General features: G+C 33.5%; 10 protein-coding genes and 3 long non-coding RNA genes across 32 annotated transcripts; 6 read left to right on the top strand and 7 right to left on the bottom strand.

Annotated features, from left to right (window-relative positions):
- The first annotated feature begins 39,255 nt into the window (after positions 1–39,255).
- LOC126887536 (uncharacterized) lies at positions 39,256–41,410 on the top strand. The gene is made up of 2 exons (XM_050655192.1): positions 39,256–39,597; positions 40,446–41,410. Exons 1-2 carry the CDS (start codon positions 39,482–39,484, stop codon positions 41,308–41,310), a joined length of 981 nt encoding a protein of 326 aa, XP_050511149.1. The 5' UTR covers positions 39,256–39,481; the 3' UTR covers positions 41,311–41,410.
- A 6,591-nt stretch (positions 41,411–48,001) lies between these two features.
- LOC126887532 (zinc finger protein 271-like) lies at positions 48,002–185,777 on the bottom strand. 11 transcript variants are annotated; one of them, XM_050655183.1, is made up of 5 exons: positions 185,396–185,475; positions 60,723–60,884; positions 60,481–60,633; positions 57,331–57,360; positions 48,002–50,882 (listed from the first exon to the last, which is right to left on the bottom strand). In XM_050655183.1, the coding sequence occupies exons 2-5, from the start codon at positions 60,727–60,729 to the stop codon at positions 49,084–49,086; spliced, it is 1,989 nt and encodes a 662-aa protein (XP_050511140.1). In that variant the 5' UTR covers positions 60,730–60,884; positions 185,396–185,475; the 3' UTR covers positions 48,002–49,083. The 11 variants fall into 11 exon arrangements, with proteins under 11 accessions (XP_050511140.1, XP_050511139.1, XP_050511132.1 ...); XM_050655182.1 differs by lacking the exon at positions 185,396–185,475 and adding an exon at positions 98,927–99,077; XM_050655175.1 differs by lacking the exon at positions 60,723–60,884 and having other exon boundaries at positions 185,396–185,776.
- A 3,191-nt stretch (positions 185,778–188,968) lies between these two features.
- On the top strand, positions 188,969–195,939 carry LOC126887538 (uncharacterized). The gene is made up of 2 exons (XR_007699104.1): positions 188,969–189,477; positions 195,614–195,939. It is a non-coding gene; the product is annotated as an uncharacterized LOC126887538 (long non-coding RNA).
- A 7,428-nt stretch (positions 195,940–203,367) lies between these two features.
- On the bottom strand, positions 203,368–204,254 carry LOC126887539 (uncharacterized). The gene is made up of 2 exons (XR_007699105.1): positions 203,867–204,254; positions 203,368–203,810 (listed from the first exon to the last, which is right to left on the bottom strand). It is a non-coding gene; the product is annotated as an uncharacterized LOC126887539 (long non-coding RNA).
- On the top strand, positions 204,255–250,200 carry LOC126887531 (zinc finger protein 845-like). 6 transcript variants are annotated; one of them, XR_007699101.1, is made up of 4 exons: positions 204,255–207,545; positions 232,719–232,871; positions 242,300–244,687; positions 249,874–250,200. XR_007699101.1 is itself a non-coding variant. In XM_050655172.1 (4 exons), the coding sequence occupies exons 1-4, from the start codon at positions 207,302–207,304 to the stop codon at positions 249,336–249,338; spliced, it is 1,641 nt and encodes a 546-aa protein (XP_050511129.1). In that variant the 5' UTR covers positions 204,255–207,301; the 3' UTR covers positions 249,339–250,200. The 6 variants fall into 6 exon arrangements, 4 of the variants coding, with proteins under 4 accessions (XP_050511129.1, XP_050511128.1, XP_050511126.1 ...); XR_007699102.1 differs by lacking the exons at positions 242,300–244,687; positions 249,874–250,200 and adding exons at positions 246,831–248,605; positions 249,214–249,341; XM_050655172.1 differs by having other exon boundaries at positions 242,300–243,418; positions 249,214–250,200.
- A 63,533-nt stretch (positions 250,201–313,733) lies between these two features.
- On the bottom strand, positions 313,734–890,711 carry LOC114330376 (zinc finger SWIM domain-containing protein 5-like). The gene is made up of 16 exons (XM_028279716.2): positions 890,279–890,711; positions 413,188–413,299; positions 408,048–408,175; positions 360,959–361,251; positions 354,563–354,865; positions 353,737–353,936; positions 350,133–350,344; positions 348,189–348,379; positions 346,093–346,288; positions 342,015–342,181; positions 339,352–339,754; positions 339,064–339,227; positions 333,695–333,961; positions 332,412–332,630; positions 326,830–327,161; positions 313,734–320,080 (listed from the first exon to the last, which is right to left on the bottom strand). The coding sequence occupies exons 1-16, from the start codon at positions 890,667–890,669 to the stop codon at positions 319,900–319,902; spliced, it is 3,759 nt and encodes a 1,252-aa protein (XP_028135517.1). The 5' UTR covers positions 890,670–890,711; the 3' UTR covers positions 313,734–319,899.
- On the bottom strand, positions 366,481–388,969 carry LOC114330375 (recQ-like DNA helicase blm-1). Its single transcript, XM_028279715.2, has 6 exons — positions 387,366–388,969; positions 379,614–380,184; positions 374,429–374,651; positions 374,129–374,346; positions 372,898–373,090; positions 366,481–371,063 (listed from the first exon to the last, which is right to left on the bottom strand). Exons 1-6 carry the CDS (start codon positions 388,765–388,767, stop codon positions 369,834–369,836), a joined length of 3,837 nt encoding a protein of 1,278 aa, XP_028135516.1. The 5' UTR covers positions 388,768–388,969; the 3' UTR covers positions 366,481–369,833.
- Positions 890,712–949,575: 58,864 nt separating the features above from the next.
- Positions 949,576–964,600, bottom strand: LOC114330378 (DNA-directed RNA polymerases I, II, and III subunit RPABC1). The gene is made up of 6 exons (XM_050655168.1): positions 964,119–964,600; positions 963,967–964,055; positions 963,727–963,905; positions 959,126–959,288; positions 954,395–954,473; positions 949,576–949,691 (listed from the first exon to the last, which is right to left on the bottom strand). The coding sequence occupies exons 1-6, from the start codon at positions 964,173–964,175 to the stop codon at positions 949,626–949,628; spliced, it is 633 nt and encodes a 210-aa protein (XP_050511125.1). The 5' UTR covers positions 964,176–964,600; the 3' UTR covers positions 949,576–949,625.
- Positions 964,601–971,911: 7,311 nt separating this feature from the next.
- Positions 971,912–986,613, bottom strand: LOC114330380 (60S ribosomal protein L12). The gene is made up of 4 exons (XM_028279720.2): positions 986,426–986,613; positions 986,262–986,335; positions 986,010–986,190; positions 971,912–972,146 (listed from the first exon to the last, which is right to left on the bottom strand). The coding sequence occupies exons 1-4, from the start codon at positions 986,460–986,462 to the stop codon at positions 971,941–971,943; spliced, it is 498 nt and encodes a 165-aa protein (XP_028135521.1). The 5' UTR covers positions 986,463–986,613; the 3' UTR covers positions 971,912–971,940.
- Positions 986,614–986,883: 270 nt separating this feature from the next.
- On the top strand, positions 986,884–1,000,075 carry LOC114330379 (protein Rae1). Its single transcript, XM_028279719.2, has 3 exons — positions 986,884–987,322; positions 993,696–994,060; positions 999,573–1,000,075. Exons 1-3 carry the CDS (start codon positions 987,044–987,046, stop codon positions 1,000,006–1,000,008), a joined length of 1,080 nt encoding a protein of 359 aa, XP_028135520.1. The 5' UTR covers positions 986,884–987,043; the 3' UTR covers positions 1,000,009–1,000,075.
- A 5,524-nt stretch (positions 1,000,076–1,005,599) lies between these two features.
- LOC114330381 (uncharacterized) lies at positions 1,005,600–1,075,216 on the bottom strand. Its single transcript, XM_028279722.2, has 10 exons — positions 1,074,708–1,075,216; positions 1,074,473–1,074,655; positions 1,041,518–1,041,707; positions 1,027,712–1,027,791; positions 1,023,645–1,023,883; positions 1,020,481–1,020,804; positions 1,018,492–1,018,692; positions 1,011,332–1,011,519; positions 1,007,654–1,007,815; positions 1,005,600–1,005,774 (listed from the first exon to the last, which is right to left on the bottom strand). The coding sequence occupies exons 1-10, from the start codon at positions 1,074,790–1,074,792 to the stop codon at positions 1,005,693–1,005,695; spliced, it is 1,734 nt and encodes a 577-aa protein (XP_028135523.1). The 5' UTR covers positions 1,074,793–1,075,216; the 3' UTR covers positions 1,005,600–1,005,692.
- Positions 1,075,217–1,080,429: 5,213 nt separating this feature from the next.
- Positions 1,080,430–1,081,799, top strand: LOC126887530 (uncharacterized). 2 transcript variants are annotated; one of them, XR_007699100.1, is made up of 3 exons: positions 1,080,430–1,080,561; positions 1,080,660–1,080,928; positions 1,081,277–1,081,799. It is a non-coding gene; the product is annotated as an uncharacterized LOC126887530 (long non-coding RNA). The 2 variants fall into 2 exon arrangements; XR_007699099.1 differs by having other exon boundaries at positions 1,080,430–1,080,928.
- An 11,058-nt stretch (positions 1,081,800–1,092,857) lies between these two features.
- LOC126887529 (zinc finger protein 91-like) lies at positions 1,092,858–1,136,633 on the top strand. Of its 4 annotated transcripts, XM_050655166.1 has the most exons (4): positions 1,092,862–1,093,717; positions 1,123,091–1,123,243; positions 1,126,357–1,127,895; positions 1,134,993–1,136,633. In XM_050655166.1, the coding sequence occupies exons 1-4, from the start codon at positions 1,093,474–1,093,476 to the stop codon at positions 1,135,460–1,135,462; spliced, it is 2,406 nt and encodes an 801-aa protein (XP_050511123.1). In that variant the 5' UTR covers positions 1,092,862–1,093,473; the 3' UTR covers positions 1,135,463–1,136,633. The 4 variants fall into 4 exon arrangements, with proteins under 4 accessions (XP_050511120.1, XP_050511123.1, XP_050511121.1 ...); XM_050655163.1 differs by lacking the exon at positions 1,134,993–1,136,633 and having other exon boundaries at positions 1,092,858–1,093,717; positions 1,126,357–1,128,903; XM_050655164.1 differs by lacking the exon at positions 1,126,357–1,127,895 and having other exon boundaries at positions 1,092,870–1,093,717; positions 1,133,391–1,136,633.
- Positions 1,136,634–1,143,016: the final 6,383 nt, after the last annotated feature.

Below are 1,143,016 nucleotides of genomic sequence, written 5' to 3'. Positions count from 1 at the left end.
TACCTCGGAAAAACTAATGAAGTATTTTCAGTGGAAAATAAGCCACAATTTTACCATTGAAAATACTTCATTATAAAAATGCCACAAGGAAATAGCTTCAGAACAACATCGAAAAACTAACACCTATGGAAGCAACAGATTATTCTCTACGGCGTGCTACACGAAAAATGAAAAGACCAATACAACAAATACCTCCGCTTAGAGACTGCGGGAACATGGGCCAGAAGTAATAATGAAAAGACAAAGGCCTTTGCTTAACACCTAAGCAACGTCTTTAAACCTTACAACATCGACCAAAACGACGAAGATAATAATGAAATCTTAAATTTTCTTGATATAGCTTTTCAATTGGATCTCCCAATCAAAAAATGTAAGCCTAAAGAAATCCGAATGGTAATCATGAATGAAATCAATCCAAAAAAGGCTCCTAGATATGACCTCATCACTGGAAAAATCTTGCAAAACGTAACTAAGAAAACAATCATGGCAATAACACTTAATGCAATACTTACGTATCTACACTTTTCCAATCAGTGGAAAGTAGCAGAGATCATAAAGTTACAAAAACCAGGAAAAGACCCCAAAGAACTGAACTCATATAGACCCATTAGTCTCTTACCTAAATTATCTAAGCTATTTGAAAATATGTTTCTACGTCGATTAGAACCAATAATAGAAGAAACAAGATTAATTCCAAAACACCAATTTGGTTTTCGTAGCAAACATGGAACAATAGAACAAACACATCGTATAATCAAACAAATCAGCAATGATCTAGAATCTAGAAAGCAAGAGGTACTGTAGTGCAGCTTTTCTAGATATCAGCCAAGCATTCGACAAAGTGTGGCATACAGGACTCCTCCATAAGCTGAAGAAAAATCTTCCGTATCAATATTATTTAATTATAAAATCGTATCTGACAGATCGCTTTTCGTTAGTAAAACTCTAAAGAGATGCTCGCTCAGAACTATTAAAATAAAATCACCACTAGGTGGCCCACAAGGTAGTGTACTTGGCCCCTTACTATACCTGTTATTTACTGCTGACCTACCTACAACTAGATTGACGACAGTCGCAACATTCGCAGATGACACAGGTATTATCGCATCTCACACAGACCCCCAAAGGGCTTTGCATAACTTATAAGCTCACTTAAATAAAATAGAAAAAATCGACCCACATGACATTTATCATGCGAAGAGAGAGCTGTCCACCAGTATACATAAACAACAAACAATTAGTACAAGTAGATACAACCAAATACCTGGCCATACATCTAGATAAAAGACTAACATGGAGAACACACATATTAACCAAAAGAAAACAACTTGGACTCAAAGTTCAACAAATGTACTGAATTCTGGGCAGACATTCAAGACTGTCAATTGAAAATAAATTAGTGGTATACAAAGCCATACTTAAACCCATCTGGACCTATGGCATACAGCTATGGGGCTCAGTCAGCAACTCTAACTTGGAAATCATACAACGTTTTCAAAATAAGGCATTAAGAACCATAGTAAACGCTCCATGGTAGTACGTCCCCAACGCAATAATAGAGAGAAGCCTGAACGTTTCCAGCATCAAACTATTCACGGAGGGTGAAGTTCGCAGACTGAAGCGTTCTAAACTAACTGACTTACCAAATAAATTTTAAATAAATTAGAACTGTTTTAAGTACCTACACCTACTTTATTTTACTAGTAGTACAATCTATACATTTGTTGATAATTTAGAAAGGAAAGTTTTCATTGGAATTCTTACCTACATGTCATAGCCTAAGAAAGTCATAACTTTAACTGATTGTTCCTAACGGAACAGATTAAATAAATTGGAGTAATAAAAAAATGTTAAACCAATTAACCAGTAAAAATTTACTACAAAAATTAACATAAATATAATAAATTTGGTATTCAGGTATATGTATTTATAGTAGGGGAGGCAAAGATGCTAAATTTGCAGTTACTAAAGCGTTATGGGGACCTATTGGGTTGTGAATATTAGGTCCTAAAACCAAAAAAAGATGTTTTCCATTTTAGCGGGGAATTTCCATTTTTTAATTTAATTTTCCATTTCCAAAAGTTGATAAAACTGAGGGATTTTAACGCTCGAATAGGCAACCAAGTAATACCCGGAATTGAACAAAAACATAATGAGAATGTCTGACGATGTCGACATCGTCTGACGATCGTCAGACATATAAAAGCTAATCGGATAAGATGGGCAGGTCATGTAGTAAGATCAGAGGAAGACAGAGTGCTAAAGACAGTGTTCTTCGAGAGACCAGACGGTAGAAGATCAGTAGGCCGTCCCAGAAAAAGATGGAAGGATGATGTTGAAACCGATCTATTTAGGATTGGGGTACAACAATGGCAAATCGAAGCGCAAGATCGCAGACGATGGAGGGCCATAGTGGATGCGGCGAAGACTCACCCCGATTTGTAAAGCCAGTCAAGAAGAAGATAATGAGAATGCCAAAAATGAAAATGGAGAACTGATGATAAACTTCTGTACGAATAACGAACTTCGAATAAACAACACCTTTTTTGACCTCAAAGACCAACACAAATATACATTCAATAATACCCGTGGACAAAGATATATGATAGATTATGTTGTAACTAACAGAGATATACATCCATCAAAAATAATCGATGTAAGATGCCTCAACTCAGCAGATGTAGGTAGTGACCACAGCCTAGTATTATGTAAAATTAGAATCACCACGAAATGCTTCACACCTAAGAGAGTGGCACCAACACAAACAAAAATCAAAGTCGAAGGACTAAGTACAGAATCCACGGAGTACTTATACAGAAAAAGAATATCAGAGAAGATTGCTGATACTAAAATACTAGAAAACGATAACATCGAGGAAAGCTGGGAAAAACTCAAAAGTAACATAATTAACGCAGCAACAGAATCACTTGGACAGAGGAAAGTAACGAATACCAATATATCAAAAAAGAAAACCCCATGGTTTCGAGAGAAAGTGAAGATAAAATGTGAAGAAAAGAAGAAAGCCTTTTTACAATACAGAACACAACAAACACCACAGACATATAACCACTATAAAAGAATTAGAAACGAAACAAACACTTTAGTCAGACAAATAAAAAGAGAACACTGGGAGAGTTTCTCAAAACAAATGGAACACGACTTCTACGGAACACAAAAGGGAATATGGAGAATGATCAGAGGACAAAGAAAAGAGATGAACGAACTAATAAAAACGAAACACATTCTGAAGGAAACTTGGGCAGACTATTTTCGATCTCTCTTTGCTAAAGATAACGATAACGAACCACCAACACCTGAAGTGACAACAAACGAAGAAATAAATATTGAAGAAGCAGAGGTAACGGAAGCACTAAGGAAATTAAAAAATAGAAAATCACCAGGAGAGGACAGAATATCGAATGAACTCCTAAAGTACGGAGGACAAGATCTGACCACACAATTATTAAAACTAATCCAAAAAATAATAGAACAAAACAGAATACCACAAGAGTGGAGATCAAGCATCATAATACCTCTCTTCAAAAAAAGGGAAAAATCGGACCCGGAGAATTACAGAGGAATTAATTTATTAAACACAACACTAAAATTAACGACCAAAGTGATAACTAAACTGAATAAAATTATAACATTAGCAGAAGAACAACAAGGTTTTAGGTCGGGAAGATCATGCACCGACGCTATATTTATAATGAGGCAGATTCAAGAAAAATCGTGAGAATACAACAACAAACCGGCATACTTGTGTTTCGTGGATCTTAAGAAGTCATTTGACAGGGTCAAATTAAAGGACGTTATCCATTTATTGTACGCAAGAGAGGTACCTCTAGGAATAATTAAAACGATCAAAAATATCTACCAGAACAACACAATAAAAGTAAAAGTAGATGAAGAACTAACTGACCCAATTGAAGCTGGCAATGGGATAAGACAGGGAGATTCCCTGAGTCATAGGTTGTTCAACCTGATCATGGACGAAATAATAAAAAAAGTAAGAACAAAAAAAGGATACCAAATGGGAGAAAAACAACTTAAAATAATGTGCTATGCAGACGACGCAATACTAATCTCTCAAAGTGAAGATGATTTACAACGTATGCTGCACGAATTTAATATAACCGCTAGAAAATTTAACATGTTCATTTCCAAGACTAAATGCATGGTTATAACAGCAGATCTAATAAGGTGTAAATTAGAGCTGGAGGGTCAAATAATAGAACAAGTCATGGAGTTTAAATATCTAGGCATCACACTATGCAGCTACGGAAAGCTCGAAACAGAAGTGGAAGATCAGGTGAATAAAGCAAACAGAGCCGCCGGTTGCCTGAATGAAACAATATGGAAAAATAAAAACATCGGAAAAGAAGTGAAAGGCAGAATTTACAAAACAGTCATCAGACCAATAATGACATACGCGGCAGAAACACGACCTGATACAGAAAGGACAAAAAGAATGCTAGAAACGGCAGAGATGAAAACAATGCTAAAAATCGATGGTAAGACGCTGTGGGATAGAGCTAGAAGTGCAGTTATGCGACGGAGATGCAAGGTGGACAACATTAATTCTTCTTCTTAGGGTGCCTGTCCGTTCCGAACGTTGGCGATCATTCTGGCTATGATGACTTTGTTAGTTGCTATACGGAATAGTTGAGTTGAGGTCTTTCTATACCATGCTCTCAGGTTAGCAAGCCAGGATATTCTTCTTCGTCCTGGGGTCCTTTTTCCTTCAATTTTACCTTGTAAAATGCACTGGAGTAGCTGGTATCTGCCTTGATTTCTCATTATATGCCCTAAGTACTGCAGCTTACGGCCCTTCACGATGTTGACTAAATCTGCGGTTGTGTTCATCCTCCGTAGTACTTCTTCATTGGTGACTTTGTCTGTCCATGGTATTTTCAGGATCCTTCTGTACAGCCATAGCTCAAAAGCTTGAAGTTTCGATAGAGTTTCCGCCTTCAAGGTCCACGTTTCTACTCCGTATAAAAGCACTGAGTACACGTAACATTTAAGGAGCCTTATCTTTGTTTTTAGAGTGATGTCATGGCTCTTGAACACAGAGCTCATAGTCAAGAATGCACTTTTTGCCTTTCCGATGCGACATTTAATCTCTTGAGTATTGTCCCACGACTCATTGATTATAGTGCCCAAATAGTTGTATTGTGAGACACGTTCAATTCTCATTTGGTTCACATACAGATTTACTCCAGTTATGTTTTGCTTGCTGATGATCATTAGCTTGGTTTTGCTGGTGTTTATATCTAGTCCATATGTTCTACTGGTTTCAGTTATTTTATTCATTAAGTTTTGCAGCCCTTCTATGGTATTGGAAAACACTATTGTATCATCTGCATATCGCAGGTTACTGAGCTTGACTCCATTTATTGAGATGCCTTCATCAATATCTTTTAGAGCCTCTTCAAAAATGTGCTCTGAGTACAGATTGAATATCAGCGGTGAAATTAAGCATCCCTGTCTCACTCCCCTTAAGATTTTGATCTGATCTGTATATTCTCCATCTATTCGGAGCACTGCTGATTGATTCCAATACAGGTTAGCTATTATTTTCAGGTCTCTTCCGTCAATCCCTGTCCTCTTCAGCACTTCCATCATTTGTTCATGTCGGACTCTATCAAAAGCCTTTTTGTAGTCAATCAGGCATGCAAAAACATCACAACAGACATCTCTACATTTCTGAAACAACACCTGCACACTAAATAAAGCCTCCCTCGTACCAACGGCGTTCACAAATCCAAACTGATTGGGCGCAATTTGTTCTTCGCATTTTCGGTAAATTCTATTATGGATGACTTTTAAAAACAGCTTGAGAAGATGGCTCATTAGGCTTATGGTCCTATAGTCTTCACAAACTTTTGCTCCTGGTTTTTTGGGCAACAGTACAAACTCAGATTTGAGCCACTCTGCTGGTATTTTTCCTGCCTTATATATGTCATTAAATATTTCAGTTATTATTTTTATTTGTGCTCCATCTAATAGCTTTAGCAGTTCTGCAGGTATTTCATCAAGTCCCGGTGCCTTTCCATCCTTCATTTGTCTGATGGCTGTGGTTGCTTCTTCTGGTAGGATTTCGGGACCTGAATTATCTTCAATGGTGGGTTCTTTTCCTGCTCTAAGGTCGTGGAAAAGTTTCCTCAAGTATTCTTCCCATACTTTCTTTTTATCTTCTTTGGTTATGGCAAGATTGCCTTCATCATCTGTTATTTTTCCGCTGCTGCGTTTTCGGAACTTCCCAGCTATTTCCTTCACCTTTCGATGGACATTGAAATTGTCATATCGACTCTGATACTCCTCTATTTCTTGACATTGTTCTGTTTTTTGTTTCTCTTTTGCTTCTCTTATCTTTCTTCTGACGATGGTATGTATTCTTTTATATTCTTTGAGATTTTCTTTGTTCTTTTTTCTCTGATCCATAAGCTCGAGTATTTCATCGGTCATCCATGATTTCCGTTTCTCTGTATCTTTCTTCAGATGTTGTTCTTTTATTTCTCTCACTGTTTCTTGTATGATGGTTAGACAACATTAATAACTGGGTGAAAAGCAGAAGAGTAGAATGGAACGATCACATAAGTCGAATGACAACAAATAGAGTAGTAAGGATGGCGAGAGACGGTTCCCCAATAGGAAGACGATCAGTGGGAAGGCCACGAAAAAGATGGAATGACAACTTACTAGAGGCACATTGAAAAACAGACAGAGTAATGTCTATATAAAAAGAAGAAGAAGATTTCCAACAGTCGTTCTTTCCAATTGTAGCGCCATCTATCCGTAATTCGAAAAAAAAATGAAGGCACTCGTGGGAGTGCCGACAGAAGTGAAAACTTCTTATAGTATATACATTACGAGCTCAATGCTTTTACCCCATCCTAAAAGAAGTGCTGTACCTATATCATATACGATATGCGCGATGCGTATGCCCTACATACCATAATTTGTATATGTACAAAACTGATTTCAGCGAAGTGATGACCATAAAGAAATTTTCAATTCAAAAATTTATTTCGTCGAAGCGATAACGGTCGCTAATTTAATAATTTTCCCCATCCAAAAAGTGCACAACGTCCCTCAAGAAGTTTTCACTTTAAATATTTATTTCGTCGAAGCGATAATAGTTGCTAATTTATTACTTTTTTACATCGAAATAGTGCACAACGTCCCTAAATAAGTTTCACTTTAAATATTTATTTCGTCGAAGCGATTACGGCCCTAATTCTATACTTTTCGTCCATACAAAAAGTGCACAACGTCCCTAAAAAAGTTTTTACTTAAAAAATTTATTTCGTCGAAGCGATGACGGTCGCTAATTTAATAATTTTTCCTTATCCAAAAAGTGCACAACGTCCCTCAAGAAGTTTTCATTTCAAAAATTTATTTCGTCGAAGCGATGAAGGTTCGCTAATATAATATTTTCCCCATCCAAAAAGTGCACAACGTCCCTCAAGAACTTTCCACTTCTAAAAATGATTTCATCGAAGCGATGACGGTCGCTAATTTAATACTTTTTTCCATCGAAAAAGTGCACAACGTCCCTAAAAAAGTTTCACTTCAAATATTTATTTCGTCGAAGCGATGGATGACAGTCCCTAATTCAATACTTTTCGCCCATCCAAAATGTGCACAACGTCCCTAAAGAAGTTTCACTTCAAATATTTATTTCGTCGAAGCGATGACGGTCCCTAATTTAGTAATTTATCCCCATCCAAAAAGTGCACAACGTCCCTAAAGAAATTTTTGACTTCAAACATTTATTTTGTCGAAGCGATAAAGGTCGCTAATTTAATATTTTTCCCCATCCAAAAAGTGCACAACGTCCCTCAAGAAGTTTCCACTTCAAAAATTGATTTCATCGAAACGACGACGATCGCTAATTTAATACTTTTTTCCAGCGAAAAAGTGCACAACGTCCCTAAAGAAGTTTCACTTCAAATATTTATTTCGTCGAAGCGATGACGGTCTCTAATTCAATACTTTTCCCCCATCCAAAAAGTGCACAACGTCCCTCAAGAAGTTTTCACTTTACAAATTTATTTCATCGAAGCGATGACGGTCGATAATTTAATACTTTTTTCCATCCAAAAAGAGCACAACGTCTCTAAAGAAGTTTCCACTTCAAATGTTTATTTCGTCGAAGCGATGACGGTCGCTTATTTATTACTTTCTCCCCATTCAAATTTAATATTTTCCCATCCAAAAAGTGCACAACGTCCCTAAAGAAGTTTTCACTTCAAAAATTTATTTCGCCGAAGCGATGAAGGTCGCTAATTCAATACTTCTTCCCGATCTAAAAAGTGCATAACGTCCCCAAAAGAAGTTTTTACTTTAAAAATTTATTTTGCCGAAGCGATGACGGTCGCGATGACGTTCGCTAATTCAATACTTTTTCCCTATCTAAAAAGTGCACAACGTCCCTAAAGAAATTTTCACTTCAAAAAATTATTTCGTCGAAACGATGACGGTCGCTAATTTAATACTTTTTCCCCATCCAAAAAGTGCACAACGACCCTTAAGAAGTTTTCACTTCAAAAATTTATTTCTTCGAGGCGATGACGGTCGCCAATTTAATACTTTTTCCCATCCAAAAAGTGCACAACGTCCCTAAAGAAGTTTTAACTTCAATACATATACGTACAAAATATTTATTTCGCCGAAGAGATGACGGTCGCGAAATAAATCCTTTTTTTCTATCGAAAAATAGGTTTTACATTTATTTTAAATATAAATACTTCTATACAATTTATGTATAGATACACAATATAGAAAAGTACAAAATTTATTTCGTCTAAGAGATGACGGTCGCTATGACGGTCGCGAAATAAATCCTTTTTCACCATCCAAAAATAGGTTTCACATTTATTTTAAATTTTAATACTTCTACACAATTTATATATACATACACATAAAAAATATGTATGTACCTACAATTCGCCGGAAAGATGACGGTCGCTATGATGGTCGCGAAATTAATCTTTTTCCCCATCGTAAAATAGGTTTTATATTTATTTTAAATTTAATACTTCTATACAATTTATATATGTAAGGGGAATATTTGTTCCCTGGGTTCGAATTTACCAAAACTGTGAAAATCAAACAACATTTAAACTATTTTATTCGAGAAAATCGTAAAAAGCGTTACAACGTGTACAAAAGTAGGTTAAGAATCATATATTCATATTTCAACTGTCTAACGTCAACGGTCACTCTTCTCTCAGGCTGGCCTCTGGTAGTCAGAGCTATGCAGCCCAATATGGTGATATTAGGTGGGTGTTACATCCTCCCCCTTTGCACCGCACTGGCGTCTCGCGTGTGGGGCAAGAGTGGTGATGGAATCTGAACAACAAGAACACAACTTCTTGGTTCGTATTCGTTGACGTCTGCTAGCAGCATCTGGAGACGGTAGGTCTGGTAGGTCAGCAGCTAAGCTAACAGATGGAAGTTCCTCTTCGGGACACTCATCGACGGTGATTTCCACAGGAGCGGGAGTAAGATCTACAGGAGCCATCTTCGGTGGACGACCTCTCTTACGGATCGCATGCACTGGTTGTGGTGTGGGGTAACTGACCTCCGAACGGTAAGGAGTCAGGGCTGACACGTGATATTTTCCAACAAAAGTCTCTAAGTTGTCAGCAGGTGAAACTTGGTAAGTAGTAGGAGAGATAACCTTCGTAATCACATAAGGCCCGTCGCGTCGGGGCGCAAACTTTGAAGTAACCGACTTGGCCGAATCACTAAGGGTGTGACTGTCTATTAGCACTTTATCTCCGACAACGAAAGTTGCACAACGGCGATGAGAGTCTTTATAGATATTTCGCCTATCCTGGCATAGTTCATGTCTTGCGCGCGCGGCACTTAAAACGTCACTTATAGTTTGTAAGTAAGGCGTGATTTGAGTTACGAAATTTTCGTTTGTTATTATTGCTCGAAAGTCTCTGTTAACATCGTCTTGAGTTCGCAGTTCTCTTCCGAACGTAAGATATGCGGGGGTAAAACTAGTCGAATCGCACATCACGGTGTTCATCGCGAAACGCACACTAGGTAATTTGTCCGCCCACGACGTATGATCAGACTTCGTGAGAATAGCTAACTGAGTCTTAATGTCTCTGTTTTTCCTTTCGACCGGGTTGGATTCCGGGTGATACACAGGGATAAGGTTTTGTTGAAAACCCAGGCAATGTGCTACCTGTTGCATAACCGCACTTACGAATTGGGTTCCGTTATCGCTAACAACTCGACGGGGAACTCCATAGCGTAAAATTACTTCATCAATTAAATGCTTTGCGCAGGCAAGAGCAGTGGCAGACTCTAAGGGAAACAGCTCTACCCAACGAGTGGCTGTGTCTTCTATGACAAAAATCCAGGTATAACCCTGAGGAGTGGGGGGCAAAGGCCCAAACAAATCAATGGAGAGGACTTCAAATCTTTGAGAGTATGCAGGGGTTTGAAGACAACCTGCGGGCTTAAGATTTGAGACTTTGTACCTTTGATATTCAATACAATTGCGTGTATGATCGGTGATGGTTCGTCTCATACCAACCCAAAAATAGCGTCGGGCTATTCGATGGTAGGTTTTCTCAATAACATAATGTCCTGCCGTTTCCGAGTCATGGTATTCATGCAAGATGTGTGGTATCCGAGATTTGGCTACAACTAACTGAGGTTCGTCCTCATCAATTTCAGGAGCATATCTATATAAAATTCCGTTTACCATTAGAAAACCTCTTTCAGTCCATTTCTTAAAATCTACACTTGCTTCTGAGGGATTTTCTAAACTGTTTATGATCTTGGCAAGATCGGGTTCTTCTAATTGTTCAGCTCGTACTTCAGCTATGCTAAGTGTCGGGAAATCTATAGTGACATAGTTAATTTCTGAGGCCATTAGTGAATCGTCACGAGATGGTCTCGATAATGTGTCAGCAATGACATTCTTCTTGTCTTTAATGTATTCGATCTTTAAATCAAATGGCATTAACTCTAGGGCCCATCTGGCCAACCTACCTGTAGGTGACTTCAAAGACATTAACCATTTTAATGCTTGATGGTCACTTTGTACTGTGCATGTAGCGCCTTCTAGATAACCTCTAAATCGTTTGACAGCCCAAACAACTGCAAGAGCCTCACGCTCGGTGGTGCTGTAATTTTGTTCGGCGGGTGTCAGTAGTCTAGAAGCATACTCGACAGGTCTCTCGTCTTCACTCTCCCCCTGTAGTAAACATGCCCCCAGAGCATAACTGCTCGAATCAGTTCGAAGGACATAGGGAAGGCTACTATCAGCCTGTCTTAGAATGGGAGCGGAACAGAGCAAGGATTTTAGGAGATCGAAAGCCTCGGTTTGCTCTTGTCCCCAATTCCATTTTGTTTTCTTTTTAGTCAGATTTGATAATGGTTTGGCAACATGGGAAAAGTTCTCAATGAAGCCGCGAAACCATGAGCAGGTTTGGAGAAATCTAAGAAGTTGGGTCACATTGGTAGGAGGAGGCATCTGTAGTATGGCTGAAACTTTATCGTCATTTGGGCGAATACCTTGAGATGAAATTATGTGACCTAAGTAATGCACTTCTTGACATGCGAATGAGCATTTCTCACGATTTAAAAATAACTTGAAGAGCCTTAATCTATCGAATACTTGAAGTAAGTCTTTTAGATGGTCTTCAAAAGCAGAGGAAAGGATGATTATGTCATCCAGATAAGCATAAATATTTAGGTTCTGCAAGCCAGAACGGAACTTGTCTATGAGCCTTTGGAAAGTAGAGGGGCTATTACAGAGACCAAATGGCATTTTGGTATATCGGAAAGTGCCAAAAGGACAGACAAAAGCAGTTTTGTCACGATCAGAAGGGCGCACCGATACTTGATGGTAACCAGATTTTAGATCAAGGGTACTCATAAATTTGGTTTCTTTGGATGCATGTAAAATATCTTCGATTCGGGGAAGAGGGTACTTATCAGCTCGGGTCACAGCGTTTAAACGTCGATAATCTACTGTCAGTCTAACACCGCCGTTCTTTTTGGGCACCAAAACAACAGGAGCCGCGTATGGGGACTCGCATTCCTCTATTGTACCATCTTCTAATAGCTGGTCTAATTCATGACGTAGTTGTTCCTTTTTAATATCCGACATTCTGTATGGTGGAACAGCTATGGGATTATCATCTGTGAGGGTGATTGTATGTTCGGCAAATGGGGTAGATTCAAGACTTCGGTCGAATACATCCGCATTTTCTTTGAGGAACATATTAAGTGTATTCTTTTCGGGAGGAGAAAGAGAAATTCCTTCATCATCTCTAATTTCTAAGTGAGCCATAGTAATAGTGTTAAGTGTACAAGTATTACCTTGAAGGGGGTCACACGAGAAAGGATAACGAGACTCTGATATATCACCATAAGACCAAGAGTCGCGTGGTATGTCTAAAATTATGTTTGCTTTCTTTAGAAAGTCGGCACCTAGCAATGTTCTACTTTGAATGTGTTCAGGTACAGAAATCAATGTGATAGCATGTGATCTATTTTGTAATAAAATGGAAACGTTAAATAAAAGAACATTAACTGAATTTGTTCGACCATCCGCAAGAGTCATTTGCATTACTCTCGTGGTGAAAGGCGTTTTATCTTCTAAAAGAATGTCTCTTAGCATCGAACCTGCAATACTACATTGAGCTCCAGAATCTAAATAACAATGACCATGATGGCCTTCAACATTAATCTGAACTATAGGTTTGGAGTGTGAAGGTTGAACCTTCAAGACATGATTGTCATTGTCAATTTCCGCTAATAAAAACTCAGATGTGTTAGAAGAAGAAAAGGAGGTTGATTGAGCATTTTTAGAACACTTAGGACAGTTGCTTACAACGTATCCTGGGGTTTTACATCGATAGCATGCAATAGAGTTCTGCGTCGGTGCATTAGCAGACTGAAATTTTGTAAAATTTGAATTTTGTGACGTTTTTGGCGAGTTAGCTTTGTCGGAATCGGTTTCTTTTGCTTTTACCGCAGCTAATTTTCTACAATCGTCTTTTACGTGACCAATGTTTTTACAAAAAGCACAGCGTACTTTCTTAGTATCTTTAATTGGTTTAGACTCGGTGTCATAATCAAAAGTTTCTTCGAGTAACCGTGTTTGAGTTAGAAGTTCGTTAAAAGTTTTTACTTTGTCACGAGGGACTTTTTCACGAATTCTTTTATGAAGCAGACCGTAAACCATGTCTAGTTGCACAGGTTCTGTTAGCGTATTTTCAGGTAGTTGTGCTAGTATAGCGCGAGCTTTACAAATAAATATATCGCTAGCAGTACGTGAGTCTTGCTCATTCTCGAAAAGTTCTTTATACACGCGATATGCGGGCTTTTGTGGACCGAATGTAGTACGTAGAAGTTGCACGATTTCATCCCACGACTTAACCGTAGTTTTAACGCCTTGGTACCAGTTTGCAGCAAAACCGTCTAACAGCATTGGGATTCCTTTCAACGCATTTTCATCCGATACCTGCGAACAGTCTTTAAAGATAGTGACCGCGTCTAGAAAAGCGTTTACGTCCGAATTTTTAGATCCATCGAATCGCGAACAGCATTTTGATAAGTTGCCGGCTTGATGCACGGGCGGTAGTTGAGTAGTCACTGCCAATTTTTGCAATAATTCTTGGAATTGATCATTTGTAAGTGTAACCGATGCCATCTCCGCTGTAGAATTGTCTTCTGTACGGCTAGTAGCTGCTTTTGGGTACTTTGACCGAAGGGGATATGTATGCATAAAAGTGTACTTACAGTTTTTTGATTAACCTATACTTAATTCCGTCTTGACTGCAATATTCGGAAGACACACTGTTTCCACGATGTAAGATTGCACAAAAGACATGATCTTGACTTGCAATATGTGGAAGACACGACGTTCCCACGACGTAATATTGCACAAAAGTCCTGCACGAATTGTCGAATTAGTCCTATTTTGAAGTTATTTCCATAGATATATAATACTCTAGATTGCACCCTGCGATCTTAAAATGGGTGACGGTTGCGACAGAGATAAATGAGCCTATTTGGTCGGTAGTCTCTTTTTAATTTAAGGGGAATATCGACGACGTGAATATCCCACTTTATCGAGTAATATGCGTTGACAGTTGGAGCGGGTGGTGACGGGAAATGGTCTTTGGTCTTCGGACGTGGATAATCGTGGTTCGAATCCCATACCAACTTTACTTTTTTTATTTTTATTTAATCAATATTGCGTTTATTAGATATTTTTACATCTGAAAAATGGACCTAAGTAAATCTAGCAGATAATAAATGTATGTATAGTAAGTTAATATTGGAATACATAATTTGTGAACTGCATAGTAAAATAAAAGTCATTCGTTATTAATATAAATTCGTCCTTATTCGAATGATGTGAATGTTTGTTTTGCTTCTACTTTTTTAAAAAATTGTAACAATAGTTTCATAAATAAAAATAATGTCTAATTACTTATAATTGAATCGGTCATTTCAAAAACAGCAAAGTCCACAATTTTCAGAACTAACTTTTTGAGATGAATAGACTCCTTTAAGATAAACGTTGTGTGCAAAAACGACACCAGTCCAGTAAAAACATTAGGAACAAAACTACAATATAACTCTGAATTTTGATGTCATACATTTCATCCATCTTTCGACTATATAGTTAGTTTTCTTTGCTCTTCTGTAAAATTAGGAATATGTGACTCATGTTGTTTTTGAAATGACCGATTCAATTAATAAATCGATGGTACATTATGTTGATATTAATTATTGGTAATTTTTTACGAATATTTTTAACAATTACTTTATACTATTCTACAATTAACTTATTAAAAAAATAACATTGGCCTTTATATTTTTAAAAATCTATAGGTACCTACACAGTTTTTCTTATTTGTTATATATTTCTTTGCATAGATTTACTTTAGAGATGTAATAATATCTAATAAACGCAATATTGATTAAATAAAAAATAAAAAAAGTAAAGATTGGTATGGGATTCGAACTAGGATTATACACGTCCGAAGACAAACGACCAGTTCTCGTCGCCATCCGCTCGAACTGTCAAACCATCTAAAATACTCGACGACAGAGTAGGATAGTGACGTCGTCGATACTCCCCTTGAATTAGAAAGAGACTACCGACCAAATAGGCTCATTTATCTCTGTCGCCACCGTCACCCATTTTAAGATCGTAAGGCGCAATCTAGAGTATTATATATCTATGGTTATTTCACACGTTAAGGTTCCACAGTGGGCGCCAATGTAAGGGGAATATTTGTTCCCTGGGTTCGAATTTACCAAAACTGTGAAAATCAAACAACATTTAAACTATTTTATTCGAGAAAATCGTAAAAAGCGTTACAATACAACGTGTACAAAAGTAGGTTAAGAATCATATATTCATATTTCAACTGTCTAAAGTCAACGGTCACTCTTCTCTCAGGCTGGCCTCTGGTAGTCAGAGCTATGCAGCCCAATATGGTGATATTAGGTGGGTGTTACATAAGGTTTGTTCCAACACGACCGAGAACCGTCACGAAACGGTAACGCTCCTGCGCAGTAAAGAAAATCCGTTCCAACAAAAATATGATCGTCATCGGATCGTCCTTCCCACTGTTCCAACAAGAATTGTGATCTTTCGGTGACGGTTTCGTGATGATCATTTCAGTAATCGGGCAAATGCATAATGTGCTGGTTGGACTGACTTGAGCACTAGGATTTAATTCTTTAAATTTTTTGAGCCTTTGATCGACTAAAAGCACACAAGCTGTCACCAACAAAAATGACAAATATATGATTACCGTCATGGGACGATAACTGGGCGATACAATTACGAACATGCGCACAACAAACGGTACAAGTAGTTTCGTGACGGTTTCTGGGCCATCCAAAAGTTCATGTTGGAACAAACCTATATATACATACACATAATAAATTAATATATATACAAAATTTATTTCGCCGAAGAGATGACGGTCGCTATGATGGTCGCGAAATATCTTTTTTCCCCATCGTAAAAGAGGTTTTATATTTATTTTAAATTTAATACTTCTATACAATTTATATATACATACACATAATAAATTAATATATATATATATATATATATATATATATATATATATATATATATATATATATATATATATATATATATATATATATATATATATTGTTAAGATATGTAAAATTTGAATTAATATGGTTTCGATCTTAATATTTTAGAAAAGTTAAAACATATAATAAAAATATACCAAAATTCATTTCGAAGAAATGAAAGTCAATTATCTTTGGATGGCCGTAGGTAAACAAAATTTAAATAGGGATTAAGTATTTTCTTTGTACAGTTAGTATGATAAGAAAGTGGTTATGTGTTTGGACAATGAGACCGGGTTTCCCAAATGGACTTTTGCGGCGAGGGAATAATTGTATTTAGAAATTTAAATGAATGTAATCTTTGTTTAGATATTAAGAAAGGAAAAAAAAAACCGATTGGCATGTAATTAGTTTTAGGAAATTTCTAATGGTAGGGAAAATTGGTGTTTGTTATCTGAAAGGTAGATGGGGATAAAATTGAGGAACTCGGATTGGTGAAGAAGGAAAAAGGAGGGGCTAGGTATGAAGAATGGGAGTTTAGCGAAATGTTAGAGGGTGGAAGAAGAGTCAGTTGTTAAATGATCGTTAAGTCGACTAGTGGTGATCTCTAAGAGTCTCCTGAAGTAGTAAGGCAGATAAGTGAATAGTTGTGAGTTTGTTGAAATAAGTGTCCTGACGGAAGCTCATCACGTAAAGCATTGTAAGTTATATTGTTCTACTTATATTCCAAGAGTCACCGTTGCATGCCGGAACGAGAAATAGATTCAGTTTATCGAGAGGAGAAAAGGCTAGCATTGTTTTTTGAAAGATACGTGCATCTGTAGGGGGTCATTAATGACAATAGGCTTGCAATAATTTGTTGCGAGATTGCTGACTACATAGGGGGCTGCTAAGAGTAAATTGTAGGCGACCAGAGACAAGAATTTGGACAACTCATCATCCGAGAGACAGTTTTATTTTTTTTTGTAGAATTATTCATAACGCAAATTTCAATAAGTACTTTAGATAGTGGTAGGGTTATTTCAATAATCAGAATAGGAGATATTATTTTTAGAGGATATTTTGAGGGTGAATTTATTTCAATAGATGCTTTTGTACCATATATGTGTTTTATTCCGTTAATCTTTGACCTTATTTATCATATGTAAAGCAAAGGAGATATTGAAGCACGAGAATATAAAACCCTGAGATTAGAGCATTAAATAGTGTGATTAAATCATAAGTGCATCATTAAAATTAAATTTAATTAATTAGTTAATTATCTAATCAAGTGCTTTGAGCACACCGATCTTTGAATATCACATTAACTGGAGCCCAGAACGTGGTGGCTTAAAAATATCGCAGCTTTGCATTTGATGGTAGGGAAAGAGATAAGGAATAACTACAGGTGATCCAGAGATAATTTGACAATTTTTCCAGGTGTAAAAATAATTTTGATTTATGGATTGATCGTAGGTATTGGATATTTACTGCCATTGAATTATTTGATTTTTTTTTACCAATCGTACATTTGATATTTATTTTGAAATTTACTGATTGCATATTTGATATTTGTGGCGAAAATTTATTAAATTTGGGGAGAAATATTTGTCGTGTTCTGCAACTTATAGAGTGTTGTAAAATTTCACATTTGGCGGGGACAAAGAAAACAGTAACGAAAAGAAACAACATGTCGACCACAAGGAGGCAAAGCAAAACGAAAAACAAATTGCGGAACTCAAGAATCAACAGAATTGTGGAGAAAGAAGGGAAATGATTATCCATGGTACAAGCGACGCGAAAATACAATTTGGCGGGGATATTAGAAAAACACACCCAGTACCATTTGTTAAAAATTTGAGAACCAAATTGCAACATATTAGATATTTTGACGACTGCAAAGAAACAATTAGAAACCATCTGAAAGAAGGAGCAGCGTTATGGTATGAAAGTAAAGAAGATGAGTTTGAAAATTGGACAGATTTCGAAAATAAATTTCTCAACTATTTCTGGGGGAAAGTTAAACAGAGGGAAATCAACCAAGAGCTACAGAATGGAAGATATCACGAGAAAATGGGAATATCGGAGGAAAGATATGCTTTGCAGATATATAACAATTCCAAATATCTAGACTACAAATACTCTACCGAACAACTGGTAGAAATGATAAGCAGACATTTCGAAGAAACGCTGGAGGACCACGTGATTTTGAGAAACTATCAAGATATTGATAGTTTGTGCCAATTCCTTCAAGTAAGGGAAGCAAAACGAAGAGAAATGCGAAACAGAAGACAACATGAACAATATAATGGACCGGCAAGAAGGTATCAATCAAATTATGACCAGAGAAACCGACATGCCCAATCAACAAACGAAGATAGGCCGAGAGAATACCAAAATTACAATAGACAACAAAATTATGATAACAGGAATCACGCAAAAAATAGAACATATGAAAATCACAACAGAAACAGAGATGCACAAAATCCTCCGACTAGGAATACGAACGAACAAAGGGACGGTAGAAACAATCAGAATTTCCAACGACAAAATAGAAGGGAGATGAATCATGTAACAATAGAAAACGAGGAAGAAGATATATGCAATGAATCCAGACAGGATTTTCAATAAAGCATCCACTGAACAAACATAAACAACTCTCCGGTATATTTTGTCATCCGAGAGAGTTTATACAGTTGGCGGGAAATGAAAGACAAAGTTCTAATTCCAATTTAATATTCTTAGATGCATTTATAAAACATAAAGCGATTAAAATTTTGATTGATTCTGGATCGGAGATATCGTTAATCAATAAGAAACTAGTAAAAGAATTAAATTTGGACAGATTTGTGTACAAAATTCCTAGGGTTGTTTTAGTGGGTGCAAACAACAAAAAATTGACGACAATAAATGAAGGTTTGGGAGTGCGGATCAGAGTGGGAGACAAATACTATATTATGCAATGTGTGGTGATCGAAGATTTAAACCATGATATGATAGCGGGAATTGATGAATTGAGTGAAAAACACATCACCATAAATTTTTCGGAGAATAAACTGGAAATCAGAGCAGAACCAGACAACATAGAAGAAGAAACGGAAATAGAGAGGAAAATAATTGTTGAAAAGATAAATGAACAGGAAAAACATAAAGAAATCAATATGACTGTAGAGGAAAAACCGAAAGTACAAGAAAAAAATCAACCAGAAAAAAAAAAGAAGGAAGAAAAAGAAGAAGAGTTCAAAAAGAAAGAAGGAAAACACGGTGGATACAAGAGAAAGACAGGAAATCGAAGATACGGAAGAATTGTCGGCAATCGACGATAAAACAGAAAGGAAGCAGGAAGAAAAGGAAGTTCTCATAAGAGAAATGAAAGCAGTAGAAACATGGTGCTCGGGATACCAAATGGAAATTGAAGATAAAAAAAAACAGAAGAAGAAATAAAGGATGAGGACAGAGAAGAAATGGCAATAATGGACGAGAATCCAGAATTTTATGAAGAAATATTATGGACAGTGAACACATGCGAACAAAATGAGGATGAAAGAAAATTAAAATGTGGAGAAAACATGGAAAAGGAAGTAGAGAAGATTCTAGAAAATTATGGAGATTTGATTAATGAAGAAAGCCGAGTGGCTAAAAATTATGAACATTCTTTTAAAGTTAAAAACTTAGAAAATTTTAAATCCAAGACATATCCAATCCCGTATAAATACAGGCAAAGCGTCGGACAGGAAATTGAAAAAATGATCGAAGACAAGGTGATAGAAAGATGTGACTCTCCATATATCAACCCGATAGTATGCGTTAAAAAATCGAGTGGTGATTTGCGATTATGTTTAGATGCAAGAAACATTAATTCACACACAATCGCGCAATACGAAGCGCCTTTGAACATCGAAGCCATATTTGGACGAATCACAGGGTCACACATTTTTTCCAAAATCGATTTGAAACATAGTTTTTGGTTAATACCTTTGGCAGAGAAATGTCGAAATTATACCGCTTTTTCGATCGACGGAGTGGTATACCGATTTAGGGTGGTACCATTTGGCCTACAGAGTGCATGCGCTGCTTTGGTTCGCGCATTGAACACAATCTTAAATAGGCATGAAGAATTTGTTGTACATTACATAGATGATTTATTAATTTTCTCACCGGATATAACAAGCCATCTACGACATATTCACACTGTGCTAGAAGAACTGGATCAAGCGGGATTGAAATTAAATATTCAAAAGTGTCAGTTTTTCCAGAAGGAAATACTGTATTTAGGATTCAAATTAGACACAAAAGGGATTAGTCTTGCAGAAGATAGAATCGAAATTATAAATAACTACGCTAGGCCAACCAATTTAAAAACATTGCGGGGATTTTTGGGAATGGTAAACTATTTCAAAAAACTAATACCAGACATCAGCACAAAAGAAATACCGTTGATAGCATTACTTAAGAAAAATGTTAGGTGGAAATGGGGAACGGAACAAGAAATGGCTTTCAAAAATTTAAAAGGAGCTTTCTCCACAGCTGTAAGAGTACACCACCCAAGATATGATCAACCTTTCATTCTCCGGACCGATGCTTCCATAACAAAATTCGCAGGGGTGTTATCACAGATCCAAGACGATGTAGAGGTGCCAATCTGTTTTGTCTCCCGTGTAACCAAAACATATGAGAGAAAGTACAGCGTTACTGAATTAGAGTTCGCCAGTGTGTTATTTTGTGTAAATAAATTGCGGTTTTACCTACTAGGGGCAAAATTCACCGTTGAAACAGACCATGCAGCTTTGGTACATATAATGAAAAATAGGCTGGTAAATAATAGAATTCATAGGGGCATTCTTTTACTTCAAGAGTATGATTTTGAATTTAAATATATCAAAGGAACTGACAATATCTTGGCTGATGCGTTGACGAGAGATGAACAATTCCGCAAAGAGGACCACAAAACTCTCCACGTTGGCATGAACATAATGAGAGAAGAAGCAGGCTTATTTTCTTTGGCTCAGATCAGGGAAAATCAGGAACAACTGGATGAAAGAGAAAAGCAAAGGGCCGAACAAGAAGATAACTTATATTTTAAGAGGGCCGATGGTAAAGAACTATATGTAATCACGGAACAGATGGCAAAAGAAGTTTTAGCAAAATTACACTGTGACAACGGACACATTGGAAGCAGGAAGGTGTGGCTTATGTTCAGGGAGAACTACATTTGTCGACAGGACTATACAATAGCCAAAGAGATGACTCGAAATTGCGAGACATGCCAAAAGTGTAAAAGTAAGAATTTCAAAAACGAAAACATCACAAAAAACGTCATAGCTCGGAAGAAACTGGATATTGTCGCCATTGATATGTTGAGCGATTTAATAACAACAACACAGAGGAATAAACACATATTAGTTATGGTGGATGTTTTCTCAAAGTATTTAAAACTGTACCCATGTAGAACCACGAAAGGAGCTGAAATACTTCGGAAGATAGACGATTTTATCGAAACAGTGGGAAGACCAGACAATATTTTGTTGGACAATGCGACATACTTTAGGAATGACCGTTTTAAAGGGGAATTAAGAGAGAGAGGCATAAATACAAAATTTGTAAGCATCCGACATCCACAGAGCAACCCATCAGAGCGTTTTATACAAGAAGTCACAAAATTTCTAAGAATTGCTGCGGAAGAACATCATCGACATTGGGACAGAAAAGTGTTTGAAATAGAGACGTATTTGAACTGTGCACCAAATACGGTTACCAAGGAGACGCCTTTATATGTAATGAAAGGAACAATGCCTACGAGACCGTGGGAAGACACCGCCCCCAGACAATACGAAGAAGTGATCGAGGTGGTTCAACGAAGATTGAGACGAAGTGGAGAGAAATATCTCCAAAGGCAAGAGAGGACCCGAAGAAGAAGGCCGGTTACATTCCAGAAAGGGGATAAAGTTTTAGTGAGGGCACTGAGGGTGTCCAATTTACAAAATGGTATTTGTGCTAAATTGATGCCGGTATTTGAAGGTCCATATAGGGTCAATACGGAAAATGGGGTAAATAGTTATGAATTAGCGCATATAGAGACAGGCAAGATACGGGGTATTTTTAACATTCACGACATTTATAAGTATCATGAGTAGAGTTTGGTAACATAATGGAATAATTTGATCCTAAAAAAAAAACTTGTGTCATTTAAATAAATAACAGAATTTTTTCGGCAAATCAAATGGCGGGGAGTTGTTAAGATATGTAAAATTTGAATTAATATGGTTTCGATCTTAATATTTTAGAAAAGTTAAAACATATAATAAAAATATACCAAAATTCATTTCGAAGAAATGAAAGTCAATTATCTTTGGATGGCCGTAGGTAAACAAAATTTAAATAGGGATTAAGTATTTTCTTTGTACAGTTAGTATGATAAGAAAGTGGTTATGTGTTTGGACAATGAGACCGGGTTTCCCAAATGGACTTTTGCGGCGAGGGAATAATTGTATTTAGAAATTTAAATGAATGTAATCTTTGTTTAGATATTAAGAAAGGAAAAAAAAAACCGATTGGCATGTAATTAGTTTTAGGAAATTTCTAATGGTAGGGAAAATTGGTGTTTGTTATCTGAAAGGTAGATGGGGATAAAATTGAGGAACTCGGATTGGTGAAGAAGGAAAAAGGAGGGGCTAGGTATGAAGAATGGGAGTTTAGCGAAATGTTAGAGGGTGGAAGAAGAGTCAGTTGTTAAATGATCGTTAAGTCGACTAGTGGTGATCTCTAAGAGTCTCCTGAAGTAGTAAGGCAGATAAGTGAATAGTTGTGAGTTTGTTGAAATAAGTGTCCTGACGGAAGCTCATCACGTAAAGCATTGTAAGTTATATTGTTCTACTTATATTCCAAGAGTCACCGTTGCATGCCGGAACGAGAAATAGATTCAGTTTATCGAGAGGAGAAAAGGCTAGCATTGTTTTTTGAAAGATACGTGCATCTGTAGGGGGTCATTAATGACAATAGGCTTGCAATAATTTGTTGCGAGATTGCTGACTACATAGGGGGCTGCTAAGAGTAAATTGTAGGCGACCAGAGACAAGAATTTGGACAACTCATCATCCGAGAGACAGTTTTATTTTTTTTTTGTAGAATTATTCATAACGCAAATTTCAATAAGTACTTTAGATAGTGGTAGGGTTATTTCAATAATCAGAATAGGAGATATTATTTTTAGAGGATATTTTGAGGGTGAATTTATTTCAATAGATGCTTTTGTACCATATATGTGTTTTATTCCGTTAATCTTTGACCTTATTTATCATATGTAAAGCAAAGGAGATATTGAAGCACGAGAATATAAAACCCTGAGATTAGAGCATTAAATAGTGTGATTAAATCATAAGTGCATCATTAAAATTAAATTTAATTAATTAGTTAATTATCTAATCAAGTGCTTTGAGCACACCGATCTTTGAATATCACATTAATATATATATATATATATATATATATATATATATATATATATATATATATATATATATATATGTATACAAAATTTATTTCGCCGAAGAGATGACGGTCGCTATGATGGTCGCGAAATTAATCTTTTTTCCCCATCGTAAAATAGGTTTTACATTTATTATAAATTTAAATACGTCTACACAATGTATATATACAATACACATAATATATAGCATGAGCGATGACGGTCGCGAATTCAATGCTTTTTCCCCTATCCAAAGAAAGTGCATAACGTGCCTAAAGAAGTTTTCACTTCAAAAATGTCTCGAATAAAAGTTTAGATAAGAATCCAAATCTGCAATAAAAAATGGGGGCTCCTATTTCAGATTTAAAAGTAACCCCCCACCCTTTCCGTGGGTGGTCGTGTTTGATGTCATTCGATAGATTTTTAAAAAATATGGCACACATTTTTTCTTTCAATTTTTTGAGCAGATGTCATTTGTCATCATTTGATGTCATTGATTTTCATTTCGCGAAATATCGCGGGGTTTCCTATTTAAAATTTTAAAGTTACTCTCCACTCCTGTCCGTGGGGTGTTGGGTTTGGTATCATTCGATAGATTTTTCAAAAATATTGAAACGTATTTTTCAGTTTTACTTTATCGTACTACATACCTAGTATGAGTATAATAGATAAAGTTATAGGATCGTGCAAAAAAAAATTTTTTCAGATTTCACTTTTTTTCGACGTTTTGAGTCCCCCTGAGTCTATAAAGCGAATAAAAAAAAAACATGTCGGAAGTATGTACGTACGTACGTACGTATGTCGCCACCGCCCAGCAAAAACTACTGGACCGATTTCGATGAAATTCGGTATGAGTAAGTTTAAGAGAATTTTGTAGAGAAACTAAGCTTTTGAAAAAAACCTCTCAAAGGGGGGCCGAAATAGGGGGGTTATTTGGGGCCTATTTTTTAAAATTTTGACCGAAACGAATAAAATTTATCTTAAAGTTAGCTCATCGATAGGTAAATAGAAATACGGAATTTGACATTTCCAAATCCAAAATGGCGGCCAGCATGGCCGACCGCCCACTCGAGACATTTCGCTACCAATCTAAAAACTTGTTTAAGATAAATTTAATTTGAAAAAACATTTTTATAGCCTAAAGATGGGGCTATAACAAGAATATTATGGTTTTTCAGAAAAAGTTATGAGTTGCCTATATTTAAGGGGTCAAAATTTGATATAACTTTGAACTAGATTTTCTCAAAAATGGCTCCAAGGAATTTGTTTATTTTTTGATATATTTTTAATATCCTATCGTTAAATTGAATAACGTTAGTCAGATTTCTTAACTCCTCATAAGAGGGGAGTTATGAATTTTTTATAAAAAAATATTCGAGTGCCCGTAACTTCCTCTGTAATATAAACTAAAATTTGAAATTTGGTAGACATATATAGTACTTTATTATCTATTAGCACAATAATTTTTAGCCACAATATGGCTTCCGGTTAAACCGAAAATGAAAAAAAAAGTCTTAATTTTTTAGGTACGCCCTGTATATTTTTACATATTTTGAAATAATGTAAAATTACCTTTCCAAATACATAAAACTCGTTGCTGTAACTCAAAATCTCGAAAAGTTACAGAAAATAGAAATTTTGCTAGAATCTTGTGTGTGTCCTCTCTCACGCGATCATAGCAGAGCATTATTATAGGGCAGTCAATGAGGGTATTTGGCTTCGAATTCCATCCTACTACATCGATGTACTTGATATTTTCACAGTAAGTAGGGAATAGCTCAAGGAACAATATCTACCCTATATACTATGGCGCTTTTATCTTGGGGCAATTCCCACCCCTTCAAGGGGGTGGAAAATTTGTTGGTCAAAATAAGCATGGAAGTGGCTAGAGAACCTATTTTTAAGCAAAAACTGATCTATACTTTTTTTTGAGAACTCGATACTTTTTGAGTTATGCGTAGTTGAAAATTGGCCATTTTCATTTAAAAATGACACGTTTTTGGACGGTTTTTTGTGAATACCTTAAAAACTATGCATCAAACTAAAAACAGTATATAAAAATTTTTTTAGATTATAAATAACAAAGAGATTCGTTCCTTCGTAAATTTTCTATTTATAATACAAAAAGAGATATGGTAGGTAAAAAGAGTTTGTTTTTTGGTGCATGTTCAAAGTGCTCATGCTTTTGTAGTGTTTGAAAAGGCCTTTAAAACGAGCACCGTTAAATGTCTGTTACATTCAAACTGAGCGAGATATGGTGCAAAAAAATATATGACTAATGTATTTTAAGGAAAAATAAGAAGTACATACATTTAACCCCTCATCCACCAGAAATTAAATGCATTGTTTTTCTTTTGCAATACCTCTTAATATAGTGTTATTTCTACTTTCAAAAAGTTGGGCGGGTGCAAAAATAAGATCAAATTATAGAGCGCATTTTAAAAATTTTTTAAATTCTTCCTTTTGCCCCAATGCAATTCGAAAATAAAAATGTTCTATCCCCGAGAAGTGGTGGGAACCGCCCCCATGATAAAAGCGCCATAGTATATAGTATATAGGAAAGACTTTGAATTAGGAGATTGGGCTACTCCCAAAATTTCATTAAAATCCATGCAGTAAAATGCAAATATTGTAAACTATTAATTTCTCAGAAAAACGAACTAATTTGAAATGAAAGTATGACTAATATTCTATTGATTTATACAATAATCTATAGTGTGTCCCCGAACATTTTCTCAAATGCAGGAATTAATAATGCGTAGAACCATAAAATATTTTCAAGTATACAAGGTGTTTCTAAAATATCAAAATAACGAGTAATATTGTTATTTTTATAGAATGCCAGTATCTAGTACGATAACGATAATAGACCGGTACGATAAAGTTCTCGGGCGGCCCTTCCGTCCAGCGTTTTTTGATCTGACGTTCATTTCGCTAAATATGCGTTTTTTGTTGTGAAACTTTATGACTCGCCCATTTTCTTACGCCCCACTCAAATCATCAGATTTTTTGAATATACACTGTTCTGCATATACTTAGCTTACCTTATCTTAATCTGACGATTTCGAGTTTTTCTAAGTATAGATTTTTTTCGTACCCCCTTAACAAACTCCCCTGTATTAAGAGTTCATACAAGGATCTACAGACCGAGCGAGTCTCGTAAATTGCACGGCTTCGAGCCACGCTTCACGCAACCGTAATTGCTAACTTGTGTTTTGAGTTGTGTGGTCGAGTGGAGTTATAATTTACCAAATTTAAATATAATCGTTTCTACTGATTCATAATATGTATACCTACTATAATATAATATATTAAAGTTTTTAAATACTGCTAATATTATTAAAGTTTTTAACAATGTATTTTAATATACTTTGTTTTATTAATAATATTATTACCTAAGTATTGCACGTATTAAACACTAATTTGAACGTATTAAATGAGCGATGAAAAACGTATGTGGCGCCCTCTGGGTAATACATCAGTTCTGGTAGTGAATTTAGATTTCTATCCCAAAAAACCCCCGCTTACCAAATTTCAATATTCAAGATAATAATAAATAAAATAAAAGTTTAATTTTGACAAACTGTATTTCGGTTATTATCAACTTTAGTACAGTGGAACCTCGATAAGTCGGCCCCCGATAACCCGGAAGTCCGGCTAACCCGGACCGATTTTCATCAGACAAACATTTCAACAATAAAAATGTATGTATTTTAAAACATTTTATCTGTAGCCGCTTCGCTGGAATGTCTTAACAATATCGAGTTTCATTGATAAAACTTGGCTTCGACCATAATATAATATTTGAGAGATAATGGGTATTTGTGTATTTTGTACGGTAAAAATGACTCATGGCACACGGCGGCAGCGGCGCAGAGCGACGTTCATTATCCATTATCGGGCTATCGCAAACAACAGGCACCTTTTATTCCTTTATTTATTTTCAACTGTTTTTAAAAAATTATTTTTAGAACAATGGTCTTTTAAACTTTAAACAATGAAAGAGCCACTGTTCTTAAATAACATAACATCGCTCCGATGGCAGACGAAATTGACACAACCGAAACTGACTGAGTTTTTTTTACCTAGAAATGAACAATTCTCTATCTATACTGTCTATACTACAACTATAATAGGTAAGTTAGATGTGTACTGTGCATATATATTTCATGTTGTTTTAATTATAACGGACTTTAGTGGTAATTCTGTAAGGAATATGTTAAATTTTAAAGGACGTTAAAAAAATAACGTACGTTAAAATAGAAAGGTTATTCCGTATTGTTTAACGTAAACTATTTAACTGCTGTTTTAACAGTAGTTCAAATAATTCAATATTTCCCATTTTGTAATATTTTATACGTTAAAAAATATGGGAAATGTGTTATAAAACAGGCGTTAAAATTGTAATTTAAACACCTGCTTGCCTAGTACCCTTTAAAAACTAACCTGTTGTTAAAAATCTTTGAAAATGGCGTTTGATGGATTTTTATCTATTTATTGAAGATTATAATGAAAATCGGCAAAGAATGTAAGTATTATTTTGTGTGTGTAATCTATAACAAATGTTATGAAACATATGATTTATTTTTTTAGAGCCCTTAATAACTTAAAATATCGACATTTAAGAGACGCAAGCAATTCATTTGAAATACCAGACAGCAGTGCCGGATTTACCACTAGGCCGCGGCCTAGGGCCGCAAGCAAAAGGGGGCCGCAGCGTTTTGTAAAAAAACTTTTTTGGTAAAAAAAATATGTAAAAAAGCCGTGTCCGAATATGGACATGGCTTTGCGCGTTCTACTATGCATGATTACTAATGCATCTGGAGAAAGATATTCAGCGTGTTGAAAAGAATCAAAAATTGACGAAGATTGTAGATTGTCTATAGTTTGGTTAGTTTTGTTTCAAATGCTAAGAGCTTTTTCAAGCCTTAGACTTTAAGGCCATCGGTACATAATACGCAAATATTTTACGGCTATTCTGTCTTTACACGGCAAATTACGTGTAGTAAAATTCTCACTGGTATGGATATGTAAATATTACTACTTGACAAATGTCATCATTAACTTTAAAGATATGGCTTTTGAATGTTCTTGGATAACTGTTAATTGTATAATTGCACATTAATTCAGTTAATAAATATGATTATTTTTTCACTAATTATGCATTCAGTGATCGTAATAATTTATATACTATACAACAAAAACTAATACTTAATCGAGAAAAGAGAAAAAGTATTAAAGTGATTTTATAATAATATATTGTTATTCCCTAAGTATTATTTATAATTCCCTTCAACTCAAGAAGACAAGCAAATAATTAAACGAGGTTTTAGGGAACTGGCTCCTTGTTTTCAAAATTGTTTGGGAATTGTGGATGCTAGCCTAATTCGAATAGTATCACCTCCTGCCCATCATCCAGTTTATCCAGGTCCAATATTTTATTGTCGTAAAAACTTTTACGCCATTAATATTCAAGCCATCTGTGACCATAATAATAAATTTTTTGCTATAAATGCCCGTTTTCCTGGATCAGTTCACGATTCTGCAATTTGGATGATGTCTAGGGTTAGAGAAGAATTGGAAAGAGAATATATAAACAATAATTCACCTAAATACTTGATAGGAGATAGTGGGTACCCTTTGGAACCTTGGTTACTGGTTCCAGTGAATGCTCCCCCACCTAATTCTCCTCATTCAAGATTTAATAGCAGGCTTTCAGCTTTAAGAGTAAAAATTGAACATTCAATATGTCTACTAAACAACAGGTTTCGTTGTATACATGGACAAAGGGCCTTATATTACAGTCCCAATAAAGTAGCAGAAATCATTCACAGTTGTGTTATTTTACACAACATAGCATGAACAAGAAGAGTCGACATGCCTGATGATGAGGATTTAATAGATGAAGAGCCACAACATGAAAATCCAGGACCAGTTATAGATAATGGTTGGTATAATGTTGGTGAAGCCCGTCGAGAGGAGATAATTCATAGATATTTTATGTAATATGTTCTTCTAAACTTTGTTTATGTATTTATTTTTTGTGATAATTTAAAATAAAAATGCAGAGATGTGAAAAGAGTTTATTATTATCAAAAGCGAAAACTTTTTTATTATTAACTTACGAAAAATGTAATTGGGTGTAAAATTTTTGTTTTAATATTTTTTAATGTGCCATCGAACAGAAAATGCTCAATTCATTGAAAAAACTTAACAGGACTGCACAGACAACAATTTCTATTGTAATTGGACAATGTGGACACATTTTACATCAAAAACAGTAATTTTTTTTTGGAAATTACTTTTTTCATTACTCATTCTTGTTGATCGCGATTTAAAATTTTCTATAATTAATAACAACAGTAAAAGAAAACAATCGACAAAAACCAATCTCAATGAAAACAAATTGAAACATAACCACACTTAAGCTTCTATTTTGGGTGGTCAAACAAGTGGTAAAATTGAATTTGAACTAATTTTAAACGTATCCGTTAAAGTATTAAAATTTACCAGGACGTTATTTGTAAGAGTTATGGAATTGCTTCTTGGGTTAAAACTACAAAAAATAACGTACCGGTAAAATTTAACATATTTGTTACAGAATCGCCATTTATATGCTTGAGATATGCTATGCTCACCTCATCTACTATGCTTATGTATTAATATTATGTGCTTTATGCTTTAATTACATAATCGTGAAGTTATCGGGGTGCCGCTCGAGGTAATTAGGCCTAGGGCCGCAAGTACCCTAAATCCGGCACTGCCAGACAGGCTTTTTTTAAAGCTATTTAGATTGGATAAAGAAACATGCCAAAACATAATTGACTGGCTATCTCCTCACCTCAGAAATACTAGAATTCCTGTTCATTTGAGAATATTATTGGTTCTGAATATCTTTGGACAAATAAGCTACCAGACAGGAATAGGTATAGGGTGGTGTTTTGCTGTGAGTCAACCAATAGTAAGTAGATGTTTGCAGGAAGTGTGCAGAGCCATTAACCAACAATTGGCAAATCGCTGGATAAAATTCCCTTCAACTCAAGAAGACAAGCAAATAATTAAACGAGGTTTTAGGGAACTGGCTCCTTGTTTTCAAAATTGTTTGGGAATTGTGGATGCTAGCCTAATTCGAATAGTATCACCTCCTGCCCATCATCCAGTTTATCCAGGTCCAATATTTTATTGTCGTAAAAACTTTTACGCCATTAATATTCAAGCCATCTGTGACCATAATAATAAATTTTTTGCTATAAATGCCCGTTTTCCTGGATCAGTTCACGATTCTGCAATTTGGGTGATGTCTAGGGTTAGAGAAGAATTGGAAAGAGAATATATAAACAATAATTCACCTAAATACTTGATAGGAGATAGTGGGTACCCTTTGGAACCTTGGTTACTGGTTCCAGTGAATGCTCCCCCACCTAATTCTCCTCATTCAAGATTTAATAGCAGGCTTTCAGCTTTAAGAGTAAAAATTGAACATTCAATATGTCTACTAAACAACAGGTTTCGTTGTATACATGGACAAAGGGCCTTATATTACAGTCCCAATAAAGTAGCAGAAATCATTCACAGTTGTGTTATTTTACACAACATAGCATGAACAAGAAGAGTCGACATGCCTGATGATGAGGATTTAATAGATGAAGAGCCACAACATGAAAATCCAGGACCAGTTATAGATAATGGTTGGTATAATGTTGGTGAAGCCCGTCGAGAGGAGATAATTCATAGATATTTTATGTAATATGTTCTTCTAAACTTTGTTTATGTATTTATTTTTTGTGATAATTTAAAATAAAAATGCAGAGATGTGAAAAGAGTTTATTATTATCAAAAGCGAAAACTTTTTTATTATTAACTTACGAAAAATGTAATTGGGTGTAAAATTTTTGTTTTAATATTTTTTAATGTGCCATCGAACAGAAAATGCTCAATTCATTGAAAAAACTTAACAGGACTGCACAGACAACAATTTCTATTGTAATTGGACAATGTGGACACATTTTACATCAAAAACAGTAATTTTTTTTTGGAAATTACTTTTTTCATTACTCATTCTTGTTGATCGCGATTTAAAATTTTCTATAATTAATAACAACAGTAAAAGAAAACAATCGACAAAAACCAATCTCAATGAAAACAAATTGAAACATAACCACACTTAAGCTTCTATTTTGGGTGGTCAAACAAGTGGTAAAATTGAATTTGAACTAATTTTAAACGTATCCGTTAAAGTATTAAAATTTACCAGGACGTTATTTGTAAGAGTTATGGAATTGCTTCTTGGGTTAAAACTACAAAAAATAACGTACCGGTAAAATTTAACATATTTGTTACAGAATCGCCATTTATATGCTTGAGATATGCTATGCTCACCTCATCACACATGGTTTGTTTCCATTTTCTATCGCAGTCAGGGTTGCCAACGACCGAACGTCGTTTTCTACTAGATTTATATATAAAATCTACTAAATTCTACTAGATTGAGCATAAAATCTACTAAATATTCTACTAAATTATTTGCTCACAAAATGATACTTGACAGCCAAAAGAGAAGAAAAAAACACAGATGACCGCCCAAAAAAGAAGAAATGACAGATGACAGCTCAAAAAGAAGAAATAATGATAGATGACAGATTATTTTGTTATATATGTCAAAATAAAAACAACAAAAACCATTTTTATTTAAATAAAATATAATATTTTTTATATTTACATAAACAACATAACTGAAACTTCTAAAAAATAATTTAAAAAAATGTTAAATACTTAATTATTCTATAGATAGAAAAATATATCCTCTCTAGGATAAAGTGGTGAAAACAAGAGAAACAAGTTTGATTTTACTAATACCAGAGCTAATACCACTGTTTAAGAACTACCCTTTTTTAAACAATGCTAATACATTTTGTGCATTTAATTTTTTTAAGTCACTTTTTTGTGCTTAACACAGTTTACTATCCAAAATTTTACTTCAAAATTAAGTTAGTTTAACGTTTCGAATTAGTAAAACTTATTTTAATGTAAAATTATAGCTTATTCCAATAAACCCCAACTTGCCCCAACTGATAAAATGCTGCTAGCTCTCTAAGAAGAATTTGGTAAAAATAAGTTTTATTTAACTGAAAGGAAAGTTCTACATATATAAACATGTAAAAAGCAACTATAAGTTCGAGGCAAAAAAATATTAGGTAAATATGTAGTATATATTTTGTACAAGGTTCATTTTTAACTAAAAATATTTTATAACATGCAATGGTATGTTTGCTGTCTTTTGTAGTGTCTTTAAAGTTAGGTATATCGGAATTAAAATAACATTTGTATATATTTTTTTCTCCTTATGAACTTTTATTTACAATCAATTTCTTAAAAGTTTTAAGCAAGTTTGAATGAAATTATAAGCAAGGAATGAGGAAAATCCAATGATGCTTCGTCTTATAGGTTTATTTCACTGTTGTATTAAATCTTGTAGCCACGTTCGCTTGAGTCTTCTGATTATTGGTCCTTTGGCAGAAATGTTTTATCAGTTCGTTGTCTTGGTTTCTTGTTCGACTTTCATGGTTGGTTGCTGTCCGCTGTATTTCATCTCTTACAAAGGGAATATTTAGATCATTGCGAATTGTGAGATTACTGACATACCAGGGTGCGCCAGTAATTGATCTAAGGACTTTTGATTGAATTTGATATGGTTGTGAGGTGCGTTAATTTAGCGCAATCCCAGACATGGATACCATACATCCTAATTGGTTTCAACATGGCTTTGTATAGTAGTAATTTGTTATTTAATGACAATTTGGATGTCCTACCAAGGAGCCAGTACATTTGTCTGAACTTGAGATCCAACTGTCTGCATTTCATTTGGAGGTGTTTGTTCCATGTTATCCTTTGGTTGATATGCAATCCAAATGGTATTAACAATATAAACAGGTTAATACAATAAAACAAAGGTTTAAGTATTTATTTTTTAAAATTTAATCCTTTATGTATTAGAATCTATAAAGTTTTGAACCAAAAGTATTAATTACACTTTCATTTGCATACCACAGCATTTGTTTATTTAAATGTACTATAAAAAACCCACCATAAAGCTAATTCCTTTATTATTATTTTTGTCCTTTAAAACAATTTGTTTATCATACATTTTTGCTAGTTGTGGAAGTTCTTTTAACGGAATGTGATATAACATACTTTAAATGATACTTAAAATCATTTCAAATCAAACACCAATATCATGTATGTATTTATACATTTATTAACAAACTGCAATCCAAGAAAAATAATATATTATCAACATTAGCCATTTACAGTAAAACCTCCGTTAACCGAAATAATTGAGGGGAGGCCGTTTCGGATAACAAGAATTTCAGTTAAAAATAACACTGTTTTTTGTATTTTTCTTTTATCAAATTACATAGTATTGTTCTAAAACACTCTAAACATGTTCAATTTCCTTAATTGTATTGCTGTTTAATTTACTGTATTGACAAAATTATTGAAACTGTCAAGCCATTTCAGTTAACGGAGGTTTTACTGTACCTATTTGCCTTAAATGGTACCATTTTAAAACAAACACACACTACACAAACAGTTGCACTAGATTTTCTCCTGGTTAAAAATGTACTGCCACAGCTTGTTCGATTAAATAACCGCAGGCTCAGTTGTCAGTATTTCAATGTTTTCTCTAAACAACTGCAATATTTGTAAAGCTGATATTTTTTGAACAAAAGATATCTTGCATTGCATCTCATTTCACATATTAATATGAAAAATCTCTTCAAAATACCAAACCTTTCAATAACAAGCAATATTTATAATTGAAGCACTTCAACTGCTGTCTGAAGATTCTGCAATGGTGTCAGGTAGTCCAGAACTGGATATTCCCTAGCAATACATTGTCCATAAATTACCCATTTTATACACACACGATGTGCAAAAGTATTTAACAACTCCTAAAATAGAGTATTTGTAAATGCACTTCCTATATTGCAGGATGATTATTATGGGTTATGTTGTTCTGATCTTTAAATGACAAAATACTAATTAAATTCAACGTTTTTTGATCTTATCAACTCTTTTCCATGATCTTATTTTACTTTTTATCTATATTACAGGTAACAAATAGAATTTCAGCAAATTTTAAAGGTTATTTTTATAATTTTTTACAAATTTACAAAAATATTTAATGTCATTTGCAGTCAATTGTCAAAATAAAAAATTCCTTTCAACCAAAACCTACTAAAATCTACTATATTTTCTACCCAGCGTTGCCAACCTAAAATTTCTGAAATCGGTAGGTTGATACAAAAAAAATCGGTAAAAATCGGAAGATTAAAAAAAAAGGCGGCATATTTAAAAAAATGTAATTTGTTTAACAAAAAAGATACAGAACAGTTAAAATTATGTTAGAAAAAGTAAAATAATTATGAAAAAAAGGACACGACACTTGCGGAGTGTCGACAGAAGCAAATATTTACTTCTTATCGATGCGATTATATTCGATTAGATTCAATTCGTTTCGATTTGATTCCATTCGATTCGATCCGATTCGATTTATTTTATTTAATTTTCACTCCGCTTGAATAAAACCGAAAGATAACTATATTTTTTCCAAGACCAAGACCAATTAAATGGTTTTGCTCTACATAAATAGGGTATTCCCATATAGCAATAAGTATGTAGGTATTATAGTATTATGTACTTTCCCTCACAGCTAATTTTACGGACGTGTATTCGTGATGTGGGTAGGGGATTTTCCGAGGTAAGATTGCTGAATTTGTTGTTAAAAATGTAGCATGTACGGCATGTAACATACATATTTTTTATAGGAACACAAACAAAAATTAAAGTAGTACAAGTAGTATAATAAAAAAATAAAAATCGGTAAATGAGGTTGAAAATCGGTAAATCGGTAGATTGCTGTCTAAATCGGTAAATCTACCGAAAAATCGGTAGGGTTGGCATCGCTGTTTCTACCAGATTCTAAAATCTACTACATGTAAAATTTTCCCACTAAATCACAAGAAATTCTACTAGATCTAGTAGAAAATCTACTAAATTGGCAACCCTGATCGCAGTATTAAGTATGTGACAGCTGTCGCTGTCGTTCAGATGACAGTAGTATCACAGAATATTTCTATTCTGTGGTAGTATCAACCTACATTCATGGTTAAGGGAGTTTTACACGAACATAACAGACTCTTAAACAGAGGAATATTAGAGAGATATCGCAAATGCATTTTTATCGCACGCTAATAGCGGAATACGCTATTTTGACATGTACGCAAGCGCAGAATGAATGTTACGCTAATACCGGATAGCGTGTCCCGCTATTTAGGTTGAAATAAGGGACGGTAATAACGTTAACGCTAATTTGACATTTGGGATGAAACATAAAAATAATGTCAAATTTTATAAACTAAATACTGTGAATCATCTTATGTTGAGAAACACGTGCATTTTTATTTTGTCTACAATAGACTACTTTTTGTGGTTAGGATATTATTTATTCAGATATTTTATATTATTTTTATACTAACTATTTATATTTATTGTTGGTTAAATCATTAAAATTAAAATGCATGTCAACCAGCTCAATATCCAAATTCATTTTTCAATAAAAAACAATTACAGTATTCCTCAAAATTAATTTCTAGGTTACATTGTAATACCAAACGTCGGTTGTCATAATAACGTTAAGCCCCGCCCCAGAACATTTGCGATAACTCTCTTGTTGCCTGTGCTGAAATAGAACGTTATACGTTATTTACGTCTTGACACGATATTATCGTTTGCATTTGCGATATCTCTCTATTAAAAATCTTGAAAGCTTTGAGATGTGGTGCTACCGCTGTATACTAAGAATAAGTTGGGTGGATAAAATTACAAATGAAGAAGTAATACGCAGAATAAATAACGAGCCAGAAGTTCTACTGAATATAAAAAAGAGAAAACTTGAATACTTGGGCCACCCAGGCCCGACCAGAGGAGGGGCAGGGGGGGCAAAATCCCCGGGGCCCGGGGCCCAAGGGGGCCCGGGCCCGGCTGTTAGCAAATTTAAAAAAATTCCTTTTATTAAAATATTTTACAACAGATTGAATTTGCTTGCGGTTTTAATTATGAAATTATTATAAGGAATATTCATTTGGAAAAGGCAATATGCAAGAAATTATTTCTTTGCATAAGTTACAATTAATAAAAATATATCGGGAATACATTGCGCGTGGGAGCACCTGATCGGAAGCTCGCTCTATCGGCCACTGCCACACGATTCGCAGAAGCGCTGTTAAGCATAGAGTCGAAACTTGCAAAAACTCTTGATTTCGACCACGTGATCCAAAAATTTGCGGATATGAAAGCAAGAAAAGTTATGTTGTAACTAACAGTTCTATTGTAAATAATTAAAAACAAAGTTTAATTGTTAAAACTGTTTTAATTTTCTTCCTTCCTGTGTCAATAGCATGAGTGTTCACTATTACATATCCCAGTTTATGAGTTATCAGATTTTTGGGGAATTTTCGTTCAACTGGGTTTGGGGGGGGGCCCGGCCGGGTCTCATCCCCGGGGCCCGGCCTGGCTCTGGGCGGCCCTGGGGCCACCTGATGAGATGACAAAAGTACACATTCCTACAAAATATAATGCAAGGAAAAATCCAAGGACGAAGAAATCCAGGCCGTAGAAGAATGTCCTGGATGAGAAATTTGAGAGAGTGGTTTGGCTGTACCACTAACGAATTGTTCAAAACAGCAGTAAATAAAATTAGAATCGCCCTAATGATATCCAATCTCCGATAGGAGAGGCACTCAAAGAAGAAGACACAGACAGCTTGAAGCAGTTGAGATCGACTGCTTGAAGTAGGGACCGCGCTGTGAACTATAATATTATATTCGCTGCCATACACATGACAACTCCAGAGCGGTTGTAAGGCGATAAGGGACAACTCAGGTAGTTATAACAATTGACTGCTCCAGATGTCGACGATGACAGTTCGTCCGTTGTAGATTGTAGGAAGATGCATAAGATGCCGCATTATTTTAAACAATGCTTTGATAATTATATACAATAAGTCAATCATAGCTATTAAATAACACAATAATACAGTATACTCTCTCTATAACGAACACGGGTATTGCGAAATTTCGCTTATAACGAGGTACACTAGATGTCCCATGAAATTCCTATTGAACACCTCTATAACGAGGCATATTTGGTTATAACGAGGAAAAATGAAATCGTAGAATATATATCTTACCTGTTTTTAGCGCTGTAATGGCTATAAATAAATACCCCAATTGCTTGTATACAGAAATCCCCAACATCTGTGTGATTATCGAGGATAGTGCTGTAATAAAATCCACCTCCTATAATAAACTTCTTCCTGTCCTGTTTATCTATCGATCGATATTGAATATTGTAAGAAAATTTACAATTTATGATGGCGAAGCCTTTATTGTTGAGGAAACAATATTTAGCATCTTATATTGCTCCGAACGGCTTCATTATAGCTATAGGAAGTTAATGTTTTAGAAAATTATATATTCATATGTATGCACAATATTATTGTTGTCTGATATAACGAGATCCGCTTATAACAAAGTAATTAGTCCGCCATTTCAGTTCTCGTTATAGAGGGAGTCTACTGTATTTCATTTAGTCCAGTCAGTTGGTAAAACATTATTTGTAAAATCTGACAAACTATCTGAAAGAATCATTAATATTCAGCTGAGCGGGGTGCTATTGTCAGAGTTGAGAAATTTCATAAACAATGGATCTACCTGTTTTATCAAATTAAAACCTTGTTTATATAATTTCACAGCTCAGACAATGGCACGCCGCTCAGCAGAACTATATATTAGAAAGCCATTATAATATTCAGCTCAGGGGGTGCTATTCCTCAAGGTGTGAAATTCTATCAACAAATCCCTTGTTTATTTAAGTACACATTTCCATCAATAGTACCCGGCTGAGCTGAATATTAATGACTCTCTTAGTTTGGTTGCACAACTATAGCATTCGCAACTGCACCAACCCTCCCTATCAACCTTTAGTCTATCTATTAGTCTAGTTCTCAAGGGTTTTGTCAATAAAATACGCTACGCTGTGCAGAGTTAGCTTTAACTTGCTCCGATTAGATTCAGCCCGTGTCTGATTTTTAGATGATTTTAGTCTGATTTTTTATGTATATTGCCGATGCCAGGATCCATTCTAATTTAGTGAGCATTATTTTTTTTTTGAACACTTTCTCATTGTGAAATTAGATGCAAAACTAATTACACAACAAGCAGGCTTCAAGCCAGGCAAATCCTGCAGACGTAGAGAGGAGATTTGTGCAGAGAGAAGTAGTGGGGGTAGTCTTGGTAAATCATGACAACCTACGATACAATAAACCATAGAACCCTGCTAACAAAGATCTAACTTTGCTAGACTATGATCTAGTAGAGATCATTAGGTCAGACAATAGAAGTTTTCTTGTTGTGTCAAATGGAAAGAACACATAAAACATCGAGAACTCAGCAAAATCGCCTACCCTAAAAAAACATTATGGCCCTATTTAACATAACGACAACCGCAAGCTATAGTAGATACGCGACGGTAGACCGCATACTATAGTAATACCTACGACCCCAGCCACGCAGACAATAATTGAATAGATGTTTCTCAAGGTTACACTTGCATGTAAAATGAAGTGTAACGAATTGGTGTTAATTATTTCTCGTTTCCCTTTCCAAGTACTTGCACACCGCGAATACCAAATATCTGTTTTCATATAATGTGCAAGTTTTAATATCTATTTATATTTTTTATAGAAAAAGAAAAATCTGGACTCAAGAGATAAATTTGGAAAGACATCAAAAAGGAGAATTTCATACGTTAGTTGTGCCACAACTTCGAAATGACGAAAAACGTTTTTATAAATACTTCAGAATGAAAATTGCTTATTTTGATGAAATTGTAAACTTAATAAGGGAAGATATTTCTAAGCTTGATATCAATTTTCGTGAATCTATTTCAGCGGAAGAAAGACTAGCCATTACTTTGAGGTAAATCATCACTCATTGTATTTTTATTTTAATATTTTTTTTATATATTAACATTACAAAGGAGTATAAACTCGTAAAAAGGTGCCTGCTGAAGTCGGAAATGATTGTTCGCAATCTGCACTGCTGGTACCTAGATTATCTTCATGGGAAATGGTTCCTTGGTCCGGCGAAATAAGTGGAGTTTCACAGAAGTTCGAATCAGAGGTGTAATTATTGGAAGTTGATGGTTGAGCACTCTGGTATAGTTCAATTATCTGCTGCTGCTCTTCATAATGCATTAACTCTTGCTTGGCAATTATTTCAGCAATTTGTAATTTTGTTTCGGCCTGACGTTTTCCAGAAAATTGTTTTATCAAGCCTGCGTATGATAGAAACAATAAATCTGTGGAGTCTTTTTCTGTTTTTTTTTCTGCTTTCAAAATAACTAATAATAGAGTCAACTAAAGTTGGTTTCGTATTTTGTACATTTCTGACTTTTCGTTTTTTTGGTTCTGGTTCTACAATCGGGGTGGTTACATCAGCGCAAGTAGCAGACTCTTTATTTTTTGTAGGTAAGGGTACCTCAGATATATCACCAATTTCACTCTCTTCATTACGCGAAACATCTACACCATCATCTTTCTCAGTTGCAGACTCTACATTAGTCGCAACTTCCGGCACATTTGAAGAGGTTTTAGCAAAAAGCAAGAAAGGTTGGAACATTTTCATACTTTCAGCCCATTGCCATGTTTTATTTTGTGCACCTTGCCCAGTTCTTGTTTTGATTACTCTTAAGTATCGCACATAAGAATCACGTAAACTTCTCCACCTTCTCTTTAGTTCCTCACCTAAAAAATATACTGTTTTAGGTTTTTAGCAACAGGCGACAGCTTCAGTACAATAGGGCACAGTTATCGTGTTGGATTTTCAACAGTCTCTACAATTATAAATGAAGTATGTGAAGCTATACGTAAAAGGTTACAGCCTATTTATCTTTCCGAACCGACAACAGAAATATGGCAAAAATCAGCTGACGATTTTCTAAACATGTGGCAATTTCCTAACTGCATCGGCAGTTTGGACGGAAAACATGTAACTATAAAATGCCCTGGAAAAACCGGGTCAAACCATTTTTGTTATTTGAAAAAATTCTCAATTGTACTGATGGCCATCGTTGATGCTAATTACAAATTTATATGCATTGATGTAGGAGGCTACGGAAAAAATAGCGACGGAGGCATATTTGAAAATTCAAACATGGGCCAGAGATTTGAAGCAGGTTTAATGAATGTTCCTGAAGATAAAAATCTTCCTGGGCAAGTGGAACCTTGTCCACATGTTTTGATTGGAGATGAGGCCTTTGCTTTGAAATATTTTTTAATGAGACCTTTTCCCTACAAGCAATCTAGAAGTGACAGACGAAAAGAAAATTATAATACTCGTTTATGTCGAGCTAGACGTGGGGTGGAAAATGCATTTGGCATTTTCGCTCAAAAATGGCGAGTATTTTTTAGGCCAATTGAGACAAAAGTTGAAACGACAATTTCAATCGTTGAAACTTGTTGCATTTTGCATAATTTTTTACGCACTAAAGTAAACCAACAAGGACGAGAGTTTTCAGAAACTGAAGAAAATTCAGGTAGAGCTTTTATCAATATAGAAAGAGACCCAAGGCGTGCAACCAATTTAGCATTTTCAACTAGAGAAAAGTTTGTTAACTATTTTAATATTTGAAATGTGAATAAAAACTCTAAATTAAAATAATTAAAGTGAATGTATAAAAATTATTATTTAATATAATAATTAAAGTGAATAAAAACTTACAACTAAAATACCTACTTACGGCATTCTTTCATCTCTTGACCAATTTCATCCCATATTTTATCCTTCTTTCTATTATTTTCCTAGTCCTCGTGTGACAAATCATAAAGTATTGGATATTTTTTAACTAATTCTATTAATTTCTCTGTTGGAACCATTGTAAAATCGCAACGACGATGACAGAAAACGCAACCAACTGCGATAACAAAATATAACGCAGTAATAACGTTGTCGCTGCGAGAAATCATCGCACCTATGTGTTGGTTCTCGTTAACCGCCGTGGCCATTCGTCTCGCGAAAATTTCGCATTGCGATGTTGTCGTCGACGCAACGATTAAATCGCAGCAGTCTGTTCATTCCTTTTTAATATAAGTTAAGCTGACCGATAGAATATATTAATACAGCTGCAGTGATGTATACAGTAGGGTGGAGCGAAAAAATGAAAGTTAAAATCTTGTTTCGCAATACCCGCCAAAAGTTGCCTATTGATAAGTAAAAAGCACTTGCAAAATATGAACAAATTCGAACAACTGCTTGGGCCCTCTACCAACGCTTGTTTTTCTCCAAAAATGAAAAAAATCGTTTGTTTTGAGCAAGGCAAAAAATTTATAATTTGTTTCCTAATTAATTAATTTGCATACTACGCCTATGGAATACATAACTACGATCATTTTCTAAATAGACCCTACGATCGTGCCGTTGCCAAGGAAACAACACCGTAGCTAAGTAAGGCGGGAGGGCGGTCTTATTGTTATGATGCAGAATCATCTGATCATCTGATTCTGCCTTCATACGATTTTAATATTCGAACGCGTTACATGGTGTCTGTTATTTGTGTTTAGTAAGTACGAAGTGCCACTATATTTAACCTATTTTTGGATATTTTGGTGTTTATATTAGACTTTCGTTTCATTATTAATTCACAAGTGACATTTGAAGAATTACAGCGATTATCCTGCCTAGCAACAGGTATTTTTTTTTTTAATGCTCTGTTTTGCAATATTAGTAGAATATTTTAATTACAGCGTTGGTAATAATGGCTGACGGTGTGACTGGAAGAGTTGTAACCAGAAGTACAAGTGAATGTCCCATTTTTGGTGCCCCTTCAGAACTTAAAAGTACCGTTTTGCCAACTATTGGAGACACTATAAAAGGTTATTTGTATATTAAACATAAATTAATCCATGAACGATCCGGCCAAGAGCCAAGCGTTTCGGAAATATCCAAACAGTTAGGACATCAAATAGAAGAAATTTGGCAAAGAGCTTCGATTCCCACAGTATCACACGAACGCATCCGTCAACTGATTGGTAAGCATTATAATACATATCGTAGCCTTATCAGATATCCACAAAAAAAAACATAATGAAAACTACACCATAAAAGTAAAAACTTTTAAACACGAATCAACGAAGCTGTTTGATATCGCAGCCTGTAAATGCCCAATAATTACTTCTTGTTGTTGTGTCAAGTCACGTAAGGTTCCAACTGAAGAACGGTCTTTCCTTTTGGACCAGAGATCAAATAGAAGAATGGGGATTGGAACTGTCGATATAATTGAGACTAATAAATTAAGAAAGAAATTTGAAAGACAAAAAGCAGAAATCGAACTGAAGAACGCTTTCGTCAATGGCAAGAAGGGGACTGTAGTCAAAGTGCTAAAATAATGGATGATAGTATTGACGATGGTAATGAGGGTCAATGTATTAACATTGTTGCAGTTCCAGAACTCAAAAAAAGTAGTAATGATACATTCTCTGCAACGGAGCCATCAACATCAGAAGTTGGACAAATGAGGTTCACACTTCCAACACTCTCACGGGTCTGTGACCAATATGGTATTTCTGATAGATGTGCTGCAGCAATTGCTTCAGCAACGTTACAGGACATCGGTATTGTAACAATGGATGATTGTTCTAAAGTTGTTGATAGAAGAAAGGTTCGAAGAGAGCGCCAGAAAACACGTGCTTTACTCAAAAATTTGCAAACTGGAAGTGGAGGAGGCTTGAAAAGTATATTTTTTGATGGCAGAAAAGACAAAACGCTCTCACAGGAAATAGTTGGCGACAGATATCATAAAAGAACGATCAGCGCGAAGAACATATATCTATGATAGAAGAACCAAATTCTCTTTATTTGGGCCATGTAACGCCGAGTTCTGGAACTGGGAAGCACATAGCGACAGCAATCTATGATTTTTGTATTAAAAATGGATTAAACTTCAACGAAGTTTTAGCTGTTGGTTGTGATGGTACAGCCACAAATACCGGAAGAAAAAACGGTGTTATTGCGAATTTACAGAATAAATTGGGACGTCCTTTGCAATGGTTAATCTCCCTACTGCATGCGAATGAGCTGCCTCTGCGTCACTTATTCGCATTCCTTGATGGTGCAACAAGCGGTCCTCGTGAGTATTCGGGACCTATAGGTAAATTGCTTGAAAACTGCGAGGCACTGCCGCCTGTACAATTTGAGGCAATTACTTGCATTGTGCCCGAATTGGAATATAGTGATCTGAGTACCGACCAGAAATACATGTACGAAATATGTCTTGCAATTTCGGCTGGTCAGTGCTCCTTAAATCTAAGTACTCGCAATCCAGGAAAACTATCACACGCTAGATGGCTTACAGCCGCAAACAGAATGCTAAGACTTTATATTGCAACCGAAAGTCCATCTGCAAATTTAAAAATTCTGGCTGAGTACATAGTAAAGGTATATGCCCCAGTTTGGTTCCAGATAAAGAAAGAACCTTCGTGCGCGAATGGAGCAAGGCATATATTTAAGATAATATCATCATCTCGTTATTTAAGTGATGATCTTAAAAATATTATTGATCCTGTCATTCAACGGAATGCTTATTATTGCCACCCCGAAAACGTGCTATTAGCCATGCTAACTGATGAACGAAGGTATATCAGAGAACTAGCTTTGCGTAGAATTTTTAAAGCTAGAGAAATGGTCTCTGTTCCCACAGAAGTCAGAGAATTCCATATTCCACAACTGAACTTCCATGTCTTAGACTACATTGATGTTATCAACTGGCAGACGTGTGAAGTAACCCCACCTCCAATTTTAGCTGGCGTTTTGAATCAAACACTCCAACAATGCATCAATAATACCGAGGCAGATTTGGACTTCGTTAAGTTCCCCTGTCATACTCAGGCAGTGGAACGGTGTGTTAAGATGGTGACTGAGGCGTCTATGTCGGTGATTGGTGAATCGGCTAGGGATGGCTTCATAAGAGCAAAAATTAAATCTAGGAGCATCATGCCCTCGTTCGAAACGAAAAAAGATTATAAGGTGATGTAGTGATTGAATGGTGGCTATAACTGACTATAATGGCTATTACAGCTCTTTATTTAAAAAGTATTATTGTTCAAATGTCCGTCTCTGCTGTGTTTGTATGGTTTTTTAGTATAATAATAAATCCTTTTTCTACTTTACTTTTTATCTTATATGACATATATTATGTAATAGTTCCAAATTGAAACTTTGGAAACATATTAAATGCCCTAATACCATTTCAACGGGCGGGAGAGGGCCAAATATGTTAAAATATTTCAAAACATCATTTACCTTTTACTTTTAGGATAATATAAGGTAACTTTTTGCGGGTATGGCAAAGTGAAATTTAAAAAAAAAAATTATTACTCCTTCAAGGGATGGTAGAGGGCCCAAGATGTTAAAATAATTCAAAACATCATTTACCTTTTATTTTTCGGATATTATAAGGCAACTTTTTGCGGGTATTGCAAAGTGAAATTTTGAAAAAAAAATTATTACCCCTTTAAGGGATGGTAGAGGGCCAAAGATGTTAAAATAATTAAAAACATCATTTACCTTTTATTTTTAGGATATTATAAGGCAACTTTTTGCGGGTATTGCAAAATGAAATTTTGAAAAAAATATATATATCTCATTTTCACTCCACCCTAGTATACAGTGATGAGCGCGCTAATAACCGGAAAAATAACGCAAAAGATGGAAAACATAATACATTACGAAACAAAACGAGATAAAACTAGTGGAGGTGGAAATTATCGTTATAAACGTATAAATTAACATTATATTACATAGTTTCCCACCTTTAGACGTCTGTGACAGGAGTATTTTATAAAATTCTACTGTCACAGTGACAGTTGTCATACTCCTCTGATACTTCTAAAGGTGGGAAACTATGTAATGTAATGTTAATTTATTCGTTTATAACGATAATTTCCACCTCCACTAGTTTCATCTCTTTTGGTTTCGCAATGTATTAGTGTACTAATGTTTGTTTTTTAACCAAGAGGAGTGATTCAAATTTATTGCGCTGTATTGCTTGTTTGTAATTGTCCAACCGCAGGCAAGTTTACTCCACTGAGACACAATTTTGAGACTATTGGCATTTCATAGGTTAATTAAGTTATTTAATTACAGGAAAACTTTTTTCCACCTACCTCTACCGAAAGTATACTTTTCCGGACCTGATTGTAGGGAGCAAAGTTGTACTTTTCCTCCCTAGGGAGGAAAAGTAAAAGTGACGTCATGGTACTTCATTTATGAAATATAACTTATTGACGCCCTGTACAATATCTATTTTCTATTACGTAAGTATCTATACATTTTAACGTTTATTTATAAAACACCCTGTATTTTGCAGAATGGCAAAAAACAGAAAATTGTTATTTTAATTTAACAATGTTTACATTAATAATTTGACTTATATTTGACAGTTATATTATACCTACTTGTTAGTTTTAGTTCTAATAAATTTTGTTGGTTAGTTACATAAATAAATTAAGTAAAAATGGAAAAATGACTTGTTGTTTGAGGAAGGTGGAAAAACCATATGTATAACATGGGAGTAAAGTGCCTTTTCCTCCCTTGAATGATTACTGCCCTCCGCTAAGCGTCGGGCAGTAAAGTTCATTCTCGGGAGGAAAAGTAGCACTTTCCTCCCTTGTTATACAAATAACTATTCCTTGAGGATTTTTAATTAAGTTATATCGGCGATTTTTGTGTTTTCTGCGTTATTCCTTTAATTTTTAGATTGTTAGTCTGCTTTTATATAAAAAGCAGTTGTTTTTGGAAGTTTTTAGCGACGCATTAATTTAATATACATAATATTTATGGATTACCGTTGAGGGCCGACTAGATCAACCAAAAAAGAAGATATATTTGGTTATTATTCTAGTGACTTTCTTGGGTGTGAATATGTCTTTTTAGTTTAGTCCTCCTGGTTAAAAAATAAACTATAATACATATACAGTGATGGGCGCGCTAATAACCGGCAAAATAACGCAAAAGATGAAAAACACATTAAGGTTGTGAGATAAAAAGAAATGAAACTAGTGGAGGTGGGAGATTTAGCGATAAACACCGTTACACTTGCATTCTATTTATTGTTTCCCACCTTCAGACGTATCAGAGGAGTATGTCAACTAAAACTGTCACTGTGACACTGGCAGTTGCCAAACTCGTCCGATACGTCTAAAGGTGGGAAACAATAAGTAGAATGTAAATGTATAGGTTTTTCTCGCTCAATCTCCAACCTCCACTAGTTTCATTTCTTTTTATCTCACAACCTAATGGGGTTTCCATCTTTTGGGTTATTCTGCCGGTTATTAGTGCTCTCATCATTGTATTATGACGATTACGACTCTTTAAAAAATTTTGAATCGTATATCTCAAAAACGGTGGCTCTTAGGAAAAAAAGTATTGAGACATTTTTTATAGGATAATTATCTGATCTACATTTTTTGTTAGAACTAACTTTATGATAAAACTTATCGTTTCGCTTAAAATTGCTAAAAACCCATTTCTGTGACGACTGTGACCTTTGACAGAGTAATTTTTTTTCTTCTGGTCGGACTTTTTACATTTCATTTATGATAGTTTGAAATTAATGTTTGAACAATCCTACCAATTTTCAGCTAGCTGTGAATTATTGTAACCTCACACCTATTTTTGGTTCTAACTAGACCAGTCTATAATGAGTCTGAGACAGCGGTATCTGGCTCACCCTTCTCTTTGTAGTTTTTTGTTTGGTCTTTTATGTTCATTGAATTGTCACGAGAAGCTAGGAAAAGGGGGTTCGCTTCTGTAGAGCTCCGTTTGGCCCTGTTCTCAAAGGCTACCGTTTGTGATACTGATTTTCCACCTCCCAACATTTCAGCTGAGGGGTGCGAGCTCTATTAAGCCACCCAGTGTTCCAGATGACTTTTTTGATGATCAGTAGGTGTCGCTTCGAAAGATCAGTAGATTTCAGTAGTATCAAGTCGCCTCTAAAGTATTCGATTCAGCTGGTGGAGTAATTTAGTTTATACATAGACAACTAGATGTCGCCCAGATGCCTAAAAAAATCGGTGGATTCAACCGATTTTTCGTTAAATTTACCGAATCCCTCTATTAAAATACGATGATTTTGAGTATATTAGTAATTTTTAGTATTTCAGTAGGTTTAAGGATGCCATCAGTAGATCAGTAGACGAGTATCGAGATCAGTAGTTCTACGGATTTTTTAGTAGGTCTGGGAACACTGAAGCCACCTCACCGCCGACAAGATCATACGACTCCTAGAGGGCGCTAGATTGCTTTAAAAATATTTAAACTACAGAAAGATTTTTGAAAATATATTCTGAAATTAAATAATGCTTGGTTTCCACTAATTACTACATTATTTTTAAAACATTCGGGCATATTTTTCGTAATGGTAGGGGAGTCCAAGAGGAGATTTTTAGTTACTCGAGCGAGTCAAAAAATCACAGAAAGAAACCTTGTACCCTGTAAATGTACCCCTACCATATATGAACTCTTAATACAGGGGAGTTTGTTAAGGGGGTACGAAAAAAAAATCTAAAAATACGTGTCCAATATTTTTTAAACATCTATCGAATAACATTAAACACGACCACCCACGGTGGTAGGGTAGGGGTTACTTTAAAATCTTAAATAGGAGATTTTTTATTGCAGATTTGGCAAAAAACTTTTACTCGAGACATTTTTTCGAATTATGGATAGATGGCGCTACAATCGGAAAAAGATTGTTGGAAATTAAAAATTAAATTAAAAAATGGAAAGTCAGCACTAAAATGGAAAACATAACTTAACTGTTTCTGTTTTAGGACCTAATATTCACAACCCAATAGGTCCCCATAAGGCTTTAGTAACTGCAAATTTAGCATCCTTGCCTCCCCTGCTACAATACATATACCTGAATAACAAATTTATATTTATGTTAATTTTTGTAGTAAACTTTTACTGGTTAATTGGTTTAACATTTGACACTAACACTTTTTCCGATTATGGGACTTATCGTTTCAGTGATAGAATTTCTTTATATGGAGACCCCTTGATTAAGTCTTCTATTGCTGATCAGTGGCATTTAACTTTCCCTTTTTTATTGGTATCTAACTTGAGCAGTTTTCAGAAGAGCCATCAGAAAAGTTACCCGCTTGTAGTAGCCAAATGTTCACTCTTTCTATCATTGCGAAGAATTGGCTAAACGTTGGACTGTTCGTTCATTTAGAGAAACCGTGAGCTTGGATTAGACTGTTGTGCTCAGCACTAGAAGAAACGCAGGTTCAGTAATTTGGATGTTTTTTTTGTAAATCGTGTCTTTAACAAACCGTAAAGACATCTACACACTATCTCAAATGTTTTATTTAATCCGTTATTATAGTAAACTAAGTAAAGCAAATTTCATACTTGGCAAATATTTTCTCCAGTGTGCACTCTCAAATGTCTTTCCAAATTTTCTACTCGACTAAACTGCTGAAAACAGATGTCACACTTGTGAGGTTTTTCTCCCGTGTGCACTCTCAAATGTTTTTTTAAAGTACCTGCTTGACTAAACTGTTTAAAACAGATTTCACACTTGTGAGGTTTTTCTCCAGTGTGCACTCTCAAATGTTTTTTCAAATCACCTGCTTCAATAAACTGCTTAAAACAAATTTCACACTTGTGAGGTTTTTCTCCAGTGTGCACTCCCAAATGTCTTTTCAAATGTCCTGCTTGACTAAACTGCTTAAAACAGATTTCACACTTGTGAGGTTTTTCTCCCGTGTGCACTCTCAAATGTTCTTTTAAAGTACCTGCTTGACTAAACTGCTTGAAACAGATTTTACACTTGTGAGGTTTTTCTCCAGTGTGCACTCTCAAATGTCTTTTCAAAGTACTTGTTTCACTAAACTGCTGAAAACAAATTTCACACTTGTGGAGTTTTTCTCCAGTGTGCACTCTCAAATGTTTTTTCAATTGTCTCGCTTGACTAAACTGCTGAAAACAGATTTCACACTTGTGAGGTTTTTCTCCAGTGTGCACTCTCAAATGTTTTTTTAATTGTCTTGTTTCACTAAACTGCTGAAAACAAATTTCACACTTGTGGAGTTTTTCTCCAGTGTGCACTCTCAAATGTTTTTTCAAATGTCCTGCTTGACTAAACTGCTTAAAACAGATTTCACACGTGTGAGGTTTTTCTCCAGTGTGCACTCTCAAATGTTTTTTCAAATCACCTGCTTCAATAAACGGCTTAAAACAAATTTCACACTTGTGAGGTTTTTCTCCAGTGTGCACTCCCAAATGTCTTTTCAAATGTCCTGCTTGACTAAACTGCTTAAAACAGATTTCACACTTGTGAGGTTTTTCTCCCGTGTGCACTCTCAAATGTTTTTTTAAAGTACCTGCTTGACTAAACTGCTTGAAACAGATTTTACACTTGTGAGGTTTCTCTCCAGTGTGCACTCTCAAATGTCTTTTTAAAGTACTTGTTTCACTAAACTGCTGAAAACAAATTTCACACTTGCGTTTTTCTCCAGTGTGCACTCTCAAATGTTTTTTCAATTGTCTTGCTTGACTAAACTGCAGAAAACAGATTTTACACTTGTGAGGTTTTTCTCCAGTGTGCACTCCCAAATGTTTTTTCAAATGTCCTGCTTGACTAAACTGCTTAAAACAGATTTCACACTTGTGAGGTTTTTCTCCCGTGTGCACTCTTAAATGTTGTTTTAAAGTACCTGCTTGACTAAACTGCTTGAAACAGATTTTACACTTGTGAGGTTTTTCTCCCGTGTGCACTCTTAAATGTTTTTTTAAAGTACCTGCTTGACTAAACTGCTTGAAACAGATTTTACACTTGTGAGGTTTTTCTCCAGTGTGCACTCTCAAATGTCTTTTCAAAGTACTTGTTTCACTAAACTGCTGAAAACAAATTTCACACTTGTGGAGTTTTTCTCCAGTGTGCACTCTCAAATGTTTTTTCAAATCACCTGCTTCAATAAACTGCTTAAAACAAATTTCACACTTGTGAGGTTTTCCTCCAGTGTGCCTTCTTAAATGTTGTTTCAAATAATGTGTTTTAGAAAACTGTTTGAAACAAATCTCACATTTGTAAGGTCCCTCTCTAGTCTGAACTTTTATATTTTTATTTACAGTTTTTCCTTTGGCGTGTCGACTCGAATAGTGTTGGTTGTGGGATGAATGTTCACAAACTGTTTCCATACCTCCTATTTTATTCTCCTCCTGAGTAAAACCTAAAATGCAAACCAACTATAAACATTTACTACAAGAGAAAAATAAATACAGACACAAAATTTAAACAAAGTTAATGTAAGGCAGCAAGTAATAACAATACAATCAATATGTTTTAGACACCGCTGTTTTAGATGTTTAAGAAGCCGCTTTCTTTTAAACAATTACCAGAGAACGGCAGTTTTCGCCAGTGGCCCACAATAATACCCCCAAGTGTGACACTATATATACACGAAATTTTCGATTTTCTAAATCCGGCTGAATTGAAAATTGGGCCAAATCCCATCTTAAAGTTTAGGAAAAAACTCGCCCATCCATATATCAACTCTCCATTTTGGTCCAAGGGTGTGAATTTTACGGCCCTTCTCATTTAGGGTCTGTTTTTCGTTCTCGTTCCCAAAACTCAAAAAATTTCAAAAATTTATCAGACCTTTGCGGCAGTATGGCTCGACTTTTATTTAATAAGGGGAAAATGTTTGTGGATATGTATGTATGTATGTGGAAAAGTTACACCCATCTGAATTTTTTTTCTGTGTTGCAAGAGGGGGCCAGGGCCGATTCAGAACCGGTGTAGTTTTTGACTTTTGCCTACCCATAAGCCAGCTAGGTAGATACAAAATGGCATATTTTTTGGGCGTATATATCTTAGGTTAAAGGAGAGACTGGAAAACCGCAAATACACCAAATCAATAGCGTTGAGTTGAGATTTCAAATGGTGCTTAAGCGGTTAAGATCATACCTACATACGGCTCAATATAGCCGAAAAACTGAAAAATTAAACTTTGAAAATTTTGGTTTTTCGACAATTACCTACTCAAAATTTCAACCTACGAATTGCGCCAATAACTCGAGCATTTGTAGGATGACTCTAGACGCGTCTAACCTGGGAAAATTCGAATTCTTAAGTTATAGGCTTCATAAATATGATCAAATCTATTTCTTATGGGAAAAACAGTTTTCCAAGCTCAATTATTCCTGTAATATCTTCAGTTATCATACTTGCTCTTGGATGCATCAGATACTACTTGTCAATACATTTCAAACTCATGTTTCATGATCAAAATCGGTTAAGCCGTTCAGAAGTTATCGAGTTCCAAAAGTCTAATCCATTTAACCAATTTCACCGAAATGGTTCATGGATCGGGCAATCCGAGTTCATTTGCCGGCCCTAATTATTAGGATGGCTGGGATATGAACTCGGATTGTCTTATCACAAGTCTGGTGTCGTAACTACTAGATCATTTGGGAGAGAATGCGACAAAGGCGACCATTCGTAACGCTTAACGTGTAATCGAGAAACATTACATTCAATTTCATATATTTAATTTACAAAAAACGTTGAAAAACTCCGGATACAAGAATAAAAAACGGCTAAACGCCGTAAAAATGAGTGGCGCATACAATATTCCAGCTACAAAAGAGCTAATATGAATATTACGTGGCGCAAAAATGTATTTTCATTTTGATGAAAAATAAAATTTTAGTGTTATTTCGAAAGATTTTTTCCATAATAGTTGCTAAATTTGAAGTAAAACGAGCCACAAAAGAGTAACTTTGACACAGTTTGCATTTTGAGGCTCTTTTGTGGCGCGTTTTACTTCAAATTTAGCAAATATTATGGAAAAAATCTTACAAAATAACACTAAAATTTTATTTTCCGTCGTTGTTTATTAAATAGTATTGATAGTGTATTTGAAAAATAATAATTTATTTAAGGCGTACAATTAATAAAAAGTTATTTATTGTTTATATATTATTTATGAAAAATCCAAGTATTTCAAGTCATTAAAGTTCAAATAAAAGTATTATTTTATAAGAGTTTGTTCCGATAACCGTAAATAGGTATGAGTTTAGCTATAAAGTAAAGTGCCCATGGTGGCATAAAATGTAGTAAATGCTAATGCTTCAAGTACGTACTACAAGTTTGAAGATTTCACTACACTTAAAAAGCATTTGCTTTTCTCCGTAGTATTTGCTACTATTTACCAGCCTACATAGAAGAATGAACTACGCTTTTGAAGTATGTGCTTGTTTAGTAGTATTTTGCTTCAGTTTAAGTGAAGTTGGTGGGTGGATGTCTTCGGCGTAGGTATTTTTATGTTACAATATGGCAGCATTTATGAATGTGTGTCATAGAAAAATTTACAAACTAAGAAGAAGATTCTTAATTTTTGGGGTCATTCTTTTATCAAATAAAATTTAATAAGTGTGAAGAAGATTAACAAATAACAATTGTTCATTTTTATCCTCGCGTAACTCTTTTGTCGCTTCGGATCCGAGTCACTCATTTTTACTCATGTACAATCTAATAATTTGGTACGTAAAAATGTGAATTCACAAATCACAAGCACATGGGAAACTAATTCCATCACGATTGATGTAATGCAGACAAGGCTGGCGTAACGCTTTGTAGTAGATACTTCTGGTCAGTAGTAGGTACTTCTGTTGTGTAGTAATAAATAGTTTACTCCTTTAAACGAGAATAAAATTTAATGCAAAAATTATTGGTTTACCGATAGATTTTATAGATCATATTTTCACTATAAATTTAAAATTAATTTGAAAAATACAAAAGTAATTAATTTGATTTATGTAAAAAAGTACTTACTTCAATTGAGCTAACCGTCTATTTCTTCGCTTTTCAGTAACACATTTCTTATAACAAGGTCCCATATTTTAATTTGCGCAAATAAAGAAATAAATAGTCTTTATAAATTAATTGAGTAATACTACATTTATACAACGCAGTTCTTCACATGTTCAAAACCTTATCTAAGCTTTCCATGGTAACAGGACATTATTAAAATAACTTTACAACTTTTTTTCTTTTTCGATTATTTGTATAGTATATAAATAATGGTAACCCTGAATACATAATTAGTGAAAAAATAATCCTATCATTTATACAAGTAAAGGTTATCCAAGAACATTCAAAAACTGAACGAAACCGAAATAGCCATCTCTACCTTTCTAATGACAATGTCACTGTCAACCTAATGTTTACATCTGCAGTTTCCATACCAGTGAGAATTTTACTACACGTAATTTGCCGTGTAAAGACAGAAAAAGTAGGGATAGCCGTAAAATATTTGCGAATTACGTACCCATAGCCTTAACGTCACTCTACCCTTAATTTATTTTTACCTTCACTAATCTGTTTAACGGATGAAAATTATTTCATATCATACTGTACAGAGTAACAATTTATTCAGTCTATATATAAAATAATCCAAAAAAATACAATAAACAAAAAGACAGTTATACAAAATCTTAGCATAATTTACTGCAAACTTTTTAAATTTATTTACCATTTCGGTCTAATGCTGTTCGGTCTAGTGAGGTTTCGGTAAAGTGCTTTTCGGTCTAATGAGTTCGGTCTACTGCTTTCGGTCTAATGATTTCGGTCTAATTGTCGTGTACCATAGTCAACAGTCGAACCTTGCGTTTTATGGACAGTCTAAGCCCACGACAATACTAAGGGCAGCATTCTGTCCTTAGTATCAAAACTGGATAAAAATCGGACAGAAACTGGATAAATTTGAAACTTTATTGTTTATTTATGAAGCATAACGTAAACAATTAACGCAAAATGTGAAATTATGTATTCGCGGTGTGCAAGTACTGGGAAGGGAAACGATAAACGACCGTGCGCGAGTCGCGGAGAAATATTGAAACTATCTTAAATAATTCATATTGTCAATTGAAATTGTCAAATTGACGTATATTTCATACCTTCTGTCATTGAAGCAGAAAAATTGTATATTGCTCCACAATATTGATATGATATGCAATTATTATATAAAGGTAAATTTAATTAATTGTATTTTGCTTGCAGTACTGCATTTTAATAATTAATTTTATTTACTACATACAATTGTTTACGTTTGCATAACATAACCTGCATCTTATTTTTTCTTCTTATTATTTTTTTGGACTATGGCCTTGACAATTATTTAGCAACCACCAACCAGGACTAATATAATTGGCCAATATAATTAAAAGTGCGAATAAGAGTACAGAGCGTAGAAATAGAGGTCGCTTTGTCGAACTTGCACGGTCCCAATAGTTCATATAATTAACTACAATCTGTAAAACTTTCAAGCTTCTACATTGTAAAAAACAAGAGAATTTAAGCATTTTTTATTAAAATCGTTTTTTTTTTGTTTAAACAATTAATGAACACAAATTTTTTTATTGACTATTCGTGTATTGTTCCCGCGAATGTACATGTCTGCAAAATTTCATTCATATGCATTGAAGAAAAGGCAGTCAAATTAACGTCTAAAGATTTTACGCAAACGATTGAACTAAATAAAAGCGTTTAATAATTTATATTTTTTGTATTTTTGTTTTATAAATAACGAATAAAAAACTCTGATAATAGAAGATAAAATGAGGATGGGAGGCCGCTTTTCTATAAAATCACCGGGGCGCTTGAAAAGTTCCAGCACGCCACTGCTTCAGTGTACACTCTAGAATGTTGTTTGAAATCACCTGCTCTACTAAACTGTTTAAAACAAATGTCACACTTGTGAGGGTTTTCTCCAGTGTGTACTCTAAAATGTACTTTCAAATCACCTGCTTGACTAAACTGCTTAAAATAGAGTGTGTACTCCTAAATGTATTTTCAAACTACCTGCGTGACTAAACTGCTTAAAACAGATTTGACACTTCTATGGTTTTTCTCCATGGTGCACTCTCAAATGTCTTTTCAACTGTCTTGCTTGATTAAACTGCTTAAAACAGATTTCACACTTGTGAGGTTTTTCTCCAGTGTGCACTCTCGAATGTTGTTTCAAATCAAATGCTCTACTAAACTGCTTAAAACAAATATCACACTTGTGAGGTCTTTCTCCAGTGTGCACTCCTAAATGTGTTTTCAGATCACGTGCTTGACTAAACTGCTTAAAACAGATTTCACACTTGTGAGGTTTTTCTCCAGTGTGTATTCTCAAATGTACTTTCAAATTTCCTGCTTGACTGAATTGCTGAAAACAAATTTCACACCTGTGAGGTTTTTCTCCAGTGTGTACTCTCAAATGTACTTTCAAATGTCCTGCTTGACTGAACTGCTGAAAACAAATTTCACACTTATGAGGTTTTTCCTCACACTTGTGAGGTTTTTCCCCGGTATGAACTCTCAAATGTCTTTTCAAATATCCTACTCGACGAAATTTCTGAAAACAAATTTCACAGTTGTGAGGGTTTTCTCCAGTGTGCACTGTGAAATGTGTTTTCAAATCACCTGCTTGAGTAAACTGCTTAAAACAGATTTCACACTTGTGAGGTTTTTCTCCCGTGTGTACTCTCAAATGTTTTTTCAAATTTCCTGCTTGACTAAACTGCTGAAAACAGATTTCACACTTGTAAGGTTTATCTCCAGTGTGTACTCTTAAATGTAATTTCAAACTACTTGCTTCACTAAATTGCTTAAAACAGATTTGACACTTGTGAGGTTTTTCTCCAGTGTGCACTCTCAAATGGACTTTCAAATTACCTGATGTAAAAAACTGCTTAAAACAAATTTCGCACTTGTGAGGTTTTTCCTTGTGAGGTTTTTCTCCAGTGTGCACTCTCAAATGTGATTTTAAACTACTTGCTTCACTAAACCGCTTAAAACATATTTGACACTTGTGAGGTTTTTCTCCAGTATGCACTCTCAAATGTTTTTTCAAATTACTTGTTTGACTAAACTGCTTAAAACAAATTTCACACTTGTGAGGTTTTTCTCCAGTATGCACTCTCAAATGTATTTTCAACGTACTTGTGTCAATAAACTGCTTAAAACAGATTTCACACTTGTAAGGTCTTTCTTCAGTGTGTATTCCTAAATGTCTTTTCAAACTACCTGCGTGACTAAACTGATTAAAACAGATTTCACACTTGTACAATATTTCTCCAGTGTGCACTCTCAAATGTGTTTTTAAACTACCTGCTTCTCTAAACTGCTTAAAACAGATTTGACACTTGTGAGGTTTTTCCGCAGTATGCACTCTCAAATGGCTTTTCAAATGTCCTACTCGACTAAACTGCTTAAAACAAATTTCACACTTGTGAGGTTTTTCTCCAGTGTGCACTCTCAAATGTTCTTTCAAATGTCCTGCTTGACTGAACTGCTGAAAACAAATTTCACACTTGTGAGGTTTTTCTCCAGTATGCACTCTCAAATGTATTTTTAAAGAAACTGGTAGACTAAACTGCTTAAAACAGATTTCACACTTGTGAGGTTTTCCTCCAGTGTGCCTTCTTAAATGTTGTTTCAAATAATGTGTTTTAGAAAACTGTTTGAAACAAATCTTACATTTGTAAGTTCCCTGTCTAGTCTGTACTTTTATATTTTTTTATTTACAGTTTTTCCCTTGGCGTGTCGGCTCGTATAGTGTTGTTTACGGGATGAATGTTCACAAACTGTTTCCATACCTTCTATTTTATTCTCCTCCTGAGTAAAACCTAAAATTCAAACCAACTATAAACATTTACTACCAGAGAAAACTGAATACAGACACAAAATATTAAACAAAGTTAATGTAAGGCAGCAAGTCCTAACAATATAATCAATATGTTGTAGACACCGGCATTTCTGTCTTGTAGATTTTGCCAGTGAAACGAAAACGACAATAGAATACCCTAGCCAATCGAAAATAATATTTCAACCAACTAAGACAGCTATCGTTCACCCTAAGCATAGCTCAGTAACTCTAGGTGTGTGTTCGTCTTGTCCCAATCTTAGATATGAACTATGAAAATTTGGAATGGAAGCAAACAAAACAATATTTTTAACCAATCATGTTTATTGTTCAATAAAGATATAAATAAAATATGACTTATTAAATTGCAAATTAACAAATATATTCAAATTCTTGCCAAAAACTAACAATTCTGGATTATACTTATGGCTTTTGGTATCTGATGGTAACTTCTTGATGTATAATGGTACTGCTGTAGACTTCTTATAGACCTGGGCAGATGTTCGGCCTCAGATCCCTGCAGCTGAAGATGTTGGGTGCTGTAGTCTGGATGTCAAGGTCTCATTATTCGCCTTAAAGTTGCATCACCGGTGATGTGTGAGGCTTACGTTCCCGAAAAGGAAAAGGTTGATTTCTTTCCAAAAACCCAAGAGAGAGATAATTTGAATAAAAATGATTTATTGTTCACATTACATGCCTTTTTAAGAAATAATTCTTCCCTTTCCACTTAGGGTCGATTTCTCATACCTGTGTTAATCTGTTGTTCAGTTTAACCAGGTTCACCGGTGAACTCAGGTTTTGCTTGGAATGCGTTTCTCATTGTGAGTGCATGTTCTACAACTTTCGAGAAATGCCAATAGATGGCAAAAGGTAAAAAACTGTCGCCATTTTGAACTAACTTTTTTATGCTGTTTTTGAATAAAGTTACATTTAAGTATTTATAGTCAAATAGTCATTTTAATAATTATAAATAAATGTTATAAAAACAAAAATAATGTTATCTTTTATCGTTAGGCTTAATATAATAAAATAAGTTTATTTATATTATGACAGCGTTTCGTGTTAATACAATGCATGCGTAATCCATGTAATCATCTGAACTGCGTTCAGAAATCTTTGAACGGCCGAATTCCAGCGTTCAAGCATCGTTTAAAGTTTAAACTGCCATCGGTTGAACATGAATTGAGAAAGACAATTTTGACTTTAAACTGACGTTTATATAGAAGTTCAGGTTAAACTGGAGTTGAACTCGATATGAAAAATTGGCCCTTATACTCCGGCCAACTTATATATCCGCGGCTACAAAAATTACCATCAAGCTGAAAATTGGCAGGATTGTTCAAAATACCATCATAAATCCGACCCGAGCTACAAAATTTACGCGGGGTCAAAGGTCACCAAATATAGTTTTTAGCGATTTTCAGCGAAACGGCAAGTTTTATCATAAAATTAGTTCTAACAAAAAATGTAGAATGGGTAACTATCTATAAAAAATGTCCCTATTGCTGTTTTCCTAAGAGCCATCGTTTTTGAGATACGACGATTCAAAAAGTTGTAATCGTCATAACATGCGCATACGTTTCCACACCACCCTTGAGGTAGTGTATTTAGCGCGTTTTTTAACGTGGTTTCCCCAGTAGGCCTATTCCACGGATCTGTTATGATTCTGTTTAATTTGAAGCTATTGAAGAATTGATATTGGCAAGGGTTAAAAATGATAAAAGTTATAAAAAGCGATATAAATTTAAAAAAAGGGAAATTTATCCAACTGGTTCATAATTTTCCAATACTTCTGCTTCCTCTTCTTGTTCATCCTGGGTGCAGTAAATTGCCCCAATAATGACACATCGCATTGCTTCTCGATAGAATCAAATGAATCCTCAATTGTTGGTGATTCAACATTGGAGCACGACCGGTTTTGAGAATTAGTGCATGCTACCGAACAAAACAGTCCAACTTTTTTGCAACCACATTTAGCGCTACATCCCTTTTTATACTTGCAAAAAATTGTGTTCAGGAGTTTTTCCGGCGCAGGTGGGAGTAAAGTTTGAATTGGTTCTAATGAACTGTCGACTAATTTCCATCAACAGTCTTTTGGATCTAGCTGATAACCAAGCAACACTTGAACTTGGTAGTATACCTGAAAAAGATGTTGATGAGCAGCCGCGCTGAGGTTGGAGGAAGACAACATAACTGCACTTGTTTTTTATTTCGAGTATTTTTAAAAAAACATGCATATCGCAACTTATCTAAGCACGTAGTTTTTTTAGGCGCTCCATACATAAAGAGAAGAAAGCTAATTCCGCGTTGGAAATAACTTCTTGTTTTTCAAACATTTTAAAAACAGTCGTTTTACACCTCCTGAAAAATGCCGATGTCATATATCACAGCCAGTTATTGCGTGTATAAATAGTAAAGAATAAAAAACCGCTAAACGCCGTAAAAATGAGTGGCGCATACAATATTCCAGCTACAAAAGATCTAATATGAATATTACGTGGCCCGAAAATGTTTTTTCATTTTGATGCAAAACAAAATTCTAGTTTTATTTTAAAAGATTTTTCCATAATATTTGTAAAGAAGTAAAACGTGCCACAAAAGAGTAACTTTGATAGTTTGACTTAAATTTATATTATTATGTGTAATATAAGTTAAGTTGACCGATAGAATATTATGTTTACTTGTATTACAGCTTCAGTGATGTAGTAGATATATACGTAGTGTACTCATACATATGACGATTAGAACTCTTTCAACTCTTTGAATCGTTGTATCTCAAAAATGGTGGCTCTTAGGAAAAAAAGTAATAAGACATTTTTTATAGATAATTACCCATTCTACATTTTTTGTTAGAACTAATTTTATATAAAACTTACCATTTCGCTGAAAATAGCTAAAAACTATATTTGGTGACCTTTGACCCCGCGTAAATTTTTTAGCTCGGGTCGGATTTATGAGGACTTTTTAAAATTCAGTTATGATAGTATTTTGAAAAATCCTGCCAATTTTCAGCTTGATGGTAATTATTGTAACCTCACACCTATTTTTGAGTCTAACTAGACAGGTCTATTACTTGTTACTTGTATTTTCAAGTTATACTAACCTTTTTCAGTTTTTTGGTTTTCTTCAAACAGGTTTAGTTTATTTCCGTCTTGGTGTATTTCAGTATTTCTAGGAATTTCCTTTAAGTCAAAATAATCACATGCGTCATGTGTACTTTGGGTATTGGATTCCTCCTTAATGTCACATTTAAAGCCTGCAACAAATAGAATATAACCTCTAATATTAAAGTATTTACTAAAATATCTAGTAGTCCATTAAAATGTTACATTTTTTAACCCTAACCTTGCATTTGTTAGAGGAGTCAATTTTATTTTTTTAATGTGTAGGGGGATCAGTAGAAGCTTAAGTTCAAGTTTTTGGGGTCGCCACCCTTGTCCCCCGGCCGCCATCTTGGAAAACGGGGTGCAAAAGGGGTTTCGCGCCATATCTCGTAAACTACCAACCCTACGGAAAATATAATAAAACTTCAAATGTATCAAATGAAATTTTCTACAATTTTGTCTTAAGTGTACTACTTTTTATCGTCAAGTTACCAACAAAAAAAGATATAAACAAAAATAAGTAAAATTTTTTTAACAAGTTTCCTTTTGGAGTTTATAACTTTTTTTCAGTTCATTTTACAATAATATAACATAGTAATTTTGTAGAGGGGTTTTCAGCGAACAATTTCCACTATAAAGTTGTTTAATTATATTTATTTATCTAGGTTTTACAGCTCTCCAAACTTGACCAGATTCTTGAATGCTCATAGAGATACAATAAAAGCAAAACGTTGGGCTTACCTTTCTATCTATATATTTTTTTATTCATACAATTTATTATGATTTTAACATTCCTATGCTATTATTAATCTATGTTTGACCTTTAACCCCACTATAAAACTTACAACCCTAAGCATATATAAAAAAGGGCCAAGAAGTTGTTTGAGGACAAATTCGCCGGTCCAGAAGAAGAATGACGCGACCGCAAAATTCCTCAGAAGAGCAAAAAAAAACGATTTTTAAAAGATGTCTTTAATTTTCATCGATATTGGTTCGAATTTCATTAGCTTAATTTAATCGCCCCATTTTCAATCCTATCTACAGTTGCGTCATTATGAATCTGAAACAAGGTCGAACATAGCGCGTATTTCAGTAATGATGCAACTACGCTATTATAGTGGCTCAGCACATTTTTACAGTTCGTTGCAATTGACATAATTTGCAGTTACGTCATTCTTCTTCCGTACCTGACTGAATATCTGCCTGCTATTACTTTTATTATTATAATTTATCCTAGGTGGCACAGCAGTCGGTTCCCCTCTACTTAACTTATTCTTGCATTTGTGCTGCCTATTTAGCCAAGTGCAGTCCAAAATCAGATTAAAATTATACTGAGCATTATCTACTGTAGAAAATTACCGATAGAATTTTTTTTAAGTAGATTGTTTCTGTTTAATGGCAACCAGTTTCCTAGTTTTGACAACTGTCACATTTAAGAAAATATCCATAATATACGTATTAAAAAATAATCTTACGAATATCACACGACAGTAAAAATAAATAAGAAAATAATGCTTCATTTTTACTCAAATTTGTTGTCATTGGGCAATAGCCACTCGAGCCCTGCGGGCTCTCGTGTCTATTGCCAGACAACAAATTTTCGAAAAACTGTCGCATTATTTTCAATTTATTCTCACTCTCTTGTGATATTATACCCGATAATTTTTGATAATTTCCCGTCGTCAAATATATTAGGTCAGATGCCCTTCGTTGCTATGAAAAAATACATTCAGTGACAATTAATGTTTTAAAAATTATAAAAGTGATGACTTTCAACCGCCAAATATTTATAACAACTGTGTGTTTAATTGCACTAATTTGTACTTACATAAATAAATTACAATAAAATTTTGGTTTTGAACAGTTTTATTCATGAAATAATCGCAACAAATTGCACTCGATCTCTAAAATTAATATACAATTTTAGAGCTCTTGTGCAATTACTACTGATAATTTTAATAATAAAGTCATTGAAAACTTTGCAACCAAAAAATAGAAGAATGAACTTCATATTATATCGTAAACTTTAAAAGTGATATTACAAAAATTTGTGCATGTGTGTGAATAATTTAATAGTATTATTTTTATAAATTGGTAAATAGACTAAATCGTAATAACAAACTTCAAGCACTATCAGCAGTAAATGCTGGTGGTAGGTTAAGAGGTTTTTATTATTAATTAATTTACGGAACTGTTTTGATCAATGTTGGACAATTGCTTGGCACCTCAGATCACTAAACATAAGATAAAAGTATCCGCGCATATATTTTTTTAGTTTTTGTTGTAAGTATACCTTTTTTGACAATATCGTGAATCCGTCACTAAAAATTTTGGCGGCTGCTCGAGTTCTGGCACTACCTTCTTAAAGTGGTACGAGCCGCCACTGGTTTAAGGGAACAAAATCCCCATAAAATTTTTATTGGGTGGACAAATTTCACTATAATTTTGTTTTAAGATGTTCCTGGCATAAGAATGCCACATGTCCATTTTCAATAAAAAATCTCTAATAGTTTTCCATATATTGAAAAAAATCGATTTTCATTTTGTAACTTCAAAGGTCTATAACTTTTTTTATGAGCACATTTGTACTAAGGTACATTAGGGTCAATCGAAGTATTTTTGACCTCAGAATGTGTGGTATAATTTATGACCAATCTTTTCGGGACACCCTGTATAATTATGTGGCTAAAGGTTCTAAACCAAGGCCAGAATCAGAGAAAAAAAAAGTATTTGTTTTATTATATTTATTGTTTTTATTATTTATTTTAACCTAGGATTATAACTTAATTCTTGTTTTCTATTTGTAATGTTTTTATTTGTTTACATTGAATATTAATTTGTTTTCTTGTATAATCCACTTCTCAATAATTATGTGATATGACGATTCTCAATTCAAATTAAAGTAGCTATACTTCTTTGGTTCATCATACTCATCTCTACATCTTCTATTTTGGTTGATCATATCGACCTCCGACAGTCATCCATAAATATTATATTATACTATGTTTATTTTTTAACCAAGAGGAGTAAACCACAAAGACATATTCACACCCGAGAAAGGCACTACAAAAGTCAACAAATACATCTTCTTTTTTGGTTGATCATGTCGGCCTTCGACGGTAATCCATAAATCTTACCTTATACGAATATGTCGCTAAAGACTTCTAAAAACAACTGTTTTTTATATAAAAGCAGACTGAAAATCTAAATATTAAAGAGATAACGCATAAAACACAGAAAATCGCTGATATAACTTAATTAACCTATAAAATGACAGAAGTGTCAAAATTTCATAAATGTCATTAGTGTCAAAATTACAAACAGTGGTGTAAACATGCCTGGGGTTGGACCAATTACAAACAAGCATTACAGCATAGTAAATTTGAATTACTCCTCATGGTTTAAAAACAAACCATAATACCAATAAAGAGGTCTAAAAACAACTGTTTTTTATATAATAGAATAATAAAGTTCTAAAAATTAAAGGAATAATGCAAAAAGCACAAAAAATCACTGATATAACTTAATTAACCTATGAAATGCCAGTTCTGTCAAAATTTCATAAATGTCGTTAGTATCAAAAATTTCATAAGCGTGGAGTAAATTTGCTTGACGTTGGACCAATTACAAACAAGCATTACGGAGCAGTAAGTTTGAATTACTCCTCTTGGTTTAAAAATAGACCATAGCCCAAAACACGTAGTGACGTCATATGGTTAATGTTTACATTCTGCACCAACAAAGTAAACAAAATTAAATATAATTTTAAATTAGACATTATAAATGTCAATAGAAAATACAGTTATGTGACGTCACAAGTGTTTTTGGTCCTTAGAGCTATTCATAGAAAACTTGTACTTTTACAAAATGGTTTTATTTTCCATAGTAAACCTTATTTCCTTTCTTTCAAAAACTGTATCAAACTAAAAACTCAACAAACTGGTATATATTATTATAATGACATATAGATCTGGATCCCGCGTATGAAAAAAAAGTTGATTAATAGCAAGCTGAAAATTTGTTAATAGCTTAAGGGTGCCTAGTCGGACAAACTTTGATATATGGGAACACTGGAACAGGGGAAGTTTTAATTGTGGAACAGATTAAAAATTTGGAACAGTCAGACCATGAAAACGGCACATGTATTTTGTCCGACAGAACAGACTTAAACTCTCTGAACAGAGATTAAACTCTCATGCAAAAGTCAGACTGCTTTTTATCACCAAATGGGCGTTTTAATGAGTGGAACATGTAAAATATGTCAAATGACAGGAATTATAACAGGTGATAAATAGCAGTCTGATTTTTGCATGAGAGTTTAATCTCTGTTTGGAGAGACACCCTTAAGCTATTAACAAATTTTCAGCTTGCTATTAATCAACTTTTTTTTCAAACTATGTGACTTCACAGGGCGTCTGAACTATTTTAACTCACAGAAGATTTTAAATTTGGATTTCTAAGTTATTATGAGTTTTTAAAGTGTGAAATTTTGTAAATCTCATTTTTAAACAAAACTGAACATTATTATGTAATAAAACAATGTGCAAGTTTCCGATTCAATATTTTTTTGTAATTGGGCAACTATGTCAACCATGTATTGGGACCGGCCAAGTTCGGCAAAGCGACACCTGGTTTCTACGCTCAGCAACATTTGTCGGACTTTTAATTATATTCGCCAATTATATTAGTCCTGGTTACTGGATAACTGTCAAGGTCATAGTCCAAAAAAATAATAAGAAAAAATAAGATTCAGGTTATGTTATTAAAACGTAAACAATTGACCATTCCAGGTCACGTGACTTTCGACACCGTTGCCATTGATTATAAACACCCATAGATAGCTCACCTCTTGGTAACCGAAAGACGTATCAACAACTAGATGGCGCTACTCGAAAACCGTATCGAGATTTCTCATTCTCTCTCTGACTTGCGAGGAGGTAGGAGTAGTGTCAGGGCCGAACTTACCCTATAGGTGTATTATCTGTGACAGGCAGGTGTTGTGACAAGTTAGAGCGGAATTTTATCAAAAAACGACTCATATTTTAGACAAAATGGCCTCTGTAACTCATAAGTGTGTTTACGCGGGATGTTTTGAAAGAAACGATGGAACAAATAATAATATATATTTCTTTAAATTTCCACTGAAAGACGTAGAGCGTACAAAAATTTGGCAAAAAAACTGCGGGAACATTGATATTATATTGATGGATATCACTGACCTTAAACAGAGGGTAATTTGCCAGCATCATTTTGCAGTGGAACATATTTACCAAAGTGGCCAAAGAAAGTTATTAAGGAAAAATGCTGTTCCTCTAAAATTTACACAGTTAACAACTGATTTAGGTAAGTACTCAATTTTATAAATATTTTTATGTTTGCCTAATGCGCTTTGTCAATGAGAATACTACTATTAAAATGTATTTTATATAAAATCAGTGGATATTGAATGATTTAAATATTTTTAACAAAATCAATGGGAAAGTCCCCGTAGCTGGCTGTATACCATAGTTAAAAAACCATACTGAAGTAAAAACTTCTTTTGTATATTGGTATAATAAAAAACATAAAAGTCCTCCAAAAGGATTTGCAAAACGTTTTCAATCTGAATCAGATCATCCTCAGTGCCTAGAACGAAGTATTTCTACGTTAAAATGAATGCAAAAGGTTTAAAATTGTGACTAGGTTAAAGAAAAATGTGGCAATACTTACGTTCTGCTTCACAAAAGAAACTAGCAACTTATTTAAAAAGGTTACATCGATATAAATGGTTTACATAACAATTAAGTGATATTTGTAGCGACTCCAAGTCGATGTTACAAGATGAAATGTGCTAGGAGTGCTCAAAGGGCAACATGATTCCCTGCTCGTTAAGAACTCGTGGTTCTTGCCAGTTCAATGGACACAGACCAACTAAAGTGAAGGAGATGACAATCCAATTATCAGACCGAAGTGACATGACAAGACAGGTAGTCAATTTTTGGTTATGAATTTCAAATTATTATTGTTGTTTAAAAAATTTTTGGATTATATATTAGTAACTGTATAAAATTGAAATTTAAATTATAATAATTAGATTTTATTGTAAAAGTATATAAGGCAACTTTCTACTCTCTGTTACAGAAAGAACTGTTGTTAGTGTTAGGTAGATAAAATGCAAGTCAGTGACGTCATCGGTGATTAAATTTGAGAAAGAAGGCAAACAGTTTTATTTAGTTTGAAAGAAAAGGAAAATTAGTTCTATGTACGCCACCTATATGATAGGTACCAAGATAAGGTGTATTTAATGTTGTAAAAATAGCTAGGTGATGTTGGTTGCCTATGTATATGTTTGTAATGTTTATTGACAAATTGAAAATATTATAATTTAATTGGTTGTCTGAATTAGAGAACTAAAAACTAGAAAAGATAATGGAGCAAACAGACTGACATGAAAGTAATGTATATCATTGTGAAGCTTCCCACATAGGCGAGAAGATTGTTTAGCAAAATCAAGTTGAGAACGAGTGATGTTGGTTGCCTGATATTCTAGGTTGAAATTAAAATTGTTTAATTAAAATTACTGAAAAAATATTAGTTATTTAATGATAATTACCTAAAAGATGTTGTCAGAAAATTTTTTATAAAACATTTTTAAATTTTATAATTATGATTTAAAAGAATCCAGTCAAAGATGGAATAACCTGAATGATAATATCAGAAATGCAAAATGAATTATGTGTCAAACAATTGTTATTATTAAACTGAATGGATGAAGTTAATGAGTTATAACATAAGAGGCAACCATAGGAATTAGTTAGGGTGCGAGTGTATATTGGAATGATATTTATATAATACAGGCTGAGAGTTGGGGTTATTGTCAATATGAGGCAAAGATCTTGATGGAATAATTCATTGGATGGGTTAACTGAGAATTTGAAATTTTATAGTCAGTAATGGAAAGCAGGTTGATATATTGTTGAGAGAAAAAAGTAGAGAGTAGTGTTGCCAAATGGAAAAAAGAAGAAGAACAACCAGATCAAGAAATGCATGGAGAATGCATTTTACTCCTATTCACCGACAATTATTCCCTTAACAATATTTTGATCTAAACCTCCATTCTTTTCTTTATTTTATATAATTTTGTTTTATTTTTTATCTATTTATTTATTTTTATATATTTTTGTTTCATCATTCATCTCCTTACTTTGTTTCCCTCTTTCCTTTCACCCCACTTACATTTAACATTTATTATTTCCTTACTAATCACCCATTAACACTTTCAAATATGCTCTTTTATTCTTTTCTTTCTGTTCCCCCCCCCTTTTTTTTATCTATCCCGCCCTTACCACAGTTTACCTCCTTTCTCTTCCAATCTTCCCTCACACATTTTCCTTAAATCTAAGTTAGATTACTAACCACAACAAAGTTTACCTTCTTCCATTACCACTCCTCTCTCATACATTTTCCCAATCCACATAGTTACATGGCCATACCTCTTGTTTCTGATGTTTCCGGTTCCCCATGCATTTCTTGATCTGGTTGTTCTTCTTCTTTTTTCCATTTGGCAACACTACTCTCTACTTTTTTCTCTCAACAATATATCAACCTGCTTTCCATTACTGACTATAAAATTTCAAATTCTCAGTTAACCCATCCAATGAATTATTCCATCAAGATCTTTGCCTCATATTGACAATAACCCCAACTCTCAGCCTGTATTATATAAATATCATTCCAATATACACTCACACCCTAACTAATTCCTATGGTTGCCTCTTATGTTATAACTCATTAACTTCATCCATTCAGTTTAATAATAACAATTGTTTGACACATAATTCATTTTGCATTTCTGATATTATCATTCAGGTTATTCCATCTTTGACTGGATTCTTTTAAATCATAATTATAAAATTTAAAAATGTTTTATAAAAAATTTTCTGACAACTTTTTTTAGGTAATTATCATTAAATAACTAATATTTTTTCAGTAATTTTAATTAAACAATTTTAATTTCAACCTAGAATATCAGGCAACCAACATCACTCGTTCTCAACTTGATTTTGCTAAACAATCTTCTCGCCTATGTGGGAAGCTTCACAATGATATACATTACTTTCATGTCAGTCTGTTTGCTCCATTATCTTTTCTAGTTTTTAGTTCTCTAATTCAGACAACCAATTAAATTATAATATTTTCAATTTGTCAATAAACATTACAAACATATACATAGGCAACCAACATCACCTAGCTATTTTTACAACATTAAATACACCTTATCTTGGTACCTATCATATAGGTGGCGTACATAGAACTAATTTTCCTTTTCTTTCAAACTAAATAAAACTGTTTGCCTTCTTTCTCAAATTTAATCACCGATGACGTCACTGACTTGCATTTTATCTACCTAACACTAACAACAGTTCTTTCTGTAACAGAGAGTAGAAAGTTGCCTTATATACTTTTACAATAAAATCTAATTATTATAATTTAAATTTCAATTTTATACAGTTACTAATATATAATCCAAAAATTTTTTAAACAACAATAATAATTTGAAATTCATAACCAAAAATTGACTACCTGTCTTGTCATGTCACTTCGGTCTGATAATTGGATTGTCATCTCCTTCACTTTAGTTGGTCTGTGTCCATTGAACTGGCAAGAACCACGAGTTCTTAACGAGCAGGGAACCATGTTGCCCTTTGAGCACTCCTAGGACATTTCATCTTGTAACATCGACTTGGAGTCGCTACAAATATCACTTAATTGTTATGTAAACCATTTATATCGATGTAACCTTTTTAAATAAGTTGCTAGTTTCTTTTGTGAAGCAGAACGTAAGTATTGCCACATTTTTCTTTAACCTAGTCACAATTTTAAACCTTTTGCATTCATTTTAACGTAGAAATACTTCGTTCTAGGCACTGAGGATGATCTGATTCAGATTGAAAACGTTTTGCAAATCCTTTTGGAGGACTTTTATGTTTTTTAATAAAACTTTTTATACCAATATACAAAAGAAGTTTTTACTTCAGTATGGTTTTTTAAATATTTTTATACAATTAAATCAAAAGAGATTTTTTTAAATATGAATGCGTTGTTACTATCACTCCAGAAATAATGATGATGCTTGTTTTGCTTTAATTAAAATTACACATACATTTCAATGATTACCTATTTTAGGTGATACCCCACCAGTATTATGCTCTACATACGTTTATTGCGGTACGAAACGTAAACAATCTACAAGTGGCGATTGTATGGTTAGGTCAACTCCATCGTCTAAGAGATCAAGTAGTAGTCTCAGTGATATTTCCAGTTTTGAAATTAATTTGCCCACAAAACTTGAAACTGAATTGACGGAGAAGGTAAAAAAATTGCTAGTATCAAGTAAATGCTTTAAAGAAGAAGTGCCGTCAGAAGAACAGTCAGCGTTGTAGAAGAACAACAAAAAACAAAAAATCGGCAACCAAATTCATGTTACAGGTACTGTTAGAAAATAAAAGCAAATACGCGCACACATTTGTTAATATGCAGTTTTCACATAAAACTCGTTCACAATGGAGTCACAATGAAAAGGATTTAGCTCTGGCCATTTATTATAAGTCTCCTAGTTGTTACAAATTTTTAATTAGATCTCTTAACTTTATATTACCTTCAGTAAAAACAATTCAAACTTGGTTGCGTGTCATAAAATTAAGAACTGGTTTAAACACTTCCTTAATAATTGACAAGTTGAAGAAAAAAGCAGAGACAATGGATGAGTTGGAAAAAATTTGTGTGTTAATGTTTGATGAAATTTCTTTGAAAAAAAATTGGAGTACAATAAATTAGATGACATTATAGAAGGGTTTCAAGATTTAGGTGCTTTAGGAAGAACAAACAAACTTGCCAACACAGGTCTGATTTTCATGATTTGCTATTTTGCTACAGGTGGTCCAATACATAGCGACAACTTAAAAAACATTGTAGTTGAAGTTGTTTCAAAATTACAAAATATTGGGTATATAGCAAAAGTGTTAGTGTGTGATCAAGCATCTAATAATAGAGCTTTATTTAAGCTGTTAGGCGCATGTAAGGATCAGCCTGCAATAGAAATAGGAAATCAGAGGATTTTCACTGTTTTTGATACACCCCACTTATTAAAAAGTCCAAGAAATAATTTTCTTAACAAAAAGTTGACGTTTTTTGCCGATTCTAACCAGATATCGTGGCAAGATATTGAATACACATACAACATCGATAGAACCAATGTGAGAGCACGATGCATGGTCAAAATAACAGACGTTCACATAAACCCTAATAATTTCCAAAAAATGCGTGTAAAATTAGCAGCCCAAATTTTTTCCAACTCAGTTGCCTCAGCAATATCAACAGCAAAATATGTAGGCCAGTTACACACCAAAACGGCTCCTCATACTGCCGAATTTTTAAAAATTATAAATAATATTTTTGATGGTCTTAACAGCAAATATTGTAGTGATAGTAACCCAAACAGAAAGCCAATGTCAACTTTAAGCAAGTCAACTGAAAACTTAAAAGCAGGTTTAGAATATTTAAAAAAAATTAAAGTTTTTGAAAATCAGAAAGAGAGAAATAATATTCACTGTCTACACGGCTTTCAGTGGACAATTTTGTCAGTTTTATGTTTGTGGGAGGAACTTCAAAAATATAATGTGTCATATCTTTTAACATCTTTTCTGAACCAAGATCCTCTAGAAAATTTTTTCTCTATTGTGCGCAATCGGGGTGGTTACAATCCAACACCTAGTGTTAGTCAGTTAAGAATTGCCATTAAGCATAACACAAGTATTAAACTAAAAATTGCTTTAGACAATGGAAATTGTGAAATAGCACAAACTGATAATTTAGATTTAACCCACGAAGTAACCAGCGTCGAAATATCTGACGAGTCCATTGAAACCCAAACAGTTCATGTAGAACAATCTTTAGACATGCAAAAGGAAAATAATGACAACCAAATTTTAAGCACGGCAAATTCCAGCAAATGTAGCATAACAAATTTAGAAACGTGTGCTGTTACATATATCGCTGGTTATATTTACTATAAGATTATAAAGAAATTGAATTGTAGTAAATGCCAGGAAGACTTGCTAAAAGACAACAATTCTATTACAGAAACACGAATTAATGTTACTTTTCAGGGATTATGGCGCAAATGAAGAAATAAAGTTTCTTCAGAGACCATCAGATTTGTTTGTTATTATTACTACAATATTGTTAGAATAGGTTCACGAGGCTTTTAATTTATTTAAAGTAGATAATGCAGTTTTTGAAAAAATTGAAACCTATGTGACTAACCATATTTTATTAACTACTAATTGGCTTGAAAGCTGCGAAGACCATAAAAGGAAAATTATAAAATTTTTGGTAAAAATCAAACTTTTTAAAACTTGTCAGTGGTATAACGTTAATGAAAGCAAACAGAAAACTAAAAGGGAAAAGATTCACAGAAAATTACTTATTTTCGATAAAAGTAAAGGTAAACAAACTTCAAAATGCAAAAATTCGACAAATAAACAGCAAAAAATTCAACAGACTGACAGCCACAAAAGTAAACAAACCAGAAACGTCACAAATTGTATTTAAAATATGAAAACGTCTTTTTTTCTACCTAGATCTTTTCAATGTACTGAGTTTAGTGCGTTCATAAAAATAACATGTGTTTTTACTTAATAACAGGCGGTAGCTGGTTTGTCTTTTCATGCGTGGAAGAGAATGATGCTAGATAAAAAGTATATGTTTTATCTCGCCGGGTATGAATGACGCACGGGTAAATAACCGTGGACTTAACTGTATGTTAAACTACACTATTAGCTTTAGTCTCTATATACAGTAGATATTAACAAGTATTTTATAATATCAGGAAAACAATATCAGTATGTCTTAAAACCTTGGAATCATATAGAAAACTTTTTTATTAAGTTTAGGGAAAAATGTATTATTGATAAAAACTTGCATGTCTCAAAACTCAAAATAAAAGAATCAGATGTCAAATATTATGAGTCGTATACCAAGTTTGTTAAAAAATATTAATTCTTCTCAAGAGTCATATAGGTACCTTCATTTTTAAAGCACTTTCATATAAATATTAACGTGGTTTTTAATTGTTCTCGACTTTTAATAATAATAAAATGTTTCAATTTTGTCAACAATGAAAGTACTTCTTCAGAAAAAGAAATAATAAATATATATCTTTTTTCCCCAATATTTTAATTTTACAATCTTAGCACAGTATATAGAGGTTCCCTCTTTATACTGTGATCTTAGTTTGAAAAGAATTAACATTCAAATATACTTATTTACTTTGTTTTTAAATATGATCTAATTAGTGATGTTTTAAACTTTCTAATCCTGTCTGTTAAATCCAGCTTTTACCTATTGTTCCTAGGCAAATGGCCTTCGACTATTTATATGTAGGAAATTCCCTGTCACTTTATCAAGATATCATACTTACATTATTCATTTTGTACGTTGGGAATTTGTGGTATTTTTTCAAAGAAAGATAATAATCTATTGTATTTGGTACTCACCACTACTTTTTTTTAAAACATCGATGTCTTAATTCCAGAAAGTCCTTAGACAATTTTTAAATGTAAAAAGTATGCGATCGAACAGTAAATCATATTGATTTTAGTTCACCTCTGTACAATTTCTTATTTTGCACAGACTTCTATATTGCCTTTTCTAGATAAATTGTCAATTTTTTGTAGTACAATGTTACTATCGGAACAACATTTATATCCTCTTCTTCTTGTCGAAGTTCCTTCTCATATTGAAGGTTGGCCATCACTACAGCTATCCGTACCTTATTGGCGCCTGCTTTGAAAAGATCTATTGAGCTGCAACTATACCACTCTCTTAAGTTTCTCAGTCAGGAAATTCTTCTTCTACCTATGGATCTTTTACCCTTAATTTTACCTTGCATTATGAGCCTAATATCTCATATTTCGCACCTCTGGTAATTTGGCCTAAACCCAGCTTTCTTGTATTGATGAGGTGGAAACACCAAACTGTGAGTGAGACCAAAGTAAGCAAGACATTATTTTCAATTGGAAAACTAATATAGAGGCAAAAGCTATACTCACTGGATGTAACTAGCCGTGGAAATTTCATTTTACTGAATTTTCAAGGGGGTTACACTCCAGAATATAGAAAGCGAAGAAACGAGCGGGCCTTGTGCCTGTCGGGAGATAACTGTGCCTCCGCAGGGATGACACTGCAAGGGGTGGAATTTTAGAATTCACTTCGTGCAGACACGGCAACCTGGGCCAGTTATCTGAGAAATAGCAAGTGGAACCCTACCTATAGCAAATTAGGCAGTGACACATCCGCGTAGGTCCCTGGGACGGCACCCAGAACTTGGTTGGACAGCGGTCTAGCCAAGCGCAAAAAACAGATTCTTATAAATAGATAACACTAAAATGTCGTCGGACAATCCTATGTCCACCGAGCATCCAGCTCACGATTTCATTGAATTATTCCCAGAGACAGAGTCAGTGTCTGATATGGGCACTACTCCAGTCCCTCCCCCTAGTCCACCCCAATCCTTGACAGATGATATCGTTATGGAAGAGATAAAAGCAGTCTTCTCTCATGATGAAGAAATAAAAGATTCAGAAGGCCCTCAGCCAGATGAATCAAGCATCAAAAATTGCAATAATAACCCCGGGTCCCTTCAGGAAAACCAAGTAGTTATGATTCAACAGATAGTTACCATTCCCCCTCAGGGAACAACAAACTCACTTGAGTTCACAAATGACCCACAACTAGAAGCTGACTACGACAGCCAACGATTCGAAGGCAAGAAGCCCACCAAAAGACCGTGTAATAGCCCAGACACAGAGAGAAATCAAAGTGACCTGGCAAACACGATACAACAACTGATGAAACAACTCGAACAGAGAGATAAAGAAAATAAGCGAGTACAACAAGAATTCAAGGAAATACTCGAAGAAAGAGACAGAGAAAATAAACGAGAACAACAAGAATTCAAAGATCTAATCGCCGAATTAAGATCAATAATTAGAACAAAAGACGACGAAGCAAGAAGGATGATGGATCAAATCATGAAATTGACCAAAACCGTCCAAGAAATGACAAACAAACGGACTGTCACAATAACAAAAATAGACGAAAGTCCAATGACCTGGGAACAGACAGAAAATGAAAAACATGAAGAATCAGAAACAGAGACAACGGTATACAAAAACAAGTCATACCAAAAGTCAATCCTATCCAAAAGGAAAAAACGAGAGGTAATAGAAATAATAAAGCCTCCCAAAAAAGCAAAACAAAATGAAGACAACATAAGCTCAGCTGAAAAGCAGAGACGCATAGTTGAAAAGAGAAAAGAACAAGAAATGGACGACAACATAAGAGCAAGAGACATAAGGAAAGCTGAACAAGCAAAAGAAAAAGAACCACAGACGGGAAAAAACACCCAAATGGACGAGGACGCCGATGAAGAAAAAGAAGGTTTCACGGAAGTAAACCGAAAAAAAGGAAACAAAAGAAAAAATAAGGAGAAAGCTGAAAAATAAAATCCAGCCAAACAGGTAAAATCCAACTCAGAAAATGAGACAAAAACCAACAAAGACCAAAACAATGAAAAAACACCTGATAAAGCAAAACAAGAAGGAAAAGCGGCCACAGCCTCGACCAGCAAGACTGTGGAAACTACCCAAAACAAAAACAACAGAAAACCGCCACCAATAATACTGAAAACAATAGAGGCTGGCCAGGATATACTGAATACAAGTGCCAAACAAGGCATAATAACAGAAAATAAATTTGCAAAGTCAGGCAGAAGTATTCAAACTAGAAATAGAGAGGATTATCATGGCATGTTGAAAATACTAGAAAATAAAGGCAACCAAATTGAATACGTCGCATATCCCCTAGATGAGGATATAGATAAAACAAAAAGAACAGTCATACGCGGACTAACGAAATATACTAACGTAGACGAACTAGGAGATGAAATAGTCAACCTGAAAATAGAAATAGTAGACCTACATAGAATGATATCCAAAAAAGATGGCAGAGAATTGCCCCTTTATATGCTGACACATTATGAGAGCGACACAGAAAAAGTTAAAAATATAACAAACTTATGCCATATGAAAGTTGAAGTAGAAGAAGAAATAAAAAATAAAAAAGATGTGTTGCAGTGCTACAACTGCCAAAACTTCTTCCACGGCTCCAGAGCGTGCAGATGCTACTCCAGATGCGTGAAATGTGGTGAAAATCATGCCACTAGAAATTGCAATAAGGAAGGAGACACACCAGCCAAATGCGCAAACTGTGGTGAGGCTCACACAGCCAGCTACAGGGGCTGCAAAAAAGCGCCAAAAAAAAGGGTAAATACACAACTAGTACCCAGAAACATAAGCACACACAACATGCAAATAGCAACACCTAACATAAGTTATGCAGCAGCCACACAAGGCAAAAAAGACGCTCTGGCAGAGAATAATGAGATATTAACAGCAGTGCAACAACAAATGAAAATGTTCACAGGTATGTGTGAACAAATGACACAACTATTACATGCACTGGGGCTACCAAAAACCGTATAATGTCAGAACAGTTTCGGGATCTTCGAGTTGGGTCATGGAACTCTGGCGGTTTACGGCAGAAACTGAACATACTAGATGAGTTTATCAACAGACTCAATATAGATGTCATGGCACTGCAGGAAACAAAACTCACTGAAAAAGTGAAAACCAAATTCCCGGGCTATGACATCTATAGAAAAGACCATAGATCTCGCTCGGATGGCACGGCCATCATGGTAAAAAAAGGAATAAAACATCAACATATCCCGACACCGGATGGTCTGGTCACCCTAGAAGCAACAATAGTTCGGATCTGTGCTACTGACGAAACGCTGAAAATAGCCTCAGTGTACGTCAGACCGCAGGACCCGATCTTCGAGGAAGATCTAAACCTAATATTGGATTCAGACGAGCCAACAGTCATCATAGGTGACCTAAACGCGAGATCGCCCAACTGGTTTGACAGAAGAACGAACCGAAATGGAAAACACCTTTGTGGCTATCTTGAGAAGAAAGAAAATACATATGCAATCGGACCAGTTGAACCAACACATTTCCAAGCAGAAATACCAACACACTTGGACATAGCAATTCTACATAATATTGGACGACAATATGAAATAACATCAGTAAACGAGGGCAATAGTAGTCACAATCCAATTATCCTGACCCTAGGTGCAATAGAACTTAATCACACACAACCTTACAAGAAAAAAAGGACAAACTGGCCTAACTTTAAAAGAGTCATCAGTGAGAACATCGGCGATATTCCGAACATCAATAATATAACGGATTTAGATGAAAGCGTGATTAAGTTAGAACAGACAATACAGAATGCTATTAAAGTCAGCACTAAAGAAGAAACAACAACAATTAAAAGAGGTAGGTTCAAAGATATATCAGAAGAACTAAAAGAATTAATCAGAGAAAAGAATAAAAGAAGGAGAAGAGCCTACAGAACAAGGGATCAGGAAGACAAAAGAATTGCAAATGAATTGGACAGAGAAGTCAAAAAACAACTGGAAGAACATAGAAATGAAAACTGGGACAAATATATCCAAGAACTAGATCCGAATAAATCCGGGTTCTGGAAAGTATCTAAAATATTAAGAAACGAAAGAAAACCAATACCAGCCCTACACGGAGCAAATGGAATAGTATACACAGAAAAAGAAAAGGCAGAAGTCATGAAAGATACCCTAGAACTGGGAAGCACAAAGAACTTTCATCAGGAAGAAGACCTAGACTTCACAATAGAGGTAGAAAACAACGCTAGAAGGTTAAGAAGAAGAAAGGGAAGAATAGCTCTAGAACACACGTCTCCTGAAGAAATTAAAGAACTACTAAAAATGGCAAACGCAAAAAAAGCGCCAGGGCCTGACAATATAACAAACAGGGCATTAAAAAACCTGCCAACAAAAATAATAGTTTACATCACGAACATTGTAAACAGTATACTAAGACTAAGATACTTCCCGGATAGATGGAAAGAGGCAAATGTTATTATGATAGGAAAACCGGGGAAAATGAGAGCTTTCCACAAAATTACAGGCCAATAAGCTTACTACCAGCAATAAGCAAAATAGTGGAGAGAATAATTCTTAAAAGACTAAAACAAGAATCAGAAGCTCTAGGAATCATCCCAAAATCGCAGTTTGGTTTTAGATCAAGGCACTCATGTGAGCTACAAGTACTAAGACTAACGGAGTACATAACAAAAGGGTTCAATGAAAAGATGTACACAGCAGCAGCCTTCCTCGACGTAAGTAAGGCCTTTGACAAAGTATGGCACGAAGGTCTGCTGCATAAAATGCATGAGAATGGATACAGCGAAGCGATGACATGCCTCCTTGCGTCATACCTTACAAACCGAAGGTTCAGAGTTCGAATAGGGGCCACCCTGTCCGAAGTCGGAACATTGGAAGCGGGAGTGCCTCAAGGAGCGGTACTATCTCCTTATCTGTACACCATCTTTACGGCAGACACACCTACAGATCCACGAACCCTACTAAGCCTATATGCGGATGATACGGCAATAGCAGCAAGTAGTAGAGACCCTAACCTAGCCAGAAATCACCTACAAAGAGCCCTAAACCAACTGCAGGAATGGTGCATACAATGGAAAATAGCATTAAACCCCGAGAAAACACAGGCTGTAGTGTTCCAACACAGATATGGTAGACCAGAAAGAGAACTAAGAATGGAAAACACAAACATAGAATGGAGTAGACAAGCGAAATACCTAGGGGTTACACTTGACAAAAGGCTCACGTACACAGAATACGTGAAACAAACGGTCCACAAAGCCAAAGCCTTAAGAAGTCAACTCTCCTCGCTGATAGGGAAGAGAAGCAAATTAAGATTCAAAACAAAAATTAGAATGGCTAATAGTATAATCATACCAACTCTCACATATGCATCTGCGGCATGGGGACAAACATGCAAAACTAACAGAAAGAAAATCCAGGTAATCCAGAATAACATAATAAGAGATGCCCTAAATGTACCCAAATACGTACCAGTCAGATACCTGTATAACAAAGACACGAAGCAGAAAAAGATCCTTAGAATGATGGATGAAAAAGCATATGAAATTTTTAATAACATAAGAGACCATCCAAACAGTAAACTGAGAGAGTTGACAGACTATGATGAAAACATACATACTACACACAGAAGGCCTAAACATCAAATAACAGGATATAGGGAAGTCCCAGAATAATGACCTCAAGAAATTAAAGACAGTCGCACAGTCGTAGGAACATGCAAAATAGTTGTGAAAAAAAAAATAAATAAATAAAAAAAAAAAAAAAAAAACCGAGAAACTGCGTTGCTCTACGGAGTAGCGAAGTTGATCACTAAAAACAAGATACATGAAACCATCAGCTCAATAAATTTAGTACTGGTAAAATCAAGGTGTAAGCGTTGATTGATAAATACGGAAAGATACGAAACCCTATGCATTATTTTGTTGTCTTTAAAACCTGCCCGTATAGTGGCGCGCCTAGCTTAAATTTGTTGGAACTAGTCTTAGAGGGAAGTGTAAAATTCTCCCTACTCAAGGAACTAGCCAAGAACACGCGGTTATTTCACGTGGCCCGTATTCAAAATTTTAACGCAGCTGTCACTATCATATTAATCTGTATTATTTTTTGTTTGTTTTTGTTTCTGCAAAAATGTTGAAAATATAAATTGACTATAGAGTTTTTTTCACTACTCTTGACCTCACAAGTAAATACTTTTCGAGTTATTTGCGAGTGAATATATTCATTTCTCAAAAAATAGTACGTTTTTAGACGGATTTTCGCAAATAACTAAAAAAGGAAGTATTTCACCAAAAAAACATTCATAGCAAAAATACAGCTTATCAAAAAGTGAAAAAAATGTTTTATATAAATATGACATATTATGAAGTCGTAGACCCAGTAAAAGCAGAGTTATAGCTAATGAAAAGTAGGTTCTTATTATTTGTCAAATTCAAAATTGAATATTTCTACATGAAATAACCAAAAAATTAAGAACTTTTCGGGGAAAACTCATCATAACTTTTTTAAAAAGTTTAAAATAAGCTTTATTTTTTTGAGTTTCTAGTATCAGAAGTAAACAAGTTGCGCACAAAATAAAGTTGATCCTTTTTTTTTTTGTAAAAAATATCTAAAAATCACCTCCTAATTAGCATCTCAAATGAAATTAATCAGTAGCGCTTCATAAGTTACTTTACGTATGTATGCTTATTATAGAGGATCTGTAAGTTTCATCGGTTCATAGTGCTTATTTTTGAAAGGCTGTAGTTAAAAGGGCTTCAATGAGTCACTAATCACGAGTATATGCAAATTCGGAACAGCCATATCTTAACCAATTTTTGTATTACAGAAAAACAAAATATTCAGAAAACCAAAACCTTTAAACTTTGGGATATTTCGTATCACAAGTTATTTAAAAAAAGGCATTTTTTTCAAAATAAAAAAAATACTGTAAAACTAAATTTACGATGAAATTTACAGATCATGTGTATTATAAACAATACATAAGTAAAGTTACTTGTGAAGCGGTAACAATAATTTGATTTTATTCGTCTTGAGGGGCCAAACGAAAAACACAAACTACTTTTTTTCTTTTTAAATCGTGTGCTGTTGTGATTTATAGCAAATTTATAGCATCTCTTTCGAAATAAAATTTTTATGCAAGTTCCCTTTTAGAGGGTGATTTTCACGCTTTTTTAAAACTATTTTTACAAAAAAGGACCAACTTTATTTTCAGCGTAACGTGCTTACTTTATGCTAGAAACATTTTTAAAAACAAAAACAAAGCTTTTTAAACACTTTAAAAAAGTTGCGATGAGTTAGCAAATTTATAGCATCTCTTTCGAAATAAAAATGTTATGCAAGTTCCCTTTTAGAGGGTGATTTTCACGCTTTTTTAAAACTATCTTTTACAAAAAAGGACCAACTTTATTTTCAGGGTAACGTGCTTACTTTAATGCTAGAAACTTTTTTAAAAACAAAAACAAAGCTTTTTTAAAGAAATGTGCTTTATTTTTTGGTTATTTCGCCTTGAAATATTCGATTTGGAATTTGACGAATAAGAACTTACTTTTTTAGCTACAACTCTGCTTCTACTGAGTATAAAGATTTTATACAGACATTTTTTTTTAAATTTTTTATAAAGTATATTTTTATTGAATACCTTTTTCGATAAAATACTTACTTATTGTGTTATTTGCGTAAAACCGTCTAAAAACGTGTATTTTTTTGTTAAAAAACGAACATATTCACTCTCAAATAACTCGAAAAGTATTAGCTTAGTCAAAAAACTGAATGGAATAAAACTTGCTACAATTAATCAGTTTATCCACTTGATAGATACTAGATAGTATTAGACTTATTGATATTATAGCTACCTAGCCTTATACAAAGTGGATTTAGAAAGTCCACATCTACATTAGACAACCTAGTGGATATTGAATCTGTAATTCATGGGTAATTTGGATGTGATAAAGTATGTTTGGCTTATGGCTATCTTTTATTATATTGTATAACGCGTGCCATTTGGGGATTAGATATAAGAATTCTATTAAGTTGGTCAATTCCAGGAAACATAAAATTTATTAGTAATTTCCTATATAGACGAAACTTATTCGAATAGATAACGTCCTTTTAGACTCAAAAATCCAATTAAACGACATTCCTCAATGGTCTACTCGTTGCACTTTTTCTTATTGCAATCAATGACATCGCTAAATCACTTAACCCACTAGTCATTTAGAAATTAGAGAATTGGTCAAACACTACTGGCCTAGAATTTTCTCCCACTAAAACGAAAACAATAATCTTCAGTAAAACTCCAAAGAAGCACATTACACTACCAAAAATCTACCTAAAGAATTTCTTCTTCTACTTTTTCTTTTATATAGGCAGTACTGCCTGTTTTTCTTCAACGGTGCCTTTCATTCTGTCCCTAAATTGTCATTCCATCTTTTCCTTGGGCATCCTATACTTCTTCGGCCTAACGGTGACTTGTCCCTGGCTATTCTTATTATCCTTGATTCAGACATCCTGCTTATGTGTTGATTCCACTCTTCTTTTCTATTCTTTACCCAGGTATTTATATTGTCTACCCCACATATGCATCTGATTTCCTCACTTCTTACCCTGTCCCGTAGTCCTTTTCCAGCAATCCTTCTTAAAATCTTCATTTTGTTGGTATCCAGACATCTTTGTATTTTGCTTGCATCTGGTCTTGTTTCGGCAGTGTAAGTCATAACTGGTCTAATAACTTCAGTCAAATGACTTATATATTCGGTCCTTTGATTCCACTCTAAGGTATTTGTTTTTCCAAATTGTGTCGTTTAGGCATCCGGCCGTTCTACTGGCTTTAATTATTAGTCTTTAACCTCTTCTTCGATATTATTGTCGGCTGATAGATTAATTCCCAGGTATTTACTTTTATTGTCTAAGTCCAATTGGCATCTTATTGGTTCTTTGGATATTACTAAGCTTTTTGTTTTTGGGCTAATATTTTCATATTTGCGCTAATGTTGAATTCGTGCAGTAATCTTTGTAGGTCGTCTTCGCACTCTGCTACTAACACGGTGTCATCAGCGTAACAGAGTATTTTTATCTCTTTATCGCCCATTTTTTACCCTCTTTTTTCTTCACTTGTTTTATCATTGCATCCAGCGTTATGTTTAACAGTAGAGGGCTTAGTGAATCTCCTTGCTTGATTCCTGTGTTTGCTTCTATATGGATTCTGTTATTATTCCATTGACTTCATTTCTATTTTATTTCGTACATACAGGTTTTCTATCAGTTTTATAATATCCAGTGGTAAATTTTTGTCATATAGTAGGTGTATCACGTCTTTCAATTGTATTCTATCAAACGCTTTCTCTAGGTATATAAAACAGAAAAACCCTCGCTTGTTATACTCTAATGATTTCTCCGCTATTTGTTTTATCACAAAAACTGCATCGTTATGATCTTCCCCTTCTAAATCCTTGTTGTTCAACCGATATATTTATGCACGCCATTATTTTCTTCATCAGTATTTTTGTTGGGAGTTTCAGTATAGGGCTCCGTAAATTAATCCCTCTATAATTACTGGGGTCTGCCCTATCACTTTTCTTAAATAACGCTATCATCTAAGTGGTACTCCATTCTTCTGGAATTCTTCCTGTATTTATTATTTTACTTATCAGGATATTCAGTTCTTTGTGAAGTCTCTCTCCTCCGTATTTTAAAAGTTCATTAGCTATTCCATCTTTCCCTGGTGCTTTTCGATTTTTCATCTGTTTTAAGGCGTTCGTTATCTTCCTCTTTAATTTCTGTTTGCTCATCCGATTCTAATCCTGGTTTTCCAGTTCTTCATGAATAGCTGTTTGATACAGGTTTTCTAGGTAAGTTGTCCATGTATTTGTATCAATATGTTTTACTTCTACTATCAATTCCTTCATCTCTGCTGTTTGACCTCTTATCATTTTCCACATTTCCTTTTGCATCCCGTATAAGTCGTGCTCCATCTCTTTTGAAAATGCTTACCAATGTTCTGTTTTCTTCCTTCTTACTATTGAGTTTAACTCATTTCAAACTCTTTTATATCCTTCACATATGTTTGTCTCGTTCTTTTGAATTTGTATTCTAGCTAGATTTTCTTTTTTTTTTGGCATTTTATTTTTATTTTTTCACAGATCCATGGGGTGTTCTCCTTTTCTTTCGTATATGTTTACTTATCTTACGACCTCCGAATGCGTCCGTTGCTGCCATTTTGATATTATCTCTAATCTTCCTCCAAATTTCTTCTATGTCTTCATCTGGTGTTATGTAGTTTTCGTTCAGTACTTTTTGCAGTCTTCTCTGGTATAAATCTCGTGTTGACAAGTCTTGTAGCTGTTTTACCTTTATTCTTGTCTCACATTCAATAGGGTCTTTTTTCCTGTTTTTTTGTAGATGTATTCTGATTTTTCCAAGTACTAGGTTGTGATCACTTCCGATATTAGCTGCACTTAAACATCTTATGTCTAGTACTTGAGAATGATGGATGTTTCTGTTTGTCAATATATAATCAATATCGGATCTGTGTGCTCTTGTATTTTTGAATGTATATTTTTCTTGATCTTTGTGTCTGAAGAACGTATTGTTTATTCGAAATTCGTTCTGAGAGCAAAAGTTAATAAGTAGTTCCTAAAGTGTTTACAATAGATTATTCATAATTGATTAACTTCTTGGGAATAAAACTGGATAATCGTCTATCTTGGTAAGACAATATACACTCACTCCGCTCAACTTAATGAAAAATATCTCTCATAAACAATGGGATGTCGACGTCCAAACTCTTATGACTGTTCACTGAAATTTGGGTTTCAACCTGAGATACAGTCGGAAAAATGAGAGAATACCCATGAACGAACATATAAAACACGCTGTATTTTCCTGTCATCATGTCGCAAAGAAAATTGCCCAGCGCAAGTGCATGTAATAATAATTATTACATGTACCTGTGCTGGCCAATTTTTTGTGTGACACGGTGACAGGAAAATACAGCGTGTTTTTTATGTTCGTTCATGGGTATTCTTTCATTTTTTCTACTGTACAATACGCTAAAGTGTTACGTTTGGCTTGTTCTCTTGTATGTAATAAAAGCATGGATAATAAAGGCCAGCTCCACTAACAAACTTGAAGTCTTTGAAATGAGGTGCCTGCACCGAATGCTTAAAATATCATGGACATATTTAGGGACATATTGCGAGGAGAACGATATACTTGTCGGCAACTGGAACTCGAAGGAAATATAGAGGGTAAGAGAGGTCTAGAAAAAGATGTCATGGCTGGTTAATATTCGGCAAATGATATTAATGAAATTACTCTTAATAGAATAATGTAATCGTGACTATCTAATATCTCACCTGACAATACAATGCACGGTGGACGTCTACGCAGAAATACACGGCACCTTTAAGAAGTAAAGTTAATAATAAATAATTCAATAATTATACTTAGTCACTATTTTCCCCCTAACTCGGAAAATATCAAGGGCACGAAAAAACTTGGAAGAAATTGTTGGAAATCGCGATTGCAACCATTCATGAGTCCTTACCATTTTTCTCTCGAAGAGTTTAAAGTGGCCGAGCGGGTTACTAAGTCAATTTCATTTAAGTAAATACGTTTGCAATATCTCCAAACAAAATATACAAATATCAGAAGAGACTGTAATTAACGACAATAACTACCTATTTTTTTTTATCGAGATTATGAGGCAAATAAGAAATGTACAATATCTAAAATCACCGAGTAAGTATTTTTCTCGTTAAATAAATTTTTTATTAAATAAATTATATTATTATACATATATATTATATAAAATTATTAAATAAACTTTAGAATATTTAATGATTTGTTTCAAGAATTCAAATTAGAAGACAAATTACAACTACAAAATTATTCTTGCTAATTTAAAAACGAGTTTAGAAAGTAATACATAGGTACACTCCAATAATTATTTTAAAAATTGCCATTGTTATCGTTGAATGAGAACTCAAATTTAAATGCATCAAAAGAATTAAATAATTTTTATTATAATCCGATCGACCCGACCGACCCCAAATTCCGATAACCAAAGCTACCTGAATACGTCTCATCGTTGTCTCAGGTAAATTCAATCTCGCACCTAGAAAGCTGCTAACGCCATCTATTTCTAAAACCACTGGTGTCGTACATAAACGCTCATTAAGTTTCGTATCTTCCAGTAAATTTATCAGTCAACGGTGTAAGTATGAAATGCAATAAAGACCCCTCTGGTCCTTTATACACAGCCACTTAGGCTGAAGGCCTTTCAGGCAGCAGGTCAATGAGAGACCATGGCGCGTACCTGAGCATCGAGACCGTGTCCGGCAAGCACGAGCTTGATGGCCAGACCTTGCGGCTGCTCGGCTGACGAGGAGAACAATACGCAAGTATTGTCAAATCGGCAGCTGAGTGACCGACACACACCAAAGTCCGAGCGGAGGGACACCAATCCAGGTTGGTGTCTCTCCGTTCGGAACACACATTTAGGGACTTCAGTCCAAAATCATGAAAAACATAAATAAACTCAGTAAAGTAATTAGGGAGAAAAGCTAAACAGTTACCCCTACAGATAGGTGGCCTAACCACAACCAAGACAAGACGGAGGGTGTTACATTACCCAAATCACCCGAAGTAAAAGTTCAAAGCCTCCCCTTCGTATGTCACACGTTGGGGAGGGGTGGAGGAAAAAACCTGGGGGTCAGATAGGTACCGCTCCGGAATGATATTCTTCGGGAGCGAGACCGGTTTGATCTTCGGACATGTGGGTCCCGCTGACTAGCAGTGGTACACACATGTTCCTAGAGGTTGGGTTGAACGAGTGTGTGTGTGTGTGTGTGTGTGTGTGTGTGTGTGTGTGTGTGTGTGTGTATTGATGTTTTTTATCACCTCGCAATCCTTTTGTAACATTGTAACCTTCTTAATACTTTTGCATTTGTAACTCGTTAGATCTAGGTATTTTCAAAATCCCTCTATAGCACTACATCTCAAATGCTTCCAACTTACTTATATTGTCTACTTTTAGTGTCTAGCTTTCCATTCCATGTAACAAAGTCGAGAACACGTAGCATCTTAAGGCTCTTATCCTCAGCTCCAGAGGAAGATCTCGATTAACAAACATTTTTTTCATTTTTATAAATGCTTGTCTTGCAATTTCAATGCATGTCCTGATTTCTCTAATAGATACATTGGTCATCGTTTTTATTTACCCAGGTTCCTAGATATTTGTAGTTATTTTGTAAAAATTTATAGCTATATATTAGGTTTTATTTTCGGTAAATTAATAATGTAGATATTTGAATACTTCAACTATTGCGATTAATTTAGCTGTAATTATAGTAGTATTATTGTCTAGTTTTATAACATTTTTATTTATTTATTTAATTGGCATTGGTAAATGCCATACAGCCAGTCACAACATGATACAATTTTCTAAATATAATCTTAACTATTATAAAACTATAACTAAAACTATTTTATAAAACTACAGTAGAAAACTATAATAGAAACCAATAATACCATTGAATCACGGTTTTTACTCCAAATTTTAAATAACCGCTTGGGTTGACATGAAATTTTGGAATACATATAGGAAAGAAGAAAAGTAATTCTAAGCAAGTTAATACTGTTCGAGGTATTTGCGAGTAAATATGTTCATTTTTCAACAAAAAAAAAAACACTTTTTAGGTGGTTTTTTGCAAATAACTCAAAAAGTAAATATGTATTTTACTGAAAAAAAGTTTCCAGCAAAAATATAGCTTCTAAAAAAGAGAAAAAAATGGTGTATGTATGAACTCTCTAGACCCAGTAGAAGCAAAGTTGTAACTAATGAAAAATAGTTTCATATCTGTCAAATTTCAAAGCAAATATTTCAACGTGAAATAACCAAAAAAGTACACTTTTTGGGGAAAACTCAGTACGACTTTTTTAAAGTGTTCAAAAAAATATTCATTTTTGTTTTTTAATAAGTTTCTAGCATAAAAAGTAAGTTAGGCTCAAAATAAAGTTGGTCAAAAAAACTCGGGAAAATCAGCCCCCAATTAGCATTTTAAATCAAATTAATCGTTACCGCTTCCCAAGTTACTTTACTTATGTATTATTTATACTGATCTGTAAGTTTCATTTGTTCAAAGGGCTTATTTTTTAACAATTTTTTTTTATTTTGAAAAAAATGTTTTTTTCAAAATAACTTAAAATTTATTAGTGACACCAAAAATCACAAAGAGTAAAAAAATGTAGGTTTTGCTTTTCTGAATATTTTGGATTTTTTGTTTTTCTGTAAGGCAAAAATTGGTTAAGATGTGGCTGTTCAAAATTTGCATACACTCGTGATTTTTGACTAGTTCAAGCCCTTTCAACTAGAGCTCCTTCAAAAATTTCCACTTTGAACCGATGAAACAATACATACACGAGTAAAGCAAGTTAGAATAGAATAGAAATATGCTTTATTGTCATGAAAAATTTAACAATTTTATAGACAAAGCTTACAAGAATCATAAATAAGAACAATAACAAATACAATTTACTAAAATGATATAAATCGTCTACATAAATAAAAATAATGAAGATAAACAAAAAAAAACAGTAACAATCTATTGCAAAATTTAAAAAAAAAATTTGCAAATTGCATAATCTACCTTAAGAAATTTAATAAGTTAAGTTAAGCTGCTGCATATGACACTCAAATATAGATTAAGATTATACTTATAAATAAGAATACTGTACTTTCTTAGTTATTGGTTAAGAAACTCTGCTGTTGAATAATATGGTCTTTCAGATAAATAGGCTTTAGTCATTTTACGGAACTTGGGGAAAGATGTTGCAGATTTAAGTTGTAGAGGGAGATGGTTGTAAAGTTTTTTTGCAGAATATAATATAGATTTCTTTACTAACTCACTGGACGGGATCGGTAAATAGATGTCAAAGGTAGAATTTCTGGTGGAATAGTCATGTCTAGGTCTTGCTGGAAAGACATGTAGATGTTTACGAATTAAGCAAACAGTTTCTAAAATATATAAAGAAGGTAGTGTTAGAATCCTGTGATCTTTGAAGTAGCTTCTGCAATGTGTTGTTCTTCTGAGGCCAAACAGATATCTTATTGCTCTTTTTTGTAATTTAAAAATAACATCAGATTGGGCAGCCGTACCAGAACCCCAAAAAGGGAGACCATATCGAAGATGTGACTCGAACAAAGAAAAATATGTTATTTTGGAAGAGGCTAAATTCATTTCCTTTGAAACAGATCTTATTGCAAAGCAAGCTGAGGATAGTTTCTTGCTTAACACATCAATATGAAGGGACCATTTCAGATTGCTATCTAAAAAAATACCAAGAAACTTTACAGAATCGATGATACTGATCTGGCTGTTATGAAGAGGTAAGGGTTGAAGAGCTCCTTTATAGGACAATGCTACTGTTTTATCTACATTAAAAGAGAGTAAATTTGAATCGGACCAAGATTTTATTGTAAGTAGATCAGAAGTTATAGTAGCATGAAGAGTTGCGATATTTGAGTTGCTCCAAGTGATACTGGTATCATCAGCAAAAAGAAAAACTTTTCCATCGATTTTTAAGCTAGTGATGTCATTAATAAAGATAAGGAAAAGTAGAGGACCCAATACTGAACCTTGTGGTACCTCACATACAACATTTTTGAGACTAGAGTCTGTATCATTTGCTCTAGCCAGTTGTTTCCTATTATCCAAGTAAGATTGAAACCAGTTCGAAGAAATACCTCGAATTCCGTAGAAATCTAGTTTTTTTATCAAAATGTCGTGATTCACACAATCAAAAGCTTTGGCATAATCACAAAAAACAGTGGCAGTGTGCAGATTATTGTTTAATGCTTGATAAACCTCATGTAGTACAGAAAACATGGCATCTGTGGTACATTTATTATTTAAAAGTTGTGATCTGGTGAAGTTTTAACGATTAATTTCATTTAGGATGCTAATTAGGGGGTGATTTTCACGATTTTTTAACAAAAAAATAGGAACCAAATATATTTTCATCATAACTTGCTTACTTTTGACGCTAGAAACTTAACAAAAATAATATAAATAAAACTTTTTTAAACACTTTAAAAAAAGTTGTAATGCGTTTTCGTCGAAAAGTGCTTCATTTTTTTTTATTATTTCACGTTGAAATATTCAACATGGAATTTGACGAAAAAGAACTTATTTTTCAATAACTCGAAAAGTATTGATGTAGTGAAAAAACTCTATAGAACAAAAGTTGCTTAGAATTAGTGATTTTAGGCACTTCTGAACTTATCCTGAACATATATTTTTTCACTCCCGAGAAGGGGTGATACTGAACCATAGGGCCAAAGCACACATCAGTACATCATTTGTTTTTCTTTGACATCTTAGCTAGGCATAAGCCAAATTTCATGTCAATCCAAGCGATTCTTTAAAATTAGGAGGTTTTTTGCAATATTTTACCGTGAGTGAATGGACTAAATCTGGAAATAAATTATGTATCTTAGCTTGAAATATTTTAGTTTGCATCAATTCTGGAAATTAATTTGTTTGAAAAGTTACAAAAAAGTAATTTACATGACATGTAATTTATCACTGCTAATTTTATTATGTATTTTATATTTTGTTATTCTTTTGTAGTGTATTGATAAATAAATAATTTTTAAAAATGCTCTACTGTTTTCATAATCAATTTTTAGCGTTTTTTCTGAAGTAAAATCGGAATTCCATAATATAGATTACAAGCACGTTAAAATTATTTGTGAAAATGCTGAATGCCACCCTTATATTGTCGTCTAATGCACTGGACAATGGCTGGAGCAGGTAACTCAAATTTATTTTTCAATCTTGGCAAAGATTTCAATTAATGTCGCCACCATACAGTCAGGTAGTACTTAGGCTTGAGGGGCAAAGAGGTGTAAGTAGGCGGAGTTTAACACTGAATTCGTTTTTACCTTAGAGGGAGGTATCTATGTGTGTGTTTATAATCAATGCCGTTGCTGAGGGGCAAAAATTGTGTTTTTGGTGTTATTTTTGCTATTTTCTCGTTTTATTATTGTAATGTATCAGCGCTAGCTATTCAGCTGACACGTGCTCGAGACGTTACAACTTTAAATTAAAGCCGGACATGAACGGACTATTTTTATTGTACAGTTGAAGTAACATACAAGAGGTCGAATACAGGTTACAATTGTCTTATATACTGTTACAGAGTAGTGGGATGGTCACTGCTGTCAACAATGGGCAGTGACACCGCGCGAAATACGAATAACTTAAAACCTAGTATATCACATCATTCCTCCCCTTAAAAAAATATGCAAATATTTCATACTTTAACATACCCTAAAAAATAATTATTACCTACTTAATTCTTTAATAAGAGTGAAATGAAATTTTTATAATGTTACACTTTATATTAATTTCAGAGTCTGTAAATACAAAAAAAAATATATGCCTATCCTTCATCTATAAAAATTTCCTTTTATCCTATAACTTTATCAGCCTAATATAATACATAACTAGGTACCTTTTTTTAACAAAAACAAAGTATATAACCATCAAGAATTTTTAACAAGTTTCAGCAATCATTTATTTTTATTACGTTTAGAGCGTCTTAAAATTGGCGTGTTTTGATTGTCGTGTTCATTAAAGTTATTTTCTGAGGAAGGCTGTGAAATTTGAGGAATGCCTTAAGCAACATTTTCAGCAAGGTTTTCTTTTAATTGAACGTTTTGACATTCGTCAGATTTATTGCCTTCTTGAACGTCGTTAGCTGAAATGTTTGATTTTATTGGAATGTGTGGTACTTTGTTACTAACAATTTCAAACTTTTTGATTTGATTGGTGTGCCTTTTCCAAGTTTTTTGCAAATCGATCACTTCAACTAAGTAAGTTCGCCTACCTAAAATTTTTACAATTTTTCCCTTAATATAACAAGGACAATTAACATTTCTATAATCTTTGACTAAAACTGTTTCTCCTATTTCAAAATTAATATTATTTTTACCACCTTTATATTCTACCTGCTTATTTTGTACGTTTTCGACCCTTCTGCGTATTTCAACAGTGTTTAAGCCTTTATTTGTAATTGTGTGTTCTGATGGCAAAAGAGTTGAAAACCTATTTCTTAACTGTCTACCGAACATGAGTATCGCTGGGCTAACACCAGTAGAAACATGCGGTGCATTACGGTAGTCAAACAAAAATCTAACTAATGCCAAATGAATATCTCCATTGTTACGAGATTCAAGAGCTTTTTTAATCGCGTTTTTAACAGTTTTTACAGAATTTTCTGCAGCTCCGTTGGAGGAGGGAGAGTACGGAGGACTAGTTAAGTGTTTAATGTTATTTTGTGTCAAAAAATACTCAAATTCTTCAGAAACTAAAGATCTACCATTATCTGAAACGAACGTTAATGGCAGGCCGAACCTAGCAAATACACTTCTAAGTACTTTAATTGTGCACACAGAATTTATACTTGACATTTCGAAAACTTCCAACCATTTTGAGAATGCATCTACAATGACTAAGTAATATTTTCGTTTTAGCTCAAAATAATCTAGATGTATTCTTTCCCATGGACCTTTTGGCCACGACCCGGGTATTATTTCCGCTTTTTGGGGATTGTTAGAATGAAGCGTACAAGCTTCGCATGACTTGCTAATTTTTTCAATTTCTTTGTCTAAATTTGGAAACCAAACATAATCTCTAGCAAAATTTTTCATTTTAACAATACCCATATGTGTATTATGAAGTTGCTTTAAAATTTCGTTTTGTAACTTATAAGGGATAACAATTCTATGATTCCAAAAAATGCAATCTTGTTTAATACAAAAATCATATCTTTTAACAAAAAATGGATTCAACTGAGCCTCCTTTACTTTCTTAGGCCATCCATTTGTAATAATTTTTTTTTACTTTAGTAAGCAGAGTCAGAGCATCCGAATTGGTAGCTTGCCTAATATTTTCGAAATTTAATTTTAAATCTTGACTTGACTCTACAAAATTACAGTAATCAAATTCAACTGAATCACTTAATAAAAAATCTTTACTATTTTTAATCGGTAAACGTGATAGCCAATCTGCACTGTTTTTTCCACTTGAAACATACTCTATCTCGTATTGATATCCCGATAAAATAATTGCCCATCGCCTTAGACGATTTGCTGAAAATTGTGGTATTGCTTTTTTCGGGCCAAAAATAGTTTAGAGTGGCCTCATATCAGTAACTAAAATAAATTTTTTATTATATAAATATTGACTAAATTTTAAAATTCCAAAAATTATTGCTAATCCCTCTTTTCCGATTTGAGAATAGGAACGTTCAGAAGTTGATAGCGTTCTGGACGCAAAGGCAATAGGTTTTTCTTCCGAATTTGGGAACTTATGACTTAACACAGCCCCAACACCTTCTATAGAAGCATCCACTGTTAGTCTAAGCTCCAAATTCGGATCGAAATGTACCAAAACTTGAGAAGATTTTAATATTTCTTTAATTTTATTGAATGCTTCCTCACATTCTTCAGTCCAATTCCAAGAAACATTCTTTTGTAACAATCTATACAGAGGATTTAAAATAGTCGACATATTTTTAACAAACTTACTATAAAAATTAATGCTTCCTAAAAATGATTGGAGTTGGAGTTCTTTAACTTTAGTTGGCCTCGGTGCCTTATCAATGGCTAGAGTTTTATCTTTAGATGGGTGTAACCCCTCAGAATCAATAACAAATCCTAATATTCAACACTTTTTGAAAAGAAAATACATTTATCATAATTTAATTTAAACCCTGCATTTTGTAAAATAGATAAAACTCTCTCTAAATTTTCTAAATGACTTTTTTTATCTCTTCCAGTAATTAAAATATCATCTTGAAAAACTGCACAACCTGCAACACCATTAAATAATGCATCCATAATTTTTTGAAATTTAGCTGGTGCACATGCTATGCCAAAAGTTAAACGATTAAATTTAAAAAGACCTAAATGAGTAGAAATAGTTAATAATACTTTACTGCCCTCATCCAGACTTATTTGCTGAAAAGCTTGTGACAAATCTAACTTGGTGAACTCCCTGCCTCCTTGAAGCTTTGCAAACAATTCTTCTATTCTTGGCATATAGTGCTGATCGATCTCTATTTCAGGGTTGACTGTTACTTTGAAGTCACCGCAGATCCTAATTTGCCCATTTTTCTTGAATACCGGTACTATTGGTGTAGCCCAGGGACTGTAATCAGTCAGTGATATAATACCTAAAGACAAAAGACGATTTAGTTCTTGTTCAACTTGTTGCCTAATGGCAAAAGGTATAGGCTTTGCCTTTACAAATTTTGGAGTTACATTGGGGTTTTTTAAATTAATTTTCACTAACCCTTTTTTAAAATTACCTAATCCAGGCGAAAAAACGTCATTATATTTCTTTATTAAACTTTCAATATGTTTGTCATTCAAGTTACCTTGTTTAATATTATTTATGACTGATAAGCTTAAATTATACATTACCAGAAAATCCCTACCAAGTAATGGTGGGCCTCCATTTTCCATAATAAAAAAAATCTAAATAATTTTCTTTATTGTTATATGAAATTTTCAAATTAATTACCCCTAGAGGCTCAACTTGTACCCCATTATAAAAAATAAAACGTCTATTTGTTTGTTTTATGTAAATATCAGGAAAATATTTTAAATAACACTGCTTAGACAAACAAGAAACACTACTACCAGTATCAATTTGAAATACTAAATAATGATTGTGTACTAATACCTTTAACGTAAACAAATCCTCTAAAATATCCGTAGTCGTGCTTTGCGAATCAAAAATATTCCTATCTGATATATTAAAAAGGTCAATATCATCATCATTATTTACATCAGGAACGTTTTTTGCCTGTTCTTGATTTTGTAAAAAATTTTGATGCGATAAAAAAGATTTCTTTTTACCTTTACAAACTATGGCCAAATGGCCGATTTTTTTACAAAAATTGCAAATATAATTTTTATAAATATACACTTATCTTTATTATGATTCATCCTTCCGCATCTGTCACATGCACCATGTTGTCGTTGTTGAGGTTGGATGTCATGCGTGTAACCTCTGTGCTGCTCCTCATTTTCTGATCTCTGCGTCTCTGTAGTTGCCCATTTCCTCGGAGTCTGCGCGTTGCTCCAACGTCGCTGCGCATCGTACCTTCGTACCTTCCCGTGCCTTCAGAACTGACGTGATTAAGAGGTTCTGGCTTAACCTCTACCATTTCCTCGTGTATTTCTCTGGCAGCCATCTTGGAAGCTGCTAAACTGACCATTTTTTCGAGATCAGCGCTTACCTCTTCTTCCATAAGTCGGTCCAACACGGGTCCCTTGCCGAACCGAACAAAAATCTGTCTCTTAGGCATACTTTTAACTCGCTGCCGAACTCACGGCCTACCGCTAATCCTCTTAAGCGTGCAGCCCACTCACTCGCCGATTCGGTCACCTCTTTTATGGCACTGTAAAATTTAAATCACGCTGCAAACGGACTCTGCTGTGGTTTGAAATACCCGTCCAATGTAGCAAGAAGCTGATTATACGTTTTTTCTTCTGGTTTTTCAGGACTTACCAGATCGAAAATAAGCTGATATGCGCCCTCGTCTAAAGCGTTTAATAAAATAGCTCTCATCTTCTCTGCTTCTGTATTGACTTAGATACCGTTTGCTGCGAAATAGTTTCCTAGCCGCGCTTTGGAATAACGAATAACGAAATACGAATAACTTAAAACCTAGTATATCACAATTATAAAAAATCTGTGGTTTTAACTACAAAAATTTCAAATATCGGATATAGGACACCCTCGTAGGGGATGCAAAAACCCGGTATAATCATAAAATCAGTTTTCTTGGCCCATATCGTCGTTCTGTTTACAGTGTATTGTGATTATAGTGATTTAAAACATTTCAGGTTTTAAATTTATTGTTAACCCGCCGTTACACGCGTCTTCTATTGTGACGTGGTTGCACGCGTATGAGCGTCGCCCTCACCTACATAAATTCGACTTATTTCGAGAAAGAATGACTGTCAACATTTATAAATATAAAATGGGTTGTACTCACATATTATAGAAAGTCTCGTAAACCAATTTTTTTTATTAATTTAACAAAACAAAAGTAAAAATAATATAGATCAAAAGCAAGTTTTCTTAATTTTCAATTTCAGCAAGCCACTGAAGAAATTAACGTTCTTTACGCGAATTCATTTTACTAAAAATACAAATTAAAATTAACAACTGTTCTGAAGCTATTTCTTTGTGGCATTTATGTAATTATTAATATTTTCTATTTTGATAACGACGTCCGAGGTGGATTTCGAAACGCCAATAAAATCAATTTTTCAAGTTAAATTGTGGCTTATTTCCCAATTAGAATAGGTAAATTTAAAAATGGGTTCTTAACCAGTGGCGCACCTAGAATTTTCCTCTGGGGGAGGGGGGTTTGCTTATGCACTGAAAGTTTTTTGTATTATTTGTGAAAGACAAGTTACATTTTCCTACCTTCTTTTATATATATTTTTATATGCTCTGGGTGGGATTTTAACCCCCAACCCCCCCCCTCGGTGTGCCACTGTTCCTAACCTAATCCAAACAATAATATTTTAAATAAACCTACCTAAATATTAAATAAAAACCTAAAAGTTTCTTTGAGATAACAGAAACGTGATTTCACCGTGATTGCACGCGCAGTGAGGAATTCCCTCACTTGAAGAGGGATGTCTCTTCTTTCAACTATCACACAGCACACTGACCGTCTGAAATATTCTAAAACATTTTCATACCCTCTCATGAACCATGCTAAAGGCATTCCTGGGTGCTTAAGGTTATCGTATTAGTTTACACAATTTCATTGCTTATAAACAAATATGGTGAGGGATTCCCTCATAGCGCGTGTAATGGCGGGTTAATAAACGGGGCAAGCCCATTGACAACAAAATATATACAATTAAGCAACATTTATAAACATTACAAACATATACTAAATAAAATACAAAATCATAAAATAAATATGTATATAGAATTACAATTAAATTTAACGCTTCACAGATTGTTTAAAGGCACTTAAGGACAAGTTAAAAAAATCTGTCTCATGAGGCAACCGATTAGCATGAACAAGAAGTCTGACCAGACCTATATTCACAGAATAATTAGTTCAACGAAAAGGAATATGAAACAGTGTATTCTCACGAAGGACACGGGAAATAATGTGGAAACAAATCAATTGAAGCAGTTCAGGTGAATGTATCATCCCATTAACCAATTTAAAAATGAAGATGAGATCAAAATTAACTCGTCTAGTAGACAGAGTATCAAGTTCTAAGTATCTCTTCATATCAGAATATAAATAAGGTCTGTGTAATTTAAAGGCACAGTGCATAATGAACCGTCTTTGCACTCTCTCCAACTTTTGAACAGAGGATTGGACAAAGGGAGACCAGATTATAGTGGAATTTTCAAGCTGAGATCGGACCAGAAAACAGTATAAAATTCTCAGCGAAGAAATGTTATGAAAATCTCTTGTATGCCTCTTAATAATCCCTAGCTGCCTAAGAGCCTTATTACAAATAAAGTCAATATGCAAATTAAAGGATGTCTCTCTGAAAAATGACACCAAGATCCTTGACGCTAGTGACTCTCTCAATTAAAAAACCATCCAACTTGTAATCAACATCTACCATTTCCACTGATCGATGAAACTGGATAACCTGACACTTGTCACGATTAATGACTAATCCGTTATTATCACACCAATTCACAAAAGTCGAGAGATTTCTGTAGCCTAGGCTACAAGAGCTACTGTAGCGCATAAATGCGGCTGGTATTATAAAAAAACTTACTTTATCTCTTTTACTTTTACTGGAACACTTTCAAACTGAACAAAGTGCTGGTATTTTAATCATATTCTTAAATTAAACAATGGTTTTCTACACTTAACCTAGTTTGTTTACAATATATTTTGCCCATCAGTCGCTGTCAAATGATGTCACCCTGGAATGGTCTATTGTATGTAGTAAATAAAATTAGTTATTAAAATGCAGTACTGCAAGCAAAATACAATTAATTAAATTTGCCTTTATATAATAATTGCATATCATATATCAATATTGTGGAGCAATATATAATTTTTCTTCTTCAATGACAGTAGGTATGAAATATAAGTCAATTTGACAATTTCAATTGACAATATGAATTATTTAAGAAAGTTGTAATATTTCTCCGCTATTTGCGCACGATCGATTCTTGTATCCCCTCCAAGTACTTGCACACCACGAATACTGTATTGACTGTATGTTCCTATACCAATGCACTGCTAAAACATATATGTAACCAACAGTCTCCAAACGGCTACAAAAAATTCCAACAGATCTTTTAGCAGCGCATTGGCATAGGGACTTAGATCAGTCAGATAACTTAGTAACAAGAAAAGGATATTTGTAAAAAGTGGCACTTAGATCTATAGTCATTTCAAGTCTTTAAATATTCTAATCTACTGAGATTTCGATTGAATTACAAATGAGGCCATGAGAGCCAGAGTGGCCTAACTGATAAGAACATTACTTTACATCAGTGGTTCCCAACCTTTTATGTCTGGCGACCCACCTTCTGATGTTTTTTCATATTTTCGCGACCCATCCCTCACCCATGATGATATATTATTCAGCTACTTATGTATGTTATTCAGCTACTGTAAGAGCCACGCCATGACCCACCTGGAATCTGCCTGCGACCCACTAGTGGGTCGCGAACCACCGGTTGGGAAACGCTGCTTTACATAATCAAAGAAAATGATGAGAAGTTATCAATATCCAATTGTTTTAGTAATTGTATGTTGACCAATAGTGATTCTTGGTCAACATACAAATACTATAACTCAATCGAACATAGGGCTTTTCATTCACAGTTATTTGTTTGGAGCTTCTGTCATATTTCATATAATCATAATCCATGTATATTAATATTATACACAAATTATACAACATATCGCACACCTAGTTCAATAGTGCCACAAGTGCAAAACACAATATTTTCGAGAAATGAGCAAAACGTTCTGTAGTAAACGCGTTAGGCCCTGTAAATAATTTATTTTGAGAAGGACTCGCTTCAAAATTACAATTTAGGTAGCAAATTATACACTTATTGGCTGGATCTTATTACAATTTATTAAAAATAAAACGTAATTATTATTTTGATAGTTATGGCGATATTGCATTGTGAAGAAAGTCATTTATAAAACGATACCTAGGAGATACGGCGGCAATATAATGAAAAAATCAATTGATTTTTGCAGTTGTGGCCGTATTGAATTATATCGGTTGTATTGTGGCACTGTATATTATCGCCACATCTCTCTTGATTTTTGCAGTTGTGGCCGTATTGAATTACATCAGTTGTATTGTGGCAGTGTATATTATCGCCACATCTCCCAGTTATGGCCATATTGCATTTTCAAAACCTCCAAAACCCCTACAGTGAAATACTGAAGTAACTTACTTTATACTTATCCAAAACAATATTTTAGTTCAGGCTGTATTGCATTAGATGGGCCATTATATAGGCAATATTTTACAGCCTTAACCCAAAATTCGAATTTTTTGCAGTTGTGGCACAATTGAACTAGGTGTGGATATGACAGAAGCTCGAAACAAATGACAAAGCCCTATTGATAGCTTCTGATATTATTTTGAGCTTCTATATTGAATTATCTTTGATTATTAATTTGTAAAGTAACATTCTTATCAGTTAGGTCATTCTGGTTCTCATGGCCTCAAATTATCTTATGCCTATTTATACATACTTAACTACTTGTATTAAGTTATATTATACCTTTTTCAGTTTGTTGGTTTTCTTCAAACGGGTTTAGTTTATTTCTCTCTTGGTGTATTTCATTTGTAGGAATTTCCTTTAAGTCTAAATTATCACATGTGCCATGTGTACTTTTGCTATTAGATTCTTCCTTAATTTCACACTTAAAGACATCTAGATCTAGAAGAGCATCATCATGATCTAAGTCGTTAGACTCTATTTCTATTTTAGACGTCTCCTCATTAAATTCTTGTTTTACTTCCATTTTATTATTAGATTAAACTTGATTTCAATACAAACAGCAACAATCGAACAATTCCCGAACAATCAACAATGAAAAATGAAACAATGGAAATATGGAAACCGGCTCATGCCCCGCTAACTCTAATAAAAAATAAAAAACATGTAATCGTATTTATTTTCCTTCCGTTTAGTCCACGTTTACTCAGAGGCGCTGATGTCGGCATTGTGATTGGTGGAACATGACTTTTGACAAATCCTGCGCTATCTGTGAATCTGTAATCTGTATTCGTGTTCGTTCGTTCGTTGTCGTTCACATAGAAAAAAGTGTTGTGTGATTTGGTAGAATGCGATCTTACCCTTCAAAAAATATGTCACGTATTTCAGCACCTGGAAAATTGGAAGGATACTACAAATCTGGCCTCCACATAAGTGGTCTGTAGCTTCGACATGATAGGTGTGAAATTTTAAACGTTCTTGCTGTTGATTGGATAGGAAGGGTAGCGTTATCTAGCCTCCACGCTAGGTACACCATAGCCTCCATACGGTACTTCCAATATTTAATATTATTTTATTCAAGTGGATAATAAAGGTAAAACACAAACAACTTTTGTTTCTTAATTATTTATTTATACAATAATGTGACATTTTACATAGAAATATGAGTATTTAATTTCGATTAAATATATGTTTACTTGTTGAATTTATCGGCTGCACACAACAGCTGATCGGCCATTAGACCCAACAACAAAACGCGAAATAAAATGTGTATTTTAAAACTGTTGGATAAACAGTACCTACAATCAGAAAAACTTACCTTTAAAAAGGTACTCGATTATGAAATAACAAAAATATCAAAAAACACGACTGAATATCAGCTTTTTATGGTGACACAAACTAAACACAAACACCAAACACATCACATAACCGACCATATTTATAAAATAAGTGAACGACAACGAACGAACGAACACGAACACATATTACAGATAGCGCAGGATTTGTCAAAAGTCATGTTCCACCAATCACAATGCCGACATCAGCGCCTCTGACTAAACGGAAGGAAAATAAATACGATTACATGTTTTTTATTAGAGTTAGCGGGGCATGGTCGTTCACTTATTTTATATGGTCGGTTATGTGATGTGTTTGGTGTTTGTGTTTAGTTTGTAAAAGCTGATATTCAGTCGTGTTTTTTGATATTTTTGTTATTTCATAATCGAGTACCTTTTTAAAGGTAAGTTTTTCTGATTGTAGGTACTGTTTATCCAACAGTTTTAAAATACACATTTTATTTCGCGTTTTGTTGTTGGCTCTAATGGCCGATCAGCTGTTGTGTGCAGCCGATAAATTCAACAAGTAAACATATATTTAATCGAAATTAAATACTCATATTTCTATGTAAAATGTCACATTATTGTATAAATAAATAATTAAGAAACAAAAGTTGTTTGTGTTTTACCTTTGTAAAAATTATTGTCCACTTGAATAAAATAATATTAAATATTGGAAGTACCGTATGGAGGCTATGGTGTACCTAGCGTGGAGGCTAGATAACGCTACCCTTCCTATCCAATCAACAGCAAGAACGTTTAAAATTTCACACCTATCATGTCGAAGCTACAGACCACTTATGTGGAGGCCAGATTTGTAGTATCCTTCCAAGGTTCATAAATAGACAGGTTGCATGGTAACTTTCCACCAATCAGCGTCGAGAATCTAATGGCGGGAGTGACGTCACCCAGAACGCTGCATTCACTTCACTCATTGAAATGAACTCGGAAAGTAGGAATGTTTTTAATGATTGAAAAAATATATGTATATTTAAAAAAAATATGTTTGGATCTTTAATGACTATTTATTTAATATATTCTTTAAAAAATGTGGTAGATACCTGTAGAGCTACAAAAATCATAGAATATAATTGCAATTAAATATATGCAGTAGAATAGCATTACTACTTAATTAAAGCAGAAGTAGATTCTTTCTTGTGTTTATATATGGGACTAAATCATTCAAATATCCTAGGTATATTAATAATGGGTTGAATACAATTTACTTTTTTAAATGATTTTGAGTAGGTATATAATCATTTTGAATTGGGGATAGTGCATGTAGTACATTATTATAAATTCCTTCTAACATGTAAACCATGGTGAAAAAGAGATTCAACTAAAGATTTATGTACCTATCAAAATTAGTAGTTTTTCCCTTAAGTTTAACATAAGAGCATCTGATTACGTTAGGTACTGGATTATATCTAAAACTATTAAAACATTATGATTCCATTCAATAGGTACCTGTGAAGTTTTACATTAACAGAAAATTATAAAAAAATACAATTTCAGTGCAATAAAGGGAATTTTCCCCATTTTATATATTCATTTACTTTATAATTGTTTATTCAAACGATCTTCAGATGGCTGCAATATTAGTTATAATTTTTTATGAAACAATTAGGTACATATAATAGATCTATTGTCTATAGACTTAATTAGATATATGATTATGATATATTGTTCAATAAGTCTAAGCAGATTGTAACGTACACAAATGATGTAAACTTGATGTGAAGAACCACAAAAGATATTACAGAACTGTATGTGGAGCTTAAAGAAAATGCGAAAGAAATAGGGCTGGGCGTCAACGTATATAACACTTCTTGTAAAAGAGTTTTGGGTTTAAGTTATTATACTAAAAACACTTAATGATATCTATAGATACATTATATCGCAAGATATAAACACAAATTTAAACACTAACGATATTTAATAACAAAATATAGCCTCCAAACCACGTATCCTATTATGTTTACAAACAATTCGTAAAATTGATCGTCTGGGTGACGTCACGATGACAATGTTTCATTTGTCAATGTCAAAGTTACCATACAACCTATGGTATAGGGACCTTGGTATCCTTCCAATTTTCCAGGTGCTGAAATACGTGACATATTTTTTGAAGGATAAGATCGCATTCTACCAAATCACACAACACTTTTTTCTATGATACGGCTTTTCATCGATTGTCATTTGTTTCGAGCTTCTGTCATGTGTCACATAATATACCTACGTCATACGTCTTTGGAGGCATTCCAAATCACGTGATATAATATGGCTGCTGGATGGCAAAACTGTCATCCATAGGCGTATCCAATGTTTAATCCACTTCATATTTAATTTGCTATCACAATTTCACAAATTTCGCTACACAATTAACAAAAAAACAAAACCAAACAGGATATTCTTTACAAATTTGTCAATATTCAAGGTAAACATTAGATACGCCATGACCACCCCCCTTAACTATGTCTATGGCCATGTCAGTTTAGCCATCCACCGGCCACCACTGACAGTTCATTGGAATCCCTAAGACAAGGAAAGAGCGTCAAAGTCGTTATTTTGACTTCTACCATAGCTCAAAAAATTGCACCTCGTTTGCGGATAATTGCACCATTCAAAATTTCATTTGCGGAGTTTCCGTTTTCGAGATATAAGCAAATCAAAAGTGGAGATTTCGGCGCAGCGCTAAAAATAAATGTCGATTTTCAGGGTATAAAATGACGTAAAATCACTAAATAACCATATCAAAAAATTGCACCTCGTTTGCGGATTATGAATAAACTGGTTTTAATTGAAAATTGTGAAAATTGAAAATGTTATAAAGGAAAAACGAATTTAATGTTGGTTGCCTATACTGTAGGGGCAAAGGAATGCCAGAATAATTTTCACTTTTGGTAAACCTAAACTGTAAGGCTAAAAGTAGTATGTACCATAGTCAAAATAACTCCTCCTGACTTAAAGGTAATCCCTCCTTTGAAATTTCATTTGCGGATATTCCATTTTTAAGTTATATCAAAATGAAATTTCTCGGGACAGCGCCAAAGTATATATTTCCATTATCGGGATATTTATTAAAAGCTGTAAAAATAACAATAACTATATCATTTAATTTCTTCTGGTTTGAGGATTACGAATAGACCTGATTTAAACTAAAAATCATAAAGCTTAAAAATTTTCCGAAGAAAAAAATTTTCCATTTTGGTGGTCCTAAACTGTATTTGCAAAAGAATTATCTGTATTGTAATGTATTGGGACCGTGCAAGTTCGGCAAAGCGACCTCTATTTCTACGCTATGTACTTTTATTCGCACTTTTAATTATATTGGCCAATTATATTAGTCCTGGTTGCTGGATAATTCTCAAGACCATAGTCCAAAAAAATAATAAGAAGAAAAAATAAGATGCAGGTTATGTTTAGCAAACGTAAACAATTGTATGTAGTAAATAAAATCAGTTATTAAAATGCAGTACTGCAAGCAAAATACAATTAATTAAATTTACCTTTATATAATAATTGATATCATATCAATATTGTGGAGCAATATATAATTTTTCTGCGTCAGTGACAGAAGGTATGAAATATACGTCAATTTGACAATTTCAATTGACAATATGAATTATTTAAGATAGTTGCAATATTTCTCCGCGACTCGCGCACGGTCGTTTCTCGTTTCCCTTTCCAAGTACTTGCACACCGCGAATATCTAAAATGACTGTTTCTGACGTAAAAAAATCCCTCCATTCGAAATTTCATTTGCGGATTTTCCGTTTTCGAGAGGTTCGTTCCAAGACGACACATTTGTACGATCCCTTGAACCGCCACGAAATCGATTGGACTGTTTTAATGCGCAGAATCGCCCTTGAACGGTTTTCTTTCGATCTCGATCCGATTACCGGTACATAACCCTCTTGGAACGAATTCGTGTACCATTTCAAGTTCGAGTTGCGCCTGAGCCATTTTCAGTGCGAGTACCACTGTACCACTATAATAGTAGTTTGCTAGATGGTTAGAAATTAATATTTCTAATGTCCACTTTACATCAACAATAAATTGAATAAGAAATTGACAAAGTTATTCAATACCAAATTTGACGAGTACAAAATGTATGGTTTGTAAAAGAAAGTGAAATAATTTGATGAAATAGAACAATTGGATATGTTTTATTTTGTCAATTTTCTTTTTATTCACGGCAAAATTGGATGTAGAATTGTGTTTTGTATAAGCCAAATTTGACCTTAAATAACTTTGTCAATTTCTTGTTCAATTTATTGTTGATGTAAAGTGGACTTAACATGTTCATTAAACATCACTTCAGCTTCAAAACCTTCCCCAGGATCGATATCTGACATTAAATCGTTGTCTTCTATGAAAAAAGAAAATAATAAATTATCCATTTTTATAAGATTAATTTGAAAAAAAAAAAGAATTAATAATTATTTAAACGGAAATCAAGATTCACAGGTACTAATAGCGTAAATTGTGGATTATTCTATTATTGAGTCATCAGCTGATCTCATAGCAGTGACCAGTAAAAATGAAAACAATCCTAACTGCGCAAGTCAGTACAAATAGTTTCTGCTTGAAGGCATGTATCAAAAGGGCCGTTCAGTTACCGATTTCGAAGCGGTACATGGATCGCTTGGAACAACACGGTGTACGATACCAATCATCGTTCATGTTCGCTTGGAACGCATTTTTTATAATGCGCATGACGAGGGCAGTACGAAGGACGGTTTTCATGTCACTTGGAACGCGCCTGAGATATAACCAAATAAATTGCTAAATAACCATATCACCTAATTGCTCCTCGTTTGCGGATTAAGTCGGATTTATAGTTTGACGTAGCGTAGACGTAGACGTAACGGAGACGCAGTGGAAAAGATCAACACTGAATTTTGTGTACTCGTGTTTATAAATGAACGCAAGCGCCTGACGGAACATAAGAGAAACGTAACGTAACGGAAGAGATGACCAACTTTCATCTTTTACAGTGCGTTTCTTACGTCTGGCCAATCAAAATTAAGAATTTTGTTCTGTCACCCAAAGTGGACACTCCCTCATCAATTTTGTAAAGATAAAGTTGTTTATCAACATATTCGAATTTTGTTAATTATTTGAATACAATGGATGTTAAGTTATTAATTTAATAAAAATATATCATAGAGTCATTTCAATATTTCAGATAAATATGAGTTGTTTATTAGCCTAATTCGGGGTTATATACACATATTATACGATAGGTAAATCCAATAAACATTTTAAAGACCAGAAATGAAACAAAATAGTTGGAAATCCCACGGCATGCGGCACCAAGGAGCATATCTTCGTTTATTTCCTAATCCATGTAACACACAAAACAGATAAATATTATAATAAATAGTAGTATAAGTATAAATAAATAAACACAGTTTGTTTATTATTGTTCGCATAATTTATAGGCTATGTTGTTGAATTAGAATTATGTCATTGTTTACTCTTTCTACTCATGCGCAAAAATTCCGCTACGTCGAACCACCGAACAACCCGAAGGCACAGTCGACTCGGCGGGAAGAGTTCGCGCATCTGGTTTGCGCACGGCTGGCGGCCATTTTTTCGGTCCACAGGTCCGCTGCTGACACGATCAATTTGTGATTGTTGTTGTCAGATCACGCTTGTTTCGGGGTTACTTTGATTTTCTGTTGTTCTGTTCGGTAATTTTGGCTTTCTGTTTGGTGATTTTGTTTTTGTGCATTGTGCAATAATAATTATGGATATGGACAAGAAGAAAGGCAGTTCGAATTTAATCTGTGCAGCGATCAACTGTAAAAACACGGTATCAAATTTCAGCTGTAGTTTTTTCCGTTTTCCAAAAGACGAATCAAGGTAAGCATTTTTAAATTCACAATGTTTTTATAAATGTTTATGTACTTAAATGGGTAGGTACTTGAAAATTTGGTATTAACTATGAAACTTTACCTAATCAATTATTTTCAATGGGAAATAAGCCACAATTTTACCAAAAAAATGATTTTATTAACGTTTCGACGCCCAAGTCAGGTGTTGTTGTCAAAATACAAAATAATTCTTGTATTCAATCATTGAAAATAGTTGATTATAAAAATGCCACAATGAAATAGCTTCAGAACAAAACTTTACCTATATTATGTATACAGGGTGTCCAGAAACTCTACCGACAAACGAAAACAGGAGACTCCTCATATAATTTTAAGACATTTAAACCCAATTCATCTAGTCCGAAAATGCTTCCTAAGGGAGCTAGAGCTCTTTGAAGATGGCGTCTTGTATTTAGTTTTTCTTAGATACCTCCAGAACCCTTGTATTTAGAAAAACAAAAATTGGTACACACATTTATCTTCCAAAGATGCATCGATTTCATTAATCGTGAATTTCTAGTACCGGTCATAGGCGTCCGTTATGGGTAGGGCAACGGTTATTTTATCGCATAACTTTTTTATCTTTAACTTTTTGATATTGGATTATTATACTGTGATATTCTAGTACTAAAAGGTGCTCTTGATTTAAGTCCGTAGGACACGCCGTTTTCTAGAAAAATCGATTTGAAAATTTTTCGTCTTTTAAATTTGAAAAAAAAAACTGCAAAAAAGTTTTCAAAAAAAAAACAGTGTATTTTACTAACTTATACCAAGAGTAACTTTTAGTACTAGAATAGCTCATAATTTAATAATCTAAAGCCACAAATTCTTAAAAATTTAAGGCAAAAAAGTTATGCGATAAAATAACTCTTGACCTACCCAAAACGGACGCATATGACCGGTACTACAAATTCGCTATTAATGAAATCGATTCATCTCTGGAATATAAATAAACGTACCAATTTTCGTTTTTCCAACTGTTTTTTTTTTAAGTTTTTTGGAAATTCAAAAAACGAAAAATTTTGAAATCGATTTTATTAGAAAACCGTGTGTTCTACCGACTTAAAGGAAGAGTATCTTTTAGTACTGGGATACCTCATAATTTAATAATCCAGTGTCAAAAATGCTTCAAAGTTAAAGACATAAAAGTTATCCGATAAAATAACCGTTGCCCTACCCAAAACGGACGCCTATGACCGGTACTAAAAGTTCACAATAAATGTAATCGATTTATCTCTGAAAGATAAATATGCGTACCAATTCTCATGATTCTAAATGAGAGCGTTCTGGAGTTATTTAAGAAAAACTAATTACAAGACGCCATATTTAAAGAGCTCTAGCCCTCTTAGGAAGCATTTTCGGACTAGAAGAATTAGGTTAAAATGTCTTAAATTTATCTGAGGAATCTCCTGTCTTCGTTTGTCGGTAGAGTTTTTGGACACCCTGTATATAAAATATTGTTGAAAACGTACTTATACATAATACTTTTGTTATTGTAGAGCTTGGAACTCCTATTTTTTGTACAAAAAAATTACAGAAATAGAGATAAAATACATAGAATCCAGATAAGCTCTTATTAGATCGCTATTAGATCTCGATATGTTTTTTTAATTAAAATTATATGTTAAATAAGTTTAAAGTAAATAAATTTTATTTGATACACTTATTTGAAAAATCAACACCGGTACTGCAACATCTATTTAAGCAAAGCCGGATCTGACCACTTGGACCGATAAAATGGCGCAAGGTCACAGAATCTGTCTGACAGCTAAACAATGAAATTTATTGAAGTGCACCTTCGGGTTGTTCGGTGGTCGAACTATAAATTGACATAATGATACAGCATAGCCCCATTGGGGGCTATGCTGTATCATTTACGTAAACCGATTACGTACGGTAAACTCGAATTACAGGCTGTAATCTTGTGTGTAAAATCGGTATGCTGTATCAATGATATCCAACGGGTTGCCTACCTTCGTATGTAATTTCTTTTAGGTAAACGCACGCGTAAACGTAATTTTAAACTTTTCTAAACAAAAATTACTTGCCGTTTAGTTTGGTTATGTGAAAATGTTTATGTTATATTAATAAATATTGTTATTTTTATTTGTGAAACCAAGTTGTTTGTGTGATAGACTTGTATTTGATTTTTAGTTTAATTGGTTTAGTGTTTAATTTTTAAGTGATTTTTTAGTTGTTTAGTACTTCAATATAATATATCATAAAATGAATTTTTGGTTTTGTTCTAAATAGCTTTCACTATTTCCTACTAATTACTAACACTACATCATCAGGATACAGTAAGTACCAGGGAATGTAAAGTTGTGCTCACAACGAAGCGCCAACCCTCACTTCCTGGTATCCCTCGTACCATATCATGGATCGCCCGATGCATTATGTTAAATGCGATGAGATCGTTCACGAAAATGAAGAGTAGTAGGATACTCTGTTCTAGGCGAGGATACCATCCTTTGGTCTCCTTAGTGAGTGCACCCTTACCCTGCTAGGCCTGGATCCCACGTATCAAAAAAAGTTGATTAACAGCAAGCTGAAAATTTGCTAATAGGGCTTTTCATCAATTGTCATTTGTTTCGAGTTCCTGTCATATGTTATATATAATATTAATATAGGGCTTTTCATTCACAGTCATTTGTTTTGAGCTTCTGTCCTGTGTCTCATAATATTAATATATCTACATCATACGTTATTGGCATATACCAATGATACAAACCAAAGACATATGACGTAGATATATTAATATAATATGACACATGACAGCAGCTCGAAACAAATGACAATCGATGAAAAGCCCTATACACGGATTATACGGCATATGACAGAAGCTCAAAACAAATGACTGTGAATGAAAAGCCCTATAGCTTAATGGTGTCTAGTCGGACAAACTTTGATGTTCGCAAACACTGGAAGTTTTAATTGTGGAACAGTTTAAAAATTTGGAACGTAGATTACTAAAACTACCTTGTATTTTGTCAGACAGAACATCCAATTGATTTGTTACCCTTTCATTAAACTCTCATGCAAAAATCAGACTGATATTACTAACCAACATGATTCCTGTCATTTGACATGTTCTTCTTGTTCCACTCATTAAAATGCCCAGTTGGTGATAAACACCAGTCTGATTTTTGCATGAGAGTAATGAAATGGAAACAAATCAATTGGAAGTTCTGTCCGACAAAATACATAAAACGTTTTCAAAGTCTGACGTTCCAAATTTTTAACTTATTCCACAATTAATACTTCCCCTGTTCCCATGCATCAAAGTTTGTCTGACTAGACACTGTTAATCTATTAACAAATAATTTTCAGCTAGCTATTAATCAACTTTTTTTTGGTACGCATTATCCAGGTCTATACAGTTCCCTTGTTTACTGATCCAAAACTAACGAGTATAAATAAGAACTGAGTACTTACTAGTGATGTAACGAATATTCGTATTCGCATTCGCATTCGCGAATATCCGCATGTATTTGCATATTCGCATTCGCGTTCGCATTCGCAAAATTTGTGCGAATGTTTTGCGAATATGAATATCAGAAAAAAAATTTGAAAATAACGTTAGATTAATAAAATCAAAATCTATTCTTTTTCTCATCTTTTTTTATTAAAAAAAGGTAACTTAAGCTCGTATAATCAGATTATCAGCCTTCACGTTGTTTTATTAATTGGTATAATATAATAAAGCTTAAGATTCAGATTGATTTATACTAAATATCAATTAACTTGTCATTATAAATTTAGAAAACATTTCAAAGATAGAAAAAAATTTTAAAAACTGAACATTTGCATTCGCATCCGCATTCGCGAATGTCGTTATTAGATATTCGCATTCGCATTCGTATTCGCGAATGTTCAAAAAACGACATTCGTTACATCACTAGTACTTACTGTGCCTCTCCCATATTTTCATGAAGTGTCTAAGTAGTTTTATGACTCTGTAGTTTGTTCATTATTGTATTTTTGTTTGTTTTTATAAACGGGTACAAATATACTGTAACTTATTCCACAATTAATACTTCCCCTGTTCCCATACATCAAAGTTTGTCTGACTAGACACTGTTAATCTATTAACAAATAATTTTCAGCTAGCTATTAATCAACTTTTTTTTGGTACGCATTATCCAGGTCTATGCAGTTCCCTTGTTTACTGATCCAAAACTAATGAGTATAAATAAGAACTGAGTACTTACTGTGCCTCTCCCATATTTTCATGAAGTGTCTAAGTAGTTTTATGACTGTAGTTTGTTCATTTTTGTATTTTTTTTTTGTTTTTATAAACGGGTACAAATATACTGCTTCTTCATTCGTTTAGCATTTGTCCAACTTCCATAATTCTATTAACCTTTCGTTACTCGCGCCAACTTTTTGTGATCGGATACTCGCGCACGGTGCAGGAGACCGGGTCCAAAAATATGGGTCAGCAGTGTTTTAAAATTATTTTTTTTGCAAAATTGTGTACGATTAAATTATTTAATGAATATATGATCATATAATTTTGTAGATATGCGTTTGTGTTCACATTATATTACTTTAATCAAAAATTTAATAATTTTCATTGTTATCCATTTATATGTATATACAAAAACTTTGGAAGTGAAAAAAAAATTGAATATGGTTAAATTTGTTTACTAAGAACTTTAGATCTTAATTCAATACACAAAAAAATTAAAAATAAAGAGTAATTGTAGTAACAAAAAAAGTTATAAAAATTAATTAACATTTTTAAAACATGAAATACACAATGGTGTTCCAAACACAGATATTTTGAGCATATTTGGCAGTAAAACTTTGTTTTTCTATTTTTCTTCCAATCACAAACAGCACAGCGATCTGAAGTTCCTGGTGTTACGACTGGTACTTGTTCTGTTGGTAAACCACATATCTCCCTAAACCTCATTCTGATGGTTCTGGGTAAGTTATATATTTATATATATAAATATAAATAAACTAATCTATAAACATTGAAAATAAGGAAAAGATCTTAAATTACCTTACTAATTAAAAATATCGATGTGTGATCCAAACACAAAAATTGGTGCACAAATACTCGCACACGGTGTACGGGACCGTGTTGCGTAATAACAAAAGGACAGTACTATTTTTTACACTGCGAACTGACTTTACCCACAGTTGATTGACCACTGAAGAGGCATACGAAGTAGCCATTCAAAATCCCCACTACAAGCAGAGTTACAGGAATTTATTTACAGGCCCGGTCTCCCACACCGTGTGCGAGTAACGGAGGGTTAAATAAACGTATTAGCCAACTTATTCCTGCCTCTTCTAATGGCTTCCACATTTCGCCAGGAATATCCTGATTCCTTTATTTTTTGAAGTGCTTGAACCACTTCCTCATGGTCAGTGCGAGTTGACAGTAAAATCAAGTAGGAAGTATATATCAGCACGTCTCGCAACAAGGATGGAAAAAATACAGTATGTTTAAGATATACTATGTGAAGACAGACACATGTCTCTGACTCATTAGCTATCATCAGTACAGTATAGCCAAGTTAGAATAGGTCTGCGTTAACCTTTCCTTGTTTGAAAAACTCTAAACATTGATTGTTTGAAACATTCCGCATTCCTTTCCTCAGGTAGCTGTAGCTTCCTCCTTGGATGTGTTAGTTGTTGCTCTGGAATCGTTAGGATCTTCTAACATTATTGTCACAAATTGGTTGCACTGCTCCTGTAGTGATCTTTTCCCAAGCTAGCATACACCTCTAGTAGGTATAGCGGTATAGCATACAGAAATGTAGATAAACTGATAATGTTGATTTGTAAACAAAACATCTTCACTAAATGGGTGAAAAAGCTGAATTCTTAGTGTCTGTTATCTGTATTTTGAGGTTGCAGTCATTAAGTTAAGGGGCAGAATAAAAAAAAACTCTGTAGACACATTAACGGACACACTTCACATGTAGTCACATCTTCTTAAGGAGTGACTTCATATGTAGTTGTGTCAGTGAATGTATTAATATCAAGCTTTCGCAAAATTTATTTGTTTCATCAAGTCTAAAATAAATTTATAATTCTTTTCTCAGTAAATACAATGAAATTAAGACAAAAAAGCATTGTATTAAAGAAGCATAAAAACTTACAACATGAGCTTAGTCCATTAAATTTTAAACATTATCACTAAACATAAAAAATATAAGATTGTTAATCTAGTAGTAATTACAATGTTTTATTTAATTTTATATCACAGTAATAGTTTTTGGCACTGAAATATCTCATAAAAACGGATTACTGGTTGTCTCGTAATCCATCTCGTAACTGAAGTCACTCTAGATTTAAATTATGTCTTTCTGCCACAGCATTTAAGTACATAAATAACCGATTTACAAAATTCATCTTTTCAAAATATAAACATTAAACTTAAAAACAAGCAAAAAGTTGGGTTAACATGAATTAACTGACAGTCAGGACCATAGATATATAATACTCTAGATTGCGCCTTACGATCTTAAAATGGGTGACGGTTGCGACAGAGATAAATGAGCCTATTTGGTCGGTAGTCTCTTTCTAATTCAAGGGGAGTATCGACGACGTCACTATCCTACTCTGTCGTCGAGTATTTTAGATGGTTTGACAGTTCGAGCGGATGGCGACGAGAACTGGTCGTTTGTCTTCGGACGTGGATAATCCTGGTTCGAATCCCGTACCAACCTTTACTTTTTTTATTTTTTATTTAATCAATATTGCGTTTATTAGATATTATTACATCTCTAAAGTAAATCTATCCAAAGAAATATATAACAAATAAGAAAAACTGTATAGGTCGCTATAGATTTTTAAAAATATAAAAGCCAATGTTATTTTTTTAATAAGTTAATTGTAGAATAGTTAAAAGTAATTGTTAAAAATATTCGTAAAAAATTACCAATAATTAATATCAACATAATGTACCATCGATTTATTAATTGAATCGGTCATTTCAAAACCAACATGAGTCACATATTCCTAATTTTACAGAAGAGCAAAGAAAACTAACTATTAATAGTCGAAAGATGGATGAAATGGATGACATCAAAATTCAGAGTTATATTGTAGTTTTGTTGCTAATGTTTTTACTGGACTGGTGTCGTTTTTGCACACAACGTTTATCTTAAAGGAGTCTATTCCTCTCAAAAAGTTAGTTTCTGAAAATTGTGGACTTTGCTGTTTTTGAAATGACCGATTCAATTATAAGTAATTAGACATTATTTTTATTTATGAAACTATTGTTACAATTTTTTAAAAAAGTAGAAGCAAAACAAACATTCACATCATTCGAATAAGGACGAATTTATATTAATAACGAATGACTTTTATTTTACTATGCAGTTCACAAATTATGTATTCCAATATTAACTTACTATACATACATTTATTATCTGCTAGATTTACTTAGGTCCATTTTTCAGATGTAAAAATATCTAATAAACGCAATATTGATTAAATAAAAATAAAAAAAGTAAAGTTGGTATGGGATTCGAACCACGATTACCCACGTCCGAAGACCAAAGACCATTTCCCATCACCACCCGCTCCAACTGTCAACACATATTACTCGATAAAGTGGGATATTCACGTCGTCGATATTCCCCTTAAATTAAAAAGAGACTACCGACCAAATAGGCTCATTTATCTCTGTCGCAACCGTTACCCATTTTAAGATCGCAGGGCGCAATCTAGAGTATTATATATCTATGGTCAGGACGCATGTCATAAACACTCATAAATTCTAGGCAGGCAGGCGCAGGTCCAGTGATGTGGGGGAGAGATGTCCCTCCCACATCACTGCGCAGGTCTCATTCCAACTGACGCATGACGCATATAGGGCTTTTTATTCACTGTCATTTGTTTCGAGCTTCTGTCATATGTCACATAATATTAATATATCTATGACATTAATGACATACGTTATTGGTATATTCTCTTTCCTTGAGCGTCATAAAGTTAGCGAAACGGTTTTTTCAAAGTCGTTATTTTGACTTCTACCATAGCTCAAAAAATTGCACCTCGTTTGCGGATAATTGCACCATTCAAAATTTCATTTGCGGAGTTTCCGTTTTCGAGATATAAGCAAATCAAAAGTGGAGATTTCGGCGCAGCGCTAAAAATAAATGTCGATTTTCAGGGTATAAAATGCCGTAAAGTCACTAAATAACCATATTAAAAAATTGCACCTCGTTTGCGGATTATGAATAAACTGGTTTTAATTGAAAATGTTATAAAGGAAAAACGAACTTAATGTTGGTTGCCTATACTGTAGGGGCAAAGGAATGCCAGAATAATTTTCACTTTTTGTAAACCTAAACTGTAAGGCTAAAAGTAGTATGTACCATAGTCAAAATAACTTCTCCTGACTAGGTAATCCCTCCTTTGAAATTTCATTTGCGGATAATGGGGGCTATGCTGTATCCTTTACGTAAAGTGATTACGTACACCTGGTTCCAAAAAAAACTGATACGACTCTTGACGCGTATTTTGTAGAAAATTGAGCAGTGTATTTTGAAGGATAAATACTTAATATTTACATACTGTCAATGTCACTTCCAGATCTTAAAATTTGTCAGATAGCTTATTCTGTTCCACGGTTATTAGACTTTATTATTAGGTAATCTTTATAATTAATACTTTCTCCGCAACTGAGGGTATCTTATCAACTGTATTGTTTTTAAACAATAGATGATAAAATAAAAATATTGACAGTTCAAAAATGTGAACATTATTGCATTGTGTGTGGCCTAAGTTTGGGCTGAAAACTGAAATGTATTACATTTTTATAAAATTTTGGAATATATTTAATTACGTAGACCAATTTTAACAGTTGTTTTCAATACAGATTTGAATCATCTACAAATAGTTTCTAATGTCTTTTGATGTCAAATAATTAGGGAAGCTGGAATTCAACAGTTTAGAATTTTACATTGAGTTAATGCAAAATTGTGACGCATGTCAAAATTCTCAATGCATTTTAATTGTATTCATTTTTTTTCGAATCCTGAGAAAGCTAATAAATATTTTTGAAAAATTTAAACTCAGAATGAAAGACTACATTATTACCGAGGGCTGAAAGTCCCTGAAAACTTCTATAATATTTATTTTAATAAGTTACAGGGCTGAAAATAAAAAAAAGTGTGATATTTAATTTCAAATATTTCATTCAATAGAAACTGCTTGTTTATTCTAAGGGGCTTTCCGCCCTCGGTAATAATGTAATCTTTCATCCTGCGTTTAAATTTTTCTAAAATACTTATTAGTTTTTTCATGAATCAGTTGTTTGTTGTTTGTTTATTTTATTATTTGTCTGTCATAATAAATATAATGTCAGATTAATCAAATACACTGCTCAACATGATGAAATCTTACTAAGAGTCGTATCAGTTTTTTTAGGAACCGGCTGTACATGTGTAAAGTTCAGAATTACGTACATCAGATTACAGTCGTCAAAACATAAGTGTATTTAGGATTCTGTCATGTCCTAACTGTCAGTTAATTCATGTTAACCCAACTTTTTGCTTGTTTTTAAATTTAATGTTTATATTTTGAAAAGATGAATTTTGTAAATCGGTTATTTATGAACTTAAATGCTGTGGCAGAAAGACATAATTTAAATCTAGAGTGACTTCAGTTACGAGATGGATGACGAGACAACCAGTAATCCGTTTTTATGAGATATTTCAGTGCCAAAAACTATTACTGTGATATAAAATTAAATAAAACATTGTAATTACTAATAGATTAACAATCTTATATTTTTTATGTTTAGTGATAATGTTTAAAATTTAATGGACTAAGCTCATGTTGTAAGTTTTTATGATTCTTTTATACAATGCTTTTTTGTCTTAATTTCATTGTATTTACTGAGAAAATAATTATAAATATATTTTAGACTTGATGAAACAAATAAATTTTGCGAAAGCTTGATATTAATACATTCACTGACACAACTGCATATGAAGTCACTTACTCCTTAAGAAGATGTGGCTACATGTGAAGTGTGTCGGTTAATGTGTCAACAGAGTTTTTTTTTTATTCTGCCCCTTAACTTAATGACTGCAACCTCAAAATACAGATAACAGACTAAGAATTCAGCTTTTTCACCCATTTAGTGAAGATGTTTTGTTTACAAATCTATAAACATTATCAGTTTATCTACATTTCTGTATGCTATACCGCTATACCTACTAGAGGTGTATGCTAGCTTGGGAAAAGATCACTACAGGAGCAATGCAACCAATTTGTGACAATAATGTTAGAAGACCCTGACGATTCCAGAGCAACAACTAACACATCCAAGGAGGAAGCTACAGCTACCTGAGGAAACGAATGCGGAATGTTTCAAACAATCAATGTTTAGAGTTTTTCAAACAAGGAAAGGTTAACGCAGACCTATTCTAACTTGGCTATACTGTACTGATGATAGCTAATGAGTCAGAGACATGTGTCTGTCTTCACCTAGTATATCTTAAACATACTGTATTTTTTCCATCCTTGTTGCGAGACATGCTGATATATACTTCCTGCTTGATTTTACTGTCAACTTGCACTGACCATGAGGAAGTGGTTAGAGCACTTCAAAAAATAAAGGAAGAAAAAGGAATCAGAGGATGTTCCTGGGGAAGTGTGGAAGCCATTAGGAGAGGCAGGAATAAGTTGGCTAATACGTTTATTTAATAGAATTATGGAAGTTGGACAAATGCTAAACGAATGGAGAAGCAGTATATTTGTACCTGTTTATAAAAACAAAAAAAAATACAATAATGAACAAACTATTATACAGAGTCATAAAACTACTTAGACACATCATGAAAATATGGGAGAAGCACAGTAAGTACTCAGTTCTTATTTATACTCATTAGTTTTGGATCAGTAAATAAGGGAACTGCATAGACCTGGATCATGCTTACCAAAAAAAAGTTGATTAATAGCAAGCTGAAAATTATTTGTTAATAGATTAACAGTGTCTAGTCAGACAAACTTTGATGTATGGGAACCGGGGAAGTATTATTTGTGGAATAAGTTAAAAATTTGGAACGTCAGACTTTGAAAACGTTCCATGTATTTTGTCGGACAGAACTTCCAATTGATTTGTTTCCATTTCATTACTCTCATGCAAAAATCAGACTGGTGTTTATCACCAACTGGGCATTTTAATGAGTGGAACAAGAAGAACATGTCAAATGACAGGAATCATGTTGGTTAGTAATATCAGTCTGATTTTTGCATGAGAGTTTAATGAAAGGGTAACAAATCAATTGGATGTTCTGTCTGACAAAATACACGGGAGTTTTAGTAATCTACGTTCCAAATTTTTAAACTGTTCCACAATTAAAACTTTCAGTGTTTGCGTACATCAAAGTTTGTCTGACTAGACACTGTTAAGCTATAGGGCTTTTTACACTCACAGTCATTTGTTTCGAGCTTCTGTCATATGTCGTATAATCCGTGTATATTAATATTATATAACATATGACAGGAACTCGAAACAAATGACAATTGATGAAAAGCCCTATTAACAAATTTTCAGCTTGCTATTAATCAACTTTTTTTTGGTACGTGGGATCCAGGCCTAGCAGGGTAAGGGTGCACTCACTAAGGATGGTATCCTCGCCTAGAACAGAGTATCCTACTACTCTTCATTTTCGTGAACGATCGCATCGCATTTAACATAATGCATCGGGCGATCCATGATATGGTATGTACGAGGGATACCAGGGAGCGAGGGTCGGCGCCTCGTTGTGAGCACAACTTTACATTCCCAGGTACTTACTGTATCCTGATGATGTAGTGTTAGTAGGAAATAGTGAAAGCTACTTAGAACAAAAACAAGAATTCATTTTATGATATAATATATTGAAGTACTAAACAACTAAAAAATCACTTAAAAATTGAACACTAAACCAATTAAACTAAAAATCAAATACAAGTCTATCACACAAACAACTTGGTTTCACAAATAAAAATAACAATATTTATTAAGAGGATCGGAACGTATTTTCGGCTGCAATGCTATTCAAATGGGGATTCATTTTTTTCAAATCCTGAGAAAACTAATAAGTATTTTGGAAAAATTTAAACGCAGAATGAAAGATTACGTTATTAGCGAGGGCCGAAAGTCCCTGAGAACTTCTACAATGTTTATTTTAATAAGTTACAGGGGTGAAAAAACTAAGAGAAAATTTAGTGTGATTTTTAAATTCAAATATCTCATTCAAAATAAACTTTTTATTTATTCTAAGGGACTTTCGGCCCTCGGTAATAATTTAGTCTTTCATTCTGCGTTTAAATTTTTCAAAAATATTTATTGGTTTTTTCAGGATTTGAAAAAAATGAACACAATGCCGTGGTAATATTTTCCAAATCTGTCTTTGTCTTACAACGCACTCAACCGAATATAATATTGTCAGCATATATCATAGATAAATAATATAGTATAGTCTGTTCGCTAAACTCAGACGCAACTTTCTAGATATTTTATTCGGTAATTTTGCCAATTTTAGTAAAATTGGAAAAAAATAATTACTAAATAGTTAATAATTTTGCCAATTTTTGCAAAATTGGCAAAAAACAAAAAAATTATCGACTAAAATATCTAGCCAGTTGCGTCTGAGTTTAGCGAACCGACTATATTACCGGATGAGCATATATTGTCAGTCAGACACTGACAATCAGTGACAATTTTAAATATTTGAATCGGGAATATTTTGAGAAATTGATTAAATATTATTGATATATAGTGTATTTGATAAATAATTGATTTAAGACGTGAACTTAATAAAAAGTTATTTATTGTGTATTATTTGTGAAAGATCCAAGCAGAGAATACATCAGCATCAGATATATCCTGTGATCCAAGTATTTTGTTGTTAGAGATGTTCAAAATTGTAAGCGTTCCAAAATAACAACATATTATTAAAAAATCACTTTAACACTTTTCCTCTTTTCTCGATTGATTATTAGTTTTTGTTGTACAAATAAATTATTACAATCACTGAAAACATAGTTAGTGAAAAAATTATCACATTTATTAACTGAATTAATAATTTGCAATTATAAAAATAACAGTTATCCAAGAACATTCAAAAGCCATCTCTTTAAATTAATTATGACATTTTCAAGTAGAATGACATTCTAGTAATGTTTACATATCCACACCAGTGTGAATTTTACTACACGTAATTTGCCGTGTAAAGACAGAAAAAGTAGGGATACACGTAAAATATTTGCGAATTATGTACCCATAGCCTTAATATATAACATAAACATTTTCACTTCACATAACCAAACTAAACGGCAAGTAATTATTTTTTGTTTAGAAAAGTTTAAAATTACGTTTACGCGTGCGTTTACCTAAAAGAAATTACATACGAAGGTAGGCAACCCCTTGGATAACATTGATACAGCATACCGATTTTACACACAAGATTACAGCCTGTAATTCGAGTTTACCGTACGTAATCAGTTTACGTAAATGATACAGCATAGCCCCCAATAGCTTACAAAAATAGCAGGTAGCAGGTATTATACGCTGTTTGAGGAAGCTTAGAAAATAACATATGTAATAAACAACCAGCTTTCTTAAAATTATTCCTCGAAAAAGTTACTTGCTCTTGATATTATGACTATATTATGTTCAAATAATAAATTGTAAAATTGGTGTATCAAAATAAATTTGCTTTTAATTAATTTTAGCAATTAATTTGATTTGGTTTCCTCATTAGTGTTTCTGGGTTGAAATTTATCCAATAAAAACATTAGGCTTTTAAAAGCAAACCACTTCGAACCCTCTTTTTGTCTTTCTCGTCTAAATGATGCCAGAAGCTAATTCATTTTTTTAGTTCAGAGACATCACAACCCATTCCTATAGAAATGTTAAAACAAGTATCAGTTTTTCTGTTTATTATTTTATATAGCTTCGATTTTGGGTTTCATAGGCATATTCCATATTGCAAAATTATGTTTTCACAACTACACAATAAACAACCCTCTCAAACTAATGTTTGTAAATAAATTAAATCAGTACTTCTAAACGAATTCGTTCGCTACCGTCTATCCACTGTCCACATTGAACAACGATTTCCTTTGATGATTCGCTCACTTACCGACATCGGTTGGAACATGTGCGAATGCGAACGAATTCGTTCGGTCGTGCTCGATTCGCTGTACAAATACAATAAAGTTAACGAACGAATTCGTTCGTTCGTTCGTGTTCGCTTTGATTTAAATGCGCCTTAAGACGCATAAGACACATAAGACTCCAAAACTAAAAAAATAGCACTCATTTCAAGTTAAAAATGCTACTTTAAAGCACTAGAGCTTTAAAAATTTTAAGGCACTGCAGTTAAAAGAGAATTGTCAAATTGTGAAACGTCAAAATATTTATATTTCATTTATTAACATTAATATTCATAGTATACTACATTCGCTCTCGCGAGATTTTTTTTGACACTGACGTTAGTAATTTCTTTTTTGAAAAATTCAGTTGTCAGAAGTGACTGGAAATTACTACAAAACCAACGCACCTACTCATATCCAATATTATTAATAGTAAACAGACATAAAAATAACATAAACCTTACGCCAATCAATATTTATTTATTTAAACCATTATAATGTACTGATAGCAAATGAGAAAATTATTTATTGTACAAAATAAAAATATTTTGTAGAAATAAACTTCACAAAATTTTATGAGATTAGTAGACACTCCCACTATTTCTAATAATTCTTCTTTTTTTAATGAAAGATTAAGTTGATTTGAGTTGATTTTAGCAGTTAATAGTGTGAGGTAGGAATTTTTGTGTTGTACGTTTCCTATTCCGAATGTCTCAAAAAAAATCTCGCGAGAGCGAATGTAGTATACAACTTGCGCAATTTGAAAAATGTGGTTTGAAAGGTTTTTTAAAATTTAATTTAAACTGTATTATTGCATTTTTAACACGTTTGTAGAAAAAAACTAAAGTATTGGTATTGAAATTATAGGCAGTTTTGATGTAATGTCAAGAAAAATTTAAAAATTGAATGGCAGTCAAGTTTAAGTAAAAGTTTTTGTAGGTATTGTCCTGTATTTGAGAATGAATAAATTATAATTGTTGATATATAAGACGTTTGTAGAAAAAATATTGTATGATATACGTGTTAAAAAGTACATTTTTAAGGCACTCATGTGGATTGCAGAATTCGCTTCGCTCATTCTGCAAACTTTCACATGCGTGCCTTAAAATTGTACTTTGAACACTTATATCATAAGTAACTATTAAGGGGCGGCATTTCGAAGAATTGCATCATATTAAAAAGATGTACCGCACGGCTCTGAGTGCCTGGCACATAGATAGGGCATGGCAAGTAAATCTTAATAAAATATCTGATTCTGAAAAAAATCCTATTATGTATACAAGATCTATTAATGATGGTTTAGAGAGTATTAATAGCTTTTTGGGTAGACTTCTAAGTGATGCAGATACATACAATTTTAGTAAGTATTTCCAGCAGAACTACTGCAATAGCATCCAACAATGGGCCTATTGTTATAGGAAGGGGTTGTGGAATTAATACCAATATGACCATTCAAAATTTTCATAAAATTTTGGATAAAAGAATATACGTTAGTTGTTATCAGTTAAGCTTAAATCTTGGCACTCATGGAGAGCTATACCATAATATATAATAGGTATATCTCATATTGTTCACTACAGTAGTAATGAGTGAGCCTGCATACACAGAACCATAATAATATATTATAGTTCGTGTATGTAGGCTCACTCATTACAATAGTGAGCAATATGAGATATAACATATTATAGTATAACTCTCTGTGCATGACCAGATTAACACGTTTGGTGCCCATCTCGAACAAGCTCCACTTGGCTGGTACTACATACTTAAATCATTTATTTAGTTACACAGTACTACTCACATAAGTTATGCATCGTCAGTAGCTTCGGTAAAACCTTCGTGATGCTACCCATATGTCATGGCCACTGAATGTGTTAAAGCTTGTTAATGTAGGAGAGTTATACTAAAATATATATCTTATATTATATTACTTTAAATAGAAAAAATATCTTATTTAAATTGTATCCATGTAAGTTTTGATTTAATGAAATAAACCTTTTAATCAAAAAAGTGTTGTTTACTTGTGTACACCCAGCAATATCCTGATCATAGATAAATAATATAGTATTACCGGATCCTGATATGCAGACGCCAATAGGGCTTTTCATCGATTGTCATTTGTTTCGAGCTTCGGTCACGTGTCACATAATATTAATATATCTACGTCATATGTGTTTGGTTTGTATCATTGGCAATACCAATAACATATGACTTAAATATATTAATATTAGACAACACATGACAGAAGCTCGAAACAAATGACTGTGAATGAAAAGCCCTATATCATGTAAATACAAGTCATAAAGATGTCTTTCTACGGTTAAAATTTCACAGCCTAAAGACGTCATTTATGTAACTTCTTAAGCTGTCACAAAATGACTGCAATAAGAAAATAGAATTTATTAACTCGCCTCGCCCCCGGGTAAAGTAAAGGTGCTAGGCCACTAAGAATGTTTTTTTCAATTTTTTTATTTAGCGCTTAGCTATTTAGCCAGATAATGATGAGAATTAATACTATTATAATACATATTAAAACTAATTCAAATTACTAGTAATTTTATTAATATTCTGAATAATTATGTAACCACTTAATACTAAAATAAAAAAGTGTCCATCTATACTATCCAACACATTTTCACCTTTGAAATAGTAAATCTCCAATCCCATTAAAAAATAATTTGTACTGTATAAGAGTATATTTCTTTTGAGCTTCATTTTTTTTTCAAAATACTGCAGCATGAGTTTTAAATTATGACACAGTACAATACTTATTTCAATATTTACATGTAAATAAAATAATCCTAATTACTTGTAAAAGTAAGGTTATAAATTTAAGAATGCAGAACTCTCTTTTAAAACCAAAGTGGCATTAGACTAATTTTAAAATTCCCGCTAAAAGGAAAAAGGTAAATCTGGCAACAGTGCCGTCGTTTGCTGGACATTTAATCTCTCCCTCTGTTCATTCCTTTTTAATATAAGTTAAGCTGACCGATAGAATATATTAATACAGCTTCAGTGATGTATACAGTAGGGTGGAGCGAAAAAATGAAAGTTAAAATCTTGTTTCGCAATACCCGCCAAAAGTTGCCTATTGATAAGTAAAAAGCACTTGCAAAATATGAACAAATTCGAACAACTGCTTGGGCCCTCTACCAACGCTTGTTTTTCTCCAAAAATGAAAAAAATCGTTTGTTTTGAGCAAGGCAAAAAATTTATAATTTGTTTCCTAATTAATTAATTTGCATACTACGCCTATGGAATACATAACTACGATCATTTTTTAAATAGACCCTACGATCGTGCCGTTGCCAAGGAAACAACACCGTAGCTAAGTAAGGCGGGAGGGCGGTCTTATTGTTATGATGCAGAATCATCTGATCATCTGATTCTGCCTTCATACGATTTTAATATTCGAACGCGTTACATGGTGTCTGTTATTTGTGTTTAGTAAGTACGAAGTGCCACTATTTAACCTATTTTTGGATATTTTGGTGTTTATATTAGACTTTCGTTTCATTATTAATTCACAAGTGACATTTGAAGAATTACAGCGATTATCCTGCCTAGCAACAGGTATTATTTTTTTTAATGCTCTGTTTTGCAATATTAGTAGAATATTTTAATTACAGCGTTGGTAATAATGACTGACGGTGTGACTGGAAGAGTTGTAACCAGAAGTACAAGTGAATGTCCCATTTTTGGTGTCCCTTCAGAACTTAAAAGTACCGTTTTGCCAACTCTCCCGTGAAAAGGAAAAACCTAGTAACTGAGTTTTGATAACTTTTCAGGAAACGAAAAGAAAGAAAAGTATATCGCCGTTTAATAGAATTATATTATTTTTTGTTTTTTTTTTCGTTCAGTGGATTTCAAGTGTATGTCCCTGTAACTGTAACTTAGTTTTTTCCAAATATTTGCAGTTTTTTTAATTCTATGTCACTTACTATTTTTGAAATGCAAAGAAATATTGATTTTGCTGCGGAAAAAGCTAGTATGCTTACTTAGTTCCTAATTCATACTATTTTTGCCAAGGAAAAAACTAGTAGGTACTATATTACACTTGCTAATATGATACTTTATGATTGCTTTAAAACTATGTAAAATCAAGTAGTTAGGTACATTTTGGTTTTTAAAAATAAAAAGTAGGTAAAGTTATAATTTTTACATATATTTTATTAGAAAAATTACAAAAAGTTTTTGAATTCAACATTTAATTACATAAAACAAACAAAAATAATAAAAACTAAACTCGATTATTTAGTAAATCATTTGATGTTTCAGAAACAGGTAGTTTCTCCCAAAAGAATCTTTTTTGGCTTAGCATTGCAGGAAGAAGCTCTGTAATTATTTTTTGTTTTTTTTTGAACATTTACACCCCTATCTTCAGTTTTGCTCTCAGGCATTTCCAGATTAAATTTAGGTTTTAAAAAGTCAAAATTAATAAATTCGTTTTCAGTATGACTTTTCTTATAAAACATTTGTCTTGACCCTTTTCTAAATTGTACTACTTTAATCACGTTAAGTTTTGGGAAATTTTCATCTTTTTTTGTTCTTTGTTTTACACCGTCTTTAAAGCGATAAAAATCATCATGTTTCATTAGTAAGGTTTTATTTTTTCTAGAGGCTTTTAATATTAGCTCATTTAAGTCGTTCATTTCATAAATGTTGGATCTCTTTTTCCATAGCTTGCCAATGTTTCCGTGGACACTGTCGGCTCTCATAAAAGAGTGCCCAGCTTCAAAGTATTTTAAAGTAATACTGTTTGGACCCCAGTTAGAATTGACAATTACCACAAATGACGTAAATAATTTCCAGTTTTTATTTTGGGCACTGCAGTTGTCACACCAAAATTCGTAGTGCTCTACGTTAACTGAGGATCTTTGAATAAGCCCGCAATATGCTGATGCCACATCTTCCGCCGAGCGACCACTTATAGCTTCATGCCACAAAACGCAAATATTTTCTTCATCTTTTGTTAACGAAGCAAAAGTTTCATTGAACACAACTAATTTACTAACAAAGACAGATTTTTTTAAAGATAACTTTGGAAGTAGTAACACTTTTTGCATATCCGCGCAATAAACTTTAAATGAGTCTGGATAGTCGTGCTGTCTGTCATTATCATACGCTTTTCTGGCAGCAATATATGCCATATGGTGATCATTAAACGTATTACATTGATCACAAGTCTCTGGAATTGTACATATTTTTTTGTGCTCTTTTTGATGTACGCAAATGTCACACTCATCTTGATTTGGTTGATCAAATCCAATGTTAAGTGAATTAAATTCAGTTCTATATCTGTCATAAGATATTTTTTCATGAGTTTCACAAAAATGTTTCCACATATCAGTAATAGATAGCTCTTGAGATAAATATCTTCTATTGGGAGCATGTTGCAATTTATAGTGTGATATTTGCGGATTATAAGATTCAATATGGTTTCTTATTAGAATGGGATCCTTCTTGTTAGATGGAACAGACGAGCCTCGTTTATCCTTAACCAGTTCTAACCCCATAGATTGTTTATATCTGTTTTTGAAGTCCGTTATCATACCATCAGTTTTCATTCCATGTGTATGTAAATACATTTGCTTACACACATTCATTTCAATACCATCATCCTTGAGCAACGAGTATGTAAGGACGTGTTGACGTTTTCTTCTCTTAATACCCCCAATCTTTATACTGGCATTAAAATATTGACTTCTCTCGCCAAAACTCATTTTCCAAAATGACTGGCAAATATTTTGTCTTCTTTCTTCTGATAAAAATTCTCTACATTTTTTTTTACAATTACATGGTTCTAATAACTGATATTTTTCTAGATGCCTCTCAATTTGCTCTTTCGCTGTTCTTGCTCTTTTTTTTCTGTTTTTCTCGTATCCTTCATCGGTTTTATCACTGATTTGTGCTTCTATAAAAAACGTAGATATTAGTTAATTCATGTGAAACACAAAATACAAAGCATTTTTACCTGGCAGAGTTTCCTGGTTTATATCTTTCAATTGTTTATCTACTAAACCTTCATTTTCCATAACAGTGCCAACTACACTTTTTTCATTTTCAGTTTGAAAAAATTTTGCTATTCTCCTTTTTTTCTTTGTCTCATAACTTATTTCTTCAGATTCTTGTGGGTCATAACTAGGGTCTAAATCTGAGTCATCGTCAACTGTGTCATCTAAAAAGTATAAGTTTGGTCTAATTGTTTATAATAATTAATATTTTATTTAGTAACCTTTATTATGCTGACAAACGTCTATAACATCAACCGATTTTTCTTTGTGACATTCATTATTAACATCCGTATCATTTTGACTACCATCCTTTGTTCCATCAATTAATGGTAGCGGTTTTAATTCGGTATAAACTTTTGTGTTTTCTTCCTTCCTAATATCTCTTACTAAACATATTGGTTGAATATCATAAAAATGGTTTTCATTAGTAGAGGGGTTATCATTATCACTAAAAATAAAAAAATAAAAATCAAAAATGCTAGCGACAAACGTCCATATTATTATTATCATTGTAATAATACTCCAAACCAAAAGCTTTTGAGTTCGAAGGCTCTTCTGAATAAACTGTTATGCTTAGTTTATTTGATTTTTGTTTATAAATTACTCTAAAAATAATGATAATACACATATTTTAACTTCTGAAGTTTAGAATTAAAAATTGCTACATTTGCTATAAATACACAATGTGTTTAAGAAATACTTTTTAGTATACGAATATGAGCAAGATAATTAAAATAATTTCCACGAAACATAGTCAATAGAAAAATGTTTTGGTAATTGAATATCCACTGCACACAAATATAACGATTTTTGTTACATAAGTAATGGTAACCTAAATATTTATTAACAATCAGCTGACATGCGAATTTTCTAAATATCAACTAAATTAATTTGTTGTAACCTATCACCTTTTACAGTAATAAATAAGTCGGTTCATATTATTTTTTGTTTCAAGAAATGTTGATTTATTCAGAATATGTTAATTTTATAATCAGAAGTCCGTATAAATAAATCTAGAAACCTACTTTTGATTTTGTAAGCCGTCCATCATCAGGTTATCAACCAAATAATCGTCTTTCACAGTATCTTGTATCGATTTCAAACAATCTTGACCAAAGGACGCAAGTTCACTATACCTATAACAAAAAGAATGCATTCGTTACAGCATTTCTTTTGAATTATCTACCATTTTACTGATTGTTTGTTTTTTGAAAATCAAACAAACAAAATTGTACTTTGTTTGTAATGTAAAAACTAATACTCACCGCTTTTCAAGATCACCCACTTCCTGAACACAAACTACTTTATTTTCCTTAGCCAAAGCCATTATAATGTTTTTTCTTTTAGACATAGTTTTCAAAACTTTATATAATTAGATTAAAACAAATTCACCACCAGACGAGTATATGTAGGTATACACAGTTGAGACTGGCTCGACAGACTGAATAATTTAACGAAGTGCATTGGAAGAACATAGTAAAAGATCCTTCGTTTTCGCGCCAAAGCGGAATTAAATTGGAAATACCTAGCATACACACTTTAAAATAATTCGCCGAGTTTAAATGACCGGAAAAAATATGGATATATCTAGTAAATGACTTTGCTAGTTTTTTGTTTAGAAATATGACGTTTTTGTCTTTCGGCTTAAAAATGGTAAGGTATGTTATTAGGAACTTCCAATTTAAAAAAAATATTTATATATACACTTTTCAAAGGAAATATTTAGTAAAAGCCTTTGTTATATTTTTCCTTCTGAAATAAGTAGAAATGTATCGTTCACTGTATAAGTTGCTATGTTTATTCTAAAAAAATAACAAGATGCTAGGTTTTTCCAACCAAATTTATTGAAATTACCATTTTGCTAGGATTTTCCATCTGAAATAACTTTCTTAAAAATGCAAGTATTTACAAGTTTTAAGTACCAGTCGATAAAGAGCTTCATGGGGTTTCACACAATTGATACTAAGCATAAACCTAGTAAGTCACTTTACTAGGTTTTTCCTTTTCACGGGAGAACTATTGGAGACACTATAAAAGGTTATTTGTATATTAAACATAAATTAATCCATGAACGATCCGGCCAAGAGCCAAGCGTTTCGGAAATATCCAAACAGTTAGGACATCAAATAGAAGAAATTTGGCAAAGAGCTTCGATTCCCACAGTATCACACGAACGCATCCGTCAACTGATTGGTAAGCATTATAATACATATCGTAGCCTTATCAGATATCCACAAAAAAAAACGTAATGAAAACTACACCATAAAAGTAAAAACTTTTAAACACGAATCAACGAAGCTGTCTGATATCGCAGCCTGTAAATGCCCAATAATTACTTCTTGTTGTTGTGTCAAGTCACGTAAGGTTCCAACTGAAGAACGGTCTTTCCTTTTGGACCAGAGATCAAATAGAAGAATGAGGATTGGAACTGTCGATATAATTGAGACTAATAAATTAAGAAAGAAACTTGAAAGACAAAAAGCAGAAATCGAACGTGAAGAACGCTTTCGTCAATGGCAAGAAGGGGACTGTAGTCAAAGTGCTAAAATAATGGATGATAGTATTGACGATGGTAATGAGGGACAATTTATTAACATTGTTGCAGTTCCAGAACTCAAAAAAAGTAGTAATGATACATTCTCTGCAACGGAGCCATCAACATCAGAAGTTGGACAAATGAGGTTCACACTTCCAACACTCTCACGGGTCTGTGACCAATATGGTATTTCTGATAGATGTGCTGCAGCAATTGCTTCAGCAACGTTACAGGACATCGGTATTGTAACAATGGATGATTGTTCTAAAGTTGTTGATAGAAGCAAGGTTCGAAGAGAGCGCCAGAAAACACGTGCTTTACTCAAAAATTTGCAAACTGGAAGTGGAGGAGGCTTGAAAAGTATATTTTTTGATGGCAGAAAAGACAAAACGCTCTCACAGGAAATAGTTGGCGACAGATATCATAAAAGAACGATCAGCGAAGAACATATATCTATGATAGAAGAACCAAATTCTCTTTATTTGGGCCATGTGACGCCGAGTTCTGGAACTGGGAAGCACATAGCGACAGCAATCTATGATTTTTGTATTAAAAATGGATTAAACTTCAACGAAGTTTTAGCTGTTGGTTGTGATGGTACAGCCACAAATACCGGAAGAAAAAACGGTGTTATTGCGAATTTACAGAATAAATTGGGACGTCCTTTGCAATGGTTAATCTCCCTACTGCATGCGAATGAGCTGCCTCTGCGTCACTTATTCGCATTCCTTGATGGTGCAACAAGCGGTCCTCGTGAGTATTCGGGACCTATAGGTAAATTGCTTGAAAACTGCGAGGCACTGCCGCCTGTACAATTTGAGGCAATTACTTGCATTGTGCCCGAATTGGAATATAGTGATCTGAGTACCGACCAGAAATACATGTACGAAATATGTCTTGCAATTTCGGCTGGTCAGTGCTCCTTAAATCTAAGTACTCGCAATCCAGGAAAACTATCACACGCTAGATGGCTTACAGCCGCAAACAGAATGCTAAGACTTTATATTGCAACCGAAAGTCCATCTGCAAATTTAAAAATTCTGGCTGAGTACATAGTAAAGGTATATGCCCCAGTTTGGTTCCAGATAAAGAAAGAACCTTCGTGCGCGAATGGAGCAAGGCATATATTTAAGATAATATCATCATCTCGTTATTTAAGTGATGATCTTAAAAATATTATTGATCCTGTCATTCAACGGAATGCTTATTATTGCCACCCCGAAAACGTGCTATTAGCCATGCTAACTGATGAACGAAGGTATATCAGAGAACTAGCTTTGCGTAGAATTTTGAAAGCTAGAGAAATGGTCTCTGTTCCCACAGAAGTCAGAGAATTCCATATTCCACAACTGAACTTCCATGTCTTAGACTACATTGATGTTATCAACTGGCAGACGTGTGAAGTAACCCCACCTCCAATTTTAGCTGGCGTTTTGAATCAAACACTCCAACAATGCATCAATAATACCGAGGCAGATTTGGACTTCGTTCAGTTCCCCTGTCATACTCAGGCAGTGGAACGGTGTGTTAAGATGGTGACTGAGGCGTCTATGTCGGTGATTGGTGAATCGGCTAGGGATGGCTTCATAAGAGCAAAAATTAAATCTAGGAGCATCATGCCCTCGTTCGAAACGAAAAAAGATTATAAGGTGATGTAGTGATTGAATGGTGGCTATAACTGACTATAATGGCTATTACAGCTCTTTATTTAAAAAGTATTATTGTTCAAATGTCCGTCTCTGCTGTGTTTGTATGGTTTTTTAGTATAATAATAAATCCTTTTTCTACTTTACTTTTTATCTTATATGACATATATTATGTAATAGTTCCAAATTGAAACTTTGGAAACATATTAAATGCCCTAATACCATTTCAACGGGCGGTAGAGGGCCAAATATGTTAAAATATTTCAAAACATCATTTACCTTTTATTTTTAGGATAATATAAGGTAACTTTTTGCGGGTATGGCAAAGTGAAATTTTGAAAAAAAAATTATTACTCCTTTAAGGGATGGTAGAGGGCCCAAGATGTTAAAATAATTTAAAACATCATTTACCTTTTATTTTTAGGATATTATAAGGCAACTTTTTGCGGGTATTGCAAAGTGAAATTTTGAAAAAAAAATATATATCTCATTTTCACTCCACCCTAGTATACAGTGATGAGCGCGCTAATAACCGGAAAAATAACGCAAAAGATGGAAAACATAATACATTACGAAACAAAACGAGATAAAACTAGTGGAGGTGGAAATTATCGTTATAAACGTATAAATTAACATTACAATACATAGTTTCCCACCTTTAGACGTCTGTGACAGGAGTATTTTATAAAATTCTACTGTCACAGTGACAGTTGTCATACTCCTCTGATACTTCTAAAGGTGGGAAACTATGTAATGTAATGTTAATTTATTCGTTTATAACGATAATTTCCACCTCCACTAGTTTCATCTCTTTTGGTTTCGCAATGTATTAGTGTATACTAATGTTTGTTTTTTAACCAGGAGGAGTGATTCAAATTTACTGCGCTGTATTGCTTGTTTGTAATTGTCCAACCGCAGGCAAGTTTACTCCACTGAGACACAATTTTGAGACTATTGGCATTTCATAGGTTAATTAAGTTATTTAATTACAGGGAAACTTTTTTTCCACCTACCTCTACCGAAAGTATACTTTTCCAGACCTGATTGTAGGGAGCAAAGTTGTACTTTTCCTCCCTAGGGAGGAAAAGTAAAAGTGACGTCATGGTACTTCATTTATGAAATATAACTTATTGACGCCCTGTACAATATCTATTTTCTATTACGTAAGTATCTATACATTTTAACGTTTATTTATAAAACACCCTGTATTTTGCAGAATGGCAAAAAACAGTAAATTGTTATTTTAATTTAACAATGTTTACATTAATAATTTGACTTATATTTGACAGTTGACAGTTATATTGTACCTACTTGTTAGTTTTATTTCTAATAAATTTTGTTGGTTAGTTACATAAATAAATTAAGTAAAAATGGAAAAATGACTTGTTTGAGGAAGGTGGAAAAACCATATGTATAACATGGGAGTAAAGTGCCTTTTCCTCCCTTGAATGATTACTGCCCTCCGCTACGCGTCGGGCAGTAAACTTCATTCTCGGGAGGAAAAGTAGCACTTTCCTCCCTTGTTATACAAATAACTATTCCTTGAGGATTTTTAATTAAGTTATATCGGCGATTTTTGTGTCTTCTGCGTTATTCCTTTAATTTTTAGATTGTTAGTCTGCTTTTATATAAAAAGCAGTTGTTTTTGGAAGTTTTTAGCGACGCATTAATTTAATATACATAATCTTTATGGATTACCGTTGAGGGCCGACTAGATCAACCAAAAAAGAAGATATATTTGGTTATTATTCTAGTGACTTTCTTGGGTGTGAATATGTCTTTTTAGTTTAGTCCTCCTGGTTAAAAAATAAACTATAATACATATACAGTGATGGGCGCGCTAATAACCGGCAAAATAACGCAAAAGATGGAAAACACATTAAGGTTGTGAGATAAAAAGAAATGAAACTAGTGGAGGTGGGAGATTTAGCGATAAAAACCGTTACACTTGCATTCTATTTATTGTTTCCCACCTTCAGACGTATCAGAGGAGTATGTCAACTAAAACTGTCACTGTGACACTGGCAGTTGCCAAACTCGTCCGATACGTCTAAAGGTGGGAAACAATAAGTAGAATGTAAATGTATAGGTTTTTCCCGCTCAATCTCCAACCTCCACTAGTTTCATTTCTTTTTATCTCACAACCTAATGGGGTTTCCATCTTTTGGGTTATTCTGCCGGTTATTAGTGCGCTCATCATTGTATTATGACGATTACTACTCTTTTAAAAATTTTGAATCGTATATCTCAAAAACGGTGGCTCTTAGGAAAAAAAGTATTGAGACATTTTTTATAGGATAATTATCTGATCTACATTTTTTGTTAGAACTAATTTTATGATAAAACTTATCGTTTCGCTTAAAATTGCTAAAAACCCATTTCTGTGACGACTGTGACCTTTGACAGAGAGTAATTTTTTTTCTTCCGGTCGGACTTTTTACATTTCATTTATGATAGTTTGAAATTAATGTTTGAACAATCCTACCAATTTTCAGCTAGCTGTGAATTATTGTAACCTCACACCTATTTTTGGTTCTAACCAGACCAGTCTATAATGAGTCTGAGACAGCGGTATCTGGCTCACCCTTCTCTTGGTAGTTTTTTGTTTGGTCTTTTATGTTCATTGAATTGTCACGACCCAAGTAGCAATTTGTCGACGCGACAACGTTATCTACCGCGTGGCAACGTTTTCTTACAACGTTGTTATTGCCTAGAAGACGACCCTATTCTGCACTGATTTGGTGGACGATTTTTGAGTTGTCTTAACGTTGCCTAGGCAACCTCCTGTTTAAGCAACATCGTTTCGTACGCGTTGCATCATACGTTGCATAAGACAACTGAAGTGACTATAAAAAGCACCTGCGCGTGCAATGGTTGCTCAAGGAGTCAGACTAGTTATGGTTTTTACCTATATTTTTAACACCTGTATGGTGAATGCGAAAACCAAAAAGTAAACTGTTTTGACATCGTATTCGGTATTTAAATTTATATAAATACATAAAAGACTTATTACCTGATGTGAAATTTATAAACGCATCTCAGATTACCGTCAAATATGGATATTTCACCTTTAAAAAACACACGCGCTCCTTTTTTTATGACATTTTTGACAAAAAATATGCAAATTTAAAAAATAAAATTTTAATATAAAAGTCAAAATTTATGTTAAAGATGTTCTGTATAAATTTAATGTATTTATGGTGCTTTTAAAGATATCAGAAAATGCCTGCATTTTTTATATTCTGTGTTTTCATTTTCTTTACATCCCAAAAATCTCAAGTAAAATCAAAATGGCGCATTAAACAATATTACCAATATTACTAAAAAAATACCTTATCACCAACCTTAGACGGATAAGACAACTTATAAGTCCAATCGCCAACCAAACCCGGCTGCGCCGACTATCAAAACCATTTTAGAACGCACCCTCTTATTGGGTGACAGAGGTCATGTGACCAGTGTCAAAAGTGTATCATTCTCATTAACAGCGTTGCCACATTTAGTAGATTTCTACTTTTTTGGTAGATTTTTGATATTTTTTAAAAAAATTCTATAGTTTATTTTTTAACCAGGAGGAGTAAACTTAAAGGCAGATTCACGCCTAAGAAAGTCACTAGAATAATAACCAAATACATCTTCTTTTTTGGTTGATCATGTCGGCCCTCAACGGTAATCCATGAATATTATATTATATTAATACGTCGCTAAAGAGTTCTAAAAACGACTGCTTTTTATATAAAAGCAGACTAACAATCTAAAAATTAAAGGAATAACACAGATAACACAAAAAATCGCCGGTATATCTTAACTAACCTATGAAATTCCACTATACTTCAACTATTTTTAATTGAAGGTGTTTCATTGGCAACATCGCACTTAAAACGAGTCACCAATAGTTCACTTGTCAGCTTTGCAGTGGCGTACCAAAATAATATTTTAATTATTTATATAAACAGGTAGGTAAGTAATTACGTAAAAGTTAAATCTAAGATCTATGTAATTATTAAATTATCATGTATGTTTTGACAGGTATTTTCTAGTTTTCTAACAAAATAAAGTAAATATTCTTCTGAATCTATTTCTTTGTGGCATCTTATGCAATTACGTACAGTATGATGCATGTTTGGAATAAATTCGTTATTTCGTAAGCCACCGACTTTAAGGAAAAGTCCTGAAACAGGTCGATTTTTACTTTTAAATTATGATTTTTGAGACATATCGTACTAGTGACGTCATCCATTTGGGCGTGATGACATGATCGATCATTTTTTTAAATGACAATAGGGGTCGTGTGATAGTTACTTGAAAGGTTATTCAATTCTCTATTCAGCAATATAAACATTAACATAATTATTTATACAGGGTGTTCAAGAAATTTTTTTTTTGAATTAAATTGGCTCAAAAAAGAAGAATGCATGAAATTTATTTAATTTAAAATACATTCTAATGCTGTCAGAAGACAGAAAAAAAAATGGTTTTTGATAAATAAACATTGCTTTTCGCTTAATTTTAATGTTCGAGCTGCCACCCATCTGCCTTAAACATTATTTAATTTAAGCGAAAAACAATGTTTATTTGTGAAATAAACAACATTTTTTCTATTTTCTGAAAGCATTAGAATGTTTTTTGAATTAAATAAATTACACACATTCTTCTTTTTGCGTCGATTAATTTATTAAAAATAATTTTTCTTAGACACACTGTATGAGTAATTATATCAATGTTTATATTACTGAATAGATAATTGAATAAATAACCCTTCAAATGAGCTAGTACACGACTCCCATTCTCATTTAAAAAATTCGCCGATTACGTCATCACGCTCAAATGGATGACGTCATTAATATGATATAAATCATAATTCAAAAATAAAAGTCGGCCTGTCTCAGGATTTATCCTGAATGTCGCTGGTTTACGAAAGAACGAATTTATTCCAATCATTTGCACCATACTGTATCCAATATTAGTTATATTAATGATTATACACTATTTTACTTGCAAAATAAGCCACAATATAAGTTGAAAAAACAATTCATTTGACGTTTCGACTTCCACTTCTGAAAGTGATACGTACCTATTAATATTTTGTATTTTGATAACGATTTCCGAAGTGGAGTCAAAACGTCAAATAAATTGAATTTTCAACTTAAAGTGCGGCTTATTTTCGAAGTAAAATAGTAAATATAGTAAAATTTTATTAATAGAGAGTACCTATCTATACAGTATTTCAAGGTCAGTTTTCACTTCAAATTATCATTATGATGTGTGTTTATAATAAGTATTGAGTTTCATTTACTATCCTTGATCTTTGGGAACCGCGTGAATATTATTTTGCAGATATTAAAATGTGAAAGAATAATGGCAAATGGCACCAACAAAAAGCAATGTTTGGTTTCATTTTAATTAACTAAGAACAAACTCGCTGCAATTTTTGCTCCAAAGTTTTAAAAAGATCAGAAAATACCGGGTGTCCACTTATATTTTCCCCCATTTTAACTACCTATAACTTCTAAACGGCTCAAGATAGAAATATGCGGTTTTCGCTGAAATGTATTATTTTAGTAAAAGTTTTGTCTGAATGGATTAAATTGTTTATATCGCTTTCAAGTACGAAAACAAAAATGGCGGATTTTTGAAAAAAACGTTGTTGACTTTTTTTTAATGGAAGACCCAGTATATTTTTTTGTAAATTGAAAGAAAGGTCATTTACCTATCCAGCGATATAAAGTTTTTTAAAATGGGTTGTCAAATCACTGAGTAATTAATTTTTAAAATGAGAGGTGCAACATGGATATCACATACCTAAATAACATAACTAAGCAAATTGATATTATGTTATGTGATTTCCACATTGCATCTCTCATTTTAAAAATTAATTGCTCACACATTTGACAACCGATTTTAAAATTTTTTATATCGCTGGATAGGTAAATGACCGTTTTTTCAAGTTTTTAGGTAAATGACCATTTTTATATCGCTTTTAAATAAAAAATGGCGGATTTTTGAAAAAAAAACTTTGTTGATATTTTTTAGTAAAACACTCAGTATATTTTTTTATAACTTGAAAAAATGGTCATTTTCCTATCCAGAGATTTGTCACATTGTGATTTTCCTATCCACAAAATTTTTTAAAATCGGTTGTCAAATGTTGAAATCACATAACATAATATCAATTTGCTTAGTATGGTATTTAGGTACCTATGTGATATCCACGTTGCACCTCTCATTTTAAAAATTAATTACTCAGTGATTTGACAACCGATTTTGAAAGACTTTATATCGCTGGATAGGTAAATGACCTTTCTTTCAATATACAAAAAAATATACTGGGTGTTCCATTTAAAAATAGGCAACAACGTTTTTTTTTTAAATTCGCCATTTTTGTTTTCGTATTTGAAAGCGATATAAAAAATTCAATCCATTCAGACAAAACTTTTACTAAAATAAAACATTTCAGCGAAAACCGCATATTTTTATCTTGAGCCGTTTAGAAGTTATAGGCAGTTAAAATGGGGGAAAATATAAGTGGACACCCGGTATTTCCAATTTACACGCCTATTAAAAATAAAAACATGGTGGAGTTTTTTTTAATCAAGTAAACGAAAGAAAAAACGAGAATACGAACAAGAGTGAAGACAATGAATCGAAGATTAAGATTTACTAAATAAATCTACTTTAAAATGTAGATACATATAATATTATTATGTCTGAATTGTCAATATTAATGAGTGAGATAAAATTAAATTATTAGAGAAGATTTTTTTACCAAGCATCAAAAACAAAAATTTGATTAAATTATTAAAGTTTTGTATTTTGATAGTGATTTCCAAGTTGGAAATTGAAACGTCAAATACGTTTAATTTAAAACTTAAATTGTGGCTTGATCCCATGTCACAAGAAAAAAACACCCCACGTCTACGTCCATGCAGATAAGGACACCTGTTGACGAGTAAAATATTTATTGGATTCTCACCCTTCCTTGGACGTAAATATATAGACCAACGAAGTATTGATAAGGTTACCAATGATTCACAGTGTTCAAGGAATTGGTTCAACTTAGTCGCTCGTAAATATGACCCATAGACCGGAGGTTTATTGTTACCGGGTCAAATTTTATGAAATCATCTTCCTTTTTCCCTTATGCACATTGGCAAGGCATACCCAATAAAAATGCCCCCGGTATCAATTTAGTTTTAAAATTTAACATTGTTGCCGATAGTTCTCAGCTCAATTTGTAGATGAGTCGCCTTCAATTAAAAATGGTTGGACTATAGGGTCAAAATTTGATAAATGTCATTAGTGTCAAAATAATTTTATAAGAGTGGAGTAAACTTGCCTGCAGTTGGACCAATTACAAACAAGCATTACAGCGCGGTAAATTTGAATCACTCCTCTTGGTTAAAAACAAACCATTAGTAGGCAATATTTTTTAGTAGATTTTTGGTATATTTCGACAGAATTTGATCCATTTTTTTCGAATCATGAGGAAACTATAATAAGTATTTTTGAAAAATTTAAACGCAGAATGAAAGACTGCATTATTTAGAAAAACCAAAACGTTTCTTTTGAACGAGAGATTTGGAATTAAAAGTCACACTAAATTTTTTCTTTTTTTCACCCCTGTAACTTATTAAAATAAACATTATAGAAGTTTTCAGGGACTTTCGGTCCTCGGTAATAACGTAATCTTTCTTTGTGCGTTTAAATTTTTCAAAAATACTTATTAGTTTTCTACGGATTCGCAAAAAATGAAAACATTTAAAATACATTGAACATTTTAACAGACGACATTTTGCACCTATCCCCTTAAGTTAGCTGTTGTTTTTATTATAAAAAATCCCAAATATATCCTAAAAATCCTTAAGTATATTTTAGTTTTTGATTTAGTAGATTTTAGCTAAAAAATGGTAATTACCAGTTGGTGGTTTGGAATTTTGTGGAATTCCTCTTGGGACATTTAGGACGGATGTGCATATCACTGTATTACTGTATATTTACATGGCCTAAAAAGAATCTACTGATTTTGTGAAAACAAAACTACTGAAAGAGTAAAAACTGACCTGGCAACCCTGTCTACGAAAGCTGATACAAAGATTAGGTTATCATATCTCAAATCTACTGATAAAACAATGGAATGGAAACCAGCTATTAAAAAAACAAATAAACAGGTTGTTAAATAAATCGAAAATTTCCATAAAAATAAAATATATAATAATAAGAAAAAAATAAGGTTATAAAGTAAATTCTTTTTCTCCTAGTTGCCGCAAACGTGTTACACCTCTAGAACAACGCAAGGGTCGTGACGTGACAGATAACTACTCAACTACAACTACAGAGTCGGCCAGGGCGTAAATTAGTTTAGCATTATAACATGTTTAACTCGTTGTGATTGTTGAAAAAACTGAACCACACTGAACTGTGATATTATGTAGTTGTCACAATCATTGTGACACAATGGTAATAAATTAGTTGCCCGTATAACTAAAGGTTGTAACATCGTAATGTCAGTCGGGGTAGGGGACGTTGGCCGAAACAACTGAAAATGCTCTCAGGCAACGTTGTATACAGTGCATTTGTTTGTACTGACAACCAATGCGTCGAAAAATTGCTACTTGGGGAGAAGCTAGGAAAAGGGTGGTTCGCTTCTGTAGAGCTCCGTTTGGCCCTGTTTTCAAAGGCTACCGTTTGTGATACTGATTTTCCACCTCCCAACATTTCAGCTGAGAGGTGCGAGCTCTATTAAGCCACCAGCCACCTCACCGCCGACAAGATCATACGGCTCCTAGAGGGCGCTAGATTGCTTTAAAAATATTTAAACTACAGAAAGATTTTTGAAAATATATTCTGAAATTAAATAATGCTTGGTTTCCACTAATTACTACATTATTTTTAAAACATTCGGGCATATTTTTCGTAATGGTAGGGGAGTCCAAGAAGAGATTTTTAGTTACTCGAGCGAGTCAAAAAATCACAGAAAGAAACCTTGTACCCTGTAAATGTACCCCTACCATATATGAACTCTTAATACAGGGGAGTTTGTTAAGGGGGTACGAAAAAAAATCTAAAAATACGTGTCCAATATTTTTTAAACATCTATCGAATAACATTAAACACGACCACCCACGGTGGTAGGGTAGGGGTTACTTTAAAATCTTAAATAGGAGATTTTTTATTGCAGATTTGGCAAAAAACTTTTATTCGAGACATTTTTTCGAATTATGGATAGATGGCGCTACAATCGGAAAAAGATTGTTGGAAATTAAAAATTAAATTAAAAAATGGAAAGTCAGCACTAAAATGGAAAACATAACTTAACTGTTTCTGTTTTAGGACCTAATATTCACAACAAAATAGGTCCCCATAAGGCTTTAGTAACTGCAAATTTAGCATCCTTGCCTCCCCTGCTACAATACATATACTTGAATAACAAATTTATATTTATGTTAATTTTTGTAGTAAACTTTAACTGGTTAACACGTTGACGGACACTGCGTCAAATGTATAAGCTACATTAATGGAAAATAGACGTCTATAGTCGTTGTTGTCCATCAACGTGTTAATTGGTTTAACATTTGACACTAACACTTTTTCCGATTATGGGACTTATCGTTTCAGTGATAGAAGTTCTTTATATGGAGACCCCTTGATTAAGTCTTCTATTGCTGATCAGTGGCATTTAACTTTCCCTTTTTTATTGGTACCTAACTTGAGCAGTTTTCAGAAGAGCCATCAGAAAAGTTACCCGCTTGTAGTAGCCAAATGTTCACTCTTTCTATCATTGCGAAGAATTGGCTAAACGTTGGACTGTTCGTTCATTTAGAGAAACCGTGAGCTTGGATTAGACTGTTGTGCTCAGCACTAGAAGAAACGCAGGTTCAGTAATTTGGATGTTTTTTTTGTAAATCGTGTCTTTAACAAACCGTAAAGACATCTACACACTATCTCAAATGTTTTATTTAATCCGTTATTATAGTAAACTAAGTAAAGCAAATTTCATACTTGGCAAATATTTTCTCCAGTGTGCACTCTCAAATGTCTTTTCAAATTTTCTACTCGACTAAACTGCTGAAAACAGATGTCACACTTGTGAGGTTTTTCTCTAGTGTGTACTCTCAAATGTCTTTTCAAATCACCTGCTCGACTAAACTGCTGAAAACAGATTTCACACTTATAAGGTTTTTCTCCCGTGTGCACTCTCAAATGTTTTTTTAAAGTACCTGCTTCACTAAACTGTTTAAAACAGATTTCACACTTGTGAGGTTTTTCTCCAGTGTGCACTCTCAAATGTCTTTTCAAATTTTCTACTCGACTAAACTGCTGAAAACAGATGTCACACTTGTGAGGTTTTTCTCTAGTGTGTACTCTCAAATGTCTTTTCAAATCACCTGCTCGACTAAACTGCTGAAAACAGATTTCACACTTATAAGGTTTTTCTCCCGTGTGCACTCTCAAATGTTTTTTTAAAGTACCTGCTTCACTAAACTGTTTAAAACAGATTTCACACTTGTGAGGTTTTTCTCTAGTGTGTACTCTCAAATGTCTTTTCAAATCACCTGCTCGACTAAACTGCTGAAAACAGATTTCACACTTATAAGGTTTTTCTCCCGTGTGCACTCTCAAATGTTTTTTTAAAGTACCTGCTTCACTAAACTGTTTAAAACAGATTTCACACTTGTGAGGTTTTTCTCCAGTGTGCACTCTCAAATGTCTTTTCAAAGTACTTGTTTCACTAAACTGCTGAAAACAAATTTCACACTTGTGGAGTTTTTCTCCAGTGTGCACTCTCAAATGTTTTTTTAATTGTCTTGCTTGACTAAACTGCTGAAAACAGATTTTACACTTGTGAGGTTTTTCTCCAGTGTGCACTCCCAAATGTTTTTTCAAATGTCCTGCTTGACTAAACTGCTTAAAACAGATTTCACACGTGTGAGGTTTTTCTCCAGTGTGCACTCTCAAATGTTTTTTCAAATCACCTGCTTCAATAAACTGCTTAAAACAAATTTCACACTTGTGAGGTTTTTCTCCAGTGTGCACTCCCAAATGTCTTTTCAAATGTCCTGCTTGACTAAACTGCTTAAAACAGATTTCACACTTGTGAGGTTTTTCTCCCGTGTGCACTCTCAAATGTTTTTTTAAAGTACCTGCTTGACTAAACTGCTTGAAACAGATTTTACACTTGTGAGGTTTTTCTCCAGTGTGCACTCCCAAATGTTTTTTCAAATGTCCTGCTTGACTAAACTGCTTAAAACAGATTTCACACTTGTGGGGTTTTTCTCCCGTGTGCACTCTCAAATGTTTTTTTAAAGTACCTGCTTGACTAAACTGCTTGAAACAGATTTTACACTTGTGAGGTTTTTCTCCCGTGTGCACTCTCAAATGTTCTTTTAAAGTATCTGCTTGACTAAACTGCTTGAAACAGATTTTACACTTGTGAGGTTTTTCTCCAGTGTGCACTCTCAAATGTCTTTTCAAATCACTTGCTTCAATAAACTGCTTAAAACAAATTTCACACTTGTGAGGTTTTCCTCCAGTGTGCCTTCTTAAATGTTGTTTCAAATAATGTGTTTTAGAAAACTGTTTGAAACAAATCTTACATTTGTAAGGTCCCTCTCTAGTCTGAACTTTTATATTTTTATTTACAGTTTTTCCTTTGGCGTGTCGACTCGTATAGTGTTGGTTGTGGGATGAATGTTCACAAACTGTTTCCATACGTTCTATTTTATTCTCCTCCTGAGTAAAACCTAAAATGCAAACCAACTATAAACATTTACTACAAGAGAAAAATAAATACAGACACAAAATTTAAACAAAGTTAATGTAAGGCAGCAAGTAATAACAATACAATCAATATGTTTTAGGCACCGCTGTTTTAGATGCATAAGAAGCCGCTTTCTTTTAAACAATTACCAGAGAACGGCAGTTCTCGCCAGTGGCCCACAATAATACCCCTAAGTGTGACACTATATATACACGAAATTTTCGATTTTCTAAATCCGGCTAAATTGAAAATTGGGCCAAATCCCATCTTAAAGTTTAGGAAAAAACTCGCCCATCCATATGTCAACTCTCCATTTTTGTCCAAGGGTGTGAATTTTACGGCCCTTCTCGTTCCCAAAACTCAAAAAATTTCAAAAATTTATCAGACCTTTGCGGCAGTATGGCTCGACTTTTATTTAATAAGGGGAAAATGTTTGTGGATATGTATGTATTGAAGCGTTCAACTGGACAAGACAACAACTGGATACTGAAGGAGGCAGAAAAATGAATCGGCCTCACACGTTGGGTGCCAGTTGAAGCGTTTTACCTGTCTGCTCTAATGGGATCAAGGAAAGACTATCTATAGAGATACTGGGGAGTCGAAATGGGGCTAGCAGAAGGAACAGACACGCAAACCTTCATGCGAACGGCAGCTCATTTTTTGTGCGGTGGCAGGTCGTAGATTCGTTGGGAGGGGTAGGAGGGTTTAAAGAAGACTAAACTACATAACCAAATAAGCAAAGGATACTTACACAGACTTGAGGACTTTCCTACTATTTAAACAAATTGGGACGCCGTTTGAAAAATCCTCAAATTCTCATATCGAGTACTTACTGGAAAGCAACTGGGGGACATTCATCGTAGATTCCTCATTGGGGTTATAGTGGGCTACAAATTATCATCATTTGGCTTCTATGCCATTATATTTTCTTCTGTTCTAAAACTTATTCACTTGTATTAGATATCTGTTAATAATTTTCTTAAATAAAGAGGTTACAGAAATAAAGATGTGTACATTTTATAATGTTTATTTAAACCTTAATACCTTTTTATTTTTATTGAGAATAGACACATTCTCAAACCAGAAATGAATAATAATAACAAAATACATGATTTTACAATTTTTAACCTTATTTTTAGCAGTGTACCAAAACAAAAATTTGACATGGCTGTCAAATGTCACTGCCATCTAATATTTACTTTACATAATATATTTTCCATGTTGAAAACAAACATTTTTAATTATGTAAAACCTTTACCAATAATATCCACTTGTGAATTATTTAAAATAAACATTATCATACCTTGTTAAAACAAAAATCCATGTCACAACACTTGGAACTTCAAAATTTTCCATTCAGACGGGGCTGGGAGGGGAAGATATTCAAATCATTACAAAACTGGATAAAATCGATACCAAATAATATCATCTGGGCATTTCTTACTGGAACATGAACAAATCAAAACATCATAAAAATAGCAACAGCTACATAAAGGACAGGAACCAGGAAACCACGCACTTCTTTTACCGGCAAATCAAACTGCATAACAATAGAACTGTTTCACAATAATATATCCATTAAAATGCCGTGAAACTATTGTCATTATATTCCTTGACATGTTAGAAATCCATTAGTTCTTTTACTATAAGAAGAAAACCATTTTGGCCGGCAAAGTGCGACTTTTTGAGTTCTAACAAAAAGATGCTTACAGAGCTGATGTACTTTTAGAACTGGCTTTACATCGTCACGTCTCTCTCGCGTCCAAACGATGCATTTCTTCTCGATCGTTCCGCCAAAAGTATTGACCAATCGTCAACTACAACTCAAGGATCTTTCAAAATGCAGACCAATAATAACATGGGATTTTTAGCGCTCAAAACTTAAAGGAAAAACACTGAACCTTTTAGAGGATTCATTCTCGAATAATGGATGTTTTCAATAACAATCTACGTAGTTGGTTATTGCTACACAAATAAATAGGAAATTTCCTAACCTTTACAATGCGAACAGGAGCGGCTTGGAAATTTTAAAGATATATAAACTCGCAAAATATATTAGAAAAATTAATATTTTTCTTGGGATAGGATTAAAATTAATGGATATTTTTTATAAAATATTGTAGTAGAAATCCATCTGCTACAATAGCCTCCTCGGAAGAGAGGAAACTGGATTACCAATTCAGTTTTCGATAACTACAAAAATCCAACATTGACTTCTTGGGTGTGACAGGACAACAATACCAAAATATTTAAATAATGGCTAATGGGGATTAAACAAAAACAAAACATCATTAGGGAATGGGCTAGCGTGCCATCAATCGCCAGACTCTTTAAAGTCGAGTAGACTTAAATGTTTAGACTCTACTAAGAACTGTAGGTGACAAGAGTTTCTGTGTCTTGGGGAAGAAACTTAACCTTGTGCCCTGTGTGGACCTCGCTGACATCCACTGCAGTAACACAAGTGACATATATACTATATATACCATATAATATATACCATATAGCAGGGCAGACACAGCCTCATCACCTCGTTGCCTAACCGGGAGCGGTTTTCAAAAACTAAAAAATCTTTCTGAGCTCTTGGCTCAGCAGATAGGCATCTGCTTAAACTCTAAACACCTAGCGAGTTTCACGGGACATTCGGCAACGGTTCTGCAAAAGGAGGATTTAGACAATCCAGTCTAAATACCTTGTCGAGATAAAATGTCACAAATAACTTATCTCAACAACTCATTCAAACAAAACCAACAAAGGGGGGGTGCGTGTGACAACATAAAAAGACCAAAAAAAAAAACTAGTATACTGGTTTCAAACGGGATATCAAACCATTTAATCAAGACCAAAAAAAAAACGTAACACATGACATAGGAAATACTACATCATTACGTTTTCAATCAACAGTCCAATCCAGGACATAAGAACCTTTCATGAACGTTCACTAGACAACTCTCTCATTTTCAAATCACAAGCTGGGGAAAGACTTCATTTTCAAAACAGGGCTACACTTCACTTTTCGAAACAGGGGATAGACTTCATTTTTCAAGACAGGGGGGTTGGGCTTTACTTTTCAAAACTGGGGATAGACTTACTTTTCAAAACTGGGGGCATTTCATTTCTCAAGACTGGGGTTGGACTTTATTTTTCAAAACGGGGGGCTACTTTTTCAAAACAGGGGATGAAAGCAACACGCAAGGGGAAGACCAAAGGGACATTGGAAAGTATGACAGTTCTGACGAACAACCGCTTCCATTTATCGACCGAAAGCAAGCTTCACCTGTACTCAACGCGGCCAGATCCTAACCTCACCAGCCTTGTCACAGCTTCTGCTCTTGGCCTACTTTCAATCAACAAAGAGAAGAGAGGTCAACTAACTATTCGCCAAAAAAAATCAAACTCCAGCACGGACACGGGCTAACAGACAACACGGGCTAATAGACAACACGGGCTAATAGACAACACGGGCTAATAGACAACACGGGCTAATAGACAACACAGGCTAATAGACAACACGGGACAACAGACAATGGGCTCTAAAACTTCCAGACAAAACAGGGATAGACAAACAAACAGACAACAACATACTTTTTGACTTCTAGATATACTCAGGGGCTTACAAACACAAACAATATTGAAATTTGGTTCCTATATGAGCTCACACGGGATAAGACATTTCTTGCTCCGACTACTAATGAAAGTGTTCACAGATAGCTGAACAACACTTCCTTCATCACGAGTATTACACTTGTGACATGTCAGATACAAAAAGACATACTTCATTCACGGGGGGACTTCAACTACTTCACTGGGGGGGAGACTTCAACTACTACTTCACGGGCTCTTTTTAACTAACCTCTGGCATCCTTTTGACACCTACAAAGATAGATTAGTCAAAAAAAAAAAAAAAAAAAACAAGGGGCAACACAGACAAGGGGGGGGCTTTTTCAGGGGCTAACTTCTACACTTCAAGACAGTTATTCTCAAACAGTGTCGACAGAGAACGCTATCTTCAAATCTAAAAGTGACAGCTTTTCTCCTGGCTGCTTGAAAAAAACACAGAAGTGGGGGGCCTCTCCACGGTTTCCCTCTTCACTTCTTCATGGGGTGACTTCTACAAGGGGTAACTTCTCTCACACAGACTATACGGGACTAAACTCATACACGGACCATACCAACAACATTACACATCTACTCAAATGACCAAATCAATAATCACAAAAAACGGTTATTCTGTAAAAAACTGTTGATCTATAGGAATACATGCAAAAAATACAACATACTGTTATACTTCATAATTGGATTCAATATTCAAAATATTTAACGTTACTTTTAATCAAAATTTTCAAAAAAATTTTACGTTACTTTTTTATTCAACTGTTTGTCTATATATTTCATCAATACTTTCAAAAAAATTCAAATCAATGCTTTCATCATGGGTACAATATCAATACAATACAGTTAGTACGCTACAATAACATACAATTCTGTTCTACGATACTTACAATACAATACAATACCAGTATACATATGGGGTTACAAGTTAAATACACTATGATGTATGAAATGGTACATGCCTATACAATCAACAGCACGACCAAATCAACATCACAACAAAATGTGTACATACTTACACCTCTCTGGAAAAATTATTAACTTTTGCAACAAAAACTACAAAAATGGGCTCTTTCATGGGGACTAACAGACTGAAACAGTTTCGGGGGCACTAAAAGACATGAAACAGTTTCGGGGGGGCAAGACAAGAGGAATCTGGGCTAAACTACATGGGAAGACTGGGGCGATATCTACTCAGGTCAAACTTCAGGGTGTACGTTACAAATGTAACACTAAGTGGGGGGTGGCTAAAGACATTGGGGACTAGTAGATAGGCTAACTACTAGTTGAACATGTCTACAAGCTAGACTTGTAACAATGGGCATACAAAACATGACACGAGTCGAGCTTCCATGTTATCGGAAACACTTGCACCACAAACTGAGATCGGCTACCCAAGACGGGCACTGCCTAACAGTTGTAGTACAAATGAGACCGAAAGGAGGCTAAAGGGATATGGTAGTGGGCACATGCTAATGGGGTCAGGGGGTAGAAATAACACGCCCCACGTTGTCGGGGCCAGTTGATGCATTTTACATACAACTGGAGCCGGAAGGAGGCCAAAAATGAGTCGAGCCCCACGTTGGGCGCCATTTGAAGCGTTCAACTGGACAAGACAACAACTGGATACTGAAGGAGGCAGAAAAATGAATCGGCCTCACACGTTGGGTGCCAGTTGAAGCGTTTTACCTGTCTGCTCTAATGGGATCAAGGAAAGACTATCTATAGAGATACTGGGGAGTCGAAATGGGGCTAGCAGAAGGAACAGACACGCAAACCTTCATGCGAACGGCAGCTCATTTTTTGTGCGGTGGCAGGTCGTAGATTCGTTGGGAGGGGTAGGAGGGTTTAAAGAAGACTAAACTACATAACCAAATAAGCAAAGGATACTTACACAGACTTGAGGACTTTCCTACTATTTAAACAAATTGGGACGCCGTTTGAAAAATCCTCAAATTCTCATATCGAGTACTTACTGGAAAGCAACTGGGGGACATTCATCGTAGATTCCTCGTTGGGGTTATAGTGGGCTACAAATTATCATCATTTGGCTTCTATGCCATTATATTTTCTTCTGTTCTAAAACTTATTCACTTGTATTAGATATCTGTTAATAATTTTCTTAAATAAAGAGGTTACAGAAATAAAGATGTGTACATTTTATAATGTTTATTTAAACCTTAATACCTTTTTATTTTTATTGAGAATAGACACATTCTCAAACCAGAAATGAATAATAATAACAAAATACATGATTTTACAATTTTTAACCTTATTTTTAGCAGTGTACCAAAACAAAAATTTGACATGGCTGTCAAATGTCACTGCCATCTAATATTTACTTTACATAATATATTTTCCATGTTGAAAACAAACATTTTTAATTATGTAAAACCTTTACCAATAATATCCACTTGTGAATTATTTAAAATAAACATTATCATACCTTGTTAAAACAAAAATCCATGTCACAACACTTGGAACTTCAAAATTTTCCATTCAGACGGGGCTGGGAGGGGAAGATATTCAAATCATTACAAAACTGGATAAAATCGATACCAAATAATATCATCTGGGCATTTCTTACTGGAACATGAACAAATCAAAACATCATAAAAATAGCAACAGCTACATAAAGGACAGGAACCAGGAAACCACGCACTTCTTTTACCGGCAAATCAAACTGCATAACAATAGAACTGTTTCACAATAATATATCCATTAAAATGCCGTGAAACTATTGTCATTATATTCCTTGACATGTTAGAAATCCATTAGTTCTTTTACTATAAGAAGAAAACCATTTTGGCCGGCAAAGTGCGACTTTTTGAGTTCTAACAAAAAGATGCTTACAGAGCTGATGTACTTTTAGAACTAACTTTACATCGTCACGTCTCTCTCGCGTCCAAACGATGCATTTCTTCTCGATCGTTCCGCCAAAAGTATTGACCAATCGTCAACTACAACTCAAGGATCTTTCAAAATGCAGACCAATAATAACATGGGATTTTTAGCGCTCAAAACTTAAAGGAAAAACACTGAACCTTTTAGAGGATTCATTCTCGAATAATGGATGTTTTCAATAACAATCTACGTAGTTGGTTATTGCTACACAAATAAATAGGAAATTTCCTAACCTTTACAATGCGAACAGGAGCGGCTTGGAAATTTTAAAGATATATAAACTCGCAAAATATATTAGAAAAATTAATATTTTTCTTGGGATAGGATTAAAATTAATGGATATTTTTTATAAAATATTGTAGTAGAAATCCATCTGCTACAGTATGTATGTGGAAAAGTTACACCCATCTGAATTTTTTTTCTGTGTTGCAAGAGGGGGTCAGTGCCGATTCAGAACCGGTGTAGTTTTTGACTTTTGACTACCCATAAGCCAGCTATAGGGCTAGGTAGATACAAAATGGCATATTTTTTGGGCGTATATATCTTAGGTTAAAGGAGAGACTGGAAAACCACAAATACACCAAATCAATAGCGTTGAGTTGAGATTTCAAATGGTGCTTAAGCGGTTAAGATCATCCCTACACACGGCTCAATATAGCCGAAAAACTGAAAAATTAAACTTTGAAAATTTTGGTTTTTCGACAATTACCTACTCAAAATTTCAACCTACGAATTGCGCCAATAACTCGAGCGTTTGTAGGATGACTCTAGACGCGTCTAACCTGGGAAAATTCGAATTCTTAAGTTATAGGCTTCATAAATATGATCAAATCTATTTCTTATGGGAAAAACGGTTTTCCAAGCTCAATTATTCCTGTAATATCTTCAGTTATCATACTTGCTCTTGGATGCATCAGATACTACTTGTCAATACATTTCAAACTCATGTTTCATGATCAAAATCGGTTAAGCCGTTCAGAAGTTATCGAGTTCCAAAAGTCTTATCCATTTAACCAATTTCACCGAAATGGTTCATGGATCGGGCAATCCGAGTTCATTTGCCGGCCCTAATTATTAGGATGGCTAGGATATGAACTCGGATTGTCTTATCACAAGTCTGGTGTCGTAACTACTAGATCATTTGGGAGAGAATGCGACAAAGGCGACCATTCGTAACGCTTAACGTGTAATCGAGAAACATTACATTCAATTTCATATATTTAATTTACAAAAAACGTTGAAAAACTCCGGATACAAGAATAAAAAACGGCTAACGCCGTAAAAATGAGTGGCGCATACAATATTCCAGCTACAAAACAGCTAATATGAATATTACGTGGCGCAAAAATGTATTTTCATTTTGATGAAAAATAAAATTTTAGTGTTATTTTGAAAGATTTTTTCCATAATAGTTGCTAAATTTGAAGTAAAACGAGCCATAAAAGAGTAACTTTGACACAGTTTGCATTTTGAGGCTCTTTTGTGGCGCGTTTTACTTCAAATTTAGCAAATATTATGGAAAAAATCTTTCAAAATAACACTAAAATTTTATTTTCCGTCGTTGTTTATTAAATAGTATTGATAGTGTATTTGAAAAATAATAATTTATTTAAGGCGTACAATTAATAAAAAGTTATTTATTGTTTATATATTATTTATGGAAAATCCAAGTATTTCAAGTCATTAAAGTTCAAATAAAAGTATTATTTTTATAAGAGTTTGTTCCGATAACCGTAAATAGGTATGATTTTAGCTATAAAGTAAAGTGCCCATGGTGGCATAAAATGTAGTAAATGCTAATGCTTCAAGTACGTACTACATGTTTGAAGATTTCACTACACTTAAAAAGCATTTGCTTTTCTCCGTAGTATTTGCTACTATTTACCAGCCTACATAGAAGAATGAACTACGCTTTTGAAGTATGTGCTTGTTTAGTAGTATTTTGCTTCAGTTTAAGTGAAGTTGGTGGGTGGATGTCTTCGGCGTAGGTATTTTTATGTTACAATATGGCAGCATTTATGAATGTGTCATAGAAAAATTTACAAACTAAGAAGAAGATTCTTAATTTTTGGGGTCATTCTTTTATCAAATAAAATTTAATAATTGTGAAGAAGATTAACAAATAACAATTGTTCATTTTTATCCTCGCGTAACTCTTTTGTCGCTTCGGATCCGAGTCACTCATTTTTACTCATGTACAATCTAATAATTTGGTACGTAAAAATGTGAATTCACAAATCACAAGCACATGGGAAACTAATTCCATCACGAATGATGTAATGCAGACAAGGCTGGCGTAACGCTTTGTAGTAGATACTTCTGGTCAGTAGTAGGTACTTCTGTTGTGTAGTAATAAATAGTTTACTCCTTTAAACGAGAATAAAATTTAATGCGAAAATTATTGGTTTACCGATAGATTTTATAGATCATATTTTCACTATAAATTTAAAATTAATTTGAAAAATACAAAAGTAATTAATTTGATTTATGTAAAAAAGTACTTACTTCAATTGAGCTAACCGTCTATTTCTTCGCTTTTCAGTAACACATTTCTTATAACAAGGTCCCATATTTTAATTTGCGCAAATAAAGAAATAAATAGTCTTTATAAATTAATTGAGTAATACTACATTTATACAACGCAGTTCTTCACATGTTCAAACCTTATCTAAGCTTTCCATGGTAACAGGACATTATTAAAATAACTTTACAACTTTTTTTCTTTTTCGACTATTTGTATAGTATATAAATAATGGTAACCCTGAATACATAATTAGTGAAAACATAATCCTATCATTTATACAAGTAAAGGTTATCCAAGAACATTCAAAAACTGAACGAAATAGCCATCTCTACCTTTCTAATGACAATGTCACTGTCAACCTAATGTTTACATCTGCAGTTTCCATACCAGTGAGAATTTTACTACACGTAATTTGCCGTGTAAAGACAGAAAAAGTAGGGATAGCCGTAAAATATTTGCGAATTACGTACCCATAGCCTTAACGTCACTCTACCCTTAATTTATTTTTACCTTCACTAATTTTAACGGATGAAAATTATTTCATATCATACTGTACAGAGTAACAATTTATTCAGTCTATATATAAAATAATTAAAAAAAATACAATAAACAAAAAGACAGTTATACAAAATCTTAGCATAATTGACTGCAAACTTTTTAAATTTATTTACCATTTCGGTCTAATGCTGTTCGGTCTAGTGAGGTTTCGGTAAAGTGCTTTTCGGTCTAATGAGTTCGGTCTACTGCTTTCGGTCTAATGATTTCGGTCTAATTGTCGTGTACCATAGTCAACAGTCGAACCTTGCGTTTTATGGACAGTCTAAGCCCACGACAATACTAAGGGCAGCATTCTGCCCTTAGTATCAAAACTGGATAAAAATCGGACAGAAACTGGATAAATTTGAAACTTTATTGTTTATTTATGAAGCATAACGTAAACAATTAACGCAAAATGTGAAATTATGTATAGTTCATATAATTAACTACAATCTGTAAAAGTTTCTAATTTTTTTTATTGACTATTCGTGTATTGTTCCCGCGAATGTACATGTCTGCAAAATTTCATTCATATGCATTGAAGAAAAGGCAGTCAAATTAACGTCTAAAGATTTGACGCAAACGATTGAACTAAATAAAAGCGTTTAATAATTTATATTTTTTGTATTTTTGTTTTATAAATAACGAATAAAAAACTCTGATAATAGAAGATAAAATGAGGATGGGAGGCCGCTTTTCTATAAAATCACCGGGGCGCTTGAAAAGTTCCAGCACGCCACTGCTTCAGTGTGCACTCTAGAATGTTGTTTGAAATCACCTGCTCTACTAAACTGTTTGTGCAGCATTCTGCCCTTAGTATCAAAACTGGATAAAAATCGGACAGAAACTGGATAAATTTGAAACTTTATTGTTTATTTATGAAGCATAACGTAAACAATTAACGCAAAATGTGAAATTATGTATTCGCGGTGTGCAAGTACTGGGAAGGGAAACGATAAACGACCGTGCGCGAGTCGCGGAGAAATATTGCAACTATCTTAAATAATTCATATTGTCAATTGAAATTGTCAAATTGACGTATATTTCATACCTTCTGTCATTGAAGCAGAAAAATTGTATATTGCTCCACAATATTGATATGATATGCAATTATTATATAAAGGTAAATTTAATTAATTGTATTTTGCTTGCAGTACTGCATTTTAATAATTACTTTTATTTACTACATACAATTGTTTACGTTTGCATAACATAACCTGCATCTTATATTTTCTTCTTATTATTTTTTTGGACTATGGCCTTGACAATTATTTAGCAACCAGGACTAATATAATTGGCCAATATAATTAAAAGTGCGAATAAGAGTACAGAGCGTAGAAATAGAGGTCGCTTTGTCGAACTTGCACGGTCCCAATAGTTCATATAATTAGCTACAATCTGTAAAACTTTCAAGCTTCTACATTGTAAAAAACAAGAGAATTTAAGCATTTTTTATTAAAATCGTTTTTTTTTGTTTAAACAATTAATGAACACAAATTTTTATTGACTATTCGTGTATTGTTCCCGCGAATGTACATGTCTGCAAAATTTCATTCATATGCATTGAAGAAAAGGCAGTCAAATTAACGTCTAAAGATTTGACGCAAACGATTGAACTAAATAAAAGCGTTTAATAATTTATATTTTTTGTATTTTTGTTTTATAAATAACGAATAAAAAACTCTGATAATAGAAGATAAAATGAGGATGGGAGGCCGCTTTTCTATAAAATCACCGGGGCGCTTGAAAAGTTCCAGCACGCCACTGCTTCAGTGTACACTCTAGAATGTTGTTTGAAATCACCTGCTCTACTAAACTGTTTAAAACAAATGTCACACTTGTTAGGTTTTTCTCCAGTGTGCACTCTCGAATGTTGTTTCAAATCAAATGCTCTACTAAACTGCTTAAAACAAATATCACACTTGTGAGGTCTTTCTCCAGTGTGCACTCCTAAATGTGTTTTCAGATCACGTGCTTGACTAAACTGCTTAAAACAGATTTCACACTTGTGAGGTTTTTCTCCAGTGTGTATTCTCAAATGTACTTTCAAATTTCCTGCTTAACTGAATTGCTGAAAACAAATTTCACACCTGTGAGGTTTTTCTCCAGTGTGTACTCTCAAATGTACTTTCAAATGTCCTGCTTGACTGAACTGCTGAAAACAAATTTCACACTTATGAGGTTTTTCTCCAGTGTGCACTCTCAAATGGACTTTCAAATTACCTGCTGTAAAAAACTGCTTAAAACAGATTTCACACTTATGAGGTTTTTCCTTACACTTGTGAGGTTTTTCCCCGGTATGAACTCTCAAATGTCTTTTCAAATATCCTACTCGACGAAATTTCTGAAAACAAATTTCACAGTTGTGAGGTTTTTCTCCAGTGTGCACTGTGAAATGTGTTTTCAAATCACCTGCTTGACTAAACTGCTTAAAACAGATTTCACACTTGTGACGTTTTTCTCCCGTGTGTACTCTCAAATGTTTTTTCAAATTTCCTGCTTGACTAAACTGCTGAAAACAGATTTCACACTTGTAAGGTTTATCTCCAGTGTGTACTCTTAAATGTAATTTCAAACTACTTGCTTCACTAAACTGCTTAAAACAGATTTGACACTTGTGAGGTTTTTCTCCAGTGTGCACTCTCAAATGGACTTTCAAATTACCTAATGTAAAAAACTGCTTAAAACAAATTTCGCACTTGTGAGGTTTTTCCTTGTGAGGTTTTTCTCCAGTGTGCACTCTCAAATGTGATTTTAAACTACTTGCTTCACTAAACCGCTTAAAACATATTTGACACTTGTGAGGTTTTTCTCCAGTATGCACTCTCAAATGTTTTTTCAAATTACTTGTTTGACTAAACTGCTTAAAACAAATGTCACACTTGTGAGGTTTTTCTCCAGTATGCACTCTCAAATGTATTTTCAACGTACTTGTGTCAATAAACTGCTTAAAACAGATTTCACACTTGTAAGGTCTTTCTTCAGTGTGTACTCCTAAATGTCTTTTCAAACTACCTGCGTGACTAAACTGATTAAAACAGATTTCACACTTGTACAATATTTCTCCAGTGTGCACTCTCAAATGTGTTTTTAAACTACCTGCTTCTCTAAACTGCTTAAAACAGATTTGACACTTGTGAGGTTTTTCCGCAGTATGCACTCTCAAATGGCTTTTCAAATGTCCTACTCGACTAAACTGCTTAAAACAAATTTCACACTTGTGAGGTTTTTCTCCAGTGTGCACTCTCAAATGTTCTTTCAAATGTCCTGCTTGACTGAACTGCTGAAAACAAATTTCACACTTGTGAGGTTTTTCTCCCGTATGCACTCTCAAATGTATTTTTAAAGAAACTGGTAGACTAAACTGCTTAAAACAGATTTCACACTTGTGAGGTTTTCCTCCAGTGTGCCTTCTTAAATGTTGTTTCAAATAATGTGTTTTAGAAAACTGTTTGAAACAAATCTTACATTTGTAAGTTCCCTGTTTAGTCTGTACTTTTATATTTTTATTTACAGTTTTTCCCTTGGCGTGTCGGCTCGTATAGTGTTGTTTACGGGATGAATGTTCACAAACTGTTTCCATACCTTCTATTTTATTCTCCTCCTGAGTAAAACCTAAAATTCAAACCAACTATAAACATTTAATACAAGAGAAAACTGAATACCGACACAAAATATTAAACAAAGTTAATGTAAGGCAGCAAGTCCTAACAATATAATCAATATGTTGTAGACACCGGCATTTCTGTCTTGCAGATTTTGCCAGTGAAACGAAAACGACAATAGAATACCCTAGCCAATCGAAAATAATATTTCAACCAACTAAGACAGCTATCGTTCACCCTAAGCATAGCTCAGTAACTCTAGGTGTGTGTTCGTCTTGTCCCAATCTTAGATATGAACTATGAAAATTTGGAATGGAAGCAAACAAAACAATATTTTTAACCAATCATGTTTATTGTTCAATAAAGATATAAATAAAATATGACTTATTAAATTGCAAATTAACAAATATATTCCAATTCTTGCCAAAAACTAACAATTCTGGATTATACTTATGGCTTTTGATATCTGATGGTAACTTCTTGATGTATAATGGTACTGCTGTAGACTTCTTATAGACCTGGGCAGATGTTCGGCCTCAGAACCCTGCAGCTGAAGATGTTGGGTGCTGTAGTCTGGATGTCAAGGTCTCATTATTCGCCTTAAAGTTGCGTCACCGGTGATGTGTGAGGCTTACGTTCCCGAAAAGGAAAAGGTTGATTTCTTTCCAAAAACCCAAGAGAGAGATAATTTGAATAAAAATGATTTATTGTTCACATTACATGCCTTTTTAAGAAATAATTCTTCCCTTTCCACTTAGGGTCGATTTCTCATACCTGTGTTAATCTGTTGTTCAGTTGAACCAGGTTCACCGGTGAACTCAGGTTTTGCTTGGAATGCGTTTCTCATTGTGAGTGCACGTTCTACAACTTTCGAGAAATGCCAATAGATGGCAAAAGGTAAAAAACTGTCGCCATTTTGAACTAACTTTTTTATGCTGTTTTTGAATAAAGTTACATTCAAGTATTTATAGTCAAATAGTCATTTTAATAATTATAAATAAATGTTATAAAAACAAAAATAATGTTATCTTTTATCGTTAGGCTTAATATAATAAAATAAGTTTATTTATATTATGACAGCGTTTCGTGTTAATACAATGCATGCGTAATCCATGTAATCATCTGAACTGCGTTCAGAAATCTTTGAACGGCCGAATTCCAGCGTTCAAGCATCGTTAAAGTTTAAACTGCCATCGGTTGAACGTGAATTGAGAAGACAATTTTGACTTTAAACTGACGTTTATATAGAAGTTCAGGTTAAACTGGAGTTGAACTCGATATGAAAAATTGGCCCTTATACTCCGGCCAACTTATACATCCGCGGCTACAAAAATTACCATCAAGCTGAAAATTGGCAGGATTGTTCAATTGGTGAAGAATTTTCAGAATTTCACGTAAATTTTAATACAACAGATCTAAAACAAATTACAATAACTTGAATGTAAGGAGTAAAAATGTTCGTTCATCGAAGCGTTGGTTTTGTGTGTATTCTCGTCGTTATGTACTTTTTCGTCACCCAGTAACCCTGGCAAATGAACTTGGGTCACTTCGTTCGGCAATCTTCGGTAATACGCACTTGTACAATAATTGGCAGAGTCTAATAAATTTCAAAGTCAATGTACTTAACATATACTCCCCCACCTTGAAACCCCAAAGACCGGGTTTCAATAAAAAGTCTTAAAGAAAAAGTCAAAGATCATATTAATTATAGTTTTCAAACAAAAGTTATTGATCTTGGTTAGGCAGAACACATAATTTCACAACCGGTCGTTTAATCTCACCAGAGTTTGTCTTTATCACAACCGACCGCACAATATTGTCACTTCCGGTGTAAGTTTTTAAAATTCTGCCTAACTGCCACTTCAAGGGAGGAAGTCCATCATCCTTTACTAGAACCATGCGTCCAGGCTGGATCAGCTGTTGGCAATTCTCCTTCCACTTGACCCGCTGCTGAAGATGGGATACATATTCTTTGGACCATCTTGTCCAAAAGTGCTGTAATATCTGTTGCACCCTTTGGAATCTTGAAAGACGATTTTCATTAATGTCCATTAAGTTTTGTTGTGGTATACTCGTCAATGAAGATCCAATTAATAAGTGTGCAGGAGTAAGAGGGTTAGGGTCATTTGGGTCATTAGAAAGAGGATAGAGTGGTCTAGAATTGAGACAAGCCTCTATTTGATATAAAACCGTGGTAAATTCTTCAAATGTTAAAATTGCATTACCTACTACACGTTTCATGTGGTGCTTAACTGATTTAATGTTTGACTCCCATAATCCACCGAAGTGGGGAGCACGTGGAGTAATGAAATGCCATTGAATACCGTCGATTGAGAGGTCTGTAATAATGTGATCAGCATTTGTGTTAAAAAATTGTCTGAGTTCATTATTTGCTCCCACGAAAGTGCTGCCGTTATCTGAAAATATTTCGGAGCATTTACCGCGTCGGGCCGTGAATCGGCGTAATGCCGCTAAGAAGCATTCTGTCGTGAGATCACTGACAACTTCTAAATGTATAGCCTTACTGGCGAAGCAAATGAAGAGAGCAATATAAGCTTTAGAAGTTTTGTAATTACGACCCTTTCTATCTCGTAATAAAACGGGACCAGCATAATCGACACCAGAAACCGTGAAGGGACGTGAAGGGTTAACTCGTGACTCCGGAAGATTGCCCATAAGATACTGTTCGGGTTTATTATTAAATCTAAAACATCGGACACAATCACGAACAATTTTTCGAACCAAATTGCGCCCTGATATTGGCCAGTAATTTTCTCTTAAGGAAGCAAGAAGTGCTTGAGGACCAATATGTAAAAGTTTCAAATGCTCATGGCGAGCAATGAGTATCGTGAGGTGGTCTTTCTGAGGTAGGACTATGGGGTGTTTCTTGTTAAAATCAAATGACGAATGATGTAAACGACCGCCAACGCGTATTAATTTTGTTGTTGTATCAAAGAATGGAGTTAGGCCAAGAAGTTTACTTCTTTTGTCAATTTGGTTGGAATTGGAAAGTGCATCATAATCATATGGAAATGACTGACGTTGTACGAACCTAATTAAGGTTAAAAGGGAATTATTGAGTTCTATTGTGGTCAAGGGACCTGTTATTCGTAAATGTTTATGAATCGACAGATTGTCTTTAAATCTTAAGACATAAGCAAAGACGCGTGTTAGTTTATTTAATGAAGAATATTTGTAGTAAAAGGTAAATTCGTTGTTGATGTGATGAAACACAAGAGTTTTGTTACGCAGTTCAGGTAATTCAGAAGTTATACAAACTTCTTGATGTTTTGTATATTGAGGCCATTCTTCTTGAGGCAAAGTGAGCCAAGAAGGGCCATGAAACCATATGTGGGAATTACTGAGCGAAGAAGGACTTATACCTCGTGACAGTAGATCTGCTGGATTATCATAAGTATTAATATATTTCCAAAGTTCAGGGTTGGTCAGTTTATGTATTTGTGAGACTCGATTTGCTATAAAAGTCTTAAGTAAATGGGGAGAGGTGTTTATCCATGAAATAACAATTTTAGAGTCAGTCTAATACGTAATGTTTTTAAAGGAGACATTTACAGATGAAGTGACCTTTTCAACAAGTTCAGAAAGTAGTGATGCCCCACAAAGTTCGAGTCTTGGAATGGTTACAAGTTTCATAGGAGAAACTCGAGTTTTAGCACAATAAAGATTTGAAGTGTAATTTCCAAATGTATCTGTGCAGCATATGTAAATACATGCACCGTAAGCCGCCTCCGAGGCGTCAGAAAACCCATGAAGTTGAACAGAAACTGGGTTAGAAGAAAGTACATGTCTAGGTATTTTTAAAGTGTTTAATTTTGTAAGTTCGAAGTAGTATTTCGACCAAAGTGTGTAAATACTTTCAGGAACAGATTCATCCCAACTTATCTTGAGTTTCCAGAGCTCTTTAAGAATAATTTTCGATGTAACTGTTACGGGTGAAAGTAACCCCAAAGGATCAAATATTTGTGCTGTACAGGATAAAATCTGTCTTTTGCTAATCTTTAAGTTAATTGTGGAGATATTTATAGAATATTGTAGGGAATCACAAGACGGATTCCAAAGTAATCCTAGTGTTTTGTTATGTTCGTCAGAACCAAAATGCAAAAAATCAGGATCAGAATGATTTTGTAGAGACGAATCATTGGTAGTCCATTTTCTCAGAGGAAAACCGTAGGAAGATAATAAATATGAAATAGTTTCCTTGATTTCTCGGAGTTCTTCCGATGTGTCACAACCAGTTAATAGATCATCTACATAAAAATCGTGCAAAATTATAGAGGAAATTTTTGGGTATTCGGAAATATGTCGATGAGCAATTTCATGAAGAGACCTAATGGCAAGAAACGCTGCTGATGCAGTACCGTAGGTAACAGTATTCAGTGTATAAGCAGAAATTTCATCATTTTTATTAAATCTCCAAAGGATCTTTTGAAGGTAACGTTGTTCAGGAGTAAGGAAAACCTGACGATACATTTTAGTTATATCTGCACCCAGTACGAATTTATGTTGACGAAATCTAAGTAAAATGTAAAATAAATTATCTTGTAAATGAGGGCCGACATACATGATGTCATTTAATGAGTAGCCTGTGGTAGTTTTCGCACTACCATCAAATACAACTCTTAACTTTGTAGTGGTTGAAGTTTCTTTTAAAACGCAGTGATGAGGTAAGAAGAATCCAGAATTATCATTAGTGTCATTTATTAGGGACATGTGACCAAGTTTAATGTACTCACGTATGAAGTCATGATATTCTAATTTCAATTGAATGTTATTTTCAAGTTTTCTCTCTAAGTTTAAAAAACGTTTTTTGGCAGTAGTTAGAGAATCCCCTAAAACTGATGGAGTGTTTAGTGGGGCGTTTTAAAACTTCTAAAGCACGTAAATATTTTTGTGTATTGTCTAGAAGTTGTCTGAGACCTTCATTTGATTCTTTTGTGACTAGTGGTAGGTTAAAGAGAGCTTTAATGTGATTGTTTACAAGTAACTGTTTATTTTCAAATCTTTCGATCAATAAACTCCAAGCAATGTCGTAGTTTGCATCGCAGACTTGCAAAGATTTAATAGTGTCGGCAGCTATGCCACGTAATGACAGACGTAAGTAATGAAACTTTTGTACATTGGAAAGTGAAGTATCATCATTAATAATAGAATTAAAACTGTCGCGAAAGAAGAGGAATTGATCAAACGATCCATCAAATGTAGCTAGATTCAATGGAGGTAACTTAATGTTGCTTGTATTTGTAGGCCCAGCTGCTATTGAACCATTGACACTACGTGAATCAGACGTGTCAGTAGGTCGTCTAGATAAAATAAGTTTTTTGATGTCAGATATTATTTTAAAATATCTGTCCTCAAAAGTCTGCCTTTCAATGGCATGTATTGTGTCATAATTTTCCTCGCAGTCAGGATCATCAGTTTCAATAAGCAGCTGAACCTCATTAAAAACATCTAAAAGCTCTTCGGCTTTGGATAATCGCATTTCTAAATCTACGAGGTCGATAATTTCATTATTTTCTATACTTCTAAAATATGTTGTTAAACGTATAAGAGCACCTTTAGTGGCCATTCTCTTTGTTTTGTTTTGGTCTGACATTTTTGACAATATGACCAAAATGTACGAGGATGCAAAATAATTAAATATTATGTATGTATGTTAATTAAATTATGTAATTTTAGTAATCTAATGTATGTGACGTATATTATACAGATATAAACAATCAAACTGTGTTTGATGTTTCAAGAAATAAATATTTGATCTTCGATGAATGTAATTAAATAAAAAGAAATGATTTATTCAAGTGCAAAAACAGAAATAAATGTTTTGTAATTCAATTATTATGTACGTAAGAATTATTATTAACGTTTAGTTACGATCTGTCAGAATAAAATAAAAAATCAGCTAGCACATTCACAATGAATACGAGAGTAGGTAAAACGTCAAATATGTCACTATTCGAAATAAATATATTAATTTAGATTGAAACTCATGTACTTAAAATATTTATCAAATAGAGACTGAAAAAATGTGAAATTATAAAAAGGATTCAGTATTCAGTGTTGTAAATGTAGCTTCCTGGGGTTGATACAGCGGGTCAAGTACGACGTCGGTTCGTAGAATGTAAAGCTGCTATTTTCTTTGTAGTTCTGCTGGCACTGTAGATTCGCAGTTCGAAGGACCAATAGATGTGGATGTGGTGAAGAATTTTCAGAATTTCACGTAAATTTTAATACAACAGATCTAAAACAAATTACAATAACTTGAATGTAAGGAGTAAAAATGTTCGTTCATCGAAGCGTTGGTTTTGTGTGTATTCTCGTCGTTATGTACTTTTTCGTCACCCAGTAACCCTGGCAAATGAACTTGGGTCACTTCGTTCGGCAATCTTCGGTAATACGCACTTGTACAATAATTGGCAGAGTCTAATAAATTTCAAAGTCAATGTACTTAACAATACCATCATAAATCCGACCCGAGCTACAAAATTTACACGGGGTCAAAGGTCACCAAATATAGTTTTTAGCGATTTTCAGCGAAACGACAAGTTTTATCATAAAATTAGTTCTAACAAAAAATGTAGAATGGGTAACTATCTATAAAAAATGTCCCTATTACTTTTTTTCCTAAGAGCCATCGTTTTTGAGATACGACGATTTAAAAAGTTGTAATCGTCATAACATGCGCATACGTTTCCACACCACCTTTGAGGTAGTGTATTTAGCGCGTTTTTTTAACGTGGTTTCCCCAGTAGGCCTATTCCACGGATCTGTTATGATTCTGTTTAATTTGAAGCTATTGAAGAATTGATATTGGCACGGGTTAAAAATGATAAAAGTTATAAAAAGCGATATAAATTAAAAAAAGGGAAATTTATCCAACTGGTTCATAATTTTCCAATACTTCTGCTTCCTCTTCTTGTTCATCCTGGGTGCAAGTAAATTGCCCCAATAATGACACATCGCATTGCTTCTCGATAGAATCAAATGAATCCTCAATTGTTGGTGATTCAACATTGGAGCACGACCGGTTTTGACAATTAGTGCATGCTACCGAACAAAACAGTCCAACTTTTTTGCAACCACATTTAGCGCTACATCCCTTTTTATACTTGCAAAAAATTGTGTTCAGGAGTTTTTCCGGCGCAGGTGGGAGTAAAGTTTGAATTGGTTCTAATGAACTGCCGACTAATTTCCATCAACAGTCTTTTGGATCTAGCTGATAACCAAGCAACACTTGAACTTGGTAGTATACCTGAAAAAGATGTTGATGAGCAGCCGCGCTGAGGTTGGAGGAAGACAACATAACTGCACTTGTTTTTTATTTCGAGTATTTTTAAAGAAACATGCATATCGCAACTTATCTAAGCACGTAGTTTTTTTAGGCGCTCCATACATAAAGAGAAGAAAGCTAATTCCGCGTTGGAAATAACTTCTTGTGGAGTTGAATTAGTTTTTTTTAAACTTCAGCACATTTAAGTAAATCTTGTTTTTCAAACATTTTAAAAACAGTCGTTATACACCTCCTGAAAAATGCCGATGTCATATATCACAGCCAGTTATTGCGTGTATAAATAGTAAAGAATAAAAAACCGCTAAACGCCGTAAAAATGAGTGGCGCATACAATATTCCAGCTACAAAAGATCTAATATGAATATTACGTGGCCCGAAAATGTTTTTTCATTTTGATGCAAAACAAAATTCTAGTTTTATTTTAAAAGATTTTTCCATAATATTTGTAAAGAAGTAAAACGTGCCACAAAAGAGTAACTTTGATACAGTTTGACTTAAATTTATATTATTATGTGTAATATAAGTTAAGTTGACCGATAGAATATTATGTTTACTTGTATTACAGCTTCAGTGACGTAGTAGATATATACGTAGTGTACTAATACATAAGAACCCTTTCAACTCTTTGAATCGTTATATCTCAAAAATGGTGGCTCTTAGGAAAAAAAGTAATAAGACATTTTTTATAGATAATTACCCATTCTACATTTTTTGTTAGAACTAATTTTATATAAAACTTACCATTTCGCTGAAAATCGCTAAAAACTATATTTGGTGACCTTTGACCCCGCGTAAATTTTTTAGCTCGGGTCGGATTTATGAGGACTTTTTAAATTTCAGTTATGATAGTATTTTGAAAAATCCTGCCAATTTTCAGCTTGATGGTAATTATTGTAACCTCAGACCTATTTTTGAGTCTAACTAGACAGGTCTATTACTTGTTACTTGTATTTTCAAGTTATACTAACCTTTTTGAGTTTTTTGGTTTTCTTCAAACAGGTTTAGTTTATTTCCGTCTTGGTGTATTTCAGTATTTCTAGGAATTTCCTTTAAGTCAAAATAATCACATGCGTCATGTGTACTTTGGGTATTGGATTCCTCCTTAATGTCACATTTAAAGCCTGCAACAAATAGAATATAACCTCTAATATTAAAGTATTTACTAAAATATCTAGTAGTCCATTAAAATGTTACATTTTTTAAACCCTAACCTTGCATTTGTTAGAGGAGTCAATTTTATTTTTTTAATGTGTAGGGTCATCAATAGAAGCTTAAGTTCAAGTTTTTGGGGTCGCCACCCTTGTCCCCCGGCCGCCATCTTGGAAAACGGGGTGCAAAAGGGGTTTCGCGCCATATCTCGTAAACTACCAACCCTACGGAAAATCTAATAAAACTTCAAATGTATCAAATGAAATTTTCTACAATTTTGTCTCAAGTGTACTACTTTTTATCGTCAAGTTACCAACAAAAAAAGATATAAAAAATAAGTAAAATTTTTTTAACAAGTTTCCTTTTGGAGTTTATAACTTTTTTTCAGTTCATTTTACAATAATATAACATAGTAATTTTGTAGAGGGGTTTTCAGCGAACAATTTCCACTATAAAGTTGTTTAATTATATTTATTTATCTAGGTTTTACAGCTCTCCAAACTTGACCAGATTCTTGAATGCTCATAGAGATACAATAAAAGCAAAACGTTGGGCTTATCTATCTATCTATATATTTTTTTATTCATACAATTTATTATGATTTTAACATTCCTATGCTATTATTAATCTATGTTTGACCTTTAACCCCACTATAAAACTTAGAACCCTAAGCATATATAAAAAAGGCCCAAGAAGTTGTTTGAGGACAAATTCGCCGGTCCAGAAGAAGAATGACGCAACCGCAAAGTTCCTCAGAAGAGCAAAAAAAAACGATTTTTAAAAGATGTCTTTAATTTTCATCGATATTGGTTCGAATTTCATTACCTTAATTTAATCGCCCCATTTTCAATCCTATCTACAGTTGCGTCATTATGAATCTGAAACAAGGTCGAACATAGCGCTTATTTCAGTAATGATGCAACTACGCTATTATAGTGGCTCAGCACATTTTTACAGTTCGGTGCAATTGACATAATTTGCAGTTACGTCATTCTTCTTCCGTACCTGACTGAATATCTGCCTGCTATTACTTTTATTATTATAATTTATCCTAGGTGGCACAACAGTCGGTTCCCCTCTACTTAACTTATTCTTGCATTTGTGCTGCCTATTTAGCCAAGTGCAGTCCAAAATCAGATTAAAATTATACTGAGCATTATCTACTGTAGAAAATTACCGATAGAATTTTTTTAAGTAGATTGTTTCTGTTTAATGGCAACCAGTTTCCTAGTTTTGACAACTGTCACAAATAAGAAAATAATGCTTCATTTTTACTCAAATTTGTTGTCATTGGGCAATAGCCACTCGAGCCCTGCGGGCTCTCGTGTCTATTGCCAGACAACAAATTTTCGAAAAACTGTCGCATTATTTTCAATTTATTCTCACGTTCTTGTGATATTATACCCGATAATTTTTGATAATTTCCCGTCGTCAAATATATTAGATCAGATGCCCTTCGTTGCTATGAAAAAATACATTCAGTGACAATTAATGTTTTAAAAATTATAAAAGTGATGACTTTCAACCGCCAAATATTTATAACAACTGTGTGTTTAATTGCACTAATTTGTACTTACATAAATAAATTACAATAAAATTTTGGTTTTGAACAGTTTTATTCATGAAATAATCGCAACAAATTGCACTCGATCTCTAAAATTAATATACAATTTTAGAGCTCTTGTGCAATTACTACTGATAATTTTAATAATAAAGTCATTGAAAACTTTGCAACCAAAAAATAGAAGAATGAACTTCATATTATATCGTAAACTTTAAAAGTGATATTACAAAAATTTGTAAATACGGAGGTACAAAAATAATAGAAGAGATAACAACATTATTCCAAAAAATTGTAAACAACATGACAGTACCAGAGGAATGGAGAGAGAGTATAACAATACCCATCTACAAGAAAGGCGTAAAGACAGATCCTACGAACTACCAAGGAATTACACTACTCAATTCTACATCAAAACTATTGACAAACATTCTATCCCAAAAAATATATAAGAAAGCCGGTGTATCGGAAGAACAACAGGGTTTTCGCCCAAACAGATCTACAATAGACGCTATTTTCATAATGCGACAATTAGTTGAGAAATCAATAGAATTCGACAAGCCCATGTTCACATGCTTTGTAGATCTGAAACAAGCATTCGACAGAGTACGATTAAAGGACGTGCTCACTATCCTTGAAAAGAAAAACATAGGTCAGAGGTATAGAAACATAATCAAAGAGCTCAATAGATCCAACAAAACACGAATTAAAACCACACACGGGCTCACGGAAGAAATCAAAATCAATGCAGGCATTAGACAAGGAGACAGCCTCAGTCCATGCCTCTTTAATTTAATAATGGATGAAGTTATAGGTAGTGTTAACATAATGAATCAGGGATACAAAATGGGTAACCGAACCATGAGAATACTTTGCTACGCAGATGATGCAATCTTAATAGCCGAAAACGAAGATGACTTACAACGCCTACTACAAAAATTCAAAATAACCGCCGAAAAGTATAACCTGACACTATCCAAAGAGAAAACCCAATCGATGGTAATATCCAGGAACCCAATTAGATGTAAGTTAGTAGTGGACGACCATATAATCGAACAGGTAATGGATTGCAGATACTTAGGTGTGGAAATATCTAGCGACAGGCATCTGTGTCAAGAATCAAAACAGCAGGCAATGAAAGCAGCGAGAATATCTGGTTTCCTGAGGGATATAATCTGGCGGAATAAATATATGAGCACCGAAAGCAAAGTCCGCATTTATAAGACATGTGTTAGACCCGTACTGACATACGCAGCTGAGACAAGGGCCGAGACAACAAAGACCAAACAGATAATGAGAACAACAGAGATGAAAACCCTAAGATCCATAAGAGGTATCACACTCAGAGATAGAGTACGAAACGAAGACACATTGAGAGAGCTAGGCGTTCAGGACGTAGTGAGATGGACAAGAGCGCGACGACGCATGTGGAGGGACCACGTAGATCGGATGGACCCTGAACGTATGGCGCATTGGGCGAAAACACAGAAGCCCAACACCAAGCGACCCATAGGAAGACCCAAAAAACGATGGTACGAGAGTTGGAGCTCCGGATCGCAGCAAAGACTGTAACAGAAGAAACAGGACATAGTCCTATTACAAGAAGAAGAAGAAGAAGACAAAAATTTGTGCATTTGTGTGAATAATTTAATAGTATTATTTTTATAAATTGGTAAATAGACTAAATCGTAATAACAAACTTCAAGCACTATCAGCAGTAAATGCTGGTGGTAGGTTAAGAGGTTTTTATTATTAATTAATTTACGGAACTGTTTTGATCAATGTTGGACAATTGCTTGGCACCTCAGATCACTAAACATAAGATAAAAGTATCCGCGCATATATTTTTTTAGTTTTTGTTGTAAGTATACCTTTTTTGACAATATCGTGAATCCGTCACTAAAAATTTTGGCGGCTGCTCGAGTTCTGGCACTACCTTCTTAAAGTGGTACGAGCCGCCACTGGTTTAAGGGAACAAAATCCCCATAAAATTTTTATTGGGTGGACAAATTCCACTATAATTTTGTTTTAAGATGTTCCTGGCATAAGAATGCCACATGTCCATTTTCAATAAAAAATCTCTAATAGTTTTCCATATATTGAAAAAAATCGATTTTCATTTTGTAACTTCAAAGGTCTATAACTTTTTTTATGAGCACATTTGTACTAAGGTACATTAGGTTCAATCGAAGTATTTTTGACCTCAGAATGTGTGGTATAATTTATGACCAATCTTTTCGGGACACCCTGTATAATTACGTGGCTAAAGGTTCTAAACCAAGGCCAGAATCAGAGAAAAAAAAAAGTATTTGTTTTATTATATTTATTGTTTTTATTATTTATTTTAACCTAGGATTATAACTTAATTCTTGTTTTCTATTTGTAATGTTTTTATTTGTTTACATTGAATATTAATTTGTTTTCTTGTATAATCCACTTCTCAATAATTATGTGATATGACGATTCTCAATTCAAATTAAAGTAGCTATGCTTCTTTGGTTGATCATACTCATCCTACATCTTCTATTTTGGTTGATCATATCGACCTCCGACAGTAATCCATAAATATTATATTATACTATGTTTATTTTTTAACCAAGAGGAGTAAACCACAAAGACATATTCACACCCGAGAAAGGCACTACAAAAGTCAACAAATACATCTTCTTTTTTGGTTGATCATGTCGGTCTTCAACGGTAATCCATAAATCTTACCTTATACGAATATGTCGCTAAAGACTTCTAAAAACAACTGTTTTTTATATAAAAGCAGACTGAAAATCTAAATATTAAAGAGATGACGCATAAAACACAGAAAATCGCTGATATAACTTAATTAACCTATAAAATGACAGAAGTGTCAAAATTTCATAAATGTCATTAGTGTCAAAATTACAAACAGTGGTGTAAACATGCCTGGGGTTGGACCAATTACAAACAAGCATTACAGCACAGTAAATTTGAATTACTCCTCCTGGTTTAAAAACAAACCATAATACCAATAAAGAGGTCTAAAAACAACTGTTTTTTATATAATAGAATAATAAAGTTCTAAAAATTAAAGGAATAATGCAAAAAGCACAAAAAATCACTGATATAACTTAATTAACCTATGAAATGCCAGTTCTGTCAAAATTTCATAAATGTCGTTGGTATCAAAAATTTCATAAGCGTGGAGTAAATTTGCTTGACGTTGGACCAATTACAAACAAGCATTACGGAGCAGTAAGTTTGAATTACTCCTCTTGGTTTAAAAATAGACCATAGCCCAAAACACGTAGTGACGTCATATGGTTAATGTTTACATTCTGCACCAACAAAGTAAACAAAATTAAATATAATTTTAAATTAGACATTATAAATGTCAATAGAAAATACAGTTATGTGACGTCACAAGTGTTTTTGGTCCTTAGAGCTAGTCATAGAAAACTTGTACTTTTACAAAATGGTTTTATTTTCCATAGTAAACCTTATTTCCTTTCTTTCAAAAACTGTATCAAACTAAAAACTCAACAAACTGGTATATATTATTATAATGACATATAGATCTGGATCCCGCGTATGAAAAAAAAGTTGATTAATAGCAAGCTGAAAATTTGTTAATAGCTTAAGGGTGTCTAGTCGGACAAACTTTGATATATGGGAACACTGGAACAGGGGAAGTTTTAATTGTGGAACAGATTAAAAATTTGGAACAGTCAGACCATGAAAACGGCACATGTATTTTGTCCGACAGAACAGACTTAAACTCTCTGAACAGAGATTAAACTCTCATGCAAAAGTCAGACTGCTTTTTATCACCAAATGGGCGTTTTAATGAGTGGAACATGTAAAATATGTCAAATGACAGAAATTATAACAGGTGATAAATAGCAGTCTGATTTTTGCATGAGAGTTTAATCTCTGCTTGGAGAGACACCCTTAAGCTATTAACAAATTTTCAGCTTGCTATTAATCAACTTTTTTTTCAAACTATGTGACTTCACAGGGCGTCTGAACTATTTTAACTCACAGAAGATTTTAAATTTGGATTTCTAAGTTATTATGAGTTTTTGAAGTGTGAAATTTTGTAAATCTCATTTTTAAACAAAACTGAACATTATTATGTAATAAAAAAATGTGCAAGTTTCCGATTCAATATTTTTTTGTAATTGGGCAACTATGTCAACCATGTATCGGGACCGGCCAAGTTCGGCAAAGCGACACCTGGTTTCTACGCTCAGCAACATTTTTGGGACTTTTAATTATATTCGCCAATTATATTAGTCCTGGTTACTGGATAACTGTCAAGGTCATAGTCCAAAAAAATAATAAGAAAAAATAAGATTCGGGTTATGTTATTAAAACGTAAACAATTGACCATTCCAGGTCACGTGACTTTCGACACCGTTGCCATTGATTATAAACACCCATAGATAGCTCACCTCTTGGTAACCGAAAGACGTATCAACAACTAGATTGCGCTACTCGAAAACCGTATCGAGATTTCTCATTCTCTCTCTGACTTGCGAGGAGGTAGGAGTAGTGTCAGGGCCGAACTTACCCTGTAGGTGTATTATCTGTGACAGGCAGGTGTTGTGACAAGTTAGAGCGGAATTTTATCAAAAAAGGACTCATATTTTAGACAAAATGGCCTCTGTAACTCATAAGTGTGTTTACGCGGGATGTTTTTAAAGAAACGATGGAACAAATAATAATATATCTTTCTTTAAATTTCCACTGAAAGACGTAGAGCGTACAAAAATTTGGCAAAAAAACTGCGGGAACATTGATATTATATTGATGGATATCACTGACCTTAAACAGAGGGTAATTTGCCAGCATCATTTTGCAGTGGAACATATTTACCAAAGTGGCCAAAGAAAGTTATTAAGGAAAAATTATGTTCCTCTAAAATTTACACAGTTAACAACTGATTTAGGTGAGTACTCAATTTTATAAATATTTTTATGTTTGCCTAATGCGCTTTGTCAATGAGAATACTGCTATTAAAATATATTTTATATAAAATCAGTGAATATTGAATGATTTAAATATTTTTATACAATTAAATCAAAAGAGATTTTTTTAAATATGAATGCGTTGTTACTATCACTCCAGAAATAATGATGATGCTTGTTTTGCTTTAATTAAAATTACACATACATTTCAATGATTACACCTATTTTAGGTGATATCCCACCAGTATGCTCTACATACGTTTATTGCGGTACGAAACGTAAAAGATCTACAAGTGACGATTGTATGGTCAGGTCAACTCCATCGCCTAAGAGATCAAGTAGTAGTCCCAGTGATATTTCCAGTTTTGAAATTAATTTGCCCACAAAACTTGAAACTGAATTGACGGAGAAGGTAAAAAAATTGCGAGTATCAAGTAAATGCTTTAAAGAAGAAGTGCCGTCAGAAGAACAGTCAGCGTTGTAGAAGAACAACAAAAAACAAAAAATCGGCAACCAAATTCATGTTACAGGTACTGTTAGAAAATAAAAGCAAATACGCGCACACATTTGTTAATATGCAGTTTTCACATAAAACTCGTTCACAATGGAGTCACAATGAAAAGGATTTAGCTCGGGCCATTTATTATAAGTCTCCTAGTTGTTACAAATTTTTAATTAGATCTCTTAACTTTATATTACCTTCAGTAAAAACAATTCAAACTTGGTTGCGTGTCATAAAATTAAGAACTGGTTTAAACACTTCCTTAATAATTGACAAGTTGAAGAAAAAAGCAGAGACAATGGATGAGTTGGAAAAAATTTGTGTGTTAATGTTTGATGAAGTTTCTTTGAAAAAAAAATTGGAGTACAATAAATTAGATGGCATTATAGAAGGGTTTCAAGATTTAGGTGCTTTAGGAAGAACAAACAAACTTGCCAACACAGGTCTGATTTTCATGATTTGCTATTTTGTTACAGGTGGTCCAATACATAGCGACAACTTAAAAAACATTGTAGTTGAAGTTGTTTCAAAATTACAAAATATTGGGTATATAGCAAAAGTGTTAGTGTGTGATCAAGCATCTAATAATAGAGCTTTATTTAAGCTGTTAGGCGCATGTAAGGATCAGCCTGCAATAGAAATAGGAAATCAGAGGATTTTCACTGTTTTTGATACACCCCACTTATTAAAAAGTCTACGAAATAATTTTCTTAACAAAAAGTTGACGTTTTTTGCCGATTCTAACCAGATATCGTGGCAAGATATTGAATACACATACAACATCGATAGAACCAATGTGAGAGCACGATGCATGGTGAAAATAACAGACATTCACATAAACCCTAATAATTTCCAAAAAATGCGTGTAAAATTAGCAGCCCAAATTTTTTTAAACTCAGTTGCCTCAGCAATATCAACAGCAAAATATGTAGGCCAGTTACACACCAAAACGGCTCCTCATACTGCCGAATTTTTAAAAATTATAAATAATATTTTTGATGGTCTTAACAGCAAATATTGTAGTGATAGTAACCCAAACAGAAAGCCAATGTCAACTTTAAGCAAGTCAACTGAAAACTTAAAAGCAGGTTTAGAATATTTAAAAAAAATTAAAGTTTTTGAAAATCAGAAAGAGAGAAATAATATTCACTGTCTACACGGCTTTCAGTGGACAATTTTGTCAGTTTTATGTTTGTGGGAGGAACTTCAAAAATATAATGTATCTTTTAACATCTTTTCTGAACCAAGATCCTCTAGAAAATTTTTTCTCTATTGTGCGCAATCGGGGTGGTTACAATCCAACACCTAGTATTAGTCAGTTAAGAATTGCCATTAAGCATAATACAAGTATTAAACTAAAAATTGCTTTAGACAATGGAAATTGTGAAATAGCAGAAACTGATAATTTAGATTTAACCCACGAAGTAACCAGCGTCGAAATATCTGACGAGTCCATTGAAACCCAAACAGTTCATGTAGAACAATCTTTAGACATGCAAAAGGAAAATAATGACAACCAAATTTTAAGCACAGCAAATTCCAGCAAATGTAGCATAACAAATTTAGAAACGTGTGCTGTTATATATGTCGCTGGTTATATTTACTATAAGATTATAAAGAACTTGAATTGTAGTAAATGCCAGGAAGACTTGCTAAAAGACAACAATTCTATTACAGAAACACGAATTAATGTTACTTTTCAGGGATTATGGCGCAAATGAAGAAATAAAGTTTCTTCAGAGACCATCAGATTTGTTTGTTACTATTACTACAATATTGTTAGAAAAGGTTCACGAGGCTTTTAATTTATTTAAAGTAGATAATGCAGTTTTTGAAAAAATTGAAACCTATGTGACTAACCATATTTTATTAACTACTAATTGGCTTGAAAGCTGCGAAGACCATAAAAGGAAAATTATAAAATTTTTGGTAAAAATCAAACTTTTTAAAACTTGTCAGTGGTATAACGTTAATGAAAGCAAACAGAAAACTAAAAGGGAAAAGATTCACAGAAAATTACTTATTTTCGATAAAAGTAAAGGTAAACAAACTTCAAAATGCAAAAATTCGACAAATAAACAGCAAAAAATTCAACAGACTGACAGCCACAAAAGTAAACAAACCAGAAACGTCACAAATTGTATTTAAAATATGAAAACGTCTTTTTTTCTACCTAGATCTTTTCAATGTACTGAGTTTAGTGCGTTCATAAAAATAACATGTGTTTTTACTTAATAACAGGCGGTAGCTGGTTTGTCTTTTCATGCGTGGAAGAGAATGATGCTAGATAAAAAGTATATGTTTTATCTCGCCGGGTATGAATGACGCACGGGTAAATAACCGTGGACTTAACTGTATGTTAAACTACACTATTAGCTTTAGTCTCTATATACAGTAGATATTAACAAGTATTTTATAATATCAGGAAAACAATATCAGTATGTCTTAAAACCTTGGAATCATATAGAAAACTTTTTTATTAAGTTTAGGGAAAAATGTATTATTGATAAAAACTTGCATGTCTCAAAACTCAAAATAAAAGAATCAGATGTCAAATATTATGAGTCGTATACCAAGTTTGTTAAAAAATATTAATTCTTCTCAAGAGTCATATACCTTCATTTTTAAAGCACTTTCATATAAATATTAACGTGGTTTTTAATTGTTCTCGACTTTTAATAATAATAAAATGTTTCAATTTTGTCAACAATGAAAGTACTTCTTCAGAAAAAGAAATAATAAATATATATCTTTTTTCCCCAATATTTTAATTTTACAATCTTAGCACAGTATATAGAGGTTCCCTCTTTATACTGTGATCTTAGTTTGAAAAGAATTAACATTCAAATATACTTATTTACTTTGTTTTTAAATATGATCTAATTAGTGATGTTTTAAACTTTCTAATCCTGTCTGTTAAATCCAGCTTTTACCTATTGTTCCTAGGCAAATGGCCTTCGACTATTTATATGTTGGAAATTTCCTGTCACTTTATCAAGATATCATACTTGCATTATTCATTTTGAACGTTGGGAATTTGTGGTATTTTTTCAAAGAAAGATAATAATCTATTGTATTTGGTACTCACCACTACTTTTCTTTAAAACATCGATGTCTTAATTCCAGAAAGTCCTTAGATAATTTTTAAATGTAAAAAGTATGCGATCGAACAGTAAATCATATTGATTTTAGTTCACCTCTGTACAATTTCTTATTTTGCACAGACTTCTATATTGCCTTTTCTAGATAAATTGTAAATTTTTTGTAGTACAATGTTACTATCGGAACAACATTTATATCCTCTTCTTGTCGAAGTTCCTTCTCATATCGAAGGTTGGCCATCACTACAGCTATCCGTACCTTATTGGCGCCTGCTTTGAAAAGATCTATTGAGCTGTAACTATACCACTCTCTTAAGTTTCTCAGTCAGGAAATTCTTCTTCTACCTATGGATCTTTTACCCCTAATTTTACCTTGCATTATGAGCCTAATATCTCATATTTCGCACCTCTGGTAATTTGGCCTAAACCCAGCTTTCTTGTATTGATGTTCTTTATCACCTCGCAATCCTTTTGTAACATTGTAACCTTCTTAATACTTTTGCATTTGTAACTCGTTAGATCTAGGTATTTTCAAAATCCCTCTATAGCACTACATCTCAAATGCTTCCAACTTATTTATATTGTCTACTTTTAGTGTCTAGCTTTCCATTCCATGTAACAAAGTCGAGAACACGTAAAAAATGGTGTATGTATGAACTCTCTAGACCCAGTAGAAGCAAAGTTGTAACTAATGAAAAATAGTTTCATATCTGTCAAATTTCAAAGCAAATATTTGAACGTGAAATAACCAAAAAAGTACACTTTTTGGGGAAAACTCAGTGCGACTTTTTTAAAGTGTTCAAAAAATATTCATTTTTGTTTTTTAATAAGTTTCTAGCATAAAAAGTAAGTTAGGCTCAAAATAAAGTTGGTCAAAAAAACTCGGGAAAATCAGCCCCCAATTAGCATTTTAAATCAAATTAATCGTTACCGCTTCCCAAGTTACTTTACTTATGTATTATTTATACTGATCTGTAAGTTTCATTTGTTCAAAGGGCTTATTTTTTAACAATTTTTTTTTATTTTGAAAAAAATGTTTTTTTCAAAATAACTTAAAATTTATTAGTGACACCAAAAATCACAAAGAGTAAAAAAATGTAGGTTTTGCTTTTCTGAATATTTTGGATTTTTTGTTTTTCTGTAAGGCAAAAATTGGTTAAGATGTGGCTGTTCAAAATTTGCATACACTCGTGATTTTTGACTAGTTCAAGCCCTTTCAACTAGAGCTCCTTCAAAAATTTCCACTTTGAACCGATGAAACAATACATACACGAGTAAAGCAAGTTAGAATAGAATAGAAATATGCTTTATTGTCATGAAAAATTTAACAATTTTATAGACAAAGCTTACAAGAATCATAAATAAGAACAATAACAAATACAATTTACTAAAATGATATAAATCGTCTACATAAATAAAAATAATGAAGATAAACAAAAAAAAAACAGTAACAATCTATTGCAAAATTTAAAAAAAAATTTGCAAATTGCATAATCTACCTTAAGAAATTTAATAAGTTAAGTTAAGCTGCTGCATATGACACTCAAATATAGATTAAGATTATACTTATAAATAAGAATACTGTACTTTCTTAGTTATTGGTTAAGAAACTCTGCTGTTGAATAATATGGTCTTTCAGATAAATAGGCTTTAGTCATTTTACGGAACTTGGGGAAAGATGTTGCAGATTTAAGTTGTAGAGGGAGATGGTTGTAAAGTTTTTTTGCAGAATATAATATAGATTTCTTTACTAACTCACTGGACGGGATCGGTAAATAGATGTCAAAGGTAGAATTTCTGGTGGAATAGTCATGTCTAGGTCTTGCTGGAAAGACATGTAGATGTTTACGAATTAAGCAAACAGTTTCTAAAATATATAAAGAAGGTAGTGTTAGAATCCTGTGATCTTTGAAGTAGCTTCTGCAATGTGTTGTTCTTCTGAGGCCAAACAGATATCTTATTGCTCTTTTTTGTAATTTAAAAATAACATCAGATTGGGCAGCCGTACCAGAACCCCAAAAAGGGAGACCATATCGAAGATGTGACTCGAACAAAGAAAAATATGTTATTTTGGAAGAGGCTAAATTCATTTCCTTTGAAACAGATCTTATTGCAAAGCAAGCTGAGGATAGTTTCTTGCTTAACACATCAATATGAAGGGACCATTTCAGATTGCTATCTAAAAAAATACCAAGAAACTTTACAGAATCAACGATACTGATCTGGCTGTTATGAAGAGGTAAGGGTTGAAGAGCTCCTTTATAGGACAATGCTACTGTTTTATCTACATTAAAAGAGAGTAAATTTGAATCGGACCAAGATTTTAGTGTAAGTAGATCAGAAGTTATAGTAGCATGAAGAGTTGCGATATTTGAGTTGCTCCAAGTACTGGTATCATCAGCAAAAAGAAAAACTTTTCCATCGATTTTTAAGCTAGTGATGTCATTAATAAAGATAAGGAAAAGTAGAGGACCCAATACTGAACCTTGTGGTACCTCACATACAACATTTTTGAGACTAGAGTCTGTATCATTTGCTCTAACCAGTTGTTTCCTATTATCCAAGTAAGATTGAAACCAGTTCGAAGAAATACCTCGAATTCCGTAGAAATCTAGTTTTTTTATCAAAATGTCGTGATTCACACAATCAAAAGCTTTGGCATAATCACAAAAAACAGTGGCAGTGTGCAGATTATTGTTTAATGCTTGATAAACCTCATGTAGTACAGAAAACATGGCATCTGTGGTACATTTATTATTTAAAAGTTGTGATCTTGTGAAGTTTTAACGACTAATTTCATTTAGGATGCTAATTAGGGGGTGATTTTCACGATTTTTTAACAAAAAAATAGGAACCAAATATATTTTGATCATAACTTGCTTACTTTTGACGCTAGAAACTTAACAAAAATAATATAAATAAAACTTTTTTCAACACTTTAAAAAAAGTTGTAATGAGTTTTCGTCGAAAAGTGCTTCATTTTTGTTATTATTTCACGTTGAAATATTCAACATGGAATTTGACGAAAAAGAACTTATTTTTCAATAACTCGAAAAGTATTGATGTAGTGAAAAAACTCTATAGAACAAAAGTTGCTTAGAATTAGTGATTTTAGGCACTTCTGAACTTATCCTGAACATATATTTTTTCACTCCCGAGAAGGGGTGATACTGAACCATAGGGCCAAAGCACACATCAGTACATCATTTGTTTTTCTTTGACATCTTAGCTAGGCATAAGCCAAATTTCATGTCAATCCAAGCGATTCTTTAAAATTAGGAGGTTTTTTGCAATATTTTACCGTGAGTGAATGGACTAAATCTGGAAATAAATTATGTATCTTAGCTTGAAATATTTTAGTTTGCATCAATTCTGGAAATTAATTTGTTTGAAAAGTTACAAAAAAATAATTTACATGACATGTAATTTATCACTGCTAATTTTATTATGTATTTTATATTTTGTTATTCTTTTGTAGTGTATTGATAAATAAATAATTTTTAAAAATCCTCTGTTTTCATTAATCAATTTTTAGCGTTTTTTCTGAAGTAAAATCGGAATTCCATAATATAGATTATAAGCACGTTAAAATTATTTGTGAAAATGCTGAATGCCACCCTTATATTGTCGTCTAATGCACTGGACAATGGCTGGAGCAGGTAACTCAAATTTATTTTTCAATCTTGGCAAAGATTTCAATTAATGTCGCCACCATACAGTCAGGTAGTACTTAGGCTTGAGGGGCAAAGAGGTGTAAGTAGGCGGAGTTTAACACTGAATTCGTTTTTACCTTAGAGGGAGGTATCTATGTGTGTGTTTATAATCAATGCCGTTGCTGAGGGGCAAAAATTGTGTTTTTGGTGTTATTTTTGCTATTTTCTCGTTTTATTATTGTAATGTATCAGCGCTAGCTATTCAGCTGACACGTGCTCGAGACGTTACAACTTTAAATTAAAGCCGGACATGAACGGACTATTTTTATTGTACAGTTGAAGTAACATACAAGAGGTCGAATACAGGTTACAATTGTCTTATATACTGTTACAGAGTAGTGGGATGGTCACTGCTGTCAACAATGGGCAGTGACACCGCGCGAAATACGAATAACTTAAAACCTAGTATATCACATCATTCCTCCCCTTAAAAAAATATGCAAATATTTCATACTTTAACATACCATAAAAAATAATTATTACCTACTTAATTCTTTAATAAGAGTGAAATGAAATTTTTATAATGTTACACTTTATATTAATTTCAGAGTCTGTAAATACAAAAAAAATATATGCCTATCCTTCATCTATAAAAATTTCCTTTTATCCTATAACTTTATCAGCCTAATATAATACATAACTAGGTACCTTTTTTTAACAAAAACAAAGTATATAACCATCAAGAATTTTTAACAAGTTTCAGCAATCATTTATTTTTATTACGTTTAGGGCGTCTTAAAATTGGCGTGTTTTGATTGTCGTGTTCATTAAAGTTATTTTCTGAGGAAGGCTGTGAAATTTGAGGAATGCCTTTAGTAACATTTTCAGCAAGGTTTTCTTTTAATTGAACGTTTTGACATTCGTCAGATTTATTGCCTTCTTGAACGTTGTTAGCTGAAATGTTTGATTTTATTGGAATGTTTGATTTTATTGGAATGTGTGGTACTTTGTTACTAACAACTTCAAACTTTTTGATTTGATTGGTGTGCCTTTTCCAAGTTTTTTGCAAATCGATCACTTCAACTAAGTAAGTTCGCCTACCTAAAATTTTTACAATTTTTCCCTTAATATAACAAGGAAAATTAACATTTCTATAATCTTTGACTAAAACTGTTTCTCCTATTTCAAAATTAATATTATTTTTACCACCTTTATATTCTACCTGCTTATTTTGTACGTTTTCGACCCTTCTGCGTATTTCAACAGTGTTTAAGCCTTTATTTGTAATTGTGTGTTCTGATGGCAAAAAAGTTGAAAACCTATTTCTTAACTGTCTACCGAACATGAGTATCGCTGGCTAACACCAGTAGAAACATGCGGTGCATTACGGTAGTCAAACAAAAATCTAACTAATGCCAAATGAATATCTCCATTGTTACGAGATTCAAGAGCTTTTTTAATCGAGTTTTAACAGTTTTTACAGAATTTTCTGCAGCTCCGTTGGAGGAGGGAGAGTACGGAGGACTAGTTAAGTGTTTAATGTTATTTTGTGTCAAAAAATACTCAAATTCTTCAGAAACTAAAGATCTACCATTATCTGAAACTAACGTTAATGGCAGGCCGAACCTAGCAAATACACTTCTAAGTACTTTAATTGTGCACACAGAATTTATACTTGACATTTCGAAAACTTCCAACCATTTTGAGAATGCATCTACAATGACTAAGTAATATTTTCGTTTTAGCTCAAAATAATCTAGATGTATTCTTTCCCATGGACCTTTTGGCCACGACCAGGGTATTATTTCCGCTTTTTGGGGATTGTTAGAATGAAGCGTACAAGCTTCGCATGACTTGCTAATTTTTTCAATTTCTTTGTCTAAATTTGGAAACCAAACATAACCTCTAGCAAAATTTTTCATTTTAACAATACCCATATGTGTATTATGAAGTTGCTTTAAAATTTCGTTTTGTAACTTATAAGGGATAACAATTCTATGATTCCAAAAAATGCAATCTTGTTTAATACAAAAATCATATCTTTTAACAAAAAATGGATTCAACTGAGCCTCTTTTACTTTCTTAGGCCATCCATTTGTAATAAATTTTTTTACTTTAGTAAGCAGAGCATCCGAATTGGTAGCTTGCCTAATATTTTCGAAATTTAATTTTAAATCTTGACTTGACTCTACAAAATTACAGTAATCAAATTCAACTGAATCACTTAATAAAAAATCTTTACTATTTTTAATCGGTAAACGTGATAGCCAATCTGCACTGTTTTTTCCACTTGAAACATACTCTATCTCGTATTGATATCCCGATAAAATAATTGCCCATCGCCTTAGACGATTTGCTGAAAATTGTGGTATTGCTTTTTTCGGGCCAAAAATAGTTAAGAGTGGCCTCATATCAGTAACTAAAATAAATTTTTTATTATATAAATATTGACTAAATTTTAAAATTCCAAAAATTATTGCTAATCCCTCTTTTTCGATTTGAGAATAGGAACGTTCAGAAGTTGATAGCGTTCTGGACGCAAAGGCAATAGGTTTTTCTTCCGAATTTGGGAACTTATGACTTAACACAGCCCCAACACCTTCTATAGAAGCATCTACTGTTAGTCTAAGCTCCAAATTCGGATCGAAATGTACCAAAACTTGAGAAGATTTTAATATTTCTTTAATTTTATTGAATGCTTCCTCACATTCTTCAGTCCAATTCCAAGAAACATTCTTTTGTAACAATCTATACAGAGGATTTAAAATAGTCGACATATTTTTAACAAACTTACTATAAAAATTAATGCTTCCTAAAAATAATTGGAGTTCTTTAACTTTAGTTGGCCTAGGTGCCTTATCAATGGCTAGAGTTTTATCTTTAGATGGGTGTAACCCCTCAGAATCAATAACAAATCCTAAATATTCAACACTTTTTGAAAAGAAAATACATTTATCATAATTTAATTTAAACCCTGCATTTTGTAAAATAGATAAAATTCTCTCTAAATTTTCTAAATGACTTTTTTTATCTCTTCCAGTAATTAAAATATCATCTTGAAAAACTGCACAACCTGCAACACCATTAAATAATGCATCCATAATTTTTTGAAATTTAGCTGGTGCACATGCTATGCCAAAAGTTAAACGATTAAATTTAAAAAGACCTAAATGAGTAGAAATAGTTAATAATACTTTACTGCCCTCATCCAGACTTATTTGCTGAAAAGCTTGTGACAAATCTAACTTGGTGAACTCCCTGCCTCCTTGAAGCTTTGCAAACAATTCTTCTATTCTTGGCATATAGTGCTGATCGATCTCTATTTCAGGGCTGACTGTTACTTTGAAGTCACCGCAGATCCTAATTTGCCCATTTTTCTTGAATACCGGTACTATTGGTGTAGCCCAGGGACTGTAATCAGTCGGTGATATAATACCTAAAGACAAAAGACGATTTAGTTCTTGTTCAACTTGTTGCCTAATGGCAAAAGGTATAGGCCTTGCCTTTACAAATTTTGGAGTTACATTGGGGTTTTTTAAATTAATTTTCACCAACCCTTTTTTAAAATTACCTAATCCAGGCGAAAAAACGTCATTATATTTCTTTATTAAACTTTCAATATGTTTGTCATTCAAGTTACCTTGTTTAATATTATTTATGACTGATAAGCTTAAATTATACATTACCAGAAAATCCCTACCAAGTAATGGTGGGCCTCCATTTTCCATAATAAAAAAATCTAAATAATTTTCTTTATTGTTATATGAAATTTTCAAATTAATTACCTCTAGAGGCTCAACTTGTACCCCATTATAAAAAATAAAACGTCTATTTGTTTGTTTTATGTAAATATCAGGAAAATATTTTAAATAACACTGCTTAGACAAACAAGAAACACTACTACCAGTATCAATTTGAAATACTAAATAATGATTGTGTACTAATACCTTTAACGTAAACGCCTGCGCGTTGCTCCAACGTCGCTGTGCATCGTACCTTCGTACCTTCCCGTGCCTTCAGAACTGACGTGATTAAGAGGTTCTGGCTTAACCTCTACCATTTCCTTGTGTATTTCTCTGGCAGCCATCTTGGAAGCTGCTAAACTGACCATTGTTTCGAGATCGGCGCTTACCTCTTCTTCCATAAGTCGGTCCAACACGGGTCCCTTGCTGAACCGAACAAAAATCTGTCTCTTAGGCATACTTTTAACTCGCTGCCGAACTCACAGCCTACCGCTAATCCTCTTAAGCGTGCAGCCCACTCACTCGCCGATTCGGTCACCTCTTTTATGGCACTGTAAAATTTAAATCGCGCTGCAAACAAACTCTGCTGTGGTTTGAAATACCCGTCCAATGTAGCAAGAAGCTGATTATACGTTTTTTCTTCTGGTTTTTCAGGACTTACCAGATCGAAAATAAGCTGATATGCGCCCTCGTCTAAAGCGTTTAATAAAATAGCTCTCATCTTCTCTGCTACTGTATTGACTTTGATACCGTTTGCTGCGAAATAGTTTCCTAGCCGCGCTTTGAAAATTGACCAGTCTGAACTCTTCAAACAGAACTCGCGTAATTGACCACATATTGATTCCGCCATTTTTACACTTTTTTCACTACGTATTTTTTACACGTTTGGCCGTAAGTAAGAGTTTATCCTCGTCGCCAATGTAATGTATCAGCGCTAGCTATTCAGCTGACACGTGCTCGAGACGTTACAACTTTAAATTAAAGCCGGACATGAACGGACTATTTTTATTGTACAGTTGAAGTAACATACAAGAGGTCGAATACAGGTTACAATTGTCTTATATACTGTTACAGAGTAGTGGGATGGTCACTGCTGTCAACAATGGGCAGTGACACCGCGCGAAATACGAATAACTTAAAACCTAGTATATCACAATTATAAAAAATCTGTGGTTTTAACTACAAAAATTTCAAATATCGGATATAGGACACCCTCGTAGGGGATGCAAAAACCTGGTATAATCATAAAATCAGTTTTCTTGGCCCATATCGTCGTTCTGTTTACAGTGTATTGTGATTATAGTGATTTAAAACATTTCAGGTTTTAAATTTATTGTTAATAAACGGGGCAAGCCCATTGACAACAAAATATATACAATTAAGCAACATTTATAAACATTACAAACATATACTAAATAAAATACAAAATCATAAAATAAATATGTATATAGAATTACAATTAAATTTAACGCTTCACAGATTGTTTAAAGGCACTTAAGGACAAGTTAAAAAAATCTGTCTCATGAGGCAACCGATTAGCATGAACAAGAAGTCTGACCAGACCTATATTCACAGAATAATTAGTTCAACGAAAAGGAATATGAAACAGTGTATTCTCACGAAGGACACGGGAAAGAATGTGGAAACAAACCAATTGAAGCAGTTCAGGTGAATGTATCATCCCGTTAACCAATTTAAAAATGAAGATGAGATCAAAATTAACTTGTCTAGTAGACAAAGTATCAAGTTCTAAGTATCTCTTCATATCAGAATATAAATAAGGTATGTGTAATTTAAAGGCACAGTGCATAATGAACCGTCTTTGCACTCTCTCCAACTTTTGAACAGAGGATTGGACAAAGGGAGACCAGATTATAGTAGAATTTTCAAGCTGAGATCGGACCAGAGAACAGTATAAAATTCTCAGCGAAGAAATGTTATGAAAATCTCTTGTATGCCTCTTAATAATCCCTAGCTGCCTAAGAGCCTTATTAGAAATAAAGTCAATATGCAAATTAAAGGATAAGTCTCTCTGAAAAATGACACCAAGATCCTTGACGCTAGTGACTCTCTCAATTAAAAAACCATCCAACTTGTAATCAACATCTACCATTTCCACTGATCGATGAAACTGGATAACCTGAGACTTGTCACGATTAATGACTAATCCGTTATTATCACACCAATTCACAAATAAGTCGAGAGATTTCTGTAGCCTAGGCTACATGAGCTACTGTAGCGCATAAATGCGGCTGGTATTATAAAAAAACTTACTTTATCTCTTTTACTTTTACTGGAACACTTTCAAACTGAACAAAGTGCTGGTATTTTAATCATATTCTTAAATTAAACAATGGTTTTCTACACTTAACCTAGTTTGTTTACAATATATTTTGCCCATCAGTCGCTGTCAAATGACGTCACCCTGAAATGGTCTATTGTATGTAGTAAATAAAATTAGTTATTAAAATGCAGTACTGCAAGCAAAATACAATTAATTAAATTTGCCTTTATATAATAATTGCATATCATATATCAATATTGTGGAGCAATATATAATTTTTCTTCTTCAATGACAGTAGGTATGAAATATAAGTCAATTTGACAATTTTTTTTTTTTTTATTTATTTATTTATTTTTTCTTCTTCAATGACAGTAGGTATGAAATATAAGTCAATTTGACAATTTCAATTGACAATATGAATTATTTAAGAAAGTTGTAATATTTCTCCGCTATTTGCGCACGATCGATTCTTGTATCCCCTCCAAGTACTTGCACACCACGAATACTGTATTGACTGTATGTTCCTATACCAATGCACTGCTAAAACATCTATGTAACCAACAGTCTCCAAACGGCTACAAAAAATTCCAACAGATCTTTTAGCAGCGCATTGGCATAGGGACTTAGATCAGTCAGATAACTTAGTAACAAGAAAAGGATATTTGTAAAAAGTGGCACTTAGATCTATAGTCATTTCAAGTCTTTAAATATTCTAATCTACTGAGATTTCGATTAAATTACAAATGAGGCCATGAGAGCCAGAGTGGCCTAACTGATAAGAACATTACTTTACATCAGTGGTTCCCAACCTTTTATGTCTGGCGACCCACCTTCTGATGTTTTTTCATATTCGCGACCCATCCCTCACCCATGATGATATATATGTATGTTATTCAGCTACTGTAAGAGCCACGCTACGACCCGCCTGGAATCTGCCTGAGACCCACTAGTGGGTCGCGACCCACCGGTTGGGAAACGCTGCTTTACATAATCAAAGAAAATGATGAGAAGTTATCAATATCCAATTGTTTTAGTAATTGTATGTTGACCAATAGTGATTCTTGGTCAACATACAAATACTATAACTCAATCGAACATAGGGCTTTTCATTCACAGTTATTTGTTTGGAGCTTCTGTCATATTTCATATAATCATAATCCATGTATATTAATATTATACACAAATTATACAACATATCGCACACCTAGTTCAATAGTGCCACAAGTGCAAAACACAATATTCTCGAGAAATGAGCAAAACGTTCTGTAGTAAACGCGTTATGCCCTGTAAATAATTTATTTTGAGAATGACTCGCTTCAAAATTACAATTTAGGTAGCAAATTATACACTTATTGGCTGGATCTTATTACAATTTATTAAAAATAAAACGTAATTATTATTTTGATAGTTATGGCGATATTGCATTGTGAAGAAAGTCATTTATAAAACGATACCTAGGAGATGCGGCAATATAATGAAAAAATCAATTGATTTTTGCAGTTGTGGCCGTATTGAATTATATCGGTTGTATTGTGGCACTGTATATTATCGCCACATCTCTCTTGATTTTTGCAGTTGTGGCCGTATTGAATTACATCAGTTGTATTGTGGCAGTGTATATTATCGCCACATTTCCCAGTTATGGCCATATTGCATTTTCAAAACCTCCAAAAACCCTACAGTAAAATACCGAAGTAACTTACTTTATACTTATCCAAAACAATATTTTAGTTCAGGCTGTATTGCATTAGATGGGCCATTATATAGGCAATATTTTACAGCCTTAACCCAAAATTCGAATTTTTTGCAGTTGTGGCACAATTGAACTAGGTGTGGATATGACAGAAGCTGGAAACAAATGACAAAGCCCTATTGATAGGTTCTGATATTATTTTGAGCTTCTATATTGAATTATCTTTGATTATTAATTTGTAAAGTAACATTCTTATCAGTTAGGTCATTCTGGTTCTCATGGCCTCAAATTATCTTATGCCTATTTATACATACTTAACTACTTGTATTAAGTTATATTATACCTTTTTCAGTTTGTTGGTTTTCTTCAAACGGGTTTAGTTTATTTCTCTCTTGGTGTATTTCATTTGTAGGAATTTCCTTTAAGTCTAAATAATCACATGTGCCATGTGTACTTTTGCTATTTGATTCTTCCTTAATTTCACATTTAAAGACATCTAGATCTAGAAGAGCATCATCATGATCTAAGTCGTTAGACTCTATTTCTGTTTTAGACGTCTCCTCATTAAATTCTTGTTTTACTTCCATTTTATTATTAGATTAAACTTGATTTCAAACAGCAACAATCGAACAATCAACAATGAAAAATGAAACAATGGAAATATGGAAACAATAGGGCTTTTCATCGATTGTCATTTGTTTCGAGCTTCTGTCATGTGTCACATAATATTAGGTTTGTTCCAACACGACCGAGAACCGTCACGAAACGGTAACGCTTCTGCGCAGTAAACAAAATCCGTTCCAACAAAAATATGATCGTCATCGGATCGTCCTTCCCACTGTTCCAACAAGAATTGTGATCTTTCGGTGACGGTTTCGTGATGATCATTTCAGTAATCGGGAAAATGAATAATGTGCTGGTTGGACTGACTTGCGCACTAGGATTTAATTCTTTAAAGTTTTTGAGCCTTTGATCGACTAAAAGCACAAACCATACATACTTAGTATGTATGTATGGTTTGTGACTAAAAGCACACAAGCTGTCACCAACAAAAATGACAAATATATGATTACCGTCATGGGACGATAACTGGGCGATACAATTACGAACATGCGCACAACAAACGGTACAAGTAGTTTCGTGACGGTTTCTGGACCGTCCAAAAGTTCATGTTGGAACAAACCTATTAATATACCTACGTCATACGTCTTTGGTTTGTCTTTGGTTTGTTCCAACATGAACTTTTGGACGGTCCAGAAACCGTCACGAAACTACTTGTACCGTTTGTTGTGCGCATGTTCGTAATTGTATCGCCCAGTTATCGTCCCATGACGGTAATCATATATTTGTCATTTTTGTTGGTGACAGCTTGTGTGCTTTTAGTCGATAAAAGGCTCAAAAACTTTAAAAGGGCGCTTTACAGCTTGCAATTCTACCTGCAAGACGCAAGAAAGTTGCCTAAAGGCATGCGCAGTATGTCGTCAGTTGATTATTGCATGCAACTTCTTGCAATTGCGCGATAATCGGTTTGGTGCCATTTTTTCTGCAAGTTTTCATGCAAGTCTAGGGGAATTTGATTTTTCCACAATATCAAATGTCATTGACGACACGGATTCACGAATACATGCCGATCAGCTGTTTTCTGTTTGTGAAATATATCAACGATGGAAATGAATGAATAATGAAATGGCACTTTCTGAGATTCTATAATTATTTTAAATTGTATATTAAGCTACGGAAGCTCTCTCTCCTCTAGCTAAGTACCTTAGAATAATAATTAATTTGTGTTTCGCAGAAATAGTATTTCGAAATATAGATTTCTTTGTAATTGTTCAATTTTTCCCAAGGGTTTATTAAAATGTACAGTCGGAAAAATGAAAGAATACCCATGAACGAACATATAAAACACGCTATATTTTCCTGTCACCGTGTCACAAAGAAAATTGTCCAGTGCAAGTGCATGTAACAATAATTATTACATGTACTTGCGCTGGCCAATTTTTTGTGTGACGCAGTGATAGGAAAATACAGCGTGTTTTATATGTCCGTTCATGGGTATTCTTTCATTTTTCCTACTGTACATTCATTCCTAGAAAATTAGAGTCATTTTCATCATCTACTTGGATAAATTCTTCTGTTGGAGATACATTATTACCCCTCTTCTTGTTCAACTAAGATCTTACTCACCATCTTCGATCTCGGCGTTCTAAATTAGTGACTAAAAGGCTGGCTGCAGCAATAATAATACTTAAAGTGGCTGCTACCGCCTTTTTCCTTTTATATTTGGTTATTTCTGATAGTCTTGGCATTTCGAAATTTACCAAGTTAAATAAACAGCAATAAAGTAATTAAAAAAAACAAAAGTTTATAAGTTAGGTTAAGGGTAAAACTTTCAAATTGCATGCAAGCCGGGTTGCAAGCTGTAAAAGACCATGCAATAGACTTGCATGAAAGTCTTGCATGCAAAAAATTGCAGCAAGTTTTCTTGCAAGCTGTAAAGCGGTCTAAAGAATTAAATCCTAGTGCGCAAGTCAGTCCAACCAGCACATTATGCATTTGCCCGATTACTGAAATGATCATCACGAAACCGTCACCGAAAGATCACAATTCTTGTTGGAACAGTGGCAAGGACGATCCGATGACGATCATATTTTTGTTGGAACGGATTTTGTTTACTGCGCAGAAGCGTTACCGTTTCGTGACGGTTCTCGGTCGTGTTGGAACAAACCTATTAAGGGCCGGTACTTTATGTCCCGGTTAAAACTCGGTTAGCTAACCGGGGTTTAATCGGGACAGAAAAGTACCTCATAGGCTCCTCTTGCGTTGTAATAAAAGCAATTATAATTATTATTATAATTATTTATGAATATAATAATAAGTATAATTGCGTTTATGTCTATGTTATGCATATATTTCTGTCCCGATTAAACCCCGGTTAACTAACCGGCTGTTAACGGAGACATAAAGTACCGGGCCTAATTGTATTAAGGTTTGTTCCAACATGAACTTTTGGACGGTCCAGAAATCGTCACGAAACTACTTGTACCGTTTGTTGTGCGCATGTTCGTAATTGTATCGCCCAGTTATCGTCCCATGACGGTAATCATAAGGTTTGTTCCAACATGAACTTTTGGACGGTCCAGAAACCGTCACGAAACTACTTGTACCGTTTGTTGTGCGCATGTTCGTAATTGTATCGCCCAGTTATCGTCCCATGACGGTAATCATATTTTGTCATTTTTGTTGGTGACAGCTTGTGTGCTTTTAGTCGATCAAAGGCTCAAAAACTTTAAAGAATTAAATCCTAGTGTGCAAGTCAGTCCAACCAGCACATTATGCATTTGCCCGATTACTGAAATGATCATCACGAAACCGTCACCGAAAGATCACAATTCTTGTTGGAACAGTGGGAAGGGCGATCCGATGACGATCATATTTTTGTTGGAACGGATTTTGTTTACTGCGCAGGAGCGTTACCGTTTCGTGACGGTTCTCGGTCGTGTTGGAACAAACCTATCTATTTGTCATTTTTGTTGGTGACAGCTTGTGTGCTTTTAGTCGATCAAAGGCTCAAAAACTTTAAAGAATTAAATCCTAGTGCGCAAGTCAGTCCAACCAGCACATTATGCATTTGCCCGATTACTGAAATGATCATCACGAAACCGTCACCGAAAGATCACAATTCTTGTTGGAACAGTGGGAAGGACGATCCGATGACGATCATATTTCTGTTGGAACGGATTTTGTTTACTGCGCAGAAGCGTTACCGTTTCGTGACGGTTCTCGGTCGTGTTGGAACAAACTTTTAATTGTATATACCTTAGACAAGGAAAGAGAATATACCAATAACGTATGTCATAGATATATTAATAGGTCTGTTCCTTTGTTTTTTAGTGTTACACTTTTGAGTGTAAGAAATTCTATGGACATTTGAGTGTAAAATGACAGCGGATGTGACAGCGGCTCATGACAGCGGACAGTATTAAACGAAAATTATCGGTGTGCCAATCAAGCAAAGGAACAAGGAACTTCCGAATATGGCCTAACTGGGGGCACATAACATAACCTAATCCTAATATTTACATTTGTAAAGAATATCCTGTTTGTTTTTATTGTCGATTGTGCAGCGAAATTGTGATAGCAAATCAAATATAAAGTAGTTTATCGCCTACAGAACTGAATTAGTCCATAGCAGTTATCAGTTTTTCTTTCTTGGGAAGCTTATACATGTAACTTTTATTGTTGTAAATTGTGCGAGTAGGGCAGACAGGGAAAAGTCTTATTTTGTACTGTTCCCAAGGCTCCCCATGCAATACATTTAAATGAATTATCCAAACAAAGCCGGGGACAATGGATAAAAGCCACAAGAAGAACAGATATAAGGGAACTAAAATTAAAATATGAAAAGTAAACATTTTATAAGTGGTAAGTTTAATGTAATTCAATTAATAAGGATTTTAAATGTCTACAATAATAATAAAAATGTGATAATTCAAGCTTAATTATTAGGAAAGCCAGCCATGTTTCACTTCCATGAAGCAGAGAAGGGAGGTATATAATATACTGTCCCTTTTGTCTTCTCATTAATTTCTCTTTTGCTAATGAAACCTGTAGTGAGGGAGTGATATAATCGTGATGTTTTAGCAATTCTGTTGTTCATTTTTTTTGCATTTTTTGTCTATTATAGTTTATAAATATTCAAAATCATTCATATGTTCTACTAAATTTCCGTCTAGGTTTATATGGATTTCTCTCGGTGTCTTGGAAATAAGTAAGGTTTTAGTCTTTGCTAATTTTATTTTCATTCCTTTTTCTGCAAGTTCTCTCGTCTATAAATTTAGGTTGCTTTGTAAAGATTTCTCTGAACTTGGTATCAATGCAATGTCATCTGCAGATACACATTTACTCAGAGTTATACTTTTTAATCAATGGTAACCTAAATCTAATTTTCGGGACTCTACTGCATTTTTTTTATTGGTTCATTCATATATATAATATAATGAATAGCAGTGAGCTTAAAACTCCACCTTGCCTTACTCCTTGTGTATTAGCAAATTTGTTTGATTCACAGTTTAATGCTCGCACAATGTTCCAGTACATAAATTTTACTTGCATCAATTAGTTCTCCTCCAACATCGAACAGTTCAAGCCCTTTCCAAATGTGATGTCCGGGTACCTTGTCAAAGGCTTTTTCCATTGTCTTATAGTAAAGATATGATCTTGGACACTGTGCCCGGTCAGAAACCTTTTTGTGCATCGTCTAGTTGATGTTCCACTTTCTTTCTCAGTCTCATCTCCAGTGTTCATTCATAAATCTTAGCCAGTACACTTAGCATGAAAATACCTCGATAATTTGAACATTACTTTTTTACCTCCCTTCTTTACCAGAAGAGCCATTACTGCTGTTGCCCAATCTTCTGGGATGCGTTTCTGTTTCCAAATTGTTATCAGTAATTTGTGTAAGTAGTGTAATGCAGATTCCCCCATATATTTCAACAATCGTGTTTTGATATTATCTATTCCTGCCACTTTAACATTTTTCATTTTTGCAATGGCTTCCGTTAATTCTTCCATTGTTATTTCATTACTCAACTCTTTGGAATATTTACTCCATCTATTAACTATATCTTGTGGTTGGGTAAGTGTTTCTCCATTTTATTTTTTTTTTATTTGCACGACAGTACTACCTGATTTACTTCTCATTTTTTCAGACCTTAATAGAACAATTTTTGGTTTGTCCTACTACTGTCTTGCTCCATCTTTTCTCCAAATCTCTCCCACTGTTCCAATTTAGCTTTTTTAACTTTTTCTTTCACAAGCTTCCTTGCTTATTAACTGTTATTTTCTAGATAAGCTCTCCATGGTACTTTCTTTTCTTTCACAGCTATTTTTATCTCTTCGCTCCACCAACTAGTCCTTTTTTTTTGACTACTTTTATTCAATAAAAATATTAAAATACTCTTGTGATAGTGAAGAGACAGTTTATGTTTCCTTTCAATCCAGAGGCGATACAGCTCCGTGAAGTTAGCCCGAAAAAGTCGGGAAAAAAAATGCGATTGATGCCATTCGTTTGTCCATTGATTGTCCACGTTTGTCCACCATTTTATTTCGTTAGTCCACCCATCAATTCTTTTTTATAAACAAAAATTTTTTTTCGGGCTAACTTCACAAATCCACAAATTTTCGAAAATTTAAAAAAACTCTTGCTATATTGTTTGTCCATCGTTTGTCCATGTTTGTCCACCACATAATTTTTTTGTCCACCCTCTGAAACAACCCCCTGTTAATTGTAATTATTTTTTTATTTCTTAATTCGGGCTAACTTCACGTTCTCTTAAATGGGCATTTAAACGTTAATTCAGGTGCAGAATCACAACTAAGCGTTTGTCCACCCCTTTGCAGCATTTGTCCAACCCCTTAAAGTGCGAAACAACGCCCCTGTTAATTGTACTTATTTTTTTATTTCTTAATTCGGGCTAACTTCACGTCCGTTTAAACGTGTATTTTAAAGTTAAATCGGGTGAAGAATCACAACTACCCGTTTGTCCACCCCTTCGCAGCGTTTGTCCAACCCCTTAAAGTGCGAAACAACCCCCTCGTCAATTGTAATTATTTTTTTATTTCTTTATTCGGGCTAACTTCACGTTCTCTTAAATGGGCATTTAAACGTTAATTCGGGTGCAGAATCACAACTAAGCGTTTGTCGACCCCTTTGCAGCGTTTGTCCAACCCCTTAAAGTGCGAAACAACCCCCCTGTTAATTGTAATTATTTTTTTATTTCTTAATTCAGGCTAACTTCACGTCCGTTTAAACGTGTATTTTAAAGTTAAATCGGGTGAAGAATCACAACTACCCGTTTGTCCAGCCCCTTAAAGTGCGAAACAACCCACTCGTTAATTGTAATTATTTTTTTAATTCTTAATTCGGGCTAACTTCAAGTTCTCTTAAATAGGTATTTAAACGTTAATTCGGGTGCAGAATACAACTACCCGTTTGTCCACTCCTTCGCAGCGTTTGTCCAACCCCTTAAAGTGCGAAACAACCCCCTCGTCAATTGTAATTATTTTTTTATTTCTTTATTCGGGCTAACTTCACGTTCTCTTAAATGGGCATTTAAACGTTAATTCGGGTGCAGAATCACAACTAAGCGTTTGTCGACCCCTTTACAGCGTTTGTCGACCCCTTTACAGCGTTTGTCCAACCCCTTAAAGTGCGAAACAACCCCCCTGTTAATTGTAATTATTTTTTTATTTCTTAATTCAGGCTAACTTCACGTCCGTTTAAACGTGTATTTTAAAGTTAATTCGGGTGAAGAATCACAACTACCCGTTTGTCCACCCCTTCGCAGCGTTTGTCCAGCCCCTTAAAGTGCGAAACAACCCCCCTGTTAATTGTAATTATTTTTTTATTTCTTAATTCGGGCTAGCTCCACGTTCCCTTAAATGGGCATTTAAACGTTAATTCGGGTGCAGAACCACAACTACCCGTTTGTCCACCCCTTCGCAGCGTTTGTCCAACCCCTTAAAGTGCGAAACAACCCCCCTGTTAGTTGTAATTATTTTTTTATTTCTTAATTCGGGCCAGCTTTTAAATGCCCATTTAAGGGAACGTGAAGTTAGCCCGAATTAAGAAATAAAAAAATAATTACAATTAACAGGGGGGTTGTTTCGCACTTTAAGGAGTTGGACAAACGCTGCGAAGGGGTGGACAAACGGGTAGTTGTGATTCTGCACCAGAATTAACGTTTAAATGCCCATTTAAGAGAACGCGAAGCTAGCCCGGAATAAGAAATAAAAAAATAATTACAATTAACAGGGGGGTTGTTTCGCACTTTAAGTGGTTGGACAAACGCTGCGAAAGGGTGGACAAACGGGCAGTTGTGATTCCGCACCCGAATTAACGTTTGAATGCCCATTTAAGAGAACGTGAAGTTAGCCCGAATAAAGAAATGAAAAAATAATTACAATTAACGAGGGGGTTGTTACGCACTTTAAGTGGTTGGACAAACGCTGCGAAAGGGTGGACAAACGGGCAGTTGTGATTCTGCACCCGAATTAACGTTTAAATGCCCATTTAAGAGAACGTGAAGTTAGCCCGAATAAAGAAATGAAAAAATAATTACAATTAACGAGGGGGTTGTTACGCACTTTAAGTGGTTGGACAAACGCTGCGAAAGGGTGGACAAACGGGCAGTTGTGATTCTGCACCCGAATTAACGTTTAAATGCCCATTTAAGAGAACGTGAAGTTAGCCCGAATAAAGAAATGAAAAAATAATTACAATTAACGAGGGGGTTGTTACGCACTTTAAGTGGTTGGACAAACGCTGCGAAAGGGTGGACAAACGGGCAGTTGTGATTCTGCACCCGAATTAACGTTTAAATGCCCATTTAAGAGAACGTGAAGTTAGCCCGAATAAAGAAATAAAAAAATAATTACAATTAACTAGGGGGTTGTTTCGCACTTTGAGGGGCTGAACAAACGCTGCGAAGGGGTGGACAAACGGGCAGTTGTGATTCTGCACCCGAATTAACGTTTAAATGCCCATTTAAGAGAACGTGAAGTTAGCCCGAATAAAGAAATAAAAAAATAATTACAATTAACTAGGGGGTTGTTTCGCACTTTGAGGGGCTGGATAAACGCTGCGAAGGGGTGGAAAAACGGGTAGTTGTGATTCTGCACCCGAATTAACGTTTAAATGCCCATTTAGGGGAACGTGAACCTAGCCCGAATTAAGAAATAAAAAAATAATTACAATTAACAGGGTGGTTGTTTCGCACTTTAAGTGGTTGGACAAACGCTGCGAAAGGGTGGACAAACGGGCAGTTGTGATTCTGCACCCGAATTAACGTTTAAATGCCCATTTAGGGGAACGTGAACCTAGCCCGAATTAAGAAATAAAAAAATAATTACAATTAACAGGGGGGTTGTTTCGCACTTTAAGTGGTTGGACAAACGCTGCGAAAGGGTGGACAAACGGGCAGTTGTGATTCCGCACCCGAATTAACGTTTGAATGCCCATTTAAGAGAACGTGAAGTTAGCCCGAATAAAGAAATAAAAAATAATTACAATTAACTAGGGGGTTGTTTCGCACTTTAAGGGGCTGGACAAACGCTGCGATGAAGTGGACAAACGGGTAGTTGTGATTCTTGACCCGAATTAACTTTAAAATACACGTTTAAATGGACGTGAAGTTAGCCGGAATTAGGAAATAAAAAAATAATTACAATTAACAGGGGGGTTGTTTCGCACTTTAAGGGGTTGGACAAACGCTGCAAAGGGGTGAACAAACGCTTAGTTGTGATTCTGCACCCGAATTAACGTTTAAATGCCCATTTAAGAGAACGTGAAGTTAGCCCGAATAAAGAAATAAAAAAATAATTACAATTGACGAGGGGGTTTTTTCGCACTTTAAGGGGTTGGACAAACGCTGCGAAGGAGTGGACAAACGGGTAGTTGTGATTCTGCACCCGAATTAACGTTTAAATACATATTTAAGAGAACTTGAAGTTAGCCCGAATTAAGAATTAAAAAAAATAATTACAATTAACGAGGGGGTTGTTTCGCACTTTAACGGGCAGGACAAACGCTGCAAAGGGGTGGACAAACGGGTAGTTGTGATTCTGCACCCGAATTAACGTTTAAATGGCCATTTAAGAGAACGTGAAGTTAGCCCGAATTAAGAAATAAAAAAATAATTACAATTAACAGGGGGTTGTTTCAGAGGGTGGACAAAAAAAATTATGTGGTGGACAAACATGGACAAACGATGGACAAACAATATAGCAAGAGTTTTTTTAAATTTTCGAAAATTTGTGGATTTGTGAAACTAGCCCGAAAAAAAATTTTTGTTTATAAAAAAGAATTGATGGGTGGACTAACGAAATAAAATGGTGGACAATCAATGGACAAACGAATGGCATCAATCGCATTTTTTTTCCCGACTTTTTCGGGCTAAGTTCACGGACCTAGGCGATACACAATCTCCAGACAGTTGTTTCTGCCTTACGGCGTCCCCAGTGGAGCTGCCTGCACACCTCTGAATCAAAACGAAATCAAAATGTCTATTTAAGTGGAATTTCAAAAATAGTTATCTACTATTAGGATGCTTCAGCGATATCTCTTAAAGAAAAGAGAAAAGTCCCAGATACAAAATTCACTATTAAAATAGTAAATAATTATTTAAATCTGAAACTTTTCTTATTGGAACCCCTTTCTGGTACATCCTTAATCTCTTTTTGACTTTTACAATTTCGGACTTTGAATTATCTTTCTGATCTTTTTTCTAGATTAATGAATGTAACTGTATACTGCAGAGTCCTTTTCCCTTTCTTTATTCATCATCTCTTGTCTTATAAATTGTAAAAGTCAGAGATTAAGGATGTTACCAGAAAGAAGTTCCAATAAGAAAAGTATCAGATATAAATAATTATTTACTATTTTTATTTTAATAGTGAATTTTATATCTGGGACTTTTCTTTATTCTTGTGATACTTTCCGCATTTTTATGATTTTTTTATGGTACACAATGTAGAATTTTTATTTATGTCTTTGTTTTAGGAACAACCACCAGATATTTAAAAGGTATAAAAAGAAGAAACTGCTGGAATTTCAAAACAAATGTGTTTGACTAGTAAAGATTTGGATAAATAACAGGAGTTACTTTGGGCTATAGCTACGTGCAGATTTATTTCCTTGTGGCTTCCTATGTTAATTCTTATTAATTATACACTTAAATATGTTTTTAGTCTCAGGAAGATTTTATATTTGATTATTTTTGAATAAACATTATTATTATTATTACCTTAATTTCCATTAAATAAATTTACTGTAATCAATAAAGTAATCGTTTAATTGTTAATAAATTATCAAGTATGATTCCCAAATATTTTATTTGTTTGACACCTTCTATGGGCTGATTGTGAGATTATAGTTAAGGTACCAAAGGTATTATAAGGATAATAACACTTGAGGTCAATGGTGTATATACCGAGGGCCTTTGGCCTGAGGGATATAAGTTGACTGAAAGCGATATTATCGTTAATACCTGTGGTGCCTTCAACATTTAATGTCCGACTAAATTATTCTTTATAGGCAAAAAATTGAAGGAATTTTGAATTAATTAGTTTTCAAATAAGTACATTTACCAGCAATAGTTGTAACGTAATTGTGGTAACCATAGTTTTACTTGGGTTGTTATTTGTCAACTTGACAGTATTTAACTAGTTATTTAAATTTAATACCCTAGGGCGTAATTTTTCAAAATAATGCCCTAGAGCCTAGGGCATTATGTCATACTTAACTGACTTCGAAATCATGTCATTATTTATCAAACTGCTTCAAAATCATGTCATTATTTGTCAAATAATATACCAGTCGGACATTAATATTATTACAGTAGAACCTCGATTATCTGTCAGGGCACCGGACCAAGGGTATGACGGATAATCGAAAAGACGGTTAACAGAACATTAAAAAAAATAAAAATTCATAGTACAACTCTCAAATTTCATTTGTATGGTTTGTTTGACAATATAAGAGGGATTTATGTTCATACAATCGAATCAATTTAAAATATTCTAAAATTTGTGTTTTACTGCTGCTTCATATTTTGCGACGGCTGAATTTCTTAATCGGCATAAGGCATAAGATCATGCAATCTACTTTATTGGCTTCTTCTTGTTGAGAATACCACTCGATGAATTATTGCATATGCGATGCAGCTTCTCTAGATTATTTACGCAAATCTTTGTCAGTTACAATAGGTTCATCAGTATAGCTACAGTCAAGCTTCCTTGTGTCCAAGCATCAATATAGCTACTGTGTCAGCTTCCGAATAGGTTTGGTCCGCCTTTGTTGCCATTTCAATGAGTTCTTTATCTGTCAGCAATGGATAGCCGTTTGTGTCCTCATCACAAATCAAATTACCTTTTTTTTTATTTTTTTGCATTTAAATGATTGCTAATGTATAACTCAATACAACTTCTGTATGTACCCTGACGGTTAACAGAGGTGACGGTTAATGGAGAGACGGATAATCGAGGTTCCACTGTACATGATTTCGAAGTCAGTTATATTATAATGCCCTAGGGCGTTATTTTTCAATATTTATTTTGAAAAATAATGCCCTAGCTAGGGTATTAAATTCAAATAACTAGTTAAATACTGTCGAGTTGACACAATTACGTTACAACTGTTGCTGGTAAATGTACTTATTTAAAAACTAATTAATTCAAAATTCCTTAAATTTTTTTGCCTATAAAGAATAATTTAGTCAGACATTAAATGTTGAAGGCACCACGGGTATTAAAGATAATATCGCTTTCAGTGAATGTTTATCCCTTTAGACCCTTTTAACCCTTAAGATTGTTATCTAAAAAAAATGCCAAGAAACTTTACAGAATCAACGATACTGATCTGACTGTAATTAACACATTCACAGACACACTTTAGATGTAGACACATCTTATGGAGTAAGTGGCTTCATATGCAGTTGTGTCTGTGAATGTGTTAAGAGGTAAAGATTGACGAGCTCCTGTATAGGATAATGCTACTGTTTTATGTTAAAAAAAGGTAAATTAGAATCGGACCAGGTTTTTATCGTGAGTAGATCAGAAGGTATAGTAGCAATATTTGAGTTGCTCCAAGTAATACTGGTATCATCAGCAAAAAGAAAATTTTTTCCATCAATTTTTAAACTAGGGATGTCATTAATAAACGTAAGGAAAAGTAGACGACCTGATACTGAACCTTGTGGTTTGTAGAGGACCCCACATACAATATTTTGGAGACTAGAGTCTGTATTATTTGCTCTAACCAGTTGTTTCCAACTATCCAAGTAAGATTGAAACCAATTCAAAGAAATTCTTCGAATTCCATAGAAATTTAGTTATTTTTATCAAAATTTCATGATTTACACAATCAAAAGCTTTGGCATAGTCACAAAAAACAGTGGCAGTGTGAAGATTATTGCTCAGTGCTTGATAAACCTCATGTAGTACAGAAAACATGGCATCAGCAGTACATTTATTATTTAAAAAGCCGAACTTTTGTAATAAAATGTTGTTTTCAACAAGAAAGGACATAAGTCATGCTTTTATGAGTCTCTCAATAATTTTGGAGTACCAGTAGTAATGCAATAGGTATATACTTGCAGGAATTAGATTTTTCACCACCCTTATGAAGAGGAATAATGATAGCTGTCTTTAGGTACTCTGGAAATTTACCTTTCTCAAAAGAATCATTAATTGGCGAGATTAGGACACAAGGATCTACAGATCGAGCGAGTCTCGTAAATTGCACAGCTTCGAGCCACGCTTCACGCAACCATATTTGCGTACTTGTGTTTTGGGTTGTGTGGTCATGCTCTGGTCGATTGGAGTTATAATTTACCAAATTTAAATATAGTCGTTTCTACTGATTCATAATATGTATACTATAATATAATATATTGAAGTTTTTAAATATTGCTAATATTATTAAAGTTTTTAACATTGTATTTTAATATACTTTGTTTTATTAATAATAATATTACCTAAGTATTGCACCTTGTTCAAAAAAAGTTCAAGATAAATACCGCGGTTTTTTCATATGAAAATGCAAAGAAAAAATATACAATTTGCAGAGTATGTAAATGCTTGTTTTTTGATAAAACAATACAAATTGTATGTAGGTAGGTAGAGTAGCAAAGCATTGAGTAGTTATAGCAAAAGTAGCTACGCCATCTGAGAGACAATAAGGATGAAATTAGTTTTATATTTTCTTTTCTCATGGAGCATGCATGATGGAGAGTTTTTTAAAATACGTAACAAAGCATGTTGTTTTGTTATCTATGTTGCAAATATGTTGTTTTTTTTTTTCAAATTACAAAATATGTTGTTTTCAATACAAGTACCTAATTGTTGTTATTATTTAATGAGCATTTAGAATTTTGACTAACGCTCGATTTCATAATAAAGTTAAAGTGTGTGTTACCTTAAAAAAAGCAATTGTTACAGTTAAAGAAAACTTTAAATTTAAAGTCCACTTTAACTTTATTAATATAAAATCGAGCGTAAGAAATTTTATAAACTTTGGAAAATAGCATTTCAAAAAAAGTACTGTAAGTATGCTGTATTTTTAATTTTTTCTCAAAAAATAAAACAAAACTCATTTTAAAACATATATTAAATTATAAACACAACACTAAATAAATAATTTTTCTCAACGGTTAAAAACCACACTTAAAAGTTTTAGAAATTCACATCCCAGAATCAAGTTACTCAAATTTTCAAACACCTCACCTGACACAGTGTCTCAAGTATGATTGCACGAAGCTGTTGATGTTATATTTTTACTCACATTAACAAAGTATTCATTTAGATTTCCAGGGTCTGAAAGGAAAAATGTTTAAGCTGGGTGAATTTTATTTCGAAGATCGTTTATTATGGACTAAGTTTCTTTTGCAACACTTTTAGAGCTTCTCAGACAATTTTGATAGTACGATTTTTTAGCTGATTTTATAAGTTTTAAATAGGTTTTCCTATACTTGCTGATATATTCAGTGACAGAGCCATTGGAAAGTAAATTTCTTGATGTAGAGTAGTGAACGCATATTCATGGCTGATATGCGGATACCGGATACCTTTAGTAGTCCAGGGCCCAGAATTTGCGATGTTTTGGCTTAATTGTAATTAAAGGAAATGCTTTGTTGAACATAAGGACATGAAAGCATATTAAAAAAATCACTGAAAAGTGATAATTTTAAAATTACAGGAAAGTGCCACTCCGAGGTTAAGCAAAATTAAATTAAAACTTGTAGCTACTTTAGTTTTTTCAATTTATAAATCTAGTTTAAATTAAACTAAAAAGAAATATATCTTTTTTGTAAACAAACAAACAAACACATTTAACGGCTAAACAGCTGGCCTGGCGCCGGTTGGATGATACTGCGCAGGACGAGTGTAATATCCACCACCGTCTCGGAGGTAGGTGTAGAAAAGTGTTACACTTTTTTTCCTACAGCATTTCAAAGAAACGAGTTGTACGCGTTCTACGACAGAAGTTGAGTGTATCGTGAAAAAAAGTGTAAACACTAGAAAAACAAAGAAACAAGAAAGTGTAACACTTTTACACTTTTCTTACACTTTTCAAGAACTAGTGTTACACTTAAAACAAAGGAACAGACCTAATATTATGTGACATATGACAGAAGCTCGAAACACAGGCTGCGTTCACCAGAAATAATCGGTTTAAGTTTCAACTAAACAGCTATGTTGCAGCGCTGTAAAACTACGTTTAGTCTGGTGAATGGTATTTTTCCGTTTGACACTTTCATAGTTGGTTTTTTTGTGTTCCCACCTGTTCTATGTATGAACCTAACCTAAAACGAGATTCGTTGTTTTTGTTGATTTATTATACTTATCGTTCAACGATAAATTGGACGTATCTTAAACAAATTTAATTCAAAAATGGATAATATACTACCTTTATTGATGTTTGAGAATGAAATGAACAAGAAATAATTTTTGGTGCTGCTGGCTGTGCTGGACTTGGCAGAGCAGAACCATTGGATGAACCACCATAAATAAATAATAATTATGACGTAAATATGAACTATGTTGAAAATATTGTTCATTAATACACAAATTTACAATTTCGTGAGCATATACAATTATGTATCTCCTAAGTTTCAATTACTTTATAATTAAAACCATTGTAAAATAAATATTTTCAAATAATCGCGCCATTACTATATATTTCTTAAACACGTTCAATATTGAAGCGATACAAATACTACGTTCAATAAAATGGCGACCGCTTCGTCAATACGTTGCAGTTTAGCCTAAATTGACGTGACGTTCACCCGAAAAATCTTAAACAGTTTCAGAGCGCTGACGTAGCGCACTGGTCTGGTGAACGCACCCAATGGTTGCGTTCATCAAACAGAGAGCTTGGAATCGGATTGCAATCGGATTGGAAGCTCTTTTACTAGTGAACGGTGCGCTGAATTAATCGGATTGGAAGCGCTCGCCATCTTATTCAGCCTTAAATTTGTTATTGTGCTGTGATAGCTGAATCCCGCCAACTTTAAAATTAAGTTCAAAGTAAAATGGATAATTTAATTAAAATTGAATATAAATACAATAATTATTGTATGTAATTTATTGTAAATATTTGTAGTTCTTATTTTAGTATTATTAATATGTATCCTATATATAGTTATTATCTAAATTAAGTTAGAAATATTTGTTTTTTTATTTATATAGTACTAGAAATATTAACACAATATCTGTATAGTAGGTACCTACCTCATTTATTTTCCAACAATCCAGTTTTTGATTGATTCACAAATCTTATAAAAATTGGTATTGATTGCATACCAACTAGGTATTTGTAATTAATATTTACCTACAATAAAATTAAATTTAATATAGGTAGGTAGGTACCTATACAATAATACTCAATATTAGTTATTTTCAATAATATTTCCAATTTTTTATTCTTCTTCACCCACCGTTATATTATTAATTTCTTTATTTAGCATAACTACTCAATATTGCATTTATCCAGAACATCATTACCTTCTATATTATAAAATTGTGTAAAACACAATGTTCGTTAATCGAATATTTTCTGTATCAAATTTTAATCCTCTAAATTTGCATTTTATTAGTTCAAACCTTTCTACAGCTGACCGAATCTTTAATTTATTATCAAAATTTTCTTGTTCTTGTAGTAAACGTTTATTATTCTGGTAAGATTTCATTAAGTTAAGTATCTAGATATGCCGAATTTTGAATGAGATTTATATTCGCTGGTAAAATGGAATCTGCTCGAGTTAAATAGTTAATAGGCCTGGATCCTGCATACCAAAAGAAAGTTTATTAATAGCAAGCTGAAAATTTGTTATTAGCTTAACGGTGTCTAGTCGGACAAACTTTGATGTTTTAATTTAAAACAAACACTGGAACGGGAAGTTTTAATTGTTGAACAGGTTACAGGTTTCGAACGTCAGACTACAAAAACGTCTCATGTGTTGTGTCGGACAGAACTTCCAATTGATTTGCTACTCTTTCATTAGCATGCAAAATTAGACTGCTATTTATCACCAATATAATTCCTATCCTCTGACATGTTCTACGTGTCGGAATTATTAAAATGCCCAACATAGAGAGAGACATACTTTATTGATACAATGTACCAAAAGGCCATCGACCAAAGTCTTTCAGCCAACTGCCCAACATATTTTTCGGACAAAAATTTTTTCATATATTATAATATACAAAGTTTGCTATTGAATAAACTTAAAAACAACCTGCTAGTTTTCACAATCATAAACTTGTCAGGATGGCACGTTCCACAATTAAGGCTTCCCCTGTTCCAGTGTTTCTATACATCAAAGTGTGTCCAACTAGACACCGTTAAGCTATTAACAAATTTGAGCTTGCTATTAATCAACTTTTTTTTGGTATGCGGGATCCAGGCCTAGGTACGAAATTTTTAAAAGTAGACGTTTTAAAAAAAATTTAATTATACAGTTTAAACAGCTTTTTCAAAACTATTTACAATCATATTATTTGTTGTCATTTCATGGAATTAGGCATAATCCAAATTTAATATAAGTACTATGAAAAAAGAACTAGAGGGAGATATATCTATTTTTTAATACGATTCTTTGATCACAACCAACTAACTCTTGAGATAAACTGGGAATGCAGTAGACATCCCTTTATGATGCTCATACAGAAGCACATTTCCAAGCAATCTTACATTACAAAGTTGTTGCTGGCATCCTATAAAGGGAAAAAATAATTATTTTGCATGGTTACGTTATCTTGAAGCTGTATTCGATAAAAAATTCTGAAACGAGAAAGCTCACTTTAATACTTATCCGGGCAAGACATTTTACTTCCATATAAAAGACATGGCATTTCGGGCCTATTGAGCCCCACTTGCCCGGATAAGGGTTAAAACAGTAAAAGAAAACGCAGCAGCATAAGGTACTGTTGGTTGGGAGCACTCTGAAGACCACCATGTGTTCGTTGTTCTCTGATAATACCATCAATACAGATAGAATTATTTCTACGAGTATGGCTATGTCAAACGAAATAAGGATTGAGAGACCTTTTAGATGCTCTCAGTGAAACAAATGCAATTTTAGAGCCACAACCAAATACTAGGAACGCTAAGGAAGAAATTCCTCTTATTAAAAAAAGAATGGAGGGACAATTCTTGTTAACAAATTCTGCTTAACACTGGAGGAGGAAGATATATGAAAGGTTGTGTTACAATACATTTAGTTTTTATCTAAGCATGAAAATAAATATTATGACCACATTTGTACTACATTTATTTTCAAACAAACCAGTTTTTTATTGATTCACAAAAAATTTTTATTGATTACGATTTACAATTAACCCATTCGCAGATACGACTAATATGCATGTACTTACAAAAGGAAATTACTGTCTGCATATGAAGATGTGTCCACAAATGTGTTAATACAATATTTACAATAAAATTATATTATAGAATATTTACAATAAAATTAAACTCAATATACACATTGATATTCAAGATTAGTTATTTCCAATTTTTTGTAATTCTATATTATTTGGGTAAAAATCTTATGTCCAGAGCTCTTTGGCAAACCAAACGTATCCCCAGCAACAAATTCTCTGGTTTACTTAGCATCGACATCATAAACATTAATTTTTTCCAATAGAATTATTCTGTTTTCAAATTGGTGGATATGACCAATACAATTAAATAGTTCCTGGAAATATAACAATATAATATACATGATGTTATTAATTTGTTATACAATTTTACCTGGAAAGTAGTTCTGGACATATGAAAATGTTCTCTAAATTGGATATTGAATTATGGTTTATATATATTTAATTTCATCTCATCCTTCTGGAATAATTTGAGGTAGGTACATCTGCTAAATGTATAACGGCATTTGCTAATTTCGTCCCCAAACAAAAGTTCTTCAAGAATATTATCCATTTTAGTTTAGACAGTTTCAGTTTTATTTAAAAACAAAACTGTCTAGGTTATAAATTATATAAACAAAGAATAAAAACATAAACAAATGGAACACAGAACACTCTCAATCGAATGTCAAACGTCAGTCGTTCACTAGTAAAAAAACTGTCAGCGTTTCAGCGCAAATTAATCGGATTGCACTCGGATTATTCTGGTGAACGCGACCAATGACTGTGAATCTTAGACAAGGAAAAAAGAGCTGTGAATGAAAAGCCCTATATGCGTCATGCGTCAGTTGGAATGAGACCTGCGCAGTGATGTGGGAGGGACATCTCTCTCCCACATCACTGGACCACGAAGCGTTAAATACCGCTATGAATTCCAAGATTTCATTGGTTAGAACTACTCACGTGATATATGTGTTCGTATTGGTCAAATGATTAAGAATGACAGAGCGGGATATTTAAATACCAATATTGTATGCAAAGTGTCGTTTCAAGAAAACAAGTCAGCTGACTGAGGATGATGGATAAATATTAATTTCTTGTTTATCTTTGACAATTTTTATGATAGAAATAAAAGTGTGGTAGAAAATCAATATGTATATTGAAAAACGGTATTGATTAAAAAACACTATTTATTCGTTTCTACTAGTCTTCTTTCTAGACTCTACCTAGTCTCATAAAATATTTCTTTTTATCTCATAAAAAATATAAACAATTATTGTATAGTTATAATATTCTTTTAATTTATTTCAGTTGTTCAATACAAACACGGCAGTACTAGAATATATCTTATAAATTAAATTATAAATGCATGAAAATTAAAAAGAGATAATTTACATAAAAGTTAATATAGGTACTGGATATGGGGAAAAGTAATTTAGGGGAAATTATATGTTATATTATATAATAATTATGATTTTCTTCGGCATTTTGTGAAGTATAGGGCATGTTGTGTCTAGTGTCCTTTTAAAAAGTCTGAAATTTCATTTACATTTGGATTTTTAAACGTATCACTTATTAATATGTTGCTAAGATTTTTGTTCCTTTGTGGAGAAAAACCGTTTCTGTGGTTCAATGTTTTTACATATTGAAACCTTTAAAACACTTCAATTTTTTTATGCAAATTTTTATTAAATTTTTTGTTGCATGTGTATATTTGACAAAACAATCTAAACATTGCTGTCACTTAAATTATCTAAATCGGGTGTATGTATTTACAAGCATCGTCAAATCTTCATGATCTTTTTTATTGCAAATTAAATTGATGTTACTTAAATCCTTAAAGTCGTGGTTTCACTATCAAATAATTTGATCAAACAGTTTGAGCAAACTCAGGAAGTGACGTCACAACTGCAGTTTGTTCAAATTATAAAAATCTAGTCGTCACACTATCAGTTTGATCAAAGTTTGTATTGAGAGTTGTGGTAGTAGGTACATATATCAAAACCCACAAGCATTCCAACACTTTAGCGAATAATAAGCCCCAAACTCTCTATTGTAGAAGGGAGTTAGTAACAAACCAAAAAGAAATCAAGTCCTGATTAGGAAAAATCTAGAAAACAAACAAGAGTAACTATTGGCTACAAAAGCTGCTGTACAAAAATCAGTGTGCATGCTGAAGAAAGCAACGCAGGAAAGGATAACGAAACAATTTTAACGTGTAGCTAGGCCATGACTGATAAACATATACAGGGGCTCACAGCTTAAATGATGCAGTCACTACTCAATAAAGCTAGCTTGTGTCAGTCGCTCAATATTTATTAGAAAAAACTTACATACTGAAGGTAGGTAAGTTAGTATGATGAGTCTTCTAAAATAGCATAAGCTATGTTTTGGGTTTCAAATATGCAATAATTAACACCCTCAGCGCCAGTGTATCCTTTTAGATATACACTGTCCTCAACACTGTGTACTAAAAAAGATACACATGGCTCGTTGTGTTCGATCTATTGTGTCACCTAAAAGGACACACTTTCCTAAGTTTTTATATGTAGAGAATAATGCTATGGCCTGAGCCAATTTCCTGGTATAACTGGGTTTGGCCTTATGACATAAAAAGATAGATTGTATGTAACTAGAAATTCGTATGAAAAATGTTGCCATGTATGGGCCAAAACAACTTGCTCCAACTCATTATGCAGGGAAAGATTCAAGGAAAAGGAAGCATAGGGAGATGCAGAATATCTTGGCTGCGCAACTTGAGAGAATGGTACGGATGAACATCAAATGAACTTTTCAGAGCAGTCGTCTGCAAAGTCCTAATAGCTAAGATGTATTGTCAGAGAAATAGCAAATAATCCCAAAAAAGTGCACCAAAATTGAGAGATGAGGTGGAAACACAGTTTGGAAAAATAGGTAACCCTAAAACAATTAAACGGATATTACAAAAGAATAATCTACCTACATAGCTGAACTGCAAGAAATAAATCTTTTATCAGCCAAAGAAATAAGCAACAAGGAGTTTTGTTTTCTTTATTAATATTCTCCTTTAAAAGTTTACATCATTTTAGCTGATATCAAAATCGTACACAAAATAATTAAAGAACTATTGTTATTTAAGTATGGTATATTTGAAACCCAAAACATAGCTTTGCTATTTTAGAGGACTTTAGTTAGTAACTTACTGTCAGTATGTAATTTTTTTTTCTTATATTGGGTCACTGACACAAGCTAGTTTTATTGAGTAACGACTGTATCATTTCAGAATTGAAGCTGTGAGTCACTGTAGGTGCAGTACAATAATTTTGCTTATACAAATTATCAGTAATAATATTTATTTACATCAAAATAAAAATTCCATCACATAATGATGTCTAACAGCTGATTGTCATTTGTCTTTATTGCTTAATTCTCTGACCAATACGAACACAGATATCACGTGGGTAGTTCTAACCAATAAAATCGTGGAATTCATAGCGGTATTTAACGGCTCGTCACTGGACCTGCGCCTGCCTGCCTAGAATTTATGAGTGTTTATTATGACATGCGTTTGGCCCAGTGATGTGGGAGGTTTCCCCTTCCCCCTCTGAGCAGTAAAATATCGCGCAGCAACAGTCTGGCCATCTACTATACTATTATTCTCATGTGGGACCCATTTTCGCGCTGATTTTTACTGCTCTTACGGCGGCCGTAAAAAACCGCCCATGTGGCCAAACGCATGACATAGAGTGATGCGCATGCGCATGACGCATATTGTTATTGTTTCATTTTTCATTGTTGATTGTTGGATTGTTGCTGTTTGTATTGAAATCAAGTTTAATTTAATAATAAAATGGAAGTAAAACAAGAATTTAATGAGGAGACGTGTAAAATAGAAATAGAGTCTAACGACTTAGATAATGATGATGCTCTTCTAGATCTAGATGTCTTTAAATGTGAAATTAAGGAAGAATCAAATAGCAAAAGTACACATTGCACATGTGATTATTTAGACTTAAAGGAAATTCCTACAAATGAAATACACCAAGAGAGAAATAAACTAAACCCGTTTGAAGAAAACCAACAAACTGAAAAAGGTATAATATAACTTAATACAAGTAGTTAAGTATGTATAAATAGGCACAAGATAATTTGAGGCCATGAGAACCAGAATGACCTAACTGATAAGAATGTTACTTTACAAATTAATAATCAAAGATAATTCAATATAGAAACTCAAAATAATATTCTTTTTCTCATGATCATCTTTCAGTGCCTCACAGTTCTTCGATTTCTTTCTAATTAGGGTTACCATACGTCTGGACAGTCCGGATTTGAAAGACATGTCCGGATTTTTTTCTTTACTAAAAAAAATGGAAAACACTTGGCCCAACGGTGGAAAATTTCATTTTAGGTCTAAAGTATGTTAAAACATAGGTGAATATGCATTTTAAACTGGCAGAGATTTTCGATGTTAGTTGCATATTGTAGCGAAACAGCTGTACTTTTAATTGTGCCATATGCATTTCGCATATGTACAATGTAAAGGTAGCAGCACAGTCAAATTCACATTTTACATTTTCTACAACCCCTTGGACTACCCCCGTCCGGATTTGGCCTTAAGAAATTATGGTAACCCTATTTCTAAAGGCTGTATGACACTATGCATTTTCTTGTATCATTTCTAATATCGTTTCTGATATTGTTTCTTGTATACATTTTCTTGTATCATTTCTTGTATGTACATTTGTGCCCTGTATGACACTATGCAAGTTCTTGTATCGAAAATTGTATGAAATTCGGCACGTGATTGGTCGATATTTTGTTTGTCACCCCGTGTCACGTTATGGTAGTACTGCATCTACAGCTGATTTTAAGGATTTTATAAAATTTATAATCAATAAAAGACTTAGGAGTCACATTTGATGAGCAGTTGCGTTTTGTGCAACATATAAATAGTTTGGGCTTTATCATTCGCAACTGTCTGAGACTATCTGTAGGGGCTTTAAGAACGGTATATTATGCTTTGGTTGTATCTAAAGTGGAATATGCATCTATTGTATGGTCTCCACAATACCAAGCTCATTCTACTACGTTGGAGAGATTGCAGAATAAATTTTTGAGATATTGTGCATACAAATTAAACATACGCATTACTAATCATGATTATACCTATATTTTAAAAACACTCAACATGAATTTATTAAAAAGTCGACGAGATAACTCTGATTTGGTATTTGTGTTTAAATTAATAAATGGTTTAATTTGTTGTTCTGAACTTCTCCAATCTATTAATTTATATGTTCCCTCCAGAAGTCTCAGACATGTTGATTTGTTTTATATACCTTTTCATCGGACAAACTATGGTATGCATTCGCCCATTGAGCGGACACTAAAAATTATAAACGAGAATAACTTAGAAATGTTTGGTGTCTCCTTGGCTGGTTTTAAGAATCGGATTAAAAGAGCTTGACAGGTACTTTTTGTTTATTTGAACTGATTTGTGTAATAGATGTAATATGTGTAATGGATAACTATTAATATTTCGTTTTTGTTTAATAAGTATGTAATTAAGATTTATTTTACTCTAGTTTAGTAGATATTACAGAGATTGATTTTATACTGTATGTGTTGTAATGGGGGTAATCCCGTAAATAAATAAATAAATAAAAATTTATAAACTTTTAATTAACATTTTAATGTTAACCAGAATTTTATGTTGACTGTTTGAGGTTGATTATTTGCAGGGCCGGCGATAACGGGCCTGCAAGGGATGCAGCGCAGGCGGGCGCCCCCACTTGGAGGGCGCCAAAATGACCTTTTTATGGCTGGTACTATACAAAATACTAATTAAAAGAAAATCAAAGGGCGCCTATGCTAGTTTTGCAGGCGGGCACCGTGTACCCTAGCGCCGGTACTGATTATTTGTGTTTTTATTTTGTTTTGAATTGGTGCTAAAATATTTGCATTAGAATTATCTTCAATTTGATCCAAATTAGGAGCTATTGTATTTTGTAAAAAATTATGCACCATGAAACCTAAATTTATAGTTTGAACTTTACTAGGAGCTAAATATAGGTATGGTTATTAGTAGAACAGTAGTCCATACCAAACGGTATATTAAGTATCAATATAAGATTTATAAATAATACCTACAAAAACACAAATAAACTCATCAATACATGATCCCATTTTCATTTCAGCCGCCATTATGAGTAAGTAATTATGACATTTTAGATGTTTTGCCAGCAGGTTTTACGTTTTTGCTCTTTGCGCAGAAATTGGCGCAGTTCTTGTACAAGAATCTGTGTCTGACTCAAATTCTTGTATCGTTTCTGATATCGTTTCTTGTATCTGTGTATGACACTATGCATTTTTTTGACATATCAGAAACGATATTAGAAATGATACAAGAAAATGTATAGTGTCATACAGCCTTAAGGCATTAAATTGTATGTGACAGAAAAAAGGCACCTCAGTGATTACATTTCGTCAGTGACATTTATAACATTTATTCTAGTTGTCGATAGATGGCGCCATAATAAAAAAAATATTTTTTTTTAATTAGATAATAATATTACAAATATAATCTGTATAATTTATAAGACTATACAATTCAAAGAAAATACCATTTTATAAATGCAAGAAACACATTTGATTTGTTTTTATTCCAAATTGAAAATAAAATGTGACAACTGTCAGATTTATCTAAAATGTCATGTTAAGGGCCGGTACTTTATGTCCCGGTTAAACCTCGGTTAGCTAACCGGGGTTTAATCGGGACAGAAAAGTACCTCATAGGGCCTCTTGCGTTGTAATAAAAGCAATTATAATTATTATTATAATTATTTATGAATATAATAATAAGTATAATTGCGTTTATGTCTATGTTATGCATATATATCTGTCCCGATTAAACCCCGGTTAACTAACCGGCTGTTAACGGAGACATAAAGTACCGGGCCTTAATGTCATAAATGTGTATTATCAGGGACTTACCCTTTTTCCTATCATTTGTTACCCACTGAAAAATGCTCATGAAAAGGACAATATCAGAAGCTATCAATAGGGCTTTGTCATTTGTTTCGAGCTTCTGTCATATGTTGTATAATTTGTGTATAATATTAATATACATGGATTATGATTATATGAAATATGACAGAAGCTCCATACAAATGACTGCGAATGAAAAGCCCTATGTTCGATTGAGTTATAGTTGATTTTTTAACCAAGAGGAGTAAACTAAAAAGACAGATTCACACCCAAGAAAGTTACTAGACAAGTCACCAAATTCTACTTCTTTTTTCGTTGATCATATCAGCTTTCGATGATAATCCATACATATTATATTATACTAACACATCGCTAAAGAGTTCTAAAAAGAACTGTTTTTATATAAAAGCAGACTAAAAATCTAAAAATTAAAGGAATAATGCAGAAAACACAAAAAATCGCCCACAGACTTAATTAACCTATAAAATGACAGAAGTGCCAAAATTTCATAAATGTCATTAGTGTCAAAATTTAATAACAGTGGAGTAAACTTGCCTGCATTTGGACCAATTAGAAACGAGCATTACGGCGCGGTAAATTTGAATCACTCCTCTTGGTTAAAAAACAAACTATAGTATTTGTATGTTGACCAAGAATCACTATTGGTCAACATACAATTACTAAAGCAATTGGACATTGATAGCTTCTCATCATTTTCTTTGATTATGTAAAGTAATGTCAGAGAACAATAACCACAGAGAAATGACACGACCGTACTCAAAACGTGTACCGTTTTTGAAGACGCATGCGCGAACCTGGTGGCTTTAAGTGTTCCCAACACATGCTAATTCCAGCTAATTCTGCCACTCTGGTTGTTTTACGATAGTCCGTAGGCGTGTATGGTAAATACTTGACTTAACAAGTTTGAGCATTTATATAATAATTATAATAGTTAAAATGTCTGGTTACTCGTGTGTGGTTCACGGATGTTCCTCTGCGACAGGAAGAGAAATAAGTTTATTTAGATTTCCTAAGAATAATAACAGGTAATTGTTATTGCTTTGTAATTTTTACATATTAGTTATTAGGTATCTAATAGTCTTAATTTGACTTGATTAAATATTATTGATAATAAATCATGAAGAAAGTGATTCATTTCCTTGTATACATTACCCCTACGTAATGCATAAAAAAACTAAACTTCGCTCTGCCAACCAAAGGATACCTATTTCAAAATAAAAATAATTAACTTGGTGTCAGTGTACCTATGTATTTTTCATAACAGACGCAAGTCTCCGAAGGGCCAACCAGGTCAAAACAGATGCTGTCCGGGTGTCATCTCATTCCAAGATATCCTATTTTTACGAAATAAAAATATATAAAGAGTTCTATACACGACAATTTCTGATTTACACGACGCAAACAAAATCAAAATACTATTCAAACTAAAAATTGTTGGAGACATAATTGGGGCGATAATTGGGAAAATCTTGCCAATGATTCTTAAAACATCGATCAATATAAAATATTTACTACGATCAAATGCCTTTTAGAAGTCAATAAAAATAAAAAAAACAGTAGATGGGGGTATAACAGTATGCCAACGAAAATATGTAATCCACTATTCTGTTGGCAGCTATTTTGGATTTTCTATAATGAACTCTTTTCTACTAATCAAGCCCCTTCATTTGATATCCATATTGAGGTAGTTGTGAAATTAAATATCTAACCCACCATTTTTTGGCGGCCATTTTGGATTTTCTATAATGAACTCTTTATTAGTAGTCAAGCCCTTTCATTTGATACCCATATTGAAGTAGTTGTGAAATTAAATAATATGTAACCCACCATTTTTTGGCGGCCATTTTGGATTTTCTATAATGAACTCTTTATTAATTGTCAAACCCTTTCATTTGATACCCATGTTGAAGTAGTTGTGAAAAAATATGTAGTCCGCCATTTTATAGCGGTGGACATCCTGGATTTACAATGATACTGAATGTATAGTGTATGTAATGTTACAAATCGGTGTAATTGTAACGATTCATATAATACTTTTTTGATTATTTTTTAGATTGTTACATATTTATATTTGTAGAAATATACTCTTACAGTACTTCTTGGGTATTTATTCGTTTGCTCCAATATTCGACTTTAAAGGAAAACTGTACTTTTGATAGGTTTCCAAGACAAGAACAATATTGACATTCGATTTCAACATAAAGTTTCTTGTTATCGATAACGAACATTTGTCACCCAAAGAGAATTGGAACTTTCAGAGTTTGTGACATTTCTGTAGCCGTTACAATGGCTGTGTTATCTTTCGATAACCTATATTAAAAAATATAATTTATTAGGAAATACCTCGACGAACAAATTATATCTTGTATCAGCCCAAGCCAAAAACAATCAGTGAAAGCCTCACCTACCGTAATAAATAGGTATATTTTATTATTGGTCTTTCAATGCCAAAATCAGGATAAACAAAAAGGTATTTTTATTTATGGTTCCAATCAATATGATTTTCATCATTACTTTGCATTGTGCGATATATTTGCAACCTTTTGTAAATCAAAAATAATTCCATTACATATTATAAAGAATGCCAACAAAAGCCGGCCCTGTACGCAACTTTTTTCTCGGTGCAATATTCTATATTAATTTATTGAAAGTCAACATAAGTGCTTAATTTTATTTACGAATTTATATTGTGTGATATGCCCACTGACTATTACTTCGATGGTCGGTCTGGTTGCTTTAAGTGTCGTTGGCGGCTTAGCCACCAAAGATCAAAGACGTGTCGTTTCTCTGTGGTTATTGTTCTCTGGTAATGTTCTTATCAGTTAGGCCACTCTGGCTCTCGTGGCCTCATTTGTAATTCAATGGAAATCTCAGTAGATTAGAATATTTAAAGACTTGAAATGACTATAGATCTAAGTGCCACTTTTTACAAATATCCTTTTCTTGTTACTAAGTGATCTGACTGATCTAAGTCCCTATGCCAATGCGCTGCTAAAAGATCTGCCGATCGATTCTATAAGATCAACGCGAAACAATTACGTTCGTTATCCGACGGTTTGCTATTCTGTAAGCTAATTCGGGAAGAACCGGAGAAGCAGATCACGAAGCCGATTACAAAGCGAAAGCGATAACTTTTGGCTTGCGTTTCGTTTCGCTTTTGATAGTGATTGGTCGATCATTTTCACGTGGTACACAAGCGCAAGCGCTAAGCGGGTTGTTCGTTGTTGATTCCACAAGAATTCTGTGTTTTTTGTTGATAATGAATTCGTGATGCTCTTACACCATATCTTCCGTAAGTTCCTGTAGCTCATCAAAAAGGAATCGAACTAGTTCTTTGCTTAAGCGAAAAATATCAATAAACCTTATATCTGTTACACCAAATGGGTCACTTCTCTCTCGAAGGAACCGGCTTTCCTCACGCGTTAACCGTAGATGGTTTCTTCGCGAGTTTTCCATAATATAGAACAAATTGCACTGGCAACATTTTTATTAAAATATAATAAAAATATAGTTATTCAAGGAAATAATTCAATCAAACTTGTGATTATAAGCCAATAAGGTTATATAAATACGTCATGTAACCTTAGACAAGGAAAAAAGAGAGGACGGGTAACACTCATTTAAAACACACGTTCCAAAAGTGAAGCCAGTTTTTGGTTTGTTTGTCACCAGAAACATGGCGGTCACGTCAAAAATAACAATGGGTTGCCAGTGGTGGGTGTTCGTTGAAGGTTAAAATTTCATAAAAAATAAAGTAAATCATCATCTAAAATTCGTAATAAAAGCATATGTTTATATTGAAACATATGTACGTAATATGAGCAACTTAATAAAACATTTACCGTACACAAATTCTTCATTTTAAATACATTTCATGTTTTTATTTTAAATACTCAATGCATAACAATACCCCAAAGATACGTCGATGATCAAAATCTCTGGTGTCAGTTTGGCTTCACTTTTGGTCAAGGATTACTCGTCCTCTCTCTTTCCTTGTCTAAGCATGTAACTGCTAGTTACACTTCTTCTTTCTTTATTTCTTCTTTTTTTTACTCCCTGCACGTATATTTGCAATGTTGCCGTAATTATTTATTCATACGTCGTTTAAACTCGTATATTATCGTATGCCGCTATGATAACGAAGCGAAAGCGAAAACTAACCTTATAGAATATGAACATAAATCAACTTCGCTATCGTTTAGCTTAGCTTTCGCGATAATAACGAAAATTATAGAATTCGCCTTCTGTTGGAATTTTTTGTAGCCGTTTGGAGACTGTTGGGTACATAGATGTTTTAGCAGTGCATTGGTATAGGAACATACAGTCAATACAGTATTTGTGGTGTGCAAGTACGTGGAGGGGATACAAGAATCGATCATGCGTGAATAGCGGAGAAATATTACAACTTTCTTAAATAATTCATATTGTCAATTGAAATTGTCAAATTGACTTATATTTCATACCTACCGTCATTGAAGAAGAAAAATTATATATTGCTCCTCAGTATTGATATATGATATGCAATTATTATATAAAGGCAAATTTAATTAATTGCATTTTGCTTGCAGTACTGCATTTTAATAACTAATTTTATTTACTACATACAATAGACCATTCCAGGGTGACGTCATTTGACAGCGACTGATAGGCAAAATATATTGTAAACAAACTAGGTTAAGTGTAGAAAACCATTGTTTAATTTAAGAATATGATTAAAATACCAGCGTTTTGTTCAGTTTGAAAGTGTTCCAGTAAAAGTAAAAGAGATAAAGTAAGTTTTTTTAAAATACCAGCCGCATTTATACGCTACAGTAGCTCATGTAGCCTAGGCTACAGAAATCTCTCGACTTATTTGTGAATTGGTGTGATAATAACGGATTAGTCATTAATCGTGAAGAGTGTCAGGTTATCCAGTTTCATTGATCAGTGGAAATGGTAGATTTTGATTACAAGTTGGATGGTTTTTTAATTGAGAGAGTCACTAGCGTCAAGGATCTTGGTGTCATTTTTCAGAGAGACTTATCCTTTAATTTGCATATTGACTTTATTTGTAATAAGGCTCTTAGGCAGCTAGGGATTATTAAGAGGCATACAAGAGATTTTCATAACATTTCTTCGCTGAGAATTTTAGACTGAGAATTCCACTATAATCTGGTCTCCCTTTGTCCAATCCTCTGTTCAAAAGTTGGAGAGAGTGCAAAGACGGTTCTTTATGCACTGTGCCTTTAAATTACACAGACCTTATTTATATTCTAATATGAAGAGATACTTAGAACTTGATCCTCTGTCTACTAGACGAGTTAATTTTGATCTCATCTTCATTTTTAAATTGGTTAACAGAATGATACATTCACCTGAACTGCTTCAATTCGTTTGTTTCCACATTCCTTCCCGTGTCCTTCGTGAGAATACACTGTTTCATATTCCTTTTCGTCGAACTAATTATTCTGTGAATATAGGTCTGGTCAGACTTCTTGTTCATGCTAATCGGTTGCCTCATGAGACAGATTTTTTTAACTTGTCCTTAAGTGCCTTTAAACAATCTGTGAAGCGTTAAATTTAATTGTAATTCTATATACATATTTATTTTATGATTTTGTATTTTATTTAGTATATGTTTCTAATGTTTATAAATGTTGCTTAATTGTATATAATATTTTGTTGTCAATGGGCTTGCCCCGTTTATTAACAATAAATTTAAAAACTGAAATGTTTTAAATCACTATAATCACAATACACTGTAAACAGAACGACGATATGGGCCAAGAAAACTGATTTTCTGATTATACGGGGTTTTTGCATCCCCTACGAGGGTGTCCTATATCCAATATTTGAAATTTTTGTAGTTAAAACTACAGATTTTTTATAATAAAACGAGAAAATAGCAAAAATAACATCAAAGACACAATTTTTGCCCCTCGGCAATGGTGTCGAAAGTCACGTGACCTGGAATGGTCAATTGTTTACTTTTTAATAACATAACCTGAATCTTATTTTCTCTTATTATTTTTTTGGACTATGGCCTTGACAGTTATCCAGTAACCAGGACTAATATAATTGGCGAATATAATTAAAAGTGCGAAAAATGTTGCTGAGCGTAGAAACCAGGTGTCGCTTTGCCGACCTTGCACGATCCCAATACATGGTTGCCCAATTACAAAAAAATTTTGAATCGGAAACTTGCACATTTTTTTATTACATAATAATGTTCAGTTTTGTTTAAAAATGAGATTTACAAAATTTCACACTTCAAAAACTCATAATAATTTAGAGATCCAAATTTAAAATCTGTGATTTAAAATAGTTCAGACGCCCTGTGACGTCACATAGTTTGAAAAAAAAGTTGATTAATAGCAAGCTGAAAATTTGTTAATAGCTTAAGGGTGTCTCTCCAAACAGAGATTAAACTCTCATGCAAAAATCAGACTGCTATTTATCACCTGTTATAATTCCTGTCATTTGACATATTTTACATGTTCCACTCTTAAAACGCCCATTTGATGATAAAAAGCAGTCTGATTTTTGCATGAGAGTTTAATCTGTGTTCAGAGAGTTTAAGGGCCGGTTGTTCGAACGCTAATCAACAATGATCATTATCAAATAATTAATTACTGTCAATGTCAATTGTTATAATTAATTACAATTCTGAGACTATAATCAATTAATATAACAATAATTATTAACATAATTAATAATAAATCTCATAATTGTAATTAATTATGTTTTCAGCAACCCAAACAAAGTTGACATTGACAGTTTTGGTGACAGTAATTAAATATTTAATAATGATCATTGTTGATTAGCATTCGAACAACCGGCCCTAAGTCTGTTCTGTCAGACAAAATACATGTGCCGTTTTCATGGTTTGACTGTTCCAAATTTTTAACCTGTTCCACAATTAAAACTTCCCCTGTTCCAGTGTTCCCATATATCAAAGTTTGTCCGACTAGACACCCTTAAGCTATTAACAAATTTTCAGCTTTTTATTAATCAACTTTTTTTCATACGCGGGATCCAGACCTATATGTCATTATAATAATATATACCAGTTTGTTGAGTTTTTAGTTTGATACAGTTTTTGAAGGAAAGGAAATAAGGTTTACTATGGAAAATAAAACCATTTTGTAAAAGTACAAGTTTTCTATGAATAGCTCAAAGGACCAAAAACACTTGTGACATCACATAACTGTATTTTCTATTGACATTTTTAATGTCTAATTTAAAATTATATTTAATTTTGTTTACTTTGTTGGTGCAGAATGTAAACATTAACCATATGACATCACTACGTGTTTTGGGCTATGGTCTATTTTTAAACCAAGAGGAGTAATTCAAACTTACTGCTCCGTAATGCTTGTTTGTAATTGGTCCAACCTCAAGCAAATTTACTCCACGCTTATGAAATTTTTGATACTAATGACATTTATGAAATTCTGACAGAACTGGCATTTCATAGGTTAATTAAGTTATATCAGTGATTTTTGTGCTTTTTGCGTTATTCCTTTAATTTGTAGAACTTTATTATTCTATTATATAAAAAACAGTTGTTTTCAGACCTCTTTATTGGTATTATGGTTTGTTTTTAAACCAGGAGGAGTAATTCAAATTTACTGTACCGTAATGCTTGTTTGTAATTGGTTCAACCCCAGGCATGTTTACACCATTGTTTGTAATTTTGACACTAATGACATTTATGAAATTTTGACACTTCTGTCATTTTATAGGTTAATTAAGTTATATCAGCGATTTTCTGTGTTTTATGCGTTATCCCTTTAATATTTAGATTTACAGTCTGCTTTTATATAAAAAACAGTTGTTTTTAGAAGTCTTTAGCGACTTATTCGTATAAGGTAAGGATTTATGAATTACCGTTGAAGACCGACATGATCAACCAAAAAAGAAGATGTATTTGTTGACTTTTGTTTGTAGTGCCTTTCTCGGGTGTGAATATGTCTTTGTGGTTTACTCCTCTTGGTTAAAAAATAAACTATAGTATAATATAATATTTATGGATTACTGTCGAAGGTCGATATGATCAACCAAAATAGAAGATGTAGAGATGAGCATGATGAACCAAAGAAGCATAGCTGCTTTAATTTGAATTTAGAATCGTCATATCACATAATTATTGATAGACCAGTAAGGATCTGTTTTTAGGTAGATGTGAGAGGTGGCATTCGGATTTTTGCGGATAAAGTTAGGTAATAACTTCGTTAATAATAATTGATTTATGCTCCTTCTCAAATATGCCCGGAACATTAATAAAAAAAAATAAAATATTAAAAATTTCAAAAAATTTCGTTTTTTTCTACTTTTTTTGCTTATAACTTTAAAACTATTCATTTTAGAACAAAGTCGTAAAGGAATAAAACAAAGATAATTAAATTTTCTATCAGATGCGATTGGTTAAAAATGTCCTAATTTATCACCCTTGCTTCAAAATAGCAATAAATATAAAATAAGGTGGCAAAACAAGCCTGTCCTTATTCAATGATTTTCCATCACTTAGGTTACACTTGGAACCTTCCTAATTCGCTTAGAAAATTTTTGTAATGTTATAAAACCGTACACCAAATTTCATTAAAATTGACCTACTACATTTTGAATAATAATTTTGCAATCTAAACTTTTTTTAAAAATTAAAATTTTTTAAAATCTTGCACAACAAAAACTAGAACATACAAAGATTTGTCAATTTTTTACATATAAAGAAGCACTCCACCTATCTAATGCACTTTACAGAATTGAAATCGGATTATTTAAGCAGCCTCAGCAATGTTTTAAAGTTATAAACAATTTTTTGGCTTATAAGCAAATTAGTACTGTGGTCAGGAGGGGGTGCTACGGGCTCCTTTGGCTGTCATTTGATCCAGTGATGGCTGTCATTTCCGTCAAGAAAAGTAATACTCCATTACTTCATTCTGCCTCCATATTGCAAAATGTAGTACCTACTGGCACTTTAATTTATCTGTTTTGTCCCTTGTTCAGTGTTTAGTTAGATGTTAATTTAAGTTTGCCAACAAATTATTAGTAAGTAAGTCTAGAAACGTTTTTGTACTTTTTATCACATCACCTTCGATTTTTTGTCGAAGTGTCTAACTTTTTCCTCTTCTACAATGGCGTTTTCTTTACTTATTTCAGATGCCCCTGAGGATGCTCTAGATAGCGAAAGTATACTTGGGCAAGATTTAATAAATTCAGTGCTCGATATCTGCCTTTTGACTTTTAAAATTCATATATTCGAGCATTCAACCATTTCCTATTTTCATTATTTTTTTATTTGACTTTAATATCATTCTAGATATCCTCATTTATTTTGAAATAAAAAAATTCCCTATATTTTACGAATAAACAATATATTCTGAAGTTGATGTTTACTAAAATACCATCGATTATGTGTAATTCCAAGTAGTTTTACGCTAATGACGTCGACTTTGCAAAGTAACAAGACACTTACTCAACATACACACTACACATGACACTAATACTCATGTGACTGGCTGAATGACGTAAAGTCCATGCCATAAAAAAACTTAATTTTTTTGTTAATTGTCATTTTTGACCTGGGGTCCTTTTTTACCCCCCTTGGTCATCCGTGTAACAAAAAAAGGTTGGTCATCGGAAGGTTAAACTTAGTTTTTCGTGTTATCTTCAGGTGTGCAAATGTATTTTAAAAATTTCAATATACAGGGTGTTTTTTCAAGGTCACAATTACTTTGTATTTTGTTGTTAATACGGACCTGGATTTTTCTTGTGATTAGTAAGTCCTTCTAACGCAGTAAATAATAACTGATTATGTTTAAAATTAGTATTTATTCATTAACTTGAATGATTTATTATTAGAAATGCTTTAAAAACCTGCTTATTAATTTCAGGGTTCCTAAAAATTTGAATATATTTCATTTCAAAATTAAAGTTAATAAATTTTTGCACAAAAAATCAAAGTCAACCGATAAACTTGGCTTTTGGTGGTCTTTTCAATTGTGCAAACACATTTTGAAAATTACAATATACAGGGCGTTGTTTCAAAGTCGCAATTACTTTATGGTTTTTTGTTAATCCGGACCTGAATTTTTCTTGTGATTAATAATTGGGTCTTTCCAATGTGGTAAATAAGTATTGATTTATTTTAAAATGAGTATTTATTCAATAACTTTAATAATTTATGATTAAAAGTTAATAATACCTGCTTTTTAATGTTGAGTTCTTAAATAATTCAATATAATTTCAAAATTAAAGTAAAAAAATTGTCTGGTCGAAAAATCGAAGCAAACCATTAGACTCACTTTTTTGTGCTCTCTTCAAATATGCAAACAGATTTTTAAAATTTCAATATACAGGGTGTTGTTTTAAGGTCACAATTACTTTATAATTTTTTGTTAATCCGGACCTGGATTTTTCTTGTGATTAGTATGTCGCTCGTTTGGGTTTTGAATGAGACATATGTGTACCAAATATTAAAAAAATATACAGGGCGGTTCTTAAAAGTTATGGCTTAGGAAAGAAATGAGCAAAACCGATAAAACACCCTGTAACTCGGATATAAAAGTCGGTAGGGCAAAAAATTTAGTATATCTAGTACGGCCTCGGTGACCTCTATTCACCATTAAAGTATTTCCGTTTCTCAATGAAACACCCCGTATAATAAAATATGTCTAGTGGCTGTACGCAGCTAATTACAGTGTACGCAGCTAAACGATTCTAAACAGGAACACACCTACGACATAAATATTTCGTGTTGCTATCATGTGACATCACATGCTATGACGAGAATAACGTGCAACGGTATCTATATTGTATGGACTGTAGATACACTTAGCATAGTCCATTCTTTCACGGTTTTTGCTCTAAATTTTAAAGAACCGCTTGGATTGACATGAAATTTGGACGCATAGCTTACATGTCAAAGAAAAAAAGTGATATTGTGCCGACGTGTGCTTTTGCCCTGGGGGTGACTTTCACCCCCTCTTGGGGGTGAAAAAATATATGTCCAAAACAACTCCGGAAATGGGTAAACTGACTAATTTTAAGTAACTTTTGTTCTATAGAGCTTTTTCGCCAAGTCAACACTTTTCGAGTTATTTGCGAGTGAATATGTTCATTTTTCAACAAAATAACCACATTTTTAGACGGTTTTTCGCAAATAACTCAAAAAGTAAGTATTTTGTGGAAAAAACCGTTCTTAGTAAAAATATAGCCTATAAAAAAGTAAAAAAAAAATGGTGTACGCGTTAGGTCTCTGGATCTCGTAGAACCAGAGTTATAGCCAATGAAATATAGATTCATATTCACCAAATTTCAAATAGAATATTTCGACGTGAAATATCCAAAAAATTAAGCACTTTTTGGGGAAAACTCATTTTAACTTTTTTAAAGTGTTTAAAAAAAGCTTTATTTCTGTTTTTACGAAAAGTTTCTAGCATTAAATTTAAGCAAGTTACGCTCAAAATAGAGTTGGTCTCTTTTGTTTTTGCAAAAAAAAAATCGGGAAGACCACCCCCTAATTAGCAACTTAAATGAAATTAATCGTTGCCGCTCCATAAATTATTTTACTTATATTGTGTTTATATGATCTGTAAGTTTCATCGATTCAAAGTGTTTATTTTTGAAAAAATTTGGTTTCAAAGTAAAATTTTTAAAAATTTAAATTTTGAAAAATATGCTGTTTTTCAAAATAGCTTAAAAATTGTTAGAGATACCAAAAGTCTCGAAATACAAAAAAAGTCAGATTTGCTTTTCTGAATATCATGTATTTTTTTGTTTTTCTGTTAGACAAAAATTGATCCAAGATTTGGTGTTTCTAAATTTGCATACATTCGTGATCAGTGACTCGTTCAACCCCTTTTAACTACAGCCGTTTCAATAATAAGGACTTTGAACCGATGAAACTTACAGATCATATAAACAATATATGCACGAGTCAAGAAACTTGTGAAGTCGTTACGATTAAGTTCATTTAAGATACTAATTAGGGGGTGATTTTCTCGATTTTTTTACCAAAACCAAAAGGGACTAACTTTATTTTGAGCGTAACTTGTTTAATTTTGATGCTAGAAATTTTTTTTATAAAACAAAAATGAAGCTTTTTTTAAACACTTTAAATAAGTTTAAATGAGTTTTCCCCGAAATGTGCTTCATTTTTGGTTATTTCACGTTAAAGTATTCCACTTGGAATTTGACGAATATGAACCTATATTTCATTAGCTATAACTCTGCTTCTACTAAATAAAAAAACGTGATATATTCACTATTTTTTTAAATTTTTTATAGGCTATATTTTTGCTAAGAATGCTTTTTCGACAAAATACTTACAATTTGAGTTATTTGCGAAAAACCGTCTAGAAGCGTGGTTATTTTGTTGAAAAAATGAACATATTCACTGCCAAATAACTCGAAAAGTATTGACTTGGTGAAAAAACTCTATAGAACAAAAGTTACTTTAAATTAGCCAGTTTACCCATTTCCTGACTTTGTTTGGACGAATATTTTTTAACCCCCAAGAGGGGGTGAAAACCAGCCCCAGGGCAAAAGCACATATCGGCACAATATCACTTTTTTTCTTTGACTTGTTAGCTGTGTGTATGCCAAATTTCATGTCAATCCAAGCGGTTCTTTAAAAGTTAAAGGTTTTGCAATATTTTACCGTTAATGAATGGACTAGCAACAATAAAAGGATATTTGTAAAAAGTTGCTCTTATATCTATTAGCATTTCTGGTCTTCATTTAAGCAAGAGAAATTGTTATTGTTTGTTCTGATTTTGCTATAGTCCATTGAAATGTTACATTTAGAGTTGCATTTCTTAGAGGAGTCAATTTTATTTTTTTAATGTGTAGGGGGTTCAGTAGAAGCCTAAGTTCAAGTATCTGGGGTTGCCGCCCTTGTCCCCCGGCCGTCATTTTGGAAAAAGTGGTGCAAACGGTTTTCTGACTGTATCTTCTAAACTAGTAACACTACAGAAAATTTAATTACACATAAAATGTAGCAAATTAAATTTTCTATCTAGACAAGGCGAAAACGGCGGGTTCGAAGGAAAAAATATTCACATGAGATTTTTTTGCATAATCACATTCGTAAAACATCCCAGAATAAGGTTCAAGAAGTCGCCCACGTGAAAAGTGGGCCAATTTTTTAACAATTTTTTTTTTACTCAAATTGCAAGAATCAATATTTTTGGCCCGAACAATTTTTTCTTTAATTTTTTGGACCATTCTGGACAAAAAAGGTCTCTTATAATTTTTCTCTAAAGTTGAGAGTTTTCGACTTACAAGCAATTTAAAATTGAAAAAAACGAAAAATGGCGATTTTCAAGGCTTAATAACTCGGTTAAAAGGTATTATTATGAAAGTCAATATATGACTAAATCAAAGTTTAAAGCCCCCCCACAAAATCCTGAAGAAATTTTTGTCATTATTTTGTTACTAAGCTGTGATTTTTAAGTAATAATAATAAGCGTCATGCACGTGTGCGACGGCAGTAAATGCTGAGTGCGAGAGAGAAGCCATTCCAGCAGTCCAATTGTGCATCTTACTCGCACTCACATTTACAGCCCCGTCAATACGATCTAACCGCTCATTGTTATTAATTAAAAATAACAGCTTAGTAGTAAATTAATGACACAAATTTCTTCAGGATCATGTAGCGGCGACTTTAAACTTTGATTTAGTCACTTTCTGACTTTCATAATAATAATTTTTAACCGAGTTATTAAGTCTTAAAAATGGCCATTTTCGCGTTTTCAAATTTTAAATTGCTTATAACTCGAAAAAGATCAACTTTAGAGAAATATAAGAGATCTTTTTTGTCCAGAATGGTCCAAAAAGCCTAAAAAAATTAGTCCGGGCCAAAAATATTGATTTTTGCAATTTGATTAAAAAAAATTGTTAAAAAAATTGGCCCACTTTTCACGTGGGCGACTTCCTGAACCTTATTCTGGGATGTCTCACGAATGTGATTATGCAAAAATATCTCATGGGAATGTTTTTCCCAACGAACTCGCCGTTTCCGCCTTGTCTATCTAATCTCTTACTTTTTATCATGATACTATGACAAGACACTCCTGTCATAGTATCATGACTTTTTATCGTCAAGTGACCAACAAAAAAGTTATAAATAAAAATATGAGAAAATTTTGTAAGAAGTTTTCTTTTGGAGGTTATAACTTTTTTTCTGTTGATTTTGTAGAGGATTTTTCAACGAACAATTTCCACTATAAAATTGTCTCATTTTATTTATTTATCTAGGTTTTACAGCGCTCCAAACTTGACCAGGTTCTCGAATTCTCATAGGAATACAATAAAAACAAATCCTTAAGGTGGATCCATATCAATAAAAAATTGTGTGTGTGTTGTATTTTAAAACACAGAAAAAATATTTGTGGTACAAATTTAAATCTGATCAAGTATATTTACGACGTAAATATATATTTTGTGTGTTGTACCGCTGAATCCCCTTACCGGCAAGTGGATAATCAAGTCCACATTAACACTGCTGTGCGGCGAAAATTTCTTTGTCGACTGAAAAACCGACAGAACGCCGGATAACGTGTGTTGTTCGTCACGAAAATATTTTTGCATAAATCCTTGCGGCGCACAGCGCACAGTCCACGTCAACAAAAACTTCAACTGACACGAGCAAATTTGTGTCAAATACAACGTACAACATACATTTTTATTGATGTGGATCCGGCTTTAGAAACCTTTCTATCTATATGTATATTTAGTTATTATGACTTTAACATTCCTATGCTAGTATTAAGTTATTTTTGACCCTTTTCCCCGCCACCTATGAGGTAGAGTCTGGAGGCGCGTTTTTTGTGGGGTATACCCAATAGGCCTAATCCACGGACAATTTCTAGACAAAATAATTTTAAAAATAAAGTAAAAATTTTATTTTTAATTCAGTTGCAATGCGAAGGCAAAACAATCTTAATTTTCAATTAGAATACGGAGCGCAGTCCAGTCCTCGGAATCGCGATTTTCGGCTCTTACTGGAGCCTCGTCGAAGAGAACGTAGACTTGTTCTCCATACTCCCAACTGATCAGCACCGAGAGCTTTTCCCACCCATTGCAACTGAAGTGAAAATATTAGGTGACTAGCGTCATCTGGCAATTAAAAGATGAAGTTTTCGATCCTAATAGCATTATTAATAATATTTAAAAAATATTAAAATATTACTAAAAGACTTTTAAATTGAAAACTTATTGGTCCATTTCCTTGGTAACACCTCCAAGGATTCTAAAATTTGCATGCCAAAAGGATGCTGAAGCGAAGAAGACAAGAGGGAATTCAAAAAACTTACAATTCGCGACCCCGTCTGTTCAGCGGGTAAATTCCAACAGAAAATGGACCTAGTTACTCGAAGGAGTAAATACCAATATAAAAATAAAATAAAAATTTTATTTTTAATTCAGTTGCAATGCGAAGGCAAAACAATCTTACTTTTCAATTAGAATACGGAGCGCAGTCCAGTCCTCTGAATCGCGATTTTCGGCTCTTATTGGAGCCTCATCGGAGAGAACGTATGCTTGTTCTCCATACTCCAACTGATCAGCACCGAGAGCTTTTCCCACCCATTGCAACTGAAGTGAAAATATTAGGTGACTAGCGTCATCTGGCAATTAAAAGATGAAGTTTTCGATCCTAATAGCATTATTAATAATATTTAAAAAATATTAAAATATTACTAAAAGACTTTTAAATTGAAAACTTATTGGTCCATTTCCTTGGTAACACCTCCAAGGATTCTAAAATTTGCATGCCAAAAGGATGCTGAAGCGAAGAAGACAAGAGGGAATTCAAAAAACTTACAATTCGCGACCCCGTCTGTTCAGCGGGTAAATTCCAACAGAAAATGGACCTAGTTACTCGAAGGAGTAAATACCAATATAAAAATAAAATAAAAATTTTATTTTTAATTCAGTTGCAATGCGAAGGCAAAACAATCTTACTTTTCAATTAGAATACGGAGCGCAGTCCGGTCCTCGGAATCGCGATTTTCGGCTCCTATTGGAGCCTCATCGGAGAGAACGTAGACTTGTTCTCCATACTCCAACTGATCAGCACCGAGAGCTTTTCCCACCCATTGCAACTGAAGTGAAAATATTAGGTGACTAGCGTCATCTGGCAATTAAAAGATGAAGTTTTCGATCCTAATAGCATTATTAATAATATTTAAAAAATATTAAAATATTACTAAAAGACTTTTAAATTGAAAACTTATTGGTCCATTTCCTTGGTAACACCTCCAAGGATTCTAAAATTTGCATGCCAAAAGGATGCTGAAGCGAAGAAGACAAGAGGGAATTCAAAAAACTTACAATTCGCGACCCCGTCTGTTCAGCGGGTAAATTCCAACAGAAAATGGACCTAGTTACTCGAAGGAGTAAATACCAATATAAAAATAAAATAAAAATTTTATTTTTAATTCAGTTGCAATGCGAAGGCAAAACAATCTTACTTTTCAATTAGAATACGGAGCGCAGTCCAGTCCTCTGAATCGCGATTTTCGGCTCTTATTGGAGCCTCATCGGAGAGAACGTATGCTTGTTCTCCATACTCCAACTGATCAGCACCGAGAGCTTTTCCCACCCATTGCAACTGAAGTGAAAATATTAGGTGACTAGCGTCATCTGGCAATTAAAAGATGAAGTTTTCGATCCTAATAGCATTATTAATAATATTTAAAAAATATTAAAATATTACTAAAAGACTTTTAAATTGAAAACTTATTGGTCCATTTCCTTGGTAACACCTCCAAGGATTCTAAAATTTGCATGCCAAAAGGATGCTGAAGCGAAGAAGACAAGAGGGAATTCAAAAAACTTACAATTCGCGACCCCGTCTGTTCAGCGGGTAAATTCCAACAGAAAATGGACCTAGTTACTCGAAGGAGTAAATACCAATATAAAAATAAAATAAAAATTTTATTTTTAATTCAGTTGCAATGCGAAGGCAAAACAATCTTACTTTTCAATTAGAATACGGAGCGCAGTCCAGTCCTCTGAATCGCGATTTTCGGCTCTTATTGGAGCCTCATCGGAGAGAACGTATGCTTGTTCTCCATACTCCAACTGATCAGCACCGAGAGCTTTTCCCACCCATTGCAACTGAAGTGAAAATATTAGGTGACTAGCGTCATCTGGCAATTAAAAGATGAAGTTTTCGATCCTAATAGCATTATTAATAATATTTAAAAAATATTAAAATATTACTAAAAGACTTTTAAATTGAAAACTTATTGGTCCATTTCCTTGGTAACACCTCCAAGGATTCTAAAATTTGCATGCCAAAAGGATGCTGAAGCGAAGAAGACAAGAGGGAATTCAAAAAACTTACAATTCGCGACCCCGTCTGTTCAGCGGGTAAATTCCAACAGAAAATGGACCTAGTTACTCGAAGGAGTAAATACCAATATAAAAATAAAATAAAAATTTTATTTTTAATTCAGTTGCAATGCGAAGGCAAAACAATCTTACTTTTCAATTAGAATACGGAGCGCAGTCCAGTCCTCTGAATCGCGATTTTCGGCTCTTATTGGAGCCTCATCGGAGAGAACGTATGCTTGTTCTCCATACTCCAACTGATCAGCACCGAGAGCTTTTCCCACCCATTGCAACTGAAGTGAAAATATTAGGTGACTAGCGTCATCTGGCAATTAAAAGATGAAGTTTTCGATCCTAATAGCATTATTAATAATATTTAAAAAATATTAAAATATTACTAAAAGACTTTTAAATTGAAAACTTATTGGTCCATTTCCTTGGTAACACCTCCAAGGATTCTAAAATTTGCATGCCAAAAGGATGCTGAAGCGAAGAAGACAAGAGGGAATTCAAAAAACTTACAATTCGCGACCCCGTCTGTTCAGCGGGTAAATTCCAACAGAAAATGGACCTAGTTACTCGAAGGAGTAAATACCAATATAAAAATAAAATAAAAATTTTATTTTTAATTCAGTTGCAATGCGAAGGCAAAACAATCTTACTTTTCAATTAGAATACGGAGCGCAGTCCAGTCCTCTGAATCGCGATTTTCGGCTCTTATTGGAGCCTCATCGGAGAGAACGTATGCTTGTTCTCCATACTCCAACTGATCAGCACCGAGAGCTTTTCCCACCCATTGCAACTGAAGTGAAAATATTAGGTGACTAGCGTCATCTGGCAATTAAAAGATGAAGTTTTCGATCCTAATAGCATTATTAATAATATTTAAAAAATATTAAAATATTACTAAAAGACTTTTAAATTGAAAACTTATTGGTCCATTTCCTTGGTAACACCTCCAAGGATTCTAAAATTTGCATGCCAAAAGGATGCTGAAGCGAAGAAGACAAGAGGGAATTCAAAAAACTTACAATTCGCGACCCCGTCTGTTCAGCGGGTAAATTCCAACAGAAAATGGACCTAGTTACTCGAAGGAGTAAATACCAATATAAAAATAAAATAAAAATTTTATTTTTAATTCAGTTGCAATGCGAAGGCAAAACAATCTTACTTTTCAATTAGAATACGGAGCGCAGTCCAGTCCTCTGAATCGCGATTTTCGGCTCTTATTGGAGCCTCATCGGAGAGAACGTATGCTTGTTCTCCATACTCCAACTGATCAGCACCGAGAGCTTTTCCCACCCATTGCAACTGAAGTGAAAATATTAGGTGACTAGCGTCATCTGGCAATTAAAAGATGAAGTTTTCGATCCTAATAGCATTATTAATAATATTTAAAAAATATTAAAATATTACTAAAAGATTTTTAAATTGAAAACTTATTGGTCCATTTCCTTGGTAACACCTCCAAGGCTTCTAAAATTTACAAGCCAAATGGATGCTGAATCGAAGAAGACAAGAGGGAATTCAAAAAACTTACAATTATTATATGTTGAAAAAGATATATGATCGCTATTCATTTTTTTCGATGGTCCAGGCTGCGAGTCAAGATCTGAATCAGTATCCGAATTGTCGCGAATTCATCTTCCAATTAATTTTCTTCAATAATAAATGTTTATGTTCACGATGTTGCTGCAACTTTCATCATCACAATGGAATCACACTGCTGAACCAGTGGCGGATCTAGAAATTGGCCTTGGGGAGGGAAAATTTGATTTAGGGGGGAACACTTCCAATGAAACACCAACCAAAAGACATAAAAATGTTAAACCCAAATAGTCCAGAAAGCCACTGCGCATCCGCTAGGAAAAATATTCTGATTCGGATTTTTTGCACAATCTTACTCAAAAAGGACTCCTTTTTACAAATTTGCATGTTGCCAGGACCAAAATGTGGTCAAAAATTTTTTAAAGGTTTTTTTTGTTTTTTTCCTAAAATCATTTTTTTTGCATGGAAAAAAGTTTTTTTAGGTTTTTTGGATCATTCCAAACAGAAAAGGTCTTTAGTGACTTTTCTCTAAAAATGATAGTTTTTGACATATAAGCGATTAAAAATTGAAAAATTGCGAAATCGGCCATTTTTAACCCTCAAAAACTATGTGAAAAACTGAAAATTTGAATGTTGCCAAGGTAGGTGGATATTCTTTAAACATCGATTGATGAAATTCCGAAGAGTTTTTTGCAATACAATATTCAAAACTCCTTTGTTTTTTAATTGCTAATCAAGCGTGTGCGACACTATTTTCCACCGACAGTATGGTGCAAATGAAAGGAATAAATTCGTTATTTCGTAAACCGGTGACTTTAAGGACAAATCCCGAAACAGGTCGATTTTTATTTTTAAGTTATGATATTGTGGTATATATGGTATACTAGTGACGTCATCCGTCTGGGCGTGATGACGTAATCGATGATTTTTTTAAATGAGAATAGGGGTCGTGCGGTAGCTCATTTGAAAGGTTCTTCAATTCTCTGTTCAGTAATGTAAACATTTACATAATTATTTATACAGGGTGTCCTTCTACTTCTTTGTTTGTCAAATAATTTAATTTAATAAAATTTTTTGGACACCCTGTATAAATAATTATGTAAATGTTTATATTACTGAATAGATAATTGAAGAAACTTTCAAATGAGCTAGCACACGACCCCTATTATCATTTAAAAAAATCATCGATTACGTCATCACGTCCAGATGGATGACGTCACTAGTATACCATATATGCCACAATATCATAACTTAAAAATAAAAATCGACCTGTTTCGGGATTTTTTCTTAAAGTCGCCGGTTTACGAAATAACGAATTTATTCCTTTCATTTGCACCATACTGTCGGTGGAAAATAGTGTCGCACACGCTTGATTAGCAATTAAAAAACAAAGGAGTTTTGAATATTGTATTGCAAAAAACTCTTGGGGATTTCATCAATCGATGTTTACAGAATATCTACCTACCTTGGAAACATTCAAATTTTCAGTTTTTCACATAGTTTTTGAGGGTTAAAAATGGCCGATTTCGCAATTTTTCAATTTTTAATCGCTTATATGTCAAAAACTATCATTTTTAGAGAAAAGTCACTAAAAATCTTTTCTGTTTGGATTGATCCAAAAAACCTAAAAAAACTTTTTTCCATGCAAAAAAAAATAATTTTAGGAAAAAAACAAAAAAAAAACGTTAAAAAATTTTTGACCACCTTATGGTCCTGGCAACATGCAAATTCGTTAAAAGGAGTCCTTTTTGAGTAAGATTGTGCAAAGAATCCGAATTAGAATATTTTTCCTAGCGGATACGCAGTGGCTTTCTGGACTAAAAGTAGATAAAATACATAAATAATAACTTATGTGCATTAAGTTAACTTAATTTTTCTAACTAGCGTGTATTGGGTTGAGTTTGTCTGTGGTTTAAGTTACATGTCAGCTAATATATTTTTATGTTTCAACAATTTTTATCTTTAATTTTGGACTTTGTTAGGGGGGGAGGGAATTTCCCGTTTTTCCCTCCTCGTAGATCCGCCACTGTGCTCAACATTTGAGGTATGCTTTTCGACAACCACATGCACTTCCAGTTTTAATTGAATCTGCAATATCTATCAATATCTCTCTATCATCAATAATTATCTATAAAACTCAAAATACTTTTCACAATTTTTAATACGACTGCACTTGGCTAAATAGGCAGCACAAATGCAAGAATAAGTTAAGTAGAGGGGAACTGACTGCTGTGCCACCTAGGATAAATTATAATAATAAAAGTAATAGCAGGCAGATATTCAGTCAGGTACGGAAGAAGAATGACGTAACTGCAAATTATGTCAATTGCACCGAACTGTAAAAATGTGCTGAGCCACTATAATAGCGTAGTTGCATCATTACTGAAATACGCGCTATGTTCGACCTTGTTTCAGATTCATAATGACGCAACTGTAGATAGGATTGAAAATCTGGCGATTAAATTAAGGTAATGAAATTCGAACCAATATCGATGAAAATTAAAGACATCGTTTAAAAAAAAACGCCACACCGATGCTCCTGGAGAATTACTCTTCGTTTAATCCCCTTTTTAAAAACCGTTTTTTTTTTGCTCTTCTGAGGAATTTTGCAGTTGCGTCATTCTTCTTCTGGACCGGCGAATTTGTCCTCAAACAACTTCTTGGGTCTTTTTTTATATATGCTTAGGGTTCTAAGTTTTATAGTGGAGTTAAAGGTCAAACATAGATTAATAATAGCATAGGAATGTTAAAATCATAATAAATTGTATGAATAAAAAAATATATAGATAGAAAAGTAAGCCCAACGTTTTGCTTTTATTGTATCTCTATGAGCATTCAAGAATCTGGTCAAGATTGGAGCGCTGTAAAACCTAGATAAATAAATATAATTAAACAACTTTATAGTGGAAATTGTTCGCTGAAAACCCCTCTACAAAATTACTATAATGTTATATTATTGTAAAATGAACTGAAAAAAAGTTATAACCTCCAATAGGAAACTTGTTAAAAAATTTTACTTATTTTTGTTTATATCTTTTTTTGTTGATCACTTGACGATAAAAAGTAGTACACTTGAGACAAAATTGTAGAAAATTTCATTTGCTACATTTGAAGTTTTATTAGATTTTCTTTAGGGTTGGTAGTTTACGAGATATGGCGCGAAACCCATTTGCACCCCGTTTTCCAATATGGCGGCCGGGGGACAAGGGTGGCGACCCCAAAAACTTGAACTTAAGCTTCTACTGATCCCCCCTACACATTAAAAAAATAAAATTGTCTCCTCTAACAAATGCAAGGTTAGGGTCTAAAAAATGTAACATTTTAATGGACTACTAGATATTTTAGTAAAGACTTTAATATTAGAGGTTATATTATATTTGTTGCAGGCTTTAAATGTGACATTAAGGAGGAATCCAATAGCCAAAGTACACATGACGCATGTGATTATTTTGACTTAAAGAAAATTCCTAGAAATACTGAAATACACCAAGATGGAAATAAACTAAACCTATTTGAAGAAAACCAAAAAACTGAAAAAGGTTAGTATAACTTGAAAATACAAGTAACAAGTAATAGACTCAAAAATAGGTGTGAGGTTACAATAATTACCATCAAGCTGAAAATTGGCAGGATTGTTCAAAATACCATCATAAATGAAATCTAAAAAGTCCTCATAAATCCGACCCGAGCCAAAAAATTTACGCGGGGTCAAAGGTCACCAAATATAGTTTTTAGCAATTTTCAGCGAAATGGTAAGTTTTATCATAAAATTAGTTCTAACAAAAAATGTAGAATGGGTGATTATCTATAAAAAATGTCTTATTACTTTTTTTCCTAAGAGCCACCATTTTTGAGATACAACGATTCAAAGAGTTGAAAGAGTTCTAATCGTCATATGTATTAGTACACTACGTATATATCTACATCACTGAAGCTGTAATACAAGTAAACATAATATTCTATCGGTCAACTTAACTTATATTACACTTAATAATATAAGATATTATAAACATGATAATGTTTCTACTATACCGCTTGCGGTCTACCGAGTGATGCAATGTATAAGCTGTATTATATTACAGTGCCAACAAAAAAATCTTTACAAAGTGAATGTAACGCAAAAATAATAAGAATTATTTCAATTTTACGGCTTATTCCCAACAAAAATAGTAAATTGATATGACAAAGTATTAACTTATAATAATTCTTCTTACTTATGCGTCTTATTCAATTTGTAAAGATGCGTTTTGTCGGAATAAACACGTTCTATCGGTACGTCGGTTAATCTAATCACCCTACCTATTGTTTTCTCAGAAGGGTTTGAAGATTATAATGAAAGCCAACTTTGTAGGCAAAATCTTTATTGCTAAGTACTAATAAATATTTCAATATACAATAAACTTTATGCAAATTTAGTTTGTTTACTATTATGCAAATTACACCGTAATCTTCCTGGGTGGTCAAATCCTTCAGGTAGATGACGTAATAATAATTGAAACAGCCATAGAGCAATTAAATTTAACAAATACAACTATTGTTGTAGGTGAAGATGTATACTTTGGAAAAGCTGGAAAAAACCTGGCAATGCTCAACACCAATCGGAAATATATTCATCGAAAAGTTTATCTACTTTTGCAACGTGTCAAAATCATATTATACTATTTATACACGCAATAACTGGCTGTGATACGACATCGGCATTTTTCAGGAGGTTTAAAACGACTGTTTTTAAAATGTTTGAAAGACAAGATTTACTTAAATGTGCTGAAGTTTAAAAAAAAACTTATTCAACTCCACAAGAAGTTATTTCCAACGGAATTAGCTTTCTTCTCTCTATGTATCGAGCGCCTAAAAAAACTACGTGCTTAGATAAGTTTCGATATGCATGTTTCTTTAAAAATACTCGAAATAAAAAACAAGTGCAGTTATGTTGTCTTCCTCCTATGATGGAAATTAGTCGACAGTTCATTAGAACCAATTCAAACTTTACTCCCACCTGCGCCGGAAAAACTCCTGAACACAATTTTTTGCAACTGTAAAAAGGGATGTAGCGCTAAATGTGGTTGCAAAAAAGTTGGACTGTTTTGTTCGGTAGCATGCACTAATTGTCAAAACCGGTCGTGCTCCAATGTTGAATCACCAACAATAATTGAGGATTCATTTGATTCTATCGAGAAGCCATGCGATGTGTCATTATTGGGGCAATTTACTTGCACCCATGATGAACAAGAAGAAGCAGAAGAACAAGGAGAAGAGGAAGCAGAAGTATTAGAAAATTATAAACCAGTTGGATAAATTTCCCTTTTTTTTTTAATTTATACCGCTTTTTATAACGTTTATCATTTTTAACCCTTGCCAATATCAATTCTTCAATAGCTTCAAAGTAAACAGAATGATAACAGACCCGTGGAATAGGCCTACTGGGGAAACCACGTTAAAAACGCGCTAAATACACTACTTCAAAGGTGGTGTGGAAACGTATGCGCGTATTATGACGATTATAACTTTTTGAAATATCAATCTCAAAAACGGTGGCTCTTAGGAAAAAAAGTAATAGGACATTTTATTAGTCCATGTGGTGAGACCGCTCCCGTCTGAAAAAAATTTCTAATTCGGTTTCTTTGTGGATTCCTATTCAAAAATGTCCCCTTTAAACGAATCTGAAGGGTGCCGGGCGGAATTTTTGGGCAGAAATTGTTTAAACAAATACAACAGCTCGTGTTCTTTTGCTCTGGAATATTATTTTTCGATTTTTTGGGTCAGTCTAAACAAGAAAGGTATCTTGTAATTTTTCTCAGAAATTGATAGTTTTGGAGCTATAGGCGATTTAAAATCTGAAAAATGCGAAAATACGCATTTTCGAGGCTTAAAAACTCGTATTTAAATTAGTATTTTTGAGGTTGCCAGATACTTAGACTGAAGACTGAACATTCAGCTTCAAGATTCTGAAGAGTGATCGCGTCTAACTTTAATTTATACCGTTGTTTTTTAATTGTTAAATATGCGTGTTTATCCGATTTTTTTGCCGGTGCGTCGGGCCCCGTTTCAAAAATCTCCTATTTTCCTCCGAAAAATATTTTTTCCAGATTCTTTGGGACATTCTAAATAAAATAAATTTCTTGACATTTTTCTCAAAAGTTAATAGTTTTAAAGTTATAAGCGATTTAAATTCCAAAAATGCGTTTTTTTGCCATTTTTCGGATTTTGAATCGCTTATAACTTAAAAACTATTAACTTTTGAGGAAAATGGCAAGAAACTTATTTTATTTAAAATGCCCCAAAGAATCTAGAAAAAATATTTTTCGGAGGAAAATAGGAGATTTTTGAAACGGGACCCGACGCACCGACAAAAAAATCGGATAAACACGCATATTTAACAATTCAAAAACAACGGTATAAATTAAAGTTAGACGCGATCACTCTTCAGAATCTTGAAGCTGAATGTTCAGTCTTCAGTCTAAGTATCTGGCAACCTCAAAAATACTAATTTAAATACGAGTTTTTAAGCCTCGAAAATGCGTATTTTAGCATTTTTCAGATTTTAAATCGCCTATAACTTCAAAACTATAAATTTCTGAGAAAAATTACAAGATACCTTTCTTGTTTAGACTGACCCAAAAAATCTAAAAATATATGTTCCAGAGCAAAAGACCATGATCTGTTGTATTTGTTTAAACAATTTCTGCCCAAAAATTCCGCCCGGCACCCTTCAGATTCGTTTAAAGGGGACATTTTTGAATAGGAATCCACAAAGAAACCGAACTAGAAATTTTTTTCAGACGGGAGCGGTCTCACCACATGGACTATATAGAGAGTTACCCATTCTACATTTTGTTAAAACTAATTTTATGATAAAACTTGCCGTTTCGCTGAAAAGCGCTAAAAACTATATTTGGTGACCTTTGACCCCGCGTAAATTTTTTTAGCTCGGGTCGGATTTATGAGGACTTTTTAGATTCCATTTATGATGGTATTTTGAACAATCCTGCCAATTTTCAGCTTGATGGTAATTCAAAAATGAATAACCATTTTCAATTTCGTTGCAAAACGAAAATACAGCCGAACCATATTCCATTCCAATCAGAGAGTGCTGCAAGCACCTCTACCGGTTTCGAAACTTATTAGTCTCATCAGGAGGCACATATGCTGCTCTCCCCGATCCAACCAAAACAAACCCCAGCGTGCAGTCCCGAATTGCAACGAACGAAATGGCATAGATGCCCTAGCGGCAACTGCTAACAAAAGACTAAGTTTTCACTCTAATGGTATATAACATATCCCACCAGAATGAAAACAATGGGAACCTTCTCTGGTTACACCTCCGAGGCTTCTACAATTTGCAAGCCATACGGATGCTGAGACTAAGGAAGATGAGGGAATTCTACAATTTACAATTCACGTCACATCTGCTCAGCGCGGTAAAGTTCCAACGAGACTGGTTCCCTTCATACTCCACACAGAGTAAATGTAAATCAAAAATGAATAACCATTTTCAATTTCGTTGCAAAACGAAAATACAGCCGAACCATATTCCAGTCCAATCAGAGAGTGCTGCAAGCACCTCTACCGGTTTCGAAACTTATTAGTCTCTCATCAGGAGGCACATATGCTGCTCTCCCCGATCCAACCAAAACAAACCCCAGCGTGCAGTCCCGAATTGCAACGAACGAAATGGCATAGATGCCCTAGCGGCAACTGCTAACAAAAGACTAAGTTTTCACTCTAATGGTATATAACATATCCCACCAGAATGAAAACAATGGGAACCTTCTCTGGTTACACCTCCGAGGCTTCTACAATTTGCAAGCCATACGGATGCTGAGACTAAGGAAGATGAGGGAATTCTACAATTTACAATTCACGTCACATCTGCTCAGCGCGGTAAAGTTCCAACGAGACTGGTTCCCTTCATACTCCACACAGAGTAAATGTAAATAAAAAATGAATAACCATTTTCAATTTCGTTGCAATTCGGGACTGCACGCTGGGGTTTGTTTTGGTTGGATCGGGGAGAGCAGCATATGTGCCTCCTGATGAGAGACTAATAAGTTTCGAAACCGGTAGAGGTGCTTGCAGCACTCTCTGATTGGACTGGAATATGGTTCGGCTGTATTTTCGTTTTGCAACGAAATTGAAAATGGTTATTCATTTTTGATTTACATTTACTCTGTGTGGAGTATGAAGGGAACCAGTCTCGTTGGAACTTTACCGCGCTGAGCAGATGTGACGTGAATTGTAAATTGTAGAATTCCCTCATCTTCCTTAGTCTCAGCATCCGTATGGCTTGCAAATTGTAGAAGCCTCGGAGGTGTAACCAGAGAAGGTTCCCATTGTTTTCATTCTGGTGGGATATGTTATATACCATTAGAGTGAAAACTTAGTCTTTTGATGGTAATTGTTGTAGCCGCGGATGTGTAAGTTGACCGGAGTATAAGTAGTATAAATAGAAATGGAAATTCAATTGAAATCGCAAGAGATAAAAATATTGAAGCAAGAGAAATTGTTATTCCAGTCGAAAATGGCCGATGTAATTGTGTTTTTACATGATTAATATTTTTATTGATGTAATTATTTATATAAATAAATCATTCATTAAATGAACACACCCGATAAGCATTCAATCAACTTTGACACATAGGTTAAACGATGATTTGTTTATGTTTTCATTCCAATTCCTCTAGTTCTAAATAAGCGGTAGCACCCTCGCTTGAGTTCGCGAATAACCAGCAAAATAACGCAAAAGATGGAAAACAACATGTAAAATAAAGAAAAACTAAAATTAATAGTACTGGTGTAAAATTATCGATAGGAACCTATAAATTGACATTTTTAGCACGTTTAGCTCGCGTGTACGTAACTTTTTTATTTGCTTAGAAGTTAGCGTCTAGACACAGCGTTATTTAATAGCTATGATTGACTTATTGTATTTTCCCCAGAGTAACATCTGAAAATTATTTTGACACTTTAAAAAATTTTATGATTAATAATTTAAATTAACTATATACATTTACTTAATGATTACTTTATTATGAGTATTTATTTTTGATTTGTTCTGAACGATTACTACTGCATATATTTATTTCTGGTTAGAACTTTGTGTTATTGTTTTCTTTGAGAAAAATTTCTCACCTGTGTTCGAAATTTTTCTCACCTGTGTTCGAAATTTTTCTGATGAGTAGAGGGAGTGTGTAACATTCGTTTTCTTTGAGAAAAATTTCTCACTTGCGTTCAAAATTTTTCTGATGGGTGAGAGGAGTGTGTAACGTTACAAACGTCACATCTTTGATATTTTATTTTTAAATAATTATTTTACTTTATTTCCTTTAATATTTCATTAATACTTATCTTCTGTATTCGTTTTTAACTTGTTTCCCGTTAAAAACTAGTTTGGCCCCTCTTTTATTATCCTATTTTATTATCTTCTATTTACTATATCTCTTTTCATCTAACATTTAAATCATCAACTGAATATACTGAACGTACCCCGTATATCCTTATTCTGTAGATATCTGTCTTTCAATACGGAACATGCCTGCCACCTCCTATGTCCCACTGTCATGACCGTGACACTTCATCGCTCGCTGACACTAAGTGGAAAGGGAAGAATTATTTCTTAAAAAGGCATTTAATGTGAACAATAAATCATTTTTATTCAAATTATCTCTCTCTTGGGTTTTTGGAAAGAAATCAACCTTTTCCTCTTCGGGAAAGTAAGCCTCACACATCACCGGTGATGCAACTTTAAGGCGAAGAATGAGACTTTGACATCCAGACTACAGCACCCAACATCTTCAGCTGCAGGGATCTGAGGCCGAACATCTGCCCAGGTCTATAAAAAGTCGACAGCAGTACCATTTGACATCAATAAGTTACCATTAGATAATAAAAGCCATAAGTATAATCCAGAATTGTTAGTTTTTGGCAAGAATTTGAATATATTTGTTAATGCAATTTAATAAGTCATACTTTTATTATATCTTTATTGAACAATAAACATGATTGGTTAAAAATATTGTTTTGTTTGCTTCCATTCCAAATTTTCATATTTTATATCTAAGATTAGGACAAGACGAACACACACCTAGAGTTACTGAGCTATGCTTAGGGTGAACGATAGCTATCTTAGTTGGTTGAAATATTATTTTCGATTGGCTAGGGTATTCTATTGTCGTTTTCGTTTCACTGGCAAAATCTACAAGACAGAAATGCCGGTGTCTAAAACATATTGATTATATTCTTAGGACTTGCTGCCTTACATTAACTTTGTTTAATATTTTATGTCTGTATTCAAATTTCTCTGGTAGTAAATGTTTATAGTTGGTTTGCATTTTAGGTTTTACTCAGGAGGAGAATAAAATAGAAGGTATGGAAACAGTTTGTGAACATTCATCCCGTAAACAACACTATACTAGTCGACACGCCAAGGGAAAAAATGTAAATAAAAATATAAAAGTACAGACTAGACAGGGAACTTACAAATGTAAGATTTGTTTCAAACAGTTTTCTAAAACACATTATTTGAAACAACATTTAAGAGTGCACACTGGAGAAAAACCTCACAAGTGTGAAATTTGTTTTCAGCAGTTCAGTCAAGCAGGACATTTGAAAGTACATTTGAGAATGCACACTGGAGAAAAACCTCACAAGTGTGAAATTTGTTTTAAGCAGTTTAGTATAGTAGGACATTTGAAAAGCCATTTGAGAGTGCATACTGCTGAAAAACCTCACAAGTGTCAAATCTGTTTTAAGCAGTTTAGTGAAGCAAGTAGTTTGAAATTACATTTAAGAGTACATACTGGAGATAAACCTTACAAGTGTGAAATCTGTTTTCAGCAGTTTAGTCAAGCAGGAAATTTGAAAAAACATTTGAGAGTACACACAGGAGAAAAACCTCACAAGTGTGAAATCTGTTTTAAGCAGTTTAGTCAAGCGGGTGATTTGAAAACACATTTTGCACTGCACACTGGAGAAAAACCTCACAAGTGTGAAATTTGTTTTAAGCAGTTTAGTCAAACAAGTAATTTGAAAAAACATTTGAGAGTGCATACTGGAGAAAAACCTCACAAGTGTCAAATCTGTTTTAAGGGGTTTATGCCCGGTTGCACCAACAGATCTTAAGCTTAAGTCGAGAATATCATAAGAATTAAAATAATATAATTATAATATATTACAATAAGAATACCATAATATAATAATAGATATAATTGATAATAAGGTAAGAATCTAAAATTATGGTGCAACGTAAATGATACTCAAGGAGGCCCTATTTATAAGCAGAGCTTAGCTAATCTGGAACTTAAGATCTGTTGGTGCAACCAGGCATTAGTGAAGCAAGTAGTTTAAAATCACATTTGAGAGTGTACACTGGAGAAAAACAGTGTGAAATTTGTTTTAAGCAGTTTTTTACAGCAGGTAATTTGAAAGTCCATTTGAGAGTGCACACTGGAGAAAAACCTCACAAGTGTGAAATCTGTTTTAAGCAGTTTAGTGAAGCACGTGATCTGAAAACACATTTAAGAGTGCACAATGGAGAAATACCTCACCAGTGTGACATTTGTTTTAAGCAGTTTAGTAGAGCATTTGATTTGAAACAACATTCGAGAGTGCACACTGGAGAAAAACCTCACAAGTGTGAAATCTGTTTTAAGCAGTTTAATCAATCAGGACAGTTGAAAAGACATTTGAGAGTGCACCATGGAGAAAACCATACAAGTGTCAAATCTGTTTTAAGCAGTTTAGTCACGCAGGTAGTTTGAAAATACATTTAGGAGTACACACTCTGTTTTAAGTAGTTTAGGTCCGGTTTCGCCAACAACAAATAAATCAATGAATAGCTATTCGTCGAATAAAATTTATTAGATGTTTAAGTTTATATTTTCATCAACTGAACATACTGAACGTACCTCTTATATCCTTGCTCTGTAGATACAGTAGGAAAAATGAAAGAATTCCCATGAAAGAACATATAAAACACTCTATATTTTCCTGTCACCGTGTCACACAAAAAATTGGCCAGCGCAAGTACATGTAATAATTATTGTTACATGTACCTGCACTGGACAATTTTCTTTGTGACACGGTGACAGGAAAATACAGCGTGTTTTATATGTTCGTTCATGGGTATTCTTACATTTTTCCAACTTTATCTGTCTTTCAATACGGAACATGCCTGCCACCTCCTATGTCTCACTGTCATGACCGTGAAACTTCATCGCTCGCTGACACTAAGTGGAAAGGGAAGAATTATTTCTTAAAAAGGCATGTAATGTGAACAATAAATAATTTTTATTCAAATTATCTCTCTCTTTGGTTTTTGGAAAGAAATCAACCTTTTCCTCTTCGCGAACGTAAGCCTCACACATCACCGGTGATGCAACTTTAAGGCGAAGAATGAGACTTTGACATCCAGACTACAGCACCCAACATCTTCAGCTGCAGGGATCTGAGGCCGAACATCTGCCCAGGTCTATAAGAAGTCGACAGCAGTACCATTTGACATCAATAAGTTACCATCAGATACCAAAAGCCATAAGTATAATCCAGAATTAGTTTTTGGCAAGAATTTGAATATATTTGTTAATGCAATTTAATAAGTCATACTTTTATTATATCTTTATTGAACAATAAACATGATTGGTTAAAAATATTGTTTTGTTTGCTTCCATTCCAAATTTTCATAGTTCATATCTAAGATTAGGACAAGACGAACACACACCTAGAGTTACTGAGCCATGCTTAGGGTGAACGATAGCTATCTTAGTTGGTTGAAATATTATTTTCGATTGGCTAGAGTATTCTCTTGTCGTTTTCGCTCCACTGGCAAAATCTACAAGACAGAAATGTCGGTGTCTAAAACATATTGATTATATTGTTAGGACTTGCTGCCTTACATTAACTTTGTTTAATATTTTATGTCTGTATTCAAATTTCTCTGGTAGTAAATGTTTATAGTTGGTTTGCATTTTAGGTTTTACTCAGGAGGAGAATAAAATAGAAGGTATGGAAACAGTTTGTGAACATTCATCCCGTAAACAACACTATACGAGTCGACACGCCAAGGGAAAAACTGTAAATAAAAATATAAAAGTACAGACTAGACAGGGAACTTACAAATGCAAGATTTGTTTCAAACAGTTTTCTAAAACACATTATTTGAAACAACATTTAAGAGTGCACACTGGAGAAAAACCTCACAAGTGTGAAATTTGTTTTCAGCAGTTCAGTCAAGCAGGACATTTGAAAGTACATTTGAGAATACACACTGGAGAAAAACCTCACAAGTGTGAAATTTGTTTTAAGCAGTTTAGTGTACTAGGACATTTGAAAAGCCATTTGAGAGTGCATACTGCTGAAAAACCTCACAAGTGTCAAATCTGTTTTAAGCAGTTTAGGGAAGCAGGTAGTTTAAAAACACATTTGAGAGTGCACACTGGAGAAATATTGTACAAGTGTGAAATCTGTTTTAATCAGTTTATTCACGCAAGTAGTTTGAAAAGACATTTAGGAGTACACACTGAAGAAAGACCTTACAAGTGTGAAATCTGTTTTAAGCAGTTTATTAACACAAGTCAGTTGAAAATACATTTGAGAGTGCATACTGGAGAAAAACCTCACAAGTGTGAAATTTGTTTTAAGCAGTTTAGTCAAACAAGTAATTTAAAAAAACATTTGAGTGTGCATACTGGAGAAAAACCTCACAAGTGTCAAATCTGTTTTAAGGGGTTTAGTGAAGCAAGTAGTTTAAAATCACATTTGAGAGTGCACACTGGAGAAAAACCTCACAAGGAAAAACCTCACAAGTGTGAAATTTGTTTTAAGCAATTTTTTACAGCAGGTAATTTGAAAGTCCATTTGAGAGTGCACACTGGAGAAAAACCTCACAAGTGTCAAATCTGTTTTAAGCAGTTTAGTGAAGCAAGTAGTTTGAAATTACATTTAAGAGTACACACTGGAGATAAACCTTACAAGTGTGAAATATGTTTTCAGCAGTTTAGTCAAGCAGGAAATTTGAAAAAACATTTGAGAGTACACACGGGAGAAAAACCTCACAAGTGTGAAATCTGTTTTAAGCAGTTTAGTCAAGCAGGTGATTTGAAAACACATTTTACAGTGCACACTGGAGAAAAACCTCACAAGTGTGAAATTTGTTTTCAGAAATTTAGTCGAGTAGGATATTTGAAAAGACATTTGAGAGTTCATACCGGGGAAAAACCTCACAAGTGTGAGGAAAAACCTCACAAGTGTGAAATCTGTTTTCAGCAGTTTCGTGAAGCAGGTACTTTAAAAATACATTTGAGAGTGCACACGGGAGAAAAACCTTACAAGTGTAAAATCTGTTTTAAGCAATTTAGTCAAGCAGGACATTTGATAAGACATGCGAGAGTACACACTGGAAATAAACCGCACAAGTGTGAAATTTGTTTTCAGCAATTCAGTCAAGCAGGAAATTTGAAAGTACATTTGAGAATACACACTGGAGAAAAACCTCACAAGTGTGAAATCTGTTTTAAGCAGTTTAGTGAAGCACGTGATCTGAAAACACATTTAAGAGTGCACAATGGAGAAATACCTCACCAGTGTGACATTTGTTTTAAGCAGTTTAGTAGAGCATTTGATTTGAAACAACATTCGAGAGTGCACACTGGAGAAAAACCTCACAAGTGTGAAATCTGTTTAAAGCAGTTTAATCAATCAGGACAGTTGAAAAGACATTTGAGAGTGCACCATGGAGAAAAACCATACAAGTGTCAAATCTGTTTTAAGCAGTTTAGTCACGCAGGTAGTTTGAAAATACATTTAGGAGTACACACTCTGTTTTAAGCAGTTTAGGTCCGGTTTCGCCAACAACAAATAAATCAATGAATAAGCTATTCGTCGAATAAAATTTATTAGATGTTTAAGTTTATATTTTGTTTCAATAGAATTTTGATGATTTAAAGTTAAACGGACGAATTTACTTTTTTCTAAATATTTACACCCAGATTAACTTGCCAATTTACTCGAAGAGTAAGTATTTTTTTGATAAATAAATAAAATAAGTCTTATTTGACGTTAGTAAAAGGGAGAAATGTCAGTTTAATGGTCGAATAACTTTAATCATAAAATAAACTACTATTTGTCGTTGGTGAAGCCGGCCCTTTGTCAAGCAGGTGATTTGAAAACACATTTTAAACTTCATACTGGAGAAAAACGTCACAATAGTGTGACATTTGTTTTAAGCAGTTTAGTAGAGCAGGTGATTTCAAACAACATTCGAGAGTACACACTGAAGAAAAACCTCACAAGTGTGAGATTTGTTTTCAGCAATTTAGTCGAGTAGTACATTTTGGTCGGCCCTCAATTCGTCCCCGAGCAGGTACTAGAAGATAATCCTACCCTTAATTTCTACCGATGCTAATTACGGAACTTTAATGACACCGCTCAACTGGTCCCCGAGCACGGGATTATAATTTCTGGGAAATCCAATTTGAGTATAAGCGAGTTTAAATTTATTTTCACGTTTGTTTTGTAATAACTACCTATTTGAAAAAAACATTATGGAATGCTCTAAAAGTTTTAGCGAAGATGGAAAATCTATATTAATAGTAGAATCTCACACATTTATGAGACAATGTTCTTACAAAAATCGTTTAAAACTTTTGCAAATTAAATGCTTAGGTTTGAGATTAAATCTGAACCCAGAAATTATTCTGACAGACTTTGAAATAGCCATTCACAATGCCATAAGAACAGTGTTCCCAAATTCCAAAATAGTAGGCTGCAGGTTTCATTTGGCACAAGCATGTCACAAAACAATGAAACAGTCTACAATTGAATCGGTCATTTCAAAAACAACACGAGTCACATATTCCTAATTTTAAAAGAGAGTAAAAAAACTAACTATAGTACGTTCTTTGACGGTAAAATATTGCAAAACCTCCCAAATTTTAAAGAACCGATGGGATTGACATGAAATTTGGCATACACATAGCTAACAAGTCAAAGAAAAAAGTGATATTGTGCCGATATGTGCTTTTGCCCTGGGGGTGGTTTTCACCCCCTTTTGGAGGTGAAAAAATATTCGTCCAAAGTAAGTCCGGAAATTGGTAAACTGACTAATTTTAAGTAACTTTTGTTCTATAGATTTTCCCCAGAGTAACATCTGAAAATTATTTTGACACTTTAAAAAATTTATGATTAATAATTTAAATTAACTATATACATTGACTTAATGATTATTTTATTATGAGTATTTATTTTTGATTTGTTCTGAACGATTACTACTGCATTTCCTTTAATATTTCATTAATAATTATCTTCTGTATTCGTTTTAACTTGTTTCCTGTTAAAAACTAGTTTGGCGCCTTCTTCTATTATCCTCTTTTATTATCTTCTATTTACTATATCTCTTCATCTAACATTTAAATCATCAACTGAACTTACTGAACGTACCCCTTATATCCTTACTCTGTAGATACAGTAGGAAAAATGAAAGAATACCCATGAAAGAACATATAAAACACGCTAAATTTTCCTGTCACCGTGTCACACAAAAAATTGGCCAGCGCAAGTACATGTAATAATTATTGTTACATGTACTTGCACTGGACAATTTTCTTTGTGACACGGTGACAGGAAAATACAGCGTGTTTTATATGTTCGTTCATGGGTATTCTCACATTTTTCCGACTGTATCTGTCTTTCAATACGGAACATGCCTGCCACCTCCTATGTCCCACTGTCATGACCGTGAAACTTCATCGCTCGCTGACACTAAGTGGAAAGGGAAGAATTATTTCTTAAAAAGGCATGTAATGTGAACAATAAATAATTTTTATTCAAATTATCTCTCTCTTGGGTTTTTGGAAAGAAATCAACCTTTTCCTCTTCGGTAACGTAAGCCTCACACATCACCGGTGATGCAACTTTAAGGCAAAGAATGAGACTTTGACATCCAGACTACAGCACCCAACATCTTCAGCTGCAGGGATCTGAGGCCGAACATCTGCCCAGGTCTATAAGAAGTCGACAGCAGTACCATTTGACATCAATAAGTTACCATCAGATACCAAAAGCCATAAGTATAATCCAGAATTGTTAGTTTTTGGCAAGAATTTGAATATATTTGTTAATGCAATTTAATAAGTCATACTTTTATTATATCTTTATTGAACAATAAACATGATTGGTTAAAAATATTGTTTTGTTTGCTTCCATTCCAAATTTTCATAGTTCATATCTAAGATTAGGACAAGACGAACACACACCTAGAGTTACTGAGCTATGCTTAGGGTGAACGATAGCTATCTTAGTTATTTGAAATATTATTTTCGATTGGCTAGGGTATTCTCTTGTCGTTTTCGCTTCACTGGCAAAATCTACAAGACAGAAATGTCGGTGTCTAAAACATATTGATTATATTGTTAGGACTTACTGCCTTACATTAACTTTGTTTAATATTTTATGTCTGTATTCAAATTTCTCTGGTAGTAAATGTTTATAGTTGGTTTGCATTTTAGGTTTTACTCAGGAGGAGAATAAAATAGAAGGTATGGAAACAGTTTGTGAACATTCATCACGTAAACAACACTATACTAGTCGACACGCCAAGGGAAAAACTGTAAATAAAAATGTAAAAGTACAGACTAGACAGGGAACTTACAAATGTAAGATTTGTTTCAAACAGTTTTCTAAAACACATTATTTGAAACAACATTTAAGAAGGCACACTGGAGAAAAACCTCACAAGTGTGAAATTTGTTTTCAGCAGTTCAGTCAAGCAGGACATTTGAAAGAACATTTGAGAGTGCACACTGGAGAAAAACCTCACAAGTGTGAAATTTGTTTTAAGCAGTTTAGTCGAGTAGGACATTTGAAAGAACATTTGAGAGTGCACACTGGAGAAAAACCTCACAAGTGTGAAATTTGTTTTAAGCAGTTTAGTCGAGTAGAACATTTGAAAAGCCATTTGAGAGTGCATACTGCTGAAAAACCTCACAAGTGCCAAATCTGTTTTAAGCAGTTTAGAGAAGCAGGTAGTTTAAAAACACATTTGAGAGTGCACACTGGAGAAATATTATACAAGTGTGAAATCTGTTTTAATCAGTTTAGTCACGCAAGTAGTTTGAAAAGACATTTAGGAGTACACACTGAAGAAAGACCTTACAAGTGTGAAATCTGTTTTAAGCAGTTTATTAACACAAGTGAGTTGAAAATACATTTGAGAGTGCATACTGGAGAAAAACCTCACAACTGTGAAATTTGTTTTAAGCAGTTTAGTCAAACAAGCGATTTGAAAATACATTTGAGAGTGCATACTGGAGAAAAACCTCACAAGTGTGAAATTTGTTTTAAGCAGTTTAGTCAAACAAGCAATTTGAAAAAACATTTGAGAGTGCATACTGGAGAAAAACCTCACAAGTGTCAAATCTGTTTTAAGCGGTTTAGTGAAGCAAGTAATTTAAAATCACATTTGAGAGTGCACACTGGAGAAAAACCTCACAAGTGTGAAATTTGTTTTAAGCAGTTTAGTCGAGTAGGACATTTGAAAAGCCATTTGAGAGTGCATACTGCTGAAAAACCTCACAAGTGCCAAATCTGTTTTAAGCAGTTTAGAGAAGCAGGTAGTTTAAAAACACATTTGAGAGTGCACACTGGAGAAATATTATACAAGTGTGAAATCTGTTTTAATCAGTTTAGTCACGCGAGTAGTTTGAAAAGACATTTAGGAGTACACACTGAAGAAAGACCTTACAAGTGTGAAATCTGTTTTAAGCAGTTTATTAACACAAGTCAGTTGAAAATACATTTGAGAGTGCATACTGGAGAAAAACCTCACAAGTGTGAAATTTGTTTTAAGCAGTTTAGTCAAACAAGCGATTTGAAAAAACATTTGAGAGTGCATACTGGAGAAAAACCTCACAAGTGTCAAATCTGTTTTAAGCGGTTTAGTGAAGCAAGTAGTTTAAAATCACATTTGAGAGTGCATACTGGAGAAAAACCTCACAAGTGTCAAATCTGTTTAAGCGGTTTAGTGAAGCAAGTAGTTTAAAATCAAATTTGAGAGTGCACACTGGAGAAAAACCTCACAAGTGTGAAATCTGTTTTAAGCAGTTTAGTGAAGAAAGTAGTTTGAAATTACATTTAAGAGTACACACTGGAGATAAACCTTACAAGTGTGAAATCTGTTTTCAGCAGTTTAGTCAAGCAGGAAATTTGAAAAAACATTTGAGAGTACACACAGGAGAAAAAGCTCACAAGTGTGAAATCTGTTTTAAGCAGTTTAGTCAAGCAGGTGATTTGAAAACACATTTGAGAGTGCACACTGGAGAAAAACCTCACAAGTGTGAAATTTGTTTTCAGAAATTTAGTTGAGTAGGATATTTGAAAAGACATTTGAGAGTTCATACCGGGGAAAAACCTCACAAGTGTAAGGAAAAACCTCACAAGTGTGACATCTGTTTTCAGCAGTTTCGTGAAGCAGGTACTTTAAAAATACATTTGAGAGTGCACACGAGAGAAAAACCTTACAAGTGTAAAATCTGTTTTAAGCAATTTAGTCAAGCAGGACATTTGATAAGACATGCGAGAGCACACACTGGAAATAAACCGAACAAGTGTGAAATTTGTTTTCAGCAATTCAGTCAAGCAGGAAATTTGAAAGTACATTTGAGAATACACACTGGAGAAAACCTCACAAGTGTGAAATCTGTTTTAAGCAGTTTAGTGAAGCACGTGATCTGAAAACACATTTAAGAGTGCACAATGGAGAAATACCTCACCAGTGTGACATTTGTTTTAAGCAGTTTAGTAGAGCATTTGATTTGAAACAACATTCGAGAGTGCACACTGGAGAAAAACCTCACAAGTGTGAAATCTGTTTAAAGCAGTTTAATCAATCAGGACAGTTGAAAAGACATTTGAGAGTGCACCATGGAGAAAAACCATACAAGTGTCAAATCTGTTTTAAGCAGTTTAGTCACGCAGGTAGTTTGAAAATACATTTAGGAGTACACACTCTGTTTTAAGCAGTTTAGGTCCGGTTTCGCCAACAACAAATAAATCAATGAATAAGCTATTCGTCGAATAAAATTTATTAGATGTTTAAGTTTATATTTTGTTTCAATAGAATTTTGATGATTTAAAGTTAAACGGACGAATTTACTTTTTTCTAAATATTTACACCCAGATTAACTTGCCAATTTACTCGAAGAGTAAGTATTTTTTTGATAAATAAATAAAATAAGTCTTATTTGACGTTAGTAAAAGGGAGAAATGTCAGTTTAATGGTCGAATAACTTTAATCATAAAATAAACTACTATTTGTCGTTGGTGAAGCCGGCCCTTTGTCAAGCAGGTGATTTGAAAACACATTTTAAACTTCATACTGGAGAAAAACGTCACAATAGTGTGACATTTGTTTTAAGCAGTTTAGTAGAGCAGGTGATTTCAAACAACATTCGAGAGTACACACTGAAGAAAAACCTCACAAGTGTGAGATTTGTTTTCAGCAATTTAGTCGAGTAGTACATTTTGGTCGGCGCTCAATTCGTCCCCGAGCAGGTACTAGAAGATAATCCTACCCTTAATTTCTACCGATGCTAATTACGGAACTTTAATGACAAAGCTCAACTGGTCCCCGAGCACGGGATTATAATTTCTGGGAAATCCAATTTGAGTATAAGCGAGTTTAAATTTATTTTCACGTTTGTTTTGTAATAACTATCTATTTGAAAAAAACATTATGGAATGCTCTAAAAGTTTTAGCGAAGATGGAAAATCTACAGGGTGATTCATTAAGAATGTCCAATCTCTGAGTTGTAGATTCTAGATCTCAAAATATTAATAGTTAACAAAAATCACTTATATAAAATGTGCCTGGTTACTGAGTTATAGGGTGTTCTATTTAAAAATTTAATAACCATTTTTACCCAGTACTTTAAAACTATTTGATATATCCTTGTCATACTTTGCAGAAAGTGTAGTTGCCGTACACCCTACTAAATTATGATAAACAAACGTTTCTGGCTACTACCAGAGGCGTACGACAGGGGACAGTGCATGGCTTACCCTTCCCAAATTCTACGTCACTGGCGAAATTGCTATTTTAACACAATATTTCGATTTTCCAATACTTTCTATGTAAATAATATACTTCATTCGTAACGTTGAAGTCATTAGTTTTCGAGATATTTGGAGTTGAAAATGAAACTTTACAGTTATTTTGATTAATGTATTGTGCCCCTTCATTTTATCTTCAAATATCTCGAAAACTAATGATTTTATTGATACAAATAAAGAGTATATTATTTGCATAGAAAGTATTGGATAATCTAAAAATTATGCTGAAATGGCAATTCCATCAGTGGCGTAGAATTCGTGAAGGTCCAATCATTCATTTTCCCCTGTACGCCTCTGGTAATACCCAGAAACGTTTATTTAACATAAATTAGTAAGGTGTGCAGTACTTACACTTTTTGGCAATTATGATACGGCAATTTCAAATACTTTTAAAGTACTGGGTACAAATAGTTTTTAAATTTTTAAATCAAACTTCCCTATTACATAAATATTAATTATTTGTATCCGGTATTTTAAAAGTATTTGACATATCCTTATTGTACTTTACAGATCGTGTATATACTGTACAACCTACTAAAATATGTTAATACAACTTTCTGGCTAGTACCAGAGGCGTACGACAGGGGAAAGTGAATGGTTGACCATTCCCACATTCTACGCCACTGGCGGAATTACTAGTTTATTGCAATTTTTAGATTCTCCAACACTTTCTACGCAAATAATATACTCTTCATACGTACCGATAAAATCATTAATTTTCGAGATATGTAAAGTCAAAAATGAAGGAGCACAATACATTAATCAAAATAGCTATGCCGTTTCATTTTCAACTTAAAATATCTCGAAAACTAATGACTTTAACGTTACGAATGAAGAGTATATTACTTACATAGAAAGTATTGGAAAATCGAAATATTGTGCTAAAATAGCAATTTCGCCAGTGGCGTATAATTTGGGAAGGGTCAACCATTCACTTTCCCCTGTCGTACGCCTCTGGTAGTAGCCAGAAAAGTTTATTTATCATAATTTAGTAGGATGTACAGTACCTATATTTTCTGCCAAGTATGACAAGGATATGTCAAATAGTTTTAAAGCCCTGGGTAAAAATAGTTATTAAATTTTTAAATAAAACACCCTGTAACTCAGTAACGAGCCACATTTTATTTAATGATTTGTGTTAAAATCTTAATATTTTGAGGTCTAGAATCTACATCTGAAAGATTGGACATTCTTAATGAATCACCCTGTATATTAATAGTATAATCTCGCACATTTACAAGACAATGTTCTTACAAAAATCGTTTAAAACTTTTGCAAATTAAATGCTTAGGTTTGAGATTAAATCTGAACCCAGAAATTATTCTGACAGACTTTGAAATAGCCATTCACAATGCCATAAGAACAGTGTTCCCAAATTCCAAAATAGTAGGCTGCAGGTTTCATTTGGCACAAGCATGTCACAAAACAGTGAAACAGTCTACAATTAAATCGGTCATTTCAAAAACAACACGAGTCACATATTCCTAATTTTAAAAGAGAGTAAAAAAACTAACTATAGTACGTTCTTTGACGGTAAAATATTGCAAAACCTCCCAAATTTTAAAGAACCGATTGGATTGACATGAAATTTAACATAAACATAGCTAACAAGTCAAAGAAAAAAGTGATATTGTGCCGATATGTGCTTTTGCCCTGGGGTGGTTTTCACCCCCTTTTGGAGGTGAAAAAATATTCTTCCAAAGTAAGTCCGGAAATTGATAAACTGACTAATTCTAAGTAACTTTTGTTCTATACAGTTTTTTCAATAAGTCAATACTTTTCGAGTTATTTGCCAGTGAATATGTTCATTTTTTCAACTATTAGACGGGTTTTCGCAAATAACTCAAATAGTAAGTACTTTGTCGAAAAAACATTCTTAGCAAAAATATAGCCTGTAAAAAATTTAAAAAAAAATGGTGTATATATCACGTCTTTATACCTAGTAGAAGCAGAGTTATAGCTAATGAAAAACAGGTTCATATTCGTCAAATTCCAAATGTAATACTTTAACGTGAAATAACCAAAAATAAAGCACATTTCGGGAAAAACTCATTACAACTTATTTAAAATGTTTAAAAAAACTTCATTTTTGTTTTATAAAAAAAATTTCTAGCATCAAAAGTAAACAAGTTACGCTCAAAATAAAGTTAGTCCCTTTTTTTTTTGGTAAAAAAATCTGGAAAATCACCCCCTAATTAGTATCTCAAATGAACTTGATCGTTACGACTTCACAAATTTCTTGACTCGTGTATGTATTGTTTATATGATCTGTAAGTTTCATCGGTTCAAAGTCCTTATTTTTGAAAGGGCTGTAGTTAAAAGGGATTGAACGAGTCAGTGATCACGAATGTTTGCAAATTCAGAAACACCAAATCTTAATCAATTTTGAAAAAATACATGATATTCAGAAAAGCATTGCTGACTTTTTGTGTTTTGAGATTTTTGGTATCTCTAACAATGTTTAAGTTATTCTGAAAAAAAAGGCATATTAAAATTTTTTAAAATTTTAGTTTAAAACCAAATTTTTTCAAAAATAAGCACTTTGAATCGATCAAACTTACGGATCATATAAACACAACATAAGTAAAATAATTTGTGGAGCGGTAACGAATAATTTCATTTAAGTTGCTAATTAGGGGGTGGTCTCTCCGATTTTTTTTTTTTGCCAAAACAGAAGGGACCAACTTTATTTTGAGCGTAACTTGCTTAAATTTAATGCTAGAGACTTTTTATAAAAACAGAAATAAAGCTTTTTTTAAACACTTTAAAAAAGTAATAATGTGTTTTCCCCAAAAAGTGCTTATTCTTTGGATATTTCACGTCGAAATATTCTGTTTAAAATTTGGTGAATACGAATCTATTTTTCGATGGCTATAACTCTGGTTCTACGAGGTCCAGAGACCTAAGGCTATATTTTTGCTAAGAACGTTTTTTTCGACGAAATACTTATTTTTTGAGTTATTTGCGAAAAACCGTCTAAAAATGTGGTTATTTTGTTGAAAAATTAACATATTCACTCGAAAAGTGTTGACTTGGCGAAAAAGCTCCATAGAACAAAAGTTACTTAAAATTAGTCAGTTTACCCATTTCCGGACTTATTTTGGACATATATTTTTCATCTACAAGAGGGGGTGAAAGTCACCCCCAGGGCAAAAGCACACATCGGCACAATATCACTTTTTTTCTTTGACATGTAAGCAGGGAAGTGCGGTGCTATGATGCGGTGAGTCAGTCGCATCAGGCGGCATCATAAGGGGGGCGGCATAATCAGTAAAATCAAAATACATAAAAATAATCATAGGAATAAGATAGGGTGTGCAAAATAAAACACTTAAAAAATATCAGAGGGCTTTTTACGTGCCCTGCGCATGCCACTCTTTAAACTTAGTTTTAAAAGTGAAGAAAGCGTCTTCTTCTACAGAAACAACAACCCTTTTTGTATTACACAAGAACTATACACTTTTTTTCTAATTATATCAAGCGTTGGAAAGTTCCGAAAAAACATGTTTCACAACTCTAAAATCGTTGAGTGATACTAGATGGTCAAGTCAAATAGATGTATTGAACCATTTAAGGCTTTAAGATTTCAAGTTTGAAATATATGATACCTCATTCGAAATAATAGAAGAAGTCAACAAAAATTCAGAAATCAGAAACTAAAGTTAAAGCAAAATTAAATAGCAAAAAATATTAAAAATTATAAATTTATACAGGGTGTCCCGAAAAGATTGGTCATAAATTATACCACACATTCTGGGGTCAAAAACAGTTCGATTGAACCTAACTTACCTTAGTACAAATGTGCTCATAAAAAAAGTTACAGCCCTTTGAAGTTACAAAATAAAAATCGATTTTTTTCAATATATCGAAAACTATTAAAGATTTTTTATTGAAAATAGACATGTATCATTGTTATGCCAGGACCATCTTAAAACAAAATTATAGTGAAATTTGTCCACCCCATAAAAATTTTATGGGGGTTTTGTTCCCTTAAACCCCCCCAAACTTTTGTGTACGTTCCAATTAATTCAATATTGTGGTACGATTAGTTAAACACAACTTTTTAAAACTTTTTTGTCTCTTAGTATTTTTTCTAAAATCGAGTTTTTATCGAGATGCGGCTTCTTTTTTAATATATTTACATAAAAATTGTATGGGGGTTTTGTTCCTTTAAACCCCCCAAATGTTTGTGTACGTTCCAATGAAACTATTATTGTGGTACCATTAGTTAAACACAGTGTTTTTAAAACTTTTTTGCCTCTTACTCTTTTTTTGATAAGTCGCCTTTTATCGAGATGTTGCTTCTTTTTCAAAATATACCTAAAAAAGTAAATTATAAATAAATTTTCAGATTGTTAACAGGTCTCTATAATCGTACTTAACCATTACAAATATGTGGTGAATTCGAGAAATACTCAAAATATCTCGATAAGCGCTGGCTTATCGAAAAAGTACTAAGAGGTACTAGAGTACTAAAAGTTTTAAAAACATTGTGTTTAACTAAAGGTGCCACAATAATAATTTAATTGGAACGTACACAAAAGTTTGGGGGGATTTAAGGGAACAAAACCCCCATAAAATTTTTATGGGGTGCACAAATTTAACTTTATTTTTTTTTTAATGAAGCTGCCACAAAAATGCCACATCTCCATTTTCAATAAAATATCTTTAAGAGTTTTCGATATATGAAAAAAAATCGATTTTTATTTTGTAACTTCAAAGGGCTGTAACTTTTTTTGTGTGCACTATTGTATATAGGTAAGTGAGGTTCAATCAACCTATTTTTGGCCCCAGAATCTGTGGTATAATTTATGACCAATCTTTTCGGGACACCCTGTATATTACATATTATATTTATAATTAAAAATTAAAAATTTGTCAGATTGTGTAAAACTGTTGTCAGAAACTATAGAAAAAAAAATGAAAAGTCGCAGACAATCTGGCTATGACTTAAAGACAATTACTGCTAATGAAATTGAAGAAAATCTTGATATACATTCGAATTTTCAACTGAAAATAAAATTCGAACCAGGAGAAAAAACGTCAATTTGATTACGAAAAATCTGTGGATGAGCTCTTAACAGAGGAAGATAAATCATGAAAGGGTCGCCAATGTGAGTCCATTATACTATTGGATATAAATTAAGTCAGTACTGATAATCTTTGAGTTTGTATTTAATTGATGTTAAAAAATGTGGAGCAACCGGTTTTGAGGCTTACATTTTCGTTGCCTCATCATCAGGCCCAGTACATAGTCTTCCATAAATTACAATATATTTTACAATTTTGTAGACAAAGCTTGCATAGAGTCAAAAAAAATAACAATAGCACATACAATTTTCTGAAATTAGATAAATCGGCAATATTAAAAAACAAGTTAATAAATTAAAACAAAATTAAAATAGAAAACAAAACCAATATATGTATTACAAAATTAATATAAATTGCAAATTAAACATACAACATAAGAACTAATAAGTTGTATCACTAATAATTTTATTAACACTCCCTGTCTCTGTAGCTAGTGATGAAAGAAAACTTTCCAAATTAAAAATTATTTACGAAGCCACATAACGTAGGGAGCGGATTTTATGCTAAATGCATATTGCATGCATATTTCGCATATTTGAGTACTTTACTAAATTTTGCATATTTTTAAAGAAACATGCATATTTTGTGCATATTTAAAAACATTTCAAGTCAAAAAAAATTTAATTTTTTAATTCGACACAAAATATTTCCCCGCACAGGCTGTCGTATCTATTAATTCGAGAACTACCTGAAGAGAGACGGTTCATTCACTGCCTTTTCATTTTTTCTTAGAAAATACCCGATCTTTACACAAAGTACTTATAGTGCTTATAGAACGCCGTTATAAAATGATTGTAGGATGTTAAAATGATGAAGGATGGTTTACCGGGAAATCCGAATTTTATTTACTTTTAGTACAATTTGTATCCCAATTTAGTCGGTACCTATAATTCTGGTGATTCTTTTAAATCCCCTATTGTTAAGAGAATTTACACATTTAACCATAGATTTACTATTTTCTAACGGAAATTGAAATAAATATTCATGCTTTAGATCAGATCCCGTCTTTAAACAGCTTAAAAACTTTCGAGGACATATGCGAAATTTTTAATGGAAATTTTGAAATTGACTTTGGTGCAGAATTTTCGTCTTTAACAAGTTATTTTAATGCGCCCCAATTACTTCTGTTGATATTGAAAGGAGTTTTTCAAGTTATAAAAATATTTTATCTGATCAAAGAAAATGTTTCCTCGTGAAAAATTTGGAAAAACACATTGTAGTGAATTATAATTATAATTATAATATAATCGAAGATATATATATAGTGATATCGTTGTTTTATTTTAAATAGGTAACTATTGGTATCAGTTTTTGTAAAAAATGTGAATAAATTGCATTGTATAAAAAATAACGATTTTATTTGAAAGATAATAAATAAGATTGCCGCCCCCCCTATAAAAGAACCCCCTAGAATAGAATAGAACAGAAAATTTGTGGTTTCTCGAAATGCGCATTTTTTGAATTTTTTTGCATATCTTGCGCATATTTCGTACATTTTTGCTGCATATATATGCGCATATTTCATCAAAATTGATAGCATATAAATCCGCTCCCTACATAAGACAACCAAAACTAAAAACTTTAGCACTCATTTCAAGAGTCCTCACTAGCTGCTACTTTAGACTACACCAATCTGACGAATTTACCAAAATTATAGTCAGAAGGATAAAATTGAAATTTTTGTAAATATTATTTAATGTTAATACATATATTATTTCATTTAATTTAAATTATGTGTTGTTTTTAAAATAAGTTTTAGTTCATTTTGTAAAGTTGCATTTAATAAAAATAAAAGTCAAGTTCCAATAATATTTAAGGGGCGGCATTTCGAAGAGTTGCATCATATTGAAAAGATGTACCGCACGGCTCTGCATGTAAGCTATGCGTTTGTCAACTTTCATGTCGATCCAAGCGGTTCTTTAAAATTTAGAGCAAAAACCGTGAAAGAATGTACTACTAGTTGAAAGATGGATGAAATGGATGACATTAAAATTCAGAGTTATATTGTAGTTTTGTTCCTAATGTTTTTACTGGACATGTGTTGTTTTTGCACACCACGTGAGTTTATCTTAAAGGAGTCTATTCCTCTCAAAAAGTTAGTTTCTGAAAATTGTGGACTTATGCTCTTTTTGAAATGACCGATTCAATTGTTTGCTGACTATTTGATGGACAATTATGGGCTGAACTCAGCAATAGTATAGAAAGGAGCACAATTGTATGTGAATCTTTCAATGCTAAATTTAATGCACGTTTCTATTCGGTACATCCGTCAACTTTTCATTTTCTTGAATTTTAAAACAATTTCAAACATACACTTATATAAAAATGCAAAGTTATTTCTATGAAAATTCAAGAATACGTGGCCCAACTGTGCGAAGACGTAAGCAGTGTATAGTTAAAAAATACACGAATATAAAAATGAATCTATTTCAAGATTTTATTTTGTAAAATGTATATACTTAGCAGCATATTTTTATAAACGTTAAAATACACATTGTATGTACATTATTAGGAATATAGTAAATATTTTTTGTATACTGTTGGGTATTTTTTTTCTATTGGGACCGTGCAAGTTCGGCAAAGCGACCCCTATTTCTACGCTCTGTACTTTTATTCGCACTTTTAATTATATTGGCCAATTGTATTAGTCCTGGTTAGTGGATAATTGTCAAGGCCATAGTCCAAAAAAATAAGAAGAAAAAATAAGATGCAGGATATGTTATGCAAACGTAAACAATTGTATGTAGTAAATAAAATTAGTTATTAAAATGCAGTACTGCAAGCAAAATACAATTAATTAAATTTACCTTTATATAATAATTGCATATCATATCAATATTGTGGAGCAATATATAATTTTTCTGCTTCAATGACAGAAGGTATGAAATATACGTCAATTTGACAATTTCAATTGACAATATGAATTATTTAAGATAGTTGCAATATTTCTCCGCGACTCGCGCACGGTCGTTTCTCGTTTCCCTTCCAAGTACTTGCACACCGCGAATATACTTTTCAACATAGAATTGATGAGTGTAATTGGTTTTGTAAAATATTGATAAATTAAAAGGTACCTATATAAAAAATACACATTTTAATTTTTATACAAAAAATCTCATAGGAATACCGCATAATGAAATATAAGAGAAAATTTGATTTCTGTATTAAAAATCCCAACGGTGACATGAATATTATGTACTTGGATACTGATCTATAATTTTACGTGGACGAGTTGATGAATCTATTTTTATTTACCTGCTATTCTCGGGGACGAATTGATGTATGTTCCTTCAGGTAGGAGATTAACCAAATTTGTAATTTTAATCTCGGGGACGAGTTAATGCACGTCCTTCATTTTAACCTCTTCAGTCCCAAGAAAAGAGTTTTTATTATTTTAACAATATTTTCTATTGTATTTTCTCTGCTCATTTGTGAAAACAATAAACGAAAATCTATAAAAACTATAAAAAAATATTTGACAGACATAATATGACAGGTCCAGCATAATGGACATCAGGACTTAGCTTTCATATAATTTAAGTATGAAACTGAAAAAAACATTCTCGTTCAGGAGAAGTACACAGGTACATTTTGTACAAAAGAATCTCGCCTTGTTAGTGTATCCAAGAGGTTTAGCCCCGTATTTATAGTCAGTACTCAAGACGATCTTACTTCAACGTCGATCTCAAGACCACGTTCTGTTTTATAAACGAGTCTTCGGCTATTCTCGGTCAAGATTGATCTCGAGGCTGGAAAATTATGGATTTTAAGCAATTTTGACATAGAACACCAACTAAAAACGATATTCTGTCAATCATCAAGTCAAATATCTTTGCAATGTTTTTATAGATGTACTTTGTTTTTTGAAAATTTATTTATTTATTAAGCGCAACAGGCCTTGTAGGCCTAGGGCTAAAATGTTTGCATTTCTGATTACATAAGTAATATACTAAATAACTTAATGTAACTTACATAACTTATAAATTTTATTTAATTACACTTCAGTCTTTTTATACACTCCTTCACCACCTCTCTCCATCTCCTTCTGTCCAATGCTAGTTCTTTCCATCTCTCAATGTTACTTTTCTTCAAGTCTTCATATACACTGTCCTTCCATCTTTTCCTCGGCCTGCCTTTCCTCCTCTTTTGTATTGGTCTTCGTGAGAGTACCATTTTTGGCATTCGTTTACTTCCCATTCTCTCGATGTGCCCCAAGTATCGTATTCCCTGTGCTTTGATCGTCGTCGTAATCGTTGGCTCTTGATATAGTTCTTCCTATTCTTTATTGAATTTTTGAAAATTAATTTTTAAAAGGGTTTGAGTTAAATAAAGTTTATTTTATTGGTGGAAAGTTTACATTTTAATTTTTTCTAAATCAATAACATGCTATTTTTTCAAAGGTTAATGACCTCTCATAATTTCTTTTCATTATGAGGTAAAGGATTTCTTTTCTTTGTGATAAAGGATTGCTTATTAAAGGAAAGTATAAATATATTCTTGGTTGGGAGTAATGGGTTTTAATGAAATGTTATTCAAAGTTCTAAGAGAAAACACTGGGACTGGGAGATATCCTTTATTTTTTACTGAGAGAAAGCAAATAAAACTGGTATATATACTTCCTAGTATTATATACCTGCATTTTTATTAATGGTGTAAGCTTTCTTCTATGTTTATAGACTTCATCTGACTTAAAACAAAGGAGAAACCATGACAGGTGGAACTTATATAAAATGCAATTTACTATTTTCATGGGAATAAGCCGCAATTTAAGTTTGAAATTAAATTTATTTAATGTTTAAATTCTTAAAGACAGATCACATGCTATAAATTTTTTGTGACGGATATTATTGAGTTAAAGTTGATTTTATGTAATCGAATTAAGACTATGGGTACATAATTCGCAAATATTTTACGGCTATCCCTACTTTTTCTGTCTTTACACGGCAAATTACGTTTAGTAAAATTCACACTGGTATGGATATGTAAACATTACTAGAATGTCATTCTACTTGACAATGTCATAACTAGCTTAAAGAGATGGCTTTTGATTGTTCTTGGATAACTGTTATTTTTTGTATAATTGCAAATTATTAATTCAGTTAATAAATGTGATAATTTTTTCACTAGCTATGTATTCAGTGATTGTAATAATTTATATGTACCTGTACCTGTACCTACAACAAAAACTAATACTCAATCGAGAAAAGAGGAAAAGTGTTAAAGTGATTTTTTAATAATATATTGTTACTATGGAACGCTTACAATTTTGAACATCTTTAACAACAAAATACTTGGATCACAGAATATATCTTGATGTATTCTCTGCTTCTATCTTCCATAAATAATACACAATAAATAACTTTTTATAAAGTTCACCTCTTAAATCAATTATTTATAAAATACACTATATTATATCCATATTATTTATTCAACAACTAAAAATATTCCCGATTCATGTCAAATAATTATTTAAAATTGTCAGTGTCTGATTGACAAATATTCTATTCGACTAAGTGCGTTGTATGACAAAGATAGATTTGGAAAATATTACCACGGACATTATGTTCATTTTTTTCGAATCCTGAAAAAACCAATAAATATTTTTGAAAAATCTAAACGCAAAATGAAAGACTAAATTATTACCGAGGGCCGAAAGTCCCTTAGAATAAACAAAAAGTTTATTTTGAATGAGATATTTGAAATTAAAAATAACACTAAATTTTCCCTTAGTTTTTCACCCCTGTAACTTATTAAAATAAACATTAGAGAAGTTCTCAGGGACTTTCGGCCCTCGCTAATAACGTAATCTTTCATTCTGCGTTTAAATTTTTTAAAAATATTTATTAATTTTCTCAGGATTCGAAAAAAATGAATCCCCATTTGAATAGCATTGCAGCCGAAAAAACGTACCGATCCTCTTAACTATATTTTAATAAAATCGTCCCAGGAACTCAACTCATAAATATTGGCGATATTGTTTTAAAGTCATCTACTCTAAAATGTATAAATATATGTCTGAATTGTCAATATGAATGAGTCAGATAAAATTAAATTATTAGAAGAATTTTTTATCAAGCAACAATATTGATATAAAATATTAACAATCTTGCCAGCTAACGATCCACCGTAGTGAACTGGTCTACGACACAACTAGCAGTGCGCAGTGTATATTGTTAAGCTGTGTTTTTTGTCTTTTGTTTTTGGTTACTTCAATTATTTAATTATAAGTGAGTGAGAATAGTGTTCCCCCTAATGGGGGAAGTTAACACCCCGAAGTCACCTTTATAGACGGAGAGGCAGCGCTGAAAAATCTATTTGAATTTACTAAAGCTAGATTTTTCACAGTTGATTACTGTGAGTGTGTAGAGAAACATACTGCGGTCGGTCAAGCGAAACGTAGAACAGGGGTTACTGAGAGGGTATCAAAGTTGCTTTCCTACGAAGGTAATTATTTCCATTTACTAAGGCTGAAAATCAGTACACACATTCTAAATTAAATATAAATAAAAGTTATTATAGTCGGTCAGCTGTATGACGGGACAGAGCCGGTCGGTCGGCCCCAATAGTCGATTGAGGAAATTAAGCATTTTGGCTCACAATTTTTTCGTCCAGCACGGATTTACTTTAAATTTTCACAGAAGGTAGGAAATAGTCCAAGGATCATTTTCTATATAATGCCGCTATCATACGCTAAAACCTTGGGGGTGGTTGCCACTCCATCTCGGGGGGTGAGAATTTTTTATTACATATCATATAATTCGATGGAAAATGTGATTCTAAGAAAAAAATGTTTTTTACGTTTTCTTCGTAAAACTAATATTTTTCGAGTTATTCGCGCTTGAAAATAACAGTTTTTCGACGAAGAGGGTTTTTTGAGAATACCAAATATTCTATACATTTTTGGCGACAAAAAGTTTCTGCAAAAATGATTTTGTAGGATTTTTAAAGAGCTATAAGACTGTGTAAATTAAATTCCGTAATATCCCTTAGTTTTTAATTGGGGCGGGTTTAAAGGGCTCGAATAAGGGGGCGTTTGCTGGTAAATAGAGGTTTAAACAGCTATACCTGGCTAACTGTTTACTGCAATGAAAATCTATGCAAAGGGTAATTTTAGTCATTAAAAAAGCTACAATTTAGTCATTTTTAATTTTTTTCGTATCATCAGTATTTTCGGAGATATTTTGAAGTAAAAGGCAAAAAATACCAAATTGCAAAAAATCAATTTTTGTTTAAACTCCAATTTTTCCAAAATTAGGCATTTTAAATAGGTCAAACTCCTTGAGTTTATTTATAATATAAATATAAAAGGAACTACAGAACGGTGAAGACCAATTTTGAATTAGGATGGTAGTTAGGGGGTGGTTTTCACTGATTTTTTCGTAGAGAAAAGCAGGTACCGACATTTTTTTTTTTGATTATAAGTCGCTTAATTTTCATGTTAGAAAATTTTTATTATTTTTTTTGAAAGGTCTAATTGTATACATGAAAAAATATTATTTAAGCTTTTCTCGAAAAATGCAAATTTTCCCATTATTTGGCTTTGAATATTTCAAATTATGCATTTGAAGAAAAAAGCTAACCTTTAACATGCCGTATCTTGGTTTGTATTGGTCAAAGATATAGGAAAAGAATTTGATTTGTGTTACTAAAAGATAAAATTTAGATATCTACAGTTTTTTGATTAAATGCATATTTTTCGAGGTATTCTCAAAAACCGTCTTTTTTCGTCGAAAAACTGTTATTTTCAAGCGCGAATAACTCAAAAAATATTAGTTTTACGAAGAAAATGTAAAAAACATTTTTTTCTTAGAATCACCTTTTCCATTGAATTACATGGTTAAAATGTAATAAAAAATTCCCACCCCCGAGATGGGGTGGTAATCACCCCAAGGTTTTAGCGTATGATAGCGGCATGATATATATAATGATCCTTGGCCTATTCTCTACCTTCTGTAAAAATTTCAAGTAAATCCATGCTGGACGAAAAAATTACGAGCCAAAATACTTCATTTCCTCAATCGACTATTGCGGCCGACCGACCGGCTCTGTCCCGTCATACAGCTGACCGACTATAATAACTTATTTATATTTAATTTAGAACGTGTGTACTGATTTTCAGCCTTAGTAAATGGAAATAATTACCTTCGTAGGAAAGCAACTTTGATACCCTCTCAGTGACCCCTACGTTTCGCTTGACCGACCGCAGTATGTTTCTCTACACACTCACAGTAATGAACTGTGAAAAATCTAGCTTTAGTAAATTCAAATAGATTTTTCAGCGCTGCCTCTTGGTCTATTAGGTGAACTTGTAAGTCGTGGCGGTGATGTGAGTGATATTGGTGAAAGTAGCAAACCCATGCTGATAGACGAAGATAGGAGTTCGCCCGAGGTCAACAGCAACCGGCCTGCTAGCAGCCAGAAAAATCTTTTCGGTATCAACAAAACCGATAAGTATAATTTACAAAATATAAATGTTTATATTGAAAGAATTAATATTGAGGGCGGTGTGGGATACCTTCACCCCATTTTTTTGGAACACATACTTCATAAAAAATTAAATGTACCGAATATTTTGCAGATCAAAAGTCTGGGTAGGAACAGGGTTAAAGTTGTTGTTAAACATTTAAGCGACGCAAACGCTTTGATAACTAATCCTAAGTTAGAATCTGAAAACCTGAAAGCTTACATTCCTAATCATCTAGAAGTCAAAGGTTTGGTTAGAGACATTGACACTCAATTTGATACAAAATATTTTATAGAGAATATCTCTGCACCATCGCGTGTAGTCAATATTTCTAGAAATCATCGTAAAATAGAGAAAGATGGTACGTTCCCAAAAAATCGATTATTATCACTTTTGAAGGCAATGTTCTTCCTAGTTATATTTGCATAAACAGAGTATATTGTTCTGTGAATAAAGTTCAGGCCCGTTGTACCCAGTGCTTCCGATGTTTAAAATATGGACACGTGGTTGAGACTACAACTACTTACTATTAACGAAAGGTAATTAACGAGAAACTAAAAAATTTAGTATAATATCTGGGCAAGTAAATAGGTCAGGTACTTAGAATAAAATAAATTTAATGAGGCCAAAACAGAAGTATTACTGTGAAGCCGGAGTTAAATTAATTCCTACAAAAAATTGGTGATTTACAAAACGAGTTGCAAGAAGTAAAAAAGAATGTGTGTGTACTTTGTACGCACGTAAGAAGTTATACTTCTATTATATGATTTAAACGAAATTAATATACTTTTTATTTATATTTTGTTTAAATATTAAACTAATTTATACTTACTACTTCTCAAACATTTTTATTAGAACAGTGCCAAAAATTAAAATAATAAAAGAATAAAACACACACAAACACATTAAACAAGCCACAAATGATGTCTGAACATTAATTGTCGAAAAATTTTTTAACTAAATACGTATTTTCTGAAAATACAATTATATAATAAATATACTTACAATCATAAAATGTATTAAAAAAAAACAAAAAAGAAATTTTCTATTGGGACTCGAACCAGCGCTGATAATGTCCTCTAAGTTTAAGAGTGAGTCCGTTAAGACAACTTTGTTATTATATTATCACAGAAAGCATCGAATCGTATTCAGGCATTTTAAATATCATTAATAGGCCCGCTCGCACCAGGCCGACCTAGCTCACATCTCCGTAAATACAAAAAGCGTTTGAAGTTAAGCAGCTTGCCGGACAATGATTTTATTTGTCGTGTTATGCTTGGTGTATAGGCCCGAATCGAACTGGCCTTCGCCCAGCCTCGTTGCCACTTTAAACATAATTATCGAATTCTAATATAAATTTTCTTTTAAATTTTGACAAAAAAATATGTAACATAATCTATAATTGTAACATATTTTTAGACAAACAACACAACTGTAAACAAGTGCACGTTTGCGCAAATGAGTTCAAAAAAAACTCGTAAAATTCGAAAAAAAAATTTGTTCGATTTTCACTGTTATTACTAGTGGTTTGGCCGATCTCGGTTAATTGTTTAAAATTTTTCTTGGAATAGTGCGATAGTTTTATAATTGATACATAAAAATGAGTTTTTCTGAGGCTTTACTAAATCTGTTAAAGTTACCTTTAAATTTAAAGTATTTTTATACATAAAAATAAATGTATATTTGCATATTATGTATTACACATCACATCATCATAGTCATTAACATCTTAGTAGATGTGTTGTGGTTCATAATTGGGCTTCAGCAGCTCGGACAGTTTGATTGATAATATTTCTCCACTGGTCGCGGTCATCAGTTACATGTATTGCCTTAGTATACTGTTTGTTGAGAAGCTTTTTAGTAATGTCCGCCCATCGCTGTGGAGATCTTCCGCGTTGGCGTTGAGTCTGAGGCCTTCCTTGGACCACCAACCGCTCCATTTTGTGATCACTCCGATGGATATGACCAAAGAACTTTAAAATTCTAGAGTAAACGATACTGGAGAGACGCTGATCCGGTTTAATTTCATCCAGAACCGAGACATTTGTACGGCGAGCCGTCCATGGAATTCGAAGCAGGCGTCTCCATGTCCACATTTCAAATGCGTCTATACGTCGTCTATCTGATTCTTTGACTGTCCATGTCTCGCATGCATAGTAAAATATGGAAAAGACTAGAGTTGAAACGAGTCTCTTTTTGTTTGTCATAGTAATGTGACGATCACGCCAGACCCCGTTTAGTTCACTCATTGCTGCTCTTGCTAGTTGAATGCGTCTTCTAATTTCGGGTTCACAACTGCCTGTGTTGTTAACTAGAGCTCCAAGATATATCATAGATGAGACTATCTCGCATCCCGCAATAGTTTGGGTTTCAGGAAACTGTTGTTGGCGATCAATAACCATGATTTTGGTTTTGTTGTAGTTAACCATGAGTCCAAATTTAGCACTTTCTACCTCGAGTTTTTTTAATAATTCAATAATTTCTTCTGGAGTAGAGGCTAGAAGTGTAGTGTCGTCTGCGAAACGCAAGTTAGATATCTTAACACCACCTAGGTTTACTCCTCCCTCCCAACCATCCAAGACTCTGCGCATTATGAACTCCGAATAGATGTTAAATAATAAGGGAGATAAAACGCATCCTTGGCGTACTCCCTTCTCCAAAGTGCATTTGTCAGACAGGTATCCGTCCATTCGAATATATGCCAGGTTATCTTGGTACAGTTTGCTAATAAGGTGAGTCAAGTGTTTAGGTACACCCATTGTCGTCAATATGTTCCATAGTTTGTCCCATCTAACATTATCAAAGGCCTTTGTATAATCGACGAAACATATAAATATCGGGATCTGGTATTCTCTGGCTTTTTCTATGATGTTTCTTACATTAAGGATTTGTTCTCTAGTACCTCTGCCCTTTACAAATCCAGCCTGCTCAGGTGCTATTTGCCAACTTATGAAGTTTTCTAGACGCCGTTGCAGTATGTAGAGCATCGCCTTACTGGCGTGTGATATTAGAGCTAATAGCCTGTAGTTGTTACAATTATTTGTTGAACCTTTCTTATGAAGAGGTATGATTATGGTCTTTCTCCAATCCTCAGGCCAAACGCCTGTATGCCATATTTCATTACACAATCGATGTAATATTTTCACTCCACATTCCGGAAGATGCTTCAAGACGTCTGCAGTAATTAGATCATATCCTGCTGCTTTGTTTAACTTAAGTCTTTTTAAAGCGAATTCCACCTCGGAAAAAAGTATGTCAGGTTCAGATTCAAAACTAGTGTGGTGTGTCTCTGTTGAAGGAGAATGGAAAGTGGAGGTCTGGCAGTCAGGTACAAACGGGGTGTCCGCTGGCATCTGGTCCGTATTGGCGTATAAAGACTTACAATACGCCCTCCAAACATCAATAACCTTGTCCAAATCCGTCTGTACATTACCTTCATCATCTTTGATAGACCAAGATTTCTGCTTGAATTTACGTGTGAGTAGTCTGACTTTATCAAAGAGTTCTTTGGTGTTATTTGTGTCGGCATGTAGTTGAATTTCTCTGCAGATTTTCTCTATATGCTTGTTTTTGTCTCGTCTACAAGCAGCCTGAATAGATCTAGATAGCTGTCGGTACTGGGAATTCCTGAGAGGGTTCTCGATTCCAGCAATTTTAAGTTTTCTACGTTCTTCAACGAGGTCAAAAGTATCTGCAGACATCCACACTTTTTTTGGTCCGGTTGAGACGGCATTAGACTGTGCCTCGCAGTCAGCCAAGGTCTGTATCAAGGTATTTTTAAAAGATAACCAAATCTTTTCGGAATCATGAGTGGCGATAGTTGGTAAAATATTTTCGAATCTTTCATTACATTGGCTTTTAAATTGTTGTGTATCTTTTATTTTTGATATCCTCTTGTTTCGGATCCTAGCACATGCCTTGAATTTTTGCTTTAGCGTTGCAAAAAGAAGTTGGTGGTCAGAGCCGCAGTCAGCGCTAGGTCGTGTTTTACATTGGCTAATAGATGTTTTCCAGCGATGTTTAATCATTATGTAATCGATTTGATTTCGGTGTCGTCCGCCAGGTGAGATCCAAGTGTACAATCTTCTGGGGTGGTGCTTATACATAGAGTTCATTATTGTCAAGTCATTGTCAACGCAGAACTGGATAAGGCGGTCTCCCCTTGAATTACGTTCACCTATTCCATATCTACCCACAATATTTCGTATATGTTCGTCATCCATAGTAACACCGATTTTTGAGTTTAAATCACCCATGATGATAGCGATTTCTTTATTTGGGATATTTTGCAGATATGATTCCAGTTCGTTGAAAAAAGATTCAGTTGTATCATCATCAGCAGTTGAGGTAGGCGCATATACCTGAATCAAATGGACAATAGAGGGAGATCCATTTAGTTTTAAGGAAATTATACGATCACTGATAGCTTGATATTTCAGTATATAAGGAGAAAGAGATTTTGAAACCCAAAAGCCAACACCATTGATACTTTTGTTAGTGTTGCCTGAAAAGCACATGAAATGTCCCAAATTAGTTATGTAGTGCCCCTCGTTACGGAAGTGAAGTTCAGAGAGCCCGGCCACAGAGATATTGGTTCGTTCCAGTTCCTTCTCCAGAATAGCTTGTTTGCCCGGTTGTAAAAGGCCACGGACATTCCATGTAGCTATGTTGTATGGTTTGCGGTTATTAAGTTTTTGTTTTTCACCAGTAGCACATTTCGCATGTAAAGCCTGATGAGTCACGTCTACATGCCCGGTAACTGATTTCACACATTCCTCCCCGGACGAGAAGATGCGCCGGGTGCCATCCGGATCGCGAAGCTCATCATCCGAGGCCTTGCAGCTATTGCTCATATCATGAACTTTCGTGGGTGAAATAAAGGGGTGGTTTCCCGTTGCCTTCCCCTTTGGTTGGGAGTGCTAATAAGGAAATTTGTTTAAACAGGGTTAGTAGGAAAGGACAATGGTATCTATATACTGTTTGGACTTAGTAGATATACCAAGGCTCGCGTTTGCAGGGTCGCATACCTGAAGTAGGACTATCACCTATTGGGTTTATAGACGAGTCTCTACCCGCTACCCTGAGGAAATTAGGAGTGTGTGAATGGGGAGAGGCGCAAGTTACGCAGTTTGTGTGTAGGGTGCGCGACATGTATATGCCACACACCCCCCGCGCAAAAAGGACCTCTTCCACTCAAACACGGTCAAGAGGACTCATCCGACACTCGGGGTGTGACTGAGATAGGTTCTTGGTAAATAAATGGGTATGGGACGAGATGAAATGTTGGGTAAGGACAGCGGTCAGCTGTCCCCCAATTGCAATTATGATACCCCAGGTACATTCTAAAAACCTTCCGGGTCGGTTCGAAGATTAACAGGTAGGTATTAGTACCCCATTAGTAGGTATAATAATAATTTTATCTTGGAATTATAGATTAGGGAAAATTTCTTATTAACATAGAAAAACATTCTACCCTCAATACCCCTTCCTTCAATATTGTACAGAAATTTTGGGTTCTTTGCGAATTTAAGAAACAATTTCTCTTAGTTGGAAATGTTGGCCGTGGAATCGATTTCGCTGATACATAGGATAAAGCTTGGTTAGATGTTTGAGACATATTAACTGTTTGGGTATCTGCTGTTTTTATCTTGAAATTATACCTAATTTAGGTAAAGGTTCAGTTTTTTATCCATTTCAAAATAAAAACAGATTGCCGATTGTAAGGCAATCTTGATTAAATTTTTCTTCTGTGTTTAGTAACAATTAATATCCCACCATGAAGCGAGCTGATATATTTTATATCGGGCAGTTTTAATCTGTGCGCCGACTTGGGACATTTTTAAAAGACTTACCTGTTTCTTGGGCCGAGATAGGCACTGCCCTTTTCATCGATTGTCATTTGTTTCGAGCTTCTGTCATATGTTGTATAATCTGTGCATAATATTAATATACACGGATTATACGACATATGACAGAAGCTCGAAACAAATGACTGTGAATGAAAAGCCCTATACCAGTAGTGCCATCTATGTGTCAGCCTACGAACTTTTCGTCCCACCTGTTAACTAGTAAAAAATTACTCCAAAAATTATTATCATAAATATAAGTTTGATATTCAGGTATATTATGAAAAATATACTCGAATGTTTTAAAAATAGTGTACCCAGGTAGCACCGAGTGGGTTTATTAAGTCTTTTAAGGAATAAGGATGCTTTAAAACTGTGGAATAAAACTAAAATTAAAACCATTTGGTTTTTAAGTAAACCTTAAGGTTGCAATAAAACCGCTTTCAGCATAAAAGGGCCCACTCTGAAAGAGGTCAATAAAACCAAAAATAAAAACCTTAAAACTTTGTTTTCTTAAGCAACTGGTTTTAAAGCTGCTGTGAAGGTGCTTTTAAAACCATGTTAAAAGACACTTTAAGTGCAGGCAGTTTTATAGCGAACTTAAAAAGGTTTCTTAAATGAAGACTTTTAAAGACAATTTACCATATTAAATGATTCTTTAAACTTATATACTCCATATAGGCCAACAAATTTTTGCATGTGTTATGATAGGTAGATACGTATTTGTAACCATAAAATAATAAAAAGAACTTGGTTATTTCGGACTGTCAAGATAGAAAAACACTTGCGCACCCAACTTTACTGACAATGTTAACAAAAATAGGTCTAAATAACTCATGCGGTCTAAAATTTCTGACTTTTGGCGATTAAAAAATAAAAATAATAAAAAAATTTAAATCCGAAAAATATTAATTTGAAAGAAAAATAATTTTATCTATAATTTTAATGTTTAAATAAATCGAATTTATGTCTTTAAGTCGCTTATTTATAATTTTTATGTAAGCCTTATATTATAATCTATCATGCCGTTCAGCATCTGCAGCAAGCAATATAGCCGAAATCCAAAAAAAAACTATTTATCGACAGAGAATTGTTAAGATCAAATGGTTTTATTTTATAATTTTCCAAGAGAATATATCCTACATAAAAGCAAGGTTGCCTTGGAATTAAAAACATTTAGTTTTAATGCTGCTGTCAATAATGCCACTCGCGGTTTTAATGTGAATCTAACCTAAAATCGAGGCGTCGTAGTGCTGTCTGTGTTGTATTTTTCTTTTAAAATGCCCAGTTCGTTTATATTTTATGTACTTCCGACTTATTTTTCCATACTAACTGTACTTCCACTTTTTACAACACACTACACCACTGTTTCGCTCTAAAACAAATGGCCGACCATTTTGGACATGCAAGAAGAGGGGATGAGTTTAGTTTTATTGTTTATAACAAGAAGCATAGTTTAATCTTTACGATAACCAAATTGATTCAGTTAAGAGCGTTTGGTTTTAATATAGCATACTAAAAGTGAACTGAGAATAAACCATTTTAAAACTACTAATAAGACAAATTATCCATTAAGATTAATTAGTCTTATTTGATACTCTTATTAGATGCTTTAAAACTAGTGACAAATGCTTAACAGTTTTAAAGTTCTGGCAGTATATCTATTAAAAAAAAATACAAGGTAACTTTAAAACCATTGTCTTCTTATTTACCACAATAAAACCTTTATAAACCTTTAATTAAACTAAAATGTTTTTATTGGGCTACTTGGGTAGCTACCTACTAGCAATTAGTGGAAATTGTGGATTATTTAGAACATATTTTCAAAAAATCTTCTCGTAGTTTAAATATTTGTAAGGTAGGTAATATAGCGCCCTCTAAGAGCCGTATGATCTTGTCGCCGGTGAGGTGGCTTAAGAGAGCTCTCACCCCTCAACTGAAAGGTTGGGAGGTAGAAATCTAGACTAAGAATCGGCTCTACTGACCTACCAAGATATGATGACATGGTCCGAGACGGGACTCTACAGAAGCTGACCACCCTCTTCCTAGCTTCTCGTGGGAATTAAATTTACATAAAAGAGCAAGCAAGAAACCAAAATAATTACCAAGAAAAGCGAAAGTCAGATACCACTGGCTCAAACTCGTCCATTTCCAGACTCGGGGAGATGAGTCCCATTGACCCTGACGGTAAATAAGAAGCAGAATGAAGCCGGGCCTCTGCACAATAATAGGGAACGTGCCTAAAATTTTAAATTCTAAAAAATGCTATAAATCACAACAGAACATAATGTAAAATATATATCAAAGAAAAAAAGTTGTTTTTGTGTTTCGTTTGGCCCCTAAAAACGATTAAAATCGAGAGAGAATTCAAATTATAGCGGCCAGCCCAAAACGTGCCCTCATTGGTCGTGACATCGTATTATTATAATGTTTAAACTCTTCTTCCTCTTTATAAGCAATTCTGTTTGTTCATTGGCGGATTGATACCTCTATGGAAGGTTGTCACTCCATCTTTTGCGCGGTCGGCCGATACTTCTTCTACCGATTGCAATTTTGTTTGGTGGATCGAGTAGCTCGACATAACTGTTGCCGGTCCCAAGCTCGGATAAAGGAGGAGGGGATCTACAGCCATGTTAGCACCCTACTGATAGACATTAAAACCTTACAGCTTATAGAAACAGGATTACGCCTCGGTACAGCAGGAATGACAACGCGAGAAAGATAACACCAATTGGTGATTTATCTCGTGCTATTTTGACCACACGTGTCTCCCCCATTCTCGTTATGTGGTTGTTCCATTTTTTTTCTATTTAGTGTCCATTCGTTTATACACTGTACGTTACATTGTCTTCTAATATCTTCGCTCCTCTTTCGATCTCTCAGTGTATTTCCTGTAATTCTTCTCAGTACTCTCATCTCTGCCGTTTCCAGTAGTCTTTGTGTTGTGGCTGTATCGGGTCTTGTTTCTAATGCATATATCATTATTGGTCTTACACTGGCTTTATAAATTCTTGACTTCATTTCAGTGTTAATATGTCGGTTTCGCCATATAGTGTTATTAAGGCATCCTGCCAATCTATTTGCTTTTTGTACTTGATTTCTCACTTCTTTGTCTAGATCTCCGTAACTTGACAATGTAATTCCAAGGTATTTTACTTCCATTACTTGTTCAATACTGATACCATCAATTTTTATTTTGCATCTGATTGGTTCTTTACTGATTACTATTGATTTGGTTTTCTGAGATGATATTGTCATATTGAATGCTTTTGCTAGTAGATAGACAACGTATGTTCTGGCGCATCCCCTAAATCGCAACCCTTAAATATTAATAAATGCCAAACGGCTTAACGTAGGATGACGTGTGACGTATCGTTGGAAAGGGGATGAAAAAGGGGGTTGAACGCAGTATGTGGCGTGCGCATCGGAATATGCCAAAAGGGCATTACGTCATATCTTCTTTTCTATTGGTCCGATTTTGACGTAAGAGGGCTCGTCGGAACGGGGAGGGGGTAAAGAACACACAAAAAACAAAGATGGCGGCAGTGCCAAAAGGGCATTACGTCATATCTTCTTTTCTATTGGTCCGATTTTGACGTAAGAGGGCGCGTTGGAACGGGGAGGGGGTAAAGAATAAGTTGAGACAAAAAACAAAGATGGCGGCAGTGCCAAAAGGGCATTACGTCATATCTTCTTTTCTATTGGTCCGATTTTGACGTATGGGGTGTCAAATGAAAGCGGTGGTGACACAGAAGCCAACTGTCAATTCTTCTTCTTCTTTTCGTTTGTCAATTCTTCTTCTTTTCCGTATAGTGCCTAACAGAACGTGACATTCGACATCTTTGTTGTCATTGATCCGATTTTGACGTATGGGGTGTCAAATGAAAGCGGTAACGACACAGAAGCCAACTGTCAATTCTTTTTCTTCTTTTCATTTGTCAATTCTTATTCTTTTCCGTATAGTGCCTAACAGAACGTGACATTTGACGTATGACGTGACATTTATGTGTGACGTGGCAAAGCGCTGACATTCGACGCAGAACGTGACATTTGACGTAGATATGTGACATTGTTCAGTTTTCCGTCCGACATTTGACGCAGAACGTGGCATTTATGAGACATTGTGACACTGAACATGTTCAGTATTGATATGAATCCCACCGAGTACATACATAGGGTTATGGAATTTCAAACTAAACTTAATCAGTTAAATAAAGATATTAAATCATATGAGGATATAAAACAAATTAAAAGACATTTCGATAGTCTGCATATTGAGGACAAAACGTGGAAGCCTGAAGAGTTGAATTTACAGCAGCAGCAGCAAGGTCTTTACGCTTTTAGAAAACTACCACAAGCTACATATCCATTGAGACGTATTCAGCCTACACCATGGGTGCCAGCAACAACACCAGCGAGTATGTGAAAAGTGAAATAGACAATGTCTTTGCAATGTCTTGTGTAATATTAGCATCTATATTTATCTTAATTTTAAAAATTATGTTTGAAATTGTAAAGAGAAAATTTGAATCTTCATGTAATATAAGACTTGATCAGTAAATAAGGTGTTTAAATAAAAAAGCAAAAACCTCTATCTAAAAATATTTATTTATACATAGAAAAATTACAATGGTAATATTGTATAAGAAAACCAGTGACGTAGACGATCCACATTTCTTTCTGTACACGAAAATAGTCCAACGGCGTGACAGGGGTTTGTAGCAGGACCAACGCTTCCAGTAGCAAGAGGCGTGCCATCAAACTTGCAAACATCAATAATAAGGGGAAAAACTCCAAAAATGTGACATTTCTTGCTTAAAAATTCTGCTTTTTGTTCTCCTCGAACGTATATGTAATCGGCTGCATACAACAACTTGGTTTCTAGTATTTCACTTATTTTGGACAATTCTACTGCTCCATCAGAATATCGAATGCCAAGCAGTTTTTTCTCCACGTATGATGCTGTCTTCTTATCATCATTACTTAGCGCATTGAATGGTTTCGGAGGTAAAAAGATGTAATGACTTCGTTTAAAACCTATTTCGATGGTAAGTTCTTTGGGAACAAACCACCCGTCCACAGCGAATCCCTGAATATCTACGAATGCTACTCTCATGATGACTGCTCTTGTACTACTGACACTTTATGCGTCTAATTTAGACTTTTTACAATTTCGGTAAGTGGGTAGTACTCCATTACGCAGTCGTGAATTATAATGCAGTAGGCCTTGGTATTTTCGGGAAAACCATTATGTGCTTCAATATCGAGTTTTACGTCAACAGTGGATGCTTTCATGCTTTCTTCTTGTTTTGAACAGTCGATGACGAACAATGCACGATTCTTGAAAGCTGAGAAATCGAGTAGAGGTCGCTTTTGTTGGGAATGTACGTAGCTGGGATAAAATTCGGTATAGTTGAAATAGGCCTCGTTGTAGTCAGTTTTGCTGAAATCCAACTGCATTCTCTCGTTTGGCCAATATTCTCCATTTAAGGATAATCTAATACTTTGGATGCTAACATTGTCAAATAAGGTAGGATCAGCTGTAATCGTGTTACGTTTGCCTGTTTGAAAGAAAACAATGACATAACGTGGTCTTTCAACTGATGTGCTAGTTTTAACGGCCCAAACTTCACGCCTAGCACCTTTGGTAATGGTAGGCAATTCGTGCAATTCCCACTTTCTAAATGGAATAACTATAGGTTGATCTTGTTGAATGGACTTCATTAGTTCTAATTTAATTTCGTCATTTGGAAATATGTGCTTCACTCTGAGTTCAATGTTGGTGATGTTAATCTTTGCTTTTGTAGTTTCATCAGTAATAATTAAACAATCGTTGTCGTTTCGAGCTCGAACTAGTCTTATTGTTTGACGACCACACGTAATCATTGGATAATCGTTGAAAATGTTAAAAATATGCTTAAGAGGTATCTGTATGTTGAATGAATTATCTGCATCGTGTAGAATGGGATCATTAGGGTAATTCCAACCCGCCATAACCATATAATGGGAATCTTCTTGATTGTAACACGTCATGGCACGTACAGCACTTACGATACCAGGATCCCGCACTGTTTCCATCTCCCGTGCGCTTTCGCTGTACGTACACGAATCGAAAAGAAAAGCACCCACATTGTTGGCTAGTTTGACTACGCCAGATCCTTCTTTATCGACGAGTGATCCTTTAATGCACAACAAGGTTTCGCTCATTGCAAAAAACGAGTCAACTTGATTAATGCTAAATTCTACAATATCATTGCAGTTGAATGATTTGATGAATGGTGCATATGTTCGGTATTCGGCCTTTCGAATCGACTCATCAAACATTGGCTTACGATAAATATCGAATATTGGAGGCATTACGATGTTGTCTGAACATTCTTGTTTTTCATACATTGTTGTAATTTTTTAGTTTAAAACCAAGTGATTGTAAAAACAATTTTTTTGCGAACGTAAGAGGTTTCCGCTTCGACACAACTAATGGTGTTATTTTATTACGATGTTGTCGCTTGGACGGCTGCACAACTAATGGTGTCCTTTGAGCAGTAGATGACCTTATTACTAGTCCCATTTCCCTCTTGATCTAAGTTCCAGCACCAATGTGCTCTCTTCTCCTCTAAAGTTTACAGGTCGTCCTTCTTGATCGAGAGCCAAGACAGTGATATTGGTAAGTTCACGCTGCGACACAACGGGTAAATACAACAAATTGTGAGGAGTTTCGTCAATTGCGTACCCAGGATTTGATTGTATGACAAATTCGTAGATCGTATGAGCAGGTCTGTTACCGTCGAAGGCTCCAGTACTAATGTTACATTCAAAGCGTATGCTAGATACTTTAATAATCCTAACAGGTAGATTTGAAGAATGTATCCGTCCAGGATTGAGTATTGCCGGAGAAAATCCCAATACTGTACCAAGGCTATCAGGTTGCTTAAACGAAATCCTATATTTGCTAAATATTTGACACTGCAACGTGTTGTGGTTAGGTTTTAGACTAAATATCGATTCTGGTTTAAGCTCGTTGTCAGCACCCAGTTTCTTTTGTATGTATTCTTCAATATCGGCAATTTCATAACATCCATCGGGAAAAGCAAAGTTTTGCCATTTGTTTTTGTCATTGCAGTAATAAAACTTGTTATTTTCAATGTTTGGTATACTGTTGTAGGAATGGAAGGCACGAAGAGCTATTTCGTAATCTTTTTTCGGATCCAACACGATTGGTGTGGGTGGTTGAAATGAAAATGTATAAGTGGTACTAACTACTCTCAACAACTGCGACATGATGACTGATTCAAGTCGATAGATTAATAGATTTATATATATAGGTGAATAAACACCATTTTTTTTTCACATATTTTTTATTTGTTCTAAAGCAAGTTTACATAAATGACAAGATGCTTGACAATCGGGTGGTCCATCCCAGTGAGTCCTCCAATCTGGTCTGTTGTAATGTACGAAGCACGGAAGTAGTATCTGCAAGTCAAATTCTCCTCGATATTCCCCAGGCAATTTATGCCATATACTTAACAATTCTGAAGGTCTAACAGTCCGTATAATATACTCTAGCGGTATGTGTTTTAGTTCTTCTTCACTATATTCTGTAAAACATTTTTCGCGAAACATATGGGACATAAGCAATCTACTACTGTCCATTATATAAAAACTTTAAGCATAAATGCCCACAAACGATTTGATTGTAAGTTTGATACTGGTGATTATTGTAGAAAATTCTGGCACGTGCACCCAGATATTTCACAAGTTCTTTGGTCGGCTTCAAATTACCAAATGAATCGAAATATTCCACGTCGTTGTTTATCTTTCTATATGCTACCCAATGTGTTCCGTTATGCGCGGACACATCCAAGTTAACTATTGCACATTCTCGTTGTCGAGGACCGTCTCTAGGCAGAGCGTCATTCATGAAAACTCCTCGAAAATGTGGTATGTTAAGTATTTTCGCGTAATGTGCAATGTCCAAGTCATACAGCGGACGATTGGGCAGCTTTATTGGAAGTTTTTTTTCAAATACAAGCCGAATCCGCCTCTGGGTTTCTTACGTAGGTACAGGCCTGAACCGATATGTTCCATTGCCTTATTATGACGTATATCCTCTTCCAATTTCTTTTGGGCATTTTTTGCGTCGACCACAGTTTTTGCCACCCCCGCAGCACCACCCGCTAAAGCCCCCAATGCCGAAAGACCAGCAAAGAGAGGTATGAGTGGTAGGAAACCTCCAGATTTTAGTGGTAATACGCGAGGAACGTCAATTTCTTTTCGGCCGCCAAGTCTTTTGATTATGGATTTTGCAATTCGTACAGCAGTCAAAGCAGTATTGTGTAACGATGCTCCTCTCTTCATGGACTTTGCAATTTTTGAGACAACATCGCGATTGAAAGAGTAACGCCCCTTTCTTCCACGACGTAACTGACATCCCATTCCCAATTTTCTTTTCGTCTTCATTCCACCGGTTACAAGTAAGGCAGCAGTTTTTTCACCAAAGCTAGCGTCTTTCGACTTGAATCGCTCCCAGGCTCTATTTTCCAATTCCTTATCGGCCTTGTGACGTTCTTCGAGAGATGAATGTTGCGAGTAAGCGATATCGTGTTGTTTACAAGCTGCGTCTAATGGATTAATGCCTGGATCTCCAAAGTTACTTACGTCCACAGTACTGATAACCGCCAGGAATATGTAGCTCAAATGGCAGTTTATTAATTAAAGAGTTCACGAGACCTCCTCCTTCGACGACCAACATTGGACTGATGTCATGCAAGTGATGACATCTATAATATATTGCCGTACTTATGTACTACTTTTGCCACACTATGAAGATCGTTCAACAAGAGCAGACGTTGCCAATTGATAATCTGGACATTGTCCAGAAAGTGACAGTCAGTAAACATGGTAAATTGCTACCAAACTCATTTAGAGCCATTATTTGCGGTCCAAGTGGGTGCGGAAAAACGAATGTCATGCTATCACTTTTATTTAATCCGAATGGCGCCAAATTAAAAAATGTCTATGTTTATTCGAAATCCCTCTTTCAACCGAAATACCAACTACTGCAAGATGTAATAGGCCAAGTCAAAGGTGTTGGGTACTTTCCATACAAAGACAATGAAGAAATTATCAGTCCAGATGAAGCACAACCAAACTAAATTTTTTTATTTGACGATGTTGCATGTGATGGCCAACAGAAGATTCGCGAGTACTATTCCATGTGCAGACATAAAGATATTGATGCCGCTTATTTATGTCAAACATATTCAAAAATACCGAAGCAGCTAATAAGAGACAATTGTAACATGATTGTATTATTCAAGCAGGACGAGATAAATTTGAAGCATATATTTGATGAACACGTATCGCCAGACATGTCGTTTGATGAATTTAAAAAACTCTGTTCAGAATGTTGGACGACAGACCGCTATGGTACTTTGGTCATTATGAAAGATTTTCCCCTTAACAATGGCCGATACCGCAAAGGATTTGATAAATATATAAAATTGTAAGTTGATGTATTGTTTAGTCGTCAACAAGATGTCTTATGATGAGGTCGCCATTGCCATGCGCAAGAAGAAAATTGCCGAATTGGCTAGATCAATTCGCAAAAAATATTTGGCATTGAAATTAGGCAAGACAGAACAAGATGAGTCACTAAATAAACTTTTTAAACCAATCTCGAAACCTCTCAAGGATATTGCGCAATCATCAAAAACGTTGCATCATGCTATCGATAACAAGTTTAGACAAGTTAAAAAAGAAGAAGATGTGAAAAAGGAAGAAGTAGGACTAAAAAAAGAGCCGAATATAGCAGAAAATCGTACACCAACACCACCAGTATCATTTATTAGTGATGGAGATGTGTTTGAAAACAACGATGAAGAATATGAAGATAGCATAGAAACACACCAATCGCAAGATAACGAAACCGAACAAGTAATGTTTGATCCTGATAATATTTCTGAAGATGCTTTCAACGAATATATGGAGCAATATCCTCCGATGAGTCATGAGTATATAAAAGAATTTTGGATGAAGTCTGATAAAATCGATAAAAACTATGGACCTATTTACAATGATTTGTTGGGCTGGACGTGGGGTAAACGACGAATAAAGTTTAACAAAGACGGTGCCATAGAGGTTATGGATGACGCCAAAAATGGTCAAGGAGGATCGGTGCAGGAGACGCCTGGACTATATCACCTTATTTTCTATGATAATCCTGATCCTGAATACTACAATGAAGAAGATAAAAATTTATACAAAACGTTATTAGAGAAAACCGAAGTTCATCTGAATTCAATAGGGCGCCTTAAAGGTTCAAGTGGAGACAAATATCATTATATTATTAAGCCATTGTTTAGACCTGCATCTACATCAACGGTAGTAAAGAAACCGTCACAGTCTACATCAACGATAGTTCAGAATCTGTCACAGTCTACATTAACGGTATCACAGAATCCGTCACAGATAAATACTCGATCTACTACATCATCAGCACTAAAGCAACCACCACATAGTCGTTTACCAACTCGTTCAACATCATCTCAATCAGCGTCTCCACAGCTACCTTCGCCAGCTGCATCCTCCAAAGGATCAGGGCTTATCGATGACTCTCGTTTGATTTACAGTGAAACACCTAGGGAATATATTTACTGGGACGACCCAAATGAATTGGTGGAGCGTCTTCAACTCTTGGTGGCTTCGAAAGACGCCGGCAACACATCTCTCGACAACGAAATTGTAGCCATCATCAATGAACTAAAAGAAGCTAATATAATAGAGTAACTGGGAATGACAATATCATTTCCATTATGAGTGTCGACAAATTCGGTCATCATTCTCGTGGTGGTGGTGGTAGCGCTCAAAAGGTGACGCGAATTACATTTCCACATACTTCTGACGGAAATATTAATGCCGAAAATGTGAAAATTTGCAATGTCAAGGACCCATCAGAAAATGGTGATGCTGCAACGAAAAAATACGTCGATGCACAAATAAATGAGTTGCGTAACATACAGTCACCGTTAATTCAAACACATGGTGAGTTGTTGATGAAAAAAACTGGGGAGATAGAAGGCTTAGCCATCGGACTAAATGAAGTAAGAGAAGAGCTCCATAAAACCACAGTTCCACTTCTCGAGCAAAAGTTGCAGAAAATAATGAAAAATGATTTGAATACACTAAAAAAGGATACGGAGAATAATGTAAATAAGTTGTTGCAGCAAAAAACTCGTGATATAAAGAATTTAACCATGGAACTAAACGAAGTAAGAAAAGAGCTTCATAAAACCACAGTTCCACTTCTCGAGCAAAAGTTGCAAAAAATATTCAAAGATGATTTGAATACACTAAAAAAGGATACGGATAAGAATATAAAATCGGCTGCAGAAACCATTGCACATCATGCGATATACGATATGAAGATGGAAAAGAAGATAAAAGAAATGAACGCGGCATTGCAGGATGTAGTAGACAACCTTCATTCGATGAATATAGATACCCGCCTAACAGCAATTGAAAGTCGTTTATAAAAATGTCTAAAGAAAAGGAACAGGTGGTGTATGAGTTGCATAAACCAGCACGAAAAAATTATCCTCGTCGACGAACAATAATCAAAGGAATCGATGACTTGTGGCAGATGGATTTGGCTGAAATGCGTCCTTATGCGCACCAAAATAAAAATTACAAACTAATACTAGTTGTAATTGATTGTTTTTCAAAATTTGTTTGGACACGCCCTCTAAAGAACAAAACAGGTGAGGAAATTACTCGGGCATTTTCGGATATTCTCGCCCATACTCAACGAGTTCCGAAAAACCTACAATCTGATAAGGGAACCGAATTTTACAACAGAAAATTTCAAAATTTAATGAAAAAACACGAAATTAATCATTACAGCACCTACACGGTTAAGAAGGCTGCCATTTGTAAAAGAGTTATTAGAACGTTGAAAGCAAAGTTGTACAAGTATTTCAGTTTACATGGATCATACAAATGGCTAGATGCACTACCTACAGTCACTGAGGAATACAACAATACAAAGCACAGTAAAACAGGATACAAGCCATCTCATGTCAACAAATCCAACGAAAAAGCCATTTTAAACAAAAGTTATAGTCATTTAAAGATTGCTGGTCCACGAAGATTTAAAGTTGGCGACATTGTACGTATATCAAAGGCAAAACATTTCTTTGAAAAGGCCTACACGCCCAATTGGACTACAGAATTATTTAGAATTGTACAAGTTAAGATAACGAATCCTATAACGTATTTGCTCGAAGACATGCAAGGTACACTGATTAGCGGCGGGTTTTACGAAGAAGAATTACAGAAAACAAAAAATCCCGACATTTACTTGGTTGAAAAAGTACTTAGACGAAAAGGCAATAAGATGTATGTTAAATGGTTAGGATTGGATAGCAAACACAACAGCTGGATTACTAGTTCAGATGTAGTTTAAGAATCTATATTTCGATACGCCGCGTAGACATACATTTTTTGGAAAATGCTGACAATTACACGCAAAGAGTGGGGGATTGAAAAAGTATAAATTCTCTCAGCAACCATCCGTCACATTCAGTTTGAGTTTCTCCAACCGACTTGTGTATTCAGTTGCAACAGCAGTAATATGGCTTCTCAAGATAGCGGATACGAAAGTGAAGAGACAATTATCTACGACGCTGAATTAGATCGAGTACTGGAAAAATATGAAGAAGCTGCCAAAGATGAGCCATATTATCTATTGGAAACTACCTATCCAATAGGATGTTTTCACATAAAAATTGGTCTATCTCCAGCTCGACAGTTTTCTCCATCCATTATTCTGTACCAACATGGTAAATGTACAAGAATCAGTTTAAACACATTCGAGTGGACTACCCTAATTGAGATGTTTATACAAATTATGGAAGAATTTTTCATACCACCTTTGCCGACCTGTGCCGATGAGTATGATCCAATCGAATTTGAGTGTGGTGATTTCTGCAAACTAAGACAATTGGTAATGGAAAATGTAAAGTTCCTGACTATCGAGAAACATGGAATCGAATATTATTTATGTGAAGATGATGTAAGCCAGATCCTGAGAGCAAACATTGATTTAGTGTCTCAACGAGTGTCGTTATTGGACAATTTACAGTTTTTCTCGTATTATAGAAATGTTGTATACTTTATTCAGCAAAATTGTCATAAGAGTAACAGTTGATATAGTCGACTTCACGCTTTAACTGCGTTTTGTGGAATTTTTCCAGATACTTTGTTAAGTCAAGCTTTGAATGAATATGTATGGTATTATAGCAATAAAGTTGTAAATGATTTGGATAATTGTTAATAAATAATATTAATAAAATATGTTGTCTTTTATTTTTTGACTTTAGAGAGTGTAACAGAGGTTATCAGAGGTCAGCAGAGGGTACCAGAGACGTACAGACATCATCAGAGACAAGCTAACAGAAGGCACAGACGATCACAGAGCGGTATAAGGGGTCAGCAGAGCGGAGCAGAAGGTAATAGAGATTAGCTGTCATTCACGTCCTACGTCGAATGTCACATATCTACGTCAAATGTCACGTTCTGCGACGAATTTCACGTCATTCACGTCACGTCATTTACGTCCTACGTCACATGTCACGTCATTCACGTCACGTCATTCACGTTCTGCGTCGAATTTCACGTCATTCACGTCTTACGTCAAATGTCACATATCTACGTCTAATGTCACGTCATTCACGTTCTGCGTCTAATGTAACGTCATTCACGTCCTACGTCAAATGTCACGTTCTGCGTCAAATGTCACGTCGTTCATGTCACGTCCTACGCCAAATGTCACGTCATACGTCAAATGTCACGTTCTCTTAGGCACTATACGGAAAAGAAGAAGAATTGACAGTTAATGTTGAACGTTGACAGAAGAAGAATTGACAGTTGGCTTCTGTGTCGTTACCGCTTTCATTTGACACCCCATACGTCAAAATCGGACCAATGACAACAAAGATGTCGAATGTCACGTTCTGTTAGGCACTATACGGAAAAGAAGAAGAATTGACAAACGAAAAGAAGAAGAAGAATTGACAGTTGGCTTCTGTGTCACCACCGCTTTTATTTGACACCCCATACGTCAAAATCGGACCAATAGAAAAGAAGATATGACGTAATGCCCTTTTGGCACTGCCGCCATCTTTGTTTTTTGTCTCAACTTATTCGTTACCCCCTCCCCGTTCCGACGAGCCCTCTTACGTCAAAATCGGACCAATAGAAAAGAAGATATGACGTAATGCCCTTTTGGCACTGCCGCCATCTTTGTTTTTTGTGTGTTCTTTACCCCCTCCCCGTTCCGACGAGCCCTCTTACGTCAAAATCGGACCAATAGAAAAGAAGATATGACGTAATGCCCTTTTGGCATATTCCGATGCGCACGCCACATACTGCGTTCAACCCCTTTTTCATCCCCTTTCCAACGATACGTCACACGTCATCCTACGTTAAGCCGTTTGGCATTTATTAATATTTAAGGGTTGCGATTTAGGGGATGCGCCAGAACATACGTTGTCTATCTACTTTTGCTCTTATGTTAAATCTGTGGACTAATCTTTGCAGACTATCTTCATCTTGGGCTATCAATATTGTGTCGTCTGCGTAGCAGAGTATTTTTACTTCTTTGTTTCCCATTCTATATCCTCTTCCTTTGTTGACGTTTTTGATGATTTCATTCATGATTAAATTGAAAAGCATAGGACTCGATGAGTCTCCCTGTCTTATTCCGCTGCCTATATCTATAGGTACTGTAAGTTGTCCATCTATCCTGACTTCCATTTTGTTTTGATAGATGTTCTCAATAGTTTTTATGATATCTAGAGGGACTTCTCTATTATACAGAAGATAAATTACATCTTTGAGTCTTACCTGTCAAATGCTTTCTTTAAGTCAATCAGACATAGAAATGCTGGTCTATTATACTCTAGTGATTTCTCAGTAATTTGTTCTATGTCGAATATTGCATCTGTACACGATCTTCCAGTACGAAAACCCTGTTGTTCATCTGCGAAACTTATCCTCTGATTCATTACGTCTTGTAAGATTTTAGTTGTAAGTTTTAGGGTATTATTTAACAAGTTGATACCTCTGTAGTTTTCTGGCTGCTTTTTATCTCCTTTTTTGAATAGTAGAATTAGTTCGCTCGTTCTCCATTCTTCCGGTATTTTATTGTGTTTTATGATTTTGTTAATTAATGTTGTTAATTGTTCTGTGTAATTCGTTTGGTATTCCATCCTTATCTGCAGCTTTTCTGTTCTTCAGCTTTTTGAGTGTTTTTCGTACTTACTGTGCACTTATATTAACATCTTCATTTGTGGTAATTTCTGGTGTTTCCGATTCTAGCATCATTTGTTCTTCCTCGGCATAGAGCTTTTTTAGATAGTCAATCCATGTATTCTTTTCTATGTGTTTTGGTTCTATTAGTTCCTTTACCTCCGTTCTTTGACCTCTTATAAAGCGCCACATTTCCTTTTGGAGACCATAAAAATCATGTTCCATTTCTTTCGAAAAACGTTCCCAGTGATTATTTTTAATTCTTATTACTACTGAATGTGTTTCGTTTCGAATGTTTAAACTCGGCGCTATTATAATTTATTATGTTTGATATTCATTTATACTGGAACCTCGATAAGCCGGATTAATCGGGACCGCGGCCGATCCAGGTTAGCCGGAGAATATGGTAAAAATTAATAAAATACGGTATACTTAGCAGTGATAGATAGTTGGCGTATTCCATGACGTTTTTTTCCATCTATCCAGCCAACCTTGACTAGCAGTGAAATTTGGTTCACAATCAGGCAACATTTTATTCAGCTTAAGTGCTGTTTCTTGAATAATTGCTCCAGACAATGGTAAACCACGTTCCCGCTCCGCACAAAACCACACATACAAAGCGTCGCGTCGTCGAGAGTCTCATTTTTAGCTTCTTAGCTTTGCACCGATTGTCCAAACTGTCTTTTGTTATCATTTTGAAACAAAATTCTTCGATTTTAATTCTATTTTTCTTCCAATCCGATACTGTATGTAGATGTACCGACACCATATGGTGTCATATGGACACCATATATATGATGCTGCAATTGTTTTTAAAGATTCGCCTTTATCAATCCTAGCTAATGTTTCTAGTCTCTTTTCCATTGTCACTACAACATTTTTACACAAACCTATCTGAAGCACGACTACAGAACGGAAGCGTATAATACGACTGTGCTACACACAATACGGTCACAATCGGAACGATGTTATGTTATTTAAGAACAGTGGAGACTAAGACCATTGCTTAAAAAAGAATTTTTTAAATAGTCTTTTAGTCTTTTTTAAACAATGCTAAGACAGTTTGAAATAAATAAAGGAATACAGGTGCCTGTTGTCTCCGATAATCCGAGAAAATGAATGTCGCTCTGCCGCCGTGTGCCATGAGTCATTTTTACCATCGTACAGTTCAAATTACACAAATACACATTGTCACTCAAATATATTACATACATTTGTAATGTTGAAATATTTGATGAAAATCGATCCAGGTTATCGGGTGCCCACTTATAGGGGTTCCACTGTACTTGTAATTATTTTATGGTGTATTTGTTTTATAAATCTTTAGATAGTTGCTAATATAAATATATAGTGAACTATATATTTCATAATATTTGAGTGTTTTTGTTGAGACATTTTCTTTACATGACCAAACGAGGGTTTTTCTAAAGGGCAGTCTGATAACTTCCCCATTGTAAATATGCTCATGCTGGCCAGGTGGCCAATTTTGAAAAGAATGAAAATTGTTCACAGAATTGACATTATATTAAATCATTATTTTTATCTTTTACCTCTATATACCTTCTGTATTCAAAAGTTGTATGTTCTTTTTGTTCAAGATACACTTAATTTATTAAAAAAACTATTAAACAGACAACAGATATTACATTAAAACAACAGATACAAGAATTAGCTTCGTATCCATGAAGACCTTAAGAATGAATTAAAATGTCTTTAATGTCCTTTGTAATCACTTAACCACTATTTAACTCCGTTTCTTATCGACTGATAATCTAATAAATATTTAATTGGGGGTTTCAATGGTTGTAGGTACTTTAATAGAATGATATTAAGCAACATTTTCATAGTATTTACTTTTATTTTCCATAGTAAAAACACACACAATTCAATACTGTCTCTTCAAAAACTGTGTTAGACTCAAAAGTAAACAAAATTGTATGTAATTTTAAATGAGACGTTAGAAGTGTCATTCAAAAATAATAATATGACGTCACAAGGGTTTGCGCGCTTTTTAGATCGTTTGAAATGATTTAAATACGTAGAAGATTTTAAATTTGTACTTCGAAGTTCTTATGAGGTTTTGAGACGTGAAATTTTTAAAATCTTATTTTTAAAGGAAACTGCACATTATTATATAATAAAACAAAAAAGTTTCCTGGTATCTGAGGACATTAGCAAAATCGAACTCCGGGCAAAAGGACTCGGTGGTTGAGATGATAAAAATCATCAAGGACAGGAACATTGCAGAAGGAACTTAAAAGGATGAAAATCCGCATTCTAAAGCAACTAATCTACAACTCCCTAGTTGTGACTCAAGTGATATTAACCGACCAACAGATCCCGTTACATATTTACAATAAGTTAAAAAATCCCCACAAATTATCCCTGGACAAAAAATCCCCACAAATTTTCTTGGACAAAAAATCCCCAAAAAATATTTGTTGTCGAATAGTTCTCTAAAAGTTTTCCCATAGATGCAATCGGCGCAAATGTTTTTCAGCCTCAGTGCATGAGAACTATAGCAATCACCATGAAACCGCTTTTCGACACGAAAATAATGATTAGCAATTAAAATTAAGGCCTAAGTAATGCATACATCAACGCCATAGCGAACATGTACATAAATGCAAAAAGTGTCGTTAAAATGGAAAATAAAATTTCAGACCCGTTTCCTGTAACAAAAGGCTTAAGACAAGGATGTTCTTTGTCCCCAACTCTATTTAAAATCATATTCACGAAGCATTAAACAACTGGAGGAGAAAATGCACAGGAATGGAAATAGAACTTGAAAACAAGTACCTACCTAACAAATCTTTTCTTCGCAGACGATCAAGTGATTATGGCAAATGATGAGGAGGACATGGATTATATGATTCGAAAGTTAACCGAAGAATACGAAAATTGGGGACTCACAATCAATATCAACAAAACAGAATATCTTAGAACACAAGACGAAGAAAGAGACCAAGAACTCTCGATTAGAGATATTAAACAATGAGAAGAATTTAAATACTTAGGGGTCATAGCGAAGGAAGGAACATCGAAACGGGACATCCAGCGGAAAATACAGCATGGTTGAACTGTAGTACAAACACTAAACTCGTTACTTTGGTCTCCTAAAATTATTTTACAAACCAAAATGACAATCTACAAGTCGGTTGTAGAACTAATTTTGACGTACGGATCTGAATGTTGGAAAATGACAAGGAATGAAAAGAAAAACTGGCAGTAGTAGAAATGGACTACCTAAGAAGAGCGTGTCGGATATCTAGTCTTGATCGCATCCCAAATGAAGAAATAAGAAGAACAGGAAGAATCTACAATATTTTAGATACAATAGAATCCAAACAGGTTTTATGGTACGGGCGCATGTAATGCGAATGAATGATGAACGTTGGCCAAAACAGGCTTTAAACTATGTTCCATGGAATAGAAGAAGGAGAGAAAAGGTAATTCAATTCTCTATTCAGCAATATAAACAATAACCTAATTATTTATACAGGGTGGCCAAATTTTTCTTAATTTAATTAATTCACTCAAAAAGAAGTATGGATATGTAATGTATTTAATTCTAAATACATTTTAATGTTATCAGAACACAGAAAAAAATGTTTATTTGACGAATAACCATTGCTTTTCGCTTAAGGCTATGGGTACATAATTCGCAAATATTTTACGTGTATCCCTACTTTTTCTGTCTTTACACGGCAAATTACGTGTAGTAAAATTCACACTGGTATGGATATGTAAACATTACTAGAATGTCATTCTACTTGAAAATGTCATCATTAATTTAAAGAGATGGGTTTTGAATGTTCTTGGATAACTGTTATTTTTATAATTGCAAATTATTAATTCAGTTAATAAATGTGATAAGTTTTTCACTAACTATGTATTCAGTGAATGTAATAATTTATTTGTACAACAATGACTAATACTCAATCGGGAAAAGAGGAAAAGTTTTAAAGTGATTTTTTAATAATATATTGTTATGGAACGCTTACAAATTTGAACATCTTTAACAACAAAATACTTGGATCACGATCACAGAATATATTATCCTGATGTATTCTCTGCTTGGATCTTCCACAAATAATACACAATAAATAACTTTTTATTAAGTTCACGTCTTAAATCAATTATTTATCAAATACACTATATATCAATAATATTTAATCAATAACTCAACATATTCCCGATGCAATGTCAAATATTTAAAATTGTCACTGATTGTCAGTGTCTGACTGACAATATATGCTGACAATATTATATTCGGCTGAGTGCGTTGTAAGACAAAGATAGATTTGGAAAATATTACCACGGGATTGCGTTCACTTTTTTCAAATCCTGAAAAAACCAATAAATATTTTTGAAAAATTTAAACGCAGAATGAAGGACTAAATTATTACCGAGGGCCGAAAGTCCCTTAGAATAAATAAAAAGTTTATTTTGAGTGATATATTTGAAATTAAAAATCACACTAAACTTTCTCTTAGTTTTTCACCCCTGTAACTTATTAAAATAAACATTATAGAAGTTCTCAGGGACTTTCGGCCCTCGCTAATAACGTAATCTTTCATTCCGCGTTTAAATTTTTCAAAAATACTTATTAGTTTTCTCAGGATTCGAAAAAAATGAATCCCCATTTGAATAGCGTTGCAGCCGAAAATACGTACCGATCCTCTTAAATTAAATGTTCAAACGGGTCCGTGAGGACGTTTAAATTGGAATAAATTCAATAGACTAATAAGTATAAACATTTTTGTAACCGACTATTGTCGTAAAAATGAAGAAAAAAAAATAAAAAAAGCATTTTGTTAAAATACTGTTCGACACAAAAACATTGAATTTATTCCAATTTAAATGTCCCCACGGACCCGTTTGAACATTTAATTTAAGAGAAAAGCAATGCTTATTTGTCAAATACAAATTTTTTTTCTGTGTTCTGATAACGGTAAAATGTATTTAGAATTAAATAAATTACATAGGAACATACTTCTTTTTATGTGAATTAATTAAATTTTAAAAAAATTTTGGCCACCCTATATAAATAATTAGGTTATTGTTTATATTGCTGAATAGAGAATTGAATTACCTTTCAAATGAACTATTACACAACCCCTACCCTCATTTAAAAAAATCGTCGATTACGTCATCACGCCCAGATGGATGACGTCACTATATGCCAAAAAGTCTTATTTAAAAAATAAAAATCGACCTGTCTGAGGATTTCCCTTTAAATTTGCCCATTCTCGAGATAATGAATTTATGCAAACTCAAACGTCCTCACTGTATAGGTTTGTTCGTAGTACGATCCAATCGATCAGCAACCGTTGCCAACCATCAGACGCATGCGCAGTGACAAGTTAGCGTTGCGCAGTTAACAGTTAGCGTTCGTAGACTACGAACGCGCATGCGTCTGATGGTTGCAACGGCTGCTGATCGTTCTACGAACAAACCTTATATTCTTTTATAAAATCAACAGAACTGCACAACACTCCACTCCTTATAATACCCTTGGTACCTTAATAACTATAAAACCTCTGGGTACAATTGACCAGCTTTTTTGTTTAGAATTTCTCTGAGGCTATTTTTATCAGTGGATCAGATGTTATGATCAACATTAAAAGTAAATCTGTAGTCGTGGCAATACGTGAACAGTTGCTGGTGTATTGCTCCCGGAACTTGCGGCAATCTTTGTTCCTTGCTTCTTGAGCTTCTTTTGAAAGCGGTCCAAGTGGAACTAATGCTGATTCGATTACTTTCATACTATGTATAAGTATTTTGTGTACAGTGGCTTTCAGTCTTTCAGTACCATGAAATGGCACTTATGGCTAAGAAAAAGTTTTCTGCATTCAAGACAGAAATTTTCAAATCTCTAAAAAAACGTTGTGCTCGAGTATGTATGTATACACCGTTCTTAGGCGTCAACGCCCTTCGGTAGAGATCAAGTTGTGCTCGAGTGTGTTGGTTATAATAAGTCTTATTTTATCAGTGGAAATTTAGCCCTGGTACAAAAGGGTACAAGCCATTGCCATCATTTGAAAGTTTCGAAACGAAGAAAATTCCTTCGTTCATTACACAAAGTTTTTTAATATTGTTTGTTTATCAGATAGATTTATTAAATTAGAAAAAATTAGCATAAATATTATCTATCTTCAACAATTAATCTGTATAAATTAAGGAAAAGTTTAATTTCGTGTGAAAAAAAATATGAACGGAACTCAACTGATTCATTCTATTACAATAAAAATACGTACCTTTGGACGCTATTACTAAAAAAATATGATGTGCAAGCGTGTGCAAGTTATAATAAGTATTATTATTAATGGGAAATGTGCAGCTATGACATATAGAAAATTTAGACCGGGTACAAGTAATTGCCAACCTTCCAAAGTTTCAAAACGAAGAAAATTTCCTTCGTTCATCATACAAACTTTTTTTAATATTGTTTGATTATCAGGCAGATTTACTGGATTATAAAAAATGAACACTTACCAGCATAACTATTATCCATCTTCAACAATTGATCTTTAAAAATTAAGGAAAACTTTAATTTCGTGTGATTGAAATGTTGTACGGAATATACTGATTTATTCTATTACAATGAGAATACGTACTTTTGGGCTCTATTACTCAACGATGGGATGTGTTAGGGTCGTTTCACTATGGAGAGCAATGGATTGTATCCTTGCCTTGTATCTATTGTTGTCGTCCCCCTTCGTATTTACTCAGTGTTTGTTGTACGTTTGCCGACAGTATACCCGATATTGGATTGGGTACGATACATTGATCGGTGTAAGGCTTGGAGCCTCGTAGTGAACAAACCCTTAGCCAAGCCGCACACCAAAGAAACATGAAACGAAAAACATGAAACGAAAAATATGTTTCATGAAACTAAAACACTGCTAAACAAATCTCAAAGTCCGCCTACCAATGAAACGAGTGTGATTCATGCTCATGACACATTTTTATTTTCGGAGAGTTTCATAAATGGCCGGACGTATATTTGTTTAGCAGTGGTTTATTTCCATGAAACGTAATTTACGTTTCATGTTTCTTTGATGTGCGGTTGGGCTTAGACATAAACAAATATTAGAGTAGCATGTTTTGGAGTATTGTTTACAATATTCAAATAATAATTCTTTTAGTTTTGAATATGACTGTTGTCCACCTAGCTAGGCTCATCGACACACTGTGAATCGGTGGTGGTTTATATGTAGAGGAGAACATGCCGTGTCCACACGGTGCACCAGCCTAATGGATACGTACCTTAATTGACTGCCATCCACAATAAGATGTTATTCTCCATATGCCAGCGAAATAATATGCCCATAAGATGAATCATATGAAGAACGTGAGTGCGTTGACGGCACATAAACAAAGTTTGTCAAAAGCGAAAGGCGCGTTGCTGGCAGTCAATAATACCATCCTTGGATTCTTCTTCTTCTTTTACGGCACTACAGCCCAAATTGAGCCTTGGCCTCCTTTATTTTTTGCCTCCACCCTTGCTTGTCTGTGGCTGCTCTTCTCCATACACGGACTCCTAAAAGGGCTTGTGCGTCGCTGTTTACTATCTTCCCAGCGCTTTCTTGGCTTTCCAACCGGTCTCTTTCCCTGCATTCTAGCATTAAGTGCTCTTTTTGGTAGCCTATCCTCTCCCATTCCTATCACATGTCCGGCCCATTGCAATCTTTGTATTCTAATGAAGTCTGACAGGGGTGTTTCCTTATAAAGTTGATAAAGCTCGTTGTTGTATCGACTTCTGAAGATTCCGTTTTCCCTCACACGTCCTAGTATTCTCCTCAGTAATTTCCTTTCGAATGAGTCGAGTTTGTTTTTGGTTGTTTCTTTCAGGACCCAGGCTTCACTGCCATAGCATGTTATTGGCCGAATTAAGGTTTTATAGATTCTCATCTTTATATTTCGGTGGACACTTTTAGACCGAAATATATGGGAGAGGGCAAAATAGGCTCTGTTTGCCTGCGTTATTCTCTTCCGTATTTCTCCATCTTCTGATCCGTCGGCATATATTTCTACTCCCAGGTATGTAAACTTTCCAAACCGTTTTAATGTCATCTTCATGTTCATGTATAATGTTTTGTGGGACTGTATTTCTTCTCGTCGGAGTCATTATTTTTGTTTTTTCTGTGTTAATTTCAGGTCCTAGCATTTTTGTTTGTTTTTAACTCTGCGTATGTTTCCTGTGCTCCTGTTGATGTTCTACTCATAATATTAATATCATCGGCATAAGCGGCCAGTTGAACCGTTCGGTTGGTCAGTAGGTCTCCTCGTCCAGTTTGCATTTGCTTAACCGCATACTCCAGTGCCAGGTTAAACAATGTTAGGGCCAGCCCATCTCCCTGCTTTAGTCCCTGAGAAATTTTGAAAAAGTCTGTTCGGTGGTTTTGTATTCGTACACATGCCTGAGTTTTTTCCATTGTGGCTTTAATGAGTCTTATTAGCTTGTGTGGTATTGCCAATTCAGCCAATATATAGTATAGTTTGTTCCTTTTGACTGAGTCGTATGCCTGTTTGAAGTCTACAAACACGTTGTGAACATCCATCCTTGGATTATAAACTTTCATTCGACACCTCAGTTGTCATTCTATCTGGTCTAATGACGGAGGAGTTGAAATGGGTGAAAACACAACCACATATTTAGAATTACAAATATCTTTATTTATCATAAAAATAATCATAAATTATTAATACACTGACAGACTAATTTGCTTTATCAACAAATAAAGAACTAATCGATTTGTCTTTTGGCAATATGTACATTTTTCTAACTAATTTACACTAAACACAACACAACAATGAATTGAATATAAAATTATTTTTAAGGAATGGAATGCTTTGAATATTTACAATCCGTACTCCGTAAAAAACAACTAAATAGTAAAAAATCAGTGGCACTTGACACATTGAAAACTTTAAGAACTTTGCTATTGAATATGTGGTTATATACAAATAGGTAGTGTTATGAATTTCAAACTGAGGCCGGCCCTGGCACCATCGGTCAGATGCGGACGCTCACCAACTCGGCTCTTCGTTTATGTATAGTCGCCTTGGAAATCGGTTGGAAAATTTAAACCGAATATAACAAAATTCAGTGTGGCAACATTGTATGAGTACCAAGTTCAATAGAACCGTAATTTAGTCCAGACGAATTAATATATTTTTTTACCAACAAAAATGAGATCTGATGCCTCAGAAGTCAAACGGTGTAAGTCACATTCTCCCTAAAAATGACTTATGAGATATAACACTTATTATTATATAGGGTGTCCCAAAAGTAGCGGAGCGGTCGAATATTTCGCGAACTAAACATCGGATCGAAAAACTGAAAAATACGTTTTCAATCATTTTCAAAAATCTATCCAATGATAACAAACACCAATCCCCACTACACCCCCTGGAGGTGGGGTGGGGGGTAACTTTAAAATCTCAAATGGAAACCCCCAGTTTTTCTTGCAAATTTGGATTCGTTACGTAAAAGTAGGCAAATTTTATTCAAACATTTTTTCGAACTGTTGATAGATGGCGCTATAATTGGGAAAAACAATTTATCATGATACCACAGGTAAATTATAGAAACGGTCTAATGGCTCACGAAATACACTTCCAAATGAGAAACTTCCAAGAAACAGATTTTTAATCTTTTTCGAAAACCTATCGAATAACACCAAACATGACCCTCTAACCCACCCCCTGGAAGTGATGTGGGGGGTAACTTTACAATATTAAATAGCAAACCCCACTTTCTACTGCAGATTCGGATTTGTCAAAAAAAGTTAAGCAATATTTACTCGAAACATTTTTTAAAATTTCTGATAGATGGCGCTAATAAATCGTATTTTTCCAATTAAAGCGCCATCTATTAACAATTCTAAAAAATGTTTCGAATAAATGTTGCTTAATTTTTCATGACGGATACGAATCTGTAATAAAAAGTGGGGGTTGCTGTTTAAGATTTTAGAGTTACCCCCACCCCACCTCCAGGGGGTGGGTTGGAGGGTCACGTTTGGTGTTATTCGAAAGGTTTCCAAAAAAGATTAAAAATCTGTTTTTTAGTTTCTCATTTGGAAGTGTATTTCGTGAGATATTAGACCGTTTCTATAATTTACCTATGGTATCAGGATAAATCGTTTTCCCCAATTATAGCGCCATCTATCCACAGTTCGAAAAAATATCTTGAATAAAAGTTGCTTACTTTTACGTAACGAATTAAAATCTGCAAGAAAAACTTGGGGTTTCCATTTGAGATTTTAAAGTTACCCCCCCCCCCCCCACCTCTAGGGAATGGAGTGGGGGAACGTATTTGACGTCGTTGGATAGATTTTTAAAAATTATTGAAAACGTATTTTTCAGTTTTTCGCATGTTTAGTTCGCGAAATATTCGACCGTTCCACTACTTTTGGGACACCTTGTATATAATAATATTATAATTTCCTTATTTGTATTTATGAATATGTTACCCATATTATTATAAATAAAGACAGTTTATCTGTTTTTAATGACTACTTATATTTCTGCAACTATTGTCAGAAACATCTTAGTATCTCATTTTAAACACTTATTGACTTACACCGATTGGCTTCTGAGGCATCGATATTTTAAACAAATAGCGTTTCAAAAATGATGTGTACAATAATTTTTAATTCGGTTACGTTAATGAAATTGTTTTTTTTTGTCGTTAAAAGCAGAAAAAAGTAATTATTCTTGCTTAATATTTTATCCTCTAATAATTTTAACTGTATAAATTTGCAAGTCTACTACTAATGACTAATTTTTATGATTAATGTGATGTTAAAATATCGGCAAGCTCTTATCTTTATAGCGGCCGTATTGAATTACTTTGACATTTATATCGAACATTGATAGGGCAAGTTTTGCGCATTCTGACAAAGTTCCGTGTCTACTATATTCGATTTTTCTAGTAGAACAGAGGTGGCATATATAGTCCAGGCACCAGCTAGATCACCGTGGACGGTTCAATTCTGATGGGCAAACTCGACGGTTTCTTATGGATTTTTGGCTACTGATTACGAATTTCGAGGGTGGATTTCAATCCGCCTGGTCAAAAGGAGGAAGACTTTTAAGAAACTTTTAAAATGCGCTTTATAATTTGATCTTTTTTTTTCAAAAACCATTCATTTTAAACCCGGCCAACTTTTTTAACATATAAATAACACTATAATTAAAGGTATTGTAGAAGGAAAACGATTCATTTAAATTCTTGAATGATATACTTCTCGTTTTTTCTTAAAATACATTAGTCCCCAATTTTTTGCAGCATATCTCGCTTAGTTTGAATGTAATCGACATTTAATAGTGCTCATTTTAAAGTTCTTTCCAACAACTACAAAAGGTATTGGTAGCATTATACACCCAAAATCGACCGTTTCTTTGTTATTTCAGGATGAACACACCGATTTGAGCATGCACCAAAAAAAAAAAAACTCTTTTCACCTACCATATCTCTTTTGTATTACAACTAAAAGATTTATAGAGGAACAAATCTATTTAATTTTTAATAAGCTACAAAAATGTTTTATATAGTTTTTTCAGTTAGATGCATAGTTTTTAAGGTATTCGCAAAAACCGTCCGAAAAAGTGTCATTTTTAAATGAAAATGACCAATTTTCAACTACGAATAACTCAAAAAGTTTAGAAAAAAAGTTTAAAAAAAATTATAGAACAGTTTTTGCTTAGAATTAGGTTCTCTAGCCACTTATTATTTTTGCCACTCGTTATTTTGACCAAAAAATTGTCCACCCCCGAGAAGGGGTGGGAACCGCTCCCAATATGAAAGCGCCATAGTATATAGGATAGACTTTGTTTCTTGAGCTATTCCCTACCTACTGTGAAAATATCAAGTAAACCGATGTAGTAGGATGAAATTCGGAGCCAAATACCCTCATTGACTGCCCTAAATATTAAAATGAATGGAAAAAGTCACTTTTTTTACTTAAATGTTAATAAAAAAACATGACGCAGTAACATTCCAGTTAAAAAATAGCGGCTAGTAATTTTTCTATTTTTAAATCCTTCGTTTCCTAGGGTATAATTGTTGTAGTTTTTTCGTTGAAACACTTCTATATTCGTATATAAACACATATTTTGTTATACTAAAGTCCTTTCGCTAAAATAATAATCACAGACAAATGTAACTTAACAAAAAGAAAACAATCGAATCACTGGTTAATAAAAAATCTAAAACCGTATTGCCGTCTCTTTTTATTGGATAAAAACTCCAACTTTTGATTATTGATGTTATTGTAATCGCTAACATTGCATCCTTACCAATGCATATTTCTTATCGTTTGATTATACTTTTTTTACAATAAATTATCAGTCGGATTTTAACATTGAACCAACAATCAAACGGAAAAATAAATGAAAAACAATCAAGTCATATTGTTGGTTGAACGTTACAATTATTTAACTCATATAAAAGAGGTGGGCAGTTGTTATTTGTTCAAAAAGTAAAATGAAAATTTACTGAATTTTTTAGTTATCCACTACATACTTTTCAATAACTTTCAGTACCTAATTGCATACACCACAAATTTTAAATGATCTATAGTCCAGTAAGCCACTGCGCATCCGCTAGGAAAAATATTCCGATTCGGATTGTTTGCACAATCTTACTCAAAAAGAACCCCTTTTAACAAATTTGCATGTTGCCAGGACCAAAAGTGGGTCAAAAACTTTTTAAACGTTTTTTTTTGTTTTTTTTTCCTAAAATTATTTTTTTTGCATGAAACAAAGTTTTTTTAGGTTTTGGATCATTCCAAACAGAAAAGGTCTACCAAGGTACAAGACTGTCAATTTCATTTTTTGTCTTATATCTATAGACCATAGAAGAGAGTTTAGAATGTTTACCGCTTTTTTGCATTGCTGCGTTCTGTTTTCGATGTCTCTTTTGGTAGTGCCTTCTTTAGATATTATAGATCAGAGATATTTATATTCTTTACATGTTTTTGTGGTTCTAATTTCTAACTCTGGATCTTCTTCATCATCCCCTATTTTAAGTCTTTGACATATTCATATTGAGGCCCCATCTTTCATATTCTTTCTTTAGTTTTCTAAACATGTAGTCCATGTCTACCTGATCATCTGCGAAAAACAGAGTTGTTAGGCATTTACCACCGCCTATGTCTATTCCCATTCCGGATACCTGTTTCCTCCACTGCTCTAGCGATGATTGAATATATATTTTAAATAAGGTCGGAGACAGACATCCTTGTTTAAGCCCCTTTCGTTACTGGAAATGATTCAGATATAAAGTTTCCTTCTTTCACAACACTTCTTGCATTTTTGTATATATTTGCGATAGCATCCACATACTCTCTACTGACACCTACTTTCGTCAATGTTTGAAACAGTTTTGCAAAGTTATCGTATCGTATGCCTTCTCTAAATCCACAAACAATAGGTGGGTAGATAGATTCCTTGCCTTCCGTTTTTCTATTACCTGCTGCAGAACGAATATATTATCAGTGCACGATCTTCCAGCACGAAATACACTTTGTTCTTTCATGTCTTCATATTCTGATTCTATTATTTCTTTTATTATTCGACCTTACAATAGGTAACAGTTATTAGGTAAGTTGTGAGTAATTAAGATCTTTCTTCTATTAAATCTATTCTACTTGCCTCTTTTTTGTTTGTTCTCAGGTTTTTACCGTTTTTTCTATGCTTCTCCTGATCTTGTTGACCCTATATTGATCCATTACTTCATTGATTTTATTTATTATCTCTCGGTAGGTATTCTGCGCTGAGGAGTTTGTCAATTTTTGGCTAAACCGTAACTATATTGAATAAAAATATTCATCATCATCCAGCCTTATGCGTCCAAAGTTGAACATAGGCCTCCCCTAATTTCTTCCAATTTTGTAGATCTTGAGCTTCCTCCAACCAATTCCCAGAGACCCTTTTGATGTCGTCTGTCCATCATGTGTACCTAGGTGGTCTATCTCTACTTCTTCCGTCTGCTCGTGGTCTCTAGACTGTAATTTTTTGGGTCCACCTCCCGTCCTTCATTCTGGCTACATAGCCTGCCCAATTCCACTTCAGTCATGCTATTCGCTCGATGACATCTGTGACGCCTGACCTTCTGATTTTCTCGTTTCTAAACCTGTCTCTGAGAGTCAGTCCAAGTCAGTAGTGACTGTTTAATTCTTCTTTGGGCCACTCTAAGTTTGGTTGCTGTGGCCTGGGTTAACGATAGTGTTTCGGCGCCGTAATTCATGACTGGCGGAGAAAAACTACAACGGAAAATATACGACCTAATAATAAGGATTTGGGAAGAAGAAAGGATGCCCGAAGAATGGAAAACTGGATGGATATTTCCGATTCTTAAGCAAGGGGACACCACAAAATGTAACAACTATAGAGGAGTAACACTGTTAAACAGCTGCTACAAAATATTGACATCATTAATCAGACAAAAACTATCAAAATACATTGAAACTAAAATAGGAGACTACCAGCACGGATTTAGAGAGGGAAGGTCAACAATAGACGCAGTTCACATAATCACACAGTCAATTGAAAAAAGTTACGAACATGATATCGACTTACACATCCTTTTCATAAACTTCAAGCAAGTCTTAACAATAACCGACCTAATATAACACATGAAAAACCTAGATATACCAATGAAACTTATAAAACTTACGAAAATGGCAATGGAAGGATCGACTGCAGCAATAATTACAGATAACGGTATCACCAAAAATATAGAAATAGCAAGTGGAGTACGACAAGGCGACTCTCTATCAACGTCACTATTTAATGTCGCTATAGAAGGAACAATAAGAGCTACAGAAATAAAAGGTACGATTATAACATCGACGTCGCAACTTGTGGCGTATGCTGGCGACATAGCATTAATTAGCAGAAACCTAAACAGTTTAAAGGAAGAATTTACGAAGTTATGCAAAGAAGCATCCAAAAGCGGTTTAGAAATAAATCAAAACAAAACAAAATACCTAACACTAACATGCTCAAGAAAAAACCCAGTTAATGTGATAAGCTTAAATATTGGTGAATATGAATTTGAAAAGGTAGAACATTTTAAATATCTTGGAGTCTCAGTTAATGGAACTAATGATAGAAGTATCGAAATTAATGAAAGAATCCAGGCAGGAAACAGAACCTACTGGAAATACAATAACTTCCTCAAAGATAAGAAGCTTACTCAGAATACAAAACTGAAAATTTACAAAGCAGCAATTAGACCAGTAATTACATATGGTGCTGAAGTAATGTGTCTGACACAGAAAGAGGAAGAAAGATTGAGGATCCTAGAAAGGAAAATAATTCGGAGGATAGCAGGACCACTAAACTTAGGTAATAATGAATTTAGAAAACTCATGAACCACGAAGTAAGAGAACTTCTGAAAGGAGAAGACATCGTCAGATTTATCAAGGCACAGAGACGCAGATGGATGGGACATATAGAAAGGAGGAATCCAGAAGCCGTTATCAAGAAAATTTCCAAATGGAGACCTGTATCAGGCAGACCACGAGGAAGACCCAAAACTAGATGGGAGGACCAGATAGGGGTCAATCCATGCCAAGTGGTCCAATATAAATTAAGTTGGTTGCTTGACTATTTTTAATATTTTTTATTTTTCTACCTTTTAAACTTCAGTCTATAGAGACTACAAAATTCCATTTATTTTACTTTTAAAAATTTAGTTTGCCGATGGCGGCCATTTTTGTTAAAGCGTATCGATAATTTTCACGGAAAACATGGCTTCGCTCTTTAGCCAATATTTTCACTGAGGTTTGTCCTAGAACAATAAATCAAAAACCAAACTTTTTAGAAAAGTATACTCTAAAAAAACTGCCTATAGCATTATTTAATTTCAAACTACCCTTAAGGCCTTAAATGAACCTCAAAATTTGAAAAGGTAAACTGATAAAATTCTATTTTCAGCATTTTTTTAACAGCATAAGGCAAGCCGATAATGATTTGTAATATTTTTCTGCAAAAGACATACAGTTGAGTCCGCGAGTCTTTACCCGTGCGTCATTAATACCTGGCGAGATAAAACACATACTTTTTATCTAGCATCATTCTCTTCCATGCATGAAACTCATGACAAACCAGCTGCCGTTTGTTATTAAGTAACAACACATGCTATTTTTATGAACCATCTAGACTCGGTGCATTGAAAAGTGATAGGTACAAAAAAAGACGATTCGGTATGTTTTCATATTTTAAGCACAATTTGTTTGACGTTTCTGATTTGTTTAATTTTGTGGCTGTCAGTTAATAGTTGAACTTTTTGCGGTTTTTGACGAATTTTTGCGTTTTGAAGTTTCTTTATATTACACAAACAGTTGTTTTCACAACTAATTTTATATTGGGCTTTGAAATTTTAAGGTAAATAATTATATTTAGGCAATTAATATTTAAAACATACAAAGCTAACGTCATTCACACAGTAAAGAAATGACTGTGTTTAGATTTCCGTCAAAGTGAATAAAATAACAAAAATAAAATATGTTATCGGATTTTTTTATAAATTGTTTATTTATTTATTAATCAATAATAATAAAAGAATTTATTAAGCTACTTTAACTGTAACTGTAATTCTGCGCAAAAATTTTGAAGCAAAACTTACATTTGACATTCTATATATTTGATAACGTCAAATTTTATAATAAAACCCGTAATCGGAACAGTAGCCACTTTCTGTCAGTTGTTGTTGCGTGAAATAGATTTCCGACTTATTTCGTATGCTTTAAGTGATGACGCACGGATAAAGACTCGCGGACTCAACTGTACGTACATACTTTAAATAAAAAAAAAAGCTTTGAGACTTGAGTAAATTTTTTCAAAAAAAAATCTCAAAAATGTAATTTTTTGAAAAATCTTAAAGTTTGACCCCTTATATCTCTGATGGGCGCGGATGAAAAAATTTGAAATTTGGCTGAATGTTAGCCCCTAGCAAGTAGAATAAGGTGTAAAAATTTGGAGTTGCAGACTTACCTCATATAGGAGTTCCAGGCCTGAAAAAATGGTCAAAAATCAAAATGGTCAAAATTTGAGCGTTTGCGGGCAGGGTAATTAAAATTCAAATAAACAGTCTAATGAAATAAAAATTAATCTATTTTCACCAGATTTCACAATGAATACAAATGTATACAGGGTGGGCCAAAGAACAGAGTTCAGCTTGATATTTGGCAGTTATTAGATTTTAAGGGAATGTCGAAATAGGTCGATTTTTATTTTTAAATTACATTTTTTTTATACATGTATAAATACGTATAAAGTAAGTATATATTGCATACCTCCATGACGTGTCATCGTCAGTGACGTCATCCATCTGGGCGTGATGACAATCGATGATTTTTTTAATGGCAATAGGGGTCGTATGTTATCTCATTTGAAAGAGTGTTCAATTCTCTGTTCAGTAGTATAAACAGTAATATAATTATTTATACAGGGTGGCCAAAAAATAATTTATGAATTAAATTAATTGACACAAAAAGAAGAATGTATGTAGTTTATTTAACTCAAAATACATTTTATTACTGTCATAAAATAGAAAAAAAAATTATTTGGCAAATAAACATTGCTTTTCGCTTAAATTAAATGTTCAAACTGTCAAGAGATAGGTGGCAGGCTATTTGTGATTTAATTTAAGCGAAAAGAAATGTTTATTTGTGAAATAATTTGTCTGACAGCAGTACAATGTATTTTTAGTTGTCACAAGACCCCTATTCCCATTTAAAAAAATCATCGATTACGTCATCACGCTCTGATGGATGACGTCACGTAGTATGAAATGTATTCCAAAAAGTTGCAATATAATAAAAATAAAAATGGACCTATTTCGGCATTTCCTTAAAATCTAATAGGTAACTTATTGCCAAATATCTAGGTGGACTCGGTATATTTTCTTTGGCCAACCCGGTATAAATTTTTATTTATTGTGAAATCTGGTGAAAATACATTAATTTTTATTTCATTAGACAGTTTTTTCGAATTTCAATTACCCTGCCCGCAAACGCTCAAATTTTGACCATTTTGATTTTTGGCCATTTTTTCAGGCATGTCACTCCTATATGACGTAAGTCTGCAACTCTAAATTTTTACTCCTTAATCTACTTGCTAGGGGCTAACATTCAGCCAAATTTCAAATTTTTTCATCCGTGCCCATCAGAGATATACGGGGTCAATCTTTAAGATTTTGCAAAAAATTACATTTTTAAGATTTTTTTTTGAAAAAATTTACTCAAGTCTCAAAGCGCAAACTTTTTTTATTTAAATTATGTACGTATATCTTTTTCAGAAAAAAATTACAAACCATTATCGGCTTGCCTTATGCTGTTAAAAAAATGCTGAAAATGGCATTTTATCAGTTTAACTTTTCAAAGTTTGAGGTCCATTTAAGGGCTTAAGGGTAGTTTGAAATTAAATATTGCTAGGAGGCTGTTTTCTAGAACATACTTTTCTAAAAAGTTTGGTTTTTGATTTTTTGTTCTAGGACAAACCTGAGTGAAAATATTGGATATAGAGCGAAGCCATGTTTTCCGTGAAAATGATCGATACGCTTCAACAAAAATGGCCGTCATTGGCCAAATAAATTTTTTTAAAATAAAATAAATACAATTTTGTGCTTTCTATAGACTAAAGTTTAATATGTAGAAAAATAAAAAATATTAAAAATAGTCAAGCGAATGGAGGAAAATTTTAGAAGATGCCAAGTCACACAACCAATTGTAAAACGAAAATGTTAATGCGGATTGATTCACCGCGACAGATGAATCGGAAGAGCCCAAAGAGGGCGGCAATCACTCCGCTAGGAGTGTACATGCCATGATGATGATGATGATGAAGTCATGACTGGAAGTACACTTTCGTTGAACGTCTTCTTTTTCAGTAAATTTGGCATGTTGCTCTTGAAGATGTTTGATAGAGCTCCATACGCGACCCATGCTAAGGTGATTCTTCTTTGCAGTTCGGCAGTTTGATTGTCCCTGGCAATTTGGATTTCAGAGAAGATAAAAATATTACTTTACAAAATACTCGATTAAATAGACCATCTTTGGTAACGAATAAGATAGTTTTTTTTAACCGTTTCATCTTTTACTTGTATTGAATGTACTTATGCAGATCTTTGACCGACCTTTTGTAATGTTCCAATTTAGAGAGGTAAAGTTGCAAACAAATTATTGCAGGACAACGTTAAGGTCGTTAAGTTTCGGGAGGTAAACATACTTTTATTACTTTCTACCTGTGCCGGTTTCGAGAGGCAAACATTTATTACTTTCTACCTGTGCCGGAAACTTAACGACATCACTCAAATACAAATGACTTTGTAATAAGCTTAAGATAAGGTTTCCTGCAATAACCTGTTGGTAACTACACAGAGAGGATCTAAATTATGGAATAAATTAATTTTCTCTAAAATGGACGATGGAGAAAAATCCTGAAACAGGTCGATTTTTATTTTTAAATTACAATTGTTTGGCATATATTTCATACTAGTGACGTCATCCATCTGACCGTGATGACGTAATCAATTATTTTTTTAAATTGGAATAGGGGTCGTGTGGCAAATCATTTGAAAGGGTGTTCAATTCTCTATTTAGTAATATAAACGATAATATCATTATTTATACAGGTTGACCAAAAAGGTATTTTTGGATTAAATTAATTGACACAAAAAGAAGAATGTATGTAATTTATTTAACTCAAAATACATTGTAAGGCTGTCAGTAAATAGAAAAAAATATTTAATTCACAAATAAACGTTTCTTTTCGCTTAAATTAAATCACAAACAGCCTCCCACCTACCTCTTGGCAGTTTGAACATTTAATTTAAGCGAAAAGCAATGTTTATTTACCAAATAAACAATTTTTTTCTATTTTCTGACGGCGATAGGATGTATTTTGAGTTAAATAAATTGCATACATTCTTCCAAAATTATTGAGAGACTCGTAAAAGCCCGACTTATTTCTTTTCTAGTTGAAAACAACATTTTATCACAAAATCAGTTCGGCTTTTTAAATAATAAATGCACCACTGACGCCATCTTTTCTGTACTACATGAGGTTTATCAAGCACTGAACGATAATCTTCACACTGCCACCGTTTTTTGTGACTACGCCAAAGCTTTTGATTGTGTAAATCATAACATTTTGATAAGAAAACTAAATTTCTACGGAATTCGAGGTATTTCTTTAGATTGGTTCCAATCTTACTTGGATGATAGGAAACAACTGGTTAGAGCAAATGATACAGACTCTAGTCTCAAAAACATTGTATGTGGGGTACCTCAAGGTTCAGTATTGGGTCCTCTACTTTTCCTTATCTTTATTAATGACATCACTAGTTTAAAAATCGATGGAAAAATCTTTCTTTTTGCTGATGATACCAGTATCACTTGGAGCAACTCAAATATTGCAACTCTTCATGCTACTATAACTTCTGATCTACTTACAATAAAAACCTGGTCTGACTCTAATTTACTCTCGTTTAACGTAGATAAAACAGTAGCATTGTCTTATAAAGGAGTCCTTCAACCCTTACCTCTTAATAACAGCCAGATCAGTACCGTTGATTCTGTAAAATTTCTTGGTATTTTTTTAGACAGCAACCTTAAATGGTCCCACCATATCGATTTGTTAAGGAAGAAACTATCCTCAGCTTGCTATGCTATAAGATCTGTTTGGAATGAACTCAATTAAGCATCTTCCAAAATAACATATTTTTCTTTGTTCGAGTCACATCTTCGTTATGGTCTTCCTTTTTGGGGTTCTGGTACAGCTGCCCAATTCGATGTTATTTTCAAATTACAAAAAAGAGCAATTAGATATCTGTTTGGCCTCAGAAGAACTACACATTACAGAAGTTACTTCAAAGATCACAGAATTTTAATCCTTCCATCTTTGTATATTTTAGAAACTGTTTGCTTAATTCGTAAACATCTACATGTCTCTCCACCAAGACCTAATCATGACTACTTCACGAGAAATTCTACGTTTGACGTCTATATGCCGACCCCGTCCCCCGAGTTAGTAAAGAAATCTATATTATATTCCGCAAAAAAACTTTACAACCATCTCCCTCTACAACTTAAATCTGCAGCATCTTTCCCCAAATTCCGTAAACTGACAAAAGCCTACCTATTTGAAAGACCATATTATTCAGTAGAAGATTTTATTAATCAATAACTAAGAAATTACAGTACCCTTTGCACAAGTAGTAATTTTATTATCATTTTTTGTCTATATTTGGGTGTCATATGCAGCAGCTTAACTTTTAAACTTATTAATTACTAGGTAGACTATGCATTTGCAATTTACTTAAATTTTGCAATTGATTACTTCTGTTTAACTTCATTATTATTGTTATTATTGTAAATATATTGACGATTTATGTAATTTTAGTAAATTGGATTGTTATTGTTTTGTTTTCTTGACTTTTTATAAGCTTTGTCGATAAAATTGTACAATTTTTCATGACAATAAAGCATATTTCTATTCTATTCTATTCCTTTTTCGTCAATTAATTTAATTCAAAAATTATTATTTTGGCCACCCTGTATAAATAATGATATTAAGGTTTATATTACTGTATGGAGAATTGAACACCCTTTCAAATGAGGTGCCACACGACCGCTATTCCTATTTAAAAAAATCATCGATTACGTCACCACGCTCAGATGGATGACGTAACTAGTATGAAATATATGCCAAAAATTGTAATTTGAAAATAAAAATCGACCTGTTCCCGGATTTTTCTCTAAAGTCGTCCATTTTAGAGAAAATGAATTTATTCCATAATTTAGATCCTCTCTGTATACACCTCTTGCCAAATCTATTTTATATGCAACCAACAACTACCCACCTTTTCTACAAATGAGCCACTCAACGTATCAGAGGTAGCTTCATATTTTTTTGGAATGCAAGTTGACAGACAGAACTGACATTTGCCAACTGCATTTTTTTCTGAATAAACAACCATTTGTACTTATCGATATTATACTGTAATGTGTAACAGGAAGCATTTACCTTTTATAATGAGATTGAAAAACGTCACTGGGAAAATATATTAAAAAAAGTGTACGTTGAGGGACGTTTTTCAAACTTCTAATGGACCAAGCTGTGGGTGAAAAACTGGTCGATTTCAGGAATTTTTGAAACCTATCAGGTGTTGTAAAGGACGATGTCAGGAATAACTTCTACTAAAATATAACGTCTAATTTTGGCCACCTATGTATTTACAACGTTTTTAAGTTGTAAAATTTGCAATTTTTGGAGATTTTTTAAATCTGCAGCTTAGAAAATTCATTTTAGAGAAAAACTTTCAAATAGAATGTTATAGGAAATTCAAAAACATTCGAGGTATGGAAGGTGAAATTTCGTTAATTTGTTATTGTAAATGAAGATTTAAAATATTTAAATATTTAAATATTAAAATATTTAAAATGAAGATCTTTCAATTCCAAACATAAAAAAAATTGTAAAGCCTGATCGGTTAATTTGTTGCTTAGATATTATAAATTGTTTATCCCGAAAGGTCAAATGTCGAAGGCTATAACTTTTTCAAAAAAAAATCGTAGAGAGTCAATCCTGGATCAATTCTCATCATTAAGACATATTTTCATATTCTGATATAAATAAATGCGTAAAATATTTTATCGCCAAACGTCACTAAAGTCATTCATTATTGTACTCATTTGCCTTCATTTGCGGCAGTAAAGTAACACTTTATTGTACTGAAAGAAGAATTTTACTTTACCTGCCGCGATTAATCAAATTAACCGAGATTGAATGTAAGTTGTCGATGGCAGTAATCGAATGGCGAGTATTTGAGTGGCCTTACAATTTATTTACTTTCATTATTAAAAAATATTGTACCCAATTTGCGATATTATTACTTAAATTTATGTCAAAAAGTTAAATTCTGTAGTATTTTGTAATTATATTCATATAAAATAAATAGGGCTTTTCATTCACAGTCATTTGTTTCGAGCTTCTGTCATATGCATATGTCGTATAATCCTTGTATATTAATATTATACACAGATTATACAACATATGACAGAAGCTCGAAACAAATGATAATCGATGAAAAGCCCTATTAAAACTTTACCGATTTAGTAATTATTCAATATTGATAACTATCGATTAAAAATCGAAAGCGGCCATCTTGCAAGTTATCTGTCATCACTATCATGAAATTATTATGATGTCTAAAATTTAAAAAGTTCTTAAATTGTAAATTGCATGTAAGTGTTAAAACCAATATCAAATTATGTTGGCAAATATTATTTTATATAAATAAAACATATCTTAACCGATTGCCCAGACATATCTGAGCTTCTTAGAGACAATACAAATATCAACAATATCATACAGTTTTTAACGGAAATAGGAATAAAAGACATTTAATTGTATCACAAATTTTTCAGGTATATTTTTTGTTAGTACATATGTATTTAATTAATATTACAATCTCTTTTTATTTTTAATGTGTATTTTCCATTGCTGTCGTTTACAACCTCAGTGGTTCGGACAACATTAAAGGACCCCGCACAAACCTTATGGAAAATAGGTCCCAGTGGATTTCGTTCATACTTTGGGAAAACACTCTTTGAAGCATCCTGATAAAAAGTTCTCATGGGCACAACTCAATCGTATGAAGGATTTTCAAGATATAGAGGCCCAAACTCGGAAAACTATAAGCTTTCCGGGGTATTCCAATTCCGTGAGTTACTGGTTATTTGGCAACATGTAGAAGTTTGGATCAAGCAAAAGTACTAGTAGTCTAGGATTTTTTCCTGGCTATCCAATGGCGGCCTTTACTTTGACCTTGACCTTCAACGGACGTCATCTTCTAGAGTTTCTAGGGTTTTCGGCATTCAATTGATATAAACAGATTACTCGTGGGTTTTTGGGATCGCTAAATACGAATATGCCATCAGAATTGCCCTCCGGATGACGTGGTGGCCAGGGCCTCTGCAAGGGACGTCATCTTCTAGAGTTTTGATGGTTTTCGGCATTTAATTGATGCAAATGAATTACTGGAGAGTTTTTGAGGTCGCTATACACGAATATGCCACCAGAAACGACTCCCGGTGCACCTGAGTTCCAAGGTCAATGAAAGGGGCTCCTGGAGTTTCGAGGGTCTTTGGTACTACATTAATGCAAACGGATTAGTTATAGGCTTTTTCGGTTGCTGAACACGAATACGTGATCAGCACAGACACAGGAGCACCTGGTGCCTAAGACAGGTTATCTTCTGGAGTTTCGGAGGAATCAAATGGATTACTCCTAGGTTTTTGGGGTTGCTGAACATGCATGCACTATCAGATCCGATCCACGAATCACATTGTGCCTAAGGCAAAATGTGATCACGTATTCGTGTTCATCAACCCCAGAAACCTATAATTAATCCATTTGCATCAATGTAGTACCAAAGACCCTCAAAACTCCAGGAGCCTCTTTCATTGACCTTTGAAACCAGGTGCTCCGGGAGTCGGTTCTGGTGGCATATTCGTGTTTATCGACCTCAAAAAACCCTCTAGTAATTCATTTTCATCAATTAAATGCCGAGAACCATCGAAACTCTAGAAGATGACGTCCCTTGCAGTGGCCCTGGACACCACGTCATCCATCCTGAGGGCAATTCTGATGGCATATTCGTGTTTTGCGATCCCAAAAACCCATGAGCAATCTGCTTATATCAATTTAATACCTAAAACCCTCGAATCTCTAGAAGATGACGTTCGTTGAAGGTCAAGGTCAAAGTAAAGGTCGCCATTGGATAGCCAGGAAAAAATCCTAGACTACTAGTACTTTTCCTTGATCCAAACTTCTACATGTTGCCAAATAACCAGTAACTCACAGAATTGAAATACCCCGTAAATCTTATAATTTTCCGAGTTTGGACCTCTATATCTTGAAAATCCTTCATACGATTGAGTTGTGCCCATGAGAACTTTTTATCAGGATGCTTCAAAGAGTATTTTCCCAAAGTATGAACGAAATTCACTGGGACCTATTTTCCATAAGGTTTGTGCGGAGTCCTTTAAAAAATATACGTTGGCGATAAAAATTGTTATGCATCACGCCAGTAAAGACTCCTTATCGAACTCGTATGTTACTCGCCTCGCTCGCTCTTCTCGGAATATCAGACTCGTTCGATAAAGAGTCACTTTACTGACGTGGTACATAAATAACTATTTCAATCACTTATTCGGGTTTGGTAAAAAGGAGTCAAAATTCGCCATTATCATCTACAGCTGCATTTTTACAATAAATAATGCATTTGCAAAAAACGGATATTTTGGATTTTTCGCTAGCTGTTTTGCAGTAACAAATTAACGAAATTAAACTTGCTATAGCTCAAACTGTAGGTTTTTAATTTCCTTTTTTCTAAAATGAATATCCTAAGCTGTAGAACTAAAAATATCTAAAAACTGCAAATTTTTGCAGCTTAAAAATGCTATAAATAAATAGGCACCCAAAATTAGGTGTTACATTTTAGTAGAATTTTACAACGTCAATTCCTTACAACGCCTGATAGGTTTCAAAAACTCCTGAATTACAACACGTTTTTTCACCAACAACCTGGACTATAAAGGGACATTTGTATTCCCTGGTAAGTATATATGTACATAAATACTATACAATTAACAATCTTTGGTTGTAAAAAGACGTAACTGAGCCAACATAAACACCATCGAAGAAACTAAAACATAACCTCATTTTATATAAAAAATATTAGTTAGCAATGGTACCATTGCTCTTTTAATACAATACTTGATATACTTTATTTTGGAAAAAAAAGAAAATACATATTTATACTACAAATAGGGGTATTTGGAAAAATGTTTGCTATTTTTAATGTAAGATTCCAATGTTCATTTTAGTGTTGTTATTCTTTCAATAAAGTTTTTCAAAAAAGTTTTCCTACTCCATTGTCCTGTTGTCTCTTCTCTGCTAGCCCATAGATAGTCCGCAGTATCTTTCTTTCAAGTATCAGTAATTTTGTCATTTCCCGCTGGTTTAGAGTCCACGTCTCGCTTCCATACGTTATTGTGGGACGAATTATTGTCTTATATACTCTTACTTTTGCTGGTCTTGAGAGTATTTTTGATTTAAGTACGGCCATTAATGAGTAATATGCCCTGTTTCCTGCAATGATCCTGGCTGCCACGTCCTTTTCATATTTATTTTCAGATGTTTTGATCGCTCCCAGGTGATTGAATTCTTTGATGACTTCAATGTAGTATTAAGACCAACCTCCTTGGCTCCGTTCTCGAATAAGGTGAAAACTTCTTTTGCATCTCTGGTGGATTGTGTAATTGTGTCCACGTCATCCGCAAAGGCCAATAGTATTTTTGATCCTTGGGCGGCAAATCCGTTTGTCAGTTGTAGCTTAGCCTGCCATTAGAATGCTGTAATGTAATGGGCATGTAGGTTATGCCTATGTAAAAATTCATAAGCATATTTTTCATTGTTCTCACGATTATATCTCTAATTCAATAAAATATTGCATATCAAGTATTGTAGTGTAATAAAAATTTCTAAAAAATTAACTAACCCATCTTAATCTGCCCTGTGCCACAATTTGCTCAGTAATCAACAATAGATAAAAAATATTAAAAACAAAGAGGCTTATTTGACAAACTAAGAATTAAAAATAATTTCTAAAACAAAACAACATTTTCGCAGTTTTCATAAAACACGTCAAAACTAGTACGTTCATTTGAAGGTTATGTTGTACTTCTACGATAGTTAATTATTAAAAATACAAAAAAAATAATACTAAATTAAATTGTCGACAAGGACAACTATGAGATCTAATACAATTCTCAAAAAAACTCTCTTTCTCATTCTCTCTCCTTTTCTATGTATATATAGATATCAAGACTTAACCTAATAATTACAAAATTTACATAATGGCTATCAATCTCTCGTTCTTATTTAAGAATTGCATTCAAAAAGACGAAAAAATAAGTTTGTGTTAATGGTTAAAATAAATACAATAAAAAAATAAAAATCTCTTGTATTGTCTGGTATTTAGCAGAAAAGCGAGCGTTATTTAAGCATGAGCTAATATATATTCGACCTCGCGTCGGTTAATTAATATAAGATTTTATAAAAATCCACAATATCTTTGTTCTACCAAAAAAATCCAAAAAAGCCAAATGTGACTTTTCTTTAACCCTTTCACTTCTACATTTTGCTGGAATACATGCCCAGAAGCTCTACTGGCAATGCAAGTGAGAATGTGCATATGTCACAGATTCGTGTCATGCGCAGTGAAAGGGTTAAAAAGACAACATGCAATGATGACAGTAAAAATTCTCCTGTTAGCGATCCCATAGTAAATCACGAGGAAAAAACTCATGATAATATCCCGACATGGTTAATTTTTAGTTTTACATTTAGTTTACTCTCAAAACTAACACCAAGCTCTGATTTTATATGTATGTTATTTTAAACATACATGATCTACCCTCGATATGTTATTGACGTACTAATCGTGGTATTTTCTTTGTATTGATTTCCACTTTTAATATGAGTTACCACATCCTACTGCATTCTGCCGAGGAGGTTTTTCCTTCATCTTTTCGTATTCGCTCCGAGCATTAACAAAGTGTCAAAGCAAAATCGATCGACCTGCTCATGGTGGCGGTTGCTGGAATCTTTGTAAGGACGCTTTATTGTATGTTTAAATGGGACATTTTAACAAAAAATGCCATATCACGTTATTTGTTGTGTTGTTCACTGTAAAAATACATGGAAAACTAGTGATGTGAAATACTTTTATTTTCCTCGTTCCCAAAAAAATTAGATCAAAGAATAAGTGAGGTTAACTTTTTCTATATATACAAAGGATGTGGCAATATACACATGATATAATAATATTATTTACGTTTTTGACTCCAAAAGTTTAACAAAATAATCCCAAGAGTCAATACTAAAACGTCCTTACAAAACTGACAGCGTGTCACGTGACTGTAAATTTCTGTAAATAGAGGGGAGACGCACGGAGCCAATAGACCTGACTGTCTGTTTTTTCAATGTGCCTCCATTAAGTTGTCATTCCATCGTTTTCGTGGTCTTACCACAGATAGTCTTCCTATCTATTGAGGAACCGTCTCTCGCCGTCCTTACCACTCTATTTGTTGTCATTCCATTCTGCTCTTCTGTTTCTAACCCAGTTATTAATGTTCTCCAGATTGCATCTCTGTACTTCTGTACCTATCTGTACTTCTAGCTCTGTTCCATAGTGTCTTGACATCGATTTTTGGAAGGGTGTTCATCTCCGCTATTTCGAGCAATCTTTTTATCCTCTCTGTGTCAGGTCATGCTGCTTATGTCATTTTTCGTCTGACGAGTGTTTGACATGAGCATGACATGAGCATAAGACAGGGAATCCCCCTGTCTTATGCCATTGCCAGCTTCAATTGGGTCACTTAGTTCATCTTTTACCTTTACTTTTATTGTGTTGTTCTGGTAGATGTTTTCGACCGTTTTAATTATTCCTAGAGGTACCTCTCTTGTGTATAACAAATGGAAAACGTTCTTTAATTTGACTTTGTTAAATGCTTTCTTAAGGTCCACGAAACATAAATATGCCGGTTTGTTGTGTTCCAACGATTTCTCTTGAACTTGCCTTATTATAAATATAGCGTCGGTGCATGATCTTCCTTTAGAATATAAAATAAACCAGGAAGGAGTACAATGCGAAATGACTTCAAGCCAGGAAGGAGGTTGCAAATGGCGATCAGCTGTCAGATTTGCTTTCTATCTCCAGTGACGTACCTTTGAAAGAGGGAAGAAAATAAATTCTTAACGATTTTATTACATCTTTGATGTTAAACAAACAGCTATAGATCAAGAGAAAATACGTATTAATATAATATTTTGTTGAAAAGTCAGTTAAATAACATTTTATTACACTAATAACTTCAGTTAATTGATTGCATATACAGAAGCTTTACCAGATGGTACGCCTATGCACACAGCTGATCCAATACACAAACACCTTCTACCTCGTTGACAAAAACTTATGAGTCATCCACAGACGTTCAAGATGGCCGATTTGGCTAGAAATTTAAGGTGTTTTTGATATATGATATATGACAGACTCCTTCCTGTTTATTTTATATTCTAAGGATCTTCCCGACTTAAAACCTTCTGGTTCTTCTTCTAATGTTATTCCATTCAGTTTGTTTGTTATCACTTTGGTTGTTAATTTTAATGTTGTGTTTAATAAGTTAATTCCTCTGTAATTCTCCGGGTCCGATTTGTCTCCTTTTTTGAAGAGAGGTATTAGGATGCTTGATATCCATTTTTGTGGTATTCTATTATTTATTGTATCTATTATTTTTTGTCAGTCAGATGGCTTAGTGGGCTGGGGCGCTCGATCGGCAACTCTAGTGGATTTTCGATCCAGGTTCGATTCCCGGCCCACACATTGAAAAATAAAAAGGCCAACGTCGTAGTATAAAATTCTATATAGAATATACGGCTTGGTTTCGAATAAGCTAGGTGTCTGATCGGCCTATGGCTTGCGGCTTGGTGATACTCCTCCATAGATCCCTACCGGAAGGACGTTGACGCCTAATAACGGTGTATATATTTTTTTGTATTAGTTTTAATAGTTGTTTAGTCAGATCTTGTTCTCCATAGTTTAGGAGTTCGTTTGATATTCTGTCCTTGATATTCTGACCTGGAGATTTTTTTTTAATTTTCTTAATGTTTCCTTTACCTCTCCCTCCTTATTTAGGCTACGGCTCCACGTGCGAGAAATTGACGCTAGCAGTAGCCGTAAAACAAACTTAAGGTTCCGCGGAACGGAATAGGAGTAGCCGAACTGAACCGACTACGCACAAGTCCTGTAGTCGGTACAGTTCGGCTATTCCTATTCCGTTCCGCGGAACCTTAAGTTCGTTTTACGGCTACTGCTAGCGTCAATTTCTCGCCCGTGGAGCCGTAGCCTTATTTCTTCGATTGTCGTATCTTCAGGTGTTGGTGGTTCATTATCGTCGCCTCTAGCAAATAGAGATCGAAAGTAGTCTGCCCATGTTGGCAATTGGTTTCATTTAACATAATTAGAGCCGCTTCTTTGATTTTTCTCTTTTTGCCATGTGTTCTTGTCAGGAATATACCTACTTGAATATTTCCACTGAACTCTAGGTTCATTTTCCCATGCATGTTTACATATTTGAGATCTATCAAATTCTGTATTCTTAATATAAGATTGATGTTCACTTATTCTAAAATGATCTCGAAGTTTCATCTCAATAAAAATGTTCCCATTCACAAGGTATTTTATAAATACAATTCTTTGTTCTTTCTTGTTCATTATTAGGTTTAGTTTTAGATAAAATTAATCTCAATGAGTTTGTTATCTTTATCCTATTTGTATCTCCTAATATTTTAAGTTTTTCCTATAATTCTTTTATGTATGGTATTGTTGTTTTTCTCGTATTATTTCCTGTGAAGATTATAGGATCCCGTTATAAGTTGTTGTGTTCCCTTCTGGCCTATTCTTGAAAATTCCTTAGTTATAAACGAAAAAGCATGATCATTTTTATTAAAACAGATGACGGCAAATGTTTTTTTTTCTCTAATGCTTTATCGTATAAGGATTTACTGATTCCCTTATATAAGGTGGAGATAATGTAGATGATGCGTTCTCGATATGGGATAGTATCATGAGTTTTTGAAGTTATTCTTCTTTAGGCGCGATTGAGAGTAAAATTTTTCATAAATCTGCGCGCATGCGCACACAGACAGCATGTAGTTCGTTTCTAAACTTTCAAGATAGTATCTGTATCAGCGCAAATAAGTCAGTAAAAAAATATATTAGTGGTTTTAGTAAATGTATTATTTATTATAATTTTTGTCATTGAATTTCTCTTCTTCTGTAGTAAGATAATAAAATATGTAGGTATAACATTTTTGTCACGATACCACTTAATCTATTTGTCACCGTGTTGTGTAATTATATCCGAAACTTACGTGTCAATAACAGGAGACTCGGTGGTCTAATTGTTGAGCGTTCGGTCAGAGATCGAAAGGTCCCGAGTTCCAATCCTGGACGATCATTTTTTTTATTTTTGGTTGTTTTAATAAAAAATTTTTGAAAGTGGTATATAAGAAAGTTAGTTTAATATTTAAATAGAATACAAATAATCTGTTAAGTATATTTACTTCGTTAAAATTATATAATAGAAGAATAACTTCTTACGTGCGTACAAAGTACACACACATTCTTTTTTTTTCCTGGTTTTGTGCTCATGATTTTCTATGGGATCACTAACAGGAGAATTTTACTGCCACCATTGCATGTGGTTGTCTTTTTAAAAACAAATCAAATGACGACTTTTCTGACGGATATTCTTAAATCAAAGTTGAGTTCATAAATCAAATGAACTATCTTCCAATAAAGTGATCCCAGGAACGCAACTAATAAATATTGGCAATATCATTTTAAAGTCATCTACTTTAAAATGTATAATATATGTCCGAATTGTCAATATGAATGAGTCAGATAAAATTAAATTATTAGAAGAATTTTTTTACCAAGCAACAAAAATAAAATGTGTTTAATTTATTAATGTTTTGTATTTTGAGAACGATTTCCTAATTATGTGTTTTGTTATGTTGATTGAATAAAATTAAACTTATCTTCATCGCTCAAACTTTTTTTCACTAAATTCAATGAATTAACATCTAATTCCATAGTTAAAAAAATCATTTTACTTTTTTATTACATAATCTTATATTAATTCTTGCAAATTATGTAATCTCATAATTTCAAAAGTCATAATTTTGACATTTGACATTTAACAGACGTATTTTAAAAGTGGCATAACTTGTCAATTTTAAATCAATGGTTTCAATTATGTACTTTAACTATGTACCATATGAAAAAAATACAAGTATATCAACCACTGAGGCCCGGTTATGATTGTTTAAAATATGTATGTAATCCACTAAAGCCGAAGATATTTTCAGTAGTAATTGCACGAGAGCTCTAAAATTATCGTTTTGTTGCCTGAGTGACACTTTGACAGTTTTAATTTCACGACCCGAAGGGGAGTGAAATTATGTCAAAGTGACACGAGGGCAATACAAATCGATAATTTTTAAGAGCTTGAATGTAATTCGGTAAGATCATTTCATGAATAAAGTTGTAAAACATTATTTGTCATCTGGCAATCTGACGTAATACTTACGGGAAATTATCGAAATAAATTCTGGCTGTAATATTTATTCATGTAGCTTTCTATTGGTCAGAATGTCTATGAATGAAATATTCATCACAATATCTAACGATAAAACATGAAAACTTTTGGTTTGAACATTTCCACAAAATTTATTAAAAAATAAAGTCACTACAGCTGTTTCTACAAAGAGATGTGCCAAAGTGCCTTTCTCGAGTGTTAGGTTTTTTATAATGCGTCTACAGTTAAAGATCTCTACTCTTAGAAAGAATAGGTTGAGGCGTGGGGAGCTGTTTGTCTCAAGTTGGTCATTCAGAATTATATCTGTATTTTTTAATTTATTAATTTCCGTAGGTTTTAAAGATAGCTTAGGGCTTTTATTTTGAATATGGAGAATTTGATGCTGTTCATTAAAAGAATGATTGCTGTTGTTTGTTTGGGTTTATATGACTGCGGACACTAAATCCATTCGCCAAAAAAGAATGATTATAATCGAATGAAACCACTAAGATTTCTTACCTAAAAAATTCATATAAGACGTATATATGTATTTATATTGATTTACTATTTATTATCCAATTACACAATAAGCATTATTTTAGCTAAAATCGTAGGCAACTCGGCTTAAATTGTTCTTTTTAGTTAAAAGTCATTTTTTAAGTTGGGGGATAAATTCTTGATTTTTGCTAGTTGAAATATCATTTGAAATAATCACTTGCTTTTAATTGCTAAACTTTTTTATGTTTTAACAATTATTTTCATTATAAAAGTTGATTATTTCATATGTTACTCTATCAAAAATTGAAGGAAGATATTTGGACCAGTTCAAAATTGACATTTAAACCTTTTTTAGAAGAACGCTAGCTAATATTGTTTTTAAAAGAATTCCTTTATTATGAAATTATTCAATAACAAATTAATAGAAATGGCCTTTTATCTGTTACTAAAACCTTTCACTGCCAAAATTAGATGATATAGTTCATACCAAACCCTTCTTTTAGTGCATCATAGATTATCGAATTCTCTCTAACGCATTAAGTTGGAAGTGAAAGAAAAAAACGTACCTACAGAAGTTAGGAAATTATGTATTCGTTGAGGGGTATTTGCATGTTAAAACAACATATAAATGTATAATTGGTTGGCCATTACAATACTCTAAATAGATAACCAATCAACGATGCGAATAAAGATAATTTGACACAAAAGTAATTGATTGGGACAGTAATTTCACAATGTCAACGGGTAAAATGATAATTGGAATTCAAGATTGGTATTTTTCAATGACGTAAATATTAATATTTTATGTCATGGGTATATTCGGACATTGTATAGTGAAATTTTAATTTATATTTCTTTATTATTTCATTAAAATATTTTAAATATTAATATTTTGAAAAATTATTGTATAAATATTAATATTTATATAAATATAAATATTCTGACAACTCTCAGATTTAACTAAAATGGCATGCAATGATTCGCGACATTCTTAAAATCCTACATGACGTCAAAATTAATGACACACTGAAAGAAGGGTTTGGTATAAACATTACACGAAAAATTCTCCTTTAACTGAGGACTTTCATTTGACGCATACGTTGAGATTGCGTGACGGTTAGATTTATTTTTTATACGTTGACAATCGGAATGTTTCATGTATTTTTCATAATATGTTACCACCCATATCTTTCTTATGATCACTCTATAATTTAATTTAAAAACAAACGTAACTCATTTCAAAAATTTACTGTTCTAACACATATATTTTGAATTTAAAAAAATTGTAAACTGGATTTCATATGAAAGTATCTCATTGTTGGAAATAAGCAAGAAGTATATGGGCAGGGGGTCGTGCGCGATTTATCTGGGCACGTCGATTTTGTTAAAACAAAAGAGATTTTAGAATTTTAGAAAGAGAGAGACAACAGGGGTAAACATAAGTAATATAAAAAGCAAAGAGAAAAAAAGGGTAGTTGCGCGCGCGAGAGAACAGTGTGAAAAGACGTACCACTGATAGTGGTTTTAATTAGTGGGCAGGGTACCATGGATTATGGATGCATCAGGAGTAAGATCCCGAAAAGGGGAACTGCGTTAGGATCTACTCTGTCTACACTGAACTGAATCCAACTCACACTAGGTTCGATTCACCCGATTCTTTAGAAGATTTTCACTATAATGATAAAATTTAGTTCTTGGCTATTAGTGGATTATCATACAACATGTTGAATAACTTGATTATTGCAACCAAAATTACGCATAAAAAGCTTCCTCTCAAAATGATGTGTTTTTAGTTTAAAATACACTTGAATAAGAAACTAAAAACATAATATCAAAAAGTCTACCTATTTTTTTTTTATAAAAAAATGAACCCCTATTGAATAAATATTCTTAACATTACAATTTCAGTAGTATCTCTAAGACCCCAAAAAACCAGGACAATCTTAAAGTATTATCATTTTTCCTGGTCGTATTTCAATAAGCTCTATAGCTCGCAAATATATCCTACTCATACCATTTCTTAATCGAGTATCAGCCGAATCTCTCTTTGACGAGAAACATGAGTTTTTTCTTTCCTTTGTACGCTACTTTCATATTTTCTATAAGTTGAGTGAATTGCGCATGCCCGTCGTGAGCTAACACGAACGTGTCCCGAGCTTTGGTTAGGAAGTCTATGAAGTCCCCGTAGTGACGAGGAGAGATATGAGTTAATCTGAAAAAAAAATATATTAAAGCTTATTATAAGTAAAGAAAGCTGGTAACTAAAAATTCGGATTATTATCATCTGCACTTTTTAAGATGAAAATATAAATAGTCCAAGGTCCGAATATAGGTCGATCTGCACCCATCTGCTTTCCGGATGAAACATTTTTGTTATTCAAACATTGATAAATAGAGAGCGGAATATATGCAACACAACATTACCAAAATATGCGCATATATATGCATTACTTTTACTACAAATATGCAGGTATTTTTTCTAAATTTGTCTAAATATGCAAATGCATATTAAAAATACTCAAAAATAAAACAATATATTAAATATAAAGATTTATGTTTAAAAAATTCAACCTACATTTATGCTTAATACATAGTTATTTTTCACATAAAAACACATGAAATGACACACAAAAACTGATATTATAATTAAATTAAGAATATAAATTATAGTATGAATTTATAATCAAATATTTTTCAAAATTTTCAACTAGCAACTTTTGCCTTCTATCACTAAAAACGTGTTTGGACACAGAAAAAGTTCGTTCTACATCTACTGATGTTATAGGACAATATTTTAATTTAGGCAGTAAACTAATTTGCCAAGTCGTAAGATCTTCAGAAAAGTTGCCTTCAAAAATACGTACAACTTTCCTCAAACAATCGAAGCCCTCATTTTTTTCTAAAACATTTTTTAATTTATTTCTAATTGTAATCCCTGTATTTCCGGGAATTTTTTGACAATGAGCAGAAAAAGTGTTAACAAGATTAACCGAATCACTTAATTGTAAATTCCTTTGTTCTAATGACTTTATTAGATCTGGTAAAAAATTAAATGTGAAAATGAATGTAACTTACGATTTTGGAACAGGCCTTGCAAAATACTTTGTCTCCACTTAGCGTTAACTCGGGAAAACACTTTATCCCAGCACTTTTTTGAATGGTAGACATATTTAAATTTAATATATACCTATTACTTCAAAAACACTAAATACGATACAACGTTTACTTTAAACAAATGTTGGCCGGAAACTGACAAAATAAATATTAGACCCTTAAAAGCAGGTAGGTGCCTACGACTTGCTACGCTAATAAAATAATATTTTTCTGGGAACACCCATAATTGTTAAATTCAGGTAGTAATGGGAAAGTCCAGATAGATAATAATGAGCGATAGATAGATAAATAACGAGCTCGTTCATATCGAAGTTATAAAATTCCAACTAAGAGAGGAAAATTTTAAACTTTTATATAATTTATTTTTAAAATATGCAAAATAAATCGTGTTTAGCTTAAATATGCAATGTTGTGTTTGTTGTCTGAAAATATGCAATATATGCATCTATATGCACTTTGCATATATTCCGCTCTCTATTGATAAATATTTCTAGCATGGGTTGCCTATCAAAATCGTGTGTGTCATACCCATACCTATCCTTAATGGGTGGCCGTAGGGGTTGAAATCAATATTTCAAGCACATTTTTTTGAAAGTATGGTGGAATTATTTTATTTTTAAATTAAATAGGCATATTCAGTACAATTTATAGAATATTCAAGGAAACATATTGAAAAATAAGCAAACGGTGGCAAATTTTTGAACTAACCCCAAAACATAATGAATTGCGGTGGACATCAGAAGTCATCATTGGATCATGGTAAACGAAAAATTCAAAAAGACTTTATACCCCCCTCCCCCCTACGTAACGCACTCTAATGGGTGCGTAACGCAATTTTTGAAGATTTGTTACCCCAACCTGCGCTACGTAATACTTGAACGGCCCCTTTTTCGAGGTAACGCTGTCGAGTTTTGTTAGTTTTATCGAATTTTGATTTTTGATATCACTCGGAAATCAAAACAACGAATTTTTTTACAAAAAATGGTGAAAAGCAACATAGTTGCTATTGTTAAACAAAAAGTAAGCATAAAACAAAAAATATCTCGACAGCGTCTCCTCGAATGTCTACAGAAAACATATACAAAATTGCAGGTGGGTTGTGGGTTGGTCAAGTAGTTTTTGAGTTACAATATCTACAGCCTTTGAAAAAAGCTGTTTTGAGAAAAACGCGTTTAAAGTATTGTCAACTTTTATTTTCAATTTCATTTTGTCTGTCAAATCGTAAAGTGATGCACACGGGAATATGTTTTTGAATCGCGGACTAATTTACAAAAGAAAATGAGACCGTTTCTCACTTCGCTCAAGAACGCTGGCGGGAACTTGCTGCAAAGCGAAGGTAGGGAGCTAGAGAGATAGTGTTGAATATCGCTACCTTCGACTTGCTTTGCAGCAGGTTCGCGCCAGCACGCTTGAACGTAGTGAACAACGGTCAACAGCTGTTCTCATTTTTTTTGTAAATTACTCCGCCATTCAAAAAGATATTTCGGTGTGTATCATTTTACGATTTGACAGACAAAAATGAAATTGACAATAAAAGTTGACTATACTTTAAACGCTTTTTCCTCAAAACTGATTTTTTCAAAGTCTGTAGAAATTGTAACTCAAAAACTACTTGACCGACCCACCTGGAATTTTGATTACATTTTCTTCAGACATTGATTGAGGTAACGCTGTCGAGATATTTTTTGTTTTATGCTTATTTTTTGTTTAACAATAAAAAATATGTTGATTTTCACTCTTTTTTTGCAAAAAAGTTCGTTGTTTTCACTTCCGAGTGATATCAAAAAGTAAAAACTCGATAAAACTAAAAAACCTCGACAGCGTTACCTCGAAAAACTCATAAGCCAATAAAATCTTTTTGAATTTTTCGTTTACCATGATCCAATGATGACTTCTGATGTCCACCGCAAAATTCATTATATTTTGAGGTGTCTTCAAAAATTTGCCACAGTTTTCTTATTTTTCAATATTTTTCTTGAATAATCTATGAATTGTACTCAATAAGCATAGTTAATTCAAAAATAAAATAATTCTACCATACTTTAAAAAAAAATGTGCCTGAAATATTGGGTGCGTTCGGACGACCATAGCGGCTGGCGGTCAGCAGAAATCGGCTGAGTGGTTGAATCCAGCCGTGATAGGGAAAGCTTAGTAAATCTCTCAGCGGCTGGCTTCCAGCGGTGACGTCTGACAGCTACTGCTGGCTCAGCTGTCCAGCCGCTGTGGTCGTCCGAACGCACCCATTGATTTCAACCTCTACGCCCCCCCCCTCCTTAAGGATAGCTATGACTTATAACACGATTTTGATAGGCAACCCATGCTAGAAATATTTGTCTATGTATGAAATTTAATAAAAAAAATGTTTGATCCGCAAAGCAGATGGGTGTAGATCGACCTATACTTGGATCTTAGACTATTACTATAAGTAAAAAAAGTCGCCAATGAAAATTCGGATTATTATTCTCTGCACTTTTTAAGATGTAAATATAAAGCAGAACAGAGTGATGAATTAATAGACAAAGGAATATATAATTGCATTCACGATTTGTCGTTCACCGTGATAATAATCTTTAGCGAAATATAAACTAAAAGTAAAAGATAATTGAGATTTGGTTTCAGTAGAGCTCCACAATGTGCTATGCGCATTTCGATTTCATAAATCTCGTCAGAGCACCTCCGTAAAAGCACTGAACTGGAAACAAATATCTGTTATCTTTGGGTGTAATTACTAAAATAATTATAAAAAGGTACTAACTAGCACCATGTAGATATGAACCATAAGTCCAAAAAGTGGGGAACTAAAAATTCGTATTTTTATTCTCTGCGCTTTTTAAGATGTAAATATAAAGCAGAACAGAATGATGAATTAATCGACAACGGAATCTATAATTGCATTCACGATTTGTCGTTCACCGTGATAATAATCTTTAGCGAAATATAAACTAAAAGTAAAAGATAATTGAGATTTGGTTTCAGTAGAGCTCCACAATGTGCTATGCGCATTTCGATTTCATAAATCTCGTCAGAGCACCTCCGTAAAAGCACTGAACTGGAAACAAATATCTGTTATCTTTGGGTGTAATTATTAAAATAATTATAAAAAGGTACTAACTAGCACCATGTAGATATGAACCATAAGTCCAAAAAGTGGGGAACTAAAAATTCGTATTTTTATCCTCTGCGCTTTTTAAGATGTAAATATAAAGCAGAACAGAGTGATGAATTAATCGACAACGGAATCTATAATTGCATTCACGATTTGTCGTTCACCGTGATAATAATCTTTAGCGAAATATAAACTAAAAGTAAAAGATAATTGAGATTTGGTTTCAGTAGAGCTCCACAATGTGCTATGCGCATTTCGATTTCATAAATCTCGTCAGAGCACCTCCGTAAAAGCACTGAACTGGAAACAAATATCTGTTATCTTTGGGTGTAATTATTAAAATAATTATAAAAAGGTACTAACTAGCACCATGTAGATATGAACCATAAGTCCAAAAAGTGGGGAACTAAAAATTCGTATTTTTATCCTCTGCGCTTTTTAAGATGTAAATATAAAGCAGAACAGAGTGATGAATTAATCGACAACGGAATCTATAATTGCATTCACGACTTGTCGTTCACCGTGATAATAATCTTTAGCGAACTAGTTCCTTTGTACCCATAAAAGTATATAAAAATAAACATTAATATAATTATTATTTCATCGCTCTGTTCTGCTTTAAATATACATCTTAAAATGCTCCTAATTCGAATTTTAAGTTTTCGACTTTTTTGACTTATGGTTCATAGATGTGCTCTGTGGACTATTGGTCATAGATGTGCTCTATGGTCTATTGTTCATAGATAAGCACATAGTGAAAGCCCTATTCTGAAACCAAATCGCAATCATCTTTTACTTTTAATTTACCTTTACAGCTTATTAATTTCATAAATTTACACACTTATGTAATTTACGCTCTTTTGAAAAACATAGAATCAAAATATAGAGTTCGACAGTGATGCATAATAACCCCCATCAATTTAATATACAGAATCGGTAATAATTTAACGTATGTATGGGCTTTCAGCGGTAGAAAATGAGAGAAAAATATTTAAAACGGTATAGCTATATAAGAAGATATAAATATACTAAGGATTGCCACAGTTTTCACTGTATTCCTTCACTCAACCGTTCTCTACAGTTCTTTCTGTTTTGCCAGTCCCCTTCCTGTGTAGATTTCTTCTCTCCATTGCTTCGTCCACTCCATCTATGAAGGATCCTCGGGGTCTGTCTTTCTTCCTTCTTCCTATCGAGCTCCACTCCGTTATTATATTTATCCAACGATTTCGATCTGCTCTTCTGACATGTCCGTACCAGGTTAATCTCTTCTGTTTGATGTAGTCTATTATATCTGAGTTCACTCACATGCTTCTCTTAATCTCTGTTATTTATTTATCCTAATCGTCGTGTTACTCTGCAACTTCTCCTTAGGAACTCCATCTCTGTTGTTCTTATTTTGTTTTTGGTTTTCTTATTTATTGTCCAATTTTTACACCCTTAAATGCGGATACTTCTTTTCATGGTATTATATATTCTTCTTTTGTTTTTATGCTGATTTTCTTACCACAGTATCGGGTTCAGTTTTCGTATGCAAACTTTTGTTTGTCCTAGTCTAATTTTATATGTTCTTCCGTTGTTCCTTTGTTTGATATTATGAAATCTAAATAATTGTACTTGTCTGTTCCTCTGATTTACTTACCTTCGTATATTTCCAGCTGTTTTATTTCTGTATTCTCCGTTGTTAGGTTGTACAATGTGGTAGCCATATTGTCTATAGTCTATAATCACATCGATGTGATATTTAATATTTGTAAAATCCACAAGGAAAGAAAAGTTTTCCTGTAGTTGGCTGTATACCATCAATCACAAAAATTGGAATAAATCCTTTGTAAAAGGTATAAAATTTATTAAAATCCCTAAAGGGCTACATCAGAACAAAACGTTTTCGATTTTATTACAAAATCATCATCAGTGTAAGACAGTCTGGATGCTAGCTGAGCCACCAAAGAAATATAGGGGTAATAACCCTTCAAATATAAAATGTATGCTTTACAGATGCATATTTACTTAAAATGCCTTGTGATGGGCAAAAGGCATTTTAAGTAAATATGCATCTGTAAAGCATACATTTTATATTTGAAGGGTTATTACCCCTATATTTCTTTGGTGGCTCAGCTAGCATCCAGACTGTCTTACACTGATGATGATTTTGTAATAAAATCGAAAACGTTTTGTTCTGATGTAGCCCTTTAGGGATTTTAATAAATTTTATACCTTTTACAAAGGATTTATTCCATTTTTTTTTAATATTTGTAAGTGTTTTTACCCAAGATCAGAGGCATACCCCGTATCGATTTTTAAATTTAATATGTTGTTTGTCAACAATTGATCTTCTATGAGGATTTTATACCTATAAGACGAAGCTCTGATGATGGCATTTGCTATGCCGAAAGTACTTAGCTGATTTTAATAAATACTTTTAACACTATCAGTTTTTGAAAACATACACCTGTTGCCGTTTTGACTATTTTTAAAGACAATGTTGACAGTTCTCACGAAAATAACATAAACATTAAGAAGCTCAAATCACATTCGTGGCCATAAAACAAGTATGTTGCATTACAAGGTGTTATGTAATGTACTACGGTAAAAAATCTTGGACAATACAGAAGAATAGAAGCTTTTGCCCTCTGGGTATATCGAAGAATATTATGAAAATGGCATGGGTGCATTTAATCACCAATGCCGAGGTGTTAAGTACAACAGAAAAGATAAGGAAGAATAAATCAATTTAAACTTACCTAGAATGCGTAGTATTGATATAAGCAGCTACAGCAGCCTCCAGAAGCTGCCTCAACGGAGGCCTGTCATACGAAAGAGGCTTTATACCCCCACCGCTACATCCTCTTCCGGCCCTATGTGGGTGGGGGTGCTTTCCGCCATCCAATGGAGCAGGATGAGGACAACTGATACCGGGAGCAGTCATGCTGCATCTTCGTAAGATATCTGAAAGGACTGTAGCGCATTGAACGTTCTTCACCAACAGAGGGATCATATTTGACAGCTCAGTCTTGCCCAATGAGTGACTTAGTGCGCATGCCCAGTGAATATCGTTTATAGCAGGATGTGTATCCTAAAAATCAAGAATTGAGAGATTATTTGTAATGAAATGTGGCCTTCAACCTAAAAATAGTCTCTAAACATTACATAACAAAGACTTCTAGATTATTCGAACTGTTGTAGCGTTTAGAACTGAAGTAACTTATACTAAAATCACAATAAAGATGCACTAGAAACAAACAAACAAGACACGTTGAATGTTACGAGGAAAACTCCCGAATCATGATTTACAATGTATAAATTTTGTAAATCATGATTTGGAAGTGCTCCTTGTAACATTCAACGTGTCTTGGTTTGTTTATTTCTAGTGCATCTTTATTGTGAGTTTAGTATAATTGTAGACATATTGTTGATTAATTGTAGTATTTTTATTGGCATTTATAATTAATTCAATAAACTTTATTAGCCCAATAAATGACCGTTTTGGAGTGTAATTTTCAGGGGCAACTCCGAATTGCATGAAAATTTGGATTTAGGTTCTACTTACCCTCCACTTCAAAGTTGAATCTGTTGAATCAATAAGTCAATACTTTTCGAGTTATTCGTAATTGAAAATGTTGATTTTTCTCAAAAAGAAACTATGTTTTCAGACCGTTTTTCGCAAATAACTCAAAAAGTAAATATTTTATCGAAACAATATTCTTAGCAAAAGTGTAGCTTATAAAAAAACGAAAAAAATTATGTGTCAGTAAAATATATAAATTGAGTAAAAGCAAAGTTGTAGCTCATGAAATATACATTCTTATTCGTCTAATTCCAAATCGAATAATTAATTCAACGCGAAATCACCGAAAAATTAAGCACTTTTCGGGAAAAGCTTATTAACATTTTTAAAGTATCTAAAAAAAGCTTTATATATGTTTTTTACAAAAGTTTCTATCGTCAAAAATAAACGAGTTACACTGAAAAAAAAATTGGCCCCTTTTTTTAGTAAAAAAAAAATCGTGAAAACCTCCCTCTATTTAGCACCCTAAATAAAATTAATCGTTACCGCTTTACCATTTATTTTAACTGTATGTATATTGTTTATATGATATGTAAGTTTGATTGGTTTGAAGTGCTTATTTTTGAAAAAAATTGGTTTTATAATAAAAAAAAGTTTTCTAAAAATTTTTGAAAAATTTCCTTTTTTCAAAATAACTTAAAAAGTATTAGTAATAAGAAAAATCTTAAAGAGTAAAAAAATGTAGGTTTTGCCATTATAAATATGGTAGTTTCATTTTGTTTTTACGTAAGGCAAACATTGGAGAAGATATGGCTGTTCAAAATTTTGCATACACTCGTGATTAGTGACCCGTTTCAGCTTTTTTAACTATAACCCTTTCAAAAATAACACTTTAAACCGGTGAGACTGACAGATCATATAAAAGATAGATAAGTAAGTAAATTGTTTGTAAAGCGGTAGCGATTAATTTCATTTGGAGAGCTATACTCGGGGAGATTTTCATGATTTTTTTACCAAAAAAAAAGATGGCCAACTTTATTTTGAGCGTAAGTCGCTTATTTTTAATGCTAAAAACTTTTATAAACAATTAAAATAAAGCTTTTTATAACCACTTTAAAAAAGTTTGAATGGGTTTTTCCCGAAAAGTGCTTAATTTTTCGGTGATTTCACCTTGAAATATTCGATTTGGAATTAGACGAATAAGAACGTATTTTTTATGAGCTAAAACTTTGTTTTTACTCTATTGATAGACTTTACTGATATACCATTTTTTTCGGTTTTTTATAAGCTACGCTTTTGCTAAGAATATTTTTTTCGATCAAATATTTAGTTTTTGAGTTATTTGCGAAAGACCGTCTGAAAACGTAGTTTTTTTGTCGAAACATTTTCAATCGCAAATATCTCGAAAAATATTGACTTACATAAAAAACTCTATAGAACAAAAGTTGCTTAAAATCAGTCAATTTATCCATTTCCGGTCTTATCTTGAACGTATGTTTTTTCACCCCAGAGAAGGGGTGACTGTCACCCCCCAAGTAAAAGCAACCAACGGCACAATTTCAACTTTGAAGTGGAGGGTAAGTAGAACCTAAATCCAAATTTTCATACAATTCGGAGTTGCCCCTGAAAATTACATGGTATCGCCATATTTCCCGTTCATTTACTGGGCTATATGTTATTAAACACTTAACGTTCGATCCTAACTGTGGCGTTTTGGTTCCAGTACAAGTTTTTTAATAGTTTGATGTATTTCCCATTTAAACCGACTTATGTCTATGACTATGAAGCATATAAATACATTTTTCTGTTAGTCATAGCATTTTTGGGAAATATCTAGTAAACTGAACCGGACTTCTCTTATTTCCATGCTGGATCTGAATCCAAACAGTCCAAACTGATTGTCTCTGATGATTGTTTCGCACTTTTTATACGCTATGAGCTTCGCTGGTGGCGCTCCTAGCGGATTACTAATTCAACTTTCACCGGTAATTTTTAAATTTATTATTTAATTGTTATCGCTTAATATTTACAACGCAAAAAAGTAATTAAAATGTAATCGATTTTTTTTAAGATTTTGCTAATCATTTTGACGTTCTATTGATAAAATATGAATTTCTTACTTCGGATACTTTCACAATTATCGTATAGATGGCGCTAAGATTAATATATTAATTTATAATAACATATTACCGAACATTAAAAAAACTTAAATTCAGTATTTAAAACGTAAGTATATTTAAGGTAAAAATATATACCACAGCTTTGACCAACTAATATTTTTTGTAATTAATGTTTTTACTTTTAATTTTAAATTAATCACTTTGACATTTATGTCAAATTTCCGGTAAACGTTTAGAGACTTGCCACTACTGGCGCTCGCGAATTTGTAAATATCTCCTCTACGTACGAGCTCACAGCGTATACGCTATGAGCTCGTAGGTAGAGGGGATAATTAAGAATTCGCGAACGCCAGTAGTGACAAGTCTGTAAGCTTTTACTGGAAATTTGACATAAATGTCAAAGTGATTAATTTAAAACATTGAAATTAAAAACATTATTAGGAAATAATATTAGTTGGTCAAAGCTGTGGCGTATATTTTTACCTTAAGGTGATACAGTAGTAGACTAAGAGCCGCTATAGGTGAAATTTCTTAATCATTTTAGGCACGATGGGACCCTATAACTTAAATAGTAGAACCTAAAAGAAAAGGTTTGAACACTGTGCCGTCACTTTTCAGTGGCACTTGCGTCGACAGTGGCGCATCAAACTTTCCACTTATGGACGGGATAAATAAATTTAAAGGTACCCTCCCTTAATAACAGAATTATTTTTTTTTATTTTTTTAAGTTCTATGTGATTAACACATAAGATTCAGCGTAATTTTAATAATCAAAAACTTCATTTTTCGTTTTTATTTTTTTTGCTGGGATGTAATCAATTTTAAGATTTCAAAAAATTCACACGCATAGTTGAGGCTTTTATAAAACATACCTATTTTTTACAGACCCACAGGTAGAGCGTACATAACCTCAAAAAATTTAAAAAAAAATTTTTTTTGAAAAAAGCGTATAACTTTTTTTGGGAAATAGCTGCAGGTCTAATTTTTTCTTAATCTTGTGTGTTTTATCAAACACTATATTTCTAATTTTTTTTTAGATTTTTCCGTAATGCTCGCCACCTTCAAGAATCCGAAAAACTGCTTTTTGGGGGGTTTTGGGGGATTTTCCCTATTTTATAGACTTCATAATATATCAAATCAATTTCGATTCTATAGGATATATGTAACTTGAAGTAAGTGAGTCCTTTGGAATATTTAAAAATGGGAGAAACACGTTCAAACCCCCCAAAACCCCCTTAAAAAACAGTTTTTTGGATTTTTGAAGGTGACCAGCGTTACAGAAAAATCTGAAAAAATTTAAAAATATAGTGTTTGATAAAATACACAAGACTAAGAAAAAATTAGATCTGTAGCTATCCCCAAAAAAAAGTTATATATTTTTTTCCAAAAAAAAAATTTTAAATTTTTTGAGGTTATGTAAACATAACCTACAGGTCTATAAAAAATAGAGGTGTTTTATAAAAGCCTTAACTATGCGTGTGAATTTTTTGAAATTTTAAAATTGATTGCATCCCACCAAAAAAAAAATAAAATCGAAAAATAAAGTTTTTGATGGTGGGGGCAGGGGGAAGGGGGTGGTGGGTTAAAATTACGATGAATCTTATGTCTCAATCACATAGAACTTAAATAAATGAACAAAATTGAATCCTGGTAGTGAGGGAAGGTATTTTTTAATTTATGTATCCCGTCCATAAGTGGAAAGTTTGATGCGCCACTGTCGACGCATGTCCCACTGAAAAGTGACGGCACAGTGTTCAAACCTTTTCTTTTAGGTTCTACTATTTAAGTTATAGGGTCCCGTCGTGCCTAAAATGATTAAGAAATTTCACCTATAGCGACTCTTAGTCTATAGCGATCAACAGGTAGCAAAAACGCGTTCCAAGATTGCGGCTGTAATTTTGAATATTTTTCAAGATATTTGGCACACGTATTCGTAATATAATAAAGAATGGCGGTATAGTTCAAATAAACTTTTTTATCCGATGCCTAGATTGTGTGTCATTTTGGAATTACTAAAATTTTTTATTTCATTAGTAGTTCCAAAATGACACAAAATCTAAGCATCGGATAAAAAAGTTTATTTGAAGAAAGTGTATTTTTTTGTTCTTCTTAATGGCGGTACAGGCTCGTTTTTTTAATACTGTATGTATTTAATTACAGAGTAATTTCCACATATTAATATATTTTTCAAATTGGGCTCTGTACCGCCATTCTTTATTATATTACGAATACGTGTGCCAAATATCTTGAAAAAATATTCAAAATTACAGCCGCAATCTTGGAACGCGTTTTCGCTACCTGTTGATCGCTACTGTTTCCTCTTAAATATACTTACGTTTTAAATTAATCTAAGCGCCATCTACACGATAATTGTGAAAGTATCCGAAGTAAGAAATTAATATTTCATTAATAGAACGTTAAAATAATTAGCAAAATCTTTAAAAAATCGATTACAATTTAATTCCTTTTTTGCGTCGTAAATATTAAGCGATAACAATTAAATAATAAATTTAAAAATTACCGATGAAAGTTGCATTAGTATTCCGCTAGGAGCGACACCAGTGAAGCTCAGAGCGTACAGATTCGGTTATGTACGACATTTAATAGGACTTTTACTGCATGACTCATAAGGCATATTAAACGGAACTCGATGCAGTGTTGTGTTGTAAACTCAAACATTATAAACTCGGTTACGTACCTGATTGTAAGCTAGATGGACGTTTTTCATAGCCAACATAGCAAGTTTATAGGCCCTGGTAGGATATCCACGATGTTCCATATATCTTGCGATGGTAAACAGCTGGGAAGACGTCATTATGTGGGAAGCAGCATCCACAACAATTTGATAAGCGGTTTCAAAGGCTAGAGCCTCGTTTTCGCACAAGGTCAAAGCATTCAAGGCACAATTTGGAGGGTCCTGAAAAGATATACACAATTAATAAAATGTTGTCCCAAAATATATGCTCAAATATATGAAAATTAATAACAATATGTAAATGATGATCACCATGAATAATGTTGCAGCCCCAAAGAGAGCAATGAGACTTTTCAACTCATCCCTCAGCAGACTCGATTTACTTACCGATTTAATTTTTGATCATTCCAAGGAAAGGTCCAAAGTAAACGTGGTCCTGGTAGAAGAAGAACATTATTGCTGTCCATAATGATTTAGATTTTAGTCACGATAGCGAATATGGTAGCCAACATATAAGCGAATAGTCATGAAACTAGAAGAAGAGTAACTGGTAATACCTTTTGTATTTACTCGAGGATATGGTATTTATGTAAGACTCCAGCTTTCTACTCCATAGAGGAATCTTCCTAAAACTGTTAAAAGAGCTTCTGGCTTTTTCAGTACGAGTTTTTATTTCGTAGCTATGATCCCAAGTATCCTTAATGGTGCAGCCCAGGTAGCATATTGTCTGTACTCTCTCTAGAGGTGTATTGTTCACTGTAATTTGGGCGTTTATGTTGGTTTTCTTACCAGCGGTTATTATTTTTGTCTTCTTACAATTTAGTTTCAGGCCGTATTTGTTACATATTTCTACAACATTATCCATCACCCTTTGGAGCGCACTATCTGCCAGCAATATTGTATCATCTGCATTTCTATTATTTTTTATAAGCTGGCCATTTACTGCATTCTGCATCTGATTCGTCCAAGGTCTCTCTAAAGATGTTTTCAGAGTATATGTTAAATAATGCTGGTGACAGTATGCAACCCTGTCTAACTCCTTTTCCGACTGTGAGATTTCGGATAGTTCATTTTTGAATCTCACTGTTGTTTTTTGTTGGAGATATAAGTTTGAGACCATTCTTACATCCTTACCATCGAGTCCTGATGTTTTTAGGATATCGATTAGTTTCCAATGTGGGGCTTTATCAAATGCCCTCTCGAAATCAATGAAACATGCACACATCGCATTTGACATCCCTAGCTCCCGAATCGAACTTTAGATAAATATAAAACACAATACTAACCTTTGTTGCACACTGCAAAGCCAGTGTGCGCGCGCAACTCGACAACTCTTCCTGTTGTCCGAAATTTAGATTTAGTCGCATAATGGTACTGTGTGACATAATAGTAGTCGCTACGGGTCCTGTCGCTTCCGTGGCGGTAAAGAACTGATACCAGTTTTGCATGATGGAGATCAACGCGTCTACGCCTACTTCTGTTGCACAAGTCACCAACCACCGCACCATTTCCCGTCTTCGCCAGTTCAGAGATGATAACGTCATTCTCATTACCTGAAAAATAATAACGAGGTTTTTAATTGAACTGCTAAAAACACTTTTCAGTAAAGTTGATAGATGCTTATAATACAAGGTGATTCAGTGAAACCGTAAATCGCACAATTCACATCTTCTGCAAGAGCCAAAGATACCGCAAATGGCTACCACCTTCAAAAATAAATACGTAATGTCCGGTGCATCTGTAAAAAACTTCCGCAAATCGTCTTCCTTGATAACATACGCCTTCTTGACCACGTTATTCTTGCTAATTGCCTTCAGGAATGCGTGGACTTTCACAAATGATTTTAAATCGACCCCTTTGTTTATCCTCAACATACTTTGCAATTTCGAATGGATAGCCCACATACTCAACGGCTTGTACTGTTCCGACATTTTCTGAATATAAGCAAGCACAACTCTACCTTTTGTTTAAAGTAATCTATCGACGGTTAAACTGCAAAACCTCGTAAATCGATTTATCAGTGGCGAAGCGTCCATGTAACCACTGTTACCATTGGTAACAGTTACAAATCTTGCAAATAAATAGTTTACGACTACTACGAAATAATTCAATTTATATTTTTTACCAACAGAAATACTTGTTAATAGTACCTAATTCAGTAAATAGCCAACTAGACGCACGAAAATATTGGCGAGATATGTAAATCCATGGCACGTTATCATATGCTGTTACCAATACTGGCACTGGTAACGGTAACGCAGGAGAAACCTCGCTATCGCTCGGGACTAGCTCTGAAAATTTTGAAAGAGCGACGGGTTTAGAGACGGCGCGCGGGCACGTTGTGCATATCAGTATTGTAACCATTTTGAAGATTGGTAACGTTCGTTTAGTACCTATTACAGCTTACAGTGTGCGTGCATTTAAACATGGAAGAGTGTTGCTACGTATTGCGTAATTGATCAACTACTTGAAAAGTCATTCTACTTGTATATTTTTTTGTACATTATTTTAAAGAAAAAAAATGATATTATTGAAAATGGAAGAATTAAAATATAAACAATAGTTTTCAAAATCTGTTCTTTTTCCTACTTATTCATTTTTTTATGTTAATTTTATGGTAAAATAATATGTTTAGTTTGTTTATTATTTATTGTTATACCTGTTACATATACACATTACATACATATAATTTGGGAATAGTGATTTGTTTAATTTTATCCCACAGGATTGAAAACAAAAACTTATATTTGGGAGGTTCAAAATATTTTTTTTAAATAAGATTTTTTTACATCTGGTTTTGGTAACACTTTAGAAAAAGTCACGCGTCGCCACTGCTTATGGTTCGTTATGACTTGTATACGTCAATATATAAGTCAATATTAAAATTTAAGTAGAACCATTAAGATAAAAAAGATCAAGGCAGGTTTAGTTTATATTTGATTCAGAGTTGGACCACCATCTCCATATAGCTATTTCAGCATCCTTATGCCTCATCAGTGAAGCTCAGAAGTCTCAACTCTACATCACAAATTCAACCAAAGTACCATTAAATTTTAATATTGACTTACAAGCTTTCCTAGTTTAAATGATATGTAAAATTATAAACCAACAAAGTATAAAAGTCATGAACCAAAAATCGACTTACGAGGTTTTGCAATTTAACCGTTGCAATGTTAGAACTAATTTTTAAGCATTATACAACCAGTAATAACAATTATATTATTAATCTTATGTGATAGATTGCAAATTAATTTTTGTTTTTCTCATTTTCATAACAACAAGAGGTATACTGATGTTTGTACATCACAAATTCAACCAAAGACTAAGTTTTCAATCTAATAGCACATAAAATAACACCAAAAATATTACTCTACATCCCACACCCCACCAGACTGAAAACAATGGGAACCTTCTCTGGTCACACCTCCGACGCTTCTACAATTTGCAAGCCATAACGGATGCTGAGACTAAAGAAGATGAGGGAATTTTACAATTTATAATTCACGTCCCATCTGCTCAGCGCGGTAAAGTTCCAACGAGAATGGTTCCCTTCGTACTCCAATCAGAATAAACATGTAAATCAAAAATATATAACCATTTTCAATTTGGTTGCAACACGAAACTACAGCCGCATTATATTCTAGTTCAATCAGAGAGTGCAGCAAGCACCTCTACCGGTTTCGAAACTTATTATTCTCTTATCAGGAGGCACACATGCTGCTCTCTCTGACCCAACCAGGACAAACCCCGGCGTGAAGTCACGTATTGCAACGAACGAAATCGCAAGGATGCCCTAGCGCCAACTGCTAGAAAAAGACTAAGTTTTCAATCTAATAGCACATAAAACAACACCAAAAATATTACTCTACATCCCACCAGACCAAAAACAATGGGAACCTTCTCTGGTTACACCTCATTTTTGATCAACCATTTTACATTATTAGCTTTTATTTCAATTTTTTGTAGCAATAATACATGATTTCAAAGTGTACCAATAAGAAAAATAGCGTAAAGTATTCGTGGACAACTGGTCTTTAAAACACTTGCTTTATTTCGGCTTTAACTTAGCCTCATCGGAGCACCTGTATAGAGGCATTCAAGAGGAACTAAAATGTACATCTACACAGATGCTCCGATGAGGCTAAGTTAAAGCCAAAATAAGTATAAGCACATAGTGGAGGCCATGTTCTACGATCAAATCTGAATCATCTTTACTTTCCTTAGGTTAGTCTTGTTACTATGGTCCTTTTCATGGGCATTTTTCAGTGCGTCACAAATGATAGAAAAAAAGGTAAGTCCATGATAATAATTTATTCTAACATGGCATTTTAGTTAAATCGGACAGTTGTCACATTTTATTTGCAATTTGGCATAAAAACAAATCAATTGTGTTTATTGCATTTATAAAATGGTATTTTCTTTGATTTGTATAGTCTTATACATTGTACAGATTATATTCGTAGATATCGGGTAGATTCGGGTTTTTGACAAAACATAGTAGGCATCAATTTTCCGAAAATGGGATTTTTATCTTAAATGGTTCCTTACGATAGTTTACAGCTAATTCAAAATTATTTTTCCCATAATAACATCTTAAGTGTCTAAAATTGAATTTAATTTTTATCGTAACCACCGCATTTCAAGCTCATTTTGTGCCTTTGGTATCGTAAACGGCAAGGTAGTACCGACAGATTATAGTAAGCGCCATAAATCTTGTCGGTTACGTTTGCATGTTTTGCCGCTTACGATACGATTCAATGACCAAAATGACCGTTAGGTAGGAGGATTACTCTTACTCAGTGTTATCTTAAATGTGTTAGAACTCAGTCAGTGCAAATTTTTTATTTCGCTAGAACAATAATTTAAAACGAAAATAGTGTTAGTTTTGATAAATCCTCTTGTTCAATAGATGCGGTAAGTTTTTAATACTTGTTTTTATGGTGTTTGTTTTTATAGGTGTTTTTTAAAGCTTAATATGTAATATTTAAACTGCACTAAACTATTTTCCTTTAGACATGAAATAAACAACTTCTTTTTGAGAAAATTAAGAAAGATAAAAAAAAATGTAATAAAATAATCCAAAAATATCAGTTAAAAAACTGTTTGTACAAAGCCATCAAAACCTTTTTCTGTACAACTTACCTTAAATACATTTAATAACAAGCTTTTTTGAGCTCTTATACAGTATGTCTGCGTAACTTGGAACCTATTGATAAATTTTTATTATGTTTAAAAAACTATCAGATATTAAATTGTATTAATTTCATACGAGGTATGTCAAAAAATATGAATCTTGTTCAAGAGTAAAGTCTTTTTAATAGAATTTTAAGTCTTATTTACTAATTTGGTAATAATATAACCTATGTTTTTAGTTGTTCTTGTGCAAATATCATACATATTATATTTGCAACAAAATATATCAACTTGTAGTAAGTTCACTGAAACCTTAAACAACTGTAGGGGAGTCAATATAGAACGAATATTGAAACATAGTTTTTAATAATTCCAAACAACTTTTTTTATTAACAATTTTCGATATTGATAAAGCTACTTTACTCTTGAACAAGATTCATATTTTTTGACATACCTCGTATGAAATTAATAAAATTTAATATCTGATAGTTTTTTTTAAACTGATAATAAGAAGTTATCAATAGGTTCCAAGTTACGCAGACATACTGTATAAGAGCTCAAAAAAAGCTTGTTATTAAATGTATTTTAGGTAAGTTGTACAGAAAAAGGTTTTGATGACTTTGTACAAACAGTTTTTTAACTGATATTTTTGGATTATTTTATTACATTTTTTTTATCTTTCTTAATTTTCTCAAAAAGAAGTTGTTTATTTCATGTCTAAAGAAAAATAGTTTAGTGCAGTTTAAATATTACATCTTAAGCTTTAAAAAACACCTATAAAATTGTAATATCTGTTCAAACTTGAGTAATACCCTCTTACGGTGCTGGTAATTCTGTAAAACTACGAAGTTCTCAAAAATTACATTTTTGGGACGTCGTATCATGTGAATTAAATTTATGAGATTTCTTTGAATAGTACATTATTTAGTATATCTAGTGTCACAGATTAATATACGTATTAAATTTTATTTTTCTTTGTTGATTTTTATTATTAATAATATTTTTTCTGTTAAGATACTTGTATGTTATTTATGAATATTCATTTATAGATTGATACCTTGAAACTATCGTATGTTTATCTTAAGCGACAAGCTTCAACTAAAATTTACACAGTTATACATTTATATTACAGTTTTTTTTCTTAAATTAATATTTTTTTTGTGTACTAATTTATCACAGTTTCAAAATTTTAATTATATTAACCAAAAAGTCGGTAGAAGAAAAGTCGTCTCCTGTAGAATGTGCGTTTTGTCGGTTACGATGTTTTGTCAAAAACCCATCGATATATTATACTTATAATTCGTAAATATTTTTTTTTCGATTATAGCATCATCTATCGACAACTAGAATAAATGTTATAAATGTCTGTAATCACGTGCGTGCCTTTTTTTCTGTCACATACAATTTAATGCGTTAGAAAGAAATCGAAAAACTGTGACGCACTGAAAGATGCCTATGAGAAAAAGAATAGTTGTCAGATATTTAATACATAAAAGTCTTCAAAAAATTAACGAAGTATTACCTGTAGTCCTAGTTCAAAAGCCACACTTAACAACGTTGGGTGTCTGGGTCCGTTTTCTGGTGTGGCGAAACGAAAGGCATCTTGCGCTAACTTAAATAGATGGGAAGAACTGTGGATATGTCTCTGGGACGATTCAAGAACTGTTCTCAATCTCATCACTTCACCTTAGAAAGAAAAATAATTATTAGATCTAATAATCGCCTATACCTACTTTGTTGATTACAAAAAAGCTTTTGATCGAGTCAAACATCAAAAATTAATATAATCCCTCCAACTGGTGAGACTTACCTTTTGCTGCACTCAGCATAGTCGAACTCAGTGCGCACTGCTGGGTCTCGATGTGTCCCAAAGTGAACCATCTAGGCGATCTACTCATCATCAGAGAGCTGCTGGCGTTTCCACCTAAAGGGTCATCGGAGTCTTCGTGTTCTTCCAAAAGAGGTAAACGCATGGCTCTCAAACCAACTTCGTATGCCAAATCTGGGTAGTAATTCAGAAGAGATAGGAAAAGAAATCTGGCGAAGGTGTGCATAGGAATACTCTCCGGATGGATGCCGATGCCCAAACCGCTGGTGGGACCTCCTTCCAATAGAATTATCGCTTGTCGACGGAGGACTGCGACTAGGCTGTTATCCAGTTCAATTTCTTGGAGTTTTGCAATTAACCGGTCTTCTTGTTTACACGCTTTTTCCTAGAAGGAAAAAAATACCATTCATGTTAACTACAGAACGAAAATAGAAAGTAGATCAGATTCAGTAAACGAATTCAACTTAAATAAAAATAATAACATTCACCTATTACATAGTAAGATCTATGCGAAAAAAACTAGAATATGTCTACAAGAAATACTCGTAATCATTTTAATATCAATCAAAGCAAGTCCTAAAACCAATACATTTTCCAGAAAATAAGACGCTGTTATTGCGAAACTGTCAATGATGTTTGAAAAAGATGGAATAAATTCTTCAATTGACTTGTTCTATCGTAGATCGGTAACTACTTTGACAAATTCTTTTCTGTCTTCAGCAAGAAAGCATTTGAAGTCAGATTTACCAAATTTCGAACATTTTTTAGCCAAAAGCACTGTGTGCGTCTTGGGTCACATCCAATTCGAATCTATCATGTCTAATTATAAATTTTTAATATACTTTTTTAAATTGATGGGTTAGAGAGTTTGAAATACAGTGGGTGATCATATTATTACAGCCACCTAGTAAAATTCAATGTTTTAGACTTTTAGAGGAAGGGTATATAATTGAGCTGTATCATATATTTGTTTCCATTTGGCTGTGTTGTTACACTTTATGAAAGTGGAATAGTGCAATAAATAGTCTGACAATAGTGGCAACACGCATGTGTGGCAATGCGTGACTCGGATGCCATTGTTTGTCAGTGCTGCCCAGTCTAGCTTGCAACTCGTGTGCCTATTATTTTGTATTCATGGTGTTTAGAGTTATAATAAACTTTGTGAGTGTCCATTGCTCTCTAGTGATATTCTGACAGTCCTATACTATATTTTGTGAATTTAGTAAACATTGCACGTTCGTTACACTAGTGGTACAAGAACATCATGGGAAATCCAAAGACATCTCACCAAGGAAAATAGCAGAAATAAAAACTTTAACATTCAATACTAATCACTCCAACAGAAACATAGCATCCATTTCTAAAGTTTCAAAGGCAACGTGGACCGTATAAAGAAAAACTTACATACCATTATTAAGCAAAAGTAAAATTTTCTGAGGTGGCTCTAATAATATGATCACCCACTGTATGTCCGGCCTAGTAACTTTCTGAATAGAAAAGCTTCACTTCTGGTTGGGTTTTGAGGGGACAAAACGTGTTTGCTTTACGAAATTAATTTGATTTCGTTAAATGCAGTAATCTCGCTACAGCGGGTATTTGTATTAAGAAATTTAATACAATTTCCACGCTAAATACCGATTTATTCTTTTCGATTTATTTAATTTATAAATATTTTAAGACAGTTTAAAAAACCCTTTTAGTAAGAATAGAATAATAAAAAATGCAAGTGTGTCCAGAAAAGGTAGACAAGGTTCGATTTAAATTATTTTTCTATTTATCTATAAGCGAGGTTCCTACAGCCTCTGTCGCTTTTCGCATTTCGACCGTCATCGTTTTCTGTCCATCCATTCGTCTTCTTTGATGGCTCTATCTCTCATGATGTGCCGTACATTTTCTTCCCAGGCAACTGAAGGCCTTCCCCTTCTTCGTTGTTGTTGGGGTATGTATATTAAAGCTTTCTTTGGCCATCTATCTTCATTCATTCGTTTCACGTGACCATACCACACTAGTTGTCTGGTTTCACTTCTATCTACACTGGAATATACAGTATTTATCCTCCTTCCAATATCTTCATTCCTGATGTGATCTTTTTTGGATATACCACAGACAAATTATTTTTAATAATCAAAATTTTATACCGACAATATGGCGTTGTTTTAAAGAAATGTGTTAGGAGTATGTATAACAAATATCTTTCACCACGTTGCAGAACCCTCAGATATCATCACGTTTATAACTGAAGATACGAGCTCCTGTCTACTTTTATTGATCTGGAGAATAAATACTCATTGATGGCTCTATATCTCATTATGTGCCGTACATTTTCTTCCCAGGCAACCGAACGCCTTCCCCTTCTTTGTTGTTGTTGTGGTTTGTAATTTAAAGCTTTCTTTGGCCATTTATCTTAATTCATTCGTTTCACATGAGCATACCACACTAGTTGTCTGGTTTCAATTCTATCTACACTGGAATATACAGTATTTGTCCTCCATCTAATATCTTCATTCCTGATGTGATCTTTTTTGGATATACCACACACAAATTATTTTTAATAATCAAAATTTTATACCGGCAATATGGCGTTGTTCCGTCTACTTTTATTGATCTGGAGAAGAAATACTCATTAATAAATGAATTTTACTTACCTGTGCATACAGTCCTACAGGCATTATCCGCTGTTGTCCTAAGCCAATAAGGGCTACCTCAAACGCCAAAGTTAGATATGTTTCTGATCTGTCTCTCGAACCAACTACAGGTACATGATGGTATCTAGGCCTTAAATTGCTGTGTTGATCTTCCATACCGACTAAATCTAAAAAAAAAAATAAATAATATTAAATCTGCATGACATCAGTATTGCAAATAAATACGTCGTCAACTAGTCCACAACGACATCCCCGATATTCCTGGAAACCGTCTCCGATCCAGTTTACCTCCCCTGAAATCCGCCCAAGCCCTGCGCCAATCAAATTTTGACTTAAATGCCCGATGGAGAGAAGAATGGAAAAGTAAGACAGACAGTAATAAACGTCCCCGTAATATTTGGGCAGCCCTTAATCGAATCAAAACAAACTGTGGAACATGCTCCGACTCCCTCTACAGATGGGGTAAACTTTCCTCGCCTTTTTGTGACTGTGGCGCTGCAAGACAGACGGTTAGGCACATAATACAGAACTGCCGACTCAGAGCATACACAGGCGACCCTACAGACTTTTAGGGCAGTCAATGAGGTTATTTGGCTCCGAATTCCATCCTACTATATCGATTTACTTGATATTTTCACAGTAAGTAGAGAATAGCTCAAGAAACAAAGTCTACCCTATGCCGATGTGCGCTTTTACCTTGGGGGTGGTTCCCATCCCTTCTCGGGGGTGGAAAATTTTTTGGTTAAAATATCCAAGGAAGTGGCTAGAGAACCTAATTCTAAGCAAAAACTGTTCTATATATTTTTTAAACTCGATAGTTTTTGAGTTATTCGTGGTTGAAAAATTGGCTATTTTCATTCAAACATAACACCTTTTCGCACGATTTTTTGCGAATACCTTAAAATTCATGCATCTAACTAAAAAAACTATATAAAACATTTTTATAGCTTATAAAAAAAACAAAGAGACTCGTTCCTTCATAAATCTTCTAGTTATAATACAAAAAGAGATATGGTAGGTAAGAAGAATTTGTTTTTTTTATGCATGCTCAAATCGGTGTATTCAACTTGAAATAACGGAGAAACGGTCGATCTTAGGTGTATAATGCTTCCAATACGTTTTGTGGTGCTTGAAAAGACCTTTAAAATGAGCAATATTAAATGTCGATTACATTCAAACTAAACGAGACATGCTGCAAAAAAATTGATGACTAATGTATTTTAAGAAAAAATGAGAAGTATAAATTTAGCCCCTCATCCATCAGAATTTAAATGACCGTTTTCCTTCTACAATACTTTTTATTATAGTGTTATTTTTATGTTCAAAAAGTTGGACGGGTTTAAAATGAATGGTTTTTGAAAAAAATAAGATCAAATTATAGAGCGCATTTTTAAATTTTCTTAAAATTCTTCCTTTTTCTCCGTGTAATTCGAAAATGATAAGAGATACGAAAAAAGATACCGCACAAATATGTAGGGTTTCTTTAGATAAAAATTTTGTATTTATTTTTCATTACTGTATCTTTTATCATTTTCAAGTTAGGAGAAAAATAAAAAATTTTAAGAAAATTTAAAAATTCGCTCTATAATTTGATCCTATTTTTTTTCAAAATCCATTCATTTTAAACCCGTCCAACTTTTTGAACATAGAAATAACACTATACTAAAAGGTACTGTAGAAGGAAAACGATGCATTTAGATTCTGGTGGATAAAGAGGTTAAATGTACTTCTCATTTTTTCTTAAAATACATTAGTCATCAATTCTTTTGCAGAATATCTCGTTTAGTTTGAATATAATCGACATTTAATATTTTAAAGGTCTTTTCAAGCACTACAAAAGTTAATGGTAGCATTATGCACATAAAATCAACCGTTTATATGTTACTTCAAGTTGAATACACCGATTTGAGCATGCACCAAAAAAACAAACTCTTCTCACCTACCATATCTCTTTTTGCATTATAACTAGAAAATTTATGAAGGAACGTATGTTTTTTTATAAGCTACAAAGATGTTTTATATAGTTTCTTGAGTTAGATGCATAGTTTTTAAATTATTCGCGAAAAACTTTTCGAAAAGGTGTTATATTTCAATGAAAATGGCCAATTTTCAATCACGAATAACTCAAAAAGTATCGAGTTTTCAAAAACAATTAGTTTATGCTTAGAATTAGGTTCTCTAGCCACTTCCGTGGCTATTTTAACGAAAAAACTTTCCACCCCCGAGAAGGGGTGGGAATGTGGGAACCACCCCCAAGATAAAAGCGCACATCGGCATAGGGTAGACTTTAAATTAGGAGATAAGTAGAGGCTAGGTCCAAAATTTCATTAAAATCCATGCAGTAGGATAGAATTCGGAGGTAATATCCTATTGTTGCTTCCATTGACTGGCGAATTTGTGATGGTAACCGAAGGATAAATCTTCTTCTTACGGTGACTTATCCTTAAGGACGTCGGCCATTACATTTGCCCATTAGCCCATTTAATCTTATTTGCAGCCGCCGTGAATAGTTCTATGGTCATATTAGTCCATTGTCGTAGGTTTTTAAGTCAAGAGTTGCCTCTTCTTCCTGGTCCGCTTTTGCTATTGATTTTGCCTTCGATTATGTTGGAACAGTTCATACTTTTGATTTCCTTACGATGTGACCAAAATATCGTGTTTTACGTTCTTTTATTATAAGCATAGCTCTCTTTCCTTATTCATTCTCCCAAGATTTCTGGAAGGATCAATAGAATATATAAAAAACCTGGACATCTGTTTATGATGTATTGTATAATGCAAAGTCTAAATTTAATTAAATTCAATAACCTACTCTGTGATGTAAGCCGTGTTAGTCTTGTCGCCAGTAGTGGTACAACGGCCTCCTTAATTCAGATGGGCTTACCCAAGTTTTTTATGTATTTTGACCCGTAGAACACGAAATTTTTGGGTAACAGTCGATCCGGATGTCGATAAGATTGTTATAAACAAAGAACTTGAGGAATCAGATAACAGCGATTTTTAGCAAAACAAAACATTTTTTGGTTTTTTTTGTCATTCTAAGCAAAAAATGTTTTTACAAGTTTTTTCGTAGGATGCATAGTTTTCGACATAAACGCGGTTGAACTTTCAAAAAATCGAAAAATTGCAATTTTTGAACCCGAATAACTTTTGATTGAAAAATAAAATAGCAATTCTGCTTACCGCATTTGAAAGTTCAACTCAAATTCTATCGGTTTTGATTATTATCATTGCTAAAAATTATTTTTTTTATTGTTAAACAAAGCTATAAACACATAGTGATTGAATGATGTTTTCAATGCATTTCTAATTTGAAATCGAACGAGTAGGCGCGCATACAGAATTTCTACGTATATTACGTACATTAAAACGCATGCATTGGGCACGGGAAACACTATGTGTTTATAGCTTTGTTTAACAAATAAAAACTTAAATTTTTAGCAATGCAAATAATCAAAACCGAGAGAATTTGACTTGAACTTTCAAATGCAGGAAGCAGAGTTGCTATTTTATGTTTAATCAAAAGTTATTCGGGTTCAAAAATTGCACTTTTTCGATTTTTTGAAAGTTCAACCGCGTTAATCTCGAAAACTATAAATCCTACGAAAAAACTTGTAAGACCATTTTTTGCTGAGAATCACCCAAAAAATACAAAAAAATGTTTTGTTTTGCGAAAAATCGCTGTTATGTAATTCCTCAAGTTCTTTGTTTATAACAATCTTATCGACATCCGGATCAACTGTTACCCAAAAAATTCGTGTTCTACGGGTCAAAATACATAAAAAAACTTGGGTAAGTCCATCTGAATTAAGGAGACCGTTGTACCCCCCCCCCCCCCCTGGCGACAGGACTATGTTGGATACATCAAGATCCGTGTTGTATTTTGTTCAATATACGTTTTAAATTATTGTTTAGTTTGTTAAAATTTGGTATTTGGTTTTGAGTAACAGTTTTTTACAAAAACTTCGCAAAATGTGCAAAAATTAGACATTATAAGCCCCAAGTATAAAAGTCCTAATATTTACAAAATTGTAAATATTATTATGCACTTACAAATTAACTAAAAGAAAAAACTTACCTAAATAGCTAGTTGGTGTCCTAGGTCTTTCGTGTTCAGGAACGACTGACGCATCTGCCAAGGTATCGAAAAGACATCCTACAGGATCTAATGGATGACCGACCCATCCATCTAGATTCGTAGGGGCATTGATAGATGTAGTCGAACAAGATGTAATCGTGCACTGACCTTGACAACGGGAGGTACAAGCTGTGACCTGAAATAACAATATGTACAACATTAATATTAAACTTATTTAACAATATTCCTTGACTAAAGATTATTTTGTAGATTTCATTCTAATTGTGTGTGTGTGTTCACAAAGAGGGGATGGCATTAGATAAACTTTTTGCCACAGATATTTGAAAGTTGAAGATGTCATATTAAATTTTTATTTTAGAATCTTAAACAAATTGTATGATAATATCATTAATAGTTTTGGTGTTGGAGCTTAGTAGGTGTGAAATATTCAGCGGTAAACTTACATTCTGCTCCTGAAGTCTAGCAATTAGTGCTTTCGTATGGTATTTATTAAGTTCACAATTAAAGATTATATGATTTAAATCTGCAGTAGAGTAGTTATCACATGAACAGAGAGAGTTGATACGCATTCCTATTTTAGCTAAATGTGCAGGAAAATTGCCATGGTTTAATCTTAAGCGACTTAGAGATGTGGAATAAAATCGAGTAACGTGATAATCAAATATATGTGGGATATTTTGCGGAAGTTGTGGGTATATGTAAGTGTATGGATTCCTCGAAGTTTGTACAAACTTGAGCCAAATAGTTTCCCATTTCTTTCATTCTAATTAGTTAATCGCTTTGCGCTGACCCGGCCTGTCAGCAACCTTAAAGAGAAATCCGACGGAACGTGGCGCGACAGGCTGACTGAAATAGAAAAATGTAACAGAAAAATATAAAAACTGAAGACGGGATTCAAAGCAACGTGAAATAGATTCAACGCAACGTGAAATAGCGAAATTTCTCTCAAAATTTGTTATTTATGATCCTTAAGCTAGTACCGAACGCTAATTTATGGTCTCTGTACTCTATTGTTATTGTCCTGTGGAGCGTCCGCGATTTTTCTTGTGAATTGTCGATAAATTACACGGTCCAAAGAAATTTAACATAAAGGTACTAGAGCGTCCCCGTTTCGACCGAGCTAGGGAGCTGATGCGATCAGTGCCGTGGTAATTTTACCATGTAGTGGTCTAAATACGTTGTGTTAAGATTTTTATCATTGTATTAATTAACCAATTTAATAAATCAAAAATGAATAACCATTTTCAATTTCGTTGCAACACGAAACTACAGCGGCATTATATTCTAGTTCAATCGGAGAGTGCAGCAAGCACCTCTACCGGTTTCGAAACCTATTAGTCTCTTATCAGGAGGCACATATGCTGCTCTCTCTAACCCAACCAGGACAAACCCCGGCGTGCAGTCACGTATTGCAACGAACATGCCCTAGCGGCAACTGCTAGCAAAAGACTAAGTTTTCAATCTAATAGCACATAAAATAACACTTAAATATTACTCTACATCCCACCAGATCGAAAACAATGGGAACCTTCTCTGGTTACACCTCCAAGGCTTCTAAAATTTGCAAGCCATAACGGATGCTGAGATCTCTATGCTGACCCAGCATAGAGATAAAGGCAAAGAGAATGATGATGAAACAAATAGTTTGTAGGTTTTCGCTTTGTGCATGACAGGCGCTTAGCTCCTTCATCTGACATTTTTGGATCTCACAATTTGACGTTAAGCATATGATAAATAGGTAACAGTTATATACCATTTTTGACAAAATTTTTTATGCAAACAATGACAATGACATTACAAAGATAGCTCCAATATTGTCATATTTCGCCACTTTTCACATTGGCATCGTTTCAAGGTACCACCCCACCACCATAGTCACGCATGGAGTGAAAACGGTATACCGATTCACTAAGTTGCAAAAAACTACTTACAAATGGAGGACGAAAGGGGCGCCTAAAATTTCTTGCCCCGGGGCGCTTGAAAGCCTTGGCGCGGCCCTGCAAATGTTAACCGGTGAAGAGCGTCGTGCCACGTCTTATGGGATCCCAGCTTTATAAATTTCAATTCCTACTTACCTTACAGCTGGGCTGAGTTTTAATACTGGTACTAGCGCTGCTGTTCTGTTGACTTTCGTGCCATTTCCGCTGCGCCACCAGTTGCTGTTGTTTCATGGTGCGTACGACGGAAACTGCCAAACGTAACGCTGCTTCCATATGTCCGTGGGAACGAAGAGAATCCACACGAGCCGCACATAGAGGAATAGATTCTGAAACAAATGTAAAAGTATTACATTTCAATCTGGAAATTTTATTGACAACAGCAACAGATATTGTGAAGCAACTACATACTACTGTTGTTTAAAGAAGTCATTAAAACAGATAGTTAACTTACATCTTTTTTAACCGCATCTACCATAGGTTTACTAACAAAGTGGTTTATGTTTAAGTTAGAAAAAGTTGTTTACACATAGCAGTTTTGAAAAATACACTGAAATCTTACAGTTTGCTACACAGTTTACAATTTTTGAGATAGTTTATTGTTTTACTAATGTCTTCTATTTCTCGTCTGTTTCAAGTTCTTGAATATCATGTATCCATGTGTAAATTTCGTATGACCTAACTGCATTCTGTTGAGGACTACTTGGTCATGTCTTTAAGCTGGGAGTGATAGTAAAGCAGAGGTATCATCTGATTTGATCATTTTTAGTTTTGCTTCTGTTTGGCTTCTTGTCAGGTTTTGTTAATGTAGGTTTTTGTTAATGTTTTTTGGTCTAAAAATGCTATGTTGTGCATTATACAGTCGGAAAAATGAAAGAATACCCATGAACGATCACATCAATCACATAATATTCAGGTTATTAATAATCTATCTCTCCCGTTTGACATTTATGGAAAAAAAAACAGCAAATACAAAATATGTGATTGATGTGATCGTTCATGAGTATTCTTTCATTTTTCCGACTGTATGGATTATCATGTTATTGACAGTTTCCGCTGCTGCTTTATCAGCCGCTTATTCATTATCTCAACATGGGATGGTACCCATAAAAATGTTATTTTTACCACGGGTTTGGACATTGTATAGCATGTCTTTTATTTGTGCTAAATTGGCATGAGTAGGATACATATGTGTGATACCAATTCAGGCACTCAGAGAATCTGATATAATCAGAAAATTTATATCGAAGCTGGTACATTGGTTCAGTGCAATGGAGATTGCTTACAGTTCTCCAGTATAATATACTCTACCAAACTTATTTGGAATCACTATGTATTTGAAACCTGCAGCTTTTGGAAGCTATAGGTGTAAGTATTTTAGTTGAAAAGAAGAGAAGAAGAGTTGCGTGCACAAAGACTATATAGCAGGAGAAAGTTACGGGATCCTGAGCTAACCAGGCAGCACAAGATTGGCAAGCACAAAACTAGAACATTGGAAATTGGAAAAGTGTGCTATTTTCAAACGAAAGTAGGGTAAAATCAGATGAATAACGAATTCGTGTACTTAGAGGGCGAGGAAGATAAACAAGAACGGAAACTGTCAGATTTGTTCACAAATATAAAAGAGGAAGGGTCATGTTCTCAGGAGGAATTATGATCAGTAAAAAAATCCTTTAATTTTCATCCAACTAACTTTAATAACTCGCAGGTATGTTGTTTTTATTCTATAACCTGTAGTTAGGCTCCGGAGAGGTGCAATGGAAGAAAATTAAATTTAGCTTTAATTCGCTTAGAATAATAAAAAATAGATGATGCCGTTAAGTTTGGTTGTGTGTATAGGCTACACTCCTTGGCTAGGCGGGCGTCAGAGGTATTGTCTTCGAAAATAGCTGCTAAATTCTATTAATGAGTTTTGCACACATTTTTCATCATTTAGTAAGATGAGAGCTGCTTAATTGATTTTCCTCTTTTTGCTGTCTGTCTCTTTCATGACTATTGATGCATTTTTCCATTGTACTCTGTGCTAATTGTCCCAATGTTATAATTTCAAAGAAAAAAATAACATAACTCTAAACAACTTACCGTGCCACAATGGTTGTCCTTGCGAGTTAAAGCTACCGGAACTGGAAGTGTCAGGAACATGAGAGCAATAAGTATCACTGGATAGTATATTTTTGAGGTGCATATTGTCCCAAGACATCCCAACGGCATCCAATGCTCTATGAAAAATCGATCTAGGTAAAGTGGGCGTCTGAGATTTTGAGTTGCCAGCTAGACGTAAACGTTTACCGTTTCTGAAACAGAAATATCATATTTTAAAAACAACTTTACCAATTTTTAAACACGAATTATTAGTTTTGTCTTTTAATAAGAAACAACTTGTATATCTGGATTTTTCTCTTCAATCCTGACCCCCCGGAGGGAGTGTAGTGGACGACGTGATGTCGTGTATTATACGTCTCCAAAGATCTCTGTGTCTGGTAATTTCTTTTGAAGCTAGATTTATGTTACTACGGGCGTGCACGACACGTGCCGTAGAACAATAGAAAGCTCACGTTCCCGGTGTCGCTCCGTTTCGTTGTATGATAAACTAGCCTTTGATTTTCACATCAGACGATTCTTCAACGTGCCTTGTAAGGCAGTCCCGTCCTAACATAAATCCGGCTTTACTTATGCACAGGTATTTTGCATATTCCTGTAATCTGATCGATCCATCTTGTTGGGATCTTCCTCGTGATCTTCGGCCTTCCACCTTTCCTTATATAATGAGTCTTTCCGGGAGCATCCATAAACTACGTCGTAAAAAAATTTGAACTTTTTAATACCCCCCCCCCCCCCCTCCGTCGTAATTCGTCGTTTAGAGACGACCCCCCTCATGTCGACGTCGTCGCTGCAACTCACGACCCCCCTTTCATTGATTTAAAAAAAAATCAATATTATTTCTAAATATTGAATGGGTTACATATGTGAGTCCATATTAAATGTAGTAATGAAACAAAGACTTACTCACAATCATTTAATTATACTTTGACGACCGGTTTCGATCTCTACATTATTCAGATCATCTTCAGGTCGGCGTTACAAGTAGCTACAATTAAAGTATGCTACAATTAAAGAAAACCAGAGTTAGAACATTGTCTGGTTGCACAAATGTTAATAGAAAGCTAAATTCGAAAACATTTTTTGAAATAAAGGTTTGCAACTGTTGACATTTCAGAAATGCGATACATACAAATGCACACTTATGAGTAACAGATACTCATAAGCATGTATAAGCAAATGGATGCATGCAGTTTATGAATATTTGTTGAAAAAGTTAAAAAATAATTTTTTATTTTTTTTAATTAAAAACTAATTAAAATATTAATCAAAATTAAATATGCTTCCAAAATTCAAAAAATAATAATAATAGATAGTAATATTGCTCTGATCTACTTACATGCCGTTACAAGGGATGCGTTGCCACTTAGTTGTTAACATGTTAATACGTCCAACTTATGCTAATAGGTTAGCTGGGAGAGGTATAGGGCAAACAGACATGTTACGTAGGTCAAAACACAGTAAATTTTTTTGAAATTTGAATGGATCCTGAAGGAAGATGCAATTTCAAAAATTTCAAAAAAATTTACTGTGTTTTGACCTACGTAACATGTCTGTTTGCCCTATACCTCTCCCAGCTAACCTATTAGCATAAGTTGGACGTATTAACATGTTAACAACTAAGTGGCAACGCATCCCTTGTAACGACATGTAAGTAGATCAGAGCAATATTACTATCTATTATTATTATTTTTTGAATTTTTGAAGCATATTTAATTTTGATTAATATTTTAATTAGTTTTTAATTAAAAAAAAATAAAAAAGTATTTTTTAACTTTTTCAACAAACATTCATAAACTGCATGCATCCATTTGCTTATACATGCTTATGAGTATCTGTTACTCATAAGTGTGCATTTGTATGTATCGCATTTCTGAAATGTCAACAGTTGCAAACCTTTATTTCAAAAAATGTTTTCGAATTTAGCTTTCTATTAACATTTGTGCAACCAGACAATGTTCTAACTCTGGTTTTCTTTAATTGTAGCATTTAACTACTTGTAACGCCGACCTGAAGATGATCTGAATAATGTAGAGATCGAAACCGGTCGTCAAAGTATAATTAAATGATTGTGAGTAAGTCTTTGTTTCATTACTACATTTAATATTATTTCTGCATTAACCTTAAATGCATTAATTTTTTTCGAATCCTGAGAAAACGAATAAATATATTTGAAAAATTTAAACGCAGAATAACAGATTATATTATTACAGAGGGTTAAGAGTCCCTTAGAATAAACAAAAGGTTTCTTTCGAATGAAATATTTGAAATGAAAAATCAGACAAAATTTTCTCTTTTTTTTTTTCGCCCCTGTAACTTATTAAAATAAACATTATAGATGTTTTCAGGAACTTTTGGCCCTCGGCAATAATGCAGTCTTTCAATCTGAGTTTAAATTTTTCAAAAATCTTAGTAATTAGTTTTCGTAGTATTCGAATAAATCAATACATTTAAATAGCATTGGACCAATAGTTTGAGGGATATGCTTTCTTAACTGCATCATATAAATCTTTATATTTATTTTGTTTTGATTTCGATGTCATTTCTTCTAAAGTATAAATACGACTTACTAACTAAATAGAAAACAATATTTTATTTCTATTCGCTCTTTCAGAACTGTTACACACACAGTATGCAGCACATAAATGAACTAACAACTTAATATTTTTTTGCTTCCAGACGTTGTTCTGTATATAGAAGCGATTGTTTAAATCCAAAGACCAATGTCTTATTGTTTGTTGTCCTGTACCAAAGTGCTACCTAATAATATTATTTTAACGCCGTGACTGATAAAAACGAAATGAAAAGTATGCGATAAAAGTATCTATAATAGAATAATTCTTTTTAATTTTAATAAAGGTATATTTATTCGTAAACGTTTTGTTTTATTTTCAATTTCATATCAAAAACTATACGTTTTTATATGAATATCTGATACTTTAATGATGGTAGAAGATAGATGGTAGATGGTAGGTACACAATAGCGACAAATTTAAATATACCAATATATTAAACGACGTCGAATGGGCACTCATACACCCCTCCCCCTGTCGTACTCCGTCGTAATAAGCAAGCCCCCCGTACCCCTTCTCAACGACGTAGTTTATGGATGACCCCTTCCATATTTTCTGTGTTTGCTCTCATAACATGTCCAAAGTATTTTAATTGTTGGAGATGGACTTTACTGGAGAATCCTTGGCTAACTTTTAGCTCTCTTAAAATTGAAATATTTGTACTACGATCGGTCCAAAGCATTCGTTACATTCGTCTCTCCAACAGAACATTTCAGTGGCGTCTATCTTTCTTCTTTCTGATGGTCTTAGGGTCCAAGATTCACATCCGTAGAACAGTATTGGGAAAATTAAGTAGTTGATCAACCTCATCTGTGACGCTCTTGAAATTTGACGGTCCTTCCATATTTTGGTCATTTTTGCTGTGGCAACTTTTGCTACATCACATCTACGTTTAATTTCTTCTTGTGGTGGATATTAAAATATCCACTATTATCCACTAGATATTAGTATATCTGGATATTAAAATAAATTATATAGAAGAGCGTATTATAAAATAATATAGTAAAAAGTACCTGTGAGTATATGAATTAGCATCTTCTTCATCATCGTCTTCTGAACTATCTGAAGAATCATATATTGCGCGATTCCTATCTCTTTCTCTCTCTCGATCACGGTCTCTCCTTTCTCGCCTATCTCTTTCTCTGTCCGCATATCTATCTCGATCTCTATATCTCTCGTCATATCTGTCACGATCGCGATCTCTCGTGGAATACTAAAAGAAATAAAAGATATATGTATAGTACGAGATATAGTATTTTTACTACAAAAACGTTATTACGTAGGTCAAAATTTTTGACGTAAGAGAACTGTCAAAACATTAGAATGTGACTTTTCATTATTGCCATGTTTATAATAAACATGACAATAATGAAAGTCACATTCTAATGTTTTGACAGTTCTCTTACGTCAAAAATTTTGACCTACGTAATAACGTTTTTGTAGTAAAAATACTATAAATGCAGATACATACAGTATTGTCACAGTATAATGCCAATGAATAAGTAGGGTTACTCCGCGAAAAATCCTTTGTTTTTATGTTCCATTTTGGTGACAAAATCACCGATTTCATCAATAATTTTAGTCCCTTGCGCAGATGAATGACAGTTGATGTCATCCTACGTTTGTCGTGATTCGTGATTGGTCGTTACCGTAGCGCATTTGCCGTGATTGGCCGTTATCGTCGCGCATTCAAAAATTTTGTCTCAGGAGTGGATTGGAAAATTGGAACCGTCAAAATCGAGAGTGGCCCTACTTATTCGTTAGCATTATACTGTGGTATTGTTCACTTCTTTGTACTTTTCTTTCTAAATGTTATAAAAAAAAAGTCAAGTAACTTACGGATTCTCTGGATCCCTGCTGCTGCAACCTGAAATCTGGATCTTCAGGTGGACAAACGTCGATGACTGCCCATTTTTCTAATAGTTGCTTCCAATGTTGTTTTTCTTGTAAGGTGCAATTCGGATTCAGTACAATGCACACCCATAAAGAGCCTAGTTGATCCCACAGCTGCCTACACTTATCAGTCATTGGTGTGCCTTGGTTCCGCCACATCTGTAGTCTCGGATCCGAAAGGAACTGTTCCGTGATGAGGGTTAACATTCGGGCACCGTTTGAGTCCTGGGCTCTCAGCATTTCTCTAACCTGTAAGATACATACTTTTATAATTTACAATAAAATAGAATCTATAGTGCCGGCAAAACAAATCTATACATTGCCAAATAAATCACCAAATGTGAAGACAATTTGCATGCGTTCTGTCTGCGCTTGGAGGGGAGTGTAGGAGAGGGAGGATAGCGTACTTGCGACGGCAATTATCTGTAGTTTAAGGACCAGTTGGCTTATTTAGGGTATTCTGCGCGTTTGCACTGTAAACAGTTGGCTTTGTGCGGGTAGTCAGTGTTAAACTTCGTCTCATTTACCGCATAAAGTTTGAGATCGTCAAATTCTAAATTGAACTGACAAATATGGGTCGAAAGAAACTCACAAAAGAGGAGAAGGTTCATGCTTTAACATTACTGGAGAAAGGAGACTCTATACTTACCGTAGCACGTGATGTTGGTGCTTCAAGAGGGGCTATTTATCAACTGAAACGTTCGGCTGCAACGTTTCAGTTGATAAATAGCCTCTCTTGAAGCACCAATATCACGTGTTACGGTAATTACAGAGTCCCCTTTCTCCAGTAATGTTAAAGCACGAACCTTCTCCTCTTTTGTGAGTTTCTTTCGACCCATATTTGTCAGTTCAATTTAGAATTTGAGGATTTCAAACTTTATGCGGTAAATGAGACGAAGTTTAACACTGACTACCCGCACAAAGCCAACTGTTTACAGTGCAAACGCGCAGAATACCCTAAATAAGCCAAGTGGTCCGTAAACTACAGATAATTGCCGTCGAAAGTACGCTATCCCCCCTCCCCTACCCTCCCCTCCAAGCACAGACAGAACGCATGCAAATTGTCTTTACATTGGGTGATTTATTTGGCAATGTAAAGATTTTTTTTGCCAGCACTGTATAGTATCTTCTAGAATAGCTATAACAGCAAAGTTATCTCTCTCTTGTCGTTTCCCCATTACTGAGGATCGTGACTTCTTCCAATATTCCTAACAATATTTTTCCATTGGTCTCTAACTTCAGCTGCTCTAAGAGCTTCGCAGAATGAGTTTACAGCTGAATTTTTTATTTGGTCGGACCATCTTATTGGTTATCGTCCTCTTGATCTTCTCCCCGGAACGTTTCCAGAAACAATTAATCTCTCCAAACTGTCGTCACCTCTGCGAACCACGTGACCGAAGAATTGCAGAATTCGTTGCAGACATATTGACAGCCTTTTTTTAATTTCGAGTTGGTTTAGAATGGAAACGTTTGTCCTATGAGCTATCCAAGGTATGAGCAGCATTCTTCTCCAGCATCACATCACAAAGGCATCAATTTTTTGGCGCTCGCGTGCGCGAAGAGTCCAAACCTCTGCCCCGTATGAAATATTGAGAATACAAGGGCATTCACCAGTCTCACCTTGCTATTTTGAGAGATAGATCTGTCTTTCCAAACTTTAGTTAGGCGACTCATCGCATTTTTGCCATACCAATACGTTTCCGAATTTCTGCTACACAGTTACCATCGTCAGTTTTACTAGATCCGAGATATAAAGGTGTTTACTATCTATATTTCTGTAACATGCTAGTCAGTTGGATAGTGTCGAATCTATTGACCACCATTATTTTTGTCTTTGGTTTATTGATTTTCAGACCAACTTTATTGCTTTCGTACTCAACTCTCGCAGAAGATCAAACATTTCTTGCTCATTTGCCGCTATAAGTGTAGTGTCATCAGGAAATCTTAAATACCAAAGCAAATTTATAATACCTATACAATTGTACAAAATATATGAAACCCCTCAAGGAGAGGGGACTTAAGTTGAACGAGTTGTTGAATAGTAAACATCCATTTAAAACGCATTGACCTTGTCGGAATCAGATAATCAGCCGTGTGATGAATTACCCAAGATATTTTTAACGTTTGCGTTAAAGTTAACATGACTATAACATATAACTACATATCTCCATAAACAATATATCAAGTGAGTGAGAAGAAGTCTCACTGTAATTGAGGTTATCAGTCAAGGAGAAATAAAAAATGAAAAAACTATTTCAATCTTTTAATAGAAGACGTTTCGTGCAGTCTTCCTGCACTTCATCAGTTCTACTGATTGTGAAGTTACATATAAGATGTACACAACAATGTCATCACAATGGGTTGTGTTGTTAAAAACTTAATAGCTAAAAAATACATAAAATTTCTCAAGCTAAAAATACATAAACGCAAAAAATGTCACAAAGGTCCTTAGTGGTAAAAATCCTAAGGTTATTGAACAGTTACATAAAATTTTGTTTTGAAACATGAGGCCAGGAGAAGAAATATTCTGTTAGAGTCAAAAGAAATATTTTAAATCCATTTCTTATTCTAACCAAAAAAAGCGCACAAAAAACCTAAGCAAAAAACCAACTGTTCGGTGTCTGTCATTAAATGGATTTAAAAAAAAGGGGGATGTAAAAATCTTAACCAAATTAATGTAAATTATTGTAAACCTAGATTTTCATCCAAAAACCTCCCTGTGACACACAAAAGATAAACAGAAATAAAGATATACGATCGCCGTGACCACGGCAGCAATGTATAGTGTCACAAAAAAGCTTTCAAACGAAAACCCGGTCTACAGGTTGACGATGCACCCTGAATTATATCAATTTCTCTTTAATTGAAAAAATGCCATAGATTTATTGGTTGTTAATAATAAATTTGAATGTTGTTCTGAAGCTATTTCCTTGTGGCATTTTTATGATTAATTATTTATATGGGAAATAAGCCACAATTAAAATGAAAAAAATAATTTTATTAACGTTTCGACGCCCAAATCGGGTGCCGTTGTCAAAATACAAATTGTCAAAATTGTATTTTGACAACGGCACCCGATTTGGGCGTCGAAACGTTAATAAAATTATTTTTTTCATTTTAATTGTGGCTTATTTCCCATATAAATAATTAATAATAAATTTGAAATCCAGGAACCTAGAAATAGGTGTGGATTAGTTAAAAATTAATTACAAAAGACTGATTTACTTGCCTCATGATTGTTGGAAAAAAGTCACTAAAGCTGGAGTGTTAAGCCATGTTATCAGACAGGAGCTGGGTGGAAATGAGATTTAAAACTTTTATGTTGCTACCAAGCATTGGTGGTTTGTAGGTTGGAAACTTTTTGGATGAAGGTGAAAACAAATGAAATTAGGCCATGTGTTGATCGGATTTGTGTGGAAAATAAATTTGAAATTTAACAACTGAATGAATTTAAGGATTGTTTATAAGCAAGGAGTGATATATGATGCTAAGATTGTCAATATCAGTACGTTTGTTCATAGAGTTTTGTTCCCTTAGAATGTGGGCCATTTCTTGGAAAGATCTTTTATAGAAATTAGGTTCTGTGACTAAGGTTTTGATGTTATCAAAATCAATCTGATGATTAAGTGTGATGGAATGTGTGCTGAGGCCACAAGAATGCTTGTTGCATCTGATATCGCTTCTGTGTGAAACTACCCTTCCTTTAAGAGAACAAAAGGTACAAGAAAACACCAAAACACCAGTAGATATTTGGGAGAAATCTAACGTAGTTTATAACATTCCATGTAAAGACTGTCATTTGAAATATGTTGGACAAACAAAAAGAACCCTTAAAGGAAGGGTAGTTTCACACAGAAGCGATATCAGATGCAACAAGCATTCTTGTGCCCTCAGCACACATTCCATCACACTTAATCATCAGATTGATTTTGATAACATCAAAACCTTAGTCACAGAACCTAATTTCTATAAAAGATCTTTCCAAGAAATGGCCCACATTCTAAGGGAACAAAACTCTATGAACAAACGTACTGATATTGACAATCTTAGCATCATATATCACTCCTTGCTTATAAACAATCCTTAAATTCATTCAGTTGTTAAATTTCAAATTTATTTTCCACACAAATCCGATCAACACATGGCCTAATTTCATTTGTTTTCACCTTCATCCAAAAAGTTTCCAACCTACAAACCACCAATGCTTGGTAGCAACATAAAAGTTTTAAATCTCATTTCCACCCAGCTCCTGTCTGATAACATGGCTTAACACTCCAGCTTTAGTGACTTTTTTCCAACAATCATGAGGCAAGTAAATCAGTCTTTTGTAATTAATTTTTAACTAATCCACACCTATTTCTAGGTTCCTGGATTTCAAATTTATTATTAACAACCAATAAATCTATGGCATTTTTTCAATTAAAGACAAATTGATATAATTCAGGGTGCATCGTCAACCTGTAGACCGGGTTTTCGTTTGAAAGCTTTTTTGTGACACTATACATTGCTGCCGTGGTCACGGCGATCGTATATCTTTATTTCTGTTTATCTTTTGTGTGTCACAGGGAGGTTTTTGGATGAAAATCTAGGTTTACAATAATTTACATTAATTTGGTTAAAATTTTCATATCCCCCTTTTTTTTAAATCCATTTAATGACAGACACCGAACAGTTGGTTTTTTGCTTAGGTTTTTTGTGCGCTTTTTTTGGTTAGAATAAGAAATGGATTTAAAATATTTCTTTTGACTCACAGAATATTTCTTCTCCTGGCCTCATGTTTCAAAACAAAATTTTATGTAACTGTTCAATAACCTTAGGATTTTTACCACTAAGGACCTTTGTGACATTTTTTGCGTTTATGTATTTTTAGCTTAAGAAATTTTATGTATTTTTTAGCTATTAAGTTTTTAACAACACAACCCATTGTGACGACATTGTTGTGTACATCTTATATGTAACTTCACAATCAGTAGAACTGATGAAGTGCAGGAAGACTGCACGAAACGTCTTCTATTAAAAGATTGAAATAGTTTTTTCATTTTTTATTTCTCCTTGACTGATAACCTCAATTACAGTGAGACTTCTTCTCACTCACTTGATATATTGTTAATATTAAACAGTCGTACTCCTTGCTATATCTCCATAAATATAAAACGTAAATTCGGTGTGATGGATCATCCACCGTTATGAGGTTTTTACCCGTACATTTTGGTGGCTTAAAGCATGTAAACCTGTGATAACACTGATGATGGAATATTGATTCCGAAAACGTTTTGTGATACAGCCCTTTTTAGGGATTTTAAATACGTATACCTTTTACAAAATAAGGTTTTTATTTTTCGTTATGAGTTATTTCTTAGACGTTATAGACGGAAGAAAATATTAAGTTGTCTAAAAAGAAAACTTTATGTAGAATCAGTACAAGTTTGAGCGAGAAAGAAAATCACGAGAAGTTGGTATAAACAGCTGTTCGATGTTCGGTGTCGTTCGGTGGTGAATCGTAAAAGTAGATAGAAAGAACAAAGAACAGTACTTAAAATCCTTGGATGTTTATAAAAATTTCAACTTGTATCTCTCGATTTGATTTTTGTATAATTTTTAAAATTACCCTTCTATTTTTAAATTATTAGCTTTCTTTTTCATTTTTATTATTTTTTAATTTTTTTACCTACCTACGTGTTTTTAATTGTTATCTTAGGTCTATGCTCACAGCACAACCCCACATGCTGTTGATAATTTTGTGCTGGTTTATATTCGATATTAAATTTGATTTATTAAATTAATAAAATGCCGCACAAGGTCACTGAAGCAGCGTTCTACGTTAAATATTCACTTGATTTCTATCTAAAAAGAAATCAGGTTTTTTTATGGCATAGACTTGGGTGTCAATTAGCCAGTCACAACTTTTTTTCTATCCATACATAAAGAAGGCAATGAGGTCCTTAGAGCTCCATAGCAAACTCTTCTACAGCTCTCTACTCAGTTCAAAAGCTGCAGCTGGCCGCTATGGACTATCCAAGTTGCTCACCACATTTTTCCATTATACATCTTCTTCTTCTTCTTCTCTTTTCATATGTGTGTACATATATATTATATCAAATTATCAGGATTAATAAATAAAACTTTAGGTTTAACCGGTTTAACGTCGCGTTATAAAGTGACAGTTGATATATCAGATAACTCAAGAACTGTCAAGAAATAACGCAAGTAGTTAAGTTAAATATGATACATCACACCAATTCGAGGATTATAACTTAACTACAGGATAACTTTACGTTAAAGATAAATTCGGTCATCCATCACAGGGCTGATTATTTGTGTCGACTTATTAAAGACTCTTACCTTCGAAAACAACGAATTTAACTGCTTGTTCGCGTTGTAGTAGGCCCCTTGCGACAGGTAACTTTTCACCTGTTCGCAAACTTGCTCCTCGTCCAAATGCCATGAATGTTCGTCGTCAGCGGAGGCCCCCGCCGTAGGGTCGGGGGCCCCCGGGATTTGGTTGATTTCCGATCGCTGTTGGAGGATTTCGTCGGCAAGTTTCTGAGCGGTAGGCAGTACCTCTGTGTGGTGTTCTGAGATCAGGTACTGGACGAACTTTTGAAGCTGCTGCCTGTCCATTTGTAGAAGAGTTTCTGTAAATTATTATTGTGTTAAAAATGTGAATTGATCACTTAAATAAAAAGTAGTAGTGAAAGAAAAATTATTAAAATAGTACTCTCCACAGTATTAGTATTAATTATAAATCTCTCTCTTTCTACTTTCTGTCCTCCTTATGGAGTATTGGATTGGGCGCTCTTGTGTTTCTTATCCAAAAGTGAAAGATGGCTGATTGGCTGGATCAGCGCATCATCGTCTGTTTTATTCCTTCTAAATTTCCTCTACAAGGTATTTTCCATTCCTTTTTATTTCTCGCTCTGTACATAGCAAGGTCAATTATTTGATGATCTCTTCTTACAGCTATTATACAGTCTTACTCTTCTTCTTCCGTTTCTCCTTAATGTACGTCCAATCAATTTTCTTCTTTTAATCGTCAATGTTATTTTCTCTTGTTTTGTTCTTCTCCATAGTTTTGCTTTTGTTATTTTAACAGACCAATATATTTTTAGGATTTTTCTCACAGATTTCTTTATAAAGGTTTGTAATTTTTTGGTAGTTGTTTCTTCTTGTCTCCAAGATTTTGTGCCAGACAATAATATAATATACTCTTAATAAAATATTTGATTTTGGTTAATTCTGATATATCACATGAGTTCCAGATTTTTTTAATGGGTTATGTTATATGCCTGTGGAGCCTATTTTTTTCTACATCTGATTTGTTACCGTTTTAGCTAAACAGTATGTGGCCCAGATATTTAAACTCCATCACTTATTCTGTTATCTGACCTTTCAGCTCCAATTTACGTCTTAGTAGATTTGCTGTTATAACCATGCTTCTTCTTCTTCTTCAGGTGCCATCTCCGCTACGGAGGTTGGCAATCATCATAGCTATTTTAATTTTTGAGGCAGTATCTCTAAATAATTGTTTTGAGCTGCATCCAAACCATTCTCTCAGGTTCTTCAACCATGAAATTCGTCTTCTTCCGATGCTTCTTCTGCCATCTATCTTTCTCTGCATTATGAGTCGTAGGATGCCATACTTCTCGCCCCGCATCACATGTCCGAGATACTGTAGCTTCTTTTCTTTAATTGTAAGTTCAACTTCCTTCTCTTTACCTATTCTTCTCAGTACTTCATTGTTCGTAACTCTATCTACCCAGGAAACCCTCATAATTCTTCTATAGGTCCACATTTCAAAGGCGTTAAGTCGTCTCATTGTCATTCTGCAGTGTAGTCATTATTTTTTGTTATAAATGTTCCTAGGTAAGTGTACTTTTTTACTCTTTTGCTCTGCTGGCCCTCTACTATCAAGATTTCGTTAGTATTATGGTTGTTTTTACTAATTTTCATAAACTTCTTCTTTTTGATATTGAGAGAGAGTCCGTACTCCCTACTACACCTTACTATCTTGTAAACTATCGGCTATTATTACTGTATCATCTGCATATCTGATATTGTTAACTAAGACTCCATTTACTCTTATGCCGACTGTTTCATCTTCCAGAGTTTCTCGCATTACCTCTTCAGAATAAGCGTTAAATAATAGAGGGGATAGTATGCAGCCTTGCCTGACTCCTCTCTTTATTTCCATTTCTTCAGATGTTTCTTTTTCAATTCTTACTATTGTTCGCTGATTGTAATAGAGGTGTGTTATTAGTTTTAAATCTCTTTCATCTAGGTTTTTATTTTTTAGGATTTCCATGAGTCGATCATGTTTTACTTTATCAAACGCTTTATTGTAGTTTATAAAACAGACGTAAAGAGGATGGTTAACATCCAAACATCTCTGTGTCAGCACGTTGAAGGAGAATAATGCCTCTCTGGTACCCATACCATTGCGGAACCCATATTGAGTATCACTAATATCCAGCTCCAGTTTAGAGTGTATTCTGGCGTGGATAATTTTCAATAGAATTTTCAAGGTATGTGACATTAAGCTTATGGTTCGGTAGTCACTGCATTCTTTTGCATTCACTTTCTTTGGCAAACACACAAATGCTGATGTCAACATTTCTCTAGGGATGATTCCTGTAGTGTAGATAGCGTTAAACAGTTCTACTATTATGTCCAGGTTTTTCTCGTTGACCAACTTTATCAGCTCGCTAGGTAATTCATCTGGACCAGCAGATTTATTGGTTTTCATAGAGTTTATTGCCTGACTAACCTCTGATTTGGTTATCTCTGGGCCTACATCTCCCGTTTGGCTGTCTACGGATGTACTAGCTTCTCTCTGGTCATGAAATAGTTCATCGATATACTCTTTCCATCGTCGTAGTTTTCGTTTTGTCTCCATTATAATATTTCCATTTTTGTCGAGCAATATATTTGAGGTTCTTCTATTTCCTATTCCGGTTAGTTCTTTGACTTTTTTATGTAGGTTGAAGTTGTCATCTGTGTTTTGCAGTTCTTCTATTTCTTTACATTTTTCAGAGAAGTAGGTTTTTTTAGCCTCCCTAATTTTTCTTCTTATTTGGTTTTGAAGCTGTTTATAGCGGGTGTTATTAATAGTTTTGTTTTTTCTTCTTTCATTCATCAACTCTAGAATTTCCTCCGTCATCCATTCTTCTTTCTTACATTTGGTGGTAGTAAGTACTTTCTTACTTGGCTCTAATATAGAGGTTTTGAAGAATTGCCACTGCTGTTCTACGTTGCAATTATTTCCTGGGTTTGTCTAGATTTGTGTTGATTTCGTGTTTCAGATTTTCTTTTGTTTCTTCTGACTTTAGTTTCTGTATGTTAAGTTTATTGTTGTTGCGGCTTTTTTGCGTCTTTTTTAGTTGAAGTTGAAACCTAGCAATAAGAAGACTGTGATCAGAAGATACGTCTGCTCCTGGATATGCCTTTACTGCCTGAATTGAGTTTCAATATCTGTGCTTTATTAGGATGTAGTCAATTTGATTTCTGACAATTTTGTGGTCTTTGTCAGCTGGTGATTTCCATGTATAAAGGAAAAAGGTATAACCATGCATTCTGTCCCTTTTGATAGAATTATGTTAAATTTTCCGGCGGTTATATTAAAATGGTGAAATTGTAAATAATCTGCACTTTGAGCTATTAACGTACCATTGTCTGCATAGCAGATTATTCTACGTTCTGTTTCTCCCATTTGGTGTTCTTTTTTATTATTTCCTTCATGATCAGGATGAAAAATAGAAGTCTCAGAAAATCCCACTATCTTATCCGCCAGAACGTACTCGCTCTTCCGGTAGGGATGTATGGAGGAGTAACACCGAGCCACAAGCCCACAATTCTTGCCCGTACTGCTGATCCATGGGTTGATCCGATCACCAACGTATTCCAGTCTAAGTAGAAGATTTATTTATAATTTCTGATTACCACATTAGTCTTTTTGGTTTTCTGGCCAGACTCAGAGCCTGAACAATCGTTTGCAACATCGTTCACAGTTAAGGGAATGCGATTTAGCCCTATGACTCGCTTAGCCATCTGACATATCATTAAAAAAATGCTAAATTCATCAATAAGTATGTTAATTGATGAATATAAATTTTCACTACTACTTTTTAATATAGCTTTATATGTTTTAGTATCTCACAGCTCTGACGTTTATATAACCTCACGACATAATTCAAAATAAAAACATTTATTTTCAGCCGTTTAAGTAGGTATTTTTACGGTACACATTGTGTTGATGAGATACTATAACATTGTACAATTCTACTATAACATTGAAACTTAGAAATAATGGTACCTTTTAACTAAAATTCACCCGATTGGATTTTTTCTATCGGTAACATGCTAAAATTGTTAAAAATTAAAATATCGTTAACAAAAAATATTGTAACAAGATAAACTTTGCAGTTGACTTTTATTTTATCCGCTATCCGTATTATCATTAAATATTTTTTGTTCGAATATATTGAAAAATTTAAATATAAATAGAAATATAAAAAATAGAAATATTGAAAATTTTTCAGAGCAATTTGAAGTTCCAATCTAACAATCTGCCGGACACCAAACTTTTTCCCCTACCACCCCCACTTGGCAGAGTTCGCACGGAACCTTTAATTTAAAGAGATACTTATCAATTGCATAAAATATAGGTATCCATTGACAATCTGCGGAACTTTCAACTCTTATTGTTTATAAGCAAAGATAGATTACAAAAAAGTATGAATTTATAAAAAAAAAACAGTAAAATCCTTTATAAAAGGTATATATTTAAAATCCCTAAAAAGGCCTACATCACAATCACATAACTAGTTTTCGACTGGTTTATCAGTCATCATCAGTGCTTACCTAAAATAAATATAACCTGGTAAAATAATGCAAAGATTTTGAAATTTTGACTACGGTTAAGAAAAGTTGTAGGTTATACTCACGTGAAATTTACATGCTAACCACAAGATATAATTTAACAAAAATATGTGCGTCAAAGCCATGTGCAAGTAATCCGTCAAGGAAACATCGGTTGAAAATGCTAACTTAAGCATGGATGTTTAAAGTATTTTACTAATATGCCCCAGGTAACATCTGAGCTGTGGTTTGACTTGTTCACATGGTGAAAGTATGGCAGCAAGTGACAATGAAATGGATAGAGACCTCCGAACGATGACAAAACAGAAATGACAGTTCCACAGGAAGTTGAAAAATTAACCTGTCATATTTAAAGACTATGATGTACAGCTTGTTAAAATTAGAAATGATGTAACAACACTCCATTGTAAAAATTATCATTTAAAATTCAGTAAACTAGATGTTGTAGTTAAAAATGTATTCACGTATACTGTCAGTGGAGGTGGTTAGGCAAACCACATTACACAAATGTTTGTATTCGAGAACTAAAGTCAGTAATCAAATCTTGTTGTCAAGAGACCTAAGATTTAAAAAAGCAATTTTGTGTTGATTTAAAGTTATCGAATTTATTAATTTCTATTAGTCGTAGGTTTTTTTGTTAAATGTTTTTTACCAATTTTTCTGTCCACTTCATAGAATACAAAGTTAGTCTATTTGTTTATTAGAAAAAAGAACAACACTTTTTAATTGCGTATTTAAATACGTTTATTTGCAAAAATAATTTGTTTTTCACTTTTCCTGATAGTTTTAATAATCCAAGAATTTATTGAGTTTTCTTACATGACTGTAGAAGCATACTGTAGACAGGAACAACTAACAAGTATTTAACTTTTGATATCGACTATAACTTACAACGTTATCTTTAATAAAATTTTGCCGTAAAATCGATATTTTTCTAGACTGGTTAAAGTGCAGTAGAGCCAAAAGGTAAGGTTAAAAAAACAAAAAAGTACGAAAAATAGTTTATTTTTTAAATAGTACAAAATACATAATAATAAATAATAATATTTACAAAAAAAAACAAAAGACAAATATAAATGTACCAACACGATTTCATTATTAACATGTAACACAAAACGACTACAACCAGAAAGAATACATTTTGGTACTTCACTTCATATCAAAATGGCCGATTTAAAAAACAAACAATTCAATAATTTTTTATACAAAAGTGATGAAAATATTTATTCATTATATAGTCGTTATTAATTTCTATTTATCTTTAAGAGCCTAGGCGCAAATATATTACGGCTATCCCTACTTTCTCTTTCTTTACACGGCAAAATATGTGTACTAAAATTCTCAATGATATCGAGATGCAAACATTAGTTGACAATGACACTGTCGTCATTAATTTAGAGATGGCTTTTGAATGTTCTTGGATAACTGTTACTCGTATAATCGCTTAAATTATTAATTCAGTAAATGTATTCAGTGATTACAATAATTTATATAATAAACAATAAAAACTAATAATCGAGAAAAGAGAAACGTGATATTTTTAATAATACAGGGTGTCTCCGAAAGTAGTGCGTTCCTTTAAGGTATGGATGTAATACCCAATGTAGAACAAAAAAGTCCTATAACATTTTTTTCTAAAGTTAACCGTTTTCAAAAAAATAAATAAATTGTTCGCCATATAAGCGAACTTTTATTTTCATAAAATTAACTAATTTGGCATCACTGTACAAGAACTGTTTGTGATTTTGTTTATTGACACCACAAATGTAGGTCAGACAGGTACCCCTGCAAAATAATTGTACCCCCCTGCTTGAAAATCCAACAAAACAAGGATGAAGACGGGGTTTAATGTGTCTATGTTTAGATTTTTGTATACATAGTTGTCAGATTTCAATTTTCATACCAAAATGTATTTTGGTTTTTTAGCCAAACGGTGCATTTAGAAAAAAATGTTATAAAGACTTTTTTCTCTACATGGATGACTTCTACCTATACCTTTAAGGAGCGCATTATTTTCGGGGGAACCCTTTATATTGTTATCTACTATGGAACTCTTAGATCAATTTTGAACATCTTTAACAACAAAATACATGGATCACAGAATATATCCTGGTTTATTTTCTACTTGGATCTTCCATAAATAATAAACAATATATAACATTTTATTAAATTCCCGTCTTAAATAAATTATTTATCAAATACACTATCAATATTATTTACCCAACAACTCAAAATATTCCCGATTGAATGTCAAATATTTAAAATTGTCACTGTCTTGTCGCCATATTCTGTTCGACTGAGTTTTTTGTATGACAAAGATAGCGAATGTTCGATTTGGAAAGTATTACCACATACATGGTGTTCATTTTTTTCGAATCCTGAAAAAAACTAATTGTGATATACTGGGTTTAGGTTATTTGTATTTCGCGCGGTGTCACTGCTCATTTTGACATCAGTGACTTCACTTCAATCCCACTTCACTGTAGTACTATATAAGGAAATTTTAACCTATATCGCTATCTTGTATGTTATTTCTATTCAGCAATAAAACTAGTCCGTTAAATGTCCGGCTTTTATTTAAAGTAGTAACGTCTCGAGCACGTGTGTGTGTCAACAGAATAGTTAGGGTTGATACATTACATACTGGTGACGAGGATAACTTTTATTTTCGGCAAAACGAGTTAAAAATACGTAGTGAAAAACGTGTAAAACATAGTGAAAAAAGTGTAAAAAAATGGCGGAATGGGTGTGTGGTCAATCAAGCGAGTTCTCTTTAAAGAGTTCAGGCTGGTCAATTTTCAAAACGCGGCTAGGAAACTATTTCGCAGCAAACGGTGTCAAAGTCAATACGGACGCAGATAAGATGACAGCTATTTTATTAAACGCTTTAAACGAGAACGCATATCAGCTTATTTTCGATCTGGTAAGTCCTGAAAAACCAGAAGAAAAAACGTATCAGCTTCTTGCCACATTGGACGGGTATTTCAAACCACAGCAGAGTCCGTTTGCAGCGCGATTTAAATTTTACAGTGCTCAAAAAGACGTGACGGAATCGGCGAGTGAGGATTAGCGGTAGGCTGTGACTTCTGCAAGGGACCCGTGTTGGACCGGCTTATGGAAGAAGATGTAAGCGCCGATCTCGAAAGAATGGTCAGTTTAGCAGCTTCCAAGATGGCTGCCAGAGAAATTCACGAGGAAATGGTGAGGGTTAAGCCAGAACCTCTTAACCACGTCAGTTCTGAAGGTACGCGAAGGTACGATGCGCAGCGACGTTGGAGCAACGCGCAGACTCCAAGGAAATGGGAAACTACAGAGACGCAGAGAGCTGAAAATGAGGAGCAGCACAGACGTTACGCGCATGACATTCAACCTCAACAACGACAACATGGTGCATGTGACATTTGCGGAGGAATCATAACAAAGATAAGTGTATTTATAAAAATAATACTTGTAATAATTGTAATCAAATAGGTAATTTATCAAAAGTTTGTAAAGGTGAAAGGAAATCTTTTTTATCGCATAAAAATTTTTTACAAACCCAAGAACAGGCAAAAAACATTCCTGAAATAAATAATGATGATGACTTTGACCTTTTTAATATATCAGACAAATATTTTCGATTTGCAAAGCACAAATACAGATATTCTAGAGGATTTGTTTACGTTAATGGTATTAGTAAACAATCATTATTTAGTATTTCAAATTGATACGGGTAGCAGTGTTATTTAAAATATTTTTCTGATATTTACATAAAACAAACAAATAGATGTTTTATTTTTTATAACGGGGTGCAAGTTGAGAGCCCCTAGAGGTAGTAAATATGAAATCCTGAGAAAACTTTTCTCTTTTTTTCACTTCTGTAACTTATTAAAATAAACATTACAGAAGTTTTCAGGGACTTTCGGCCCTCGGTAATAATGTAACCTTTAATTCTGCGTTTAAATTTTTCAAAAACAAACATTAGTTTTTTCCGGATTCGCAAAATTGAATGCATTTAAAAAGTACTGAAGCCGAAATTTTGCGCCTATCCTCTTAATGTATTTACTGAAGAAGTGATAAAATATTATTCCATGTAATTGTAATAACTTAGCTATTTAAACACATCTTATTCGGCCATACCATTATCAAAAAAATAGAAAGTGACATAATGATATTAAGTTCCAGCCTCATCTCTTTTTCAATATTTCAAAGCTCCTGTTGATAGAGATTAAACCCAATTCTCATCTCGACATAAACATGGATATTGTACAATTTATCAAGACTGTTTTTACACAGTTTATCTGTTGATACGATAATGAAATATAAATAGTCAAAATATTTTAACTACATTGTCTACTTATTTTCATTTAAAATGTACAGGCATCAATCCTATACCCCCACCACTTTTACCACCCTTTCCTTTACTCCAAGAACCCTTCTTAGAACCTGTTGTCTTCTTTCGCGGACTTCTCGTCTTTCGTCTTTTCCATGTACCTTTCGCTCTTTTTCCTGTCCATCTACTTCCTCCTGTCGACTTCCTCTTTGTACCTCGTGAAGACGAAGGTTGTGAACTACACCAATCGTTATCGTTATCTGCAGCTGAGGAAGTTTCTGATAACTTCGAAGCTGTTACCAAAGCATCTACTGCTTGGCTGAACTTTTTGGTTATAGTTAAAAAGTTCTCACCACACTTCTTATAATTAGCCGCCGTTACGTGCTGGATTTTCAAGAATTCCTCTTTGGTTCTTGGCAGAACGTCAGACATAGTTTTTATAGCTGTTAGATTCATAATTGACGACAAAGTTAGATTCCTCTCTAAAGCCATTTTGCGGCATTCCTCCAAAAGAGCTTCGTGACACTCTACTTTCAGTTTGTTTATTTTTACTTTGTTATACTTGGCATACACAGTATTTTTGTTTTGATTGGTAGCCACAGGAAGCATTTTGGGTAAAGCAGCAGGTGATTCTGGTACGTATGAAGGCCCAGGTGAATCATCAATGTCCACCGTTTCAATTTTTTCTTCTGTATTTACCTTCGTAACAGCCTTTTTGCTTACTGGGAGGGTTATTTTGAAGCTTGAACTATGGAGCAGATCAAACTTCTTTCCAACTCTTATGTACACAACCGGAAATTCTCCGTTACAAGTAACTTGATCTTCTAGAACATTACCCAACACTAATTTTTTCAAAATTCTATGTATGTCTGGTTTATTCAACGAAGCACCAGCACCATAAAATCGATGCTTATCGTGTCCCATCTGCAGAATCTTCTTCAATTTGGAACCTTTATATACATCAACGACATGTAGCATTGTCACATTACTCCTCATACAGAGATCTTTAGTTAAGGTACCTAATTCTTTGGCCTCTTTTGTAACTTCGAGACTATTATATGATTCGAAGTTTTCACAATTGTCACACGTTGTGGCTTTATTTCTAATACATAGTTGGCGATTGAAATTTTCTCCGAGATGTATTAATTGTAAATATCGACGACAGTCGACTACATTTTCTGCAAAGGAGACCATTTGTTTGAGGTTGTTGTTGTGGCCTTCTCGAGCTTTAGCACTCGAATTTCTTTCCCTGCCCATGATCTGAAATTAATAAAGAAGTATTTTAACCTTTTACTTTAGTAATCTTAATAATAGTAATGTATTATACAGTAACAGCTACCCTACTAGACAAATATAAACATTGCGCTATTACAGTCCTGGACCCTTCACTTGTTGCAATGTCTATTTTTATGTCCAATGACGTTTAGAACGTCAGAAAATGTATAGAAACTGAATATTAACATAGAAAGATGATGTTGACAATAATTAATAGATCAGCTCCATTTGACGCTTATAGTTGTTATTTTGTTAAAGTTGTAAAAGTTTTAAAGTATTGTAATATTAAAATAGAAATGGATACCATTTTTATTCAGTTGCAATGCGAAGCCAAAACTGTCTTAATTTTTACTAAGTTCAGAGAGCACAACCAGCACTCTTATAGACGATTTCGCCACTTTTTAGTGGCTCCTCAGAGAATGCATAGGTTGCTATATCTGCCCTAAGTTTAAATTTTCGACTCTATTAGTCCCCGCATTGCAACTGACGTGATGGTAGTAGGAGCAACCTGTGCATTCTCTGAGGAGCCACTAAAAAGTGGCAAAATCGTCGATAAGAGTGCTGGTTGCACTCTCTGAACTAAGTAAAAATTAACGACAGTTTTGGCTTTGCAACTGAATAAAAATGGTATACATTTTTATTTTATATTAGTATTACTCCTTTGACTCCTTATGACAGAGATGAAAGTCACATCTGAGAACGGACCGGATTAGCCCATAAGCATAGCAATTAGGTAGGTGCCTACCCATGTATCTAGTAGCGTGGCGCTTACTGTTTATGAAAATATATAAAGCATTGAAACAACATCTGAAAGATAAAACAAACAATAATTACAATAACTATAAAAATGAAAAAAAGGTAATTAAAAAAGGGTAATGAAACATACAGCATTAAAGATAAAAACACAGAATTATTAATAGAATTAAAACACATAGTAAAAAGACGGAATCAACACTTTGAAGAACTATTATCAGATAAAAACCAAGATGAAATTAATGAACAACAAAATAATATATTGGAAGATAACACAGAAAACTCAATAAACGAGGAAGGACTAGAAAAAGCAATAAAAACGTTGAAGTACAGAAAAGCACCTGGAGTGAAGAATAATAGCAGAAATAATAAAAAACATGGTAAAAATAATTAAGACATCCCGGAAGATTGGAAAGGGTCACTAATAGTACTTATATATTACAAAAAAAGAGATAGAAGAATGTAATGACTACTGAGGATTGACTGTGATTTACATGTATGAAACTCATAAAAAATAATAAATAAACGATTAAGAATAATGACAGAACACACATTAGACGAAATACAAAGTAGATTTAGAAGTGGTAGGCAAATAGCACAAAAGCGCGGCAAAAGAAAATATAGGTACTCAGCATTTTTGACCTAGAAAAACCCTTCAATAAAGTACCAAGACATAAGCTATGAAAAATACTAAGAGAAACAGGAATGGACAACAAGTTATTCAGAATGATGCAAAAAATATACAATGAGAACAACAATACTGTCATTAGTAATAATTCAATATCAGATATGTTAAAAATAAATGGAGGTTTCAGACAGCACTTAGCCAATACTATTTCTAATATTTATGGACGACATTATTAGGAAATGTACAAAAGGAGTAAAAAGCTGAATGTAGGGCATAGAAAGCTGCAAGAGTAACAAACTCAGAAGTATTTGTTGACAAACTTCAGAATAATTTGGAAATGTGCATTATGCATATGTTAAAAATTACAGCCGACATTAAGCGCTATTCTACATATGTAGTTATGTTTTCAAGCTTTTTTTATTAACAAAATCAGCTTACCCTTTGTAATCTTATAACGTCAGTGTAGCTGTAAAACAAATAAGAATAGGATAAATCCCCATCTCTACCAGCTCTCCCAGATTCTTGATAAAAAGCCTCAACAGATTTTGGAATTGAATTATGTATTACAAATCGTACATCGGGTTTGTCAATGCCCATTCCGAAAGCAATTGTGGCAACAATAACAAAAAACCTAAAAACAAATAGACAGATAGGTATACATATTTTTATATTTCTATTCATACATAAATTTTTATTTGGTCCAATAAGACAATACCTTTCCTTAAAAACCTATACCCATGTGCTTATAAATCTATAATCAGGTGTTTCACAAGAAGGTCTTACGAACAGCTTGCAGTATTTACTTTTTAATTCTTAGTTAACGGTTAATCAAATTTGTAAAGTGTTACATTTATTCCACACACAGTTCCACAGTTTTGAATAAGGTTGAACTGGGGATGTTAAAAGGTAGTAGCCTGAATTGACTCAAGACATTTAAGGTGGGTATATTGACAAATGTTGCAAAGAACTTGTTTTCATACCACCAACTTAGAAATTTCAGGCAGAGAACATGAGCTGATTTAAATCAATAAAAAGTGGGAAACTACATACCTTAATCATGCAACGAGACATAACAGATAACCACTTCCTAATAACTCGTAACATATGGTAATATTAGGTTTGCTCTAGCATCAGTTTCAAACGGTTTGAAACCATCAGGAAATAGTCGACCAGCGCGAGTAGAGGGGATAGCACTGGTGACTGTCTTATGTTCTCTCACTGACCAACTGTTTGCTGACGGTTTCTGACTAGTTTGACTGTTTGCTAGAACAAACCTATTAAAACGTAGAATTGGACCAAGACCTATAAAACAGTGCTCCTTAAGACAGGATTACACAAGCTTGGACTCAAATGATTTGCTGAAGAAGATGAAAGACAGGGAAACATTTGCGCAAATTGTTGCTGATCCTTGAAAGAAGAAGGCATTTGAAGAAGATTAAACTGAAAATTGCTGCTATGTAACCGTTAGTAAGTAAAAGCTGCACTACACATTCTACTGAATGTTACACAAAATGTTTTAAACACAAAATGTACTCATAGGTATACTGTAGTTACAGAAGAAGTTAATAGAGGGGCTTGAGTATTTTTTGTGAGATATTATTATGCTGCTGTATGTTAAATATGAATTTTCAACAAGTAAATTATTTTTATATTATATGTTCAACTATACCTGTCTTGCATCCATTCTCTTTGAATTGCTGCACGAATCTTATCATTCATACCTGCATGATATGGTCTTGTTTTGATCCCCGCTGCATTTAAACTGTCTGCTAAAGTTTCACAATCATTTCTAGCTAAACAATAAATAATTCCTGATTTTTTTAAAAACTTTTTTTTGATCAAATTGATTATTTCCTCACTAGCAAATTTCTTTTTCTTCTCTATAACCTTCAAACAAAATAATAATTAGATAAAGTTCTAGAACAGCAAATTTTTTAATAAATATGTGTGGTTTACATTTTACTCTTACCTGATATTTAATATTTGGTCTATTAAAACTCATAATGAATCTCTTAACGTTTTTTAGCTTTAAAATATTGATAACATCAGACTCGACCATTTTGGTAGCTGTAGCTGTAAGACACATTATTGGTACATTTTTGAATTCATCTTTAAGAAATTTCAACTCTTTGTAGTCAGGCCTGAAGTCATGACCCCATTGAGACAAACAGTGAGCTTCATCAATGACAAATCTAAAATGATTAGTGAATCAGAAAGAGGTACAAAAAACACAGGCTTTAGCATATGTATGATAGTTTTAATGTGAAAGTACAAAAAGTTAGTATTAGTGGTCAATTCCTTATCATTTTTTTGGTTTATCATGTTTCTGGATGCTGCTGTCTAGTCAATAATCATGCCTATTCTGTAACTCATTTCGATGATATTCTCCTTTTCATGAACATTTTTCAGTGCGTCACAAATTATAGAAAAAAAGGTAAGTCCGTGATAATACATATTTATGACATTTATTCTAACGTGACATTTTAGTTAAATCTGACAGTTGTCAAATTTTATTTTCAATTTGGAATAAAACCAAATCAATTGTGTCTATTGCATTTATAAAATGGTATTTTCTTTCATTTGTATAGTCTTATAAATTGTACAGATTATATTGATAATATTATTATTTTATTTAATAAATAATTCTTTTTTGATTATGGCGCCATCTATCGACAACTAGAATAATCACCGAACTAGAATAATTACCGAAGTATTCCCAGACGTGCCTTTTTTTCTGTCACATACAATTTAATGCGTTAGAGAGAAATCGAAAAACTGTGACGCACTGAAAGATGATCAAGAGAAAAAGAATAGAAGTCAGTAAAATCGAATAGAAGTGACCAAGTCGAATAGAAATAGTCCAAATCCGTATTCCATAACTACTTCGGAATCTCTACAATCGTAATGTGAATAGAAATCACTTCGACAGCATTTACCCTGTCGAGATGAGATTTCGATTATCGGAATTGTGGTTGACGCAAGCGCATTTTGTTTTGTTTTGACGTTTATATTTTATATATAAAAATAATTAATTACATACTACTTATTTATAGTATGTGTACCTTTTTTTAGCTGCTTAATTTTTAGTCTGTGGTGTTATTTGTTTAGAGAACTATATATATTTCATTTAGACATGTTATACGAGTATGAATAATTGGACCTAACCTTATTTATTTGGTACTTGGCGTCTGAATGTTTCCCATTCACATTGTTGCCATATTTTGTTCGCATATTTCTTGTACAATTGCAATCAATGGTATAATGCACAAGAATAGCATACGATAGACTTCTTATGCGTTAATTGATAAATAAATATTATACCAGTATACTTGTATATTTATCAGTCAACGCTCATAGTCTGAACAAATTATAGAAAAGATGCCATTTTTGGGAAAAGCTGTTTAGCAGTTATTTCAACTGGAATCGAATCTTAAAGATTGCATATTATTAGTAATATCAATTTTAAATAATTTATTAATAATAATAATAATGAATTAATAACATCAATTTAAATATCTTTGATTTAAAAGCATTTATACTTCTTATCTTCACTTATCTTTTTTATTTATCAGTTTATCTTCTTTTTATATCAATTTTAATTAACTTTAATTTAAAACCATTTATCCTCTTTTGAGCTTTTTGCATCCAGTATTTACACGAATATTTTATTTACTTCTCAAAACTTTGAGGATAGTATGAAGAAAGTATGAAAACATTGAGGAAATGGCAACGGTGTCATATTTCAAGTAACAAAATAGGTCACAGAACACAATTTCGCTGGTTACTGCGCGATTGCCACCTCCTCAGAACCGCGTGAAATAGAAGTCAGATATTTCGATTACGATATGAGTTACAGAATACCGATCCAAACACAAAAATGACGCGATAGATATCAAACATTCCGATTTTGGGTAATTACGATTCGACTTGGTCATTTCTATTCGATTTGTTAAAAGTTACAGAATAGGGCTGATTGCCCTTTAGATGTTTTTATTCCTTCTCAATATGTAGAGATACAACCATATCATCCACGCTTTTATTACTTCATATTTTTATCTACATACCTTATGATGTTTTTCTCAATTATTTATTTTTTCTTTTTCTGATGTGATGTTTAGCTGCAATTTTCTTGCCTTATATCTGGTTGTATGTTTGTTGATCACAATACTGCTGGCTTTTGAATAAAAGACTAAAACCTTTCATTTTGCTAAAGCCTTTCTTTTCTGGCATCCTCTAAACATGATCCCTTAAAAATTACTTGCATGCTATAATAATCTATTGTATTCCATATCATGTATTCCCTTCATAACATGTCTATATATATTATATTCCTTATTTCATGGTTCAATATTGTCTCTTCATTTAATATCTTTTGTTTCTTTTTGAAGGTTTCTTGGGTCCCTTGCTGTAAGCTATTTCTGAATTAAATGTGGCAATGATTATCATTTTGCAAGCTGTGAAAAATGAAAAGCATTGCAATTCAAACCTTGAGTGTATAAATGGTGTATCTGGTCTTCTCCTTTCAAGTGCAGTGTCCCAATCTGAGGTTGTATCGTCACTATCTTTACTCTATTCTATCTATAGTCTACTTTTAAACCAAGAGGAGTAATTCAAATTTCCCGCGTCATAAAACTTGTTTGTAATTGGTCCAAACTCAGGCAAGTTTACTCCACTGTTATCAAATTTTGACACTAATGGCATTTATAAAATTTGGACACTATTTGCATCATAGGTTAATTAAGTTAAATCAGCGATTTTTTGTATATTCTGCGTTATTCCTTTAATTTTTAGATTTTAAGTCTGTTTTTATATAAAAAAAACAGTTGTTTTTAGAACTCTTTAGCGACATACTGCCGTGAGTAGCTAAAACGCTGTATCTACCGAGACATCACATTCGAATAAAATCGATTTTTGTTTAAGAATTCATATACATAAAGCGCTGTTTCACATTAGAAGAATTTTGACCGTATGATGGTTGAAATTTACATAGTGGCTCGAGCAATCATATGGAATCTTTCTCCCTTCACTGAACGTTTCAAACGGTAAAGGAAGAAAGATTCCATATGATCGACCCATTGCTCGAGCCACTATGTAAATTTTAACCATCGCACTGTTGAAATTCTTATAATGTGAAACAGCGCTTACACAGGACACGGCATAAGATGCAGTGTGTTTAATGTGTTTTGGCTTAACTTTCGTCATTTTTACTAGGCAAATAAGATAGATATGCGCATTTGGGTTAGAATGTAGTAAAAATTTAATTTTTTTAGATTTTTGCAGATACAGCGTTTTCGCTAAGCATGGCAGTGTATTAGTATAATATGGATTACCGTCAAAGGCCAATATGATCAACCAAAAAAGAAGATGTATTTGGTGATATTTCTAGTGACTTTCTTGATGTTCTGGTACCACTAGTGTAGTGCGTGTGAATCTGCCCTTTTAGTTTACTCCTCTTGGTTTAAAAACAAAGCTTAGATCTATTTAATGATAGAATAGAAATACTCCCTCCCAAAACAAATTGGTAGTGGTATTCTAAATTTTCACAGGACTGTCCAAATAACAGTTTATGTGTACAATTACACTAAAGAGGAAATAGAAAAGGCAATATTATATTCAAAAAACAATAAGGCACCTGGACCTGATGAAATCCCTTCAGAAATACTCAAACTACTAGATGAAAGGGGAATTTCAGCACTACATAAAATATTTAATTTTATTTATGAAACTGGTTGCTATCCTCAACAGTGGTCGCTCTCTACATTTATTCCCCTACCCAAAAAAGTCAATGCAAAAAGATGTGAGGATCACAGACTCATTAGCCTGATGAGTCACACTTTAAAAATATTCTTAAAAATACTACATCAAAGATTATACAAAAAATGTGAATGGGACATCAGTGATTCTCAGTTTGAGTTTAGGCAAGGTTTGGGTACAAGAGAAGCAATAGTAGCAACACAGGTGTTGGTCCAAAATTGTTACGATCAGAGGAAGGACGTATTCCTGTGCTTTTTAGACTATGAGAAAGCATTTGATCGTGTCCAACATCACAAGTTAATGCAGATCCTCAAGAAGCTTGATATAGACCAAAAAGACGTAAGATGCATTGAAAACTTGTACTGGTATCAGGCAGCACAATTAAAAATAGACAATTCTATATCCAAATCCATACATATAAGATAGGGGTGTTCGGCAGGGATGTGTGCTTTCCCTTCTTTTATTTAACATTTATTCGGAAGCCATATTTCAAAAGTCTTTGGAAGATGCAGAGATGGGAATCAAAGTGAATGAAGTATTGATCAACAACATACGATATGCTGATGATGCTGTCTTAATTTGCGACAACATAGCAGATCTTCAACAACTTGTCACTATAATCGGAGAATACAGTAAGCGAATGGGATTAGAGATTAATATCAAAAAGACCAAATTCATGATCATCTCCAGAAACTTTGATGCATTTGAAAACTCCACCATAACACTGAATACTAAGTCCATTGAGAGACTGAGCAAATTCAAATACCTAGGAACGTGGCTTTTTGAAGACTGGGCATCGGACAGGGAAGTAAAATGTCGCATTGAGCAAGCTCGACAAGCTTTCGTAAAATTCAGGAAGGTACTGACCTGCTCAGAGTTCGACCTTACACTGAGACTAAGGTTTACTAAATGCTACGTGTGGTTGGTGCTGCTATATGGCATAGAGGACTGGACACTCAAAACGAAGGATAAACAGATTAGAAGCCTTCAAAATGTGGCTTTATCGCAGTATTCTAAAGATACCACGGACGGCGAAAGTCACAAATGTGGATGTCCTTAAAAGAATCAACCAAGAACGTCAGCTTTTCGAAAACATCAAGAAAAGAAAAACGTCGTATTTGGGTCACATCATGCGAAACGAAAAATACCAGTTCCTTCAACTTATAATCCAGGGTAAAATTGAAGGCAAGAGAGGAATAGGACGCAAGAAAATGTCCTGGCTCCGAAACATAAGGCAATGGACAGGGATTAACGACATACAATCTCTGATACACATTGCAAGAAACAGAGAGTTAATGGAAAATGTGATCGCCAACATCCATTAGTGGATTTGCATTTGAAGAAGAAGTGTACAATTAAATTTAAAGCATATTACTAAATAGGTATCTTTCCTAACTTACCTAGCCAACTTCCCTCTTTGATACAAAGCCTTCAACATATCACCAACTTGTCTAGAAGCCATTATTTTCTCTGGTGTAAGATACAACAATTTTATAAGTGGTTCTCTACAGTGCAACTTAGTCATAATTTGACTTGTTTCTTGAATACCAACATCTTGACAAAGATGAGCAGCTGCAATGTCAAGACCATTCATTTTATCCACCTGATCCCCAATCAAAGCTCTTAGAGGAGAAATAATTATTGATACTCCCTCACTTAGTACAGCAGGCAGCTGGTAGCATAAACTTTTTCCACCACCAGTTGGCATAAGAACAAAACAATCATGTCTGTCAAGGGTTGCGTTAATTATCTCACGTTGTTGTGGTCTGAATGACTGAAGACCAAATTTTTGGTGCAGAACTTCCTCCATAGTGTCTGAGAAGTGATATCGTTTATCAAACTCGGAAAGGTTGTCATTTCTGTCTTTAAAACTTATTTGAGTTGAAAAAGGCTCTTCGCCGAAATCATCGTCCTCCCAGTTGATTGCAGAAACTTCTTCTTTATAGCTGTCATGTGCTACTGATGGAGTGTCTATAAAGAAATATGTCAATAAAACACAATAAACATTTATTCTGGATCATATTTGGTAAAGTTCCATTACTAGAGTAATTTTTTACTAATTCACAATACGTTCACGAAAACTAAAGCACAATAATTTAGAAAAATGGAACTCAAATAATAAAAATACAACCTAAACGTAAGTAAAGGACACAGATAATGAAAATAACAAGGAAAAACAACACGGATGACCTAATGGAAGTGGTGATAGATCAACAAAAAATAAAGAAAACAAACATCTACAAATAGACTACTTTCAAAATCTCATGAACCTGACACACTCATTTGATGACGTCAATTTACGAACAAAATGATGGAATCTGACATTACTGAAAACGTAAGAGTACAGATCAGACACTGTCGTGCAATTCTGTATGAAATTAAAATACTTGAAAGTTTTTAGGATTCATTTTTTTTCGGTTATGCGTATTTTCAAGGTTCATGAGGTTTTGCACCAACAGTACCTGGGAACAGAAATAATAATAGAGGAAGTATCTAGGATTAGGATGACCTCAATAACAGACTAGAGAGTACAGGAAAACTATTCCAGTCTCTAAATAGAGGATTCCTCAACAACGAAAAAATATCAAGGATAACGAAGATGACAATAATATCGATGGGTTTTTGACAAAACATTGTAAGTGATAAAACACACATTTTTTAGGAGACAACTTTTTCTTCTAACAACTTTTTGGCTAATATAGTTAAAATTTTTAAACTATGATAAATTAGTAGATTAGTAGATTATTTGCTAATTTATCATAATTTAAAATGTTTAATTATATTAGCCAAAAAGTTGTTAGAAGAAAAAGTTGTCCTGAAGCTATTTCCTTGTGGCATTTTTATAATCAACTATTTATAATGAGAAATAAGCCACAATTAAAATGAAAAAAATAATTTTATTAACGTTTCGACTCCCAAATCGGGTGCCGTTGTCAAAATACAAAATAATACTAAAATAAACAAAAGTGTTGTTGCTAAGCAAAAAAAATTCTTCTAATAATTTATTTAATCTCACTCATTTATATTGGCAATTCAGACATATATTATACATTTTAAAGTAGAAGACTTTAAAATGATATTGCCAATATTTATGAGTTGCGTTCCTGGCACAACTTACTGAAAGATAGTTCATTCGATTACATGAAATCAACCCCAACTCAAGAATATCCGTCATAAAAAATTATAGGATGTGATCTGTCTTTAAAAAGACAACCAAATGCAACGACAGTAAAATTCTCGCGTTAGAGACTTCATAGTAAATCACAAGGGAAAACCAGGAAAAAACCCTGTGATACTATCACGACATCGTAAGTATTTGGTCTTACATTAATTTACTCTAAAAAAATAATACCAAATTCTGACTTGTAACATGTTTAAATTATAAATAATATTAATAATACTAGATATATAAGTAATACTAAAATATAAAATATATACTAGCTCGATATTATTGACTTACTAATCTTGGTATTTTCTTTCTATTGACTTCCTCTTGATAGAGCCAAAATTACTTGTTCTAACGAAAATTCCTTTTTAGCAGAAAAACAATTGTTAACATCTGTTTTATTAAAAAATGATTATCCTTTATCGTTTATAAATAAGGAATTGTCAAGATTGGATCGAATGGAACAGAACAACTTAGAACAGGATCCTACAACATTCACCAGAAATAATACGAGGAAAATATCAATACCATATATAAAAGGACTATCCGAGAAACTTAAAACAATAGGAAATAAATTCAACATTTCAACAACATTCAAAACAACAAACACATTGAGATCTATTCTATCTAAAACTAAACCTAACAATGATCAAGAAAGAACAAAGAATTGCATTTATAAAATACCTTGTGAATGCGAACAATTTTATTTAGGTGAGACATCAAGACCATTAGACGTTAGAATAAGTGAACATCAATCTTATATTAAAAATAGAGAATTTGAGAGATCTCAAATATGTCAACACGCATGGGATAATGAACATAGAGTTCAGTGGAGAGAGTCAAGTATAGTCCTGAAAGAATCAGATAGTAAAAAGAGAAAAATCAAAGAAGCGGCTCTAATTATGCTAAATGAAACCAATTGTGTCGCAAATTCCTCGGTAGAATGCAGTAGGATGTGGTTACCCATACTGAAAGAGGAAGTCAATAGAAAGAAAATACAGTAGGAAAAATGAAAGAATACCCATGAACGAAGATATAAAACACACTGTATTTTCCTGTCACCGTGTCATACAAAAAACTGGCCAGCGCAAGTACATGTAATAATTATTATTACATGTACTTGCGCTGGGCAATTTCCTTTGTGACACGGTGACAGGATAATACAACGTGTTCTATATGTTCGTTCATGGGTATTCTTTCATTTTTCCGACTGTACCAAGATTAGTAAGTCAATAATATCGAGCTAGTACATATTTTATATTTTAGTATTACTTATATATCTAGTATTATTAATATTATTTATAATTTAAACATGTTACAAGTCAGAATTTGGTATTATTTTTTGAGAGTAAATTAATGTAAGACCAAATACTTACGATATCGGGATAGTATCACAGGGTTTTTTCCTGGTTTTCCCTTGTGATTTACTATGAAGTCTCTAACGCGAGAATTTTACTGTCGTTGCATTTGGTTGTCTTTTTAAAGACAGATCACATCCTATAATTTTTTATGACGGATATTCTTGAGTTGGGGTTGATTTCATGTAATCGAATGAACTATCTTTCAGTAAGTCGTCCCAGGAACGCCACTCATAAATATTGGCAATATCATTTTAAAGTCTTCTACTTTAAAATGTATAATATATGTCTGAATTGCCAATATAAATGAGTGAGATTAAATAAATTATTAGAAGAATTTTTTTTGCTTAGCAACAACACTTTTGTTTATTTTAGTATTATTTTGTATTTTGACAACGGCACCCGATTTGGGAGTCGAAACGTTAATAAAATTATTTTTTTCATTTTAATTGTGGCTTATTTCCCATATAAATAATTAAAAAGTTGTCTCCTGAAAAATGTGTGTTTTGTCGCTTACGATGTTTTGTTAAAAACCCATCGATATAGGCCAACATTGACAAATGGATCAGAAAACTGGATCTTAAACAGATGACACCAGAGTAGGATAGAAGCAGCAGAGATGAAATACCTCAGAAGAACAAACAGACTCAAAAATTAAGAAATAAGAAACAGACTTAAAATCAAACTGTTTCCTCACACTCTTTAAAATGACCAAACTCTTTAAAAGCCACAACCTTAATCTGGACATAAAAGTAAGGCTCATAAAATGTTATATCTTCTCTTATACTGCAGAGTTGAATCCTGGAAACACACTGAAGCAATGGAGAAAAAACTTAAAGCCTTTGAAATGTGGCTATACAGGTAAATCCTACAAGAATATCATGGACAGACAAGATAACCAACAAGACAGTACTACGATGAATTAGTCCAAGTAATGAAGCATAAAATAGGACAAAACCTCACAATTTTTACAGAATGGATCGATTTCCTTGAAAGTTTGAGAATAAGTAGTGGATAGTCCAAGGATCAAAATCTATATGATGCCAAAAGGCGCTTTTACCATGGGGGTGGTTGGAATTTTTTTTATATTTTGACCGCAAAAGTTGGTAAAAACATTCATTCTAAGAAAAAAACGTTCTATACATTTTTTTGATAAAATTAATAGTTTTCGATTTATTCGCTATCGAAAGTATTAGTTTTATATCGAAAAAATCAATGTTTTTAATCAGTTTTCTGCTAATAACTCAAAAAGTTTTCGTTTTATCAAAGCAACTTTACCTACTTAACAAAAATGTACCTTTTGAAAAAATATACAAAACCTTTTTTTTTAGTTTTCTTTAAAACCAATAGTAATCGAGCTATATTTTATTATATGTTAGCTCTTCTTCGTCAAATGCTAAATATTGTAGTTTCAAAGTCAAAAGACGGGAAACTATGCATTTTTCGAGGATAAATAATTCAAACTAATCTAAAGTATCTAAAAATATCTATCTACAGAAATAAAAAAAAAGTCTCTAGCTCAAAAATTAAGTGACTTATAATAAAGAGAATGTCAGTCCCTATTTTTTTCAGTGAAAAAGATCATAATCACCACCCTATAGATTTTTGTAGTTTGGTAACAAATGCCTTTTTCTTCTGAAAAGAAAGATTAGCATCAGTGATACGAAAAATGTTTAAATACGAAATTGTAGCTTATTTAATTTCCAAGAACTTGGGTTGCAACAATTTTTTCTACGGTAAAAATTAAGTAAGCTATTGACAATTAAAACTTGTAATAACATGCAGAAACCACCTTTACCAACCCTTTCAAAGTCACATCTTTTTGCGACTGAGATTTTTAAAAGGATTTAATATTAATAGCCTTATATATCTTATAAAACCCTATAAAATTCTTTTTCACCAAACTTCCTAAGATAAAAAATAAAAAAGTTACGGTTAAAAAATCAATATATTTTTTTGAAGAAAAAAAGGAGAAATCCAATTTTAAGCATAATAATGTATGTTAGCGATGTTTTTAGTCATTGGCCTTATTCACTCTCCTTTACCTATGTATTATTAATAGATTCTAGAAGTTTGACTGGCTTAGAATCATCAATTTTATAAAAAATTGGAGTTAAAAGCGAATAACGAATTTTTGTACTTTGGTAAAACATGCCATTTTCTTCAGAATAGAAGGATTAGCGTCAGAGATATAAAAAAAAATTTAAATATGAAATTGTAGGTCATTTAATTACCAAGAACTTGGTTTGAAAAAATTTTTTCTATGGCAAAAATTGAGTGAATAGTAAATGAGTATATTATCGAAGAACATTGATTTTTTTCGATATAAAACTAACACTTTCAATAGCGAATAAATCGAAAACTATTAATTTTATCAAAAAAATGTATAGATCAATTTTTGAGTAGAATGAATGTTTTTATCAACTTTTGTTGTTAACATATACAGTGGAATCGCGATTATCCGAGCTAATTGGGACCACACATACCTCTGATACCAAAAAACTCAGATAACGCAGAGATCGGGTATTTGTTTAAAATAAGCGAAAAATTCAAAAGTTATGACGTATGTAATTAGTTTATTATGTAAAATTGAAGTAAACCTGTATACAGAGTAGGTATATTGTTAAAATATATACATAGATAGGAAAACATTTACATACGTACTGGATCATTTTCATGTTTTAAAAAAGTCTTTGATAGATTTCTGCGTCAACTTCTGGCCTCGTTTTGACACTGCGATGTTGCGCCAACGCTGAAGATGAAGGACATCGGTAGGGGTTGACTCTTCCTGTTGCCCAATGTATTCGAGGGCAGCTCCAATCACCTTCATACCTTCGGAGTGAGATATTTTCTCGATTATCTCATCTGTGTCATCCTCAGTGACATTGTGTGGGTTGATAACCATGTCGGCGATTGCATCATCAGTCAGTTCCATTTGCTGATTTTGCTTAATCCACTCGTTGACGTCTTCATCATTTATCGGCAGTTCCGTTAGTAATTGATTAGCGAGGTCTACTATTTCAGCAATACAGTTATTATTTTTTCCATCACCTTTTGCTTCAATTTGAAATAGCTTTCGCTATGACTTTTGCAAAGTTGATACTCTCACATCATCCCACGCTGAAGCTATCCAGTAAGACACATCCTTAACAGTGATCTTTTTAAGGGCTGCTGTCACAGTCATTCCCTCATCCAACCAGGTCAACAACACCTGGAGAAGCCTTCGACGATAGTTCCGTTTCATAGCCTCTAAAACTCCTTGGTCCAGAGGTTGAATGAGAGATGTGACGTTTGGTGGCAAGAACACAGCTTTAATGTCACCACTAATCAACGAACTTGCATCTGGATGAGATGGCGAGTTGTCCAAGAGAAGAATAGCTTTTCTTGGTAGATATTTCTTTTTTAAGTAGGCCTCAACAATGCAAACGAACTCGTCAAAAAACCAATCTTCAAAAATTTGGCTTTTTGAAAAAATTTTCAAAAATTTACTACCTCGGTTAATCCAGAGGCTCGGTTAGTCGGGACTCGGATAATCGCGATTCCACTGTAATAAAAAAATTTCCACCCCCGAGATGGAGTGGCAACCACCCCCATGGTAAAAGCGCCTTTCGGCATCATATAGATTTTGATCCTTAGACTATCCACTACTTATTCTCAAATTTTCAAGCAAATCGATCCATTCTGTAAAAATTGCGAGGTGAAAAGTTTCGGTTCCTGGACTAAATGGGAAAAGAAAGAGAAGTGAGTTAAACAATTACAAGGAGAAAGTTAGAATATCTCTGACTTCGGACACATAGTGAGAAACTGCACTAAATACAGATTACTGAAAATAATTCTTCAAGGAAGGTAAAGTATTCAGAAAGCGAGGAATTGGGAGAAGAAAATCATGATTAAAAACCTGAGGAAATGGTTATCCACAACAACAACTAATCAAGCATCAGTTAATAAAATAATTATAGCCAGAATGATCACCAACATTCGAAACAAATAGGCACCAAAAGAAGAAGTTTTCTCAAACAATAAAGGAAAAAAATTAGCATGATACATGCTAATAATAATGGACAGTAACAGGTGACAGTAACAAGTGAAAAGAGGCACACCAATAAAAGAGTGGTGCAGCAACATGACAGCAATAATACAAAATATGTGTAAATATTGGCAAGAATCAACACAATTGGTGAAGAAGAGAACAGAAAGGACAAAATTCATCAAAGGCTAGAGCACCTTTGATTATTTTACAACCAGTCAGGATAATAGAATCGTTTGTTTGAGAAACCCAACATGTCCACAGAAGCAAAGTTGTGGAAAAGTACAAAAAACATCTTGGGATTGCCGGGTTTCTCTTGATTCAGAATTTTTTTTAACTCTATATGTTCATTTGGAATGTTAAGTAGGGTCGGGTTTCTCTTGAAACATGTGACTCTATATCTAAGGTTAGTAAAAATGCAAAAAATGTAACTGAATATATGTAAGTGGCACCAATACTGAGTAACTAATAAATAAGGGGCAGCGAAAGTGTTAACATGTTAAGATTCTAAGCAAAAAACAAATTGAATAAATACTTTTATATTGCTAATACATTGTCAAGGATAAATGGAACATTACCAACATTAAATGATTGTACTTACCTGATAAATTTTTATCGTTTTGTGAAAAATCATCATCCCAATCTATTGCACTTAAATCAATTTGATCATCTGGTTTTTTACTTGATCCACCAAACAGTTTTTCAAATGTTGCATCATCCAAGTAATCACCTTCAGCGGCACATAAAGCCTGGCTGATAATATCATCGTCATCAGCAAAAGAAGCGATATTATTTGTTTCCTCAATTTTTTGGGCTGGAACCCTGGTGTTTTTAATAACTGGAGAATTTCCTGCAGTTTTTTGTGCTGAAAGCTTGGCGTTTTGAATAATTGGAGAATTTTCGGCAGAACTAATGGAAATTATACTGTTACTTTTACACGTTTTACTTGTGCTCACAGCCAATAAACTCGGACGAATAGGAGAATCAGAAGATAAAGCTTTTTTAAATTGGAATTTTTTCCGTCTTACCACAGGAGAATCTGTCGATGGGCTAGGGCTACTAAAACTACACTTATTAACATTTTCAGTAATTTTATCCACATTTTCTGAATGCTCATCTGGCAATTTGTGTTTTGTACTCTCATTTATTTCACTGTTACGTTTCTGCAATTTAATGTCATTTTCTTTCTTTGGGCTGTCTTTACTACTACGAGAATCCCTTCGTTCTACCTTCTGCACTGGTTTTGTAGATATGCTTTCACAAAAATCCTTTCGTTCTAACTTCTGTACTGTTTTCGTGGAGACTTCTTCACCAAAAAGGGATTCAAAAGCAGCAGCGACAGTATCCTTTATGGGTTTTTTCTTGAAATTAAATTTTTCTGGGTCTCTGAAACCCTTGGATGTTTTCTCATTTATTTTCTCTTGACACATTTTCTGTGTTGGTGTTTCAAAATCTTCTGAAGAGTTCCTGCGTACATGTTTAAAATTAAATTTTGACTGAGAGGATGGTGTGGAGGTTGTAGTTACAGTTTTCTCTTGTAATGTATTAGCTCTACTTTTGCTTGCAAATTGTAATAGTGTAGTTTGTGAATTAGAGATCTTTTTTACAGATTTTGTAGTCTGTGTGGAAGGCTTCCGACTATTAGTAATAGGATTTGTTCTCTGATTGGTATTGATAACATTTGATAAGCGTTTTAAATTGAGATTTGGCTTACTAGAGTTATTAGGTGACAATTTTTCATTCTTGCTGGAATTATGTGTTATGGATTTTATGGAAGATACATTACTTATGGGGGTATCTTTAAAGATAGCCTCCAATTCATCTTCTACTGGGTCATGTGTAACTTTTTCACTTTTCTTGGACGGTGAGAAAAAATGCGATACTGTTTCTGATGCAGCAGATTTGGTATCGTTTCTTTCAACTTTTTTAAAATTAAACTTTCCCACTTTAGTCAAAGGTTTGTTCTTAAATGCATCGAAAAAATCTTCTGTATTACCTGCCATAGATATTTAACAGTCACAGACACTTTGTTAACATACATTGGGTTAGAAATTATATAGTTTATTTGACTAACTAAAGATTAAACATTAAACTATTTCACGTACGATTAAAACAGTATTTTTCTACTTTAACAACAAAAGACAGTTCTTTACATTTACATTCACATGGAACGACCATTATTTTATTACTAAATTGTCAAGTCAAAAGTCAGCATCAGCCATCAGCAGTCAACGATCTATGCTTCTCGTTTCTCGTATGCCGTGGCCTTTGACTCGTTTACTAAGCCAGCCATATCTTAGCGGCCTTCATTCATTTTAGAATTTTAGTTATCATCTTATCATTATTCATTTTAGATTTTAATTAAATGGGGATTTAAAAAATATAATGCTGGATATTTGCGTTATCGACTGTATAAAATAAGTTTTGTAGATAGTATCATATCATAGATAAAACTATATTTTTTATTTAATTTAAATAAAAAATGTATTTGTTACATGGGAATTTGTGCAATTTGTGTCATACTACTTATGATTATAAAATAAAATAGGCCTCGCGTATCAAAAACAAGTTTATTAATAGCATCCTGAAAATTTGTTAATAGCTTGGCTAGTCGGTGTCTAGTCGGACAAACTTTGATGTATGGGAACACTGGAACAGGGGAAGTTTTAATGGTGGAACGCGTCACTCTGGCAAGTTTATGATGGTGAAAACTAGCAAGTTGTTACATATATGAAAAAATGTTTGTCCGACAAATATGTTGGGCATTCTAATAAGTCTGACACGTGGAACACGTCAAATGGCAGAAATTATGTTGGTGATAAATAGCAGTCTGATTTTTGCATGGGAGTTTAATGAAAGGGTAACAAATCAATTGGAAATTCTGTCCGACAAAATACATGGGACTTTTCGTAGTCTGACGTTCGAAACTTTTAACCTATTCCACAATTAAAATTTCCCCTGTTCCAGTGTTCCCGTACATCAAAGTTTGTCCGACTAGACACCGTTAAGCTATTAACACATTTTCAGCTTGCTATTAATAAACTTTTTTTGGTACGCGAGATCCAGGCCTAAAAGGTTACACATTGAATCATAAAAAATCATTGAATCACATTGCTATCGTGCAAAAAGCGGCTCATAGGTTTCATGAATGAAACATATTATTATAGGTAATCCACTATTCCGGCTCGCATTTAAAATCTTGGAGTGATCATTCCAATCGAAGGCTTTTTCAACCTATTTCCAAAGGATAAAGGCTTATAAATCTTACAGCTGGCAATGAAAATAGCTTTATTACGAATACTTATTTAAATCAAAACCTAGAAGAAATTACTGTCATAAATTTTGAAAATTATAAAAAAAGGTTACAAGAAAAACTTATTTTGAATTTGACCTCAATATCAGTTTTAGTTATAGACAATGCAACGTACAATTTCATAAATGCCCCAATATAACTTAATTATTTATTCTAAATAGTTGATTAAATATTAAATTTAATGAGTAAAAAAATACAAATTTTGTATTTTGACAACGACATCCGATTTGGACGTCGAAACGTTAAATCATTTTTTTAGTTAAATTGTGGCTTATTTCCCATTTAGAATAGTTGATTGTTGATTGCAAAAAATGCCACAAGGAAATGCTTCAGCCCAATATAAGTTCTCGAAAACATGACATGAATAGCTGATTAAAAGTAATATTCTTTTTTACGACGCAATTAAAAGGCGAATTGCCATTCAAAGTTTTGTCAGTGATAAAATACGACTCGTACTTGCAGATATAGGGGATCTAGCGAAGTGACTTCCCCCTGATCATTCGGATTTGAACCCTATTGAATCTGTTTGGGTTGCGATGAAACATTATGTAAGTAGTTGACGTTGCGTTAAAAACAGTGGTAACGTTGGAAAGCCTTATCCGTGATTTTTCTGTTTTCTACATTTAGAAGTTCATTTCTAATAAATAAAATTAAGAATTTCTAAAATAATATATATCTTTTATACATTTTGCTTCTTCTTCTTTTTGTGTAGACGTGACTGTCAGTTTTTCAATGTTCCTCCAATAAGTTGTCATTCCATCGTTTTCCTGAGGTTTGTTCCAACTCGATACAAAACCGTTCTTGAACGATTACGAGTATGCGCAGTAACGAAAAATTTGTTACTGCGCATAATTATTATAAGATCGGTTTCGAGTTGGAACATACCCACTGATCGTCTTCACATCGTCTTCCTATTGGGGAACCGTCTCTCGCCGTTTTGACTACTCTATTTAGTTTTTTAGGTCAGTTAGTTTTTCTTCTACTTTTACTTTTATTGTGTTGTTCTGTAGATATTTTCGATCGTTTTTACTATTCCTAAAGATTACCTGCGTACAATAAGTGAATCATCATCAATCAGCCAATCGCATCCACTGCTGGACATAGGCCGCCCTCAGTTCTTCCCAGTGTTCTATACACTGGACTGCTTGAAGCCAGTTCCAGCTACCCCTTTTATGTCATCGGTCCATCTAGTCGGTGGTCGTCCTCGGCTTATTTTATAGTTTCTGGTAGTGATGTTGAAAAAGTAACTATTCGTTACAAAGTACTCGTTACTTACGAATACCGAAAGTAACGATTACTATTCAGAGAGACAAATCGTTACTTTGATTACTCTGATTACTTCGTTACTTGGTACCAATCGTATTAGAGCGAGTAACGACTATTGTATCTAGTTTGATTACTTTGATTACTCTGATTACTTCGTTACTTCGTACCAATCGTATCAGAGCGAGTAACGACTATATTGTATCTACTTTGATTACTCTGATTACTTTGTATCAATCGTATCAGAGCGAGTAACGACTATTGTATCTACTTTGATTACTTCGTACTTCGTGAAGGTTGTTATTATATCGGAATACCTATACAAAATACAAAAGTAATCATAGTAATCAAATCATTTTTATCTCTTAAACAGAGTGGTGAAGGTCGTTGTTATATCGGAATATTTATACAGACCTACCTACTGAGAAATACGATTCTCAATATGATTACCGGTACTCAAATACAAAAGTAACAAAAGTAATCATAGTACCTAATCAAAGTAACGAATACTGTAAATGATTACTTTATACAAAAGTAACGATTTGTAACGAATACTCGAAAGTAACTATAATCAACATCACTAGTTTCTGGGCCTCCATTCCAGAATTCGTCTTGTCCACCATTTCATCGTCATCTTCATATTTTGTTAAGTGCCCTGCCCAGTTCCACTTAAACGTCGTTTTTTTTTTTGACGTGTTTAATTTCTTTCGATGACGTCTTGAATTCCTGATCTTTGCCTGATTTGTTGATTTGTTATGTGGTCCCGAAGGCTCACGTTCAGCATATCCACAATATCGTTATCCACATTAAGTGTATAACGTCTTTTTATTTGACCCTACCAAATGCTTTCTTAAGGACCACGAAACATAAATCTGACGGTTTGTTGTATTCTCATGATTTCTGTTGCACTTGTCTCGTTAAAAATATAGTGTACATGATCTTCCCGTTCAGAAAAGTTCAAGACTGTTATTTTAAATATTCTGGGACTTACATATTTATATTGTTCATTTTGCAATATTTTTTTTGTTTATTTATCATCATAATTGGCTCTACAACCCTTGGTGGGGCTTTGGCCTGTTCTAGAATCAACTTCCATTCCTTCCTTTCCTTCGCCTTGGTTTTCCAGTTTTCCAATTTATATTCTTAACACTCTTAGGTAAGTAGTCTTCCATCTGGTCCTTATATCGTGCTCTGGTCCTTCCTCTATTCTTCACTCCTTTTGGTCTTTGGTTATATGTAAATGTCTCATACAGAAGTAATAACTTCAAATTGTATACTGGTATAAAATCGTTTATTAAAAACTATCTAAAATGTAATCCAAATGGATAGCAAAACGTTTTCGTTCTAATTCAGAACATCTTCAGTGCCTAGAATGAAGTATTTCCACGTTAGATTGAAGAAAAAAGGTTAAAATTGTGACTGTTAAAAAGAAAAAACATCTGGGAATACTTACATTCTGCTGAGTAGTTGGAACTAGCACACTATTTAAGGTGGTAATCCCATAATATATGGTTTACATATTATATTTTAATAAAATATGGTGACTACAAGTCGATGTTGTTAGATTTATTTGAATACATGCTCAAAGGGCAACATGTTTCCCTGCTCGAAAATACTAGGTACTTGCCAGTTCAATGGGCACAGACCAACTGATAAAATAGGAAATGGATATTCAATATGACAAGAGAGACGTGACATGACATGATAAAGCCAATTTTTGGTTAAGAACTTCAAAAAGTGTAGTTTAAATTTTTGGATTTTTAGTAAAATAGAATGGTTGTTAATAAATATCTAAAAATACAATTTAAATTATTTAAATATTAGAATCTATTGTAAAGTCTAAATTAGCAACTCTCTATTCCAGAAAAATTTATGGATTTTTAGATTTAAGGTGGGTATATTTCATGGTTCAGTGTGTGACGTCATCGATTGTAAAATGACAAGATGAAAGTTTAATTTAGTTTAATAAAATGAAATATACTACATAGTAAACAATTATTGGACTGACGTGGAAGAATTGGAAGCTAAATAAATCAAAAATTCAGATTTTAAGAGTTTTTAAAAAAATATACTGTTGGTTGCCTAACATGATGGTAAGGGTTCGATTATTGTGAGGAAAACAGTATATGCAGAAAGCGACTATAGGGCTTTTCATTCACAGTCATTTGTTTCGAGCTTCTGTCATGTGTCACATAATATTAATATATCTACGTCATACGTTATTGGTATATAACAATGATACAAACCAAAGACGTGTGGCGTAGATATATTAATATTATGTGACACATGACAGAAGCTCGAAAGAAATGATGAAAAGCCCTATTGTAGTGTGTTTAAATTTAGTAGAATACTATTGTACTGATTAATTATGTCTGTTAAAAGTGGGAGAGGAATTGTGGAAAAATTAAAGTAACTAAAGAATACAGATAGAGAAGTAAATGTTGATGTTAAAGATACGATTTTAAATAAAATATAATAGAATGAATAAAAGTATGTAATAAATTTAATAACAGAAAAGGGAAATAAGGCTGTCACATAGTTTATTTCCCTTATCTGTTATTAAATTTATTACATACTTTTATTCATTCTATTATATTTTATTTAAAATCATATCTTTAACGTCAACATTTACTTCCCTATCTGTATTCTTTAGTTACTTTAATTTTTCCACAATTCCTCTCCCACTTTTAACAGACATAATTAATCAGTACAATAGTATTCTACTAAATTTAAACACACTACAATAGTCGCTTTCTGCATATACTGTTTTCCTCACAATAATCGAACCCTTACCATCAGGTTAGGCAACTAACAGTACATTTCTTAAAAAACTCTTAAAATCTGAATTTTTGATTTATTTAGCTTCCAATTCTTCCACGCCAGTTCAATAATTGTTTACTATGTAGTATAATTCATTTTATTAAACTAAATAAACTTTCATCTTGTCATTTTACAATCGATGACGTCACACACTGAACCATGAAATATACCCACCTTAAATCTAAAAATCTAAAAGTTTTTCTGGAATAGAGAGTTGCTAATTTAGACTTTACAATAGATTCTAATATTTAAATAATTTAAATTGAATTTTCAGACATTTATTAACAACCATTATATTTTACTAAAAATCCAAAATTAAATTTTTGAAGTTCTTAACCAAAAATTGGCTTTATCCTGTCATGTCATGTCACTCTTGTCATATTGAATGTCTATTTCCTATTTTATCAGTTGGTCTCTGCCCGTTGAACTGGCAAGTACCTAGTATTTTCGAGCAGGGAAACATGTTGCCCTTTGAGCATGTATTCAAATAAATCTAACAACATCGACTTGTAGTCACCATATTTTATTAAAATATAATATGTAAACCATATATTATGGGGTTACGACTTTAAATAGTGTGCTAGTTCCAACTACTCAGCAGAATGTAAGTATTACCACATGTTTTCTCTTTTTACAGTCACAATTTTAACCTTTTTGCTTTAATCTAACGTGCAAATACTTCATTCTAGACAGTGAAGATGTTATGAATTAGAACGAAAACGTTTTGCAATCCATTTGGATGACATTTTAGATAGTTTTTATTAAACGATTTTATACCAGTATACAATTTGAAGTTTTTACTTCTGTATGAGTTTTTTAAATTATGGTATACAGCCAGCTATTGGGATTTTCCCATTGATTTTATATGTAAATGTATTTTGACGTTTCAATTTCGTTTATTCTCTCTCAGTGGCCTAGCTCCCGCAGCATGTTTATTTTAATGGATCTACCAATCCTAGTGATTGATATGATACAATTCACTATTTTGAACTCTTCGTGTAACTTTCTGTCGATTGACATACAATTTCACCAATTTTGAGTCATTTTTACTAAACTTTCGTTCATATAACTGTTTAAACGGAAATGAATTTAAAACCGGAATTAAATATTCAAGCTTGATTTTTCAATACGCTTCGATTAATATGTCACATGCACTATTTCTGAGACTATAATACGGCACTTCCAGTTAGAACTTTTTAACTGGAAATGATATAAAAACCAACAGTATACATTTGTTTTCATCTTGCTAAGGCACGCCGAATATTATATTGCTTATACTATTTCGGTGACTTTAAAACGGTACTTCGGGTTGAGCTTCTAAAACTGGAAGTCCGAAGTCATTGGTCATCTCATTTGTCATTCTACCTGTATTAATAACGCTGGAGTTATATTCGCGGACAGACGGACAGACACTCATGAAACCGGATTCTCGTCTTGCTAAGGTGCGTCGAATAATATATCGCTTGTACTATTCCGGCGACTTTAAAACAGTACTGCATTTGTAAAACCGGAAGTTGTAGGTCAAATTTTTCACCTTCAGTGCCATCGTTGGGTTATAATAAGCGTTCATTCGACATCTCATTTGCCATTCTATCTGATATAGAGACGGACTAGTTGTGTTAAGGGACGGACGGACGGACAGACGGACATCGAAAATTCTACGTTTTCGCATTTCTCCAAAACTGGTTGAACACAACATAGACCAGTAAGGATCTGTGAAAAAACGTCTATTTTTGGATGTGAAAGGTGGCATTCGGATTTTTGCAGATAAAGTTAGGTGACACCTTCAGTAATAATAATTGACTTATGCTCCTTCTCAAATATGCCCGGAACATTATTAAAAAAATTAAAATATGTAAAAATTTCGAAAAACGTAGATTTTTTTCTGCTTTCTTTGCTTATAACTTTAAAACGATGCGTTTTAGAACAAAGTCGTAGTAGTCCAGAAAGCCACTTCGCATCCGCTAGGAAAAATATTCTAATTCGGATTTTTTGCACAATCTTACTCAAAAAGGACCCCTTTTAACAAATTTGCATGTTGCCAGGACCAAAAGGTGGTCAAAAATTTTTTAAACGTTTTTTTTTTGTTTTTTTCCTAAAATTATTTTTTTTGCATGGGAAAAAGTTTTTTTAGGTTTTTTGGATCATTCCAAACAGAAAAGGTCTTTAGTGACTTTTCTCTAAAAATGAAAGTTTTTGACAAATAAGCGATTAAAAATTGAAAAATTGCGAAATTGGCCATTTTTAACCCTCAAAAACTATATGAAAAACTGAAAATTTGAATGTTGCTAATGTAAGTAGATATTCTTTAAACATCGACTGATGAAATTCCGAAGAGTTTTTTGCAATACAATATTCAAAACTCCTTTGTTTTATAATTGCTAATCAAGCGTGCGCGACACTATTTTCCACCGACAGTATGGTGCAAATGAAAGGATTAAATTCGTTATTTCGTAAACCGGCGACTTTAAAGAAAAATCCCGAAACAGGTCGATTTTTATTTTTAAGTTATGATATTGTGGCTATATCGTATACTAGTGACGTCATCCATCTGGACGTGATGACGTAATCGATGATTTTTTTAAATAAGAATAGGGGTCGTGTGGTAGCTTATTTGAAAGGTTCTTCAATTCTCTATTCAGTAATGTAAACATTTACATAATTATTTATACAGGGTGTCCTTCTACTTCTTTTTTTGTAAAATAATTTAATTTAATAAAAATTTTTCGGACACCCTGTATAAGTAATTATGTAAATGTTTATATTACTAAATAGATAATTGAAGAACATTTCAAATGAGCTAGCACACGACCCCTATTCTTATTTAAAAAAATCATCGATTACGTCATCACGTCCAGATGGATGACGTCACTAGTATACCATATATGCCACAATATCATAACTTAAAAATAAAAATCGACCTGTTTCGGTATTTTTCCTTAAAGTGGCCGGTTTACGAAATAACGAATTTATTAATTTCATTTGCACCATACTGTCGGTGGAAAACAGTGTCGCGCACGCTTGATTAGCAATTAAAAAACAAAGGGGTTTTGAATATTGTATTGCAAAAAACTCTTCGAGATTTTATCAATCGATGTTTAAAGAATATCTACCTACCTTGGCAATATTCAAATTTTCAGTTTTTCACATAGTTTTTGAGGGTTAAAAATGGCCGATTTCGCAATTTTTCAATTTTTAATCGCTTATCTGTCAAAAACTATCATTTTTAGAGAAAAGTCACTAAAGTCCTTTTCTATTTGGAATGTTCCAAAAAACCTAAAAAAACTTTTTTCCATGCAAGAAAAATAATTTTAGGAAAAAAACAAAAAAAAACGTTTAAAAAATTTTTGACCACCTTTTGGTCCTGGCAACATGCAAATTTGTTAAAAGGAGTCCTTTTTCAGTAAGATTGTGCAAAAAATCCGAATTAGAATATTTTTCCTAGCGGATGCGCAGTGGCTTTCTGGACTATAGAGAAATAAAATAAAGATAATTGAATTTTGTATGATATACGACTGGTCAAAAATGTGTTATTCAATGGTTTTAACCACTTTGGTGGCACTTAGGACCTTAGTAATTCGCTTAGGAAATTCTTTGTAATATACTTAAACCGTGTACCAAATTTCATTAAAATCGACCTAATAGATTTTGCGTAATAAATTTGCAATCTAAATGTTTTTAAAAAAGTTCAAATTTTTTAAAATATTTCTGAACAAAAAGTAGACCATTTAGAAGTTGTCTAATTTTTGAAGTTATACTTCTTTACGCGCGATATGAGGGTGAATTTTTATATGTTAAAACCTACGATCCCGGCGCATGCGCATTATAACTTTGTTCTGATTGGATGTTCAAATGACATGTCAAAAATTATTCAATATGTCGGCTGTGGCAAAGCTATGGTTTGATTATTTATGGTTGTTGCGTTTTGAAATTTGTGTGAAAAGAAACAACAAACAAAAGTTAGTTAATAGTTATACTGCCTTTTTAAATAGTTTTCATATATATTTTTGGACTTTTGGACTATTTTGGACAAGGACTCATTCTAATTTGGTAAGTAGTTTTTATTATAATCATATTGTAATTATACATTTGGATTAGGTTGGAATAAATTTATTTTCTCAAGAATGGGGATTTTAGAGAGAAATCCGAAATTAGGCCCAATTGTTATTTTTAAATTATGATTTTTTGGCGTAGATTTATTTATCTAGTAGGTATGTAATGCTTTGATTTACATGCTTGATTTGATTACCAACAAAAGTTCTACCAATCTTCATCTAATATATTGTTTCCTTACTGTTTTGCTATATTTTAATATTTTCTTCCACACAAATCAAACTACATAATTTGATTTAAATTCAGAATAACTGTCAAGCAGTAAAACGTTCAGTTGACCTATTTTTCCACATGACAAATAATGAGTAATTGGATGAGTGAGTCTAGGCTTCGATTACGAATCAAAGCGTCCCCAAATTCGCGGGTTCGCATCCCGATGCAAGTTTTTATTTTTTTATTTTTTTATGCATTTTATGATTGTAAGTATATTTATTATATAACTTTTTTTTTCAGAAAATGCGTATTTAAAATTTTTGCCAACAATTATTATCGTTCAGAAATCATTTTTTCTTTGTGGCATTTTTCAATGTGTTTGTGTGCGTTTTATTCTTTTATTTTTTTAAAATTTTTGGTATTGTCTTAATAAAAATTTTTGGAAAGTAGTAAGTATTAAAATTTGTTTAATATTTAAATAAAATATAAATAAACTGTTTAAAGTACATTATATCAATTTCGTTAAAATCACATAATATGTAATAGAAGTATAACTTCTTACGTGCGTACAAAGTACACACACATTCTTTTTTTTACATATAAAGAGATGCTCTACCTATCTAATACACTTTACAGAATTAAAATCGGATTATTTAAGGGGCCTCAGCAATGTTTTAAACTTATAAACAATTTTTTGGCTTATATAAACAAATAGCTTTGTTTAATAATAAAAAAATTAATTTTTAGCAATGCAAATAATTAAAACCGGTATAGACTTTCAAATGCTGTCAGCAGAATTGCTATTTTATTTTTTAATCAAAAGTTATTCGCGTTCGAATTTCGAATTTTTGAAAGTTCCACTACGTTTATCTCGAAAACTATGCATCCTACGAAAAAACTTGTAAGAACATTTTTTGTTTAGAATTACCCAAGAAATACAAAAAAATGTTTTATTTTGCGAAAAATCGATGTTATGTAATTCCTCAAGTTCTTTGTTTATAACAATCTTATCGACATCCGGATCAACTGTTACCCAAAAAATTCGTGTTATACGGATCAAAATACATAAAAAAACTTGGGTAAGTCCATCTAAATAAAGGAGCCCGTAGCACCCCCTCCTGGCCACAGCACTAATTTGTTTATAAGCCAAAAAATTGTTTATAACTTTAAAACATTACTGAGGCTGCTTAAATAATCCGATTTTAAGTCTGTAAAGTGCATTAGATAGGTGGAGTACTTCTTTATATGTAAAAAATTGACAAATCTTTGTATGTTCTAGTTTTTGTTGTGCAAGATTTTAAAAAATTTTAATTTTTTAAAAAAAGTTTAGATTGCAAAATTATTATGCAAAATCTACTAAGTCAATTTTAATGAAATTTGGTGTACGGTTTTAGCACATTACAACAATTTTCTAAGCGAATTAGGAAGGTTCCAAGTGTAACCTAAGTGATGGAAAATCATTGAATAAGGACAGGCTTGTTTTGCCCCCTTATTTTATATTTATTGCTATTTTGCAGCAGGGTGATAAATTAAGACATGTTTAACCAATCGCATCTGATAGAAAATTTAATTATCTTTGTTTTATTCCTATACGACTTTGTTCCAAAATGAATCGTTTTAAAGTTATAAGCAAAAAAAGTAGAAAAAAAAACGAAATTTTTTTGAAATTTTTAAATATTTTATTTTTTTTTTTTAATGTTCCGGGCATATTTGAGAAGGAGCATAAATCAATTATTATTAACGAAGTTATCACCTAACTTTATCCGCAAAAATCTGAATGCCACCTCTCACATCCACCTAAAAACAGATCCTTACTGGTCTAACACTAACCTCACAAAATTAAGGCTTGTATAATAGTTATATTGACGGAACAAAACACTATCGTTCATTTCCTGTAAGTCCTCGTCGTAATCGCAGAATGTTCCCTGATATCGATCCGATTAGCGGATGGCCGATTTAACATCTTTCGCCGAATAAGGGTGTTGTAGATTGTTGTAGCTCGTAACGGCCTGCTCCGTCATATCGGCTTTAATGAAATCCGCGGATAGGCGCCAGACTTTTGTTGCGTTTGGGTTGACAGAATAACTTTTAGAATAAATAAAGGGTGCAAAACATGAAACACAATAAACTTCAACCCGTATCAAATAATTGGACCATACTCGTGAGAACAGAAGATAATAACAGCGGGAAATAAAATTATGAAGATGACACTTTATGTTCTCCTTGATAATTTATATACGGGGCAGCCGTAGTTTAGTGGTAATGGTACTGGCTTACCTAACCGAAGCTTGGGTTTGATCCCCGGCTGAAATTGAAACTACATTTATTTCTGTGGTTCGATATTTCGTTGATTGTTTATTTTTTCAACTTTATCAGGAACATACTACAAAATTAAAAGTACACGACAATTAGACCGAAAGCATTAGACCCAAAGCAGTAGACCGAACTCATTAGACCGAAAAGCACTTTACCGAAACCTCACTAGACCGAACAGCATTAGACCGAAATGGTAAATAAATTTAAAAAGTTTGCCGTAAATTATGCTAAGATTTTGTATATCTGTCTTTTTGTTTATTGTATTTTTTTGTATTATTTTATATATAACTGTGTAAATTGTTACTTTGTACAGTCTGATATGAAATAATTTTCATCCGTTAAACAAATTAGTGAAGGTAAAAATAAATTAAGGGTAGAGTGACGTTGACACCATTTTAACTGTTTATAATAACCATCCAAATAACATTTAGTTGTAATTACATTAGTCTTATCTCTTTGATTGCGACAAGTAAAAAGAACTGCTTTTCGGTCTTCTGCTGTTCGGTCTAGTGAGGTTTCGGTAAAGTGCTTTTCGGTCTATGATTTCGGTATCTTTACAGTAAACCAAAATTAAATAACGAATGTACGAGGCGGCACAGATTTCGGTCTTTTCTCAACATAATATGTGTCAGTAGGGCCAATGAATTTTATTGTCGAATCAGATGTTAGATATTTCTAGTTCTTAAGTATTTTAAAATATTACAATACTTTTCGCTTAACTTGCAGGTGTCTGTCGCATAATTAATTGACTTTTGTTTTTGTTGATATGGTACACTTCGAGAAATCGCCTTTTTTATAGTTGTTTTCTATATCCAAGATCTTAACATCGGATAAATTAAATGTGTGGAATGTTGTGTTGGAATGGTGTGCTACTGCACAAGAATGTTTCTCTGTTTTGCCATCACTTTTGTGCTGCGTTATTCTTTGCTTTAACATTAATAAGACAAGAAATTTTATGTCAATACCAAGATTTCTTGTCAAGAAAACAAGAAATCTTGAAATGTCTTGAATACCTAATAATAAAAACTAGATTTTATTTTAAATGACAAATTTAGCCCATTTTTAAATCGAAATTGATAAGAAATGAATTAAGGTAGATAACACTTCTTATGGAGTCAACGCCTAGCTGATTTGTTGGCTTTGTTATTGTTAAAGTTGCTCTTGAAAATAGCCTTTCAGCAGGTACAGATGTTGCTGGCGTTCCGAGAAAATCCTTTGCCATTTTCGATAATGACGGGTAGATATTTTTGTGTCTTCTCCACCAATCAAGTATGTATATTCTCAGAATCTTCTGACCTAGGCTCATTTAAGTATTTTTCAATTTCATACTTCCAAGATTGTAAGTTATCATTATCAGCTTTCTTAAATAGGTAAGTAATATCTAACTAAATCAAATTCGTTATCTTCTTTTTTCAGACTAAGTGGCTCTGATATTTGATTCTATAGATCAGCGGTTCTCAACCTTTTTGAGTGATGTACCACCTACAGTTATTTTTATTATTTTTGGTACCACCTATATTTTTAAATTGTATTAATAATACTTACTAAGTACTACTATTTTATTCTGTTTTGTGTACCACCGCCAATAATGATATGTACCACCAGTGGTACATGTACCACAGATTGAGAACCTCTGCATAGATCATTCTGGGATTTACTAAAGTACTTAGCTTTAAATATTTGTTCAAATTTTTGTACTGCCTCTGATTATACAAGCTTTTCCCAAGATAAAGAGGAAAATGCCTCTACTTTATGGCGATGATTCAAAATAACAACAATACAGTATATCCAATTAGTTTTGTTATAGTGTTTCAGTATTTTATCTCTCGCAGCTTGAATGCAGTAAATTAATTGCTCATCGGTAGCGTCTCTATCAATTTTATTATTAAGTTCATGGGCCCATATTTCCAGTTTGTCCAAAAGTAAATTTACTCCAATTACCACCAATGAGAGTGTGCAATATTTTTTCGTTTCGAGAATTGAAGAAAGTCTTTTAAACCTTCTCAAATACTGACAAAATTTACTGATCAGAACTATTCTTTATCTAACATTTTCCAATTATTTAGATTTTGGTTGTAGTCACAAAATATAGTTTTCAACATTTTTTACACTTAAGCCTCATGTTAGCATCTCGAAAGTTGAATGCCATCTTATAGGCACATCTAGTTCTGGCATAGTCATCTTACAATTTATGGCCTCGCAAGCACTGTTCAAGTTTAAATTGCATTTGCCCTGAGTTTTTGATTTTTCTTACAAGGTATTTAATTTTACTTAGAGGAGAGTTAAAATCTAAAGTAGTAGCATTTATAGCATTTTCTACTTCAATCTCATCCTCCAAACAATCAAAATCCTTTTCGATGTCTAAACTGTTTCGATTTGGCTCAGCAATTTTTATGAAATCCTGGACAGCTAAGCTTAGAAATGTGAGAAATATACAAAATGCTTATTGTAAGCATGCAACTATATGTACATCAATTTTGGGTTCGTCAGGAAACAAATACAGATCAGGACTCCCCCCCGTGGCAGTGTTAGCACACAACGCAATAAAAAGGTCGCCGTGGAATCACCCGACGGGGTAATCAAGAAATTTCAAGATCTTGAAATTTCTTGAGCCAAGACAAGATATAAAATGTCAAGAAAACGTCAAGACAAGATTTTTTTAAATTTCTTGATTTTTTCTCAAGACAAGAATTCTTGTCTTGTCGACCCCTAGTTATTGGTTATAGAATGTTGAGATAAGTTTAAAACATACATAGATTACTATAAAATATCAATTGTTTTGAATTTTTTATTTTCCTTAATATATCCAAAGCGATTGATTAACATCGCGTTTTGTTTAATGTTTTCAATATTACAGTCACAACCACCCTGTAAAAACAAAATTACATGGCCATATTATATCAAAGGAATTATCTAATTCAGTTTAATGCAGACAAATCTCCAAATAAAGGACTTTTTGTATAGTCAACATTCCATTCCGTTCTTGTATTCAAAACTGAAATATGAATAGAACTTTAGTCTTCGCTTTTATTTTCATTGAAAATTTTAATGAAATCAACCTTGAAAGCCCACAACAATATGGACGGATGTTGTTTGTCCGCCATTCTTTCTTTTTTAAAAGAAATAAAGAAAAACATAAAAATGTAACAAAAATGTAATTGTAAAGATTTTAGAATGAAAATTCAGCGATTGAAAAGAGTTAAGCCTGGGTTTCCTCGAAAGCGGCACCGACAAACTGCGACCGTAACACTGCGATGAATGACGTCATAAAAAACTGTACCACCCAAAATAATAGCAGTGGTTTCCAAGGATGCGTTGGAAGCCACCGCTTGCTGAGTTTACACATTTCATTGCTGCAGTGAAGAACCTTGAATTTTTCACTGTAATCTGACGTCACTCATCGCAGTGTTACGGTCGCAGTTTGTGGTGCCGCTTTCGAGGAAACCAAGGCTAAAGTACCAAGGCTAAAGTACCGAGGAAACCAAGTAACACTGCGATGAATGACGTCATAAAAAACTGTACCACGCAAAATAATAGCAGTGGTTTCCAAGGATGCGTTGGAAGCCACCGCTTGCTGAGTTTACACATTCCATTGCTGCAGTGAAGAACCTTGAATTTTTCACCGTAATCTGATGTCACTCATCGCAGTGTTACGGTCGCAGTTTGTGGTGCGGCTTTCGAGGAAACCAAGGCTAAAGTACCAAGGATAAAACCAAGGCTAAAGTACCGAGGAAACCAAGTAACACTGCGATGAATGACGTCATAAAAAACTGTACTACGCAAAATAATAGCAGTGGTTTCCAAGGATGCATTGGAAGCCACCACTTGCTGAGTTTACACATTTCATTGCTGCAGTGAAGAACCTTGAATTTTTCACCGTAATCTGATGTCACTCATCGCAGTGTTACGGTCGCAGTTTGTGGTGCCGCTTTCGAGGAAACCAAGGCTAAAACCAAAGCTAAAGTACCGAGGAAACCAAGTAACACTGCGATGAATGACATAAAAAACTGTACCACGCAAGAGACTGAGACTTCAACCAAGTGTTAAACACCGTCCCGTAGGCGTAGCTCCGCATCGTCAGCAAAGTGCTGCGGTGCAAGCCAGGCCTTCATTGCTCGGAACAGATGGTAGTCCCTAGGTGCAAGATCCGGACTATACGGCGGATGAGGAAACACCTCCCACTTGGAATTGAAGAGACAAGCTCATCAGTCACAATGCTTGGCCGTCCAGTTCGTTCTTCATCGTGCACATTGGTTCGGCCATTTTTGAAGTTAATGCATCATTGATGCACTCCACCTTCAGAGATCACATTTCGCGATAAATTTCAATTGGTTTGTGGTTTTTAGCCAACAAGAACCATATTATCGCACCTCACAACTGGCTGGGTTTTGATCGCGGCACACATTTCAAACAGCTGTTGTAAAATGAAGAGAAGAGACAGTGACTTCCAACTGCCAACTAGCGTAGCACGGCTGGATAGGTACTGAACGAACGAACGAAGTAACGCCACGATGCTAAGATGGCCGCGCTAGTCCCGCCCCTAGCGACTACAGATCAAAACGTAACGAAATTTCTAGACAGCCCTCGTATTTATAAATTCCTCTTTGAAATCAATTTGAGCTCTCTTATCGATATTCAATTTATATTTAATTATGAAGCAATGGCTGCATTTTTATTTCCTGTAACGAATTAGAGCGGTGGGTACATTCGTTACAATTCGATAGAGTCAAGTAGCGTGGAGCGATTTGGAGCGGAAACAGAAAATAGAATAAAACCCGGTACGAACGGCTGTAAAAGTTTAAATTCGTCTCAATAATTAGTTTAAAGCGTCGGGAATAATAAATAAATTAAAAATGGAAAGCACACGTTTTGGTGCTCGGTTCCCGGACTCTGAAGTCACAGGAGCTCTAACGATTTCATATTAACAGGAAATTGTGCAGGGAGAACTTTGTAATGCTCGCTTTGCGACTTTGCCGGATTTTTCTGATCGTGGTTAGTCTGGTGAACGCAAAAAGTCGGAAAGCCGTGATTCTTGTATACGCTGTTTTATTGTAATTACCGTTGCAGCAAATAAACCTTAATTCAATCAGTTCTTACCTATAAAACAGTAATTTCAACCAATATGGAATATTGGAATGCAGTATTTTTATTCTAAAACTTGCATTTCTCTGACTAGAATAATGTTCCGAAACCGTTTTAATAATTTACTGAAACAGAATAAAATTGTTACAGCCTTGTAACATATCAATATGCGATCTTATTATAAATTATCGCATCTTCTACTACTTTATACACATGTTCATCCATATGTCCCTTTGCAGCTTCCAATTATCTCGAATATGAGAAAGGTCATTAAATTAATACGATATTTCCGTTGATTTCCGCCAACCTTTGACTTGACGCACGTCACGCACGAATTTATAATCTCAACCCCCAGTTTATTATTCTTTCGCACTTTTCCAACCTTCACAAAAACAATTTGTTGGTCTGAATCGATATAATATGAATTAATATAGCTCGGATTAGAAGCTCAATCTCAGTTCGGTATTAGTGCATTTATGCTCTCCAAACCTCTAAAAGCTCTTTGTGGTACCACACTGCCCTAAAAGGTTTTATTTGCTTAAAATTTAGATTAGACACGCACAAAAATTAATTATTGATTTCCCCCTCGTTGTAAAAGTCTAAAGAAGCCGATTTCCTATGCTGCTCAGTTAGTCAGTTTAGTCAGTTAGACACCAATCGCAGAGTTAGTAAGTCGCATTTATTAGCACAACTACCAATGTAGTCTCCCGATTGTCAAGCAGTCTCAATTTACAATTCTCTTGTTACTATCGTAAGTCCATAGGTTGGACAATATCACGTTTATTACGAGAATTATTCTCGATTCTCTCACTATCACGATTAGCCTTGACACTCAGAACACAGCATAGGCGTAACCAGGGAGGGGTTTTGGGGGTTATAACCCCCCCCCCCCCATTGGGATGTACTTTGAGCTCTATACGCTTAACACCATATCTCGCAAAGACCTTACAGTAGTTGTAACCCCCCCTTAGGATCATCCTGGTTACGCCTATGGAACACAGTTCTAGTTTACTCACGAACCCTCCCATTGGGATGTACTTTGAGCTCTATACGCTTAACACCATATCTCGCAGAGACCTTCCAGTAGTTGTAACCCCCCCTTAGGATCATCCTGGTTACGCCTATGGAACACAGTCCTAGTTTACTCACGATTGGCTAACACATAGCAAAGTTGTGTATTAAAATTAGTAATCGTTATTATTGTACAGCGTTTGTAAAAAGTGTATGTGTTATAAAATAAAACATTTATCTTCATTTATTATTCATTTCAACGCCGATTTACATCTTGCATCGACTCGACAAAGATAATCAGAGTCTTCGTAATCACCAACTACAGAAGCTGGTTTCCGTCTTATGTGAAGAACAAGAGGCATTCACCAACAAATAGTAAAGTGTTCTAAACATAAATAATACATTAACACAAACTATTTAAAAGAAATTACTACATTAGAAAAAACAAAAAGAACAGATATATTTTCCTATTTTTATTGATCTCCAAATGAAAATACATATTCAGCTTTTATTAATTTCATGAAAAAGACCATAAAAAACTTACAGTTTGTCTTGCTTTTATTACAACTCTATAGAACCAGCATGCTGGAACTAGATCTCTGATGAATAACTGGCCGGCGAATACTTGATCACCTCGCATGACTTCTTTGACTGCAAAACACTACTACTGCTAAAGATAAAAACTCAAGCATCGAACAATTGAACATATCGGCTAAAAAAGTCGGTATGGTTTGTCTCCAATTCGACTGACTTAATGCAATTAAAGTCAATGCAATTCTCACCATGGATGATCTTTTCCCCAGCAAAACAAAACTCTTAGCCGCCTATTGGATTTTTGTCTATCGTACCATTTAATTCAGCCAATAGAAAAAAGGTTACGAGACGCAATTGCATTTAATTTCGTTCTCACCAAATGTCAATGTAAATAAATGGTTCAATTTTAGACGTAGTTCAAAAAACAACTACTACTGTTAATATAATCTACTTTTATAGTACTTTTTTAGTTTATGTACAAACATTATCACAAAAATTGCAGGACTTTAGCTGCATAGCTGCAAATAGAAGAAAAAATACCTCAATACCTATAAAATTATGTCTGAATGTATTCCGAATTTTGGATTACACAAAACTCAGCCAAACGTTATTTTAGTTAAAAGGTACCTGGATGGATGAAGATATTTCTTTCTGTTTGAAAAGCAACTTGGTACTTACCTGAAATAGGAACACGTAACCTGACACTTTCGGCATTTCTTATACGATATAATGATAAAGCTACGACGTGCTGACACCAAAAAATATCTTTCGTTTCGCAACTGCATGTCACAGAGGTAATTTTGCACCTAAGAAACAGAAAGAACAGTATAAACACTAGGAAACTCTTATTAACAGCTTATTAAAAAGTGGTTTATGTCAATAAAACAAGCAAATATAAACGAATATAAAAAAATAAAGAAAGGAAAAGCGGTAGGACCAGATGATATTCCTATTCTTGGGAGGTATGGAGAGCATTGGGAGAGACAGGAACAAGGTGGCTAGCAGGTTTATTTAATAGAATTATGGAAGTTGGACAAATGCCAGACGAATGGAGAAGCAGTATACTAGTACCTGTGTACAAAAACAAGGGAGATATACAACAATGGACAAACTACAGGGCTATAAAATTGCTTAGCCACACCATGAAAATATAGGAAAGAGTAATTGATAGACGGATACGTGAAGAGACCGAAATATCCGAGAATCAATTTGGCCTTATGCAGGGCAGATCAACAACAGATGAAATTTTCATTATAAGACAGTTGATGGAAAAATACAGGAGTAAAGAAACAAACGCTCATATGGTATTCATTGATCTTGAGAAAGCATATGATAGAGTTCCTCGAGAGATTCTGTGGTGGGCACTCAATAAGAAAGGAGTCCCTGGTGCTGGTGAATATGTAAATGTTGTGAGGGTTATGTATGAGGAAGTAACGACTAGTGTTAGGACAGGTATGGGAGAGATTGATAAATTTCATGTGAAAGTAGGATTGCACCAAGGCTCGGTGCTTAGTCCTTATTTATTCTCATTAGTTTTGGACCAGATATCAGCGAAACTACAGGGTAACATTCCATGGTGCTTAATGTATGCTGATGATGTCGTGTTAGTAGGAAATAGTGAAAGAGACTTAAAAAGAAAACTGGAACAGTGGAGACAAGCTCTGGAGGAAAAAGGTTTAAAACTTAGTAGGACAAAGACAGAGTATTTGCAATGTTCATTTAAAGATGGAGTTACTACAAATAAAATTATATCTTTGGATGGCGAACTGATTGTAAAAACCAATAGTTTTAAGTACCTGGGATGGGTATTACAGAGTAATGGAGAAATAGATGGATGTGCATGCAGTAGAATTAGGGCTGGGTGGATGAAGTGGAAGGAAGCGAGTGGTGTGTTGTGTGACAGGAAAATTCCAATGAAGTTGAAGGGAAAATTCTATAAAACAGCCATAAGACCGGCTATGATGTACGGAACTGAATGTTGGGCAGTGAAAAAGAAAGGGGAACAACGAATGCATGTGGCGGAAATGAGAATGCTTAGATAGATGAGTGGAGTGACAAAAAAGGATAAAATTAAAAATGATTATATTAGGGAAGTCTAGGTGTGGCACCAATTGATGCCAAAATGAGAGAGCATAGGTTGAGATGGTTTGGTCATGTTCAACGTCGAGACGCTAATCACCCAATACGAAGAATTGCTAAAGTGCAGATTCCTGGAAGGAGTAGGAGAGGAAGACCAAAGAAGACGTGGGGGGAGACGATTAGGCAGGACATGTTGGTAAAGGGGATTAATGTTGATATGACCCAAAATAGAATTGTATGGAGAAATGTAATTAGAGAAGCCGACCCCGCATAGGAATAAGGCAAAGAGAATGATAATGAAGCAAATATAAACGATTTCTTACAAAAAATAATCAGGATTTTTATTCTTTTAGTTATTTTAGTAAAATGTATATAAATCTACTCCATATTCCGTTACTTACCGTTCCTAGCCTATTTATAATTTCTTCCAGTTCTTCTAGTGAAGACGTCAATATAACAGTGTCATCAGCATAACGTAGGTTTTGGTTTTTATTACACCTATAGTTGTTCCACGTTGCCATTCATCAAGTACTTTAGGCTTAATGTGTTCACTATATCTGTTGAATAGAATGAGGGATATTATACATCCCTGTCGAACTCCAGATTTTAATTTGAAGTTTTTGGAAACCACATAAAGTTCTTGTAATAAAAAATATATTATATTCTTACCCATTTCTGTAAGTATGTGTAACACATTAAACCTAAAGTACTTGATGAATGGCAACGTGGAGCAACTATAGGTGTAAGAAAAATCAAAACCTACGTTATGCTGATGACACTGTTATATTGGCGTCTTCACCAGAAGAACTGGAAGAAATTATGAATAGGCTAGGAACGGTGAGTACGGAATATGGTTTGAAAATAAATATACAAAAAGTCAAAGTAATAATCATTGATAGAATAAGAAACAACCAAACAGAGATAAGAGATTTGGCAGGTTAGGAAGTGGTCAGACAATAATTTAATTACTTAGGCTCCGTTATTATTAACAGTGGAGGATGTGAAGACGAGATCTGTAGACGCACCACAATGGCCAGATCGGCAACAGCCAAACTCACAAAAATATGGAATAACACTGTACAGGACTTATATTATCATTCCAAAATAAAAGCATGCTCATTTCATGTTTTGAAGCTAACCGACTCTCATCAAGACTGAGCAGTTCGGATCAGACAGGAATTTAGGGATGCAAAATGTAGAAGATTTTTTTTAAGCGCACAACTATCAATTTTGTTTTTTTGGAACAAACCTTCCCACGACTAAGGACGTGGAGAAAGGACCGGAAGCAAATACAAGGATTGAAAGCTGCGAAAAACCCACCGAGTAGGTAAGGGTTAGAAAAGGAAGAATATGTGAAGTAAATACGAGTTTAATGAAGAAATATGAAGAAGAAGAAATATGTTTAATAGTACACTATGAAGAAAGTACTAAGTATAAAGAAAATGAAAATATGTATTAGTAAAGTACCAGTCAAGAAGAAGAGGAAGAAATAGGAGAAATTTTTTTAATTGAAGAATATGTAGAAGGTCAGAAAATCAAATAATTATTTTAAAAGTGAAAGAAGTATAATTAAAAAGTAAGTTCAAATGTAAGAATTAAATAAAAAATAAATAATAAATAATGTTTATTCAGAGAAAAGATACAATACATACAATGGTAATACATTAAAATCATTATAATTCCCTATAAATAAACACAAAAATACCACTTGAAGCAGAATGCTTGTGCAGTGGTCAATTTGGTTCATTATGTAACAAAAATATCCTGAGTAGGTACACACTATCTTTTCACAGGCAATACAAATTAAAGTTACAATTACATAAAGTTATAATTTTATTTTAAGTAGGGAAAAGGTAAAATATACATTACAATTTCTGAGTGTAGAATTTCGCGAGATATAAGGAAGTAATAAGTAAGAATAGACGATGTTTGAGGACTAATTTTTTTCATAGGGCAATAAGTTGTATATTTGTATATATTATATTTGTATTTTATATTTGTATATATTTGGATAAATCTTTAACACAGTAATGAGTTGGTGACGTTGTTTAGAAAAATTTTCTTCTTTGTCGGAAAGGCAGAGAAAATAAGGTACATCTCTCAGAAAATTTTTCTTGTAAGGGTAGGGGATGTACAGGACTTATATTATCATTCCAAAATAAAAGCAACTCATATTCATTTAATTTTTAAATATCTTAAAACAAACATTGCCTGTTGTTGTAAATAACTAGGTGACACAAATTTCCCAATATAATGCACTTGTTTCAAGATCACCTTAGTCAGCTATTTTGATATAATTATTTCATTAGGTCGAATCGTGTCAACAATCATAATAAACAATTGGGATTGATTATAGATACGTAACAAGTAAATAAAGAGATCATTCATTATTCAGCATTCATTATTCAACCATCAAGGTAGTTATAATATAGACTTTCGTCCACCAACTTGTAACTGATAATAAGTAGTAGTGTTCAATAAATAAAGTATGAACAAATAGTGTATTCCTAACAACCAACCCTCTTCTCAGAGTAACTACCCCATTACGACACGTATTCTATTATAACACTCTTCTTCTTCAGCCTGTTTGTATCCACTCCTGGACAAAGGCTCCCCATGACCTCTCCACTCTTCTCTGTTTTGTGCTATTTGATGCCAGTTCCAGTTTCTCCCCACTTTGGCTTTGATATCGTCTAGCCATCCTTTTTGTGGTCTTCCTCTATTACGACTGTGTTCGCGTGGTCTTCAATGTACAATGTTTCTCGTCCACCTTTCGATGTTTTCCAGTGACAGGTGTCCTACCCAGTTCCATTTCAATTGCGAAATTCTTCCAATTAGATCTTACACCTTCGTCCTGCTTCGCACGTCCTCGTTTCGTCCTGATATAACTGAATAACACTGATATTACAAAAAACACAAAATTACGCCTTGTTCGAGCATGAATATTTCCTATCGCCACCTACGCTTCAGAGACCTGGACCATCAAAAAAGCAGATTCGAAGCGTATAATGGCATTTGAAATGTTATATAATTTTTACCGTCGAATGTGGGTCTACCATGAACCGCACATCATACAAACAATTCAATACTAGCAGAACTTAATAATATAAAAACTAGACTCACCACCACTATCATCCAAAATACACATACTGAGATATTTTGGATATATGTATAACTAGAAGAAAAGAAAACATGGAACGAATGGTGGTTGAAGGCAACGTAGAGGGCAAATGATCCAGAGGAATATATGTATAATCCAGTACGATGGTCGGACCAAATAAAGAACATGACTGGTTACTCATTCTCCGAAGCAAAACAACACGCAGAGAGAGATAATTGGACAAACATAGTCAAACAAATTACATGACGCCACTACATCCTTACAAAGGAGAAAATATAGAGGAGAAGGATATAAATCTATGAATATTATAGACCGTTGCATTTCAATAGGAAGTTCAACAACGATGCTATCCTTTATGCCTTTTGCCTTTTGGTGTACTGAAAATGTCATGAGATAAGCAAGAAGAAAAGGAAGTTCATAATTGAAACGGGTTCGTTTTTCTGAAAATCGATTTTTCTTTATTTTCCGCAACTTTTCCAAGGCAAATTTTTCGTTTTCACGACCCGCCGTTATGTATTTTTTGCAGGTTCCTTATCCCCTGTCTTTTCTCATGCAATTTAACAACAATAATCAATTGTTTTACGATCATAAATACTCCAAAAAAATGACTAAACTTACCTGTCAAAACTAACAGACACTTTAAATTTCTGGGGAGGCTCAGGGGCACCGCATGGCAACGTGGCAGTGGGAGAATTGCGAGGACCTGTCACCACACCGCTCAGATGAAAACCTGAAAAGGAAAGATCACTTATTAATATCAGTTGCCAAAGTATGTATACAGGGTGTTTCATTAATAATTGTCCATATAGTAACTGGAGAAACCTTAACACAAAATACGAAGATTTAACCTAAAACACTTAAATAAAATGTGGTTCCTTACTGAGTTACAGGGTGTTTTATCTAAAAATTTAAAAACTATTTTTGCTCAGCATTTTAAAGCTATTCAATGTATCCTTTTCATACTTAACAGAAAGTGCGTCTACTAAAAACCCTACCAAATTATGATAAACAAACGTTTCTAGCTACTACCAGAGACGTACGACAGGGGGTGGTGGATGGTTGACCGTTCTCAAATTCTACGCCACTGGAGGAATTACTATAATTTTAGTGCCATTTTTAGATTCCCCAATACTTTCTACGTAAATAATATACTCTTCATTGGTAACGATAAAGTCATTAGTTTTCGAGATATTTGAAGTTAAATATGAAACGACACAGTTATTTTGATTAATTTATGATATGATTCATATGATTAAAATTTAAAAATTATTTGTACCCAGTACTGTAAAACTATTTGGCGTATCCTTATCATACTTGGCAGAAAGTGTAGGTACTGTACACCCTACTAAATTAAGATAAATAAACGTTTCTAGCTACTACCAGAGGCGTACGACAGGGGATAGTGTCTGGTTGACCCTTCCCAAATTCTACGCCACTGACGAAATTGCTATTTTAGTGTAATTTTTTGATTTTGCAATACTTTTTATGTAGATAATATACTGTTCATTCGTAACGATAAAATGATTAGTTTTCGAGATATTTGAAATTAAAAATGAAGCGACACAATACACTGACCAAAATAACTGTGTCGTTTCATTTTTAACTTCAAAGATCTCTAAAACTAACGACTTTAACGTTACGAATGAAGAGTATATTATTTTCATCGAAAGTATTGGAGAATCCAAAAATGGAACTAAAATAGCAATTTCGCCAGTGGCGTATAATTTGGAAAGGGTCAACCATTCACTTTCCCCCGTAAACGCCTCTGGTAATAGCCAGAAACGTTTGGTTTAACATAATTTAGTAGTTTGTACAGTACCTATACTTCCTGCCAAGTATGAAAAGTATACGTCGAATAGTTCTAAAATGCTGAGCAAAATAGTTTTTAAATTTTTAGATAAAACACCCTGTAGCTCAGCAAGGAACCACATTTTATTTAAGTGTTTTAGGTTAAATCTTCATATTTTGTGCTAAGGTTTCTCGAGTTACTATATGGACAATTATTAATGAAACACCCTGTATAAATTAAAACTGCATACATATTATAAAACAAATAATATTTTTTTGCATACAAAATATAAAATGAGTCAGTGGCGGCCCGTGAGGTAGTGCCATAGAGCCATGGCACTACCTTAGTAACTATGCAGAAGCATATTTTTATTTTTAAAATCTTTTAATGTCTGTTAATTTTCTGTGTGTATTTCTTTTTATCTTCATAAATTATATAAAATCTGGCAACTCTGCGCGTAGTACAATCGCTGCCACTTACAGCGGAGATTATTCGGCTGGAGAATCTCGAGCCAAAATTGGTACTACCACGGCTGAAAAGAGAAAGATTTTACGAGCATCCTATATGAGTGACAGAGAAAGAGCTATATTGGACTATTTAGTATACCTTAAATGGGAATCATGTGCCTGGCACAAGATTTTGGGTTTCTTTAAGTGCTGGCTTGTAGCTTTTGTTATGTCTATTTTCTGGTTAAGTTTTTGTATTTATTATACACTCATATTAATATTATTATTAAACTTTTAGTGCATCATGATCTTGGGTGTAATATAAATAATATTTTGATTATTAGTTTAATTTATTAATTGACAATGAATCAGATTAGTATCTTAAAAAACTCTTTTGGTGGGTTTTCTTTACAAATTTTATAAGGTTTTGTGGAGCTTTCGAGTTAGCTTAAAAAGGTCACGACGGAAAAAATTCACAAAATAGAGGCATATATTTAAGGAACTGGTCAATTTTAGAGCCGAATTAGACAACGACTTAAGGGTTCATAATATTTAAAGTTCCAGATCTTTCAAAGGTCTACCGTCTCCTGACATGTAGTTGCTTCTAATTTATTTATGTCGGAGAAGTTTTCTGCTTACAATTTTAATTTTTAAACAAAACTCGGTTTAAAACTGAATTAGAAGTACTGTATTAGTGAAACGAATTAAGTACTACCTCTGGGGCTATTCCGTTATGAGTTTTATTAAATGAGGAAGGTTTAAGAAGCACATTGGAAGAAACTATTTAACTTTTAAGCATTTTAATTACCATTCCTTTATCAATATCTGAAGCAGAACGCTGTTTTTCGATGTTAAAACGAATTAAAACATTAGTTAAAAATACAATGAAAGAAGAACGACTTTGGTATCTGCAGAAAAGCATTTTGTAAATGGTATTGATAATTTTAATAATAAAGCAATTGAAAACTTTGCAACCAAAAAAACAAGAAGAATGTATCGTAAACTTTAAAAGTGGTATTAACACAACTTTGTGCATGTGTGTAAATTGTAAATAATGAAATAGTATTATTTTTATAACTTTGTTAATAGAGACTAAATCGTAATATGTACAAGCTAAGTAATATTAGCAGTTAATAATGGTTGTAAGTTGAGAGTTTTTTATTGTTAATGAATTTACGGAACTGTTTTGATAAATTTTGAACAATTTCTTGGCACCTCAGATAAATATACATAAGATACATAAGGTAAAAGTATCAGCGCCTATTTTTTTAAATTTTTGTTTTATAACTTTTTTGACAATATCGTGAACCCGTCACTAACAATTTTGGCGGCTGTTCGAATTCTGGCACTACCTTCTTAAAGTGGTACGAGCCGCCACTGAAATGAGTACCTATGATAAATCAATGTGTCATTCAGAATTTCAGGGTTTAAAATTGTTAAGAAAAAATAAATAATTTTTCCAAAAGTACGCACGTCAAAGTCTTTAGAAGGATTTAAATAAATGTAGAAATATAATGAAGCATCGCACCTCACCATGATGTTCTACTATGGCAATATAGCTATCGAGATTACTAATAGCAGCAAGCAAAATTAGGATAGCTATGCTGATCGCCAACATCCGGAATGGATAGACACCGTAAGATGCATTTTTAATTATTTTCTTTCGATTTTTGCTATGTATCACAATCACAATCATAAAACATCGTATGTACTTTAATTTTTAATTAATTGAAATATTGAATTCGTCCTGTGTCGTGAAAAACCTTGTATTACATACTGTTTCATCTAGTTCCTTTCTTTGTAAAAAAGAAAAACACCCAACAAAACTTTTCACTTTTTTTGCTCAAAATAAATTTATTTCTTTATACAGGGTATCCCAGACTAATTTGGGGGAGTCTAATCTTGCTCCACAGTCTTGGACGACTCCTTATTTTTCTCTGTGTGTTACTCGTTTCTCTGACGACTTACATATACATGTACAGCAGTCTCTGCTATAAACATCTTTGTCGCCACTCGAATAGAATTTTTTCCATAGGTTTTTGCAATCTTTACGGTTGTGACCGTGACCTGATATCTTGCATCTTGCATCAAAAATACCTCTGACCAGTACTCTACTCAGTGACCAGAGTAGAAGTTCTGGCCAGATAAATACTCTGGGTCGAACTTAGTTCTCGCCGTTCTTCACTGCATTTTATACTTTTGGTCGATATTTCATCTCCACCGTGCACCGATAGTAGTGGTAGAATGTTAGTGGGAGTGAGTGCGTATAGAGAAAGGGCTAGCTGCAGCGAGCGATGACGGCGTTATCGTTACAACATGCCACAATAAAACAATTTCAGAACCTTTTGCTAAACGCATTTCCAAGTCGAGCATAGAAGATTTCCGTTCCGGTACGAAGTAACAGTTTCCTATATGGAAATCGAAATATCAATAATGCAATATTTTTAATTAATATTGCAGTTTATTCCCATTAAAAACAATAGCTAATGTAAAAAAAAATTATATGGGTCTAAATGCTAGATCGCACTTTAATTTTTAATTAATTGGATTATTGAATTCGTCCTGTGTCGTGAAAAACCTTGTACATTCTGTTTCATCCAGTTCCTTTGTAAAAAAGAAAAACACCCAACAAAACTTTTCTCTTTCTTTGCTCAAAATAAATTTATTTCTTTATATAGTTGTTTTATCATCCCCGTAGCCTCTTAAGTTCGGGACTCATTGAAAGCAAAAGCATCGCTCCTTGCAGCATTATATAGCATATTACTTCAAAAAGTTTCACACATTTTCTATAGATATTGTGAAAGATTAAAGAAAAGTTTTGTATTCAGCCTCGAAAGAATAGGGCCCTTTTTGTACTCTGTACAGTGTATTTTTGTTACGAGAACAATAGGCAGTTTCTTTTCTCTTTTCGCACCAAAATATGTATACAAGGGGTTTAGGAAATATATTGTTTATTTTCCTCTGTGTGACTACTACAACATGGCTAGTAGGTATTATGTTTATAGATTTAAGTCCCAATGTTACATATTTTAAAGTCCTGCAACGGCTATATATTATTGTGTTTTGTGTTTTTAATTTTATCAATCAAAGGCAAAATAAAAATTATATTAAATTTTTTTTTTAAATAACGCGGGCACATAAATTTGATACACCCTGTATATTGAGCTGTAAATATTTATTAGAATTTAGTTTGGATGTAAGTGGATTTCTCTTTTAATGAGCTTTCCGATGAACCATTAAAGACTTTTGTGAATAATTAAAGTGAAAAGGACGATGTATTTAGATTTAAAATGGAAATAGTTTGTTTATTACGAGAACTATAGAATCCACAGGTAGATGTAATTATCACTTTCTGGGAAAGTGGTTTAAAAAGAAAGTTTGGAATTTTAATATTTGTTTCAACCCGAGTAAATGTTGTAGAGTTTCCCCGAAAGTAATTAAGGATTGTCGGAATAATTTTGAAAATGACTGTTTGTCGAATGGAAAATAATGTTTCTGATTCTTGGCAATGTGGAAGGGGAAAAGTGGATTGGATGATTGAGAGAGTTTGAAAAAGAAGTCATTATGTTTTTGGCATCGCTGAAGAGCAGTTCGACGTTTTCGTGGATAGATAGTTAGCAAGTACCAGTGGCTGTTTGATAGTGGAGAATAGTGTTGAAAAGTGGAACGAGAGACAGATCAAATTGAGACGAAATACCTCTTTGATTCTGTATTATCGTGAGAAGGAGAGCAGAGAATTTTTGGAGTTTTGTTTGTATCGAGTACGTGTCAAAAGAGGCCCGGCTTGTTGGAGAATTGGTGCTGGTATGCTGATAGTCTTGAAGCTGGAGAACGGAGAGGGCTTTGATGAGTAGCCTTTAACATAGTCAACGAGGGAGAGCTGTTTTGGGTCACGAGAAGACATCAGAGTGAGTGAAGCAAAAGGTCAGTCAATTTATGTGAAAGAGATTTTTATGTTCGGAAACTAGATTTTTGAGTAAAAAGCATATGAATTAAAATTCCAATATTTCAAAAAGTAAATAGTAAATATAGCTAATCTTGCGAATACATTATTTGGTTTTGTTTACTTTGTTGTACCAAAGTAATCGGGAACAAACCGATAAATATTTGTTTAACTAGAATAAATTTAAATGGTACAAATTTCATTCGGACATCTGTGTCCACAGGTTTTAGATCTGATAGATTTTAGAGTATCGATTTTGCGGAATGGGACGTTTCGGCGTCGCCGTTTCGGCGTGGCCATTTCGGCGTGGCCGTTTGGGCGTAGAGCCGTTTCGGCGTAGGCCGTTTCGGCGTAGGCCGTTTCGGCGTCGGCCATTTCGGCGTCAGAAATTTTATTTTAGTTGACTAAATACCTACATTGAGGTTTATTGGTGAGGCAATTTTTTGGAAAAAAATCTTTTAATATAGTTATTTAAATACATTGGAGTTCATTGGTCACACAATTTTAACATTAATGGTCAAGTAGAAAAATAAACTAAATATATTTCTTTTATAAACATTTTGTTATATTTTATTCTGCAAATACCTATATTGGATTTTTTATTAATGCATATTAATAATAATTGCTGTTCTCTTAATTGTCCCAGAGCTAATTAGATGATAACTGACATTTTTCAACTTTAATTAGACATACATTATAATATGGTATATAGACGGAGAATTTTAATATTGTTAAAATATCTTTTTTAAGCAAAAATATTTGCAGAATGTATATTTTTAAAAAAAATTAAATTATACAATATTTTCTTGAAAGGAATCTGCTTTTAAAATATTTACCATTAGTTAGTATAATAATAGTTATCCCTATATTTATTGCAGTTTCTTCGAAAATTTAAATACAAAATTCTATAAATCACATAATAATGTTATTAACATTTCCTCGAAAACTTAGGTAAAACTTCAGGTAAATTATGGCCCTCCCTGCGGTCGGGCCATAAACTTTACCTTCAGGATTAAATGTACTACTTCAGTCCCGCGGTATATAATGTACTATTATTAGGAAATACCTCGAACAGAGATCAGTTTAAGAGTTTATGTAGTGTCTTATAATATTTCATAGTAGTATTTATACGATATACAGACGAAGAATTTTTAAGCTATGGAACGAAAAATTTTATCGACCAGAGGAAGAGAGAAATTTACCACTGATGGTTTCATGTATGTTTTTGACGCTGTTAGTAAAAGCGATGAATCCCTAAAATTTTGGAGGTGTGAGAGGAAACAAACGTGCAAAGCAAGAATACATACAAGAGATGGTGAAGTCATCAAGAAAGTAAATGTTCACACTCACGACTCCTCGGCGATGGACGTGGAAGTAGCACAAGTTGTTACAAAAATGAAAAAGCGTGCTACAGAAACAAACGAAGGGACAATAGTGGTAATCAATGAGTGCCTGAGAAATACAAGTCAAGCTTGTCATGGTCGGCTCCCAAACACTGGCGCGATGAGAAAATTCATCAGACGAAAACGTAACGAAGTTCATGCAGCCCCATCAAATCCGACAACTGTTGAAGAGTTAGTAATTCCCGAGTCTTATCGTGTTTACACGTTACAAGATGGTGTAGAAGAAAATTTTTTATTAGCAGATGATGGAGAAGGATTGCAAAGAATTTTGATTTTCGGGAGAGAATCGTGGCTGCAACATCTACAGACCTCAGATGTGTGGTATGGTGACGGTACATTTGCTATAGCACCATCTCTATTTTTACAAGTATACACAGTTATGGCCACAAAATATAATGGAGTCCATCCAATATTTTATGCCATGCTGCCGAATAAAACAAGATCCACATATACCCGTATGTTTGAATTGATCAGACAAATTGTACCAAATTTGCAACCCAGAGCAATCCATTGCGATTTCGAACAGGCGGCATTTAAGGCAATGGAAGATTGTTTTCCAGGCGTCGACATCAATGGATGTTTTTTCCATTTGGCACAAAATATGAAGAAACAAGTGGCTGCTATGGGATATACGAGAGAGTATAATGCTGATCCACAATTCGCTTTAAATTGCAGAATGTTGACAGCATTAGCATTTGTTCCTATCGAACATTTAGATGATGCCTTTGCCGTTCTAGCGGAAGCTCTACCTGCTGAACACCAACCACTTGTAGACTGGTTTGAAGACTACTATATTGGACGTATGAACAGAAGAGGAAATGGCAGAAGACCAAGTTTATTTCCCCAAAGGATGTGGAACCTCTACCAGAGAACTCTGGATGGAGAAGACCGGACAAATAATCACGCTGAGGCCGCCCATAGAAGACTCAAGATGGAATTGGGAGCAGATCATCCAACCATATGGAAATTTATAGATGGCCTGCGTCAGGTGCAGAAAGGTCGAGATGTCTATTTCGAGCAACTTGTGGCAGGTAATCTCCCACCATTGAAATTAAGAAAATACAGAGACGCAGATGATCGCATTTCACGGCTTGTGGGAAATTTTGATGCAAACGGGGATGTTTTAGAATTTTTAAGAGGACTAGCACATAATTATAATATGTAAGTAGGTACTTTATTTTAATTAATATTTCGTGAATAAGTTTTGTAGGTTAAATATAAATGTCTTGTATGTAAGTATAAATGTTTCAGAATTTTTAATTGGACTAGCACATATCTAATTATAACATGTAAATAATAACTAAAATAAAATATTCATTTTTCCAAAATCTTGTTTATTCATTTATTTATATATAATATCTACAGCTAGAAGCCAATTACAGATATTACATTAACTATGAGCTAAATAACAAGCACACACACATAAGTATAAAATTGACATATACAAATCTACCATTAATATTAAAATTTTGTGATCAATGGACTCCAATGTATCTACTTAAATAACTATATTAAAAGATTTTTTTCAAAATAATGTCTTACTAATAGACTCCAATGTAGGTATTTAGTCAACTAAAATAAAATCTCTGACGCCGAAATGGCCGACGCCGAAACGGCCTACGCCGAAACGGCTCTACGCCCAAACGGCCACGCCGAAATGGCCACGCCGAAACGGCGACGCCGAAATGTCCTAGACCCTCGATTTTGATAAATAAAAGACAATTCTGTATTTTTATTTTATATTTGGCTTTATTTCTTTTCCCTATTTTATCCCGATTAAGATCAACTAAGAGATACTGAACCCACGAGAGAAGATAAGTATAACGTATGATAATTTAGATTTTTTTTAATAGTATAAAAAGGCACCCTGAGATTTTTTATTCATTTTTATGTATGATTTGCGACAATTAATTAATTAATCAAATAGATAATACATACATACATACATAATCGGTTGCCTCTTTTACCATTAGGTGTCGAGGATTCCTCCTTTATATAATACTCTCTGCAAATTTACGCCACTTCTTCCTATCTGCTGCTAAAACTTTTGCTTCTTGCCACGATGTTCCTCTTTTCTTGAGTATTTCGTTTACACTAGTGTTCCAGCTTTTCCTTGGTCTGCCCCTCCTGCTTTTACCCACTGCTTTGGCCTCCCATGTCATTTTTACTTGTCTCTCACCACTCATTCTTATCATGTGTCCAGCCCATTTTAACTTCTTTTCTTCAACTTTTTCGTTGAGCGATTTTACCTGTAATTCATGTCTTATATCTTCGTTTCTTCTTTTGTCTAATCTTCTTGCTCCCACCACTTTTCTTAAGTATCTCATTTCTGTAGCTTGTAATCTTTTTCTTTGTCTGTCATTAAGTACCCAGTTTTCTGCCCCATATATTGTAATTGGCATATATACAGTTTTATATACTGTCATTTTGGTTTTCCTCGATATTTCTTTTTTGTTTAGGAAATTTTTATACAGTGAATAATAAGTTCTCGTTGCCAATTTTATTCTGTTTCCAATTTCATCTTCTTGTGTACCTTTGTTGTTTAACATTATTCCCAAATACTTAAAGAGGTCTACTTGCTCGATTTTTTGCCCTTCGATTTCAATATTTACAGTTGCTTCTTTGTTGGCTATTGTCATTACTTTAGTTTTCTCCATATTTATTATTAAGTTGTAGTTTTTTAGTTCTTCAGCCCAGATTCTAATGTTATCTGCGAGAGCCTTTTCAGTTCTTGCAACTAATACAATGTCATCAGCAAATGCACAGGCTTCAATTTTTATTTGTTGCAAATTTCTATACCCTATAGCGCATTTTTTAGTTTTTTTCCAACACTTTTTAATAACTTCATCCATAACGGAAATAAATAACAGTGGGCTCAACACTCCACCTTGTCTAACCCCGTCGTTATTAGAGAATTCGCCGGAGATTAAGTTACTTGTCCTGACCTGGTTTTTTGTGTTGACATACAAACTTTTTATTACACTTACAAGTTCTTCATCTACTTCCTTGTTTATCAGGCTTTGCCATATTCCTTCTCTATTGACCATGTCAAACGCCTTTTTCATATCTAAAAACGCCAGGTACAGTGTATCGTTTTTTAACAGTGTTTTTTCAGTAATTTGCTGTAGTGTGAATATATGATCTTGTACGCTGTGTGATGGTCTAAATCCACTTTGTATATCCGCCAGTCGAGGCTCAACTATTTCTCGTAGTTTCTTTTCTAGGATAATTTCGTAGATTTTCAACGCTGAGCAGAGAAGTGATATACCCCTATAATTACTGCACTCTTTCGTGTCTCCCTTTTTGTGTATAGGCAGTATTATTGAAATGTTCCAATCCTCTGGGATTTTTTTGTTTGTCCACGCTAAATTTAGTAGGTCATGTAATTCTTGTTTACCCTGTTGTCCAAGATATTTCAATAATTCAGCATCTATTCCGTCGATCCCTGCTGCTTTACCAACTTTTAGTTTTTCTAGTGCATCTTCAACTTCTTCCATCTTTATTTTAGTTTCATAAACGTGTTCTTGCCCTCTTTCAGGTGTTTCGTCTGTTATCTGTGTGCAATTCTCTGCTGTTGTATTTTCATTGTTTAAAAGCTCCTTGAAATATTCTCTCCACCTTTCTATAATGGGCTCATCCTCAGTTATTATATTTCCGTTTCTATCTTTTATCTGCTGTAGTTTAATTTCCGTTTTACTTCTCATATTCTTTAATACTCTATAAAATAATTTTGTATTTTGGGTACTATTTTCTTCCATAGTTCTTCCAAATTCTTCCCAGGCGTTCTGCTTTTCTTGTTTTATCCTTGCTTTAACTTTGTTGCGCTGTTCCTTGTATTTATCGTATGCCTCTTGATTTCTTTTTTGTATGTACATTTTCCATACAGACCAACTCTGTCCATTGAACTGGCAAGAACCACGAGTTCTTAACGAGCAGGGAACCATGTTGCCCTTTGAGCACTCCTAGCACATTTCATCTTGTAACATCGACTTGGAGTCGCTACAAATATCACTTAATTATTATGTAAACCATTTATATCGATGTAACCTTTTTAAATAAGTTGCTAGTTTCTTTTATGAAGCAGAACGCACTGAGGATGATCTGATTCAGATTGAAAACGTTTTGCAAATCCTTTTGGAGGACTTTTATGTTTTTTAATAAAACTTTTTATACCAATATACAAAAGAAGTTTTTACTTCAGTATGGTTTTTTAACTATGGTATACAGCCAGCTACGGGGACTTTCCCATTGATTTTGTTTTAAGTAAATGTACTTTTCCACTAGTTCTACTTCTTGTTCGAGTATAATCAGCTGTCCGCTAGGAATCAGATTAGTCATAAAAGTTTTAGTAAAGTTCATTATCAGGCCTATTTTCCAACAGGTAGCGTCTAACTCATTTAGCATTTCCTTTACTTCTCCTAGGTCATCAGTTATAAGGATTATGGTATCTGCAAAACGAAGATGATTTAACTTTTCTAGATCTATTGTGATCCCTTTATTGTCCCAGTTGAGCATTTAAAGGCATATTCCAGAACAGTTAATTTTTGGCGAGAATGTGTCGTCTTGTCTTACGCCGCGTTTCTACGCTTATTTCTTTGGTTTTATCATTTATCTTAACACTCGTTGTTGCCTCTTTATAAATATTATAGATGAGTGTACTCTAACGCTATAACGATAGTCAATGGGGCATTCATTTAGAGTTAGAGCTTCTAAAATATGTGCTTTTTATCGTGTGCAGCTCTGCAGATATGCAGCTCTATCGTGTCAAAGGCTTTATGAAAATCCACGAATGCTAGGACAAGGGGCTTATTATATTCTATTGACTTCTCAATTAGTAACTTTACTGTCTGCAGATGGTCGTTTGTTCCAAAGTTTGTGCGTCATACACTCGGGTGCAAAAAAATCGATCCACTGAAAATTTGGCCATTTGTGATGTCTCGAATTTCCTAAACCTGTTGTCCGATTTAAATGATTTTTTTTACCATGTTATATCCTTATTCATTAACAATATCGCTGTACTAATATTGTTGCTAGAAAGGTAAACTGTCATTGTATACCGGGTGTACGAATCAAACTGTGTTTTTTTCTCAAAGTTCTCATCACCCTGTGGACTATTCTAGCGTTTATAAAATACTGAAATTAAAAACCAACTATAGCCTAAGGTTTTCTTGACATTCTGTTTTTAGATTCATTCGCTTATGTTGGATAATATAAAAGTTAGGTACTTTAACAACTAGCCATGTTCTTTATCAGTACAGGGTGTTTCTAAATAAGTGCGACAAACTTTAAGGGGTTATTTTACATGAGAAAATAATGACAGTTTGCTTTATAATCATATTATGTCCGCAAACGCTTCGTTTCCGAGATACGGGATGTTCAGTTTTTTTTACAAACTGACGATTTATTTATTGCTTTAAAACCAGTTAAGATCCACCATTTAACCAGCAAATCAAATTTGGTGAGTTTTAAGACGTAGTTATTGCACATTTTTTGACATACATATAAAAATTTTATATTCACCATTGGCGTGCATACGGGTAATATGATCGGTCATAATACCGATAAATAGCAGTCTGATTTTTGCATGAGAGTTTAATTAGTGCGGCCGATATGTGAAACAATTGCACATTTAATGATACAAGCATATAATTTGGACCACATATACTACACATATAAAGGTTCAAATTAAGATAGGTATAAGGCCATCTCAGATTTTGCCTTTTACAAAAATGGCGGGCATTCAAAATGGCCCCTATACATATGTGTTTAATAGTACCATAACTTTTGAACGAAAAGTCCGATTTCAACCAAATTTGGTATATAGGTTCTCTTTTTGATTTAAAAGATGGATATGGTGAAACAAAAGAATCAGTTTACCAGAAGTTGTGTTTTTACTGGTTGTTTATGTAAAAATATGTTTTTTTTTTCAATTTTTTCCCTCTGTATATATTAATTTTTTAAAATGGTAATACCGCAATTGAAAAGAGCGTAAAAATATTTTGTAAAAAATATTTTGAACTTTTTAGTTATGTTAATTACCATTTAATAAATGCATAACGTATCTTCACATGTACCTGTGTGTGGCAGATTCGTGCAAATATTTAAGAATTATTGTGCATTTAATGGTAGAAGCACATAATTTGGACCACGTATACTACACCCATCAAGGTTCAAATTTAGATATAATTCCATCTCAAATTTTACCTTTTACAAAAATGGCGGGCATTCAAAATGGCGACTGTACATATGTGACTAATAGCACGATAACTCTTGAACGAAAAGTCCGACGTCAACCAAATTTGGTATGTTGGTTCTTTTTTTGATGTGTAAGACCAAGGTCCTGAACCAGAAGAATGGATTTACAAGAAATTGTGTTTTTCCTGATTTTTATGTAAAAACATGTTGTTTTTTTACTAATTCTTTCACCCTGTATGTATTAATTTTTCAAAAAGTTAATATCGGCATTGAAAAGAGTATAAAAGTATTTTTTAGGAAATATTTTGAACTCTTTAGTTATGTTAATTACCAATTAATAAATGCATAACGTATCTTCATATGTACCTATGAACCCATGTGCGGCAGATTCGTGCAAATAATATAAGAATTATTGTACATTTAATGGTAAAAGCATATAATATGGCCCACACACACTACACATACAAAGATTCAAATTTAGATATGAGGCCATCTCAGATTTTGTCTTTTACAAAAATGGCGGGCTTTCAAAATGAATTTGCGCACATAGGTACATGTGAAGATACGGTATGCATTTATTAAATGGTAACTAACATAACTAAAAATTTCAGAACCTTTCCTAAAAAATATTTTTACACCCTCTTCAATGGCGGTATTACCTTTTTGAAAACTTAATATATACAGGGTGAAAAAATTGAAAAAAAAACAACATATTTTTACATAAAAAACAGTAAAAACAGAGCTTCTGGTAAACCGATTCTTCCGGTTCAAGACCTCGATCTTATTCATCAAAAAAAAAACCTTGATGCCAATTTTGGCTCAAATCGGACTTTTCGTTCAAAAGTTATCGTGCTATTATTCACATACGTGTAAAAGCCATTTTGAATGCTCGCCATTTTTGTAAAAGGCAAAATCTGAGATGGCATATCTAAATTTAAACTTTTGTATGTGTAGTATATGTGGTCCAAATTATATGCTTCTACCATTAAATGCACAATAATTCTTATAATATTTGCACGAATCTGCCACAAATAGGTACATGTGAAGATACGTTATGCATTTATTAAATGGTAATTAACATAACTAAAAAGTTCAAAATATTTCCTAAAACATATTCTTACGCTCTTTTCAATGGGGGTATTACCATTTTGAAAAATTAATATATACAGGGTGAAAAAATTGAAAATAAATTATTTACATAATATAAAATACTTTACATAAAAAACCAGAAAAAATACAACTTCTAGTAAACCGATTCTTCCAGTTTACGACATCTATCTTGTAAATCACAAAAAGAACCTATGTACCAAATTTTGTTCAAATCGGACTTTTCATTCAAAAGATATTGTGCTAATAGTCACATATGTATAGTCGCCCATTTTGAATGCCCGCCATTTTTGTAAAAGGCAAAATCTGAGATGGCCTCATATTATAACGATCAGATGGACAAGAGGTCATGAAGGCTGAACCAGAAGGATCAGGGCGATATTATCCTTAGATGGAATAAGGAATGACCGAAGATGGAAAGGTCCAATCGTTTACATTGACGAAACAAAGACCACGTTGCTCAGTCGGAAGAGATGTGGGCGCGGTTCTTTGGGTTGGGCTTCTGTTACAATGAAAGGTGTTAAATGAATAAACAATGGTATGCGAATAGAGCTAATGAAACGAAGATAGACAAAGGTAAATAGATAACATTAACTAATGGTTTGACACTTGGACTCTAAGGAAACGGAAATAGTTAATACTCAAACGAAAATATAGGGCGCCAGGTATTTTGACCAAAAAATACTCAAAGGAACAATAATTAACGAAACATAACACAACAATAACAAATTAGCAAGAATGCTACGACAAAACAACATTGTTCTTAGTCTTGAGCTGTAAATAATAAATAAAAAACGACATCGTACACTTTAACAAAACATTTATTAAAATACTCAATGAAATCTCTTAATGCTCACATAATATATGCAAATAAAACGTAAAAACGTCAACCACAAAAACAAAAATTACTCAATAATTATTTAAAAATGGTTAACAAATTGCATATACGTTGGTGTATTCACCAACACCGCAAAACTAACAAAATACGAGATGTACCTATAATGTAAGTGAACGAATATAACTCTTATTAACTCAAAAAAAAATAAACTGAAGTTACTCAAAAAAATAAAAAATCGATACTCTAAATAAAACTTATTCTTACCGTTCACTTACAACAAAAAAGAAAGAGCTCTTTGTTTATATTATATTATATATAAATCTAATAATACTCAATAATAATACTCTAAAGATACTCAAAAAAATTTACATGGTGAAAATGTCTTTTATTTAAATATTAAAAATAAAAAACAAGTGACCGGCATATATGTAAATGTCACTATTAACACTAAAAATGGGCTAAAACTGTAAGTCAATGAACTTATCCCACGGAAGAAACACAAACATAAGTTCCTTGTTCTGGACACGCGAGAAGACATCTCAATACTTCTAAATAAAGGATGCGTAACTTACTTGAAACAGATGTAGAGGATGCCCTTAGAGGCATTCTTTATCTAGGCCAGGTCATTTACCCAGCGGCGAAGTCGAAATAAAAGGAACGACAAAGAATAGCTTTGGCCACAGTGTAATGTGGATTCAGGTGCTAGCGATAGGTGATATCTGGGACTTGGGCCAGGGACCAGCCCTGTGAACAAAATTAAGTATTCACAGCGAGTGTTCTATAAAGAAAAGGGTTTTGTAAAGACTTACCAGAAGAAAATTCTAGGCTGGTCCATCACAAAACAACTAACGTCCACTACATGACTGACACGGCTTAACTTACTGCCACAAAGTTTAACTCACGAATGCCAAGATATCTCAGATTTCTGCTTAAATAAGACTGACGGCTTGGGGTACGCGACTTGCCAACGGTCGCCACAGAAATGCAAAAAAGGGCCTTATTAACACTATAAAGGGCTTAGCAAGCCTAATACTTAAAATGAGTTATGGGATGCAAGGCCCATATCATTCACCAGAAAGCTATTAAAGTCTAACATTCGACTCTATCGATAGCACACATGTGTTTCTAAGAAAAACACGGCACTAGAGATTCTGAAGTCTACAGGGAAATAAGTTAAAATCCATGTAGCAATGAAAACTGAATTAAATTCTACACTGGGAAAACTTAAACGTTATAATATCTAGATTTGAACCTTTATATGTGCAGTATATGTGGACCAAATTATATGCTTGTATCATTAAATGTGCAATTCTTATCAATATTTGCACGAATTTGCCGCACTAAATCTCTGTTCGGAGAGCTTAAGTCTGTTCTGTCGGACAAAATACATGTGCCGTTTTCATGGTCTGACCGTTCCAAATTTTTAACCTCTTCCACAATCAAAACTGCCCCTGTTCCAGTGTTCCCATATATCAAAGTTTGTCCGACTAGACACACTTAAGCTATTAACAAATTTTCAGCTTGCTATTAATCAACTTTTTTTTTCATACGCGGGATCCAGACCTATAATATTACATACTCGATCTGCCTATTTATAAATCAAACAAAAATTAATTAAAAGACATTCCATTATTATTTAGCAACATTACCACTGGGAATAACCTTAGAACTGACAACGTCTCATCCTTGCAGAATTAATCACAAAGAAATATGGAGAATAATGAAAAACGACAACACAAAGAACAAGAACAAAAACACACTTCACACGTACCCACATATCTGTCGAAGGTCGCCAGCTCTTCAATAACCAAAACTGGGCAGAAGATCGAACAGCGCAGAGCAAGAAATCGACTGTTATGAAAATGGTAATGAGTTTGATTGCTGAACAGAGAAGAATCAAGGAGGCGTTGCGATGCGTTGGTGCATTCCATTGTTTATAGTTAATCAAGAGTTTTTTTGATAGTGCAAATTTGTTTCTCACAACCGATGACTTATTCTGAGGTGTGTGTCTAATTAAATTTGATGCATGATTTTGTGCAATCCCATAATTAATCTTTAAAATTTATCTACTGTTATATAAAAGCATTAGATATTATTTTGAAATTTTTTAAAGCTGCTTCTTCTTCTTGCAATTTGAATAATAAGTTAAAGTCAGGGGTCACCAATTAGTTTCCCTGAGGGTCCGTTTCGAAAACCTATGACACTTCCGGGGTCCGGATTTATGCTGCATGTGTCTGACTGTTCTGATTCGGATTCTTTGTGGATTGTTGTTAAAAAATATCCCCTATAATCAAATCAGAAGGGTGCCGGGCGAAATTTTTGGGCAAAAATTGTTTAATATTTTTTTAACAAATTCAAAAGATCACCTTTTTTGCCCGCGAAACAGTCCTGGATTTGTCAATAGGCCATATAGGCCGCGGCCTATGGGCGGCAGCGTCTTAGGGGCGGCAGATTTTACAGGAAGCTCACTTAATTATAGAGAATAAAGGTCAAACAAGTTCACAGGTTGTCTCATGGTTTTTTATACTAATACGTTAAATTCTCATAGAAACTCACATATCGAAAATTATCAATCCTAGGTATTTTTACCGTTTTTATCTACATAATAATATACTAATAATATCTACTATACTATTATTGTGTGACTGTATCTGACTGATGGATAACAGCAGCGGGACGACGACGCGGCGGGAGCAGTGACTCAATGCAGCCGAACATGAGCCGAACCACCTCCATTTCCTACCCGCGCTCGACATTCGACAAACCGCCCGCACAGTTCAAAGCGGCAGTGTTTTGCAAGCATCGATTGCATACGCTATGCTCGAGTCGCCTCGCTATTATCTATACAAAACACATAACGACTACTTACTTCTGAAGAAAAAATCAGTGATTCTCAATAATTATTTATTTATTTATATTTATTTAATCATTTATACTTTGTTGGTGAAAGTTTCTGTTGAAATAGGTAAGTTCTACACAATGGTAGCAATACTCTAATATATTTTTATCATTTACACTCATTAAATGAAAATTTTGCCTCATTAAAATGAAAGATACCTGCCTACCTTCTTACTAAGTATGGGAAAGGAGGGTAAGTTGACGAATATAAGACTTAAAATTAAATTTTGACGTTCTTTAAGAAAAATAAAAATATTTTTTTGCAAACTTATTAAGTTTATACGTTTTGTAACTGATTTATGTATTTTTTTATTAAATACATATATTTTTTAAAAATTTGGAAAAATAAATATAAAACGTGTTCAGTTCGTTATCATACCCACACATGGAGTTAAGTTGACAAACTAATGTGGGTAAGATCACGAGGTACCTCTACCCTCTACATAAAAACTAAATGTAATATTATGAAAGAAAAATAGTTTAATAACAAAAATGCAACTAAATGGTACAGTGACAACAAGACCTCATCTTAAATTTAGATTCTTTTAATTCGGTACATTCAGCATGTGCCCAAAGTTTACACTTTAAACATTGAATTATGTCCCTTTCCCCTACCCGTTCTCTAACGAAAATATAGAAGATAGAAAGACAATATTGTGGTAGAATATACCTATTAAAATTTGAGACATGTCATGACGTTTTCTAGTTGGCGCACACACTGGCGCAGTTATTCACGTCTTTTTTCTTTTTACAGATTGATAGCGTCCTCAAACTGACGGAAAATGAGTGATGGAAGGAAAAGACTTAGCGGTGCTGAGTACAGAAAAAATGCCAAAATAAAAAAAGATAAACAAGAACACGCACTTCAGAAGACCAGGAAAATAGAAGCTTTTTTTAAGAGTGAAAACAGCAACGTAATGCACAAGAGAACTCGGGGATTAGGAATAATAAGGAAAATCAACATGAACAAGGTTCTGTTCCGGTTGAGGTGAAGAGCCTGTACCATCAAAAACAGTCAAATCAGTCGTGTCCAGTAAAACTTGTTCATCCTCCTGATTCTGACACCGAAATACCTTCAACAAGTAAGTGTTATTCAAAGTCAGATAACGAAGAAGTGGCTATAGTTACGACATCAACTGAAATTCATTCAATAACAAAACTAAACACAGATCCAGCCTTATGGGAAATAAACGATTTAACGAGAGATATTATTGCCAGAAATGGTTTTGAACAAAACAAGTCCTGTTATTTCACAAAAAGTGGAAGAATGTATTCCGATCATCGCCGTTATTTACCAAAAAATATATTTTACAGAAAAATGAAGAATAATGAAGTTAAAGAAAGGAATTGGCTCGTCTATTCGGAAAGCAAAAGCTCGGTATTTTGTGGACCCTGTATGGCCTTTGGATCTTTTGAGAACAAGACACAGTTTGACGAGCAAGGCTTCAATGATTGGAAGAATGCAGAAGTTCGAGTAGCTCAACACGAAAACTCTCCAAGTCATAAATCATGCATTCTCGCTTTAAGAGCTAGAAGTGTGATTCACGGCAATATCCAATCTTCCTTAACTATCCAACTTAACGAAGAAATTTCTTACTGGAAGAACATTTTAAAGAGGGTTGTTGCTGTTATAAAAGGATTAGCTTCTAGAGGTCTCGCTTTTAGAGGAAGTAATGAAAAGTATGGTGACCAGCATAGTGGAAATTACATTATGCTTCTGGAATTAATAGCAGAATTTGACCCATTACTAGCTAAACACATTGAAAGATATGCAAACCAAGGATCAGGAACAACTAGTTACCTATCGAAAACTGTTTGTGACGAATTTATTTCTTTAATGGCTGAAAAAGTATTAATATACATTAGTAATGAGATAAAAAAAGCAAAGTACTTTTCTTTGATTGTGGACTCAACACCGGATGCAGCACATATAGATCAGCTAACGCTTGTCATTCGATATGTTTTAGATAACGGAGAACCATGTGAAAGATTTATCAAATTCTTACCTTCTGTAGGACACAAAGCTCAAGAAATGTTTGATGCCATTACTATAGAGCTAGAACAGTTAAACATTAATCTCAAAGATTGCCGTGGTCAATCTTATGATAATGCCTCTAACATGTCAGGGATTTACAATGGTTTACAAGCTAAAATTCAAGAACAAGCACCATTTGCCATGTTTGTTCCTTGTGCAGCTCATTCACTGAATTTGGTGGGAACCTCGGCCGCTGAGTCTTGTCCAGAAGCCTGCCGCTTTTTCATGTTGCTGGAGGAGGTATATACTTTCTTCGTCAAAGAGGCTCAAGAGAGTGAATCTAACTCGTTGGTCGGCTAGAGCAGATGCCTGTAAAAGTCTAAGAGATTCTTGGGATGAAGTAGTAACAGTTTTAAAAATTATTGAAAATGACACTACAGAGAAACCCGTCCCGCGAAATGAGGCAAAAGGAATTCGCATTAAATTAGAAAAACTTGAAACTGCTTTCATGGTCGTATTTTGGAATGCTATTTTGGACAGATTAAATAAAGTGAGTATTCAGATTCAGAGCTCATCTGTAGATGTTTTGACGGTATCTGATCTCTATGGATCTCTAGTAGAGTTTACAATAGCAGAACGAGACAACTTTGACTATTTTGAAGAAAAAGCAATTGAGATGAGCGCTCTTAAGCAATATCAAGGTGAAATAAAGAGGCAACCTAAAAGAAAAAAAATGACGGATGAAACATCGAATGAAGAACCTGAAACACCCTACGGCTCCAGAGATTTTTTCAGAGTGGACACCTTTTTGGTCATCCTTGATAGACTGAGGGCTGAAATAGAGAGAAGGCATAATGCTTACTTAAACTTTAAAGAAAAGTTTTTATTTTTAACAAAAATTACTGAATTTTCAACACAAATAGTTACCGAAAAAGCCCAGTCGCTGGTGAAATATTATACCAATGATTTAGAGGAAGATTTGGTTCAAGAATGTGTGCATTTTCACAGTTACATTTCCTCTAGTAATGTTGCAGAATGTGCAGTGAAGCCTAGATCAAACTCATTGCTCAGTCTCTCAACGTTTTTGAGGAATCACTCGCTGTCTAATGTTTACCCTAACTTAGATATAGTTCTCCGCATCGCACTTTCGACTCCGGCTACGAATTGCTCTGGGGAAAGAAGTTTTTCCTGTTTAAAACGAGTAAAAAATTATCAAAGGTCTTCATTGTCTCAAGAAAAAATGAATTCTTTGGCTCTTCTCTACATAGAAGCAGAGATAATGAACACTATAAACTATGATGATATTATAAATGATTTTGCTATTAAAAAGTCCCGTAAAAAATTGTAATTATTGTTTCCTTAAGCCCTTCCTAATGACTAATTCATTATTTTGATCAACCTTAGTTCGTTTCTTACTACATATGGAAAATTATTATTTTAGTAAGGTACATGGGGCGGCGCAAATAAAGTGGCCTACACTCGTAAACAATATAAATCCGGCACTGCCGCGAAAATGTGTTTTTGGCATTTTTGGGTCGTCTTAAATAAAAAAGATCTGTCATTTTATTAAAACTTGAGAGTTTTCAAGCATCGCAAATGCATATTTTCGCATTTTTCAGATTTTAAATCGCTTATAACTCGAAAACTATCAACTTTTCAGAAATATGACAAGAGACCTTTATTGTGAATAATTACCCAAGAAACCTAAAAATACATTTTTCGAGGCAAAAAAGTAATTTTGAATTTGATTAAAAATTTGTTTCACCCGGCATCCTTCTGATTTGCTTAAAGGGGACATTTTTGAACAGGAATCCGCAAAGAAATCGAGTCAGAAACATTTTTCATACGAAAGTGGCCTCACACATGGACTAATATGGAAATAAAACTAATAATATCTGATTGTTTTTTGGTTACTGTATACTTTTCTGTAAGTTTTCCTGGTACAATAAATAAAATATAAATTCATTGTGTATTTTTTTGATGTTATTATCAGTATATTTTGAAAACAGCAGTATTGTAAATTGTTACTGAGAATATTTTAAAAATTGGGAATTTATATTTTGAATTCTAATGAAGTTTTTACACATCTCCAGTTTTGTGGAAAGGAAACTGAGGAATTTAAAATAAATAATCACAGTACAAAATGTTAATTAACATGTTATATTTTCTACATTAGTTTCAATGCAAGGTGTTTGTTGCAAACTTATTAAACCTGAAAATTATTTTAATTAAATGCACATCTGAAAAGTACTCCTACTTAACATATAGTAGAGAGGAAATGAATATAAAAAATGAACATAACAATTTTATATTACAGCTTACTTAATTTCAAAATTAATGATTAGTAAGTATAACAGTAAAAGGTAAAACTCTTTACAAAATTAAATTATCAGAGAGAAAAATGGCATTTTTTTATGTACAACCTGTCTGAAGTTTGGAGTGAGTTTATTGCAACTGAGTCTCATTAGGGAGTTGAGATATTCATCTGTTAAGTGAGATCTCTACCGGTTTTTAATAAAGTTCATTCTTGATAAAGCGGCTTCGCACACATAAGTTGAACCAAACATAGTACACAATTTCATGGCCAAACATTTTCAAAATTGCCAAACACTCGGTATATTCTGAATTTATTGACGGTCCGCACAAAAGTAGCTCGCGGTCCGGATGCGGACCGCGGTCCGCTAATTGGTGACTCCTGAGTTAAGGTTTACTATACATTGCTAAATAAATGTCTATATAATCAAGTGTTTAACGTGTCCTCAGTTGTTAATTTGTCAGTATCCTAAACGATGTTAGAATGCGTCTTGTCAAGTATTCCTAATAAAAATAATCTTGAGAGGATTCAAATCGGGTGAACGAGAAGGCCATTAATTGCTACCGAATCTACTAATCCATCGTCCGGCAAATCTCTGATCTAAATAATGCCGAACATTTACACAAAAATGAACTGGAGCTCCGTCTTGCTGAAACCAGATCTAATTAAAATTAGCTCCAACTCCAAACTGGATTTTCAGGGCTGGTACAATTTCATTTCTAAGCATTCAACATGCTCAACACTGTTTGGAGGTCTGGCGAGTATTCCACAAAGACAAATATCCGAATATTCCAGTCAAACGTCATGTCTGTTCTACTCTACGGATGTGAAATCTGGAAAGTGACAAAAACCGTTAGAGACAGACTGCAGGTCTTTGTTAACAAATGTCTACGAAGAAGCGCTTTTTCACTGAAGCTCTATGCTCCAACCTCCAACTAGGAGTTCAAGAACATTATATACATATAAACAATTTCATTTCTAAGTAACATTTCATAATTATCTCTTGTTAGATTTCCTTCTTTATTAGAATTTAATTAAAAAAAATTATTCTGGACACACTGTATAAATAATTGTGTTAATGTTTATACTACTACATACAGAATTGAATAACCTTTCAAATGAGCTAACACGAGACCTCTATTCTCATTAAAAAAAACATCGGTTATGTTATCACTCCCATATGTATGACGTCACTAGTGTGATATATGTGTCAACGAATTATAATTTAAAAATAAAAATCGACCGGTTTCAGGATTATTCCTTAAAGTCGCCGGCTTGCGAAATACCGAATATATTCCAAACATTTGCACCATACTGTATCTTGTTATAAAAAGTTCCCACGAAGGTTATGTATTTTAATAATGAGCATGATTTAAAGAGTTTTTTTAATAGAATTAAATATACGCTTTGTTTTCTAAATTAACATTTGCTTTTAAAACATTACATGGTTGTTACTTTAATTACTTTGTTATTTGCATAAAAATAATGATATTATTTGTTGCCCATATGTGCGGAAAGCAAATACTGACAACTTTTTTAAGAGTAAACCTGAAATACTCACAAATAAATGCCTCTTTACTAGGGTGGTCTTTTAGAGCAGGGCGCATCTGTAAAAATATTAGTACATTTGAACGTTGCGAGGTGACTCATATTTTTTTGTAGAAATTGCTTGGAATTAACTCATATATGTAATAATAATTGAGTTATCCTCCCACTCAAAAAGGTCCGGAACATTGTTTAAATAATCAAACTGTCAAAAAATAAAGGAAAAAATCGATTTTTTTCTTCGTTTTTTGATTATAACTTTTTTTTTAATGGCATGGACTTTATGTCATTCAGACAGTCACAACGTGAGTATTAGTGTCATGTGTAGTGTGTATGTTGAGTAAGTGTCTTGTTACTTTGCAAAGTCGACGTCATTGTCTTTGCAAAGAGACGCTAATTGTATCCGAACGTCTGCGGTCCCTCTGGTGAGTACCGATCACACAAGGACAGAAACTATCTTCATCCATTAATTTATAATAAATGAAAAAAATTCTGACCCTGGTGAGATTCGAACTCACCTCTGCGCCAAATAGGAGGTTTAAATTATAACTTTAAAAGTATTTATTTGCGAGAAAAGTTGTACTTATATAAAAGTTGCATAATTAAGTTTCCTACAATATAGGATTGGCTAAAAATTTTAAACATTGTCATCCTTGTTGCAAAATAGCAATAATTGCGAAAAAACCAATAAAAAACAAGTATTCGCATTTTACGTTTTCAACCGTTTATGCTAAACTTGGGACCTTCATATTTCACCCAGAAAAAGTATATGATACAATAACACAATACTGTACATTTTATTAAGATCAGTTTGGGCATTCTAATGACCTTTGATAATGATTGATAAATTTAAATTTTTAGTACATTTGGATATAAATAAATAAATTTGTTTATTGCAAAATAAAAACACATACTCTGTCCTTTGAAATAATACTTCTTTTAGCAAAAACTTTTTGAAGTTATACTTCTTTAGGCGCGATTGAGATTGAGGGTGAATTTGTATTGATCTGCGCGCATGCGCACACCGACAGTTTGGTATTAGTCTTTATACGGGCTCTGATTGGGTGTTGAAATGATCTGTCAATAATTGTTCAATATGGAGGTTATCGGTAAACAAAAATGTTGTATAATATATTAGTTTTTATTGTTATGAGGACAGAAATAAAATCAAATTTATAATTATAGTGACTTTTTAAATAGTTTTGAAAAGCCACAGGTACGTAATTCTAAATGTTTCAGTTGTATTCCAATAAAAAATTATCTTCATACCTATTTGGAAAATGTAAAAAAAATAATGTACTTACCTAGTACTTGCTATGCTATACCCCTAGAAGGAAATGCTTTAATTTACATAATCTGATTACGAACAAACTTTCTACAAATTTTCATCTAATGTATCGTTTTCTTACTCTATATATTGTTGTATTTTAATTCGACAAAAACCAAACTAATAAAAATTCATATAAACAAAATGTCAAAAAGTTGTTCAGTTTGTGTATACATATTCCCACATGACGTATACGCGAAGGTGGTGCAGTTTGAAATCGCTTCGACTCTCGTACGGCGGGATACACGGGAAGTAGGTTCAAGCCCAATGCAAGTTATATCATTTTTTTTATTTTTTTATAGATTTTATGATTGTAAGTATATTATTATATAATTTTTTTCAGAAAATACGTATTTAATTAAAATTTTTGGCAACAATTATTGTTCAGAAATCATTTGTGGCATTTTTCAATGTGTTTGTGTGTGTTTTATTCTTTTATTTTTTTAATATTTGGAATTGTTTTAATAAAAATTTTTGAAAAGTAGTAGAGAAACTGTTTAAAGTATATTGATTTCGTTGAAATCATATAATAGAAGTATAACTTCTTACGTGCGTACAAAGTACACACATTCTTTTTTTTTGCATATTTTAACATAGAGAATAAAAGTTTATTATTTTTAAACATATGCAATTGTTTAAACAATATTTTACAAACAATAATCAAATTAGTTTGATTTTTGTAGAATTAAAATATTAAAATACAACAAAATATAGAGTAAGAAAATAATATATAAGATAAAGATTGATAGAAATTTTGATGGAAATCAACTTGTGTGAATCGAACGTTTTACATTTTCTAAATATAATATACAATTTTTCATTGCAATACTAAAATATTTACACTTAAGTACCTGTTGCTTTTAAAAACTATTTAAAAAGTCACTACAAGCTACAAGTATCAACTTATTTTTGTCTCTGTTCTCGAAACAGTAAAAACTAAAAAAACCACCTTAACAATTATTAACAACGACACATTTGTTTGTCCACAGCCGCAATATTCGATAATTTTTGACAGATCATTGGAATGCTCAATCAGAGCAAACGTATCCGCTGTCCTGCGCGGAGCACCAAAAATTAATGTTTATTTAAAAAAATTTCTGACGCCGTGGTAGTTAACCGATTTCAATTTTGCAAATTGAGAATGAAAGGTAAAGTATTCTTCTATACGTAAAAATTTTTTAACTTGCTATCTACTTTATTTTCAGTCCTGCAACATTTTGAAAAAATACAATTTTTTTGCGAAAGCTGGATTTGCAAGATTTATTTTGCAAAATCTATTGAACCGGTCTTAATGAAATTTACAGTATTGTTTTATCATATCATAAAGTTTTTCTGGGTCCTAAGTGTAGCAAAGATGGGTGAAAAACGTAAAATTCGAATACTTGTTTTTTTATGGTTTTTTCACAATTATTGCTATTTTGCAACAAGGGTGACATTTTTTAAAATTTTTAACTAATCCTATGTTGTAGGAAATTTAATTACGCAAGTTTTATGCTAGTGCAACTTTTCTCGGAAATGAATACTTTTAAAGTTATAATCAAAAAACGAAGAAAAAAATCGAATTTTTCCTTCATTTTTTGACATTTTGATTATTTAAACAATGTTTCGAACCATTTTGAGTGAGAGGATAACTCAATTATTATTATACGAGTTAATTCCAAGTAATTTCTGCAAAAAAATATGAGTCACCTCTCAACGTCCATCTCAAAACAGGTGCGCCCTGGACTATTTTTAGTTTTGCATATAGCCATAAAGACAAAAAATATATACATACACTTTAAGTACTTTATTGCTTTTCAAAATATGTCCCACCATGATCGATACACTTTTGCATACGTTCAAACCAATTGGTAAAACAGTTTTCAGTTTTCAGTTGACACCTGCAAACTAGCTGTTTTAAAGGCACCGATGGCTTCTTCTAGCGACTGGAAGCGCTGTCCACGCTTCGAATTCTTGATTTTTGGGAACGTGAAGAAGCCGTTGGGACTTAGGATGGATGGTTTAACAATTCGATGTTTTAAATCTCCAAAAACTCCCATTTTCTTCATGTAGGATTTTTTGGATCGAGGTCTTTGAAATGCCCAGAGATGCATCTATCTCCCGGTATGTTACACGGCGGTCATCCTTAATCAGCTGACAAACCTCATCAATGTTTTGTTGTGTGACTGCTGTTGTGGGTGGACCTGACCTGGATTCGTGGCTGAGACTAGAGCGACCACGTTTAAATTCGCAATTCGCAGCGGGGAATATTTGATTGGTGTGTTGCTTCATTCCCAAACATAGAAACCATTACAGCGAGACATTGCTATTGGGATAATCCTCTCCGAAAATTGTAAAAAAATTTTGGTCGAAAATGTTCTCGGCTAAGATCCATTTTTCGACTGACTTGCTAATTTAAAAAATTCACTCTATCTACACGACTTATTGTATCGCAATGAATTTATGTCAACAAGAGATTAAGGTTACATTTGTGTCGGAAGGTCTTATTGGTGTCGCTCTTTAAGCGCCTATATGCAAAACAAAAATGACAAAAAACCTATCATTTCACGTGGACAGATTTAATAAAGATGTACATCTAAACTTATTTTTAAATACATTTAACGACAATACAAAATTTCTTGATAAAAAAATGCAGATATCTTCGGAGAAAATATCGGTAAAAACCATTTAGAAATTTGGCAACCGCGCCATAGGTGCTATTCTCATGCTCTCTTGACCTCTCATCAACTTAATAGCGGTTACAGGTTTTGTGTTCGAAATGCTTACTTGATTTACTCCATTTTTACACTTTTTGTTCTTCCTAGACATGACTTTAAATTTTGTCCAAATTGCTCCTTAAAATTCAGTAGCGGAGGTTATATAGTAATACATATACAAGAGGGAAGAGAACAGTGTCAAAGTTCTGCTCTAATTATTAAAAACTGTTGTATATCCACTTAAAAATTTAACCCCATTCTAACAAATGGCTCTTAAATTTTTGTTCTGACTAAACACGATTTATAGATAAAGATGTATTAAAGCCACAAAAACTCGGGAAATAATACGTTTTTATTCTTATTTTTTCGAATAAGTTTCTTATTCCAAACCTAGTTTACAAACCCACATGGTTTTTGAATTTTGTAAGTGGTAATGTACTTTAGGAATTTATAATGTATTTTCATAAAGTCTTTCTTGCCTATGCGTTTTTTTAATTATGTAATTGTATACCTACATGTTACATCATCATCATTCTCTTTGCCTTATCCCTATGCGGGTCGGCTTCCCTAATTGCATTTCTCCACACAATTCTGTCCTTGGTTATATCAATATTAATTATTCCCTTTACCAACATGTCCTGCCTAATCGTCTCCACCCAGGTCTACTTTGGCCTTCCTCTCCTACTCCTTCCAGGAATCTGCACTTCAGCAATTCTTTGTATAGGGTGATTAACGTCTCAACGTTGAACATGACCAAACAATCTCAACATATGCTCTCTTATTTTGGCATCAATTGGTGCCACACCTAGACTTCCCCTAATATACTCATCTTTAATTTTATTTTTTTTGTCAATCCACTCATCCATCTAAGCATTCTCATTTCCGCCACATGCATTCGTTGTTCCTCTTTCTTTTTCACTGCCCAACATTCACTTCCGTACATCATAGCCGGTCTTATGGCTGTTTTATAGAATTTTCCCTTCAGCTTCATTGGAATTTTTCAGTCACACAACACACCACTTGCTCCTTCCATCCCTAATTCTACTGCATGCAGCTCCAAATTATGATTCGGAAGTACACCTAGTAGCATTTAACGTGTCTTGGTTTGTTTATTTCTACTGCATCTTGATTGTAAATTTAGTATAGAAAAGATGGGCACAAGGGCGAGGATGTAGACTTGCCAAGATAACACTAAGGAACCTTGGGAAGTCAGCATCAGAAAAGTACTTGGGAATGACCAGGAAAAAGCTAAGCTTGACAGTTGGTTTTTTAATTGGTCATTGGGGTTAGTAGACACACTTATATGCAGGAAGTGTGAAGGGGACGACAAAACTATCGAGCATTATGTGAATGTCCGGAGGTATCGTCAATACGAAAATATGAGTTCGGCGAGCACTGACCTACACCTGCCCTGGTGACTTGTCCACCTTCCTAGAAATGGCAGGATGGACAATCAGCTAAGGATGACAGCTCCCTGGGATGATACACAATGGGTCAATTGTGGCCTAAGTGCTGAGGGACTTGACTCGTCCTCCCTACTCTACAGATACAGCTTGATGCGTAATTGGGGCTCAGCATTATCTTGCTACAAGCACAGCCTATTTTACTTCAAATCAGGCCCGAGGCACTACACGATTTTCGTGCCCCTAAATATGATTTAATAATAATAATAATAACTTTTTTAAATGAATTAGCTATTTAATAGGAAGCACCAGAAATTTAAATTTTTAGTGACAATAAATAAAATTTATATTTAAACAATTAAACATTGTTTAAATACAGTGTGTAGCATTTAAGATGAAGACAGCTCTATATTTCGGCTATCAAAATAAATACAGATTTGAAGTTTTGCACAGTACTTAATACAGGTTGAAGGTTCACATTCTTTAAGATACTCAACTGAAATTTAAATTTTTTTTAGCGAATCCTCAAACAGGCTAAATTTTCTATATTTTGCTTCGCGTTAGAGATATCGAAAAAAGTTATTCCAAATCTTATTTTAACCCCACAAACCAAATTGCATGAAGAAATTCGCACTTTTAGTTTTTTCAGTATTTGTAGTCAGAACCCTAAAATTCGTCTGTCCCGAGATGCACCTTGGGCCAGCCAATTTTAAGTTTTAGAATCCTGACTACAAATAATGAAAAAAACTAAAAGTACGAATTTTGTTATAAAATTTGGCATGTGGGGTTAGAATAATATTTGGAACATCTTTTTCAAATAACTTTTTCCGATATCTCTAACGCGAACCAAAATATCGAAAATTTACCTTGTTTGTGGATTCGCAGTAGGCCGCGATTAAAATTTAAATTTCAGTTGAGTATCGAAAATGTGAACATTCAACCTGTATGACTGTGCAAAACATCAAACCTGTATTAATTTATTTTGATAGCCAAATAGGGCTGTCTTCATGTTAAATGCGACACACTGTATATATATATGTCATTTCCTTTTGTAAATAATTTGGTTGTTGACCAAATAAAGATCATAAAAAGACCATAAAAAGATCGACCGTTCTTGGACAAAAATTTAATGGTTGCTATTATTCGGTGAAGAACGTTTCTCCAATGTTTCTTTTATTCTAAATAACTTTTTCCCATTAATGTTACAATTTGTCCTGCTGTACTACTGCTCTTGACTAACGTACCAATTGATGAAATATGATAAGAAGATCTCTCATGTTGAATAACTGTCCTATTGCTATCTTTCCAGTCATTATACCCATCGAAAGTTAGAAAAACAATAATTTTCGTGGAAATCAGTTTACAAACGTAACGATAAACACGGCTACATTTAGGACTGTACACTAACCACTCCCGAAAAATGTTTTCATCGTTAGTTTTCATTTTATAAAAATTTGCATTTTGCAAATGTCTGGTTTTATTATTATCCAGTTGTGTAACACATTCACTAATTTTATCAATATATTCATTCGGTCGATTATTTATAAGATATTGTTGAAATTTCAGATTTAAATGTTTTGGCCAATCCCTTATATTTATATCGCTAGGTAGAGTTATTGACATTGTCGTTTTCTATAGGAGATGACAGAGATGTACAGGTGCAGTCGCTTGAAAATCAACAGTGGAGTCATCATGTATCATTCCCTGTTCGTAAAATGAAAGAATTTTGAAAATTTATTTTATTATTGCAATGAAAAAATTTGTTGGTGATCTTTCCGGGCCCCAATAAAATGCGGGACCGAGGCAGGTGCCTCACGGGCCTAGTGGTAAAATAGGCCCTGGCTACAAGTATGCAAGTATAAAACTTTTAAATCAACATGATATGATAATGAAATATCTAGTACCTACATATACAATATGTAAAAAAATCTTAACGAAAGTTGTAGAGAAACCTGATGGGACGTCTCTGACACGGCGTGAGTCAAAATTTTATATTAAGCTGTTTTTGAGGACGTGACTTAATGTCTGCTTTTCTGTGAGAGAGTTTGCTTCATAATGGTAGCCATAGTTGACGACTACATGGTTATATCTAGAACTTTTATTTTCGGAATTTTACGTAACTAGACGTAATCTATTACATTTAGGCGAGCTACAAACGACACTGGGAAAAGAATTATGGACAAAGGATGTAGACTAATGTAGAGCGTTTTTATGTAGGCAGCAGTTTTATTAGCGCATTTTCTTAGAATGTGGTCTTATTATATTTTATTATATGGTATAATTTTTAAAGTGAGTTACTTTGGTAAATAAATATGTTGTTATTGTGAGAAAAACTAACATACCTAGTCCAATTAATTTTCTGAATTTTCTGTTCCTGTATTTTTATTCACGTTTGAGCCGAAAATAAATTGAGAATTTTCATTGTGAAATTCGGAATAAGCGCATAGAAAACCCCCCAAAAAACCTTTAAAAAAACCCCAAAAGTCTCAAAAAATCAAGATGCCCCTAAGCTTCGATTTGAATAAAGAAAATAACATACTATTTTGATGTTAGGCCTGGATCCCGCGTACGCAAAAAAAGTTGATTAATAGCAAGCTGAAAATTTTTCAATAACTTAACGGTGTCTAGTCGGACAAACTTTGATGTACGAGAACACATAATAAGGAAATACTATAATAGATAAAGACCTCAGTGAAGGTGACTGGGACAATAGAGTGCTGTGGATGACAAAAATTGCGAACGCATAATGGGAAAGGCCGTAGCAGAAGAAACTATTAGGTATCCCTTGGTGTGTAGGTAACAAACTAAGAATCTAGGAAAGATTCTAAAAGTGGAGATTAGATAATAAACTACGGATATTGTTTAAAACTTTCCATCTAAAACTACACTAAAAACAACTGCGTATAAAATACCTGAACACTAAAACCTATGAGGACTTGGAACTATACTCATACAGGAAAGAAAACAAAGATTAAAAAGAAAAGTGGCAAATGAAAAAAATTAAAGATGGGAAAAACATACACACATATTTTTTATATAACAGCACATAGGAGGAGCAGATGAATGTAAACAAATCAAAGGAAGAGACAAGGTACAAGTATTTAGGTTTCATAATATCAAACAAAGGAACGACTGAAGAAGATATAAAAAATAGACTAAGACAAAAAAGAGACTGCATACTAAAATTGAAACCGGTACTGCGTGATAAGAACATCAGTATAAAAACAAAAAGAGAAATATATAACACCATGACAAGAAGTATCCTGACTTATGGGTGTGAAAATTGAATAATAAATAAGAAATCCAAAAACCAAATAAGACAAACAGAGATGGAATTCCTAAGGAGAAATTGTAGTAACAAGAAGAGATCGAATAAATAGCAGATATTAAGAAAAGTATTAGGATGAACCCAGATATACGTATGTAATAGACTACATTAAACAGAAGTGATTAACCTAGTACAGAAAAGCAGACAAAATACGTTGGATAAACAAAATAACAGGGTGAAGTCCGATAGGAAGAAGGAAGAGAGACAAACCTCGAAGATATTTCACAGATGAAGTGGACGAAGCAATGGAAAGAAGAATACTGCAGGAAGAGAACTGACAAAACAGAAAGAACTGGAGAGAACGTCTGATTGAAAGAATACAGTGAAAACTGAGAAAATCCTTAATATATAGGATTATCTTTCCATCTAACAAATGGGAAGAATTTAAAAAATGGAAACTGAATTACAAGATATCATTTGAATCATGGACGAATTTATATGTCCATGATTTGAATCAAAAAGACGAACTTCAATTCAAGGAACACAAATGACTTTACCTTCTAGAAAACAACTTTTAGTCCATAAATGCGAATAAAATAAATTATCAACCCTTTGAAATAATAAAAAATACACATGTATTATAGGTAAACACGTGATTTTTGTTTGTTTATATTTTCCTTGTTTTCATCCATGTATTAACCCGAATTAATCAGTGGAATTCTGAGAGAAAACAATTAGTGGAAAGGTCCAGGTGACCGGAAAACTGTTGATTGATAAGGTCTCGCATTCAGTGTTCGGCGGTAAGTCGATGTTTTGTGAAAACGCCGGAAAACTCAGGCAATCACAGGGGCGTAACAAAATAAAATTATAGTCTTAAAAAACTCTATGGTTTCAAACATATACATATTACATATTAAAAATATTAACTAAATGAGGAAAATGCGATAAAGAAAGAAATCGATACTCTCATAAAAAATACGTGGAAAAATGTACTTAACTAAAGGGCTAAATAGGGGAAAAAGAGTGGAGCTGGAAAGAGTACGAGCTACGGAAAATTGTACAGGAAAAGACAGATGCCTACATCTTACAACAGATCTGATACCAACCAATACACAAAATAGAAAACAGAGAAAATTGTGCAAACTATAGACAAATTACCCTACTAGGTGAAATATCAAAAAATGGATGGACCTCTAAGGATAAATATCAAATTCAATAGTAACCTGTCAAACAGCTTTGGGACCCCCCAAAGGATACTAACAGAAGTTAATTCTAGCAATTTTAATATTGAGAATATTGACGTAGACGTCCTCATCTCCATTTATGTCCTAGCCATTTTTATGTTTGTGTTTGCCTTCTTTGGATAACTAGTTAGAGGAATACCGAGGTATCAAGACAACTTAGAGAAGGATTTAAAATCTACTGGATTTAGAGCATGGCGAAGAATTAACAGAGACAGGGCTGAATTGAAGATTGTTCTGAAAAAGGCTTTGGCTCATAACGTAGATACTACAAAGCCAGTGATATCTTCTTTAATTTCTTCTAGCAGATTATGGATCGTTTTTGTATAAATGCATTTTCATTAATTCATAATGGTCCTAATATTGCTCATATTTTTCTTACTATGTATTATTTCTTTAATTTCTGTTATTCTTTCTCAATTGTCTGTTAATAATATTCCCAAATATTTAAACTACGTTTCAACTTTTATATTATCTTCTCCAAATCTTTTCAAATCTTTTTCTTTTCAAATTTTTATCTAGCTTTTGGTTTTTCTTGATTTATTGTTAATTCCATTAATTTTCCCTCTTTCGATCTATACTTGCTAAAGTTGACGATAATGAACCACCAACACTTGAAGTGACGACAAATGAAGAAATAAATATTGAAGAAGCAGAAGTAAAGGAAGCATTAAAGAAATTAAAAAATAGAAAATCATCCGGAGAGGACCTATCTAATGAACTCCTAAAGTACGGAGGACAAGATTTGACCAAACAATTATTAAAACTAATCCAAAAAATAATAGAACAAAACAGAATACCACAAAAATGGAGATCCTAATTAATACCTCTCTTCAAAAAGGGATACAAATCGGACACGGAAAATTAAAGAGGAATTAATTTATTAAACACAACATTAAAATTAACAACCAAAGTGATAACAAACAAACTGAATAAAAAATGAATAACCATTTTCAATCTTTCAAGTTTCGATCTTCAAGTCTTTTTAAACTGAATAAAATTCATCACAGAAACATCAGCAGAAGAACAACAAGGTTTTAGGTCGGGAAGATCATGTACCGACGCTATATATTTATAATATGACAGGTTCAAGAGAAGTCATAAGAATACAAAAATCCGGCATATTTATGTTTCATGGACCCTAAGAAGACATTTGACAAGATAAAATTTAAGGACGATTTACCAGAACAACACAGTAAAAGTAAAAGTAGAAGAACTAACTGACCCAAGTCCTCGATTGTTCAACCTGATCATGGATGAAATAATAAAAAAAGTAAAAACTAAAATAGGTTACAAAATGGAGAAAAACAACTTAAAATATCTGCTATGCAGACGAAGCAATACTAATCTCTCAAAATGAAGATTATTTATAACGCATGCTGCACCAACTTAATACAACTGTCAAAAAAAGCTCTTCGAAAAATCGATGGTAAGACACTATGGGACAGAGCTATGAAAGGCAAATGAAAGCAGAGCAAATAAAAGGCAGATATACAAAACAGTCATGAGACCAGTCATGAGACCAGTAATGACATACGCAGTACAAACACGACCTGATACAGAAAGGACAAAAAGAATGCTAGAAACAGCAGAGATGAAAATCCTTCGAAAAATCGACGGGAAGATACTATTAGAAGATACTATTAGAAGATACTATTAGAAGATACTAAGGGACAGAGCTAGAAATGCAGATATAAGACGGAGATACAAGGTGGACAACATTAATAACTGGATAAAAAACAGAAGAGTAGAATGAAACAACAAATAGTCAGTAGTTACGACGAGAGACGGTTCCCCAATAGGAAGACGATCAGTGGGAAGACCACGAAAACGATGTAATGAGAACTTACTGGAGACACATTGAAAAAACAGACAGAGTCATGTCTACACAAAAATAAGAAGAAGAAGACTAATATTCCTTCTACTACCAATTCGTGTAATATTCTTTAGTCTTCCAGATAAATCTACGAAATAAATGAATAAAAAATATAGAGCCCTTCGATTCCACCTTCCCCTCCGTATATGAACTCGGATAAAATGTAATAATTTTGTCAGGCAGTAGAAATCGTGGAAAGGCTGAAAAGTAAATGGAAAGTCGCACGCGAACGAACACGAGGCAAGAAAAAGAGCGAAGAAGAGGGAAAGAAACACTTCGGGAGTGTTGTAGAGCGATTTAAACGAATTGGATGGTAATTCGAGTTGTTACGTTTGAGGTTATATCGTGGTTAGATGTTTAATCTTTACTTGGAGGAAGGTGATGTATTTATTTGAGAAATCTACTTCAAAGGTGTTTATATAAATATGAATTTTGTAAAATGTGTTGAGTACATTATTTACGTCTAGTACAAGCTTGAAAAGAATTATGATAATCATGATATCATGAATGAGGATAATCATGTAAGCGTCTAACAAATTTTGAGATAGTCTACTTATATTTATTAAATTAACACTACAAAAATTATAGATTATATCTCTTGATTTTGAGATATATATCTTGGATTTGCAGAAGTCTCTGTTTAGTTCTTGATGATTCAGATCCGGCTCTGTTTCATAATCGTTTTCATAGTTCCTTACGTCAAACCTTTACTAATTCGTCTATATCTGTCAAAAATAAGTTATTGTCTTTACATAACGTCCAATAGGGCTTTTCATTCACAGTCATTTGTTTCGAGCTTCTGTCAAATGTCGTATAACCCGTGTGTATTAATATTATACACAGACTATGCAACATATGACAGAAGCTCGAAACAAATGACAATCGATGAAAAGCCCTATTATTTGGTTTGAATCTCTATGCAAAGATTGTTCGCTGTTATGATCCTTCCTTCAAGTCCTTTTTTTTCCTTCAACGAGAAAAGAACTAGGTACCTTTTTCGACTTTTGTCTACCCGTCGGTCTTTCTTCAATTTATACATTATACTGTAGCTCTTTAGTTAAGCTTGGTGATCATTCATAATATGTCTTTATGACTTTTTAAAAAATTCTATACCTTTTTTTTTAAAGATGGCTGCAGGTCTAATTTTTTTCCAAATTTTTCCGTAAGGTGCGCTCCCTTCAAAAATCCGAAAAACTGTTTTTTTTTTGGCTTTTAGGGGATTTTCTCCAGTTTATAGACTTCAAAATAGATCAAATCAAGGTTGTTTCATAGGTTGTATTTAATTTGAAGTAAATTAGTCCTTTATGACATTCAAAAATTTGACGAACCATCTTAACACCCCCCAAAAAATCTATATTTTTCAAGGTTTTTCCAATTTTGAAAGAATATGGTTTTTTGGGAGGTTTAAAGGTGTTTCGGACATTTTTTGAATATGCTAAAGTACTAATTTATTTCAAATTATAAATAACCCATAAAAAACATTTAGTCCTGTCGCCAGGGGGGGTACAACGGCCTCCTGTATTCAGATGGACTTATCCAAGTTATTTTTATGTATTTTGACCTGTAGAACACGAATTTTTTGGGTAACAGTTGATCCGGATGTCGATAAGATTGTTATAAACCAAGAAGTTGAGGAATCACATAACAGCGATTTCTTGCAAAAGAAAACATTTTTTTGTATTTTTTGGGCCATTCTAACCAAAAAACGTTCCTACAAATTTTTTCGTAGGATGCATAGTTTTCGAGATATACGCGGTTGAACTTTAAAAAAATCGAAAAATTGCAATTTTTGAACCAGAATAACTTTTGATTAAAAAATAAAATAGCAATTCTGCTTACCGCATTTGAAAGTTCAGGTCAAATTATATCGGTTTTAATTATTTGTATTGCTAAAAATTTATTATTTTATTGTTAAAACAAAGCTATAAACACCTAGTGCTTGAGTGATGTTTTCAATGATTTCTCATTTAAAATCGAATGAGTGGGTAGAGAAGGTAACAGTGCAAGCGGGGCTATTTCTACGTAGCATTCATTAAAACGCATGTATTAGGCACGGTAAACACTATGTGTTTATAGCTTTTTTTAGCAATCAAAAAATAAATTTGTAGCAATGCAAATATTCAAAACAGATAAAATTTGACTTAAACTTTTAAAGGCGGTAAGCAGAATTGCTATTTTATTTTTTATTCAAAGGTTCAAAGGGTTCAAAAATTGCAATTTTTCGATTTTTTGAAAGTTCAACCGCGTTTATCTCGAAAACTATGCATCCTACGAAAAAACTTGTAGGAACATTTTTTGGTTAGAATGACCCAAGAAATACAAAAAATTGTTTTGTTTTGCGAGAAATCGCTGTTATGTAATTCCTTAACTTCTTTGTTTATAACAATCTTATCGACATCCGGATCAACTGTTACCCAAAAAATTCGTGTTCTACGGGCCAAAATACATAAAAAAAACTTGGGTAAGTCCATCTGAATTAAGGAGGCCGTTGTACCCCCCCTGGCGACAGGACTAATTGGTGTGGTCTGTTTTGAATTATAAAATTGCGCTGAGTGTTATTAGTTATGGTAGGGGAGCAAAGTATGCTAAATGTGCAGTCACTCGAGCGCTTTGGAGACCTATTGGGTTGTAAAGAGTAGGTCCTAAAACCAAAAAAAGTTAAGTAACATTTTCCATTTTAGTGGGCGCTTGTCATTTTTTAATTTAATTTTCCATTTCCAACAATCGTTTTTTCAGATTATAACGCCATCTATGCATAATTTGAAAAAATGTTTCGAATAAAAGTTACTTATTTTTTCGTAAGGAATCCAAATCTGCAATAAAAAATGGGGGCTCCTATTTAAGATTTTAAAGTAACCCCCCACCGCACTTCCGTGGGGGATCTTGTTTGGTGTCATTTGATAGATTTTTAAAAAATATTAAATAAGTGTATGTTACAGTTTTTCGATCTGATGTTCATTTCGCGAAATATCGCGGGATTCGTATTTAAAATATTTAATTTACCCCCCACCCCTCTCTGTGGGAAGTCGTGTTTGGTATCATTCGATAGATTTTTAAAAAATATTGAGCACATATTTTTTAGTTTTTCGATCTGTTATTCATTTCGCGAAATATTCACTTTTTTCTTGTGAAACTTTGGGACTCACCCATTTCCTTACGCCTGGCTCAAATCGTCAGATTTTTGAAATATACACTCTTTTGCATGTACTTAACTTACCCTATCTTAATCTGACAATTTCGAGTTTTTTTAAGAATAGATTTTTTTTTCGGGCCCCCCTTAACGAACTCCGCTGTGTTAAGAGCCAATATATGGTAGAGGTACATCTGCAGGGTACCAGGTTTCTCTCCATATGATAATCTGACGCGCTCGAGTAACTGCAAAAATCCCCGATTGGGCTCCCCTACCATTAGTCACATTGCACATAGAACTTAAAAATTGAATTCTGGGAGTGAGGGCATTTTGCCTCTTAACAGGGGTACCCTTTCTTGTCTAAATTTTGTCTTAGTGATGACATATCTAGTTCTGTTTCTTCGAATTTTTCGATATAGTCTATGTCTTCGCCTTAGTGATAATTCAATGTAGGTAGGTACACTCTCTCTCTCTCAAGTTCTATATGACAAAACAAAGTTCTATCTTGTATTTACAAACCAGTCATCAGACCAATAATGACATATACGGCAGAAACACGACTTGATACACATGACAAAAAGAATACTAGAAACATCAGAGATGAAAACCCTTCGAAAGATCGATGGTAAGACACAATCGGGTAGAGCTAGAAGAGAGTATACGACGGAAATGCAAGGTGCACAACATTAACAACTGAGCAAATAACAGAAGAGTAGAATGGAACGACCACATAAGCCGAATGACAACAAATAAAGTAGTAAGGAAGACGATCAGTGGGAAGACCACGAAAACGATGGAATCACAACTAACTGGAGGCACATTGAAAAGACAGCAGACTCATGTCTATACAAAAAGAAGAAGAATAGGTACTCTCTCAAGGATCCTTCTCGTCACCTCGGTTTTCCGTTCTACAGAGTAAACGATTGCATTTTCTTCGTGAAGTGGGGGAATGGGTGCTCTATCGTTGCTTATAGTTCTTTGAAGCCTCCATATTTCTTGCATATTTTATCCTTCTTCCTCCATTCCTTTTACGTAATTGTCCTACTTTTGGCTTCCATTAGTGCCTGTTTGACTTGACGATTCCGCCCGTTTGCCCTATTTTTATCTAGCAGAGTTCTTGTTCTTCTAGCTCTCCTTTTCGCTTTGTTTTTTCCCTTATCGTTTCTTTTATTTCCTGATTAATGTCTCTAAGTCTTCCCATGTGAATTTCATATTCTTCTTCAGTAGTGCTATTCCTTAGTGTTTCTTTTACGATGTTTTCAAATTCTATGACTGTTGACTAAGTTTTCAATCAAATGGCATATAAAACAACATAATGTTATTCTACATCCCACCAGACTGAAAACAATGGGAACCTTCTCTGGTTACACCTCCGAGGCTTCTACAATTTACAAGCCATAACTGATGCTGAGACTAAGGAAGATGAGGGAATTTTACAATTTGTAATTCACCCATCTGCTCAGCGCGGTAAATTTCCAACGAGAATGGTTCCCTTCGTACTCCAATGTACTTCGTACAGAGTAAACATGCAAATCAAAAATGAATAACCATTTTCAATTTCGTTGCAAAACGAAAATACAGCCACATCATATTCTAGTCCAATCAGAGAGTCTAATAAGTTTCGAAACCGGTAGAGGTGCTTGCTGCACTCTCTGATTGGACTAGAATATGATGCGGCTGTATTTTCGTTTTGCAACGAAATTGAAAATGGTTATTCATTTTTGGGAAGGGACCATTCTTGTTGGAACTTTAACGCGCTGAACAGATGGGACGTGAATTATAAATTGTAAAATTCCCTCATCTTTCTTAGTCTCAGCATCCGTTATGGTTTGCAAATTGTAGAAGCCTCGGAGGTGTAACCAGAGAAGGTTCCCATTGTTTTCAGTCTGGTGGGATGTAGAATAACATTATGTTGTTTTATATGCCATTTGATTGACAACTTAGTCTTTTGCTAGCAGTTGCCGCTAGGGCACCTATGCCATTTCGTTCGTTGCAATCCGTGACTGCACGCCGGGGTTTGTTTTGGTTGGGTCAGAGAGAGCAGCATATGAGCCTCCTGATGAGAGACTAATAAGTTTCGAAACCGGTAGAGGTGCTTGCTGCACTCTCTGATTGGACTAGAATATGATGCGGCTGTATTTTCGTTGTGCAACGAAATTGAAAATGGTTATTCATTTTTGATCTATGACTTTTCTTCTATTTCTTGTTGATTGTCGATTTGTAAGAACGTTTCCACTTCCTATACTCACTAGTCGTTTGAAGTTAGACCACTTCGTTTTCTTTCATTTCCTTGTTGTTTTGTTATCTTCTTCATATGTGTTATTTCTATGAGTATGAGGTTGTGGTCTCCTGATTAACCTGATAAACCTTCGTTTAGGGTTCAGATGTCTGTTTGTAGTCCCAGGTTTCGTCGATTTAGATGAGTGATATGACGCATATTCCAGTTCCCCTTTCTGTTTCAATGCCATGCCATAATAATTTATTTTTTATTTAGTTTAAAAATACTATGACCCACTATTTGTTAAAACCTATGTTACTTTTGTATGTGTATATCATTGGTATACAAAGTTATATCAAATACCCGCATTGGCAGATTTATTCGATTTTTTTTGCATATTGGTACAAAATAAAACACATCTTATTGACAAATGATGATTAAATTAATTCAGTTCGTCAATAAACGACATTCCTAATTGTTAAAGACGCTCACCTAATTGGATAATCAATCAAAACAATTAAAGATAAATCACCAGCTCGCATTCCAAATCCGCCAAAGCGGCAACGCCGATCCATAATGTTCGTTCCCCTTTAATCGCAGTAGTCTCGTCGACTGTGGCGTCCTCGCTCGGCCGCTCGCTCTTGTCTGGGTCGAGGTCACCCCACCCCACCAAGTCCCCTTCCCCTACTTTTCAAAGCCGACACACGAATCTCAAGGTTAAATTTGTTTATATCTCTTCCCTTTCACCTCCTCCCACGACATGTCATACACATGATTAGACACCTTACTTTGCCGTTCTCGACCTTCTATTGCATTGTTATTCGCCGATTTGCTAATCCATTGCATTGCATCTATTAAAATGTTGACGCATTCATTGAGTGTATTCCTGGCAGACACTGCTCGCTGCAGTAGTTGGACGTTTCAATGTTTCAAAATAAACTAACGGAGTGAAGCTGTCAGATACAACTTCATTAACATTTGGTCATTTCTTACTGATTTTAACTTCCAATCGTGTTCGTGTAGTAAGATTTTTCATCACGTGTTTAATTCTGTCCAATGTCCAATCAGATTATTATTACAGCGAGAATATTCTACTGTACATTATTACAGTGGGAATAATTTTTAGGTAGATTGTTTCTGTTTAGCAGAAACAACATTTAGAGCAACATTCATTCTGTTTAGCAACATTTAAAGCAGAAGCGTATTCAAACCTATACGATCAACTTGATACCAGGGAAGGCGAAATGAAGATATATAAAATAGAAAAACAGAGAGCAAAGAAAGCAAAAGATTTTATTCAGATTAGATGTATCCGAGATGAAAATAATAAAATACTAGTTCACGAAAGGGATGTCAAAAAGAGATGGAGAAAGTACTTTGACAGCTTATTAAATGAAGAATTTGACAGAGAGCCTGTAGAGTCAACGGAGACAGTAGCAGCAATCATCATCATCAATGGTGCTACAGTCCTATGAAAGAGCCTCGACCTTCCCAAGTCTATGTATATATAAGTAGCAGCAATGGTCACCAAAATAACAAACGAGGAAGTTACTCAAGCGCTTCAAAAAATAAAGAAAGGAAAAGCGGTAGGACCAGATAATATTCCTGGGGAAGTATGGAGAGCATTGGGAGAGACAGGAACAAGGTGGCTAGCAGGCCTATTTAATAGAATTATGGAAGTTGGACAAATTCCAGACGAATAGAGAAACAGTATACTGGTACCTGTTTACAAAAACCAGGGAGATATACAACAATGTACAACTACAAACTACAGGGCTATAAAACTGCTTAGCCACACCATGAAAATATGGGAAAGAGTAATTGATAGACGGATACGTGAAGAGACCGAAATATCCGAGAATCAATTTGGCTTTATGCAGGGCAGATCAACAACAGATGCAATTTTCATTATAAGCCAAATGATGGAAAAATGCAGGAGTAGAAATACAGTTGAGAAAGCATATGATAGAGTTCCTGGAGAGATTCTGTGGTGGGCACTCAATAAGAAAGGTGTCTGTGGTGAATATGTAAAGATTGCGAGGGATATGTATGAGGGAGTAACGACTAGTGTTAGGACAGGTGTGGGAGAGACTGATAAATTTCATGTGAAAGTAGGATTGCACCAAGGCTCTGTGGTTAGTCCGTATTTATTCTCATTAGTTTTGGACCAGATAACAGCGAAACTACAGGGTAACATTCCATGGTGCTTAATGTATGCTGATGATGTGTTAGTAGGAAATAGTGAAAGAGACCTAGAACAAAAACTGGAACAGTGGAGGCAAGCTCTGGAGGAAAAAGGTTTAAAACTTAGTAGGACAAAAACAGAGTATTTGGAATGTTCATTTAAAGATGGAGTTGGAAGTTTAGAGATGGAACTGATTGTAAAAAGAAATAGTTTTAAGTACCTGGGATCGGTATTACAGAGTAATGGAGAAATAGATGGAGATGCATGCAGTAGAATTAGGGCTGGATGGATGAAGTGGAAAGAAGCGAGTGGTGTGTTGTGTGACAGAAAAATTCCAATGAAGCTGAAGGGAAAATTCTATAAAACAACCATAAGACCGGCTATGATGTACGGAACTGAATGTTGGGCAGTGAAAAAGAAAGAGGAACAAAGAATGCATGTGGCGGAAATGAGCATGCTTAGATGGATGAGTGGAGTGACAAAGAATGATAAAATTAGAAATGAGTATATTAGTCATTTCTAAGGGGACTTCCTAGGGGAAGTCTAGGTGTGGCACCAATTGATGCCAAAATGAGAGAGCATAGGTTAAGATGGTTTGGTCATGTTCAACGGCGAGACGTTAATCACCCAATACGAAGAATAATAGCTGAAGTGCAGATTCCTGGAAGGAGTAGGAGAGGAAGACCAAAGAAGACCTAGGGGAAGACGATAAGGCACTACATGTTGGTAAAGGGGATTAACATTGAAATGACCCAAGATGCAAGAATTGTGTGGAGAAATGCAATTAGGGAAGCCGACCCCGCATAGGAATAAAGGCAAAGAGAATGATGATGATTGTTTCTGTTTAATTGCAACCAGTTTCCTAGTTTTGACAACTGTCACATTTAAGAAAAAACCATAATAAACTCTGTCAAATTATCACGAGGGCAACACAAATCGGCAATTTTAAGCGCTCGAGTTTATTTCGGTAAGATTATTTCATGAATTAAACTGTATTTATAAATAATTTTAACTAATATTTTATTGATATCTTTGTCTAAATATTTGCTAGACAGTGCTGTTCACTTTGGCAAGTTGAAAAATGTGTGTCACATTAATTCTAATCAATGTCACTGAATGTTTTTATATAAAAACCTGAATTTTGTATGTAAGTATTAAAAATACCCTGTCGAATATCACACGATAGTAAGAATAAATAAGAAAATAATGCTCCAATTTTTGTTCTCGAACTTGTTTTCATTCGGCAATAGCCACTCGAGCCCTCCGGACTTTATTTATACATCCATGCTCGTGTCTATTGCCAGACAATGAATTTTCGAAAAATTGTCGCATTATTGTCAATTTATTCTCACTCTTGTGATATTATTATTGGGAATATTTTTAAGTAGATTGTTTGCTTAATTACAAGGAGATTCCTAGTTTTGACAACTGTCACATTTAAGAAAATGAACCATAATACACTTTTAATTCTACATCTAATGTAAATGTAAAATTGTCAGGATGACAACAGAAATCGGTAATTTTAAGCGATCGAGTGTACTTCGGTAAGATTATTTCATGAATAAAACTGTATTTATAAATAATTTTAACTAATATTTTATTGATATCTTCGTCTAAATATTTGCTAAACTGTGCCGTTCACTTTGACAAGTTAAAAAATTTGTGTCACATTAATTCTAATCAATGTCACTAAATGTTTTTATACAAAGACTTGAATTTTGTATGTAAGTATTAAAAAATAAGCTGTCGAATATCACACGACAGTAAGAATAAATAAAAAAAATAATGCTCCAATTTTTGGTTTTCAAACTTATTTTCATTCGGCAATAGTCACTCGAGCCCTCCGCGCTCTCGTGTCTATTGCCAGGCAACAAGTTTTCGAAAAATTGTCGAATTTTTGTCAATTTATTCTCACTCTTGTGATATTAATGTTGGTGATATTAATATATACAGAAATACACCACCAAACTTATATGGAATCATCGGATATTTCGTATTATTTCAAGCAAATTTAAAAAGTCAACATATAGACCAGTAAGGATCTGCGAAAAAAACGTCTATTTTTGGATGTGAGAGGTGGCATTCGGATTTTTGCAGATAAAGTTAGGTGACACCTTCATTAATAATAATTGACTTATGCTCCTTCTCAAATATGCCCGGAACATTAATAAAAAATTAAAATATTTAAAAATTTCGAAAAACATCGATTTTTTTCTGCTTTCTTTGCTTATAACTTTAAAACGATTCGTTTTGGAACAAAGTCGTACAGAAATAAAATAAAGATAATTAAATTTTGTTTGATACACGACTGGTAAAAAATGTCTTAAGTTATTACCTTTTCTGCAATATAACAATAAATACAAAATAAGGGGCAAAATAAGTCTGTTGTTATTAAATATTTTTTAACCACTTTGGTGGCACTTAGAACCTTAGTAATTCGCTTAGGAAATTATTTGTAACATACTTAAATCGTGTACCAAATTTCATTAAAATCGACCTAATAAATTTTGCATAATAAATTTGCAATCTAAATGTTTTTAAAAAAGTTCAAATTTTTTAAAATCTTTCTGAACAAAAAGTAGACCATTTAGAAGTTGGCTAATTTTTTACATATAAAGAGGTGCTCTACCTATCTAATACACTTTACAGAATTAAAATCGGATTATTTAAGGGGCCCCAGCAATGTTTTAAATTTATAAACAATTTTTTGGCTTATAAACAAATAGCTTTGTTTAATAATAAAAAAATTAATTTTTAGCAATGCAAATAATTAAAACCGGTATAATTTGACTTAAACTTTCAAATGCTGTCAGCAGAATTGCTATTTTATTTTTTAATCAAACGTTATTCGCGTTCAAAAATAGCAATTTCTCGATTTTTTTAAAGTTCCACCGCGTTTATCTCGAAAACTATGCATCCTACGAAAAAACTTGAACATTTTTTGCTTAGAACTACCCAAGAAATACAAAAAAAATGTTTTATTTTGCGAAAAATCGCTGTTATGTAATTCCTCAAGTTCTTTGTTTATAACAATCTTATCGACATCCGGATGAACTGTTACCCAAAAAATTCGTGTTCTACGGGTGAAAATACATAAAAAAACTTGGGTAAGTCCATCTAAATAAAGGAGCTCGTAGCACCTCCTCCGGGCCACAGCACTAATTTGTTTATAAGCCAAAAAATTGTTTATAACTTTAAAACATTGCTGAGGCTGATTTAATAATCCGATTTAAATTCTGTAAAGTGCATTAGATAGGTGGAGTACTTCTTTATATGTAAAAAAATTGACAAATCTTTGTATGTTCTAGTTTTTGTTGTGCAAGATTTTAAAAAATTTTAATTTTTTAAAAAAAGTTTAGATTGCAAAATTATTATGCAAAATCTAGTAAGTCAATTTTAATGAAATTTGGTGTACGGTTTTAGCACATTACAAAAATTGTCTAAGCGAATTAAGAAGGTTTTAAGTGTAACCTAAGTGATGGAAAACATTGAATAAGGACAGGCTTGTTTTGCCCCCTTATTTTATATTTATTGCTATTTTTAAGCAAGGGTGATAAATTAACACATTTTTAACCAATCGCATCTGATAGAAAATTTAATTATCTTTGTTTTATTCCTATAGGACTTTGTTCTAAAATGAATAGTTTTTAAGTTATAAGCAAAAAAAGTAGAAAAAAAACGAAATTTTTTGAAATTTTTAAATATTTTATTTTTTTTTAATGTTCCGGGCATATTTGAGAAGGAGCATAAATCAATTATTATTAACGAAGTTATCACCTAACTTTATCCGCAAAAATCTGAATGCCACCTCTCACATCCACCTAAAAACAGATCCTTACTTGGCTAATAAGAAGTTAAATAATAATATTTAAAGCAATTTAATCACCAATACAAAAAAATTAAAGAAAACAATAAAGTTTTGAAATAAGAAATGGAACCATTTGCACAAAAAGTGTCAAAGTCAATGCAAAAGGAATAATGTTTAAATTGTTTTTATTTAGTTATGTTTGTTTTAGTGGTCAGCGTTACCATTCCTAGTCCTTATGCAAGCTTCATTTTGCGTGGGCATGCTCCTAATTAAATTGTCATCATTTTGTTGTGGTATGTTGTTTCATTTTCAAGAGCAGCTTGTACTAGCTGTGCGGTGTTTTGTAGATTATCCTGGCAAGCTCTAATTTTTCTTTTATGCATAATATCCCACAAATGCTCTATCTATAGAGTTAAGGTCAGGTGAGCAAGCAGGCCACTCTAGAACAGTGATATCTTCTGCTTCAAGGAAGCCTGTAGTCACTTTTGCTGGTGTATGGAGGTGCATTATCCAGAATGAAAATTAAATTTTCCCCCATTGCACTTTCCAGAGCCTAACTACAGGTTCTAGTTCTAGAACTAGAACCAAATCAACATACCTACGAGCTAAGTAAACTCTTTATTCCTCATCAAAGATTTTTAACTCTGCAGGAAAAGTCACCTTTCTGACTATAAAAACGATCTTTACTAAATTTACAATCAAGATGCAGTAGAAATAAACAAAACAAGACACGTTAAATGCGCACTCCCAAATCATAATTTATAATGCATATAATCCCAAATCATGATTTCCAAAGTACATATGTACATTGTAAATTATGATTCGGGATTGCTACTAGTAGTATTTAAAGTGTCTTGGTTTGTTTATATCTACTGCATCTTAATTGTAAATTTAGTATAGGTACAACTCCTATGCGTATTTAACTGAACCGTAAATCTTGTCAACACGAGAATAACTGCTCATAATACAAAATTTAGAACATTAAACATTGATTTCATATTAATTTATAACCGAGATAGAACAAAATACTGAACCATTATCTCAAGTAGGAAATGGTTAGTTAGTGGCGATATTAAAGCAGAGATAAAGTGACTGATGCAACGAAATAATTAAACATTTAACACATACAAAATAACGCATAGCAATCGAAATAATCGAAAGTTGTTAATATTTCGTGCAGTTACCCCAGTTCAAAAGAGCCACAGTAGACCACTCCTTAGGTCAAGTAAAAGGGTAATTAAGCACCCACTCATATTAGGTAAGGCTATCCTAACATAATTAAAAAAAAAATAAAAATTTTACGTTTTCTAGATTAGGAAACTGCAAATTTTTCTCTACTAAACCATGGAAGGACGTTAGTAGTCTAGGAATCTACAGGCCAATATCCCTCTTCGAATCCATAGGAAAAATATTGGAACAAATCACCTACAGAAAACTAATGAAGCATGCAGAGACAAGAATTATCCAAGACCAATTTGGATTCAGATTTGCTCGAGTGACTGCACATTTAGCATTTTTTGCTCCCCTACCATAAGAACGATCTAAGTGTGAAATGTAAATATTTAAGGCAACACAAATGTTTTTAGTTTTTATTTTATTTTTATTACTAGTTCAGATACAAACGTGTTAGGCTCACCTCACATAAAAATAGACAAATCGATGATCGAACAAGAGGCGCTCTAAAAAATGTATATTATATTTTACGCGGGGACCGAAAAGTGTCAGAAAAAACAATTTCAAAGGCTGTCGGAGATGAGCAAATTTCATTTCAGGTCATTTTTAATTCGATTTTACGTCAGAGCGAAGTGCAATCAATTTAGAAGCCAGAGCTATAGCTATAACGCTATATAGTAGTGGCACTTTTATGTAGCAATTTATGTAGCCTGACATGTACAAAGTAAATGTGATTAATACGGACACTTTTCCAGTTTTCAATTTTTCTCTGAAGTTCAACTCTCAGAGAGAAATCTGTAATTGAGAATGGCGCGGTGTAAATTGATTATGGACTTGAAAGGAAAATGTGATGTTAATTATTAAAAAAATTAAAAAGGGAACAATAAAAATGGCCTCTCGCTGCCAGCAACAAAGGACGTTTTGTAGAAATTAAAAAACCCCTACACATCGTTTGTTTGGGACTCGCTAGCTTACTTTGTTATGCGCGAAAATGGTGTTTTCTATATTTACTTCTCTCGAGTAGTAGACGAGAGAATAGGAAAAATAAGCAAGAAGGTCTAGCCCTCTTAGACCAGGGTCAACAAGTTTTGAGAGAAAAAAATAGTATCAAGACGGGGCAAATAGTAAAAGAAAGAGAATATAACAAAAATTAAAGGAAAATATCTTACGGGCGATCTAAATGATCGAACATTTTTATGACAACATGCATGAAATAATGCCACTGACAAAAAGAGACGAGATGGCAATGATCATGGAGGAGTTTCACGCCAAAATTGGTTGTGGTGATGAAGAAACAACTAGATCCAAATAAAGAGATAAAATGTAGAATCGAGATAGAACGCACAACATTTTTAAAAATGAGGTCATTCTTCTGTTATGATAACTTGCAACTTCAACTTCGAAAGCGCATGATTAAATGTTATATTTGGTCACTCCTCTTATACGGTGTCGAAGCATGGACATTAAGAATATCCACCATTAACCGTTTGGAGGCTTTTGAAATGTGGCTGCACAGATGTACATTAAAAATACCATGGACGGCTATGTCGACAAATGTAGCAGTCCTTAAGAGGGCAAATGCTGCTCGCGAGCTGCTTGATAACATCAATAAATGTGGAAAGATGGCCTATTTTGGACATGTAGTAAGTAGTGATGTTGATTATAATTTTTCGTTAAAAATCGTTACTTTTGTATAAAGTAATCATTTACAGTATTCGTTACTTTGATTACTATGATTACTTTTGTATTTGAGTACCGGTAATCATATCGAGAATCGTATTTCTCAGTAGGTAGGTATTTTGTATCGAAGTAATCAAAGTAATCAAAGTAGATACAATAGTCGTTACTCGCTCTGATACGATTGGTACAAAGTAACGAAGTAATCAGAGTAATCAAAGTAACGATTTGCCTCTCTGTATAGTAATCGTTACTTTCGGTATTCGTAAGTAACGAGTACTTTGTAACGAATAGTTACTTTTTCAATATAACTAGTAGTAAGTGGAGACCGATATAATATTCTTCAACTTATTATGATGGGTAAAATCGAAGGACGCAGGGGAATTGGTCGAAAACAGGCCTCTTGGTTGAAGAATATCAGAGAGTGGACAGGAATAATGAAAGCAGAGCAACTATTTAGAATAGCCAGAGACAGAGACATTTTTGCCATGTTAATCGCCAACGTCAAGTAAGTCGCGTTTACACGATGGCAATTGGCGAGACAATTGTCATTGGACAATTGTCATCACGTGGTTGCGGATTGTCGGAGGCCAGTCCAGTTGAAAGAGAAGATGTTTACACGGGGACAATTATTGCCATGGCAGTAGACAGCTAAAACATGGCCGACTGCTCGTCATCTAGAGGGGAACTGGCAAAAAACAAGACAGCACTACTGGCAGTACTGGCCTACACCGTTCACACGGCGCCAATCGTCGAGACAATTGAGATTTCGAGTGGTGGGGGGCTCACTGGGCGCAGCTCATTGTCCTCAGTCTACTCCCGGAGACAACTGAATTTTGGGCCAATTGTGAGGGCAGTTGGCAAGGCAATTGGCCTGAAGTGTTTACACGAAGACAATAATTTTATGCCAGTCAGTTGTCTTCTGACAATTGTCTCGCCAATTGCCATCGTGTAAACGCGACTTTAAGGATACGTTAAGAGAAGCTTTCCTGTCCGAGTCCAACAGTACTAGGGCCACCTTCTCTAGTCTGCTAAGAGCGTTCCACCTGTCAAAAAAAAGAAGAAAAATCATAAGAGCATACGATCTCGGTATCAGAAACAATAAGGGAGACAATTCTGCTTAGAAAAAAACCTGTTAACAGCCAACACCTTAAAAAAAATCCTAGAAGGTTTTATACTTAGAAATGACCTGCAGACAGAATAGATATAATTGTTAGAATCAAATTGACTTAATTTTGTTCGATAACAACTTTAGAAGTATATAAAATCTAAAAACAAAGAATTACAATGGATTTTAGGCTAAAAAGATGTCTGAAAGTTAAAAGAGAAAAAGTGACAGCAAAAATAGACATCTTACAACTAAAAATCCTGAACGGAAAAAAGAAGTAGGTAAGTATCAAAGTTGAGACATAAATAAAAACAACGATAGAGAACTTGGTTCAGAAAGACGTTAAAGTAACATGGACTGCTCTAAAAACAAAAATAGAAATAATAAATAATAATTTCGTTTTGAATCGAAATAAGAGTCGTCTTATTTTAGTTAGTTCAGAGAGAGCCAAAAGTGCTCTAACTAGTTTCGACTTTTATTAGAGTATCTTCAGAGAGACCACATATTTGATCCTCTCTGAACCACTAAAATTCTGGCCGTCAGCCTCGATCCACAAACGAAAGATTATGATGACATGGATGCCGAGGCGGCATCTGCTAAGGAAGAACGAAAGTTTTACTTTTAACCCCTTCGCGCCGTACCGTCATACGGCAAGTCGCACATATACACGAATATGTACAACTAATTAAAGATGGGTTTCCAAGTCTCTAGATTTGAATAAGAACATTCAGATCGAACAAAAATACCTGCTCGAAATATGATGCAGATGTATGCTCCGCCGTATGTCGCGAACGGAAACTCATGATACACATACGTGAATGTCACAGTGTGACAGTCAAGCGTTATGTTACAGTCAATCAAAAGTTATTCAGGTTCAAAAATTGCAATTTTTCGATTTTTTTAAAGTTCAACCGCGTTTATCTCGAAAACCATGCATCCTACGAAAAAACTGTAACATTTTTTGCCTATAATGACCCGAAAAATACAAAAAAAAAATGTTTTGTTTTGCGAAAAATCGCTGTTATGTAATTCCTCAATTTCGTTGTTTATAACAATTATATCGACATCCGGATCAATTGTTACCCACAAAATTCGTGTTCTACAGGTCAAAATACATAAAAAAACTTGGGTAAGTCCATCTGAATAAGGGAGGCCGTTGTACTCCCCCTGGCGACAGGACTAGTAATAAAAAGATCTACAACTTCTATATTTACGCTTTTTTTACATAACCTCAAATGTTAATAATTATCCTGGCCCTAAACCTCATGACATCACAGTTATTTAGAGCAAAATTTTCAAAATGTCCTACTATATCGTTATCATATACCTGCATTTTTAAGCATAATGGAGCAAGTCTATTAGTCCACAGCTATTCAATTTACAGTGCTGTGTTCAATTTCTGGCCGATGTGTTTATCTCCCACATACATACAGGATGTCATAATTTACCATGATACATAATCTATCAAATAATATTTGCTCAGCGTGGTTATCTGGGCTTTGCAGTAATGATACGTTGATAAACGGCGTATTCTCTAGATTATCACACTGGGCATGGGCATGTATGTATGTATATTACATTTATGGAAAGTACAGTAACGGCCCGATGGAAGGAATATATTGGGTTTTTCAATGTAATTATAGTGTAATGATTCATACTTGGTTATGTATAGTAATTTCAGTAGATCGACTATTTCTAGTAGATGACTTATTTCGTTATTATACCAGGATAATTCAATTAAAATTTGATTTGGATATGGATAAAACAGTATGGAACCATTGGAAAAGAAAGAAAATATAACAAAAATTAATGGAAAAATAATTACGGGGTTCGAAAAAATTCGATCTGTTTAAAGCAGTACAAGCGCTGTAATAGGTTACCGTTACAGCATATGGACCAAGAGCTAGCAACGTCGGAAAAAAATTATTTTAAGACAACTGGTTCTTTAATATATTATTCCCTATGTTTCCTCGAACACCGTACCGGCCATCTGGCTGCTGATACAGGTTGCGTTCATTAAACAGTAAACATATCGAATTTAAAATTATTGTAAGACGAAAAATTATTTTGTCATTACTTTTTAAACATTATTAGAAATATGAAGTATAATTGCCAGACATTTTTGTGGTTTAAAAAGTAATGACAAAAAAATGTTTCGTCCTAAATTAATTTAAATTCAATATACAGGGTGATTGATGAGTGTGATAAAGCTCAGTAGATCCGCTATAGTAATAGATAGCAATAAAAGTTGATAACAAAAATTGTAGCCAACTTTCGGCTTTACATTACGAAATTAGTTAGAATGTTACAGGGTGTTCGGTAACATAGTGACAAACCAAACTTATGTTTTTTTAAATGGAACACCCTATATTTTATTTTATATTCGAAATTCTCTTAACTTTCCCATCACAAAAATATAAAGGTTTGTTGTGTTATATTGGGCTTTTACAAAGTTATAACCAATTTTTTATGAAAAACGTAACAAGTTCAGCTCCCTGTATAAATAAAAATAAGCAAAACAGCAATGGTTTATTGGTGCTATATTTTTTTGTTGATTGTCAAAATTTATAAAAATGGTTGATATTGCTAATTTTCCTTATATCGAATACAGGGTGAGTCAAAATGCAAGTACATTCTTTTCTCAGAAATTTTAAATGGAACACCCTGTATTTTGTATCACCATCGAAAAGTACTATTATCGTACTTTAATTTTTGTATAATATTCCCTATGCCTAAATTTGTTAGTTTTCGAGATATTTTCATTATTCAGAGCAAGTTATTAATTAAGGTGTTCTATTTAAAATGACTGAGAAAATAATGTACTTGCGTTTTGACGTGTTCGATATAAAGAAAATTAGCAATATCAACCATTTTAATAAATTTTGACAATCAACAAAAAAATATGGCACCAATAAACCATTGCTGTTGTGCTTATTTTTATTTATACAGGGAGCTGAACTGATTGCGATTTTCGTAGAACATTGGTTACAACTTTGTAAATACCCTGTATAACATAACAAACCTTTATATTTTTATGATGGAGAAGTTAACAGGATTTCGAATATAAAATAAAATATAGGGTGTTCCATTTAAAAAAATATAAGGTTGGTCTGTCACTATGATATCGAACACCCTGTAACATTCTAACTAATTTTGAAATGTGAAGCTCAAAGTTGGCTACAAGTTTTGTTATTAACTTTTATTGCTATCTATTACTATAGCGGATCTACTAAGCTTCATCACACTAATCAATCACCCTGATTTTGTGTTTACCTGTACAGGTGTGCTGCGCAGTAATGAACGCAACCTGTATCAGCAGCCAAATGGCCGGTACGGTGTTCAAGGAAGCATAGGGAACAATATATGAAAGAATCAGCTGTCTTAAAATCGTTTCTCGAAAACGTTGCCTAGCTCTTAGACCAATAATATTCAAAAACAAAACACATTAAATAATTTCCATAAAAGCATTTCAGTTCATTTGAGAAATGTGTCTGATTTAGTCACAGTAAAGGGCATTATCATACTGATTGTATGCCTACTCTTTATAAGGAAAGAACTTAAGAACTTTAAGAATAATGGCTCGGTCAGCATTGCAAAGCATTTCATAGCTCTGGATTCCTGTCCACTGGCGAATATTACGCAGCCATGACATCTTTTTACGTCCCACACCTCTCTTACCCTCTATCTTTCCTTCGAGTATCAGTTGCTAACAAGTTGATCGTTCTCCTCGCAATATGTGCCCAAGTATGCAGTTTACTTACTTTTTACATGATTAAAAAGTTTCCTATCCTGGAAATTCGCTCTTCTTAGTACTTTCTCATTTCTTATTCTGTCCGTCCATGATATTCTAAGCATTCGACGCATTTCAAAGACTTCAAGTTCGTTAATGGAGCTGGCCTTTAACATCCATGCTTCCATTCTGTACAAGAAAACAGGCCAAACGTAACACTCTTTACAGGGTTTGCCAACCGGTGGGTCGCGACCCACTACTGGGTCGCGGGCGGATTTCAAATGGGTCGCGGCGTGGCTCTCACAGTAGCTGAGTAGCGTACAGTGACTGTGTTCTTTATTTTATTATATCATCATGGCTGAGGGATGGGTCGCGAATATTAAAAAACATCAGAAGGTGGGTCGCCAGACATAAAAGGTTGGGATCCACTACTCTAGCATCTTGTATCAGAGGTTGAATTCCAACTTGAGATCAGTCAGAAATTTACGAAGCCTCAAAAAAACATTCCTGGCTTGTTCTACTCTACTCTTTATTTCATTCTCAGGGTCCCAACCCACGTTCAGCAGGCAACGCAAGTAATTAAATTCCCTGACTTGTTCGAGTTCTTCTGCAGAGACACATGTCTGCGTTGGGATAATTATTTCTACTAATAATCATTGTTTTGTATTCTTGATATTTATTTTCAACCCCCGAGCTTCACTTGCAAGTGTTAGATCATTTAAAAGACATTGAAGATCTTCGATGTTATCTGTCACTATCGCTGTGTCATCGGCATGCCTAATGTTAGGTATTAATAATTATGCCGTTAACTTTATTACCCTTATTAGAGTCTGTCACTGTTTCTGCGACATATTTATACATTGAACAACATTGGAGACAGTATACAAGCTTGCCTTACTCCTTTTTTAATTGAGAAATCTTCCGTTTCGTTGAAATCTGGTTTCATCTGGTTCCAATACAGATTGCCGATAATTCTTATGTCCTTTTTTATTCGAAAAATTCGACCTTATCGAATGCTCAATTTTGTAATGCGCAGGCGTTCTCCCTCTGGGTAAGTTCAGTTCAGGATGTGCTCCACGAATAGACCTATTCCTATTCCTATTATCAGCATCAGAAAATCAGAAGATGTTCAATCGTTTCCGAGATAATTGAGGTATTATTTAAAACTCATTCTGTATTTTATTTGCTAGCTTCAGATATTAGGAACGACAATAAATAATATTTGTCAATGTTTGAAGCGCCTACTTAAATCTTTTTTTTAAGAAATTAATAATTCTTAAGAAAATATCTGCAACCTCGCAATAACTGGTCCTCGTTCCTAATTTCTTTTCACTGCAATATCTGTTACATCTCTTTTCTCACAATGTTATCTGTTCTTGTCATTGAATTCGGTTTTTTTACAATGCTTCTTGTATTGTTGTTGAGTATACGAAATGTATAACAATGCCATCATCACTAGAAGTGCTTTTGTCAAGTGTTCATTGTGTGAATTGATAGCGATAAAATTCGTTTACCAATTAAATATAATAGAAATACATACATCCAAAACAATATTAAAAATATTGAATTTGATGTTTTCATGAGAAATTTTTATGTATTTATTACAAGAGACAAGAATAAAAAACCGCTAAACGCCGTAAAAATGGGTGGCGCATACAATATTCCAGCTACAAAAGATCTGATATGAATATTACGTGGCGCGAAAATGTATTTTCATTTTTATGCAAAACAAAATTCTAGTTTTATTTTAAAAGATTTTTCCATAATATTTGCTAACTTTGAAGTAAAACGCGCCACAAAAGAGTAACTTTGATACAGTTTGAATTTTGAAACAGTTTTGATACAGATGTATAGGACGACCGTTCGAGATGGAAACGAGTTGTGCAGTCAGCCAAGACACACCCCGGGTTGTAGTGCTACCAGAAGAAGAAGAAGAATATCCCAACTATCTATAATAGTTATATCGTTACACATTGGCGCCCAACATGGGATTCCTGGGAGTTGTCAACTGAGAAATAAAGTGTGACAGAAGTATAGAAAACTAATATATGTATGTCTAAATAAATTAGTTGTTTTTTGAAAAGAATAGAATATTTGGCTTAAAAAAAAGAGAGGACGCCAACTATTTCTTGGAGAAAAAAATAGTAAAAAGAAACTGACGGTTATGGAATTAATTAATTCAAAAGAAAATGAAATAAAGTAATTATTGAAATATAAATTAATAAAGATGTGATGTTTATAACGTTACAAGCTATTGTATTATAATAATGCAGACTACACATTTTAGTTATGATTCCTATTTAAAATTCTACATATCACATTCAAAATCAAATAGGTTAATAATCAAAATATTAAAACAAAAAATCCGACCCTGTAGATAGTGAGTTTATTGACTTTGTTGCATTTACAGGGACACATTCACGATTTCGTAGTAATATTCATAATGTAAACGGATAATGTCACATATTTTGATAATATCCCCGCCCGCGGCCCGCTAGAATAAATGTTTATTTATAACATTATTTGAAAACAACATAACGCGACAAGATCGTTCGGTGTAGTAGGAAGTAGGCGTTAAGAATGTTAATGACTACGAGGTTAACTCGATAATTTGTTACCAATTATTACACACAACGGTAAAATATGATTTCCAAATAAATAAGAGCTTAAAAAACAAAATAGTTTCAAACTATTATAACTGGACTGTTCGATAAAAAGATTGAAAATATTTTTTAAAAAGTAAGTCCATCTTTGAAATGCAACACTGTTAACAGTGCAAATGTAAGGACATGTGTTTAGTTTTTACTGTGTGTGCCTAAAAGACCATATGTTGCAAAAAGGAACTTTTTCCTCAAGATAGGAGAGCACCCGGCACCCGCTCTCACCCTCTCAGTGTGTTCTCAACCGAGATCAAAGCAACATCTCGTTGCCCCGCCCCACTTAAGTGTCTCAGTACGAGATCTCAGCAACACACCGTTGCCAGACTCTACTCTCAAAAGTGTAAGGTGTTCTCCAGTACGAGATCCTAGCAACACACCGTTACAGTCGGATTCGCCTATTATCAGTAAAAAGTGTGCTCCAGTACGAGGTGTTTGGAACACGCTCGTTTGCTCCCTCAAAAGATTTCGCCAAGGAATCAGCACTCACTTATTCCCAAGCTTAGTTGGATCTACGTTGCTTTCAACCACACCGTTGCCACATCGCCTGCTCAGCCTGGACAGTGGTGGGATTTTAGACAGACAATATAGTGCGTACACGGACTTTAGACTGAAAGCTTGTAAGTACTCATTCTAGTTATATGTAGTAGTTGTCTTTCGATCAACACTAGTGTTGCATGCATCCATTTTGTTTAAGTGTTTTGCTCTCTCTCTCTTTTGATCAACACTAGTGTTGCATCTAAACGTTTTGTTTTCTCTTTCTCTCAGATCTGTTTTTTGTGTTATATTTGTATATTTATATATCTCCTCTCAATAAATAGTTAGCACTCGTTAATAAAAGCTCCTTTAAACCTTAGTGTTTAAACATCCCTCTCCCACCCTCCTTTATTATAGGTACAGGTAGAGATCCTCCTATATTGTATTTAGAACCAGAACCTTATAGTAGTACAGTCTCTCTTTGTTAGGACGATGTTTATGACGTCCTATTGTCATGTTGTGATAGCTATATCTCAACATGGACTTCATGCAAGACAACAAGACATTGTCATGATAAGTTCTTATTTGATTGACTTGTTCTTATTTGTAGGTTTAGATCTTAGGTTGTCTGTTATCTACATCTTCCAGCTGAAGTATTTGAATTTTGTCACTTGGTTTGAGTCGTGTTAATTTTCAGGCAGAGATCGTAGCCTTCTCTGGTTAGTCTATTTAGTACAAGTTAGAGGTCTTCTGCGCTAACGGCTGACACCGTTTTGTCCACAGCGTATCTTTTTTTCGATAAGGGTTTGCCGTTTATTTTATATCCTCTTTTGCATGTTCCAGTGCTCTGTGAACGATGGATTCTGAGATTGAGTAGTCATTGAAAACAATGCTAGAATGCAAGGAAAGAGACCGGTTGGGAAGCCAAGAAAGCGCTGGGAAGACACAGTAAACAGCGACGCACAAGCCCTTTTAGGAGTCCGTGTATGAAGAAGAGCAGCCACAGACAGGCAAGGGTGGAGGCAAAAAATAAAGGAGGCCAAGGCTCAATTTGGGCTGTAGTGCCGTAGAAGAAGAAGAAGTCATTGAAAACAATGATTCATAGGACACATTCTTGTCTCATATCCCAATTAATAGGTATTGCCGTTGTTAGGCCGTTTTCCCTAGTGTTAAATGAGATAACGGGGAAATTGCAACGAAATATTTTACGAGTTAATGTATGCGGTTGATTCAATATTAGTAGGAAATACTGAAAGGGAGATTAGCACAAAGACTGTAATCTATGATTTCTATTTTTCTACGCTTCTTTCTTTAAATATTATATTCATTTCTATCATCAATTACAGCTGCTCATATAATCCATGTCTAATTATATGTATCAAATATGATGATTTTCTTATTTTTCTTGCTGCAGTTGGGTGTTCCATCATTTTTTAGGATTTCTTCATTTGTTATTCAGACATAATATGAGACCTTAATGTTCAGAACATGTCAATTATATTTGTTATACTTTTACCAAAGGAGTTCCAAGAATACATCTCTGGTAATTAACGCAACCAATGATGTAATGTGGGTAAAAAATCCCGACATATATTAAAATGGGGAGATATTGTAGTAGAGTTAGAGAAAGATGAGTTGTTGATAAATGAAAGGAAGCAATGGGAATATTGTGTGAGAAAATATTTTCAATGAAGTGAAGAGTGGTGAATATTCGCGAGTTAAAAAGAAAGAACAACCATGAATACATGTTGCAGAAAAGAAAATGGCAATTTGTGACTCCTATTAACATACAAATGGAAGAGCAGGGGAAGATTATTAGGTCATGATCAACATCAGGGTGAGTACCAACCAGTACGAAGAGTTGATCGGTATCTAGTCTCTCGAGAAGAAAACCAATAAGGCACTTATTGGAAGACAGAAGGAACGTATTTATGATAGAATTAATGTTGGTATGGTGTAAGAAAAATTAAAGATCTTTTACAATAATTTTCCATTTTCTCATCCCTTCCTTTTCGGGCTTAGTTGGGAACGAAGTAGGTATGTTTGTTGCTCTAATTTCTATTTCTATTAAATTCACACAAGGAAAGGGAAATTACTAAAATGTTCGATTTGTAGTAATTTACTGTATTTAATTATGGTAGGGGAGCCCAAGCGGGGATTTCTGCAGTTACTCGAGCGCGTCAGATTATCACATGGGGAGAAACCTTGTACCCTGTAAATGTACCTTTACCATATATTGGTTCTCAATACAGGGGAGTTCGTTAAGGAGGGGCCGAAAAATAAAATCTATCCTTAGAAAAACTCGAAATCGTCAGATTAAGATAAAGTAAGTTAAGTATGTACTTACATGCAAAAGAGTGTATATTTCAAAAATCTGACGATTTGGGCGGAGCTTAAGGTAATGGGTGAGTCACAAAGTTTTACAAGAAAAAAGCGAATACTTCGCGAAATAAACGACAGATCGAAAAAATAACGTGCTCAATATTTTTCAAAAATCTATCGAATGTTACCAAGCACGACTCCCCACGGAGAGGGGTGGAGGTAAATTTAAAATTTTAAATACGAATCCCGCGATATTTCGCGAAAAGAACATCAGATCGAAAAATTGAAAAATACACTTATTCAATATTTTTGAAAAATCTATCGAATAGCATCAAACACGACCCCCACGGAGATGGGGTGGGGGTTACTTTAAAATCTTAAATGGGAGCCCCCATTTTTTTATTGCAGATTTTGATTCCTTACGTGAAAATAAGTAACTTTTATTCGAGACATTTTTTCAAATTATGGATAGATGGCGCTAGAATTGGAAAAATGATTGTTGGAAATGGAAAATTAAATTAAAAATGGAAAGTCCCCACTAAAATGGAAAACTTTACTTAACTTCTTTTGGTTTTAGGACCTACTCTTCACAACCCAATAGGTCCCCATAACGCTCGAGTGACTGCACATTTAGCATACTTTCCTCCCCTACTATTATGAAAAAAACCTAGATAGCAGTTGCAGACAAAATATAAAAAATAAAAACGATAGAACACGATATTCGCTGTTTCAGACGTGAGGTTTTAGATAAAAATTAAATTTTGTAAGATACAACCGAACCTGCAAGAAGTAAATAATTGACAAGTTCTATGCAGAATAAAAGAATAGAAAAGAACATGAACTCGCACACCTGATGTATAGAGAAAACATCTGAAATATGTTTCCGACAGCGCACATTCTTCTCCAATTTGTCTTCGGTCACAAAAAGTGTTCAGCAACCAACAATATCAAAATGTATTACATTAAATAGTCAGTGAGCTTGACTAAGCAAGAAGTTGGTGACGTTGTGACCATTTTTAAATGTTCACCAAATTTTTCCTTTAAATTCTTTAGCCTTCCTCCTTCGTCCCTTTTTCTCAGTTTATTTTAAGTTATATGTTACCAATGAGAGTCAAAATCAATTCATAATTGTATCTATTTAATTTATAAGTTGTTTCAATAGGGCATTTAATTCGGTTATATGGTTTGACTGTTGCGCGGCTATATAGTCCAGGGTAATAAGGTTTTTTCCATGACACTTGAACAGCCAGGGTACTGATGCGTTTTTTCGGCAGGTAATACCTATAAGAGCAGGTTGTAACTATTTCCTGCGTAGGATCTGGCGGCCATTTTTATTTATAAACAATTAAGTGTCAAAAAATGGCATTTTTCACATTTTTTTTAAATCAATGGAAAACAGGGAAACTTATGGATTTTTTAGTACAAACATCTTCGAGATTATGGAAAAAGTTTTAAAATGACATATTACAAAGTTTGATATACTCATTTATTGTTAATATAATTGCGAAAAAAGGTCGGAATTGCAAAAAAAATTATTTTCGCAATAGCTGTTGTAAAAATTAGTGTACAACTTTGAAATTTTTGTTAAATAAGGGTTCTTTGGTGCTTAATATGTGATAAAAATTTCAAAGCGATTCATTCAATTGTTTAAATTTTACTCAAATTGTTTATTTATCCCAGAGAGCATTTTTTTTTGCAATAACATAAGTCAGAAGAAAATGACGCTAGAACCATTCCACAGGTGTTAAATGAAAGGGCGTGAGCTATATTTTCAACTTGGTTTAAAAAAAGTGAATAAGAAATGCATTTATTAGTAATAAATAATTATGCAAAAGTATCGTAAATCTTTCCTTATAAACTTTTTATTTTGTTATATAAGAAATTATACATATTTATTACAATTTTTTATCAATTATGATATAGATAACATTACTTGGTAATTGTGCACTTCAAACAGGGTAAAAAAGTTAATTTTTTTTTCACTATATTGTTTCATAGCATTAGCCTGCACATGAAGACCTTCAATCGCCTTTCCTTTATTTATTTTAATCTTTTCTGTCTGTGCACAACGCATGCATGTAACTTTTCTTTCAAAGCCTTCATAGTATGCACCAAGTGTGCAGGCGCACACAACATGTACCACCTGATTACAAATTATGCACGTATATGTGTCATAGCTATATGATATAGATAACATTACTTGGTAATTGTGCACTTCAAACAGGGTAAAAAAGTTAATTTTTTTGGAAAAGTTATTCTAAAAGTCTATAAAGAAAAATTGACGATACTTTTGCATAATTATTTATTACTAATAGATGCATTTTTTATTCACTTTTTTAAACCATGTTGAAAATGTAGCTCATGCTCTTTCATTTGACACCTGTGGAATGGTTCTAAGGTCATTTTTTTCTGACTTATGTTATTGCAAAAAAAATGCTCTCTGGGATAAACAATTTGAATAAAATTTAAACAATTGAATGAATCGTTTTGAAATTTTTATCACATATTAAGCACCAAAGAACCCTCATTTGACAAAAATTTCAAAGCTGTACACTAATTTTTACAACAGTTATTGAGAAAATATGTTTTTTTGCAATTCCCACCTTTTTTCGCAATTATATTAACAATAAATGAGTATATCAAACTTTGTAATATGTCATTTTAAAGCTTTTTCCATAATCTCGAAGATATTTGTACTAAAAAAATCATAAGTTTCACTGTTTTCCGTTGATTTGAAAAAAAGGGAAAATGCCATTTTTTCACAGTTAATTGTTTATAAATAAAAATGGCCGCCAGATCATACGCAGGAAATAGTTATAATTTGTTCTTATAGGTATTACCTGTCGAAAAAACGCTTCAGTACCCTGGCTGCTGAAGTGTCACGAACAGGGTATATTTTTGTCTTATTACCCTGGCCTAATATTAGATGTGGTTTGGCGATTTATACTTATATGTACTTTCGAAAGATTAAGGGTCGTTTATCTAGCAAATAGAGCGTACTATGGCCTAAAGCCTAAAGAAACTTTTAACATCAAACATAGTCACAAAAAGAAAAAAAATGTTGGTATACAGAACTTTAATCAAGCCCGTCCTCACTTACGTATCAGAAACGTGGACGATAACAAAAAGTTGCGAAGAACGGTTAGGCTGTTTTGAACGTAGAATCCTCAGACTATAAAGGCGTGGAGGAAAACGGATCATGGCGTATATACACGCTATAATTTTGAGCTTTACCGCCTCTATAGTGAGCCTAGTATTGGTAGATCTATAAAAATAAACAGGCTGCGGTGGCTAGGCCACTTAGAGAAAATGAATGAAGTGGAGCCGTGGAAACACATATATAGCCAGAGGCCGGATGGAGCGAAGAGAAGAGGCGGACCCAGAGCACGATTTAAGGACCAGGTGGAAGACGACTTGCCAGTGTTGACGCATTCAACATGAATATCTTTTGTTTTTCTGGGAATAATTTTTTCTAAAGTAAAATGGCTTTCAGTACATTTTAAATTGTGAGATATAACACAAAACTTTCATGGAGGTAATGAAATAGAAAAAAATTGAAATTTACTTGTAGAGAAAACATCTAAAATACATTTTCGGCACCACACATTCTTCTGAAATTTAACTTCAGCCACTAAAAGTGTTCAGCAAGCAACAATACCAAAATGTATTATATTAAATAGTCAGTGAGCTTGATTGTATCAGAACTCAATAACTTAATGGCTTTTAATTTAAATCAAGTAATAGAGTAAGACTTAGAATAAATTTTGTATTAGATATAGAAAAATTGCGAAAAATAATATATTTTGTGAAAATAATAGCTAAAGAAGGGATGTAAACACAAAATACAATACAATACAACACAACCAGACAATAAAACAAATATGTACTTAAAATTAGTCTATATCCCGTCTAAAAAACCAAACTTACAACACACAAGAGGGATCAAAGAACTGCATCTATAAAATACCCTGCGAATGCAACAATTTTTATGTAGGACAAACCGCGAGAACGCTAAGTGCGAGGATAAACGATCATTAAACATACATCACAAACAGTGACTTCGACAAATCACAGATATGCAAACATGCCTGGGACAATGGCACAGAGTACAATAGAAAGAAGCATGAATAATCATAAAAGAAACAGACATGAAAAAGAAAAAAATTAAAGAAGCAGCTGGCAGCTCTAATAAAACATTTCCATGATTTATGACAGATGTTCAATTTTCACATGCAAAAAATAATATTATATTTTTCATTGTATGATATCCTAAATGATCGGTTAATCCAACCTTTATTAATAAATCCTACTACTGACTCTACTCCACTTCTTTGAAATACAGACATTATTGAACAATGAAAACGAAAAATAACTCTCTGACTTCTCCTCTTGAAGTGAAAAGACGCTTTTTTTAGTCTTGTATACTCTCTTAGTACTAACCACTATGGTGTGGCGAAAATACCGCGAATGTCTGTGATTGCGCCTCTCGTAATAAACAAACGCCTTTTTTTCTTGTGAACTAGTTTAAAAAGAAGCGAAAAACAGAGCGCAAGTGAAATAACAGTTATATGAGTAAGCCTTTTTGATCTTCCATCTTTCCATCCAATGGCACTACAGCCCAATTCGAGCCTTGACCTCCTTCAATAAGCTTCTTCAATCATTTCGATTTACCGCAATCCATGAACGCGTTCCCAGGAAGTTCCTGGCATCCTCATCGACTTCGTCTTCCCATCTCTTTTTAGGTCTTCCAACAGGTCTTCTTCCCTGCATTCTTTCATTCAGCAATTTTCTGGGGATTCTATTCTCATACATGCGGACCACGTGCCCTGCCCACCGTAATCTCTGCAGTTTAGTGTGTTGTGCTAGAGTTGGTTCGCTATATTGCTCGTATATTTCTCTATTATACCTAATTCGCCAGTTGTTATTTTCACTTATTGGGCCCAGTATCCTACGTAATACTTTTCTTTCAAACACATCTAATGCATTGGCAGATTTCTGTGTCACCACCCATGTTTCGCAGCCATAACTTACTATGGGCCTGATTATTGTTTTATATACCCGGAGTTTTGTTTTCCGGTGTACATCTCGCGATTTGAATATGTGGCCCATCGCGAAATAGGCTTTATTTGCCAGCACAAGCCTTCTATTTATTTCCGGTTCTTCTTCATTGCTTGCAACCAGATCCATTCCTAGGTACGTGAATCTATTCACATGTTCTATATCGCCTGTTTGATCTTGATTATGCTATTGTCTGTATAATATTTAATTACCTCTTCTACCCTACCTAACCCTATCTAACCCTATCTAACCCTACCTTATAATACAGTCCACAAACTCTGGAATTATTTTAATAATTCCGCATATTATGCACATGTTATAACTGTCCGTATTTTGGCCGTTTCGAGCCGGATAGTAAGATAAAACTGTATTTTGTCTTTTGTACAACATACGCTTTTTTTATTTAAATTTAAAGATATAAAGTCCTTAAATTTAAGACCCAACAATGAAAAACCATATAATTTATTTGATGTTATAATGAGAATTTAGAATTAAGACGATTTGTACCAATAAGACACAAAGAGCCATGGAGAGAGCAATGTTAGGAGTAAAATTAACAGACAAAAAGCAAAACAACTGGGTAAGAAATAAAACAAAAGTCAAAGACGCAGGACAACATATATCCAGGCTACATATATCCAGGCTAAAATGGAGCTTCGCAGGTCATAACGCCAGACAAACGAACAATAGGTGGAATACCATGATACAACAATGGAGACCATGGACAGGAAAGAGAGCAAGAGGTCGACCCCAGAAGAGATGGGGAGACGACGACATTAAAAAGATAGGAGGAACGCACTTTAAACCGAAAGCACTAAACAGAAGCAAATGGAGGAAACTGGGGGAAGCCTATGTTCAAAATTGGACGAATTAAGGGGCAAAGAAGAAGTAACAATAGAAATTTGTTATACGATCAATGTTATAAATTTGAACAGAACAGTTTGGCAAATAGAATGACAGAAAAAGTTATGTGAAATAAACATCCTAAACAGATATAATTGGTGTTCTGACCCACATACTAAAACCGTTAGCAACATCTAGTGCCAAAATCGATACTCGTATAAGAAGGCACATACGTTCGTCTGAGTACAAGGCAATATGAGAAGTAGAGACACTGCACAAAAGACCCGTATTATATTGTATCACAATAACTCACAATAAGCATCAAAACTTTACAAAATTGTCAATGCATGCAGTTTGTCTTTGGAGACGGGATCGGGATCGATGCCAACATCTCAGAAGTATGGAAAGTACTCAGAATTGTGTAGGAAACTTTCCGCAGTCTTGGAAGTGGAAGAAATTGCACCGTATTGAAATATAAATTATAAGAAATATTTAATTTTGTTCTCATGGATTAGGCAAAAATGCAATTTCGTGCAGAATTGCAGGAAAATATGCAGAATTGTGGAAAGATATATTGTATGCTTGAAATATTAGTGAATAATATGGATACTAGAGACTGAAAAATATTTTGCTGACTACTAAAATATATCGTATTTTATGGGATTATATGGGAACTGAATGCCAGATTAGCAAAGGAAAATAAAAAGATGGTGTGTGACGCTCCTAGACCCCGATTGACCGCCGAAGATTCCGACCTATTTTTTGTAATTCCCGTAAACAATTTTCGGTCTACCCGAGGATAATTTATGACCTGTATTTGATTTATTTATGTGTGTAAATATTCTTTGTTATTCTAGAAAAAGATGATTACATTGTAAACTCTTCCTTAATAATCTTTTATATTCGTAGATAAGACGCTTTTGAATTAGGCAGATACTCAGTCAGTCACAGTGGCGGCTCGTGATTTTTACAATAGGGGAGGCTATACCTAACTCTAAAATATCTAGACAAATTTGAACTAGCAAAAAAATGCACCAAAAAATGTAATGTAAGGCCCCATTTGTTGACCATATTTTATTTACATTTCATAATACATATCATCATAATTCATAATTTCATATCATATCATTTTAAAAATAATTAGTCTAATTGTAAAAGTTTAATACCAAAGTTTGTGTCGTTTATTTGTTAACAATCACTGGCGGATTCAGAGGGGGGTCACGGGGTCATGACCCCCCGCCCAAAATATTTGAAAACCCACTTATCGTATTGGCGCTAAGACTAAGTGACCTTGCATCAGAGAAAAGTAATCACCATCAAGATCCATGACCCCCCCCCCCAAAATTTCTGGATCCGCCAGTGTTAACAATTCCATCTTTGTAAGTAGATATGCATATCAAAATAAATACAGATTTGAAGTTTTGCAGTTCATACAGGTTGAAGGTTCACATTTTTTAAGATACTCAACTGAATTTTTTTAATTCTAAACGCGGCCTACTGCGAATCCAAAAACATGATAAATTACCGATATTTTGCTTTGCGTTACAAATATCGGAAAAAGTTATTTGAACAAGTTGTTCCAAATATTATTCTAACCCCAAATACCAAATTTCATAACAAAATTCGCACTTTTAGTTTTTTCATTATTTTTAGTCCGGACCCTAAAATTCGTTGTCCCGAGGTGCACGCAACGGCAACGGAGCCGAGAAGCTAACTAGCCTCCGTTGGTAAATCTCCGAGTAGCGTGTGATGGCACCGTAGATGCCACTGTTAGGAGACCGGGTCTCCTTAAACGCCTGCTGCGCTGCGCGGAGCATTAGCAATGGAGGCTGGCCGGCTTCTCGGCTCCGTTCATGCATCTCGGGATAACCCAGGGTCCTGCCTACAATAATAATAAAAAACTGAGACGCAATCATGCGTTTTAATGCTAATGCTCCCTGCGTATGGATATTTAGTGATAATATGGAATTTACACGTTGTATAATAGTGAGAGTGCTTGTTGTTTTTCGCGATTCAAGATAAACAAAACAGTGTAGCGTGTGTAAAAAATTTATGGGGAGGCTAAGCCTCCCTTGCCTCCTCTGACGAGCCGCCACTGCCACTGGTCAGTCAGTGTTGTATACTCTCCTCTCGCGGTCGGTCTAAAAAATAAATTGTAATTTGAGATTATAAATAAATCAGATGTGTTTAGTTATTTGTTTTTAGTATTACACAGTTGTTTTGTGTTTGTAAATAAAATAATATTAAGCAAGTCTTTTTATTTAAATATAAGGTAGTGTCTAAATATAAAAATAAATCAGAAAGGTCACTCTCGCATAACAATGGGAAATCTAAGACCACTGATAAAATCCAAATATGTATTGAGAAAAAAAAGCTGAGGATAATATATAAAACGGTAATAAGGCTCACAGTGACGTATGGTAGCGAAGTATGGACAATAAAAAAGCGAATACTGAGAAATTGGAAAGACGGGAAAGGAAAATGTTTAGAGGCAAAAACACGGTGGAAAGTTCGGTGCGACGAACAAACAGGGAGCTAGAGGAACTGTATAACGAAGCAAGCATCAAACGTCAAATATTTTTAGGTAAAAATTTAAAATCACATTGCAATGGCAACAATCAGCCCTGTGATGGATGATCGAAGTTATCGTTAATGTAAAGTTATCCTGTAGTTATGTTATAACCATCGAATTGGTGTGATGTATCATACTTAACTTAACTATTTGCGTTATTTCTTGACAGTTCTTGAGTTATCTGGTCACTTTATAACGCGACGTTAAACCTCAAGTTATGAGATAACTCTGTAGTTATGCAAGGTTAGGTTCATCTTTTGACTTGTTTTTAGACAGAAATCAAGTGAATTTAGAAGCTAGTAATTTAATAATTAAGAATAGAAGGGTAATACAATTTTAAAAATTATACAAAAATCAAATCGAGCGATATAAGTTGAAATTTTATTTTAAGTACCTACTGAGCTTTCTATCCAGAGTTGCCAGATGATATTCTATAAATCCCCCACTTTGAAACTGAAATTCCCTCAAATTGAAGCTCAAATACCCCAAAGTCCCCAAATTTAAATTGTTGCCGCATTTTAATAAATTATTAGTCAAATGAAGAGAACAGTAAAGCAAAATGCATACTACAATATCAACGTGGGCCATGGAAATAATTCATAGTTCCTATCGTCTTCGATTATATGGGAGTATAATATACAGTTCTATGTACATTCGCAAATTTAATTTACCATGACCCCTTAAAATCATCTATAATTTTCAATTTCTGCTTAGAAAAATTTCAATAGACGCTTTCAAATTAACCCAAAATTTTGGGAAAATACACCAATCTGGCAACCCTGTTTCTATCTACCGTTTGAAAGCAACTTAGAAACACCAAGGAACCCAAACAGCTGTTTGCTGTTCGGTCATCGGCGGTAGCCGACGACGGGTATGTTCGGAACAATCTCTCGCGCTCACTCCAACTTGTACTATTTGTACATAAGATTCTCTTTGTTACTTCAAAATTTGTTCCTCAAAACTTCTTTCTAATATAACGTTGATGATATAACTATCTCATAACTGCGAGCGATACATCACACCAAATTTTACCTATACAGTTATGGGTTATGGGCACGTTATTCCTGAGAGTTATCTTAACTTTAACTCAAACGTTAAACTTAACTTCGGTCATCCATCACAGGACTGATTGTCAACTGTGGCTAATCTCATATAAACACAATATTTAAGCTTCTTTGTTGTCAAGATATAAGGTTAGAAATACTCGTACGGATACTTCCATATTGCGTGTTCTCCACTCTTCTTTCTTGGAAGCGTGGACACTAAAACAAATGTATCTGAAGAAGTTGGCCGCCTTTGAATCTCAGTATGTCCGTCCACACAAGCAGCGTCTTTAATGGGTAGGCCAGATATTTAGGATGGAAGAAAACAGGCTTTAAAAAATTGAATGCAAGAATGCGGAGGAAGAGACTTATTGGAAGACCGAGAATACGATGGGAGGATGAGGACGCAAGAAGTCTCCTTGGTAGACGATCGTGGAGGAGAATGGCTACAGATCGTAACGAGAATGGTCAGGGATCGAATTGGGCTGTAGAGCCATAGGGAAAAGTGTAATTAAGGAAGAGGAATTCACATGAAGCAGAACGATAAGGGTTAGCCGATGGATGAGTGGTAAGACGAGTAAGATGAGAGATCCATGAACGACAATGAAACGGGGAACACAGAAGAACAAGGGTAAGAAAGGAAAATGGAACGAAAAACTGGCAGACAAAGATGAAAAAAGATATTGTAGTTGTAGGGCCTGTAGGAAAAAGTAGGGTAGTATAGAAAAATATGCTTTTGATGGAAATTAACAATGATATATTATTAAGCACAAAAATATAGAGAGAAAAGGATAGATACCCTTATCGTTTGGAAAAAATACTAAGATAATTATTATTATCAATAAATCCATAGAAAACTGCTTTTTTACATGTGTTGTTTACATGTTCAATGTGCCTCCAGTCAGTTGACATTCCATCGTTTTCGTGGACTTCCCACTGATCATCTTCCTATTGAGAAACTTCTCTCACCTTCCTTACCACTCTGTTTGTTGCCATTCGGCTCATGTGGTCATTCCATTCTACTCTTCTGTTTCTAAGCCAGTTATTAATGTTCTGCACCTCCGTTGTATATCTGTACTTCTAGCTCTGTCCCATATAGAGTCTTACCATCGATTTTTGGAAGGGTTTTCATCTCCGCTGTTTCGAGCAATCTTTTTGTCCTTTCTGTGTCAGGTCGTGTTTCTGCCGCGTATGTCAATATTGGTCTTATGACTGTTTTGTAAATTCTGCCTTTCATTTCTTTTCCAATATTTTTATTTCTCCATATTGTGCCATTCAGGCAACCTGTGGCTCTTTTTGCTCTATTCACTTGATCTTCCACTTCTGTTTCGAGCCTTCCGTAGCTAGATAGTGTGATGCCTAGGTATTTAAACTCCATCACTTGTTCTATTATCTCTGACCCTCCAGCTCCAATTTATATGTTATTGGATTTACTGTTATAACCATGCATTTTGTCTTTTTTGGGGAAATTAACTGTTTAATTTTCTGGCGGTTATATCAAATTGGTGCAGCATACGTTGTAAGTCACTTTGTCACTTTGAAAGTATTGCATTGTATCGTCTGTATACGCTGTGAGCTCGTACGTAGAGGGGATATTTACAAATTCGCGAGAGCCAGTAGTGACAAGTCTGTAAACCTTTACCGGAAATTTGACATAAATGTCAAAGTGATTAATTTAAAATTAAAATTAAAAACATTAATTATAGGTCTGGATCCCGCGTATGAAAAAAAGTTGATTAATAGCAAGCTGAAAATTTGTTAATAGCGTAAGGGTGTCTAGTCGGATAAACTTTGATATATGGGAACACTGGAACAGGGGCAGTTTTAATTGTGGAACAGGTTAAAAATTTGGAACGGTCAGACCACGAAAACGGCACATTTATTTTGTCCGACAGAACAGACTTAAACTCTCCGAACAGAGATTAAACTCTCATGCAAAAATCAGGCTGCTATTTATCACCTGTCATAATTCCTGTCATTTGACATATTCTACATGTTCCACTCATTAAAACGCCCATTTGGTGATAAATAGCAGTCTGATTTTTGCATGAGAGTTTAATCTCTGTTCGGAGAGTTTAAGTCTGTTCTGTCGGACAAAATACATGTGCCGTTTTCGTGGTCTGACCGTTCCAAATTTTTAACCTGTTCCACAATTAAAACTTCCCCTGTTCCAGTGTTCCCATATATCAAAGTTTGTCCGACTAGACACCCTTAAGCTATTTACAAATTTTCAGCTTGCTATTAATCAACTTTTTTTCATACGAGGGATCCAGACCTATTATAAAAAATATTAGTTGGTCAAAGCTGTGGTATATATTTTTACCTTAAATATACTTACGTTTTAAATACTGAATTTAAGTTTTTTTAATGTTCTATTAATCTACTAATCTATTAATCTTGGCGCCATCTACACGATAATTGTGGAAGTATCCGAAGTAAGAAATTCATATTTTGTCAATAGAACGTCAAAATGATTAGCAAAATCTTAAAAAAATCGATTATAATTTAATTACTTTTTTGCGTTGTAAAATTAAATAATAAATTTAAAAATTACCGGTGAAAGTTGAATAGTAGTTCGCTAGGAGCGACACCAGCGAAGCTCACAGCGTATAGCAGATTATTTTAAAATATTTTTCTCCCATTTGGTATCCTTTTTTCTTCTTCTTCTTAAGGTGCCTATCCGTTCCGGATGTTGGCGATCAGCATGGCTATCCTAACTTTGCTTGCTGCTATTCTGAATAGTCCGGTTGTCGATGTATTAAACCACTTTCTCAGGTTTTGAAGCCAAGATATTCTTCTTCTCCAAGGTCCTCTCTTTCCAAATACCTTGCCTTGAAGAATGAGTTGCAACAAGCCATATCTCTGTTCATTCCTCATAACATGGCCAAGATATTCTAGTTTGCGCTTTTTGATTGTGTTAATAATCTCGCATGCCTTGCTTATTCTACGTAGAACCTCAACATTAGTCACACGATCCACCCACGAAATTCTCAAAATGCGCCTGTAACACCACATCTCGAATACCTCGAGTTTTCTCAAAGAAGCCTCGGAAAGTGTCCAAGCATCTACTCCGTATAATAACGTAGAAAATACATAGCATCTGATGATAGAGATTTTGGTAGCAAGAGGTAAATCGTGGCTTCTGAAAAGAGACTTCATCATTATGAACGCTGATCTCGCTTTTCCTATGCGTTGTTTTATTTCACTTGAGTGGTCCCACTGGCTGTTTATGTTGGTACCAAGGTATGTGTAGCTGTCGACCCTGTCAATTAGTTGTTGGTTAACCAAAAGCTGTGTATTTAATATTTCGCGCTTAGTGACTACCATGTTGTTTTTTTCGCATTGAGATCAAGTCCGTATTCTCTACTTATATCTGATATGCGCGACATTATTCTTTGCAAACCATCTAGACTGTCTGCAAAAACTACAACGTCGTCGGCATATCTAATGTTGTTCAGACGCACTCCATTGACTAATACGCCTTCCTGTAGTTCTCCCAGCGCTTGCTCGAAGATACATTCAAGAGTATACTATACATTAAACAGCACCGGGGACAGGATGCATCTTTGCGTCACTCCTCTATCTATGGAGACCACCTCTGTCAATTGGTCATCCACTTTAATATTGGCAGTTTGGTTGTAATACAAATTATATATGATTCTCAAGTCTCTATGATCTACTCCCGCTTCTTTCACGTTGTTTACGAGTTTCTCATGTTTTACATGTTCCTTTTTTTATCCTTTTTTAGTTCTCACTTTTTTTATTATTTCGTCCATGATCAGGTTGAACAATAAAGGACTCGGTAATCATCCTGTATTATCTCATTGTCAGCTTCAATTGGGTCAGTTAGTTCATCTTCTACTTTTACTTTTATTCTGTTGTTCTGAGTTCTGGTAGATGTTTTCGATCGTTTTAATTATTCCTAGAGGTACTTCTCTTGAGTTGGAAATGTAGGAAACGTTATTTACATCTCACATATCGATTCGTGTAGAGTGATTGATTATACATATTTGAGAAAAAAATTTCCAGATTGGAATTTTGCATAATGTAAAAACTTGTTTATTTAAATCCGAGGGGTTATCGCCCCCTCGCACTTCTTACGCACGTCGATGGCTCACCCATCTTTTCCTAAACAAAAGCAATCAAGTCGGCGATCGGAGATTATCCACTGTCCGTCATGCGTATTGCCGCGTTCGTCATCGCGTTTGTATGTGAGTAAATAGTAAAAAATGTCGCGTCACATGTCGCGTATGTGAGTAAGAATAGGAAACAAAATGTGGACGTTTGAATGAATGAAAGAAAAGGAAGATGCGAGCGTGTATTGTGATTGTGAGAGAGGATCGCGGCAGGCCAGGCCGGCGGATCGCGACGGCAGGTTACGACGAGTGGGAGAGGGGCCGAGAAGCTCAAATATGCGGAGCGGAACTGCACGCAGAACGGTACTTGGCCCCTGGATCTCGCGACATCAGATTTTTTTCGATATTTCTAAAAAGAGTACATACTATATTATTATTTATATACAGTGAAACCTCCGCTAACCGAAACCTTTTTAACCGAAATGGCTGACAGATTAAATAATTTCGTTAATAAAAAGTAAATTAAAATAAAAGCAATAAGTTAAGGAAAATGAAATGTTTAGAGTGTTTTTTTTAAGAAATCATATATTTTCTTTTGTGTTTTCCTTTGACAACGATGTTTTGCAGCTATATCTCACCAATACTATGTAATTTTATACAATAAGAATACAAAAAACAATGTTATTTTTAACCAAAATTCTTGTTATCCGAAACAGCCTCCCCCCAATTATTTCGGTTAACAGAGGTTTTACTGTATAGCAAGGCGTGCTCATGCTACCGTCAAATTAAATTTGAAATGTGTTCAACAAGTGAATACTGCTACTTCATTGGTTCATGCTTCATGCTTACAAAACAATTTATAGTTTTTTTTTGGATGTTCTAGAAACTGTAATTCACTCTGGGCTAATTAGCAAAATACAAGGAAAAGTTATTTACCAGCAATTTTATTGCTGGAATCGAATCTTATGATTGTATATATTAATAATATAGGTATGCAAAGTTCGCAGATAGTGTGCTACTTTTTTATAAATAAAATGGCGCCCGAAAATCGTATGTTTTTCAATTTTTGCTCTATAACTCCAAAGATTTTAACTTTACACCAAAAACACCCAAATAAAAATTCACCGTAATTAAATTCTGCATAGAGACGTGTTTTTCCCGATTTACTTCGACGAAAATTTTCCCCGGAAAATGCGGGTTTTTCAAACAAAATCTTTAATGTTCAACTAAAATTTTAAATAAGTAATTGTTTGTCAATAATTAAATAACTTGGTGACATAAAAGATCTTTTCGTATAGATTATAATTCCAGAATGATTATAATTCCATGAAAATTGAATTAACAATTTAGCAACAATTGAATTGTTAATTAAAAATTTACGGTCGCTATAATAACCACAATAATTACGATACATAAGAATAACTATGATTTTTGTGTAAAAAGAGACTGTACCTATTTAATGTACTTTACAGAATTAAAATTGGACTATTTAAGCGGCCTCAGGAATATTTTAAAATTATAAACAATTTTTTGGCTTATAAACAAATAGAATATCTCGGGAAATATTAAATTAAATTAAATCATTAAAACGGTATTGAAAAAAAGGCATGGTGCTTCTTTCAAAAGAAATAACGTTTAATTGTGATGAGTAGTTCCTGAGCTACAACCGGTCAAAGTTGGCCGGCATTTACGGCAAAGATATAAACAAAAGGATCATAAATTTTGAACCATTGTCTTTTTATTTCGGTTCTCTTTCTCCAAACCAATTTTCATATTTAAAATACTCATAACTTATATTATTATAATAAAAACTATCGATATTACGAGTGAAAATTGCCAAAACTAGCAAAATTCCAGTCAAAAATTAAATTGTAGAAACTGTAAAATCTCAAAGTTCAAAATCGGTATACGTTAAAAAAATGTATTTTCTCGGCTTCCCATGGAGCAATTTTCTTCATTCTTTTAATTGTTCCCAAGTAACTCGAGTAGAGCCATCTAACATTATTAGCATTATTAAATTTCAAATTGCTTTTGTTTTGTTATAATAGATTAATTTATTTATAAGAAAAGAAAATTACATATTTTTTCCAGTTGTAGACTTTTTTTAGATAAACTTACTACAAGTGTACCTTTTAACGTTTAAAACACAAATATTCTTATTTGAAAGCTGTAGAATTATTTAAACAATATTTAATTAAACAAATTAAAAATTTTTGTTATAATAAATAAATTTATTTATTATAACAAAACAATAAGAGCAACTTTGACGTTTAATAACACGTTAGTTACATGGCTCTACTCGAGTTATTTGGGAACAAAAAATGAATGAAGAAAATTGCTCCATGGGAAGCCGAGAAGATGCATTTTTTTTAACGCATACCGATTTTGAATTTTTTACAACTTAATTTTTGATTGGAATTTTGCTATTTTTGGCAATTTTTACTCGTAATATCGATAGTTTTTATTATAATAATATATGGTATGAGTGTTTTAAAGATATGAAAATTGGTGTGGAGAAAGAGGACCAATATAAAAAGGTGATGGTTTGAAAATTATGATTCTATTTTTTACATCTTTGGCGTAAATGCCGGTAAATTTTGACCGGTTGTATCTCAGGAACCACTCATCACAATTTAACGTTGTTTCTTTTAAAAGAAGCGTCATGCCATTTTTTTCAATACCGTTTTAATAATTTAATTTAATTTAATATTTTCCGAGATATTCTATTTGTTTATAAGCCAAAAAATTGTTTATAATTTTAAAATATTCCTGAGGCTGCTTAAATAGTCCAATTCCAATTCTGTAAAGTAAATTAGATAGGTACAGTGTCTTTTTATGCAATAATCATAGTTATTCTTATGTACCATAATTATTGTGGTTATTATGGGGATCGTAAATTTTTAATTAGCAATTCAATTGTTGCTAAACTATTCATTCGATTTCCATCGGCTTCTGGAATTATAATCTATACGAAAAGTGCTTTTATATTACCAAGTTATTTAATTATCGACAAACAATTAATTACTTATCTAAACTTTTAGTTAAAAATTAAAGATTTTGTTGGAAAAACCCGCATTTTCCGGGGAAAATTTTCGACGAAGTAAATCGGGAAAAACACGTCTCTACGCAGAGTTTAATTATGGTGAATTTTTATTTGGGTGTTTTTGGTGTAAAGTTAAAATCTTTGGAGTCATTATAGAGCAAAAAAAAATACGATTTTCGGGTGCCATTTTGTTTATAAAAAAGTAGCACACTATCTGCGGACTTTGCATACCTATATTATTAATATATACAAACATAAGATTCGATTTCAGCAATAAAATTGCTGGTAAATAACTTTTCCCAAAAATGGTATATTCTACGATAATCTGCCCAGACTATAATGTTACACAACATTTAGAGTAAGTAAGGAAAAATTAAGAACTACCACCGAACACTAATGTTCATTAATTTGATTGTATGGTGATTTAAATTTCATCGATGGCTTCATTTGATTATTCGTATGATACAGTTGATCCAAAAAAAGGCATAACCCAGACATCCAAAGTGAAAGTTATCCTTCAACACCAAATTGTTCTGTATGGTTCACACATTGTTCAGTAAAAAGTTTCACCATTTTGAGCGTCGTCGGGTTTGGGGGGTAGGTGGGGGAGAAGTCGGTAAATTAGGAGTTTTTACGTTTAATCGTCAATATTTCTAAAACTATGCGGTTTAGCTTGAACAATGTTCTATAAAAAATGTACATTAAATTCTAAACAAAAAAGGTCCTATACACAATCCTTTTAAAATAAACGGTTCCAAAGTTACCAAAGTAGAGTATAATTGGTCCAAAAAATGTCAAATTAAAGTTTTCCTCCAACACCAAATTGTTCTATATGATCTACATATTGCTACACCATTTTGAGCGCGCGTTTGTGGGGTAGGGAGGGAGGGGAAAAGTCGGTAAGTTAGTAGATTTTACGTCTTTCGTCAATATTTCTAAACCTGAGCGTTTAGCGTGAACAATATTCTATACAAAAATGTTCTACATTAAATTTGAAAGGAAAAAAAGGTCATATGCGTAATTGTTCTAAAATCAACGGTTCCGGAGTTACGGAGGGTGTAAAGTGGGGATTTTCCATATTTTTTATATTGTTTGGACAAATTATAATATTATTATTGAAGAAACTAATTTTTTTAACAGGATTGTGTTTTCTAAATATAATTTGCTATTTCATTGGCCGGTGGTATGTTACTGATAAGCCCTTGAAGGAACGTCAACCTCACCAAGAGGATTCTACAGGATTAGGCCATATAAATCTCTGGTACGAAGAAACCCCATCTGAACTTTCTATGGACAATGTCTCATGAATATCTGTCTTTCGTTTCGAATTTAATGTAGAACATTTTTGTATAGAATATTGTTCACGCTAAACCGTATAATTTTAGAAATATTGACGAAAAACGTAAAAAACTACTAATTTGCCGACTTCTCCCCTCCACCTCCCCCCAAACCCGACACTTAAAATGATGTAACTTTTTACTGAACAATGTGTGGACCATATAGAACAATTTGGTGTTGAAGGATAACTTTTACTTTGGATGTCTGGGTTTGGGTTTAGTTATAAATACCATACTATATGTTGATAGTTACACAACGTAGAACAAATACACTACGAATTGCCAATTAGGAATTTTTGGTTATCTAAATGAGAGCTTTTGCACATGCGTGTATATCTTCTATCCTTAAGTGGGTGGTCGTGATTAGCTGTGCGACTGTTGAAAGAGCTTGTGATGACTTCTACGGGGTTCGTGGAATAATTTGTTCGGCGGGAGGTTTTGTATGGCGGAATACCATTAGACTACATATTTGTTTTACACGGAATATGAGGTATGGTGTGATTCTTATTTATTGTGTATGATAAGAGAGTGAAAAAACTGGCTCAAATTCTCGATGTCAGTTCTTTTATTTAGGGCAGATGGTTGTTTGAGAATCTAGCACATTTCAAGGAGAAATCTCTTATAATAATTTTATTGCTTGGCTAGTGTTTTAACGTTTGCAAAGTCGATTTCATGTTTAGTCGAAATAGCATATTGTGCAAGGGCACAAGAGGGTTTGGAAATCCTAATATCGCTTTTGTGTGAAGTGAAACGACCTTGAAGATAGCGGCTGGTCTGATCAATGTAGTAGGAGTTTCAGTATGCACAGGGAATATGATAGAAAACATTAGTATGTTCTAAAAGGGTCAACGGAGTTTTGAAATTCTAACTTTCCTACAGTTCTGGTGTCTTTTAGGGCTATCTTACCCGTTAAAAAATTATGTATCTTCAATATGTTATTGACTTACTCTTTTAATATGGGTAACTAGATCAGTCTGTATTCTGCCAATAACTCATTTCATTTAACATAATTAAAGCCGCTTCTTTGATTTTGCTCTTTTTACCATCTGTTTCTTTCAGGACTATAAGATTAGAATCTTTTCACTGAATTATATATGTTCATTTTCCCATGTGTGTTTACATATTTGAGATCTATCAAAATCTCTATTGTATGTAGATAAGGACACACCATTAAACTTGATAAAAATAATAAACTTAAAGATAAAACCCATAACTAAATTAAAATTCATGGTGACGTTTCAATTATTACTTTAATCATCGTCAGAATAATAAGTTTCTTGAGCGGATGCTTTAAAATAATTTTAAAGGAACAAACAATAATTAATGAAAACGTAAAAATGACATTGACAATCATTGGGTTAAGTCAATAATTTCAAACACGCTATGTCTTTTGTTGCGTGTTTAAGGGTGGCTTCAAAAGAAATATGGATACTGCCTCCTTGATGCTGAGTTCCGTTGGAGAACTTGCATGACCAATCATTGAGAAGTCCTTACGACTAATAGGGTGGTCAGAATCAGTCATATGTTGGAATATCGCTGAATTTGGAATTGTTCTTGATCGTCTTCCTAAGTGAGGAGTGACACCTAAGTGTTCGCAACATCTGACATTAAAGTGACGTCGAGTCTTCCCGACAATTAATAGAACAATTAAAAAAGCATTTCCCTCTATAGAATTAAGATTTGCTTTCACGACTTTGGAAAGAATAGGATCTCGTTTCCGTGTGAAAGACATGATTCCTAGTGATCTCGCGTCTAACATTATATACCAATTCAAATGTAGTAGCTGTGCAGCTACGTACGTCGGGAAGACTCGACGTCACTTTAATGTCAGATGTTGCGAACACTCCTCACTTAGGAAGACGATCAAGAACAATTCCAAATTCAGCGATATTCCAACATATGACTGATTCTGACCACCCTATTAGTCGTAAGGACTTCTCAATCATTGGTCATGCAAGTTCTCCAACGGAACTCAGCATCAAGGAGGCATTATCCATATTTCTTTTGAAGCCACCCTTAAACACGCAACAGGACATGGCGTGTTTGAAATTATTGACTTAACCCAATGATTGTCAATGTCATTTTTACGTTTTCAGTAAGTCTTGTTTGTTCCTTTAAAATTATTTTAAAGCATCCGCTCAAGAAACTTATTATTCTGACGATGATTAAAGTAATAATTGAAACGTCACCATGAATTTTAATTTAGTTATGGGTTTTATCTTTAAGTTTATTATTTTTATCAAAATCTCTATTTTTAATATAAGATTGATGTTCACTTATTTCCACGTTTAATGGTCTTGTTGTTTCACCTAAATAAAAATGTTACGATTTACAGGGTATATAAATACAATTCTTTGTTCTTTTTTGTTCATTGTTAGGTTTAGTTTTAGATAAAATAGTTTTCAATGCGTTTGACGTTTTGAATGTTGAAATGTTGAATTTATTTTCTATCGTTTTAAGTTTTTCCGATAATCCTTTTATAAATGGTAGGTATTGCTACTTTTCTCTTATTATTTCTTATGAATGTTATAGAATTCTGTTCTGTTGTTCTGTTCCATTCGGTCTATTCTCTTTGGTCTCTTCTCTCTTGGATAATAATTTTTTTAATAAAACAGATGTTAACAAAATGCTTTTCTTCTAAGATATAATTTTCGTTAGAACAAGTAATTTTGGCTCTATAGCAGGGGGTGGCCAAGCTCATTGATAGTCCGAGCCATTTTTCAAAATTTGAAATTTTTCGCGAGCCGCAATTAAACAATAATTATCTAAAAAGTGTATAAAAGGTATTAAATTTTTCTATTACCGTTTGGAGTTCACGAATTTTAACGTGAAATAAAATGGTTCACATCGCTGTTTCAAATAGCAAATAATTCTACAAGCACCCTTTACTAATTCAGGATACTTCGATTCTTCATCATCCTTCCATCTTTTTCTGGGGTGGCCTATTAATCTTCTATCGCCTCTCAAAAAACACAGTCTTTAACACTCTGTCTTGCTCTGATCTACCACATGACCTGCCCATCTTATCTTAGCTTTTGTATGTCTGACGATGTTTTCAGTATCACTCAGATCATTCTCCTGTCAATTCATTTCTTTGAGGACCAAATATCGTTCCGAGGACTTTGTTTTCAAATACCAGCAGCTATTATTATTTCCCAGTAGCTTATTTATTTAATTTGTGACAACATAGCCGATCTTCAACAACTTGTCACTATAATCGGAGAACACAGTAAGAGAATGGGATTAGAGATTAATACCAAAAAGACCAAATTCATGATCATTTCCAGAAACATGGATCCACCTTAAAACTCCACCATAAAACTGAATACCAAGTCCATTGAAAAAGTGAGCAAATTGAAATACCTGGGAACGTGGCTTTTTGAAGACTGATCATCGGACAGGGAAGTAAAAGGTCTCATCAGGAAGGTACTGACCTGTTCAGAGTTCGATCTTCAACTGAGACTAAGGTTTACTAAGTGCTACGTATGGTCGGTGCTGCTATATGGCGTAGAGGGCTGAACACTCAACACGAGGGATATAAACAGATTAGAAGCTTTCGAAATGTGGCTTTATCGCCATACCCTAAAGATACCATGGACAGCGAAAGTCACAAATGTAGATGTCCTTAAAAGAATCAACCAAGAAAGCCAACTTTTCCAAACCATAAAAAAGGAAAACTGTGTATCAAGGTCACACTATGCGAAATGAAAAATACCAGTTAATCCAACTTATAATCGAGGGTAATATTTAAGGCAAGAGAAGAATGGCACGCAAGAAGAAAATGTCCTGGCTCCGAAACATAAGGCAATGGACAGGAATTAACGACAATGAATATCTGATACATTTTGCAAGAAACAGAGAGTTTTGCATCAGAAGAAGATTTATTTCCCACTGATGTAGAGTCCAAGTTTCACTTCCATATTTAACAATTGGCGAATAATTGGCTGTATAGTCTTAATTTAGTTTGTTTTGTTAGCAACTTAGATCTTAGTAATGATGATAGGGAGTATAATGATCTATTCCACGCAGCTCTCCTTACTAAGACCTCTTTTTGTAATATGATTGTCATCTGTGATTACCGTTCCTAGATATTTAAACTCTTTTACTACTTCGAAGTTGTGGTCGTTAATAGTTATGTTCTGCCTACCTCTTCATCTTAGATTTTTGGTTACTAGCATGTATTTCGTGTTCTCTTCATTTATTCGAAGGCACAGACTACAGACTACCTGTTTCTTCCTCGAGTTGTGAAAACACCTCTCTCACGTCTCTTGTAGAATGATCGACTGCACCTATATCATCAGCAAAGGCCAACAATAATTTTGATTCTCGATTCGCAAATCCTCCTGTCAGCTCAGATGATATTTTACTTATTCGATATTTTAAGGCCAAACTGAATAGCAACAGTGATAAGGGGTCTCCTTGGCCAAGTCCTCATGTTACGCTTAGCTTTTTATATTTGTTGCCACATTTTGAAACAAGAATTAAAAGTAATTCAGGGACATTTATTGAGAGCCACAAATAATCCTTCAAAGAGCCACATGTGGCTCGCGAGCCACAGTTTGGCCACAACTGCTCTATAGTATAAGGATTTAATTATTGCCTTTTTAACATTGATGATGTTCGAATCTCACCTGAGTGAAGAATTTTACGTTTATTAAAAATTAATAAATGAAAATAGTTTCCATCTTTGTGGGATCGGTACTCACTGGAGGAACCGCAGACGTTCGGATACAATTAGCGTCTCTTTGCAAAGACAATGACGTTGACTTTGCTAAGTAACAAGGCATTTACACAATACAAATTACACTAGATACCAGATTGGCAAATCCACTGTGCCATGCCAATGTCCATTAGATGTCCAGTTATGCCTGGATCCCGCGCATCAAAAGTTGATTAATAGTAAGCTGAAAATTTGGTAATAGCTTAACAGTGTCTAGTCGGACAAAGTTTGATGTATGGGAGCACTGGCACAGAGAAAGTTTTAATTGTGGAACCTGATTTCAATTGTGGAACGTGTCATCCTGACAAGTTTATGATTGTGAAAACTAGCAGTTTGTTTTTAAGTTTATTCAATAGCAAACTTTATATAATATATCAAAAAATGTTTGTCCGACAAATATGTTTGGCATTTTAATAAGTCCGACACGTAGAACATTTCAAATGACATGAATTATGTTGGTGATAAATAGCAGTCTGATTTTTGCATGAGAGTTTAATGAAAAGGTAACAAATCAATTCAAAGTTCTGTCCGACAAACAGAATGTAACAGATGTAATCTGTTCCACAATTAAAACTTCGCCTGTTCCAGCGTTCCCGTACATCAAAGTTTGTCTGACTAGACACTTTAAGAGACTTAAGCTATGATCAAATTTTCAGCTTGCTATTAATACATTTTTTTTTGGAACGCGGGATCCACCGCGGGATTTGTAGGTACTACAAATGGCTCTAAGCGGTGTATTGACTTTATGAGTTTTTTCGATATTCTGTTTTCCACAGTAAGATCATATTGGAGATATATTTATTCTTTAATCCAGATTAATTCCTAAAACGATAGGCTTTAACAGACATTTAATGGCAGGTGTATATCCTATTACATATGTCTATGGTGTCACACGCATAATAAAATTGTTAATTATCCGCTCATTTGAAATCTGTTATAAGTTGCTATAAATATACTCACTTAAACAAATTTCCTCCCACAGTGTACACTAGAATTTAAATTTGTAATTTCTGTTTTTACATAAATTCCAGTTTTACGGTAAATACGAACCCTACTAAATATACCGTTTAATAAAAATTCCCACGCTCCGTCTCCGAATGCTTCCTGAGTGCGGCCCTGAACACTGGGCGTGTGGCCCGCGCGCCGAGTCGCTCACTTAAAGGGGAACATTTCTTCGAACGGTCCGTTTTCGGCTGTGTACCGTGAGCGCTGTTCACAACTATCATCGTTTAATTGTCGTCTATCCCCTTTAAAAGTTGGTTCTCTTAATAGCTCGTGTGGTTTTTGTCACTTTGTAACGTTTCGCCGGTCTTCGCCGGTGTTTACATTCAAGACTTACTATTTCCATCGTTTGCATTTTCGCTGCTGCTTGTGCTTGTTGGACTGGACGTAACGGATCAGGTCGCTTTTTTGGGTGTTACCAGTTTGGGAACTACTTATGGAGATGTGACCAACTGGGTGACCAAAATTAACAAAAACTGCATCTGTTCTGTATTTCTAGGAACTCGCTGATGTTTGCATTCAAGACTTGCTATTTCCATCGTTTCCATTTTCGCTTATTGGACGTAACGGATCTGACCCTCGATTTTTGACCCTTCGCTTCGTTATCGAACGTATTCGCTTCGTATCTGTTTAGTATACAGATAGCGAATGATAGATAACGAAGCGAAGGGTCAAAAATCGAGGCCCAGGTCGCTTTTTGTGGTGTTACCAGTTTGGAAACTACTTATGGAGATCTGACGAAGTGGGTAAAAGGGTTTGCTCAATACGGAGAGCAATGGATTGTATCCTCGCTCCGACCCTTGCTCCCTGGTATTTATATTCGTGAATTCTCGCATTTAAAATAATGTATTTACTTTACATAGCGATCGAAACTATATTATCGATCGCTATGTAAAATAAATACACTATTTTAGATGCGAGAATTCACGAATATAACGAATATAACTCTCCGTAGTGAGCACAACTTAACATCTTCTTGACTAGCTTTACCACTCGGGGTGAGTAGTCTTCGCCACATCCACTATAGCATAGCCCTCCATTGTTTACAATCTTGCGCTACCATTCACCACTGTTGTACCTCATTCCTAGATAAATCGGCTTCAACATTATCCTTCTATCTTTTTCTAGGACTACCTACTGCTCTTCTACCGTCATGGTCTTTCAAAAAACACTGTCATCCTCTAATCTTATAATATGACATCATTCTCTTTGCCTTATCCCTATGCGGGGTCGGCTTCCCTAATTGCATTTCTCCACACAATTCTATCTTGGGTCATATCAATGTCAATTCCCTTTACCAACATGTCCTACCTTATCGTCTCCCCCAGGTCTTCTTTGGTCTTCCTCTCCTACTCCTTCCAGGAATCTGCACTTCAGCTATTCTTCGTATTGGGTGATTAACGTCTCGACGTTGAACATGACCACACCATCTTAACCTATGCTCTCTCATTTTGGAATCAATTGGTGCCACACCTAGACTTCCCCTAATATACTCTCTTGATTGTTCCTCTTTCTTCTTCACTGCCCAACATTCAGTTCCGTACATCATAGCCGGTCTTATGGCTGTTTTATAGAATTTTCCCTTCAGCTTCATTGGAATTTCTCTGTCACACAACACACCACTCGCTTCTTTCCACTTCATCCATCCAGCCCAGCCATTATTTCTCCATTACTCTGTAATACCGATCCCAGGCATTTAAAACTATTGCTTTTTACAATCAGTTTACCATCCAAAGATACCATTTTATTTGTACTAACTCCATCTTTCAATGAACATTCCAAATACGGTTTTTGTCCTACTAAGTTTTCAACCTTTTTCCTCCAGAGCTTGCCTCTACTGTTCCAGTTTTTGTTCTAAGTCTCTTTCACTATTTCCTAACTACGACATCATCAGCATACATTAAGCACCATGGAATGTTAGCCTGTAGTTTCGCTGTTATCTGGTCCAAAACTAATGAGAATAAATACGGACTGACTAAGCACAGAGCCTTGGTGCAATCCTACTTTCACATGATATTTATCAGTCTCTCCCACACCTGTCCTAACACTAGTCGTTACTCCCTAATACATATCCCTCACAATCTTTACATATTCACCAGGGACTCCTTTCTTATTGAGTGCCCACCACAGAATCTCTCGAGGAACTCTATCATATGCTTTCTCAAGATCAATGAATACCATATGAGCGTTTGTTTCTTTACTCTTGTATTTTTCCATCAACTGCCTTATAATGAAAATTGCATCTGTTGTTGATCTGCCCTGCATAAAGCCAAATTGATTCTCGGATATTTCGGTCTCTTCACGTATCCGTCTATCAATTACTCTTTCCCATATTTTCATGGTGTGGCTAAGCAGTTTTATAGCCCTGTAGTTTGTACATTGTTGTATATCTCCCTTGTTTTTTGTTTTTGTAAACAGGTTTTACTGCTTCTCCATTCGTCTGGCATTTGTCCAACTTCCATAATTCTATTAAATAGACCTGCTAGCCACCTTGTTCCTGTCTCTCTCAATGCTCGCCTAACTTCCCCAGGAATATCATCTGGTCCTACCGCTTTTCCTTTCTTTATTTTTTGAAGCGCTTGAGCCACTTCCACGTTTGTTATTTTGGTGACCATTGCTGCTACTGTCTCCGTTAACTCTACAGGCTGTCTGTCAAATTCTTCATTTAATAAGCTGTCAAAGTACTTTCTCCATCTCTTTTTGACATCCCTTTCGTGAACTAGTATTTTATTATTTTCATCTCGGACACATCTAATCTGATTTAAAATCTTTTGCTTTCTTTGCTCTCTAATCTTATAATATGACCTGCCCATCTTATTCAGTTTGGTTTTATGTGCCTGATGTTTTCAGTACCATACAGAGTCACCAATTCAGCATTGTGGAGCCTTCTCCACTCTCCTGTGAATTCATTTCTTTGAGGGCCAAATATCATTCAGAACCTTCCTTTCAAATACCAGCATCTTATCTATTTCCCGTTGATGTAGAATCCATGTTTCACTTCCAAATGTAACAACTGAGTGAATAATATTTATATTATCTTTTTAGTAGATCTTAATAATGATGAAGTATAATAATGCTCTATTTCCCGCAGCTATTTTTGCTGAGACCTCTTTTTCTATGTGGTTGTCATCTGTGTTAATGCACACAGACCACAGTTATTTAAACTCTTTAACTACTTCAAAGTTGTGGTCATTAATAGTTATGTTCTGCCTAACTCTTGGTCTTAAATTTTTGGTTACTAGCATGTATTTCGTCTTCTTCTCATTTATTCGAAGACTCAGACTACCTGCTTCCTCCTCGAGTTATGAAAACGCTTCTCTCACGTCTCTTGTAGAATGAGAGACTGTACCTATGGTGATATGGAGTCTCCGTCTCCTTGCATAAGTCCTGATGTTATACTAAATGGCATCGATGTTCTGTTTCCCATCTTTACCTGTGCATATGTCTCTGTCACGCACAGTTGAGGTAGCTCCACTAATTTTCTTGGTATTCCCATTTCTATGCCAATGCATTGGCCAGTTGGTTGTTAAAACCAGTGCCTAACAAAGTAGATAACCAAAATTCCAGAAGAACGGGCTATTACCCCATGCCATGAAAAGTGTCACAAATTACCGCAGTCCCTAAGCCAGGTAAACCTATAGAAGACATTAAAACCATCCAAGATCTATTAGCCTACTACCGATGATGATAAAGGTTTTTGAAAAACTACTGTTGGATAGGTTATAACCAATTCTTGCAGAACGCTACCACTACTGAGCAAATATTATATAGTCTTTAATTTTATTCATGAAGCTCTAAGAGAGAGGAAATAGTGCTCAGCAGCCTTTTTGGATATTTTTGAAGACCAATGCTTGAGCCACTCTACATTTGAAAATACTTAAATAGGGGGTAACTTTAAAATAATTAAAACGTTTTGGTAAAATTGTGGGTTGTGAGGCCACTTTGCATCTCATAGCGTCAAACATTCTCTTTATTACTCTGGAAATAACGATCCCAGACATCATAATGGTGTCTATTATATAAAGGCACGTATCCACTATGTTCCCGCACCTCTTACGCCTGCAACTGCTCCGATGGATACGACATGCGCTCCTCTACATATAAACCTCCACCGATTGAAGCGCCGCTCCGAGCGCAAGAGGTGTGCGAACATAGTGGATAGTGCCTTTAGATAGCCCTAAAACAGCTTGTTCGGTCCTCAACTTCGTACCACTTTCTGACAAAGCAATGATGATATAGTTGAACGTAATACCGAAGAACTTATATCACAAAGTCTATGCTCCAAACGCTGATAAATCAGAAGTGGAACATTTATCCTTCTAAGCTGAAATAGAACAATCGATGTCTGACAGCACAAAGAATGAAATAACTCTTATTCTGAAGGACTTTATCGCTAAATTAGACAAGGGGAGAAGCAGAATACAGTGTAGTGTAGGGGATTATGAACTGTGAATAAGAAATGAAAGAGGCAATACGTCAAGGTACGTATCCATCACGCTGGTGCTGGTGCTTCGTGCTCCGTGTAACTACTCAAATAGATACGGCATGCGCTCCCCGGGCTCCCCTACATGTAAACCGCTACAGATTGGATCGCCGAGGGCAAGCGCCGAGCGGGAGCACGAACGTATCCACTATGTGAAGCAGCTAGACGGAGCATGGAACACCAACCTAATGGATAGGTACCTTTAGACCAGTTTTGCCAAAAGGAGCACACGTTTGTTTCTAACACGTGGATCCAGCTACCCCCAAAGCGTCTTTATTGCATGGAGATCTCCACAAGATACAGTAGATTACGCAGTTAGAAATCAAATACAAAGGTGCAGGAATAGCATTCGCAGTGTAATGTTAAGGTAAACTGCTCGTCAAAAGTTAGGGATATAGAAAATTATGCTGATTTTCATAGTTGATTTTTTCGCGAACAGACGGATTCCGCTGTTTTTTTATTTTAGTCTTTTCTTTAGTATTTACACAGTTGTGCAAAGGTTTACTCAAACTTATTTTTTGTAATTATACCGGGTGGAAGAAAAAAATATGTTTTTCTTGTGTTAAGTTTGAGGCACCCTGTAGGGAGATCGAGGTACAAATGTGAGTATACATCAGAATAATATTGAAGTCTTATGTTTTGTGAACATGCTGTTGTTTGAATGTCCCTGATATCTTTAGAAACAAAAAAAATAGACGGTTTTGTAATTTAACATGTGTTTTAACAGAAACAAAAGTTTGAGACACCTTGTAGGGAGAAAAAGGTACAAAGGTGAGTATACCCCGATATTATGTTGTAGTCTCATATTTTGTGAATATTTTATTTTTTTAATTTCTCTGATATCTTTAATAACAAAGAAACTAGACGGTATTACTCTTTAATATCTTTTTCTATGTTTCACATGTGTGATGTGATGCATGTCGTCAGTTAAAACACATATTAAAGAGTAATTTCGTCTAGTTTCTTTGTTATTAAACATATCAGAGAAATTAAAAAAATAAAATATTCACAAAATATGAGACTACAACAATATATCGAGGTATACTCACCTTTGTGCCTTTTTCTCCCTACAAGGTGTCTCAAACTTTTGTTTCGGTTAAAACACATGTTAAATTACAAAACCGTCTATTTTTTTTATTTCTAAAGATATCAGGGACATTCAAAAAACAAAATGTTCACAAAACATAAGATTACAATACAATTTCGATATATACTCCCATTTGTATCTCCTCCTCCCTACAGGGCGTCTCAAACTTAACATAAGAAAAACATTTCTTTTCTTCCACCCGGTATAAGTACAAAAAAAAAGTTTGAGTAAACCTTTGCATAACTGTGTAAATACTAAAGAAAAGTCTAAAATAATAAAAAAAATTAGCGGAATCCGTTAATCTGTTCACGAAAAAATCACGAAAAATTCAGCAGAATTTTCTATATCCCTAACTTTTGACGAGCAGTTTAGCAAAACTTACCCTGGAACAGATATGGAGTCAGGTCACAACCTCAAAATGGGCACAATTTTGTCTAAATAAACATTTTTGTTTAAAATTGTTTGAAATTTTTTTTCTTCGGCTTACAGATTCTTGGTAAATCGATGATTTCTGTTTCCCTCTCTAAGAGGTAGTTTAGGGAGAAGGAGTGGCAAACTTTTTTGCATCTTTTTTAGGGTGGTAAAATTGACATTCTTAACTAACTTCAGCTCGTTCTTCTCGTCTTTGGACTATTAACTTTTGCATTTTGTTTATGAACACAACTAAAATAAGAAAAACACCGTATCTTGGCCACATAGGTATGTACTTCGAAACGATAATACTCTCTGCTAGACGTCATCCTGCAAGGAAAAGTAGAGTGAAGAAAAGGCTTAAGAAGAAAGAAAAAATCTTGGCAGAGGAATATCAGAGATTGGACTAACCTCAATGTTGAACAGATATTTCACGTTGCACGTTGCAAAAGATAGGGAAGCGTTAAAAGAAGTGATGGCCAACCTTCGTTAGAAGACGGCACAATAAGAAGAAGAAGAAACTTTTGCATAACATATATTGTAAATAAATTAACAATATGTATACTAAAATGAAATTTCCTCACTGTATAACCTTGGGCTGAATACATAAAGATACAGGAAAAATAGAGTCCAGTACTGTGCAATAGTGGTAATAAAATGCAGGTGTCCTGCTCCATTGTAATGTAATCAAAAAAGCAGGTGGTATAACCTGCATTTTAAATCGACACCATTAGCCAAACGGTTTTTGAGGCAATGCGAGGAACAGGAAAAGGAAAAACAGGGAATAATGTTTTTGTTCTAGTTAATTGTTATTTAAAAATAGCTTGTACATATTGGGTGTAATTAATTTTATATAATGTTCATTTCCATTTTCATGCATGAGTTCTATGCTGCGTTTAATCATTCGATAATTTCCGTTTTGCACATGTCTCCAATGTTTGCCGTCCCCTCTAAATATTCATTAGTGACGTACAATTCTTTGAAATTCTGACTCGACTCAGATTTTTTTACTTTTCTGCTTCTTTTGATTTAAAATCTGCTATAGAAGGAACATTTGCCTTAACACTGTCTTAGATTTTTGAGCCATGATGCCCTGTTGTCTAAATAAAGCTACAAAAAATGAGTTGTAGAATATATAAAACATGTTTAGGACTTATACTCGCGTCCTGAATCGACATGAAAGCCGATATGAATCGAACCAAAAGTATGTTAAGAAAGAAGGATATTCTAAAGGGCAGACTCAACATCCATCTAGGCATAAATACCACCAGTGATACTCAACGTCAAGAGACGTAAAACATCTTATCTTGAACACATATTAAGACACGACAGGTATAACTTCCTTCAACTTATTATGGAAGGGAAATAGAAGGAAGACGCGGTCCGGGTAGACGACAAATGACCTGGCTGCGCAACATCAAAGAATGGACAGGATTAGATTTTCAAAGTCTAATAAGAAAAGCCCAAAATAGAGAAGACTTTGCAGAAGTCATCGCCAACCTTCCCTAAGAAGACGGCACCCAAAGAAGAAGAAGATACTCAACGAACCCAGTGCCAACACCTAAAAAAACAAACCACGTGCTGAAGAAGTGACAGACAAATCAGGAGTGAGCACACCAACCCAACAAATCTTCTTCTTCGGTCCCCGAGTGCCATCATCATCATCATCATTTGGCTCTACAACTCTATGTGAGTCTTGGCCGCGTTTACTATTTCCCTCCATTGTTGTCGGTCCTGAGCAGCTATTTCCCATTGCTGTACTCCCATTTTGCGTAGATCGCTGGCTACTGCGTCCTTCCATCTCTTTCTTGGGCGACCAACTGAACTTTTTCCATCGGGCCTTTCCCAGAATGTGGCGTTTAGAAGTCTTTCGTCACTTGATCTTAGTACGTGACCCGCCCATCGTATTCTGTTTGATTTAATGTAGCGTACTATGTTTTCATCTCCGTATATTGTCTGGAGTTCATCATTGTGTCTTCTTCTCCATTCTCCTGTTGTCTCTTCTCTGCAAGGCCCATAGATAGTTCGCAGTATCTTTCTTTCAAGTACCAGTAATTTTGTTGTTTCCCGCTGATTCAGAGTCCATGTTTCGCTTCCATACGTTATTGTGGGACGAATTATTGTCTTATATTATACTCTTATTTTTGCTGGTCTTGATAGGGGAGTGCAATTAGAACGAAAAGATACAATGTTTCGGAAAAAATCAAACAAGGTTATATTTTTCTAAAACTTTTTTTGTTAGTTTATAAATATGTTAAAGTAAAAAGTTCTACTCACAAATTTCGCCGCTAATTGTTTATTAATTGTTTAAACAATAACAATTGTTTTGTATAAATAATGTTAAGAATATGGGTGAATTCAACATTTTATTTTGATAAAAAATGTTTTTATTTTAGTTTTGATTATGCTGAACCCGAATCTGACATTACAATTTGCAAATTCAAAATGGCGGATTCAAAATGGCGGATTTTTTCCTAAAAACCCTTCAAAAGTAGTTGTAAAATCCGAATTTTTAGATAAAACGTGTTTGTTTGCATATATGTGGATATTTTTGAGAGCTTGCTGAACCTGAATCAAATTTTGATAATTTAAATTATAAAATGGCAGATCCAAAATGGCGAATAACTTAAAAATAGTTGTAAAATCATAATTTCTTTACAAAATGTATTTATTTCTACATATATTTATTTTTGAGTGCTTTGATAAACCTAACTTAAATGTCAACATTATAAACTATAAAATGGCGGATCTAAAATTCGGATTTTATAAAAAAAACATAAAAAAGAACATTTTTCTAAAACATTTATTGTCTATATTTTCAACAGGTTTTTGAATCTGAATTAAAGATTAAAAATTTAAATTTCAAAATGCCGGATCCAAAATGACGGATATTTAAATGAAAAACAAGTAGAATCCAATCAAACAAATATGGAATTTCATTCTTAAAAAAAAAGATAAACAAAAATTTTCACAATAATATTAAAAATTAAAATGTATTGGAAAGAATATTTAAAAAAAAAACAAATTTTCGATTAGAAGGATATAATTACATATTGGAAGATAGTTTTTAATTCCCAACAACTTTTCTTTATAAACATTTTCGATATTGTGAAATATAAAGGTACTTTACTCTTGAGTGAAATTCATATTTTTTGACATACCTCGTACAAAATTAACAAAATTTGATATTTGATGGTTGAATCTTATGTTATATACGATGCAGAGTATAAAGAATAACTTTTTTTCGTAAAACTGATATTAAAAAAGTTATCAATAGGTTCCAAGTTACGCAGACATACTGTATAAGAGCTAAAAAAAAATTTTTTGTTGAATATTTATTATTGTTGAAGCTTATTTTTAAATGTATTTTAGGTAAGTTTTACAGAAAAAAGTTTTGATCACTCTGTATATACATTTTTTCAGCCGGTAATTTTCGGTTTTTGTATTACATTTTTGTTCTTTCTTAGTTTTCTCAAAAATAAATTGTTTATTTCATTTTTAAACTAAAATAATTCAGTGTTTTTTTAAGACTACATCCCAGGCTTTAAAAAAATAGCAAAAAAATTGTATTAGATTTATTCAAACTTGAATAATACCGTCTTAAAATGGTGGGAGTTCTATCAAACTACGAAGTTTTCAAAAATTGCATTTTTTGAGACATCGTATTATTTGAATTAAATTTTTGAGATTTTTTTTGAATACAACATCGTTTAGTAAGATTATTGAGGGTTAAGTTGTGCAAATTTAAGAGTTGTATAAGTAAAATTGTATTAGTTACACATTTTTAAATCATTTTTAAACAAAATTCATGTAAGGCTCACTTTTCGCCCACACCGTTCTTATGTTCATAGATTTTATTTCTTTTTATTACAACCATAAGATAGCTTATTTCATCTTCTTTCATGTCCAATTTGTAAAATTTCTTCTGATCCATTAGTTAAAGAATTACATTAAAAAAACTCAATCGTGCACTTCTTCCAACGCTAGTTTACAGTGCGCCAATGTGTGTGAGAATGGCGACTTTAGCGTTATAAATAAAAAATTACAGAAGCTAGAGATTTAATTTTAGAAAAATCTTTATATAAGGTTTTTTTTGTAAAATTTTCTGAATTTTTCAATGGTCAAGTCAGTTTTTTCTAAAAATTATATTTTCGGAGTTATTTAAAAAAACATCTAACTTCGCTGTTCATTTGTTTAATAAAAAATGAAGCACCCACTTCTCGAGTAGAACTTTTTGATATGTTGTTTATTAAACATTTCTTAATAAAATTACAAAAAGTTTTATCTTGTTTGATTTTTTCCGAAGTGAAAATCTAAATGCACTCCCCTATGAGAGTATTTTTGATTTAAGTAGGGTCCTTAATGAGTAATATGCCCTGTTTCCTGCAATAATCCTGGCTGCCACGTCCTTTTCATAGTTATTTTCAGATGTTATGATCGCTCCCAGGTACTTAAATTCTTTGACGACTTCAAAATTGTATTCATTAATTGTTACGTTTTGTCTAACCCTTGGTCTTGGGTTCTTTGTAACCACCATGTACTTGACCTTGCCTCGTTGACCTTAAGACCAACTTCCTTGGCTCCGTTCTCGAATAGGGTGAAAACTTCTTTTGCAATAGTTCTTCCCCGAGTGCCGAAGATCAGCAATAATTTTGGCGTGTTCTATACCTAATATCCAGGCATATCTTTAACATCCTTAAACTATTATATTAACATGTAAATAACACAACATAATTGAAGAAAATCTTATGTGTAAAAAGTATATTTATTTAAAACCCCAATAAAGGGCTACATTAAAAGACAGAACGTTTTCGCTCTAAAGAGAGCATCATCAGTGTTCCAAGCCTAAAATAAGTACCACCATAATTAGTGAAGACAAGAGTAAAAAATTTAAAGGTTGACCAAGATAAAAAAAAATTAGGTTATACTTACAAGCTCTACATGCTAAGCCACCAAAAATACATGGGTTAAAACCCTTAAAACGCCGACCAAAAGTCTTACAATGTAAGACGTATTTTTGGTGGCTTAGCATGTAGAGCTTGTAAGTATAACCTAATTTTTTATCTTGGTCAACCTTTAAATTTTTTACTCTTGTCTTCACTAATTATGGTTGTACTTATTTTAGGCTTAGAACACGGATGATGCTCTCTTTAGAGCGAAAACATACTGTCTTTTAAGGTAGCACTTTATTGGGGTTTTAAATAAATATACCTTTTACACGGAAGATTTTCTTCAATTTTTGTAATTAATGGTATACAGCCAGTTACAGGTAATTTTTCCTTATGGATTACAACATAATTGTTCACATTTAAAGGGTTTTTATCCAAAACATTTTGGTGGCTCAGGCATGCTATTTTTTGGCTTTTAGTAACAATGATGATGGATTTCTTAATCCGAAAACGTTTTGTTTTAATGTGAATCTTATTTAGGATATTTTAAAATATACCTTTTACAACAAATCTAGTATTTTTGTGATTTATGGTACAGAGCCACAGATACATGCTCTGTCGCCCCTGCTGTTTAATCTTTACTCCGAGTTTCTATTTAAAGAGGCACTGGAGGATGGAGTCAAGGTGAATGGCGGAAACATCAGTAGCATCAGATACGCCGATGATACGGTGTTGATTGTGGATTCCGACTTGGGTCTACAACGACTAATCGACAAGACCAACTCGAACTGTGAGCAATTTGATATAAAAATAAACTTAAAAAAACCAAAGTGATGTCAATTCGAGAAAACCAAAACGTACCTCCACCTTGCACAATAAATGAGGACATTTTAGAACAGATCAATAGATTTAAGTACCTGGGATGTTGGATCCATAGCAGCCTAAATCCTGATCTAGAAATAAGATCGAGAATAGGCCAGAAAATCTATCGAAAAAATCAAAAAAAGGCTTTGTCAGAAGGACATCATACCTAGGCCACATACTGAGAAATAATAAGTACTAATACGCTCAACTTATAGTGAAAGGAAAGATCGAGTGCATGAAAGAGAGGACTAAGAAGGAAAATACTATCGTGGCTCAGAAAGAAACATTCGACAATGGACAGCGCTAAATTTTGAACAGCTGATAAAAACAGCTGAAGAGAGAGAAGAGTTTGCAACTGTAAGAAGAAGAAGAAGAAGAAGAAGAAGAAGAAGAAGAAGTTAATCCGAAATCAAGTATGAAAATGAGCATAATTCTTGGTGGTGCAAAACTTTTGCGTTTAAGTTTATATCAACATTTGAAACCCCACTGTGTTCTCCCTACATGTATACAGTAGGGGAAGATAAAATCTTAACGAATTTTTACTGTTTTCGATATTATCTGTCTAATTAACGACACATACATAATCGCAGGTGACGAGATGCCGATAGTTTGACAAACTGTCGTGACGACTGTTAATTAACACTGTTTAACATACGAGAATTACAACAATTTAATTGCAAGAATTCAAAAGAAAAGCAGCATATTATTATGAAGGCTTTTCGTGCGAGTAGGATATAATAATCAATAATTAAAATATAGTTCTTATCCACATTCTCCAAATAATATGTTCAGTAAATAGGAAGTATTTTCTATTCTCTAAAGTTGCTGCTCTTTACTAAGTACGGTACAACCTGCTATATCCGGACCTGTCATATCCGGACCTCCCCATATCCGGACGGTTCTGCGCCGTCCGGATCTACCGAAATCTACCGAGAAAGGCACCTGCTGTTGGACAACGTACTAAAAGAAGAACTAAAAGATGCCGAAATAATGTATTATAGAATCTATAAAACGTGTCTATCGACGAAAGTTATTGACGGCGTTGATTACTGGAATGTATGAAGGAGAAAACGTTTCAGAGACTGTAAAAGAATTAGTGTTCTTGATATCCGGATTTTTTCATATCCGGATCGGTCTGTCGCCACATTGATACTGATATGGCAGGTTTGACTGTATTGGTGACGATAATTACTCTCTTGACAGTCTTTACTCATCCATCCCTAAACATACCTAGACCTCCTCCAACTTCTTTCCACTTATTTCTAATTCCAGATGGTCTGGATATAATTTATAACGATATATTGGATATCATCTTGCCAAACCTTATTTTGGGTTTTCCCACAGTTCTTTTGGGTTTTCTAGTATTCCAAACTAACAGTAGATGTCTTCTTTTATCCGAAAGTCGCAATAGGTGACCAACTCATTGTCACTTCTTTGGATATGTCGAAGAATATGTGGGAAAATATGAAGTATGAAATCCAAGCAGATGTACTGGCTATATTTGATTGTAGTCAGACCAAAAATTACGTATGGCAAGCTAATGTTATGGTCTAAATGCCAACAAAAGACCACCAAAGGAAAACTGAATAACCTTCAACGGCAAGCATATTAATTTAATCATAACAGCAGCATGGAGGTCATGCTTGACCTCCCTGCATTAAATATATAGATGGCAAAGTTAAGAGCATAAAGAAGGTGGATAAGTCGCCAGGAAGCAGGGTGAAAGGATACCAGGAACAAGTCTGAAGAGTTAATTAAAAATTATCCAAAATTGGAAATGGTACCAGATGCAATTGCAACCTAAATATAATTCCGAAAAGCTATTTACCATCCTTTTTCCAGAAAGGGACGAATGTGAGTCAAATAAAACGAATAATAACGAATAATGCCAGATAAATGCTGATATATTGACGGCTCTAAAATTTATGAACGAGTTAAAGCTGCAGTACACGGAGGGAAACAAAGACTAAGCTATAGTGAATACCTTGAAGTCAGGGACAGATCTAACTATAAAAATTATATTATCTGATTGCCGGACGGTATTAACATTAAAGGCATTGGAAGCGAATCAGATAGACTCCAAGTTAGGTTGGAACTGCCTTCAAAATCTCATTTGGATCAGAAAAAACAACAGAGTAAGTTTACTCGTTCATTTCTCTTTCTCTGATCTCTCTGTCCATACCTTCTCTCCAACTTAGTCTAGGTCTTCCTCCCTTCCTATCACCTTGTGTCCTATGTCGCTATCTGTTGACGTAAACCATCTTTCCTCATTCTCTGCACGTGTCCATACCACCTTAGTTGGTTTATTCTATTGTCTTCGATTAGTGTATGCCTAACATTTATATTTTTTTAAATTCTATTATTCCTAACCATATCTAACCTTGATTTATCTCCAAAAATCCATTCCAGTTGTCTCTAAGGTTGAAATCGAGACATCAATAAATTAATGACGACCAAAAGAGCTATTGACAACATCACTAAAATGAGTAATCTTAACAGTAATACTTTCAATGTTATTTCAAGAATAGATATTCAAATATACAATATAAATATACATTAACGAACCTTTCACTTACGTATTTTCAGACTTATTCTGCAGATGTATAGAACCGGAACATTCACTTACCTGAAAAAGAAACAAAATTGAAGGTTAAATATAAATCAAGGTACAGACCAAGCAAAGAATTATGTTCAGTAATAATAATTATTATGAGAATTGTATATTATGTAGGTATCGTTTTTTACTTATATAATACACAGGTAATTACAGGTAAAGTGTTACAGAGATTTTTACTTAATTTCTAATGAAGATTCACATCATTCCTTATGAATATCATATTCCCTTAAAGTGATATCCTTTAACATCGACATCATGTCATCTTATTCATGTCATTACAACCAAAAATGAGACTAGTTTGAACTACTCTCAAGATAAACTAAAAGTAAAGATGATTCAGATTTGTGCTTATACTGAATTCAACTTATTTTCATCAGAGCACCTGTGTAGAAGTACTGGTTCCTGCCTACACTACCTGCCTACCTACACTACACTACCTGCTTAGTGCTTACACTACACTAATTCCTGCCTCATTTTGATTTACTCTCAAGATGTTTCACCAATGATGTCCGATCGGACCGAAAACGTTTTGAAGATAAAATTATAATCAGTTTGGATAATTTTTAAAATTTTAATAAAAATATACAATCATATCGCCGCACAGACGTCATTTTGGTGTTTTTAGGAATTAATAAATAAAAAAGGCAATATTTAAAATTAACTTTTTTTATGTTTTAGTATTAAAGAGAACACCCCATAGAATATTATTGTTACCAGCGTGTTTAGTCCTGTCAATTCCTGTCGCTATGGCAACGGCTGAAACCTTCGGAAATATTCACTAACAGTTTGGCATTAGTTTTGTCATAACGTTTTTGATGTTTTAAAGATTTTTAGTAGTTAAATAAAATTTGTGTTTTTGGAAATTGGATTTTTTTCTTAAGATCTAAGGTAAAGACTTTAATATAATAAACAAAATAATTATAAATATGTTAGCATGTTTAGGTAAATAAATATTAATAGTAAACGCTTTATTTTTTTCTTTTAAAAACATTATTTTAACTTTAAAAGGCTGCAGAGTTTGAGATTAGCACAGATTTATTTTTGAACTATTTTTTTATGTTAAAGGGCTTTGATATCTTTATTTTAAATATATACTTATGTAAAAAACTCTAACAAGAAGTAAAACCACTTCTATGTAAATTGGTATATTTATTAAAACTTAAAAATCCCAATGGATTGAATAAAAATGTCCAATTCAGAACGTTTTCAGACCTATCGGTCCATCATCAGTGAATCTACAATAAAATAAGTAATCCCACTATTAGAATTGAAAGATGGTTGAAATTTTTAAAAGCTAAAAATGTGGTTAGATTACTTACGTGCATACTTGCTAAATAGCCCCAGAACCAAACAATGGTTGAATTTAAAATTCAATTTACATTATTTAAAAATAATATTAAACAGGCTAAACGCCGATGTTACAGGATATTGCCTATGGGAACATGGTGAAACCCTACCAAAACCTCAATCAACCATCTTAGGCCAACTTTGACTATAAAGTGACACTAATGTCTAAGGAACTGTTTGAAGTGACATTGACAGTAGAGAAAAAGGTAGTCGATTTTCAATGTTAATTAACCAAAAGGTCATGACCCACAACAAATGATAAAGATTTTAATATCTGAAAATGTCTAACATTTTAAATCTATTGGTTATTGAAAAGAAATTGTGATATACAAAATTAATTTAGAATATAAGATTATTTATATTGACTGTATACCATAACATTAGATTGATCAAATTGATAGAAAGAAAGTAAGCTGCTGTCAATAAAGATAAAAAGATAAAAATAGATGAAGGTGAGAAAAGAGAAAAATCAATATTAGTTGGAAAGTTATTGTACAAAATGAATAAATTGGTAGGCAATTTAATCTAGTCTATATTGTATTGGTGGTTGTATATGTAAAAGGAAAATATTGTTATTTAAAAATGCAAGTTTTTGTAAATAATGGATTTGAGTTAGGATACAGTCAAATAATGGATTTGACTGTATCCTAACTCAAATCCATTATTTACAAAAACTTGCATTTTTAAATAACAATATTTTCCTTTTACATATACAACCACCAATACAATATAGACTAGATTAAATTGCCTACCAATTTATTCATTTTGTACAATAACTTTCCAACTAATATTGATTTTTCTCTTTTCTCACCTTCATCTATTTTTATCTTTTTATCTTTATTGACAGCAGCTTACTTTCTTTCTATCAATTTGATCAATCTAATGTTATGGTATACAGTCAATATAAATAATCTTATATTCTAAATTAATTTTGTATATCACAATTTCTTTTCAATAACCAATAGATTTAAAATGTTAGACATTTTCAGATATTAAAATCTTTATCATTTGTTGTGGGTCATGACCTTTTGGTTAATTAACATTGAAAATCGACTACCTTTTTCTCTACTGTCAATGTCACTTCAAACAGTTCCTTAGACATTAGTGTCACTTTATAGTCAAAGTTGGCCTAAGATGGTTGATTGAGGTTTTGGTAGGGTTTCACCATGTTCCCATAGGCAATATCCTGTAACATCGGCGTTTAGCCTGTTTAATATTATTTTTAAATAATGTAAATTGAATTTTAAATTCAACCATTGTTTGGTTCTGGGGCTATTTAGCAAGTATGCACGTAAGTAATCTAACCACATTTTTAGCTTTTAAAAATTTCAACCATCTTTCAATTCTAATAGTGGGATTACTTATTTTATTGTAGATTCACTGATGATGGACCGATAGGTCTGAAAACGTTCTGAATTGGACATTTTTATTCAATCCATTGGGATTTTTAAGTTTTAATAAATATACCAATTTACATAGAAGTGGTTTTACTTCTTGTTAGAGTTTTTTAACTATATGGTATACAGCCAACCTAGGGAACCTCCCTTTTAGTTTATATACTTATGTGCCAAGAAGTGCCAACTGCTTAAAACAAATATTTTTTTAGGAAATATGTCAATATTAAAAAGGGATATGTTTACCGTCTGGTGCGAGCAGACTTTTCTAGCAGATAAAAATTCCTCGGTTTTTGAATTAGTTCGTAGAAAGCTAAACCTAAATAATGATGGACACGATGATAAATATGAAGAAGTGGTAAAAAAAGTTAAAAATTTTAACAGCACTGTTGCTAGAATGTGGCAAAATTGTAAAAGGTCTCGGACCGTTTTTGAGCAAAGGCATAGTGTTTGGTTAAATCAATTTATTGTTTTTTTAGAAAACTTAAATGTACCTGGCCCTAGCAGAGTAGGTAGACCGGACAAATTATTCAAAGACTTAAGCGATCAACGCAAAAGGCAAAAACTAATGCCTCTTTTGGACAACTATTCTACGGAACAGCTTACATTTGCTGCAAGGAAAAGTCTAGAGTCATCAGGTCAGCGCAATGCTTCAAACATAATTAAAGAAATTACAGAAAATTCACCAGAAAGAGCAACAAAAGTTAAAAAAACAATTCATAAAAATGAATCTCTGCCTGAAAAATACTCCCCGGATGAAGCACTTGCTCTCTTTCTGGACTGCTCACTAACAAAAAGATCGTATATTTTGTTGCAACAGGGGGCAAAAGGACATCATGCCAACATTTATCCTAATTATAACATTCTTTTGGACGCAAAGAAAATGTGTTACCCAAACAAGGATAGTGTTTTTATAACCGATATATCCGCTGAGGTTAAATTCCAGGCTCTTGTAGATCACACTGTGAGCAGAATTGTGGAATCTCAACAAGAGCCTTACAATAACCTACCTCCTAATATTTCAAAAAATACAATTAATATTACTTATAAATGGGGATGCGATGGCAGTGCAAGTCACTCACATTATAAGCAAAAATTTAGCAGTGAAGTTAGTGATTTAAGCTCAGATCTAAACTTGTTTTCAATATGACTAGTCCCCCTACAGATGACATCAAGCAATGGCACCATTCTCTGGCAGAATCCACGTCCGGCATCTACCAGGTTCTACAGACCAATAAAACTTATTTTTAAAAAAGAAACGCCCGAATTGTGTAGAATGAAATCCAAAATATCGAAAAACAAATCTCAGAAATAAAACCTTCAGTTATCAATAATTATTCTCAGTAACTATTAATCATAAATTTAAAATGACGATGATTGATTGAAAAATGTTTGCAGTAATAAGCAATTCTTCCTCACAAACATGTGGTATTTGTAAAGCAAGTTCGAAAATTATGAACGATTTAGAAAAAGTACAGAGATTGCCAGTTAATGAAGACTTGTATGATTATGGGATTTCCACTCTACATGCATGGATAAGAGGTCTGGAATGCTGTCTACATATTTCATATAGATTGGAATTAAAGAAATGGCAAGTGCGAGATGACAATCAGAAAAAAATTATGAAAGAAAGGAAGAATAACATAATTAAAAGACTAAAAGAAGAGTTGAGTATACTCGTTGACATTCCTAAACAAGGATATGGCACAACCAACGACGGCAATACCGCTCGGAGGTTTTTCCAAAATTATTGCCAAGCTGCTTTGATAACAGGTATTTCTTTTCGCAACTGTATAAAAATTAGATGTACATACTAACAAAATTTTTTTTGTAGGACTCGACGAACAGTTTCTAAAGCGATTACTTACCATTTTAAGTACAATGTCTTCTGGATATGAGATTAACCCAGAAATGTTCGCCGAATACTGCAAAAGAACTGCAACCCTTTATATAGATTTATACCCATGGTACTATATGCCTGCTAGTCTACATAGGATACTAATTCATGGACCTGAAATCATCAAGGACCTCTTCCTGTAGGAATGTTTTCCGAAGAAGCACTTGAATCGCGAAACAAGGATTTCCGTAAATTTCGTGAAGCTTATTCAAGAAAATTTTTAAGAGAAGATACGATGAATGATGTCTTTTATAGGCTTTTGTTATCTTCCGATCCGCTAATATCCTCATTATCTAAGTGTATAGGTAAAAGATCTAACAAACACTCTTTAGATAAGGAGCTCTTACAATTACTTCAGGAGCCAAATCTATCCCATAATGATGTTATTGATGACTTTGATTCTAGTGATTCTGATTAAGTTATTTTTTGTTAATAAGTAAAATTAAATTATTCTTATTATAATATAGAATATTATATAGTTCTATTTACAATACATCTACTGATTAATAAATACTACTATAAATAAACTATCTAGCGTTAACTGCTTCATAAAAAAGAATTTTATTTAAATATCCTTTTGTGTTTTATAATAAAAATTTTGATTCCATTTGGATGACTTATAACTCAATTTATGAACACCCTGTATAAAAATAAATAACTGAAAATTAAAAAAGAAGCTAAAGGTAAAACGATTCCTGTAGCATGTAGCCTTCTAACATATTAAAAAAATATATTTCTATGACAATATTTATTATCGCCTATTTTTCGATAAATGACCTCTGTGCGCCGGCCCGAAATAAGAATGACGTAACTGCAAAAAGCCAAATTTCTCAAGAGAGCAAAAAAACGATTTTTAAATATTTAAAATAAAGATTAAATGAGGAGTAATCGTCCAGGAGCATCGGTATGGCGTTTATTCTTACAATGATGGCTTTTATTTTTATTCCTGTTGGTTCAAATTCCATTATCTTAAGTTAATCCCCCACTTTCAACCCTTTTTACAGTTGCGTCGCGTCATTCTTCATCTAAAATTTTTAACTATTTAAAATAGTGATTATATAAAGAATAACCGTCCGGAGCATCGGTATGGCGTTTATTCTTACCATGACGGCTTTTAGTTTCATCCCCATTGGTTCGAATTTCATTTCATTTCATCTTAATTTAATCTCCCCATGTTCAACCCTATCTACAGTTGCTTCATTCTTGATCTGAAAATTTTTCTGTACAAAAAAAACTATTTGTAAATATTTAGTATGCCGCTTATTCCACGCTTATTCTTACAAAGATGGCTCTTATTTTCATCCCTATCGGTCCGATTTCATTATCTTAATTTAGTCCCCCCATTTTCAACCCTATTTACAGTTGCGTCATTATTCATCTGAAACAAGGTCTAAAATGGTGCGTATTTCAATAGCGACGCAACTACCCTAAAGTGACTCAGCACTGCAGCACATAGTTACAGATCTGTCGCTTTTGTATCATCTGTTTACTGTATTTTAGAAGTTAATTCCGCAATAAACAGGAATTGACAAAATTTGCAGTTACGTTATTCATATTCATGACCGGCGATATATAAGAACTTTTTACTTCATTGTAAGTTTGTTGGGTCAAACAAATTACATGACGCCACTACATCCTTACGAAGGAGAAAATATTACAAAGAAAGAAGTTTGTTTAAACTATGGTATACAGCCAACCACTGGGATTTTCCTTTTTCATTTTTTTATATTCCTAGAGGTTGCCGAACTGTATAGGTATAGAGGGATCTGTGAAGAATGTTAACCCATACTCAAAAGATATGAGAAGCTATATGAGAATGACCCTTTTTCGGAAGCAATAATTCAGACTGGTTAGGATATGCTGCATGCAACATCCTACAACAGAACGAACAAGCAGGTGGTGCAAGCTGGAGGCGAGTCTTGACATGAAACAAAACAAAAGAGCAGACGCGCCTGGAGGTTGATTCGGAATCTTGGCAACGATCCCTCCTCCCCGGCACCCATCAAAGAGATCTACTCAATAGTTGGAATCGTTTCACCACCCATCAGAAGACAGGTCACGTCAGAGATAGAACGAAAGAAGCAAGAGACGGATCAAAGACACTCCTCGAATGACCACCAAACTCAGCCAAGCTGACTAAGGTCTCGGAAAAGCTTTCTGTAGCATGAAGATCCATCCCCAAAGCACCTTAAATGTGTCGAATATACCTATGGTAAGCGTCAGTTACACTTGCCCCTTCAGAGAAAATGGCTGCTGGCACAAATTACCTTATCCGACATGGAGAGAACTGCACAAACTAAAAACTGGCGTCTCACCTTGCACTAGTAACCTGAGAAGATGGGTATACCGGGAGAGATCGATACTTGCGACTGTGGTGCGGCTCAGAGTGGTCACCACTTACTAACATGCACAAACATGAGGAAGACCTGCATAAATGAAGACCTAATTTTAGCAAATGACAGGTTGGCCTCCATCCATGGTCCTTTTCATGAGCATTTTTCAGTGCGTCACAAATGATAGAAAAAAGGTAAGTCTGTGATAATACACATTTATAATATTTATTCTAACATGACATTTTAGTTAAATCTGACAGTTGTCAAATTTTATTTGCAATTTGGCATAAAAACAAATCGATTGTGTTTATTGCATTTATAAAATGGTATTTTCTTTGATTTGTATAGTCTTATAAATTGTACAGATTATATTAGTAGATATATTATATAATTCGTAAATAATTTTTTTTTGATTATAGCGCCATCTATCGACAACTAGAATAAATGTTATAAATGTCTGTAATCACAGACGTGCCTTTTTTCTGTCACATACAATTTAATGCGTTAGAAAGAAATCGAAAAACTGTGACGCACTGAAAGATCCCTATGAGAAAAAGAATATATGGCCAACCAATGGAAATATAGGATTTAAGTTGTTGAGGTTTCGAACATCGAAAATACGGCAGAGTTTAATGTAGAGTGGGAGAAAATGTATAGGAAACGAGCGAACATAGTTAATCTCTAATTGCGGGAAAATTGTTCGTTAATTCCATAAATATCTGTAAAAGGTCTTTTACCAAGCAACAAATCTATTCCCGAAAAAAATAATAGGATGAGGTGCATAGATATGTTGGACTGAATATATTAGGTAGGTGCATATTTCAGATAAAAGTTTGGAGGGTGTGTACAGTACAACCCCTAGAAATCTACATTCTACCATCGTTTGGTTGGACCATCGTTCAATGAAATTACATATTTCGCACAATAATGTATGAAGTTAAGAATGTTCATGAACAACCTCCATAGGCATAGGATAGGATAAGTTGAACGCAAAAATAAGGTTGGTCTTGTTTAATCATTAAACTAATTCTCAAGTTGATCCTCCGACCAAAGCAATAAATTTTTCTTAATATTTTCGCTATCTAGCTTTATTTGCCATGGTTTAGTGTATGAAGTAAATAGAGATAAAATAAAACTAGGTCAGTATTAAAAATAATCGCAATATGGCAAGCGACAAAGACAATAATATTTTTTAAGCTCCATATCAGTTAAATACACAAACAGAATAAATATTTAACAAGTAAAAGGCCGCAATGAATCCATAAGAAAATATACAAGCCGCCTTAGCCCAATTACTTCAAGAAGCAATATAATTTCTAAATAACTCAAGCCGGATCTTCTAAATTCTCAAAAATCCTTTCCAGCCATCCATGAGGATAAAATCAAATCTATCCCTCATCAAACTCTTTGAAGCGAGGGCTAAGCCCTGATATGGACTGATTATTAATGAGCAAAATACAAAGTATATGGAAAGGGAGCACACCACATATAAAGACACAACTGAAGACTACCACAAACAACAAGGGTACAGAGTATCGCTTTAAAAAGGTGACGGAGCTTGAGTATTATACTCGTAGGAGTAAAACTAAGAAGTAAATGGTGAGAAAGCCAAGAAATTGGGAAGCGAGTTTCGAGAGGAAGGAAGACTGTCGGAGCCCTAAACAAAATACTAACAGCAAAATACATCTCCAGAGAGCAGTGGTGGTTCTAGACAAAAAAACTCGGGGGGGGGGGCAAGGGAACAAGCAAGATTATAGTACACGGGCTAGGACCGCCACTGCCAGAGAGGTAAAATTGAGACTATACCGAACAGTCATCTATTCCACAGTCCTTTACGGAAGGGAGACATTGGTTATGAACAAACATCAAGCAAATATGCTGAACATCTAGGAGCGCAGTGTTCTAAGGAAGATATTCGCGGAAGTAAAACACGATGAAGACGTTTGGAGGAGACAGACAAATGAAGAGATCGGAGTATCGGAGAGCTGTACGAGCAACCAGATTGTCAGAACAAAGAGACGGTTTGGTCATTTTGCGAGAATGGCTGACGGAAGGTGGGCAAAGAACTGACTGCTGAGAGGGGAAGGAAAGAAGAGAGGAGGACGACCACGGAAAATATGGCTAGAAGCGTGTAGGGAAGACCTTGAAGCAATCGGGATAACAAATTGGAGAATTGCGGCTATGGATAGAGGAAAATGGAGAAAAAAGAATGTGTGTGTACTTTGTACGCACGTAAGAAGTTATACGTCTATTATAATATAATTTCAACGAAATAAATATACCTACTTAGCAGTTACAATACAAAACATTAACAATCATTACCAAAATTTAACCAATGCCAAATATTAAAAAAAAAAACGAAAAAAGTACGAATCGTCCGGGAATTGAACCCGCAACCTCGCGAATTCTCAATCTCTGGTCCAATGCTCTACCAACAAGACCATCAAGGCACATACTATTAACGTGTCAGATATACATATTTACACATCAGGGTGACAAGTGAAATATAAAAATAGATGTTTTATTATTTTACGCCCAAGGAAGACAAATCCAAAGACACAAAATTATAATAAAAAACCTTTTAAACCACATTTTTCAAATTGCGCAAGTTGCATTATTAATATTAATGTTAATAAATGAAATATAAATATTTTGACGTTTCACAATTGTGACAATATCATAACAAAATTTGATCTACTATTTTTAAAACACTTACCAGTGTAAGATTCTTTAACTTTGAATAAGCGAGATCGTAGATCGTCCCGGTTGATTGTTGTTATCCACAGTTCTCTACGCCTTCGAGCTAATAGGTTTTTTATCAGTAATTTTGCGGCACTCATACTAGTCACAGTTTGATGGTCTTTTACATTGACATGCAACAATCATCTCTTCTATGTTAATAAGTCCAAAAATATAATATGAAAACTATTTAAAAAGGCAGTATAACCATTAACTAACTTTTTGTTTGTTGTTTCTCTTCCTACAAATTTTAAAACGCAACAACCATACACCATACATAACCAAACCACAGTTCCACAGCTGTGATACAGCTGCCATATTGGATAATTTTTGTCATGTCATTTGAACATCCAATCAGAGCAAAGTTGTAATGCGACTGCGCCGGGATCAAAGGTTTTAATCCTATTAAAATTCACCCTCATATGCGCGTAAAGAAGTATAACTTCAAAAATTATAGAAAAATTCCAAGCTATGGGCCTTTAAGGTTAATTACCCAAACAGAATAAATCGATCATTCGGAAGAAATTATCTTATTGACTCCAAAAATCCTACACTTTTAACAGGAAAAGTGTCACATAGATGTTTACTTCCAAATTCGTAAGATGGCGGTAGTGTCACTATTCTTTGATGTTAAAATGAATATTTTTATTCAGGAACAATGACAATTTTTAGTTATGCTCTTACGTTTGACATGAACGTAACGTGTCGTTATTTATCACGAAAACCGTTGTATTTCGACAAGTAATTTTTGATTTTTAAAATAGTGACCAAAAAGAAAAGTGACATACCTAACTCAAAATGTTGATCTTTTTTCTTTGTCAAATCAGATATCATAGTTTATATTTTTACACAATAATTAGAAACATTCAATTATCCATATTCTTCGTTTTTAACTTATAAATTTTAGCAGTTACTGTTTAAAAATTACAGCTAAATTAAGATCTAAAGAATCCATTTTTGTCTCCCCCAAGAAGGTTGTTTTTTGAGTTGTGCCAGTTTTCTTCCGGATAAGCGAAATATTTGATATGATGTAAAAGGCCGCAATGGGGCGCAACGGATCCATAAGAAAATACACAAGCCGCCTTAGCCCAATTATTTCAAGAAACAATTTCCAAATAACTCAACCCGGATCTTCCAAACTCTCAAAATTCATTTCCAGCCCCCCAGGAGGGTAAAATCAAACCTACCCCATAGCCGACATGTACACACATCTACTTCAAATAATTAAACATTCCCAGCACACATTGCTAAGTAGAATTAATCGGATATCGCGCCCGGATCACCCCTATGCCCCATGTATATAAGGACCGTAATCGCTTGCTGCCTGTCTGTTTATACAAATTACAAACAATTTGTGTAGTGGATCATTCACAAGTAGCCGTGACGTCACGGAGCCGATCAATACCGAAGGAAATCGAACGTGCGCCTGCGCAAGCCGGTCAAATTATCACATGGATGGGGCTGCGTTGCCCTTTTTTCTCAATTTACGGATTTACAAGAACTATTAAGGGTTATTTTAAGTTCATATTGCTAAAATTAGAAACACACCACCTAAATGTCATAGAGTAAAAGCATATTAGATGCGCAAAAATCCCAAGCGACGAAGAAAACTTAGTAGAAACAGTGGATTACCTTTAATACCTAATGTGTGTCATTTGTAATGAGAACGAAGAATACAAAATGATCTTTAATGGTCCTATGATCAGTTCATTTCTAAATTCACAATCCAATAAAAATAAAAAAAGAAATCACGTTTAGGTGTAAGTAAATAACTTCAGAACAATAGTAAATAAATGCGGGAAATAAATCTCAAAAATGTAATCTGACACAACATATTAAAACATCTACGAAATATTGTTTTCAAGCTATTTTCTTGTGACATTTTCATATTCATCATCAGGGCTTTTCATTCCGGGTGACAGTTTGCCGCACTTACTTAGAGCTCTCTGATTCGCTTATTGCGGTGAATCACTCCGCATTCCACTTGTATGCTGTCAAAGTTTGTTGTATGACTTGGACTTGGCTTTCGTTACAATTTTCTTCCACTCATTTCGAGATGTGCATAGTTCCCTCCAGTTTCTCACTTACAGGATTTGGATATCTTTCATGGCCTAGTACTCCCATCTCTCTCTGGGTCTTCCCCTTGGTCTTTCAGTTTCTAGTTTCCATCTGGTGATCTTCTTAATCAGTAGGTCGTTTTTCCTTCTCTCTATGTGTCCCAGCCATCTCAGCCTCTGTGCTTTAATAAATCTAACTATATCTTCTCCTTTCATTATATCTCTTAGTTCATGGTTCATTCTTCTTCTCATTTCTCTGTTGTCCATTCTTATTGGGCCCATATTACCCGGTCATATTACCCGTATGCACGTCAATGGTGAATATAAAATTTTTAATTGAACGTCAAAAAATGCGCAATAACTCTTAAAATCTACTAAATTTCATTTGCATAATATCTCAATCGGCTTTAGAGCAATAAATAAATCGTCAGTTTGCAAGAAAAAAATTCAACATCCCGTATCTCGGAAACAAAGCATTTGCTGCCATATGTTTATAAAGCAAACGATCATTATTTTTTCATGCAGAATTACCCCTTAAAGTTTGTCGCACTTATTTAGAAACACTCTGTATTAATGAAGAACGTTGCTAGTTGTTCAAGTACCTAACTTTTTTATTATTAAACGTAAGCGAATGAATCTAAAAGCAAAATGTTAAGAAATCCTAATAGCCCAGTAAATGAACGGGAAATTTGGCGATACCGTGTAATTTTCAGGGGCAACTCCGAATTGCATGAAAATTTCTACTTACCTTTCACTTCAAAGTTGAAATTGTGCGGTTGGTTGCTTTTACTTGGGGGGTGACAGTCACCCCTTCTCGGGGGTGAAAAAACATACGTCCAAGATAAGACCAGAAATGGATAAATTGACTGATTTTAAGCAACTTTTGTTCTATAGAATTTTTTACGTAGGTCAATACTTTTCGAGTTATTTGCCATTGAAAATGTTGATTTTTCGACAAAAAAAACTACGTTTTCAGACGGTTTTCCGCAAATAACTCAAAAAGTAAATATTTTATCGAAAAAAATATCCTTAGCAAAAGTGTAGCTTATAAAAAACCCAAAAAATGGTGTATCAGTAAAGTCTACCAATCAAATAAAAACAAAGCTGTAGCTCATGAAAAATACGTTCTTATTCGTCTAATTCCATTTCAAATATTTCAAGGTGAAATCATCGAAAAATTAAGCACTTTTCGGGAAAAACCCATTTAAACTTTTTTAAAGTGTTTATAAAAAGCTTTGTTTTAATTGTTAAAAAAAGTTTTAGCATTAAGAATAAGCGAGTTACGCTCAAAATAAAGTTGGCCCTTTTTTTTTGTAAAAAATCATGAAAATCTCGCCGTGTTTAGCTCCCCAAATGAAATTAATCGCTACCGCTTTACAAACACTTTACTTACCTATCTATTTTTTATATGACCTGTCAGTCTCACCCGTTGTTAAGTGTTTATTTTTGAAAAGGTTATAATTGAGAAAGCTTGAATGGGTTACTAAGCACGAGTGTATGCAAATTTTGAACAGCCATATCTTAACCAATTTTTGTCTTACGGAGAAAAAAAATGAAACTAGCATATTTATAATAGCAAAACCTACATTTTTTTACTCTTTAAGATTTTTCTTATCACTAATACTTTTTGAGTTATTTTAAAAAAATGGAATTTTTCAAAAATTTTTAGAAAATTTTTTTTTACTATGAAACCAAATGTTTTCAAAAATAAGCACTTCAAACCATTCAAACTTACAGATCATATAAACAATACACATACAGTTAAAATAGATGGTAAAGCCAAACGATTAATTTCATTTAGGGTGCTAAATAGAGGGAGGTTTTCACGATTTTTTTTACCAAAAAAAGATGACAACTTTTTTTTTCAGTTTAACTCATTTATTTTTGATGCTGTAAACTTTTGTAAAAACAAATAATAAGCTTTTTTTCGATACTTTAAAAATGTTAATAAGGTTTTCCCGAAGAACGCTTCTTTCTTCGGTGATTTCGCGTTGAATTATTCGATTTGGAATTAGACGAATAAGAACGTATTTTTCATGAGCTACAACTTTGCTTCTACTCAATTTGTAGACTTTACTTGTACACCATTTTTTTCGTTTTTTTATAGACTACACTTTTGCTAAAAATATATTTTTCGATAAAATATTTACTTTTTGAGTTATTTGGGAAAAACTGTCTGAAAACGTAGTTTTTTTTGTCGAAAAATCAATATTTTAAATCGCGAATAACTCGAAAAGTATTGACTTACGTAAAAAACTTTATAGAACAAAAGGTGCTTAAAATAAGTCAATTTATCCATCTCCGGCCTTATTTTAAACACGCGTTTTTCACCCCCCCGAGAAGGGGTAAATGTCACCCCCCAAGTAAAAGCAACCAACGGCACAAATTCAACTTTGAAGTGGAGGGTAAGTAGAACCTAAATTCCAATTTTTATGCAATTCGGATTTGCCCCTGGAAATTACACTCCAAAACGGTCATTTATTGGGATATAAGGCTATAGTTGAGTTTTAATTTCAATATTTTATAAACGCTAGAATATCCCACAGGGTGTTCCAAATTTTGAGGAAAAAACACAGTATCATTGTACACCCGGTATACAATGACACTTATCTGTTTAGCAACAATATTATTACAACTATATTTTTGAAAAATAATGCTATAACACATTGAAAAAATCACTAAAATCGGACAACAGGTTTAGGAAATACGAAACATCGAAAATGTCCCATTTTTAAGGTGGTGCGTTAATTTTGATGCTTAGTGTAGTTGTGGATGTTACTCTATGCGAACGGCTCCACGGGCGAGAAATTGACGCTAGCAGTAGCCGTAAAACGAACTTAAGGTTCCGCGGAACGGAATAGGAATAGCCGAACTGAACCGACTACGCACAAGTCCTGTAGTCGGTACAGTTCGGCTATTCCTATTCCGTTCCGCGGAACCTTAAGTTCGTTTTACGGCTACTGCTAGCGTCAATTTCTCGCCCGTGGAGCCGTAGGCTATCTGTTCTCCTCAAGAAAACTCCTACATTTGTCTAAATGCAGTAAAGCCGATGACTATCAAATACCTGTCAACCATAACGGAGTTTTGAGTATGTTTCCACGGAAATATAAAAACATTCCTTGTACAGACACCGTTTAGTTGCCTTGCCGAAGACCTGAAGATGCATGGCAAATTGTAGTATGCGAAACCGGCCGTCCTAGGTAATATTAAACTGATTGTGAGTAAGTCTATTTTTATTTCACTTAATTAAATTGAAAATGAACGAATATACACTCCCATTCAGGCGCGGATACAGAGGGGAGTCAACGGGGCTGGGGCCTATTGTATGTAGTCTATAAGTATTTTTTTTATTATTTATTATTTTTTTCTGTCAACTTTAAACTTCAAGCGATCAGTAGAACACTAAATATACACGACAACCTCTTCCAAAGACTTGAAAGAAGCCATAAAATCCAATAAAAGCAGCCTTCTCTGAAAAATAAACTGCAGGTTCATTTGTTTGGGTCCGGATGGAACCACAAACAACGGATATATTTTTCTTAATTCAAAGAATAACAAAAATGATATTTTAAAATGCAAATACTTTAATCTGGGTATCAACCTTATCTCATGAAAAGTCACGTCTCAAATTTGCGATACAATAAAGATATAAAAATTTGAATTTTACTAGATAATCCAGGCGTACCCATTGAGAGTAGAAAGGGTTAATCTGAACACCTACAGTTGGTAAAGAGCGGTCAGTGAGATTAATAGTCGGGAATTGTGTTTGCTAGCGGTGAATAATAGTGAATATGTCCAAACAAAAGATTCAAACCGATATAATGCAGTTCATAAAGAAACCATGTTCTGAAGTAAGATCTCGGTCTACTAATGTTGCCGATGGTAATAATAGGCATATATGTTAACGTCAGATGTCGGAAACTGCAGTGTAGTATTACAGGGAGTCAGAGCCGTATTGCTAAATCAGGGTAACAATAACAACAACAGTAATAATAAAGTCATCCCGAAGAGGCTTTTAGAGAAAAGGCTTTTAAAAAAACATAAAACAGCTAGGTCGTAATGAACATCTCTATAAGACCACTCAGAAAGCGATACTACTCTCAACATCCAGATGCGTAAAAAATTTTTTGGGAGATGCTCCGATATACCAAGTCACCTAGGGCTCGATAATATGGAAAGATTTCCACCAGAGCCCAATTCTTTTGATACTGAAGGCATCTGGGAAGAATAAACTTTCCCCTTTGAGGAAGTGTGAGCCATATCGCTAAATCTGAAATAATAAAGCTGTGCTACTCTCAATATTCAGGTGCGTAAGAAATTTTTTGGGAGATACTCCGACGTAGCAAGTTACGACGGCTTGATGACACGAAAAAAGTCCCACCAGAGCTCAATCCTTTTGATACCGTAAGTATCTGGAATGAGTGAATTTTAGAGTGAGTGTGAGTCGTATGACTAAATCTGAATAATATAATGGTAGGGGAGGCCAATCGGGGATTATTGCAGGTACTCGAGGGCGTCAGATTATCATACGTGGAGAAACCTGGTGGCCTGCAGATGTACCTCTACCATATATTGGCCCTTAACACAGGGGAGCTCGTTAAGGGGGGCCCGAAAAAAAAATCTACCCTTAAAAATACTCGAAATTGTCAGATTAAGATAAGGTAAGTTAAGGACACGCAAAACAGTGTATATAAAAAATCTGACGATTTGAGCGGGCAGTAAAGAAATGGGCGAGTTAAAAAGTTTCACAAAAAAAGCGAATAATTCGCGAAACGAACGTTATTAGATCGAAAAACCAAAAAGTACGTGTTCAATATTTTTCAAAAAAGTCTATCGAATGATACCAAACATGACCCCCACGGAGAGGGGTGGGGGGTAAATTTAAAATTTGAAATACAAATCCCGCGGTATTTCGCAAAATAAACATTAGATCAAAAAGCTGCAAAATACACTTAATCAATATTTTTGAAAAATCTATCGAATGGCACCAAACACGACCATTCCAGATTTGGATTTTTACGTAAAAATAAGCAACTTTTATTCGAAACATTTTTTCAAATTATGGATAGATGGCGCTATAATCGGAAAAAACGAAAAAAAATTACTTAACTTTTTTTGGTTTTAGGACATACTCTTCACAACCCAATAGGTCGCCAAAGCGCTCGAGTGAGTGCACATTTAGCATAATTCGCTCCCCTACTCTTTACGATAAGTCTAGCCCTCCCTATTATGAATTTCTAGATCCGCGCTTGCTCCCATTATCCATGGTAATTCTCTTTTTCATTTAACGAAGTCTGCAACAGTACGTTTATTTTAATTATTAATAGTGACAGGTGACAGGTAGAAATTTTTGTGTTGTATGTTTCCGACACCTGTCAAAATATTCCAGAGCTGAGCGAATGGACTATACATAGCAGGAAATCAAATAAAATAAAATCAGCAACTCATCAAAACAAGTTGACATGGAAATCCACTTTTCCAGGACACGAAAGTAAGCATTAAAGCATTACAAACCGGGACTTCCTAAACAGAACATGTGGCAACATTGTGCGGTAGGTAACTCCCATATTATAATTTAAATTATGATTCATGGGCAGATAAATTTTATGAAACCGAGCGTTTTCTTGTTTTATTTATCAAGCCCGGTATTTTAGGGGATTTTACACAAGATGGCCGCCCAATTTTTATCACTTTTTATTCAACGTTGAAGCAATGTTGTTTAATTATAATTATAGGTTAGCTGAGTACGGAATCAGTTTAATAGCGATAATTATTGTTAAATGAGTTAGAAGAAATCCTTGAGAAGTCGAGAACCTCGGTTTCGTATTAATTTGATGTTGATGTGATTGGATTGGATAGAGGGTTTGTGTTTGTATCATAGGTATATTTCGACTAAGGTTTTTTTAATGCGGTTGTGACCGCATTAAATATTGCTGAAATATTACTAAAACATGAGATATAGCTCGATAATTGTCACGGTCTTATTTCTTCATTCAGCGAATAATGTGAACTCAGCATGACAACTGAAAACATACAAAACTAAAACTACAGACATAAAAAACTTTAGAAATAATTTACAAAATTTTTACAATCTGGTACTTAGCGTGGTTAATTAGCGTGGTAGTGGGTAGGTACTCTGGGTACACACTTTTCTATGATTCCAGTAGCGATAGTGCCGATAGTTAGTTTTCGTTTTGATTCAGAGCAAACCACAGCAAGAGCGGATCCAGGGAGGGGGCTATGGGGGCCATGGCCCCCTCCGAGAATTTAAAAAAATAGAAATTTAACCGAGAATTTAAAAAAATAGAAATTTAAATATTTGCAGTTCGAATGTTTTTAGTTTCAAACACATATACCTATATGTAAAAAAAACGGGGAATAAATATGTCTTCTGAACTAGAATTCAACAAAAGTTGTAACGGAAGCTTCAAGAATGACATAGGATGTTTTGTAAATCAAAATGTTGACAATTTTACAAAGTGCCAAGTGTTAGATCGATCTTGGCAGCCATCAAAATCGTATGAATTTGCATATTCTGTACACAAAAAAATAAAAATAAATGAAGAGTTATACTTGGGCCACCAACATTTAGAATCAAGTTGGTTGGTACTTTCGCACATTCAAAAAGGATTGCTTTGCAAGTACTGCGTTTTATTTTTCTAATGAAAAATATAGTCACAATAAAGGGATGACAGCCCAAAGCCTTGTCACAAAACCTTTAACATTTTTGCCAAACTCATGGGCAAAGACGGAGCTAACAAAACTCAGGAAAAAAATCATACCACAAGGAGTGCGTTCACGTTGGGCTGGATTTTTTACAAATTTACCTCAACCCGCAAAAGTCAGTCATTAACCAGATAGACTCTCACAGGTCTACACAGATACTAGAAAATAGAGAAAGACTATGACCAATAGTAGAGTCTATAGTGTTCTTAGGTCGACAAAATATCTCTCTAAGAGGCCATCGTGATGATGGTCTCCTGCTTCTGGACGAAGATGCTTGACCTAGCAATGAGGGGAATTGTCAAGATTTAAAATCGCCTCAGGAGATAAGACTCCCAAACAACACCTATCCACAACATCTTCCCGAGAAACAAACATTAGTAGCACCAGTCAAAATCAATTGATAACATGTTGTGGTGAAGAAATAATTGAACGAATAATGAATTAGAGTCAAAGTGCAAACTATTACTCTGCCATATTTAATGAAACGACCGACTTATCCCACGTGAAACAGCTTTCTCTAAATTTGAGATACATACGCAATAACAACATTCACGAAGAGTTTGTCATTCACGCTTATGAGAACATAAAAATAATTAGTGAAAATCAAGAAAGAGGGAAACAATGCCTGACAGGAGAAGCATTCGCAAAATAGTATTAAACGTGTTGAAAGAACTGCCCTTGGATCCGAAGGAATGTGTATGAATCGGTACTGTTTTTAATAACGATAAGTTTTGAATGTCTTTATGGCACTCAAAAGTGTGTGAAAAGTACCTTAAAACTCACCATTGTAACACTAATTTTTTAAAATTACTCCCAGACCCTGGTACCCCTCCCCAAAAAAAGTTAATGGCCCCTCCCGAAAATCGGTCCTGGATCCGCCCTTGAACCACAGACCTCTCTGAAGGTCCCATATAGGGTGAAACGTACGTAACACGATGGTGGTTGCCTCTGGAACAAAATGAAATGTATTAACTGCCTTTCATTTTCTCTTAGTTTACTTTACTCCTACTGTGAGTACACGGAATCAATATTCGATGGAATTTTACCTAGATAAATTGATGGGAGGTGAAGGCATATTATATAAAAACAAAAACAAAACCATCAATAAGACCCGCTATAAACAGCTTCAAAAACAAATAAGAAGAAAAATTAGGGAGGCTAAAGCAACCTATTACTCTGAAAAATGTAAAGAAATAGAAGAACTGCAAAACAGATATGAAAACTTCAACCTACATAAAAAAGTCAAAGAACTAGCCGGAATAGGAAATAGAAGAGCCTCAAATATATTGCTCGACAAAAATGGAAATATTATAATGGAGACAGAACGAAAACTACGATGATGGAAAGAGTACATCGAAGAACTATTTCATGGCCAGAGAGAAGCTAGTACATCCGTAGATAGCCAAACCGGAGATGTGGGCCCAGAGATAACCAAATCATAGGTTAGTCAGGCAATAGACTCTATGAAAACCAATAAATCTGCTGGTCCAGATGAATTACCTAGCGAGCTGATAAAGTTGGTCAACGAGAAAAACCTGGACATAATAGTAGAACTGTTCAACGCTATCTATATTACGTGAATCATCCCTAGAGAAATGTTGACATCAGCATTTGTGTGTTTGCCAAAGAAAGTGAATGCCAAAGAATGCAGTGACTACCGAACCATAAGCTTAATGTAACATACCTTGAAAATTCTGCTGAAAATTATCCACGCCAGAATACACTCTAAACTGGAGCTGGATATTAGTGACACTCAATATGGGTTCCGCAATGGTATGGGTACCAGAGAGGCATTATTTTTCTTCAACGTGCTGACACAGAGATGTTTGGATGTTAAACGCCCTCTTTACGTCTGTTTTATAGACTACAATAAAGCGTTTGATAAAGTAAAACATGATCGACTCATGGAAATTCTGAAAACTAAAAACCCAAGGCTGCATACTATCACCTCTATTATTTAACGCTTATTCTGAAGAGGTAATGCGAGAAACTCTTGAAGATCAAATAGTCGGCATAAGAGTAAATGGAGTCTTAGTTAACAACATCGGATATACAGATGATCGTCATATACTTCTTTTGAAAGTAAAGAAATATGGTTTTAACGGGACAGTTTTTAATTGGCTGGAAAATTATCTGTCAAATAGGTACCAAAGGACTAAATTAAATAGTGAAATGTCAAATCCACAGTTAAATGATATTGGTGTGCCGCAAGGCAGTGTACTTGGACCTCTACTTTTCATATTATACATTAATGATTTGGGAAACGTATTAAGCAAATGTAAAATTCATCTTTTTGCTGATGACACATTAATATATTTTTATGGGGAAGATTTTATTGAGGTAGTGGACACGATGAATCGTGAATTGCATTTATTAACTGAAAGATTTAAGTTAAACAAATTGAAAGTCAATGAGTTAAAATCCAAATACATGTTTATTGGTAATAATACTCTTTTCGGAAAATTCTTAAGTTTGGATGTTCACATTAAATTAAATAATGAAAAAATTGAAATGGTTCAGGAAATAAAGTATTTGGGATTCATATTGGATAGGGAACTAACTTTTAGTAAACATGTTGATTACATTTGCAGAAAGATAGGGAAAAAAATAGGTTTTTTTCGAAGAGTATCACCATTTTTGACATTTCAAACTAAATTAACAATTTATAATTCGTTAATATTACCTCACTTTTTATATTGTTGTTCATTGATTTACACAGGATGTTCTAATTATGACAGGCTTCAAATTCTCCAAAATAAGGCTATGCGAGTAATATTGAGATACAATCGATATACTCGAATTCAAGATATGCTGAAAACTTTAAATTGGTTAAAAGTTGAACATTTTATGTATGTCCAATCTATGACATTCTTATTTAAGATGGTAAACCATTTATTGCCTGAGTATTTGAACAGTCAGTTGGTCCCGATAGCAAATGTTCATGAGCATAGCACTAGAGCTGCAAATTCAATAAATTTTTATGTTAGAACAACCAACAAGTCCAGTTCAATGAAAAGCTTGTTTCATAAAGGAATTGTACAGTTCAATAATATACCTTATCACATTAAAAATAGCCATAATGCAACTATCTTTAAGAGATTATTAGTCCATTATATTAAAACTAAGACCTAGAAACCAATTGGCAATGTTTGTTGTACTTCCAGTGTTTTTATTTTTATTTTATTTTTTCTTTTTTTATTTATATATTGAATGTTTCTGATTAATTTAATTTGACAATGCTTATTTCTTTATTTGTTTAGTCTCATGTTTTTAATTTTTGTAAAAATTTTTTGTAATACTTTATGATAATTATACAGCGCTCCTTGCCTTGACAATTCTTATGTAATTTGTACAGGTGTGGAGTGCAATGTTTCTGTCTTGTGTATTATCTATTATGATAAATAAATAAATATCTATCTATAGTAATAATAGCCGATAGTTTACAAGACCTGCAAAGACTCATGAGTAAAATAGTAAGGTGTAGTAGGGAGTACGGACTCTCTCTCAATATCAAAAAGACGAAGTTTATGAAAATTAGTAAAAACAACCATAATAATTACAAAATCTTGATAGTAGAGGGCCAGCAGATTGAAAGAGTAAAAAAGTACACTTACTTAGGAACACTTATAACAGAAAATAATGACTACTGTGCAGAAATCAAAGTCAGAATCGAAAAAGCACGTTCTAATTTTATGAAAATGAAAAGGTCCTATGTAACAAAGATTTAACGTTATCTTTTAAAGTACTCCTTAATGGACGTTAAATGTAGAGACAATAAAACGACTTAACGCCTTTGAAATGTGGACCTATAGAAGAATTATGAGGGTTTCCTGGGTAGATAGAGTTACGAACAACGAAGAACTGAGAAGAATAGGTAAAGAGAAGGAAGTTGAACTTACAATTAAAGAAAGAAAACTACAGTATCTCGGATATGTGATGCGGGGCGAGAAGTCTGCAGAAGTCTGCAGAAGTCTCCTGCGCCTCATAATGCAAGGAAAGATAGATGGCAGAAGAAGCATCGGAAGAAGACGAATTTCATGGCTGAAGAACCTGAGAGAATGGTTTGTGGATGCAGCTCAAAACAACTAAACTGCGCGTTATAGAAAACGGGCACCCTAAAAAATGGGTAATTTTTGAGGTTGCGTATCTCCTAAACCTGTTGTCCGATTTAAGTGATTTTTGGAATATCTTATAGCCTTATTCTTTGTCAATATCCCTGTAATAATATTTTTGCTAAACAGGTAAATTTTTATTGTATGCCGGGTGTACGAATCAAACTGTGTTTTTTTCTCAAAGTTCGCAACACCCTGTGGAATATCCTAGCATTTAAAAAATACTGAAATTAAAATCCAACAATAGCCTCAGGTTTTCTCAACATTCTGTTTTTGATTCATTCGCTTGTGTTGGATAATACAAAAGTTAGGTACTTTAACAATTAGCCATGTTCTTTTTCAGTACAGGGTGTTTCTAAACAAGTGCAACAAACTTTAAGGAGTCATTCTGCATTAAAAAATAATGACAGTTTGCTTTATAATCGTATGTCCGCAAATGCTTCGTTTGCGAGATACGGAATGTTGAATTTTTTCTTACAAACTGACGATTTATTTATTGCTTTAAAACCGGTTGAGATATGCAAATGAAATTTGGTGGGTTTGAAGACGTAGTTATTGCACATTTTTTGACATACAATTAAGAATTTTATATTCACCATTGGCGTGCATACGGGTAATATGATCGGTCATATTACCCGTATGCACGCCAATAGTGAATATAAAATTCTTGATTGCAAGTCAAAAAATTTGCAATAACTATCTCTTAGAACCTACCAAAATTCATTTGCATATCTCAACCGGTTTTAGGGCAATAAAATAAATCGTCAGTTTGTAAAAAAAATTCAACATCCCGTATCTCGTAAACGAAGCATTTGCGGACATTAATTTATAAAGCAAACGCTCATTATTTTTTCATGCAGAATTGCCCCTCAAAGTTTGTCGCACTTATTTACAAACAACCTACATGTATACTGATGAAGAACATGACTAGTTGTTAAAGTACATAACTTTTGTATTATCCAACATAAGAGGATGAGTCAAAAAACAGAATGTTCAGAAAACCTGAGGCTATAGTCGGGATTTAATTTCAGTATTTTATAAAGGCTAGAATATTCCACAGGGTGTTGCGAACTTTGAGAAAAAAACACAGTTTGATTCGTACACCCGTTATACAATGAAAATTTACCTGTTTAGCAAAAATATTATTACAGGGATATTGACAAAGAATAAGGCTATAACATGTTCAAAAAATCACTTAAATCGGACAACAGGTTAAGGAGATACGCGACATCAAAAATGACCCATTTTTTAGGGTGCCCGTTTTCTATGACGCGCAGTGTAGTTAGAGCTACTGCCTCAAAAATTAAAATAGCTATGATGATTGCCAACCTCCGTAGCGGAGATGGCACCTGAAGAAGAAGAAGAATGCATATTGTAGATTCCCTCTTGTCTCAAAACGTGTTCAGGTAATAAAATAACGCAAGCACCTTAAACGATTTGAAGGATTTAAATAAATACACCGTGCTCTTAATATTAATAAAACACTTACTTACGATTACAAATTTCCTGAATGTATAAAACATATTTACACTTTTGAGATTTGTGAGAATAACTATATAAATGCAAGATAAGTTTATCTCGGTCGCACATTCCAAATCGTCAACATAGCGTTGACAACATCTTTCAGAAACTTTCGAAGTCTTATCAATTTCCTAATAATCTCCGCAACATTTCCCATTGCGTTCCTAATCAACTTTTTATACAAAAGTCTCCGTAGTAGTCTGTTCTCCCCATCAAGTCGCTGCCATTTTGTTCGACAAACTTTCTTGACACTTTTCCAGACTCCTATGTTGTTTCCAGTGCTTCCGAACTTAATAAAGATACCAGGTGCTCAAAGTGGATAGAACGTTTTCCAGAGACTGACGGGAAAGTGCACGACTGAATTCAATATAAAAAGAAAGAAATAGAGAGATGCCAGTAAAAATTATATATTTAATTGAAACATGAAATCCACAAGGAAAATAAATCCTGTAACTGACTGTATACCATTAATCACAAAAAATTAAAAATATCACAAGGAACTGTGTATTCCTGTAACTGGCTGTATACCATATACAGTAAGGTCTCGTTTTATACGATGGATACGTTCTTCAGAAAACCGCATATAAAAAAATCGCATAAAAAAGACTTTTGCATTGAAAAAGTAGGTTCCGTACGTAGTTCCATACGTTCCGTGATTTTCTAAAATCACATAAAATGGTGGACGTTTGTCCACCAAAAATTGTGTCTGATGTTTTTTTTCTTCATTGGGCCAAATAGAATCTTAAAGAAGAAATTAAAAACGCAGACTAACGATATTGAGATTGCAAAAACCTGTTCTAATGGAACATAAAACTTTACGAAACTTAGCAACATTTAAATTTAATTTCAAAACAATTACAGGTTATATAGTCCAGGAACTGAAGCTTTTCACCTCGCAATTTTTACAGAATGGGTCGATTTGCTTGAAAATTTAAAGATAAGTAGTGGATGGTCCAAGGATCAAAATCTATATGATGGCAAAAGGCGCTTTTACCATGGGGGTGGTTGCCACCCCATCTAGAGGGTGAAAAATTTTTATTACATTTTGACCGCAAAAGTTGATAAAGACGTTCATTTTAAGCAAAAAATGTTCTATACATTTTTTTGATAGAATTAATAGTTTTCGATTTATTCGCTATCGAAAGTGTTAGTTTTATATCGAAAAAATCAATGTTTTCCGATATTATACTCATTTACGATTCACTCAATTTTTGTCGTAGAAAAAAGTTGTTTAAACCAAATTCTCAAGAATTAAATAACCTACAATTTCATATTTAAACATTTTTTCGTATCTCTGATGCTAATCTTTCTATTCTGAAGAAAATGGCGTTTTTTACAAAACTACAAAAATTCGTTATTCGTTGTTAACTCCAGTTTTTTAAAAACTAATCATTATAAGCCAGACAAACTTCTGAAATCTATTAAAAATGCATAAATAAAGAAGAATAGATAAGGCCAAGGACTAAAAACATCGCTAACTTACATTATTATGCTTCCAATTGGAATTCTCCTTTTTTTTTTCAAAAAAATATATTGATTTTTTAACCGTAGCTTTTTTATTTTTTACTTTAGAAAGTTTATTAAAAAAAGAATTTTGTAGGTTTTTATAAGCTCTATAAGGATATTAATAATAAATCCTTTTAAAATACTCAGTCGCAAAAAGAGGTGACTTTGAAAGGGTTGGGAAAGGTGGTTTTTGCATGTTATTATTTTTGCAAGTTTTAACTGTCAATAGCTCACTCAATTTTTACCATGAAAAAAATTTTTTTACACCGTCTTCTTGAAAGTTAAATAATCGACAATTTTTTATTTAAATATTTTTTTGTATCTCTGATGATAATCTTTCTATTATGAAGAAAAGGGCCAAAGAATTTGCCAAACTACAAAAATTCGTTATTCGCTTTTAACTCCATTTTTTTTAAAACTAATTATTATAAGCCGGTCAAACCTCTTGAACCTATTAATAATACATAAATAAAGAAGACCAAATAAGGTCAATGACTAATTTTAATTTGGGTGGTGAGTAGAGTGAAGTTTCCGATCACTTTTTCGCTGAAAAAAATAGGGACTGACATTCTTTTTATTATAAGTCACTTAATTTTTGAGCTAGAGACTACTTTTTTATTTCAGGAGATAGATATTTCTAAATACTTCAAATTAGTTTAAACAAGTTATCCTCGAAAAATGTATAGTTTTCTCGTTTTTTGACTTTGAAAATACAATATTAAGCATTTGACGAGGAAGAGCTAATATATAATAAAGTATAGCTCGATTACTATTGGTCTTAAAGAAAATTAAAAAAACCGTTTTGTTTATTTTTTTAAAGGTACATTTTTGTTAAGTAAAGTTCTTTTGATAAAACGAAAACTTTTTGAGTTATTAGCAGAAAACTGACTAAAAACATTTATTTTTTCGCTATAAAACTAAGACTTTCGATAGCGAATAAATCGAAAACTATTAATTTTATCAAAAAAATGTATAGAACGTTTTTGGCTTAGAATTAATGTTTTTAACAACTTTGGCGGACAAAATAAAATAAAAACATTCCACCCCCGACATGGGGTGGCAATCACCCCCACGGTTAAAGCGCCTTTCGGCCTTATATATATTTTGATCCTTGGACTATCCACTACTTATTCTCAAATTTTCAAGCAAATCGATCCATTCTGTAAAAATTGCGAATTGAATTTTAAGCTTTATTACTTGGACTAATACGTATATTATGTACGTCTGGATCCCGCGTAAGAAAAAAAGTTGATTAATAGCAAGCTGAAAATTTGTTAATAGCTTAAGCTCTAGTCGGGCAAACTTTGATATATGGGAACACTGGAACAAAGGAAGTTTTAATTGTGGAACAGGTTAAAAATTTTTAACGGTCAGACCACGAAAACTTCACATGTATTTTGTCCGACAGAACTTCCAATTGATTTGTTACCCTTTCATTAAACTCTCATGCAAAAATCAGACTGCTATTTATCACCTGTTATAATTCCTGTCATTTGACATGTTCTACGTGTTCCACTCATTAAAATGCCTATTTGGTGACAAATTGCAGTCTGATTTTTGCCTTAGAGTTTAATGAAAGGGTAACAAATCAATTGGAAGTTCTGTCGGACAAAATACATGTGACGTTTTCGTGATATGACCGTTCCAAATTTTTAACCTGTTCCACAATTAAAACTTCCCTTGTTCCAGTGTTCCCATATATCAAAGTTTGTCCGACTAGACACTCTTAAGCTATTAAAAAATTTTCAGCTTGCTATTAATCAACTTCTTTTTATACGCGGGATCCAGATTCTAACCTAATACCTTTCAATGCGAAATTCAGATTGATATAATAGCTGCATGGTACATCATGTAACAAGGGAATACCCGAATTGCAAACTCTCAGGGCCGGTTGTTCAAACGCTAATCAACAATGATCATTATCAAATAATTAATTACTATCAATGTCAATTGTTAAAACATAATTAATTACAATTCTGAGACTATAATCAATTAATATAACAATAATTATTAACATAATTAATATTAAATCTCATAATTGTAATTAATTATGTTTTCAGCAACCCAAACAAAGTTGACATTGACAGTTTTGGTGACAGTAATTAAATATTTAATAATGATCATTGTTGATTAGCGTTCGAACAACCGGCCCTCAGACTACTGGATGGGAATAGTTAATATTAATTATACTAATTGTTACATTTTTGAATGAAATACCAACCACATAAATTAAAAATCGCATAAAAATAATCCGCATAAAAAGAGACCTTACTGTATCACAAAAAATAAAAACCTTATTTTGTAGAAGGTATATTTAAAATCCCTAAAAGGGGGGCTATTATCACCTAAACTCTGCCATGCAAGGTCCTACCTACAAATTTTCCAACCAATATGGTTGATGTCATGTGATGCCAGGAGTTAATCTGGAAATATTTTTAACATCCTTTAAAATCGGATCTTATTTCGGTTTTTATCCGTATATTTTGGTGGCTTAAAGCATGTAAACCTGTGATAACACTGATGATGGAATATTGATTCCGAAAACGTTTTGTTGTTGTTGTGATATAGCCCTTTTTAGGGATTTTAAATATACCTTTTACAAAATAAGGTTTTATTTTTTCACAAAAAATTAGTAAAATCCTTTATAAAAGGTATATTTTATTTAAAATCCCGTAACGGGCTACATCACAAAACGTTTTTGAACTAAAAAATTCATCATCAGTGCTCTTTACAGGTTTTTTGACATGCTTGAGCCACCAAGATATGGGTGAAAACTCTTTAACGCATTCGCTGCCTATAGAAGAAGATGGAACTCGGCTAGGAGCCATTCTGTCGAACGGTACCTAACTGGGTAGTGATGACTGGAAGAACGTCGGGCGTCATTTTAAGAATAAAGGAAAAGACAAGGAATCCAGGAGTATCCACTGTATCCTCCACCGTCATAGCCTCGCTGTGAAAAAAGTGCCGCCTTCTTTAAAAGTAGTCTTGGACGAAACCGTGAAGATAATTAATTTTATCAAATCACGACCACTGAGTACAAGGCTGTTTAGAGTGATGTGCGATGACATGGGCACTATGGGCAGTATACATTCGTCTTTACTTCTTTATACGACAGTAAGGTGGCATTCTCGCGGCAAATGTTTAGCTAGGCTCTTTGAAATGAGAGCTGAAGTTAGAACCTTCCTAATTGACAGGAATTTTGCCTTGGGTGATCGATTGTGTAACGAGCATTGGTTAATTAAATTGGCATATTTAATAGATATTTTTAACAAGGTCAATAAAGTTTTCACTTCAGGGAAAGACAATAACTGTCTTTAACGCCAATGATAAAATACAAGCATATAGGAAGAAATTAATTTTTTGGGCAGATTCGGTGAAAAATAAAAATCTGGATAGCTTTCCACTAATCACAGAATTTGGAGAAGAACTGGAATCGGACATAACTGAAGCTGTCTTTAACGAGTTTCACACTCATCTGCTAAATATACTTGAAAACTTCCATAATTATTTTCCTGAGGAATTCCACGACAAAATTAAAGAAAACTTCTGGGCTGCAGATCCATAAATTGAAATGTTAAAAAAACCAGCTTCCTTAACATGCTTAGCAGTATAAATGCCTGATAGATTTGACATCGCATTCTGCGATAAACAAACATTAGTAAATAGCTAGTTGATTTTTGGTGTCAACTCAAAGAATGTTGTCAGATAAAGCGAAAATAATTATTCTTCTCCCTTTTACAACAACATACTTATGTGAAGCAGCATTCCCTGCCTATGTGGCCACTAAAACAAAATATAAATCTCGACTGAATGCGGAACCTGACATTCGATTGCAGTTATCCCAAATTCAACTGAATATTACTAACCTGTGCAAATCAAGGCAGCCTCATTCTTCACATTAAAATGAAGACATTACGTTTTTTAAGATTTTAGAAATAGGATCTGTTTGTTCATTTTATTTGCGTTTTTCGTTATATGTAATTAAGTTTCTTATGTTTGCGATTGAAAAAAATGAATAAAGTCAATAGAAAATGTAATAGTTAATATCCCCCCCCCCCCCCCCCAACTAATATCTCTCGTTCTCAGTGGCACCTATATAGGTTTCAGGTGCAATATGGTAAGTACTCCCTACAGAAGTTCTGTGCTGAATAGTGCTCCTCGACCAAAAAACTTTGGGAAACGCTGGTCTATTAGTATAGTTTAAAAGGGATCCTATTGTGCTATCCCGTTTCTAATATATTTGTAATGCAAAATCACTTGGTCGTCCAAAAATCGTTGAGGGAGGGGACCGGTGGGGAGCCTTACAAAAAAAAAACTGCAATTTTTTTTTTCGTCGTTTTTCGGATGTGCAATATCCGAAAATTCATTCCTCAAATTTGCATACCCATCCGGACATTAGAAATATTTATTTTTAATTTATAAAAATACGTCAAACCATTGTTGTATATGGAGCGCCTTCATATAAAATCACTTGCCCTGAAAACCCATATTTTTAAAATCGTTTACATCGCTCTATCTCGAAAAATATTGGGTCTAGCAAAAAATGGCTTTCTATAAACGTTATAGACCAAACATCAGAGAGCATGTTAGTGTTTTTGGAATTTTGATTGGATAATTAGTTTAAGAAAAAATTAAATAAATCGAACGGCATGTCACGACGGACAGTGCTGAACGCAGAGATGCGAGGAAGGGCGAGATTCTATGCGAGAGTCAATCCCTAATCGACTCTACTGACCGGGATGTTGTTAGGGTCGTTTTTTCATTGTGAAGCCGATTTTAGTGGTGATGAATACTGCTAGCGTACTAAATAGAGACTTTTTTGGCTCGTTTTGTTGTCATATTAACACTTTTGGAATATTGTACGTGTTAAGTGATAGTAGTAGTTATATTATCATAATATTAATAATAGGTATTGTTGTATATATTTAAGGTACTGTTGTATACTTATTATTATTATTATTATTATGTTTATCCAGATTTAGCCATACGACTCACACTCCCTCAAAGGGGAAAATTCACTTATCACAGATACTTACGATATCAAAAGGATTGAGATCTGGTAGGACTCGTTCCGTGTTATCGAGCCCTAGATGACTTAGTACGTCGAGGTATCCCCAAAAATGTTCTTACAGATTCAATTGTTTTATCATTATAAACCTTATTAACCCTCCGTTAGGCGCGTGGTCTACAATCGTAGACCACTCTCCTTTAAGTGGTCGCCAATTGCATAAAACTGCACATACGCCTCCATCCCGCTTAGTAGCTGTCACTAATACTTCCAACTTACTCTTCAGTTTGCTAAACGCCGCCGATCTGTTTGCATTATTTTTTTACTATTATTCAAAGAGCACTGGTCTACAACCGTAGACCACGCGGCTAAGCGCGTTCCAGTTTTTAGTTGTACATATATATAAAACTAATATGTAGCCTGCTGTGTATATAAAGCTAATAACATAAATGAAAATGTTTCAAGAAGCGACTTCATTGAAAACTTAGCATGGGAACTAATCAAACAGCAAATTGAATATGGATCAACTATGCCTTCCCTGCTAAGAAAACTTAGACGACGAGCTCGCGTACTGCTCGGAGTTCAAGAAGTCGTACCCCCTTCCCCTAATATTCCAACAAATTACATGGGACGAAGTTGTATTTGTGCATGAATTTGCAATATGTCAACAAGAAGGGCATGCTAAAGATGTGACACATTTGCATTTAAGGATCATTTTGGGGATATTTGCACTGAATGATTGACGGACTAAAATTGTGCCACTTTGACCACTTAATAGTTTTGTTCTTTTTTTACTTTTTATTTCTATTCTTTATTATTTATCCCTATTGGTCATTCTATAAGTTCAAAGATAAAAAATATTTTGTATTTTTTACTAAATTGAGCTTATTTTTGTGACCATTTTCATTTACTTGCGAATAAAGACCCAAAAAATCATGACTTGGTTTTTAATTTTACCACTGTCAAAATGAGAAAAGCCAAGGAACAAAACATATCTAATATCAAAGTACGAACATAAATAAACATGTTATTAACCACTAATTTGTTAATTTTGCCAAAATCCGGTATTATACGACAAAAAACTATTGGTCTACGATCGTAGACCACGCGCCTAAGCTTGTCAGCAATAACGACGCGCCTAACGTAGGGTTAAGGACGTCGTAAAATGGTTAAAGTTCAAAAGCTTGGTATGTACATATTATCTAAAATGGCATCGGTTTTCCCTGGAATTAATTTCGGAATCAAGAACAAAGGATAGTAATACAAACAATTACATCTACGTACCTATTTCTTAATTACTATATATACAGAAGGACCAGCACAGCCTAAAAGCCAATTCTTATACAGAGTTATTAATAATCATGACACAGCTTCGCTTGATGTCAACTTATGGGCTCGTATAGCTTTATTGTACTTTTTAACAGATAAAATACCATCAATTGTGGACTGAGCATATAGACCACTGTCCAACCATATATCAGCAAGTCCAGAATCTGTCATAAACTGACCAATTATTTTGAGGAAGTTCATAGCAATGTAGAAGCCACCTAGACGAATAACTACATTCCATGTGTCTTCTGGCTTGGACCATTGGAGCTCTTTAGCTTTATAATAGATCGCTTGGTCAAATGTCAGTATGGTGTATCTGTTATTTAGCTTCTTAGCAATTTCACTGCACTTTCTGATAACAGTCCAAACGGTATCATATTCTGACGAGACATGGGGTAGAAAAGGTAAGTAGCCATAGGTCGTTACATGTGATTTATCCTCCAAAGTCAGTTTATGAAATCCTGACCACTGTGGGATAACGGTTTCATTCCTAACAGAGTCCCTCATTCTGCAAATGCTCCATGCCATGTTACGACATCGTATGTTATTATTAAGATTCTGGCTCTTTATGCTCAGTTTATTTTCTTCTGATTGTACTTTTCTTTTTGATTTCTCAAAATAACTTTTATGAAGGGGATGAAAATCATTAGGTATTGTCAGCTTCTGATTATATGGCCAAAATTTAAATTGTCCAGGTATATCTTCATTCAATGGTCCTCTCTGGAAGGCAGCAATTTGGGTTCCGTGAAAAGTAAGTGATTTGTCCAAGGTCTCTTCCAAAATGTCAATGTTGTCAGCGGCAAATTGGACAAATCTGTCGGGTACCAATTGTCTCTGTATGGTCACATGATAATTCTCCAAGTAAAGTTGAATTTCTTCTTGGGAGATGCTGTTACGCACTCGTAAGAGTATTGATGTATGAAATTGAATGACCGCAGGCGTGCTTTGCTTCAATGAGTTTTTTTGATCTTTTTTAGTGATGAACTAAAAGTCCTAGCCCAATACGCTTTGGAGTTTTTATTTTTCCCTTTGAGCAGGCAAAAATAATGTCTTGGCCAATGGTTAGGGTTTCAGTCTCCTTTTCATTATCGCTTTCATTTCGGACTATAAGGTTAACAAGAGAATACAAGCTTTCAGGAATAGACTTTTGGTAGTCTCTAACATTCATTTTTTTTAAGTCGGGCTCAGTTGACATCTTGTTTATCTCATTTCGGATAGTTTGGCAGATATTGACTAGAATGTGTTGCTCCGATGCACCGAAACTGAAACTGAGAGTGTCAGATTCGTCGTGGTTGTGCACGATTGTCTCAATTGCCTGTTCTTTCGAGAACTTCCTTAAAAATATTGTGGGCTCGTTTTGTCTAGGAGACCTTACTGATTCAACAGCATCCCCAAAATGGTTTTTCTTTTTTTTTAATTCTTTGTTTCTCGCTTATGTCGTCAATGCCACTAATTTCACGATACCTTTTGCCAATCGATTTTGTATTGTATCCTTTACTTTTCTCAAAACCCTTTCTATATTTCTTCCAAAAGTTTTCCAAATGCTTCATTTTCTGTTTTGTTAATATCAGTATTTCCAACAGATTTTTTATTTAGATTGTGTAATTCACTTGAAACGCAAACGGCATGATATTTTGTTTCCGAGGCAATTAAGTCGTCTCCAGTTCTCACAAAGAACACAGGGTTGCTTCGTGATATAGCTCTTATTTTTTCTTGTATATTATTAGTCATAACTTGGCATAGTTTTTGTTTCGGTGAGCGGTGCAAAAGATGCACTTTTGTGAATTAAAAGGTGATCGCAAGGGCCGTTTTTGAAAAATATCTTCTCTACGAAATGTCAGTTTAGTATTTTTTGACTTGTACGAGGCAATGTTCTTTGAGCTCGTATAGGATTTGTAACAATTTTTGTGCCATTTAAAAAAATCTTGATTTTGTAGATCATCAAATTTTGAGAATATATGCCGCATATATTTATCATTATCGTCATGACAATTTTTCATACGTTCACTCGTGCATTGAATAAATTTTTTTTAGATCTTTCTTGAGAATTAACCAACCTTCCTCGTTCCAAACAAATAAGACACACATTTTGAATAAAAACGTCTTATCCGACATCAGATTTTCGGAAAGAAACATGCCTTAATCTGATTTTTGACTCAAGTTAGCTGTCAAAGCTGCTGCTGTTTGTTAAATCCATTTCTAGATGGATACAAAAAAATTTTAGCTGTAATACTAATAAGTAGGTACAATATTGTTAACTTACCAATAGGTTTAATTAATCACTTTTAATAATATAATTAACACAGAAGAACTTTATTATGTCTCACTTAAAATCTCAGTGGATTTCGCGCTAAAACTTATAAAAAAGCTTATAATAGTAAAGAATTTAAAGAAAGAACAGCATCTCAAGGCAAAAACGACCCTAACAACATCCCGGTCAGTAGAGTCGATTAGGGGTTGACTCCCGCATAGAATCTCGCCCTTCCTCGCATCTCTGCGTTCACCACTGTCCGTCGTGACATTCCGTTCGATTTATTTAATTTCTTCATAAACTAATTGTCCAATCACAATTCCAAAAACACTCACATGTTCTCTGATGTTTGGTCTATAACGTTTATACAAAGTCATTTTTTGCTAGACCCAATATTTTTCGAGATAGAGCGATGTAAACGATTTTAAAAATATGGGTTGTCAGGGCAAGTGATTTTATATGAAGGCGCTCCATATACAACAATGGTTTGACGTATTTTTATAAATTAAAAATAAATATTTCTAATGTCCGGATGGGTATGCAACTTTGAGGAATGAATTTTCGGATATTGCACATCCGAAAAACGACGAAAAAAAAATTGCAGTTTATTTTTGTAAGGCTCCCCACCGGTCCCCTCCCGCAACGATTTTTGGACGACCAAGTGATTTTGCATAACAAATATATTAGAAACTAAAAAATATGGGTTTTACATTTTAGCAACAAAGTGCCCACGAAAATCTTTTCTAGAAGCCTTTTGCCAGTCCATTTACTATACAGAGATATAAGATACAATAAACGCTTGTTTATCGTGGTCACTCATAAATAAAGGGTTAGTATCGATATAAACATCTGGCTGCTCATCCCATGTGTCGTTCCACCTCGATCATCGTCAGAAGAATACCACCCGATATCCAAAAGTACACTCGACATTAATAAATCAAATTAGTGGAGGATAGTATCAAGGGAGCGCCATGCAACTCAAATCGCTCTGTATAATTCAAAACGAAAGGATTGAACATGGCCTCGGCCATTGTGTCCCTTTTGATAATTCTGATTTAGTATTCACATCTGCGGCGAGCGGGCGAAGGAGAGTGTGCCAGGCCCGTTGGGCCCATAAATAGAAAAAGGGGGTACACTGTACACTGGTCGCTCGCTCCCTTCAGACCCGCACCGTGCACATCACTCGACATATGCGAGCCTCTCGCGCATCTTTTAAATTATAATTTTATCAGAGGGCACATCAAGTGCGGCAAGTAGAGGTGAACTTATTTTGGAACTGTTACAACTATCCGTATCATTTTGACCTATTTGGATTAAGTTCGAATTTATATTTTGTTATAAAATATAGCGCAACATTCTTATATGATTACCTATGTAAAGAGACACGGAACTTGAAAAACGCTGACAAAAACGAGTTGAAACGTTGGAAATGTGGGAGCCTTCAAGAAAAAATAAAAGATTCGCAAGAAAATAGAGAGTTATTGCCAACGTCTTTTTAGTCGACCTGTAAAGATCCTTTATTTTGTCATATAAGCATGCGCAGTATTGCGTCTTTTATTTTTGTCCTTTAATAAAATACAGGCCGCCTGTATTTAAGGAAAATTCGAGGACACCCTTCTTTTAATAAAAGTTCCTTTATTTTGACATAATGTGTCAAAAATGTGAAGAAAAGTCTAACTTCACTTGTATTTTGAATTTATCTTGTCGTTTCTTTTGATTGATAATTTTATTGCATTTTTATTGTGGGATTGATATTTGATTAACTTTCATCATTAAAGTTGTATGTTGGGTTTTATTTATTAAAAAGAACTCTAAGTAATATTCTCAGATATAGATTATTGATGTTTTGACCCAAAGGAATATAAAAAAGAACATTTTATTGAAGCTTGAGTGATTACAAAAAGTTGTAAAAAGGAATATTATGTAAATAAATTTAAAGTGTTATTAATTACAATGATCAGACATAGATTATCATTAACTCATTTAAACTCAATATTTTACATTTTTGTATAGAAATAAATATTTATTATAGATATGAGGTAATTTCAATAAATTTTAAAGAAGGTTAGGATTTGTTAAAATTCTAGATTCAAAATAGAGTTCAATTCAACAGATATATAACAGGTTAGGTTAACAAAATAAAACAAAGGTTTAAGTACTTATTTATTTTTGAAAATTTAGTCTTTTATAGATTAGAATCTATAAAGTTTTTAATCAAAAGTATTAATACACTTTCATTTTCATGCCATCTTCTTCTTTTGGTTCCTATCCGTTTCGAATGTTGGAAATCATATTAGCAATCATAACCTTGCTAGCTGCAATTCGAAACAGTTCCATTGATATTCTCCGTCTACTGGGTCTTCTCTTACCTTTGACTGTACCTTGCAATATGTACTGCAGCAGGGAGTAACAGTGCTGATTTCTCATATGTGTCCCAGATACTGCAGTTTTATGGTAAACACAATCTCCAATTCTTTCTTCATTCCTCCTAGAACCTCCTTATTCGTGATTCGTGATCCATTTCATGCCATCAGTGTTTGTTTATTTAAACACTGCCAAAAAAATTAATAAAAAACCACCATATTCTTCTATTATATTTTTGTCTATGGGGAAGTTTATTTGACAGATTAGATATTAGAGGTCTTTTCATTTCCAGATAACTAATTATTGGGAAGTTTATATAACAGTATCCTTAGTATCTGTCTTTTCAGCCCTGGATAACTAGTTAACGGGAAGTTTTTCTCTGCCAGATATCTATTCGTATCTTGTCAGATAAACTTCCTAATAACTAGTTATCCAGAGGTGAAAAGAGAGGGCCATAATGGATCTTAATGAACAATGAACATATTTTAAACGATAAAAGATCAAACGCCAATAGCATGTATATATTTATAAATTTATTATTTAAAACCTGCTAATGCTCATAAAATACTTAAAATCAGTCACCAATATAATATTTATATTTATTTATAAGTTTATTAACAAACTGCAGTCCAATAAAAATAAAATTAGTTTAAGCTAGCTTTAAATGTCGAACAATATTTTTAAACAAACACACACACACAATTTAGTTGCATTAGATTAGCTCCTGGTTGAAAATGTACTGCCACAGCTTCTATATCAATATCAATAGCACACTCATTTGCCAGTATTTCAACGTTTTCTCTATTATCTACTGCAATATTATGTAAAACTGAACAAGCTGATATTATTCTTTGAACAAAAGGTAACTTGCATCTCATTACATATGTTAAAATGGGAAATCTCTTCAAAATACCAAATGTTCTTTCAATAACAATTCTTGAAGGGGTTTGTGATTGATTATAAAACACAACTTCTGTCTGAATGTTCTGCAATGGTGTCATAGGTAGTTGTAGTTGAGGACTGGATATCCACTATTCCCTAATAATATATTCTGCAGAAATTCCCCATTTTATATACCCATAATCCAAAAGTATTTAAAAACTACTAAAATAGTAGGTATTTCCAATTGCACTTCCATATTATTGAACGATGAGTAGTATTATGGGATATAAGTTGTTGTCTAAACATCTTTAAATGACAAAATAATTAAATTTAACGTTTTACTCTTTTCAATTATCTTATTTTAACTTTTATCAACAAATGGAATTTTATAGGTTATTTTTATATTTACAAAAATATTTCATGTCATTTGTCAAAATAAAAGATTCCTTAACTGCGTTTGCAATACCACTCTTTTAGACCCGTCCTGTATTTGTCCTTTATTAAAGTATCCTGTAATAAAGGATCCTTTATTTGCCGGTGACAATAACTCTCTAATAGCTCTTCAAAGCTATACGGTGGATAGGAAACCAAATCAGCAGTAGGAAAAGCTAAAGAAGAAGAAAATAAAAGTCTTTATGATCGACTGATACCAGAGAGGATGAAACGAACATATACAGAATAGCCAGCATAAAGCAAGAAAATAAAATATTTTAAACAGGTTAGAAGATTCCAAGACGACAAGTGAACAACATGGACTTGGCATCAACAAATGGCTTAAACAGGAACGAATTCATGAACAATTGACTTCATATTTACTAACAAAAAAGACGCTGTTCAAGACGTAACTGCATTAAATCAATTTTCAACCGGAAGTGACCATGGAATGGTTAGAGCGAAGACAGTCTTGAACGTAAAGAAGGAAAGAAGAAATATGGTAACATGGACTAAAAATCTCGCATTCACTGGATTACTAACAAAATATCATACCAGGATAAAATAGAATAGTATAGAAACACAAGTAATAACCTATAGAAAGACATGCAAGATGAAACTATACTAAATTTACAATCAAGATGCGGTAGAAATAAACAAACCAGGACCAAGACACGTTAAATGCTACTTGGAGCACTCCTGAATCATAAATTACAATGTATATACATTGTAAATCCCAAATCATGATTTCCAAAGTTTATAAATTGTAAATTATGATTCGGGAGTGCTCCTATTAACATTTAACGTGTCTTGGTTTGCTTATTTCTACTGCATCTTGATTGTAAATTTAGTATAATATTGAACAGCTTAACGAAACATTGGAGGGTGTCTTAAAGAAGGCACAGAAGAAACATCTAGGCAAGCAAACAAGGAAAAGGAAAAATGATAAAACAAACACAAAACACAAGGAACCTAATGCAAAAAAGAAGCGAAATGAAAGATAAGCACATAACGACCATTATATAGCTAAGGAATTAAAAACCGTTTCAAAAACCGTTAGGAAAGACATGACATAACGAACTTTAACACTAAAGAAACAAGAGAATACTAAGAAATCCTGATAATCATTGAAGATTACTATAGAATAGTATATAGTCGAGATGATAACATTCTTCTTCTTCTTCATGTACCATGTCCTTTCAGAATGTTGGTTACCATCATAGCTATCTAAATTTTATTCACTGCCACCCTAAATAGCATGCTTGTATCAACACCATACCAATCTCGCAAGTTCTTCAACCATGAGGTTCTTCTTTGTTCTGGACTCAGAGGTAGAAGTCAAAATCACATTCCAGAAGTAGAAATACCAGCAATACAAAATCAAAAATTAGAGGAACTTAAACCAGCATTAGAATGTATGAAGGAAGAACAACAAAACACTTGGAAAAGATGACATCAGTTTAGCATAGATTTATGTTCAAGTTAAACACATTTACCTTGGAGAAGGGTATTAGGCAAGGAGATATTACCTCTCCTAAACAATTCAACGCTGTATTACAGAGTGCGACGAGAAACAATAATTGGGAAAATATTAGAGTCAACATAACTGAGGAGTTTTTGAACAACTTTAGGTATGTAGATGACATAGTCCTTATTGCAGACCGGGTAGATCATGCCTACCAACTTCTTCAAGACCTTCAGAGCCCTTGTGCACGACTTGGCATTAAAACGAACTTTTCCGAAACACAGTACATGACCAAAATTGTACTGACCAAAACCATTGGGGCAGCTAGTGAAAACTGAGGGAAGTCTTTAAGTCAGAAAATCCCATGTGCTTGAAAAGGAACGTCTTTGATCAGTGTGTACTCCCAGTTCTAACGAATGGAGCAGAAACATTGACCCTTACCAGAAAAGTAATCAATAAAATACAAACGGCACAGAGATCAATGTTGAATATATCCCTCAGAGACACAGTTTCAAATCAAATAGTTAAGAGAAAAATTAGAGAAAAACGATGGACCACGAAAATTTTAGAATGGGAACTTCGACACGATATTTATCGTAATATCAGGGAGGCCTCGACATCCAGCGCATTCACAACTACAACTAGATTCAAGGTGCTCAAGATCGTATGTAATGAAATTATTTACGGAAGGTATATATTCAGCAGTGAATTCAATACGGCTAACGATGATGATGATTTGATGAAACTTTTTTAGGTTGAATTCTTGAATTCCTTAGTTGTAATAAAAACTGATATGAATGCATGAATTATGCTAAATTATGCAAAAGAAAGGGTTGCAAGGCAGTACTTAAAACATATGTAGAGACGACAGGAAACAATGTTTAAAGTCAAGAAGATCAAAACTCTTTACAGTTGCGATAGAAAATTATGAAACATTGAGTTTTGGTAAAAAAAGAGCATAAAAATAGCTTGTCCAAAATGATCCCGAATTATATATGACATTACCACAAGTAGTTATTATTTATTAAGTAAATCAACTGTTTCAAGTTCATTCCAAAAGTCACATTAACGAACTGCCGCTCATTATTTGGGCAAAGACCCGCTCTCAAAAGTTTATTCGCATAACTGGACGAAGTATCTGTCTTGGGGCTTCAATCCCCATGTGTAAGCCACTATAAGATGACCTTAAAGATTTTACCATTGGTCGTTGGACGATTTCGGAAAATCGCGAGCGAGGAAAGGCGTCAGAAACAGGGGCGGCGATTTATGACATTTTACCGCGAGCCATCGGGGAGGACCGCGTCATCGATCTGGGAGACTTAATTCTACGAATAGGGTAGCGCATAATGTCAAAAGTTTACAATGTATCGTGATATTATATTACTGTATGAGAAAAAGTAGATAAAACCAACACGACATTTTGATATTCCGCCAAAAACGTTAAAATAAAAAAATAAAATAAATACAAATTAAACAGCAACCAACCTACATTATGTCTGGTTAATATTATGAGTTGTTTTCTTATAGTAGGGGAGGAAAGTATGCTAAATTTGCAGTTACTCGAGCGTTATAGGGACCTATTGGGTTGTGAAGATTAGGCCCTAAAACCAAAAAAAGTTAAGTAAAGTTTTAATTTTTAATTAAAACTTTAATTTTAAGTTAAAGTTATAATTTTTTATAACTTTAATTAAAAATTAAAACTTTAATTTTTAATTTAATTTTCCATTTCCAACAATCGTTTTTTTTTTAGATTACAGCGCCATCTATCCATAATTCGAAAAAATGTCTCGAATAAATGTTACTTATTTTTACGTAAGGAATCCAAATCTGAATCCAAAGATTTTAAAGTAACCCCCCATCCCAGCTTCGTGGGGGGTCGTATTTGGTATCATTCGATATATTTTTCAAAAATATTGAATACGTGTATTTTTGAGTTTTTCGACCTGATGTTCATTTTGCGAAATATCGCGGGGTTCCTATTTAAAATTTAAAACTTACCCCCCATCCGTCTCCGTGGGGGTTGTGTTTGGTACTATTCGATAGATTTTTGTAAAATATTAAACACGTGTTTTTTAGTTTTTCGATCTGACGTTTATTTCTCGAAATATTCGCTTTTTTCTTGTGAAACTTTGTGACTCACCATTTCCTTACCCAAACCGTCAGATTTTTGAAATATACACTGTCCTGTTTGTATTGTACCCTCGGAGATCGCTGGGAAAATTTATACTCAAAATAACAAAATTCAGTTTGGCAACACTGTGTTAATGTTGATAGTAACATACCTACATCTTTTAAGATAAACAGAACTGTAATTTAGTCCAGACAAATTAATATATTTTTTTGCCAACAAAAATGAGATTTTTCAACCAAATAATGTTTTAAATATGATGTGCAAAATAATTTTTAATTTGGTTCTGCTAATGAGCTTGTCATTAAAGTAGAAAAAACTTTAAATTTCACTCATTAAATCATTATCGTCTTAATTATTTCAACTTTACTAATGTCCATCCACTAATTCGGAATGATTAATGGGTGTCCATCCACTAATTCGGAATGATCAATGGGTTGTTAAAACATTTTATCTGTAGTGGCTTCTAGAATGTCTTAAAATATCGAATTTCATTGATAAAATGCGCATATCCCACCGATCTTCGCTTCGATCATACTTAACTTACCTTATCTTAATCTGACGATTTCGAGCTTTTCTAAGGATACAATTTTTTTCGGCACCCCCTTAACGAACTCCCCTATATTTAGATCCAATATAATATGGTAGGGGTACATTTACAGGGTACAATGTTTCTCCCCATGTGATAATCTGACGCACACGAGTAACTGCAAAAATCCCCACTTGGGCTCCCCTACCATTATAATTTACTATGAATAATTATTTAAGCAAGTTCTAGGAAAGCAACTCAAAAATTTTGTTTTATCAAAACCGCAACTCAAAAATTTATCAGGGTCTTACTTAGGACATAAAGAGATCTGTCGCCGGCTGGTATCCTATTGCTTATTTCTTGTGATCCGTTTATTGTCTTCAGTTATTGTTGTTCCAAGATACTTAATTTCACTAACGCGCTCAAAGTTAAAGTCATAGATGGTGATGTTCTGACCGATCCTGTCTCTGTTTTGGTTATTGCGGCTCATTTACATTGAAACATGCTGAAAAACCACAGCCTAAATATCGCAAAGTCCGACTCTGTCGTTATCGATAGAAAATTCGACGTAAAGTAACACCCAAGGCGTTTCTCATAAGATCACCCGTGAAAGCGGAAAGATTAATATTCTAAGAAATGGAATATGCCTAAGTGGGTAATTTGGCTATTGCAGTCAGTAAAAATACAAAGAGATTTTAGGGCTCGGAGACAGATTTCCTAGGAGTTATTTACTTTGCAACAGGATATGTCTCATAAAAATAAGAATAGGAGATATTGCTAAGTGTTTGAATGATAGAAATCTAGGAACTCCACAGAAATTGCAACGCAGTAACTTTCGTGGAAATCCTTAAATGGTTACAAAAAGGACAGCGATGGTGATTGGCCGAAAAAGAAACGTATGACCATAATAGGATGGCCTAAGTATTATTTTCCAACTATGTGATTAGTAGGAAAATGTTCAGAATGATGACTATTGGTCAAAGTAGGTGATAGCTGTGAGAAAGGGAGGTGAATTTAGAGGAGAAAGAAATCTTGTCCGAGATTAGGACAAGAAGAATTGAATTAAGTTCTAGCGGCCATGCAGTGAAGACGTGCATTTTTTCTTGTCTGTGCCTAAATATGCAAAATGGGATCTTAAAGATTCTGTCGTGAAAATCGCAAGTGCGATATGTTGTCTTAAATACCATACCGGTATATTCTTTGTGTCGTGTCCGGTACAATAAGGGAATAGTTTTTCCTAGTACGGCGTGTAATATGTTTCGTGCAAACAGAACTTAATTCAACTGTCGCGGACAAGGTTTCCGTTTAATATGTCTCGTGCAGACAGAACTTAATTCAATCTTCGTGGAACGTGGTTCCGTTTTTTTTAAAGACAATGGTCTAAATAAAGTATGTTTTATTATCAAGTCAGTGAGAAGTATCACTAATAATCATGAACGCAGTTATTTTCTTTTCATAAAACAAAAAACTATGGAATTTTTATTTTTCGTATAATATAATAACAATTATGTAACAGTAGATAATATATAATATATAACCTTAAATCTAAAATTGTAAAGTGAAAGTGAGTTCGCCGCATCCACCACAGCTCTTGCGAGCTAACCAGATTCCAGCAGCTCATCAACAACAGATCATCACCAGGTATTTTGCAATAAACTGTTTCGTTCCTTTTTTCTTTTTTCGAACCTTTAAAATGAAACGCGAAAGACTTATTTTTTTACTTTTCTAACCAACTCAGTTTTTTTAACAATTTTCTATCTGAATAAATGATAACTATGTTTTAAACTTATGTCGTCTTTTTCTGTTCGCACAATCCATCTATGATCCTTATTGTATTAGGAAATGCAGACTACCACAGACACCAAGGGTAAGTACCATTACTATTCAAAGGGATACCATTTTACGTAACATTTTTGTAATTTTTATATAGATATATAGCAATAGATTCTGATCTATTAATGGCGCCCAAAAAATTAATAATTTGTTTTCTTTAGCTTAACTATTGTTGTAAGAACCCACAACATTTATTTTAGTTTTACTTTCATCGATTAGAAGCCCTATCTTCTCTGCTTCCTCCTCGAACCTGAAGAAAGTCTCCTTCACCCTTAATCTGGTATTTGATAGTAAAACGATAAATTAAATCTGCAAATGCCAACAGTAAGTTTGATCCTTCTGGATAAAATACTGTAGTCGATTTTTCTATTCGATTTTATCAGGAACGCACCTCAAAAAACGGTTTTACAGTCATCTACTTTAAAATATACATTATAATATTATGTCTGAATTGCCATTATGAATAAAACAGAAAAAGTTAAATTATCAGAAGATTTTTTTATATTAGTAAGTAACAAGACTACAGTGATAAATGGCATACCAGCGAAGACTCAAAAGCAATGAGCAAGAGTGGCATATATATGTAATTCTGGATATATGCAACATGATATGGATCACAGATGAATTGTCTGATGAGTGACGTAATACTGGATATGTGAAACATGATATGGACCACAGGTGAATTGTCTGATAAGTGGTGCGATCAACCTTTATCCCTCTCCATATAAAAGGATCACTAATCGTATGCAGCAATAACAGAACAATTGTCCATATTTCTCGTGCAAGCAAAATCATGCTACACATAATCAATGAACAGCTAAAGAAGTTTCTATTTCCAGAGATAGCAGAGAAGAACAATGCAGATTCGTACCATGGAAAGGAACACGTGAAAAAATATTGACCATCAAACAGATAATAGAAAAAGTGAGGGACCATAATATACCAATGCTGCTCTGTTTCATAGATTAGACAAAGATTACAACAGTACTAGACGAATGGGATGGAAGAATCACTGTAAGAGGCAGAAAACCCAGTAACCTGCAATACGCAGATAACACACCTAACGGCTAAGTTAGAAAAGCAAAGAATTCGGATTTCAGATCAACATTGGAAAACAAAAATACCGGTCGTAGACAGGGCAAATATTAATCTACCGCATACACCAAGTATTGAATTTCTAAGTAGACAGATTTGTAAACTTGGACTTCCTAATAACCAAGTATGGCGATAGTTCCTCGGAAATCAAGCGCAGACTAGCAATGGCCCGAACCGCCACAGCTAAATTAGCAATAACAAGAAATAATAAGCTCAGGTTGGTTAGTGCCCTTATATTTCCCATTGGTCCATTTTGCCCCAAAATTTCATGGAAAATGCGACTTTTGTAAACATACGGAGATGGCATATAAATATGTTTCAGGGTTGATAAATCGTGTTTTTGGGTTGCGTTACTAAGAAATCCCTGTATCAGATTCGGGAACTTACATCGATCCAATGTACGCCCTCAGATGTTTTTTTTCTCTGCCTGCCATTTGCCGAACACCGATTTGCTTCATTATTGTTTTCCTTTATTGGCACCTCCAGTGGCGTTTCTTCGCAATTGATAAAGTCTAGGAGGGTGTATTTGAATAATGAACGAGGAATTTATATATTATTCATATATAAATTCTATTTAATTTATAAAATCGTATGGATCAATGTCCCTAGAACTTTGCAACTGCCTTCTTTCTATTAATTTGAGTCGAGCTTTTAAAATAATCTTTTTATCTGGTTTAGCCTTTGGAAAAATCGTGCATGTGCTAGAAGTGTGCCAACTATTTGTCTCTTCAACTCATCTACCTCGTTTGGTGTTCAATGGTGTAATGTATTCTCCAGATGCTGAGATGCTTCAGATGTATTTTTTTATTATATGGCTCCTATCTACAGTCCACGAATCTTTACCCGTTCGTCATTAATACCTGGCGAGATAAAACACATATTTGATAACTCAAATTTTAACCCGTAATAGGAGCAGTAGCTATTTACTGTCACTTGCTGTTGCGTTTACTAAATTTCAATTTCCGACTTATCATCGACTTATTTCGCATGCTTTAAATGATGACGCACAGGTAAAGACTCGTGTACTCAACTGTAAATGGGTTGATATTTCAATGGGAGCTCGAACGATTCTATGGCCGGTGACATATTTAAGATATTTCCGATTAACTATTTAGATGGGAAATCAGCCACAATTAAGTTGAAAAAATAATTTTATTAACTTCTCAAAGCCCAAATCGGGTTTCGTTGTCAAAATACTAGTAGTATTTTGTATTTTGACAACGAAACCCGATTTGGGCTTTGAAACGTTAATAAAATTATTTTTTCAACTTAATTGTGGCTTATTTCCCATCTAAATAGTTAATCATAAAAATGCCACAAGGAAATAGCTTCAGAACAACATAAGATATTTCCATAACAAACAAGGAACTCCACAAGACTGAAGAAACGAAACAACAAAATACCACAAACCACAATCAATTCAGAAACACGAGAGAGGATTCAAGAAAAGATTCAAAGATGACAACAATATCATATCTAAAGGGCTTATCAGAAAAGTTGAAAAGGATAGGATAGGAAAGAATTACATCACAACAACGTTGAAAACAACCAACGCACTGAGACCTATCCTGTCCTAATCCAAACACAACAACACACAAGAAAGATAAAAAAACTGCATCTATAAAATACTCTGTGAATTCAACAATTTAGTTTACTATATTTATTTCTACAGAGTTAACCAAAATTATGTATTCAGCCGTGTGATGGATGACCGAATTTATCTTTAACGTAAAGTTATCCTGTAGTTAAGTTATAATCCTCGAATTGGTGTGATGTATCATATTTAACTTAACTACTTGCGGTATTTCTTGACAGTTCTTGAGTTATCTGATATATCAATTGTCACTTTATAACACGACGCTAAACCTCAAGTTATGAGATAACTCTGTAGTTATGTAAGGTTAGGCTCATCTTTTGACTTGTTTTTAGACAGAAATCAAGTGAATTTAGAAGCTAATAATTTAATAATTAAGAGTAGAAGGGTAATACAATTTTAAAAATTACACAAAAATCAAATCGAGAGATACAACTTGAAATTTTATTTTAAGTACCTACCTACTGAGCTTTCTATCCAGAGTTGCCAGATGATATTATATAAATCCCCCACTTTGAAACTGAAATTCCCTCAAATTGAAGCTCAAATACCCCAAATTTAAATTTTTGCCGCATTTCAATAAATTAGTAGTCAAAAGAAGAGAACAGTAAACCAAAATTATACTACTTATCAACGAGGGCCTTGGAAATAAATAATAGTTCCTATCGTCTTCGATTATATGGGAGTATAATATACGTTCTATGTATATTCGCAAATTTAATTTACCATGACCCGTTAAAATCCTCCATAATTTTCCGCCCCCAAAAAATCCCAGTACAATTTCTGCTTAGAAAAATTTTCCTAGACGCTTTCAAATTACCCGAAAATTGTGGGAAAATACACCAATCTGGCAACCCTGTTTCTATCTACCGTTTGAAACACCACCGAGCCCGAACAGCTGTTTTCTGTTCGGCACTGTTCGGTCATCGACGGTGGCCGACGATGGGTATTTACTTTTACGGTCATCTACCCATCCTGGAGCATGTTCCGCACAATCTCTCGCACTCCAACTTGTACTATTTCTACATAAGGTTCTCTTTGTTACGTCAAACTTTGTTCCTCAAATTTTATTTCTAATATAACGTGGAAGAAATAACTATCATAACTGTGAAGAATACATCACACCGAATTTTACCTAAATAGTTATGGGCATCGTTATACCTGAGAGTAATCTTAACTTTAACTCAAACGTTAAAGATAACTTCGGTCATCCATCACACGGCTGATTACCTACTTAGTTAAGTAAAATGGAATTATTTCAATAAATATTCATTCACTAAACTAAATTACGTTAGGAAAGAATTTACTGCCCGTCTTTCTCATTGCCTTATTGCTGCAGGTTGTCAATTTCAATACTTCTTATAATGGTATAGTACTAAATACGTATTATAATATGGCAATAATAAACCAACCTCTTTTGGTTGACCGTAACTGTTAATACTTACATCGTTGCAAAAGCGATTAGGAGACCTTTCGAACGAGAGAGTATCAGTGACATTGGTTTCTATTTAAAAAAAATCGTCGATTGCGCATTAATCAATAGACCAGGGCGGATCTGTGAAAAAACGTCTATTTTTGGATGTGCGAGGTGGCATTCGGATTTTTGCAGATAAAGTTAGGTGACAACTTCAACAATAATAATTGACTTATGCTCCTTCTCAAATATGCCCGGAACATTAATAAAAAAATTAAAATATTTAAAAATTTCGAAAAACATCGACTTTTTTCTATTTTCTTTGCTTATAACTTTAAAACTATTTTGGAACAAAGTCGTAGGGAAATAAAATAAAGATAATTGAATTGTGTATGATAAACGACTGGTTAAAAATATCTAAAATTATTACCCTTTCTGCAAAATAGCAATAAATACAGAATAAGGGGGCAAAATAAGCCTGTTTTTATTTAATGTTTTTCAACCACTCTGGTTGCACTTAGAACTTTCGTAATTCGCTTAGAAAATTCTTACAACATACTTAAATCGTTCACCAAATTTCATTAAAATCGACCTGACCGATTTTGCAGAATAATTTTGCAATCTAAATTTTTTTAAGAAAGTTCAAATTTTTTAAAATCTTTCTGAAGAAAAAGTAGACTATTTAGAAGTTTGCTAATTTTTTTACATATAAAGAGGTTCTCCACCTATCTAATACACGATTATTTAAGCGGCCTCAGCATTGTTTTAAGGTTATAAACAATGTTTTGGCCTATAAACAAATACAGTGAGGACGTTTGAGTTGACATAAATTCATTTTCTCGAGAATGGGCGACTCTGGAGATAAATCCCGAAACAGATCAATTTTTATTTTTAAATTCTAATTTTTTTGTATAGGCCTATAGGTATATATCATACTAGTGACGTCATCCATCTGGGCGTGATGACGTAATCGATGATTTTTTTTAAATGAGAATAGGTGCCGTGTGATAGGGATAGCTCAATCGGAAGACTATTCAATTTTGTATTTACTAATATAAACATTAACATAATTAATTATAGAGGGTATGAATAAAACACGAGAGGACACGAGAGCATACAGAGGAATAACATGCGGTTCAGGTCATTATGTCGTAAAATCAAAAGTAACCTGTCCATTTAGATATAAAATAACACATAATCAAACAAATTGTCAACCCCAACAAGAAGAAACTTTGGAAAAAAGAAGTTATAATTTGGATAGTTTGACCCAAGAGAGTACAAGAATACTATATCAACAAAGACTGGATGGCAAACTAATGACTATAACTGAAACATCAACAGTAGAGGAGGTATATAGAAACGTAGTCGTTAGCGTTAAAAAAGCTGCAGAAGAAGCACTCGGCTTTAACACTCAAAGACAAAGTGAAAAACTATGGTGGAACAAAGAAATAGAAGCACTCGTAGAAGAGAAAAAGCAAGCGTATATCAGATGGCTGAGCAATAAACAACAAAAAGATAGAGATGAATACCTGAAACTCAAAAGAATAACAAGAAGAACAACAGTAAAAGCAAAAAGAGAAATGTGGGATAAGAAGTGCCAGGAAATTAATACCTACCTGGGAGGCAGAAAATGTACAGAAACATGGAAATTCCTAAATAAAATAAGAACTAACGAAAGCAAGAGCACAAACATTCAATTAATATCCACACAAAAATGGGAAAAGTACTATGGGGAACTACTGACAGAAAATAGGGACGAATACTTAACTCAATCACCAACAGAGGTTAACATTGAAGGAGAAGATATAACAATACAAGTGACAGAAATTAGAAAAGCTATAAAAGAACTGAAAAACGGTAGGTCTCCAGGACCAGGGGATATCCCAGCCGAACTAATAAAATGTGGATCACAAAAATTGTTTGAAACCGTCACTTGGTGCATAAATCAATTTATAAATGGTTCTCCCGTACCAGACGAGTGGAAAATTGCTTATATTTCGTCGATCCATAAGTAAGGAGATAAGCTTAAATGTGAAAACTATAGAGGGATATCAGTGACTAGTACATTCAGCCGTTTGTATGGACGAATAATTAGAGACCGCATTGAGAAGGAGTACAAAGACCAAGAGGAAGAAGAACAATCCGGTTTTCGAACAGGAAGAAGCTGTACTGATAATATCTTCTGCCTCAAACAACTAATAGAAAAAAAATTAAGCACAAATCAAGAAACCCACCTCATGTTTATTGACTTGCAGAAGGCGTACGATACAGTTCCTGTAAACAAACTCTGGAACGTGTTACGACAGAAGAATATTAGTGTCACCTTAATAAAAGCCTTAAGAAATTTGTATGAAGGGTCAACATCACAAATAAAAACTGGAAACAGATTATCGCAAAGCTTCCTGGTTAATAAAGGTCTACGTCAGGGGTGTTGTGTATCACCGACCTTATTTAAAATATATGTTGCAAAAGCATTGAAAGAGTGGAAACGAAAATGCAGAGGCATGGGCGTAGACCTTGGAGAGATTTGCTTATATACATTGCAGTTTGCTGATGACCAGGTTGTTATAGCAAACGATAAAGATGATCTAGAGTACATGGCAAGGAAATTACAAGAAGAATATAGAAAGTGGGGATTAGAAATTAATAAAGAAAAAACAAAATACCTGCCAATAGGTACCGAACTATCGAACATCACATTAGAAAATAATGAAATCATCATGCCCTGCGACCATTACACATATCTAGGAATCGTTTTTGACACAACGGGGAAAGATGATGAAGAAATAAAGAGAAGAATAACACAATCCAGAAAAACAATAGGTTGTCTAAACAGCGTACTATGGAGTCATGAAATAGGAAAAAGAAGAAAACACAATATCTACGAATCTCTTATTAAAAGCAGTCTATTGTACGGAGCAGAAACTTGGCGGATAACCGAAAACAACAGAAGAAAACTGGAGGCAGTAGAAATGGACGCTTTTAGAAGATCAGTAGGAGTGTCACGCAGAGAGAGAATACGTAATGATGAGATAAGACAGCGAATGGGGGTTGACGGCTCTCTAACAACAGACATAGAAAGAAAACAGCTGATATGGTACGGACACGTCCAGAGGATGGATAACTCAAGACTCCCTAAAATAATTATGCAATGGGTACCACCAAACCGCAGAAAGAGAGGAAGACCCAAGAAATCTTGGAGAGAGGGAATAACGAAGGCGATGAGCGCCAGAGATCTTAGAGAGGGCCAATGGGATGATAGAATGTCATGGAAATTAGGCATCGGACAACGTCGCAAGACGTTTTAAAACCGATTGATATATATATATATATATATATATATATATATATATATATATATATATATATATAAAAATTTTTTTTATCTAAATTTAAACATTTTTATTTGTAGATAGTCTTGATAAAGAAAATAAAATTTTCGAAAGCTCGACTAATAAGTTCAAAGTGTTTCACTGAATAGCCCAAATATTTATTGACTGCATTCCCCAATAAAATTTTTATTACATTCCAACAGTCATTACATATTAACAATCATATATATATATATATATATATATATATATATATATATATATATATATATATATATATAAGAAATACTGGATATTAGTGACTGTCAATATCAACAAACAAGTGGTTTATTAGGGTTGCAGTCAGAAGTTTGGCCAGGATATCAAAGAAACACTCTTTTGACTTTTTGTCTAGCTTTCGGGGTTGTTTGACCCCTTTATCAAGACTCTGTAATATAAAACAAAAATGTAAGTATTTTAAAATATTACATTGTTTTAGTAAACCTACTAGTCGTTGAGATTATTAAAGAGAAGCTTGATGATGCTCAACATTTCAAATTAACACAAATATTGAAAACAGAAAACAAAGGACACAATACATTTTAAAATTTTTGAATAATTAGCAGAAATACAATAATTATTCTGTCATGTTAACCTACTGATAATGTAAGTCAAAAACTCTGACACATAGAGAACAGAAAGAAGAAACAATCAAATTAAAAAGTATCAAATAAAAAAGTAATTAAGTGTTATGATTATTGTGGTTCTTTTTAAAACATCAGAGGCCCATACAAGGTGTGTTCAAATTCACTAACTGTACTTAAGAGTATGCAACTCATTATACGTCCATGTGTGTTTTGTAAAACAAACAAGTATTTTTATGTTTTGGTTTTTAGTGTTGCGCAAGTAGATAACAATATATGTTGCTAAGTTTTTCTATATCTGATTTTTTATTTATACATGAGTTGCTAGATTTTATGCAACACATTTCCACAAAAACGCGTTTACAGTGGTTTGTTTCCCTTGCCAAATACTGAGTATTACAGTGAGTAGTGAAGTAGTGAGTAGTGAGTGTAGTGTCTGGAGCCTCAGGAGACTGAGACCCCGGAAGCCCTGAAGATGACGTCAGAGAGGACGTCGAAAGCTCGGCCTAGAAACCAACGACGCGGTTCAACCCGGAAGCCTGGTGAGTTTAATTTTAATATTAATTCTTTTGTTGATATTGATTTTAGCTTTAAGTTTCATATATATATATATATATATATATATATATATATATATATATATATATATATATATATATATGAATAAAAAAAAATTGAATTAAATTAATTCCAATATTTAGATTACGTCATCACACCCAGATGGATGACGTCACTAGTATGATATTTATGCCAAAAAATTATAATTTAAAAATAAAAATTGATCTGTTTCGGGATTTATCTCCAGAGTCGCCCATTCTCAAGAAAATGAATTTATTCCAACTCAAACGTCCTCACTGCATTTGTTTATAAGCCAAAACATTGTTTATAACTTTAAAACAGTGCTGAGGCAGTTTAAATAATCCGATTTTAATTCTGTAAAGTGTATTAGATAGGTAGAGAACCTCTTTATATGTAAAAAAATTAGCAAACTTCTTAATGGTCTACTTTTTTTTTCAGAAAATTTTTAAAAAAAATTTAGATTGCAAAATTATTATGCAAAATCTATTAGGTCGATTTTAATGAAATTTCGTGGACGGTTTAATTATGTTGTAAGAATTTTTTAAGCGAATTATGAAGGTTCTAAGTGCAACCAAAATGGTTGAAAAACATTGAATAAAAACAGTATTTTTTGCCCCCTATTTTCTCTTTATTGATATTTTGCAGAAAGGGTAATAAATTAAGACATTTTAAACCAGTTGTATATTATACAAAATTCAATTATCTTTATTTTATTTCCGCACTACTTTTTTCCAAAATGAATCGTTTTAAAGTTATAAGCAAAAAAATAGAAAAAAATCGATGTTTTTCGAAATTTTTACATATTTTAATTTTTTTATTAATGTTCCGGTCATATTTGAGAAGGAGCATAAGTCAATTATAATTATTGAAGTTGTCACCTAACTTTATCTGCAAAAATCCGAATGCCACCTCGCACATCCACCTCAAAACAGATCCGCCCTGGTCTACAATACTCATAACGATTTTAAGTTTTTTTCAAGTTGTCTGTTTCTGAAATAATGAATTTATTCTATACTTTTGCATCATACATCATACTGTATGTAGTACCATTCTAACATGATCTTATTTTTTGTTAAGAAATAGAAATATAATCTTTTGATATGGAAAACCATCGCCGTCATTTCTTGATGTTCGTCATGGGAAATCTACTACGTATTCTTATCGATCCGTATAACAAAATAAGTATAAAGTTTGTTTTTAATACATCGTTTGATGGGAGCGAAATCGGAGATGAAATCCCACAAGTATCCGTACTATGTGCCACAGCCTACAGGATGTTGAACAAGTACCTCAACAATTTTTATATTTTCAAATTCATATAATTGATTGGGATTTTTATTTTTTATAAGTAAATTAATAGTGCAGTCACTGAAAATTTTCACCTTCGATTTTGAACCTCCATATTTTTATAAAAATTGGTGAGTGGTTAGAGGATACCTCAAGGAACAAAGCTGACATGGTGTCAACTTGCGCTTTTACCATAGGGGTGGATGCGACCACTTCTCGGGGAAGAAAATTATTATATTAAAAATAACACCATAAATCAATAGAGTGACAAATTCTAAGCAAAAGTTGTTATATAAAGTTATTAAAATAAATCAATACTTTTTGAGTTAATAAGGATCAAAGATTTTAATTTTTCGTGAAAAAATGCATGTTTTAAAGCGGTTTTTCACAACTAATTCAAAAACTATAACCTTTTACAGAAAAGTTATTGTTATCAAAATTAAAGATAATAAAAAACTAAATACAATCCTTACTTGGAAAACCATTTAATGTTAGTTCAGAATAATTTATGGGTAATTGAATGTATATTTTTTTCGGCGAGTATTCAAATCCAAGTATTCAAGCTTAAATAACGGAAAAACGATGCATTTTATAAAATATTACAAAATGATTGTCAAAGTACTCAGGAATACCTATCGAATGAGCTCCAGAAGAAGTTGATAGCATCAAAATTAAGCGAGTTATGATGAAAATAAGACAACCGTTTCGATTTTTTTAGTGAAAAATAAAACGTACGCCATTTCCACAAAGATTAAAATTTTTAGTAATAGGTCTGGATCCCGCGTATGAAAAAAAAGTTGATTAATAGCAAGCTGAAAATTTATTAATAGCTTAAGGGTGTCTAGTCGGACACACTTTGATATATGGGAACACTGGAACAGGGGAAGTTTTAATTGTCGCACAGGTTAAAAATTTGGAACGGTCAGACCACGAAAACGTCACATGTATTTTGTCCGACAGAACTTCCAATTGATTTGTTACCCTTTCATTAAACTCTAAGGCAAAAATCAGACTGCAATTTGTTACCAAATAGGCATTTTAATGAGTGGAACACGTAGAACATGTCAAATGACAGGAATTATGACAGGTGATAAATAGCAGTCTGATTTTGGCATGAGAGTTTAATGAAAGGGTAACAAATCAATTGGAAGTTCTGTCGGACAAAATACATGTGACGTTTTCGTGGTCTGACAGTTCCAAATTTTTAACCTGTACCACAATTAAAACTTTGCCTGTTCCAGTGTTCCTGTATATCAAGGTTTGTCCGACTAGACACCCTTAAGCTATTAACAAATTTTCAGCTTGCTATTAATCAACTTTTTTTTCATACGCGGGATCCAGACCTATAATTCCCACAATACTTTCTTTATATGAGCCTAAGTACTGTTTTCAAAAATTTTGACCGGTTTATAATTTATATGCTTGAAAAACACAAATATGTAATTTTAAAAAATCAGAATATTTAAAATTTTCGTTATTTTCATTTTCTTTTGATAATAACTCCAAAAATACTCAATATATTTAAAAATGATATATATTTTAGGTTTATCTTTACCAAATATTTTACTTTTTTTACTATTTCTATAGGATAAAAAATAATCGAGATAGAAACGTTTAAAACTTAAATTTTACCGCGAGGACCATGTAACTGGGACCATTTAACCTTTTCTATTTAAAAAAAAGTGAGGGGTCTAATGGATCAACTGTAATATGGATTAATAGCCCTTGATATTTTCTTTGAAACGGTTTTTAGATGAACCTGATATCATAAAAATAACGAAGTTATTCTAAAGAAACAGTAACAATTTTTTAGAAAAATTTTTAGAGCATAAATTTTGAAAAAAATTTGAAGCATAAGTCTTAATGCTGCCAACTTCTTCGGGAGCTTATTTGATAGATATTTCCGAGTGATTTGACAAACGTTTAATAAGTATATGTTATGAAATGCATCATTTCCGTTATTTCAGCTTGAATACTTATATTTGGGTACGCGCCGAAAAAAATACACATTGAATTATCTCTAACTCACTTAGAATTAATATTAAAAGGCTTTTCGAGTAAGTAATATATTACATTTTTTATGACCTTCAATATTGGTAAGAACAACTTTTTTGTAAAAACTTATAGTTTTTGAGTTATTTATGAAAAACATGTTTAAAACATGCATTTTTCTCACGAAAAATTAAAATTTTTGGTCTTTATTAACTCAAAAAGTATTGATTTCTTTTAATAACTTTATATAACAAATTTTGCTTAGAATTTATCCCTCTATCGATTTATGTAGTTATTTTTAATAAAAAAATTCACCCCCGAGAAGGGGTGGCATCCACCCCCAGGGTAAAAGCGCAAGTTTTTAGTGGCACCATGTCACCTTTGTTCCTTGAGGTAGCCTCTAACCATTCACCAATTTTCATAAAAAATCGATGGAGGTTCAACGAAATCGGAGGTAATAACTCATATCCACCTTGAGCTACTGCATTATAAAAGAAAGGAAACATTATGTAGATTTAATGGAAGCCTGTGTAGTCAAGATATGAAATGAAAAATGTCGACTTCGTCAATCAGTTGGCAATATCCCGTCTCATAAATTCTGTTGAAGAGACCATAGAGGTTTATTCCATTTTCTCCCAAAAACTTTTGAGTATTTCAGCACTCTTCATCGGGACCAAGTGTTGTTCCATTTTTTGTCGTTTGTATTGCCCATGTATCCACACATTCTGTTTTCTGTTATATATGGATCTGTTATTGTTATATGTAGTTGTATAATGTTCTGCTCTTTAATTTTCGGATAATCCAGAAATGTAGTTTTTCTATTCTTTTAACTGCTCATTGATATCTAATATTCTGTGTCCATTTCTGTCTTCTCAACTTTGGGATAGTTGATTCCAGCAATCTCCTTTCGTAACCCAAAGTTAGCAAACAAAATTATATACAGGCTAAAAGTCCAAGATGCTGTACTGGACAGAGTAGACACTCGGCACGGCAGTACCATCAATGAGAGCTGGAATCCAACAATAGAAATTAAAAGCCAAATGGAAAGATCACGAGCTACTTTTGTAAAAATGAGGAATAGACCAGGCGGATCTGTGAAAAAACGTCTATTTTTGGATGTGAGAGGTGGCGTTCGGATTTTTGCAGATAAAGTTAGGTGACAGCTTCAATAATAATAATTGACTTATGCTCCTTCTCAAATATGCCCGGAACATTAATAAAAAAATTAAAATAAGTAAAAATTTCGAAAAACATCGATTTTTTTCTATTTCTTTGCTTATAACTTTAAAACGATTCATTTTGGAAAAAAGTCGTGCAGAAATAAAATAAAGATAATTGAATTTTGTATCATATACATCTGGTTAGACATGTCTTAAATTATTAACTTTTCTGCAAAATAGCAATACATACAGTTGAGTCCGCGAATCTTTACCCGTGCGTCATCATTTAAAGCATACGAAATAAGTCGATGATAAGTCGGAAATTGAAATTTACTAAACGCAACAGCAAGTCACTTACTGTCACTTGCTCCTGCGTTTAGTAAGTTTCAATTTCTGACTTATCATCGACTTATTTCGTATGCTTTAAATGATGACGCACGGGTAAAGATTCGCGGACTCAACTGTACAAAATAAGGGGGCAAAATAAGCCTGTTTTTATTCAATGTTTTTCAACCACTTTGGTTGCACTTAGAACCTTCGTAATTCGCTTAGAAAATTCTTACAACATACTTAAATCGTCCACCAAATTTCATTAAAATCGACTTAATAGATTTTGCATAATAATTTGGCAATCTAATTCTTTTTTTAAAAGTTCAAATTTTTTACATATAAAGAGGCGCTGTACTTATCTATAGTCGAGGCATTGAAGCACAAAAATAGGCCTTACTGTCGATTTTTGGCGCAGTAAGACGGATTTTAATGCAGTTTGGTGAGTTGAATTCGTGAGAATGTCAGGAAGTTTTGTGAACTAATGTAATGAATAAGAAATCCCAAATTGCATTTGTGCATAAGAAAAGTGCATTTCAAAAATGCATTTCGGTAAATAGTAGGAAAAATTGACTTAATTTTCTTACTCGGGGGGTTTTTGGGGTTGCTGAAAACGAATATAAGGTCGGCGAGAGTGTGCAAACTACCTGGTGCCTGCAGCGGGTGTAATAAACGTCTTCCTCTGGAGTATTGTGGTAATTTATCATATAATTGGCTTAAACTCATTACTCGGGGGTTTTTGGGGTCACTGAAAATGAATATGAGGTCGGCGAAAGTATGCAAACTACCTGTTGCCTGCAGCAGGTGTAATAAACGTCTTTCTCTGGACTATTATGGTAATTTGTTAAATAATTGGCCCAAACTTGTTACTCAACGGGTCTTTGCGGTCACTCAAAATAAATATCGCAACGACTAAATTCTAATTTCATATCATTTAAAGCAGTTTGAATTAAGACGCAAGTGGATGATGTGGTTTTGCCTTGAGAGATAATTACTAGATACAGAATGTACTTAATGGCTATTGCCAAAAATAAAAAGATTGTCATTGGAAAAATTCTTTTATCTGTTGATGCATTTACCCAGCATTTAAAAAGGGTATATTTACAAACACAAATTTGGCTGCATGGAGAGGATAGTAACATGAACCCAACCGATTGGGGATGGGAATTACAAAATACTGTATTAATTCCAGTTAGAATGACTCAGCCACCTGGTCCTCTAAACATTTTAAATTTAATATTCTGTAGTTGTAAGTCAGACTGCGGCAACTCATGCGGGTACAGGAAGCATGGGTTAGTTTGTAATTTAGCCTGCAAAAATTGTGCAGGCTCTGATTGCACCAATATTGCATTGAACTCGAGAGAGGAAGGCAATAATGAAGAAGAAGATGATAATGATGAAGAAAATGAATTTTAAAGATAAATTACGATAAATTTTCTATAATGAACTTTTTTAACCATAAATATATTATAATAATAAAAATTTATATTTATTTATAATAAAAATACCACGCTTTTCGATCACTATAGTTACATCGAAGAAAATAGATTACCCCAAAAACCCCCGAGTAACGAGTTTAAACTAATTATATGATAAATTACCATAATACTCCAGAGGAAGACGTTTATTACACCCGCTGCATGCTCCAGGTACTTTGCACACTCTCGCCGACCTCATATTCATTTTCAGCGACCCCAAAAACCCCCGAATTACAAGTTTGGGCCAATTATTTAACAAATTACCATAATACTCCAGAGGAAGATGTTTATTACACCCGCTGCAGGCACCAGGTAGTTTGCACATTCTCGCCGACCTCATATTCGTTTTGAGCGACCCCAAAAACCCCCGTGTAAGAAAATTGAGTCAATTTTTCCCTCTATTTACCGAAATGTATTTTTGAAATGCATTTTTCTTATGCACAGATACAATTTGAAATTTCTTATTCATTAAATTAGTTCACAAAATTTCCTGACATTCTCACGAATCCAACGCACCAATCTGCATTAAAATCCGTCTTACTGCAAAAAAATCGACACTTCAATCCTTCAATGCCTCGACTACTAATACACTTTACAGAACTAAAATTGGATTATTTAAGCGGTTTCAACACTGTTTTAAAGTAAGAAACAATTTTATGACTTATAAACAAATACAGTGAGGACGTTTTTGGAATAAATTCATTTTTCAGTTACTTATCAAATAAACATTTTTTTCTGTTTTAGGACAACAGTAAATTGTATTTAGAATTAAATAAATTATATACATACTTTCTTCTTTTTGTCTCAATTAATTAAAAAAATTTTTTGGGCACCCTGTATAAACAATTATAGTATTTCGTCCGATTGATTGTATCAAAAGCGCTTTTAAAAGCCATGAATATTAGGTGCATTTCTCTGTTGTATTCTCTCGATTTTTAATTATTTACTCCACTGTATGTATGGAATTAATCCTCGGCCTCCCCGGCCTGAAATTCTCCTAATATTCGTTCAGCGCATGATTTAAGTCTTATGTGATATGTGGTGTTTAATAAAGTTATTGCTCTGTAATTCGCGCACTCCTCCCGATCTCCTTCTATAGGTACAATACCTGCGTTCCAATCGGCTGGTTGTCTGTTTTGTTCATATTTGTTGTATTAGCTGGTTTATTTCTTTATGTAATTCTCTTCCTCCGTATTATATTCGACTGTTATTTCATCTTCTCCTGCTGCTTTTCCGTTTTCTAAGTTTTTAATATTTGTTTTTGCACGTCTTCTTCTGTGAAAATTTCTACCTCATCCTTATCTTGTGCTGCCTTACTTCTTCATCGCAGTGTGTTTAGTGAATAGTATTTTTTGTAATGTTCTTCCCATATTCTGCTGTTCTGTTTGTCTTCAAACACGGTTTCTCTTTTTTGGTTTTTAGTCCTCTTGTTTAACTTTTTGTAAAATTGTTGTATTTGATAGTTTTCTCTTTTTTAATATCCTCCAGCGAAACCAGTCATTTTTCTTCTTTTTATTTGTTGAGTTGGCTTTGTTTCTCGCTATTTTGTATTCTTCCCTGTATTGTTCTGACGGGTTGTTTATGCATGTCATTCTGGCAGAGTTTTTTTAGTTTTCTGTCTGTTTCGTAGTGTTGATCGTATACGTAAATTACACATTCAAAGTTGAATTGAAAAGGATTTATAGGTCCCAAATTAGCTAAAAGACCATGTTTCAATCTGCCCTACCTGTTTGGGTATCGCTCCAAATCCTCCTTGGCAGTGGCGCACCCGGGGGGGGGTTGGGGGTTAATCCCCTTTCCCCCAGGGCATATGAAAAATTAAAGAATAGTAGGAAAATGTAACTTGTCTTTCACAAACAATACAAAAAAAATTCGACGCCCAATCCAAAACCCCCTCGTCCCAGAGAAGAATTCTAGGTGCACTACTGCTCCTTGGATGTGTCCCGTTTTTTCAAGTTTATGATTTGGTCACCCTAAACTAGAAGAAGAAAATATATGTGCCCATTAGAGAAAACACGACAAGTGTGTCGAATTTTCGACTATTTCCTAGAATGAGCTTGGAATCCGAACCAAACACTTTTTCTAAATTGATATGTAGAGCTTTTAAAAGAGACTTTAAAAGGCTTTTGAAGTATTCCGCTAGAATAACACATCACACATCTGCTACAAAAATAATACGGCTCACAACATTGTCCAGATTCCAGATTGAATATTTCAACCTTACACATGACACCACACCAGATGCACCAGCCCGATTAGGTTCTGATTTCAATAAAAAAAACTCCGAGAGAGAAAGACGAAGACGCAGCCGGTGCTTTATTGTGAAAGGGAAAACAGTCGACAGTCGACACAGTGCACCGTTAAAAATAGCAACAATACCACAACACACGAATTAACAAAACACAGGAAGAGAGGAGACGAAAGAGAGGCAGATGTACAAAACGGTAAATACGAAATTGACCTGCTATTATCACCCTGGTTTATAATTAGCGGGGTTAAAGGGGAACTAGGCTTTGATCGAATTCATACAAATACGAGGATCGAGCAATATAGTTTATGAAAATGTTTTTAAGGCGTTCGTATATTTTTTAATTAGCTACAAATTAAGCGACATTTAATACAATATGAGTTTTTATTCATCGTTTTTTAATAAAATAATTAAAATAAGTTGTTTTCGAAAAATAATATATCTTCATGAGTTGAAATTGAAAAAAAGTAACTTAACCCCGATAATGTGGTAGCTATTTTTACCACTTTTGTTAAAGTTTATTTTTCTAATCTATAGCAATGAGTACTTAGGCCGTAAGCACAAAAAATACTGTTTCACTGGATTTTATTTATCTTATAAAGGTAAAATTATACACCACATGCCTTCGAATCTAAAGTTAGATGAGCAGAATAGATACCAGCTACCTGTAAGCATTTTTGTAGGGTACATGACCGGTGTTATTGTTATAATAATGTATTCTAGTTTTTCATTAGTTTATTCATTGAAATATTGAATACTCAAAAGTGTACATAGTGATGTAAAATATTGCGATAAGGACGTTTTGCCGTAATAAAAAGTATTATTTTTACAACTGTCATTTTAGTGTGTATATAATAGCGGTATACATTTTTACCAGTGATTTGTAAATGGTAAATGCTCAAACCTCTGGTAACAATATTTACCATCCCTTAAAAAAATTTGAGGATGATTTCCATTTTTCTCAATAGGTAACTTATTAAATTTGAGTTTTTACCTTTCAAAAATATTCGTCTTAAAACAAAAAAATGATTTATGCGCCTTAAAGGGTTAAAAAAAAGTTACAATTGAGTAGATATTTTGGATTATTTCCTCCTTTATAATAAAAAACAAATAAATTGTAACAGCTCACATTTGTAACAAGAAATTCGATGGCATTGTACAGTACGTACAAGTTTACAACCAAGACTTTTTAAGTACGTCAGATGCAGATGTAACATTCTTTGTTATCATAATTGTGGTTTTATTTAGACCAGAAGCAGATTTCGATTTTTCAAGAGTTATAAAGAAGCAGGTTATGGGAAGAATGTGTATGATCTCTTATGACTTTTATTTATGAAACGAGGAGATAAGAAGCTGTGTGACAGGTGTCACAGATTTCATGGTTGAAATGGAATTGTGCAGGACATATGGCCAGAATGACTGATGGGCAGTGGAACCAAAAAAATTACAGTGAGGAGTGAACGAGTAGATAGAAGCATGGCTTATCAGAAAACAGGAAAGAATTGCTTGAAATTGGCTGCAAGAAGGTCCAGACCGACAGAACTGAAAGAAATTAGGGGAGGCCTTTGTTCAACTTTGGACTCAGGAGGTTGGATGGTGAGGGTAGAATTAAGAATCACATGATACAGATATGTATGTATATAAGCTCTACACTCCCGTGGAAGTTTTTCACTTTAATGATCCGTTAAGACATGAGGGATCAAACCACTTTTCTTCTAATCTGTCTCCTCAAAGCTTCTGGTGTGTCTTCGTTTCCGTCACTACTTTTCTCCACTCATTTCGGTTCTCAGTATTTTTTTCCAGTTTCGAATTCCCATAACTCTTAAGTCGTTTTCGACTTGCTGTTTCCATCTTGCTTTTGGTCTGCCTCGTGCTCTTGTCTCAGGGGGTATCCAGTTGGTAATAACTTTAATGGGATCATCTTCACTTTTTCTACTTATATGACCATAACACCTTATTCTTCGTGCTTTTGCTTCTTTCACTATGTTTTCTCCTTCCATCCATTGTTCTATTTCGTGGTTCATCCAGGGTCTCCTTTCGTTTTCATTTATTACTTTTGGTCCTAGAATGTTGCGCATTATTTTTCTTTCAAATACTTTCAGCTTTTCTTCTTCTTTTAACGTTAGGGTGTTGGTTTCTATGGCATACATTACCACTGGCCTTATGGTAGTCTTATATATTTGCATCTTTGTATTTCTGCTTAATTTTTTATCTTTTATTATTTTTTTATTTTTGTGGTAAGATCTATTTCCTGCTTGTAGTTTCCGTTTCAGGTCTATTCTTTCATTATCTCTACTAATCATCGTTCCCAAGTATTTGAATGTATCTACTTCCTCAAATCTGTAATTATCTATTATCATTTGTGTCAGTCTTGTTTTCTTGAATCTGCTTGCGTTCATGTACTTTGTTTTTTCCATACAGATATACTATAGTAAATAATATAGAATATAGAGATGTTTTGCTCGAGAAAAATAGGAAGGAAATTTTTTAAAACATTGCAGCGTTTGCATTGAAACATTTTGTATGTATTTTGGAATTTGTTATTCTACTTTTTTTAACTTTTATCTTATCAAATAACAATTATGAAATTCGCTAGAATTGAAACGGTATTTTAGGATCAAAGCAACTGTACACAGTACACACCGTTCTTAATTTTTCTTGTTAAACGCATAAACCTTTTTATTCCATTTCCCTATCTTATCGCCGACAATGATTAAATATATCTTTATTTACACGGTTTATTGTACATTTTAATCATCAAAGCGTTTTTGCAATTTTTACCGAATGGCTTTTCTGCTCCGTCAAATTGTTTATTCTTCAAATATTTGAACTAGTCGGAGACAACATTGATTTTATTCGAAGAAACATAAAAAAACTACCAAAAGACTAATCAATTAATCAACAAAAGTCTAATTCATGGTTTGAAGATATCAGAGCAACAGTGGCCTAAACCACAACTCACAATTTTACCAAAACCCGTTTATTACATTAAAGTTATCCCTTATTTTAAGTCTTTTCAGATGCAGAGTGGCTCAAGCAACCGATGCTGTATTTTAAAATATTTAAATACTTAAGGGGATGGGTACGTATTTTCGGCTGCAATGGTATTTAAATGGGGATTCATTTTATTTTTCGAATCCTGAGGAAACTAATAAGTATTTTTGAAAAATTTAAACGCAGAATGAAAGATTACGTTCTTACCGAGGGCCGAAAGTCCCTGAAAGCTTCTCTAATGTTTATTTATTTTTTTTTAAGTTACAGGGGTGAAAAAGAAAAGAAATTTTAGTGTGATTTTTAATTTTAAATATCTCATTCAAAAGAAACTTTTTATATATTCTAATGGACTTTCTGCCCTCGATAATAATTTAGTCTTTCATTCTGCGTTTAAATTTTTTAAAAATATTTATTAATTTTTTCAGGATTCGAAAAAAATGGACACCATGTCCGTGGTGATATTTTCCAAATCGATCATTCGCTATCTTTGTCATACAACGCACTGAATCAAATAGAATATGATGACAAGACAGTGACAGTTTTAAACATTTGACATGGCATCGGGAATATTTTGAGTTAGAATAGAAGAGAAATATGCTTTATTGCCATGAAAAATTTTACAATTTTATCGACAAAGCTTATAAATAGTCAAAAAAAAAACAAAACAGTAACAATCTAATTTACTAAAATTACATAAATCGTCAATTTGATTAAATAATATTGATAGTGTATTTGATAAATAATTAATTTAAGACGTGAACTTAATAAAAAGTTATTTATTGTTTATTATTTATGGAAGATCCAAACAGAGAATACATCAGGATATATTCAGTGATTTAAGTAATTTGTTGTTAAAGATGTTCAAAATTGTAAGCGTTCCATAGTAACAATATATTATTAAAAAATCACTTTAACACTTTTCCTCTTTTCTCGATTGAGTATTTGTAGTTACATATAAAATTATTACAATCACTGAATACATAGTTAGTGAAAAAATTATCACATGTATTAACTGAAATAATAATTTGCAATTATACAAATAACAGTTATCCAAGAACATTCAAAAACCATCTCTTTAAAGTTAATGATGACATTGTCAAGTAGAATCATTCTAGTAATGTTTACATATCCATACCAGTGTGAATTTTACTACACGTAATTTGCCGTGTAAAGACAGAAAAGTGGGGATAGCCGTAAAATATTTGCTAATTATGTACCAATGGCCTTAAGGGATAACTTTGATGTAATAAAAGCGTTTTGGTAAAATTGTGAGTTGTGGGTTAGGACACTGTTGCTCTAATAGCCTTTTTGTTCTTCTACGTTTTTCACCCAGGCGAACCCTATTAGCGATACCAGTAGGAAATAGGAGTAGAGCTAGACCAAGACTGAGATGGAGGCATGGAGGGACGGTGTGGACGAGGACGCGAGGAAGATCGGCGCAGTAAATTGGCAATAGTTGGCGATGAATAAATTAGAAACATTCGAATTGTGGTGCTATAGACGAATCCTACTATCGTGGGTTTCGCGTACTTCTAATGAAGATGATGAATTCAGAACGTCTGCTCATAAACAACATAAAGAGGAGAAAAACAGAATACTTCGGCCATGTAATTAGAGGACCTAAATACCATCTACTTCGCCTTATGATACAAGGAGAAGTGGAGGGAAAGCGATGGATTGGTCAAAAGAAACTTTCATGGTTGCGTAATATTAGACAATGGTGTGGTTCCACGGTAGAAGAATTATTTCGCGCACCAGCCGATAGAGGAAAGTAACCAAATATGGAATAGTGCCCTAATATGGAATTCTTGATTTCTCCGAAAATATAAGTTGGAAGCGCACTACAAGACCATCCTCTATTTCAGTCGCTCTCTTTATTATCGCATTCACACCTCTGTGTCAGATGCGCGAACGATACGTGTCTGACAGGCGCGTTTTGTTTTCTCGTCTCGCAGAAAATTTCAAAGGTAAATATATTCAACGAGTATTATTGGTTATTATGCATGAATACAGACTTCTTATGCTATTGCGTATATCAATAGTACCTTTATTTTGATACATATTTTATGACCTTCTGTAATTAAAACATTACGACTTGAAAACATGTTGATACTAGTTTGAACTAATGTACAAATCCTAATATGGACAGTCGTTGGTGCCTAATTATGGAATAGCGGATTCAGTGTAAGTGGGCTCATTATTATTGTGCTGGTCCAGAGTTTGATACATGGATCTGTGATTTTTGCAAGTGAATTAAGTATTCTTTTATTTTTCACAACGTTTTTATTTAAATTTATTTGATCTCATATATGTTATGTTTGTTTTTGTTATTGATATATGTTGATTTATGCTTGTATTCCATATATGGGTACCTATTCCATATTTGGATACTAAAATGTGATTTTGTTTTTTTGTTTATTTTTTTTTTGTTAATTAAGATATTTCATAGAATTCTTTTAATTACGATATGTAAATGTTTGACTGATTTGTCATAACATTAAACTGTTTTCATTTCTATATAGTTATTTTTTTATGTCCCCAAAACAAAATGGTATTCCATAATTGGCGCCTTTCCTCTAGAGCTAGAGAAAGGTTTCAGAAACTTATAAATGTCTACTATATAAATGACATGTGTTAGATCTCCGATTTTGCCACAAGTACAATTGGGAGTATCTGACAAGCCGATTCTATGGTTGATACTGTGGAAGGTTGAGGCTCAACTAGAGCTGTAGCACGACAGATGATGATAAATAATATTGGATTAAAAACGGGATATCAATAGAATGAATACCTATTTTACAACCTTTTTGTCTTTTAGCGAGCTCGCATACCGAAGCAATATCCTACAACACATGTGGCATGCATTGCGAAAAGATACGCACTGAGTGTCACATCTGGTTTTCGGTGAATCTTCGGTGACTTTCGGTGGAATTTCGTTCACCGAAAACCAGATGTGACACTCAGTGCGTATCTTTCCACAATGTATGTTATGCGATGTAGGGATATTGCTTTGGTTTGTGAGCTCCCTAAGTATTTCTTTGTAAAACCATTAATTTAGACTAAAAGGGGTAGTTCCCTGGGTTGGCTGTATACCATATAGTTAAAAAACTCTAACATGAAGTAAAACCACTTCTATGTAATAAATATTTTTAATAAAATTTTAAAGAGTATTAAGAGTTTCACCATGTTTCCGGAGGTATTTTTTTAACATCGGCGTTTAGCATTTCCAATTTTACAATACTATAATGTAGATTAAATTATAAGTACAACCATTGTTTGATTCTAGGGCTAGTTGTCAAATATATATGAATTCACTAATGATGGACTGATAGGTACGAAAACGTTCTGAATGAACCTGTTTTATTCAATCCATTGGGATTTTTAAAATTTTATTAAATATACCTTACATAGAAGTGGTTTTACTTCATGTTAAAATTCATTAATTTAGAATTAGGAAGATACAGCCATTCTTTAAATGTCAAGATAAAATAACCCAATGTTCATTAAATACTGGGCCACTTAGAATGAGTAAGGAGAAGAGGAAGGCCCAGAACACGATTTAAAGAGCGGGTGGAAAACGAGTTAGTAAGTGTGGTACTTTTGGGTAACACATGAGTGTTACTCGTAACACACTCATACTTACATACTACTACGAGTGAGTACCAAATTGGAAAACTAAGGCGAAGTGTAGGGAGGAATGAAAACTAATTCTAGAACAGGCCAAGACTCACCATGGGTTGTAGAGCCAATGATGATGATGAGTCTTAGGTAAGAATAAAAACTACGGACTATCATTGTGACTATCTTTTCCTTCATTTTTTAATTAGGTGAAGGTTAAGAGAATGGTGCGGAGACAGCAAGGCGTTATGAAGTTAATACTTTACTTACTTACTCCGTGGCGTTACAACCCTTGGTGGGTTTTACCAGAGGCGTGCGGTCCATGGAAGCGGGGGAAGCGCCGCTTCCCTATTTATTCGTCGATATAAGAAAATATATTATTAATTAATATTTAATAATAAAATTTTTTCCCTAATCCAAATAATCTACATATTACCTAGCCAATAGGCATTGAAAAATATTAAAAATTAATCGCGTACGAACGAACTCAATATGCACACAATTCAACTATTTGGTCCACTCCTGGCAGAAGCGCATCTCAAAATCGCCGCTTGTCATGCAGTTATCCCTTTTAAAATTGGTCAGGGTTCAATGACCGCAGCCACTAGTCGCGCGAATTTTGGTATGCCATGGAAGCGCTCGTCGTATCGCCTTCCCGAAAGTGAGATGCTCCGACTGTTACTGCTGCTAAGGGGTGCTTAGGTATTACATACATTCGCTTAAAGAATATTTCGATTTAAATTTTTTGCAGAGATATTTCCTTTTACTGATCTTTTATTTGACATTTTACAGAAATCAAATGGTATTGCATTTTGTATAAGACAAATTGATGACTTTATTAATACGATAATTAAAAAAACGAGAGCAGTTTAAAAATATTTGGGATAAAACTGAACATATGGGGTTTGAACATGAAAGAAAAATAATGACGATTGATAATTTCGGAGACAGAGAAACAGAGAAAACAGAGGAAACAAAGAGACCTTTTGATAATATTCTACAACAAATGAATTCTAGCTTTCAAAATTTTAACGATTTAAAATTTGTAGCTTAATATTTCTAATTATAATTCATCAAAATTTCCCACAGAGGAATTTATGTCATTACGATTAAATAATGAAAATTTTTTGATATCCCAGCTTTGCATTCTCAGTTAAGTATCATTTATGAAACAACTGACATGAATGATAAAGAAATACCCAGAAATTTGGGATTTCTTTATAACTACTGGTTGAAACAAGTCGCTGTGTGAAGTGGTCAAGTTGTGTGAATTAGTACTACTAACTATCCCAGCCACAAGTGCATCAGTTGAACGAAGTTTTGCAGTATTAAGATGCATTAAAAGTTTCAAATTAAGAGTTTAAAAGAAATTCAACAAGCGAAGACAGACTTTGAAAGTTAGCCCTATTATCCATTAAAAAAGACTGCATTCAACAATTATCAGAAGTTGATAGGAGAATAGACCTCGAGTATAAATAAGTGTCATTTTAGTGAAAGTTGTGTGTTGTGGAAAATGCCTCGGAGTATATTTTTTTTAAATATGATTCTTCTTTAGAAAACCAAGCCCGGCGCGAGGACTCAAGGCCCGAGCTAGCAATACAGATCAATGATAGGTCACTAGTCACTAGAAATAGCGGAAATAGAGTGCCTCACGCATTCACGCGTCACGGATTTAGTGTGTGAGTCCTTGTACGCAGGACGTCTCACATAATTAAGTATTTTGCTGATAGAGAGCCCCTGCGCATCAGAGTGTTATCAGGTGGACGGTCACCGCACGCCACTGGTTTTAGCCAACTCGACAAAAACTCTTATCACTCTACTTTAGCCACTGTTCTCTGTCTTGAGCAATCTCTATCCAATTCTCCACGCCCATAGCTTTCAGGTCTCCTGCTATATGATCTCGTCACCGGAGTCGAGGGCGTCCGCGTTGTGTTCTTCCAGTTGGTACTTCCTCCCATACCAGCCTTATTGTTTTTGGTCAGAATGTCTTCTGAGATGTCCTGCCCATCGGAGTCTTCTGGACTTTATTTCCTTTCTTTGAAGTTAATGAAGTTTAGTTAGTTATGAAGTTAATACCGTATTTCACAAATAAAAAATTTCTCTGAAGTAAATAGTTACTTTATAAAATGATTCATCCCTGTACAAATACCTAGAGCACGGCCATTAAAACAGTTCCCCTTGAAAGGCAACAGCAACTAAACGCGTTCAAAATAAAAGACGATCTCTCCCGGTAGATGACGTGTCGATCTATCCCCTTTAAAAGCAAAGCCACCCCTACTCAGTCTGTCCTAATCGGTAACAGGCGTTCCCTTCTCTTTAGTGGACTGCTTCTTTCGGCTGAGGCTGCATTTTAGGCCAATCTTAGAATGATTGGAGGTACAAGACGGGAATTTATTGTTTTAATAAGAGTAAAAGTCGACTGAAACGTAGCCCACACGCGGTCTTTTTCACTTGGGTTGGAATAAAATTAATATTTTAGAGGCTCAGTAGCAGCTTTAGTAAGTTCTCAGTAAAATTGTGTTAGAATGAGTATTAGTGTGTTTTACTGATTGACCTGTTTTATCCATAGACTTTCGACAATAAATCGTTCAAAACGTTTCTTCCAAAACTTTCTACAACTTATTTATTTATACGCCAGTCAATGGGAGCAAGAATAGGATATTACCTCCGAATTCTATCCTACTGCATGGGTTTTAATAAAATTTTGGTAATAGCCTCTACTTATCTCCTAATTCAAAGTCCACCCTATGCCGATGTGCGATGTGTGCTTTTATCTTGGGGGTGATTCCCACCCCTTCTCGGGGGTGGAAAATTTTTTGGTTAAAATAACCACAGAAGTCGACAGAAAACCTAATTCTAAGCAAAAACTGTTCTATAATATTTTTTTTAAAACTCGATACTTTTTATTCGCAGTTGAAATTGGCCATTTTCATTTTCATTGAAAAATGACACCTTTGAGGACGGTTTTTTGCGAATACCCTAAAAACTATGCATCTAACGAAAAAACTAAAAAAAATTTTGTAGCTTATAAAAAAGCAAAGAGATTCGTTCCTTCATAAATCTTCTACTTAAAGATATATGGTAGGTGAGAAGAGTTTGTTTTTTTGTTGCATGCTCAAATCGGTGTATTTAAAAAATAACTTGAAATGACAGAGAAACGGTCGATTTTACGTGTATAATGATACTAATACTTTGTGTAGTGCTTGAAAATACCTTTAAAACGAGCAATATTAAATGTCGATCACATTCAAACTAAGCGAGATATGCTGCAAAAAAGTTGATGGCTAATATATTTTAAGAAAAAATGAGAAGTATATCTAACCCCTCATCCGTCAGAATTTAAATGCATCGTTTTCCTTCTACAATACTTTTTATTATAGTGTTATTTCTATGTTCAAAAAGTTGGACGGGTTTAAAATGAATGGTTTTTGAAAAAAATAAGATCAAATTATAGAGCGCATTTTTAAATTTTCTTAAAAATCTTCCTTTTTCTCCATGTAACTTGGAAATGGTAAGAGATACGGTAATGAAAAATAAAAACAACATTTTTACTTAAAAAGACCCTACATTTTTGTGCAGTATCTTTTTTCGTATCTCTTATTATTTTCAAGTTACATGGAGAAAAAAGAAGATTTTTTAGAAAATTTTAAAATGCACTCTATAATTTGATTTTATTTTTTTCAAACACCATTCATTTTAAACCCGTCCAACTTTTGGAACATAGAAATAACACTGCAATAAGAAGTATTGTAGAAGAAAAACGATGGTAGAACCCCGCAAATCCGAACTAATTGGGGGGACAGCCTGTTCGGATTCCGAAAAGTTCGGATTATCCGAAAGTTAGCCTAAGAAGCTAACGAAGATGATTTTTAAAAGATTTGGACTGCCACCGATCCCTTTATGAAACTCTATCCGCACGTTTATGCCTCCAATATTCTAAAGCTGAAAAATATTTAGATCACTGAAATATTAAATCGCTAACGCCAGTAGTTTTGTTTCGTCACGGGACATGGGAATTCGGCCATGTAAATGATTCATTTAATTTGTAATCTGGATATTGATTACACTATGTTTCTCATGTTTCTTATCTTTTTCAATGTTTTCGTTCATAGTATACCATGGAAAATGTGTATTATAAACATTCCTTTATTGATTGTGTTTAGTCTAACTCGACGCTTTTATTCACCCATTAGTGTTCCAGTGTTTAATACTGTAGCTAGCATCTTACGTAATTATTTTCTCACATAATAAACATGTTTTTAAATTTTTATTTTGAATTTTTAAATTTTTTTTTCACTTTCCGTTGGTTCGGATTTGCCGAAAGTTCGGATTTGCGGGGTTCGGATTTGCGGGGTTCTACTGTATTTAAATTCGGACGGATGAGGGGTTAAGTATATTTCTCTTTTTTTCTTAAAATACGTTAGTCATCAATTTTTTGCAGCATATCTCACTCAGTTTGAATGTAATTGACATTTAATGTTGCTCATTTTAAAGGTCTTTTCAAGCATTACAAAAGGCATTAGTATCATTATACACGTAAAATCTACCGTTTCTCTGTTATTTCAGGTTAAATACACCGATTTGAGCATGCACCAAAAAAACAAACTCTTCTCACCTACCATATCTCTTTTTGTATTATAACTAGAAGATTTATGAAGGAACGAATCTCTTTGCTTTTTTATAAGCTACAAAAATATTAATAATTTTTTCGTTAGATGCATAGTTTTTAGGGTATTCGCAAAAAACCGTTTGCAAAGGTGTCATTTTTCAACGAAAATGGTCAATTTTCAACCAAGCATAGCTCAAAATTTATTGAGTTTTCAAAAAAAAAATTATAGAACAGTTTTTGCTTAGAATTAGGTTCTCTAGCCATTTCCGTGGCTATTTTAACCAAAAAATTTTCCACCCCCGAGAAGGGTTGGGAGCCGCCACCACGATAAAAGCACACATCGGCATAGGGTAGACTTTGTTTCTCGATCTATTCCCTACTTACTGTGAAAATATCAAGTAAATCGATGTAGTAGGATGGAATTCGGAGCCAAATACCCTCATTGATTGCCCTATGAATTCCATTTAATTTGTATGGCTGTACCAGACAGGAATAGAGAAAGACTGGTAAACTGAATAATGGTTTGCAAGTTTAGAGCATAATGCAGCTATTCTAATTTACCATGCGCAAGGTAGATATAAGGAAGGGTATAATATGTATATATACGTAAGAGAGTATCTGATTGAATTGATGTTCACTACCCAGAAAGATTGTAAAGGAATTAGGATTGGGAGAGAGGGAGGGATGTATGTAACACTACTTGGGGATCTTTAGGCAAGACTACGAATATCTACATTTCGTTTAGTCTTTTCAGTAGCTGAATATGCCGTTTCTATTTGGTCAGACACTCAGACATCGCTTATACCAACAAAACTGAAGTAAAATTAAACAACAGTATGTAAATTAAATCACCGGCACCGTAAGATCTACCACCCACTTATAAAATAAGCCATATCTTCCACCAGATCTTCGAGAAGTCATGTTATTAGGAGGGAAAATGAAAAAATTACTAGCAGCCTCCAACACCCGGTGCATTAAGACCTAAGAACTCTTGAGTGACAAAAGCTGAAGTCCAGGCATCCACCAATAAAACAGTTAAACAACTGACCAAAATAAAGTTTGATGTTGTCACCGACAACCAGGCGACGCTTAAGGCACTCAATTCTGTCGAATTCAATTCTAAGCTATTGGGCATTAAATAAACTATAACAACGTATAGCAAGGTTACGGTTCCCTGGGTACCGGGGTCAAAAAGCAGATGAAATGGCCAAACAAGGATCATCAATACCATTTGCTGGACCGGAACCCTTCTACATCGTTGCTAAGGCAATAAGATCGGCTACAAGGACGTGTGTAGTTCACAAAACTCTGGAATGGTGGAGGAATTCACCAGGACAAAGAGGAGGAAACAGTTAATTACAGAACATTGGCCAACATTTATGGCAGACCTAATAAACAAAGATAGGAAAAGAGTCAAAGTGGCACATAAAGATAAAGAAAGATTGAGGATGCTAGAGGGAAAAATAATTCAGAGGATAGCAGGCCCACTAAGCTTAGGTAATAACGAATTTAGAAAACTGATAAACCACGAAGCAAGACAACTTGTAAAAGGAGAAGACATCGTCAGATTTATCAAGCCATATAGACTCAGATGGATGGGACATATAGAAAGGAGAAATCCAGAAGCAGTTATCAAGAAAATTACCAAATGGAGACCTGCACCAGGCAGGCCAAGAGCAAGACTCAAAACTAAATGGGAGAACCAGATAGTCGAGGACCGTAAGAAGATAAAAGTTAGAGAATGGGTAACCACAAGCAAAAACAGGAACGAATGGAGAAAAAGTGTAGAAGATACTAAGTCACACAATCAATTGTAAAACCAAAATGTTAATGCGAACTGATTTCTCGCGACAAATGAATTGGAAGAGCCAAGAGGGCGGCAATCACTCCGCTAGGAGTGTAGATGCCATGATGATGAACATGGCATTGTAAGCGGAATAGGCATGTCACATATTAAAAAAACAGCCGAGCACAGTTTATGTCAGTGTGACAGTCTGGCAAATGTGTGGTTCTTTGCATTAGGCGAAGAAAAACCAACGGCAAAAAGCTACATGGAAGGTTCAGTCTCGAAGTTATTAGACCTTTTAAAATGTCCACGCTAGAGAATAATCTACGGCTAGCTAGAGGAGCACAATAGATCTGGAAAGGTAGGAGTGAAATAGGCCAAAAGCCACCTCATTGAATCTATCTAGTACACTTATATCTTTTGTTTGATTCTTTTATCAAAGAAAAATCATATTAGACTTAAATTAACACCAATTCCTTGCCGAATAATAAGGAATTATGACAGTAATTATGACAGTATGTAAGAAAAATCATATTAGACCAATTCCTTGCCGAATAATAAGGAATTATGACAGTATGTCACTTTTTAAAATCCTGTCAAAATTGATGTACCTATAAGTTGATTAATAGCAAGCTGAAAATTTGTTAATAGCTTAAGGGTGTCTAGTCAGACAAACTTTGATATATGGGAACACTGGAACAGGGGCAGTTTTAATTGTGGAACAGGTTAAAAATTTGGAACGGTCAGACCACGAAAACGGCACATTTATTTTGTCCGACAGAACAGACTTAAACTCTCCGAACAGAGATTAAACTCTGATGCAAAAATCAGACTGCTATTTATCACCAAATCGCCGTTTTAATGAGTGGAACATGTAGAATATGTCAAATGACAGGAATTATGACAGGTGATAAATAGCAGTCTGATTTTTGCATGAGAGTTTAATCTCTGTTCGGAGAGTTTAAGTCTGTTCTGTCGGACAAAATAAATGTGCCGTTTTTGTGGTCTGACCGTTCCAAATTTTTTAAGTCTGGATCTCGCGTATGAAAAAAAAGTTGATTAATAGCAAGCTGAAAATTTGTTAAGGGTGTCTAGTCGGACAAACTTTGATATATGGGAACACTGGAACAGGGGCAGTTTTACTTGTGGAACAGGTTAAAAATTTGGAACGGTCAGACCACGACAACGGCACATTTATTTTGTCAGACAGAACAGACTTAAACTCTCCGAACAGATATTAAACTCTGATGCAAAAATGAGACTGCTATTTATCACCAAATCGCCGTTTTAATGAGTGGAACATGTAGAATATGTCAAATGACAGGAATTATGACAGGTGATAAATAGCGGTCTGATTTTTGCATGAGAGTTTAATCTCTGTTCGGAGAGTTTAAGTCTGTTCTGTCGGACAAAATAAATGTGCCGTTTTCGTGGTCTGACCGTTCCAAATTTTTTAGGTCTGGATCTCGCGTATGAAAAAAAAGTTGATTAATAGCAAGCTGAAAATTTGTTAATAGTTTAAGGGTGTCTAGTCAGACAAACTTTGATATATGGGAACACTGGAACAGGGGCAGTTTTAATTGTGGAACAGGTTAAAAATTTGGAACGGTCAGACCACGAAAACGGCACATTTATTTTGTCCGACAGAACAGACTTAAACTCTCCGAACAGAGATTAAACTCTGATGCAAAAATCAGACTGCTATTTATCACCAAATCGCCGTTTTAATGAGTGGAACATGTAGAATATGTCAAATGACAGGAATTATGACAGGTGATAAATAGCAGTCTGATTTTTGCATGAGAGTTTAATCTCTGTTCGGAGAGTTTAAGTCTGTTCTGTCGGACAAAATAAATGTGCCGTTTTTGTGGTCTGACCGTTCCAAATTTTTTAAGTCTGGATCTCGCGTATGAAAAAAAAGTTGATTAATAGCAAGCTGAAAATTTGTTAAGGGTGTCTAGTCGGACAAACTTTGATATATGGGAACACTGGAACAGGGGCAGTTTTACTTGTGGAACAGGTTAAAAATTTGGAACGGTCAGACCACGACAACGGCACATTTATTTTGTCAGACAGAACAGACTTAAACTCTCCGAAAAGAGATTAAACTCTCATGCAAAAATCAGACTGCTATTTATCACCAAATGGGCGTTTTAATGAGTGGAACATGTAGAATATGTCACATGACAGGAATTATGACAGGTGGTAAATAGCAGTCTAATTTTTGCATGAGAGTTTAATCTCTGTTCGGAGAGTTTAAGTCTATTCTGTCGGACAAAATAAATGTGCCGTTTTCCTGGTCTGACCATTCCAAATTTTTAACCTGTTCCACAATTAAAACTTCCCCTGTTCCAGTGTTCCCATATATCAAAGTTTATCCGACTAGACACCCTTAACAAATTTTCAGCTTGCTATTAATCAACTTTTTTTTCATACGCGGGATCCAGACCTATATGTTAATAAAATATTTGATGTTCGTAAGATACTTCTTAGATATGTTTATAAACAGATTCTGTGGCTAAATTATAAACTTTTTACAAAAGCAGCAGGTGACTGTATGTATTTTATTATCCACTGTATATGTATATTGTGAACCCCCGAAACAAAATAAATCAGACTGTCAATGTCATCCTTATGTTAAAACCTTTAAAGTTCAGGGATCGACCTATTTGTGACACAGGTCACTTTGCCCCGCCGTCTCTCTTCTATCTCATGTCTTTTGTTCTCCTTCTGCTCACACTCTTCCGTCTTCTTGTCCATTTTCTGGTCAGTTTGGACTTGTCGAAAGTGTCTCCTCTATTCCACACGCGACAGAGTCAGTTCAATGGAGGTTAAATAAACATTGATGTTTAATGAATTTCCTGAATCTTTTATTGGGACTGGGTTTCTTGACGATCGATTGTTTCACAGGGTTGCGGAAAATGACAGGATGTTTGATAAGCGTTTGTTGATGCTAATGAAATTGATTGATTTTTTAATAAAGTAAATATTGGTGCACGAGGAGAAGATAGATGAGATTTTGAAAGGAATATATGATCTTAAAATACCAGAAGAGTATGAAATATACTGGCGTAAGTTAGGGATATTGTCAATAGATTATAAACAACTTATAAAATTTAATTAATATTATTATTGTTTAAATCAAACATATCTTATAGTTATTTACAAAAAAATATTATTGCCTCCAAACAAAATATCGTCGTCGTCACGGCAAAACTCATTAAGTCCACTTTTGTCAAAATTGAGTTGTGTCCTGATCGATTCACAATATCAATTTTCATAATCTGGCAAAAATAACGAAGTCCTAGAAAGTACCTAGAGATGGTTGTTTAAAGTCACTGAATATGCACAAGTCCAAAATTACCACTGTGTTGTCAGGTAGAAGGCACTAAATGTTATTTTTCTCAGATCTGTTATTTTGGACTTGGTGACTTTTGCCGTAACGATGACGATATATATAAAGAAAATAATAGTCCATAAAAAATAAAGAACACTGAGATCTCGAGAAGTGCATTTACTTTTAGTCGATTTAACAAAAGCATATGACACCGTGCCTGTTGCGAAGTTGTGGAAAGTATTGGAGAAAACCAGTATCAGCGTTACACTAATCGATGCTAATAAAGAGCTATATAAGAACACAATAGCAAAAGTTAAAATAGGAAAAGAGTTTTCTAATGGTTTTCAGGTAACAAAAGGACTGAAGCAAGGTTGTTGTTTATCTCCCATACTGTTCAACGTATATATCGATGAAGCACTCAGGCGCTGGAAGAAGAAGTGTAAAGGGATGGGGCTATCTATTGGGGATGAAACGTTATGTACGTTGCACTATGCAGATGACCAAGTAGTTATTGCCCAAGACAAAGAAGACCTGGAGTATATTGCTAGAAAACTAATTGAAGAGTACAAAAAATGGGGCCTCGAAGTAAATGTCCAAAAAAACAGTAATTTTGCGTAGGAGGAGAAAATACTGCAGATGACCTCGACTTAGAAGATGAAACTATTAAGAAATGTGACCAATGTACATATTTGGGGGTAAAACTAACAAAGACAGGAAGAAGTGATGAAGCCGTAAAAGACAGAATAACCAAAGGAAATCAAGTTGTAGGTGCGTTGAATTCAGTATTATGGCAAAAAAATATAAGACCAGAAACGAAAAAACGAATATATAATACCATATTAAAACCAGTAATCGCCTATGGCTCAGAAGTGTGGCAGTTATCACAAAAACTTAAAGGTAACCTATTGGCAGTTGAAATGGATTTTTGGAGGAGAGCAGCGGGAAAGTCTAGATTAGAACATGTGAAAAATGAGGACATCAGGAGACAAATGAAAGTACAAAGATCAATTATAGAAGACATCGAAAAACAACAACTAATATGGTACGGACATGTTAGACGTATGGGGGAAGAAAGACTACCCAAAAAGATATTAGAATGGGTACCACCAGAGAAAAGAAAACGAGGACGACCACCAACAACATGGATCCAAGGAATCTCAAAAGCAATGTCAGCAAGAAATATATCTGAAGAAGACTGGCAGAATAGACATGCTTGGCGAACGGTAACCCAAAGGCGTATTACGCTGTGAACGGGATATATATATATAAAAATAAAAAATAAATTTTGCTTTATCACACATTGTGTCCTAATAAGTCGTATATCCACCATTGGCATCAATTATTGTTTTATTTCTACGTGGCATACTATCTATTAAACGATTCAGAGATTCCTGAGCAATTTCTTCCCATAACCATTTCTTCCAAGTTCTAGAAGTTGCTGAAGAGTTTGCGGAGAGAGTACGTGATCTGTAAGGCTTCTTTTTAGCATGCAATGCACCAAGCATGTTCAAGGGGATTGATGTCTGGAGAGCGCGGGGGTCATGCCAAATGAGGAAGGTTTGATACGAAGGCTGTCTTCCATTCAGATGGCAGTTCCTCGCCTCTCAAAAAGCAATTACACACAAAAGTGAGTAGTCGCAGTTACAAGTCCATACTTTAAAAGTTGAACTGCCTTCTATTGTCATTAGGACTTTGTTTACTTCGGTTGGTGTTATAAAATATTCTTCTATGAAAGATGTCTCTAACTAGAAAAAATGGTCATTATCTTCACTAGCGAATGACAGATAATAGTAGCGGATACTGGAATTGAGACCAAGAGATGCTGCCTACCGAAGCAGAGGTCGTCCACCAACACGTTGGACTGATGATCTAAAACGTTGAAACGGTACGATAAACTACCCCAGATAATCGAAATAATATTGAATAATAATATTTCAATCATCCATGACAGCTATCGTTCACCCTGGCCTAGCTCAGTCTCCCAAGGTGTGTGTTCGTCTTGTCATAATCTAAATCTAAGATATTAGTGGAGTCAATGAAGGTTTTCACCTCCGATTTCGTTGAACCTCCATCGATTTTCATGAAAATTGGTAAGTATGTAGAGGATACCTCAAGAAACAAAGGTGTCATGGTGCCAACTTGCGCTTTTACCCTGGGGGGGGGATGCCACCCCTTCTCGGGGGTGGAAATTATTTTATTAAAAATAATATCACTAATCGATAGAGGGACAAATTATAATTAAAATTTTTTATATAAAGTTATTCCAATAAATCAATAGTTTTTGAGTTATTAATGATCAAAAGTTTTGATTTTTCCTGAAAAAATCCATGTTTTAAAACAGTTTTTCATAAATAACTCAAAAACCATAAGTTTCTTCAAAAAAGTTGTTATTACCAAAATCGAAGATAATTTAAAAATAAATGAGCTCCTTATTCCAAAAATCCATTATTACATATACAAAGTGAGTTATATGCAATGGAATGTATATTTTTTTCCGCGAGTACTCAAATCTTAGTATTCAAGCTTAAATAACAGGAAAACGATGCACTTTGTTAAATATAGACACTAAACATTTTAATAAAGTACTTAAAGTTAACTATCAAAAAGCTATATAAGAAGTCGATAGCATCAAAATTAAGCAAGTTATGATGGAAATAAGAGGACCCTTTCAGATTTCTTAGGGAAGAATGAAAAATGAAACATACGTCATTTCCACAAAAATTAAAATTTATAGTAACCCATTAAAAACTTTATTTATTTTAACATGAGTAATAACTTCAACAATTTTGACCGGTTTAGAATGCATATTTTTGAAAAAAAATACGATTAAAAAAAATTAGTCAAATTTTCGTGAATTTCATTTTCTTTTGATAATAACTCCAAAAATACTCGATATACTTAAAAAATGGTAGAAAACAAAATTTTAGTTTTAACTTTATTTAAGCTTTTTCTTTTTTTAATATTTTTTTACGACAAAAAATAACCGAGATAGAAACATTTAAAACCTAAATTTTACTGCGAGAACCATGTAAGCAGGGCCCTTTCACCTTGTATTTAAAAAAAAAATAAAGGATTTAGAAAATTATGTTTAATACAGTGTTATGGACCTTTTACTTAGCTTTGTAATGGTTTTTGGATAAATCTCATATTTCAAAAATTAACGGAGTTATTTAAAAAAAACCAATAACATTTTCTTTGAAAAAATTTTGTAGCGGAGATTTTGTATGTATACAGGTTGTGGGAAGTCCAATTAGTCGTTTGTTGTAGGAGATACGAAAAAAGTTTATTAAGGTTAGATTGGGGCATAGATTATATCAGAATTTAAATACATTTCCAAATATACAGGGCCACCCATATTGACAGGGTGAAACAAAATTATCTTTTGTTTAATGGAACACCCTGTATATTTTTACATTTTTGGATTCTCCTCTATGTTTTATTTCTTAAAATATCAGGTTTTGTAATGTTATACGAAGTATTTTAAAAGATAATTACGTTTTTTTTTTTGAAATTTCATAGCAATATTCACCCCCTGTATAATTGTAGTGATTTGACATCAGAAAATCAATTTATGTTCAAGTGATTTTTAATATAGTCTATTATTGTTAAAAATTATTAATCTAGCAAAACGTTTAATTTTAGCTAATACAGGGTTGGTCGAAACTGAATGAGTGTTTTCTCAAAGTTTGAGAGTATGAGTTTTCTCAAACGGAGCAGCCTGTAATGTCTGTAATGGGCATTGTAATGAAATGCTATTGTATGGCACTTTATTATTTCCCACCCTGCCAGTGAGAACTGAATTTATTTTTGAAATCCCTAAATTTATGTCTTTAATTATTTTAAATATTGTAAACGATTAAAAAACAATCAAATTAAATTGAAATGAATAACCAGTGTATATCTTCCACATTTACTTCATATTTAACGTAGCCTGTACCATAACATTGCACAGATTATTATCCCTGTATAGCAACGATATACCATGAATGTGACTTCATATTGAGAAATGTCCTATATACAGTCTCACAAAAAAAGGGATTCCTCAAACATAATATATATGCAGACAAAATCAGCCAAAGTGATTTGCGATATCTAATTAAAGGCCGTACCAAGTTGGTTTTGTTGAATATAGCATGAAAGCACGACGATACTTTAGTGATAAGCGTATTTTTCGTAGTAGCTATGGTATGTTGTTTTATATTATGTATTACCTATATTAAATTAGTTTTAGTATGTTTCGTTTATCTAAAAAAATGTAAAATAAACAAAAATCCTGTTTTTCTTGTAGTTGTTTTTTCGTATAGATATTGTTTTATATTGTAGTAAATTGAATTTAGTTTTAGTATGTTCAGTTTGTTTGTAGAATTATATTTAATTAGATTTGCTTTAATTACTAAAATAAATAAATTTTCAATTATATTTTACGTATTTGTGGAAAAGGAAACCTAGCATTAGCGGCCACATTTCTATAACGGCCAATTGTTTTCTATTTTTAGTGGCCGTTATTGTCAGGTTTTACTGTACTAATAATATTTTATTAAATTATGAAATATTATTTAAATAAAAAATTTATAAACTTGATAAAAGAAAGTTTGCTTAGAATTTACTCCTCTATCTAATTATGGGGTTATTTTTAATAAAATAATGTTCACCCATAAAAAGGGGTAACATGCACCCCCAGGATAAAAGCGCAAGTTGGTACCACATCATTTTTGTTTCTTGAGGTATCCTCTAACTACTTACCAATTTTCATGAAAATTGATGGAGGTTCAACGAAATCAGGGGTGAAAACCTTCAGTGACTGCCTTTTTGGGAATATAAAAGAATAGTTTTTTTCGTGATTGTCGATTTGCTAATTTTCTGATTTTTGGTTGCTATAAGGTTTGAAAAATTAATAAAAATTATAAATCATGCACATGAATGTAAAAAACTATTTATTTTACTTAATTAAACGAGATTGCTTGAGCCAGAATGCTGAAATCTGCATTTTTATAATTTAAAAAAAAAAGGTGGATTTCACTCCTAAAATGCAGAAAGCGCAACTTGGTGCCGTATCACTTTTGTTTTTTGAGATATCCTCTAACTAATCAACAACTTTCATAAAAATCAATGAAGGTTCAAAGAAATCGTGGGTGAAAACATTCAGTGACTACACTTTCAGAAATATAGAAGAATAAGGTTTTCGTGATTTTCGACTTGTTAATTTTCGGATTTTTGGTTGCTATAAGGTTCGAAAAATTAAAAAAAAATGTAATTCATGCACATAAATATAAATTTTTTTTTTATTTTTCTTAATTAAACGAGATTACTTGCGCCATAATGCGGAAATCTGCATTTTTTACAATTTAAAAAGTAGGGGTGTATTGCACCCCTAAAATGCAAAAGCGCAAGTTGATGCTATATAACTTTTATTGCTTGAGGTATCCTCTAACTACTTACCGATTTTCATGAAAATCGATGAAGGTTCAACGAAATAGGAAGTGGAAACTTACAGTGACTGCACTTTCAGAAATCTAAAAAATAATTTTTAAAAAAGGGGTGTATTTCACCCCTAAAATGCAAAAAGCGCAAGTTGGCACTATGTCACCTTTGTTCCTTGAGGTATTCTTTAACCTCTCACCAATTTTTATGAAAATCGATGGAGGTTCAACGAAATCTGAGGTAATAACTCCTATCCACCTTCATTGACTCCACTATATGAACCATGATAGAATGGAAGCAAACAAAACAATACTTTAACTATAATCATGTTATAATCATGTGAATTGTTCAATAAAGATATAATAAAAATATGACTTATTAAATGAAATAACAAATATATTCAAGTTCTTGCCAAAAACTAACAATTTTCGGATTATATTTATGGCTTTTGGTATCTGGTTCGATGGTAACTCCTTGATGTCGAATGGTACAGCTGTTGATTTCTTGACCTGGGCTAGATGGTCGGTCTCAGGTCTCAGGTCACTGCAGCTCTAGTTGTTGGTGGGTTGCTGTTGTTGTAGTGTAGTCTAGTTAAGATGCATTCTGTTCTTATTTGCCTTGAAGTGGCATACCGGTGATGGAGGATTGAAGCTCCCAAAGGGAGAAAAGTTGATATTATTCCCAAAAACCCAAGAGAAGTTAGTTTGATGAATAAAATGTTCTATTTTCAAGCTCTATTAGCTTTTATAATATTACCACCACCATCATTGTGAGAATTGTCACTGTCATCGAAATGACATTTGAAATGACGACCAAATAAGTATGAAGTAATGAACATAGAACATAAAATATTAAAGATAAATGTCTTTAGTCTTTGATAGAATGAGATTTTAGAATGTAAAGAGAGTTGCCTATAACAGGAGATAGAGTATAACAAAAGAGGGCGCCAAACATGTTTTCAATGAGAAAACAAGTTAAAGCGAATAGAGATGATGATCTTCACTAAGAAATTTTGGAAGATTTTCAGTCAATAGATTTTGATAATAATCTTTCCAATATTTTAACGGTATTAGGCTGATATAAATTTTTTCCTTTTTCCTTTCCATCCGTTATTAGTGATTTTGTTGTTCTCCATACTTCGCTTGCTTTGCTAACTATGCTCTGGCCAATTTGTATACATTAAATTTATTGTCCCATGTTTCTATTTGTCTTCAGCGCTGCATTTTTGACATCTTTACAGCATTTTGTGTAATATTTCCGATCTTCTGTGCCTTTTGTCATTAACCAATATGTTATGTGCCCTGCTACCTTTTATTATTATTTTGTTATTTTTTCTCTGCTACCTTTACTCTAATATCTTCATTCTACAATTCTTTTGTATTCCTTCGATCTATTTATTTGTTCTCTCTAGGCTTCTGTAGAAGTTTCATTACTATTTTGATACGTATTTATGACAGGCGAATACACTTTTCTTCATTTTCTTCTTCTTCTTAAAGTGCCCTCCTCTCAATGGAGGTTGGCTACTACAATTTCAAATCCTTTTCTGTCTTCAGTTGTTCTTTTTAGCTCAAACCGTTTCTTAGCCACGGTAGTCTTTTCTTTCGTAGTCCACGATTTCTCTTGATATTTCCTTTCGCTATTAGTTGGGGGTATTGGTACTTATTATTTGTCAGTATTTGGCCTAGATAATTATGATGTTTTTCTATCTTTCACTGTGTTGAAAAGTTCTTGTTCCTTGCCTATTCTACGTAGCACTTCTTCGTTTGAGGTATTCTTCTGTTTCGGTTTGAGGTTCATGAAATCTTGAGAATTTTCCGGTAGATCCACATTTCAAAGGCAACTTATTTACGGTTGATGTTTTAAGGGTCCACGTTTCAACTGCATAGGAAAGAGCCAACCAAACGTAGCATTTTGATAAAAGTAGTTATTTTGGTTTTATTCGAGAATCACATAGCAACTTTTTAATTTTTTGAAAGATTTTCTAGCCTCTTCTTGATCTTATTTATCGATCAGAATTTAGGCTATTATCGATGCAACATTCCAGGAACTTAAACTTGTTAACCTGTTCTAAAATGTGCCCATATATTGTGCAAGGTTTTGGTTATTTTGGATTGACATTATTTGGTTTTCTTCAGGAGTGTTAACACCTTGTGTGCTAAAATATTTTATTTTCATACCAAATTGCTCACAGTCCAAATTGGTCTTGCTGATGAGTCGTTGTAGACCCAAGTCTGAATTCGCTATAAACACCGTATCATCGGCGAATCTGATGCTGTTGATACATATTTCCATACAAGAATATTTTTTGTTACAAAAAGTATTTTTTTGAATAGCTCTTTTTTGTTTTGAGTTGATTAATGGCATTTATAATTTCGGTTTTCAGAATTTCTGTCCTTTGTTCTTATTGGTTCTTCTCGTATGCCGTTAAAAGTATTGTGATATACCTAGTTTTCCTATTCTTTCAGTTTATCTTCGGTCGATTCTAATCTAACTTATCTACATTGCATTCTACTTTTGAGGCATAAATATTTCTTGATGGGTTGACCTTTATTTTCTTGATTTTTATAGATTGAATTGTTTCATTTTTGTTCTAAAATTCAGAATTCTATTTTCTTGTTTTTAAAGCTACCACTTCTTTCTAGAGTGAAATTTTTGATTTTTTTTCTAATTTTCCCTAATTTGTACATCTTCATCACTTTAAGTGACACGTAAAATTTGTACTTCCAGAACTGTTGGTCTCTTACGCTTTTCCACTGGCAAAATGATATTTATAGATACTCTACGTTTTCCCCTTTTCCCGGTGCTTTTCTTAATATATCACACCAGTTACACAAACAAGAAAGTACGCCTATGATATATGGCTGCCTGCCATCGATCTCGATATATTTCTCGATTATAGGCAGCCATTGTTGCCCATTCTAATAGCTCACATCGAAAACAACAATGAACAACAACACTACTCTTTGAAAGATCATTTATCAACGCAACGGTTGAGCATACCATGCCAGCGCAATCATTATTATTAATATTATTATTATTAGTCACCTGTGTCGGGGCTTCAATGGCAATGGCGCCGCACAAAGGCAGTCATGGGTGGCTGCGAGTCCAAACAAGTGCCTCTCGACGGAACGAAGAACAATTGGTGGTCAGAATTTCATAAAGAGCCGCATGTTACTACAATGTGTATAGTTAACGTTGCTATTGGTTGACTTTAATAGAGTTTTTTTTTCTTCTAATAAAAGAGCATCCGGTCGTCCTCAAGGAATTCCAACAGAATTAATTAAATTTGCTAGTTCCAAGTACATATACACATTCGGCGAAACAAATATTCACAGAAGGTCCGCATACAGAACCGTAAAAATATTGATCGAGGATTATACAGGGTGTCCCCGAAAATAGTGCGTTCCTTAAAGGTATAGGTAGAAGGCACCATGTAGAGCGCAAAAAAGTCTTATAACATTTTTTTCTAAACTCAACCGTTTGGCCAAAAAAACGAAAATACATTTTGGTGTGCAAATTGAAATCTGACAACTATGCATACAAAGTCTAAAGATAGACACAGTTACAATCCAAAAATAGTTGCCCCAGGAGCCTTTAGTATTTACATTAAACCCTGTGTTCCTCCTCAACAAACAAACAAATTCTTGTTTTGTTTGATTTTCACACATAGGGTGGTATAATTATTTTGCAGGTGCCTACCTGTCTGACCTACATTTGTGGTGTCAATAACCTAAGTCACAAACAGTTCTTGTACAGTGATGTCAGATTAGTTAATTCGCTTATATGGAGAACAATGTAATTTTTTTTTGGAAACAATTAACTTTAAATAAAAATGTTATAGGACTTTTTTGTTCTAAATTGTGTATTATATCCATACCTTAAAGGAACGCACTATTTTCGGGGACACCCTGTATAGTGTTAATTTAAAGTAAAAAGAAATCCAAAGAACCGGAGAACTAAAGATTTCTTACGCTGAAAAACAAATTCTGGTTACAACCTAAATCAGAGTCTTCTATATAGTTCAGAGAAATAAGGAAAAAAATATCCTGTTGGTGACACAACCCCCTCCAGGCCGAAACAAAATTTTTTGAGTAGTATGGACATTTATAATAATAACCTATATGTTTCCTGCAGCCGATTTTGATGATATACATAGTTATAAACAAATGAAGATAAAAAAACGGCAAATTTTAGCTTTTTTCCTGTATTACCAAAAAGTTAAGCATTTTAAACAAATTTGAGAGCAAGAAACTCATAAATCGTATAAAAAACTTCAATATGGCGTTCGCTGAATGTGTCTATCCTTATTGGTTGCTTAGAAAATTTTAAAATAAATAATAAATTTTGAGTTTTTATTAATATTCATAACTTATGTAAAAATTAACGTAGAACCTTCTTATTACGGAGAATGCTGAGACTTCTGGTGCTTAAATCATACCCTAAATTTCAAAGCAATCGGTCGTTTAAAAGTTATTTAATTTGTTTATCCCAAATTAATTTTTTTTGCAACACTATAAGTCAGAAAATGATGAAGTTACTTTGGATAGTTTATGAAAGAAGAAGATTTACACTATTAATTTAATTAAAAAACTGGAAAAAAATAATTCTACATATTGCAAAATTATTTTGCAAGAACATGTGATTTAAAAAAGGGGGGCTAACTTCGTCCCTAATTGTCCTAGGACAATTGTTTTTCTTTCTAAATGTGTATAAAAATTCAGTTTTTCTAAATATGAAAAAATAATTTTTCTACGGGTAACGGTTAAAGAGTTATTCTAATTGTTTATAAGTCAGCAAATAATCGACATGCTTTTGCAAAATAATTTTACACTGTTTAAAATTACTTCTTGTCATTTTTTTCAAATTAAGTTAATAGTAGAAATGTTCTTCTTTCATAAACTGTCCGAAGTATTACTGTAACCTCATAATTTTCTGACTTATAGTGTTACAAAAAAAGTGAATTTGGGATAAACAAATTAAATAACTTTTAAACTATTTGACCAATTGCTTTGAAATTTAAAATATAATTTAAGCACAAGAAGTCTCAACATTCCGTGTAATAAGAAGGTTCTAACTTAACTTTTTACGTAAGTTATTAACATGTATAAAACCCCAAAATTTATGACTTATTTTGCAATTTTCTAAGCAACAAATAAGGATAGACATATTTAGCGAACGCCATATTGAAGTTTTTTATATGATTTATGAGTTTTTTATTCTCAAATTTGTTTAGAATGCTTCACTTTTGAGTAATAGACGAAAAAAGCGAAAATTTACCGTTTCTTGATCTTCATTTGTTTATAACTATGTATATCATCAAAATCGGCTGCAGGAAACATATACAGTGCGTCCATAAAGTAACGCATAAATTCATTATTTCGTAAACCAGCGACATTAATGAAAAATCCTGAAACGGGTCGTTTTTAATTTTTAGATTCAGATTTTTTGGCATATATATCATACTAGTGACGTCATCCATCTGGGCGCGATGACGTAATCGATGATTTTTTAAAATGAGAATAGGGGTCATGTGATAGCTCATTTGAAAGGGTATTCAATTCTCTATTCACTAATATAAACAATAACCTAATTATTTATACAAGGTGTTCAAAAAAACATTTTTTTAATTAAAATAATTGAGACAAAAAGAAGAATGTACGTAATTTATTTAATTCAAAACACGTTTTACTGTTGTCAGAAAACAGGAAAAAAATGTTTATTTGAGAAATAGATATTGTTTTTTGCTTATATTCAATGTTAAAGCTGCCATCCACCTGTGGCTTGGCAGTTTGAACATTTCGTTTAAGCGAAAATCAATGTTTATTTGTCAAATAAAATTTTTTTCTGTTTACTGACAGTAGTAAAATGTATTTTGGTTTAAATAATTTCATTATATTCGTTGCATTTGGTTGTCTTTTTAAAGACAGATCACATGCTATAATTTTTATGTGACGGATATTCTTGAGTTGGGGTTGATTTCATGTAATCGAATGAACTATCTTTCAGTAAGTCGTCCCAGGAACGCAACTCATAAATATTGGCAATATCATTTTAAAGTCTTCTACTTTAAAATGTATAATATATGTCTAAATTGTCAATATAAATAAGTCAGATTAAATAAATTATTAGAAGAATTTTTTTGCTTAGCAACAACATTTTTGTTTATTTAGTAATATTTTGTATTTTGACAACGGCACCCGATTTGGGCGTCGAAACGTTAATAAAATTATATTTTTCATTTTAATTGTGGCTTATTTCCCATATAAATAATTAATCATAAAAATGCCACAAGGAAATAGCTTCAGAACAACATTATATTCTTCTTTTTGTCTCACTTATTTTAATTAAAAACATGTTTTTTGAACACACTGTATAAATAATTATGTTAATGTTTATATTATTGGATAGAGAATTAATTGAATACCCTTTTAAATGAGCTATCATATGACACCTATTCTCATTTAAAAAAATCATCGATTACGTCATCACGCCCAGATAGATGACGTCACTAGTATGATATATATGTCAAAAAACCGTAATTTAAAAATAAAAATCGACCTGTTTCGGGAATTTTCCTTAAAGTAACCGGTTTACGAAATAACGAATTTATGCGTTACTTTATGGACGCACTGTATGTTATTAATATAGATGTACATACTACTCAACAAATTTGGTTTCGGCCTGGAGAAGGATGTGTCACGAGAAAAATCTTATTTCTCTGGACTAATAATTTATAAAGCAAACGAACGATAAATGGATAGACATGGGGAATCTACAACATGCATTCCATGACACGTTAATTTATCTAGGTAATAATTCAACGAATTTGATATCTAGTACTCAATTTTTAAGTAAAAGAAGGTAATCAAAGACAGTTGTAGATTTAATTTCGTTTCAGAGATCACCACCATCTGTTTATGCACATTTCGTTCTTTTGAATTCAACAGCCCGTGGTGTGCTCTGAATTTAATGCTCTCTCTGTCATGTTAGCAAAATTATAAAAAAATGAAATTCGTTGAATGTTTACATTATGATGGAGCAGAAAACTAGAAAAACTAAGAAAAGAAGTAAGGGGGATATCGAAAAAAGCCAAAGAATTGGACAACTGGAAAGCATATACGAAAACTCATATATGCTATATTACTAAATACAGTAAAGAGATAAGAAGAAGGAAAAAGGAATTTTGTAGTTCTGTCAGAGTATTTTAGATATACCTGCCAGTACTTGAATCCACAATATTCTATCCAAGGATCCGGAACAGGAACCAGGCCTACTTAAAAGACCTGATGGCACCTTTGCCGAATCTAAAAAGGAAACGCTAGAGATCTCACTACCAAACCACTTCCCAGGTTCAAGAATTGTTGATGAGGAGACTCAGACTGATCACCTTGAACGATCTAAACTTTCTAGAAAAAAAGACTAGGAATTCTCTGCAATAAAAATAAAACCTGATAATGTAAATTGGGTCATAACCATACAGAAGGTAGGAGCATCTTCTTCTTTAAGTGCCCAATCGGAGGTTGGATATCATAATAACTATCTTTATCTACCACTGCTCGGAAGAGCTCTATCGAACTGCATTTAAACCAGTCACTTAAATTCCTCAATCGGGACACTTTCCTTCTTCCTATACTCTTTCCTCCTCTTATCTTTCCCTGTATCATCAGTCTTAGGAGTTCATATCGCTGTTCCCTCATTGCTTGTCCCAGATATTGTAACTTTCTTATTTATATTGTGTTTATTATTTGGTATTCTGTGCCCACCTGTCGCAATACCTCCATGCTAGTTTTCTTCTATGTTCATGCTATTCTAAGCATCCTCCTGTAACACCGCATTTCAAAGGACTGTAGCTTATTTGTGGGTTCTTGCTTCGATGTCCAGCTTTCAAGTCCATATTGCAAATCTCAAAGCTATTACTCTCAGTTCTAATCTAAGGTCTTGGTTGCAGAGAATTGTTTTCATTTTTACAATATTTCTGTTGTTTGAACACTTTTCGCTGAAATCCAGGTTCCTATAGCCCGTCCCACCTTGACTTTACAGTATGGAACATAGGAATGCAGTCCCTATGAGAGCTTTTAGTAGGGTGATGCCGATTTTATAAAAAATAATTTGTAATCGAACATTGTAGACATTAAATTATAGTTATTTTCTTAACAAGTGCAGAAAGTCATACTTTTCCGCACGCGACTGTAGTTTGCCGAACGACGCGAAGCGGGAGTTCGGCAAGCAGTCGAGTGCGGAAAAGAGACTTTCTGCAAGCGTTAGGAACAATATTTTTTCTACGAGTCTCTTTGGTCAAAATATGACCAAATCTTAATCAATTAATTTAATTAATATGAAAATACATACACAAATTAATTCTTTGACAAGGTTGTCAAAACCAAACTTTCAATATAATTACTTAGCATGACGACGATCTTGGTTTCCATGACGACGATTCAAAACCACTGTTATTGTCTACTGATTTGACTTTCGAATATTATGTCAATAGTACATTGTTTACCGGGTAGGAAAAGCTTAACATTCCTGGACGACTGTGAAGATTGCTAAGTCGAGGCGCAAGCCGAGACTTAGCAACACAGAGTCCAGGAATGTGGATTTTCCTACGAGGTAAACATACTATTTTTCCGCAAATCGTTTAAAATTCGACAGATATTGATTGATTTAAAAAAAACGCGATAATTTTATTCCCAAATAAATGGTGCTTTGAAATTCCTAATAAAATTACTTGGGTTACTATGGAAACGTATTGAGGTTTTTTGTAGTTTTTTCTATCATTTATGTAGAACACTAACAACTGTACGGAAATATCATTTCCTTACAGTAAGGAAGTCCTGACTTTTTCTTCAAGAAATTTTGACAGGAATGTCAAAATTTCCTGGCGATTTGCGGAAAAATTATTTTATTTCATCGAATTCTCAGTAGTAATTGCACAAGAGCTCTGAAATTCTATATTAATTTCAGAGGTCAAGTGCAATTTGTTGCGATTATTTCATGAATAAAACTGTTCAAAACCAAAATTTTATTGTAATTTATTTATGTAAGTACCATTAAACACACAGTTTTTATAAATATTTGACGATTTAAAGTAATCACTTTTATAATTTTTAAAACATTAATTGTCATTAATGTCACTGAATGTATTTTTTCGTAGCAACGAAGGGCATCTGACGTAATATACTTAACGACGAGAGATTATCAAAAATTATCGATTTAATTCAGATTTCTGTAGCTTTCTATTGGTCAGAATCTCCTATGAATGAAATAATCGCGTTAATTTCATTAAAACATGAACACAATAAGATATATTTGAAATAAATTAGTAAATAATATCTAAATATTATTTTATTCCATGTATTATAATTACTTTAAGGCCATATTAACATATCTAAATTAAGACGCGTGCGGAAAAGTAAAACGCATGCGAAAAGTAAAACGCGTGCGGAAAAGTAAAACGCGTGCGGAAAAGTAACACGTGTGCGAAAAAGTAAAACTTTCTAAACTAAAACGCGTGCGCGAAAGTAGACATTTTTGCACGCTCGTAGAAAAAAACTGTTTTAGAACGGCAATCTACAATTTTAGGATTCATATGAGCAATAAACATAGTATATCAAATAAATTTAAACGCATACGAATCCTAAAATTGTAGATTGCCGTTCTAAAACAGTTTTAATTTAATCGCTCTAATTAATGTTCGATTACAATTTTTTTTGATAAAATCGGCATCACCGCGCTAAAAACTCTCATAAGGACTACATTGCCTATGTTCCTTAAGGCCCGTTTTCACGCTACGTTTTCTTGTACGTTTTGTGGATCATACAAAACATACAAAAACTTTTGTCAATAAGCGGATTTAATTTTTTCGATTCGACAAGACGTACGTTTTGCTGTTTTCACGCTGCGTCTTATAGTACGTTTTGTGTGATAGGACAAATCCTATACATTTTTCGATTCGACAAAATGTACGTTTTGCTGTTTACACGCCACATTTTTTTGTATAGGATTTGTCCTATCACACAAAACGTACAATAACACGTAGCGTGAGAACGAGCCTTTACGCTGTAAAGTCAAGGTGGGACGGACTAGTATTTGATTTTTTACAACCCTTTCTATCGGTACATTTCCCAAATGTAAGCTTGCTTGTACGTTTGTTTTCTAAGTTATTATCATTAAATTTGTTATCCCCTTTCCTTATCATTAAATAACCCCTTTCCGAATCCTAGTCTGTTTCTGAACCCACGCTGAGTATCAGCACTCCCATCAGTAAGAAAAATAATAAGCGACATGTGGTGTAATAGAGTATCTGTGCATACATCAAAAAGACTTTTTGTATCATTCCTTATTAAAGAAAACCAACAACTTTCCCATCAACATCAATACAAAAGGTCGTAATCAAATTTCAGGGCATTTCACCAGCAACAACAAGAGCAGAAAAATATTTTCCTTACATTTTCATCAAAGTTTTCGGTTGTGTCGGCGTGTTTTTATTTCATTTTCCGAGCACGTAAGGCCCGGCTAATTTTCTATAGAAAATTTTTCGGAGAGGGTAAGTCGCGGATGAATAGTTTTTAATAAAATTTTCGTGTGCAGAGCTCGAGCTCTCCTCAAACAAGCTCGCGAGTGTAAGTATATGGAATTTTTAAAGTGGATTTCGGCTTTGTGTATTTGTTTTGCATTAGCCAGTGAAGCTCGACGCGAAATTGGCGAGGGTTTCTACTTTTTATTGCGTGGTTTTTCGTTTCTCTATGAGCAATTAGTCTCTTTAGAAAAGATATAACAAGAGCAGAAAACTTAAACTAATTTAGTAGAGAGATGCTGCAATAATAATAACTGAACCGAATGTGATGTTTATAACTGCTGCAAAGAACTCATATATTCGCCTGGTGAGAACAATAGTGACGAAACTTCAAAATGAACATTTGGAGATAATCGTATTTGAAGTTTTGATGAAACTGCTAAACAGTATAACTGACTTATAGGTAATCATTTTGCAGAATTTTTCTAATAATATGCTTTCTAGATATGTAAACCAATTAGTAGAAGTAATTTTATTTGAAGAAAAGATGGATATTGTATTTATTTTTGATTTTTTTTCTGCGTTACGCCATTATTGCATTATCGAGGATGTTTAATTTGATGTTTCGCCACTATACTTTACTACTACTATACTACAACAGTTTAGTTTCTGTTTTAAATAATTTAAAAAATTATTTTTAAAAATAAATTAAGCGCATCAAATAATAGTACATTGTTTACCGGGTAGGAAAAGCTTAACATTCCTGGACGACTGTGAAGATTGCTAAGTCGAGGCGCAAGCCGAGACTTAGCAACACAGAGTCCAGGAATGTGGCTTTTCCTACGAGGTAAACATACTATTTTTCCGCAAATCGTTTAAAATTCGACAGATATTGATTGATTTAAAAAAAACGCGATAATTTTATTCCTAAATAAATGGTGCTTTGAAATTCCTAATAAAATTACTTGGATGGAAACGTATTGAGGTTGAATTGTCAAACTTGACGCTTATAAATTTAATTGCTGGTGTTCTCGAAAGTAAAATGATAAGTGATGATGAAATTTCCATTCCTGGGACTCCTCCAGAGCTGGTTGAGGCAGTGAATACTGCTTCATTAGAATTATTGCCAAAGAAATCAAGAGAAAAGTACGAAAATGCATACAGACGTTTTATGGATTATTAACAATTTTCTATCATTTATGTAGAACACTAACAACTGTACGGAAATATCATTTCCTTACAGTAAGGAAATGACATTTCCTTACAGTAAGGAAGTCCTGACTTTTTCTTCAAGAAATTTTGACAGGAATGTCAAAATTTCCTGGCGATTTGCGGAAAAATATTTTATTGTACACACCAGTTATTCGCAAAATGAAACTAAAGTACAATAGAAAAATACCAAAATAAGATCTTAAGTAATAATTATGAAAACGATAAACATGATAAAAGATAAAAAGTAAGCAAAAGAACTATGAATAGTAAAATTAAATTCATCATTTCACTCACGTATGTTTCGTATTTCAAAATACTAAAGGAATGATTGTGGGTAGAAGGAATTGATTTATTTTGTAAAACTTCTTTTTGGAAATGAATATTGGTTCTCGATAATGTCGAATTAAACAATACTGATCCAAAGTGGATAGACGCTTTCTTGATTTGCTATTTCTAAGTACCAAGAACGATTGAAACTGAGTTTCTCTGTAAGCAGTTTTATAAAAAAAACACAAAAGCAAAAACGATCACAGAGACAAAAGTGCTCATTCGCCGCTATTGCACATTGTACTACTATCTTTAATAAAATATCTAATATTTCAAATACATGCTGGCACGGCGTAATTACAGATTCGCTAGTATTGATATAAAGTTTGGTGTGCTTTCGTCGTTAATGCATTAAAATATTTGACAAATTCACAATACCATAAAGACTTGTAGGCGCCCTCTAGTAATAAGGAAATTAAATAATTGTTAGCCGATATTGCACATAAAAGAGGGCATATTTAGACGTCGATTGATGGTCTTAACTCAAAAACGTTGATTTTTGTGTTTCGCCACTATTGTTCTCACCAGGCGATATATCCAACGACAATATACAATATGGATGCTATAATATGTAGAAGAGTTCTCAAAATTCCGACCAATTAAATTATCAACGACAAACTTCTCAGGCGAAAATAAGTTTATAAACAAAGTAAATTCTAACGACGAAGTCTCAATAAAATATATATGAGTACCGAAAGCAAAGTCCGCGTTTATAGGACATGTATTAGACGGGTACTGACAACTGACATACGCAGCTGAGACAAGGGCCGAGACAACAAAGACATACTCAGAGATAGGATACGAAACGAAGACACATTGAGAAGGCCTAGCCGTTCAACACGTGGTGAGATGGACAAGAACACGACGAGGCATGTGGAGAGACCACATAGATCGGATGGACCCTGAGCGTATGGCGAAATGACCGAAATGGGTGAAGACACAGAAGCCCAACACCAAGCGACCCATAGGAAGAGACAAAAAACGATGGTACGAGAGCTGGAGCTTCGGATCGCAGCAGATACTGTAACAGAAGAAACAGGACATAGTCCTATTAAAAGAAGAAGAAGAGAGGTCTCAAAAGAAAATGAATTCTCCTAACTTGTTTAGCGTGTAGCCCCTTTTGTACGATCCCAGTAATATATCTAATCAAAATAATTAAAGAAACTGCCCTGTCCAAGCGAACCATGCTTTACTCTCAATTTCTTACTGAGAGAAACCATGTCCCATCGCTTTATCCTTCCAAAATCTAACTACCTACTTCCTATCCCTTCCCGATAAAGGGCAGCAGAGATCACTAGTAGCAGGTCAAGGCGCAGAGGAAATGACCCTGGATCCGTTTGAAACTGGACTAGGTACTACAAACATAACTTGATGGTTGTGGTACTAAGGTGCAAAAGGTAAAGGGAAATCATTGCACTATATATCCCTAAGAGAATTTCTTTCAATATGATAGTAACAGAAAATGAAGATAGGATGTAGAGTGATCCGACTGTTGTGATTGAGGTCATAATGGTTATATGTTTTTTAACACACTTTCTTTTCTCTTATTAATAATTTTTGAAAACGATTTTAGAAGTGAAAATCGAAACATCAAAACTTTTTAGGTAAGTTCATTACAATCAACTGTGGCTAATCCCACATAAACATAATATTCATCATCCATTAGTTATACCTGCATCGCTGTGTGGAATTTGTGAAAATGCTTCAATTTATACGCCACTACAAAAAAGGAGCCATTACCAGATGTGAAAACTACCGAAAATTGTCACTAATAACACATTCCAGTAAAATCTTATTGCATATCATCAAACACAGATTAAAAATTTATCTACATTATCAGATATCGCAGGAACAAGGGAGGTTTGTAAAGGGAAAAGATACACGTGTGCAAATCTTGAACCTGAAACAACTCATTGAAAAGCTAAGAGAAATTCAAGTGTCTGTTCAAGTTTCCAATTTAAAATTTGCTGATGACATTGCACTTATAGCAGCGAATTAATAAGGTATAGTATGCTAGATCTCCTGCGGAGAGTTGAGTTAAAAAGCAATAAAGTTGGTCTTAAAATTAATAAACACAGATTCAACACTATTCAAATGAGTAACCACTTGCAGAAATACCAGATACGAGCAGGGCCCCCGCAAGGCTGAGCGGCGCCCGCGTGCGGCACATATTTTAGCGCCCTTTAAATCTACTATATCCATTACTTAAGAAGTGTAATTATTTTTTTAATAAAATTATATGCCATCTACAAAGGAAGATTTTTTACTTCTTAAGTAATTTTAAGGCTATATTGCTAATATGGCCAAACGAGATAATCTTTCCTCTACCATAGTAGACCTAAAATAATTTTTCTTCTTCTTCTTTTAGTGCCTATTCGTTTCGAATATTGGCGATCATTCTGGCCATAATTATTTTGTTGTTCTGAAGCTATTTCCTTGTGGCATTTTTATAATCAACTACATACTAAAAAAAGATTTTATTAACGTTTCGAAGCCCAAATCGGGTTTCGTTGTCAAAATACAAAATATTAACAGTAGTATTTTGTATTTTGACAACGAAACCCGATTTGGGCTTCGAAACGTTAATAAAATCTTTTTTTGGTAAAATTGTGGCTTATTTCCCATTATAAATAGTTGATTATATAATTATTTTATTAACTGATGCTTTAAATAGAATAGTTGTTGTTGTGAAGAACCATTTACTCAGGTTCTTTAAACATGATATTCTTCTTCTCCCAATTCCACGCTTTCCGAATACTTTACCTTGAAGGATTACCTTCAGTAATCTGTATTTAGTGCCGTTTCCCACCATGTGTCCGAGATATTCTAACTTTCTCCTTTTAATGGGATACATCACCTCTCTTTCTTTGCCCACTCTTCGTAATACGATAATAATTTTTAATTAACTTTAATTTTGAAAATGATCTCTAAGGCCGCGTTCAGAGTGGACAAGCAAAGAGCAAAGAGCAAAGAGCAAAGAGCAAGGAGCAAAGAGCAAAGAGCAAAAAGTGCACGTTCAGAGTGGACGAGCAAAGAGCAAAGAGCAAAGAAGTGCTAATAGCGGGTAGTTACGCTAGACGAGAGTGTAGTTCTTTTCCACTCGGCAGTATGGATAGGAGCGGTAGGATATTTGCTCTCACAGTAGTCCATGTAGTGAGACCGCTCCCGTCTGAACAAATTTCCGATTCGGTCTCTTTGTGGATTCCTATTTAAAAATATTTTAAAATTTCCTTTAAACAAATCTGAAGGGTGCCGGGCGGAATTTTTGGGCAGAAATTGTTTAAACAATTTTTTTAAACAAATACAAAAGATCACGTTTTTTGCTCTGGAACATATATTTTTAAGTTTTGTGGGTCATCCTAAACAACAAAGGTATCTTGTAAATGTTCTCAAAAATTGATAGTTTTCGAGTTATAGGCAATTTAAAATCTGAAAAATGCGAAAATACGCATTTTCGAGGCCTAAAAACTCATATTTAAATTAGTATTTTTGAGGTTGCCAGATACTTAAATTGAAGTTTAAACATTGAGCTTCAAGACTCTGAAGAGTGATCGCTTCTAACCTTAATTTATACCGTTGTTTTTTAATTGTTAAATATGCGTGTTTACCCGATTTTTTGCCGGTGCGGCGCGCTCTATTTCAAAAATCTCCTCCGAAAATTATTTTTTCTAAATTTTTTGGGATTTTCTAAATAAAATAAGTTTCTTGACATTTTTCTCAAAAGTTAACAGTTTTAAAGTTATAAGCGATTTAAAATCCAAAAATGAGTTTTTTATTAACTTATAACTTTAAAACTATTCACTTTTGAGAAAAATGTCAAGAAACTTATTTTATTTAGAATGTCCCAAAAAATCTAGAAAAAATAATTTTCGGAGGAAATAGGAGATTTTTGAAATAGAGCGCGCCGCACCGGCAAAAAAATCGGATAAACACGCATATTTAACAATTAAAAAACAACGGTATAAATTAAGGTTAGACGCGATCACTCTTCAGAATCGAAGCTGAATGTTTAATCATCAATTTAAGTATCTGGCAACCTCAAAAATACTAATTTAAATATGAATTTTTAAGCCTCGAAAATGCGTATTTTCGCATTTTTCAGATTTTAAATCGCCTATAACTCGAACACTATTAATTTTTGGGAAAAATTACAAGATACCTTTTTTTGTTTAGAATAACCCAAAAAACCTAAAGATATATGTTCCGGAGCAAAAAAACGTGATCTTTTGTATTTGTTTAAAAATAGTTATTTATGAAACAGTTCGTGAAGTATGCTTTTTGCGAACGCACGCGATATTTAGAGCACGAGCGACAGCGGAGCGAGTGCTATACATCGCGTAAGTTCGCAAAAAGTACTTCACGCACAGTTTCATACAATATTTTATCTACTCTACCATAAACAAATAAAAAAACTGTAACTCTTCGTCACTGGAATTCATTTCTATTCTACAATTTTTAGAACTTTGACATTCAAAAATTCTAACTTCTTTCAAACCACAAAACTGTAAAAACTTTTGTCGTAATTTATTGCTCATTATGTCATCACCATGACAACGCCAAAGTTAAGGATATTTGATTATATGAAAGTGTGTTAAAAACAGTGCGAAAAAGTAAGTCCCATTTAAAATACATTGTTACTTCACGCTCACTTTAAACACTTCACGCACTGCTATCTAGAATGACAGTTTTCACAAACTAAAAACTTACACATAATATAACAGAGAGTAGATAAAATTGTTTAAACAATTTCTGCCCAAAAATTCCGCCCGGTGCTCTTGGGGACATTTTTGAATAGGAATTGACAAAGAAACCGAATCAAAAATTTTTTCAGACGGTAGCGGTCTCACCACATGGACCAAAGAGTGCGAGCGGAGAAATCAAACTTGTTTGGTTTCGCCGCTTTGCTCTTTGCTAGCACTCTGTGTACCTCCATTTCCCAGTATGAGTTTGATTTCTTCGCTTTGCTCTTTGCTCTTTGCTCGTCCACTCTGAACGCGGCCTAACAGAAACAACAGACACAGTTAAAGGGAGGATTTTTAACGAAATAGTAATATTTGGTAAAGATGCAGTTAGGTATTTTCAAAAATATCTATTGAAGATTATTAAAAGGATTTGATGAGTCGGGTAATGAAAATAATTTTAAAGCTTTTATCTCACTAAATAAATCAGTTGCATCAATATCCGTCTCCGTTTTACTGGATCAGTTAGCGTTTGCTGAAGATCAAGAAAGTTTTTTAAAATGTCATCGTCAATTAATGTAAAAATATCACTAAAAAACCAAAAACATTATCATAACCAGGCATCATATTAAATCTACTATTTAACGAACTACGAACTTGATCAAATATTCTAATACTGTCGACTTTCTGTGCTAAAGGTCTGCTATGTACATCTATAAGATTCTCACAAATTTTAATTATATGAAATTTGAATGGCTTTATAGCTTCTATTCTACTCGATCATTTTGTATCACTTAGGGGTTTTAGATTTAACTCAGGAACATGTAGCTTTATAATATCCCATCTATTTGTGGAGGAAGAGAAAAATACGTCAAGTTCTTGTACATTATTAAAAAAGTTTACTATTTCATTTGACACTTCAGCAGCATAATTAACTACTTTTAAGCTATGTGCAGTGCGTGGAACAAAAAAAGCTCGAGGGTTATCCTATCCTTGTCATACACGCATATTGGCCGTTATCATACTCTTGACCTCTCGTGTCTTTTATAGTTAAGGGCGCGGGCGCAAATTTTCACGCCAATGTGTTTTAAATACATTAATTTTTGTTCGAATCCTAAGAAAACTAATAAGTATTTTTGAAAAATTTAAACGCAGAATGAAAGATTACATTATTACCGAGGGCCGAAAGTCCCTTATAATAACCAAAAAGCTTCTTTTGAATGATATATTTGAAATTAAAAATCACACTAAATTTTCTCTTTTTTTCACCCCTGTAACATTTATAATTAATTGATTGGTTGACTTACCTGTTAAGGAAGGACAATCATAATTGTCCTATCTTACATTTCGAACATTTGTACTAATGGTAGTGGCATTTTCTGGCCGCTGATCACAGTTTAAAGAAGAAGAATAAGAAAAAAGAAGATATTAGGCTTCTTGACACGTGACGTGCGCACATCACTGTTTTTTTTTTTTTTTTATTTTGATCGCACAAAAACGGATGGGTTCGAAAGAATCAAAGGGAGGGAGCGTACAAATGTTCGAAATGTAAGATAGGACAATTATGATTGTCCTTCCTTAACAGGTAAGTCAACCAATCAATTAATTGTCCTTCACATAACATTTCGAACATTTGTACTAATGGTAGGCTGTTGAAAGATTAAGCAATATTGTGCGATAATTAAACAAAACTACATTGCAATCCAAAAATCGATACTTTACATTTTTTTTTAGGAACTTTACAAAAAAAGAGAGAATGTATTAGAACAATTAAGAGTAATGTTTGTAAATAATAAGAACATTAATGTTCTTATGCAATAATAATAACATAAACATATAATTATAAACGTATAACAAACAATAAACAAACGCAGAAGCATACATGGACTAAACAGACAATATAGTTTTTGCAAGAGTCCGTAATCTTTTGCTAGAGGTTTATTATAAAAAATATTAAATACTTGAGAATTTTCTGTCAATCCCGCCGTCTCTCTAATATTTTCTATATTTAATCCAGCTCTAGCTCCTGCTGACGTAGATGCTTGTCAAACACTACACCCTTTAAAAATATTGGTGTCTATGTTACATAATTTTAAAACATCTTTTAGCCATCTACTCAAAGTCTTCGTAAATGCTGCTTTCTATGTTTTTTTTATTGTTATAAACAACTTGTCCTCTGATTGAGGACGAATGATTTTAGAAATCTCTAAATAGTGACATAAAGTCGATGCTACACACAACTGTGGTTTTTCTTTAAAATAGAGAAATCTTAAAATAGGTTGATTTTTATTTTTCGAAGAAGTCTTCATCCTATCTGGTATCATAATCGCAATTTTATCTTGATCCATGAAAATATTTTGAATTTTTATTAGGGATAGGGTTTGCAACTTGTGAGCTGTAGTCAGAGCAATTAACATTACAAGTTTGTAAGTAAGTTCTTTCAAGGAAAGACCTGTGAGAGGAAATAATGTTTCTAAATAAAATAATACTGGTTGAGGGTCTCAAGTAAATTGATATTTGGTATATATACCTTTGTAAAAATTTTTAAACATGTTTTTATGATTTTATGGTATATGTATTATCAATGCCAATGCAGCTCTATGAATATTTATAGAGCTAGATGTATAATCCCGATCTACGATATATTTAATAAAATTAATAATATTTGATAATTCATAAGCAAAAGGTCCATATTTTTTCTATACTATACCTCCACCATCTCTTGAAAACTGTATCATATAAATTTAGTGTTTTTGTTGTAATAGATGCAATCATAATTGTGATGGAATGCTCAGGATTACCTTTTCTTAAAAAAGCTTGCCTGACAAACATGCGATAGTCAGGGTAAGATGTTGGTGTCCCGGATATGGAAGACTAAAAGGGTGCAAAATTAAATTTTTACCAGGTCCTAAAATTATCTTTTTGCCTGATATCCAAGGTTGGTTACCAAGGCTGATTTGGCCATTCTGCTACTACCACAATTCCTACTGCTTTGTCACATATGATTTTTTCTAAAACTCTTGGAATAATAGCAAAAGGTGGAGTAGAAAAGCATAAAATTTTAATCCATGCCAATTTAGAGTGAAGGCATCAACTTTCTCCGATTCGGGGTCAGGTTTCCAAGATACATACCTTGTACATTTTTTGTTAAGTTATGTGGCAAACAAATCGATTTCTGGAATATGAAGCTGTTTAAAAATTATATTAACACAATTATCACTTAAAGAATACTCTGTTCCTATTTTCAAAAATCTTGACTCTGAATCAGCAATAATATTTTCTTTTGTACTGATATAAGATGCAAATATTTTTCTATTTTCACAGTATTGTCAAATTTCTCTGCAAATGTTGTTAAGATTAGATTAGAGCATTGCACACTCCCCATCTTGTTAATACAAGATACAGCTGTTGTGTTATCTATTCTTAGCAAAATATTACAATTCCTATATTCCTTGGAAAAGGATTTCAAGTCATTATATGCTGCCAATAGCTCAAGTACATTTATATGTAGTTCTCGCTGTCCATAACTCCAAAAACTATGAGTTTTATTATCATTACAGCATGCTCCCCATGCTAAAAGAGATGCATCACAAAATATTTCAAGTACATAATCAGATTCTTTTATATTTTGTTCACTAATTGGTATGTTATATAACCACCAATTGAAATCGTTTTACAAGTATTTAGGTATGGTCATTTTTGTGTTAAAACTATTAGTTTTAGAAGGAGCAAGCCACTTTTCTTTTTCTAAATTTTTTAAGTATAATTTTCCATATTTAACTGAAGGACAAACTGCTACCAACTGACCGATTAAAACTGCAAATGATCTTATCGTACATGTACTTTTATTTTTGATGGTCTGAATACTATTAATTATTTTTTCTTTTTTTGTCAGCAGGTGCAAAATATATCATTTTATTAAAATCAAACGTAAAACCAAGAAAAGTTATAATTTTTGTGGGTGAAAGTATACTTTTTTTTTATTTATAGTAAATCCCAGGCGGAAAAAAGAACAAGTTTCAACAATATTTTCCTTAAATTCTAAATATGATTTTGAAATCAGTAAAGTGTCATCTAAAAAAATGACAGAAGTAAAGCCTCTTGTTCTTAGATTGTTTAAGGCTGGTTTTAAGGTTTTCGTAAATATAAAAGGCGAGATATTCAAACCAAATGGTAAGAAGTTGAAATGATATAGAATATTTTTGTACTCCAATTTTAAATATATTTTTTTTAATTTTCATGAAGAGGAATAGCAAAATAGGCATCTTGTAAATCTACTTTTGCCATAAAACAACCCTTGAAAAATGAGCTTGAGAACTGACCTATAGTCTTCCAACTTAAAATGTGGGGCTTCTATAAAGCAATTTAACTGTTTTAAATTTAAAACAAATCTATGACTTCCGTCCTTTTTGGGCACTAGACAATATGAGGAAAGGAATTGCTCTCTTGTATGCTAAGAAGAAGAAATAGCTCCCTTATCTAGTAATTGCTTTATAGCTAAATCATACGACTCATTTGGGTCTATGAAAAACTTTTGGTGCTCTCTCTTGAGACGGTGTTGTTTTAAATAAAATATTAAAACCTTGGACCCAACTTAAAACTTTGTTGTCTGAAGTAATCTTTTTCCGGTTTTTAAAATAATTAGCCACATTTTCTGCTGATTTTTTATTTACCTTTAGTATGACCTCCTGGTTGTTCTGGTTGGGTTTTGATGCTGTTGTCTGCTCGTCTGTTTGTATCTCGATGTTGGTTGAGGATGATTTGGGTACTGGATTTGTCGAAATCTTGGTCTGTTCGAGACTGGATTGAAGTTTAAAATCTGTTGATTGAAGTTGTAAGATTCTGGAAGTACTCTTGTTGGATGCTCAGTGGAAAAAACAGCTTGGCGTTGTGGCGCGGTCTTCGGATAAAAAGTGGCTTTTTGTGGCTTCATTATAGAGCTGACTTGAAAAGCTGCTGATCTTGTATCTTTGCTTTCTTTCAACATTTCAATCAAATGCTCCCCAAATAAATATTTATCTATAGATTGCTCGTCTAATAATTTTTTAAATTTTAAATTTAATGAAGAACTGAGCAAAAATCTTCTGTGCAAGGACATCTTATAAAACACTTCTATATTGAAGTTTATGTAATTGGCAATTGTTTCGATATTCGACCTCTTTATAAAGGGACATAATACTTGCAGCTAAAATTGTTTGCATAGTTTGCAAGTCTTTATCTTCCCTAATTTTATTTTTATCTTTTATGGCAGATAAAATCTCAGAATTCAACTGAGGTGGGCAAAGTCTTTCGCAGTTTGTAGCAGGTAAGAATTTTTCTGTAAGTTTACCCACAATACTTTTGTCTAAGCCTTTGGAAAGGGAATAGTTTAGCCTTTTTGCTACATCTGGCAACATTTCAGAAGCATTAAGGTTAGTTTTTAATGGGTCTTCCCCAATTAAGTTAATCATATTTAGAGAAATAGATTCTTTTTGTGTAGGTACCTCTCCAATGAAAAAATCTTCTGTCTGTTGTTGTGACTCCTCAATAAGTACTGCTGGTTGTAGATCTTCACTTGCCCTAAAATCTTCAATTATGCTTCAGTTATGCTCCAAATATGCTAATCTTCAGTTATGCTCAAATTGCATTGGATCTCATTTTCTGTATTATTTAGTGAAACTGATGGGCTATGCACCTCCACAATGGTTTCTGTAATATTATTTTTAATATTTTGACAAAACCAAATAAAAATTTAGTGTAAGTAAACTTGCTACGCTTGAAAAGTGAAATCAAGGTAAAATGTACAAACAAATATTTAAATAAATATTATGTATTCTATTTTAAATTTCTGTGCTACTATAAAATACCTCTGAGAAATAGGAGCATCTCAAATAAATCATAAAGATTTTCTGGGCTATTAAAAAATACCCGCTTCCCTAGTATTATTGTTTGAAGACAATCCAAACACAAATTTTGTGTAAGTAACTTGCTATTCTTGTGATGTAAATTCGAAGTAAAATGTGTACAATTAGTTAAATAAAAATATATTCCATACTATACTTCTGGGCCACTATAAAGTGCCTCTGAGAAATAGGAGCATCTCAAATAAATCATAAAGATTTTCTGGGCTATTAAAAAATACCCGCTCCCCTAGTATTATTGTTTGAAGACAAGCCAAACACAAATTTTGTACAAGTAACTTGCTATTCTTGTGATGTAAATTCGAAGTAAAATGTGTAAAATTAGTTAAATAAAAATATATTCCATTCTATACTTCTGGGCTACTATAAAGTGCCTCTGAGAAATAGAAGCAGGTCAAATAATCATAAAGATTTTCTGGGCAACTTAAAAGTACCCTCTGATTTATTGTTATATCCTTAATTATTTAGTCTGTATTACTTTGGGCTACCTTAAGGCACCTTTAATGAGACAAACAGTATAATTTTTCTTTGCAAAATGTGACGTTTTTGCATGTAATTTATGTTAACACATTTTCTACGAAATAAACATTATCAGGAAAACCCGTGCAGTCCGGCAACATAGTGCCTATTTTATATTCGAACAGGAAGATGGCGAAAAAACAGGTACTATGGCAACAGAAAAATATATAAAAGTATATAACAACAAAATAAAATACTCCATGTTTGAATTTGATTAAGATTGTCACTTTGTAAGTAATTAACAAATATAGCTCTATTTATTCACGCTAAATTTAATTTAACTACCATAAGCAAATCAAAATAAATATCATAATATAAATACCTGAGTCCTTTTCATCCATTTCCTCTCTCAACTTTACCAATTTCTGTTGCAACTCTTCATATTTCTGCCGCTTTCGGGATAAACAACCACTCTTTGATGTCACACCTTTTCGGTATGAAAATTCTCCGGTGTGGACAAGCACACCTTTTTGGCATCTTAAACGCTTTTTAACAATTTTTATAAAATTATTTCGAACACGCGTGTGATCAGCCGCGCACAGAAAAAAAACAGTGATGTGCGCACGTCACGTGTCAAGAAGCCTAATATCTTCTTTTTTCTTATTCTTCTTCTTTAAACTGTGATCAGCGGCCAGAAAATGCCACTACCATTAGTACAAATGTTCGAAATGTTATGTGAAGGACAATTATATTTTTTAAAATAAACATTACATTTTTCAGAGACTTTCGGCTTTCGGTATTAATGCAAAAATTTTTGTTCTGAGTTTAAATTTTCTCAGGAATCGAATAAAAAGAATGCATTTAAAACGCATTGTCGCGAAATTTTGCTCCTACGCCCTTAAATATGAATTTTGTAATACTTAGTTCAACTACAAAATTAAATAGTCCTTCCCCTGCAGTGTCAAATATTAGGTGAAAAGCTAAAAAACTCTCTTGTGTTTCAACTTTTTTTAAAATTATCGTTCAATACTACAACTTAAGCTTATTTGCTTTGTATGAACTTAATCTGGGATACAGTCCATAATTATTGAATAATATTTGGTACTATGCACCATACCCAAAATATTATTTTTTACTTCAGAAGACATTAATTCTAACATTTACGGATATTGTAGAATAGGTATTGGGATATTATATTGTTTTAAATATATAATAATAGTAGTAATTATTAACACCAAACATAAAATAAAATTTGAATTATTTTTTAAGTAATAACACAATACTTGATTTTTGAGATTTTTCTAGATGTTTATGAAAAAATTGAAATTAAAATTGTATAAAAAATCATTATCTCGTTTAAAATAGATATTTCTTATTTGCCAAACCTTCGGTTTGGCGCCCTTTTAGGGTTGCGCCCGCGTGCGTCGCACGCGTTGCACGCCCGGTTACGGGGGCCCTGGATACGAGATAGCTTCAACTATCCAGATCTGTCGTCATTAACGATGAGAACAGCAAAGCAGAAGTTCGGTCGGAGACGCATTGGTATGGCAAAAAATGCGATGAATCTCGCCTAACTAAAGTTTGGATGATGTTAATAGATAAAACGTACCTGACGTATCATTCGTCTTGACTTTTTCTATCTTTACTAGCTATCAAAATTGGTGGCAAACTTACCTAGAAAGAAATAAACAAATATTAGTAAAATTATTTTAAATAAATATTCAAAATAAAACTAAATACGACAAAATCTAGCCAATTCTATAATTGAAATATTTCAGGAATTTAAATAATTAGTAGGTACCTATTTACAAGTAGGTACAGTAGGTACAAAGTATATTATCCCAGGAAATGAAGTACATATTTAAAAACCAAAAAATTACTGGTAGTGCAGTCACTGAAGGTGGATATGAGCTATTATCTCCGATTTCGTTGAACCTCCATCGATTTGCATGAAAATTGGTGAGTGGTTAGAGGATATCTCAAGGAACAAAGGTGACATGGTACTAACTTGCGCTTTTACCCTGGGGGTGGATGGTACCCCTCCTCGGGGGTGAAAATTATTTTATTAAAAATAACCCCACAATTCGATAGAGCGACAAATTATAAGCAAAATTTGTTACACAAAGTTATTAAAATAAAACTTTTTGAGTTATTAAAGATCAAAGATCTTAATTTTTCGTGAGAAAAATGTATGTTTTTAACCGATTTTTCATAAATAACTGAAAAACTATAATTTTTTAGAAAAAAGTTATTATTATCAAAATTAAGGCTAATAAAAAATCAAATAAACTCCTTACTAGAAAAATCTTTCAATGTTAACTAAAAGTGAGTTATAGGTAATTGAATGTATATTTCTTTCGTCAAGTACACAAATCTAAGTATTCAAGCTTAAATACCGGGAAAATGGTGCATTTTATAACATAAACTTATTAAACATTTGTCAAAGTTCATAGAAATATCTATCAAACAAGCCCTCTAACAAGTTGATAGCATTAAAATTTATACACCAAAAATGTTTCAAAATGTATCTTTTAAAAAATTTTCCAAAAAATATTATTGTTTTTTTGTAAACACCTCCGTTAATTTTTAAGATATATGGTTCACCTAAAAACTAGTTAGAATTTGATTCTAAGTGCTATTAAAAAACGTCAAAATTAGTCTTTTAAACCTCTTACTTTTTTAAAAATAAAAGGTTAAATGGCTCCGGTTACATGGTTCTCGCAGCAAAATTGAAATATTAAACGTTTCTATCTCGGTTATTTTTTACTCTACGGAAATAGTAAAATAGACAAAGTATTTGGAACAGAAGAAACTAAAATTTAGTTATATATGATTTTTTACGTATATTGAGTATTTTTGGAGTAATTATCAAAAGAAAATTAAAAGTACGATAATTTTAAAAATTCTGATTTTTTTAAATTATACCTTTTTTTCCAAAATGTGCATTCTAAACCGGTCAAAATTGTTGAAATCATTAACTATGTTAAGAAATTTTTGTGAGGATTACTACAAATTTAAATTTTTGTGGAAATGGCGTATGTTTTATTTTTCACTTGTTCCTAAAAAAATCGAAAGGGTTCTCTTATTTTTATCATAACTCGCTTAATTTTGATGCTATTGACTTCTACTGGAGCTCATTTGATAGGTATTTCGAAGTACTTTGGGAAGTGTTTACCAAGTATATTATATAAAATGCACCGTTTTCCCGTTATGTAAGCTTGAAGACTTACATTTGAGTACTCGTCGAAAAAAATATACATTCAATTACCCATAACTCACTTTGAAATAACATTAGTTTAGTTCTTTAAGTGGGGAGGGTATTAAATTTTTTATTATCTTTAATTTTGGTAATTATAGCTTTTTACAATAGGTTATATTTTTGAGTAATACGTGAAAAACAGCTTTAAAACATGCATTTCTTTTAAGAAAAAATAAAATCTTTGATATTTAATAACTCAAAAAGTATTGATTTATGTTAATAACTTTATATAACAAATTTTGCTTAGAAGTTGCCCCTCTATCTATTTCTGGTATTATTTTTAATAAAAAAAATGTCACCCTCGAGAAGGGGTGGCATCCACCCCCAGGGTAAAAGCGCAAGTTGGCATCGTGTCACCTTTGTTCCTTGAAGTATCTTCTAACTACTCACCAATTTTCATGAAAATCGATGAAGGTTCAACGAAATCGGAGGTGAAAACCTTCAGTGACTCCACTATGGGCGGTAATTTTTTAAATGGAATATCGCACTATGGTAGGGGAGCCCAAGCGGGGATTTTTGCAGTTACTCGAGCGCATCAGATTAGCATATGGGGAGAAACCTGGTACCCTGCAGATGTACCTCTACCATATATTGCCTCTTAAGACAGGGGAGTTCGTTAAGGGGAGGTCCGAAAAAAAAAATCTGTCCTTAAAACAACTCAAAATTGTCAGATTAAGATAAGGTAAGCTAAGTACATGCAAAAGAGTGTATATTTCGAAAATCTGACGATTTGAGCCGGGCGTAAGGAAATGGATGAGTCCCAAAGTTTCACAAGAAAAGTGCGAATATTTCGCGAAATGAATGACAGATCGAAAAACTAAAAAATATGTGCTCAATATTTTTTAAAAATCCATCGAATGATACCAAACACGACTTTCCACGGAGAGGGGTGGGGGGTAAATTTAATATTTTAAATACGAATCCCGCGATATTTCGCGAAATAAACATCAGATCGAAAAACTGTAAAATACACTTACTCAATATTTTTGAAAAATCTATCGAATGGCACCAAACACGACCCCCATGGAGGTGAGGTGGGGGGTTACTTTAAAATCTTAAATAGGAACCCCCATTTTTTATTTCAGATTTGGATTCCTTACGTAAAAATAAGTAACTTTTATTCGAAACATTTTTTCGAATTATGGATAGATGGCGTTATAATCGGAAAAAACGATTGTTGAAAATGGAAAATTAAATTAAAAAATGGCAAGCGCCCACTAAAATGGAACATTTTACTCAACTTTTTTTGGTTTTAGGACCTACTCATCACAACCCAATAGGTCTCCAAAGCGCTTGAGTGACTGCACATTTAGCATAGATACTTTGCTCCCCTACCACTATGAGTGCAAGAGTATCGCAACTCAAAAAAACTAAATGTGGAGATAATGAATGTTTTAGTTTGGCTCAAATTTTTATCTTTTTTTTACATCAACCGTATTAATGATAGAATGGTATTGTGAATTAAGTAATGTTTACACGTATCCAGTAACTGGCGCCAGTCTCACTGGAATGCGAGTGCTTGACTAAGACAGCGCTGGATAGGTTCGTTTACACGTATCCAGTAACTGGCGCCAATCTCACTGGCACTCTTATTAAAAATCCTAATACGGCCACTGAAACCACAGGTACGACAGCGCCAGCGACTGGAACGCTGTGTTTACACGTGTCTACAACCACTGGCACGAGGTTAGAGGGGACGCGGACGAGTGCCACTGGCACGAAAAATAGACCAGCCTTCTATTCGAGACAGCGCTGGCAGACAGCGCTGGACTGGAACAAAAAAGCGTTTACATGATGCCAGCACTGTCGTTCCAGTGCGACTGGCGCCAGTTACTGGATACATGTAAACGCGCCTTTAAAACAACACATTTAGAGTGACTCATTTTAGTTAGTGTTTTTAAAATAATAACATAATATACTGATAATGATATATTTGAAGTTAGGATAGTCTTGCACCGGAGTAATAATACACATTTTGCCATATACGATACTAATTTATTAAGTTAAGATACTCTTGCACCGGAGTAATAATACAAATTTTGGCATATACAATCCTAATGGTAGGGGAGCCCAAGCGAGGATTTTTGCAGTTACTCGAGCGCGTCAGATTATATATGGGGAGAAACCTGGTACCCTGCAGATGTACCTCTACCATATATTGGCTCTTTACACAGGGGCGTTCGTTAAATGGGCCCGAAAAAAAAATTATATCTTAAAAATACTCGAAATTGTCAGATTAAGATAAGGTCAGTTAAGTACATGCAAAAGAGTGTGTATTTCAAAAATCTGACGAATTGATCGGGGCGTAAGGAAATGGGAGGGCCAAAAATTTCACAAAAAAAAAGCGAATATTTCGCGAAATGAACGTCACAAAAAATATGTTCAATATTTTTCAAAAATCTATCGAATGATACAAAATATGACCCCCCACTGAGAGGGGTGGGGGTAATTTTATATACAAATCTCGCGATATTTCGCAAAATAAACATCAGAACTGCAAAATATACTTATTCAATATTTTTGAAAAATCTATCAAATGGTATCAAACAGGACCCCCGCGGCGGTAGGGTGGGGGGTTACTTTAAAATCTTAAATAGGAGCCCCACATTTTTATTGCAGTTTAGGATTATTTACCTAAAAATAAGCAACTTTTATTCGAAACATTTTTTTCGAATTATGGATAGATGTCGCTATAATCGGAAAAAACGATAGTGCGAAATGGAAAATTAAATTAAAAAATGGAAAGTCCCCACCAAAATGGAAAATGTTACTAAGTTTTTTTGGTTTTAGGACCTAATGTCGTTATTCGTAATTGGGTGTAATACTATCACATTTTGATATAAGATACCCAAATTTATTACCGCGTTCGGCAATTAGATGTAAGACTATCATATTTCCAATGTGATAGTCTTGCACAAAAAGGATAAGCCTTATACGCGAATACTATAGTATCTTAACTTGGGAATTATACCATGAAAATTAATTTTTTTGTTAAAATAGTTTTGCCCTCATATAAAGTGCTATTAATGAAACATTTTACCCGATTACCTCAAAAAAAATTTTTTTTTGACTTACGATAGTATTGCACTCATAGTGCGATATATGGAGGAGGTCAATAGAAAAGTGTTAAAAGTAAGCAGATAACACTAACCTATGATCTCTCATTTTGGCAACAATTTTGGCACCATCCCTAGACTTCCCCTAATATACTCATTCTTAACTTTATCCTTTTATTTTTTTTTATCACTCTCCTTTCATCCATTTAACCATTCTCATTTCCCCCACATGTATTCGTTATTCTTCTTTATTTTTAACTGCCTAATATTTAGTTTTGTACATCATCGCTGGTCTTATGGGAGTTTTATAGAATTTTACCTTCAGTTTCGTTGTAATCTTTCTGTCACACAACACACCACTCAGTTCTTTCCAATTCATCCATCCCACTTTAATTCTACTGTAATACAGATAGTAGAACAAACCATAATGCAGGGAAAAATACAGGGAAAACGAAGTATTGCAAGAAGACGCATGGCTCAACAATCTGAGAAAGTGGTATAATTGCAGTTCCATCAACTTGCTCAGAGCTGCAATCTCAAAAGTGAAAATAGCTGTGATGATTACCAACCTCCTTAGAGGAGAAGGTACCTAAAGAAGTAGAAGACAGATAGTAGGTACTTAAGATTATCACTTTTCACAATCATCAAAGTTACCATTTTATTTGTAGTAGCTCCATCTATAAATGAACATTCCAAACACTCCCTTTTTGTCCTACTAAGTTTTAAACCTTTTTCCTCAAAAACTTGTCTCCTACTAACACTGCATTATCAGCATACATTAAGCACCAAAGAATGCAACCCTGTTGTTTCGCTGTTATCTGATCCAAAACAAATGTGAATAAATAAGTACCGAGCCTTGTTGCAATCCTACTTTCCACATGATATTTCGATAGCTTAGTGTGAAAACCTCGTATCACATTTTACAGAAAATTTTACATGAGTGATTTTAAACTGAATTTCTGCCTACTCTAACCCAAAATATACCGGGTGGTGAATCGGAAAACGGGCCATAGGAAACTCAATGTAAAATTCTAAACTGTTGAATTCCTGCTTCCCTAATTATGTTACATCAAAAGTCATGAGAAGTTATTTGTAGAGGATTGAAATCTGTATTAAAAACAGAAGTTACAATTGTTCTACGATTTAAACACATTCCAAAATTTTGAAAAATATAATGTATTTACCGCAGTAGGTATGTGTGGGTATGTTAGGCCACACGTTACTATTTAACTGACAGTGAGCACATTATTGACTGAAGAAAATATCTTTATTATTAATATTTTCTCCTTAACTAAGGGTATCTTATCAACTTTATTGTGTTTTAAACAAAAAATGATAAAATAATTAAAAAAATTGACAGTTCTAATTGTTAATATAATAAATTCATTGTCAACAAATGCAATCTTATACACATTATTGTATTGTGTGTGGCCTAGCTTTGGCGTATTACTCTGAAAATTGTATTATATTTTTACAAAATTTTGAATAATTATTGTTCATAGAACAATATTAACAGTTGTTTTCAATAGAGAATTCAATTCTCTACAAATAGTTTCTGATGACTTTTGATGTAAAATAATTAGGGAAGCAGGAATTTAACAGCTTAGAATTTTACATTGAGTTTCCTATGGCCCGCTTTCCAATTCACCACCCGGTATATGAAAAATGTATGTGTAATTATCTAAACGTACTCAGAATCAAAAGTTTGTAAAGATAGTTTTTTTGTTTCAAGTTAGAGTATGCAGAAATTCAGTTTAAAGTCTTTTCTGTAAAATTTTCTGTGAAATGAGATACGAGGTTTTCACACTAAGCTATCGATTTACCAGTTTACCACACCTGTCCTAACACTAGTTGCTACTCCTTCATACATGTCTCTCACAATATTTACATATTCACAGGGAACTCCTTTGTTATTGAGTGCCCAGAATCTCTCGAGGAACTCTATCAGATGCTTTCTCAAGATCAATGAATGCCATATGAGGTTTGTTTCTTTTTCCTGTATATTTAAATCAAGAATCACTGTTTGGCTATTTTATTATATTTTGTTTCTCCTTTCGTGGTATCAAGTTGGTCGTATAGATTTGTATACGCTTCTGCTTTATTTTTTGCCACTGGTATTTTCGTTTCCTTTTTGACGACCTAGTTTTGAGGGTCTGTGTCTGACGAATTTTCTTGTCAGTGTTTGTATAATTTTCTCTTCTATTTTATTGATTGTTTCTTGAACTGCATTTGACCATGACTAGGTCTCGTTATTTTGAAACTTCTGTCCTAACGTTTTATCAAGTATTTCAATAGCAGTATCTCTAATAATACTGACAATCTTCCTCCAAATTGTTACTACAAGCCGTACTTTTAACAACGAATCACCCACCTAGTTCATTTACCTGAACCCTCTCATGCTCCAGCACCCATATTAAAGGTCTCGTTATTTTGAAACTTCTGTCCTGACGTTTCATCAAGTATTGCAATAGCAGTATCTCTAATAATACTGACAATCTTCCTCCAAATTGTTACTACAAGTCGTACTTTTAACAACGAATCACCCACCTAGTTAATTTACCTGAACCCTCTCATGCTCCAGCACCCATATTAAAGATACATTATTGTCTCCTTCCAATATACATACTTTATAATAAAAGATACTTTAAAAATTTCTTATTAAGTTAGATTTGGTAACCGCTGGACTTGTCACTGCTGTTTTAGCGTGTCTGTCAAGTCTTTTTTGGCTTTCTCCTGCTCCTATGAGCGTTGAGCTCATAATCAAAAGTATTTTTAATAATTTTTAATGATTTATTTATAAAATATTTCATAGAGTATTGATCGAATCCATAAAGTATTTAAAAATTTAAAAAAATTTGTGCCTCTGGTAGAACTAGTATTCTCAAGAAAATAGATTTTCAAACAAAGCAATACGTTTCAAACCACGCAATTATACCTAGAACACTCACTTTATCGTTCGAATTTAATATCGATTTCAGTGAAACTCCTAGAGAATTAAGTCAACCTAAGGGAACAATCAATCTACAAGGATAATCAAGAACTTGTCTCTTTGCACATATACTCGTCGGTCTCTATCTTTGTCTATCTCATCCCCTTTGAGCTGGGGTGAGCTGCATAATGATGACTGCAGGGCCTCCTCCTAACTGATACTAATACTAACGAACTGTGTATACCGGGTACTTCGTTTATTTGTTTATTTTTTCTTTTAGGGGATGTGGAGACGTGCCGTTGAATAAATGTAGTTCGATATCGTGCGGCAAGTGGTATCCTTTGCACGCAAATTTCAAGTTTTTAAAGGGCGGATGTACATGTACATACATATTTTTATGTACAGAGTAAATTTATGGTCAATGTTGATAGGCGATGTTTACTAGTATACCTAGTACAGTGTGGTCGTAAATGACTAAGAACCTATTTTACCGAAGTGTTTATTAAAATTAAGATTGTATCATTCCTTAATATAGGGTAGTCCCTAAGTAATTGTACAAGAAGAAACTGCAGATTCTATTGAGTTGAAGTTTGAAAATAAAGAGGACTGGTCTTGGTTAAACGAAGTTCAAGAGCAAATAAAAGGCAAGAGAAAATTATATAAACAGTGGCAAGAAAATAGGTCGGACACAGATTTTGAAAGTTATACGGCCGCCAAAAAAGAGGCGAAAGTAGCAGTATGTAGTAGGAAAAGCTAAAGCAGAAGCGAAAAATTTTTTTTTTGACTTACGATAGTATTGCACTCATAGTGCGATATATGGAGGAGGTCAATAGAAAAGTGTTAAAAGTAAGCAGATAACACTAACCTATGATCTCTCATTTTGGCAACAATTTTGGCACCATCCCTAGACTTCCCCTAATATACTCATTCTTAACTTTATCCTTTTATTTTTTTTTATCACTCTCCTTTCATCCATTTAACCATTCTCATTTCCCCCACATGTATTCGTTATTCTTCTTTATTTTTAACTGCCTAATATTTAGTTTTGTACATCATCGCTGGTCTTATGGGAGTTTTATAGAATTTTACCTTCAGTTTCGTTGTAATCTTTCTGTCACACAACACACCACTCAGTTCTTTCCAATTCATCCATCCCACTTTAATTCTACTGTAATACAGATAGTAGAACAAACCATAATGCAGGGAAAAATACAGGGAAAACGAAGTATTGCAAGAAGACGCATGGCTCAACAATCTGAGAAAGTGGTATAATTGCAGTTCCATCAACTTGCTCAGAGCTGCAATCTCAAAAGTGAAAAAAAAATCTCAAAAAAAATGATTTTAGAACCATTCTACATATGTCAGATGAAAGAGCATGAGCTAAACTTTTAAACTGGTTTAAAAAAGTGAATAAAAAAGAGTGTGTGTGTACTTTGTACGCACGTAAGAAGTTATACTTCTATTATATGATTTAAACGAAATTAATATACTTTTTATTTATATTTTGTTTAAATATTAAACTAATTTATACTTACTACTTCTCAAACATTTTTATTAGAACAGTGCCAAAAATTAAAATAATAAAAGAATAAAACACACACAAACACATTAAACAAGCCACAAATGATGTCTGAACATTAATTGTCGAAAATTTTTTTAACTAAATACGTATTTTCTGAAAATACAATTATATAATAAATATACTTACAATCATAAAATGTATTAAAAAAAAACAAAAAAGAAAGTTTCTATTGGGACTCGAACCAGCGCTGATAAGAGCGGTTGGTATTGGAATTCATTCGCCTTCTCCGCTTAGCCACGGACACTATGTGTCATTATTTACGAAGATCGACTAACTAAACGGATTAAACTTGTGATATTTTGAAAATTGATCAAATTATTTTAATTTTGAATTGAAATTATTTAGAATTGAAAAAATACAACAAAACATAGAGTAAAAAAACAATATATTAGGTGAATATTGATAGACATTTTGATGGTAATCAAATTATATAAATAAAAGTATTACATACTATGTATTTTGGCAGATCAAATAGGTAGGTTTATACCCATGATACATTAACAATTATTACGTACCTGTTGCTTTTAAAAACTATTTAAAAGTCACTACAATATTATAAACTTTTTTGTTTCTGTCCTCACAACAATAAAACTAATATATTATATATTTGTTTATCTTTACCTTTACCTCCAAACCACAGCTGCCATATCGGATAATTTTTGACATGTCATTTGAACATCCAATCAGAACAAAGTTATAATGCGCATGCGCCTGGCTGATAGGTTTTAACATATAAAAAAATCACCCTCTATCGCCGGTAAAGAAGTATAACTTCAAAAATGCATTTATTAAAATAAATAGTTATGCAAAAGTATCCTCAGTTTTTCCTTTTAAAAATTTTAAATAATTTTTTTCAAAAAAATCTGTTTTTTACCGTGTTTTAGGTGCACAACTACCAAGTAATGTTATGTATATGATTATTGATGAAAAATTGTAATAAATATATATAATTTATTATACAGGGTGTCCCAAAAGTAGTGGAACGGTCGAATATTTCGCGAACTAAACATCGGATCGAAAAACTGAAAAATGCGTGTTCAATCATTTTCAAAAATCTATCCAATGACATCAAACACCAACCCCCACTACACCCCATGGAGGTGGGGTGGGGGGTAACTTTTTTCTTGCAGATTTTAATTTGTTACATAAAAGTAAGCAACTTTTATTCAAGACATTTTTTCGAACTGTGGATAGATGGCGCTATAATTAGGAAAAACGATTTATCCTGATACCATAGGTAAATTATAGAAACGGTCTAATATCTCACAAAATACACTTCCAAATGAGAAACTAAAAAACATATTTCTAATCTTTTTCGAAAACCTATCGAATAACACCAAACATGACCCTCCAACCCACCCCCTGAATGTGGGGTGGGGGTAACTTTAAAATCTTAAATAGCAACCTCCACTTTTTATGACAGATTCGGATCCGTCATGAAAAATTAAGTAACATTTCGAAACATTTTTTAGTAATTGTTAATAGATGGCGCCTTAATTGGCAAAATTCGATTTATTAGCGCCATCAGAAATTTTAAAAAATGTTTGGAATAAATGTTGCTTAATTTTTTATGGCGAATCCGAATCTGCAATAAAAAGTGGGGGCTGCTATTTAAGATTTTAGAGTTACCCCCACCCCACATCCAGGGGTGGGTTGGAGGGTCATGTTTGGTGTTATTCGATAGGTTTTCAAAAAAGATTAAATATCTGTTTTTTGGTTTCTCATTTGGAAGTGTATTTCGTGAGATATAAGACCGTTTCTATAATTTACCTATGGTATCAGGATAAATCGTTTTTCCCAATTATAGCGCCATCTATCCACAGTTCGAAAAAAGTCTTGAATAAAAGTTACCTACTTTTACGTAACGAATCCAAATTTGCAAGAAAAACTGGGGGTTTCCCTTTAAGATTTTAAAGGTAGCCCCCACCCCACCTCCAGGGGGTGTAGTGGGGATTTTTGTTTGGTGTCATTGGATAGATTTTTGAAAATGATTGAACACGTATTTTTCAGTTTTTCGATCCGATGTTTAGTTCGCGAAATATTCGACCGTTCCACTACTTTTGGGACACTATATAAAAAAATAAAAAGTTTATAAGGAAAAATTGACCACATTTTTGCAAAATAATTTATTACTAATAAATAAATTTTGTATTCATTTTTTTAAACCAATTTGAAAATTTAGCTCATGTTCTTGCATTTGACACCTGCAGAATGGTTCTAACATTATTTTTTCTGACTTATGTTATTGCAAAAAAAAAGCTCTCTGGGATAAACAATTTGAATAAAATTTAAACAATTGAATGAATCGCTTTGAAATTTTTGTCACATATTAAGCACCAAAGAACTCTCATTTGACATTCATTTTTAGAATAGTTGTTGCAAATTAATTTAAAATAATGAATTTTTTTGAAATTTCGACTTTTTTTCGGAATTAGGTATATTAACAATAAATGAGTGTATTCAACTTTGTAATCCGCAATTTTAAAGCTTTTTCCATTCTCTCGAAGATGTTTGTACTAAGAAAACCATAAGTCTTACTGTTATCTATTATTTTGAAAAAAAAGGAAAAAAACCGTTTTTGACACTAAATTGCTTATAAATAAAAATGGCCGCCAGATCCTACGCAGGAAATAGTTACAATTTGTTCTTATATGTATCTAGGTATTACCAGTCGAAAAAACGCTTCAGTACTCTGGCTGTTTAAATGTCATGGAAAAAACCTTATTACCCTGGACTAAAATCTAAAGCCACAAAGAGCGATGGAAAGATCAATGCTCGCGATGAGACTTACAGACAAAAAAACAAACAAATGGATTAGAAGCAAAACCACAGAAAATGCCGCAGGAGAACATGCTGCCAAATTAAAATGGAACTTCGCAAGACACAAAGCCTGTCTGAAGGATAAAAGCTGGAATCACGAAATACAACAATGGAGACTATAGTTAGGAAAGAGAAGTAGAGGAAGGCCACAAATGAGATGGGCCGATGACATCAAGAAGTTTAGAGGACACAACTGGAAACAGGTGGCGCAAAATAGACAACACTGGATTGAATTGGGGGAGGCCTATGTCCAAAGTTGGATTACTGAAGGCTGAAGAAAAAGAAGAATAGAACGTAGACAGACGAATGGAAAAGCAGTATATTAGTACCGGATTACAAATACAAGGATGATGTACAACAATTTACAAACTACAGGTCATAAATCTTCAAAACTATGAAAATATGGGAGACAGTAATTGATAGATGGTTAAGTGAAGAAACCGAAATATCCGATAATCAATTTGGCATTTGTAATAGTTGAGCTTAGATAGTTTCTAAAGAGGTAGACGGGGACTCTAGAAAGTAACAAGGCATTTGTTTAACACAAAAAAATGACGTTTAAAGGGCATCAGGGATTGAGAAAACAGAATAAAAAATAAAATTTAATTATTTGACATGCCCGATACGAAATAACACCATAGTGTTTATATTGCTTGTCACAAAACAATCACAATTCTAATAACGTCCAATACAAAATCTAAATGTTTCTCCAATAAATTTCTCGTAAATATTGTCAATAGTTGATAAAATACATTGTTTTTGTTAATTAAAATTTTTAATGCATATTTTCGGCATTGTCTGGATGCAACAATGCATACCAATTTAATCTAGTCGTATATCAATTGGAATTTTTCGAATGTGAAACATATGCAAATGGTTCGGAACAGTACCACTAATGATTCATTGTTCCATACGTTACAAACGCGTGTTCGAGGGAAAAAAACTTCTAGAATACAAATTACAATTTTTTCAGTGAGTTATATGCGCCACCCATTCGGCATTCGGTGTTTCAGTCAAGGAATGAAAAATTATTGTAGATTTTTTGAGATTGAATGTAAATAATGAATATGGTGGACCAGTAAGTATAAAAAAATGTTCACTGGTTTTATTAAATACATAAAGGTAGAATAATAATTCTACAGGAATTTATTTGTATTAGTAGATAAATAATAAATGCAGGGGGAGGGAAGCTCTAAACTGAATACCTAAAGCAGCGTTTAGACGCTCGATAAATGTGGACAATTTATTGTGACGATAAATTGCTACGATTTATTGTTTTTTTAAAGCTTGTTTAGACGCTGCGATATATTGTCGCCATTGATTACAAACTGAAACAACTCGATCGTTGCAATAAATTGATGCAATCCATGCAGTAGACTACCTTGCGGTACACACGCTTTAATTCCTTTTAGTCCAGAGAAGGCCTCCTCTTGCTTGACTCTGAAATATCTATTTAGGATGTAAGATTCCAATAATTTAGTGAATTGCTTTGGTAGTACTCTTGTTAGTTTGTGAATTAGGCCCTTATGCCATATTCTATCAAAAGCTTGAGCAACATCCAGAAAAACGGCTGAGCAAATTTTCTTTTCTTCCAGTGCTCTTTCTATTAAAATTGTTATTCTATATATTTGATCCAATCGAATGACTTTCCCTGAAACCAAACTGATCAGGTGGTATGAGGTTCCTATCTTCTATTAGTGGTTTCAATCTTTTTAACAATAATATTTCAAATAGTTTCGATAGCACAGGCAACAGAGATATAGGTCTGTATGATGAAATTTATTTTGCTGTTTACCTGGCTTTGCTATTATTATTAGTCCAGGGCGGATCTGTTTTGAGATGGACGTTGAGAGGTGACTCAAATTTTTTTGCAGAAATTGCTTGAAAATAAATCAAAAAATAATATTTGAGTTATCCTCCCTCTCTAAAAGGTCCGGAACATTGTTTAAATAATCAAAATGTCAAGAATTGAAGGAAAAATTCGATTTTTTTCTTGGTTTTTTGATTATAACTTTAACAGTATTCATTTCCGAGAAAAGTTGTGCTGACATAAAAGTTGCGTAATTCAATTTACTATAATATAAAATTGGTTAAAAATTTAAAAAGTAGTCACCCTAGTTCCAAAATAGCAATAATTGCGAAAAAACCATACAAAAACAAGTATTCGCATTTTACGTTTTTCAACCATTTATGCTACACTTAGGACCTTCATGTTTCACCCAGGAAAATTTTATGATACATTAAAACAATACTGTGAATTTCATTAAGATCGGTTCAATAGATTTTGCAAAATAAATTTTGCAATACAGCTTTCGCAAAAAAAATTCATTTATTCAAAATGTTACAGGACTGAAAATAAAGCAGATAGCAAGTTGAATTTTTTTTTGCTTATAGAAGTGTACTGTACCTTTCATTTGCAATTATCAAAATTAAAATCGATTATTTACCACGGCGTCAGAAAATTTCTGAAATAAACAATAATTTTTGGTGCTACGCGCAGGACAGCGGTGTTCGATTCACGCAGGTTGATTTTCACCAAAATTTGTTCCAATCTTTATCTAATATATTATTTTCTTACTCTATATTTAGTTGTATTTTAATTTTTAATTCCACAAAAATCAAACTAATTTTATTATTGTTTGTGAAATATTGTTTAAACAATTGCATATGTTTAAAAATAATAAACTTTTATTATTTAAATTAAAATATATGAACAAAGAAAGTTTTTGCTAATAAAAGTGTTATTTCAAAGGATAGAGTATGTGTTTTTATTTTGCAATAAACAAATTTATTTATTTATATCGAAATGTCATAAAAATTAAAATTTATCAATCATTATCAAAGGTCATTGGAATGCCCAATCAGAGCAACCTATCCGCTGTCCTGCGCGTAGCACCAATAATTAATGTTTATTTAAAAAAATTCCTGACGCCGTGGTGTTAAGCGATTTTAATTTTGCGAAATTGCAAATGACAGGTACAGTACCCTTCTATTGGCAAAAAAAATTTTAACTTCCTATCTGCTTTATTTTCAGTCCTGTAACATTTTGAAAAAATGAATTTTTTTTACGAAAGCTGGATTGCAAAATTTATTTTGCAAAATCTATAGAACCGATCTTAATGAAATTTATAATATTGTTTTACTGTATCATAAAATTTTTCAGGGTGGAATATGAACGTGCTAAGTGTAGCATAAATGGTTGAAAAACGTAAAATGCGAATACTTGTTTTTGTATGTTTTTTTCACAATTTTTGCTATTTTTCAACAAGGGTGACTATTTCTTAAATTTTTAACCAATTCTATATTGTAGGAAATTTAATTACGCAACTTTTATCTCAGTACAACTTTTCTCGGAAATGAATACTTTTAAAGTTATAATAAAAAAACCAAGAAAAAAATCGAATTTTTCCTTAATTTTTTGACATTTTGATTATTTAAACAATGTTCCGGACCTTTTTGAGAGGGAGGATAACTCAAGTATTATTATTTGATCTATTTTCAAGCAATTTCTCCAAAAAAATTTGAGTCACCTCTCAACGTCCAAATGTACTAATATTTTTACAGATGCGCCCTGGTCTATATGACCTCTACCATTTTCCAGTCAAGCGGCACGTGCTTAAGTCTAAATGATGCATTTATTAAATGAGTAATTTTCACTATTGCCTTAGATGGAAGTCGTTTTAGTATTTCTCCTGTTAACAGGTCGAATCCAGGGGCTTTTCCCGGATCAATATTTTCATTTAGGTACCTACTTTTGGACTTCTTTAGAAGTAACAATTTTAATTTCCATTTCCTCTTGGTAAATATCATTCAGTTCCTCAAGGACATCTCCCTAGTTTGGTTTTTGAATATGTTTTCTAAATGTCCTGCAAAACGTTTAGCTTTTTGTTTATAGTTTATTACTTCTGGCCCAGCTACCATATGCGTTTCTTTTTGGAGCGTTGTGAATGATAGGTCTTTTAAGCTTCTTAGTAGCCTTCCATAAAATGAATAGTCGGTGATTTTGTCATACCTCAGTTCACTTAGGTAAACTCCAATTGATTCATTTGTATGTTTTTGGTTTTCTCCTCTGAGCTTTTGTATTGCATTGTTTAGTGCTGTTTTTTGGGGTGTATATCTGCTTTATTGCCACCTTTGTCTCAACTTCTTATTTTCTGAGATTATATGTCTTAATTTTATTCAGACTTTATATTTTCGAGGGTGCTGAAAACGAAAATGAAGTTTATTTTGAATTTTATGTGGGGGAACATTGTCAAAATTGCAATTTTAACCTAAAAATAAAAAAAAAATGAAACCACGTTTTTTTGCGTTTACCTCGCTACAACTCTGTTCGATTTTAATATTTTTTTCTGAAATTTACAGTATATAGTTCTAACATTTCTGAAGACAACGGTACCTGTTTCAAGCTTTTATTCTTATCCTGATAAAGATTATAAAATTTTCAAAGGAAAAGGTGCGGATTTGTGCATTGCAAAGTTTAATCGTAAAAGTTGTGTGACGAAGTTTAAAATTTAGCTTCTTAATTACGTTTATGTTAAAGTAGAGAATACAAAGAAGTTTTCTGGTAAGTTTTAGATCAAAATGTTTTATAGAAAAAAAATAATGCAACTTTTAATGTCAACATTAGAAATCCCCAATATAACGCTTATTTTTCGAGATACTGACCATGGATGGAGAATGGCTAATTTTGGTCTTAGATTATGTTTTTGACCGTGATGAAAACGAAAATGAAATTTATTTTGAATTTTAGGTGGGGGAATATTGTCAAAATTGCAATTGTACCCTAAAAATAAAAAAAAATAAATCAAGTTTTTTTGCGTTTAGCTCGCTACAACTCTGATCCGTTTTAATATTTTTTTCTAAAGTTTGTACACTATATATCGCTCATTTTTTTGAAGACAATGGTTTCTACTTTAAGTTTTTAGTCTTATTCTAGTTATGAATCTTTTAAAGTACAAGGTGCAGATTCGTTAATTGCAAAATTTAATCGCAAAATTTGACCGACAAAATTTGAAATATAGATTTTAAATCAAATTCAAAAATAAAACGTGAGTACAAAGAAGTTTTCTGGAAAGTTTTGGATCAAAATGTTTTATAGAAAACAAATGGTGCAACGTTTAATATCTACGTTGTAAATCCCCAAAATAACGCTAATTGTTCGAGATACTGATCATTGGTGGTGAATGGCTAATTTTGGTCTTACTTTATGTTTTTGATTGTGCTGAAAACGAAAATCAAGTTTATTTTGAATTTTAGGTGGGAGAAAATTGTCAAAATCGTAATTTTGCCCTAAAAATAAAAAAAAAAGTTAAATTGCGCCATATTTTTTCTATAACACATCTAGACCTAAAACTCCCCATAAAACTTATTTGAACTCTATGGTTTAACATAAACGTAATCAAATAGATAAATCTTAAATTTTGTAACTTAATTTTTGCGATTTAATTCTGCAATTCACGAATGTTTTATTTTTAAAAATTCATAACTTTTATAAAAAAAGAGTGAAAGACTACAGTTACTTTCATAGTCTTCACAAAGGTAACAAATATATGCAGTAGAAATTTTAGAAAAGAAATATTAAAATGGAACAGAGTTGTAGCGAGTTAAACGAAAAATTCGTGACTTCACTTTTGTTTTCATTTATAGGTTAAAATTGAGATTTTGACAATGTTCCGTCACATAAAATAAGACAAAAATTAGCCAATCACCTCCCATGGTCAGTATCTCAAAAAATAAGCGTTATTTTGGGGATGTATAACGTCTATATCAAAAAACGCGCCATTTTTTTATTAAACATTTGTAATTAAAACTTTCCAGAAAACTTCTTTGTACTCTATGTTTTAACATAAACGTGATTAATAAGATAAATTTTAAATTTTGCCTCTAAACTATTGCGATTAAACTTTGCAATTCACGAATCTGCACCTTGTACTTTCAAAAATTCATAACTTTTACTAGAATAAGACTAAAATCTTAAAACAGATACCGTGGTCTTCAAAAAAGTGAGCAACATATAGTGTACAAACCTTAGATAAAAATATTAAAATCGACCAGAGTTGTAGCGAGTTAAACGCAAAAAACGTGATTTCACTTTTTTTATTTTTATGGTAAAATTGCGATTTTGACAATATTCCCCCACCTAAAATTTAAAATAAATTTCATTTTCGTTTTCAGCACCGTCAAAAACATAATCTAAGACCAAAATTAGCCATTCACCACCCATGGTCAGTATCTCAAAAAATAACTGTTATATTGGGGATGTCTAATGTCGATAATAAAAGTTGCACTATTTTTTTTCTATAAAACATTTTGATCTAAAATTTTCCAGGAAACTTCTTTGTACTCTCTATTTTAACATAAACGTGATTAAAACGCTAAATTTTAAATTTCTTCACTCAACTTTTGCGATTAAACTTTGCAATGCACAAATCCGCACCTTTTCCTTTGAAGAATTCATAACCTTTATCAGAATAAGAATTAAAGCATAAAGCAGGTACCGTTGTCTTTAGAAATGTTAGAGCTATATACTGTAAAAATTTCAGAAAACAATAATAAAACTGAACAGAGTTGTAACGAGGTAAACGCAAAAAACATGATTTCTTTTTTTTATTTTTAGGTTAAAATTGCGATTTTGACAATGTTCCCCCACATAAAATTCAATATAAACCTCATTTTCGTTTTCAGCACCTTCAAAAATATAAAATATGAATAAAATTAGCCATTTACCTCTCCGTGGTCAGTACCTGGTCATTTTAGGGGTATCTCCCGCTCGCCTATATTATCTATTTTGTATTTCTCTTTTCCCACGTACTGGCGAAGAGTGCCGCGCCACATTCCATGGGATTCCGTGTTTAGAGGAGAATATGAATTTTCCTAACGAAATCAACATAGCGATAAGTGAAAACTGTTTATTATTCCTCCTTATATTTAAATAATATTTCAACCGTTCAGATTTGGCCTCACTACGATCTCATCACTCATTCGCTCGGTTTTAATTAACTCGTGGCAGTACAATGAACACTTAATTAAAATACTTGCCAAGAAACTATTAATAGTTTCTAGATATATGTATACTATATTTATTACTTTGTTATTCATTAATATCGAACTAACGGGTAATAAATACTTTGGAAAAATAAATATTCTGAAGGAATTCATTTGATTTGATTATTTGCAAGTTGATTGGAAATCAAAGTTATAACAGTATTTAAAATGTAAAAAGAATCATTTTTTACTGAAACTACCAGTCTAATGAGGAATGCCAAGCTTTGGAGCAATTTTTGACCTTTAAAATTTAATTGTAAACCACCTCTCCTCAAAAACCAAAATTAGTACACAAATTATCTTTTCCTCAAATTCTATACAGAAAAATCTAAAAAAAACCTAATTTTATCATTTGTAGTGAAAAATCTTAGTAATAATAATAAATAGTAATTTAACCGCTATACTTCTAGTTAGTGGAATTTTTGTCATCATCATTCTCTTTGCCTTTATCTTTAAGCAGGATCGACATAAATATCCTGCCTAAGCGTCTTCTCCCAGATGTTCTTTGGTTTTTCTATCCTACTCCTTTCCAGGAACCCACAGATCTCCTACCACGGCTCTGTTTACCTCACTTCTCGGACATAATTACAATCACGGTGACAAATAGATCAAGTGAAGTATAAAATAAAAATGTTTTAATAATACTTATTATCTTATTCCCGAGGAAGACAAATCCAAAGACACAAAAATTATAATAAATATATTTACTAAAAACACTAATATATTCGTTTTGCACCTTATTTGCGCTGATAAATATCTACATAAATTGAAAGATTTAGCAACTAAGTACATACTGTCTCTGTGCGCATGTGCGCAGAATAATAAAAATTCACTCTCAATCGCGCCTAAAGAAGTATAACTTCAAAAAACCTATACAGTACACAAATTAGCTTTTTAGTCCAGTCGGGTTAGTCTAATAACAGGCCTAACCTTGCATTAGGAGCTGCCTCAAATTTTATTTTTTTAATCTTTAGGGGGGGTCAATAGTAGTGTAAATTTAAAATCTCGACTGAATTCCGCCATTGCGTTAGCCGCCATCTTGATTTTAAACGAGAACCGTTTTTGCTCAATATCTCCGCCATTTACTTTTCGACAAAAAGTATAACAACCAAAATTGTTGAAAATGTAATTTTCTATCATTTCTATTTTTACAATTTTTTCGTGCCATCGATATTTTCCGAGTTATAGCGGAAAATAGTGACAGTTATATATAAATAGAGCATAATTATTGAATTATCTCGTTTATTGTTAGTTTTACGACAAAAATGTTCCTATACAAAAATAGAGAGAATTGAATTCTACACAATTTTAGTTTCCTTCATTTTTTTGCTAAAGTTAATATTTAAGGTAGTATATATGCGATAATGGCGCGAGTAAGACCTGATTGATTTTGTAGCAATTGTTTTTGTTCAATATCTACGCCATTTTCAACTTAAATTGTTCCAAATATGATTTCCTACAATTTCTTTTTAACAATTTTTTTAATGCTTTTGATATTTTCCGAGTTAAGTGAAAAAATAGTAAAAAGTGGTGGGGGGAGCATAATTACTAAATTGAATCATTTTTCCGAGCTGCCCCAAATTTTATAATTCTATCCTTTAGGGGAGATCAATAGTAGTGCAAATTTAAAATCTCGACTGAATTCCGCGGTTGCATTAGCCACCATATTGATTTTAACGGAGAACCGTTGTTGCTTAATATCTCCGCCATTTTCAACTTTTCGACAAAAACGGTAGGAACTAAAATTGTTGGAAACACAATTTCCTACTATTTCTTTTCCAAAAATTTTTTATGCGATCAATATTCTCCGAATTAAGGGGGAAAATAGTGGAAGCGGAGGGGAAGCATAATTATTGAATTGTCTCGTTTATTATTAACTTTACGACATAATTGTACATAAACAAAATAAAGAGAATTATATTTTATACAATTTTTGAAACTTCCAATGAAACACCAACCAAACTAAGTACATAAAAGACATAAATAATAACTTATATGCATTAAGTTCACTTAATTTTATTAACTAGCGGGTTTTATTGGTTGAATTTGTCTGTCGATAATCAAGTTTCATGTCAGCTAACATATTTTAATATTTCAACAATTTTTTTAAATTTTTAACCCCGTTGGGGGAATTTTCCCATCCCCCTCATAGACCCGCCACTGGTTCTCTCAAAAAATTGTAGTAAATCGTAATTGCAACAATTTCAGTCCTTACACTTTTTGTCGAAAAGTTGAAAATGGGGAAGATATTTACCACAGCTATTTCTCAGTCGGAATTATTTTTATATTATTAGTTGGTTTGATTTAGATGAGCATGAGACATGACAGTTCAAATAAAACACTAGATAACTATAGAGAATATAATGTCAACAAAATTTTAAGTCCCTTTTTACATACAAATATTAATTTTGATTTCAATAGTTTATAAGAACAAAAGTAAGTAATTAATTAAAAAAATAAACCAGAACCAGCTGTTTCCTTCACATAAATATAAAAATCATTGTATTTTAGTCCCCTTTTTAGACCCCTTAACCCAATCTAAATTGTACCTTGTTCTTTCTTGTTTTCTCCCATAAAATAAAATAAAATCTATTACCGTCCTTATTTCCTTCAATAAAAAAAAGCATTTGCCTGGATAAACACACTGCAATCTTCCTTAAATTTTGTCAAAATGTCACGTCAAATATCGAACTTCTAAATAAATCTGCCAAATTTATTATTTCCAATATACTGAATAAATGTAAATCTGGTAAATAAATGTACTTCTATTACTTCTTTAAACAGGATCGATAAATACATACAATTTTGTACTACCGGAACACCCTTTAACATACAAAAGGACTCTCAGCCTGGCCATCAATAAACATCGAATTAATCTCTAGAGGATTTTCCAAGACAAATCTTTACGTGCCCCAAATTTCCAGCACACCAACGGATACCTCAATAAGAGAATTCCCAGTACATCCCACCAAAGGATTGAAAAAGTACCATTTCAATTAAAAAAAACTGGGAATCCAAATCGCCGACCAGGCTTCAAGTGCTTTCTCAAAAATGTTTATTGAAAAAGAATGAACGTTGTTGATTTGCTAACAAGGCGTTCAAAACAAAAAACTCTACAACAAAAATCTTCTCTCACTGACTCACACAAAAAGCATATACATCCAAACATACAAATTATACATCCTCCAAGGACAAAATAATCGGTTATAAACAACCAAAACTCAACAAACGTTACTACTAAATTTTCAACCGTAATAACTCCACCTTTCCTTCCGGAAAGAAAATTAAGTTTCTTTGAACTGAATCCCAAAGAAACTTGTTAAAAATACATACTATGTTACACTATCTACATCAGAATCCGATTCAACGTGGCTATCAGAGTTCTGTGGGTGAGGTTTCAAGTCTTTCACATGCCAGTGACCAATAGACTTACCATTATCATTTATTAATTCATATGTACAATAACCAACCTTACGCTTTACTCTAAAAGGTCCAACAAATCTATCAGCAAACTTAGATGTAAAATAATTAGCTTTATCAGACAGAACATAGTTCTTTTTCCAAACTAAATCATTTTCCTTAAAATGAACATCTCTTCTTCTTAAATTATATCTCTCTCTGGTGTTATCCGAAGCTTTATCAATCCGCTTCTTAACCCAGTCTCTCAACTTATTCATATTTTTAGAACCATCATAAACACGTTGTTTATTTTCTTCATTCCCTATTTTTAGATGATATTCACTTCCATGAGTCATCATCTCACAACCAAAATTAATGAAATATGGTGTTTGACCTGTAGGTCCGTGAACTTAGCCCGAAAAAGTCGGGAAAAAAAATGTGATCGATGGCATTCGATTGTCCATTGATTGTCCACGTTTGTCCACCATTTTATTTCGTTAGTCCACCCATCAATTCTTTTTTATAAACAAAAATTTTTTTTCGGGCTAACTTCACAAATCCACAAATATTTGAAAATTTAAAAAAACTCTTGCTATATTGTTTGTCCATCGTTTGTCCATGTTTGTCCACCACATAATTTTTTTTGTCCACCCTCTGATATTTTTAAAATAATTTTTTTATATATAATATATTGCTTACGGATAATAGGACAGTACCGCCGAAAAAGTACTTCAGACATTATAATGAATTTTTATGCGGGAGCAGAATCTTAACTACCCATTTGTCTACACCCTCGCAGCGTTTGTCCAACCCCTTAATGTGCAAAACAACCCCCTTGAAGACTTTAATGTGATTCTGCACCCGAATTAATGTTAAAATACCCGTTTAAACGGACGTGAAGTTAGCCCGAATAAAGAAATAAAAAAATATTTACAATCTCCATGGGGGTCGTTTCGCACTTTAAGGGGTTGGACAAACGCTGTGAAGGGGTGGACAAACGTGTAGTTGGGATTCTGCCCCCAAATTAACGTTTAAATACCCATTTAAGAGAACGTGAAGTTAGCCCGAATTAAGAAATAAAAAAATAATTATAATTAACATGGGGGGGTTGTTTCGCACTTTAAGGGGTTGGACAAACGCTGCGAAGGGGTGGACAAACGGGTAGTTGTGATTCTGCACCCGAATTAATGTTAAAATACCCATTTAAGAGAACGTGAAGTTAGCCCGAATTAAGAAATAAAAAAATAATTACAATTAACAGGGGGGTTGTTTCGCACTTTAAGGGGTTGGACAAACGCTGCGAAGGGGTGGACAAACGGGTAGTTGTGATTCTGCACCCGAATTAATGTTAAAATACCCATTTAAGAGAACGTGAAGTTAGCCCGAATTAAGTAAAAAAATAATTACAATTAACAGGGGGGTTGTTTCGCACTTTAAGGGGTTGGACAAACGCTGTGAAGGGGTGGACAAACGGGTAGTTGTGATTCTGCACCCGAATTATTGTTAAAATGCCCGTTTAAACGGACGTGAAGTTAGCCCGAATAAAGAAATAAAAAAATATTTACAATCTCCTTGGGGGTCGTTTCGCACTTTAAGGGGTTGGACAAACGCTGTGAAGGGGTGGACAAACGTGTAGTTTGGATTCTGCCCCCAAATTAACGTTTAAATACCCATTTAAGAGAACGTGAAGTTAGCCCGAATTAAGAAATAAAAAAATAATTACAATTAACAGGGGGGTTGTTTCGCACTTTAAGGGGTTGGACAAACGCTGTGAAGGGGTGGACAAACGGGTAGTTGTGATTCTGCACCCGAATTAACGTTAAAATACGCATTTAAGCGGACGTGAAGTTAGCCCGAATTAAGAAATAAAAAAAATAATTACAATCTACAGGAGGGTGGTTTCGTACTTTAAGGGGTTGGACAAACGTTGCGAAGGGGTGGACAAACGGGTAGTTGGGATTCTGTTCCCGAATTAACGTTTAAACACGCATTTAAGCGAACGTGAAGTTAGCCCGAATTAAAAAATAAAAAAAAGTAATTACAAATAACAGTGGGTTGTTTTCGCACTTTAAGGGGTTGGACAAACGTTGCGAAGGAGTGGACAAACGGGTAGTTGTGATTCTGAATCTGAAATAACGTTTAAATGCGTTTTTAAGCGGACGTGAATTTGGCCCGGGTTGAGAATAAAAAAAAATAAATTAAAGTCTTCAAGGGGGTTGTTTTGCACATTAAGGGGTTTGACAAACGCTGCGAGGGTGTAGACAAATGGGTAGTTAAGATTCTGCTCCCGCATAAACATTCATTCTAATGTCTAAAGTACTTTTTCGGCGGTGCTGTCCTATTATCCGTAAGCAATATATTATATATATAAAAAAAATTTTAAAATATCAGAGGGTGGACAAAAAAAATTATGTGGTGGACAAACATGGACAAACGATGGACAAACAATATAGCAAGAGTTTTTTTAAATTTTCGAAAATTTGTGGATTTGTGAAGTTAGCCCGAAAAAAAATTTTTGTTTATAAAAAATAAATGATGGGTGGACTAACGAAATAAAATGGTGGACAAACGTGGACAATCAATGGACAATCGAATGCCATCGATCACATTTTTTTTTCCCGATTTGTTCGGGCTAAGTTCACGGACCTTTGACCTGTCACCTCATGTTTGGCAGTTCTAATAGCACAACCTAGTTCAGGTAAATTAACATCCCACAACCTATGATTATCTTTAACATAAGCCATCAACATGGTTTTCATGATACGATTAATTCGTTCAGTAGGGTTTGGATGAGGGGTAAAATTTGGAGTAAAAAGAAATCTGATTCCAAACTCTTGACAAAAAGATCTTAGAACATTACCTTTGAACTGACTTCCATTATCACATTTTAAGACTCTGGGAACACCAAACAAAAGAAATACATTTTCTTTTAAAATTTTACTTATAGAAGTGGCAGTTGCCTTTCTCAGAGGGAATAAAAGAGGAAATTTACTGAACTTATCAGTAACTACCAAAATCCAAGTATTACCAGCTGAACTTCTGGGCAATGGTCCAAATAAGTCCATACTGATGATCTCCCAAGGTTTTGTGGGTTCGACAGCCTGTCCCATATGTCCTGCAGGACTTTTCTGTTCAGGCTTCGTCCTTAAACAAACCTCACATTTCCTTATATATTTCGTAATGTCCATTTTCATAAAAGGCCAATAGAAAAGGCGAGATACACGATGAAATGTTTTGTAGATACCTAAATGACCTGAAACACAAGAATCATGACACCTCTGAAGTATCTTATCTCGAAAATCTTTTGGAACTACAAGTTTCCAATATTCACAATCATCTCTTAAACTCGGAAAATCTTGATCAATATATTTATACAACTTATTATTTGCTAGTCTCCATCTGACAAATTTTAAAGGATTTTTATTTACATTATTACACATTTTCTTATACCATTTATCACTGGTAGAAGAAAAATCATATTCGTCACATTCGGGGTTTATTGCTTGAACATTACTTATTTCTACAGAATTTATCATATGTACACTATCAACAGGTAGTTCTAAAGCTCGCGAAAGGGTGTCAGGAACTATGTGATCCTTACCTTTGCGATGCAGTACTTCATAGTCAAACTGTTGCAGACGTAAGGCCCATCTACCAAGTCGTCCTTGAGGGTCCTTCAAATTGTCCAACCATAACAACGAGTAGCAATCAGTGATTACGTAGAACTTATAACCATCTAGATAAGCTCGTAAAGTTTCACACGCCCACAAAACACAGAGGCATTCACGCTCAACACTGCTATAGTTTCTCTCGGCTCTATTTAGAGTTCTAGACAAATAACAAATTACATGTTCAGTTTCATCATACTTTTGAGTAAGGACAGCTCCAAGACCATACGCTGACGCATCAGTTTGTACGTAAAAAGGTTTGTCAAAATTAGGACTAGACAAAATAGGTGCTGAGACAAGAGCGTCTTTAATACTCTGAAAAGCTTCCTCACAAGCTTTGTCCCAAACGAACTTCTTGTTCTTTTGTAATAATCTACACAAAGGTGAAATAAGATCTGAATAACTATTTACAAACTTACGATACCATCCTATAACTCCAAGGACTCTTCTGACTTCAGTGACATTGGTGGGTCGTGGAAGATTCACAATGGCCTCTACTTTTGCCGGATCTACAGACAGACCACTAGAGTTAACAACATAACCCAAGAATTTAAGTTCTGACACACAGAAAGAACATTTTTCTTTATTAAGGGTCAAATTGGCTTTTTTCAATCTGGCAAAGATTTCTGTCAAGACTTCGACATGTTTATCGTAAGTTGACGTAGCCAGACATATATCATCTAAGTACACAAAAACATACTCAGAGAGTTCAGGACCTAATAGATTATCTACTAATCTTTGAAACGTAGCTGGAGCGTTGTGCAATCCGAAAGGCATACGACAATACTGGAAAAGTCCACGCCCTGGCACAGTAAACGCCGTGTACTGCTTGCTCTCTTCAGTAAGACCCACCTGCCAATAGGCACTCTTAATGTCCATTGTTGACAAATATCTAGCTCCACCTAACTTACTTAAAATGCTATTTATATAGGGTAAAGGATAAGCATCACGCTCAGTAACACGATTTACTTTCCTAAAATCAACGCAAAAACGCCATTCCCCATTCTTTTTAGGTACCAGCAACACTGGTGAAGACCATCCGCTGTGTGACTGTTCGACAACACCAAGCTTCAGCATTTTCTCCAGCTCCTTGTTGATCATACCCTGCTTAATTGGTGATACCGGATAAAACCTCTGCTTGATTGGTTCTTGTTGACTAACTACAATTTTGTGTTGAACTACATTAGTACAAGTTAATTTGTCTGGGTCGATACTAGAAAAATAAGAATCAACGAGTTCGTTAAGCTGTTTACGTTGCTCTGGTAGAAGTTCAGATTCCGATTGTATCGAATTAACCACTGGAACACTCATAACTTCCGAAGAGAAAAACCACTCTCCTTTTCGTAAATCTGGTACAATACCCATTCGCACCCAGAAATCTACACCTAGTACTAAAGAGTGTCTACACTGTGGCCAAACGAAAACATCAATTACCTTAACAACTTCACGAAGTTTTACAGGCACCGAAGCTACACCTAATAAAGGACTCTGACTACCATCCGCAACTCTGCAAGACCCATCTGGAACAGTTTTTAAATGTACACCTAAACTACGTAAAATCTCCCATGTAGGCATATTTACAAAAACTTTATTGGCTCCACAATCCAATAAACCGAATACTGTCTTACCTAAGATATCAACTTCTACATAAGGACATTCACTGTCATTACTCTGTGCTAAAATATAATCTAAAACTAACTTAAATGAATAAAAATTATCATTACCTTCTTCCTTATCGACCGTTAACTGTCCGTTCCGATTCGAGATAGCCCGGTCGTCCACTATCTCCGGTTGCCGTTTCCCGAATTATTTCCAGAATTGTTTCCAGTTCTAGAATTATTATTGTTACGATTCTGTGAATTACATTGAGGACAAGTATTTTTAGTAAAACCTTCCTTGTTACAACCAAAGCATCTAAACACACGTTTTGGCCTCTTACAGTCCTTAACCACGTGACCATACTCATTACAGCGCCAGCATTTAGGTACAAACGCCTCTACTTCTTGTACAACGTGATGACGAGAAGAATTAGCTCTACTACTAGAAGAAGGCTTAAACGACTCAATATTAATTCGAGTTTGCTCAATTTTTCGACACAAGTCAATTAAATCAAAACGACTCTTTACTTCGACTAAAGTTAATCTTTCCTGATAAAAAGGTAAAATGTTTTTAAGTAACACCTGCATTTTTAAACTGTCCGGAACTGGTGTTGGCATTTGTTCGAACTTACTGGTCATCTTGGCAACAAACATACCAATAGATTCGTTAGATTCCTGAGTAGTATGAAGAATATCCTGCCAGATCTCATCTGCAGAAAGGGTAAATTCTTCCTTCATTAGGCTAACTAAACTATCCCAGTTGCTAGCATAGTTCCTATACAATTTATAAAAACCTAAAGCGTTACCAGTAAATAAATCTCTAGCACAAGAAAATAACTGAATTTTATTTACATTACGTGACCTACAATACTCCTCAACTTCTTCAAGAAAAACAGAAAAATTTTGTGGTTTACCAGAATACTTAATTCCCCACTTATATACAGGTTCTGAAGGAAAGTCACTATTAGATGGCAAGAAAACAATGGGATTAACTGTTGAATTCGAAGTTTGATTTGTTTGGTTACTCACATTCGGTGCAGAAATATTTCGAGTAGGGGTAGAATTACCATTAGGGTCATTTAAATTAAGACCTGATAAATCAATATGATGATAAAAATTAGGATCAGTAGGCATCTCTACAGAAACAACATTACTAGTTTTCAAAACATTAGACTTAGTAGTATATTCACCTATCAAATCCATCAATTTCTTTAACAATGCAGAACGCTTTGACATTTCATCAGTGTCTGTACTGTGAATACGGTTCAATCTACCTGAAAGATGTGCAAACTTAGTCTCAATCCTTCTTATTTGGTTTGCAGTACCTGTAAAAGCATTAATAATATTCAGAATCTCTTTTAATTTATTTTCACAACTTGTCAACTCAGCAGGAATATCAGGAGGTAAATCAAAGTTAGGGATTTTGCCAAATTTTTCTAAAACAAGGCAACTACGCAAAGTACTCTTTAACTCTTCTACCTTACAATTAGTCAAAATAATACCTCTCATTTGCAACTCAACTTCAAGTTCGTCTTTGACCAAACGGTCAACATCAAGTTTAAACGACATTTTCTTTTAGAGAAATTAAAATACACAAAAAAAAATAAGACCCGAAAACCTCTACCTCACTTTAAATAAAAGTACATTTAACTTTTGATTATTAATTTTCAACTTCTGTAACTCTACGTAACCTATGTCTTACTTGAACTATCTAAAAAAAAATAAAAATCTCGGGTGGTTGAAAAGCCCCTTAAGTTGGCCGCCAAAAATGTACCACAGCTATTTCTCAGTCGGAATTATTTTTATATTATTAGTTGGTTTGATTTAGATGAGCATGAGACATGACAGTTCAAATAAAACACTAGATAACTATAGAGAATATAATGTCAACAAAATTTTAAGTCCCTTTTTACATACAAATATTAATTTTGATTTCAATAGTTTATAAGAACAAAAGTAAGTAATTAATTAAAAAAATAAACCAGAACCAGCTGTTTCCTTCACATAAATATAAAAATCATTGTATTTTAGTCCCCTTTTTAGACCCCTTAACCCAATCTAAATTGTACCTTGTTCTTTCTTGTTTTCTCCCATAAAATAAAATAAAATCTATTACCGTCCTTATTTCCTTCAATAAAAAAAAGCATTTGCCTGGATAAATACACTGCAATCTTCCTTAAATTTTGTCAAAATGTCACGTCAAATATCGAACTTCTAAATAAATCTGCCAAATTTATTATTTCCAATATACTGAATAAATGTAAATCTGGTAAATAAATGTACTTCTATTACTTCTTTAAACAGGATCGATAAATACATACAATTTTGTACTACCGGAACACCCTTTAACATACAAAAGGACTCTCAGCCTGGCCATCAATAAACATCGAATTAATCTCTAGAGGATTTTCCAAGACAAATCTTTACGTGCCCCAAATTTCCAGCACACCAACGGATACCTCAATAAGAGAATTCCCAGTACATCCCACCAAAGGATTGAAAAAGTACCATTTCAATTAAAAAAAACTGGGAATCCAAATCGCCGACCAGGCTTCAAGTGCTTTCTCAAAAATGTTTATTGAAAAAGAATGAACGTTGTTGATTTGCTAACAAGGCGTTCAAAACAAAAAACTCTACAACAAAAATCTTCTCTCACTGACTCACACAAAAAGCATATACATCCAAACATACAAATTATACATCCTCCAAGGACAAAATAATCGGTTATAAACAACCAAAACTCAACAAACGTTACTACTAAATTTTCAACCGTAATATATTGAACAAAAACAATTGCTTTAAAATCAATCGGGTCTTAAGCTCGCGCCTTTACCGCATACGTATTACCTTAAATATTGATTTTATCAAAAAAATGAAAGAGATCAAAATTGTACAAAATTTAATTCTCTTCATTTGTCTATAGGTTAAAATTTGTTGTAAAAGTAATAATAAACGAGATAATTCAATAAATCAATAATTATGCTCTAACTGTCACTGTTTTTCCCAATAACTCGGAAAATATGGACCGCACGAAAAAAATTATAATAAACGAAATTATAGAAAATCGCATTTTCAACAATTTCAGTTTGTATATTTTTTGTCGAAAAGTTGAAAATGGCAGAGATATTGAGCAAAAACGGTTCTCGTTTAAAATCAAGATGGCGGCTAACGCAACGGTCAAATTCAGTCGAGATTTTAAATTTATACTATTATTGACCCCCCCCCTAAAGATTAGAAAAATAAAATTTGGGGCAGCTCCTAATGCAAGGTCAAATGGTATCCCGACTGGGCTATTTCTACGAAATCTGTTAATGGGAATAGGTCTTTACTCTTTCTAGGAACCCGCTGCGCTTTCAGCAATTCTTCGTATTGGGTGATTAACGTTTCAATATTGAACAACCAATCCATATTAACCTATGCTCTCTCATTAACGATTAAAAAGATGAAAAGGTCAAAACCCAATTAAAACGAGAAATAAAAAAGATTACAAGACACAATTCCAAATGAAGATACGAACCAAGAATGGACAAAAATGGAGAACACAAATATATGGACAAACAATGAACATATTGAACTTTTTTTATACTTTATGAGAAAATGAAAAAGGAAATGAACATCATACGAGGACAGGTCAATAAGTCCGTGACTTTTTGAATTTTCCGCCTCTTGATTGAAATGGTACTACTGCCTCCTGTCAACAGGCAACTCTTACTTGAGTCGTTGATAGCAGAATACCGCGTGTTTTGAGAAGAAAATGGAAAAACAAGTGAATTTACTCAAGCCAAGGCTCTCAAGTCAAGACCATCACTCAAGCTTGATAAAAGTATGTGAAGTCACCATCCATTTCCATAGTAAAGAAGTTGTTCACTGAATTTCGATGTGGCCGTGCAACCACGGAAGATGCCAAACGTTCTGGACGCCTAGTTGAGGTCTCTATATCTAAAAACAATTGAAAAAAATTCACGACATGGTTTTAGCCGATCGGAGATTGACAGTGAGAGACATTGTGGAAGCCATAGGCATCTCACATGGCTCACTTGTTTTAATTTTGAAATATCACTTGGGTGTGAGAAAATTTTCTGCACAATCGACCACAATCGCAACCGTGTGACAATTCGTGGATCCACTACAACATACCGGATACCAAATAGCAGTCAAAACAAGGGGTTTGTCGGATGAATCGGCGCCAAAAAGGCAAAGATGGGTTTGTCAACCAATAAAGTCATGGCAACAGTTTTTTGAAATGTACGCGGTATAATCCACATTGACTATCTTCAAAAGGAGAAAACAATCAATAGCGACTATTATAGCAACTTAATGGGTCGAGTCAAAGAGGAATTGAAAAAGAACAAACGCATTTGGCCAATCAAAAAGTTCTTTTCTACCAGGACAATGCAAGGGTGCACACATGTGCAGTTTCCATGGCAAAAATCTATGAATTAGGCTACGAAATGTTCTCTCATCCGCCTTACTCTCTGGATTTAGCCCCGAGTGACTAATTCTTGTTTCATTCAAAAAGTCACGGACTTATTGACCCGCCCTCGTATATTCATAACATCCAGTTCTGTAAAAAAATGTATCACACATTTTACCAGAAAAGTATTTATTTACATTGTGTTCTTTTTATCAAACACCTACAGGAAATTGCCATAAAATTCCTTTACATTTTACGGTATTTCGAGTTTCAAAGAAACAGTGTCTTTAACTTCAGAAGGATATGAAATACCAACCTGTAAAGTGGAATTATATGTTATAGTAGGAGTGTCATTCGATATTCATAGAAAATGGCCATATTTTGTGGTTTGTAACTGAGAACAATCAACAGAGCCAACAGACCGGACTACCGGAAACTTTATAAGAAACAAAAGGCATTTTTTACCATGGACACGATACCATCTATACTAAAATACACCAATTAGTCCAAATTTATTCAACAAGGTCTATTTTAATTATTGTACGCATTGTATTCTGGGCTTTTATCTCCAAATTACACACTTTCGTACGCTACCGATTAAACTAAAATTATCAACAATTCGTTTATTATTGTTTGAGATTTCACATCTTCAATAAAAAATCGAATAGCAATTGAATAGTGATTTCCATATGGATAGCATTAAACACAAAACAGAAAAAGCACAACAGACCTTTGAAATCCTCTCAAACATAAATGGAGATTAACACAGATTAGCAAAAACATTAAAATAAGAATATTTAATAATAGTAGGTACTCATCATGTATGATAAAAGTGACAATGGCGAAGATGATATCAGCAGTAAAAATTCAAAACGACTCGTCAACCCCATTTGAAATACATAGGGGGTTAAGGCAGGGAGATGCGCTGGCGTGTCAACTTTTTAATGTAGCATTTAGATAGCAGGGGAACCAATATTCAATAGACCTGTCCAAATTCTAGCATATGCAGACGACGTGGACATTATAACAAGAACCAGAGCGAGAACTGCGGAAATCCTAACCGAGCTAGTAGCAGCAGCAGAACGAATGGGGTTACATATAAATTTAAATATGTAAAACCAAATTCATGGCAACAAACACAAACACAAGAGCTGGAAATGTTGACGCAGATCTAATCATCAATGCTGACCAAACCTTCGAAAGGTCAAAGAGTTCTTATATCTAGGGACATCGATTAACCCCAATAATAACACATCAGGGGAAATAAAAAGACGAATAATAATTGCAAACAGGTGTTATCATAGTCTATCAAAGTATTGTTCGTCCGCTATAACTTTTCCCATGCGTCACGATTCATTTTCATGTCAAACAAATTAAGTCAAAATATAAAGTAAAACGTACGCCGATGTGTGTAGTATATAATATACAGTATACAAAATGTATATACACATCGACGTTCGTTTCACTTTATGTTCGGACTTAATTTGTTTGAAAATGAGTCGTGGCGCATGGGAAAAGTTATAGCGAACGAACTATACTTAGCTAACAAACGTCAGTCTAAAAAAAAAACTCGTATAAGGCTGTATAGAACATTGATAGTCCCCGTTCTCACATATGGATCAGAGGCATGGACGCTAACTAAAACAGATGCATTCGCTCTATCGATTTTTGATAGAAAGGTGCTACGTAAGATATTCGGAGCGGTCTGTGAGAACGGAATATGGAGGCGTAGATATTACTTTGAACTGCAGAATATCTACAAGCATACGTTTGGTGGAAAAGATATTATCACTATAATTAAGCGAAACCGCCTGCAGTGGGCAGGACATGTAGCCCGGGCCCCTGAATCGAACATGATAAAAAATATTCTAACAGCGCAACCCGTGAGAATGATAAAACGGGGTAGACCAAAGCTGAGGTGGATGGACGGGGTAACACAAGATGCCGAGAAGATCGGAGTCGGCAACTGGAAAATGCAAGCAAGGGACAGAACAGAATGGCGTAGAACGCTTGAGAAGGTCGGAGCCCTCTAAGGGCTGTAGCACCAAGATGATGATGAGGTACTCATGGCTTCACAACCCATGGTGGGTCTTTGCCCGTTCTAGAATTAGCTTCCATTCCTTCCTATCCTTTGTCTTGATTTTCCAATTTCGTACTACTAACACTCGCAAGTCGTCTTCCACCTGGTCCTTAAATTGTGCTCTGGGCCTGCGTCTTCCACTCACTCCATCCCGTCTCTGGCTATAAATGTGTTTCGACGGCTTCACCTCATTCATTCATTTATTCTCTCTAAGTGGCCTAGCCACAGCAGCCTGTTTATTTTGATAGATCTACCAATACTAGGCTCACTAGAAAGGCGGTAAAGTTCAAAATTATAGTGTCTACCTCATAATCCGTTTTCCTGCACGCGTTTTTAGATATACAGGGTGGGGCATTAGTATGACAAAGTCCAATTACTCATTTGTCGTAAGAGATACGAAAAAAAGTTATTTAGGTAAAAGTTGGGGCACACATAGTACCATAATTTAAAAATATTTTCAAATATACAGGGTCGTCCGTATTGACAGGGTGACACAAACTTATGTTTTTTTTTAATGGAACACCCTGTATATTTTTACATTTTTGTATTCTCCTCGATGTTTCCTTTCTTAAAATATATGGTTTTGTAAGATTATACGAGGTAGTTTAAAAGTTAGTTACGTTTTTTTGTTAATTTCGTAGCAAAATCTACACCCTGTAGAATTTTAGTGATTTGATATCAAATTTTTATTTTATGTTCAAACGATTTTTAATATAGTCTACTATTGTCAAACATTAACAGTATAGCAAAGTGTTTAATTTTAGTATACAGGGTGGGTCGAAACTCGTAATGAGTATTTTCTGAGTTGTCTTAAATGGAACACCCTGTATTTAAGTATTGTAATGAAATGATATTTTATGGTACTTTTTTATTTCTTAAGCATTCCCTATACCTAAGTGCTTTAATTTTTAAGTTATTCGTGATTCTTTAAGCCAAACATTAATTGTAAGAAAAATTACGTGAAATTTTATTAGGTGGCTGTGAAAATATTTAATCAAAAACAATTTTTGGAAAACAAAATACATCATAATCTAGTCTGATCCTTAATTTATTACTATTGGATAAAATATCCAAATAAATTCGTAGTTAAGGTTGTTGGTGCGCAAAATATTTATAAAAACATACAATATTCATACAATATACCTCGTCGGCTATGACACTAAATTTCCTTAAAAATTTGACATTATACTATTTTTATAGATCCAGTTGCTTTGTTACCATTATGTATTTTTCTTATGAGAAACTGATTAATAAGATTTTGGTGCTAGTGGAATATAACAAAAATGTGCTACTAACAACAAGAATTTTTCATCAGAAATTCCCTGATAGAGGACAATTAAGAAGAGAAACGTTTAAAAATATACTAGAACGGTTTCAACGGACTGATCACTTAGATTATGATAAATCTGCTCGAATAAAAACGTGAGTAAGTGAAGAAAACAGCAATTAAATGTAATCCTTAGTGTCACTGAGGATCTGCATATTAGTACAATCGTTCTTACAATCTAAGTATCTAGTCTGTTGAAACCGTTTTAGTATACTTTCAAAAGTTTCTCTTTTTGGTTGTCGTCTATCAGGGAATTGCTGATGATAGATTTTTATTGCAAGTAGCTCATTTTTGTTATACTCTCCTAGCACAAAGCCATTTTAATCCGTTCCTCATTAGAAAAATGAAGATTAGTAATGGTATCAAATCAACTGGAACTATATAAATAGTATAATGTCAAATGTTTAAGCAAATTTTGTGTCATAGCCAACTAGACAGAATTTTGTATGTTTGATTCATATTTTAAGCACCAACAACCTTAACTACGAATGTATTTGGATATCTCATCCAATATTAATAAATTAAGGATTAGGCTAGATTATTATGTATCTTTTTTTCGAAAAATTACTTTTGATTGGATATTTTCACGGCTACCTAATGAAATTTTACGTAATTTTTGTTGCAATTAATGTTTGCTTAAAGAATGACGAATAACTTACAAATTAAAGCACTTAGGTAAAGGGAATGCTTAAGAAATAAAAAAGTACCATAAAATATAATTTCATTACAATACTAAAATACAGGGTGTTCCATTTAAGAAAACTCAGAAAATACTCATTCCGAGTTTCGACCCACCCTGTATACTAAAATTAAACATTTCGCTATACTATTAATGATTAACAGTAGTAGACTATACGGAAAATCGTTTGAATGTAAATAGAAAATTTGATGTCAAATCACTACAATTCTACAGGGTGTAGATTTTGCTACGAAATTAACAAAAAAACGTAATTAACTTTTAAACTACCTCGTATAATATTACGAAACTATATATTTTATGAAAGCAAACATCGAGGGGAATCCAAAAATGTAAAAATATACAGGGTGTTCGATTAAAAAAAACAAGTTTGTGTCACCCTGTCAATACGGACGCCCCTGTATATTTGAAAATATTTTTAAAATATGATACTATGTGTGCCCCAACTTTTACCTAAATAACTTTTTTTCGTATCTCTTACGACAAACGAGTAATTGGACTTTGTCACACTAATGCCCCACCCTGTATGTCTGAGGATTTTACGTTCAAAACAGCTTATAGTCTAGGCGCCAAATAGAGGTCACCGTGTCCTTTTCAATTCTGATGGACAAACTCAACGGTTTCTTATGGATTTTTGGCTGCTGATTACGAATTTCGAGGCTGGATTTCGATCAGAGTGGTCAAAAAATTGTTATAAACAATTTAATGGTTTATAAGACTCTGGCTCATTAACTAAAAGAGATAAAAAAAATGTTTCAATTAAAATGTGTTCCTTAATAAAAAAAAAGAAGAAAATAACGTTTACTAAACTTAAATCTAACAATTAGAACTCAAGATATTGTAAAATTATTGCACAATGCATATTGCAAAATAAGTATTTTTGGAAGCTTTATCGATCGTAACTGGGCTTCTGTGCATGCAAATGAGCCTTAGAAGGTCTCATTTTAAAGCTTAATTAATAGGCTTCCCAACAGGGTTAGTTAAATTACTTTATCTTCATTTGTTTTAAAGTTATACCAGTTTCAAGATATAATTTTCTTTAAAAAATTGTACATTAATTTGTTTATAATAGTCCATTCTTTCACGGTTTTTGCTCTAAATTTTAAAGAACCGCTTGGATTGACATGAAATTTGGCATACGTATAGCTTACATGTCAAAGAAAAAAAGTGATATTGCGCCGATGTGTGCTTTTGCCCTGGGCAAATCCCCTACTCCCAAATCCCCTCCTCTTGGGGGTGAAAAAATATATGTCCAAAATAAGTCCGGAAATGGGTTAACTAACTGACTAATTTTAAGTAATATTTGTTCTATAGAGCTTTTTCGCAAAGTCAACACTTTTCGAGTTATTTGCGAGTGAATATGTTCATTTTTCAACAAAATAACCACATTTTTAGACGGTTTTTCGCAAATAACTCAAAAAGTAAGTATTTTGTCGAAATAAACGTTCTTAGCAAAAATATAGCCTATAAAAAAGTAAAAAAATGGTGTACGCGTTAGGTCTCTGGATCTCGTAGAACCAGAGTTATTGCCAATGAAAAATAGATTTATATTCACCAAATTTCAAATAGAATATTTCGACGTGAAATATCCAAAAAATTAAGCGCTTTTTGGGGAAAACCCATTATAACTTTTTTAAAGTGTTTAAAAAAAGCTTTATTTCTGTTTTTACAAAAAGTTTCTAGCATTAAATTTAAGCAAGTTACGCTCAAAATAATGTTGGTCCCTTTTGTTTTTGCAAAAAAAATTGGAAAGTCCACCCCCTAATTAGCAACTTACATGAAATTAATCGTTACCGCTTCACAAATTATTTTACTTCTGTTGTATTTATATGATCTGTAAGTTTCATCGATTTAAACTGCTTATTTTTGAAAAAATTTGGTTTCAAAGTAAAATTTTTAAAAATTTAAATTTTGAAAAATATGCTTTTTTTTCAAAATAACTTAAAAATTGTTAGAGATACCAAAAATCTCGAAAAACAAAAAAAGTCAGATTTGCTTTTCTGAATATCATGTATTTTTTTGTTTTTCTGTTAGACAAAAATTGATTAAGATTTGGTGTTTCTAAATTTGCATACACTCGTGTTCAGTGACTCGTTCAACCCTCTTTAACTACAGCCCTTTCAAAAATAAGGACTTTGAACCGATGAAACTTACAGATCATATAAACAATTTATACATGAGTCAAGAAACTTGTAAAGCCGTAACGATTAAGTTCATTTAAGATACTAATTAGCGAGTGATTTTCTCGATTTTTTACCAAAACCAAAAGGGACTAACTTTATTTTGAGCTTAACTTGTTTAATTTTGATGCTAGAATTTTTTTTTGTAAAACAAAAATGAAGCTTTTTTTAAACACTTTAAATAAGTTGTAATGATTTTTCCCCGAAACGTGCTTCATTTTTGGTTATTTCACGTTAAAGTATTCCATTTGGAGTTTGATGAATATGAACCTATTTTTCATTAGCTATAACTCTGCTTCTACTAGGTGTAGAGACGTGATATATACACCATTTTTTAAAAATTTTTACAGGCTATATTTTTACTAAGAATGTTTATTCGACAAAATACTTACTATTTGAGTTATTTGCGAAAAACCGACTAAAAGCGTGGTTATTTTGTTGAAAAAATGAACACATTCACTGCCAAATAACTCGAAAAGTATTGACTTAGTGAAAAAACTCTATAGAACAAAAGTTACTTAAAATTAGCCAGTTGATCCATTTCCTGACTTTCTTTGGACGAATCTTTTTTTCACCCCCCAAGAGGGGGTGAAAACCACCCCCAGGGCAAAAGCACATATCGGCACAATATCACTTTTTTTCTTTGACTTGTTAGCTATGTGTATGCCAAATTTCATGTCAATCCAAGCGGTTCTTTAAAATTTAGAGGTTTTGCAATATTTTACCGTTAAAGAACGGACTATAAGGGTTTCAAGCAAATTTGAGCTATAAACATTTATACTTTAATTAACAATCATGATAGAAGAACTCAAAAGGAACATTTTGAGCTTACGAAAATGTTCGTAAGTTTATTTTTGGCCAAGATATCGATATTTTTCAATTAAAAATTCAATTATTTTTGATTTTTTACAATATCTTGAGTTCCAATTGTTAGATTTAAGTTTAGTAAACGTTTTTTCTTCGTCTTTTATTAGGGAATAAATTTTATTTTAAACATTTTTTTATCTCTTTTAGTTTATGAGCCAGAGCCTTATAAACAATTAAATTGTTTATAACAATTTTTTGACCACGCGTATCGAAATCCACCCTCGAAATTCGTAATCAGCAGCCAAAAATCTATAAGAAACCGTTAAGTTTGTCCATCAGAATTGAAAAGGACACGGTGACCTCTATTTGGCGCCTAGACTATTAACCGTTCTTCACTTTTTCACATCACATCACTTTTTGTTATAGTCCACGTTTCTGACGCGTAAGTGAGGTCGGGCTTGATTAGGGGACATCCATAAACTACGTCGTTGAGAAGAGGGAGGGGGGGGGCTTGCTTATTTCGACGAAATACAACAGGGGGGGGTTGTTTGAGTGCACATTCGGCGTCGTTTAATATACAGTAGACTCCCGTAAGTTCGGCCTCGGTTAGTTCGGTCTCCTCTTAGTCCGGCCGGCTCTCTGCCTGTAGCGGCCACCAATTTTTGTGCAAGATTTTTAAAAATCATCGGTGACCTAAACTTGAGCCCAGAGCAAATAGACAACGTCTACGAACCTGGGTTAAATTTTAAACTTCTGCCCAGAAAAAACTTTGCACCCCGAAAGAAACATCTGCTGCGGAGTTTAAAGTCACCAGAGAGACGATAATGGTCGCCTTGTGTTCAAATGCTTCGAGTATCCACAATGACCCCTATTTGTCATTGTCATCGCAGTTTTCGGCGATACTTCCTCTGGAAGCACTTAGTGGCCCCTTGATCTATCGGCTGTTGAAGACTGGGAATAGCAGTTTAACTTCTTTTTCATCGTCACACTGAATATCTTCCTGGTGAGTAAGGGCGTTGTCAGGAAGTAGAAGTGCTTTGATGGGCAGTTTTAATTTTGTCAAATATTTTTTTACTTTGGGAACAAATTCGTAAGCGAACTATTCCCTAAACAATTGTGTCCATCCACGCTGATTTCTGCGACCGATAATACATTGGGAGAGTTTCCACGTTTATGTTGTTAAAATCTTGGAAAAAACTTTGGCCAAATATAGAAAATAAGATTGACCCAGCAAACACAACAGCAGATGAGCCAAACAACATTCTTGTTAACGAACCTGATGACAATGCAGCACTATTACGTGCCCTTTAGCAACTACCGAACTGTGGTCCCATTGTTGAAGAAGATGTTTTGGAGTGGATCAAGTTTGAAAAGAAGCTACACAACAAGCTTTTGAACGACGACGAAATCGCCGAGTGTGCCATTCGCCAGGAAAATGAGAAAGATAACGACGCAGATGCTGCTTAGATAGAAGAGGAAGATGAAGAAAATAAAATAAGCCACGTTGAAGATAAAGCAGCTTTGAAACTGGCAGCTACCTATATCAAACAGCAAAAAGAAGCAACTGCCATCGATATATTGTTTATTAAAAAGTGGCTTGACTTTGAACATAAAAAATCATTAAAAAAGAAAAAAATAGCAAATTTTTTAAGTGTTTACGAATCCAAACCACCAATGTATAGTAATATTTTTAAATTTTATTAGTCCTACTTACAGTTCTGCAACTTTGTTTTGTAGTGCTTTGTAACCTTCTGTCTTTCATCTGTGTTAAATATGTGTCAGAGTATCTCTCTATGTTGTATTCTACAGAATGTGCAAGTGTTTTGTGTTTGCTAGATCTGTGCAAACAATAAATGGGCATTTGTTAGGTAGGCATCGGTTAGTTCGGCCACTTTTAAGTTCGGCCTAGGGTCCAGTCCCGAGGTGGCCGAACTTACGGGAGTCTACTGTATTGGTATATTTAAATTTGTCGTTATTGCCTCTATATAATTTTTTACTAGCTTTTACCAGCATTAAAGTATCAGATATTCATATAAAAACGTATAGTTTTTGAAATGAAATTGAAAATAAAACAAAACGTTTACGAATAAATACACCTGTGTTAAAATTAAAAAGAATTCTCTTATATTGTCCTTTTCATGATCATTTTTCAGTGCGTAACAAATGATAGGAAAAAGGGTAAGTCCGTGATAATACACATTTATGATATTTATTCTAACATGACATTTTAGTTAAATCTGACAGTTGTCACATTTTACTTTCAATTTGGAATAAAAACAAATCAAATGTGTTTCTTGCATTTATAAAATGGTATTTTCTTTGATTTGTATAGTCTTATAAATTATACAGATTATATTTGTAATATTATTATCTAATTAAAAAAAATATTTTTTTATTATGGCGCCATCTATCGACAACTAGAATAACTAGAATACATGTTATAAAAATGTCACCGACGAAATGTAATCACCGACGTGCCTTTTTTTCTGTCACATACAATTTAATGCGTTAGAAAGAAATCGAAAAACTGTGACGCACTGAAAGATGATCATGAGAAATACTGTAGATACTTTTATCGCATACATTTCGTTTTTATCAGTCACAGCCTTAAAATAATATTAGGCAGCACTTTTGTACAGGACAACAAACAATAAGACATTGTTCTTTTTGTTTAAACAAGCGCTTCTATATATACAGAACAACGTCTGGAAGCAAACAATATTAACTTGTTAGTTCATTTATGCGCTGCATACTGTGTGTGAAAAAATAGTTCTGAAAGAATGAAAGGAAATAAAATATTTGTTCTATTTAGTTAGTAAGTCGTATTTATACTTAGAGAAGATTTATACGCAAAATATTGGTCCAATGCTATTTAAATGCATTCATTTTTTTCGAATACTCAGAAAACTAATAAAAATTTTTGAAAAATTTAAACGCAGATTGAGAGATTACATTATTACCGAGGGCCAAAAGTTTCTGAAAACATCTATAATGTTTATTTTAATAAGTTACAGGGATAAAAAAGAGAATATTTAGTCTGATTTTTAAGTTCAAAAATTTCTTTAAAAAGACACCTTTTGTTTATTCTAAGGGACTTTCAGCCCTCGGTAATAATGTAATCTTTCATTCTGCGTTTATATTTTTCAAATATATTTATTAGTTTTCTCAGAATTCAAAAAAAGAATGCATTTAAATAGCATTCGACCAAGATTTTGCGCCTACCCCCTTAATTGTTCTTGTTATGATACATTCGCAAATAAAGTTTCAAGGTTGATTAAAAAAAACAGAAATAACATTGAATTTTTTTAATCACTGAAAGGGGGGTCGTGAACTGCAATGACGACGTCGACATGGGGGGGGGGGATTCGTCTGCAAACGACGAATTACGACGGAGGGGGGTATTAAAAAGTTCAAATTTTTACGACGTAGTTTATGGATGCCCCCTTAAAGTTCTGTATATAAATATTTTTGTCAAAGAATTAAAATGATCTGTCACATTTTGTCAAGTTTATTGTTGCTTATGTTTATTGACACCTGAAAGTCCTATGAAATGGTAAAAATACTTTTTAAATAGGCATTCAAAATAGACCATGAAATCAACTTTTTATGTTTTATGTCATTTAGTTATTCTGATCAACAAACATTTGATTTACATGAACCGACGATGAAATTTAAAGTCATAACGTCATCACGAAATATATCACGTCATAACCAATTACATAAGTGGCATTGTGATATATTTTTTACCCTGTGGTTTACTGATGTCATTTCAACCATTTATTAATTTTGCTTTACTTTAAAAGCCAGTGTACTTGCATTGACATCGGAGTCATAGATAGATTCGTATAAATATCAAACGATGTGGCCAAATTTCCGATTTATCAATTACAAACTTATCTCATTAAATGTTCAATTTATCATTTCCGAAAATTGCTGCTCTGAATAATAGAAAACCATTTTCCCAAAGCCGAAGAATATTTCACCTTTATGTTATTATAAAATCTTTCAATGTATGTTTCAGTCGTAAATTTGAATTTCCAAATGACTTTGTTTTGTTATATAGATATACCAGGGGGATGAATTTCTATGTTGAGGGTTGTCTCAATAGAGCGTAGTCTGGAAAATGCTCTACCAGGTACATTATCCTGTTAGGTACATAGGTAAGTTGTCTACAGATAATTCCGAGTTCCAATTTCGATAGTATTAAATATGTACTCATGTTTATCCACCTAAATCTATGGTCTATTGGTATGGATTGATCCTCTATCCTAAATCTTAACAGAAATAACAGGACGATAATCATAGAGATTCAGCATTGATTGGAGTGGAACTCCAATAGATACCCCGGTTTCACACACTACACTCAACTCAAAAAAATTTAGTTCGTAATATTGATTAACAGTGATTATTGAATAGTATTTCGTTGTAACAACAATTTAATTTTTTGTTTCAACGAACTTTTAGACATTGACGAATGTATTTGGTTATTGTCACAATGATTGAATAATAATTGTGAAAATAAGTAGAGTACATTAATCAATAACACTCAAGTTATTCAGACAATAAGTTGGTTTCGTATATTTAATAAATAATGGTAACTCTAGCAGCAAAGCACTTTCTTGATTTCGTAGATTATAAGCAATTACCTTGGTTTATCGTGACAACGTACAGATTTCATCAAAACAATATACAAATGTTGTTAATATAGAGTAATATTTCATTATTCCATAGATGTAAACTGATTGTTGTGACAACGAATGCATTACTCAATCTACTACTGCGTTTAATAACCACAATCAATGCGTTCATGGTAACAATAAACGAAGTTGTTGAAACAATAAATGTTTTGCTTGACCATTTGAAATGTAACGGCTTTTCCTTATCGTTCTTTGTTAAACAATGCTGTTACCTCTGCCGAAGTGCCGAATAATTTCATTTCGTTTCCAAGGTGTAGTCCGTACTGGAAGGAAGTTTTCGTGTGTCTATTATCGTATTCATTTTTCGAATCCTGAAAAAACTAATTAGTATTTTTGAAAAATTGAAACGCAGAATAAATATATTACAGTATTATCGAGGGTCTGAAGTCCCTGAGAACTTCTATAGTGATTATTTTAATAAGTCACAGGGGTGAAAAAGAGAAAATTTAGTATGATTTTTAATTTCAAATATAAGTTTAAATATAAATTTTAATTATAAATTTTATAATTTCAGTTTATTCTAAGGGACTTTAGCCCTCGGTAATAATGTAATCTTTTATTCTGCGTTTAAATTTTTCAAAAATACTTATTAGTTTTCTCAGGATTCCAAAAAAAAAATGAATGCGATTAAAAAGAATTCGATCGAAATTTTGCACCTGCGCTTTCTAAAAGGATGTTATACATTTTTGGAATCACTATTTCAAACACTTTTAAATGAGCTGTCACATGATGTACTTGCGCATTAAAAAAATCAAAGTTGTGGCTGTCACCTGAAGAGGGATCGCGTAAAGTTCAAAACATTGACGGTATATTATACTTTGATTATTTTAAAAATCGACCTGTCCGAGCGTTTTGCTTATGTGCTAAAAATAAATAAGTTAATAAGTGGGCAACACTTTTTCCAGCGCACTGTATACGTGAAATCATATGAGAAATCACACAGTGTAAAGTCCATTAGGTTTAGGACAAAAAAGGGGGATTTGCAAAATTATTATTAATCAATTAATATCATACATTGAGCTAATGCATTCAGTAATTATCAATATAAAATACGTTCATAGTAGGAATGGACGAAACTGATTGTAGGGATGAATAGAATTGCTTGTAAGAATAACCGTATTTATTGTGGGAATGAACGGAATTAATTGTAAGAATAAACGGAAACAATTGTAGAAATATACGAAATACGTTAGGAGAAATAACACTGTTATTGACACAAAGAACGGTCAATTAACGACGTTGTTGTTTCAATAAATAGTGTTCGTTGGCTCAGTGAACAGTGTTCGTATGTATGTATTAATAAATGGATGTTCATCCATTCAATAAACGTAATACGATACAATATCGATACTTTTGAAGTACATATTGAGTATTGTATTGGTTATGCAAATGAAGTAACTTATCGTGTATCGATATCGGCAATACTTTCTTATAAAAATATCGTATTGATATTGATTTCGATACGATATCGATACAATACACGATCTTTATTAAAAAATCTCTTAAAATATACAAGAAATAGAATAAATTACATTGTAACCTCACAAATGCTATCCTTTGAGGAGCTCTTCTTCCATCTGTTCTCACAAATGAGTTATTTCATACGTTTATCTTTTAAAGAGCATCTATTATTCGTTCGTACTTGCGCTGCTTCAGAAAAAAGCCGCTCGACTGGTACGGAGGTCGCGTCGCTTGGACACACAAAATATCCCTAGCCAACCGAGATAAAACGGGGAAAACACTACTACATATATATGATTTCCACCATAATAAAATATTTGTGTCTGGTCCAGGTCTTGAAGATTGTAAGTAGTTTTAAATTTATTTATATTACCTATTATATTTAAATGCCACAAAGAAATAGCTTCAAAACAATTTCAATTACCTTTTCAAAACATCGATATTATCTCTGATGATTTTAAAAATAAAATATCGAAATTGATTGACTTATTGGGTTCATCTTCTTTCTCTCTCGCAGTAATGGAGAGCAATCGTGAGCTCTATTTAAAATAGGAAATTACATACCAAGACAAACTACATAGATCCACAGATCTTAATTCATTTTAAAATATAAACAAACCTAAACAAAATATTTACGAATCAAAGATTTTGGCAGAAATAATGACAAGTAATTTTCAACCAGCACGTCGGCAACGTTGCAACATGTTGATCGGCGGCGTTCGTTGGACGTGGCGGCAGGATTCAAAACTATTTTATTGCCCATCTCGAACCGGGGCGGGGGCGGCTAATCCCCGAGCTTTGGGGACAAATTCGTGTAAACTGTGACTCACATTTTTCTCATCTGACTGGCATGGCGTCCCGGAATATTTAAGTGACAAGCGGATATTTATTTAATCATTTTCCGATGGCGCGGTGGTTTAAAAAGCTGCAGGGTTAAGAAGGTTGTATAGAATTTATTAGAGACATTATTTTAGACCCCTACTTTTTACTAAAACGATTTTTAAAAGTATTCGATGTACCTCCTATCCGTTTAATCGCCGATATAGCTGTTGTCAGCACTATATTTTCGCATGCTTCCTAGTACTTTTTTAATTGTATAAATATAGCAATCCCTTTCACAAACAAATTATGTGAATTGTGCATTTATAAATCACCTCACTTAGCTTTCATCTCATGTTTTTTGTTTTTTAAGCTCGATGTCCAACCTTTTGAAAAATTGCATTAAAAACGCTAAAAGTGGATTTTTCGGCATTTTTAATTGTTTATTTGCATTTTACACTTACAGTAAGCATTTTACGAAAAACTCACATGTTATTAGTAACATTTTCTCTGTTCTTTGTTTCAGTGGCCAAACTTCACTGCCATATGTGATTATACGTTTAAGTATGGTATTGTACATATATGAGCTGTTTGTTCGCTTTAGATATTGTTTGGTCCCACAGAATGTCATTCATTACTGATATGGCTTTTCTACCCTCTGTATGATTCTGTCTTTTATAGCACCATCGAGTGTTCCATCTTGATTTATCTTCATGCTCAGGTACTTATCGTATTCATCACAGTGTTTAATTTCTACCAATTCTATCCCATCGTTTTTAATGGACTGCTTTGTCCCTCCAATACACGAGGCTTCAGTTTTCTTAATGTTTACTGTTGTTGCTCATGTTGACTAACGTTGTTCATAAAATACCCAAGTTATTAAAAAAAAGTGATTTCGAAGCGAAAAAGATTTTTTTATAATTTGCTTAAAAATTGATCAATTTCGTTCGGTTTACCAACTTTAACAAGTTTTCACAGTTTATGCATATTATATTGATTTAATTTTAAATGAAAAACTGAAATTTCGTTGAAATTTGGCCAAATTTCAGCTGTTAATGTTTAAAAACAATTGCGCTGTGTTTAACAACAAGAAAAAATCTCCGGCTCTATGGGTCGTACAAACTTTTTTTTATTTTTAAAAGATGTGTTTTTCATAACCTTTCAGATGGTGTAATTTGTTTTTTTTGTAAAGTATAAAACGGTAGATAATCTAAATTGTTTATAAGCCAAGAAATCGTTCATCAATCTGCATCAATTATTTGTAAATAAACAATTAAAAATGAATATATTGTTTTAAAAAAACTAACGGAAACAATAGATGTGAAAAAGGGACTACGCCAGGGAGACGCTCTATCATGCATCTTGTTCAACATCGTACTCGAGAAAATAATGAGGGACACAACAGCCAATACTCGAGGAATAATCATTAATAAAAGCGTGCAAATACTAGCATTTGCAGATGATGTTGACATAATAGCAAGATCAAGAAGAGAAATGATAGAGGCATTCAATCAAATAGAACGAGCTGTACAAAATAGTGGCCTTAAAATCAACCAGAACAAAACAAAATATATGCAGGTAAGTAAAAACGCAGAAATAAGGCAGCCACAAAATATAACAATAGGAGAATACAACATTGAGGGGGTAAAAAACTTTACATACTTGGGATCCCTAGTCAGGTCCGATAATAACGTAGCGGAGGAAGTGAAGAGGCGAATATTTATTGCCAATAAAAGTTACCATGGCTTAATTCGGCAACTAAGATCAGATAACGTCGCAAGAAAAACAAAATGCCAAATATACAAAACCTTAATAAGACCGGTACTCACATACGGCTCAGAAACCTGGACTCACTAAAAGAGAGGAAACATTGCTAGCCATCTTTGAAAGAAAAATCTTGCGACACATATATAAGGGCACAAAAGAAAACGGAATTTGGCGAAGAAGGTACAACTTTGAACTATACAAAATATACCAGGATCCGGATATCATAACATTCAATAAAATAGGACGGCTGCGTTGGATGGGACATGTAGAAAGAATGGAAGAAGGCGAAATACCAAACAAAATATTCAAACAGATGCCAGTAGGAAAAAGAACAAGAGGAAGACCGAAGCTGAGATATTTAGAACAAATAGAAAATGATATAATAACCTTAAAAATAAAAAACTGGAGAAAAAAAAGCACGAAACAGATCAGAATGGAGAAGAATCCTGGAACAGGCCAAGACCCAGAAGGGGTTGTCGAGCCAGTGATGATGATGATGATGATATTGTTTTAAAAATATAAAATTTGAGACCGTACGAAGAGAATAAGACCAAAAAAGTCATTCTAAATATTGTCTTGTAGGAACTAAGTAGTGCCTAAAGCACCTGTAACATTCAAATATGGCATTTTTTCTCAAAATGGGATAGACAAATAGAATTGTTTAAAAACTACTCGATCGGTGGGGCTCAGATTTTGCACATATACATAAACAAGAATAAAAACCGCTAAACGCCGTAAAAATGAGAGGCGCATAAAATATTCCAGCTACAAAAGATCTGATATGAATATTACGTGACGCTAAAATGGATTTTCATTTGATGCAAAACAAAATTCTAGTTTTATAAAGTTATTTATAAATTAAATGTATGAAGTTGAATGCAATGTTCCCCTATTACACGTCAAGCTTTATAAATGGTCACCTTTGTTGCATTATCTCCCAAATGATCTAGTGTCCATCGAATGTACACTAGATTTTTTTCTATTCGAAATAGATTGAAAAAAAATATTGAGATGGCCGGTAAATGAAGTCGGGTTGCCCGTTTTAGTCAAGGTCTAAATCGTGTTCTGCATCAAATATTTTATATTAGCACAATTCCAGTATTATTCCAATACTATTCTAGTATATTTCCAGCACCAGTTCAGTATTTTATATTAGCACAATTCAAATAAAACATTACATAACTCAAAAAAGGTTAATGTTAGTTACACCACTTGTGCTTTAAGGGGTTCATATATACCCCCAAAAAATATGCCGTTTTGTACTTACCAAGTCCTATAGCTGGCTTATGGGTGGTCATAAATCACAAACTACACCGGTTCTAAATAGGCCCTGACCTCCTCTTCAAACACAGAGAAAAAATATCAAATAGGTTTAACTTTAAAACACACATACATACATACATATCCACATTTTCCCTTTTTTAAATAAAAATTGAGTCACATTTCTAAGCTCTATAACTTTTGAATGGTATAACCGATTTTGAAAATTAGACATGCGTTGGAAAGATAATGATCAGTTCTATTAGAAGCCGCAAAGGTTGGACTTAAATTTTTAAAGTTTTTGGGAGTTTTGGGGACGAGAACGAAAAACAGACCCTAAATAGGAAGGGCCGTAAAATCTACACCCTTGGACCAAAATGGATGCTTGACATATGAATGTTGAGTCTTTTTCTGAACTTGAAGATGAGTGTTGGCACAATTTTCAATTCAGTCAGATTTAGAAAATTGAAAATTTCGTGTATATAATAATGTCGCGTGTAGGGGGGTGTATTTCTGCGCCACTGGCGTGAACTGCCGTTCTCTGGTAATTTTTTCGATATAAAACTAACAGCTTCGATAACCAATAAATCGAAAACTATTAATTTTATCAAAAAAATGTATATTGAACATTTTTTGCTCATAATTAATGTTTTTGCCAGAATTTGCAGTCAAAATATAATAAAAAATTTCCACCCTCGAGATTAGGTGGCAACCATCCCATGGTAAAAGCGTCTTTCGGCATCATATAGATTTTGATCCTTGGACTATCCACTACTTATTCTCAAATTTTCAAGCAAATCTATCCATTCTGTAAAAATTGCGAAGTGAAAAATTTCAGTTCCTGGACTAATTATACTTTTGGAGCTATATAACTTCTGAACGGCTTACCTGATGTTGATCACTAAACATGAATTTTTGAAACGTATTGACAAGTAGTATCTGATGCATGCAAGATTGAGTATATTAACTGAACGTATTACAGGAATTATTGAGCTTGAAAAACCGTTTTTCCCATAAGAAATAGATTTGATCATACTTATGAAGCCTATAACTTAAAAATTCGAATTTTTCCAGATATAAAGTATACACCGTTAGACGCATCTTGAGTCCTTCTATAAACGCTCAGTTATTGGCGCAATTCGTAGGTTGAAATTTTGAGTAATTGTCGAAAAACCAAAATTTTCAAAGTTTAATTTTTCAGTTTTTTACTATGGTGAGCAGTGTGTCTCAGCTTGATCGCTTAAGCGCCATTTGAAAGCTTAACTCAATCCTATTGATTTGGTGTATTTGCAGTTTTCCTGTCTTTCCTTGAACCTAAGATATATACGCCCAAAAAATATGCTATTTTGTATCTACCTAGCCCTCTAGCTGGCTTACGGATAGTCAGAAGTCTAAAATTAGACCGGTTCTGAATCGGCCCTCACACCCTCTTGAAACACAGAAAAAAAAATTCAGATCGGAGTAACTTTTCCACACACATACATACATACATACATACATACATATCCACAAACATTTTCAATTTTTTAAATAAAAATTGAGTCATATTTCTGAGCTCGATAACTTTTGAATGGTATAACCGATTTTCAAAATTAAACATGCGTTGGAAAGGTAATGATCTGTGCTATCAGAAGCCGCAAAGGTCGGGATTAAATTTTTAAAATTTTTGGGAGTTTTGGGGACGAGAACGAAAAACAGGCTTTAAATGGGAAGGGCCGTAAAATCCACACCCTTGGACCAAAATGGAGAGGTAACATATGGATGGACGAGTCTTTTCCTAAACTTTAAGATGGGATTTGGCCCAATTTTAAATTAAGTCAGGTTTAGAAAATCGAAAATTTCGTGTATATATAGTGTCGCATGTAGGGGTGTTGTGCGCCACTGGTGAGAACTGCCGTTCTCTGTGGAAACTCATATCGTGAAATATGTTTTAAATATTTTTATCGTGTATTTTAATCAAATTATAAACAATTAAAAAAATGCTTACTTTCAGGTTTAATTTCCAATAACTTTTTTGTTCATAAACATTTTTTAATTTAGAAAAATTCATTTTAAATTAAAGATCGAGTATTTTCAAAAAAGTCATGTGTTGAACGTTTTCATCTACAATGCGTAGTTTTCACAATATTGAAATGAATGAAAAAAGTCGTTTTTTGGGGGTACTAAACTAAGGGTGGTTTTGTTTCCTACTTCTTGTTTGTTTTTCATTTCTTGTCCTTCCGGAAATGGACGTACACCTCTGGTTGTACACGACAAATAAGTTAAAAACAATGGCCGGCTTTACGTCCCTTTTTTTATGGGTCCCGAGACGCTGGAATTTTTTATCACCTCACTCACGCAGGGGTGACTTCTGATTGGTATTGTTCGTTGATGGTTTCGAGGTGGAGGCACCGGGAAAGTGGTGGAGGCGCCGGGAAAGTGGTGGAGGCACTCGTTGACGAGTGGAGAAGCACTCGCGGCCTTTCTAAAAAATAATATGCTGGGGTTGTTTGGTTTAATGCTGCATTGTTGGCTTGGTTTTGTTGCGTTGTTTTTCATAGCAGAAACTCCAAATGAATAAAAGAGAAGGATTTGTGTTTGTTACACATTGTACGGAATTTGTTAGTCTATTGCAAAAAACGTACGTTTCGCAATATTGCGGAAGTGACTTTTCATTTCAATACATGCTTACTATAGTATTTTTCATGAGCATTTTTCAGTGCGTAACAAATGATAGGAAAAAGGGTAAGTCCGTGATAATACACATTTATGACATTTATTCTAACATGACATTTTAGTTAAATCTGACAGTTGTCACATTTTATTTTCAATTTGGAATAAAAACAAATCAAATGTGTTTCTTGCATTTATAAAATCGTATTTTCTTTGAATTGTATAGTCTTATAAATTAGACAGATTATATTTGTAATATTATCTAATTTTAAAAAAAATATTTTTTTTATTATGGCGCCATCTATCGACAACTAGAATAACTAGAATAAATGTTGTAAATGTCTGTAATCACGGACGTGCCTTTTTTCTGTCACATACAATTTAATGCGTTAGAAAGAAATCGAAAAACTGTGACGCACTGAAAGATGATCATGAGAAAAAGAATATTAGTAATGATTAGGGAGGCTCAATATACTTTAAAACTAATTAATTTTGGGTCAGATAAAAGTCATATTTGGGTCCCTTTCGATCCGGCCGAATAATTCCCGCGTTTTTTTAATAACTCAAAAAGTATTGATTTATTTTAATAATTTTATACAGTGATAGAGATGAGCGTGTTAATAACCGGCAAAATAGTGCAAAAATGGAAAACATAATATATTGCGAAACAAAAAGAGATAAAACTAGTGGACATGGAAATGATCGTTATAAACGTATAAATAACATTACATTACATAGTTTCCCATCTTTAGACGTATCAGAGGAGTAAGAGAACTGCCACTGTGACAGCAGGGCCGGATTTACCACTAGGCCGACTAGGCACTGGCCTAGAGCGCCAAATTTGTTAGGGCGCGGAACGGGCGGATTTTGTTCGCATTGCCTAGGAGTACAGGATGGCACAGCGTACCACACATTAAAAGTTTAAAAAATATAAGAGCGATGATTTAACACACCACCACAGTATATAGAGGTCCACAGTTAGTAGTGATATTGATTATAGTTACTTTCGAGTATTCGTTACAAATCGTTACTTTTGTATAAAGTAATCATTTACAGTATTCATTACTTTGATTACTATGATTACTTTTGTATTTGAGTACCTACCGGTAATCATAATATGAGGTAATCATATTATCGAAAATCGTATTTCTCAGTAGGTAGGTATTTTCTATACACCGAGAGAACAATTTCTTTTCTCCTAAAACAACGATTTCTTTGAGCAATATTTCTTAAAAGTTATCATATCCTATCAATTTAAACATACCGGTTCACATATAAAGAAACGAGTTTTTTAAGCACAACTCAATAATTTCTTACAGATAATTTCTTCAATACTAAGAAATGCATTAATGGTTACATTTAATTATCTTATCCTGAAGTTTTTATTTCTTAAATTGAAAACTACAAATATTTTGCAGTATAAGAAATAGAATGTTAAGTTAATCCATATTTATATTTGTGAACAAGAAATTTTATTGCAATCAAATAAATATTTTAAACCACAAGAAATAATTCTTCAGAAATACCCTCTGTAGTAACTGTGGTTATAAAATAAAAACTTTGTCATTAATGCCGAAATGTTACTTGCAAAGAGATTTTCTTCCACAAAAGAATTGCGCAGATTAACTATTTATGATTTAGTCGTCAGTGTTTGTCAAGATGGCGTGATATGTTCAAGTTCATATAGATAGATTTTAGATTTATTGGTGTTCTTTAAAAATTAACGGATATTTTGAAGGTACGTACATATATAGATATTAAATAAAAGTAAATTGAGTAATTTAAGATGTAATAATAATATTGTTGCGTATCAGAATGGTTAAAAAAGAAACATAATAGTATCTTTATATGCTTTTTAGGTATAATGGTGGACGACTCTGAAATAAAGGAGCTTATTATTCTAACTGGGAAATATGCCACAATTTAAAGCTGGGACAGAATGATATAATATATAGCTTCAGAACAATATTAAGAAAGGAGTTATTAACCAACTGCGGGGCCTTCCAGAAATGGTAGAACTTCATACATGTAAGTACCTTTTTAAAAATGTGTATACTTATGTATCAACTATAATAGGTTTCTTGAATATATCGTCTTCTATAAAAATATACAATACAACGCTATATCAAACATGGCGAATGCAACGCTGAGGATGTTTTCTGTTAATTTATTTGAGATAAAAAAATCAGTTAGTCTAAAAGAAATATATGTTTATGGTTAAGAAATGTTATTGCCGAAAACCGTGAATTAGTTAATATGTATTAAATGACTTAGATGTAAACTAATAATACTTTCCCGTAATAAAATTTCTTAATGATTAGGTATGCTGTCTCGTTTAGATTATAAAAATTAAGAAAATTACATATTATTATGTCTGCTTCAATGCTTTAAATTGGTTGTATTTTCCCTCTTGTTTTAGCTAAACAATGTTTATTGTGTGACTTAATATTATACAGATAAATATAATTAATATTTCATTAACAAAAACAAAAAAATATATGTAGGTTAAATAATGCCATGTTTGAACTAAATATGATTGATTATTATTAGTATTAATAGTTCTTATGTGGGGCCGTGTTTTTGTTTTTTTTTTGTATTTCCTAAATTTGTCAAAATAAATATCTATATCTTTATAAAAAAATTTTATTAAAGTAAGTTTACTCTTTCTACATAACGATTTTGTTTTAGTGAATTGCTGATATACAAAGTGCTATTAACAAATGAAGGAAAATTTGAGGAAGTTGGATTTGCCTCTCCATCCTTTTATTGTTGTGTAGAAGCTAGTGGTTTAAGAGTGGAGAAAATATTTGTATGTAATAATAACGTTTTATATCTTGTTTTATTAATAAATAATGATTTTACCTTAACACAATGATTTATTTCGCCGTATGTAATATCACTTTATTTTCAAGAAATATTAACTTAACTCTAAATATACGTTTATCTCTGCGAAATATATTTCTTAACATTAAATACATTAATTATTAATAGTAAAATAATAATATTCCTTACTAAGAAATATTATTGCTCAGAAAGAATAGTCTTGTAATGTGTAGAAAATATATTTTTATGACTAATAAAATTAATTAACATCAAGTGTAATTTCTTTCTGATAAATGGGTTTGAAGTTTGCCAGAAAGTGATAGTTCAATCATGTTTAAGATATATTTCTTTGGCTATACTATAGTAGAATTTATTTGAAATATTTTAGAAAATTATATCTTACATACAAAGATATATTTCTTAGGCAATATGCCAAATCGATCTTTCTTAAATATTAATAAAGTTTCTTTATGTCAAGAATTTTTTTCTCTCGGTGTAGGTATTCTGATATAACAAGTAATCATTTGCAGTTGCAGTATTCGTTACTTTGATTACTTTGATTACTTTTGTTATGGTAGGTATTTTGTATGCCTCCCCTAAATTTCCTTGTCCAATTTAATAAATCCAATGCAATACATACAAAATTAAAGTTGTTGATCATACTGTAGAAACATTATCATTTCCACATTTTTCCGGTCAGTCTAGAAATTAATCAAGTGTACTGGTTGTAGATACAATAGTCGTTACTCGCTCTGATACGATTGGTACGAAGTAATCAGAGTAATCAAAGTAATCAAAGTAGATACAATAGTCGTTACTCGCTCGAATACGATTGGTATGAAGTAACGAAGTAATCAGAGTAACCAAAGTAACGATTTGCCTCTCTGTATAGTAATCGTTACTTTCGGTATTCGTAAGTAACGAGTACTTTGTAACGAATAGTTACTTTTTCAACATCACTACCCCGATGTCGCCCGGTTCCGTTGTACGATAAACTAGCCTCTGATTTTAATATCAGACGATTCTTCAACGTGCCCCGTAAGTCAGCCGTGTCGCCCACGTCCCTGTCCTAAGATAAATCCGGCTCTCTTCATGCAAATATATTAGACCGGTCTAGTTAGACTCAAAAATAGGAGTAAGGCTATAATAATTACCATCAAGCTGAAAATTGGCAGGATTGTTCAAAATACCATCATAAATGAAATCTAAAAAGTCCTCATAAATCCGACCCCTGCTAAAAAATTTACGCGGGATCAAAGGTCACCAAATAAGGTTTTTAGCGATTTTCAGCGAAACGGTAAGTTTTATCGTAAAATTAGCTCTAAAAATGTAGATTGGATAATTATCTATAAAAAATATCTTAATAGTTTTTTCCTAAGAGGCACTGTTTTTGAGATACAACGATTCAAAGAGTTGAAAGACTTCTAATCGTCATAATATATGTATTAGTACACCAGGTGTATACATCACTGAAGCTGTAATACAAGTAAACATAATATTCTACGGTCAACTTAACTTATATTACACATAATAATATAAGATTATAAATATGATAATGTTTCTACTATACAGCTTGCGATCTACCGAGGGATGCAATGTATAAGCTGTATTATTTTATAGTGCCAACAAAAAAATCTTTACAAAGTGAATGTAAGGCGAAAATAATAAGAATTATTTGAATTTTACGGCTTAATCCCAACAAACATACACAACAAAATACAACAAATGACAAAATATTAACTTATAATAATTCTTTTTATTTATGCGCCTTAGTTCAATTTGCAAAGATGGGTTTTGTCGGAATAAACACGTTCGTCAGCTAATCTAATCTCCCTACGTATTCTCTTTCCAGAAGGGTTTGAACATAATAATGAAAGACAACTTTCTAGGCAAAATGTTTATTGCTAAGTACTAATAAATACTTATGCAAATTACACCGTAATTTTCCTGGGTGGCGAAATCCTTCAGGTAGATGACACCCTCGAGGTATTAATTAGTCTTGGGTACTACTCCGGAGTGAAAACACGTGTTAAACCTATATTTTTTTTATCGTGTATTTCGTGTTATTTTCATTGTTATAACAAAAATGTCAGAATATTGTTTTATTTGCGCTAAAATTTTAACTGAAGGTGAAATTGTTACCGTTGAAAGTGGTATAAAAACATTAATCAATGCAAGTACTGAAAGAGCCGATGGATTTTTAGAATTTCTTAAACAGCAGAAATCTGTGACCATACATGTGGAGTGTCGTAAAAGTTATACTCGAAAGTGTTCTATTGCTGCAGCTATTAAAAGACAATATGAAAAACAAGAAGCCAGTACATCGACCAAAAGTCCTCCTCTTACACGTGTAAGTGAACCAGCTTTTTGTTTTAAAAAACAATGCTTATTTTGCGGCCAGGAATGTAATGAAGAGCGTGAAAAAAACCCAGGATGAACAAGAAGAAGAAGAAGAAGAACAAGAAGAAGAAGAAGAGGAACAAGAAGAAGAAGAAGAAGAAGAAGAAGAAGAAGAAGAAGAAGAAGAAGAAGAAGAAGAAGAAGAACTAGAAGATGAAGAAGAGGAAGAAGAACAATGAGACGAAGAACAAGGGAAGCAGAAGTATTAGAAAATTATGAACCAGTTTGTTAAATTTCCCTTTTTTTAATTTATACCGCTTTAGATAAAGTTTTATCATTTTTAACCCTTGCCAATATCAATTATTAAATAGCTTTAAATTAAACAGAATCATAACAGATCCGTGGAATAGGCCTACTGGGGAAACCACGTTAAAAAACGCGCTAAGTACACTACCCCAAAGGTGGTGTGGAAACGTGTGCGCATATTATGACTATTACCCTTTTTTGAATCGTTATATACCAAAAACGGTGGCTCCCAGGAAAAAAAGTAATAAGGCATTTTTTATAGATAATTATCTAATCTACATTTTTTGTTAAAGCTAATTTTACGATAAAACTTACCGTTTCGCTGAAAATCGCTAAAAACCATATTTGGTGACCTTTGACCCCGCGTAAAATTTTTAGCAGGGGTCGGATTTATGAGGACTTTTTAGATTTCATTTATGATGGTATTTTTAACAATCCTGCCAATTTTCAGCTTGATGGTAATTTTTGTAGCCTCGGATGCGTAAGTTGACCGGAGTATATCGAGATGAAATATGAATGCTACCACAAAAATCACGGTACTTCCAATACTTAACAAACTTAATTAACGATCGATCTTTTATCTATGTAGTGATTTAACAGTCCCAACCCAGTAACCTTTAAATTGGCGTGTTCACATACATATATTTCTCCGGTAGGCATATTTTCAATTTTTGATTACGGGCTAGTGGAAAATAAATGATCTTATTTACAAAAGTACATGTTCAATAATAATAAATCATGGCCACGACTATTATTACAGTCAGACTTCAATTAACTGGTTCACATTTACATAACTGGAAAATAATCAACGAGAGAATAATAAATTTCTAACCGTTTGCGTTTGTTTTACTTCATGAAGCTTACACAGAAAAATATTATCGTGGAAACTACGACAAATAGATGAAAATCAATTCATATTGAACTGAAAGTTTTATATACTATTCAACAGAAACAATGTGAATGATTCAATCACATTGTTCAATCAAATTGAATAGCATACATGTACACGCTTCAATTATTTTTAATTCAATTCGGTTGAACAATGTGGATGATTCAATTCATGATGTTTAAGTCGAAATATATCATGAGTCCTTTCGTTTTTCCATCTTTGTACATGTGTTACTGTTCAAGTTGATTCTCCAACTAGTTGGAGTCAACTCCAACTGAAACGAGCAGTAAAAGTTGATTTTAAAAATTTAAATCAACTTTTACTAGTTGGAGTTGACTCTTCCTGGATCGATTCAGTAAATATGTTGATTATACGAGAATCTCAAGTGCATTTTTCATGAGTGTGCGTTTCTTTGTTTTGACCGTTTCAACTACTTATTAGTATAGTCTGTAACGTCGCCCCCGTTAGGTAAATTATTCTGATTCGATTTTTTCCACAAACTTACTCAAAGAAATACATCCGTATAACAATCCTTATGGAGTCCGTGTATGGAGAAGAGCAGCCACAGACAGGCAAGGGTGGAGGCAAAAAATAAAGGAGGCCAAGGCTCAATTTGGGCTGTAGTGCCGTAGAAGAAGAAGAAGAAGAAGAACAATCCTTATAACCAATACACAGGGTTTCACGCGGTTTCGCGGTCGAAAAATTGTTTAACCAATTTCAGTAAAGTCAGTCAGTAAAGTGACTCTTTATCGAACGAATCTGATATTACGAGCAGAGAAACAGACGCGTTCGATAAAGAGTATTGAGGTGGTGCGTACAAAATTGTATCGTCAATCATAAAAAACATTAACACTTACTTACAACTTTGAGGATTTTTTTTTAATTTTAGACGAAATAAAAATATCGTATGACAGTAATGACAGTAATGACAGATGACTTTTGCATGATGGCCGGTTTTGATGTTTAATCGATAGTTATATCAATATTGTATACCTACCTAATTACTAAATCTGTAAAGTTTTGATTTATTTTGTATGAATATAATTGCAAAACACTACAGAATTTTACTTTTTGACATAAATTTTATTAATAATAAGATAAATTTTGTACAATATTTTTAATAATTAAAGTAAATAAATTTTAATTTCACTCAAATAAATAATCGATTGCTGCCATTGACCACTTACATTCAATCTCGGTTAATTTGTTTAATTATCGCGGCAGGTAAAGTAACATTCTTCTTTCAATACAACAAAGTGTTACTTTACTGCCGAAAATGAGGGCAAATGAAATAATGAATGATTTTAGTGAAGTTTGGCGATAAACAATGATTTTAAACAAATTCGCAAAATACATAATTTTTTCACTTCGTACAAATTTTTTTTTGATCCGTTGGGCCTTTTTTTCTCTAAAATTAACTGTTATCGAGTTATTAGCGACTTAAAATTTGAAAAACGCCAAAATAACCATTTTCAAGGTTTAATAACTCGGTTAAAGATAATTATTGTGAAAGTCGAGCGAGCGGCCGTGGAGTAACGGCATAATCGCTGGCCTCATACGCCAGTGCACGTGGGTTCGAGCCCTGCTAAAGACAAACCATTCTCATTTTCAATAATGACACGAGCCGTCTCACCGTGCCTCGGAGAGCACGTTAAGCGGTCGGTCCCCCTGGGCTAGTGTATATCGACACTAGTTACTTGAAACAGGGTTAAAGATGTAATTGGCGCCGGAACTGTCCGAAAGGCAAAAATGCCATACGATATTATATTATTATGAAAGTCAGAAACTAAAAAAAATCAAAGATTAAAACTACCTCTAAGATCCTGAAGAAATTTTTGTCATTATTTCATTAATAAGATATTATTTTTAATTATCAACAATGAGCGCTAACCGTGTATTGAGCCGTCAATGTAAGTGCGAGTGAGATTCACTATTGGACGGCTGGAATGGTCATCTCTTTAGCACTCACCATTGACGGCCGCCTAATACGCACTTAGCGCTCATTGTTAATAATTAAAGATAAAGCTTAGTAATAAAATAGTGACAAAAATTTCTGCTGGATCTTGTAGAGGGGGCTATAAACTTTGATTTGGTCACTTTCTGACTTTCATAATAATGGATTTTAACCGAGTTATTAAGCCTTGAAAATGGCTATCTTCGCATTTTTCAAATTTTAAATCGCGTATAACTCGACAACAATCAATTTTAGAGAAAAATCACAAAATACCTTTTTTTGCTCAGAATAACCCAAATGATCTAAAAAAAATTGTTCGAAGTGAAAAAATTATTTTTGTGAATTTGTCTAAAAAAAATTGTTTAAACAATTTATCGATCAAGGTACTGCCTGACACCCAGTAGATTTGTTATAAGGACCTCTTTTTGAGTAAGTTTGTGGAAAATATTCGAATCGGAGTAATTTACCTAACGGGGGCAACGATACAGCCTAGACTAATTTGAACATATTCAGTAACATTTAATTGCTAGAATCGGCTGTTTGTGTGAATCAGAATCAACTTTTACTAAATGGCATTAGGAAGAGTATACTGTTCCTAGTTGGAGTCTACTTTTACTAGTACATGTTGAATATAAATCTTCATTTTATATTTATAATCAACTTTTACTGAAACCAGCCGTTAGAGTTGACTCCAACTAGTTGGAGTCAACTCCAACTGGATAATCAACTTGAACTGTAACATATGCACCATTATTAAATGAAATTATTACGTATTTCTTTAAATAACATACGAAACTCACACAGCACAACTCAAAATGAAATAAACGGTTGAATCGAACACAATCGACAAAACTTGTATAGACGCGTGAATATGGATGAATGATCCCAGTTGTTCAACGAAGTTGAACGAAAGTAGAAATTATCTTTTTTCAACGTTCAATTTTATTGAAAGCTTTTATCGAATTGCAAAATACATGGTTCATTTTGGTTGAATCATCCACATTGTTCAACCGAATTCAATTATGTGTTTCCCCTGTAAGTATTGGCGGAGGATAGTAAAGATCAATTAGTAAACCTAACTATCTACTCTTCAACCTAACCGTTTAACAAATGAACAAAAGAGAAAAGATAAATCATTTTAATGTTCTATTGCAGAAGCACTATTGTTGAGCGTTTTATAGACTTCCTATGATTATGAATTTGTGGCGTAATAGTACATATAACAAGTACATTATTTTTCTGAAATGAATCGCACCTTTTTGTCTTCTTAATCTCAGATAAAGATTAATCTAACATCTAACATGACAGATTAACAGTAGGTAAAATGCTTGTGCTAAACCAAAAGTATACAGTTTTAGATGCACTCCTACTGCAACAATTTCACATAATCATATTATAATAAAAGGAGAAAGACTGAAAAACGTTTAAATGTTATTTTGTATTGAATTAAACTGCAATTAATAGTAATAAGACTGACATTTTACATTTCTTTTAACGTTTTGACTTCCATTTCGGATATCGTTTCCAAAAAATCTTTAAAATATCAATTGCCAGTAAGTTAAGGGTAGAGTAGCAAGATCTGCATTTCAAAAAATGGTAAAATTATTCAAATGACATGATTTGTCGATACCTATAAAAGTCAGATTACTGCGATGTTATATCTTTCCTATACTGTTGTACGGAGTTGAGTCGTGGACTCTCACAGTCGCCACCTGCAAGAAAATTGAGGCTTTTGAAACGTGGTTTTATAGTCGAATCCTGAAGATATCTTCAGGATTCAGCTATCTGAAGATACCGACCACATTACTAATCTGGGTGTTTTACTGAGAATGCAAAAAGAAAAAGAGCTGTTAATCAAAATAAAAACAGCAAAAATCGATTACCTCGGTCACGTTATGAGGAACAGTGAAAGATATGGACTGCTGCAACTAATCTTACAGGGAAAAGTAGAAGGAAAGCGCGGACCAGGAAGGCGAAGGATTTCCTGGCTGAAAAATCTACGTAAGTGGTTTAACACAACCACTACAAATCTTTTTAGAACAGCAGTGTGCAAAGTACAGATTGCCATGATGGTCGTCAATATCCGAAACGGATAGGCACTACAAGAAGAAGAAGCAACGTTGAAATTACGAACAACCCATAGGAACCTAAATGTTATTCAGGCCTTCCAACATGTAACAACTCGGAGCAAGAAATCGAAAAAAAATCGAACAACAAAGATGAAATAATAATGAGATAACAATGATCATGGATAACTATAATGCCAAAATTCATCGTGGTGCTGAAGGAGACAACATTGAAGCTGAAGACGAAACGGCGGAATACATTCTGCGCAAATATCCATGGTTGGGGATATTTGCGCATTATCAGTCGAGCGCTACAACTTCGTAAAAGCGTGACCAAAGGCTATAATAGACTGTAATAGACTGTATTAAAAAGTTATTCTGAAGAAACAACTTTAATCTAGGAATGAGTCATCATTGACCTCTTAGATCGAGTGGAAGAGTGGTTAAGTGGCCACTGACCTCAACCTAACATAATACACTACCAACACAAACAAGAAAATAAAAGAAGATAAAGGCAGTTTTTGTTTTTATTTGATTCAGAGTTGGACTACCATCTCCATATAGCTATTTCAGCATCCTCATGCATCCTCAGTGAAGCTATGCAGTCACAACTCTGAAGGAAATATAAACAATCTGCTTATTTAAGGGAAACCATTGCGATACAATGATTCCACCTTTTGAGACGCAATCTAGCGACATCTCTCGTATTACGAGGAAGACGAAAAGCCCTAGATACAAAGTTTACTACTTTTACACAAATAAAATAATTGAAATAAAAATAATAAACAATATTTTAAATCCAAAACTTTTCGTTAAGAAACTGCTTTCTGGCTGCATCTTGCATCTCCGGCTTTTACAATATATAAGCACAAGAGACGACGAATATAGAAGAAAGCAAATAAAGGACACTTTGACCACGTATTTACCTTCTTTTCATCTAGGAAAAAAGGACCGAAAGATAGTTTCAGGTACTCAAATCTGAGTAAAGATGAAAAAGATAGGCAAGAAGGCAGTTTTTGTTTTTATTTGATTCAGAGTTGGACCACCATCTCCATATAGCTATTTCAGCATCCATGCATCCTCAGTGAAGCTATGCAGTCACAACAAGAAAATAAAACCTGATTCGTGGAAAGTAGATCATATTATCATATTAAAACACTGAAAACTTTTGTTATCAATACTTCCACAAAATTTATTATAACATAATGTCAGTGCTGTTTCGACAGTGTCTTTCTTAAGTGATTTATTTTACTATGTATTATGTAAAAAAGAATGTGTGTGTACTTTGTACGCACGTAAGAAGATATTCTTCTATTATATAATAGGTAATTTAAACGAAGTAAATATACTTAAAAGGTTATTTGTACTTATTTTATTTAAAAATCAAACTAACTTTCTTATCTACCACTTTCAAAAAAGAAGAATATCTTCAAAAATTATATAATAATATACTTACAATCATAAAATCTATAAAAAAAATAAAAAAATAATAACTTGCTTGGGGCTTGAACCCACTTCACGTCTACCGCGCCGTACGAAAGTTGACGCCATTTCAAACTGCACCAAACTCTCGTATACGTCATGTGGGAATATACACAAACTAAACGTTTACACCATAAATTTATATGAATTTAATAAAATTATTAGTTTGATTTTTGTCGAAATAAAATACAACAAAATATAGAGTAAGAAAACCATATATGAGATGAAGATTTGTAGAAAGTTTGTTCGTAATCAGATTATGTAAATTAAAGCATTGCCTACTAATAGGTAACTACATTATTTTGTTTACATTTTCCAAATAGATAGGTATTGAAACTATTAGGTATTTCCAACTGAAACATTTAGAATTACGTACCTGCGGCTTTTCAAAACTATTTAAAAAGTCACTATAATTATAAATTTGATTGTATTTCTGTCCACACATCAATAAAAACTAATATTATACAATATTTTTGTTTACCGATAACCTCCATATTGAACAATTATTGACAGATCATTTCAAAATTTCAACACCCAATCAGAGCCCGTATAACAACTAATACCATACTGTCGGTGTGCGCATGCGCGCGGATCAATGAAATTTTACCCTCAATCGATTCGCCGCTAAAGAAGAATATCTTCAAAAAACCTTATTTTGTAAAAGGTATATGTATTTAAAATCCCTAAAAAGGGCTGTATCACAAAACGTTTTCGGAATCAATATTCCATCATCAGTGTTATCACAGGTTTACATGCTTTAAGCCACCAAAATTTACGGGTAAAAACCCTTAAATTGATTTTAAACAGTTGAGGTTACATTATGTTATCTGATTTTGAAGGATGTTAAAAATATTTCCAGATTAACCCCTGGCATCACATGACATCAACCATATTGGTTGGAAAATTGTAGGTAGAACCTTACATGTATTATGTGTCTGCATTTTAAAGTCTCTAACTGAGTAAGTTGAGAAGCGGGGAGCTGTTTGTCTCGAGTTGGTCATTCAGAATTATATTTGTGTTTTTTAATTTATTAATTTCCATAGATAAAGACAGCTTAAGACCTTTATTTTGAATATGAAGCATTTGAAATTGTTCATTAAAATAATAATTATGATCTAGAAAGTGTAGTGCGTATGTAGAATCTGTTTTTCTATTGTTGAAAGCCCTTTTGTGTTCTGCTATCCGTTTGTCAAAGGTTCTGCCAGTTTGACCGATGTAAGTTTTTAGACAGTCACCGCATGTCAGTTTGTAAACACCACTCAGTAATTGCTTCTTCTTTTGGCTCTCATGTTCTTAATGTATTTGCTCAAGTTGTTGTTAGTTCTGAAAGCTGGTGTTATTTCTTTCTTTTTTGTATGTAGTCCTTTCTGTTTATATGTATTATTACATTAAAACGCATAGAATTCCAGAGAACTTAATAAGTGCTAAAAATCAGCCATATTAACATTTGTGCCCTTACCATCTCTTCCGGCTATGCCACTACTGCAGTTATTCCTCCGGATAAAATTCCTGATAAATATTACTCCAGCAATGAATTCTTAATACCTCTGTTCCCGACTAAGAAGAGAACGCGTCATCTCAAATTAAATTCCGAATATCTCTAATTAAATCCGTTTGAAAAGGGCCTCGACAATGCTCACTTATTTATGCTAGAACCTGAATGTGACAATCTATTGTTAATAGAGCCCTTTGAGAACTCGAAGCCCGCTGAATTATGGCTACACATGGCTGCCCCTGCCCGTACCCACTCGGCCCCTTCTCTGTCTCTGGAATCTGCATGAAAGATCATGGACGATGAGACGGACTTTAATATTTATGGTTTTATTAATATTTATTATTGTTTCAACTTACACTTCATATTCGTAGGAATATAAGAGAGAACATCCTTAGGAACAGAAATAAAATGAATAGAGGTGACACAAATTTACAAAAGTTTATAGCTTGTTACGTAGTCCAGGCGGGATTTGTTTTGAATTGGACAAATTCCGTAGGAGTCTATTTTTTTATTGGCTTGCTGGGTGACCGAACTATTTAAGTGGTCATGGGAACCGACTAACCGACATCAGCACCCCAAGAAAACTGAAGAATGGACTGCTTCAGGGATCTGTCTTAGCTCCTCGTCTCTTTAGCCTGTACATCGCTGATATACCAGAAACCATATCGAGGAAGTTTAGCTACGCCGATGACTGGGTCCTTACAACAACGTTTAAGTCATTTAAAGAAACAGAAGAAATCCTCACGGTGGACTTACACACAGTGGGAAAGTATTTCCGCAAATGAAGGCTCCAATCAAATGCTATGAAAACAGAGGTTTCCAGTTTCCACCTAAATAATAAGCTTGCAGGAAGAATACTCAATATCCAATTCGAAAACACCTCACTCGCCTACAATAAAACACCTAAGTACCTTGCGGTGACTCTTGACACAACCCTATCCTTCAAGGAACATCTGACAAAAACAGTGGAAAAACTTAAATCCAAGCAACACCACCCAGAAGCTGTCCGGCACAACATGGGAAGCATTGGCTTCCACCTTGCGATCATATGCTCTGGGCCTTGTCTTCTCAACCGCGGAATAGTGCTCTCCAGCCTGACTTAACAGCCCACATATACCTACACAAAGTAGATGCCCAATTGAACAAAACAATGAGAATGATTTCTGGCGTTATCAAATCCACCCCTACGCAATGGCTCCCAGTACTGAACCACATTCCACCGCCCAAACTATGGCGCATACACTCCCTCACTAGCGAGTACAAAAAGATAATTGATAACGAGAGCCTACCAATCCATCAAAATATAGATGGTGCCAACCGTAACCGTCTACGCTCCAGACGACCGGCAATAAACAGCAAATAACAACAAATATTTCATGTTTAAAATTAGTTTAACGTAACGACCACATGGACTCGAGAATGAACAGAACAACAAAATAGCAGCTTACCCTGCATCACAAAAAAAACCACCAGGTTTTGATTTACCACGAAACACATGGACTATGCTGAACCGAATCAGAACCTAACACGGCAGATGTGGTTACATGATGCACAAATACCCTCAAACCACACGGACCACGCTGCAGCGCTACGCTGTGGATCCACAAAAGTAGTTTACCGTGGGTTCTTATGCGAGCGACTGTGGCCGGCTACACTCGCTCGTGTGGGGTGCGCCGGCCACTCTACATAAGAGCCCACGGTAAATCATCGTCAGCCACTCTGTGGATCCACAGAGTAGCGCTGCAGCGTGGTCCGTGTGGTTTGGCTCATAGGGTAAACGACCATCCCCACTCTGTGACTGCAGGCAACCACAAACCATATGTCACATCACAGAACACTAGAACAGTGTCCCACAAGATCATATCGTGCCGGGTCGAAGGATTTCCTGATGGCGACTCCAGAGTCGATAGACTATACAGGGTGTCCAGAAACTCTACCGACAAACGAAGACAGGAGATTCTTCAGATAATTTTAACATAATTTAACCCAATTCACTTAGTCCGAAAATGCTTCCTAAGGGAGCTAGAGCTCTTTGAAGATGGCGTCTTGTAATTAGTTTTTCTTAAATACCTCCAGAACGCTTCTATTTAGAAAAACAAAAATTGGTACGCGTATTTATCTTCAAGATATAAATCTAATCCATCCATTGCAAATTTCTAGTACCGATCATAGGCGCCCGTTTTGGGTAGCGTAACGGTTATTTTATCGCATAACTTTTTTATCTTTAACTTTTATGCATTTCTGATACTGGATTATTAAATTGGGAAGTATTTTAGTACTAAAAGGTACTCTTGTTTTAAATCGGTAGGACATACCGTTTTCTAGAAAAATCGATTCCAAAACTTTTCGCTTTTTGAATTAAAAAAAAATTAAAAAAAAAACTGTTCAGAAAGACGAAAACTGGTACATTTATTTATATTCCAGAGATAAATCGATTTCATTAATTGCGAATTTCTAGTACTGGTCATAGGCGTCCATTTTGGGTAGGTCAACAGTTATTTTACAGCATAACTTTTTGTCTTGAATTTTTGAGCATTTTTGACACTAGATTATTAAATTATGAGGTATTCGAGTACTAAAAGTTACTCTTACTTTATGTTGGTAAAATACTTCGTTTTTTGTTGAAAAGTTCTTTCAATTTTTTTTCAAATTCCAAAAACCCAAAATTTTCAAATCGATTTTTCTAGAAAACGGTGTGTTCTACCGACTTAAATCAAGAGTACCTTTTAGTACAAGAATACCTCCCAATTTAATAATCCGGTGTCAAAAATGCATAAAAGTTAAGAACAAAAAAGTTATGCGATAAAATACCCGTTGCTCTACCCAAAACGCACGCCTATGACCGGTACTAGAAATTTGCAATGGATGGTATCGATTCATCTCCGAAAAGTAAATATGCATACCAATTTTCGTTTTTCTAAATAGAAGCGTTCTGGAGGTATTTAAGAAAAACTAATTTCATGACGCCATCTTCAAAGAGCTCTAGCTACCTTAAGAAGCATTTTCGGACTAGGTGAATTGGGTTAAATTATCTTAAAATTATCTGAGGAATCTCCTGTCTTCGTTTGTCGGTAGAGTTTCTGGACACCCTGTATAAATAAGCTAGATGTTCGTTTGTAAACCTATGTATTATGTTTTATACAAAATATACGTAAATGTGTCAAGTGCCGTACGATAAATAAAAAATAAAAACCTCTCCTAATTCATTTGAACCACACCCTAGGCCCTAGAATACAGTCCACATACTCTGAAATTATTTTAATAATTTCACATTTATGTACCTACATGCAATTGTCCATTCAGTATATTTATTATAACACGTGAAAAACAGATGATTTTTAGAGTATAGTGTTTGAATAAGTTTTCTGTACACATCTTCCAACTTAAAATCGAGTTTAATTTTTCAGATGTGGCGTCGGCGTCGCGGCGGTGTTTCCCTTTAACCCACACCAAAAAGCAACACGGAATTTCCAATTTGAATAGAGCAAACAAACGGCGAACTTTCAAAGTGACTTTAGATGAAATTTCTTGATTGAATCTTGTTTGGAAACTCAAAGGCAAAATGCAAGAAGCACCGAACTTTTGCGAAGAGGAACATTTGGTGGTATCTCTAGAGATCGAGTGAATTCCTGCATACATATTATGGATATGACACACACCTGCTTTTAGCATTGACGGCCGCCATTTTAGTATCCAAACTTTGCCGACCTCTGTTACTGACAGTGGGTTTCGGATAGTTCGATATTTGACAATAAAAACACAGTTCTTAAAAGAGTTATGTATTACATTTGTTGGTTGAATGTGTGATGAGTGATCGTTCTATACAAAATACAACACAATACAGGGAAAATTAAAACTATTAATCAAAAATAAATAATTACAATCCACTTTCCTGGCATTCTTGAATGATATATTTTAGTTCTCAAGATGAGTTTAGGGTTTGGCAATAAATCAAAATAAAACAAAACGCCTTAATGTGACAAGGTTAAATAATATATTATATATATTCGAGTATGAGTTTGAAAAGGTAGAACATTTTTATCTTGGGGTCTCAGTTAACGGTCTAGTCTAGAAGCATAGTAATCAATGAAAGAATCCTAGCAGGAAACAGAACCTACTGGAAATACAACAACTTCTTCAAAGATAAGAAGCTTACTTACATAGAATACTAAACTGAAACTTTACATAGCATCAATTAGACCAGTAACCACATTTGGTGCTAAATTTAACTGATGAACTACGATCAGATTTATCAAGACACAGAGACTCGGATGGATGGGACACATAGAACGGAAAAATCCAGAAGCAGTTATCAAGAAAATCACCAGATGGAGACCAGTATCAGGTAGACCACGAGGAAGACCAAAAACGAGATGGGAGAACCAAATAATTGCGGACCTTAAGATTGTAGTTAGAGAATGGATAACCATAAGCAACAACAGGAACAAATGGAGAAAATTGTAGATGACAAGTAACACAAACAATCGAAAAACCGAAATGTTAATGCGGATTGATTTCCCGCGACAAACGAATCAGTAGAGCCCAAAGAAGGCGACATCAGTGGTGTGCTGTTTACGCTGGAGGCTGGAGGAGTCATCGGGCCAATTTTCTTCGAGAACGCCAAACTATGATTATGGATTTCGCGCGCTGATTACAGAATTTTTTCTTCCTCAATTGAATAAATTGAGGCTTAATTATTGAAACTCAATTCCCTTCTTCTTCTTCATCCTTCTTGTATGTAGGAATTAAAGCCTGTTTCTTCTTCAATATTAGCCTCCTAAATCGTTTAAACTGTCGCACCATCTTTTTCTTGGTCTGCCAATACTTCTTTGTCCATTTGGTGATTATCTCGTGCTATTCATACTATCTGCCATTCTACTAATGTGTTTGTTCCACTCCTGTTTTCGTTTTGTCACCCATCCATTTATATCTTCTACATTGCTTGTTCTTCTTATGTTTTCGCTTCTCTCCCTATCCAACAGACATTTTCCTGATATTCATCAAGTATTTTCATCTCTGTTGTTTCTAGTAGTCGTCTCGTTTTAGATGAGTCAGGTCTTGTCTCCGCCGTGTATGTCAATATAGATCTAATTACTGCTTTATAGATTCTTGCTTTTGTGTCTTGTCTTAGGTGTTTGTTCTTCCAGATTGTGTCATTGAGAGATCCCGCCGCTTTACTTGCTTTTAAGCTTTAGTGACGTACTTCTTCTTCAACATCTCACTAACTAGTTATATCAAAAAACTCAATTCCCAACGGGAAAAATCAATAGAATAGTGAAGGCAGCACTTTTAATAGAAAAATATTTATATACCGTTACTTGGTGAGTGGTCGAAAATTAACTTTATCTTAATGGCACATCTTTCGGCGCTTCTTTGAGAGATGGGTTACTATATTTGCAAACAAAAACCACCGACAACTTTAGTCAAAACAGCGGATTCTAACGGGGAATTATATTACAACACCCGAGCCGGTTTATCATATTTAACGCTTTTTTGTGCAGGAGAACTACAATAAAATCATAAACTGATAGACCAGGGCGCATCTGTAAAAATATTAGTACATTTGGACGTTGAGAGGTGATTCAAATTTTTTTGCAGAAATTGCTTGAAAATAAATCAAATAATAATATTTGAGTTATCCTCCCTCTCAAAAAGGTCCGGAACATTGTTTAAATAATCAAAATGTCAAAAAATTAAGGAAAAATTCGATTTTTTTCTTCGTTTTTTGATTATAACTTTAAAAGTATTCACTTCCGGGAAAAGTTGTACTGACATAAAAGTTGCGTAATTAAATTTCTTTCAATATAGAATTAGTTAAAAATTTAAAAAATAGTCACCCTTGTTGCAAAATAGCAATAATTGCGAAAAAAACGTACAAAAACAAGTATTCGCATTTTACGTTTTTCAACCATTTATGCTACACTTAGGACCTTCATATTTCACCCAGAAAAACTTTATGATACGTTAAAATATTACTGTAAATTTCATTAAGATCGGTTCAATAGATTTTGCAAAATAAATTTTGCAATCCAGCTTTCGTAAAAAAAATTCATTTTTTGAAAATGTTACAGGACTGAAAGTAAAGCAGATAGCAAGTTGAATTTTTTTTGCGTATAGAAGTCTACTGTACCTTTCATTTGCAATTTTGCACAATTAAAATCGATTAACACCACGGCGTCAGGATTTTTTTAAAATAAACATTAATTATTGGTGCTACGCGCAGGACAGCGGATAGTTTCCTCTGACTGGGCATTCCAATGACCTTTGATAATGATTGATACAATTTAATTTTTATTAAATTTCGATATAAATAAATAAATTTGTTTATTGCAAAATAAAAACACATACATACTCTGTCCTTGGAAATAACACTTTTATTAGCAAAAACTTTCTTTCTTCATATATTTTAACTTCAAAAATAAAAGTTTATTATTTTTAAACATATGCAATTGTTTAAATAATATTTCACAAACAATAATAAAATTAGTTTGATTTTTGTGGAATTAAAATATTAAAATTCAACAAAATATAGAGTAAGAAAATAATATATTAGATAAAGATTGGAAGAAATTTTGGTGGAAATCAACTTGTGTGAATCGAACACCGCTGTCCTGCGCGTAGCACCAAAAATTATTGTTTATTTAAAAAATTTCCTGACGCCGTGGTAATTAATCGATTTTAATTTTGCAAATTGGAAATGAAAGGTACAGTACACTTCTATAAGCAAAAAAAATTTCAACTTGCTATCTGCTTTATTTTCAGTCCTGTAACATTTTGAAAAAATGAATTTTTTTTGCGAAAGCTGGATTGCAAAATTTATTTTGCAAAATGTATTAAACCGATCTTAATGAAATTTAGAGTATTGTTTTACTGTATCATAAAGTTTTACTGGGTGAAATATGAAGGTCCAAAGAGTAGCATAAATGGATGAAAAATGTAAAATGCGAATACTTGTTTTTGTATGGTTTTTTCGCAATTATTGCTATTTTGCAACTAGGGTGACTATTTTTTAAATTTTTAACCAATTCCATATTGTAGAAAATTTAATTACGCAACTTTTATGTCAGTACAACTTTTCTCGGAAATGAATACTTTTAAAGTTATAATCAAAAAACGAAGAAAAAAATCGAATTTTTCCTTAATTTTTTGACATTTTGATTATTTAAACAATGTTCCGGACCTTTTTGAGAGGGAGGATAACTCAAATATTATTATTTGATTTATTTTCAAGCAATTTCCGCAAAAGAAATTTGAGTCACCTCTCAACGTCCATCTCAAAATAGATGCGCCTTGGACTATGAGGAAATACCGAATATTTAGATATGGATTAGTCTGGGAGGTTTTATTAGCATGGTCGGCAAAGATGATTTCGTGAGAAAAGTTTTACAGACATTAAAATCATATACTGGGTGGTTTTTAAAAGTAATACCATAAAGAAAGATTAGACAAAATATAACAACTGAATTTTGGAACGTTGCATTATCAAGCTCTAATGTCCTTATAATTATAGGTACCTATATCCCGTCAAACGCCGAATTGTGGTAGGTTAAAAGTTTTAAAACATACCTGATCTATCATTGATCTTGACTGTTTTTCTATCTTTACTAGCTGGTAAACTTACCTAGAAAAAAATAAACAAATATTAGTAAGATATAATAACATAAATATTTTCATTAAACTAAATACGAGAAAATTTAGACAATTATATGTTCTGCTCTTCTCCGACATGTCCTGCCTAAGCACTTCTCTTCCCAGGTCTTCTATGGCCTTCCCCTGCTACTCCTTCCAGGAACTTGCAAATCAGTAATTTTTCATCTTAGGTGATTCGCTCCGACGTTAACCATGCCCGAACCATATTTTTGTCACTCCATTCATGCTCTAAGCATTTTCATTATTGGCAAATGCATTTGTTTTACTGGAAACTGAAAAAATAGGATTTATAAAACTACACTAACAAGTGCTGCAGAGCTAAAGTAAAGACTTATTAACGAATCCATAATAATTTCTAGAGAAACACGGAGAAATGTAATAGAGGCATTCTACTATCATTTAAGATACTGTCAAACTAATAACTGAGACATTTTAAACACTTCATTTGGTAATTTCGCAATTTGTTTTATCTTTTTAAGATGCTCCTGACTACATAAAATTGAAAATATTGTGAACTAGTGTACTGGTATTGAAGTGGATATTTCATGAAGGTGCATATAGGGTATTGTAAAAAACCAAAGTGACTAATGGCATCAGAGAGATGGTAAATCTGACAACGTTACAAACCTGAAATTTCAAATCTTCATATTTCAAAATAGGTGTATCCCTATTTTTGTATAATTGGACCACCCGTTTAAGAGATAATTAGACGTTTCAAGGCTTTTGGTTCACTCTGTACATAATATATATTATTCATACAACAAATCAAAGTATAAGCTCAAAATATTAATATTATCAATTTTTGAGTCCCCTCCGATACTTTACCGTTTGCTTTAACAATAGCCACTCCCATATAATGTAAATTGTTGCTTTACGCAAGCATTAATTGTTTTATCGACAGTTTTAATTGCATAGTCAATTATCTGTATGTGTTGATACTAATAATAAATTGTAAATATTTATTATGAGGTGTAGGTAATGTATTTGCTGAATCTGAGGTTATCTTTGCTGTTTCATTTAAAATATTTTCGACAACCGTTATCGTCCCATATTTTTCTTAAATGCTTCTTATTTAAGTGCTAATTTATGTTCGGACGATACTCAAAAATATATTTTTTAAATGGGAGCCCAAATTTTTTTTGGCCTATACTCGACACAAATCAAAAATAGAACGCCAGAACTAAGTATTTCATATTATTTAGGCGTCAACGCCCTTCCAGTAGGGATCTTTGGGGGAGTATCAACGAGCTGCAAGCCCTTATCCCTTGCCGTACTGCTCCCTCATAGGCCGATCAAACTAAGTATTTCAATAAAATAATAAATAACTTACAAAGAAACAATAAAAAACATAGAAATGAGAAAAAGCAAAGAGCAAACAAAGAGCAAACAAATATTCTCTCGGAGCTATCGTCATAGTGGACGCAAGGAAAAGAAATACAAGAAAATACTCTATCATGAACGAAAAATACAAAAAAAATTAAAAAGAAAATAGGGGAAAAGTATAATAGTCATAAAAAGGGGACATTCTGCAGCAAATTTCTAAACAAAATACGATAAATAGTGGAGGAAAAAACGGGATGGCTAAAATAGTGACATGTAGGTATATTATTGACATTATGGAGAGAATTAAAATAATATGTTTAACAAATAAACATCGATGTTTTCAAATCTACCGAAGTTATACTTTTATTGTGAGATTTGAGCAGAATAAATAGACGAGCGGAACACCCCCAAAAAACGCTTATTTCTCGAGATACTGACCACGGATAGGTGAATGGCCAATTTTAGTCATACTGTATGTTTTTGATGGGGCTGAAAACGAAAATGAGTTTATTTTGAATTTCATGTTGGGGAACATTGTCAAAATCGCAATTTTACCCAAAAATAAAAAAATAAAATCACGTTTTTTTGCGTTTACCTCCCTACAACTGTTCCATTTCAATATTTTTTTCTGAAATTTACAGTATATAGGTCTAACATTTCTGAAGACAACGGTACCTGTTTCAAGCTTTTATTCTTATCCTGATAAAGGTTATGAATTTTTCAAAGGAAAAGGTGCGGATTTGTGCATTGCAAAGTTTAATCGCAAAAGTTGTGTGACGAAGTTTAAAATTTAGCTTCTTAATCACGTTTATGTTAAAATAGAGAGTACAAATATGTTTTCTGGTAAGTTTTAGATCAAAATGTTTTATAGAAAAAAAAATAGTGCAACTTTTAATGTCGACATTAGAAATCCCCAATATAACGCTTATTTTTCGAGATACCTACTGACCATGGGTGGTAAATGGCTAATTTTGGTCTTAGATTATGTTTTTGACCGTGATGAAAACGAAAATGAAATTTATTTTAAATTTTATGTGGGGGAATATTGTCAAAATTGCAATTCTACACTAAAAATAAAAAAAAATGAAATCACGTTTTTTGCGTTTAGCTCGCTACAACTCTGGTCCATCTTAATATTTTTTTCCAAAGTTTGTACACTATATATAGCTCACTTTTTTGAAGACAATGGTTTCTGATTTAAGCTTTTAGACTTATTCTAGTAAAAGTTATGAATCTTTTAAAGTACAAGGTGCAGATTCGTGAATTGCAAACTTTAATCGCAAAATTTGACTGACAAAATTTGAAATATAGATTTTAAGTCAAATTCAAAAATAAAACATGAGTACAAAGAAGTTTTTTGGAAAGTTTTGGATCAAAATGTTTTATAGAAAACAAATGGTGCAACTTTTAATATCTACGTTATAAATCCCCAAAATAATGCTAATTTTTCGAGATACTGATCATTGGTGGTGAATGGCTAATTTTGGTCTTACTTTATGTTTTTGATGGTGCTGAAAACGAAAATCAAGTTTATTTTGAATTTTAGGTGGGAGAACATTGTCAAAATCGCAATTTTGTCGTAAAAATAAAAAAATTAAACCACGTTTTTCTTAAAATTAAAAGTTTCACCATATTTTTTCTATAACATATCTAGACCTAAAACTCCCCATAAAACTTCTTTGAACTCTATGGTTTAACATAAACGTAATCAAATAGATAAATTTTAAATTTTGTCACTTAATTTTTGCGATTTAACTTTGCAATTCACGAATCTGCACCTTTCATTTTTTTAAATTCATAACTTTTACGAAGAAAAGACTGAAAGATTACAGTTGCTTTCATAGTCTTCACAAAGGTGAGAAATATATGCTGTAGAAATTTTAGAAAAAAATATTAAAACGCAACAGAGTTGTAGCGAGTTAAACGTAAAAATTCGTGACTTCACTTTTTTTTTCATTTTTATGTTAAACTTGCGATTTTGACAATGTTCCCTCACATAAAATTCAAAATAAACCTCTTTTTCATTGTCAGCGCCGTCGAAACCCTAAAATAAGAACAAAATTAGCCATTCACCGCCCATGGTCAGTATCTCGAAAAATAAGCGTTATTTTGGGGATGTATAACGTCTATATTAAAAGTTGCGCCATTTTTTTTCTATTAAACATTTGTAACTAAATCTTTCCAGAAAACTTCTTCGACTCTATGTATGTTTTAACATAAACGTGATTAATAAGATAAATTTCAAATTTTTCCACTCAACTTTTGCGATTAAACTTTGCAATTCACGAATCTGCACGTTGTACTTTAAGAAATTCATAACTTTTACTAGAATAAGACTAAAATCTTAAAACAGATACCGTTGTCTTCAAAAAAGTGAGCAACATATAGTGTACAAATCTTAGAAAAAAATATTAAAATGGACCAGAGTTGTAGCGAATTAAACGCAAAAAAACGTGATTTCACTTTTTTTATTTTTATGGTTAAATTGCGTTTTTGACAATATTCCCCCACCAAAAATTTAAAATTTTCATTCTCGTTTTCAGCACCGTCAAAAACATAATCTAAGACCAAAATTAGCCATTCACCACCCATGGTCAGTATTGAACCATGGGTTCATGGGTTAAAAATAACCGTTATGTATTGGGTATTTCTAATGTCGATAATAAAAGATGCACTATTTTTTTTTCTATAAAACATTTTGATCTAAAATTTTCCAGAAAACTTCTTTGTACTCTCTATTTTAACATAAACGTGATTAAAAGGCTAAATTTTAAATTTCATCACTCAACTTTAGCGATTAAACTTTTCAATGCGCAAATCCGCACCTTTTCCTTTGAAAAATTCATAACCTTTATCAGAATAAGAATTAAATCTTGAAACAGGTACGGTTGTCTTCAGAAATGTTAGAGCTATATACTGTAAAAATTTCAGAAAAAAAATATTAAAATGGAACAGAGTTGGAGCGAGGTAAACGCAAAAAAACGTGATTTTATTTCTATTTATTTTTGGGGTAAAATTGCGATTTTGACAATGTTTCCCCACATGAAATTCAAAATAAATCTCATTTTCCTTTTCAGCACCGTCAAAAACATACAGTATGTCTAAAATTGGCCGTTCACCTCTCCGTGGTCAGTACCTGGTCTTTGGGGGTGCCTGCCGCTAGCCTAAAACACTTGCAGACAATGAAATAATTCATAATGAAAACAAAGCAGCATCTAAAAACGATATCGATTGTAAATTTGAGAATGCTACCACAGTAACCGGAGAAGAAATAGAAAAAAACAGTTAGAGGCATGAAAAGAAATAAAAAAGCACATGGAAAGAATAATATAATCCTTATTGTAATGTTAAAAAAAGGAACAAAATTAAGGACCAGGATGAGTTTTTCCATGAACACAATTATTGGATATTGAGAAGTTAATGAATTTGTTTCTACACAAAATAACACGCGATAGAAACACAAGTAATGTTATTGTTGAAATATCAACATCCATTTTTTTGTTTAAATAATTATACAAAGGTATACAAAATTTCGCTGACTTACAATAACTAAGAAACTATCAAAAATAACAGTCTATTATTTAAAAAAAAATGAACAATAAGTTTCGTTCTTTGAAAATAAATGTAATTTTTTCGGCATAATAACAGTCTACTATTTAAAAAATGAACAATAAGTTTCGTTCTTTGAAAATAAATGCAATTTTTTCGGCATTTATGACAGCCACAAAAGTCACCTGTTTAATCACAAAATAGATTGTGTTACCGTTTATGTAAGCTATCTGCTACAAAGAAATAATATAAAACCATGTCTTTAATCAATCGCCTAATAGATAATGCACACAATTAATACACAGTTGTTATGTTTACTAATATACATATAGTAAGTGCAATAAAAGCTTTAATGAGTTTTACCCTGAAACCGAAATTCACAATAATGCTCTCCAGATTGTAAGGAAAAATTCACTAAGTGCAATAATGAGTTTTACCCTGAAACCTAAATTCACAAAAATGCACTTAGTGAATTAATAAATGCATAAATTATCTCAGCAATTAGAAGGGTGACTTCTCCAGGGCTGGGCAGTACTGCATTGAGTTCAAATTGACGAAAATGTCTAAATCTCAAAAAAGTGCACTTAGTGAGTTTTACCTCTAATAGGACGACCACATAAAAATTAATACAGCTAGCGTGATAGTTGAAGAATAATGTATTGCGAACTTATATGAAAAAACGTCTGATACTTTTGGGACAGTCTTACTAGCTGAAACACACTGACTAGGAGAGGGCCATTTCAAAACTGAGAATGACAATAATTATACCTACTTCTCTGACAGCACCAGAATTTTACTGGTGTAGCCATTTTGATTTCACCAAGAGTACAAAAATCAGTTCTTGAATTCCAAGCTGTTAACCATAGAATAATTGTCCTCAAACTAGAAGTCAAACCGTACAACTTGAACATCATTCAAGTTTATTCGCCACCAACAACTGCAGACGACACAAAAATAGAATTCTATGAAAAACTGTAGGCGACTATTCAAGATATTCCAACTAAAGACAACTTAAAAGACATATCTAGAAAATTTAGCAGAGATAAAAGAAATAAACGAGGAGACCAATTACCAAGTTTCGTGAACCTTGGAAAAGTCCTGGATAGATCTAGAAATCAAATCGATTACATCTTAACTAATACTGCATTACCTGGAATGCAATCAAATATTGCATTCCTGGTAATAGCCCACTGATTATATGCACTCTATGATCACAACAATACACATAAAAGGCAGCTTTCTTAAGTGCAACAATTATATAACTACTTTTGATGAATAAAAGAAGACACGGAGAAGTCTCAAAGTTGCACTTCACTACCTGTCTATTCATCACGGCCAAATTCCAACGAAAACGTCAGGAGTAAAACTAATACAAAATAATTCGATGTAAAACCAGTGGCGTAACTAGTCTGACTGCGCCCCAATGCAAGTATTCCCCATGCGCCCCTATTCGTAGACTCGTTTTCCAGAATATCAGTTTTTTGGGCCCTCCTAAGGCCCGGCGCAAATTGAACCTAACCGAGACACAACCTGCGCCGGCGGAACGGGTGACCCGTGCATTTATTTTGCTAGAGCACCGCATATTGAACCCAACCTGACCCAACCGTTGGCTGTTGGTTCGGCAAATAGAGTGGGGCAAAATCAGTGCGGACGTGTAACGGTTACTTTTGATACCGGTTCTCAGTGGCACTGAATTGTACTGAATTGAGTAGGCAACTTTAAATTGGTATTTCCGTACTTATAATTCGTAAAGTTTTAAATATCTTACCCGTCCCTAGTAGTCGTAGCGGTATGACTTTCGAAAACATCGAATTTGATCATAAGCGGGTGCATAAAAAGATATCTTACACTGAGTATTTTATTTCTGCACATAATACCATGCATATACATATTTAAAATTATCTCAGTTATTTAATAATCCCTCCGCTACGGATCGGTCATAAAAAATAACATTATCTGCATATTTCGTTTTTAATTTTTAAGCATAAACAAAAATGTAATATGCCGACAAGTTGAATTTGAGGGTAATACGATATTTTTATCGATCACGGTTTTAAGTAAGATGAATCATTTTTCATTGATAATCTTTAGATTTAAGGACTTATAATAAAATTTTTATACCTACAGAAAGGGGATTACTATTTAATTTTAAGCAACCTTATTTTTCTAATACATAATGTGTTATTATAAAGGCATAACTTCGATTATTAATTTCGTATCACCGCTTAGTCCACTAGTAATAAAGTTATCAGAATTTAATGACATAGACAAAGCAGTTTTCACTCGGGATTTTGACTATGCTAATATTTTTATTGATCACAATAAATCGTACTTAGGTACTATCCGTATTCATTTCCTATTTTCTCCATTCTCATACTTCCTCTTTCCACGGGTATATCTCGAACGAGTTCAATTAGCTTCGATACGTCCATCTCGCAAACAAAAACAAGTAAAAATAAACATCTGGCAGTGAGTCACGCGTCCCACGACCCAAGAAAACTGTACGCTGATGACAAACGTTCCCAAGTGAGACCTGCGAGCGCAAGCACTGCTCGCAGGTAAGGTTCAATTTGCGGTGTCTCGCTTCTAAGCGTGCTTCACAAAACTGTCCACGCAGTTCGCCGGTGCAGGTTGTGTCTCGCTTAGGATAAATTTGCGCCGGGGCTAAGGCCCGGCGCAAATTGAACCTAAGCCAGACAACCTGCGCCGGCAGGACGGGTGACCCGTGCATTTATTTTTTCTATCGTGCCGCATATTGAACACAAGTCAACCCAACCGTTGGCTATCGACGTGGCGAATAGAGACGGACATGTAACGGTTACTTTTGATACCGGTTCTCAGTGGTACTGAGTACAAATACTGATGTATCTGATCCTTGTACTGAATTGAGTAGGCAACTTAAAATCGGTATTTCCGTACTTGTAACTAGTAACGTTTTAAAAATATCTTACACGTCCCTAGTAGTCGTAGCGGTATGACTTTCGAAAACATCGAATTTGATCATAAGCGGGTGCATAAAACGATATCTTACATTGAGTCTTTTATTTCTGCACATAATACCTACATATTTAAAATAATCTCTCCCCTACTGCTCGGTCATAACTCATATTCCTCAATTTACTGCTCGAATCACAATCATTTACAATTACTGCAGGATCGCAATCATTTACAATTACTGCAGGTCATAATTCATAATCCCTCTGCTACTGATCGGTCATAAAAAATAACACTATTTGTAATAAACAAAAATGTAATATAACAAGTTGAATTTGAGGGTAATACTATATTTTTATCGATCAGGGTTTTAAGTAACATGAATATTTTCTAATAATGTGTTTTTGTAAAGGCATAACTTTGATTATTAATTTCGTATAGCCGCTTATTTAGTCTACCAAAAGTTATCAGAATTTAATGACAAAGACAACGCAGTTTTCACTCGGGGTGTTGACTATGCTAATATTTTTATTTATCATAATACTTAGGTACCATCCGTATTCATTTCAGATACGTCCATCTCGCAAACAAAAACAAGTAAAAATAAACATCTGGCGGTAAGTCACGCGTCCCACGGCCCAAGAAAACTGTACGCCGATGACAAACGTTCCCAAGCTTGACCTGCGAAGGAATGAACTGATAGTAGGATGCGCAGAACTGTCTACGCAGTTCGTGTAACACGAAACTAAGAGACGTCTTATATTTCAGTTCGTTCAAAGAGCACCATAAAAGCTCTTCCGAAGAATAGTAGTGGCCCAGTTTGAAATTGAAAAATTTCTGGTGTCTGTGTCGGGGATCAAACCCCGATTGAGTTGTACTTCATTGTTTACTTCGCTGTGTATTAGAGTTAGTTCATGATTACAAAGAAGTAATAAGGTACAACATAATTACTTTTTTGTTTTCTTGTGACCAGTCCAACTCTGCTCATTCAACGTGCACACACCACACACACAATAGTTTAAATAGAACACGAGAGTCGAGTCGACCAGATGTAAAGGCTCGATTTTGTGTCTTTCAAGTAATCCAGAAAGTGTAATAGTCGGCTTTTGTCTCACTTTTTTATTGTTTAACCAAGGCCATCTAAGATTTATTCGTCATTTGTATTACAACTAAGAATACAACATCCCTTCTGCGGATTGTGTGACGATTATCAACAATACTATAAACGGTGTTTTTTCTCTTTTGATATAATTTGTTAAAATGAAGGTTAAGAAAAGTTGCATTTGTTGGTATGTATTACTATTTATAGTGATAAAAAATATTACACGAGATCTGAGAACTTGCGTCAATATTTGTTGAGTGTAGCATTTCGAAGAAATAAAGTAAATAAGTTTTGTAATAACATTATAGTTTTTGCAGTAAGGCACTGAGTTAGAGATGGTTATAAATTTTTTACATAATCTTGAGATGTAAGATATTGAAAATAGAGTATCACGCGTTTTATCAATAACATTAAGACTCTATACTTCTCTAAATATAGAGAAGAATAAAGAAAAGAATATACCTAATGAACGTATAATAAACGAAGGGAATTAAAAATAACACAAAATTAAAAAAAAAACAAGGACCTAAAGAAAACATTAATTCATCTAAGCTAGAAGAATAAAAGAAATTTAGGAGGTGATAACAATATAACAGAACAGTATCAAAAACGGGAGAGAACAAAAATTGGCGTGCAATAATACTACTAAGTGCCACATCCGAGGTGCTAACGTATCTTAAGGGGAGGGGGGGTATGCTTTGAAATCAACATATCAAGCACATTTTTGTGAATTTTTTTCGAAGCTATGGAACAATTATTTTATTTTTAAATTAAATAAGAATACTAAGTACAATTCAAAGAATATTTAGAAAAAAATTCAATCCAAAATATTGAAAAATATGCCATTGGTGACAAATTTTGACAGGCAGCTCACAAAAAAATGGATTTTGCGGTGGACATCAGAACTCGTCACTCGATCATACGAAACAAAAAATTCAAAGAGATTTAATTAGCTTATGAGTTTCATGAGGTCACAACGTCCAGTTTTTTTATTTTTAATGATTTTTGAATTTTTGGTATGACTCAGAAATCAAAAAAATGAAATTTTTGGTAAAAATTTTGGAAAATCAACAGACTTATTATTGTTGAACAAAAAATAAGCAAAAGAAGAAAAATATCTCGACGATGTTACCTCATGAAATGTCTAAACAAAACCTATGCAAAATCTCAGTAAGTGGTTTTTTAGCTACAATGTGCACCGCATTTGAAAAAGCAGTTTTGAGAAAAATGCGTTTAAAGTTTTGACAACTGCATCTTCATCTTCTTATTTGTCTGCCAAATCGTAAAGTGATGCACATTGGAATATTTTTTTGAATCGAGAAGTAATCTACAAAAGAGAAGACGAACAGTTGTTTAACGTTTCTCACTACGCTCAAGCGTGCTGGCGTGAAGTCGCGGCAAAGCGAGTCGAAGGTAGGGATATTCAACACCCTGTATCTCTGGTAATTTTACTCCGATTATTTTGAAATTTTCAGAGAGTATTCTTGAAAGTATGCACTTTTATTTGAAATAATAAAAATAATTAAATATTTCAAACCATACCCCCCCCTTTAAGAATCGGGGATGGCCCGTTTCGGCGCCGGCGATTCGGCGCCAGCGATTCGGCGTCGGCGTTTCGGCGCCTGCCGGTTCGGCGCCCGCCGATTCGGCGCCCGCCGATTCGGCGCCGGCTGATTCGGCGACAGATACTTTGGCAAAGTGAGAGAGAAAAAAAATAGTTGTTAATGTATGATAGTCTGAAATTTTCTTTAACAAAAAATGTAGAGTCAGGAGAACAATTTTCGACATTTTAATTTTAGAAGATGTAAAATAATACCCGAAAGTTAGGTTTGGACCGAAGGGTTAGGTCTTCCTCCTTTGAAAATTGTACTGTATAATATATAATATATATAATATATTAATTTTTTAATTAATTATGTGCAATTAAATAGCTTACATTTACAAAAGTTGGAAAAAATAACATTTAATATATTTTTTTAGTGTGGTATAGATATAAATCAAGAGCCTCTTAAATTTCTAAAAAAGTAACGTAGGTATAATCTGGCGCCAAAACAGCCGACGCCGAATCGGCCGGCGCCGAACCGGCCGGCGCCGAACCGGCCGAAGCCGAATCGGCGGCGCCGAACCGGCCGCGCCGAACCGGCGGCGCCGAATAGTACTAGACCCTTAAGAATCATCCTCGAACAAGCCAATGAATGGCAGAAATATATAAATGTAAGTTCTATCGACTTTAAAAAGGCTTTGCATCGAGTCAATAGGGAACAAATGTGGAAAAATTTAAGACAGTGGACTACCAACAAAAATTATTAACGCGATCAAACTGTTTTATGAAGGGTGCAAAGTTACACTAAAATACGAGGGAATGATCACAGAAGAAATAGCTATTGAATGCGGTGTTAAACAAGATTGTATCTTGTCTCCTACATTATTTCTAATCTTGGTAGACTCGATTATGAGGAAAATAACAGATGATCGGACAAGCATTAGATAGAACCGCTTTAATCAGTTTGAAGATCTTGAATTTGCTGATGACGTTCGCGTGTTAACATAACACCGAACTTACATGCAAACAAAAACCAATAAGCTATCACAGTACTCCGACATGATTGGTCTCCAAAGCTACAGACTTTTATAATTAGGTACTTAAGAAAGATCCTAAAATTTAATTGGCCTAATAAAATAACGTATGTAGAACTATGGAAAAGAACGAAACAAACCAGTATAACAACAATTAATAGAAAAAACAACAGAAGAAATGAAAATGGATTGGCCATACGTTAATAACATCATAATAACAAGATAATAATAAGATCCTAATAACATCACAAGACAAGCACTCATATCAACCTGAGGGGACAAGAAAAAGGAAAAGACCAGGTAATACCTGGAAGAAAACAGTAACCAGAGCACACAACAGAATCGTCTTAAGATGATGGGAAGTGAAAAACAAAGCAAGAAACAGAGGAGGTTAACCAGATAGACAGATTAACCGAGAATAAACAAAAATACGATTCGCTGAGCTAAGAGAATATAAGGCGTTCTCCTCTCTCATTTCGCTCTCCTAAAACCCATGAACCTACTACTTCACCATAACACTAGCCAATTTTGGGGTTAAAGTCACCCATAATACTAGTGTTACTTCATGAGCTTTTAACTTACTTAGGACTTTCTTTCAATCGAAATAAAAAGCCTCTAACGCCCCGAGAAGTGGTCCGTCTTCTAACTCTGTTTAGAGTGTTCGATATCAAATACGTAACTCATAAATTATAAGAGTCCAGCCTTTCTCCATGGATTGTTGAGGGGTGAAGGAAGAAATTATAAGTTATATTATCAATATGGCAAGTGGCGGATTGTATTTTTATTCTAATTATACACTTTACGGCTCGTATTTTTGACACTCTTATTTAAATCTCATTATTTATTTACCGATATTGATACATTCTTCTTTTTTATTGAATATAAAAAATATCCATCGTTAAATATAAAAAATATACATGGGGACCTCGCAATTTGAATTTTTATTATTATATATTGTCTTCTCCTAGGGCTGAAGAACTTCAATTAGAAAATAAAATGCCCGAATCAATATGTTTTAATATTAATAATTCCGGACTTGAGAACACCCAGTATGAAGCATCATATCATTTTGACTAACCAAAACAATGGAAATTGGTCCAATTTAAAATATTCTCGTCCTATTCATGTTCATGTTAACAACCCCTCGTTCTATTGATACTGCATAAACGAAATATATTTTATTATGTAGGTCTTTGTGCCCTTTATAGTGTCGATAACCCACGAGTATCGATCTCGGCAGCCCTTTAAGCACTTATTTATGCAAGATCAAGGGTTCCTTTGACGATATATCCGCCCTATGTCCATCACCGATATTCATATAGCGATCGATACGCAGAATTATGAAAACATTTCGCTATCGCTAGTAGAGATGCAGATTTGCAAAATCATTGTAAAGAACTCTGTTTATACAGAGTAGAGTATACTGTTACCTTACTAAAAAACTAAGGCGGTCCGATAAGTGCTTATAGGTCTGGATCCCGCGTATGAAAAAAAAGTTGATTAATAGCAAGCTGAAAATTTTTTTAGTAGCTTAAGTGTGTCTAGTCGGACAAACTTTGATGTATGGGAACACTGGAACAGGGGAAGTTTTAATTGTGGAACAGTTTAAAAATTTGGAACGTCAGACTACGTCCCATGTATTTTGTCGGACAGAACTTCCAATTAATTTGTTACCCTTTCATTAAACTGTCCTGCAAAAATCAGACTGCTATTTATCACCAACTGGGCATTTTAATGAATGTGTTCTGATGGTAGGTTACGGAATCAATTAAAAATAAGTGTAAACAATGAACAATAATATATTTATTTGTGTCGATAAAAAACGTGTTTTGCTTATATCTCAAAAGGGTGTGTTGTTGACGTACCACGTCTATCCCGGCTCCCGCTGGGGTGTGACTGCCGACGGGAGGTTGTAAATCGACCCGTGGTTGTGTATCGACTCACTGTGGCTGAAAAAAACCACAAACGCTAATATGTTTGTGTTTCTACAATATAGCTAGAAAAGGCAATAAATTACTACATCTGGCGTTTTAAAAGTTGAGAACCTTTCTGTATTTTAAGAAGTTGACATAAAGACCGTGGCAATCTGGCCTCGGAATCTATTAGTGTTTCCTTGAAAAAAACATTAATTTTATACAATCTGCTTAGGGATACATTTCCTTAACGGCCCTTTTTAGCATATGGTTTGTATATTAAATGTTATTTCGTTTTGAGAAAAGTTATTAAAAATTTAGCATAAATAGTAATTAAAGCGTATCGCTATAAATGGAACACGTAGATCATGTCAAATGACAGGAATTATGACAGGTGACAAATAGCAGTCTGATTTTGGCATGAGAGTTTAATGAAAGGGTAACAAATCAATTGGAAGTTCTGTCCGACAAAATACATGGGACGTTTTCGTGGTCTGACGTTACAAATTTTTAACCTGTTCCACAATTAAAACTTCCCCTGTTTCAGTGTTCCCATACATCAAAGTTTGTCCGACTAGACACCCTTAAGCTATTAACAAATTTTCAGCTTGATCAACTTTTTTTCATACACGGGATCCAGATCTATTAGCCTAAAATAGAAAAACGAAAATTTTGGAAATGTGGTCATTTATTTCGACATAGTCTCCTTTTAGCTCGATAAACTTGACTTGATGAAAGGTCTTAACGTCAAACGTCTTAAACTTAACGTCTGAAAAATAAAGTAGAATGCTTTAAAATTATATTGCCAATATTTATGAGATGCGTTCCTGGGACGACTTTATTGAAAGATAGTTCATTCGATTACATGAAATCAACTTTAACTTAAGAATATCCGTCACAAAAAAATCATAGCATGTGATCCGTCTTTAAAAAAACAACCACACGCAATGGTGACAGTAAAATTCTCGTGTTAGTGATTCCACAGTAAATCACGAGGAAAAACCAGGAATTTTTGTTCCTGGTTTTTCCTATCAAAAGACATAGGGTTCGAGGTCTCTGAAAAGACCATAAGATAAACATCTGTATAGAGGATAATTACCATTTCCTAAAAAATGTATTTTTTAGGGGTTATTTTATGATGAATTCTTAAGGGAGCTTTTTTGTCGGGGCTATTTTGTGGGCCAGCTATTGTTTTGCGGCTATTTTGTCTGCAGGCTATTTTGTCGGAGCTATTTTGTGTGCAGGATATTATGTAGGGGCTATTTTGTCGGAGCTTTTTCGACGGGGTACCTGGTAAACAACGTAGAAACTCCTTCGGATTACGTTTAAACAGCCTCAAACTCTACTCTGAAGTGGTCTGATGGTTGCGTAATTGATTGAATTTTTACTACATATTTCCTTCTTTTGTAGTGGTATTCTAATGCTTGACCACCACTGGTCTGCACATGGTCTGGTACATGTTTGCATGTATCCTTCTTTTGATATGAGATCGGATGCTGGAGCTTTTCTGTTTTCTTTTAATTTATATAGGCTATCCTGAATCCTTCTTTTGTGATTTCCATGTTGTTATCATCAGCACTTTCGTCTTCTTCTGATTCTGTAGATCTAATACTACTGTCTTCATTGTAAAGTTCTCTTGATAAAATATTCTATATTTTGTTTCTATTTTCTTCAGATTTTTAAACACATGAATGAATTTTTTACCTGCAATAATTTTCCAACATTATTTTACGTTCCATATAGGTCATACTCCGTGTCTTTGGTAAATCGTATCCAATAGTCTCTCTTTATGCTTCTTATCTTAGAATTCGTGCTGTTTCTGGTATCTTTATATTGCTGGTAGGTGTTAATTGTTAACACATTAGACTGACGATCTAAAACATTGTCATAGGAATTGGATGAAAGAGGCACAAAATCGAAACATATGTAAAATGATGAGGGAGATCTATGTCCAGCAGTGGACAAGCGAAGATTAAATGATGATTATGCAATTAATAAATAATATATTGATTATATGATTCAACTATACCAAGCTGGTTATGAATAGAACTCGTTTCGACTTTTAAAACGATTTTTAGATTTTGCAGGTCATTTTATGCATACTCGTAGAATAACTGGACATTCTGGACGTCCTGTATATCCGTTGATGATATATTCTGATTAAAAACCTTTTGGTGTGAAAATTAATTAATTTGAATTTTCACATCCTATTTTACAATTGTATTGAAATATTGTCGAACATTAACCGAGAGGTAGGGGAACGAATAAACAGAGCCTTTTGATAAATTTTCATTAAAAATATGTTTATTTATTGATGTAATTTAAATTTTTAATTTGTATTTGGTTTTATTAATATTCAAATCAAACAGAGGTGTTATTGTGTTAGTCCATTCACTCACGGTAAAATATTGCAAAACCTCCAGATTTTAAAGAACCGCTTGAATTGGCATTAAATTTGGCATACGACATGTATGTCGAAGAAAATATGCCGATGTGGGCTTTTGCCCTGGGGGTGAGTTTCGCCCGTTCTCGGGGGTGAAAAAATATACATCAAAACGGCAACTGGTGTATGTTTTCAAAAAAACCGATAGTGTGTAAAAACTTGATTAAAATTCAGCAAGTACTTTCAGCTAAGTACTTTCAGCATATCAAAATGCCATCATCCAAAAAAGCCTTTTTGAAAACATACACCAGCTGGCGTTTTGATTTATATAGAAGTGTATACAAGTCATAAATACATTTTTTTCCCTATTGAAAAAATATACGTTCAAAATATGTCCGGAAATGGATAAACTGACTAATTATAAGTAACTTTTGTTCGATAGCATTTTTTCACTAAGTTAATGCTTTTCAAGTTATTTGCGAGTCAATGTGTTAATTTTTCAACAAAAAAAACACGTTTTAGACGGTTTTTTTTTTCTTCAAATAACTCATAAAGTAAGTATTTTAGCGAAAAAAACATTCGTAGCAAAAATTTAGCTTATAAAAAGTGAAAAAAATGGTGTATGTACGACCCATCTAGACGCAGTAGAGGCAGAGTTGTTGCTAATGAAAAATAGGTTCATATTCGTCAAATTCCAAATCGAATATTTCAACGTGAAATAAGCAAAAAATGAAACACTTTTTGGGGAAAACTCATTAGGACCTTTTTAAAGTATTTAAAAAAGCCCTATTTTTGTTTTTTTTCTAGTTTCTGGCATCAAAAGTAAGCAAGTTACACCAAAATAAAGCTCTCTTAGGATCAGGTCTCTTTTTTTGGTAAAAAAAATCGTAAAATCACACCTTAATTAGCATCCCAAATGAAATTAATCGTTACCTCTTCACAGTTGTCTTACTCGTGGATGTATTGATTATATGATCTGTTTCATCTGTTCAAAGTGCTTATTCTTGAAATGGCTGTATGTAGTTAAAAGAGCTTGAACGAGTCAATAATAACCAGTGTATGCAAATTTTGAACAGCTATATCGTAACTAATTTTTGTCTTACAGGAATTAAAAAATATATTAAGTTAATATTAAATAAAAGTTATTTTGAAAAACAGCATTTTTTTTTAAATTAAGAATTAAAAAGATTCTACTTTAAATCCAATTTTTACGCTTTTTTCCATAAAATATTTACTTTTTGAATTATTTGCGAAAAACCATCTAAAAACGTGGTTATTTTGTTGAAAAATGAACATATTTACTGACAAATAACTCGAAAAGTTGGAGAAAAATCTCTATAGAACAAAAGTTGCTTAGAATTAGTCAGTTTATCCACTTCCGGAGCTTTTTTGAACGTATATTTTTTCACCCCCGAGAAGGGGCGAGATTCATCCCCAGAGCAAAAGCGCACATCCGTACAATATCACTTTTTTTGTTTGACATGTTGGGCTATGTGCATGTCAAATTTCATGTCAATCCAAGCTGTTCTTTAAAATTCGGAGATTTTGCAACATTTTACCGTGAGTAAATGGATTAATAGGTGTTATTGTGCTGTTGCAGCGCAAAGGCAATTAGTGATATCGCAGCTAATAGCTAATTTCAAACTAAAATACATATTTTATGAATAAGCTAATTTGGATCAAAATAAATTAATTAAAATTTCCGCCCGATGCGAAGTGTCCTAAAAAAGAACTAACCGTCGGGAATTTCATATTTTGGTCGGAAGTTATCGATAAATTTTCATCAACCATTAATATTTTGTAATAAATAAGTAATAAAACAAAAATAATAAAAAAAGATTACATCAAAAGCTGAATCTTTAAATCCGTTGGAATATTCATCTACAAACTAAAATTAATTACTTAACGCTGGCGCTGTTCACGTCAAAAATTAACAGTTGAAATTGAAGATTTTACATTAGAAAAGTTCATAATTGTTCTTACTGTTCTTCAGCTTTTCTATTTTCAGTGGTAGCTGCTCCTTACTCTTCTTCGCCACTCATTTCTGTCCATTGTGTCTTCTTCACCTATACCTTTCTCTCAAAAGTCCCCTGTCACATATGTGACAGGGGACCAGCTTCTCCTCGGTTTTCAAACCATTACAGTCTTTATTCTTGAATGATTTGCTTCCTTACCATTGCATACTACTAGCTTTCTATTCTTAATCCTATTTAACGACTCAGCAACCTCGTCACTCGCTATCCCCGGTATTACATTATCATTTGAGATCCCGTATTCTCTGTTTCCAAAAAAGATCCATATGAAGAAGAATTTTCTGGCTGAAAATTTAAGAGATTGGTATAGTTGCAGCTTAGTAGATCTTTTTAGAGCAGCCGCCAATAAGGTATGGATAGCTGTGATGATAGCCAACCTCCGATAGAAGAAGGAACTACAAGAAGAAGATTGTCTGTCTCTCCTCTGGTGTTCTTCGTTTAGAAACTTTTTAAAGCACTCATATCACCTTTGCTTTATTTCAACATCGGTTCTTGACACTCCTCCATCCGCATTGTTTTAACAATGCTGTATGAGCTTTTCATCCCCTCCGGTGTTTCCAACTCTTCATACAACTGTGTAAACGATTTTCCTTAGCAGTAGGTACAGAGCGCTTTGCTTCCCACTTCTCCCAAACCTCTCTGTTGCACTTCATCATTCCACTATCAAGTTTCTTTGTCCATAGAGGGCCCTTTATAGTCGGTTCGCTAAACTCAGACACAACTGGCTAGTGATTTTAGTCGGTAATTTTTTTGTTTTTGGCCAATTTTGCCAAAATTGGCAAAATTACTAACTATTTAGTAATTATTAACTATTAAGTCATTATTTTTTTGACACTTTTACCAAACTGGCAAAATTGCTTACTAAAATCACTAGCCAATTGTATCTGAGTTTAGCGAATAGACTATAGCAGATGTTTTCCTAGCACTTCCTCTCTCACTCGTACCACAACTTTGCTGTTGTCTTTCCACCAGTCATTGACCGTATCTTTTTCCTCAAGCTCTTCCAGCTCTCAACTCTTAAACACTATTGCCAAATCCTTATCCTTTAACTTCCATCACCTTAATTTTTTATGCTTTCCTTTCCTCCTCACCTTTTTCTCCATATCTACTATCACCGCTGGGTGTTGACTAGCCACACATTCAACCTTTATCACTTTACAGTTGGTAACTTCTTTTAGCTGACTTCTTCTACACCTATCAAGTCACCTTGACGTTGGCGATTAACATGGCGAAACTGTCTCTGTCTCGAGCTATTCTAATAAGTGGCCTGCTTTCTTTATTCCTGTCCACTCCCTGATATTCTTCAACCAAGAGGCCTGTTTTCTACCAATTCCTCTGCGTCCTTCGATTTTACCCATCATAATAAGTTGAGGAAATCAGACGCATATGTGGGGTAGACAATATAAATACCTGGGTAAAGAACAGAAAAGAAGAGTGGAATGAGCACATAAGCAGGATGTCTGAATCAAGGATAGTAAGAATAGCCAGGGACAAGTCACCGTTAGGCAGGAGAAGTATAGGACGCCTAAGGAAAAGATGGAATGACAACTTAGGGGCAGAATGAAAGGCACCGTTGAAGAAAAACAGGCAGTACTGCCTATATAAAAGAAGAAGAAGAAGATAATAAGTTGAAAAATATTATATCGGTCTCCTCTTACTGCGTGTCCAAAATAGGCCATCTTTCTACATTTGATGTTAGCAAGTAGCTCGCGAGTAACATTTGCTAGGACTGCTACATTTGTCAGCATAGCCGTCCATGGCATTTTTAGTGTACGTTTGTGGAGCCACATTTTTGTACAGCCACAGTTTGATTGGTACACCCGGTATACAATGATCATTTACCTGTCTAGCAATAATTTTATTACAGCGACATTGTTAACGAAGAAGGCTATAAAATGTTAAAAAAATCACTTAAATCGGACGACAGATTTAGAAAATTCACGACATCAAAAATTACCCATTTTGTGGGGTGGCCATTTTTTGTGAAGCTCAGTGTAATACTGTTGAAATTTGATATCCGGGGGTTTTTGAGGTTGCTAATTACGAATCCAAAATCGAAATTTCAAAAAACAAAATGGCGGATGCAATCCGCAACTTTTTATTCCAACGTTATATTCGATTATTAATCATATGAAAGTCAAAACAAATTTTTACCTTATTTTTCAACAATACTATCTACGATTTTACCCTACGATACTGAAATATCTAAAGATCTGCAGTCATAACCCTGAATGCTGCGGCATGATCTGTTAATCTGTTTATTCTGCGTTGTTAACGATTCATATGAAACTCAGCGCAGAGCGCTTGTACAAAAAATTCTCGCAAAACCAAAGGGGCAGATAGTGGCAGTTAATTTTTTTTTAATCTTAAAGAGAGAAACATAAGTTAAATGATGATTGTAGTAACATCTTGGAATTCGATGGAATACATAACTATTTGGCTATCTGAAAATTTAATTTTTTCAAAATATATACTTTCTTATTACTTAACTTCAACTTAAAATCTACTAAATATAACACACATAGAAATATTTTGATATTATCGGCTTTTATTAAAGATGGCTCCACGAATATTCTCCATTTTGCAGAATTGAATTTGAGATTGTTTTCGAGATACAAAATAAGATATGACTGTGTGCAGGGCCGCCGCTACCATGTGTGCAAAGTGTGCATCGCACACGGGCGGCCGATTATAGGGGCGGCCAAAAGCAGTTCACTGATGATAATTTTTTTTAAACGAAAATAAATTCAAAAAACAAATAGTAATAATTCAGATATTTCTATAAACTCTAATATTCCAAACAATCTAAACAAAAATGCCAGAAAATGTTATTTATTATATGAACTGCCCTTTTGCAGTTATAGTCATAAAGTAGTTCCGGGAATGCTTTTTAATTCAAAGTGGCTGGCGGTTTTCGGACTTTAAGGATATTTTTATCTACGTGGTCTATATGCGAATTTTTCAAATTCTGAACATTTATGATTTGCTAAGAGAGTACGACACGACAATAGGATACTTTCCGAGAATTTAGATAAGTGCTTGTTAAGTGGCTCTCATTGAGTAATAAAAAAGTCTTTTTTATTACTCGATGGTTTAAAAATCTTTTTTATTACTCGATGGTTGCTCTGTTATAATATAGTTCCTTTATGCTTATGTATGGTTATAGATCAGTCTAAGTTGAGAATTTGATGATTTTAGACACGCTTTTGATAAACGATTTTGTTTGTAAAATATGTATAGTAGTGTGTCCGTTTCTTTTGCACACTGCTGTATTTCAAATAGGCCTGGGACCCGCGTGCCAAAAAAACGCGATTAATAGCAAGCTGAAAATTTGTTAATAGCTTAACGGTGTCTAGTCGTGCAAACTTTGATATACGGGAACACTGGAACAGGGGAAGTTTTAATTGTGGAACAGTTTAAAAATTTGAAACTTCAGATTACGAAAACGTCCCATGTATTTTGTCGGACAGAACTTCCAATTGATTTGTTACCCTTTCACTAAACTCTCATGCAAAAATCAGACTGCTATTACTAACCAACATGATTCCTGTCATTTGACATGTTCTTCGTGTTTCACTCATTAAAATGCCCAGTTGGTCATAGACACCAGTCTGATTTTTGCAAGCGAGTTTAATGAAAGGGTAACAAATCAATTGGAAGTTATGTCCGACAAAATACATGGAACGTTTTCGTAGTCTGACGTTCCAAATTTTTAACCTGTTACACAATTAAAACTTCCGGTGTTCCCATACATCAAAGTTTGTCCGACTAGACACCGTTAAGCTATTAACAAATTTTCAGATTGCTATTAATCAACTTTTTTTTGGTACGCGGGATCCAGACCTAAAAGTAACGTCGAGATCAGAGCAATTATTTTTCGTATACCCGTTACGGTTACAATGTATCTCCTGCACATTTCTTTAAATACTAGTACCTATGTTGAAACGACTAAAGTGTTAAAAGGGGGCGGCAAATATTAAGTTGCACACGGGCGACCAACACTTTGGCGGCGGCCCTGACTGTGTGTATAAAATATTCGTTATTCTTAACTGCGCTTCTGTTCCGTACGAAGGTCAACTTTGAACTGAACTGGAAATTCCGATATAGGAGATACAGGATACAGCTCTAGGATTGCCAACACTGAATAGAGAATTTAATTCTCTCTTAGAAAATGTAATAATATTCTCGAAACGTTAATTTTTTTTACTTTTGGCCACCTTTTCGGGATTTTGGACCACTGTGATGAGCGTTCGAACTACTATTAAATTAATTTGTTCAATGGATGCAAAACTGCAATAAATCAACTTTCACTTATTTTCACAAACTTTTCTACCAAACCTCGTATTACTTCGGCAAAGATTACAAAGGCTAATCGTTAAAATTGTAACAAATCTCACTTCAATCATAGACATCACCTAATATCTTTATATTGATTTTCGTTTCGAACACGTTTTAATAATGTTGGAAAACAGATAAAAGCATTTTTCTTGATCGAAAGATAACCTCGACCAAACGATCGTGTCTCTTTCTCTCCCGAACCCTTTTCAATAAACAAAATGCGTAGACCTTTTTTTGACTCACTTAAGCTTTTCCCCACAATTTGTTTCCATTATGTGTAAACGGTCTCGAGGAAAAAACAATTTAATCGTTTTGACATTTTTTGCCAAGCCGCCAGGTCGTGAATGGATAGAAGAGATAAGGAAAGTTGGAAAGTTGCTGTTTCCCTGGTTGTCTACAAAAACTGCTCCTGTGGGATTAATGTGTTCATATTTGTTCGTGTTCTCGTAGGCGGTTCATACATTTTAGTATAAACACTGAAGAATCGACAGCGTAAGATTTTTTTGGTATTTATATACATATATAATGTAGCGTGGGTTAAAACAACAATGAACCGGCGATGTATTTATAATCTTTTCAATGCTTGTTTTCGATTTACCTGACTCTTTATACAAATATATTTCATTCTTGTAATTTTAAAATTCCTTTTCTTAAATATCACATATTTGTTGTTTTATAACTACTTTTTAAGTTAAAATCGCTCTTATAGTATAGGCGGAATCTGTTTTGAGTCTATTTTTTGCTGTGATCACTTCAGAATGGGCCTTGTATCAATAATCACGATACGCGCCAGTCGCAAACTTGTGCTTAATTTTTTATTTAACAAAATCTGAAAAAAAAATAAAAGAAAAATTTTGCTTTTTGCGCGTGCCTATATTTCTCCGCCTATATTTTCGTCTATAACTCGAGAAATATTGCCCATGCAAAAAAAATATAAGATCAAAAAGTTTAGTTTTTCAATTTTACACCATATTTGACTGGCTCTGAATTCAAAATTTATTGTTTATTGTTTAAAAAATAGCAATAACTGAGAAAAAAGTGCAAAAATGGAGTTTCTCCTTTAAATTTTTTCGACCCCTTAAACATAACTTAGAGCCTACATATTCCGCCTAGAAAAACTTTATAATATGAGTGAAACATATTTATTTTGCGATATTAATTTTGCAATCCAGGGTCTACAAAAAAAATTACAAATATTCAAAATTATGTTGGGCCCATAATAAGCACTTTAAAAATAGTTGAATTCTTTTTACACATAAAGAAAGGATAAAGCTTTCAAAACGCACTTTGAAAAATTAAAAGCGGTTAACTAGGAGAACTTAGATAAATCTAGATAATTTTTGAAAAGTATATGGTGGTGGGTGTAGAACCTCGGCCCGCCGAGTTAAAAGTGAATCGGCGAGTTCAAAATAAAAACTCGCTCCAAAAATTGCATTTTTTCGTCTTCCTGTCATCCGATTTTGATATTTTTTTGTTTTGTCTGATTTTGTCTCGGGCTATAAGGATAGTGTGTAAAGTATTTATTAAAATCAGCTAAGTACTTTCAGCATAGCAAAATGCCATCATCAGAGTTTCCTATAAAAACACTAGGTTAAGAGACTTATTCATAAAAATACAAAGATAGAAAAAACTTACGTCTTCTAGGTATAAAAACCTCATAGAGGAGTAATTGCTGACAAACAACATTTTTAATTTTAAATTTTATGTTGTTTGTCAACAATTTACTCTCCTATGAAGATATTATACCTATAAGACGTAAGTTTTTTCTATCTTTGTATTTTTTATGAATGTCTCTTAATGTTTTTATAGGAAGCTCTGATGATGGCATTTTGCTATGTTGAAAGTACATACTTAGCTGATTTTTAATAAATACTTTATACTTGAAAACACACACCAATTGCCGTTTTGACTCAAATTTATCTACCACAGTGCAAATAGTTCCCTCGGTAGAACGATTATGGCGACAGTAAAATGGCCTAATCTCCTCAACAACCTGGCAATAGACAATAAAGTGTCTTTAACCCTGGATTGCTAGACTTATTTTCTAAATTGAATCTGCTACATCGGGGTACAGTGGTACCCCAAATAAAATCAATCTAAAATATTTATATATGTATGTTTTAAGAACTTATAACAAAAACAATCTTAAGATACCATGTTAAGGATTTATTTTGTATACAAAAATATTTTATTATATTATTATTTACAAGTTTATTTTCATATTTTCCACACCCACTACTGCAAATTGGTGTAACTTACAAACAAGGTTGGGGTACAAGTGTACCCCAGGTAGCATTCCAGGGTTAATATGGTTGCCGAGTCATGAAGGGATGTTTGTGAAGAAACTAGCAGATATGTTGGTAAAGCAAGGCTCAAGAGAAACCTTTAAAGGTTCTTTGAAGAACATTTCTCTGGCACCACTACAGATGCTACGAAAAAGGGCTGAAACGTAGGATTAGCTGATAAGGAATCATCAAAAGAAATAGAAAGCAACTCAAGGGCAACTCAAGAGGCAAAAAATAATCAAGAATATTGATAAAAAAAACTCTCGAACAGTTTGATGATCCTCAATAAACGAGAGATCAAAAGGGTCTGTACGAAATGGCGACTGTACATTGCCGTTTAAGAAACCATCTATACATACTAGGTAAGATGAATGAACCATGGTGCAGAAAGTGCGAAATGGAAGAAGAGACTGCCGTACACATACTATGTATACGGCAAGTGGTGTAAGGAAGGAATTCACTGATCAATTGAGGTTTGAACCAGAAGAGATCCTAAAATAACCAATAAGAATACTGGTGGCCTTCATTGAGGTCACAGAACTTTTAGGGTTTAAGGAAAAAACCAATGTACAAACAATTTTATCATTTGCACGTGTTTTTATGTGTTATGTCCATCAATGGTTTAGCAAACAGGTTGAAAGGTTGCCACCGACAGCCAATTTGGCAGATGTAGGTTTAAGAGTATGGCCACTACCAACTATCAAACTTTTGGAAGACCCTGTACCTACATATAATTATATATAAAACTCTACATTACAAGTACAAAGGTACATTAGATATGTGTTAAATAATATTATGTTTACGACCCCCAAACCTCATAAAACTTTTATGTGGCCTTTAACGTCAAAGTTTTCGCAACATTCCTGTTCTAACAGATTACTACAAAATAGTCTTCGCGCACAACGCTCGACATCCAAAGGCCAGTCCCGCTCTGTCTGGAATAAGTGAGGGACGTAAAGGCGAAGGTAAAGAAATACGAACTTGCTAAACACGGTGGTTAACCTCCCCCGCTGTCAGCAAACAATTACATTTCGCTCGTTCGCCCTTTCTCTTTTCCTTTATTCTCTCCCTTCTTGCCTTGCATCCGAACTTTCAGATTTCGAACAATTCCGCTTTAAGAATGGCCGAGCAGATGCAAGGTCCTTTCACCTTTTCCAGGGCATTAAAGTTATTTTGGGATTCGTGTATGATGTTCTACTTTTGATCGTATGTAAGCTAATTGTTTAGAAAATTAGCAAATTAGCAAGTCAAAGACAAATACAATTCGAATATTGTTTTATTTTAATCGGAAAAAAGGCTACATTTTACAGGGTATACATTTTACACTACAGCTTCAGGTTCAATTAAAAGAAGCTCTTATATATCTGTACAAGATTGTTGTATGTCTAGGAGGTCACCAATCACTCACCAAGGTTGGAAATCATCATGGCGATGCGGACCCTGTTGACTGCCGTTCTAAACAGCTCTGCACTACTGCATTCGAACCATTCCCGTAAGTTCTTAAGCCAGGATGTTCTTCGTCTTCCCACATTTCGCTTTCCTCGGATTCTGCCTTACATAATAAGTTGTAATAATGAGTATTTTTGCCCTCTCATTACATGTCCCAAGTACTCAAGTTTTCGTCTTTTGATAGTTAATATAATTTCCAGTTTATTTCCTATCCTTCTAGTTACTTCCACGTTTGACATTCTTTGAATCCATGATATTCGTAGGATTTTTCTGTAACACCAAAATTCAAAGGCGGCCAACTTATTCAGATGGACTTGTTATAATGTCTACGCTTCCAAGCCATAAAGAAGAGTAGAGAACACGTAACACTGAAGCATCCTGAACATAGGCGTAGTTCTAACCTTATATCCCGACAACAAAGAAACTTTTTGAAGTTTAATGAATGATGCACGTGCTATTTCAATACGTGTCTTAATTTCTTTGGTTTGGTCTACATTTGATGTTATCCAATGTTCCTAAGTATTTGTAGTTATCCACACTCTCAATTACAGTATTATCACTAGTCAATTGGATGTTTGCGTGTGCTGATTTAGTCATGATCATGCATTTAGTTTTCTTTAAATTCATCTTCAGTCCGTACTCATGACAGCATCATTAAGACGTTGCATTGCGTTCTGTAAATCATTGTTGTTATCCGTTATTATTACGGTATCGTCTGCAAAACGTAAGTTGTTCAAAACTTCTCCATTGATAGATATACCTTCTATTGAATCTGAGAGCGCTTCTTGAAATACCGCTTTACTGTAGACATTGAAGAGTAATGGGGACAGCACGCAACCCTGACGGACTCCTCTCTGTATTTTGATATCTTGAATGTTCTGGTTGTCAACTCTTACCTTAGCAGTTTTATTCCAATATACCTATATTAGATATAATTTTCATATCACGACTGTCAATATTTTTGCTTTTTACTATATCTTCAAGCTTTTTATGTTGAACTTTATCAAATACCTTTTTAAAGTCTACAAAACGTAATGATTCATGTCCATGCATCTCTGGGCCAGCACATTCAAGCCGAACAGAGCATCTCGTGTGTTCATACCATTTCTAAAGCCAAATTGTGTGTCACTAATTTCATATTCAAGAGTTTTAACAATTCTGCTGTGTATTATTTTCAAAAATGTTTTAAGTGCGTGACTCGATAGAGATATTGTTCTGTGATCTGAGCAGGTTGTTGCACTCGACTTTATGGGAATTGCTACAAAGGTCGATTGCAGCCATTTTCTGGGGATTGTGGCAGTCTGATATATTAGATTAAAGAGTTCAACCATTACATCAATAACATATTCATCATTAAGTTTTAATATTAAAATGCTTTAAATTTAAAATACGTTTAATCGTTTTTAATATTAATAATATACAAAATAAATCCTAAAACATTAATAATTACATTTACTACAGTATTATTATGTTCTGTCGGCATGATAGAACAAATCACTGGAATTTTTTTTATAAAAAACTGCACTAATTTAAGGAATACCTGACAGACTACCAAAGAACGCTAACACCACACTACAGCAGGACACCACTCCTATACGAAGTCTTGAAAATTCGCAAAGAAAATGTATCCCTCAGACCCTCATTTGCAGCAGCATAGGTTCTCCTTGCGGCAAGCTGTCACAGTTCCTCCTAGATAATACAGCCTTTAGAATACAACAAAAATTGTATCAAAAAGTTGCACGAAATATTTCTTGCAAAAACTAGCAGAAATATATTACAATTAAAACACTATGCTAGTCAGTTTCGATATTACCAGCCTTTTCACAAATGTACCATTCACAGAGTACATATCTATAAAATTTCCTGCAACAATTTCTATGTGGGAAAAACCACAAGACCACCAAGTGTCAGAATAAATGAGCATGAAACAAACGTCAAAAACAGACTTCGACAACTCACAGATATGCAAACGGGTGAAGTCGAGTTCGCTCCGCTTCGTTCAGGTATATTTTAGAAGGGTACGAATTGGCTCCCGCATGAATACGGGTAGGCTCTCATATAATCGCGGAAACATTAGACATTGTTGCCAAATCGTGTAATATTTATACTGCTTAGGAAATTTACATAGTGATATAGACTTTTTATAGGAAAATTATACTTTTAGACAAATACTTTTAGAGTTTGTTTTAGTTCAACATTGGCATATGTGGCAATTTTAACACAAATTATCGGTGTCGGCCGATATGCGCTCGACCGTTTTGCGCTCTTACCTGAAATCGGCCGGTTTGCGCTCTACACTCTAATACCCGAAAGTTAAGTTAGGACCGAAGGGTTAGGTCTTCCTCCTTTCCCATAGATATTTCTAGGAAGGTACCTGTTTCTAACAAAAAGAGAAAATTTGAAAGAAGTGACAACGCTGGGTGATATTTTCGACATGTTTAGGTAAAATAAATTTTGTCTATGGGAGCCAATTCGGACTCTACCTTTTTTAGTTCAGGTAAAATTCTTACCATTGGGAGCGAACTCGACCCCGTCCATGCAAACATGGCTGGGACAATCAGCTAAGAGTTCAATGGAAAGATGCATCAATAATCATGAAAGAAGCAGATATGAACAAGATAACGATCGATGGATTCGACCGTTACTTGATGGAAGTTCATTTTATCTCACAATAAAACACTGAAAAACGTTTGTTTTCTATACTTCCACAAAATTTATTACAACTATGTTATTACTACAGCTGTTTCGGCAAAGTGCCTTTCTCAAGTGATATATTTTACAATGGGTTTGCCTTTTTAAGTCTTTAACTGAAGAGGTTGAGGAGTGGGGAGCTGTTTGTCTCGAGTTGGTCATTCAGAATTATATCTGTATTTTTCAATTTATTAATTTCCATTGATTCTAAAAGTGATAGCTTAAGGCCTTTATTTTGAATATGTAGAATTTGAAACTCTTCATTGAAAGAATGATTATGATCTAGAAGGTGAAGTGCGTATGTAGAAGTGTCTGTTTTTCTATTGTTGAAAGCCCTTTTGTGTTCTGCTATCCGTTTGTCAAAAGTTCTGCCAGTTTGACCTATGTAAGTTTTCGGACAGTCACCACAAGTTAGTTTGTACACACCACTCTGTAGTTGCTTTTTATTTCGGCTTTTATTGTTTTTAATATGTTTGCTTAAGTTGTTGTTAGTTCTGAAAGCTGGTGTTATTCCTTTCTTTTTTATGTATCTGGCTATTTTTGTTGTTATTTTGCCAGTATATGTGAGAGAGCAGAAGGTACTGGGTTCTTTCTGTGGTGGTGGATACACTAATTTCAAGGCTTTCTTATGGAGTTTTTGGTATAAAATGTTGTTAACTGTTTGTTCGTTATAGCCATTGTTTACTGCTATTTGTCTAATGATATTTAGTTCTGTCTCGAAGTTATTTTTTGTCATAGGAATTTCTGTCAGTCTATGTATCATACTATGGTAGGCTGCTAATTTGTGTTGTGTAGGATGGGATGATGAATTGTGTATAGTTGTGCCAGTATGGGTAGGTTTATGATATACGGAGAACTCATGTTTGTTGTGTAGTCTGGTAATCGTTACATCTAGAAAGTTTATGGAATTATTCTGTTCTGTTTCTATTGTGAACTCAATATTACTATGAAGTGAATTAATGTATGATAGAAATTGGTCAAGTTGTCTGTTAGTTCCTGTAAAGCAGACTAGTATGTCATCCACGTATCTCCACCAATATAAGAACTGTTTAAATACGGGGTGTTTAGAAATTGTTGTTTCAAGTTGGTTCATAAATATATCTGATAGTAATGGGCTTAGAGGATTACCCATAATAAGTCCTGCACTGTTGTTTGTGTAAATTTGATTATTGAATTCAAAATGGTCTTGATTTATGCAATTCCTTCTTCAATTTTACACCTTCTTGAAATTTGCATAAATCAAGACTATTTTGACTTCAATAATCAAATTTACACAAACAACAGTGCAGGACTTATTATGGGTAATCCTCTAAGCCCATTACTATCAGATATATTTATGAACCAACTTGAAACAACAATTTCTAAACACCCCGTATTTAAACAGTTCTTATATTGGTGGAGATACGTGGATGACATACTAGTCTGCTTTACAGGAACTAACAGACAACTTGACCAATTTCTATCATACATTAATTCACTTCATAGTAATATTGAGTTCACAATAGAAACAGAACAGAATAATTCCATAAACTTTCTAGATGTAACGATTACCAGACTACACAACAAACATGAGTTCTCCGTATATCATAAACCTACCCATACTGACACAACTATACACAATTCATCATCCCATCCTACACAACACAAATTAGCAGCCTACCATAGTATGATACATAGACTGACAGAAATTCCTATGACAAAAAATAACTTCGAGACAGAACTAAATATCATTAGACAAATAGCAGTAAACAATGGCTATAACGAACAAACAGTTAACAACATTTTAAACCAAAAACTCCATAAGAAAGCCTTGAAATTAGTGTATCCACCACCACAGAAAGAACCCAGTACCTTCTGCTCTCTCACATATACTGGCAAAATAACAACAAAAATAGCCAGATACATAAAAAAGAAAGGAATAACACCAGCTTTCAGAACTAACAACAACTTAAGCAAACATATTAAAAACAATAAAAGCCGAAAGAAAAAGCAACTACAGACTGGTGTGTACAAACTAACTTGTGGTGACTGTCCGAAAACTTACATAGGTCAAACTGGCAGAACTTTTGACAAACGGATAGCAGAACACAAAAGGGCTTTCAACAATAGAAAAACAGACACTTCTACATACGCACTTCACCTTCTAGATCATAATTATTCTTTCAATGAAGAGTTTCAAATTCTACATATTCAAAATAAAGGCCTTAAGCTATCACTTTTAGAATCAATGGAAATTAATAAATTGAAAAATACAGATATAATTCTGAATGACCAACTCGAGACAAACAGCTCCCCACTCCTCAACCTCTTCAGTTAAAGACTTAAAAAGGCAAACCCATTGTAAAATATATCACTTGAGAAAGGCACTTTGCCGAAACAGCTGTAGTAATAACATAGTTGTAATAAATTTTGTGGAAGTATAGAAAACAAACGTTTTTCAGTGTTTTATTGTGAGATAAGATAACGATCAAAGAAGCAGCTCTTATCTTAGTTAAAGAAACAAAAAATGTGTAGTAAACTCACAATAAAATGTAGCAGGCTCTGATTATCAATACTAAAAGAATAAGCCAGCAACAAGAATATACCTACCAAAATTAGCGGGTCAATAGAAGTCGGAGATACATAGTCTACTATTATACACTTAACCAAACTTATATGGAATCACCATGTATTTCAAAGTAATATTAATTTCTTTTGAAAAAACTTGTTATTGTTGCGAAGAATAAAGGTTTTTATTGAAAATAAATAAATATATAAGACAATCAAATAGTACAACTCGGTAAGGTATAGTTATTTGCTTGAGTTGCAAATTGAACGAAAATAAATATACTAACTTTTGCGTCCAAAAACGAAAATATGCCTCATGTGGGGTTATAGAACTTACAACGGGGAAAGATTATTGGTCTTGTGGAGCAAGTAATGTTCTCAGAAGGACATAGCTGTAGAGCTAGGCGTAACACAGGGCGTTCTGTCCAAAACCTATGCTAGGTAAGAGGAACTAGAAAAGCTCAAAATAAAGCAAGGGAAAGTCGTCAAAAAGTAATAACGGCTCGCTACGATCGCTTAATTGTCCAATCAGCTGGAAGACACCCAACCATTTCTCACCTGCAGCTTTTGGAAGCTACATGTGTAACTGTTTTAGTTGAAATGATAAGAAGAAGAGTTCGTGCCAAGAAGTATAGAGTAGGAGACAGTTATGGGTTTCCGAGTTATCCAGGCAGCACAAGATTGATCGACTAAATTGGTGTCTTCGCCACCAAAACTGGAACATTGGGAATTTACAAAATGTGCTATTTTCAGAAAAAGTCAGGATTTGTGTAAAATCAAATGACCCACGAAATCGTGTATTTAGAGGTCGAGGAAGACACGCAAGAACGAAAACTGTCAGATTTGTTCACGAATATACAATGAAGGGGAAGTGTAATGTTCTGGAGAGGAATTGTGATCTGTAAAAAAACTAAGTTTTCACTCTAATGGCGTATAAAACAACATAATGCTATTCTACACCCCACCAGAATGAAAACAATGGGAACCTTCTCTGGTTACACCTCCGAGGCTTCTACAATTTGCAAGCCATACGGATGCTGAGACTAAGGAAGATGAGGGAATTCTACAATTTACAATTCACGTCCCATCTGCTCAGCGCGGTAAAGTTCCAACGAGAATGGTTCCCTTCATACTCCACACAGAGTAAATGTAAATCAAAAATGAATAACCATTTTCAATTTCGTTGCAAAACGAAAACACTGTGTGAAACGCTGTGTTTTCGTTTTGCAACGAAATTGAAAATGGTTATTCATTTTTTATTTACATTTACTCTGAGTGGAGTATGAAGGGAACCATTCTCGTTGGAACTTTACCGCGCTGAGCAGATGGGACGTGAATTGTAAATTGTAGAATTCCCTCATCTTCCTTAGTCTCAGCATCCGTATGGCTTGCAAATTGTAGAAGCCTCGGAGGTGTAACCAGAGAAGGTTCCCACTGTTTTCATTCTGGTGGGGTGTAGAATAGCATTATGTTGTTTTATATGCCAGTAGAGTGAAAACTTAGTCTTTTTGCTAGCAGTTGCCGCTAGGGCATCTATGCCATTTCGTTCGTTGCAATCCGGGACTGCACGCTGGGGTTTGTTTTGGTTGGATCAGGGAGAGCAGCATATGTGCCTCCTGATGAGAGACTAATAAGTTTCGAGACCGGTAGGGGTGCTTGCAGCACTCTCTGATTGGACTAGAATATGGTTCGGCTGTGTTTTCGTTTTGCAACGAAATTGAAAATGGTTATTCATTTTTGTAAAAAAACTCCTTTAATTTTCATCAAATCAATAACTGCTCACAGGTATGTTGATAACCTGTAGTTAGGCTCTGGAGAGGTGCAAAAGGAGAAAATTTAATTTTCTTGCATGATAATGGACCTCCACATACCATTAGAGTGACTAGAGACATCATTGAAGCAGAAGGTATCCCTTGTTTGGAGCGGCCTGCTTGTTTACCCGAGCTTAACCCTATAGAGTATTTGTGGGATATCCTTAAAAGTCAAATTAGAGCTCGCCGGGATAATCCACAAAACACCGCAGGGCTAGTACAATCTGCTCTTGAAGTATGGAGCAACCTGGAGCTGACTACCAAAAAAAAAAACAGAAAAAAAAAATAAAAACAATTTAAACATTATTCGTTTTACATTGAAATTTTTTATTCTATTGACTTTAAAACAACTAGTTTCAATTTGTTTGTTAAATACTTTATTGTTTTATTTAATTGTTATGTATTTGTTATTAAATTGCTTTAAAATAAATATTGTTTGACTTCCTGTGTTCGTTTTTTTAAATTCGCACGAAATAATAAGAAATATCAGATGATCCCATATGAGTTAGGTTGTGTGTACATACACATACTACATAATATACAACACACAATCATAAACATATACCTAATACATAAACACATAATACACAAACGCATAATACACTAACAAATGTCCTGAGGGCACACCACCATCAGATTTTTTCAACTAAAATCGTGGTTATTGCCTACAAAATCCAGGCCAAGTAAGTCTCCCGTCAGTTTTTGAAAAACATAACCCACAACAACCTTTTGGTTATTTATCACACATATTTATATATTTTTTTTTTATTTCCGGAACGGAAATCAGAACGTCAAACAGCAGTTAAAAATGTAATTTTCAATACAATCAGCTGTGTGGCTTAAACATAATATTTCGTTTCCGTAAGAAACAAGAACCTTAACCGTGTGATTACTAAATTCATTTATAGTCACAGAATCTGTTCAAGGTTTTGTAATTTGAATCATTTCAATGCAAAAATTATGAGAACCCTAATTAAATGTTTTGTGTATTTCAAATCAAGAGTAGACAATGTAATAACCATATTCTCCTTTATTACTTATTACCGATTAAAATCATTCATACGGATTTAAATTGTTCCATGCTTGACCTTCAATCAACGATAGACTGCTTTAAATTGAATTCACGTGCATTATATTTATTTTATGCTGACAAATGTTTAGTTTTAGTTAAAATCCTTGTTTGGTCATGGTCAATGCTCCAGCCGTAAAGTAGAGCCTCGATCTTGCTAAGTCTTATTTGTCATTAAGTACCATTCATTGACAATTGTTGCCAGGTAGTTGCACCAACTTTCCTAGCATCATCAGGTCAGTATCCTTCCATTTATTTCTTTCTATTAACTGTCTTTGGAGGTCTTCATCGAATACGGAGAAGAACAGAGTATGGCCACATACAAAAAATCCCCAAAAGAGTTTTAAAACTACATACCATCCTTCGCACCTAATCTACTAACTGACTGGCATTGACCCCATTTGCAACCGGATCAAATCCCTTAGTAAGAGATACATTTTGAAAACGATTCCAGATCCTAATATTAGGGCCCAAAAGATGCTCAAAACCAAGTTCTATTGTCACCATAGAGGATTTCCCAAATTTAAAATTTTCATTCCTTTCCTCCACTTTGCTGAATACTTACCCCAATAATAGCTATTTCTATAACAAGGGAGGAAAGTGCTACTTTTCCTCCCGAGAATGAAGTTTGGAAGAATCATTCAAGGGAGGAAAAGGCACTTTACTCCCATGTTATGCATATGGTTTTTCCACCTTCCTCAAATAACAAGTCATTTTTTCATTTTTACTTAATTTGTTTATGTAACTAACCAACAAAATTTATTAGAATTAAAACTAAGAAGTAGGTACAATATAACTGTCAACTGTCAAATATAAGTCAAATTATTAATGTAAACATTGTTAAATTAGAATAACAATTTACTGTTTTTTACCATTCTGCAAAATACAGAGTGTTTTTAAATAAACGTTAAAACGTATAGATACTTACGTAATAGAAAATAGATATTGTACAGGGCGTCAATAAGTTATATTTCATGAATGAAATAACATGACGTCACTTTTACTTTTCCTCCCTAGGGAGGAAAAGTACAACTTTGCTCCCTACAATCAGGTCCGGAAAAGTATACTTTCGGTAGAGGTAGGTGGAAAACTTATTAATCTACCTTAATATCCTCGAAAATATCTCTGAGAGTACCGTTTAATTCGGTAATCTATAGGGGAAGAAGAGAGATGTGGAAAGACATGTGGAAAGAAAATGTCTAAGGAATCTTCGCTTTCAATTCGTACAGTAGAAAGATGTATCACTGAATTTAAACGTGGTCGTACAGGCCTTGAAGACGATCTACGTCAAGGACGTTCAAAAACACCAACAACACCAGAAATCATACCAAAATAAAGGATATCGTATTAGAAAATCATCGAGTGATTGGTGATTGAAACAGATTTAGTAGAAGCTCTAGTAGGCATCTTATTGGGCAGTGTAAGCCATATTATCTTGACTGAAGTATTGGGTTTCAGGAAGCTGTGTTCACAATGGGTGCCGCATTTGCTAACAATGGAACAAAAACACATTCAAATGTGACTTTCTCAGCAACATTTACAGCGTTTTCGAAAGGATAAAGTGGATTTTGTGGATCGATTCCATCCTATGGCTGAATCAATCAATCAAGTAAAACAATAAATTCTGAATATTATTGTAACCTTTTAGATCAGCTGAACGAAAAAAATCGCGAAAAAAGACCCGGTTTGCAGAAGAAAAAAATCCTTTTTCATTAGGACAATGAAGCATTTTGTGGTATATGAGTATTTTAACAATGGCTAAAATAGGTGAATTAAGTTCGAATTCTTGGATCATCCACCGTATTTACCAGATTTGGCCCCTAGGCACTTCCATATGTTTCAATACATAAAAAATCATGCATAGAAAGCGTTCTACATCAAATGATGAGGTCATAACAGCTCTGGAAGCGTATTTTGCAGACCAAGATTCTCATTTGAGAAATGGAAGTCTAAATTGGAATCTCGTTGGAAGAAGTGTATTGATGTTCAGGAAGACTATATTGAATAATAAAGTGTATTTCAAACCATAAAGGACATCGCACACATCTTATGGAAAATATAATGTCACTTAAATTCAATAAAATTTATACGAATAGATTCGTTTTAAATTAACGGTCAAATCTTATCATTGCGCCAACTCCATATTTTCAATAATAAGAGCAGGAATTGATATAAATAAATCTGAAATCAAATGGATACGTACAAAGTTAGAGAGAGAAAAAATATTTTATAATACCCAAATTGTCGGTACTCCATAAATCAGCGGATTATTTTTACTAATCCGCTTAGGCCCAGCGGGGTTTAAAGCTCCTTTGAATAGCACCCAGAGCAATAGTGATTGTAAACTGACACTTTTACTGACTAAAAAATTTGATTTCGATAAACTTTAATTGCAATTTGCGCCGTAATTAATCATAATTAAGAGTTGGCGCAATGATAAGATTTGACCGTTAATTTAAAACGAATCTATTAGTATAAATTTTATTGAATTTGAGTGACATTATATTTTCCATAAGATGTGTACGATGTCCTTTGTGTTTTCCTTATCGAACCGCAAGACTTTTAGACGATAGGTTTAGGTATAGAGTTTATACGATAACCTCAGACTATTCTCTCGTTTTGAAACAGAACAGTTAGTTATGTTCACACTTGGAAAAAGAAAACATAATTTAATTTTATATAAGCAGTTAACCTAGTGTATGAAGGCTGTTTGTTTCGTATTTACCAAACACTTGATATGGATATCGAAGAAACCCAATTTGGATTCCGTAGAGGCGTAGGTCCCCGTGAAGCTCTCTTTGCATTCAACGTACTAATCCAGAGATGATTGGATGTGCACCAGGATATGTACGTCTGTTTCATAGATTACAACAAAGCTTTCGATAAAGTCCGCCACAAACAGCTAATGGACGTCCTCAAAGCAAAACAATTACAATACAATGACCTTCGAATTATAACAAATCCATATTATAAACAACAGGCACACACACGCATTAACGAACACACATCAGAAGAGTTCGAAATTAAAAGAGGAGTGCGACAGGGGTGTGTATTGTCACCATTACTATTCAATGCATACTCTGAAGAAATTATGAAAACAGCTCTTGAGGGACAAACACCAGGAATAAAGGTAAATGGAACGCCAATTAACAACATTAGATATGCGGACGATACTATCATAATAGAAGACAACCTTCAAGACCTCCAAAAGCTAATGAACAAGATAGTTGAGTATGGAGAAGAATATGGATTATCAATAAACATCAAGAAAACTAAATTTATGAGGATTTCAAAAACCCAAAATAATGATAAAAGCCTGACAATTAAAGGTAAAACTTTAGAACAAGTTGAAAACTACAAGTTGGAAGCATTTGAACTGTGGGTGTATAGAAGAATCCTGAAGATTTCATGGACAGAGCATGGGACAAACAACGAAGTCATGAGAAGAGTCAACAAAAGACTGGAAATATTGGAAACCATCAAGACACGAAAGCTGCAATACCTGGGGCATGTTATGCGTAATGAGAGATACAACATACTTAAATTAATTATACAGGGGAAAATCCAGGGCGAGAGAAGTGTAGGACAGTGGCGGCTCGTGATTTTTTCAATAGGGGAGGCTATACCTAACTGTAAATTATCTAGACAAATTTGGGACATCTTGGATATTAGTGCACCCTATGTAACGCACAGCTGAATCTTATGTTTGTGCGTCACAGTGTTGCCATGCCATTTCTTTCATATTTTCAATCAATGTTAAATGTACCTACAAGAATAATAGAATAAGAACGTTTACTTCTCCGTCATTATACTCGGTCGAATGACAAATGAGGTGTCAAATGAAAGCTTATAATCCAAGGATAGTACTAAAGGTGAGAAATTAGACCTAGATTGTCTGTCCCTCAAAAAATAAGCGTTATATTGGGGATTTCTAATGTCGACATTAAAAGTTGCACTATTTTTTTTCTATAAAACATTTTGATCTAAAACTTACCAGAAAACTTCTTTGTACTCTCTACTTTCAAATAAACGTGATTAAGAACCTAAATTTTAAACTTCGTCACACAACTTTTGCGATTAAACTTTGCAATGCACAAATCCGCACCTTTTTCTTTGAAAAATTCACAACCTTTATCCTGATAAGAATAAAAACTTGAAGCAGGTACGTTTGTCTTCAGAAATGTTAGAGCTATATACTGTAAAAATTTCAGAAAAAAATAATAAAATGGAACAGAGTTGTAGCGAGGTAAACGCAAAAAACGTGATTTCATTTTTTTTATTTTTAGGTTAAAATTGCGATTTTGACAATGTTCCCCCACATAAAATTCAAAATAAACCTCATTTTCGTTTTCAGCACCCTCGAAAATATAAAGTATGAATAAAATTAGCCATTCACCCCTCCGTGGTCAGTATCTCGAAAACTAAGCGCTTTTTTGAGGGTGTCCCGCTCGTGTATAATATCACAAACAATTGTAACGTGATAGTATGAAAAAATAGAGGGTACGGCAACGGTGTTACAAGCAGTGGCGACGCGTGACTTTTTCTAAAGTGTTACCGAAACCAGATGCAAAAAATCTTATTTAAAAAAATGATATGGCTAAATGTATATACATATAGCTTCAATAATATCATTTTGTATATCACTTGAAACTCTCGAAACAGTTGATGTTTCTAGATGTTGGCAAAATTTTTGATCTTTTTTGGCAATTAATGTTAACAATTCCCTGTAATTGCCTCGAATGTCAGAGCCGTCGCCCTCAAAATGACCACGAAACGCTAATTCTTGTTCGGCCAAAAAACATACGGTACATATCTATTATAAGTGAGCTAAGGATATACGAGTACCTATCTATTTTTTTAACAAACTCATTATATGTTTAGCAATATTTGCTTTAAATGATTGGTTAAGAGAACTTTTGATTCTTGTTTTGCCAAACTGAATCAAATTGGGTATACATCTTACATGTAGGTAACGGAGAAATTTCATGTCTCTTTTTTAAAACTCAAACTATTTAACTCGTGAACCTGGTCCACCCATTTTTCTGTAAAAACCAGAAGACATGGCCAACAATACAGTCTATTTTTCTTGCAACCACATAACCAAGGATTTTCACTGTACCAACTAAATTTAAAATATCGAGCTAATTTTTTAAATTCCTTTTTTAAATTGTTTAAAATAGGTCTTTCATTTTCAATAATCTCATTTTATTTTTCAATCAGAATTACTTTTCAAGTAGTTGATCGATTACGCAGCGACACTCATCCATGGTGAACTGCACGCACACTTTTTATTATAGGTAAGTACTGTTAGCAAATTTAAATCTGGTAGGTAACAGCCCTACTGATATACACAGCGGGCTTACACCCATCGCTCCTTCAAAATTTTCAGTACTAGCCGGTCCCGAGCCGCCCGAGCGACAGCGAAATAACCATTCATTGTCACCACAAATGAGACTGGTAACAGAATATAATAAAGTGCAACTGAGTCACATAAACTCGCCAATATTTTCGTGTGTCTGGCTATTTACTGAATTAAGTACTATTAACACATAATATAATAATATATTTCTATTGGTAAAAATAAAATAAAATAATAAATGGAATTATTCATCGTCATAAAATACATATTTATTTGCAAGATTTTTAACTGTTACCAATGGTAACAGTGGTTACATGGACGCTTCGCCAGTGGTTACAAGTGATGGTCGGATCCAATGCCAAAATCTACACAAATTTGTACTAGCAAAAAAAAATCCGCCAAAAAAATCTAATTTAAGGTCCCATTTTTTTGACCATTTTTTATTTACATTTTATAATATCATAATTCATAATTATTTCATAATATCATATCATTTTAAAAATAGTTAGTATAATTGTAAAAGTGTATTACCAAAGTTTGTGTCGTTTATTTATTAAGAATTCTATCTCTGTAAGTAGATATGCATATCAAAATAAATACAGATTTGAAGTTTTGCAGTCCATACAGGTTGAAGGTTTACATTGTTTAAGATACTCAACTGAATTTTTTTAATTCTAAAAGCGGCTTACTCTGCGAATGCAAAAACACGGTAAATTACCAATATTTTGCTTTGCATTACAGATATCGGAAAAAGTTATTTAAACAAGTTGTTCCAAATATTATTCTAATCCCACATACCAAATTTCATAACAAAATTCGCACTTTTAGTTTTTCATTATTTGTAGTCAGGATCCTAAAATCCGCAGAGGAGGCTGCTGGCCGAAAAATCTCACTTGCCCGATCTCCGGGCAGCGTGTGCGTTAAGCGATGTGTAACGGGTCTCCTGCTTAACCATCCTTAAACGCTGCTGGGCTACGCGGAGCATTAGCAAGTGAGATTTTCCGGCCAGCAGCCTCCTCTGCGGATTTTAGGATCCCGACTAGAAATAATGAAAAAACTAAAAGTGCGAATTTTGTGCTGAAATTTGGTATGTGGGGTTAGAATATTATTTGAACAACTTGTTCAAATAACTTTTTGCGATATCTCTAACGCGAAGCAAAGTAAACAAAACAGTGTAGCGTGTGTAAAAAATTTATGGGGAGGCTAAGCCTCCCTTGCCTCCTCTGACCAGCCGCCACTGGTGTAGGAAGAAGAAGAATCTCATGGTTGCGTAACTTGAGGGAATGGTACGGATGCACATCAACCGAACTATTCAGAGCAGCAGTATCTAAGATGAGAATAGCCATGATGATTGCCAACCGCCGTCGCGGAGATGGCACGTAAAGAAAGTTGTTCTTTAATTTTGGACTGTGATTGCAGTGGTAATGTTGGGATTTCTGAGCTATTTATTCGTTCACCAGCTAATTTAACAACGACAATTTAACGATCTCAGTGTGAACCCCGTACATATCAATTCATACTCGAATATCTTCTAATTAACTCCGAAATTACGTCTAATAACCATTGAAAGGTACCAAAGTTAAACTCTTCCTCAGACGACCTTTTTGTGCCAAATAGCATAACCTGCAATTACATAATGTATCAAAATTGCTCAAAATAAACTGTTCGACCCAATTAAATGGGTATTACTACCAATTAATTCTTAAATTAACCTGAATAATGGTCATTATATGGCGACATAAACGGTCTCTCCAAATTACGGCAAAGGAAGAAATAAAAGGAAGAACATGCAAAGAAAATAATCGGTTGCCGAGCGGCACGTAATAGTAGAAGAGCTGACGAGTAAAGTTCGTAATTAACTTCTTAGATGTAAAGTTTAGTAAGTTTGGTGTAAGGGTTACTTGTTAATTAGTGCTTAATATATTTTCTTACATACATATTTTCTCGGCCTAAATTTGAAAATAAACTTTCTGGATCCTATAATAACGATATTGGAACTGCTTAATGTCATATTAATAATAATAATAATAACGTTTATTTTCCATGAAAGTATACAATTAATAATAATACAATACTATACTTACATCACAATACAATAATTAATTTAATATTACATTTATTTAATTGTTCTGTACTTTGTTCAAGGTAAATAAACAATAGTGCCCATTAAAACAATGAAGTTGAGCATGGACCAAATTTTTTTTTACATTGTTCATTTATATTGCGCTTACATTAAATTTTTATTTAAGCGATTAAACAATTTTACATAATGTAACAATTATATTACGTTAAAGAATTTTTTTAAGCGATTTTAATTAATTTAGCAATTCTATTAAAAAAATTGACATAAAAAAGAATTTCTACAAAGGAGAGATATTTCGTGCCTATAACAATTGATGCATATATTTAATCTGAGACTACCAACTTTATTAATTGGTTTCAAAAAGGTGGCTGAACATTTGCCTGTGATTTTGTTTCAAATACCTACTAAACAATTTCTTAATCATTTTCAGGGAATTTATAGTGATTAGGTATGTTTTGTAAATTTCAGGGATCAAATTGTAGATTATTCCTTGTAAATACTCAAAGTTTCGTTTCCCAACTGTTTTCTTTGCAATATTTAATCTAACACAGGACTGTGCTCTTGTTCTTGTATTATAGGTATGCTCTAATGGTGTGAGTAAATGTTTATTTTGTATAGATTGGCAATTATGGTAAGAATATATAATTGTCTTGTATCTAACGTTTGAGATTCGCTATACAGATCATTAGTAGAGTATCTCGAAGGTCTATTGTAAATAAATTTCAATATTTTTCTCTGGATAATGTCTAATTGGTTTAGGTGTGTATTTACAACTCCACCCCAACTAAGGATTCCATAACGTAGACGCGATTCTACCAAAGAATAGTAAATAACCTTTAGATGATGGATATCCAGTATGTTACGTAAATATCGAAATTTGTACAACAGACATCTCAATGTTTTACACGTTTGGTTTATGTGTATATCCCATCGTAGATATGAGTCGATGTGAACACCAAGGTATTTTGTATTACTTACTGCATTAATATTCAGATTTTGTATTTTTATAAATTTATAATCTGATAGGCCTCTCTTATAGCTTGTAAATGGAACATAAACCGTCTTATCCATATTTACTGTAAGAAGTTTGTGGTTAAATATATCAATAATTCTTCCTAAGTCATGTTCCATTTTTCTCTTTAGTTCCATCCACGTATCTGCAGAGTACAAAATTGCTGTATCATCTGCAAAACTTAATATATCACCTTCAGTAAGGCAAGTAAGGATATTATTTATATACATCATAAATAATATGGGTCCTAGTACAGTTCCTTGTGGTATACCAAAACTTATGTTTCTTGCACTACTCAATTTACCTTCTAGCCGCACTCTTTGATATCGATTTTCTAAGTAGCTTTCCATTAAGTTAAAGGTGTTTCCTCTTATACCCATGTCTGCCAATGTTTCTAATAGTTGTGAGTGACTAACCGTATCAAACGCCTTTGCCAGGTCTAGGAATACACAGGCTGTTGTGTACTGCTGTCGACTAGGTTGTAAATTTTGTTTGATAGGTACGATATTGCATTCTCCGCGGATACTCCCTCCCTAAAACCATATTGTTTGTTTGATATTAAATTATATTTTTCTAAGTATATTACTAGTTGATATTTTATAGTCTTTTCCAATATCTTGCAAAGTGAAGTGATTAGTGAGATTGGTCTGTAATTGCTTGTTAACTTTTTATCGCCTTTCTTATAAACGGGAATCACCACTGTTTGCTTAAGTTGGTCGGGCCATTTGCCGGTAGAAGAAAATACATTATTTATTAAATGGGTAATGAGACCAGTTATTACTTGTGATAGTTCTTTAAGTACTTCAGATTTAATACCATCTATTCCTGGTGCTTTGTTCGATTTTAAGGAGGCTATAATATGGGCAACGTCATTTTCATTCGCAGGTGATAAAAAAAAAGGAGTTTATTGCCACGTTTCTCTTTGGTGGTTGAGAAGAGGGTTTTATTATTTTCTGAGCATATGTTTCTCCAACTTTTGAAAAATATTCATTGAATTTCTCAGCAATATCATTTGGATGGGTAATAGATTGGTTTTTTGCAGTAAGTAATTCTTTGATACCTTGAGTCAGTGATTAACACTGAAATACACCTTGCGTCAAGTGGTAATTTCAAATAAAAATATTGAAATAACACTCTAAATTTATAGACTTTCAACTATTTGCTTAGCACCTGATCAAAACAAGAAATAAGTAAAGAATAAATTAAGCCAAATACTTAAAATAAAATATTTAACAATGGCACTATTGTGTTAATAACGACATTATGTTTAGCAACAATTTATTTGAATTAATTATTGGTTAAAAACTACGTATAAGATCCAGAGCTTTAGGGAAGGTATTTATTGCCTGGTGCGGCTCTAGAAAAGACTGCAGTTGCAGTCAAATGTTTCCTATGCATTCCTCCACAACATCTGTATGTGTTCTCTACCTTCTTTAGAGACATAATATCTAAGAGGGCAGTGTCGAGTATGCGCACCTGCGATTATTTGCTGTTCATTTTAACCTGCTGAAGTTCTAAGAGTATTTTTACGCAGCAAACAGAAGTTTGTACTACGCCATGTTAGAAGATTTCACCTTAAAGTAACATACTGATTCTTACTCTAAACAAGGACTAAGTGAGTGTCCTGAAGAAGATACCAACCAGCTTAAGCCAAGAGCTGGCTGATCCATGCTTCCGTTCCGTACAAGAGCGCAGGCCACTGGCGAAGCGTCCATGCAACCACTGTTACCATTGGTAACAGTTAAAAATCTTGCAAATAAATATGTATTTTATGACGATGAATAATTCCATTTATTATTTTATTTTATTTTTACCAATAGAAATATATTATTATATTATGTGTTAATAGTACCTAATTCAGTAAATAGCCAGACACACGAAAATATTGGCGAGTTTATGTGACTCAGTTGCACTTTATTATATTCTGTTACCAGTCTCATTTGTGGTGACAATGAATGGTTATCTCGCTGTCGCTCGGGCGGCCTGGGACCGGCTAGTACTGAAAATTTTGAAGGAGCGATGGGCGTAAGCGCGCTGTGTATATCAGTAGGGCTGTTACCAGATTTAAATTTGCTAACAGTACCTATAATAAGAAGTGTGCGTGCAGTTCACCATGGATGAGTGTCGCTGCGTAATCGATCAACTACTTGAAAAGTAATTCTGATTGAAAAATAAAATGAGATTATTGAAAATGAAAGACCTATTTTAAACAATTTAAAAAAGGAATTTAAAAAATTAGCTCGATATTTTAAATTTAGTTGGTACAGTGAAAATCCTTGGTTATGTGGTTGCAAGAAAAATGGACTGTATTGTTGGCCATGTCTTCTGGTTTTTACAGAAAAATGGGTGGACCAGGTTCACGCTTTAAATAGTTTTAGAGTTTTAAAAAAGAGACATGAAATTTTTCCGTTACCTACATGTAAGATGTATACCCAATTTGATTCAGTTTGGCAAAACAAGAATCAAAAGTTCTCTTAACCAAGCATTTAAAGCAAATATTGCTAAACATAATGAGTTTGTTAAAAAAATAGATAGGTACTCGTATATCCTTAGCTCACTTATAATAGATATGTACCGTATGTTTTTTGGCCGAACAAGAATTAGCGTTTCGTGGTCATTTTGAGGGCGACGGCTCTGACATTCGAGGCAATTACAGGGAATTGTTAACATTTATTGCCAAAAAAGATCAAAAATTTTGCCAACATCTAGAAACATCAACTGTTTTTTCGAGAGTTTCAAGTGATATACAAAATGATATTATTGAAGCTATATGTATACACATTTAGCCATATCTTCATTTTATTAAATAAGATTTTTTGCATCTGGTTTTGGTAACACTTTAGAAAAAGTCACGCGTCGCCACTGGCGCAGGCCAAACGTAACACTTTAGCATCTTGTATCGAAGGTTGAATCCAACTTGCGATCAGTCAGAAATTTACGAAGTTTCAAAAAAAGTATTTCTGGCTTATTCTACTCTGCTCTTTATTTCACTCTCAGGGCCACAACTATCGTTTCGCAGATAGCCCCACTTGCTCGATTTCTTCTCTCGCTAGATATATCTTTGTATTTGGGTAATTATTTCTTCCCATAATCATTTTTTGTTGTCTTCTTGATATTTGTTTTCAAACCCAAAGCTTCATTGTAAGAATCATTAAAAAGACATTGTAGATTTTCCATGTTAGCTGCCACTATCGTTGTGTCATCGGCATACCTAATAAATATGCCGTCTGCTTTAATACCCTTATTAGGTAGGGTCTGCCACTGCTTCTGCAAATTCTTTTTCTAGAAATGTATAAACATTTTCAATTTCTTTGCAACACGAAAATGCAGCAGCTGCATAATAATTTGGTTAAATCGGAGAGTGCAGGAAGAGTCTATACCGGTTTCGGAGATTTTTCCTCCTCATCAGTAGTCCCATATCCTCTTCTCTCCGATGTCCCCAGGTACCATGCTTTGGGCCTTTCCGAATTGCAAAGAACGAAATGCCGCGAATGAACTAGAGCCATCTACCGAAAAACAAAATAAGTTATCAATCGACATAACACAGAAAACGACAATAAATATCGTTCCCATACCATCAGATTGACAACAGGTAGAATACTTTCTTTGGTTACAACCTCCCGAGATTTTCAAAGAATATGAATCATACAGGATGCTGAGGAAATTAAGAGGAGGGAATTTTAAATAATTCACGTCCCATCTGCTCAACGTGGTAAAAGTTCCAACAAGAAAGATTCCTTAGTACTCAACAAAAGAGTACCCAAAGCATGGTACCTGGGGAAATCGGAGAGAAGAGGATATGGGACTACTGATGAGGAGGAAAAAACCTCCGAAACCGGTATAGACTCTTCCTGCACTCTCCGATTTAACCTGAGTATTATGCAGCTGCTGCATTTTCGTGTTGCAAAGAAATTGAAAATGTTTATACATTTTTAATTCATCCATTTACTCTTTTGTTGAGTACTAAGGAATCTTTCTTGTTGGAACTTTTACCACGCTGTGCAGATGGGACGTGAATTATTTAAAATTACCTCATCTTAATTTCCTCGGCATCCTGTATGATTTATAATTTTTGAAAATCTCGGGAGGTTGTAACCAAATAAAGTATTCCACCTGTTGTCAATCTGATGGTATGGGAACGATATTTATTGTCGTTTCCTGTGCTACTTAGATTGATAACTTATTTTCTTTTTCTAGAGTTACACGACATTGGAGAAAGTATGCAACCTTGCCTTACTCCCTTTTTATTGAGAAATCTCCAGTTTTGTTGAAATTTTGAAAACGTACTGTTGCTGATTGGTTTAAATACAGATTGGAATAACTTATATCCCTGGTATCCAATCCCAACTCTTAGATATTTTATTATTAGTTCGTGTTTCACGTTATCGAATGCTTTCTCATAATCGATGAAATAGAGAAAACATCCTTTGTTTGTTCTAAACAATTCTGTATTAATCTTGAATACTAAAGATCTCGTGCCAAGTCCATTTTTGAAACTAAACTGACTCCAGCCACTGACCTCTTCACATTTCTTAAATAATCTTGTGTGTAGTAAGTAATCTCTGGAAAGCGATGATGACAGTGAATACAATAACAACTGATCTGCAAAATCGTGACGATAAATTTCTGAAAGCCTTGGAAAATGTGAAATATGTAAAGCAAATACTTTTGATTATTTCATTCATAGGAGATTCTGACCAATAGAAAGCTACAGAAATAAAAATTAAACTGATAATTTTTTATAATATCGCGTCGTCAAGCATTACGTCAGATTCTCTTCGTTACTATGCAAAAATGAACAGTCAGTGACATTAATGGCAATTAATGTTTTCCAACTTGTCACAGAGAACACCAAGAAACACGTTAGCAAATATTCAGGTGAAGATATCAATAAAATATTAGTTAAAATAATTTAAAAAGACGGTTTTATTCATGAAATAATCATAGCGAATTACCCTCGATCTCTAAAATTATTATTGACTTGTTGCAACAAATCGATAATTTTAGAGCTCTCGTGCAGTTACTACTGAAAATATTATGAAAAACACTATGACAAACAAACAAAATCTGGAATACATAAATTATGGTCCTAAATAAGCTTATAATGATGTGAAAAATTGAGAATACCTACCATAAAATTGTATTCTACTATCATGGATAAAAATACTATCATGGGAATTAAGATAGAGAATTAAAAAAAGCAGTCTTAAACTATTAAAATTTGTAAAGCTGTTCTTTCGATTTTGCTTAATAATTTTGGCATCTTTTTAAGAGAAATATTTGTACACTGGCTCTCCAAGTATAACAGAAATCACTAATTGATCGAAAAAAAAACAAATAATTAAAATAGCCTCATTTCGAGTTAATTTGCATTATACATTAAAAGCACAGGAAATTGAAAGAAAAATAATTTTGATGCTTATTAAGCAAAAAATTGACAAAAAGAAATATATTTTAATAACCTTTCAATCATCTGATTGTCCACTTTTTCAATAATGGAAACAACGTATTACAGTGCAATATACAGTGCGTCCAAAAAGTAGCGCATAAATTCATTATTAACTAAATAAACAACATTATTAGAAATTCCGGAAACAGATCGACTTTTATTTTTAAATTACGATTTTTTGGCATACATATATGTATATCATACTAGTGACGTCATCCACATGGTCGTGATCACGTAATCGATGACTTTTTTAAATGAGAATAGGGATGACGTGATAGCTCACTTGAAAGGCTATTAAATTCTTTATTCAGTAATATAAACATTAACGTAATTATTTATACAGGGTGTCCAAAATTTTTTTTTAAATTAAATTTATTGTCACAAAAAGAAGAATGTATGTAATTTATTCAATTCTAAATACATTTTACTGCTGTCAGAAAACAGAAATTTTTTATATTTGAAAAACAAACATTGATTTTCGCTTAAATGAAATGTTTAAACTGCCAAAAAAAACTGTTATTTATGATATAAGTGTTAAAAATACAAGTTTAAGGCACGCATGTGAAAGTTTGCAGAATGAGCGATAGCGTGCCTTAAAAATGTACTTTTTAACACGCATATCATTCAATCTTTTTTCTACAAACGTAATTACAGGACAATATCTACAAAAACTTTTACTTGAACTTGACTGACATTCCATTTTATATTTTTTTGACATTACATCAAAATTGCCTATACGGTCAATACGAACATAAGTGCCTTAAAAATATTTTAAAGCATTAGTGGCTTAAAGTAGCATTTTTAACGCTCGTATGGAATGCTAAAAATTGCATTTTTAACACGGTTGTATAGTGCAGTCACTGAAGGTTTTCACCTCCGATTTGGTTGAACCTCCATCGATTTTCATGAAAATTGGTGAGTAATTAGAGGATACCTCAAGGAACAAAGGTGACATGATGCCAACTTGCGCTTTTACCCTGGGGGTGGATGCCACCCCTTTTTGGGGGTGAAAATTATTTTATTAAAAGTAATACCATAAGTCGATAGAGGGACAAATTATAAGCAAAATTTGTTATATAAAAATATTAAAATAAATCAACACTTTTTGAGTTATTAAAGACCGAAGATTTTATTTTTTCGTAAAAAAATGCATGTTTTAAATCGGTTTTTCACGTATAAATCAAAAACTACAAAAAAGTTATTATTACTGAAATTGAAGATAATAAAAAATGGAATACATTCCTCATATAAAGAACTAAACTAATGTTAGTTCAAAGTAAGATATTGGCAATTGAATTTGTATTTTTTTCGACGAGTACTCAAATCTAAGTATTCAAGCTTAAATAACGGGAAAACGATGCAATGTATAAAATATTCCTACTAAATATTTGCCAAAGTACTTCGGAATACCTATCAAATGAGCTCCAGAATAAGGTAATAGCGTCAAAATTGAGCAACTTATAATGAAAATAAAAGAACCGTTTCGACTTTTTTAGGAAAAAGTGAAAAATAAAACATACGCCATTTCCACAAAAATTAAAATTTATAGTAATCCTTATAAAAACTTCTCTATATTAGCATATGTAATGTTTTCGATAATTTTGACCGGTTTAGAATGAATATTTTTGAAAAAAAGATGTAATTTAAAAAAAATCATAATTTTTAAAATTATTGTAATTCTCATATTCTTTTGATAATAACTCCAAAAATACTCAATATACGTAAAAAATTATATATAACCCAATTTTAGTTTTTTCTGTGCCAAATATTTGACCTGTTTTACTATTTTTCTAGGGTAAAAAATAACCGAGATAGAAACGTTTAAATCTTAAATTTTGCTGTGGGAACCATGCAACCGGGGTCAATTTAACCTTTTATTTTTAAAAAATTAGGTTCAACGTGCTTAAATAGCACTTGGAATTAACTTTTAAACAGTTTTTAGATGAACCTGATATCGTAAACACGAACGGAATTATTAAAAAAAACCAATAACATTTTTTGGAAAAATTTTTAAAAGCTAATTTTGAAAAAATTTTGGAGAATAAATTTTAACGCTATCAACATGTTCGGGGGCTCATTTAATAGATATTTTTAAGTACTTTGACAAATGTTTAATAAGTTTATGTTATAAAATGAATCAGTTTCCCGTTATTTCAGCTTGAATATTTAGAGTTTTTTACTCGCCGAAAAAAATATACATTCAATTACCTATAACTCACTTTTAGTTAACATTAAAAAAAATAAAACGGGATAATACCCGAAGGTTGGCTGTATACCATCTAGTTAAATAAAATTAACATGAAGTAAAACTCCCTAGTGTAGTTGGTATATTTAATAAATATTCTAAAAAAATTTTAAAAATCCAAACGGATTACGTTCAAAACGTTTTCGGACTTATCAGTCCATCATCAGTGAACTCTCTGTCCTTGCTAAATAGCCACAATGCCAAACACTGGTCAAGATGTATGTTCTAACTACATGGTGAAATTTGTTAAACAATTTGGCTTACATTAGATGTCAACGGATTAGTACTAGGTACATGATGCTCTACTCCATTAATTAAGAGATTTTTTATTATGAATAGGTCTACATTGAACTACGTTTAGTCTACGAGATTGACAGACTAAACGTAGTTCAATGTAGACCTATTCATAATAAAAAATCTCTTAATTAATGGAGTAAAGCATCATGTACCTAGTACTAATCCGCTGGCATCCAATGTAAGCCAAATTGTTTAACAAATTTCACCATGTAGTTAGAACATACATCTTGACCAGTGTTTGGCATTGTGGCTATTTAGCAACGACAGAGAGTTCACTGATGATGGACTGATAAGTCCGAAAACGTTTTGAACGTAATCCGTTTGGATTTTTAAATTTTTTTTAGAATTTTTATTAAATATACCAACTACACTAGGGAGTTTTACTTCATGTTACTTTTATTTAACATTAAAAGGTTTTTATAGTAAGGGATTTATTTCATTTTTTATTAGCTTCAATTTTGAGAAGTATAACTTTTTTGTAAAAACTTACACTTTTTGAGTTATTGATGAAAAATTGGTTAAAAACATGCATTTTTCTCAAGAAAAATTAAAATCTTTGATCTTTAATAACTCAAAAAGTTTTGATTTATTTTAATAACTTTATATAACAAATTTTGCTTGAAATTTGTCCCTCTATCGAATTATGGGGTTATTTTTAATAAAAGAATTTTCACCCCGAGAAGGGGTGGCATCCACCCCCAGGGCAAAAGCGCAAGTTGGCACCATGTCACCTTTGTTCCTTGAGATATCCTCTAACCACTCACCAATTTTCATGCAAATCGATGGAGGTTCAACGAAATCGGAAATAATAGCTCATATCCACCTTCAGTGACTCCACTAGTAGAAAAAAATATTTATATGTCAAATAAACATTTTTTCCCTGTTTTCTGACAACAGTAAAACGTACTTTGAATTAAATAAATTACATACATCCTTTTTTTGTATGAATATTTATGTTATTGTTTATATTACTAAATAAAGAATTGAATGGTCATACTCATTTAAAAAAATCATCGATTACGTCATCATGCCCAGATGGATGACGTCACTAGTATGATATGTATGCCAAAAAATTGTAATTTAAAAATAAAAATCGACCTGTTTCGGGAATTTCTAATAGTGTTGTTTATTTAGCTAATAATGAATTTATGCGTAACTTTAAGGACACACTGTATATACAATACATATAATGTGTAGTGTTCATATACATATTTCGCCGTGATTTTAAAATATATTTCTTCTACCTATTTTATCTCTTCTCGTCTCCTTCATCTCTCCTTATTCAATAACATAAAATCAAATAAGATGCAGATTAAAGCTGGATGGTCAGCTAATAGGACAATAAAGCTTAAATATCATACTATCTAGCTATGGAAAGCTCGAAACAAACGTAGAAGATCAAGTGAATAGAGCAAACAGAGCCGCAGGTTGCCTGAATGAAACAATATGGAGAAATAAAAATATCGGAACAGAAATGAAAGGCAGAACTTACAAAACAGTCATCAGGCCAATATTGACATAGGTACGCGGCAGAAACACGACCTGACAAAGAGAGGGCAAAAAGAATAAAAACAGCAGAGATGGAAACCCTTCGAAAAATCCATGGTAAGACTCTATGGGACAGAGCTAGAAGTACAAATATACGATGGAGACGTAAGGTGGATAACATTAATAACTGGGTAAGAAACAGAAGAATAGAATGGAATGACCACATAAGCCTAATGACAACAAATAGAGTAGTAAGGACGGCGAGAGAAGATTTCCCAATAGGAAGAAGATCAGTGGTAAGACCATGAAAACGATGGAATGACAACTTAATGGAGACACATTGAAAAAACCCTTATTTCTGCAGTAATTTATACCACTAGTCCGCTATTTCTATTTATACCAATTTCTTCCGTGGAGTTAAATGATTCTCCTTATATTAGTAACATTAAAACAATTAGGAACTATAGCCAATTTTCAATTTCCAATTAACCATTAGTGAACGCTAAACAGATTTCGCATATTCTTTAAAAAACCACTGACACCGTTCGGTTTTCATCAAAAAGGACATAAAAGCGAGAGCCGCCATGGTTGATTTAATTTCCAATCATCCCCTGGACCTGTTTATGTTCATACGCGTGGGGCACACTTGCTCATAAAAACTCCCTCCTGTCTCACAATGTTGCATTCGATATGCGCTCCTACCCGGACAAAATTAAAGAATAAAATTATTAGTTCATTGACCCTTGGTACATTTGTCTGATAAGTGATAGCGCGAGGGGGAGAATCTGTCAAGGCTGGCTTCATCCTCATGGATGGCGTATATTTAAACTAGGCCGGTTGTTCGAACGAAAAATAACATGGGATGATTATTGAAGTGTTAAAAACAACTTGGTATAAAACACACAAGATTTTTTGATAAAACCATTTATTTTGGGATGTAGCCTTCAAAAATGTATTGAAGAATATATTATAATACCATATAATCAAAATCTCTTATTCCTGTACTAGTATCAATCCCCTTTACCGATATGCCCTGCCTAAGTGTCTCCACCGGTTTCTTTGGTCTTTCTTTCTGAATACTGCTTTTCTTTCAGCTGCTCTGAACAGTTATTATTTGTCTTTCAGAACTGTACAGGGTTATTCATTATTCACTATATTTTGACCCCCCTATAAACTGCTTTACTTACAGAATTAGAAAAAAATGTTAAATACAAAAGTTATTCGATTTTTAAATTACGATTTTTTGACATATATATCGTACTAGTGACGTCATCCATTTGGGCGTGATGACGTAATCGACTATTTTTTTAAATGGGAATAGGGGTTGAGTGCTAGCTCATTTGAAAGGTTATTCAATTCCCTATTCAGTAATATAAACATTATATATATAATCCGGTTCTCTTTTTTTTGCCGTGAGGTGTCGAGAAATATAAACATTAAGATGATTAATTATACAGGGTGTCCAAAAAAAATTTTTTTGACTTAAATTAATTAACACAAAAAGAAGAATGTATGTAATTTATTTAATTCAAAATACATTCCACTGCTGTCAGAAAACAGAAATAAATGTTTATTGAACAAATAAACATTACTTTTCACTTACATTCAATGTTCAAGCTGCCACCCATCTGCCTCTTGGCAGATTGAACATTGAATTTAAGCAAAAATCAATGTTTATTTGTGCAATAAACTTTTTATTTCTGTTTTTTAACAGCAGTAAAATGTATTTTAAATTAAATTATTTACATGCATTCTTATTTTTTTGTCAATTACCTGTATAATTATACATGTTAATGTTTATACTACTGAATACGGAATTGAATAACATTTCAAATGAGCTAGCACTCGACCCCTATTCCCGTTTAAAAAAATAGTCCATTACGTCATCACGCCCAAATGGATGACGTCACTAGTACGATATATGTCAAAAAATCATAATTTAAAAATCGAATAACTTTTGTATATTTAACATTTTTTTCTAATTCTGTAAATAAAAAAGTTTACAGGGGGTCAAAATTAGTGAATAACCCTGTACATGGTTATTTAGGTTTGGTTTTAGATAAAATCGATTTTAATGTGTTTGTTGTTTTAAATGTTGAATTTATTATACATTTCACAGTGTTTAACAATGTTCCTCATTTTTGACTAGCAGTGTACATATACTTAATTAATGAAGTTATTCGATGCGTTCTTGATTGCTATTATTTCCACAAAACAGTGTAAAAGAGACACCATAAATAAGAGTTTTCGAACAATGTAGTATATTGTTTGTGTAAAGGTTTATCATCTATTTATTATATTCGTGATAAAATTTAACGAGTTATTGCTGATGATACAACACTCGCAACTCACAACTGATTATTAAGTGTTTGTTGCCTTTATCAGGATTCATTGATTTCTTTTTACAACCAAATGATAAATTGCTCATTATACATCTTTTCAAAACATTTTGAAGTACATATAACTTAGTGTATAATAGCGTAAGATTATAATTAGAGCATTAAATTTTATTATAATACAACATTTTATACTCATGGCGTGATTTCTCATTTGTCACGTAATTCGAAATTCTTATTGTAAAAATCATTTTATGTTGTTTATTGTATTGTTCGACCAAACAATTCAGTCGATTTTTTAGTTCATGAATTGTGTCAAAAAACGATCAACTATTTTTTTTAGTTTATCAGCAAACAGTGAAGCATTTGCAACAAATCTGAGAGAACGAAATTTATAAGTCTTATAAACCCTTCAAAATGACGTTTTTTATGATTCCATCCTTATTTATAGCTTACATAGAAAATCGGTTATCAGAAATTTCGGTTATTTGTAAATATGTTTATAACTTTTTTAAAAATGAACTTAGAATCTTCAGATTACATGGAATGATGGGTATGGTGGTGCTTAAATATGCTTAAAAGTTCAAAGCGACCGGTCAAATAGTTTATTTAAGGTATTTTATTTATTTAACTCAAATTAAATTTCTTGTTTGCAGTAAGTCAGAAAATATTGAAATAGCAGTCATTCTATGGGTAGTTTATGAAAAAAGAAGGTTTATTATATCAATATTATTAAAAAAAAATGAAGAAAAACAATTTTAAATATTGCAAAATCAGTTTGCAAAAACATATCGATTTTTTTATTATAAACATTTAGAATAACTTTTTAACGATTGCCTACAGAAAAATATTTTTCCATACTTGAGAAGCTTGTATTTTTTCACAAATTAAAAAAATTGTCCTAGAACAATTTACGCCCTTTTTTAATTCACAGCAGCTTTCTTTATAACAATTTAGAGATAAAATTCTTATTTTTGTGGACTATACATACAATACAAACTAGCTTTCTGAGTTTATGTGGATATAGTTTAATTCGTTTAATTTGCAAGGTAACTATTCACATTATGAATATGTGTCTTGCTCATTCCTCTTCTTATATCCCAGTTTTTTGTCTTTTCCACATCTGTCATATTGTCCTTTGTTTCCTTACAACTAACTTATTTCGATTTGAGCTTATCGAAAACAAGATATAATATTTGCAATAAAAGGTTTCCGTATCATATCATTATTTTAATATCTATCAATTCTGTAAAGAATCGCTTTCTTATTATTTTATGCTGAACAGTATGTCACTTGCATAAGTCTTACATAACTGGACAATTTGAATTATTGAGCTACATGACAATTTTTTTAACATATATTTAGTAGAATAGAATAGAATAGAAATATGCTTTATTGTCACTGAAAATTATACAAATTTTATGGACAAAGCTTAATATAAAGTCAGAAAAAATAAATAAATAATAACAATAACAATAACAAATACAATTTTCTGAAATTTTATAAATCGTCAATGTAAAAATACAAAAATACAAAATACAAGTTAATAAAGTAAAGAGAAATATCAAAATCGATATATTGCAACAATTAATAGAAATTGCAAAGTGAACATACAACAAAGTACTAAACTATAGACATAGGAACTAATAAGTTTGAGCTGCTGCATGTGACACCCAAATATAGATAAGTTTGGTTACTTGTACATTACTGTAATTTCTTAGTTAGTCATTAAGAAACTCTTCTACTGAATAATATGGTCTTTTAGATAGATGAGCTTTTGTCATTTTACGGAACTTAGGGAAAGATGTTGCAGATTTGAGTTGTAAAGGAAGTTGGTTTTATAGTTTTTTTGCGGAATATAATATAGATTTCTTTACTAACTCAGAGGACGGGATCGGTAAATAGACATCAAAAGTTGAATTTCTGGTGGAGTAGTCATGATGAGGCATTGCTGGAAAGACATGCATGTGTTTACGAATTAAGCAAACAGTTTCTAAAATATATAAAGATGGAAGGGTTAAAATTCCGTGATCTTTGAAGTAACTTCTGCAATGTGTTGTTCTTCTGAGGCCAAACAGATACTTTATTGCTCTTTTTTGTAATTTAAAAATAACATCTAATTGGGCAGCTGTACTAGAACCCCAAAAAGGAAGACCATATCGATGATGAGACTCGAACAAGGAAAAATATGTTAGTTTAGAAGATGCTAAATTGAGTTCTTTCGAAACAGATCTTATAGCATAGCAGGCTGAGGCGAGTTTCTTACTTAACAAATCGATATGAAGGGACCATTTGAGGTTGCTGTCTAAAAAAATACCAAGAAATTTTACAGAATCAACGGTAGAGATCTGGCTGTTATTAACAAGCAGGAGTTGAAGAGCACTTTTATAGGATAATGCTACTGTCTTATCCACGTTAAAAGAGAGTAAATTAGAGTCAGACCAGGTTTTTATCGTAAGCAAATCAGAAGTTATAGTTGGCTTAAGAGATGCAATAGATGAGTTGCTCCAAGTGATACTGGTATCATCAGCAAAAAAGAAAAGTGACTTGACGCCTTGTTCAAGTACCATCTCCTATAGAAATTGAAAATTACCAATTACCACTCTATATGTATTTTAACCCCATTAGCAGTATTTCTAAAAGATCTACTAAGCAACTAATTAAGATCCCGTGGACTGACATTCGTCACGGATTGGCACATCAAGAAGAAAAAAAAACAAGTTGAAAATGCGAGCATTATCATAACGAAAACTTTGTATATTTACGTATTTTAATTCATAATATGGAAAATTGCTATTATGAAAAGTAGGTTAGAATTAATAATTATGTTTTAATGTGCAATTATATAGAAATGTAACCATTAGCTCCCAGACTATAAACCATTGTTCATTGAACTACATGGAATCGCAAGCTCAGCAATTGCAACACAACGGGACAATGTACTCATTTTCAATTTTATTTTAATTTCATTCGATTATCATTCTCTGATCAATTCGTTTCATTTTGTAATTAAGAATTTTTATTATATAATTTTTGAAGTAGAAAACTTAATTGTAATATTTTAAAAATAAAATCTTTTTTAAAAGTCACATCGAGAGTGCGTAAATTTATCTGGCGCTGCGAACAGGATACAGATCGTACAAGAAACATAAGCAGTTTCCTTGGTCAACGAAGTTGTTAGACGAGAAATCCGAACCGGAAAAGAAAAGATTATGTGCAGGAAATCCCAACAGATCATCCTACTGTAAGTACATTTTCCTTTTCATTCCTATTTTTGATTTATGAGCACTTTCATTGATATTTCTGAAAACTCTGTTAATAATTTAAATACTTTGCTTGAAAATCTTACATTAAATACTGAAATTGATTCTAACGCCCGTATTAGCGCCGATACCGATTCTATTCAACAAATTCCTACTATTATTATCACAGAAGTTGAAATGCCGTTCTTAAATGCCGATATCACTAGCCTATGTGCTACGTTACCGGAATTCTCCACCGGAGACAATTTATCTACCTTTTTAAAATCGGTCGATAACTTAATTACATTCCTGGTAGGCCAACAGCTTACAGCTTCGCAAGAATTTATCTTAAACTCTAATATTATTGCTCGTATCAAAGGCGAACCGCGGGATTTTCTTAATTATTCAAACAAAACCGCTTGGGCTGAAGTCAGACCAGCTCTTTTAGCTAAATATGGAGACAGACGCTCCGAAGATATTTTAGTTACTCAACTTTCAACCACAGTTCAAAAAAATCACGAATCTTATGATCAATATCACCAGAGAATTACAAAAAATTTAAACGATTTATTACAGCATACAACTCTAAATGATAATGTTGAAACTGCTAATTTTAAGACTCCCTATTTTAAAAATATAGCTTTAAAAACATTTTGCACAGGTATTAATGAACCATATGCCGAATATTTGTCGCATTTTACAATAACTTCGCTTGAACAAGCGCTCCAAAAATGTATAGTTTATGACAACCACAAATCTCAACAGAAATATATGACCTATTTAAAGACGCAACAAAATAATAAACCATTTTCACCAAAACAGAAACCTGCTAATACAAATCAGACATTTTTTAATAATAACCCAAATCCTACAAGAAATGTTTTTCAACAAAACTCTAACTCTTATCCGAGACAACCAAACTTCAACTCTTATCAGAGACAACCAAACTTCTTCAACTCTAATCCGAGACAAAACTTTTCTCAAACCAATTCTAACTTAACATCAAGAAACAATGCCCATCAGAACACAAATTTTGCTACTAGGCCAAACGCCAATGCAACTCCTAATCTTAATTTTAATTCTTTTAGAAATAATCCACAAAATAATAACAATTTCAATAGACAAATCCGAAATCCCCAACCTGAAAGATATAACGCTACCCCAATGACCGAGGTACAAACTCTCGCCACAAGAAATGAACCCATGGATTTGGATGCGTCCACTATTAGACGTACGCATAATTTTAATATTAACGCAAACTCAGATGAAAATTTCGAATACACCCCTGACTATTTCGAAGTTAATGACGATGACTATCCCCAAGAATTAATTGAAGAAACTTCTCAGGATTTTCTCGAGGATCCTACAGACGAACATCCTCCACCAATATCGATCTAAGTAATCTCCAAACTAATCCCCGACTACCGTTCTTCTTCCTACCTGATTCAAACATTAAAGTACTAATCGACACTGGTGGCTCCCACACAGTCGTCTCACCAAAAGTTTTAAAATATTTTGACCCCTCACATATTTACGAAAAACCGTTCACACTGACATCCATGAAAACAACCCAAAGCTATTCACTAAACATAAAAACACCTTTACTACAAGTCTATAATATTTACGAACCCATAAATGCCCGAATCGCTGATTGGAGCGAAGATTTTGACATTCTTTTAGGAAACTCTGAGCTTGAACGTTTTAAAGCCGTAATTAATTATAAAACTAAAATACTAAACTTAACTACTCACAATGTCGAAATTAATTTCTATACTTTATACAATAAAATACCCGTTGACATACAACAAGGACAAGTCTTTATTCACGCCACAAAAATTGCAAATTTACAAATACCTAACTCAATCCACAATGTAAGTGACGGATTTTTAGAAAACATTACACTACAAAAACCCATGCAATTAGATACACTACACGTCGAAAATCTAGACAATTATGAAATTTCACCTCCCCCGACTGAATTTCACGAACCAGCAATAAGAACAGAACACCTAAACGAAGAAGAAAGAAGTAAAATCATAAAACTTTGTAAAAAATACAAAGATATTTTTTACGATGATTCAAAGAATTTAACTTTCACATCTGCTGTGAAACACGAAATAAAAACCAAGGACGAAACTCCCATTTACGTAAGAGGCTACAGACATCCAAAATCTATGCAAGAAGAGATCACTCGACAAGTAAACAAACTTTTGGACAACAAGATAATCCGCAACTCAATCTCGCCATTCTCAGCCCCAGTATGGATTGTTCCCAAGAAACCTGATGCCTCAGGAAAACGGAAATTCCGTATGGTGATCGATTATAGAAAACTTAATGAGAATACTATCGGAGATAAGTACCCCCTACCAAAAATTGATGAAATCCTTGACAATCTCGGAAAAGCTACATACTTCACTACCCTCGATCTCGCTCAAGGCTTCCACCAAATAGAAGTTCACCCAAACTCTATTCACAAAACAGCATTTTCAGTACCCCACGGCCACTTCGAATTTTTACGAATGCCTTTTGGACTAAAGAATAGTCCTGCCACTTTCGAAAGATTAATGGACAACATCCTAAGACCCTTCCTACACAAATTTTGCTTTGTTTATATGGATGACGTCATAGTCTTCTCCAAATCTCTACAAGATCACTTGGTCCACATCTCCACAATTTTTAATACATTTCGAGAAAACAATCTCAAGGTCCAACTAGATAAATCTGAATTTCTGACTAAAGAAGTTGCCTTCCTAGGTCACATAGTTACTCCCGAAGGTATAAAACCGAACCCCAGTAAGATCGAAGCTATCCAAAAATACCCTCTACCTAAGACTGTCAAAGAAATAAAATCCTTTTTAGGCCTTATTGGCTTCTACAGACGTTTTTGTAAAAACTTTGCAAAGATCACCTCTCCATTCACAAGATGCACACGAAAAAATGCAATCATTGATCCCACTAATCCAGAGTTCTTAGAGTGTTTTCAAAAATGTAAACAGTTACTAACCAACGCCCCGATTCTCCAATACCCTGACTTCTCTAAACCATTCGTATTAACTACAGATGCATCTAACATCGCTATTGGATCTGTTTTATCCCAGAATAATCAGCCAATCGCCTACTACTCTCGCACATTAAATACTGCAGAGCAGAACTACTCCACAATCGAAAAAGAATTGCTTGCCATGGTAGATTCTTGTAAACACTTCCGCCCATATCTTTATGGCCAAAATTTTATCATTGAAACCGATCACAACCCACTCGTTTGGATTAATAAAATCAAAGACCCTTGCTCAAGATTATCTCGCCAAAGAATTAAACTTGAGGAATTTCAATTTGAAGTCCGATACAAAAAAGGAAAAGAAAATCAAGTAGCCGACGCTCTCAGCCGAGTCCAAATAAACGCCTTAAGCACTAGTTCAAACTCTGCCGAACCACCGGATATTAATGACCAATTTGACGTCGATGAATTCTTAAACGACTTTGACAAAAACCAAAACCCAACAGACGAAAACACGCAACACACCTCTGCCGAAAATCCTATTACAGGAATAGAAATATCAGAAGAACCAATCAACTTGTCATCCAACCAAATTATATTTGAACCTAACTCTGACGAATACAAAATGACTTATAAGAAAATTTTTAACAAACACCGTCATACAGTAACTATTACCGATGATTGGAAAAACGAATTACCAGAAACCTTCCAACATTTACTTAGGCCCAACCAAAAATTTGCGATAAAAATACCGCACGAATTTCGACCTTTCATATGCAATTATTTCAAAGAAAAAATAAATTCCACAGTCAAAACAATATTTTGCAACAAACTATTACAAGACATCGAAGACGAAACACAACAGTTAGAATGTATCAAAAAATACCACACTGATAACCATAATGGAATAGTAGAAACTTACAAGCACCTGAGACATAAATTTTACTGGCCCTCTATGCAAACTACAATCTCAAACTTTATCAACTCTTGTGAAATATGCTTACAAAACAAGTACGAAAGACACCCTTACAAACCGCCACAATTAGGACCACTTTTGGGACAAAAACCGTTCCACATATTACACATAGACGTATTTCATTGTAACAAAAATCTTTATCTGACCATTATAGATTCATTCTCCAAGTACGCCCAATGTTATAAATTACCTGACAAAACGTCGATCTCTATTCTGAGTAAATTAAGACACTACTTCTCTCATCATAACTATCCCCAAAAAATAGTTTGCGACCCAGGCACAGAATTCAATTCTGCAGTCCTTAAAGAATTTTTAAACCTTCATAAAATAGAAATACATTTCACTACTGCCAACAACTCATCCTCTAATTCACCCGTAGAACGCTTCCACTCCACACTTATAGAAAAACTTCGCACCTTGCGTGCCCAAAACCCTAATGATTCACTAGATGACATTTTCACACATGCCGTTTTAATCTACAACCAATCTATTCACAGTGCTACCAACTATTCTCCTTTCTCAATCCTTTACGGTCCATACGCCGAAGAAATACATTTCGACTTCGACCTTCCAGTGTACGAAACGTACAACCAAAACCACAAAGACGAATTACAACCATTCATCCAGGAACTTTATAATAAACAAAAAGAAAAAAGACAAGACGCTTTAGACAAACATAACGAAAACGCCGAAAAGATACCCGAAGTCGATCTTTCACAACCTCTGTATGTATCTAAGAAAAAACACAAACCCAAATTACAAGCCCCTTACTCCATAATGCATCCCGACAAACAAGAAAAGACTAAAATAACCGGAAAAACAGATAAACAAAATAAAACTAGCACCCACCTTAAATTTGTAAAAAGAACTAGGAAACATGTAGACAAAAATATTTCAAACAAAATCTCCTTTCAGGATAACCCTGTCCCTGGGACATCCACTCAAAATACTGGAAGTTCCCAATAATGGATACTTCGCCGAAGATATTGGCAAATCTCACGAAATTTCTCACTACCACAGACACTTTCTTCACATTGACTTAGAAAAACTAGAAGAAATCCTAAACATTAGCCCAATGGACTATTTTAAAGACAAACTAAAAAGAGGACCACTTTCGACACTATACACTCAATACAAACATCTACAACAACAAGCACAAGATGACCTACACAAAATTACACGTAAAAGAACACAAAAAGAGGACTTTTTAACTTTCTAGGTACAGCCATAAAATACATTACAGGAAACCCAGACGACTCAGATCTAGACATTCTAAAAACCCATATTACCGCTATAGAAATGAAACAAAACGAGATAATAAAAACGCTTAATAATCAGATCTCGTATGGGCAAGCCAGCGATACGAGATTCGAAAAACTCTTAATAAATTTAAATAAAAATAATGCCTTGCTTACATCCACTATTAACAAGCTGTCAGCTGACCTCGACGGATATGTCGCACTACAGAACGAAATATTAAACCTTCAAAACATTTATGAATTTTTGATGAAATTAATCAGGACCATCTCCTTATCTCATCTAGATATCTCCAATATTGAATTGTTTACATTAAAGGAACTTGAAACTCTCAAATCAGATCTCTTAAAAATTTATCCCAGAAATTCTTTATTAGTAAATGATGAACACCCATATGAATTAGTTGAACTTTCCAAAACATTAGTTTGTGTCACACAGCGAACCATGCTCATAATAATCAAAATTCCTATCCTCTACGAACAATCCCACAACACACTTAAAATTTATCCTATTCCAAATGCAGACCATATTATGATTCTTCCACCAGCACATTATCATTCCAATAATAAATGGTTCGAGATATGCACGAGACAAGCTGAAAACATCATATGCACAAAACCAGTAAGGTCCCAATGTACGATACCAAATGTCAAGAATTGCACCAAAAGTATAGCCAAAGAAAATTTCTTCCAAGAAACCAACAATGCGATACTATTGGGAATAGTAGAACCAATAAATATTAGAGAACAAACCATTAAATCCAGCAGCATCCTTACCACAAATGAATCCATTACCATAGATGGCATCAAATTCAACAAAAAGTCAAATCAAGAAATCCACGTTCCCGATATCATACCCATGGAACTTATTGCAAACCACGAAATAATAATCGAAAAATTGAGAATCCCAGAAACGCATGGACAAATTCAACCTATCGAGATGACCGCTAATTTACCGCAGCTTTCCACTGGAGTCAGCATCACTGCACTAATAATCATCTTATTTGTGTCATTGATTCTAACAATATTCCTACTGAAGAAAAGAAAACGTATTTCCAAAATCCTTTTCGGACCTAAGCTAGATACAGCCCAAATCCAAATTTTAGAAGAACTAGTAGCAGAAGTATCAAGAACTTCGAGGACGAAGCAAAATCCTCCCGAGGGAGAAGAAATGTAACCATTAGCTCCCAGACTATAAACCATTGTTCATTGAACTACATGGAATCGCAAGCTCAGCAATTGCAACACAACGGGACAATGTACTCATTTTCAATTTTATTTTAATTTCATTCGATTATCATTCTCTGATCAATTCGTTTCATTTTGTAATTAAGAATTTTTATTATATAATTTTTGAAGTAGAAAACTTAATTGTAATATTTTAAAAATAAAATCTTTTTTAAAAGTCACATCGAGAGTGCGTAAATTTATCTATATCATTATAATTTAAATGTTATGAACTATAAAGGTAGTTTACTCTTGATCGAATTTCATATTTTTTATATACCTCGTATAAAATTAATAAAATTTTATATATGATGGTTGCATCATAAATCTTAGAACATGAAAAGCTTTTTATGAAGAATAACTTTTCTTAGTCAAATTAAAAATAAAAGATTTATAAATGAAAATGTTGTTAGTATCCGTAATTTGAGAAAAATCTTCAAATATGTTTTTCCATTAGAAGGATGTAATTGCACATATCAGACCATAATTTTTTATACCAAACAATATTATTTCATATACTGTCGGTTCGCTAAACTCAGACACAATTGGCTAGTGATTTTAGTCAATAATTTTGCCAATTCGACAAAAAAATAATTTCTAAATAGTTAATAATTACTAAATATTTAGTAATTTTGCCAATTTCGGAAAAATTCTCAAAAAACAAAAAATTACCTACTAAAATCACTAACCAGTTGTGTCGAGTTTAGCGAACCGACTTGGTATAGTATTTTTACTACAAAAGCGATATTACGTAGGTCAAAATTTTTGACGTAAGAGAACTGTCAAAACATTAGAATGTGACTTTTTATTATTGCCATGTTTATTATAAATATGGCAATAATGATAAGTCACATTCTAATGTTTTGACAGTTCTCTTACGTCAAAAATTTTGACCTACGTAATATCGCTTTTGTAGTAAAAATACTATATATTTTAATTTCATATTTCGTAGCAAATGGAACAGTCCATTTATTATAAAGGGGAGGGCGTATACTGGTATAAACCTTTTTAGAGCTGTTAATAAATTATTGCTTTTAAAATATTATAGGTACTCAAATTGTATTTTTGAACATCTTATTTATTTTATATAATAATTAAATTCACTATCAAATGTCATTGATGTTTTATTAATACTTAATTTAAAATTTAGTTTGACATTCACGAAGTGTCAAACTCAAATGTAAATAACAAATAATGTTATGTTTAACAAATCGAGATTTAAAAAAGTAGCCTACTTCCTAATCAACCATTTGAGCTGACGTTTAGTGCGTCGGTAGGAGATAACCGGATTGTGACGTCACATTTTAGAGTTTGAGGTCGATTATCTCGAAGACGGTTAAAGGTATCGAAATGCCGTTTTCAGATTTGGATTCAGAAGGCAAAACTACATAAGAATCCATCGATACACTTGCTCTAAGTATTGCAGGAGCGGCAACGCAATAACACACAGACTTTTGCAAATTTATAAACGAAAAGTTTTCGTTGATAAAATGCAACGACCTAACTCCTCTCTTAGCCAGTCATTCTGCGTTTTCCTACCTTTTTGGTTTCTTCTGTGTTCCTTGCATAAATTAACCTAAGAATTCGATGCCAGATTTCGTCAATAGCATGCGCTATAATAGCAAACAATGGCCTGTAACTCACGAAGAAATTGTTTCTATTGTAAAAGGTTTGAAAAATAAAGAGAGTTGTGGCGATGATGAAATTTCAACATCAATTATTAAAATATGTTTAAATGAGATTGTTATACCATTAACATATGCAGTAAATATTTCTTTTAAGTCGGGTGTTTTCCCAGATAAACTGAAATTAGCAGTTATTAGACCTTTACACAAGAAAGGCAGTGTGGCACAAATTGAGAATTATCGACCAATTAGCTTGTTGCCAAGTTTCTCGAAAGTTTTTGAAAAATGTATGAGTAACAGATTGATGGAATATATGTTACAAAACAATGTATTTCATAATAGTCAACATGCATATCTAAAGGGTAAAGGATATCAATTTACTCAAAATGTCTTACAATCACTAGAACAGAATGAGGTTGTACTAGGGTTATTTCTAGATTTAACAAAAGCATATGATTGTGTGAATCACGAATTATTACTGAAAAAACTAAACTTATATGGTGTAAAAGGGGTAGCTCGTAATTGATTTAAATCGTTCTTATCAGGAAGATCACAAAGAGTAATTTTAACAAAAGATAATAAGAATGTTAAATCCGAAATTAGACCTATACAATTAGGCATTCCTCAGGGAAGCATAATTGGACCGATAATTTTCATTTTATATATAAATGATATGTCGCATTGTATTACTAGTAACAACTGTAGTCTAATTAATTATGCTGATGATACGAATGTTCTAGTAGCGGGAGATCATTTGGAAATTCCTACTAAATGAATCTGTTGATATTTATGAAGAAATGTCTAAGTGGTTCTCCAATGAGGGATTAATTATTAATAAACAAAAAACGAATTGTTTAATTTTTAGAACAACTAGATCAAATGTGGAATATCCAAATTATTTTCTGTTAGATGATATAAACGTTGAATTTGGAACTAAACCTACATTTTTAGGCATGACAATTGATATAACATTGTCATGGGAAAGTCACATACAGCAACTTAATAAAAGGTTGAATTCAGTATGCTATACTTTTAGAGTATTATCGCAATATTTAAGTCAAGATGACCTAAAAACAATTTATTTTTCAAATTTTGAATCTTTAGTCCGTTATGGAGCAATTTTTTATGGTGGAAGCAATGAACTTGATAAAATATTTATTTGTCAGAAACGAGTGCTAAGAATTATTAAAAAAATGAGATTCGGAGCGTCTTGCAGAGGAGTTTTCAAATCTAATAATATTTTAACAGTACCTGCAATATATATCGAGGAATATCTACTATTTCTCTTTAGAAATAAATATCTGTTTGAAATGAATCTACCTACACATTGTTACAACAATAGGGAGATTAAGTATATTTATCCTATCCACAGATTAACTGTGACAGAGAAGGGTGCCAAATATTCTTGCATGAAATTATTTAATAAATTGCCCCACGACATTAGAAAAATAACACAATTAACTCAATATAAAAAAGCTGTGCGTAAATTACTATTGCAGATTGGACCCTATCAGGTAATAGATTTTATGAATTCTAATATTTAACAGGATTTCTGTAATTTTAATTTAGTTTTTTATGTTGACGAATATTTCGCTCTGCGTATATTATGTATGTGTCTATGTATATATGTATGTACAATTTTCGAAATAAATATTATTATTATTATTAAATACTGGGGAGAATATAAACTTTCCTTCTTTTCTTATAAATTACGGAAAATAATAGTCGAACTAAACAAAACCTACATATTTACTGCTCAGTTACGACATTTATAGATGACATAATATTTCAATATATCGTACTTACTACGCGTTTGCTCAACACCCGGCCTATTATTACTTATCCAGTTCGATTTTCTACTGTTTTCGTATGCTGATCTTTGTTTGGGGTGCAAGATCTGATTGCGACCGTATGCAAATGCAAATGTATTTATATAGGGTGGCAGTGACGAAGAAACGCCTGGTCGGGACAGAAAGGGATCATGGGATTAGAATCGTATATCATTGATATCTATTACTAAGCTATATTAGCTGCTTATTACATGTGCTCTCATTTCGATTATTTTGCGCTTTATTTAAACTAAAGAATCGGTACATTTTGTCCCAAACTATATCCCAAATTGAAAATATGTATACGTTATCAATAAAATAATTATTAGTAGGTATTATTAAGGACCCGGTAGATCCTACTTGAAATTGTAGAGGAACTAAAACTCTTAGGCAGGCCGCACATCAAAGAAACATGAAACGTAAATTACGTTTCATGGAAATAAACCACTGCTAAACAAATATATGTCCCGCCATTTATGAAACTCTCCGAAAATAAAAATGTGTCATGAGCATGAATCACACTCGTTTCATTGGTAGGCGGACTTTGAGATTTGTTTAGCAGTGTTTTCTTTTCATGAAACATGTTTTTCGTTTCATTTTCATGTTTTTCGTTTCATGTTTCTTTGGTGTGCGGCTTGGCTTAGAGGAAAAGTCCTAGCATGGAGGAAAAGTCCTAAAAAAAGTCATAGAGTCTTAGAACTTGGTACATAGGCTTCTCTTGGTGTAGGGAAGAACCTTATTGAATTTTGATGTAACACATATTCTTCCCATATTCCTGTGCCTCTTCTTTTTCTTGAAGTAAAAGTCCTAGAGTCTTGGAACTTATTGTTTCTTGTTGTAAGGAAGAATCATATTGAATTTGGGGTCAACAGGTATTTTTTTTCTTCTCACATTCTTTTATCTTTTCTTTTTCTTGAACGAACAGTCATACAGTCTTGAAATTTTGTACATAAGTTCCTCTTGTTGTATGTTCAAGAATTCTGTCGAGTCCTGTGGTGATACTCCTTAAAAATACCCTAAATTCCATAAACTTAATGAAGTAAACGGGATAAGATCCGGAGGATGAGCAGACCAAGACTCGGTACTGATGTTAGTTAAAAGATACGAGTAGGTACTTACACATTTTCTTTAGGAATTTCTATGATTCACGCCAACTTACCTAAAATAAAAGAAACAATTTATTAGTAACTAATTTATAGTAAATATATAAATAAATAAATTAGTGTAAATATTTGTACAGTAATACAATTTTTGAGGTTAGAAATTATTTACACTAAACTTAATAACAAATAAATTTAATAACTAGACTAAAATGTCTTGCATTTCCATTCCCTTTTATTGGCATGTCCTATCTTTTTCGAGAATATTTCCACTGTTTTATTTTCTTGTTTTTTAGTAGTCCATGTGTCGTCCCATTGTAAACTCTGTGCTTTTTTCGTCTTCCCCGTATGTAATTTTTTGTTGTCCAATTTTTTTTCTAATCTGGACTGATATAATTTTTTAAATTTGGAAAAGACTGTAAGACTTGTACACACTTCTAAATAGGTCAAAACGGCAAACAGGTGAATGTTTTCAAAAAACTTTTGATAGTGTGTAAAAAATATTTTATTATCAGCTAAGTACTTTCGACACATAACGTGCCATCATCAGAGCTTCGTCCTCTTATAAAACCTTCATAGAAGAGCAATTGCTAAACGACACAATAAAAAACATGGATACTGGGCGCCACAGATATAGGGTATAATAACCCTTTAAAGTGAATAAAATCACATCTAAATTCTACCTAATTTAATGACGGAGGAGTTAAATTCGCGGTCGGACGGACAGACAGCTTAGGTCAAATTTCTCACCTTTAGTACCATCCTTGGATTATAAGCTTTCATTTGACACCTCATTTGTCATTCTACCTGGTATAATGAAGGAGGAATTATATTCGCGGTCGGATGGACAGACAGACAGCCTAGGTCAAATTTCTCAACTTTAGTACCATACTTGGTACTGTTCACAGTGAGCTGTTCACGTGGGCTCAAAATGGTTTGACTCAGCCATGTTGTCTTATTAATTAATAAAAGAATTTAGATGTGATTTTATTCACTTTAAAGGGTTATTATACCCTATATCTGTGGCTTTTGCCCAGTATCCATGTTTTTTATTGTGTCGTTTAGCAATTGCTCTTCTATGAAGGTTTTATAAGAGGACGAAGCTCTGATGATGGCACGTTATGTGTCGAAAGTACTTAGCTGATAATAAAATATTTTTTACACACTATCAAAAGTTTTTTGAAAACATACACCTGTTTGCCGTTTTGACCTGATATAATTTTGACATCAGTAAACGCTAGAATAGTAACTTACTTAGGACTACTGATCCTAAATAACAAAAATATCGTCTGCACTTAATATCTTCTTCGCCTTCTTTTTGTGTAGACATGACTGCCTATTTTTCAATGTATGTGCCTGCAGTAAGTTGTCGTTCCATCGTTGTCATGGTCTCCTACTGATCGTCTTCCTATTAGTCTCATTCATGGTCTCCTACTGATCGTCTTTCTATTGGTTTCTCGCCGTCTTTATTATTCTAATTGTTGTCATTTGACTTATATGATATATCCATTTTACTCTTCTATTACTTAGCCAGTTTTTGATGTTGTCCACCTTGCTTCTCCCTTCTCCGTCGTATATCTGTACTATAGTATTTTTACTACAAAAGCGATATTACGTAGGTCAAAATTTTTGACGTAAAAGAACTGTCAAAACATTAGAATGTGACTTTTCATTATTGAAAAGTTTGTAATTAACATGGCAATAATGAAAAGTCACAATCTAATGTTTTGACAGTTCTCTTACGTCAAAAATTTTGACCTACGTAATATCGCTTTTGTAGTAAAAATACTATACTAGCTCTGTCCCATAGAGACTTACCATCGATTTTTCTATTCATTAGAATATTCATTATTGGTCTGATGACTGTTTTGCGGCTCTCTTTGCTTTATTCACTTGGTCTTCCACTTCTATTTCGAGTTTTCCGTATATACACATGAGAGGCTAAAATCGAAGGCAGAAGAGATACAGGTATCAGAACAGAGATACAGAACATCCAAGGCTAAAAATCATATGCAATGCAATGACATCCACCAAAATTTTGGACAGCGTGTCTATTAGTGCACCCTATGAAACCTACATTTGAATCTTATGTTTGTGCCTCACAGTGTTGCCATACTTTTTTGTTTATTTCTTTATTATATATAATAATTTATATACTTTATAATATAATACTTTAATAATTTTATAAGAACGTTTAAATTGAACCCAATTTTGAAAAATGTGAAAACTTTGAATTATCCACGTCCGTCTGTCTGTCTGTCCGTAAACACGACTCCTCCGTCATTATACCAGGTAGAATGACAAATGAGGTGTCGAATGTAAGCTTATAATCCAAGGATGGTACTAAAGGTGATAAATTTGACCTAGGCTGCCCGTCCGTCTGTCCGTTCATCCGTTCGACCGCGTCATTATACCAGGTAGACTCCTTAACCATAAATCCTCCGTCATTATACCAGGTAGAATGACAAATGAGGTGTCAAATGAAAGCTTATAATTGAGGTGAGGTACTAAAGGTGAGAAATTTGACCTAGACTGTCTGTCCGTCTGCCCGTCCGACCGCGAGTATAAATACTCCGTCATTATACCAGGTAGAATGACAAATGAGGTGTCAAATGAAAGCTTATAATCCAAGGATGGTACTAAAGGTGAGAAATTTGACCTAAGCTGTCTGTCCGTCCGACCGCGAATTTAACTCCTCCGTCATTAAATTAGGTAGAATGACAAATGAGGTGTCAAATGAAAGCTTATAATCCAAGGATGCTAACAAATGTGAGAAATTTGACCTAGAACTTCCGGTTTTAGAAAAGCGACCAGAAGTACTGTTTTAAAGTCACCGGAATAATACAAGTGATACATTATTCGACGCGCCTTCACAAGACGAGAACAAACATATACTTTCGGTTTCATGACTGTCTATCGGTCTGTCTGTCCGTCCGCGAATACAACTTCCTCCGTTATTAATACAGATAGAATTACAAATGAGGTGTCGACTACTTTTTTATAATTACCATGTTACTTTTGAGCTGTTTGTATTAAAAAACAAGTAATTGGTCTTCAAAATCAAAACTAAAGATGCAAACTCGACTTTTCAATACGCTTTGATTGATGTGTTAGATGTATTTCTGCGACTATAATATGGCACTTCCGGTTAGAACCTTTTAACCGGAAATGATATAAAAACCAAAATTCTACATTTGTTCTCATCTTGGTAAGGCACGTCAAATGATATATCTCTTATACTATTTCGGTAACTTTAAAACAGTACTTACGGTTGCAAAAAAAGTGATAGCAAACATCCGAAGAGGATAAGCACTAGTAGAATTGTTGTTGTAATGGACAACCTAAGTCTTGACGTCACAAAATTGGGAGGAGCTTATATTTGGCTCCAAACAATTTTGTTTATAATGTTAAACACTCATAAGGAATTTTTAATTTATTGTTTACGTGGTTTGTGTGACAAAATAAGACTTTTCATTTAGGTATTTAGTTAAAGAAATGTGCCAATTAAGAGATTATTATTCGTTTTGGCCCAGGTGAGTTAATTTAATGCAATGATTAGAACGTAAACAGTATTAAGGTTATGTTTATTTTCAATCACTAAGGAATAAAAACCACCTGAGCAAAAACGAATAAAAATCTCTTAATTAACACGTTTCTTTAACGAAATACGTAAATGAAGTCTTATTTTGCCACACTAAGCACATAAATGAAAAATTTCTTTTGACGATTTAACGTCAAAATCAAAATTGTTTGGAGCCAATATAAGCTCCTCCCAATTTTGTGACATTTGTGACGTCAGACTTAGGCTGTCCATTGTCATGGTTACGGAGTATAATACTGGTTAAGTTAACACAAATCGAATTATTTTACGAAAAAAGTTGTTCCTCTGTCCCTCTACAAATGGACCTTCTTCTGTAGTAAATATTTATAAATTTGAAGAAGTATTAACTACTTTATAACGAACAAGGACTTCGTTTCAAGAACATCCACTCAAAAAGCTATTTAAATACGACAAATGCCGTTACTCGTTAAGAACACCAAAATTCGAGATCGAGAAAAAACGTTCACCGACTTTTTTAATACACGATTCCAAGCTCTTTATGGTAAAGAATTAAGCAGATACTAAATCCAGATGCAAATCAGCCATTTCCTTTTGAGTATCAGTATGTTCCAGCAAAGGATTCAGGAATTTCGAGTTTTGAACTCGCTATCAACAACATTGGTACTATAATGAGTTTGGCTCTCGTTGTGTGTGTGTGTGTGTGTGTGTGTGTGTGTGTGTGTGTGTGTGTGTGTGTGTGTGTCTAAACAAGATATTAATACTGGTTTTTATTATTTGCATTTTAACGGCAGCAGCCTTTCCATATGTATAGCATATTTATTAAAATGGGTGCCCGAGCATGTTAGTAAAATATCATAACCGTAGTCAAAGGGGTTCATTGTGTGGTTGTTGCTCTAAATAGGAACTTACACATTTTTGTTTTATTACATAATAACAGTTTCGTTTAAAAATAAGATTTCCAAATTTTCATGCCTCAAAACCTCATATGTAATAACTTAGAAGTACAAATTTAAAATCTTCTATGTATTTAAATAATTTCAAACGATCTAAAAATCGCGCGAACCCTTGTGACATCATATGATCATTATTTTGTATGACATTTCAAAGTATCATTTAAAATTACATACAATTTTGTTTACTTTGTGAGTCAAACACAGTTTTTGAAGAGGTAGTATTGAATTGTGTGTGTTTTTACTATGGAAAATAAAAGTAAATACTATGAAAGTGTTGTTTAATACCATTATGTTAAATTAAAACCATTGAAACCCCCAACAAAATATTTATTAGATTACCAGTCGATAAGAAATGGAGTTGAATAAAGTGGTTACAAAGAACATTAAAGACATTTTAGTTCATTCTCAAGGTCTTCATGGATGCGAAGCTAATTCTAATGTAAGTATCTGTTTTAACTATTTATAATGGGAAATAAGCCACAATATTATTAAAAAATTATTTTTATTAACGTTTTAAAATTAATTTTTTATTTTTAAAACTAAACCTAACAATGAACAAGAAAGGACAAAGAATTGTATTTATAAAATACCTTGTGAATGCGAACAGTTTTATATAGGTGAAACATCAAGACCATTAAACGTTAGAATAAGTGAACATCAATCTTATATTAAAAATAGAGAATTTGATAGATCTCAAATATGTCAACACGCATGGGATAATGAACATAGAGTTCAGTGGAGAGATTCAAGTATAGTCCTGAAAGAAACAGATAGTAAAAAGAGAAAAATCAAAGAAGCGGCTCTAATTATGCTGAACGAAACCAACTGTGTCGCAAATTCCTCGGTGGAATGCAGTAGGATGTGGATACCCATACTGAAAGAGGAAGTCAATAGAAAGAAAATACCACAATTAGTAAGTCAATAGTCGAGTTAGTACATACTTTATATTTTAGTATTACTTATATATCCATATATTATTGATATTATTTATAATTTAAACAAAATATAGTAAAGTCAGAATTTGGTATTAATTTCGAGAGTAAATTAAATGTAAGACCAAATACTTACGATGTCGGGATAGTATCACGAGGTTTTTCCTGGTTTTCCCTCGTGATTTACTATGAGATCTCTAACGCGAGAATTTTAATGTCACCGTTGCATGTGGTTGTCTTTTTAAAGACAGATTACATGCTATAATTTTTTGTGACGGATATTCTTGAGTTGGGGTTGATTTCATGTAATCGAATGAACTATCTTTCAGTAAAGTCGTCCCAGGAATGCAACTCATAAATATTGGCAATATCATTTTAAAGTCTTCTACTTTAAAATGTATAATATGTATCTGAATTGCCGATATAAATGAGTCAAATTAAATAAATGATTAGAAGAATTTTTTTACTAAGCAACAACATTTTTGTTTATGTTAATAGTATTTTGTATTTTGACAACGGCACCCGATTTGGGCGTCGAAACGTTAATAAAAATTATTTTTTAATAATATTGTGGCTTATTTCCCATTATAAATAGTTAAAATTGTAAAAATGCCACAAGAAAATAGCTTCAGAACAACATTAAGTATCTGTTGTTTTAATGTAATATATGTTGTGTGCTTAAAAGGTTTTTTAAAAAATCAAGTGTATTTTTAATAAAAAGAACATAGAACTTTTTAATACAGAATGTATATAGATGTAAATAAAAGAATGTGTGTGTACTTTGTACGCTCGTAAGAAGTTATACTTCTATGATATGATTTCAACGAAATCAATATACTTTAACCTTTTTTTATATTTTATTTAAATATTAAACTAATTTTAATACTTACTACTTTCCAAAAATTTTTATTAAAACAATACCAAAAATTAAAAAAAAATAAAAGAATAAAACACACGCAAAGACATTGAAAAATGAAACAAAGAAATGATTTCTGAACAATAATTGATGAGAAATTTTTTAACTAAATATGTATTTTCTGAAAAAAAAATATACAATCATAAAATATATAAAAAAATTTAAAAAATGAAAATTTGCATTGGGAATTGAACCTGCGTCTATCAGGTTGTTAGATTATTTTGAACTCACCCCACGCAGAATTTAACTACAGAGACATTTGACTGAAGTGGGAAGATATAGCAACTAAACGTTTTAAAAATTTTTTTGATAGTTGCTTATTCTCTTAGTTTAATCAAATAAGTTTGATTCTTGTGGAATTAAAATACGACAAAATATCAAATTATGTAAATAAAAGTATTACCTACTAGCTAGGTAGGTACATTTTCCAAATAGGTATGTAATTTGTAATTTTTTATTACAATACTGAAACATTTACAGTAAGGTAGGTATAGGCGGTTCGCTAGACACTACTGGCTAGTGATTTTAGTAGGTAATTTTTTTGTTTTTTGCCAATTACTAACTATTTAGTAATTATTAACTATTTAGTAATTCTTTTTTTTTTCAATTTTACAAAATTGGCAAAATTACTTGCTAAAATCACTAGCAAGTTGTGTCTGAGTTTAGCGAACCGACTATACGTACCTGTTGCTTTTAAAAACTATTTAAAAAGTCACTACAATTATAAACTTGCTTTTTGTCTCTGTCCTCACAACAATAAAGACTAATATACACAACACTTGTTTATCCATAATCTCCACATTATTGAACAATAATTGACAGATAATTTCAACACCCAATCAGATCCCGTATAACGTTTGAGCGAGTAATACCCAGTAATACCATACGTGACCATACTGTCGGTGTGCGCATGCGCCCGGGAAAATAAAAATTCATCCTCGTGCCTAAAGAAGTATAACTTCAAAAATAAAAAGAATAATTTAATATATATTAACTTATAATAAAATGTTCATCCTTTTGAACATATATGTGGCCTCCTGGCCACCAAAAACATATTTAAAATAGGTAAGTTATCATACTGCCCTTTAGAAAAACCCTCTTCGGTCATTTTAAAAAAATTGTCTTAACCAAAACATTCAAATATTATGAAATATATAGTTCACAGCAATTATCTAAAGATTTACAAAACTGAAATACATCATAAAATGATTACAACAAATCAATGAATATAAAACGTAATGAATTAATTAATGGAGCTGAGTTTAAACATCACAATGATTATGACGTCACGACCAATGAGGGCGCGTTTTGGACTGACCGCTATAATTTGAATTTTCTTTCGATTTTAATCGTCTTTAGGGGCCAAACAAAAGACAAATGGAACTGTTTTTACTTTGGTATATATTTTAAATTATGTTCTATTGTGATTTATAGCATCTTTTTCGAGTTAAAAATGTTATGCAAGTTCCCTCCCTATTCATCCCTTTTCTCTCATTTTACACTGACTAAGATATTTTCAAGATCTGCTAATACTGTGTGGATGTCAACTTTTAAGTTTTAGGTGTCAGACAAAATTTAGGACCGAGTGCCAGTAGTTTTTTTAACATTATATGGAATTTTGATGTTTGTTAAGTTTTTAAACCATGGGCAAGAGCTTTTAAACCGAGATATTTACATGGTCGATCTAATTCTTGCACTTTCAAGACAAGATCATGAACACGGATCATGGATATTATAATAATTATGTGCTACGTTTTTTAAATATATCGCATTTTTTTGTCAAAATTTGGAGCACTAGCGTTCGATGCAAAACTAGATAAAAAAGCTACCCTCCATTATTGTTTACGTGCTATTAAAGCTGGAGTACCTAAGGGTGGTAATTTTTAAATTACCACCCGATAAGTAGCTCTCGAACTAACTGGAATTGTGAAGGGAAGGGAAACAATTTGATTAGTCGTCAACTCGACAACTAATGGAAAGGGAAATAGAGTATAAAACCCCCTTGTATATGTTTCGCATATTACGAAAAAACTTTCGATGATATCCAATGTTATCTACTCTCGTCAATTATTTTTTACAAAGGCATTCTGGAAAACATGGAGATATAATGCTTAAATTAACAACACAATTAGATATGGCGATTGTTAACACATTCTTTTAAAATACAAAAACTCAGCTTCTCTTAGAACTCAGAAACTCAAGCAAAATCAAGTGGTGGATGTTAAGATGGGAAAAAAGTCTATTCAGGGCATATATAGTAGAAAAAATGTGTTATCAAATGGTGTCAAATGGAACATGAAAGGAAGTACATACTAATACAATTTCGAGGAAGATGACCAGTATTATTGGAGATACTGCTACTGAAATACTTGGAAAAATGTCAGGAAAGAAGCTTGAGAATAAAGAGACCTGCTAGTGGTCAAACTAAAAAAAAAATAAAATTGAAGAGAAAATAATAAAAATAATCTTCAAAACTATAATATGGTCATCAAAAAGGCAGCGAAAGTAGCAGTAGAAAAAGCTAAAACAGAAAGGTAGGTATATAAAATGATATGATCAACTTGGTGCCAGGGAAGAAAAAAAAGATATATAAAATATTCAAACATAGGGCAAAGAAAGCAAAAGATTTTAATTAGATTATATTATGTATCCGAGATGAAAATAATAAAATACTAGTTAACGAAAAGGATATGAAAAACACATGGGAAAAATACTTCGACCGTTTATTCAATGCAGGATTTGAAAGAAAAACATTTTACTAAAAGGAGTCAGCAACAGCAATGGTCAAAAAAATACCAAACCAGGAAGTGTTTCAAGCAGTTCAAAAAATAAAGGTAAAGCAGTTGGATCAGATGATTTTCCCGGAAAAGTATGGACAGTATTACGAGAGATAGAAACAGGTTTATTTAATAGAATTATGGAAGTGGGACAAATGTCCGACGAATAGAAACGCAGTATAGCAGTTATTTAAACAGGGGAGATATACAGTACGATACAGGAAATATGGACCAATATGCAAACTATAAAAGAATATATAAATGGCCTTATAAAAGGCCATAAAACTACTTAGTTACACCATCAAAATATGGGAGAGAGTAATTGATAGACAGATACGTCAAGAAACCGAAATATCCAATGATCAGTTCGGCTTTATGCAAGACAGATCAACAATAGATGCAATTTTCATTGGAAGACTATTGATGGAAAAATACAAAAATAAAGAAACAAACGCTCAGATGGAATTAATTTATCTTGACAAAGCATATGATAGAGTCCCTCAAGAGATTCTGAGAATTCTTATTTATTCACATTGGTAAACGGTGAAACTACAGGAAACATTCCCTGGTGCTATGATCCCATATATGCTACAGAAGATAATGTAGTGCAGTACAAAATAGTGAAAGTGGGTCATAACAAAAACTAGAACAGTCGAGACAACCCTTTGAGAAAAAAGGTTTAAAACTCAGTAGGACAAAAACATAGTATTTGGAATGTTCATTTAAAGATGGAGTTACTATAATACAAATAAAATGATTTGTGTTTGTATGGTTAAATTATTGTTAAAAGTAATAGTTTTAAGCACCTAGGATCGGTATTTTAGAGTACATAATGAGGAAATAGATGGAGATCCATGCAGTAGAATTAGGGATGGATGGATGAAGTGGAAGTAAGCGGGTGGTGTGTTGTAAAACAGGAAAATTCCAATGAAGCGGACAAATAACGCAATGGAGCAATAGAAGGATGCAGTGGAGAGAAGCAAGTAGTGTGTTGTGTGTCAGAAAAATTACAATGAAGCTGAACGGAAAATTCTATAAAACAACCGTAAGACCAGCTATGATGAACAGAACTGAATGGTGGACAGGTAAAAAGAAAGAACAGCGAATGCATGTGGCGGAAATGAAAATGCTTAGATGGATGAGTGAAATGATAGAAAAAGATAAAATTAAGAATGTGGGTAAGTATTGATGCTGTAGCTGTAAATATTTAAGATATACTGATTATTTAGTGAAATTTTCAAGGAAAATGCAGCACGAACAAAGAATATCATAGTAGCATGATTTGAAAAATTGGTTTATCTATATCTATTCTGACAATATACAGAGTGTCATAAAAAATAGTGCGTTCCTTTAAGGTATGGATATAATACACAATTTAGAACAAAAAAGTCCTATAACATTTTTTTCTAAAGTTATCCGTTTCCAAGAGAAAAATTACATTGTTCTCCATATAAGTGAATTTTTATTTTCATGAATTTAAATGACGTGGCAACGTGGCGTAGAAGAACTTGTTGTGACTGTTGAAAATTTAACCTAATGGAACCCCTTGTTTATTTACTATTTGAGGTGTGATTTTTAGGGTTGTTGACATCGGTAGGTATCTACCTGCAAAATAATTATTTCTTGCTTTAATAATGTGGCATTTTTGCTATTATTATCTGAATTAGTTACGGTTTTATAATTAGGGATGCTCGAAATTTTACATAAATTATAACTTTTACTTAAGTAACTATGGTTTAATTACTAAAATGTAAATGAACCTAGGAAAAATTCACTTTTTCATTCACTTCAAGAAGTGAAGTACCGACAAAACATTTTACAAGAAATTTATAGGCCTCTCCATTTAGTGTTCTGGGTAATTCATAAAATATTGCACACTTTAGCCATTTTGTATCCTTTACAAAGTAATGGATATAATATTTGTTTAATACCCAAAATACCTACTTGTTAAGAAATAAGAACCACCAGTTCTTTTGGTACAGAATAAAACTAGATAACCAATTATGCCAAATATTCAATGTCAATGACATATTCTTGGTTTCTCACATCAACCAAATTCTTGGTTTGTTTGATGTGAGGGGACGACCACGGACAGGGTGAAAAAATGTAAACACTGCGGAAGGTTTGGTTGATATTTACATTATTTTACCTATTCTTTTTCTCATGATCATCTTTCAGTGCGTCACAGTTTTTCGATTTCTTTCTAACGTATTAAATTGTATATGACAGAAAAAAAGGCACGTCGGTGATTACTTTGGTAATTATTTCTAGTTCGGTGATTATTCTAGTTGTCGATAGATGGCGCCATAATAAAAAAATAATTTTTTTTAATTAGATAATAATATTACAAATATAATCTGTATAATTTATAAGACTATACAAATCAAAGAAAATACCATTTTATAAATGCAAGAAACACATTTGATTTGTTTTTATTCCAAATTGAAAATAAAATGTGACAACTGTCAGATTTAACTAAAATGTCATGTTAGAATAAATGTCATAAATGTGTATTATCACGGATTTACCCTTTTTCCTATCATTTGTTACGCACTGAAAAATGATCATGAACAGGACAATACCAGATACAACTACTCATCTACAAATCTACTATTGTGATTGTCTTTGAATTACACGTTGTTGCCGGACTTCAGTTTGCATATCAAAATGTATTTTCGTTTTTTAGTCAAACGGCTGAATTTAGAAAAAAAAAGACTTTTTTGCTCTACATTGTGCCTTTTACCTATACCTTTAAGGAACGCACTATTTTCGGGGTCACCCTGTATTTTTTTGGAGTAATAGTTTAAAGCAAAACAGTAGCTAAAGTGAAAATCATCAAAAGAAAAATTATGATTGAATAGTTTCAGGAAGGCTTTTTAAAGGAGAATATTTAGAGGTCTCCACCACTGGTCGAAAATACAAGTAATAGATTCAGTTCAGGTCCGTACGATTCGTTTGGTTGTTTCGTATTTCGTATGCATGGGGAACAACGGACGGCCACAACTGTTTTGTGTGTATGTGTATATGTAGAAGTGTGCTATATGCTATATTTCATTCTTCATCTCTCTTCCAGTCCACATGTGAAGAGAATTGGTCACGATGTAACTACCACTACTACAAAATAGAAACGTTTTGATTTAAAGCCGCTGCTTGATATGATGTTGATCGTATTTTATTCGCAAAATAGAATATTCGGAAAATATGTGCGATGTTTGCTTAACAATTACTGAAAATCTGTGGTGTGGGTGTTTCTCTGCTATTTGGACATTTTTTATACAAAATTGTCCTAAGCAAAATGTTATTCAATGTTGCGAATGTTTGTTAATAGAATAAAGGACAAAATTGTCAATTAAATATTAAAATTAAATAAAATTTTTTGAAAAAATTCTTACGTCTTAAGGCATGTATCCACTAAGGTTGCGCTCCGCGCTCCATGCAACTGCTCCAATCGACACGGCATGCGCTGCATATAAACCACTACATTGGATTGCCAATCAAGTGAACAGAAGTTGTTAAGCCACATTGAAAAATAGACAAGAGTCATATTATATACACAAAATGAAGATGAAGAAGGAGTATCAAATTTTAATAAGATCTGTGATGCATTGTTTCCACACGTAAACATTATTGGGAATAGAAAATAAACGTATCTCTCAAAGAACAGGTTTGTATATGACGTGGTCAGCCAGTAAGTTTTTAGTCGCTTAAATAATGATTTTATTACAGAACAGAATAAGTCTTCGCAGTAGGTACATTATTTATACCTTTACTTAAATACTATTTGCATCTAGTCAATGAAGACGAACCTCCTAATTATTTAAAGGATGGGCACAAAAAATAATTATATATAATCACAAAGGTGTATTTATATTCTGTTTATAACTATACATAAATACTAATTAAAATATGATACAATGTTTTTAATTATTAGTTATAAACTCACTTCATTGTCATTCCCACCTTTTGTTACCATAAAATTGCGAGGAGGATGGCATACGGGTAATTCTCCACTAAATGGAAAATTCCTATCCCAAGCTTATTTTATGTAATAAATGTGAATATTTTTAAGTTTTTTGTATCAATAACGATATACTATTAGGCATTCTTGGCACGTCATAACGTATTTAGTAATTTAAGGCCATCGGTACATAATTCGCAAATATTTTACGGCTATCCCTACTTTTTCTGTCTTTACATGGCAAATTACGTGTAGTAAAATTCACACTGGTATAGATATGTAAACATTACTAGAATGTCATTCTACTCGACAATGTCATCATTAACTTTAAATAGATGGCTTTTGAATGTTCTTGGATAACTGTTATTTGTATAATTGCAAATTATTAATTCAGTTAATAATTGTGACAATTTTTTCACTAACTATATATTCAGTGATTGTAATAATTTATACGTACAACAAAAACTAATACTGAATCGAGAAAAGTGTTAAAGTGATTTTTTAATAATATATTGTTACTATGGAACGCTTACAATTTTGAACATCTTTAACAAAAAAATACTTGGATCTCAGAATATATCCTGATGTATTCTCTGCTTGGATCTTCCATAAATAATAAACAAAAAATAACTTTTTATTAAGTTCACGTCTTAAATCAATTATTTATCAAATACACTATCAATATTATTTAATCAACAACTCAAAATATTCCCGATGCCATGTCAAATATTTAAAACTGTCACTGTCTTGTCATCATATTATAGTGCGTTGTATGACAAAGATAGCGAATATTCGATTTGGAAAATATCACCACGGACATGGTGTCCATTTTTTTCGAATCGTGAAAATACTAATAAATATTTTTTAAAAATTTAAACGCAGAATGGACGACTAAATTATTATCGAGGGCCGAAAGTCCCTTAGATTAGAATATATAAAAAGTTTCTTCTGAGTGAGATATTTTAAATTAAAAATCACACTATATTTTCTCTTAGTTTTTCGCCCCTGTAACTGATTAAAATAAACATTATAGAAGTTTTCAGGGACTTTCGGCCCTCAGTAAGAACGTAATCTTTCATTCTGCGTTTAAACTTTTCAAAAATACTTATTAGTTTTCTCAGGATTCCCTTCTCATCCCCTTGAACCTCAAACACCTCAGAACACAGCCCCTGGTGTGTCCCTTTTCCAGAAATAAAAATCTTTTTATAAATGTTTATTTTTTGTCGTTAATAACTGAATAAAGATGTAAGAGCGTACCGTAGGTGCCAAATTTCGGGCCAATGCTTTTTAAATGCATTTTTCTTCGAATCTTCTGGTGAAACCTACTCTTACCCACTGATAGTCATATTCCTTTATATCCCTCTCTCCGGTATCCACTCTTAAAAAGCTGCCATCCTCAAAATTTATTTTGAACCCTTTCAATATGTCCAATGTAACAGTTGTATGATGGGGACCACACAACTGATCCGTACTCTAGAACGGGCCTAACGAGACCACAATAAAGTCTTTTAAATGTGAACAAAGACAGGTCTACAGATGTGTGTTGGATAAATCCCAGTAGTAAATACTTTCATTGCCCTGTTTGTCACTTGATTGAGGTTTCGTGAGAATGACAGTTTGGTGTCTAAAAATTCTGATACTTCATTTTTACAGGCTAATGGCAAGTTATTTATAGAGTAAACAAAAGTAATTGGTGTTCCTTTCCTCGAAAACGTCATTTTATAACATTGGTTTATGTTAAGCAACATTTCGTTTAAACTACACCAATTATAAAACGATTAAGATCGTCCTGTAATAGAACAGCATCATTACAGGATTGAATTTTTCTAAACAGTTTTACATCGTCAGCAAACATAAAAATACTACAATTTTTGATTTTTTGTACTAAATCGACCAGAAACAAGCAAAATAAAACAGGGCCGCAATGGGAACCTTGCGGCACCCCTGATTGCGGCTCACCATTATTTCAATTGAGGCATCACTTCCCAAGTTAACTGTCTGCGTATGGTCACTAATAAATTATGAAATCAATTGAAGAAGGAGATCCACACTAATATCCAAAGCTCATAGTTTTTGTAAGAGGATCCCATGGTTGACCCGATCAAATGCTTTATAAAAGTCAGTATAGATCGAGTCAACCTGGAATCCGTCTTCAAAACTAGATTGGCATCTCTCGACCAAGAAATTGACCATGTCAATTTTTTACTATAACCAAACAAACAACTTGGGCAGCTCTGACCGATTACAGACAGCTCGATAGTTTGATATGTCATTACTTGCACCCGATTTAAAAATCCGCTTAAAAAGTTTTACTCTTAGAGACTGGGAAAGCTACAAGTACCAAGCGATCTGTTGAAAACAATCAAAATTGGTTTTGTAAGTACACATAAAGGCACGTATCTAAAGGTACGTATCCATACAAGGGTGAACCCCGCTCCGTGTAGCAGCTCCACGTAGTGAATACGTCGGTGAACTCCGCTCGGCGCTCACCCTCTTCGATTCAACGGGTTTGCGGTTTATATGTAAGGGAGCGTATGCCGTATCCATTCGAGCAGCTACACGGAGCGGAGTTCACCCTTGTATGGATACGTACCTTAATATGGTACCAGTCAGAGAGAAGAGCATCTGTGACTACTGACGAGGGGAAAAAAGCTCCGAAACCGGTATAGACACTTGCTGTACTCTCTGAATTAGAATAGAATTCGGCTGCATTTTCGGGATGTAACGAAATTGAAAATGTTTATACATTTTTAATGTTTAATTTATTTACTCTATTTGGAGAATAGTAGGAAACCTCGTTGACGCTTTTACCACGCTGGACAGATGGGATGTGATTTGCAATTGTAGAAATCCCTCATCTTCCTGTAGCCTCGGCATCCGTATGGCTTGCATTTTTTAGAAGTCTCTGAGGTGTCACCAGAGAAGGTTCCCATTGTTTTCAATCTGATGGAATGTAAAATAATATTTTAAATATTATTTTATGTAGGTACTATTAGATTGAAAACTTGGTCTTTTTTTTAATTTCTTGTTTTCGATAAGGTAGAGATTCTTCACATACATACAAAATACTCTACAAAAAAGACTACGCTCCAATGAAATAAAACTCTACCAAATAAATCCTCATCACAAAACACAAAACGAATTAATAAGATAAAGAAAGCTACCTTTACAGTGGAAGACATAGGTAAAACAATCTCAAACTACTCGACATCTGCCTTAAGCAGTTATACTGATTATGGGCACCCTTTAATTATATTTGAAGCACGAAAACCACCATTCGTCAGTGAAATATTTGAACTAAACCTACCGATTAGTTATTTTTCGTGTCTCACTTTACGTCTACCAAACAAACCGTTCGAAAAATTGCCGACTACCTGTATGTGCCTTTTATCTCAAAAATTCATTAAGTAGGAACACAGTATCTCCTCCTCTTTCTCATTTAATTCTTAATAAAGTCTGAACGACGGCGCCGCCATCATGGGCGCCGGATACGGGTGGCAAGGGGGTGCAATTAATCCCCCTATCCAGAAAAAAGTACATAGCTATACATGTACTATATATAGCTATATTTCATATTAGATAGGAGAATTACTTCTGAAAAGACGCTTAGAAACGGAATCTACCGACCATTTTTTTGCATTTCCTCCGCACCAAACTATTCGATTCTATATATTTTTAAAAGTTCAAAAAGTTAGAGCAAAGAAGTTAGATCAGTTCATTTAGCATTCATCGATCTCAAGAAGGCATATGACTTCATCCCAAGGGGGGAATTATGGAAATCCATACAAGAAACAAACATACCGAACAGACTTATACAAGCAACAATAAGCGTGTACGAAATCAACTCGGTAGCTGCTGTGAATGTGAACCAAAGGACTCTTACAAGGCTGCTCTACGTCAACAACGCTATTCAAAATATTTCTAGAAATGGTACTAAGACTCTAGAAGAGAAAGGTCAGAGGAATGGGTAATATACGTATCAGGGACGAATATCCTGTACACATTAAGCTTCGCTGATGACCAGGTAGTAATGGCGTGAGATGAAGAAAACCTCTCCTACATAATTAGAAAACTCACAGAAGAATACTTAAAGAAGGACTAGAACTCAACTTCAATAACACAGAATAGGGCTTTTCATTCACAGTCATTTGTTTCGAGATTCTGTCATATGTTGTAAAATCCGTGTATATTAATATTATACACGGATTATACGACATTTGACAGAAGCTCGAAACAAATGACAATCGATGAAAAGCCCTATACATCGTAACTCTCAAAAAAAATTAGTTCGTAATATTGATTAACAGTGATTATTGAATAGTATTTCGTTGTAACAATTTAATTTTTTGTTTCAACGAACTTTTAGACATTGACGAATGTATTTGGTTATTGCCACAATGATTGAATAATAATTGTGAAAATAACTAGAGTACATTAATCAATAACACTCAATTTATTCAGGCAATAACTTAGTTTCGTATATTTAATTAATAAATAATGTTAATTCTGGCAGCAACTCACTTTCTTGATTTCGTAGATGACAAGCAATTACCTTGGTTGATAGTGACAACGTACAGATTTCATTAAAACAATGTACACATGTTGTTAATATAGAGTAATATATGATTATTGTATAGATGTAAACTGATTGTTGTGACAACGAATGCATTAATCAATCTACTACTGCGTTTAATATCCACAATCAATGCGTTCATGGTGACAATAAACGTAGTTGTTGAGACAATAAATGTTTTGCTTGACAATTTGAAATGTAACGGCTTTTCCTTATCATGATACCCCTAGCTTCTCTGGGTTACCATTGTTTAAAAAAAAATTCTTTGTTAAACAATGCTGTTACCTCTGCCGAAGTGCCGAATAATAATTTCATTTCGTTTCCAAGTGTAGTCCGTAGTAGAAGGAAGTTTTCGTGTGTCTATTATCGTGAAATTTCGGTCGAATTTTTTTCGAATCCTGAGAAAACTAATTAGATTAGTATTTTTAAAAATATAAACGCAGAATAAAATATTACAGTATTATCGAGGGTGTAAAGTCCCTGAGAACTTCTATAATGATTATTTTAATAAGTCACAGGGGTGAAAAAGAGAAAATTTAGTATGATTTTTAATTTCAAATATACCGTTCAAAAGAAACTTTTTGTTTATTCTAAGGGACTTTCAGCCCTCGGTAATAATGTAATCTTTTATTCTGCGTTTAAATTTTTCAAAAATACTTATTAGTTTTCTCAGGATTCCAAAAAAAATGAATGCGTTTAAAAAGAATTCGATTGAAATTTTGCACCTGCGCTCTCAAAAAGGATTAACGTTTTATACATTTTTGGAATCATTATTTCAAACGCTTTTAAATGAGCTGTCACATGATGTACTTTTCCATTTAAAAAAATCAAAGTTATGCCTGTCATTATTTTAAAAATCGACCTTTCCGAGCGTGTTGCTTATGTACTAAAAATAAATAAGTTAATAAGGGGGGGGGGAAGTGTAACACTTATTCCCGCACTGTATAAGTGAAATCATGATATGATTTCTCATATTATGAGAAATCACACAGTGTAAAGTCCATTAGGTTTAGGACAAAAAAGGGGGATTTAAAAAATTATTATTAATCAATATCATACATTGGGCTAATGCATTCAGTAAATATTAATATAAAATACGTTCATAGTAGGGATGAACGAAACTGATTGTAAGAATGAATAGAATTGCTTGTGAGAATAACCGTATTTATTGTGGGAATGAACGGAATTAATTGTAAGAATAAACGGAAATAATTGTAGAAATAAACGAAATACGTTAGGAGAAATAACACTGTTATTGACACAACGAATGGTCTTCGTCGGTCAATTAACGACGTTGTTGTTGCAATTAATAGTATTCGTTGACTCAATAAAAAAAGTTCGTAATATCAATAAAGTGACATTATGATATACATAATAATTGTTCATCCAATCAATAAACGTAATACATTGGCTCAACTAACGAAAATAATGAATTGATGAACATCGCTTTGTTGTTCCAATAAAACCAAGAATTGGACAAATTTTAAGTATTGCGTTTGTTGTGTGAATTAACATTTTTATTGATATTATGTACCTTTTTCGTTGAGTGAAGGGGATCGGATGACGCCCTGGATCACCGAAATCAAGAAATCAAGAGCACCAAAACTCTTACCTAGGCTCCACTATTTCTAGAGACGGTACTACTACTGAATATATAAAGAACAAACAGAAAAATGGAGTATTATGGGACGGGCAGACCCAGGAGGAAAGGAGAAATCTAGAAGAGGGCAGCTGGAACAACAAAGATGAATGGAGAAACCGGTTGAGAGAGGGCAGGCAGCGGCAGCTGTAAAAACACAAATATAAGTTCAAATGCATTTTTTTATTTTTTTTTTGCAAGTGAGCCCGAAATTGTTATTAATAAAATTGGCATTAATAAATACCAAAAAAAAACAATTTTCCGAATCGTTACGAATAAAATTTGTTAGGTAAAATTTAAATTTACTTTTTCTCTCTTGGTAATTTTTAAAAAAATGCTTCTTCTTCGAGTTATTTGCAATTTTTTGTTGAAAAAATGTCTTAACTGATTTATGGGAATTTTTTCTTAAAAGCTACTAAATCAATTGCAATTCTACAAAAAGCTTTATAATTATTTAACCTTCAAGTACAAGTAAGAATATTTTGACAAGGATAGGTGCTTTCTATCTTGCTAAAAACATGGACCCAAGGCGAGAGGGTTTACTCCTGAAAAGACTCTTAAAATAGAATATACCGACAAATTTTTTTTTGCATTTCTGCAGCAACAAACCTTTTCTTATTCGATTCTATATATTTTCAAAGTCCAAATGTAATTTTTCCTAATTAATGCCCTGTTATTAATGCTTCCTTTTCGAGTAATTTGCAATTTTTGAAGTTATACTTCTTTACCGGCGATATGAGGGTGAATTTTTATATGTTAAAACCTATGATCCCGGCGCATGCGCATTATAACTTTGTTCTGATTGGATGTTCAAATGACATGTCAAAAATTATTCAATATGGCGGCTGTGGCACAGCTGTGGTCGTTGCGTTTTAAAATTTGTGTGAAAAGAAACAACAAACAAAAGTTAGTTAATAGTTATACTGCCTTTTTAAATAGTTTTCATATACCTATATTTTTGGACTATTTTGGACAAGGAAAACTCATTCTAATTTGGTAACTAGTTTTTATTATTATTATCATATTGTAATTATACATTTGAATTAAGTTGAAATACAGTAGAGCGTCGATTATCCGAACTAATTGGGGGACATAGGTGTTCGGAAAACCGATTTGTTCGGATAATCGAACTACATTACATTGATACATATTTATAGTCATACATCTTTATCCACAAGTGAATAAAAGCCATATTTATATACCTACATATTTATTTATATCTTGATAATGACAACTAGCAACTAAACAAAAAAGTGCAGTCTTTGCAACAACATAATTATTTTTGGATACAATATTGAAGAAAATTGAAGATATTTTAAGCGTCAATTACTAACGCTTGCTCGGTATTCGAGTGCGGGACGCGGGAGTCGATAGTTCGAATAAGCGGTCGTTCGGTTGATCGACGTTCGGATAATCGACGCTCTACTGTACATTTATTTTCTTAAGAATGGGGATTTTAGAGAGAAATCCCAAATTAGGTCCGATTTTTATTTTTTAAATTATGATTTTTTGGCGTAGATTTATTTATCTAGTAGGTATGTAATGCTTTGATTTACATACTTAATTTGATTACCAACAAAAGTTCTACCAATCTTCATCTAATATATTGTTTTCTTACTGTTTTGTTATATTTCAATATTTTCTTCCACAAAATTTAAACTACATAATTTAATTATATTCAAAACAACTGTCAAACAGTAAAACGTTCAGTTACCCTATTTTTCCACATGACAAATAATGTGGAATTGGACGAGTGAGTCTAGGCTTCGATTACGAATCAAAGCGCCCCGAAATTCACGGGTTTGATTCCCGATGCAAGTTTTTATTTTTTTTTGCATTTTATGATTGTAATTATATTTGTTATATAATTTTTTTTCAGAAAATGCGTATTTAAAATTTTTGCCAACAATTATTATCGTTCAGAAATCATTTTTTCTTTGTGGCATTTTTCAATGTGTTTGTGTGCGTTTTATTCTTTTATTTTTTAAATTTTTGGTATTGTCTTAAAAATCACGTAATATGTTGTAGAAATATAACTTCTTACGTGCGTACAAAGTACACACATATTCTTTTTTTGTTAAAAGAATGTGTTAATTACTGATTTTTGATTTTTTTTCTAAAAAACTACTAAATGAATTTCAATTCTACAAAAATCTGTCTAACCTTTAAACTTTTATTTAAAAGCGTTGATTGAATACCCGAATTCTGGTATTCAATCAACGGTAAAAGTAAGAATATTTTGTCTGCACTGTAAAAATATTCTTTTACCAAGATAGAAACCACTTATCGACGGTCTCATTCTAATACCCCGTATCTGCAAAAAAACTGAATTTCCGATTTTCGCGGCAAACGATTAACAAAATCAAAAATGAATGAATAACCATTTTCAATTTCGATTTTTGATTTATATGTTTACTCTGATTGGAGTACGAAGGGAACAATTCTCGTCGGAACTTTACCACGCTGTGCAGATGGGACGTGAATTGTAAATTGTAGAATTCCCTCATCTTCCTTAGTCTCAGCATCCGTTATGGCTTGCAAATTGTAGAAGCCTCGGAGGTGTAACCAGAGAAGGTTCCCATTGTTTTCAGCCTGGTGGGATGTAGAATAACATTATGTTGTTTTATATGCCATTGGATTGAAAACTTATTCTTTCGATTAACAAAATAGTTATCCATCTATACACAAAACCCCAATCTAAACAAAAAACTCTAGGAACCTCTAATACAGATCATCTATTAATACCATACCCCATAACTGAATATCTCTAAAATTGATAAAACATTCCCTGTATCATAATAATCTGAGTTTGTACTCAGAATACCGCATGGTAGGGCATAGTCTATTCCCGATACGGGATATTGCTGTAATTTTTATACCAATATTTTTGAAGATACGGGGTATTGTAAAAAACAGAAAAAACCTCCTACTGTAAAAAACCTCTTTTGGCAGATACGGGCTATCAGAATTAGATCGTCGTTATTCTTGCCATTATCCTTGTATGCACCTACTCAAAAGTTTATAGATTATAAAGCGTTGTATAGAAGTGTAATTCATTTAGGAGTTTTTTTTAGAAAAATAGGTATTCCAAAAATCAGTAATAAGGCATTTTTTCAATAAAAAATTGCAAATAATTCGGGAACGAAGCATTTTCCGAAAAATTACCGAGGATATTTAAAAAGAAAACACATTTGAACTTTGAAAAATATTATATAATCGAAAAAGCTTTGGTGTCATAGAAATGCAAAAAATGGTCGGTCTATGCTTTGCTTATGAGGGTAAACCGCTCGCCTATATTAGTTAATATTATGTGTAGATGCAGATGTGTCCCCTGATAATTATCCTGGCGGCGCCCATGGCCGCCATGTTTATTCTAAGGACTCGCCCATCTTACTTGCCCGCGGGTTGTTTCTGTCTCTAAAATCATAACCTATTTTTTGCTATACCCTATACTTATATTCGAATTTTTCGACAACTTTCTAGTCTACAAGGAACCCCGTATTATTTTTATACATCAATGGAACATACCCTATGATTTAAAAATAATAAAGTTAATAACCAACTAAGTAAAAGGAAATAAAAAAGTGATACTTTTAACAATCTTTCAATATGGCTTTATAGCAGTTCGAATTAATTTAAGTGTTTTTATATCTCCCTTGGAAATTACACTTCAATTATACGTAGAACCCATATTTTCAGTATTCTTTCTTGCTTTTTCCATTTTTTGGATGTTTTTTTGGTCTCCCTAACTAGTCCAGGGCGCATCTGTTTTGAGAAGGACGTTGAGAGGTGACTCAAATTTTTTTGCAGAAATTGCTTGAAAATAAATCAAATAATAATATTTGAGTTATCCTCCCTCTCAAAAAGGTCCGGAACATTGTTTAAATAATCAAAATGTCAAAAATTGAAGGAAAAATTCGATTTTTTTCTTCGTTTTTTGATTATAACTTTAAAAGTATTCATTTCCGAGAAAAGTTGTACTAACATAAAAGTTGCGTAATTAAATTTCCTACAATATAGAATTGGTTAAAAATTTAAAAAATAGTCACCCTAGTTGCAAAATAGCAATATTTGCGAAAAAAAACATACAAAAACAAGTATTCGCATTTTACGTTTTTCAACCATTTATGCTACACTTAGGACCTTCATATTTCACCCAGAAAAACTTTATGATACAGTAAAACAATACTGTAAATTTCTTTAAGATCGGTTTAATAGATTTTGCAAAATAAATTTTGCAATCCAGCTTTCGCAAAAAAAATTCATTTTTTCAAAATGTTACAGGACTGAAAATAAAGCAGATAGCAAGTTGAATTTTTTTTTTGCTTATAGAAGTTTACTGTACCTTTCATTTGCAATTTTCAAAATTAAAATCGATTAATTATCACGGCGTCAGAAAATTTTTGAAATAAAATATAATTTTTGGTGCTACGCGCAGGACAGCGGTGTTCGATTCACACAAGTTGATTTCCACCAAAATTTCTTCCAATCTTTATATAATATATTATTTTCTTACTCTATATTTTGTTGTATTTTAATATTTTAATTCCACAAAAATCAAACTAATTTTATTATTGTTTGTGAAATATTGTTTAAACAATTGCATATGTTTAAAAATAATAAACTTTTATTATTTAAGTTAAAATATATGAACAAAGAAAGTTTTTGCTAATAAAAGTGTTATTTCAAAGGATAGAGTAGGTCTTTTTATTTTGCAATAAACAAATTTATTTATTTATATCGAAATGTAATAAAAATTAAAATGTATCAATCATTATCAAAGGTCATTGGAATGCCCAATCAGAGCAAACTATCAGCTGTCCTGAGCGTAGCACCAATAATTAATGTTTATTTAAAAAAATTCCTGACGCCGTGGTGTTAATCGATTTTAATTTTTCAAAATTGCAGATGAAAGGTACAGTACACTTCTATATGCAAAAAAATTTTCAACTTGTTATCTGCTTTATTTTCAGTCCTGTAACATTTTGAAAAAATGAATTTTTTTTACGAAAGCCGGATTGCAAAATTTATTTTGCAAAATCTATTGAACTGATCTTAATGAAATTTACAGTATTGTTTTACTGTATCATAAAGTTTTTCAGGATGAAATATGAAGGTCCTAAGTGTAGCATAAATGGTTGAAAAACGTTAAATACAAATACTTGTTTTTGTATGTTTTTTTCACAATTATTGCTATTTTGCGACAAGGGTGACTATTTTTTAAATTATTAACCATTTTAAATTTAATTACGCAACTTTTATGTTAGTACAACTTTTCTCGGAAATGAATACTTTTAAAGTTATAATCAAAAAACCAAGAAAAAAATCGAATTTTTCCTTAATTTTTTGACATTTTGATTATTTAAACAATGTTCCGGACCTTTTTGAGAGGGAGGATAACTCAAATATTATTATTTGATTTATTTTCAAGCAATTTCTGCAAAAAAATTTGAGTCACCTCTCAACGTCCAAATGTACTAATATTTTTACAGATGGGCCCTGGTCTAAACGTATGTCCTAAAAGTTTTGGCACAAAATTCATTAGCTTTAATTTTAACAGTAACAAAATAATATAAGTTGCCTTTGGAAACAATTAACAAAAGTTTGTTTACTTTGTCTACTGTCACTTGAGATTTACTTAATATTCCAGAATTACCAATATTCCAGAATGAAAACATTTCATGCAGATACATTATAGAATAATTGGACCAAGAGCAAAGTCGGAAAAAAATTATTTTAAGACAACTGGTTCTTTATTATTCCCTATACTTCCTCGAACACCGTAGTGGCCATCTGGCTACTGATACAGGTTGCGTTCATTACTTCGCAGCACATTTGTACAGGTAAACATATCGAATTTAAAATTATTGTAAGACGAAAAATTATTTTGTCTATACTTTTTAAACATTATTAGAAATATGAGCTATAATTGCCAGACATTTTTGTGGTTTAAAAAGTAATGACAAAAAATGTTTCGTCCTAAAATAATTTAAATTCACTATAGGTACTTACAGGGTGATTGATGAGTGTGATAAAGCTCAGTAGATCCGCTATAAGTAATAGATAGCAATAAAAGTTGATAACAAAAATTGTAGCCAACTTTCAGCTTTACATTACGAAATTAGTTAGAATGTTACAGGGTGTTCGGTAACATAGTGACAAACCAAACTTATGTTTTTTTAAATGGAACACCCTATATTTTATTTTATATTCGAAATTCTCTTAACTTTCCCATCACAAAAATATAAAGGTTTGTTATGTTATATAGGGCTTTTACAAAGTTATAACTATTTTTTATGAAAAACGTAATAAGTTCAGCTCCCTGTATAAATAAAAATAAGCAAAACAGCAATGGCTTATTGGTGCTATATTTTTTTGTTGATTGTCAAAATTTATAAAAATGGTTGATATTGCTAATTTTCCTTATATCAAATACAGGGTGACTCAAAACGCAAGTACATTTTTTTCTCAGAAATTTTAAATGGAACACCCTGTATTTTATATCACCATCGAAAAGTATCATTACCATACCTTAATTTTTGTATAATATTCCCTATGCCTAAATTTGTTAGTTTTCGAGATATTTTCATTTTTCAGAGCAAATTATTAATAATTAAGGTGTTCTATTTAAAATTACTGAGAAGATAATGTACTTGCGTTTTGGTTTTGACTCATCCTGTATTCGATATAAAGAAAATTACAATCAACAAAAAAATATGGCACCAATAAACCATTGCTGTTGTACTTATTTTTATTTATACAGGGAGCTGAACTTATTACGATTTTCGTAAAACATTGGTTATAACTTTGTAAATACCCTGTATAACATAACAAACCTTTATATTTTTGTGATGGAGAAGTTAACAAGATTACGAATATAAAATAAAATATAGGGTATTCCATTTAAAAAAACATAAGTTTGGTCTGCCACTATGATATTGAACACCCTGTAACATTCTAATTTTGTAATGTGAAGCTCAAAGTTGGCTATTAACTTTTATTGCTATCTATTACTATAGCGGATCTACTAAGCTTTATCACACTAATCAATCACCCTGATTTTGTATTTACCTGTACAGGTGTGCTGCGCAGTAATGAACGCAACCTGTATCAGCAGCCAGATGGCCGGTACGGTGTTCGAGGAAGCATAGGGAACAATATATGAAAGAATCAGCTGTCTTAAAATAGTTTCTCGAAAACGTTCTAGCTCTTAGACCAAATAACGTAGTGCGAGCAGGGAATACCATGGCTGAATTTACCAAAAAGTGGAAGACCACGTGCATTTACTGCACAAATGTCAGAGAGATTGGTGAGAAGAGCAAAAAACCAGGTTGGAATGTCAACTAGAAGATTGGCTAGTCAAAACATATCTTCTAGAGAACAATATCATTGGAATTGAGGAGGAATGGTCTTATATATCGAAAGAGTTCGATACAGACATACAGCGAAATTGTCAGATAAAATCCTTGTCTGAGGTGTATACCGCCTTTTTGTGGGAAGAGTGAGGGGTGAAGCTCTGAATAGTCAGAGCTATATTGATAACTGCCTTTCCAAATTGTTTCAGTTTATCTACGAACATCATGCTAATGACGACATTATGTTTTGGCCAAACCTAGCATCATGCTATTATTCAGGAGATATCCAAAACTGACAAAACCACATACCCTTTGTTCCCAAAAACGATAAATATCCAGATTTGCCGTAGGCTCGCCTAATAGAGGATATTTGGGATACAAGTTTATCATGGAGGCTGTCCATGATAAAAGTCCAAGATGAAGAACAATTAAGACGGCGAATTTACGAAAAACTGAGAGAAATTGATCTGATTTCCGTCCACAATCTCACATGAGGCATTCTAAGACATTTACGTCTAATAGAGTTGAATGAATGACATCCAAGTGAAGCTCAAAAAAGTCGAAAAAAGCCCCAAAACACCAAAAATACATATCTCAGCATCCAACAAAACGCTAATAGAAAATGGCCTGAATAATCAGCTAAAGAATTCAACAAATGAAAACAATACAGAAATATGGAACACGTTTAAAGATCTTACCTGGAAAGTAATGGAAAAATATACAACAACGATGCAGAGTCACAAAAAACAACAATGGATGACTGATGAAATCCTGGAATTGATGGAGCAGAGAAGAAAATTGAAAGATAAGAAGACAGAATACAAAGAAAAACAGACACTAATTAAACAAAAAATAAAGGTAGCTAAAGAAAAATGGATGGAGGATAAATGCAAGGAATTAGAAAAGTTGAATGAAAAACATGATACGTTTAATATGTTTAAAAAAGTTAGAGAAGTAGCTGGTCTTCATCATAAGAAAACTCCACATACTATAACCGATTCGTCGGGAAAAATGATAATAGACGAACACGAAATTCAAACTACTTACCTGGTATAATTATTATATAAATGAACTGTATAATGATGATAGACCCGAAGAACTGGAGACTTTAGATGAAGGCGAAGGACCAGAAATACTAAAATCAGAAATACTACATGCTATAAAATTGGCAAAAAACAAGAAAGCCGTTGGTCCTGGCAACATACCTACAGAAATGTTAAAGCTCATAAATGAGGAAAACATTGGAATACTACTCAAACTTTTCAATGATGTTTATTCGACTGGTGATATCCCTGAAAATTGGTTAAAGTCCGAATTGATAACCCTGCCAAAAAACAACGTCCTAAAAACTGTAGCGATTATAGAATGATAAGCCTTATGAGCCACACTTTGAAAATCTTTCTACGTATCATCCACAGTAGAATCAAAGATAAATGTGAAGAAGACCAGGATGAAACACAATTTGGCTTCAGAAATGGACTGGGAACCCGGGACGCACTCTTTGCAATAAATGTATTATTGCAGAAATGCCGAGATCAAAGGAAAGACGTCTTTGTTGTATTTATTGACTATGAGAAGGCCTTTGATCGAGTACAACATCACAAATTAATTAAAATATTAAAGGATAAAGGAGTTGATAATTAAGATATACGAATCATAGAAAAATTATACTGGCGTCAAACAGCGACAGCTTGCATAAATGGAAAATCAACAGAAATATGCAAAATACAAAGAGGTGTCAGACAGGGTTGTATACTGTCCCCACTGTTATTCAATTTATATTCAGATAGAATAATTTAGGAAGCGCTGCATAATTTGGAATGGGATGTGAAAGTTAATGGAATTCTGATAAATACAATCAGATATGCAGAAGATACAGTTATTTTAAATGATGATATGAATGGATTGCAACCTTTTAAATGCCATTGACGCAGTGGGAAGAGAGTTTGGCCTAAACATAAAGGGTTCAAAAACAAAATACATGGTATTTAGCCGTTTGGCCCATCAAGATTCACGGTTATATGTTGATGGTCATATAATTTAAAGAGTACCTAGTTTTAAATATCTTGGTTGCCATATTGCTGAACAACTAGATCCAGATAAAGAGATAAAATGTAGAATCGAGATAGCCCGCACGACATTTTTAAAAATGAGGTCATTCTTCTGTAATGATAACTTGCAACTTCAACTTCGAAAGCGCATGATTAAATGTTACATTTGGTCAGTCCTCTTGTATGGTGTCGAAGCATGGACATTAAAAATATCCACCATTAATCGTTTGGAAGCCTTTGAAATGTGGTTGCACAGACAGACGTACATTGAAAATATCATGGACGGCTATGCTGACAAATGTAGCAGTCCTTAACAGAACAAATGTTGCCCGCGAGCTGCTTGATAACATCAAATATAGAAAGATTGCCTATTTTGGACACGTAGTAAGGGGAGACCGGTATAATATTCTTCAACTTATTATGATGGGTAAAATTGAAGGACGCAGAGGAATTGGTAGAAAGCAGAAAGCAGGCCTCTTGGTTGAAGAATATACGGGAGTGGACAGGGATAAAGAAAGCAGAACAACTATTTAGAATAGCTCGAGACAGAGACAGTTTCGCCATGTTAATCGCCAACGTCAAGGGAACTTGATAGGGCACGTTAAGAAGAAGAGTTGAATGTGCCACTCCACATAATTCGATAGTATAGTTTAGTTATGTATGAAGTTGTAATTTATGATAACTAGATATTGTTTAAATAAATTTCTTTGTTAAGAACAATTCAATAAATATTTTGTGCCAAACTTTTATTACATACATACGTTATTTTAAACTATTGTCTCTCTTTGAACCCTTTTCCTCATACAATTCATGTAATCTTCAAATAAAATTTTCATCATTCCACTCTATTTCATAACAATAAGATGTTTGAATAGTAAGTATCTGATGATTCATTCCATTTTTGGCAGGTTTGAGAAATGAAAAGGTATACACGCGGAGTTATGAGGGATATAAAGTTAGTATTAATTTCACATGGGAAACAGGGATATTGGTTTTCATGAATTATGGTGTGAGCAGTTCCTTGTTTTAATATCTTACATATTTCCTTCTTATCGACATTTTTCTTAATACATACGAAGGTTGCGGCTTAATTTCCGGATGTGACAACACTGCAGTTATCAGATAATTGACGAAAAATAAAAATTCATCAAGTTTTAAGATTATGTTGTCAATGAAAAGTGACCAAATTAAGCTCTTAATTACATGATTATTTTACAGTAGGTAAACAATATTGGTCTATTTACTATTTTTATTGGGTATAAGCCACAATTTTACTTTAAAAGAAGTTTATATATCTACAATATCTACAACGGAAATCGTTCTCAAAATATAAAAAAGAATATTAAACAAATTTTGTTTTTTTTACTTGGTCAAAAATGCTTCTAATAATTAAATTTTATCTGACTCATTCATATTGACAATTCCGACATACTTTATACATTTTAAAGTATGTACAGATAGTTCATTCAATTACAAGAAATCAAATTACCCGTCAGAAAAATAATATTTTTTACTTCGTCCGACATGTTTTTGTACAATTCGTTGACAAGTCGTAGTTTATATAAACTAGGCATCCTATCTTCTTCCATTTCTAGCTTAACTAGGCAGATCATAAATACCACGATTAGTAAGTCAATAACATATCGAGTTAGTACAAATTTTATATGTTAGTATTACTTATTGTATATCTATGTATTATTAATATTATTTATAATTTAAACATATTAAAGTCAGAATTTGGTATTAGTTTTTTGAAGGTAAATTAAATGTAAGACCAAATACTTACGATGTCGGGATAGTATCACGAGGTTTTTTCCTGGTTTTCCCTCGTGATTTACTATGGAATCTCTAACGCGAGAATTTTACCGTCATCGTTGCATTTGGTTGTCTTTTTAAAGACAGATCACATGCTATGATTTTTTTGTGACTTTGTGACGAATATTCTTGAGTTGGAATTGATTTCATGTAATTGAATGAACTATCTTTAAGTAAAGTCGTCCCAGGAACGCAACTCATAAATATTGGCGATATCATTTTAAAGTCTTCTACTTTAAAATGTATAATACACGTCTGAATTGCCAATATAAATGAGTCAGATTAAATAAATTATTAGACGAATTTTTTTTACTTAACAACATTTTTGTTTATTTTAGTAGTATTTTGTATCTTGACAACGAAACCCGATTTGGGCTTCAAACCGTTAATAAAACCATTTGTTTGGTAAAATTGTGGCTTATTCCCATTAAAAATAGTTGATTATAAAAATGCCACAAGGAAATAGCTTCAGAACTTTTATTTTTTCTCTATATTCTTTTTGTTCTCTACGAATTCTAGTTCTTTTCATTGTTCTTCGATCTTTGTATAGTACTCACTCTTATCATTTCCATAATTTACCGTCGCTTTCTGTCGAAAGCAATCTTTGCTTTTTTCTTCAATGCTCATTAGATACGGTCCATTTCACCGCCCGGATCGACTCCTCTGAGGCTTGACCCCTTCTCAGTGTAACGTCTTACTTTATTCCTTTATGATAATTGTATTGCGCAGTATATACTATTTCGAGTTTCCATGCCACTAGGCATGTGGCGAACTCAAGATGTCCAAAGTTCAACCATCTGGTTGAAAGTAGGGACTACTAAGAACTAGCCCCAGGAAGAGCGCGCGAGCGAAAAAAGTAAGAAAGAGAGTGTGAAAGAAATGGAGAACACAGGAAAAAATTCCGAGTGCTGAGGGTATTTCAAACTAACGTGGGAACAGCTAGATTAGCAGATGATCTGCTTGCTGAGGCTGCCGGCGTAGAACATAACGTCGACGTCCTGGTGACGGTGCAGCCAAACCCAAAGGGCGGCTAAGAAAAGAGGATGGTTTGTGGATACGACCGGTGACTACGTACAGGTGTAACATTATTGATAGGAACTGTTACTGTGATGTCCAAAGGGGGGATACTGGGTAATGTAATGTCAATTTATAGGTTCATATCGATAATTTTACACCTCTACTAGTTTCATCCCTTTTTATTTCACAACATGTTATGTTTTCCATCTTTTGCGTTATTTTGCCGGTTATTAACGCGTTCATTCATCGCTGTACAATTTTTATATTGAGGTCTGTTTATTTTGGCAAATACTGCACATTTAAAACTAAAATTATACATAAGAAGAAAGCAAACCATACACGTACACTGTACACCTTTTACAACATCTGCTGTATTAGATTGTTAATCGTGGGAAGATGTGCCTAAATCGTTGCATAATATACAATTTTGAATATTATTCATATATTCTCTCTATTAAAGTACAATCTAAAGATGAGCATGAACACGTTAATTTTCCCACGTTCCTCGTACATTTTGTCACAATGTTGGCGGCGTGAGCATAAGTCACGTTTTTCTGGCCCAACAACAAAACCAACGCACACTCAGCAGACAATATATAACTTTTATGTTAGTTTTTGTTGTTTGCGAACGAACGGCGTACAGTTCTGGCTTCATTTTCAGTTTTATGAACAACCGAGAGAACGAACATGATATGGCTTCGAACTCGGCTGAAAGTAACTTGTAACTGGTTACAACGAACGGCCAGATAATATTGGACTCTTTTTTATTTACTTTGGCACAAAAACGAGATGAATATGCGGTATTGGGTAATTTATAGGAGGCCGAATAATGTATCTGAATGTATTGTTAGTTTTGGGCAGGAGTAATTGTACGTTTTGTCAGGTAACGGATAGTTTTACACTTTTTTGTGTAAAATCAATAGTTGCATTGGACACATACTGTGTATTTTTTTAAATAGTGTATACAGGCCTGCTCATCGATGAGGATCGAGGATCAACTAACGAACTAACTACTTTTCAAAAACAATTATTGTGGTCCACATTGTGGATTGATGGAGAGAGGCCATAGTATGTCCCATTCATAAGAAGGGAGATAGAGCGTGTGTGAAAAATATAGGGGTATCACTCTCCTAGACGTAACATATAGGGTACTCGCCAGAGTCGTAAGAAGCAGACTGGAAAGGCCCTTACACGAGCAGGTTGGTGAATACCAGGGAGGATTCAAAAAGGGCAGATCCACCATACATAGATCAAATATTCGTGTTGAAAATGATTCAGAGCAGTACATACGAGCAACAGTTAAAGTTAAACTCCCTCTTTATAGATTTAAAACAAGCTTACGATTCTGTGATAAGACGTTTGTACCAGGCCCTAAGAGTACTTGGAATTCCGGAAAAGATGATCAGACTCGTAAAAATGACCTTAGTGAAGACCGACAATAGAGCAAGGATAGAAGGAAGCCTAACAGGAAAATTTAAAGTTAAAAGGGGATTAAAGAAGGGAGATCTACTGTCCACAGTACTCTTCAATTTCTTGTTGGGTGCAATAATGAGAGAGAGTGGAATACGAACGAAATGTATGATCGTTGACAACAGAAACGATGTTTTGGCCTTTGCGGACGATGTAGTGCTAATGACAAGAACGGAAAGGGAACTGCTGAGGATTTTCAAACTCTTTGAAGTAAAGACCAAGCAGTATGGACTGAGAATTAATGAGCAAAAAACAAAGTATATGGAAATGGGACAGACCTCAGATAAAGATACACAACTGAAAACTACCTCAAACAACGAGAATAAAGAGTATTGCTTCAAAAAGGTGACGGGGTTCGAGTACCTAGGAGTAACGCTAACAAGTAAAGGGGAAGAAAGCCAAGAAATTGAGAAACGAATTTCGAGAGGAAGAAAGATAGTCGGAGCCCTACACAAACTACTAAGAGCCAAAAACATCTCCAGAGAGGCAAAATTAAGACTCTACCGAACAGTGATCCAGCCCACAGTTCTTTACGAGAAAGAAACATGGGCCATGAACAAAAATCAAGAAAATATGCTGAACATCTGGGAGCGGAGTGTCCTAAGGAAGATATTCGGGGGAGTAAAAAACGATGAATACGTTTGGAGGAGACGAACAAATGTAGAGATCAGAGAGCTGTACCGGAAACCAGAAATAAGCCAGATGGTCAGAACAAAGAGACTAAGTTGGTTAGGTCATCTTGCGAGAATGGCTGACGGAAGGTGGGCAAAAGGACTCGTTGCTGCGAGGGGAAGGAAAGAGGAGAAGAGGACGACCCAGGAAACGTGGCTAGCATGTAAGAAAGACCTGGAAACAATCGGGATATCAAAATGGAGAACTGTGGCCATGGACAGGAGAAAATGGAGAAAAACCGTGGAGAAATTCCAAGCCATGGGAATTTAAGGCCTGTTGAGCTATATTACATATTATATACATTGTGGATTAAGACTTAAGTCAAGACGTGTGTGTCGCTTATTCACGGGCCAAGCTGTAGAGTTTCTACATCTAACTTTAGAAGAGTGGTTCGTAGAACATAAAAAAAAACGAAATCAGCACACAAATTAGCTTTTCCCCGGACTCTATATGAAAAAATTCGCAGATGACACAGCCCTTTTTGCAAATAGTCAAGCAGAGCTTATTGAACTTATACGACTCATCGAAAACGAAAGTCAAATATTTGGTCTGCAATATACATTAAACTTAATACCAAAGTCAAAGATCATGCATGATAGTGGATAGATTACACAACAATCATCCACACATAAGCACAATTATTGATCGTTTTGATGTTGTGAGCTCATACTTATATCTGGGATCATTGATCACAAACACAAGGTCACTACGGGAAGAAATAAAACATAGATGTGATCTAGCAAAAGTTACCACAGCAAAAATTACCCCAATATGGAAGGACTGTCAAATTTCAAGAACGTTAAAGATGAGGTTGATCAACTGCTTAACATTCCCAATACTGACCTACGGATATGAATCTCGGACCCTGAGAAAATCTGAAAGAAGAAAAATAGACGCCACTGAAATGTTCTTTTGGAGACGAATGCTATGAATTCCTTGGGACAAATAATTCAATTTTAAGAGAGCTAAAAGTTAGCCAACGACTCTCCAGTAAAGTTCATCTCCAACGATTAAAATACTTTTGATATGTTATGAGAGCAAACACAGAAAACATGGAAAGACTCATTATACAAGAAAAGGAGGAAGGCCAAAGATCACGAGGAAGATCCCAACAAGATGGATCAACCCAAATTACATGTGCATGCAAAGACTTATACATGAGTTAAAAGAAATGACCAGAGACAGAGATCTTTGGAGACGGACAATACACGACATCGCGTCGACCACTATACTTCTTTCGAGGGGTCAGGATTGAAGAGAGCTATGATATGAAAGAATCTAAATGTAATGGGAACTAAATTGCAATGGAGATAAAGGTGAGACAAAAGTAAAGCAAGTAGGACACCAGAAAGTAAAGTGGTGCAAGTTAAAGGATAAGGATTTGGCAAGAGTGTTTAAGAGAAAAGAGGACATAGAACCAATTCTATCCATACACTGAGAGACAATCAAGGTCATATGATAATCGACGATAAAGAACTAACAGAAGAATGGAATGGGTATTTCAGGGACCTTCTAAACATCATACAGGAAGAACAGCACAAAGAAGAGATCTATATAACAGCGGACATGCCCGTCGAAAATCCCTCTTTTGAAGAAAACCAAAAGGCCTTAAATAAGCTGAAAAATCACAAAGCGCCGGGTACGGACGAGATACCCGCAGAACTTTTGAAATATGGTGGAGACGCACTACATCGCCAAATCCACCACTTAATAACACAAATATGGTTAGAAGAAAGGATACCAGCAAGACGGAAGAAAAACATCATAGTGCCCATCCACAAAAAGGGGACAAAACAAAATGCGCGAATATAGAGGAATTTCACTCCTAAACACGGCATATAAAATCCTCTCAAACATCATTCTTAGTAGACTAAGCTCCTATGCTGAAAATGTCCATGGCGTAGTTTTCAATACCAAAGAAACTAATTCGGATGACTAAAGTCTGTATGGAGGGTGGAATATCAAAAGTACGTGTAAATAATAAACTGTCTGACAGCTTTGAAATCAACAGTGGACTCAAACAGGGTGATGCGTTATCTCCACTACTTTTTAACCTTGTATTAGAGAAAGCCATAAGGTTGGCCGAAATAAAAACAGAACTGCTATCGGTTCAAGATCCCAAGTTATTACTAGCTTACGCAGATGACATTGATCTCGTTGGAGACTCCATCCTATCCACAAAAGCCATTTTCAACAAGGTGGAAGGAGCAACAAGCGAAGTAGGGCTGAGGATTAATGAAGAGAAGACGAAATATATGTGTATAAATAGAACGACACGAAGAGACAGGATAGGACAAAATGTGACGGTCAACACCTTCAATTTCGAAAGAGTACAACGTTTTAAGTATCTGGGGGCCGTAATCACAGGTGACAACGATGTTACTGAAGAAATAAAAGACAGAATCCAATCAGCAAATCGCTGTCTATTCGCACTGGATAAGCTTATAAAATCAAAAAATCTTACAAGAAGGTCCAAGATCAAAATCTATAAATCCATCGTCACACCTGTACAAACATATGGATGCGAAACGTGGACCAAGACCAAATCAAACGAAGAAAAGCTCAGACGTTTTGAACGGAAAATACTTGTGACTAAGATGGGCAGGCCACGTGCACAGACTTCATAACGAGAGACTTGTAAAACTGGTATGAGAGGAGATTCCTACAGGCAAAAGACCACTCGGACGTCCCAGAATGCGATGGAGAGACAACATCCAATCAGATCTCCGAAAAATGAACATTCCATTTGACCCTAAGTTGATGGAAGACCGAACAAATTGGTAAAAAGTTGTACAGTCAGTCAGGACCCACCCAGGGTTGTAGCGCTACGTGATGATGATGATGAAGAGTGTTTAAGAGTAGAATGCTGGAAGTGCTTGAGGAAAAAGATACGGTCAATGACTGGTGATAAGCCAACAACAAAGTTGTGGTGCGAATGGGAGAGGAAGTACTAGGAAAAACGTCTGGTAAAGGGACTCCTACGGATAAAGAAATTGTGTGGTGGAATGATGAAGTGCAACAGAAGGTTAGAGAGAAGAAATAGGATAGAAAAAGGTAAAACAGGTGTAAAAGGGAGGAAGATGAGATTTACAAGGTAGCAAAGAGGGAGGCACAGGGCGCTGTAGCTACTGCTAAGGAAAGGTCATCTGCACAGCTGTATGAAGAGTTTGAAACATCCGAGGGGATGAAAATGTTATACAGCATTGCTAACGCAAGGAACAAGTCGTCAAAGGATTTGACTCATGTACGGCAGAATAATACTGGGGATGGAAGAGTGTTAAGAACCGATGTTGAAATAAAGCAAAGATGGTATCAGTATTTTAGAAAGTTCCTAAACAAGAACACTAGATGAGAGACAGAGGATGCGCAATCCCAAATGAAAATATCATACCGGGGATAGCGAAAAACGAGGTTTTCGAGTAGTTAAATAGGATGAAGAATGGTAAGGCAGTAGGATCTGATGGAATACCTGTGGACACATATACCTATAGCAATTGATTCTTCTTTTCTTTTTGGCATCATAAACCTGGATGGGTCTTTGCCTTCTTGTGCCCTTCTCCTCCATTGTCTTATGTTAATGGTTTTCAGGTCATCTTCCACGTCATTTAACCATCTCGTTCTGGGCCTCTTTTTTTTCGCCTTCCTGTCGGCTATCAGTGTAATATTTTCGTTAATTGATGGATTCGACCGTTACTTGATGAAAGTTTATTTTATCTAACAATAAAACACTGAAAACATTTGTTTTCTATATTTCCACAAAATTTATTATAACTATGTGACTACAACTGTTTCGGCAGAGTGCCTTTCTGAAGTGATTTAGTTTACTATGTATTTGCCTTTTTAAAGTCTTTAACTGAAGAGGTTGAGGAGTGGGGAGCTGCTTGTTAAGCTCTTGGGGAGCTCTTCAGTTAAAGACTTTAAAAAGGCAAACACATAGTTATTATTAGGCAAACACATTATTATTATTTATTTTATATATAAATGATCTACATCTCTATCTTAAAAATTCATTTGTAAATCTGTTTGCAGATGATACATTAATTTCTGTCTCTGGACAAGATTTTAATAATTTAGTTCAAACAATAAATGATGAATTAGATATTCTTAATAATTGGTTAATGGCAAATAAATTGAAACTAAATGCTCAAAAAACTAAGTGCATGATTTTGAGTACAAAGATAAATTGTTCTAAATTTAATCAAGGAAATTTTAGTATTAAAATAGGTGAAGATATAATAAGTTATGTAGATGAAATTAAATATCTTGGAATTTTATTTGATCCACAGTTAAATTTTACCAAACATATAAATTTTCTGTGTGAAAAAATTGGTAAAAAAATCGGTTACTTCTCTAGAATATCTAAAGGGCTTTCCCGATGGTCTAGGAAGGTTGTGTATAATACAATAATATTTCCGCATTTTAATTATTGTAGGTATGTCACTGTTTATTTCATGTTCAAATGAACAGGTATATCGTTTGCAGTTGCTTCAAAATAAAGCTATGAGAATTGTCCTTGGATGTAGCAAGTATACCTCTATAAACTTTATGCTGGAAACATTAAATTTTTTAGATGTTAATCAGCTTATTACTGAGTCATGTTTGGTGTTAATATTTAAAATTATTAACAAGCAAGCTCCTCAATACTTCAATAATTATGTCATTAAAATATCACTTTTGTTAGGTCAGTATAATTTAAGATTTGATAATTATCATATTGAAAGGTTCAATACAAGTGCCATGGAAAAAACTCTTTTTGTTGAAGGACTAAGAATATATAACAGTCTACCATCTAACATAAAAGATTCACCAAATGTTAAAGTCTTCAAAAGTAGGTTAAAAAAATTGTATTTTAAGAATTAGTTGATTTTTCGTTTTTAAGTTATAGTTATTTAAATATATGTAAATGTTTATTTGTAATGTAATAGCTAAAAAGCTAAATAAATCCTATTATATTATATATATAGTAAACTAAAGGCACTTTCACTTGAGAAAGGCACTTTGCCGAAACAGCTGTAGTCACATAGTTATAATAAATTTTGTGGAAGTATAGAAAACAAACGTTTTCAGTGTTTTATAGTTAATATTTTCGTTGTTTTTATCTTTTAATATAGCAATTCACGGCCATTCAAAAATTAAAATTGACGTGTTTTAATATTTTTTTAAAGTCGCCTGTTTCTGAATGAATGAATTTATTCCATACTTTTGTATTATACTGTATGTACATATGTGTAATATATGAAATACTGATCGTAAACATAATAATGGTTCTCCCCACACCGACTAATTGCAAATACGACTTTCTTCGAGGCATCGGGGTACCGAAGACAAAGAAAAAACTAACTCAGCCGAGATGGTCTTCCTGTCCAAAATGAAAAAACTCTTCGTGTAACCGGAGTCGAAAACTATAATTCAGGAGCCGGCCTTAGCGGTAAATTTGAGAAAATACGCGCCCTAAGGCGATTCGTCTCGTTTTTGGAAGTCTTTAAAAAATAGATTAAGTGTTATTAAGCCAGACGAAGGCAAGAAGATTGCTTCTGCGGTTCCGTGGCTAGCCGGTTGAGTTTTTATCCCGACAGAGTGCCTTTCGAAGAAATTAACGCCATGATACTTAGTTTGAAGAACAATTGTAGGTAATAACTGTGCGCCATGAAGCTGCGTACCATTTTATGTCAGTCATAACAAGTTAATAATATATTAATGAGCAGGTTAATTAGCAACTGGTTCTTGTCTTATTTGAAACATTGGATACAGCTGACCGATATTTCCTCACTTTTCTACACTTATGAACGGTTTCTTTCTTAAATGAAATATGTAACAACTACAATAATTATTGTAGAAATGGGTCAAATGTCAAATGCATTGATAAATAGTATTTTATAAACAAAAGAAAAGCAATTCGCAAACTACAGGGTCATACTATTACTTAGACACACTCTGAAATATAGAAGATATTAATCAACTCAATCAACAGATTAATAACTCAATAATTGATTAAAGAGACAGACTTTTAAACAACATAAAGGAATTGTTCAACTTATGTCTGTACCAAAGTGAAACACCTACAAGATCGCACAGTGCACTCACTCATCATCTTATTACACAAAAAAGGCGATCCAACAGACCTCGAAAATTACCGGCCCATAAGCCTATTAGACCACCTCTACAAATTATTCACAAGAATAATAAAAAAATACATAGACTGGAAACAAAATTAGATTTTTACCAACCTAGAGAACAGGTGGGTTTTAGGAAAAACTTTGGCACTAACGACCACCTACACTGCATAAAAGGAATTATAGAAAAATCTATCGAATACAACCGACCATTGGTCCTGGCTTTCGTATAGATTATCGGTACTCCAAACTGATAGCGAACATATACAATAATGCAACCATGACGGTACGACTACACAAAGATACCAAATCTATAAGAATCAAAAGAGGAATTAGACAGAGAGACACGTTATCTCCCAAACTCTTTACGGCAGTACTTGAACATGCTTTCAAACAATTGGAGTGGGACGCCAAAGGAATAAATGTCGACGGTGAAAGGCTCTCCCACCTACGATTCGCAGACGACATAGTTCTTATAACAGACAACTTAAAAGAGGTTAGAACTATGCTTACTGAGTTAGACGCCGCCTTTAAAAAAAAGTTGGTTTAAACACAAATTTTGGAAAGACACAATACATGACAAACCTGGTACCAACCGAAAATCCAAAAGTCGACGTCAACGAAATAGCATTGGTCCATAAATATAAATCCTTAGGATATTAAATCCAAATTGCCAGGGACAATCAAACTGCCGAATTACAGAGAAGGATCACCTTAGCATGGGCCGCATATGGAGCTCTATCAGACATCTTCAAGAGCAACTTACCAAATTATTTGAAAAAGAAGACGTTCAACCAATGTGTGCTTCCAGTCATGACTTACGGCGCCGAAACATTATAGTTAACCCAGGCCACAGCAACGAAACTTAGAGTGGCCCAAAGAAGAATGGAACGGTCACTACTTAGACTGACTCTCAGAGACAGGGTCAGAAACGAAGAACCAGAAGAAGGACAGGCGTCACAGAGGTCATAGAGCGAGTAGCATGGCTGAAGTGGAATTGGACGGGCCATGTAGCCAGCATGAAGGACGAGAGGTGGACCCAAAAAATTACAGTATGGAGACCAAGAGAAGACAGAAGAAGTAGACCACCTACACGATGGACAGACGACGTCAAAAGGATTGCTGGGAATTGGTTGCAGAACCAGGTAGGGGAGGCCTATGTTCAACTTTGGATGCAGAAGGCTGGATGATGATGAATTTATTAATTGACCTACGCAGATAAATAACTCATGCCATTTTCATTTTAAGGCACCCGATGAAAAATATAATTAATATAGTATTCATTAATATTGGGAAACGGTGTTGTAGAAAACATCGAGAGGTTCTGTGGTGGGTATACTCGATTCTAGGATCAACTCTAGTAATACCAATCTAGTAGTACCAATACTATTAACTCCCAATCAGGATATGAAAAAGAGAAACATCAAAGAAGCATCTCTCATCCTACTTAATGAAGAATAATGTGTAGCAAAGGTGTAGCAAGTGGACATTTGCCCACGAGAGGAATGGAACAGGAAACTCTCGACTCAGACTGCAGGGTTACACCTGGTATACGGATGGGTCCGAAATTGCAGAAGGGTCGGGCGCAGGAATATTCTGTAGTGGTGGAAATTTCAACATTTCTATTCCACTGGGAGAATATACATACATATGTATTTCAGGCAAAGATTTTTGCAATGTGCAAGAGAAAACAACTTGTGGGCCTTCGAACTGATGCGGGTTAACTATGCATAGATAGCCAAGCAGCCATTGGGGCTCTTATAAGCCCTAAGGTGAACTCTAGGCTAGTGTGGGAATGTCGACAAGAATTTGACAGACTGGCGCAACATAACAGTGTCATACTGGTATGGGTTCCAGGTCATTGGGGCATATACGGCAACGGATGCACTTGCCAGAAGAGCATCAGCTAGAAAATACCTGGGTCCTGAGCCGGCCGTGGGATTGCCAAAAAGCACTGTCCGCGAACCTAAAAAAGCCTGTATCCAAAGCCAACACAACTCACACTGGGAGAGTGTACCCGGTCAAACACATGGCAAGGTGTATATCGGACGAACATGTGCTAGTCGGGCTGAATTACTGCTGAAAACAAGTAGGAATCAGCTCAGAGTCATAACAGATTTCCTCACTGGGCATGCGCCAGTTAAGGGTAACCTGCATACAATGGGTCTGTTTCATGGAGACTTGAGCTGCAAACTCTGTAGCAGAGAACCTGAAAGAGTCAATCATATATTGCATAACTGCGAGGCATTGGATCGGAGGCGGCAAATACTTTTTGAAGACATCGAAGTGACTCAAAATATATATGGCACCCACTCACCAGACCTGTATAAGCTGGTACAGGGTTCCATAATTCTGGAATGGGTTTCATAAAGGAATGGAAGATGTACAATAATTCAAGTGGCTGCAGTACGACCGGTTAACAACAGACGGCTTCAAGGAAAAAAAATGAAGGAAACAGACATGAAAAAGAGAAAAATCAAAGTGTAGCAAATTCATCAGCAGAATGCAGTAGGCTTTGGCTGCCAATACGTACAAAATAATAAGTGAACAAGAATATACCAACAATAGCGGAAGAGAAAATGTGAAACGCACGTCTTCAATCATACACAATACCTACTTATGCAACACACAATACACAATACAAAACGAACATTCTCATAGAGAGAACCACATAAAGCACATAGCAATAATGCAGAAACACACATAATGGTCAGAATTTACCATAGGACATAAAACATCAGCTCTCAGATCTTTTCAGCCAAATCGTGGCTGTTGCATACAACACCATGGCCAAGTAGATCAACCTTAACTTTGACAATACATATCCTCCTCAACAACTTGGGGGTTAAACACTCTTTAAATACAATTTTTCTTAATAATCTTATTGAAAACGATTTCTGCAGTGGAAATAAAAAATGTAATTGCCATTACAAACAACTCTGGCTAACCCCATACAATCATGATATTTAATTTAGACATGCCACAAGAAACCAGTTACAGAACCTTACAAATTATATTTTTTAGCCGATTATTACATCTAGAGTATTTCCTTAGAAGGATCGACACTTCAAGTCAGGCGCGGATACAGGGGGGTCAACGGGTCCATGGACCCCCCTATTGTATTTAGTCTATAAGTGCTTTTTTATTTTTTTATTATTTTTATCTGTTAACTCTAAACTTTAAGCCATCAGTACAACACTAAATTACACGACAACCGCTTGCAAAGAATTGAAAGAAGCCATAAAATCTAATAAAACACCCTTCTCTGAAAAATAATCTGCAGGCGCATTTGTTTGGGTACCGGTGGAACCATAAACAACGGAAATATTTTTCTCAATTCAAAGAATAACAAAAATTATATTTTAAAATGCAAATACATTACACTGGGTATAAACCTTATCTCATGAAAAGTCACGTTTCAAATTTGCGATACAATAAAGATATAAAAATTTGTATTTTACTAGATAATCCATGCGTACCTACCCATTCATGATAGAAAGGTTAATCTTTATGGTAAAGAACGACCAGTGAGATTAATAGTCGTGAATTGTCTATCAATCCTTTTGATACCGTAGGTATCTGGGATTTGTAGTGTATTTTATCCTTAGAGTAAGTGTGAGTCGTATGGATAAATCTGGAAAATATAATATATGAGTATTTGAGGTAAGTCTGCCCCCCCCCCTATTATTAATTTCTAGATCCGCACCTGCTTCAAGTGATATACTTATATGTCCTTTATCTATAAAATTCAGCAAGGTCGGCTAGATTACCTAAAAATGAGCATCCATTCATTTCAGGTTATCAGTAAAGATTTTTCATGGTGGAATATTGATACGATAATTTGATCTACAGTTGACACAGTGAACAAATGATAACATCTACTGGGAAATCTACAATATGAGTTATGATTAAGGAAAAATGTATTGAAAAAATACTTTGTTAACTTAGGTAAAATATTAAAATTATTGAATAATGTGTATCTTGAACAAATGAGTAATCTAAAAAAATCAAGTGTCCTCAAACCCTTAGGTATACTTTGTAAGTATGTGTTACTCATCACAAAAATAAAAATTGGGACAAATAACAGCAGTATTTGTAACATCAATGGGATAGCAGCAAGGATGTTGCCTGTGGCCCACTTTATTTAAAATATACCTCAAACGAGCTTTAAAAAGATGTAAATAAAAATGAAGAGCAATGTTAAGACTACAAATACCTAGGTACAGCGTATTTCATACACGCGATGAAGTGTACTAAGGATAGGGCCGCTGTCGGCGCTGTCGCTCTTCAGCGGCCGTGAAAGGTAGTATTAGGCAGGTACTTGTAGAGGATTATCGCTGTTAACTGCTGTACAACACAAAAGGAAGATTTATTTATGATAATTCACAGAATGGGCAAAATATGGCAAACCCGCTACTAACGTTTGAAACGCAGTGTAGGCATCAATATTTCGCACGACGGAACATTAGACAAAGCCATAAGAACAAGAAATTTGGCAGGTAGAAAAGCCATTACAATGTTAAACAGTATTTTATGGGATCAATCCATTAGTAAAGAAAATAAAAAGAGGATATAAATATACATGAGCCTATTGGCAACGCTGAGAACAGCGGAAATGGATTTTTGGACAAGAGCAGCAGGGAGATCTAGAAGAAAAAGGATTGACAAGGTACCCATTGGAGAAATAATAGGAACTAAACGAACAATTACAGATGGCATCAACAAAACAACTCATCTGGTTCGAACATGTCGAAGAATGTCTGACTGACAACCAAACTTTTGACTTCTTTGACATCAATATGTTGTCAATTACAAAAAAAATTCATACTGTATTTGGAAAATAAGAAACGTGCGTAATAACCTTGTTTTTTTATACGGTCCGAAGATACTTATTATGAATTATCGCCCAATCAAGAGAACTTTCTCGTTAAAATCAGCTTCTAATATCTACGCAATTAACAAACGGAAATGATCGTTTGAGGAACCATAAGTTTTGCAGTTGGTGCTTTCGTACTCACTAAAAACGGCGGAAGGAGGTAATTAGAGTAATTGTACACGGCCGAGCGCCCTCTACGCGAGCTGCTTCATGAACCGTCAAAATTAAGCCAGGTGACATAAAGGTACAACTTTATCAGTTTTAAAACTTGTTTGAGTTCCTTGTTAAACGTTTAAGTGTTTTTAGCGATGAAAAGTAGGGCGTATTAAACTTCAAATACGTTTACTCATTATCGAAAAGGAAGAATAACCTTACTTAACTTTTAAAAAGACTACTACACTATTTTTCCTGTAACGCGTTAAGCTCATAGCCTGGTGAATTTATTTGAACTTGTTTGAGTTCCTTGTTAAACGTTTAGTGTTTTAGCGATGAAAAGTACGACGTATTAAACTTCAAATACGTTTACTCATTATCGAAAAGGAACTTAACTGTTAAAAAGACTACTACAATATTTTTCCTGTATGGCGTTGAGCTCACAACCTGGTGAATTTATTTAAACTTGTATGAGTTCCTTGTTGAACGTTTAAGTGTTTTTAGCGATGAAAAGTAGGACGTATTAAGATACAAATATGTGGATTTATTGCATTTTTTCCTATTTTTTCTTTGCTAGACGAAATTTTATTCTTAAAAATGTTGTTCTGAAGCTATTTCCTTGCGGAATTTTTATAATTAAGTATTTTCGATGGGAAATAAGCCACAATTTGACCAAAAAATGAATTTATTAACGTTTCGACGCCCAAGTCGGGTGTCGTTGTCAAAATACAAAATAATCCTAAATAAACAAAAATGTTGCTTAGTAAAAAAATTCTTCTAATAATTTATTTAATCTGACTCATTTATATCGGCAATTCAGACATGTATTATACATTTTAAAGTAGAAGACTTTAAAATGATATTGCCAATATTGATGAGTTGCGTTCCATGGGACATTACATGAAATCAACCTCAGCTCAAGAATATCCGCCACAAAAAATCATAGCATGTGATCTGTCTTTAAAAAGACAACCAAATGCAACGATGGCAGTCAAATTCTCGCGCTAGAGATTCCATAGTAAATCACGAGGGAGAACCAGGAAAAAACCTCGTGATACTATCCCGACATCGTAAGTATTTGGTCTTACATTTAGTTTACTCTCAAAACTAATACCAAATTCTGACTTTAATGTATATATGCTATTTTACATTATAAATAATATTAATAATACATATAGAAAGAAAATACCACGATTAGTAAGTCATTAACATATCGAGTTAGTACATATTTTATATTTTAGTATTATTTGTATAATATCTATGTATTATTAATATTATTTATAATTTAAAATAGCAACATTAAAGTCAGAATTTGGTTAAAAAGGGTTCAAGGCAGGTTTTGTTTATATTCGATTCAGAGTTGGACTACCATCTCCATATAGCAACTATTTCAGCATCCTTATGCATCATCAGTGAAGATTATGCAGTCACAACTCTGAAGAGAATATAAACATTCTGCCTCTTTTAAGGCAAAACATCGCGATGCAATGAACCCACCTTTTGAGACGCAAATCAGCGACATCTCTCGTATTACGAGGAAAACAACGAAAAGCCCCAGATACAAAGTTTACTACTTTTTAAACAATTAGAATAATTGAAATAAAAATATAATAAACAATATTTTAAATCTAAGACTTTTCGTTAATAAACTGCTTTCTGGCTGCATCCCATATCTCCGGATTTTACAATATATAATCACGTAGAGACGACGAAAATAGGAGAAAGCAAATAGAGGACACTTAGGCCACGCATTTACCTTCTCTTCGTCTAGGAAAAGGACCGAAAGACAGTTTCTAAATACTCAAAACTGAGTAAAATGAAAAAGATTAAAAAGGGTTCAAGGCAGGTTTTGTTTATATTCGATTCAGAGTTGGACTACCATCTCCATATAGCAACTATTTCAGCATCCTTATGCATCATCAGTGAAGATTATGCAGTCACAACTCTGAAGGGAATATAAACATTCTGCCTCTTTTAAGGCAAAACATCGCGATGCAATGAACCCACCTTTTGAGACGCAAATCAGCGACATCTCTCGTATTACGAGGAAAACAACGAAAAGCCCCAGATACAAAGTTTACTACTTTTTAAACAATTAGAATAATTGAAATAAAAATATAATAAACAATATTTTAAATCTAAGACTTTTCGTTAATAAATTGCTTTCTGGCTGCATCCCATATCTCCGGATTTTACAATATATAATCACGTAGAGACGACGAAAATAGGAGAAAGCAAATAGAGGACACTTAGGCCACGCATTTACCTTCTCTTCGTCTAGGAAAAGGACCGAAAGACAGTTTCTAAATACTCAAAACTGAGTAAAATGAAAAAGATTAAAAAGGGTTCAAGGCAGGTTTTGTTTATATTCGATTCAGAGTTGGACTACCATCTCCATATAGCAACTATTTCAGCATCCTTATGCATCATCAGTGAAGATTATGCAGTCACAACTCTGAAGGGAATATAAACATTCTGCCTCTTTTAAGGCAAAACATCGCGATGCAATGAACCCACCTTTTGAGACGCAAATCAGCGACATCTCTCGTATTACGAGGAAAACAACGAAAAGCCCCAGATACAAAGTTTACTACTTTTTAAACAATTAGAATAATTGAAATAAAAATATTTCAGAATTTGGTATTATTAGTTTTGAGAGTAAACTAAATGTAAGCCCAAATACTTACGCTGTCGGGATAGTATCACGAGGTTTTTTCCTGGTTTTCCTTCGTGATTTACTATAGAATCTCTAGCGCGAGAATTTTACTGCCATCGTTGCATTTGGTTGTCTTTTTAAAGACAGATCACATGCTATGATTTTTTGTGGTTGATATTCTTGAGTTGGGGTTGATTTCATGTAATCGAATGAACTATCTTTTAGTAAAGTCGTCCCAGGAACGCAACTCATCAATATTGGCAATATCATTTTAAAGTCTAAAATGTATAATACATGCCTGAATTGCCGATATAAATGAGTCAGATTAAATAAATTAGAAGAATTTTTTACTAAGTGACAACATTTTTGATTACAGTCAAACCTGCCATATCCGGATCAATGTGGCGACAGACCGATCCGGATATGAAAAAATCCGGATATCAAGATATTTTACAGCCTCTGAAACGTTTTCTCATTCATACATTCCAGTAATCAACGCCGTCAATAACTTTCGTCGATAGACACGTTTTATAGATTCTATAATACATTATTTCGCCATCTTTTAGTTCTTCTTTTAGTGCGCTGTCCAACAGCAGGACTGCCCTTCTCGGTAGATTTCGGTAGATCCGGACGGCGCAGAATCCCCATATCCGTCCGGATATGGGGAGGTCCGGATATGACAGGTCCGGATATGGCAGTTGTACTGTATTTAGTATTATTTTGTATTTTGACAACGACACCCGACTTGGGCGTCGAAACGTTAATAAATTCATTTTTTTGGTAAAATTGTGACTTATTTCCCATCGAAAATACTTAATTAAAAATGTTAACAAACATGAACTCATAACCTTAATTGGCTTGGTCTCTTCTTTATAGGGCATTCCTTCATGCTGTCAAAATTAAATCAATATGGCGGCTGGGGGCAAACATAAATGTTATTATCTCAGTTCTTAATGTAAAAAAATAAAAACCTTATCTTGTAAAAGGTACATATATTTAAAATCCCTAAAAAGGGCTATATCACAACAAAACGTTTTCGGAATCAATATTCCATCATCAGTGTTATCACAGGTTTACATGTTTTAAGCCACCAAAACATACGGGTAAGTACCCTTGAGTTGTTTTTAAACAGTTGAGGTTACATTATATTATCCGATTTTAAAAAATATTTCCAGATTAACAACCCCTGGCATCACATGACATCAACCATATTGGTTGGAAATTTGTAAGTATGACCTTACATGGCAGAATTTAGGTGACAACTAATGTGTTTTAGGCTATTTTAGTTACTTTTCTTTGTAAGTTTGTTTTGTACAAGGATTAACCATCAGTGCGACATTTTAAGCATAAAACTGAACTCATCATCATTCTCTTTGCCTTATCCCTATGCGGGGTCGGCTTCCCTAATTGCATTTCTCCATACAATTTTATCTTGAGTCATATCAATATTAATCCCCTTTATCAGCATCAATTGGTGCCACACCTAGACTTCCCCTAATATACTCATTTTTAATTTTATCCTTTTTGGTCACTCCACTCATCCATCTAAGCATTCTCATTTCCGCCACATGCATTCGTTGTTCCTCTTTCTTTTTCTCTGCCCAACATTCAGTTCCGTACATCATAGCCGGTCTTATGGCTGTTTTATAGAATTTTCCCTTCAACTTCATTGGATTTTTTCTGTCACACAACACACCACTCGCTTCTTTCCATTTCATCCATCCAGACCTAATTCTACTGCATGCATCTCCATCTATTTCTCCATTACTCTGTAATACCGATCCCAGGTACTTAAAACTATTGCTTTTTACAATCAGTTCACCATCCAAAGATACCATGTTATTTGTAGTAACTCCATCTTTAAATGAAGCATAAAACTAAACTAAATAAGTTATAATCTGAGAGACAAAACCAATGGTTAAATGCTATAAAACGTTCTATAAAAATGCTAAATAACTAACTATGTCCATGTTAGTTACGCTTGGAAAACTGTCTCCACTGTAGGTTAACTCAGACTCCTTGAGGGAAAATGGATCTATATTATTTATTTTGCCAGTCTTTTGTTTGTACCTACTCGCAATATCTGTATTGTCTACCAACCACTTTCGAAAATATTCACTAATGTTTATTTATTCACTGCTTAAAACTAAAAGTCGTTCAAGTACTTCTACAACAAAATGTTCGGAAAATACAACCAAAAAACTGTTATAAAACGATAAAAAACTTAAGAAACATGTGGTACCTACAAATAATATAAACAAATGCAAGGTTTGACAGTTTGCCTCCCAGCGGTTTCATAAACGTCAAAGTCTTGGAATGCCCTATTATGTTCTGGAGCTAACTTCACAAAAATGAAACATTATGCCACAATAGGTAATGCCAGTGTAAGAAATTAAAACATTTTCTCCTACATTTCAAATAAATGTTTGATTTGCTAACGCCCAAATATCGAATAAATTCTCCCAATAGAAAATGAAACACATTTTTAATAAAATCAAAATTAAAACGGGGCATCAATCACTGCGGGTGAGAGAACGAGTCAGTTGCACAAAAAGAAATTAATCAAAATCTAAATCGCATGCAAGTTGAAATTTTCTTGCCTTTTGGGCCTCGAACAACCAACCGACGCACTTCATAACAAAACCGTCGTGATTTATGTTCCGAGTGACGGTTTCTTAATTAAAACTATGGGCGTGTGTGTTGCGCCGTCGAGACGGGGACTTAACGAACGTTCGGATCGATGATAGATGGAAAGATGTTGGAACGAATTGATGGGTAAATGACATGCAGGTAGAACAATTTTAATGATGCTGTAAATTAATCCTTCACTGCTCTGGTTTACTTTACAAAATTCCGGTAAAATATAACTTACAGCCGCTAAAAAAAGTATGATATTTTTAGACATAATTTTGTTATATTCTTGTATAGAATCATGGATAGAGAGTTTATGTTATCATAAACTTGGTGTGGTTTAGCCGAAGGGAAAGGAACTTCTAGAGAAATCTTCCAAGCTGAAAGGGAAGGAACCACAAGTCAGAGCAGTGGCGGCTCGTCAGGGCTCACTTCACACTTCGCCGGGCTTCGTTGCCGATAACAGAATTATCGAATTGTAACTGACAAATTTGCACAAAGGAAAGAGAGAAGAATAAACCCGGACTGGGACGTTTCGCCGTCGCCGTTTCGCCGTCGCCATTTCGCCGTTTCGCCGTCGAGCCACTTCACCGTCGGCCGTTTCGCCGTCGAGCCAGTTCGCCGTCGGCCGTTTCGCCGTCGCCATCCCGGCATTGGTTAAGTTTACAAGAACGTGATAACATACTAACTTTTTTTTATACTAAATGTCAGTGTAAATAAAATGCTGATGTTGGTAGTTAAACCAAGTTATATTTTCGTATTCAACTATACATTGTTTTCGTCTGAAAAATAAAATATTTACAGTATTAAAAATATGACTATTATCAGATTCCAGGAAATAAACAATATTGAAAAAAGGGATTTCAATTTCAATTGTTTTTACTTTATCAAAAAAAACTTCATTATGCAAAAGTGTTCGAAATATAATCGTTCGAAAACCATTCAAAACTTATATACAAGTAATGGCGACGGCGAAATGGCTCGACGGCGAAACGGCGACGGCGAAATGGCTCGACGGCGAAACGGCGACGGCGAAACGGCGACGGCGAAATGGCGACGGCGAAACGGCGACGGCGAAATGTCCTAGACCCGAATAAACCTGCTCTATAAATAATAAAATATGTAAACTATTTGTATATTTTAGTTCATAATTTGATTTAGTTTTTAAAATATAATTAAATGTAAATCTGTTACAGTTACCTTCCAAGTATTTTTATAGTGTGGGAAATAGAGGTTGAACCTCGCAAAATGGACACAAGTCCGGTTTTATTTTATTTCTGGTATATCAAGGGGAGCTTATTGTGAGGCTATCTTTTTCTTAAAAAATTTCGCCGCGGAACCCCCATTTCATGCCTTTAAAGGGGATAATTTGGGGTTTTTGCGAAACGTAGCCCTAATTATAGTAAAATGAAGGGGACTATATTTCCTACCATTTATTTCCCGACAGCATATGTCTATCACCCACCGTTTAGCGGGGGTGGCGCCCCAAAGTTGACAAATTTTTAAAAAAGATATTTAAAACAATTATGTTTCCCTAACTGTAGTGAAAATTAAGAAGAAACCCTAGGGAAATTAATCACAAGTAAGTGGCTGATTTTTTGGTATAGTTAAGGGGAATTGCCCATTTTTTAATTACGGGGTGTTACATTTTAAAAACCCCCTTTTTCTCATTACCTATGCATTTTTGAAGATATTCTTCTTTAGCGGCGAATCGATTGAGGGTAAAATTGTACATTTACCGCGCGCCTGCGCACACTGACAGTATATAGTTCTGACAGTATGTATGTAGTTCATTGCTAATCTTTCAAGATAGGTATGTATCTGTAACCGTGCAAATAAGTCATTAAAAGAATATATTAGTATAGATGTTTTGCCTTAAAAGAGGCAGAATGTTTGTATTCCCTTCAGAGTTGTGACTGCATAATCTTCACTGATGATGCATAAGGATGCTGAAATAGTTGTTATATGGAGATGGTAGTCCAACTCTGAATCGAATATAAACAAAACCTGCCTTGAACCCTTTTTAATATATTAGTAGTTTTAGGAAATGTATTATTTATTATAATTCTTGTGTTTTTGGATTAATAAAATATTATGTAAGCGTAACATTTTTACACTATATGTCGCCGTGTTGTGTAATTATATCCGAAACTTACATATCTATTTCTAGAGCCTCGATGGAGTAGTTAGAAATGCGTTGGCACTGAGATTGGAAGGTTGCGGGTTCAATTCCCGGCCGGTTCATATTTTTTTTTATTTTTGGTTGTTTTAATAAAAATTTTTTGAAAGTGGTAGATAAGAAAGTTAGTTTGATTTTTAAATAAAATACAAATAACCTTTTAAGTATATTTACTTCGTTTAAATTACCTATTATATAATAGAAGAATATCTTCTTACGTGCGTACATAGTACACACACATTCTTTTTTTTAAAACAAACTTATACAGAATTAAAGACCACTATTTTCTCAACAAATAAGGTCCTATGCATTTTTTTCGTATCAGCAAACGTTACGGCACAGCAAACGGCGCCGCAAACCTCAGAAATGCTTTGGCGTGCTCCAGTTTTTGTTTTTTTTTTCGTCACCTATTCATTTTATGGATAACGTACTTATGGAAAATAAAAGAACACACTGTCTGATACACATTATGACTTATGGATATTTTATTTTCTTTGCACCTTAAAACCACAGTGGTGGCCCAAAATCAATTTTTTATTATTTTCTTAATTAATTCTCCTTTTTTTGGGTGGTTCCGGGGAAAATATGGGGGTGCATTATACAAATTTGTAAATAACACTAGTACATCGATAATCACTGAAAGTTTTTTTTACTCTAGCATAGGCAGTTCAAATTGTATAAAAAGGGGTTTTTTAAAATGTAACACCCTGTAATTAAAAAATTTGCAATTGCCCTTAAATGAAACCTATATTAAAAAATCAGCCACTTATTTGTGATTAATTGCCGCAGGGTTTCTTCTTAATTTTCATTACAGTTAGGGAAAAATATTTTTTTAAAACATCTTTTTTAAAAATTTGTCAACGTTGGGGTGCCACCCCCGCTAAACGGTGGATGATAAACATATCCTGTCGGGAAATAAATAGTAGGAAATATAGTCCTCTTCATTTTACTATTAAGTAATTTTTTTGCAAAACGTACAGGAAGGGCTACGTTTCGCAAAAACCACAAATTACTCCCTTTAAAGGGATGAAAAGGGGGTTCCGGGGCGAAATTGTTTAAGAAAAAATTGTGGACTTGTGTCCATTTTGCGAGGTTCAACCGCTGTTTCCTACACCTACACTATTATACATAAAAATAAATTTATATTTGCATATTATGTATTATTATACATAGCTATATGTAATTTGCTGGCTTGGCCTACCCAAAATTTTACCCCACCAGCCGCCACTGATCTACCGGAGAAACCTCAAAATTTCATGGACATCGCATGCCTCAAACGAAGAAGTGCTGCATGGAATAGGCAAAGAACGAGAAATTTTCAACACAGTAAAAGTTAGAAAAATATCATACCCTGAGAAACAATAAGTACCAATATGCTCAACTAATAGTGAAAAGAAAGATCGAGGGAAAGAGCGGACTAGAAAAAGAAAGACTATTGTGGCTAAGAAACATCTAACAATGGACAGGGCTAAATTTTGAACAGCTAATAAAAACAGTTTGGCAGCATGTTCTCCTGCGTCTTTTACTTTGGTTATGCTGCCAAATTAAAATGGAGCTTCGCAGGACACAATGCCCGACTGAAGGATAAAAGATGGAATCACGAAATACAACAATGGAGACCGTGGTTAGGAAGAAGAAGTAGAGGAAGGCCACAAATGAGATGGGCCGATGACATAAAGAAGTTTAGAGGACACAACTGGAAACATGTGGCGCAAAATAGACAACACTGGATTGAATTGGGGGAGGCCTATGTCCAAAGTTGGATTACTGAAGGCTGAAGAAGAAGAAGAAGAATAAAAACAGTTGAAGACAGACAAGAATTTTTGCAATACTTGTTGTAGCCAACCTCCATTGAGGGGAGGGCACTTAAGAAGTCCTAGATTCTTCTTTTCTTCTTCTTCTTCTTCTTAACTCAGGCTAGACCCGTTAGTCTCTAGCACTTGATCATAAGATCTTTGTACCAAACCCTGTTCTTCTCTTAAACTCTAATAAGTCCGGTGGCCTCAACGAAGGCCAACAGTTTTCTTATCGGTAGTTTTAGGATCTCTTCTGGTTGAAACCCCATTTGACCAGTGAAGTCCTGCCTTACATCCTCTAGCAAATTGCAATAGCATAGTACATATTGTGTATGGCAGTCTCTTCTTCCATTTTGCACTTTCTGCACCATGGTTCATTCACCTTACCTAGTTTTTATAGGCGATTTCTTAAACGGCAATGTCCAGTCACCATTTCAGTGAACGTTTTGATCTCTCCTTTATTGAGGTTCATCGAACTGTTCGAGAGTTTTTTATCAATATTCTTGATTATTTTTTTAGTCTGAATTTGCCCTTGAGTGGTTCTCCATTTATTTTGATGATTCTTGATCAGCCATTTCTGAACCTCGTTTTTCGTAGCATCGTTAGTGATGCCACAGAAAGGCTCTGGGCCTTCAAAACTTTCTCTCGAGCCTCGTTTCGCTAACATATCTGCTCGTTCGTTCCCATGCACCCCTTCATGATCCAGCACCCATATTAAAGACACTTTTTTGTCTTTTACCAGGTTATTAAGGAGATCTTTGCAGATTCTCACCAGTTTTGATTTGGTGAGAGGGTTCTTTAACGCCAGAATAGCCAATTGGCTATCTGTGTAAATGTTGATTCTCTTAGCTTTAGGGTATTCATCAATGCAGGCCACCAAAGCAATAACTTCAGCCTGGAACACCGTTGTATGTTGACCTATGCTGTGGAATTTATTATAGTTACATGTTTGCCCAAAGACTCCTGATCCAGTACCATGGACAGTTTTAGATGCATCAGTGAACCATATTAAGTCCCCATTAATATTAGGGACTTTTTGTTCTCTAGATGGTATAATTGTGTTAATCTTCTCAGTGAAGATTAGTTGTGGTGTCATCATATCTGAGTTCATCATAAAGATGGATTCCTCAAGTATAGTAGTCCTAGATTATATTCTCTAGCCTTTTTAAAAAGTCTACTAATTTTGAGACTGAACCTTCCATGTAGCCCTTTGCCGGTGGCTTTTCTTCGTCAAATGCAAAGAACCACATATTTGCCAGGCTGTTACTCTGCTGTTTCTTCTTCTAAAGCTTTAATTTTAATGATTCTACTAAAAAATTTTATTTTTACATTATAATATTGACCTCTCAGTACATGTCAAATGTGTCGAGTGTTCTTTTAATGGATATTTTGATTCGCTATGTATGTTTATGGTATTGTTCGTAATGCGCATAAATCCAATTTTCAATTTTTTTTACAATTTTTTTTTGTTTGTCATAGAGTATCTAAGAATATAACCGAACATATATACTCCCTAAAACGACCCTCAGTTCTAACTGCAAGACGCAAGAGTCTCGCAGGCTAAGTCTTGTTCTTGCTCAAGTCTTGCACGGTAAGTCTTGGTCTTGGTCTTGCTAAAATTAGGCGGTCTTGGTCTCGGTCTTGGTCTTGCGAAAACGCAAGAACAAGACCAAGACTGCAAGACCAAGACCGATTTTGGGCAACACTATTTTACACCAAACCAGTGCCAAAACCGCCACCCACCCTAGTCGACTAGAAGGAGAAGAAAAGAAGAAGAAGACATAATAATAGGTACCGTACCTACATATACATAACACAATTTAATTGATTAATTTTGCTTTTAACCCCTTACAAATTTTCATATCAAACCAGCACCTGTTTTATTTAAATGTCTTATTTCTAATTATTAGAATCTATAAATACACATACTGTATATATTCATACTGCTAGAGAAAATCATTGTACATGATACAAACAAAAAAAAAGGTAACGAATAAAAATTCCTTTAAATTTTCCAGTATTTCAGCATTATTTTTGTTATTTAAATCATGAAAGAGTGGTAATTTCTATTATGAATATTTATGAAACTACCATCAAAGTATATTGTAAGACAGTGGTTAAAAATACATATGTATCAATCACATCTTCATCGATACGAACGGACATCCCCAACCAACTACGTGAAAAACCTTCCCTTTTGTATATTTTCATACGAATCGAATAGACCAACATCAACAGAAAAAGAACGTTTTTTGTTCTCGATCCGATGAAATAAACCTCAGCAGCCTCCTTGATAAATACTTGAATTCGTATTTCGATAATACTCCAGCTACCTGCTCTGCTCACAATGATGGGTCTCGTCTCGATCGCGTAGGCCTTGCTCTCGCATCGTTCGTGTTTTGTTCTTTTCTGTCTCTCTTGTTTGTGTTGTGCAAGGCCAATGTGATGAATGTTGAAAGGAATTTCAGTTTTGGAAGTCAGGAAATAAGACGAAAGAATTTTTTGCTTGTAGGCATAACAGATAATCGTGTAATGTGTTACAACAGGAATTACTGTACTTATTCTTATTACCATTATTTTTCCCTAGCGAAATACATTACATGCTGTTTAAGTTGTTTGTTTAATAATTATAAACTAAATTAGGAACTTAAATGGGGCACCTCTCAATATTTTATATATTAAAGGGGTGATACACACGCGAGTAAGTACGCGAACTTATGGCTCGCGACCTTTTTCGCGCGTGTATCACCGCAAGTACGCGTACTTTAAGTCCGCCGAGTAAGTACGCCGTCGATCCAACAAGTTTGAAATCTTACTCGTAACCCGTACGTGTACATCATGTTATTGCGTTTAAAGTGACACTTATATTTTCACTAATTAAGCAAATTGCCTAGAAATAATTCAATCATTTATTGTTGAAAGGAGACAAGTTACGTTTTATAAGTTTTGAGAAAACCGTAAAACACTATTTTAAGCTATACTAAATTATTTTTGATTATTAACCTTAAACCTAATTAGTAAACCTAATTATTTATAGGCTGTTTTATCCTCCTGATAAAAATATTACCATCCGAGGACAGTTTCTAATTTTTTTGCTAAACACACTTCTCACAGCAGGCTACGATAGGATCCATGCATAAGTAACATTTGCAAAGTGTGCAAAATATCTGGTTTTCCTTTTCGTGCAGTGTTTGAAATGCCTTTTATCTGGTGGTTGGATGAGGTCGGTTTTGTGTAGGCATTCCAGAGTATGTATTTCATAACAGCTAATCGAATATGAGAAAGTCATTCTGAGGATGCAGTCCTAATTTGAAAATAACTTTCTACTAGGTCTATTATAATTTTTTAATAAATAATTGTCTTCGTTGTTTAGTATATTCCCTATTAGGGTTATTAGGTAAATGTTTATACTGGCGATATTTAGAACCCCATAAAAAAAATTACAAGTAGCCACCGCTTAATATTTCTAGACAAATTATAAGGTGACGCCATTTTATGTACCTACAATATCTACTCCACATTTGATATCATTATAGAATAAAATCATCTCTGGCGTGTTGCTAATTTCGTCTATTCAGTCTGCTGTATCAGTGTAATGAAATGATGAAACCAGTAATACATTTCTATTCTTTTTGGGTACATGATAATCTTCCTTATCTCCACGTAACTCTCTAACTAAATTCACATGTGATAAACGCTCTCTTTGCGTAAGCCAGTGCTTTACCCACACTTTTCGATTTCGTCTTTTTTTATTAATATTTAAAATATAATATGATAAAATTCCTAAATAGCACAAAGCATCTTCTCTCGACGACATTGCAATGAGTTATGAGTAAGTCGGCCGTGACCGACGGCGACCGCGATCTTTAAAACCGCGTACTTTAAGTCTGCCGTGTATCACCGACGGCGAGCCGAGTAAGTCCGCGATCTTTAAACCCGCGTACTTAAAGATTGCATGTGTATCACGCGCTTTACACTTAGAAATATACACGGGAAGACGACAAAAAGACAATATCCAGAGAGATGAGGAGATGCAAACAATCGCAAATACGAGGCATAAAGTAGAACTTCTATAACAATAATTTAGTATTCCAACAGAATAGGCTACAGATGATACAGGCTATACAGTACAGATGAACGAAGAATGGGCCCCAACAGAAATGTATCAACATTTAAAGGAAAAAATAAACACAGCGGCAAACGATATGCTGAGTACTGAACAACACACGAATAAATAGACAATGACGAACTAGAAAAGATGATTAAAAGGAAAAGAGAGAAGTTTCATAAATGGCTAAACGATAGAACTCCAGAAACACAAGAAGAATATGTTCCCCTCAGACAACAATTGAAGCAAAGAATAAGGCTCGAGAAGAATGGGCGAGAATGGGAAGAATAATGGGAGAGAATGTACAGAGACATAGAGAACACGATAGGGTATAACAGATCAATGGAACCATGGAAAATTTTTTTAAACAATCAGAAGAAATAAACGAAGTACTTAAACATATCCTACAGATAATTACATCAAAGGAGTGGACAAAACACAACACTAAATTATTGCAGGAAAATAGACAGATGGAGTATATCTCACAAAATCTGTGATAATAATAACAGAGGAAACCGAAATCACAGAGGAAGATATAACTAAAGTACTAAAGAAAGCCAAAAATAACAAAGCACCAGGACCAGGGAAAATAAAAATGGAACTGCTGAAACATGGAGGCGCAAGCAGGCGCGGATACAGGGGGGGTCAATAAGTCCATGGACCCCCCTATTGTATTGGACACCCACCCATGACCCCACGGACTATTTTCATGTTTTACCCGTAACACGAAAAGATTTCCACCAGAGCTCAATCCTTTTGATACTGTAGGTATCTGCGATGAGTGAATTTTATCCTTAGAGTAAGTGTGAGTCGTATGGCTAAATCTGGATCATATATAATATTTGCGCTAGGTCTGCCCCCCCTCCCCCTATTATGAATTTCTTTTCGCCTGGGCGCAAGGATCGTATCCTTTATACGAATGTTGTTCAAAAAAATTGAAGCAGGAGAGGAGATTCCAGATGAATGGAATCTATTCGGCACAGATTTTAAATAATTGAGTACAGTAATGACTGAAAACAATTCTGTGACGGAAAAGATTAAAACCAAGAAGACAAGGGCCACCAGAAGCTATTTCAGTCTACTGCTTTAAGCACTCACAAAAGGAAGAAAATCCTCAGAAACATGTAGGTCGTAGGATGTAGGTATGGAGAAGTGAGAGACCGTAAAGTCTGGAAGTTGAAGAGAAATTAGGATCTGTAACTCATGTTTGAAAAACTAGACTTTGTGACATATATAGAAAGCGAGCAGGTAAGAAACATCAACACAGTGTTCCTAGGTGGCCAGGAAGACACGGGAGGAGAGGAAGACCCGACTCAGCTGGTACAACGGCGTGCAAGATGACCTAAGAAGATTGGAAATCTGACGGTGGCGGTGAGGAAGAATGACTAGATATAGTAAGGCATGCCGAGGTTCTTTAAGAGCTACACATAGTTTTAAAAGTTATGCATCACCCCTCGTATTCACGATGTTTACGCTTTTATAAATCCGTATCTTTATCACATATTTAATGGGCATTTTTTATAAAAAATATACCTTTTTTGGTTTTTTATTTTATTTGAATACCCATTTAATTGACCTGGTTTTGCCAAGGTGTAAACATTTGAAAAATTTATTCTGGTGAAATTTTTGAAAACCTGATTAAAAATGAATCGTACTTTAATTTCTGAGTTGGACCGTATAATAATTATCGATTTAGTTGAAGAAGGTCATTCACAGCGGTTCGTGATGGAAAGAGGGGGTGTTTCTCAGAGTGATGTCTCACGGATATGCAATAGGTTCCTGGAGACAAACTCGATACGGAATAGAGCTCGGTCTGGTAGACCACGAGTTACCAATGATCGACAGAATGGATATATCAGAGTTTCCATCCGTAGAAATTGTTCTATGTCTGTACCAGCCCTCCAAAGAGAATTCAGGCATGCTGCAGGAGTCAGAGTATCGTTGGCTACGATAAGAAGAAGAATTTTAGACTCAGGTTTGAGGAGTCGTCGACCAATAAGAGTTCCTCAGCTACAACCTAGACATGTTTTGGACCGCCTCTAGTGGGCTTAAGAACACATACAGCTCCCCCAACAGTTTTGGAATTTTGTACTTTTTTCAGACGAGACCAGAATCTGTTTAAATAGTGATAACCGGCGAATTCGTGTGTGGCGATAGTCAACAAGAGCTGCACAACTAGTCACACACGAATTCGCCGGTTATCACTATTTAAACAGATTCGCGTCTGAAAAAAGCACAAAATTCCAAAATCTATTGCCTCATTAGGTGTCGAGGATTCTTCCTTTATATGATACTCCCTGCAAATTTACGCCACTTCTTCCTATCTGCTGCTAAAACTTTTGCTTCTTGCCACGATGTTCCTCTTTTCTTAAGTATTTCGTTTACACTAGTGTTCCAGCTTTTCCTTGGTCTGCCCCTCGTGCTTTTACCCACTGCTTTGGCCTCCCATGTCATTTTCACTTGTCTGTCACCACTCATTCTTATCATGTGTCCAGCCCATTTCAACTTCTTTTCTTCAACTTTTTCGTTGAGCGATTTTACCTGTAATTCATGTCTTATATCTTCTTTTCTTCTTTTGTCTAATCTTCTTGTTCCCACTACTTTTCTTAAGTATCTCATTTCTGTAGCTTGTAAGCTTTTTCTTTGTCTGTCATTAAGTACCCAAGTTTTCGGCCCCATATATTGTAATTGGCATACATACGGTTTTATATACTGTCATTTTGGTTTTTCTCGATATTTCTTTTTTGTTTAGGAAATTTTTATACAGTGAATAATAAGTTCTCGTTGCCAATTTTATTCTGTTTCCAATTTCATCTTCTTGTGTACCTTTGTTGTTTAACATTATTCCCAAATACTTAAAGAGGTCTATTTGCTCGATTTTGTGCCCTTCGATTTCAATATTTACAGTTGCTTCTTTGCTGGCTATTGTCATTACTTTAGTTTTATCCATATTTATTATTAGTTGTAGTTTTTTAGTTCTTCAGCCCAGATTCTTATGTTATCTGCGAGAGCCTTTTCAGTTCTTGCAACTAATACAATGTCATCAGCAAATGCACAGGCTGCAATTTTTATTTGCTGCAGATTTCTATACCCTATAGGCATTTTTTAGTTTTTTTCCAACACTTTTTAATAACTTCATCCATAACAGAAATAAATAACAGTTGGCTCAGCACTCCACCTTGTCTAACCCCGTCGTTGTTAGAAAATTCGCCTGAGATTAAGTTACTTGTCCTGACCTGGTTTTTTGTGTTGACATACAAACTCTTTATTACACTTATTAGTTCTTCATCTACTTCCTTGTTTATGAGGCTTTGCCATATTCCTTCTCTATTGACCATGTCAAACGCCTTTTTCATATCTAAAAACGCCAGGTACAGTGTATGCTGTGTGATGGTCTAAATCCACTTTGTATATCTGCCAGTCGAGGCTCAACTGTTTCTCGTAGTTTCTTTTCTAGAATGATTTCGTAGATTTTCAACGCAAAAATAATTATCTTATAATAATAGTCTTAATAAAAAACTACGCGTGTCATAAATATAGACCAAAATTATTCAATAAATAAATTCAATCGTCTGTTCAAATTTCAGTTCTTTCTTTCGCATTCTTTTTCAACCAGAAAAAACTGATTGCGTTAAACACTGTGCTTATATAAGCATCGAAATTATTATTACAGTTCACGGTTTCCGTTCAATATCATTTCGATAATAACCAAATTCGTGCAAGCCTTCGATTTTGCCCGGCGAACTTGTGAAATTTCAATTTAGATTGTGGTGTCCAAATAAAACAAAAACGGGCCAAACCGAGAAACATGCTTGACCTACTTGGCTTTTTACAAGATGATACCAAGCTTTCCAAAAATTAATAATTATATTGTTGAGAAGATTGTTACAATAATGTGAAAATATCATTTTAAAAAAATAAGTCGATAACAAATACATACTTTTATTTTGATTCAAACAAAACAATAAAAAAGTATTAAGTCCAAATATTATAAGAAGTTCAAAAGAAATTGAACATAAACTTATTAAATTGGAAAAGACTGTAAGACTTGTACACACTTCTAAGTAGGTCAAAACGGCAAACAAGTGTATGTTTGTTCTCAAAAAAATTGATAGTGTGTAAAAAATGTTTTATTATGAGCTAAGTACTTTCAACACATAACGTGCCATCATCAGAGCTTCCTAAAAGGACATTTAAGATAAGATTTTTTATAAAAAGAAAGATTGAAAAACTTACGTCCTCTTATAAAACCTTCATAGAAGAGCAATTGCTAAACGACACAATAAAAAACATAGATTCTGGGCAATAGCCACAGATATCGGGTATAACAACCCCTTAAAATGAATAAATTCACCTAATTTCTTTTTTATTTTAAAAAGACAACATGGCTGAGTCAAACCATTTTGAGCCCACGTGAACAGCTGCGGAGGATTTTCATTCATTAAAATGATAAAGAAGGAACCACAATCTTATGCGACCTCTATATTCGTAAATAATAATTAATTTAATTAATCTCTTTAACTCTCCCTGAAATTCACAATTATTTTAAATCTTTCAGTATTACTGCATTTCGTACTAATTTTTAGCTCAATGCGAATTTTTCTAACCTTGAATATCTATCTTGACTGGGCTAACAGTAAATAATCATGAAATTATTATGGTATTAGAAATCATAAAATGATTCAACTATAACAAACTTTATTCATCCAAACTGATCAAAATATTTTGTTTTCATTGGACACCAAAGTTATTAAATTGAGAAACAAACATTATTTTCTGTAGTAGAAATTCAATTTGGTTTTTCTATCTTATCTACCCAAATAAAATTGGTCGAAAACATTGACGTTGTATTTTAACTGATAGTGTAGTATCTCGCACTCGCAGCATTTATCAGACTCATGAGTTGTATGTTCTCAGAATACGAACACAAATAATGACGCTAAAGATGTAAACCTAACTGACTCATACGATTTTCAGTAGTGACATAACCAATTCCTATCGCGGTCATCCACGAATTCCATTGACACTATTAATTTATAAAACTTATTCTAGTGAAGTACTACTAAACCAGGCAGGGTAGAACTAAAAACACTGGAATAAATTTATTTTTAAATGCAGCACCTAGAGTCCTAGAGCCTTGCAACTTCTTACATTGTGTTCAGGATGACGTCAAGAAAAAGTCTACAATAGGAAAATAGGTGGAAATGCATAATTGCATTTCAAAGTGTATACAATGTACCCAAAACTGCATAAACATGACAAAATCAGTATATTAAGGGACAGATTTTGGTATTCGGGAGGTTTTTGGGGCCACCCAATCAGAACAGACCCCGAAGCACCGAGTGCCCAGAGTGACTGATATGCACATCATCTTCTGGAAATTTGAGGGCGTTCGGTTTTTGGAGGTCGGTTCTGATGGCGTATTCGTGTTCAGCAACTCCAAAAACCCCCAGTAATCTATTTGCATGACTGCAGTGTCGGAAAGATGACGTGCATATCATCATCAGCAACCCCAAAAACCCCCGAGTAATCTGTTTGCCTCAATTTAGTACCAAAACCCTTGAAACTTTAGATGACGAGCCTTGCAGTAACCCTGGGACCCGGTGCTCCAGAGGTCGGTATTGATAGCGTATTCATACTTAGCGATCCCAAAAACCCCCGAGTAACAACATCTGGGTCTTAATATACTGATTTTGACATGCAATTATGCATTTCCACACATTTTTCTATTCTAGAAATTTTTTCCTGACGTCATCCTTTAGTGTAGGGAACAGAGGTTGAACCTCGCAAAATGGACACAAGTCCGGTTTTATTTTTTTTTTCTGGTATATCAAGGGGTGCTTATTATGAGACTAACTTTTTCTTAAAAAATTTCGCCCCGGAACCCCCCTTTTCATCCCTTGAAAGGGGGTAATTTGTGGTTTTTGCGAAACATAGCCCTTCGTTTTGCAAAAAATTCACTTAATAGTAAAATGAAGAGACTATATTTCCTACTATTTATTTCCCAACAGCATATGTCTATCACGCACCATTTAGCGGGGGTGGAGCCACAAAGTTGACAAATTAAAAAAAAATGTTTTTAAAAAATTTTTTTTTCCTAACTGTAATGAAAATTAAGAACAAACCCTGCGGCAATTAATGACAAAAAAGTGGCTGATTTTTTGGTATAGGTTTCAATTAAGGGCAAATTTTTTAATTACAGGGTGTTACATTTTAAAAAACACCTTTTTATACCATCTGAACCGCCTATGCTAGAGTAAAAAAACTTTCAGCGATTATTCATGTACTAGTGTTATTTACAAATTTCTATAATGCACCACCTTTTTTTTTCGGAACCACCCCAAGAAAAAAAGGAGAATTAATAAAGAAAGTGATTTTCTTGGAATCCTTCATACACCATGCCCTTTATTAAAATGCTTCATATAGAATTTTGTGCACGTTCTTATTACCCATGCATGGACACCAAAAGCGATTTCTTGATGCAACGCCTGTAGCCAAAAAAAAATAAATAAAGGGGGGGTCGAAAAAATTTTTTTTTGCTATTTGACCCATATGGACATATGCTCCACCAATAGACTTTTTCATAAATATATGATTATTGCAACATCCCTGCGGAAACTACCCCTATCCTTTAAAATAAACCGCAGAAACTACCCCTATCCCTTGGAGAGCCTGTTTTTACGATTTTCTCATTACCTATACATTTTTTTAAAACAAACTTATACAGAATTAAAGACCACTATTTTCTCTACAAATCAGGTTCTATACTTTTTTTCGTATAAGCAACCTTTACGGCACAGTGGCGCCGTAAACCTCAGAAATGCTTTGGCGACTCCAGTTTTTGTTTTTTTTTTTCGTTACCTATTCATTTTATTGATAACGTACTTATGGAAAATAAAAGAACACAGTTTGCTATACATTATGAACTATGCATATTTTATTTTCTTTGCACCCTAAATCCACAGTGGCGGCCCAAAATCAATTTTTGATTATTTTCTTTATTAATTCTCCTTTTTTTTTGATTTATTTTTATTTAGCGTATGGCTTAAGTATATCACAGAATATATTTAGATTTATGCATTATACAATGCATCACAAACAGATGTCCAATCTTTTTATATATTCGATTGACCCTTCGGTTGCCATTACAAAGTCTATAGGGTCGCCTGTGTATGCTCTGCGTGGGCAGTCCTGAACAATGTGACTGATCGTCTGTCTTGCAGCGCCGCAGTCACAAGAAGGCGAGGGGAGTTTACCCCATCTGTGGAGGGAGTCGGCGCATCTTCCACAGTTTGTTCGAATTCGATTAAGGGCTGCCCAAATCTTACGGGGACGTTCAAATTCGCCAGGTTTCCCTATGATGTCCGGTAGACTATGGTAATGCGGATCTGTCCTACTTTCCCAATCTTCTCTCCATCGGGTATTTAAGTCAAAGTTGGATTGCTGCAGCGCTTGAGCAGATTGTAGAGGGGGTAACCTGGATCGGAGACGGTTTCCAAGAATATCGGGGATGTCGGGGATTATTTTGTTATATTCTTTAACCAATGCATGTTCGCGGCGTAGGTTGGGTGGTGCTATATTACTAAGGGTAGGTAGCCACATTTTAGGGGTGGGCTTAATTGTGCCTGTTATCATACGCATAGTACGGTTTAGTTGGGTGTCGACCAGGTGGGTATGCCTGCTATTTAGCCACACTGGAGCACAGTATTCTGCCACCGGATATATCAGGCCAAGAGCAGAGGATCTTAATGTTGATGCTGTGGACCCCCATGTAGTGCCGCAGAGTTTCTGTATTATATTGTTGCGTGTTTTCAATTTTGCTGCTGTTTTCGTCAGGTGTTCTCTGAATGTGAGCGTTCTGTCTAGAGTAACCCCAAGGTATTTCGGGTATTTATTGTGTTTTAACAGCTTGTTATTAAAATACACTCGTAATTCTCTGTTTGCCAACTTGTTGTTTAGATGAAAAGCTGATACTTCAGTTTTTGTAGTACTTGGCTGTAGTCTCCATTTCTTAAGGTATTCGCTGAGGATGGATAAGTCATTCGTGAGAGTGATTTCTGTAGTTTCTAAAGATTGGTGGCTTGTTGCAAGGGTCCAGTCGTCAGCATATCCAAACTTCCGAGATTCGGTTTCAGGCATGTCAGCAATATAGAGGCTGAAAAGTAAAGGGGCAAGGACAGAACCCAAAGGAAGACCATTGTTAAGTTTCATCTGTCTACTCGTCTCCTTTCCCATTATAACCTGGAAGGCTCTGTTGGTCAGCATGTTGTCAATGAGGTTAATTATCTTTCTGCAGGGAATAATGCGGGCCAGTTTATATATTAATCCCTGTCTCCAAACAGTATCATATGCTGCTGTTAGATCTATAAATACTGTTGCTGTCTTTTGTTTCTTTTGAAAACTAGCTTCTATAAAAGTTGTTAATGACAGCACTTGGTCCGTACAGCTTCGATGAGGGCGGAAGCCAGCTTGTTCAATGGGGACAGTTTCTAGTATTTTTTTTGGTGGTTCCGGGGAAAATATGGGAGTGCATTATACAAATTTGTAAATAACACCAGTACATGGATAATCGCTGAAAGTTTTTTTACTCTAGCATAGGCGGTTCAGATTGTATAAAAAGGGGTTTTTTAAAATGTAACACACTGTAATTAAAAAATTTGCAATTGCCCTTAAATAAAACCTACACCAAAAAATCAGCCACTTATTTGTGATTAATTGCCGCAGGATTTCTTCTTAATTTTCATTACAGTTAGAGAAAAATAATTTTTTTTAAAAACATCTTTTTTAAAAATTTGTCAACTTTGAGGCGCCACCCCCGCTAAACGGTGGGTGATAGACATATGCTATCGGGAAATAAATAGTAGGAAATATAGTCCTCTTCATTTTACTATTAAGTGAATTTTTTGCAAAACGTACAGGAAGGGCTATGCTTCGCAAAAACCACAAATTACCCTTTTTAAAGGGATGAAAAGGGGGTTCCGGGGCGAAATTTTTTAAGAAAAAGTTAGTCTCAACATAAGCACAACTTGATATACCAGAAAAAAAAATAAAACCGGACTTATGTCCATTTTGCGAGGTTCAACTAGTGATGTTGATTATAGTTACTTTCGAGTATTCGTTACAAATCATTACTTTTGTATAAAGTAATCATTTAAAGTACCTATGCGTTACTTTGATTCCTATTATTACTTTTGTTACTTTTGTATTTGAGTACCGGTAATCACATCGAAAATCGTATACTAGGTTCAACCTCTGTTTCCTACGCTACGCAACACAATGCAAAAAGTTTCAAGTCTCTACTAGGTGCTGTAAATACTTATGTATTTCAAAATCGATTTATTTTTTTTTAAATTCCTGGCCAAATAGCAAACGAAGTTTTGAATTGGCAGGATTTTTTGATGTAGATATAGATATGATTTTCTAATCTAAAAAATCATGAGAATTCCAAGGTAAACATATTACTTAATGTGTTTACGCTTATGTATACTAAACACAAAAATTTAATAATGATTATGGTGATCAGATTCATAATTCAAATAAATTAACTGATATAATTATAACTTATACATTTATATAATAGAAAACGTTTTTAAAGGTACCCTTACATTTTTGTAACCGGTCCCCTCTTTAGAGCTATCATTTTAATCTACGTTGCATTCAATCTTATCATGTCTCTCACCTATCTTAGTCCTGTGCCTTGACAATGGTACTATTAGTTATAACCATTATATAAATTTTTGAGCAATTTCGGATTGTTCCGGCGCCAATTGCATCTCTAACCAGTTTCAGGTAGGTAACTAGTGTCGATGCACACTAGACCAAGGGGACCGACCACGCACGGACAGACTAATGAAAGCTGGTGCCGAAAATCTAACTCATGCGTTCCTGCTTAGAATGCCAGTATCTTGGCAGCTGGGCTACGTATTCACTATGTTAGCGGTTCTCAATCTTTTTGAGTCATGTACCACCAAATACTTTTTATTATTTTTGGTACCACCTAACTGAAATTCCTATCTAGCTAGGCGATCTAATTAACTTAATAGTGGTGCTGATTTTGGCTGTTTTGCGTTTTGTGTACCACCTCAAATAATGAAATGTACCACCAGTGGTACATGTACCACAGATTGAGAACCGCTGTATGTGGAGCAGTTACACGGAGCACCAACGCCTTGTAGGCTAGCGGCAGACACCCCCAAAATGACCAGGTACTGACCACGGAGAGGTGAATGGCCCATTTGAGGCATACTGTATGTTCTTGACGGTGCTGAAAATGAAAATGAGATTTATTTTGAATTTCATGTGGAGGAACACTGTCAAAATTGCAATTTTACACTAAAAATAAAAAAAAATAAAATCACGTTTTTTTGCGTTTACCTCGCTACAACTCTGTTCCATTTGAATATTTTTTTCTGAAATTTTTACAGCATATATATTTCTCACATTTTGGGAAGACTATGAGAGCAACTGTAGTCTTCCAGTCTTTTCTTCATAAAAGTTATGAATTTTTAAAAATCAAAGGTGGAGATTCGTGAATTGCAAAGTTAAATCGCAAAAATTAAGTGACAAAATTTAAAATTTATCTATATGATTACGTTTATGTTAAACCATAGAGTTCAAAGAAGTTTTATGGGGAGTTTTAGATCTAGATTTGTTATAGAAAAAATATGGTGCAACTTTTAATTAAAAAAAAACGTGGTTTAATTTTTTTTTTTTGGAATGTTCTCCCACCTAAAATTCAAAATAAAGTTGATTTTCGTTTTCAGCACCATCAAAATCATAAATTAAGACCAAAATTAGCCATTCACCACCAATGATCAGTATCTCGAAAAATTAGCGTTATTTTGGGGATTTATAACGTCGATGTTAAAAGTTGCATCATTTGTTTTCTATAAAACATTTTGATCCAAAACTTTCCAGAAAACTTCTTTGTACTCATGTTTTAAAAAGAATTCAGTTTAAAATCTATATTTCAAATTTTGTCAGTCAAATTTTGCGATTAAACTTTGCAATTCACGAATCTGCACCTTGTACTTTAAGATTCATAATTTTTACTGGAATAAGACTAAAAGCTTAAAGCAGAAACCATTGTCTTCAAAAAAGTGAGCGATTTATAGTATACAAACTTTAGAAAAAAATAGTATAACGGACCATAGTTGTATAACGGACCAAAGTGATTTAATTTTTTTTTTGTTTTTAGGGTACAATTACAATTTTGACAATACTCCCCCACATAAAATTTTAAATAAATTTCATTTTCGTTTTCATCAAGGTCAAAAAATAATCTAAGACCAAAATTAGCCATTCACTACCCATGGTCAGTATCTCAAAAAATAAGCGTTATATTGGGGATTTCTAATGTCGACATTAAAAGTTGCACTATTTTTTTTTCTATAAAACATGTTGATCTAAAACTTACCAGAAAACTTCTTTGTACTCTCTTAAGAAGCTAAATTTTAAACTTCGTCACATAACTTTTGCGAATAAACTTTGCAATGCACAAATCAACACTTTTTTCTTTGAAAAATTCATAACCTTTATCAGAATAAGAATAAAAGCTTGAAACAGGTATAGACCTGGATCCCGCGTAAGAAAAAAAAGTTGATTAATAGCAAGCTGAAAATTTGTTAATAGCTTAACGGTGTCTAGTCGGACAAACATTGATGCACGGGAACACTGAAACATGGGAAGTTTTAACGGTGGAGCATGATAAACGTGTCGTCCTGACAAGTTTATGATGGTGAAAAATAGCAAGTTGTTTTTAAGTTTATTCAATAGCCAAAGTTATATAATATATGAAAAAATGTTTGTCCGACAAAAAGGTTGGGCATTTTAACGAGTCCGACACGTAGAACATGTCACATCACAGGAACTATGTTGGTGATAAATAGCAGTCTGATTTTTGCATGAGAGTTTGATGAAAGGTTAAAAAAGCAATTGGAAGTTCTGTCGGACAAAATGAATGGGAAATTTTCCTAGTCGGACATTCTAAACATGTAAGATATAGACAAAAATGTTGGTGATAAATAGCAAGCTAATTTTGATTTGTTTATGTACAAATTATATTTTGTAACGCAAAAAGTTATATGTCGGACAAAAAGTTTGGGCAAATCGAAGGAAATAAATAAAAAACATTTTTTCAGAATGACTTAGTCACATATTGATAAAGCTATTTTAGTTGTATATTATTATTTATATTCACATATTTGCATGTGCATATATATACATGCACACTCCAAAAACAGTGAGGTAAGTATCAATGCATGTATATATTGCAAAACAATTATTTTTTTGGGTTGAGTTTGTTCTAGATATTCTCAAAATGACAATAAAAAATGTTAAAGAACATATGAAAGCAATCTCTTAGGGTTTTCTAATTAGGCGCATCAGAAAGTACGGAAAATTTCCTACAAAAAACGTTGTATACATTTTTTTCCATACTCAAATCTTAATCCTGTAAACGACATTGAAAAATGTGAAGAGTCTAAAACTTCGGTGCTTTTAAGAATAGACGTAAATATGACACATTATGCTTAGAAGTATGTATTAGAAGGCTGCATTTGTCAGTGTGACACTTTGTGCTATACAAAGTAGTATTTGAAAGTACATGGTCTCTGAGTTTCTGTTTGCAACGTGTGTTGGAAATTAAAATTTATATTAACTATGGAGTGTTTTTGTGTCTATTTTTGAGTGTCAACAGTTTAAATTTTAAGTCGCCAAATCAAAAGTGAAACCATTCAACGGAAAATTTTTGAGTAATTTTCGAACATTTTACAAAGTTAGTAAAATACTTGGTCATCAATTCAATGAGGTTCAGTTGCAAGATAATTGTGAAAGTTCTATTGAATATCATTCTTCGTGCTATAATGCTTTGCTTGATTGAAAAAGGGTACCTAAATAAATTATTACTAAAATTGTATAAGGTAATTTTTCTCAACTTTCTACAAATGAAATAATAATGTAATTAATATGTCACATGGCAAGAAATAATTTGCTGCTAAAATAAATCGATTAGTTTAAATTTGAAGTTACGATTGCAATTTATTATGAATTATTGTCAAAAGTGACAGTTTTTCTTAAATGGAAATGTATACATAGACATAAGGGTAGACAGGGAATACAGTGCAAAAAGTCGATAGGTGGTCTATCTATCTCTTTTAACCACGCGATCCCGCGCATGTGGCAGACAAAGATAGCTAGACCACTCAATCCATAATATAATTTGCCTGATCTACTATAAATGTATTACAGTGAGGTATCTAAATGATGTTGACATAAATCGAAAGATATCGATTGTAATTGATTGCAGGTAGTTTTGACATAGAATAATCACCCCTTATTGAAATTTCAGAAATTATTTTTTTAAATTGTCCGACTACAAAATCTACCCCTTATTTTTTTCCGACAACAGTCATTCTTGGTAAGGAATAATTTACTTAATTAAATTTGGTCTTTGTCGGAAAGCTATTTATCACCAGCATTTTTGTCTATATCTTACCTGTTTAGAATGTCCGACTACGAAAACTTCCCATTAATTTTGTCGGACAGAACTTCCAATTGCTTTTTTAACCTTTCCTTAAACTCTCATGCAAAAATCAGACTGCTATTCGTTACCAACATAATTCCTGTGATGTGACATGTTCTACGTGTCGGACTCGTTAAAATGCCCAACCTTTTTGTCGGACAAACATTTTTTCATATATTATATAACGTTGGCTATTGAATAAACTTAAAAACAACTTGCTATTTTTCACTATCATAAACTTGTCAGGACGACACGTTTATCATGCTCCACCGTTAAAACTTCCCCTGTTTCAGTGTTCCCGTGCATCAATGTTTGTCCGACTAGACACCGTTAAGCTATTAACAAATTTTCAGCTTGCTATTATTCAACTTTTCTTTCTTACGCGGGATCCAGGTCTAGTACCGTTGTCTTGAGAAATGTTAGAGCTATAAACTGTAAAAATTTCAGAAAAAAAAATATTAAAATGGAACAGAGTTGTAGCGAGGTAGACGCAAAAAAACGTGATTTTATTTTTTTTTATTTTTGGGGTAAAATTGCGATTTTGACAATGTTGCCCCACATGCAATTCAAAATAAACCTAATTATCGTTTTCAGCACCATCAAAAACATACAGTATGACTAAAATTGGCCATTCACCTCTCCGTGGTCAGTATCTCGAGAAATAAGCGTTTCTTAGGGGTGTTCCGCTCGTCTATTGAAGCTGTATAGTTAAATACTCGATTTCATATTTTCCCCCTCTGATAGGGTAGAAAAAGAGACAGACGACTGCAACTTCTACAAAAAGACCTCGAATTAGTGAGTGGCGGACACGACAGGGGGTCACATTTGATCAGTATCGCCTTTTATTTGATATCTGCTGCAGTTGCAGATGAAACGACCCGTGTTGAGCTGCCCCCCCCCCACTTGCAAAAATTAAAAAACAAATAGCCCTGATTTATAAGCTATTTATGAGCTCTCATATTCCGCAAACTAAAAATTTTGAGCTCGTTCCACTGAGCAGGAATTTAATACCCTAGTCAGCTGAGTCAGCCCCCCCCCACTACTTAAAAATAGGAATATTGAATCGGTTTTTGCGGCAGAATTACGAGCTATTTATGAGCTCTTGAAATTATATAGTTTTGATTTTTGAGCTCATCCCCTTCACCCCCAAACAACCCTTTAATTGATTTAACTTAAGAGAAAGATGCTGAGAAAACTTAAAATATATCGTATTGCGGATATAATTCCTACAGCTTATATACTCTAAGAATAAACTATTAAATCAAGGGCATTTCGATTATTGAGCTACAACCCCTTCGCAAGAAAACCACCCTATCTTCCCGGCTTAAGAGAAAGTTGTACTTAAAATGCGTTAAACTAATTATTTGGCGACTACATATCATTTAATAATTTATAAGCTTCCAAATTACGCGCATTTAGATCAGTAAATTGCAATTTATTTTGTATAGTGCAGTCACTGAAGATAAAAATCAACGATTACCTTCAATTTCGGTGAACCTTTATCGATTTTCACGAAAATTGGTCAGTGGTTAGAGGATACGTCAAGAAACAAAGGTGACATGGTACCACCTTGCGCCTTTACCCTGAGGGTGGATACCGCCCCTTCTCGGGGGTGAAAATTACTTTATAAAAAATAACTGCACAAATCAATAAAAGAACAAATTAAAAGCAAAATTTATTATATAAAGTTAATAAAATAAGTCAATACTTTTTAAGTTATTAAAGATCAAAGATTTTAATTATTTGTGAAAAAAATGCATGTTTTGAAGAGGTTTTTTTGTAAATCACTGAAAAACTAAGTTTTTACAAAAAAGTTAATAGTAGTTTAATTCGTATAGCTTATATTCTAAGAATAAACTCTAAAATCACGCGCCTTTCGATTATTGAACTACAACCCCTTCGCAAGAAAACCATCCCATATTCCCGGCTTAAGAGAGGGTTGTACTTAAAATAATTTAAATTAATTATTGGTCGACTATATATTGTTTAATAATTTATGAGCTCGCAAAATATACGCATCTCAATTATTGAATTGCCATTTTCTTTCTATAGTGCAGTCACTGAAGGTAAAAATCAACTATGACCTTCGATTTCGGTAAATCTCCATTCATTTTCACGAAAATTGGTAAGCGGATTTTGATACTATCAACTTTTTCTGGATCTTATTTTTGATGGGTATTTCTAAGTACTTTGACAAGTATTTAGTACCTAAGTGTTATAAAATGCATCTTTTTCCCGTTATTTAAGCATGCTTAACAGCATGCGAACAGTCGCGGAAAAAAATATATATTTAATTACCAATAACTTACTTTAAATTAACATTAAAGGTTTTTCAAGTAAGCAATTTATTATATTTTTTATGAGCTTCAATTTTAGTGATGAAAACTTTTTTGTAAAAACTTACAGTTTTTGAGTCATTTATGAAAAATCGCTATAAAGCATGCATTTTCTTTCCAAAAATTAAAATATTTGATCTTTAATAACTCAAAAAGTATTGATTTATTTTAATCACATTATATAACAAATTTTGCTTACAATTTGTCCCTCTCTCGATTTGTGGGGTTATTTTTAATAAAGTAATTTTCACTCCCGAGAAGGGGTGACATATACCCCAGGCTAAAACCCCAAGTTGTTATTGTCAATTCGTGAAAATAAATGGAGATTTACCGAAATCGAAGGTAATAGTTGATTTTTACCTTCATTGACTGCACTATAGAAAGAAAATGGCAATTCAATAATTGAGATGCGTATATTTTACAAGCTAATAAATTATTAAACGATATGTAGTCGCCAAATAATCAATTTAAATTATTTTAAGAACAACTCTCTCTTAAGCCGGGAAAATGGGGTCGTTTTCTTGCGAAGGGGTTGTAGCTATATAATCGAAAGGTGCGTGATTTAAGAGTTTATTCTTAGAATATAAGCTATACGAATTAAACTACTATTAACTTTTTTGTAAAAACTTACAGTTTTTCAGTGATTTACAAAAAACCTCTTCAAAACATGCATTTTTTTCACAAATAATTAAAATCTTTGATCTTTAATAACTTAAAAAGTATTGACTTATTTTATTAACTTTATATAATAAATTTTGCTTTTAATTTGTTCTTTTATTGATTTGTGCAGTTATTTTTTATAAAATAATTTTCACCCACGAGAAGGGGCGGTATCCACCCTCAGGGTAAAGGCGCAAGGTGGTACCATGTCACCTTTGTTTCTTGACGTATCCTCTAACCACTGACCAATTTTCGTGAAAATCGATGAAGGTTCACCGAACTTGAAGGTAATCGTTGATTTTTACCTTCAGTGACTGCACTATACAAAATAAATTGCAATTTACTGATCTAAATGCGCGTAATTTGGAAGCTTATAAATTATTAAATGATATGTAGTCGCCAAATAATTAGTTTAACGCATTTTAAGTACAACTTTCTCTTAAGCCGGGAAGATAGGGTGGTTTTCTTGCGAAGGGGTTGTAGCTCATTAATCGAAATGCCCTTGATTTAATAGTTTATTCTTAGAGTATATAAGCTATAGGAATTATATCCGCAATACGATATATTTTAAGTTTTCTCAGCATCTTTCTCTTAAGTTAAATCAATGAAAGGGTTGTTTGGGGGTGAAGGGGATGAGCTCAAAAATCGAAACTATATAATTTCAAGAGCTCATAAATAGCTCGTAATTCTGCCGCAAAAACCGATTCAATATTCCTATTTTTAAGTAGTGGGGGGGGGGGCTGACTCAGCCCCCCCCCCCCCCACTAGGGTATTAAATTCCTGCTCAGTGGAACGAGCTCAAAATTTTTAGTTTGCGGAATATGAGAGCTCATAAACCAGGGCTATTTGTTTTTTAATTTTTGCAAGTGGGGGGGGCCAGCTCAACACGGGTGATGAAACGTGGTTTGTAGATGAAAAATGTATATTAGCCTCACAGTTACAAGTATACCCCAGGAAACGAAGCATTTAAAAGAATGGCCATTTTCAAATGACTGTAATAATCGTCCTAAGGTGCTTTACGCAGTAAAAATTTCGATACCCACGAGATGGTACGCCTTTTCTATTGACTTCCCCCAGATATTCCAATTAAAAAATGGCGGCCACTAATTTTTACATATTTCAAGTGCTTTTTCAGCTTTCTTTCCTAGGGTAGTATTATGGTATACAGTAAAGTTACAAAGTAACAAAATAAAATTTATGGTAAAAATTTGTTAACTTCGTCCAGAAGGTTTCACTTCCGCCCGCCTGCCACCAGCGCTGTCGCCTCGTATATTGAATATTTTTTAATAACACTCGTTAGAATTCTTCAGCAGGGTCATTAATTCGCCATCATGCTCTTAAGAATTTTTCTGTTGTTATTTTTTACTTAACGAATATGAAAATAATGTGAATAATGTTATGCAAATAATAACGAAGTTCCTATCGTTTGAATTTGTATGACGTCGCCTCCCCGTTGCTATAAAACACACCTGCGCATACTAATGCGCAATCAAACAATTATTTCAAGAAAGAATTAGAATAAAAATTCAGTTTAACCCCGAAATATGTACATTTTTACTTTCAAAAGTAAATTTTAACCAAAATGGTGCAGAAATAATAAGGAAAAAGCCGAAGCATTTGCAAATCATAGCACTAAAGTACTCCAGCCACATCCCATGAAAGATAGTGATAAAGAGGAAGAAGTAAATGACATCCTGGTATCCTCCTATCAGATGGACTTAACTATATAAAAAATCACCATTAAAGAAGTTAGAAATATTATCCAGCATGAAATCAATCCAAAAAAAGGTCCAGGGTATGCCCGAATCAACGGGAAAGTACTGCAGCAACTAACATGCAAAGGTCTGAAAATGATAACGTTTAGGTTAGGCTACTACCCAAAACAATGGAAAGTTGCTAAAATTATTCTCATACCTAAGCCAGGGAAAAATAAAACTCAGGTGACGTCATACAGACCAATAGGCCTGCTACCGGTTTTATCAAAAATCTTGGAAAAACTTCTGAAGCAATTATCCCCAATCATAAAAGAAAGAAAACTAATACCCCAACACCAATTTGAGTTCAGAACACAATACGGAACAATTGAGCAAGTACATAGACTGGTAAAACACATCAGAAGTGATCTAGAAAATAAAAGGACATTGGTCAGGCCTTCGACAAAGCATGGCATGCTGGCATCCTATTTAAGCTAAAGAAAAACCTTCCCCATCCTTCTACCAAATCCTAAAAAGCTATATTTCCAACCGACATTTCCTAGTAAAGGAGGATAATGAATACACAAGCCTAGGACCAATAAAAGCCGGAGTACAACAAGAAAGTGTCCTGGGACTAATATTATACTTTCTCTACACTGCTGACCTACCGACAAGTAACAGAACAAATTTTGCTGATGACACCGCTGTACTATCCTCTCCCCATGATCCCCAGAACCCTTCAAAAAGACCTTAACAATATCCAACGATGGCTTAAAAAATGGAAGATAAAGGCGTATAAGAATTGAGAATAAATCCACCCATGTAACTGTCACCATGAAAAAAAACAAACATGTCCAACTATAACCCTGAACGAAACACAGCTCCCACAAACCGATAGTGTCAAGTACCAAGGAATCCATCTTGATAGAAGATTAAGTTGGCAAAATTGGCAAAAGCATATTTTCTCAAAAAGAAAACAACTAGGAATAAAATTCCGAGAAATGTACTGGATCATCGGTAGTAAATCTTAACTATCACTTGAAAAGAAACTACATACTGATATAAAGCCATTTAAAACCGGTGTGGACCTATGGTAGCCAACTGTGGGGGACAGCCAGTGAAACAAACCTAGAAATACTGCAGAGATTCCAGAAAAAAGTCCTTAGAATAATGCTGAATGCCCCTTGGTATGTCAAATTATGTGATGGAACAAGACTTCAAGGTGTCATCCATAAAAACAGTAATAACAAAATATTACAAAAAATATTCCAAGAGACTAGAGTCTCATCCAAACGAGTTAGCAAGCAACTTCACTGATGATCATGATGATGTAGACGCTTGAAGAGATTCAAAATACTAGACATAGAAAGAAGATTCGAATAATCTAGAATCTAGAATGATTAAACTTGTTTTAATTTATGTACCTAAAGATGACTGGATCTCCCTCTACATGTCAAATTTTCAAATAATTTGCCTACTGTTCTTAGTTAATGACAGATTGTAAATATTACAAAAATAAAAAAGAATTCTTCAGCAGGGTCATTAATTCGCCATCATGCTCTTAAGAATTTTTCTGTTGTTATTTTTTACTTAACGAATATTTAAATAATGTTATGCAAATAATAACGAAGTTCCTATCGTTTGAATTTGTACGACGTCGCCTCCTCGTTGCTATAAAACACACCTGCGCATACTAATGCGCAATCAAACAATTATTTCAAGAGAGAATTAGAATAAAAATTCAGTTTAACCCCGAAATATGTACATTTTTACTTTCAAATGTAAATTTTCCAATTTGCATCGCCGCTAGCAGCCCCGCTTATTTGTCGTATTTATTTCCATATTATTAATGTTTTATTTAAATAACGTCAATTGTACGGATAGAGAGACTGTACATCGAATATTCGTATTCTAATTTTGGTAAAACGGACAGAGCGACAAGTTTTATAAAGACGATACCGAAATGTACATTTTGCAGTTAGTTTTGAGGCTTAATTGAACCACTAAAAATTAATTCAGTCCTAAACTTGGTTTTAAAAGCCCTGCTGAGTAGCTAATTACCATCACATACATTTCTCATTAACTATTTGTGTTTGCATTATCTTCTTCTTTGAATACCGTACCCGTAATTGCCGTAATTTTAGGCGTGGATAGCTTCCATTAAACTTTGCCGATATTGTTCTCGAAGGTTTGGAGCCATAAATATTTCTTCTTACCAATTCCGCTTTTTCCCTCGTTCTTTCCGTTGAGTCTTAACTGCAGTATCCAGTATCTGCTTCCTCTCATATATGACCCAGATATTCAAGATTTCTCCTTTTTATCATCTTCGTCAAGTCACCTTCGCCTTAACCTATTCTGTTTAAAGACTTATATGTTTGAAATGAGATGAACCGACGATATTTTAAGCATTCTACGATGTGACCACATCTCGAAGACTTCTATTTTGTTGATTATCCACTTTTACCATAATCCACGTTTCACATCCATATAGTAATGGATACAGTTAACATTTTAGGAACTTGATTCTTAGTTGTAAGTTCAGTTGAGAATTACACAGTATAGATTTAAGTTTCATAAATGGCTCTTTTGTAATTTTTATACAAGTTTTAATTTCATCATCGGGATTTAGTGTCTCGTTTATCCAACATCCTAGGTATTTAAAATGGTTAACTTTTGTAATACTTTTGTAATAATATTTGGTTAAATTTTGTAATATGGAGAAAACAAAATGCATTACCATTGCGAAAGATCCAATTAGATGCAAGCTCGTGGTAGAGGGGAAACCCATAGAACAGCTAAATCAGTTCAAATATCTAGGTGTAGACTTATCAAGTTATCATGACCAAAAGCATGCTACGAACAGCCGAAATGAAGACACTAAGAGCAATAGCAGGGAAGACAAGAAGGGATAGAATACGAAACAACATCAGGGAACAATGTGGCGTGAAAGATGGAGTAAGATGGGGTAGGCAAAGACGAAGAGAATAGTTCAGTCGTGTAAAAAGAATGGAGGAGCACTGACTACCAAGAATTGCGCTAGAAGGAAAACCAGCTGGCAAGCTTCCACTGGGGATACCACCAAAAGGATGGAGAGGTAGCTGGCCGTCTACCTCTCAAGAAATACTTCAACGTCGGAATTAACAGATCAACAGATCTACAACAAGTATAAGAAGAAGAACTTTTTATAATAGCTAGCTCATTGTTGACAATTAGTTGTAAAGGGCCAATGTCTAGTTTACAAGTAACTCGATCTATGGGAATTGAAGATTGTTAATAGTTTTTCTCCCAATTCGAACTTCCACATTGCCCGTCCAAGGTTTCGTTAAATATTATTTCCGAGTAAACGTTAAACACAGTTGAGGATAATACACAACCTTGTCTGACACCTCTTTGAATGAAAATGTCTGTTTTCTTGCCGTCTACCAGAATAGAAGCTTCTTGATTCCAATATAGATGTTGTAAGAGTCTCAAGATCTTTGTCATCTATTTCAATCATTTCTAGATACACAAACAGCGTGTCAAGTTGGATCCTATCAAACGCCTTTTCAAAACCTATAAAGCAAACATAAATTGGTACTTCCCATGATCTTTGAAGTAATGTTAGCATTGAGAACAAAGCTTCCCTTGTTCCCAATTCTTCTCTGAAACCGAATTGCTTGTTTCCCATTGTTTCTTCACAATTCTGTTTAATTCTATTAAAAATTATCTTGAGAAGCAGTTTGAGAGAGTGAGTAATGAGACTAATTAGTCCAAAGTCTTTACAGGATGACGTATTAGGCTTTTATGGGAGTGGGATAAATGTAGACTACCATATTTGTGGCATTATGCATTATTCCAGTTTTGTTTATGTTGTTATAAATGTTTGTTGCTTCTGAGACATTGTCGTCATCTAGAAGTTTGAGGCAGTCTGATGGTATTTGGTCAGGGCCTGGAGATTTATTATTTTTGCTTTGTTTGACTGCTTTATCTACTTCTGCTTTTAAAATACAAGGACCAGTGATGTATTACTTTGTGATGGCCTCTTATCCAGTTAGAGCTCCTTTATGTAATTATTCCTTTTTTTCATTTAAGTCAAGAACTATTTTACCTTTGGAGTTTCTCGTGAAGTTTGTTTTATATTCCACCGAAACACATTCTATTGAATGCTAAAGCTGGGATTGGCAATGGCAAGCAATATTGGAAATTTCTTTTTCTTAAATATTTTCACTTTTCTTTAACAGTCGTTACCTACTAAAACTATGACTAATAATATCAGTAATATGTATTTTGACAAGAAAGAAATACAAATGCATGGAAGGTTCAGTCTCTAAGCTATTAGATCTTTTAAAAAGGGTCAGGTTATACTGGTTAGAGTGTTAGAGAATGTAATCTAGGAATGGACCACAACAGATCTGAAAAGATCGCAGATCGAATAATCTATCTATTTATAAATATAGTATGCGTTTTAAATTTTATACACTACACGTACTAAAAAAGAAGAATGCATGACATGAAAATTTACAGTGCACTGGAACTAAATACTAACACTAATAATTATGGTAGGGGAGCCCATGCGGGGATTTTTGCAGTTACTCGAGCGCGTCAGATTATTACATGGGAGAAACCTTGTACCCTGAAAATGTACCTCTACCATATATTGGCTCTTAATGCAGGGGAGTTCGTTAAGGGGGGGGGGGGGCGGAAAAAAAATCTATCCTTAGAAAAACTCGAAATCGTCAGATTAAAATAAAGTAAGTTAAGTACTAAACAATGAATGACAGATCGACAAACTAAAAAATACGTGCCCAATATTTTTCAAAAATCTATCGAATGATACCAAACACGACCTCCCACGGAGTGGGGTGGGGGGTAAATTTAAAATTTTAAATACGAATCCCGCGATATTTCGCGAAATGAACATCAGATCGAAAAACTGTATAATACACTTATTCAATATTTTTGAAAAATCTTTTGAAAAAACTGAAAAATACACTTATTCAATATTTTTGAAAACTATATCTAATGGCACCAAACACGACCCCCACAGAGGTGAGGTGGGGGGTTACTTTAAAATCTTAAATGGGAGCCCCCATTTTTTATTGCAGATTTGGATTCCTTACATAAAATTAAGTACCTAACTTTTATTCCAAACATTTTTTCGAATTATGCATAGATGACGCTATAATCTAAAAAAAGCTATTGTTGGAAATGGAAAGTCCTCACTAAAATGGAAAACTTTACTTAACTTTTTTTGGTTTTAGGACCTACTCTTCAGAACCCAATAGGTCCCCATAACGCTCGAGTGACTGCACATTTAGCATACTTTGCTTCCCTACCATTATTTATTTTTACGTTTGTACGGATCCATAAGTTTTGATATTTTGTTTCTTAATTACCATTTTTATTCCAGTTTTCTAAACTAAACTTTTGAAAATTTTGACGAAATATTCAGTTTTTCTCTTCAGTGTAAAACTGTTATTTTGAAACTAAAAGGGAAGTTCCCTAAGTTGGCTGTATACCATATAGTTAAAAAACTCTAACATGAAGTAAAACACTTCTATGTGATTGGTATATTTATTAAAATTTTAAAAATCCCAATGGATTGAGTAAAATATGTCCAATTCAGAACGTTTTCAGACCTATCGGTCCATCATCAGTGAATGTGCATACTTGCTAAATAGCCCCAGAACCAAACAATGGTTGAATTTTTAATTCGATTTACATTATTTAAAAATAATATTACACAGGCTAAACGCCGATGTTACAGGATATAACCTAAGGGGACATGGTGAAACCCTACCAAAAACTCAATCAACCATCTTAGGCCAAAGTTGACTATAAAGTCAACTTTATAGTCAACTTTATAGACTTTATAGTCAACTTTGGCCTAAGATGGTTGATTGAGTTTTTGGTAGGGTTTCACCATGTTCCCTTAGGTTATATCCTGTAACATCGGCGTTTAGCCTGTTTAATATTATTTTTAAATAATGTAAATCGAATTAAAAATTCAACCATTGTTTGGTTCTGGGGCTATTTAGCAAGTATGCAAATTCACTGATGATGGACAGATAGGTCTGAAAACGTTCTGAATTGAACATATTTTACTCAATCCATTGGGATTTTTTAAATTTTAATAAATATACCAATTACATAGAAGTGTTTTACTTCATGTTAGAGTTTTTTGTTATTTTGAAACTCTCTAAGTACTGTTTCACTTCAGATTGTTTTCTACACCTGAGAAAATTAATTGCATGTATGATGTATGGCAGGTGGTTTATGGCATCATTATTTGTATCCCTAATACATTTAGTATATTGTAAATTTTGTTTTGTGCAGCGTTGTTTGAAAATATAGATACGAAATAAAACAGCATAATATCTAACGTAACGACTTTTTCAACGCCCTGTATATTTCACGTCCGCTGATATGAAAAGTCGTTATCTACATCTCAACCAAAAAAGTACGGACCCATAGTCGAGTTAGGTACCATTTATCCAAGTAAGCAGTACCCAAGTGCACACAGCTGTCTCGCATAGGGGGCACTCAACTTTTGTGTACTCAGGTGAATCCACAATGAAAGAGGTTGCGAGAGGTAGAAAGAATAATAAATAGGTCCAGTTTCAATTTGGGCCTTTTTCCTTTTTATGCTGGCCGTACATATCGATTTACGAAAAACCAGAATAGGTTTTGACGTGTTTATTGCATATTTTCGATATACGTACGTATCGGGAATAATGAACTTTTACAAATATTCACAATGAAAGCATTTCCAACTTTGTTTGTCAATGTTAAGTAAGTTATTATATATATGTAATAGAGAGTTTTTTAGAGAGTTATGTATTTTTCAGGAATAGCGCTCAATTTGTGCAATTATTGTATGTATGTGTATTTCCTAAAGTCCTAAGGCTGCATGCAATAATGGTAGTAGGTATACAGTGCTGTTAAGCATGAAAAAAAATATACAAATGTATAAGTATTAAAAAAGATATACTTGATTATTTTTTAATGATTTTAATTTCCAATTGTGTATTAGGATTTTTCATCACGTGTTTAATTCTGTTCAATCAGATTATTATTATACCGGATATATTCAACCTACATGATTAGAGTCGGAATAATTTTCAGGTATTTTATTTCTGTTTAATTACAAGTTTTATAGTTTTGGCAACTGTCACATTTTAAAAAAGGAGCCATAATCTTCATAAACAAAAAACTTCTAGTTCTGCATCTAATGTCAAATTGTCACGAGGACAATACATATCGGCAATTTTAAGCTCTCGAGTGTAATTCGGTAAGATTATTTTATGAATAAAACTGTATTTTTATAAATAAAAATGAATAACCATTTTCAATTTCGTTGCAACACGAAACTACAGCCGCATCATTATTCCAGTTCAATCAGAGAGTGCCGCAGTGGCGACGCGTGACTTTTTCTGAAGTGTTACCAAAACCAGATGCAAAAAATCTTATTTAAAAAAATGAAGATATGGCTAAATGTATATATACACTCACCGGCACAAAATTCCGCCACCCAAAATTTTTGATTAAGTTTAACAATCTATAACTTCATTATTTGTACTTCGATTTTAAAGATTCTTGCATGAGTTTGTAGGTACATGTATTAATGTCAATTGCTATTATTCCGGTAACAAAAATTTTTTGCTTAGATGGCATTATACGGGGGTGAATGTAAGCGTTGTTTTTTCTCCTAACTTTAAAAAATTCTGTGGAAAAATTGGAGGGCTGATTTTGTTTCATACTCCTTTTATATTATCCTGGAGGTATCACTAAGGTCTTGTTTTTTGAATTATCTGAATATCTCTTTTCTTGTAAGAGCTGTAATTAAAAACACTGCTTTGAAGGTTTATTTAATTAAAAATATCAAACGCACTAAAATAACAAAACAAAACAAATTTAACAACAAAACAAAACAATTCAATACCGGTTATGTCCACCTCTTGCAGCAACGACTACTCGCAATCTGTTTAGCATCTAATAAAGATGTGTTGTCCTTGCTGGGAAATAGCCCGATATTCCTCTACCAGGGCCATAACTGTACCAAATTTTCTGCAGGCCTAGGATGACGGCAAATAGCTTTTTTTATTCATCCCATAAATGCTCAATATGATTGAGATCTGGGCTGCATGCGAGCCATTCTAATCTTATCAATCCAACCTCAATTGTATGAGTCAATCAGTGTCTTTATTTACAAAAAATGGTACAGCTCTTACAAGAAAAAATATATTCGGATAATTCAAAAAACAAAATGTTGGTGATGCCTCCGGAAAAATATGACAGGACTATGAAACAAAATCAGCTATTCCATTTTTCAACAGAATTTTTTAAAATTAGGAGAAAATACAACGCTTCCTTTCACCCCTGTACAATGACATGCAAGCAACATTTTTTGTTACCGGAATAATACCAAACAAATGAATACATGTACCTACCTACAAACTGGTGTAAGAATCTTGAAAATCGGATCACAAATAATAAAGGTATAAATTATCAAACTTAATCAAAAATTTTGGGTGGCGGAATTTTGTGCCGGTGAGTGTAGCTTCAATAATATCATTTTGTATATCACTTGAAACTCTCGAAAAAACAGATGTTTCTAGATGTTGACAAAATTTTTGATCTTTTTTGGCAATTAATGTTAACAATTCCCTGTAATAGCCTGAATTGTCAGAATCGTCGCACTCAAAATGACCACGAAACGAGTTCTTGTTTGGCCCAAAAACATACAGTATCTATTATAAGTGTGCTAAGGATATACCCATCTATTTTTTTAACAAACTCGTTATGCTTAGCAATATTTGCTTTAAAAGCTTGGTTAAGAGAACTTTTGATTTTTGTTTTGCCAAACTGAATCAAATTGAGTATACATCTTACATGTAGGTAACGGATAAATTTCATGTCTCCTTTTTAAAAATCTAACACTATTTAAATCGTGAACCTGGTCCACCCATTTTTCTGTAGAAACCAGAAGACATGGCCAACAATACAGTATATTTTTCTTGCAACCATAATATTTATAACCAAGGATTTTCACTGTACCAACTAAATTTAAAATATCTATCTACTTTTGTTGATTCCTTTTTTAAATCGTTTAAAATAGGTCTTTCATTTTTAATCTCATTTTTTTCTTCAAAATTATAGGTACTGTCACCAATTTATATTTGATAACAGCGCTACTGATACACAGCGCGCTTATGCCGTCGCTTCTTCAAAATTTTCAGTCACTACCCGGTCCCGAGCGCCAGCGTGGGTATATAACCATTGTCACCAGAAATGAGTCTGGTAACAGAGTATGTATAATAAAGTGTAACTGAGTCACATAAACTCGCCAATATTTTCGTGTCTAGGAATAGTTGGCTATTTACTGGGTTAGGTACTATTACCACATAATATAATAATATATTTCTATTGGTAAAAATATTGGTAAATAGAATTATTCATCGTCATAAAATATTTAGTTGCAAGATTTTTAACTGTTACCAATGGTAACAGTGGTTACATGGACGCTTCGCCAGTGGAGTGCAGCAAGCACCTCTACCGGATTCGAAACTTATTAGCCTCTCATCAGGAGGCACATATGCTGTTCTCTCTGACCCAACTAGGACAAACCCCGGCGTGCAGTCACGGATCGCAACGAACGAAATGGCAGGGATGCCCTAGCGGCAACTGCTATCAAAAAACTAAGTTTTCAATCTAATAGCACATAAAACAACATCCAAAAATGCCATTCTACATCCTATCAGACTGAAAACAATGGGAACCTTCTGTGGTATTAACACCTCCGAGGCTTCTACAATTTGCAAGCCATAACGGATGCTGAGACTAAGGAAGATGTTAGTTTTTTTTTTATAAATAATTTTAACCATTTTATTGATATCTTCGTCTGAATATTTGCTAAACTGTGCATTTTGACAAGTTGGAAAACATTAGATATGATAAATGTCACTGAATGTTTATTTAGGTACAAAGACTTGAATTTTATATGTAAGTATTAAAAAAATAATACTAATATCACACGATGTAGTAAGAATAAATAAGAAATAAAATATTTATAATAAAATTAATAATAAAACATTTGGATCATTGGGAACAATAGTACATTGTTTACCGGGTAGGAAAAGCTTAACATTCCTGGACGACTGTGAAGATTGCTAAGTCGAGGCGCAAGCCGAGACTTAGCAACACAGAGTCCAGGAATGTGGCTTTTCCTACGAGGTAAACATACTATTTTTCCGCAAATCGTTTAAAATTCGACAGATATTGATTGATTTAAAAAAAACGCGATAATTTTATTCCCAAATAAATGGTGCTTTGAAATTCCTAATAAAATTACTTGGGTTACTATGGAAACGTATTGAGGTTGAATTGTCAAACTTGACGCTTATAAATTTAATTGCTGGTGTTCTCGAAAGTAAAATGATAAGTGATGATGAAATTTCCATTCCTGGGACTCCTCCAGAGCTGGTTGAGGCAGTGAATACTGCTTCATTAGAATTATTGCCAAAGAAATCAAGAGAAAAGTACGAAAATGCATACAGACGTTTTATGGATTATCGCATGAGTAAAAATACGAGTTCTTGCTCAGAAAATGTTGTAATGGCATACTTCCTAGACCTTTGTTTAAAGATGAAATCTTCAACATTATGGGCCAATTATTCAATGCTGAAGTCAACCCTTGCACTTAAACACAATGTAGATATATCTACATACTCAAAACTTCGTTCTTTATTGAAACGGCAAGCTCAAGGTTATAGGGCAAAGAAATCTAAGATTTTAACGAAGGAAGAAATTGAAAAATTTATCCAGGAAGCTCCAGATAAAGAAAATTTAATGATTAAGGTAATTTACAAGGTTTTAATAGCAATGTGTTTTCTATCATTTATGTAGAACACTAACAACTGTACGGAAATATCATTTTCCACCTACCTCTACCGAAAGTATACTTTTCCGGACCTGATTGTAGGGAGCAAAGTTGTACTTTTCCTCCCTAGGGAGGAAAATATTTTTCCTCCCTAGGGAGGAAAAGTAAAAGTGACGTCATGGTATTTCATTCATTAAATATAACTTATTGACGCCCTGTACAATTTCTATTTTCTATTACGTAAGTATCTATACATTTTAACATTTATTTAAAAACACTCTGTATTTTGCAGAATGGTAAAAAACAGTAAATTGTTATTCTGATTTAACAATGTTTACATTAATAATTTGACTTATATTTGACAGTTGACAGTTATATTGTACCTACTTGCTAGTTTTAGTTCTAATAAATTTTGTTGGTTAGTTACATAAATAAATTAAGTAAAAATGAAAAATGACTTGTTATTAATTTGAGGAAGGTGGAAAAACCATATGTATAACATGGGAGTAAAGTGCCTTTTCCTCCCTTGAATGATTACTGCCCTCCGCTACGCGTCGGGCAGTAAACTTCATTCTCGGGAGGAAAAGTAGCACTTTCCTCCCTTGTTATACAAATAGCTATTCCTTACAGTAAGGAAATGTCATTTCTTTACTGTAAGGAAATGATATTTCCGTACAGTTGTTAGTGTTCTACATAAATGATAGAAAACATTGTCAAGTTTGACAATTCAACCTCAATACGTTTCCATAGTAACCCAAGTAATTTTATTAGGAATTTCAAAGCACCATTTATTTGGGAATAAAATTATCGCGTTTTTTTTAAATCAATCAATATCTGTCGAATTTTAAACGATTTGCGGAAAAATAGTATGTTTACCTCGTAGGAAAAGCCACATTCCTGGACTCTGTGTTGCTAAGTCTCGGCTTGCGCCTCGACTCAGCAATCTTCACAGTCGTCCAGGAATGTTAAGCTTTTCCTACCCGGTAAACAATGTACTATTTTTGTAATTTTTCTCTAAAGTTAATCGTTTTCGAGTAATAAACAATTTAAAACTGAAAAAAATCGAATAATGACGATTTTCAAGGTTTAAAAACACAAGTAAAAAATATAATTTTTGAAATTACGAAGTACCTAAATTCAAGATCAACTCTTCTTCTAATAGATTGCCATAAGATTTTTTGTCTCGTTTTATCCTAAAACGTGGCTTTTTAATTGTTAATGAAGTGCATATGAGAGGACGGGCGATCGAGCTGCATTAAAACTAAAAAAACAATGTTTTAAAATGAAACAAGCTCAAATTACTTATCGCTAACTGATAAAATAAGGCTTGAACTTGAATTTGGGTATTTCGCAGTTTCAAAAATAATTTTTAATAATTGTGCTTTTGAACCTTGTAAATCGTCATTATTCGATTTTTTTCAGTTTTAAATTGTTTATATCTCGAAAACTCGATTGAATAATAAAATTGTGAAAATAACTAGAGTACATTAATCAATAACATTCAATTTATACAGCCAATAAGTTAGTTTCGTATATTTAATAAATAATGTTAATTCTGGCAGCAACTCACTTTCTTGATTTCGTAGATGATAAGCAAATACCTTGGTTTATCGTGACAACGTACATATTTCATTAAAACAATGTACAAATGTTGTTAATATAGAGTAATATTTGATTATTTCATAGATGTAAACTGATTGTTGTGACAACGAATGCATTAATCAATCTACTACTGCGTTTAATAACCACAATCAATGCGTTCATGGTAACAATAAACGAAGTTGTTGAAAAAATAAATGTTTTGCTTGACCAATTGAAATGTAACGGCTTTTCCTTATCGTGATACCCCGAGCTTCTCTGTTACTTCTGCCGAATAATTTAATTTCGTTTTCAAGTGTAGTCCGTACTGGAAGGAAGTTTTCGTGTGTCTATTATCGTATTCATTTTTTTTTTTCGAATCCTGAGAAAACTAATTAGTATTTTTGAAAAATTTAAACACAGAATAAAATATTACAGTATTATCGAGGGTCTGAAGTCCCTGAGAACTTCTATAATGATTATTTTAATAAGTCACAGGGGAAAAAAGAGAAAGTTTAGTATGATTTTTAATTTCAAATATGTATACCATTCAAAAGAAACTTTTTGTTTATTCTAAGGGACTTTCTGCCCTCGGTAATAATGTAATCTTTTATTCTGCGTCTCAATTTTTCAAAAATACTTATTAGTTTTCTCAGGATTCCAAAAAAAATTAATACGTTTAAAAAGAATTCGATCGAAACTTTGCATCTGCGCTCTCAAAAAGGATTAAAGTGTTAAACATTTTTGAAATCACTATTTCAAACGCTTTTAAATGAGCTGTCACATGATGTACTTTCCCATCTAAAAAAATCAAAGTTGTGGCTGTCATCTGAAGAGGGAACGCGTAAAGTTCGAAATAAATAAGTTAATAAGGGGAGGGGGGGTAACACTTATTCCAGCGCTGTATAAGTGAAATCATATGAGAAATCACACAGTGTAAAGTCCATTAGGTTTAGGACAAAAAAGGGGGATTTGCAAAATTATTATTAATCAATTAATATCATACATTGAGCTAATGCATTCAGTAATTATTAATATAAAATACGTTCATAGTAGGAATGAACGAAACTGATTGTAAGAATGAATAGAATTACTTGTAAGAATAACCGTATTTATTGTGGGAATGAACGGAATTAATTGTAAGAATAAACGGAAATAATTGTAGAAATAAAGGAAATTTATTGGATGCATGAAGCAGTGTACGTTAGGAGAAATAACACTGTTATTGACGCAACGAATAGTCTTCGTCGGTCAATTAACGACGTTGTTTTTCAATGAATAGTGTTCGTTGACTCAGTGAACAGTGTTCGTAATATCAATAAACGTAATACATTGGATCAACTAACGAAAATAATGAATTGATGAACATCGCTTTGTTGTTCCAATAAAACCAAGAATTGGACAAATTTTAAGTATTGCTTTTATTGTCTGAATTAACATTTTTATTAATATTACGTACCTTTTTCGTTTCGTTGATACCTTTTATATAGTGCCTGTGTCGGTTCTTGTTTCTAATGCATACGTCATTATTTCTAATTTGCAGGTGGGTAGTTCGTTAGTGCCTATGATTGTTTTGGTTTTCTAAGTTGAGATCGTCATTTTTCTTTTGCTTTGGTGAAAATCGTCCATTCCCACACCGCTTTTTGCTTTAGTATCTGTCGTACTTCTAGACGAAAGGTCAGGAAGAAACAAAGCTAAACAACGAGTCATAACCTCGGAATATAATGCGCCAATACAAAAAACCGCCTTCATGATTTAGTAAAACGTGTACGTATTTTATATTCTAGAAATCAATAACTGTTAAACTATATTTAGTTTTTGTATTGTGATTTACTTAAAATAAATCGTTTATTTTCATAATATCCGAATTTTCTTTGAATGACTTATTCTAACCGTGAGAAACCATAACCAACGGTATTACAATCACTTCATGATTCAGCATTTATCGACAATAGTTTACCAAATGCATTCGGTATATCATTAATAGAATTAAGTTACAAGAAGTGCTTAAAATTCAGACTTTTCTTGAACCTAAAACGACATACTCTAAATCTGAATTTCGATTGTTAAAAGTCGATCACTTGAATTCACTTCTTTGTATGCACACCCCGTGTGCAATAACAATTATCTTACAAGAATACCCAGTGTGCAAGAATCTTACAATATCATACCAGCCCCCCCCCCCCCCGGGTTGCAAAAAAACATGTTTTTTTTGTTTTAAACGTTTTTTTTTTTGTTTTAAACATGTTTTTTTTGTTTTTAAATCATATGTTTTAAACAAATAAAACTTGTTTAAAACACATGTTTTTCTTTTGTTTTAGTTTTTTTTTGCTTTAAAGGTGTTTTTTTGTTTTTAATTTTTATATTTTAAACAAATAAAACTTAGAAGAAAACATTGTTTAAATCATATTTTCTTAAACATAATATTAATTGAAAGTGTTTGATCTAGTATTCTACTAAATAATAGATAAGAAAACCAATTGCAAAATTAGGAGCTATTGCCTGGGGAACCCCAGGCCCCAGACTAGTTACTATTAAATCCGCATTACAAGTTGGCTATTGCAATAATGTCTATTGTCAGTTATTTTGTGGTGTTTCTTGCGGAGCTTAGTGTTTTTTTAAACATACAAATGATTTAGTGACCCCAGCTCATTTTTTGTCAAATTTGCTTGATCATCGCTTTAGTGAAAATAAACTTATCATCCATCCATTATAAATTAATAAGCATTTTCGATTATTATTATTACCAGTCAAAGTGTGTACCTACCCTTTAAACCATATGTTTTCTAAACATCTAATTGAGAATGTGAAACCATTGGCATGGTGGCGTTCTAAGAAAAATATAAATACTACAGCATTGAAACTTGCTCAACAGCTTCACACAGTTATTGCATCGTCAGCCAACATAGAAAGACTCTTCTCATCATACGGTTTACCATTCCAAACTACGTAAACGGCTAGGCTATGTCAAAGCTGCCAAGTTGGTTTCAATTTTTAAAGAGCTTAATTCCATCAGTGATGACGTGACTGATCAGATTGACGATTTAAATTACAAGATTACCGACTATGAGTCTGAAACAGTTTTGAGAAATTGATTAACTCTTGTATGCAAAATGTTTCAAGTTTTCCAATTTTCTTGTGTTCCAATTATTAATAAATAAATAATATGTATGTTAAAAAGTTTATATAATGTATTTGAGAATTTTTTTGATGTTATATTAATAAAGAAAATGAAAAAAATACACTTGTTTAATTTAAGTGTTTTAAATTGTTTTAAACAAAAACTGTTTTAAACATAAACAAATGTTTAAAACATGTTTAAAACAGTTGATTAAAACAAAATGTTTAAAACGAAACAACCCCCCGCCCATTCAATTCATTAACCTTGTCGTTTCTCCTGATTCTCCATGTAGCGTCTTCCTCTTGTACCGGGTCATATACTTTTCTCTCGAATGTCCTGAGTTGGACTTGATCTTTTTTGTCATTACCCAGGTTTCACAACCAGTGCTACGGGTCAAATCAATGTTCTGTAGATAGCCATTTTGGTTCTTTTGTCTAATAATTTCGATGTCATCAATCTTTTATAGTATGTATGATTTCCACTGGATATAGAATAGAATAGAAATATGCTTTATTGTCACTGAAAATTTTTACAATTTTATGGACAAAGCTTACATACAGTCAAAAGAAAACATAATATCAATAACAAATAACAACTACAATTTACTAAAATTAGATAAATCGTCAATATATGTACAGTATAATATAAGATATAAAAGCCAAGACAAAAACAATTTATTGCAAAATTTATATAAATTGCAAATTGAACATATATGTACTTACAACAAATAAAATAAAATACATAAGGAACTGACAAGTTTATGCTACTGCGTATGAAACCCAATTTCCTTAAGGCGGCCGCACATCAAAGAAACATGAAACGTAAATTACGTTTCATGGAAATAAACCACTGCTAAACAAATATATATCCGGCCATTTATGAAACTCTCCGAAAATAAAAATGTGTCATGAGCATGAATAATACTCGTTTCATTGGTAGGCGGACTTTGAGATTTGTTTAGCAGTGTTTTCTGTTCATGAAACATGTTTTTCGTTTCATGTTTCATGTTTTTCGTTTCGTGTTTCTTTGGTGTGCGACTTGGCTTAGGCACATCAAAGAAACGTGAAACGTAATTCACGTTTCATGGAAATAAAACACTGCTAAATAAATAACGTCCGGCCGTTTATGAAACTCTCCGAAAATAAAAATGTTTTATGAGCATGAATCACACTCGTTTCATTGGTAGGCGGACTTCAAGATTTGTTTAGCCGTGTTTTATTTTCATAAAACGTGTTTTACGTTTCATGTTTCGTTGGTGTGCGGCTTGCCTTAGTTATTCATTAAGAAATTCTTTTATTGAATAGTATGGTCTTTTAGATAGATAGGCTTTTATCATTTTACGGAACTTTGGGAAAGATGCTGCAGATTTAAGTTGTAACGGGGGATGGTTGTACAGTTTCTTTGCGGAATATAATATAGATTTCTTTACTATTATAACTCAGTGGATGGAATCGGTAAATAAATGTCAAAGATTGAATTTCTGGTGGAGTAAAGATGATTGGGCCTTGCTGGAAAGACATGAAGTTGTTTACGAATTAAACAAACCGTTTCTAGAATATTAATATAAAGATGGAAGTGTTAAAATTCCGTGATCTCTGAAGTAACTTCTGCAATGTGTAGATCTTCTGAGGCCAAACAGATATTTTATTGCTCTTTTTTGCAATTTAAAAATAACATCAAATTGAGCAGCTGTACTAGAACCCCAAAAAGGAAGACCATATCGAAGATGAGACTCGAACAACGAAAAATATGTTATTTTAGAAGATGCTAAATTGAGTTCCCTTGAGACAGATCTTATTGCATAGCAAGCTGAGGCGAGTTTCTTACTTAACGAATCGATATGAAGGGACCATTTGAGGTTGCTGTCTAAAAAAATACCAAGAAATTTTACAGAATCAACGGTACTGATCTGGCTGTTATTAAGAGGCAAAGGTTGAAGAGCTCCTTTATAGGATAATGCTACTGTTTTATTTACGTTAAAAGAGAGTAAATTAGAGTCAGACCAGGTCTTTATCGTCAGTAGATCCGAAGTTATAGTTTCATGAAGAGATGCAATAGTTGAGTTGCTCCAAGTGATACTGGTATCATCAGCAAAAAGAAAAATTTTCCAATCGATTTTTAAATTAGTGATGTCATTTATAAAGATAAGCAACAGAAGAGGACCCAATACTGAACCTTGTGATACATTTATATAGGTGCATTTATTTCGCTACTTACGAAATTCTTCTGATTGATTTCTGTACCCAGATAAGTGAAAGCATCCACACGTTCAATGGTTCATAATATGTTTAAAAATTTTCTTTGAATGACTTACTTTAACCGTGAGAAATAATAACCGATCGTATTACAATCACTTCACGATTCAGCATTTGCCGGGACAATAGTTTACCAACTGTACTCGGTATATCATTAATAGAATAAAGTTACAAGAAGTGCTTAAAATTCAGACTTTTCTTGAACCTCAAACGACATACTCTAAATCTGAATTTCGATTGTTAAAAGTCGATCACTTGAATTCACTTCTTTGTTAACACGGGTGGGAACGACCCAGAATGAATGCACACCCCGTGTGCAAGAACAGTTAAGACTTCTTTTTTTCTTTAATGGACTATTTCCCCTTTTAAAGTTCATATTTGTCGTCGTAGCGTGTAGAAATGTGATTTCAACACTTGATTAGACTTTGCATTTGTAGGGATGCCGTTAAGGTGGCGGTGTTCATGTGAAACATCACAAAACATGTGTTCTACACACAAAGAACAAAGGTAGAAAAGTTAAATTTCTAATTAAGTTTTTAACTTTATCCGGATTCAAATGAGATCGAATGATAGGGCCGTATTATGTACGGAAAATTTGCATTTAAAGTAAAGTTGAAAAATTGATAAGGGCTGTAGATTTTTAATGCTTATTTTGCACTTTGTTAGCATATATTAATTATAGATCTTAGTAAACTTTTGTATCTTGAATATTATAGCAAAACATTGAAAAGCACCGGTTGTTTCTAAATTTTCACAACGTTTATGTACCAATTTGCTACTTAGTACATTCGTTCACGGTTTTTGCTGTAAATTTTAAAAAACCGCTTGGATTGACATGAAATTTGGCATACGCATAGCTAACATGTCAAAGAAAAAAACTGATATGGTGTCGATGTGTGCTTTTGCGCTGGGGGTGAATTTCACCCTATCTCGGGGTGAATAAATATATGTTCAAAATAAGTCCCGAAATGGATAAACTGACTAATTTTAAGCAACTTTTGTTCTATAGAGCTTTTTCACCAAATCAATACTTTTCGAGTTATTTGCAAGTGAATATGTTCATTTTTCAACAAAATAATCACGTTTTTAGACGGTTTTTAAACAGTTTTTTTAGACGTAAAACGTAAGCATTTTGTCGTAAAAATATTCTTAGCAAAACTATAGTATATCAAAAAGTGAAAAAAACGGTGTATATGTATATTAGGTCTCGATACCTAGCAAAAGCAGAGTTATAGCTAATGAAAAATAGGTTCATATTCGAAAAATTCCAAATAGAATAATTAAATGTGAAATATCCAAATAATGAAGCATTCTTGGGGAAAACATATTACAAATTTTTTAAAGTGTTTAAAAAAAGCCTTATTTATGTTTTTATAAAAAAAAAATTCTAGCAAATGTAAGCAATAGGGTGGAACGAAAAGGGTCAAAAAAATAAAAGAAAAGAAAAATTCTTGTGGCTATCGTTTAAAAGTTGTGTCAGGTGATGGAAACATTTGGTGCGAGAGCATTTTAAAATAAAAAAATATCTTGAGGTTCCATATTGGATCTGAAAAATGAAAAAACAAAAAAAATATTTTTGTCGAAAAAATCAATATGGCTCTGATCAAATTTCAATGATCGTGTTTTACCAACTAAGTGTAACATTCTAAAGTGCTTTAATGCTAAGTGCACCCCTTTATTCGTAATGAACTTAAGTTGACAAAAATAATAATAAAGATCCATCTATCGCCGACGCGACGTCTTGAATGCCGTTGCAACAAAAGTAGAACAAATATGAATAAAAGCTTCTATTCCAACATTATCGCATAAGTGCATTCAAGATATGATTAAAAATATTTATACAGAGTGTCAAAATCTTAAGCGATAGGTACACAAAAACTCAGCAAGCATCTGATTCATAAATAGAAAAGATTTGTCAGTTTCGAAAGGAGTGTAAAAAGTTATTGAATATCGCGGCTTGCAAGTGCAACATGACTGGAACTGTGTGTGCGCACTTGTGATGAAATCAAGAAAGTACCACAAAATGAGCGAATTTTTCTTCAAGATCAACGATCCTGTCGAAAAATGCCAATTGGACCAGTGGGTATTGCAGCATCTGCAGCAATAAGGAAAAAATGGAAAGATCCATGAAGTCAAAGGCAAGTTCTCAAAAATATAATACTGACGAAATACTGTACCGTTGATTCCTCTAATTCTTCCATAAGTAGCAGCTTGTCTGACTCAAATTCTTCTGATGCAGATGATCATGAAGAAGAATTCATTGCTCCTTTGTCAACAGTTACAGTCCAACCATCTACGTCACAAATACTGCAGCACTTCACTTCAATGGCTAGAATGCTATTTCATTACAATGAGCTACCTCTACGTCATTTAGTTCAACAGTTAGATAGACGCACCAGTGGACTACTTGGTTTTTCAGAGCCAATAGGGAAACTTCTGGAACGCTGTGAAGAGAAGGCTGTTGTCGATTTTGTCGCAATAGAAAACAACCTACCAATGTTATTAGAAACAACAGACCTTAGTACCGATCAGAAGTACTTGTACCAAATCAGTCAAACATTTGCTGCGGGAAAATGTCCTAATGATCTTAGCCATAAAAACCTGGGAAAATATCACACGCAAGCTGGCTGACAGTTGATAACTGGTTGCTTCGATTGTATGTTGCAACTGAATGGAACAATTAATTATGTTAATAAGTTTCATCCAAAAAGTGTATGCACCAGTTTGGTTTTATATAGAACTGTATCCTAGCTGTTCTGATGGTTCAAAACATTTATGGCGAATGATCCATTATTCACGATTTCTACCAGTTGACCAAAGAAACATTGTCGATGCCGTTATCCAAAGGAATGCTTATTTTGCCCATCCCGAAAATGTATTACTCGGTATGATGAAAGATGAACGAAAACATATACGGGAGCTAGGACTACGCAGAGTGTCGAAAGCTAGAGAAAGTCAGAAAGAAAAAAAGATCCGGGGATTCAAAATACATACGAACATTAAAGTTTAGTGCTGCAGATTATAATTACTTAATATCTATTTCTGGATTCAAAGTTACGGCTCCTCCTTTGATAAAACATATTTCCAATGAAGATGTAAGGGATATGATTGATTCTGGGAATTACAACAACATAGAGGTCTTAAACTGCCCTTGTCATACAAAATCCGTGGAAAGACCTGTTAAGTTAGTAACTGAAGCATCAGCTGCTGTTTGTGGACCAGAATCAAGGGATGGCTTTATTCCTTCAAGGTTGCAGTCTAGAAATAGTATGCCGTTTTTTTACACAAAATCAGACTACCAATTTTAAAATGTATATTGTATCATAAAACAATTATTTAGATTTAAAGAACTGATAAAAAAATTTTTTTTGTTATTCCCAAAAATTTTAATTTAATATGGAACCTGAAGATAGGGTCCAATACACAAAAGATTTCTTACAGTTTTAATATACATCAAAACACAACTTTTTCGTACTAGCCCCATAAAAAATAATGACTTCGAATTTTTCGTTCCACCCTAGTAAGCAAGTTACGCTCAAAATAAAGTTGGTCCCTTTTGTTTTGGCAAAAAAAAATCAGGAAGATCACCCCCCCAATTAGCAACTTAAATGAAATTAATTGTTACCGATTCACAAGTTATTTTACTTATGTTGTGTTTATATGATCTGTAAGTTTCATCGATTCAAAGTGCTTATTTTTGAAAAAAATTGGTTTTAAAGTAAAATTTTTAAAAAATTTACTTTTGAAAAAATGCTTTTTTTACTTAAAAATTGTTAGAGATACCAAAAATCTTAAATAATAAAAAAAGTCAGCTTTACTTTTCTGAATATTTTGTATTTTATTGTTTTTCTGTAAGACAAAAATTGGTTGAGATTCGGTGTTTCTAAATTTGCATACACTCGTGATAAGTGACTCGTTCAAGCCCTTTTAATTACAGCTCTTTCAAAAATAAGGACTTTGAACCGATGAAACTTACAGATCATATGATTAATACGTACGCGAGTAAAAAAATTTGTGAAGTGGTAACAATTAAGTTCATTTGAAATGCTAATTAGGGGGTGATTTTCCTGATTTCCTACCAAAAAAAATGGACCAACTTTATTTTGAGCGTAACTTGTTTACATATGACGCTAAAATTTTTTTTTGAAAAAACAAAAATAAGCATTTTTTTAAACACTTTAAAAAAGTTAAAATGAGTTTTCCCCAAAACAGTGCTTTGTTTTTTGGTTATGGCACGTTAAAATATTCGATTTGGAATTTGACGAATATGAACCTTTATGTTTATGAATATGAACCTATCTTTCATTAGCTATAACTCTACTTCTACTAGGTATAGTGACCTAATATATACACCATGTTTTTCACTTTTTTACGTGCTATATTTTTGGCAAGAATTTTATTTTCGACCAAATACTTACTTTTTGAGTTATTTGCGAAAAACCGTCTGAAAACGTGGTTATTTTGTTGAAAAATTAACATATTCACTCGCAAATAACTCGAAAAGTATTATTTTCGTGAAAAAACTTTATAGAACAAAAGTTGCTTAGAATTAGTCATTTTATCCATTTCCGGACTTATTTCGAACATATATTTTTCACCCCCAAAAGGGGGTGAAACTCACCCCTAGGGCAAAAGAACACATCGGCACAATATCACTTGCAATATTTTACCTTTAAAGAACGTACTAATTTTGCGCTTCCAAAGCCCTTAGAGCTGTTTGGCTGTTAGAGCAGATAGAGATGGTGATGGTCCTGCCTGAGTATATATAAGTTACTTTACCAGATTACAATTTTAGATTAAGTATTTTATTCATATTTTAAATAATTAGAGCCATCTGTTATTTGGTGGATCTAATCGGCTAAATAAAAAAATTGCGGTTTTAAAACATTCATAGCATTTAATAAACTCGTCCTCTCATTTTATGACCTCAAAATTCAAAATTTATATATATTTCTATTAATAGCGGTAAATTGTTTTCAATTAATTAAATTCTTTTGCTTTATATTATTTAATTTTTCGCTGTGGAGTATTATTTTTGGTGGATTATTTATGATTTATTTTATACCGCGAAACGTTAATATTGATTTTCATTTATTTTATGCTGGATTTAATTTATAACTGTATTTATAAGTTATACTCTTGATCTAAAATTATTCAAAGCGATTTATAACAAATATTCACAAATATTTGGGTTTTTAACACAGAAACTTTTTTCTCGAATTTAAGTTTGTCTGTAGGTGTATTATTGCAATAAAAAAATCATCGATTTCACGTAAAAATCTAGATGTTTTTGAAAGTTTTAACATGTATGTACAGTCTGTCTAATTTACTTACCGTTGCACGTCATTATCTACGTTAGAGATCTAAGTTGACATTGTTGCCCAATTTAAAAAAAATCTTCAATTCATTTTAAATCAAACACATCACACAATTTTTGCGGAAGTGGATTATACAGCAAGACAAATTAATATTCAATGTAAATAAATAAAATATTTAGAAATAGAAAACAAGAATTAAGTTATAATCTTACGTTAAAGTACATTATAAAAACAGTAAATATAATGAAACAAATACTTATAGTAAAGAATATAAACAAATATGAAGTGTCATCACCGCAACTGTCAAATAAATGTTACCAATTTATGCCAAAATATCACCTTCGTTCGATTTATAGTTACAGTGTATTCCGAACAAATGTGCTTTATAAAAACGCTTTACAATCCATTTATACAAATTAAATGAAACATATTATTGTGTATTTCTTTAAGTTAACATTAATAGAAATCTTTAAATATTATTTCTACGCGTATATAATAAAATATGTCTAGTGGCTGTAATGCCAGTGTACTCGGCAAAGTGATTCTAAAAAAGAACACACCTACCTCCTAAATATTTCGTGTTGGTATTATGTGACGTCACGGGCTATGACGCGGATGACGTGCAACGGTAAGTAAATTAGATCGAGTATCATAAAAAGTGAAAAAATCATTTTTTGCCTTTAAAACGTTCTTTAAAACGTACATTTTAGAGAAAATGGTTTATATAACATTGTAGAACTTAAAAAGTTCTTTAATTTGCGAGTTTGTAAATTAAAATACATAAGTAAACAATTCAGAACAACAATTCAGAAACAAAAAAGAACCTATCACCAATAGGAAACAAGAGAGCGTGTTTTCTTAAAATCGTATTTCAATTGTTTAGTAAGGCCGCACCTACATTGGATCCGTATTTCTCCGATCCGATCCGGTCCGACGTCGGTCGCACAGCGTGTCGATTAGAACAAGCTAGGTGGACAAAATTATATTTACATTTGTATCGAGCAATAATATAATTTGATAATAAAATAAATCATTTTTTTTTTACTTAAAAACTGAATCAGAGAGATCTAGAAGCCTAGAAAATAAATAAAAAAAATGAAAAACAAGTTTTTCTATATTTGATACATTATAAATACAAATACATAAATATATAAATAAATATTCGTCTGATTTTGAAGTAGACTTGACAGAGGTTGAGACTCTATTGTAGGAGCTATAATCAACTTTAAAACCTCTGGGTACAATTGACCAGCTTTTTTGTTTAGAATTTCTCTGAGGCTATTTATCAGTGAATCAGATGGTATGATCAACATTGAAAGTAAATCTGTAGTCGTGGCAATACGTAACAGTTTCTGGTGTATTGCTCTCGGAACTTGCGGCAATCTTTGTTTCTTGCTTCTTGAGCTTCTTTTGAAAGCGGTCCAAGTGGAACTAATGTTGATTTGCCATACTATGTATAAGTATTGGCTTTCAGTACCATGAAATGGCTCTTATGGCTAAGAAAAAGTTATCTGCATTCAAGACAGAAATTTTCAAATCTCTAAAAAAATGTTGTGCTCTAGTGTGTTGGTTTAAGTCTTATAACTTTATAACTCATCTTTACCGATGAGCCCAGGGAGGTTGAAGAGGGCGAAACACATTTCTGAGAACTGGTGTTTGGATCTTTGATTCTATTCAGAAAATTTTTCCCAGCCCGAAATAGTGGATGTGTGAGTTATTCGTAAGGGGATTTTTCCACATTCTCTATTTCATTTGTTGATTTTGTTACGATTGGTCGGTGAACCAACTTTGTATCTTTTGATCACTGAGTGTGTTCAAAGATTGACTTCTTTTTTGTTTGTTTTTTAAACATATATTTTACTTTAAGTAATTAGGGAATTAAAACTTGAGACTGTCATTGTCAGATGATGCGTAGATATACGCTCCTGTTATGTTCTATGTCTCGGATGTTGTTTTTTGATGGAATGTGTCTAAAGATATTCAACCTCTCATCTTTACCGATGAGCCCAGGGAGGTTGAAGAGGGCGAAACACATTTCTGAGAACTGGTGTTTGGATCTTTGATTCTATTCAGAAAATTTTTCCCAGCCCGAAATAGTGGATGTGTGAGTTATTCGTAAGGGGATTTTTCCACATTCTCTATTTCATTTGTTGATTTTAATAATAAGTCTTATTATCAGTGGAAAAGGTGCAGATATTACATATAGCAAATTTAAAGGGGTGATACACACGCGAGTAAGTACGCGAACTTATGGCTCGACGACCTTTATCGCGCGTGTATCACAGCAAGTACGCGTATTTTAAGTCCGCCGAGTAAGTACGCCGTCGATCCAACAAGTTTGAAATCTTACTCGTAACCCGTACGTGTATCACTGCCACGAGCCGCGAGCCTCGAGCCATCATGTTATTGCGTTTAAAGTTACACTTATATTTTCATAATTAAGCAAATTGCCTAGAAATAATTCAATCGTTTATTGTTGAAAGGAGACTAGTTACATTTTATAAGTTTTGAGAAAACCGTAAAACACTATTTTAAGCTATATCAAATTATTTTTGATTATTTGTTTTTGAGTAAACCTAATTATTTACATATAGGCTGTGTTATCCTCCTGATCAAAATATTACCCTCTTATCTATGATATTTTGTTTGTTACCCACACTTTTCGATTTCGTCTTTTTTTATTAGTATTAAAAATATATAACACGATAGGATATGATACGAAGTATATAATACGATAAAATTCCTAAATAGCACAAACCACCGAAGGCGACCGCGATCTTTAAAACCGCGTACTTAAGTCTGCCGTGTATCACCGACGGCGAGCCGAGTAAGTCCGCGATCTTTAAACCCGCGTACTTAAAGTTTGCGTGTGTATCACGCGCTTTAGCCGTGTTACAAAAGGGTACAAGACATTGCCATCATTTGAAAGTTTTAAAACGAAGAAAATTTCCTTCGTTCATCATAAAAACTTTTTTTAGTACCTATTGTTTGATTATCAGATAGATTTATTGAATTAGAAAAAATGAGCACTTACCAGCATAACTATTATCCATCTTCAACAATTGATCTTTAAAAATCAAGGAAAACTTTAATTTCGTGTGATTGAAATGATGTACCTACGGAATTCAACTGATTTATTCTATTACAATCAGAATACGTACTTTTGGGCTCTATTACTCAACGATGGGATGTGTTAGACATAAACAAATATTAGAGTAGTATGTTTTGGGATATTCAAATAATAATTCTTTTAGTTTTAGTTTTGAATATGACTTATGACTTTTGTCCTCCTAGCTAGGCTCATTGACACGTGACTGACACACTTGCGTCGCGTCGGTTTGAAAACAAACCCATGGTATTAAATGGCTGCACCTACATTGGATCCGTAAATCGCCCGATATCGGGCGATTGATAGGAGAAGCTACAGCAGAGAAGCAGTTCGACGTCGACCGATATCGGATCGGATCGGAGAAATATGGATCCAATGTAGGTGCAGCCTAACGTTAAAAGCTGAAAATTAAACAGGTTATAGGTGACGACCTAGATTTTATCTTCCACTGTAGACTGAGTATACAGAGGAGGTGTAAAAAGTTATAACTTGTTAAAGGCAGTACATACCATGAAAGACTAAAAACGGCCAAGAGAATATTAGAAACTAAAAGAGTAAAGAAACGAAAGACAAAACGACCAAGAAAAAGTTAGAAGTAGGTAAATCCAGAGGAATGAACTACACAGAAATGAAAATGATACCGAGAAATAAAAAAGAATGGAAAAAGAGAATAGACACCAACATAATCAAAAGTTCGACACTCTAACTGCCGGTTTCACAAAGTAAAGTTAAGAGATAACCAGAGGTTACCCCAATATATTATAATGGGGGAACCTCTGGTTATCTCTTAACCACAAGTTAACTATACTTAGTGAAACCGGCCATAAGGGGTAAAAGAAGTTAAGAGAGGAAGAAAAAGAAATATAATATCTAACTCCTTCGTTTGCTCTTTTAAACACTGACAGGTAGTGATTAGTTATTCATTTATTCATTAATGCCTGGTTGCACCAACATATCTTAAGCTTAAGACGTGGCTTAAGCTCAGCTTACGAATCATAAGCGTTGTACCATTGAGTCTTAGATAAATTTTTAGCTTGCCACAATGGATAGCTACGTGGATTGAGATAATAAGAATCGAAAATTATGGTGCAACGTAAATGAGACTTAAAGCGGCCCTATCTATAAACTGACCTAGGCTAAGCTGGAGCTTAAGATTTGTTGGTGCAACCAGGCATTAGAGCATATCCCTAGAGATTATAGCTAACGGTGTGGCGTTCAAAATTCTATTCTTCGGTGAGGTGGATTACTCCTTTATGCCATTTTTATAGATTACTGCGTGTTTTTGCTGCTGTAGTGACTCTTTTCCATTTCTTCCTGTTCTTACATTGATTTTTCCAATCTTTAACATTCATTACTCTTATATCTTCTTCTACATGATCCAGCCATCGGCTTCTAGCCCTTCTTAAGATATCTGATTGTGGACGTCTCTGTATATCTGTACCATCCGTGAATAAGTAGATAAGTCAAATCTTAAATTTTTTATTCTTCAAAACTAATAAAACGTTTAAAATGGCCATACCGAATAGTTTGCATTTTTGAGTTATCGACTTATTCACAGATGGTACAGATATGTCCTATCCATTTTAAGCGAAGAGATTTTATGTAACTGACGTGGTAACTGACTATATTTTTGCTTTAGCATTTCTTTAATTTCGGCATTTGTTTTCATTCTTACTCCTCCCTCTCTTGTTACATTGTGAACTAGTATGGTTCTCATTATTTTTCTTTCAAATTTCAGAAGGCTATCTTCTTCTTTCTTGTTAATCGTCGTTGTTTCCATCTGTAACAAGAGGTCTTATATAGGTTCATCTTTGTTCTCTTACTTAAAATCTTGCTTCTCAGCAGATTTCTATTCATTACATACGTTTTTTGCCTTTTAGCCTTCTTTTCTCTGTTCTCTTTTCCGATTTTACCTATTGTTACTCCCAAAGAGACCTATTATTACTCCCAAATAGGTAAAGGTGGGTACAGTTTCAAACAAATCTATGGTTCTTAGTGTGGTTTCTTAGCCACATTCTCTGTGCTTCCTTCTAATCTAATTTTACAACTACTTTTATGAGTGTAATCTCCGTCTTCGCTATGATGACTAGATCATCTGTATATATGCTATTACTTGAAGTTCATCTGTAATAACGTTTTTGTTTGCAAAGTTTGTCCTCCTTATTATTGCACTTCCAATATCAGGTTAAACAATGTCAGGAAAATAAGAGTCACCTTGTTTCATTCCTTTGTTTACTTTGATCTCCTTAGAAGTTATTCCAATGAAACTGATTTTGGCTATAGTGTTCTTTAGGCTCACTGTTAGTTTTTTACTCCACTGTATGTATGGAATTAATTGTCGATCTACCGGGTCTGAACCCGTTCTGGTATTCTCCTAATATTCGTTAAGGGCATGATTTAAATCTCATGTTTAGCATGTTTGCTAGAATTTTATGTGATGTTAATAGCTCCGTGAAGTTAGCCCGAAAAAGTCGGGAAAAAAAATGCGATTGATGCCATTCGTTTGTCCATTGATTGTCCACGTTTGTCCACCATTTTATTTCGTTAGTCCACCCATCAATTCTTTTTTATAAACAAAAATTTTTTTTCGGGCTAACTTCACAAATCCACAAATTTTCGAAAGTTTAAAAAAACTCTTGCTATATTGTTTGTCCATCGTTTGTCCATGTTTGTCCACCACATAATTTTTTTTGTCCACCCTCTGAAACAACCCCCTGGTAATTGTAATTATTTTTTTATTTCTTAATTCGGGCTAACTTCACGTCCGTTTAAACGCGTATTTTAAAGTTAATTCGGGTGAAAAATCACAACTGCCCGTTTGTCCACCCTTTCGCAGCGTTTGTCCAACCACTTAAAGTGCGAAACAACCCCCTCGTTAATTGTAATTATTTTTTTATTTCTTTATTCGGGCTAGCTTCACGTTCCCTTAAATGGGCATTTAAACGTTAATTCGGATGCAGAATCACAACTACCCGTTTGTCCACCCCTTCGCAGCGTTTGTCCAACCCCTTAAAGTGCGAAACAACCCCCCTGTTAATTGTAATAATTTTTTTATTTCTTAATTCGGGCTAACTTCACGTTCTCTTAAATGGGCATTTAAACGTTAATTCGGCTGCAGAATCACAACTAAGCGTTGCTATATTGTTTGTCCATCGTTTGTCCATGTTTGTCCACCACATAATTTTTTTTGTCCACCCTCTGAAACAACCCCCTGTTAATTGTAATTATTTTTTTATTTCTTAATTCGGGCTAACTTCACGTTCTCTTAAATGGGCATTTAAACGTTAATTTGGGTGCAGAATAACAACTAAGCGTTTGTCCACCCCTTTGCAGCGTTTGTCCAACCCCTTAAAGTGCGAAACAATCCCCCTGTTAATTGTAATTATTTTTTTATTTCATAATTCGGGCTAGCTTCGCGTTCTCTTAAATGGGCATTTAAACGTTAATTCGGGAGCAGAATCACAACTACCCGTTTGTCCACCCCTTCGCAGCGTTTGTCCAACCCCTTAAAGTGCGAAACAACAACCCTGTTAATTACAATTATTTTTTTATTTCTTAATTAGGGCTAGCTCCACGTTCCCTTAAATGGGCATTTAAACGTTAATTCGGGTGCAGAATCACAACTACCCGTTTGTCCACTCCTTCGCAGCGTTTGTCCAACCCCTTAAAGTGCGAAACAACCCCCTCGTCAATTGTAATTATTTTTTTATTTCTTTATTCGGGCTAACTTCACGTTCTCTTAAATGGGCATTTAAACGTTAATTCGGGTGCAGAACCACAACTACCCGTTTGTCCATTCCTTCGCAACGTTTGTCCAACCCCTTAAAGTGCGAAACAACCCCCCTGTTAATTGTAATTATTTTTTTATTTCTTAATTCGGGCTAGCTTTTAAATGCCCATTTAAGGGAACATGAAGCTAGCCAGAATTAAGAAATAAAAAAATAATTACAATTAACAGGGGGGTTCTTTCGCACTTTAAGGGGTTGGGCAAACGTTGCGAAGGGGTGGACAAACGGGTAGTTGTGATTCTTCACCCGAATTAACGTTTAAATACCTATTTTAGAGAATTTGAAGTTAGCCCGAATTAAGAATTAAAAAAATAATTAGGTTATACAATTAACGAGGGGGTTGTTTCGCACTTTAAGGGGTTGGACAAACGCTGGGAAGGGGTGGACAAACGGGTAGTTGTGATTCTGCACCCGAATTAACGTTTAAATGCCTATTTAAGAGAACGTGAAGTTAGCCCGAATAAAGAAATTAAAAAATAATTACAATTAACGAGGGGGTTGTTTCGCACTTTAAGGGGTTGGACAAACGCTGCGAAGGGGTGGACAAACGGGTAGTTGTGATTCTGCACCCGAATTAACGTTTAAATACCTATTTTAGAGAATTTGAAGTTAGCCCGAATTAAGAATTAAAAAAATAATTAGGTTATACAATTAACGAGGGGGTTGTTTCGCACTTTAAGGGGCTGGACAAACGCTCCGAAGGGGTGGACAAACGGGTAGTTGTGATTCTGCACCCGAATTAACGTTTAAATGCCTATTTAAGAGAACGTGAAGTTAGCCCGAATAAAGAAATAAAAAAATAATTACAATTAACAGGGGGGTTGTTTCGCACTTTAAGGGGTTGGACAAACGCTGCGAAGGGGTGGACAAACGAGTAGTTGTGATTATGCACCCGAATTAACGTTTAAATGCCCATTTAAGAGAACGTGAAGTTAGCCCGAATAAAGAAATTAAAAAATAATTACAATTAACGAGGGGGTTATTTCGCACTTTAAGGGGTTGGACAAACGCTGGGAAGGGGTGGACAAACGGGTAGTTGTGATTCTGCACCCGAATTAACGTTTAAATGCCTATTTAAGAGAACGTGAAGTTAGCCCGAATAAAGAAATAAAAAAATAATTACAATTAACAGGGTGGTTGTTTCGCACTTTAAGGGGTTGGACAAACGCTGCGAAGGGGTGGACAAACGAGTAGTTGTGATTATGCACCCGAATTAACGTTTAAATGCCCATTTAAGAGAACGTGAAGTTAGCCCGAATAAAGAAATTAAAAAATAATTACAATTAACGAGGGGGTTATTTCGCACTTTAAGGGGTTGGACAAACGCTGGGAAGGGGTGGACAAACGGGTAGTTGTGATTCTGCACCCGAATTAACGTTTAAATGCCTATTTAAGAGAACGTGAAGTTAGCCCGAATAAAGAAATTAAAAAATAATTACAATTAACGAGGGGGTTATTTCGCACTTTAAGGGGTTGGACAAACGCTGGGAAGGGGTGGACAAACGGGTAGTTGTGATTCTGCACCCGAATTAACGTTTAAATGCCTATTTAAGAGAACGTGAAGTTAGCCCGAATAAAGAAATAAAAAAATAATTACAATTAACAGGGGGGTTGTTTCGCACTTTAAGGGGTTGGACAAACGCTGGGAAGGGGTGGACAAACGAGTAGTTGTGATTATGCACCCGAATTAACGTTTAAATGCCCATTTAAGAGAACGTGAAGTTAGCCCGAATAAAGAAATTAAAAAATAATTACAATTAACGAGGGGGTTGTTTCGCACTTTAAGGGGTTGGACAAACGCTGCGAAGGGGTGGACAAACGGGTAGTTGTGATTCTGCACCCGAATTAACGTTTAAATGCCCATTTAAGAGAACGTGAAGTTAGCCCGAATAAAGAAATTAAAAAATAATTACAATTAACGAGGGGGTTGTTTCGCACTTTAAGGGGATGGACAAACGCTGCGAAGGGGTGGACAAACGAGTAGTTGGGATTATGCACCCGAATTAACGTTTAAATGCCCATTTAAGAGAACGTGAAGTTAGCCCGAATAAAGAAATTAAAAACTAATTACAATTAACGAGGGGGTTGTTTCGCACTTTAAGGGGTTGGACAAACGCTGCGAAGGGGTGGACAAACGAGTAGTTGGGATTATGCACCCGAATTAACGTTTAAATGCCCATTTAAGAGAACGTGAAGTTAGCCCGAATAAAGAAATAAAAAAATAATTACAATTAACAGGGGGGTTGTTTCGCACTTTAAGGGGTTGGACAAACGCTGCGAAGGGGTGGACAAACGAGTAGTTGTGATTATGCACCCGAATTAACGTTTAAATGCCTATTTAAGAGAACGTGAAGTTAGCCCGAATAAAGAAATAAAAAAATAATTACAATTAACAGGGGGGTTGTTTCGCACTTTAAGGGGTTGGACAAACGCTGCGAAGGGGTGGACAAACGAGTAGTTGTGATTATGCACCCGAATTAACGTTTAAATGCCCATTTAAGAGAACGTGAAGTTAGCCCGAATAAAGAAATTAAAAAATAATTACAATTAACGAGGGGGTTGTTTCGCACTTTAAGGGGTTGGACAAACGCTGCGAAGGGGTGGACAAACGGGTAGTTGTGATTCTGCACCCGAATTAACGTTTAAATGCCTATTTTAGAGAACGTGAAGTTAGCCCGAATAAAGAAATAAAAAAATAATTACAATTAACAGCGGGGTTATTTCGCACTTTAAGGGGTTGGACAAACGCTGCGAAGGGGTGGACAAACGAGTAGTTGTGATTATGCACCCGAATTAACGTTTAAATGCCCATTTAAGAGAACGTGAAGTTAGCCCGAATAAAGAAATTAAAAAATAATTACAATTAACGAGGGGGTTGTTTCGCACTTTAAGGGGTTGGACAAACGCTGCGAAGGGGTGGACAAACGGGTAGTTGTGATTCTGCACCCGAATTAACGTTTAAATACCTATTTTAGAGAATTTGAAGTTAGCCCGAATTAAGAATTAAAAAAATAATTAGGTTATACAATTAACGAGGGGGTTGTTTCGCACTTTAAGGGGCTGGACAAACGCTGCGAAGGGGTGGACAAACGAGTAGTTGTGATTATGCACCCGAATTAACGTTTAAATGCCCATTTAAGAGAACGTGAAGTTAGCCCGAATAAAGAAATTAAAAAATAATTACAATTAACGAGGGGGTTGTTTCGCACTTTAAGGGGTTGGACAAACGCTGCGAAGGGGTGGACAAACGGGTAGTTGTGATTCTGCACCCGAATTAACGTTTAAATACCTATTTTAGAGAATTTGAAGTTAGCCCGAATTAAGAATTAAAAAAATAATTAGGTTATACAATTAACGAGGGGGTTGTTTCGCACTTTAAGGGGCTGGACAAACGCTGCGAAGGGGTGGACAAACGGGTAGTTGTGATTCTGCACCCGAATTAACGTTTAAATGCCTATTTAAGACAACGTGAAGTTAGCCCGAATAAAGAAATAAAAAAATAATTACAATTAACAGGGGGGTTGTTTCGCACTTTAAGGGGTTGGACAAACGCTGCGAAGGGGTGGACAAACGAGTAGTTGGGATTATGCACCCGAATTAACGTTTAAATGCCCATTTAAGAGAACGTGAAGTTAGCCCGAATAAAGAAATTAAAAAATAATTACAATTAACGAGGGGGTTGTTTCGCACTTTAAGGGGTTGGACAAACGCTGGGAAGGGGTGGACAAACGGGTAGTTGTGATTCTGCACCCGAATTAACGTTTAAATGCCTATTTAAGAGAACGTGAAGTTAGCCCGAATAAAGAAATAAAAAAATAATTACAATTAACAGGGGGGTTGTTTCGCACTTTAAGGGGTTGGACAAACGCTGCGAAGGGGTGGACAAACGAGTAGTTGTGATTATGCACCCGAATTAACGTTTAAATGCCCATTTAAGAGAACGTGAAGTTAGCCCGAATAAAGAAATTAAAAAATAATTACAATTAACGAGGGGGTTGTTTCGCACTTTAAGGGGTTGGACAAACGCTGCGAAGGGGTGGACAAACGGGTAGTTGTGATTCTGCACCCGAATTAACGTATAAATGCCTATTTAAGAGAACGTGAAGTTAGCCCGAATAAAGAAATAAAAAAATAATTACAATTAACAGCGGGGTTATTTCGCACTTTAAGGGGTTGGACAAACGCTGCGAAGGGGTGGACAAACGAGTAGTTGTGATTATGCACCCGAATTAACGTTTAAATGCCCATTTAAGAGAACGTGAAGTTAGCCCGAATAAAGAAATTAAAAAATAATTACAATTAACGAGGGGGTTGTTTCGCACTTTAAGGGGTTGGACAAACGCTGCGAAGGGGTGGACAAACGGGTAGTTGTGATTCTGCACCCGAATTAACGTTTAAATACCTATTTTAGAGAATTTGAAGTTAGCCCGAATTAAGAATTAAAAAAATAATTAGGTTATACAATTAACGAGGGGGTTGTTTCGCACTTTAAGGGGCTGGACAAACGCTGCGAAGGGGTGGACAAACGGGTAGTTGTGATTCTTCACCCGAATTAACTTTAAAATACACGTTTAAATGGACGTGAAGTTAGCCTGAATTAAGAAATAAAAAAATAATTACAATTAACAGGGGGGTTGTTTCGCACTTTAAGGGGTTGGACAAACGCTGCAAAGGGGTGGACAGACGCTTAGTTGTGATTCTGCACCCGAATTAACGTTTAAATGCCCATTTAAGAGAACGTGAAGTTAGCCCGAATTAAGAAATAAAAAAATAATTACAATTAACAGGGGGTTGTTTCAGAGGGTGGACAAAAAAAATTATGTGGTGGACAAACATGGACAAACGATGGACAAACAATATAGCAAGAGTTTTTTTAAATTTTCGAAAATTTGTGGATTTGTGAAGTTAGCCCGAAAAAAAATTTTTGTTTATAAAAAAGAATTGATGGGTGGACTAACGAAATAAAATGGTGGACAAACGTGGACAATCAATGGACAAACGAATGGCATCAATCGCATTTTTTTTCCCGACTTTTTCGGGCTAAGTTCACGGACCTGATGTTAATAATGGTAGGGGAGCCCAAGCGGGGATTTTTGCAGTTACTCGAGCGCGTCAGATTATTACATGGGGAGAAACTTTGTACCCTGAAAGTGTACCTCTACCATATAATATTGGCTCTTAGGCCGATGCCGCAGTGCAGGAAGTTTGGTAGGATGGTGGATGGTAGATACCCACCTGGCGACAATGCAGCTACTTATACCACGAATAATACAACGACGGTAGCCGCAGTGGCCTTCCACTACCATCTACCCATCCGGTGGTCCGCCAGGCGTCTATCCACCCATATCAGTCGTGTTTGATAATCCATCCGGGTAGCCTCGCTATAAATATATTACATATATGGAGGAAAGCGTAGTAAGTGCTGTTTATAAAAGAAGGGCAATCATTTTTTGCATAATCACATTTGCAATACACCCCAGAATAAGGTTCAAGAAGTCGCCCACGAGAAAAGTGATCCAAATTTTTTTTAACAATTTTTTTTAATCAAATTGCAAAAATTATTATTTTTGGTCCGGACAAATCTTTTTTTAACTTTTTTAGACCATTCTGGACAAAAAAGGTCTCTTGTAATTTTTCTCTAAAGTTGATGGTTTTCGAGTTATAAGCAATTTAAAATTTGAAAAACGCGAAAATGGCCATTTTTAAGACTTAATAACTCAGTTAAAAATTATTATTATGAAAGTCAGAAAGTGACTAAATCAAAGTTTAAAGTCCCCCCTACATGAATTAATGTATTACTAAGCTGTTATTTTTAAGTATTAACAATAAGCCGTAAGATCGTATTGACGCGGCTAAGACCGAGTAAGACGCCCCATTGGACTGCCGGAATGGTATCTCTCTCGCACTCACCATAGACGGCCGCCTAATACAGTAGAACCCCGTAAATCCGACCCCCGCGAATCCGAACTTTCGGCAAATCCGAACCAACGGAAAGTGAAAAAAATTTAAAATTCAAGACAAAAACTTAAAAACATGTTTATTATACAGAGTAAAGCCAGAAAATTGGACAATGTAGGATTACTAGGACTTTGACATTTAAAATTTCTTAAAAATAAATATTATACTTTAATATATAGGTTTATAAAGTGTTTATAAAGGTTAAACACAAACTTACTTTGGTTCTCTCGTAGTCAACTTGAGTCCAAAAATATTGTCCACACTCTTGCGAGAACGTTTGGCTACTCAAAATCACAATGAAAGCTTTGAACTACTAGTTAAGGCTAACTTTCGGATAATCCGAACTTTTCGGAATCCGAACAGGCTGTCCCCCCAATTAGTTCGGATTTGCGGGGTTCTACTGTACGTGCTGGCGCTTATTATTATTATGTACTTAAAAATAACAGCTTAGTAATAAAATAATGACAAAATTTTTTTTTACATTATTTGCCATTATAATTGCCAAAGATAGTAACATTTTTTTCGCAACTTTAGAGAGAGACATGATGTCTCCTCAGCAGTCAGTTGGATACTGACTTCATTTCACTCTATTCACTGCGTCCAGGATGCAGCGACCCTCCACAATCCACCTTTAAAATCCACCATCCAAGCCACCATCTAGCATCCTGCAGTGCGGCATCGGCTTTAATGCAGGGGAGTTAGTTAAGGGGGACCGAAAAAAAATCTATCCTTAGAAAAACTCGAAATCATCAGATTAAGATAAGGTAAGTTAAGTACATGCAAAACAGTGTATATTTCAAAAATCTGACGATTTGAGAGGGGCGTAAGGAAATGGGTGAGTCCCAAAGTTTCACAAGAAAAAAGCGATTATTTCGCGAAATGAATGACAAATCGAAAATTAAAAAATACACTTATTCAATATTTTTGAAAAATCTATCGAACGGCTCCAAACACGACCCTCCACGGAGGTGGGTGGGGGGTTACTTTAAAATCTTAAATGGGAGCCCCATTTTTTATTGCAGATTTGGATTCCTTACGAAAAAATAAGTAACTTTTATTCGAGACATTTTTTCCAATTATCGATAGATGGCGCTATAATCGGAAAAAACGATTGTTGGAAATGGAAAATTAAATTAAAAAATGGAAAGTCCCCACTTAAATGGAAAACTTTACTTAACTTTTTTTGGTTTTAGGACCTACTCTTCACAACCCAATAGGTCCCCATAACGCTCGAGTGACTGCACATTTAGCATACTTTGCTCCCCATACTATACCATAAGGTTTTATTAACACCACATATCCCCCGATAAGTGATTCCTGATCTCCTTTTTATAGAAATAGGTACTATAAATACAGTCGGAAAAATGAAAGAATACCCATGAACGATCATATAAAACACGCTGTATTTTCCTGTCACCGTGTCACAAAGAAAATTGTCCAGTGGAAATACATGTAACAATAATTGTTACATGTACTTGCGCTGTATTCTTTCGTTTTTCCTACTGTACCTCTGTTTCAATCATCTGGTAGTGTGTTTTGTGTCCATATTTGTTGCATTAGCTTGTTTATTTCTTTGTGTAATTCTCTTCCTCCGAATTTTATTAATTCCACTGCTATTAAATTTCATCTTCTGCTGCTTTTCCGTTTCGGAGGTTTTTAATTTCTTTATGTACTTCAAGTACTTCTGGTTAGTGATTACTGAAACAATTTTTAAAAATAAATAATTAAACGCACCGCATTGATCGAACAATTTTCTCTACGTGATTTCCGTTAAAACTTAATGTCGAATTGCGGTCAATTTTTGGGATTATTATCAAAGCGTTCTCCATATTACAACATATAAATTATGCTGTTGCTGTTGATTGCAAGCTGAATAAACATATTCCAGCCAGAGGCGCACAACGAACGAGCCAGTAGTTGTCTCATCATTTTTAACTGTTGCCAAAAATGAATTTTGCGCAGAAATATCCGGGGTATTACGGTCATAAATCGTGGGGGTCTAGTACTATTCGGCGCCGCCGGTTCGGCGCGGCCGGTTCGGCGCCGCCGATTCGGCTTCGGCCGGTTCGGCGCCGGCCGGTTCGGCGCCGGCCGATTCGGCGTGGGCTGTTTTGGCGCCAGATTATACCTACGTTACTTTTTTAGAAATTTAAGAGGCTCTTGATTTATATCTATACCACACTAAAAAAATATATTAAATGTTATTTTTTCCAACTTTTGTAAATGTAAGCTATTTAATTGCACATAATTAATTAAAAAATTAATATATTATATATATTATATATTATACAGTACAATTTTCAAAGGAGGAAGACCTAACCCTTCGGTCCAAACCTAACTTTCGGGTATTATTTTACATCTTCTAAAATTAAAATGTCGAAAATTGTTCTCCTGACTCTACATTTTTTGTTAAAGAAAATTTCAGACTATCATACATTAACAACTATTTTTTTTCTCTCTCACTTTGCCAAAGTATCTGTCGCCGAATCAGCCGGCGCCGAATCGGCGGGCGCCGAATCGGCGGGCGCCGAACCGGCAGGCGCCGAAACGCCGACGCCGAATCGCTGGCGCCGAATCGCCGGCGCCGAAACGGGCCATCCCCAAATCGTGGATTGTATTAACATAATATTGGTACTTATTGCATGCTGTGGTGGTGGTATTATTTTCATACCAGAAAATATTATTTTAATACTTGGTAGAGAGAGAAGACTGCTCTTTGTAGGTTTTAAATTCAATAATTGAATTCCACTATGTTCGATCATTTCTACACTTCTTGCACAAAATTGGCCTTTTTAATTTGTATATTTTAACTAGTTGTCAATTGTTATATAATTGTCCGTTGTTTCAAATATAGATATAAATAAAGATAAGGATAAATTACTGGCAATCATTAATAGCAACGATAATAGAAATGAATATGTATAGGTAAAAAAGGTGAAAGGCAATCGTATACGAATTTCTGACTATTTGATCGTCATCAGTACGGTATGGCCAGGTTAGAATAGAAGAGAATTATCAAAAATGAATAACCATTTTCAATTTCGTTGCAACACGAAACTACAGCCGCATCATTATTCCAGTTCAATCAGAGAGTGCAGCAAGCACCTCTACCGGTTTAGAAACTTATTAGTCTCTCATTAGGAGGCACATATGCTGCTCTCTCTGATCCAACTAGGACAGACCCTGGCGTAAAGTCACGGATTGCAACGAACGAAATGGCAGGGATGCCCTAGCGGCAACTGCTAGCAAAAAAACTAAGTTTTCAATCCAATAGCATATAAAACAACATCCAAAAATGTTATTCTACACCCTACCAGACTGAAAACAATAGGAACCTTTTCTGGTAACACCTCCGAGGCTTCTACAATTTGCAAGCTATAACGGATGCTGAGACTAAGGAAGATGAGAGAATTTTACAATTTATAATTCACGTCCCATCTGGTCAGCGCGGTAAAGTTCCAACGAGAATGGTTCCCTTCGTAATCCAATCAGAGTAAACATGTAAATCCTGAATCCTGATTTTTTTCAGTGATACTTCAAATATCATCTCGGAATTTCTTCAGTAGCCTTTTTTGCCATCCAATTCAATACCAAAAGCATATATCCATAATCTGGCTAAAGTACGGCAGGTATATAAATATTATGAAATCTATGGAGTGAGTGACAATATCAAGATGAAGATTATTCGAATTTTCTACTGATTATACGAACACATGAATGTATAACATTTATACTATAAATATATAATATATATGTTATAGTCAAAGCCCGAATTTCAGGCAATCTTAGGTTTGACTAGGCAATCCTCAGGTCTGACCGACGGTCTTAGTCAAAGCCCGAAATAAATAACCGTTTCGACCTTTGACTAGTCAATCCTAGGAGAGACTAAGTTGATCAGGCAAAGATCGAAATTTAATTTTATGAAATCGGGGTTTGACTAGTCAAACTCCGATCAGCTATTAAAATGTCGGAATTTATTAGATTAAGTTTAATAAAACGCCATTTTTTAATTTTAATGTTTATTATTATTATATTGTCGTAATTAAAATAAAAAAATAAGTGTTTATTCTCACATGTTGAAGCATTATGGCATTTAGAGTTGCTCAATACGTTAGACCTTTTACACTTACATAATTTTGAAGAGCATTGCTTATTCCTCCAAATTATTTAACATTAAATATTTAAAAATATTAAATTTTTTACACAGAATACAAATATTTTGAGGAAATTGATTCCACAGAATTGTATGAGTTTAGTATTCGCGGTGTGCAAGTACTTGGAAAGGGAAACGAGAAACGAACGTGCGCGAGTCGCGGAGAAATATTGCAACTATCTTAAATAATTCATATTGTCAATTGAAATTGTCAAATTGACTTATATTTCATACCTTCTGTCATTGAAGCAGAAAAAATATATATTTCTCCACAATATTGATATGATATGCAATTATTATATAAAGGTAAATTTAATTAATTGTATTTTGCTTGCAGTACTGCATTTTAATAACTAATTTTATTTACTACAAACAATTGTTTACGTTTGCTTAACATAACCTGCATCTTATTTTTTCTTCTTATTATTTTTTTGGACTATGGCCTTGACAATTATCCAGTAACCAGGACTAATATAATTGGCCAATATAATTAAAAGTGCGAATAAAAGTACAGAGCGTAGAAATAGGGGTCGCTTTGCCGAACTTGCACGGTCCCAATACACTCCCAATATTTCCAATAATTCTTTTTTTTATTGAAACTTTATTTGAGCTGTTAATATTGTAAGGTAGGGAATTTTGTGTTTGTGTACGTTTCCTACTCTGAATCTGTCAAAATTCTTTTTTTCTTCTAATTCTTTCTTAAAATTCTTTCAAAATTCTTTTATCTTTCCTACTCTGTTTGGCTAAAAGTATATGAATTTTATTTTAGTGCAAACAGATGGAATGGGAGTGTCATCGTCAACTGTGAAATAAGATACTTATTGCAATCGGAGAAAAATTAAGAATCACCATAATACTAACGGAGCTCCTGGACCGTCGTCACTAGGAGAGGAAGAAAATTGTGAAACAATTCAGATTAGTTCTTCAGATGTGGTTTGTTGTATTTGTCAAAAAGAGAGCTCTGACGCACATACGTGCATAATTTGTAATCAGGTGGTACATGTTGTGTGCGCTGACAGCACACTTGGTGCATATGCGTACTATGAAGGTTTTGAAAGAAAAGTTACATGCATGTGCATGCGTTGTTCACAGACAAAAAAGATTAAAATAAATAAAGGAAAGGCCATTGAAGGTCTTCATGCCCAGGATAATGCTATGAAACAATTAAGTGAGAAAAAATTTCCTTCAATTTCCCCAGCTTTGATAGAGTCAAAGAAGATGCTCGAAATATTTTGGGTATAAAGATAAAACAATTGACGGTTTATATAGAGTTGGTACGAAATACGGAACAACAAACACACTTTTTTCAAGAAATTAAATAAAATAATGCAAAGACAATTTTCTTAATTTCGAACATGTTCCAGACGTTAAGCTGTTTCTAAGAGAAATTAGTACAAAAGATTCTAACTTTGGAGGACAAGGTTTTATAAAATGCTACGGCAATAAGACATGTTCTTCAAAAGTATGTAAGTGTAGAAGGTCTAACGCATAGTGCAACTCTAAATGCCATACCTACTGTCTCAACATGTGAGAATAAACACAATATTTTTTTATTTTAATTACAATATAAAAATAATAAACATTAAAATTAAAAAATGGTGTTTTGTTAAACCTAATATAACAAATTACGACATTTTAATAGCTGATCGGGGTTTGACTAGTCAAACCCTGATTTCATAAAATTAAATTTCGACCTTTGCCTGACCAACCTAGTCTCTCCTAAGATTGACTAGTCAAAGGCCGAAACTGTAATTTATTTCGGGCTTTGACTAAGACCGTCAGTCAGACCTGAGGATTTCCTAATCAAACCTAGGAGTGCCTGAAATTCGGGCTTTGACTATAACATATACACACAAATAAATTGGTTATCTCACTTCAAAACAATCATTTTTGTATCAATAGCTATTGTTTAGGTACGTAATTTTAAAATAAACTAAAACACAAATAAATTGTAGTCATGTCTATTAAATTGGCTCTATTTGAGCCCATGATGTCGAATCGGGAGGTCCAATAATTGTTGGCCACTATTTGCAGCATTTGATTGAAGGTTTATATCTGAAATAATGCAGCTAATGTTGTCCCCCAAATCTTTAATCGTCTCTAGCTGACTGACATAGACCAACGCTTTCAAATATTCCTACAAGAAATAGTCCAACTTTGTAAAATTGTAGGATCTTTAACCAACTGAGATCCCTTCGAAAAATCTTTCATAAAGTGGATGGTACACGCCCAATTGTTGAGCAAGATGGAGTATGAGTAGTATGACTCATTCGATCCCTTCTCGTTGGTATATGCGCTGCAGCAGCAAAAAAGAGGTGCAAATAAGTTTTATCGTTAATCAAATTAATTGCTCAGACGAACGGTTACGTCGACCATAAAATGAACGTAATGCGAAATACTTTTAATGATCAGAACCGCGTTTTTCGAAATAAGTCTGCCCAATTTGCATGCGTCGTTTTGGCGTCAGTCTATTTGTGACAAAATGGCCACCGATATCAATCAAACAAATTAAATTAGCTATAAGTTGTAAAAATGTCTGTACCGAAGAACAGGGTTGCCAGTTTAAAGTTCTATACCTCTAAAAGACACGTTAATATTTCTGGACTCACTCTTGGGCTTGTATGACTTATTGCAAATACCCATTTTAACTACTCATTTCACTATGGAATCTGAACCATATGTCATCTATAGTCTGTACTCTATACTGTCTTCCAACGTTTTTGATATGTTTTATCGTTTAAGTAAAAGTATGGGCATTAGTTTTGACAGAGCAATCAAACTTGTCTTTAGCTGTGTAATAACGTCCAACGTCGATGTTAAGGTTGATCTGCACCCCCAAAAAAACTACACATTCAAAAGATTTGAAACTGGGAAGGTATATGATCACTAGAAGTTTTTGAGCAAACTTCATGTTTTCGTTTTCGAAAAAAACTACTTTTTTCCAAGTATAAAGCGGGAAAACCAAACATACAATTTTGTTAATTTTCTTACAGCATAAAAATATACTCATAAGAAATACTTAATATGAATTTTAATACATAATATGTACATATAGTCCGTCCGCTATAACTTTTCCCATGCGGTACGATTCATTTTCAATCAAATTAAGTCAAAACATAAATTGAAACGAACGTCGATGTGTGTATATACATTTTGTATACTGTATACTATATACTACACCAGTGTTGCCAATCGCATTTCTCTAGATTATCCGATGATCGCTTGAAAAATATCCGATTTGTCACGAAAAGGTACGCTAGGTCAAAAATTATTCTGTTATTAAAATCAGTGTTGCCAATGTTATTCTTTTAGTCCCCTTAACAACCATCAAATAACAAAATCCGTTGTTCGTACGCCAATCAGTTGATTGTAATCAATTATCATTATGATAATTAACATAATTGATTGATTAATTAATTATTAATTATCAATTAACCTAACAAGTATTAACATAATTGATTAATTAATCAATTAATCTCATAATTGTAATCAATTATGTTTTCACCAACCCAATCAAAGTTGACATTGACAGTAAATAAATATTTGATAATGATCAGTTGATTCCTTTTCTGATTAGCGTTCGAACAACCGGCCCTTTAATCTACTGGATTCTCTATTTTACAGTTTAAAAATTTTCGTTTATAGATGAAAATCTCGTATCCTAGCTGATTATTACCTAATTCATGTATGTAAATACTATTTACTTACTATTATTATATTATTCGTATTTTGTATTATCGTAAGTGTTAAATTCTAAATAAATAAATCTAAATATTTCATTATTTGGATCGTTATAAAAATTTATTATAATTATTTAAGTAAAAAAACACTTTTAAATATTATTTTATTAAAACGTAATAACTACCTAAAACTAGATACTGGAAAAATAAATAATAAATAAATCAATACAAAATAAACTACAGCTACATTAATAGCATAGGCGCAAAAATTTCTGGTGCAAAAAATGCATTATTTTTTTCGAGTCCTGAGAAAGCTAATAAGTATTATTTAAATATTTAAACGCAGAATGAAAGATTACATTATTACCGAGTGCCGAAAGTCCCTGAAGACTTCTATAATTTTTATTCTAATATATTACAGGGGTAAAAGGAAAAGAGAATATTGAGTGTGATTTTTAATTTCAAATATCTAATTCAAAAGAAACATTTTGTTTATTCTAAGGGACTTTCAGCCCTCGGTAATAATGCAATCTTTCATTCAGCGTTCAAATTTTTTTAAAATATTTATTAGTTTTCTCAGGATTCGAAAAAAAATGAGTACGTTTAAAGATTATCGGTCCGCAATTTTGCGCCTACGCTCTTTTAACAATTAAAGATTTATTACAACTAAAACAATAGAAATGTATTTGACAGCCTTGTAGTTATTAAGGTATCAAAGTTATTATCCATAATACCCGTGGTGCGTTCAACGTTAATGCCCGACTAAATAATTTTTATAGGCAAAAAATTTGAAGGATTTTTGAGTTAATTAGTAGATATCTAGATATTACTAGTTTCAAATAAGTAGATTTTTCTACCACCACTATTCCAAATGCATTTTTCTGCACAATTTTATGTTAACAAACTTAATATTTTCTCACAGAATATGAATAACTGATAGTAGTGTGCAGAAAAGTGACGTTTCTGTGCCGGAAAGTTCTTTTCTGCATAGTACCTTACCCACCTTAACGTTTTTTATTATCCATTTATCCATTATAAAAAAGTATTTTCACAAACCAAAACTTATTTCAACAGACGATACGTTTACTTAAGCACTGCACTACATAAAATGAAAATAAAACTAAATCGTCCGTGAATTAGCTTTCATAAGTTTAAAGACTAAAAACTAAAAACTCCTAAATAACATCGGACGGCAGACGGTTTTTGAAATTTGAATTGGATTAGTATGCCTTAAGTGGATGCACTTGTGCATTGAAATTCTAAATAAAAGAATCGGTACATAACCCTTTTGTCAAAAGATGAAAAGTATGGGATGCCACTAACATTCATCCAGTATACGCTATTTATAAAAATTTGGGTGGAACCAAACAAAATTAATGTGTTGTTGGTGTTGGGAATATATGGATGAGAAAGTTTTAGTCGATGGTAGATACACTGAAAAATATCCGCAAATATCCGATTTATTTAAAGGTACGAAGAAGATACGACAACTCTCAAAAAGGTACGCAAATCGGATAATTATCCGCCGATTGGCAACACTGTACTACACACATCGGCGTACGTTTCACTTTCTGTTTTGACTTAATTTGATTGAAAATGAATACCGCATGGGACAAGTTATAGCGGACGGACTATATGTTCATAATAATATGTGGTTATTAAAATTTTGTCCGGTTTCTTACGGCTTTATTATAGGCCGTAACATATTATTTTTTCCTATTCTGGCAAAACTGTATATTCAAAAATTTTCAAAAAATTCATAAGTATTTCTTAGGAGTATATCTTCATGCTGTAAGAAAATTAACAAAATTGTATGTTTGGTTTTCCCGCTTTATACTTGGAAAAAGTAGTTTTTTCGAAAACAAAAACATGAAGTTTGCTCAAAATTTGGCAAAATACTTCTGTGATCATATTATACCTTCTGAATTTTTTTCAAATTAATTTTTTGAACGTGTAGTTTTTTTTGGGAGGGGTGCAGATCAACCTTAACTAATCCAATCAAAGTTTTTCTTCTACAATTTAGTATCTTCCATTCAATGATATTTTTGCTCATCCATTTGCTTTTTTTTAATGTTTGAATAGTATCCCCTAAGCTTATTTCAATGTATGGGAGCGCCCCTCTTCTTATTTCGTACTCTGTCTCTGTGCTACTGTTACTGACATTAATAGCTCAGTTAATTTCAGTTCAACCAAAGAATACTCCATCCAACAAGAAGCGAAAGCACCTGTCGGCTCCTTTGATGTTCAGGGGACAGAAATATCGGCCGGAGAATGGTAGTGGTAATACTTCACACTACACTAAGAAAAGTAATGAGGAATTCGTTCAAAACAGTAGGAAATTTGACTTACGCTGAGAAACAAAGTAATAATTAAAACTAGTGTTTTTAAGTTGATCTATTTAATATTAATGGTATTTTTCTCTGTAAAATTTAATATAACCCATATATCAATTTTGTACTTATAAGTAAAAAGGTTTTAAGTTAAAAATATCGATTTTGACTAAGTTTTTTAAACTATGTAAACGTCATGGATTTTTAATGCTTAGTTGAATTTAATCAGTTAATTTCAAAACAGATGAAAATTTCTATCGATTTCTATTACTTTTTTTTTCGTATTAAAAAACTTGTCAAAACAGATATTTTTGGCCCAAGACCTTTTTACTTAGTACAGAATTATACTTTCAAATTTTCTATTAACTTTGTCTTAGGTTCATGACTTTTTTGTTTCCTTTTGAGAAATTTCTTTGAATGTCTATTGACCTCCAACATCACCATATTCTCGCTGCATGAGGAAACTCTGCGGCTGAGGCTAGAATGACTTTATTCACCTTCGATTTCTTTCTGTGCATCTGAGGTTTCTGGAAACTCTGGTTGTACTGTACCAAATTCAATTCGCCTGGATATATAACAATTATCCTATCACATCTAGCATCTAATACCTGGGAATTAATCTATCAGCTGACAACAATATCAAAGAAGAGGTAAAAGAACAAATAATTAAAGCCAATAGAAGGGCCGGATGCCTAAACGACACAATTTGGAAAAACAAACACGTAAGAGTGCAAACAAAGGCCGGAATATATAAGTCAGTTATTAGGCCAGTTATGACCTATACGGCCGAAACAAGACCAGATACAAGCAAAACACAAAAACATCTGGAGACCAACGAAATGAAGATCTTAAGAAAGATTGCTGACAAAGGACTACAGGACAGGGTAAGAAGTGAGGAAATCAGACGCATATGTGGGGTAGACAATATAAATACCTGGGTAAAGAACGGAAAAGAATTGTGGAATCAACATATAAGCAGGATGTTTCAAGAATAGTAAGAATAGCCAGGGACAAGTCACTGTTAGGCAGAATAAGTATAGGACACACAAGGAAAAACTGGAATGACAATTTAGGGACAGAATGAAATGCATCGTTGAAGAAAAACAGGCAGTACTGCCTATATAAAAGAAAGAAGACATCAGATCTAGCATCTAGCCACCTTAACCTGTTTCTTATTTTGTTTCCAATAGGATCCATACCCAATTTTTTCTTATATACTCATTTCTAACATTATCTTTTGTAGTTATTCGCTAGTTCTAGTTATTAATAACTACTAACTATGGGTTTAATACGGAACTTAACCTAACCCTAATGAAGCTCTGCTTTCATACAAAATTTTCCAGTTTCAGCTGCATTCGCTCTCTCTAATTGTTACCGTCTGATACATCTCTTATACCACTCTCACATATTAAGCCGGCACTCCTTTCCTACTTAGTACCAATAGGTTTCTGGTAACTTTGCTATATACCTTCTCAAGATTAATAAACACTATGTGCAAGTCTTTTTCTTTCACTCATAAGTTTTTCCCTCAGCTGTCATAAAATAAAAATTGATGTTGTGGACCTGCCTTGCATAAATTCAAAATGACTTTTATTTCTAGAACCGTACACTAAATTTTGTTAGATTTCAAATGTACGATAACGAAAACATATTTTGAATAGGGTGCTGCATAAATGCTTAATGATCTGAACAAAATTAAGCAAATGTTTGTTTACTGGAAATAAAATAATACTATTCCAAATTAAATAAAACACTAAATACTGTAGCTATGTTTAAATTGTTTTTATTCTTTATTAAAAATCTGGGAATAAATAATTTTAATAGATAGGTACGTATATGGAATCACATAAATGTTTGAAAATGAATCACATAAATGTTTAAAAGGAACTTCTCTCATTGCCCAACGATCGTTTACCTGCTACGATTTCTTAGTACTGAAAAGAGAATTATTTGTTTACGATCTAGTGGGGCATCCCAGTACGAACCACACAAGAAAATCCACCTTTGCGTGGAGCCATCACAATGAGAGTTTATTTTAACAATACATAGATATGTTTAATAGTATTATCCTTTTTTCTACAATTAGAAAAGACTAAACAACACAATAATTTTACAAATACATTCACATTATTTGTTAGGTTCAACAAACAGTAGTTGTTAGGGGTTAGGTTGAGAAATAAGAAATAATACATGAAACATGGCGGATCGTACATGCGCAAAGAAATTTGGATCGTGAAATAGTCGATGCTTTCGCTTCTTGTTGGATGGAGTATTCTTTGGTTCAACGCACAAGCGCATCACCCCCTCCTTGACAGGTTTGTCTTACTGTGCCGTTGACGTACAGTAGATTCTAGGAATTTTAAAATTTACATTTTGCATGTCTTGTCTAAATAGTTTAAGGGCGCAATAAAATTTATTGAAGTGGTATAGTAAGCCTCATACACAGGGTTGGCAGGTTTAAACCAACATGCTTACAACTTTGGTTTAAACTAAGGTTTAAACCAACTGGTTTTTTAAGAAAAAAACCTAGTTTTTTATTGAGCCTCCAAACTGGTGTTTTTATTTAAAGTTTTTAATAGAGGAAAGGATGCAAATATGGGCTACCCATTTTATTTTTCTTTGTAAAAAAAGAATAAAAATTCTATTTTATTTCCAAAGGTATGCAAGAATACCTACATTTAGTTACTTATAACCTGCCCAAAATGCAAATTGATTAAAAAATATACAACTGTTTTAATTGTATAAATAATGAAAAATTGTACTTTTGCGCTGTTTGAATAATGATCCTAAATATGGGCTACCCCGAAAAATGTGTCTTAAATTTGTGTGAAATGAGATAAATGCGTGACAAATATATTTTAATATCTAAAATACAAAAAATACATTAAATAACTCGTAGGCTAAAACTATTTGCAAAAGTAACACACATATTCTTCTTTTTCGGTCCCAGCGCACTCGTTATTTGCCCACAAATGGAACAGAAGCACTTGACCCATATTTCACCAAGATTATCCTCTGAAAAAAGTACTTCGCAAAACATACACGTTACGTCAGCTGCGTCTTGTGGAGGCTGTGTGGAAGGAAACTCATTGTAATCGCTTTCATCATCTGCAGGCACATATTCCTCCTCATCCTCGCTACTAGAAACCGATTTCTTTTTTTGGTTCTTTGTGACTTTGGTAAGCTGCTTACGTTTTCCTTTTTTTTATTTCTTTTCCTTTTCTTTTTTCTTTGCCTTTTCCTACTTCGTTTTGCCTACATTGCTACATTGTTCTAAATATGGGCCACTAGCCCATAATGAAAACAGAGGCATAGCCCATATTGTAAACACGCTTGCTTTGCACAACAAAAGAAGTTATGTCTAAAAGCAGACAATTTGAAGAAAACTCAATAGCATATATCAAAGACTAATAATAGAGCTTCAACGTGACACACAGTTTTTTTTGAAATTCGTGTTTATTTTTAAATACTGGAATTTATCAACTTACCCGAAAAAGTTTTGACACTCCCACCAACCGACAAACAATTATTATAAACTGAGAAATATCTACCACAGTGGTGCCATCGCTACGGTGATAGTTTAACTTCGTCAAATACCATTTGAAATAGTCAAAATGTAGAGATCTGCAACGAATAGCTGTGAAACCCACCTAGCCCATATTACAAGACCAGTCCATATTTACAGCCTTTCCTCTACAGCTGCCACAAGTGAAGAAAATTAAGGTGAATAAATGCTATTTTTTACTTTCGTACTCAGTTATTTTGAGTATTACTACGTTTGAGATGTTTTTTTGTGATATTAATTTTTTGTGTGTGTGTAAATAAAAATAAGAGTTGTGTTAATAATTTTTTTCATTGTTTATTAATATTATTTTATAAAATGATTTATACATTTTTAAAGCATTTTTGCCAACCCTGCCTCTTCTTCTTCAGGTTCCTTCCCCTATCGGAGGTTGGAAATCATCATCGCTATTTTAACTTTATTAGCCGCACTTCTGAACAATTCTAATGAGCTGCAACCGAACCACTCTCTCAAATTTCTTAGCCAGGATATTTTGCGTCGTCCTGGGTTTCTCTTCCCTTGTATCTTCCCTTGCATAATTAATCTAAGCAATACGTACTTCTCGCCCCTCATTATATGACCCAGATATTGAATCTTTCTAACCCTGCCTCAGACTACCTCAAACCTGAAGTACCTATATGATACTCGGAAATACAGAGCAAAAAGAAGAGAGACAGTTTACTTTTCTATCCAATGAATCAAGGGAATATATTTTTGAAAGAGTGGTCCATTTTACATATCTGAAGTTTATTATAGAAGAGAAAGATCACGAAGAATGGGAACTGAATGCCAAGTTGGCAAAAGGAAATAAAATGATGGGAAAGCTAAGCTAGAGGAACTTTAAAACGAACCAAGTCAACCAAACATCAGTTGCTTCATAAAGGCACAGAAAGTGAGATCGATGAGGCACGTGATCAGAATGGAAATGAAGAGGATGCCAAAGATGATCCTAAAACGGAGCCCAATCACGAAAAGAAGGAAATGACGACCCAGACAAAGATGGTTTGATAGCCTACAGGGAGATCTCAGAAAAGAGGGAATTGATGGTTGGGAAAAATGACAACAAACAGGGGTGACGCATAGGCGCGGATCTAGAAATTCATAATAGTGGGGGGACAGACTTACCTCAAATAATACTATATTTTTCAGATTTAGCCATACGACTCACACTTACTCTAAGGATAAAATACACTATGTAATCCCAGATACCTACGGTATCAAAAGGATTGATAGACAATTCACAACTATTAATCTCACTGGTCGTGCTTTACCATAAAGATTAATCTTTATATCATCAATGGGTAGGTACCTACGCATGGATTATCTAGTAAAATACAAATTTTTATAGCTTTATTGTATCGCAAATTTGAAACGTGACTTTTCATGAGATAAGGTTTATACCCAGTGTAATGTATTTGCATTTTAAAATATCATTTTTGTTATTCTTTGAATTGAGAAAAATATTACCGTTGTTTATGGTTCCACCGGTACCCAAACAAATGCGCCTGCAGATTGTTTTTCAGAGAAGGGTGTTTTATTAGATTTTATGGCTTCTTTCAATTCTTTGGAAGCGGTTGTCGTGTAATTTAGTGTTGTACTGATGGCTTAAACTTTAGAGTTAACAGAAAAACATAATAAATAATAAAAAAATACTTATACATACACTAAATACAATAGGGGGTCCATGGACCCGCTGACCCCCCCCCCTGTATCCGCGCCTGGTGACGCATAAAAATAGCGAACCAAACAATACAACTGGTCAATATAATAAAGAAAAACGACATCTTACTTTCGGAATACTTCGGTCACCTTGTGATACACCCTGAAAAATATGAACTTTTGCATTTGATCATTCAGGGAAAGATCCAAGGTAAACATGCTCCTGGTAGAAGAAGAACATCATGGCTGAAAAATATATGACAGTGGTACGGAAAATCGATTAAATCGTTATTCAGACCTGCTGTCAATAAAGTCAGGATAGAGAATATGGTAGCCAACACGACATCCAAAGATCGATAACTATCATGGAACTAGAAGAAGATGATGAATACTGGTATGCTCCAAGATAGAAAGATATGGGGAGATGTAATTCAGAAAGCAGACTCGGCATAGGATATGGGCAAAGAGATATGACAGCTGTATCCAGGTATAAAAAACAAACATTAGTATTATACGAAATATTAATGTGGCATGCTTGCTTCTATTAATATATATTTTGCTGAGTAATAAATATTGTTAAGATTTTATCAGCTGTTTATATGCCAGTACGCCACTAGAACCGAAAAACAGGTACCTATAAAATGAGACGTTTTTCTCAACACTGAACACCAGTTCAACTATTTATTCGTTTCAAAAAAGCCAGTTATTTATTTATTAGTAAAACCAATTACTTATTGGTAACTGCTTGAGCCGAACTCAAAATGGGTAATTTTATTGAAGTGCAACTTTAATATCTATTTTAAAAAATTGGCATATTATATCTACCTACATACAGAAAAACAAGCTTCTACATTATGTTCTTTCTGAACGACTTCAATTCAATTGTTTTAGCAACAAAGTTATTATTCATAAAATTATTTAATTTTATAACCATGAATTGGTACAACATTGTTTTTAATAACTTACCTTCTTTGTTGTGATAAAAAAGTGAAACCAAAAGTTAAAAAAATGTATATAAGATAAAAATGATGCTGATTATCCTGAACCATTCTAGGGACGGAAAAAAAGAAATTACCAAAAAATCACTAAAAATAAAAAATTGAGAAACAAAACATATAAGAAAGAAGAATTGTTCAGGAAATGTACAGGATGGCGTGATTGTGTAACAGAGAGAGATGTGTAAAACTAGATAAACAAATAGGTAGGTACGCCCAGTTATCTATCTCTACATAGAGGTAAAAGAACTTATAATATAAACTAGGTATAAGGTATAAAATAAAAAATATGGTTCAGCAACATAAAAATGAATCTGAAAACGAAAAACACTCGAATAAAGAAGCTACAACAAACTTGTTTGACGTTTAAAAGTACTATCATGCTGATAATTTCAAGGAGCATGTGGAAAAACAAAGTCGATGACAGTAAAGGATAAATTGGTGATAACTAAACCAGATTTGGTTTTTTTTAATACAGCAGCCTCTATGACCTGCAGATTTATATCCGTGTGCTGTGTGTATTTTGATTAATCAGTTAAGAATGCTCTAACTTGTTGGGGTTGCTCACCGATTTGAAGTACATTGTCAATACATCTTTAGTCATTTACAAAACGACAAATTTTGAGAATCAGCATGGTGCGTTTGTCCAGTAGTATTCACAGCACTCAAAACTCTTATTAAGAATGAGGCAGATTAAAAATATCATGAACTATATTATGAACGAAAAAGTTCAAAAAAATGCATTAAAAAGAGAAATTGAGGAAGCTAAAACGTATGAAGAATAGTTGTTTAAGGAAGGAAAATGATTATGTGATTGTTTGATAGACGGGAAGATGAGTAAAACTAGATAAACAAATAAAGGTAGGTACGCCCAGTTATCTCTATAGAGATAAAAGACCTAATTATAAATTAGGTATACCGAAAATATGGTCCAGGAACATAAAAATGAATCCGAAAAGAAAAACATTCGAATAAATAGGTTACAAAAAACTTGTTTGTCGTTTAAAAGTACTAACATGCTGATAATTTGTTGTACCGAAGAAAATAGCAAGAAATTAGTCCAAGAGGCATGTGGAAAAACAGAGTTGAGAGTCGAGGACAGTAAAGTGTACATACACTAGTGATATTGGAAGCAATTTGGTTTTTTCTAATACAGCAGCCTACATGACCTGCGGATTTATATCCATGTACATACTGTGTGCATTTTGATTAATCAGTTAAGAATGTTCCAATTTATTGGGGTTACTCACCGACTTGAAGTACATTGTCGACACATCCTGTCTCCAGCAATTTTAATCCTTTACAGAACGACAAATTTTGAGAATCAGCATGGTGCGTTTGTCCAGCAGTATTCACAGCACTCGCGGGGGAAGGGGGCACCCTCGATAACGAGGAATACATACAAATGTCCCTCTCATTTCTGGGGAAAGACCAAAAGATAATTCTCCTTTGCACTGGCTCGGGAATACGATCATATCGTTCTTCAATTCGCTGAAAGGGAATAGTTTCGGCCACTGTTTTGGCGGTTATGTCGAGTAGTGAGTCCGGGGATCGCGGTCCCACAGGGGGGATCAATGATGGGGGCCCCCCCACAACTGCGGCCCGCGAGCAACACAGGCGCCTGTTGGCTTGCGCTGCCATTCGACTCGACACAGTCACGCGCTCGATGCACAGTTCTCTCACTCACTGACTAACTTACATTCGGTCGAGGGATTCGTCGAGACTCCTAGGGCGCAACTGAGATCGCGGAGGTGCGGTGTTGCCAAGCGCGACTACCTCAAATCCTACTGATAATCTCGAATAAATCAAATAAAATCAAAATGTAAGAAATGGAGATATGGAACAAATTTTATATCAAAGTTTAGGTGAAAATAATAGATATTTTCAAGAAAGTACATAAATATATTATTCATATAGGGGTATTATTGTTTAAATAATGAAAAATGGGTCATTTTTGCATACAATTTACTTTTTTAACTGCTGCGGTAATTCATGTTTTTATGAAGGTTTTTATGATTTTTTCTGCAAAGCTGAAGGAAAACGCTTTCATTTCAGACTTACTGAATTAAATTGGACCCATTATTTATTTAAATTATTAAAATTAAAGCTTGAAAAATTAATTTACAAAAAATATTATTTGCATTATAAACAAACATCATAAAATATTTTATTTTGCAGAAAAAGTTGGGTTATGTTAGGATTGAAAGCCAAAAAAATTGTTTGAAAAATAGATAGGTAATTATTCACAATATTTAATAGAGTTTGTATATCCATTAGATATTTAATTTGTTTATTAAATGTTACTATTTTTTCAATTGCAAAAACGTAGTTGTTGCAAATAGTGTACACACTTTTATAAGATCTTTTCTTTTTTTTTATATACCGGGTGGTGAATTGGAAAACGGGCCATAGGAAACTCAATGTAAAATTCTAAATTGTTGAATTCCTGCTTCCCTAATTATTTTACATCAAAAGTCATGAGAAACCATTTGTAGAGGATTAAAATCTGTATTAAAAACAAAAGTTAAAATTGTTCTACGATTTAAACACATTCCAAAATTTTGAAAAATATAATGCATTTGCAATAGTAAGTGCGTAAAAGTAAGACCACGCGTTACTATTTCTGACAGTATGCACACTATTGACTGAATAAATCTTCTTTATTATTACTACTTTCTCCTGAACTGAGGACATCTTTTCAACTTTATTGTTTTTTAAACAATTAATGATAAAATAAAAACACGGACACGCGCCAACTCGTAACTTTTAATGACAACAATGTTCAAATCAAAATGTACACCGGCCAATTCGTAACTTTTTTTTACCTGACCTGCCAACCCAAAACTTTCTTCAAGTGAATTCGAAACCATTGATTAAATTTAATACCTTAAATCTAAACCGAATGTTTCTTGGTTTGCTTAAAAACATTATATTTGTACTATATGTACCTATAAAAATAGCAAAAATTGAAATATCTTAATAAAATAATTGAAACAATATTATAGTGTTTCATTAACACGTGTTAAAATATTATTTCCATCAAGTATAGCTCTACACGAGCTTGGTTTTATCAAGTAATTGTAAATTTAATATTTTTTAGATGTTTAGCAATGATAAATTATTTAAATCCATCTGATAATTTAAAAGCAAAGAGATTTTCCATATGTTTATTTCAAGTCTTATTATACCTTTATTTAGTTACGAATTCACCGGTAGTTGATCGGTTACCGAAAAATTACCTGAGAGGGTCAGAGTTACCAATTGGCCTGTAATTAGGATGGGGGATTAAAATAGTTACGAATTCGCCGGGACCCAAAAACACAAGGGCCGGTTGTTCGAACGCTAATCAACAATGATCACTATCAAATATTTAATTACTGTCACCAACTGTCAATGTCAACTTTTATTGGGTTGCTGAAAACATAATTGATTATAATTATGAGATTAGTTAATCAATTAACATAACAATTATTAACATAATTGATTAAGTAATTTCATAATTGTAATCAATAATTATGATTTCAGCAACCCAATCAAAGTTGACATTGACAGTTGGTGACAGTAATTAAATATTTGATAATGATCATTGTTGATTAGCGTTCGAACAACCGGCCCTGACAGTTCAAAATATTGTTAATATAATAATTGCATTGTGACCTAACGCAACCTTATACACATTCTTGCACTATGTACATAGGCGTAACCAAAGGGGGGTTTTTTGGGGGTTATAACCCCCCCCCATTGGGATGTACTTTGAGCTCTATACGCTTAACACCATACCCCTCGGAGACCTTCCAGTAGTTGTAACCCCCCCTTAGGATTATCCTGGTTACGCCTATGACTATGTGTGGCCTAAATTTGGCAAATACTTTGATAAAATTTATTATATTTTACAAAATTTTGGAATGTGTTTAATTCGTAGAACAATTTTAACAATTGTTTTCAATAAAGATTTCAATCCTCTACAAATAGTTTCTCATGTCTTTTGATATAGAATAATTAGGGAAGCAGGAATTCAACAGTTTAGAATTTTACATTGAGTTTCCTTTCCTATGGCCCGTTTTCAAATTCACCAACCGGTATATATTTTCGATTAAATGCATTGTGAAATCAAAATTTCAATAATTAAACTCACCTCCAAAATGGCGTTTGAAAATTGTTGTAATTTGTTTATACATAACTTGTTTTTTAATAAAGTCGCGGGGATTAAAATTTTTTTGAAATACTCTTTCGATATTCGTGGTATTTACTAACAATGTTTTACACATTTAAACCAAAGTTTTTCGTGTACCACTTTTTTTGTGAGATAACTTTTCCAGTTTTAAAAATTGTAATTTATTTTTCTCTTGTGTTTTGTTTTAAAAAATACCATAATTTTTTTACTATTATGTATAAATAGTATTGTTAAGTAGTAGAGTTAACAGATGTACTCACGCAGTTTTAAACGTTAATATTGATAAATAAACAAATTATGAATTTTTAAAGTTGGAAAAGCTATCTCGGTAAAAAATGGTCCTAGACAATAGTTATTTATGATATAAGTGTTAAAAGTACACGTTTAAGGCACGCATGTGAAAGTTTGCAGAATGAGCGAAGCGAATTCTGCAATTCACATGAGTGCCTTAAAAATGTACTTTTTAACACGTATATCATACAATATTTTTTCTACAAACGTCTTATATGTCAACAATTATAATTTATTTATTCTCAATTACAGGACAATATCTACAAAAACTTTTACTTGAACTTGACTGACATTCCATTTTTATATTTTTCTTGACATTACATCAAAACTGCCTATACTGTCAATACGTAAATCATAACAACTATAGAATAACATCTTACTTTTATTGTTGCATATTCTAACAAATTTTAATAGTTTTTTTCTACAAACGTGTTAAAAATGCAATAATATAGTTTAAATTTTTTTTTCTCTGATTCTGGCCTTGGTTTAGAACTAGAACCTTTAGCCACGTAATTGTATAACTTATCACTAAGTCAGGGGAGTAATGTGTAGTGTGTGTGTTGAGTAAGTGTCTTGTTACTTTGCAAAGTAACTTGTTGACGTCATTGGCTTTGTAAAGAGACGCTAAATAGTTTAAATTAAATTTTAAAAAACCCTTTAAACCACCTTTTTCAAATTGCGCAAGTTGTACTATTAATATTAATGTTAATAAATGAAATATAAACATTTTGACGTTTCACAATTTGACAATTCACTTTTAACTGCAGTGCCTTAAAAATTTTAAAGCACTAGTACTTTAAAGTAGCATTTTTAACGAAAAAACAGTAAAATCCTATAAAAGGTATATGTATTTAAAAACCCTCAAAAGGGCCACATCAAAATCACATAACTAGTTTTCGACTGGTTTACCAGTCATCATCAGTGCTTACGTGCAATGTACATGCTAACCACCAAGATATTATTTAACAACAATATGTTGGTCAAAGCCCAGTAAAAGAAGTCCGTCAAGGAAACATTGGTTTAAAATGTTACATTAAGTGTGGGTGTTTAAAATATTTAGCTAATCTGTCCCAGGTAACATCTGAACTGTGGATTTGACTTGTTTACATGTTTTCATTTTCAACATGTAAACAAGTCAAATCCACAGCTCAGATGTTACCTGGGGCAGCTTAGCTAAATATTTTTAACATCCACACTTAATATAACATTTTAAACCAATGTTTCCTTGACGGACTTCTTTTACTGGGCTTTGACCCACATATTTTTGTTAAATAATATCTTGGTGATTAGCATGTACATTGCACGTAAGCACTGATGATGACTTGTAAACCAGTCGAAAACTAGTTATGTGATTTTGATGTGGCCCTTTTGAGGGTTTTTAAATATACCTTTTATACAGGATTTTACTGTTTTTTGTATTACATGGTATACAGCCAACCACAGGAAAAATTTTTCCTTGTGAATTTTCATTTTTAACGCTCCCATGGAGTGCTAAAAATTGCATTTTTAACACGGTTGTAGAAAAAACCGGCAGAGCCCCGGGGCCCGCGGCCAAGGGGGCCCCGCAGGAGTCCCCTTTGATTGGCCGAGATATTACATTGATTGACAGAGACTGACATAGATTTTAACGAGGAAAATAAAAATATGTATTTTGGAAGCCGGTCCTATCAAAATATTTTCAAATGACACAATTTTAAAAAGACATTTTAAAAATAACGCAACATAAAGTTTTAATTGTTCACTGGGGAAATTAGTCTTTTCGACTAAAAATGCAATTGGAATAGAACAGGGGCCCCTGAGGCCTGAGCTAAGCTGCGGCTTAGCTCAGGCTAAGCCCCAGTTTAACATCCCGATACCTTAACATAATAAACATTTAAATTATTACTTAGGAAATTAGTTATTTCGGCGTAATAAAACCAAAAATGCCATTGGAAGAGGGGGCCAGGGCTAAACTGGGGCCTCCGAGACCTTTCCTAAAGATATAAATTGTTACTGAAGTAATTAGTTATTTTGGCGAAATAAAAACTAAAATGCAACCGGAATAGGGGCCCCAGGTCCAAGCTACTTTGTCTTGACCAATTTACTCCAGACCACATCTTGGTACCACATATTGAAAAGAAAGGTAAGGGTAAGATAGAATCAGCACATTAGAATCAGTCCCACCAGTACACTGACCAGCTTCACCGAGTGTGTTCACTCACACTCACATTCGGCTCACACTGCAGTTGCTTAATGCACCTTAATTAAGGTGCATTTACGTTCGCTTGGTTATTCGTTCGCCACAAAGTAAGACAATTTATGTACATTTTACATTGTAGCGAACGAACGCATTCGTTGATGATCCATCCGCAATGTCAGATACAGATCAAGATGTAATCATTAGAGCTGTTAATTTTATAGTTATTGCAGGACATGCTGAAAACAAAAGAAAGAAGAGAGTGTGGTGTTCACACAGGAGGAAAATGCGGTTTCAAGGGGTTAAATATAAGACATTTTTCCGAACCCCCCTCCCGCTGGGGGGTACATTCTCCAGACTCCCGGTAGGGGGCCCCAGATCACATTTGCCCCGGGGGCATATACGTAAACTGCAGACGCACAAGGCATGGGCGAACGATTCGGCTTTTTCCGATTAGCGGGTAGTAGAATGAGCTACATACCCGAAAGTTAAGTTAGGACCGAAGGGTTGGGTCTTCCTCCTTTCCGAATTCGTAAAATTCGATATTTGTACATAAAGATAATTAAAAACGTTGATAATACGAATATATACTGTGTTTTATTTACATTTTTTAAACAGGCTTAAATAATTGTAGACGTATATTGGCATCACGATCAATCGTAGTAAACAGCAGACGTATAAAGGCTAAGTACGTCTGCACTCTACTACCCGCTAATCGGAAAAAGCCGAATCGTTCGCCCATACCTTGTGCGTCTGCAGTTTACGTATATGCGCCCCGGGGCCCCCAACATCATAGTTACGGCCCTGGTAATTGGTCTAATTTACAAGCACGTCCTAACTGAACTCGAAGGAGACATTATTAAGCGATGCTTCTTCTATAAGTATCTAGAAAAATCGCTACCGTTATATCTTTATCTTCTAATGACTTACTCTGGGGTTAGATCATCCAGCGCTAAAGGTATATAAGGTATATGACGAAAAAACTATGTAATTATTTAACTTCAATTCATATCCCAGAAGAACAGTAAAATCGCATAGGTAATAGAAAAGTAGTTCTGTTGTTTCTTATTTCATTTTTCAATTGAATAAAAACTGGAAAGACGGACTGAATATATAAAAAAATTATTGAGAGAGGACCATTCGGTCTACCAACTATTATTAATATTGTTCTGAAGCTATTTCTTTGTGGCATTTATGTAATTTACTATTCTAATTGGGAAATAAGCCACAATAATTTAACTTGAAGAATGATTTTATTGACGTTTCGACTTCCACCTCGGACGTCGTTATCCAAATACAAAATATTAATAAATTAAACAAATTTTGTTGCTTAGTAAAAAAATTCTTCTAGTAATTTAATTTAATCTGACTCATTCATATCGGCAATTCAGATATATATTATATATCTGAATTGCCAAAGTAGAAGACTTTAAAATGAAATTGCCAATATCATTGCCAACTCATAAATATTGGCAATATCATTTTAAAGTCTTCTACTTTAAAATGTATAATATATATCTGAATTGCCGATATGTTTTAAATTGTCAAAATGTTTTTTTAAAATTTGTTCAATTTATTAATATTTTGTATTTTGATAACGACGTCTGAAGTGGAAGTCGAAACGTCAATAAAATCATTTTTCAAGTTAAATTATGGCTTATTTCCCAATTAGCAAAGTAAACAACAATTATTACCTAACAAACAAATCTAGACACCTGACCAAACCATAGATCACTTATTACACAAGTAAACAAAATGAAATGTTAATAAACATTCATAAAATATTGATTTAAATTCGAAATTCTCAATAAAACGACTATTCAATTTTAAAAAGGTTCTAAAACCTCTTGTGGCATTTTCTAATTGTTTAATCCCATAAAAACATTATTTTTAAATTATTCAATTATTGTACTATTTTTTGTAATATATTCAATTATGAGATCTATAACTTTTCCTTCTAATAATAATACAATAAAGGCAAAATGGAGCAAGAATCAAATCAAATATTTTATTAAAAATACCAAAATCAAAGCATATCGGATTTTTCGCATACTTGGCGACACCGCGATCTCGTAGCGAGACGTAACTGAGTGCGACTGCGTCGTCTTACCTCAGCAGACGGCACAGCTGATTCGACCCCCGCGTGCGTAATGTGCTTTGTTTATGTTGGCCACATGGCGCAAGGTGCAGGGGGGGCGCCACCAAAAGGGACGGAGACGCGAGTGTGGACCACTGTCATACGCCGTACAGAGTTGCCGATACCTGGAAAATTTCATGTAAATATAAGATTTTGGTTAAATCTGTCAATTAAAAATGGGGATATGTATTATAATATCTTATTTTAACAATTCAAATTGTTAGAATATTTGTTTAAAACAATTTAATGTCCGACTGGTATAATATTTGATAAATAATGACATGGTTTCGAAGTCAGTTAAGTATGATATAATACCCTAGGGCGTTATTTTGAAAATAACGCCCTAGGGCATTAAATTTAAATAACTAGTTAAATATTGTCAAGTTGACAAATAACAACCTAAGTAAAACTATGGTTACCACAATTACTTTACGATACGACTATTGCTGGTAAATGTACTTATTTGAAAACTAATTAATTCAAAATTTATTCAAATATTTTGCATATAAAGAATAATTTAGTCGGACATTAAACGTTGAAGGCACCACGGGTATTATAGATAATAACGCTTTCGGTCAACGTACATCCCTCGGGCCAAAGGCCCTCGGTATATACCACCATTGGCCATTGACCTCAAGCGTTATTATCCTTATAATACCCTTAGTACCTTAATAACTATTAACGTATTGTCGCATATTTTTAAAGATAAATATAACAATATTAACAAATGTGCGACATACATATAATAGAAAAGCTTATGAATTTATTGTTGAAAGTTGAAATCTATACCTATATAGGTATATAAAAGACTTCGGAAATCGTTCTCAAATACAAAACATTAATAAGTTAAACAAATTTTGTTTTTGTTACTTGATGATCTCATTCCCTGAATTAATTTTTTATGTTTTTACGTTATCTGTTATTAAAAAATAAGACTCGCGCAATTTTCGCTCATCACACCCTCCCCTTCACTCAAAAACTTAATATTTTCGTTTTTATTTTTTTTTCGATGGATTCCAATATGTACATTGAAAAGTTTCAAAAAATTCAGAGACATGTTTAAGGCTTTTACAAAATTTGTCTAGTTTTTATAGACCTGTAAGTTGTGTGTAAATAACCTAAAAATGCATTTTTTCCAAAAAAGTATAAACTCTTTTTTGGAGATGGCTGTAGGTTAATTTTTTTTTATTTTGTAAATTTTTTCAAAAAATGTTTTTCTGTTTTTTTCAGATTTCCTCCAAAAATCTGAAAAACTGGTTTTTGTAGGAGTTTTGGAAGATTTTCTCCATATTATAGACTTTAAAATAGATAAAATCAAGGTTTTTTATAGGTTATATTAATTTGTAGTAACTGAGTCCTTCAGGACATTCAAAAATTGGGCTAAACACCTTTAAACCCCAAAAAACTATGGTTTTTCAATTTTTGTAAGAGTTTTTCCGAGTTGTGAACTAAAATTGCACTAAAATTACACGAGCTCTAGATGAAGCACAAGAAGGAATAAAAGTCAATGGAAAAATCGTGAACAACATCAGGTACGCCGATGATCAAGTACTGATACAGTACATTCACTGCTGGCAGTGAAGAAGAACTACAAATTCTGTTAACCAAAGTAGTGCGAGAAGGAGAACTATATGGTCTTAAGGTGAATGTAAAAAACTAAAACAATGGTAATTTCAAAAAAGCACACACCAGTTATAGACTAAGAGCCGCTATAGGTGAAATTTCTTAATCCTTTTAGGCACGACGGGACCCTATAACTTAAATAGTAGAACCTAAAAGAAAACGTTTGAGCACTGTGCCGTCACTTTTCAGTGGCACGTGCGTCTACAGTGGCGCATCAAACTTTCCACTTATGGACGGGATACATAAATTAAAAAATACCCTCCCTTATTACCAGAATTTAATTTTTTTAAGTTCTATGTGATTAAGACATAAGATTCATCGTAATTTTAACCCACCATCCGCTTCTCCCTGCACCCACCATCAAAAACTTTATTTTTCGATTTTATTTTTTTTGGTGGGATTCAATCAATTTTAAAATTTCAAAAAATTCACAAGCATAGTTAAGGCTTTTATAAAACACGTCTATTTTTTATAGACCTGTAGGTTGAGTGTACATAACCTCAAAAAAATTTGGAAAAAAGTATATAATCTTTTTTTGGGGATAGGTGCAGATCTAATTTTTTCTTAGTCTTGTGTATTTTATCAAGCACTATATTCCTATTTTTTTTCAGATTTTTTTGTAACGCTGGTCACCCTCAAAAATCCAAAAAACTGTTTTTAAGGGGGTTTTGGGGGGTTTAAACGTGTTTTTCTGATTTTTAAATATTCTAAAGGACTCAATTACTTCAAGTTACATATAACCTATAAAAACAAAATTGATTTGATATATTATAAAGTCTTAAAATAGGGAAAATCCCCCAAAACCCCCAAAAAACAGTTTTTCGGATTTTTGAAGGTGGGGAGAATTACGGAAAAATCTGAAAAAAATTAAAAATATAGTGTTTGATAAAACACACAAGATTAAGAAAAAATTAGACCTGCAGCTATTCCTCAAAAAAAGTTATAGGCTTTTTTGAAAAAAAAAAATTCTTTTAATTTTTTGAGGTTATGTACACTCTACCTATGGGTCTATAAAAAATAGGCATGTTTTATAAAAGCCTCAGTTATGCGTGTGAATTTTTTGAAATTTTAAAATTGATTGCATCCCACAAAAAAAAAATAAAGACGAAAAATGAAGTTTTTGATGGTGGGGGCAGGGGGAAGGGGGTGGTGGGTTAAAATTACGCTGAATCGTATGTGTTAATCACATAGAACTTAAAAAAATAAAAAAAATGTAATTCTGTTAGTAAGGGAGGGTAACTTTTAATTTATTTATCCCTTCCATAAGTGGAAAGTTTGATGCGCCACTGTCGACGCAGGTGCCACTGAAAAGTGACGGCACAGTGTTCAAACGATTTCTTTTAGGTTCTACTATTTAAGTTATAGGGTCCCATCGTGCCTAAAATGATTAAGAAATTTCACCTATAGCGGCTCTTAGTCTATTATAGGTAAACATAGGTACTAGTCAACAACAAGCTCGTTGAACAAGTGAAAAAGTACCTAGGATATTGGATGAAACTTAGACAAGAGGTTAAATGTAGAATAGAACAGGCAAGAAACACCTTCTTAGGGCTCTATTAGTCTAGGTCAGCGGTTCTCAACCACCGTGTCGCGACACACTAGTGTGCCGGAAGAACCTATCAGGTGTGTCGCGAGATTTACGAATACGATATTTCTATTTATATTTTTTTACTTGTTATAATATACCAATCATGCATTCAACCATTTTTTTAACTATTAGGTATATACCACGTTATACCAATCAATAAAGTGCCAATCCGTAATTGTTTCCTCTCTATGCTTAATATATTCATCTGTACTTACCTACCACTAGCAAAAATTTGTACATATAAGGGTGTCGCGAATCTGTAAGGAGTACGTTAGTGCGTCGCTGAGTAAAAAAGGTTGAGAACCGCTGGTCTAGGTAACTGGTGGCGTAACTAGTGGCGCAACTAGTGGGCCCACCAAATTGTGAGCACGGGCAACTGGTGGCCGAGAATAGCCACCAGCAAAAATAATAAAATGAATTGGAATTGGAAAAATAATCAAATGCAATCGGAAACTTGTTTGTTATCAATTTTACGAAAAAAAGTTATTCTTCATAAAATGCTCTTAATAGTATATATAAGATGCAACCATCAGATTCAAATTTTGTGAATTTTATACGAGGTATGTCAAAAAAGATGAATTTCGCTCAAGAGTAAAGTATCCTTATATTAAACAATATCGAAAAATGTTTTATAAAAAGTTGTTCGGAATTAAAAGCTATGTTTGAATATGCAATTAAATTCTTCTAATTGAAATATTGTGAACTGTAAAGGTACTTTACTCTTGGACGAAATTAATATTTTTTAACATACCTCGTATAGAATTGATAAAAGTTTATATATTATGATTGCATCTTAGATTTTAGACCATATAAAGCTTTTTGTAAAAAATAACTTTTTTCGTAAAATTAATAATAAAATACTTATAGATATTTGTAATAAAATGATGTTGGGTAAATATCCGTAATTAAAAAAAAAATGCATTTTTTTTTTCAATTAGAATGATGTAATAAAATTAATGCGTCCCAAAACATAGTTTTTTTAATTCTTAACAACTTTTCATAATAACAATTTTCGATGTTGTGAAATCTAAAGGTACTTACATACAATTTTTTTGACATACCTCGTATAACATATATTATGCAGAGCATTTTATAAAGAATATTTTTTTTTCGTAAAATTGATAAGAAAAAAGTTTCCCATATGGTTCCAAGTTACGCAGACATACGGTACCTATATATAAAAGCTCAATTTTTTTAAATTCTCCAATTAACGTCACATTCGAATTCAGCATAATTAAAAACAAAATAGAAACATTTTTGATCAAGGTAAAGTGATGAATTCACCGATATTTCTAAAATATAAAAAGAACTTTTATTGTTTAAACAATGAATAAACAATTAACGGCTAAATCTGCGAGAAGAACTTTTTAATATAGCATATTTATAAATCAACAAAAAAGGTTTTAGAAAAATATACGCTTGTTAATAGAAAATATAGAAGTTAATAGAAAAGAAATACGAAGCACTCGATTACAATACAAATGAACTAGTGGTGGCCGACACCAGTTGCTCAATCTAATAGGGTCCATATAACATAATGCCCCGGCTTGGTGGCGCCACCAGACACGGTTACCCGGCTGGTGGACTGGTTCGGCCACCAGATCGACAACAATTTCTGGTGGCGCAACCAGTTGCCGTAGTCTAATAGGTCTCATTTACTTAAATGCCCCGTGACGTCATGAGTCACTGGTGGAGCAACTTGGTGGCGTCACCAGTTGCCTAATATAATAGCGGCCTTAAAGATGCGACAGCTACTCACTACTAATTCCATGAACCGACGAAGTTTTAAGGCGTATGAATAGAAAACGTGAACTCACAGAAATTATCAAGAAACGTCTTATCTTGGACACATATTTAGACACGACAAGACCTGAAGGAAGAGGAAGTTATACCTGGTATAACTTCCTCTTCCTTCAGCTTATTATAGAAGCAGTGGCGTAGCTGAAGATTGGGGGGCCTCCCCGCAAAAATTGTTGGTGGGCCCCCTTATTATAAACATAACGACAACTAATAACAGTATACCTAATGATTACTAAAATATATGTAAATGACATTATTTGGCCTTTGTATGTCTTCATCAGTTAGTGTTAAAAGATTTTTGGGAATAGACATGAAAACCTATTATACATGTCTCTAATCCGACAAACCTATTAGTAAGTTGTTGCAATATTATATATTTTACATTGAAAACATTAACTTTAAAAAAAAATTTTGCTATAAGTTATTTTTCTGTCGTAGCTCATCGTAAAAATTTTTTATACGTTTTATCCGTTTATTTTTAAATTCCGATATAGGTATAATAATACCCCACTATTCTGCTATTCCTGCTGTTTCTGCTAAAGTTTCGGAAAACAAATTTTTCATTTCTCGAAAATTATCACGAGTTTTTTCAAAAAGTTGAAGGGCCGTTTCAGATTGGAAAAGTTTTGATGTTAGATTCACAATTATTCATACGATCTAATAATGCATTAGCTTCTAATTTTTCATCGTTTTTTTTTAGATAGCAATTAAATGAAATTTTTGTTAAAGCTTTCATTACTTGTTGGAAAGCTTGATGCTAAGCCATAACAGCATCATGTCTGTATGACCACCGGGTTTCACATAACTTTTTAAGTGTTGGCAAACGCGATGAATCCAAAGTCATAACAGCACATAGTAGTTACATCCCATATTTTAATACTTGCACTAAAAAAAAACATATAATCTTTTAATTATATCCTAAAAAAAAAACTCCTGTACACCAGCAACGGCATCAATGTCTCTCATCAACTCTCTTTTTCAATGTCAGTTATGCGCCTTTGCACGTCTGAATATACACCGCTCATAACGCTTGCCCCGTCATACCCCTTTCCTTTGCAGTTGTGTACGGAAAGGTCCTTTGATTGAGATTGTATAAATTTTAAAATTTCCCAATAGGGATGGACTGGATTCTAGTTGAGCCGAGCTTTTGACAAGCTTGATCTCGGCTGTAACTTTCGAGCCAAGCTCGGCTTTAACTTTCGAGCCAAGCTCGGCTTGAACTTCGAGCTGCAGGTTGAGCTCGTAGCTCGTGTCAGCTCGGCTCAAGTATTTCGAGCCGAATCGAGCTGGGCTCGGCTGGAATTTAATCCATGTTTTACGGACACACTGTATATTACTTATTCTTACTGTGAATTACTTATTCTCAAACAGAAGTATCAGTCGCAGCAGAAATAAATGAATTAGAACATGTATTAAGTATTAGCTAAAATATTGACAAGCTCGTTAAGGAAAGCTCTGCTCGTTTCGAACTCAGCTCGACTCGGCTCGAAAAGTTTGATTCAGCTCGAAGCTCGGGCCCAAGAAACAAACCGCCTTAAGCTTGAAGCTCGGCTCCTCAAACGGGCAGAGCCTCGAGCCGAGCCCAGCTAGGCTCCAGCATGTGACCATGCTTATTTCCTAATATGCGAATAAATCCCAAGAAACTTTCAACAACTTCTGTTTTAGAAGGTAAATAATTATTTTCATCGCAAGTCATTTTTACATACCGGAAAATAAAACTAAGCTGTTCGTGTTTTGAAATATCTTGTGTGGTATCAAGAATTATTGAATAAAACCAATTTTTTTAATTAAATTAATCAATTTGTTTTCAGTTTCTTGAGCCATCAAATGTATAACTTCGTTTTGTATTTGTTTTGTTTTTAAGTTATTGTTTTTATCGATTTATTTAGCTAAAACAGGATCATTTTAGCTAGTAAAAGAACCATGGACAAAAAATTACCTTTTTGGGATTTACTTTCAGCTAAACTACCAACATGTCCACGAAAATAAGCTACGTCGCATAAGCTACCCGCATTCTCCATTTTGATACTTATTAGGAAAATATGTTTTGGTCTCCAATTTAAAGAAAGTAGAAGTACTAAGCTTGAAGGCTTTAAGGGGCCCCTCCTAAGGTCGGGGCCCCCCGCCTTGAGGGCCCTGCGGGCCTGTCAGCTACGCCCCTGTATAGAAGGGAAAATAGAAGGGAGGCGCAGCCCATGTAGATGACAAATGACCTGGCTGCGCAACATCAAAGAATGGACAGGATTAGACTTTTAAAGTCTAATAAGAAAAGCCCAAAATAGAGAAGACTTTGCAGAAGTCATCGCCAACCTTCGCTAAGAAGACGGGACCTAAAGAAGAAGAATAACTAAAATTACACTGAGTATTACTATTTAATCACATAGAACATAAGAAAATTATTTTTTTTATTTAGCTTACCTAAATGCTGTGACAACTAAGGCAATTGGCATAATGCAGTTGATTTCGCAATCTGATTATAGTGTAATGTGTAGCGTTTATGTTGAGTAAATATCTTGTTACTTAGTAAAGCTGAAGGCTGGGAGTAAGGGTATTTTGCCTATCTTAACGGGAGGTGTCTTTTTCCTAAAGTTTAACAAACAAGAAAGTACTACAGAGTGTTATTGTCAACTACTTAGGTATAGTGTTTTTGTAAACTACTCAGTCAGGACTATTTTTCCTGCCTTGAATTTTTGGAGTATAAATACTTATCTATTATTTGTATACAGGGTGTCCAGAAACTCTGCCGACAAACGAAGACAGGAGATTCCTCAGATAATTTTAAGACAATTTAAACCAATTCACCTAGTCCGAAAATGCTTTCTAAGGGAGCTAGAGCTCTTTGAAGATGGCGACATGAAATTAGTTTTTCTTAAATACCTCCAGAACGCTTCTATTTAGAAAAACGAAAATTGGTATGAGTATTTACTTTTCAGAGATGAATCGATTCCATCCATTTCAAATTTCTAGTACCGGTCATAGGCGTCCGTTTTGGGTAGAGCAATGGGTGTTTTATCGCATAACTTTTTTATCCTTAACTTTTATGCATTTTTGACACCGGATTATTAAATCGTGAGGTATTCTAGTACTAAAAGGTACTCTTGCTTTAAGTCGGTAGGACACCCCGTTTTCTAGAAAAATCGATTTGAAAGTTTTCGTTTTTGGAATTTGAAAAAAAATTGAAAGAACTTTTCAACAAAAAACGAAGTATTTTAACAACATAAAGTAAGAGTAACTTTTAGTACTCGAATACCTCATAATTCAATAATCTAGTGTCAAAAATGCTCAAAATTTCAATACAAGTAAGTTATGCTATAAAATAGCTGTTGACCTACCCAAAACGGACGCCTATGACCAGTACTAGAAATTCGCAATTAATGAAATCGATTTATCTCTGGAATATAAATAAATGTACCAGTTTTCGTCTTTCTAAACAGTTTTTTTTTTAATTTTTTTTTAATTCAAAAAGCGAAAAATTTTCAAATCGATTTTTCTAGAAAACGGTGTGTCCTACCGATTTTAAAGAAGAGTACCTTTTAGCACCAGAATACTTCACAATTTAATAATCCAGTGTCAGAAATGCATAAAAGTTAAAGATAAAAAAGTTATGCGATAAAATAACCGTTGCCCTACCCAAAACGGACGCCTATGATCGGTACTAGAAATTTGCAATGGATGGATTAGATTTATATCTTGAAAATAAATATGCATACCAATTTTTGTTTTTCTAAATAGAAGCGCTCTGGAGGTATTTAAGAAAAAATAATGACAAGACGCCATCTTCAAAGAGCTCTAGCTCCCTTAGGAAGCATTTTCGGACTAAGTGAATTGGGTTAAATTATCTTAAAATTATCTGAAGAATCTCCTGTGTTCGTTTGTCGGTAGAGTTTCTGGACACCCTGTATAATATGTACTTATATGCTAAACCTTACAGTCTGTTTGATATTTTTTTATTGACATTCACAGTAGTGATTCAGCGACTAACAATTTTATTACAATACTTCAAACAATAATTCAAAGTATTCTAAACTAAAAATACCGTTGTATAATTAACAAACATTTTTCTTTCAATTACATAATACGGGTACGGGTACGGGTACGGGTACCAGGCGACGAGTAGGTAAAGTATAAATACATAATGGTCAAACATTATGGTCCAAGAGCTGTGAGACATTTTTGAGTAGGTATTTTAGGCAACCTAAAAAATTTTCAGGTGACTCTTCCATGATAGCCTAATACAAAAATGCCGGTCTGGCTGGAGGGTAGCGGTTATTTTCCCCAAAAATCCCCCCCAAAATTAAACAAAAGGGTAAAAATTGTTATTACAAAAAATATCATTGACGTGAGTTTAAAGTAAATTTAAATATTTAAATATAAAGGAAATAAACAGGTCAGGCGATTTGAGGGCGATTTTAACTCTGCAAGATACTTGCATGGGCGCCCCAGGATTATTTTTAGGGGATGCATCTGAACTTCAGAAAATTTCATCTGAATCTGTACATACTATTAACGAGTATATAATATACAACTATACAGGCATAGATATGTACATTCCTTCCGGACAGGGAGGTGCAATTGTTATTTTGACAGGGTATTTTTTAATTTTAAAAATAAATAATCTAAAAAAGACAGGTTCTTTTTGGTGAAATTTTTCAATTGCCATTTGATGAAACAAATTACGCGTGCATATAAATGAAAACCGCTATAGGTAAGCAGCAGTGTGAGAAAGAGCGTATACCGATAGCTGTTTGCGTCCTCTGTTGTAGCTGAGCGAGTCCGTTCGCTCGAGACAATCACGTGACCTGGCGATATCCATGTTGTTGTGCCTCGAAACGTTAGAGTAATTATTATATATATCATAGTTTTATAAGTAACTTTTTCTTAATTAAAGGAAAATAATACGTACTATACAATAGATTTTGCAAATATGATAGAAAAAAAAACAAATTTATTATTATAAATATATTGGTAGAAAAGTATAAAACTATAAACTAAATTAATTATGTGTCCGAATCTTGTACTTCTTCTTCAAACTCCTCATCTGAGCTTAAATATTCATTCTTTTCTTCTTCGCCAGACTCCCCTCGAGACTCAGATTCCTCTTGTACATGATCTGTATTCTAAATAATATGTATTTAGAATTAATTAAAAATTAATAAGTGATTAATTAGTTGAGTTGCTACGTATTCTCCGTTCTTTTATACGGACTCAAAGTCTGGACAATCACGGGCGAATCTGAGGAAAGACGTTGTTGAGATGTGGAGTTATCGAATAATGTTAAATATATCATGGACACACGTAACAAACAAGGAAACATTAAGAAAGATGAAAAAGGCAAAAGAAATACTCAACACTATGAAGGAAAGAAACGTGATGTGCTTGGTTATATAAGGAAAAGTATTAAGCATTGGTTATATAAGTAAGAATACGTAGCAACTCAATCAATTAATCACTAATTAATTTTTCATTTATTCTAAATACATATTACAACTATTTACAGATCAGGTAGAAGAATCTGAGTCTCAAGGGAAGTCTGACGAAGAAGAAGAGAATGTATATTTATTTTAACTAATTTTTTTTTCCTTCATAGTGTTGAGTATTTCTTTTGTCTTTTTCATCTTTCTTAATGTTTCAGTGTTTGTTAAGTGTTATGCCCATGATATTTTTTACATTTTTCGATAACACCACATCTCAACAATGGCAAGTTTTTCTTCAGATTGTCCAGGCTTCGACTCCGTATAAAAGGACAGAGAATACGTAGCAACTCAATCAATTAATCACTGATTAATCTTTAACTAATTCTAAATACATATTACAACTATTTACAGATCATGTAGAAGAGGAATCTGAGTCTCGAGGGGAGTCTGACGAAGAAGAAGAGAATCAACATTTAAGCTCAGATGAGGAGTTTGAAGAAGAAGTACAAGATTCGGACACAGAATTAATTTAGTTTATAGTTTTATACATTTCTACCTATATATTTATAATAATAAATTTGTCTTTTTCTATCATATTTGCAAAATCTGTTGTATAGTACGTATTATTTTCCTTTAATTAAGAAAAAATACTTAAAGAACTATGATATATATAATAATTACTCTAACGTTTCGAGGCACAAAAACATGGATATCGCCAGGTCACGTGATTTTCTCGAGCGAACGGACTCGCTCAGCTACAACAGAGGACGCAAACAGCTAGCGGTATACGCTCTTTCTCACACTGCTGCTTACCTATAGCGGTTTTCATTTATATGCACGCGTAATTTGTTGAAAAATTTTACCAAAAAAAAACCTTTCTTTTTTAGAATATTTATTTTTAAAATTAAAGAATACCCTGTCATAATAACAATTGCAGCTCCCTGTCCGGAAGGAATGTACATATCTATGCATGTATAGTTGTATATTTTATACTCGTTAATAGTATGTACAGATTCAAATGAAATCTTCTGAAGTTCAGATGCACCCCCTGAAAATAATCCTGGGGCGCCCATGCAAGTATCTTGCAGAGTTAAAATCGCCCTCAAATTGTCTGGCCTGTTTATTTTCTTTATATTTGAATATTTAAATTTACTTTCAAGGCATATCAATGATATTTTTTGTAATAACAATTTTTACCCTTTTTTAAATTTGGGGAGGATTTTTGGGGAAAATAACCGCTACCCTCCAGCCAGATCGGCATTTTTGTATTAGGCTATCATAGAAGAGTCACCTGAAAAATTTTCAGGTTGCCTAAAATACCTACTCAAAAATGTCTCACAGCTCTTATACTATTAGGTATTTCTAATCTAATCCTACAAAAATAGTGCGAGTAATGAATCATGTCAAATGACCAATGACAAATGACCATTCCTGAGGCATTTGCCTCAGTCCGTTATGCGTCCAATGCCTGTTTTAATGCATAACATAGGGTCACCATACGTCCGGATTTCGTCCGGACAGTCCGGATTTGAAAGACATGTCCGGATTGGCGTCCGGATATGAGAAATGTCCGGATTTTTTCTTTACTAAAAAGAATGGAAAACACTTGCCCCAACGGTGGGAAACTTCATTCTGCGCAGCACCTAGTTAAGTTCAGTCTAAAGTATGTTAAAACATAGGTGTATATTATGTATTTTAAACTGGCAAAGATTTTCGATGTTAGTTGCATATTGTAGCGAAACAGCTGTACTTTTAATTGTGCCATATGCATTTCGCATATACAGTCTGTTCCAACGAAAATTTGACCACCCCAGAAACTCAGAAACCAAGAGCTCCTTCAAAATTAAAAAAAAATAGTCAATTTATAATGGGAGGGGGACGAATTTTCATGCAAAATTCATGCCCTCAAATGTAACCCCCTACTGCCCCGCATCAGCCAACAATTTTTTTAAATAGCAAGTGTGATCGAGTGGCACATCATTTGAAAGGTAATTTTTTTCTCTACACGACACTCTATTTTTTTTATTTACATAACAAGTTTGAAGATAATTTTGGACTTAACAAATGCAGGTATTATAAATTAGTTAAATCCAAAACTGTCTTTAAAGTTATTTCGCAAATTAAAAAAATGGAGGGTCATGTAGAGAAAAAACTACCTTTTAAATGATGTACAACTCGACTACACTTGCTAATTAAAAAACACTGGCGGCCAGTGAAAATTCGTCCCCATTCCAATATAAATGCACGTGTTTTTGCGAAGAAACTCTTAGTTTCTGAGTTTGTGGAGGGGGGGGGGGGTCAAATTTTTGTTGGAACACACTGTATGTACAATGTAGAGGTAGCAACACAGTCAAATTCACATTTTACATTTTCTACAACCCCTTGGACTACCCCTGTCTGGATTTGGCCTTAATAAATTATGGTAACCCTATGCATACAGTCCATTACAGTGGCGGATCAAGGCATTTGCCTTGGGGTAAGAGGAGCTTGCCTTTGGAGAGGGAGGAACTTCCACTTTCAATGAAACAATAACCAAAGGACATAAAAAAGATAAACTATTCTTCTTTTTGTGTCGACATGACTCTGTCTGTCTTTTCAATGTGCCTCCAGTAAGTTGTCATTTCATCGTTTTCGTGGTCTTCCTATTTTAGAACCGCCTCTCGCCGTCCTTACTACTCTATTTGTTATCATTCGGCTTATGTGGTCGTTCCATTCTATTCTTCTGTTTTTTACCCAGTTATTAATAGACGAAGCAAGTTTTCAATCCTAATAGTAAATTAATAATATTGAAAAATATTAAAAATCACTAAAAGATTTTTAAATTGAAAACTTATAGGTACATTTTCATGGTAACACCTCCAAGACTTCTATAATTTGCAAGTCATATGGATGCTGCAGTGAACACGAGAGGGAAGGAATTCTACACTTTGCAATTCACATCCCCCGTCTGCAGCCGGCAAAGTTCCAACTGAAAGATGCACCTGGTTACTCTACGGAGTAATACGAAAATAAAATAAAAATGTGTACCATTTTTATTCGGTTGCGATGCGAAGGCAAACCAATCTTACTTTTTAATTAGAATACGGAGTGCAGTCCAGTTCCTTTAACCGCGATTTTCTGCTCTTATTGGAGCTTCATCAGAAGAATCGTAGGCACTGTTCTCCATACTCCAACTAAATTGCATCGAGAGGTTTTCCCACACATCGCAACCAAATGGATGATAATAGGTGGCTAGCGCCATCTGGCAATTGAAAAACGAAGCAAGTTTTCAATCTTAATAGTAAATTAATAATATTGAAAAATATTAAAAATCACTAAAAGATTTTTAAATTGAAAACTTATAGGTACATTTTCATGGTAACACCTCCAAGACTTCTATAATTTGCAAGTCATATGGATGCTGCAGTGAAGACGAGAGGGAAGGAATTCTACACTTTGCAATTCACATCCCCCGTCTGCAGCCGGCAAAGTTCCAACTGAAAGATGCACCTGGTTACTCTATGGAGTAATACGAAAATAAAATAAAAATGTGTACCATTTTTATTCGGTTGCGATGCGAAGGCAAACCAATCTTACTTTTTAATTAGAATACGGAGTGCAGTCCAGTTCCTTTAACCGCGATTTTCTGCTCTTATTGGAGCTTCATCAGAAGAAACGTAGGCACTGTTCTCCATACTCCAACTAAATTGCATCGAGAGGTTTTCCCACACATCGCAACCAAATGGATGATAATAGGTGGCATAATAAAAATCTTTTAGTGATTTTTAATATTTTTCAATATTATTAATTTACTATTAGGATTGAAAACTTGCTTCGTCTTTCAATTGCCAGATGGCGCTAGCCACCTATTATCATCCATTTGGTTGCGATGTGTGGGAAAACCTCTCGATGCAATTTAGTTGGAGTATGGAGAACAGTGCCTACGTTTCTTCTGATGAAGCTCCAATAAGAGCAGAAAATCGCGGTTAAAGGAACTGGACTGCACTCCGTATTCTAATTAAAAAGTAAGATTGGTTTGCCTTCGCATCGCAACCGAATAAAAATGGTACACATTTTTATTCCAGTTATTAATGTTATTCACCGTGCGTCTCCGTCGTATATCTGCATTAGCAGTTCTAGCTCTGTCCCATATTGTCTTACCATAGATTTTTTGAAGGGATTTCATTTCTGCTGTTTCTAGCATTCCTTTTGTCCTCTCTGTATCAGGTCGTGTTTCTGCCGCATACATACATAATATGTTGTTATTCGTCTGATGACTGTTTTGTAAATTCTGCCTTTAATTTCTGTTTCGAACTTTCCGTAGCTAGATAGTGTGTTGCCTAGATATTAAAACTCCATGACTTGTTCTATTACCTGACCCTCCAGCTCTCATTTAAATCTTAGTAGATTTGCTGTTAAAACCATGCATTTGGTCTTTTTGGGGGAAATTAACATGTTAAATTTTCTGGCGGTTATGTTAAATTGGTGTACCATAAGTTGTAAATCATCTTCATTTTGAGATTAGTATCTACTGTTTCGTCTGCATAGCTGATTATTTTAAGTTGTTTTTCTTCCATTTGGTATCCTTCTTTAGTTCTTACTTTTTTATTATTTCATCCATGATCAGGTTGAACAATAGAGGACTCAAGGACTCTTATTCCATTGCTAGCTTCACTTGGGTCAGTTAGTTCTTCTTCTATACTTTTACTTTTATTGTGTTGTTCTGTTAGATATTTTTGATCGTTCTAATTATTCCTAGAGGTACATCTCTTGCGTACAATAAATGGATAACGTCCTTTAATTTGACCCTGTCCAATGCCTTTTTAAGGTCCACAAAACGTAAATATGTCTGTTTATTGTATTCTAATTACTTCTCTTGAACATGCCTCATTATAAATATAGCATCCCTGCACGATCTCCTGCGTCTGCTAATGTTATAATTTTATTCAATTTGTTTATCATTTTGGTTGTTAATTTTAATGTTGTGTTTATAAATTAATTTTCTGTAATTCTTCGGTTCCGATGTCCAATTTGTCTCCCATTTTGAAGAGAGGTATTAGCGTTGATTGATAAATATATATTATATCAACGGTATTAGGTTGCTTGATATCCATTCTTGTGGTATTCTGTTTTGTTCTATTAATTTTTTAGATTAATCTTATAATAGTTGTTTGGTCAGATCTTGTCGTGCGTACTTTAGGAGTTCATTCGATATTCTCTCATCTCCTGCTGATCTTCTATTTTTTAGTTTCTTTAATGCTTCCTTTACCTCTGCTTCTTCAATGTTTACTTCTTAGTTTGTCGTCACTTCCGTTGCTGGTGGTTCATAAGGTCGTCACCTTAGCAAATAGAGATCGAAAGTAGTCTAGATAGATAAACTCGCAAACTACGTAAAATACATTAATTTTCCTAATTAGCGGGTTTATTGGGTTATTTGTCTTTCTATTGTTTAAATTTCATGTGAGCTAATATATTTGGATCTTTCAACAATAATTATTTTCTTTAATTTTAGGCCCTGTTGGATATCATGTTGACTACCGTATTCACTATCGTGACTTTATTAACAGCAGCTCTAAATAAAAATGTAGTTGATTTTCCGTACCATTGTCTTAGATTTTTATGATGTTCTCATTTTGATGTTATTTTTTTACCAGGACCACGTTTACCTAGGATCTTTCCCTGAATGATGCAAAGTTCATATTTTTCAGGAAGTCTCATAATGTGACCGAACTATTCCAGTTTGGGTCTCTTTATTACACTGACCAATTGTTGTGTTGTTTGGTTTTGGTTCATGCGTCTAAGGATCTCCTCGTTTCTAACTCTGTCGATTCAGCTTATTCTTAGTAGTCTTCTATATAGGTACCTACCCACATAGAAGAAAATTGGCAAAGTTAGTTCAAGCTACCCCAACTCAGACAAAAGCGCAAGCACGAGTTCAAAATCAATTTTGACTGATCCCTTCCAGATAACTAAAGGGCTAGAACAGGTAGATTGGTTGGCTCCGACTCTCTTTAATATATGTATGGAATGTGTTCCATATGATCCATGATAATAAAAGTGTTCGTAAACCAAAAAAATTTATTGTTTAATGAGTCTAAGCACATTGTAATATAAGCAGATGATGTAAACTTGATGGGACGAACCTCAAGAGACATCACAGAACTTTATGTGGAGCTTGAAGAAAATGTGAAAGAAATAGGGCTAGAATAGGGAAAGAAAAGACAACGCTAATATTGAAGTAGTAAAGCAGCTCACATATCTGGGTGTACAGATAAGTGAGGACGGCAGCGAGAAGGAGGAAATACGGAAACGGATAATGCTTGCTAACAAAACATAACTTCTTTCTATCGCAGGTATGTGGATCGAAAAACATCCACAGGGAAGTATAGTTCAAAGTATATAAAACTATCATACGACCAATAGCAATTTGTAATATGGCGTTGATACGTGAATCATGACAGAAAAGACAATAAACCTTATTGACACTTTTAAAAGAAAGATATTGAGAAGGATATTGGGAAATTGGGACCCAACTGCGAGAATGATATATGGAGACAATGGAGAATAAGTTCACCGACGAGTTGTATTAATATTACAAAGAACCCTCTATTTAGCAAATTATGCAAAAATACAAAGATTGCTCTGGACAGGTTACCTTATAAGAATGGATAATGACAGAACACCTAATAAAACGGTTAATGGAACTACGTTAGAACGTTGGCCAGTAAAAATACCAAGGAAGAGGTGGATAGACGAAGTGAGAGCCGATACTAAAGAAATATTGAGGGTGTATAACTGGAAGAGAGCAGCCAGAGGCAGAGATACTTGGAGGCGGATACTGGGGGAGGCCAGCTCCTGACCCCCGACCCCAGACTATGGCTTGTAGCCGCCTTAGGAGAAAACTAGAGAATCTACGTACCAAAATGTTAAAATCAACATGAAAAACTTTTGTAATTAATCCCGTCGTTAAGAAAATACGTACTCGTTAACAAATTGCTTATTTCGGAAGATAATTAAAGACATGCCACAGGTGGCATACCACATAGTGGTGTTTTAATTACATGTATATTCTTGTATTACACGCCTAAAAAAGAATATGACATTTTAATATACGCACATAAATTAAAAAAAAAAGCCAAAAGCATTTTCTAATATGTAATTATGAAACCCGTATGGAGACAAGATACAAGTACAAATATATTATTGTCTATTTATAACTGTAACTTAGAATTCATTTCCTTTAGAGAAACAAGACCTTATTCAATTTTTTGCCCATGCTGATATCCTACCTTCATATAGAGTTTCAGGTGTACACTATTAGGTCTTGCACCTGGCTCTGTTAACGGTCCGTAGGTATTGGGAAAGGTAGCTACTATGAAAAGTTCTTTGATCTTTATTATACATAAAGAATTTGATGATTAATATACTTAATGCGTCTGGGATGATTTTACAAAAATGAAGAAATTTTAACTTTTCTGTAAAATTAAAAGAAAATTCATTCTATTAGTTAAGTGTAAATGTGCGAGATTAAATAAAAATGTTCTTAGAAGAGAAAGAGAAAGAAGAAAAATATAGATGAATATAAATCTTTACCTGTATGAATGCCAATCATTCCCATGTCAAAAAATAACTTCGCGATAGAATTAAATATCATCAACAATCAACAACAGTGTCATGAAATTGAAGAACTTGAAAATAGATACGACACGTTTAACACGTAGAAAAAAGTGAAAGAAGCGGCTGGTATCTTTAATAAGAGACAAACTGCTAAACTGCACTGCTGCATGATGAACATGGTAAAGCAATATTTGAAGTAGAAATAGAGTACAAACTTAAAGAATGGGAAAATTATTTTTCCACCTACCTCTACCGAAAGTATACTTTTCTGGACCTGATTGTAGGGAGCAAAGTTGTACTTTTCCTCCCTAGGGAGGAAAAGTAAAAGTGACGTCATGGTATTTCATTCATGAAATATAACTTATTGACGCCCTGTACAATATCTAGTTTCTATTACATAACAATCTATACATTTTAACGTTTATTTAAAAACACTCTGTATTTTTCAGAATGGTAAAAAACAGTAAATTGTAATTCTGATTTAACAATGTTTACATTAATAATTTGACTTATATTTGACAGTTGATAGTTATATTGTACCTACTTGTTAGTTTTAGTTCTAATAAATTTTGTTGGTTAGTTACATAAATAAATTAAGTAAAAATGAAAAAATGACTTGTTATTTGAGGAAGGTGGAAAAACCATATGTATAACATGGGAGTAAAGTGCCTTTTCCTCCCTTGAATGATTACTGCCCTCCGCCACGCGTCGGGCAGTAAACTTCATTCTCGGGAGGAAAAGTAACACTTTCCTCCCTTGTTATACAAATAGCTATTACGAACCTATTCTAGGATGATAGGAGTAGTTCACCTCCTGATATAACTGCGACCTGCGACGAACCCCTAATAACGCGCTCTGAGGTAATATAAGCAATACAATAATCAACAAATGGCAAAGAGACAAGTCCTGATGAAATTCCAAGTAAAATAAATACAAGCTTATAAATCATAGCAATGTTCTAGCGGCTATATGTAACTTCGTTTTTAATACCATTTATAAAACCGGACACCTACCTAATGGTTGGTTCAATTCATGGTTCATAGCTCTACCTGAGAAGACAACAGCAAAAACTTGTGCTGAATATAGAATCATCAGTTTGTTAAGCCATTTATTGAAAATTTTTCTGAAGGTGATACATGACCGTATCTATAAAAAATGCGAGGAATATTAAGTGACACACAGTTTGGTTTTCGTAACGGGTTTGGAACGCGAGAGGCATTGTTTGGGATGAAAGTACTTGCTCAAAGATGTCGTGATCTATCTGTCTGTAGATATGTTTTATGACTTCCAAAAGGCATTTGATCGTGTTAAGCGCTTTGTATTGATCGAAGTTCTAAGAGACATTGGCTTGGACGGCAGAGACATCATCATCATCATCATTTGGCTCTACACTCTATGTGAGTCTTGGCCGCGTTTACTATTTCCCTCCATTGTTGTCGGTCCTGAGCAGCTATTTCCCATTGCTGTACTCCAATTTTGCGTAGATCACTGGCTACTGCGTCCTTCCATCTCTTTCTTGGGCGACCAACTGACCTTCCATCGGGCCTTTCCCAGAATGTGGCGTTCAGAAGTTTTTCGTCACTTGATCTTAGCACGTGACCCGCCCATCGTATTCTGTTTGCTTTAATGTAGCGTACTATGTTTTCATCTCCATACATTGTCTGGGGTTCATCATTGTGTCTTCTTCTCCATTCTCCTGTTGTCTCGTCTCTGCAAGGCCCATAGATAGTCTGCAGTATCTTTCTTTCAAGTACAAGTCTCGGCAGAGACGTTCGCATAATTATAAATTGGGCCTAGCCGGGTAAGATGGTGAAAAGTGCCCCCAACTCAATTTAAATTCCATATAGGTCACTTTTTAGCACATATAGAGGAACTCACTTTCTGAAATTTTTAGCCCCCTAGGTGGTCACGTGACCCCCCTAGAGCCTAATTAGGCTTTTTATGTTTTTATTTTTTATCTCAGCCGCGTCAAGAGCTAGCCAAAAACTTTATTTAAAAAAGTTGTAAGTTTCAAAAAGATCTATATGAAAAAAATTTTTTTTTATTTTTTGGCGGGAAATTCGAATTTTTAGAACAATTTTAAACTTTTAAATAACTCTGAAAAAAAAACTAAGACACTCGTTTTTACGAAAATAAATTATAATGTGTATTTTTGCACAATCTTTCACCCTGAATTTTTTCAGATTTTTAAAATTGGTGAAACGTACCTTTAAAAATAAAAAACCGCATTTTTTCGGTTTTTTTTTTCGTTTTTTTGATACAATTTTATACATATTTTTCAAAAAAGGTAACACCGTCACTAGAATACGTAAAAAAATGAAAAATAATTGGGGTTTGCTTAATAAATTTTTTTTGTAACGCCATACATTTTCAAGATACAGGGCGTTGAAGAAAACAAAATTTTACACATTTTTTACGATTTTGCCGAAATTACTGGCAACATTGCAATAAAATTTGGCAGGTTTTAAGAGGTAGTTATTGTGCATTTTTTGACATACAACTAAGAATTTTATATTCACCATTGGCGCGCATACGGGTAATGGTCTGAACTTTTTAAAGAAAAAAAGATGGTACGCCACTGACATATTTCAAATTAACAATCATTTTTTAATTCCTCGTTCCATTTGTGACAAAAAATCTATCTTCCCATTTTTTCATATGACGCGCCGTTTTGTTGCAAAAAATAAAATATCTTAACGCTTCCAAAGTATTTGAATTAATTTTTATAATGGATGTACGAGTTTATACTCCACCTAATTTACTTACCGTTGCACGTCATCCGCGTCATAGCCCGAGACGTCACATGATACCAACACGAAATATTTAGGCGGTAGGTGTGTTCTTTTTTAGAATCACTTTGCCGAGTACACTGGCGTTAGAGCCACTAGGCATATTTTATTATATACGCGTAGAAATAATATTTAAAGATTTCTATTAATGTTAACTTAAATAAATACACAATAATATGTTTCATTTAATTTGTATAAATGGATTATACAGCGTTTTTATGAAGCACATTTGTTCGGAATACACTGTAACTATAATCGAACGAGGATGATATTTTGGCATAAATTGGTAACATTTATTTGACAGTTGCGGTGATGACACTTTATATTTGTTTATATTCTTTACTATAAGTATTTGTTTCATTATATTTACTGTTTTTATTATGTACTTTAACGTAAGATTATAACTTGATTCTTGTTTTCTATTTCTAAAGTTCATATTTATTTACATTGAATATTAATTTATTTTGCTGTATAATAATCCACTTCCGCAAAAATTGTGTGATGTATTTGATTTAAAATGAATTCAAGAATTTTTTGTAATTGGGCAACAATGTCAACTTAGATCTCTAACGTAAATAATGACGTGCAACGGTAAGTAAATTAGACGGACTGTATGTATGTAGATGTAGAAACTACTAGAAGTTCGAATGCTTTGTAAGGATTAAGATCTTTTATTTTTTGAATAAAAATGGTGCGTCGTATGAAAAAATAAGAAGATAAATTTTTTGTCACAAATTGAACGAGTAATTTAAAAACGATTGATAATTTACAATATGTCAGTGGCGTACTATCTTTATTCTTTAAAAAATTCAGACCATTACCCCCATGCGCGCCAATGATGAATATCAAATCCTTAATTGTATGACAAAACATGCACAATAACTACCTCTTAAAACCCGCCAAGTTTTATTACAATGTTGCCAGTAGTAAAGCAAAATCGTAAAAAATGTGTGAAATTTTGTTTTCTTCAACGCCCTGTATCTTGAAAATGGATGGCGTTACAAAAAAATTTTATAAAGCAAACCCCAATTATTTTTCAGTTTTTTACCTATTCTAGTAACGGTGTTACCTTTTTTGAAATAAATGTATAAAATTGTATCAAAAAACGAAAAAAAAACCGAAAAAATGCGGTTTTTTATTTTTAAAGGTACGTTTCACCAATTTTAAAAATCTGAAAAAATTCAGGGTGAAGGATTGTGCAAAAATACACGTTATAATTGATTTTCGTAAAAACGAATGTCTTAGTTTTTTTTTCAGAGTTATTTAAAAGTTTAAAATTGTTCTAAAAATTCGAATTTCCCGCCAAAAAATAAAAATTTTTTTTTTTCATATAGATCTTTTTGAAACTTACAACTTTTTTAAATAAAGTTTTTGGCTAGCTCTTGATGCGGCTGAGATAAAAAATAAAAACCTAAAAAGCCTAATTAGGCTCTAGGGGGGTCACGTGAACACCTAGGGGGCTAAAAATTTGAGAAAGTGAGTTCCTCTATATGTGCTAAAAAGTGGCCTATATGGAATTTAAATCGAGTTGGGGGCACTTTTCACCATCTTACCCGGCTAGGCCCTTTGTATTGGAATCAAACGATATATCAGTTTTAGTAGGTGGTTTAGAATCTTCTTCTTCTTTAGGTACCGTGTCTGTATTCAGACGTTGGCCGTCATCATGTTTATAATTTCCTGAAATCTCTCTCTATCGGCTGCTGCGCGAAATAATTCTTCTACTGTGCAGCCACACCATTGTCTAATATTACGCAGCCATGAAAGTTTCTTTCAACCAATCCATCTCTTTCCCTCCACTTTTCCTTGTATTATAAGGCGAAGCAGATGGTATTTAGGTCCTCTAATTATATGGCCGAAGTATTCTGTTTTTCTCCTCTTTATGATGCTTATGAGCAGACGTTCTGAATTCAACATTTGAAGAACATCTTCATTGGAAGTGTGTGAAACCCACGATATCTTTAGGATTCGTTGATAGCACCACAATTCGAATGCTTCGATTTTGTTTAGCATTGTGGTTTTTAACGTTCATGTCTCACAACCATACAATAGGACAGACCACACATAACATTTCAGCACCTTCTTTCGAATATTCATCGACAGGTTTCTGTTACATAAAACTGGTTTCCAGGCAATAAAAGCCTTCCGTGATATTTCGATCCTAGTTATTATCTAGGACATCCTAGTTATTATCTATAACAAAACGAAGAATGGTGTCGAAATTAAATCTTAAACTGTTTTCCTTACCTTCGTTTACTCACAAAATTGAGTATATAGTAGTTCTTCTTCTTCTTCTTCTTCTTTTATATAGTCAGTACTGCCTGTTTTTCTTCAACGGTGCCTTTCATTCTGCCCCTAAGTTGTCATTCCATCTTTTCCTTGGGCGTCCTATACTTCTCCTGCCTTACGGTAACTTGTCCCTGGCTATTCTTACTATCCTTGATTCAGACATCCTGCTTATGTGCTCATTCCACTCTTCTTTTCTGTTCTTTACCCAGTTATTTATATTGTCTACCCCACATATGCGTCTGATTTCCTCACTTCTTATACTATCCTGTAGTCCGTAGTCCTTTTCCAGCAATCCTTCTTAAGATCTTCATTTCGTTGGTTTCCAGATGTCTTCGTGTTTTGCTTATATATAGTAGTTATATACTAGAAATCAAAATCGTTGGAGTTTTGCCTAAATCTAGATAGATGTGTTGTGGAATGCAAGTTAGTGTGTGTGTGTTTATAGAAAGTACGGATTTAGGCTGTGACTTGTGACCAGAATTTGATTTCAAACGTATAGTTCAGAGAAATAAGGAAAAAAATATCCTGTTGGTGACACAACCCCGTCCAGGCCGAAACCAAATTTTTTGAGTAGTATGGACATCTATAATAATTCAAAAATGAATAACCATTTTCAATTTCGTTGCAAAACGAAAATACAGCCGAACCATATTCCAGTCCAATCAGAGAGTGCTGCAAGCACCTCTACCGGTTTCGAAACTTATTAGTCTCTCATCAGGAGGCACATATGCTGCTCTCCCTGATCCAACCAAAACAAACCCCAGCGTGCAGTCCCGAATTGCAACGAACGAAATGGCATAGATGCCCTAGCGGCAACTGCTAGCAAAAGACTAAGTTTTCACTCTAATGGCATATAACATATCCCACCAGAATGAAAACAATGGGAACCTTCTCTGGTTACACCTCCGAGGCTTCTACAATTTGCAAGCCATACGGATGCTGAGACTAAGGAAGATGAGGGAATTCTACAATTTACAATTCACGTCACATCTGCTCAGCGCGGTAAAGTTCCAACGAGACTGGTTCCCTTTTCACTCTAATGGCACACAACATATCCCACCAGAATGAAAACAATGGGAACCTTCTCTGGTTACACCTCCGAGGCTTCTACAATTTGCAAGCCATACGGATGCTGAGACTAAGGAAGATGAGGGAATTCTACAATTTACAATTCACGTCACATCTGCTCAGCGCGGTAAAGTTCCAACGAGACTGGTTCCCTTCATACTCCACACAGAGTAAATGTAAATCAAAAATGAATAACCATTTTCAATTTCGTTGCAAAACGAAAATACAGCCGAACCATATTCCAGTCCAATCAGAGAGTGCTGCAAGCACCTCTACCGGTTTCGAAACTTATTAGTCTCTCATCAGGAGGCACATATGCTGCTCTCCCTGATCCAACCAAAACAAACCCCAGCGTGCAGTCCCGAATTGCAACGAACGAAATGGCATAGATGCCCTAGCGGCAACTGCTAGCAAAAGACTAAGTTTTCACTCTAAGGTTCAGGTTCCCATTGTTTTCATTCTGGTGGGATATGTTGTGTGCCATTAGAGTGAAAAGGGAACCAGTCTCGTTGGAACTTTACCGCGCTGAGCAGATGTGACGTGAATTGTAAATTGTAGAATTCCCTCATCTTCCTTAGTCTCAGCATCCGTATGGCTTGCAAATTGTAGAAGCCTCGGAGGTGTAACCAGAGAAGGTTCCCATTGTTTTCATTCTGGTGGGATATGTTATATGCCATTAGAGTGAAAACTTAGTCTTTTGCTAGCAGTTGCCGCTAGGGCATCTATGCCATTTCGTTCGTTGCAATTCGGGACTGCACGCTGGGGTTTGTTTTGGTTGGATCAGGGAGAGCAGCATATGTGCCTCCTGATGAGAGACTAATAAGTTTCGAAACCGGTAGAGGTGCTTGCAGCACTCTCTGATTGGACTGGAATATGGTTCGGCTGTATTTTCGTTTTGCAACGAAATTGAAAATGGTTATTCATTTTTGATTTACATTTACTCTGTGTGGAGTATGAAGGGAACCAGTCTCGTTGGAACTTTACCGCGCTGAGCAGATGTGACGTGAATTGTAAATTGTAGAATTCCCTCATCTTCCTTAGTCTCAGCATCCGTATGGCTTGCAAATTGTAGAAGCCTCGGAGGTGTAACCAGAGAAGGTTCCCATTGTTTTCATTCTGGTGGGATATGTTGTGTGCCATTAGAGTGAAAAGGGAACCAGTCTCGTTGGAACTTTACCGCGCTGAGCAGATGTGACGTGAATTGTAAATTGTAGAATTCCCTCATCTTCCTTAGTCTCAGCATCCGTATGGCTTGCAAATTGTAGAAGCCTCGGAGGTGTAACCAGAGAAGGTTCCCATTGTTTTCATTCTGGTGGGATATGTTATATGCCATTAGAGTGAAAACTTAGTCATCTATAATAATAACCTATATATTTCCTGCAGCCGATTTTGATGATATACATAGTTATAAACAAATGAAGATAAAAAACGGTAGATTTTTGCTTTTTCGTCTTTTACCAAAAAGTTAAGCATTTTAAACAAATTTGAGAGTAAGAAACTCATAAATCGTATAAAAAACTTCAATATGGCGTTCGATGAATATGTCTATTCTTATTGGTTGCTTAGAAAATTGCAAAATAAATCATAAATTTTGAGTTTTTATAAATATTCATAACTTATGTAGAAATTAACTTACAACCTTCTTATTACACGGAATGCTGGGACCTCTGGTGCTTAAATCATACCCTAAATTTCAAAGCAATTGGTCAAATAGTTTAAAAGTTATTTAATTTGTTTATCCCAAATTAATTTTTTTTTTGCCACATTATAAGTCAGAGAATGATGAAGTTACAGTAATACTTTGGATAGTTTATGAAAGAAGAAGATTTACACTATTAATTTAATTAAAAAAAATGACAAAAAATAATTCTAAATATTGCAAAGTTATTTTGCAAGAACATGTGTTTTAAAAAAAGGGGGGCTAACTTCGTCCCTAATTGTCCTGGGACAATTGTTTTTTTTCTAAATGTGTATAAAAATTCAGTCTTTCTAAATATGAAAAAATAATTTTTCTACGGGTAACGGTTTAAAAGTTATTCTAATTGTTTATAAGTAAGCAAAAAATCTACATATTTTTGTAAAATAATTTTACATTGTTTAAAATTACTTTTTGTATATGTATATACACCGTTCTTAGGCGTCAACGCCCTTCGGTAGGGATCTATGGAGGAGTATCACCAAGCCGCAAGCCCTTATCTCTTGCCGTACCGCTCCTCCTTAGGCCGATCCGACGCCAGTTTATCCAGACCAAGCCGTAGACTCTATTGAGTTTTTATACTACGGCGTTGGGCTTTTATAAATTTCATGACCTAGCTGAGGCTCGAACCAGCGATCGCAAATCGCAAATCCGCTAAACTTGTCGATCGACTGAGCCCCAGCTAACTGGACCGTCAAGACCGACTTTTTGTCATTTTTTTAATTAAGTTAATAGTATAAATGTTATTCTTTCATAAACTGTCCGAAGTATTACTGTAACCTCATAATTGTCTGACTTTGGTGTTGCAAGAAAAATGAATTTGGGATAAACAAATTAAATAACTTTTAAACTATTTGACCAATTGCTTTGAAATTTTAAAATATAATTTAAGCACAAAAAGTCCCAGCATTCTGTGTAACAAGAAGGTTCTAACTTGATTTTTACATAAGTTATGGACATCTATAAAATCTCAAAATTTGTGACTTATTTTGCAATTTTCTAAGCAACAAATAATAGTAGGGGAGCAAAGTATGTTAAATGTGCAGTCACTCGAGCGTTATGGGGACCTATTGCGTTGTGAAGAGTAGGTCCTAAAACCAAAAAAAGTTAAGTAAAGTTTTCCATTTTAGTGGGCGCTTTCCATTTTTTAATTTAATTTTCCATTTACAACGATCGTTTTTCCGATTATAACGCCATCTATGCATAATTCGAAAAAATGTTTCGAATAAAAGTTACTTCTTATTTCATAAGGAATCCAAATCTGCAATAAAAAATGGGGGCTCTTATTTAACATTTTAAAGTAACCCCCCACCCTACCTCCATTGGGGTCATGTTTGGTGTCATTCGATAGATTTTTCAAAAATATTAAATAAGTGTATTTTACAGTTTTTCAATCTGATGTTCATTTCGCGAAATATCGCGGGATACGTATTTAAAATATTAAATTTACCCCCACCCCTCTCCGTGGGAAGTCGTGTTTGGTATCATTCGATAGATTTTTAAAAAATATTGAGCACATATTTTTTAGTTTTTGGATCTGTCATTCATTTCGCGAAATATTCGCTTTTTTCTTTCGAAACTTTGGGACTCCCCCATTTCCTTACGCCCGGCTCAAATCGTCAGATTTTTAAAATATGAACTCTTTTGCGTGTACATACTTAACTTTCCTTATCCTAATCTGACAATTTCGAGTTTTTTTAAGGATATATTTCTTTTCGGGCCCCCCTTAACGAACTCCCCTGTGTTAAGAGCCAATATATGGTAGAGGTACATCTTCAGAGTACCAGGTTTCTCCGCATATGATAATCTGATGCGCTCGAGTAACTGAAAAAATCCCCGCTTGGGCTCCCCTACCATAAGGATAGACATATTCAGCGAACGTCATATTGAAGTTTTTTATACGATTTATAAGTTTCTTATTCTCAATTTTGTTTAGAATGCTTCACTTTTTTTTTATTTTTATTTGTTTATAATAATGTATATCATCGAAATCGGCTGCAGGAAACATATACGTTATTAATATAGATTTAAAAAAAAATGTGTGTGTACTGTGTACGCACGTAAGACGTTATACTTCTATTATTATGATTTCAACGAAATTAATATACTTAACAGGATATTTGTATTTTATTTAAATATTAAACTAACTTTCTTTACCTACCACTTTTGAAACTTTTTTATTAAAACGATACCAAAAATATAAAAAAAAAGAATATGAATCGTCCGGGATTTGAATCCGGATAGACCAAGTGAAGTATACAAAAATTATAATAAATACATAATACATTTACTAAGAACACTAATACAAAATCCTTTTATATGATATAATATGACTTATTTGCGCTGACAGCGCTGAATACATATCTTGAAAGATTAGCAAAGAAATACATACTGTCTGCGTGCGCATGCGCCCGGCCTTATAAAATTTCACTCTCGATCGTAAAGAAGTATAACTTCAAAAAATTGTTTCGACCTGGAGGGGGATGTGTCACGAGAAAAATCTTATTTCTCTGGACTAGTAAGAAATCTTTAGATCTCTAGCCTCTTTGGATTTCATTTGTTTTTAATAAATTCACTTAGATAATAGATACTTTTGCAATATCTAGTTTGCATCTAAATACACTCATTGACATTGAGGTTTAAATACCTGGATAAGCCTACAAAGCACACTAGATTGAGAACAGAGAAAATGCTGATATATACGTTACTTTGATAATCAGTGGCGTGCGATGTCCGCCATTGTTCATTGATTAACTATTAACGAGAGAGGGCTTGCATAATTTGTGACGGGACGGATACTACGCGCCCCAAGATATCATCTTCCCACAGATTATTGATCCCTTTACCCTTCGATGCATATATAGTCTATTGGTACATAGGCGTCGAAAGGAATACTAATAAACTTACGGATACGTTTACGTATATAGATTCGATAAAATCAAATTTAATAAAGATGTTTTAACTTTTACAGCCTCAAAATTTTGATTCATGATGATGAATTAAGTGAACCCGTTTTTTTACTAGTCCGACTCTGAGTTTTTTCTTTCATTATAATAGTCCAGCATAGGGATTACGAACACTCGATACGAATCGTATCCGCCATGTTTTCCCATAAGGCGCTATGGTAAAACATGGCGGATACGATGCGTATCGAGTGTACGTAATCCGGGCCCAGATTAAATTATTTATGTACAGTGGCGTAACAAAATCCGTCGCCCCCCCCCCCGCAGAATTGGAAATGGGGCCTCTTTAAAAAATGACTAAATGCGCCATGTGTAACAAAAACTTATGTATTATGAACGTGAAATACGACGATACTGTGTAATTTTCAATTCCACCACCGAAGTGGTCCAGTCAATACTTTTCGAGTTATTTACGACAGAAAATGTTCAACATTGTTCAACAAAAAAATCACGTTTTCAGTCGGTTTTTCAAGTATGCATATAGATTCATATTTTATGTAAGTAGCAAAAATGTAGCTTGTACAAAATTGAAGTCTATCGACCAGTAAATGAAAATTTGTAGCTCCTGAAAAATTGTTCTTTTCCGTCATATTGCAAATCGAATATTTCAACGTGAAATAACCAAAAAATGAAGCAATTTTCGGGGAAAAATCATTAAAACTTTTAAAAAAAGTTTTAGGTAGTTTTAACTTTTATAAAAATGTCTGTCTTCAAAACTATTTAAGTGAGTTACACTCAAAATACAGTTAAAGCCTTTTTGGAAAAAAATTGTGAAAATCTCCCCCTATTTAGCACCCCAAATTAAACTAATCATTACCGCTTTACAAATTATTTAACTTTTTTTTATATGACCTGTAAGTTTCACCGGTTCAAAGAGCTTATCTTTGAATGGGTTTTATTTGAAAGGGCTCAAAAATGAACATTCAGTCACATTAATGACAATTAATGTTGTACAACTTGTCTCAAAGACCACCAAGAAACATTTTTAGCAAATATTCATGTGAAGATATCAATAAAATATTAGTTAAAATGATTTAAAAATACAGTTTTATTCATGAAATAATCTCAGCGAATTACACTCGATCTCTAAAACTATTATCGACTTGTTGCCTCGTGACAATTACATAATTTCACTCCCCTTCGGGTCAAAGTGTCACTCGGGAAACAAATCGATAATTTTAGAGCTCTCGTGCAATTACTATTGATAATTACACTCCAAAACGGTCATTTACTGGGCTATTAGTGTATTCATGCACTGTTTATAACAACTTACATTTTTCTTCTTTATTGGTATAGAATATAATAGAAAGAAAATTAATAAACGACATTATTACATAGTATTATTCTATGAGATGAACAACTTTCTTCGTGCAGTACTATCAGCGAATATATCTACAATTTTATTAATACATATATACAATACATACATACGATACATTGTATCAATCTGATGGGCAACTTTATTTTCAATACTGCGTTGCTTAAATACGTTGCGTGTGTATGCGCAAAATAATATAAAAATAACACATTTTTACATAATATGTATTAGACGACAAGATGGGGCCCCTGACATGATGGGGCCCCCGCAAGCTTCATGCTGCGGGGGCCTTTGTTACGCCCCTGTTTATGTAGGCATATATGTTACAGTTCAAGTTGATTCTCAGTTAGAGTTGACTTTTCCTAGTTCGAGTCAACTCCAACTGAAACGAGCAGTAAAAGTTGATTTGAAAAATTTAAATCAACTTTTACTAGTTGAAGTTGACTCTTCCTAACTCTTCTTAGTAAAAGTAGATTATACAATTTATACGAGTATAATCTCACGTGCATTTTTGATGAGTGTGCGTCTCTTTGTTTTGACCGTTTCAACTACTTATTAGTCCAGGCTGTAACGTCGCCCCCGTTAGGTAAATTATTCTGATTCGATTTTTTTGCACAAACTTACTCAAACAAATACATCCTTATAACAAATACACAGTGTCAGGCGGTACCGCGGTCGAAAAATTGTTTAACCAATTTGTGTTAACCAAATTCACAAAAATAATTCTTATCTACTCTACCTCATATTATGTATAATTTTTTATTGTGTGAAAATTGTAAATATAGATAGCAGTACATGAAGGGTTTAATTACGTATTTTTTATGGGAAATAAGCCACAATTTTACTAAAAAATGAATTTATTAACGTTTTGAAGCCCAAATCGGGTTTCGTTGTCAAAATAAAATAGTATTTTGTATTTTGACAACGAAACCCGATTTGGGCTTCGAAACGTTAATAAATTCATTTTTTAGTAAAATTGTGGCTTATTTCCCATAAAAAATACGTAATTATAAAAATGCCACAAGGAAATAGCTTCAGAACAACATTATGAAGGGTTTAAAGTGTGCCTGAAGTAATAATGTATTTTAAATGGGATTTACTTTTTCGCACTGTTTTTTAGCACACTTTCATATAATCAAATATCCTTAACTTTCGCCTTGTCATGTCATGGTGATGACATGTGAGCAATAAATTACAAAAAGTTTTGACAGTTTTGTGGTTTGACAGAAGTTTGAATTTTTAAATGTCAAAGTTCCAAAAAATTGTAAAATAAGAATGTATTCCAGTGACGAAGAATTGCAGTTTTTTATTTGTTTTTTGGTAGATAAAATATTGTATGAAACTGTGCGTGAAGTACTTTTTGCGCACTTAGGCCATGTATAGCACTCGGCCCGCTCGTGCTCTAAACATCGCGTGCGTGCGCAAAAAAGCATACTTCACGAACTGTTTTATAAATAACTAAGTATTTCACTCCGGACAAATTTTTTTAGATTATTTTGGTCATTCGGAGCAAAAAAGATCTCTTGTGATTTTTCTATAAAATTGATAGTTTTCGAGTTATACGCGATTTAAAATTTGAAAAATGCGAAATGACCATTTTTAAGGCTTAATATCTCGATTAAAAACTATTATTATGAAAGTCAGAAAGTCACCTAATCAAAGTTTAAAGCCCCCCAAAAAATGTTTGTCATTATTTTATTACTAAGCTGTTATTTTTAATTATCAACAATGAGCGCTAAAGCGTATTGAGGCGGCCGTCAATGTGAGTGCGAGTAAGATCCTCCATTTCGACCGTCCAATGGTGCATCTCAGTCGCACTCACATTGACAGCCGCCTCAATACGCTCCTAGCGCTCATTGTTAATAATTAAAAATAACAACTTAGTAATACAATAATGACAAATACTTCTTCAGTACCTTGTAGGGGGGTCGTTAAAATTTGATTTAGTCACTTTCTGACTTTCATAATAATAATTTTTAACTGAGTTATTAAGCCTTGAAAATGGTCATTTTCGCATTTTTCAAATTTTAAATCGCGTATAACTCGAAAACAATAAATTTTACAGAAAAATCACAAAAGACCTCTTTTCTCCCTCTTTTACTTGGTATTAGGGTGAAACTTCAAAGGCGGCATTAGGGTGAGATCAAGTAAAACAGGTAAACCGCGCGGTCGACGTCGGCAAACCGCCTGCATATAAACAAGCCCTAAGTCACTTTTTTAATATGTTATTCTTTAACAATATATTTATTAATAGTAATATAGGTCTGGATCCCGCGTATGAAAAAAAAGTTGATTAATAGCAAGCTGAAAATTTGTTAGTAGCTTAAGGGTGTCTAGTCGGACAAACTTTGATATATGGGAACACTGGAACAGGGGATGTTTTAATTGTGGAACAGGTTAAAAATTTGGAACGGTCAGACCACGAAAACGTCACATGTATTTTGTCCGACAGAACTTCCAATTGATTTGTTACCCTTTCATTAAACTCTCATGCAAAAATCAGACTGCTATTTATCACCTGTCATAGTTCCTGTCATTTGACATATTCTACGTGTTAAACTCATTATAATTTCCATTTGGTGATAAATAGCAGCCTGATTTTTGCATGAGAGTTTAATGAAAGGGTAACAAATCAATTGGAAGTTCTGTCGGACAAAATACATGTGACGTTTTCGTGGTCTGACCGTTCCAAATTTTTAACCTGTTCCACAATTAAAACTTCCCCTATTCCAGTGTTCCTATATATCAAAGTTTGTCCGACTAGACACCCTTAAGCTATTAACAAATTTTCAGCTTGCTATTAATCAACTTTTTTTTCATACGCGGGATCCAGACCTAATAATATTGTTACTAGACAGGTAAATTGTCATTGTATACCGGGTGTACCAATCAAACTGTGTTTCTTTTTCTTAAAGTTCACCGCACTCTGTGGAATATTCTAGCTTTTATAAAATCCTGAAATTAAAACCCAACTATAGCCTCAGATTTTCTTAACATTCTGTTTTTTATTGATTTGCTTATCTTGAATAATAAAAAAGTTAGGTACTAACTAGCCATATTCTTCATCAATACAGGATGTTTCTAAATAAGTGCGACAAACTTTAAGGGTTAATTTTGCAAGAAGAAATAATAACCGTTTGTTTTATAAACATAATGTTCGCAAATGCTTCGTTTCCGAGATACGGGATGTTGATTTTTTTTTACAAACTGACGATTTATTTATTGTTCTAAGACCGGTTGAGATGTGAAAATGAAATTTGGTAGGTTTTAAGAGGTAGTATTCGCCGGTCGCTTCAAGCGTTGTTTCTGAGAGAACGGTTAGTTCTACACAACAGTTACAATTTTATAAAAAAGAACTTTTTATAATAGCACGTTTTTATTATTTATAGGACACAACAGGGCCGGTTTTAGGGTTTTGATCGCCCCGGGCAAAATAAAATTTGGCGCCCCTTCATACAAGAATATACAAATTTACTGCAAATATAAAAAATAGCAAAAAATCTAAATTTTACCATAAAGAACTATGTAAAAATATAGTTATTTAAAAAATAGTACGATAGTTATTATTTATAACTTATCCAACATAGAACATAGCATAACGAGCACATTTTAAGTTCAAGCGACGAAGGAGTGAGGTAAAGGATAAAAAATACACATTGCCAACAAGCAGAAAAAAATGTGTATAAATCTTCTACAATACCAAAAAAACATGTTGATTGTGCGCAAGATATAGCATCCCCAATAACTAAATTGAGGTAGTGGCATCCACTTAGCATAAAAGAGCACGAGGATATTTTTTGCAAACGCGAGATCGTACACCTTTATTTTTTCTCTTCATGTTAGAGCCGTTGTGATATCCTTGACCTTACAATCATCTATGTAAATTCAAATAAAATCATTAATTAATTTTTTTTATTATCTCATGAGTAGGTCTATGACTCGATACCTAAAACCAAGCTATGGTTCTAGGTATCGAGTGACTAGGACAAACAATAGACTGCATATTAAAATTAAACCCGGTACTGTGGGATAATAACATCAGTACCTATAAAAACAAAAAAAAGAATATATAACACCATGACAAGAAGTATTCTGAATAATGGGTATGAAAATTAAATAAAAAAATACGAAAATCAAATGCAAAATAAGAGCAACAAAGATGAAATACCTAAGGAGAAGCTGTAGAAGAGATAGAATAAATAACATAGAAATTAAGAAAATAATGGTAATGAATTCAAGAGATAATAGACTACATAGAACAAAATTTTTAAGAGGTAATTATTGCGCATTTTTGACATAAAATTAAGAATTTTATATCTACTGTTGGCGCGAATACAGGTAATGGTCTAAAATTTTTTAAAGAAAAATATAGTACGCCACTGAGATATTTCAAATAAAAAATCATTTTGATTACTCGTTCAATTTGTGATACAAAAATCTATTCTTCCTTTTGTTCATACGTCGGTCGTGCCGTTTTTATGCAAAAAGTGAAACATCAAAGCTTACAAAGTATTCGACATAAATGTTTATATATTCATATGAAAAAGAACTTGTCATTTTACTCTGGGCTAATTAGCAAAATACAAGGAAAAGTTATATACCAGCAATTTTATTGCTGGAATCGAATCTAATTATTGTATGTATTAATAATATAGGTATGCAAAGTCCGCAGATAGTGTGCTACTTTTTTTATAAACAAAATGGCGCCCGAGAATCGTGTTTTTTTCAATTTTTGCTCTCTAACTCCAAAGATTTTAACTTTACACCAAAAACACTCAAATAAAAATTCACCGCAATTAAATTCTGCATAGAGACGTGTTTTTCCCGATTCACTTCGACGAAAACTTTCCCCGGAAAAAGCGGGTTTTTCCAACAAAATCTTTAATTTTCAACTAAAATTTTACATAAGTAATTGTTAATCAATAATTAAATAACTTGGTAATGTAAAAGCCCTTTTTGTATAGATTATAATTCCAGAAGCCGATGGAAATTGAATAAACAGTTTAGCAACAATTGAATTGTTAATTAGAAATTTACGGTCGCTACAATAACGACAATAATTATGATGCATAAGAATAACTATGATTTTTTCATAAAATGACACTATACCTATCTAATGTACTTTACAGAATTGAAATTTGACTATTTAAGCGGCCTCAGGAATATTTTAAAATTATAAACAATTTTTTGGCTTATAAACAAATAGAATATCTCGGGAAATATTAAACTAAATTAAATTGAGAAAACGGTATTCAAAAAACAGCGGCAGGACGCTTCTTTTAAAAGAAAGAAACGTTTAATTATGAAGAGTGGTTCCTGAGATACAACCGGTAAAAGTTGACCGGAATTTACTTCAAAGATATAAACAATAGGATAATAATTTTCAAACCATCACCTTTTTGTTTTTGTCCTCTTTCTCCACATCAATTTTCATATCTTTAAAGTACTCATAACATATATTATTATAATAAACACTATCGATAATACGTGTGAAAATTGCCAAAAATAGCAAAATTCCAATCAAAAATTAGGTTGGAGAAAATGTAACCTTCAAAGTTCAAAATCGGTATACGTTAAAAAATGCATTTTCTCGGTTTCCCATGCAGCAATTTACTTCATTATTTTTTTGTTCCCTAATAACTCGAGCAGAGCCATCGAACTAACGCATTATTAAATGTCAAGCTTGCTTTTGTTTTGTTATAATAGATTAATTTATTTATAAGAACAGAAAACTACATATTTTTTCCAGTTGTAGGCTTTTTTTTAGATAAACCTACTACAAGTGTACCTTTTAAAGTTAAAAACATAAATATTCTCATTTGAAAGCTGTATAATTATTTAAACAATTTTTATTTAAACAAATTAAAATTTTGTGTTATAATAAATAAATTAATTTATTATAACAAAACAAAAGCAAGTTTGACATTTAATAATGCGTTAGTACGATGGCTCTACTCGAGTTACTGGGGAACAAATAAAGAATGAAGGAAATTGCTCCATGAGAAGCCGAGAAAATGCATTTTTTTACGTATACCGATTTTGACCTTTGAGGGTTACATTTTCTCCAACCTAATTTTTGATTGGAATTTTGCTATTTTGGGCAATTTTCACATGTATTATCGATAGTTTTTATTAAAATAATATATGTAATGAGTATTTTAAGGAGATGAAAATTGGTGTGGAGAAAGAGGACAAAAATAAAAAGGTGATGGTTTGAAAATTATGATCCTATTGTTTATATATTTGCCGTAAATTCCGGTCAACTTTGACCGGTTGTATCTCAGGAACTACTTATCATAATTAAACTTTTTTTCTTTTAAAAGAAGGTTCCTGTCGCTGATTTTCGAATACCGTTTTTACAATTTAATTTAGTTTAATATTTCCCGAGATATTCTATTTGTTTATAAGCCAAAAAATTATTTATAATTTTAAAATATTCCTGAGGCCGCTTAAATAGTCCAATTTCAATTCTGTAAAGTACATTAGGTAGGTATAGTGCCCTTTTATGAAAAAATCATAGTTATTCTTATGCATCGTAATTATTGTCGTTATTATAGCGACCGTAAATTTTTAATTAACAATTTAATTGTTGCTAAACTGTTCATTCAATTTCCATCGGCTTCTGGAATTACAATCTATACAAAAAGGGCTTTTACATTAACAAGTTATTTAATTATTGATTAACAATTACTTATCTAAAAGTTTAGTTGAAAATTAAAGATTTTGTTGGAAAAACCCGCATTTTCCGGGGAAAGTTTTCGTCGAAGTAAATCGGAAAAAACACGTCTCTATGGAGAATTGCGGTGAATTTTTATTTGAGTGTTTTTGGTGTAAAGTTAAAATCTTTGGAGGTATAGAGCAAAAATTGAAAAAAACACGATTTTCGGGCGCCATTTTGTTTATAAAAAAAGTAGCACACTATCTGCGGACTTTGCATACCTATATTATTAATACATACAATAATAAGATTCGATTCCAGCAATAAAATTGCAGCAATAAAATTGCTGGTAAATAACTTTTCCCAAAAATGGCCTATTCTCCGATAATCAGCCCAGACTATTTCTAACTCATACATACCCGGTTTGTTTTTTTTTCATTTCAAATTACACAACCACGGACACACGACAATGTTGATAATGCAAAGTTTACAGAACAGGAAGACACAAATATTTAACCTTTGATGCTATGATGACAAGCGCCAGTATAATAATATCACTGACTACTCATAAATTTGTTGATACTTCGTAAATCTGATCTTCGTGTATTTTAAGTACAATGCGACAAGCGAGAACTGGCGGCTGACCTTCTCGTATTCTGCATTTGTCGCTGTGTATTTTTGCTCAAGGTCACGCGCCACCTCTGGCTTGTCGGATTGTATGTATGTATAACATTGTTACCATAAAAGTGATAGGTATTACCTGACAAATGACCTTTAAAAGCCATAACAATTTTTAGGTTGCATTATTTTTATTAAAGAATTTTGTGAGCTAGAAATAGTTTTCTTATTGTTACAATTATTCAATAATAATAATTGTCAAAAAAACCAATACAGAAGTAAAAACTTCGAGATGTATTCTGGTATAAAATCGTTTATTTAAAAACTATAAAATGTCATCGATTGCAGAACGTTTTCGTTCTAAACAGAACATCTTCAGTGCCTAGAATGAAGTATTTCCACGTTAGATTAAAGCAAAAGGTTAAAAAAGTGACTGTTAAAATGAAAAATGTGGGAATACTTACATCCTGCCGAGTATTTTGAAACTAGCACACCGTAAATAGTGTTAACATCATCATATATGGTTTACATAATGTAATATGTAACATATTACATTATGTAAACCATATATGATGATGTTAACACTATTTACGGTGTGCTAGTTTCAAAATACTCGGCAGGATGTAAGTATTCCCACATTTTTCATTTTAACAGTCACTTTTTTAACCTTTTGCTTTAATCTAACGTGGAAATACTTCATTCTAGGCACTGAAGATGTTCTGTTTAGAACGAAAACGTTCTGCAATCGATGACATTTTATAGTTTTTAAATAAACGATTTTATACCAGAATACATCTCGAAGTTTTTACTTCTGTATTGGTTTTTTAAACTATGGTATACAGCCAACTATTGGGATTTTCCCATTGATTTTTTAATAATAATTGTCTTAGGAGTAATCTTAGCCCAAAGATAATCTATAAAGTCTAAAAAATAATGCATGTAAAAAATTTATATTTATATATCGGCGTCTCTCAAAATTTGGCGCCCCCCAAATTGTGGCGCCATCCAAATTTTGGCGGCCCGGGCGGTCGCCCGTCTCGCCTGCCCCTTTATCCGGCGCTGGGACACAATATAAAATTATAAACTATTTTGCTGTTTCAATTTCTATGTCTTAAAGGAATTTTGTAATCCACTTTAAAATCAAAGAAAATATTTTACACACAATTTTAAGGAGAAAAAAATAGAGAACACCCGGGCTTGAACCGGAGACCTCTCGATCTGCAGTCGACTGCTCTACCATGGAGTTATATCCACTATTATTGATTTACGTACTTTACAACGGGATCTAAATGTCATTGCATTATTTACATTTAAAATGGCTTAAAATTCAAAATAAAACTCAATGCATCCATATAAAAGCTGTTGAATATTGCATTTTTATCGAGTTCTCAGCTATTATGAAAATTTCTGGTGTCCAGGTAGTCTGGACACCAGATCGCCCGTTCTCTCATAGTATGCGCTTCATTAATAATTAAAAAAACAATATTTTAGAATAAAACGTGCCAAATATTCTTATAGGTATCTGATAGAAGAAGGTTTGATCTTGAATTTAAGTAGTTTGTAATTTTAAAAATTATTTTTTTTTACTTCTGTTTTTGAACCTTGAAAATCGTCATTTTTCGTTTTTTTCAGTTGTAAATTGTTAATAACTCGAAAACGATTAATTTTAGAGAAAACTTATGACAGACCTTTTTTGTTCCCAATGATCTAAAGAACCTAAAATATTGTCTACCCGGCCGAAAAAATTGATTTTTATAAATTGTTTAAATTTTTTTTTAATAAATGTAGCAATAACTCCGAAATTATGGCATTAGGTATAGGGAATATCATATGAAAAATAATTAGTATATCTTAAGGATTCCAAAACTTAAAAAATATACAGGGTGTTCTATTTGAAATAAGAAAGTTCAGTAGATTTCCAGAAAAACGGACGATTTGACAACAATGTAATTACCACTATGATATCGGCCGCATTAAAAGACCCTTACCCACCAAAATCTATAAAAATCGTTCTAGCGGTTTCCGAGAAATAACGTGTTGCCAGACTTTTTCGCAACCCTGTACCATTTTCTTCACTACATAATAACCTATATGTTAATAAATATAGTAACACAGTTATAATATAAAGACAAATAGTACTACAACTACATCACATCGTCTCCATCTCCAACGAAGAACCAGGAAGCTATTCGCGTATGTCTCCAGCCAGTCGAGACTGTGATAAGGCGACCACTCGTCATTTAAGTCTGCGGGTATTTTATAGATGATTAAAAATACTGCAATATCCAGTTAGACCAATTTGCTAAGTAGCACAGGAAGAAATAATTACTTGATGAATTACAATCGTTAATATCGAATAAGTACCGCGATAAAATTTTACTAACAAGCTGTTTTATTATTCGGCTGCATAAACACGATGTTTTTTTAATGTACACTGTGAAAATGTCTCTTCAATTTAAGAAATACATACGGGCATACATTACAATATACGATGAACTACAAAATCGTGTGGTAAACATAGTCGTCATAACTGAAACAAAAAGAAAAGATATTTGGAAGAACCAGTGGTGGATCTAGACATTTGCCTTGGTAGAGGAGGAACTTCCAATGAAACACCAACCAAAAGTAATAAAACATATAAACCCAAACTACATAAAATATCTACATATATGCAGGGTGTCCACAAGCTCTACCGACAAACGAAGACAGGAGATTCCTCCGATAATTATAAGACAAATTTAACCCAATTCACCTAGTCCGAAAATGGAGCGGACAAAGGAGCTAGAGCTATTTGAAGATGGCATCTGGTAATTAGTTTTTCTTAAATATTTCCAGATCCCTTCTATTTAGAAAAACGAAAATAGCTACACATATTTATGTTCCAGAGATAAATCGATTCCATCCATTGCAAATTTCTAGTATCGGCCATAGGCGTCCGTTTCGGGCAGGGCAGCAGTTATATTATCGCATAACTTTTTTGTTTTTAATTTTTAAGCATTTTTGAGTCTGGATTATTAAAATGTAAAGTATTATAGTACTATGCTTTTTCTCATGAGGATCTTTCAGTGCGTCACAGTTTTTCGATTTCTTTCTAACGCATTAAATTGCATGTGACAGAAAAAAGCACGTCGGTGATTACATTTCGTCGGTGACATTTATAACATTTATTCTAGTTGTCAATAGATGGCGCTATAATCGAAAAAAAATTATTTACGAATTATATAATATATCTACGAATATAATCTGTACAATTTATAAGACTATACAAATCAAAGAAAATACCATTTTATAAATGCAATAAACACAAATAAAATGTGACAACTGTCAGATTTAACAAAAATGTCATGTCACTAAAATGTATATTTAGTTGTCATAATTGAAACAAAAAGAGAGTTAGAGGAACCAATGGTGGATCTAGACATTTGCGTTGGTAGAGAAGGGAACAGGGCCGTGCCGTGCTATGATGCGGCGAGGCAGTCGCATCAGGCGGCATCACAAGGGGGGCGGCATAATAAGTAAAATAAAAAAAAATGTCAGATTGTGTAAAACTATTGTCAGAAACTATAGAAAAAATGAAAAGTTACAGACAATATGGCTAATGACCAAATTAAATAAAAATTTAATGAAATTGGAGAAAATCTTAATATCTATAAGTTCCGAATTTCCAGGTGAAAATGAAATTCGAGCCAAGAGAAAAAAGCATTTATTTTATTACGAAAAATCTGTGGCTCTTTTGTTCATCTAGACATTGCCGTTAATTCTTTGATTGATCGATTTTCGCTTCTAGACACTCATAATAAAGATTTTAAATTTTTATATGATATTTTAAAATTAAGGGAAATGGATGATAAAACACTAGAAAAATATTGTATGAATCTTCATTCAATACTTTCGATAGAAAAAGAAAAGGAATCTGATATATAGACAAACGATCTTCTAGAAGAATTGCGTGATATATCCCAAATGATACCTTTAGACTTAGAGGTTTTGAACTATTTCTGCTAAAATGATCTAATTTATTTATACCCGAATGTAGTTGTATCACTAAGAATTTTATTAACACTCCCTGTCTCGGTAGTTAGTGAATAAAGAAGTTTTTCAAAATTAAAAATTATTAATAACTATTTACGAAGCTCCATAAGACAAACAATACTAAAAAATTTAGCACTTATTTCAATACAGTTCTCACTAGCTGCTACACCTATTTATCCCCACTCGACTACACCAATTACAAATCTGATTGACGAATTTGTCAAAATTAAAGTCACAACGGTAGGTACAAACTTTATTTAATTTAAACTATGTTTTGTTTTTAAAAAGTATTTTGTATAGTTTCATTTAAGGGGGTAGGCGCAAAATCTTGGTAAATAGATTCGTTTTTTTCGAATCCTGAGAAAATTAATAAGTATTTTTGAAAAATTTAAACGCAGAATGAAAGACTACATTATTACCGAGGGCCGAAAGTTACAGAGGTGAAAAAAAGAGAAAATTTAGTGTGATTTTTAGTTTCAAATATTTCATTAAAAAAAACTTTTGTTTTTTTAAAGGGATTTTCTACTAAGTTCTCGGTAATAATGTACTCTTTCATTCTGCATTTAAATTTTTCAAAAATATTAATTAGTTTTCTCAGGATTCGAAAAAAATGAATGCATTTAAATAGCATTGGATTCCCTTAGACCCCCTTAGGCGCAAGATTTTGCGTCTAACCCCTTAATAAAAATAAAAGTTCAGTTTCAATAATATATTTAAGGGACGGTATTTCGAATACTTGCATCATATTGAAACGATGTGACGGCTATTGAAACGGCTCTGTGAGGGAACTTCCAATGAAACAACAACAACCAACGAAAGACATAAAATAATAACTTATATGCATCAAGTTTCCTTTAATTTTCCTAACTAGCGGGTTTATTGGGTTGAATTTGTCTGTCTATCAAATAACCAAGATTCCTAGGGGAAGCCGATGATAGTACAATATAATCGACTACCGCCGTTCGAGGGAGACCACGACGCAGATGAAGAAGTGGAAGTAAACCAAGTCCAAGAAGTACCCGACCTCACGTTTGAGGAATTCATGGGGGCCTATGGAGGTACCGGTAAAGCAAGACAAGACATGGTGTTACCAGTGAAGGAAAGCAAGATATACTCGCACTTCCCGATGACTACCTACTCACTGGCCCTGGCCCATACCATCCCATCCCTGCCATTATTAAAGACGCACGAGGGTTGGCATCCGCCTTTCGAAGGAAGTTTGGTCGAGTTGCAGAACTGGGTCGAGTTGTAGAAACTACAACCTACCTACCAAGATGTATGGGATGCATTAATTAAATTGAGAGAGCACGTGTTGGGGGCCGACGTGCAAAAGTTAGCCATGTCAAAGTTAGAATGCCCTAAATTAGATTGCAGGGTTGTCCGAAATATGGTGGAAGAAATCTTTAAAGACACCGAAATCCAGGTATTAGTCTGTTGCCATCCGCATAATTATTGGTGCGGGTGAAAACCCTTGATACTTTTATACAACCGGGAATTGTAAAATAAGGTCCCGTTGCCGATATCAGCATGCAGTTCTAGTCCCCACAAGGTTCCAGGAGGAACCATCTCCTAAGGAGGGGGCAATGTTATGTACCTGGCCACTCACTGACGCCGATACGGTCGCCGAAAATTTACTTGCCGACGAATTTACCAGATCATTCTTTTGATTTGGCGTAAACAACTTTTTACCTGCTGCCTACGATCATCGATTCATTTGAGAGGATTCAAATTACCGGTCAAGCGAGCTATTTGTATTGTTTATAAATTAAGTTCTTATTGCAAATAATGTTTTGTAATAAATTAAATACTAAGTGTATATTGTATATTATAAATACATAATTGTAGATATTAAATGAATTAAAACAATAAGTGTTTGTACCTAATAAAAGAATATGTTGTTCTGCTACTGAGTTGTTTAGCAGTTTAGCTCTGCTGAACAGTTCACCTGTGTTTCTGTGACTCTGAAAAAAGACCAAATACATGACAATATCAAAGAAAAGAAATATACAAACATACATTTGGCAAATGTACCGATAGAAAGGGTTGATAAATACAAATACCTCGGAATCTGGATTTTAGACAATAACAACAGAAATAGGGGCTAGGATAATAGCAAGAAATGTGTTTGTAAAAGTGAAGACAATTCTCTACAACTGCAACAAAGACCTTATATTAGAACTGAGAGTAAAAGGCTTTGAGATGCTGCGTGTTTTCGATAGTTCAATATGGACTTGAAAGCTGGAGATTGAAGCAAGAACACATAAATAAGCTACAGTTATTTGAAATGTGGTGTTACATTACAGGAGGATGTTTTGAATAGCATGGACACAGAAGAAAACTAACACGGAAGTACCGCGAGAAATGGGCAAAGAATAAGTACGAAATAATAAAAACAATAAAAATAAGAAAGTTACAATATCTGGAACACGTAATGAGGGACAGCGATATGAACTGCTAAGACTACAGGGAAAGATAAATGAAGGAAGGAGTACTTATAGAAAGGAGAGTGTCCTGGTTGAAGAATTTAAGGGATTGGTTTAAGTTTAAATGCAGTTCTATAGAACTCTTCAAAGCAGCGGTAGATAGAGTAAAGATAGTGATGATGATATCCAACCTCCGATTGGGAGACGGCACTTAAAGAAGAAGAATAAAAGTATATAAATTAAGGATTTTTATTTAAAATAGTTCCGAAAATATAATATAAATCAGCAATCAGTAATAAACATTAGTAGTGTAGGAAACAGAGGTTGAACCTTGCAAAATGGACACAAGTCCGGTTTTATTTTTTTTTCTGTTATTTCAAGGGGCGCTTATTATAAGACTAACTTTTTCTGAAAAAACTTCGCCCCGGAACCCCCCTTTTCACCCCTTTAAAGGGGGTAATTTGTGGTTTTTGCGGAACGTAGCCCTTCCTGTACCTTTTACAAAATTTTTTTTTTATAGAAATATGAAGAGGACTATATTTTCTATGATTTATTTCCCGACAGCATATGTCTATCATCCACCGTTTAGCGGGGGTGGCGCCCCAAAGTTGACAAGTTTTTAAAAAAGATGTTTTTAAAAAAAAATATATTTTTCCCTAACTTTAACGGAAATTAAGAAGAAATTCTGCGGCAATTATTCACAAATAAGTGACTGATTTTTTGGTACAGGTTTCACTTAAGGGTAATTGCCCTATTTTTAATTACAGGGTGTTACATTTTAAAAAACCCCTTTTTATACCATCTGAACCGTTTATGCTAGAGTAAAAAGACTTTAAGCGATTACCCATGTACTGGTGCTATTTACAAATTTGTATAATGCACCCCCATTTTTTCCCCGGAACCACCCCAAAAAAAAGAAGAATTAATAAATAAATTAATTTTCTTGGAATCCTTCACACAATATAATATATATAGCCTTTTTTTTTTTTCTATTCGAAATGTCGAATAAAGGCCTCTCCCATTTCTCGCCATTCATCTCTGTTGTGTGTGAGGCGTTTCCACATTGGGAATACACAATATAATAACCTTTATTAATATGCTTCATATATCATTTGGTGCACGTTATTATTACCCATGCATGGACACTAAAAGCAATTTCCTAGTGCAACCCCTGTAGCCAAAAAAAAAAAAAAAATGGGGGGTTGAATTTTTTTTTATTTTTGCTTTTTGATTTATATGGGCATATGCTTCATCAATAGGGCCTTTCAAAAATATATATGGTTATTGCAACATCCCTGCGGAAACCACCCCTATCCTTGAAAATATACTGCAGAAACTACCCCTATCCCTTGGCGAGGATGTTTTTACGATTTTCTGATTACCTATGAATTCTTTTTAAACAAATCTTATACAAGGCTAAAGACCACTATTTACTCTAAAAATTAGGTCATATTCATTTTTTTCGTATAAGCAACCGTTACGGCACAGTGGCGCCGCAAACCTCATATATGCTTTGGCGGGCTCCAGTTTCTGTTTATTTTTTCGTCATCTGTTCGTTTTATTGATAAAGTACTTATGTAAAATAAAACAACACAGTGTAACCTACAAATTATGACCTATGCACATTTTACATTCTTTGCTCCCCAAAGCCACAGTGGTGGCCCAAAATCAATTTTTGCATATTTTCGCCACCTACACGCATTTTATTGCATTAATGCTACCTTAATAGCACAATATTGACCCCTAAGTGGTCACTAAGCAGTGGCGGATCCAGGGAGGGGTGATGAGGGCGATCACCCCCACCCCTCTCAAACCAAGTGATATTATATTTAAAGATTATAAAAATATTCATTTATTTTTATAGAAATACTTATATTAATATTATTTTTATAAGAATGACTTTTTATGCTTTAGCGACAGTGGCGGATCCAGCATCGTTAAGAGGGGGGTGCCAATTGGCTAAATTTCTATAAAAATAAATGAATATTTTTATAATCTTTGAATATAATATCACTTGGTTTGAGAGGGGGGGAGGTGATCACCCCCATCACCCCTCCCTGGATCCGCCACTGCTTAGCGACCACCTAAGGCTAAATATTGTGCTATTAAGGTAGCATTAATGCAATAAAATGCATGTAGGTGGCGAAAATATTCAAAAATTGATTTTGGGCCACCACTGTGGCTTTGGGGCTCAAAGGTTGTAAAATGTGTATAAGTCATAATTTGTAGGTTACACTGTGTTGTTTTATTTTACATAAGTACTTTATCAATAAAACGAACAGATGACGAAAAAAAAAACAAAAACTGGAGACCGCCAAAGCATATATGAGATTTACGGCGCCACTGTGCCGTAACGGTTGATTATACGAAAAAAATGAATAGGACCTAATTTTTAGAGTAAATAGTGGTCTTTAACCTTGTATAAGTTTTGTTTAAAAAGAATGCATAGGTAATGAGAAAATCGTAAAAACATGCTCGCCAAGGGACAGGGGTAGTTTCTGCAATATATTTTCAAGGATAGGGGTGTTGCAATAACCATAAATATTTTTAAAAAGCACTATTGATGAAGCATATGCCCATATGGATCAAAAAGCAAAAAACAAAAAAAAATTTCAACCCCCCATTTTATTTTTTTTTTTTGGCTACAGCGGTTGCACTAGGAAATCGCTTTTGGTGTCTATGCATGGGTAATAATAACGTGCACAAAATGATATATGAAGCATATTAATAAAGGGCATTGTGTGTGAAGGATTCCAAGAAAATCACTTTATTTATTAATTCTTCTTCTTTTGGGGTGGTTCCGGGAAAAAATGGGGGTGCATTATACAAATTTGTAAATAGCACCAGTACATGGGTAATCGCTGAAAGTCTTTTTACTCTAGCATAAACGGTTCAGATGGTATAAAAAGGGGTTTTTTAAAATGTAACACCCTGTAATTTAGAAAAGGGCAATTACCCTTAAGTGAAACCTATACCAAAAAATCAATCAATTATTTGTGAATAATTGCCGCAGGATTTCTTCTTAATTTCCATTACAGTTAGGGAAAAATATATTTTTTTTAAAAACATCTTTTTTAAAAACTTGTCAACTTTGGGGCGCCACCCCCGCTAAACGGTGGATGATAGACAGATGCTGTCGGAAAATAAATCGTAGAAAATATAGTCCTCTTCATATTTCTATAAAAGAAATTTTTTGTAAAAGGTACAGGAAGGGCTACGTTCCGCAAAAACCACAAATTACCCCATTTAAAGGGGTGAAAAGGGGAGTTCCGGGGCGAAATTTTTTCAGAAAAAGTTAGTCTTATAATTAGCACCCCTTGATATACCAGAAAAAAATAAAACCGGACTTGTGTCCATTTTGCAAGGTTCAACCTTTGTTTCCTACACTATAGGATAAACATTAAAATTAACTTAAATTTAATATAATTTTTTGACATAATCGAATTTTTTCAAAGCTTTTAGAATTTTCTTTTCTTATAATACCTAATCAAATTTTCGAGTCTTGTCTTTTTCTGTCCCGTACGCAAAGCCCCTAGTCCTAGTTGTTACACTTCAGTGTCTTTATCTACCACTACCTGCTTCGATTATCAAGGCACATATTGTTCAGACCTTTTAAAACGATTATCTCTAATACAAAAGCTTTAGAGATTCACTCGCATTCAAAGCCATATATCGACAGAGTTGAAAATGGAAAAAGTCATCACAAAACAATATTTTAATTATTGATCAAAAAGAAACTAAGAGCTCGCCGGCTGGAGATTCCGTCTCAGATAGTCTCTTTTTTGAACAAAAGAAACGTAACAATGATATATAGATAGATCAGACATCAGCTTTGCACTTAAAACCATCGGCAGAGTGAATGGTTGGATATGTAAGAGTGAAATCAAAAGAATCTTTCGCTATTGATAGTTGATGGATATAAGTAAAAATGTGATTCACGAATATTTATTAATTGAAATAAGTTAAAAAGTGATGCCTTTAATTTTGTATACAGCTTTAATTTTGTATACAGAGCTTCAAAAGTATGGAATAAATTAATTTTTTCGAGAATAGGCCACTTAGGAGAAAAATCCCGAGACAGCTCGATTCTTATTTTTAAATTGTGATTTTTTGGCATATATACAGGGTGTCTGCGTAACTTGGAACCATATGGGAAACTTTTTTAATATAAATTTTACGAAAAAAAGTCATTCTTTATAAAGTGCTCTGCATAGTCTAAAACCTAAGATGCAATCATCAGATATCAAATTTTGTCAACAGTATACGAGGTATGTCAAAAAATATGAATTTCGCTTAAGAGCAAACTACCTTTATATTTCAAAATATCAAAAAATTTTATTATGAAAAGTTATTTGTAATTAAAAACCATATTCAAATATGCAATAACAGCCTTCTACTTGAAAAAAAAAAAATTCTGAAATTTTCCCAAATTACCGATTCCGAACATCATTTTTATTTATTAGACATGTAATAACTCTTTTATTAATTATTTTAGGAAAAAAAGTTATTCTTCATAAAAATCTGTGCATGGTCTAAACCTCAAGATGCAACCATCAGTTATCCAAGTTTTTTAATTTTATACGAGGTGTGTCAAATAATATGAATTTAGAAAGAATTCTTTCGAAATTCTTTCTAAATTCATATTATTTGACACGCCTCGTATAAAATGAACAAACTTGGATAACTGATGGTTGCATCTTGAGGTTTAGACCATGCACAGATTTTTATGAAGAATAACCTTTTTTCCTAAAATTATTAATAAAAGAGGTATTACATGTCTAATAAATAAAAATGATGTTCGGAATCGATAATTTAGGAAAATTTCAGAAAATTTTTTTTCAAGTAGAAGGCTGTTATTGCATATTTGAATATGGTTTTTAATTACAAATAACTTTTCATAATAAATTTTTTTGATATTTTGAAATATAAAGGTAGTTTGCTCTTGAGCGAAATTCATATTTTTTGACATATCTCGTATACTGTTGACAAAATTTGATATCTGATTATTGCATCTTAGGTTTTAGACTATGCAGAGCTCTTTATAAAGAACGACTTTTTTTCGTAAAATTGATATTAAAAAAGTTTCCCATATGGTTCCAAGTTACGCAGACACCCTGTATATACATCAATTAGTAACGTCATCCATCTGGGCGTAATGACGTAATCGATAATTTTTTTAAATGAGAATAGAAGTCGTGTGCCAGCTCATTTAAAAGGTTATCTATTCAATTGTCTATTCAGTAGTATGTATAAGCATTCACCTTTTCTTTATACAGGGTGTCCAGAATAATTTGTTTTGAATTAAATTATTTGACACAAAAAAGAATGTACAGTCCGTCTAATTTACTTATCGTTGCACGTCATTATCTACGCCAGAGATCTAAGTTGACATAGTTGCCAAAGTATAAAAAAAAATCCAGAATCCATTTTAAATCAAATAGATCACATAATTATTGTAAACGTGAATTATACAACAAAACAAATTAATATTCAATGTAAATAAATAAAAACTTTAGAAATAGAGAACAAGAATTAAGTTATAATCTTACGTTAAAGTAAATAATAAAAACAGTAAATATAATAAAACAAATACTTATAGTAAAGAATATAAACAAATATGAAGTGTCATCACCGCAACTGTCAAATAAATGTTACCAATTTATGCCAAAATGTCACCTTCGTTCGATAATAGTCACAGTGTGTTCCGAGCAAATGTGCTTCATAAAAACGCTTTATAATCCATTTATACAAATTAAATGAAACATATTATTGTGTATTTCTTTAGGTTAACATTAATAGAAATCTTCAAATATTATTTCTACGCGTATATAATAAAATATGTCTAGTGGCTGTAATTCCAGTATACTAGGCAAAATGATTCTAAAAAAGAACACACCTACCACCTAAATATTTCGTGTTGGATCATGTGACATCACAGGCTATGACGCGGATGACGTGCAACTGTAAGTAAATTAGACGAAGTATATGTAATTTATTTAATTTAAAATACACTGTATCTACTGCTGCCAGAAAATAGATAAAAATGTTTATTTTACAAATATCGAGGATCGACAAAATTATCGAATTAAAATTAAATAAATAATGCAATATTGTAAGATTTGTGAAAAGTTGGTCAAAAATTTTTTAAACGTTTTTTTTTGTTTTTTTCGTAACATTATTCTTTTTGCATGTAACAAAGTTTTTTAGGTTTTTTGGATCATTCCAACAGAAAAGGTCTTTAGTGACTTTTCTTTAAAGTTGATAGTTTTTGCCATATAAACTATTAAAAATTGGTAAATCGGCCATTTTTAACCCTCAAAAAGTATGTGAAAAACAGAAAATTTGAATGTTGCCAAGGTAGGTAGATATTCTTTAAACATCGATTGATGAAATCCCGAAGAGTTTTTTGCAATACAATATTCAAAACTCCTTTGTTTTTTAATTGCTACTCAAGCGTGCGCGACACTATTTTCCACCGTTGCATGTGTATACAGTATGGTGCAAATGAAAGGAATAAATTCGTTATTTCGTAAACCGGCGACTTTAAGGAAAAATTAGGACCCGAAACAGGTCGATTTTTATTTTTACGTTACGATGTTGTGATATATATGGTATACTAGTGACGTCATCCATCTGGGCGTGATGACGTAATCGATGAATTTTTTAAATGAGAATAGGGGTCGTGTGCTAGCTCATTTGAAACGTTCTTCAATTCTCTATTCAGTAATACAAACATTTCTATAATTATTTATACAGGGTGTCCAAAAAAAGTTTTTAATTAAATTATTAAAGAAAAAGAAGAATGTATGTAATTTATTTAATTTAAAATACATTTTACTGTTACCCGAAAACTAAAAAATGTTTATTTCACAAATAAACATTGTTTTTCGATTAAATTCACTGTTCAAGCCAGCTCCCGCAAGCCACCTGCTTCTTGGAAGTTTGAACATTTAATTTGAGCGAAAAGCAACGCTTATTTGTGATATAAACTTTGTTTTCTGATTTGTGAAAGCAGTAAAATGTATTTTGAATAAAATAAATTACATACATTCTTCTTTTTTTTTGTTAAATAATTTAATTTAATAAAAATTTTTTGGACACCTTGTATAAATAATTATGTAAATGTTTATATTACTGAATAGAGAATTGAAGAACCTTTCAAATGAGCTAGCACACGACCCCTATTCTCATTAAAAAAAATCATCGATTACGTCATCACGTCCACATGGATGACGTCACTAGTATACCATATATGCCACAATACCATAACTTAAAAATAAAAATCGACCTGTTTCGGTATTTTTCCTTAAAGTCGCCGGTTTACGAAATAACGAATTTATTCCTTTCATTTGCACCATACTGTATACACATGCAAGGCAACGGTGGAAAATAGTGTCGCGTACGCTTGATTAGCAATTAAAAAACAAAGGAGTTTTGAATATTGTACATATTGCAAAAAACTCTTCGGGATTTCATCAATCGATGTTTAAAGAATATCTACCTACCTTGGCAACATTCAAATTTTCAGTACTTCACATAGTTTTTGAGGGTTAAAAATGGCCGATTTATAAATTTTTCAATTTTTAATCGTTTATATGTCAAAAACTATCAACTTTAGAGAAAAGTCACTAAAGACCTTTTCTGTTTGGAATGATCCAAAAAAATCTAAAAAAACTTTGTTCCATGAAAAAAAAAATTTTAGGAAAAAAACAAAAAAAAAAAACGTTTAAAATTTTTTTGACCCACTTTTGGTCCTGGCAACATGCAAATTTGTTAAAAGGAGTCCTTTTTGAGTATTGTGCAAAAAATCCGAATCGGAATATTTTCCTAGCGGATGCGCAGTGGCTTTCTGGACTAAAATAAGGTGAGGTAATTTTGGAATGAGATAAACCATAAAACCATTATATAGATTATTTATTAAAATTACATTCATCGCATAAAAAATACTTAACAAACTAATCGGTAAGAAATATACCGCCCCGCTGTCTCAGACGACCGGATAATTTTTACAACCTGTAACAAAAAATATTTTAAATAGGATTGAAGATGAGGTATTATGCAGTGTATATCCACGGATATGTTGTACTAATTATTTCTCAAAAAGGCCGTGTTGAAGGCAGAGAGATTTAAGCTTCTTTAAACTAATTTAATCCAAGGCTGTTTAGAATGCTCTAGCAGGTTGGAAATAGATTTAAAATTTCCGGAAAAATTAGGTGCACGAAAAAAACCTGTTTTTCCGAAAAAAAAAACAGGAAAAAATGAAAAATACGGAAAAATTGACATTTGGTACAATATACTAAACAAATTCTGCATCCCGTATCAAAATCGATAAATTTAGTAGAATTCGATAGATCTATATTATCAGAAGTGCCTTTTGTCTTTAAGTAGGTATCTTAATAAAAGACACAATATTAAAAAATATTCCCCAACAAGTTAACCAGACTAGTTCTCTTATCGAAAGCTTGCTAAAATATGTATGTTGAAAAACGCTACGAATTTTGTTCTAAGCTGATGCACTTTGCAGCCTATTGATTCTCGCTTTAAAGAAGAATAATTGAATGAAGACCAACTAATGGAAGCCATACACTTCATTTCTGAAATGGCTTGTTCACTAAGGCCCGGTCTTTTCACCTCCGAATAACTAGTTATCGGGAAGTTTATTTGACAGATTTACATGTAATCTGCCGGATAAACTTCCCGACAACTATTTATTTGGAGGTGAAAAGACTGGGCCTAAACCTAGATGTACGGAAGGTGGTGGAACCAGCTTCTGAATGGTTGATTATGAAGACTCTGATTAACAAATCTTGAAATAAGTAGTAAATGGAGGGATAAAACTGTTTACTTTCGAAGCACAGATACTTTAACAAACACTGTAGAATAATACAAATTACATACTAAGTTTAATAGACAACTTTGCTGTGTCTTGTTTGCGAATTGAATACACATGTGACGATTGTCCAACTTGGACGTGATAATAATGAGGATAATTATCAAATGAAGATAATATAAATGAAGAATTTGACAGACAGCCTGTAGAGTCAACGGAGACAGTAGCAGCAATGGTCACCAAAATAACAAACGAGGAAGTGGCTCAAGCGCTTCAAAAAATAAATAAAGGAAAAGCGGTAGGACCACATGATATTCCTGGGGAAGTATGGAGAGCATTGGGAGAGACAGGAACAAGGTGCCTAGCAGATCTATTTAATAGAATTATGGAAGTTGGACAAATGCCAGACGAATGGAAAAGCAGTATACTGGTACCTGTTTACAAAAACAAGGGAGATATACAACAATGTACAAACTACAGGGCTATAAAACTGCTTAGCCACACCATGAAAATATGGAAAAGAGTAATTAATAGACGGATACGTGAAGAGACCGAAATATCCGAGAATCAATTTGGCTTTATGCAGGGCAGATCAACAACAGATGCAATTTTTATTTTAAGGCAGTTGATGGAAAAAACGGGAGTAAAGAAACAAACGCTCATATGGTATTCATTGATCTTGAGAAAGCATATGATAGAGTTCCTCGAGCGATTCTGTGGTGGGCAGTCAATAAGAAAGGAGTCCCTGGTGAATATGTAAAGATTGTGAGGGATATGTATGAGGGAGTAACGACTAGTGTTACGACAGGTGTGGGAGAGACTGATAAATTTCATGTGAAAGTAGGATTGCACCAAGGCTCTGTGCTTAGTCCGTATTTATTCTCATTAGTTTTGGACCAGATAACAGCGAAACTACAGGGTAACATTCCATGATGCTTAATGTATGCTGATGATGTCCTCTTAGTAGGAAGTAGTGAAAGAGACTTAGAAAAAAAAACTGGAACAGGGGAGGCAAACTCTGGAGGAAAAAGGTTTAAAACTTAGTAGGTCAAAAACAGAGTATTTGGAATGTTCATTTAAAGATGGAGTTACTACAAATAAAATGGTATCTTTGGATGGTGAACTGATTGTAAAAAGCCATAGTTTTAAGTACCTGGGATCGGTATTACAGAGTAATAGAGAAATCGATGGAGATGCATGCAGTAGAATTAGGGCTGGATGGATGAAGTGAAAAGAAGCGAGTGGTGTGTTGTGTGACAGAAAAATTCCAATGAAGTTGAAGGGAAAATTCTATAAAACAGCCATAAGACCGGCTATGATGTACGGAAGTGAATGTTGGGCAGTGAAAAAGAAAGAGGAACAACGAATGCATGTGGCGGACATGAGAATGCTTAGACGGATGAGTGGTGTGACAAAGAAGGATAAAATTAGAAATGAGTATATTAGGGGAAGTCTAGGTGTGGCACCAATTGATGCCAAAATGAGAGAGCATAGGTTAAGATGGTTTGGTCATGTTCAAACGTCGAGACGTTAATCACCCAATACGAAGAATAGCTGAAGTGCAGATTCCTGGAAGCAGTAGGAGATGAAGACTAAAGAAAACCTGGGGGAAGTCGATAAGGCAGGACATGTTGGTAAAGGGGATTGACATTGATATGACCCAAGATAGAATTATGTGGAGAAATGCAATTAGGGAAGCCGACCCCGCATAGGGATAAGGCAAAGAGAATGATGATGAATAATGAGGATAATATTGCGAAATAAACGTAGACTGTCATGAGACTGTCCAACTGTGAACGTAATAATGAAAATAATCATACCTCTAAGAAATCAGCTTTTAATAGGATTCTCACCAAGGTGGAAAAAGCAGGTAATTTTTGTGGGTTTGTAGTTTTAAATTTTAAAGCAAATAAATATTTTTTGTAGTCAAATATGAAAACCTTTTAGCAGAATTATGCAAAGGATAATGTATGCCTCGAAATGGCCATGGAGATCGAAATTATAATTAACTACGCATAACTGCATTGGATCACTTCCATTGTTTTTATGATGCTTGAAACAGCTTTACCATCGATTTCAAATGGGAACAAAAAGAGGAGAAATAGGGACATAATAATAAAATGGTTTTTCAGAAGGCGACAATCGATATAAGGTAAATCTTACCTTGTGTAAATAATAATTTTCTAATATATGACGAGGTTAATTATTGATTTACGCGGCAAAGGCAATTGCCGAAAATATGGACTATTTTTTGGTTAAAATATATTTGTAAGCCTAGGATAGTCGTACAAAGATGTAACAGAGAAATATATTAAGATTGTATTAATAAAGAAAACAAACGCTCATATGGTATTCATTGATCTTGAGAAAGCATATGAGTCCCTGGAGAGATTCTGTTGTGGGCACTCAATAAGAAAGAAGTCCCTGGTGAATATGTAAAGATTGTGAGGGATATGTATGAGGGAGTGTTAGGACAGGTGTGGGAGAGACTGATAAATTTCATGTGAAAGTAGGATTGCACCAAGGCTCGGTGCTTAGTCCTTATTTATTCTCATTAGTTTTGGACCAGATATACTGAATTCGCTCTATCGAGATTCACTTTGACACTGACGTTAGTAATTTCTTTTTTGAAAAGTTCAGGTTGTCAAAAGTGACTGGAAATTACTACAAAACCAACGCACCTGCTCATATCCAATATTATTAATAGTAAACAGACATAAAAATAACATAAACCTTACGCCAATCAATAATTATTTATTTACACCATTATAATGTATTGATAAGAAATGAGAACATTATTTATTGTACAAAATAAAAATATATTGTAGAAATAAACTTAACAAAATTTTATGAGATTAGTAGACACTCCCACTATTTCTAATAATTCTTCTTTTTTTAATGAAAGATTAAGTTGATTTGAGTTGATTTTAGCAGTTAATAGTGTGAGGTAGGAATTTTTGTGTTGTATGTTTCCTATTCCGAATGTGTCCAAAAAAAAAATTTCGCGAGAGCGAATGTAGTATAACAGCAAAACTACAGGGTAGCATTCCATGGTGCTTAATGTATGCTGATGATGTCGTGTTAGTAGGAAATAGCGAAAGATACTTAGAACACAAACTGGAACAGTGGAGACAAGCTCTGGAGGAAAAAGGTTTAAAACTTAGTAGGACAAAAACAGAGTATTTGGAATGTTCATTTAAAGAGTTACTACAAATAAAATGGTATCGTTGGATGGTGAACTGATTGTGAAAAGCAATAGTTTTAAGTATCTGGGATCGGTATTACAGAGTAATGGAGAAATAGATGGAGATGCATGCAGTAGAATAGGGCTGGATGGATGAAGTGGAAGGAAGCGAGTGGTGTATTGTGTGACAGAAAAATTCCAATGAAGTTGAAGGGAAAATTCTATAAAACAGCCATAAGACTGACTATGATGTACAGAACTGAATTTTGGGCAGTGAAAAAGAAAGAGGAAGAACGAATGCATGTGGCTGAAATGAGAATGCTTACATGGATGAGTCGAGTGACAAAAAGGGATAAAATTAAAAATGAGTATATTAGGGGAAGTCTAGGTGTGGCACCAATTGATACCAAAATGAGAGCATAGGTTGAGATGGTTTGGTCATGTTCAACGTCGAGACGTTAATCACCCAATACGAGGAATTGCTGAAGTTCAGATTCCTGGAAAGAGAGGAAGACCAAAGAAGACGTGGGGGGAGGCGATTAGGTAGAACATGTTGGTAAAGGGGATTAATATTAATATGACCCAAGATAGAATTATGTGGAGAAATGCAATTAGAGAAGCCGAAAAAAAGCAAAAAGAAATATGTTTAGTGAAATGTTACAAGGTTGTAACACAAAGCAATTATACAAAGGTAAGACTCACCTGTCCTCTTTTCAGTCCAAAATATCTCGCAACTGGGTCACCAGCTTGGATTCTCATCAACATATTTTCCTTTAATTTACTACAGAAAGTGTTAAGGAAATTCTTATATTAAAATATTTACATTTTCCAAATACAACCTATTTTACTGAATCATGACAAAAAGGACTATAGTACATTCTTTCATGGTTTTTGCTGTAAATTTTAAAGAACCACTTGGATTGACATGATATTTGGCATACGCATAGCTAACATGTCAAAGAAAAAAAGTGATAAGGTGCCAATGTGTGCTTTTGCCCTGGGGGCGATTTTCACCCCATCTCGGGGGTGAAAAAATATATGTCCAAGGTAAGTCCCGAAATGGATAAACTGACTAATTTTAAGCAACTTTTGTTCTATAGAGTTTTTTCACCAAATCAATACTTTTCGAGTTATTTGCAAGTGAATATGTTCATTTTTCAACAAAATAACCACGTTTTCAGACGGTTTTTCGCAAATAACTCAAAACGTTAGGATTTTGTCGAAAAAAATAATCTTATCAAAACTATAGCCTATAAAAAAGTGAAAAAAAAAAAGAATGTGTATGTACTTTGTACGCACGTAAGAAGTTATACTTCTATTATATGACTTAAACGAAATTAATATACTTTTATTTATATTTTATTTAAATATTAAACTAATTTATACTTACTACTTCTCAAACATTTTAATTAAAACAGTGCCAAAAATTAAAATAATAAAAGAATAAAACACACACAAACACATTAAAAAATGCGACAAATGATTTCTGAACAATAATTGTCGGAAATTTTTTTTAACTAAATACGTATTTTCTGAAAATAAAATTATATAATAAATATACTTACAATCATAAAATGTATAAAAAAAATAAAAAAATAAGTTTCTATTGGGGTTCGAACCCGCTTATCAGCGCGGTTGGTATTGGGGTTAATTCGCCTTAAATGCTTCGCCACGGAGACAATGCGTCATTATGTGCGAAGATCGACTAACTAAACGGATTTAACTTTTGACAGTTTTGAATTAAATCAAATTATTTTGATTTTGAATTGAAATGATTTAGAATTGAAAAAATACAACAAAACATAGAGTAAGAAAACAATATATTAGGTGAATATTGATAGAAATTTTGATGGTAATCAAATTATGTAAATAAAAGTATTACATACTACGTATTTTGGTAGGTTCAAATAGGTAGGTAGTTATGAAATTTTTTATTAGAATACTGAAATACTTTCAATTATTACGTACCTGTTGCTTTTAAAAACTATTTAAAAAGTCACTACAATTATAAACTTTTTTGTTTCTGTCCTCACAACAATAAAACTAATATATTATACAACATTTGTTTACCTCCATATTGCCAATGAGCCCGTAAAACGACTAATACCATACTGTCGGTGTGCGCATGCGCGCAGATTAATAATAAATATACATTATTATATACAAATAATATAAATATATATACAAATATACATATTAGGTCTCTATACCTAGCAAAAGCAGAGTTATAGCTAATGAAAAATAGGTTCATATTCGAAAAATTCCAAATAGAATAATTCAATGTGAAATATCCAAATAATGAAGCATTCTTGGACAAAACACATTACAACTTTTTTAAAGTGTTTAAAAAAGCTTTATTTTTGTTTTTATAAAAAAATTTCTAGCATCAAATGTAAGCAAGTTACGCTCAAAATAAAGTGGGTCCCTTTTGTTTTGGCAAAAAAAATCAGGAAAATTACCCCCCAATTAGCAACTTAAATGAAATCATTACCGCTTCACAAGGTACTTTACTTATGTTGTGTTTATATGATCTGTAAGACCATATTTATTTTGAGCGGAACTTGTTTACTTTTGATGCTAAAAAATATTTTTAAAAAACAAAAATAAGCATTTTTTAAATACTTTAAAAAAGTTAAAATGAGTTTTCCCCAAAAAAGTGCTTCGTTTTTTGGTTACGGCACGTTAAAATATTCGATTTGGAATTTGACGAATATTTTTCATTAGCTATAACTCTGCTTCTACTAAGTATAGTGACCTAATGTATACACCATATTTTTCACTTTTTTACGTGCTATATTTTTGATAAGAATTTTTTTTTTACCAAATATTTACTTTTTGAGTTATTTGCGAAAAACCGTCTGAAAACGTGGTTATTTTGTAGAAAAATTAACATATTCACTCGCAAATAACTAAAAAGTATTAACTTGGTGAAAAAACTTGATAGAACAAAAGTTGCTTAGAATTAGTCATTTTATCCATTTCCGGATTTATTTCGAACATATATTTTTCACCCCCAAAAGGGGGTGAAACTCACCCCTAGGGCAAAAGCACACATCGGCACAATATCACTTTTTTTCTCTGCCTTGTTAGCTATGTGTATGTCAAATTTCTTGTCAATCCAAGCGGTTCTTTAAAATTTAGAGGTTTTGCAATATTTTACCTTTTAAGAACATACTACTACTAAATTCTCACAATAATATGAAATGCACACTTCGTATCAGAAAACAGATATACCACAACAGAAAAAGAGAAGAGTTCATAATAGATTCTGTGAAAAACAAATGAAAAATAGAATAGCAAATATACAGAAAATATTTAAGTATAATAAATTTATTAACTGGAAGAATTAGACTGAATATGCTTACTAACTATGATGATCTAGAAAATATTATAATTATAAGTTAACATATAAAAAAAATGAATGAAAACAAACAATTTGAAAACTAAAAGTAACCAATGAAAATGTGAAAACAAATTTTAGTTAACCCGTCCACTACCGGTGTAAAATGAATAGAGCCTCGGGTACCGACTACCTACTTAAAAACATAGTTGTCCACAAACCTGTACACTACTCCACTATGGCGTGGTCGGCACAGGGCACACAGAGCCAAGCATTTCACAGTGGTGTGGTCGGCAGTGAATGTGTTAAAAAACAAAAAGGACAATACTGGTTAAAAAATCCAGATATAGACTAAAATTCTATGGACTAACCAAAAGTTAAATCATAAAAATATATACAGGGTGTTAGTAAATAAGTATGAAAAATTTTAAGGGTTAATTCTACATGAAAAATTAATACCAGTGTGCTCTATAAACATATGTCCGCAAATGCTTAAGTTTCGGAGATACGGGGTATTGAAATTTTTATTTCAAACTGCCAATTTATTTATTGCTCTAAGACCAGTAGAGCTATGAAAATGAAATTTGGTGAGTTTTAGGAGGTAGTTATTACGAATTTTTTAACATACAATTTAGAATTTTATATTCATCATTTGCGCACCTACGGGAAATGGTCTGAATTTTTTTAAAGAAAAAAATAGTACGCCATTGAAATATTTCGAATTAAAAGTTATTTTTAAATTCCACGTCTAATTTATGATAAAAAACCTTTCTTGCCTTTTTTTCATATGATGCACCGTTTTTATGCAGAAAAATAAAACATCTTGGCGCGTATTTTTCATTTCTTAATACATCATCAAGAACTATCCAATATAAAAATACTAAACTAGAACAATAACAGAAAATATTACTAATAAGATTTCAACTACGTGCAAAGCTGCAAGAAATGTTTAAAATGATCTCCTTTACAGATAACAGAAGAATTTTATATTCATCATTGGCGCTCGTACGGGTAATGGTCTGAATTTTTGAAGAAAAAAATAGTACGCCACTGAGATATGTCAAACTAAAAATCATTTTTGAATTCCTCGTTCAATTTACGACAAAAATATCTTTCTTTCCTTTTTTCATACGAGGCGCCGTTTTTATACAAAAAAATAAAACATCTAACGCTTACCAAGTATTTGAGGTAGTTTCCCCATATGCATAGAAACTTAGTTCAAATACTTTGTAAACGTTAAGATGTTTAATTTTTTTGCATAAAAACGGCGCCGCATATGACAAAAAGGCAAGAAAGATTTTTGTCGTCAATTGAACGAGGAATTCAAAAATAATTTTTAGTTTGACATATCTCAGTGGCGTACTATTTTTTTCTTCAAAAAATTCAGACCATTACCCGTACGCGCGCCAATGATGAATATAAAATTCTTCTGTTACCTGTAAAGGAGATCATTTTAAACATTTCTTGCAGCTTTGCACCTAGTTGAAATAGTATTAGTAATATTTTCTGTTATTGTTCTAGTTTAGTATTATTATATTGGATAGTTCTTGATGATGTATTAAGAAATGAAAAATACGCGCCAAGATGTTTTATTTTGTGCATAAAAACGGTGCATCATATGAAAAAAAGGCAAGAAAGGTTTTTTATCATAAATTAGACGTGGAATTTAAAAATAATTTCTAATTCGAAATATCTCAGTGGCGTACTATTTTTTTCTTTAAAATAATTCAGACCATTGCCCGTAGGCGCGCCAATGATGAATACAAAATTCTTAATTGTAAGTCATAGAATTCGTAATAACTACCTCCTAAAACTCACCATATTTCATTTTCATAGCTCAACTGGTCTTAGAGCAATAAATAAATTGGCAGTTTGAAATAAAAATTTCAACACCCCGTATCTCCGAAACTAAGCATTTGCGGACTTATGTTTATAGAGCAAACTGGCATTAATTTTTCATGTAGAATTAGTCCCTTAAAATTTTTCATACTTATTTACTAACACCCTGTATAAACGACAAAGGAGGAAACATGAGCTACCAATCTTTATGTTATCTTTCGTTTATGGACATAAAACCTATATAAAAAGGATACTATCTTGCTAACAATTCTTGTTTTTCTTCTGGTGTCATTACCACATGTTCTGGTACCAATTCATGTTCAGTAATATTGATCAACAACTCGGATTCCAAAAATTGTTCTAATATGTATTTTGGAGCCATATCAACTAGTGACTGTTTGGCAGATGGTGTCATACCTATAAAAAAACAAGCAAACTTAATTTTAGTATTATAACTACATGTTTGAAATAAATGTTTATTGAAAATGCTAATTTGCCAGACCAAACTATTAACAACTTGACTGTCCCATTAGAAACTATATCAGGAGTCTACTGCATCCAATGATATTTTAACCTTCGACACACACACATATAGTGACCACGTAAAGGTTGGAATAAATTCATTTTTTCATGAACGGGCAATTTTGGAAATAAATCCCGAAACAGGTCAATTTTTATTTTTAATTTACGACTTTTTGGCATATATATCATCATCATCCATGATTTTTTTAAATGAGAATAGGGGTCATGTGCTAGCTCATTTGAAAGGTAATTCAATTCTCTATTCAGTAATATAAACATTAATATAATTATTTATACAGGGTGTATTTTTAATTCAATCTATTGACATAAAAAGAAGAATGTGTGTAATTTATTTAATTCAAAATACATTTTACTGCTATCAGAAAACAGGAAAAAATGTTTATTTGATAAATAAATATTGTTTTTTGCTTAACTTCAACATTAAAGCAGCCAACCACCTGCCTCTTGACAGTTTGAACATTTGAGAGTGAGACAAATAAACTACATATTTTCTCCTTTTTGTGTTATTAAATTGAATACAAAAAAAAATTTTGGACACACTGTATAAATAATTATGTTAATGTTTATATTACTGAATAGAGAATTAAATTACCTTTCCAATGAGCTATCACACGGCCCCAATTCTCATTAAAAAAAATCATCGATGACGTCATCACGCCCAGATAGGTGAAGTCACGAGTATGATATATATGCCAAAAAATCGTAATTTAAAAATAAATATTGACCTGTTTCGGGATTTTTTTCCAAAGTAGTCCATTCTCGAGAAAATGAATTTATTCCAACCTTTAGGTACGTGCTCACTGTATATTTCCTGTACACCAAACATACACTGGGGTGTGTCCTACCCCACCTGTTCTATTCCTATTTCTTAACAAATATCAAAAATTAAACAACTTTAACCCAGGAACAGTAGTGATCTTTGCTGTCACGTAAATGGTCAGGTGTTAGATTAAATCTAACAATACAAATTTAAATACAAATTTAAAACAAATTTTTATTTACTTGTTATGTTAAAACTATCTACACTACTCCAAGAAATTAACGCACCACCTTAAAAATGGAACATTTTTGTTGTCTTGAATTTCTTAAACCTGTTGTCTGATTTAAGTGAATTTTTTAATATGTTATAGCCTTATTCTTTAACAATAGGGCTTTTCATTCACAGTCATTTGTTTCGAGCTTCTCTGTCATATGTCGTATAATCCGTGCATATTAATATACACAGATTATACAACATTAGACAGAAGCTCAAAACAAATGACCATCGATGAAAAGCCTTATATCGCTGTAATAATATTGTTGCTAGATAGATAAGTACCTAATTGTCATTGTATACCGGCTGTACCAATCAAACTGTGTATTTTTCTTAAAGTTCACTGCTTCCTGTGGAATATTCTAGCATTTATAGTATATTTAAATTAAAACCCAAATATAGCTTCAGATTTTCTTAACATTCTGTTTTTTGATTCAATTGCTCATGTCTCATGTTGGATAACAAAAAAGTTATGTACTTTAACAACTAGCCATGTTTTTCATCAATACAGGGTGTGGGACAAACTTTAAGGGGTAATTCTGCATGAAAAAGATATCACAGTTTGCTTTATAAACATATGTCCGCATATACTTCGTTTCCAATATACAGGGTGTTGAAATTTTTCTTACAAACTGACAACTTATTTATTGCCTAAAACTGGTTGATATATGCAAATGAAATGTGGTTGGTTTTAAGGGGTACCTATTTATTGCGCATTTTTTGACATACAATTAAGAGTTTTATATTCACCATTGGAGTGCATACAGGTAATATAACTTGTATATACGTCAATGGAGAGTATAAAATTCTTAATTGTATGTAAAAAATGCGCAATAACTCCCTTTTAAATCCTATCAAATTTTATTTGCATCTCAACCGGTTTTAGACCATATGGTCATTTTGTAACAAAAATTTCAACATCTCGTATCTCGGAACCTAAGCATTTGCGGACATATGTTTATAAAGTAGACTGTCAATATTTTTTCATGCAGAATTACCCCTTAAAGTTTTTCGTACTTATTTAGAAACACCCTGTATTGATGAAGAATATGGCTAGTTGTTAAAGTACCTAACTTTTTTATTATCCAACACAAGTGAATGAATCAAAAAGCAGAATGTTAAGAATACCTGAAGTTATAGTTGGGTTTTAATTTCAATATTTTATAAATGCTAGAATATTCCACAGGGAGTGGCGAACTTTGAGAAAAAAAAAACACAGTTTGATTGGTACACACGGTATACAATGACAATTTACTTGCCTAGCAACAATATTATTACATCGATATTTATTTATTTATTTATTTATTTAACCTCCTTTAATACACAAAATAATTGTTATTACATTAAAAGAGTGCTTACTACTTCTAAAAACTAATTCCTATATTAAGTACTAAACCTAATCAGAATAGAACAAGTAAAAACAAGTAAAATACACTACAAATACATCTAGACAAATAAATACATCTAAATACAAATAAATACATCTACATAAAATTTTACGACAACAACTTTTGTAGACTAGAAATTTGTTTCAGAAGCAACTTTAATTTGTTTCACTGAAGAATTTAAAAAGTCTATATCACAGTTAATTATCATATGGTTACATTCTTGTAACATCTTATTTATGGGTGAACAATCAGTCTTATTAGTTGAAAACAGTCATTTGTTATTAATTCTTAAATGCGTTTTTGGAACATGAAATTTAATATTATTTATAAAAAAGCAATCTTTATATTTAACGTGATTTACAACATAGTATATAAAAAGGGCTGAATGAAAATGTCTTCTATTATCCAGTCGCTGAACTTTAAAACAAGTTAGCATAGCATTATAGGAAATCATGTAGGGATAGATACCAAACTTTCTGACATAAAGAAACCTCAAGAATCGTTTTTGAACCTTTTCAGTCAGATCAACATTGAATTCGGCTTGTGGTGCCCATATAATAGAGGCATACTCCAAGTGAGGTCTTACCAGTGCATTGTATAATAATATTGTTAAAGAATGATGCTATAAGATATTAAAAAAAAAATAGCAAAGTGGATAACAGATTTTAGAAAGTCAAGGCATCAAAAATGACCCATTTTTAATGTAGTGCTTTAATTTCTTGGAGTAGTATATTTCTAATAATTATTAAAGCTAATTAGGGTTTATTTTTTAACCAGGAGGAGTAAACTAAAAAGACAGATTCACACCCAAGACAGTCACTAGAAAAATAACCAAAATACATCTTCTTTTTTAGTTGATTATGTCGGCCCTCAACGGTAATCCATAAATATTATATTATATTAATACGTTGCTGAAGAGTTCTAAAAACAACTGCTTCATACTAAAAATCTAAAAATTAAAGATATAACACAGAAAACACAAAAAATCGCTGATATAACTGAATTAACCTATGAAATGCCAAAAGTGTCAAAACTTGATAAATGTCATTAGTGTCAAAATTTTATAACAGTGGAGTAAACTTGCCTGCGGTTGGACAAATTACAAACAAGCATTACAGTGTGGTAAATTTGAATCACTCCTCTTGGTTTAAAAACAAACTATAGTTCTCACCAAAGCCATAAATTCCACAAAAAAAAACTACATATTACTGCACTCTTCCTCAAAGCACTTACAAGTGGAAAGTTATGTTGCAAAATTGTTCATCAAGTTATCACAGAAAAGGATAAAATGTTAGATTTTTTATAACAGCACACAGAGGTGTAACAAGGATGATCCTAAGGGGGGAGTTACATCTACTTGAAGGTCTCTGGGGGATATGGAATAATAATGGCGTTAAGCATATATAGCTCAAAGTAAATCCAAAAGAGGGGGGGTTATAACCCCCAAAACCACCCCCTGGTTACGGTTATGACAGCACAACAAATAATCTTGTACAAAAAAAAATATTTTACCGAAAAAATCCCATGTTGTACAAAAATCTTGTTTCAGTCAAAACTCAATATTTGTCAATATGAATGAAACTCACATGTTAAAATAAACTTTAATCTCAGGGACATAAAGGATAGAAATGATAGAAAAATCACAGATACAACAAAATGTCTACTACAAAAAACATTACACACAACCCACATTGAGGTAATAGAACCCCACAACTGAATAACGGTGGTAACTTGTATACTAATTTTCGTAGTATCCTCCCACCCTCTTATGTTTAGGTAGTAGGAGACGTAAGCTGAATTTGTGTAGAGCTCCAAAATTCTATTTAACATGCTGTTAAAAAAGTTCTGGGGTTTCTCACACCCCAGTGTATATTTAGTAGTTTCTACTTACCTGCTTGAACAACAATAATAGCTCTATGAATATTTTCTTCCTGCATACGGGAACAATAGGTTTTAATGGTTTTTATTCCAATTTTTGGTTCGTCTGGGAAAAATACAAACAACTGGTCTGTAGGATCATCATTGTGAGCTACCAACACGATCAAATCACTTCTTGACGGTCTTTTCTCGCTGAAAATAAATATTTAAGTTAGTTATTCAGAACTACATACACAGGTTAGTTAATGTTTACCTAGGTTTGTCTCCAAACTGTTCCTTAAATTGTTCTAATGTTTGATCCAATTCATCTTGAGTTACTAGGTAGCCTCTATCGTGACATAACTATAAAAAGAATGTTATTACCAATGTTTAATATTAAGTTATTAAATTAAAACATAATGTTACCTGCATGACAGTTTTTCTGATTCTCCATAGTTTGTACGTTTCAGCTTCGTCATCCATTATTTAGTTAATAATGCAAATTCAGAAGTAGAAAAATGTATAATTTGTTAACAAAGTTCAGAAAATAAATATAATAGCAGTATTTCTGTTGATACTTGTTTTATTTTACACTTGAAATTCAAAACCTAACCAAAAAATTTTTGTGGTGTAAATGTAAATCTTCTTCTGTTTACATTATGGGCGATTTTGACTATTTTATGTAAAACTACCTTTATATCAAGTTCCGCGTGAAGTTAGGCGTGTTAATGACAGTAGCGATTTTGGGGGCGAGAAATTCATAAAAAAAATCGCTAATTTCTGCATCAATAAATTCGTGAATTTGTTGGAAATTTCTTTGATTTCAAATAAATGTTGAAGCAACTGTTGCAGGAACTTCTAATGTAAAAAAATCACCATTTTCATTATCAACTGTCACCACCTGTCACCAGTGTCACCAACGAACTGTCAGTATTGAGTTGACAGTTCGTTGGTGTCACCCACGGTTATTAGACTTTATTACGGTTGTCTTGTCCGACGGTGGTGGGGAGACTTATATTTTTGACTTTACGTCACAAGAGTTTACAGTCCCATATTTTTAAATGATTTTCGATCATTGAATGTGTGTTATTGTGTATATATGTGTATTATTTGTGTTATTATGAAATAATTAGACAAATAGTACACCTTTTATCTTTTTATCTTATACCGGGTGGTGAATCGTAAAAAGAGCCATAGGAAACTCAATGTAAATTCTGAATTGTTGAATTCCTGCTTCCCTAATTATTTTACATCAAAAGTCATGAGATAATACTTGTAGAGAATTAAAATCTGTATTAAAATCAAAAGTTCAAATTGTTCTACGATTTAAATGCATTCCAAAATTTTGAAAAGTATGATACATTTGTCACAATAGGTATGCGTGTAAAAGTAAGGCCACACGTTACTATTTAACTGACAGTGCTCATACCATTGACAATAAAAAAATCTTTATTATTAATCCTTTCTCCGCAACTGGGGGTATCTTATCAACTGTATTGTTTTTAAACAATAGATGATAAAATAAAAATATTGACAGTTCAAAAATGTGAACATTATTGCATTGTGTGTGGCCTAAGTTTGGGCTGAAAACTAAAATGTATTGAATTTTTAAAAAATTTTGGAATATGTTTAATTACGTAGACCAATTTTAACAGTTATTTCCAATACAGATTTCAATCCTCTACAAATAGTTTCTAATGTCTTTTGATGTACAATAATTATTAGGGAAGCTGGAATTCAACAGTTCAGAATTTTACAATGAGTTAATGCAAAATTTTGACGCATGTCAAAATTCTCAATGTGTTTTAATTGTATTCATTTTTTTCGAATCCTGAGAAAACTAATCAATATTTTTGAAAAATTTAAACTCAGAATGAAAGACTACATTATTACCGAGGGCTGAAAGTACCTGAAAACTTCTATAATGTTTATTTTAATAAGTTATAGGGCTGAAAATAAAAGAGAAGTGTGATATTTAATTTCAAATATTTCATTCAATAGAATCTGCTTGTTTATTCTAAGGGGCTTTCCGCCCTCGGTAATAATGTAATCTTGCATCCTGCGTTTAAATTTTTCTAAAATACTTTGTTTTCTCAGGATTCGAAAAAAATCATATTACGATTCAAATGACAGTAAACTCTCGTGACGTAATCTCACCCTTAATTTTCATTGGTTAGTCGATTTAGGCAACCGTAGTAATGTCTAAGAACCGTGGGTGTCACCAATCCAAAATCCAATCACCATTTTCAGTAATTAGGCATTCCAAATCACGTGATATAATATGGCTGCTGGATGGCGAAACTGTCATCCATAGGCGTATCCAATGTTTAAACCACTTCATATTTAATTTGCTATCACAATTTCACAAATTTCGCTACACAATTAACAAAAAAACAAAACCAAACAGAATATTCTTTACAAATTTGTCAATATTCAATGTAAACATTAGATACGCCATGACCACCCCCCTTAACTATGTCTATGGCCATGTCAGTTTAGCCATCCACCGGCCACCACTGACAGTTCATTGGAATCCCTAATAGGACTTTTCATCGATTGTCATTTGTTTCGAGCTTCTGCCATGTGTCACATAATATTAATATATCTACGTCATACGTCTTTGGTTTGTATCATTGGCATATACCTTGCATATACCAATAACGTATGACGTAGATATATTAATATTATGTGACACATGACAGAAGCTCGAAACAAATGACTGTGAATGAAAAGTCCTATAACTGGATGTTGTTATTTGTTTGAATAAATTGTGCGATTTGAACAGAAGTATGAACAAATTTTGTAAAATACAGCACCCACGTGTTAGACTACAAAAAAGAAAAAAGGTTGCTATTATTGCACTAATATTGGCGTCAGCAGCTTTATTGATGGAAACCGATGGTAGTTCCACCGAAGACTGATTTTAGCTGTTAAAACTAATGTTTTAGGCTGCCCTAAAACATATTGTTTTTAGGGCAGCCAAAATCCAAGGCTCCATGTATTTTAATAATAAGTGGACACAGTTTTGTTGGCAGGAGGCACTAGTACAGTGATACTCAACCTGTGGCCCGCAGGCCGCATGCGGCCCTCTAGCGTTTTTTATGCGGCCCGAAGGCTAACTAAAGGGTCCTGTGATCAAATTATTTGTCAAATTTCACGTGTTTTTAGATTACTTGATAGTGTGCCGATGTGTGTGAGCGTGAGGTAGACAATTTAATGACTTTAATTTCAAATTATAGCGAAATTTTTAAGAAGTCTGATTAAAAAGCAAGGTATTATCAACTTTTAATAATAAATTATTAAAGTTAATGAACAAATACTCATTTTAAAAATAATCGATACTTATTTAATACATTGCAACGATCCATTTAGTAATCACAAGAAAAATTCAGGTCCGGATTAACAAAAAAAAATTAAAATAATTGTGACCTTGAAACAACACCCTGTTTATTAAAATTTTCAAAATTCGTCTGCACATTTGAAAAAAGCACAAAAAACTAAGTTTAATTGCTCGCTTCAATTTTGCGCAGATAATTTAATGACATTAACTTTGAAATTATATCGAAATTTTTGTTTTGAAAGTTTGAGTTTTTAAAAATTTCGACATAATTTCAAAATTAAAGTCATTGAATTGTCTGCGCAAAAAATGAAAGCTCCATTTAAGCTCTCTTCAAATGTGCAAACGGGTTTTGAAAATTTCAATATACAGAATGTTGTTTCAAGGTCACAATGGATTTATAATTTTGTTTAATCCGAACCTGGATTTTTCTTGTCATTAGTAGTTTGGTGGTTTGGGTTCTAAATGTGACATATCTGTAGCAAATATCAAAAAAATATACAAGGTGGTTCTAAAGTTATGGGTCCAGAAAGAAATGGGCAAAATCGATAAAACATCCTCTAACCCGGTTATAAAGTCAGTGGAGCAATAAATTTAGTATGTCTAGAACCGCCTCATTTAACTCTATTCACCATTCAAGTATTTCCGTCTCCTAATGAAACACCCTGTATACTACTTCATCTTGATTGCGGCCCGCAAGCTGTGGCAATAGCTACTATGTGGCCCAGGAAAGAAAAAGGTTGAGTATCGCTGCACTAGTAGATGCTGACTATAATTTCCTTTATGTGTTAATGGAAGAACTTCAAATGGAGGCATCTTTAGGAGATCGTCATTGGCTCTCTCGATCCACTGCTGGACATAGGCCTCCCCTGTTTGTCTCCAAAGTGTCCTGTCTGTATCCAGTTTTTTGTTGTATTTCATAAGTCGTCTTGCCATCGTATAAGAAGACTATATAAACATCCCTGAAGATAAATCATTGCCTAGAACAATGAACCCTTTCACTGCACATGGCACGGATTTGTACCAGGCTGAGTTTTCAGATAGTGCACGTGGTATGGATCACGACACATTCTCACTTTCATTGCTAGTACACTAGGTTTGTTTTCAAGATGCAGTAGAAATAAACAAACCAAGACACGTTAAATGCTACTAGGAGCACTCCCGAATCATAATTTACAATGTATAAACTTTGGAAATCATGATTTGGGATTTACAATGTATATACATTGTAAATTATTATTCGGTTGTGCTCCTAGTGGCATTTAACGTGTCTTGGTTTGTTTATTTCTACTGCATCTTGAAAGCGAACCTAGTTTAGGATCTGAGCCTCTGGGCATGTCATCCAACAAAATGTGGCAGTGAAAGGGTTAAGCTGGTTCCTCTTGTAATACAAACAGATGCATCATTTCTACGAAGTGAGCATATTTTGAAGTCATATCCATTTAGGAATATGACTGCTCAAAAGAAGGTTTTAATTATAGAGTTAGTAGAGGGAGAAGAGTAAGAGAAAATGCATTTGGGCATCTGGCTAGTAGATTTAGGATTTTTCTGAATGCAAGCAACATAAAAACTAGGGCTGTAGCACCCAATGACATAAATATTAACGTCATTGATAGCACCACCAATGAATTTCCAAAAATAGGAAAAGGAACTTAGTGCAGCCTAGATTATTAGACCAATATCGTGATGTTGCAATAGAAGTGGATAAAAGCTTTTGTGACGCATAATTTAATATTTTTAATTGAAAATCAATACTTTTTATATTTTTGTGATAATTTTAATTGTATATACTCATCCTCTATCAAAACTTTGACCTACCACCTTAGTCATTGTATTTAAGAGTTATCACGCTTTTTTCTGCCGATTGTGTTTGTAATATATTTCCTTATCTAGATTTAAGATACAATTTAATGAAAATTAGTCTTTTGTTTTTTACTAAAATAAAATATTCATTTTATCCCTGTCATAGGCGTAACCAGGATGATCCTAAGGGGGGGGTTACAACTACTGGAAGGTCTCTGAGGGCTATGGTGTTAAGCGTATAGAGCTCAAAGTACATCCCAATGGGGGGGGTTACAACCCCCAAAACCCCCCCCTGGTTACGCCAATGATCCCTGTTTTTTTTTTGTAAAGTGGTTGATCCATTAAAAATAAACTAATAAAATCTGGACCTCCGATGAGGTAAACTACACTATGCTGACATGGTGTTGTTTTGGATAAGTTCATTTTATCCACTTATTACTTGGATTTTACAAATTGGTTATACAGGGTTTTTGGTAAAGAATGGTTCCTGAGGTTAAAATAGGCAGATTTAAGCTAACTTACCTTAGTACAAAGTTTATAATAACCGAGATACAGGGTGTCAAAGTTAAACTTTTCATTTATTTATTATTGAATATTTCCTGACATGTATGAGATAACAACATGAAATTTGGTATGTGGGGTTTTTTTGGGGTCGAGAAAACTAAATTCCTTACCAAAAATTATGTATTGCCCAGAGGGCGCCACATACGCCTTTCAGCACTCATTTATTACGTTTAATTTTTTTTATCCCTCACTCTGTATAATTTTGACATTAAAATTTTTATTCTTCTATTAGTTTTAATTAAAAAAGGTATACTTCTTTCATCTCCCTAAACTTAACCGTTTTCGAGATAAACGCATTTTAAATCTGCGATACACCATCATTTTTAGCATATCATTGTAGTTACACCCGAAAAATAATTTAAAACCATAATAATTGTGCCAATTCTCAAATTTATGTCATTGCATCGCAAATTCCATTTGAAGAAATTTGCGATACATTTTTGGATAATTTTATAGTTTTAAGTTATTTTTCTGGTGTAACTACAATGATATGCTAAAAATTATGTTGCACCGCAAATTTAAAATGCATTTAACTCGAAAACGGTCGAGTTTAGGGAGATGAAAGAGGTATTCCTTTTTTAAGTAAAACTAATAGGGGAATAAAAATTTTAATGTCAAAATTATACGGAGTGACGGATAACAAAAATTAAATGTATTAAATGAGTGCTGAAAGGCGTATGTGGCGTCCTCTGGGTAACACATAATTTTTGGTAGGGAATTTAGTTTTCTCGTCCCAAAAAAACCCCCACATACCAAATTTCGTGTTGATATCTCATGCCTGTCAGGAAATATTCAAAAATAAATATTTTTTTTCTTTCCTTATTGGTTTTGGATTACTTGATCCATTCAGCCACGATAGATACTAAATTACTGTTTGCTACAATATTCCAAATATACTTATAAAAATAATAAATAAAAAAAAAGTTTTTGACACCCTGTATCTCGGTTATTATAAACTTTGTAGTAAGGTAAGTTAGCTTAAATCGGCCTATTTTAACCTCAGGAACCTGAGGTTAAGTTATGGCCCATTCTTTACCAAACACCCTGTATTATCAAATTATGGGATATATCAGTTTTTTATTAACAGCCTAATCTAAATTCACAATCACGATGCAGTAGAAATAAACAAACCAAGACACGTTAAATGTTATCATAATTTACAATGTATAATCTTTATAAATCATAATTTGTGATTTACAATGTACATTATGATTCGGGAGTGCTTCTAGTAACATTTAACATGTCTTGGTTTGTTTATTTCTACTGCATCTTGATTGTGACAGTAGTATAAGTGATTGTATCTCAGAAACAAAGCATTTGCGGACATATGTATATAAAGCAAACAGTCATTGTTTTCATGCACAATTACCCCTTAAAGTTTGTCGCACTTATTTAGGAAAACCATGTATTAATGAAGAACATGGCCAGTTGTTAAAGTACCTAATTTTTTATTATCGAACATAAATGAATGAATAAAAAAACACAATGTTAACCCGTGAACAGTCACGCTCTTTTCTGTAACATTATCAGTCGCATGTTAGAATTTATCTAACAATACGAATTTACAATACATTTTTATTTACTTATTATGTTAGAAATAGTATTTCTAACAATTATTAAAGCTAATTGGTTCTCACCAAGGTCATAAGTTCCACAAAAAGAAGAAAAAAAATAAACCTATGCATTACTACACCCTTCCTAGAGGCATTTATGAGTGGAAAGTTAGGTTACAAATAAATAAAATGTAGATTTTTTTTCTAACGACGCAATTGCTCCTGGGTTAAGAAAACTTGAGACTATAGTTGCGTTTTAATTTCAGTATTTTATAACTGCTAAAATATTCCACAGGGTGGTGTTCACCAGCTTTCAGAACTAACAACAACTTAAGCAAACATATTAAAAACAATAAAAGCCGAAAGAGAAAGCAACTACAGAGTGGTGTGTACAAACTAACTTGTGGTGTGTACAAACTAACTTGTGGTGACTGTCCGAAAACTTACATTGGTCAAACTGGCAGAACTTTTGACAAACGGATAGCAGAACACAAAAGGGCTTTCAACAATAGAAAAACAGACACTTCTACATACGCACTTCACCTTCTAGATCATAATCATTCTTTCAATAAGAGTTTCAAATTCTACATATTCAAAATAAAGGCCTTAAGCTATCACTTTTAGAATCAATGGAAATTAATAAATTGAAAAATACATACAGATATAATTCTGAATGACCAACTCGAGACAAACAGCTCCCCACTCCTCAACCTCTTCAGTTAAAGACTTAAAAAGGCAAACACATTGTAAAATATATCACTTGAGAAAGGCATTTTGCCGAAACAGCTGTAGTAATAACATAGTTGTAATAAATTTTGTGGAAGTATAGAAAAACAAACGTTTTTCAGTGTTTTATTGTGAGATAAAATGAACTTCCATCAAGTAACGGTCGAATCCATCAATTACATTCTTAACAAATTAAAAAATGCCACATTTGGATAAAGGTTAAATAAAACAACTGATAACTTAGAAAAAATATTCTAATAATAGTTTATTCATCTGGTACTTCTATGGTTCCTTCATTAACCTCGTCAATAACATCATGTGCTGCTTTACCATCAATTGTACATCCAACTGATTGGGCTGTTCCTAAAACCTCTTTTACAGTTCCGGATAACTGTTTGGCCATCGACCTGGGCCTCATCTGTCTGGCAATAGCGATGATTTCATCGAAAGTAATGTTACCAGTGTGTTTAACTAAAAATAAAAATAGGTATTAATATGTTAAAATCAAACATACGTAAAAATCGAGAAAACGGAAAATGCTATTAAATTGTGAATATTGAGTCTTTCTTTATGAATTCTGTTACGGATACTAAAAAAGTACAAAAAAACCTTTAAAAAATTGAAAAATTATGAAAAATAGGAAATCACAATTAAAATGTGATTCTGCTTACAAAATAATACGAAATCTATTTAAATAAATCTCTGATGTTTGGCAAAAAGGGCTTAAGTCAGAATTGCACATCGATAACGTTTTGATGATTTCTGGACCAGAAAAATCAGCTCTTTTTATTGGTACATACAGTTTAAGTCTACAACAATTGTAGACTTACATACAGTTAAGTCTACAATTGTTGTAGACTTAAACTGTACGTACCAATAAAAAAAGCCGTTTTTGCTGGTTCTGAAATCATCAAAACGTTATCGATGTGCAATTCTGTAGACAATAATTGTTGTAGGCTTAAACTGTATGTACCAATAAAAAAAGCCGATTTTTCTGGTCCAGAATTATGGTCCATTATCGATGTGCAATTCTGACTTAAACCCTTTTTCTCAAACATCAGAGAAATATAAATACCAATATTTTTGCTGTTAAACTTCATAGGATGAACGTCTGGGGTTCTGATTTATCATTCAAAAATAAGTTTTATGGTTTTAGTATTATACATTAATATCCAATAATAAATACAGTTATTATAAAGTTAGATCATAAAGGAGGCCATATTTTGAAATTTCTATGAAAATGTTACATTTTTCAACGCAACAAACACAAAAATTAAAACTGCTTGGGCAAATACAGTCGGAAAAATGAAAGAATACCCATGAACGATCACATCAATTACTTATTACATATCTATAACAAACATTTGTTATTTATAGAAAGATAGATAGATAGATAGAATTTATTCATCCACAAAGTTTACACAATTCTTACAAAAAAAAATGTATAAATCTTATCGGACTAGTCAAAGTAGAGTACAATATATAGTAAAGTACATGATTAAAATAAAACAGTGATTACAATAAAATAAATAAGAAATAAAAGTTACAAATAAAAATTTAGAACTGTTGTTGCAAGAATGTTAAAAATTTAAAAATCCATATGACAGCAAATACAAAATAAGTGATTGATGTGATCGTTCATGGGTATTCTGTCATTTTTCCAACTGTATGTGAATAGGGCTTTTCATCGATTGTCATTTGTTTCGAGCTTCTGTCATGTGTCACATAATATTAATATATCTACGTCATATGTCTTTGGTTTGTATCATTGGTATATACCAATAACGTACGACGTAGATATATTAATATTATGTGACACATGACAGAAGCTCAAAACAAATGACTGTGAATGAAAAGCCCTATTGTAAGGTGGTAAAGAAAGTACTGCAGAATCTGAACATTTAGGTTGAGAGTCTGTGAAGATAGCTGCAAATAATGTCCACAGAACAAAATATTTGAGTTTGGCAGTGTTACCATGCCCTGTAATGTATATATGTTGTATGCTTCAAATATACAGAGAAAGCTTTCAAAAGTATGTTTTTATTATATTTTTTAATGGATTCTGAGATTTTTTTATTTACATAAAATGAAGAGTACAGGGGAAAAACAGGGAATGTCACATTTTGTACATATTGAGATAAACACCAATAAAGGTTTAATTATATCTAAAAACTACTTTTTATTAGATTCTTAGCAGAATTCTAGCAATTCTTATTCTATATTCTTAATATAATATTAATCTATCCTAACTTATTAATGCACCAAAAAACTGCTAACATTCCTTATTTTTGTTCAGTGGCGTGTGGACAATCCTGGTCCTTCGCCTGGATACAAATTTTTAGAAAATTTATATATACTGATCTTTCTAGTTATTGTTCTGAATCGATAGTCTAGTCCAGGAGTGGCCAAGCTCCTTGATAATCCGAGCCAATTTTCAAAATTTGAATTTTTTCACGAGCCGCAATTAAACAATTATTGAAAAAGTGTAAAAAAGGTATTAAATTTTTCTCACATTGTTTGGATTTCACGAATTTTAAAGTGAAATAAAACGGATCATATCGTCAGCGTCGTTTCAAATATGCTAATAATTCTACAAGCAGCCTTTACTAATTCAGGATACTTATTCGAATCTTCATCATCCTTCTATCTTTCTCTAGGACGGCCTAATCTTCTACCGTCTCTCAAAAAACACTGTCTTTAACACTGTCTTCCTCCGATCTTACCACATGACCTGTCTACCTTAATATTAGCTTTTATATGTCTCACAATGTTTTCATTATCATACAATTTAGCTTTGCAGCACCTTCACCACTCTCCTGTCAATTCATCATTTTGAGGGCCAAAAATATCATTCTGAGAACTTTCCTTTCAAATACCAGCAAGCATTGGATGAATAATTGGCATGTACAGTACAATCTTAATTCAGATTTTCTTTTTAGCAGTTTAGATCTTAATAATGATGATACAGACTAAAATGCTCTATTCCATGCAGCTATCCTTGCCGAGACCTCTTTTTTATAATATGTGGTTGTCATCTGTGAATATCGCCCCTAGGTATTTAAACTCTTTTACTACTTCGAAGTTGTGGTCATTAATATTTATGTTCTGCCTAACTCTTTGACAATTGGATTTTTGGTTACTAGCGTGTATTTCGTCTTCTCTTCATTTATTTGAAGGCTCAGACTACCTGTTTCTTTATCAAGTTGTGAAAATACCTCTCTCACGTTTCTTGTAGAATGAGTCACTGCACCTAGATCATCAGTAAACAATAATACCAACAATAAGGCCAACAATAATTTTGATCCTCGATACACAAATCTCCTGTCAGCTCAAATGATATTTTACTTATTACATATTCTAGGGACAAATTGAATAGCAACAGTGATAAGGGGTCTCCTTGTCTATGTAAGTCCTGATGTTACACTAGTCTTTTATATTTGTTGTCAGTAATTTAAGATATTTTGAAACACAAAAATTAAAAGTAATTCAGGTACAGTTATTGAGAGCCACAAATAATCCTTCAAAGAGCCACATGTGGCTCGCGAGCCACAGTTTGGCCACCCCTGCTAGTCGATAGTACTCAGTTTTTGCTACTACATGGCAAGAAAAGCCAAAATTCATGAAAAATAATACTTTATTTATTTGAAATAGGATGACCTAATATAAACATGCTAAAGTACATATCGTTGCCTTAATACTATAACTTGATAACTCGAAATTAGTAGTTTTCGAGATAAACGAGTTTAAAGATATTTGTGCTGCTACCATGATGTTGGTAAATACGGAATTCACTCTGCGGCTCTAAAATACTGTTCCTTAACTTTTTGGCAACTGATCTATTTAGGAATATGGTGTAAATTTGTTTTCCAATATGGAAAAAAACATGAAAAATTAAAGTTATCAACTTTTAGCACTACCATAATGTTAACATTTGGTAATGTCGCATGTTGTGCTAAGTCGCATAAGTGAACTTTTTAACATAACTAATATTTTGAACATTATTTTGTTGAAAATTAGCCCTCTGCCATGGGGGTTGCCAGATCTGCTAACAATTCTCGAATTCTTGCATTAAAATGAACCGAATAAACAGATAGCAATTATGTGGTAAGTTCAGTGGTTTCAGAGAAACACGTGCTAAAACTAGATAACTCGAGTTATCTAGTTATAGCATTCAGTGTATATCATATACACGATTATTTCGATTAAATAATAGCTTGATAACTTATCTTGTCAAGTTTTAGCACTGAATATTAGTGGCATTTGAGTTTTATCAACTTTCGTCAATCATAAATAAATACTTAACCCGTTTGAAGTGAGCTATCAAGTTTTTACACAATATGGAGGCAAATAAAATACATCTTGTGAACTAGTTACCTCAAAAACGTCAATTTTGGAGTTATCAAGTTATAGTAACAAAACAGAAGACCAAGTCCCAAGAAAGGCATTAACACTGATAACCTACTAAAGGTTGTAGCACCTACTCCAATTAAATCATGGGTATTTATATCAGGTTTTACTCCTGAAACTGAAGCAACTGATGTTTTCAACTTTCTCAAAAAATATGAGCTTGACCAGGACTGTGTGTGTGAGAAGATGGTTACCAAAAAGAACCACCTATATAGCTCTTTTAAGGTAGGAGTTCCTGAGATAAACAATGATGCCATAATGTCATCTGATTTATGGCCACTGGGAACTAACATAAACCATTTTCTCCATGTTCAACGCCCTCGATCCTCAGTGAATCCGCTGAAGAAAACCGTGGTGCAGTAAATGTTCCTGTACATAATAATAATAATAAAGGTATTTTAGGAAATTTTAAGAAAGCACAAAAAACTATTTTACACTGTAATATACAATGTTTGCGTACCTCCTTCTTAGATCTGGAGGTCCTCCTCAATGAAGTATCAGCAGATTGCTTATGTATAAATGAACACTGGCTAGTATCTGAGGAACTATTTTCAATTAAAATTAAGAACTACAGAATGATTTCTGGCTTTGCAAGGACTGTGGGCTCTCATGGGGGTGTAAGTATATATATTAAAGAAACCTTTGATTCTGTTTCATTAAATCTTGAAAGTTTATCTCTTGAAAAACATTGTGAAATAACAGGTGTACATTTGGTAAAATCTGATATTCAACTTGTCACTGTGTATCGTACCCCAGATGGTGATTTAAATCAATTCTTCAATACAATGTCAAAAGTTTTCAAAAAGTTAAATACAAATAAACCTCTTATTATAACAGGGGATTTCAATGTGCACTTCAATGAAAGGGATATTGCAGCCCTGGATCTGTGCAATTTCTTTAGATCCTATAACCTCAAAAAATCAATAAAATTTAACACCCGTTATAATAGATGTCTTGATAACATATTTACAAATATTAATAGTACCATGTTGCAATCCGAAGCTGTTGATCTTTCACACACTTCAGACCACAAAGGCATATTGTTTAAATGTGAAGTGTCCCAAACTACTTCTAAATCTAGAATAAGCTACAGGCCCATTACAGAGATGGGACTGGCCTCTTTAAATAACAATCTTTGCTTACAAAATTTTGAATTTATTGATAATGAATGTATTGATGTGGACTCAAGGTTTAAAATGTTTATCGATATTTTAACGCAGGCAATAAATCTGTCTTTTCCTGAAAAATCTAGGCTTGTTGAGCAAGGTAAACAATGTAAAAAAAATTCTTGGTTTAATGATGATTTGAAACTTATGAGGGAGAAACTACAATTTTTGACATCTTTAAATAAAAGTGACCCCGTTTTAGTGACAAAGAAAACACTCTCAGAATATAGGAAAAAATACAGACATGCTATACATAAGGCAAAGATTAAATCTAATGATGATTTTATATTAAACTCTAACAACCGTCAACAGGCTATGTGGTCCCTAATAAACTCAAGATGTAAGAATTTACCAATAAAAAATTCATCACTCAATGCAAATAGTTTTAATGATTTCTTCTGTGGTATTGCTGAAAATGTAATAAATACACTTAATCATACTGACCAATCATTCAATACATACCTTAATTTTATACCACATGCTCCTTCATTCGCCTCTAATCATTGCTCCTTCAGATTTGAGCCAACAAATTTGGAGGAAGTTGTAAAAGCAATTGAAGAATTAAAAAATAGCCAGAGCAAGGACCCGGATGGAATGAACACAAAAATAATCAAGGCAATTAAACACAACATTAGCTTACCTTTAACTAAACTAATAAACTACTCAATTTCATCCTGCATTTTTCCTTCAGTGTTTAAAACTGCGAAAGTCATACCTCTCTTTAAACGTAAAGGTTCGGCTGATGATCATAATAACTTTCGTCCAATTTCTCTTTTGCCAATTCTTTCCAAAGTGTTTGAGAGAATCCTAAAGAAGCAGATCAATGACTATTTTGAATCTAATCGGCTTTTTGCAGTGCAGCAATTTGGATTTAGAAAAAACAAAACAACAACACTTGCTATCGATCATTTTACAGGCAGTATTTTGGAAGGATTTGAAAACTTTCTTGATACCCTTGCCTCGTTCCTTGATCTTACTAAAGCTTTTGATTGTGTCACTCATAGTATTCTTCTTAAAAAATTACATGCCTATAATTTTCATCCTATGTCTATTCAATTGATTGAGTCTTATCTATCAGATAGATTTCAATATGTGTTTTTTAACCAGCTCAAATCTGATAAAAAACCTTTGATGTATGGAGTGCCTCAAGGGTCAGTTCTAGGTCCAATATTATTTCTCATTTATATAAATGACTTGGGATTTTCACAAGAGGGCCCGGTAAGCACAGTCCTATTTGCTGATGATACTACATGCTATCAAAGTTACCACCCTTCCCAAATCAGTGATATTGATCTTGAGACCACAGAGAGCAATTTGTTCCAATGGTTTTTGGCAAATCGTCTCTCTCTCAATAACTCAAAATCACAAACAGTGAACTTTACCCTAAGACATAACACCATTACACATCCAATTTTAACAGATTGTTCACAGGAAGCTAAATTTCTTGGTGTTTATCTTGATCAGGGACTCACTTGGGAACGGCACATACTGAAACTTTCCCAAAAGCTCTCAAGCCAACTCTTTTTATTTAGAAACCTATCTAAGGTTACCTCCCTTCAAACCCTTCTTACATCATATCACAGCAACTTTCACTCACGACTAACTTACGCAATCCTTTCCTGGGGACACTCTTGCCATATAGATAAGGTGTTTGGTCAGCAGAGAAAGTGTATTCGCATAATCACAGGTCAGGGTTATCGGGACGATTGTAGGCAGTCTTTCAGAAACCTGAGGATTCTCACACTACCTTCTGTGTACATTATGCAGTGCCTGTTGTATGTTCATCAAAATGTAGATCTGTATAAAACACAACAGCATACTTATCAGACTAGAAATCATGATGCCCTTGTACCAGACTTCAGTCGACTTGAGAGGACCAGAAATGGAACCAGATACCTAGCATTGAAATTTTATAACTGTATACCAATATCTATTAAAAGTCTTGATTTTAACCAATTTAAGAGACAAATTAAAAATTATCTTCTGATGGGTGCTTTCTACTCATTTGAGGAGTACTTCAGATCTAAATTTTGTTTTGTCCTGTAATTTAATTAGTGTTTAGTTTTTAAATTTTAGTAATAGGTTTTTTTTACTGAAGTACTGTCAACTTTTAATGTAATTTTAGACAATTTTAATTATTGCTGACCTGTAAAAGTACATTTGTACATTATTACCAATAAATACTCTACTCTACTCTACTCTAGTACTAAGGCGACGATATAGTGACATTCTTTGTTTTTCTCCTGTACTCTTCAAATATAAACGAGTAAATAGGTGTTGTTTGCTTTGATATTATAACTTTTCTTGCAAAATGCCCTGATAGATTAGGCAATAGAGTCAAAATGTTTGAATTTGTGGTTGCCAGATTGTTTATTTATTTATTACGGGATGTCCCCATTTTTACAAATAATAAAAATAAAGTATCCTAACCATAACACAAATACTAAACTAAGTATTAAATAATTAATAAATATTGTTAAACAAATGATTATAATTTAAGTAAATTAAATTTCCTGAAAATATTATTAAAATGAAAATCTCTGACATATAAAATCAAATGAAATGAAGACTCCAAGGTAAAGGTCACTCATCTTCGATTCCTTGAGATACAGTTGAGTCCGCGAGTCTTTACCCGTGCGTCATTAATACCTGGCGAGATAAAACACATACTTTTTATCTAGCATCATTCTCTTCCATGCATGAAACTCATGACAAACCAGCTGCCGTTTGTTATTAAGTAACAACACATGTTATTTTTATGAACCATCTAGACTCAGTGCATTGAAAAGAGATAGGTACAAAAAAAGATGATTCGGTATGTTTTCATATTTTAAGCACAATTTGTTTGACGTTTCTGATTTGTTTAATTTTGTGGCTGTCAGTCAGTTGAACTTTTTGCGGTTTTTGTCGAATTTTTGCATTTTGAAGTTTCTTTATATTACACAAACAGTTGTTTTCACAACTAATTTTATATTGGGCTTTGAAATTTTAAGGTAAATAATTATATTTAATAGGCAATTAATATTTAAAACATACAAAGCTAACGTCATTCACACACTAAAGAAATGACTGTGTTTAGATTTCCGTCAAAGTGAATAAAATAAAAATAAAATATGTTATTGGATTTTTTTAAAAATTGTTTATTTATTTATTAATCAATAATAATAAAAGAATTTATTAAGCTACTTCAAATGTAGCTGGAATTCTGCGCAAAAATTTTGAAGCAAAACTTACATTTGACATTCTATATATTTGATAACGTCAAATTTTATAATAAAACCCGTAATCGGAACAGTAGCCACTTTCTGTCAGTTGTTGTTGCGTGAAATAGATTTCCGACTTATTTCGTATGCTTTAAGTGACGACGCACGGGTAAAGACTCGCAGACTCAACTGTACTCAGTCAGGCAGTGCTTAAATCTTACAAATCTTATATCCACCAGATAATTAGATTGAAGTCATTTCCCAGTGTCTGAATCCTGTTAATTGGAAAGAATTTGCCATAGTTGGTGTGATAGTGACCATTCCTACTCAGAAATTAGAAATAAATTAAACCTTCCTAGGCTATCTTCTAGACGGATGTATGCTGATGTTTTGTTTCTTCATAAATTACTGAATTCAAAAATTAATTGCAATGATCTACTGTCTCTAATTGACTTTAATGTTCCTTCTAGAGTTACTACAACATCCCAAAATTTTGCAATTAAATTTCATCTCTGCAACTTTGGTAGGCATTCTCCGCTGAGTAGAATCATTCTAAATGGAAATAGAATAGACCTTGATTTGTTGCTGTGCGCTTCAGAAAATATTTGTAGACAGTGTTTAAAAAAAATTTTGTAATCTTATGTGATTTATATTTGTTATTTACTTTGTATTATTTTAATATTTGTTTTTTCTATATAGCTGCATCGCCAATTTTTGTCATACATATTTACTATATCTTTATATTTATTGTATCACTAGATAATTATAATATTTTGTGTATATATTAAATTGGGTGGTATCCCGTTAATAAATAAAAATAAAAAAAATAAGATAGTGTTTTATAGAAAATACGGGCATGTCTCTAAGAATTCTAGTGCTACATCTAAAGTTGATAAGATTTAATAAATCAGAACAGTCGGTGGTATGATCAAGTAGATTATAGAGAAAAATTAAATCACATTTAGTTCTGTAGTCTTCTAAGGAACTGATATTTAGCCTTGACCTTAATTCCACTGAAGACTTGTTCTTTAAGTTTAATCTATAAGCACAAATCTGGAGAAACTTATTTTGAATTTATTCAAGGGTGTAAATATGGTTAAAATAGTATGGTGACCATACTATAGAAGCATAAGACAGGATGCTACGGAAGAAAGTAAGATATAAAATTCTATATGTAGGTACAGAAAGATCTCGAGAGTTTCTTGTGATAAAACCTAGATTATGGTATGCTTTATTTGACAAATTGTTAATCTGTGGGATAAATGACAAGGAACTGTCAAATAACACCCCCATATCTTTTATTTCAGTCACTCTTGATAGAACGCTTGTATTAATGTGATAGTCAAACACAACATTATTTTTAGATTTGCTAAAGGATATAACAAAACACTTATCTTTATTTCAATTCAATTCAATTCAGTTTATTGATGTCAATATACAAAGTATTTACATAAGTCAAAGTCTGTTAAAATGCATCATTGAAATACATTGGCAAGCTAACACTTAATAAGTAAAATCTATAAAATTTCATCACCTAGTCTAAATACTTAACACAAAGTTAGAATATTAGCATAAAAACACAAGAGCACACAGAACCTTTAAGAGAGCTGTAGGACTATCACAACAGGGTAGCCCCGAGATATTCCTCCTGAGTATAGTAAGCACCCACCAAAAGAAGTTCTTTGATTTTTATTTTGTATGTATCTAAGGGCAGTTCTCGAATTATTAGGGGTAATTTATTAAAGAAATGTATAGCCAGACATGATGGGCCATCTCTGCACCTCTCCAGCCTACGAAACTTTGGGGCAAGGTTCCCTCTAAAGCGTGTGTTAATATTATGAATCTGTTCATGAGTCTGGAATTTATGCATATTGCATTTTACATATATAAGATTATCATATGGTAATATACACTGGCAAGGTAATGTTAATATTTTCCAATCTATAAAAACTTGTCTGCAATCGGCTTTATATGGCAAGCCTGCGACAATGCGAATGGCCCTTCTCTGCAGTCTGAATACATCCTTCGCTCCTGCACTATGGCCCCATGCGAGAATAGCATAGGAGATATGTGAGTGACACAAAGAAAAATATGCCTGCTTTAGTATGGAAGCGGAAACACAGGATGAAAGTCCACGAAGCAAAAATGTATTTGATGATAGCTTTGCCACTAAAGAGGTGGTATGAGCATCCCATATCAGACCAGGGTCCAGCAGAACACCAAGAAATTTAGCACAGGATGCATTGTCCAGTTCATCAGGAATATTTCTAGTTGAAAAAAGTAAGGACTGTGTTTTGGTTGTATTGAGAAACAGCCTATTAGAATGGAACCATTGTTCTGCCTCTGACACTGAACCACACGAACTCCCCACTGCTGTTACCAAATCCTTACTGCAGGATGAGATTGTTGTGTCATCTGCAAAGAGAGTGAAATGCGCAGTTTGACATGAAAGTGGTAAATCATTGATGTATATCAAGAATAATAAGGGACCCAACACAGAGCCCTGAGGAACTCCTATGCGCAAGCATCCTCTCTCCGATTCAACACCTGCAAATCTCACCCTCTGGCAGCGGTCCATCAAATAATTTTTTATCAATGATATACTGGAGATTGAGAAGTTATATTTACTCAATTTAGCAGTAAGAATTTCGTGGGACACACAATCGAAGGCTTTACTTAGGTCGCAAAATTTGGAAAACACATAGTTACCTTGTTCAAAAGCATCTTGGATGTATGTTACAAGATTCAAAATACCCTGAACAGTCTTCAAACCCTTTCTGAAGCCAAATTGAGATTCAACGAAGAGCCCGTTAGACTCAAAGAAACTTGCTATTTTTCCAGCAAGACATTTTTCAAATATCTTCGAGAATATAGGTAACAGAGAGATAGATCTGTAATTAGACATTTGATCTGTCTCACCCTTTTTAAAAACCGGAGTGACCACCGCAGTTTTTAAAACTTCAGGAAAAACCCCCTCAGCTATACATAAGTTTATGAGCTTGGTCAGAGGACATATTATTAGATTTTTTATCCCTTTGATTAAGCTGACAGTTAAATTAAATGGGTCCTTACTTTTTTTATTTTTGAGAGAGTTCACAATATCTCTTACCTCATTAAAAGAGACTGGTTGGAATTCAAACATCTGTTCAGCATAAGGTGGTGCATAGTTGAGTGGGTCATTGTGGGGTGCAGGAGTACGGCTATGCAGCTCGGAGGCAATGTTTAAAAAATGATTAAATTGATCAGGTGTTATATTAGAATTAGTTTCAGTTTTTGTGATGCCTCTATACTCATTAATGATATTCCACATTGTTTTAATCAGGTTATGAGAGTTTGAAATTAGTTGGTCATTGGTAGCTTTCTTTGCTGCTTTTATTGCTGTCCGATATTCATTTTTAATATTTTTTATGTATTCCTGTAGGTAATTTGGTGCATCAAGCTGTTTATTAAGTTCTATAAAAAATTGAATATTATCACGCATTGTTCTCAAGCTATCATTAAACCAACTCACCACACCCGCCTGACCCTTTCTTTTAGAGTAAGACTTTTCCAGGAAACAGGTCAAGAATGCATTGGAAATGATGTGAACAAAATAGGAAAACTTATTATTCGCATTCATATTAGTGTCATTAATAAAGTCCCATGAAATGTCCTCTATCATAGAGAAGAACAAGTATCTTCCTCTCTCAGTGATGGGTCTAAAAAACACTTTTTGAGGATCAGAAAATTGTTCTCCCATTAAGGTGAATTCCAGGTATATACCTCTATGGTCAGATATACCAGGATCAACAACTTGTAACTGAACATCGAGACAGTTTTTCTGTCTGGTGGCTTCGAAATTATTTTGATGAAAACCGAAACTATGCATTAGGTTACATAATTCTGTACAGTGAGGAGAATCTGTATTAAAATGAATATTAAAATCCCCAAGAATCAAGATTTTCTTAGTAGGGTTAAGTGATTGTCAAGCTCCCTCCAGTACTTCAATAAAAACGCTAAAAGAGCCTGACGGAGGCCTATATACAGTTAATAAATATAACTTATATTTTTCAATATATGCACAATATAATTCAATTTGTCCCTGTATGGACAGATCTTTTACATTATGCCACTCTTTAAAGAGAATGTTTTTATTTATTAAAATGGCTGCTCCGCCTCCCTTACAGTTTGTTCGGCAGAAGGCTGAAGCTGGCAGAAAATTGGAGACTCTTAAGGACCTGTATTCCAGATCTGATAGCCAGTGTTCAGCCAGACAGAGTGCATCGGGTTCTCTCCCAGTCATGAAAGCCTCCAGCTCATTAATCTTATTTAACTGGAGACAATTGGAAAGAGACCAATTGTATAGAGAAGTCAAGTCTTCCTGGATTCTTAGACAATCAGACAGATTTGAAACTTTGAAATATAGTTTAAGGTCATCAGCAAATAGCAAAAACTGACAAACTTTTATTACCTCAGAAATATCATTAATAAACAAGTTAAAGAGAAGAGGATCCACATGCCAGTCTTGTGGCACCCCTGAACTGACCAAGATAGGAATCGAAAGTGAACCCATTATAAAAACAAACTGAACTCATTCATCAAGATAACTACTCAACCATGAAAGAAACCATTCAGGAAAACCAATTCATCTTAATTTATAGATGAGTAAAGAATGGATCACTGTGTCAAAGGCCTTCGAGAAATCAGTATAAATGGAGTCCACTTGGTACCCATCTTCGAAAGCCATTCTTCATGTTGCTCATTAATCAAGAGATTTCTACAGTGCCAAGTAAGATATTTGTTTAAAATTGTCACAACTATATCAATTTTATGACCATTTCTTTATTATGGGCCATTCCACGAACCGCCTGTTTTGGATTACTTCGACAACGAATATTTTACTGTGCAACATAAGTACGAAAGTAAATGGCGCTAATAATTATTCCAATAAACAACAATGTAATTTGCAATTTTCTTTCGTTCTTCTTATTTTGCACAGTAAAATATTCGTTGTCGAAGTAATTCAAAACAGGCGTATGTTCGTGGAATAGGGTATATTTTGGAATGAATGTACCTGAATACTGTTTTAGTTAGTTTTAATCTTGTTATTTGACCTAGTTTAGATTTTCAATGTCAATAAATAAATTAATAATTATATCACATGCTATGCTCTTTCCCGATTTATTTTAAGAATATGGCAATACTGCCAAACACTAAATATCGTTATATTTGTAGCTATCAGACCCTTAAACTAAATGTCCAAGATTTACTTATAATAATATACAGGAAAAAACAGAACTCAAAAACTGCATCTAAAAGTTTGAATACATTTTTTTGTCAAATATTTTAGTATTTTGTATCTATTATGGTGTGAAGAATTCTACGCAATTATTGGGCAAACGTTCTCAGTCATAATTTTGTTGCAACATGCTTATAATTAGTAAAATAGATATAAAAATATAATGCACTTAGATAACTTGACAGCTTGCACAGAAATATTCAGATATACAAAAGCATCACATCTTATAAAATCAACAAAACATTTAATTAAATTATGTTCATTGCTGTTATTTACTTACTGTTCTTTTGCTTCTTCCTATCGCGTGGTGGTTCTTTAAGAGCCCTAATGATCAGGGAGGAAGCAGATGGGACTACAGAAATGGTAGCTTGACGATTTTGGATTTTCAATTGAACTGTGATTTTAAGACCTTTCCAATCAGCAGTACCTTTGGCAATATCGTCACCAACTTTTTTGGGAGACTGTAATAGAAGCACAAAGTTAACAAAACAATTTGTTTGAGACATGTATCATTTTATAGAGGTAAGCTTACCAAACCTAGAGGACCAATTTTAGGAGCCAAAGAAGAGGTAGCTCCAACTTCTCCTCCGACACATCTCATGTAAACTGAAAACAAATATTACGATTCATATTTTAGTACATAACACAAACATAGGTTATATTTTATTTAGTTTTTTTATTATTTTGAATACTTACCATATTTAATTTCGGTGGGATCGAACTTGGGTGGCATTTTGAATTAATTCTATATAAAATACTTATATATTAATGGCGATTCTACGCCGATGTTTACAGATTTTTACAATAGTGAAAATATTTTCACAATGGTAAATTCGAAAAGGAAATTTGACACATGACGTGACAATTGACATGGTCAATCATCTTCTTTCTCTTCGAACCTTTACAAGTCTATACACAGTAGTTGTTAAGTTAGTATTTTCATAGCTTTTTAAACAGAATAGTTAAAAATAGTTCTATTTAAGTAATAAAACATTAACGTAATATATTCTGCTTCTATTACACTTTATGATTATATAGCTTTTTAAAAAAATAATATCAAGTAGAAAAAGCATAAAAATATATTACCTGTATATCAAAACCACACAGAATACTTAAATTAGAAGAATATAATAACCCTTATAAAACTGTCAATGTCAAACTTACCGACGATAACAAACGATAACAAGCGAGAAGCGAGTATATTAAAAAATTTTTTAGTTTGAAATATCTTGTAAACCGCAGAATATTAATTTGATTTTTGTAGATTCGATTCATGTTTAAAATCCGTTGAGAAATATATTTAAACTCCCAAAAATGTTTAATCAAAGCGGGTTAGGTACATTTGGGGCAGCTACCACCCCAAGCCCAGCAAACCCCATGAAAGATTTTGAAGTAGTTTCCCCACCGGAAGATTCCATTAGTTCCATGGCATTTTCCCCAGCAACGTTACCCCAGAATTTTTTGATAGCTGGTAGTTGGGACAACAATGTTAGATGTTGGGAAATTGAACATAATGGGACAAGTGTTCCAAAATCTATGCAAACTTGTGGAGCTCCTGTGCTAGATGTTTGCTGGAGTGATGATGGATCGAAGGTAAGTTGAGGATTTTTGAATACATTGTTTCACAATGTTTTCTGAATATGTCTTGTATGGATAGGCAATAGCAAAATTGCTTAATACTACATAATATGCCTCCAGAAGGTTTGGAGGGAAACAAATAATGAAAAGAGTATAATTTAAGTATTATGTTTTTATGGGATTTAGCAGCAATTGTTGGTATAATGAAAATTATATTTTTAGTTAACTAATGTTTGACATTTAAAGTCTTAAATAGTCTGTACTGAAAACTTCCCAATACAATGATTCCTATCTTGGTCAATACAGGGGTCCCACAAGTTTCACATGGGGTCATTTTCTGTTTAACTTGTTTATTAACCCTTTCAATGCAGAAAGCGCACCAGTACACTTTGTTAACCATTGATAAAATGTGGCACCGGTGCACTCTCATCTCATTAACTTTTAATTAAGCAGAGCAGGGCCACACAGCACAACTCCCTACTATTTAACGTTGCACTCAAAAGGGTTAATGATATTTCTGAAGTAATAAAGTTGGGCTATTTGCTGATGACCATAAGCTATACTTCAAAGTTTCAATAGTATCTGACTGTCTAAGGATTCAAGAAGACCTGACTTCTCTACTGTCCTGGCGCTAGGGTATAAGGTGCCTACATGCAAAACTAGCATAGACACTCTTAGGTTTTTTAAATTAGTGTTTTGCATAACACTAGCAGAATAAACGCTCAATTTGGCTCCCCCAACAGGGACACCCCCTGCAGTGCATCCTTTGCAGGCCTGTTATCACCAGTTTTGCTTTCCTATATAATAGGTCTCTTTCCAATGGTCTCCAGTTGAATAAAGATAAGTATTTTGTTGTATCCTTTGGTAATCTAAAAATAAATTTTGTGTTTGACTATTGTATTAATATAAGCCTTCACTTGAGAATAACTGAAATAAGGAATTTGGCAGTGTTATTTCACAGTTGTCATTTATTCTTCACATCAACTATGCATCAAATAGGGCACACCGCAATCTAGGTTTTAACATAAGAAGCTTTCAAGATCTTTCGGTACCCACATATAGAATTTTATATCTTACTTTCACCCGCAGCATCCTATCTTAAGCTTCTACAGTATGTCCCTGTAAGTTGTATCCATATGGAAAACTTTTTTATTATTAATTTTACGAAAAAAAGTTATTCTTCATAAAAATCTCTGCATGGTCCAAAACCTAAGATTCAACCATCAGATATCAAATTTTATGAATATTATACGAGGTATGTCAAAAAGTTTGAATTTCACTCAAGAGTAAAGTAGCTTTATTTTTCACAATATTGAAAATTGCTATTATGAAAAGTTGTTTGGAATTAAAAACTATATTCTAATATGCAATTACATCCTTCTAATTGAAAAATTTTTTTTTGAAAAATTATGTAAACTAAGTAACATTATTTTCAGTAATTTTAATTCTAATAACTAAAGAAGTGATTCTTAATAAAAAGTTCTGCATGGTCTAAAATACTCTAAAATCTAAAATACAACCATCTTATGTCAACTAAAGAAGTGATTCTTAATAAAAAGTTCTGCATGGTCTAAAATACTCTAAAATCTAAAATACAACCATCTTATGTCAATTTTATACGAGGTATGTCAAAAAAGATAAATTTAGATCAAAAGTAAAGTGCCTTTATAGTTCAAAATATTTCAATTGGAAGGATGTAATTACATACTGAAACATGGTTTTTAATTCTTAATAACTTTTCATAATAACAATTTTCGATATTGTGAAAAATAAAGGTATTTTACTCTCGAGCCAAATTTATATTTTTTGACATACCTTGTATAAAATTGATAAAATTTGACATAAGATGGTTGTATTTTAGGTTTCAGACCATGCAGAACTTTTTATTAAGAATAACTTTTTTTCGTAAAATTAATAATAAAAGAGTTATCAGAATTAAAATAACTGAAAATAATGTTGGTTATCTATAATTTTTCAAAAAAAAAGTTTTTAAATTAGAAGGATGTAATTGCATATTAGAATATAGTTTTTAATTCCAAACAACTTTTCATAGTAGCAATTTTCAATATTGTGAAAAATAAAGCTACTTGAGTGAAATTCAAACTTTTTGACATAACTCGTATAATATTCATAAACTTTGATATCTGATGGTTGAATCTTAGGTTTTGGACCATGCAGAGCTTTTTATGAAGTATAACTTTTTTTCGTAAAATTAATAGGTAATAAAAAAGTTTTCCATATGGATACAACTTACAGGGACATACTGTATAATATGGTATCCCTTAAAAAAATTCTAAATAAGTTTCTCCAGATTTGTGCTTATAGATTAAAAATGCATATCTTTGGTGCAACTAAGGTGAAAGCTAAATATCAGTTCCGTAGAAGATTACAGAACTAAAAGTGATCTTGAGATGTAGATCCTTGAAACACACTCAGTGATCAAAGGATCCAAGGTTAATGGTTTGACGACCACTCGTACGAAATCAAACAGATGAAATAGAGAATGTGGAAAAATCCCCTTACGAACAATTCACACATCCACCATTTCGGGTTGGGAAAAATTTTTCGAATAGAATCAAAGATCCAAACACCAGTTCTTAGAAATGTGTTTCGCCCTCTTCAACCTCTCTGGGCTTATCAATAAAAGTGATCTAGTCTTTCTCTATAAACTACTTAAGCCTACCACTGACTATTTTGATTTATTAAGTTTTATCAACTGTAGTTTACTTATTTACTTACTTAAGCCATCCTCTTATACCTTATGGTGTTGAGAAATCAGATGTCTCCATGCCTATCGGTCAGTAGCTAGTCTCTCTATCTAACTTTAGATGTAGTACCGGTTATCGGAATATCCTGGTTTAGGGAATACAAATTTGAGGTCCCGAAACGTTTCTACTAGCCACCAATGATCGGTTATTAGAATATCCCCGTTATAGGAATACTTTTGCTTGGCACGAAGGCTATTCTAATAAGCAGGTTCGACTGTACTAGAATTGAGCCCATCAGAATCAAAACCCTGCTAAATCCTAAATTTTTTGTTCCGCTAAATCCAAATTAAAGTACAAATTTCTGAAGATGTAAGGGACATACAAAAAAATGACAAATTAGTGTGCAATTTTATGACATTTATTGATGACCCTTTGATTGAGAAATGCCTAATACTTTTTGGAAAATTAACATTTTAAATGTTTTTTTAACCTCCTGACAAATTTTTAAAACATGGATCTAGCAGGTTTTGATTCTAATGGCCTCAATTCTTAGATATATGCCTTTGTTTTCTATAAAACACTATCATACAAACTGTAACAATTTCTCTACTATTAACAGAATTCAGACACTGGGAATAGACTGGTTCATCCAAACATATTGATCACCAATCTCCTGACACCCCTACAGAACAGAAGACTAAAAGACCATACACTCTTGACCTTAACACTAGAAACTAAATAATCATGCCAATTACTAGTGTACTCTCTTCAAATTAATTCAATTAATTATTAATAACTGTATTAATTCAAATATTATTGTACTCTTTTAGATATTCACCACTGGTAGTCTGGGCTGATTATCGGAGAATAGGCCATTTTTGGGAAAAGTTATTTACCAGCAATTGTATTGCTGGAATCGAATTATAAGATCCTATATATTAATAATATAGGTATGCAAAGTCCTCAGATAGTGTGCTACTTTTTTTATAAACAAAATGGCGCCCGAAAATCGTTTTTTTTTAAATTATTGCTGTATAACTCCGAAGATTTTAACTTTACAACAAAAACACTCAAATAAAAATTCACCGTGATTAAATTCTGCATAGAGACGTGTTTTTCCCTTTCTGCTCCGACGAAAATTTTCCTCGGAAAATGCGGGTTTTTCCAACAAAATCTTTAATTTTTAAATAAAGTTTTAGATAAGTAATTATGTACCAATAATTAAATAATTTGGTGACTTAAAAGCCTTCTTGGTTTAGATTATAGTATCAGAAGGTGGTGAAAATTAAACGAATATTTTAGCCACAATTCAATTGTTAATTAATAATTTATGGTCGCAATAATAACCGAAATAAGTATGATACACTGATTAAACTTTGAAATCTTATAAAGATGAGATGCCTATTTAACATTTTGTTGACAAAATATAAATTTTTTATTTTTTGCATAATCTTTAAATGGTAAAAAAAATAGTTATAAATAAATTAACGTTTCTCAGAAAGTTTTTATTATATTATAATTTTAAAAAAATAGCTAAAATGCGCATTTCAAATATCTTGAAAATGAAAGCTTTAAAACTTTTTTGCAACGAGTTGCAAAAAAGTTATGAAACAGCAAAGTAAACATACGATTACTACGGTGTTTATAATTTTTTTTTAATTCTTTCAAAGCGTAGAAGTGAGTTTAAAGTACAAGCTAATTATTTACAAAAAAATATCGATTATAAGTTTAATGGTTATATTTTAATTAAAGATTGTAAATATATTTTTTTGTAATTTACACGCGCGAAAGTAGAATAATACAGTACTGTAGTTAAAATTTTCACTCGGAGCGACGACCGGCGGCCGCGCGACGTACACTTTTAATAATAATGTATGCTGCGTGTCAGTCACTTCGAGTGAACATTTTAGCTCCGACTCTGTATCAGACCTACTTTTGCGCTAAAAATTACAAAAAAAAGTATTTTTAATCTTCGATTAAAATATAACTATTGCACTAATTTTTGACATTCTTTGTGAGTAATTAGATTGTACCATAGACTCACTTTTAAGCTTTGAAATAATTAAAACAAATTATAAACAACGGAGAAATCGTATATTTACTTTGCTGTTTCATAACTTTTTTGCAAATGGTTGGAAAATTTTTTTAAAGCATTCATTTTCAAGACCTATGAAATACGCATTTTAAGTATTTTTAAAATTAGAATATAATAAACAATTTCTGAGAAATGTTAATTTGTTTATAACAATTTTTTTTAAACATTTAAAGATTATGCAAAAAATGAAAAATTTATATTTTGTCGACAAAATATTAAATAGGCATCACACCTTTATAATCTTTTTAAGTTTGATCAATGTCCCATGATTATTTTGGTTGTTATTGCGACTGTAATTGTTAATTAACAATTGAATTTAAAGTATTCGTTTCATTTTCACCGGCTTCTGAATTTATAATCTATACCAAGAAAGCTTTTATTTCACCAAGCTATATAATTATTGATAAATAATTACTGGCCCAAAAAAATTATTTGAAAATTCGAGATTTTTTTGGGAAAACCCACATTTTCCGAGGAAAATTTTCGTCGGAGCAAATCGGGAAAAACATGCCTCTATGTAGAATTAAATTGGGGTGGATTTTTATTTGAGTGTTTTTGGTGTAAAGTTAAAATCTTCGGAGTTATAGAGCAATAATTGAAAAAAATACGATTTGTCGGCGCCATTTTGTCTATAAAAAAAGTAGCACACTATCTGCGGACTTTGCATACCTATATTAATAATATATAGGATCTTATAATTCGATTCCAGCAATAACATTGCTGGAACCTTTCACTGGAATTGGAATTGTATCATTGCTAAAACCTTTCTTTGTACTTTACTAATTAGACCAGCATATTATAACTATTTTTTAAAGATTATGCAAAAAAAAGAAAAATTTATATTTTGTCGATAAAATATTAAATAAGCATCTCATCTTTATAATCTTTCTAAGTTTGATCAATGTCTCATGATTATTTTGGTTGTTATTGCGACTGTAAATTGTTAATTAACAATTGAATTGTTGCTAAAATATTCGTTTAATTTTCACCGGCTTCTGGAATTACAATCTATACCAAGAAAGCTTTGATGTCACTAAGTTATTTAATTATTGATTAATAATTACTTACCTAAAACTTTATTTGAAAATTAGAGTCTATGTTAGGAAAACTCGCATTTTCCGAGGAAAATTTTCGTCGGAGCAAATCGTGAAAAACATATCTCTATGTAGAATTTAATTGCGGTGAATTTTTATTTGGGTGTTTTTGTTGTAAAGTTTAAATTTTCGGAGTTATAGAGCAATAATTGAAAAATATACGATTTGTCGGCGCCATTTTGTTTATAAAAAAAGTAGCACACTATCTGCGGACTTTGCATACCTATATTATTAATATATATGATCTTATAATTCGATTCCAGCAATAAAATTGCTGGTAAATAAATTTTTCATGAATTTTGCCAATCCCAGAGTATGGGTGAATATGGACTGTGTCACTTTCTTAACACTCATATGCATTGTTTATCATTTTGTATAAAATAGATTACAATAAAATTGATGTCAAAAAAACCTATTCTTAATTTGGTCACATGTTTTTTAAACCTTAAGATGTTTTCATGTTATAAACTCTTATTATTCTATTTGTTTAGGTTTTTATGGCTGGGTGTGACAAACAAGCAAAGATGTGGGATTTGGCCAGTAACCAAGTCGTGCAGGTTGCCATGCACGATGCTCCAATCAAAACATGCCATTGGATTAAAGCTTCCAATTATTCTTGCTTGATGACAGGTTCCTGGGATAAAACACTAAAATTTTGGGATACTCGAAGTCCCAATCCGATGATGAGTATCAACTTGCCGGAAAGATGTTACTGTGCTGATGTGGATTATCCTATGGCTGTAGTGGGAACAGCAGGAAGACAGATCATTGTCTATCAATTGGATAGTAAGCCACAAGAATATAGGAAGCTAGACAGTCCTTTGAAATATCAGCATAGATGTGTAGCTATTTTTAAGTAAGTTTTATTTATTATTATTTATTTAGACATTAGACATTTTTTCTTTAGTCTCATTATCCTATCCACAAGGAAGAATTTCCTGTACCTGGCTATATACCATTAATTACAAGTAAATTTAATGAAAAATTCGTCTTGGTAAAAGGTATATTGATTTAAAAAGCCCCTGGAAGGGCTACAAATATAAAAACAAAACGTTTTCACTCTGTAACAAGAGCATCATCAGTGTTACAAGAACATGGTGAGTAGTGTTGCCAGGTACGATTTTTTTTTAATTGGTACATAAGCAAAAACAAATCGGGATTTAGGGTTGTAGATCGGGACAAATAAACAACAATAGCCCAGTAAATGACCGTTTGGAGTGTAATTTTCAGAGTCAACTTCGAATTGCACAAAAATCTGGTTTTAGGTTCTACTTACTGTCTACTTCAAAGTTGAACCTTTGGTTGCTTTTACTTGGTGGGTGACAGTTATAGTTACCCTTTCTCGGGGGTAAAAAAACGCGCGTTTAAAGTAAGTCCCAAAATGGATCAACTGACTAACTCTAAAAAACTTTTTTCTATATAATTTTTAAACTAAGTCAATACTTTTCGAGTAATTTTATTGAAAAAATATTTTTAGCAAAAATGTAGCTTTTAAAAAAGCAAAAAAGAATTTATGTTCAGAAAGTCTATAAAACCAGTAAAAGCAAAGTTGTAGATCATCAAAAATACGTTCTTATTCGTCAAATTCCAAATCGAATTTTTCAACTTGACATAACCAAATAATTAAGCAATTTTCGGGCAAAACCTATTAAAATTTTTGAGTGTTTAAAAAAATCTTTAATTTTAACTAAGTGAGTTAAAACATTAAAACTAAGTGAGTTACGCTCACAATAAAGTTGGCTCCTTTTTTTGGTAAAACAAAATCGTGAAAATCTCCCCCTATTTAGCACCGTAAATAAAATTAATCGTTACCGCTTTACCATTTACTTTATATGTGTATTGTTTATACGATCTGTAAGGTTTACCAATTGTGAAAAAAATTGGGTTTAATAGTAAAAAAAAAATTATTCTAAAATATTGGAAAATGCCCTTCTTTTTCAAAATAACTTAAAAAGTATTAGGAATATTAAATGAAGGAGTAAAAAGTAGGTAGGTTTTGCTTTTATAAATATGATAGATTCATTTTGTTTTTTTTGTTAGACAAAAAATGGTTAAATATGGCTTTTCATATTTTGCATACACTCGTGTTTAGTGACTCGTTCAGGCCCTTTCAATCATGTAAAAAATACATAAGTAAAGTAAATTGTTTGTAAAACGGTTACAATTAATTTCATTTGGGGTGCTAAGTAAGGGGAGATTTTCACGATTTGTTTACCAAAAAAAAAAAAAGGAGTCAACTTGATTTTGAGCATAACTCGCTTAGTTTTGATGCTAGAAACTTTTTTAAAACATAAAAATAAAGCTTTATTAAAAAAGTTTTAATTGGTTTTTCCCGAAAAGTGCTCCATTTCTTGGTTATTTCATGTTAAAATATTTGATTTGGAATTTTACGAATGAGAACGTATTTATCATGAGCTACAACTTTGCTTTTGCTGGGTCTATAGACTTTACGTGTTCACAATTTTTTTCAATTTTTTATACATATTATGCTACATTTTTCTAAGAATATTTTTTTCGATCAAATACTTACTTTTGAGTTATTTGTGAAAATTGCCTGAAAACGTGATGTTTTTGTCGAAAAATAAACATTTTCAATCGTAAATACATAACTCGAAAAGTATTAACTTAAGTTAAAATTCTATAGAACTAAAATTGCTTAGAATTAGGCAATTTTTATCCATCTTCGGACTTCTTTTAAACTAACGGTTTTTCACCCCCAAGTATGGGTGACTGTCACCCCCCCGAGTAAAAGCAACCAATGGCACAAAATTAGCACAACGGCTGAAAATTACACGGTATCGCCGTATTTCCCGTTCATTTACTGGACTACAAGGTGTTTCTATAATCTGTATTTAATCCTACATAATCATAATAATCAGACAAAATTACAAAAAAAAATCGTATATTAATTAAATTACTTATTTTTTATTAAAATTATATTTTTCATTCGATTTTGCCGCTTTTAGGAGTGCCTTGTTTTTATAACATAGTTATAAAATTCCCTGTAAGTCCTCCTGAAATTGGTTTTCGTGGGTGAAAATCGGGACATTTAGTGTCCCGATCAGGTACAAATCGGTACGCGTCCTCAGACCCCTAAAAATCGGGACGTCCCGTGCAAATCGGGACACCTGGTAACGCTAATGGTGAGCCACCCAAAAATACAAATGTTAAAACCTTTTAAAAATAGACCAAAGGTCTTATCTAAGACCCAAAAATACAAAGGTTAAAACCTTTTAAAAATAGACTAAACGTCTTAGATAAGATGTAACATGTTCCATGTTTTTGTAACACTGATGATGCTCTTGTCACAGAGTGAAAACGTTTTGTTTTTATATTTGTAGCCCTTCTAGGGGCTTTTTAAATTAATATACCTTTTACCAAAACGAATTTTTCATTAAATTTACTCATTATCCTAGTTCAATTAAGTCTTTTCCTATAGATAAAGGCATTATTTTTATTTTCAATTCAGAGATCATTACCCTCTTTCTATGGCCATTTCGAACCCCTTAGTTCTCATCAGGAAAGCTACCGTAATGATGCTCTGAAAAGAAAATAAAAATCTTTGCCATTTCTGTCAATCATAAAATATAATTAACATTCAGACGCTATAGCGACATCTATTAACAACTTGTCGAAACCAAAAGACTCCATTTTCAAACAAATAAATGTTTAAAAATAATAAAATCTTTGGATTTCTTAGTTCGGAAACAGATTCTCTCTTATACCTATTCCCCATCCTTCTAAAATTTGCAAGGAATAAAGGGTGTATTGTATCATATAAGTTGGTTCACAATTGAAGAGAAACTGTATTATTATACAATGATTTTGGTTTATAAAATACTTAATAATGTAGCTCCAGATTACTTTAAGCAGTTTATAGTGTACAATAAAAATGTGCATGATTATTCTACAAGGAATATGGGGAATATTTACATAGCAAAAACAAATTATAGAATGACGATGAATTCATTAGTATTCAGGGGTTTTAATGAGTTTAACGCTCTACCAGGTGAATTAAAAAATACAATGTCACTAAAATCTTTTAAAACCAAACTTAAGCTGTATATTAGAAACAAGTGATGTAATACTTTATTATGTTAATTTTATGGGTGGGTATTGTATGGTATTATATGTTGTAAATTTATTTAAAGTTTGTTTAATTTCATTTGATGTTGCTTAGTTATATTTGATTTTTGTAAATGATTTGTAATATCTATTCTCTACATTTATTGTATATTAGGGTAACCTATTCAAATGAATAAATATCTATCTATCTATCATACCTATTCCCCATCCTTCTAAAATTTGCAAGGAATAAAGGGTGATGAATGCAGAGACGTGGGGGTCTATATAGTTGCACTCCAAAACACATCTTTTCATCGAGGCAAAGATCAACGAAACTGTCTCCTTGTACTCAATACGTGAGTAAGAACGTAGGTAGATAAAGGCATTATTTTTATTTTCAATTCAGAGATCATTACCCTCTTTCTATGGCCATTTCGAACCCCTTAGTTCTCATCAGGAAAGCTACCGTAATGATGCTCTGAAAAGAAAATAAAAATCTTTGACATTTCTGTCAATCATCATTACGGTAGCTTTCCTGATGAGAACTAAGGGGTTCGAAATGGCCATAGAAAGAGGGTAATGATCTCTGAATTGAAAATAAAAATAATGCCTTTATCTACCTACGTTCTTACTCACGTATTGAGTACGAGGAGACAGTTTCGTTGATCTTTGCCTCGATGAAAAGATGTGTTGTGGAGTGCAACTATATAGACCCCCACGTCTCTGCATTCATCACCCTTTATTCCTTGCAAATTTTAGAAGGATGGGGAATAGGTATAAGAGAGAATCTGTTTCCGAACTAAGAAATCTAAAGATTTTATTATTTTTAAACATTTATTTGTTTGAAAATGGAGTCTTTTGGTTTCGACAAGTTGTCTTTTCCTATAGTTTTTTTGCAGTTTTTACTTCTAATTTTATCCCTAGATATTGGTCTATGAAATCGTATCATCTTTTGATAATTGTATCACCTTTTGATAAGGTATTAATATAGTGTTCAAATATAAAATTGCGTGCATCGTATAGGTCTGATCAGAACTGTCTTGTTACTCGGTTGTATTCAGCTTCGTCATTCAAATTACAGTAGAGCGTCGATTATCTGAACGTAGATCAACTGAACGACCGCTTATCCGAACTCCCGACTTATCGTGTAAAAACTCGATTGAAAATGCCTTAATGAAAACGTATTGTCATTTCTATGAAAAATAAACACGAGATTAACAAACTGTTAGAGAGAGGTGAATCTGCAACCAATTTATCCAATGAATACAAAGTTTGTAGGCTGGTAAGACGATAAAAAAACAAAAGACGGACATAAGTAACTTTATGATACGCCTTAATTCTTCTGACGGATCTACAAATCGTAATGCGATAAAACTTGCCTTAAACATGGATTTAGATGATGCTGTACATAAGCGGTTTACTAAAAAAAGATCCCGGAGAGAACCTATTTTTCCTCCCTTGATTCCAGGGAGTTTTAGCTTTGTTACCCACTTTGCCAAACACATGCCATAAAAAACACGTAACCCAGCAGCTCGTAAACCGATAGGATTGCTTTGGCAGAAGAAAATTGAAAAAATTTTCATTTTGTTGCAAATACAGACAGCACTTGTTTGTTTAATTTCTATCCCATTTGTCACTAAAGATATACAGTATTTCTCATGATCATCTTTCAGTGCGTCACAGTTTTTCGATTTCTTTCTAATGCATTAAATTGTATGTGACAGAAAAAAAGGCACGCCGGTGATTACATTTCGTCGGTGACATTTTTATAACATTTATTCTAGTTATTCTAGTTGTCGATAGATGGCGCCATAATAAAAAAAATAATATTTTTTTAATTAGATAATAATATTACAAATATAATCTGTATAATTTATAAGACTATACAAATCAAAGAAAATACCATTTTATAAATGCAAGAAACACATTTGATTTGTTTTTATTCTAAATTGAAAATAAAATGTGACAATTGTCAGATTTAACTAAAATGTCATGTTAGAATAAATGTCATAAATGTGTATTATCACGGTCTTACCCTTTTTCCTATCATTTGTTATGCACTGAAAAATGATCATGAAAAGGACAATACATGTATGTCTGTAAGTATGTAGAATGTATGTAAATAAGGATTTCATTCGCCTATGGATAAATAGTATTGCTATATCAATACAGTTCGATTATCCGAAAAAATCGATTTACCGAACACCCCTGTCTCCCAATTAGTTCGGATAATCGACGCTCTACTGTATTATATAATTTAAACTTAGCATTAAACGGTATACAGCAATATATTATTTTTTCAGAGATAAAAAGAAGCAACCAACAGGCTATGCTCTAGGTTCAGTAGAGGGTAGAGTGGCCATTCAATACGTAAATCCCACAAACCCAAAAGATAACTTCACCTTCAAATGCCATCGCTCAAATGGCACACCGAACGGCTACCAAGACATCTACGCTGTGAACGATATTGCATTCCACCCTGTTCACGGTACTTTAGCAACTGTGGGCGCAGATGGTTCGTTCAGTTTTTGGGACAAAGACGCTAGGACTAAGTTGAAACCTTCTGAATTAATGGAACAGCCCATAAGTAGATGCGCTTTTAACCACAATGGGCAGATATTTGCTTATTCTGTTAGTTATGACTGGAGCAAGGGGCATGAGTTTTATAATACTCATAAGAAGAATTATATTTTCTTGAGACCATGTTATGACGAACTGAAACCAAGAACTTCGTCTTAATAATTCACTAGTTTTAATTTTTTATGTGTATATCTTTATCTCTACAAAATAAATTGCTTCAGTAGTAGTTGTATTTTTGTTTCAGATGTATTGTTCATGTTGACGAGCTAACCAATCATGGGGCTTATCAAAAAAGAAAAAAAAAAAAAAGAAATATCGTCAGTCTAAACCGCAAATTGGCTAAGTCCATTTTTTCCGAAAATTGTTTTTTGGTGTTATCTAGTAGTAGACGGTAAAAGCTACCGCCTGACAATTCCCAAAAGCGTCATTATTTTTTTATTTCGCGCCAATTTCGCTAAACGAATTTTGCTGAAGTCCAAACGTTCTTTCCCATTCAGACGAATATTGCCTATGTCCGCGTTTCTGAAGTTGTTTTGATTGAAAACGTTAGAAAATGTAAGTAAATAAATATATAATATTTTGTTTAATTAATTTTGGTCAATTATGTATTGCATGGAGTTAGGCAATTTTCTCTTTTTTAAATTTTGTTCAAAAGTTTTTTGTCTCTCCTGTAAAATTTTCAATTTGTGACTTAGGCAGTTTGCGGTTTAGACCGACGATATAGAGGGCTCTCAAGAGAGCGGAGGAAAAGATTGCCGCTTTAGCAAAGATAATGCCAAATATAGGGGAGCCCAGTTCACACAGAAAGAAGATATACTTAAAAATAAACTACAGTTATGTACGTGGTTCCAGTCTGGGAAGAAGTACTAAATAGCCTGGGCAGATAATTGGAGTATTTTTGGGAAAAGTCATTTACCAGCAATTTTATTGCTGGAATCGAATCTTATGATTGTATATATTAATAATATAGGTATGCAAAGTCCGCAGATAGTGTGCTTTTTTTATAAACAAAATGAACTCAAAAGATTTTAACTTTACATCAAGAACACCCAAATAAAAATTCACCGTAATTAAATTCTGCATAGAGACGTTTTTTTCCGATTTACTTCGACGAAGATTTTCTCCGGAAAATGCGGGGTTTTCCAACAAAATCTTTAATTTTCAACTAAAATTTTAGATAAGTAATTGTTTATCAATAATTAAATAACTTGGTAATATAAAGCTCTTTTTGTATAGATTAAAATTCCAAAAGGCGATGGAAATTGAATGAACAGCTTAGCAACAATTCAATTGTTAATTACAAATTTACGGTCGCTATAATAACCACAATAATTATGATACATAAGAATAATAGATTATAAGATGATATGATTTTTGTATAAAAATACAGTGTACCTATCTAACGTACTTTACAGAATTGAAATTGGACTATATAAGCGGCCTCAGGAATATTTTAAAATTATACACAATTTTGGGCTTATAAACAAACAGAATATCTCGGGAAATATTAAATTAAATTAAATCATGAAAACGGTATTGGAAAAAAAGCGGCAGGACGCTTCGTTTAAAAGAAAAAACGTTTAATTGTGATAAGTGGTTCCTGAGATACAACCGGTCAAAGTTGACCGGCATTTACGGCAAGGATATAAACAATAGGATCATAATTTTCGAACCATCACCTTTTTATTTCGGTCCTCTTTCTTCACACCAATTTTAATATCTTTAAAATACTCATAACATATATTATTATAATAAAAACTATCGATATTACGAGTGAAAATTGCCAAAAATAGCAAAATTCCAATCAAAAATTAGGTTGGAGAAAATGAAATCTCAAAGTTCAAAATCGGTATACGTTAAAAAAATGCATTTTCTCGGCTTCCCATAGAGCAATTTTCTTCATACTTTTTTTGTTCCCAAGTAACTCGAATAGAGCCATCTAACTAACGCATTATTAAATGTAAAAGTTGCTTTTGTTTTGTTATAATAAATTAATATATTTATTATAACAAAAATTTTTAATTTGTTTAAATAAAGACTGTTTAAATAATTATACAGCTTTCAAATGAGAATTTTTTTGTTTTTAACGTTAAAAGGTACACTTGTAGTAAGTTTATCTAAAAAAAGTCTACAACTGGAAAAAATATGTAGTTTTTTTTCTTATAAATAAATTAATCTATTATAACAAAACAAAAACAAGTTTGACATTTAATAATGCGTTAGTTAGATGGCTCTACTCGAGTTACTTGGGAACAAAAAAATAATGAAGAAAATTACTCCACGGGAAGCCGAGAAAATATATTTTTTAACGTATACCGATTTTGAACTTTGAGATTACATTCTCTTCAACCTAATTTTTGATTAGAATTTTGCTTTTTTGGCAATTTTCACTTTTAATATCGATAGTTTTTATTATAATAATATGTTATAAGTATTTTAAAGATATGAAAATTGGTGTAAAGAAAGAGGGCCGAAATAAAAAGGTGATGGTTCAAAAATTATGATCCTATTGTTTATATCTTTGCCGTAAATGCCGGTCAACTTTGACCGGTTGTATCTCAGGAACCACTCATCACAATTAAACGTATTTTCTTTAAAAAAAAACGTCCTGCCGCTTTTTTCCAATACGGTTGTCATGATTTAATTTAATTTAATATTTCCCGACATATTCTATTTGTTTATAAGCCAAAAAATTGTTTATAATTTTAAAATATTCCTGAGGCCGCTTAAATAGTCCAATTTCAATTCTGTAAAGTACGACAGATAGCTACAGTGACTTTTTATACAAAAATCATAGTAGTTATTCTTATGTATCATAATTATTGTGGTTATTATAGCGACCGTAAATTTTTAATTAACAATAATTGAATTTTTACCAAACTGTTCATTCAATTTCCATCGGCTTCTGGAATTTTATATTACTAAGTTATTTAATTATTGATAAACAATTACTTATCTAAAATTTTAGTTGAAAATTAAAGATTTTGTTGGAAAAACCCGCATTTTCCGGGGAAAATTTTCGTCGAAGTAAATCGGGAAAAACACGTCTCTATGCAAAATTTAATTACGGTGAATTTTTATTTGGGCGTTTTTGGTGATAAGGTAAAATATTTGGAGTTATAGAGCAAAAATTTAAAAAACACGATTTTCGGCCGCTATTTTGTTTATAAAAAATGTAGCACACTATCTGCGGACTTTGCATACCTATATTATTAATATATACAACCATAAGATTCGATTCCAGCAATAAAATTGCTGGTAAATAACTGTTCCTTGTATTTTGCTAATTAGCCCAGAGTATAAAGAAAAAAACTAAAGTACAGGGAAATTATGACAATGGAGCAAAGAAAACCACTACTAAGGGTGGTAAGCACACATAGGACAATCTCAACCATTGCTGTACAAGTAATAGCAGGGATTGTATCAATCAAATTAATGGCAAAGGAAAGGATGACTATGTACAATGAAAGAAGGGGAGATATCAAGAAAATCAGTGGGAAAGCAGAAAAAATAGTGTGGGGCACGACAGAGAGATTCGTGTGAAGAAAGAACTAAAGCAAATTGGGCGTGGACGCATATCACCAACATAGAACCCTGGAGAGAGACATAATAACTTTTTTTGATGGACCATGGGTGGTTTAGGACTTATAATTTATAAAACAAAAGAGACAAAGGGCCTAGCCGGGTAAGATGATGAAAAGTGCCCCCAACTCGATTCGAATTCCATATACGTCACCGTTTAGCATATATAGTGAAACTAACTTTCTGAAATTTTTAACCCCCTAGGTGGTCATGTGACCCACCTAGAGGCTAATTAGGCTTTTTAAGTTTTTATTTTTTATCTCAGCCGCATCGAGAACTAGCGAACAACTTTAAATAAAAAATTGTTAAGATTTAAAAAGTTCTGTGCGAAAAATTTTTTTTTTAATTTTTGGCGGAAAATTTAAATTTTAGAACGATTTTAAAATTTTAAATGAGTAAAAAAAAATAACTAAGACATTCGTTTTCACGAAAAAAATATATAACGTGTATTTTTGCATAATATTTCACCCTGAATTTTTTCAAATTTTTAAAATTGGTGAAACGCACCTTCAAAAATAAAAAACCGCATTTTTTCGGTTTTTTTTTTCGTTTTTTGATACAATTTTATACATATTTTTCAAAAAAGGTAACATCGTCACGGGAGCAGGTAAAAAATTTAAAAAGAATTGGGGTTTGCTTAATAAAAATTTTTTGTAACACCATCCATTTTCAAGATACAGGGCGTTGAAGAAAACAAAAGTTTACACATTTTTTACGATTTTGCCAAAACTACTGGCAACATTGTAATAAAACTTGGCGGGTTTTAAGAGGTAGTTATTGTGCATGTTTTGACATACAATTAAGGATTTGATATTCATCATTGGCGCGCTTAGGGGTAATGGTCTGAACTTTTCAAAGAAAAAAAGATAGTACGCCACTGACATATTTCAAATTAACAATCATTTTTAAATTCCTCATTCAATTTGCCATAAAAAACTCTTATCATTTTTTCATACGAGGCGCCGTTTTGCTGCAAAAAATAAAATATCTTAACGCTTCCAAAGTATTCGAATTAGTTTTTATAATGGACGTACGAGTTTACGTATGTAGATGTAGAAACTACTAATAGAAGTTCGAATACTTTGTAAGGGTTAAGATGTTTTATTTTTTGAATAAAAATGGCGCGTCGTATGAAAAAATAGGAAGATAGATTTTTGTCACAAATTAAACGAGTAATTCAAAAAGGATTGTTAATTTGAAATATGTCAGTGGCGTACTATCTTTTTTCTTTAAAAAGTTCAGACTATTACCCGTATACGCGCCAATGATAAATATAAAATTCTTAATTGTATGTCAAAAAATACACAACAACTACCTCTTAAAACTCGCCAAATTTTATTACAATGTTGCCAGTAGTTTCGGCAAAATCGTTAAAAATGTGTAAAATTTTGTTTTCTTCAACGCCCTGTATATTGAAAATGGATGGGATTACAAAAAATTTTTATTAAGCAAACCCCGAATATGTTTTAGTTTTTTACCTATTCTAGTGACGGTATTACCTTTTTTGAAAAATATGTATAAAATTGTATCAAAAAACGAAAAAAAAAAACCGAAAAAATGCGGTTTTTTATTTTTAAAGGTGCGTTTCACCAATTTTAAAAATTTGAAAAAATTCAGCGTGAAATATTATGCAAAAATACACGTTATATATTTTTTTCGTGAAAACGAATGTCTTAGTTATTTTTTTATACTCATTTAAAATTTTAAAATCGTTCTAAAATTTAAATTTAACGCCAAAAATTAAAAAAAAAATTTTCGGACAAAACTTTTTAAAGCTTACAACTTTTTTATTTAAAGTTTTTCGCTAGTTCTCGATGCGGCTGAGATAAAAAATAAAAACTTAAAAAGCCTAATTAGGCTCTAGGTGGGTCACATGACCACCTAGGGGGCTAAAAATTTCAGAAAGTTAGTTTCACTATATATGCTAAACGGTGACGTATATGGAATTCGAATCGAGTTGGGGGCACTTTTCATTATCTTACCCGGCTAGGCCCTTTATGATCATCTTTAGTAGTTATTATTTTAAAATGAAGAATATATTTTCTAGATACTATTTTCTAGAATATATTTCTATTACACACCAGAGGGCATCATTTTTCTCTTTGAAAAATGCATTTGTCGATTTTAGTGCTTTAAAAAAGGATATATTCAATACAAAAACTACAACATTGCTGCTTATCATTTATTCATAAATATTTTAATGGCATTTGTAGTTGTTACATATTTGAGAATAACCAGTCTTCTTCTTCATCTATCTCCGTTTACTGTTTCTTTTTCGGAACATACTGGAGAACCAACACAGATTTCGGTGATATAGGTATATCTGTCGAATCTTTCTTGGCACTACAAAATAAAATAAAAAATATGAGATCCGGTGAGATATATTTACAAACACATGAAGCATGCATACATGAAACAATATAGCAGTGGCGGATCCATGGGAGGCGATCGGCCCCCCTCTCAAACTAAGTGATTTTTTTTAGTTATACCGGGTGTTTCATTAAGAATTGTCCATATCTTAACTGGAGAAACCTTAGCACAAAATACGAAGATTTAACCCAAAACACTTAAATAAAATATTCTAAAATGATTGTAGCCCATTGTTAAAGCACCTTTTAATATTTTTCGTTCAAACTTGAAACACAGTTTACACATGTTAGGATACTTTGACTAGTGTTAAAAGATAGATTTCCGCTGTTACCAGAGGCGTGCCGTAGGGATATATATTTCCTTTTCCCACCTTTAAATCTACGCCACTGTCGTAATAATCATTTCAGCATGTTTTTTGATTCTTCGTTACTTTTTACGTAAATATCATCCTTTTGTCTAAATGCGATAGATTAAGTAGTTTTCAAGTTATTTGCGTTTTAATGTAATGGATTCAATAATATATGTATTTTAAACACATAATCTTGTTGAATGTAGTTTAAAATACATAATCTTATGGAATCCGTTATCTTTAAACGCAAATAACTTGAAAACTACTTACTTTATCGGAATGAGACAAAAGGGTGATATTTAAGTAAAAAGTAACAAGGAATAAAAAAACATGCTAAAATGATTATTACGCCAGTGACGTAGATTGTGAGGGGAGAAAATGAAGTATATATTCCTACAGCACGCCTCTGGTAACAGCGAAAAACTCTCTTTTAGGACTAGCTAAAGCATCCTAACATGTGTAAACTGTGTGTCAAGTTTGAACAAAAAATATTAAAAGGTGCTTTAACAATGGGCTAAAATCATTTTAGAATATTTATAATAAAGCACTCTGTATCTCGACAAGGAGGAATATTTTATTTAAGTGTTTTAGGTTAAATCTTCGTATTTAATTCTAAAGTTTCTCCAGTTACTATATGGACAATTCTTAATGAAACACCATGTATATAAATATTATAAATTAATTTATTTTTATAGAAATTTAGCCAATCGGCCCTTCCTCTTAACGCTGCTGGATCTTCCGCTGAATGGGAGGGAGATTTGAGATTAATCTAGTCCTCGGCAGATGGCGTTACATGCGAATGAAATGGTCTCGATTTGATATGTTATTTATACACATATCAACACTTATGATGTCAAGAAAATGTCGTTTTGAGAATGACGTTGTTACGAAGATAACCGACTCGTGAATGGGAACTATGGGTTGATATGTGTTAACGAGGAGTCCCTTAAGACTAAAAAGGAGTTTTTGTAAGAAAACACGGAGCGGAAGGTCGTTAAGACTGAGGAATTCCCAAAATTCATGCACGTAAGGTGTATCTTTCGGTAGATGAAACATGTATCCATTTCTATAAACTTATGACGAAAGAACAGGAACAAGTAAAGGATCGCCCAGGAAAATTTTGTTTCGAAAAAACCCATTTTTTGTGATGGGAGGCACCTAAGGAGCTAAAAATTTGGATAAAAGGGTTTCTAATTATTATGTACTTTTGAGTGTCCAATCTCAAATAAGAAGCCAGCGAAGTGCCGACTTTACCATCTTATTCTGCTTTACTGCCTTAGCAAACCGGCTAGAACGGCTCAATGCAATGGAAGATATACAATACGACATACGATTAGCTGCAGTTCGACTGGTTATAACAACAAACGACTTCCGAAAAAGTGTCAAATTTATCAAATGTTGAAAAATAGATGAAAAAAAAAATGGCCAAAACTTGCGTTTTATTAGTTAAACTAGATTAATATCGTATCATCTTCGTAAAAACAATCAGAAATATTTACTTACTTAATGTCCTTATGAGTAGTCTCATTATAGTTCTTACTATAATATTGTATTGTCACCTCGTCTAAATCGGACAAGGCGGCGATGTTTTGTTTGACATTTAGAGTAACCTTCTGATCACCTGTGTTTAGAAGAACGAGAACTCCTGGATTTCCTGATATCTCCCTAAAAATAAAAATAATAAGAATAAGAATAAAACTATATGTCATGTTCACACGTCGCGTTTTTGCGCGTCGGAAGAGCATCATCCTATATTTATACACATAAAAAAGACTAAAAATAGTTGTCAGAAAGCAAAGTTAAACTTTTATCGTAAGTACAGAATGCTTTTGAGTATTTTTATGGTTGTCTGTTAATTTTTAGTTATTGAGCTTTCGGCACATTATTTAATTTTAACGCGGCACGAATTTCGCTGGGTCAACAAGTTACTAATAAAAAAATAACCGTTTGTACATTTGAACTACTAGTCCATGGCGCATCTGTTTTAAGATGGACGTTGAGAGGTGAGTCATATTTTTTTCCAGAAATTTCTTGGAATTGACTCCTATAATAATAATTGAGTTATCATTATATCCGAAACATGGTTTAAATAATCAAAATGTCAAAAAATGAAGGAAAAATTCGATTATTTTCTTCGTTTTTTGATTATAACTTTCAAAGTATTCACTTCCGAGAAAAGTTGTACTAAAATAAAAGTTGCGTAATTAAATTTTCTACAATATAAAATTGGTTACAAATTTTAAAAATTGTCACCCTTGTTGCAAAATAACAATAATTGCGAAAAAAAAACCATAAAAAAACAAGTATTTGCATTTTACGTTTTTCAACCATTTATGCTACACTTAGGACCTTCATATTTTACCGAGAAAAACTTTATGATATAATAAAACAATACTGTAAATTTCATTAAGATGGTTTCAATAGATTTTGCAAAATAAATTTTGCAATCCAGCTTTCGCAAAAAAAAATTCATTTTTTCAAAATGTTGCAGGACTGAAAATAAAGCAGATAGCAAGTTGAATTTTTTTTTACATATAGAATAGTACTGTACCTTTCATTCGCAATTTTTAAACTTAAAATCCATTAACTACCACGGCGTCAGGAATTTTTTTAAATAAACATTAATTTTTGGTGCTACGCCAGGACAGCGGTCTTCGATTCACACAAGTTGATTTCCACCAAAATTTGTTCCAATCTTTATCTAATATATTATTTTCTTACTCTATATTTTGTTGTATTTTAATATTTTAATTCCACAAAAATCAACCTAATTTGATTATTGTTTGTGAAATATTGTTTAAACAATTGCATATGTTTAGGAATAATAAACTTTTATTCTCTAACTTAAAATATATGAACAAAGAAAGTTTTTGCTAAAAAAGTGTTATTTCAAAGGACAGAGTATGTGTTTTTATTTTGCAATAAACAAATTTATTTATTTATATCGAAATGTACTAAAAATTAAAATTTATCAATCATTATCAAAGGCCATTGGAATGCCCAATCAGAGCAAACTATCCGCTGTCCTGCGCGTAGCACCAAAAAAATAATGATTATTTAAAAAATTTCTTGACGCCGTAGTGGTTAACCGATTTTAATCTTGCAAATCGCAAATGAAAGGTACAGTATTCTTCTATATTATGTAAAAAAATTCAACTTGCTATCTGCTTTATTTTCAGCCCTGCAACATTTTGAAAAAATGAATTTTTTTTGCGAAAGCTGGATTGCAAAATTTTTTTTGCAAAATTTATTGAACCGATCTTAATGAAATTTACAATATCGTTTTCTTATATCACAAAGTTTTTTTGGGTAAAATATACAGGTCCTAAGTATATCATAAATGGTTGAAAAACGTAAAATGCGGATACTTGTTTTTTTATCGTTTTTTCGCAATTATTGCTATTTCGCAACAAGGGTGACAATTTTTAAAATTTTTAACTAATCCTATGTTGTAGGAAATTTAATTACGCAACTTTTATGTCAGCACAACTTTTCTCAGAAATGAATACTTTTAAAGTTATAATCAAAACACGAAGAAAAAAATCGAATTTTTCCATCATTTTTTGACATTTTGATTATTTAAACAATGTTCCGGACCTTTTTGAGTGGGAGGATAACTCAAATATTATTATATTAGTTATTTTCAAGCAATTTCTGAAAAAAATATGAGTCACCTCTCAACGTCCAAATATACTAATATTTTTACAGATGCGCCACTTAATAAATTAAATTCAGAAATACTATACCTTTGTCTAAATCATCAAGTAAGCATGAAACGTTATAAACAGTTTATTAATTTTGGTAATAAATATCAATTCCGTGGCTTCGAGTCACAGAAATGTCAATGCTTCAACAGTTTTGTTCCCTGTTGTCCAAACTCTAGATATGCCCATCAATATTTGTTGAGCTACTCCATGGTGGAGTGTATGTACGTTGTACAATCTTAGATAGACAGAAATAGCGAAAATATAGACATTTTATATGGGAAGAGACAAGGAAAGATTAAAAGCAGGAACAATCCTGGCAAAGAAAGCACGGAAAAGAGGTCTAAAAATTAACGAAGAAAAAACAAAATATCTACTCTGCTCTACAAGAGAAGATAACAGGACGAGAGAAATTAAAATAGAAAACTACGCTTTTGAAAGAGTCCAACTATTTAAATATTTGGGAGTGGTAGTGAATGGCCAATATAAGAGAAGTGAAGAAGTAACGGAGCGAATACTAGCAGGCAACAAAACATACTGGAGATATCATAGGCTAATGAAAGACAAAAACTTATCCATAAATGCAAAACTGAAAATATACAGAGTTGCAATCAGACTAGTAGTTACGTACGCAGCTGAGACAATGTGCCTCACAGAAAAAGATGAAGAAAAATTGAAAATATTCGAAAGGAAAATCCTCCGACGGATTATGGGCCCGATAAGAATGGACAACGGAGAAAAGAATGAACCATGAACTAAGAGAAGTAATAAAGGGAGAAAATATATTTAGATTTATTAAAGCGCAGCGACTGAGATGGCTGGGACACATAGAGAGAAGGAAAAACGACCTACTGATTAAGAAGATCACCAGATCGAAACCAGAAACTGAAAGACCAAGGGGAAGACCCAGAGAGAGATGGGAGGACCAGGTCATGAGATATATCAAAATTCTGAAAGAGAAACTACAGGGCACATATCGAAATGAGTGTAAGAAAATTGTAACGAAAGCCAAGTCATACAACGAACTTTGACAACACACAAATGGAATGCGGAGTGATTCACAGCAATAAGCGAATCAGAAAGCTCTAAGCAAGAGCGGCAAACATTCCATCCCGAATGAAAAGCCCTGATGATGATTTTTAAGAGATGGGCCAGGTAAATTGTTTTTATAAAAAAAGTTCAAAATTTTAGTAATAAAAAATTGTTTAAAAATTACTAGGATGAGTAAGAAGATATACAGCCACAAATGTTATCGAAAATTGGACCTCTAGGTTAGACCACATTCGAACCAACTGCCATTTGCCAGAATTCATATTTTTTACATAAATAGAAATAGCAAAAGATTATCTTTCGAATAAAGTCATTTTGATATCAATTCTCAAACTTGTTACCTCTAAAAAACACCCGTTACTTGTAGTGACTCGATTCCATTGAATTATTATAAAAAATATACAGAATTTATACGAATTTATATTACCTGACAAAAGCGAATACGGTATCATTGCTGACTGCATACATGTCACAATTACCCCTCATGATCGAAGGCGATTCCCTAATTTGAAGAAGCTGGTGATCTATAGTATCATTTAATTTCACCAAACTTGCTCCTGGAAGAAGACTTGTCACGATACTGACGACGTCTGGAGGAAGAGAAGAACTTGTTTCCTATAAAATAAAACAGTTATTACAATGGAAAGTTAGGCTGTAAATAAGAGAAGGAGCGAAATGGAAATGTAAGATGGCGATGAACGATCTTAGAATCCGCATACATGAATTTCTGTATCAATAAAATACAAGTTATTTTAAAATATGTGTACAATTATACCCCACTAAATTAATAAATAAAAAATAAAACAGAGGTGTGCACGCTGCTCTGCTGAGGAAGCCTATAAGGCAGAAACAGCTGACCAGAGATTGTGCATTTCTCTGAATCGAAAACAAGCGAAAACCATCTGTTACTTTTCTATCTCTACTCAGATTTGAGTACTAGGAAGTTTGTTTCTGTCCTTTTCCTAGACGAATGAAAACGGAATGTGATTGCATATAGTAGAGTCCTTTTTGTTTTCTATATTCGTCGTCTTCTGTCTTATAAATTGTAAAGTCGCAGATTAAGGATGTACCAGAAAAAGCTTCCAACAAGAAAAGTTTCAGATTTAAATAACTAATTACCATTTTAATTTTTATTATAATGGTGAATTCTGTATCTGACATCTGAGACTTTTCAGTTTGTTGAAAAAATAAAACGTTTAAGGATTAACAGCAACCCCAATACAATTAAAACCAAAAACTTTTGTTTTTAAAATAGTTTTTGAAGTCCAGTGTGTGTCCTATTTGTAAGGTTTATTCGTCTTGTAATTTCTTCGCTTGTTTTGTTGGTAGTCACTAGTGTGTCGAGGTATGTGAAGGTGTCAAAGCGTTCAAAGATATCAACGCTTGGTTTTATCTTCGTTGATGACTAGAGTAAGCTCGGTATGTTTTTTGGTCAGAACGTTTGCGTTTATAAAAAATGAGCTGAAAACTATCTTGATATTGCAGTTCCCATCATATGGATAGCCCATGCATAAACAACCCAAAAACTCAGGAAATATCAATAGATACATATTATATTTCGTCATTTTTATTGGCATTACATATCAAAAAGTTTTTGAAGTTATACTTCTTTAGGCGCGAGGGTGAAATTTTATTATTCTGGGCGCATGCGCACACAGGCAGTATGTAGTTCGTTGCTAATCTTTCAAGATATGTATGTATCAGCGCAAATAAGTCATTAAAAGAATATATTAGTGTTTTTAGTAAATATATTTATTATAATTTTTGTGTCTTTGGATTTGTCTTCCTCGAGAGTAAACCGTTGTCCTAGGTGAGCGACGGGAAACGACGCGACGCGATGCGTTGCGATGCGATGCGACCAGTAATTCACGCGACGTGTGGCTTATGTAGTGTCGCATCGCGTCGCTTTCCATCGCTCAATCTACGACAAACGTCACGATGTCAATTCATTCCTATTATTGGAAGTATATATAAGTATGGGGAAGTATGCGGCAGTGTTACTAGAAAATTCATATTTTAAATACTTAGCTTTAAAAAAATACCACAAACGAAGAAGAACGACAACAAATATCATATATTTAGAGCGAAATAAATTTGGAGAGTTTCATCATTTATATTCGAAATTAAGAAATAATCCACGTTGGTTTAAAGAGTATTGTGGCTTATTACCAAGCACCTTTGATTATATTATTGCAGCTGTTAAACCCAGTATTCAACTGTCAGTAAGTAATTTTCAAAAACCAATTTCTATTGAGGAGAGGCTGTTACTGACTTTAAGGTATGTTAATGATAAAACACTGGTACTATATAGTTATTATTAATTTTTATTTATTAATGCCCGGTTGCACCAACAGATGTTAGACTTAAGTCGAGAATATTATAAGAATTAATATAATATAATTATAATATATTACAATAAGAATACCATAATATAATAATATATATATAATTGATAATATTTTAAGAATCTAAAATTATGATGCAACGTAAGTGATACGCAAGGAGGCCCTATCTATAAGTAGAGCTTAGCTAAGCTGGAGCTTAAGATCTGTTGGTGCAACCAGGCATTAATAAACTATTGCGTAGCACAATTTAATTTGAAAAAAGCAATGGTGCTTGACGAAGTCTGGGATGATGGTGATGATTAAGGTTGCGAAGTCTGGGATGATGATGATTGTTGTTGTGGCTCGAATTTTGCTAATTTATTGAAAAGAATTTCTTGTACGTTTGTCCGAAACAGAAGTTTATTTAGTGGTGGCAATTTTTTTAAATATGGTGATATAGATTTGAACCAATTCAGATCATCGTCATCCTGAACGTCCATGTCCTTCTTTAAGAACTTAATTTTCTCTCTCTCAAGATTCATAAATACTTCTGAAATATCAGTGGGGTTTCTCTTCTTTTTTTCAACAGCTTCAGATTGATTATGACGGGTTTGTGGACGCGACGTACCAACTGACTGGTTAATCTGGGACATTCCAGGTGTTAAATTATCATTTTCAGTTGGTTCCATGGCATCTTGTTCTAGAGCAAATTGACCTTCAGTAGCATGAGCGACCGAATTGCTGTCATCTTTATGTTGTGTCTCAGTTTGATTTTCTGTAATAGTATCTGTATTACCCGATACTACTGTGGAATCTGACAAAACGTACATAATTGTGTCATCGTCAAGCATATCTGTTTCATCTAAAAATATCCTAGGAACGCTTGTGGCACTTGCACGTGGCTTTATAACTACTTCTAAAAATTTCATCGCCTCAAAATATGGCCAATCACCCCTGTACTCCCCCCACCATTTTCAGCGTCAGCACCAGATCGTCTTTTAGGGATTTTTTTCAATTCTCTAGCAAAAGAATCACGTAGATTTTTCCACTTTTTTTGGGCATCTGCACCTGTAATAGAAAAAAATACTAATAGAGATTTATTTTAGGTACTTGGTAACTGGTACGCCATTTAAAAAACTAGCATTTAGTTTTCGCATATCAAAAACAGCAGTAGCCAATATTGTAAAACAAGTTTGCGTTACTATATGGGAGACTTTAGTGCAAAAACATATGCCAGTACCAACAGAGGACAAATTTCTGCATATAGCTAATGATTTTTGGCAGAAGTGGCAATTTCCAAACTGCATTGGTTGCATAGATGGGAAGCATATCCGCATTAAGAAACCGAAAAAAAGCGGTTCCATATATTACAATTACAAAGGATTTTTTCCCATTATTTTATTAGCCATTACAGACGCCAATTACAGATTTATTATGGTTGATATTGGTGCTTATGGTAAAGATAATGATGCCGGAGTATTTGATACAGGTTTGTTCCGTCGTGCGATTGAATGTGGAAAAATAAAAGTACCAGCAAAAGATTTTTTGCCAAGTTCCAATATTAAAGCTCCGTTCGTATTGCTTGGCGACTCTGCATTTCCATTAAAAACTTATCTCTTAAAACCATTTCCAGACGCAAACACTGTTTCGGGAGATGATAAAGACCGTTTTAATTACAGATTGTCACGTGCCAGAATGGTTGTGGAGTGTTCCTTTGGATCTATAGCGTCAAAATTTGGAATACTTAGCAGACCTATAGCTACTGATGTCGATGATGCAATTCACATTGTAAAAGCTATAACTATAATTCATAACATTGCACGTGACCTTGAAGCTCCCTCTAATCAAACTTCATACTCAACTACTTTTCAGAGACAACAATCTCTTCGAATATCACGGCGCTATAATGCCTCAACACGAGAAGCTTTGCAGACAAGAGATTTATTTTTAAATTTTTTTAAACACAACTAGATAAGTTAGTGGATTTCACCTTTATTACGAATATTAGTTAAACTTTCAATTAAGTACTTACTAGTGCACCCAAGTCCATCAGCAACACGCTTCCAAGCTCTTCTTGCCAATAAACGATTTCTGTAATCTTTATGTTTTTTATTACACAATAGTTTTTGTTCTCGCACTGCATTAATAAGGAGTTCTAGATCCATGTTTTTATAAAACTAGAACACTACTATTTGCTTTATAAACTCACTTCTTCACTCACAATGTGTCGTGTCCAACGAACTGTCAATACTGACATACTGTCGTGTCTCGTCGCGAACAAAACAAGTTCGCATTTCGTCGCGTCTTGTCGTAGACTGATTAACCCGAAAACGTAGGCCACACACATATACAACCATTTACTTGATATTTTCGCGTCGCGTCGTGTCGCGTTTGTCGCTCACGTAGGACAACGGGTAAGATAATAAAGTATCTATTAGAACATTTTTATCCTTCACTTGATCTATTTGTCACCGTGATGTGTAATTATATCCGAGACGTCACCTAGACCGGGCTTGATAGCTTCGTTGGTAGAGCATTGGACCAGAGATCGAGAGATCCCGGTTCAAATCCCGGACGATTTATATTTTTTTTATAATTTTTGGTATTGTTTTAATAACATTTTTTGAAAGTGGTAGGTAAGTATTAAAGTTAGTTTAATATTTAAATAAAATACAAATAAACTGTGAAGTATATTTATTTCGTTGAAATTATACAGTGAGGACGTTTGAGTTTGAATAAATTCATTATCTCGAGAATGGCTGAATTTGGAAAAAAATCCTGAGACAGGTCGATTTTAATTTTTAAATTAGGATTTTTTGGCATATATATCATACAAGTGACGTCATCCATCTGGGCGTGATGACGTAATCGATGATTTTTTAATGAGAGTAGGGGTTGTGTAATAGCTCATTTGAAAGGCTGTTCAATTCCCTATTCACTAATATAAACAATAACCTATTTAAAAAAATTAATAACCATTTTCAATTTCCTATTTATTTACAACCTATTTATTTATAAGGGGGGCCCAAAATATTTTTTTTTGATTAAATTATTTCACACAAAAAGAAGAATGAAAGCAATTTATTTAATTCAAAATACATTTTACTGCTGTCAGAAAACAGGCAAAAATATTTATTTCACAAATAAACATTGCTTTTCGTTTAAATTCAATTTTAAACCTAATAAGAGACAGAAGGTGGCAGCTTTAACATTGAATTTAAGCGAGAAGCAACGTTTATTTGTGAAATCAACATTTCTTTCTGTTTCCTGACAGCATGTATGGCATTTTAAATTAAATGAATTACATACCTTCTTCTTTTTGTCTCAATTAATTTAATTTAAAATTATTTTTTTTGACACCCTGTATAAAGAATTATATTAACGTTTATATTACTAAATAGAGAATTAAATATCCTTTCAAATGAGCTATCACACAACCCCTACTTTCATTTAAAAAAAAAACATGGATTACGTCATCACGTCCAGATGGATGACGTCACTATTATGAGATATATGTACGCCAAAAAGTCATAATTTAAAAATAAAAATCGACCTGTCTCAGGATTTCTCTCTAGATTCGCCCATTCTCGAGATAATGAATTTATTCCAACTCAAACGTCCTCACTGTTTAATAGAAGTATAACTTCTTATGTGGGTATAAAGTACACACACATTCTTTTTTTTTATTCGCGAAACAATGGTAAGGGCCAAGCGGGGATTTTTGCAGTTACTCGAGCGCGTCAGATTATCACATGGGGAGAAACCTTGTACGCTGTAAATGTACCTCTACCATATTGGCTCTTAATAAAGGGGACAATGTTAAGGGGGGGGGGGTCCGAAAAAAAATCTATCTTTAGAAAAACTCGAAATCGTCAGATTAAAATAATATAAGTCAAGTACATACTTGACTTTGAGTATACTCAGAGTATACTCATACTCTGAGTATACTTAAAAAATCTGACGATTTAAGTGGGGCGTGAGGAAATGGGCGAGTCACAAAATTTCACAAAAAAGCGAATATTTCGCGAAATGAACGTCAATCGAAAAACTAAAAAATACGTGTTCAATATTTTTCAAACATCTATCGAATGACAAACACGACTTCCCACGAAAAGTGGTGGGGAGTAAATTTAAATTTTTAAATAGGAACCCCACGATATTTCGCGAACTGAACGTCAGATAAAAAAAAAAGAATGTGTGTACTTTGTACGCACGTAAGAAGTTATTCTTCTATTATATAATATCAACGAAGTAAATATACTTAACAGGTTATTTGTATTTCATTTAAATATTAAACTAACTTTCTTATCTACCACTTTCAAAAATTTTTTATTAAAACAACCAAAAATTAAAAAAAAAAATATGATTCGTCCAGGATTAGAACCCGCGACCTTCCGTTCTCTGACCCACCGCTTTACCAACTACTCCAGCGAGCCACTTAAATTGACACGTAAGTTTCGGATATAATTACACAACACGGTGACAAATAGACATATAAAAATGTTATACCTAGGTATATAATATTTTATTATCTTACTACAGAGAAAGACAAATCCAAAAATTATAATAAATAATACATTTACTAAAAACACTAATATATTCTTTTAATGACTTATTTGCGCTGATACATAATATACATACATAATACTTATCTTGAAAGATTAGCAACTAAACGCCATACTGTCTGTGTGCGCATGCGCGCAGATTTATGAAATTTTACTCTCAACCGCGCCAAAAGAAGAATAACTTCAAAAACTGCAAAATACATGTATTCAATATTTTTGAAAAATCTATCGAATGGTGTCAAACACGACCCCCCACGAAAGGGGGGTGGTGGTTACTTTAAAATCTTAAATAAGAGCCCCCAATCTTTATTGCAGATTTGGATTCTTTGCGTAAAAATAAGAAACTTTTCTTCGAGACATTTTTTCGAATTATGTATAGATGGCGCTATAATCGGAACAAACGTTTAATGGGAATGGAAAATTAAATTAAAAAATGGAAAGTCCCCACTTTATGGAAAACTTAACTTTTTTGGTTTTAGGACCTACTCTTCACAACCCAATAGGTCCCCATAAAGCTCGAGTAACTGCAAATTTAGCATACTTTCCTCCCCTACTATACCAATTCTTTAACATGATAAGCGATATTCTGATTAGCTTTTGTTACAACTGCGTCTAAAACTTTAAATAAACGATGTTGTCCATGATTCTTTTTGTTTCAATAAGTTCAATAAAATTCATTTTTTATCGAAGTAACTTACCTTCCATAGGGGCCATTTGACATTATCAATTTTAAATGTATGATTTAACCGGTTCACGATGGTTGTAACGTTGGGTTTGGAGAACACATTTGTCATAAGAGGTAGATCCACCACTAAGCTGTCGTTGACTTGGTAAGATTGAATTTTGCCTAATTCTTCAGCCACCATTAAAAGGCCGTCCACTGTATTATTCCTTACCACCTGAAAAGTGTACAATGATTTAAAGTAATTCAGTAAAATTATAAAATAGTTATCATCGCACATTAAACATATAGGTTCCAACGGTTGGAAAAAGTCAGTTCTTTATAGATTTCAAACAGGCTCATGACAATTAATCGTCAAACTCCATGGAATGCAATGGTCGAGCTGGGCGTACCCAAGAAACTAACTGCGGTAACGCAAATGTTTGTAAGTAACTCTTTTGCACAAGTTAGAATAGGGGGCAAAATATCAAAGGCTTTCTGCGTAAATTCTGAACTGAAACAGGGAGATCCATTGTTCCCATTGTTGTTTAACTTGGTCTTAGAATATGTCATGCGAAAAATTTATCCAAAAATCAAACCGGACATAACTGATCGAGGAGCAAAAATCGTATTCGCCTTTGCCGATGATGTAGAATGTAGATGCAGTGGCACAATCAACATAAGAAGTTGAGGATATTTTCTCGAACTTCGAAGAAGCTGTATTAAATATTGGTTTAAAAATACATGAAGACAAAACAAAATACATGGTCATCTCATAACAAGAACGACGGCGAATAAGGCAAAATATTACTATAAACAAAAGACTAAGTTTTCAATCTAATAGCATATAAAATAATATTAAAAATATTACTCTACATCCCACCAGATTGAAAACAATGGGAACCTTCTCTGGTTACCCCTCCGAGGCTTCTAAAATTTGCAAGCCATAACGGATGCTGAGACTAAAGAAGATGAAGGAATTTTACAATTTATAATTCACATCCCATCTGCTCAGCGCTGTAAAGTTCCAACGAGAATGGTTCCCTTCGTACTCCAATCAGAGTAAATATGTAAATAAAAAATGAATAACCATTTTCAATGTCGTTGCAACACGAAACTACAGCCGCACCATTATTCCAGTTCAATCAGAGAGTGCAGTAAGCACCTCTACCGGTTTCGAAACTTATTAGTTTCTCATCAGGAGGCATATATGCTGCTCTCTCTGACCCAACCAGGACAAACCCTGGCATGCAGTTACGGATTGCAACGAACGAAATGGCAGGGAGCACTTAGTCTCTTGCTAGCAGTTGTCGCTAGGGCATCCCTGCCATTTCGTTCGTTGCAATCCGCGACTGCACGCCGGGGTTTGTCCTAGTTGGGTCAGAGAGAGCAGCATATGTGCCTCCTGATGAGAGACTAATAAGTTTCGAAACCGGTAGAGGTGCTTGCTGCACTCTCTGATTGAACTAGAATATGATGCGGCTGTAGTTTCGTGTTGCAACGAAATTGAAAATGGTTATTCATTTTTGAAATACTATAAACGATCATAACTTCGAAGTGGTTAAATAATTTAAATATCTACGAGCAACAGTCAATAATGACAACAAAATAGATCGAGAAGTTAAAAAGCGAATAATGGCAGGAAACAGATCTTTCTTTGCAATGCAACATCTAATGAAGTCAAAATTTCTCTCACGAGGTGTAAAATCCAGATATATCCATAATACGAGGAGCAGTCGCGCTTGGAAGCGAAACATGGACGCTAATAAAAAGAGAAGTAAATAAATTGCTTGTATGGGAACGTAAAACCCTTCGAGTGATATATGGAAGATCAAAGGAAGACAAGGAGTTGGGCGAAAGAAGTTCTTCTGGCTGCGAAATTTACAATAATGGTTTGACATCAAGGAGGCCAGGACAATTATTATAAGATTAGCACAAGATATAGAAGAATTCCAGTTGATCGTCGCCAACTTCCGATAACTAGAGGGCCACGAAGAAAAATAATCCATTATTGAAATATACAAACCTCCTTCCAATTCAACAGCAGCTTGCCAAGATCCAACAAATTCATAGTTTTGGTAGGAGTGAAGAACCCAGGATCTCCAATCACGACACCATCCTTGTTTCCAATTTTGCCTTCGCTTTCAAATTTGGGATCTACCAGCAATAACGGAGCATTTCGAATTCTAATTCCTGACGCACCATGTCCTATGAATTTCTTTATAACCTTAGAGAATTCATCTATAACTGCCTCTTTTCGGAAATTGAGATGGGGAACACCTAATGGAGCATAGTAGAATAGTTTGCGAACGTTTGAATATTCCCATGACGAGTTCTTGTTTAGATAGTTCTGAAAATAAACAAAAAAAAAAAAAATAATAAAAAACTCTAACATCGAAGTAAAAAACTCCTTATAGTCTGGGCAGGTAATCGGAGAATAGGCCATTTTTGGGAAAAGTTATTTACCAGCAATTTTATTGCTGGAATCGAATCTTATGATTGTATATATTAATAATATAGGTATGCAAAGTCTGCAGATAGTGTGCTACCTTTTTTATAAACAAAATGGCGCCCGAAAATCGGGGTTTTTTTTTTCAATTTTTGCTCTTTAACTGTAAAAATTTTAATTTTACACCAAAAACAGCCAAATAAAAATTCACCGTAATTAAATTCTGCATAGAGACGTGTTTTTCCCGATTTACTTCGACGAAAATTTTCCCCGGAAAATGCGGGTTTTTCCAACAAAATTTTTAATTTTCAACTAAAATTTTAGATAATATATTAGAAATATCAATAATTAAATAACTTGGTAATATAAAAGCTCTTTTCGTATAGATTATAATTCCAGAAGCCGATGATTGAATGAACAGTTTAGCAACAATTGAATTGTTAATTAAAAATTTACGGTCGCTATAATAACCACAATAATTATGATACATAATAATAACTATTATTTTTGTATAAAAGACACTGTACCTATCTAATGTACTTTACAGAATTGAAATTGGACTATTTAAGCGGCCTCAGGAATATTTTAAAATTATAAACAATATTTTGGCTTATAAACAAATAGAATATCTCGGGAAATATTAAATTAAATTAAATCATGAAAAGGTATTGGAAAAAAAGCGGCAGGACGCTTCTTTTAAAAGAAAAAAACGTTTAATTGTGATGAGTGGTTTCTGAGATACAATCGATCAAAGTTCAAACAGGATCATAATTTTTGAACCATCACCTTTTTATTTTTGTCCTCTTGCTCCACACCAATTTTTATATCTTTAAAATACTTATAACATATATTATTATAATAAAAACTATCGATATTACATGTGAAAATTGCCAAAAATAGCAAAATTTCAATAAAAATTAGGTTGGAGAAAATGTAATCTCAAAGTTCAAAATCGGTAGGTATACGTTAAAAAAATGCATTTTCTCGACTTCCCATGGAGCAATTTTCTTCATTATTTTTTTGTTCCCAAGTAACTCGAGTAGAGCCATCTAACTAACGCATTATTAAATGTCAAAGTTGCTTTTGTTTTGTTATAATAAATTTATTTATTTATTATAACAAAATTTTTTAATTTGTTTAAATAAATATTGTTTAAATAATTATACTGCTTTCAAATTATAATATTTGTGTTTTTAACGTTAAAAAGTACACTTGTAGTAAGTTTATCTAAAAAAAGTCTACAACTGAAAAAAATATGTAGTTTTCTTTTCTTATAAATAAATTAATCAGAGTTTGTTAAAATAGAAATGAAATGGCTGACTTGCGTCATTAAGTCATTATATACAACAGTATTAGATATTAATTTTAAAGTCAAAAGGCAGATATCGAGCACTGAATTTAATTAAATCTTGCCCAAGTATACTTTCGCTCACAAGAGCATCCTCAGGAGCATTTCGTCAATAAAAAGAAGGTATCCTCGAATGTCATTTAATTAATATAAATAATTTTGGTAGCAAACTTAAATTAACATCTAAGTAAACACTTAACAAGGGACAAAACAGATAAATTAAATTGCCAGTAGGTTCTACATTTTACAGGTTTGGTAAAATGTAGAACCTACTGGCAATTTAATTTATCTGTTTTGTCCCTTGTTCAGTGTTTAGTTAGATGTCAATTTAAGTATGCCACCAAAATTATTTATATTAATTAAATGACATTCGAGGATACCTTCTTTTTATTGACGAAATGCTCCTGAGGATGCTCTTGTGAGCGAAAGTATACTTGGGCAAGATTTAATTAAATTCAGTGCTCGATATCTGCCTTTTGACTTTAAAATTCATTTATTCGAGCATTCAACCATTTCCTAAGTATTAGATATGGTTCGTACAATATAAATACCGGTGCACATCATCCGCGTTGTGCCAAGTGACATCACATGATACCAACCCAAAATATATGCCATAGGTCTATTCGTCTTTAGAATGATTTAGCCAATACACTGGAATTACAACCACTATGGAGCGTTTCAAGTTTAGAATAGAACATTGCGGAGATAGCCCCATGTATTTCTTATGAACGATAGAAGCGCGCCGATGCCACGCCGTACTGACTAGAATGAATCGTATATCGGCAGTCGAGTATCCACCCGTACGCGAGAGGTTTGGCAACGCTGGTCTCCGTAAGCGTAACGTTCTATTCTTAACTTGAAATAAAGATTAGACATATTTTAGTATATACGCATAGAAATAATATTTGAAGATTTCTATTAATCTAAACTTAAAGAAATACACCTTAACTTGGTTCATTTAATCTTTATAAGTAGATTATAAAGCTTTTTTATGAAGCACACTTGTCCGGATCACATGACACGGCGATCGAATGAGGTGACATTTTGGCATAAATTGGTATCACTTATTTGACATTTGCGGTGTTGACACTTCAGATATATTTTTATTATTTACTTTACCGTAAGATTATTACTTAATTCTTGTTTGCTGTTTCTAATGATTTTACTTATTTAAATTGAATATTAATTTGCTGTACTGTACAATCTATTTCTCAAATAATTATGTAATATGTTATATATTTGATTTAAAATGAATTCAGGAATTTTTTTGTAATTTGGTAACAAAGTCAATTTAGATCTCCGAGGTAGATAATGACGTGCAACGGTATTTATACTGTAGCAACCATATAATGATGTACTTAAAATACATAAAATATCTTTGTTTTTAACTTACCCAATTATTAGGAGGTGTCAACTTTACTCCGTTTTCATATGAAGGAGGTTGCCAAATATAGTAATCACTGAAGGTCTCACTCGAATTTTCACTCTCTGCATACCAAAGATCTGTAGCTGCTGGATCCAAATCTACAATAATCTTCGTGCCTAATTCTTTACCTTTTTTGATCAGTTGTATGGTGTTGTGAGTTTCATCAAATGGTTTATATGAGTCCTCTGGCCATACGATTATAACGCCTGAAAATATAATTTTCAATGTTAATTTATGAATTATTTAAATATAAAATGAAAATTCTTGGTTCAGAGTAGACCATAGAGCAGCGGTGCTCAAACGGTCGATCGCGATCGACCGGTCGATCGCCAAAGGTTTTGAAGTCGATCGTGATTCACGGAAAAGATACACATGGAAAAGATGGAGATTGCGCTAACTTGTGCCATGCACTTCATCCAAGTAAAATTAAAATGAAAAACATATTTAATTACAACTCTCTGTAGTTACAACGTTTTATCAAATTGAAATGTGAAATAAAGTTTTTTATTTTCAAATTTACTTTTAACGGGCCGTCGATCGCTGGACACTTGCAGTTTATGTGGTAGATCCCATGCAGTGTAAGTCTGAGCACCACTGCCATAGAGTATGGAGCCTCTCTGATGATCCCTAAAGAGGGCGAAACGTATGCAAATGGATGCTGGTTTAAGTTTTCACTTTCCAGGGTCGATGCAATTGACTGGTAATAACAATTATGAAAAATGTCAAAATGAAAAAAAAATTCCTATGCAGCCGGAACATAAATATAAACTTAAGAACAAGAATGTTAAGGTGCTATGTTTTCTCCGTTCTGCTGTACGGCATGGAAGCTTGGACACTGAAAAAGATAAACATCAAAAACATTGGGGCATTCGAGATGTGGTGTTACAGGAGAATATGGAAAATATCATGGACAGAAAGAGTAACAAATCAAGATCTTTTGCTGAAGATGGGGAAAGGATGCGAAGTCATAAAAACCATACAAACGAGAAAACTGGAATATCTAGGCCACATAATGAGAGGAGAAAAGTACTCTCTGCTAAGACTCATAATCCAAGGAAAAATCTCGGGAAAGAGAAATGTGGAACCTAGGAGGATTTCCTGGTTGCGAAATTTAAGGGAGTGGTATGGGTGCAGTTCAATACAGTTGTTCAGAGCTGCAGCCAACAACGTTAAGATTGCTGTGATGGTAGCCAGCCTCCGATAGGAGACGGTACTGCAAGAAGAAGAACAATTATCAAGCAAACAATAGCCCAACCAAAAGGGACTGGTTGACCTCTGACGAGATCTTTGGTTCTCACAAGGTCAGATGGGCTATTGAAACTTTTGAACCTTATAAAACTGCGGGATCGGATGGTATAATTCCTAAGCTTCTCCAGGAGGGTCTGGAAATAATCATGGGTCCCCTGATCACAATATTTAGAGCTAGCCATGCTCTGGGATACATTCCCAAAGCTTGGAGAAGGGCAAGGGTGGCGTTTATTCCCAAATCAGGAAAAACAGATTACACCTTAGCAAAATCCTACATGCCTATTATAAGTCTGACCTCATTCATGTTGAAAACCATGGAAAAAATCTTGAATGAACACATCAAGAAAAACAATCTAAATAAAAATCCACTACACCAACGACAATGGGCGTATCAGGCAGGGAAATCAGGTGAAGTCGCCCTGCATAATCTAGTGTCGGAACTCGAAAGGAGTCTGCACCAGAAAGAGGTCGCCCTTGCTGCATTTTTAGATATAGACGGTGCATTTGATAATACCTCAATCGAGTCTACACAAAGCGTACTGGTGAGGAAGAAAATCAACAACACAACAAGCAAGTGGATTATTCAGATGCTTCAGAGCAGAATAATATCCACAGTATGAAGATGTCATAAATCTGAAGGCAACTAAGGGATGCCCTCAAGGCGGTGTATTGTCACAGTCATTATGGAATATAGTTGTCAATGATCTGATTCATATACTAAGCGCCCAAGGAATCTGGGTCCAGGGTTTCGTAGATGATATTGTAATCGTAACTAGGGGAAAATTTCCCAGCACTGTTGCGGATCAGATGCGATATGCCCTTCATTACATAGAGAACTGGTGTCTGAAAGAGAACCTCTCCATCAACCCTTCTAAAACTAAACTAGTAGCCTTTACAAATAAGAGGAAGCTTACTGGACTGAGTGAGCTGAAATTATTTGGAGAGGTACTGGAAAGAACCAATGAGGTTAAGTATCTAGGGATAACCCTGGATTCGAAACTCAATTGGAATACTCATATTACCAATATAACCAATAGGGTTAAGCGACTCTTCTGGAAATACAGACGAGTTGTAGGTAAAACCAAAGGTAATCTGTTGGTTATACACATCAGTGATACGACCGACAGCCACTTATGGGTCAGTTTTCTGGTGGAGAAAGACGGCTTTACAATCTTGTGTGACCACTCTCACCACGCTACAAAGACAAGCGCTTCTAAATATAACAGGAGCCATGAATAGTACAGGAACGGCTTCATTAGAGGCTATCACAGGTCTCCCTCCGCTGGAATTATATATTTCGGCGGTAGCTTTTCTGACCATCCTGAGACTCAAAGCAAACAATACTTGTGAGGCCGAATTATGTATTGAAACACTATGGGGACTATACTTGAGGAATTCATCTTTATGATGAACTCGGATAAGATGACACCAGAACTAATCTTCACTGAGAAGATTAACACAATTATACCATCTACAGAACAAAAAGTCCCAAATATTAATGGGGAGTTAATATGGGTCACTGATGGATCTAAAACTGCCCATGGTACTGGATCAGGAGTCTTTGGGCAAAAATGTCTTCTTCTTGTTCTTCTTATACTTGTTGTAGATCTGTCGATCTGTTAATTCCGACGTTGAAGTATTTCTTGAGAGGTAGACTGCCAGCTATCTCTCCATCTTTTTGGTGGTCTCCCCGATGGACGCTTGCCTGCTGGTTTTCCTTCTAGAGCAATTCTTGGTAGTCTGTGCTCCTCCATTCTTTTTACATGACTGAACCATTCTCTTCGTCTTTGCCTGCCCCATCTAACTGCATCTTACCATCTTGCACGCCACATTGTTCCCTGATGATGTTGTTTCGTATTTTATCTCTTCTTGTCTTCCCTGCTATTGCTCTTAGTGTTTTAATTTCGGCTGTTCGTAGCATGCTTTTGGTCTTATTTGTGTCTTCTCTTCATTCAATGCCATAGGTCGTAACAGGTCTGATGCAAGTTTTATAAATTCTAACTTTGCTGTCCATTCTCATATATGGGTTATTCCAGACCACATCTCTCAAACATCCGGACAAGACAGCGGCCTTGTTAATTTGTCCTCTTAGGTCTCTGGCTGGGTCATGATAACTTGATAACTCTACGCCTAGATATTTGAACTGGTTTAGCTGTTCTATGGGTTTCCCCTCTACCACTAGCTTGCATCTAATTGGGTCTTTCGCAATGGTAATGCATTTTGTTTTCTGTGTGGATATGTTCATGTTGAGTCGTCGACATGCTTGATAGAATCGATAAAGTTGCCTTTGTAGGTCATCCTCGTCCTCTGCAATCAGGGCTGCGTCATCCGCATAGCACACTATACTGATTCTACTGTGGCCGAGTCTGGGCAAAAATGTAACTATAATAAATCTTACAGCCTAGGTCAACATACAACGATGTTCCAGGCTGAAGTTTTTAGTTTGGTGGCCTGCATTGATGAAATCATTGATGAAAACCCTAAAGCTAAGAGAATCAACATTTACACAGATAGCCAATCGGCTATTCTGGCTGTAAAAAACCCTCTCGCCAAATCAAAACTGGTAAGAAACTGCAAAGATCTCCTCAACAACCTGGCAAAAGACAATAAAGTGTCTTTAATATGGGTGCCGGGTCATGAAGGGGTGCATGGGAACGAACGAGCAGATATGTTAGCGAAACAAGGCTCGAGAGAAACTTTTGAAGGCCCAGAACCTTTCTGTGGCATCACTAAAGATGCTACGAAAAACTATGTTCAGTTATCGTTACCTTAATGTTATCGCTTACCTTTAATATCTTTGTTAAGAGAATTTAAACTTTCAGGTTTAGCATCAGGATCTAATGTCGCCAAAGGTCCCACTTGCCACCTAAAAATAAAAGATTGTATAGTATATAGCGTTTCTTCAGTTCCCGCTTAAATTTTCAATATCGTTTTTGTTTTTGAAAATTTTTTCATCTACTTCTTTAAGAAAGACATCACCCTTTAAAACATAGATAGTCCAGGCAATATCTGTCAAAAATCAAACCACAATGGTGTAACGATACAAATGTTAAATTTCATCTTTTGCAGAAAACATTATCTTTCATTTTACCCTGTAGATTGTAGATAATACGAGTTTTTTGTAGTATCCATTAAAAAACTACGTAGTTAAAAAATTGCTACTTGAAAATATTTTCTACGCATTATAAAGGTCTCCGAGGGAGCACATTTCATATATTTGTTTTTCTTACCCACCAACTTTTTCTTCAATTCAAGCTTATTATCTGTTTATTTGAAGTTTTTTATGTTACGAGAATAGGCACTTAAGTCTGTCCCATTTGGAATAAATAATGCGCAATCTTTTACGTTTTAAGGCGTAATGGAATCGAACCATCTTTATTAGTAATCGCAAAGGTTAACGTTAATAACATGTCAAAACGTAAATAACAGATAACGGTCTATTTCAACACAGGCATCAAGAGAGTTATCGCAAATGTTTTGGGGCGGGGCTTAACGTTATTATGACAACCGACGTTTGGAATTAAATGTAACCTAGAAATTAATGTTTATGAATACTATAAATGTTTTTTATTGAAAAATGAATTTGAATATTGAGCAGGTTGACATGCATTTTAATTTTAATGATTTAACCAACAATAAATATAGATAATCAGTATAAAAATAATGTAAAATATCTGAACAACTAATATCCTAAGCACAAAAAGTAGTCTATTGTAGACAAAATAAGAACACAAGCATTTCTTAATACAGGAAACAAGATGATTTACAATTTTTAGTTTATAAAATTTGTATTCTACAAATTATTTTTATGTTTCATCCCAAATGTCAAATTAGCGTTAACGTTATAACCGTCCCTTATTTCGACCTAAATAGCGTGACACGTTATCCGGTATTAGCGTAACATTCACTCTGCGCTTGCGTACATGTCAAAATAGCGTATTCCGCTATTAGCGTACGGCAAAAATGCCATTGCGATATCTCTCTATTAGTGCAAATACTACAGAGCTTCCGAATCTCAGAATTTCTTCTTCTTAACTCAGGCGAGACTTGTTAGTCTCTGGCACTTGGTCACCTCAGAATTTATTTATTTAAGTAATGGTTAGGTATTATCGGCATTTTAGCAGAGTGGCTTATTGGTTTTTTTTTTATTTGTTGAATATTTATTAACTGAGTGTTGGATATCTCAATGTAATTGACTTAACTAAATGTTTTGTCATATGTTTGAGAGAGTGATATTTTTTCTTAGGCTTGTAAGTGATTCACGGCGATATAAAAAAGTATTATCGATCAAACGACATGTGAAGAAGTCGACTCTAGTTAACTGTGCGGTGTCTGGTGTTATGTCATCTTTTTCACCCGGCATATCTATATAAATAAAAATGAATGTTTGTATGTATGTTCCTTATAGACTCGCAAACTATGCATTTGATCGTATGATGACCTTAATCAAAGTTGTTGTGCATGAACACGGGATGGTTTCTGAAGTGGTACGGTCTACCTAAGTGAAAAGAGGGCTTGCCCCCCCGAAATTTTTTTAAATTTTTTTGGCCAAATTTTTTTTCTTTATACGATGTAGAACCAAAATATACATACAATCCTAAATTTTCACTTTTTTATCTCCAACCGTTAATTTTTAATAGCCATCTAAATATTACCTCTTCTATATAAATAAAAATGAATGTTTGTATGTATGTATGTTCCTTATAGACACGCAAACTATGCAGTTGATCCTATGATGACCTTAATCAAAGTTGTTGTGCATGAACCCGGGATGGTTTCTGAAGTGGTACGGTCTACCTAAGTGAAAAGAGGGCTTGCCCCCCCGAAATTTTTTTAAATTTTTTTGGCCAAATTTTTTTCTTAATTTTATACGATGTAGAACCAAAATATACATACAATCCTAAATTTTCACTTTTTTATCTCCAACCGTTAATTTTTAATAGCCATCTAAATATTACCTCTTCTATATAAATAAAAATGAATGTTTGTATGTATGTATGTTCCTTATAGACACGCAAACTATGCAGTTGATCCTATGATGACCTTAATCAAAGTTGTTGTGCATGAACCCGGGATGGTTTCTGAAGTGGTACGGTCTACCTAAGTAAAAAGGGGGCTTGCCCCCCGAAATTTTTTAAAATTTTTTTGGCCAATTTTTTTTTTCTTAATTTTATACGATGTAGAACCAAAATATACATACAATCCTAAATTTTCACTTTTTTATCTTCAACCGTTATTTTTTAATAGCCATTTAAATATTTAACATCTATATATATAAAATTCTCTTTCTCAGTGTTTCTTGCCATACTCCTCCGAAACGACTTGACCGATTTTTATGAAATTTGGCATGAATTCGCTATCCAACGGTATATAAATCGTCTCTCTAGCTCAATTAGTTTCCGAGATAACAAAACGAGCCCGTAGGACAACACGAGAGCACGAGAGACGACATTAAGCACACGAGAAGAACGAGCGAAAATTGTACTAACATCCGTGAAATTATGAAGTTTTTAATTTTTCGATTACTATTTTTAATGTACAAAAAATATTTCAAAATTTTGCCGAAGGACCATGTCTCTGGTATAATAATAATCAAAATTTTGGCGGAGGCGCATATCTGGTGTAATCAAAATTTTGGCGGATGCTTTTGGTGGAGGCGCATCTCTGGTATAATAATCAAAATTTTGGCGAAGGCGTGTTTCTCTGCTACAATAATAATTTTTTCCCCAAAAAACTGGCGCAAGAACACTTCGCTCTCTGTCTCAATAGGTCCGTCCGTCAGTTTACTCTTTTTAATGCTTTTAAAATTTTACCAAAATGCAGAAGCATAAAATCAAAGGTTACTGTTGATCAAAAAAATTTTCTATAAAATATTTTGTAGAACACCTACGTTTTTTAGAGTTTATACAATTATTACAGAGAAAATCAACTGCCGAAAGGCCACATTTACTCGAAGTCATTTGCTCGAATAAAAAAGAAAATTGTATATCTAAAATATTTATTCACAATAGCACAAAATATAGACATAAGAAAGATAGTATAATAGAACAAATTATATGATATTCCACGTATATAATCGTATATTAATTTATGCTAAAAACATCTTTATTATAAATCTTAAATATGTTTGAGCTTTGGAAATATAAGAAAAATAACGGCAGAAATTTATTTCTGCTCTAGAACAAGAACAAAGTTTAAATGAACTAAAAATTTAACAGTGTGGTCCTTCCCAGAGGCATTTTTCAGTATGTCACAAGTGACCGCAAAAAAGGTAAGTCCGTGATAATACACATTTATATTTATTATACTCTAACATTTAAGTTAATTGTGACAGTTGTCAGAATCCTAATCAGCCAAATATGAAAAGGTTATTGCAGTTTAACCCTTTAATTTGCAATTTGGTATAAAAACAAATCAATGGTGTTTATTGCATTTATAAAATGGTATTTTCTTTGATTTGTATAGTCTTATAAATTGTACAGATTATAGTCGTATATATAATTCGTAAATCATTTTTTGTTCGATTATAGCGCCATCTATCAACAATTAGAATAAATGTTATAACAAACTGTGATCACGGACGTACCTTTTTTTCTGTCACTTCCAACTTAATGCGTTAGAAAGAAATCGAAAAACTGTGATGCACTGAAAGATGCCTCTGAGAACGAGTATCCATAAGTGGCAAACAACCTCAAAATGGTCATAGAAGATATAGAGATAGTGTCGATAGGTTATTGCGTTTAATAAACAATTACATATTATGAACCACAAATTAATATCTGTGATTATATACGTGGAATATCACATAATTTGTCCTATTAAATGCACCTCTGTTATATACCTACAAATTTTGCATTATTGTGAATAAATATTTGGACATATAATTTTCTTTTTTATTCGAGCAATTTGTATTTCGATCAATTTTTATATCGAGCAATTCATTTTCGAGCAGTTGATTTTGAGTTATTGATCTCTAGCAATTGCGTTCGACCGATTGATCTAGAATTAAAATTATGACACATTATCTAAGGTGCAACGAAGTTCACCGGGTCAGCTAGTATGCAATAAAAATTATTATCGATCTAGCTAGAGTGGTCGATGGTCCATTTCACTGGCGCTGTTTTAGCGGGTGTGAAAACCATCATACCGGTAGTTTCCATGTCGGCATGTCTTATATTTCGGTGTGGAAAACACCTCCAGTTTTTTTGGCAAGCAGTTAGGAGTTAACTAAATGTTTTAAGCAGTTATTAATAATGGAAGTATTGTAATGAAACAGTGCAATTAGCAGAATAAAAAAACAAGTTACTTAAGCCAATTTTTTTGTGTGCAAAGTCACTATAACAAGTCATGAATTGCTGAACTTTTCAAATTATATTTGATAATAGAAGAGTCAAAAATGTACCATCAGTATTGTATTTTTTGTGATACCTACCAGTGAAATGAACAGTGCAACGACCTTAACATCTGGACTTTTGGAAGCTGCAGGACAGTTGCAGAGATACAAAGATACAAATTTATTTGTACTTGTGAATACCTCTTATAAATTGTAAAACCAGAAAGAGGTCCACATTAATTTCTCTTTTCGTTTTTTTTTATTTTCAATAAATAGTATTCATTTGTAATATTGTTTGCTTCTTACAGTGAACTCTCTCTATAACGAACACGGATATTACGAGATTTCGCTTATAACGAGGTACACTAGATGTCCCATGAAATTCCTATTGAACTATAACACCTCTATAACGAGGCATATTTCGTTATAACGAGGAAAAATAAAATCGAAGAATATGTTTCTCTGCCTGTTTTTTAGCGCAGTAATGGCTATAAATAACTACTCCAACTGCCTGTATATAGAAATGCCCAACATCTGTGTTATTATCGAGGCCAGTGCTGTAATACACTTCTTTCTTTATATCGACCGATATTGAATATTGTAGGAAATTTACAATTTACGTCTCATTGTTCAGGTCGACAATGACACCTAATAAACTACGCAAGAGGCATCTAAACATTTCAATATTATTGTTGTCTGATATAACGAGGTTATTAGTCCGCCATTTCAGTTCTCGTTATAGAGGGAGTCTAGAATTATCTAACTCCCTTCTCTTTGGTCAAGAAAGAATAAGGTAGGTAATATTTGCTTCATTATTTATTTTTTTTATCCATTATATTATGTCCCAGTTTAGCTCTAGTAGCTATTTTCCCTTTTTTATTCTTTGTCTATTATTTATCATCTATGTATTTCTCAGCTAATAAGAAAATGTAAAGAACCGCTCCCATATCTCTAACCGATTCTGAGCAACAGAGCCTTTGTTAATCCCATATGTGTTGACAACTTCTTCTTTCACCAAGATTGCCACAATGGATATTTCTGATAGGAGTCTACTTTTTGTTGGAATCACTTCAAGATGTACCTTGTATCAATACTCACAATATACGCCAGTCAAACACCTTGCGCTTAATTTTTTATTTAACAAAATTTGAAAAAAATTCAACTTTTTTGCTAATCTACTATTCCAAATTTATGTGATATATTAAAAAATATAAACATACATAGACATATTATTTATACTTTACGATTCCAAGAATTTATTTGTAATTAAAAAAATTGTTAGCGTCTTATGTAATAGATAAAACGGTAATTAAAATACAGTACACACCGTGAATATTTTATATTTAATTCTGTATTTTCCACTGTAAAATATAAAAAGAAATAGATGTGTTTTCCACAAGATGAGATTATTGTCTGCGTGTTTATTGTATATAAATTGCTAGTCAAAAGTTATGAATATACAATTTTTTTTCAAATGAATGTTTGAAACAATTCCACATTTTCAAATCAATTAACACTAGTGTATTTGCTTTATGTCAGAAGTCTATCTTCTTTTTAAGAGGATCGGTACGTATTTTCGGCTGCAATGCTATTCAAATGGGGATTCATTTTTTTCGAATCCTGAGAAAACTAATAAGTATTTTTGAAAAATGTAAACGCAGAATGAAAGATCACGTTATTAGCGAGGGCCGAAAGTCCCTGAGAACTTCTATAATGTTTATTTTAATAAGTTACAGGGGTGAAAAACTAAGAGAAAATTTAGTGATTTTTAATTTCAAATATATCATTCAAAATAAACTTTTTATTTATTCTAAGGGACTTTCGGCCCTCGGTAATAATTTAGTCTTTCATTCTGCGTTTAAATTTTTCAAAAATATTTATTGGTTTTTTCAGGATTCGAAAAAAATAAACACAATGCCGTGGTAATATTTTCCAAATCTATGTTTGTCTTACAACGCACTCAGCCGAATATAATATTGTCAGCATATATTGTCAGTCAGACACTGACAATCAGTGACAATTTTAAATATTTGACATTGCATCGGGAATATGTTGAGTTATTGATTAAATATTATTGATATATAATGTATTTGATAAATAATTGATTTAAGACGTGAACTTAATAAAAAGTTATTTATTGTGTATTATTTGTGGAAGATCCAAGCAGAGAATACATCAGGATAATATATTCTGTGATCCAAGTATTTTGTTGTTAAAGATGTTCAAAATTGTAAGCGTTCCATAACAATATATTATTAAAAAATCACTTTAACACTTTTTCTTTTTTTGATTGAGTATTAGTCTTTGTTGTACAAATAAATTATTACAATCACTGAATACATAGTTAGTGAAAAAATTATCACATTTATTAACTGAATTAATAATTTGCAATTATAAAAATAACAGTTATCCAAGAACATTCAAAACCCATCTCTTTAAATTAATGATGACATTTTCAAGTAGAATGACATTCTAGTAATGTTTACATATCCATACCAGTGTGAATTTTACTACACGTAATTTGCCGTGTAAAGACAGAAAAGGTAGGGATACACGTAAAATATTTGCGAATTATGTACCCATAGCCTTAAGATGCCTTCTCTATTACTGATGGTTGGCTATAACTACAGCAAATTGCTCTCTATCTTGAGCGGTTCTTAGTCCATGTCTGTCCAGTCGCTTACGTTCTTTAGCCAGGAGCATTTTCTTCTTCTTGGACCTCTTCTTCCTTCCACTTTTCCTTCCTTTATAAGTCGTAAAAAGTTGTATCTTTCTCCTCTGTAAATACGTCCTAGATAACTCGTTTTTCTGTTTTTTACAATATTTAGGAGTTCTCTCTCAGTCCCCATTCTTCTCAGCACCTCGTTTTTGGTCACGTACTCTGTTCAAGAGATCTTCAGTAATCCTTCGAAAAAACCACATCTCAAAGGCTATAAACTCCACATTCTCGTAAAAAAAAAGAATGTGTGTGTACTTTGTACGCACGTAAGAAGTTATACTTCTATTATATGATTATAAACGAAATTAATATACTTTTTATTTATATTTTATTTAAATATTAAACTAATTTATACTCACTACTTCTCAAACATTTTTATTAAAACAGTGCCAAAAATTAAAATAATAAAAAAATAAAACACACACAAGTACATTAAAAATGCCACAAATGATTTCTGAACATTAATTGTCGGAAATTTTTTTAACTAAATACGTATTTTCTGAAAATAAAATTATATAATAAATATACTTACAATCATAAAATGTATAAAAAAAAATAAAAAAAATAAAAGTTTCTATTGGGATTCGAACCAACTTACCAAGCGGCTGGTATTTGCGTTGTATTCGGATTCACTCGCATTAAAACTTCGCCATAGAGACAGCTTGTCATTATGTGCGAAGATCGTCTAACTAAACAGATTAACCTTTTGACATTTTTAACTTATGTAAATCAAATTATTTTGATTTTGAATTGAAATGATTTAGAATTGAAAAAATACAACAAAACATAGAGTAAGAAAACAATATATTAGGTGAATATTATTTAAATAAAAGTATTACATACTACTTATGTATTTTGGTAGGTTCAAGGTAGGTATCGGAGCCCGTATAACGACTAATAAATTTCGCAATCACTTGCGTCGTGCAAAGTGGCTATGTTCAAATATCATAACAAAATTTGATAAACTATTTATAAAACACTTACCAGTGAAAGATTCTTTAGCTTTGAATAAGCGAGATCTGCGGCACTCATACTAGTCACAGTTTGATGAGCTTTCACATTGGCATGCAACAATCATCTCTTCTATGTAAATAAGTCCAAAAATATAATATGAAAACTATTTAAAAAGGCATTATAACCATTAACTAACTTTTTGTTTGTTGTTTCTCTTCCTACAAATTTTAAAACGCAACAAGCATACATTATAACCAAACCACAGTCCCACGGCTGTGCCACAGCTGCCATATTGGATAATTTTTGTCATGTCATTTGAACATCCAATCAGAACAAAGTTATAATGCGCATGCGCCCGGTCGCTAGGTTTTCCCATATAAAATTTCACCGTCATTACGCCCGTAAAGAAGTATAACTTCAAAAATGAAAAAATTAAGAGCGACACATGTTTTTGCAACAACCATTTCATTTTAAAAAATATTTAACAATAATTGTTCGATTCGTAGTGTGTCCCTCACAACCAGGGTTGCAGAAAAACATGTTTTTTTAATTTTAAACAAAACAAACGTTTTTTTTTGTTTGAAACGTTTTTTTTTGTTTTAAACCTGTTTTTTTTTGTTTTTAAATTGCATGTTTTAAACAAATAAAACTTGTTTAAAACACATGTTTTTTGTTTTAAACTTTTGTTTTTGCTTTAAAAATGTTTTTGTTTTTAAATTTTATATTTTAAACAAATAAAACTTAGAAGAAAACATTGTTTAAATCATATTTTCCTAAACATAATATTAATTGAAAGTGTTTGATCTATTATTATTATTCTACTAAATAATAGATAAGAAAACCAATTGCAAAATTAGGAGCTATTGCCTGGGGAACCCCAGACTATTTACTATTTATAAATCCGCATTACAAGTTGGCTATTGCAATAACGTCTATTGTCAGTTATTTTGTGCTGTTTCTGGTGGTGCTTAGTGTTTTTTTTAAACATGCAAATGATTTGGTGACCCCAGCTCATTTTTTGGCAAATTTGCTTGATCATCGCTTTATTGAAAATAAACTTATCATCCATCCATTATAAATTATCATCCAGAAGCATTTTAGATTATTATTATTACCAGGCAAAGTGTGTACCCTTTACTCCATATGTTTTCTAAACACCTATATTGAGAATGTAAAACCATTGGCATGGTGGCGTTCTAAGAAAAATATAAATAGGTATACTACAGCATTGAAACTTGCTCAACAGCTTCACACAGCTGTTGCATCGTCAGCCAACATAGAAGACTCTTCTGATCATAAGGTTTACCATTCCAAACTACGTAATCGGCTAGGCAATGTCAAAGCTGCTAAGTTGGTTTCAATTTTTAAAGAGCTTAATTCCATCAGTGATGACGTGAATGATTTAAATTACAAGATTACTATGAGTCTGAAACAGTTTTGAGAAATTGATTAACTCTTCTTTGCAAAATATTTTCAGTTTTCCAATTTTTTTTTGTGTTCAGATTATTAATAAATAAATAATATATATGTTAAAAAGTTTATATAATGAATTTGAGAATTTTTTTGATGTTATATTAGTAAAGAAAATGAAAAAAAAGCACTTGTTTAATTTAAGTGTTTTAAACAAAAACTGTTTTAAACATAAGCAAACGTTTAAAACACGTTTAAAACAGTTGATTAAAACAAAATGTTTATAATAAAACAACCCTGCTCACAACTAGTGTGTGACATTGAATTTAACGAGTAATTTATATTTACAAAGGAATTTATTTGATTGATTTTTATTTTGTGGTTAATAAATTTCAATATAATTGAGAAAATATATAAATAAACTAAATAATTTTCATAATAATTATGAAACAAGGTAATCGACTGACAAAATTAACACAATTTACCTTAGGCGAGCAGTTTACAAGCAACCAATCATTTTTTTTGCATTTCTAATGCACCAAAACTTTTTTATCCGATTCTACAGGGTGTTTGGTAAAGAATGGGCCATAGCTTAACTTTGGATTCCTGAGGTTAAAATAGGTCGATTTAAGCTAACTTACCTTAGTAACTTAGATTCCGAAACAGCTTTACATCTGTCAAGACTTAGCGTGGAGCAGACTTAGAGACGGACCACGTTCCACTGGTGGGAGTATTTCGCGTCAAACTCAAAATAGTACAGAAAAATAAATCACAATCATACGAACTACGTACGCTAAAAGACCCTAACACGAAAATGAGGGTCCAAGCCACGTTAAACGAGCAAGTGACTGCAATTAGAAACGAATCTAACGAAGAACAAATGGTCAAACAGATCACCGAAATAGTTTAAAATGTAAAGGATAAACACTTAAAGGCAGATAAATTAACCAAGAAGAAATCATGGATGACAGATGAGATCTAGAAACTAATGGACGAAAGAAGAAATGCCAAAAATTACCCTGACACATATAAAATAATCAATATATCAATAAGAAGGAAAATTACAGAAGCGAAGATGCCAAGAAATTGAGACTCTACAGTCAAAGTACGATAGTCACAATGCACATAGAAAAGTTAAAGAACTCACAGGTGGACTAAGAAGGATACAGTGAGGAAATTTAACTGATTCTGACGGAAACATCATCTTAGACAAACAGAGTAAAATTAGAACGTGGAAAGAATATCTAGAAAAACTATTTGAAGACCAAAGAGATAACACCTTTGAGTTAGAAGAGGAGGTAAATGATGGACCAAGAATATCTGGTCTGTGGTTTATTCTGCCATAACACAGCTAAAGGATGGCAAATCAGCAGGTCCCGATAATATACAAGCAGAACTACTTAAACTGATGGACAACGAATCAATAGCAATAATCACAAAGATATTTAACAACATACATATACAACTCTGGAGAAATACCAACAGAATGGCTGAAGTCTGAGTTTATTACACTTCCAAAAAAACCAGGAGGCAAAAAATGCGAAGAATACCGTACGATAAGCCTGATGAGTCATCTCCTAAAATTGTTCCTAAAGGTAAATAATCCATACGAGAATTTACAAGCTATGTGAAAGTCAAATTTCGCCCAACCAGTTCGGGTTCATAAATGCTGTACGAGAGAGGCTTTGTTTTCGATACAAGTCTTATTACAGAGATGCAGAGACGTCAATTGCGACGTATACGCATGTCTGGTTGATTACGAGAAGGCGTTTGATCGAGTACAACACGCCAAGATGATGCAAATACTAAAAGAAGCAGGAATTAACAACTAAGATCTGAAAATAATTAGAAACCTTTACTGGAATCGAGACTGCAAACCTCAGAGTTGACGGTGAACACAACGAATATGTGAAAATCACGCGTGGAGTGAGGCAGGGCTGCATTTTGTCCCCACTAATTTTCAATCTTTACTCTGAAAGAATATTTATCGAAGCTTTGCACGAAACTGAAAAAGGTATTCTACTAAACGGGTACCGGCTAAATAACATCAGGTATGCAAATGACACCATAGTATTTGCGGACAACCTAGAAGATCTACAAGTCCTCATGAACAAAATCACGTATTATAGTCAACAATATGGACTCAATATAAACGTAAAGAAAACAAAGCTTATGATCGTCAGCAAGAAAAAGATAACAGAAGGTCAACTCTATATCCACCAAACCCCTGTAGAAAGAGTGAGGCACCACAACTACCTCGGCACCATAATAAATGAAGAATGGACCAACAACCAAGAGATAAGAGCGCGCATCGGAAAAGCTAGATCAATCTTCAACCGTATGGGCGCGTTTTTCAAGAGCCACAACCTTTCTCTTGGTGTAAAAGTAAGAATGTTGAGATGTTACGTCTTCTCTGTCCTTTTTTATGGTGTTGAATCATGGACCTTGAACGAGGATATGTGCCAAAAGTTGGAAGCATTTGAGATGTGGCTATATCGGAGAATTCTTAAAATCCCATGGACTGATCGGGTCACAAATGAGGAGGTCCTTAGAAGAATGGAGAAGAACCGAGAGGTACTGACCATCATCAAATCTCGAAAGTTGGAATACTTTGGACACATTATGCGAAATGAATCCAGATATGCCCCCCTACAAGCCATCCTGCAAGGAAAAATAATTGGAAAGCGAGGTCCAGGAAGAAGAAGAACATCCTGGTTAAAGAACCTCAGAACCTGGTTCAACACAACATCTGTGCAGCTTTTCCGCGTTGCTGTAGATAAGGTGAAGATTGCCATGATGATCGCCAACATTCGTCACGGATAGGCACATCAAGAAGAAGAAGACCTTAGTAGGAAAGTTAATAATAACAGAAATACAGGGTGTCAAAGTTAAAATTTTATTTATTTTTGAATATTTCCTGACAGGCATGAGATAACAACACGAAATTTGGTTAAGTGGTGGTTTTCTAGGACGATAAATCTAAATTCCCCACCACAAATTATATATTACCCAGAGGGCGCCACATACGTTCAATTTTTTTTTATCCCCCAATCTACATAATTTTGAGATCAAAACTTTTATTCCTCTATTATTTTTACTTAAAAAAGGTATACTACATTTATCTCGCTGAACTCAACCGTTCTCGAGATAAACGTATTTTAAATCTACTACGCAAAATTCAATTTTTTGAATTTCACTGTAGTTACTAAAAACCATTTGACATATCCTTGTCATACTTGGCAGCAAGTGTAAGTGCTGTACACTCTACTAACTTGTATTAAACAAACGTTTCTGACTACTACCAGAGACGTACGACGGGGGAAAGTGAATGACTGCCCCTTCCCAAATTCTACGCCACTGGCAGAATGACTATTTTACTTCAAATATACAAATATTCTTTAAATATTTTTTACTTCAAATATGTAGAACGCTAATGACTTTATTGTTACGAATGAAGAGTATATTATTTTCATAGAAAGTATTGGAGAATCTGAAAAATATGCTAAACAACTATCAGTTACCTCAGTGGCGTATAATTTAGGGTGGGTTAACTATTCACTATCCCGTGGCGTACGCCTCTGGAAGTAGCCAGAAACGATTATATAACATAATTTAGTAGGGTGTACAGTACCTACACTTTCTGCCAAGTTTGATAAGGATATGTCAAATAGTTTTAAAGGACCGGGTACAAATAGTTCTTAACGTTTTAATTAAAGAATGAATAAATATATATTACTATAAAACTATTTGACATATCCGTGTCATACTTGGCAGAAAGTGTAGGTAATGTACACCCTACTAAATTATACGAAGGGGGAAAGGGAAGGGTCAACCATTCACTTTCCCCTGTCGTGAGCCTCTGTTCAAATTTGAACCGGAGGACACTATCTTCATAAGATGTCTTAAGTGATCATAAGAGACAGACCTTCTATGACTCTATGTGAAGAAACCTCTCTATGTGTTTATATTTATTTATTTATTAAGCTCAACAGGCCTTGAAGGCCTAGGGCTATGTGTTTATATACAATTTAAAATTATGTAAAGTATATTCCTTCACATTCCTATTCTTACCATCTGCTCGCAAATAGAAATCAACGAATTTCAACTTCAATGAGAATTGCTACTGAATGACTTTTTTAATTTACACTTAAAAGTGAAAAATAATTTAAGACCTACCAGGTTCTCGGTGGTGGAGGATCACACTTGGGAGCAGCATAGATGATCATAATAGCTCCAATCAACATAGCCGCCCATAGTAACCAAAAAGTGACGAAGAGGAACCAACGAAGACGTACCCAAAACGGATCGTTGGCGTACTTCATCAATTCTTCTTTGGTCATACCACCAAAAGTGGCCTTAGGCTCAACTGTAAACAAAATATGAGAACTGTTAAAAAACCTCAGAGCTATAAGTTACTGGCAAAAGTTCTTCAAGTTCCATCTTCTATTGGGACCGTGCAAGTTCGGAAAAGCGACACCTGGTTTCTACGCTCTGCACTTTTATTCGCACTTTTAATTATATTCGCCAATCATATGGTCCTGGTTACTGAATAATTGTCAAGGCCATAGTCCAAAAGAAATAAGAAGAAAAAATAAGATTTAGGTTATGTTATTAAAACGTAAACAATTGTATGTAGTAAATAAAATTAGTTATTAAAATGCAGTACTGCAAGCAAAATACAATTAATTAAATTTACCTTTATATAATAATTGCATAGCATATCAATATTGTGGAGCAATATATAATTTTTGTCCTTCAATGACAGTAGTTATGAAATGTACGTCAATTGACATGAATTATTTAAGAAAATTGCAATATTTCTCCGCTATTCGCGCACGACCGTTTCGCGTATCCCTTCCAAGTACTTGCGCACCGCGAATTGAAGGTTGTAAATCGTCATGGCTATGAGGACTCTGTTGACTGCTGGTCTAAATAGTTCTGCCCTATTGGCAAAGACATAATAGCACAATTTATTCCAAAAGAGAAATGAGAACTCCCAGATTTAAACAATAAATCTGAAAATTCTCTTGGAACAACTTTCTGGTAACATCCTTAATCTCTGCCTTTTACAATTTATAAGGCAAGGAGTCTACGAATAAAGAAGAAGAAAGCAATACGCAGTCACAGATTCGTCGTCTCCTTGCCTTATAAATTGAATAAGTGAGATCTGAAAGGGCATCACTCATTTGTTGGACATTTCGAGAAAATTGATGAAAACTGTTCCGATCAAACAAAACTTATTTAATGCAACTACAATATAGGTACGGTGACCATATGTACTTATTTAAGTAGGACAGTACTTATTTTTAAATATTGTCCTAATGTACTTTAAAACCTTTCTAAGGACACGCGAATGTACTTATTTTTTCTAAAAAATGAATATTTTTATGCTCTACTACTTTTAAACAAATTTCTTTGTATACTGTTCCAGGTATTGCAGCTTTTGTGTCTTGATGGTTTCCAATATTTCCATTCTTTTGTTGACTCTTCTCATGACTTCGTTGTTTGTTACAGGCTCGGTCCATGCTATCTTCAGGTACCTTCACCCACAGTTCAAATGCTTCCACCTTTTTAGTAGTTTTCGCGTTAATTGACCATGCTTCTATCCCGTAAAGCAGAGTCGAGAAAATATAACACCTTGCCAGACTAACTCTCAAATCTTAATTATTTCAGTTCTCTTGCACAAACTACCTTTCTCATTTTATTGAAGTTGGTTCTTGCCTTCTTTATTCGAACTTTGATTTCTTTGGAGTGATTAATTATTGTGCCAAGATAGTTGTAGTTTTCAACTTGTTCTAAAGTTTTACCTTTAATTGTCAGGCAAATTGTCAAATCATTATTTTGATATCCTCATAAATTTAGTTTTCTTGATGTTTACTGATAATCCATATTCTCCATACTCAACTATCTTGTTCATTAGCTTTTGGAGATCTTGGAGGTTGTCCGCTATTATGATAGTGTCGTCAGCATATATAATGTTGTTAATTGGTGTTCCATTTAGGTAACTTTATTCCTGCTGTTTCTCCCTCAAGAACTTTTTTCATAATTTCTTCAGAGTAAGCATTTAATAGTAGTAGTGACAATACACATCCCCTGTCGCACTCCTCTTTTAATTTCGAACTCTTCTGATGTGTGTTCGTTGATGCGTATGTGTGCCTGCTGTTTATAATATAGATTTGTTACAATTCAAAGGTCATTGTATTGTAATTGTTTTGCTTTGAGGACGTCCATTAGCTCTTTGTGGCGGACTTTATCGAAAGCCTTGTTGTAATCTATGAAACAGACGTACATATCCTCGTTCACATCCAAGCATCTCTGGATTAGTAGTGTAAATCCAAAGTGGGTTTCTTCAATATCCATATCAAGTGTTTGGTAAATGCGTTTATGAATGATCTTTAAAAACATTTTAAGTGTGTGAGAGATCAGGCTTATGGTGCTGTGGTCGTACACAAAACTTCACTGCACAAGTGAAACATTTTTACACAAAATGTGTAACCTACCTAGAAAACTAGACTACAAATTTTCATGAATTTAAACTATTCAAAAGCATAGATCTAAAGCGGGCTCCACACTTTCGGCGAAGTTACTTCGCCAAAGTTGACCGAAGTCCGAAGTACCGTCACTACACGCTCGTTCTACTTCGCGAGGAAGTGCGATACCGACAAAGAGCGGTGCGATACCGACAAAGATCCCTTTGACCAGATCGACAGAGAATGGAAGTAGAACGAAGTGAGGCAAAGTTACACAAGGTGGCCGTCTACACTCTCGTACTTGTTGAACCTCGATCGACTTCGGCGTGAGTGTGGAGCCCGCATAAGAAGTGAAATAACATGGAACGATGTTTGTTATTCTCTCGAAGCTTTTAAATTGTATATCAAGACAACCATGTTAAACGAAGATCAACTCTTTGACGAACTGGGAATTTTGAAAGACGTGGCTAGAAGTGAAAAAATTGCTGAGTGGAACAGAGAAGAAAAAAATAGTCAGGATCGATGCGATGGCTTAAAGTTTTTAAGTGTGTAGATCAATTCAAACTGAAAAACAAATATTATGCGAATTTATTTTTTGTCTTCCGTGTACTAGTGCGGCTATCGAGCGTTTATTTTCTGTAATAAATAATTATTATTGGACGTCGGAAATGTCACAAATGTCCATATCCACTCTCAAGGCAGCGATGCTGGTGTACGCAAATTTTGATGAGATTTGTATGAAATGTTTCATTTACTTCAGTCGAAGCCGGACCTTCTTAAATTAATCTTAAGTTCTGAAAAATATGAATGATGCAAAAAACCGGAAGAAGATGAGGCTATTCCAGGTCCCTCATCTAAAAACTCGTAATTACAGGCTTGTAACTTTTTTAAAGTAAATGTAATGTGTTATGTTTTATTTAGTTTAATTGATATAATTTTTTATGTTTAGCTACATAGTTTATTTATTTTTAATGCCAAAAAGTTAGATTTGTCCAATAATACATTTTGCGTTTTTAATACATTTTTGTTTTTTGTACTTTTTTTTCTTTAAAAAGATATGGTCACCGTAAATATAGGCCATTAAAATGTTACATTTTTTTGGCCATACCTTGCATTTGTTAGAGGAGTCAATTTTATTTATTTAATGTGTAGGCGGTATCAGTAGAAGCTTAAGTTCAAGTTTTTGGGGTCGGGACCCTTGTCCCCCGGCCGCCATCTTGGAAATGGGGTGCAAAGGGGTTTCGCGCTATATCTCGTAAACTACCAACCCTACAGAAAATCTAATTAAACATAAAATGTAGAAAATTACATTTTCTACAATTTTGTTTCTATTACTTTTTTATCGTCAAGTGACCAACAAAAAAGATATAAACAAAAATAAGTAAAAAATTTTTAACAAATTTCCTTTTAGAGGTTATAACTTTTTTTCAGTTCATTTTAAAATAAAATAGCAGTATATCAATTTTGTAGAGGGTTTTTCAGCGAACAATTTCCACTATAAGGTTATTTAATTATATTTATGTATATAGGTTTTACAGCGCTCCAAACTTGACCAGATGCTCGAATGCTCACAGGGATACAATAAAAAAAAAAGGTTAGGCTTACTTTTCTATCTATATAAATTTCTTATTCATACAATTTATTATTATTTTAACATTATTATGCTATTATTATTGTATTTTTGACCTTTCTCTCCACTATAAAACTTATAACCGTAAGCATATATAGAAAAGGCCCAAGAAGTTGTTTGAGGACAAATTCGCCGGTCCAGAAGAAGAATGACGCAACCGCAAAATACAGAATTCTTAAGAAAAACAAAAAAAAAAAACGATTTTTGATATCAAAATTATAAAGTATGGTCAAAATTAGCCATCCACCACACCGTGACCAGGATCTCGAGATATAAGCGTTTTTTGAGGTGTGCCGCTTGTCTATGAAGTAATATTGTCTATTGTCGCTTGTCCTATTGTATATTTTGACATAAAATTTTCCAAAAAACTTCTTCATGAATCATATTTTATTGATGTGTTGGTAAAATTATAAACTAAAAAGTTTGTCACTCAACTTTTTTAACTAAACATGAAACTAACGAAATATGGTGACAAAATGTTTAAAAATTAACAACTCCTTTTATAATGTGTTAAATATTTTGTACAAATGTCGTTGTTATCTAAATACCTCAAAGATGACACAGTAAAAGTTTCAAAAGGAAATATTTACAGCGACGAATGATACAGCGAGGTAAATTTGAAAAATCATAAAAATTAATTTTTGGCATTTTTGTATAAAATTTAACTTTTGAACATGTTCCACCAACTCTAGATAAAAATAAACTTCATATTCGAATTCAGCGACCTCGAAAACATAAAAAATAACCAACATTCGTCATTCACCTTAAATTTGATTTTCGTGGTCGGCATAACGTAATTTTAATTAAAGTATTGTTTTTATTGTATTCCTATGAGAATGGACCGTGATAGTCGTGACGTCAAAACGTCAAAAAAAGTTTTCCAAACACGTTGTGTCTAGGTACACGCTAAAATGTACGCAAATAAAAAAGTTAAACTTCATCAAGCTAGTGACTATTTAGCGTGGGCAGTGACTGTATATTTTGATACACGCTATTTTGATATGTTTACTGTTTGTTTGATAGAAAAATATTTGTTATGACGTTTAATTCTACCTAACTTTTTTATTTGCGTACACGTTAGCGTATACCTAGACACAACGTGTTTGGAAAAATTTTGACGTTTTGACGTCACACTATCACGGTGCATTAGAGAATCTGGTCAAGTTTGGAGCGCTGTAAAACCTAGATAATAAATAAAATTAAACAACTTTTTAGTGAAAAATGTTCATCGAAAAATCCTCTACAAAATCGCTATGATGGTATTTTATTGTGAAATGAACGGAAAAAAAGTTATAAATAACCTCCAAAAGGAAACTTCTTACAAAATTTTCTCTTATTTTTGTTTATAACTTTTTTGTTGGACACTTGACGATAAAAAGTAATAGATGTAAAATTGTAGAAAATTTAATTTGCTACATTTTATGTCTAACTAAATTTTCTGTAGGGTTGCTAGTTTAGGAGATACAGCGCGAAAGCCCTTTGCAGCCCCTTTTCCAATATGGCGGCCGGGGGACAAGGGTAGCGACCCCAAAAACTTGAACTGAAGCTTCTACTGAACCCCCCTACACATTAAAAAAATAAAATTGACTCCTCTAAGAAATGCACACTATGTAACATTTCAATGGATTAATATACCATAAAGATATTCAATAAATAAGTTTTGCTTGATTGGAATAGTTTTCAACAATTTTCTCTAAATGTCCAACAAATGAGTGATGCCCTTTCTGATCTCACTGGTTCAATTATAAAAGACAAAAATTAAGGATGTTACTAGAAAGTGGTTCTGAAAAAATGTTAAGATTTATCGTTAAGATCTGGGACTTCTCATTGATATGTAATAGATGTCGCTACCACTAGAGCGTCCTGTACACACAAATGTTTTTACGTTTTTACAATTCTGCTTGGTAGCTTGGTTTCGTTTCGAATCAGAGGTGTTCATGTAGCCCCATGTATGGAGAAATAGCAACGGACGCATGGGGATGGTGGATCACCTCAGAACTGAAATGAAACATAAGCTGTTTTTTAATTTTTCATTCCAATAATAGACCGGTCTAGTTAGACTCAAAAATAGGAGTGAGGCTACAATAATTACCATCAAGCTGAAAATTGACAGGATTTTTCAAAATACCATCATAAATGAAATCTAAAAAGTCCTCATAAATCCGACCCCTGCTAAAAAATTTACGCGGGGTCAAAGGTCACCAAATATGGTTTTTAGCGATTTTCAGCGAAACGGTAAGTTTTATCGGAAAATTAGCTCTAACAAAAAATGTAAATTAGATAATTATCTATAAAAAAATGTCTTAATAGTTTTTTTCCTAAGAGGCACTGTTTTTGAGATACAACGATTTAAAGAGTTGAAGACTTCTAATCGACATAATATATGTATTAGTACACCAGGTATATACATCACTGAAGCTGTAATACAAGTAAACATAATATTCTACGGTCAACTTAACTTATATTACACATAATAATATAAGATTATAAATATGATAATGTTTCTACTATACAGCTTGCGGTCTACCGAGGGATGCAATGTATAAGCTGTATTATATTACAGTGCCAACAAAAAAATCTTTACAAAGTGAATGTAAGGCGAAAATAATAAGAATTATTTGAATTTTACGGCTTAATCCCAACAAAAATACACAACAAAATACAACAAATGACAAAGTATTAACTTATAATAATTCTTTTTATTTATGCGCCTTAGTTCAATTTGCAAAGATGGGTTTTGTCGGAATAAACACGTTTGTCAGCTAATCTAATCAACCTACCTATTCTCAGAAGGGTTTGAACATAATAATGAAAGACAACTTTCTAGGCAAAATATTTATTGCTAAGTACTAATAAATACTTATGCAAATTACACCGTAATTTTCCTGGGTGGCGAAATCCTTCAGGTAGATGACACCCTCGAGGTATTAATTAGTCTTGAGTACTACTCCGGTGTGAAAATACGTGTTAAACCTATATTTTTTTTTATCGTGTATTTCGTGTTATTTTCATTGTTATAACAAAAATGTCAGAATATTGTTTTATTTGCGCTAAAATTTTAATTGAAGGTGAAATTGTTACCGTTGAACGTGGTATAAAAACATTAATCAATGCAAGTACTGAAAGAGCTGATGGATTTTTAGAATTTCTTAAACAGCAGAAATCTGTGACCATACATATGGAGTGTCGTAAAAGTTATAATCGAAAGTGTTCTATTGCTGCAGCTATTAAAAGACAATATGAAAAACAAGAAGCCAGTACATCGACCAAAAGTCCTCCTCTTACTAGAGCACGTGTAAGTGAACCAGCTTTTTGTTTTAAAAAACAATGCTTATTTTGCAGCCAGGAATGTAATGAAGAGCGTGAAAAAACCCAGGATGAACAAGAAGAAGAAGAAGAACAAGAAGAAGAAAAAGAACTAGAAGAGGAAGAAGAACAATGAGAAGAAGAACAAGGGAAGCAGAAGTATTAGAAAATTATGAACCAGTTTGATAAATTTCCCTTTTTTTAATTTATACCGCTTTATAATGTAAAGTTGTATAGACCTAAAAATCATGTTCCAATATGTAATTACATCCTCCTTATTGAAATATTCTGAACTATAAAGGTACTTTATTCTTGATCGAAATTCATCTCATTTGACCTACCTCGTATAAAATTGATCAAATTTGATATTAGATGGTTGGATTCAAGGCTTTTGACCATGCAGAACTGTTTACAAAGTATATATTTTTTTCGTACAATTAATAATAAAAGAGTTATAATTTAAATAACTGAAAATAATGTTGGTTATCCATAAGAAAATTCATTTTTTTTTTCAATTAGAAGGATGAAATTGCATATTACAATGTAGTTCTTAATTCCAAACAACTTTTCATTATAACAATTTTCAACATTGTGAAAAATAAAGCTACTTTACTCTTGAGTAAAATTCATATTTTTTGACATACCTCGTATACGGCTTAAAAAAATTGATCAGTGATGGTTGTATTTTAACTTTTAGACCATGCACAACTTTTTATAAAGAATAACTTTTTTTCATAAAACTAAGAATAAAAAAGTTTCCCATATGATGCCGACTTAATTGGACACGCTGTATAAAGTTTTATCATTTTCAACCCTTGCCAATATCAATTATTAAATAGCTTTAAATTAAACAGAATCATAACAGATCCGTGGAATAGGCCTACTGGGGAAACCACGTTAAAAAACGCGCTAAGTACACTACCTCAAAGGTGGTGTGGAAACGTGTGCGTATATTATTAGTCCGTTCTTTAACGGTAAAATATTGCAAAACCTCTAAATTTTAAAGAACCGCTTGGATTGACATGAAATTTGGCATACACATAGCTAACAAGTCAAAGAAAAAAAGTGATATTGTTCCGATATGTGCTTTTGCCTTGGGGGTGGTTTTCACCCCTTCTTGGGGGTGAAAAAATATTCGTCCAAAGAAAGTCAGGAAATGGATAAACTGGCTAATTTTAAGTAACTTTTGTTCTATAGAGTTTTTTCACTAAGTCAATACTTTTTGATTGGCAGTGAATATGTTCATTTTTTCAACAAAATAACCACGCTTTTAGACGGTTTTTCGCAAATAACTCAAATAGTAAGTATTTTGTCGAAAAAACATTCTTAGCAAAAATATAGCCTGTAAAAATTTTTAAAAAATGGTGTATTTATCACGTCTCTACACGTAGTATAAGCAGAGTTATAGCTAATGTTAAATAGGTTCATATTCGTCAAATTCCAAATGGAATACTTTAACGTGAAATAACCAAAAATGAAGCACATTTCGGGGAAAACTCATTACAAATTATTTAAAGTGTTTTAAAAAAGCTTCATTTTTGTTTTATAAAAAAAAATTCTAGCATCAAAATTAAACAAGTTACGCTCAAAATAAAGTTAGTCCCTTTTGGTTTTATGAACTTAATCGTTACGACTTTATAAGTTTCTGGACTCGTGTATATATTGTTTATATGATATGTAAGTTTCATCGGTTCAAAGTCCTTATTATTGAAAGGGCTGTAGTTAAAAACGGTTGAACGAGTCACTGATCCCGAATGTATGCAAATTTAGAAACACCAAATCTTAATCAATTTTTATCTAACAGAAAAACAAAAAAATACATGATATTCAGAAAAGCAAATCTGACTTTTTTTGTTTTTCGAGATTTTTGGTATCTCTAACAATTTTTAAGTTATTTTGAAAAAAAGCATATTTTTCAAAATTTAAATTTTTAAAAATTTTACTTTGAAACCAAATTTTTTCAAAAATAAGCACTTTGAATCGATGAAACTTACAGATCATATAAACACAACATAAATAAAATAATTTATGGAGCGGAAACGATTAATTTCATTTAAGTTGCTAATTAGGGGGTGGTCTTCCCGATTTTTTTTTGCAAAAACAAAAGGCACCAACTTTATTTTAAGCGTAACTTGCTTAAATTTAATGCTAGAAACTGTTTGTAAAAACAGAAATAAAGCTTTTGTTAAACACTTTAAAAATGTTGTAATAGGTTTTCCCCACAAAAAGTGCTTAATTTTTTGGATATTTCACGTCGAAATATTCTATTTGAAATTTGGTGAATATGAATCTATTTTTCATTGGCTATAACTCTGGTTCTACGAATTTCAGAGACCTAACGAGCACACCATTATTTTTACTTTTTTATAGGCTATATTTTTCCTAAGAACTTTTTTTCGACAAAATACTTACTTTTTGAGTTATTTGCGAAAAACCGTCTAAAAATGTGGTTATTTTGTTGAAAAATGAACATATTCACTCGCAAATAACTCGAAAAGTGTTGACTTGGCGAAAAAGCTCTATAGAACAAAAGTTACTTAAAATTAGTCAGTTTACCCATTTCCGGACTTATTTTGGACATATATTTTTTCACCCCCAAGAGGGTGTGAAAGTCACCCCCAGGGCAAAAGCACACATCGGCACAATATCACTTTTTTTTATTTGACATGTAAGCTATACGTATGCCAAATTTCATGTCAATCCAAGCGGTTCTTTAAAATTTAGAGCAAAAACCGTGAAAGAATGGACTATATGAGGATTACCACTTTTTGAATCGTTATATCTCAAAAACGGTGGCTCCCAGGAAAAAAAGTAATAAGGCATTTTTTATAGATAATTATCTAATCTACATTTTTTGTTAGAGCTAATTTTACGATAAAACTTACCGTTTCGCTGAAAATCGCTAAAAACCATATTTGGTGACCTTTGACCCCGCGTAAAATTTTTAGCAGGGGTCGGATTTATGAGGACTTTTTAGATTTCATTTATGATGGTATTTTTAACAAACCTGCCAATTTTCAGCTTGATGGTAATTTTTGTAGCCTCGGATGCGTAAGTTGACCGGAGTATAAGTTGCTTATTTAATTTACTGATAATTCCGAAAGGAACACATCTTGGACGACCAAGACAGTTATGGAACTCAAGACGACTGACACTAAAAAATAGAAAATATTAAAGAGACAATATCGAGAATTATTAACTATCTCAAACAAAAAATATCACAACAAATAAACACAGAATTATGACTGAAATTTCCGTATAGGAAAGTAAAATGGGAAAAGTTAGAATTGAAGGAATAGAGTAGGAAAAGGTACGACACAGTAAAAAATTAGCAAGTAACAAATATAGTGACAACTAACACAACATACGAGACTAGTGCCGAAGAAGATGATCTAGGTTTTAGGTCGAAAGTACATTTTGATATTTTATAAAAATTAAACCTAAAAAGATACCTTGAAATTCCTCAACAGTATTATCCATCTTAGAAAGCACTTTTAATATAATAGAAATGAACAAAATAATAAAATATGGTGCAAGAATAACAACCCATTATGTTTACATTGGTAAGTATCAATATTTAAAATGGAAAGTAAACAATTCTTCATTATTTGATCATTTTGAAGCAACTTTTAAATATTTTAACACATAGGTTGAAAATAATTGTTATGGATGAACTAGTGTTATTCTAGTCCAGAGAAACTTGGTAAAAAAGTACCCTGTGGGGACTATAGGCTATTGATTACCTATTTTAGAAAGGAACCACAACGTTAACGGGGTTTTATTGTTTCATATAGTCAATGGACCTCTAGATATGAAAAACCGCGGAGTGCTACCATTTAGTGGGGTGCGTTTTTGAGAAAGGGATGAATTAGTCCCTAGGCACAGGGCGAATTAGGGTGAGTTCTATACCCGTTTGGTACAAACACGTCTACAGGAAAAATTTTCCAGGTTAAATTTACTATCGAAATATCACATTTTAAAGTCAAAAATGTTTTTTTACAAAAATATATTCAAAAGAAAAGCAAGAAAAAAACACCCAAGGTAGCATTTTTGTTTCTTGCCCCATAACTTTTTTCCACGGCGATATAGGTATAGGCATTGCTTCACAGAAAAAAAACTTCCATCCTTCCTCTTTAAAATGACGTTCGGGATAAGTCTCTATAATTTATAGTTTCCAAAATATGATTTTTGAAATTTCGCCACTCACAGCGATTTTGGGCCATTTTCCTTGTTACTTCGCAAACATTGTTCTGTAACTATTTTTTACGCAGCTTTACGTATATGCAATGTGAAATTTAGTAGGAAGAAAAGTCAATTGCCTTTAAAATGGTCTATCGTAGAAGACTGTATGACTATTTTTAAGCAAGATATGATTTTTCAAAATTTTATACTTTTAATGATTGTTTGATATATTTTACGATTATTTTTAAATTTCTCATTATATCTTTTTTTATTGCATATTTAGGTATATACATTGTCCAATAAAAAAGAAAGCCTATTTTCTTTACTTTAAAATGGTGTAATGTAAAAAATCCTAGGTCTATTTTTGAACAAGATATGCTTTTTCAAAGTTTGGGTTATACACATGCAATGGGTCCCACTAAGTTGGAACCATATGGAAAACATTTTATTATTAATTTTATGAAAAAAATTATTATTTATAAAATGCTCTGCATAGTCTAAAACCTAAGATGTAATCATCAGATATAAAATTTTATCAATAGTGTACGAGGTATGTTAAAAAATATGAATTTCGCTCAAGAGTAAAGTACCTTTATATTTCACAATATCAAAAAGTGTTATTAAGAAAAGTTATTTGGAATTAAAAATTATATTACAATATGCAATTATATTCTTCTAATTGAAAAAATAAAAAATTTTAAAATTTTTCTCAATTACGGATACCTTTGAATATCCTACGGATATATTGTTTAAAAATAGTCCTAGAGGTGTTCGCAATAAACCATTTTAAAGTAAAGAAAATCAGCTTTTTTTTATTCCACAATGTATATACCTAAATGTACAAGAAAAAAGTCATAATGAGAAATTTAAAAAATAATCATAAAAAATATCAAAAATTATTAAAAGTATAAAATCTTGAAAAAGCATAACTTGCTTAAAAATAGGCGTACAGCCTTATACAATAGACCATTTTAAAGGTAATTGACATCTCTTTCTACTAAATGTACCATTGCATATACCTAGAAATGCGTAGAAAAAAGTTACAGAACAATGTTTGCGAAATAATGGGGAAAATGGCTCAAAAATTCTGTGAGCGGCAAATTTTGAAAAATCCTATTTCGGAAACTATAAATCCTAGAGACTTCTTCCAAACGTCATTTTAAAGAGGAAGGATGGAAGTTATTTTTCGCTGAAGTAATGCCTATACCTATATCGCTGTGGAAAAAAGTTATGGGCAAAAAACAAAATTGCTTTCTTTTGTGTTTTTTTCTTGCTTTTTTTTGAATATATTTTTGTAAAAAAATACTTTGGACTTTAAGATATGATATTTCGATAGTAAATTTAACCTGGAACAATTTTTCTGTAGAAGTGTTTGTACCAAAAGTGAATTCGCCCTAATTCACCCTGTGCCTAGGGACTAATTCACCCCTTTCTCAAAAACGCACCCATTTAAATGGTAGCACTCCGCGGTTTTTTCAAACTTAGAGGCCCATTGACCATATGAGACAATAAAATCCCATTAACGTTGTAGTTCCTTTTAGCTCTCTTATTTTGAACATAATCAATAGCCTACTATGATCCAGTCAGGTATTTGACAAGTGTTTTGAGTTTTATGGACATCGATAACCAAAACCACCATGTTTCCTGTATAACCTAAGAGCTAGTGAACCCTCCAACTAACGGTCGACTTGTAAAGCTAGAAATTTTTCTAATGATAATTCATAGCACACCAAGGCTAAAAACTATGACCTGGCAGGCATCAGCGGTGTACGTGTATCTACCAGGTGAATCGAAAAGTGCAAATTTAGGGGGTAAAATAAACTTTCTCCTGTAAGGTTTAAATTTAAGTATGTGTTTGAGTAAGTCATTTAGAAGAAATGTGTACAATGACAGGCGATTCTGAAGATCATAAGACCTTGCCAGGCGAGGGGAAAGATTAGGGGTTTTTCCTAAAATTATTTTTTTTGCATCAATCAAATTTTTTTTAAGTTTTTTGAATCATTCCAAACAGAAAAGGTCTTTAGTGATTTTTCTCTCAAGTTAATAGTTTTTGTTATATAAGCGATTGAAAATTTTGAAAATTGCGAAATCGGCCATTTTTAACCCTAAATCGGACATTTATCTAAACATTTCAATGTTGCCAAGGTACGTATTCTTTTCGTCACGATATAAGAAATTTGACCTGACGCTGGTGGGATGTCCCTACCGATTTAGTATCATAATAAATAGTTGACGTTACTAATCCCTCAATTGTCTTTGCGACGGGTGGCAATAGTTTTGGAACAGCTACTAGGGCCGTACTTTATATTATTTACAGAACTGACTCGTTACCTATCAATGCAAATAAATATTAAAATTAAAATTTCTAGACAATGTATTAAAAATTTTGTTTACTGTAGACGAATTCGTTTAGTCATCTGAAATTAACTTGCTTGGAATCAATTACAAACGATCACAAACAATTTTTATGTCCAATGCGCTCATTACGTGAATTTTATGGAGTTAGATTATAATGTGTTTTATATCGTTTTCACTTTAAACAAAATGGACTTCCGATAATGCAGCTTTCTATCTTTAAATAAAAAAAATTAAAGAATCATTAGAAAGAGCATTAGTTAAAGATAATATATACCTCTAATTATTATTCTATAGCTTTACACACAATTCTCGTGCTTATAGGTATTTAAGTAAAATTAAGTATCATTTATTTATCCAGAAAACATACATTATGGAACATTATGAAAGGGGGGCAAACATATTTAAGTTTGACATTTGCACGTTCAGGCAGTTATTTTCTTGCATTTAGATAGAAGGTTAGATCGCGAGTATTCAAGTAAAATGTCTGAAGTCGGTGAAGCTAGTGCTAAGTGTAAAACACGTGTACATTTATCTGATGATGCCAAAGAAAATATTAGGAATGTTTATCAAACTGTGAAAGAAGATAATCCAAATCCAGAAGACGGTAAATTCCTCATCAAGACAACATCTCGACTGACAAGGATGCCATATACAACAGTGTGGAAAATTGTTACGAATAGAATTGAACCTCGTAAAAAGCGGAGTGACTTTTCTACACATAAAGCAGTAAATGAAAAAGATGCTGAGGTAATTAGAAGAGCAATTTACAATTTATATTCAAAGAACCTAGTTCCGACGCTTAGTATGATCTACGATCAACTTGTTAAAGACTATTCCATTACGTATTCGCCTTCAACTTTATCAAGATTTTTGAATCACATTGGTTTTCGATACAAGAAAATTAATAAGCGATCATCAATAATGGATTCTCCTCGTCTAATTAAATGGAGAAATGAATACTTGGATGCTATATCTAAATTTAGAGATGAAGGAAGACCGATATTTTATCTAGATGAAACATGGTTCGATACCCACGATACTGCTCAAAAAGGTTGGACAGACGATTCTATTAAATGTGCACCCAATTATCCAATTAATAGAGGTCAGCGAATAATTATTCTGAACATTGGATCCAAAAATGGCTGGCTTGGAGGTGAAAGTATTTTACTATCGGCAAAAAACATTAAAGATTCCAAGCTGGACTACCATGAAAATATGACGAGTAGCTTGTTTAAGGAATGGTTTGAAAAGAAGGTGTTGCCAAATTTGCCTCCAAAAAGTGTAATTGTAATGGATAACGCAACGTATCACAGCAAACAAATTAGAAAAATCCCCGGTGTAGGTTCGACAAAAAAACAGATATCTGATTTTTTGTATGACAATGATTTGTACTTTGAAGAAACATATACAAAAAAAGAAATGTTGGAAGTTCTTCACACAAAAGTGTTTGAGAAACAATTTGTTATAGACGAATTAGCCAAACGTGATGGATATAATGTATTGCGATTACCTCCTTACTACTGTGTTTTCAACCCCATTGAATTAATCTGGAGCCAACTTAAGGAAAGTTTACGGCGAAACAACTGCTGTCCCAAATTTAGTAGCGAATCGGTGTCACATGTTGTAGAAGAAATAAAAAAGATTTCCCCAACACTGTGGCAAAATTGTGTTTCACATGTTATAAAAACGGAAGATCATTACAGAACATTAACCTCACATATTAAACCAATAATTATAACATTAGATAACGATTCTAGTGAAGATGACAGCGATAGTGACATAGAGATGTAATTTGTATTTATTTTTTTTTTCGTCTAAACTTCAAATTTTATTTTTCTATGTTATTTTCTATGTTATTTTTTATTATGTTATCTTTTTAATTCTGATTTTTGCTACCACTCTTTTAATCTTTTATTGTTATTATCATTAATTTCCTTAATTTCTTTAATTTGTTCATTTCTCTTATTTCATTGTACATAATAATATACCTATAACTACATAGATATAAATACGTAATAAATATAATGATATGATATTTAAATTTATATTTATTATTCCAACCCCATTAAAATATTATATCTACTTGAAGATTTGAATTTTTTTTGTTAAGGGGGTGGGTACGAACTTTCGGCTTTAAGCCGTTACGTTATTACCGAGGGCCGAAAGTCCCTGAAAACTTCTATAATGTTTATTTTAATTAGTTACAGGGGTGAAAAACTAAGAGAAAATTTAGTGTGATTTTTAATTTCAAATATCTCATTCAAAAGAAACTTTTAATTCATTCCAAGGGACTTTCGGCCCTCGGTAATAAAGTAATTTTTCATTCTGCGTTTAAATTTTTCACAAATGCTTACATATTAGTTTTCTCAGGATTCGAAAAAAATGATTACATTTAAAACACATTGAAAATTTTGACAGGCGTCAAAATTTTGCATTTGTTCCTTTCCCCTTAATTTTAGCGAATCCGCTCCTGGAGGGTTTGTTGTTTGTTATTATGATACTAAATCCGTAGGGACATCCCACCAGCGCCACGCCAAATTTCTTATATCTTGACGCAAAGAATAGATATTCTTTAAACATTGTTTGATGAAATCCCGAAGAGTTTTTTGCAATAAAATATCGAAAACCCCTTTGTTTTTTGAATTGCTAATCAAGCGGGCACGACACTGTAGTATAATAAGTGAGGACGTTTGAGTTTGGATAAATTCATTATCTCGAGAATGGGCAAATTTCAAGAGAAATCCTCAGACAAGTCGATTTTTATTTTTGAATTAGGACTTTTTGGCATATATATAATACTAGTGACGTCATCCATCGGGGCGTGATGACGTAATCGATATTTTTTTTAAATAAGAGTAGGGGTTGTGATTATAGCTCATTTGAAAGGTTATTTAATTCTCTATTCACTAATATAAACATTAACATAATTATTTATACAGGGTGTACAAAAAAAAATTTTCTTCTATTTGTCAAATTTAATCAAAGTTAATTTAATAAAAAAAAATTTTGTACACCCTGTATATAAATAATTATATTAATGCTTATATTAGTGAATATATAATTAAATAACCTTTCAAATGAGCTATCACACAACCCCTACTCTCATTTAAAAAAATCATCGATAACGTCATCACGCTCACATGGATGAAGTCACTAGTATTATATATATATATGCCAAAAAGTCCTAATTTAAAAATAAAAACCGACATGTCTGAGGATTTCTCTTGAAATTTGCCCAATCTCGAGATAATGAATTTATGCCAACTCAAACGTCCTCACTTATACTACAGTGTCGCGCCCGCTTGATTAGCAATTAAAAAACAAAGGGGTTTCTGATATTGTATTGCAAAAAACTCTTTGGGATTTCATCAATCAATGTTTAAAGAGTATCTACCTACCTTGGTAACTTTGAAATTTTTAGATAAATATCCGATTTAGGGTTAAAAATTGCCGATTTCGCAATTTTCAAAATTTTTAATCGCTTATATAACAAAAACTATAGAGGAAACAGTAGCGATCAACAGGTAGCGAAAACGCGTTAAAAGATTGTGGCTGTAATTTTGAATATTTTTTCAAGATATTTGGCACACGTATTCGTAATATAATAAAGAATGGCGGTACAGAGCCCAATTTGAAAAATATATTAATATGTGAAAATTACTCTGTAATTAAATACAATATTAAAAAACGAGCCTGTACCGCCATTAAGAAGAACAAAAAAATACACTTTCTTCAAATAAACTTATTTATCCGATGCCTAGATTTTGTGTCATTTTGGAACTACTAAAATTTTTTATTTCATTAGTAGTTCCAAAATGACACAAAATCTAGGCATCGGATAAAAAAGTTTATTTGAAGAAAGTGTATTTTTTTGTTCTTCTTAATGGCGGTACAGGCTCGTTTTTAAAATTTTGTATTTAATTACAGAGTAATTTCCACATATTAATGTATTTTTTAAATTGGGCTCTGTACCGCCATTCTTTATTATATTACGAATACGTGCGCCAAATATCTCGAAAAAATATTCAAAATTACAGCCGCAATCTTAGAACGCGTTTTGGCTACCTGTTGATCGCTACTGTATCACCTTAAGAGAAAAATCACTAAGACCTTTTCTGTTTGGAATGATTCAAAAAACTTAAAAAAAATTGTTCGGTGCAAAAAAAAATAATTTTAGGAAAAACCCCTAATTTTTCCCCTCGCCTGGCAAGGTCTTATGCTCCTCAGAATCGCCTGTCATTGTACACATTTCTTCTAAATGACTTACTCAAACACATACTTAAATTTAAACCTTACAGGAGAAAGTTTATTTTACCCTCTAAATTTGCACTGTTCGATTCACCTGGTAGATACACGTGCACCGCTGATGCCTGCCAGGTCATGGTTTTTAGCCTTGGTGTGCTATCAATTATCACTAAAAAAATTTCTAGCCTTACAGGACGACCGTTAGTCGGAGGGTTCACTAGCTCTTAGACTAGTAGTGGGATCGGTGTACTTTTTAAATTATTCATAATTTAAGTCCAAAAATGCAACATTTTGAAAAGAACTTTCGCCTACCAGTAAAAAGTAAAGCATTTTGAACGGGTTTGGAGGCAATTATTTGACAAAACACCTTTAAAGGTTTAAAATGGCGATTTACTGAATCAACATTCATGAAAACTGTAAAAAATCTCATAGTTCTTAATTTTTAATAAACATTAATAACCAATGTAAAAATGAACCTACAACCTTGATATTGCGTTGGGTCTTATAGTGTTGAAAATAAGTGAAAAAAAAAGACTTTCTCTTCAAGTACTACCCGCTCTCGTCCTCCAAGGACCAGGGCAACCTGACCTTTTTGTGAAGGGGAAAAAGCGGGAAAAATTAAATATATATCCCTACAGCACGCCTCTGGTAACAGCAGAAAAATATCTTTTAACACTAATTAAAGTATCTTAACATGTGTAAACTGTTCGTAAAGTTTGAATAAAAAATATTGAAAGTTTATTTATTTATTTAAAACTTAACTTTTAAGTTATTAAAGTAATGTTGTTCTGAAGCTATTTCCTTGTGGCATTTTTAGACTGTTGTAAGTCAAAATAAGTAAGTTTCGAGATAAAGACGATTTTGCTTATTTTTGTGCTATTATCGCTGTGCTAATGTCGGTGTGATAGTTGTGATATTTAGCCGCTTGAGCATTTGAAAGTTACTAAAGTTTTACACGGGATAGATATGCATGTTTACAAGCGAATGCCATGATTACTTTATTTTCATAAAATTTTTTACTTACAACAGTTTTGCACTGAGGGTGCGGTATATAAACTTACGTGCATAGAAATCGACCCACTTAAAAATTTGGTCATTTTTGATATCTCATATTTCCTAAACCTGTTGACCGATTTAAGTGATTTTTTGAACATGTTATAGCCTGATTCTTTAGCAATACCACTGTAATAATATTGTTGCTAAACAGGTAAATTTTCATTGTATACCGGGTGTACCAATCAAACTGTGTTTTTCTTAAAGTTCGCATCACCCTGTGGAATATTCTAGCGTTTATAAAATACTGAAATTAAAACCTCACTATAGCCTCAGGTTTTCTTAACATTTTGTTTTTTGATTCATTCGTTTATGTTGAATAATAAAAAAGTTAGGTACTTTAACAACTAGACTTGTTCTTCATCAATACACGGTGTTTCTAAATAAGTGCGATAAACTTTAAGGTGTAATTCTGCATGTAAAAATAATGACAGTTGGCTATATAAACGTATGTCGGCAAATGTTTTGTTTCCGAGGTACGGGATGTTGAATTTTTTCTTACAAACTGACGATTTATTTTATTGCTTTAAAACCGGTTGAGATATGCCAATGAAATTTGGTGGGTTTTAAGACGTAGTTATTGCACACTTTCTGACATACAATTAAGAATTTAATATTCACCATTGGCGTACATTCGGGTCATATTACCCGTATGCACGCCAATGGTATAAATATAAAATTCAATAGTTAGGCTGCGACAGGGAGATGCGCTGGCGTGTCTACTCTTCAACATAGCTCTGGAAAAGACAGTCAGAGATGTCCGAATAGACAACAGAGGAAATATTTTTAATAAATCAACCCAAATTTTGGCATATGCCGATGACGTGGACCTAGTTGCCCGCACAACACGCAAACTAGAAGAAATGTATACTACCTTCTCAAATGCCTCAAAAAATATGGGCCTGAAAGTAAACGAGGAGAAAACTAAGATGATGGCATCAACACCCAACAATAGAGCCAGAAACATCGGTCACCAATTCTCTGTTGATAACTCTACCTTTGAAGTGGTGGACAAATTCACATACTTAGGCTCCCTGATAACCAAGGAGAATGTCATGAAGGAATAAATCAAGCGAAGGATAATCCTAGCGAAAAAATGCTATTTTGGACTGAGTAGACATATGAGAAGCAGAAACTTAAGTCAAAAACAAAAATAACCATATACAAACCCCTATACAACCAGTGTTGACATATGGATCGGAGGCATGGACCATCTCCAAGGCAGATGAAAACCTTCTGCTTATATTTGAACGAAGGATCCTGAGAGGTATACCACAGATACAGGGTGATTGATTACTAGGGTAAAGCTCAATAGCTCCGCTATAGTAATAGATAGCAATAAAAGTTAAATAACAAAAATTTTAGCCACCTTTGAGCTTCACATTACAAAATTAGTTAGAATGTTACAGGGCGTTCGATAACACAGTGGCAGACCAAACTTATGTTTTTTTAAATGGAACACCCTATATTTTATTTTAAATTCGAAATCCTGTTAACTTCTCCATCACAAAAATATAAAAGTTTGTTTACAGGGTATTGTTATAGTAGTATATGGGTAGTATATGTTATACAGGGTATTTACAAAGTTATAACTAATTTTATATGAAAATCGTAACAAGTTCAACTCCCAACAAGTATAAATAAAAATAAGCAAAACAACAATGGTTTATTAATTCCATATTTTTTAACGTATTGTCAAAATTTTCAAGAATGGTCGATATTGCTAATTTTCTTTATATCAAATACAGGGTGAGTCAAAACGCAAGTACATTATTTTCTCAGTAATTTTAAATGGAACACATTGTATTTTATATCACTATTGAAAAGTACCATTACCGTACTTTAATTTTTAGATAACATTCCCTATGTCTAAATTTATTAGTTTTCGAGATATTTTCATTTTTCAATGGATCAGTAGCGTGGCCACCCAAATCACCAGAATTTAATAAACTGGACAGATTTTTTTGGTGTTACGTTAATAATGAAGTTTATAAAATACCTCCAATAACAAGGGATGAGATGAAAAATAGAATACAAAGTGTATTTCGATGTGTTAATTTACAAATGCCGTAGAGTAAGTAGCTCATTCAATGATCGTTTTTAGGCGTACATAAATGTGTTAGGAAATAATTTTGAACACCTTATGTAATTAAATATTAAAAATATTTTCTTAAAAGTAGCTTCTAATTTTTTCAAACATGTTTTTTTGCAAAATGTATTACTGATAAATTATGTTTCGTTCTTTATTTGTTACATTGTTACATTTACATACAAAAGTAGTGTTTAATTGTCTTCACAAAATATTGTATTTTGTGTTTGTGTGTTTTTTTGTAAAATTTATTACTAATTTTCTTTGTTTATTTGTTGCATTTACATAAAAAGATAGTTTTTAATTGTTTAAAAAATGTTGCATGTAGTGGTTGTGTTTTTGTTTGTAAAATGTATTACTAATAAATTATTTTTATTTCTTTATTTGCTACAGTGTTACATTGATTACCGGATTGATAATCGGTAATCTTCAATTGTCAATTCAGTTATGGCTTACTTAAAATTTAGATAAATTTAAACACCTAAAATAATTTGCTCTGAAAAATGAAAATATCTCGAAAACTAATAAATTTGGGCATAGGGAATGTTATATAAAAATTAAAGTACGTTAATGTTACTTTTCAATAATGATATAAAATACAGGGTGTTCCATTTAACATTACTGAGAAAATAATGTACTTGCGTTTTGACTCACCCTGTATTTGATATAAAGAAAATTAGCAATATCAATAATTCTTAAAATTTTTGACAATAAATAAAAAAAATGGCATTAATAAAACATTGCTGTTGTGCTTATTTTTATTTATACTATACAGGGAGTCAAACTTGTTATGATTTTCATACAAAATTGGTTATAACTTTGTAAATACCCTGTATAACATTACAAACCTTTATATTTTTGTGATGGAGAAGTTAACAGGATTTCGAATATAAAATAAAATATAGGGTGTTCCATTTAAAAAAATAAAGTTAGGTCTGCTACTGTGTTATCGAACACCCTGTAACATTCTAACTAATTTTGTAATGTGAAGCTCAAAGGTGGCTAAAATTTTTGTTATTAACTTTTATTGCTATCTATTACTATAGCGGAGCTATACTTACCCTACTAATCAATCACCCTGTATAAACATATAATTGGTGGTAAAGACGTAGTATCTCTTATAAGAATAGGAAGACTAAGATGGGCAGGGCATCTAGCAAGATCACAGCATAACAACCCTCCTAGAAGAATCCTTATGTCACAACCTGTGGGAAGTAGAAATAGGGGTAGGCCAAAACTTATATGGAAGGATGGTGTAGATGAGGATGGGAGAAAAAATGCCCAGCAAACTGGCAACGGTTGGCAATGGATAGGACTGACTGGCGTAATAGACTTGGGAAGGTCGAGGCTTTTTCATAGGGCTGTAGCACCATTGATAATGATGATGACTTTAGAACAGCGGTTCTCAATCTTTTTGAGTCATGTACCACCAAATACTTTTTATTATTTTTGGTAGCACGTGACTGAAATATCTATCTAGCTCGGTGATCTAATTAATTATAATTCTGATGCTGATTTTGGTTGTTTTTGCGTTTTGGGTACCACCTCAAATAATGATAATATGTACCACCAGTGGTACATGTACCACCAGTGATACATGTACCACAGATTGAGAACCCCTGCTTTAGAATGTATAATACAGTAGAACCTCGATTATCCATGCTCCTCGGGACCGGATGTTGGCACGGATAATTGAAAAGCACGGATAATCCGAACATTTATTTCTTATTGTAATACAAATGTACGTATATCCATACATATAGCCCTACCATAAAAAGACAACAGAAAAAATAAATCTTTCGTTATGAGTCTCCCTCTCCGCATATAGAGTTTCCGTCGAGTGATTTACAGTGACGCTATTTTGATAAAACCTCAAAAATGCAATTTAAGTAATAGAAAATCATAGCACGGATAATCGGGGTTCTACTGTACATATATTCTCAAAAAACCTTTTTACCACATAGTGGTGTAAGGCGATTAGAATGTATAATACATGTCTGAATTGCTGATATAAATGAGTCAGATTAGATAAATTATTGGAAGAATTTTTTACTAAGCAGCAACATTTTTGTTTAATTTAGTAATATTTTGTATTTTGACAACAACACCTGATTTGGGCGTCGAAATGTTAAAGAAATCATTTTGTTAGTGAAATTGTGGATTATTTCCCATTCTAAAAATAGTTAATTACTAAAGTAATGAGCTAAAATCATTTTTGGATATTTGAAATAAAACACCCTGTATCTCGGTAAGAAGGAATATTTTATTTAAGCATTTTAGGTTAAATCGTCGTATTTTGTACAAAGGTTTCTCCAGTTACTATATGGACAATTATTAATGAAACACCGTGTATATGCTATCAATGAGTTGTTAAGAAGCAAAAATATATCTCGAAGAGCAAAACTAATAACTTACATGACTTACAAGACCGTAGGTAATAAGGCCGATAGTGACGTATGCTTCTGAAACATGGGTTACAACAAAAAAACACCAAGAGTTGTTATTAGTTTGGTAGAGGAAAATACTGCGCAAAATCTTCAGTGGGAAAAACTTAAATGGACAATAAATAAGAAGAACAAATAACGAACTAACTGAACTTTATCAAGATCCTAATTCCCAGAATGGTACTATTAGTATGATAGAATTGATTCAAAAAATGACATAACCCAGACATCCAAAGTGAAAGTTATCCTCCAACACCAAATTGTTCTATATGTTGGGGGGACGGGGCGGACGGGGGGGGGGGGGAAAGTCAGTAAATTCGTAGTTTTTTACGTTTTTCGTCAATATTTCTAAAACTATGAGGTTTAGTATGAACAACCTTCTATACAAAAATGTTCTACATTAAATTTGAAATAAAAAAGGTCCGATACATAATCCTTCTAAAATGAACGGTTCCAAAGTTACGGAGGTAGTATAGTATAATTGATCCAAAAAAGGCCTAACCCAGACATCCAAAGTAAAAGTTTTTCTCCAACACCAAATTGTTCTATATGGTCCAAATATTGTTCAGTAAAAAGTTACACCATTTTGAACGTCCAGTTTGGGGAGGAGATGGGAGAAAAGTCGCTAAATTAGTAGTTTCTTTACGTTTTTCGTCAATATTTCTAAAACTATGTTTAAGCGTAAACAATGTTCTATACAAAAACGTTCTACATAAAATTTAAAACAAAAATGGTCATATCCATAATTGTTATAAAATCAATGGTTCCAGAGTTACAAAGAGTGAAATGTGGAGGTTTTCGATACTTTTTATATTTTTGGGGCAATTATTGATGATGATTTTGGGTGGTGAGGTTGACGTTTCTTCAAGGGCTTATCACTAACATACCATCGGCCACTGAAATAGCAAATCAGATTAAAGAAAATATAAAAAGTATCGAAAACCTCCACTTTTCACCCGCCGTAACTCTGTAATCGTTGATTTTATAACAATTATGTATAGGACCTTTTTTGTTTTGAATTTGATGTAGAACATTTTTGTATAGAACATTGTTTACGCTAAAGCATATTTTTAGAAATATTGATGAAAAACATAAAAAAAACTACCAATTTACTGATTTCTCCCCCATCTCCTCCCCAAACCGGACGCTCAAAATGGTAACTTTTTACTGAACAATATCTGGACCATATAGAACAATTTGGTGTGGGAGGAAAGCTTTTACTTTTAATGTCTAGGTTAGGCCTTTTTTAGATGAATGACGAGATACTGAATATGATGGAACAACGGAGACAATATAAGAACAAAAATGACAATCAATACAGGGAGATTAACCAGGAGATAAGGAAGATGATAAAGCAGGCAAAAGAAAAACACTCTGACGAGAAATGCAAAGAGATCGAGGATCTCCAAAAAAGATACGATCTATTTAACCTACATAAGAAAGTCAAAGAAATGGCTGGACTAAGAAAGCAAAATCTAACTGGTGCACTTCTGGATAGACACGGGGTCGCTATAACAGAGACCGATGAGAAAGTACAACGTTAGGCAGAATACATCGCTGAACTGTTCGATGATGAAAGAGGGTACCTGAAACGCATAGAACTTACTTCAGGAGAAATAGGTCCACATATTACAACGGAAGAAATAATACATGCGTTAAAAACAATGAAGAACAGAAAAAGCACAGGACCTGACATGCTTCCTATCGACCTTTTAAAAATTATAGATGAGCAGCATATTGATGTTTTAGTGGTACTCTTGAACAAAATTTATAGCTCAGGCACATTACCCAAAGAATGGTTGACGTCGATCTTTATTTGCCTCCCTAAAAAGAAAAACGCAAGAGAATGCGGCGACTACCGCACCATTAGTTTGATGTCCCATGTGCTAAAGTTGCTACTGAAAGTCATCCATAACCGAATATATCATAAACTGGACATAGACATTAATGATACGCAATTTGGGTTTCGCAAAGGCCTGGGAACTCGTGAAGCTCTTTTTTCACTTAACATACTTATACAAAGGTGCCTGGACGTCAATCAAGATATAGTCGGTTCGCTAAACTCAGACGCAACTGGCTAGATATTTTAGTCGATATTTTTTTTGTTTTTTGTCAATTTTGCAAAAATTGGCAAAATTACTAACTATTTAGTGATTATTAACTATTTAGTAATTATTTTTTGCCAATTTTACTAAAATTGGCAAAATTACCGACTAAAATATCTAGGAAGTTGCGTCTGAGTTTAGCGAACAGACTATATATATGCGTGTTTTATTGACTATAATAAAGCATTCGACAAAGTACGACATGAACAATTAATGCATGTCCTGGAATCAAAGAAGCTGGACTACAATGACCTCAGGATTATATCGAATTTATACTATAAGCAACGATCAAAAGTACGTGCTAACGATCAGCTGTCAGAGGAAATTGAAATCAGACGTGGAGTGAGACAGGGATGCGTGTTGTCGCCGGTTCTTTTTAATGCCTACTCGGAAGAGATCTTGAAAAAAGCTCTTGAGGGTGAAACAGCTGGAATAAAGGTAAATTGAGTTCCCATTAACAACATTAGATATGCGGATGACACTGTCATCTTAGCTGAAAATATTGGGGATCTTCACACACTGGTGACCAGAATAGCAGAGTATGGACAAGAATACGGGCTAACAATGAATGTCAAGAAGACAAAGTTTATGAGAATATCGAAAACTCAACGAAATAACGAAAATCTCATCATAAACGGATCCAATATCGAACGAGTCGATCAATATGCATAGATCAATATGCAGAATAGAAAAGGCTAGAGCAAATTTTAACAAAATGAGCAAAGTGCTCTGCACAAGCGATTTGAAGTTGGAGCTAAGAGTTAGGTTGGCTAGGTGCTACGTTTTCTCGACTCTGTTTTATGGAATGGAAGCTTGGACCTTGAATGCTGCATCAATGAAAAAACTAGAATCATTCGAGCTGTGGGTGTACAGAAGAATTCTGAAAATATCGTGGACAGAACACGTTACAAACAAAGAGGTTCTGAGAAAGATGAATAAAGAAATGGAAATCCTAAATACTATCAAAACAAGAAAATTGGAATATCTCGGACATATTACACGTGGAGAGAGATACAGCTTGCTCCAATTGATTATGCAGGGAAAGATTCAAGGAAAGAGAAGCAGAGGGAGACGCAGAATATCGTGGCTGCGCAACCTGAGAGAGTGGTACGGATGTACATCAAATGAACTTTTCAGAGCAGCCATCTCTAAAATACGAATAGCTATGATGATTGCCGACCTCCGCCGAGGAGATGGCACTTAAAGAAGAAGAGGCCCTTTTTGGACCAATTATACTATACTACCTCCGTAACTTTGGAACCGTTCTTTTTAGAAGGATTATGCATAGGGCCTTTCTTGTTTCAAATTCAATGTAGAACATTTTTGTATAGAAGGTTGTTCATGCTAAAATGCATAGTTTTAGAAATATTGATGAAAAACCTAAAAAACTACGAATTTACCGATTTCTCCCCCCTCTCCCCCCAAACCCGACGCTCAAAATGGTGTCACTTTTTTCTGAGGCTTTTTCTGTGTCACTTTTTATATGGACCATATACCTAGAACAATTTGGTGTTGGAGGATAACTTTCACTTTGGATGTCTGGGTTTGGATCTAGTTATACCATACTATATCCAGTGCATTAATTGGCAGAGAAAAGGCGAAGAGGCAGTGGCGTAGCTAGGGTGGGGCGGAGGAAGCGGTCCGCCCCGGGTGTCACCCGTTCGTGGGTGACACCCGAGAGACTCGATCACAAAAGAATGAATCGTTAATTTGTAACTTTACTCACTTTACGATCAAAATACAATAATTAATTAAAAGCAAAAAAGCAGTTGATGTAAGTAACGAAATTGTCAAGAAGCTCTATGAAGTATCGTTCACAGGGATACGATAATGCAGCTGTTATGAGCAGCTTACATGGAGAAATACAAGCTATTATTAAAGCAAAAAATAAACAGGCTATTTTCGTTGGATGTAATGATCATTTAATTAATTTATGTGGCCAACATTTTTTTTGCATAAAATACATCTTGTGTAACATTTGTCAGAACTCTAGAGCCCATTTTTAATTTTTTTGCTAATCAGCGACCACAATATGAGCACTTCGTCTTTATATTAAAAAATCCTGGTCATATTATAGATAAAGTAATAGATTTTGCCACGAGAAGATAGGAGGACGAAAACATTCCCACCGAAAAACGAATTCGACGTCAAAAACGAATGGAGCGTGAGTTAGTTACCGATACATGACTCACACTTCAGGCCGAACTTCAAAAGGATTTTTTGACCTATCCAATGTTGAACTCGAAACCAAAGTCCATTTAAGAAGTATTAGAAGCAGACCTCCTACTAGAAATATTAAGGTTCAGAAGACATTTACAAGCGGCTAATATTACAGTTTCTAAATAAGTACGTTTATCGGATTTTCGTTGATTTTCACAATCTTTATTTTTAGGATTTGGGGTGACACCATCGATTACCGCCCCGGGTGTCACCCATGCTAGCTACGCCACTGCGAAGAGGAAGACCAAGGTCAAGATGGAGTAATGGAGTTAAAGAAGATGAGAAGACTTAAGGAACTGGGAAACAAAAGCGACTGACAAAAGGGAGTGGAAAAGAATAGTACATCAAGCCATGGGCCTACTAACAAATGACAAGTGTTGAAAAGCCCTATTATTCCCAAAAAGGATGAGGCAAGGATCCCAATGAAATAAGTAATTTCATCATTATCATTGTTCATGTAAGATTGACTACTACATAATAAAATACACATATGTAGGTATACAGTAGAACCCCGATTATCTGTGTGCGGATTGTCCGGGCTGCGTATTATCTGTACTATAATTTTCTATTACTCAAATTGAATTTTTGAGGTTTTATCAAAATAGCGTCACCGTAAATCACTTGATGGATGGAAACTCTATACACTTAGAGGGAGACTCTTAATGAAAGATTTATTTTTTCTGTTATCTTTGGATGGTAGGTACATATCGTCGATTAATACTATAACTTGATAACTCGAAATTAGTAGTTTTGAGATAAACGGGTTTAGAGATTTTTAAGATATTTGTGCTGCTCCCATGATGTTGGTAAATACGGAATTCACTCTGCAGCTCTAAAATACTGTTCCTTAACTTTTTGGCTACTGATCTATTTAGGAATACGGTGCAAATTTGCTTTCCAATATGGAAAATAACATGAAAAATTAAAGTTATCAACTTTTAGCACTACCATAATGCTAACATTTGGTAATGTCGCATGTCATGCCAAGTTGCATCTAAGTGAACTTTTTAACAAAACTAATATTTTAAGCATTATTTTGGTGAAAATTAGCCCTATGCCATGGGGGTTGCCAGATCTTCTAACAATTCTAGAATTTTTGCATTAACATGAACCGAATAAACAGATAGCATTTACGTGGTAAGCTCAATTGTTTCAGAAAAACACGTGCTACAACTAGATAACAGGAGTTACCTAGTTATAGCATTCAGTATATGTCGTATTCACGATTATTTCTATTAAAAAATAGCTTGATAACTTATCTTATAAAGTCTGAATGCATCCAAGTTTCATGCTATTTCTTTTGGACGATCGAGAGACCCAAGTGAATATAATTATAATATACAGAATATTCCTGTTGACTGGGTTACTGAAATTCGTGATTTGGGAATTAATTTGGACTCTAAACTTTTATTTGGATCACATTATATGTCAAAAATTTCAAAATTTTTACAAATGCTTGGTTTTATAAAAAGATGCACTAGAGAGAGACTTTCAGAATATTGAAGCAATTAAACTACTATATTGTTCTTTAGTTAGACCTCATCTAGAGTATTGTTCTTGTGTATGGTTTCCATCTAATAATATTTACATATCAAAAATCGAGACAGTCCAACACAAGTTCTTAAGGTACGTAGCATATAAACTGGGTATACCTTTTGAGTTAAATCATGTAAATTATTATCAAATTGAAACTCAATTGGGTATTTTCTCATTGCGTGACCGACGAGTAATTAAAGATGCAAGGATGCTTTTTGGCATTTAATTCAACAGTTTTGTGTCCTCAGCTACTTGAGCAGGTTGGTCTCCATGTACTCTCCATATGACTCGATTGAACCAAACATTCTATGTTCCTATCCATAGAACCAACTATGCTTATAACACCTTTTTATCTCGAGCACTAAGATGGGCAAATATTCACCCTGATCTAGATTTCTTTGCACCAAAGTCTGAATTCATTTCAGGCCTCAGGCGTATGTTTGAGTAGTTGTGGAATAGGTAGTCATTATTGTGATGTGTAAATCTGTTTGTAATATTTATATTTTATTGTATTATTATAACTATTTTATTATATTTTAACAATTATTGACACACATAAGTAGATTGAAATATTATTGTGATATATAAATCTGAATTATGTAATTAAGTTTGTGATATTTATATTTTATTGTATTATTGTTTTACTATTAGTATTTTATTGTATTTTAATTATTGACACACGTATTATGTATATTGGAATATATTATAAACTTGTAATCTTATTGGGCTGCAGCCCGTTGAAAATAAATAAATAAATAAATAAAGTTTTAGCACTGAATATTAGCGGCAATATAGTGGCAAATAAAATACATCTTGTGAACTAGTTACCTCAAAAACGTCAATTTTGGAGTTATCAAGTTATAGTACTAAGGCGACGATATATTATGTATATTCAACTATTTATAATGGGAAATAAGCCACAATTTTACCAAAAAAGATTTTATTAACGTTTCGAAGTCCAAATCGGGTTTCGTTGTCGATATATTTATTATTTATATATTAATTATTTGGGCTTCGAAACGTTAATAAAATCTTTTTTTGATAAAATTGTGGCTTATTTCCCATTATATTATTTCTAATGTTTGCTGATGACCTTAAAATATTTCAAATAGTAAATAACCTAGTTGACGCCTCTTTGTTACAGAATGATATTAAAAGCTTAGCTAGTTGGTGTGAGGTATACTTAATAACCATTAACTACCCGCGCATCAAGTTATAACATAACTACATGCGTGGCGTACTTTGTACGCCACAAGAAAATACACTTAAAAACAGCGGATTTGTTTAATTTTTTTTTGAAAAAATACACTTAGTTGTTTGTTATAAACCTTATTCGGCATCAGTGAATACTTGGAGTTCCTTTTCAGTAAGCCAATTGGGATTTATAACTGGAATCATGGAAAAACTGGATTCCATGATAAATAAAATTACATACTAATAAAAAATTTTTTTAAATGTGATTTTTTACAGGAGAAAAAGTATTGTTTACAAAGAAAAATATATTTTTTGCCATAATGACTAAAAAACAATTAAAATATGTACTTATATTACAACTTATAGTAATATAATCCTGGGGTATATTGTCCACCACCGGAAACAACAAATAATAAAATGTAAATTACCATCTTTCCAGAACGCCGATTATAACGAAACTAAAACCAAATTGTAAAGCACATTCCAGTGAAAGGTTAGAAAAATAAGCAAGGTCAAAAATTAAATTTTTAAATATATTTCCAGTAGAATTCTTATATCTGGCGTACAAAGTATGCCAGCGCGTGTAGTTACAAGTTAAATATAGGTAAACATGCTATACTTAAATATAAAAAAATGTTTTAAAATTACTTTTGGAAGATCAAGAGAGTTTGTAAATTATGATTATTGTATAAATAATGTACCATTAGAGGCACGTCATAATATTAAGGATTTAGGTTTAAATTTTGATTCTAAATTAACTTTTAAATATCACATTAACGAAACTTCAGCTAAACCTTTAAAAATATTGGGATTTAATCTAAGAAACTCTAATCAGTTTTCAGTACAAAATTTAAAAATGTTATACTTTGGTTTAGTCCGATCAGTTTTGGAGTATGGTTCTCTCATTTGGTCCACTTCCTATAACAGTGACATCTACAGTATCGAGAGAGTTCAGAATAAATTCTTGAGGGTATGTGCTTACAAGATTGGTTTTATTAGACAGCAATACACATAATATGATGATATACTGTCAATACTAAATATCTCACCACTACATCATAGAAGGTGTCAAGCGGATTTATGTTTCCTTTTTAAGATTATCAATGGATATGTTCAAGATCCAGAGTTACTAAATTTAATAAGTTTTAATGTTAATACTAGAAGAACTCGTAACACTGAGATTTTCAACATTCCATTCCACACTACAAATTATGGTCAAAATGAACCCATTACAAGAATTTTACGAACTGCCAATGAGCACAGCAATAGTTTAGAGTTATTTGGAATATCTATAGCAACATTTAAGAAATCAATTGAGAGATATTGAGCATTATTTTTAATTACTTAAGCTACTACTTTTATTGAATGTTGTTTAATTTTAATTTTTGGTTTGTTTTTTTAACGCAACCTATTTAACCTATGCTTTGTAAAGGTCATATTTTTGTAAAAATGGTATATCCGTAAAATAAATAAAAATAAAATAAAAAATAAATAGGTGATTATAAAAATGCCACAAGGAAATAGCTTCAGAACAACATATTATTATGTATACCCTATTCCACGAACATATGCCTGTTTTGGATTACTTGTCGCTTGGATTAATGTCGCTTGGTTTAATTTTGTTTTTCTTAGTAACCCTTAACGTGACAATAACAGGGATTTTTTCCAAGATAGTTTTTTTTTCTCTGATTCTGGCTTTGGTTTAGAACTAGAACCTTTAGCCACGTAATTGTATAACTTATTACTAAGTCAGGGGAGTAATGTGTAGTGTGTGTGTTGAGTAAGTGTCTTGTTACTTTGCAAAGTCGACGTCATTGTCTTTGCAAAGAGACGCTAATTGTTTCCGAACGTCTGCGGTCCCTCCGGTGAGTACCGATCCCACAAGGACAGAAACTATTTTTCACTTATTAATTTATAATAAATGAAAAATTTCTGCCCCTGGTAGGACCAAGATAGTTTTAGCTATGTGTCACCAGAATCTGTTGTTATCTCGATATTAAAGAAATGGCGCTTGGTCAAGTTATGCATAACGCTGTCCATATATGAGAAATAAATGTTTGGATTATCCGTACCCATGTCCGGTCCCGAGAAGCATGGATAATCGGGGTTCTACTGTATATTGGAAACAAAAAATCAATATCAACCTTATAGAAGGAATATGGAGGTCATTTTTTTAAACAGTGATTATTTAGGAAGCCATATTTTATCTTTTAAGTAAATAAGAGATTTAAGTTATAATCATTTACTTTTAACAACAATAACCAAAATTAAGTCATTAGAAAATGTTCTTATTACTTACCAATGTCGAGTTTTGCATCACCATTTTTCTCCCCCATTACGATTTTCACATCCTTTAAGGATATTTCCGATTTTGGGGACACTTTGGTGTCTTCTTTGGGCAACATTCTCTCGTCTGCTCCATCGGTTTCTTTATTATTGGACTTACTTCCAGCTTTAGATCGTATAACTGTATCTCCTAAAACTAAAGAAAGTGTGTCTACATGGTTTTCTTTTAATTTCACTGAAATACTTACCCTCCATTTCCTTATTTGGTACAGGCTTATATGAGCCACTGCCTGGCGACTCCTTTTTATCTTCTGATTTACTATTCCCATTCATCTTGGTCTAATCACAATTAAATAATTAGATTAATTTAAGTAGTGCTTCCGTTGTTATATTGGGCGTTATAATAAAATGTGAGAGGTCAGATTTCAGATCAAATCTGCGATTGTGCACTTTTGCCTCAAATGAATCCTGCTGAAATGAAATCTGAAATACCCAACCAACAGCACATGCACTACACGACTACACTGAATATGAATATTATCGATTTTCTTTCATTATTTCTTCCTTCCCTTTAAAAATGTATGCTTGAGAGATGATGTAAGAATTAACAAGTTTGCAAAAGAATTAATTATATTAATATAACATTAACTACAAAAGTATATTTCGGTTACTACTATACTAATTCACAAAATTTTTAAAGAATTAAAAAAGTGCAAATACAAATTCAAAAATCAAAAATTTGATAAAACAATAGTTCAGCCATAAGTTATACTTCTAACCTAACACTAATAACAGTGTTAGGTTAGAAGTATAACCTCTGGCTCAGTCTGGCTGATCTATTAGGCAATCCAAACCACGTGACCTCTGGTTGGCACACAAACTAACAAAGAGGTTATGTTTGCATCTATTTTTCACATAGATTTATAATACTCTAGATTGCGCCTTACGATCTTAAAGTGGGTGACGGTTGCGACAGAGATAAATGAGCCTATTTGGTCGGTAGTCTCTTTCTAATTCAAGGGGAGTATCGACGACGTCACTATCCTACTCTGTCGTCGAGTATTTTAGATGGTTTGACAGTTCGAGCGGATGGCGACGAGAACTGGTCGTTTGTCTTCGGACGTGGATAATCCTGGTTCGAATCCCATACCAATCTTTACTTTTTTTATTTTTTATTTAATCAATATTGCGTTTATTAGATATTATTACATCTCTAAAGTAAATCTATTCAAAGAAATATATAACAAATAAGAAAAACTGTGTAGGTACCTATAGATTTTTAAAAATATAAAAGCCAATGTTATTTTTTTTAATAGGTAGAATAGTATAAAGTAATTAAAAATATTCGTAAAAAATTACCAATAATTAATATCAACATAATGTACCATCGATTTATTAATTGAATCGGTCATTTCAAAAACAACACGAGTCACATATTCCTAATTTTACAGAAGAGCAAAGAACTTAACTATATAGTCGAAAGATGGATGAAATGGATGACATCAAAATTCAGAGTTATATATTGTAGTTTTGTTCCTAATATAATGTTTTTACTGGACTGGTGTCGTTTTTCCACACAACGTTTATCTTAAAGGAGTCTATTATTCTCAAAAAGTTAGTTTCTCAAAATTGTGGACTATGCTGTTTTTGAAATGACCGATTCAATTATAAGTAATTACACATTATTTTTATTTATGAAACTATTGTTACAATTTTTAAAAAAAGTAGAAGCAAAACAAATATTATTCACATCATTCGAATAAGGACGAATTTATATTAATAACGAATGACTTTTATTTTACTATGCAGTTCACAAATTTTGTATTCCAATATTAACTTACTATACATAGGTACATTTATTATCTGCTAGATTTACTTAGGTCCATTTTTCAGATGTAAAAATATCTAATAAACGCAATATTGATTAAATAAAAATAAAAAAGGTAAAGTTGGTATGGGATTCGAACCACGATTATCCACGTCCGAAGACCAAAGACCATTTCTCGTCACCACCAGCTCCAACTGTCAACACATATTACTCGATAAAGTGGGATAGTCACGTCGTCGATATTCCCCTTAAATTAAAAAGAGACTACCGACCAAATAGGCTCATTTATCTCTGTCGCAACCGTCACCCACTTTAAGATCGCAGGGCGCAATCTAGAGTATTATATATCTATGATTTTTCAGGAGACGTTAATTATGCGTTAATTTGTCCAATTCGTTCCTTTATTTGCGCATGTGCAGGCAATGTCATATTGAATTTCGTGCCAAAATTTAAATAATGTGCAGTGGACCTATTACGGCTAAAAAAAGATTATTCTTTCTTTAACTAGTAGTATATTTTAACATTATTATAGATTATTCTTTCTTTAACAAAGTATTCATAATATCTAAATGTGCTTTTAAACAAATGTTAGTGTAGATTTCAATTAAATTATTTATCTATAATTATTTATAACTATATAAAGATAAGGCAAGTCTAAACTATAAAAAATAGGTTAGGTTAAATGATATTTTCAAATATATTGGATAAGTAGATACGAATTAAAATGGACCGATGCCAACGGAAAATACGGTATTATTTTATCAGATTGTACACTTTACTACAAATTTATTTTAGAGTGTAGTGTGCTTAAAGTGTAATGAAAAGAATTAACGGATTCGATGGTTGGAAATTCATGTCTAACAATAAACAAAACTTGTTTTCAATCTTCCTACAAGATTTATTTAAAATATTTGTAAGTTGTTAGTTCTGAAAGCTGGCGTTATTCCTTTCTTTTTATGTGTTTGGCTACATATTTGTTGATATCTTACCTGTGATAGAGAAGAAGATAGGTACTGGGTTTTTCTATGATAATGGGAAGACTAATTTCAAGGCTTTTTTATGCAGTTTTTGATTTTCGATTCTGTTAATTGTTTGTTCCTTGTACCCATTGTTTACTGCTACATATATATATTTGTTGCATGATGCGTACAATTCTATAATTATATCTCGAAGTTATTTATGATATGGATATTTCCGTCAGTCTATGTAACATACAGTGGGTGATCAAATTATTAGAGCCACGTAGTAAAATTCAATGTGTTAGAGAAAGGGTATATCATTGAAGTGTATAATATATTAATGCGTTTGTTTCCATTTGACTGTCTTGTTGCACTTAATGAATGCAATAAATAATAGTCCGACAATAGTGGTAATGTGTGACTCAGATGCCTTTGTTTATCAGTGCTGCCCAGCTAGCTTGCAACTCGTGTGCCTCTTATTTTGTATTCTTGGTGTTTACAGTTATAATAAACTCTGAGAGTTTCCATTGCTCTCCAGTGATATTCTGACAGTCTTATACAATTTTTTGGGAATTTAGTAAACATTGCACGTTTTCATTACACTAGTGGTACATCTCACCAAGGAAAATAGTAGAAATAAAAACTTTATTATTTAACACTAAATCACTCCAACAGAAGCATACCGTCCATTTCTAAAGTTTCAAAGGCAACGTGGACCGTATAAAGAAAAAATTTACATACCAATATTAAACAAAAGTAAAATTTTCTGAGGTGGCTCTAATAGCCACCCTAATAGTTAGGATGGGATGATGAATTGTGTCAGTATTTTGTATTAGATAAAAAAAGTAGCAAGTTGCCCAAAGTATTGTTCTCTTCTTTTTGTTCTTTTCCTGATGCCTATTACAACATTGGATAAATGGATGCCAAAGTCTAATATCTCAAAAGACCTGTTTTTGATTTACAATGATGATTCGGGCAACTTGCTATTTTTTTTATCTAATACAAAATACTGACACATTTCATCATCCCATCCTAACACAACATAAATAGGACTTTTCAACGCTTCTCATTTGTTTCGAGCTTGTTGATAGTTCTTATAATCATCCATGTATAATATTAATATACGACATTAGGAACAGAAGTTCTAAACAAATGAGAAGGGCTGAAAAATCCTATTGGCAGTCTACATAATATGTTACATACACTGACAGAAATACCCATGCCATAAATAACTTCAAGATAGAATTGTACATCATTCAACAAATAGCAGTAAACAATGGGTACTAAGGAACAAAAACATAATATAAAATCAAAGTTGTGACCAACACGGCTTTGTATAGTAGTAATTTGTTATTTAATGACAATTTGGATGTCCTACCAAGGAACCAGTACATTTGTCTGAACTTGAGATCCAACTGCCTGCATTTCATTTGGAGGTATTTGTTCCATGTTATCCTTTGGTTGATATGCAATCCAAATGGTATTAACAATATAAAGAGGTTAATACAATAAAACAAAGGTTTAAGTATTTAGTTTTTAAATTCTAATCCTTTATGTATTACAATCTATAAAGTTTTGAACCAAAAGTATTAATTACACTTTCATTTGCATGCCGTCAGCATTTGTTTATTTAAATGTACTATAAAAAACCCACCATACAGCTAATTCCTTTATTATTATTTTTATCCTTTAAAACAATTTGTTTATCATACATTTTTGCTAGTTGTGGAAGTTCTTTTAACGGAATGTGATATAACATACTTACTTTAAATGATACTTAAAATCATTTCAAATCAAACACCAATATCATGTATGTACATATTTATAAATTTATTAACAAACTGCAATCCAAGAAAAATAATATATTTATCAACATTAGCCATTTACAGTAAAACCTCCGTTAATCGAAATAATTCAAGGGGAGGCTGATTCGGATAACAAGAATTTCGGTTAAAAATAACATTGTTTTTTGTATTCTTCTTTTATCAAATTACATAGTATTGGAGAGATAGAGCTACAAAACATCGTTGTCAAAGGGAAACACAAAAGAAAATAGAAGATTTCCTTAAAAAACAGTCTAAACATGTTCAATTTCCTTAATTTTATTGCTGTTTAATTTACTTTTTATTGACAAAATTATTTAAACTGTCAAGACATTTCGGTTAACGGAATTTTTACTGTATTTGCCTTAAATGGCAACATTTTAAAACAAACAAACACACACACATATATTTGCACTAGATTTTCTCCTGGTTAAAAATGTACTGCCACAGCTTGTTCGATTAAATAACCGCAGGTTCAGTTGAAAGTATTTCAATGTTTTCTCTAAAGAACTGCAATATTTGTAAAGCTGATATTCTTTGAACAAAAGATTTCTTGCATTGCATCTCATTTCACATATCAATATGAAAAATCTCTTCAAAATACCAAATCTTTCAATAACAAGCAATATTTATAATGGAAGCACTTCAACTGCTGTAGTTGAGAACTGGATAGCAATACATTGTCCATAAATTCCCCATTTTATATACCCATAATATGCACAAGTATTTAACAACTCCTAAAATAGAGTATTTATTTCTAAATGTACTTCTATATTGCAGGATGATTATTATCGGTTATGTTCTATGTTGTTCTGTTCTTTAAATGACAAAATACTAATTAAAGTCAACGTTTTACTTTTTCCATGATCTTATTTTACTTTTTATCTACATTACAGGTAACAGCAGATTTTATACAGAATTTCAGCACATTTTAAAAGTTATTTTTATAATTTTTTACAAATTTACAAAACTATTTAATGTCAATTGTCAAAATAAAAGATTCCTTTATATGACATTGCTTGCACATGCGCAAATAGAGGAACGAATTGGACAAATTAACGTCTCCTTATTTTTCAATGATTTTTCATTGTTTATCCATAGAGGTATATATTAACATAGAGGGAGCCTACCTTCCGTGCTTCCTGTCGACAAGATCTCATGGACTGGTTTGCTGCATCTCTTTCTAACACATTGTATCGAAAATATATGATGACATTCAGTGTGAATATAGGCACGGAAGAGGAGGACAACTGTAGCAGCTTTACTATGCGTAAGAGTGAAACAGCACTAATCCAAATAAAAAAGATGGTGTCGTCACTTCGCTCTGAATGACACTCTCTCTATGCTAATATATAACTCTATGTGTTTATCGTCGTATTTTGGATTCATTTGGATTTCGTTTCCTGTTTTTGTGAACTTTATAAACTTTACCACAATGCAAACTGATTATTTAAGGAAATTATTATTGGAAACTCCAGATGTTGCGAGAAAGGTAGGCGAAACAATTTTTTTTACTGTTCATTTTGCCCCGATATTTATCAATAATGATGAATTTTGCAAGCAATAACATTATTTCTTTTATTGTTCTAGATATTTATTGAAGCTGAAAATAATTGGGGATTTAGATCCATACGCAATTCAGTCAGAATTGGATTTTACAGTAAAGTGCAGTCCATCAAGTTACTATTATAGATATTTATACATATCTGGTGGAATCTGATATGTCACAGTTGCTACTCTAAGCAGCAGATGAAAGCATACAAAAGCCTTCAGGCACATAAATATTTTACAGCTGGATTTGTTTTGAATGGAGTAAAAATTGTTAATGATTTCCTGATTTCCATATTATTGTCGGAAAGGTATGCCTTTATTTTATTTATTCACCATTAAGAAATATATGGATAACAGTATTAGTGTCTTTTGGATAAATTGGTTTTAAATATTAGATTTATTTACGTTTATATATCTGTATGAAACCAGACATATTATCATCGTCCTAATCTGTAAACTGCGAACTCCATTATTCTCTGAAAATGATTTATTACTGCCATATATTTGAATTACTGTCATGATTCTTCTAAAATTATATTATATGAATGTCTGATTTTAAATAAAATATTCTCAATCATTGTAAAGAACGCAAATACTCTAATAAAAATAAATTTTTGTAGTTGAAGAATTTCCAAAAAAATAAAATATTTTTTTAGGTGAAGCATTTCCAAAAATCTAATGCTAAACGACTAAATGCTTGGGTGGGGTGATAGCCAGTTCTGATGACATAGCAAATTTACATTGTATGCGTATGGCCGGTAATAGTGAAGTCTGCAGCCATATTGCAGCAATCCTATTTTTAGCTTAGTATGCTCAGGGCAAGACAGACGAAGAAGAACCCAATGTATGTACATATGTTACAGCTACATGGTTTGGAGATAGCAACATATGCATTCTCTGATGAAAAACTAATGAGTTTTGAAACTGTTCAGTCAGAGTGCTTGTTGCGCTCACTAAACGAATTGAAATATAAGATGGCTTTGGCATTGTGTTGCAGCGATATGAAAATGGTTATTCATTTTTAATTATAATGTTCTTCTTCATCATGAGTAATTATGTATTGGTCTTTTAAATGTGTATTTATTTTTGTAATTAGTATCAACTTGTAATGATAATATACATTTATCGTTTAAGGTATGACTATGTTTTGACTCTAAAATAAATGTTTTAAAAATCGAATCCTGCCTCTTTCTGTTAGTAACTACCCATGGATATCACAAATTGTGCTTACTGATAGGTTTGTTCGTAGAACGATCAGCAACTCTTGCCAACCATCAGACACATGTGCATTCGTAGTCTATGAATGCTAACTATTAACTGCACAACGCTAACTGTTAACTGCTCATGCATCTGATGGTTGGCAGCAGTTGCTAATCGTTTGTGTCATACTATGAACAAACCTATTAGGTCTGGATCCCGTGTACCAAAAAAATTGATTAATAGCAAGCTGAAAATTTGTTAATAGCTTAACGGTGTCCAGTTGGACAAACTTTGATGTATTGTGACACTGGAACAGGGGTAGTTTTAATTGTGAAACAGTTTGGAAACTCAGATTTGGAACATCAGATTACAAAAACATCCCATATATTTTGTCGGACAGAACATCCAATTGATCTGTTATCCTTTCATTAAATTCTCATGCAAAAATCAGACTGCTATTACTAACCAACATGATTCCTGTAGTTTGACATGGTCTTCGTGTTCTACTCATTAAAATGCCCAGTTGGTGATTTTTTCACCAGTCTGGTTTTTGCATGAGAGTTTAATGAATTGGTAGCAAATCAATTGGAAGTTTTATCTGACAAATTACATAAACATTTTCGTAGTTTGACGTTCCAAATTTTTAACCTGTTCCACAGTTAAAACTTCCAGTGTTCCCGTACATCAAAGTTTGTCGGACTAGACACCATTAAGCTATTAATAAATTTTCAGCTTGCTATTAATCAACTTTTTTTTGGTACGCGGGATCCAGGTCTATATGGAATAAATAAATAACAAAACAAATTCCCTGTCAAAACTGCATTTATTTTGAATAGAATGAAAAACAAAATAATATTGTTTTAACAAAATAGGGGATAAATGTTAAAATTTAGTACTATTAATAAAGTTTGTCACATTGGCCTAAAAATGAATGTCACTAGTTACGTTAGTGTCACATATAAATACATAATTGTAATAATATTAATAAAAACCATAATTCCTAGCATGAGTGCGTCCTGTTATTTGACAATTTAGTTAGGTGAGGAAACATAAATGAGTTTCTAATACGGCTTTTCATCGATTACTATACACGGATTATACGACATATGACAGAAGCTCAAAACAAATGACTGTGAATGAAAAGCCCTATAGAGGGAACACGAAAAAAATTAACATTATCCAATCAGCTCGACTTCCACAGTTCACTACTATACAGATTACAGGCATGTTTTCAGCACTTAAAATCACCACAAACGAAAAGTTTATAAAATAATCAATCTAATGAATGTCTTTAAATACTATATTAAGCTCAAAATCACGACAAAAAACAAATTAAAATTAACATTATTCTGATAGGTTGGACTTCCACAGTTCACTACTATACAAGTCACAGGCATGTTGTCAGCACTCAAAATCACCAAAAACGTAAAGTTTATAAAATAATTAATCTAATGAATGTCTTTAAATACTATATTAAGCTCAAAATCACGACAAAAAACAAATTAAAATTAACATTATTCTGATCAGTTGGACTTGCACAGTTCACTATTATACAAGTGACAGGCATGTTGTCAGCACTCAAAACCACCAAGAACGTAAAGTTTATAAAATAATTAATCTAATGAATGTCTTTAAATACTATATTAGCTCAAAATCAGGACAAAAAACAAATTAAAATTAACATTATCCCGATCAGTTGGACTTCCACAGTTCACTAATATACAAGTCACAGGCATGTTGTCAGCACTCAAAATCACCAAAAACGTAAAGTTTATAAAATAATTAATCTAATGAATGTCTTTAAATACTATACTACCTGAAAATCACGACAAAAAACAAATAAGAAAAATCAATAATTACATTGAGTTTAGGTTAAGAACAGTTTTGTGGTGTGCCAACCAAAGATCACGTGATTTAACTTTGACAGGTCGATGGATTCCCTAATTGTTTTATCGAATTTTTGGTTATGATTGTAGCTTAAAATTTACACTGTTACTAATAAACCAAGTATAAAAGTTATACTGAGAATAAATCACGTATAAGCAAAATCACTACCAATAAACATGGAATAACTTAGGTATAGGTTATACTTGGTATAAGAATTTAGTCCAAGTTTATACCAGTGATATGGGAGGGGAGGTCCCTCCCATATCACTGGTTTATACCAATGAACTGTCAATACGGATGGAATAGGCACGAAGACAATTAGTGTCAAAAATATAGGCGTCTACTGTAATAAGTACAATTAATTCGGAAAATATCGACCATACGAAAAAAATGGTTAAGAAAATTATAATAATGATTGTAAACACAATTTATTTGGATCAATTTCAGTTCCTACCATTTTTGTCGAAAAGTTGAGAATTGCGGAGATATTGAACAAAAACCACTGCTATCAAATCCATCAGGGCTTATGCTTGCGCTTTTACAGCATACGTACTACCTGCAATATTGATTTTAGCAAAAACATGAAGGAGATTAAAATTGTATAAAATTTAATTATCTTTATTTTTGTATAGGTACATTTTTGTTATAAAACTAATAATAAACGAGATAATTCAATAATTATGCTCTAACTGTCACTCTTTCCCCCATAACTCGGAAAATATCGACGACACAAAAAAATTTATAATAGAATAAATTAGTCCGTACACTTGTTGTCGAAAAGTTAAATATGACGGAGATATTGAGCAAAAACGGTTCTCCTTTATTCGCGATTCTAAATTTACACTACTATTGACCCCCTTAAGATTAGAAAAATAGAATCTTGCTTGGGTAGCTCGGGCATGCAAGATCAAATGCTAACCCGACTGTACTATATAATATGTTGACTCTTTATTGCATGTAGCTTTTCTTATGTTGTAAAACTATCCAGATTCCTTTAACCATTAAAGTCCTGTGTTTGGGCTATCTGTGGGCAAATTTTCAGCCAAATAGAAGAACATGTATTTTGGGAATGGAGGAAAATGGAAAAAAACAGTATTTTAACGTTTTCTACGCTAAAGTTTGATCAGCAACTTGTTTTTAAAACAAAAAACTTGTTATAATGCCTAATAAGCACATTTTGGACTCCCTTCTATTAAAACATTATTTTTTCAATTGACAATTTAAGATAAAAAATGCAAATTTGTTTAAATAGATGCCAAATCACTGTAAAATCGCTTAAAATGATATTTTGAGAAAAGAAGAGACCTTCAATATCTTATTTTTACCCCCCCCCCGTAGCAGCAGGGGGTCCACCGAAACCAGTATATTTTTTAAAGTGGTCTACGAGAAAAAATAGTTTGGGAACCTCTGGTTTAAACCCTAAATTTTCCTTTAAGGTTTTTCTTATTAATTGAAAACAATCATTTTTGTTTAAGAATATTTTTATTATGTGAAATATTTATGTTTTTCTTTGGTAGTAGGTACCTACTGTTTTTGATGTGGTAATAATATAACTTTTATAATATGGTTAATTATTTGACTGTAATTTATAACTTTCCTATGGTAAATTATTTTATAGAGAAATTCAAAATACTGGTAAAATTGCTAAGTCCCCAAGAGGTACCGCGAACTATAAGTAACATATATAAGTACATATAAGGTACCTACATGACAAAGTTTTTATTTAAAATATTGCTAATATGTACTATATAATTAAGTTAAGTATATTTTGAATTTCATTTACATTTATATAGATAATCTACCAAGCGAATTGAGGTTTTTCATTTACTGTCTTAAACTCAATGATGTATAAGTTGTATATGATGTATAAGTAGTATACAGTCGGAAAAATGAAAGAATACCCATGAACCATCACATCAATCACTTATTTTGTATCTGCTGTCTTTTTCTATAACAAACGTTTGTTATTTATAGAAGAAGAGAGCAAATACAAAATAAGTGATTTATGTGATCGTTCATGGGTATTCTTTAATTTTTCCGACTGTAGGTACAATATATATACTTTTCAAATTGCCCGCCAAATCCAGAGAACTGTCAATTGTCTAGAAGCTCCGAAGCAAAGTATTTGGTTTTCTCTAGACGCAAGTGTTGTGTCCAGCCCAGAGTTGCCAGATTGGGGTATTTCCCCCCATTTTTGGGGTAATTTGAAAGCGTCTGGGGGAATTTTTTTAAGCTGTAATGGCTGGGGGATTTTTTGGGGGTAAAAAAAATTGTGGGGGATTTTACGGGGTCATGGTCAATTAAATTTGTGAATGTACATGGAACATTAGAATAGAACTGCATATTATGGTACTCTCATATAATCGAAGATTATGGAACCTATGAATTATTTTAGCGCCCTCTGTTGATAAATAGTATAATTTTGGTTTACTGTTCTCTATACATTTGACTACTAAAATTCAAAAATCATGGATTAGGACATCTACCTCTACGTTTTACATGCATGGCATGGCTAATAAGATATAATATGAAATGATGGTGTAAAATGTACATATAAATGAAAATAGAAATTTTCTTTTTTAGAAATAAGCACCCTGCTCGCTCATCATGTGTAAATCATAGAACAGTTAAAGTCTGTTCGCTAAACTCATACAGAACTGGTTAGCGATTTTAGTAGGTCATTTTTTTGTTTTTGCCAGTTGTGTCGGAGTTTAGCGAACTGACTTATTAGCCATGCCATGCATGTAAAACACTTACTATTTAAATTATTTCCGAGGGTTCATATTTAAATATATTAACTGAAAAATTTATGTTTTTTGTAATTAACCATTCAATTCCTGTTTTTGAGCTTTATAATGTAATGTATCAAGCTGCTATGGTGTGAAGCATTGTCCATATAATATAATTATAGAGCTTAACTTCGTACTTTAATAACTACTCTTCAAACCAGTGTAGAAAGGTATCTTTGTTCAGTAGCTGAATATGGTAATCAGCTAGTTTGATATCAATATAATGTTAACAATATTATTGTTATTAATCAAATTATAAAAATATATTAAAATCAAAACAATAACAACAAACAATCATAGAGGTATATATTAACATAGAGGGAGCCTACTTTCCGCGCTTCCTGACGACAAGATCTCATGGACTGGTTTGCTGCATCTCTTTCTAACACATTGTATCGAAAATCTATGATGACATTCAGTGTGAATATAGGCACGGAAGAGGAGGACAACTGTAGCAGCTTTACTATGCGTAAGAGTGAAACAGCACTAATCCAAATAAAAAAGATGGTGTCGTCACTTCGCTCTGAATGACACTCTCTCTATGCTAATATATAACTCTATGCAAACAATCCCTTCCCTGAGGCCTGAAATGACATTGACAATTGACATCATATTGACATTTGAATCTTGAATTCTACGAACTGCGCATGCGCATCAGTCAGAAACCAGTCGTGGCGGCAAAAATTTAAATTTGGGGTATTTGAGCTTCAATTTGGGGGAATTTCAGTTTAAAAGTGGGGGATTTAGAAAATCGCATCTGGCAACTCTGGTCCAGCCGTGATAGGGAAAGTAAATGGGTGCGTTCACCAGACCAGTGCGCTACGTCAGCGCTCTGAAACTGTTTAAGATTTTTCGGGTGAACGTCACGTCAATTTAGGCTAAACTTCAACGTATTGACGAAGCGGTCGCCATTTTATTGAACGTAGTATTTGTATCGCTTCAATATTGAACGTGTTTAAGAAATATATTGTAATGGCGCGATTATTTGAAAATATTTATTTTACAATGGTTTTAATTATAAAGTAATTGAAACTTAGGAGATACATAATTGTATATGCTCACGAAATTGTAAATTTGTGTATTAATGAACAATATTTTCAACATAATTCATATTTACGTGATAATTATTATTTATTTATGGTAGTGGTTCATCCAATGGTCCTGCTCTGCCAAGTCCAGCACAGCCAGCAGCACCAAAAATTATTTCTTGTTCATTTCATTCTCAAACATCAATAAAGGTAGTATATTATCCATTTTTGAATTAAATTTGTTTAAGATACGTCCAATTTATCGTTGAACGATAAGTATAATAAATCAACAAAAACAACGAATCTCGTTTTAGGTTAGGTTCATACATAGAACAGCAGGGCCCTGGGGCCTGATTCTAATTCATTTCGACAGTCGCAATTTTATTTCGACACCGCCATGACAGCCGGAGAGTATAGCGATTCTTGGGGATATTAACCTTATCATGTTGAGACTGCTCAGAATTTGGGTTGGCGCTTCGGTTTCTTGGATTTTGTTGATAGTCTGGGAAAATTATCGAAAAAATACCATTTTTGGGAAAAATTATTTACCAGCTATTTTATTGCTAAAATCGAATCTTAAGATTGCATATATTAGTAATATGGGGTATGACAAGTCCGCAGAAAGTGTGTTATTTTATTTATAAACAAATTAGCACTCCTAAATCTTCTTTTTTTTTTTCAATTAGTGGTCTGTAACTCCTATAATTTTTCCTTTGAGCCAAAAACACTCAAATAAAAATTCACCGTAATTTAGTTCTGCCACAAAGTTATTTTTTTTCCGATTTCCTTCAACAAAAATTTTACTCAGAAAATCCGAGTTTTCCCAAAAAATCTGCCATTTTCAATTAAAATTTTAGGGAAGTACCTAATTATTTATCAATAATTAAATAATTGAAGACATGAAAGATTTATTATAGTAGATTATACAGAGGGGCTAAATTATGGAATAAATTCATTTCTTTAAAACGGACGATTTTGGAGCAAAATCCCGAAAGAGGTCGATTTTTATTTTTAAATTACAATTTTTTGGCATATATTTCATACTAGTGACGTCATCCATCTGAGCGTGATGACGTAATCGATAATTTTGTTAATGGGAATAGGGGTCGTGTGGTAGGTCATTTGAAAGGGCGTTTAATTCTCTATTCAGTAATATAAACATTAATATCATTAGGTATTTATACAGGGTTGCCAAAAAAAATTTTGAATTAAATTAATTGGCGCAACAAGAAGAATGTATGTAATTTATTTAACTCAAAATACATTGTACTGCTGTCAGAAAATAGAAAAAAAGGTTTATTTCACAAATAAACATTTCTTTTCGCTTAAATTAAATCACAAACAGCCTCCCTCCTACCTATTGGCAGTTTGAACTTTTAATTTAAGCTAAAAGCAATGTTTATTTGCAAAATAAACATTTTTTTCTATTTTCTGACAGCAATAGAATGTATTTTGAGTTAAATAAATTACATGCATTCTTCTTCTTGCGTCAATTAATTTAATTCAAATTTTTTTTTGGCCTCCCTGTATAAATAATGATATTAATGTTTATAATACTGAATAGAGCATTGAACGCCTTTGTAAATGAGCTACAACACGAACCCATATTCCTATTTAAAAAAATAATTACGTCATCACGCTCGGATGGATGACGTCACTAGTTTGAAATATATGCCAAGAAATTTAATTTAAAAATAAAAATCGACCTGTTTCGGGATTTTTCTCTAAAATCGTCCATTTTAGAGAAAATGAATTTATTCCATAATTTAGCCCCTCTCTGTATATCAGGAGACCGGCGACAATCTAACCAATAGTTTAGCAATAATTAAAATGTTAATTAAAAAATTTCGGTCGAAATAATAACCAGAAAGATTATGATACACCAGAATAACTATGATTTTCATATAAAAAAGCACTATACCTATTCAACGTACCTTACAGGATTGAAATTACAGGATTGAAATTGGACCATTTGAGCGGTCTCAGGAATGTTATAAAGAAACAATTTTTTGGCTTATAAACAAATAGAACCCCTCAGAAAATATTAGATTAAATTAAATTAAGTTAACGCTGTTGAAAAGAGCACGGCTTCTGTGTCCTTTTCGAAGAAAAACAAATTGAATTGCGAGGAGTGATTCCAGGTATAACCGGTCAAATTTGACCGGCATTTGCGACAGAGTTATAAACAACAGGATTTTAATCTTTGAACCATTAGATACCTTTTAATTCCGGTCCTCTTTGTACATACAAATTTTCATATCTTCAAGACACTCATAACAAAAAAGATTTATGTCACTGTCACCAAATTATTTAATTATTGATAAATAATTACTTCCCTCAAATTTTAGTTGAAAATTAAAGATTTTGTTTGGAAAACCCGAATTTTCCGAAGAAAATTTCCGTCGAAGGAAATTGGAATAAATTATCAATGTGCAGAATTAAATTACTGTCAATTTTTATGTGAGTGTTTTGGTTTAAAGTTAAAATTTTCGGAGTTATAGAGCAATAATAAAAAAAAAGATTTCGGAGTGCTAATTTGTTTATAAACAAAATAGCACACTTTCTGTGGACTTTGCACAGCTATATTACTAATATAGGAAATCTTAAGATTTGATTTCAGCATGTCCAGCAATAAAATAGCTGGTAATTAATTTTCCTTGTTTTTTACTAATTTTCCCAGATTATTACCTCACATCTTTCATTGAGTTCATGATTCATGTTGTGGACATTCTCAATTATTATATTTCTAATTTACTATTCTATCTAATTCCTCAAAACAAGCAAATTTCAATTAAACCCAGCTATATTATAATACCTTTTGATTTAGTTTTCCTTGCAAGAAATAAACAAAACACATCTAAACTAAACCTAACCTCGCTTTTGGCCATTCATTCATCTCCGTGTCAAATAATTTCGACAGTCGCCATATTGAAAGCGACTTGTTTTTGGTCGAAATTTGATTTAGAATCAGGGCCCTGATTCTAAATCAAATTTCGACACTAAACAAGTCGCTTTCAATATGGCGATGGCGACTGTCGAAATTATTTGACACGGAGATGAACGAATGGCCAAAAGCGAGGTTAGGTTTAGTTTAGATGTGTTTTGTTTATTTCTTGCAAGGAAAACTAAATCAAAAGGTATTATAATATAGCTGGGTTTAATTGAAATTTGCTTGTTTTGAGGAATTAGATAGAATAGTATTAAATTAGAAATATAATAATTGAGAATGTCCACAACATGAATCATCAACTCAATGAAAGATGTGAGGTAATAATCTGGGAAAATTAGTAAAAAACAAGGAAAATTAATTACCAGCTATTTTATTGCTGGACATGCTGAAATAAAATCTTCAAGATTTCCTATATTAGTAATATAGCTGTGCAAAGTCCACAGAAAGTGTGCTATTTTGTTTATAAACAAATTAGCGCTCCGAAATCTTTTTTTTTATTATTGCTCTAAAACTCCGAAAATTTTAACTTTAAACCAAAACACTCACATAAAAATTGACAGTAATTTAATTCTGCACATTAATAATTTATTCCAATTTCCTTCGACGGAAATTTTCTTCGGAAAATTCGGGTTTTCCAAACAAAATCTTTAATTTTCAACTAAAATTTGAGGGAAGTAATTATTTATCAATAATTAAATAATTTGGTGACAGTGACATAAATCTTTTTTGTTATGAGTGTCTTGAAGATATGAAAATTTGTATGTACAAAGAAGACCGGAATTAAAAGGTATCTAATGGTTCAAAGATTAAAATCCTGTTGTTTATAACTCTGTCGCAAATGCCGGTCAAATTTGACCGGTTATACCTGGAATCACTCCTCGCAATTCAATTTGTTTTTCTTCGAAAAGGACACAGAAGCCGTGCTCTTTTCAACAGCGTTAACTTAATTTAATTTAATCTAATATTTTCTGAGGGGTTCTATTTGTTTATAAGCCAAAAAATTGTTTCTTTATAACATTCCCGAGACCGCTCAAATGGTCCAATTTCAATCCTGTAAGGTACGTTGAATAGGTATAGTGCTTTTTTATATGAAAATCATAGTTATTCTGGTGTATCATAATCTTTCTGGTTATTATTTCGACCGAAATTTTTTAATTAACATTTTAATTATTGCTAAACTATTGGTTAGATTGTCGCCGGTCTCCTGATATACAGAGAGGGGCTAAATTATGGAATAAATTCATTTTCTCTAAAATGGACGATTTTAGAGAAAAATCCCGAAACAGGTCGATTTTTATTTTTAAATTAAATTTCTTGGCATATATTTCAAACTAGTGACGTCATCCATCCGAGCGTGATGACGTAATTATTTTTTTAAATAGGAATATGGGTTCGTGTTGTAGCTCATTTACAAAGGCGTTCAATTCTCTATTCAGTATTATAAACATTAGTTTCATTATTTATACAGGGAGGCCAAGAAAAATTTTGAATTAAATTAATTGACGCAAGAAGAAGAATGCATGTAATTTATTTAACTCAAAATACATTGTATTGCTGTCAGAAAATAGAAAAAAATGTTTATTTTGCAAATAAACATTGCTTTTAGCTTAAATTAAAAGTTCAAACTGCCAATAGGTAGGAGGGAGTCTGTTTGTGATTTAATTTAAGCGAAAAGAAATGTTTATTTGTGAAATAAACCTTTTTTTCTATTTTCTGACAGCAGTACAATGTATTTTGAGTTAAATAAATTACATACATTCTTCTTTTTGCGCCAATTAATTTAATTCAAAATTTTTTTTGGCAACCATGTATAAATACCTAATGATATTAATGTTTATATTACTGAATAGAGAATTAAACGCCCTTTCAAATGACCTACCACACGACCCCTATTCCCATTAACAAAATTATCGATTACGTCATCACGCTCAGATGGATGACGTCACTAGTATGAAATATATGCCAAAAAATTGTAATTTAAAAATAAAAATCGACCTCTTTCGGGATTTTGCTCCAAAATCGTCCGTTTTAAAGAAATGAATTTATTCCATAATTTAGCCCCTCTGTATAATCTACTATAATAAATCTTTCATGTCTTCAATTATTTAATTATTGATAAATAATTAGGTACTTCCCTAAAATTTTAATTGAAAATGGCAGATTTTTTGGGAAAACTCGGATTTTCTGAGTAAAATTTTTGTTGAAGGAAATCGGAAAAAAAATAACTTTGTGCAGAACTAAATTACGGTGAATTTTTATTTGAGTGTTTTTGGCTCAAAGGAAAAAATATAGGAGTTACAGACCACTAATTGAAAAAAAAAAGAAGATTTAGGAGTGCTAATTTGTTTATAAATAAAATAATACACTTTCTGCGGACTTGTCATACCCCATATTACTAATATATGCAATCTTAAGATTCGATTTTAGCAATAAAATAGCTGGTAAATAATTTTTCCCAAAAATGGTATTTTTTCGATAATTTTCCCAGACTATCAACAAAATCCAAGAAACCGAAGCGCCAACCCAAATTCTGAGCAGTCTCAACATAATAAGGTTAATATCCCCAAGAATCGCGCGGTGTCGAAATGAAATTGCGACTGTCGAAATGAATTAGAATCAGGCCCCAGGTGGGAACACAAAAAAACCAACTGTGAAAGTGTCACGTCTGACAGCTACTGCTGGCTCAGCTGTCCAGCCGCTGTGGTCGTCCGAACGCACCCTACAATCGATGAAAAGCCCTATTGTTTCCATATTTCCATTGGGTGCATTCAGCAGACACAATCGCTAACTAATCGATTAGTGATTTTCTGCTGAATGCCACATAAATTGTGACATTCAGCATGTAAATCACAAATCGATTACTAATCGATTACTTAGCGATTGCGTCTGCTGAATGCACCCATTGTTTCTGTTTCATTTTTCATTTTTCATTGTTGATTGTTCGGTGATTGTTCGATTGTTGCTGTTTGTATTGAAATCAAGTTTAATCTAATAATAAAATGGAAGTAAAACAAGAATTTAATGAGGAGACGTCTAAAATAGAAATAGAGTCTAACGACTTAGATCATGATGATGCTCTTCTAGATCTAGATGTCTTTAAATGTGAAATTAAGGAAGAATCAAATAGCAAAAGTACACATGGCACATGTGATTATTTAGACTTAAAGGAAATTCCTACAAATGAAATACACCAAGAGAGAAATAAACTAAACCCATTTGAAGAAAACCAACAAACTGAAAAAGGTATAATATAACTTAATACAAGTAGTTAAAATAGGCATAAGATAATTTGAGGCCATGAGAACCAGAATGACCTAACTGATAAGAATGTTACTTTACAAATTAATAATCAAAGATAATTCAATATAGAAGCTCAAAATAATATCAGAAGCTATCGATAGGGCTTTGTCATTTGTTTCGAGCTCCTGTCATATCCACACCTAGTTCAATTGTGCCACAACTGCAAAAAATTCGAATTTTGGGTGAAGGCTGTAAAATATTGCCTATATAATGGCCCATCTAATGCAATACAGCCTGAACTAAAATATTGTTTTGGATAAGTATAAAGTAAGTTACTTCGGTATTTCACTGTAGGGTTTTTGGAGGTTTTGAAAATGCAATATGGTCATAACTGGGAGATGTGGCGATAATATACACTGCCACAATACAACTGATGTAATTCAATACGGCCACAACTGCAAAAATCAAGAGAGATGTGGAGATAATATACAGTGCCACAATACAACCGATATAATTCAATACAGCCACAACTGCAAAAATCAATTGATTTTTTCATTATATTGCCGCCGTATCTCCTAGGTATCGTTTTATAAATGACTTTCTTCACAATGCAATATCGCCATAACTATCAAAATAATAATTACGTTTTATTTTTAATAAATTGTAATAAGATCCAGCGAATAACTGTATAATATGCTACCTAAATTGTAATTTCGAAGCCAGTCATTCTCAAAATAAATTATTTACAGGGCATAACGCGTTTACTACAGAACGTTTTGCTCATTTCTCGAGAATATTGTGTTTTGCACTTGTGGCACTATTGAACTAGGTGTGCGATATGTTGTACAATTTGTGTATAATATTAATATACATGGATTATGATTATATGAAATATGACAGAAGCTCCAAACAAATAACTGTGAATGAAAAGCCCTATTCACGGTGTGCAAGTACTTGGAAGGGGAAACGAGAAACGAACCTGCGCGAGTCGCGGAGAAATATTGCAACTATCTTAAATAATTCATATTGTCAATTGAAATTGTCAAATTGACGTATATTTCATACCTTCTGTCAATGAAGCAGAAAAATTATATATTGCTCCACAATATTGATATGATATGCAATTATTATATAAAGGTAAATTTAATTAATTTTATTTTGCTTGCATTACTGCATTTTAATAACTAATTTTATTTACTACATACAATTGTTGACGTTTTCATAACATAACCTGAATCTTATTTTTTCTTCTTATTATTTTTTTGGACTATGGCCTTGGCAATTATCCAGTAACCAGGACTAATATAATTGGCCAATATAATTAAAAGTGCGAATTTTAGTATAGAGCGTAGAAATAGGGGTCGCTTTGCCGAACTTGCACGGTCCCAATATTCGATTGAGTTATAGTATTTGTATGTTGACCAAGAATCACTATTGGTCAACATACAATTACTAAAACAATTGGATATTGATAACTTCTCATCATTTTCTTTGATTATGTAAAGCAGCGTTTCCCAACCGGTGGGTCGTGACCCACTAGTGGGTCGCAGGCAGATTCCAGGTGGGTTGTGGCGTGGCTCTTACAGTAGCTGAATAACATACATATATATCATCATGGGTGAGGGATGGGTCGCGAATATGAAAAAACATCAGAAGGTGGGTCGCCAGACATAAAAGGTTGGGAACCACTGATGTAAAGTAATGTTCTTATCAGTTAGGCCACTCTGGCTCTCATGGCCTCATTTGTAATTCAATCGAAATCTCAGTAGATTAGAATATTTAAAGACTTGAAATTACTATAGATCTAAGTGCCACTTTTTACAAATATCCTTTTCTTGTTACTAAGTTATCTGACTGATCTAAGTCCCTATGCCAATGCGCTGCTAAAAGATCTGTTGGAATTTTTTGTAGCCGTTTGGAGACTGTTGGTTACATAGATGTTTTAACAGTGCATTGGTATAGGAACATACAGTCAATACAGTATTCGTGGTGTGCAAGTACTTGGAGGGGATACAAGAATCGATCGTGCACAAATAGCGGAGAAATATTACAACTTTCTTACATAATTCATATTGTCAATTGAAATTGTCAAATTGACTTATATTTCATACCTACTGTCATTGAAGAAGAAAAATTATATATTGCTCCACAATATTGATATATGATATGCAATTATTATATAAAGGCAAATTTAATTAATTGTATTTTGCTTGCAGTACTGCATTTTAATAACTAATTTTATTTACTACATACAATAGACCATTCCAGGGTGACATCATTTGACAGCGACTGATGGGCAAAATATATTGTAAACAAACTAGGTTAAGTGTAGAAAACCATTGTTTAATTTAAGAATATGATTAAAATACCAGCACTTTGTTCAGTTTGAAAGTGTTCCAGTAAAAGTAAAAGAGATAAAGTAACTTTTTTTATAATACCAGCCGCATTTATGCGCTACAGTAGCTCATGTAGCCTAGGCTACAGAAATCTCTCGACTTATTTGTGAATTGGTGTGATAATAACGGATTAGTCATTAATCGTGACAAGTGTCAGGTTATCCAGTTTCATCGATCAGTGGAAATGGTAGATGTTGATTACAAGTTGGATGGTTTTTTAATTGAGAGAGTCACTAGCGTCAAGGATCTTGGTGTCATTTTTCAGAGAGACTTATCCTTTAATTTGCATATTGACTTTATTTGTAATAAGGCTCTTAGGCAGCTAGGGATTATTAAGAGGCGTATATACATTTTAGATGCAAACGAAATATGCCAGTTGTGTCTATTCCTGAAATTGTAAATATTCCAAACATAAAATTTTTAGGTGTATTCTTGGACCAGTTTATGAGTTGGGATGTTCACGTTGAATATGTTAATAAGAAACTAAATTGTTCATTCTATGCTTTAGTACAGTTGAAGAGAACACTCAGTATTAAAACTCTCATTAATGTATATTATTCTTTGGTTTATTGTCACCTTACTTATAATGTTACGTTATGGGGTAATTCCACAAAATCAGACACAGTGTTTATTAAACAGAAGAGAATTATTAGACTTATCTTCAATATTCCTTTTGGGCATACTTGTAAGCAAGTTTTCATTAATAACAATATCTTACCGTTGCCTTCCATATATATCTTGAAATCCATATTGTATATTAAGCATAATTTACATTCATTCAAGAGAAATTCTGATTTACATGCATACTCAACTAGGAATGCCAATCAGTTTGTTACTGTTGGTCACAAACTATCCAAATTTGAGAAGTCCACAGATTATGTGGGGGTCAGGCTATATAATCATCTTCCAAATGAAGTTAGATCTTTGCATCCGGTGAAATTCAAAAGAATTGTGAAAAGTATACTATGTAAACATGCATTCTACAGTGTAGAAGAATACTTAGCAACTAGATTGCTGTTATGAGTTCTGTCTAATATTAATAATTTTCATATTTATCAATGTACATTATGTTAAATCTAAAATTTAAGTGTATGTATAGGTATTTGATTATGTGTCTGTGACTATATTGTGTTGTATATCTGACGTGTATATCCATCTTTATGATGGCAGCTGTAAAGCTATACCAATAAAGTATTCTATTCTATTCTATTCTACAAGAGATTTTCATAACATTTCTTCGCTGAGAATTTTATACTGTTCTCTGGTCCGATCTCAGCTTGAAAATTCCACTATAATCTGGTCTCCCTTTGTCCAATCCTCTGTTCAAAAGTTGGAGAGAGTGCAAAGACGGTTCATTATGCACTGTGCCTTTAAATTACATAGACCTTATTTATATTCTGATATGAAGAGATACTTAGAACTTGATACTCTGTCTACTAGACGAGTTAATTTTGATCTCATCTTTATTTTTAAATTGGTTAACGGGATGATACATTCACCTGAACTGCTTCAATTGGTTTGTTTCCACATTCTTTCCCGTGTCCTTCGTGAGAATACACTGTTTCATATTCCTTTTCGTCGAACTAATTATTCTGTGAATATAGGTCTGGTCAGACTTCTTGTTCATGCTAATCGGTTGCCTCATGAGACAGATTTTTTTAACTTGTCCTTAAGTGCCTTTAAACAATCTGTGAAGCGTTAAATTTAATTGTAATTCTATATACATATTTATTTTATGATTTTGTATTTTATTTAGTATATGTTTGTAATGTTTATAAATGTTGCTTAATTGTATATATTTTGTTGTCAATGGGCTTGCCCCGTTTATTAACAATAAATTTAAAACCTGAAATGTTTTAAATCACTATAATCACAATACACTGTAAACAGAACGACGATATGGGCCAAGAAAACTGATTTTATGATTATACCGGGTTTTTGCATCCCCTACGAGGGTGTCCTATATCTGATATTTGAAATTTTTGTAAAAAAATTTGTGGTCAATTACGCGAGTTCTGTTTGAAGAGTTCAGACTGGTCAATTTTCAAAGCGCGGCTAGGAAACTATTTCGCAGCAAACGGTATCAAAGTCAATACAGAAGCAGAGAAGATGAGAGCTATTTTATTAAACGCTTTAGACGAGGGCGCATATCAGCTTATTTTCGATCTGGTAAGTCCTGAAAAACCAGAAGAAAAAACGTATAATCAGCTTCTTGCTACATTGGACGGGTATTTCAAACCACAGCAGAGTCCGTTTGCAGCGCGATTTAAATTTTACAGTGCCATAAAAGAGGTGACCGAATCGGCGAGTGAGTGGGCTGCACGCTTAAGAGGATTAGCGGTAGGCTGTGAGTTCGGCAGCGAGTTAAAAGTATGCCTAAGAGACAGATTTTTGTTCGGTTCGGCAAGGGACCCGTGTTGGACCGACTTATGGAAGAAGAGGTAAGCGCCGATCTCGAAAAAATGGTCAGTTTAGCAGCTTCAAAGATGGCTGCCAGAGACATACACGAGGAAATGGTAGAGGTTAAGCCAGAACCTCTTAATCACGTCAGTTCTGAAGGCACGGGAAGGTACGAAGGTACGATGCGCAGCGACGTTGGAGCAACGCGCAGACTCCGAGGAAATGGGCAACTACAGAGACACAGAGATCAGAAAATGAGGAGCAGCACAGAGGTTACACGCATGACATCCAACCTCAACAACGACAACATGGTGCATGTGACAGATGCGGAAGGATGAATCATAATAAAGATAAGTGATTTATAAAAATTATATTTGCAATTTTTGTAAAAAAATCGGCCATTTGGCCAGAGTTTGTAAAGGTAAAAAGAAATCTTTTTTATCGCATCAAAATTTTTTACAAAATCAAGAACAGGCAAAAAACGTTCCTGATGTAAATAATGATGATGATATTGACCTTTTTAATACATCAGATAGGAATATTTTTGATTCGCAAAGCACGACTACGGATATTTTAGAGGATTTGTTTACGTTAAAGGTATTAGTACACAATCATTATTTAGTATTTCAAATTGATACTGGTAGTAGTGTTTCTTGTTTGTCTAAGCAGTGTTATTTAAAATATTTTCCTGATATTTACATAAAACAAACAAATAGACGTTTTATTTTTTATAATGGGGTACAAGTTGAGCCTCTAGGGGCAATTAATTTGAAAATTTCATATAACAATAAAGAAAATTATTTAGATTTTTTTATTATGGAAAATGGAGGCCCACCATTACTTGGTAGGGATTTTCTGGTAATAGTCCTGTCGCCAGGGGGGGTACAACGGCCTCGTTAATTCAGATGGACTTACCCAAGTTTTTTTTATGTATTTTGACCCGTAGAACCCGAATTTTTTGGGTAACAGTTGATCCGGATGTCGATAAGATTGTTATAGACCAAGAACTTGAGGAATCAAATAACAGCGATTTTTGGCAAAACAAAACAATATTTTGTATTTTTTGGGTCATTTTAAGCAAAAAATATTTCTACAAGTTTTTTAGTAGGATGCACAGTTTTCGAGATAAACGCGGTTGAACTTTCAAAAAATCGAAAAACTGCAATTTTTAAACCCGAATAACTTTTGATTAAAAAATAAAATAGCAATTCTGCTTAGCGCTTTTGAAAGTTCAAGTCAAATTATGTCGGTTTTGATTATTTGCATTGCTAAAAATTTATTGTGTTATTGTTAAACAAAGCTACAAACAACTAGTGCGTGAGTGATGTTTCTATGATTTCTCATTTAAAATCGAACGAGTAGGTAGAATAGGTACTAGTGCAATCAAGACTATTTCTACGTTACATGCGTTAAAACGCATGTAAAAGCACGGGAAACCCTACGTGTTTATAGCTTTGTTAAACAATAAAAAAATAAATTTTTACCAACGCAAATAATCAAAACCGATATAATTTGACTTAAACTTTCAAATGCGGTAAGCAGACTTGCTATTTTATTTTTTAATCAAAAGTTATTCGGGTTCAAAAATTGCAATTTTTCGATTTTTTTAAAGTTCAACCGCGTTTATCTCGAAAACTGTGCATCCTACGAAAAAACTTGTAGAAATATTTTTTACTTAAAATGGCCCAAAAAATACAAAATATTGTTTTGTTTTGCCAAAAATCGCTGTTATTTGATTCCTCAAGTTCTTGGTCTATAACAATCTTATCGACATCCGGATCAACTGTTACCCAAAAAATTCGTGTTCTACGGGTCAAAATACATAAAAAAAACTTGAGTAAGTCCATCTGAATTAACGAGGCCGTTGTACCCCCCCTGGCGACAGGACTATAATGTATAATTTAAGCTTATCAGTCATAAATAATATTAAACAAGGTAACTTGAATGACAAACATATTGAAAGTTTAATAAAGAAATATAATGACGTTTTTTCGCCTGGATTAGGTAATTTTAAAAAAGGGTTAGTGAAAATTAATTTAAAAAACCCCAATGTAACTCCAAAATTTGTAAAGGCAAGGCCTATACCTTTTGCCATTAGGCAACAAGTTGAACAAGAACTAAATCGTCTTTTGTCTTTAGGTATTATATCACCGACTGATTACAGTCCCTGGGCTACACCAATAGTACCGGTATTCAAGAAAAATGGGCAAATTAGGATCTGCGGTGACTTCAAAGTAACAGTCAACCCTGAAATAGAGATCGATCAGCACTATATGCCAAGAATAGAAGAATTGTTTGCAAAGCTTCAAGGAGGCAGGGAGTTCACCAAGTTAGATTTGTCACAAGCTTTTCAGCAAATAAGTCTGGATGAGGGCAGTAAAGTATTATTAACTATTTCTACTCATTTAGGTCTTTTTAAATTTAATCGTTTAACTTTTGGCATAGCATGTGCACCAGCTAAATTTCAAAAAATTATGGATGCATTATTTAATGGTGTTGCAGGTTGTGCAGTTTTTCAAGATGATATTTTAATTACTGGAAGAGATAAAAAAAGTCATTTAGAAAATTTAGAGAGAGTTTTATCTATTTTACAAAATGCAGGGTTTAAATTAAATTATGATAAATGTATTTTCTTTTCAAAAAGTGTTGAATATTAGGATTTGTTATTGATTCTGAGGGGTTACACCCATCTAAAGATAAAACTCTAGCCATTGATAAGGCACCGAGGCCAACTAAAGTTAAAGAACTCCAATCATTTTTAGGACGCATTAATTTTTATAGTAAGTTTGTTAAAAATATGTCGACTATTTTAAATCCTCTGTATAGATTGTTACAAAAGAATGTTTCTTGGAATTGGACTGAAGAATGTGAGGAAGCATTCAATAAAATTAAAGAAATATTAAAATCTTCTCAAGTTTTGGTACATTTCGATCCGAATTTGGAGCTTAGACTAACAGTGGATGCTTCTATAGAAGGTGTTGGGGCTGTGTTAAGTCATAAGTTCCCAAATTCGGAAGAAAAACCTATTGCCTTTGCGTCCAGAACGCTATCAACTTCTGAACGTTCCTATTCTCAAATCGAAAAAGAGGGATTAGCAATAATTTTTGGAATTTTAAAATTTAGTCAATATTTATATAATAAAAAATTTATTTTAGTTACTGATATGAGGCCACTCTTAACTATTTTTGGCCCGAAAAAAGCAATACCACAATTTTCAGCAAATCGTCTAAGGCGATGGGCAATTATTTTATCGGGATATCAATACGAGATAGAGTATGTTTCAAGTGGAAAAAACAGTGCAGATTGGCTATCACGTTTACCGATTAAAAATAGTAAAGATTTTTTATTAAGTGATTCAGTTGAATTTGATTACTGTAATTTTGTAGAGTCAAGTCAAGATTTAAAATTAAATTTCGAAAATATTAGGCAAGCTACCAATTCGGATGCTCTGCTTACTAAAGTAAAAAAATTTATTACAAATGGATGGCCTAAGAAAGTAAAGGAGGCTCAGTTGAATCCATTTTTTGTTAAAAGATATGATTTTTGTATTAAACAAGATTGCATTTTTTGGAATCATAGAATTGATATCCCTTATAAGTTACAAAACGAAATTTTAAAGCAACTTCATAATACACATATGGGTATTGTTAAAATGAAAAATTTTGCTAGATGTTATGTTTGGTTTCCAAATTTAGACAAAGAAATTGAAAAAATTAGCAACTCATGCGAAGCTTGTACGCTTCATTCTAACAATCCCCAAAAAGCGGAAATAATACCCTGGTCGTGGCCAAAAGGTCCATGGGAAAGAATACATCTAGATTATTTTGAGCTAAAACGAAAATATTACTTAGTCATTGTAGATGCATTCTCAAAATGGTTGGAAGTTTTCGAAATGTCAAGTATAAATTCTGTGTGCACAATTAAAGTACTTAGAAGTGTATTTGCTAGGTTCGGCCTGCCATTAACGTTAGTTTCAGATAATGGTAGATCTTTAGTTTCTGAAGAATTTGAGTATTTTTTGACACAAAATAACATTAAACACTTAACTAGTCCTCCGTACTCTCCCTCCTCCAACGGAGCTGCAGAAAATTCTGTAAAAACTGTTAAAAACGCGATTAAAAAAGCTCTTGAATCTCGTAACAATGGAGATATTCATTTGGCATTAGTTAGATTTTTGTTTGACTACCGTAATGCACCGCATGTTTCTACTGGTGTTAGCCCAGTGATACTCATGTTCGGTAGACAGTTAAGAAATAGGTTTTCAACTCTTTTGCCATCAGAACACACAATTACAAATAAAGGCTTAAACACTGTTGAAATACGCAGAAGGGTTGAAAACGTACAAAATAAGCAGGTAGAATATAAAGGTGGTAAAAATAATATTAATTTTGAAATAGGAGAAACAGTTTTAGTCAAAGATTATAGAAATGTTAATTGTCCTTGTTATATTAAGGGAAAAATTGTAAAAATTTTAGGTAGGCGAACTTACTTAGTTGAAGTGATCGATTTGCAAAAAACTTGGAAAAGGCACACCAATCAAATCAAAAAGTTTGAAGTTGTTAGTAACAAAGTACCACACATTCCAATAAAATCAAACATTTCAGCTAACGACGTTCAAGAAGGCAATAAATCTGACGAATGTCAAAACGTTCAATTAAAAGAAAACCTTGCTGAAAATGTTGCTAAAGGCATTCCTCAAATTTCACAGCCTTCCTCAGAAAATAACTTTAATGAACACGACAATCAAAACACGCCAATTTTAAGACGCTCTGTGTGTGTTTATGTTTTATTGGCACTGGTTTAAGCAACCAACTGGCCAGTCAATGTGTTTTGAATTCTCTCTTTTACAAAATATATGCTTAGTATCTAAATTTAAAACTATTAGTACTACTGTTTTTTTTTTACTCTGTTTTTTTTATTATTTTTTTTATTATATTTTTTAACATTTTTTTTATTACATTTTTTATTTTTTTTTTTATTTTTTTTTTATTTTTTTTTTAGTTTTTTTTTTAGTTTTTTTTTTAGTTTTTTTTTTTTTTTTTTTTTTTTTTTTTTTTATATATTTTTTTATCGCGCTAAGACCTAAACCCGATTCAACCTCGCGGAGGTTTAGATCTTAGTAACTTTTATTTTATTTAATTATTTTTTTTTTTTTTTAATTTTTTTTTCTTTTTTTCTCAGAGCTTTAATTTTAAACAATTAACATGGTTGTACAAAATTTTATAAACATCTAGATTGTTTGATTGTAAAAGGTATATAAGATTAAAAGGAAATTGTACATTAATTTGAACTAGATTGGCAAAAAAGTTTGATATTTCAATAAAATGTAAAGGACATTCTAATAGCATATGTTGTAGATCAGCTAGCTCTCCACATAAACATTCATCATTATCTACAAGTCCTATTTCTCTTTTGTAGACTGGAGTCAGACAGTGATTACTTCTTATTCGACAAATAGTTTTGATAAAGCCTTTGTTGGAAACTTGATTAAACCATGTCTTGATGGGAAGTGTAGGCTGGATTTTTTTGTAATAATTTCCTTTGTCTGAATTATTGTATTGTTCCTGCCATTTCGTCCGTTTGATAGATCTCATAATAGAAATTATGTCTCCCATAGGAAGTTGATAAGTATGCAGAGTGGATTCCTTCGTTGTTGCTTTTTTAGCCAGATCATCTACTATTTCGTTGTTTTTTATACCAATGTGTGCTTTTATCCAACACAATATTATATTTTTGCCCGATTTCAAAGCTTCACTGTTCATTGCTATGATGTCACTGATGATATAATTTTCTGCAAAATTATGTACATTGTATTTCAATGTCTTTACAATGCTTTGGCAGTCTGTAAATATAACATAATTGAGTTCTTTTTGATTAATACATATTTTGTATGCTTCTTTGATTGCAATGAGTTCAGCTGTGAAAATTGTCATTTTATCAGGTAATCTGTTGTTTATTTTTATACTTTTTTGTGGGTAATATATAGCATATCCAACTTTTCCTTCCATTTTTGAACCATCCGTATATAATTTCTGATAACTCCCCCAGTTTTTTTGTACACACTGAAGGTGGTCTATTTTAGTAAGGAAGTCTGTCGCACGAATATTACTTAAATGACAGTTAACTGGAGATAAATAATCTTCATAATTTAGCTTTCGAGACGAGCTTTGTTCAATTTGGTGTATGTCGCCAATGGAATTAGAAACGTTGAGGAAGCTTTCCACAACTAAAAGCAGTTTCTTTTTTTCCCAGTAATAATGAGTTAGGTATGAGGTGGTTAAATGAACAATTTTATTTAATAGCAGTTTATCGTTAACCGCTGTTTTAACTATAAATTTCTCACTTAGGTATTCCCTACGTAATGAAAGTGGAGGTTCATTAAGCTCACATTCCATGACCAATATAGGTGTGCTACGAAGATAACCAGTGCATAACCTAAGTGCCTTATTTTTGATCCTCTCGATTTTTTGGAGTACAGAGTTTGATGCTGAGCCATAAAAAATAGATCCATAGTCTAAGATTGATCTTATCAAATTTCTGTATAGTAATATTGATATGTTTGGATCAGCTCCCCAGTTACTGACACTTACAGTCTTCATGATATTCATTGCATTTTCCATTCTTCGTAATATGTAATTTGTGTGTTCTTTCCAATTTAATTTGGAGTCTAAAAATACGCCAAGAAATTTTATTGAAGTTTTATAAGGAATACTAGTATTATCAAATTGTAGATGGCTTTGAGGAACATATCGTTTTTTAGTGAAGGTAACAATGGTTGATTTACTCTCTGATATTGTTAAGTTATTATCGGTAGCCCATTTTTTTATAATATTCAATGTCGATTTAAGGTAGTTATTACATCTATCTATTGACTTATTTTCTGCATATATCGCAACATCATCAGCGTACTGTAGGATTTTTATGTGTTGAGGAAGTTTAGTTTCTAAGTCAGCAGTATACAGTATATATAATATAGGACTTAGGATGCTACCCTGAGGTAGTCCCAAAGATGTGTATCGGGAGTTAGATTGATCTCCATTTAATCTAACGTGAACTGCTCGATTAATGTATAAGTTAATGATGTTCCATGTTACTATCTCGGGTATTCCTATTTCCAACATTTTCGCGTATAGTATGTGAAGATTAACGTTGTCGTAAGCCCCTTTTATATCTAAGAACAAAGCACTAACTGCTTTCTTATAAGTAAAGGAACTATAAATGTCTATTAAAAAGTGGCAGAGGCTATCTTGTGTGGATTTACCTTTTCTAAAACCAAACTGACTTCTTGGTAATAGGTCGTTCTTTTCTAGCCAAAATTCCAGACGGTTTTTAATAAGTCTCTCATATGTTTTTAGTATACAGGAAGCCAGACCGATTGGACGGTAAGAATCCCAATTCTTTGATGATTTTCCTGGTTTTAAAACCGGGATAATAGTGTAAACGTGCCAATCGTCAGGAATCTTTATGCGGCGCATCCAAATTTCATTATATATATTTAGTAGTGCAGCCTTACCAATTCTTGAAAGATTTGATAGCATCGAGTAATGGATATTATCGGCACCTGGTGCTGAATTTGAGTTTTTCTTCAACGCAAAGTTTAGTTCAGTGGCAGAAAATGGTTTGACTAGGAAACGGATTGGTTCTGGATAGTCGTACAGAGCATTTAGTTGTAAATCAGGAATTACTAATTCTGCAGACGGCGGTGTGATATTTTGATGGAACTCTTCTATCCACGAAGCTTCCGACAGAATAACAGGGACTTTGTTCTTTGTTTTTCTATTTTTTATTCGGTTAACTTTTGACCATACATCTTTAATAGGGACTGACCTATTTAGGGATCCGACATAATCTCTCCAGCTATTTCTTTTAGTTTGTTTAGTGATCTTCTTGACATGTGCATCATCTTTTTTATACTTAAGTAGGTTTTCATGGTTTGGATTTTCTTTGAATATACAAAAACTTTCCTGTCTTCTTCTGACTGCTTCTTCACATTCTAAATCCCACCAGTATTTTCCTCTGGAAGTCGGTTTTTTTATTTTAAATTTGGGGATGCAGTAGGATGCAGTTGTATTTATATTGTGCAAAATTTGTTCATAAGAATTTATATCTTTAAATTGAGAGAATACATCTTCCGAATACTGTTCATATAATTTCCAGTCGGCATTCTTTAAATTCCACTTTTGTGAATATGGATTATATGTATGAGTTGGTTGATCCTCTAACTCTACTCTTATAGGTGTATGGTCTGAACCAAATAGGTCTTGAAGTGTTTTCCAAGTGATCAGGTGGTTTAAGTCAGGAGTACAAATGGTCAGGTCTATTGCCGATTTCGAGAAGTTCCTAAAGAAAGTAGGAGAGCCATCATTTTTGAATATTAAATTATTATCGTCTATACAGTCCATCAAGATTTTACCTTTCATATCTGTTTGGTTGTCTAGGCCCCAGGCAATGTGGTGAGCATTAAGGTCACCTCCTATTATAAATGGTCTTTCTATAGATGTTATGAAATTGTTCCATTGTTGTAACAATAACTTGGTTCCTGGGGGAACATACATAGATATAAATGTGACAGTATATGACTTAAACTTTATTTTTATTGCTACTTTATTGACGTTTATTAAATCTACTTTCATGGTGACTTCCTCGTAATATAGGTTTGAATTTATTAAAATTGTTGAGCCACCGCCAACAGTTACTGAAAAGCGGTCGTCTCTGACAATATTGTACCCGTGAAAGTTACAATACTTTTCTGGTTTAAATCTAGTTTCTGATAATAATGCGATATCAACTTTCTGGTCTTCTAATAGGTGGATAAGGTTTTCTCTATTAGAGTTAGCCGATCTACAATTCCATTGACAAATTACCAATCTATTCATTATTATATAAGAGAGAACTTAAAACTGATTGAATTGAATTTACTAGAACTGATTTTTCTGGAATTTCAAAATTTTTGTGATTTATATTAGAGATAATACTTGTAACTATATTTGATATTAATTCTGTTAATTCTTTTGATGGTTCATGTATTTTAGATCCTTGTTCTGGATTAAATGTAGATTGATACGAAGAAGAGGTGATAATACCACCAGGTCTGTTGGACATGGGGTTTAACTTTATTATTTTTTGATGTTCCATTGTTACTTGGTCTGGTGAGGAAGAGATAGGTCGTTTGTATTTTGGTGGTTTTATTATTGTATATCTATTTGAAACTGAAGGTAGAGCGAACTGATTGGAAGATGTTTGAGACGTGGACAATTGAGTAAAGGAATATGAAGAGGATGGTGCATTCATATTTGGAGTTTGATGAGAATTTATTGAGGAATTATTGGCTGCTATAGATGCATAAGTTATCTTAGGAAAGAGTTTAATTGTTTCCTTAAAAGATAAGCTGTTTTCAGACATATAATGTTTTATTTTCTTTTGGCGATCAAATTCTGGGCATATCTCCCATTCATTAGTGAAGTGTTCACCTTCACAGGATAGACATTTTTTGTTAAACGATGATAAAGAACAAGAATCGGAAAGGTGAGATTCATGACACTTAAAACAGCGAGGATTACTTTTACACTGCTTACTCATGTGCCCATACCTATAGCAGTGGTAACAGATAATTACCTTTTGCTGGTATTTTTCAACAGTGTGTAAGACATGATTAATTACTACATACTTTGGTATATTCTGGCATTTAAAAGACACAATAACTGATTTTGTTGGATTAAATATTACTTTGTCATCTGCTACTATTTTTCTTGTTATTCGTTTCACATACTCAACCGAGAATTTGCAATGGTGATCAAATTCCTTTATTCTATTTTTAAGATATTCTTCCGATATATCTGAATCTATATCCCTTACTACACCTAGTTTAAACAATTGAAATTTTGGAATGTATGCGGTCAGATTTTTTTGAATAAGGAATTTGGAAGTAACTAAAGCATTTGCGCTACTATAATTTTTAAATGAGACCCTAACTCGGTTGCGTCCGATTGAGTCAATTTTTTTTATATAATTGTCAATTTCTGGATGTAACGTAAATAGGATCTCGCCTATTTTAACAGCGTTTAATTTTCCTGTAAAATTTAAACTGGAGTTTTCAATGAAAATGTAAAAAGGTCCTAAATCAATTTTTTCGTATAAATAAACAGGCCTGGTTTTTTCTGGTTGATCTGAGTTTACTAAAGTATTTTGTTTTTCATTAATATTGTTAAGATTAATACTACTACTTATCTTATTTTGAGGCTGGTTGGGTAGAAATCCATTTAAATCTTGTAAATCACAGCTACTATCCATCGAATTCTCAATATCAGGCGGTTCGCCTCCACTAGATGACTCCATAGAGGAGTTTTCAAGTAACGTTTAACTTATGAACACTTTCAAAATGTAAACTAAATAAGGAAAAGTTTAACAAAACTAAACAAACTAAATTAGAACGGTATAAATCAAATAATCCGCCAAAAATTAATATTTTTCGGAGAGATTTCCAAATTTAAATTAACTTTGACAATTATTTTGACGTATGTGTGTTAAGACGCTCTAAACGTAATAAAAATAAATGATTGATGAAACTTGTTAAAAATTCTTGATGGTTATATACTTTGTTTTTGTTAAAAAAAGGTACCTAGTTATGTATTATATTAGGCTGATAAAGTTATAGGATAAAAGGAAATTTTTATAGATGAAGGATAGGTATATATTTTTTTTGTATTTACAGACTCTGAAATTAATATAAAGTGTAACATTATAAAAATTTCATTTCACTCTTATTAAAGAATTAAGTAGGTAATAATTATTTTTTATGGTATGTTAAAGTATGAAATATTTGCATATTTTTTTAAGGGGAGGAATGATGTGATATACTATTAGGTTTTAAGTTATTCGTATTTCGCGCGGTGTCACTGCCCATTGTTGACAGCAGTGACCATCCCACTACTCTGTAACAGTATATAAGACAATTGTAACCTGTATTCGACCTCTTGTATGTTACTTCAACTGTACAATAAAAATAGTCCGTTCATGTCCGGCTTTAATTTAAAGTTGTAACGTCTCGAGCACGTGTCAGCTGAATAGCTAGCGCTGATACATTACAATAATAAAACGAGAAAATAGCAAAAATAACACCAAAAACCCAATTTTTGCCCCTCAGCAACGGCATTGATTATAAACACACACATAGATACCTCCCTCTAAGGTAAAAACGAATTCAGTGTTAAACTCCGCCTACTTACACCTCTTTGCCCCTCAAGCCTAAGTACTACCTGACTGTATGGTGGCGACATTAATTGAAATCTTTGCCAAGATGGAAAAATAAATTTGAGTTACCTGCTCCAGCCATTGTCCAGTGCATTAGACGACAATATAAGGGTGGCATTCAGCATTTTCACAAATAATTTTAACGTGCTTGTAATCTATATTATGGAATTCCGATTTTACTTCAGAAAAAACGCTAAAAATTGATTAATGAAAACAGTAGAGGATTTTTAAAAATTATTTATTTATCAATACACTACAAAAGAATAACAAAATATAAAATACATAATAAAATTAGCAGTGATAAATTACATGTCATGTAAATTACTTTTTTGTAACTTTTCAAACAAATTAATTTCCAGAATTGATGCAAACTAAAATATTTCAAGCTAAGATACATAATTTATTTCCAGATTTAGTCCATTCACTCACGGTAAAATATTGCAAAAAACCTCCTAATTTTAAAGAATCGCTTGGATTGACATGAAATTTGGCTTATGCCTAGCTAAGATGTCAAAGAAAAACAAATGATGTACTGTTGTGTGCTTTGGCCCTATGGTTCAGTATCACCCCTTCTCGGGAGTGAAAAAATATATGTTCAGGATAAGTTCAGAAGTGCCTAAAATCACTAATTCTAAGCAACTTTTGTTCTATAGAGTTTTTTCACTACATCAATACTTTTCGAGTTATTGAAAAATAAGTTCTTTTTCGTCAAATTCCATGTTGAATATTTCAACGTGAAATAATAAAAAAAATGAAGCACTTTTCGACGAAAACTCATTACAACTTTTTTTAAAGTGTTTAAAAAAGTTTTATTTATATTATTTTTGTTAAGTTTCTAGCGTCAAAAGTAAGCAAGTTATGATCAAAATATATTTGGTTCCTATTTTTTTGTTAAAAAATCGTGAAAATCACCCCCTAATTAGCATCCTAAATGAAATTAATCGTTAAAACTTCATAAGATCACAACTTTTAAATAATAAATGTACCACAGATGCCATGTTTTCTGTACTACATGAGGTTTATCAAGCATTAAACAATAATCTGCACACTGCCACTGTTTTTTGTGATTATGCCAAAGCTTTTGATTGTGTGAATCACGACATTTTGATAAAAAAACTAGATTTCTACGGAATTCGAGGTATTTCTTCGAACTGGTTTCAATCTTACTTGGATAATAGGAAACAACTGGTTAGAGCAAATGATACAGACTCTAGTCTCAAAAATGTTGTATGTGAGGTACCACAAGGTTCAGTATTGGGTCCTCTACTTTTCCTTATCTTTATTAATGACATCACTAGCTTAAAAATCGATGGAAAAGTTTTTCTTTTTGCTGATGATACCAGTATCACTTGGAGCAACTCAAATATCGCAACTCTTCATGCTACTATAACTTCTGATCTACTTACAATAAAATCTTGGTCCGATTCAAATTTACTCTCTTTTAATGTAGATAAAACAGTAGCATTGTCCTATAAAGGAGCTCTTCAACCCTTACCTCTTCATAACAGCCAGATCAGTATCGTTGATTCTGTAAAGTTTCTTGGTATTTTTTTAGATAGCAATCTGAAATGGTCCCTTCATATTGATGTGTTAAGCAAGAAACTATCCTCAGCTTGCTTTGCAATAAGATCTGTTTCAAAGGAAATGAATTTAGCCTCTTCCAAAATAACATATTTTTCTTTGTTCGAGTCACATCTTCGATATGGTCTCCCTTTTTGGGGTTCTGGTACGGCTGCCCAATCTGATGTTATTTTTAAATTACAAAAAAGAGCAATAAGATATCTGTTTGGCCTCAGAAGAACAACACATTGCAGAAGCTACTTCAAAGATCACAGGATTCTAACACTACCTTCTTTATATATTTTAGAAACTGTTTGCTTAATTCGTAAACATCTACATGTCTTTCCAGCAAGACCTAGACATGACTATTCCACCAGAAATTCTACCTTTGACATCTATTTACCGATCCCGTCCAGTGAGTTAGTAAAGAAATCTATATTATATTCTGCAAAAAAACTTTACAATCATCTCCCTCTACAACTTAAATCTGCAACATCTTTCCCCACGTTCCGTAAAATGACTAAAGCCTATTTATCTGAAAGACCATATTATTCAACAGCAGAGTTTCTTAACCAATAACTAAGAAAGTACAGTATTCTTATTTATAAGTATAATCTTAATCTATATTTGAGTGTCATATGCAGCAGCTTAACTTAACTTATTAAATTTCTTAAGGTAGATTATGCAATTTGCAAATTTTTTTTTTAAATTTTGCAATAGATTGTTACTGTTTTTTTTGTTTATCTTCATTATTTTTATTTATGTAGACGATTTATATCATTTTAGTAAATTGTATTTGTTATTTGTTATTGTTCTTATTTATGATTCTTGTAAGCTTTGTCTATAAAATTGTTAAATTTTTCATGACAATAAAGCATATTTCTATTCTATTCTAACTTGCTTTACTCGTGTATGTATTGTTTCATCGGTTCAAAGTGGAAATTTTTGAAGGAGCTCTAGTTGAAAGGGCTTGAACTAGTCAAAAATCACGAGTGTATGCAAATTTTGAACAGCCACATCTTAACCAATTTTTGCCTTACAGAAAAACAAAAAATCCAAAATATTCAGAAAAGCAAAACCTACATTTTTTTACTCTTTGTGATTTTTGGTGTCACTAATAAATTTTAAGTTATTTTGAAAAAAACATTTTTTTCAAAATAAAAAAAAATTGTTAAAAAATAAGCCCTTTGAACAAATGAAACTTACAGATCAGTATAAATAATACATAAGTAAAGTAACTTGGGAAGCGGTAACGATTAATTTGATTTAAAATGTTAATTGGGGGCTGATTTTCCCGAGTTTTTTTGACCAACTTTATTTTGAGCCTAACTTACTTTTTATGCTAGAAACTTATTAAAAAACAAAAATGAATATTTTTGAACACTTTAAAAAAGTCGTACTGAGTTTTCCCCAAAAAGTGTACTTTTTTGGTTATTTCACGTTGAAATATTTGCTTTGAAATTTGACAGATATGAAACTATTTTTCATTAGTTACAACTTTGCTTCTACTGGGTCTAGAGAGTTCATACATACACCATTTTTTACGTGTTCTCGACTTTGTTACATGGAATGAAAAGCTAGACACTAAAAGTAGACAATATAAATAAGTTGGAAGCATTTGAGATGTAGTGCTATAGAGGGATTTTGAAAATACCTAGATCTAACGAGTTACAAATGCAAAAGTATTAAGAAGGTTACAATGTTACAAAAGGATTGCGAGGTGATAAAGAACATCAATACAAGAAAGCTGGGTTTAGGCCAAATTACCAGAGGTGCGAAATATGAGATATTAGGCTCATAATGCAAGGTAAAATTAGGGGTAAAAGATCCATAGGTAGAAGAAGAATTTCCTGACTGAGAAACTTAAGAGAGTGGTATAGTTACAGCTCAATAGATCTTTTCAAAGCAGGCGCCAATAAGGTACGGATAGCTGTAGTGATGGCCAACCTTCGATATGAGAAGGAACTTCGACAAGAAGAAGAGGATATAAATGTTGTTCCGATAGTAACATTGTACTACAAAAAATTGACAATTTATCTAGAAAAGGCAATATAGAAGTCTGTGCAAAATAAGAAATTGTACAGAGGTGAACTAAAATCAATATGATTTACTGTTCGATCGCATACTTTTTACATTTAAAAATTATCTAAGGACTTTCTGGAATTAAGACATCGATGTTTTAAAAAAAAGTAGTGGTGAGTACCAAATACAATAGATTATTATCTTTCTTTGAAAAAATACCACAAATTCCCAACGTTCAAAATGAATAAAGGTGGATTTTCACAGATCCGATGTCCGACGGTACGATGATACGATAGAAATTTCAGAGAATTTCATTGGCTAAAAAGTGACAGTTGGGTATTCGTACGAAATTAAAAAGTCATCGGAAGAAGTTAAAATTATTTTAACTTTTGCACGAAAATCGGATGAATTTTGACACTGTTGACATTCTATCTTGAACATATCTTGAACGTCTTGATAACCTTATTACGTTTGTGAAGTGTTTATGTTTTTGATATATTGAAATGGAACAACAAAATCGTAATTATAAATGGATGTTGTTCTGAAACTATTTTCTTGTGGCATTTTTGTAATTAACTATTTTTAATGAGAAATAAGCCACAATTTTAATAAAAAAATGATTTTATTTTTTAGTAAAATTGTGGCTTATTTCCCATTAAAAACAGTTAATTATAAGTGGATGTGATGGTACTTCTAACAATAACTCACATTTTTATCCTCTTCAAACAGATAATTTGACGAATCCATGATGATCCAAACAATAATAAGAATAAAATCGAAATAAAACTATCTATCTGTTACTGTTCAATATCCAACAGCAAACATTTGTATCAAATATCAATCCATGGAATAATCTGACATATTACACAAATGTCAAAAAATTTCGGATACGACAATTAAATATAATCGTACGAAAAAATTTCGTATTTCGTGTCTTCGGATATCGGATCTGTGAAAATTAGCCTTAATGCAAGTATGATATCTTGATAAAGTGACAGGGAATTTCCAACATATAAATAGTCGAAGGCCATTTGCCTAGGAACAATAGGTAAAAGCTGGATTTAACAGACAGGATTAGAAAGTCTAAAACATCACTAATTAGATCATATTTAAAAACAAAGTAAATAAGTATATTTGAATGTTAATTCTTTTCAAACTAAGATCACAGTATAAAGAGGGAACCTCTATATACTGTGCTAAGATTGTAAAATTAAAATATTGGGGAAAAAAGATATATATTTATTATTTCTTTTTCTGAAGAAGTACTTTCATTGTTGACAAAATTGAAACATTTTATTATTATTAAAAGTCGAGAACAATTAAAAACCACGTTAATATTTATATGAAAGTGCTTTAAAAATGAAGGTATATGACTCTTGAGAAGAATTAATATTTTTTAACAAACTTGGTATACGACTCATAATATTTGACATCTGATTCTTTTATTTTGAGTTTTGAGACATGCAAGTTTTTATCAATAATACATTTTTCCCTAAACTTAATAAAAAAGTTTTCTATATGATTCCAAGGTTTTAAGACATACTGATATTGTTTTCCTGATATTATAAAATACTTGTTAATATCTACTGTATATAGAGACTAAAGCTAATAGTGTAGTTTAACATACAGTTAAGTCCACGGTTATTTACCCGTGCGTCATTCATACCCGGCGAGATAAAACATATACTTTTTATCTAGCATCATTCTCTTCCACGCATGAAAAGACAAACCAGCTACCGCCTGTTATTAAGTAAAAACACATGTTATTTTTATGAACGCACTAAACTCAGTACATTGAAAAGATCTAGGTAGAAAAAAAGACGTTTTCACATTTTAAATACAATTTGTGACGTTTCTGGTTTGTTTACTTTTGTGGCTGTCAGTCTGTTGAATTTTTTGCTGTTTATTTGTCGAATTTTTGCATTTTGAAGTTTGTTTACCTTTACTTTTATCGAAAATAAGTAATTTTCTGTGAATCTTTTCCCTTTTAGTTTTCTGTTTGCTTTCATTAACGTTATACCACTGACAAGTTTTAAAAAGTTTGATTTTTACCAAAAATTTTATAATTTTCCTTTTATGGTCTTCGCAGCTTTCAAGCCAATTAGTAGTTAATAAAATATGGTTAGTCACATAGGTTTCAATTTTTTCAAAAACTGCATTATCTACTTTAAATAAATTAAAAGCCTCGTGAACCTTTTCTAACAATATTGTAGTAATAGCATTGATTAATAAATATAGGCGATTAATAAATATAGGCCCCCTATATTTATCAATCAACGGTAATAGTAACAAACAAATCTGATGGTCTCTGAAGAAACTTTATTTCTTCATTTGCGCCATAATCCCTGAAAAGTAACATTAATTCGTGTTTCTGTAATAGAATTGTTGTCTTTTAGCAAGTCTTCCTGGCATTTACTACAATTCAAGTTCTTTATAATCTTATAGTAAATATAACCAGCGATATATGTAACAGCACACGTTTCTAAATTTGTTATGCTACATTTGCTGGAATTTGCCGTGCTTAAAATTTGGTTGTCATTATTTTCCTTTTGCATGTCTAAAGATTGTTCTACATGAACTGTTTGGGTTTCAATGGACTCGTCAGATATTTCGACGCTGGTTACTTCGTGGGTTAAATCTAAATTATCAGTTTGTGCTATTTCACAATTTCCATTGTCTAAAGCAATTTTTAGTTTAATACTTGTGTTATGCTTAATGGCAATTCTTAACTGACTAACACTAGGTGTTGGATTGTAACCACCCCGATTGCGCACAATAGAGAAAAAATTTTCTAGAGGATCTTGGTTCAGAAAAGATGTTAAAAGATATGACACATTATATTTTTGAAGTTTCTCCCACAAACATAAAACTGACAAAATTGTCCACTGAAAGCCGTGTAGACAGTGAATATTATTTCTCTCTTTCTGATTTTCAAAAACTTTAATTTTTTTTAAATATTCTAAACCTGCTTTTAAGTTTTCAGTTGACTTGCTTAAAGTTGACATTGGCTTTCTGTTTGGGTTACTATCACTACAATATTTGCTGTTAAGACCATCAAAAATATTATTTATAATTTTTAAAAATTCGGCAGTATGAGGAGCCGTTTTGGTGTGTAACTGGCCTACATATTTTGCTGTTGATATTGCTGAGGCAACTGAGTTGGAAAAAATTTGGGCTGCTAATTTTACACGCATTTTTTGGAAATTATTAGGGTTTATGTGATCGTCTGTTATTTTCACCATGCATCGTGCTCTCACATTGGTTCTATCGATGTTGTATGTGTATTCAATATCTTGCCACGATATCTGGTTAGAATCGGCAAAAAACGTCAACTTTTTGTTAAGAAAATTATTTCTTGGACTTTTTAATAAGTGGGGTGTATCAAAAACAGTGAAAATCCTCTGATTTCCTATTTCTATTGCAGGCTGATCCTTACATGCGCCTAACAGCTTAAATAAAGCTCTATTATTAGATGCTTGATCACACACTAACACTTTTGCTATATACCCAATATTTTGTAATTTTGAAACAACTTCAACTACAATGTTTTTTAAGTTGTCGCTATGTATTGGACCACCTGTAACAAAATAGCAAATCATGAAAATCAGACCTGTGTTGGCAAGTTTGTTTGTTCTTCCTAAAGCACCTAAATCTTGAAACCCTTCTATAATGTCATCTAATTTATTGTACTCCAATTTTTTTTTCAAAGAAATTTCATCAAACATTAACACAAATTTTTTCCAACTCATCCATTGTCTCTGCTTTTTTCTTCAACTTGTCAATTATTAAGGAAGTGTTTAAACCAGTTCTTAATTTTATGACACGCAACCAAGTTTGAATTGTTTTTACTGAAGTTAATATAAAGTTAAGAGATCTAATTAAAAATTTGTAACAACTAGGAGACTTATAATAAATGGCCAGAGCTAAATCCTTTTCATTGTGACTCCATTGTGAACGAGTTTTATGTGAAAACTGCATATTAACAAATGTGTGCGCGTATTTGCTTTTATTTTCTAACAGTACCTGTAACATGAATTTGGTTGCCGATTTTTTGTTTTTTGTTGTTCTTCTACAACGCTGACTGTTCTTCTGACGGCACTTCTTCTTTAAAGCATTTACTTGATACTCGCAATTTTTTTACCTTCTCCGTCAATTCAGTTTCAAGTTTTGTGGGCAAATTAATTTCAAAACTGGAAATATCACTGATACTACTACTTGATCTCTTAGACGATGGAGTTGACCTAACCATACAATCGCCACTTGTAGATTGTTTACGTTTCGTACCGCAATAAACGTATGTAGAGCATAATACTGGTGGGGTATCACCTAAAATAGGTAATCATTGAAATGTATGTGTAATTTTAATTAAAGCAAAACAAGCATCATCATTATTTCTGGAGTGATAGTAACAACGCATTCATATTTAAAAAAAATCTCTTTTGATTTAATTGTATAAAAATATTTAAATCATTCAATATCCACTGATTTTATATAAAATATATTTTAATAGTAGTATTCTCATTGACAAAGCGCATTAGGCAAACATAAAAATATTTATAAAATTGAGTACTCACCTAAATCAGTTGTTAACTGTGTAAATTTTAGAGGAACAGCATTTTTCCTTAATAACTTTCTTTGGCCACTTTGGTAAATATGTTCCACTGCAAAATTATGCTGGCAAATTACCCTCTGTTTAAGGTCAGTGATATCCATCAATATAATATCAATGTTCCCGCAGTTTTTTTGCCAAATTTTTGTACACTCTACGTCTTTCAGTGGAAATTTAAAGAAAGATATATTATTATTTGTTGCCATCGTTTCTTTCAAAACATCCCGCGTAAACACACTTATGAGTTACAGAGGCCATTTTGTCTAAAATATGAGTCCTTTTTTGATAAAATTCCGCTCTAACTTGTCACAACACCTGCCTGTCACAGATAATACACCTATAGGGTAAGTTCGGCCCTGACACTACTCCTACCTCCTCGCAAGTCAGAGAGAGAATGAGAAATCTCGATACGGTTTTCGAGTAGCGCCATCTAGTTGTTGATACGTCTTTCGGTTACCAAAAGGTGAGCTATCTATGGGTGTTTATAATCAATGGCAACGGTGTCGAAAGTCACGTGACCTGGAATGGTCAATTGTTTACGTTTTAATAACATAACCTGAATCTTATTTTTTTGGACTATGACCTTGACAGTTATCCAGTAACCAGGACTAATATAATTGGCGAATATAATTAAAAGTCCGAAAAATGTTGCTGAGCGTAGAAACCAGGTGTCGCTTTGCCGAACTTGGCCGGTCCCAATACATGGTTGACATAGTTGCCCAATTACAAAAAAATATTGAATCGGAAACTTGCACATTTTTTTATTACATAATAATGTTCAGTTTTGTTTAAAAATGAGATTTACAAAATTTCACACTTCAAAAACTCATAATAACTTAGAAATCCAAATTTAAAATCTGTGATTTAAAATAGTTCAGACGCCCTGTGAAGTCACATAGTTTGAAAAAAAAGTTGATTAATAGCAAGCTGAAAATTTGTTAATAGCTTAAGGGTGTCTCTCCAAACAGAGATTAAACTCTCATGCAAAAATCAGACTGCTATTTATCACCTGTTATAATTCCTGTCATTTGACATATTTTACATGTTCCACTCATTAAAACGCCCATTTGGTGATAAAAAGCAGTCTGACTTTTGCATGAGAGTTTAATCTCTGTTCAGAGAGTTTAAGTCTGTTCTGTCGGACAAAATACATGTGCCGTTTTCATGGTCTGACTGTTCCAAATTTTTAATCTGTTCCACAATTAAAACTTCCCCTGTTCCAGTGTTCCCATATATCAAAGTTTGTCCGACTAGGCACCCTTAAGCTATTAACAAATTTTCAGCTTGCTATTAATCAACTTTTTTTTCATACGCGGGATTCAGATCTATATGTCATTATAATAATATATACCAGTTTGTTGAGTTTTTAGTTTGATACAGTTTTTGAAAGAAAGGAAATAAGGTTTACTATGGAAAATAAAACCATTTTGTAAAAGTACAAGTTTTCTATGAATAGCTCTAAGGACCAAAAACACTTGTGACGTCACATAACTGTATTTTCTATTGACATTTATAATGTCTAATTTAAAATTATATTTAATTTTGTTTACTTTGTTGGTGCAGAATGTAAACATTAACCATATGACGTCACTACGTGTTTTGGGCTATGGTCTATTTTTAAACCAAGAGGAGTAATTCAAACTTACTGCTCCGTAATGCTTGTTTGTAATTGGTCCAACGTCAAGCAAATTTACTCCACGCTTATGAAATTTTTGATACTAACGACATTTATGAAATTTTGACAGAACTGGCATTTCATAGGTTAATTAAGTTATATCAGTGATTTTTTGTGCTTTTTGCATTATTCCTTTAATTTTTAGAACTTTATTATTCTATTATATAAAAAACAGTTGTTTTTAGACCTCTTTATTGGTATTATGGTTTGTTTTTAAACCAGGAGGAGTAATTCAAATTTACTATGCTGTAATACTTGTTTGTAATTGGTCCAACCCCAGGCATGTTTACACCACTGTTTGTAATTTTGACACTAATGACATTTATGAAATTTTGACACTTCTGTCATTTTATAGGTTAATTAAGTTATATCAGCGATTTTCTGTGTTTTATGCGTCATCTCTTTAATATTTAGATTTTCAGTCTGCTTTTATATAAAAAACAGTTGTTTTTAGAAGTCTTTAGCGACATATTCGTATAAGGTAAGATTTATGGATTACCGTTGAAGACCGACATGATCAACCAAAAAAGAAGATGTATTTGTTGACTTTTGTAGTGCCTTTCTCGGGTGTGAATATGTCTTTGTGGTTTACTCCTCTTGGTTAAAAAATAAACATAGTATAATATAATATTTATGGATTACTGTCGGAGGTCGATATGATCAACCAAAATAGAAGATGTAGGATGAGTATGATCAACCAAAGAAGCATAGCTACTTTAATTTGAATTGAGAATCGTCATATCACATAATTATTGAGAAGTGGATTATACAAGAAAACAAATTAATATTCAATGTAAACAAATAAAAACATTACAAATAGAAAACAAGAATTAAGTTATAATCCTAGGTTAAAATAAATAATAAAAACAATAAATATAATAAAACAAATACTTTTTTTTTCTCTGATTCTGGCCTTGGTTTAGAACCTTTAGCCACGTAATTGTACAGGGTGTCCCGAAAAGATTGGTCATAAATTATACCACACATTCTGAGGTCAAAAATACTTCGATTGAACCTAATGTACCTTAGTACAAATGTGCTCATAAAAAAAGTTATAGACCTTTGAAGTTACAAAATGAAAATCGATTTTTTTCAATATATGGAAAACTATTAGAGATTTTTTATTGAAAATGGACATGTGGCATTCTTATGCCAGGAACATCTTAAAACAAAATTATAGTGAAATTTGTCCACCCAATAAAAATTTTATGGGGATTTTGTTCCTTAAACCAGTGGCGGCTCGTACCACTTTAAGAAGGTAGTGCCAGAACTCGAGCAGCCGCCAAAATTATTAGTGACGGATTCACGATATTGTCAAAAAAGGTATACTTACAACAAAAACTAAAAAAATATATGCGCGGATACTTTTATCTTATGTTTAGTGATCTGAGGTGCCAAGCAATTGTCCAACATTGATCAAAACAGTTCCGTAAATTAATTAATAATAAAAACCTCTTAACCTACCACCAGCATTTACTGCTGATAGTGCTTGAAGTTTGTTATCACGATTTAGTCTATTTACCAATTTATAAAAATAATACTATTAAATTATTCACACACATGCACAAATTTTTGTAATATCACTTTTAAAGTTTACGATATAATATGAAGTTCATTCTTCTATTTTTTGGTTGCAAAGTTTTCAATGACTTTATTATTAAAATTATCAGTAGTAATAGCACAAGAGCTCTAAAATTGTATATTAATTTTAGAGATCGAGTGCAATTTGTTGCGATTATTTCATGAATAAAACTGTTCAAAACCAAAATTTTATTGTAATTTATTTATGTAAGTACAAATTAGTGCAATTAAACACACAGTTGTTATAAATATTTGGCGGTTGAAAGTCATCACTTTTATAATTTTTAAAACATTAATTGTCACTGAATGTATTTTTTCATAGCAACGAAGGGCATCTGACCTAATATATTTGACGACGGGAAATTATCAAAAATTATCGGGTATAATATCACAAGAGAGTGAGAATAAATTGAAAATAATGCGAGAGTTTTTCGAAAATTTGTTGTCTGGCAATAGACACGAGAGCCCACAGGGCTCGAGTGGCTATTGCCCAATGACAACAAATTTGAGTAAAAATGAAGCATTATTTTCTTATTTATTTTTACTGTCGTGTGATATTCGTAAGATTATTTTTTAATACGTATATTATGGATATTTTCTTAAATGTGACAGTTGTCAAAACTAGGAAACTGGTTGCCATTAAACAGAAACAATCTACTTAAAAAAATTCTATCGGTAATTTTCTACAGTAGATAATGCTCAGTATAATTTTAATCTGATTTTGGACTGCACTTGGCTAAATAGGCAGCACAAATGCAAGAATAAGTTAAGTAGAGGGGAACCGACTGCTGTGCCACCTAGGATAAATTATAATAATAAAAGTAATAGCAGGCAGATATTCAGTCAGGTACGGAAGAAGAATGACGTAACTGCAAATTATGTCAATTGCACCGAACTGTAAAAATGTGCTGAGCCACTATAATAGCGTAGTTGCATCATTACTGAAATACGCGCTATGTTCGACCTTGTTTCAGATTCATAATGACGCAACTGTAGATAGGATTGAAAATGGGGCGATTAAATTAAGGTAATGAAATTCGAACCAATATCGATGAAAATTAAAGACATCTTTTAAAAATCGTTTTTTTTTGCTCTTCTGAGGAACTTTGCGGTTGCGTCATTCTTCTTCTGGACCGGCGAATTTGTCCTCAAACAACTTCTTGGGCCTTTTTTATATATGCTTAGGGTTCTAAGTTTTATAGTGGGGTTAAAGGTCAAACATAGATTAATAATAGCATAGGAATGTTAAAATCATAATAAATTGTATGAATAAAAAAATATATAGATAGAAAGGTAAGCCCAACGTTTTGCTTTTATTGTATCTCTATGAGCATTCAAGAATCTGGTCAAGTTTGGAGAGCTGTAAAACCTAGATAAATAAATATAATTAAACAACTTTATAGTGGAAATTGTTCGCTGAAAACCCCTCTACAAAATTACTATGTTATATTATTGTAAAATGAACTGAAAAAAAGTTATAAACTCCAAAAGGAAACTTGTTAAAAAAATTTTACTTATTTTTGTTTATATCTTTTTTTGTTGGTAACTTGACGATAAAAAGTAGTACACTTAAGACAAAATTGTAGAAAATTTCATTTGATACATTTGAAGTTTTATTAGATTTTCCGTAGGGTTGGTAGTTTACGAGATATGGCGCGAAACCCCTTTTGCACCCCGTTTTCCAAGATGGCGGCCGGGGGACAAGGGTGGCGACCCCAAAAACTTGAACTTAAGCTTCTACTGATCCCCCTACACATTAAAAAAATAAAATTGACTCCTCTAACAAATGCAAGGTTAGGGTTTAAAAAATGTAACATTTTAATGGACTACTAGATATTTTAGTAAATACTTTAATATTAGAGGTTATATTCTATTTGTTGCAGGCTTTAAATGTGACATTAAGGAGGAATCCAATACCCAAAGTACACATGACGCATGTGATTATTTTGACTTAAAGGAAATTCCTAGAAATACTGAAATACACCAAGACGGAAATAAACTAAACCTGTTTGAAGAAAACCAAAAAACTGAAAAAGGTTAGTATAACTTGAAAATACAAGTAACAAGTAATAGACCTGTCTAGTTAGACTCAAAAATAGGTGTGAGGTTACAATAATTACCATCAAGCTGAAAATTGGCGGTAAAAAAATTTACGCGGGGTCAAAGGTCACCAATAATAGTTTTTAGCTATTTTCAGCGAAATGGTAAGTTTTATATAAAATTAGTTCTAACAAAAAATGTAGAATGGGTAATTATCTATAAAAAATGTCTTATTACTTTTTTTCCTAAGAGCCACCATTTTTGAGATACAACGATTCAAACAGTTGAAAGAGTTCTAATCGTCATATGTATGAGTACACTACGTATATATCTACTACATCACTGAAGCTGTAATACAAGTAAACATAATATTCTATCGGTCAACTTAACTTATATTACACATAATAATATAAATTTAAGTCAAACTATCAAAGTTACTCTTTTGTGGCACGTTTTACTTCTTTACAAATATTATGGAAAAATCTTTTAAAATAAAACTAGAATTTTGTTTTGCATCAAAATGAAAAAAAAAATTTTCGGGCCACGTATTATTCATATTAGATCTTTTGTAGCTGGAATATTGTATGCGCCACTCATTTTTACGGCGTTTAGCGGTTTTTTATTCTTTACTATTTATACACGCAATAACTGGCTGTGATATATGACATCGGCATTTTGCAGGAGGTGTAAAACGACTGTTTTTAAAATGTTTGAAAAACAAGATTTACTTAAATGTGCTGAAGTTTAAAAAAAACTAATTCAACTCCACAAGAAGTAATTTCCAACGCGGAATTAGCTTTCTTCTCTTTATGTATGGAGCGCCTAAAAAAACTACGTGCTTAGATAAGTTGCGATATGCATGTTTTTTTAAAAATACTCGAAATAAAAAACAAGTGCAGTTATGTTGTCTTCCTCCAACCTCAGCGCGGCTGCTCATCAACATCTTTTTCAGGTATACTACCAAGTTCAAGTGTTGCTTGGTTATCAGCTAGATCCAAAAGACTGTTGATGGAAATTAGTCGACAGTTCATTAGAACCAATTCAAACTTTACTCCCACCTGCGCCGGAAAAACTCCTGAACACAATTTTTTGCAAGTATAAAAAGGGATGTAGCGCTAAATGTGGTTGCAAAAAAGTTGGACTGTTTTGTTCGGTAGCATGCACTAATTGTCAAAACCGGTCGTGCTCCAATGTTGAATCACCAACAATTGAGGATTCATTTGATTCTATCGAGAAGCAATGCGATGTGTCATTATTGGGGCAATTTACTTGCACCCAGGATGAACAAGAAGAGGAAGCAGAAGTATTGGAAAATTATGAACCAGTTGGATAAATTTCCCTTTTTTTTAATTTATATCGCTTTTTATAACTTTTATCATTTTTAACCCTTGCCAATATCAATTCTTCAATAGCTTCAAATTAAACAGAATCATAACAGATCCGTGGAATAGGCCTACTGGGGAAACCACGTTAAAAAACGCGCTAAATACACTACCTCAAGGGTGGTGTGGAAACGTATGCGCATGTTATGACGATTACAACTTTTTGAATCGTCGTATCTCAAAAACGATGGCTCTTAGGAAAAAAGTAATAGGGACATTTTTTATAGATAGTTACCCATTCTACATTTTTTGTTAGAACTAATTTTATGATAAAACTTGCCGTTTCGCTGAAAATCGCTAAAAACTATATTTGGTGACCTTTGACCCCGCGTAAATTTTGTAGCTCGGGTCGGATTTATGATGGTATTTTGAACAATCCTGCCAATTTTCAGCTTGATGGTAATTTTTGTAGCCGCGGATATATAAGTTGGCCGGAGTATAAGGGCCAATTTTTCATATCGAGTTCAACTCCAGTTTAACCTGAACTTCTATATAAACGTCAGTTTAAAGTCAAAATTGTCTTTCTCAATTCACGTTCAACCGATGGCAGTTTAAACTTTAACGATGCTTGAACGCTGGAATTCGGCCGTTCAAAGATTTCTGAACGCAGTTCAGATGATTACATGGATTACGCATGCATTGTATTAACACGAAACGCTGTCATAATATAAATAAACTTATTTTATTATATTAAGCCTAACGATAAAAGATAACATTATTTTTGTTTTTATAACATTTATTTATAATTATTAAAATGACTATTTGACTATAAATACTTAAATGTAACTTTATTCAAAAACAGCATAAAAAAGTTAGTTCAAAATGGCGACAGTTTTTTACCTTTTGCCATCTATTGGCATTTCTCGAAAGTTGTAGAACGTGCACTCACAATGAGAAACGCATTCCAAGCAAAACCTGAGTTCACCGGTGAACCTGGTTAAACTGAACAACAGATTAACACAGGTATGAGAAATCGACCCTAAGTGGAAAGGGAAGAATTATTTCTTAAAAAGGCATGTAATGTGAACAATAAATCATTTTTATTCAAATTATCTCTCTCTTGGGTTTTTGGAAAGAAATCAACCTTTTCCTTTTCGGGAACGTAAGCCTCACACATCACCGGTGATGCAACTTTAAGGCGAATAATGAGACCTTGACATCCAGACTACAGCACCCAACATCTTCAGCTGCAGGGATCTGAGGCCGAACATCTGCCCAGGTCTATAAGAAGTCTACAGCAGTACCATTATACATCAAGAAGTTACCATCAGATACCAAAAGCCATAAGTATAATCCAGAATTGTTAGTTTTTGGCAAGAATTTGAATATATTTGTTAATTTGCAATTTAATAAGTCATATTTTATTTATATCTTAATTGAACAATAAACATGATTGGTTAAAAATATTGTTTTGTTTGCTTCCATTCCAAATTTTCATAGTTCATATCTAAGATTGGGACAAGACGAACACACACCTAGAGTTACTGAGCTATGCTTAGGGTGAACGATAGCTGTCTTAGTTGGTTGAAATATTATTTTCGATTGGCTAGGGTATTCTATTGTCGTTTTCGTTTCACTGGCAAAATCTACAAGACAGAAATGCCGGTGTCTACAACATATTGATTATATTGTTAGGACTTGCTGCCTTACATTAACTTTGTTTAATATTTTGTGTCTGTATTCAGTTTTCTCTGGTAGTAAATGTTTATAGTTGGTTTGAATTTTAGGTTTTACTCAGGAGGAGAATAAAATAGAAGGTATGGAAACAGTTTGTGAACATTCATCCCGTAAACAACACTATACGAGCCGACACGCCAAGGGAAAAACTGTAAATAAAAATATAAAAGTACAGACTAGACAGGGAACTTACAAATGTACGATTTGTTTCAAACAGTTTTCTAAAACACATTATTTGAAACAACATTTAAGAAGGCACACTGGAGGAAAACCTCACAAGTGTGAAATCTGTTTTAAGCAGTTTAGTCAACCAGTTTCTTTAAAAATACATTTGAGAGTGCATACTGGAGAAAAACCTCACAAGTGTGAAATTTGTTTTCAGCAGTTCAGTCAAGCAGGACATTTGAAAGAACATTTGAGAGTGCACACTGGAGAAAAACCTCACAAGTGTGAAATTTGTTTTAAGCAGTTTAGTCGAGTAGGACATTTGAAAAGCCATTTGAGAGTGCATACTGCGGAAAAACCTCACAAGTGTCAAATCTGTTTTAAGCAGTTTAGAGAAGCAGGTAGTTTAAAAACACATTTGAGAGTGCACACTGGAGAAATATTGTACAAGTGTGAAATCTGTTTTAATCAGTTTAGTCACGCAGGTAGTTTGAAAAGACATTTAGGAATACACACTGAAGAAAGACCTTACAAGTGTGAAATCTGTTTTAAGCAGTTTATTGACACAAGTACTTTGAAAATACATTTGAGAGTGCACACTGGAGAAAAACCTCACAAGTGTGAAATTTGTTTTAAGCAGTTTAGTCGAGTAGGACATTTGAAAAGCCATTTGAGAGTGCATACTGCGGAAAAACCTCACAAGTGTCAAATCTGTTTTAAGCAGTTTAGAGAAGCAGGTAGTTTAAAAACACATTTGAGAGTGCACACTGGAGAAATATTGTACAAGTGTGAAATCTGTTTTAATCAGTTTAGTCACGCAGGTAGTTTGAAAAGACATTTAGGAATACACACTGAAGAAAGACCTTACAAGTGTGAAATCTGTTTTAAGCAGTTTATTGACACAAGTACTTTGAAAATACATTTGAGAGTGCATACTGGAGAAAAACCTCACAAGTGTGAAATTTGTTTTAAGCAGTTTAGTCAAACAAGTAATTTGAAAAAACATTTGAGAGTGCATACTGGAGAAAAACCTCACAAGTGTCAAATATGTTTTAAGCGGTTTAGTGAAGCAAGTAGTTTAAAATCACATTTGAGAGTGCACACTGGAGAAAAACCTCACAAGGAAAAACCTCACAAGTGCGAAATTTGTTTTAAGCAGTTTTTTACATCAGGTAATTTGAAAGTCCATTTGAGAGTGCACACTGGAGAAAAACCTCACAAGTGTCAAATCTGTTTTAAGCAATTTAGTGAAGCAAGTAGTTTGAAATTACATTTAAGAGTACACACTGGAGATAAACCTTACAAGTGTGAAATCTGTTTTCAGCAGTTTAGTCAAGCAGGAAATTGGAAAAATCATTTGAGAGTACACACGGGAGAAAAACCTCACAAGTGTGAAATCTGTTTTAAGCAGTTTAGTCAAGCAGGTGATTTGAAAACACATTTCACAGTGCACACTGGAGAAAAACCTCACAACTGTGAAATTTGTTTTCAGAAATTTCGTCGAGTAGGATATTTGAAAAGACATTTGAGAGTTCATACCGGGGAAAAACCTCACAAGTGTGAGGAAAAACCTCATAAGTGTGCAATTTGTTTTAAGCAGTTTTTTACAGCAGGTAATTTGAAAGTCCATTTGAGAGTGCACACTGGAGAAAAACCTCATAAGTGTGAAATTTGTTTTCAGCAGTTCAGTCAAGCAGGACATTTGAAAGTACATTTGAGAGTACACACTGCAGAAAAACCTCACAGGTGTGAAATTTGTTTTCAGCAATTCAGTCAAGCAGGAAATTTGAAAGTACATTTGAGAATACACACTGGAGAAAAACCTCACAAGTGTGAAATCTGTTTTAAGCAGTTTAGTCAAGCACGTGATCTGAAAACACATTTAGGAGTGCACACTGGAGAAAGACCTCACAAGTGTGATATTTGTTTTAAGCAGTTTAGTAGAGCATTTGATTTGAAACAACATTCGAGAGTGCACACTGGAGAAAAACCTCACAAGTGTGAAATCTGTTTTAAGCAGTTTAATCAAGCAAGACAGTTGAAAAGACATTTGAGAGTGCACCATGGAGAAAAACCATACAAGTGTCAAATCTGTTTTAAGCAGTTTAGTCACGCAGGTAGTTTGAAAATACATTTAGGAGTACACACTCTATTTTAAGCAGTTTAGTCAAGCAGGTGATTTGAAAGTACATTTGAGAGTACACACTGGAGAAAACCCTCACAAGTGTGACATTTGTTTTAAACAGTTTAGTAGAGCAGGTGATTTCAAACAACATTCTAGAGTGTACACTGAAGCAGTGGCGTGCTGGAACTTTTCAAGCGCCCCGGTGATTTTATAGAAAAGCGGCCTCCCATCCTCATTTTATCTTCTATTATCAGAGTTTTTTATTCGTTATTTATAAAACAAAATACAAAAAATATAAATTATTAAACGCTTTTATTTAGTTCAATCGTTTGCGTCAAATCTTTAGACGTTAATTTGACTGCCTTTTCTTCAATGCATATGAATGAAATTTTGCAGACATGTACATTCGCGGGAACAATACACGAATAGCCAATAAAAAAATTTGTGTTCATTAATTGTTTAAACAAAAAAAAAAACGATTTTAATAAAAAATGCTTAAATTCTCTTGTTTTTTACAATGTAGAAGCTTGAAAGTTTTACAGATTGTAGTTAATTATATGAACTATTGGGACCGTGCAAGTTCGACAAAGCGACCTCTATTTCTACGCTCTGTACTCTTATTCGCACTTTTAATTATATTGGCCAATTATATTAGTCCTGGTTGCCAGTGGTGTCATGGTGTGGGAACGCGTGGGAACGCCGTTCCCGCACTGGTTAAGAAAAGAAAAAAAAAATAATAGAGAATTTAGGTTTTGTAAACAAAAATTAGCAGTGCGTTCCGGCACTGCGTTCCCGCACTGCTAATTTTGCCATGACACCACTGCTGGTTGCTAAATAATTGTCAAGGCCATAGTCCAAAAAAATAATAAGAAGAAAAAATAAGATGCAGGTTATGTTATGCAAACGTAAACAATTGTATGTAGTAAATAAAATTAATTATTAAAATGCAGTACTGCAAGCAAAATACAATTAATTAAATTTACCTTTATATAATAATTGCATATCATATCAATATTGTGGAGCAATATACAATTTTTCTGCTTCAATGACAGAAGGTATGAAATATACGTCAATTTGACAATTTCAATTGACAATATGAATTATTTAAGATAGTTTCAATATTTCTCCGCGACTCGCGCACGGTCGTTTATCGTTTCCTATCCCAGTACTTGCACACCGCGAATACATAATTTCACATTTTGCGTTAATTGTTTACGTTATGCTTCATAAATAAACAATAAAGTTTCAAATTTATCCAGTTTCTGTCCGATTTTTATCCAGTTTTGATACTAAGGGCAGAATGCTGCCCTTAGTATTGTCGTGGGCTTAGACTGTCCATAAAACGCAAGGTTCGACTGTTGACTATGGTACACGACAATTAGACCGAAATCATTAGACCGAAAGCAGTAGACCGAACTCATTAGACCGAAAAGCACTTTACCGAAACCTCACTAGACCGAACAGCATTAGACCGAAATGGTAAATAAATTTAAAAAGTTTGCAGTAAATTATGCTAAGATTTTGTATAACTGTCTTTTTGTTTATTGTATTTTTTTGGATTATTTTATATATAGACTGAATAAATTGTTACTCTGTACAGTATGATATGAAATAATTTTCATCCGTTAAACAGATTAGTGAAGGTAAAAATAAATTAAGGGTAGAGTGACGTTAAGGCTATGCGTACGTAATTCGCAAATATTTTACGGCTATCCCTACTTTTTCTGTCTTTACACGGCAAATTACGTGTAGTAAAATTCTCACTGGTATGGAAACTGCAGATGTAAACATTAGGTTGACAGTGACATTGTCATTAGAAAGGTAGATATGGCTATTTCGGTTTCGTTCAGTTTTTGAATGTTCTTGGATAACCTTTACTTGTATAAATGATAGGATTATTTTTTCACTAATTATGTATTCAGGGTTACCATTATTTATATACTATACAAATAGTCGAAAAAGAAAAAAAGTTGTAAAGTTATTTTAATAATGTCCTGTTACCATGGAAAGCTTAGATAAGGTTTTGAACATGTGAAGAACTGCGTTGTATAAATGTAGTATTACTCAATTAATTTATAAAGACTATTTATTTCTTTATTTGCGCAAATTAAAATATGGGACCTTGTTATAAGAAATGTGTTACTGAAAAGCGAAGAAATAGACGGTTAGCTCAATTGAAGTAAGTACTTTTTTACATAAATCAAATTAATTACTTTTGTATTTTTCAAATTAATTTTAAATTTATAGTGAAAATATGATCTATAAAATCTATCGGTAAACCAATAATTTTCGCATTAAATTTTATTCTCGTTTAAAGGAGTAAACTATTTATTACTACACAACAGAAGTACCTACTACTGACCAGAAGTATCTACTACAAAGCGTTACGCCAGCCTTGTCTGCATTACATCAATCGTGATGGAATTAGTTTCCCATGTGCTTGTGATTTGTGAATTCACATTTTTACGTACCAAATTATTAGATTGTACATGAGTAAAAATGAGTGACTCGGATCCGAAGCGACAAAAGAGTTACGCGAGGATAAAAATGAACAATTGTTATTTGTTAATCTTCTTCACACTTATTAAATTTTATTTGATAAAAGAATGACCCCAAAAATTAAGAATCTTCTTCTTAGTTTGTAAATTTTTCTATGACACACATTCATAAATGCTGCCATATTGTAACATAAAAATACCTACGCCGAAGACATCCACCCACCAACTTCACTTAAACTGAAGCAAAATACTACTAAACAAGCACATACTTCAAAAGCGTAGTTCATTCTTCTATGTAGGCTGGTAAATAGTAGCAAATACTACGGAGAAAAGCAAATGCTTTTTAAGTGTAGTGAAATCTTCAAACATGTAGTACGTACTTGAAGCATTAGCATTTACTACATTTTATGCCACCATGGGCACTTTACTTTATAGCTAAACTCATACCTATTTACGGTTATCGGAACAAACTCTTATAAAATAATACTTTTATTTGAACTTTAATGACTTGAAATACTTGGATTTTCCATAAATAATATATAAACAATAAATAACTTTTTATTAATTGTACGCCTTAAATAAATTATTATTTTTCAAATACACTATCAATACTATTTAATAAACAACGACGGAAAATAAAATTTTAGTGTTATTTTGTAAGATTTTTTCCATCATATTTGCTAAATTTGAAGTAAAACGCGCCACAAAAGAGCCTCAAAATGCAAACTGTGTCAAAGTTACTCTTTTGTGGCTCGTTTTACTTCAAATTTAGCAACTATTATGGAAAAAATCTTTCGAAATAACACTAAAATTTTATTTTTCATCAAAATGAAAATACATTTTTGAGCCACGTAATATTCATATTAGCTCTTTTGTAGCTGGAATATTGTATGCGCCACTCATTTTTACGGCGTTTAGCCGTTTTTTATTCTTGTATCCGGAGTTTTTCAACGTTTTTTGTAAATTAAATATATGAAATTGAATGTAATGTTTCTCGATTACACGTTAAGCGTTACGAATGGTCGCCTTTGTCGCATTCTCTCCCAAATGATCTAGTAGTTACGACAGCAGACTTGTGATAAGACAATCCGAGTTCATATCCCAGCCATCCTAATAATTAGGGCCGGCAAATGAACTCGGATTGCCCGATCCATGAACCATTTCGGTGAAATTGGTTAAATGGATTAGACTTTTGGAACTCGATAACTTCTGAACGGCTTAACCGATTTTGATCATGAAACATGAGTTTGAAATGTATTGACAAGTAGTATCTGATGCATCCAAGAGCAAGTATGATAACTGAAGATATTACAGGAATAATTGAGCTTGGAAAACCGTTTTTCCCATAAGAAATAGATTTGATCATATTTATGAAGCCTATAACTTAAGAATTCGAATTTTCCCAGGTTAGACGCGTCTAGAGTCATCCTACAAACGCTCGAGTTATTGGCGCAATTCGTAGGTTGAAATTTTGAGTAGGTAGTAATTGTCGAAAAACCAAAATTTTCAAAGTTTAATTTTTCAGTTTTTCGGCTATATTGAGCCGTATGTAGGTATGATCTTAACCGCTTAAGCACCATTTGAAATCTCAACTCAACGCTATTGATTTGGTGGATTTGCGGTTTTCCAGTCTCTTCTTTAACCTAAGATATATACGCCCAAAAAATATGCCATTTTGTATCTACCTAGCCCTATAGCTGGCTTATGGGTAGTCAAAAGTCAAAAACTGCACCGGTTCTGAATCGGCCCTGACCCCCTCTTGCAACACAAAAAAAATTCAGATGGGTGTAACTTTTCCACATACATACATACATATCCACAAACATTTTCCCCTTATTAAATAAAAGTCGAGCCATACTGCCGCAAAGGTCTGATAAATTTTTGAAATTTTTTGAGTTTTGGGAACGAGAACGAAAAACAGACCCTAAATGAGAAGGGCCGTAAAATTCACACCCTTGGACCAAAATGGAGAGTTGATATATGGATGGGCGAGTTTTTTCCTAAACTTTAAGATGGGATTTGGCCCAATTTTCAATTCAGCCGGATTTAGAAAATCGAAAATTTCGTGTATATATAGTGTCACACTTAGGGGTATTATTGTGGGCCAATGGCGAAAACTGCCGTTCTCTGGTAATTGTTTAAAAGAAAGCGGCTTTTTAAACATCTAAAACAGCGGTGTCTAAAACATATTGATTGTATTGTTATTACTTGCTGTCTTACATTAACTTTGTTTAAATTTTGTGTCTGTATTTATTTTTCTCTTGTAGTAAATGTTTATAGTTGGTTTGCATTTTAGGTTTTACTCAGGAGGAGAATAAAATAGAAGGTATGGAAACAGTTTGTGAACATTCATCCCACAACCAACACTATTCGAGTCGACACGCCAAAGGAAAAACTGTAAATAAAAATATAAAAGTTCAGACTAGAGAGGGACCTTACAAATGTGAGATTTGTTTCAAACAGTTTTCTAAAACACATTATTTGAAACAACATTTAAGAAGGCACACTGGAGGAAAACCTCACAAGTGTGAAATTTGTTTTCAGCAGTTTAGTGAAACAAGTACTTTAAAAAGACATTTGAGAGTGCACACTGGAGAGAAACCTCACAAGTGTAAAATCTGTTTCAAGCAGTTTAGTCAAGCAGGTACTTTAAAAAAACATTTGAGAGTGCACACGGGAGAAAAACCTCACAAGTGTGAAATCTGTTTTAAGCAGTTTAGTCAAGCAGGACATTTGAAAAAACATTTGGGAGTGCACACTGGAGAAAAACCTCACAAGTGTGAAATTTGTTTTAAGCAGTTTATTGAAGCAGGTGATTTGAAAAAACATTTGAGAGTGCACACTGGAGAAAAACTCCACAAGTGTGAAATTTGTTTTCAGCAGTTTAGTGAAACAAGTACTTTGAAAAGACATTTGAGAGTGCACACTGGAGAAAAACCTCACAAGTGTAAAATCTGTTTTAAGCAGTTTAGTCAAGCAGGACATTTGAAAAAACATTTGGGAGTGCACACTAGAGAAAAACCTCACAAGTGTAAAATCTGTTTTCTGCAGTTTAGTCAAGCAAGACAATTGAAAAAACATTTGAGAGTGCACACTGAACTCCACAAGTGTGAAATTTGTTTTCAGCAGTTTAGTGAAACAAGTACTTTAAAAAGACATTTGAGAGTGCACACTGGAGAGAAACCTCACAAGTGTAAAATCTGTTTCAAGCAGTTTAGTCAAGCAGGTACTTTAAAAAAACATTTGAGAGTGCACACGGGAGAAAAACCTCACAAGTGTGAAATCTGTTTTAAGCAGTTTAGTCAAGCAGGACATTTGAAAAGACATTTGGGAGTGCACACTGGAGAAAAACCTCACAAGTGTGAAATTTGTTTTAAGCAGTTTATTGAAGCAGGTGATTTGAAAAAACATTTGAGAGTGCACACTGGAGAAAAACCTCACACGTGTGAAATCTGTTTTAAGCAGTTTAGTCAAGCAGGACATTTGAAAAAACATTTGAGAGTGCACACTGGAGAAAAACTCCACAAGTGTGAAATTTGTTTTCAGCAGTTTAGCGAAACAAGACAATTAAAAAAACATTTGAGAGTGCACACTGGAGAAAAACCTCACAAGTGTGAAATCTGTTTTCAGCAGTTTAGTCAAGCAAGACAATTGAAAAAACATTTGAGAGTGCACACTGGAGAAAAACTCCACAAGTGTGAAATTTGTTTTCAGCAGTTTAGTGAAACAAGTACTTTGAAAAGACATTTGAGAGTGCACACTGGAGAAAAACCTCACAAGTGTAAAATCTGTTTCAAGCAGTTTAGTCAAGCAGGTACTTTAAAAGAACATTTGAGAGTGCACACGGGAGAAAAACCTCACACGTGTGAAATCTGTTTTAAGCAGTTTAGTCAAGCAGGACATTTGAAAAGACATTTGGGAGTGCACACTGGAGAAAAACCTCACAAGTGTGAAATTTGTTTTAAGCAGTTTATTGAAGCAGGTGATTTGAAAAAACATTTGAGAGTGCACACTGGAGAAAAACCTCACAAGTGTGAAATCTGTTTTAAACAGTTTAGTGAAGCAGGTACTTTAAAAAAACATTTGAGAGTGCACACGGGAGAAAAACCTCACAAGTGTGAAATCTGTTTTCAGCAGTTTAGTCGAGCAGGTGATTTGAAAAGACATTTGAGAGTACACACTAGAGAAAAACCTCACAAGTGTGAAATCTGTTTTAAGCAGTTTAGTCGACTTGGAAGTTTGAAAAGACATTTGACAGTGCACACTGGAGAAAAACCTCACAAGTGTGACATCTGTTTTCAGCAGTTTAGTCGAGTAGAAAATTTGAAAAGACATTTGAGAGTGCACACTGGAGAAAATATTTGCTAAGTATGAAATTTGCTTTACTTAGTTTACTATAATAACGGATTAAATAAAACATTTGAGATAGTGTGTAGATGTCTTTACGGTTTGTTAAACACACGATTTACAAAAAAAACATCCAAATTACTGAACCTGCGTTTCTTCTAGTGCTGAGCACAACAGTCTAATCCAAGCTCACGGTTTCTCTAAATGAACGAACAGTCCAACGTTTAGCCAATTCTTCGCAATGATAGAAAGAGTGAACATTTGGCTACTACAAGCGGGTAACTTTTCTGATGGCTCTTCTGAAAACTGCTCAAGTTAGATACCAATAAAAAAGGGAAAGTTAAATGCCACTGATCAGCAATAGAAGACTTAATCAAGGGGTCTCCATATAAAGAAATTCTATCACTGAAACGATAAGTCCCATAATCGGAAAAAGTGTTAGTGTCAAATGTTAAACCAATTAACACGTTGATGGACAACAACGACTATAGACGTCTATTTTCCATTAATGTAGCTTATACATTTGACGCAGTGTCCGTCAACGTGTTAACCAGTAAAAGTTTACTACAAAAATTAACATAAATATAAATTTGTTATTCAGGTATATGTATTGTAGCAGGGGAGGCAAGGATGCTAAATTTGCAGTTACTAAAGCCTTATGGGGACCTATTGGGTTGTGAATATTAGGTCCTAAAACAGAAACAGTTAAGTTATGTTTTCCATTTTAGTGCTGACTTTCCATTTTTTAATTTAATTTTTAATTTCCAACAATCTTTTTCCGATTGTAGCGCCATCTATCCATAATTCGAAAAAATGTCTCGAATAAAAGTTTTTTGCCAAATCTGCAATAAAAAATATATTTAAGATTTTAAAGTAACCCCTACCCTACCACCGTGGGTGGTCGTGTTTAATGTTATTCGATAGATGTTTAAAAAATATTGGACACGTATTTTTAGATTTTTTTTTCGTACCCCCTTAACAAACTCCCCTGTATTAAGAGTTCATATATGGTAGGGGTACATTTACAGGGTACAAGGTTTCTTTCTGTGATTTTTTGACTCGCTCGTGTAACTAAAAATCTCCTCTTGGACTCCCCTACCATTACGAAAAATATGCCCGAATGTTTTAAAAATAATGTAGTAATTAGTGGAAACCAAGCATTATTTAATTTCAGAATATATTTTCAAAAATCTTTCTGTAGTTTAAATATTTTTAAAGCAATCTAGCGCCCTCTAGGAGCCGTATGATCTTGTCGGCGGTGAGGTGGCTTCAGTGTTCCCAGACCTACTGAAAAATCAGTAGACCTACTGATCTCGATACTCGTCTACTGATCTACTGATGGCATCCTTAAACCTACTGAAATACTAAAAATTACTAATATACTCAAAATCATCGTATTTTAATAGAGGGATTCGGTAAATTTAACGAAAAATCGGTTGAATCCACCGATTTTTTTAGGCATCTGGACGACATCTAGTTGTCTATGTATAAACTAAATTACTCCACCAGCTGAATCGAATACTTTAGAGGCGACTTGATACTACTGAAATCTACTGATCTTTCGAAGCGACACCTACTGATCATCAAAAAAGTCATCTGGAACACTGGGTGGCTTAATAGAGCTCGCACCCCTCAGCTGAAATGTTGGGAGGTGGAAAATCAGTATCACAAACGGTAGCCTTTGAGAACAGGGCCAAACGGAGCTCTACAGAAGCGAACCACCCTTTTCCTAGCTTCTCGTGACAATTCAATGAACATAAAAGACCAAACAAAAAACTACAAAGAGAAGGGTGAGCCAGATACCGCTGTCTCAGACTCATTATAGACTGGTCTAGTTAGAACCAAAAATAGGTGTGAGGTTACAATAATTCACAGCTAGCTGAAAATTGGTAGGATTGTTCAAACATTAATTTCAAACTATCATAAATGAAATGTAAAAAGTCCGACCAGAAGAAAAAAAATTACTCTGTGTCAAAGGTCACAGTCGTCACAGAAATGGGTTTTTAGCAATTTTAAGCGAAACGATAAGTTTTATCATAAAATTAGTTCTAACAAAAAATGTAGATCAGATAATTATCCTATAAAAAATGTCTCAATACTTTTTTTCCTAAGAGCCACCGTTTTTGAGATATACGATTCAAAATTTTTTAAAGAGTCGTAATCGTCATAATACAATGATGAGCGCACTAATAACCGGCAGAATAACCCAAAAGATGGAAACCCCATTAGGTTGTGAGATAAAAAGAAATGAAACTAGTGGAGGTTGGAGATTGAGCGAGAAAAACCTATACATTTACATTCTACTTATTGTTTCCCACCTTTAGACGTATCGGACGAGTTTGGCAACTGCCAGTGTCACAGTGACAGTTTTAGTTGACATACTCCTCTGATACGTCTGAAGGTGGGAAACAATAAATAGAATGCAAGTGTAACGGTGTTTATCGCTAAATCTCCCACCTCCACTAGTTTCATTTCTTTTTATCTCACAACCTTAATGTGTTTTTCATCTTTTGCGTTATTTTGCCGGTTATTAGCGCGCCCATCACTGTATATGTATTATAGTTTATTTTTTAACCAGGAGGACTAAACTAAAAAGACATATTCACACCCAAGAAAGTCACTAGAATAATAACCAAATATATCTTCTTTTTTGGTTGATCTAGTCGGCCCTCAACGGTAATCCATAAATATTATGTATATTAAATTAATGCGTTGCTAAAAACTTCCAAAAACAACTGCTTTTTATATAAAAGCAGACTAACAATCTAAAAATTAAAGGAATAACGCAGAAAACACAAAAATCGCCGATATAACTTAATTAAAAATCCTCAAGGAATAGTTATTTGTATAACAAGGGAGGAAAGTGCTACTTTTCCTCCCGAGAATGAACTTTACTGCCCGACGCTTAGCGGAGGGCAGTAATCATTCAAGGGAGGAAAAGGCACTTTACTCCCATGTTATACATATGGTTTTTCCACCTTCCTCAAACAACAAGTCATTTTTCCATTTTTACTTAATTTATTTATGTAACTAACCAACAAAATTTATTAGAACTAAAACTAACAAGTAGGTACAATATAACTGTCAAATATAAGTCAAATTATTAATGTAAACATTGTTAAATTAAAATAACAATTTACTGTTTTCTGCCATTCTGCAAAATACAGGGTGTTTTATAAATAAACGTTAAAATGTATAGATACTTACGTAATAGAAAATAGATATTGTACAGGGCGTCAATAAGTTATATTTCATAAATGAAGTACCATGACGTCACTTTTACTTTTCCTCCCTAGGGAGGAAAAGTACAACTTTGCTCCCTACAATCAGGTCCGGAAAAGTATACTTTCGGTAGAGGTAGGTGGAAAAAAAGTTTTCCTGTAATTAAATAACTTAATTAACCTATGAAACGCCAATAGTCTCAAAATTGTGTCTCAGTGGAGTAAACTTGCCTGCGGTTGGACAATTACAAACAAGCAATACAGCGCAGTAAATTTGAATCACTCCTCTTGGTTAAAAAACAAACATTAGTACACTAATACATTGCGAAACCAAAAGAGGTGAAACTAGTGGAGGTGGAAATTATCGTTATAAACGAATAAATTAACATTACATTACATAGTTTCCCACCTTTAGAAGTATCAGAGGAGTATGACAACTGTCACTGTGACAGTAGAATTTTATAAAATACTCCTGTCACAGACGTCTAAAGGTGGGAAACTATGTATTGTAATGTTAATTTATACGTTTATAACGATAATTTCCACCTCCACTAGTTTTATCTCGTTTTGTTTCGTAATGTATTATGTTTTCCATCTTTTGCGTTATTTTTCCGGTTATTAGCGCGCTCATCACTGTATACTAGGGTGGAGTGAAAATGAGATATATATTTTTTTTTCAAAATTTCATTTTGCAATACCCGCAAAAAGTTGTCTTATAATATCCTAAAAATAAAAGGTAAATGATGTTTTTAATTATTTTAACATCTTTGGCCCTCTACCATCCCTTAAAGGGGTAATAATTTTTTTTTTTCAAAATTTCACTTTGCAATACAGTAGACTCCCGTAAGTTCGGCCACCTCGGGACCGGACCCTAGGCCGAACTTAAAAAGTGGCCGAACTAACCGATGCTTATCTAAAAAATGCCCATTTATTGTTTTTATGATTGTATGGATCTAGCAAAAACAAAACACTTGTACATTAAGTAGAAGACAACACAGAGGAATACTCTGACATATATTTAACATAATATATGAAAAGATAGACCGTTACAAAAATACTATAAAACAATACTTTCAGAACTCTAGGCCTAATAAAATTTAAAAATATTATTGCACATTGGTGGTTTGGCTTCTTAAACACTTAAAAAAAAAGTCAGTAATTTTTTTCTGAATTTTCTTTTCTAATGATTTTTGATGTGCAAAGTGTGTGACTAATGCTCAGAGAGCCGGCCGGACTAAGCGGAGACCGAACTAACCGAGGCCGAACTTACGGGAGTCTACTGTACCCGCAAAAAGTTGCCTTATAATATCCGAAAAATAAAAGGTAAATGATGTTTTGAATTATTTTAACATCTTGGGCCCTCTACCATCCCTTAAAGGAGTAATAATTTTTTTTTCAAAATTTCACTTTGCCATACCCGCAAAAAGTTACCTTATATTATCCTAAAAATAAAAGGTAAATGATGTTTTGAAATATTTTAACATATTTGGCCCTCTACCGCCCGTTGAAATGGTATTAGGGCATTTAATATGTTTCCAAAGTTTCAATTTGGAACTATTACATAATATATGTCATATAAGATAAAAAGTAAAGTAGAAAAAGGATTTATTATTGTAGCGTGATTAGTGTAATTACTTCTAATTACAATAAAACTAGCGGTTCGTAATTTATATACGACTTTATTTATATAAGTTACAGACGAATTTATCTTATACACTAAACTTATTCACAAAATATGCCCGTATTTATACCCAGTTGTTATTCTGGAACAATCGACTCCCATCTCGAGCTATCGGCTTGTTCCGCCTACGTGACGTACCTTCCAGAATTCTCCGGCGAGGCCTAGCACATCCGATTACGTCATTCTCGAGGTGTTTACTGTTATACGGGGATCGGCCAAGATTTCTCTTCCGCTACACTGCTCCCCTCTTAAGATCTGAGCGTCTCGATCAGCAACTCTAAATGAAGGCCCAGGATGGCGGAATCTACACGACTCTCCAGCTCTGCATACACCCTTCAAGAAGAAATAACAGTCTACTGTCTTTGAAGGGTACGACATCTTCGGGTTCATGCAACACACAGTGATTTGTACACCAGTTCCTCTGAAGACCACTTCAAGCATGCTTCTCACAATCTTCCAATCCAGATTTTCTACTGCATGGCCTATTTTTGGTAAAGCCAAATTTTTGATGTCATAATTACACACGATTTTCTTCAAATTAGTTAGAGCACGCCATATGTTCTCGTAGCTTGGCGTGTCCGTATAAGACTTTCTGGTCACCATATACAGCAAAGATCGAGGACCATCTTCCAATCGCAGTACTCCTCCAATTTTAGGCTGCTGATTTCTTAACTCGTCCAGGCGGCCGAACTTTCTATTGAATACGGACGATATTCCTTTAGTCATCTCGAGGTCTTGGGCAACACAGTGGGCCAGAGAGACGTTTTCTGGAACACCAAACAGATCTTGCTGAACTTCTGTGGTCACGCCGAATCTAGCACTCTTTCTCGCTGCGTAATTTGACATAAATTGATTAAAACTTGGCTGTGCGACATCTTTCATCTCCTGTTGGAGGACTCGTGCTTCTTCTGTTTCATTTGAGCCAGCATATGGTGCAAGACGATTTATGTGAATAACTTTTGGTTTACCGTTTGGCAACTTCTTAATTCTATATATTACGTCATTTATTTTCTTCTTAACTTCATATGGACCTTCCCATTGTCTTTGCAGTTTAGGACATAAGCCTCGACGACGTTGCGGATTATAAAGCCAGACAAGATCACCTACTTCGAAGCTTTCATTCTTGCATCGAGAATCATATTGATCTTTCATTCTGTCACTGGCTATCTGGATGTGTTGTCGGGCAAGTTTATGAATGTTGTTCATTCGTAATTTCAGGCGGTCAACGTAGTCTTCGCCTGCAACATGTTCCTCGGAAGGTCCGCAGCCAAACTCTAGGTCGCAGGGCAACCGAACTTCACGACCCAACATCAGGCAGGTTGGTGTTTGACCTGTAGTTTCATTTACGGCCGAGCGGTAGGCCATCAGGAATAAATGAATGTGTTGGTCCCAATCTCGCTGATGTTCAGATACAACTTTGGACAAGTGTTTACCCATCGTTCGGTTCATCCTCTCGACCATCCCATCTGATTGAGGATGCAGGGGTGTTGTTCTGGTCTTATTGGCACCAATCAATTTACAAACGTTTTGGAAAAGAGCTGACTCAAAGTTTCGCCCTTGGTCGGAGTGGATCTCCAAGGGAACACCAAATCGGCTAAAGAATTCTTTAACAAGTACCTCTGCAACGGTAGCAGCTTCTTGATTTGGTAATGCATAGGCCTCAGTCCATTTTGTAAAATAATCCATGGCTACCAGGATGTATTTATTTCCAGCATCGGTTTCTGGAAATGGACCTGCAATGTCGATAGCTACTCTTTCCATAGGACTGCCAACATTGTACTGTCTCATGGGTGCTCTCTTTTTACCAACTGGACCATTACCGGATGCACACAGTTCACATTTTCGGCACCATCTTCTTACATCATCTTTACAGTTCACCCAATAGAACCGTTCTCGAACCTTTTGCAGAGTCTTCGTAATACCAAAGTGTCCACCTGATGTACCGTCATGCAACTGACGCAATACTTCTGACACTTTACTTTTAGGTACAATTAACTGAAGCTTAGATTCTGTACCATCATCGTTCTCAAAGGTTCTGTACAGAAGATCATCTTTTAGTACCAGGCAATTCCATTGGCTCCAGTAGGCCTTGACTTCTGGACTACATGCACTAATGTTCTGCCAACTAGGTCTCTCACCTTGCCGCATCCAATCCAATACTCTTTTTATACATGGATCATCTTCTTGGGCGTCTTGTAACTGTTGGGGCTGCCATTGCTCATTAATTACGGTGGTTCGTCTCACGGGGCAAAATCGTTCCTCTAATTTGGCACAGTGATTACAATTCGCACTGCATGGTCGTCTCGAAAGGGCATCAGCATTTGAGTGAACTCTTCCGGCCCTATGTTCTATCTCGTAATCATATTCTTGTAATCGTTCTAACCATCTTGCCATCTGGCCCTCTGGATTACGGAATTGTATGAGCCATTTTAGAGCAGCGTGATCGGTGCGAAGAAGGAACTTTCTGCCATACAAGTATTTATGGAAATGTTCGCAAGCCTTCACTACACCCAGCAGTTCTCTTCTGGTAACGCAATAGTTTCTTTCCGGTTTCGACAGGACTTTGCTGAAATAAGCGATGACTTTTTCCTGTCCGTCCTGGATTTGGGAGAGAACAGCTCCTATAGCACTGTTGCTAGCATCGGTATCCAAAACAAATTTTCCTGCCTGTCC

Source organism: Diabrotica virgifera, chromosome 6 (genome assembly GCF_917563875.1).
Source record: "Diabrotica virgifera virgifera chromosome 6, PGI_DIABVI_V3a".
Lineage (NCBI taxonomy): Eukaryota > Metazoa > Arthropoda > Insecta > Coleoptera > Chrysomelidae > Diabrotica > Diabrotica virgifera.
Note: the sequence above shows the minus strand (reverse complement) of the source record. Positions and strands in the feature narration are given on the sequence as shown.

Coding starts and splice junctions, on each gene's coding strand:
- LOC114330378 (XM_050655168.1), bottom strand. CDS start 964,175: ATGGATGACGAAGCTGAAACGTACAAACTATGGAGAATCAGAAAAACT. Junction 959,289..963,726: donor TATTATTGTTGTTCAAGCAG/GTAAGTAGAAAC, acceptor GTTTTTTTATAG/GTATGACACCATCTGCCAAA. Junction 954,474..959,125: donor CAAGAATTGTTAGCAAGATA/GTATCCTTTTTA, acceptor CACTTTCTGTAG/TAAATTAAAGGAAAATATGT.
- LOC114330379 (XM_028279719.2), top strand. CDS start 987,044: ATGTTTAATCAAAGCGGGTTAGGTACATTTGGGGCAGCTACCACCCCA. Junction 987,323..993,695: donor GGAGTGATGATGGATCGAAG/GTAAGTTGAGGA, acceptor CTATTTGTTTAG/GTTTTTATGGCTGGGTGTGA. Junction 994,061..999,572: donor AGATGTGTAGCTATTTTTAA/GTAAGTTTTATT, acceptor TTATTTTTTCAG/AGATAAAAAGAAGCAACCAA.
- LOC114330380 (XM_028279720.2), bottom strand. CDS start 986,462: ATGCCACCCAAGTTCGATCCCACCGAAATTAAATATG. Junction 986,336..986,425: donor TCCCACCGAAATTAAATATG/GTAAGTATTCAA, acceptor ATTTGTTTTCAG/TTTACATGAGATGTGTCGGA. Junction 986,191..986,261: donor AAATTGGTCCTCTAGGTTTG/GTAAGCTTACCT, acceptor CTTCTATTACAG/TCTCCCAAAAAAGTTGGTGA.
- LOC126887536 (XM_050655192.1), top strand. CDS start 39,482: ATGAAAATTGCTTATTTTGATGAAATTGTAAACTTAATAAGGGAAGAT. Junction 39,598..40,445: donor AGACTAGCCATTACTTTGAG/GTAAATCATCAC, acceptor ATACTGTTTTAG/GTTTTTAGCAACAGGCGACA.
- LOC126887529 (XM_050655163.1), top strand. CDS start 1,093,474: ATGGAAGTAAAACAAGAATTTAATGAGGAGACGTCTAAAATAGAAATA. Junction 1,093,718..1,123,090: donor AAACCAACAAACTGAAAAAG/GTATAATATAAC, acceptor TATTTGTTGCAG/GCTTTAAATGTGACATTAAG. Junction 1,123,244..1,126,356: donor AAACCAAAAAACTGAAAAAG/GTTAGTATAACT, acceptor TTTGAATTTTAG/GTTTTACTCAGGAGGAGAAT.
- LOC114330376 (XM_028279716.2), bottom strand. CDS start 890,669: ATGGCAGCGCAAGCCAACAGGCGCCTGTGTTGCTCGCGGGCCGCAGTT. Junction 353,937..354,562: donor AGCAGGGATCCAGAGAATCC/GTAAGTTACTTG, acceptor TATTTCTTTTAG/TATTCCACGAGAGATCGCGA. Junction 332,631..333,694: donor CTTTGCAGTGTGCAACAAAG/GTTAGTATTGTG, acceptor ATATCTTTTCAG/GACCCTCCAAATTGTGCCTT.
- LOC114330381 (XM_028279722.2), bottom strand. CDS start 1,074,792: ATGAATGGGAATAGTAAATCAGAAGATAAAAAGGAGTCGCCAGGCAGT. Junction 1,041,708..1,074,472: donor TGATGCAAAACTCGACATTG/GTAAGTAATAAG, acceptor TTTTGTTTACAG/TTGAGCCTAAGGCCACTTTT. Junction 1,018,693..1,020,480: donor TGCTGTTGAATTGGAAGGAG/GTTTGTATATTT, acceptor TACACTTTTCAG/GTGGTAAGGAATAATACAGT.
- LOC126887532 (XM_050655175.1), bottom strand. CDS start 185,639: ATGGAAGTAAAACAAGAATTTAATGAGGAGACGTCTAAAACAGAAATA. Junction 57,361..60,480: donor AAACCAAAAAACTGAAAAAG/GTTAGTATAACT, acceptor TTTGAATTTTAG/GTTTTACTCAGGAGGAGAAT. Junction 50,883..57,330: donor GGAGGAGAATAAAATAGAAG/GTATGGAAACAG, acceptor ATAAAATAGGAG/GTATGGAAACAGTTTGTGAA.
- LOC114330375 (XM_028279715.2), bottom strand. CDS start 388,767: ATGGCAGGTAATACAGAAGATTTTTTCGATGCATTTAAGAACAAACCT. Junction 380,185..387,365: donor AAACGATAAAAATTTATCAG/GTAAGTACAATC, acceptor ATTTCTTTATAG/ACACTCCATCAGTAGCACAT. Junction 374,347..374,428: donor GACCAAATATTAAATATCAG/GTAAGAGTAAAA, acceptor TTTTGTTTGAAG/GTTATAGAGAAGAAAAAGAA.
- LOC126887531 (XM_050655169.1), top strand. CDS start 207,302: ATGGAAGTAAAACAAGAATTTAATGAGGAGACGTGTAAAATAGAAATA. Junction 207,546..232,718: donor AAACCAACAAACTGAAAAAG/GTATAATATAAC, acceptor TATTTGTTGCAG/GCTTTAAATGTGACATTAAG. Junction 232,872..242,299: donor AAACCAAAAAACTGAAAAAG/GTTAGTATAACT, acceptor TTTGCATTTTAG/GTTTTACTCAGGAGGAGAAT.